Source organism: Peromyscus leucopus, chromosome 1 (genome assembly GCF_004664715.2).
Source record: "Peromyscus leucopus breed LL Stock chromosome 1, UCI_PerLeu_2.1, whole genome shotgun sequence".
In the NCBI taxonomy this organism is placed as follows: Eukaryota; Metazoa; Chordata; class Mammalia; order Rodentia; family Cricetidae; genus Peromyscus; species Peromyscus leucopus.
In genome coordinates this window covers 128,298,500-129,279,998 of record NC_051063.1, presented here as the reverse complement: position 1 = coordinate 129,279,998, position 981,499 = coordinate 128,298,500, and the positions used below count along the sequence as shown (strand labels likewise).

General features: G+C 41.1%; 3 protein-coding genes and 2 pseudogenes across 10 annotated transcripts in view; 2 read left to right on the top strand and 3 right to left on the bottom strand.

Moving 5' to 3' along the window:
- Positions 1-9,984, bottom strand: part of Gabrb3 (gamma-aminobutyric acid type A receptor subunit beta3) — a 240,549-nt gene extending 230,565 nt beyond the window's left edge. Inside the window, exons 1-3 of one of the 2 annotated variants that reach the window (XM_028894676.2) lie at positions 9,855-9,984; positions 8,917-9,008; positions 8,653-8,720 (exon numbers count right to left, since the gene is read on the bottom strand). In XM_028894676.2, the coding sequence (XP_028750509.1) occupies positions 8,653-8,720; positions 8,917-9,008; positions 9,855-9,934 (240 nt within the window). In that variant the 5' untranslated portion in view covers positions 9,935-9,984. Of the gene's footprint in view, positions 1-8,652; positions 8,721-8,916; positions 9,009-9,133; positions 9,330-9,854 lie in introns of those variants that run through there. The other variant, XM_028894675.2, reaches the window with a different exon arrangement.
- Positions 9,985-92,479: 82,495 nt separating this feature from the next.
- Positions 92,480-192,290, top strand: Gabra5 (gamma-aminobutyric acid type A receptor subunit alpha5). Of its 7 annotated transcripts, none has more exons than XM_028894670.2 (11): positions 92,507-92,547; positions 93,989-94,048; positions 94,406-94,565; positions 109,693-109,814; positions 111,913-111,980; positions 112,085-112,305; positions 147,452-147,534; positions 170,337-170,480; positions 173,848-174,000; positions 180,050-180,261; positions 191,091-192,290. In XM_028894670.2, exons 3-11 carry the CDS (start codon positions 94,480-94,482, stop codon positions 191,391-191,393), a joined length of 1,392 nt encoding a protein of 463 aa, XP_028750503.1. In that variant the 5' UTR covers positions 92,507-92,547; positions 93,989-94,048; positions 94,406-94,479; the 3' UTR covers positions 191,394-192,290. The 7 variants fall into 7 exon arrangements, with proteins under 7 accessions (XP_028750506.1, XP_028750503.1, XP_028750499.1 ...); XM_028894666.2 differs by having other exon boundaries at positions 92,542-92,817; XM_028894668.2 differs by lacking the exon at positions 92,507-92,547 and adding an exon at positions 92,828-93,017.
- A 24,763-nt stretch (positions 192,291-217,053) lies between these two features.
- On the top strand, positions 217,054-820,030 carry Gabrg3 (gamma-aminobutyric acid type A receptor subunit gamma3). Its single transcript, XM_028894674.2, has 10 exons — positions 217,054-217,497; positions 222,146-222,294; positions 267,736-267,803; positions 583,073-583,293; positions 585,175-585,257; positions 759,614-759,751; positions 806,836-806,988; positions 813,273-813,469; positions 813,732-813,791; positions 818,752-820,030. The coding sequence occupies exons 1-10, from the start codon at positions 217,445-217,447 to the stop codon at positions 819,031-819,033; spliced, it is 1,404 nt and encodes a 467-aa protein (XP_028750507.1). The 5' UTR covers positions 217,054-217,444; the 3' UTR covers positions 819,034-820,030.
- On the bottom strand, positions 785,024-785,528 carry LOC114710494 (annotated as a pseudogene).
- A 109,073-nt stretch (positions 820,031-929,103) lies between the features above and the next one.
- Positions 929,104-929,211, bottom strand: LOC114710499 (annotated as a pseudogene).
- Positions 929,212-981,499: the final 52,288 nt, after the last annotated feature.

The following is a 981,499-nucleotide window of genomic DNA, read 5'->3' as shown; positions in this document are numbered from 1 at the left end:
CCTGTCCAGAGGGTCTAGTCCAGTACCATAGGGGCTCCACATCTATTGGTCCACAGTTCATAAGTTTCCATTAGTTTGGCTGGCAGCCTGTTCACTATCCCCAGCACATCCACTACAGCAATGATAATGTGAGGTTGTACCAGAGTCCTTTGAGCCTTGCATTGTTCAATTCATTCATGTTTGCTAACATGCAAGTTGTTTCTCTAGCACTTTCAAGAAAATACAGAGGCTTAAAATTAACAACTGTCCCTTCCTCATGACAGTCTGTTACTGTGAAGAGAAATCCTCTTTTGTTTGTTTTTTAAACTGACCAGTGAAGATAAATACTTAGTTTTTTGTGTATAGAAATACCACCCCTAACCATTGTCTACAACAAATGAACTCCTTTTATGTAAAATCTTTGCTAAATGTATAGCCTCTGATTCACAGCAGGAGAAAATTTACTTTATTTTGTATTTACAGCAAGAACGACAGTAGGCAATATATATTATATAACTATATAATATATGCATTATATTATATATTATACATAATTTATATTTCACAACTATGTAGAAAGCATTTGTTAATTTCAGTATTTATTAATCCTATGAACAACATGTTAAAATTTATTTTTTGAGTAAAACGTAGATGTGGGGTAAAATATGTGAAGATGGAATCTATATTCTTTTTCAAAATGAATAAAGAAGCACAAATTAGGGCTTTTAAATGAGTGCAGTTTTGTTCACATCTTAATTTTATTCTGATTCATCTGAATATGAGAATCACTAATGCTGACATTTTGTTTTAAATGTTGTTGTGTGATGTTTGAGCTTTGTGGGAAAATGCAGAGATATAACGGCAAGCGCTTAGTGATGGATTCTACATCCTGATGCAGTCTTCTATAAACTTACAAATAAGGCAAATCTACACCCCAGCCCCAGAAAGCAAAGCTGGACTCTGGTTTGAATCAGTGGCACAGCAAATCACCAAGAGATAGGACCTGTCTTTTTGTCCTTTCTTCCAAATTTTGAAGATAGATAATTTTCTTAATGGCTTTCATAAATGGTCCTAAAGTACACTGCCCTAAAAAAATTAGCAAGCAACTGAAAACTACCACATCTCTGGATAGCACTGCTGGGGGGAGGAAAAGCATGGCCCAAGGAGTCTCTATAAAAAGCACAACCTCAACTCCTGGACTGTGTGGAAAGGCTCATGTGCTTTCCAAGTAGAGACAAAAATTCTGTGTCAAAACACAATGATTGGTTTAAAATTACCCATACCAACCCTGACACAGGCTGATTTCTATGGGGCGAGTGTAAGCTTTTACTCTTCTTCTGCTTTGAAATCAGCATAAAAGCTCCCCAGTGACAGAGGTAGCAGCTACATTTATTTGCAGCTTATGGTATTATAGTGAGTACAATTATATACATTCTGACTGAATTATGTCCCCTGAAGTTAAAAAATAATTTCATGCATATTTGTCTAGAAGACTCTTCACATGATCCCAAATTTCAAGCTATAAAAATATCTTCTTGGAAATGTTCATACCTATTCATGCACTTTCTATACATTCATCTGTTTGCTTTCATTCATATAATTTTTTCCAGCATATATGTCATAGGCACTTCTCAAGTGTCGGGCAATAGGCAAGCACTCCTCACAGACACAGCACTGCCTCACAGAGCATGATTATGGGAGAACCAACGAGGGAGACGGACAAAGTGAAACAACCAAATAAAGTCGACAATTGTAATGTCAGAAAGAAAGAACACGGTTTCTTTAAAAAGTGGAAGGGTAAAACCTAGCTTAGGGTGACACCTCTACTGACTCCAACACAGAGCATGGGTGCCACTCTCTAGTAAGGTGAGCTGGGAAAGCCACTGAAGCAGGACCTGGCCCAGCCTTGTTGCACAACACATTTGTGCAAGTGTCCCCTGAGCACACTTCTTCATCTGCATCTTTAATACTTTTGTCAAGCTGATTACCATGTTTGAAGATCAATATGATCTTCAATACTTGAAGAATGTAAAAAGAAAAAGAAAATGAATAAAAAATAAACCTACATAGTGATGTAACACTTTTACACTTCAAAAGATTTCAACTGTCCCATGTATTTCATTTACTCCTCAAAATACAGTGATCATTGCACATTATAAAACACAGACCCATGTGACACAAAAGAGAGGCTCTGCTACCTATGCTGTCACAGATCACAGACTGTGGTAAGTCAAGTACCAGATCCAAATCTCTTGACTTGTGAAATCACAAAGTCTACAATCTGACTTAAGCCTTTCTTTCTCAGAGTCATGTATCCTCATGCCCCGAAACCTGTGTTTCTTTAGTTTCTGTATGCATTTAAGTGAAGGAAGTACCCTCTCTTTTTTAATGTCTATGAGAGAAACATTCTTCATTAAACAATCACAAGATTTGACAAGGAGAGCAAACAGCAGCAGCCACTTTTCCGACTGCTTTCATTTCCAGTCATCGACGGAAACACAAGCAAAGAGTTTGCTTTTGGAACCTGAAGACAGAAGCTGGTCATGATTGTCAACAAACTAAATTCCAGTAAATTTCCTGCCAGATGTAATTGTTCTTTAAACGTGCATCGATAAATAAAACTAAATATTTACATGCAAGGCACCATAAGCTCCCTGAGCAGGCTCACGGAGGAAGCCATTCACAACAGGAAAATGAGGGTAAAATCCATTTTTTAAAAGATCTAACAACACAAGCTTTACAACCTCCCTAGAGGGAAAGACAAAAAGCATTTGCCTAGGGCTCCCTATACCATTCATTCTAATATTAAACACAAGCCTCTCTTCATAAAGTGTGTTATGTAAGGGACTGCTGTAATCTATTTCCTAAGTTCATTTATGCTTTCTTATAAGTGCCTGGCATTGATGTACGCTCATGACTTAGGCATGAAACATACCAGCAGTGAAATCTAATGTCCTCAATGAACACCCATACTTCTATGTGCAGCAACCTGGAATCAAACACTGACACACTCTGTGGACATTCCTGAGAGGGCCTTCCTGGTAAGCAGTTTTCCAGCCCCCAACTGGGTCAGCAAAACACTCTTCCCCTGGCTGAGTCATTCCCCAGCTTTCCTCTGAACTGAAAGCACTAACACATTCCCTATCTTTGAACTGCTACAAGCAATTCTTATACAGCCCTGAATGTGGCTCATATCTGTAGTGGAGGAAGAGGGGACAGACACCTTTTTGATATGGGCTGCAGTGTCTTGACTAAAGTTTTCTTTGTGGAGTCCTCCATGATAGAATGTTGGCATCCATCTGTGCACTTAAGACATGGGATCAGTGAGTCACCTGAGACCAGAGTTCACAGATGTGGAAGGGGAACCATAGCTTGCTAGGCCTAGATTCTTTCTAAGTACCATAAGGATTTGAGGATTTAGCCTCCTGCTTGCAAACCAGCAGAGTGCAAGTTTGAACTAGGTGCTCCATCAGTAATCATCAACAGCAAAGCAACTCTGAAGTCAGAGAACAGGTGTCAGACAATTCCTCAAACCCTTGATCCTACCTTATTCTAGCCAGAGTATTTCTGCTCTTCCTTCTCTCATGTGGGAAAAAAGTCAAGAAAAATGAAGGTTACATGGAAATGTGCATATGAGCATGAGCATGTGTGAACACAATGTGTGAACACTTGTATATGGACATGTGTGAATATGTGAACATTAGTGTATGTCCTTATGTTGTTTTTAATAAGTACCTCAAGTTAACCCTTTGCACCACTGGAGCTCTACTACCCTATGTTGCTTTGTACAAATAAGAATGTGTCTATTTAAAAGGTAAAGAGGCTCCAAAAGGCTTCTTGAAAGGTGCTCCAACTGTGTTCTTCCGCACTATACTGTTTTTACACCTAGATATATACAAGTGGATTTGTAAGGAGAAAAAGCAACACATGACACATTAACACAAGAAAGCTAGACTCACAAAAATAATAACCTTGCTTACTAGTTTTTGTTTGTTAGTTTGTTTGTTTTTGTCAACTTGACTAAAGCTAGGTTCAACTGGGGAGAACGAATCTTCATCAAGAAAAGGCCTCCATGGGACTGGCCTGTATGCAAGCCTGTGCTGCCTGTTTTTGATTAGTGGCTGATAGGGGACAATCCAACTCACTGTGTATGTGTGTGAGGGTGCAGCCACAACTCCTCTGTCGGTGGTTCCAGTTCTCTAAGAAAGAAGGCTGAGTAAGCTATAAAGAGCAAGCCAGTAAGCGGCGTTCCTCTGTAGCTTCTGTATCAGCTCCTGCCTCCAGGCTCCTGTCTTGAATACCTGACCTTATCTCCTTCAGGAACAGAGTGTGACCGAGGGGATGTAAGATGGAATAAGCCTTTACCTCCTTAACTTGATTTTGGTCACTGTGTTTATCACAGCAATGGAGCCCCCAACTAAGACTGTGCCTATGGATGCTGCCTAACAGGGATGAGGGTGAGACACAGGGATGATGGTCCATATGTGCATGAAATGAGAAAAATAAAGAGATCTTGTAGCTACATGTTCTTTAGAATTGAGTTAATTTTGATGGGATAATGAAGTGCAAATCAAATTTTAGAAGTAGTACTAGAATTGCTAGAATTCAGATCCTACCTTTTGTCCCCAGTACTTTATACTGAAGAAATAAGATGTGTAGTTTATACTATGAACTAACAAATCAATACCCGCTGCAGTCAACAAAAGTCTCACTTAAATACTCCCAATTATTTGTTCTATTTCTCAGCAGTTCCTTGTACTTCCTATATTTATTCATCTGTCCATCTATCTCATCAATATGATTCTTACACAAAGACCACTGTTAAACACCAAAATCACAACACAAACATAATAATCTTAGGTAGATAATATTCTCACACATATATAGTCTCTCAGAAATCTACATACTGAATCTCAATCATTACATTACTATGTATAGTTTTCAAGATATTTGAAACTTTAAAGCAGGTGCTAAGAGAAACAAAACAAGTTATAGCAAAGAAATTGATGCTGACTGATCACTGTCAGAGAAGCCAAATAAAAAGTTGAAGGAAAGAAAAACTAGAAGACAAAAAAATAATAATAAAAGTAGAGCATCTCCAGTATCCACACACCAAGCTATGGGAAAAACCAATTCTGTGTATTAAAGCACCCATTTCTATTCCTAATTATTGTAAAAAACACCAAAAAGAGTGATCAGATGACACAGTCATATACATAATTTGTATATTTGTTTTTCTGAGACCAGAGGCTTCGTGGGAGCATCGTCTGCACATCTTCCTGCAGGTAGACAGCGCTTTACGGTTTTTTAAGGAGAAAGGCACAGTATTGTCACTGTGCAGCAATGGCCCTCAAAACTCATAAACTCACAAACATGCATATTTTCATCTCTCTCACCAAGCAATATATGTGTTTCTAAACAATATAATTCAAAGTATTGTGAAACTTCTTATTTCATTAAATGTATGATCTTAGAACCATGTCTACGAAGCTGCAGAGGCAGCTCATTGTTATAGTGCATCCTAGCAGGCACATAGCCCTAAATCTGACTCCTTACACTGGAAACAAATGCTTGTGTGTATATATTTGTATGTGTGCATATGACTGTGTATATTGTTTATGTGTATGTACATGTATTTTTGTATATAAGTGGATATGTTTGTATGTAGATGTGTGCGTGCATATGTTTGTGCATATGTATTTATGTTGGTAGGATCTTCAGGAAAATTTGTAACAAACACGTGAATTTTTATAATCATTTATCTGCCATCCTTACTCCTTACCATTTTGTTCTCTGTATGAATTTAAATTGTTATGAAATATTTTCTTTAAAGCATATCTCAAATCTTGTCAGTTTACAAACTTCCACTAATTACCTTGTGAAATCTCTGGTATCATGCAGAAGGGCCTAGACAACTTGAGTGTCTTCTGCTTTGAGTTTCCGTCTCCGTCTGCTTTGAGTTATTGTCTCCGATTATATGCAAAACTCTGATCCTGCTCATTCAGACATTTTTACCTTTGCCATTTTTCCCCCGATCCAGATCATTCTCTACTGCTGATACCAGCCAGAATCCATGCCCACGTCCAGTTTAATTCTACAGTCTTTCATGAAGCGTTCCACCTCCAAAACATCTCTTTCCACCTACCTTTCTCCTCTCTTTCTGCACCTCTTTACCCTGCATGCCAGTCATCTACTCTAGTGGGGCTTATCATGTCCTAGATTTTGTGAGAGTCATTGTTACTCCCAATAGTTACAACACTCTTAAAGCTAGACTACTTATTACTTGGCAATGATTTCTTCATTCGTAATTTACACTACTTGGTTTTGTGCAGTGATCAAGTAAGCCCTTAACTGAATGAATTACTTAAAAGAAATGACTGTATAATGTCTCAAGCCTTAAATTCACATGTTCTCTGTTGTTTCCTGCCAAGGGTGACCCCAAAAGTAATAACTATTGCTGCATATGAGGTTCTTTTATAATAGGGCGCATGTCATAACTCTTACGTACATGTGTGTTCTACAGTACAGTGTTGGCTAATCTGCTTCTGGGAGGAAGAAGGCACTTCACATGGCTGACAATCATATCTATCCAAGGAGCTTTGGTCCCCAATGCTACTGAGGCCTAATTTATGTTCAAAATAAAGTTATGTCTCCAAAGCCAGATAAAGTACTCCCATGAGAATGCAAAATGAGGAGGCATGAAAGAATTTACTATGGCTATGCTGTGTACAGTTATTCTTATACACTTTAAAACTGCTCTATATTTTAGTCTAGACCTTCAATTTATCTGAGACCATGAACTAAGACAAATAAGTGACATTGTTAAGTGTATCAGCTGTCAGCACAACATCACAACAGCTAGATAAGGAAGTCATAAAATGTACAGTGGTGTGTATTACCACCCTCCCCTCATTCTTCTGATCATTTTAACTCTGTGTAACATTCTTAAAGCACCAGTCAACACGTCTTGCTTCCATCTGACAACCAATATAATGATGTTTGACATAGTGACACACTAAACACTCACATAATTAGTTTCTCAATATCTTGAAATTCACACATGAAAGTTTTCAGACAGTGATCTTGAAAATATTAACTTGTCACCATAAGGCCATAAAACATAGCTTCTGAACAAAAGTATATTGTAAAGATAGAAATAAGTGCAATATGCATAATGCTTATTTTCAGTGTGCACTAAAGTCATGTTCCTCCTGTGTTTCTGTGTTTTATATTGCACTACCTGGATATAAAGATGTCCTGAGTCCTATACTTTGGATGAAAGGGGCAGAAAACAAAATAAAACTAACAACAACAACCGAAAAAACACTGTTATTTCTATTTCTTTTTTATGGCACTGAAGACCAATACTGTTGATCAAAGTACAGTCTTGGTGAATGTTAGGTAGGTGTGCACTATGTTCCTGACTTAGAAGTCCAGCCTCTCATGTCATAATTACAATTTTTTGAAGATTATAGAAATAAATTTGGTAAGATATTTTCCTATAAACCCCTAAATAGCATATGTTTAAACATATATCGTATACAAGATTACAGAAAATTGTCCTCATTCATTTGTACAAACTATATATCTATAATTTGATATAAAGTTTCTTAAAATACTGCCCACAAAACACCTGTTTTAAATTTGAAGCACTATTCTTGAGTGAGAATACCCCAAGACTCCACTGTAGCCCAGCCCTGTCAGAACTCCTTGGAATGAGGCACTAGACAGTATGAATTGAAAGCAAGTTTGCCCATGTGATTCCAATGTACACCACGTTAATAAGGAAAACATACCTACTCATATTCTCAACATTGTAATGTACAGAAGAAAAGTTGCCAAATGATAGCTTCCAGAAAGTATTATTTCCAAACACCTATTCTTTGGATTTCTACAGTGCCACTGAACAGAAAAATCAACAAACATGTTTCTTAAATTCACAACATCACTTAGCTTCTTATTTCTTGGCGCATTAACGGGGGCTGGGGAGACCGTCTCCGCACCTGGGGATACTGACCTCCTCTTTCCACAGGTCAGAATATTTGATCTGTAGCATAGGCATAAACCCTGACACTGGAATGCCAAACTTCCAGAGTCCTGGCAAGGAGTCCTCCCCAAAAAGCGCAGGGCAGGGCTCTGTCAGCACCTAGGACAGCGCCCGGAGAAGGAAACCTGGCCTCAGAACAGCGGCTAAGAACTGGGAAACCCACCCGAGAAGCCTCTAGACACAGACTACAGCCACTTGATCTTCTCTCCTGCGGTCAGCAGATCTTTCCAAATGACAACAAAGGAAATCCTAAGCACCTTTCACCTAGGGATGCAAGCCGCCCCCACACCCAGTCTCCCTTCACAGTCCTCAGCGCCTGTTGCTAAGGGAGGGGAGAAGGCGCTCAGGAAGCCTTGCGACCAGGTGACAGCCCTCCTGAGATGCTGTATGCTTCGGGTGGCGCTGAGGACCGGGACTCTGGGCCAGCCTAGGACCCCGCGACAGGCCCGGCGCCCACGAGAGTGCAGGGAGCGGGGCAGGCAAGAGCCCGGCGCCAGAGCGCGCGGCTTCCCCTGCAGACCAGGAAGCCCAGGCCGGTTCAGGCCTCCAGACCAGCACGAGAGACATATATGGGCCCAGGCGGCCGGGTAGGGCCGGGGACAGCTTGGGGAAGCTCAGGCACTCACCATGTTGACTTCAGAAACCATGTCGATGCTGGCGATGTCGATGTTCATCCCCACGCAGACTGGGGGACCTGCGGGAAGCGCAGCACACCGTGATCAGCCAGGCTCCAGCAGGGGGGACGGGTGGCTCTGAGAATGGGGGGCTCGCAAAGGACCACCCACCCACACCGCTACAGCTCCCCGGAGGCCGCCCCCGCCTCCCTCTCCACCCAGACCGCCAACACGGTGGATCGCGCTTCCCGCAGCGGCCGCGCGCATCCCACTTACCCCCGAAGTCGGGTCTCAGACGAATGTCGTAGCCTTTCAACAGCTTGTCGACCGTCTCCTTCACAAAGGACATGTTCCCGGGGTCGTTTACGCTGAAGGAGGGGCACAGGGCAGAAAGAACAGGGTCAGGCAGCCGCTCACCCGCCAGCGCCCGGCGCGCACACAGCGCGCCAGCCCGCGCCCGGCCCGCTTCCCGTCAACCCACCAGCGACCCTACCTCTGGGCGCAGCAAACCACCGCCACCAGCACCGGGGCCGAGAAGATGCCGAAAAGCCTTCCTCCCGCAAAGCCCCACATCCCTTCGCCGCGCCCCGGCACGGGGGAGGGGGCGCCCCGCCGCCGTCGCGACCCGCAGCCGGGGCTGCTGCTGCTGCTGCCACCACCGCCGCCGCGCTGGCCCGGAGCGGAGGAGGCGGAGGGGGAGGGGGAGGGGGAGGAGGAGAGCAGGAGGAGGAGCGGGACAGGAGGGAGGAGCCCTGGCGCGGGAGCGCTGGGCGGGCGGAGGCGGGGGCGGAGCCGGCCAAGAACAGCACCCGCCCCCTATGTGTCCGCGGTCGCGGCGGGGCTCTGGACACCCTCTCCAGGCACAGTAGCGGCCGCTCGGGACTCGCAGGGAGGGGCTGGCGTGCGGCCGCAGATCCGCGCTGGTCACTGCGGGCGAGGGCCACGACTGCGTGGCGCCTGGCAAGGCGGGGGATGGGCCACAGAGACCGGTCCTCTGAGCTCCCTGTAGCGGGACAAGGGATGGGATGGGACCCTGAGATGCAACCGGAGGGCAGCAGAGGCGTGGGAAATGCTCCGCATCCCTAGCGGTATCCCACCCTCCACCTCCAACCCCGCCCTGCTCTGCCCGAGACCCAGGGAGCGCTGCACAGAGCCTGGGCGCGCTGCCTGGTCAGGAGCCATGCTGCAGAGCTGTGAGGAAGCCCCATCCTCACCTGCTGGGCTCAGATCCTCGGATCCCCAGGGTCCAGGAAAGCCAGACTGACAGCAGCAGGGCCTGGAGCCCGGAGCACATGGCGTTGCTCCTCTAGCCTAACCTGAGTGGGATCTGCTCCACTCCACCGTCACTGAGCTAGGAACCAACGGCGACGTGGGGATCCCCGCCTCCCTCCGCCCCTACTCCCACCCCCGGGCTTTCCCGCCTGACCCATCTTCCAGCCCCTTGCATGGCGGCTCGATAATCTATCAAATATGACTATGTGAAACAGGCTCCTTGAGCTGTGCCTCTCCCCTTGTCTCCTGCACAACCATGTGAGTGCTGAATCTTTCCTGCTCACAGAGATGCATTCATAATTAACTGTAAAGAGAAATCTTGTCGATAAACTGGTATCCAAGCCAGACTTAAGAGACCCTGGTCTCTCATTCCAGTGATGGGAAGTAACGTGTCTTTTCTGGCGCACACCAGAAACATCCACACGTATTTTAAGGTAAAGATCTTTGTTTTCCGTGTGACTGGCCACCATCCTTTGGCAGTCATTAGAAAACTGATCGAATAATTGGTCAAAAACAAGAACTGGTGCACACCCCGATTGCGTAACCACTGTACACCCGCTGGTGCCCATTCCACCTGTACATCACTAGAATACACCCACTGGCGCCCTCCCCACCCTATGTATCACTACAGTACACTCAAGGGGTGCCTACTCACCTGTGGCTACAGGTTGCCTGTTTTTCTATAGTGAATAATAATTTTCAATTCAAGTTTCCCTGTACCTGGGCTTCTAACATTGAGGAAGATGGTTACAGCACGCTACTATAGTCAAACAGGAGAACCACAAATCAAGTCTGTTTCTAGTTTCTGTAGATTGGTTCAGGCTTTCAGGCTGTGATGAGTGCTTAATAATACAACTACTTGCCAGTATTGGCTCAGTTTTTTCTTTCCATATCTTTTCTTTTCTATTACCATGATTTATGTCAGTAAATATCTAAATCTAGACTTTTATTCTTAAGCTGGCATGTTTCTGTGCATTAATTTTAAATATCTTTGCTTTTCTAAAAATCAGCAGTTTTATTTTTAGAACTGTGGATGTGACTGCATTACCTGGAAGGTTCAGAGATAAATATAGCTCCTTAATTATTTTCTGGAAAAGTCTATTCACAAGTGCTTTGTATTCTGTGTCCTGTTAGTGTGCAATAGAATTATCTGCAAAGTGACACCTTCACTATGACACATATTTATGATTAGCCAGTGTCTCCTGTTTGCATGCACTAACTTCAGTGATATATCCTGCTGGGAATCACTGCTATGAAAAATGTGACGATCAAAAGAACATATGAATAAGTCAACAGCGTAACAGACCTGTCTTCCTCCCTACTTACTGGCCTGTGTGTCCTAAGATTGCCAGAAACACATTACAAGTCAGCTGTGCCCCACCTTAGATCTCTGCTTCCATCTCTCTCTGGAGTTTTTGGCCTTATTACTCACCAGCTGTTACTCCAGCACCTACTTCAGTGACAGTTCCATCAACCTTATATGGGAGCAATCCCTCAGTTTCGTTTCATTATATATCTTGTCCATCTCCTCAACTGATGAGGAGAGAGGATAAAAATGCATCCTGCTCCAAATGGTCCTACTCAAAATCTGAAATTCAAGCAAGTCAGAGGTTATAGAATGGACCTTTGGCCAAGAGAGAGAAGGGGGTAGTGTATACACACTTCTTATTGCCTCTTAAGAAGCGTGGGTCAGCCTCTCAAAGCTGACCCCATGAGCCAGACCTCTCAGCTCCCCAGGCTCAGCCATGGCCTATTTGCTGGCAAATTTTCCTGTTCTCTCTTTCCAAGTCTCAATATCCTTTCCTTTCACTCCTGTTTTAATTGCTGCTCCACACCTTAATATAGAAATGTCACTTAAATTTTGCCTCAGGATATGTTTTCTGGGGAATCCAGGCTAAGCCTGGAACCACCTGGTAAGTCATTAAAAATATCATTTGAAATACAATCACCTTAAAACAGGAAAGAAAATTTTTAAAGAATATGCTCACATAACCACTGCAGCCCAGTTGCAGGACGCAATAATGTGCTCATCCTCTTGGACATTTCAGTCACTTCCAGCTGTCCTCAGCCTACTTTAGTAGGAATGCCCAAAAGCTGGATGAACACTGAGCACCACACACCTTGCCCTTCTCTCTTGCTGGAGTTACTAAAACCAAAAATTTTACACCTTGATTAACTGGTGGTGATGTGTTGGCTGTATCAGGAGGAAGAGCAGCCTTATTTAGTACCATAGAGCCTGTATACCAAGAGGACTGGTCACTTTTCTAAGTGTTGTTTTATAGGAAATGAAATGGGGAGCATCAAACTGCACACAGAGGACTCTAGGAGGCTTGGAAAGCACAAACTGAAAGTAAGGATACCAAATTAATTCTACCTCTGCTGTATTAACAAATCATTTCCTTGCTCTATAGCTCATTTTTCTTGTTTCTGGGCTGGAACAACACTCATTCATGATAAAATATACTATTTTTATTATTATTATGCACTAATTGCACAAAATAGTGAGTTTAATTTTGTCATCATATGGCTTTGACAGCAAGACAAAAGGACTTTAGCAGTCCATAGTGGGTAAATGGTCATGACATAAGAAAAAGGAGGCAAATGGCATTTTGTTCACAGCTAGGCAGCCTTAAGCAGGCTAGGATTCCTTGTTATCTAAATCTTCAGGTGGAGTGTTGGGGTTTTCTAGATTTTTTTTTTTAGTACAAGTATTGTGGGGACCTAGTAAAGGAGCATTCATGACATGAGCATGGCCATGTCAAAGACACCAATGCCTCATGCTTCAGGCTCATGGGGATGGCAAGGCCTTCCCTAGACCAGACTCTTGGGAATGGCAAGGCCTCCCCTAGATCAGGCTCAGGAGAATAACAAGGCCTTCCCTTGGTTCCAGTACGGACATTGACAGTGTGAACAGAAAACATCCACCATAATTTCCTCCTCCCACCCCCACCCTCCACCCCCATCCCCATGATCAAAGCCAGAGACTGTTCCCCTGTAGAGAGCCCCTATCCACCTAGATTAGCTAACCCAACTACTCCTCTAGCTGTATCTGATAAACTTGCTGAGTTTCCCGGTCTGCATCAGAGTGTGCATCTCACCCAATCCCAGATTTTCTGCATGTTCATCTCTTATTTCTTCATTCCTGCCACCCAGTCAGATCAGTCTTAAAGCTATGTAGATCATGGCAAAATTTTCATAGTTTTTCTTACTGATTCTGTGGATTTCATTAGCATCAGTTATAATACCCCTCTTTCACTACAGTTTCATTAATTTGAGTCTTATCTCTCTCAGTTTAGTTAACGGTTTATCTATATGTTTATGATTCAAGGAACAGGTACTTTGTTGGGATTACCTGTGGTATTGTTCTTTCAGTCTCCAGTTCATTCATTTCTGCAGTGAACTCCATTATTTCTATTAACTGCCTTTTCTGTTTGGCTTGTTCTTGTTTATCTAAGACCTTGATGCATATCATTAAGTAATGTATTTGAGAGCTGTCTATTTAATGTGAGCACTCAGAGTGAGAAATGTTCCTTTACTAACTGCCTTGGTTGTGTCCTAAAGGTCGTGAGATCTGTTTTCATTTTCATGCCATTCTAATTCTATTTTCGATCCATTCTTTTGCTTTCCTCCAGTTTCTCCAATAGCACTTAGCATCCCAGAGTGTAATATTCAATTTTCATACGTTTCTGTTTTATCTGCATTTCTCCTGCTATAAATCTATACTCTTATTTTACTATGATCTGATAGTAGAACTATCTATAGTGGAACTAACTAAACAAGGAACTGTTTCTATTGTTTTACATTTGGTGAGATTTGCTTTGTTTTGCCTGAAATGACAACTATTTTAGAGAAAGTTCAACAAGCTGCCAAGAGGATGCATATTCCTTTGCTGTTAGATAAATATCTGTTAAATCCATTTAATCTCCGATGCAGACTTATTCTGAACTTTATTGATTTTTAGTCTGTCTAACCAATTTATTGATAAGAGTGGAGTGTTAAAATAGCCTACTATTAGGATCTACCTGTTATTTTATGTCCATTATTATTTGTTTATATAATATCGGGAGCCCTAAGATTCAATGTATTTCAATTGTTAATCTTCTTCATGAATTCTTGTCTTTGTGAATATGAGGTGGCCTTCTTTACTACTTCTGATTACTCTGATTTGAAATGACTTTGTCAGGTTGTAACTGTTATACGAGCTTATTCAGACATCTATTTGCTTCATAAATTCTCTTCCATCCTTTGATTTTCAACCTGGGTCTTGCCAATTGAGGTATTTTCTTAGGGACAAAAGATAGTTGGATATCATCTTTTAAATGTAATCATCTGTATCTGTGTCTTTAAATTGTAGAGTGAAGGCCATTTAAATTTGAGGTTAATGAGAGCTTTGCTGATTCCCGCAATTTTCTCACTGATTGGATTATTATTTTTTTTCTCTTTTTCATCTCTATGAAAGTTTTGCTGGTTTATTGTGTTGGACATGATGAATTCTTTCCTCATTTTCTTTGGTTTATCTGTTACTCCCAAGAAATTTATTCTTTGCTGCTTCCCTGAGTTGACATTCTTTTCACGATTCCCTTAAATATCTTGTGTGGTGTGGCCTTCGTGGTTATGAATTGCTTTAGTTTGCTCTTGAACTGCCCTATCTCTCTGTCAAATTTGAAAGATAATTTTACTGAATGTAGCACTTTTGGTTGAATGTTACCTATTTTCAGGCCTTAAGATATATGTTTTCTTGTGTTTTAAACAGTTATTTAAATTTAAAATTAAATTTTAAATTTTAAATTAAATTTTTAATTATATGTTGTGTATGTGTCTGTTGTATGGATATGTGCTCATGCAGGCCAAAGTACTCAGATCCCCTGGAGCTAGAGTTTGGGTGATTGTGAGCCACACTATGTGGGTACCAAGATTCAAACTCTGGTCCTCCATAAGAGTGGTTTATGCTCTGAGTCATTAAAATTTTTTTTCTAGCACTTGTTTCCCTGGCTTTAAGTTTTTTTTTTTAGGAGATCTGATAGGATTTTTAAACATTTCTTTTTATGATTTTGTAACTATATGGGAGGGGTTGGGGTATGTGCATGTGAGTGCAGTCACCTGGGGAAGCCAAAGATCTTGGATCTGGATATAGGAATTTATGATATACCTGATGTGCATATTGGAAGCTGCCTGATATGGGTGCTGGGGACCAAACTTAGGTTTTCTTCAAGAGTAGTATGAGCTCTTAGCCTCTCAGCCATCTTTCCAGCCCCAAGTATTCTGATATGTTTATTTAATAGGTGGGGTGGGATTTTTCTCTTACAGTTTATAATACTGTTCCCCTGTTGTATATGATATATTTTTGTCTTCTTGACTATGATGTGTCACAAAATGGTTCTTCTCTAGTCATGTCTATTTAGGGTTCTAAATGCCTTTTTAGGTATTATGGAAGTCCATTTATTTCCATAGATTTGGAGCATACTCTGGCATAATTCTGTTGACTAGGTTTTTTGAGACTCTACTACTTAATCTCAGCTATCTATTCTAGTCCACATTTTTTTTGAGATGGTGTTCTACTATGTAGCCTAGGATGACCACAAACTTGATATCCTGCTACCTCAGCCATCCAAGGAGCTGAGAACATAACAGTACTCCACCACACCCTGGTTACCCCCAAGAATTCTTATGTCCTGTCACTTGATCATATCATTGTGCTCTTGAAAGTTGTAATCATGCTCATTTTTTCTTTATTGCTATTAGAATGTAGTATGTTTTTAATTTTGTTCTCTATCCTGGATCATCTTTCTTTTGCTTGGTCTTGTGAATGGCAATGTGCTTCACTGTGTTTTTATTTGACTTTATATCTCTACTTCCAACATCTCTATTTTTTTTCTTTTTCAAATATAAATTCCCTTGCTGAATTTCTCATGCTTGTTGCTGAATTTCTCATCAATTTTCTTATGTATGTCACTTGTTTGTATAATCTTTGAAGCTACTTGCTGTGGGATGTCTGTATGTCAATTGCTCTGATTGTCAATAAATAAAACACAGGTTGCAGTGCCAGCAGAAGTAGGTACAAGAGAGAAGAAAGCTGGAAGCGAAGCTGAGCAAGACACTGCAGCCGCCCATGACCAGCAGCATGTGAAGACGCCGGTAAGCCACCAGCCACGTGGCAAGGTATAGATTTATGGAAATGGATTAATTTAAGATAAAAGAACAGTTAGCAAGAAGCCCACACCATACAGTTTGTAAGCATATAGTCTCTGTGTTTACTTGTTGGGTCTGACGCTGTGGACTGACGTGACAAAGATTTGTCCTGACTGTGGCAAGGCAGAAAAACTCTAGCTACAGCTACTGATTATTGTTCCAAATGAAACTTTTTAATTACTCATCTACCCATTTCTATAGCTTTGAAATTAGTAATTGAGGAGTTACACACATTTGAGTGAGTTTTGCTGCCTGCTTTTTTGTGTATATCTCAGGTTTTTCTCTTGCTACTTGAGGAACTGTTGGCTTTATACCTCTTCCATTTTCATTTGAGGATCTTCCTAATGAGCATCCTACTCTTAGAAGCTCAATCCCTACTACTGCTTATCCAACTGCTTTTTGATGAGGCTCCTTCCTTCTTCAGCCTCTGGGTAGCCCTGCAGCTGGAACTGTAAGGCTTGTTCCCCTTGGGCAATCAATTTTCTGTTTCTCCAGTTTTCAGCTATCCTATCATTCATTCTGCAAGTGACCCCTGCCCTTCCTCTCTTTCTTACTTTGGAAAATTGTCTGTTCTTTCTCATGCTAACTATTCTTTCCTTCACTGCATCATGGAGGCAATGTCTTATCCATTGGAATGTCTTTACTTTGGTATATATGGGGAAGACAGGTTAAATAGGTTAAACATAGAGACCTGGTCATGCTTAGCTGGGCTTTATTGATGCTTTGAAGTAACATCACTTTAGTTTGCTTTTATTTTTTATTTTTAATCTGATGTATTTTTCTACCATATCTTTGTGATTCAATCAGAGAATGTTATCAATATATTTCAGTTATTTTTAATTTATTGGTTGGTATCAATATACAAACAATTGTAAATGTCTCATGAGAATTTAGAGTCTAATTTTTTCAATGTCTTTATATTATCAAAGTTAATATAATTTGAAAAAAAAGTATTGATTATATGATTTAAATATTTTTTACAATGCATTTGTTTGGTGTACTTTCTTAAGACATTTCTTAGAGAAATGTCTTTGAAGCTTTTTAATGTATAGTGTATTATCACCTTCTTTTCCTTTTATCCTGAGTCTTGTTACATTGTTCCTGGAAGACAAGGCCTCCCCTTTACAAGTGAGGTGAAACCACACCAGAAACACTGATGCTGTTGTTATCCTGTCTCTTTCCTAGTATTTTGTCTAGGAAAGCAGGCCTTTGTTGCTGCCTCTTCCCCACATTGATCCCATTTGCACCAAGTAATAGTTCCTTGTTTCTGACTTTTATAGGACTCAGCTAAAAATATATGTAACAAAAAAGAATTCCTAGGAGACTCCCTAAAGTGTCATTCATGAATGATAGATCTTGTGCCATTTTCTTTAAATTTTGTAGTATCACTCATTTGCATGCACAGTACCTGGCCCTCTTACCTTTGCTTAAAAGTAGGAAATAGAGTAGGCACCTGGGAAGTCCCACAGCTCTCAGAGGCTTCTGCAAAATCTGGGAACCCATGGTGTAGCCAGATATGACCCCAAGTTAGCCCACATGTACAAAGAAGCTCCAGTAAAAGCTGCTGAACCTAGATGCAGAATAATCTTGAAGCTAGGCAAAGCCAGCTTGAGGAGTTTGGGGAGTTCCACATCTTTCGAGCTTGGAATGAAATTGTGGATTCAGGGTGGGGACTAAACTTAACTCCAGATAAGACCCATAGGTCCCCAAAAGGACATGAGGAAATCAACTGGTACTTAGCAGGAATCTTCATCCTCAGCTTTCATAGTGCTGGAGGTTTCCAAACACACTACCAGCAAAGAAAGGTCATGAACAGTCTTCGCTAGCTGTAACATTGGAAGCTAAAATAATGACTGGCTTGGCAAGATATGCCCACTGGTGCAGTAGTGGTACAAACGCTATGACAGTAGCATACCACTTCTGACCAGATTTAAAGCCTTCTCCACACGATGAAACCCATGCTCAGTATGGTTAACTGAACCAAAACTCACACGATGAAGCCCATGCTCAGTATGGCTAACTAAACCAAAAACCCATAGCTGGCTAGGTCATAATAGTCTGATAAATGGACAGAGGAACAAACTGCCCCCTTAGTTCTCATCTTTATACCCATAAATTAATACAAGTCTCTACTCATACAGAATAGCTTCTTTTTACAGTAGATGATGATTAATGCAGAGACCCACAAGCAGCCATTATGTAGCAGATAAGAGACTGTGGAGGGCTCAGCACTAAACGGTACATGTACATCACACTCTATCCCACCAAAGCATGGATATCATCATGGATGAGGGGGGTAAATGATTTTATGAGCCAGAGGGAGTGGGTGTCTGCCATGAAATAGTATTTGCTGGACATTCCAGCACCATTGCTCACAATTAACTTATGGCATCTAGGACTACATGTACAATACCTACACAAGGATAGATAGGTCATGAAATCCACCCAGCATGGATAGATAGGTCATGAAATTCACCTCTAGCTGAAGAGCTACTGACACCTGATGGCTACTTGGACAGGGACAATCATATTTCTTTAGTAATGGGTCCTCTAAAAGGCGACCCATAGTCCAGTAGATTGTCCATGCACATTCAAGTGTTTCTAAGCAGGTTCACTGATTTAAAAACAATAAAGAAAGAAGACATGAAATTGGAATGGAATAGTGGTGGTGGGGAATAGAATAGAAATTACAGTGTAGGGAATGGGGATGGATTTATTGAAACACATTATATGCTTATATGAATAATGAAATATTTAAATAAAGAATGGGAAATCATACATTTGTTCCACCTTAAATAATACATTTACTCCTTACCCTTAGTCTTTCTGTACAATATTTTAAAAATATTTCTGTCATTTCAGCTATTAAAAGAAGACAATAAAGAGGAAAGATAAATGCCTGTATTTAATCTTCCATGGTTAACTCTTAGTTCCATTAATACATTTGCTAATATTAGATCACTCACACATTCCTGAAATAAACCATAACTGTCCATACTATATCACTCTGTTTTAATTTATGTGAACTTGTCAATATAACTTTCATCATTACTTCTTTCACAGAGCATAATTACGAAGTTAGAGGGGCATTTAACAGTTTCACTGAGCTTTCGCTGTCTTTCTGAATGTTCACTCTTTTCTTCCCCAAAGATTTTCCCTTAATTTCTTTTCTCTTTTTGGTGAGACTTTCTTAGCAGAAAACTCGTTAAATTTCTGTTAATTTGGCAATGGTGCTGACTTTGCTTCACTTCACTATGGAGTATTACTTTGTAAGCAGACTTCTTGGTTGACCATAATAGTTTCTCATGGTGGCGGTGTGATGATAGAAGCTCAGGACTTGGCTTTGTTTTTATGAAGCTGATATATCTGTCATTGTTCTTTCACTGTGTCTTTTCTTGGATTTCTTTAGCCTTGTTTTACTTAGAATTTTCTCAGATTCATGGAAATCTGTTTCATTCCCATAGCTGCCTTTATGATTTGTCTCTCAAGTGTCTTTCCAGGTGTCCTGGGGCAATTCAATGGACTATCCACTTTACAGAAGCTCTGTGCATGCTGCAGGCAGGATGTTAGGAGACAGCACCCACGGGGAAATGGTTTGTTTTCTCCTCACTGTATTGTACTAGGGATTGATCTTTCAAGAACAAATTACTCAATAGTAAGGCACTCCGCCCCATAAATAAGATGCATCCAGACTAACATATGGGCAAATCACAACACAGAAACATGACACATGAAAAATCAAGGCAATGTGAGTCCTCATGATGACTCCTTAACTATGAAACTCACACATACTGAAATAGATAAAGTAACAGAGGAAGATTTCAAAGGTTGTCTAGTAAGAAAAAAAATCAGTAACTTGAAAAAACATACAATGAAGTAGATGAATTCAACCCAGGATCAGGAGCAGAAAGTCAGCAACATAGAAAAGTCAGCAGAGTAGATGAGAAAATAGCAACATGTGAGAGAAATTCAGGAAGGCAATCCAGATTTTAAAAGGAAGAAAAGAAATGTTACATATGAAAGGCTCAATGAACTAATTAAGAAAATAAGAATTGTCACCAAAAGACTTGACCAAGCAAAAGAAAAAACACAGAGATGAAGAAGAATATGCCAGTCAAACATCAAGAGGGATAGAAAATGAATAAGCTAATTATAATAACCAAGAACTCCTAAACAGCCAAGAATTTCCATAAATCTGGGGAAAGGAATTAGCATTAAAATGTAAGAGGCACTTAGAATCCCAAATATACATGAAGAATCTACCACTTATCCATTAGAGTCAAGACATCAAAAATAAAAAGCAAAGAAACAATACTACAAGCTGTGAAGCTGCAAGGAAAGCTGATAACATGGCTCCTCAGGAAAGGACACTTGCTTCCAAATCCTGAGTTTAATCTCTAGAACTCTTATTGTAGAAAGGGAACTGACTTTTGTAATTGATCAGTGACCTCCAAGAATTTACCCACCCAGATACAAATAAACAGCTCCCAACCAAGGTTGCTAGATCCATCTTTTAAAGTAGTTATAGAGAAAATGGTATTTCAAGACAAGCATAAAGTAAGGCAATCGATGACTACCAACTCAACACTGCCCATATTCAAAGAAATAATGAACACGAAGGAGGAAGAAAATGGTATTAACTAGGACAGAGCAGGAGTAAGTAAATTTTAGGAGAGGACTCCATGAACAAAGGGGAACCAGAAAGGCATCTATTGTATTCCATATCATAAACCAGCAAAGCCCTGATATGAACAGGTGAGAAACAGAAGAAAACAATCACTCAACCTGAAAAACAATACCAAATTACAAGAATGGAAAAAAAAACTTGTTAATAAAAATTTTAAATGTAGATGGCCTCAACTCACCAATAAAGAGATGAAGACAGACTCACTGACTGGATTCAAAACAAATTGTCTCTTTTCTCTGAGAAACATACCTCATTGTTAAGTCACCAAAGATTGAGAGTCAAAGAATGAAAACAGTCTACCAAGCCAACAGAGGTTAAATGCAAGCTGGTATAATTATCCTAATATCTGAGAAAGTAGAAGATTTCAATTAAAAAATTAGAAGAGATAAATAAGGCTACTATACATTAATCAAGGGAATGATTCATCAAGAAGATGTAGGAATAGTAAATGTGCATGTTGTGAATGTTGGGCTCCCAATTTCATAAAACAAAAGCAAATGGACACAAAAGAACTAAGAGGCCCTGGTGTTATTACAATAGGTGATTTCAGAATCTCCTCTTATCTCTATATAGGTCAAGAGACTGAAAACCAAAGAACTTCCAGTGCTAAACTACAATATAGATTAAATGTCCTCAACAGATACATATTGGATATTCCTTCCATTAGATATAACATATATGTTTTCCCAGCATCTTATAGAATCTTCGGTAAAAATAGACCACATTTTGGGCCATAAATAAATTCTTATCAAATACAAAAGAATTAAGATAATTTATTCTATCTTATCAGATCATACCAAAATAAAACTACAAACCAATAGCAAGAAAATCTACAAAAACTGAGCAATACACTCCAGAAGAACCAGTAGATTGTTGCATTCATTGTTTTTCTATTGCTGTGTAGATACACCATGATCAAAGCAACTCATAAAAGAAAGTGATTAACTGAGGGCTTTCTTACAGTTCCAGAGGGTAAGTCCATGGCCATCATGGCCAATAGCATGACAACAGATAGGGAGGCATGATGCTGGAGCAGAGTAGTAACTAAAAGCTTACATTTGACCACAAGCCCAAGGCAGTGGGTGTGGATTTTGAAACCTCAAAGATCACCCCCAGTGACACACCTCCTCCAACAAGACCATATCTCTTAATCCTTACTAAACAGTACCACCAGCTGGTAACAAATATTCAAATATATAAGCCTATGTGGGCAATTCTTATTCAAACTATCACAGTTGTTAAGGGGGGGTGTCGTAAATTGTTAGAATCAAATGAAAATAAAAGAACAAAGTATCAAAACCCTCAGGATCCAGTTAAAGGAGTAAAGTTTGTATATATGAGTATTTACATTTAAAAAATCAGAGTGAGCTCAACCAAATACCTAATGATAAACCTCATGGTCGCAGGAAAAAGGAACAACTCAAACACTAAAGAAACAGCCAAGATTGCATCAGAGATTAATGAAATGAAGATTAAAAAGGTTAATATAAAGAATCAAAAAAGTTTAGGTATTGATTGAAAAATACCTAAACAAACTAACCAAATTCAAGAAAAAAAAAAAAAGACTCAGATTAACCAAATAAGGACAAAAAGGAGGAAGTTACTACAGATTATGATAAAATCTGTAAAAACATTAGGAATAATTTGCAAACATATGTATGAAAACAACTGGAAAATATAGATGAAATGGATAAATTCCTACACACATAGGACCTACTAAAAATAAATCAGGAAGATATAAACAAACAGATCTGTAATAATCAAGATTGAAACTGTAATTTTAAAAACTTCTCAACAAAGAAGAGCCCAGAACCATATGCATTAACTGCCAAATTTTACCAAGTCTGTAAAGAGCCTAATGCTAATGCTATCCCATGAAACAGAAAGGAAAGAAACAATGGTGCATTCATCCCATTAATCCTACAATACTCTGAGAAGCCCACAGCAACCAAAAAGAAACCATAAACCAGCTTCCCTGATGAACATAGATGCAAAAAAAAAATTAATAGAGTTCTAGCAAAGAGAATTCAAAAACACTAAGGAAAACACATTCCATGACCGAATTGGTTTCATTCCAGGGGTGCAAATTTTGGTGCAACATATGCAAATCCACAAATGTAATGCAGCTCCTACATATACTTAAGAATGGAAATTACAATGGTTATCTCAATTGATGTAGAAAAGCCACTGATAAAGTTCAACAGCCTCTCATGATAAAATCCCTAAGTAAAGTAGGGACAGAAGGAACACAACTCAAGAGAACACAGCAAATCTATAACTAGCATTATACTAAATGGGGGGGGGGACTGACAGTAAAATATGAACTGAGAAAAACGTCCTCAGACTCTCTGATCATCCAGTACAGTGCTCCAAATCTTAGCTAGACCAATAAAAAAGAAAACTAAATGAAACACACACAAATAGGAAAGGAAGAACTAAAATAACCTTCATTTGCAGATGACATTATTCTTTATTTAGAAGACCCTGAAGACTTTACCAGAGCAATCAGTGTTATTTATAACAATTGTTATAACTAACAATTGCTATTTACAATAAAAAAAAATGCTTACTGCAAAGTGGTAGGATACAAAGTCAACATGGAAAAATAAGTAGCAACATGTGTATCAGGACTCTTTCTACGAGAGTTGTACACTGATCAGAAGTACTGGGTCACAGAATTGAAAGAACTCAAAATCACAATTTGGCATCAAAGATGTAAATGGTCCTGGAGATGTTTAACTATTAATAAGGAAATCATCACCTAAGCAAAATCTCAAAAATTTAGAATTTTCATTATATCCCTGGATTCACATATAAAATGAAGCTTTTTAAAAGATAAACATATAATTGAAATATATTTATAAGTATAAAGTAGTTGATGTTTTCAGATTTAATACTATGTAGTAACAAAACCCAACATTATAGTTACTGAGTCTAGGAATGAAACTAAGAAAACTTCATTTTTGCTAGCATATATTAAAAGCTCTAAGTATTTGGCAGTCTTAATATTTATTCATTTAATATCTATTAACATTCTTTTTGGTATATGAGGTGCCTTCACTAGAGACAAGAACATGTGTGATTTCTAAGTCAGCAGAGATTGAAAAGTAAGAGTAGCCAAGTCCCTATTGCCAAATATATAAAGCAAAGAACAGCCATGAACCAAGAAGAATGTAGTCATGAGGCAAGATCACTGAGGTACAGCCAGAAGAGCATTTGAGCCAAGCCAAATAAATAGTAAGAATTCCTCTTCTGGAAAAAAAAAGAAGCAAATAATTAGACAAAGGAATCTATTTAAATTATAATGCTTATCAAGGTATATTACATACAGTGAAGAGTCATTATGCAGTCTGATCACTGCCAGTATTGCCTGATGACCCAGTGAATTATATTTAACATACCTGGGTTCATAGGGCTTTACATATAAGGCAGGAATGATGCTTTCCTTGTATCTTACAACACGATGTGAGTATGGCTACTTATTGTGATGTTGAATCTCATATAGGATATCTGCTAAATACAACTTTCTCTCCATGTCACTAAAAAGAGATTTTCCTTTGAGGTGGTGTTCTGCCTGTCTCCCACGCACAGTCTGGGTGTGGCTTGCCTTTATTTGTTCTTAATTCTGTGATTACTTAGTCTGAAACACCATGCCTAAAGTATATTGCAGAAAACATAGGTCAACTTTTGGTCCTCGGATCTCTTTTATGATATTATCTTAGATATAAGGTCTTATGTTAATAATTTTGTAGTTTTGTTGGCTATGAAATTGTCATGGTTTTATTTTATTTTCTCTCTGTACAGACTTTGGAGTGATTTTCTAGGTTTAATCTCCAGGACAACAACTCTGTCTTCATATATTTAGATTCTGAATTTTAATGTAACCACAGAATTTCTCAGTTTAGTAGACTATGTATTTCCTTTATAAAAGCCCCCTTAGTCATTTATTGTATTTCATATTGGTTTTTCTCATATTGGTTTTTCTTCCTTCAATCTTTTGTACATCTTCAAATATTCAGAATTGTCTTATTTGTATGTGGTATATGTGGGTATATATATGCTTGTCCATATGTACATACATGCAGAAGCCAGAGGTCAATGTAGATTGTCATTCTTGATCACTCCTTGCACCTTACATTTGAGGTCTCTCACTCAACCTAGAGCATGCCTTCTAAGATAGACTGGCTAGCCAGTGAGTAGCTGGGATCTGTCTCTCTCCTTTTCCCAGTGCTGTTGTCATATGTGTGCACCATAGCACCTCCAAGGAACTCAGGTCCTCATGCTTGTGCAGCAAGCACTTTGCCTATAAGCCTTGTCACCAGCCCCGGAAACCTCATATATCAAGACCTAGACTGTGTAATTACAGTTATCCCTTAAAGAAAAACCCAGTTACTACTTTATCAAACATCTGTCTACTCCGGAATCTACTTTTTACTCTTTGTTTCTTGATATGTTACAGTTTAAGCTGCACTTTGCTTCCAGCTAAGATACTGTAACAAGAACCGGATTCACTTAATTGTTTGAAATAATAAGAAAAGACTATTATGTTTCATGATGCATGAAACAATAGTTTCCACAGTATGTGTAACTGTATTCTCAATATCTAAGTTTGATTCAGTCTGGAAAGCAAGGACAGCTCTTCCAAGCTTGGTGTGTAGCTCAGAGGTGACCGATTGACTAGCAAACTGAGGCCCCAGGTTCCATCATCAATGCAGAGAATGGGTGGTGCATGTCTGCTCAGATTGACAAAGATGGCCACCATTATTCTATTTATTTGGTTCTTGTATTTAATTAAAAACTTAATAATGAAATATGTGAGCTATATACTTTTCTGTGGCATTACCAGCATTAGTAACTATTCTCAGGGGCTGCTGAACTATTGTGTACTCCATATATCTCACAGACCTAATGAAATGCCTTTTCTGCATTTGAGTCCTAATTGTAAGAGCTTAGGGATCACCAATGTTTTTCAGAAATGTTGTTCCAGATTCTCTAGGCAGAGATCTTCTACAGTCTATGGCTCCTCCGAAAATAGTGGCAGCATTTAGAACCATAGACTTCATTTTCCCTCCCTCTTCTCTTTCTTCCTTACTCCTCCCTAGCTTCATACTCCAATGAGTTGAGTAAAAGATTTTTTGGCAAAGGAGCAGCATTTTGCAAGCCATTAAGAGTTAAGTGTCTAAGAAGTTCATTGATAATGCTTCTATAGATTATTTCATTACAGGAAGATCATGTGGTTACAGCAGCTACTTAGAAACTAATTCTTTTAAAAACAAACCAGGAAGAATGAAAACACTTGTTTTTGCTGATAAACAGCAATGTTTCCATTGAGCCCACAAGGAAACTAAAGACAGGGTAAAGCTTGGGACTGCTGCTTTCATTTGTTTTATATATATTTGAACAGTTGTGAATCTCTGTAGTATCCTATATTTGCTTCACAAAGAATATTCTTTGCTGAAGGGTGAGAGATATGCTGTCTGTGGGTATAGGAAAAGTATTTAGAATACAGTTAGAAATTATATTGTATCTTAGGGTTTATATTGCTGTGACATCATGACCATAGCAATATAAAGGAAAACATTTAATTAAGGGTGGCTTATAGTTTCAGAGGTTTACTCCATTATCATCATGACAAAAAGCAAGGCAGCACAGAGGCAGACGTGGTGCTGGAGAAAAGGCTCAGAGTTCTCCATCTTAATCCACAGCCAACAGGAAGTGAACTGTCACACTGGGTATGCCTTGAACATACAGGAGACCTCCAAGCCCTCCACCACAGTGACACACTTCCTCCAACAAGGCTACACCTACTCCAACAAGAGCATACCTCCTAATAATGCCATTACCTATAGCATTCAAATATATGAATCTATGGGGGCCACACCTATTCAAACCATACACAGTGCTTTAGGAAAATGGTAGTAGTAGGTTCTCCTCTAGGGTTAGGCCCTCTCCGGCCATGGATACTTGGCCAAGTTTACTGTGCCAGAAATGAGTTCCCTCCTATTGAGTTGGCCTTAAGTTCATTAGACAGCTGTTGGTTAGCCCCAAGATAAATGTGCACTATTGCACCCTTGAGAATATCTTGCCATGATAGCTATTGTTGTGGCTTACAGGCTTTCCAGTTGGGTAAGGCTGCTGATTACTTTTCTTCTTTGGCAGCTTGCATAGCACCTTCTGAAACTATGAGACCTAGTCAATCAAGAAACAGACTTCTAAGTTGGTACTGGCTTTATTCCTCTAAGTTCTGTGTTTGAAATGTGTGATATGTTCAGCAACAGGGTGTTACTTTCAGTTTCTGGAAGGCAACCAGGGACAATGACAATAACCTATATTGATTTGGTGGTCTCTGGAACACCCCTGATCAACAATTTGAATGGAGGAATCCTGTCCTTGCTTGGCACTGGAGTTTTTTGTTCAATAGTCTATGGTATTGGGAGGGGGGCATTATCACTTCATGTGATGCAATTCCATTTAAAATATTATTTATATAAGTATATAATGTGTGTTTTAATTATAACATAGTATGCTTCACTATGGCCTTTTCAAATATCCCCAGTGTTATTTATCCCTCCTCCATCCTTCTCCTGGGTTACTATCCTCCCTCCCCAGCTAAGCCCCAACTATTTTCCCCCTTTACTCCTTCATAGAAACTGTGTTCTACTATGTTCCTCTCTAAAGCTCCTTTTTCCCTCACTCCCCCACCATAGATTCGTTCTTCTTTTCTGTCTTCTGTGGTTACTTCAGGTTTTGTACTCAAGTCTAAGGACTTTGAACTAAAGTCCACAAGTAAGAAAGAACATGCAACATTATATTTCTGGCTCAGTGTTACCTGGGTGTAACACTTTCCAGTTTCACTTATTACTGGAAGGTTTTACTTTTCTGTACAGTTGGGAAGAATTCCATTGTGCATCTGTTCCACTTTTTCATTATCTACTCATCAGTTAATAGATGCATAGGCTGCTACCTTTCCCTAAGTATTGTGAATAGAGCAGCCATGAACACAAACAAGCATGCACCTCTATAGTAGGATATTGAGTCCTTTGGGCATATGCCAAGTAGTGAATTAGCTGGATCATATGCTAGATCTACTTCTAGCTTTCTGAGACATCTCCAAACAAATTTCCATAGTGGTTGCACCAGTTTGCAATAGCACCAACAGTGAATAAGGGTTCCCCTTTCCCTGCATCTCCTCCAACAATTGCTGTCAGTTGACTTCTTGACCTTAGCCATTTTGGCTGAAATAAAATGAAGTCTCAAAGTAGTCTTAATTTGCTTTTTCTTTAATTGCTCAGAATGATGAACACTTTAAGATATTGTTAGTCAGTTTTATTTCTGCTTGTGAGAACCCAAAGTTCAGGTCCTTAGCAATTTCTTAACTTTTTTATTGTGCTTTAGTTCTTTTTTATATTATGGAAATTAGTCCTCTATTGGATGAATAGCTAGCAAAGCTTCTCTCTTACTCGGTGGGCTCCCTCTTCAGTCAGTTGATTATTTCCTTAGCTGGTCAGAAGCATTTTAGTTTTATGAGATCTCATGTGTCAATTGTTGGTCTTTATTCATGAATGAATGGAATCCTATTCAGAAAGTCCTTTCCTACACCTATCTTGTAGATAGACCTGCATTTTCTTTGAAAAGTTTTAGGATTCCAGGTTTCACATTGTGGTATTTCATCCATTTGGAGGTTTTTTTTTTTGTGTGTGTGTGTGTGTGTGAAGGATGATAGATACAAGTCTAATTTCATTCTTCTAAATCTGAACATTCAATCTTCCCACACCACCTGTCCTCATTTTGTGTGTGCCTATCTGCTTAACTGTAGGCCAGTCACCTGTTTAACTCTGCATTAGTGAAGCTATTTCGACATGTGAACATCCAATTTTCCTACCACTTCTGGATTAGGACCACAATATGTGAAGAGTTTAGCAACATCAGCACTCTCTCTCTCTTCTCCATTCCTGAGCAATGTACAGAAGGAAATTATTGAGCTGGGGAAATGGGTGAGTCAGTGAAGTGCTTGTCTTGCAAGCATGTGGAATTAAATTTGATCCCCAGAAACCAAGTTAAATAAAACAAAGCACAAAGTCAAGGCTGGCAGTGCTTACTTATAATCCCAGAGCTGGATAGTAGAGACAGGTAGATTCCTCGGGTGTCTTGGCCAGCCATTCTCGAAGTTCCAGGCCAATGAGAGACCTGTCTCAAAAATAAGGTGTATGGCATTCCTGAACAACACACTCAAGATAATTCTATGGTACACACACGCACACACACACACGCACGCACGCACGCACGCACGCACAGTGGAAATCCATTATTAAAACTGAAGGAATAAATAAACCATATAATTTTACCTAATTTTAAACATTTGTTACTCACCTAAGTACTATCTGTCTAAAAACTGATCATAATGCTTAATCAAACTCAAAGGTACAAAGAAGAGAAATAGAAGTGTCTTAATTCCAACTTGTACAATGTCCTATTCCAGCACTACAAAATGTTCCTGAATATCTCTAGCCAGTGTCTAAGTCTGCTGCCACTTTGGAATCTAGGGACAGCAAAGCCTTATAGACAGATTATCCCCAAGCAGAGACAATCATCTCTCCAGTGACTTGAGTTATCTCCCTGAGTGGTCAGGATTTCTCAGTGAAGAGAACACAGAAAGGAGCCAGAACTGAAATACAATGATCTGACCAAGACTGCTTTGGAATGCACAGCTCTCCTCACCTTGTCCCAACTCCTCCTGTGTTTAAATCTTAAGCTCATGACAGTCCTCAAGACTTTCCATCTACCCCAAAAAACTCTATTGATTTACACCCTTTCAATCTTATTTTCACTTGCTTTCCTCGGGTGAGTGCTCGGATTAGACATGTTGGAACTCTAGAGTCTGGCCTGTGGCCCAGGTTCCAGTTATGTAATCTTCACAATTGCTGTTGTTTCTCAAAGCTCTTTTCTTTTTAATTTTTATTTTTAACTCCTTATTGTGAGGTAGGAAGACTGCAGTTCTTCCCAGGCTCCAGTCAAACATTTTCTTCAGAGAATAATCTTTGTGCAAAGAAAGCTCCAGGTTCCAGGCATTTATCATCATAGTCAATTTTCCCCTTTTCCTACTTAAACTACCAGGGAATCTTCAGCTGTTCCCCTTGAGAACTGAGTGGCACTTTCAGAGGAGAAATCCAGAAACATGTGGGCCATCTTCCAAGACTGAGTGCTTCAGAATTCTCTCCCCCCAAGCTAGTCCTCCAGCAGTTCTTTCAAATATGATGGAAGTATTCCAAGAGTTTATAGCTCTGTCAGATAAAAAGAAGGAATCTGGGGAGAGAGATGCCTTTTGCTCTAGGACTCTGTTGACATCTCCAGTACCTGAGAGTCAAGAATATCATCAAAACTAACAAGATCAAGGTCCTCTGCAGATGCAGTACTCCCTTCTCTACGTGACATCTCCATAATCAGCACAACCACTGTATTTGCTCAGGACCAGAAAGGTATTTGACCTTTCAGTTGACCCACCCACAGCACTTGTCTCTCATCTCTAAACCTGAACATCCTCCCTCACAAACAACCTTAAATTTCCATGAAGAAAGAAAATTCCTGATATCAGAAAATTAAGTTAGACCATTTGTATTTTTACTTGAATTTTAAACTGTGTAATCATTGAAGCTGCTTATTCATTACACTCTCTAAGCAGTGTGACATTAAAGGCTAGAAATCACAAAGTGGCCATTAAGACACTTGGTCACTGTGGTGGTTTGGAAAAAAAAGGCCCCCAAAGGGAGTGGCACTATTTGGAGGTGTGACTTTGTTGGAGTAGGTCTGACATTGTCAGAGGAAGTGTGTCACTGTTGGGAGGTGGGCTTTGAGATCTCCTATGCTCAAACTCCACTCAGTGTGACACACAGTTGCTTCCTGTTGTAGGAACTCCTGATGTAGAACTCTCAGCTCCTTCTCCAGCACCATGTCTGCCTGCATACTGCTGTGTTTCTTGTCATGATGATTATGGACTCAACCTTTGAAACTGTAAGTTAGCCCCAGTTAAATATTTTCCTTTATAAGAGTTTCCATGGTCATGGTGTCTCTTCACAGCAATAGAAACCCTAACTAAGACAGTCACTTCACCCCCTTCTCCATTTACTTAAACCCACAGCACATAGTATTATCCCTATCTCTGTGTAATAACACGATTCTGCTGCATCCTTACTCGGTCTCAAATTGTTTTCTGCAGCATAGGTGAGTTCTTTGCTTTACCTGGGTGGAGGTCCCTGACCTGAAAATTCAGGTGGCAGATGTAGGCTGTAACACCCCTGCCAGCTCTGAGCACCCTGCAACATAAGCCCACCAAGCATGCCTTTACACACTGTGACCCTCAGGATCTCCATACTTCTGGAAGTGGTTTTCTCTGTGGCCATAGGGTTTGATAGCCTGCCCCCCAAAAGCTGCTAATATTAGAATGTTCAGAATTTTGTTGGTGGACACAGCAAGAATTCCTTTCAAGTTCCTTTATACTTGATTGCCAAAATCAGAAGCAGTATATTGCTTAATTAAAGCCAATCTGTAAATTGGCTATACACTCTTAAAATAACTTCCATACATTTTGTATCTTAGTGTAAACTCAGGTTGAGTTCATAATTAAAATTTTAATATAAGGCTGGGAAAACAGCACAGTCAGTAAAGTGCTTGCTGTTCAAGTGTGAAGACTTGAGCTTAGCTGCCCCTTACCTATGTTTAAATAACAAGTTAAGCATGGTGCTGTGCAAGCATAAACCTAGTTCTAGGAAGTGGAGGCAGGTGGACCCCTCAAGCTTGCCTAGCCAGCGGCCTAGCCCACCTGGTGACTTCCAGACCAGGGAAAAACCGCTTTCTCAAAAACACCCAAAATAAATAAATCCATGAAACAAGACAGACAGTGTCCAAAGAATGACATCCAATGTCCACATCTGGCCTTTACAAACACATGTACTTATGTGTTTGGTTCCCCTACTCACCCCTAACATGTGTATCCATATAAACACACACAAACACTTACACTGCAAAGTGTGTGTGTGAGAGTGTGTTTGTTTGTGTGTGTGTGTATGTGTGTAAGTGTGTGTGTGTGTACAACTATGTAGGCACGTATGCACATACATGCATGTACACATGGAGGCCAAAAGTTAACACTGGTGTCTTCTTTAGTCCTTTTCTGCTTTATTTACTGAAGCAGGGTCCCTTGGAGAGCCCAGCCCTCACAATTCAGCAAGTTGAGCAGGCCAGCTTGCCCCAAGGGAGGATCTCCTGTCTCTGCCCCCCAGCCACTGGAATCGTGGCAGATATGCCTGCACGACCACCTTTGACACTGCCACCTGTTCAAACTCTGGCCCTTACCATCCGACAAGCAAGTATAGAGTTCATTGAGCTGTCTCTTCAGCTGCCAGCGCTTTATGATTCGAAAAATGGACTCACTGAGAGCTACTATTATGTTTTGGGGTGTAATAACAAAAAAAGAGCTTTCAAAAATATCCTATGTCAACCTGATTATTTAGTATCACTGCAGCACTCTTAGTTTTGTAGCGCAGTGAGTTAAGCATGATCAAACTTTAAAGATCATATTATGGGTCATAATTTAAAGACAGCAAATATAGTGCAAAATATTATATACTAAAAACCAATATTAACAATGCACATATTGCTCCTTCTTATATAATCTTACAATTATTTGTTTTTTAAATTATAGGGATAATAACTTCATTGTGGCAAGGTAAGCAGGTAATTACCCTCATTTCTAACACAAACTAGTACTTTATTATTATTTTTTGCAACGTACACTTTCAAACAAACTTTTTCTTTGACATTTATTGTTAGACAGGTCCCATGTAACCCAGACTGTCTTCACACTTGTTATGTAGTGGAAGATAATTTTGAATTCCAGATCTTCCTGCCTCCACCTCACTGGTACTAGGGATAATAGTCTTGCATTACTATGCCTGATAAAACTATTCTTAATAAAATGGGATATTATGGGGAATATAGGATTTCATAGCTTGTTTCATAGCAAACTAAGCAATATAATATTATCAATTTCCAAAAATTGACATGCCTCAAAATCATTATTGATACTTAAATAGCAATTTATATATAATCTACTTTGATAACCTCTTGTGATTGGCTATATAATTAATTTCTTCCCTACAACCACCACACTAGGATGTTTGTTTTGTTGTTGTTTGTTGTATGTTGAGGCAAAGCTCCCTGTGTGGCTCTGGCTGGCCTCTAATTTGCAGCCCCCAAGTGCTGGTTGAAGGGATGGATGCCACCATGATGCCATCAATTGTAAAGTATTCCTTTTGTCTTGTTTCCTTAGGATGAAGTTCTGAGACGATTGTGAGTTCAAGCACAGAAGGCATGCCTCTTTCTGAGGTTCCCAGAAGAAAGCTTCAGGATGAAGTTGACAGTGTCTTTTAGTCAAGCAGCAAAGTGTGTGTTTGCTCATGCTGGCATGAAGAAGGCGACACTTTTTAATCAATATGTAGTCTGACAGGATTCAATTGCTATTTCATTTATTTTATTTTACTTTTACTTTGTTGAAGCAGAGTCTCACTGTAAGTCCAATGCTGGCTTTAAATGTCTGGCTTCCTACCTCTGCTGCCTACATCCTGAAACTGTAGGCAGGCACCACCACACTCTACCAATTATCATTTTAACTTGGTTTTCATTATTATGTTTCTAATATTTATTCATTTATCATTACATATTTATTTTATAACACTCACATGCTCCTCATATTTGACTTTTATTCCCTTTGTTATTTGCTATTCATTTGCTCATGTTTCTGTGACACATTTGTATTTCCTTTTATTGATTTGCAAGAACCTTTTTATTAAAGACAAGTAAATATTTGTCATAACTATTTTAAATTATTTATGGTATCAAGCATCAGCATTTGTCACATGAGTCTTGCATCCCTAGCACTTCAATCATTTTTCTCCACATAGCATCCCCCCCCCCATGCATGAAGGGCCTGCGGTGGCTGTACTGGCCACACATCAAGGACACAAGTGTCAGGAGGCGAGCGGTACTGGATAGGGCACTGAGTGCCAGTCTGCCTCTCTTCTTCTGGGAATCTCAGTCTTACTCTGAACCTGAGAATCTTAAATATTTATATCCATGTTCTTGTGATGCTACTTGTCAGAGGAAGTTAATTACAACCATCTGGTGTAGCTCGAGTTTTCCTGCCTTGCCCACAGTCAGGACAAATCTTTGTCACCCGCCAGTCCCACAGCCGCTCAGACCCAACCAAGTAAACTAAGAGACTTATACTGCTTATAAACTGTATGGCCATGGCAGGCTTCTTGCTAACTGTTCTTATAGCTTAAATTAATTCATTTCCATAAATCTATACCTTGCCACGTGGCTTGTGGCTTACCGGCATCTTCATGTGCTACTTGTCCTGGCGGCTGCTGGCAGTGACTCCTTCTGCCTTCCTGTTCTCTCTTTTCTCCTCCCTGTTAGTCCTGCCTATACTTCCTGCCTAGCCACTGGCCAATCAGTGTTTTATTTAGTGACCAATCAGAGCAACACATTTGCCATACAGAACATCCCACAGCAATCTGGTATTTCATACTATGAATTTTGTTCAACCTAAAATGTATATATGTCATTTTCTTTATGACTATTACATGAGTTCTTATCTATTATTTTAATTATTCTTTGATATTTGGATAATTGTGGGCCTTATTTCTAAGATCAATAATTGTCTTAAACTGAAGAAATAGAGACCTTAGAAATGAGCAATATTCAACCTTCTGTTTTATGTTCTAATTCCTGATTTATTTCTCTGGTAACATTAATAAGATGTCATACTGTAAATAACAATGATCAACAGCAATGGAAGAGGAATTTCACAAATTCACAAAATTGTTGACAGACACTACTACAATTCTCTCAGAATAAATAAGAATATATTTGAATACCACCTGTAAGTGGTATCATGCATGCGGTCTAAACGGGGGTTTTGCATTCACACAAGTGATAGACACTATATTGTGCAGATGGAAAGATTTACACAACTTTCAAATGCAGAAAACAACTTACACTGACTGGTGTACACGGAACACTAACCACAAAAGATGCCAGAATAGCTCATCACCAAGACAAATGCAAAATGTATCCAGAAAGAAAGAAGAAAGGAAAACAGAAAAATTGCTCCTCAAAAGATGCTTATTTATACAAAAGCTGTTGCCTTGAATCAGCTTATTAAACAATAACAAATGATGAAATTTGGAAAATATTCAAGTCAATACACTAGAAATACAAAAAAAAAAAAATAAAATTAATGAGAAAAGAAGAAAGGAAAATGTGTGAAGGCCATATCCTATTTATTTAGTTTGTATGTATATGTATGTTCATTTATGTTCTAGTGCACACATGCACACATGCATGCAGAGGTCCAAACCTTCAATATTTACTTTTGAATTTATATGTATGTTTTGCATGTGCTAGTACACACATCCATAAATGCATGTGGTGGTCAGATCCTATTTATTGTATGTATGTGCATGTTCATGCATGCTCTAGTATACTCATACATGTATGTGGAGGTCAGAGGGCAGCCGTGGGCATTATTCCTTGAGTTCTGTCCATCTTTTTTAATTTTTGTTATTTTATTTATTTGTTTTAGACAAGGCTATGGTGATATTTTATTTGTGCTTAAATGTGATTTTATTTGAATCAGAGGTCATAGCCATTAAGCAGAAGTCTGGCAGTGGTAACACATGCCCTTAATCCAATCACATGGCAGGCAGAGTCTGTGTGCTCAAGGACATAGCCAGCATGGTGACACACGCCTTTAATCCCAGTACCAACCATAGAGACCTGGAGGTCTGTATAGACAGGCAGTGACAAAAAAGTCATGTGGTTGGGTTTAGAACCAATGAGAAGGCAGAACAGAAAGGCAATAAAAATACAGACACACAGGAAGTAGGTCTCTTTCTCAGGGGCAGGACAGCAGCAGCAGCGAATGGTAAGAAGGTGGTCTTAGCTCTTGGCTACGCTCTCTGATCTCTGGGCTTTTAACTCTGCAGTTGGCTCTGTGTTTCTTATTTAATAAGACCGTTTAGAATTACATCTACACAAGGCCTCTCACTGGAGCTCACTAGTCAAGTCGAGTAGACTATTTATCCCAAGACCCGGATGTCTCTGCTCCCCAGTGCTAGAACAAGCACTGAAGGTCAGACTGTTTTATGTGGGCTGTGAGGATCAAATGGAACGTTTTCTTGTCTCTGCAAAGCAAGCCTTAACTAACTGAGACATCACACAACCCCTTACAAATCCACCATTCTATATGTTTATGCATTTCCTTTTTAATTTGTTCATTTCCTTACACAAGAAAGTTTTGAGTCGAGGTGTTTTGTTATGTTTATTTCTAATCATCACTTTTAAATACTGCTGAAATAAGTACCCGGCACATGCATGTTCCTGAGTGAAAATTAGACTAGAAATAGAGCTGCTGACTGCACATTTTCAAACTTGCTACTATCGGCAAATTACATTCCAAAGCACCCATGACCTGCCTACATCACATGTTTTCCCCTCCTTTGACCTGCTTGTAAACAGTTTCTCTCGCTTATGTCAATTACGTTATCTCACTTCTCTACCTCATTTCCATGCTTGGCATTATCAGAGTTTTTACTTTTACAAGGGAGTAACATAACTGTTCAGCGCTACCTTATACATTTCAAGTGTGGTAGCTTTAATGTACTTATAAGTTACTAGGATTCTTTTAATTCATAGATCAACATTCATACTTTAGCCCATTTTAACACAAAAGGAGATTGTGTGTGCTTGCATGCATGCATATGTGAGTATCTCTATATGTTCACTCATGTCTCAACTAAAGGTTGTGGGGATTTTCTAGTTTCACATTTTTCATACAGTAATTTTTGGTGTAGTCAAATTTTTCACTTTTCTCTTTCAATATGGGCTTTTTGTGTGTGCCATTGAGATGAACTAATCTCTGCCATGACTACCATCAAAATTTGTCCCTCTTTGTGTTGTATTATCGTTCTATAGTATATTTTCTCTTGTTACATCTTTAACCTATCTGGTGCTAATTCTATGTGGGTGTGAGACAAGACTGTAGTATGGCTGTTCCCCATCTGCAGCCAGTTGTCACAGCAACAGGCATCAGCTAGCCCAAGGTATCCTGTCTGGAAACACCATCCCCTCACTGACATGGCCATGTATCCCTGACACCTTGCTTTTAGAATCTCTAGCCAAGTCCCTTGGCTCCTGAATTTTTATCTACTTCAGCTCTGAAACATGGTGGAGGGGTCTCTCCTTCCAACCTCTTCAGGTGTCTTGTCTTAATTCTGTGGGGTTTTTTATATCAATTTCCCAACTCTAAATCACAAAGATCCCTGGTAAGTCTAGAGGGTTGAATTTACATTTATTTTTAGAAGAAATGGCACCTGTATGATAATTTATTTAGGTCTATTACTTATCTTTTAAAATTGTGTGTGTGTGTGTGTGTGTGTGTGTGTGTGTGTTTGTGCAATCATGTGGGAGATAACTGGTATCTTTCTCAATTGTTCTCCACCTTATCCTTTGATACAGGGTCCCTCACGAAACTTGACTCATCAATGGCTAGATCAGTTACTCCAGGGACCTCTCTGTCTCCCCTGAGCTGGGATTATATGTATCCATAACCATGACCATGTACAGCTTTTCTGGAAAAAAAAAAAAAAGTAGGTGCTGGTGATCCAAACTGAGGTCCTCACACTTTAGCAGCACTGGACTGACTGAGATATCTCCCCAGTCCCTCTTTCTTTTTTAGTAAAAATTTAGTCCTTAGCTCTTGAGTTTAACTGTATTCTTCAGCTGTGCAAAGAACCCTTTTAATGTAATCCTTGGTAGGGTCCAGGTCATGGTAAACCACAGTTGCTTTGTAATTACATTCTTGGCTTAGCCATCTGTGCAGAATTCGGTGCTTTAGATTTCTGCACTGGACACTGGTGCTGCTGTCCATGCTATGTGGCATCATGTAGAGACACAGACTGAGTCCACTTCTTTATGTTACTCCCTTTTCCTGTGACATCTTCCCACCATCTTACTACTATATGTTGTGCTAGTTACAAATACTGAGAGCGGGATTTAGTAACTTAAAGGTAACAGGTCTGATATTTTATGTCAACTATGTGTGTAGTGGAGCTATAGCAGAGTTCTAGAGTTTGGACATCTATCTTATATTGGTGAGTTGATAGGTGGATGTTTTGCCATTTAATGGGCAAGCATAATTGTACACACACACACACACACACACACACACACAGAGAGAGAGAGAGAGAGAGAGAGAGAGAGAGAGAGAGAGAGAGAGAAGACAGACAGACAGACAGACAGACAGAGACACAGACAGAGAGACAGAGAGAGAGGCTTAGTGCTAGGACTAAACCCATGCTGTTGTGCATTCCAAATAAGCAAATAACCCACCACTGAGATACTCTCTGAGCCTCTTAAAATTTAGCATTTTTTTAAAAATAAAGTTTGGCTTTTATTGAGATATACTTTACAGTTGACATGTCACAGGCTATGAATTTTGTGGGGGTTTGTATTCTCTGTTTAGATTGAGGGGGCACTATCCAGAAGTTGACCCTAGAGTTTTGCACTTGCTAAGCATGCATCTTTCCTTTGAGCTGTTTTTCCATCTGCCAATCTCACATTGTTGAGATGTAGCTTTGATGTGTTCAAGCTGCATTTAGTGGCTGTGATTGATGCTTTTGAATATTATTTCAGGCTTTTTTTTTTTATCCCCACAGAGCTGAGGGATTTCCTCCCAGCACTAATTTAGCTCCTATGACATCCTCTTTGTAGGATGAGACTGCTGAATCCTGCACAGTTTCAAGGTTTCTCTAGTAGGAATTCTACAAATGCCAATAATTCCTGGTCAAGTGTGATAGCTGAGGTATTCTTTTTCCTTATTAATTCCTCTGTTCTTTATCCTTACTTCAAGTTTTCTTTGCCTGGCCTTACAAAGTTTTATCCAATGTAAGTGCAGACTGAGATTTAGATATGGCCTGAGTCCCATTACTGAAGCTTCTGGTTTTTCTGCTGTCACTCTGAAACTGTTGACCTCAGGGTCTGGTAAACTATCAATCCCACCTCCTCCTACTCCCAATTCTATGAGGCTGCTGCTTTTCCTGCCCCTGCCCTCCAGTCTGCCAGGTGCTATGCTGCCAGTCTCCCAGTCCCTGTCCATTGGACTACCTGAGCCTGAAACTATCATTTCTTCCTCTGGGAAGCTCTTGAGATTCACTGATTTATGCCAGACCCATTCATTAAGCATTTTCATCCAGGGTACTAGTGTGAATGCTTTCCCGAGTTCTGATAACCCTGGTCCCTCCCCTTCCTTCTATTAACTCCACCCTATGATGCAACTATTTTCTGTGTTTTGCCTGGAAGTCTTAGGACACTAATTTCTGTGGCCTCGAGGCTCATGGGATTTGCTTGACTTTCAGAGAATACAGTTATGTGTCCATCAAAGTCCTCAGTGGAGCAATGGCTGCCAGGCTGTTCAGTGGAGCCCCAACTTTTTTGTGTTCCACCACACATTCCTTCCTGAGGAAAATCAGATGTCACAAAGAGATCTAAGGTAGGACTTCTAAGCACTGTGTGTTTGGGGACATTCTTGATGCCCTTAAATATGTGGTCTGTGAAGAACTCTTATTTTCAAACTTCTACCACAAAATTTACAGTTGGGCAAGATGTGAGGGGGAAAAGATTTAAAAGTTGTTATAATCAAGATTCTTTTAGGTAATCTAGAAAACATATGCATATATACTGTGAAGTGGGATATGGGGAGCACATACTCCTCCTAGAAAGAGAACTCTCTGAGGGTAGTATTATGGTGTGTCATGTCTATACAGCTAGGAATGGAGCACAGAGCACAGTCTCCAGACTCCAGCATCCAGTTTGGAGATGATCATGGGTTTTCTCACCAGAATCTTGAAGTGACCAAGCTGCAGAAGGTTGGCATTAATTGGCAAATGCCAGTAATGAAGTTAAGTCAGAAGGCACCCGATGCTCCCCTTTTCACTAAACAGAGAGTCAGGTGGCAGGATGCTTTACTAGGTACCTCATACATGTGAATATCGACAAGGCACTTTGGCCCTGTTTTCTCCTACAGGGGACAGTGTGTTGGATTCCACCTGTAGTCTATAGGAGTACAACTATTATGGCCTTTCAGAGTGTAAAGTTCGTCACAACTGTTGCTGGGCATAGAAGCACCGGGCAGGAGCAGCATCAATATGAAGTTCCTCTGGGAATGTGAGGGAGGATTTATAGATATCCTGCATGGGTTTATTTTTCTCTCAATTTAACATTAGCAGCAAGAACCAATATTAGATTTTGACTCATTTAGCACAACCATTGTCAGATAAAAATTCTGTCAACATCATTTCTGCTATAAGTATAATTAGATTGAATTCCATCACAATGGATAGAAAAGACACATTTGTGCCCTTAGGTGTTGTACAACTGGTATGTAATATCTACAGAGTCAAAGACACGCTGTCCTGCATGAGGTTTAGAAGGCAGAGCAATCCAGTACAGGCTGGGCTCTGTCTTCTCTGCCCACTGGAAGCACTCATCTCCAAATAACCCACTGCAGTTCAAAGCTGCTCATTAACTACTCTGCTTGGTTAAGCTCCTCTGAAAGTGTATCCTGTCCTCAGGGATGCTAGCTCAACGTGTCCCAAAGAACTGCAGCACACACTGGTCTCTTCAGCAGTTGTCGCCTCTATGTGATTGCTGCTGTTGCTATCTCTTCTGCTGGTGGTGCCCTTAGGGTCACTGATGCTGGCTGCCTTTCCCTTCTTTGGATTGTTCTTTCCATGATAATTCAGCACAGTAGTCCCCTACAAGGAGAGAACTGAAACTTTTCCTGCTATTAAAAAATTAAATCCCATCTGCATGAGTGTGCTTTATAAAGAAAAGACTGGACAAGGGCTGGATAGAGTTAATGTTGGCATGTACAGTCAGAAATACTTGATGATGCCTGGGTCATCAAATTACTTTTTCCTTTGTCACCGTTCCCTGAACTCATCTCATCCTAAGAATGCCTCCTCACTGCAGTCTACAGAATGTGTTGTAAATCACCGTTTCATTCCACTGCTATGCACATTCTGAGCTCCCACTGGCAGGACCCTGCCAGGTAGAAGGCAGCCCCCCCCCATAAAAATGTGTATTGACACCTCTCACTCAGATGCTTTAGCACAGGTGTGAGAGCTGACATTGACACTGAGCTCACAGCAAGCTGGGCAACAGAGCCTACCTTGGGCTGGAGTCAAAGCCAAGAACATTGAAAGTCTGCAGGTGTAAGTAAACAGTTTCGACCAGGCCAGACCACCCTCTTGGCACACTGCAGCTTGTCCTCAAAGCAGCTCCCGCAGTGAGCATCTGCTGGACAAGAGCTGCACATTTCCTTCAATTTCTCATTAAGAATCACAGATTGGAAAAATCACAACCAGTGTGGCATCTCATACCAGGACTTCCAGTGTTTGAGAGACTGAGGCAGGAGGATTGCTATGAGTCCCGAGCTAGCCTTACCTGCATAGTGAGTTCCAAGCCAGCCATGGCTATGAACTAACTTCCTTTCTCTCAAAAAAAGTAAACAAATAAGATAAAGTAAAAATAAAAAGGAACAAAAATTATGTAAATTTCTAGTATTTGAAAGCTGTTATAAACTCTTTGGGATAATTAGGAAATTTAGGTTAGCAGCTAGTCATCTACAATAATCAAATTTATAGTCATTTTAGGTATGTTTTCAAGGTTAAACAGAGTTATATTTTAGATAGATAGGTCATCTTCAAACACTTCAGATATCTACAGAATATGGCATTTAAAATATTTTAATAGCATACAGCTTTTCATGGCAGTGAGATGTATCTGCTCCTGACAGCACCAATCTACTTCAGAGAAGATGATGGGCATCATAGAACCTCCATATGGAGCTTGCTTTTAATGTGGGAAAGCTAGCCACTGGACAAGAAACTGCTCTTGCCTTAACTGCTTGACAGTATGCTGTCCAATTCCGATAAGCAGGACACAAAGGAAGTCAAATCCATTCTTTGCCAGGACAAGGTAGGTTAGTCTTTCAAAATGTCTGCTTCACAGATAAGTCTGTCAGATATTCTAGGTTTGTAGGCTGGATATGGAAAGCCAACATTGCAGAGGAAACTCGGGTGACTGTCCAGTAAGCCAGCTGTCTCTATCCTTTCTGTATTTTTAGAAGTTACTTGCTCTGCACTTCCTGTTTACTCAGGTAATACTTCATCCTTCTCAGGTCTCTGATGGGGTTGAACAGTTATAGTTTTGCTGTGTTCTTTGTTACCAGGTTCAAGAGAGAACCTCACAAAAGAAATGTGAAGTTTATAAAAGTTGAGAGATATAAAAGCCTAAGTTGTTTATCTTAGAAAATGTTTAAGGTCTAAAAGGATATTTTTATGCTGGTAATACAACTTATCATATAAAGTGGTTTAGGTATAAAACTTGGACTCACCAAAATATGATAGATAATAAAGTACTTTTTCCAAAGTTGCCAAATAAAAATGGACTTGACATGGTGAATGTAATTCTTACCTGATAATTATTCATATTGTATATAGTTTTACTGTGTTAGACTTAAAATCTTTCCTTTTTATTTAGACAAAAAGGAGAAATGTCACAGGATATTTGGTCTCACTGTGTGAAGATGTGTGTGTTCTTCCTCAGCTGCCTAAAGCACCTTCTGATTGATTTAATGAAGAGCTCAACGTCCAATAGCTAGGCAGAAGTGGATAGGTGGAAATTCTGGGGAGAGAGAGGAACTTAGGGGAAAAATCTGAGAGGCAGGGATTTGCCAGGAAGATGCAGAGGAAGTTGGACATACAGTATGGAGGAGAAGTAACGAGCCATGTGGCAGAATGTAGATTACTATAAATGGGTTAATTTAAGTTTTAAGAGACAATTGGGAACAAGCGTAAGCTAAGGCCAAGGTGTCATATTTAATAAGAAGTCTCAGTGTCATTATTTGAGAGCAAGTGGTCCAAAGAAAGTCTGGCTTTTCCCCCTGAACTAGAGAATTGGATCAGATATAGCCAATTATCTCTTATTTCTAAATACTAAAAAGTATAAGACATTTCCGGACATAAACACTCTTATGGGTAAATGTAATCTTGTTATCAAGTATTAATGGGCCTAGAAAATAAAAATAGAACTATCTGCAGCTTTCAGCTTTCTATGAGTGTTCATAAACAGCCAAGGCAATCTTTGTTCTGGTATTTCTGCTATTGTTCCTCTTGCTCATTGAAACACAAATACTGAAGTAGGATGTATGCTGAAAGAGAAACACTAAGTTATACATCTGGGATCTAAAGCCATTCAAATGAGAAAGAAGGTGGAAAGATCTCAGCTATATAATCGCATAGAATCAAGCCAGCTGGAATTTCAACATTGATATAGGAAAGTGGACATGAGCTCTCATCCCTAACCAAGAATCTATCTGTCATTGACACCTCCTTGCAAAGGAAAAATTAGTTTTCTCTAATGGAGTCACACTGGATATATTTAACACACTTAAGGGAGGCTCCATGTCCAGAATTAGATAGCCAGCACAAAACAAACCAAATGGTACTTTAGTAGACTTTTGGTCTCATATTGTTTTGTATGGGCATTTTTTTGTCTTAATGGTGTTTTATTTTCATTTTATGGTTTTCAATTTTGTTTCTACAGCCTGTATGCATGTGTGTGCATTTGTGTGTGTGTGTTACTTATGATTTTCCATTTCTTTTTTTTTTGCCTGTTTGCTTTAGAAAGAAAGAAAGAAAGAAAGAAAGAAAGAAAGAAAGAAAGAAAGAAGAAGAAGAAGGAAGAAAGAAAGAAAGAAAGAAAGAAAGAAAGAAAGAAAGAAAGAAAGAAAGGAAAAGGCATGGAAGTTGGGAGGTGGAAGTATCTGAGAGGAGTTTGGGGTAGGGGAACCATGATCAGAATATACTGCATGAAAAAAATCTTTCAATTAATTAAAAAGAAAATATAATTGCACTCTAAAAAAAGAAACAAAAATTAAAAATGAAACATAGTGGGAGAACCTCTTCACTGAAAAGAGCACACACTAAATAGGAAGTGAGTTGGTAGAGAATCTGTGCCTATGAAAAATTGCTTTTGGTCTCCAAAAAATTTCTAAATTTAACTGGAACTAATTGAATAACAACTATCTAAATTTCAAATCAATAAAATGATATTTTAGTGTCCAGACACATAAATCACTTAGTAAAATACTTTTAGTATCCAGAGTATAATGATCTAAATTTCTGCTGTCAGCTCTGGTGGACAAGCTTTCAGAGGGGCAGTCTTCTTGTGAGAACACGTGTGTGTAGTGTGGGAGGGTGCAGTGAGAAATGAAGGTAGTCCAGCCTTGGGACTAAAGTTTTGGAAAGAAAGCAGACTCACTGTTGTGAATGTGACCTCCAGTGATAGGTTTGCTCTGGTCCAACTTCCAGGCCCATGCTCTGCTGAAGCAGACTTAAGCAGCCAGCTAGTGCATCCATGTGCCTAAGGTGGGGCTGTGGAAACTTAGCCAGCTGTTAGTGGGAGCAGGTTCTACCTATGGTGAGGGCAAGAAGGATCACCAGCCATGCTTTCTCCCAGGCTGGCCTTGAGAACTGATATGAAAATGAAGTAAATGCCATATCTACTGAGCTTGCTAAATCCTAGGGTTGTGTTTGTATCAGCCCTCCTTTGTTTGAAGGACTCAGCTCCAGATGCTGCCTCAGTAACTGGCCTAATGATAAAACTTTTACTAGTGACTTGTCCTTCTCTGTACTGTCTCCCCATGCTATACCGGTGTTCCCTGGCTTTATTTTTACTCTGGTTTGTATCTCAGGGTCTGTGCTAAGATGACCTTGCTCTACATTAATAAAGTTAGACATATACAGGAAAAGACTGCAACAAGTACCAGAGAAACACAGAAAATCATTAGGGAATATTTTAAAAACCTATAACCCTCTAAGTTGAAAAAGCTAAATGAAATGGATTCATTTTGAGATACTCCTAAATCACCAAAATTAGACCAAGAAGGGCCAACAACTTAAACAGACCCATAATAAATAAAGAGATTGAAACTTGGGGTTATGGGGTGCCATCTGACTGAAAAATGCCCAGGCCCAGATGGATTCACAGCAAGGGTCTACCAAACTTTCAAAAAAGAACCACAACCAATCTTTCTCAATAAGCTCTTCAAAGTTCTTACAAAGCCAGTATCACTTTAATACCAAAGGTATGTAAAGATACAACAGAAAGAGAGAACTATAAGCCAATATCTCTTGTGGACAAGGATATAAAAATTGTCAATAAAATACTTGCTAACCTAATGCAGGCCATGTGTCAAAAAGATCACCTACCACTATATAGTTGACTTTAGCCTGCCAAAGCAGGGCTGTTACAACATCTATAAATTGATTAAATGTAATAAATCATGTAAATGGACTTAAAGGCAAAAGTCATATAATTATTTGAGTATATGCAGGCAAGGCTCCTGAGAAATCCAACATACCCCCAAGATAAAAGTCATTGATAGAATAAACTAAAGAGAACATACCAGAACAAAGTAAAGGGTATATGTTATAAACCCACAACCAACATCTTACTAAATGGAGAGCAATCATACTAAAATCAGAATGAGACAGGGCTATCCATCATCCCCAATGCTTTTTATAGTGCTTGAAGCACTAACTAGATCAATAAGACAAAAGAAGAAAATGAAAGGAATAGAAATAGGAAAAGAAGAAGTAAAATTATCCCTAGTTGCAGATGGTATATTATTCACAAGACATAGCAAAATAAAAATTCCCCCAGAAAACTTCTAGAAATAATCAACACTTTTAGCAAAGTGGCAAAATATAAATCCACTTACAAAACCCAGTAACCTTCCTAAAAACAATAACAAACATGCTAAGAAAGAGATCATGGAAATACTACTACTCACTTCAAAGCATTATAATAAAATAAAATATAGAAGTGAGAGACTTCTATAATATAAACTTTAAGTCTTTGAAGAAAGAAACTGAGAAAGACTCTAGAAGATGGAAAGACCTCTCATGCTTTTTCATCCCTTATCAAATCAGCTTATTTTTGCAGAACATGGTTGATGGGCTACTAAAGATAGCCATAACTGGCCAAAATGCAGAAAACAGGTGACTGTGGAGTGCCCAGCATTAACCGGTGCATCTACCATTGCAACTCCTACACTTAAGGCTCAGGTAAAATGGCAGAAGATGAGATGGAAGTATTGTAAGGTCAACGGTGCCCACTGCAAAACAGGTACGCTGTAATACTCAACAATATGGTTGTCTAAACAAGACCTCTATAATGACAAAAGTGGTAGACCTGCAACATACATAAGAGAAAATTTCATAAGACCCTATCACAAGATGAAGAGCTACATGTAATCAGTGGCTGCCAAGAGAGGGAGGATCAGTTGTCTACAGGCATGAACCCCTTGGCACATTATTCAATACCAAGTGGTCAGCCCTAAACACATGTACATGTAAGCAACGGTAATTGAACACGGTAGGTTGTTTTCTGTTTTGTCTTATTTTATATGTATATGTAAATAATTACAGAAAGGTCTTGAATTTAGTAAGGAGTGGGGGCCATGGGAAGAGTTGGAGGGGAAATGAGGAAAGGAAATTATATAAACACTGTGTATTTGTATATGAAATTCTCAAAATTTTCAAAACACAGTGTGATTTTTGGGGAATAATAGATAAAGACATATGGAACAGAATAGGAGTTCTCATTTAGGACAATACAAATGAGCATGAAACAGTAGTCAATACATCTTTAGAGGGAGAGCAAAGGTAATTCAGGGGTGAAAAGATTTCAACAAAAGTTGCTAAAGCAATTTGTATCCAAAACAGAAAATGTGCTAAACCTAGAGGTTTTACTCCTTCCAAAAATTATCTCAAAATGGATTATAGAGATAAACATAAAGTAAAATGCACAAATCCAGAACATATTATTTGGAAAAATATATATGACCTTGAACTTGGTGTTGACATTTGGCTATCACACAAAAAGCATAATCCATAAAAGAAATAATTTCTACAGTGGGTTTCATTAAAATTAAAAACTTTTGCCCTATGAAAAAGTTACTATAATTTTAAAAAACACCAACTATAACATAAGTCTTTACACAGATGTATCTGATAATAGACTGTTACTGAAAATATACCAGAAGGCTCTTTACGCTTAAGAGTAAGAACAGAAATAACCCCAGTTAAAACAATAACAAGTCTCTATGTGCCTAGAATAGGCACACCCCCACAAAAGGGTCCTATGAAAGTTTCTGTATTTCTACCAAAAGATGACCCACACAGGAAGAACTTCAGTGGCCTCCTGGGATGTGGATCTATAGGAGTTGCCCTTTGCTCCTTGCTAATTCAAAAGCAAAATGAGACAGCCATTCTACAAGGCACTTTGATTTATTTTTTTTGGGGGGGGGTAAACTAAACACTCCAATTGTTAAATCTAATGATTATGATTTGTAGTACTTGAGTTCTAAAATTATGTATACGCAATGTCTGCACAAGAATATTTATAGTAGTTTCATCTGCTATTACCAAAACTTAAGAACAGACCAAAGTTTCTTTGGCACATAGCCAAAAGTTCTTACGTGTCCACCCAATGGAAGACTATTTAGATGGAGAAGGAATGAACTATTAAGTCAAAAAGAGGTAGAATATGAGCATGGCAGTACATGCCTATCATCCCACTGCTTGGGAGTCTGAGGCAGGTGGGTGTTTCCTGAGCCCAGGTTAGCTTAATGTGTAGTAAGACCCTGTCTCAAAAACAAAATTAAAATAACACAAGACCTAAAATTCATATTGATAAATCAAAGCATTCAAGGTGAAAAGGCTATATAATGTAAAAGTCCAGGTGAAGGCATGTGACTACTTGGAAGAGGTAAAAATGACGGAAACGTAAAACATTGAGTAGGACAGGAGAGATGAAGACAGCTGAGGACATGGGTGGATAGACAGAGAAACGCTGTTGGATACTTCTGTGGTATCTGTAACTGTAATGTCAATATGCATTTGCCAACAGGTATAGAATGCTCAACATAAGCAGTAAACTTCAATGGAGACTATGGGTTTCAGTAATTAGTAACAAGAAACATAGAAATAAAATTGGACAAAGCTGACTGATGAAGCAACAGTTAAGCAACCCACTGCTGTAGGCAACACTTGTAGCATTAACAAAAATGAACACATTTAAATAATGAAATGAGGTCTCTTAAGCTTACCTGGTTTCATAAATGGCATAAAGTTTTCCATGTTCTTTAACTGCGTTCCTGAAAAACATACAAAGAGGAACATGATGTAAGGTTATATACTCTAAGGTCTAAAATTCCTCCAACAGACATGTATCAGCTTGCATCTACTTGGTGAAATAGTCTTACCGGCTTTTTGTAAAATCTTAGAAATACTACCAAAAGGAATAATGTGCATGCTTAAAGCTGCATCCACATAGCACCAAGTTAGCTCAAGCTGGGTTGGCGCTCGTTAAGTAGCTAAGGTGACATGGAACCACTGGCTAAACTCTGGGGAAGAAAGGGAACAATTGTTTCCAAATTGTGATAGATCCAGAGATTAAAAACTAAAGAAAGCAAGGTAACTGAAAGTTCTCTGTAAGAAGTCAGCTAAATAAATACCAAATTACATCATAAATGAAAAATTTAATTGAAACCTGAGCTATAGAAGAAGCCAACACTGAGAAGTGTAGGAAAAATAAACAATAGAAAATTTACTGTTCTTAAAGCAAGAATGTGCCAGGCATGCCTGATGTCATCCTATACAGTGTGCATTGGTCACCATGTATAAGGCACTGCATCTCTTATGCTGGAATACAATGAAAATGATTAAAGTAAAGTGATAGAATAAATGCCCATAACTCAAGTCAATAAAGCCATAAATGACAATGAGTCATCTATGTGTGATGCGGAAGGACACAACCTGTGGCCAGGCCTTGGCCTTAAAAACTACTAGATATGGAAGAAATGAGAAGAAACAGATACTTTCCACATGACATGAGTGATGGGAATTCCAACCCCATCCCCATGGTCGTGCATGCCCCAATAGGACACTTAGTCATTTCTGCCTAGTCATTTCTGGGTCATACGTCCTACGTAACCCATGCCCCATGTGCTGTGTGGTCACAAAATTATGTGGCATGACCACATGATCTATGCACATGCATGGTGTAGCCATATGGGCCTGTGTGTGCAAGCGTGGACTGGCCCTTAATAAGACAGGCCCCATGTCTCCCCACCCCCTTCTCCCACAAGTGTCCTTCAGCAGGCCTGATCACATCTATCCCTTTCTCCTTGTCTTAATAAAACTCTTGTTAGTGGATTCTGTCATGTTTCGTGACTTTTCCATATAGGGTAAGAGCACCGTTAAAAACCATCAGTGAGAAAAGAGGAAACAAGAAAATAAAACAAGCAAAATAAACACACCAAAGTATCAAAATATTAATAGCATGGAATAGGGAGAAAAAAAAGATTAAAAAAACAATCTAATGAAATGTTAGTCATAAACTATGTAACTGTTGTAAGAAATCATGTTAAGGTTGAAAATGTAGCTCAGTGTTTGAGTGTGCTTCTCCTTGCATATACATGGTCAGGGGTTCAGAAAATAGAACCTAAAAAAAAGTAAACCAAAGCCAATGAACAACTCCTCCCACACACTTTCAACTGGGGCTGTGGCTTAGCATTAGAACAGGTGCCTAGGATATACAAGCCCCTTGGTGTAATCCCCAGCACCATTGATGGAGGGAGGAACATTTTTGGAAGAGATAAATAAAACACAAATGACCAAACAATAAGTGATACTAAGCTGGAGTCTCAAAGGAAACAGAGGTGATTCCCTGGGGGAACAGGAAATGGGATGTGGCAGTACAGGAAACACTAGAGTATAAGAAAAACTGGGAAATAATTGGTGCAGTGAAAGAAAACATGTTTCCCAAAATTAAATAAGTAGTAGATTAACTGGGCTTGTACAGGATGCAAAGTATGTAAGGCATATGTAATGGCTGTTCTTGGTTGTCAACTTGACTATATCTAGAATGAACTACAATCCAGAAATGGAAGGCACACCTGTGAGAGATTTTCTGCTTGGTTTGAAGTGTGTTGAATCCATTTCTAGTGTGGACATTTGAGTCAGGAAGACGTACATCTTTGATCTGAATCTTAAGGCTGAAAGACACAGGCCTTTGTTTGAAATCTTGAGGCCGGAAGTCATATGTTTAATTTGGGCCACACCTCTTTCTGGACACCTATATAAGAACTTTGAAGAAGGAAGCTTTTTCTCTTTGCCTGCTTACCCTCTCCTTGCTACCACATCCATTGCTTTGACTGGCATTGGAGCCTACTTCTTTTGGATTCCAGCATATACAAAAGACCAGCTGAGACATCCAGCCTTGTGGGCTTGAGCAACTATTGGACTTTCTGTTATGTATGTATGTATGTATGTATGTATGATTTATTATGTATGTGGGATTTATTATATATATATATATATATATATATATATATATATATATATATATATAGAGAGAGAGAGAGAGAGAGAGAGAGAGCAATAAGAGACTTATGTCCTAAGTTACATTGACTCTAGAGAACCCTGGCTAATACAGTACATATACCACAAATAATTAGGTTAAAAGGAATGATAAAATGTTTATACTCCCCTTGAATAGATTAAATTATTATTCTAAACAAACTTTGAAAAGTCAGTATATATAGCAATCCCTAAAGCAATTACTAAAATGCCTGTACAAACACATATTAAAAATTAAAATATCAGTTTATATGGGATACAAAAATATTTAAACAACCCTAATGAAGGCTATAATGAAGAATAAAAAAGGAGAGAGGCAAAAATTAAAATAATCTGATAGAACTATCTTCAGACATATAAATATTTATATTAAGTATAAGTGGCCTAATATGAAGATTACAGAGCATTCATAACATTGACCTTAACCATGTAGCAAGCTAACTTTACATATGTAAGAATGTATATATGTATGCATTCATTCATTTATCAAAGTGCTAGGTGCTGAATCCAGAGTTTCTCACATGATTGACAAGTCTTCTAGAGAGCTGCATGATCAGCCCCAGGGTGCTAACTTTAAATATGAAGACACAAATAGATTTAAAAGACAAGAAGATGCATAGTATCAAACTATAGTACACCAACCAACCAAAAGCAAGCCAGAATGGTTATATTACTATCACATTAACTATATCTCAGAGCAGAGAAAATTTACAATGATAAAGAGATGCAATGATAGCAGGGTCTCTTTCTCAAGGACACACAGCAACCTTATGAGTGTGCACACCTAACCTATGCATTCAACAACAGAGAGTAAGGGAGGAAGAAACAAATTCCAGCCCCCTCTGTTTTCCTTGCAGGAATGAGCAGGGCTAAGTCAATATGGAGACACTTCCAACCAGTGATGTAACTAACTTTTACAGAGGGCTCTACCCAACAAGTGCATATTATATGTACTTTCCATGTCCTTGATCATTAAAAAGTTGGCAATCCACCAATGAGTTAATCAGTTTGTGAAGGCAGAGCACTTGATCCAGTCTCTACCTAAAAGCAACACATGAACATGTGGGAATATTTTACATTCAAACAGTGGCACTTTAGAAGATATGGTGATGAACCCCTAGAAAAGAATCAGTTGGACATAGTGACTATTTGACCATGACAAAAAAAAGGGCACAATGCCTAATGGAAAGGTTGGTAAATTGGTCTATTGAGGAAACACGAGATAGGCTACAGAGTGGAAGAAAGTGTTTCAAATCACATATGTCCTGTTGCTCTGCATTTGGAGGGAGGACTGTCAAAACTCAGTAGCAAAAATTCCCAAACTCCAATTACAACACAAAAACATGTGACATTTTCCTGAACAGGATGCATGAATATAAACAGTGTCAAGATGATGGCTCTGGATGGGGCGCAAGGAGAATGCCCATGAAATGCTGTAACCCATCAGAATAGTGAGATGATTGCCAAACATCAAATGCAGTGGATGCTCAGAAATGTGATGACCAATGGGTTGATAGAAATAATAAAAATTGGCATTAGGAAAGATTTTAGCAAATACTTGGAAGTGAAAGTTCAGATGCCACATGGCTGTACTCATTGCTCTTTATCATGAAGATTCACACACAGCTGCACGTGACTGGGAATTCTCTTATCTGCTTGTATGGTGTGGAACATATAGCTCATCCATGCATGTAGGTGAGAGAGCTGAGATTGTACACCCTTGCTGTATGTCTTCCTGCTGTGGAGACAGATGATAGAGCATTTTCTTTAATTTTTCCAAATACAAATAGACATTGTAAGTGTAATTCTTATTTGATAATTGTTTCTGCTGTGTGTGTGTGTGTGTGTGTGTGTGTGTGTGTGTGTATTTACTATTTTAAGGTTAAAACTTTCCTTTTAAATTAGACAAATGCTGTGGATTATGCTTGCTGTTCATAATAAAGCTGATTGACCAATAGTTGTGCAGGTAGAGATTGATCATGGGAGCCAGACTAGGAGAATTCTGAGAAGAGGGAGGGTGGAGTCAGAACTGCCAGCAGATGCAGAGGAAGCAAGATGAGAACACCATACTGAGAAAAGGTACCAAGGCATGTGGCTAAGATAGATACGAATTGTGTGTTAATTTAATTGTAAGAACTAGTTAGTAATAAGCTTGAGTTACCAGCCAAGCATTTTTCATTAATATAAGCCTCTGTATGGAAAGTTGGGAAGTGGCTGCCAAGAATTTGGGAGTTGCTGGTGGGACATAAACTTCTGCTTACATCCTCCAATAGGCACAATCCTGTCTAAAGTCAGATGTACTTCTCTTTGCTTTCTATCTTTCCTTTAAGCAGCCTGCAGAAATCTAACACAAAGTCTAAGTACATGTGTCTATAGCAGCTTTCTCATTGGCACAACACAAAACTGTTGTCTTTCATACATGGGTGGCTGAGCAGACTTGGTTAACCTATGCTGGGCTGCTGCTCCACAATAGTAAAGAAGATACAAGCAATAAAAAGGGATTCTTAATATGATATGAGCAACAGATTTTTTTTAAAAAATTTAAGTAGACATAATAAGATTTATTTGAATAATTTTAATGACACTAAAGAATGTTCATGATATACTATTAAATGACATCATAAAACAATACCTTGTGGCCAGGCAGTGGTGGTGCACACCTTTAATCCCAGCACTCGGGAGGCAGAGCCAGGTGGATCTCTGTGAGTTTGAGGCCAGCCTGGGCTACCAAATGAGTCCCAGGAAAGGGCGCAAAGCTACACAGAGAAACCCTGTCTCGAAAAACCAAAAAAAAAAAAAAAAAAAAAAAAAAAAAAAAAAAAAAAAAAAAATACCTTGCAGGTATGTGTTTACTAATTAAGGAAAACTTAATTTATAACCCAAAGTACAAAATAATGAGTAAACTCTTGTAGCATCCAAATACATACTTCACTTCAGAATGATTCAGGGGCTATAAATTTATTTGCTTGATTTTTGAAGCAAGGTCTAACTTTGTAGCCTAGATTGGCCTCAAACTCACTTGCATACAAGTTCTTACAATGTCAAGGGCTAAAAGGAATTTAATTCCTTGTCCTGAACACAAATTTTACAGTATTTGATAGAAAAGATTCACATTTAATATTTCTTATACCTCATCCTCCCAAGTGCTCAGATTAACAGGCCTCTGTGCCCACTTTAAGTCATAAACTTTGAAAAGTAAACTTGCTAGAAGAAAATGTATCTTTCAGAAAGTGAAAATATCTCTTACAATCAAAATGAAAATCAAGAAAATTAAAACAACAAGGAATATTTGTACAATACACTGATGCATAAAAGTGAGCCACCCGCTGGGCAGCGGTGTGCACCAGATCTCTGTGAGTTTGAGGACAGCTTGGTCTATAGAGCTAGTTCCAATATAGCCAGGGCTACACAGTGAAACCCTGTCTCAAAGAAAAAAAAGAAAAGAAAAAAAAAAGGGTAAAGTTAGCCATCCATGGCAGCCATGCTTGCAATCTCAGCATTGAGGCAGGAAGAAAGAAGGACCAAGTTCAAGGTCAATGTGGGCTACAGAACAAAAACAGTGTCTTATTTTTATTTTTATTTTTTGAGACAGGGTTTCTCTGTGCAACAGCGCTGGCTGTCCTTGAGCTTTCTTTGTAGACCAGGCTGGCCTCAAACTCACAGAAATTGGTATGCTTCTGCTTCCCAAGTGCTGGGATTAAAGACCTGAGCCACTGAAACATAGACAGTACTATCATAATATAACAGTGTGGGAAATGAATATGACTCTATTTGCCCAAGAACCAAGGTCAACAACTGACAAATAAGACCTCATGGAACTAAAAAGCTTCTACATGCTAAAGAATAACCAACTGGGTGAAGAGACATTCTACAAAATATGAGAGAATCTTTGCCAGATGCATATCTGATGGAGGGTTAATATCCAGAATAGATAAATAATTCAAAAAAGAATAAATCAAAACAATAAATGACCCATTTAAAAATGGGGCTGGGATCCGAATACAGAGTACTCTAAAGATGAAAAATGCAAAGAAAAATATCTTAAACAGTTTTCATCATCCCCACTAATTAAGGAAATGAAAATCAAAACAACTTTGACATTTCATCTTGCCCCAGTCAGAACTGCAAAGATCAATGAAACAACTAATAACAAATGCTGGAGGGCATGCAGGGAATAGGGAGCCCTCATTCACTGTTGCAAACAGGTGCAGCCAATATGGAAATCATTCTGGAAAATTCTCAAAAAGCTAAAAATGAATCTTCCATATGACCCAGCTATGCTACTCCTTGGCATATGTGCAAAGGACTTGATATCCTACTCAAGAGAAGTTTATTCCTTCCTGTTCATTGGTGTCTCTCTTCAGAATTCCTATGAAATGAAAACAACTTAAGTGTTCTACAACCAATGAATTCATAATAAAAATGTAGTACATATGTATACACTATAGAATAATATCCAGCTGAAAGAAAAAATGAAATCATAAACTTTTCAGGTAACTAGATGTAACTAGAAAAGATCATATTGAGTGAGGCAACCCAGACACAGAATGACAAATGTTGCATGTTCTCATCACTCACTGGGGGCTCCTAGCTTCAACTCCTCAGATATGAATACATACCCTGTGGTAACTTCAGAAACCAAGAAAGTAATATGCAACCATTGCCAGGATGGGGCGTGGGAAGCAGTAGAGAGAGGAGTAACAGGGGATCACCAAAGTGGGGAAAGGGGCAGAAGCTCTTTGTGGAAGCAAAGGGAGGTAAATAGAGAAGTTCAGAGAAGGGTAAAGGGGAACTGGAGGGATACCAGTGATGTCATAGGGGAACAAAGAAAGGAAGGGTTCTTTAGGGAGTGGGGAGAGAGGCAAATAGAGAAGAAAGAGGGAAGTAGACAAAATGAAAACATTGATGGCTGAAAAAGCCACAAGGAAATCATACTATTAACTCTTTACTTAAAAATTAAGCAAACAAATAACCCCCTATATCACATGTATTTCTATGTATAAATATACATATATCATTTTAATAAAACTTTCTCACCTGGGCTGATGATCCCTCTAAGAGACAAAGACCACCCAACAAAACCCTCAACAGCAGACATGAGAAGCCCTCTTTTCTAGTTGTTTGCCAAGGCTGTTCAAGAGACTACCTAAGCATACAGCCTATTGCTTTGGCCCTTGTTTACCCCTGAGAAATGGAAAGTAATTCCCTATTGTTAAAGACACCATGTACTCCAGAAACAGAACCTAGAGACCCCTGAGCCAGCCCTTCCCTGAGAACTAGCCTTCATGATACTGGAAGGTACCATCCAAGCTTCCAGAGGGGGGAGCAACCTACAGTCTTGTCCAGATATGACACCTATGAACCATATCAATGAACAGGATGGCACAGTAGCCCTATGAGTGCAGCAGTGGCACACATACCTTGGCAGTAACCAACGATTCTGTAACTGTACTTAAGACCCACTCAATAAATGTAATACCATGTCTGGTACTGGAGACCTAGCTAAATGCTCAGTGCTGGTGAAGTCACAGTTTTTAGAGGACAATCTACAACCTCTGATTCACTATAACAGCATAGTTCTTAGCCATCATCAAGAAATTTCCCTTTTCAGCACATGGAGATCACTACAGAAAACCACAACCAATCAAAACGCAAAATGTGAAGCCAATTCCTAATGGATAAATCTACAAAACACTATCACATCTAAGGATCAGAGAACATTGCAGAAGAGGAGGCAAAACGATATGAAGAGCCAAGGGATTGGAGAATTTTCTGTGAGATTGTGTTTCCAAGTAACAAGACTGCCCAGATGTGAGCTGAACAATGATGACACCAGTGGGTATGTCAAACTAAATGGGAAAAACTCTGCGAGGCCTCAACTCTACACAGAGTACTACAGACAACTGAGTAATGCTGGGAGCGGTAGATGTGATCCTCCCGAGGGAAGAGCACACCAATTGGTTGACTATTGCATAATAGTCATCCCTGAAAACATACATGCGAGTAATATATGGGCTGAGCAGGTTATATGTAACACACACACACACACACACACACACACACACACACACAAACAAACACACAAACAATTAATGAAAAAATAGTCCATGAATTTGAATGAAAATGGTGAAGATTCTATGGAAGGTTTTAGAGGGAGGAGAGAAAAGAGTGAAATATTGTAATTATATTATAATCTCAAAAAAAGAGAATGTGGATATGTGTGTGTGATTTTTAAACCACAAAGAATAAAGTTATGATTTACAAAAATAATTGCAAATTAAACCAGTCTTAGACAAACATTTTCCTTCATGTGTAGTTATATGTTTTATATAGACACAGAAAACAATGTATGCCAATTTGTCATTAAAGCAGAAGTGAACAGAAGTGAGGAGGAAGGTAGGCAATGTGCCTGATAAATAAGATATCTTTGCATACAAATAATAATAAGGGTAATTCTGGCCCACCTGAGCAGAGACCAAGCCCTTGATGCATAGTCCTTGGGATTAGATGTGTCATTCATTGTTTCATCTATGACCATGACTATGGTACATATAGAAGCATGGTACCCCTTACTTCTGTTCTTCTTGTCTTATTGTTCTCAGAGCTTCCAGTACAGAATCACACAGTCTCTAAAAGGGAAGCACCAGGTTGCTTGGGTTGTAATATGGAGCAGGTACTCCAAATGCTGCTGACTACTGGCAGTCCTCTAAAGGCACTCTACATCTCCCCCTTCCCTTCTCATTGTCTTTAGATCCTTGCTGTTCCACTTCAGAACAGTCAGTCTCACACATTCCCTGTCAGTTCTGCCACAGACTACATCATGCTTACACAGCCATTTTCAATCCCCTCTGTGATCGTTTCAACATTTGAGTCACAGGCCATTCCACTGTTCTATTTCTTTGTTTCCTCAGGCTGCTTTTTCTTATGCAATTGACAGCCAGACAATGTACAGGACAACTGCAGAGAGGTAAATAGCTTTTACTCTGGAAAGGGGTACAGCCTTGGATTTGCTGGGACTTTACTCTAGTTTGAGTCATCTAATGAAGCACTAAGCTGAACTCACTGGGGGTGAGTTGATTGTGTAGCTATATCCATGGATGAAACAGAGAGACACTATGATTTCTTCAAATGAATGTTTCTTCAAAACCTCATGCCCACATTCCTTTCCTGCCAGGAAAGCACAAGGAGGTGAGATTTAAGATGAGTTCAGCCGTGAAGGCTGTCGCCTCATGACTGGACCATTGCCTCTACCCTGTGATGAGTCTAGGATAATGTTCTTTCTTCTTTTTTGCTCCCCCGTCCTCTTTTGCCCTTACCCAGGCAATATCCTGTGCCCAGTAACGATGCTTCATAAGGCCCTCATTGCATGCTGATCTTGGGTTATCAGCCTTCAAAATTGTGAGGAATAAATTTTTCATCATTATAAATTATCTATCCTGTGGTAGCCTATTATATTAACAGAAAGTGGACTAAGTCAATATTTAAATTCATCCAAGATCTCTAGTTGAGGCTTGGAATAGGCAGATAAGCTCCCCCAACCTCTTGCCTCCTCCCGTGAGTCCTCCATCCTTGGTCAAAAGCACCTTCTGTGCTTGGCCACAGCAAAGGCTCATTAGAGATACTTATTTGCCTGAATTGGAGAGGTTCTCAGTTGTTCTTATTAAAGAGAATTGTTTATTCTTATATGTTCTTATTATACTGCAAGTGGCTTCTTTAACTTTTTTCCCTAGTTGCTGGTACATAATGATTACAAGCCTTTAGTGCATGGACTTTTGGAGAGGCACTCCATTCTCTGTTACCTGTGTCCATGAATATCGTCAAGTCCTTACCACTGTTCCTCTCCATTTATTGGTGAAGTTAGAGATTCCATTGGAAGTTGCATAGAAGGAGAGAAAGTGACTCTCCCAATCTGACTCTACAGGCTAGGTTCTACAGTAAGAATATGTGTAACTTATGAGAAAGCAGCACAATGCTCCGATGACTGCCCATCCCCTGTTCCTATTCAGTTCCCCATCTCACAGCACTTGGTCCTTACAGCTTCACTGTGCATTTCTCTAATAACTTCCATGGTAAGTACTGATACCTTTTCTTATTTCCTCATGGATGGCTCTGGGTAAAGTGCTTATTTGTTTACTTTCCTTTACGAATAGGATTTGAAAGGCTTTTGTATTTTCTCGGAGTAGGTTTGCTGTGACATGCATGCCTTGAAAGCATGTATGCACTTCATGTATGTTTTTTCCTTTTTTAAGTAGGATAAATATTAAGATACTATCATGACTAAAACATTCCCATGGTAGGTTTATTAATTTTTAAATTTTCTTGTTTTTATTTTATGATTTTAAGATTGTGACATTGTGATGTGGCTCGGTTGAATGTCATGAAACCAGTCTATTTTACTCATATCACTAGTTAGTTCATAATTCTGCCTTCATTGTATCCTATGCATTATTTAAAAGCATTGTTAGTTATTCAACATATAACTACTTCTTATTCATTTGGGAGAAAAGTGGTATACAGTGGTATTGATTGCGATGGTCAATTTGACCTGATTTAGAACAATCTAAAAGACATACTTTTGGGCATATCTGTGAGGGTGTTTCCAGAAATAATAGTTTTATAGAGGAAGTCCTGTCTTCAACATGAATGGCACCTTGCAGGGGGTGACTATGACACGAAGAAGTGCCCAATAAAACCAGTGTACCAGACCTGCTTTTGCTTCTTTGTGATGAAGTGTGTCTGTCACTGCTATGGCTATCCTCTGCTGACATCAGACTCCAGCTTCTTTGCCTTTCCAATGTGGACTGAATAACTGAGTACCACAGACTCTCCAGAAAGAGTCCAGACTTCCCACTCTGGATTGGGACTTCCAAGGAGCCCAGTCTTTGACTGAGCTCCTGCCAAGTCCTTGCCTCTTTGGTGTGCATATGACAATATTTTGACTACCTAGACTCTATCATAAAAGCTAAATCGTGTGTGTGTGTGTGTGTGTGTGTGTGTGTGTGTGTGTGTGTGTACACTTTTCATTTGCCTGGTTCCTCTAAAGACCCCTACCTAATAAAATTCATATCTAATTTAATTTCACTGGAGTCAAAACTCACAAGAGGTTTAGCTTGAACTCTTTAAAATTCACTGATAATTTCTACCTCTGTCATGTAGTTACATATTCTGGAATGCTCTATGCTTATGTGGATCTGGTTGCTGCTTTTCATGGAATCCGCTGCATCACTAACTGCTTCTCCTATTAATTCCCAAGCTTTGTGGCCTTCTGAATGATCATTTTTAGCAAACTTTCATTTATCCTTTAAACAAATATATATTTGGATCTGAGTCTGTTTATTTTCTTAAGAATTATATTCTGCCCCTATAAAGCAAAAACTGTGTAGCTTTGGATTACTTTGTGTTCACTCTGCAGATCTCTCCATTTCTACCCTGGTTCTCGTTGCTTCCCGTGATTCAAGAATTCCTCTTTTGGCCAGTCATTGGGCTTCTTTGGCGTGCTCTGTGCAACAGACATCTAGGAGCCAAGCCAAGCTTCTGTCGGTAAGGTCTCTGGCTTGTTCAGTAAGGAGTTAACAATTCACACAAGGTTGGAGGAACAAAGCATGGCTCCAAATTGGTTGATTGGCAGTTTGCTTCATCAGCTACTGGCCTCCAGCCATTGAGGAAAATTCTTCCTACAGCCACAAGATGGCACCATGATATGGAGCCATTACCTTAAGGGAAGGTCCAGGCCATTGTGCACCTCAGGTGGAGCTGGAATGAGGAAAAGATGTGGTGGTGATTGGAGATGGAATGGTAAAGATGTAGAGATTGCCAAGAGGGAGGAAGACTGGGTAGGTTACAAAATTTCATTTTATTCTCTTTGTGACAGAGAATAATTGTTTTGATTTTATATTGGATTTATATTGGATTCTCCAAGGAGAAGAGACTGGGAGACTAGTTAGGGAGGCAATGTAGAATCCTAGGGGGCCTAAGACTAGGTTAGAACTGTCTATTCTTAACCTCAGTGTAAGTTAATTACAACCAAAGGAAGGAGAAGATTTACAACCTTAATTCACCTTTGAGAAAAACAGTGTTTCTGCATGTCTGCAAGAATTTTCTACCTTCCTTCTTATGACATTTCTGTATACAACAAATTAAAAGCAGTTTTTTATCTTAACTAATGACCTGTTTGTTTTATGTTAACTAATGTGCAATATATTACTCCATGCAACATACGTCACACCTTTCCTGGATGAAAGCAGACAATGGGTGCTGCAATGACTATGATGTTGTCATTTGGTGCCTACCCTTCCATTTGGACATAGCAAAATAGAAGTTATGAAAATTGATACAACTTAATATTTCCCTGCATAAAAAGACATACCATTTCTTCTTTCATTTAGTTCTTTTCTCATACCATCCAACAATTTTTTTTGTGATTTTATTATTGAGGGCCTTACCCTTTCAGAATACCTACATTTATGCTACAATATATTAAGTCTGTTCGTGTGAAGATTATTCTTTTGTTTTCATTTTGAGACAGGAGCTTGCTCTGTAGCTCAAGCTGACCCTCACCTCATACCAATCCTCCTGCCTCAGCCTCCCCAGTTCAGAGATTAGAGGTAGAGATTAAAGATATACTTTTACCTTGAGAGAATCATCAGTGCTTCCCCTGGAACACACACTAATGAAGTGTCTAGAAATGCTTATGCTTGTAAGTTGATTTAAGTAAATTCCAGTGTTTACTTCAGTTTATTCTTTTGGGCTTTCTATAAATATAACAACAGCATTTAAAATATGTAGCTGTAGTACAAAAAAACACATTCTCACTCGAAAGGAGTAGTCTCCCCTTTCCTGACTGACTGTTTTGAAGAGAGCACTAACTTGAATCCTAAAAATGGTGGCTGCATCTTTCATAGGAGTACATAAAAAGAAAATTGCATATGCATCTATATTAAATGCAAATTTTCCATTAATTATGAGCAGTACAAACAATCCACCTAGAGTTATGTAATTTCCATATTAATTTAAAAAAAATAAATACAAATTTCAACCTTATGGTATCTTTACAAGAATTACTTCTGGCACAAAGATTCACTGATTACCAACACTGTTCTTTCAACAATATGAATACCATTATTTGATCACCACATGACGTACACATTTTAAAACATCATATTGTATCCCAAAGGTATGCAGAATTATATGTAAATTAAAAATAAAACAAGACTTTCAAATTGATGATTTCAATTTTTTTTAAAAAAAAGAACATGAAAATAAACAGGAATTATTGGGGGTGTGGAAGAAGAAAATAAGAGAAGAGGAATATGATCAAAATTAATCAAATGTATGAAAATGTAATGAAGTATATTACTTCATTCAATGAATATGTGTCAATAAAAAGAAAAAGTATCCACATCAAATGCAAACTTACTCAGCAGCAAGGTTAAGTCACGAGCACAGATAACTCTGACACCTTAACCAAGAAAACTTACATGGATGTATTTGAATCACACCAAACAAATTAATGCCGATACATATAGTAAATGGACATTTGGGAAAAAATCTAATTGACTGTAAAAAATTATTTGAAAGTTACTTTCAACAGGCAGCAGTGGCACATGCTTTTAATCCCAGCACTCGGAAGGCAGAGGCAGGTGGATCTATGAGTTCAAGGCCAGCCTGGTCTACAGAGTGAGATCCAGGACAGGTACCAAAACTACACAGAGAAATCCTGTCTCAACGCCCCCCACCAAAAAAAAAAAATTACTTTCATAAAACGGTGTGAGTTAAAAGATGCAAAGTAAGCATTTACAGAAATGGGAAAAGAGATTAATATGCAATAATATTCACAAAAGCTCAATACATTCTCCAAAACTATCAACAGAAGCAGATAGCTTGATAAAGGACTACAGAAAATTTGATACAATGATAAGAGAAATTATTTAGAAGAGACACGAAATACTGGACACACTCACTGCAGAGTCACACTGAAGATCAGTTGACTTGGTGTTATGCTGTCAGACTGAATTCATCTCGACTGATTTCCAAGAAAGACACCAGATACGCTTTCCCCCTAAGATGTATTTATTTTAAAGTCATTGGCAAAAGACACATCAAAATTTCAATCTGATGAGAAATTAACCCATAGATCAAAGAAGAAATGTGGTCCTAAAAATCAGGAAGTTTTTTATTATAAATAAAAAACTATTAAGCTTTGGGCATGCTGCTGAAATTATTAGAAAATGTATAGCCACAAATTTATATTGGAGAAAAAGTGAATAAAAAAGATGAACTGAACCTAAGCTATGTGAAGTCAGAACAAAAAGTATTTTTCAAAGGAGCCAAGATTAAGAAATAAATATAACAGCAAATATTGGGTCAATATAATCAAAACATAAAATTAAAAGTAACAGAGCCAAAAGTTCGCTCTTTGAGAGAAAAAAATGTGGCCTTTACTGGTAAGATTCTGACAAAACTAAGACTAAATTAATCAACGCAGCAATCCACATGAGAGGCAAACCCTACCGGGAAGTTTGCAGAATCACCAAGAAGGAGCTGTGAGGAACCGTGCCCTAGTCTATGAACACTTGTGGGAGCAAAAGAAAACCTTAGGAAAGCAGCTCTGAAAGGAAACAGGGACATTCAGCTGGAAGATTGATGACTTCCCCGGTTTATCCTCCTCGTTCTTTGTCTACTTGTGCAGTTAACATCCCTGAGTACATCCGGGAAAGGTACAGCAGCACAGAGGGTGCAGGGAAACTGGGGTGCTGTGCACTGGGGACAGATAGGGACTGTGGTGAAGGCTGCAGAAGGTAGCGCCTGCCCATACCTGTAGAGATGAGGGCCTGGGACCGAGAGCCACTCAGGACAGACGAAAGTAAGTTCATGTGCAGAGTGTTCATTGTCACGAAGCAGACACAAAATTGTAAGTTTTCCTCCCCATCTTCCCCATGAAGAAAGTGGCAATGAGCCAAAGCTGATAATTGTCTGAAAATATATGCCACTCAGGAAAGCCCCAGAAGGCTTTAACTTACAGGAAATGTGATTTATGGGACACATCAATGGGGGCAGGATCCCGGAAAGACCAATGAAGCATTTCCTTTCCATAGGTCCATCCAAGGGATAAAGACTCCCCCCAGGATCGGGATCTGCCCTGGTGCATGGGCAGGCTTCTGGGAATCTGGTGCCTGTGGTGTGACACCTTGCACAGCCTTGGTGCAGTGGGAAGGGTCTTGTACCTGCCTAGGCTCAGTGAGCTGGACTCTGCTGACTCCCTATGGGAGGCCTCGATTTGGGGGATGTGGGGATGTGGGGTGGCTTGGGAAAGAGGGCTGGGGTGGGAGGAGGGAAGAGGGGAAGTCTGTGGATAACATGAGGAGTGAGTAGAAAACTTTTTTTTTTTTTTGGTTTTTTCGAGACAGGGTTTCTCTGTGTAGCTTTGCGCCTTTCCTGGGACTCACTTGGTAGCCCAGGCTGGCCTCGAACTCACAGAGATCTGCCTGCCTCTGCCTCCCGAGTGCTGGGATTAAAGGCGTGTGCCACCACCGCCCTTCTTAATAAAGGGGGGGGGGAAAGACTCCCTCCAGGCCCGAGGGAGTACTTGGTTGCAAGTCACAGCGCAGGGTGTGCCTTGGCCTGCAACTGGCTTCTCTAGACAAGCTTGCCACAAATCGAAAGTATCCTTAGTCAAGGAAAGTGAAAGCACCCTTGATTACATGTCCATCTATCTATACCTGCCATGGTGGTCCCTGGTATGACCAACTCAGGGAAATACTTGAATTCAAAATGTGCAACAGGGTGGGAACCAGTGTCTCAGAGTGCATGGGTCAGGGCCCTCAAAAAACCGTGGTCCATCATCTCAAGCCAAACAAATACAAATTCTAATAATATCTTAGAATGTGTTAGAATGAGAAGCCATGTGCCCGGTGGATGCTGTAGAAAGTGCCGGAAAAATGAAGAGTGTCAGTGGACAGAGGGTAAGAAGCACAGGAGAAGATGAACAAGAACTGCTTGTGGTGAATATGCTCCTCAAATTTTCAGTGAAGACCAAGGAAACATTCATGAAGTCCATGCATTTCAGGCCTGTTGTTGAAAATACACTGCATACACCAAAGAAGCCAGTCCGGAAGGCTGGACCTTGTATGACTCCATCACTGTGATATTGTGGAAAGGCAGACTTATGGAGACCCCACCAAGGCTAGCAGTCGCCAGGGACTAGGAGGTGGGTGAGAGGAATAATTGAAGCACAGGAGACTTTTAGGTCAGTGAGACAGATTTGCATGTGGTTTCAATGGTGTGTAGCTGACATTTGGCAGTAGTCATAATGACTAACTCATATTGCCTGGTAGCAATAGGGAAGCCATTATTGGGAGAATCAGTGCAGGTGGTCTGCCTGTGCATTTTCCTCACTGCTCTTAAAAACACATCGACACTTTTAAAAATGGGAGGAGTTGGAATTTTGGTACCAGGGCATGTACACAGTCTAATAAAAAGTACTCAATGAGAAAAGGAAGAGCTTTTTGGTATAAAAGGCTACATTCCTCCAAGAATAAAGTAGTCATTTGTATCAGTGCACCAATTAAAGTAAAATTGTTCAGCACAGAAAGTTCCAGTTCCTCATGTTAATAGAAACTGACTCTACACATTAACACATCGTGCTCAGGCAAAACCAGGCTAAAAACAAAAACAGTAGTTAAGCTATAGACTGTGGGCTGGAGAGATGGCTCAGTGCTACTCTTCCAGAGGAACAAAGTTCAGCTCCCAGTGTCCATCCACATGGTTCACATCTACCTGTATCTCCAGCTCCAGGGGATCTGCTACCCTCTTCTGGCCTCACAGGTACCCCCATACACACATGTGGCACACACACATAAACATAAATAAAAATCTTTTGAAAGATATAAAAAATGTAATTTTAAAAGCAACACCAATAGAAATATGTCAACCTCAAAACTCTACAGCTAGAGAATATACCTCTTTTTCAAGTATGTATAGAAATCAAAGAAATTGCATATCATGCAAGAAAGCTGTAAAAGAATTAGATAAACAAATAAAAATAGTATGTCTCTAATATAGCCTGTACTCTCTCCACTTAGAAATGTATATTAAAGGTAAGATTTTTAAAAATCTGAAAATTGTGCTATTAATTATAACTGCAGAAGCAACCACACCAAACAGGGACAAAGTTTAGTTATTAAATTAACCTTAGAAGCATTAATTAATAGTAATTAGTGAAGTAAATTAATGCTTTAAGATATGTTATAATATAAAAGATGGTCCTTGATTGCCATTGACATTATTATTGAACTGAAGTTAGTTTTTCATTTACAAGAAAATAAATGTCTTCAAATCACATTGTAAAGGGCTAGGGGTGGAGCCCAGTGACAGAGACTTGTCCAGAAAAACCTGGGTGAGAAGGATTGGGGTGTGGACTATTCAGGGGAGGTAAGTAGCATGGAGGAGTGGTGATAAACGGCCCACTGCACACACACACACACAGTGTGTGAGCTGCCACCAATGCTCTGGCATTGCCACTGCTGAGCGCTAAATTTTCCTGAAAAATGGCCTGTCTGGGTGTTCTAGTGTGCACACTGACCTGTGAATTAGTTCTGACATGCACACTGAATGGCATTCCAGAGAAACAGGGCACAGCCTAAGGCAATCTCATCCTCCCTGTCCACAAAGCTCCAACCCCAAGTTATGGTCTAGTTTGCTCATTCATGAAAATGTTCATCCTGAATTCATGAAATTGCTCGTCCCTGTCTCCAGGGGGTCTGGGGAGGAATGCTATCCAATCCTGGTATCAGTTTTGCAGCATTCCCATGCAGCTGGTGCTTGCTTGTATAGAGGAATCAGGGCTGAGATTCTTAGGATCCTGCCACACTCACTGTTCCCAGTGCACACAGAGTCCATGGATAACTCCAGTTCTGCCCCAGTCTGCACCAGCCCCACACACCTGGCTGCTGGCCAGAGTCAGTAAGTTCTTTCCAGGCCTGTGTTCTCTGTCATGGCATTTCTGTTGGCAGTGCATTCAGAATATAACCTACTGTGGTCTGTGAAAGGCTCCTTAGGAATGGGTGTCAGTGCTGAGTCATCTCAGGGATCATCACACATTCTGTCTCTCTTTTGTGTGTTCACACCTGTCTGAGAGACATCATGATGATGTGTCTCTATAAATGCCGACAGACTTGCAGGTGGCACACACCTCTATTCTCAGAGAGGCAGAGGCAGGCAGACCTGCGTGTGTTTGAGGCCAGTCTGGTCTATACAGCAAGTTCCAGGGCAGACAGGGATGCATAGTGAGACCCTGTCTCAAAGACAAAAACTAGCCAATGAACTTACTGAAGTCCAGACTTTGTTGATAGTGTTTTTGGAAAGGCCGTTGCTGTCCTAAAATGTCAGGAGAGAAGTAGCACAATGACCCAATTATATTGTGATGGTTGTCACTTCTATCATGCTTATAGGTTTCCTAACAACTCATATATGTTTTTCAATGGATCCAGAGCATATGCCAAGTCATAGAGCTCAGGTAGCTGCCCATTCACACCAGTCTGTCTCTCCTCAGAACCCACTTTTGTCCCCTATGCTGAATTTAAATAAAAGGAAATCACAAGTGAGAAGATTGTCCAGATAGTGACCAATCCTCCATTATTACATGGGACATGGCATCCTACCACAGCTCACTTTTAATTTTAAAATGTCTTCCCTGGATGAGAAATCCAGGGAGCACTGTTTTCTAGCTACAAATGAAAGCTACACCTTAGGGAGTTAGATGATTTGAACAATATACAGGGCTACTATGATGAAATTGCTGGATCTGAGTGATGATTTTCACTAGCTGAGATGCCTTTTCCTTCCTTCCCCCCTTCCTTCCTTCCCCCTTCCTTCCTTCCTTCCTTCCTTCCTTCCTTCCTTCCTTCCTTCCTTCCTTCCCTCCTTCCTTCTCTCCTCCCTCCCTCCTTTCCTCCCTCCCTCCTTCCCTCCCTCCCTCCCTCCTTCCTTCCTTCCTTCCTTCCTCCCTCCCTCCCTCCCTCCCTCCCTCCCTCCCTCCCTCCCTTCCTTCCTTCCTTCCTTCCTTCCTTCCTTCCTTCCTTCCTTCCTTCCTTGCTTCCTTCCTTCCTTACAGAAAACATAGTTAATGAGGTGGGACTCTTGTAGATCTGCAGCAAGGGACAATGCTTTTTAATTGATTTAAAAAGCACATGCTTTGGGAGTTGGTGGGATGTGAATTGTTTGTTGCCACTGTACATGTAACCCTCTCCCTCTATGTTTTGGTGTATTGAGTATCTAGATGAACTTGCTGTAAAAAGCCATAAAAGGGTGGTCAGCTAGGCTGAGAAATGGCTTAGCAGGTAAATCCCAGGTGTTGCAAGTGTGTAGACCTGAGCTCAGATCTTCAGAAGTCAAATCCAAATCCAGCCAGATGTGAAAGCATAGTCAGTGTTCCTTCAGCAATTTGAGAGGTGGAGAAAGCATAATCACAGAGCCTGCAGGCTAGTCAACCTGGCATATACAGCAGGGAGCAAGAGACATTGTCTCAAATAAAGTGCAAGCCCAGGGCCAGCACCCAAGTTCATCGTCTGAACTACATACATACATACACACACACACACACACACACACACACACACACACACACACAGAGACAGAGACAGAGACAGACAGAGACAGGGGGTATTCAGTGGAGTAGTTATAGCTACCTTCAAATGGGCCATATGATCACACTGTCTCTACATCCATCAACTTTCCCCCCGCCTCTCCAAGGAGCTACCCATCACCAACCTTGTAAATATGATGATTCACAAGGACAAAGTCATGTGACTAATGTCACTGGCCTACCAACATAAGCTGCACTGTCAGCACCTGGCCTCAAATCATTCCAACCCAAAACTTAAACTCATGTCAATCTCCATAGCTGATTCGATTTGGCTTCTGCAGGAACACACATTCCCTTCCCAGGAATGTGTGTTTCCAGTGCGTTATCACAGGCATGGTGAGGCAACTGCACATGGAATGGGAATTTCAAAGCTTCTTTACTGGAGTTAGGAGAAATCATGGTTTCTTTGTTATGGGTGGGTCTTTGGTGTTAATTTCTTCTAAACTCTTAAGTACCTTAATTTATGTTCCAATTAGCATGGCATTATTTCAAAAGATTGCAGTAATTCAGAATTCTGAAGCCTGGAAAACACTATCTAAACAGACTGACAAGCACACAGAGAGGTAGCATTACTGTGGGCGGTACCTTTCCTCTGCAGACACATATCCTCCACTCCATAGACCTTCCTATCCTGTCTGAAAAGTGGAGCTTTTAACTGCATTTAGCAATTATGGCTATGGAGCCTGAGAATGGAAATGTTAACTGAAAATGAAGGAGTTTAGTGAGAGATCATGCTCTTGGGAATTTACCATTCCCTGGTGCCTAGCCCATCCTGATTAGATCAGAGCCAAATTCACATCCTAACACATGGCTGCCCCAAATAATCATGCATCAGATCTTTCTTTGATCAAGGAAACTGTGTTTTTCAAATGTCACAGAGAGTGATAGAGAGATATCTCCATGGTTAAAGAACTTGCTGGGCAATCAGGAGGACCTGGATTCAAATCCCTAACTCTTGGGTAAATGTAATTCCAGCTTCAGAATGCATAGACCAGGGATTCCCATGGTGACATGGCTAGCTCTAACTATATGGGACTAAGAGCCCCTACCTCAGAGTGTAAGAGGCAAAAGTCATTGAGGATGGCTCAGAACATCTACCTCTGTCTGTACTATATATGTGCAGGTGCATCCACACTTACAAACATCTAGAAATGGAAAGGAAAGGAATGTCATAGATAGGCCTTAGGTATCATCCAGTGCCTTGTGCCTATAATGTATCTTATTCCAGTTTGCTCCTTTTAAAAACACAAATCAAGCCAAATTTTCTGAGTTTTCTTCTTTTTAAAACTCCCATGGTTTACTGAACTAATCTGGCTGAGTTTGAAACAAATTTCATGTCATTTAATTCTGGAACAAACTTTTTTTTATTTATGGGCACTATTTAATCTCTTTCAAATCCTAAAGACATATTTTTCACCTAAGAAATTGTGGGCATGAGAAATACATCTTTTTAGCCTTGAGTTCACCATGAACGTAAATATACCTCACCTTACATCAGAGGGTCCAGAAATGTGCTTGCTCAAGTTTGGTCCAGGATAGTATAGAGCAGAAACAGAGATTAATTCAATTCCTCTTCCCACACTGTCCTCAGTTCAGAGCTGTTGGAATCCTTGCAGGGAATCTAAGTTCTACCTAATATGACTAAGGGGTCTCTATAGGGCTCCTCATGAGCCCTTCATAAAATCTGAGTGCCTGTTAAGAGGGATGCTGATATATCCTAAGATGCCTACTCTGTGGTTACTGAGATTGGTTGTCGTTAACCAGCTTCTTTTCTTCTTCTTCTTCTTCTTCTTCTTCTTCTTCTTCTTCTTCTTCTTCTTCTTCTTCTTCTCCTCCTCCTCCTCCTCCTCCTCCTCCTCCTCCTCCTCCTCCTCCTTCTCCTCCTCCCTCCTCATTGTTTCCCTCTTCCTCTCTTCCTCCTTCCTCTTTCTCCTTTCTTTCTTTCTTTTTTTTTTTTTTACAATTTTTTAATTCATTTTATATAACAACCACAGTTTCCCCTCCCATCTCTCCTCCTGCTCCCCTCCCCACCCCCTGTGCCCCTCCCCTGAACCGGCACCCTGCTGCCTTCCTCCCAACCCACCTCCTATCCACTGGACTCCCATCAACTGTACTCCCAGAGCTCCAAAAGTGTAAGGCCTCTTATGGAGAGAAAGCAAAACATAGTACATTCAGTTGAGGTAGAACCAAGCCCCTGTCTGCTGCATCAAGACTGAGCAATGCATCCCACCATAGGGAATGGGCTCCAAAAGCTATCTCCTGCACCAGGGACAGATCCTGGTAACCATTAGGGGCTCCTCCAAGAAACCAAGTCTCCCGTATGCAGAGGGCCTAGTTTAGTCCCATGCAGGCTGCAAGGCTGTTAGTCTAGAGTTCATGAGTTTCCCCGAGCTTGGTTCAGTTGTCTCTGTAGATTTCCCCATCATGATCTTGACCTCCATTGCCCATATAATCCCTCCTCCCTCTCTTTGACTGGACTCCCAGAGTTCAGCCTGGTGCTTGGCTGTGGATCTCTGCATCTGTTTCCATCAGTTACTGAATTACGGTTAAGGTATTCACCAATCTTATTACAGGGGACGGCCAGTTCAGGCACCCTCTCCATTATTGCTTGGAGTCTTAGCTGGGTTCATCCTTGTAGATTCCTGGTAATTTCCCTAACACAGACCTTGAAAGAACAATATTCAACTTCATATGGAAAAACAAAAAACCCAGGATGATAAAACAATCCTGTACAACAGAAGGAACTTCTGGAGGCATCACCATCCCTGACTTCAAGCTGTATTATAGAGCTACAATGATAAAAGCAGCTTGGTGTTGGTGTAAAAATAGACACGTGGACCGATGGAATCGAACTGAAGACCCTGACATTAACCCACACACCTATGAGCACCTATGACAAAGAAGCCAAAACTGTACAATGGAAAAAAGAAAGTATCTGCAACAAATGGTGCTGGCGTAACTGGATCTCAACATGCAGAAGATTGCAAAGAGATCCATATCTGTCGCCATGCACAAAACTCAAGTCCAAGTGGATCAAAGACCTCAACATAAATCCAGTTACACTGAACCTGATAGAAGAGAAAGTGGGAAGTAACCTTGAACTCATTGGCACAGGAGACCACTTCCTAAAACACCAGTAGCACAGACACTGAGAGCAGCAATCAATAAATGGGACCTCTTGAAATGGAAAACCTTCTCTAAGGCAAAGGATACAGTAAATAAGACAAAATAACACTTACAGAATGGGAAAAGATCTTCACAAACCCCACATCTGACAGAGGGCTGATCTCCAAAATAAATAAAGAACTCAAGAAACTAGATATCAAAATACCAAATAACCAATTAAAAAATGGGGTACAAATCTATACAGAGAATTCTCAACAGAAGAATCTCAAATGGCTGAAAGACTTTTAAGGAATTGTTCAACACTCTTAGTCATCAGGAAAATGCAAATCAAAACAACTCTGAGACACCTCCTTTCTTTTTAATTTTTTCTTTTTCTCCCCTTTCTTTTCTTTTCTTCTATTTGAGAGTCTCAAGAACTATGTACTGGCTAGTTTTGTGTGTCAACCTGACACAAGCTAGAGTCATCAGAGGAAGGACTCTCAGTTGAGGAAATGCCTGGATGAGATCCAGCTGTAAGTCATTTTCTCATTTAGTGATCAATGGGGGAGGGCCCAGCCCATGGTGAGTGGTGCCATCCCTGGGCTGGTGGTCCTGGGTTCTGTAGAAAAGCAGGCTGAGCAAGCCAGGGGTGGCAAGCCAGTAAGCAGAACCCCTCCATGGCCTCTGCATCAGCTCCTGCCTACTCTATTTGAGTTGTCCTGACTTCCTTCAATAATGAACAGCAATCTGGAAGTGTAAGCCTGATAAACCCTTTCCTCCCCAACTTGCTTTATGGTTATGGTGTTTTGTCATAGCAATAGAAACCCTAACTAGGACACTATGTAAGGCACGCTAGTTTCACCTTGTGATCCTTCTGTCTCCATCTCTGAAGTACTGGGATTGTATAAGCCACTATCCCAGCTAGGTCCTTTCAATGCTGCACTGTCCCCAGCAGCTTGCTTGCTGGAGCCTTGCCCATCGTATGTGCTCAGTCAAGTCACCCCATTAGAATAGCCTGCGGCCTCTGTTCTTCCTCACACAGTGATGTGGGTGTGGCTTTTCCCTCAGTGCATGTGCTGCAAGCTTGTCCCCCATTGTAGTGATGTTGAAGTGATAGACTCAATAAGAGGTGGGGCCTGGTAGAAGGCAAGTAGGCCATTTTTGCTGCCATCCTCGGAGTGGACTGCGATAGTTTTTGAAGGAACCTATTTAGTTCCCTTCAGAGCTGTTATGAATCCCTCTATGGTTTTTTTTTTTTCTCATGTGAGTTCTTGCTCCTTTTACCCATACTTCTGCCACATTTTAAGATGCTATAAAAGGACTCTTAGCACAGGCCACTTGGATAAGTCAACATGATCGTGAATTCCTAAGATCCCAAACAATGAACTAAACCCCCTTTCTTTATCAAGGACCTAGCCCTGTGTATTTTTGTTATAGCAACAAAAAATGGACTTAGACATCCACTTAGCTAGAGTAAGCTATAATGAATATATGTGTGCATGTTGTGTGTGTTTAAGTTTCTAGACGCTCAAAATTCCTACACACACATATCCTTTCCTTGTTGCCAAAAGACAAAAATCTATTTTTCTCTAAATGAATATTAATTCTCATTTTAAAATGCAGGCTGAAATGGCTATTAAGGAACACAATATGCAGGCCTGGAGACAGAAAACCGTGTAAAACACCATATTCCACAAACAAAACCTAGACAACAAAAAGCCTTCTGTTTTCTTTATGAAAGGCAAAACATGTTTATATTTTGACGTGATGTGTTTGTTTCCGGAACATCTTCTTTGTATTCAACAGACACAAATTAGTACAGAAGCACAAGCGCCTTTAAAAATACTATGGGGCAGGGGATGAAGGGATGGCTTAGCAGTTAAGAGCACAGATTGCTCTTCCAGAGGACCCAAGTTCCATTCCCAGCATCCACATGGTAACTTACAACTGTCTATGACTCTAGTCCCAGGGGATCCGATGCCCTCTTATGGCCTCCATGAGCACCAGGAACACATATGGTGCAGAAACCTACATGTAGGCAAAACACTCATGCAGATAAAACACATAAATGTTTTGAAAATTAAAAATCTGCAGATGTCAATGAATTGTTGCATTGTTACAACACAAGTCTGGCTATGCACACTGAGCAGAGTTATGATGAGGTGTTTTTCTTCCATAATGTACCAAGTTCTAAGTATAATAAGTAAAAGACTAGAATTTCCTTGATTAGTGCCAGATTCTTACCCAGGACTGACATCTAAGCGGATGAACATTTTTAGAGCTTATATTCGAGTTGTACTCCATTCCAGTTTAATAGAGGAATTTGCCAACCAGCGCTGATGTCACCCTTCAGTTACATGGTGGTTATAAATAGTCCTACTCTCTAGTTGCTTGATCACAAGACCACACAGACCTGCCCCAGGCCAATGGGAGGACACTCTGATGTTGACAGAACTGTAGAGATTGGTTGAAAAATGCTAGGTACCCACCAAAAGGTCTTTCACATGCAAAATCCTAACCATATGCATTTGAAAACTTTGCTCTCCTTCTGGATTAGTAGTTTTGAACCACTGTAAACTACAAAATCTGTGATATCAAGAGTACCTTGGTCCCTTCACACAAAAGAGTGTGTGTCTTGCAGTTGGCATGGTGGTGAATGTCCCTAACCCCAACCCTCAGTTCCAGAGGCTGAGACAGGAGGATGGAGGATTGTGCATTTCCAGGCAGCCTAGATGAGGCTCTGATTCTGAGACAAGAAGACATCGAAAATCCCACTTTCATTTCTTGCCTACAAGGTGAATCATTTATTGGTGAAGAATATGATTCTTAGATTTTCTTGCAAGTAAGCCTGAGTGGAAGAAGGAGGGCACAGAGGGGAGAGCTATGTGGTTGTCTATAGTGCAGCCAGAGGGTGAGTTAGGACTCCCTGTTTTGGGCCATTTTCAAGATCCCCTTGCTCATTCTCACACAAATACCATTGTGTGTGCATATAACCATTTCCTTTTCATTCAGAAAACATAAACACATACAGAAAGGTGTGTGAAACAAAAACGTTTACTGTGATAATTTATCACAAAGCAAACATCTGTCAAAAGATTAAGGTATTTATATACATTCTTATAGGCCTAGCAATTTCTGTCAATAATTTCTCAGAAACAATCTGACCTTACTTTTATATTTTATTTACTTCTGCCCTTCGCTATACTGTCTTTTCATTTGTTTCTCAACTACTGCTTTTTAAAAATAAAATAAAGATAAAATTTACAAACAAAAACAAGCATCTTAAAGTTAATTCCAAGGAAACTGAATTATTTTATTTTTTAAAACTTATTACTGTTATTGATGATTGTTATTGAACCCAGGCCTGTTGTAGAACATTATTTTAAGGTGTGTTACATTTGTTTGTGTTGTGGAACATTTGTTTTAATGATGCAAAGATGTGTTGCATTCTTTTAGGTTGCCTTTGTTTAACGCTGTGGCTGTGTTACTTTGCCTGTCTAAAACAACTGATTGATCTAAAAAAGAGCTGAACGGCCAATAGCAAGGCAAGAGAAAAGATAGGAGGAGATTGAAGGCACAGAGAATAAATAGAAGGAGGAAAAAAGAAGGATCAGGAATTAAGAGAGATCAAGGAGCAAGAATAAAAGGGGCCAGCCACACAGTAAGAGAGAAAGGAAGATTACAGAAGTTAGAAAAGGAAAAAGCCCAGAGGCAAAAATGTAGCTGGGATAATTTAAGTTAAGGAAAGATGGCTACAAGTAAGTTAAGCTAAGGCTGGGTATCCATAAGGAAGAATAAGACTCTGTGTTTATTTATTTGGGAGCTGGGTGGCAGCCCCCAAAAGAACAGAGTTAAGGATAAAAAAAAACAACCAATGATACAGGCCTTGCACCTCTCTCTACCAATGAATTATATGTCCAGCCTTTGGAAAGTGAAGTTAGGTCTTTTCTTTACATAACAAATATTTATTTAGTTTTGTCTAAGCTATATGGTATCTGAAGGGCAAACACAGGCCTGAGCCTGGAAAAATGGTGCCAAAAGGCTTTGCCTTTTACCCTTTTCCTGCTTGCTAAACTGTTAGATTACATTCCTAAAGCTAGCCCCCAAGGTTCATTCCCTTATTTGGCCACTGACTCACTCTTGAGACAAAACACCAAGGTCCAACAATCAAAATTCATTATTTGGCTAATGTTACCAATCAGAATTTACCAACTCACCCTTGCACAGACTCCTCATTTTCCTCCTTAAAAACTCACTCCTGCGAAAACCACCTGCTCTCTCTTTTTCGCTTGCTGCTGCTGCCTTTGCAGCCCCCTCCATCGCCCCCACCCTGCCCCTCCTGGGTAATAAATCTCCTCTGTGCTGAGAATTTGGTATCTGGGTGTGTCCTGTACAGGTTCCAGGGAGCCGGACATCTCTTACAATTATCTCACATGTATTAACACTGTATTTCATTAGTATTAAAGTAAGTGTTTAGGTTTTTCTTTGCGATTTCTCTTTTTGACATGCTAATTACAAAGAAATATGCTGGTCACTTTCAATAATTAGAGGAATTTCTAGAAATATTTTAGTTATCAATTTCCAATTTAATTTTCATGTTTTCAGAACTTTGAATTGATGGCTCGGATTCTCCATCAAAAGTTTAATGATAAAAGGACCTGGGAAGACAGATTTGACTTTGGCTTTCCAACTCACTAGCCTTCAAACAAAGCACAATTGCAAGAGTCAGATTGCTGGTTTCTGCTTGTGTGGTAATAGTAGGGCAGCTCACAGCTCCTCTTCTAGACTCTAGTCCAGGCTTCGGTGGGAATAAACCTCTAGGCAAATGCAGACACTGAGACTCTAGTGTGCTGGGTTTGGGTAGCAAGCTGAGTCACTGACACTCATGGGCTTAAAGAAGCAAACAGCAGCAGTTCCAATTAGGTGGACTTTCATGAGTAACCTTGCCTTACCCATTTCAGTAGTTCATGGGACTGAACCCAGGGCTTCCCACAGACTGTAGGAGTGCTCCACCACTGTGCTCCACATCCAGACTTATGAATCAGGTTCTTGCCTTGTCACTCAGGCTGGTCTCAAACTCACACTTCTCCTGTCTCAGATTTCCAGATAAATGTGATTGCAGAATTTCGCCTCTGCACCCATCTCTACTTTTTCTTTTAATAACACTTTCTTTTCATGCTGTCATATTTATCTGACTTTTTAAAAGACTAGGCATGGTGTCCCATACCTGCAATGCCAGCACTCAGGAGGCTGAGTCCAAAACATAGCGATGATGTGCTGATGATTTGCAAAAAATAAATACCCTTCAGAAACTCAAATGTGGTTGTTATATATTTAAATACTCATATTATTGTATAATCACAAGAAATAAAAGTGTACACATCATTAGAATGCCAAACAAAACCCAAAATTCATGGAACCACCACCAGAAAGAGGCATGGACTGTTCCAATGACAGAAGTCTTTTCCGCATCTACTTAGAGAGTCATGTAATTCTTGTCTTTATGTCTTTGTTTGTTCTGTATTATCTTTATTGAATTGTGTATATTGAAGCATCTTTGCATTCCTGGATCCTTTGAAACCAACTTCTCCATGGCATATGGTTTCCTCAATGTTTTCTTGAACTTGTTTTGCTAGAACAGTGTTGCAAATTTGTGTGTCTGTGGGGTGTTCAGATGGTATGGGACGTCATGAGCTTTCTCCCATCCATGCTGGGATTTTAACTGGCTTGCCCTTGTGCCGACCTTGTGTTTGCAATCCTAGCTGTTGAGAATTCATCTGAGCAATGGATCTGTCATAACCAGCAAATGCTATTTCATGGCAGACATACACTCCCACTGACTCTTACAATATTTCCATCTCCTTCTTCTGTCCCAATCTCTGTATCTTGAAGGGAGAGTGTATGACATAGATGTCTCATTTAGAACTAACTACTCCACAGACTCTTATTCTCTATATGTCGACTAGTAGTGGATTTCTGTATTAGTTGCTTCAACTGCAAAGAGAAGCTTCTCTGATGAGGATTGAGATATACAATAATATGTTGATATAAAGATGCAACATATATGGGCTATATGAGCTGAAGAAATTGCTCAGTGGTTAAGAAAACTTGCTGCTTCTGTTGCAGAGGACCTGGATTCTGTTCCCAACATCTACATGGTGGCGCATAACTGCCTGTTAGTCTGGTTCTCCAGTTCCATGGGATCTGACACCCTGTTCTGGCCTCCACAGGCACCAGGCACACATGTGGTATATATCATTTATACATGCAGACAAATCTCTCACACTCATAATGTTTTCAAATCCTAAAAAAAAAAAAAAAAAAATAGAGGGAGATTAATTGCTGTGTTCGTTATGCTGAGTACTAGAATACTAGTACAAGTTTCTTCCATAAGGCCTATGATCTAGCCAGCCACAGGGTTTTAGCTCAGTTAATACTACCAGGCATGGGTTGGCTCTTGTGGAGAGGGCCTTAAATCCAACTGGAAAGTGTTTGGTTACTCTGACAATATCCATGCCACTACTGTACCAGTGGTCATGTCTTGTCAAGGCAGTAACTATTACAGTTCACAAGGTTCACAGCTGGACATGACTGCTGATTACTTTTCTCTCCTTTGCTCTTAGATACATTCCTTATTTAGATGTTATTATTTTGGCCAAACAACTTTATATCTAAGTGGCCTGTATAAATTTCTCACTGTTTGTCAGTAGGGCCTCTGCTTGCCCAACCCCTTGAATAAGCATGGACTTTCCCCTGGAGTGACATTGCCCCTGCGCTGCTCTCTCCAAGCATACCACAAATCCTTGGAGACTCTGATTGTTCTTTAGTTGGCACTTTAAACGCTCATGTTAGTGTTTGATTATGAATGGATGTTAAATGTTTTCTGCATTTACTAAAACGAATCTAGTTTTCTTTTCTGCATTATAAGTGAGTAATAAAGATGGATTTTTCAAGGCTTAACTGACCTTAGATGAGACCTGACATCAGCTTCAGTTAGTCATGGCATTGTTGAGTGCTCTGTGATGATGTCACTCATTTTCACTCCTATTTTTAAGGACAATGGTCGGGACTTTTTCCCATCTTTTTTCTTCCCTTTTTCCCCCAATAATAAGTTTGTCTTAAAACGTTGGAATTTTTTCTTATTTCTCTCTCTAGAATAGACCATGAAAACCCTGGTTTTGCCTTTTAAAAATGAAAATGTTCGATAGATTCCAGGCCTAGAGTTTTCTTTATAAATTTTAATTATAGACTCAGGTTTGTTATTGTGACACAGTCCTTTTTGCATTTCAAGTGTGTCTGTAGCATGAATCTTAAAAGTTCTTATTAATAAAATCAAACCTGGAGCCAAGTATTGGGGTGTACACTGGAAGATCAGAGAACCAGAACAAGCCACAGCTACCTCACCTCGCTGGATCCTAAGCTGGTCATGTTTCCTCAGACTGGAGGCCTCTGAGTCCTCATCCAGAATGGGTCTCAGCTGAACTGCTGCTAGAAGCCTGAAAGCTTAACCAGCCAAAATGTTTAACCAGCCAAATGCTTCTAGTTTCTGGTCTTCATGCCTTATACACCTTTCTGCTTTTCACCATCACTCCCTAGGATTAAAGGCTTGCTTCCTGGGATTAAAGGCGTGAGTCACCATTTTCTAGCCTTTGTATCTAGTGGCTGTTTGTTCTCTGATCCCAGATAAATTTATTAGGGTACACAATATTTTGGGGAACACAATACCACCACATGTGTCAGTTAGGAGAATTTTGATTTCTTAAAAACTATCCTTTTCACTTAAAATGTATAATTTGAGCATGTGATTAGTTTCATAATAGCTCTTCATTATTTTAATGTTTTATGATTTTTAGTTGCTTTTCTTCACTCATAGTAGATATTATCCATTTTCTCTCTTAGTTTACTTTTAGTTTTCTTCTCATGCACATTTGCTAAACATGGGCACAAGTCATCACAGCTAGCTTTTTGAGTGTGTGTGTTGTTTTTGTTTTTTGTAGATGTTGGGGGAGGTTTGTTCTGAGGTTTTTGACATGCGGTCGAAAGCCCCACATTTTTTTTTTATATCTAATCTAAGCATATTTTGCAGGTTAGAGTATGGGATTTTCTGTGGGTAGTTGTGTAAAACCGAGATTTTAAACTATCCTGTGTGTTACCTTATTCTTTTGAAATGTTGTTAAAGCCTGGTATACTGATTCATGCCAGCAATTCCATCCCTTAGGCAGCTGAATTAACAGGATTGTGGTGAGTTCAAGGCCAACTTGAGTTTGGCTGGACTACAAAACAAGATCTGGATAATGTCCCAAAAAAATACAATGAAATCATTCCTGTTGGACTCAGACATAGGATATCTACAGTCTTGGGAGGAAATGGCTTTCTTGAAGACTTGTGAAAAATTATTTCTGCCATGACTTATGAAATAAAATAACAAGAAGGGGGAGAAAGGGAGGGGGAGAAGAGAAAAGGCAGGGAGAGGTGGGGAAGTACTCACTTCTCCTACTTCTATGAATGAGAAAACATGCGTAGGCTATATACATGGATGTTTTTCTAGGGAAATTTTTCTTGGACACATATAAAATAGTCTGGATTTGGACAAAAGGTCATGGTCTATTGACTCTTGGTCTATTTCCAAGAAAAATACAAGGGGTAAGTCTGGCAAAGAAGCCAGCTTTGTTTTCATTTATTGTAGTTGTTCGCATAAGTGTGTAGTGCTGGTTCAGTGTGGTTCTAAATGTCTTTAGTAGCCAGTGGGAATTGTTTGTCATCTACTTATCACCTGTGCTGAAATAGATCTTAATATCATGTGCCATTTTCTAATTAAGCTGCCTTTTGTCTTTACTGTTTGAGAATCCTTCATTCATTCTAGATGCCTGTCTACTTTCAAACATGTAAATACTTTCACCAGTTTGGTAGTTTGTCCCTTTAAAGACTTTACAAGGGAAATCTTTTGGGCAATGAAAATGTTCAATTTTGATGAAATCTAATTAAACATAGTTCTTTTTATGAATTATGCTGCAAGTCTGAGAATTCTTTGTCCAGCCTAGATTAAATGTCTTTATATGTTTCTAGAAATGTATTATAGTTTGGTTTTCAAAGTGCAAAATGTCATAAAATTGAGTACTTTCTTTTTGCACACAGGGTGGGGTTTACCCTGTGGTTCAGGATTTTGCCTTCTTATTTCTAGGGCCTCAGTTTCACCTGTTGTCAAGAACATCCTTTCTTCATAGATCTATATTTTCTCATTTGGGAAGAGCGATTTGATAATATATGCACGGACACCATCTGCTTTCTCTGCTGTGTTCTGTCTATGTGTCTATTTATTGCCAGAACACATTATCCCAGGGCATTCAGGAAATATTAAAACTGGGATGAAATCTCATTTTATTCTTTTTTATTTTATTTTATAATTTAATTTAATTTTATATATCAGCCTCAGATTCCCCTGTCCTCCCCCCACCCCCACCTTCCCTCCAGCCCACCCCCCATTCCCATTTCCTCCAGGGCAAAGACTCCCCTGGGGATTCAGCTCAACCTGGTAGAGATCAGGCCAGGCAGGTCTACTCCCCTCCTCCCAGGCTGAGCAAAGTGTCCCTGCATAAGCCCCAGGTTCCAAACAGCCAGCTCATACACTAAGGACAGGTCCCAGTCTCACTGCCTGGGGGCCTCCAAACAGTTCAGGCTAATCAACTGTCTCACTTATCCAGAGGGCCTGATCCAGTTGGGGGCTCCTCAGCTATTGGTTCATAGTTCATGTGTTTCCATTAGTTTGACTATTTGTCCCTGTGCTTTTTCCAGTCTTGGTCTCAACAATTCTCGCTCATACAATCCCTCCTCTTTCTTGCCAACTGGACTCCTGGAGCTCCACCTGGGGCCTGGCCACGGATCTTTGCATCTGCTTCCCTCAGTCATTGGATGAGATTTCTAGCTCTACAGTTAGGGTGTTTGGCCATCCTATCACCAGAGTAGATCCGTTCGAGCTTTCTCTCGACTATTGCCAGTAGTCTATTGTGGAGGTATGTTTGTGGATTTCTGGGATGGAATCTTCTCATTTTATTCTTATTTTTTGCTTTCAAACTCGTTTTAGTTACTCAAATATTTTGATTTTTAATATGTTTGAATAAGTTTCTACATTTAGAAAATATTGCTTGTAATTTTACAGAAATTCATCAAAATTTTATATCAATTTGAGATTATATACATGATATGAAGTATTCCCATACATGGGGACATCTTTCCATTTTTTGCTCTTTCTGATTAATTCTATCAGTGATGTGTAGTTTGCATCACACAAGCCTGATTCATGTTTGTTAGAAATTTATATGTATGTTATAGTTTAAATGTGAAATAAATGTATCCTATAGGTCCGTGTGTTTGAACACTTGGTCCCCAGCTGATGGTGCTGTTGGAAAAGGTTGTGGAACGTTTAGGAAGTGGAGACTTGCTGAGGGAGTGAGTCATGGAAGGCAAGCCTTGAGGCTTTCTGGCCTAGTCCTACTTCCTATTAATTTCTCTCTATTTCCTAACTGTGGATGAGGCATGATCAGTTGCTTCAAAGCTCTTGCCTTGATTTCCCTGCTGTGATGGACTATACACTGGATCTGTGAGCAAAAGCAAATTCTCTCTAAGACAGTCTACACTTCATTGTCTTAGCTAGTTGCAAATAGTACTATATCTTCAGGTGTGAGTCCCATGTGTTCATTGTTAGTAAACAGCTAGCATCCCTGAACTCACTCTTTAGCACTGTTTATATATATATATACACAAATGCCCCCCCACACATACTCTTTCTTATACTTTATGATTTTGTATGTGTTTGATTATGTCACATGAACAAAAGATCAGCTTTGTCTTTTCCTTTCCAAATTGTAATTCTTTTATTCACTTTTGTCACCCATCTGCTTTTGTAACAACTCTTAGTGTTGCATTTCCATTGGACACAGTCAAACAAGATTTGCGTGTCGTCCACCTGATTGCAAGGATTAACATTCAATGTTTTTCAACATTAAACATAATATTGTATACGGTATTTTTTTAATGTGATCTTCATGAAACTGGAAATTCATACCTGTTCTTACTTTGCTGAGAATCTTGAATAGGTGTTGAACTGTCCAATAGATTTTGAAAAAACAAGTCGTGAAATATTGTTGATGTAGTCAAATTCTACATTGTAACTTGAATATAAAAAGCCATCAGTTTTTTCTAAGACAGTACACCTTAAATGTTCTTATTGCTCAGATTAACATATACAGAAAGTGCTTGGTGTTCATCCACCTGACTGAGACAATTGTGTCACAGTGGGTGTTGACATCATCAAAGCTCATCAAGACCCTTACATAGGCATAAGTTTTTCTTGTCAGTTCTCTCCCTCAATAAAGCTGAGGAAAAGGAGATGCTATCAGTGTACAAATTTGGAATGTTACCCAAGAATATTAACATTTACCAAAGAAAAACACCTGCTAAAATCCAACTGTTTGCTAGGCATGGTAGCTCACACCTGTAATTTTTGCTTGAGATACTGAGGCAGGAGGATTGAAACTCAAGGTCAATTTGGGTCAACTTGAGTGAGACCCCATCTAAAAAGAAAGGAAAAAAACTTCCTCCCCCACCCTCATATGCATTTGCGTGAAACTACAGTGGTTTTTAATATTTTGGTCTAAAAGAGCATGTAACACACTGAGACAGGAGATACAAGAATTCAGTTCTACTGAAGAGCTTTCATAAGACAGAAGCTGAACTAACACAACTCATCTCACCAAAGTTCTTCAATGGGCCATTATTTTGAACTACTATGCTAAATTATTTTTAAATAAAATAAACATTTTAAAACCTCACTTTACTTTCTAGTATAAGATAATAGCTGTCACAGACATTCTGAGCTTGTGGAAGGCTGAGGGATTATAACTAAGGATTCAAAGTGTCATGGGTGTTAAGAACCAATGTGTTGGGAAGCGCTGCCATGACAGTTGTTTACTTTTCATGACAGCAAAGTACTGGAAGCATTCCTAAGTGACCTTCAGGAAAGGGAAATGATCAGGTAGTGACAATTCAGTTCACAAAATGACATGCTATTTACCAGAGGGAATGGTTTCCTTATAATGTATCATGGGTAGACATGGGAAAATATTGAGTCTTATATCTGGAATTTTGTCTTATCTATTATACTATGTTTATATAGAAAGTATACTGTTTATATAAAAACACAAGACCTTTATTTTAAATAGGACATTTAAAAATAATAGTGATTGATTGGGTGGATGCAGAGAATGGGCTTGAAGCTTAACATAATCAATAATGTATTTCTGAAGGCCACTGGGTAATTCATGTGTTATTATTTTATGTTGCTATAGCAAACTACCCAAGGCTATGTAGTTCATGAAGAAAAAAGCTTTCCTGAGTTCACTAAGTCTATAGGTTTGAGAACATGGTGTTGCTTTCTGTTCAGCTCTGGTCGTGGGTGTCTGACTACATCACATCGTGGTGGAGTGGCATGACAGTGAGAGTACATGTGAGAAGAAGATATCATACAGCAAGACAGGGAGCCTGGAAGGGTCAAGGCCAGAGTTAGTGCCTTTAAAGGATACCCCCAGAGACCCCACTCCCTTTTTCTATGTACTCACTCTTCAAAGTCCCACTGCCTGACAGCATTCCCACACTGAGGGCCAACATTCCTACACAGGAATCTCTGGAAGACTCACTCCTACCATCTCCATTATAATTAATTAATTAATTAATTTTATTATTATATAAAGCTTATTTATTTTTCAGGTATCTATATTTCTAAAATGATGTAACTGATAATGTAGAAATAAATATAAGTACAGGTATAAGAAAACCTGATTCATGTATTTATTTGGAGACAGTATCTCTCTTTATAGTCTTGGCTATCCTGGAACTTACTAGGTAGATGAAGCCAACTTCAAATTTACACACTCTTCTGCCTCTGCCTCCCAAGTGGAGTTCTGGGATTAAAGGGACACTCTACCATGCCTGGCTTAGAAAACCGTGTTTAAAGATTTAAAACCATACTGACTGTACAACTGACTAGAGAAGAATGCCAGCATCACAGGAGGCAAAAGAGATAAATCAGCTCTGGAATCATCTCTCCAAAGGAAATTTAAAAGTGAGATTTAAAAACATCCTTTTTTTTTGTAATATAGGGATCACTAAGGATTCAGCTTACTGATGACAATGGCTTGTAACTATGCTGGTTGGTTTTTGTCACCTTGACACAACCTAAGGTCATCTGGGAAGAGGAAACTCAATTGTGAAAATACATCCATCCCATTGGCCTGTGGGCAAATCTGTGGGCATTTTCTCAATTGATGATGGATGTAGGAGGAACCAGCCTAATATGGGTAGTGCCACTACTGGGCAGGTGGTCCTGTATTGCATAAGAAATCAAGCTGTACAAGTCACAAGCATCAAGCCAGTAATCAGGACCCACCCCCCATGGCCTTGGCTTCCCTCGGCTGTAAACTGAAATAAACTGTGTGTTGCTCTTGCTCTTGGTATTTATCACAGCAATAGACAACATCTAGGACTGTCCCTCCTTCTGTCATATGTTATTGTTTGTTTTGTTTTTCTGTTTTGAGATGAGATCTCACTGTGTAGCCAGAGCTGGCCTCAAACTCACAACTCTTCTGCCTTAGCTTCTTGAGTGCCTGGACTGTAGTTACATATCACCATGCCTGGCTTTTAAGGAGTTTTCTAATAACCACAAGTAAATAAATAGTGGGTGTATGTTTGACAATTTTTTTTTTTATAATTTACTGTCAGAAAGGACCACAGGAGAAAATTATTATTTGTGCTCATCAGATGGAGTGTGTGGGGTCAGAGGGGGATAATTGTGATGGGATTCAGCTTGCCTTTATAAACACCTGGAAAATCAGACAAAATACCTTAAATAGCTTTCCAGATGCTGGACAACAGTGCATAGAAACAAGTTCTTGGCAAGAAAATAAACAGAGCAAACACAACATCCCCCTGGTTTCTGGTACCAGGGGACTCTCAAAGCAGATCAGGTAGCAGTTAAGGTCAGAAGGGAGAGCGTAACTGTTAACTTACAAGTGCAAAAAACTGGACAGAAGGAGAGGTAGGAAGTGGTGACTGCAGAAACCTTCAGTTTGTAAGTGTAGCTAGGAATATAACGTTACATAGTCATGAAGGAAACGCCAGGAAGATGACTAATGCCAGCCCTGAAGCAGTCAGATGAACAGCCCCAGAAAGCACCTCTCAGTGGGACAGGCTTAAGAGACAGGCTCTGCACACCTGGGTATTTAATGGAGGCATTGAAGGGAACCCACTACAGTAAGGAACTGAACTAGGCCTACAGCAAAGCCACTCTAGACTCATGATCACAGTGTTTAAAGACTTGTGATTGTGTTGATCTTCAAGTGATTCAACTTCCTTTCCATATCAAAATTCTTGGTCTTAATTTTCAGTATGGATGTGTGGGTACATGTATGTACTGGGCATGTGTGTTCAGATGCATGCTGTGTAAATGTATGTAAATGTATGTAGTACATGCATGTGTGTATGCACATGTGTGGCATGTACAGCTGTGTCTGCATGTGTGTTATATGCATGTGTGTGCATGTGTGTGGTAACTGTGTGTGAGTGTATTGTGTGGAATATGCATGTATGTGTATTATGTGAATATGTGTAGGGTTGTTTGTGCATACACATGTATGTGGTATATGCATATATGTGATGTGTACATGTATGTATATATGTATATTCCAATCCACGGACATGTAGATATCAGAAGTTGATATCAGTGTCTTCCTCTACAATTCCCCCCCCCCTTTTTTTTTTGAGACAGGGTCTGTCACTGTACCTGGAACTTGTCATTTCTGTTATGGAGCTGCTAGTGAGTCACCAGGAATATCTGTCTCCATCTCCCAGTGCTGGAGTTATAGATGGACACCACCACTTCCTGGCCTTTTACTGCAGATGCTTAAAGTCTGAACTCAGGTCCTCAAACTTGTGGAACAAACTCGCAACCCACTTAGCCATCTCCCCAGCCCCAAAGGACACACACTTTAAAGGAGAGCAATCAAACCAGACACTTAACAAAAACTCATAATCCAATTAAAAAAAAACAGCAGCCATTACATGTAGCAGGAAAATATGATCCCTAAGCAAAAGAACCAGTAATACCAGCCTGAAACATGAACCATAACGGAGCTGACAAACTGTTCAATCTCTAACAAATGTGTGCTTAAATTCAAGTCAGACTAGGGACATGAGGATTAAAAAAAGAAAATTCCAGACATGAAGTATGCAATTGTTGAAGTAAAAGATACACTGGAGAGGATCAGGGGCAGACCATGAGCCTCAGAAGGAAAGATTAGTAAACTGAGGTTTAGAAATAGAAAGTGTACAGAGAAAGAAGCAAATGTGTCATGGCCTGTGGGGACAGCAGGAGGCAGGAGAATGGTACAGAGTCACGAATGGAAGAAATAACAGATTTTAGCTTAGTGAAAACTTTCAGATAACATAATCCAGGCTCTGAGATCAATGATTTTAAAATAAAACTGATAGCCAGAAGGAGAGAGAGAGAGAGAGAGAGAGAGAGAGAGAGAGAGAGAGAGAGAGAGAGAGAGAGAGATTAAAATGCTGAAAATGGTGGTAAAGGGAAATCTGAAAGTCAGACGCTGGACAGAGCAGACAGATACAGAGAAATTTAAGAGAATAACAGGCAACTTCTTATTAGGAGTGAGGTCCACGCAAATGCAGCGACACAGAACCTTAACAAACACACAGAAACACCTGACAGGCTGGAATTCTACACAGGGAAAATGATCCTTCAGAAGAGCTTGTGAAACAAATACTCTTCCAAGTAATACATGTTTTCACAGAGTTTATTATAAACGAACGATCTGTTACATAGGAATGGCATTTTTTTTCTCAGAATAATTAAAATGATTCTTGGCAGAATTTTTCCCTATTGAAAATCAATTAAATGTTGATTGTTAAAGTAAAAAGTAATTGGCAGAATATAGAATTAATATTACCAACTAGGATAGGAAAGAACAGTGGATTCATATACTACAAGACTTGTCTGTTCATATACTAGCATACACACCTAAATATAAGAAAGCCTGTCAGATACATCATATCAGAAATAATAAAGCAGAATATTACTTGAGATAAACAGTAATATCTGAAAGATATCTGTTGTAAACCTTACAGCCATCATTTTATAAAAGAAGACCAACATATCTTTGACTGACCCAATAGTGAATATAAGATGGAAAAAAGTAGCTGTTTCAACAGCCCTCATTGATTCTAATTCCCAAGTTACAGAAATGAGACCCAGAGTGGAAGCACAGGCGATGTTGCTCTGAGGGGCCCACCCCAGGATCAATGGTCAGAGGTGGGCAAGAAAGTGGACTGTGCTCAGCGTCATCAAATCTGTGGTTTTGTTTTGTTTTCATTTTGTAAAGGGAATCTAAAAATCTGAACATATTTATCCATCTATTCATTGATATAAAAATCTAGCTTTTAAATACTATCTCTATTTTAAAGCAGCTTTGGTTTAATTACAGAATGGCTCATCTATATGTAGCCTTCAAATGACTAGTTTCACAGCTCTGATTTAAATAATATAAAAATAAGAGAAACAAATACCAGATTGAAGACAGACACAGTGTGTTTTCTCCCCCACCCCTGCCTTGCAGTCTGTCTTCCTTTGCCTTTGCTGCCCACACTCTTTGTCAGGGTCAAATCCATTGCTGCATCCGTATAAATTTCCCCAAGTCTCCTATATCAGTCTTGCCCTTTCTGTTTCTGTAACAACCGGATCATCTTCCATCTGGTCGAAGCATTCACAGGTTGTCTGAGCAGACCTGTGGTCAGTCACTCTATTAGTGAAGTAGCTGCTCCAGAAGTCCACTCAGGGCTTTGTTACTGGTTTTTTTTTTTTTTTTTTTTTTTTTCTCTTTTGGGGGACTCGCCACTCAGCTCCCAAATAAATCACACACGGAGGCTTGTTCTTAGTTATAAATGCCTGGCCTTACCTTGGCTTGTTTCTAGCTAGCTTTTCTTAAATTAGCTTGCTATCTTTGGCCTTGGAGCTTTTATCTTTCTCTATTCTTGTATACCTTTCTTTGTTTCTTACTCAGTGTCTGGATGTGTAGCTGGGTGGCTGGGTGGCTGGCCCCTGAAGTCCTTCTCCTCTTGTTCCTTCTCTCTCTGGCCTAGATTCCTCCTACTACTTATTCTCTGCCTGCCAGCCCCACCTATTTCTCTCTCCTGCATCACTATTGACCATTCAGTTCTTTATTAGACCATCAGGTTTTTTAGACAGGCAAACTAACACAGCTTCACAGAGTTAAACAAATGCAGCATAAACAAAGTAACACACTTTAAATTAATAATCTACAACAACGGCTGGCCTTTGCTGCCTTGCTGCACCTGTTTGCTATTAGGCTGAATTTTCCATACTTTCTCTGAGACAGTTGCAAACCTGATTTCTTACCTAGTCTGGTGCTCATGATATCAGAGCTCCTCAGAAGCACCCAAAGCTTTCAGCAATAAATCATTTCTTTCAGTCATGCTTTTCTCCTGCCCAGACTCTGCACACCTAGCTCATCTCATCTTTTGTGACATTCATCTTGCACTAGATTCTTTATAAACTCAAGAAACACACACAGTTCCATGAGTAGGTCTAGCTCTACATATGTGGACTCTCAGCTTGTAGTCAACTGCGTGCTTTGACCAAGCTCTGCTCCATGAGCTTTTTCTTTGTGACATCACTGATACTTGTAGTGCTATGTCTTAAAGGTGATCTACTTTATAATTTGTAATATTTCTACACAGCATAGTGATCAATGTATGCACTACCTCCTGCAGTCCTATCTTCTTTCCTATGTGTGGTGAGAACTCTATTTTTAAATTTTTTTTAATCTATTCTTTGTGTATTTTGCATTATACATCTCAATCCCATTCATATCATGCATCTCGATCCCATGTGGTGAGAACTCTTAAAGTCCACCCCCTTAGAAAATTATAAATGTACAAAAATGTTGCTTGTCAATGTCACAGTGTCATACATTGCATATTTATATACTGATACCTACACACACATACTCATATGCACACATACATCCAGGCACACAAAATGTATGGTGACATGCTAATACAGCATCTACATTCCATGCATGCTAATCAAGTTCTCCTCCTTTGAGCTATATTCCTACTGCCACTCCTACTATGAGTGTGTATCTAAAGAAAATATAATCTCTGTTATGAAAAAAATCTCTGTGTCCCATGTGCATTTTAACATTTTTCATAATAGTCAAGATATGGAAGGTAACATAAATGCCTGTGGATTGTTGAGAGCATAAAGAAAAATGTATAAATTATATGGGATATTCTCTAGTCCTAACAATGAAGACATTTCTGCTGTTTGCAACAATATGGATGAAACTGGCAGAGATGCTAAGTAAAACGAGCCAGGCATTGAAAAACAAATGCCACATAGGCTCACTAATATGATGCCACCTGTCATGTTTTAGGTAACTGTACTATAACCATCTACATAAATAGAGTACAGCCACCACTCAGCCTCTATTGTGCATGCAGTGGGCACCCTATATTTACTGGGATACACAGTCAATGCTGCTTTTGGTAAAATGTCCATCCATCCATTACACAGCTTCTCGGAGAGCAACTATTTTAGGCTTTCACATTGGAAATAAAATACAGAATGAGCCAACACTGGGGTTATGTGGAACTAGGGTGCCCTCTACTGTTTCCTAGACTTAAAGCTACAATGTTCAATTTCATTCAATAAAATGCTAATGAACAAATAGGAATGTGGCCAGCAGACCATTATTAACCAGGACAAACACTACATTCAAGTTACCCCAAACTTGTTGAAAGGACAGTCCATAGACGTCTAGAATTTCAGGTTTCTGTAAGGCTTGGGTTCTTGGTCATCTCCATGTTCCTTCAGCTCCATCTATGTTGAATCATATAGCTGTGTTGAATATCATGTAAACACTGCTGGGGACAGTGTGACATCACTTCATCATAGGAAGGGAGAAGGAACTTAGGCAACATGATCACATGCAAGGGTTTTGTTGCTGATGACTGGGTTTGGAGACAGGGATGGAACCCAGGCTAACTTTGAATTCACAATTCTTCTTCAGCCCCCCAGGTGCTAGGATTATAGGTGTGTGCCCCATGCTCACTTTAAATAGTTTTAAGGAATGGATCTTATTTATTAGAATTTCCATATTTTTTATGTTTAAATGTGTTGTTAAGAAACTGATGATCCAAAACATAGAAATTTCAAATAGAGTCTGTCAAAAGAAAAGGTTCATACATAGATGATACACAATTCATGGAAAAATAATATTTGTAACTGTGAAAAATACAGAATTAATCTCTTGTGTCCATTTTTTTTTGCTAAAATAGTCCCAGAAATTTTGTGTTCAGCTTTCTATTCACTAATTATTTAGCCCTTCCTATTTTCATTATGTTGTTTACCCCAGAGAATAACAGATGTCTTGGCATTCATAAATCCAGAAGTAACACACAATAGGTGAAAAGCATAGTAAGCTAGTTATAAATCCAAATTAACTCTTTTTAATTCACTTACTTTAATTATTATGTTATTTTTGTATCACCATGAAAAAAATGTCAGAAGCAAATAACTTGCAAGTAGGAAAGGTTCATTTGGGCCGAGTTCTGGAGGTTTCAGTATCATTGCCTTTGAGTCTGTGGCTAGTTAGTTCTCTGTGGCTGGGAGGTTATGATTTAGGACGGTGCCCATCGGGAGCAAAAATCAAGAGAAGAGGTTGGTTTCCCCATGTCCCTTCAAGGGTACACTTTCAATGACTCAGTAACCTATCACTGGTCACCACCTTCTTCATTAGCCTCACTGGCTGGTGACTAAGACTCTAGAATCTGAAACTTCAGGGGGCATTCTAAATCTTAACTACAGAATTCTCAAGAGACTTTATCTTAGAGACACATCTTCAAAGAACTCAACAAATGAAGAAATGTGTGTGTGTTCAATGTGTTCATGTTAGAAAAGCCACTTGAATGAACATCTTACTTCTAGTTCATGAAGAGCTTCTTGAGCCAGACTTATTTAAGATTGTGGTTAACTGCATAGTCAAGGTAAGCATTATTATATATGTGCAAATGTTAATATTACATACTGTTTCTGAAATAATTTTACAGTTTCTTATTCTGGGAAAACTAGAATTTCTGTAATGTATCAAAGTACCACCAGATAGCTCAGATTGACACAATGCCATGTCTAACATAACTGGAGGGTAGGGAGGGTCTGCGCTCAGCACTGCTACAGAAATCTCCAACAGAGAGGGAGAGGTTTGCCTCTTCTCCTTATCACTATTAGAAGTCAATGAACAACTCTGTTTTTTTAATTTTTTGAAGACAGGGTCTCATGTATCCCAAGCTGGCCTAGAACTCTCAGTGTAGTGGAGAATAACCTTAGTCTTCTGCTCTGCCCCCTGGGTTCCGGATTGCAGGAATATGCCAGTCATGTGAGGATTACACACTGTAGGGAATGGAATCCAGGCCCTCCTGCATGCTAAGCAAGCACTGAGTCCTTGCCCACCTCCAGCCGGAACAACACACTGCTCTCAAGGGGAGGGCTGTCTCAGCATCCAGGAGCACTTGAAAGGGCCTCCTTCTGCCCAGTGATCAGTATGCCTAGTCCTTGCCTCGCAGAAACTATGCTACTGACATTGGACAGACACCAGTCATGTTAATCAACCCCATGTGTCTGCTGAGAAGGCAATGTCTTCCTTCCAGGCCTCAGAGGGCCACCTGAAAGCCTTTCCCCGCCTGTGACCTACTTTTAGATCTGTGACACAATACCCTTTTTCTGCACTACCCATCCCATAGCTTGTCAAGAAACGAGTCTTCAGCCAAACCCTAAACATGCCCTGATGTTATGAAAGGGTTTCATTATAAGATTCAGCAATGAATTAACGACTATCGGTGAATTAAATGAAAAGGGTTCTCTTGCACTAGTTTCTTTCCAAAAAGAATGGATGGATAAAGCCAAGGGTGCTAGTGAGGACTGATGAAGAACAGAAGGTGCTGGCAACCCTACCTGACATAAGCAGGCCTAGCATCCGCCTAGGTTATGGATGCTACTGCCAGTCCACACAACCTTTCGCCCTCTGGCCTAAAAGGTGACCAGTGGTTATTCGAGGGGGAACCAAATCTGCTTCTAAGGCCCACTAGAAACTTCAGCAGAAACATGGTCCATTCCCAAAAGATAGTGGCCCCCATCCCCTCCCGCGTCAAGTCCTGGGCTGAGTGGGGGCCAGGCATTTGGTGAAAGTCTGGCGGCCTCTACCGGGCGCCTCAGCCTAGGGACGTTCCTCAAACCCAGACACGACATGTGGCGCTCCGGAGAGGTGAGAGCGAGCGCGAGTCCGCCGGGGGCGCTGGGGAATCTGCAGCGGGGCAGCGCGCGGCCTCGGGCGCGGCGTGGAGCAGAGCCGCAGGGCGGCGGCGGGAGCGTGGGGCTCCGGGTCTCGTCGGCGCCGAGCGCAGGGCAAGTTTGCGCCGGCAGCATGGGGCGGTGACGCCGCACCGGCCCGCCGCGCCCGCCGCAGGGAGAGCGGGCGGCGGCGAAGCAGGATGAGCCCTCGCCGACGGCTCGCCAGCCGGGGCCCGAGCGCAGGGTAAGGAGCAGAGGTGGCCACGGTGGCTGGCGCCCCGGCCTCGGGACCGGGAGGAGCGCAGAGCAGCTGGGTGCTCGCAAGCCCGCAGCGCAAACTTTGCCCGGAGACTGCGGAGGCCACAGGCGCGGAGGACTGGGGACCTGGTGGCGTGGTTGGACGGGGCTCCGGGCGCAACCCTCGAGGTCCAGGGTAGACACCAGGTAACAGCTGCCTGCCGCGGTCTCCGAGCTCTCCCGCCTATAAGGCCGCTCCCGCCCGGGAGCAGGGGCGCGCGGTGGGCGCGGGCCCCACTTGGTGTCGCGCGCCTGTCGCGCGGGCTGCTCGAGGCCGGTTCTGGCTGCGCCGCCACTGCACCGCGCGCAGCAGAGGAAGAAGGCGCTGCCTGGCGAGCGCTCAGCCAACCCTGTCGGGGGCTAAGGAGGTCTGGAGGGCCAAGAGCGAGCCCGAGGGCCGGTCCACCGGAGGTGTCCGGCGGCGCTGCGGAGCGGCAGGTGCGGGGTGGCAGAGGCTGCGGCTCCGCAGTGCCACCCCCTCGCCCACCTGCGCTGTGCTCCAGCCCTGGTGAGCTCTCACTGCGATCTGGGGCCCCCCGGGAGAGCAGCCTCGCGGTGGGGATCGGGAAGTCGGGGGGCTGAGGGGCTGCAGAAGGCACCGCCCGGGTTTCCCGCATGCGGCGCCGCGTGCTCGCCGCCTAGACTCGCCAGGCTACCGGCGCCGAGCCCCAGGATGCGCCCAGGCGACCACAGCATGTCAGTCTTCTGTTCTTGACTGGAGTCTCAGAGGGCCTTCTCCTAGGAGATGGAAGTACCTGTTGTGTGCTTCCCAGTTCTAGACTTTTGGGGGTCTCCTTGGAAAGATGTTTCTTTTTGGAACTCTGGCTTGCTCGTGGACATTGAGCACCCATTTGCGTTATGCGCAGGTTGAGATATATGTGCCTTCTCTAAGGTTGTTGCTGGCCCAGGGGCAGTGCTTGCTTGGATTTCCATTGCACTAACCAGAGCCCAGATAGGAACAGAGATATTTATCAAGTGTCGTGATTCTAAGTCATGTAGTCCTGGGGGCATAATGCCGAGCCAGAAACTCTGACCCTCACAGACAGGTCTAACATTGTGATCCTCTAGAAGACGTGTTTCTGACGTATGCCTTTCCCCCTCTTCCCACACACTTTCAGCACCTTGCAGAACAAGAAGCAGCTTGCTGGCTTTGAACGTGTGACAAATATTTCAGAAAGGTAAATTTATCTCACTTGTGGATTTGATAGATACAAAATGCAGTTGTCAAATAACTTTGAGCCCTATGTTAATAACTGGGTCATTTGTGCTGTGCTAAGAAGTAAAACAATATTTGAGAGATGCAAAGAGCCTATCAACTGTGCATTCTGTAAAAGTGGAATGAAGCTGTACTGTCACCTTTTTACAGCGTCGTGCTGCCCAGGGAAAGTGGTACAAGCTGCTGGCACAGTCTACTGATAACAAGGACCAGCCAGGTTCCAGGCTTTGTCGGCTTCATTGTGGCAGCAGCATGCTTGGATTCACTGTAGGGACAGGAACATCCATGTTCATGTGCTCTCCCTTTTGTGTACTTTCAGCTTCAAGATCAAGTTGGAGGAAAAAACAGTTTTTCTTCCAAATTCATCTGCTTCAACTATTATTCATACTGGGAATGGACAATGGAATGTTCTCTAGATTTATCATGACCAAAACCCTCCTTGTCTTCTGTGTTTCCATGACCTTATCCAGTCACTTTGGGTAAGTTCTCCCCCGTGGTTTCATTTTATAGTGTTGGGGGCCTGTGCCGTTGTGAACCCCTGTAGGACAGGACAGTCTTGGCCTGCCATCTCTGTAATCCTGCACCCTTCAGTGGGTGGTGAATATGTCCCGACCCATGCTTCCTTCCTGAACAAAGCTGTTCCTGGTGCGGGGTCTCTGGAATGAGTTAGACAGAAGAGGTTTTCACAAGTGGAAGCAGAGGATGGTTTGAGGGCAGCTGGTTCCTCCTGCTCAGGTTGGAAGAGATTCAGAAGTTCACGGGCGTTAAGGATATCTGCTGCTGTCAGACAAGTGTGTAACACCCTCACTCCCTTCTTGCGTCCATTATGCTGCTGAGTTTGCTGTTCTAGCCAGGCTGGTGCTTTGCATGTGGCATGGAAAGAGATCCAAAATAGTCATGGCTGAGCCAAGCACAGAGGTCAGAAACTACACCTGGTTTGCTCCTGAGTCTCTGGAAATGCCATTTCCATTGACCTCTTTTGTTTGGGCCCCTAGTGTCTCTGTACCAACACAAGCCTTTCCCTACCACACTAGTGATACCTAGTATTCCAGATGCAAGCCGTCAGGAGGCAATCAGTGTTCCTCTTCTCTCCTATGTCCCTCACTGCCCCAAATTGGCTAATCAAAGGATAGCAAGTTGAAGTAGTCCCGTTGGACAGTGTGTGCTGATTGGTTTCCTGTTTACCAGTGCTTGTTCCCAAGGGAGCATTTGAGATAGTTAGAAGGACCGCAGCACAGTCACCTGTTTCCGTTAGTATGGCTGGTGTGTACAGGCTGTTTGGTGGGTGTTCACAGGTCCACTCTGCTGGAAAAAAATTCCAGTGAGGGCTCAGGCTTGTTACCAGGGGAAGTTAAGATGTATTGCCAGCATCTGAGAAAGTCTAGCAATCTGTCTTCTCTCCTCTCCTCTCTTCTTCTTTCCTTTCTTCCTCTTTTCTCCTTTTTCTCCTCTCCCTCTCATCTCTCTCTCTCTCATCTCTATCTCTATCACCTCTATATTTCTAATTTTGTCTCTGTCTCTTTTATCTCACCATCTCGTCTCATTCTCCCTCTCTCTTCCTCTGTTCAAACTGAAAGGGTCAGAAGAGCAGAGAATGTCCAGAACACAGGCAGGAAATGCCGTTCCCCACCAAGAGCATCCTTACTTGTCAGGAAAAAGGTGTCTTTGCCAGCTGTTGCCCAGTCCTGTGCATCCTCTGTCCATTTGTGATGTACACACATGCAGACTACACTCTGGGGTCCATTTTTACATGTCAAATGCTTAGTGACTTTGGTTCTTAAACAGAGTAACACACACTTTGTCTAGCAGGTTGTGCTTTTCATCAAGTCATGAGACACACCATGAAAGATTTATTTATTTTATCCCCATTTATTGAACGCTATTCTTGCCTTGCTGATACTGAGGGGACATGTTTCTCCTCCCCAGCCCTTTGATTCTTCATCTACTACATGAGAGTTTTTCCTTTGTAACTTCTTTATTAAATCCTATAAATTGTAGTATCCCCACTGCTTTTCTGAATGGAGGGGGTGCATGAATGAAATCCCATGAACATTCACTATTGCAAATTAATACATTGAGATAGTTGGCTTGTTTTCTGATATTCTATCTATACTGGGTGATATTTTAGAAGTTATGTCTATGCTGTGCTGTGCTATCTTGGGAACATACAGTTTATGTGATTTGGCACAATAATTACAATTGTGAATCAAATAAGGCAGGAAGCTATCACTCTCTCTGGTAGACGCAAGTCAGAAGTAGGAAGTCATGTATGTGAGTTTAGTGCATTTCTGATTTAATTCTGTGGATTTGTAATGTCTTCTATGAATTAGAGATGGACTTGTCAGGTTCTGGAAGAAAATGCTGATTAAGTCTGAGGCTACCCCTCAATCTTTCAAAAACACTGACTGTGGGAGAAGATATTAATTTTTAGATATGAAGTTTTAATTATTTTATACTTTATCATATGATACCTACAAACTACAGGAAGTATGTGAGGTGCAGCCATTTAGTTTTAAAAAGGTGTCCTAAATCCCTAACTTACAGGTAAGCATTCACTCCCATTTTGGTTCCTACCCTCACTTGCTCCTGTATGTATTTGTATGTATCTGGGATCATCCTACATCCAGCTTCTTGTTGGTTTTGGGCCATCACCTTCCACTGTTACAAATTCCCCAGGCTTTGTGATTTTAAAATGGACAGATACTGTAGCAGTGCATGAGTGGGGCACCATTAGCTCCTTCCTGACTTGGGGACACTTACATTATTTCTGATTTTACAGTTATTGGATCTCTTGTACAGAACACAGTTTGTTTGTAAATTTCTTAATATCTGAACTCGTTTATATGAGAAGCTCTCCCTAGGAGTGGGCTTACACACCAGGTGCTGTGAGTGTTTGCCCAGCTTCTTTAGATAACAAGGGAGCCAAGCAGCACATGGTATACATAGACCACATCAGAAGACATACCACGCCCCCACTTATTTCTTCTCAGATGAGGTTCTGCTTACTTACAGATTAATTATATGTAGGAATAATTGTGTTGAAACCCAGCCAGTTCCGTAAAATTTTCCTTGTCTTTAAATCTTGACAGAATAATAACTACTACAAGGAAAAACACCGATTTTCCCAGTGTTTTAAGTCAATCCAAGGGACTGCCTTATGAGCTCAGTGTCGTTAGTCCCATCCTGCAGCTGGCAAGGTGGGATGACTGAGTATCTCACAGGAAACTGTACAGAGCCAACACCTGCTGGGATCCTCATGCTGCACTGTCCTGTGCCATTCTGCTCACTTCTACCCTGTGCTCTTTTCTCTGACTGCATTTTTTTTTAATATGCCAAAGCAATGTACAAGCTGGGGGGTATGTACCTGGAGTGTACCATGCATGTTGGACTTGGAAAGAATTTTCTATACTCTGAGATTGGGGAAGGGAACAGTTTGAATATATTCTCCTTACCTCTTCCCTCCACCAAAGAAGAGATTTCTCTGATTAAGGTTCAAAGGAAGTTGGAAAGGGAAGTTACAAAGGTCCTAGTTCGATTGTAACTCGGATCAGAGAATTACTGATGCTCCTAAATGTGCCCAGGAGACTTGAGAGCTGGCAAGGGTAAGGAGATCTATGCAGAATCAGACAGGGAAAAATGAGGAAAGATGCAACATATGAGGTTCTGTCCAGGTACAAGTTGACACATTGCATTTGTGAAAATCTATGCATTCAGCAACAAAAGATATATTTGTGAGGAGGGAAGTGTATTTGGGGCTTACATAAGATAGTTAATGCGAACTTGCTTTGAAAATATCATGAGAATTATTTGTCTTTTTCCACATAATTTTCTAAATTTAGTCACCAACAGCTCATTTTCAATAGTTTTGTGATTTTACTATCGGTTGTGAATTATAGAACAGGGCATGAGTCAAGCATACAACTGAACCAAGACCTTATAGTCAGTTACTGCCATGGCCCATTCAGATGCATGGAGTTATTTAAGTCATTATAGTTATTTTAATGAAACCAGTCGTCGAAATTACACAGTGTAGAAAAATTAGCACTGAAACAGTATGGGGATCAATGTGCTGCCAAAGTATATAACATTAAGTTTAAACTGGAATTAATTTATCACTATTTAAAAACTGTACTTTGTCAGACTTGAGAGGCCAGTGACAATTGCAAGGCACATTTGAGGATTAGTAGTTCAATAAGGTAATGTCAGATTTCATTCATTTACTGGTATTAACATAGAGATTTGGTTAAAGTGGAAATACATTTGAATTTTATTACATGGGAGCTGCAATTCAAACAGATGTCGGAAAACAGAATTTTTAATTGACAATGAAAAGCAGGCTCTCACACACATGAAGAAAGATCTTTCTTTCTCTGTGTACATGTGTGGCAGCCTGGTCTTTGGTCCCACAAAGAGGGACCATTTCATTCTCCTTCCTAAATGCAAAGATAGATACCTCTCCTAACTGCCGCAGTAAGCATGTCTGAATCGTGCCTGCACTTGCCCTATCTTCTGAAGCTGGAAGCTGTCCTGCATCCCCTCCGATGATAACAAATCCCTCCTTCCCCAGAGCTGCAGGTTCCCGAGGCTCAGGACACACAGCTGGTGTAATGGCTGTAAAAACACTGCAGCAGTGCAGTCAAAGCAGTTAGCAGGGACAGAGCCGAACTGATGGCTCAGTCTGGAGGCTGCCGAGAGGGACGACGGGCAGAGATGAGGAGGGTGGTCCTGCGCAGGGCAGAGTGTTCCGTGCCTCAGCGGAGTGATGGAGCTATCCTTAACCTCGTTCAAAAAGACAGAAAGAGAACATGCTTCCAGGCTTTCTACTTTACAAATCTAACTTTGAGCATGTTCGGCACACCAGTGCTCAGTGAGCAGTGCTCAGAGGGTTGGCATTGGAGTATAGCTCTGCTAGGTAGACTGTCCCTGAGCTCTAGAATGAGGCACTAGCTGGGCTCAAGGAAGGGGGACATGGTGGGTATTTGGATTTGTATGAAGAGTCAGTGGCACAGAATGCATGTTTTAATTAGTATGGAATTCAAAGGGAAGTATTAGAATTAAAAGCAAAAAGAAATCTTCTCTCGCACTCATAGCAGCAAGATTTACCAAGAGGCATATGGGTGCACTGCACAAGTTTTCAGAATGCTGCTGTTAAAACATGCTTTTTTAATTTTCACTAAGTTCTCATTCAGTGCATAAGAAGAGCTCAAACTCTAGAATTTAGGAAATTGTGCCGAGTGTTTTGCTACTGAACGTGGAAATCACCCCTTGCCTCCTGGATGGCTAGCATTCCCATTGCAAAGGCCCCTCCACTGTGTCCTAATGTTTATGGCACCACAGAATAGAACACAGCAGGAGAGGGAATCTATGTGTTAGAAACAAAAGAACATCAGAGTCTAGAAGATGACTTGGGCCAATCCTGAACAGCCCAGGCCAAACTCACTGTGATGTGAGGTTTCTGGAACCTAATGCATAGCAAAGGATCACCTGTGAGGAATAGAAAAGCTCCATCTTATCTGTATTTTAGAACTGTTTCAAAAGCAGACAGAATCTAAAAGTCAGAAAAAGTATAGGCCAATTGTTTTCAATTTAAGAAAGAATTGACCTATCAGTTCAAAATCAGCTTGATTCTATCCCAAGATCACTAGTGATAAGTATGAAGAGTATTTTTGATGGTGGCTCAAGCTCTTATCTTTGTTTTGGCTCATTTTTGTGAGATCAGAAGTTCCTTAACCAGCCTTCAGCTCCGTTTCTGAATCTCATACCTGGGGATAATAATGGATCCATCATCACAAGGCTGATGCCTTGGTTAACCTATGTAAAATGCGCAGACTGATCCAGGTGTGAGTCTGTGTGCTAAGTCACACTATCCATGGGGTTTAGTGCACAATGAAGACCATATCCAGGGTTATACCCATGCAACCTCCCTTGCCTGAGTGTGGTGGGGGTCATCACCCTGCTTTGGCTGTAGTGTGAATGTGTCCCGTTCCACATTCTGGGCACTGTTATAGGTGCTAAGAGCCATAAAGAAACTGTCTTCAGTGAGAGTGTGTTTCGATGTGAAAAAGACAGGCAACACACCAGAAATGGTGAAGTTAAGGTGCCCAATAAAAGAGTAATTCAGAGGAAAGATAGTAAAGGTGCCGGAGGGAGATGCTACTGGGGACCTGAGGGAAATGGGGGTTTAGTAACAGCATTAATGGTGGAGAAGACCAAACTTGTATGGGGAATGGTGATGAGTGCAGGATTCCACAGCAGGGCCTCCCTGGGGAAATGGGCAACAGCCAGCAGCTAGCTTAGCATCAGTGGTACAGCTCCATGGGAGGCATAATCACAGTGTAAGGGAGAGAACTGGATTAGTTCTGGAGTGTCAGATGACTTTCCTTTGAGGGTTGCTCTGGGCCATGGAGTGGAGTGGAATTTCTTGTTGTTTGTTCGTTTATACTTTTTGTTTATATTGTTGGTTTTTGAGAAAGGGTCTCATGTATGCCAAGTTAGTCATGAACTCTCTGTAAAACCAAGGAGAGACCTGAACTCCTGATCCTCTAATTTGTGAGATTATTGTGTGTGCCACCATGCCTAATGTATGCAGTCCTAAGGTGCAAACCTAGGGCTTTGTGCACTCTACCAATTGAACTATTGCCTCATCCCATTTTATGTTTTGGAGATGAGACTGCCTAATGTCATGTGATCCTCCTACTGTAGCCAGCTGGGTATCTGAGACTATGCACTGCTGTGCCAGGTGACTTCACTGAGTAGCTTTAAGCAAGCATGTTCCTGTTCAGATGTAGCAATGATATGACCTCAGTGTTGCATCCCCTGGGAGTGCAGAGTGAACAGAACTGAGTGGAGTTGGTGTAAAACAGGGAGAGATGGAGCTGGTGTGCAGTCAGTTGACAGGTGTTTGCATGAAGAAAGGTTTATTTTCACCAATGGGATGTGTTGATGGGATGACATGAGCACGAAGGAAAGATTAAAGGTCAAGGATGCACCATCAACTCTTTCTCTTATCATTGAGACAGAGAAGAGAGTAGAAAATGTGTGTGTAGCTATGGTTTTGTAAGCCCTTGGAGAAACCACTTCCACATCCAAGTAGCTGGGCAGTCCTTTGCACACAGGGGCCTGGAGTCTGGAGAAGTACTGGGTTGCATCGTGATTTAAAAGCTACTGGGCATGAGAACAGATAGAAACTGAGTATAGACAGAGTGGGAAGAGGCCCATAGATTGTGCCCTTGGACATTATGGTGTTATGAGTTTAGGAGGCTAAGAGTGGGGGCAAGACTGAAAGGGACAGAGAAGAGGAATGAACAGAAGAGTAAAGCTGGACACAGAAGTACTTAGGGTTAAAGCAGGAAGACCTTAGCTTCAACATGCACAACATAACCCTGTCTTTAAAATTAACAAGTAAGCAAGTATGCACACTACAGCCAGAACCTAAAGACAAGAGTTTGTAGAGGCTAAGAGGAGAAAGTTCTGTAGGAAGGGGGATGCAGTTGTCTCTGCTAAAATGTAGCTACTGGGCCCTTTGAGTTAGAGCATTTGGTCTTGACTCTTGGATCTGGCAATTCAGAGCTGACTCCTGGCCTTTAGCAAAGAGGGGTTCCTGGGTTATAGGTTGCAGGAGATAGACAGGGGTAGCAGCAAGAGAAGGGAAGAGAGGTGGGGGGGGGGAGTTCCTCAGTGAATTCCCCGAGAAGAGGAACAAAGGGGCAGGGTAATACCTAGGTGCTGTGGTCTGTGGAGTCACAGTGATAAGTGTTGGGAACCCAAGCCAGGCAGCAGTGCCAAGGACATAGAGAACCTGCAGGAAGAGGGGTGAGGAAGATAGCTTTGATTTGGGCAGCTGAAGGGCAGCACTGGAAGGCCTGGGGGCATGAGGAGAACCTACAATTTCTGGCACAGTACTTCATGGCCGGGGCTTTAGCCATATGAAATGTATTGCAAGTTCACATTCCCACCTTGAGACAGGAGTGCTCTCATGTGGAAACAAAATTGTAGCCAGTGCCCATGCTACAATGGCCTGCCTTGCTATTATTTATGATAGCTACAGAAGTATGCAAGGGACAACTGAGGAAAATATCAGTGAATGACCCTGTTTATTGAGAGTTATATAAGGACCTTAGCAAGTGAGATAACGTTTCTTAGAAATGCTAAAAACCAGAGGAAGGAATGCAGTTTCAGAATATAGGTACACTAACACACAAAGTGAACCCACAAAGTCAATTCACATCAAAACTGCCTGAAGTTATCACTACTGAGCCATTTTATGTGAATCACATATGGCTGTTAATACAAGCATAGACAATATCACAAGCAAACCTAGCACTCCGTCTTCTCCAGTACCATCTGTGCTATGACAATGTTCAAATGACCTTCTAAGGCTGATGAGAGATTGTCCTCTTTAGAATACTGTAGTAGTGAAATCTCAGCAGGGTCACTTAACACATCACTATTCTTATTAGATATTGCAATCTGGATGTATAAATAGCAAAATTACACTGGTGTAAAATCCTTTAAAATTCTTCACACACACACACACACATACACACATGCGCACACACACAAGATTCTTCTAGATCACAATTGAAAACAACTCTTAGCCAACTCCCTTTGCAGAACCCAATGTCCCTTGGTGACCCTGGGGATCTGGTTCCAAAAGCCCCCCTGGATTTCAAAGTCCCTTATGTGAAATGGCATGGTATTTGCATTTAACCTGTGTATACCCTGCCATGTGCCACACTGTTTCTAGATTCCACACACAGTATAAATGGTCATGCACTTGGGGAGACAATGACAGGAACAAATTCCTGGGTATGAGTGCTACAGATGCTAGCTTCTTCTGAACCTTTTCAGTCAGTGGTTGATGAAGTTTGTGCATGTAGACCCTGAAGACATGGGAGGTCATGACCAAATTCTGCAGCCCTCTGGATTTCCCATCCCTGATTCCATGCTCCTCATTTTCCTTCAGCCTCATTCAGAAATTCAAACAAACTGGGCATGGTGGAGACACCTGGAGTTCCAGCTAACTGGGAGTCTGTGGCAAAAACAAAACAAACAGACAAACGAAGAAACCTGCTTTAGACCAGGAGGTCAAGGCTAACTTGTGCCCCATAGTGTAAGACTTCATTTGAAAAACAAAACAAAACAAAAAAACAAAAGAAGTCAGGTGGTTGTGGCACACACCTTTAATCCCAGCACTTGGGAGGCAGAGGTGGGAGGATCTCTGTGGGTTCAAGGCCAGCCTGGGCTACAGAGTAAGTTCCAGGACAGGCTCCAAAGCTACACAGAGAAACCTTGTCTCGAAAAACCAAAAAGAAAAAAAGAAAGGCCAAAAGAAATACATCCAGCTAATGACTCTCCCGTGACCCATCTCTCACCTCCCCTGTTGTCTCCTGAGTCACTGCTCCCTTTCTTCTCCCATCCTGCCTCTCCCAAGCCTGTAATTCATAAGTAGTCCAGGGGCCTTGTCAAAAAAGACTTCAAGTTACCATTATCTTCAAGAAGATTTTACAAGTACAGCACGGCATCAAAAGTCTTTTATGGATTTGTTTGTGACTACCTTCCCAGGTGCATGTTACCATTTTTGTTTTGTTTTTTTCGAGACAGGGTTTCTCTGTGTAACTTTGGATCCTGTCCTGGAACTTGCTCTGTAGCCCAGGCTGGCCTCGAACTCACAGAGATCCACCTGGCTCTGCCTCCTGAGTGCTGGGATTAAAGGCGTGTGCCACAACCACCTGACCACATGTTACCATTTTTTTAAAGTTTTGTGGTATTAATGATTAAACCCAGAGCTTGGCCCCTGCAGTGCTCTGTTACCAAGTACCTGGCTTCATGCAGTGCTCTGCTATCCAGTACCTAGCCCTTGCAGTGCTGTGCTGTTCAATACTTGGTTCTTGCAGTGCTATGTTACCCAGTGCCTGGCCCCTTGCAGTGCTCTGCTATCCAGTGCCTGGCCCCTTGCAGTGCCCTGCTATCCAGTGCCTGGCCCCTTGCAGTGCTCTGCTGTCCAGTGTCTGGCCCCTTGCAGTGCTCTGCTGTAGTTGCCTTGCAGTGCCTGCTATGCTGCCCTTGCAGTGCTCTGCTGTCCAGTGTCTGGCCCCTTGCAGTGCTCTGCTATCCAGTGCCTGGCCCCTTGCAGTGCTCTGCTGTCCAGTGTCTGGCCCCTTGCAGTGCTTTGCTATCCAGTACCTAGTCCTCGCAGCGCTGTGCTGTTCAGTACTTGGCCTTTGCAGTGCTCTGTTCCCCAGTGCTGGCCCCTTGCAGTGCTCTGCTTACCCAGTGCTTGGCCCCTTGCCGTGCTCTGTTACTGTGGTTCAGTGTAGCCCTAGTGCTGGCTTTTACCAGAGGTTTCACATTCCTTCTGCAAATACCAGTTGCCTTTTGGGAACCACTGTTCATAATTCTCTCCAGTACGCCTTTCACTGGATTGAGCCAATATAGAGCCTCAAAAATTCAGGACTGTTTTCTTCTGTTCCAAACCTAGACAGAGCCCTTGTTCTTTTTCTCCTTTGAGTTCCTCTCACGTCATGCTTTGTGAAGCGACACTAGGTTCCTATCCCTGCTGTTCTCTACTAAAAGTCTCTAGTACTAAAATTTCTCATATCTAGATGTAAGGGCCAACGCTGCCTTCTACATGTCCTTATTTCTCACCACAGTAACTGGCATAGGTTCAGACACTCTTCGTTGGGTCCCATCACTGGGATTCCCCGAGGATACATTTGAAGATTTAGAGGCTCCTGGAGCCCGTGGCACTGGCCCTGTGGCAGCCCTTCTGTCTCCAGCTTAGCCCTAGAATACCCACTTTCCACCAGGAGGTCACTAGGTAGGAGGCAGGCCCCACAAATACTGTTTTGTATTCTCTCTGAGATCAGTTAAACCTGAGACTCCAGGGACCAGAAATTGAGAAGAAGCTATAATGCCTTGAAAAGGCCAGAAGTGAGACAACAGGGAGTGGGAGAGAGCCCTTCACTTGCTGAGGGCATCCAGTTTATTTCTCTTAAAGACTGCCCAGAAAACCAGCCTCTTATTGGATCAGATTTTGTAAGATGCTGATTCCTAAGTTCACTTTATCAGAATTAGAAGTTGGACTGCCATGACAGAGATTCCAGGGACATTCGGTATTCTGCAGTACTTACCAGTGTCCCTATCTGTCCTGCAGGCACTGTGCTCATCAGGCTGGAAACCAGGGCTCATTTGTGTCATTTATACTTCAAACCAAAATCACCAGAGTCACTGGGTCACATCCTTGTGCCTCCTGTATGAACTAGGCAAGGAAATGTAAAAAGGAGTGATTTTTAAAACAGGTTAGATTGGTTTTGTCCAGTTGGTCCAACATACCAGCAGATTCTGCATCTGTGAATTTAACCACACGTTTTCCATTTTTCATTAAAAATATTGGAAAAATTGCCTTCTCTCTAACTGAGGATGTGTAGACTTTTCTCCTTATGCTATTCTCTAGATAATATAATTTAATAACCATCAGCACAACTGGTCTAGAGATGATTAAAGTATAAGGGAGGCTGTGTGGAGATGCTATGCAAACCTACAGCAATTGTAAAAGGGATCAGAGCTCCCACATATTTTGGTTTCTATATTGAAGGGCATCTCTGTTGTCTTAAAATTCCCTTTTTCTGGAAGATCAACAAATGTTAAAGTGGAAGAATTGGAGCATTGGATAAGTGTATCATGTTTTCTACACTTCTCAATAGTAATATTGAAAAACTATAAGGAAACTTTAGTGTTTTAAGAGAATGTAGCTATTTTAGCCTTATATTATAATTGAATTAAACTTCAATTATAAGTGAAGTAAGTTATCAACCTTTAAAAGTATTTATTTTATGCTAAAGATGCTGTCAGAGGTAACAGATTTAATTTCACCTCACAAAAAATCCACGCCTTCAAAGATCTTTTACCTTGCCCCTGAAGCAGGAGCTCACTCACAATTGTGCTAGGAGTGAGCAGACCCCTTGACCATCCTCAGTAGGATTAAGATGGATGGTGGCCAGGCCTGCCTGGGGAGGACACTGGCTCAGCATGAGGCTCTTCAGTCACACTGCTCCCCACTGAACACAGATTCCAGTATGTCCCCACTGTTTTCCTTTTCAAGTGCTTTGGTTGAGTCAAACCAGAGTTTCTTTCGGCCTAAGAAGTAGTCCTTAAAGATCTTGCAGCTTGATGAAGACTAACCAAGTCCCCAGATGTCTGTAGGTGAAGGAGGCACTGTGCCAGGGCAGCAAACAGTACTTGCATAATTCTCAACACTGTGAGAATAGGACATTGCACAGCCACATATTACAGGTGATTCATTTTGGGGGTTGATTATGGAAAACAAAGAAGCAAAATCTTCCAAACAACAGCTGCAAAATGTAAACCCTGTTCTTCCCTAAGAGGCATTTCCAGGGATTTTTTTTTCTTAATGTCTTTTTTCTACTCCTGGCACATGACTATTTAATACAACAAAGACAATATTCCAACCCCCCTCCATACCCAGCCCTGAATGCTACTACATGAAGAACCAAAGATCTATACAGGAGGCAATTATGGCAGGGCAGGGAAGATACTGAAATTTTGCCAAGAAAAGTGTCATTATGGGCAAGTATGAGTAGGTATTATAAAATATATAATAAAAATTGTGTCTAGCTGGAGAGATGGTTTAGAAGTTAAGAGCACTGACTGCTCTTCCAGAGAACATTGGTTCAATTCCCAGCACCCACATGGTGATTCACAACCATCTGTAACTCCAGTTTCAGAAAATCTAATACCATCTTTTGGCCTCTGTGAGCACCAATCATGTACACAGACATGCATACAGGCAAAACACCCATGTACATAAAATAAAAATAAAAAATTATGTCTAATAAATGGAAACAGCTTTGGAATTCATAAGTATTGCATCTATCCCTGACATTGGTGACAATGTGGGTATGTGTAAAGTGAGATTCAGATCCAAGAGGCATAAGAATTGCCTGAAACAGTGAAGCAGTGGACATACATCTACAGAAAGATGGGGGAGGAGAGAGAGAGAGAGAGAGAGAGAGAGAGAGAGAGAGAGAGAAAAAGAGAGAGAGAGAGAGAGAGAGAGAGAGGAGAGCACTAAGCAATACAGTGACCTGCTGTCATGAAAATAGCCAATGATACCACCAAGTCTTTTTCTCTTGATAGCTGGGTATCCTATCCAATGGGATTGAATAACATTTCACAATTCATAATTGACCAGCTTAGAAAAAGCCCTTGGAATGCAAAATAATTGTTGCTTGATTGTGGGGATATATTCCAAACCTTTGATGGGTGCCCAAAATTTAGGATAGTGTTAAATCCCACATCTTCAAAATTTTTTCCATATAATGCACACCTGCGCTAAATTTTAGTCTATAAATTAGGCATACTAAGAGATCAAGAACAATAGTAATAAAATAGAAAAATTCTAACACCATACTGTAATGAAATTGCCAACATCATCACCCTTGTACTTCAGGACAATTTATTAAATAAAATAAATGTTACTTGACATTGTATATGACAATGATGTGACAGGCCAGCTGATGACTGAGACAGCTATTAAATGACTAATTGGCAGGTAGCACATACAATATAGATACTCAGAAGTACTATTCCCCAGATAATATACAATTTATCAATTCTGAGTTGCCTATTTACGATATTTTTAAGACTGTTTGAACGAAGTTGACCTTGGGTACTTTAAGCAGCAGGAAATGGACTCATGCATGAAGATGGACAGTGTTGTTGTTTTTTTCCTATTGTTGAATATCTCACACCTTAATTTTTAAATTGAAGAGATAGTGAGGCCCTTCGAACATTAGGCATCTGGACATTGCCTAAAATTGGATAATCAGACGGACAATAACTGAATGTCATGAGAAGGAGACTGTGAGGCCAGACGTTTTGTGCCCAGTTATTAGACAACCAAGCAAGCCTAGCATTCTTCTTATGCAGTCCAAATACTTCAAGGCTTTCTACCCAGTCACTAGCTACTTGGGGGGGGGGGGGGTCCATTGTTTCTTCTGAAGTTTGATGTTTCTGAAGTTTGAAATTCTCATGGGTGTTAGAAATAAGAGGCATGTAGTATCTTCAAATACTAAAAACAATGAAATACTCATATCTGTAGGCTCTGTACTAACAGGACCTAAGCTAGCTTGTGAGAGCTTCAGCTATATGCATTTTGATCGTGATATGAAAATTAGATCAAGGGAACTTTATGCTTATTGAAAAGAGTCTTCATTGGGCCAGGGAAGGATTGATCTGCTTAGATGCAATCAATGAAAATGCATGGTTTTCAAGAGCTGAGTGAGGAAAGGGCATGTGCATTCTAACCTCAGCTTCTCACAGAGAGATGGCAAGTTTGATTTCAGCAACTGCATTAGAGGAAGTGCTTCTGCAGACCCAGCATCCCACAGCCAGGCTTTCCAGAGAAGTGCCAGGAATCATGTGCTCTTCTTCTGAGTGCCAAGAGTACTGAATTTCAACTGGTAATGCGCCTTGAGTCTGGGAAACCCAGACCAGCTTGTACATCAGGTGCTGACTGCACACTTGAAATCATCTGAAATAAATGGAGGTTCTGCAGTCTTCAGACATGTTACTGTCTCCTGGGCATGTAGATTTCCTGTCCCCCAGATGGTCTTCTTGGTTTGTTCAGCTTTTCTCCAGGTATATGCTGAGGTCAGAATCGCTGTATGTCTGCTGGACCAAGTTCTTGGAAATAATTGTTTTCATTGATTACATTTAAGTAGGTCGATTCTGGCTTCCAGCTCCAGCTCCATCTTCTTTTGGAGTCTAGAAAACATCACACCATTGAATGAAACCAGAATATTCTTGTTCATTTTCTGAAGGCCAGTCTGCTAGTAAGGGTGGAGTGAGATTCGGGCTCACCTTCTTGTCCTCTACCATAGATAGATGGATGGATGGATGGATGGATGGATGGATGATTGATAGATAGATAGATAGATAGATAGATAGATAGATAGATAGATAGATAGGATCTCAGTGTGTAGCTTTTGCTGGCCTGGAACTCACTATATAGACCAGGCTAGTCTTGAACTCACAGAGATCTGCTTGTCTCTGCCTCCTGAGTGCTGGGAATAAAGGTTTGTGCCACCATACATTTCCATGGGTTAAAATTTCCTGCCTCCCTATTCTCAGTGATGACTTTCAAACTCAGTTTTTCTGATTTAGATAAAGTTCTAAAATCCCTGCAATTTCACAATCCTGCTATCCCATGTTCAGAGACTCATTTTTTTTTCTTTTTCTTTTTCAAATGTGGCTAAAGCATTGAGAGCCACATTATATGACTCATCATATCACAGCAGCCAGACTTTAGAAAAGAAACAAGAACCTTCAGTTTCTCAAAAAGAATGGGGAGCCTGGAGCTTGATGTTAGTTTGACAGCCATTTTGCCTAGAGCAGAACTAAGAATATTCAAGATCCAGGGCTTCTGAAGAGAACCCAGTGGCCAGCCAAGGCAGTGTGGGAGGTCTATTTATTACATGCCAGTCCTCCAAGGTCAGATGCCATATGAGTATTGTGTGCCTGTCTTGAAAAAAAATATTTATAAGAAGCAATTGGAATTTTCTCTTTCATTTTTCTCTTTAAAAGCTTCTCACAAATGCCAACCGGTTCTGTACGAGACGAGACCAATGACAACATCACAATATTCACCAGGATCTTGGATGGGCTTTTGGATGGCTATGACAACAGACTGCGGCCTGGGCTGGGAGGTGAGTGTGTTTCCAGCTGATGCCTACAAAGATCTAGGCAAAAATCACCCTCAGCCATAATGATATGCTGCCTGAAATTCAGACAATTCCAGAGAGAACTACTTTTTCCAGGATTTTAGAGTGGAAAGTCAATCTATCTTGTGTCCTGTGATATTATTTTCCAGATTCATGGGGTTGGAGGGAAGTTTCCTTATCATATTGCTGAAGACTCCCTGCTTTCCAGATAATCTGACAGTACATTCTGATTCCTTAGGGAGGAACCAAGTTCTTAGGTGCTGTTAAAGCTGAGCATATGGTGTGTTAGGAAATAAGAAAAGGCCCTCACTCTCTTATCTGTAAATGCTTATCAGAATTCCACTGCTCACTGAAGGTTTCCTTTGTGCCTTTACATGCCGGAAGTCTGATTTCTCACTGAGTTCATAGTTAAGGTATTTACAATGGTCCTGCTTATCCAAAGGAGAAGTCCCCTGAACCCCATGGAGGTCTGAAATAGTGACTACTTCCAAACTCTCTATCTACTACCTTTATTCCTATACATACAAATCATGAAGTTTAGACCCTTTGCCAGATGCATTCTTGAAATAAAATGTTCTCTGATGTTTGTATTATTAACAAAGATTCACAGAAAGCACCGGTTTATATTCACAGTCTTTAGTGCAGGAAAAGTCCTCACAGGTTTGATGACAGCGGTCTACCCCACTGAAAGACATCATTGGGCTCAGTGCCCAACAGTTCCATCTCTATTCGCACATCGCAGGGTCAAAGCACAGAGAGGACTGCTGAGCTGTCATCAACTCTTGCAGAATTTTATTCAGATAGCCTGTGTCACTCTTATTCATTCAGTAGAGAGCCCAATGGGTCTCTGTGGGTCAGGGGGTGCAATAGGGCTTATATCTTATCCAGAAGGCAGACTCTGAAGTCATACTACATTGACATGGTAAATATATACCATGCAAGTGAAATAATGCCTCAAAAGGAGATTCAGGAAACTATTTGAGCACACTATGTCTTTAGGCAGCTTGGAGTGGTTAAGTGTGGGTGGTGGTGCATTCTGAATGTAGTTTCTGCTTATGACCCAGGGAAAACACAAGTCTGTCCCAGTATCATTGATCATTTTCATATTTCTGTGTACCCCATCACTTTAGTTAATATGGTAGGTGAAAGAGTATACGGCACTGGTGGCTGTGCTGGTTCAGTGCTGGTTACGTGGCAGAAAGGTCACAGTCATGAAAACCCAGTGGTACCTTTTAGAGATTTATTAGGAGGAGAGGAAGAGAGAGGCAGAGAGAGAGAGAGAGAGAGAGAGGAGAGAGAGAGAGAGAGAGAGAGAGAGAGAGAGAGAGAGAGAGAGAGAGACCGAGAGATGCAGAGAGAGACAGAGGGAGACCGAGAGATGCAGAGAGAGACCAAGAGCAGAGAGAGATGCAGAGAGAGAGAGAGCATGGAGAGAGAAACAGAGACAGAGACTGAGACTGAGAAAGCACATGGGGGTGCACGTCCAGCTTTTCGGCTGGTACGCAGTCGCCCACTGATGAGCTGATGACATAATAAAGTGACAGACGAGCCCCCGGGCTGTTAATATATAGAATCCTTACACAGTAGGACCCTGTGATGAGAGTTTCTAACAACTCACAATATCATATATGGAGGAGCGGTTCCTTTTCAAGATAGACTTGTGTTGGCATGCACCAAAACCCTTGCTCATTACTCTTTTTCTGAGTCTGCACAGTGCTTCCACTTTTGTTATGGTATTCACTCAAGTCAGTATCCACAGTAGGCTGGCCTTATGGCTCCAGGTTTAGGAGTGTCACTACTCAAGACTTCCCAAAATCACTCCCCAGGGGCTGAGGTACCATGAGACCCAGGCCATTTTTCTAACATGATGGATAGATATTCATTTCTAGATAGATTTCATTTGTACTTTGGAACAGCCCAGGTCCATTGAGCATTTTTTCAAGTCTTCCAGGTCCACAAAACACATAAATATGCCACTGTTACAAAGAATGGAGTTGAGTGCCACACTGAGAATGTCAACACAGTATGCCTCTATGGAGACATATGGTGAGGCAGTGCAAAGCAACCTGTGTCTGTGTTGCAGAGCGAATCACGCAGGTGCGAACAGACATCTACGTTACCAGCTTTGGCCCAGTGTCTGATACCGAAATGGTAGGTACCAAAGCCCGGTCAACACAAACAATTCCCACACTGAATTAACTGTGTTAAGGGCCTCTCTCACCGACATGTCACCCTGATGCCTTCTTCTGTATTAGGAATATACCATAGATGTGTTTTTCCGACAAAGCTGGAAAGATGAAAGGCTGCGGTTTAAAGGGCCCATGCAACGCCTGCCTCTGAATAATCTTCTTGCCAGCAAGATCTGGACCCCAGACACATTCTTCCACAATGGGAAGAAGTCCATTGCACACAACATGACCACGCCCAACAAGCTGCTGAGACTGGAGGATGATGGCACGCTTCTCTACACCATGCGGTGAGTTGAGTACCCCTGGGTAGCTGGCCAGTTTAGCTGATGGCTATATCCAGGTATATCCCAGACATACCTGGATGAAGCTTGGTGCCTAGTGAGTATGCAGATGATTTGAAGGTTGCACATGTGTGTGGGGTGTGTGTGTGTGTGTGTGTGTGTGTGTGTGTGTGTGTGTGTGTATTGTGGTGCACTGCACAGTGAGCACTTGCTCTTGGAGAAGTACAGATGCTAGGTTTGTTCAGATTGCTTCCCTGGGCTGAAGAGGTCCACAGACATCAGCATTTGTACTCCATTTTATTTTTGGTACGTGCTCAAGAGCATCCTCTGAAGTGGTGACTCAGATAATGAAAGAGGGAAATTACATTTTATACAAAATTTATTAAGACCTAAAATGAACCCATGTTTTGTTGCAGTTGTACAGCTTTTTCAAGGTTTGAAAACCCAATTCTTACGTTTTGATAAGATTTAAATACTAAGAATAAGTTGTATGTTTTTAATTTAAAAGGACATTTGCCACTCTTATTCCGAATTACTCATAGACTTCAGTTAATAGATGAATTGACCAATGAGCAAGTGTCCTTCATAGCTTTTCAGTTTCCATGGTGAGCATAAGTAGGATTGAGGAAATGCTTTCAAGGTTACAGAAAACAAAAAAGTAAGGCTGTATTCCCTAGCCACGCACACACACTCATCTAGGCATCTGTAGAATTTATTTCAGTAAATTTTTGTTCAAAAAGAACTTTAGTACATAACCATATTGGAAAAAATATAGCTATTGTCACACTTGGAGGCTGTGTTTCCAACTATAGGCCTTCAGAGACACATGGACATGGTGTCATGCACCTGTTTGCAGCAACATTTGACTAGTAAGCAGAGTGGTAGTGAGCAAGACACTGAAATGCTTCTTGGTATTTCATTTTCTGCCCAACGCTTCACTTTTCTGTACAGTGCCTTTGAACTTGGGCCCATAGATGGACACAGCTCTAAGAGTAAGTGTGTCTACACAGCATGTTCTTCATTCAAAGAAGTCTGTGGAGAAGTTGAGAAACAGAGGCAAGATTGAGAATAAGGCCTAGGTCAGTACACCATGGAAAACCAAGAGTCTGCAAGGGGATTCAGGTTAACAGAGAAAGGTGCAAGACAGAGTGAGCTCATGGAGCATGCTAGGAGGCATCTAGCATTGGGGTGATGATTGAATTCGGCTATTGTGGGAGTGGCTTTTTTCATAGATAAAGATATCCACCATCCCACCAGATTATTGTTCTTGAGCCTCATCTCCAAGAGACTAGTTATATCCAAAATGTAAGCCTGATATCATAAAATGTGCAGCTTTACTTGATGCAATGTGATGCCACACTCTGGTGCACATTACCTATGTGAGGAGTGGAGTTAACTACACTATAGAGAGGGGAAACAGATAGGATAGGGAGCCCCCTCACTGAGTGTCATTTTTAGGGCACAGACATTAAATATTTCTGTCCTCAAAGAGTTTTGCTAGCCAGGTGCAGGTAACACCTTCACATTTAATGCTCAAAGTGAAGGAGGCTCCTAGAAGTTTGATAATCACCTCAGGATCACAGAACCATCAAAGGGCCAGCCACAGTTTCAGTAATAGCCTTGCTTTATCCATCACATTTGTTTGCTGGAGCGCAGCCACATTCTTACTGGATCTAGGAGAGTCCTATTAGTACCAGCTTTAGAGTGCCATGCCCAGAAGGAAGGGTAAGAGTGATGAGAGCCACAGCGACTTGTGGCAATAATGAGTGGTTGTTTATGCAGAGCGAGTCTGTTAATGAGCTGCAAAGTTGATAATGAGTTTTCTTTTTCTCAGTCTACAACACTTGAGAAGTGGAATAGTCCTTGGAACTGCTGAGCATCTTAGTGTGCTAAAGCTGTCTCACTTAGGTTTCTACTGCTGTGAAGAAACACTGCGACCAAAAGCAATGTGGGAAGGGTAGGGTTTATTTCAGCTTATACTTCCATGTAACAGATCCTCACTGAGGGAAGTCAGGGTAGGAACTCAAGACAAGAACCTGGAGGCAGGAACTGAATTAGAGGCTGTGGAGGAGTGCTATGCACTGGCTTACTCTTTATGGCCTTCTCAGTTTGCTTTCTTATACAACCCATTGCCACCTTTCTGGGGTGGCACCCCCACGGTGGGCTGGACCCTTCTATGTCAATCATAAATCAAGACAGTACCCCACAGACTTACATACAAAGCAATCTTATGGAGGAATTTTCTCAGTTAACATTCGGTCAAGTAGACAAACACCAACCATCATTTTACTGATTTTGCAAAGACAGTGAAATGTCAGTAAAAGTTAATGTCAATGCATGGGTTACATACTGGCAAAGGAGGACCTGGTCCACCCATCACAGGCATTTTGGGGAACAGGTTTTCTATTCAGCACTGAGGTCAGACATCAGACCTGGCACTGTAGCATGGATCTTTAATGTCCCTCCATAGCCAGTATACTAAAGCTTTACCCTCTAAGCAGTGATAGTGGGAAGAGATGGAGCCTTCAAGGGATGTGGCCTAGTCTTCAAGGCAAGGGGATAACCTTCCTTCCTCCCCCCCTTTGGCTTCCTAGTATGAGATACCTGCTATGGTGTTGCTGGAGGGCTTCTCTCCAGGTTCCCCAAGCCCCGCAGTCCCACAATCCATGTATAAAATAATCACGCAGATGCTTATATCACTTATAAACTGTATGGCCGTGGCAGGCTTCTTGCTAACTGTTCTTTTATCTTAAATTAACCCATTTTTATAAATCTATACCTTGCCACGTGGCTGGTGGCTTACCAGTGTCTTTACATGTTTCTTGTCCTGGCGGTGGTGCAGTGTCTCTCCTCAGCCTTCCATTTCCCAGAATTCTCCTCTCTCCTTGTCCCACCTACTTCCTGCCTGGCAGCCTACTTCCTGCCTGGTCACTGGCCATCAGTGTTTTATTTATATAGAGCAATATCCACAGCACTATGGCTCTACCATGCATTCCTGTCCTTATGTCATTTGTCTTGACACAAGCAAAAAATAATGGAGCCAACAAGTTATTACTGAAATTCCCAAAACTGATCCAGAAAGACCATTTTCTCTTTGTAAATTGGTATTTTGCAAGCATTTGTTACAGGAACAGATAACCAGTTTACACTCCATACAAAACCAGTGGGTTTGTTTCCCTTGGTGCAGTAATTCCTTGGTAACATCCACCCTGAGAAGGTTATAAGAAACATGGTCTGAACATCTGTACAGAAATGTGCACTGTGATATTGCTCATGACACCAAACAGTTGAAAAAATACACATATGGTACATTGTTCAAGTAAAATTTTGCCCTTACTCTTCTGTAAGACATTGTATCTAATGCAAAAGATGAAGCATGAGTGTGTAGTGAAAGCTGGTGTCTGCACGGTACCCTTTTTAGCCCAATGCAGACCTAGAAATGTTTAAAAATAGTAGCCATCGTCTTATAAAATGTAGCTCCCCCAGTACAATGAAACTCAGTATAAACCAAGGAAGTCCTTGTACTTAGGTAGGGTTTTTACTTACAGGACCCACCATGCTCCAGAAGTTAGCAGTCATTTAAAAACACACATCGCTGAGCAAGCTGGAAATCTTTCTAGCCATTGTTGATGCATGCTCCCCAAGTGCCTGTCACCTGACACACTTACCTGGAGCTAATTGTCAATGTGGGAGCTTAAAACCTTTCAGGATTGCTCCAATGGGCCATTGTTTCCATGGTCTAAAGATAAACTTCACCAACATCTCTAGTAAGCCTAAAGAGAGCCACTGACATTTCCCAATATTTTCAAAAAGAAGTCACCTTTGGCTGGGAATGAGCTCAGGGGTAGACTGTGAGTTTAAGTATGAGACCCTCGGTTCCATTCCCAGTACTGAACTATGAAACAAAACAAGAAGCCCAAAGATAAATTCAGAGACTTATAATTTTTTAGGATTATGTTTCAGTAAACCCACTATAAATTGAAAGTGTCCTGAGTTGATTCCCCCAGGCTGTGGGCATCAATGTTAGCAGGAGCATCTTGCTTGTTATTGATGTTCTCCCACAAGCACAAGGCTCCTGGGACTGTGGCTCTCTGTGGTTGCAGAGATTTGTATTTGACAAATAGTATACATTTATAGCTAGAGAAATTCAACTAGACACTGAGATGTACATATGAATACACAAATGTAAACAACTATGCATATGCATTCTCCAAGAAGTTCAGATTGCAGTTTACTAACCCAGGAAAGGACAAATATGAAACTCAAAATATTGCTTCTCATTTTCACACCCTCTTCCTGTCAAATCTGCAAACCTGACATGGGAAGTTAGAGATGGTGACCAATGGTTTCTGGTAGGACAGCCTTAAGCACACACCCTCCCCAGAGTCGTGTGCCCACTATCGGTGAGTGAGTCATTTCTAAGGAAGCCTCCACAGAGATGCCCCAGTCTTTTCTTCCTAGGGTCATGGAAGGGAGGGAAAATGACCCCAGAGATCTGCTGGAGCCTGTGTAATTGCTTTTTATTTTCTGTCTGGAACTTTTTGTCATCAATGCATGGTAGGTGAGCACGGATGCCCTCAGGACAAGTCCCTGAAGCTCAGGGTGGGTTGTCTCCCAGGGAGTATACCAAGGAGTGATTTATTGTATTTTATGAGCAGGTCACCTCATGACCAATGGCTACCTTTCCTCTTCCTTTCCCCTGCACCCTCTGAACATGTGTGCTGTGTAAGATAATGTTGTGAACACCACCACAGGGGACACAGCCCTGCACAGTGGGCTCCTGGCTGAACTTGTTAGTCTGTTGGGCAAAAACCACTAGAGGAAAGAAAGGACTTCCAGGAGAAGGCTTGCAAAGCCCAAATCCTGCCTAAGTCAGGAAACCCAGCAGCTCTTCCGCTTGGGATCCCTTCATTCGTGTGTGATCAAAGACCTAGGCAGGAACACTGGAGTGTTGACAGTTTTACCACCATGTCAGAGCACACAGCAGAGTACCATCTCCCAGCACTGTCTGCATCGAATGTCTCTCCAGTTTGTGCCCCGCCCAGGGAGTGTGCTGTCTGCCATTTTACTTTGAAGAAAGCATACTTTAAAAACAAACAAAAATTATTGCATTACTCTTTTTTAAAAAATCTAGTAGCATATATTAATTGTGCAAAATAATAGTTTTCATTTCGACATTTTCATACATGCGCTTATGCATTTTGATCATATTTACCCCATGACTGTCTGTTTTTCTCTCTTCTAATACTGTAAGAACATTAGGTCTAAGACTCATTTTGCTGAGAACTGGTTTATAGTAAATATACACATCAGTCCAGTGCCCACGAGAGGGCAGTATAGTCACAGTTCAGCTCAAAGATTGGCCCAATCCTTCCAGTGAAAGTTTAACTTAAGGGAATTACATGTGTACAAATGTCTGACTTATGGGTAATGTAAACTATACATTTATAGCTAGAAAATTTTAACTTGGCAGTGAGGTGTGTGTACGCATATGCAAATGTAAACATCTGTACATAACATACACCAGTATCTAGTTATTATCAGACTGGGGGGATGGCTTAGTGGTAAAGGGCTTGCTCTACAAACATGAGAGCTTGAACTCAGATTCTATCATGCACAAAGAAAGCCCAGTTGTTAAGGCATGCACCTGCAAGCTCTGTCTTATACCTAAACCCAGGTCTCGAAAGCCAACACAGGAGGATCCCTGGGCTCAATTGTGACACAGTCTAGCTAATCAGTGAACTCAGTCGAGGGACACTGTTTAAAGGAGTTAAGTGGGGAGTGACTGACATAGATCTCTGGCCTACAAAACAAACACGCATACACTCTAAAATCAAACCAAACCAAACCAAACCAAACCAAAACCAAAAAAATTACTTTGTGAGCTAGGAGCTGTAGGGTTGGCTCAGTGGTTAAGAGCACTTGCTCTTGCAGAGGACCTGAGTTTAATTTTCATCATCCACAACTATCTGTAACTTCAGTCTCAGGAGATCTCGTGCCTTCTTATGATCTACTCATGCATCAGGCAGGTACATGGTGCACAGACATATATGTAGGCATTCATATGCATAAAATGAAAATAAATCTAAAAACACTATAGACGGTAGCTACAATAGCTGAATCCTGTAGCTGATTTAAAAATTGGGATAACACAGGCATGATAGAATAGAGAGTTGATATTAATATTTTGGAGGGTAACAAGTATCCGTCTCTCTGTATGTCTCACATACAGTGTGTGTTTATATGCACACACACACACACACACACAGTCTCCTACAGTTTTTAAATGGCTTATTTCTCTGAAGTCTGATTTATTATATAATGTAACATACATTGGAAACCTTTTTATGTACCTTAAACATTATTCTGAAACTGTGACACATTGTGTTCCATTATGTAGGTCTTTCGTCTTCATGAGTCTGTACAAAGTTCATGTTATTTCAGTTTTTCTACCTACGGTAAGCAACACTGTAATGGAATTCATGGTATATGCTTTGGATTAATTCCAGGAATTGGACAAAAGCTAGGTAAATATTTGAAGTTTCACTCTATATGTGAAAGTGAAGTGGCTGTCATTCCATGAGATACATTAGCAAATGAAGCATATACAGATTCTAGTAACACCAGCTTGCTCTTTCCTTTCTTCTAAGGTTGCTCTTTCCTTTCTTCTAAGGTTCATAGAAGCCTTTTTACTGCTTGATTTCAATGCACTTGCTCTGGATCCTGGCGACTGGAGCTTTCCATGCCCACCTTTGCTCTCATCTGCCCGTTCCCAGAAAGCTTGCAGTAGGCATGCACCCACCATAGTTCAACTCTTCATTCATTGGTCCCTAGCCCTCCTAGATATGCCTCTCTTGATCCTCTTGCCAGCCTGCTCCTACCCCCTCAGCTCTCTGCACTCTGGGCTTTCAACATACATAGATTAGCCAGTGTTCTGTGTTTAACATCTTTGAAAGGGGCCTATTATGTGTCATCCATAGACAATCAGTTCTTCATACTAGTGGGCTCCACATTCTCAGATTCACACAGCCCCAGATCACACATAGTAAAAACAATCCACCTGCAGAAAACATGACAACTCTCCTCGTCATTACTCCCTATGCAACACAGCACAGTAGTTATTTACCTGTGTATGAGATCTCACCTGGAGGTGAGTTCAAGCCCACCAGCAGGATGTGTGTAGGTTCAATGCAAACTATGCCTTGGAAGTTCTTTTGTTGTTAGCTCACAAAACAATGTGTTTTGTTAGGACATTTTCATACATATATCATTGTACTTATTGCCCATATTTATCATCCCACTCTCCTTCTAGTCCCACACCCCACCCTCAAGTGTCCTCTCCCTCCTCTCAGATATTCCTAGCTCTGCCTTCATGTCTGTCATGTGTGTGCATGTATATGCAGTTATATCTGTATCCAGCATATGAAAGACAACTTGTGATATTCTGTCTCTCTCCCACACCCATGGCCCTTTCATGTTCCCCTCTCCACCTTCTTTTTCCCTCCTGGTTCCTCTTCTAATATAATATATATTATTACACACAGGAATGAACACATGAAGCCTCTGTCTTTCTGAATCTAACTTACTTTGCATAACATGATTTTCTCTAATTCAATTTTCAGCAAATGGCATAATTTCATTCTTCTCAGTGAATGAATAAACCTCCAGTGTGTATCTATAACACATTTTTTACCCATTTATCTGTTGGTGGACATCTAGACTGGTGACCATATCTTGGGCTCTGTATGTAGTACTTCGATAAACATGGGTGTGAAAGTATGCATATGGTATGTTGCCTTAGAATTCCTTGGGTATATGTTCTATTTTTAGTTCCCTGAGGAGCTCCCCACTGATTTCCATAGTGGCTGCACAAATTTACATCCTTACTAACAGTGACTGGGAGTTCATCTTTCTCTGCATCCTTATAAATATTTCTTGTCATTTGTTTCCTTGATAGCCATCTGGCTGGGAGAGATGAAATTCTAGTGTAGATTAAATTTGCATTTCCGTTGAGGCTAAGAATTTTCAACTCTTTATTTCGAATATTCTGTGGCCATTTGTATTTCTTCCTTTGAATGCCACTTATTCAATTCATTTACTCAATCTATTTTCTACACTTTATTTTCACGATTTCATTACATAGCTATATATAATATAATTGGATTATAATCTCCCCTGTTATTCTCTCTTACTCACTTCTGCTTCACGCCAAACTGCTGATTCCCAAGAGGCCCCTTGCTACTTCCGTGTCTGTTTTTGAGGCCCACTGTGATTAGGGCTGCCTGGATGAGCATAGGTGAGCAACAACAGTGAGGAATATGACTCTTCCACTTCCATCAACCAAGAATTGCCTCCTAAGGGAAGAGTGGCACTTATGGGCGTCTTCTTGATCCATGATAGTGTTGATGATCCCAGTCCTCTGTGGCTGTGAGTTCAGTAAGAAAGTGGCTGGAGGAACCATAGCAGTCAATCCATTTTTGCACCATTGGGCACATTTTGCCTGGCAAGTTATTATTGAATCTCACAGGGCTCATAGCTAGGTAAAACTGTTGAGGACTTCTCTCCGAGCAAGCCACACAGCAACTTCCTGAACTAAAAAAAGCTAGCTCCCAGGGAAGAAGATCACAGCTCAGCCATAGCTTGGTTTCTCTGTATCTTGCAACCAAGGTACATGTCAGATTCAGCAATAATAGTGTCTTATTGTTCAGTTCTGATGATCTTTCATTAATTGGTTGACTGTATGATGTTGGTGTTTAATTTTCTGTGTTCTTCATAAATTCTAGATATTAGTTCCTTGACAGTTGTAGAGCTGGGAAATATTTTCCCCAAAATTTTAGGCTGTCTTTCACCATTTTATTGCTTCTTTTTCTGTGGAGAAACTCTTTACTTACATGCACTTACAGTTTTTAAATTCTCAGGTTACTACCTGAGCTATTAGAGTCCTGTTCGGAAAATTCTTGCCTAGTCTTTACCTTAAAATATTTTCCTTATATTTCACTCCAGCAATTACAAAGTTTCAGGCCTTACATTGAATCTGGGATCCATTTTGAGTTGATTTTTGTGTAAGGTGGGTCTAGTTGCATTCTACATGGAGCTATCCAGCACCATTTGTTAAAGGAGTTGTATTGTCTGTGATGTACGTTTTTGACACCTCTGTCAAAAGTTAGTTGGCTGTAGTCATGTGTGTTTGTTTCTGGAGCCTCTAGTCTACTTCATATGAAATATGCCTGTTTGGGGCCAGCACCACACTACTTTTGTTCCATTGAATGTAGAATAATTTAAAATCGGGTATTGTGATACCTCTAGCACTGTTCCTTATGCTCAATATTTCTTTGGCTATCAGTGGTTATCTTTTGTGTTTCCATATATCAGTTTTACAGTATTTTCCTAGTTTTGTGAAGAAATCCATTAGAATTTAAATGGGGACTGAATCTAGATCACTTTTGGTAACATAGTTGTTTTCATTTATGAATTTTGTCATTTCACAAAACATAGGAGTGTTTCCATTCTTCAGTGTAATATTTAAATTTTCTACAGTGGTTTAAAATTTCCGTGTTTGAGGTCTTTCACCACATTGTCTAGGTTTATTCCTAGGTATCTTATTTATTAACACTATTATGAAGAGGAATTACTTCCCTGATTTCTTTTCTCACATGTTTATTAGCATATAGGAAACCTGGTGGGTTTTGTATGTTAATTTTGCACCTGCTACTTCATTGGAAATGTTTATGAGAAGAATCTTTAGTGTCTTTAAAGCAGAATATCATGTCTCCTTCAAATAAAAGGACAAACTGGCCTCTTCCTTTTAATTTATATCTGTCATTTCTGTCCTTTGCCTTTGTTGCTCTGGCTAACAATTTAAGCACTGCATTGTATAAGAGTAAAAAGTATGCAGACTATTTTCCCATTTCTGATTTTAGAGGAAATTGTTTGACTTTCAGTATAATGCTGACCACAGGCTTGCAAGATGTAGTCATTATTACAAAGAGGTGTTAATATAAGTTTCTTCTATATCTAATTTTTTTCTTGTAATTATATTGAACTTCCTAAGAGATCTTTCTACACCTATGAAGATGACTGTATGTTATTTTGTCCTTAATGTCTATTTTTATTCTATATTGCATTTATTGATACATATCTATAACCCATATAGATAAATATATATACACATATAAAACAATCCTTGCATCTCTAGAGTGAAATCAACTTGGTCATAGTTTATGTTCTTCTTAATATTTTCTTGAACTTGGTTTGCAAGGAAAATATTCAAATTTAAGTTCTATGTTTATTAAGATATTTGGGTTTTTTGTTTTCCTTATTTTCTTACCATATCATTATCTAGATTGAGTGTCAGGTGAAAACTGGCTCCATAGAATTGTGTTTTGTAGTATTCCTTTCCTTTCTATTTTTGGAAGAGTTGAGAAAAACTAAGCATAACTTCATTGCTTATTTGTTCTTTAAAGGTTTGGTAGAATCCAGCAAGAAGTGTGTCCAGTTCTTGGCTTTAAAATATTTCATTTAATATTCATACATACATATAACGTGTTTGGGTCAAGTCTACTCCCCATCCCCTCCTCTCCAACTCTTTCCCTATTCCCTTCCCACTTTTTCCTCCAAATTTCATATGTTCTTTCTCTTTTTAAAATATTCACTGAGACCAATAAGTGATGCCCATATGTACATGGATGTGGACCTACTTACTGGTGTGTAGGTCCCCTCTCAGGGACTCATTCCTGAAGAAAACTGGTGCTCCCTCCCCTACCAGCAAACAGTTGTTAATAGCTCTTCAGTTAGGGCTGGGACTTCATGCGCTCCTCTCATCTCACACTGGAATTTTGGCTGGCTTGAACTTGTGCAGGTTTTGTACATACATTTCGAACTACTCAGAGGTTATGTATATAACAGCCCTGAGAGTTGGGTCTGGCAAATACTCTTAATGCTGCCACATCTGCTCCCTCTGGAGTTTCCAGATATTTCTACCCCTTCTTCCACAACTACTCCTGAGTCTTGTGAAGAGCAGGTGTGATAAAGATGCCCTATTTAGAGCTGAACACTCTACAGTATATTCTTGGCACATTGACTGGTTGTAGGTCTCTGAATTAATTCCCATTTACTGCACAAAGAATGTGTTTGATGTTGCTGTTGTTTTGCATGAGGGTTGAGAGGTACACTGATCTATGGGTATAAAGATAAGAACTTAGAGGACTGTTAATTGCTGTGTTCATTTACCACAGTCAAAATGCTAGGTTCTGTATGGGATCTATGACCTAACCAGTCACAGGCTTTTGTCCTAGTGGATGGCACTTGACATGGTCTAATGTCATATGGAAAGAATCTTAAATATAATTGGAAAGTGGTCACTTATTCCTGTAACATTCATGCCACTACTATACTAGTGAGCATATCTTCCTGGGTCAGTGCCAAGGTTCAGAGGTGGATAAGACTATTGTTGACTTTTCTCCTCCAGTCTCAAGCATAGACTCTTGTAGCACCATGAAAGCTAGCCAATAAAGATGAAACTTTCAGTTCAGCACCAGTTTAGCACCAGTTTGAGTTCTCCATATTTTATGACTCAGGGGTGTAGTATCTTGAGTAATAGAGTCTTTCCACTCAATTCTTAACCAAGAGCAATAGCAATAGTTTGTAAAGGTTTTTTTTTTTTTTTTGGAGGGGGGGATCTGTGGGACCCCACTGATATACAACTCAAACAAAGGTAACCCATCCCGGCACTTGGCTTTTTATTTCACAGTCTGTAGTATCTGATGCTTGTTTAGAGTTCTATTTGTTGTTGTTGTTTAGAGTTCTTTGTATATTCTAGATACCATCTGTCTGTCAGATGCACAGCTGGTGAAGGTTTTCCCATTTTGTAAGCTGCCTCTTTACTTGAATGTTGATGTCCTTTGCTGTACTGAAGCTTCTGAATTTCATTAATTTTAATTTACTAATTGTTGGTTTTAAGGCCTGAGCTACCAGGGTCCTGTTCAGAAAGTCCTTGTTAATTGAAGCACAGTCTCTACATTCTCCTCTACCAAATTCCAGATCCTGGGTCTTATGTTCACATGTTGAGGTCCTTAGTCCATGGGTGGTTGAGTGGAGAGATAAAGCTCAAGATCTAGTTATATTCTTCTATATGTATCTATACAGCTTTACCAGCACCCTTGGGTAGGGTGTTCTATAGAAGTCTGTTAGGTCCATTTGATTTATGATGTAATTTAACTCCACCATTTTTCTGTTTAGTTTTTGTGCAGATGACCTGTGTATCGGTGAGCCTGGGGTATTGGAGTTACCCACTATCACTGTGTTGGAGTTAATCTTTGCTTTTAAATCTATTAGTGTTGCTTGTATGGAATTGGGTGCACCTGTGTTTGGTGTGTATATGTTTCAGACTATAGCATTCTATTCATTGATTATTCCTTCAGTGAATATGAGATGAGCCTTCTTACTTCTTCTGATTAGTTTTGTTTTGAAATGTGTCTTACTTAGGGTTTCTATTTCTATAGAGACACCATGACCATGACAACTCTTATAAAGGAAACACGTTTAATTGGGGTGGCTTACAGTTTCAGAGGTTTAGTCCATTATGGTTCGAAATGGTGGCATGTAAGCAGACATTGTGTTGGAGAAGGAGTTGAGAGTCCTAAGTCTTGACCAGCAGACAACAGGAAGTGAACTAGGACACTGGGTCTGGCTTGAACATATATGAGACCTCAAAGCCCATCCCACAGTGACACACTTCCTCCAACAAGGCCCTACCTATTGCAACAAAGCCAGACCTCCTAATAGAGTCACTCCCTATGGGCTTTATGGGGGCCAATTACATTCAAACTACCACAAAGTGTACTTTGTCACATATTAGAATGGCCATGCCTGCTGTTTCTTGGTTTCATTTGCTCAAAATGCCTTTTTCACATCTGTAACTTTAAAGTGGTGTCTATCATGCAGGATGAGATGAATTCCTAGTGGCAACAAAAAGATGGATTCTGTTCTCCAAGGCAGTCTAGTCTGCTAGTCTGTCTCTTTAGGGGGAATTGAGACTATTAATATTAAGATTTATTATTGAATGATGTCTCTTAGTTCTTGTCATCTTTTTGTTTTGTGGTATTTTCTTACACCTCTTTTCATTGACTCTTCTGGAGTCATTAATTTATTCTTGTGACTTCTTGGGTGTGTTTATCCTTGTCTTCAGACTCAAGTATCTCTTCCAGTGTCCTTAACACAGGACACTGGACAGGACACTTATGGATCAGTAGCCATATGTTTTTTTCTGTTGTTATCATGAAATGTTTTTATTTTACATTCAAATTTAATAGTTAGTTTTGGTGAGCAAAATAGTCTGAGTTCATAACTGTGGTCTTTCAGAACTTGGAATACATCTTTCCAAGCCCTTCTGACTTGATGCTTTTTGTCTAATAATCAGCTGTAGGTGGTTCTGCTTTTATAAAGTAACTTGACTTTTCTCTCTTGAAGCCTTTAATATCCTTTCTTTATTCTTCATTTTTAATGTTTTAACTACAATATGTCAAAAAGAGATTCTTTTCTCTTCTATCTATTTGGAGTTCTATAGATGTCTTGTACTTGGGTGGGCATTTCTTTTTCTAAGTCTGGGAAAATTTCTCCCATGATTTTATTGAAAATATTCTTTATGCCTTCACTATGACATTCTTCTCATCCTATGCCCATCTAAAATTTAGATCTTTGTATGGTGTCCCACAGGTCTGCCACTTCATGTTCATATTTCTTTTAAAAATTTTTATACACCTTTAGTAAGTGATCCAATTCCTCTACCTTCTCTTACATTCCTGATTTGCTGATTTCTACATCATCTGTTCTGTTGGTAAGGCTTCCCATTGTAGTTTTCATTTGGTTTATTGAATTTTTCATTTCTATCATCATTTCAGTTTGTTTTTTCTTCAGCAATTCTAACTCTATTTTCGTATTGTAGATTCACTATCTTATTTCCTTTCATTCTCTCTTTCATACTATTCCACAGTGATTTGTGGAGGAAATAAGGTGTCTTGATTTTCCATGATGTTTCTGTTCTGTGCTGGGATTGCAAAATCTAAAGTTAGTTCACTGATTGAGTTTTTCTTTCCTCTTTTCATTTGAGAAATTCAAGGGCTCCTTTTGCTCTCAGTGGTGAGTTTTACAGTGTTCACTGAGGGAGTAAGTCGCAGTAGGGCTGAGGTGTTGTTTCTCTCTGTGGAACTGGTGTGCTGGGCTGGAGTTTCTCTCTGGTGTCTTCCACTGAGCATCAGGTACTGCCCTGACAGCTGGGGTCTCTCACCTGTGTCTGCAGCTTTTGCTGTGAGTTGTGGAATTCATCAGTGCCTGTGGGCCTTAGTGACAGTCAGACCTGAAGCCTTCCAGCTTGCTCTGGGGCACTACAAGATGTAGAGGCTCTTCTTTTTCAGATGGGGGGTGGTGGTGGTCCTTTTTATTGAAAGACTAGAAAGATTGCTGCTTCAATCAACTGCTTGCTATAGACCTGTTTAAATTCTTTATAATCTCTTGACTTAATTTTGGTTATAAGTGTGAATTTACCTATTTCTTGTAGATTTTCCAGTTGTTTTTCAAAAATATAAGTGTTTGCTAATGGTCCTGTAGTTTTCATTACTATCTGTCGTAAAGTAATAAAATGCTTCATTTCAATAATTGGGTCTTCTCTGTCTTTTGGTTAATTTGTTTGTGTTTGTGGCTCGTTTTATTGAGTCTTTGTATTTTTCTTTTAGTCTTCATTGTATTATTCTGACAGATCTTCACTATTTCTTACTATCTACTGCCTTAAGTTTGGCTTTTTTGTGCTACTTTGAATTACATTATAAATGATTTAATTGTGGTCTTTCTGATTTTTGTTTTGCTTTATATTTGAAACAGGCTCTCACTATGTATATAGTGCAGATTCAAACTAATGACAACCCTCCTGACTCAGGCTTTCCACTGCTAGGAATACAGGCATGGACCCCCGTGTTTTCTTGGAAACCTGATTTTTAATGTAGGCAATCATAGCTATAAACTTTCCTCTTAGGATCCCTTCTGATTTATCATTTTTTAAAAAGTTCTCATGCATTGTACTTTCATGTAAATTAATTTTAGGAAGTTTTTAATTTCCTTTTTGTCTTCTTCAATAATTTACATGTGACCAAACAGTGTATCACTCAATTTGTAAATAGTCACACAGTTTCTGAAAACACATATATACAGGTATGCCAACACACAAACATTGAAACAATATACAAATGCATAACGACACACAGACACACAAACATATACAAATATACACAAACACAAAACCACACAGAAACACAAACTTGGAATCCTTATTTCATTCACAAACCTACTGAACAATTAGCTTCTGCCAGTTTTATGAAGATTTGAGCTTATATTTGATGAAAAATATGTGCAAACAAGGGCATCCGAAGCACATATTCTTACATATATAGTACTTGCTCAGAAAAAAATAACTAGAATTCTTCTGGGTGTATTGTGAGACCATCGTCACTACATCCATTCAGTGTAGTTCATGAGTGCTTTTGGCATTTTGGAAGATACACAAATAGACTTTTCCTGAACATTTGATTCTGTATCCCCTGGCCTCCCCAAGGCTATGGGTCATTTCAGTCTTGTTGTGTGAGAGAGCTCTGGCTATTACTCTTGTCTGGCTGGCATTATGGGGTCCCCTGCCTATCAAGGACCTTCTTAGACAGAGTCACCTATTGAGAAAGGGCTGCAACCACCACAAGCTTCTAAGGAATCTCTGTTGGGAGAGAAGTTGGTGGGCATTGAGTCCCAGGGTGGTGAGAGTTTCAGATCCAGGCTTTCAGCCTCAGCCTCACAACAAAATGCCCTAGCAGTTTGAGATGGTTTGCTTTTGGATTTACAAGAATTTATACTCTTGGTTTTGTTGCACAACTGGTGCTTCAGAAATACAAATTCATGGAAGAATTTGTGACAGCATTATCTGTATCCATAGATAAGGTAAATAGATCAAAGTGAACTATAGACATTCATTCATCCGTAAAACCCAACAACCTGCCTGCCTGTTCTACATTAACAAATGCCCAAGAAACCAATAGTGTGTTCTATTTAGACAACAGGACTGAAAATCACTACCACTAGATGGTGCTGTGAGTACACACACACACACACACACACACACACACACACACACACACACACGGAGAAGTAGGCCAGCATCAGGAGCTGGCTGCTGAGCAAGCATCATTGCAGCCTGGATCACTGAAGGGCTTTCAAGGGAAACAAGATGCTGGGCTTTAGGAGCCATGGCCCTCACTGGTGCACGGCCACACTGTACCTATTTCCCAGACAGTGGCAACACGAGAGCTCTGGGTCAAGATCAAAGGTTGATGAAACGTCTTTTTCCCCCTTCCTCTAGAGAAAAATGAATAATCCCGGCCTCAAGAATTTAACTAATTAAGGATATAGCTAGGCCTTTTAGGAGTTGGAAAATGATGAGTATATATCATGCATAGCTCTGTTTGCATTCCAGCCATGCCTCCTGAGCCTGAGAAGACTTATGTCAGCCAAATGATCAGAGGAGGAGAAGCAGTGAGATTTTGAAATTTACCTGAAAATGACTAGGCATGTCCCTGATGCTGATCAAAGATATGTTAGGGTCTGCCATGTATCGTGTTTTTCAAAAAATTTTGAATCGTGGGTTTTCCTAGAGGCAGTACAAACCAATCTTCCATTGCATTTAAAAATTAAAGAAGGGGCTAGAGAGATGGCTGAGTGTCTGGCAGAGAATCCAAGTTTAGTTTACAGTATCCACATCAGACAGCTAACAACCTGAAGATCAAGGGGAGTTTCAGACTTTAGTGGAGTCTTGGAATATTTGAGGAACATTAAAGCTTTGATGCTATGGTCTGTTAACATGAGGGGGGTTTCTAAAGCATTTTAAACCTGTCTGCAGTTAATAAACCATGACATTCACAGACATCTAACAGGAGAATAATATATGGCTAATTTTTATTATTGAAGCTTGCTTTTTTTTCCAGCTGTCTTCTCCCCAAGTAGCTAACACAGGGTAAGGCCAATCAGTGATCATGGGATGTTTCTGACTGAGGAAAAAATAGGAAGAACACAGGGGAAGAGGAGATGCCCTTTGGGCTGGGAGAGGTCAGGAAAGGCTTCCTGGACTAGGCTGCCTGTTACCTGGCCCAAGAGAAGACATGGCCTTAGGTAGGTAAGAAAAGTTTAATCATGGGAGTACAGAACTCTGCACCTTTGAGCTGTATGCAGACTAGGCTGGTGAGAGAGAGCGTCAACACTCACTGGGGTTGAAGCAAAGCACCTACTGCTTTGCAGAAATAATGGCCTGCAGGATCAGTATTCCAAGGGCAGTTATGGAGAATGGTGCATCCAGACAGGAGGCAGACATGGACTCCAGGGACATGGAAGAAAGGGACCATGTCTGCCTGCTCTTTGGGGAGCTGACAAGGCTTGTTGAAGATGTGAAGCAGTCAGTGTGTCGGTGGTGTCAAAAATAATGCCGGCTTCAAAATGTTGTCATTCCCCAAGGTAGTGCCTGGAAGGAGGGAAGGGAGAGGCAGGGGCATTTGAAAGCTGCCAGGCTTTCACAAGTGAGTGACAGAAATGAATTCTGTTCCAAATTTTACGTAGGTTGTCTTTGAGACAGCTAAACGAAACTGTCTAGCACAGGGAAAAGTACATCCCAAGTAGACATTTGTGTTTAATTTCACAGAGAGTACACTGTAAGACCTTTCCCTGGGTCCTGACCTGCAGAGACTGAGTCCCAGCTCAGTGGAGGAGGGTGAGGGTGTCACAAGTCCTTCAGGTAGCTACATGTGGTAAGTGACAAATGACAGCCTTTCCCAGAAAGCCTGAGTGATGACTCACCTCAGGACTATACCTGTGTCCACTGTGTGCCATCAGCCCACAGCAAACATCCTGTTCTGTCCAGCTTGGTAACCTAAAATGCTCAGAACAATGGAAGATAGCCCCTCTGTTCTCCTTCCTGATTCTGTGCTTTGATGGTACACAACAGAGCTTGAGAACATACCACTGAGGATGGCTAGAATAGGAACCATGTGAGTGTGAGTGTATGGATAGGTGAATATGTGTGGGGTTGTGGGGTATGTAGGAAATTGAGTGTTGTGGTGAATGAGTATTTGTGGTGCCTGGTATATGGTATATGTGGATGTGTGGATTTGAGTATGGGTGTATATGTCTGAGTGTGTAATGTGTGAGACATATATAAAGAGATATGTGTATATGTGTTGTTTATGAGTATATGAATAAGTAAAGGGTATGTCAGGTGACTGCTGTATATGAGTACGTGAATAAGAGAATGCATGTGTATATGTGGTATGGTATGGTTTGTGACTGTGTACGGATATATGACAGTGTGTGTGTGTGGGGGGGATGAACTTTCATCTCCTGAGATAGATATCCATTTGGACTGATTTGCCTGTTTCCAAGTTCAGGTAAAAAAAAAAATAGTAGTTCATTGGAACACAGGTTTAACTGCCTCTCTACCTTGTCCTCAGTGCCACAGCCCTTCACAACCTCCCTTTCCTTGCTCCCTGCTCCCTGTTCCCCGCTCCATCCATTCAGTCACATGACTAAGTCTTACTCTGAGTACGTCTGGGGCCTGGCTGCCTGCCCAGCTGTCAGGTCACAGTGGCAGAGGCGGCTTGCTGTACATGCAGTTATGAATGAAGGGCAGGGTGATGTCGCAGGGAGACATCAAGGCTGAAATCAATGAACAATCGCATGTGCTAAAACTACCAGGGTGTTCTGTACATAGGGCCAGCATGTCCAGAAGTACATACAACCACAGGAATCAATATGAAGTCACACAAGTGTTTACTTGGGGATGCTGGGGAAAGGGATAAAGAGTAGTCAGAAATACAATGGCAATGCAGTATGTAGATAGAGACCACCTTACAGGGGGGCCTGTAAGGAAGGCAGATTGTTTGGTTTGGGTCTTGAGGAAATCATAGGACATAAAGGCTCCTCCTAAGCCAGGCCAATCCTCATGCCCAACTCCTTTCCCCCAAGATTCTTTGGAGTAGCTACAAGAGGTATGGAGGTCAGAGGGTAGAGCAAGGAAACAGAATGGGGAACTCCTATTTCAGACAGCCATGTGCAGGTTCTCTGAATCCGTGGCCTAATTTGGACTTTGTCAAAGGCCCAGTTACCAGGTCTGGCCACTGCTTTTTTTTTTCCTGGTCCCAATCTGGATTTTTTTAAACAATCACTTATTTCTGAATGTCCAGCTTCTGCTGCTACCAACATGCTTAGAAAACAGCCTAAGCTCTAAGGTTATCGATATCTAGTGGATTGTTAAGTTACACCCCGTGTATTCTCTGTAGACTCCTCTAAACAGCCTAGAGTCCCTCTTATGTCTGGCTGCTGGCTGAGATTTACATTAACCAGCAAGTTCTAATCATTGCCTAGGCCTTTGCACTCTTTTTTCTGCCATGGGACATGTGACTCTCTCTTCCTTCTGCCATCTACCAGAAAATGCTATTACTCATGGCTTGTATCCATGGACATCTGCTGCCCATGTGTGATCTAATTCTCAGCTCTGGAGGGTTCCACCTTTGCTTGGCTGATAACCTCTCCCAGTTTCTCTTAGTATAGATACCACATCAGTTGACAAGATCACTGGATTCCTTACAAAATCTTTGACATGTTTAAGGCTTATACCTAGCCAACTAACATGCAAAATTTTTATCCAACTCATTCCTATCCAGGATCTGAAACTATTCTATATGAGTTGAAATCTCAGTCTGCTACTAATTAACTTCCACATTTATCTTAATTTCTTCTCTATGGATATGATAAAATAATGTGACAGAAACTACTTCAGGAAGAAAGAGTTTATATAGGTTGCAGTTCTAAGATGCAGTCTCCAGTTGATGGGAAGTCACAGCATCATACTTGAAGCAGCGGGCACATTCTGTCCATAGCCAGAATATAACGTTAATGCACGCATGCATGCTAAAGCTCAGCCCTCATTCTTCACCATTATGGATAGTCCAGGATTCCCTGCTGAGGGAATAGTGTCACTCACAGTGGGTAGGTCTTCCCACTTCAGGTAATGTAATCAAGATTATATCTCACAGCATCCTCAGTAGCTCATTACCAAGGTGATCTGAGATTTTACCACACTGACAATTAACACTGACCATTATGGACACTCTTAAGGAAGTAAAAAGAATTTCTGTTTCCTGGGGTGATAAATGCAAATGAAAGGAGAGTTTTACAGTTCATAGCTTAGACAAGATGTGTCCTTGGCCTTGTTGGCCACAACTGGGTGCAGGTTCTTCAAAAGCCCTCACACGTGTGTTCTCGTTCTCTCTCTCTCTCTCTCTCTCTCTCTCTCTCTCTCTCTCTCTCTCTCTCTCTCTCTCTCTCTCTCTCCTGCCCCTTGTCCCTATTATTCCTCCCCGAGGTCATCCTTTTGAATTGTTCCCATTCCTTCCTTTAAAGTGTGGTTTGTGTGTATGTCAATGTCATCCTCAAAGAATCAAATAATTCATTGCTGTCTCTGTAAAGAAAGCAAAAAAAAAAAAAAAAGCTTTGTAAATAATCTCGTAAGAGCTTCAGGAATAGGACATCATTTCTCATGTGAATTAAGCTTTCACCCTTATAAAATGCTATCAACCAATAATTGCAGTTGAACTGACTGAAGCCTATTTATTCATTGTTTCCTTTCAGCAGCATCATTTGTCATGTCAGAAAGCAAGCAGTACCTCGGGTGAAGGGGAAATGGATTAGTTACTGTGGGCTAAATTTTGTCAACCAAAACTTCTTACATTGAAGCCGAAAACCCCCTGGTACTTCAGAATGCGACTATATTTGGAAGCACTGTCTTTAAAGAGATAATGAAATTTAAAATGGGGTCTTGACCAGTGAACCTTTATCCAATCTGGCTGGTGTCCTTGTTTGAAAAGAAAAGGACATGGCCACACACAGAGGAAAGAGCCTGTGAGGACACACGAGAAGGCTGCTGCCTGCAAGCCAAGGGGAAGGGCCTCAGAAGATGCCAAATCTATGAGACCTTCAACTTAGACTCTCAACCTTCAGAGTGCTGAGAGAATATCTATGTTGTTATGGCAACCCCAGCCAACTAATATGAACACCGGGGAAATGCTACTGTGCTGTGTCCTTGAGGGATGGGGCGGTAGTAGAGTAAGCTGCCTTCACTCATACCATAGCTCTTTCCATTTCTTTACCTACTAGACAGAAGGACAAGCTACCCAGTGTTATAGTTGTAGAATATATGTATCTTTTTTTGGAGGGAGCGCAGTTCTTGTTTTTTCTGTGCTGGGATGGAATCCCAAGCCTCCCACACTCCCAGCTCTGTATTCCTTTTACTGGTAAAGAGCTGAGTCAAATGCCTGCTGTCATAGTCCCTGTCACAGCCACAGTCCCTTCATAACACATATGTCCTTTGATGAAACTATAGCTGGATGGTCTCTTAGGAGGTAAAGCCTGGATTGAAGGAGTGGATTACAAGAGTATGCCCTTGAAGAATACATCTTGTTCCTGGACCCTTCCTCTCTGAGTCCCCTGCTTCCTGGCTTCCCTGAAGTGAGCAGCTGTCTTCTCAAGCCCTTATACCTTAGGACCAAAACAAAGGGGACAGCCAACTATGGGTCAAAAGCTCAGAAACACCAAGCCATAAAGAAATCTTTCCTCAGCCGGGTGGTGATGGTGCCCGTCTTTAATCCCAGCACTTGGGAGGCAGAGGCAGGCAGATCTCTGTGAGTTTGAGGCCATCCTGGGCTACAGAGTGAGTTCCAGGAAAGGCTCCAAAGCTACACAGAGAAACCCTGTCTTGAAAAACAAAACAAGCCGGGCGGTGGTGGCGCACGCCTTTAATCCCAGCACTCGGGAGGCAGAGGCAGGCAGATCTCTGTGAGTTCGAGGCCAGCCTGGTCTACCAAGTGAGTTCCAGGAAAAGGAGCAAAGCTACACAGAGAAACCCTGTCTCGCAAAAACAAAAAAAAAAAAAAAAAAAGAAAGAAAGAAAAGAAAAACAAAACAAACAAACAAACAAATAAAATCTTTCGTCTTTAAAAATGGTTTTTCTCAGGTATTTTCTAACAGCAGTAAAAAGCCACTAAAACAGCAAAGTAGTGAACTTAATTTAAAAAAGTATTTATTTACTCATATATTTTAATTTTTTGCAATTATTTAATTTTTAATAATATCCTAATTATGCATAATAACGAAGTTCAGTCTTGGATGAACATGCATATACACATTCACTGCTTAAATACAGGCTACACCCAAGCATGTCCCTCTCAACTTCTAATGATCACTGTAAAAGAAATTCACCTTTCAGAGCAGTTTCAGGTTTATAGAACTTAGAGAAATGTGTAGAGATTCCCCATGCTTCCTTGATCCATCCATGCGCAGACTTTCCTGCCCCCCCCCTGCAACTACAGTAGTGCTTATGTTTTAGTTCCAAGTCCATGGTTCATGGCAGAGTTCACACTTTGTACTGTCTATTTTATGTGTTTGGACAAAATTGTAATAACACATATCCAATACAGTATCACATAGAAATTTCCTCCCCTAAAAATCCTATGTTCTCACCTCTTTATTCATTTCTGCCTCCTCTTGCCTCCTAACAATTCTCTCTCTCTCTCTCTCTCTCTCTCTCTCTCCTCTCTCCTCTCCTCTCTCCCTCTCCCTCTCCCTCCCTCCCTCCCCTCTCCTCCCTCCCTTTCCTCCTCCCTCCCTCCCTTCCCCCCTCTCCCTTTTGGTTTTTTTTTGAGACAGGGTTTCTCTGTGTAGCTTTGGAGCCTTTCCTGGAACTCTGTAGCCCAGGCTTGCCTTGAACTCACAGAAATCCGCCTGCCTCTGCCTCCCGAGTGCTGGGATTAAAGGTGTGTGCCATCACTGTCTGGCAATTGCTTCTCCTTTTATTGTCTCCTTAAATTTGCTTTTTCTTTTCTTTTAAAATATTTTCTGGGAGAATTCTTACATTGTATTTTGACCCTATTCACCTCCTCCCCCAACTCTTCCTAGATCCAGCTCCCCTTCCATGTTCACCTGATTTTGTGTCAGCGCACACACACACACACACACACACACACACACAGACACACACACACAGAGACACACACAAACACAAAACAAAAAACAACCAGAAAAACCAAACCTCATCAAGCCCGATTTGTGCTACTACTCACTGTAGCATGGTGGATCTACAGGACTCACAAACTTATGAAAACTAGTTCTTCCAATGCCAGCATCGATAAGTTACTAATAGTGAGCTAAGGGTAGGACTTGATGCCTCCTTTCCATTCCATGGATTTTCTCTGGCTTGGGCTTGTGCAGGTCTCATGGATGCTGTCATAACTGATGTGAGTTCATATAGTCAACTGCCCTGTTCTGTCAAGGAAAAATTTTCCTTGTACTCACCCACTGCCCCTGGCTCTTATGATCCATTTCCTCTTCTGTGATTATTTCTGAGCCTTGAGAAGGGTGTGTATGATATAGATACCTCATTTAGGGCTGAGCATTCTGCAGTTTCTCGTTCTCTGTACTTAACCCAGTTATGGGTCTCTGTACTCCTTGTCAGCTACTGCACTGGAAACTTCTCTTATGAGGGTTGAAAGATGCACTAATCTATTGATAGAGCAGTAAGTAAGTCAGTAGGAGTCAGTTTAATAATGTGTCCACTTAGCAAAATAATAGGAGTAGATTATATCCTAGGCCTATGACCTGACTAGGCACAAGTTCTTGGCCCCACCAACAGTGCCAGGTATGGGCTCCAATCAGAGAATGGTTGGTTACTACTATGACATTTGTGCTATCATTGCACCAGTGGGTATGGGTGCAATGGTTAGTTGTTACTTTAGCTCACAGGGTTCACATCTGGGTAAGACAGGTGATTCCTTTTCTTTCTCAATGTTCTATTGCTGAAGATACCACACATTTGAATCATAAAACATGGATATTTGTCTTTTCTGAGAGTGCCAAGCAGTTGGAACTTATGGATATAGGCTTTGCAACTGGCTTATTCTACTTAGCAATGTGAACTTGAGTTTTTACCATGTATATATTGAAAGCTCATTTCTTTCTTTCTTTCTTTCTTTTTTTTTTGTTTTTTTTTTTGTTTGTTTGTTTGTTTTTCGAGACAAGGTTTCTCTGTGTAGCTTTGCGCCTTTCCTGGAACTCACTTGGTAGCCCAGGCTGGCCTCGAACTCAGAGATCCGCCTGGCTCTGCCTCCCGAGTGCTGGAATTAAAGGCGTGCACCAACACCGCCAGGCAGAAAGCTCATTTCTTTATAGCACTGAATTATATTCCACCATGATGTCTGGGTAAAGTTTAACTATTCACATATGGAAGGATATCTTTGTTGCTTCCAATTAGCAATTAGTTTATGGTGATTAGGAGTACATCTGTAAATGTTCCTGGGGATATTTGTATAGACATGAATTTTCAGATAAAGACCAAGTAGTTCAATTCTGGGTCATATGGTAAGTTTGTTTAGTTCTGTAAATGATGCCAAGCTGTCTTTGAAACAGTTGGGAGCATTTTGTGTACACAGCATTGATGAATGAGAGCTCCTACTTCCTCAGATCCTGCCCAGCATTTGATACCACAGATACTGTGGATTCTAGTCATCTTAGTAACTGCAATGTTATCTCATTGTTTTACTTTGCTTTTCCACAATGAGATGTCATTGGGAGCATCTTATGCTTATTTGACACCATGGTAGTTTTTTGTGAGGTATATTGAAAGCTCTTTTAATTCATTTTAAAATTAATTTTATTCAATGTTGAGCTGTGAATTCTTTATACATCTTGGATGACTGTTTTCTTGCCTTCCTCCTTTACTTGTGTCTAGTCCTTGACATGCATGATGTCCCGTAAGTTCCAGAATATTGGGGAACTCTATAGGCCTTGCCTCTTAGAGATCTTTGCCTTCGTCTACTTTCCAAGTTTTCTGTTTGTCTGCTGACTGCCCACTCACCCTAGCTCCTGTGCCTGGGTCAAACATGTGCAAATAAATAAGCACTGCCCAGGAAAATGCCTCAGCTTAGGGTATCTCTAGGGCAGATAAAACAAAGGCACCTCTTGAACTAGTCACCCAGGAAGCCTTTAACAGAGCAAAGCATGGCACCAACATTCTTTGAGAATACAGGACACATTGTTGGTGTTACCAGTCATTTGCACCAGGAATGTGGCCGCTACTATAGCAGAGTTGAAGAACAGGGTGGGGTCAGGAACTGTTTAGAGGCCACAGGTCTTGCTTACTGAGGTTTGAGTCCTTTTTAATTCATTAAGCAATCTCACCATGGGTTGTAGTGTTCTTAATAGATTAGAGAATTTTTTTTAGAAAATCATATTGGTAAATTTTGCTAAGCCCTTGTCTTTATGAATGGACAGACTGTTGGAATCCTGAATGTGCAGGCTTTGTTGGTGCCATCTTCTTCCCTAAAGTTTTTTCAATTTTTATTTTATGTGTATGTGTGCATGCTGGAGTGAACATAAGTGCATGGTGCACATGTATGCAGGAGATCAGAAGAGGGTGTCAGGTAGTTGTGAGTCTCCACGTGGCTTGGGAACTAAACCCAGGTCTTCTGTAGGAACAGTAAATGCTCTTAACTGCTGAGACATATTTTCAGCTCCTTCCCTAGAGTTTTAAGACAACTATTATTTGTCATCCATAGTACTCTTCATTTCATATTGGGGCATTTTGAACATTCTGAATAGTAAGCTTTGTAATTTCCACAGGGATTTGGGCTCCAGATTTGTGAGTAATGGAATCTCACCCCTCCTCTGGGTGGTGCTTTTGGTTGTCTGTGCTCTGTGCTTAGAGAGACGCACTTTCCTAAGCTGAACTTTGATTTTGCCCTATAGAAAGGAGCTCTTTTGCACATTTGTGTGCTGTCTATTTTGCAATAACTATTTACTGTTTATGCTTCTGTTTATTTCCCCATATTTTATCTATTATGGTATATTTATTGCTGGGTGTATAATACACATAAAACTAAATATTTCTACTCCTTCATTCATTATTAAAATGCCTTCTGGAGAATGTTTTTTAACAAAAGGAAGTCATGAATTGAAATAGACCTACAGTGATCCTGTCCCCCTTGGTTAAGCACCACACCAGCTTTTTGAGAGGATGACATGGATGCTGGTTTTCCCAACATAAACAAGAATTGCTGACATCTTCTCCCCAACAGCTGAAGAGGAACAAAAATACAAATAAGTTTTGCACAGCTCCATGGGCATTTTTAGCTCAGTGTAATTCTGGTGGTTGGACTCACGTACATTCCTGTTATGCACAAGCATACAAAGTGAGTCCCTTATCCTTAGAACAGCCTAAGAACTCTGTAATTCAAGCTTGAAGTAGGTTGTAGGGTTTGTGTCATTCATCTCTAAAAGGGACCTAAAGTTATGCTATATCAATAGTATGTGTTTGAGAGGAGAAGAGAGATTTTGAGACAAGATCTTGCTGTTTAAGCTCAGGGTAGGAATGGCCTCCCAACCCTCCTGCCTCAGTCTCTAAAGTGTTGGAATTACCCATTTGTACCACCATGTCTGTATATTGTACTTTTAAAGGGTAGAATTCTGCAATTGTACAAGTGAAAGCATGAATTGTTTAATGTAAGAATTTAAAAATGGGAGAATTTTAAATTCCCAATAACAATTGAAGAGTTTTTTTTTTTCAAAACTTGCTTTTCAATGAATTCAGATTTTAGTGTGTGTAAAGTAGGTTAGTGTGCATGTTACTCTTCTAGTTCTGATCCCTTGCCCTTCTGCAAGTGTGGATGGGGCATGGTTAGTTCTGAATCTGGTTAATGAGGACATGACATTGGCTGACCTCTGGAAGGACCTCGATCTGCAGTTTTGGGCTAGCTCAAACAGAGCTACAGTGTCTCTCCAATAATCATTAAATAGGAACAGTTCATGTGACAAGTGGGGAGCTGAGCCAGCTGGCTGTGACTTTCAGGCTTCAGCATACACTTCTGACTTACCAGTCTTCATATGCAGTACAGTTCAGTTTTGTATTGCTGTTGAGCTTTTGAAGACATCTACCTCCAACACACTAATATAAACTACAATTACATTTCCAAGAATATTTGCAGAACCAATGACCACAGCACACTGCATTGGTGGTTTGTTCAGAAGAAACCTGTGCATTTGTGTTATCTGCTTTTTAAGGAGTTTTTTTGGGGTTTTCTTCCTTCTGAGTGCAGCAGTACAAGGATACTGAGTTTCTCCTGATTTTGCATTAGGCCAGGCTCATGGAAGGTGTGTGGTTCTGGAAAACACACACATACACACACACACACACACACACACACACACACACACACACAAAGAGAGAGAGAGAGAGAGAGAGAGAGAGAGAGAGAGAGAGAGAGTTGCGATACCAGCATCTGTCCTGGTCTGCTTCTGAAAATGAATATACTCCATCATTAAGAGAGCATGATATCTGAAGGAAAAGTTTAGAATTTTGGCCAAAGTTGGGAGGAGAAAAATTTTGCATTTCTATCCATTTTGTCCATAACAATGAGGCAATGCATGGGAAAGATGTAATAAAAGCCAATATACACGTGTCGAGACATGTGGATCTGATGGCCCCAGGTACCAGAACTGGAAGGTAATCTTTGTCCTGGCGTCAGGACTCCATGAGGGACATGTTCACGCACACCAGCATTTCCAGCTGAGACCAGATGTATTCTGCTACCTGGAATGTTCAAGCCTTGTGTGTGTGTGATACATCCTATCTTCTGCATCTCCAAATCCTGCTAGTGTTCAGACAGGTAGCATCCTGGTGCCTAAAAAGTTATCTGTACATTTGGCTCATCTTTATAAGGACTACTACGGCTAGAAGATTATTATTAGCAAAATAACTAATTTCTTTTCCATGGCAGCAATCATTAGATATTCAGAGAAGATTTAAAATGTCCCCAAATATCACCTGTATTCCTTGAGAGACACAGTAGCATTTGTATGGGTGGGCCATCTGCCCCCTTCACAGTTGCTGCTGGTATGCATGTCAGTCACTGACCACACACCTTGTTCAAGGTGTCTGCTTATTACCAGGATCTGAGTTCTCCATTGTACTGAGGACTCTGGGCCAGAATGCTTGCTCCACATGAGTGCTATGTTTGAGCTCCCAGCATAAGAACACCAGGGGCTGCTGCCTAACAGTTCAGCTGGCCATTCCTTCACTAATATCACTGAAGTTTTGTTCCCTGGCAAGTACTTTGGTATCCCCCTATTCTGCTTTAACAAGTTACCTCAAACTTGGTGATATTTTTACATGAGCTTATGACCTCACAGCACTGGAGGCCAGAGTCAGAAGTGAGGCTGCCAGTGGCAATGTCGGGCTACTTGGCAAATTTGCTTTCTGTTTGTATTTCCCTACATTTTTTTTTTCAATTTAGGCTTCATGCATGCCCTGACATATGGTTCTAGTGCATTCCAACCTCTGCTTGCATCACTGTGCCTCACTTTCTGACAATAATACTTTAGCCCCTTCCTATGAGAAAACTTGTAATTGATGGCACTGAACCCACCCAAATAATCCAATTCCTATGTCAAAGGCCCAAGTCCCTCATACTTTAAATACTCCCTCTGCTCTGTGTGGAAACATACGGTTAGGAGGCTTAGCACTGAAGCCATTTGTATACCCCATCTTGTACCCCCATTTGTTCTAAGTCATTGGTCTCTGATCCCTACTCCTTTATTCTGATCATTTGGAGGCTCTTGCCAAAGGGTGTCCAATCACAACACCTTTAGTTTTTAGCTTGTTAGTTCCTGGTAAGGAATATAATAGTTATAGCAGAGACATGCTAAAAGTGTCAATGTCATCAAATGTAGCTTCATTGTTAATAATTTTCCCTCCATCTCTTTTCTCCTCATGATTTACAATGAGAAGTAGAAAGAAATGAAGCAACTTCTTCCAGATGATGAGTACCCAATTTCATCACAGTACTCATATGCAGTGATGTTGTAACAAAACGCCACAAACTTAGATACTTAACTCAGTACAAGTTCATTTTCTTACTGTTTTAGAAACCATAAATCAAAAACTGGTTTCACTGACAGGAAGTGAAGATGTTGACAGGACCATACTCCCTCTGGAGGCTCAGAGAAGCACTGCTATCATTTTTCAGAGCTATGTCTTTTGCATTTCTTTCCCAGGGTCCTTGCCTGAGTCTTCAAGCTAACAGTGTAGAGACTCACATTCTTCTATTTTCACGTTTGCTCTTCTGCATGGTCTCATCTCTCTCCTCTCTCTCCCAAGAACTCCTGTGATGACTTGGGGTCCACCTTGATGGCCTATCCATCTCAAGACAGCCGATTCACATCCACAAAGACATTCTCTTACTAGTGGGAACATTTACATGCAGAGGGATTAAGGATTACCTTGGGAGGTGTTATTTAGCTTACTACATCCTGTACAAATTCTGCATCCCTGTTACTGTAGATACTACTCACCTGTGTGCTTTGCCACCATACAACAGGATCTGCTTTCTCAGTTTTCAGTAGCTCTATATTTGCTTCAGAATTTGCCAAATGGCACTTAGCTATACTATTTCTACCAACAGTGGCCATTGACAGTTCTCCACCTGCTTCTCACCACTTGTCTTAGTTACTTTTCAATTACATGGCTAATGCAACATATAAAAGCTTATTTGCGGCTTACAGCTTCAAAAAGTGAGACCATGACCATCATGACAGCAGGCAGGCAGGCATGGTTCTGGATCAGTAGCTGAGAGCTTACATCTGATTCACTAACAGGAGACAGAGATAGCTAACTGGGAATAGCATGGGCCATTGAAACTGCAAAGCCCACACCTAATAACACACCTCCTCTGGCAAGACCATACCCTCTCATCCTTCTTATACAGTTCCACCAACTGGGGATCAAGTGTTCAAACATGAACCTATGGGGACTATTCTCATTCCACCACACCACTGCAGAGTCATTAGTTATTCATAGTCTATTCATCCCAGGAAACCTGTCAGCCCATTACTAAAGCCATTTCCATATTTCCAGGACATTGTTAAAGTAATGCATCTTCTCTGGGTACCAAATTTGTATCTGTTTCCTACAAATCATCACAAATGTATTTGCTTAAAACACACAAAGTCTATTGACTTATAGTTCAGGAGGTCAGGAGCCACAGTCTCATGGGGCTAAAATCAAAGTGTTGGCCAGTTGCATTGATTCTGGGAGCTCCAGAGGAGAATCTTGTCTCATCTAGTTCCCGAAAGACCCCTACATTTCTGAACTCTTGGCCTCATACTCAGATCTGCTTCTATCTCGGCATCTCCCCCTGAGACTCCAACTCTTTCATTCCACCTGAAAGGACCCACGGGATGAGACTGGTCGAATTGGACAATGTAGGGTGATCTCCCTACCCTGAGAACCTTAAGTTAATTACATCTGCAACGAACCTTCTGTCATATGAGGCAAGTAGTCCTAGGTTTGGGAGAGCTGTGCATTTTCTTGATGTTTCCAGTGCTGCCTGCCTCTTCTCTGCACATCTTCTGCTGCAGCATTTCCATGGAAACAGGAAAGTCTTCAATTTTCAGTCACCTGATTGTCATTGAAGTCCCTATCTTGTTTAACCCTTTGTTTTATACCTATGTTTTTCAGAGTATAAAAATCAACTGTTATCTTTCTTTTCCAAATGGGAAGACTGGACTAAAGAAGTTAGGCATTTTTACAAATATTGCACAGTTAATGATAAAGCTACTCTGGGGCCGGGCGGTGGTGGCACGCGTCTTTAATCCCAGCACTCCGGGGGCAGAGGCAGGCAGATCTCTGTGAGTTTTATGCAAGCCTAGTCTACAGAGCGACATCCTGGACAGGCACCAAAACTACACAGAGAAACCCTGTCTCAAAAAAAAAAAAAAAAAAAAAAAAGCTACTCTCTGGGACTGGGTGCCTTTGCCTAGACTAAAGTACCTTTCACATGTGAGAGACCCTTTGGCCAAACAGGAACCCAAGTTAGTGAATTTGGGGTCCTAAGCTCCCAATCGTGACATTAAAAACCAATAGGGAACAATGATCTTCACTTGCAAAGTGCTATTTTCCTTCTCTTAAAATTAAGTTGTTGTGCAGACATCATGCCCCATTTGTTAATGCTTGAATTGCCTTAGCAGAATTTAGAAGTAAAATAGAAATTGGACCTTTGGAAAACAAATACCGTGTGCCTGTATTTTCCAGTAATTCAACAATTTTCTGCTAGAGGCATGATTCTGAACCCTCTGAGTTTCATTTACTATAGCTAAAAACGTTAAGGCTTTGTATAGGTCACTTAGCTGGCTCCTTTGGTCTATGACAGTCAGCCCCTCCATTAGAAGGTCTGAGCTGAACTCCATGTGGAGGCTAGTTACCTTTCAGTGTATTCTCTTCTGTGTCCGCAAGCTCAGATAAGAAGAGTACCTCTATCCAGAAAAACTCAGGCTATTTGTTCAATGTGTAAAAATAGCAGAAATATAAATTTATTGCATTTGTTCTTGAGGGATTCATTTGAACAATTGCCATCTGTTAGCAGGCAGAGACCATTACTGGTAAAGTAGCTGTCCGGAGGCTTCAGACTGATTATAAGGTATGAGTAATTACTAAGATGCTAGTTATATTATACAAACCACTGTTGTATGTAGGTTTGCTAGAACCATTTTTTACAGAGTCTTTAAATCATATCTAACTACATCCTGTCTACTGGTCTCTGCACACATTTTTCATTTCCCTCTGCCCCCTGCAGTATGTAAGTGACATTTCCATTCTCACAATATGCTAAAGGAAGATTCCTGTTGAGCATCTCTTGCCAAAAATCTACTTTAAACTGTGCTAGTACAGTGATTTTCTGCAGGTGGACAGCTCTTGGGTGCAAGTATCTGCAGTGGACCCCACAAAGGCAGCCAGAGCACTCTGGTCCTCCTTTATGCCTCTGAGATTGGCCAGCAACAAAGAAGAAATATACCAGGGATGGACAGAGTGTCCAAGCTTGGAATCTTCTTTGTACGGGATCTATTTTGACATTTGGAGCCAAACTACATAGATTCTAAGTTCTAGACCCACCATGGCCATATGAACAAAACAAAACCAGAACAGAGTGTGGAGGCCCACAACGGTTTCCTAGTGACATCTGAGTTTGCTTTACCCAGCATGGCTGCATTAGATAATTGCTTGACTATGTGTATGGTTACCAGGTAATTGGAAGGATCTGCACTTGGCTGTGCTAGCGGAAGGTCTTTTGCTCCACCCATTGGCATTCTTATAAAAGATCCTTTAGAAAATATAGGAGGGGCCGGTGGATATTGATACAGGCTCTCTCAAGGCTATCCTGTGTTTCTATCTGTTTCTCTCCCCTGTATCTTTCTATCTAATATCTCTTATGCCTCAGTCCTCAAGAGTACCCTGGGGATAAAGTGGGGGCAATTCCCCTACAACAGAAGAATGGGGAATGGGACTTCAATATTCACCATGTCTATGACTAAGTTGAGGACTCAGCTTCCAGGCAGCCTGCACACCAATGGGAAGCTGAGTGTTTGCTGGAGTAGGAACCAGTTAAGAGAGCTGGTTGACACGTAAATGGCCAGAGATGTGCCCTTGTGGAAAGGGAAAGGGGGCCCGTGAAGTTGTCATTCATGTCATGCATGTCGTTAAAGGGTGACATAGAGCTAGGTGTGCTAGTTGAAGTCTTTTGTGCTGTAGCTGGCTCACCTGAACCACCCTCTCCCCTCGCACTGCTCCCAGTGTCCCTGGCAGAGTGGAAGCCCAGAGTCACAAAACTCCCACAGTCCTCTCCTTTTCTGTGGTCACTGTTACATGTTGCTTGCTGCTGTTATTGTGGCTTCTAGTTCCATACTGAGTCTCTCTTTTCATTGTTGCTTTCTCTGATACATCTCCTAAGTTTACTAACAGCCACAGACAGCAGCTTTATGATCATTTGATATGATTCATTCTAGTGTCCCTGAAGACAAGTCACTCATATGTTAAATACATGTTTGTTTGTTTTTTTAAATTAGTCTCTCAGCTGTGCAGTGGTGACACATGCCTTTAATCCCAACACTCGGGAGGCAGAGGCAAGCGGATCTCTGTGAGTTTGAGGCCAGCCTGGTCTACAGAGTGAGTTCCAGGAAAGGCGCAAAGCTACACAGAGAAACCCTGTCTCGAAAAACCAAAAAATAAAAAAAGTCTCTCAAAGTCATGACTGTGAGAAGGATTAGTGATGTGGGAGATAGTTCTGCTCAAGTGTGTAGAAAGGTGCATTTTTGTACCAAGATCAGAAAGCAATGTGTACACACATGGAAAAACTCCAGATGACATATACCAGATGAAATGTTAAGTGAATGAGACCTTCTGAACTTTTGTGGTTTTATGTATATCCTCTGCTCTATGAGTGCGTGCAGAGTGTCATCTTCAAAGCCATCTCTACATCTGAACCTGAGAATGATAACTGGTAGTATATTTGGTCACCCTGTACTCATGGCCCTTGGTGACTCACTCTCTCCCTGGGATTTGTCCTGCAGAACAGTGTCAAAGAGTTTTCTCTTCTGACAGGTGTATGCTTTTACCCTGCCTGTCCAGTGAATGGCTAAATTGGCTATTTAGGCTTCAGTGACCACCTGTGATTGATGCTACCAATTTAAAACACCAGACTAATCTGTTTTAACAAAACGAAGTGATAAAGGCAAAAATGCATGTTTTTGCATTTCATTTGCATCCCCTGAGCATGAACTTCTCTACTTTATATAACAAGCAATGGACAGCAATAAGCTATTTATTTTCTGCTCTAACAACAGAATTATAACATGCATAGTAAGTCAAATGTTTAATATTTTATGTAATTAATTTAATTTTAAATAATGAGAAAGAGCATAAGAAACAGAAAATAAGCTTATTAGTGTAATTTAGAATTTTGCCTGTAGAGACATAAATGCATGTGTATTGTTGTTTTCATTGTATAACAAAATGCCTGATGCTAGGTAATATACAAAGAAATTTATTTAGCTCTTGCTGTGGAAGCTGAAGAATCCTAGGACATTTTCGTCAGCTCTCTAGTGAGGTCTCCATGGTGATGATACAGCAGTGGCAGGAAAATATGTTGGAGAAAATGGTGGGATGGGAAACCAAAGGAATTCAAAGGCTAGCTTGGCACTCTGTAGCAATCTACTCGAGGAAATTACTGGAGCTGTTCAAGAATTAAATTAATTTTTCTTAAAGTGGTTTCCTACACGACATAATCATTATCCACTGGGTCTCCCTTCTTAAAGACTCTATCAACTCTATACTACCACACTAATGATTTCTACCATATAAACCTCTGGGGAGCCCACTCCACTATGTTTGTCCTCCAGCATCCACACACTGTGGAGTACTGTAAGTATACCATCTTACGGAGCAGAGTCTGCAGTCATAGGTTAGGTACTAGATGTTTTAGGAGCCTCTCTGTAGGCAGAGGCCATCAGCTTGAGCTCCACTCATGACTCTGCCACTGAGTAACTCTACATTCTGGCCCTTGCTCCATCTGTGACATCCTATGGTAGCTGTGGTGACCTCCATATGCTACCATAGTGATGGAAGTTAATGTGGCCAGAGCATTCCCACAATGCCTGTTGTGGCAGGAGCAGCCACAGCCATCAGCATTGTGGTCAGTGACATTCTTACATGGGAGACTAGATTTGAATTAAAAGGGTAATAATCAGGCTGTACCAGAAAATTGCTACTGCAATACAAGTTCCTTTGTGACCCATTAAGCAATGAAAAACTCAGGTTCTGGTAAAGATTTGACTGTACACTTGCCTTACATTTGTATTTTTTGAATGTGTAAACTATTTAAGAAAATAAATGTCTTTTTAGCGTTGTCAAAGAACACATGTTAGATGATGATGAACAAGGGGTAGGAAGTGGTAACTCATCATTGGAAAGGCACTGTAGATAGCTTTATGAGCAGTGATGTATGTGTAGGCATACACATCAGGCCACTGGTTTCCTGAGTGCTTTGGTTCACCCCTTCACTCCCAGCGACATTCATAGCACAAACATGTAATGGAGTGGGAACAGTTAGGTAATTTCCTACAAATATGAGTCAAACTTTTAATACAAATGGATTTATGAAAGGAAGAGCAGGCCATTTAACCATATCTTTTTATTTTACAGCCTGACTATCTCTGCTGAGTGTCCAATGCAGCTTGAGGACTTCCCGATGGATGCCCATGCTTGTCCCCTGAAATTTGGCAGTTGTAAGTCGTTATCACCTGTAAGAGTTGTGGGTGTGCTTTGGGGTTATCTCCCCATTCATTCAGAACTTGGCTCAGTCTGTGACTGCATGTGGTGGGATGTAGTTTATCTGGAGGTTCTGGGTGTCTATTATTCTCCACATGTGGTCTATATGAGAAATGGAACTGTGAGCATCCATCATAGATCAGGGTAAGCTGGTAATGTGTGAAAACACAGAACAGTCTAGAATGTGTACTTCTGAAGTGGAAGTGTTTCCTCATATCATTGTTAGCAGCCTCTCTTCCCTGTGGTTTGCATGCCTCAGGTTACAGTCCTCAGTTTCAAGTACCCAGTCAGTGATTTTTTTTTTATTGCATTTCAATGCTAACTCTCTTGTAGACTGTTTGGTAAGGGTTGTGATCTTCTCTTTCATGTGCATAATCTCTAACTATTCAGAACACTCACATTATAAGTCAGTGTTACTTGAGTAATTAGTCAAATCAAAATGCCTTAGGTATGTACTTCTCAAATCTGGTGGCTATCCCTGGTTTCCAGCCACTCTGACAAAAGATGTAATGGTGCCCCATTCCCTGTGTGTGAAGGTTGGAACTGAGCTGACCTGAACTTCCTGTCCTCTTTTCCATCTGTGCTCATCTGACCTGACACTCTTCCAGTTTCATCTCTTTCTTCATCCTAGTGTCCTGAAGATGCTAGGAAAGTACTTTCCCATAGGCTGTAAATCTCACTTTCTTCTTCCTTTTCATTTTGACACACAGTCTCATTAAGGCTGCCCTGCATGAACTCTCTGTATAGGCTACCCTTGATCCTGTATCCCTCCTGCTTTAGTTTTCAAAGTCCCTGGCATTACAGACCCATGCAACAGATGGTTTAAGGTTGCATTTTCAAAAACAGACTGTCCTTTTTGAAAAGTAGGAGGCACTGAATTTTGAATACTCTACCCGTTGGCCAAGTACCTGTGACATTATTCAGGCTGCTGAAGCTTCCAAAATCAATGCAGCCACCATTCATCCCACCATGGGATGAAAGATTTGGACATGGGTGTACTCAGGTCACCTTTGTTCTTGCTGCTTTCAAGCCCTTTGGCTTTTGATAGATTACTTATGATATGTTTTGGTGTGAATTTCTTTGTCTTTTGAGAGGCAGGAGCATCTTTTTGGCTTCCTGGGTCTGTTATGGCATCTCTTTCTCTTCATCTAGATATGCCAGTGGCCCTTCTGTCTTCTGAAGCTTCAACATGTTGGGCCACTTGATGGTGTCTTATGAGTCTCCTCAATGTCTTTCTCTCTCATTCTTTTGTGGTTTTGCACCTTTGGGGGAACAATTTCCAAGGGTGTATCTTCAACTTCACCAGTTATTTCTTGTACTTTATCTAGTCTGCTGTTGGTTGGTTCACTTTATTTACTTTTTCAGTCCAGGTGTTCTTTTCCTGCTCCGTTATTTCTGTGTAATACACTTGTATTTTTTGTCTCTGTTGAAATGTTACTTGGTATATGTGCTACTTCTCTGACCTTGGTGAACATCTTAATACAAGGCCTATTTCAAAGACATTGGCAAGTAAGTCATGCAACTTCATTTCATTTGAGTCTGTTTTTAATCTTGTTCCATTCTTGGAATATATTTCCTTAATTTCATTATTTTTCACTATTTCTTTAATTATATTGGTGAATACCTTACACAAACCACCAGTTTTTTATTATTATTTAGCTTTCTGTCATTATAACAAAATATTTGACATAACCAACTTATAAACACACAAAAAGTGTATTTTGGATCACATTTTCAAGGTTGTAGTGTGACCATTTGTTTTCCCTGGGTCTGTAGCAAGATGGCACGTCCTACTGTAATGCATGGCAGAAAAAACCAATCACATTATAAGACAGAGAGTGAAGAGAAAAGGAAATATGTGGATTCCACAATTTCTTCAAGGACCTACCTTCCGTGACTTAAGTACTTCCTAATTCCACCAGTTCACAGCACTTAATGTAAGATGAAACAGAAACCTGTCCTTGGGGAAAAACATAGAAATGGCTGCATGCACGCTCTTATCAGGTACGTTGCAGAAGCTGTGAAATCTAGACTGAACATATAGTATACTACAATATAAATATGATATTTATGATAGCTAAATATGATATTTATGATAGTTATATGTGTAAATATGATATTTTTCCTTTATATTAAAAGAAAATATGTTCTATATTTAAATTATACACACACACACACATATACACATACACACACATATTTGTACGTAGTTACTTGGCAGGGTTCAGGCTTCACTCTAAGCCTTTCCTGGCTTCAGAGTCTTGGTGAGGTGGAGGTCTGGGGGTGTCTGTGTGCATCTACGTACATCACATTTCCAGCTTTTGTCTGGGACTCTTCCAGCTGGGCTGCTCTGATGGCACAGACTCTTCAGCAGGACAAAGGAATTCTGCCTGGACTGCCTTGCAGCATTGACTTACAGCCTCCTTCCTGTGTCAGCTCCTCTCAGTATTTCCAGTGCAGGGTCCCCCTCCAGTGCCCTAAGAGTGATTTCTTACGGGAGTCCAGACAATAATCATGGTCATGGTTGCCTGATCTCTGCTCTCTGCCATTCCTGGAAGTGAATCTTTCTGACCCAAATGGTTTCATTATGGATTACCCTATGCTTCCAAAAGGAGGCCTGGTTAAGAGAGATAAGTATGTATGATAAATGAAACATTGGGTGGAAGGAAATCATTCATCTTTTTTTAAGCTTTTACCGTCAAGTGCTACATTGCAATTATGGTGTCCATTTCTTTGGAGGCATGACATAAAGAGCTGTCACCAGTATTTCTCAGAATCACTTGCCAGTGGCAGTGAACACCAGTGTTTATGATGAGGTGCCATTGAGTCTGAAGTTCCCCAGGTAGGTCATCTAAGACTACTGAATCCCATGCCTGAAGGAACAGTAATTGGTCATATCTCTAGAAGAACATTAACTGTAGTTTAAATTTATACTGCTCTTTATATATGAAGATTATGCTTTGATTTGACCAAAAACAAAACACAAAGACTATTTTTGCCACACCGAGAGACTGCTCTCGTCACTGGCTAGATGATTTCAGGCCACTGTGATCCCAGATTTAATGGCAATGACGTGCAGGACAGACTACTCAAAGGCAATTTTGGATAAAGAAAAGTATTTGACAGCCTAATTTTTTTCATCACTAAAATTATTTCATACTTGTCAGGCAACCAACGGCAGGGAAATCACTTCCCACACTCACAGATGCATACATGCCTAATGGAGCCTGCTCACCCTGCATCAGGACAGTAAATAATATGAACATTGCACATAGGGCAAAGTGAGCAGGGGCAATTCCTGACCTCAGTAGACATTGGAGATTGCCTTGTCAGTGCCCTTTAATATTCTTGATATTGTGAAGATGAATTTGATTTGATTATAGTGTTGATTATTTACTGACATTATCTGATATTATCACCACTGCATTATGCAAACCATCATATAACATGTTTATATACAATTGACTGAGAGCAACAAAATTATAGAAAACTTACCCTTTCTCAGCTCATAAGCTTTGCGTTCAGAACACATTTATTTTAAGAGAAGAAATGCTATTCAATTAAATGTGTTTTTATTTGTCTTTTATCTTTTAGATTTGCTAAAAAAGAATAGATGCTTAGCCAACTTGTTCACTTATACTACTTATGCATGTGAACACGCAGAAGCTAAATGTGCAAGCATAATGAGTTTAAATTACCCAATTCAACAGTCTTTGCTATTAGGAGACAAAAGAATGCAAATGTGTGTCTCTCTTCTGCAGAGCCACATGCTCAGGTTTCTCTGGTTTATGTAGAGCAGAAGGGAGCCAGCCACCAATCAGTGCTGCCTCTCCTGTCAGTGTTGAGATTAGTCCTAGTTTATAGAAAAGGCTTCCTAGACTGTAAGGAAGTTACTTAGGGATAATGGCATGGCTCCCATCTGCCATGTTCCAATCCAGACTATTTGAAAAAGAAGAAGAAAGGTCCTTATACTTTTGTTCATTGTTTTCTTAGAATGGTGCATTAAGTATCAGTTTAAATTATCAGATAAGAATTGGAGAGTTACAAACTTACAACTAGAAGCTCCTTTCACGAAGGAATGGGCTACACATCTCATGCTATGAGCTTTTAGTGCATCCCAAGTATGGATTCCTGACCCTGCTCTTGTATTCAAGATATGCAGGGCCGAGTGGCTCCACAATTTCAGAAAGCCAAATACATGAGGTCTAGAAACATACCGAAGTCTTAACATGTGTGTGTCAAGTTTAGATTTGTTAAGTAATCATGCTGACACACTAGTTAATTTTGACTTTCATTGTGGTCTGAATGATTATGCTTCCTCCCATTCATGTTTGGAAACCTAATTCCCAATTTATCAGGGATAATGTTAGGGGGGCCTTTGGGAGGGGATTATATCGTGAGGATGGAGCCTTGAGGAGGAGGATTAGTGTCTTTAATAAAGAGCACCAGGGAGAGCTCTTATCCTTTCTGCCCAATGAGGACATAGCAAAAAAATAAGGGAAACAATTTCTAGGAGTCTAAAACACTGCTTAAAAGATGCTTTGTGCGCCCTGAATCTGTTTGGGCTGTTAGATTGTCATTAGTCACATTGTTCACTAGCAACATTTATATTTTTAAATGTTTATGAAAATATTAAGACATTCATTCCTCACAACTCTGGAGACTGGGAAGGCCAAGGTCCAGTTGCCATCAGAATGTTACCTGGGAAGGGCTTGCTTCCCCTTCATCCAAGCCTGTGTTTTTGCTATACTTCAAGGAGTAGAAGGAACAAGAAATTTCTTTGTAGCTGTTTTATCACGGTACAGATCCTATCTTGAGGACTCTATCACATAGCATATTCAAGACCTAAAAGCCTGCCTCCCCAGGATGCTAGTCCAGTATGAGTTTTGAAAGACTGCGCAGCCACTGGACATGGCAAGCTCTCAGCACTCTACCAAGTGCAGTGAGACAATTAGAACCAAGACCACACACTTTCCTGGAGGACCTGATTATGAATGCACATTGCTAACTGGACTTTGTGCAGTTAGAAGAAGCCACTGGGGTTCACAGATGCTAAAGCTATTTCCCAATGGACATCATGTTTTGAAGTGAACCTGGTAGAACCCATAGAAAAGAGAGGCCAATGGGAAGGAGGGCAGAGTACCAGTGGAGGCCAAAGAACACAAGAAAGCTGCCGTGAAATAAGCCAATCATAGAAAGACAGAAGCTATGTGATCTCACTCTGGAAATGTCATTCTCCTAAAAACAGAGAGAAAGGATCATATATACATATTTCCACATTGCAAAAAATAGCATTTTTGTAAAAAATGACAAACTACCTGACTGACTCTGTGTTTAATGCATACCTAGTCAAAATGCTATAAGTACACTTAAAAACAAGAGAAGGCTCATTTGAGAAAATGAAGTGTAGTACCACAGCTCCAACAGGAAGGGCCATGAATAGGAAGTGCACAGTGGTAGCAGAGTTGGTGACATCCATTGAGCCAAGAAAGAGTATATTGACAAGGCGGTTCATGGGGGTGAAAAAAGAGGAAGGGATTGCCATGAGGAAGATAGAAGGCAGTCAGAAATGATAGCGTTTTGGAATAATAGTGACCAGGAAGGAAAACTCAAATGTGTAGGATAAAGGAGGGTCATTTTTAAATGATTGCAGCATGGTATAAATACCATGTGACTTGGAAAACAGTTTTTCCTGAGAGATTGGATGTGACCAGAAGCAGCTCTGTTAGGTTGGTCTATGATGAACAGAACATTGCACACACAACTTCCCCATCTGTGGGAGCCCATTCTCAGGTTCCTTGTGGCTTTACCCAGCAGGTCTGAAGAGAGGATGATCAGAACCACGGGCCTGAGTGCAGGTGTCTGAGATGGTCTGCACTTGGCTGTGCTGGGGGAGGAGGTCTTTTGCTCCACCCCTTGGCATCTCTATAAAAACCCTGGGGCAGAGACAGTCGGGGCCATTGGAATAGGTTCCAGGCCCTCTCGAGGCTATCCTTTATTTTCTGTTTATCTCTGCAAGATTCTCCACTATAAATCCTTCTATCTAGTATTTCCTGCTGCTCGCACTCAAGAAAACTCTGGGGAACTGTGGGGGTGGTGGGTAAACGCCCCACACCCATCCATTGGTGGCCTGGCCTCCTGGCCTCCTGGCCCCCTTGCCCCTCTCCTTAAGAGAGCATTCTTTCCACAGGCTAGGTAGCAGTCCTTTTATTTTAATCCATGTGTGGTCTGACTGAGGCCCAGAAGAATGGAGAAGAGTATCACTGATTCTCTAATCATACTCAAAGCATCTTGCAAGGCCTTGAGTACCTTCTTGTGCTGCCGTCCATGACACTGATCTGCAGCTCAGATGGCAACAGTGAGACACTTGACCAGTTCACCCTCCTGCTTATCATTCTCTTACCTCTTAGCTGAGGCAGTGAGTCATTCACTGCCCACTGGACCAATGCTGTCTGATGGATCTCAAATAGGGATGCTGGCTCACTAGGATGAGAGATGCTATATTGATAGACATTTATCTTTTTGCAAAGTTTTTTTTACTACATTTTTGTGATTGATGTGCTGACTGTCAACGTGATTTCCAGCTGGGGGCACTGCAGAAATTCACAGACATGCTTGGTGTGTGGCATCAGGGGTTTCCTAACTCCCTGGATTGTTCTCTTGTCGCAGTATCCCAGTGCCCCAAATTCTGAGCTTTGTGAGCTTTCAGATTCGTGTTTCCCATGTAGTCACATCTCCCAGTAAATGTAGAACTGTGTTACTTCTCCTGGTTCAGGACAAGGGTAGAACACCTAGTCCCCTGTGAGAGGGTCTCTTAACAGCATAGGTCCCCTATGTAAGTGCTACCCCAGTTAGAGGCCAGCTGCAGAGTCTCTGCCTGTAGGCCAGTGCAACAAGGAGGAAATGCAGAAGAGGTGATGGGACAAGCAAGCACCACCAGTCAAAGCCAGCCTAGAAACAGCAGGAAGCAGAGGGTTGCTCCCTGCCCAAAGGGTATTCCCTTGTTGCCCTCCTTTGACCAGAGTCCAGCCAGACTGCTTTGTTCAAATCTGTGTCTGAGTTTCACAGACCTGCATTATGTAGGCTTCTGCAAAACACACACACACACACACACACACACACACACACACACACACACACACACTGTGTACAGATTTGTCAGAATAGCAGCCAATTTTTCAACAGAGACTTTAAAAGCCAGCAAGGCTTGGGCCAGTGTAATACAAGTTCTGAAACACCACACATACCAGCCCAGGTTTCTGTACACAGCAAAACCCTCTGTTATAGTAAGAGGAGAAAGAAAACTTTCCATGATAAAAGCAGGGTAAGCTGGTTGCACAGAAGATACTGGAAGGAACCCCTGGGACTAAAGAAAATAAATAAGTATATTCAAGAGTTGACAGTGAAAAAATGACAATGTTAGGACACTGGTTAAACAAAGGGAGACTAATACAACAAACACCATAAAACCAATACAATGACCACCAGAATCAACGCACATCTCTCAAAAATAACTTTGAACAGTTGTTATCTCAACTACCCAGTCAAAAGAAACAGACTGACTGGATGAAAATGATATCCATCATTTTGCTGCCTCTAGGAAACACACCTTATCACCAAGGAGAGAAGTTACCTTACAGTGAAAGAATGGGAAAAGTTATTCCAACCAAATGGAACCAGGAAACAACCAGAAGTTGCTGTTATAATAGCTGAAAAAACAGACTTCAAACAAAAACTAATCAGAGAGATCAAGAAGGATACTTCATACTGATCAAGGGAACAAGACATCAAGAGGACATTATAATCCAAAACATATATGTGTTAAGCTCTAGTGCATCCAGAGTCATAAAGTAAATGACACTAGACAAAAAAGCAATGGATCAACCCAACACCTTGATAGTAGGTAACTTTTAACAGAAATAATAGAACCAACTTACATCATAGAAGAAATGGACCTAACAGATATCTACAAAACAGTCCTTCCAAACAAGAGAGTACACATGATCAGAAGCTCAGGGAACCTTGTCTAAAATAGACCACATATTGTGACACAAAGTATCTCTCAACAAATGTAGGAAAATTATATTGTCTCATTATATCATTGCTGAGCACACTGAAACAAAATTATATAGCAAGAGCAATAGAAAACAGAAAATATACACATTGAGGTTGAACAACAGACTACTTAACGATGAATGGTCACTGAAGAAATAGAATATTTACTAGAATTAATGGAAATGAAAACACGATATACCAAAATGTTGAACCTTCACTGCATTTCAGGAGAAAGCTAACATAATCATGGTGTGTTATCTTTTTGATACATATTTATATTCTGTTTGCATGTATTTTACTGAGTGTACTTGAGTCTATGTTCATTGTGGCCTGTGGTTTTCTTTTTTGTTGTGTCTTTATCTGATTTGGGTATTTGTGTGATACTAACTTCATTGAAGGAGTTTGGCCATGCTCCTTATATTTCTATATTTTTGAAAAATTTAAGAAGAACTGTCTATAGATCGTTGGATATTTGTAGAATGCTGCTGAAAATCCATCTGGTTGGGGACTTATTTTTTAGCTGAAAGGATTTTATTACTATTTCACACCTCATTTGTTATGTGTTTGTTGTTGATGACCTCCAGGTGTAATTTTGGTAGTCTGGCTGAATTTAGAAGTTCATCCATTTCTTTTGGGGTTTTTTGTTTTGTTTTGTTTTGTTTTTTTGTTTGTTTTTCTTTTTTGGCCTTCATGGAGTACAGATTTTTTAAATATTCCCTTATAATATTCAAATTTTCTTTGGTGTCTGTTGTAATGTTTCCCTGTTTGTTACTGATTCTGTTGATTTAGTTCCTCTCTTTCTTCTGGTTAGTTGGGCCAAGCATCCGTCACTATTGTTTATCTTTTCAAAGAACCAACTCTTAGATTTGTTTATTCTTGTTATTGTTTTCTTTGTTTCTATTTCCTTGGTTTATTCTCTGAATTTTATTATTTCTTGCCATTGACTGGGTTTGAATTTGGTTTGTTCTTGCTTTTCCAACATTTTAAGTTTTATCATTTAGCCATTTATTTGTGCTTTTTCTGATTTTTTTTAATGTAGAAATTTAGAGGTATAAATTTCCCTCAAAAAACTGCTTTTAATGTGCAGCAAAGGTTTTGATGTGTTGTTTTGTGGTTTTATTTTCATTTAGTTCCAGGAAGTTTTTTCTTTATTTCTTGTTTTTTTCTTTGACCCATTCATTATTTAGTAATGAAAAACAAAGACAGTTAGCCAGAAGCAGAACTACAGAAACCAAAAAAGCAAAGTTAATACATTCAGAGACTTTCCCATAACTATGAATTTTGATGGATTAGGTCTTTGTTTTAGTTTTAGCAGATGGTGCTGTCAACTATTGAGTTTTCTAGCCTGGTAGGTACTTCCACCATAGAGTTAGTTGTGCTAAGGTCTTGGGGTCTACTAAGGTCTGGGGCCCTGTTACAATGAGTGTTTAATTTCCATGAATTTGTGTATGCACTAGAAGGTTTTGTTTATTGGTTGGTTTGGTTTGGCTGTCATCTTAAAGTTTTACTGCATTGTGCTCAAATACGATACAAGGAGTGAGTTCAACCTTTTTAATTTGTAAATGTCTGTTTTGTGTCCCCGGATATGTTCTATTTTAGAAAAGCTTCCATGTGCTCATGAGTAGACTGTGATTCTTTGGTGTTTAAATTTGGATATAATATTCTGTAGATATATGTTAAGTGCCTTTGATGTATAATGTCAATACATTCTGATGCTTCCTTCTTTATGTTTTGTCCAGATGGCCTGCCTATTGGGAAAAGTGGAGTATTATTTGATTGATATTAATCTGTGACTTTAAATCAAGTAGTAGATTTTTTTTATGAAATTGGGTCACCCCTGAGTTTGGTGCATATATATTTAGGATAGTAATATCTTCCTGATTAACTGTACCTTAATTGGAATTAAATGTACTATTTTGTCTCTTCTGTTTAGTTTTAATTTGAAGTCTATTTTGCCAGATATAAGAAGAACAACATCTGCTTGCTTCCTGGTTCCATTTGACTGGAGGATTTTGTTTATTCTTTTACTCGAAGGCAATGCCTATCTTTAAAACTAAGATATGTTTCTTGGAGGCAGAAGATAGATGGATTTTGCTTTCTGATCCATTCAGCCAGCCTATGTCTTTTGATGGGAGAATTAAGCCTATTGATATTTAAAGTTATTATTGAAATTTGTAAATATTAATTAGGGTCATCATACTGTTGATTTTTTGGTGCTATTTGTTATTTTGTTGTCATTGTTATTTTGTGTTTTAATAATTATGGTTTCTTAATTCTTTCAACAGTCTCTCTGCTATGCTCATTCTTTTCTTCATCCTGAAATAATGCTCTTGAATTTTCCTTAGGTTTGATTTGTTGGGGATACATTTTTTTAGGCTGTTTATGCCATGGAAATTTTTTCTTTCTCCTTCAAAAATGGCAGATTGTTTTCCTGGGTATATTATTTTAGGTTGACTGTCATTGTCTTTTAGGACTTGGAATACATTGCTCAGGGATTTTCTTGTGTTCTAAAGCTCCCACTGAGCTGATTTTTCTGGTTGGTTTACCTTTATGTGACTTTTTTTTTCTCTTGCAGATTTCAATATACTTTCTTTGTTATGTCTTACTGTTTTAACTATGACATGTTGTGGTACTTTTCTTTCAGGTTTTGTCTATTTAGTGTTCTGCATGCTTCTTATATTTATGTGGGAGTTCTTTCCTTAGTTTGGATAGTTTCTTCTGTGGTCTTGTTGAAGATCTGGTCTATCCCATTGGCTTGAGATTCTTTTCCTTCATCTATGCCTATAATTCAAGAGGGTTTTTTTTTTAAAGATACCCCATATTTCTTGTATTTAGAAAAATTGTTACATTCTTTTCTTATTTGTTCTAGAGGCTCCATTTGATCCTTGAGATCCTGATATTCTGCTTGATTCATTCTACTTGTAGCCTTTTCTCTTACCCCATCTCCATTTCTTTCCTCACTAGCTGACCCACAGAAGCACTCTCTATCAGGGACCCCCACAGCCTACACATTTGCCTATCATCCTGAAATGTCAAAGAATGGGCATTCACCCAACAAAAATAAGACCAGATATGAATACCAAGAAATATCTCAAACATCATAGTTCCAGATGCCTAGATCCCAGAGCAAAAACAAAAGCATGAACAGTTAAGACAATAGTGTCTCCACCTGAAACTAGTAACCCTATTACAATAGATTCTGAGAAATACAATATTGCTGAAGCACAAGATAAGGACTTCAAAATAACAATTATGAATATAATCAAGGATTTTAATGAGGGTATAAATAAATCTCTTAGTGAACTCTATGAAAACACAGAGTTGAATGAGCTAATGAAAACAATTCAAGACTTGAATAAAATCACTAATGAAAAATTCAAACAGAAACAAAACTAGAAATGAAAAATTGAGGATGTCAAATATAAAACCTCAGAGGCAAGAATCAAAAGTAGTGTACAAGACATAGAAGGAGAGAAGCTTGGGTGATAAATACAAGATAGAAGAAATGGAAAGATCAGTCAAAAATTAAATATGAAAAACATCCAGGCCCAAAACATCCAGGAAATGGACATTATGAAAGATCAAACCTTCAAATGACAGGGAAAGAGGAAGGATATGAGACCCAGACCAAAGGCACAGAAAATATTGTGAATAGTCATAGAAAAAAATGAAAGGGGTGCTTATTAAGGTACAAGAAGCATGCATAATGCTGATAACCAGAAATGAAATAAGAACAGAAATGAAATTCCCCATAACACATCATTATTCCAACACTAAATATAAAGAACAAAGAAAGAATATTAAAAATTGCAAGGAGAAAAGACCAAGTTGTGTCTAAAGGCAGGCCCATAAGAATAATATTTGATTTCTCAATGGAGATTCTGAAAGCCAGAAGGGCCTAGCTAGATGTTCTGCTAACTCCAAAAGACTACTATACCCAACAAAACGATCAATCATAATTTTCAGAGAAGGAAAAACATTCCATTATAAAAACCAAATTTAAGCAATTTCTATTAGTACATCTCTATAGACGAAAAACTTCACTCTGATGAGATTATCTACATCCAAGAAGACATAAGAAATAAATTATTGAAGATCAGTTAATCAAAAATGGGAAAAAATCCACACCATAACAAAATTAACAGGAATCAATAAACATTGCTTACTGATATCTGTCAATATTAATACTCTCAATTATCCAATTAAAAAACATAGACTAACAAATTGGATAAGAAAGCAGTATCCATCTTTCTGCTGCATCCAAGAAGCTTACTTTAACACCAAGGATAGGCATCTCTCAGGGTAAAAGGATGGGGAAAAGCAGATGCAAATAGCAAGCAGTTATAGCCATTTTAATATCTGACAAAAAAAAAAAGACCTCAAACCAAAAGTAATCAGAAAAGGTAGGACACTACATGCTCACCAACAAAAAAAAAATCTATCTGGAGGATATTGCAATTCTAAACATTTATAGACCAAACACAAGGGCACCAAAGTTCATAAAAGAAAAACTACTACAGCTAAAATCATAAATTGAATATCACACAGTGATAGTGGGTGATTGGTGACTTCAATACCCAATTCTCCCCAATACACAGATCATCCAGACAAAAACTAAATGGAGAAATGTTGGAATTCAATTACATCATAAATCAAATGGATCTAGAAAACATCTACAAAACATTTCACCAAACAATAAAGAATACAGTTTCTTCTCAGAGGGTCATTAAATGTTCTCCAAAATTAACCACATACTTGGACACAAGGCAAATCTCAACAGACATACAAAAATTGAAATAATACCATGCATTCGATCAGACCACTATGGATTAAAACTGAAAATCAGCAACAGAAACAATAAAAAAAATAACCTTCCAAACTAATGGAAACTGAACAACTCACTTCTGAATGAATAATGGGTCAAGAAATAAATCAAGACAGAAACTTAAAAATTTTTAGAACTGAATGGAAATGAAAATGCAATATATTCAAACTTATGGGACACAATAAAAGCAGTTCTAAGAGACAAGTTCATAGCACTAAATGTCCGCACAAGAAAAAAAAATGTGGCAAGATTTCAGATTAGTAACTTAGTAGCACACATGAAAGAATATCTAGAATAACGGGAAGAAATAATGCTCAAAAGGAGTAGACAGCAAGAAATGTTCAAATTCATGGCTGAAATCAATGAAATAAAAAACAAACAACAAAAAGACAAGAATCAATGAAACAATGTGTTGATTCTTTGAGAAAATTAACAAGATTGTCAAACCTATAGGCAAATTAACTAAAATATGAAGAGAGAAGATCCAAATTAATGAGAGATGAGAAGGGTGACATTACAACAGAAGTGGAGGAAATTCAGAGAATCATAAAGACACCACCTAGAAGTAATGAGTGAATTTCTTTATATATATAACCTATGGAAATTAAATCAAATAAGTAATTTAAACAGACACATAAGCCCTAATGAAAGAGCATCACCAATTAAAAGTTTCCCAACCAAAAAAAAAAAAAATGCCTAGGGCCAGATAGATTCAGTACAGAATTATGCTGGATTTTCAAAAACAATTAATGCCAGTACTCTTCAAATATCTGGCAAAACAGAAACTGAAGGAACACTGTCTGATACTTTTTATGAGGCTGCTATACCTCTGATCCCAATACAACACAAAGACCAAGCAAACAACAACAACAGTATGCCAATAGAATATAGATGTGAAAATTATGAGTAAAATACTGGCAAACTGAATCTAAGAACACATCAAAAATATTATCCACCACAGTCAATTTGGCCTCATTCCAAAGATCCAGTGATGACTCAAAATACATAAACTAATATGCGTAATTCACCATAGAAACAGATTGAAAGACAAAAATCATAGGATCATCTCATTAGATGCAGAAAAAGGACTTTGACAGAATCCAACATCCCTTCATGATAAAAGTCTTGAAGAGACTAGGAATTCACAGGACATGCTTCCATGTAATAAAGGTAATATACAGCAAGCCCACAACCAATATCAACCTAAATAAAATGAGTAAAAACAAGGACTACTACTAAAATCAGGAACAAGACAAGGTTGCCCGCTCTTTCCATAACTATTCAATGCATCATTTAAAGCCTTAGATAAAACAATAAGAAAACTGAAAGAAATCAAGGATATTCAACTAGGAAATGAAGTTGTCAAAGTATCTTTATTGGCAGATGATATGATTTTATACATAAAACAACCTAAAAACTTCACTAGGAAGCTTCTATAGCTAATAAAAATTTTTAGCAAAGTAGCATGTTGCAAAATTAACACACAGAAAATCAGTAGCCTTTCTATCATGACAAACAGACTGAGAAAGAAGTCAAGGAAGCAGTACCTATCACAGTGACCTCAACAATTTAAAATATCTTGTGATAACACTAAATAAGCAAGTAGAAGATTTCTGTAATAAAAATCTTAAGACACTGAAGGAAAAAATGGAAAATGACACCACGAGGTGGAAAGATCTCCCTTGGTCATAGATCAGTGTGCAAATGACCATCATACCAAAAGCAATCTACAGATTTGATGCAATATCCCAACAAAATTCTTCATAGAAATGGAAAAAAAAATAATTATCAACTGCATATGGAAACACACACACAGACAAACAAACAAACAACAGGATGCCTAATGCAATCCTGAATAATAAAAGAACTTCTAGAATTATTAGCATCCTAGATTTCAAGTTGTACTTCAGAGCTATAGTAATGAAAGTGTCATGGTTTTGGTATAAAACATACATGTTGATCAATGGAATCAAATTGAAGACCCAGACATAAGTCCACAAGTCTATGGACACCTGAATTTTGACAAAGGAACCAGAAATATGCACTAGAGAAAAAGACATCTTCAGCAAATGGTGCTGGTCAAACTGGATGTCTACATGTAGAAGAACACAAATAGATCCATATTATGATCCTGTACAAAAATTGACTCTATATGGATCAATGGACCTCAACATAAGACCAGAAACCCGAATCTGATAAAAGAGAAATTGGAAAACAGGATTGTAATCATTAACATAGAAAAGGATTTTCTGAATAGCATATTGATAGCACAGACATTAAAACCAACAAATAGTAAACAGAACCTCATGAAGCTGGAAACTTGTGTGGTAAAAGACACCATCATTCAGACAAAGTGACAGCCTACAGAATTGGAAAAGGCTTTTGCAAATTACACATCTGATAGTATATAAATGAATAAAACACTGAAAAATAAACATCAAGAAAACAAACAGCCAATTTAAAATGGTATATAGCAGTAAGCAGAGACTTCTCAAACAATGAAAGAGAAATGTCTGAGAAACGCTTAAAGAAATGCTCAATGTCTTTAGCCATCAGGGAAATGCAAAGTAAAACTACTTTCAGATTTCATGTCACACCTGTCAGAATGGCCAAGATCAATAAAACAAATGACATTCTCATAATGAGAATGTGGGAAAAGGAGAATATTCAACCACTGGGGGTGGGAATGCAAAGTTGTATTGCTTCTATAAAAATCAGTGTAATGGTTCCTTAGGAAAATGGAAATAGATCTACTTCAAGATTCAACTATACCACTCTTAAACATATACCCGAAGGACTCTATAGCCTACTACATAGATTCTTGCTTATTCACATTCATTGTTGCTATATTCATAATAGACAAAAATTGGAAACAGCCTAGATTTCTCTCAACAACTGAATGGGTAATGAAAAAGTAGTGCATTTACACAATAGAATATTATTCAACTATAAAGAAAAATAAATTATGGAATTTTTCAGGTAAATGGATGGAGCTAGACTAAATCATCCTGACTGTGGTAACCCAGATATAAATGAAGATATATATTATATTTTATATATATATATATAACATACATATATAATTTTCTCTTATATGTGAATGTTAGCTTTTAAGCCTTGGATGTGTGTGTTATATTTTTAATAACCACAGAGATTAGTTACCTAGTAAGAAAATAGATGGAGAATTGATCTACCAAGGAAGGGAAAATAGAATGTGTTGTTATGGAATATGGAAAGATAGAGGGGAAATTAGAATAGGAGGGTAAAATGGAGAGAAGTATGGGAAAACAGTGCAAAAGAAGGAATATGTGGAGGTGAAACTAACACTAAAATCATGGATACTTATTGCTATATAAACTTCTTAAAATATATGAATAAATGAAAGGAATCAAAATGAAGTCTCTAAATATTAGGGTAGATGATGCCCCATAAGACATCTTTTTTCTTTTTTATAATTTTTAATTTTATAATTCAATTTAATTTACATATCAGCCATGAATTCCCTTGTCCTCCCCCCTCACCTTCCCCTAGCCCACCCCCCATTCCCACCTCCTCCAGGACAAAGACTCCCCTGGAGATTCAGCTCAACCTGGTAGATTCAGTCCAGGCTGGTCCAGTTCCCTCCTCCCAGGCTGAGCAAAGTGTTCCTGTATTAGCTCCAGGTTCTGAACAGCCAGCTCATGCACTGAGGACAGGTCCCGGTCCCACTATTCAGAGGGCCTGATCCAGTTGGGGGCCCCTCAGCCCCTGGTTCATAGTTCATGCCTTTCCATTCGTTTGGCTATTTGTCCCTGTGCTTTATCCAACCCCAGTCTCAACAATTCTCGCTCATATAAACCCTCCTCTTTCTCGCTAATTAGACTCCCAGTGCTCCAACCAGGGGCCCAGCTGTGGATGTCTGCATCCAGATTTCTCAGTCCTTGGATGGGGTTTCTGGCACAACTATTAGGGTGTTTGGCCATCCTATCACCAGAGTAGGTCAGTCCCGGTTGTCTCTCAGCCATTGCCAGCAGTCTTTTGTGGGGGTATCTTTGTGGATTTCTGTGGGCCTCTTTAGCACTTTGTTTCTTCCTTTTCTCATGTGGTCTTCATTTACCATGGTCTCCTATTCCTTGTTCTCCCTCTCTGTTCTTTATCCAGGTGGGATCTCCCGCTCTCTTTCCCTTGACCCTTGCCGTTCATTGCTCTCACTCATGTCCAGGCTGTTCGTGTAGATCTCATCCATTTATCCATCATTGGGTGATCCCGTGTCTTTCTTGGGGTCCTGTTTTCCAGGTAGCCTCACTGGTGATGTGAGTAGCAGTCCAGTCATCCTTGTTCCACATCTAGCATCTTCCTATGAGTGAGTACATACCCTATTTGTCTTTCTGAGGCTGGGTTCTGAACAGCCAGCTCATGCTCTCAGTGCATGAGCTGGCTGTTAAGAACCTGGGGCTTATACAGGAACACTTTGCTCAGCCTGGGAGGAGGGGACTGGACCAGCCTGGACTGAATCTACCAGATTGAGCTGAATCCCCAGGGGAGTCTTCGTCCTGGAGGAGGTGGGAATGGGGGGTGGGCTCACTCAGGATGATTTTTTTCTAGATCCATCCATTTGCCTGCAAACCTCTATCTCCCCCAAGATCCAGCTATACCACTCTTGGGCATATACCCAAGAAATGCTCAATCATACCACAAGAGCACTTGCTCAGCTATGTTTATATCAGCATTGTTTGTAATAGCCAAAACCTGGAAACAACCTAGATGCCCTTCAACTGAAGAATGGATAAATAAATTGTGGCACATATGTACAATGGAATACTACTCAGCAGAGAAAAACAATGACATCATGAGGTTTGCCTCATGAGACATCTTATGCAACCAAGAAAAACCTTCCAAAATGGGTTACATTTTGTTGAGTCATTGGCCAAAGGATTCCCATGGAAATACCCAAACATCATACTGCTAAGGCTATTGGTTACTCCTGCGACTCCTAAAGTGGTCAAAAGCCAGAGACTAGATAGGTCTAGGTGAAAGCCTACAATTACTATTCTGCTAAAGGAACATCCAATAACATGGCACCCAGTGTCATAACACTATATCTCATCCCTCCTTAGAAATGGGTAAGATATTTCTTATCAATTAAAATGGGCAAGAAAAAAATTACAACAAACGCTGGCATGGGTATGGAAAATGTTGAACAGTTATTCACTGTTAGTGGAAATGCAATCTGATACTGCCACTATGGAAATCAATATGGAGATTGCTCTAAAAGCCTGAAATAGATCTATCATATGATCCAGCTATACCCTTCTTCTATATATACCCAAAGAACTCTATCCTACTACAGAGATTCCTGCTTACCCATATTCTTTGCGGCTTGCTTACAATAATGAGGGAATGGAAACAGCCTAGATGTCCATCAAAGGTAAATGGATAATAGAAACATTTTATATATATATATATATATATATATATATGTGTGTGTGTGTGTGTGTGTGTGTGTGTGTGTGTGTGTGTGTGTATTGCACAGAAAAATTCAGTCCTGAAATTTTCAGGTAATAAAGTAACACAGACCTGAAAATACAAATTAACAGAGACTGAGATGGCCGAGTGGAGGGAGGGACAGGGAGGGAGAGCAATGAAAGAGATATCTTGGTAGAGGGAACCATTAGGGGATTAGGAAGAAACCTGGCGCTATGAAAATCTCCAAGAATCCACAAGGATGACACCAACTAAGGTTCTTTCATCTATAGACCCTAGCTTCTACTCTTTAGATGAATATGTTTAAATTGAAGTACCAATAGAAGCCAGAAAACTAGAAAGGGACTATGGGGCCAGAATTTCAAGTGATAGCTGTTAGAAAACAGGAAGTATGAAGGGGAATAATGGATCAGAAAGGGGTAGGTATGGTAGAAGATGGTAGGTCAGGTTAGGGGAGGGAGTATGGGGGAGGATAGCTAATACTAAAGAGGTTTGAAATGACATGTGGGAGACCATTGCTGTAGAATCTTCTGATGATATATACATATACATATATTTAAAATTTAAATGAATTTACCCTATGAAGTGGGGACAGTGCCTCCTTAGACACTATAGGCTATCAAACAAATAGCCCAGGGCAGGTATGGCTTATTTCTCTTTGAGCTGTTATTCAGTGGGATCCAATAGACCACCTAAACATTACTGACTATTACCTTTGCTCTTGGGTAACTTCTAAAACTTGATGTAAGACCTATTTCTGAAGATGCCACATACTTGAGTCATAGGACATGGAGAAATCAAGCTAGTAAATTCCTGGCTACCTTTTACAGTGCTGGAAGGTGCTGTGCACACTACTGTTGGAGAAAAGTACTCAACTGTCTTACGCAGATATGAACTCCACAAGCTACAATAACTATTGACTGGACAAGAAATGCCCATGGGTAAAGTAGTGTCAAGGGCATCCAAATATATTTCTGACTAGATTTATGAGTTTTTTCCGTAAGAATTCATACTTGGTAATGTTAACTGAGCCAAAACCCATGGCCAGTTAGGTCATAGGTCCTATGGGGAGGTTGTGATACTATTATTCTGCTAAATGGACATAGTAATAAACTGCCCTGCAAATACTTATCTTTATACCCATAGATTAGCACATCTCCCACTCCCTATCAGAGAAGCTTCTTTCTACAGAAGATAGTAGTTAATGCAGACATACACAATTGGTCAGTGTGAACAGATTTAAAAGACTATGGAATGCTTAGACCTAAATGAGACTTCTCCTTCATAGCTCCTCCTCCCAAGACTCAGGAATCATCATGAAAGAAGAGTGAAAAGATTTAATGATTTGGTAAATCAGCGGTAGGGGGATGAGTGCTGTGACAGGAATGTGTCCTTGCAAACATGAGCTCATGGGGACTGTGACTGCAAGCAGATCTTCAAAACCCATGCCAGCCAAATCCCAGCAAGGTCGGGGAAGGTTCGAAGTCCCACCCCTAGTTAAGGAATTACTGGCAACTGGAGTTAGGGGGGAGAATCAGTTTTCTTTAGGGTGTTGACTCTGAGAGGCTTACTATGATCCAGTAGATTGTTCCTCACCCATGCACATATTGGCAGGACTCAGTGGACTCAGTGTGCTAGAGAGAAAGAGAGAGAGAGAGAGAGAGAGAGAGAGAGAGAGAGAGAGAGAGAGAGAGAGAGAGAGAGAGAGAGAGGAGATAATGAAAACCTGAGTTTGAAAGAGAAATAGGGTGAGGAGGGATAGGGATGAAATTGGAAGGGAGAAAATAAGAGAGTATTTGAACAAAATACATTATATGCATGCATGCCTGCATGAAATTATCAAACAATAGAACTTTGCAGGAAAAAAATAGGCAATGTGAAAAACTAACACAAGTCCAGAATATGAAACTAGAGAACATAAAATTTAGAATACTACTTTGGCAAGAAGGGCGGTATTCATGAGTGAGTTCCTTGTATTTGCTATATACACCTTTTTTTTTCACAACTGTGACTAATTATTTGAACAAAGAAGAAGAGTCGGGGTTGTAATAGGGTTTTATGAAGATTTGGCATTTTGCAGTAAGTCAGTCACTAGACTATTCTGGCTTATCTCTGCTGAGCTTCTCCTAGAAGCAAAGCAGATGGCTTTGCCTGTGAGACCCAAGAACAGTTGCTTATAGGCACTTTTGGAGGAGTGGGTTGGCCTGGGTTCTGGGAGGCTCTCCGTGTAGCTCATCTCTGTAGCTCCTCCCCAGCTCCTGAGACACTGCTGACTTACCTCCTGCAATGGGGCACAGATTTGTTTTATCTTGGGAGTTGGGGCACCAAACCTTGCTCTGAAGGTGTGGCATCTTGCTTACTACCCACATGGAACATCTGTGAAAGTTTTTGGCTTGGGCTCTGGGGCAGACATGCTGGCTTAAGTGCAGGGCTGAGGGACAGCTTAGACGTACATGTTTCAATGGAACAGCTCCTGCATGGCTGTGTCTCTGAGCACCCCCTCAGCTACCATCAGCTACTTGTGCCCCTTCCAGTGTGGTAGCTCCTTGCTGTTGTTGGTGGCTCAACTCCTCAGATTCTAGACCCTGCAGTGCCTGGGGGTGATGGCAATACTCTCACAGCTGTGTTCTGGGCATACCATTGCCATATATCTGGGACTCTGGACTTAGGCACCCCTTTCTTCTTAGCACCCTTAGCAGATCATTTCTTCCCCATTCTCTGTCCCAGCATGGAGGCTCTGGTGCTCTTTCACCAGAACCCAGGACCCCTGAACCTCTATTTTCTGCTCAGTAGAAACAACTGCATTCTCCACCCCCCCCCACACACACACCACATTGATTCAGTTAGCATTTAAAAAATGCACCCAACATTTCTCTTCTTCCTCCCACTGCTGAACAAGATGATTTTAATGTGGAATGTTTTTCTCTGTCCTGTCTCTACTGTTTTCTGTTGTCTCACTCAGGCTGACAGATCTTGATATTGCCTACATTGGAGTAGGTCACATATTTGCTTTAAACCTTTCTCTAGGGTCTACCTGGCTTAGATAAAATGGTCAATGCCTTACAGTGTCCTCAAGGCTCTACTTTCTTACCCTGCCCTCTTCATTATAGTCCTAGCTTGTTTTAGGCACCAATGGATTGCTCCTGTTTCAGGACTTTGGTGCTTGCAGCCACCTTTATCCCAAGGGACACAGAGCCACTCCTGAACATCCCTTAGATCCCCTAAATGAAGCCTTAAGTCTCATTCTCTGACATGCCTCTGCTTTTCTTTCAGAGGAAATGCCTTCCCAGCACTTCCTGCCACTTCTCACACTGCATCCTCTTCCTGTCACAGCTCTTTATTTCCTCAGAGCATGAATCTCTTGAGGGAGGTACTTGGGTTTGCTTTCCACCCAGTCTGTCCTAATTTTCTAGTGCTGCTGATGTGACAAGCTATCACCAACTCTACAGATTAAAATAACACTTGTGTTGCCCCAGAGTTCTATAACCAGAAGCCCATGGGACTTGGTAGATTTGTCTGTCTCCTCTGTCTCACAAGGCCTGAATCATGGTGCTGGAAGGGCTGCATTTTTTTCTCTGGACATTCTGAGTAGGCCTGCAGGTTTTTGAGGTGGAGCAGAATTCGGATCCTTGTGGCTGTGGTAAAGGCCCTTGTCTCCTTGTCAACTGCCACATAGGGCTAATTTCCTCCTTTTTTGGTGTTGTGGTCACTTCCACCAGGTTCAGAGCCAATGGCCAGCCCAGTCCGTTCTTCATTTGCAAATCCACTCCTGGGTCCTGGTTAAGAAAACTGTTTTTGACTGGACTGACCCTCAGCCATGATAGTCTGAGATAACCTCTGGATTTCTGTCCCATTGATTTCATTTTATCTGCATAGTATCTTTTGCCATGTAAGTAACAAGTCAGCAGACACGACCCTGGATAGAGCTACTGTCTGCCCTAGCAGTCATCTCCCCTAGACAGTGTGGCCAGTTCACAGGGAAGGTTTGCCGTAGGAATAAGATTGGTGTGCTACGGCTAAGTGTCACTGTGTAAGTCAGGCAGCCATCTAAATCTCAGGTGTAGGCCCTGTCATCACCCCATCCCACAGATGAGGGAACTACAGCACAAAATAGGTGACCTGTCAAGGTCACAGATCTGCTGAGATGGCAGGCACTTATTCCAGAGCTGACCCTATTCTTTGGTAGGTGGAAAGAGAAAAATACATGAGAATTGGCTTAATCTGTGGCATATTTGGAGCATCAGGTCTTTTGTAGCAGTAAGGGTCTGACCCACATGGTGCATGTGTACCACCCTACATGCTTTCTAAGCCCTGGAGTTTGATTCTCAACATCATCCCTCTTCTGTCTGCATCTTTGTATTTCCCCCCAGTGGAAACCACTCCGAATTTACCCACTTTCTTTCCCTTTCCCTACAGATGCTTACCCTAATTCTGAAGTCGTCTATGTTTGGACCAATGGTTCTACCAAGTCTGTGGTTGTGGCAGAAGATGGCTCCCGGCTCAACCAGTACCACCTCATGGGGCAGACAGTAGGCACTGAGAACATCAGCACCAGCACAGGTATGAGATGCTTGACTTGTTGCCTGGGGCTAAGGAGCATCGTACCTTCCATGGCTCCATGTCCTACTCTGCAGGACTACAGATCCCATGTAAATACTCTGACTCCTGTAGACTCTCTTGAAGCTTGACAAAGGGGCACCAACTGCAGTGACCTGGGAATGGAGAGGCCATTGATCTGTGGTGCATGTGGCATCTGTGCTGTACATATGGGTCCTGTCTGGAGGCCCAGTGATCCACTTACATAATATCTTTCCCCATTCCTAAGAAACAAGGTAGTCTCTGCAAAGAGGGGCATGCCTCCTACTGGATGTTCCCATTTCCTTCTCTGAACTTCTCAGATTTCCCTGTGGTTGAATCTGGGAAACTAAACTAGCAGTAGACAACAAGTGGCTAAGGTGGTAACAAGGAGACAGATACAGTTAATCACACACACACACACACACACACACACACACACACACACACCAATTTGTCTCTGTAGGGCGGTCTAGCTTGGCCAAAGGAATACCATGCACTTGACCTGCACAACCTTGAAGTTCTATGGCAACACCTCCCCTGGCTGAGGACTGGCATGGCCTAATCTATCACCAGGTTGTGGTATTGTCAAACAAGGGATGCAACCTGTTTCCTCATATAACAGAAGAGAAAAAGTCTTAAGGGATGGACCAAGCCATGGTTGTGAAATGTTGTCTGAGCTTCAGAGATGCCTTTGATTAGCTTACTGTTTGTTCACAGTCAAGCAGCTGGCAGGATACACATACAACACCACAGGCATGCTCTTCTTTATAGCACATGCACCTGCCAGGGCAGGGTCCTACCCACCAACAGCCCATAGCGCTAGGCATCACTGAGTGATAAAGAGAGCCTGAGAGAGCAGTACCATGCCACAGTTAAAGGAAGTAGAATTTCACATCTGGTTTTATAGAAATGAAAAAGGTATGTAGCAGAATTTGGGGTGCTGACACAGGGTGCTGCCTTTAGAAACACTTTCATACAGTTCCTTAACATTTCATAGCAGCAGCTCTGTACCAGCCTATATTCTACAAAGACATGATTTTGAAAGCATTTTCCAGTTTTGTTACTATTAACTCAAAAATAAAGACAAGAAGAATTGAAAGGATAATAATTTCACATCCTACTGTATTTTGAATGGCATTTCTTGTCTTCAAGTGTTATGGAGAAACAAAATTTGATCATTTCAAAGGAACTAGACCCTGCTACTAGACATTTACCTACCTTTATCTCTATCCCTCTTTCTGTCTTCTGCTTGAAAGCCTGCCTGACCTCTCATCTGCTCTCAGCTGCAGGCTATTGGAAAAGCACCAGCATGTGCAGGCATTGCTTAGAACTTTGGCTCCTTTTCTGTAAGAAGGCATTTTTTTTACCTCTCTCTGACCTGTGACATCATAAACACATGTCTTGGGGGCATCTGTAGCAGCCTTGCTAAGCTACATGTTTTGGTTTAAAGCCTCCAACATGCCAATGCCCTGTCTACTACCCCTTTATAGGCAAGCCCACAACTGGAATTTGCACCAGAAACCTAAGACTATGCTTCCATGATCATAGTAATTCAGCAGCCCAGCCCCCAAGCTTTGTACTACTCATTGATGAAATCTCCAGACCGTCTCACACCCTGTACTTCTCAAAGCATCCCTCCCATCTCTAGGGAGACACACACACTTGTCCAGAAAACCTCACTTCACATATAGACCCATGGCCCTCCCATTTCAGCTCCTTACCAGTTAACCATTAGGACGGCATCATTCTCAGCAAAAAATGGAAGATCCCCACTTGCCTCCCACACAGCCAAGCAAATCCAGAGAAGGCAATGGGACATTGCCCAGGAAATCCAGTTTAAAACAACAAAGGACCGTCTCTTTGCAGGGTAACAGACAGGATGAGCTTCCCAGATCTGTGGCCTGTCTGTGTGGCTGTTTCTTCCTCTCTACCTGGGCTGGGAAAGCACCAGGCCTTGGCAGACAGTAGCAGTCCTGTATCCCTGGAGCTCCACAGCTGGAAAATAAGGAGGATCTGTTCATCCCCAGCAGGGCTCTGGATGCCTGATTTCTATCTGCAAAGGCTAAATCCTCAGATCCTGATTGCTATAACCTGCAAAGTGGTGAGGGGGTGGGGGCAGGGAGCATGACACAGATTGACGGGGGATTAATGAAACACATAAATCTGATTTTCTCCTAAAAAAGCGTGCACCAGCAAGGGCCCTTCAGAGGCTGGGGTTCACAAGATTTGCTTATGAAATGACCTTTAAGAAAGCCAGGCAGCAAGTCCTAGCAAAACCCCAAGCTAAAAAAATCACAGCATGTATTCAAGGGACCTAGCCCAGACCCATGCAGGTTCCATGATTGCCACTTTAGCCTCTGTGAGCCCCTACGAGCCCTGCTTAGTTGATTTATTCAGTCTTGATATGAGGGTTTGTGCCTAGTCTTATTGCATCTTGTTCCATTGATATCCCTGGAAGGCCTGCTCTTTTCTGAAGGAAATGGAGAAACAGTGGATCTGGGGGAGAGAGGAGATGTATGTGTATGGGAGACTGGGAGGAATGGAGGTGGTGGCCGGGATATATTGTTTGAGAGAAGAATAAACAAACAAATAAAACCAGGCAGTTTGCATGGTGCCAATCCCAATTGACACATCACCAAAGCAACCCCCACACTCAGGGACAATCATGGAAGAGGAAGCATAAAGATCGTAAGATCCAGAAGTCCAGGACACCTACTCTGATATGAAAGTGTGTTCTGCATATGACAAAGATGTTGCACAGATGAACTCTCAACAGCATTGATCGCCTGAATAAGATCAACATATGATGACACCAATTGACATAACAAAATGGACAGGGAAATTCCCATCCCTAGATGGTCAATGGGTGCTGAGAGAGGGAGAGCCAGTTTCCGCCAGGGGTGAGCTCCTATATAGGTTGTCCAGTCCCATTGGTCAGTCCTGGACACACACACACACACACACATGCACACACACATACACACACACACATGCAATGCTAAACAGACACAGTAAGTTGTATATACATATTTGCATGTACATATATGTTCATACTGTAACAATAATAATTAAAGAAGATATCATGAATTTCTGATGAGGACATGGGAAGAGGGGGTCAGAAATGAGACAGTGAACTTGTATGAAGTTCTCAAAAAATTATTAAGCAAACAACAAAAATGAAATTAAAAAAGCTCAGGCACCCTCTGCTACCAGCTACCTAAACAAATAACCCAAATAAACACTAGTTTGATTAAAGGCAGAGGAAGGGAGCATTGTGAACTCCTCTGGGGAGGTTCAGTAACCCTGGCCCTGGGAGGAGAACTGATCTCCATGATTTGTGTATCTGCAGGGGAATACACAATCATGACTGCACATTTCCACCTGAAGAGGAAGATTGGGTACTTTGTCATCCAGACCTACCTTCCCTGCATCATGACAGTCATCTTATCCCAGGTGTCCTTTTGGCTAAATCGAGAATCTGTCCCAGCTAGGACAGTTTTTGGTGAGTACCTTCAAGTCAGGCCTTGACACTGGTATCTTGTGATTGGTCTAAACAATAACTAATGCCATGGCTACATTTGAACTGTGTATTAAAGGCGTGATCCTTATTAGGTAGCATTGCAGAAAGGAAACCGGGAGATGGGAATGGGCTCATCAGGGCAGACAGGTTTATTCAGGAAAACCTGAGAATGGCTTACGCCATGCAATTAGTTAGAGCATCTCTCTTAGGGACTAGGGGGTCTTATATTGAGCTAGGAGGAGGAAAGAGAGAGCAGAGGCTATATGGGGTGGCAGCTGGCTAAGCTCTTCTTTTGCAACAGGATTTTTTTTAAGTGAGGTTGTGTCTCAAGAGCTTAGGATGTGCTGCACTGCACCACAATATTCTCAATTCTTAAAACATCTGTTTTGTAGAACACTCTGTGCTTGTTCTGGAAGCCAGGTGTTCAATTTTAAGATGCTGGTGCAATTGCTTTATCATTTCCCTATCTTGGCACTATTTGGAGGAGCTGGAACTTTAGGCGATGGAGTCTCATGTAAGTCAGACCATTAGGGTTATGGTCTTGAAGAGAACTGTGGGTCTCTAGTCTCTTTGCTTCTTGGTCACCACAAAGTGAGACACTTTGTTCTTTTCCATGCTCCTGCCATGACTGCTATTCTACCTCAGGCTTCAAATCAACAGAACCAACTGACCATGGCCTAAGACCCCCAAAACATTTCTTCTTTTTAAGTTAAATATCTGAGGTATTTTGTGACTGTAATGGGAAGCTAGCTAGTATAGTTATCATATTTCTATTAGGGCCTATCCACTGTGACTTGGGAAATAAATTGAACAAGTAGTTAAATTTTTAAAATTAAGAAATAGGATTTCTCTTTGAACAAGAGTTTGAGGGAATACGATTTGTTCTGCTTAATAATTATTTCCATTTTAAAGACCTTTCGTCATTAGAAGACCCTTTGAAGATGTGAAATTATAAGCATCCCTTCCTCCTCTTTTTTTTATTCCTACCTCCCTTCCACTGGAGATCAAATCCAGATTCTTATGAACGGTAGGAATGTAGTTTACCACCAAACTACACTCCTAGGCTGGACACAGTAGTATTTTCCAAATCAGGTATTTGTGATTTTTCATGTGGTTCCCTTTGAAGTATGCACCCCAGTCGAAGATCTTCCACAAAATATACTCATTCCATTGTATGTACACTATTACATTCTCCATATGGTAGTATGGAAACACACTTCCCAACCATCTGTAATTGCAAGTGCTGCATTCTCAGATTCAGCCAACCACAGGTGGAAAATATTTGCAATGCCATCACATCTGTACTAAACATGTACAAACTGTTTTTCTTGCTATATTTCCTAAAAATATAGTATACAGATGCTTTATTTGATGATCACATTATATAAGGTATTGTAAGACACCTAGATATGGGTCATTATATATGAGAGACTGTCTGAGGGTTCTATGCAGAGGCTGTGCTATTTTATATGAGACTCAAGTGTTTATGGGTTTGGGAATCTGAGGTGGTCCCAGAACCTGTCCTCAACAGACTCCCAATGGTGACTAGCAAATGAATTTTCCTGGATGCATGAGAAATGTCTGTTCATCCCCGGTGAGACAATAATGACAGACCAGAGAAATGATTCCACTCAAACCTATCTTGGTGAGCCAGTGAGTTTATCTTATCAGAGTAATTTGAAGGATCATAGTTGGGAGTTTACTTACAGAAGCAAGCTGATGACATATGAGAGCTGCATCCCTGTCAACATGCGGGCAGATCCATAATGAACCTCCCCTCCTTAACAGTTGTTTGCTGCTTATATAATCTGGAGGAAGGGCCTTGTGAGTTTTATAAATTTCAAGCTTCCTGAGACTTGTAAGTTTCTGAGGCAAATTCCTGAGTCTTATGGGTCTCCCAGAAATGAATATTTCAATTCAAAGGAAATAGCTATGTAAGAATGATACTATTGAATTATACTACTGAAGAACAATCTAGAAAACCATCATTATGTGTCCCTAAGATATTAGATACAGCAGGATCAAGCTGTATACAGTGGATGATTTGACTCTCTCTCGCCTTGAAGTTCCCTGTACTAGCTGGCTTTCTGTTACTCTTAACATAGTATCTGTGTTTACTAATCCTAAAAGAAGAAAGATTTGTAGTTTGGAGTTTTCCTATATCCCGGCGTGCCATTGGTTGGGACAAATCTCTTCCATTCACGTCCCCCAAGTAAACATACAGAGGCTTAAATTAATTAAAACTGCTTGGCCATTAGCTCAGGCTTGTTACTGACTAGCTCTTGCACTTAAATTAACCCATAATTCTTATCTATGTTTAGTCACATAGCTTGGTAACTTTTCTTAATTCTGCCTTGTCATCTTGCTTCCTCTGTATCTGGCTGGCAACTCCTGACTCTTCCTTCCTCTTCCCAGAATTCTCCTCTCTGCTTTCCCCACCTATACTTCCTGTCTGGCTACTGGCCAATAGGCATTTTATTTATCAACCAATCAGAGCAACACATATTCACAGTGTACGGAAAGACATCCCACAGAAAAGATTTCTTTTTGTTTTTTTGTTTTTTTTTTCAGATTTTTTTTCTTGCATTTTTTTGTGATATATATTTTTATTTTACAATACCATTCAGTTCTACATATCAGCCATGGGTTCCCCTATTCTCCCTCCTCCCACGCCCTCCCCTTACCCCCAGCCCACCCTCCATTCCCACCTCCTCCAGGACAAGTCCTCCCCCGAGGACTGTGATTAACTTGGTAGACTCAGTCCAGGGAGGTCCAGTCCCTTCCTCCCAGACTAAGCCAAGTGTCCCTGCATAAGTTCCTGGTTTCAAACAGCCAACTCATGCAATGAGCACAGGACTTGGTCCCACTGCCTAGATGAGAAAAGATTTCTTTTAGCTCACAGTTTTAGAGATTCTTAGTCTGTGGTTATTTGTTTGTGTTGATTTTGGGCCTGTGGCAAAGCAACACACCATGGCAAACATCTTCACATCATGGCTTGTGTGTGTGTGTATGTGTGTGTGTGTGTGTGTGTGTGTGTCAGGGAGAGACAGAGAGAGACAAAGACAGAAAGATGGACAGAGACAGACAAAGAGAGACAGATAGGTGGAGTGACAGAGACATTGAGAGGCAAGAACAATGAGAGTCAAAGATATAGAAAATTTCCTAGTTAGGGTTTTTATTGCTGTGAAGAGACACTATGACCACAACAATTCTTACAAAGGGAAACATTTACTTGAATGGCTTACATTACCATCATAGTAGGATGGAACATGGCAGCATGCTGGTAGGCATGGTGCTGGAGAGAGAACTTAGAGGTCTACATCTTGCAGGCAACAGGAAATGGTCTGAGTCACTGGGAATGGCTTGAGCATGTATGAGAGCCCAAAACCCACCCCCACAGCGACAAAACTCTTCCAATAAGGCCATACCTACACTTCCTAATAGTGTCACTTGCTAGGAGCTTATGGGGGCCAATTATATTGAAACTACCACAGACATAGAGAAGCTGAAAGATAAAGAAACAGAGACAAACAGAAGCTGGGCTCCAATATCTCCTTTTAGGGTATGACCCTTCCCATGACTAGAAAACTCTATGCTACTCTCCACCACCAGGGGTTGGGGACCTAACTTTTTAACACTAGGGATCTTTGGGCTCAGATTTGTCTAACCCACAACACTCATTCTCTTCCCACTTAAGAAGGTATACTAAAAGCAATTTTGCAGGTTAGTTGTGACAGCATAGGCTCATATGAAGTACAGTTTTCACACAAGCTCCTACATCTACAGTTTTCCTTCCTTAGTAGGAAGGTGTTGACATGCACCTTATCTTGATGGTATATAAGAAGTCTAGGAGTCCTGAGCCTCCTGGTCATCACTCTACTCCAGGTTATCAACTTCCTTACCATGACTAAATTTAGACTATGTAATTAAGGTGTGGGGATTGGTTCATGGCCAAGAGGCACTCACTCACCAAGCTGATGGACTTAACAAACTCTCTAGATATTTATTACTTACGTAGGGCAAAGCATGAGCAATACTACCTGTAATAGTCTGTTTTGTCTTGGAGATTCCCAGCACATGTTCAAACATTAAATACCCGAGAAGAGGACTGTTTGAGCATCTGCACTGAACTATTTCCTCAGCATAAGTCACTGAGTGGATTACTAAGAAAAATCACGATGTAAAATCAATGACTCACTAGGCATTAATTCTACATAGGTTCCATGTTCTGTGAGTTGCAAGTCTTCTAGCTGCTGGCCCACCACTGGCTCTGTAGTGTTCCATTGTACTAGTTTCACAGGGCTTCTATAGAAAGTGTCCGGCTTAAAAACATAGTTTTGTTGTCTCATGGCTGTGGAAGGTAGGAATCCAAGATCAAGATACTAGCAGGGTTCATCCTGAGATTTGAAGGAGTCTCTTGTAGATTTTGTTTTGTTTTGTTTTTGTTTTTGTTTTTAACTCTTTGCTCTTTGTGGGCCCAACTCCTAAAAAATCGTGATGACTTATTCTTACTTAGGAATGCCTGGACTTAGCTTGGCTTGTTTCTAGCCAGCTTTTCTTAAATTATCCCATCTACCTTTTACCTCTGGGCTTTTATTTTTCTCTCTTCTATATACCTTTCTTTACTTCTTACTCCACTGCTGGCTGTGTGGCTGGGTGGTTGGCCCCTGGAGTCCTCCTCTCCTTTCCCTTTTTCTTTTCCCTCTCTCTTCTTCTCCTATTTATTCTCTCTGCCTGACAGCTCTGCTTATTCCTATCCTGCCCAGCTAGTGGCCATTCAGCTCTTTATTAAACCAATCGGGTGTTTTAGACAGGCAAAGTAACACAGCTTCACAGAGTTAAACAAATGCAACATAAAAGAATGTGACACACTTTTGCATCATTGAACCAATGTTCCACAGCATGAAAGAATGTAATACATCCTTAACTAATATTCTACAACCATCTCTGATCCAGGAGTCTGCTCTGGCTTATGGTAGGCCTAGGGTTAGTGTTTGCCCTGTGTGCATGTTTAGTCAGAATTTCCTCTTTTAAAGAATGTCAGTCACACTGGATTAGGGCCCACGCTGTCTCCTGATGTTATTGCTTCTTCAGAGCCTAGTTCCTTATAAGGTCACAATCCTAGGTAGCTATGATTAGGACTTCAGTGCACCAATTTGAAGGGCATCACAGTTTGACCCATGACAGGTACATTCCAGCCATATACCATACACGGGTCCATGTCACAGAAGTGTGGAAGAAGAGAGACTGTCTAGATTGTAAGAGTCCCCAATCCTGACTCCAGGGATGGGCTGTTTCTTCACAAGGTGGGAAATTGGGTACACTGCTAAGTGCCTGTAAATCTTCAGCTCTTCCTGCATGGTGGGTACAGTACACCCTTAGTAGCTTAGTGTCAGAGACAGACACTTGTCTGGTAACACAGATCTCCCCATTGTAAAGCCAAGCAACCTGGCTTTCCTGTAAAGCCACTTCAGTGTCTGTAGAGCCAAAATGGCTCAAGCAGATATTGTCTCTGCTTTGAAGGAGTGAAGTTCCCATCATGGTGCAGTGATACTCAGGTATCTCCAACATCTCTGTGTGGTCAGCATACAAGAAAGGAACACACTGAATCATTTTGTCCCTGCCCACTGCTTACAAGGTACACAGAAAATTTCTATGAGGCACACTGAGTCCTGTGTGGAGATCATTGCCATTTTCCAGGGTTCTTACCTTAGTCCCAGAGACATACCACTCATCCAAAGCATCTGTCCATCTAAAGAGAGCATAGTTATATAGAAATCATACAAAACTGCATGCCCTCCTCAATTTGTATTATAGAGAAAGGGGACAGTGGGAGCAATTAGTTAAGTAACGTTTTTGCTGCAGAAAATGTTATAATCACAGACACATCAGGGAGAAAGGAGTCAGCCCAGGCTAAAGAAAGAGGCCTTGTGTCATCACATTCAGGGAGGGAGCTCTGGAAAAGAACACTGGTCCCTGTTCCCATGTTGTCTTCTGCCTCTCCTTGTCTCCCCCTCTCCCCGCTGAGCAGGAGTGACCACAGTACTGACCATGACCACCCTCAGCATCAGTGCCCGGAACTCGCTGCCCAAAGTGGCCTATGCCACAGCCATGGACTGGTTCATTGCTGTTTGTTATGCCTTTGTCTTCTCTGCTCTGATTGAATTTGCCACAGTCAACTACTTCACAAAGAGAGGATGGGCCTGGGATGGCAAGAAGGCCCTGGAAGCAGCCAAAATCAAGGTAACAGACGGCTTATTAGCCTCCTTTTATTTGGGGGGGGGGTTCCATTGCCAAAGAAATCGGGTCTAATTCTGGGTCCAAATTCTCAACAAGGGATTTAGTTTCCCACCTCTCCCTCCAGAATGGCCCTTCCACTCAGCTGCAAGGCTTTTGCAGGTCCTTACAGATGGTCTAATTTATTTTAAATCAATTTCAAGTAAAAGGTCTGGTGTTCAGTGAGTGGCTTCGACTCACTCGTATTCAAACTACTTATTTTTGTAAAAAATAATCCTAACTCTCTAGGGGTGATGTGTCAGAGTTTTAACCTCAGTTCACACTACAGCAAGTTCTTTTGTCCCTGAGCCCTGTGCTATATCTTCTTTGAGGTAGCCATCGTGTCCTGAAGAGGATGGACAGCTTATTGGAAGTTGTCCATCAGCCAAAAGACCCAGTGCTCCAAGGAAACGATTTGGCCTACTCAGGCTGTGAGCATGCATAATGATGTGAAGCGTCACACTGTCAAATGATCTTTCATTGCATATTTCACACATGGTTTTGACCAAATCTAAAGAACAGCACAAGGTTCCAAGCTGAATTACTTCCTTGGGAGAGTGAGAAAATGTATGTACCCAGAAAATAAAACCACCAGTGATAACCTGCTAATCCTACTGTGCACAGAGCAGATACTTAAGCAAGTTCTTGGTGCTAAGAGAAGGGGAGGTCAGTTCTTCCAGGGGAAGTTTGAAAGGAAATCTTAATCTTTCCACTGGGAAATAAGCCTGGAAGGAGTTCAGACAGGGTGATGCATGAATAGAATTAGCTATCCCGAACCACAGCCGCTGGCAAACCTGGGCGCTTTCATCCCATGGAGTTCATCTGGTTCTCCCCCACCTTCAGCCCTTGCTTGTCTGGGATTGGATACTACATTTCTTTTCTTGACTTTACCATGAACTGTCTGTCCTCTTTTCCAAGTACAGTATTTTATCCCCCATGTCATATGCTATTCACAGTCATACCTCAAAGTCCGCTTGGCTGTGTAAGAGGACAGGGCTGCAGGAACTGGGAGACAAGAGTGAGGGGCTGACAATAGGAGCCTTGCTTGGAGGTGTACCACAGCCTACCTGCTAAGTTCTCTCCAGTGGAAGTTTATAAAGATATGCTAACACCGAGCTCCTTCATCTGAGCTCACTTGATGTCTGACTGTCCAGGGCACTAACCCCAATGCTTGTTGCTTCTTCACAGTGCCCATTTGTGTTTGTTTTCAGGGTCTAGGGAGACACAAATGATTCAGCTGTTGTGGTTGATCTGTAGGGATCTGGGGAAACATTTGTAGAAACAGGGTGTCCTCGGGATTTGAGACTTACAAAGGGTAGCCAAGGCAGTCAAGAAGGCCATTTGTAGGGAAGAAACATGAATAATGTGGAAAGATAGGGCTAAGCAACCTACCTCATGTTACTGGAAGATAAAGGCTTGCTAACTTCCCGAACTTTTAAGGGCTACATGGTGATAGACTGGAGTTGGTCAAGTCTAAGAAGAAATGCTCTTGAGATGCCTTTGCACAAAGTCTAAGGCCTTCCTGAATCCCGAGTCCAGGTGGATTGTGAGGTCTTGGGCAGATAGCAAGATAGCATGCTGTTAGATACAGTGCCAACACCACCAATTCAGGTTCCGTGTAACTGCTCTTTTGTAGGTCTGTGTGAGGACCTGGGGTGGGGCAAATGAAGGAAACATGGACTGGCTAACGCCCACCCACATTGTGCATTGGTCAGCCCTATGGAACTTCAAGATGACGAGATGTTCCCCAGTGCTGAGCCCTACCCCAATGCTGGAAGGCTCTTTGTGTGGAAGTATGCTACCAGGCAGGCCAGGCACACTGAAAGACCCAGGGACTTAGTGATAATGACACTCTAGTGGTGTTGCTGTGAGGTGATTGTCACTAGAAGTAGAGAAAACTGTAAGAACTCAGAAAACAGACCATGTGCTCCATTGTTTCCTACCCCTGAGAAAGGAGGAAGGCGTGAGATGAGGCAGAAGACAATGATGCTCTGTGTGCAGGCTCAGTAGAGCCTCAAATAACCCATAGTGAAGCCCTGAAGCAAGTCAGAGGACATGGTAGGGAAGTGATGCCACTGCCTCATTGGCTGACATGTGAGTTTTGAGTGACATTCTTCCTCGGGAGACCTTAACAAGCATCAGTCGCTCCAGATAGGGAAGCACAGACCAAGGTGCATAGAGTTCTAAAGACCAACGCAGTGAACCAATGAGTTATATTGGGCTTAAAGGAATATGAGTGAGGAGTTGCTTACAGGAGCATAGCTGACTCAAAGGCACTTGAATCATCAACGTCCATGGGTGACAGCTTACAAAAGCTGGGAAGCTTGAGCACACTGCACAGCCTGCAGACAGCTCAACAGCTTTGGAAGTGTCCATTCCAGTTAGTTCACTTGGCTGGAGCATCTTCCAAGCAGCCTGCCTGGTGTCTGCTTCTTCTAGGTGGTTCATGTGCTTTGAGCCTTTTCTAGGCAGCTGTCTTGTCTGAGAGTGACTCTTGGGCATCTTTATTTGTTCGTTTTTACATCCCAACCAAAGTTTCCTCTTCCTCCCCTCTTCCCAGCTCCTCCCCCTACCAATCCTCCTCCACTGTTTCTCTTCAGATACAAGTGGGTATCTCATGGATATCAGCCAGTCATGGGATATCAAGTTGCAGTAAGACTAGGCTGGATGAGGCAATTTGGTAGGAGGAATGGGTCCCAAAAGCAGGCAACAGAATCAGAGACATCTCCCAACTCTCACTGTTAGGAGTCATTCTCATAAGAAGACTAAGTTACACAACTGTAACACACATGCAGAGGACCTAGTTCAATCCCATGCAGGCACCCTGGTTGTCAGTTCTGTCTCTTTGGACCCTTATTAGCCCAGATTAGTTGTTTCTGTGAGTTTTCTTGTGGTGTCCTTGACACCACTGGATCCTACAATCCTTCCTCCCCCTCTTGCACAGGATTCCCCAAGCTCTACCTAATGTCCAGTTGTGGGGTCTCCTCATCTCTTTCCGTCAGTTGCTGGATAAAGCCTCTCTGATGACAGATGGACTAGGCATCAATCTATGAGTATAGCAGAATATCACTAGGAGCCATTTCATTGACTCTTGGTTTTTCCATTCATATTTAGGTCTATCCTAGGCCTCGGGTATCCCACCTCTGGGTCCCAGTCCTCAGAGGGGAGATCCCTCTCAGGGTCTCTAGTTGTGCCAGTCATTAGTTGATCACTCCCACAATTCCTGTGCCATTTTTACCCCAGTACATCTTGAAGGCAGGACAAATTGTATGTCTAAGGGTTTGTGGCTCACAGGAAGTTCTACCTGGTTACAGGAGATGGCCAGTTCAGAATCCATAGCCCCTATTGCTAGAAGTCTTAGCTAGGGTCACCCTCATAGATTCCTGGGAGTTTCCACTGCTCTAGGTTTCTAGCTCATCCCAGAGATGTCCCCCAGATTCCAGTTGTCTGTCCCAGTACTCTCTCCCTCTATCCTCCCCAGCATCTAATCTCTCCCATTCCCATCCCCATTTTCCTCCTTCCACAACCCTCCCCCATTCCACTGTCAATCTTGATTTTATTTCCCCTTCACAGTGAAATTCATGTACCCCCCTTAAACCTTCCTTGTTACTTAGCTTCTCTGGGTCTATGGGTTGTAGCATGGTTCTCTTTTACTTTATGGCTAATAGTCACTTATGAGTGAGTGCATACCATGTTTGTTTTTCTGGGTCTGGGTTACTTCACTGAAGATCTTTTCTAGTTCCATCCATTTGCCAGCAAATCTCCTGATGTCATTGTTTTTAACAGATGACTAATATTCTATTATGTAAATGTACCACATTTTCTTTATCCATTTTTTTGGTTGAGGGACATCTAGATTGTTTCAAGTTTCTAGCTATTATAAATAAAGCTGCTACGAACATAGTTTAGTTGTGCAAGTGTCCTTGAGTATGGTGGAGTATTCCTTGGGTATATGCCCAGGATTGGTATAGCTGGGTCTTGAGGTAGATTGATTCTCAGTTTTCTGAGAAACCACCATATTGATTTACAAAGGGGCTATACATGTTTGCACTCCCACCAGCGATGGAGGAGTATTGCCTTGCTCAACATCCTCTCCAGCATGAGCTGTCACTTGGGTTTTTGTGACACTTAGGCATTCTGACAGGTGTGAGATGGAATTTAAGAGTTGTTTTGATTTGCATTTCTCTGGTGGCTAATGATGTTGAACATTTAAGTGTTTCTCAGCCCTTTAAGATTCTTCTGTTGAGAATTTTCTGTTTAGATCTATACCTTGTAGCCAGAAGGTTTCTCTGGTCCCACCTGGCCCCACAGTCCCACAGCCACTTACAAAATAATCACTCAGAGACTTAATATTATTTACAAATTGTATGGCCTGTGGTATACTTTTTGCTAGCTAGCTCTTTTATCTTAAATTAACCCATTTCTATTAATCTGTTTTGCCACAATGGCTGTGGTGTTTCCAGTCTGCTGGCATCTTGCTTCTCCTTTGGTGACTGCTGGCATCTCCCTCTCCTCTCCTTTCTTCTTTCTCTCTGTTTATCTGCTTGGACTTCCAGCCTGCCTCTAAGCTGCCTTACCATAGGCCAATCCAAGGAGAGAGACAATAAAGAGAAAGGTGGAGTGGAAGAGATGCCAGACTGCCATCCTAGGAGCAACATGTAATGGGATGTAGATAAAGCCATGGAACATGTGGAGATATGTAGATTAATAGTTATGGGTTGAGTTAAACTAAAAGAGCTAGCTAACAAGAGGCCTGCCATAAGTCATCCAGTTCATAATTAGTATAAGCCTCTGAGTGATTATTTTATAAGCTGTTGCAGGACTGCAGGGCCAGGTGGGACCTAAGAAAACTTCTGGCTACAGTACCCCATTTGTTAATTAGATTATTTAGTTTATTGATATCTAGTTTCTTGGGTTCTTTACATATTTTCGATATTAGCCCTCTGTCAGATGTGAAGTTGGTGAAAATCTTTTCACATTCTATGAGCTGCCTTTTTGTACTTTTGATGGTGTCCTTTGCCTTGCAGAGACTTTCTCAGTTTCATGAGGTCCCATTTATTAATTATTGATCTCAGTGCCTGTGTAATTGGTATTCTGTTCATGAAGTTTTCTGCTGTGCTGATGTGTTCAAGGCCATTCCCACTTTCTCTTTTATCAGGTTCAGTGCATCTGGTTTTATGCTGAGGTCTTTTATCCACTTGGACTTGAATTTTGTGCAGAGTGATAGATATGAATCTATTTGCACTTATCTACAAGCAGACATCCAGTTAGACCAGCACCATTTGTTGAAGATGCTTTCTTTTTCCATTGTGTAATTTTGGCTTCTTTGTTGAAAAATCAGGTGTCTATAGGTGTGTTGATTTACATCTGGGTCCTCAATTTGATTCCAATGATCAACCTGTCAGTTTTTATGCCAATACATGGGATTTTTATTAATATTACTCTGTAGTACAGATTGAAATCGGGGATACCTCCAGAAGTTGTTCTACTGTACAGTATTGTTTTAGCTATCCTGGGTTTTTTGTTTTTTTTCATATGAAGTTGAGCATTCTTCTTTCAAGGTCTGTAAAGAATTGTGATGGAATTTTAATGGAGTTTGCATTTCTGTTTTGTGGAATAATTTGAGGAGTATTTGTATTAGCTCATCTTTGAAGGTCTGGTAGAATTCTACATTAAAACCATCTGGCCCTGGGCTTTTTTGGGGGGGGCAGGGGAGAGACTTTTACTGATTGCTTCTATTTCCTTGGCAATTATAGGTCTATTGAAATTGTTTATCTGATCTTGATTTAACTTTGGTAAGTAGTATCTATCAAGAAAATTGTCCATTTCTTTTTGATTTTTCAATTTTGTGGAATACAGATTTTTGACGTATGATCTAATGATTCTTTGGATTTCCTCAGCATTTTGTTGTTACATCCCCCTTTTTATTTCTGATTTTGTTAATTTGGATATTCTCTCTCTACCTTTTAGTTAGTTTGGATAAGGATGTGTCTATCTTGTTGATTTTCTCAAAGAATCAACTCGTTTCATTGATTCTTTGTATTGCTCTCTTTCTTTCCATTTTATTTATTTCAACCCTGGGTTCAATTATTTCCTGCTGTATACTCCTCTTGGGTGTGTCTGCTTCTTTTTGTTGTAGAGCTTTCAAGTGTGCTACTAAGTCTCTGATATGAGAATTTTCTAATTTCTTCATGCAGGAGGCACTTAGACATATGAACTTTCCTCTTAGCACCACTTCCATTGTGTTCCATAAATTTGAGTGTTTTGTGCATTCATTTTCATTGAATTATAGGAAGCCTTTCATATCTTTCTTTCTTTCTTCCTTGATCCAGTGGCTATTCAGCAGAGAGTTGTACAGTTTCCATGAGTTTGTAGGATTTCTATTGTTTCTGTTGCTGAAATCCAACTTTAATCCATGGTGCCCTGATAGGATATAGGGGGTTATTTTAATTTCCTCATATCTATTAAGACTTACTTTGTTGCCGGGCGGTGGTGTCGCACGCCTTTAATCCCAGCACTCGGGAGGCAGAGCCAGGCGGATCTCTGTGAGTTCAAGGCCAGCCTGGGCTACCAAGTGAGTTCCAGGAAAGGCGCAAAGCTACACAGAGAAACCCTGTCTCGAAAAACCAAAAAAAAAAAAAAAAAAAAAAAAAAAGACTTACTTTGTGAATGAGTATATGGTCAATTTTGGAGAAGGTTCCATGAGGTGCTGAGAAGAGGTATATTCTTTTTTGTTTGGGTGAAATGTTCTGTAGATATCTGTTAGGTCCATTTGAGTCATAATGTCTGTTAGTTCTGGTGTTTCTCTGTTTAGTTTCTGTCTGGCAACTCTGTCCATTGGTGACAATGGGGTGTTGAAATCTCCTGCTATTAACGTGTGGGGTTCGATGTGTGATTTAAGCTTTAGTAATGCTTCTTTTACAAATATGAGTGCTTTTGTATTTGTGGCATAGGGGTTCAAAATTAAGATATCATCCTGGTGGATTTTCCTTTAATATGTATGAAATACCCTTTCCCATCTGTGTCTTAGTTAGGGTTTCTATTGCAGTGAAGAGATACTCTGACCATAGCAACTCTTATAAAGGAAAACATTTAACTGAGGTGGAAGCTTACAGTTTCAGAGGTTTAGTCAATTATAATGGTGGGGAGCATGGCAGCATACAGGTAGACATGGTGCTGGAGAAGTTGCTACATGTTGATATACAGACAACAGGAAGTAGATGGAGTGTCACAGTGAGTGAAACGAGCAAAAGAGACCTCAAAAACTGCCCCCACAGTGACACACTTCCTCCAACAAGGTCACACCTACTTCAATAAGGCCACACTTCCTAATAGTGCCACTCCCTTTGGGAGTCATTCTCTCTGAAACCACCACAATTGCTTTTGATTAATTTTGGTTTGAAGTCTATTTTGTTAGATATTATGATAACTATACCAGCTTGATTGATAGGTCCCTTTGATTGAAAATTTTTTTTCCAGTCCTTTACTTTGAGGTAATATCTGTCTTTGATGTTTAGATGTGCTTCTTATATTCAGCAGAAGGGTGGGCCCTGCTTTCATATCTATTCTCTTAGTCTTTGTCTTTTTATTGGTGAATTGAGTTATTAATATTGAGATATATTAATGACCACTGATTGTTAATTCCTGTTATTAAGTTGTTGTTGTTGGTGGTGGTAGCATGTGTGTGTGTGTGTGTGTGTGTGTGTGTGTGTGTGTGTGTGTGTGTGTTTCCCTTCTTTGAGTTTTGCTGGTGTAAGATTATTTATTGATTATATTGTCATGGGTATAGTTTACTTCCTTGGGTTGGAGTTTTCCTTCCAGTATCTTCTATAGGGCTGGATTTGTGGATAGATATTGTTTAAATTTATCATTGTCATGAATGTCTTGTTTTCTATGGTGATTGAAGGTTTTGTTTGGTATATTGTCTGGGCAGTATCTGTAATCTCTTAGAGTCTGCAAGACATCTGACTAGGCCTTCTGGCTTTTAGAGTCTCCATTGAGAGGTCAGGTGTAATTCCTATAGGTCTGGCCTTATAATGCTCCTTGGCCTTTTCCCCTTGTAGCTTTTTAATATTCTTTCTTTGTTCTGTATGTTTAGTGGTTTGATTATTATATGATGTGGGGATTCTATTTTCTGATCCAATCTATTTGGTGTTCTGTAACCTTCTTGTACCTTTATAGTCATGTCATTCTTTAGGTTAGGGAAATTTTCTTCTATGATTTTGCTAAACATATTTTCTCTGGTTTTGAGTTGAGATTCTTCTCCTCCTTCTATCTCTATTATTCTTATGTTTGGTGAGTTCATGGTGTTCCAGATTTCCTGGTCATTTTGTGCTAGGAGTTTTTTATATTTAACATTTTTTTGACCAATGAATCTATTTCTTCTGCTGTATCTTCAATGCCTGAGATTCTCTCTTCCATCTCTTGTATTCTGTTGAGTATTTTGTTCCTCAGTTTCTGTTTCCTCTTTGGTTTTCTAGTCTTTGTGGCCTGAATTTCCGGCAACTGGTGTAACCTCTGGTCTAGTTGTCAGTCTCTGTCCAAGTTGGGAGTTGGCCTTCTGGTAGTTAGCTTGGCCTTTGGTGCAGCAGGGGGCCTCTGTTCTGACAGGCCTGCACCTGTTCTGACTTTTGTGGCCTGCACTTGAGCATCTAATGTCTGTTCTGGCTGGTAAGTTTTGTGCATGAGTGGTGGGGAGTCCATATGATTTCCATATGCTCAAAACAACCTAAAAGGAGATCTCAAAAATACAGTGCCAAGTGCAAATTCCTTGATTTGTCGGGTACCACAGTTTGCTGGGTTTCCTGAACCCAAGTTTTGCATAGGCCTGTATCCTTAGGAGGCTCTGAGACAAGACTCATATAGGACAAACAAAAGGTATCAGTTAAAGAAAAGATGGATTAGGTCTAGGTGCTACTGTCTGGAGCCAGGCCAGTAGTAGCTCAGCAGGCATGTAGACACAAACACTCACATAGCTCTACACAGCCAGTAAACAATTGGCTGAACCTTGAGTGGTCAGAGTACGCACAGAAAGGGAGCTACTGCAAGGACTTAGTCTTGATGTAAACAGCCTGGCCTTGATTAGCAAAAAACACCTGGGAATTAGTCTTTACGTATAATCTGTAGGGGCAGCTAGTCTATATTGGACTTGTTCTAAGTTTTTTGCAAAGTATGTCCTGTTCTGTTTCTGTCCCCTTCTCATGCTCATCTGATGGCACCATGGCACAGCAGTGTGGTTGGCTGTCCAGGTCTGTAGGTCCCATAACTTTGATACAACTAACCACAGTTCAAAATGTTTGAGAAAAATATTTTTACTTTTTAAATAAATTTTATTTATTCAGAGCAGTTAGTCACACTAACTAATCCCTAGAAGACTGGCATGAAGCCTACATGATGGTTTTCAGAGGCATGGCCTGCTTCCCTCCCTTCTGCTTCCTGTAGTCTTTAGGAGGTCCCATACTTCTTGCATCTGGCTCAGCACTTGAGTTTCCTTTATTCTCATTTGCACTCCCATTCCCTTCACTCTCTACTTGTTACCTTTTCACATCTTTAGTGGCTGATATAGTCTCCATAACTTGCAATGCTATATTTTACTTAAACTTTATTTAATGAGATGATGTTGTTTTAATAATGAAATTGAACTGAAAAACTCAAAACAGCATTTCATTATGTATATTTTCAAACATACATCAATGTTTAAAATGTTTCTATTTCTGCTGATAACATTTTATTATATTTATATTATATTTATGTTATAACAATCCATATATCAAATATATCTATTCATCCATCCACTTAGCATCCATCCATTCATCCATCATCTACCCATCTGTTCATCCATTTATCATCTGTTTATTTATCTATCTTTCATCCATCATCCATTTTATTTTTAAACATATAAAAATAAACTCTATGCATACTATTAACAAGAGTTCAGTGTAGTTTGCTATTTATTTTATTCTCTTGGAGGAAAATCTACCCAAACTGAAGTACACAAACATTAGGCATATCTTTGTTGAATTCTTGCAAACACACAGTCCTGTGTCCCCCAAAAATCCCTGTCAAACCATTAGCTTCTAGGAAGCTCAACATATCTCTTTCTAAACAGTGTCTGTCCTCACCTCACTAAATGTAACTACAGTTCTAATTTTTCCACATAAAGTTTATTCACTGTTCTAGAATTTTCTATATAATAAAAGACAAAATCAGAACAGTGTGAAGAAGAGTGTTGACAGTTGCTGAATCCAGAATAGTCAGAACTGGAGACAGTACATGTGCCCATCAACAAGAAACAAATAGTTATACATTCTTAAAAGAAATACTACTCAACAATAAAAGGATGGAGTGCTGTTGGAAGCGGCAGTATGGCTGATTCTCAGGAGCCCTTTGTGAGATACGCCTTGCACCAAGGACTATTTACTGTAGCAGCCATTTTTAATCATTCTCCCTTTAATTCTCCTTAGGTCAGTCTTCAGAATGTTTCTTATAGCAAACTACATAGAGTACTCACTCCCCTAGACACACTTAAAGAAATAATTGTTGCTGTGTGGCACCAGAGAGATCTTAATTCAGATTACACTAGGTTCCTGAGAAATACCAAATAGTAATGTCAACAAAGACTCTTGCTCAGCCACATCTATCTGCTGACTCTGAGATTCTAGGCTTGCAAGTTGATGAAAGTCTGCCCTCTGCCAGGACTGAGTTCATGTTCATTTATCTCTTCTGAAGATAGACCATGAGACCTTTAACAAGAGCTGAAAGGTGACATATCTTTATCTTCTTATCATATTTTGCAGAAAAAAGAACGTGAACTCAAACTAAATAAGTCAACAAATGCTTTTACAACTGGGAAGTTGACTCACCCTCCAAACATCCCAAAGGAACAACTGCCAGCAGGGACTGGGAATGCACCTTCAGCCTCAGTGAAACCTTCTGAAGAGAAGACGTCTGAGAGTAAAAAGACATACAACAGCATCAGCAAGATCGACAAAATGTCCCGGATTGTGTTCCCTATCTTGTTTGGCACTTTCAACTTAGTTTACTGGGCAACGTATTTAAATAGAGAGCCTGTGATAAAAGGGGCCACCTCTCCAAAGTAAGCTAGGGAAGACCCAAGCTTCCAGGAAAATACACTCCCAGAGAAATGGAACCAAGGAGAGCCCAAGCTCACAGAGACTGGCTGGGCGCGGTCTTTCAGGAAATTTTGCATGTTTAATAATATGTACAAATAATATTGCCTTGATGTTTCTACGTGTAACTTCAGATATTTCAAAGATGTCCCCTTAACAGATAAAGCAAACAACCTTCTAGAAAAACGGCAGGCAATGACTGACACTCAGATGCTCAGTACCCTAACATCAATAGTTTACAAACAAGATAAGTATATTTTTAACTGTTCCAAGTCTATGATGTTTTTCTACTTCGAATGCCATTTCATACCGTTTTTCCCAGCTGACAAAACATTTTCAGGAATCCCAGTCATGACAACTTGACACCTGCAAAGATCATGGGGTGCACACTGTCCATGAAGAGCAAACTGTGGACATTTAAGTCCAGTACTAATTGCCTTTAACACTTCCTGTTCTGAAATTAGTAAAATACTGCATGAACCGACATTAAGAAATAGAATAAGCAAACATTATGCAGACAAATTTAATGAGAAGCACATAGTGTGTTAGATTAGCAGATCAAATATTTTTCCCCCAGGGGAAAAAATGAACTGATTCAAAGTTAACTTTGATTTTGTGGAAATTTATTTCTACAACCTTAATAACAACTAAGAAAGAAAAGAAACTTAAAACCTTAAAGCCACAAAGTCATGGTTGTTCTTGGCCTCAGCACTCTGCCCACTGTCTCTAGAACGCCAACTCCCTCTGTTGCCGCTTCAGTGCTGAGAAATTGTAATTTTCTGTTCTAATTCCCTGTACATATTTCATGATTGGATTATCGCTCTGTTAGCTTTTGTATATGAATCTTAAATGTTCATTAAAAAAATTTAAAAAAAACGAACTGATCGTATGAGCATATGTCATTTACAATCTAAACTCAATGATTGATTAACTAACTTCCTGAAAATAACATAAAATCTCATATTAACTTGCTTTGCTTAGTGGGTGATTCCCCACTTTTCCAACCTAATTATGCAGAGGAAGGCTTAGCGAGGATACTTCTTGACATGGCAAGTGTAGACAGGTACAGCCAGTACCTCTTCCTGCCACGGATCTCAGTGTGCTTCCCTCAGCAAATTTCTGGTGATTTCTGCAGGCCTGGTGACTACTGGTCCTGTCTCTACACCCTCCACTATTGGTCTTGTCTCTGTACCCTCCCTTATGGGCCTGGTGATAGCTTTGCCTTGGCTTTGTTCCCTTCCTTGTAGATCTGATGACTGCTGGTCCTGGCCATACAACCTACCTCTCTTATGGGCCCAATGATGGCTGCTGATCCTAGCTCTGCACCCGCCTTCAGCTGTTCATGAATAGTCAGACAAAGTAGAACAATTGGTTCACCTACTTACTGTTCAAATATATATCAGCAGGTTGGAAGGAATAGGTCCTGTCCTAAATTTAGAACTCCAGAATTATACCAGAAGAGTTATAACTCTCAAGAAAATCAAAATAATGATTAGGCCTGTTTATACAAGGTAGGTGCCATCCAAATACCCCAACTCCCCTTCTTTATGTGTCTTTTTGTACGTGTGCATGCATACATATGTGTTCACATATGCACACATGTGTTTGTGTATGCCAGTGCCTATGTCTGCTCATGTGCAGACAAGATGGTTTCCTTAGTCACTTTTTCCCTTATTTTTTGAGATAGGTTCTCTCACTGAACCTGGAAGTCACCATGTCAGTGGGACCGGCTGGCCAGCAAGCCCCAGCTATGCTATTTTCTCCACCTTCCCAGGGCTAGTACAACAGGTACACAGGGTTTGTTTTGACATGGGTGCTGAAGTTCAAGCTCAGGTCTTCATGCTTGAGAGGCAAGTGATTTCCTGACTCAGCCATCTCACCAGCCAGCTCCTCCACGCTGCCTCTGCAACTGTACTCAGGATCTCAGAGAAAGGGTGACAGAGAGGTCACCTGAAATGCCATGGAAACCTTTTCCTGCCATATGACGATGACATCTGTAGAATGACATGTTTCCGCTACACCACAACATGGAAGTCCCCCAGGAAAACCAAAGTTAAGGTTCTTTGTGAGATCTGATCTCCCGTTGCTTTTTAGTTCTAGATTGGCATCGTCTCGTTGCTGCTCAGCATCACACTGCAGTTTGGAGACGATGGAGAAGTAATAGTCAAATGTGTACATGTGTTAGCACGCCTTTTGAACCTCCCACTCTCAATAGAAAGGGGCACCTGCCTCACCAGGTTCCAGTAGATATTTTCACGTATAGGTTTTGCACAAAAGTCCTTGCTGAGCTTGTTTGGAGACTGCCCATTTCATCATATGCTGCCAAACCTGTAATCTGATGAATATTTAGCAAAATTAATCACATTTGTTTTCCATTCTCTGATTTTGTGTTGCAGACATTCTCAGAGTTTGTTATTTTTAATGAGAATGTAATAAAGAATCACCTTGGGGAAATGATGACAAGGCAAGCAATAACATCTCTGAAGATAATTATAAATTATATTGCTCTACTTTTAGAGCCAGAATATTTAAATGTGTCTTTTTTCCATCACCACAAATATAAAGAGAGGGTGTTCTGACAATCCACTGCCAATACTTCTTACGTACTTTCTTATGAGTCTAAAGTTCTACCTAGGGCAAGCTTTACCTGAGGTTTACATAAAAGTTTGTGTTTGCATCCTATGATTTTGGTCAGCTGCTTTGGAGTAACTAAAACTGGCCAGCAAATGCACTCTGTTGAAGATGGGGAAGAAGGCTGCAAACCATTTGTTTTTTGACTTGATGCTACCTGAGAAAGTGCGCTCTAGATCTCTCTCATGGGACAAGCTATGGGAAACAGCATCAAATAAGAAATTTCTGCTTTATAAACTGAATACTGCAACTCAAAGGCATAAATCCTTTACCTTAAACAATATGACCAGTTAGATAAAAATGCAGGCCTAGATTTCTGTCTCATGGTTTCTAAGTCTGGGTTCACAACAAAATGAAACTCTTATTCTGTGGATGCTGATTTAGAAACAAATATGACCTAAGACAAAAGTCTTGCTTCTAAGACCTGAACAAATGATTATTTTTTATTATTTTATTGTTATATAAAATTATTATATAAAAATAATAAGTTTATTATTATTTTAGCATGCCTTAGTTTTTTTCCTACTGAAAACATGCCCTTTATATCTATACTTTCTTTATAAACTCTGCAATTCTGTGATCTCACAAACTTAATGCCCTATGTTAGTGTAGCACTCCTCTCATAATAAAAAGGGAAGGAGGCAAAGAATGATGGAGGGAGGGAAGGAAGGAAGATGGGAAAGAGAGAGAAAGGTAGGAGAGGAGGAGAGAATGGAGAGAGAAAATATGAATGAGCATCACTAAATGAGAGACCAGGTGTCTTTAATTGGAGTCTTTCTTCCAAGGCTCTGTTGTGAATGATTATGGTGATGTCCCAGGAGGGATCTGCCTCAAGGAAAATTACAATGGTAACATTGAGTCTTCAATCTCCACTCTAAGAACTAGTGTCAAAGCAAAAAGAATCTCTTCCTTTCAAAATTGGAAAGTCCACAGTTTTCTCTGCCTTTTAAATATTTAAAAATTAGTCTTAATATCTTTTTTTTTAATAACCGGCAGAAGAGGTAGAGGAAAAATTCTAGGAGTCAGGGAGAATGGAGAACACCAGGAGAACATGGCCCACTGAATCAACTAAGCAAGGCACATATAGGCTCACAGAGACTCAAAAGGCAAGTACAGAGCCTGCAAGGGTCTATACCATGTCCTCTGCATATATATTATGGTTGTGAACTTGGTGTTTTTGTGGGATTCTTAACAGTGGGAGCAGGTGTGTTTTTGACTCTTTTGCCTGCTCTTGGAACACTTTTCCTCATATTGTCTAGCCTCAATATGAGGGCTTTTGCCTTGTCTTGTTGTATCTTACTGTGTTTGGTTAATTTCTCGTGGAGGCCAGCTCCTTTCTGAAGGAAAACAGAAGGAACTGGATCTGGGGGAGTGGGGAGGTAGGGACAGAGCTGGGAGGAGTGGAGGGAAGGAACACTGTGGTTGGGATTCGAGAAGAAGAAGAATCTATTCTCACTAAAAAAAGTAAACAAAACCAAAATAAATAAAATCAACATACAAAACCCAATAGCTTTTATATATACAAATAATGAACTTGATGAGGAACAATTTAGAAAAAAAAATTCCATTCACAATAGCTCAATAAAGAAATTCAAAGTACCGAAGAATAAATCTAAAAAAGGGAAGTGAAGTTGAAGGCCTCTACAATGAATATTCTAGAAACTGAAAATGGAAGTTAAAAAAGAAAATAGTTGATGAAAAGATTGCCCATGCTTCTGGATTGACAGAATCAATATTGTGAAAACAGCTGTATTTTCAAAAGTAATCTACATATTCAGTGCAATCCCCATCAAAATTTTAACGACACTCTTCTCAGAATTAGAATTTTTAATCCAGAAATTAATATTAGAAACACAAAAAGACACAAAAATGGTTGAATTAATCCTAACATAAAAGAGCACAGCTAGAGGCATTGCATTTACGGACCTCAAATCATACTCCAGAGCCATAGTGATGAAAACTGTGGTGCAGCCATAAAAACAGACATATGGACATGTGGGACAGAATAGAGGATCCAATAATGAACATACATAGATATGGTCACTGAGGTTTTCTCACAAAAGTGTCAGAAACATATATTGGAAAAAGTCAAATGTTCAACAAATGGTGTTGGTTGAACTAGTTACCTATCTGTAAAGGAATGATGATAAATACATATCTCTCATTCTGCATAAGAATCAGTTCTAAGTAGATCAAAGACTTTAATTAAAAACCTGAAAAACTGAAGCTGCTACAGCAACGCACAGGAATATACATTCAACATGGAAGCACAGACAAGAACTTTCTGCTATAGCCCAGAGACACGGAGAAGTAGAAATGGTGGCATTTCAAGTCAGTGGCACAAAGTGGCACTTCCCAGTTGTGTGGTGTGTAACCCAGCACTTAAAGAACATACACAAACTTCATATCAGAAACACAAGTGTTAAGAGGAAAATCAAATAGACCTCAGAGTGAATATTGGATGTGTTTTTATCATGTGGGACCATTTTATCATGTGGGGAAAATTTTCTGTCTTCATATCCAGGTGCAATAAGTTGCTGATAAATTTGAGTAGAAAAGTGTAATTAAAAATATGTCTGATAATTTTGTACAGGATTCCTTGTGCTAGCTATTTTTATGTCGAATTGGCACAAGCTATAGTAAGAGAGAACTCAAGAGGAGGGAACTTCAATTCAAAGAATGGTTCCATATGATCCGGCTGTAAGCAAGCCTGTTGAGCATTTTCTCAATTAATGATTGATATGGAAGGGCTCAGCTCATTGTGGGTTGTACCACTCCTGGGTTGGTGGTCCTGGGTTCTCTAAGAAAGCAGGCTGAGCAAGTCATGACGAACAAACAGCACTCTTCCATGGCCTCTGCATCAACTCCTGCCTCCAGGTTCCTACCCTACTTGAGTTCTTGTCCTGACTTCCTTCAGTGATGAACAGTGATGTGGAAGAGTAAGCCAAATAAGCCCTTTCCTCCCCAAGTTACTTTGGTCATGGTGTTTTATCACAGCAATAGTAGCCCTAACTGAGACAATACTGTATTTACATCATTTCCACCCTTCCCTCTCCCCTCCAACTCCTCCTTTGTTCTCCAACTCCCTCTCAGGTAAGATACCAGCACTCTCCATCCTTTCCTTCCTCCATTTGGGTCACTCAAGTCTTTTAGCTATCTGCTTCCTCTCTCTGTGTCTCATTTTGTATAGGATTAGCGAGATTCCAGATCCCTACCTGGGACTCTCTAGCCAGCACATGTAATCCAGAGTCCCAAAGCCCTGGCAGCTGCCTGACTACAACACTTCTGTTACCCTATCCTTGAGACCCAAGACCTGTCCACAGTCCCATGAGAAACCTTGCCCAGGTTCCTTGACCAAACAACTGAAAACACCAGACTGTAGCAAAGAAACAGAAAAACTGGATAGAGTCTATGTCCCCAAATACCCAACAGAGAGGAAATAAAGATCCCAACCTAGTTATGAATTAGGCCCCTCTTGAATATTGTAAACACCTCTGCTTAAAGACCAGAGACATGACCAAAAAATAAAGTCAATCAACTCTTAATGACTTATCAGTTTACAGTGAGCACATCTGTCAACTCCTGTTCTTTTTAGATTGTTATCAACTTGACACAAGCTGGAGTTATCTGGGAAGAGGAACATCAGCAGAACACCTTCATCAGATTAGACTGTAGCCATGTTTGTGGGACATTTTCTTAATTAGTGACTGATGAGGAAGGTCCCAAGTCACTGACAACAGTGACACCTCTGGGCAGGTAATCTTGATGGTACAAGCAAGCAGGCTGAGCAAGTCATGGACAGCAAGCTAAAAAGCAACATTCTCCTACAGCCTCTACTGCAGCTCCTGATTCAGGTTCCCGCCTTCACTTCCTTCCATGACTTCCCATCAAGATGGATTAAAAACTGTAAGCTAAAAATAAACCCTTTGCTTCCCAAAGCAGCTTTGGGTCATGGTCTTTAGTACAGCAATAGAAAGTGAACAAAACCTGTTGTGTAGCAGTTTCCTCTGAAATTGAAACATTAAGACAGGTTGTAAGAAACTCAAATTAGCTTGAGAAAGTCCCTGAAATTGACCAGATTCACTAAGCTCCTTCCTCCAAGATATGTAAACAGAAGATTGCTGAGGGTCACTTTCAGACAAGCCAAGCTACGAAGAAAGACTCTCAGAGCAGCCTGTAATAAGCAGGAACCACCAGAGCTGCTTGAAGAGGCTCAGACAAACTAAGCTGCCTGGAAAGGACACTTTCCAATATGTTAAGCTGCCTTCAGGCTGTACAGTAATCTCTAGGTCTCCAGCTTTTGTGAGCTGTCGCTCAGGCTGGGGTGGGCTTTGGTGATGTAGGTGACTGAGTAATTTCTGATCCTGTGAATAATCACTCACCCATGTTCCTATAAGTAACCCCAATAATACCCATTGGTTCACCAAGGTAGATATTGGTCCAATCATTACTGCTACTTGGGTTTGTTGTAGGTTCCCTTTCTAGGGTAGTAGACTTGTGTTGCATCTCTCCAGAAGTCTGTCACAAAATACAACCCTCATCAGAGAAACTGCTTTTTGCAGTAGATGACAATTAACACAGAGACCCACAAATGGTCGATGTGGAGAGAATATGAGACTGTGGAATGCTTAGCCCTAAAGGAGACCTTTACATTACAACCCTTCCTCCTATATTTCAATATAGGAGTCATTGCAGAAAAAAGGATAGAAACATAGCAAAAGCCAGAGGTGGTGGATGACGATAAGGACACAGTGTTTTCTAGACCAAGTAGAGCAAGTAGATATTTGAATTCACAGCTGCTGAGGTAGCATGCACACAACCTTTACAGGTTCAAGCCAGATAAAACTCCAGCATGGATATGGGAGGTGGACCTCAAGTTCCTGAAGGGCTCTACCAGGCCCAAGCATGGCAAACATGGCACTGGCAGACCCTGCCCTTCCTCCTTCCCTCTGCCTTGCTAAACCATTAGAATACAGTCCTAAAGCTAGCCACCAAGGTCTATTCTTTTATTTGGCCACTTCCTCCTCCTAAGGCTGACAACCAAAGTCCAGCTATCTAAGTATTGAAGTCCAACAATCAAAAGCCCACTTTTGGCTACCCTAATTAACATCACCAGTCAAAATCAACCCATTTGTCCTATCACAGGGTTTCTCCCTTTCCTTTTATAAACAGCCATTTGCCTCTGGGCCATATCTGTCTCCTCTTTACCCAGAGGCAGTCCTTTGTAACTCTGGAGCAAATAAATCTCTGTGTTGAAACTTGGTCTTGGGTGTTTTATGCTGGTGTTAGTCCTTTCATTGATTCTGTAGCTCAGATCTGTCTACAGGACCATCCACCCCACACCTCCCCTCTCCTGTCCCTGTCCCCAAGCCAGGCGTCACACCTTCATAACTTCCAGGGCTTGCCTTCACCAACCAACAATGGCTAACGGGTGAGTTTTCCCTTACACTCCTCAAACAGCAATCAAAAGCCCCCTTTTGGCTACCCTAATATGATTAACCAACTCATCAGAATACAGGGTTTGCCCCTTTCCCATTACAAACAGCTGTTTACCCATAGGCCATATCTGCCTCTTCTCTACTCAGGCAATCCTTTGTCCCTCAGGGGCAAATATCCATTCACCTTTCCTTATTCCCTTCTCCTTCTCCCTCATCATCTAACTTCTATCTCATTCCCTGTCCATTTTCCCTCTAGGACAAAAAAAAAATCTCCTTTGTGTTGAAAACTTAGTCTTGAGATGTCTTATCCCTAACTGGCCCTTTAAGTCTTACCCCTAGGGAAGAAGCTACTGATAACTGAGGGCTGATAGGAGCTGGAGAATCAGTTTTCTCTAAGGGTGTGCTTCCTGGTGGGCTGACTACTTCAGTGAAGGCCACATATACAAGAGCTCATATATGGGCCACAAACATTAACCTTGATGGTTTTAAAAGGAAAAGAGGACACAGGTAGGTTGGGAAGGGGAGATGGATCTGGGAAGAACTGAGGGAGGGGGTGAGTATGATCAAAATGCATTGTCTACAGTTATCAAAGAACTAATAAATACAAGAGAAATAAGTCTGGTAGAATTCTGCTATGGATGCATCTGGACCTGGGCTTTTGTTAGCGGCAAGGGTTTTTTTTTTTTTTTTTTTTTTTTTTTTTTTTTTTTTTTTTTAGTTTTGATCTCCCTATTTGCTAGAAGTTGGCTTAACTTGTTCATCTCCTTTTGGTCTAACTTTGGGAGTTTGGCTGGAACTAAAAATTAATTTCTTTTAGATTTTCAACTTGATGAAATATAGGTTTATGAAGTATTTCCTTATAATATCTGAAATTCCATGATGTATTTTGCAAAATTTTCCTGCTTATGTCTGATTCTGTTCATTTGTGTCAACTTTCTTTTGGTTAACTAGGCAAACGGTTGGGCAATCTTGTTTATCTTCTCAAAGAAGCAGCTCTTAGATTAGTTGACTTCATTTTTTTCCTTTGTTTCTATTTCACTAATTTCTGCTCTGATTTTTATGATTTATTTCTGTCTATGAGACCTGGGTTTGAATTGTTCTTGTTTTTCCAAACTCTTGAGTCATACCATGAAGTCATTTTATTTGTGTTCTTTCTGGTTGCTTAAATGCAGGCACTCAGGGTTACAAATTCCCCCCATAGAACTTCTGCTGCTGTGTGTCCCAGAGGTACGGCTGTGTTTTCATTTAGTTCTGGAAATGTTTTGGTATCTTTTCTTAATTCCTTCTTTGACTCATTTATCACTCAGTAATGAGTTGTTTAATCTCCATAAATTTTAAAAATTACTAAAGGTTTATTTGCTGTTGATTTTGAGTTTCATTGCTCTGTGGCTGGCCAACATATATAGAGATATCTCAGATTTTTTAATTTTTAACAGGTTCAAAGGGTTTGTTTTATGTCCCAATATATGGATTATTTTAGAGAAGCTTCCTTGGGGTGCTTAGTAGATGGATATTCTTTGGTGTTTGGGAGGAATAGTTTGTAGGCTTCTGTTCGGGCCATTTGTTGTGTGAAGCCATTTAATTCTGACGTTTTTATGTTTACTTTTTGTCCTGATAACCTGTCTATTGGAGAAGGTGAAGGGATGCAATTGCCTACTATTGCTGAGTTGTAATTAATCCATGCTTTTAAGCCTAATAGTATGACAGTGTACTTTTTATGAGATTGATATGGTGCCTAAGTTTAGGATAATAATGTCTTCTTGGTAACTGATCCCTGGATACGTGACTTTGTCTCTTCTAATTAGTTTGGATTTGAGGTCTATTTTTAGATATTAACATAACAATACCTGCTTGCTTCCTGGCCCTATTTGCTTGGAACACGTTTTCTCCGTCTTTTACTTCAATGTGGTACATATCTTTAAGGTAAGTGATTTTCTTCTAGATAATGGAAATATGTTTTCTCCGTCTTTTACTTCAATGTGGTACATATCTTTAAGGTAAGTGATTTTCTTATTTTGTCGATCAGTGATTATAGCTTCGTTTATTTATTGCAAAAAAATTTAAGCAAGAAACTCATGATCTCTTCTGAGTGCACAGGGAGGCAACACATGACAAAAGGGGCAACCAACTCACTCCACGGCTAATGTGAAGCAAAGAAAAGGAAGAGACCTGAGCTTCAGGAAGGGCAAATCCTCAAGGACATAAAGCATGCCACTTGGTTCTACCTCTCAAAGGTTCCACCACCTTCCAAGTGCACCAAGCTGAGGCTGTAAGGCTCTTGTTAGCATCTCTGCTTTGTATTTCATTTAATAAACCATTGCTTGCCCACAGGTCATAAAGGCAGTCTGCTGTGCCTTCTGCTGAAAACTTCAGAAGACCATCTCTCTTTTTAAAAATTATTTACTTTATATCCTAACCACAGTTTCCCCTCCCTCTTCTCCTCCTGTTCTCTCCTACCCACCTCTGCCCACCCCTCATCCACTCCTCCTCCATTTCTGTTTAGAAAAGAGCAGGCCTTCCATGGATATCAACAAAACATGGCATATCAAGTTGTAGTAAGACTAAGCACCTCCTGTCATCAAAGCTGGGCTAGGCAACCCAGTGCAAGGAGTAGGGTCCCAAAGCCAACAAAAGAGTTACAGCCCCTGCTCCCACTGTTAAGGGTCTTCTTATGGGACCCTAACAACTGTCACATATATGCAGAGAGCCTTGGTTAGTCTCACGCAGGGTCCCTGGTTGTTGGTTCAGTCTCTGTGAGCCACTATGAGCCCAGGTTAGTTGATTCTGTGGGTTTTCTTATAAAGTGCTTGACCTCTCTGGCTCCTAAAATCCTTCATTCCCTCTTCCACAGGATTCCCCTAGCTGGGCCTAATGTTTGGCTGTGGGTCTCTGCATCTGTTTGCATCAGGTGCTGGATAAAGTCTCTATGATGACAATTGGGCTAGGCAACAATCTTGGAGTAAAGCAGAATATTGTTAGGCATCATTTCATTGACATTTTTTTTTTCTCCAGTCATGTTTGGTTCTATTCTAGGTCTCTGGGCCATTCAACCTCTGGGTCCTGGCACTCCAGGCAGTGTTAGGGGTAGGCTCACTCTCATGTCATGGGTCTCAGGCTGGGCCAGTCATTGAGGATTGGAGTCCTCAATCTCCTTGCTATCCTTATGCCAGAACATCCCATAGGCAGGACAGAATATAGGTCAAAGGTTATGTGGCAGTGTTAGTTGGTGTCCCAATCCCTCTACTGGAAGTCTTGCCTGGTCACAGGAGATGGCCAGGTAAGGCTACCTATCCACTATTGCTAGGATTCTTAACTGGGCTTATTCTTATAGATTTCTGGGAGTTTCCCTTGCACCAAGATTCTACCTGACCCCTAAATACTCCCCCACTTTCTAGTCATCTCTTTTAGTATACTATACCCACACTTCTCCCACCTGATCCCTCATGTACCCATCGCCAACTGCCCCTAGTCCACCCATGAAATCTCTTCAATTTCCCTTTTCTAGGAAGATCTGAGCATCACTCCTTGAGCCCTTCTTGTTACCTAGCCTCTCTGGATCTTTGGATTGTAACATGGTTATCCTTTGCTTACAGCTAGTATCCACTTATATGTTTATCTTTCTAAGTCCAGATTTTCTTCCTCAGGATGTTTTTTCTAGTTCCATCTATTTGCCTACAAATTTCATGATGTCATTGCTTTTAACAACTGAATAATATTCCATTGTGTAAATGTACTACATTTTCTTTATCCATTCTTCAGTAGATGGACATCTAGGTTGTTTCCAGGTTCTGGCTATTATAAATAAAGCTGTTATGAACATAGCTGAGCAAGTGTCCTTGTGGTATCTTTTGGGTGTATGTAGCACAAATTGTTAGAAGGTCTTATTAATAAAAAACAAACCTGGAACCAGGTATTGGGATGAACGCTGGAAGATCAGAGAAGCAGAACAAGCCACAGCTTCCTCACCTCACAAATTCCTCACTGATCCTGTTTCCTCAGACTGAAAGCCTCTGAGTTCTCATCCAAATAGATCTCAGCTGAACTGCTGCTAAAAGCCTGAAGGCTTAACCAGCCCTAGTTCTTGTTTTTCACATGTTATATACCTTTCTGCTTTCTGCCATCATTTCCTGGGATTAAAGGTTTGAGTCACCATGCCTGGCTGTTCCCAGTGTGGCTTTGAACTCACAGAGATCCGGATGGATCTCTGCCTCGCTAGTGATAGGATTAAAGGTGTGTCTGCCACCATTTTCTGGCCTCTGTGTGTATCTAGTGGCTGTTCTGTCCTATGACCCCAGATAAGTTTATTGGGGTGCACAATATATCAACCACAGGTGTATGTCCAAGAATGGTATAGATGGGTATTGAGGTAGATCAATTCCCAATTTTCTGAGAAATCGCCATATTGATTTCCAAAGTGGCTATACAAGTTTGCACTTCGACCAGCAATGGAAGAGTGTTCCCCCTGCTCCACATCCTCTCCAGCACGAACTTTCACTTATGCTTTTGATTTTACGCTTTCTGAATAGTGTGATATGGAATTTCAGAGTTGTTTTCCCTGATGGCTATGGATGCTGAATATTTCTTTTAAGTGTGTCTTGGCCATTTGAGATTCTTCTGTTGAGAATTCTGTTTAGGAGATCCACAGCCAAGCACCAGGCCAAGCTCTAGGAATCCAATCAAAGAGAGGGGCAAGTGGGGGGTCGAGGTCATGATGGGGAAATCTACAGCGACAACTGAACCAAGCTCATGGGAACTCATGAACTTTAGACCAGCAGCTGTGGAGCATGCATGAAACTAGACTAGGCCCTCTGCATATGGGAGACAGTTGGGTAGCCTGGTCTGTTTGAGGGGTCCCTGGCAGTGGGATCTGGATCTATCCCTAGTGCATGAGCTGGCTTTCTGGAGCCCATTACCTATGGTGGGATGCCTTGCTCAGCCCTAATGCAGAGGGGAGGGCCTTGTTTCTCCCTTAACTGAATGTACCAGGCTTTGCTGACTCCCAATATGAGGCCTTACCCTTTTGGAGGAGGGGATGAGGGGTGGCCAGCAGCGGTAGGGGGGTAGAGTGGGGGAGGGAAGGTTGGGGTGGGGAGCCGGAGGAGGGATGGAAGAGGAATCTGTGGTTGCTATGTAAAATGAATAAAAAAATTTCTTAAATAAAAGAGAATAAAATCAAAGGAAAAAAGAGAATTCTCTGTTTAGATCTATACCCCATTTTTAATTGGATTATTTAGTTAGTTAATGTCTAGTTTCTTGAGTTCTTTATATATTTTTGAGAACAGCCCTCTGTCAGATGTGGGGTTGGTGATGGTCTTTTCCCATTCTCTAGGTTGTCATTTTGTTCTCTTGACTGTGTCCTTTGCCTTACTGAAGCCTTTCACTTTTATGAGGTCCCATTTATTTATTGTTGATCTTAGTGCCTGTACTACTGGTATTCTATTCAGAAAGTTGTCTCCTGTGCCCAGTATGTTCAAGGCTTTTCCCCATTTTCTCTTCTATCAAGTTCAGTATATCTGGATTTATGTTGAGGTCTTTTATGCATTTGGACTTGAATTTTGTGAAGGGTAATAGGTACAGATATATTTTCATTCTTCTGCCTGCAGACGTCCAGTTAGATCATTAGCACCAGTTGTTGAGGATGCTTTCTTTTTTCCATTGTATAATTTCAGTTTCTTTGTTGAAAAATCAGGTATCCATAGGTGTATTGATTTTCATCTGGGTCTTTGATTTGATTCCATTGATCAACCTGTCTCTTTTTATGCAAATGCCAAGCAGTTTTTATTACTATAGCTCTGTAGTAGAGTTGAAATCAGGGATGGTGATACCTCCAGAAGTTGGGAGACTTTTAGTAACTACTTCTATTTCCTTGGAGGCGATAGGTCCATTTAATTTTGATAAATGGCATCTATCAAAAAATTTGCTATACTGCCATGCAGGGCCATGGTGACATTTTGGCCCAGGCTGCTGCCAAGGGCCATGTCTGGGTTTGTGGTCCTACTTCAGGTAGTGCCAGTGTTGATTTTTGTGGCTACTCTTACCACCTAAGGCTGTGCAAAAACTCAGGATCTGAACTGCCATGTGAGACCATGTTGGCATATGAGGGTCAGGGTGCAGCCAAGGCCATATATATCTGAGTGGCCTGGGCTGCCACAAGGTACCGTGGTAATATCTGGGCCCAGGCTGCAGCTGAGGATCATGTCTGGGTCTGTGGCCCTACAGCAGCCAGGGTCTATGTTGAAGTCTGTGGCTCCTGTTACCATCAAAGGCTATGTTGATGCCAGGGGTCTGGCCCACCACCATCTGGGACCATGTTGGTGTCCCAGGACCATGCTGCCACTGGGGTCATGCTTATCTGAGTGGCCTGAACTGCCACCTAGGCCCATGGTGACATCTGAACTTGGGCTTCTACAGAGGACCACAGCCAGAGCCTGTGTTGATGTCCATGGCCCATGTTGCCAACAAAAGCCACATGGACGCCCTGGGGTTTAGGCTGCAACCTGTGGCCATGGTGGTGTTTGAGGACTGTGCTATCCCTAGGACCATGCCAATCTGAGTGCTTTGTTCTGTCACTCTGGGCCATGGTGTCATCTGGCCCTGGGCTGCTTCTGAGGGCCAAGTCTGGGACCATGCTCTATAGCAGCCAGGGTCTAAGTTGATATCCATGGCTCTTGTTAGCACAGAGGACTGTGTAGATGCTTGAGGTCTGGTCAGAAACCTGAGATCATGTTGGTGTCCAAGGGCCATGCTGCTACCAGGACCATACTAATCTGAGTGACCTGCCCTGCTACCAGGGGTCATGCTGTCATCCAGGCTCAAGCTGCTACCAAGGGCTATATCTGTGTTCCTGGTCCTGCTTAAGCTGGGTTCTGTGACAATATCCATATCTCATGTTACCACAGGAAGCCATAGAAACCCTGTGTTGAAATCCAAGGCTGCTGATGAGGCAGCCCCACCCTTCACTAGCCCTGGGAGAACTGGCCTTGGCCCACATGGGAGAATTGGCCTTGCACTAGGGAGAGCTCAACCCTTCACCATGGGTGTGAGAGAGCTGGCCCTTATAGCATGGGCATAGGAAAGTTGACTCCATCCCTCACCTGAGGGGTGCTGTCCTGCTGTCCTGGACTGGCCAGCTCAGCTATCAGTGGTAACTATCCAGTGGCAACATACTAGGCCTTGGTGTCTTAATTAGGGCTTTTTATCGCTGTGAAGAGACACTATAATCATGGTAACTCTTATAAGTAAAACATTTAATTGAGGTGGCTTGCTTACACTTTTAGAGATTCAGTCTATTGTCATGATGGAAGGGAGCATGACTGCATGCCAGCAGACATGGTGCTGGCCACATCTTGATTAGAAGGCAGCAGGAAGTAGACTAAATGTCACACTGAGTGAAGCTTGAGCAAAAGAAGCTCAAAGCCTGCTCCTACAGTGACACTCTTCCTCCAACAAGGCCACACCTCCTAATAGTGCCACCCTCTTTGGGGGCCATTTTCTTTAAAACCAGCACACTTGGCTTGGCCCACCCTAACATCTACCCCATCTATGACCTGCTGGAGCATGTGAAGAGACTTGGAACAACAGCAGGATATCTGAGAAGAGTTTCAATAAAGGTTCAGTGATGATGGTGTGCTAGAGACCAGAGGCCTTGAATTATACAAATGACTCATTGCAATGAATATTTGTGGGTGGGGCTGATTGGACAAAGAGTACACTGTGTGACACACCACAGCTCCCAGTGCCACTAGGATAAATGAAGAGGTGTTGGAGAGGTGGGAAACATGGAGAAGTGAAGTGTTTTTTTTTTCTTCTTAGTTAATTTTCTTTTAGGTAGATATGGAGGGACTGGGAGGTGAGTGGAATTGGGGTGCATGATGTGAAATTACCAAAGAATCAATGAAAAAGGAAAAGAAAAGAAGAAATTGGAATTTCTGTTCCCAACCCTTTCCTCTTAGATAATGTCTTTGAAGTTGAGGTGGATTTCTCATATGCAGCAGGAGGATGGATCTTATTTTCATATTCATCTTGTTAGCCTCTGTCTTTTTATTGGTGAATTGAGTCTATTAATATCGAGAGCTATTAATGACCAGTGATTGCTAAATCCTATTATCTTGTTGTTGTTATTGTTGGTAGTGGTTGTGTGTGTGTGTGTGTGTGTGTGTGTGTGTGTGTGTGTGTGTGTTTGTCCCTTCTTTGTGTTTTGCTGGTGTGATATTATCTACTGCTTGTGTTTTTGTGGATGTAGCTAACTTCTTTGGGTTGGAGTCTTCCTTCTTGTACCTTCTGTAAGGCGGATTTGTGGATATATATATAATATATATATAATATATATATTATATATATATATATATATATATATATATATATATATATATAAACTTTATCATGAAATATCTTGTTTTCTCCATCTATGGTGGTTGAAAGTTTTGTGGGGGTATATTAGTCTGGGCTGGATCCATGGTCTTTTGCAGTCTGCAAGACATTTGTCTAAGCCCTTTTGGCTTTTAGAGTCTCTGTTGACAAGTCAGCTGTAATTCTGATAGGTCTGCCTTTATATGTTACTTGGTCTTTTTCCATTATAGCTTTTAATATTTTTTCTTTGTTCTCTGTGTTTAGTGTTTTGATTATTATTTGGTATTTTCTTTTTTTGGTCCAATCTATTTCTTGTTATATAAGCTTTTTGTACCTTTATAGGCATGTCCTACTTTAGGTTAGGAAAACTTTCTTCTATGATTTTGTTAAATATATTCTTTGGGTTTTTTGAGCTGGGATTCTTCTCCTTCTTCTCTCCCTATTATTCTTAGGTTTGGTCTTTTCATAGTGTCACAGATTTCCTGAAAGTTTTATGTTAGGTTTTTTTTTGTTTTTGTTTTTTGGTTTTTTTTTTTTTTAGATTTAATATTTTCTCTTTCTTCTATTGTATCTTCTAAGCCTGAGATTCTCTCTTCCATTTCTTGTGTTCTGTTGGTGATGTTTACACCTGTAGTTCATGTCCACTTCATTTCCAGAATTCTCTCATTTTTTTAATGGCTTCTATTTCAGTGTTCAAGTCCTGAATAGTTTCCTTCACCTGTTTGTTTGTTGTTGGTTTTATTGACATTATTTTAGGGATTTATTGATTTCCTCTAATTTTTTGGTTGTCTTTTCCTCTATTTCTTCAAGGGAGTTTTTCCACTTCCTCTTTAAGAACCTCTATCATTATCACAAATTTGTTTTTAAGGTCGTTTTCTTGAGTTGTCTTCAGCTGTGTTGGAATATTCAGGTCTTGCTGTGGTAGGACAGCTGGGCTCTGCTGGTCCCATGTTGCCCTTCCTGCTATTGATTGTCTTCTTAAACTGGCATTTAGGCATCTGGGTTTGGGATGATTATGGGTCTAGGTCCCAATTTCTTATTTTGTCTTTGTTGGATGACTGTTTTGTTCCTTGGTTTCTGATTCCTCTTTGGTCTTCTAGTCTTCATGGTCTGGATATCCAGTGGCCACTGTGGCCTCTGATCTACTAAGAAGTCTCTGCCCAAGTTGGGAGCTGGCCTTCTAGTGATTAGCTTGACTTTTATCACAGCAGAGGGTTTTTGTTCTCTGGCTGATATGGCCTGTTTTTTTGTCTGTACCTGTTCTTCAGACAGGTGTGGTATGTAACTGAGCCGCTGAAATCTGCTCCTCAGACTGGTGTGGTCTGCACCTGAGCAATGGGATTCCTCCAGAGTTGTGGTTGGGCCCCAGCTGCAGTGCTGGTGATGAGGTTGAAGGTGGGAAGTTGAGGGGTGGGTCCTGGGTATCAGAATCTAGGGAGTGGGGAAGCTGGGGAGGGCAAGCAGGTCACACACCTGTTCTTCTGACTGGTGTGGACTGTACCTGAGCCAGTGAAGCCTGCTGGATTTGGGGGAAGGGCTGCCCACTGGGGTAAGGCTGAGGTTGGAAGGCTTGAGCAGTGGAATGGGTCTTCAAGGAGTGGGGAAGTCCAGCTGGCAGATGGGTCACTCATCCACTTCTTCCACTGGTGTGGCTTGCACTCAAGAGGTGATCATCCCTCTTTTAAGGATGAAATACAGTTCAAATTCATTTTCATAATTTTAAATTTGTAATTGTATTATCACTGGAGTCAACTCTTATATTCATAAAGATAAATAAATGATCATGTGTGATTTATATAAAACACCATTCTCTCCAAACTATTCACAAGCTTACAAAGAAACCTGTGAGAAAAACATAAAAATAGTTCATGTTTTCCAGTGCACAATTCAATCTAATATCTCCAATATCATCTTCAACAGTATTTTCCCATTGAGTTCAAGACCTTAATTAGAAGGTCACATTCTCTAGTTAATATATCTGTGTCTGTGTCTGTTTCTGTTTTTGATCTGAGGAATTCTCTGGCCTTTCTTCATATTCCACAGCATCCCTATGCTTCAGAGATACAAGTTTTAGCAAGATATACCCAAGAGTTTTAGTCTGTCTGCTGTTTGCTTATGGTCAAAGGCAGGTTGTGTATTTTTGGACAGCACTGCATTTCTTAGTGCTGCATACTGGTAAATATATCCTGTTAGATCACATTGATCTTTGCATTAAGCTGCAGTCTGCCAGCTTCTCCACTATAAAGCTACTCTTTTTATTCTTTTAAATGTTAACTGTTCTTTGGGGAAATTATTTGAGAGCACTTAACTACTTTAGTTTTATGCAATAGCAGCAACAGCAATTCTTGCAGCTGGCTGTACAACAGCGATCTTCTAGCTCAAAGGCTGCTCAGTATTTATTAGTTGGTTATGTTATAATTGGGAGGTACTTTCCCTCAGCTCTGTTATTATCTGCAGTTTAGACTCATGCTTTCTTGTTTTATCCAATGCATTTAAATTCATAATTGTCATTATTTATTTTTATTCTGAAGTGGTCCAAGATGTAGACAAGAGCCTCATCAAGCTGACTCTGTAGAGTTTAAAATCTTTTGTCTTTCTCTATTTTTAATCTAAACTCATTTTCCGACTTTATTTAGATACGACAAACAAAAAAATGCGCATAATTAGGGCATGCACTATGATGACTTGAAATTCCTCTACACAATCACATGATAGCCACAGTCAAACTGGTTAACATAGCCTTCACCTTTGGCTGTCTTTTTCATTCGTGCCACAGTGACAAGACTCTTCAGGACCCCTCATATTTCTTTTAACTCTTTTAATTCAAAATTTATCCTAGATTTTGTTTCTATGAAGAGTAATTCACAAACAAGATCTAATTGTGGTTCTGAAGCCCCACTGGCTGTTTGGAGACTTTAGCCAGCAGCACTAGAACATGTAGCCATACACTGCAACAGCAGTGTTGTATTTTACAGTGCATGAGAAGTAATGAGTTTATGCTAATATTTCCCACAGGATTGTTGTTTTCTTGCCTTCTTACATCCAATATCTTTATTTGTTTTGAGTGATCAGTTTCTTTCTTTTTCACTGAAACAGATCTTTTTCATATAATATATTCTGATTACAGTTTGCCCTCCCCCAGATCCTCCCAGATCCTCCCAACCACCTCACTGACCCATATCCACACTCTATCTTCCTCTCATTAGAAAACTAATGGCATCTAAAATATAATAATAAAACGAAGTAAAAATAAGCCAGAATAGGATTAAACAAACAGAAGAAAAAGAGCCAAAGAAAAGGCACAAAAAACCCACATATAAACACATACATGCTTGCACATACAGAAATCCCATAAAAACACAAAACCAGAAACCATAGTAGATAATGCCAAAAGAAAGACCTGAAAGGAAAAAAAGTACTCTGACAAAGCATGATGTGACAAAGAACCTCCCAAAATGCCAGTGAGCTAGTTTTGTGTTGGACATCTACTGGTGGGCATGGAGCCTGCTCTTAAGAGAGGTCTGTGTACCTAGTGAGAATCCATGAGAAGAAAAATTATTTTACCTTTGTGAGCAGTTGACAAGTAGAGATAGCCTCTGGGTTAGGGAGGGGGGTTTGTGTCTACTTCCCCTCTTAACACTGGGACCCCATCTTGCTTAGATCTGTCAGGTCCTGTGGATGCTGCCACAGTCTCTGCTTCTGTGTTTCAAAGTGCATCAGTTCTGTTGTTGTGTCTAGAAGGTCTTGTTTCCTTGGTCTTCCTCCATCCCTGTTGGCTCTTACAATCTTTCTGCCTCCTCTTCTGAGAGAAGCTCATTGAGCCCTGAGGGGAGGGATTTGAGGGAGACATTGTACTTAAGACTGAGTATTCCAAGGTCTCTCACTCTTTGCACTTTGTCCAGTTGTGGGTCCCTGTATTTGTTCCCATCTGCTGTAGGAGGAAGTGCTTCTCTGATGAAGGCTGAGCAAGATACTGATTTGTGAGTGTAACAAAAATATCACTGGGAGTCATTTTATGCTACATTTTTTTTTAGCAGAACAGTAATATTTGGTTTTTCCCTAGATCCAAAGCCTATGTAGTCTCAGATTCTTGGCCACCCAAGCTGTGTCAAGCATAGGTTCCATCTCATGGAGCGGGTCAATCAGATAGTGGTTGGTCACTCCCACAATCTGTGTTCTACTATTGCACCAGCATATCTTACAGTCGGGTCACCATCGTAGAATGAAGGGTTTGTAGCCTGGTTGATTGTTACCTCTTCTTTGGTAGTGTGCAGAGCATCTTCCAGTACCATGAACACCAATCAGTGTGGGTGAAGGCTCTAGTTGGGCGCCAGTTCATCTTCTCCTTGTTCAGTGAGATATGTCTCCACAATAGGGCTTTGCCATCTATTTGCATATATTGGCCTAGGCAATGGCCTGAGTTGTTTGGGAGTTTCCATGGGGTCCATTCAGCCAGCAACTCAATTAGACATAACCCATTCTTGGAACTTGGGATTTCATTTGGTGGTGAGAGATATCTAGTTGTGGCTTTGTCTTCCCCATTATTTGATGACTGCGTTTAGATTTCTTTCATATGTGTATATATTTTAAGGAGCTTCTACTGTGTTAATTTCCAAACAACCACTCAAATGGCACCCATTTTAGTTGCTCCCCACTATTCCCACCCTTCCCCACCTCTTCCCTACCCCTCTAATGTTTGATGTTCTTTTTCCAGGTCTCCCCCCACTCCTGCTTTAGGTAATCTATAACTATCTATTCTATTTCCTCTTCGTAGGGAGATCCCTCCCTCCTCCTAGTCCCTTACTCTATAGCTAACCTCTATGGCTATACAGATTGTGTTTTGGCATCCGAGTTACCAGACTTAGGATGATTGTTTTCTAGTTCCAGCCATTTACCTGTGATTTCACAATTCCATTTTTTTAACAGCTGAGTAATATTCTATGTGTAAATGTACCAGTTTCTTTATCCATTTATCTAATTCTGCATTTTTATAGGTTTTCTCTGTGTGTTTCTATATCCGCATGTGTTTTTTGTGCTTTTTCTTTGTTTCTTTTCTTTATTTATTTTCTCCTATTCTTGCCTGTTTTTGTTTTGTTATTTTTCAGATGCCTATTTGTATTCTAATGAGAGAGAAAAAAGGGTGTGGATTTGGATCAGTGGGGGATGGTGTGGGGAGGATCTGGGATGAGTTGGAACAGGGGAAACTGTGATTAGAATATATTATATTAAAAAATCCATTTTTCAAAGATGTGTGTGTGTGTATGTATGTATGTATACATATCTGTAAAAAGAACAGCAAGGCTACATTTCTCAAAAGCTGACATAAAGTAGTTGTCCAGGCACACACTGCTTTATGCATGTTTGGTGCTTTTTTATTGTTATTATTACCAGTAAACAAATGCCCTTTGACCTGAAGATTCTGTTTGAGTCAAATAACCAGAGAAATGAGCACATATTTGCACTAGAGGACAAACACAGGAATGTCCTTCATCCTAGTAAGTAAGAGATAAAGTACTCTCATAGTCAACTAGTACTATGCCTAGGGATAAAAATCATGACTGTTGACTGTACAGCAGCATGGGCACAGCTCATGAGGTACTAAATAGGAGGTTGTTCAGAACACATATGCTGGTTGTTTAATGTCAAACAAAAGCTAATCCCTTGTGAAGGATTGAATACAGGTTAGTTTTTGGAGCCCAGGCCCTGGGATGGAAGACACCAACAGTGTCATGTAGATGGTGGACAGGTGGTACTTGTGGACCTATTGTGTAAATACGTGTTGAAAGGCAATGGACGCATGCTATAAAGATTAGTGCATTTTCTCATATGAATCTTATCCTCACTAATAATTTTGGTTCGAGTGGAACATTTGCAACCTCACAACATAATTTAGAAGTATAACTTGTGGAGCAAGAGAGGTTTTGTGTAAAACTAAAACCTCAGAAAGCCACAATGTAATGATGAGCCGGTGATGGTGATATGGTTTAGGTACCTGGACTGTCAGGCTGGCTTTGTTTGCTGGCATTGGAAGCTGCAGAGGGAATCCTGAGAGGTATTTCTCCAAGAAGCCACAAGGGGATCTCCAAGCTAAGGCAGCCAGCTTCCGTCTCTCACGCTTTCCCAGCTCCTGTGGAGAGGAGCTGTAGCTAGGCTCACAAGCTGTACCAACTGGTCCAGGTCTTCCCCCAAACAGCATAGCTGCCTGAACAAGTGCGCTGTCGGGTTCTCGACTTTTGAGTTTTGCAGATCTTCTCTCAAGCCTTGTGTCTCAGGATGAAGCACACACACACACACACACACACACCCCGAATTTTGTGTTTTACTATTTATTTTCCTTTCTTTTCCTGCTTAGGAAGGGAAAGTGAATTCTGCTCACCCAAATGGAGCTGTTAAGTTTTTCAGGTGCTGAGATGGAAAGGCTAGCCAGCAAAGAGAGTGTGAACTGTTCATGTTCTGCAAAGCATGCCACCCTGGTCAACTTAGGCAAGGGAAGAAAAAAATCAAAGGCTAACAGCTGGTGCTTTGAAGATTCTTGACCTTGCATTTTGCTTTCATACTTATGTTCAGAAAGCTTGCTTTGAATATGTCATCCCTCCTGACTCATTTAGCATAAAATATTTTTCCCAGGCTGTACCATGAGGCTTTCTAAAGTAAAATATTCAGCTCTATCAAGCTTGCCTATTGTATCCAGTAAGTGGAGCAAAGCACTTCAAACTTCAGAAGAGGTCAGGTCGTACTCATTCATAATAATAGCACATCAAACCTATGCAGGAAAGAAAAGAATAAACACCACCAGCAGAGGGCCATATAAAGGTCTCACGTCTTTTATTTTATTGACAGGTTGCAGTGAATACAGACACATATAATCCCAGGACATTTCTCATTGTGCTGACATTTTACAAAATTATCTAAGTGCCAATATGTCTGTACTGTAACATAGATTATAAACATGACCCCCCCCCCAAAAAAAAATGGTGAATACAGCTTTGCAGTGTGGTACTTGCAGGAAGAAGCATTGAGTGTCTGGTCAGCTTCATGTTCAAAGACACAGTGGACACATTGACTAAGGAGGACTACTAGGATGGTGTAGAACCTCCTGGGACTTTTCTCAACGTGTGCAGTGGAACTATGCTGTGAGAATTTGAATGAATCAACCACACTGACTCATGGTTCCCATGGAACCATGCTTGACATTGTTTTCACCTGTGTTCCTATAATGATGTCAAAAATGGAAGCATGAAAAGAATGTTACATTACTTTCAGTTTTCTTGCAGAATGTTTTAAAATTTTTTGTGTTGATGACATGCAGGTAGCCCTGCTGTATATGTGGATTCTGTATCCTTGGGTTCAAACCAACTTGAAGGGAAAAAATATTGTCTTAAAAAAAGTATATCTGTACCAGGAAGGCATTGATCTTATTCCCTGGACAATTATAACAACTATTTACATGGCATTTATATATAGTAGGCACCACAAATAATCTAGAGATGACTTAAGCCATATGGAAGAGCTATGAAAATCTTAATACATTTTCTATGACAGATTTAGCATTCCCAGGGATCCTGGAGCCAGTTTCCAGAGAGGAAATTGAAACATGACTGCATTTGTAAAGAGACTCAAGGTAATACTGCACCATCCTTTGACTGATTTTTGAAGTGTTCCATTGTATGGTACAGAAATCAGAGATGAAGAAAGATTTTTTGTAGAAGCTTGAAGAAGTAAGGGAAGTGTTGGCTGTTAGGAATCTCCAGAGATCACAGGCATTCCTGCTAACATACATGTGGGCAAAGAAGGATGCTAGTCAAAGTCCTGGTTGGGGTGAGCTGGGTGAGCCTGAGTACCCATGGAGGCAGGAAGATAACAAGGACCACATGTTAACCCAGGCAGTACAGTCCTTAAACACAATACTGTTATCAACAACAGTCTCCAGCCTCCTGCTGGCTCACAATCCACATCTGTGAATCCAGAGACAAGGCAGGGGATTCCCAAGAGCTCCAACTTGCTTCTCTTTATTTTATGAAAACGCTTATTTGTCAGGGTGGCTAAAATTCCTTTTCTTGGGGAAATATGCACAATATCAACACCCTCCTCCTAGACCCTAACAACAAACCCAAGTTCACCCCCACACCGTTCACCTTGTGGAACTGGAGATTATTGGCCACACTTACAGAGGATGGGTCAGAGGCTACTGACAGGATTTCATGTGTGAACATGAAACAACCAACCTGTAAAATCTTCACTTAACATGGCTTCACTTAATGGCTTCTTCACCTCCTTCCCCCAGTTTTCCCAAGTCTGTACATTCTATTCTAGCACTCCACCCCCACCCCCCAGATCCAGGCTATTGGCAATGAGGGCCAAGGTGCATACAAATGGCTGGCAGGGATGACTGGAAATTAGCTGAGGGTCCAATGGCCTTCCCAACTCCTCCTTCTCTGAAGGAGAGCCAACAATCCACAGGCCCAATCCTGATGGATTCGTGCAAGCAGGCATAGCTCCTCTCATAAGCATCTTGGCAGACTGTCTGGAAGGATAGTACCTTATAGTAGTCAGTATTAAAGAAATTGTCATGGTTCTATGAATAGTAGTTGAAAGTGGATTTTTTAAACAATAATTATTTTTTAATTAGGAAAGTAAAATTCTTATTTGTGTTAAAGCTAATACTTGCATGGCAAAGACTAGCTTTCTAAGACTTCATACAAATAAAAATAGGCAATTTTCAGTTTGAAACGTGAAAATAACATCCGTTTCACTTAACGGAGAGTTCTTGGCTTTCGGGCTCTGAACCCTTAACCATTTCACTTCTACTAATTGCTGACATGTTTTAGCCTCTCTTTTTCGCCAAGAAAGGGATATTGTCCCAGCAAGCCACAGTTACAAGCACCAGGGGGAGTCCAGGTAAGCAAGCTCCATGCCGGGGATGATCGCCTTTTGGCAAACCATCTCACCTACTTGCAATGGCGTCCCTAAGAGAAGGCACACGGCCCACGGGAGGCAACAGGGGTGGGTGCGCTGCAGAAAAACTGCCAGTGCCCAGAACTCCATCTATGACACGGGCCAGTCCCCCGGCCCTTTCTGCGTCTCCCTGCGGGATCCCCAAGCTCTCCTTCTCGCCAGCCCCGCCCCCTTCCCGACCTCCAACTCTGAGTCCATTCAAACCTCACTGTCTTCGCCTGGCGTTGCCAAGCGTGTTAATTGGGGAAACTCCTCCCCGCCGCGGCTGGAAGGCACAGCCAGAGCAGCCGCGACCTCCCGCCCCGCCTCCGAGCCGAGCGGCCCCAGCTCAGAGCCCGGAGGCAGCCCGGGCAGTGGGTAGCCCGCGGGTCTCCGACTGCGGGAGGAGGGCGCCCCGCCACCTGCCGCCTCCCCTCCCCTCCACCGCCGCGCGCCGAGAGCTCCCGGGCGCGGACACAACCAACGTGCGCCCCGCGGAGCCGGGACCGTCGGGGGCGCCGCGCTCGGAGCTGACACCTGTCCCACCCGGTCCGCCGAACCCGGAGCTCTGCAGCCGGTGGCAGCCTAGGCGCCTGAGCGAGGGGGAACAGGCCCGCGCTCCGTGAAAGCCGCGCCCGGTAGAGGCCTCGGACCCGAGCCCGGAGCGCCATGGCTGCGAAGCTGCTGCTTCTCCTCTGCCTGTTCTCGGGCTTGCACGCTAGGTAAGTGGCTCCCCGGCGTTCCCCGAGGCCGGCGGGGGCGGGAGGGCGGCGGGGTGCGCTGTCTGCCGGCCGCCAGTCCCTGGCGCGCGCCGTCCACTGGGCTGCAGGAGAGGGACCTTACCGACTCCTCACCTGTAGGTCTCCCCCAGAACCAGACCCCTTCTCTAGGGCAGCAACAGCCCTCTGCAATCCGCTATGTGTGGGGACTGTTCCAGTGATTTTAGGATGTGGTGATTTTTAGGGAATTTGGAAATCAAAATGAGGCAGTAGCCTTATCTTTCTCCTCATCTGTTCCCCTTGCCAGCTATCCAAGGGCTTTCTTCCATACATGGGTTAAAACTCTATATCCACTCCATCACTGAAAAGAAACCTCAAGAGCCGGAAATTCTGTTTTCTCAGCCACCCTATGTTGGAGGGGGCTGGGGTAGGTGGCCAGGAAGAGCCCTGCATCTCCCCCAGCTCCTACACCACATGCAAGTACCTCAGACTCTATAAAAGAATCATGTTGCAGTTCACATGGGAGCTTCTTCCTGAAGCTGTAGGAAATTACCTCACTGTGAATACCCCAAACCAGCACCAGTCAGCTAACAGAAACTCAGAAGCACTCCACAGACAGACAAGGGCTCATGAGAAGGGCGGTGGCACCTGAAGGGTTAACGCCTGTTGCCATAAACACAACTAGAGATGCTGACATGGTTTAATTCCATCTCCCAGAGTGGTGCTCTGGTTAGAGACTGCAGACTACCCTGGGCTTGGGAAATCCCTCACTGCTTTCCCTAACCTCACCAGAGGAGTCAGAGGGCTCCCCATCCTGTCCCCAGAACACACTTGTTTTGACGTTTCCTGGATCATAAAGCAAATGAGAAAGCAGCTATCCCTGTGGGTCACAAGTCCTGTAGCCATCACAGGCTTTCATTTTCATTCACATTTGTGAAATATCAAAGAACTATGAAGCCACTCTAATAACTCCCTGAAACTATGAGAGGAGTGCTTCCCAAATTCTAGCTCCAGCTAACCAATGCCCTTACCCTAAGGAAGAAAGCCCTGTCCCTGTCCCTCAGGACTTGCCCTTGCTGAATTGAAATTGGAGACTTGAACAATCACTCAGGAAGGGGAAGCCTCTCCACCAAAGTTTCTTCTTTGTCCAAGGAAGGAGCTAGGAAGTGTAATGTAAAAGTGTGTTTTGAAGGGGATTGTGTCTGGGGGGACCTCAGTTTAGAGCAGATGCCACCAGAAGCATCAATGAGGCTGTAGTCACATCAGTGAGTCTCTTCCTATAGCCACCAACTCAAAAACCTGACATGCAGTTCAGGGTTCAATCAGTTGTGTAGATTTATAGGTAGTTAACAGTACTTCAAGCCTCATTGTTCTGTGTGCTTCCGGGGAGGGTGGAGCAGACTGGTTTCTGCAGATTTCCAAACATGAAAATCTCTTGGGTGTCCTCATCTTTCCTTTCCAGCCAAGGTATATGTACTAATGTTAATATGTTCTCTATCAGAGATTTCGGTCTTGGTAATTATGATTGCATATCAGTTTAAAAAGAACCCATTTTGTAGTTATTTTATTGCTATATGTCTCACTTTTGAAGGGGTGTTTGCTTTTTAATGGGTTTTACAAACATGTAAAATAATTGAATGGCCCATCCATCTTTCAATCTATTATAGTTCAGAGAGGATTCTCTTCAGCATTCAAGGTGCCTTGCTGGTATGGATGCTCCTAGATAGGCTCTGACAAGATTCCTTGTGGCTCTGCAATGGGAGTGCCGCCCCCACCCCTGACACCCATGGCTGAACTTATTACACAGGAAGACACGATGCCTCATTTCGATATTTTGATTATGCTTGCTGATTTTCGAGGTTCAGGAGTTTGTATTAAAGTTGAAAACTCCTTCAGATGTTGTTTCTGTCATTCTGATGGAGAGAAGGTGTAGGGGCTGAAGGTCATGTCTGGGAATTGAGCGTGTATTCGATTTATTTTTAAGGAAAAGCTAATTGCAGCAGTGCTGTTTAGGATTCAGCAATCCAAGCAACAGAGTGCTCAGAGGTTATATATATAACCCACTTAGAATTTTGAAGAGGAAGGAAATTCCACTTCATCCACCTGCTAGTGGGTCCTCTGAGGTAAGATTGGTTTTCCTCGGGGCACAGTATAGGGCAAGGGCTCATCTGGACTGGAAGAAGCACGGTGCTGGCAGCTGAGGAGCAAGGACCTCTGAGGCACCCTGTGCCAGCGACAGAGCTGGGGTTCTGCGGAGGAGAGTGAGACAACAGAAGATAAAAAGCCTCCTTTCCCTGCCCTTATCCCCAGCACTCCCACCTGCCCTAGCCACTCAGGAAGCTTATGCAATTTCAGGTAACGCCTCTCACCACTAGAGGGAGAGCGAGACTCCTTATAAACCTGTGCTTGAAGTAGCTAGCTTTTCTGGGTCTGTGCAGAGCATAGACTTACAGTTAACACAGAGGAGAGACTGTGCGGCCGGTGCACATGTGACTGTTGGGGCCATGAGGACCATGGAGCTGTAGACCTACTGCTTTTACAATGGTGGAGTAGAGGGCAGGAGGAGAGGAGGCCAGAGGAGAAACAGGCATGTAGCAGGGCACAGGGGAGGGCTCATTTCACTTGGAGGAGCTATCTATCCATTTCCACAGTCTCCAAGTATCTTTGTTCTGGGATAATTTGTTAGGTCCTAAAGGCAGTATGTGGCTGTCTTCCATCCAGGTGATTCATGCTTTTTCTTGCTTTATTTTGCTTTTGTAAGGTGATGCTATTAGCATTTGTTGATACAATGCTTCCAATGACATGAAATACTCGAATATTAAAAATTCTATATTGTCCTTTGTACAAATGCAGTTTTACAGGTAGTGAAGTGCATTCCCTTTTGGGTGGGATACCAAATATCTTAAGTTCCTCTTGGTGGTGAATGTTCAGCTTAGGTAAAATACACAACAGTTTTGGTGTCTGTGGACCACTTATTTTAATCCTCTAACTAGTGAGGTATTCATGAAACAGAATTCAGTTTCAGATCATTTAAGGAAAAGCTTAATTGCAAAAAACTATTCCACAAGACTCATTATCAACATCTCACACACAGGTGGATAGCTGTCCTTTCATGTCCACATAGTCCACATTTACAGCTCTAAGCAGCTGTTGATTGGAAAAACAGTGCTGAACATGTACAGACTTTTTCTTGTCCTTATTCCCTAGCCAATACCTTATAATAGCTGTTTACATAGCAGTTATGTTGAACTAGTCACCTGGGAATGATTAGAAGCATTTGTGAACATTATGTGTAAATAAAGCATCATTTTATGTGTGGACTTCACTATCTTCAGATTTTGGTGTGCTCTAGGAGTCCTGGGGTCCCATCTTCAGTAAAGACAAGACAGCAGTGTGTGAGTTTAGAATGCTGGACCACTACTCCTGTCCACCATAGCTTGTTAACACACCCAAAGACTGATGCAGATAAGAGCTGACACATAGATATTCATTTTTTTGTACCTCTGAAGATTTGAGTGAAGCTGAAGGGCTGAACTTTAAAATGATTGTACTTTTCACTGATTCCCTGTTAATTCAGGAAACTGACATGCCCGAGGACAAGCACGTTGGTGTAGAGCTGACAATGGACTCCTGTCTGGGAGCCGGGACAGAAAAAAGCTTGAACCCAGTGGGGACAAATTCTTCTAAGCGCATCCCCTCCCACCTTCTTTTTGAAAATGACATCAAGGCACACATAGACAAACAAGGACAGGGTTTGTTCCTTATGCTCTTCCAAGGTTCAGAGGCTACCATGTGTGAGGAAAGAGTGTGTCAAGGTAGAAAGAGACTCCTTTCTTTTCAAGCCCCAGGTGCTGTGACTGGATGGGCCTGATCCATTGAGAAAACCTGCTGTTGTCTTGGGGTTTCTCCTCATAAGAACTTCTGTAAGCATGGGTCACTCTGCAGAAATGGCTGTGGTACTTAGAACAGGACAGAGAAGGTCAGAGATGTCCAGGCCCTCCCTGGGATCCACTTAAAAGCTCAGAGTGTTGAAGGCATACTAGAAAATATGTAATTCTTAAAGCCTGCTGAGAAAGAGATGAATCAGTTTGGGTGATCAAGGTGTGTAAATTGCCAGAGGACATTCTTCACTCATCAACTAACACATCTCCTGGCTGTCCCCCATGCTGAGTGCCAGCAAAACAGGCCACCTCAGAATGCCCACACAGTTGTCTCTCAAAATCCAGGCCACTAGGAAGGCACAATCAGAGTCAGCCATTTTCAATAAGTCTGTTCTGTAAAAACTACTCCCTCCTTCCACAGTCTTGTTGGTGGGACTTAGAAACAGTACTACAAGGTACTCGGAAGTGTGTCTGACTTTGGCAGGTTAGTAAGGTACCATTTCCTGTTGGCCATTTGGGCATCAATTTAGCCATTGCCCTGTCCCTGGTTTAACTTTGGCAGGGCTCTTCTGCTAACAGCAATTGCATTCTTCCTATGGGATGTTTCCTAATTTGCATTTTACTTCTTTTAGTGTTACAGGTAACTTGTATGACTAGGCGAAAGATGCTGAGGACTCCCCCTCCCCGGTTTTAATAGCACTTAGAATGAGCAAATTTAAGGAATTTTCTGGAACTGTTGCAAATCATGTGTCACATTGTTATAACTGCAGGTCCAGGAGGGTGGAAGAAGATGAGAATGAAGACTCTCCATCAAACCAGAAGTGGGTCTTAGCACCTAAATCACAAGACACTGATGTGACGCTGATTCTCAACAAATTGCTGAGGGAATATGACAAAAAGCTGAGGCCGGACATTGGAAGTGAGTGCCATTTGTTATTCCAATACAAAAGAGACTATGATAACATATGTATTTCGAATTTTCATATTAAATAATTATAAATTCAGAATTGTCCACATAGTGCAATAAGGTCTACTGTATTCGTCACGGTTTTAAGTGAGTTGTAACGAACGCAAGAGATCGATGCTGGTCTGCCAAGTGTGAGTCTGTATTCCCTGTTGTATCCTTGTGGTGTTAATGACCGTTTCTCAGTTAGTCTACTGAACTTGCTGCCTGTGTTTAGTTTTAACCAGTGTGTTCTCTTCATGGGAATGGAGGTTCATGCTAGTCCCTCTTTTATAGGCTGGGCTGTTAAAGCCTTACTCTGCCTTTTAACTGCTGAGGTTGACAGCACCTTGCTCGTTGTTTACTGCCAGTCCGATCTGCAGCTTCTCTTCGTTCTCTCCTCACGATCTTTCTCAGGAAGGGCTTTAATACTGATGCAACAATCTGATTCATTGGCTCTCCTTTTATGAAGGTTCTCAGAACTCTTTCCATGGGGTTCTGTTTGATGGTTCTCATCAGCTTGTGACCTTTCATGCGACCTTCGCCGCAAAGTCCCTTCAGTTTTCCAAGTCCAGGACTGCACTTTGTCTGTATCAGGATCTATAATTACCTTTGTTCTAGCTGGCATACTATTTCAAAATCTTTGTGGTTAGTGAAGGAGGATTAAAAGGTATGTGCCCACTGTGACACTGGAAAAGCCATGTTTGTGGTTAGTGAAGGAGGACTTAAAGGTGTGTGCCCACTGTGACACTGGAGAAGCCATGTCTGTGGTTACTAAAGGAGGACTTAAAGGTGTGTGCCCACTGTACACTGGAGAAGCCATGTCTGTGGTTACTAAAGGAGGACTTAAAGGTGTGTGCCCACTGTACACTGGAGAAGCCATGTCAAATTCCCATGCCTCCCTTCCTTTTGTACACGAAGATAAGAACTTCTCCAACTTCCATCCAGATTTAAAAATATTTTTCCAGTGGACTGCAGCCAGAATATCCAGAGATAAGCAAAATAAAACACAATGACAACCAATACTGGCCTGGATGGAGGAAATAGAAACACTGTTGTTGTGAGTACAAACTGACACAACCACTGTGGACATCAGCGTGGAGGTTTTGCAAAAAGATGGGAAAATAGATCCACCACACCATCCAGCTATACAACCCTTGGGTTTATACCCAAAGGACCCAATGTCCTACTACATAGATGACCTGCTCATCCATCCATCCATCCTCTATTCATAATAGCCAGGGAAGAAAAGCAGTCTAGATGTCCAGCAACTGATGAATAAAAAAAAAATTCTGTGTGTTTATACAATGGACTATTATTCCAGTGTTAAAAAATGAAATTATGAAATTTTCAGATAGACAGAGCTAGAAATATTCATCCTAAGTAATCCAGATTCTGAGAGACAAATACCTCATATTATCTTTCTTATGTGGATGTTAGCTTTAAATATTTAGATGACTATGTTAAATTGGAGTAACTTCAGAAGTCAGGAAACTAGTAAGTGACCATGGGAAGGGCAGATTTAAGGGAGAGGGGCTAGTGTGCAGATTAAGTGTAAAGGCACAGGAGAATAATGAACTAGGAAGAGTTAAATAGTGTGGAGGATGGGAAAGTAGAGTAGGATGAGGGAGCATGGGGAAGGATCAGTAACACTAAGACATCTGAAAATGCCATATAGAAATCTACTACTAAAGACACTTCCTAAATATATATAAGCACATATATAAAAAGGAGATTAAATGGTTTTACCCTAAGGATATTGCATCTCCCACACACCATATGCTATCAAATAAAAAGCCTGTTGCCAGGCACGGCTTATTTCTTTTCTGGTTGTTTATCAGTGGGGTCCTGTATACCCTCTTCCAAGCATTATAATATATTGGCATTGCTTTTGGTTGCCATTCAGAAATTGATGGTAAAACTATTGCTGCAGATACCACATACTTCAGTGATAGAATGTAGGGCGATCAAGCTGGTACAACCAGGATGCTTCATTCCTACTGGATAGGATTCAGATAGCTGGAACACCCTATGCATGTTACCAGGGAAGAAAAGTAATGCACACTCTTAACCGTATGTGAAACCTGGGAGCTATAATGATGACTGGTCTGGCAAGATATGGCTATTTGTGCATTAGTGAAACAAATATTATGTAGTAACCAACAACTTTCTGATTGGACTTAAAGCCAAGTTGACTTTTTTTTAACTTATTTAAATTTAAAACAATTTGGAGTTGATGCCTGGTGTCTTAATTTAACTGGGCACAAATCCCATGACTGGATATGTTGTGTGGTGATTTGAATGAGAATGGTGCATATAGGCTCACATGTTTGAATACTTAGTCTTCAGGTGGTGGTTGTTTGTGGAGGCCCAAATTACTCAGGGTCAGAGAATCTGAGCTTGCTTTACCCCATAGGGCTGTGTAAGGGGATGATTTGAACATGGGCATGGTGATTGGGTGTTTAGAAGAGTCTACATTTGTCTGTGCTGTGTTTTTTGATCTAGCAAGGGGGAGATCTTTTGCCCCGCCCATTGGCATTGTTATAAAAAGCCCCTTTGAGTAAATGGAAAAGGGTGTTGGGTATTGGTCCAGGCCTTCCTGAAGCTATTTTGTGTTTCTGTCTTTTTTCTCATCAGCGAGGCCTATCATTCTATCTGATATTTTCTTATCCCCCTTTCCTCCTCTTAAGAACCCTAAAAAAGGTGGAAAAGGTAGGAGTTGGACTCCCAGAGTCTCCCACAGTTGTTTGAGGGGTATTAGGAGGTGCAGCCTTGCTGGAAAGTGTGTCATTTGGGGCAGGCTTGAAATTTAGAAGACTCATGCCATATTTGAGTTTGCTCTCTCTGCTTCGTGTTTGTGGATCAAGATGTAAGCTCTCAGTTATTCCTTTGATCTACCATTGCACACTCTAACCCTCTGAAACTGTGAGCCAAATTAATACTTCATTTTATAAGTTGCCTTGGTCATGGTGTTTTAACACCACAATAGGAAAGTAGCTAAGGCAGTCATGGAACCTAAGAGAGTACCCGTGGCCATGTAGGTCATAAAACTTAGGGGAGAATATAATACTATTATTCTGCTAATTCAACCTAGTAATTAATTGCTTTGTAAGTACTCTTCTTTATACCCATAGATTAGTGCATCTCTGACTCTCATTAGAGAAGTTTCTTCTTTTAGTTGCTAGCAGTTAACAGAGGGACAATTGGTCAGTGTGCACAGAATAAGAGAATGAGGAGTCCTCATCTCTCAGTGAGACATTTATGTCACACCCCTCCCCCAAGGCTCAGGAATCATCACAGAAGAGGGGATGGAAGAATGTAAGAGGCAGAGGTAGTGGATGACTGCTGATGTGATAAGGTCAGTGCACACACGAAGTCACAGCAGCTGTGACTACATGCAGAAGACCTGCACACTGTCAAGCCAGCCAAAATCCTACCATGAACGAGAGCTCGGTACATTGTTCCACTCCTGACTGAGGAGCTATTGGAAACTACTGGCTGATCCTGAGGAAGGAGGGCCCATTTTCTTTGGGAATGTGGTCTCTGAGAGGCTAAGCATACTCCAGTAGATGGCCTTGTATCAATGTATATTCTAGCAATACTGAGTGGAACTTAGTAGTTTAAAATAGAGTACACAAGGGGAAAAGTGATGAGGGATGTGGGAGAAATTGGAAGAGAGATGGGCATGGATCTGGCACTAACACATATTATGTATGAACATTTCAAACAATAAAATTTCTTCAGCATGAACTAGGTATAAGCACTAGGTGCCATTACCATTGCACAAGTTTCATGCATTCACCTTTCACCCAGTCTTCCCATTACCACCATTTGAAAAGTCAAGTAGTATGACGACGAACATGGCACAATTTGGGAGCCTATGGAAAGAGATGATTTTTAAATGTTGCTGATTTCCTCAGTGTTGGTCAGAACAAAGATAAACTTGAAGTTCTGGGAAAGTTCAGTCTAGCTGATACCTTCTTCCATCATGGTAACACATTCTCTGGGTTAAGGAAGTTTCTAGGCAGAAAGTGGGCATGCTCAACTTCCCACCCAGACCTCTGTGGCCCTCCTGAAAGGTCAGTTGTCACTGCTGTTCTTAGAAAGTTTGAGGACGCCTATTCAAACACTCTCTCTCTCTCTCTCTCTCTCTCTCTCTTCTCTCTCTCTCTCTCTCTCTCTCTGTCTCTCTCTCTGTTTCTCACACACTTGTATGCCATAGTGCTTTGATGGGAAACAGAAAGGTCCTACCTATGCCACAGGCAAGGCAAGTTCTTACTTCTACAGTTTTCAATAGTTCCTTCTTATCCATGCGAATTATAATTATCCAAGACCCTCAATGGGTTCCTGGAAGCATTTACAATGTCATATCCTACAGAGGACCTAACCTGTGATAGTGTTTAATTAATAAGGCAGTGTAAGAAATTTGCAATAATAACAAGTAAAATAGCAAAATGGTAACAACATTGTGATACACATTATGTAAACACTCTCAGAATATCTTACTGTACTGTATTTACCTAGTTTTGGATTGTGGCTGACCTCGGGAAACTGGAACCATAGAAAGAGTCTCTGGGTTAGGGAAGGCTTCCTGCTGTGTACATAAAGAGCTGTAGATTCTTCACAGGAGAAGGACCCTGTGGCTTTGGAGTGAAAGGGATTTCACAGAACAGTGAAGTGCAAAGTTGAAAGGCAGGATGCTCCTCTGTGGTTTCAGAGTCTGAAGCCCTAGTGTTGCTGTTCCCTGGATCTTAGGGCAGCACAGTCTCCTGATAAAAGGCCCCATCCCTCAAATGCCTTTGGGTGCATCTTTCTTTCTCAGCTGAATACTGAGCAGTGCCTGATTAGCAAACTCTAGCACCTTGCTGATATTCAGCTAGAGTGGAGTTAACTGCCTAAGAGCAGCTCTCCTGGGAAGATACTGCATATGTTATTTTCTTTCCTGGCTCAGAGAGGCTCTGCTTTGAAGGCCAATTTCTCATAAAAATCAGACTTGCTTTTCTGTTGTCATGATTCTGTTGAAGTTTAGTGTACTTTACCCCTGGTAACCATTCCCACACCTTGTCACAGTACATACAGCAAATGGATGCTCAACTGAGATACTGTAGACAGGTTTGATGCCAGCTTAATGGAGTACTCAGTTGACTTGCTCACTTCCCCTTTTACATGGCCCCCCTCTCCCAGTCCCTCAGCATGTTCTGTGCTCTCTGCACAAATCCCTGTTGTGGCCAGCTGGAGAGCAACACAGACCTGCCCATACTTAGGTTGTGCTGTTGGTGAAGGAGGAGGCAGGATCCCCAAGGAGCTCTGGAGACAAGATACAGACATTCCCACCAAGTAAATTAAATCGGTTGGGTTGGAAACTCTTGAAAATTCTACTGTGCTTCTGAGATGAAGTCTAAGACCAAGGGAAATACACGGAAAAACTACGCCCTTCCGTGCTCCCTGCCTGCACCTGCACCCCCGCTGCATTCTGTGTAGCGTGTTCAGGGGCACTAGCTCACGTGGCTTCCTTATTTGGATCCTGCTGTTGCTGCCTCCCTAGTTGTGCTCTCCTGCTTCTGCACTGAGCTCAGCTGCACTTCCCCCAACCCCTCATCTTGTCTCCTGAAGGAGCTTTTCTTCACATCATGACCCTCCTTTCCCTCCCATTAGAGTGGATCAAGAGTCTCTCCCCTGAGTGTTTCATAGCATTCGTCTTTAAAATGTAGTTGCTGACTTTCCAGGAGCTACCCAAGAATGTCATGCTGTAGTGTGACCACGAGGCCCTACCTATAGCATCACTATACATTTTCTACAGTTCGTAGCTGAAAGTTGGTGTGTTCTTTTTAAAGGACAGTTCCATTTCCAAACTATAGATATGAGTATGTACACTGCTCTCTCTCTCTCTCTCTCTCTCTCTCTCTCTCTCTCTCTCTCTCTCTCTCTCTCTCCCCTCTCTCTCTGTCCACCTATAGCTCCAGCGCCCAGCACTGTCTACAAGCTAAACTATCCAAAGCACTATTGACAGTGGTAAAGCAATGGATGTAGAGCTGCTTATGCCGCAGAGTCCTTTAATTACTTTCCATGTCACAAATTGTGGTCATTGTATACATATCTGTAGTTCATAGAGGTTCTCTCTATTAAATTCTAAATTATGGATGGATCTGTTTGAGTTTCTTGGTAACCATGCATCATTTAAGTCATGCTAAGTCATGTTCTCTGTTAGTCTAGGGCCACAGAGGATGCCATTGTCTGAAGATCTTGCCCTGTGAGATGGGAAAGAATACAGGAAGATAAACTTCCTAACACTATAATTGTGGAAAAGAAGGAAATGACTGAAGCAAATTTATCTTAAAGATTTGAAGAAGTTTGACCATGTCTCAGAGTATAGATTATTAGAGAAGACAATATAGTGATAGCTATGGAGCCAATGCCATTACAGTCATGTTGACAGAAATGAAGTTATGTTTTGTTACACTATGTGATGACATACACAATGGGTGGAAATGACCACAGGCACATTTAATTTAGATCTCCTCTTGGGCAGGTCCATGGAGAGACAGTTCACTCCTGTGTTCCTCTTCTGTGGGCTCTAGATTTTTTGAAGTAATGTTTTCCCAAATGCGTTGTAACTTCTACATGTGGTTTGGAAGGCAGTTGGGTCGTGAGTGAAGAGTAGGGTATGTTATTGTAGTAACCCAGGCAGTATAGCAGGTTCATCAGTGTCCTCGCTAAATACTCTGCCATACACCACCAGTTTTCATATTTATGGATGTTTTGAGAGATGTATGACATTTTTGATGTTCATGTTAGTTATGTCTGTTTACCCAATCATTGATAAGTTCTCATGTTGAAAACATCGAAATCCTTTTTTTGTGAGTCTTTGCAATGCACAGCGCAGCCTGGAAAGTCTGTACTCACCAACCTGGGAAGTGGCACAGCAGCTTCTCTCTGCCTCTGACTTAGTGCGCAATGGGCCCTCCCTGATCTGCTCATCCTCGCCCAGCCTCTGCAAGCCACTGTTTTACTCTCAGTTTCTGCAGACAAGATAAAGTTTTAGATCCCATATATGAGTGACATACAATTTTTAAGAAATGCTTTTCATGTGGCTCTTCCATTCCTTCAATGAGAATTTCTAAGAACCTTTGAGCTGTGAGATAAATGTCTGAGACCCACTGGCCACAGAGGTGAATTCTCAACAATAAGAGCGTGTTAGCAGTGGGAAGTAGAGAACACCGCTAACCCCTTCTTCTCCTGGTCCTGCCTACCATGTTCCACCACACTATGAGAACTTCAGGTGGGAACACACCATTTGAGAGAATTTGAAACGTGTAAGGAAGGCTTCACAAAGAACTGGATGATGATAAAATTTTGTACTGATAGTAGATGGAGACCACTGTCCATTACCATTATCATTCCCTTATCTGAAGAAAGATAGGAAGGACTGGAGGTGTGGTGCAGTAGTAGAATCCTTGCCTAAAGTACATTGGGCCCTGGGTTTGATTTATAGGTCAAAATCAATAAATAAGTTAAGAGAGTGGGGAGAAAGGAGGAACTGTTTGAATCTCAAGTAATGAAGAACAAATATCAAGTTGCCCTTCCCTATTGCCAGGGAAGAGGTAGTTGGAAATAGGTCTCTCAGCACACTGTGTACTGTTGGTTCACAATCTAACTTCTCCTGGAAGTTGCATGACCAAGGTCAACTAGAGTTTCATTTTTTAACCCTGTCAGCCTCACCTGGCTTAGCTAAGATAGACTTTTCTTATAATCCACAGCCTACTGTACAGACGGCCATGCTGTCACTTCCCAGCAATTACTGGATATCTAGAGAATAATGTAAATGTATTCACTCCAGTCTCAGAACAGATGTAGGAGGAGAGGAAACAGACATTCTTAATTGCTGTGCTTGAAGTGAGAGCTATTACTGTAGAGTTAGTTAACTGACTCTCCCACAAATTTAATTCAAATGCATAAGGGAGGTGGAGAACAAATCTGGTGGAGAAATTATACCTGTCATCTCCTAAGAGACTAATTAGACATCTCAAAGCCACCAGGTTAAGTCTCCCTTGTGTTTTGTAGCAGGTTACCCTTCTGGAGTATTCTTCCTGTTTGGGGGAATGGTTCTCCACATGTTCCTGAGCAGTTAGGAGCCATTCCCTATCCCCTTGTTTAAATGGCCTCTGTGTAAGACAGGGCTACTTTAGTGTCACCCAGAAGTTTCAGTTCATTAATAATTTGGGCTAGGATGTATACTTTTCTTATTGGAAATGTATAATGAAGCTTTATTGTATAAGCAATTTAGTGTTTCTTAAAAGAATGATTTGGTAAATTATTCAAGTCATATATTCCTAAATATAATCTTATGTTCCTAAATATAATCCCAAATATAAATGTCTGGACCTCATTTGAATAATCAGTTCAGTTCATAGAATAAAAATGATTTGTTTCTTATGTTTATTCATTACTACTTGAGGAATTGAGGAAAGTAGCTGCATCTGGATTAGCGTATTTGAGTGAGAAAGGCTGCAGTCTCAGATGATGGGCGTTTCTACTGCTTTCCGACAGACACTTGGAGAGACCCCTGTAGACTTCTGTCTCTAAGTGGCATAATTAAGCCTGCAACCAAGAACATAGGTAATCACTGGCCTCTGCCAGGCGACACAAAGTGGCAGGTGTCTCACATCCACTCTGCCCAGACCCACACTGTTGTGACTTCCCTTCCAACAAGGTTTCTGAGAGCCAGCAGAGAGTCCTCACACAGCTGTACCAGCTGACTGCTTTATCTTGTCCTCAAGTCTCTGTTGTTGACTGCATCTCATCATTTTGGAGCTAACATCTGGTTCATGGTACTTTGCAAATCTTCTTGTTCTAAGACTGTACCCTTGGATATGGGTGGGGATCCTACTGTTACATGTGAGGCACTAGTTAGACACACAGCTGGATGGATTAGAGCATTGCATGTCCAGGGTATTTTAAAGGAGAATTGGTCCAGCAGCTCACAGCCTGGCACTGTGTCAGAACTGCCTCGATATTCTTTCAGAATACAAAACTCAGGGCTGGAGCTTGGAATGGTGGAGTGTGTGTACATCAGTGTTCTAACTTTTTGTTCTTACACTATGGCAACTCTTCTATTTGCTTCTGGGTTAATTTGATTTTTTTCTAGTTTATTAGGAGGGAGGTTGATGTTATTAACTAACTTGTTCCCTTTTCTAACCTAGTGTCCATTTTCACAATGCTCTCTTGAGTTTCCTTCTATCAGGACTCCTTATATCTCTATGTGTTTCTCTCATCATAGTCACAAAGTTCTTTCTATTTGATTTCACTTTCGACTCATGACTATTTGGATGTCTTACCTTCATTTTCCAAACATTTGAGGTGATTCAAGGCATCTTTCTGGTTTTGATTTCTAGTTTAGTTGCACTGTGGTTAAAGAACATACTTTTAACTACTGGAGTCCTGTGAAATTTATTAAGGTTTGTTTCATGGTGTAGAAATGGCTTATCTTGGTGTGCAAACTTAGAGCAAGCATGCTCTGCTGTTAGTTAAAGTGTTCCATAAATAAGAACAGTGAGAATATGGATAAGTTGGAGCTTCTACCATAGGTGGAGCTGTGTACCCCTGATGCAATCCTGCTCATCTGAGTTCTGGGAAAGGAAAAGGTTGATACAGGCCACTGACACTCAGAGAAAACAGCTTCCATTTGTCTCCAGCTTCCAGATCTTGGTGATTCCTGCCTCACTGGGTGACCTTAGGTGCTTTGTAGAGTTGGGCATAGAAACAGTGCTTCTTGTTGGGACTGAATAAGATAAATCAGGGCAAGGTACTTAGTTCAAAACCTGGTACTGATGAGGTAGTTGGTTAGTAGCTATTGGTCATTATAGGAGGCAGGTGAGGACTTGCTTCCACACATGTGTGAAGCCTAGGTTCCATCCCCATTATCAAAGTGAATAAGTAAATAGAGACACAGACAAATAGTTAAATAGACAGATGTATGGAAATAAAATGAAAGAAAAAAATGTTACCAAGACCAAAAGGTCATTGTCTCACAGTGGTGCTATGGTGGACTTTTTCACTGTCATTCTTGCTATGATCATGGTAACCATCTGTATGTAAGGTTTTAACTACCATATATTATTTATATGGAATAACAACAACAAGGTTCACACAGGTCCAAGGCACTTCCATCATACCCCTCTCCTCTTGCCCTCTGTTCCCTTCCCAACTTCCACTGGTGATCTCTTCCTCTGAGACACTCCCTTGTACTTTCATTCATATGTCTATTCATCCCACATTTGAGGGAAAACACACTACTTGTCTGAGTGTTGTCGTTTGAATAATATAACTCTCATAGTCTCAGGCATTTCGACACTTGATTCCCTATTGGTGGTGCTATTTGGGGAGCCTTAGGAGGTGTAGCCTTGCTAGAAGAAGTGTCACTGGGGGCAGGCTTTGAGGTTTCAAAGCCATGCACTATTCCCAGTATTCCCTCCCTGCTCCCTGCTTGTGATTTGGGATGTGAGCTCTCAGCCTGCTGCTCCAGCTGCCATTTGTAATTGCTGCCACATTCCTCTACTCTGATGGTGATGGACATTTATCCCTTTGGACCAGTAAACCCAAAATAAACCCTTCCTTCTATAAGTTACTCTAGTGAGGGAAGGGATGGCCAGACTGCAACCCACAACTCCAGAGAGGCCATCTAATAGGGAAAGACCCTAGGAGGGACACATGGATGACCCTACGAAGGAGAAGTGGATGAGATCAATATGAGTGGACTGGGTGTGTGGGGGGTGGCAGAGGGCAAGGAGTGTGGGATGACAACATAGGGAAATGGGACAGTCAAGCTGGAACATGGACAGAGTAGGAGGGCAGGGAGGAAGATACCATGATAAATGAGGACATCATGGAAATAGGAAGAGGCAGGGTGCTGGGGAGGCTCTCTGGAATCCACAAGGTTGACCCCACCTTGGTCTGCTGGCAGTGGTCCAGAGGGTGCCTGGACTGGTCTACTCTGATGACCAGCCTAGAAAATAACCTAGCTGTCATCACAGAGCCTTTGTCCAGTGACTAATGGAGACAGATACAGAGATCCATGGCCAGGCACCAGGCTGAGTTCCGGGATTCCAATTGATGAGAGAGAGGAGAGATACTGCAGGTGAGGGATGTGAAAATTATGGTAGGAGGACATGCAGAGATGACCAGACACACTAGTGGAAGCCCATGAACTGTGGACTGGTGGCTGTGGAGCCCCCATGGGACTGGACTAGGCCCTCTGGGTATGGAAGACAGTTGTTTGGCTCGAACTATTTGAGGGACACCTGTAGCATTAATCTTCAAATGTTCTTACTAATAAGATTAAAGCTGAAGCCAGGTATTGGGGTGAATACTGGAAGATCAGAGAAGCAGAACAAGCCACATCTACCCCACCTTGCCATTTCCTCAGCTGATCTTGTTTCCTCAGACTGGAAGCCTCTCAGTCCTCATCCCAAATGAATCTCAGCTGAACTATGCTGCTCCAAAGCCTGAAAGCTTAACTAGCCAAATGCTTCTAGTTCCTGGTCTTCACGCCTTACATACCTTTCTGCTATCTGCCATCACTTCCTGGGATTAAAGGCTCACTTTCTGGGATTAAAGGTGTGAGTCACCATGCCTGTCTATTTCCAGTGTGGCCTTGAACTCACAGAGATCCATGCCTCCAGAAGGCTAGGGTTAAAGGTGTGAGTGCCACCATTTTCTAACCTCTGTATCTAGTGGCTGTTCTGTTCTCTGACCCCAGATAAGTTTATTAGGATGCACAATATTTTGGGGAACACAATACCACCACAGGCACCCAGGCAGGGGGAGCAGGATCTGTCCCTGGTCTATGGGCAAGCTTCTGGAACCCAGTGTCTGTGGTATGACACCTTGCACAGCCTTGGTGCAGTGGGAAGGGGCTTGGACCTGCCTAAGTTCAGTGTGCTGGGCTCTGCTGACTCCTCAAGGGAGACCTTGATTTGGGGGATGTGGGGATGCAGGGTGGCTTGGGAAAGAGGGCTGGGTGGTGGGAGGAGGGAGGAGTGTGGATCTGTGGATAGTATGTGGAGTGAGTAGAAAATTTCTTTAAAAATAGGAAAGTAACTAATGCACAAAGTCTGGTCTTTTTCACTTAACATACTCTGTAATTCCATCTATTTCCCTGCAAAGGACATAGATTCATTCCTTTTACAGCTGAAAAAAAAAATCTGTTTGTAGACACACTGTGCTTTCCTTATCCATTTATCTATTGGTGGACATCCAGGATGAGTCCTTTTCTTTGCTATTGTGAATAGAGCAGCAGTAAACACAGATGGGCAAGCATATCTGTGGCAGAATATTTTTGGGTCCTTTGGGTGTGTACCCAGGAGTGGCATAGCTAGATTAAACATGCATTCCTTTTCTACTTTTTCAGCAGCCTCCACTCTGATTTCCACAGTGGCTATGTTAATTCATCCCATCAGTAGTGAGTAAGAATTCAAGTTCTTCTTCCCAGATGAGGATCCCCAGGCATTAATCTCTGAGGGTACTTTCTTCTGAATTCCTTAATTTGTTTCATCAATTCTTCTTGAGACCTGCAAGGCACTTGGCCCTGCTGTGAGCTGTGGCCCACACCACAAACCAGGTGGTCCTGCAGTGTATGTTCTACAAGGGACAGACAGAAGGGAGAAGCGGATGTCACATTGTTCACCACAGCAAGGAAGATAAAACCTGACAGAGTGTATGCATTAGTGTGAGACTTGGGTAGTGGCAGAGGAGATGTCTTGATCCTGTTCTCCCTGGAATTCAGTGGAAACCAGAGTCTGATAGCAACCTTTCCCCTCTGACCTCAGCCTTCAGCCTGGCCCTGCCTGGCCTGCTGTCTAAAATGTAGCCTGTAAACTATTTTCCATTTGTTCATTCCCCTGTGATTTCCCAGTCTCTGTTCATCTCTCCTGCCGCCTCTGCACAAGTTAACAGCTTTGAGACTTGGACTCTAAGGTCCTTCTTTGGGAAAGCCTTCCCTGAGCTCCAGGTGAGCTGGATTTCCCTTATACTTTCTCCAGCCGCTTTCCTCACACTCTGGTTGATGTGCTTTTTCCATCTGTCACCCCTGCGGGCTGTGTACCCTGCGTGGGCTGAGCCCAGGCCTGTGCTCATTCCCTTTTAAGAAATATGTCTGAACAAAGGATTAATATACTGAATGCATAAATAACTAAAAAATAAGAAGTCTAAAAAGCAAATGACCCATTCAAAAAGGGGTTATGAATCTGAACAGGGAGTTCTCAGATGAAGAAATTTAAAGGGCAGCTAAATGTTTCAAAAAGTGTACATCATCCTTTGTAAATTAAAGCAACTTTGAGAATTCATCTTTCTCCAGTCAGAATGGCAAAGATCAAGAAAACAACTGACAATAAATGCTGGTGAGGATGTGGGGAAAAGGGAACACTCATTTACAGTTGGTGGGATTAACAACTGGGGTAGCCACTGTGGAAAGCGCTGTGGAGAATTCGCAAAAAAACTAAAAATAAATCTATCATATAACCAAGCTATAACACTTCTTGACATATGCCCAAGGGCTTGACACTCTATTTCACAGATATTTGCTCAGTCATATTCATTGCTGCTCTATTCACAATAGCTAGAAAATTGATACAACCTAAATGTCCTTCAACTGACAATAGATAATGAAAATGTGGTCCATGTACACATGGAATGCTATTCAGCTGTGAAAAAAATGAAATCTGTAGGAAAATATACAGAACTATTTAACATTACATCAAGTGAGGTAGCCCAAATGCACAAAGACAAATGCTGCATGATATCTTTTGTCTGAAGTTCCTAGCTCCAAGTCTTCAGGTACAACATGGAGTAACTGCAGAAACCAAGAACGTAAAAAGGTACCATGGGATGCAGGAGGAACTCTAGGGAGAGAAATGACTTAAGTGGTTTGAAGGGGAAATGGGTAAAACGGAGGGGAAGCTAGCTGGCAAGAGGTGAGAGAACTCAATACTAAAAGAGACGAGGAGGGAATTTCTGAAAAATGTCATAAAGAGTCCTGCTATTTACTTCTCTAAATTTATATATGATGTGTATATGCATATTAAGAGAAACCACCCCATTTGGGCTGATAATTCTCTCCAAGAGCCATAGGCTACCTAACAATGCCAGGCATGAGAAACCTCCTTTTAAGCTGTAGGTCAAGGGAGTTCAAGGGACTCCCCAAATAATATAGGCTATTGCTGTTGCCCCTGGTTGTTTTCCAGAGGTTAAAGTCAAGTCCATATTGCTGAAAACACAATGAAATTTGGACAATAGACCTAGAAGACCCAACCTGGATCTGACATGAGGACTAGTTTTCATAATACTGAAAAATACTGTGCAGGCTTCCAGCGGGGAGAAATAGCCAATAGTTCATATACACCTATGAACCACAATGATCCTCATAACATGATAACCCTAAGGATATAACAGTGGCACTCTTATCTTGGTGGTGCTCAACAGCTCTCTTATTAGACTTCAGGACCACTCAGGAGAAGAGAAATTGTTCATGGTACTGTCAGTCTAGCCAACTATCATGTAGAGGTCATGGATATAATAGGGGAATGTACTGCTAATTTCTAACTGCATTCTAAATACTTACCCTTATATCACTGATAACTTCCAACCCCCACCAACGAAGCTTCTCTTTGCAATAGACAGAGACCATAACTGAAAACCATAACTTGTCAAAATGTAGAGAAAATGTGATTATGGAGTACCCAGCACTAACTGATACATCTACAACACAAATCCTGCCATTAAGGCTCAGGGAACATCATGGAAGAGGGGATGGACAAATAATGAGAGTCCAATGATCAGGAAAACTGCTGTGAAATTATGTCTTCTAGAAATGACAGGGAAGCTTTACCCATGATACCTCAAAAGCACAGCTTTCTAAAGAAGACCGGAAGAAGAACAACATCAGGAGACATGCTAACATGGAAAGGGGAAATCTCATGGGCCCTCACCTATGGAAAGGACTACAGGAACTAAGGAATCCTGAGAGTGCAGAGAGTGGGAGAAAGTCTTTCCCAGAGATAAGCTCCTTAGTTGGTTATCCAATACGAAGTGTTCAGTCCCCAGATCATAAACGTACAAGTAACACTAAATAGACTGGGCAGGGTTTGTGTGTGTGTGTGTGTGTGTGTGTGTGTGTGTGTAGAATAATAAAGAAAAAGAGATCATGAGTTTGAGAGGGAGCAGGGAGGATACACAGTATAGAGGAAAGATTGGAAAGGGGAAATGATGTAATTTTGTTAATTTAAAAAATTAAAAAATGGCTGGGCGATGGTGGCGCACGCCTTTAATACCAGCACTCGGGAGGCAGAGGCAGGCAGATCTCTGTGAGTTCGAGGCCAGCCTGGACTACCAAGTGAGTCCCAGGAAAGGCGCAAAGCTACACAGAGAAACCCTGTCTTGAAAAACCAAAAAAAAAAAAAAAAAAAAAAAAATTAAAAAATGAAAAAGAAATGGGCCTGAGGTCTCTAGAAGATGACCACACAATTCAAACTGTTTCTGTAAGACAGAGAGTTTTACTTCTGCAGAAAAGTCCACAACTGTGCCAAATCAGGCAGAGAAACACACTCATCAAGGGTCTGGACAGATATATATTGCTAACACAAAGGGATCACTATGCCTCATCCTGAACGGTCAAAGCTAGCCTTCATATTCTTATGCGATTGGCTGGCTTGAAGCAGTGCAGTTTATAAGTAAAGCTCAACTTTTGAGAACAGGATGATGCAACTTTGAGCACAGAGTAACCTTGAGCATACACTTTGATTGTAGAAAAATGCTGACTTGGGGAAGGATTTTTGACAGATGGCCTCTTTAAAGACGGATCAAAGTCTTTTGTTTTGTTTTGTTTTGTTTTTGTCTCATTTAGCTCTTTGATAGAAAAGACAGTGTATTTCACTTACATTTCCTACACACTCCTTCTGCCCTGGCACAAGGGTGGTAGCTCCTACTAGAACTTGCTTGCCTAGCACAATAGTCCTATTGCACTTGATCCTCATGCTCACCTAGAGAGGTCAGCCAGGTACTCTCCTCCAGTAGACAAAAGGCCCACATTTGGAGGGTGAGTCGCTTGTTCTCTGGGGGCAGAATTAGACCAGCAGCTGGTCCCCCAGTTTCCCAGAGATCCCACGGATAACTTCCTTCTTCCCCATTGTGCTCCCTTGGACTCTGAGAAGTTTGTGGGTTTTGAGTTCGGGCAAATATGAGAAACATCGGCTGCCTTGGTTTGCAGAGTGAAGAAGCTTGCCTATCCTGGAGGTGATGGCTCTTACTGGGATTCACCCACTGGGCTTTTACATCCAAGATTCCCACAGGTCCCATGAGGATATAGTCTGGGTATCTGACCTTAGAAATGGTAGGGACTTTACTGCAGCCAAGATGGGAGTTCAGGGATTTTAAGGGCTGGTCGTAGGACACTGTCCTGGTTTCTCAGGCTCTTTTGTTCCGGAACAATCTTTCTGGCTATTTCTTTTCTGGTCAAACAAATATTCCTTGGGACCATGTGCAGCCACCAGAATTTGGGATCTGTGTTGTATCTCCAGTGTAGGACAGTCCAGCTCTGAATGCTTCAATTCTTTGCATGCAGAATCCACTGATTGCAGAGCAAAGTTTTTTTTTTTTTTTTAATTGCATTTATACTGTGCATGTACAGGTGTTAAAAATAAATCTTTTAAAAACTATTTCCTAAGCAATGCAGTGCAACAACCATTTATGCAGCACTTTCACTGCATTAGTATCAGAAACCATCCAGGGAGGGTGGTAGGCTGTAGGAAAGGTGGGTGTAGCTTGGTGGCAGAGAACTTGGCTGGTGTGTGGGAGGCCCTTCTTCCACTCTCAGTGCCAGAAAGACAGAATGAAAACCACCTTACTAAGTCTGTGTGAGGTTTGTTTAGCTTGCCTGGGGGTTTCGTTCCTGTGACACCCAACAACCAGCTTCATTGGGACCCTAACTGAGGACTGTGAAAACCAAGTGTTTCCCGAACAGTCTCCTGCTACATCACAAGCCCCAGAAAAGGGTGGGCTTTGGGAGGAAGGACATTTCAAGGCTACACGAAGACAATAGGAAAAACAAGCACAATAAAACTAGACCAATTAGGTAAAGTGCTTCATACTATCTCGGCAACCTACTTGCCAATTTGGGTCTATTTCTGTCTGGTTTTCAAGTGAGGTATGTAAATGCCTGTGATGGCTGTGCCTCTGCTTCCCTCTAGCTCTGTTGGTGCTTGCATCATTCATTTGGAAGGATTGTTTCTAGGTATGCATGCATTTAGGGTTTTCATGCCCCCTTGAGTAACCGGCTGCTTTGACAGTATAAATTGAATATCTTCATCCCTGGTCATACTCCGTTTTGGGATGGGGCAGGCCTTCCATTCCCATCTCTTCTGATGTGTGTTGGCTGCTGTTTACAGCTTATTCCTGGTGAGGGCTTGGGACGTGAGGCTTGATTTTCTTTCGCTCTGCCCCAGCAGTCCACTTTAATCATATTGCCTGAGATTGTTGGTGTGAATCGAAGCCTACAGTCCTCTTCTGTTTCTTATGGCTCCTTTCTGTTTGTTGTTTACTTTCCTCTTTTATGACTCCATTTTCTTATATTTTCATGAGTGTTAATCCATGATTTTGTTGTATTAAAAATTTATTGTGTACTGTAATTTGTCCTTGGGTACTATAATAGTTTATGTAGTATAAAGTCAAGAGAATTTTTCATCATGTTAGATACTCTGTGTTATGATCTTATTATTTTCATTTAAGTGGATGTTATCTGTTTAGGGATATGTCACTGGCATCTTTGTATAGATTAGTATTTCTTTTCTTTAAATTTGTTTAAGTTGTTAAATTTTATTAAAATAACATTTTATTATATATTCTCTGGTAATTCCATACTTGATTACTATGCATCTGGATTCTATCCATCTCCCACCCACTCCAGCTCCCTCCAGAACCTCTATTCATATCCTCTGTAATGGTTACTTTTTCTCAACTTGACACAAGCTGGGTCACCTGAGAAGAGGAAACCTCAATTGAGAAAATGTTCCAATCAAATTGGTCTGTAAGCATGTCTGTGGGGGTATTTTCTTGATTAATGAATCATGTGGGAGGAGCCAGCACACTGTAACCTGTGCTACCCCTAGATATTGATCCTAGGCTACATAAGAAAGGTGGTTGACCATGAGCCTGAGAGCAAGACAGTAAGCAGTGTTCCTCCATGATCTTGCTTTAGTCCCTGTCGCTAGGCTCCTGCCCTGGCTTCCTCCAGTGATCACTAGGGATTACAAAGCATAAGCCAAATAAAACTTTTCATCCTCCCCCAAGTTGCTTTTGCCATGACATGTATCACAGCAATAGAAAGGAAACTAGAACACCCACCTCCAAACTTGAATCTTTATTAATTAATACAGTCAACTTTTTTCATAGATTCATACATGTACACTGTATATTTTGGTCCATCTCCACCTAGCCTCTTTTACTTCTATCCTACCCCTACAAGCCTCTTTCTCTCAGTAAAGCTCATTCTCCTATTTATTGGCTTTGACTTTTATTTAGCGTCTACCAGAGTTTAATCAGGGCCATCTGTGTGATCCTGAGTTTGGAACTAACCATCCGAGCCTTGTTGGTTCACCACTGGGAAAACTAGATACTGTATTTCACCTTGTCACAGAAAGGGGACAGATCAGCAGTAGATGTGTAATGCTTGGTAGGGCCCCATGAGTCTATTCCCTCTTCATAGCTAAGTGTTAGGAGGGCTTGATGTCTGAGGACCCAGTACCCCTATGCACAGCTGTTATGGGTTTGTGGTTCCCATGTCTGTGTCCTGCATATAAGATTATACTTCGTAGTCTCTCTCCCTATCCTTCAGCTCCTATATTCATGCAGCCCCCTCTTTCATAATGCTCTCTGAGTCTTATGGTGGTGGTATAAGTATCTTGTCTAGGGCTGAGCCCTCAGGTGGTCTTTCTTCTTTGCATCTTGTACAGCCAAGGGTTTTTACACTTGTCTCTGTTGATTTCAGGAAGAAGCTTCTCTGTTGAAGTCTGAGAGTACTGTTTGTGGATATAGACATAGATATTTAAGGGGTGGTGTAATGCTATGTCAATGCAGCTAAGCAACAATATTAACTCCCTCCCTCCAGAGCCCAAGACCTCTATAGTCATGGGTTTTGGATTAGACTTCAAGTTTTAGGCATGGATTTTTCTCTTGTAAAGCAAGCCCCAAGTCAAATTAGGGAGTATTTGGTTACTCCACGTACATCTGCCTGGCAGGTTGATATTTTATTCTTAGATTTCATAGCTGGGTTAGATTGTCAATGCCTTTACCTGACAATAGCCTGTATAACACCATTGGGCATCATGAAAATCAATCAGTTTGGTGGAATCTCTTAATCTAGTTCCAATGTGATTTTTCTACATCTTATATCCACAGTATGTGGTGTCTGCAGTAGTAGGTTCTTATGACTAGTTATGGTGGGTAACCAAGAGCAATTACAAGAGCTTGTGTTTGGTGGGAGGGGGCCTCTCTCTAGATCAGCATATGTCTTTTGTAATTTTTCTTTACCTAAAGGATTTCCTATAAATTTCTCTTTTAGCACATGACTTTTAGCAATGAATTCTTTTAGTGCCTGTATGCCTGAAATGTTTTTTATTTTTGTCTTCCTTTTTATATCTATTATTAAAACATAATTGATAAGCTATAAAATGCATTTTATTGAAGTGTATAGTCCAGTGCTTTTATTATATTTATAACATTATTCAGCCATTATTTAAGGGTATTTTTATCACCTCCAAAGGAAGAAAGTTTTCCCTTTGGTTATACCCACCATCCTTTCTCTATAGAATCCTAAGTAATCAAAAAAGTATCATTTCTGTTATGTTAGAGTACTATTATGGACTTTGCATATGACGGAAAAAGACTGTTTGGCTTTGTTACCTCTAGTGTTTCCAAGTTTTCTCTTGTGCTGGTTAGTGTTTTATCATCTTGACACAAGCTAGAGTTATCTGGGAAGAGGGGCTTCGATTGAGAAAATGCCTCCATCGCGTTGGATGTATGCATGTTTGTAGGGCAATTTTGTGATTGATGATTGGTGCGGGAGAACCCAGCCCACTGTGGGTGGTGCCACACCTGGCAGTTGATCCTGGGTGTGTAAGAAAGCAAAGTGAGTGAGCCATGAAGAGCAAGCTAGTAAGCAACATTCCTCCATGGCCCCTGCTTCAGTTCCAGCCTCCAGGTTCTTGTCTTTAGTTCTTCCTGCTTTGGTTTCCCCTGATGAGGGACTGTTATCTGAAAGCCAAATCAACACTTTTTTCCACAGGTTCCTTTTGGTCATGGCAAGCCAGAATACGTTTCATTAGTAGCTTGCATTAATATCTCATTCATTTTATCATTTTTGATTTCCATCTGATATTCAATTGTGTGAATATATTTTACCTCTGGTTTTCTGTTGAACACAATTATAGAAAGTAAAACATTAAAATCTCCATGTTGTTTTGGAACTGGAGAGGTTGCTCAGTGGTTAGGAGCTCTTTCTGCTCTTTCAAAGGACCCGAGTTTGGTTTCTAGTATCCACACTAGGTGGTGTCCAGCCATCTGTTAACGCTAGCATCAAGAGTGCCAACTCTCTCTTCTGGCCTAGGCTGGCAACCATACTCACATGCACATATCCAGACAGAGACATAAATAAAAATAATAAAAGTTAATACCTAAATATATCTCCACATATTACATATTGAATTATCATTTTCTACATTTATGACAGTTTCTGTTCTAATTCTGAACTGTATTTTTGGGTACATGAGTATTATATTTTCCCACACATTGACCCTTTAACATTTCAAGACATCCTTTTTCCTCCCTAGCAGTATTTAAGTGAAATGTATTTACATAGTATTATAACGGTCTGTGTGTTTGTTGATGCTTGCACTATATGTCAGTTCCCCATTCTTACATCAGGCATTCTGTATCTTTAAGTACCTCACAGTAACCACTGGAAGGAATATCTTCTGTGTCTTTGGGTCTAGGATGTGTTTAAAGACAACATGGTGTCAGATGTTTTATGTTCATTTTCATAACTTCTATCCTTTGTATTATTTGATGAATTTAGCTTTGATACTTCATATGGTTTTGCTGATCTAAATGTCTGCTCCTTCAAGCCTGGGGTGACTTTGTTACTTCTTTTTGTATTTTGTGAGTATTTTGTAGTAAAACATTTTTGTTTATTGATGATTTTGAACTTAAAAAAATTTTGGTATTGTAAGCCCATGAAAATACACATTATCATGTTGTTTGCTGCTTTTCTTAGTTTCAGTTAACCATAGAAAGGCACTCCAGATAGCTCTATTAATTTACTCTTTGTGTTGTTTTGTATGATACATGTATGTTACAAACATAAAAATTCATTGTATAATCATTGTTTATACAGACTTATATATTTAGAATATGTTTCCCATTTAACAAAATGCTTACTTTTATTTCTGACTCTTGTAGCTTATTCTTATATATTAGAGTTAACACTTGGGGTCACTTCTCTTCTACTGAAGCTGAGCTCCCCTATATCTCCCTTTTGCTGTACTGATAAATATAGTATATATATATATATATATGTATATATATATATATATATATATATCTTCCATTATTTTAAAATGCTTTATCCAAATATATTATGTTGTTATTAAACACTATTTAGTATTGGTTCTAACATATGTATATTTACTTATTTGTTTCAAATTATAAAGAAGACAAAGGCTGGGTGTAGCTCAGTTGGAGGGCATGTGCATGATCTTGATTCCATCTTTAGCACCACCCCTGGAAGAAGAAAATATAGACATTATTCTATTAAGCCATCCTCTACCTGTGTACGTTTCTTTCCTGTGGATGTTGTTTTGATTTTAAGTGCTGTCTAGAATCTCATTTTCAGCTCAAAGAGCTCCTTCACTTTCTGGGACAGGTGTGTGCACTATCACCAGTTTTTTTTTTAGCTTTGGTTTATCTAGGAGTCCCTCTTTCACATTTACCTTCTTTTGGTTGAGTCTCCATTATTCCTGACGACTAGCAGGTCAATAATCTAACAGAATTTTCTTGTCTTGTGTCGTTTCCTTTTGCTGGTTTCAAGAGCTTTCCTTTACCTTTGAGGTTCCACAGTTTGACTGTGTTGCATCTTATCCATTTCTTTGTGTTAACTTTCTTGGGATTCCTTAAAATTATTGAATGTGGGGCATGGAGAGATGGCTTGGCAGTTAAGAAAGAATTCTTGCTGCTCTTCCAGACTAGCCTAGCTAGTCTCAGGCCCACCAGGGACTTAGAGTCTCAAATAATTAAAAAATGTCCAAACAAAACAAAAAGTTACTTAATATGAAGATAAAGTACTTCATTTAACTTGTGAGTCATCAAAGTTTTCTTCCTCAAATATGTATTTTTCTGTCCCTTTCACTCTTCTTTCTTGTATACCCATGCTACATGAGTCTCTCTCTCTCTCTCTCTCTCTCTCTCTCTCTCTCTCTCTCTCTCTCTCTCTCTCCTCTCATTCTCGTATACACACACACACACACACACACACACAGACAGACAATATACACACACCTCTCTGAATGTAGTTCGGAAAGATGAATACTTGCCTTCTTTTTTTTATTTGGAATTTTTGTACATTTTTTGATATTTGGCACTTATGTAATATATTAATAGCTCAATACTAATTTTTCAGCCTTTACAAACTCATGGCTTCGTTTTTCTGCCCTCGTGTGTATGTATGTGTGTATATATATATATAATTTTTTTTAAATTTTTAAACTTTTTATTGATTCTTTGTGGATTTCACAACATGCATTCCGATCCCATTCATCTCACCATCTGTTCATATCCACCCCCTGCCCTTGTAGCCTCCCCACACTAATAAAATAAAAGAAAATTTAAAAGAAAAGAAAAAAAATATCTTGTCACGGAAGCTGTAGTGTGACACAGTGAGTCATACAGTGAACCCTTCAGTCCATACATCTTTACTTGCAAGCGTTCATTTCAATGAGTCATTGGTCTGGTTTGAGTCCTCTAGCTTCTGCTGGGCCCTCACTGGGACTCCTCTTGGTTATCTTGCTGTTGCCTTTTGTCGTGGAGATGCTGCAGCTTTGGGTCTGCAGGACTGGTCCCTTCAAGTACTCCAGCAGATCACAGATGGGTGGATGTTGGGGTGGGCCAACTCATAGCCCTTGTTTTGAGCCTGGGTGGTAGCTGGGTTGGTCAGCCCACAAGCTCTCCCTCATTGTCATCACCAGGGCAGACTCTCCGGCACTGGCCAGGCTGTGCATCAGGCAGCAAGGGCAGGTCTGGTTCTCCTGCTCTCACACCCTTGAGGATGTCTCACTGGCACCTACACCACCAGGGTCAGCTTTACTGTGTTGCCTAAAAGAGGTGCAGGGGTCACTCTCCTGATTGCTGCAGCTGGGGAGGGAAAGGGCCAGTTCTCCCACTCTCATGCCCCTAGCCTAGCTCTCCTACCCGCCTCAGGTGTAGAATGACAAGAGGGGGCATCTTTTCCTCGCCCACACCACCATCTGGCAGATGAGGGGAGGCATAATGAGCCCTTCTGTTCTCCTGCCCTCAGGGCCTGCTCCCATATCCCTACCTACAGGGTCAACTCTACTGTGCTGTCCAGGTGAGGTGCAGAGCCAGCTCTCCCGAGTGCTGCAGCTGGTGAGGGGCAGGGCCAGCTCTTCCACTCTCGTGATCCAGGGGCCAGCTCTCTGGCCTGCCGCAAGTGGCGAGGGGTGAGGTATAAGGGGGGCGAATATCTCTTCCTCATCCAGACTGCTACAAGACAGATGAGTAGTGGGGCCAGCTCTCCCATTCTCACACCCTAGTGGCTGGCTAACCCTTGTCCCCACCAATGAGGTCAGTTCTGCTGTGCTGTCCAGGCAAGGTGCAGGACTCCCTCTTCCAAGTGCTGCAGCTTGTGAGGGGCAGGGCCAGCTCTCCTGCTCCCTTGACCCCAGGGCCAACTTTCCTGCCTCCATCAGGGGGCGGAGGGGTAAGGGATGCCTCTTATTCATAGTGTAATAACTTATCTAACTAACAAAGAAATCTATCCAAAGTAGGCAAACTCCAGTGTCACTATTTGGCCTTCTACCCTTATTTTTGTCTTTGGCCTTGCTCTCTGATGGCTCTTGCCCAGAATATGAACTACTTACTGGTCAGTGATTCTCCCTAAAACCCCTTAGCTAGTTGTATTCCTTTCTTTTACCCATGGGTGTCTGTGTGACTTGCAGGATGCTGCCACTGTTTGGAAATCTCACACTTTGTTCCATGTTTAGCTATGGATTATTACCTTATTTCCCATACTCCTAGGACAATGAAACCTTGGTCACACACAGACTACCAGAGATGGAAATGATTTCTTTAATTAAAGGCTTGGCTCCTTGGGAAGTACTGCTATTTATCTTACAGTCTGTTTTCACCCGTGGTGTATTTAAGCCTTTGTGTTAGTCACTTTCTGATCTTTGTGGGAGCATCCATTTGTAGCTTGGGGAATGTTTTAATGCCCCTTGTGTTTCCCTCTGATAGCTCCTGAGCAGCTTGGATCAGGTACATAGACTGTCCGGTGTCCTGAGATGACTATGATTCCAGGAAGGGGCAGGAAGGGGCTTTGCGGCTGCCTCTCTTTCTTGGTTTCTCTCTGGTAAACTTCTGATCACTCTCTTCTTTTTGTTGTTGGTACCGGAAAGCTAAGAGTGAACTTGAATTGATTGCTCTCCCCTGAGATAGCATATGTGAAGTAGATAACTACTGCTTCAATAACCTTGCTTCCAATTCTAGTATTTGTATAGACCCCGCTTTTGCTTTGTCTCAGTCTGATTTGCTGGTTACTCTCCTCGCTGTGTTTTCATCTGTGCAATCATGTGTTCAGTTTTTTTTCTCCAGATGCTGTGAATTTTTCTTGTTGACAGTTGATATTTTTATATTTTTATAAATATTCTTGAATGCATTATGTAGGATAGTTAAGTTCATCAGAAGGATTTTAAGCCTTTGAATTCTGCCTTTCAGCTTTGTTGAGCAGATTTCTGTGTTTCAATACTTCTTGATTCAAGTCACTCTGGCTCTTAGCAACAGTGGGTGTTCTCTGTCACATGGGCACACTGGATACTACTGTGTGGTTTTCAAAACTCTCCTCACACGCAGGTTGTGATTCCTTAAGAGGGGTACTTTTTGGACCCCGGCAGGCCCTCGACAGATTGTACTCTATGAACTTTTGTGGTGTTGGTCTGTTTGGACTCTGGGCTTCATGTCCCAGCTCAGAGGCCCACCTCTGCCCAGATGGCTTGCCATGGCTCAGACGGTGCAGTGGAAGGACTCCTTCCACCTCTGTCTATCTTCAGTGGCCGCTATTATTGGATGTTTCATACCTTGTGTCTTGAAAATCATTATTCCAGCATTTTCTCAGATTTTTGGTCATTTCAAGTGAGGCCAGTTCCTGTTGTACTGTCTCAGATGGGATTTGTTGTGGTAGTCTGTTGCTTCTCTGCAGATTCATATTTGATTTTAAATCTCTTCTAGTGACTGAATTGAGCAGCTATGGATGTATGCACTTCCTTTTAGCCACTTTTTTTTTAGGGTTTTCTTCATAAAATCTTATTTGTTGCAAGGCAGGGGCACATAGCTATACCCACACTGGGTTGATATTCACCTGTCTACATCTCCAAAGTAGCACAAGGAACAGGAAAAGTGCAACATTCCCTAGTGGTCGGCTTGCACAAATGCAAACTCAGTCACTGGCATCTGATTGAGGAATGAAAGCAGAGAGGGATTTTTGTTGAAGAGAAATGTCCATACTCAGCCTTTTAGGATATAGTTAGTACAGAGACTCTTATTTGGGGCTGTTTGGGTGTTATTACCTCATATGTGAGCTTTATTTATGTGCTATGAGACACATGATAATTAATGTTTAACAACAGAAGGTCTTTTCTGGCTCACAATGATCTAGGTTCACTAGTCTATGATCAGATAGGCACAGTACTTTCAAGACTCTGTTGGAAGAACTGTATACAAATGGTTGACAGTGCAGCACAGCAAAGACACTTACATGCCATACCAGGGAGCAAAGATAGCGAAGAATCTAGGGTGTCACAGTCTCATGTGACTAACAACCTAAGGACAACCCATTAGGTTCCACCTCTGGAAAGTTTCTACATCTCCAATTTGGATAAAAACTGGGAGCTAAACCCTTAACACATGGGCTTTGAGGCTTTACCAGATCCAAACTGTAACATCTACTGATGGACCTTATGCAGTAATTATTATGAGAATAGAGGAAAATTTAAGCAATTACATTTGATAACGTTTATATCTTTACCAATGGCAACAGTGAAAGGCTTCAACTTTTAAGCATTCCTATGTATGAGCCCTAACACCCAGCAACAAACACGTTTTAAAAACAATATTTTCTTAAAATATTCCAAACACTTCAGACATTCTATCACTTAACCAGAATGTGGCTGGAGGCCTCTGCCTGCTGAGAATACTTAGTGGTATTGGTTTGTTGGGACACAGAAAAATTTTCAGTATTGTCCAGAAGACCATTTTGATCTCAAACATCTATAGACACTTTAGGAACAAGAGGAGTGAGGTCATACTTGTTTAAACTTTCCCCTTTCCCCTCAACATTTAAATTGGTGTTTGAATTAATGAAGTAATCTGCTTTGAGTACAATATTATGTGTTTTGGTATTTATTGTCTTTTATAATTTGAAAAATACTATACTTTAAGCAACATGGAATGCAAAGTAGGAGACTGCTCATGCCTCACTCAGAGCCTGTCAGTGCAAATATTTTCTTGTTCTTTCAAGCTCCTGTGGTTTTGTTTAATATAATGAAACTACAATATTTCATATTCTCCCCTCCCCCTTTCCACATAATATAATACTGTATCTTTGATATTCAACTATCATGAAATATGTCAAATCTGCAATTAGATTGTTTTGTCTTTCTCTTTTTCTTTTTCTTTTTTCTTTTTTTGGTTTTTTGAGATAGGCTTTCTCTGTGTAGCTTTGCACCTTTCCTAGAACTCACTCTGTAGCCCAGGCTGGCCTCGAACTCACAGAGATCCACCTGTCTCTGCCTCCTGAGTGCTGGTATTAAAGGCGTGCACCACCACCGCCTGGCTTGTTTTGTGTTTCTCGATTGCTAGATATGTATATGGCTTTGGAATTTCATCATGGTGAGCCACATCAGCGTGTCAAGGTCTCAGCCACCATCTGACCTTTTTATTAGTTATCTGTTGGGTGAATGAGCTACCTCAAGACTCAGTGGTTTATGAGTGTTGCTTTCCTGGGCTGACAGTGAGCAGCAGTTAGATGGGCATAATGAGTACAGAGAGCTACAGGCTCAGTAGGAGGCTGGGCAGATGAGTTGGGTTTCTCTTTGCCAACTACAGAACCAGCTTCACTTGTTTCCAGGCTCAGTGGCACTGCCCATCATCTGATGTACAGTATCTTGATAGCCTCAGTTTCAGGTATTTCCTCTGGATTTTGGTAGTTTTGTCAAAGTTAATTGCAGTTGCTGTAACTCCATTCTGCTAGGAGAAGTACTACCCCATCTGGGTTTGCTGTCTCAGCCTCTAACTTCTCTGCAGCTTCCTGGATGAGATTGAACTTCTTCCAGCCACTTGCCTTCAGGTCCCCGGCTTTGGCTTATTGACACAGTAGCAGGAAGTTTAGAAAAGACCAGCAAGTACTGTTTAGGAGTCCCATTTGCATTTCCAGATGCTCTTTCTCATAAAGATTCACCCTTGTGGGTAAAGCTTTTGGTTGATGTCACTCTACTAGGATGGCTTTTTCCTAGTCTGATTTGGGTAAGTAGAATTATTTGGTGTATAGGATATAAACTTCCACAAAGTTGATTTGATTTGAATCCCTCCACCAGCGGGGCACAGGAGTGACCATCTGCCCAAACTTTCCAGTGCCTCAGCCTCAGTTCTAGATCAAAAGCACAAACCTGATGAACAAGCAAAACCATGAAAGGGAATCCTGCTCTTTGTTCTCCTTGTCGTGATTCTGGCCTGGAGCAGTGCTGTGGGCTTTATCTGCAGGTATATTTTCCAAGAGGAAAATTATAGAAAAAAAAATGCTTATGTCATCTAGAGGGAAACATAAACTGTCTTTAAATATCATAGCTGTCTTCATACATGATGTTAGTAACAAATTAAAGTTCTCCTTAAATGTTCCCAACATGTAACTCATTTAAGATAACCCAGAAGAATGGTTATAAATCTTTCATTACTGAATACTTTGTGCTATAACAATATAAATATACGATAGTTTTATAGATAGTTATCAATAATTATATATAAATGTTCATTTCATGTTCCTTAAAAATAACCAAAATTTCACCCAGAATCAAGATTGAAAATAGGTGTGTTAAGTTACTAAAATACATTACCACAAAGTCACTGAAGTTTTAGGATTAGTGTAGCCCTGCTTTAGAAAGCTGTGAATGCAAGAGTTGAAATATTGAATAATTTTTGCTGTAACATTAAGAATTAATTCACATCCTGGAACACATGCCACTTAAAGTGTACAACTCAGTGCTTTGTAGAGGTGTGGTCCCAAATCACCCAGTCTTGATAACTATCTCATCCTGTAAGATTTTCTAACCCCTGCAGAAAACCCTGTGCCTGTCAGCAGCCAGTCTTCCTTCTTCCTCCCTTCCCCAGCTCTGGCACCCACTCACCCACTTCCAATTGCTGTGAATCTGTCGATTCTGGACATCAGTAGCAACAGAATAATAAAATATATGGCCCTTTCGTATAGCTTCCCTCAGTAACTTTTAATAATGTCATAGCCTGTAAATTTGGATTGCACCTATAGGTGTTGTGTACACACTCTTGATATTAATTCTAAAATTATGGCACACATGGCTTCTTTAGACTTGGAGGGTACAGGGGTCAGTTGAGTTAACAATCACTCAGAAATCCAGTCAAACTTCAAGTGGATTCTGCTGCTCTACAGGACGACAGGCTTTTTGTTCCTTCTATAAATGAAACACATTAATCTTGCTGTTTAGTTCAATTCTTGTATTCTTGCCTAAAGATTGGGTACTTTGCTGTCTTCCTCTTCATCCTCCTCTTCCTCTCCTCCCAGTTTCCTGCCAACTTCTTACAAAGACACAGTGGTTTTCCTTCTGTGGGAAGGAGAGGGGATGAAATGAACACAGTTAATATCACCAGTCTCTTGCAGGCTCTCAGGTCACCATGGCCAACACTTGCAGAGCTGCTCAGTGAAGAAGCTCATCTGATAAGATGTTGATAGGTTCTCTTGGCCTTTTCAATAGCACAAAACAGCTGGCTGCTTCAGTGGAGATGCAGACCCTCTTCCCCTTCTTTTGTCAGTGGAGGGACATTTGCAGAGGAGTATTAGGCAGGCAGGTGGGAGAACATGGCAAATCTCTATTCAGGCCTCCCGTGTGCTATTGTCCCAGAGCTTACTGTCTGCCACTGTTCTCCCTCTGCCTGAGACACCTGTACTCAGACACACAGGCTGCCTGGCGATCCTCCAGGCTGACATTAAGTTCCCACAATCAACAAGATTCAGTACTAACAGCAAACCAATGATCCAGCAAGCAGGTTAACAGTGCTTTCTCTATCTCTTGAGTTTTGCACGGATGGCCTCTTGCTAAGTTAGTCATGTAAGCCAGAAAGTAGAAGTTGTATCAAATTATTTGTATTTCATCAAGCCACACATAATACTGAGGAAACTAAGTTGCCTAATGACTCATATGTACATTTATACACACTAGCACAAATATGAGGGTTGGATTCAACTACGTATGGATTGACTGTATTTGAGAAAATATCTCTATATGATGCACATGAATGGACATCACTCCTCGCCAGAATTCCTTAAACCATCCATTTTATATGGTTTTCATGTTGTATCAAGCATCATGTGTCTCCTAGAGGTGACTTAGAGTATACAGTGCAAATGTAACACACTTTCAGATTTGAATATCTGAGGACTGGTGTCTCTGTGTATGATTGGAGAGGGGGTACCAAGAAATCAATACTTCCTGGGTAAATAAGGACCACTGTTCTGTCTGTACAGTTACATGATAGATAGCAAGAGCTATATTGCCAGGCAGAGGAAAGGGCTTGTTGGCAGAGAAGGCCTTGGTCTTTTTAAGTTTCTCTCTATGTGTGTGTTTGCCTTGGCCTTATTTAGTAGGCTTACTGTAATTTCATCAGATACTCAGCAAATGCTAATTCATATTAATATTCAGTTAATATGGCTTTCATCTTCAAGGCAAACTGATAGGTCTTTATCATTAAGAAGGGCTTCACTGTGAGGTCCCATGTTTTAAATACAGTGTCATCAGTCCACAGTAGGAAGCAAATTAGAAAGGTCTGGATATTGTCCCAGGCTCACAAGCATGTTACCACACAGAAATAAACATGTTCCTCTGTATTAGTGAGCAATCTCTTCCCATTTACTAACTCTTCCTGGTATCTTTCCCCATCACCCAGATTCCTGCCCATTCATTATATCATACTTTTGCTTCTTGCTATTTCTTTCTTTGAGAGCAACAACAATCTTTTGATCCAATCACTAGCTACTTAAGTTGCAGATAATTTTTGAATCTATTATTGTTTTGGCCTCAAGCCTTCTGTGACTTAGATCCACCTTTCTAACTAACTGGGAATTTGAGGTACCTGGATGTTCTGTCAAATTCTAGGACTTCACAGATACAAAAGGCCCTAGCTGGTCTCCTCTGTGGGGATCATAGAAATAATACACCTGTCTCATCATTACACCACTCCCCTTCCCGAAGAGTCTGAATCAATTCATTGGTGAAACAAAAACTTCCTTGATGCAGTCCTCTACCAAGCAATTCAATAACTTCTGCTGTTGGCAATTTCTATTTTGTTGAAGTTCTTCTAAATACGTTTTCCTTTTTTTCTTTTGCTCACGGTATTACTTGAGTTGAAAGTAAAGGAGTTAGCTGGTGATCCCGGCACAGAGGCAGCGTTGCTCTTTTCCAGGCAGTTGTTTCTATCATCTGACAGGAGAGCTCGACTGGTTCTCAGATGTTTACAGCTTCATTTCCAAAGGTCACCTCTCTGCCTTGCTTCCAATCCACGGCAAACTGTACAGCACATGTGATTTTACTGCAACGTTTCTGGTCTCTACTCACACGTGCTTTGCTTTTCTGAGTCCCAGTGCAGGCCATCAAATTGTCTTTATTTTTCCCTCACTGTGACAGCCTGTTACAATATGGCCATGACAGATTGTGTCTGAATTAATAAATAGTGGTGGGTGACTGTGCAGTGCACCCTGGGTATTCTGTATTCTTTCCTGAAGACCCATCCTTTACATGCTGATTTTTTTATAGTGTGGAAATTTTTTCCTATTTCTCATCCTGAAGATCTGATGGAAATGAAACCTCCTTGACTTTATTATAATTAAAGTTGCTTATTTCACCTTGTTTTCTGAAGGGTATTTTTTTGAGACTAGAATCATAAGCCATTTTTTTTTTCTGTCAGCATTTGAATAATCTTGAGTTGCTGTGTTTCAGCCTCTGTTGTTTCTCAAGAGACACTGGCCATCATTCTGACAATGTCCTTTATTCTGTGGGCCTTTTTACCTGGGCTACACTTAAGTTTTCTTTTTCTTTTACTCATCTTCAGCAGGTGTAGTTTTATTATGTGTGTTATTATTGGGACCTGATGAATTGCCAGGATCTGAAATTTGATGTCCTTCATTAATTTTTTTAAATCTGTTTATTTTTCAAGAATGTTTTTGTTTCAACACACCTTATTCTAGAGACCTTATTCTAGATCTCATACTACACATACACCTTTGTGAAATCCAGTGTTACTGGGTCATATGTCTATGGAAGCCTAAGCATGTCACTGCAGGGAGTGAAGTCCTATAGTCACTTTTTAACCTCGGCACCTAGTTTTACTTCTCTATCACACTATTCACTATAATAACTATCTAGTTTATTGATTCGTTTATATGATTAATACATGCTATAACCATTAGAATATAAAGTCAATGTCACTAAATGTTTGCCTGCTAATTACATTTGTTAATGGGGATTGGCTGGAAGGTAGGCACTTGCTCTCAGACAGGAGGTATAGTAGTTAGGTTTCTGATTCTACAATAAATACTGGTGTTAATCAACGTATAAGAGAAAGGCTTATTTTGGTTCATAATTATAGAGGTTCCAGTCTATGACTGGGGGATCCATTTCTTTCAAACCACTGTGTACCTCGTGGCTAGAACACTAAAAGAGAAGAGGAAGAAGCTGGAATCTTATGGTCCCCTTCAATGGCCTGTCAGCAGTGAATTCAAACCTCTCTGTGTTTGGCATTTCAAAGTTTCTACCATCTCCGAATGGTACCAAATCAAAGATAAACCTTAAAATATGTGGGCTTTTGGGGGGATATTCACAATCCCAATTCTGGCAATATGATTATTGATGGAACCCATCAAAGTACTTGTAATACTGGAGAATTTGAAACAGTTCAGAACAAAAAAGAAAAATACTTTTAGTAGCTAAGATTAATCCGATGTTAATAGTTGGATCAGAGTCTGTAGCTGGAGCTTGCACTATTTCATATGCTTTATACTGTGAGAAAAAAACAGGGTCCATTTTCAGTATCAGGTGCCTAGCATTGCAGATAAGCAGGGGGTTCTAGGTCCCTCAGTCCCTCACCTTGTAGCTGGCACTGGTGTTAGTGATGGCTTGTCTCAGAACTCTGGAAGTTGGAAAGATACAAAAAATATGCTGTGTGACTGAGCCCAGGATCAGAGAACACCACAGACTCAAGCCCCAGAGAAATTTGGCGGCCAAGTTTTGGCCTCTGGGAACAGAGAACAGGAAATTCCCATCATCTGGGCACTTTAAAAACTACTGTCTTAAAAAACAAAAACAGGTTCAGAGTAGCTGGATTTATGTTAAGGTCTTTGATCCACTTGACTTAAGTTTTGTGCACGGTGACAGATATGGATCTATTTGCATCTTCTACACGTTGATATCCAGTTATGCAGCACATTTGTTGAAGATGCTTTCTTTTTTCATTGTACACTTTTGCTTCTTTGTCAAAAATTATATGTCCATAGGTGTATGGTTAATGTCAGGTCTTCAATTGATTCCATTGGTCCACATGTCATTTTTTATGCAATACAAGCGTTTTTATTACTGTAGCTCTATAGTAAGCTTGAAGTCAGGATGTGATGCCTCCAGAAGTTGTTTTATTGTACAGGTTTCTTTTAGCTATCCTGGGTTTTTTGTTTTTCCATATGAAGTTGAGTATTATTCTTTCCAGGTCTGTGAAGAATTGTGTTGGTATTTTGATGGGATTGCATTGAATCTGTAGATTGCTTTTGGTAAGATTGCCATTTTTACTATGTTAACCCTGCCTATCCATGAGCATGGGAGATCTTTCCATTTTCTGACATCTTCTTCAATTTCTTTTTTCAGGGACTTAAAGTTCTTGTCATATAGGTCCTTCACTTGCTTGGTTAGTGTTACCCCAAGGTATTTTATGTCATTTTTGGCTATTGTAAAGGGTGATGTATCTATAATTGTCTTCTCAGCTTCTTTGTCCATTGTATATAGGAGGGCTACTGATTTTTTTGAGTTGATCTTGTATCCTGCTATGTTGCTGAAGGTATTTATAAGCTTTATCAATTCCTGGGTGGAATCTTTGGGGTCACTCAAGTATACTATCATGTCATCTGCAAATAGGGAAAGCTTGACTTCTTCCTTTCCAATTTGTATCCCCTTAATCTCCTTATGTTGTCTTATTGCTCTGGCTAGAACTTCAAGTACTATATTGAATAAGTATGGGGAGAGTGGACAGCCTTTCCTCATTCCTGATTTTAGTGGAATTGCTTTGAGTTTCTCTCCATTTAATTTGATGTTGGCTGTTGGTTTATTGTATATTGCCTTAGACCTTGATCTGGAGGAGGTGGGAATGGAGGTGGGGTAGGGGAGGGGAGGGGGCGAGAGTGGGAACAGGGGAATCTATGGCTATTATATTGAACTAAATGATGTTGTAAAATAAATTTACTTAAAAAAAACAAAAAACAAAAACAAACAAACAAAAAACCTAGTGAAACATTATGAGACCAAATAGACTCTCCAAAGATGCCATTAGTTTGTTCTATTACTAGGTGTGGGGCTTGCCCTTAAGAATGGTTTTTATGACAAGTGAGAATCTGTTGGAGAGAAATAATGTTTTATTTGCTATCAGTTGTCAACTGGAGATGAATTCTGGGTTAAGGATGGGGGCATGTGTCTCTGAGCATGGGGCCTGCCCTTAAGAGTAGTTTGTATACCTAGTTAGACTCCATTGCAGAAAATTAATATTTTATTTGCTAGTGCTTGTCCATTGAAGATGGCTTTGAGGTTAAGAATAGGGGCATGTGTCCACTTCTGTCAACACTGGGACCATGTTTGGTGTAGATCTATGCAGGCCTTGTGCATATTGCCACAGCGTCTGTAAGTATATATGTGCATCAGTTCTGTTGTATTTAGAAGGCCTTTTTACTTGATGTCTTCCATCCCCACTGGCTCTTACAATCTTCTGTCTCCTCCTCTGTAGAGGAGAGCCCTAATGGGAAAAATCTGATATGAATTATCACATTTAGGATTGAGCCTTTCAAGGACTCTCACTCTCTGCACATTTTCTAGTTGTGGGTCTCTGTATTTGTTGCCATTTAATATAGGAAGAAGCTTCTTTGATAATGGCTGAGCAAGGCACTGATCAATGAATATAGCAGAATGTCTCTAGGGGTCATTTTATGACTACATTTCTTTAGCAGAGCAGTACTATTTGGTTTTTCTCTAGGTCCCTGGCCTTGGTGTCTTTTCTAGTAATCTTTTTTTTTTTTTTGTCAACATTGATCAGTGATATTAGTCTAACATTTTCTTAAAGGGCTCTTGACTTTGGTGTCAGACATTTGGGTTTCATGGGTTAAGTTTGGAAAGCTTCCCTCCCTTTATCTTTATAGAAGTTTGAGAAGGACTGATGTCACTATTTAAGCGTCTTGAAGAAATCAGGCTCTTCCATTTTAGGAGGTTTTCACAGTGAGTCAGTTTTAGTAAAGGCATAGTTCAGATTTTCTGTTTCCATGCTTCAGCAATGGTGGACTTTCTTTGGGATTGGTCCAATTCTTTTAGATGATCTAAATTTGCTTTAGAGTTTCCAGTTGGTTTTTAAGTAAACTTGCTCACAATGTTCAGAAACCCTTTCCATTTCTATGAAATCAGTTGTATTTGCCCCCTTTCATTTCTAATCTTAATTACTTCTTTCTTCCTTAGCTGGGGGATATAAATTTTGTTGATGCTTTTGGAGAACTAACTCCTGGTTTGATTTTTTTCTACTGTTTTTAATTTTCTGTCTCATTTGCCTTGATCTGATCTGTGTAACATCTGCAAATAGATAACTTTGACTCCTTCCTTTCCTGTTTGTATCCCTTTGGTCCTTTTTGGTTGTCTTGTTGCTCTAGCTAAGACTTCCAGTACTATATTGAATAGCTATGCAAGAGTGGACAACCTTGACTTGCTCCTGATTTTAGTGGAATTTTGCTGTGTTTTTTTTTCTACATTTAAGTTTATATTAGTTGTGGGCTATAAATAACTTATTACATTGATGTATGCTCCATGCATCTCTAGTCTCTCTAAGAATTTTATTCTTGAAGGGACGTTAGATTTTTGTCAAAGGCTTTTCTGCATCTAATGGGATGATCACGTGCTTTTTTTTTCAATCGGTTTGTGCAGAAGATTGCATTTATTGATTTATGTGTACTGAACCATGCCTGCATCACTGGGATGATGCCAACTTGATCATGGTAGATCTTTTTTAAATTCAGTTTGCAGTAGTTATATGAATAAGGGATGTTGTTCAGTAATTTACTTTGGTTTTGATTTGGCCTTTCTGTGGTTTTGGTATTAGAGTAATAGAGGCCTCATAAAAAGAATTAGGAAATGTTACTTCAGTTTCTGCTTTGTGAATAACTTTAAAAAGTATTGGGGTTAATTCTTCCTTTAAGATTTTGAAGAATTCTGTACTGAATCCATCTGGCCCTGTGCCTTTTTGGTTGAGAGACTTTTAATTACTGATTCTGTTTCATGGGGTTTATGGGTGTGTTTAAATTGCTTTTTTGATCTTGATTTAACTTTGGTAGGTTGTATATGTCAAGAAATTCATCCTTTTAGCTTTCCTGTTTGGTGGAGTACAGGTTTTTAAAGTATGACCTGACAATTATCTAAACTCCTTCAGTGACTGTTGTAATATCCTACTTTTCATCTCTTATTTTTATTTTTTTATTTTCTCTCTGTCTTTTAGTTTATGTGGTTAAAGTTTTCTCAAACTTTATAATTCTTAAAGAACCAACTTTCCATCTCATTGGGTTTTTTTTTGTTTGTTTGTTTCTATTTAGATTTCAGTCCTGAGTTTATTTCTTGTCATCTAGTCTTTTTGTTTGTTATTCCCTCTTGTTGTTTTAGAGTTTTAAGTTGTAATATTAAATTGCTAATATGAGATCTCTCCAGTATTTTTTTCTTTTATTTAGGCATTTAGTGTTATTAACTTGCTTTCATTGTGTTTCATTGGCTTGGGTAAATCATGTTTTTATTAAATTTTTAAAAAATTTTTAAATTTCTTTCTTGATTTCTATCTTAACCCATTTTTTCATTCAGTAATGAGCTTTTCAGTTTCCATGAGTTTGTAAGCTTTCTGTTTTTTCTGTTATTGATATCCAGCTTTGATCTCTGGTGGTGAGATGATAGTAGGCAGCGTGATAGTTCAAGTTTCTTCTATCTGTTAAGACTTGCTTTGTGTCCAAGCATGTGGTTAATTTTGGATAAAGTACCATAAGCTGCTGAGAAGAAACCATATTTTGTGTGTGTTTGGGTGAAATGTTTTATAGATGTCTTCTAGGTCCATTTGATTTATGACATTATTGAACTCCAGCATTTCTCTGTTTTGTTTTGTCTGGATGGTGTGTGTGTGTGTGTGTGTGTGTGTGTGTGTGTGTGTGTGTGTGTGTGTATTGGTGAGAGTGGAGTGTTAAAGGGCTAGGGAACCCTGGGTTTGCACTGACGGGTGGAGTTCCAGAAATTGAGAGTGAACTATTGATGTCTCCTGTGACTCTGTCTGTCAGTTTTGCTCCTTATCCCTTTCAGTGTTCACTTCATGTATCTGCGAAATCCAATATTATATCCATATCATTTTTAGAAGTTGTTATATCTTCCTGCTGAATTACCCACTTTCTCATTCTGGGATGACATCCTTTGAGTTTTGTGACAGTTTTTGTCTGCTTAAAGTTCAGCCCTACTGCTTAGATTGTGTCCCTGCTTTATGAAATAGCTTTAAATTTTTTTAACTTTTGGCCCATTCTGCCTCATATGTCTAAGTGCGTGTCTCATGGAAAGAATGTGTAATTGGGTCTTGGCCTTTGTTTATTTATACAGTCAATTTTTATCTTTTAGTTATCACTTAATAAATTCCTACTTTAATCAATTCTTTTATTTGTAGGAGGGATATACAGCTGTTTCCACATGTGGAGGTCAGAGGTCAACCTGGGGGAGTCAGTTCTCTCCATTTACCATGCGATTTATGTAGTTCAAATTCAGATCCTCAGACAGGGGGTGAGTACCTTCACCCTTCAGGACCAAACTGATGTTAACTTAACATCAATTGTATGTAAGAGGTATACTTGTTGACTGCGTTCTCAGAGGCCACCTAACCTCTTGCCCTGTTTCTAACAACTTTAAATTCAGACAAGGAAGAACGCAATCTCAGTGACACCCATGTAAATGTCAGGAGGTTAAAAGTCCTCTGTCCTCTTTAATCCTGAGAGAAGTCCAGAGTTGCAATCTCTCTTGAATGTTCTCTGCCAAGCTAGAGGTTTGGGCTCAGGCAGACAACGCTGTGAATCTTCCCACCAGGCTTTACATGGTTGGCTCCACATTTCATGGGTGCTGGAGCCCTGCCATGATTTCTGGATTTGTTCATGTGTTGTTATTGAGTTGCCATCTCTGTATTAAGAGAGTCCAGGCCTTCCTGTTTTGCCTCTTGCTGATGTCACTCTGTTATTGCCTTTAAAGTGTACAGTGAGTTTACTGACTGCTAAGGGCTACACATCCAGACCTCAGGCTCTTTCCTTGCTTGGAGGTGTAATGTGAATGGCCTTTGGAATCTGCTGTGGATGCATGTTTTGCCAGTGAGTGCATTTTGATGTTTGATATTCCTAGTCAGATGTAGAACAGAGAAGCCGCCATGAAAGGCCCTTTAAACTTTCCCTTTCCTGTTGTAATGAATAGAATTCATGGTCAGATGGAAAGGTTTCTTCAAAGAATATGTTTCCTGCTGGAGAAGAGAAACCACAGCAGTTGCAGTTATTTGGCCAGGTCACAGGGTGACCTTGGAGCTGGGTTTTCAGGGTTATAAGCCTCAGCAGCTGCTTTCTGTGTCTTACTGTCTTACCATTAAATTCTTTCAGGATGTGGTTATTTAGAAACTTTTGAGTAACTGCCAGTCAGAGCTCTGGAGGAAGGTGGCTCAGAACATAATCAGCCATGTTTTCTTCTCTTTCTAATAAGCACTGTTAACCTGTTTGTTTTGCTTCCATGAACAGTGATGTGGATTTCACTGTTTGCCTTGTTTCATGCTTTCTCAAACCTGAGTCATCATGACATGCCTTTGTTGGCCTCGGTGAACTCCCGCTAGCTTTCTTGAGGTCACACACGAAAAGACTGTGTAGGACAAGACTGAAGGTTTCAGAATTGACACCCACAGGTTTTGTCTGGGAGCAAGTGAGGTGGGGTCCAGCTGTAAACCCTACATTTGAGAAGCAGAAACAGATGGCTCAATAATCCCCTCACAGAGCCAGACTAGGACCAGCTATGCTGACTTTACCCACATCGGGCTTCCAGTGGCCAGCTGGGTCAGGTTCCAGTCGGCAGCTCCTTTCTGCTTAGCAAATCTGTTCGTGATGTACTTCTTCTGTAGGTCCTTGACCTATTCCCCCAAACCTGGCATTTCTCAGGTTGGGAACATGCATACTATCCCTTAGACATTACACATAGATCTGAGGTAAGCCTTCGAGAAAGAGGATTTGAATTGTAAAGAGCCTGCAGTGATTGCTTGTGGTGATAATTATGATCATGATTATGAAGATGATGGATACTAAAAATAATAATAGATTCTCAATGAATTCTTTGTTCCTCAAAATACTGTTAAGCCTCTCTATCAAAGTAGAGAATCTGGAAGTTGAGTTCAAAAATCCTTGCTTTCTCCTGCAGGCAAGCTGCAGAGTTCTGGCCGGCCAACCACACAGAGTCCCATACACTCCTGCCTTAGCTTCCTGATGGTGAGAACCAAAATGGAATTATAGGCAAGTGCCATTTAGTAATGGCTACTGGCCCTTTTCGCTGTGGTTATCAGTAGAGGTTATCAGATGGAGGGCAGTACAGGATCATGACATGTGATGGGCTGGATACCAGTCTGTTTAGTGCCTGGTAGGACTCATAGTTTATGTACAAGAATAGACAGTGGATACAGGGACTGACAGGATTTTCCATCCTTGTCCTCAAAGGCAGGGAAGACTGGAAAGCCAATTCCCGGCTACTGGGAGTGGGTTTATGCATTAGTGTTATTTGCTTATCTTTTAAATTTAAGTTGCTCATATTTAAGTTTGTCATATTTAATCTTTTATAAAATTAGAAATGTCAGCAACTAGGTTATAGTAAAAGGTAAACATGGTTAGAAAGGCACAAAATGCAGTATTTGTCATTCTCATTGCATCTTACGGCAGCAGCCCAAACTGCCCCCGCTGTGAAGATGCTGAGCATCTACTCTTCACTGGGAGACTGTCCCACTACCTCCCGCCCCATCTCAATTGACTTCACTAGCAGCCATCTTGTATAGGGGGAAGAAGATAATGATATTGTGAAACTTCCTTATTTCAGACCTGTTTGGAGTCAGCTGAAGTGATTCACTGGCCATGCTATCTTGCTTGGGGTTTGCATTCCTTTCCTACTGATACCATCTATGGGATAGCTTAATAGTTATCTTCCATGGACAGTCCTAAATGCCTACATGACTGCCCAAAACCCACAGCAGCTTCTATACCTGTCACTCTTGGTATTATACCCAGTATCCATCTATCTTAATCTGTGTCTCTGTCATTGCCTGTTTCCTGCTTATTTATGAGTGACTGTAAGTCCCTTCATTTTCTGTCCCAATGTCACTCTCAGCCTTTTTTCTGTCCACAAAGATAAAATCATTTCCATGGTAACAGATGCCTACTGTCAGGAGTGTCCTTATCTATCAGAGCTTTGCCCACTTGACTTCTTGGATCAACTCATAGTTGTTGTCATGTTTCGGAGGATGTTTAAAGGTCTTCATCGTATTACAGTTCTCAAGCTCAGGTAAACATTTAACATGCACAAGTCAAGTAATTATAATAGCTGTACAGGCCCACTTTCTAGAGCTGTCATTAGACCACAGTATCGTGACGCCTTCCTGCTTATGATTCTGCAGGGGGGGGGACCATGGCGAATCACACATCTTCACTGTCCAGAACACAGTTCTTTTTTGGGGGAGAACAAGAGGTCTTGGTCTAAAACAGAAAGTGTCCTCATAATATATAGGTTTAGAAAAGGATCTTGCTTTGCAATTACTTCATGTGAAATGGATTTTCCTTCAATGCCCATAGATACCTAGGAATCAGTTTTTGTAAAAGGTACCAATCAAAATGTTCAGGCCAAGGAAATCAGATGTCTGGGCCTCTCGTGTGTTCAGGCTTGTAGCTTAGACATGGTGGGGGTCCTGTTTGAATCCATAGCCTCATTCCTTCTGGGTGGATTCCTGCTCTTTCTCCTGCCCTGGAAGAAGAGCTTCAAACCCTGTGTCCATAGGAAGCCAAGCCCAGCTTCTGTTTCTACTGCCTTTTGTAGTAACTGACCCAATTCTGAGCCTACATTGTCTCCAGTAAGTCCTGACAGCAAACTAAGCTATGGTGTGTATCTATGGGTTTGTCACAACTTGTCTGTTTTGTTGTTGTTTATTTGGTTTTGGTTTTTTTTTTAATGTTGAGACAGAATCCATGGCTTAGAGCACCCTATGATTTACTCTGCTACCATGATGTGCTCCTAATCCCTAAGTCTGTGGTTTTAGACATTTTTGGGGATTTTAAAAACCATCTTGATATGCTTTTCCATTTTACCTTGGAAAAATCCAAGCAATGCTCTTGAATCAGCTTGTAATCCTTTTCATGAGAGAGAAGACCAGTTCTGTCCTTGGTTTACTGGGGTAGTTCTTCACTTAATAAATAAGGCTGATGGCTCCTAATAGGCTCCAGGCTGAACAGGAAAGAGATAAATGTAGGAAAATTAAAGACATTTGTTAACATTTAAATGCAATCTACCTTCTGTCCCCACTGGTTACATCTGTAGATTTAGACAGCTGTGGCTTGATTGGTAATACAGGGGAAAACATATCACTATTACTCTTGCAGAATAAACAACTATTGATGTAATGTTTACATAATATTCAGCATGTTATCTGGAGGTTATTGAAAATGTTGTGTATAGATTGTATGGAAGTATCACACAATTTTATGTAAGGGATTTGAGCATGCAAGGATTTTACCTCTGTGAGAATCCTGGAACCAGGGGATCTCAAGGAATTGATAAAATACTAACCTGAGAAGTAAGGATCTAGTGATGGATTAAAGAAGAGTGTCTTCTCTCTTTCTCTTTCTCTGTCTCTCTGTGTGTGTGTGTCTGTCTCTCTCTCTCTGCTTGTCTCTCTGTCTCTCTTTCTCTGTCTCTGTTTGTCTCTCTCATTAAGGTTGGCATTTTAGACATTTCCTAAGACGTATGCTTGTGCTTCTTAGTCTGAACAGAGCACATGACATATAACTTGTTGGAAATAAAAATGTATTTTTTCCTTACAAAAGGGACTGAAGATTGTTTAATACAAATTTTGAACTCTAGAAAACATAATTTTTAATATCAAGTCTCAGAGACACTGAGGCCATGAACTGCCCTTTTTTTCTTTTCAGTTTTTACCATGACAGGTGATGGTAATAGCCAGGACAGAGTACTGCATCTCTAGACTTTGGAGCCTAAGCTACCTGCTTCTAGATCCATCATCAGACCACCCATTCAGAGCCTACATTGCCTCCAGCAAGGCCTGAGAGGTGCCCCTTTCATGAGCACCACGTTTTGCCTCTGTACTGACAGTTCAAATAGTAACCCAGCATTCTTTCCTCAGTTGCTAGATTTAGGGTGAGAAATAACACAGTGTAGTAAAGGAAAGAAAAACAAACCATTCTTACATATGCTGTGGTTTTGTGACTGAGGTGAGGAGAAGGTGTGGGCTACACTGCCCCCTTAGGGTCCCAGCAACCTCTGAAGGGAGGACTGTGGCTGAGGTTTCTCAAGGCTTGCCCATTGTTCCTTGGCCAAGCTCTCATTCACTACACAATCCTCTCAGACATAGTAACTCTAAATTTTTAGTAAATAAACCCAGAAGGCAAAAAGAGCTCTAAAGAATGGCAAATGAATATATTTTTCAGCCAATAAATAGGGCCCAGTTCTAGTGCCCTCCCCACCACTTTTTTTTTTTTATAATCTTTACAATAGAATTTGTCCCCTCTCACCTTGAAAACTGGTTTCTGTTGTTGCTATTGTTGGATTTACTACCTTTGTGAAGGATATCATCCTTTCAGTTACCTAAGTCTTTCCAGATCATTATTATGCTTTATATGTGTGTATTTATTTATACATAATTTATGATAAATATCATAAAACTTTCCATCTTATTTATTTTATTGTACTGTAAATCGATGGCATTACATTGTGTCACAACCATTCACCTCCTTCCTGTCTTCCAAAACCGAAGCTATACATTTATTCAGTGTACTGCCTTCATCATTCATCCATGGTGTACCATGTGCTAAAATTTCATACCTCTTAAAGATGAAATAAAATCCCATCATATTCCCCACTTTGATTATCCATTCATCTTTTGTGATTACTTAAGTTGTTTCTGCTTTTTGCTTATTGTGAATGACCTCAGTATAAATGTAGACATACAAATATCTATTGAGTCCCTCCTTTTACTTCCATTGGTAAAATACCAGGATGTTTGCTTTACCTTGTGGTAATTCTGTTTCCTATTTTGAGGAATCACCATACTATCATCTACAGTGCCTGAGAGATTTTCCTTATTATTAACGGTGCACAGTTCCACGTGAGGGTGGCTGTCTCCCTCTGCTATGCCTTCTGTGCACATGTTTAAATTTGCTGTAGTAACATTGATCTTTTTGCTGTCTGAAAATTTGATATTAAATGTAAGACACTATTACAAATTGAATATCACAATGCTTCCACATCTTTACTTCTAATAGTTTTATAGTTATAAGTATGATTAGTCATTTAACCTATTTTGAGTTTATTTTTGGATATGAGGTATAAGGATCAAAATTCATTCTTTTTATCTTGGATATCCAGTTTTCCTAGCATCATTTGCCAAAAGACTGCCAGTTTCTTTGTTAGAGATGCCTGATGACTTTGGTGAAAGCCTTTTATCAAAACTGTATCTTTAGTGTCTGAATTATCAAGCGTGGCCTGTATGCTTCTTGGGCACAGCTGTTAGATGGCATTCTGAAATGCGCCACTGACATTATCATGACTTTGCTTAGCAACAGCTACTAAAACCAGTGGTTCCTCCAGCATTTATGAGTGTATTTGTGTGCATGTGTGTGTATTCCAAATTTCCCTCTCTTAAAATCTTTGTTACATGATCACACTCAATACATTTCACACCTCCCCCTTTAAGCCATTCAGGCTTTGTGTCTGCAAGCCCTTGTAATGTAATGAAATTAACAAACTCCAGAAACCCAGAGTGTAATCAACACTCCAAAACAACCAGAAAAGTCTTCTGCAAAAAGTCTTAACTGACATCACGTCACACAGCCTTCTGTACAGCATAATCTAAAGTTGTCTTGTGTTGGTAACAGAACACTGAGGAAATCAGTGAGACTGAAGGAAGATGCTATTTGTCATTTTAATCATCAGGAAATCCTAGTTTCAGGCTCAGAGTCTGCTTATCTGAAATTTATGTGTCATGTGTATAGCATGTAGAATTGTGTTGGGGCTTTTGTCCAAAATGCCAACCACTCTTTGGAACTAACACAGATTGGTTGTGTTGACAGATGTTGGGAGTTGGCTCAAATTCATGACTATTGTTTTCATCTCATGAAAGTCTGAAAACCACTACCCTGGATTTAAATCCCTGAATGTGTGAGCTTGGAAGCTCAAAGATACCTCAGTTCCAGAAGCAAAGTGCAGAGTCCATTTGTGAATGAGCAGCTATTCAGCAGAACTGAAGGAGGCTCATTGAAATAATTGCAGAAGCAAACAGTCTTGTTTCCATGGAAACTTCATGTGGACAAGTTCATGCCTCTTGTTTATGTTCCTCCTGGGCATACATATTCTGAAACTGGCTCTCTTCTCTCCTTCAACAATCCCTGAGTAGTGATGAAGGGGTTCTCTCCTGAACAGGGCATTGGCTCCTGAGCTCCAGCTCTGCAGAATCCCTATCTCCGCACTGGTGATGCTTCGATCCTTTGCAGGCAAGGGAAGAGGAAACCTAAATTGGCTAGTTAGCCTGCAGCATGTGCAGCTCCCAGGGGCTGCTCACCCTCACACTTGAACCTGCAGTGTGTGCTGCTCCCAGGAGCTGCTCATCCTCACACTTGAACCTGCAATGTGTCCTGCTCACGGAAGCTGTGCATTTCCACACTTGAAACAGTGATATTTTCATTCACAAAATTTTTGCTGCTTATGACTGTAGCATTTTAACTCTTTGCTAGACATGTGTCTGTCTCTTTAAATAATAATGATGATAATGATATGTCATGTTTTTACTTTTCTTTGGTGTTTGAACTTACTAGAATTTTGCTTTGGAACTATAGTTTCTTTTATTTTTTTTAATCTACTTCTGATATTGCTCATCTTGTGATTCAGCTTTATAGCTACTTCAACATTAAATTACTTATGCAATGATTTATATTTTATCCAATTTCTTTTCCATAAAATCAACTTAAGTGCCATAAAATGAACTTAAGTAGCATAGAATATCTTTATAGTAATCTGTTACTGGCAATTTGCAGTGGGTAACTGTCTTATTTTCCTACAGCCCAATAAATACAAGTCAGAATCTCTCATCCTTTTGGAGTTTAAGAAGTAAGACAAGCTGAGTTGAATTTTAAATGCAAATGAGGTCCCCAAGAGAAATCCACCCACCTAGGCAGCACAGGGCTGTGCTGTTGGTGTCTGAGACCTCCGGTTTCCACTGGGTCATAAATCACTAACATGTATGTATTTTTCTTCACAGTAAAACCAACTGTGATCGATGTGGACATTTATGTTAACAGCATTGGTCCTGTGTCATCCATAAACATGGTAAGCAGCACCTGTGTTTAGCTCGGCGGCTCTTGCACTCCTTCATGCCTACAGTTTTCAGCGGATTTGTGTTGGAGTTTTATCATGTGGGCTTAAAGCCCACTATAACTCCTTAAGTGTTAAGTGATGTGATATTGAAAATGGTCTTTAAGAGTCAAGAGGGACAGCTTGTCATGTCATCAGTGAGGCATTGCTCTGGAGATTAAGACCTATCCCCACTCTCACACGTATTGACAGCGCATGTCTTTGGGATTATTTGGGGTTGTGTTGCCATTGTCTTTATTTGACCTCACCAATATTAGGGATGCATATAAATATTAGGTACCTTTTGGTTTGGATTCTATGAATAAGCCAGCTCCTGGTGATTTATTTATCTGCTTCAGGGGGAATATAAGAGCAAATACATTTTTTTCCTGAATATATGGGTTTCCATAGGCTTGTAAGGAAGTTGGGCACAGGACTGTCTCCTGTGAAAGAAGTCATGCATGATGGAAAGTACATAGCTGCTAAGCAAGTGATTGTGTGTTAGAATGTGGTACACAGGCCTCCTGACATGTCTGCCCGCTATGGTGTGCCTCCTGACTAGATGCATGTAAGATTTCCAGAGCAGGTCATTGGATGTTGCCAACAATGTCCCATACAGGGCTTCTTTGTGCCTGCTGCCTCTGAATCTGGGAGATGTCTAAGAGAACGGACAGGGAATTGCCAATACACCAGCACATGCCTTCTCATTGCAGTGTGTTGTGCATGGGATTAACTCCTTCAAACCAATAGCAGGAATGTCTCTTTTAATTGCCAGATATTATAATTGCTCTTTTTGACAGAAGGGTTCTATGTCATGGTAAAATTGTGTGATAGGTGATTCTCTTTTCAAAAATTGAAACATCTCGAAGGTGTGGCTAATGGCAGAATGGTAGCATGTATGAGGTTAGATGTACAATCTGTAGCACAAAAAAACAAAACTTCCAAACAGAAAATTAATATCAATGTCATCCATACATATGAACAAAAAGGTGAAATGAATAAAAGAGACTTGCTTCACACAACCCATGTGAGTGGGTGTGTATTAAACGGAATTTGTATTAAAATCAATTAGTAATGTAATAGTCCCTTACCTGGGAAGTAATAAACTGAGCTGACTGTGCTGAGAAAGTACTCATTTTTAATGCATTTGTTTCTTACCTTGGGTTGGGCTTGGTTGCCTTTCATCCACACATCTTCTGCTTGCCTCTGTGTCTCATTCTAGTTTATCTCTAACACTGAAAGTTCCTCTGTAGACACAATCCCACAACACTTTAGTGAGAGTGATGCATTGGTGTTCCTAGAGGTTTGCCCAGCTCCTGTAGCTTGGAGATGTACTTTGTGCTCAGAACTACACTCTGGTTGGGCATTTTAGTGTGGAAATCAAATGTGCCAGAGGAGGATGCTAAGTGACATCACCCACAGATGGCAGGGACTTGGCTGAACGTCAAACTCGTCCAGGACAGGTTAGCAGGTTGGTATGGTTGGAACAACATTTTCCAATGAAGTCAGCCTGATCTTTTGCCAATGGGGACAGCCTTACCAGGTCCCTCATGTGACACTAATGGAGATAAGTGGAATGTTGGCTAAGAAGCATTCCTGGACCTAAGGGACCAAGGCCTGAAGAGAGATGGAAGAGATTTGAGCTATATCCTAGATTTGAAAAAGTATGGAAACCTTCTCGGAATGTGCACCAGGAATTAGTACAGACCTCATAAGATCTCTTGATAATTCTGTCTTCTTCCTTTTAAGATTTTTTTCTTGAGACAGTGTGTCATGTATCCTAGGCTGGTCTCAGATTTGCTGTGTAACCAAGATCACCTTGAACTTCTGATCTGAGTGCTGGGATTATAGGCATGTGCCATGTAGGCATTCCTCGCTTATGCAGTGCTGTAGACCAAACTCAAGGCTTCATGCAAGCTAAGTAAGTGCTTTACCAACTGAAATACATCTCCACTCTCCATGTTAGGATTTCAGTCTTGAATTCTGGCCCTTCTACCAAACAGTAAAGAATGATTTTAATCAGGGATGCTAGATGGCTCAACAGGGAAAATCATTTGTTGCCAAGTCTAAAGACCTGAGTTCAATTCCTGGAACTCACAGGTGGAAGGAGAGAACCGACCCCCACAAGTTGTCTCCTCATTTCTATACATGTACCATACCATGCCTGCTTGTGTATACATGCATGCATATACACAAATACAGACACACAAATAAATAAATGTAATTTTATAAATTTTAAAAAGAGATCCTACTTAAATTGACCCAAGGTGTTCTGAGCCTCAGAGGAAGACGCCTATGTTGTTCCTATGCTTCTTAGATTTCCTATTGGCTACCCCTTATTCTGACAAATGGAAAGTCCTATCTAATAGTCTCCTGGTCCCTAAGGGACTAAGCACGAGAAACTGCAGCACATCCATGTCAGTCTGCCAACTGGATGAAACTCCACCTTTGTTTCACTGCAGAGCTGCTAGTTCTGAAATTCAAATCTCAGTGTTTACAAAGTCAATAAAGGTTCCGTGAGCATGGAAGCAATAACCATCATTATCTCTCTTAATTTGTTGATTGCTAAGTGGCTATTTGGGGGAAATCCTATAACCTTATCAAACTTTAACATTGTGGATGAAGCTAAATGAAAAACTTACATCCTGAGACCCTGAATATACTTCCAAATGACGCTTTTCTCATAAAACTGTCTTTAATTCAGTTGCCTTCAATTCTGTCATCTACCTTTTATTGCTGACTCAACCCTCATTACCCACTTACATTCAGTTTCCTACTCAATACTTTTCATTTTTTGCAAGGTCCGCATTTTACGTTTAAGTATCTTATTTTCTGAAACTGTGGTGTGGCTCCACAGCTATATGAATTGAGCCTTTTACCATTCTGACTCTCCAGCAGCAAAAGGACCTTTGAGAAGCATCTTTGAGTTTGCCTTGGGAGGTCATGGGGGCCTCCCAAGGGTCAGACATGCTCTTATTCCCAAGCTGCAGGGAGGGTCTAACTTCACTCTAGCACCAAATACACTTAGCCTTTGCCTCCCTCAGAGCAGGACTTTCTCTGTGTGTATGTGCATGCATGTGTATACAAGCATGCATGCTTTGGTGCATGTTTAGAAATGAGGAGACAACTTGTGAGGCCCAGCTCTCTCCTTCCAACTGTGAGTTCCAGTAATAAAAGGTGGATGACAGAAATGAAAGCAGCTCAATTAAAGACTCTATTGTGGGGAATGCATCATTGCGAAGTATATTCAAGGTTTCAGGATGTAAGTTTTTCATTTAGCTTCAGCCACAATGTTAAAGTTTGATGAGGTTATAGGACTTTTCCCAAATAGCCACTTAGCAATCAATGAATTAGGAAAGACAATGATGGTTATTGCTTCCATCCTCACAGGACCTTTATTGACTTTGTGAATACTGAGATTTGAATCTCAGAACTTTCAGCTAGGCATTGAAACAAAGGTGGAGTTTTGTCCATCTGGCAGACTGACATCCATTGACGTACTGCAGTTGTTTGCGTTTAGTCCCTTTTGGACCAGGAGGATGTTATTTTAGCAGAGTTATCATAACATCCTCTGGGTTAGCCACTGCAGTGTACTCAATGTGTGCAGCACCTGGTAGACAAGGATTGTTCAGGACCAAGAAAGCCGTAGTCAGAGGCACATGTAAGTTCATTTTTGAGAATTTCCACTTTTAAGTAGCCTTTTCAGAAAATTTGGTCTCCAGGGTGTTATACTGGTGAATTGCCCACTGTTCTTAATTGTGTTGAGTTAAATGAAGTTCATTGATGTCTCATGGGGAGCATTCTAAGTATGATCAGCTTGGTGGTCATCCCAGGACATCCTCAAGGCCATGGAGTGAAGCGCAGCTGTGTGTACTACAGAAATACCACTTCAGCTACACACTGAGATGATGAGGGTTCAGCATGTTCCAGTGTTAGAATTACTTTTCCTTTCTAAAAACTGAAAAATTTGATTTTTGTTTCCTGTAAGTTTTGTTTCCTCTGGACAGAAAGTACAGAGGTCCTTGATAGCGCACAGCTGACACGGGGGCTCTTTCCTTGCGTCCTGAGCTTCGTGGGACAAGTATATGTCATTCAGAATCATATCTTTACTTAGTACCTAGTATGTCCTGCCTGTTCCTCCTCTCTCCACTAAGATGGCCTTCTAAGAGCTCTGCATGCTCAGTTTTCCTAGATGCTGCAGGGCTGCAGCCATGGTCCATGTGGCTCCACACTGATTCCTTCTTCTTTGTAAGTTCTGCCATCAGCTTACCTGTGGAAGCCCAATCACTCATCACCATGTAAGATTAAGGAATAGCAGGTAGCTGGGAAGGCACAGAGACAGGCTAGACATCACCAGAATATACGTGGTGATGATTCATAACCTAAGTATTCAGAACTGGTATCATGCTGCACAGCCCTAAGAGTGATGGGAGAAAAGTGAGACTCACCAACCCCACACTTGTCCCTCTAGAGTGGATGTTTTGAGAGGGAACATCAGAGCGCTGTATCTACTCCAAAGAGGTGACTAACCCTCTAACATGGTCTCTTTCTTTCTAGAGCTTTCCTGAAGGTATCCAGTTTCAGGGCCGAAAGAAGTGAAGACCATAGCAACATAAAGCTAGTCTTGCTTGATTTTCTTCATGTTACTTTTTTCACCCAACGTTTATCACACTTTTGAATTTATAGTTTGATACCCTACATTCATACTTGAAAAACTTGCTTTTTCCCCTTTTTATTGACTTAATTTTTACATGTATATGGGCTACAGTGCAATGTTTAGGTTCAAGTAAACACCATGTGATGATGATGACATAAGGTCAAGTAAAGCATCCAAGACCGTGAGTATTTATTTCTTTGTGGAAAGAACATTGGTTACAGTCAGGATATGGAGTCAATCTGTCAATCACTAATGAACAGACTATAGAGCACATGAACAACAGGGTAGTATTGTGCCAATCTAGACAACCATAGAAACATGGGTAGACCTGGAAGATGTTATATTAAGCCAAGCAAGAAAAACAAATACCTATGATCCCACTTGTATATAGGTATCAAATGTTATTTCTTAAAAAGGTAGAAAAGTCATTGCCAGAGTTCAGGTAGTAGACAATGGAAAGGGAAGAAGAGAAGTTTCCCAATGGTACAATGACCACAGTTAGATAAGATGAAAAAATTCTGATGTTCAGAGTTCACAGCAAAGCATGGGAGTGTAAAGCATCTCAAGAGCCAGAAAGAGCTTCAGATGTTCTCAATGTTATCTCTTACATTGCTCCAGTATTGTTTTCATTCCTATGTTCTGTGACTCTTGTCACCAGAAACCTCCCATATCTCCTTTGTTCCTCCTGTCTTTGCTCTTTCTTCCTCCCTTGGTGCCCTACATTGTACTTGGTGCAAAGCTTCCTGACTCACTTTTAAATTTCCAGGTCGTTCTTCATCTGCTTCAGTTTTAAAGTTTAGTATTTTTTTGGTTGTAAAATTGTGGTTTGATTCTAAGAGATTCCAGTTTGGGGATTCTCCATCTTGCAGTCTGTTTTCTTGAGTACATTGATCATTAAACACAGGTCTAATAACCACCATATCTGGCCACTTGTGTTTCTGTTGCACTGTGTTGTTTGATTTTACTTCACAACAGACCAGCAATGTTGATTGTGCACAACCATCAGTGAAGTTCTGAAGTTGTATTTTCACATCTCTGTGCCGGTCTGAGCCATTGTAGGCTGGCCTGTTGTCTTGCTGAGGCTCATCTGGGCACTGGTCTCCCTGTTTCTTAGGTGCAATTCCCTAGAGGTGTCAACTGAGAGCCTTGCTTCTTATACTCATTTTCATGATTGTCTCTGCTCAGAGCAGCTAAGTCAGCAAATGTGTTGAAAGGAAACTATTACTTGTTGGCTCATTTCTGTCATTGCTTACTTTTTTCAGCACTTGGAATTAAATTCAGGACTCCACACACAATAAGCCACACTCACAGCCTTTAAGAATTTTAATTTTGAGATAGAGTCTCATTTAAAGTTACCCAAGCTGGCCTGAAGCTCACTCCATAGCCCACTTTGACCTTGATTTTGCAATCCTCTTGCCTCAGCCTTCTACATAGCCGGGTTCATAGACCTGGGCCCCCAGGATCTGCTTGGTCATTTGCTTTCTGAGAACTTGAAGCAACTCTTTTTTGGACTTCTGGGTGGCCCCAAACTCTGTCTCAAATCCCCCTGACTTCTTCATCCTGGCCGCTGTTCCTTATGTAGCACTCTAGCTTGAGACAAAATCTGTGGAAAGCATCACAAGAGAAATATGGGTTTTTTCTGTATGTCTACCCTCTGTCTTTTTTGGTTTTTCTAAACTTTAAATTGATATTTTACCCAAGGTTTCTCTTTGTCCTTGGTGGAATTGTTGGTCTATTAAAATGTATGCCATCAAAGCTACTTAACTTGGTGTGAAAAAAGTGTAAAGCTATTTTATTTTTTATTAATGTGTGCTGATTTTTCTTGTTAATCAGGTGTGATACTTGAACACATGTTTATATCATAAACTGATTATAGGCAACCTCCTTTTATCTGCCATTTCACTTCTTCTCAACCTCTTGTGACAAGTACTCTTTATTCTTCAGAGAACTAGAATAAACAACCTCAAAATTCATATGGGAGCACAACAGCCAAACAGCCAATGCCTTCATAACCAAGTGGGCAGATTTGGAAACATCATAATACCTGACTTTAAGACACATCCCAGAGCTGTGATATCCAAAGCAGCATGAAGTTGGCATACAAATAATTAGAGCATTGAAACAAAGTAGTGATTCCAGAAATTAACCCTGGTGACTACAGCCAACTGATTCTCAACAAAAGCACCAAAGCACATTGAAGAAATTACAGCTTCATTGACAAATGGCTTGAGAATTGAAGCTCTTATGGAACAAGTCTTAATTCTAAAGAAGCAGACAAGTAACTTGGGCTACAGCTAAGTTCAAAGAAGTCTTACTCAAGACATTGTTTTCTTGACTTAAGAGTCTTTTGGACTGCTCTTGGGATATTGAAGAAGGGAATGTTTTCTGGGACCTAATGCTTTTGGTCTTCTCTACAAGAAAGTAAAGCTTGAAGGGAAGTAAATGAAGTTAATTTTGTGTATCTTCTAGAAATTTCTGCTTTAGGGAAGTTCAGCTCTCATTCATCATCAGTTACCCAAGAAGATAGTCATATAGATGATTTCAATATTCTTTTAAGAAATGAAAAATAGATTCTGAGCCCATCCTGCTGGTACATGCCTTTAATCCCAGAACTTGGGAGGCAGAGTCAGGCTGATTTCTATGAGTTTAAGGCTAGCATGGTCTACACAGTGTGTTCCAGGACAGTGAGAGCTACTCTCTGTGTGAACCCCAGACCCTCACCCTCAAGGTGAACTGCATCGTGTTCAACAGGATCATAGAAGCAAACACTACCAAATTAAGGAAGCTCATAGCAATACACAAAACATTTAGAGCAGTAAATAGACAAGACCAGAAAATAAATTCCTCATGGCATAGTATAATTTAAACACTAAATATACTGAACAAAGAGAGAGCCGCATTGAAAACTGCAAGAGAAAAGTTACAAGTCACATATTAAAAAATCCCGTCAAAAGATAAACAAACAGACTTTTCAGTGGAAACTTTAAAAAGCTAGAGGGCTTGGAGCTTACTAAAGCCTGCAGATGCCAATCCAGACTACTTTTCCCAGCAAAACCATCTGCCATACTTGAAAGAGAAAGAACAATTTCCATGATATAAACAGACTAAAAGAATTTATGTCCACTAAATCAGCACTACAGAGAGTACGGGAAGCAATAATTTGGATTGAAGAGAGGAAGAAGCATACTCAAGAGGCTACAGAAAGAAAACAAATAAAGCTATAATTACTGGAACACAAAATAGAACTAAGAACACAAACAGAAAGAGAGAGAAAGAGAGAGAGAGAGAGAGAGAGAGAGAGAGAGAGAGAGAGAGAGAGAGAGACAACAATCAACATGCACCTTTCAGTAACAGCAAAATATTGGTGGCTTCAACTCCTCAATCAAAATATATATATAAATACTGGTTATCACAGCAAGCCCCTGTTGCTGAAGATGCCGTTTGCTTATGCCATTGAACATGGAAAAAGAGAGTTGGTGCCTAAGTAGAAACTCCTCCCCTAATAACTAACATTTGTGGTACTGGAAGATTCTTTACATGTTACCTGAGGAGAAAATCATCAGTATAACTCAGTTATGAACCCAGTGATCTGCCTGCAATTATATACATGAACAATATGTTATAGGAATAACGAAGCACCTTGTGATTGACTTTAAGGCCCACTACATGAGATGGAACTCATACCTGACACTGCTAAAGTGGCCAAGAACCTAAGACTAGATAGATCATGGTCACTAAGGGAAAACCTACTACTATTATTATGCTAAAGAAATATATATATAAAATGACTCATAAGGGCATATTCCTATACACATACATACCACTGCATCACTCAGCTCTTGTCAGAGAAGCTTCTTTTCCAGTAGAAGGTAATTAGCACAAAGACTCACAGCTGGGCAGTGTGCAGAGTGAGAGTCTACAGCTCTTAGTCCTAAATGAATCATTTTTATCAAACCCCTCCTTTCAAGGCTCAAGGATCTATGTGGAAGAGGAGGCAGAATCTAAGAGCCAGAGTAGAGGGATAAATCCAAGAATACTGTCTTCCAGACACAACAAGGCTTATATATATGTGAACTCACAGAGATGGTGACAGTACACTCCAGACCAGTACAAGTTCAAGCCAGAGAAAATCCCAGGACAGACAGAGGAGTACTTTTAAACTCCTGTTCTGGAGTCAGAGTTATTCTAATACCAAAACAAACTCTTGTTGATCACAGATGCCAAAGTTCTCAGTAAATTACCTTTATGTTGAGTATAGGCATATATCAAAAAGACCCTCTACTATGATCAAATTAGCTTTATCCTGGAGAGACAGGGAAGATTCTGCATATGTAATTTAATAAATGTAATAAATCATATAAATGGAGTTAAAGACAAAAATCACATCATCTATTCAATAGATACAGAAAAGGGTTTGACAAAATCCAACATGCCTTCATGATAAAAGTCTTAGGAAGAATTGAGATGGAGAAGACATACCTCAACACAGTAAAGTTTTTATATACACACACACACACACACACACACACACACACACACACACACAAGCTCTCTAACAACATTATCCTAGATAGGGAAAAAGGAAATGAAAGCAATCCCATGGATTGTCTATTATCCCTGATCCTTTTCAATATAATGTTTAAAGTAATAGCTAGAGAAATAAGGTAAGAGAAGAAAATTAAAGGGATACAAATAAGAAAAGAAGTCAAACTATTCCTATTTGCAAAATGGCATGATATTATCCATAAAGGAACCAAAAAATCCACAGAAAACTTCTAGAAATTATCAACACTTTCAAAAAGTGACAGGATACACAATCAATTGACAAAAACCAGTAACTTTTCTATATATCAATAACTAATGTGATGACTGTGGGAACACTCACATTTACAATAGCCTCAAAATAAAATATCTAGAAATTAACCTTACCAATGAGATGAAATGCCACTACATTAGAAACTTTAAATCTCTGAAGAAAATCATTGAGGAAGACACAAGAAGATGCTAAAACCTCCTATGCTGATGGGTTGGTATAATTAATATTATGAAAATGACCATTCTATCAAAACCAATTTATAACTCATTGCAATTCCAATCAACACCCTGTGAGATTGTACAGAGGAATATGGATCCACAAAAGATACTAGATAGGCAAAACCATCCTGAACAAAATAAACAATGCTGGAGGGATTGCCATACCATACTTCAAGCTATATTGTAGAGTTGTAGTAATAAAAAACGCATGGTCCTGGCACAAAAACAGATGTGTCAATCAATGGATCAAAATAGAAGACCCAAATGAATGCACATAATTACAGCCATCTGGTATTTGATAAAGATTCCAAAATTATACACTATGGAAAAGACAGCATCTTCAACAAATGGTGCTGGAGAAATGATTTACATGCAGAGTAATGAAAGTAGACCCATATATATCACCCTCCTCACCCACACACAAATGAGCTACAAGTGGACTGAGTGCGTTCACATGAACCTGGAAATCTGGAAAATGCTAAAAGAAAAGACAGACGGTTAATACCCTACAAGATATAAGTTAGTAAAGGACTTTAAGAATAGGACTCCATTTTGCCCACAATTTTTGCCCACAAGGTCAAAAATTGGCAAATGGTATCTCATAAAGCTAAAAAAAGTACTCTACTACAATAAAAATAATAAACTGAGAGAAGTGGAAGCTTATAGACTGGGAAGGAACCTTTGACATCTGTTCATCTGATAGAAAATTAATAGTCTGAATATACAAAGAACAAAACATACATAAAAAAAATCAAGAAAACAAGTGATCCACCTTGAAAAAATGGACCCAAATAGAAGAAGAAATATAAACAGATAAAAAGCCGGGTGGTTTCCTCAGTCATTGGATGAGGTTTCTAGCATGACAGTTAGGGTGTTTGGCCATCCTATCACCAGAGTAGGTCAGTTTGGGCTTTCTCTCGACCATTGCCAGTAGTCTATTGTGGAGGTATCTTTGTGGATTGCTTATACAGGAACACTTGGCTCAGTCTGGGAGGAGGGGACTGGACCTGCCTGGAAGGAATCTACCAGGTTGAACTCAATCCCCAAGGGAGTCTTTGCCCTGCAGGAGATGGGAAATGGGGGGTGATCTTGGGGGAAGGCAGGGAGGGGGAGAGAACAAGGGAATCCGTGGCTGATATGTAAAGTTAAATTAAATTATAAAATTAAAAAAAAAAGCCAGGTAGTGGTGGCACATGCCTTTAATCCCAGCACTCGGGAGGCAGAGCCAGGTGGATCTCTGTGAGTTCGAGGCCAGCCTGGGTTACCAAGTGAGTACCAGGAAAGGTGCAAAGCTACACAGAGAAACCCTGTCTCAAAAAACAAAAAACAAACAAACAAAAAAACAGATAAAAAAGCATCTCAGAAGTCATCATCTTCAGTCATCATGAAAACACCAATTAAAGCTACTCTGAGATTTCATATTACCCAAGTCAGAATGGCTAAGGTCAAGAAAACAACTGACAACAAATGCTGATGAGGATGTAGAGAAAGGGAAGCTCTTATTTGTAGGCTAAATTTTTTGTCCCAGCCAGCTCCCAAATAACCATACTGAGACTTATGATTAATTAGCTGATAGCTTAGGCTTGTTACTAACTAGCTTGTACACCTCAAATTAACTCATCTTTCTTATCTAATTTCTACCACGTGTCAGTAACTTTCTTCAGCACAGCATTTTCATCTTGTCTCTCTCCACATCTCCTGGTGACTTTCAGTCTGTCTCTTCTGCCTAACCTCTTCCTGCCTGGCTACTGACCAGTGAGCTCTTTAATATACCGATGAGAGCAACACAATCTTCACAGTATACAAAAGGATTAATCCACAACACTTATTCACTGTTGGTAGGAATACAAACTAGTACACCCACTTTGGAAATCAGTGTGGAGAGTTCTCAGAAGGCTAAAAAGAGATTTACCATATGACCCAGCTGTTTCTGTCCTTGGCATATGCCCAAGGGTGTGCCCAAGGGTCCCCATGTACTAGCAGAGAGACATTTGCTCAACTATGTTAATTGTAGCTCTCTTCACAATAGCTAGCAAGTGGAAACAATGTAGATGTCCTTCAACTGATGAATGGATATGAAAATGTGGTACAAATTCACAATGCAATTTTATTTAGGTGTGAATAAAAATAAAATGAAATTTTCAAGTAAATGGGTGGAACTGAACAATATTATACCTACTGTGGTAACCTAGACCCAAATAGAAAAGTGCCTGAAGTAACCATAGAAGCCAGTAAAATCAAAAGGGACCATGGAATGATTGGGGAGGAGAAAAAGTTATAAAGAAGAGACTGGCCGGGCACAGATACTGTGAAGGGGGAAATGAGAGCACCCAGAGGGGGTGCTTTTCTTGGCAAGTGGGAGAGAGCACAGTACAGACAGGGAGGAAGCAGTGTTATATAACACTAAAGGGTTTGAAAATGTCATAGACAATGTCTCATTTTATAAGTCTATTTAAAAAATAAACATTTTCAAGGCTATTCCCCACTTTCTCTTCTATCAGATTCAGTGTAACTGGATTTATGTTGAGGTCTTTGATCCACTTAGATTTGATTTTTGTGCAGGGTGATAGATATGGATCTGTTTGCATTCTTCTACATGCTGATATCCAGCACCAGTTGTTGAAGATGCTTTCTATTTTCTATTGTTGAATTTTGGCTTCTTTGTTGAAATGTCAGGTGTCCATAGGTGTGTGGATTTATTTCTGGGTCTTCAATTCCATTGATCCATTTGTCTGTCTTTATACCAATACCTTTTTTTTTTTTTTGGTTTTTTCGAGACAGGGTTTCTCTGTGTAGCTTTGCGCCTTTCCTGGGACTCACTTGGTAGCCCAAGATGGCCTCGAACTCACAGAGGTCCACCTGGCTCTGCCTCCCGAGTGCTGGGATTAAAGGCGTGCACCACCACCGCCCGGCTACCAATACCTTTTTTTATTATTACTATAAATCTGTAGTACAGCTTGAAGTCAGAGATTCATGATACTTTAAGAAGCTCTCTTATTGTACAGAACTGTTTTAGCTATCCTGGGTTCTTGTTTTTCCATATGAAGTTGATTATTATTCTTTTTTTTTTTTTTTTCCAAGACAGGGTTTCTCTGTGTAGTTTTGGTGCCTGTCCTTGATCTTGTGATGTAGACCAGGCTGGCCTCAAATTCATAGAGATCTGCCTGGCTCTACCTCCCGAGTGCTGGGATTAAAGGCATGTGCCACTGCCACCTGGCAATTATTGTTCTTTTAACCTCTGTAAAGATTTCTGATGGAATTTTGATGGGAATTGCATTGAATCTGTAGATTGCTTTTGGTAAGGTGGCCATTTTTACTATGTTAATCCTACCAATCCATGAACATAGGAGATCTTTCCATCTTCTGATATCTTCTCCAAATTCTTTTTTCAAAGACATGAAGTTCTTGTCACATAGATCTTTCACATGCTTTGTTAGAGTCACCCCAAGATACTTTATACTATTTGTAGCTATTGTGAAGGGTGTAATTTCCCTGATGTCTTTCTCAGTCCATTTGTGTTTGTATATAGGAGGGTACTGATTTTCTTTGGGTTAATTTTCTATCCAGCCACTTTAGCTGAAAGTGTTCATCAGCTGTGGGAGTTCCTTGTTAGAATTTTTGAGGTCGCTTATATATATTATCATATCAGAACAATGCAGTTTTAACTTGTGTCTATTGTTCTCTACTTTTTATTGTTTCTGAACTTTTCATTACAATGTAAAATATCATTAAAATCCCTAGTAAGATGAGCAGCCACATTTGTTGGAGTGAAGGGGAATGAACTTGCAGTGGTAGGAAAAGTTGAAATGTCTGTAGTAATAAGACGGCTGACCTTGCTAGCAGGCTTTCGGTGCAAAGTCTTCTACAAATGTGTGCGTAGCTCAAATTCTTGAGTTCCCTTTGGTCTTCAATGTTTCTGCTTCCGTGGAACATTGCACAGTTGATCCCCTTACCTCTTTAGACACCAGCTCTATGATGTGTCTCTGACAAGAGTATCTCTGTGTGTTATTTTAAATCATTTTTTGGACAGGAAGATTTGTGTGGATGAAATGCTTTACTAAGACCTCTTTAGTATCTCCAGTTTCCCTCAATGAGGTTCCCACAGCCTCGCCTCATACAGGCTCACTTGTATGGAGGCAGGCAACTATATGTGTTTGCCATGACCAGCTGTACCCTTGTGAGATTGGTTCGCACAAGGACAGGAGTACTGTACCGAGTCCCATCCACAGATGAGGTACTGTTCCAAGACAGTGGTAACTGCTCATATAACTCTTTTGGAAAACTCTTTCTAGCAGCACTGGTACAGAAGCTAATGGGGAGTACTAAGGCTGAGTTAAAGAGATGTCCTCAAGACTAGCATTTCAGAGTGAGAATTATGAGTTCTGAATCTGAAGAGTGGCAGCGGACTGCAGAGATGGTATAGCTTTAGGAAATGAAACTTTTAAGACATGATTGAATGAATATAGGCATTAAAAATGTAAGAAGTCAAAGGTGACTCACATCCTGTGAGCATTTATTCATCTACTAAATATTACAGAGCACCCTTGTGTGTCAGATGCTGAGTCAGGTAAGGGGAGACAATGGTAAATGGAAATAACAAGGCTAGAGGACGTGTGAGAGTGATTTCTACAGTCTAAGACACTGAGCAAGCCTGCACAATGGTATTTCAGATTGTGGACACTTCCCTGTGTAAGCACATGTTTGACCACATGATAAAGATTTCCACATATGGGGTTTGGGCTTAGGAGGAGAGTGGGGGAGGGTAGCATATCACATAGGCCTTTGAAGGTCAGAGTAAGGCATCTGTATTCGATTATTTTTGTTCAGGAGGGAACCTAGGGAAGGTATTAGATGTATATAGGTAGTTTGTTTATTGTGGTTTACCTCTAAAAGTCAGGCTGCTCCCTGACTCTGTGAAGGGTGAAAAGCCAGCTTATCCCTAGCTTCAGGGGAAAGCAGTCACAACTATTCGTCTCATCCATGGAGACATCCGTAGTTTGCATTTTCTTTTCCTATCATTTGTTGAAGCCATGCCCCTGAGTATCTCTGGATGTGGCCATATTGGGTATAGGGTTGCTACTGATTAAATTAGTGAATATCTGGTCATACTGGCGGAGAGAGGGCTCTAATCCGATATAACTGGTAGAGAAGTGGGACACAGACACATAAGGAAAGTGCCATGGGAGCTGAAAGGGAGACACTGAGGTGCTCTTTCCACTGTGCTAAGGCATTCCTCAGATCACAGCAAAGTACTGGGAATCCAAGGAGAGGCCTGATCCAAGCTCTTCCTTGGGACTCTCAGAAAAGCAAATGCTGCCCAAACTGGACTTAACTGCTAACTTCCAGACATGAGGGAGGCTTTTGTTGCCTGAGTCTCTGGTTTGTGGTACTTATTGTGGTGGCCATGACATAGATACTGAGTTCACTGTGTGGTTTTCCAGGATGTTTTTTTTTTTTTTTTCTAATGATTGCTGCTTCTCAAGTGGCTGTCTGCAGGTCCAGGAGACCAAATACTCACTGGCTGTCCTGCTCACTTACCAGACCTTAAGGTTTCAGACTTCCTGTTCACAGGTGCAGCCAGGTTGCCTACAGGATCTTTCTTTGCACAGCTCCTTGGCCATGTTGTGAGGTCTCCCAGTCAGTCTCTTTTTCCACAGGATATATGCTGCAGGTATCACAACACTCTGTTCAGGCTGCTGTAACAGGATGCCTTAGATCGGGAAATTTATCCAACAGAAATTTTTGCTTATGTTTCTGGAGTCTGTAGAGTTGAAGTCAGGCTGCCAGTAGGTGCTTCCAGTACAGTCTTGAAGGGCTCTTCTCTTTTTCCAAGATGGCACCTTCTTTGTGTCTTCAAGTGACAGATGGGCAAGACAGGTTCTTCAAACACTGAAAAGGTGAATAGGAAACATCCAAAACCTTATCATCAGCCAGTTCCCCAAAGGTTCTGCTTTCCAATGTAATCACGTTGTTAGTTTCTAACATGAGTTAGGGAAGACAGCAGCATTCACACTGCAGCAAGCTCTGAGTTAGGATGCACCATAGCACTTCATAATCCAGAACACCAGCCATGCCTACCTCAGAGAGGAGCCAAAGGAAGAAGCTGGCACTGTGGCCCGACATTGCCATTGGCTAGACTTGGTATGAGTCTAGAAGTCCCAGTCTGGAAATGAGAGCTGTTTACTTATTCTGAAGCTGCATACAAGAGCAGAGGGTGATGAGCTGAGATGCACACCTGATCAGAGTTGAGGGGCTTACACAGAAAGCAGATGGCTATGGATCCCAGGAAGAGCTTTGAGTGGCTTTTGAGTGGCCTCAGGAACCATATCAAGATAAGGACATTACAATATAACACTTCCAACTTGTTGTGCTGGGGTGACCAAGACACCCCCACGTAGCTGATATGCAGTCTTAAAATCCCCCAGGGCAGGCATTTGCATTTCCTCACCCCCCCACCCCCACCCCCCCAGTCTAGCACAGATCTCTGACTCAGAGCTGACTTCCACTGGATGAGGGGGAGGTATGAATAAAAATACAGGAAGGAAGGAAAAGCAGCTGGTGGAATTGTAGCCACATCAACTCTGGAGGGCAGAGCTGAAGTCACCTTTCACTAACACTTGTTGGTGTCCAACAGTGCCAGGCCCAGAGCACAAAACACTCACCTTGGTTGGTAGAATTGCCCTGCTTCAGACTATTAACTTGACTTTGAGAAGCCTGGAGACAGTGCTGGCCATAGGTCCAGGTTAAACACCTTTAACTAGATGGGTGTGTGTGTGTGTGTGTGTGTGTGTGTGTGTGTGTGTGTGTGTGTAACTGTGTATGTGTGTGAAGTATGTCTGTCAGTGTGTATGTGCATGTGTGTTTGTGTTTATGTATGTGTGTGAGTGTGTGTGTATCTGAGTATCTGTGTGTCTCAGTATCTGTGTGTATGTGTGTGAATGTGTATGTATATATGTATATATGTCCGTGTTTGTGTATTTGTATCTGTGTGTGCTGCACAACTTGGAAGGTGAGATTCAGTAACACATACAATAAAAGAAAATAAGATGGAACACATGCATCTGTTTTTCTTTCATTTTTGACTCAATCAGTTTCAGTTCGAACTAATAGAGCCATTTAAGACTCTAGAAATGATGCCACACTTTGCTTCAAAGGCCTGTGGTTAAATGCGGTTCTCCTTGGAGCTACAGTGCTATGGCCAGCGATTATTGCCTTTAATCGAAATGATCACACATACCATTTCAAATCAGGAACTTTTTGAAGTACCCAGAAGCCACCAACGGTGTTATCTGGAATATAACATTTGCTTGGGGTTTATTAAGACTCAGTCATGGCATTCTGTGCAAATGCCTCCTCGCTCCTCAAGCTCTGGTATTTTTTTGTGGCAGTAGACTTCAAGGTCAGAGGATGCCAGTAGCCTTTCTGGTTGTATTGCAGGTGCCAGGTGGTGAGCCATGGCTGTGTCTGGGCACTCCTGGCATCACTGGAGCTTGCAAAGGATCTGCAGAGTGATCCCGCAGACCAGGAGAAAACATACTATCGACAAAGTTCCCACCTTGGAACAACCAGCAAACCTGTCTCCAATAGGCACCTCAGTGGCAGCATGAGTATTGGAGTGTGGTCATTCGGGAACGTAGAAGTCAGCCTCAGAACATGAAAGGACAAAGAACAAAGGATGATGGGCAGAGAAGCCTAGGCAGAGAACAAGCAGGCACATCAGGGGACTGGTGTCTGGAAGGGATAAGCTTGGGTACAAGACAATGTAATTACTCCAAAGAAAGAGTAGAAATGTGAATTCTCTCCATGTGAACTATAAAGACAGAGGAGGGAGTGAACGAGGGTGGGCCCAGCCTAGGTAAGACATGTCCTAGAAGGGTTGTAGACAAAGCTGGAGCTACCCACTTGGTGTTCATGACAGCTGCTGAGTTGATCCTCCCCACCTCTCTAGGCTTCCCAGATCTTTGCTACCTGTATCCTTCTACTTGCTCTGGGAGAGGAGGTCCTCTTGGCACCTCCATCCCCTCCATCCTTCTTCCTGCTTATTCCTTTGTTTGAGGTTTTTCTTCCTGATGCTTCTGTTACTTTCAATCAACCAAGCTCCAGAAATATGAAGTATGTAAATGATGGATAAGTTTACAATTGTAGACTGTTACTACTAGCACAGTGAACTCTCATGCTGTCCCACTCCATGCCACTCAGGGTGTACAGCATCTAGGGAATTATCAGCATATTCACATCATATATACTACCTGCCTGTCAATATCTCAGTAGCCATGTAGATATGCTGTCAAGGTATTGAGCTTATGTGTTCAGGCCACTTTTATTTTACTCAATTTCCTAAAGCATTAAAAACTATACTGCTGGCAATCCAGGTCTGTAAAGAAGCCAGGAAATGCTTTCCATAAGTGAAAAGGAACAAGTTCTCTGCTTAATAAACAAAGCCAAACATATTTAGAAGTTGCTAAGATCTATAGTAAGAATGTGTATTTCACCTGTGAAAAGGATAAAACATTCACACTCATGCTCATCACACATCAGCTTCTATCACACATCAGCTGCAGACATCATTGCGATAGCACCTCAGTCCTTGGTAAAGATGGAAAAGGTACTGTGCTCTGGGGTTTGTTGCCTGCAATTTCAGGCATCCAGTGCTGCTGTTTGACTTGGCTCCCTTTGATTCCTTGGGGTATTGCTTCAGAGGTTTTGCTTGGTTCATCTCCTTCATGTTTCTGCTCTCCCCTCAGGCTATATGGGAAACCAGGGGAAATAGGATGGATGAATGGAAAGTTACAGAGAGGACAAACTGAGTGTGGTATGTTCTGGTTGAACCAGCCTATTAGGAGTGCTGCTGAAGCTGAGCAGAGTAATCATAGCCCAAAGATGGGGAGGAAGAACATGCATGATCACATCACCCAGGGTGGTCTTGCACCAAGAATCGATAATTCTTGTTAAATCAACTTAGTAGGGTTCCTTGCAAAAATGTTTTTGTTGTTTAAAGGTGCACAGATTGCCAAGGAAAGGCTCAGGTGCTTGACTGACACTTGGCAAAGCAGAGAGTCTTTGTTGTGTTGAGGATATGTGTGGGACTGGACCTGGGGGCCTATCTGTTCCAGAAACATTGGAAGGCTTTCCTGGAATACATGAGAAACATACAAAAGGGCAGAAGGTCTAACAGCCTGCACCACAGCCTTTGCTGTCTGTACCATTAGGGGGCCCTTGATGCCCACATACTGCTCATAGCTTTTACATCAGAAGTCACTCAAGCAGGAAGAAACTAAGTCCAGCATTCTCCACTTCTAGACAAAGAAGGACACCTCAAAGTTGAAGAGGGGTCCTTACAAGGTCATAAACCCCAAGTCTGCTTTCCCCCTAAGTGCAAATGTCCGGTGTTGAGTATCAGCCCTACAGCTGTCAGGGAGACATAGTGGTTTCCTGGGATACCCTTCTGCAGTCTCAGTAGACAAAACTATATTAGTGAATTCTGTTTTAGTATCAGTAGGCTGGAAGAGTTATCCATTCATCCTTGGCAACACCATTGACAGGGACTGGAGGTTTCCAAGTTTCTTAGATTGACTTAGTCAGAAGTGCTGCTCAATTTATCTTCCTAGGAAACTTTCCTAGATTAGGTCTCACTATGAAGCCTACATTGGCCTGCTATGTAGACCAGGATGGCCTCATACAGAGATACACCTGCCTCTGCCTCCCAAATGCTGATTAAAGGTGTGCAACTTCATGTCCAGCCTTTCCTAGGAAACTCTTATGGAGATACCTTGCTCCTTCTTTCAGCTCATGCTTCCTTCACTTTATCCCCTGGGTTGTCTTTCTGTTGGCTTTGTGCTATTTGTTTTGACATGTAGCTGTCTCTGTGCTTGGTGGCATCACAGCCTTCTGTGGCAGGGAATGGTCTGTGAGGATGAGGTGGGGAGTCAGTGCATTGAGAGGCTGGGGTTGCCAGATGGCCTAATCATGACCCAGTGTTCACTGAAGAATACTGAGGTTCCCTCAGGATAGACAAGGACAGACCAACAAGTGCCTTGGAAACATGGGGTACTCCTAGGCTTTGGAAGCATCCATTCACTGGGATGTCTGGAAACTGCAGTGCTGGTGAAATGCTCCTGAGCATGGAACATCTATAGACTCTTGAAAGGCACCCACCAAACCTAAGAATGTATGAAGAAGTCTTATGAAACCCCACTAGTTTTTAAGGTAAGTAAGTAGGTTTTTTGCTTAAAGGAGATTTGAGCAGAAGTACCCCCGTATCAATGAACAGCACTGCCCCTACAAGATGGGACTTATTAAATGAAAATCTCAGTCCCATGCATGGGTTACCTACTTATGAGCTATTGGTCACAGAGGCCCCAGGCACATTCAAAAACATTGCCTTTGGTTACTCACCACAACTAAATGGTAAGTTATTCTTTTGAGTAAATTTCCCTTCTTGATTTTCATAGTCTCGTGGCATATTCGTTTACTAAATTAACTGATTAAAGCAAGATGTCATCCATGCACAAATATTGTATGTAAATTAAGAAAATAGATTCAATGAAAAGGGAACCAAACATGGAATCATCTTGTGGTTTGAGTCATGATTTTTCATGAGTGTGCTGTTGTCTGATATGCTGGCTGTGTGACTCTTCTGGTCTGCAGCTCACATTTTAAAGATTTTATTTTTATTTCTGTGTGTACGTGTGAGAGAGTGTGTGCGAGTGTGCATGCTGGAATGAGTGTCATATGTGTTGGAGGGCTCAGGGTCTAGAAGAGAGCATCAGATCCCCTGGAGACAGAAGTTACAACATCTAATGTGGCTACTGGGATCTGGACGTGGGTCTTCTAGATGAACAAGAAGTGCTCTTGCCTGCTGATCCATCCGTCCAGCCATAAGTTAGAAGCTTCCAAGACAGCAACATGTGAAGTACCATTGGCCTCAGGACTGTAGAGACCTGCTGGGAGAGGCCATTGCTGACATTACAAGGAAGGTGTGCCTCGCTCCCTCAAGTTGTCCAGGGATACTTCTTGAAGGCCATCATCTGATAGGAGGAAGGACAATGTCCTTGAAGATAACCCTGCGCTACAAGCAATTCAGGTCTCCACCTTTGGGTCTTGTATTGTTACTTTTCTTTAAAAGGAAACTGAGGCAGAAAGCTACAACTACCCTTAATTGAATGGGGTATTTTAAAGTTCAGGGAGAGGAGACCTAGCATGCCGTGCCTGGCATGACATCCATGGATCATGAGTCCCCTCTGTGTGCCTGCTCTCCTCATCTTTCACATGGGGTAGAGAATTTCAGTTCAGAACCTGACCTCTCCTGGTTTTCCATCTAAAATCTTAAATGAACCCAAATGTGTAAAACTAGTGAGCCTGAGCCTTAGAGCTTCTCTGATGCAAGCAGCACAGAGTCACGCCTCCTGCTGCCAGCCCGGGGCCCACCCACTCTTAACTGGGAAGCTCAGTCCATAAACTGTCCAGTCCGAATGCCAGTCCTGCTGCCCTCTGACTCTAGACATAACCTCCTCTATTTTTCCTCCGTGTGGCTTCCCAGGCAGTTCCCAAACTGTTGTAGACCCTTTGCTAAAATCCCATGAATGAGCCTTGCTACCTGCTAATATTACTATCTTGTGGCTGCAGCTGGCTCACCTTTCGGGATCCCTCCCTTCCTTCCCTTCTGTCCATCCCGCAGTAGTCTTGGTGTGATGTTCAGGAGCCTTCTGAACCTTGGGACTCCTGGATACTTCTGTGGCACTGCCAACATCCTTCAGTTCTCTCCCGACTTTTACATTCGACTCTACACTCCCTGCCATTGGTGTCAGGCTGTCCACAGTGCACAGCACACTGTCCTTTGGCTGTGTGTCCCTAAGTGCTCTGTTCCTTGCTGGGGTATCTGTTGTGGCACTCCAGTTTTGAGGCAGATGGGCTTATTGCAGAGGGTTTTCCTTATCACTCTAGGCCTGGTATGGTCACAGAGCCTTACCTCTGACCAAATATCATGGTCACTTTTCTTTGTGTGTGTTACATTGTCATTCAGTGTGATAGGCAGAGAAGCTGTAGGTCCTTCCCTGTCACTGGCTTAGGAAGTAGCCTACAGCTGATACTAGGCTCCAGCTGATGCTGTCTAATGTGCTCATTCCTTCTTTGTGGAAGCTCCTTTTTCCCTCCTAAAGCTATTCCCACCTGCCCTTCCGAGTTCTCTTACCCAGAAACTCTCTGAGGCAGACTTCTTTTGCAAAGTGCAAGCAGGATCGCTGATCGGACCCAGTTTGGAGACTCATTTCATTCCCCAGGGAGCACCAATTTCCCCTGCTACCATCATGGAAATATGCACTTCTTCATCACATAGGAGCATACATTTAAGTTTTATTGAGGAATTTTGTGAAAGCCATTGTTTTAACCTGAACTCCTCAATGAGGCCTCAACAGGTCAAACCTAAATAAAACAAGGGTCACTCATCTTCCAGGCAGTCAAACCAAACAAATTAGGTTCTGTAAAGACAATGGATTTAAACTAACCAGGACCCCTGTACCCGGCCTGGCCTGAGAAAGAAATCTCCTGTGTTTCAATCCTACAGAAGAGTAACTTTGAAATGACCAGTCCACTTTTTGTTCTCTTCAGGTCTTTTCTACCTGTAAAATCAAGCTGCTTCATTAATCAGAACTCTTTTTTTAAAAAAAATTTCACTTGTTTTCTTTTATTAGTTTGATGACATTTTTAAAGAAGGAATTATACATAGGAAAAAGGGGCATGGTTAAAATGAGATCTTTACTTCTTTCTTTATTTTGTATTTTTATTCCCCCCTGTTCCGAATCTCATTTGTTCCCTTGCCATCAGCTCTCTGCAGCCCATTGTCACCAAGCTATACCCAAGTCCCAAGTCTGGTCTGGAAAAAGGCCTATGTGTGGCATTCAAACAGAGTAGTCCAATCAAGTCATGATTTTTTTTAGATATATCATTGACCAGATTGGTTTGATCAACAAGGGTACAAAACATAAACATTACTTCACAAGAAAAAAAAAAAACTCCTTTACACATATACCAAATTCTCTGGCAGTTGTAAATGTTGGACTGATACATATTAATATTTTACAATCATGGGCAACAACAGTTTCCATGTATGTAACTCCCTTGCTGAACCCTGCAAGCACCAGGCATGCACACAGTGCACAAACATACATGCAAGAACAACACTCAAAGGCATAAAATAAATGTAAAACAAATTAAAGGAAAAGGCTGTATCTATTCAAACATGACCACTGTGCTAATTGGCTTTCTGCCACTGTAATAAGCTGAGGGAATTAATTGGAACTATTAACAGAGCTGGGTATGCTGGCTCACACCTATAATCCCAGAACTCAGGCGTCTACTATAAAGATTACCCATGAGTTTGAGACAAGCCTTGGTAACATAGTGAGTTCACAGTGAGCCCAAGGCCAACCTGGACAACCAACCAACCAACCAACCAACCAACAAAAACCAAAGAAATGGAAATAAGAACTCTAGTGGAGAATGAGAGACATTGAGGGCTTCCATGGTATTCCTACCACCACCAAAAGCAGAAACAGTCCAGCCAGGAAGCTAGGAAGCCTGTGAAGAGTCTTTAAAAATTGTTACAAAGTGTAGCTTTTCACAGCTGATGGCTTCTGGTCGGGGAGGGGGTGGGCACAGACATGGATGACAAGACACTCAGTTGTCTTTAAGGGGCTGGCTGCTGGCAATTCGATCACGTTCCAGTGATTCTATGGCTCTATGGACAATTCAAATTGGATTGGTGTATTTTTCTTCTTTGGGGTGTGTGTGTGCAAGGGTGGGAGGGTGGGCCTGGGAGGAATGGGAAGAAAGAGAGATTGGAGTGCATTATATATAATTCCTAAGTAATCAATAGAGATAATATGTTGGATAGAAAAGAAATAAAGAGGAAAATAAATAAATAAATAAATAAATAAATAAATAAATAAATAAATAGAGTTTAAAGAGAATTCTAGCTGATGTAAAGAATCATACAGAGGCATGCTTAAACAGTCCTCTAGGCTCTCACTCATCCAATAAACCTGACAGTCAAGATTAGCCATAACTTGTGTCGCTGCCCCTTTTCCCTCTCTAAAATGGACTCTAAAACGCCCACTGTCAGATAAACTAGCTAAACTGAGTGAAATGGTACATGCTGTGGCAGCTTTCTGCCAGAGCACGGGACGATAAATCTGCTGAAATTCTAGATTTCCAAGGATAGCAGCAACCATTTCAATTCATTCTATCAAAAGCAGGTGTGTGTTCAGTGAAGGAGAAAGAAAAAGGACCTGGGTCCACAGAGTTCCCAATGCACACCACACAATTTGCATGCATTATCTCATTCAGTCTACAAAGCCAGTGACCTCAGAAGCACCAGTGTGTTTTCAGACCCTCCTGCGGGGTCTCTTGGCTCTGGAGGCAGCATGTGCTCTTCGGGTGTCCTTGATGACTCTATAGCACATGATAGTGCTCCAGCAGGCCAGTGAATTCTACAAGCACGGACAAACACCGGCCAACCTTAGACCACAGTCTCTCCTCACCCGCACATATGTTTTCCATGTTTTCCAGTGGGCTGCCAGAGAATAGGGGGTCAGAAGGGGCGTCTTTCACTCCTCATCACTCTCTCAAAATCATTTTTGTTCACTTTCCCCTTCTTGGTTGTTGTGTTCTCTGGCACCGCATCCACTGCATGGCCCCTCTGTGTCTGCTCAGGGCTATCATCTCCTGCTTGCCCTCCTGTCTTGGCCAGCTTGGTTCACAGGTCTGAGTGCAACAGAAAAGGTCTTCTTGGCACTGCTTTTGCTTTGTAAGAATATATTTATAGAAGATTCTCTGGGCTTTAATTTCAAAGTCACAGCCCGGTGGTGCATTTGGAGGTCTGGGGGGCCTTTGAAATGTCGCTGCAGTTTTAGAATGCAGGAAAGATCTTCCTCCTTCCACATTTTAGAGACAAATATAACAAAATGCATCAGTAGCTCTCAAACACTTGGAGTTGATGTTTTCAGGAAAAGTAGTACCCAAGTGAAAGTGTTATGTGCCTACATATCTTTCTCACACTGTATTTCTTCTTACTGGTATAAAATCTTTCTTTGGTGGTTCCCTCCTTCAATTACCAAAGACACTGAAAGACAACAAGAGAGAACATCTGACCACATGCTATCACTTAGCCAATTGTAGTCTTACATGTGCCTTCTTTCTTCAGAAAGAAGCCAACACACATTCATCTTAAATGCAGCTGATTATCCCAGACTGCTGTGTTCTGGGGGAACGTCCTGACATCACAGCCTTGTTATGTTATTGGCCAATGATTGAAAGTCCAGGCATGCACCTCTGCCTACTTTGGTAAGCAACACATGTCAGGCTCACAGGGATTAGAACCATCTGTGTGGTCTCTGAAGGAGCTGTGGCCCAGTGTCTTTTTCACTGCAATTATTGGGTACTGGCTGTCACTTTGGTGAGGAAGATGTGCCTTCAGTCTAGCCTAGAAGGAACCTAGGTCACATCATAGCTAATTATAAGAATAGATGTCCTCTGTGATTGTGGTTTTCCTTACTATCTCTGCTTGTGAGAAACCTCAGTCCAGAGGTGGGGCAGGCTGCCCCTTGGCTCGGCATTCTCTTGAATAAGGAAGGGGACTTTCAACAGTCATCACACACTTGGCAGTGCACAGTTGGTGTTTTTCAGATCTAGACTTTGAAGCCTCCATCCTTAAGGCAGGCAGTTTTTAGCTCCTGGAGTCAAGGCAAGCCTCTGCTTGAGAGACACAGATGAGCAGGATGCTGGCATTGCTGTGGGGAGAGGCGGTGTGAATCTATTTCTGAGGTAACCCTGGAGTCAGGATGGATTGCCTCTGTCTAGGAGACAACCTTTGACTGTGTACTTTATCTTTTTGGTGTCTTACGTAATTAGAGTTCTTTTTGCTAGATGTTTTAAATCCAGATGAGAATTGAGTTTTTGTGAGATAATTGTGTTACAGAATATGAGGAAATCAGAAAAGCAGCTTTTGCATTAGGTCAATTTATAACAGAGGCAACCCTGGGCAGTGGGAGAAGTGTGTGTGTGTGTGTGTGTGTGTGTGTGTGTGTGTGTGTGTGTGTGTGTGTGTGTGTTGGGGGTTGTTCCTCTGGCTTATAGAGGAGACAAGGGTGAAGGGTGATCCATCCTGTTCCTGCTGGGGCCAATGGACACATGCACCCTATGCTATACCCAGTGGCTGTATCTCCACAGCCTCTGAAGAATCCCCATTGTTTGTGTGCTCTTTGGCTCTGGGCAGCATGAAGATACCAGTTTATCTCTTACTCCAGAGATAAATCCCTCCTAGTGCATGTACCTGTGGACCAGGTACACATCAGAATCTTCCAGCAGCAAGTGTTCTCCCATAAGAAACTGTCCGAGCAGACACCTAGACATGGATATGTTCTGAGACAGGGGCTTTGCCTGGTGCTGGCCAGGAATCTGTGCTTGAGATCTGAGGAATGTGAGGCCCCAGTACCATCTCAGGACCATAGTGGCAGAGGGACTTCTCCCTCCTTTTCATCCTGTCCCTGAGGATCTTAGGTGACTGAGAAATGCACAAATTTCAGTCGCCTGAAACTGCCAAACTCACTAATCACACAAAACCAAAAAATCAGACCATTCCCAGTGTATGGCATATTTTCTAATTTTCTTCTAAAAAGAAATGTCATTTTAAAAAAATAACAACCAATAATTTGACTTAAACTTACATCTCCCCAGAAAGGTAAAGGGTTAAATATACTACCACGATATGCCCCATGAAGAGATGGGTTGTGACAACTTCCTGTGGTTCAGAATTCTCCAGGCAAGCAAAGCCTGAGGCCAGACTGACTGTGATCCAGTCAAAGGGTCCTGATCCCTTACTGACAGTCTAGACTGTATGTCTCCCACTTCTTCCCTGCCCCTGACATGAATGTAGGTCTCCATTCAATTGTTCTCTTTATGTGTTCGCCAATCCCACCAGAAGTTCCTTCTGCTATTTGTTCAGTGTATGGTACCTATCCACACCCTGTGGGAGGGCATCTTCAGTGGGATGCAACAGTAAAGCAGTGGTCCAAAAGCTCAGTGTCTAACTGCCTTCAGGGTTAGTCCAGAGTGGTTCCCTGGACGTGTAACTCATGTAGTTAAGGCCCCACATTGGATTTAATGCCCTAATGTCTTTGTCTTGACATTTACAGCTTTTGACCAAGGAGCTGCACATCTTTAATTTCACACTCTGGACCCCGCAAATTATATAGGCACCCCTGCTTCTGAGAAATCTCTTCCTTAAAATGGATCTTTGCTTTTCATTTTATGTGGGTTACAACCTATAATTTCACCATTGTTTAAGTAGTTGGCATAGTAATATTTCTATCAAATCTATGTAAGACTTAGATTATGTATATGAGTTGCTTGTTTTTTTTTTTCTGGGGGAAGACTCAATACATAATAGTCATTGCTTGAAAGGAGAGTTAGTGAAAAATGAATGAGGTGTGTCAGTAGTCTTCACAAAGAGGAAAGAGCACACAGGGTGGGAAGGATATTTGGGGAGAGGAGATGGGGGAAAAATACACAAGGGATTATTTAGAAGAAGGAGAGAAAATAAGGGAAGGGGGTTATTTGGAAGAAGGAAGAGGGGAGAGAACACTAAGATGGACAAAAGAGCACGTTCAGCCTCCGTTTTGTCTAAATTAACTCAATTACAGATTGATCAAGTTTGGGATAATGAGATGATCTGTCAAGTGCCTAAGGTGTTTCTCAACATGTTAAATGAGACCTATAATAAATGGGCCTCTTTTCCTTGCTCCGAAATGGGCTATTCTAAACACAGAAGGGAAGCCAACATTTTTCTGGCAGAGGAAGAAGTTTTAAGTTTAATGTGTGACATATTCATTGCCAATCCCTGTGGTTATGAAGATGCCTACATGAGGTTTAGCCTATCATGGGCATGGACTCATACAGCATCCATTTGTTCTTTGATGAAACATAGAGAGATTAGCTTTGGAGAGAAAGCACAGGATTTTATCTCCTGAATGAAAGAATATATTTGCATTGAGACGTGTCCTTATTCTCATCTCCTACTTAGAACTCTGTTCTGTGACCCTGTTGTGTGAACTTTTCCTGAAGAGACATGAATAAATATCTACTAATCCCACAGAAAGGACCCCAATCTTAAATCAAAGAAATGATTCTACCAAAGCCTAGCTTGATGAACCAATAAGTGTAATGGGACTATTTATAGGAGGGCAAGCGAGCAGCTATGCTACCTAAGAAAAGTCTGTCTCCCTGAGCAACTGTTAATTTACATGTCCTTGGGGGGGGGGTCTGTGAGCCCCTTTTCCCCTGTAATGGACAGTTAATGAACCCAATATTTTGGAGTGACAGTTCAAGAGGGCAGTGGCCATCATACACACTGAGGCTACTATTCTGTAACAGGCCCCTTCAGTCAGGCCTCCGGTCATTGACAGAGCTCCATGCACACCCTTGCTCAGTCAATTGGTTGGAATTCCTGTTCTTCAGCTGGTGGCCAGAACTTTCTGATCTGCAGGCAACCAGAGCCAGTCCCCTTCACTGGGGCAGTACCAGGCTACCACAAGCTCCTTCCTCTCTTCAGGAACCACATTTTCCTCTTTACTTGATTGAGTTTAGCACAGTTTCATAAGTGTCCATGGATTTTATCAAGAGCAAAACATACTAAACAAACAAAGCTGGATCCCAGTACTAAACAAAACAAAGCTGAACACCTATAGCCACATCAAGTTCCAAGGTAAGAACTTCTGGGTTGGTTGTTTTCATGTTGTTATATAGTGTTTGCAAATGGCAGTTTTCTGTTTAATTGTAATATCTTTTATCTAATATATTGCTTATTTTAGCAAGTTACAAATTAATTTATAACTTCAATGCAATTATAGTAGTAGTGTATTACCACTAATTACTACATACTATTACAGTTTATTGTTTGTAGCTCTATCAGTTGTGATGCTTATAAAAACAGTAGTTCTACTACTGTAAATGTTATACATTTTGAACAGACTTAGTAGATTTTAAGTTACATGAACTGAGTATTGTAGCCATAATATTCAGTAAGAGTGATGAGTCAAATGTGTTCTTAAATTCAGCTTTGAAGTATTTTGAGAATTTTTGTGTCTAAAAAATAAGGGAAATGGGTCTGTAATTTTCTTCTTTTTTCTGCTTTTGGTATAAAATTGAACTAGCTTTGTTAAAAAAAAAAAAAGAGTCATGTTCCTGTCTTTTCTGTCTCATGGAATAGTTTAAAAAGCATTGGTACTAATTATTCTTTGAAAGTCTACTAAAATTCACCAGTAAATTCATGTAGGCCTGAGCATTTTTTAGGTAGATTTTAACTACCTCTTCAGTTTCATGTTTTGTTACAGATATGTTTAAATTGTTTATCTCCTCTTGGTTTAATTTTGGTAGGTTACATGCATCTAGAAATTCATCCATTTCCTTTATATTTTCCAATTTATTGGAATGTATGTTTTCAAGTAAGACCTATTTTTTTCTAAATTTCATTGTGTTATCTGTTGTGTTCATCTGTTATAATGGCTTCATTTTCATCTCTAATTATTATTAATTTTGATCTTTTGTTTTCATTTGGTTAGTTTGGTTAACAATTTGGCAATAATTTTATCTCTTCAAAGAAACAACTTTTTGTTTCACTAATCCTTCATACTGTTTCTGCTTCCATTTCATTATTTTCCACCTGATTTTGATTATTTATTTCTGTCTACTGATTTGGAGTTTGGCTTGTACCTTTTCTCCAGAGCTCTAAGGGATATTGTTGGAGAATATTATTTTAAGATGTGTTATGTTTGTTTATGCCGTGGAACATTTGTTTAATGATGCAAAGATATGTTGCATTCTTTTGTGTTGTATTTGTTTAACTTTGTGAAGCTGTGATATTTTTCCTGTCTAAAACACTCGATGGTCTAATAAAGAGCTGAACAGCCAATGGTGAGTCAGGAGAAAGGATAGGTGAGGGCTGGCAGGCAGAAAGAATAAATATAAGGAGAAATCTGGGAGGAGAAAAAGAAGGAGCAAGAGGAGGAGAATGCAAGGGGACAGCCACACAGCTACACAACCAGCAATGGAGTAAGAAAGAAAGATATACAGAAATAGAAAAAGGTAAAAGCCCAGAGGCAAAAGATAGATGCAATAATTAAAGTTAAGAAAAGCTGGCAAGAAACAAGCCAAGCTAAAGCTGGGACTTAAAATTAAGAATAAACCTTCATGTGTGATTTATTTGGGAGCCGGGTGCTGGTTAAAAGAAGGCTGAGGCAGGGAGACACTGCCAGATGCTATGAGGAGAAGCATGATGTAAGATACTGGTGAGCCACGAGCCATGTGGCAAGGTATAGATTTATAGAAATGGGTTAATTTAAGATATAAGAACAGATATCAAGCAGCCTGCCCATGGCCATACAGATTATAAGTAATATAATTTTTTGTGTGTTTACTTGGGGGATGCGAGTGGGAGAGAGATGTTCTGACTATGGGCCAGGCAGGACCAGGAAAAACTCTAGCAACAGCTGGGTGGTGGGCTCCCCCAAAAAGCAAAAACAACCAACTACAGTATATCATTGTTATTTATTTGGTATGTCTCTGATTTCATAATGTAAGCATTTAGAGCTTTAAACTTTCTCTCTTACGACTTCTTTCATTGTATCCCATAGGTTTTAGTATGTTGTGTTTTCATTTTGATTTTAGCAATTTTTATCTCTTAGGACTTCTTTCATTGTATCCCTTAGGTTTTGGTATGTTGTGTTTTCATTTTAATTTGATTTTAGCAATTTTTATTTAAGCCCATTTGTCATTAAATATTGTGGTGTTTAAACTTCATTAGTTTATAAATATTCTAGGGTTTTTTATTTCAATTTTTCAATATTTGTTAACACTTTACTTGATGTCCTTAATATATCACTGATTTTTGTTCCATAGGCTTATGAGAATATATAGTTTGCAATTTTTGATGGGATGTACTGTAGCTGTCAGTTAAGTCTACTTAAATGATATCATTTAATTTGGCTTTTTTATTGCTTGTTTTTGTTGAGAAGAGTGAACAGTGGGTTATTAACATCTCCCATTATTTTGTGCTAAGTTTCGCCTGTAGCTTTACATTTCCTAGTGTTTGTTTTATGAAATTGGGTGCACCTTTGCTTGGGGCACCTATATTTAGCATCATAATGTCCTCTTCACAGATTGTTCCTTTAACCAGGATAAAGTAACCATTTTTATTGTTTTATACTGTTTGCCAGGTATTGGAACAGAAACAACTGCTTGTTTCCTGGCTCTGTTTCTTTGGAATATCTCTTCCCATTCTTTTATCCTAAGTAAGTGTCTATCTTTTATGATGAGGTATGAGTATTTGAAGACAGCAAATAGATGGCTCTTACTCTTCTTCTTTGCACCAAGTCTCCTATCCTGTGTCTTTTGATTGGGGAAACTGAGATCATTAATACTCAGAGTTATTACTGAAGCTGTGTGCTGCTCTCCTTATTGAATTTCTCTTGTGTGTCTTTCATTTCTTCCTTATTTCACTCAGCTGCTTTTCTGTATTCTCATCCAGCAGCTTATTTTCTTCATCAATTTCTTTCAATATACTTATAATCATTCTTCTCAGTTCTGTCTGGGACTTCATCTAACTCATGCTCATTAGATGCCATTGCTGCAGTATTATTAAGTTTTGGAGGACTTATGCTGTGTTAACTTTTTATATTTCTTATGTTACTACATTGGACTTTACAGGTCTGATGTTATATATAATATACATATATACACACTATATATATATTTGTTTGTATTTTCTGAGACAGGGTTTCTCTGTGTAGCTTTATGCCTTTCCTGGATCTCACTCTGTAGACCAGGCTGGCCTCAAACTCACTAAGATCCACCGGGCTCTGCCTTCCGAGTGCTGGGATTAAAGTTGTGCACCCCTGCCACCACCACCCGGCTCTTCTTTACTTTTTATCAGCTATTATCTTTCAGATGAAACATTTGACATGTTCATGTGGACTTGGATGCTGGAGAGTTGAGTTCCCCACTCCAGGAACTCAGCTGCCATGTGGGAACTGTGCAGTGAATTACTGGCACACTTATGCTGAAGTGAACTTCTCAAATCTCTCTGACTCCAGAAGGTTCTGTGTGGTACTGTATGCAAGAGGGGCAAGTAGGAGCTATTGGTCTCTGTAGCTTCCGTGTTCTTGGGGTTCTGGCATGTGGGGGAAAGGGAGGCTCTGTCTTTTCCTATCAGTTCCCTTGGGTTTCTGCGCTTCACCATGGCCTCTGCTGGTCCTACAGTTCCAGTGTGTATGGGAGGGAGACAGCTATTCCTCACAGCTTCTGTTCTTTCCTAGGCTGCTTGATTGGGAAGCCAGGTCACCAAGCCTTGGAGAGCACATCCAGCTGGGCAGTAATTCTCAGCTTTCCCTTCTGCTCCCTGGTTTAATAAGATTCTTTACAAACCTTGTCTCTTGTAAGATAAGAGCTTAATGTGTGTTATTTTCAGTGGAGTCTTTTGAGACATAATTAGGTCATAAGAGTGGAGCCCTTGTGAATTGGGTTAGTGCCCTTATAAAAGAGACTGTAGAGAAATATGTAGCAACAATAATAGTTTGAAGAGTATAGATAAAATGAGTAATTTGTCTTTTGGGGGAAAACATAAATTGCAAAACTAGAATCAAGAGAAGAGAGGAACAGCAATATTGGAGAAAAGATAAAAGACATCAAAAAATTCCCCATCAGAATTGATGACTTTCAGATCTCTCCTTGGACTGGGAGTCTACAGGCTATGAAATGTGATAGAGGCACTGTAGAGGGATGTAGAAGCACCCATTCAAACTGTGGCTGTGATATAACCCAGGTCTGTGAGAACACACAGTTGCAGTTCATTGGCTAGCATGAGCACAGAGCAGGGTCGTTGCAAAAGAAATTCTATGATGTATCTAACCATCATGAGGTTGATTGGTGGGTGCTGGGGGTTTTGCAATGATTGCAGTGTGTGTTTGCACAGAGGGAAAAGGAGCAGCTCTGCCCATATCAAAGCTGTGGGACTGATTCCAACACCCTAAGCTGTGACCTTTATTTTGGACCCTGGTGAACTATACTCAGGTCCACCAGAAACCAATGGACAGGCTTTATTTTTTTGGGTGTTCTGTCACTTCAAGATAATTCTTAAATTTTTGAATGATTATTAAAACTAAACCAGAATCCTGCAACAGGAGTACATGTAATCTCTTAAACATGCAATCTCCTAAACATAGAAACATATATGACAAAATATGTTGCCTAAAGTGCACTGTATTTGCTGTCTAGCCTGTGGTGGGAAATGTCCTCATACGTATGCTCATGTATTTGAACACTAGATCCCCTGATGGAGTTGTTTGTGAAGGTTGCTGAGCCACACTATGTCCCCTGATGGAGTTGTTTGTAAAGGTTATTGAGCTTTCAGGAGGTGGAGCTTTGCTGAAGGAAGTACGTCAGTGGGGGCGGGCTTGAGGTTTTCGCCTGCCCCTACTTCCTATTTTCTCTCCCTGATTCCTGCATGGAAGCAATGTGAGGAGTAAACATCTTGCTCTTGCTTCTGTGTCTTCCTTGTCTGTTGCCAGGCCTTCCCTGCCACATGGACTACAGCCTTTTGGGACTGTGACGCAGTACAAACGCATTCTCCCTTAAGTTGCTTTTGTTAGGATATTTTTTCCCACCACAACAGAAAAGTAACTAATACATGACCCTTCATAGGAAGTTGTCTTCTGGCACCTGCTCAGGTGGCACCAGCAGCTTTTTACCTTCTTCTGTTTAAACATAGAAGGCACTAGAGAATACATAAGGTGGAGGAAATTGGTCTAAAACCCTCCTTATTTACTATATAATTGTATAGTTAGGCAACCAGAGGTATAGAAGGCTCAGATGATACAGATTATCAAATTTTGAGAATAAATTAAGAAAGAGTCTGCAAAAGACAAAGGGATGAAAAGAAAGTTGAAATAAAAGACATTGTCATCTAAGTAATATGAAGAAAATAAATTTTAATATCACAAGAAAAGAGTGACAAGTACTAAACAAATACAGGGATGTGCAACAAAATCAGCCATGTAGAAAAGTCACTCATTTGGATGACTTGTAGCGATGCTTCTCTGGTTCAGATGTGGTTTTGATTACTGAAATTAAAACTTTGAGTCTGGGAATTGGTGAAGATGTGATGACAATCATGCCACAGCATGGGAAAGGCTATTGTTTCTGTGAGAGAGGAAGTAATGGAGGGTACCTGGCTTTGGGAAGCCCTGCCCAGGGAAAGCTTAGGCCACACCCACTGTCTTTCACTCTCAGGGTATATATGAAGTCATCCAGTGCAAACAAAAAACTAACAACACTCAGGACAGCAGAGGTGGTGAGTAAGATATTTCATTAGGGCTGCCCTTTTATTCTGCGATAAATGACGTGCCCTAGGTGGGTCTTGTAGATTTACTCACTACCCCTGAGATCCTAAGCATTAGCCAGGTAACATGCATGGCATGAGGTACAGTCCTCTGTGTGGGGGCATGCACGCACCTTCATTAAAGGCACATACCTACCTAAAGAACACTGCAATTCCGTCCTGTTTCCAGCCCATATCTCTCTTCCCTACTGACTTCAGTAGCTTAAAACTCAGAGGTAGGGTCTTGAGTAAAAGCAAAGGTATATTCCTCTGATGCATTGTCTAAATGGAAAAGCCCACCTCCAGCAAGGAAAATGGATCTATAGCCTCAGAATCAATCTGAAGCATGCAGTACTTGATTCTACTGATGATGACTAGGGTATGGAACCTAAGGCTGCATCCATGCTAGTCAGGTGCTTTACCACTGATCCATACCTACAGGACAGTTACCAGATTTCTAGTTGTGCATCAATGAAATATTGAAGTTTGTTCTGGTGGTCAAGAACTTCAATGAAGATATTTACTAACTAGTTCTTGGCTTAGTTCCCAAGTGTCAACAAACACCTGATTCTTGTGAAAACAAACAAACAAATGAACAAACAAATAAAACACTGTTTCTTCAGTTCCAGTAGAAATTGTTGGTTTTTTTATTTTTGTTTGTTTGTTTTTTCCAGTTAACACAAAACCTTCATCAGCTATTTCTTTTTTAAATGCTTTCTATCTTCCTGGAACTCACTCTGTATACGAGGCTGGCCTCAAACTCACAGAGATCTGCCTGGCTCTGCCTCCCAAGTGCTGAGATTAAAATAAAAAAAAATGCTTTCTATCTTTAGGAGAAAATCACAAATGAAAATATGTAGGACATCTGATGTTTATTAAAACAAATGTTTAAGAGAATGCACTATAGAAGTTTTCTCATATCCCATACATTATACATCTACAGAGCCACACACCCCTAAGTGGTGAGACCCCATGGACCAGAGAGTCCTAGAGATGGGAATATGTGTTCATCCTGAATAACCTCTGATCCCCCTTGGTGCATGTACTTCATGCAGTACTATCTGTGAGGTATGAGCAAAGCCTCCCATTTCACATGTTGAACTTGGCAATCTGAAGGAAGAGGATAATAAGTTCAAGGCCAGTCTTGGCCATGGAGGAAGTTAAATATCAACTTGGGTAACTTGGTGAGATCCTCTTTCAAAATGAAAAGTAAAGCCTTGGAATATGGGTTAGTGGTAGAGCATTTGATTCACATGTGTGAAGTCTGAGTTCAACTCCCAAATGTAGCATCACTACCAGCATGAAGCTTGTTGCTTGGAAATAACATTTCCATCTATTTCTTCACCAGAAACTTCCAATAGCAGTAGACAGTGCAACAGCAGGAGTGACTTTAAGGGAATTTTCTCTAAACCTAGCAATGCCTGGTTTAGTTTACTAGAACTCCTTGTGCGAAAGAAATAAGTTTCCATGTATAGGCAAAGTGAAGGTCCTTACATTCTGCTTCATTGACATACCAAGGAGACAGCTGTTCTGTTGTCCTCAGAAGGCTTACTTCATGATGTGAGATTGGCTGGGAAGTGGCTTCCTCATTTATGCTCACCATGGTTCTCAAAGGGGCATTTCTCCACTCTGAAGAAGCATGTAGCTTTTTGTCAACATTTGGATGACAGAGCGTGTGAATCTGCTCAGTCTATAAAGGCAGAATTGAATCTAAAGCCTCGAAAGGTCCACTTGTTCCTCAGGATGACTCACACTGATGAGGCATCCCAGCACACAGCTCTTCAGTCCTGAGTTCATCTAGGTGATGAAGACAGGAGTCCATGGCCAGAATTCTGCAGCACTGTGCTTGGCCGGTTGTACATGGCGGTCGGAATCTTATTAAGAATTATTGGACAACGGTAACCATTTTTTGAGTTTGCTTGATTTTCAGTTCTCAAGTAATGGGTGAAAAGCTCTGTAGAAGCCTTAATCACACACTTTTCAATTTGAGCAAGCTCTGAGAAACCTACTGAACAGGAACTGAGTTATGTTACATTTGTCTCAAAGATACGGCATCTCTAGAGTCTGTGAATCTAATTTATGAATCCCCAGATTCCTACTCACATGTCATTGCTTTGGTGTATGGCAATCTCTTAAAGCATCTTTGTATCTAAATCCATTGAAAGCAGTATGCTGAAAGACAAATGTTTACCCACAACTATAACCAAGACAGGGATTCAACCCCAGTGTCCACCAGCTGATGAATGCATAAAAAGTATATCCAGAAAATGCACTATGTGATACTATTCATCCCTAAGAAAGATGAAATTTTATAGTTTATAGCCTGGATAAGCCTGGGGGACATGTTAAGCAAGTCAAGCCAAGCACAGAAAGATAAATATAGCATGATTTCACATACATTGAACCTTTCAAACTTGATTTCACAGAAGGTGAAAGTAGGTAATGGTTCCAAGGGGAAAGGGAATGGGAAGCTAGAAGGATGTTAGCCTGTGTATGCCATGTCATGTCATAGCTAGACATGGAAATTAGCTCTGGTGTTACATCACACAGTTGAGTGAACACAGGCAGCAGTAATGCACAATCATGGCAGTTCATTTTATTTTTTAAGAATCTTGGAGGCTAAGCAGGATCCCAAGTTCTCAGCCAGTGTGGGGATATAGCTTAATAGTAGAATTCTTACTTAGCATGCTCAAGGCCCTGGGTTTGATCTTTAGTACAGTAAAAACAACAACAATAAAGCCAGCAAATGTGCTCTATACCTCCAGGTAGCTAGAAAGTCTCATCATAAAATGTAAAGGCTTATGGTAGGTGATGGATATCTTAATTACTCTGGCCATTATATAATGTACATACATATTGAAGCATAATATTGTACCCTATAAATAAATATCCTTGGGGAAACCTAAGTTGAGGACACAGCCAATGAGTCTAGGAATTGAGATGCCCATCTGTAAGACAAGTTACTACCACAGAAAATGAGGAAATGAATTGGTGGATTGTTTTATGGGTTAAATCTGAATTACAAGAAAGCTTTGTTGTAATTTATAAATGGCTAACTTCAACTTTCATTCAACCTAAAGATTTGAGCCAATATTTCCTTCCAAATCAGTAGTTCCTCCATACTGAAATGGTTTCTAAGCCAGTGTATCCGCACTTTCTGCATTCCTGCTAATGTTGTCCTCAACTCTACCCAAGGGATCAACTCACCTGGCAGGCTAAATCCCTTCCACTTCCTTCCTAGAAGTGTGCACCCAGATCTCCAAATATGTGAAGCTATGCTACAAAAACAATACCACTGAGATGCAGATGACCTAATTCTATTCTCTGTCCCTACTGCTAGTTCATCCTAAGATCAAACAGGCAGAGAAGATAAGAATACCACTGATGATCCCTTCAAGGAACCTGAAGATAGCTGGCATTCCTTTTTCTGATGCACCTATGTGTCAAGAGGAGACTCCTGTTCCAAAACTGAAGTCTTATTTTCCCCCACCATTTTCGGTGGTGCTGGGATTGAATCCACGACTTCAGTGCATGTTAGACAAGCACTCTACCATTGAGCTACAGACCCAAATGCAAAGCACTGCAGAAAATGCAGTAAGATGAATTTATCACTAGGGGCATCACAAAGAACATGAACTTGGGATTCAGTCATCAGCAGTTTGCCAAGTTTTTCTCTTGCTTAAGCATTATTTCATAATATCAGAACTTGGTCATTCCTAGTGTCTCTCTGTGATCAGGAAGGAGTAAATGTTTTACCACTCTACCATTTTAGGTCTTTCTCTTTAAGTATGCATGAACAGACATTATCATATCAATTGCAACCTTTTAGCAATGCTATAAAATTAAATTGTCAACAATGGGGTCATAAACTAAGAAGTGATATTAAATGACAACCACATTACTTGGAAGAGAAACTGTGCAGGCCTCTTAGGCATTTTCCACAAACATGGCTGTCGTTGCTGCTGGAAGGGCAGTCTGGCACCTGTGTGCCTGCATCTCTCAGCCAGCCCTTGCAACCTTCATTGACTGCCTTTCCTTAGCAGGGTTGAAACTTGCCCACTGCCATGTGTAGTTATGGCCTGCTGCTGGGGAAACTGCTCTTAGACAATCAACTGGCCACCCCGCAGCCTCTTAGAATCAAATTGCTTTGCTATGGGTTGCAAAGTAATCCTGTCCATAAGGACTTCAGGCAGCCTCCGAAGGTACCCAAACCTTAGGGAATGTCCCTGAATGTATGTTTTTAGTGAGCCAAAGAGTTTCAGGTTTGCCTTGTGTTGTGTCAGGTAGAGTGGGCGTGATAACACTATCCCTGGTAAGCCCCTGTCCCTGGAGTAGCATCAGTTATGGGGCAGCAGGAACCATGTGCTGAGAAGTACAGGGAGAGAGCCGTGAGGCTGTGAGGAAGAACACTGTCTTCCCTTACCAGCTCACTCCTGCCAGAGTTGCTGAGCATTGTGCATGGCTGAGAAGGGCTGCAGAACTCCCACTGCTAAGGCAGAGTTTTCACACTCCTCCCAGCTCTCTTGTGTCCTTCTAGCATCATTTCCCATTATAGCTCCATGGTGTTTGGGTTTTTTGTTTTTTGTCTTCCTTGATTCTAACAAGGGTTTCTAGGGAAACCACTAAATATTGTCTGCCATCAAACACTCCGGAGTTTTCATAATAAGGCATCAGCAGTGCTTCCATACAATGGAGGGACTAAATTCTTAGACTGTTTCGATTTGGGTGGAGGAGAAGTTGTAATACAATAGGGATATTATGAGTTAGGTAACTTCCACAGGTCTTCTGTGTTTAGTATTGTCCTCTCTGTGTCTGGGACAATATACAGACAAATGTATCTACGATGGCAAGAAATGAAAGGCCAAGTTTTTGAGGCTATATTATGTAATATTGCTGGTAACAAGAACCTTAAGCGAACATGCACTGGGACCTCTGTACAACACATGCGTGTCCTCGCTCCACCAGGGAAGCCTCACATAGCCAGTGGCTACAGCGCATCATTCCCCAGTGCTTGGTCTGACGTGGACTGGGTGAGGTCTGAACTCTGACCATCTAACAAATGAGCCCGCTGTAGCAAAACTGTATCATTGAGGCAATGGTTCTCCTTTGGTGGGGGGGGGGGCGTAATTTAGGTGCCAGATTTTACAATTTAATAAAAAAAAACAAGTTATTTGCTACAGAAGTACTTTTCATATGGTGGTCACAGCTCCCTGGTGGTGATATTCTTGCACACTGGGCAACAGAGGGGAAAGGTTATAATCAGTATCAGTTTTGTGGTAAACACGCATGTCGATTGGTGGGCCCTGTCTGTCTTCTCTCATGATGATCATCTCTCTCAAAAGGGAGCATGCCTGTTTCCTCAGCAGCTGAATGCTAGCTCTGCCCAGGCTTAATTAGAAGCCTGCAGTGAACTGAAAAAGACAGCAAACTGGCTTTCAAAGGGGGCAGTATCATCTTCTCCTTGCTGAATCCACCAAAGCTTTAGTCCTGAATTGCCTACTCTGTCTCAGCGTCTGAGCCAAGAAGGAAAACTTGGTCCCCAGCTCTGTACCTTGCCCTGAACTTATGCATGAGTTAGCAAAGAAAATGGGGGGGGGACTTGGTAAAGAGATGGGGTATATTCAATTCTATTCAATTTCTTTTTTAAAATTACATTTTTTATTGTAGTGTGTATAAACATGCAAACGTGACTATGCACATCACACACACACACACACACACACACACACACACACACACACACGCACACTTATACACTGTAGCACTCCTGTGGAGGTCAGAAGAGAATTTGAAGGAATCAAATCTCTGTTTACCATGTGGGTCCTGGGGATCAAACTCAGTCTTTAGCTTGGTGGCAAGGACTTTATCTCCTGAGCCACCTCATTAGCCTGATTCTTCTTTTTCTTAATTGTCCAACTACTTTCTTAATGCTATTGGATATGGATTCTGGATGGATCATTTAGATAATGTAGAGTAGATATTGGATTAATCAGATACCCTTCTCAATGTGGAACTATGTGAACTATGGAATATGTCTGTGAAAACCTAAAATGATAGGAAGTTGTTAAATTATTCTGGCAAGAATTAAAGGTGTGATTCCAGGGTGTGTGTTTTTCCTGTGGTTGGTAAGGAATGTTTAGTAAGTATGTGCTAGAGCTCCAAGGCCAATTTTTTTCTTTCCTTTCTCTGGGTCTCCTAAAAAGCCATTTTCAAGTCTCTGTTCATTATATGTCATCCCATGAGTGTCAGTCAACTTTGTGTTTTGAAAAGATGTGCAATGTGAGCTTTTTATTTCCAAACATAGGAAGAAGGAAGGAAACAGTACAAAGCAGAATTCAGCTGTTCACCAAGGGGCATGCTGGTCATCCTTGGGGTCCCCATGACACTGTCAAGCCAAATCGCTCTGACAGACCATGACACTTTGCTCTTTCAGGGAAGCAGTAGAAAAACAACCTCCAAGTTCTTTTTGTTCCTCCTTCCTTCCACTGCAGTCCTGTGGGGAATTTAAGTCGACAGCTACAACATTGTGCAAACTCTGGTTCTCAAGAAGAAAAAAAAAAAAAAAAACTGGTCAATTTAGATATGCCGGCTTGCGTTCATACTGCAAAGTGGAAAACATTCTCTGTGGGAAGGTGGCATGGACTTCCTCCTCCCAGGAAATGAAGGATTTTGATCCCTCATTCCCGACAGTACCATTGAGTGACAGTTGGAATAAATGGGCTGACGTATCATTGTCTTGTTTGCTTGGATTAAAAACAAGGCTTCTGGGAAACATCTCTGGTTTATTTATATTCATATTTCTTTTTTTTTTTCTAATTCACTCTGGAGCTAGCTGTTCTTGTGAGAGCAGTTACATTCATATAAACCTTGCTTACTGCTAACAGCGTGTCTATGGAGTCAAAGCATCTTTTCTGCTAAACTCCCCCTTTCTGAGTATTCACCAGCCAAGATGACCTTTTACCACTGGCTATTGGAGGCTGAGTGGTTCTAAGTGTGGCTGCTGACTGATCTGGAAGAGCAGCTAGCCCGTGCACAAACAAGCAAGCATCTACTGATAATTGGAACAATTGAGGCCCATTTTGATGGGATGCTAATGCATGTTTTATGATACAACTTAAATGTTCCTAAAATAAGGAAAAGATTGACCCATCAAAACAGACACATTTAAAACTCCCCTTCTGAGCCCCTGAAGAAATTTCCATAAAAGACACAGGTGTCTGTGATCACAGGGCATGACCATTTTATCTCAGAGTGGGTGTTTCTGTGCTGAGGAAGCTGCCACTGCTGCCACCGGGACACAAATGAGATGAAGAATGGCTCCATGTGAATCAGGAGTCACACACTTGGCCACTTTTTCGGGAGCCCTGCTCTGCTCTCCCTTGTGAAAAGGCAACATTTTCATCTATGTGTCTTATCTCTTTCTTGATTTTACCCTTTAAATTCTTCAAGTTGTAGGAGCAAAGAAAGACCTATCTATTTAAAATCTTGTAGGGCTGAGGAATGTAACTCGGTAGTGGAGTAGTTCCCTAACATGCACGCAGCCTCCTGTGGTATAGAGGTTCCCTTCTCTATACCACAAATGGAAATCTTGGGCATAGCTACACTCATGTTGTGTCAACAAATGTATGTACATCATGGCGTAGGCTACTGAGACAAATGAAATCCCAAACAAGCAACAGATACAAACCTCTTCAGCACAGTCTAACTGTGAGACAGCAGGGACTTCTTGATGAGGCTCTTCTTTCTCACTACAAAAAGTGTCCACATGGTGCATGTGCCAACTGACTGATAGATGAACAAATGTCACCTAGAGTTTCACTTACATGAACACATCAACATGCATCACCACCTCAGCCAAATCCCCCACTGCAGCTGTGTTCTTTCTGATCCAAGGAGTGTGTTGTTCTCTGCATCCAGCAAATATGAGGTTTGCTAAAGACTCAGTACTTCTGGAGGCAAGGTAGACCTGAGCCATCTAGATCAGATGACCCAGGAGGAAGAAGATTGGATAACCAGTGTTCCTGGAGAGGAGTCAGCACCCAAGAAAGGAAAAAGTCTCGGGCTAGTCCATCCTCAGCTGTTACAATGGTGTGCCTCCAGCTAGGCAATGTGTAAAGAATGTGTTCATTCACCTCATCCTTTTGGAGACTGGGAAGTATAAGATCTTGGTACTAGCATACAGAGAGGGCTTTCTTGTTGTATATGAGAGAAGCTATCACATGGGGATACAGGGCTTGAACTTCTCTTCTTCCCATGAGGACACTACTGCCATCATGGAGGCTCTGCCCTCTGACTTCTTCTAATCCTGATCACCTCCTTTGTACCTCATTTCCAGATGCTATCAGAGGAATTAAGTTGTCAGTCCATAAATTTTTAGGAAACACATTTAAACCATAGCAGAGAAGTATCTAGTTTCTGCTGATATCACCTTCTCTGTAAAACGTAAAATGCAATATTTTGTGATGTACTAAATGAAGTCCCAAACTTTATGTGTGTCTTCAGGGTTGTATAAAGACAAGGAAAGCTGATCCAAGGCTGTGCTTCTTAATGGTACAAGTGCAGGTGGCATCACACAGGGGCCATTCCCAGAGTACAGGCATTATGACCTGTCAAGTTAGATTTTATCATCCACAGTGATTGTGGCCACATGGGACATCTAAGCACTCCTCTCCTTTATTCAGTCAGACTGCATTGTGCAATATGAGTAAAACAATTTTATTTTCAGTGAACATGTGCAACAGACATTATTAAGGTAAATTACCTTTTTGAGGGAACCAGTAAGGTTATAAATTGGTTTGAAGGACAGTTATTCAGAGAGCAAACAAGTACACAGACAGCCAGGACATGAACATGCATAACTGGGGTGAGGTCATCCACAGCCATGGCAGTGTAGTCTTCCTGCCAGACTCACATTGCATGACAATGCACCGACACACAGCAGAGCTGGCTGGAAGCATGTGTCAAGTCAGAGGTCACGATGCCCCTTTGGTCCTTGCTCCAGTGCTGGCCACGAATTTACTCAGGCAAATTATCACCAGGCCCCAGAGACAGCTGCTGACACCGAAACTGCTCTGTGCTTCTCAACCTTATCGAGCAGATATTCGAAAATCAGGTTGTATATCTACTTTTAAAAACTAGAAAATTAATGTTCTTAAAGAAGAGAAATATTTTTTTTCAGAGACAAAATGTTCCTATAAGGTGGGTATATACAGGTATAAAATATATGCTATATAAACATATTCAGAGACAAGAGCTAGCACTGATGGAGCATGGTGAACCAGTGCATAAAGGAGCAAAAGATCACTGAGGCCTGAGGTTAACTTTAAGACCTGTGAACTAGGAGAAATGTTCATAATGCTCACCCATAAAAAGGCTTTACCTTTTGGTTTATAAAGAGGAGAGAAGGACCGCCCCCATCAGTGGATGCTATAATGCTAAAGGTAACATGAAGAGAGAGAAGCAGTGTATGATACATACCTTTTTATGCACACAGATGTGCACATGTAAAGATTCATTTATATATGCATATGTAGTTTACATTGTTTTCCAGAAAAAGACTAGAGAGAAGTAAAAAGCACAAGTTCTATTTCCTTTGCTCTTGGAAAACTACATGCCTACGAGTGAATATCCATCTATGCCTACCTGCATACTTGTATAACAGCATATATATGTGTACATATGCATTCTATTTATTGGCTTTATTCAGATGTCAATGCCCTGCCATGAGCGACTTCTGTTTTCCGTTCTATGCCAAGCCAACAAATGATGGAAAGGTCTATTCACAATTACAGTGATTGTGTGGAGTGTGGTTTGTGGGATATAGGATTCCCTCACCATTTCTGACAGCAGTAGGGAACCTAAATGTCTTAGAGCCTTGGGTGTCATGAGTCCCAGAGAAGCACAGGGAACCAGTGTTCTCATTGCAAGTCAGACAGACCAAACAGCTAGGGTAAGAGATCCTGTGGCAAAGTCAGCACCACAGAGGCCTTTCCCATCAGGTCTCAGTTTAGGTTTTCACAAGACACCATGACCACCAGCTGCCAGGGCAGCCTGCACTCTACTGGGAGGGATTTTTCTGGGGCAGGAAGAAGCAAGGACCTCTTGGCACTGGCATAATATATGCTGGCGCTGGACTTAGCACTTTTCACTCTGGGATCCTTTCCCAGCATGATCTGGTTAACCCAAATGAAGGACTTCCTGTATCTATTTGTCTTTATTTCTTTTTGTTGTTGTTGTTAACTTGGGATTAAAATATAATTACAACATTTCTCCATTCCCTTTCCTCCTTCCAAATCCTCCCAAGTACCCTTCCTTGCTCTCTTTCAAATTCATGGCTCTTTTTTTTTCATTATTTATTATGGTATGCATATATGTACATATATTTATATTTCTAAGTATGACCTGCTCAGCCTGTATGTTACTTGTATGTACATTTTCAGGACTGACCATTTGGTATTGGATAACCAATGGTGTGCTCTTCCCTGCACTCCCAGGATTCCTTAGTTATCTGCCCTGCACCTAAGGAAACATTGGGAAGGAAGGAGCAGAAAGATTACAAGAGCCAGAAGATCAGGGAGTGTGCCATAAGACTGAATCTTCTAATGTCAGAAACTATACCCATAAAGTCTCCCCAGCATGACTGCCTCAATGAGAGTCAAACAAGGGTGACACTAATGGACTTTCCAAAGTGGACAGGGACAGCGCCTCAGCCCTACACAAAGCACTACAGGCTTGTCTTTGTTTCAGAGGGTAGAAACACTGTCCTGGGGGAAAACAAAGGGTTTCTGGGTTCTCCGGGTGGTGTGTTTTTTAGCCCCTGACCTGAATGCATTAAAAGAATACTGCTTTAATGTTGCCTGCCTTTCCTTCTTGAACCTGGAAGTCCCATGGTCTCTTAGGACTTGAGTCACTTCCAACATCTTTTCTCTGTCATGGAATTGACATGAGATGTGTGTTTCTCTCCATGGTGACCATACAGCTCTTGAAACACTCCTGAACTTGGCTGTTCTGAATCTGGAATCATTTCTCCCTATCAAACATGGTGGACTGGCTCACCTGAAGCAGGCAGGTGGCACCCTAGCACAGTTGTGCCATCTTGTCAGCCCAGAGAAAAGGCAAAACGGGTGTGGTGTGTGTGTGTGTGTGTGTGTGTGTGTGTGTGTGTGTGTGTGTGTCGAGGTTTGGGGAGACAGTGCCTGTCACCCCATGTATGCCACTCCCAATAAACCTGTTTTTAAAGTCCTATGAATGTGAGTTTTCCATGAATGACATTTCTTCTCCTGTATCTTTGGGTATGGAATTATGCCTGCCACTCAAAAGCCTTAGAAGTGTTTGGTCAGCTTTGTGATATTTTCCAGTTTAGTTTAATGGTATTCAATCATAGAACACACCCTGGTGGGATCTACAGTGTGTATAACTGCATGCGGCCCTGTGTGATTTACTACATAAAGATACCAAAGCTGATGCTCAGCATTTACAGTGACATGCTACGCTTAAGGCATTTGTCAGATTTCCCTTTGTTAAGCAGTGCATGATCATACATGAGCAATCCAAATGCTCTCTCTATTTGTCCTTCAGGAAGGTGCAACTGTAGAGGCATCTGGAGAGCCATAGATGGATTAAACTGATTGGATGCATTCATTTAATAATTAAGAATCTTGGGGAGAAGTCGCAAAAATAAATGTCTAAGTGATAGGTGGCTCCATTTATCTTAAGATTAGAGAAAGACAACTAACTACCTAATTCCCTTCACTGTGTTCAAATGCATCCTCTCCTGGCCCCTGACCACTGGCTATGCCTCATCCTCTCTGTTTTGGCCCTTTGCAGCAGGGAGGCCTGGCTTGGTGCTGCACCATGACTCCTCCTCCGACTAATGTGAAAGAGCCTGATCATTCATTCATAGTATACACTGTCTCAAAATCTGGGCTCCCTTGTATCCTAGGCAACCATAGGAGCAGACATTCCAGAGTGATTGGTCTCCCCCATGTTTATGTATGTCACTAACCCTTGTTTTGACTTTCCAGGACCTAAGTTGCCAGTCCTCATGAGTGTTTTGTAGAACTGTTGTACAGAGAGGGAAGGAGGTTTGCATTGTGTCTGTGTTGGTGATTTAGTTGTTGTTGCCTTCAGTGTGTCTCAGAACTGTACATTTCATACTGTACTTTGAATTCTAAGAAAAATTATCTGGCTAACTGTGATGATTCTCTTCTTTTGCAGTTGTGAGATTAAGGAAAAGACATGTTGATATCCATGATATGTCTGTTCAGGCTATAGGGTCCCTACAGATCAAAACTTTTCTGTACAGTTGTCAGCTTTGGGATTTGGATAACCAGTCTTGTCGTGTCCTGTCAGATCAAGCAGTGTTTCAGCCATCACAAGGCTGGACCTTAGTCAGTACAGCACTGTGAATCTCACAGCCTGCTTCTCTAGGAGCCGTCAAATCACAAGACCCCATCTCCTCTCCTGCCATTGGCAGTGCAGTCCTTACACTCCTGCTCAGGGTCCCAATGTGAAAGTTCTTATTAGTCTTTTCATAATTCCTATCTGCACAGACACATATTATTTCCTGTCCCTTTCATAAATGGAATTTCTTTCTTAGGTGGACCCAGCCTACTTTGTAATACTATGACACAGACAGAGGTTGTCTTTAGTACATCTGTGCCGTACCTTTCTTATTCTTGGGAATTCGTACCTACTCACTCTAAAATTCATCTTAGTCAAGACCTGCAGGGCACTCCGAATAGCCCAAAATACTGCTATTAGATGATGTTCCCATTTTACCACTATTAACCCTTAAGGTTGATTTTAATTATTGTGGTAGTTTGAAAAAAATGACCCCCCAAAGGGAGTGGCACTATTAGGAGGTGTGGCCTTATTGGAGTGGGTATGGTCTTGCTGGAGGAAGTGTGTCACTATGGAGGTGGACTTTGAGGTCTCATATCTGCTGAAGCACACCCAGTAAAAGAGACCACTTCCTGCTGCCTGCACAAGATATAAGACTCTCAGCTTCATCACCGTGCCTGCCTATATGCTGCCATGTCCCACCATGATGATAATGAACTAAAGTCTGAACTGTAAGTCACCTCATTAAATGTTTTCCATTATAAGAGTTGCTGTGGTCATGGTGTCTCTTCACAGTACTTGAAAACATAACTAAGGCAATTAGGAATTACTAATTGCTGAAATAAACAGATCCTAATGCATGCATTGATTCAAACAACAGAAATCTGCTTCTTGATTATGTGACACTCAATCTAATCATTGGAAGCAGATGTCAGACCCCATCCACATAAAGGGACAGGGTTCAGATAAATCAGTATCTAGGATAGCAGAGCTTCAAATTTCATATATAGTGTGACACAGTGATAGTGTGTTTGTATGAATTTGTTTGTATGTCATTTAGGGACTAAGGGAGGAACAGAGGTTCTCCCAAGGCTCCTGGGGAAGCTGTTGTGGTTGAGGGACTAAGAATGTTGACCACCCCTAGTTACTGTTAGGTCGTGGTCATAGTCAATCTTTCACCATGTAGTCAATGAGCCTGAAACAGTCACTTGAAAACTTTGCATGGGCCATTGAGATGGCTCCTTGGGTCAAGATGCTTGTAGCCAAACCTGACAACCTGAGTTTGATTCTTGGAACTTACGTGGTGAAAGGTGAGAACTGACTTCTCCAAGTTGTTCTGTGCAGTGCATATGTAAGTGTACATGCACATATGCACTAAATAAATAAATGAAATGAATAAATGAAAGTTACTTAACAGAAAGACTTTCTTCTGCTGAGCAAAAACCTTTTGCCACTCTTAGTGGGAGAGGTCTTATCAATTTTAAGACATTCTAAGATCTTTAAAGCATTTTGATTTACTTGAAAATGGAGAAGGGTGCTAGTGTACTGCCATTTCTTGAGGAAAGATATTCGATCATGCTGGCTTTGAGTCCTGTGCATGGCATCATGTCCCCGAGCCAGTTTTACGTGCTTCCAAAGTCTAGCACAGAAACCAGGCCACCTCTAGAACAGAAAGCTTTGAGCAGCTGCAGAAAACACTCTGTGGTGTCTGCATAAAAAATCTCTTCCCCTCTGCACGCTCAGTAGCTCTGAATTGGTGAAGAAATCCCAAAGCATGGAGAACAAGCCAGAAAGATGCTTAACATTATATAATTAAAAGCAGTTTTTAAAAGTTATGTGAGAGAAAAAGGTAAAAGAGCCTGAAGCTCAGCTTTTGTGAAAGCTGGATTTCTTGTACAAGGGCTGGTTGGCTTTCAGCAAGAGGAGACATCTATGCTTAAAGAGCAATTCTGTATCAGAGGGTAGCAGGTGTCCGAGATTCACCAAAGGATGAAGGTTCTGACACCGGGAGCTTGGCCAGATGTGCACTTGTCTGTCTCCCCATCTGTTTGGCCTCCAGGAAGGAAGTGAGGTCACAGAGGAGAAGTGCTCTCAGGAGTTTCCCAGCATGCAGTTGGTGTGTGGTATTACCCTGTGTGCTGTGGTTATTTCTGTCGCTGAGGAACTCTTTGCAGTCTTAAGCTTGCTGGACTTTAGCTTTGTGCCCTTCCTGCAGCTCTTCTCTTCTTGGTTGAAGGGAGAGCATCCATGGCTTTGCTTACATTCACTCACAGGATATCAGAACTGATGCACTCTGTAGACCTCCCACACAGTGATCTGAGAGGCTACAGTGTCTCCCCAGGAGCCACAGATGCCTAGAAACTTGGGATGTTGTTGTGCTTATGAAAAGCTCTTTGAAAATGGGATGGAAATGCTATCTGGGGGCTCCCCTGGGTATCTTATGAGCCCAAAACCCTATGATGGCAGATAAAGAGATAGAGATTTGAGGACACCAGAAAAGGAAAAGATGTAGTTAGTGCTTGGGGTGATGTGGCCGCATGCCAAGGGATCAGGAGCCACCAGAAGTTAGGAGAGAAAGGGAAAAACTCTGTCCTGGCACCTTTGGAGAGAGTATAACCCTCCTGATATCTTGCTTGAGGACTTCTCTTTCCAGAACTGTGAGAGGGAAGCTATTGCCTTTAGTAACTCATAGAACTCATGGTCTGTGTGTGTGTGTGTGTGTGTGTGTGTGTGTGTGTGTGTGTGTGTGTGTGTGGTAGCTGTGGGAACTAATATAAGTTTCTCACTCATGAGCAGAGCTTTACTCTCAGAGAACTGCAGTGACCTGCCTGGACCTCTAGAAATCTACTAGCCTATGTTCTGGGCCTGGAAGGTCTGCTCTGTTGAAGTCTCACCCCTGCCTAGGTTGCCTTCCTCTCCAGCATTCCAGAACAGGTCTACCACTGGGTCCCAGTGATGGGCATACCTGCAAGCAGAGACCAGATGGCTCCAGAGCAGCACAGGAGGGACACAAGTCCTACAAGTACCTCTGCTTTGGGCTTCACTGGACAATCACTGTTTGGGATACAGAGGTTGGGAGTCACGTGACTCTAGTTGGCTTAGTGTCTGTGTCCTGAAAGCTTTCTTTTGATAACAAATAGGACTAAATAGGTATAAGTACCCTGGGACTTAGAGAACCTTACAGGCTTCCTAGGACCCTTCCTGCACAATTCATTTTGCAGAGCAACTGGTCTTTCTCCCTCCATCCTTCCTCCCTCCCTCCCTCCTTTCTTTCCTCCCTCCATCCCTCCATCCCTCCCTCCCTCCATCCCTCCCTCCCTTCTTCCTTCTCTTTCTGTATTATTCTTTTCTGGGGTACATTATCTTTAAAATGCCAAGACAAATGAGGACTAATTGGTAAGAGCCCCATATGGCTTAATTGATTGTTTCCAGTGCTGACCTTTGTGAGGAAGAGGCAGCCAGCAGGAAAATGAACACTCTCTGTCCTCCAGGCTGTCTGCCCTGAAGCCCTGCCAGCTTTTAGAGTATTGTAAGGAAACTGTAAAACTGAAAGAAACCACATTCTAATAGGATAAGTGCTTGCCTGACTCCTTATGTTCCCCAGATGTCACCGCTCACTCAGCTGAGGGCCACTCTAGAGGTCAAAGGAAGGGCCTTTTCTCTGCTAAACCATATTAAGGAGCGTCCTACAAGGACCAGAGGTCAGACGTGCCCCCCTCCCCTCACATGAGGGCTGTGAAGAGTTCAGGTGCTTGTGTGGAAGGATGAGGTATTTCTCAGATTGATTCCCAGAACCAACATTAAAAACAACAAAAATGCCAAGTGGTTACTTGGAATTAGGATCTCCCTCAGTCCTAGGAAGCATCATTAGGAGAATCCCTGGCCAGCCTGTATAACCTAATTGGTGAGTTCCAGGGAAATGAGAAACCCAGTCTCAAAAGTAAAAAAAAAAAAACAAACAAGTAAACAGGGCTGGAGAAATGGCTCGGCATTTAAGAGCATTACTGCTCCTGCAGGGGACCCAGGCTCCTTCCTCAGCAGCACCATCAGGACCCAGGCTCCTTCCTCAGCAGCACCATCAGGACCTGAGTTCTTTCCTCAACAACACCAGTAGCTCACAGACACCTGCAACTCTGGCCTGCATGTGTTCCGGCCTCGATATGGTGCGTGTAAATTCACAAAGGCACATACACATACACATAAATTAAAACATAACAAAACGACCAACAGTCCAATTAAGAAATGGGCTATAGAACTAAACAGAGAATTCTCAACAGAGGAAACTCAAATGGCTGAAAGACATTTAAGGAATTGCTCAACATCCCTAATTATCAGGGAAATGCAAATCAAAACAACTCTGAGATACCACCTTACACCTGTCAGAATGGCTAAGATCAAAAACACTGAAGACACTTTATGCTGGAGAGGATGTGGAACTAGGGGAACTCTCCTCCACTGCTGGTGAGAATGCAAGCTTGTACAACCACTTTGGAAATCAATATAGCGCTTGTTTAGAAAATTGGCAATCAATCTCCCCCAAGATCCAGCTATACCACTCTTGAGCATATACCCAAGAAATGCTCAATCATACCACAAGAGCACTTGCTCAGCTATGTTCATATCAGCATTGTTTATAATAGCCAAAACCTGGAAACAACCTAGAGGCCCTTCAACTGAAGAATGGATAAATAAATTGTGACACATAAACACAATGGAATACTACTCAGCAGAGAAAAATAATGACATCATGAGGTTTGCAGGCAAATGGATGGATCTAGAAAAAAAATCATCCTGAGTGAGGTAACTCAGACACAGAAAGACAAATATAGTATGTACTCACTCATAGGAGGATACTAGATGTGGAACAAGGATGACTGGACTGCTACTCACATCACCAGTGAGGCTACCTGGAAAACAGGACTCCAAGAAAGACACGAGGATCGCCCAATGACAGAGAAATGGCTGAGATCTACATGAACAACCTGGACATGAGTGGGAGCAATGAAGGGCAAGGGAGTGGGAGATCCCAGCTGGATCAAGAACAGAGAGGGAGAACAAGGAATAGGAGACCATGGTAAATGAAGACCACATGAGAAAAGGAAGAAACAAAGTGCTAAAGAGGCCCACAGAAATCCACAAAGGTACCCCTACAAAAGACTGCTGGCAATGGTCGAGAGACAGCCGGGACTGACCTACTCTGGTGATGGGATGGCCAAACACCCTAATAGTTGTGCCAGAAACCCCATCCAAGGACTGAGGAATCTGGATGCAGACATCCACGGCTAGGCCCCCGGGTGGAGCGATGGGAGTCTAATTAGCGAGAAAGAGGAGGGTTTATATGAGTGAGAATTGTTGAAACCAAGGTTGGATAAAGCACAGGGACAAATAGCCAAACGAATGGAAACACATGAACTATGAACCAAAGGCTGAGGGGCCCCCAACTGGATCAGGCCCTCTGAATAGGTGAGACAGTTGATTGGCTTGATCTGTTTGGGAGGCATCTAGGCAGTGGTACCAGGTCCTGGGCTCATTGCATGAGTTGGCTGTTTGAAACCTGGGACTTATGCAGGGACACTTGGCTCAGTCTGGGAGGAGGGGACTGGACCTGCCTGGACTGAGTCTACCAGGTCGATCTCAGTCCTGGAGGAGGTGGGAATGGGAGGTGGGCTGGGTGGAAGGGGAGGGGGGCAGGAAGGGGGAGAACAAGGGAATCTATGGCTGTTATGTAGAACTGAATGGTATTGTAAAATAAAATAAAATAAAATAAAATAAAATAAAATAAAACATAAAAGTAAGTAAAAATATTTAATATTCAATAAGCAATCTACATGTTTGGATCTTGAGGAATGTCACTCAAGGTTGACCTCTGTCCTCTGCAAGCTGACACACAAAAGTGCATATGTGCACCCCCAGAAACATGCACCCACCACACACAGAAACACGTGCACCCATATATTCACACGTATACATATATACACAACTCAAAAAGAGTGAGCCCCTCAGGAAATGGTGCAGGTAGTTCCTGGTGTCATACAGCACAGCTTACACTTGTGGCATGAAAAGGCAGAAACATTTTTGTATGGAACTGAAGCACTTTAGGATCAGAATGGTGCTTTGAAAAGTGAGATGCAGAACGTAAAAAGAATGGAGGGTGAGGAGAGGTGAGGTGTTAAGTTGGGGCACAGAGGTCAGGAATCTGAAGCAGGGACGCAGAGACAGGTGTGGAGAGGTGGGATTAAGGAGAAGAGGGGTGTCTAGTAGGGACAAGAGTGGGTCAGGGGAGCAGAGAGATGAGGAGAGGTAGAGTGCAGAGTGGCAGTACACCTTGACATTTCCTGCAAACACAATGCTGTGAGTTCAGAAGATGACAGGCGGATTGTGTATGATACAAATGCACATGGTTTTACTCCACAATTGGTTTAGATCTTGATGAGAGCCCAGGGTCAGTATAGGATGGGTGGAAGGGACAAAGGGGCAGTAGAGTTTCTTCATGAAAGAGCCTTGGAGACAGCAAACTGGTTTTCTCAGTAGTAAGGTCTTCTTCAGGGCTTGCTGTCCACAGATTACTAAAAATAACCTGAGCTGTAAAGCAAGGGAGGCTGAACACACCAGCCTGTAACCCATCTCTAAGCAGACTGAGAATTTTGTGCCAGCTTCACAGCAGTATCAAGAGGACCTTGATGGCCAGTGCAGTGTTGCTGGAAGAAGAAATGAAAGGCACTCTTGCCTCTCAGGGGTTGCTCTTCTCTTGGTCCTTTTCCTGGAAGAAGGAGAGTCTCAAAAGATAATTGTAGGCTTACTGGCCAAGGTTGAAGGTTGGCTTCTAGGGCTTAACTTTAGGCTAAGCATAGTTAGCTCTGGATCTGGGAGATGTAAGATGCCAGAGATTGCGTCTGCATTTCAAAGGATTTCCCTCCTTTTGAAGACAGTGGAAGCCTCTTGTGTACAGTTGTCCCAAGGCCTGCAAAATTACAAGCAGGCCTGTGTGGTAAAGAATGCACCTTGGGGGCTAATCAGTATTGTTTCAATGTGTATGTTCACCTTTAAAAATTGTTCAGTTTGTTAATGTTGAACAATGCTTTCCTGCATTATGCAGGCTGTTCTGGAGCTTTGTGTCTGACACTGGTTTTAAACTCATGATTCTTCTGCCTTAGCTTCCTGAGTGCAGATGTGCACTGACACCAGTGGAAATTTTTCCTTATTTTTTGGTTGACCATCTCTGGTCGTTTGAATGAGAATAGCCCTCATAGGCTCCCAGGTTTGAATGCTTGGTCCCCAGTTAGTGGGCCCATTTGGAAAGAATTAGGAGGCATGGTCTTGTTGGAGGAGGTGTGTTACTGGCAGTGGACTTTGGAGTTTCAAAAGCTCAAGTCAGAACCATACCTAGTGTCTGTCTGTCTGTCTGTGTCTCTGTCTCTGTCTCTGTCTCTCTCTCTCTCTCTTTGTGAGGATAAGAATATAAAGCTGCCGGGCGTTGGTGGCGCACGCCTTTAATCCCAGCACTCGGAAGGCAGAGCCAGGTGGATCTCTGTGAGTTCGAGGCCAGCCTGGGCTACCAAGTGAGCTCCAGGAAAGGCGCAAAGCTACACAGAGAAACCCTGTCTCGAAAAACCAAAAAAAAAAAAAAAAAAAAAAAAAAAAAAAAGAATATAAAGCTTTCAGCTACTGCTCCAGCACCATGCCTGTCTGCTTTCTTCCATGATAATCATGGACTAATCCTCTAAAACTGTAAGCAAGCCCCCAATTAAATCTTCCTTTTATAAGAGTTGCCTTGGTCATGGTGTCTCTTCATAGCAACAGAACACTAAAACACACCATATTTAGAAAAAAAAATTGTGATAATTCTTGATATATATATTTGCAACATGTAGTGATTAAATCAGGCTAATACTATTGCAATCTTTTAAAATGTTGATCATTTCTTTGTGAGTTGGGGACCAGATGTGTCACTCCAAGTGTGTGTGTGTGTGTGTGTGTGTGTGTGTCCCCGTGTGTGGTGTGTGTGTGTGTGTGTATGTGTGTGAATGTCAATGGTCAACACGGGGTGTTGTTCCTCAGTTTTTATGATTTTAGATTGTCAATTCAAGTACATGATTTGGCCAGTTAGCCCCAGGAATCTGTCTTTCCTACCTCCCCATTACTAGGATTATAAGCTTGTACCACCATGCCCTGTGTTTTACCTGGATGTCAGGATCAAGCTTGGGACCTTTTGGCTGGACACAGACATTTCACAAAGGGAGCAGAAGTCATCTCCCCAGCCTTTCATTTCTTCATATTGGAAGATTTTCAACATGGGTCTCCCTAGTTCCCTTCTAAACTATGTAATGAATTGTTGTGACCCCCTCCCCCATGCTATATCACACTCGTATTTAGTACACTAGTACACTAGTGTCTAGCTAGGTGACACTATTTTGGTACCCATGAGACAACCTTCCTCTATTCCTGCCCTCCCCTCTTCCCAGTCTTTGGTGATATCTGTTCCATTCTGTTCCTCATTGGAGTCAACTTGGCTGTTAAAGAGCCTGAGGTCATACAATATTTGCCTTTCTGTGTCTGGCTTTGTATAAGGTTGTCTAGTAATATCCATCTTGGCCCAAATGATGGTATTCCATACTTTGTATGCAAAATAATATCACATTGTGTGCATGGACCACATTTTTTTTTTTTTTTGGTGTTCATTCAAAACAATGTCGTTTTGAAGTTCACAAGATGCCAACAGTAGCTAAAGAAAGAGTTAATGCTTACCCCTAACCAAGCTTGAGAGGTAAGAAATTATGTGGTTTTTCAGACTTTCTCAGAACTTCCTTCAGTTTTGTAGCGGTGCCTGAGAAACCATGTGATGTGGAGCAGATATGTCTAAGACCATATTAGGTGAGAAGTCCCCCAGAGGAGGGGGCTGATGGGTTACAAATCCTTCCATAGAATATAGTCAGAATGGTTTCCTTCAAGATGAACAATAACAAATGCTTGCTATTTAATCCTAACTGTTGGTGACAGTGGACACTAACAGGTACTGATGCAGTCTTCTAACACTTGTTTGTAAACTAGAAAACCAAGGGCCGGTCTGTGAAGATACAGAACACACAGTGATCAAAACAGGATGTGAATTCTGATGTGTGGTTGCTAGCTTTTCCTGCTCTATTAGGTTGCATTGGGTTGAGAAGCCAAGGAATTACACAATTCTGGGAGAATTAGGGATTTTTTTTTTTTTAGTTATTGGAATTTCACTAAACATTCATGGGGGCTGAGGGTGTTGCTCAACTGTAGGGAACTTTCCCGGTATGTGGGAGACTTTGAATTTGATTCTTAGTACCTTAGCAAGGGCTCACTCCCAATATTGTTTCAAATCAACTGTAACTCATTTAGTGTTTCTAGACAAAAAGTTAAAGTATATCCCATGACCAAGAGCTATCCACTGACATCTGTGGCAATGAAAACAAGGTAGAGTGGCAGGGCAGGCTGAGCCCCTCCTTCCCAGAGAACTTCCACCAGCTTAGAACCGAAGCCTGGGCATCACTTCCTACTCCCTGGGAGGGAGACTTCTTTCCAGGGGTCATGGATTCGCTACATGGGTACTCACTTATTCTTCCCAAGGTTTTGCTGGCATGCTGGGAACCACAGGAACTGTTAAGGGTAAATTTCACTGGTCTGTGTTTTAATCCTCTGCAAAAATTCTCTTAGGGAAGGGGGCAGTTAGTGTGATCAGGTACTCACACTATAGTCTCTAGCTGAACACACTCTGGAGAGTTTAAGCAGTTAGGCATGGCAACCTGTGCACCTCCATTACAACCAACATACCTAGCTGTCCTCTGGTGCATCTCCATCCATCTTCCTGATTTTGATATTTTCCTAAATCCCTTGTTGGCTGAGGTGACCCTGGCCCAGGTCTTTCTTCCACTGACAGAACAGTCTCTTGACAAGGACACATGACATCACACTAGCAAACATTTTAAGAAAATGCCAGAGGATGTTTGACCTCTCACTGAAAAACCTGCTGAATCAGCAAAGGAAGTTGAAGGTGCCACACTGATTTCAGTAAGGGGATGAGACATCATAGAATAGAGACCCAGGCCCCAGGCATGCACTAAACCTGCTGAGTATCAGCATTCATAATCAAGCTTCAAAAATAACAAAACAGAAATTTACATGCACAATTTCAGACTGCATACATTTTAAGGGGCATCAGGATGGACAATCTCTCTGTCTTACATGAGAACTTATCCAAAGCTACTCGCCCACAGCACAACTGAAGGGGCTTGTCCTGGACAATTTACTTCCAGGCTGATCAACAGACACTGAGTTGTTGACAGAAAATGCTACATCTGTGGAAAGGATCAAGAAGAAAAGTTTGTTTTGCTTATATACAGCACATAGACATGGGCATGCAGACACCTGTGTGCAGAAAAACAAAAGATCCCAGATGCCTACGAGAATGTATGGAGGGAGCATTAATCATTGCCAGAGGGTGTGTAACTGGCAGAGTTTGGGAAATCAGTGTGAAGACTTCTCAAAAACTTGCAAGTATAACTACCATATGACCCGGCCATAACACTCCTTAGTGAAGGACTCCTCTACCACTCCTATCATGTGACCCAGCCCTTGGGAATAGGCCTAGCAGACCTGTATCCTACAAAGATACTTGCGCAAGTTTCAAGATTCCCTCTTTGTGGCGAGTTCTCATAAGAAAAATGTTTATTATAAAGTTATACATTTTGTCTATGGTAGGGTCATGCACCTCCCAATCAAGATTTTACATCAGTATTTTTAGTCATTCTAAAAATACTTAATTGTGAAATGAAACTAGGAAGTATTTATAAAGTGCTTATTATATGCAGAGATTAGTTATGATGCGATGGGAGAGCTACAGCAGACTTGGGCTGAGGGAAGGAGAAGCCACACCAGCAGTGGAGTGTGGCTGAGCTTCTAGAGGGTGCTGTCTTGCAGTCCGTTTGCCACACTGCTTCTGTGTTAGTGTTTTATAAATCCTCTGAGATCCCTGCATCCACATCTTATGGGGCAAGTGAGAGACGGGGGAAGTTTGGGTTTTATAACATCTTCAGTTTTATATACAATCAGGAAAAGAGTCAAGCCACTGAACTTTGTAATTGTCAAGTTTCCAAGGGTAATGTATCAGGACTTGTTAGTGTCATGTAAGCAGGCAGGAAAAACATAAGAGAGTTTTTATCAGTAAGATTATACTTTCAGGAGAGCAAACTTCCTCACCGTCACAAGGCTGAGGCCACTTCCCCCGAGGGAACTTGCAATGCACACTGGCAGCCATCTGAACTGCTGGATGGCAAGCTTGGGCCATTGACTGTCTTCTAAGAAATGCTCCTTACTTCCAAGTACCTAAAGATAGATGCAAAGATCAACAAGCAGGTACTGAGAAGGACATCAAGGTCTGCAAAGAGATTTTTCTCAGATGTCATCTCAAAGCTGGACCTCATCTGCAGTTCTGCTTTCTCTTCTATATAGAGTGTGGTGTTCTGTGGGTCCAAGAGCAGCGGTAAAGTCAACTATGCTTATTACACGTGTATTATGCTTATTTTTATTGAAAAGCTTTTTTTTATTTCATTTCATGGCATAGAGGTAAATAGACTGCTGGTTCCCTGCCTATATTATCACAATCCATATATAGGTTTAATATCTCGTTTTCAAAATGTTTAGGAGCAGAAGTGTTTGGGGTTTTGGGTTACCTTGAATTTTAAAATGTTTCCGTCTATCTAAAATGAGCTAACTTTAGTATAAGTCCCATGTTCAAACACGAAATTAATTTTTGTTTCGGATATACCATGTGGTATGAAGGTAATTTTGTGTAATATTTTTAACAATTTTGTACAGGAAATGAAGTTCCATGTCATGCTATTTTCCACTTGTGGATCTATACTAGCTATTTTACTACTCTGTGATGAAATACCATGACCAAGACAACTTACAAAAGAAAGCATCCTAATTGGGTTTGTGGTTCCAGAGGGTTAGAATCCATTATGGCAAGAGGAAGGCATGGTAGCTGAGAGCTCATATCTTGATCTGTAAGCAGGAGTCAGAGAACACTGGGAATGACAGGAAGGTTTTGAGACCCCAGAATCCAGGCCCCAGTGACACACTTCCTCTAACAAAGCCACACCTCCAAATCCTTTCCAATCAATTCCATCAACTGGGACCATGCATTCAAATAGACGAGCCTACAGGGGCCATTCTCTTTCAAATCACCATAAGATCCTATTGGCAACCTAAGTTTTGCATTTCAGAGCATTCCGACTTATTGCATTCAGAGCAGCATGTACCAGCAACCTGTGTATTGCCTGTCCCCAGCAGCACTGTGAGGAGGGGACAGACCCCTAGTTTTTGGTCTGAGCCAATGACACAGTGGAGTGATGTGGTTTCTGGCCTGTCCCCAGGATCTGGGCCATAGGAAAGACACAGTTTTTCTGCCTAGTTCATCTTGGCTCAGTCATGCAGCTCACATTCTGTCTTCCTCCTAGAAACCTGTCCAGACAAACAGAGCCTACGACAAGTAAATTTTGCCTAGGTCCACAGTCAAATACTGTACTGTGCTTTGTATTCTATGGATTAGTCTTCTTGTCCTGGAACTCCCACTGCTGTTAGTCTTTCTTAGACCTTTGGTTGCTTCTTTGTCTTAGTTTCTCAAGAACATTTCTCACTGTCTACATAGGATTAAATTCTTTTTTCTTTTTCCGTTTTGTTGAGACAGGGTTTCTCTGTGTAGCTTTGTGCCTTTCCTGGAACTCACTTGGTAGCCCAGGCTGGCCTCGAACTCACAGAGATCTGCCTGCCTCTGCCTCCCGAGGGCTGGGATTAAAGGCGTGTGCCACCACTGCCCGGCTGGATTAATGTCTGTGTTTTCACTGTACTCAGCAGGGGGTGACATAAAGGTCTTCCAAATGAATCTGTTTTACCCTTATCCTGCTTGAGTGAAGCTGACATACAGTAGACTTCCTCTTGGCTTTGAATGAAAGAAACTTTTGTAGGGAGGAAATACAACAGAACATCAAGAAAACAGGGCACCCACGCCATGTGAGTATGGGGTTCCTGGGGCTGGGTCTGTAAGGGACAGCACAACTTTAGGTTTGCCCGAGAAATAGTTTATGCTCAATATTTTGTTGTTGGTTTTAGATCATGGAAACCCACTGCAGGTGTGGGTTTGAATGCCAGTAGGGTTTTGTCCTGATGCACATATTGTAAATTAGAAATACAATACTTTGAAAATGTGCTTACTCTATGTAACCCATTGAAAGTCATAGTTTAGCAAACTTGCTCACTGAGTATAGATTGGTTGTTCTGGAGTTGGCATAGCTGACCGGTTGCCTCAGCTCACAGACACTGCCCAGCATCTGGACAGCATATTGGGCCACATATCACTCGCCAGAGAGAAGATAATGTTGAAAATTCAGAGATTGGCTCCTACTGAATGCTTCTGGGGTCCTGCTTGTATACCGTTGTAATGCTGAAAAGTAAACAAAATGAAGCAAGACTGTAGGATGTAAGCTGGCGACCTGCATAGCTGACAGATTTGAGTTCATTGTAAGCAAGGAATTCCAAGTCAGAAACTCTGAGTTGTAACTCAGTGCATGAGTGGCCACTGATGCCATCCCTTGTACAAAGCTCAGCCCAGGGAGAAGAGGTGTCCACTCTAGAGAGCTACATCCTTGGTTTCCTGAGAAATCTGACTGTCATAAAACGTAATTCTTTCCTTCCTCAGTGTTGGTGTTTCTAAATTGTCTGTTTGATCTCTCAGTGCTGGGAGCCTCTTCCAGGCTCTGTAACTTTTATATTTGAAAGGCCTTTAATCTCAGCAATTTGTAGAAGTGGGTTTTTTGGCAGAAATTTTCAAGAACTACTTCAAACTTATTTCATCCTCAGCAGGTGCTGGTTTGAAGAAGAGCAGGATACAGGCCAAGAGAGAGCTCCTTTGAGCTGGTTTGAGTGATCAGTACCATACTCCTGTAGGAGCCAAGGAAGCTGGGCTGGTCAGTCAGGACCACCAGAGAGATGGCCCATCTCTGCTTGGAAGCTTGTTGTTTATAAATTTGTTTTCATTAAATGATTTTAGGGCCCATTTTTCTAGAAATAATACATCTTTTACATATAAAATAATAGATCTGCCCCATTGTACTCAATTGGTAAGCAAATGCAACTGCATTATTAAGATGTGTGCATTAAAATTTATTTGGTTATGGCCAAACTTTATTAGAAAACATTGAGAACTGGTCTCAAACTTTCCTCTGCCTCCACCAGCAGCATAGGTATTCTTTATTACCTAGGTCACTGTATAGTGCCCATTTTCACATATGGACTGCTAATCTGGTGGTCAGGGATAATTCTCTTTTTTATTGCTTATGACCTTTGATAGGGTGATAGTGAGTGAGGCAACGTATACCTGTGTATTAGAGGAAGGTGGATAGAAGTTTCAGTTAACTTAAAACATTGTAATGTTAATTTTAAAATGTAGTAAAATTATTTGGCTCATTTTTATACCAAGCATATTATTTTTAATATGTTGTGTGACTTCCGTATCTGAAAATTTCCCAATTTACTCTCTTTTGCTAAATGTCAGGAGTCACACTGCATGGTGCTCTCTACACTTAGGGGACCTTAAACATCAATCATCAAATCTATCTCTCTGCTCCAGTAAAAGCTAGTAGTAGGAACAGAAAGCCAGCTTTTAATCCCAGAGAGTGGTGGTAGAAAGCAGAAAGATATATAAGGGGTGAGGACCAGAAACTAGAAGCATTTGGCTGGTTAAGCATGTGGCTGGTTAAGCTTCAGGCTTTCAAGCAGCAGTTCAGCTGAGAGTCATTGGGATAAGGACACAGAAGCTTCCAGTCTGAGGAAACAAGACCAGCTGAGAAGTTGACCAGGTGAGGTTAGCTGTGGCCTGTTCTGTCTCTCTGATCTACCAGCATGGACCCCAATAACTCGCCTCGGGTTTGATTTTATTAATAAGAACTTTTAAGATTCCTGCTACATCCTCCATTGTGAAAAGTTAGTGGAGAAGCTGTGATGCTTTGTAAGGCAAAGTTAGGGATGTGATTTAGGTCTTCCTAGTAGGAAGTCCTGGCTTCTTGAAGAGTTTCAGCTCATGTCTGTCCTCTCCTGGACCTTAAATAGAGGGGGTGGGCTCCACATTCATTGAGGACTACTGGGCCCTCATGCTGAGAGTGTGCTGTAAATGGCAGAGTTCCATCCCAGATTCCTTATCCTCCTTGGTCTTTACAGTTAAATATTACAGAGATTAAAAATAAGTCACCATTCCTAGCAACATTTCATGAAATTCCCCCCTAAAACCTATCACAACTGGGATAGTGGTGAACAGGCCAAGCCGCTGCTATTCTGGCCAGGAGACTTTGACACCTGTGAATGAAAAACAGTCCCTGAACATTACGGTGAGGCTGGGAGGGGCAAATCCATCTCCAAATCCATATCTGAACAATGATTACTCTGCTTACTTCTAGGATTTAAGGAAAAACACAAGGAATAATGCATATGAAGCATTTCAACACTGGGAAGTACTAGACAGTGGATAGGAATCAAAACTGTAATAAATGCTAATGTTGAAAGATAATGTAACTCAATTAGGATATTCAAATCTTTATGTGATAGTTTGGATATGGTGTAGGACCGAAAGGCTTATGTCTTTTGGGTCCATTCTTCAGCTTGGCACTAGAAGATGGTGGGCCCTTTAAGAGGTAGGGTATAATGAAAGACATTCAGGTGCTTGAAGGATACTATCTGACTCCAGGGACGTCCGTTCTTTCACTTCCCTGACAGAGGAGTAGTAGTTTTACCCTCCTTTGAGTTCTTCCAAAGAGAAATGGATTTGCAGTTGTAGCAGAGTTCTTGCCTAACATGCCAGGTGCAATCCCAGGAGTGCAGGAAATAAGAACAAATAATGGATCTGCATAGCCATCAGTTCAAACCTCCAAACTGTGATACAAGACTCTTCTCTTATATGTGATTTCCTTAGGTGTGTGTAATAGTAAGTCAGAGCTATCTGACATACCTTTGAAATATATGTCTAGATTAGTTCAGCAAAGGTTTTTCAATGCAGTTTACTGAAATTGCCACCTCCTTGGTAAATTCCATGCAGATGCAGCTCAGCTGGCTTTGCTGGTAGGTTTCTGTCAGGGAAGCAGAGTTTGAGCTTTGGCAGTCCCTCTAACTGTCTGCTTTGACGTTTCAGAGCCCTGATAATCAATGTTCTTGTCTCCAGGCCATCTCTGTAGACTTCAGGGTCCTGTTTCTGTCCCTGTCCAGGTCCACGAGAGGAACAGGCAGTAGGTAAAACCTGCTCAGGAAGCCAGGACTTCCTGCTAGAAGGGTCTAAATCATATCTCTCATTTTGCTTTACAAAGGCTCACAGCTTCTGCAGTATCTTGTGTCAATGGAGCCTGTTCCTGTTACTAGCTGTTTGCTAGAGCAGAGAGATAGATGTGGTGACATTGGAGGTTCCCTTAAACCTGTATTTTCCAGAGTGATGAGGACCGAGCAGAGAGACATTTCCCAGTGACCCAGGGACATTGACACCTTGGCTGGGGTGAGGCAGAGAACTATAGAGTAGGGTCCAGGTGGGACGGTGGACAGATGTTTGGCTTAGAGTCTTGTTTTCTTGAGCTATTCTGGCCTGCTTCTTCCAGAGATGCTGGAAGCTTGGCAGTTAACAGAGAAATGTCTTTGTACTTACAGTGCTTACATGTGAGGGTATATATAGCCTGTGGTGAGTTTTAAAGAGAAAATATTGCCACACACTGGTAAATTCTATTTGGAAAAGTAGTGAATGAAATGGATATAAGGAGGCCCTAGAGTATGTAACTGAATATGTCTTATACACACAAGTGCAGGTTGTACATGTACAAATGATTACAGGTATGTGTCACATAACTGTGTATGCACATCTTTGTGAGTGTGTGGCTTGTGCTTGTGATTTTTTTTTATATAACACTGTATCTAGTAACAGTTTGGATTTTCAGCTCTTATCTCTGTGTGTACGTATTACTATATTTTCTGCATATGGAACATCACACGGAAGCGTATTTTACTTCTTCCTTTGTAGTTGAGTAACATTCACTTTCCCGCTGCCTAATTGCTTAGTCTAAAACTTCAGTAAAAAGTTAATTAAGGTGATGAAGGCCTGCATCCTTGTCTTGATCTTGATCTCAGGGAGAAATGTATGAGGCTTCTGTTAGTGAACATAAGTTTAGAGGCAGGTTTGTACATATAAAACACCTCTCAGTGTGCTGAAGATCTTCTCTTTTGGTTTTGCAATAATGCAAAAATACTTTTCATTATGTGGCATTTTGTTAATTGCTTTTGCTGTATTCAGAGTTTATTTTATTTATTTTTCTCCTATCTTTGCAATATAATTTGTGCTATTATTAATGTATTATATTAATTTTGTCTGTTGGCTTTTCAGTCCTGGGATGAATCTTAGCTGACCCCAATGTATGCTCTTACATTACAAGCTGGATTTTCTTGGTGATATTTTCTTCTGGACTTTAGTTACCATTCTCTAGTGTTAATTTTTATGATAGTTTTTTATTTATAATGTGGCTAAGGGACAGAAAGAAAGCATTGCCCTTGTTTTGGTTTTGGAAGAGTTTAAGAAGGATTTCCATTAATTCTTCTTTAAATATTTGTCAGGATCCACCCAAGGCTCTCCTCAGAGACTCTGCTCTGCTTGTTCTAGAGCAATTCAGACTCCCTGTTTTCATTGTGAGTCAGTCTTCATGGCAGTCCTGTATAGATTCCATGGGTTTCCCCCTTGCATTAGGTTTCTCTTTCAGCCCTGAAATACCCCCCAATTCTACTCACTTCTCCCAGTGTTTACTCCCCCACCCCAACTTGATCACTCCTGTTCCCAACCTCACCTACCCTCAGTCCACCTGAGAAATCCATTCTATTTTCCTTTCCCAGGGAGTTCCTTGTGTCCCCTCTTAAGCCCTCCTTACTCAGCTTCTCTGGGTCTGTGGATCTTAGCATGACTATCTTGTATTTTACAGCTAACCTTTTACAGTCAAACCTCCAAACCATGATATGTTTGATAAAAATTGCAGCCTGCTCCACCATCCAGAGATTCAAATATCCATGTGGAGAAAGGCTACATTGGATAGGGAGTGGAGCCTGCTTAGATTAAATTCCACAATATTCCCCATTCAGAGGTTGATAATGCACTTGAATGCTGTGAGTCTTTGGTTGTTTTTTAGAATTCTGATAGGCCAAATTCAACAACTTTTCTAGGTTTCTTGGGGATAACACCATAGGGTGATACCACCCTCCTCTTGTATTGATATTACAGCCATGAAATATATTTTTATCACCCCATCATTGCTCCACAAAACACCAGTTCTTTTTATATAGATTTCCAGACTTTCTCATTTTCTTTGTTTCTGTGGATATATGCCAAAATCTTTCTGTCTTCACCCATTTGTCCTTAGCTTCTACATCTGGATCTCTCAGACCATGCAAATTTGTTTACTGTTTTGTTGTAGTTTTTATTGTTGTTGTTGTGGGTTTTGGGGGGTGTTTTTTACTTCTTTCTGACAGAATTGGGGAAATTTTGAGTCTTATAAGGAATACTTGTTGTTGGATGCAAATTCTGTGTATGGGGGCAATGAAGCTGGGAGAGTCCTTGTCTGACCTCATGGCTGTAGTTGTAAGGTACTGGCTTGTCCCAACAAGTCCTGGCAGTCCCTTAGCCACTTATAAAATAAACACACAGACGTTTATATTATTTAAACTGCTCTGCCATTAGCTCGAGCCTACCATTGTCTAGCTCTTACTCTTATACTCAGCCCATTTCTGTTAATCTATATGTCACCACATGTTCCGTGGCTTTACCTGCTGCCTCTATATGATGCTCCCTGGATGGCAGGCTCATGTCTCCCTCTCTCCACCTTCTGTTCTCTCAATTCTCCTCTCAGTTAGTCCTGCCTATACTTCCTGTCTGGCTACTGGCCAATCAGTATTTTATTTATTAATCAATCATCCACAGCACTTCCCCTTTTCCTTTTTTTTTTCAAAAAGGAAGGTTTTTCAAAAAGAAACATAGTAAAATTACATATAACAAAACGATAATCAAGCAAGAATTACAGTTGTAATATTAAAGAAGATATCCTATCTATCTTATATTGGTGAGTCTATGGTTTTATAACTAACTTATCTTTTATCATAACTAAGGAAAATTGTAACTATCTCTAGTTTTCAACTACATCAAAGACCTCAGAAGGATATACTACTACCTGAGAAATGGGAAAAGGATACAAGCAACTTTCGGGAAGTCTTGCAGGGTAGACAGAGTCAGCTGGCAGCCCAGACAGTCACCTATGTTCCTTTTTAAAGTTGGGGCATCTGTCTTCAGCCCACAGGCTGGAGTCTCTTAGTCATTTCTCTCTGTGTCCCGTAGAATGTCTGTCAGTTTCCTCTGTGAAGCAGGGACCAGAAGGACCATTTTGCCAAGCAAAGTTCAGTGGTCACCTTCCTATATCTGAAAAGCTCTTTGTGGACAGAGAAAAACCAATATTTTTATTTAAATCAGGTTGATTATAAATATGATCTCTTTCTAAAGAAGAAAAGAGGATATGATATAGATATGATAGGATGAAAGGGTAGATTATTGAATGTACTTTTAAAGAGCAACTTGTTTAAAATGTTTTACATTGCTATATATTGTAGTTTATTGATACAAGTTTGAACTTAAGTTTGTTATACTGCATGTGTATTTTTACTCTTCTTTAAGGTATTATGTTTATACAACTCATTTAAATTGTAATGGAACAATTAGTCTTCTATGATAGTCAAACTTATATAGTCCTGTTAAGTTTTCTAGGTATACATACATATATTTCAGTTAGATAGGTAATCTTCAAATACTTCAAAGACCTACAGAATATGGCATTTAAAATGTTTTTAAAAATTTAGACATCCTGGACAGTAAGACATCTCTGCTCTTGGCAGCACTGGATTTACTTCAGAGAGGAGGATGGGCATCGAAGACACTCTATATAGAGTTTATCTTCACCTTGGCAAAAATAGCCATTTGGCCAAGAAACTGTTCTTGCCTAGACTGCTTGATTCAACTGGACATGCAGGACCCATAGGAAGGTGACCACTGAACTTTGCTTGGTGAAATGGTCCTTCAGGTTCCTGCTTTGCAGAGGAAACTGACAGACATTCTATAGGACACAGAGAAAAGTGACTGAGAGACTCTAGCCCTGTGGGCTGAAGACAGATGCCCCAACTTTACAAAAGAACTTTGGATGACTGTCCAGGCTGCCAGCTGTCTCTGTCTCTCAAAAGTTGTTTGCATCCTTTTCCCGTTTCTCAGGTAATATTATATCCTTCTGAGGTCTTTGATGTAGTTGAAGACTAGAGATAGTTACAATTTTCCTTAGTTATGATAAAAGATAATTAGATATAAAACCTTAGACTCATAAATATAGAATAGATAGGATATCTTCTTTAATTTTGCCAAATACAAATAGACTAGATATTATAAATAGACTAGATATTGTAACTGTAATTCTTGATAATAACTGTTTTGTTATATGTAATTTTACTATGTGAAAGTTAAAACCTTCCTTTTTGAAAAATGAAAGAAAAGGGGAAGTGCTGTGGATATTACTCTGTATAAATAAAATGCTGATTGGCCAGTAGCCAGGCAGGAAGTATAGGCGGGACAAGCAGAGAAGAGAATTCTGGGAACAGGAAGGCAGAGAGTCAGGAGACACTGCCAGTCACCGCCAGGACAAGGAAGATGTAAGGTACCGGTAAGCCACGAGCCATGTGGCAAAGTATAGATTAATAGAAATGGGCTGAGTAGAAGAGTAAGAGCTAGACAATGGTAGGCCTGAGCTAATGGCCAAGCAGTTTAAATAATATAAGTGTCTGTATGTTTATTTTATAAGTGGGCTACTGGACTGCCAGGGCTTGGCAGGACCTGGAGAGAAAAACTCTGGCAACACTCTTCCACTTGCTAGGGCTTCTCTCTCTCTTGACCTTGATAGTTGCTTCCACCATGCAGTGCTGCATAGATCAGAACATGTACACTTAATGCTTAATTGCTTTTGTAATAACTACCAGTGCTGTAAAAGCTCCATACTGGGAATACCAGGCTATGGGCAGCTGGTTCAGGAGAATATACACCATCTCAGAGCTGTCAGAGCAATAGGCAGCTGGTCCAGCTGAGTATACCCTATTTCAAGGCTGCTGGGGTTTTGGGCACCTGGTCCAGCAGAGTGTACCCCATCTCAGGGCTGCTGGGCCATTGGCAGGTAGTCCAGCAGAGCATATCCCATCTGAGAGCTGTCCAGGCTGTGGGCACCTGGTCCAGTAGAGAATACCCCATCTGAGAACTGCTCAGGCCATGGGCACCAGGTTCAGCAGAGTGCAACCCATCAGAGAACTTGCCAAGCTATAGACAGCTGGTCCTGAAGAGCAGACTCTGTCTCAGACATTTTACTGCTGGTGATAACATGGAGGCCAGCTGTGGAGATATAGAAGACTCACTTATTAAATATTTGTTTTCTTGGTATGGAACTTAAATTGCAGGTTTTTCAGAACTTAAGGGAACCTTTGAGATCAGTGTTAAATACCTTTATTTTAGGTATTTAACAACTGGAGTGCAACAAGCATCAGGGCTCCCTCCCTCAGCATCCCTGATGCTGCAGCTGTGGTCCTTGGGGGCTTTCACCACAGACTCCTGTGGAGAAGATCCTAAAGAAGTCAGAGAAGGACTGTCTTGGCATGATTTCCCACCCTCTGGGCTGTAGACTTTAAGTGGAGGGGTCAGGAAAGTTATTTCTCAAGGTAAAGACCCATAAGAAGAACCAAGAAGCCGGACAGTGGTGGCACACACTTTTAATTCAAACACTCGGGAGGCAAAGGCAGGCAGATCTTTGTGAGTTCAAGGCCAGCCTGGGCTACAAAGTGAGATCCAGGAAAGGCGCAAAGCTACACAGAGAAACCCTGTCTCGAAAAACTAATAAACCAATAAATAAACAAACCAATAAACAAACAAACAAACAAACAAATAAATAAATAAATAAAACCCAAGAAAGCCCTAGCCCAGGGACTTGAATAGGGTGGGAAAGGAGTGTGAAGTGAAGAGGGGGTGAGCCTAGTGTAGAGTAGAAGGTTGGTAAGCCAGAGGAAGGGGTGCTGTGAGAAAACTGGAGAGCCTTCAGCCAGACTGTCAGTTTCCCCATCTTTATGAATGGAAAATAATACAATAATCATAAAGATATATGAAGAAAATATACAAAGTATTTACAGTGATATAGTAGGGATATTAGTATTGATGATTTCATAATTACTGCTTATAAACACTTTGACCCACACCTCTGTTTCTTGGTATTTTTAATGTAACTGCCCCCCATAATCTCATAGGGAGTGGCACTATTAGGGAGTGTGGCTTTGTTGGAGTGGGTATGGCCTTGTTGGAGAAAGTGTGTCACTGTGGGTTGGGCTTTGAAGTTTCCTATGCTCAGGACACTGTCTAGTGTCTCAGTCAACTTCCTGTTGCCTACAAGATGTGAGACTCATAGCTACTGCTCTAGCACCATGTCTGTCTGTGTGCTATTATGCTCCCCATGATGATAATGGTCTGAACTGCTGAAAGTGTATGCTGCCACCCCAACTAGATGTTTTCTGTATAAGAGTTGCAATGGTCATGATGTCTCTTCACAGCTATAGAATCCCTAACTAAGACATGGGGGATTCTGCTATTGGGTAGTCAGCCCTCCATGTATACAGATTCAATATCTCTAAGCTTATCTACTGCTCCTCAGAAATACTAAGGATTAGGAAAGTATTAGGAAAATGATATCTATAATGAACACTGATTAGGTGAACTCATGCAATACTTTTCTGGTCATTGTCTTCAGACCACCTAGTAAAATTATGTCCTCAGCACTTCACGTGTTATATGACATCTAGCAAAGATGTAAGGTGCACAGTCAGATGAGCACAGGGACCCAGAAAGCACAGATAGAAGGAAGTGGCTTTACGTTAAACAATAAGAGCCTTTCTATTGCATGTCTGCTCTGGTTGCCCTCTGTTTACTCTATACTCAAGAAACAGTTGTTTTAGAAATGTGTTATGCTGGCTTTTCCTGATCACAAAAGTAACAGATGCTTGTTGCTGAAGTCTGGAAATCAGAGAACATAAAATGTTCCATCCGTCACCATTTATGTCTTAGTCTATGTGCATTTCCTTGTGTGTATTCACAAAACAAAACTGGTGTAGCCTGAAAGCAGATTTATTAGCCAGCATCTTTTCACAGAACAAATCGCAAGTGTTCCAAGAGATCTCCAGTTTGCTCCTGGGTCACCCCAGCAGCAGCCTCACTTCTTGGGCTCTAGAAATAATTCAGATGGACATTATAGTAGAGCAAGCAGTTGAGAATTTAATTATAATAAGCAAGAGAGCAGGAAGAAACTCTACAAACAAATGATAGGCTGAACTGAGCAGCCACAGCCGCAGTCTTATTAGCACAGAGCTATGTCTCTCTCCTGTTGATTCCCCCTGTACCTCCTCTATGGTTGCACAGCAGGAAAGGGCATGCTTCCTTGGAAACACACTTTACCCAGATTTCAGTCTGTTGTAAGTAGATGTACAAGATGCAAGTATGTATGTAGGCTTTACCTGTGCATATTAGTCCTCAAGTTGAAAAACAGGGTAGAAAGGTTAATTACTCTCTACACATGCTTTCCTGGCAGTGAAGTCCACGGAACTGGTACATTGACTCAGAATGAATGAGACATTGCCACCTGTTGTTCTTAATGTCTTGTTTTAACGTCTGAAGCTGGCCCAGTTGAAGAGACCACTGGTCAGTCTCTGTCAGAGCTCATCTCCTGCCTAACATAAGTGCCATGGCATGAACAAATTGCTCTATACTCTGCGTTTTATTTTTCTTCTTCTTCCTTTTACAAGCATGTATCAAAGCTTTGGCCTCCATGTATTACCCAGTAAAGTCTCCATTCTCTAATAAGCAAAAATCTGCAAACAAACAAATAGTACATCTTATCCATCACATTTTTATCTCTCCCTGTCATTTTTTAAAAATCATGTATCACTGATAACTTTTGCAAAGCCTAGGAGTCTTACACTAATGTGTCAGTACTGATGGGCTCCGCACTTTGTGGCTGGCACCCAGTACCTCTGTTAGTTAATAAAGAGATTAATTGGGTAATTTGGGCTCATAGGCATGAATTTTAGCGATCTTCTGTAATATGGTGTGGTGGTTTAAATAAGGTTGGCCCCCACAGGCTCATCTATTTGAATGCTTGATCATTAGGGAGTAGCACTAAAGCCTCAGTGTCTCTCTCTCTCCCTGCTGCCTTCTGATATAGAATTGTCAGCTCTTTCTCCAGCACCATGTCTGCTGGTATGCCACCGTGCTTCCCACTATGACAGAAACCTCTGAATGTAAGCCCTAATTAAATGTTTTTCTTTCATAAGAGTTGCATGGTCATGGTGTCTCTTCACAGCAATACAACATTGACTAAGACATATGAGTTTGGCATCTACTTAATCCACAAATTAAAATGCTGAAATGTTCCCAAAACAGAAATGTTTTAAGCATTGTCACAATAACTTGTGCAGAAAATTCCATATGGAACTTATGCCACTGATTTTGCCAAAAGCTATAACATTACTGTATAAAATCACCTTCCAGGTTGTGTATATGAACCATAAATGAGTTCTCATTATGGAAAACAAAGGTCACCAAGTCTGGAAGAAACTGAAATGTTTCTGGTCCCAAGCACTTTGTATAAGGAATGCATGTGTGAGCTGGTAAGAAGTGTCAGACACAAGTGTATGTACACATGTCCATCTCTATAAGCACAGGGCAGGTGTCTAGACATCAAGCCCACCAGACCTCAGGTGATGTCAGCCTCAGCAGCTGTCAGTGAATTTTATTTTATTATTATTACTTTTTTGATAACAGATGTTTGAGATATAAGCTTTTAAATTTAGATTTATGTCCTTGGTAGCTATGCTGGGATGTGGTGAGTGCAGCAGTGGCTGTCTGGCTGTCCTTGCTTCCAGCCTCACATATTTCAGAGTTTGTAAGACCTCCCCACAATTCTCTTCACCATAATTTTACTCTACATTCTCAGAGAGCAACACTAACCAGGACACAAGGATCATCCCCTCAGCTTCCTCTTTGCTGAAGGTGGAATTTTCCCTCCAGATGCTATGGTTCATGGAATAAGCCTTTTCCTGTGGAGCCTCCAGCCTTCAGAGGACAGGAGGCAACCCTCTCCCTCCAACATAGCCTACCTGCCCTTTGCTTTCTGGCTGTCTTTTCGGTCCCCCTCTTTGATAACCACTCTTGCTCTCAGATGTGGATGTCTGGTGCCTTCTCTGTTTCAAAGCCAGAGCCCAATGTGGCTTTGGGGTCTCCCAGAAGAACCACCTCCCTTTTCCAGTGACATAGCAGCCCATTCCCTGAAGCACTTTAGCTTGGCCTACATCAGCACATGTGATAAAGAGCTACCATATGGTCAATCTGGCAGCCTATGGGTTCTTGCATTCAGAAACACTTTAGTTCATCACATATAGTTCCCAGCAAATCATAACAAGATGTTCTCTCATACGGACACAGCAGACACTACCTCACAAATACATAAAGCCAGGTTCCTGTCTCCATATGCTTTTCCCTCATGTCTGTCATTCAGTTTTACAAATGTTTGAGAAACACAACTGCATTAGTGGTCCCAGGCTCCGCACTGTTGAGGACACCAAGGCTAATCAGAGGACTCTCTCCCTTCAGCAGTACCACAACTGGAAAGGAGGTGAAATGTGCCTCCATCCATTCAGTAGACTTGATCGCTCACTCATTTTCTGTTTAGGAGCTCTGAATCATTGGTTCTTTGCAGGGAGAGATTTTGGGGTTGACTGGTGTAAAAACTGAGCACCATGGATGTTGATGTCAGGACTGCAGGACTGTGGCCACAAACGGTTTTAAGATAGGGTCTTTACAGAGTCATATCTGAAGAGGCTAAGGAGGTGAGGAACTGAGGTATGTGGCCATGGGGATATCTGAGCCTGGGCTTCTGCTGGACCCATGTCTGTGTTCATAGCTCTGATGCAGCCAAAGTCTCTTATGATGCCCATGGCTCCTGATTCCACCAAAGGCCAAGAAGATAGAGAGCTGGAAATAATTGGCCTTGCCCCTCGCTGGCAGCAGCACTAGGGAGAACTGGTCCTGCCCCATCACTGGCTGAAGAACTCAGGAGAGAGGGTCCTGCACCTCACCTGGGCAGCACAATAGAGTTGACCTTGTTCCAAGAGGCATGGGTGAGCTGGCCCTGAGGGCATGAGAATGGGAGAACAGGTCATGCCCTTCTCATATGCCATGTGGTGGCATGGCTGAGGGAAAGATGCCCTCTTTCTCTTGCCCCTCACCATCTGCAGCAGGTGGAGGTCCTAACACAACTCCTTACCAGCTGCAGCATTCAGGAGAACAGGCTCTGTGCCTCACCTGGTCAGCATATTAGAGTTGACCCTGTAGACAGGGGCAAAGGTGAGCCATCCCTGAGGACCTGAGAGGGGCAAAGCTGATACTGCCTTCCTCCTCTGCAGCATGGTGATGTGAGCAAGGGAAAGATGCTCTCCCTTCTCACCCTTAACCACCTCTAGCTGATGAGGGAGCTAACCCTCACCTTTACCAGTTAAAACAATCAGGAAAGCAGGCCCTGCATCTCATCTGGGCAGCACAGTGGAGCTGACCCTGTTTATGGAAGTGTGGGTGAGCTGGCCCAAAGAATATGAGCATGAGCAATATGGCCCCACCCCTCATCTGCCATATGGTGGAATGGGTGGGAAAGAGATGACCCCCCATGCCTGAGGCAGGTGGGAGAGCTGCTCCTGCCCCTCACCAGCTATAGCATTTGAGAGAGCAGGTCCTGTACCTTGCCTGGGTAGCACAGTAGAGCTGACCCTCTTAGCAGAGGTGTGGGTAAACTAGCCCCAAAGTTGTGAGCATGGGAGAGCTGTCCCTACCACTCATATGTCATGTATTATTAAAAATAAAATACAGAATTCTTTTCCAAATTATTAGTAAATTTGAATTGTGTTATCTAGAGACAGTTGTTAGCCCATGTTCTTTATTTCACTGTTTATTTTTAACTTTCTACTGCTGCATGTTAATTGGTTAAAACATTCTCTGAAAACCCTGCTAATGTATGTTTTCAAGCAGTCCCTGTTACTAGATTCTTTGTTCCAGAGGGCTCTGACACGGAACCTGGAACATCTGAATTACAAAAGCAACAGAAGCTGCCCAGGGAAGACCCTGTCTAAGTGGGTCCTTCTGGTTTAGACAGGAAGGAAGAATGACCAGACTTCAACACTAAGATGAATACAATGGTGTGCATATCTGACAAAGTATAGAGCGTGAAGAGGAAACAGTCACACAATTATATATGTAAAATAAGAAAGCAGATGAGGCAAAGGAAGAAGGGCCCATTCTCCTGCAGCTAAGTCAGGAATGAGGAGGCAGAAGCTTGGAACATTTTGATGTACTCACCTTCCCTGCTTCCTGCTTTTCCCCAATTCTGGCTTTTTTTTTTTTTTCTTTTAGTTTCAATTGCAATTTCTTTTAGATTTTTCTGCCTAACCTGCAGCAGAGATACTTAACTGAAGCAATTCTCTATGGCAACCAGGAAACCCACTGAGAAGACAGGTGACAGTTTGGAGATGCTTTTGTTGTTGAGGCCTGAGAAAGGTGTGCTGCCAGCAGGGGTGAACAGGGTTGCCTTGCTGGTGAGCATCCTGCAGTGCACAGGGCTGCACCCTGCTCTACCTGATCCAGGATGGCACAGCTGGAACAAAACAGCTGTGTCAAGACTTTGAGAAATGCTTGATTAAATCCAGATAATGGCCATCACAACAATATCCCAAGCTTGTTTTATTTGCTGAAAACTGTACTCTATAACAATATTCTTTTTTTTTTTTTACAAGATATAAACCATAGAAGGAAAGAAGGGAGCACAGAAAAAGGGAAGAAAGTGGGAAAAAGAAAGAAAAAAGAAAAAGATGATAACAAAGGCCTGGGTGATACACAGAGAAGACCAGGCTTCAGTAATGTGAAGTTGTCACAAATCATATTATATTGAGTTTTTAAAAATACCAAGAATACATCAGGAGAAATATTGTCCTTAAAAAATGAGTGCTAATATCACAAATCCTAATTTTGTAAACTCTTTTTAATAAACCAATTGCTTAGGCAACAGAAAAAAAGACTTTGTTTGTAAATAAAAGAGTTAATAAAATTGCCAACAGTCTCATTTTAGAACAATTTGTGTCTGTTCTCGGATTTTGCATGAAAAGTCTGTCACTAATACCACGACAAGCCAGCATCTGCTCATCAATGTGAAATTGAAAGGCTGGCACCATTCAAATATCACAAATTTCCATGTGGAAAATAACAGAAAAAAAAATTATTCAAGCCAGGTGAAAAAACAATATACTAGACAGGATGCTGAATTTTCAGATTTTTGTTCCAGGAGTAGCAGCCTTCTCCTGTGATCCTTCCTCCCTCATAGAAGTTCCTGAGCACAGAAAAAAAAAAAAAAAAAAAAAAAAAAAAAAAAAAAAAAAAAAAAAAAAAAAAAAAACAGTGTCCAAGAAAAGAGAAAGTGGAGAAAAGCAGATTTCTTAAGGAATGTTGTCTTTAGGAATTATACTGATGGTTAGTGGCCATCACATCATATGATGCCCCAGGTGACCAAGGGCCATCAAAACTCACCTATTGTATGATGGGATGAGGAAGCCACAACTTAAGGGAGAGGAGAAAATGCTCCGGTGTCAACACCAAGATGAACGAGATGCTCTAGCAAAGGACAGCATGTGAGAGGGAAATACACAACTGTGATTTAGAAAATGAAAACTGTCTTAAGGACCTAACTGGAAGTCCAGTTTTCTACCCTTTTCATACAGTGGTGGAGCCACTTTGGTGCCTGTGACCAGCTCCTTCATCAGCTTTTTTTTTTTTTCTGTTTGCCCATTTGTACAAATTTCTTCTTTTTATGAAGACATTTACATTGTATTGGGACCCATCTCCTGGACTTATTTTACTAAATCACCTAGATATAGACTTTTTTTCCAAATATAACCACAGGGTTACAGACAAACGCGTCGGGGTAAATGTGTTTCAGCTCATAACATCTATGTATAATTCACTTGATAACATATAGAACAACTACAAAGAAAGATAAAGAAGTTATGCATCTAATCCTAGCACTCAGGAGGCTACAATACAAATATTGTAAACCAGAGGCCATCCTAGGTCCCTGTCTCAAAAGTTAAGGGTGGGGCAGGAGATGTGGTTTGGAGGTAGAATGTTTGCCTTAGCATATGTAAGGCATGTGTAGAATGGGTTGGATTCTAGCACCATCAGGAAGGAAAAGCTACTTCTTACTGACTTAGATGCATACATTTTCAACAAAATCTAAATAAGATCTGGAAAAGTATGAAGAATCTTATTAGACTGGCAAGTGGTGAGGAAGTGAAGATCAGAAACCACGTCAACAGCCTTTCAGTTGTATTTCACCATAGTGTTTGCTGTAGTTTGATGTCTGTTGCTGTGATAAACACCATGGCCAAAAGCAATTTGGGGAAGAAAGGGTTTATTTGGCTTGTAGGTTTCAGCCCATCATGAAGAGAGAACAGAGCAGGAACCTGAAGGCAGAAACCATGGCTGTACACTGCTTATAGGTTTGCTCCCCTTGATTAATCTAGCTTCTTGTTTTCTTCTACAACCCAGGAGAACCACTTGCCTGGGGATGACATTGGCCACAGTGGGCTGAGCCTTCCCATATCAATCATTAATCAAGAAAATGTTCTGTAGACTTGCCTACAGTCCAATGTGATAAAAGAAATTCCTTGAGATTCCATCTTTCTAGATGATTCTAACTTGTATCAACTTGATGAAAACTCACCAGCACAGTGCTCAATGTCATAAAGACTGCACAGGTCAGAGCAAGACACACATGTATGCAGAATAGGAAGAGTAAAATAAACATTTTCTAGTTTGCAGAAAAAACCTGACTATGTAAAAACCACAGGACATCTGCAAGATGCTCCTAAAGATTCCTGAATTCATCAAGGTGTCTAGATAAAAGAACAGCACATAAATTCAGTCACATTTTTACATAAATACAGGGAACATATGGAGACCAAAGTTAAAACAATTACAGTATATACAACTGTCTAGAAATGAGATACACAAGGATAAACCTAACAAACAAGTATGGAATATGCATACAGAAAAACAAACCAACAAACAAACAATGAAACAGAAAACCTAATGAGAGCAATAGAAGCCCTATGTAGTTCGGGTATATCCACTTGTGGATTGAAAAATTGGGCAGAGTAATGAGAGGGATCTATCTGCTTATCTGTTGGCTTAACTTGATCCCTAACAAAATCCTACCAAAAGTTTTGGGGTTAAAGACACAATTGTATGAAACTGTGTATGGAGGATTTAGGACCTAGAATAGTGAAAATGATTTAGAAAAAAAAGCAGAAAGTTAGAGTAGTTAGCCTAACAAGTTTCAAAGCATATTTTATAGGTATAATAAACAAAACTAGACACTTCAATCAGAATGAAAACTAACAGAAGTAAACTTATATGATTATGTTAATGTAGTTTTAAGTAAATATACCAGAACCTCATTAGAACAATTGAGCATCAATGGCAAAGGAAGAAGAAGGAAGAAGAAGAAGAAGAGAAGAAGAAGAAGAAGAAGAAGAAGAAGAAGAAGAAGAAGAAGAAATGAATAAATAAACTAATAAATAAAGAAATGAATAAATAAACTAATAAATAAATAAATAAATAAATAAATAAATAAATAAATAAAAGCCTGGAATTTAAATCCATACATTATAAAAAAAATAAAAATAAAATGTGAGAAATACACCATGTCTGACCTTCCTGTCTTTGCACTAGTTACTTTGCTATCACAGTGATAAAATACCATGACCAAGACAATTGATAGAAGGAAGGATTCATTTGGTCTTATGGTTCCAAAGGGTTAGGGACTATAAGAGCAGGGAAGTATAATTGTAGGCTGCAGACATGGCAGTTGGAGCTTTAAGCTAAGGGCTGAAGGCTCATATCTTGAACCTTAAGCTGGAAATAGAACATGAACTAGGAATGGTGAAAACTGGCCCCCAAGGATATATCCTCCAGTTAGGCTACACCTATTATGCCTCTCTGAACTTGGCCACCAACAGGGGACCAAGAATCCAAATGCTAGAGCCTATGTGAGACATTCTCATTCAAACCACCACATTGCGTGAAAGAAACTAAGTTGTCATAGGATCTCTTGGATTAAACCTCTTCCAAACTGTATCTGCATGTTCTGAGCTCTATGCTTAAGCTAGTGCCTGTCTTCAATGTTAGAAGTCATCTGAGCAGTTTGCCGATTAATCATGATGTCAGCCTGACTGGATTGAGAATTGTCTAGTAAATGAGGAAGTCCATTTGTCAGTGTGTCTGTCTGTTTCCAGACCAAACAGGTCATGAGAACCGTGACCTAAGCAATAGATGAGTGCTTTCACGAATTGGTGATGGACTCATATTGGGAGGTATTGTCAAGCATGAAGAGCCACCCAGCTAGAGGAGGTCCTGGGGGCATGTCTTGTCCTGACACCTTCTACGTATCTTCCTTCTTCTTCTCCATAAGCTGAAAACCTCTTCTACCATGTTCCCACCACCATGGGGCCAAGTAGTTGTGGGTCAAACCTTCCAGAAATAAGTTAAAATGATCAATACCTCCCATTATTTTATGTCAGGTATTTTGGTCACAGTGACAAAAAGTAACCAAGACAAATAGCTAAATTCACATTTTCTTTTATTATTTCCATAAAATGGGTTAGATTTAGTAGCAACAACAACACACCCTAAATATGAGAGCCCTTGAGATCTTGGAAATGATTTAGTTAAACCCTTTTTCCTTTTTATTTTATTTTTTCTTAAAACTTCCCAATCCACTTATATGTAATACCACTTTCTACATAACTTTGGAACACTTTGTTGGGCTCTGTTTTGACATAGTTGTTTATGGAAATATTTGGGTGGGTAGGTTACTTCTTTATTCAACTGGTCTCTAGAAAAATGAAATGAAATTGAGTCATAACCTATTTCACAGACTCTGCTCAGAAAAATTCCCAGATTCCAGGGTGATGATACTGGAGGTGGTAGTAATACAACGATAATAAATTTTTATAAAATGTACTTGATGGTAGCCCTGTCCTTCTGATCTCTGCAAGAGAGTGTTTCCACAGTGGCAATTGTCTGTTTGGGCAGTTGAGGGTGTCTCCAGCTGATGACTAGTCTATAGTCACATGGTACGGACGCAGTTTCGAGCTGTAGTCTGTGCTGCGAGCTTTACGAAATCAATGTTGGCTGTGCAGGAATGGCAGGGTTTCTGTAACCGATCAGCTTATTTCTCCCAATGAAAGAGCATCACCTAATGCATTGTCATCTCCCTAGACGTAATACACATGATTGCTAATATCTTATTTCTCAACAAAAATGCATAATCTTTGTGTGTGGACTTTTCTCTCCAGAGAATTCCCAGGGGTCCTGCCTGTTTTAAATATCACTCAGGTCTCAAATATTGGGACTCTGAAGAGCAAACAAAGCTGCTGATGATGGAAATGCTGTGGACGAGTTCTACTGACATTTTCTTCAGTTCTTTTGGAATTTTGCCTTTAGAGACAGCGGAAAACCTTGATCGTGCCAAGCAGTGAGACCGAATCTTTGAGCAGATTTTGTCATATCATTGTTTTTCCCACTCTCAATGAGTTTGGACACTTGTCAGATACTTGAGTGTCACGTGGTCTTATTTCTGTAGCAACTCCTAAGAAATGCTCCATGCAGGCCACTTAGGGGTCTCCCCTCCTCCTCAGTACCTCTTCCTCAGCACTTCTTCCTCACACTGAATCTGAACAGACATTTTAGCTTGCACCCATGCTCAGCTTCTCAGAACTGACTTCCCTCTGCTTTTGGTAGTAACAAAGTCACACACACTGGGTTTAACATTGAAGTCTGTAGCCTTAAGACCAAACACAGCTACTCAGTCGTAAACTAGAGACCCATGAACCATGGCCTCTGAGTACCCCAGCAATTCTTTCCAAGGGCAGCTAGCCTGCTGGCCCGTAATGGCACAGGAATGCCCCTGTAGCAAGGTAAATAGAAAGAGCAAAAACATTTATAAATACTGGCATGTGGGCAGGGAGTGTGGAGAATAAAGCAAGAATAATTTCATTGCACTCTCTGTAAGTCTTTCTTCTTTTGCATTAAAAAAATCACATATATTTTACACATCAATTGTAACAAGTACATAACAGTGTAGTTTATTGTAGACAATCATTTCCTCTTTACTAAAGACAATTATTTTCTCTTTACATGCCTAGTCTCTCCCACCCACCTGAAATGACCAATATCAATAGTTTGGGATAAACTACCCACACTTCCCTTCTTGCTCTGCTAAATGCCTGAAAATACAGAGTTGTGTTCCTGTTAACTGACTGCTTTAAAAGAGATCTTTGACATGTCTGTTTCTCATGGCAAGGGCTTTCTTTAGAGGTGAATGGGAAAATAAATAAGCACTTGTATTAATGATGGAGGTGAACTCGGCTGGAGACCCGTGGGACTGTACTGCTCAGTGTTTGAAATTCAAGGTAATTTTGTTGTACCATCCACATATACAGAGGCCACAGAAAACAAAATGCCCCTTGCTTTTTGGTGTTTAAAACAGTTAAAAAAAAAAACCCACCTCTCCTTTGGGTGAAATATGAGGTCACCTGATAAGTAACCCTTGTCAACTTGTAGAACACTCAGCAGTTTGTCCTCCCTTAAAATAAGTATTGTAAACGCTGGGCATGGTGGTGAGTGCCTGCAATCCCCACAGTCAAGGACACAGTAAGACACATAGTGAGATTTTATCTCAAATAAATAAGGAAAAACAATGATTTCTGTATGATACCACATTTTTTCCTTCCCCCACTTCACTTGTTGTTTTAGTTGTGTTTCTTTCCCCACAAAGGAAATTAATTATTTGACTAAGAGATAGAAGCAAGGTCAACTAATCCTAGGTGGCCAAGTGCTAGAAGATTCGTAGGATTTGCATAATCATAAGCATGTTCAGCAATGGCCAAATGATTTTAGTTTCTACAGAAATTGAAATAGAGTTATCAAATGATCCAGCTATCCTCCTAGAAGAAACAAAATGACAACCTTGTAAAGGAGCCTGTACCCCATGCTCATAGCAGTGACATTCATATGAGCCAAGATACAGAAATAAAACAGGCATCTGCTGGTGAATGAATGGGTGAAGAGATTGCATTCTGTACATTGAGCAGAACATTATTTAGTGTTAAAAGGAGATCTTGCCTCCTCTGTAACATGGGTGGGCCTGGAGGACATAATGCCAAGTGAAGCCAGCCAGAAGGAAAGTTGAATGATGTCACTTACATGTGGGGTATTAAAAAACAAGGAAGGGCAGAGATAGAGACTAGCGGTGGTTGCCAGGGAGACAGTACTGAAGATGACAAATCAGTGTGACTAACAGAGGAAAACCATGGAGAAGAATCAATAAAATAAAGTGCTAGTTTTTAAAAACAATTAATAAATCTGTTAAAAAAATAGAGCTTAGTGGCATCATTATGAAAAGTGAGTTGGAGATTGTTACAGACCCATTGTAGTTGGGGAGATATTAAGGAGAAAATAAAAAGAAAGAAAGAAAACCACAAAATTTTGTACTTATCAATTCAACAACCCAAGAAACTGAAAATTCCTGACAAACCACCTTAGCCAGAGTCATGGTGAGGAATAACAGACCTTTACAGTGATAGCCAGGTCTTAGGTAATGGCAGTGAGGCTTTTAACATTCTCTTGCCCAAGAAAGGAAGGATGGGTCTCTAGAACCTCAACTGAGATTCCACTCCCTGTTGTTGGGGAATATTATTTTAAGGTGTTTTTACTTTTGTTTATGTTGCATTTGTTTAACTTTGTGAAGCTGTGTTACTTTGCTGGTCTAAAACACCTAATGGTCTAATAAAGAACTAAATGGTCAATACAAGGCAGGAGAAAGGATAGGCAGGGCTGGCAGGCAGAGAGAATATATAGAAGGAGAAATCTGAGAGGATGAAGTATCCAGAGAAGAAGGAGGACACTGGGGCCAGCCATCCAACTACACAGTCAGCCACGGAGTATAAGAATGAAAGTAAGACTACAGAAGTAGGAAAAAGAAAAGACCCAGAGGCAAAAGGTAGAGGAGACAATTTAAAGTTAAGAAAAGCTGGCTAGAAACAAGCCAACCTAAGTCCAGGCATTTATAATGTGATTTACTTGGGAACTGGGTGGTGGGCTCCCCAAAGAGCAAAAACAACCAAAAACACTCCCTGACCACACCCTCATCCTCAACTGGAAGTAATCCAGTCCAGCCTTTATATGGTCTTGGGATGTGCCTGTGTCCAGTCAATATGGAAAGTGGCTCAGGTTGAGACTCTTCTCTTGTGTAGCTTTCTGAGCCAGTCCCTATACTGGAGTGGTAATTTTGGGTGATATTGATGCCTTCGAGTTACCCATGCTCTAATAAATGACCCATATTAACTGGTTCTCCAAACTGGACTTGTACTCTGACCCTCTCTATCTTGGGTGAATTGATGGTTTGGTATATCTCCCCAGGAAATCATGGCATGGTTGATTTTTTTTCTTTTCTTCCTTCCCTTCCCCTTTCTTTTTTCCTCTTTACTTTCAAGAACTAAAAGATGCTCCAGTGTTCCAGGCTCATCCTATTTGTCCGGCCTCTGCCCTATAATTATCTTTCTCCAGGAAACCTTGTCTGCTTTCACTGGAAAATGGTGTCAGTAACTAGAATCATGCTAGGGGGTGTGCTAATTGCTACCAAATTATCACTCCTGCTAAAGCTTCTCAGTTGAAAGAACAAGAAAATTTTACACACACACACACACACACACACACACACACACACACACACACACACACACACATTCTTTTAAAGTTCAATTTACAGATATTCCTGTGGATAGGATATGTGGATATCTTAATATCAGTAATTCAAACGCCAGTTATTCATTTCTTAACTAGAAAGGATGGTTGTATATATAGCCCATGTGCTTTCCTACCTAGCTCTGTATGTTGAGTGCTTCTCAAAGTACTTTCAGAGTTTGAAATTTGGTGTTTTGTATATAGATTGTGATTAGGTCAAGTGGGGATTCTAACGAGAATGGCCCCCATAAACTAATGTGTTTGAGTATTTGTTGCCCAGTGGTGGAAGTGTTTGGGAAGCATTAGGCTTTGACAATGTGGGTGGCTGGAGGAAGTTTGTCACTGGAACAGACTCTGAGGTTTCAAAAGGCTTCCACCAGTGCTCTCTCTGCCTTCTGCTTGCAGATCAGGATGTGAGCTCTCAGCTGCTCCTCTCACTTTTCACTCACTCACCATCAGGGACTCTAGCCTCTGGAATTATCCTGTTTCATTACCGTGATAGAAAGGGAACTAAGACAAGTCATATGCAATCCAACAACTATATTTCCTTCTTTCCACCTTAAAAACTTGTTTCAATTTGTCCTATTGATCTCTAACTGCCTCTCATAATAAGAGTGGTGAGGAGCTGTGTCCTCCATCCCAGCCTCAGGCAAAATGTTTAAATCTCATAAATAGGGTTGGATGTAGACTTTTTCCATATTCTTTTCCCTATTATGACCATTGTTGCCTCTGTTCCTACATTCTGATTTTTAAAATCTGGAAATGGTATTTGGTAATATCAAATGCCCTTTCTGAACCAACTACAACCAAACTACAATTGTATGGGTTATCTATTTGGTCTATTAGTATGCTGGTTTGTATGGATTACTTGATGAATGTCAGATTAGCCTCACATTTGGGAATGGGCCCCACTTGGTTGTGAGGACACTTGTGTATTCCTGAATTTGGTGGCTTAGAGTCTTAAGTGATTTTGACACTTATCCTTGTGAAATTATGGATGTCTAAATTACCACATAGTGGCTTTATGTTTGCTGGATGAGAAAAAAGAACTCAAGGAAGGAAGGAAGGGCTTATTTTGGCTCACAGTTCAAGGGCACACTCCACCATGGTGGGAAGGTTTTGTTGGCAGGACTGTGAAGTTACCTTGCATTCATAGGCAGGAAGCTGGGAAAGCTGAATCATCATGTTCTATTTTCTTTTATCTTTTCATTCCATCTGGAACCCCAGCCTGTGGCATGGTCCCTCCCACATTCAAAATGTGTCTTCCCACAGGCAGGTCCTTGTCTTGTCTTCCTATTCTGTCAGTCATTGTTAGGCTACAGATATGCTGTGCTCAGCCGTAGCAATTGGTGACTCTTGCCCCCACTTCATGCCTGTTGGGTTTTCCTTTCTGTATTTGACATTTGATATTTAAAATGATCATGCCTCCTTAGAGAATTGGTACCTTTATCACAATAGAGTAACTTCTTTTATTCAAGATAAAATTATTTGATCTCAGGTCTTATTTTCAGAGTTTATTATCACTATTCTAGCTTTTCATTTTCTAGCTTTTCATGAGTAAAATTATCATGGTTTCCATTATTGTTGGCAGAGAAAATACTCATAAGAAGATAAGCAAAAATGTGGTGGGGGAGGTCGGGCATTCCTTGGGTATCCCTTCTGCCAGCTTTCTTACTGAGTAAGAGTAGTTTCCATTGCCTCTAGCATTTTTTAAAATCTTTTCATATGTGTACAAAATTCTATGGTTCTATACACCCAAATTCACTATTTCTCTGTTGTCAGGCTTCTAGTTTGTGGTAAATTAAATTTACAGAAGATGCTCTGACTGAAAAGCATTCCAAGAGATATGTGCTTTAAAAAGTACTGGACTTAGAGTACAGCACACCTGAGCATAAAGTGCAGGGTTCCCATGTTCATGTTGTCCTCTGTTCCTACACACCACTTCCCAGGGAATGCTTGTTCCAGCTAGTCTCTTCTCATGAATTACCCAGTCCCTCTTTAAAACCAGAACTCGCCTTTGTGCCATCCTGTAGGTTTTGAGGACTGAAATGGCATGTGTCTACCCTTATCATATTATGTGCTATCATTTAGCTTCTCCAATTCCTTTCTCCCCATATTAATTCCTCTCCTCAAACTCTTGGCAGCCACTGATCAATTTCTCTTTCTGAGTAGGGCTTCTTTCAGTTCTGGCTGGCTGCTGAGTCTAGATATTTAAAGTTCTCCTCCCCCTCCCTCTCTGTCTCTGTTTCTGCCTCTCTCTCTCTCTCTCTCTCTCTCTCTCTCTCTCTCTCTCTCTCTCTCTCTCTCTCTGTGTGTGTGTGTGTGTGTGTGTGTGTGTATGTATCCTTCTCCCTTTCTACATTATATTGATGTAATTTTTGTTCTTGTTTGTAGTCGTAGCATTCTCCCCCACACCAAGAGTCCCAGTTTCCTGACTTAGCCCCTTGTTTGCCTTATTATAGGAGACACCCCAAAATCCTAGTGTATCAATTCTAGAAAGTTGTGCTACTTTTGCATTTTAAAGGGTCCTTTGTAATTCACTTTTCACTGCTTGCAAATAATCTGCATGTTTTGTTGATGTTAGAGGTTGGGCAGTATTCTATCTCTAAGGAGCTTCAATGTAACCTGTGGTGGTTTGAATGAAAATGACCCCCATAGGCTCAGAGAGAATGACCTTGTTGGAGAAAGCATGTCACTGAGAGTGGGTTTGGAGCTTTCAGATGTTCAAGCCAGGCCCAGTGTCTCTCTCTCTCTCTCTCTTTCTGCTGCCTGCCAATCCAGATGTAGAACTCTCAGCTACTTCTCCAGCACCATGTCTGCCTGCATGCTGCTGTGCTTTCTGCCAAGATGATAATGAACTAAACCTCTGAACTGTAAGCTAGCTCCAATTAAATGTCTTCCTTTATAAGAGTTGCCGTGGTTGTGGTGTCTCTTAACACAATAGAAATCCTAACTAAGACACACCCCAAATAACTATGCTTACAAATCCACATTTTATTTCTTGAAAAAATAATCATATAATAGTTAAAATTAAAAAAAAAATACACAGTATCATCTAAAGCTATTGACAGATCCACAAAAGCCAGGTGCAATGACAATTGGCCATGTTGAAACATGTGCTGACAGGTCAGGAGCCACTGATGGGCACATATGCTCAGTCCAAGGAGCCTGGAGCTGGAGGGGACTTTTTTATACTTTTCTAGCCATGTGGGCTTTGTCCTCGCATCAACCCCAACATGCCAGGTGCAATTCATCAACATCCCTATTATCAGTGACCAATGCTGAAAAACTGGGCAGCCACCAGTCAGTCCCCCACCCCTTGTTGGACCTGAAAATTTCACAATATCAGTTGTGTTTTTCATTCCTCCCTGCAGCATCAATACTATACAAATGTGCCTCTTACTCCAGGAAAGGGCTCCAGCTTATCTGAGGCCTGCTGGAATCTATCTTTACCACACCGTGATTGTAATATTATTCAAGTGTGTCTCACACATGAACAAAGCTGAGTGTTGTGGTACATACTGCAGGTCCTTGTTAGAATGCCAAAGCTGGAGAGTTATTTGAACTCAATTTTGAATTCAATTTGAGGCCAGCTTGGGCAATAAAACAAGGTCCTGTCTCAAAACAAGCAAGGACAACAAAACCCAAGTGCAGTTTTAAGTGCTATATCTAAAAGTCTTTCATGTATTTACAAATAGAGAAAGATTTCCAAAGTTTCCGATTTTCAAATGGAAACAGTGACATGCAGATCTTGGGAGTAAGACATATCGGTGATTTGATTAAATACAGAAAATGGTAGGCTTTGATCAATGTCACTTAGCCAAGAATTCTTGCTCCACCTTGACTCTTCACAGACATGGCTGACAATGGGGCTTCCATGGGGTGAAGAGTCTTGGCAAAATTTTGATCAAAAAGAGAATCAAGGGGCTGGGAAGATGGCTCTGTGGATAAAGCCCTTTCTCTACCTGTGAGAACCTGAGTTCAGAATGCACATAGCAGCTGGGCACCCATACCTGCTGCTTGTCATCTAAGAACTCAGGAGGCAGAGGCTCCATCCCTGGAGTAAAGTGGTTAGGCAAACTAGTGGAATTGAAGAGCTTTGGGTTGAAGTGAGAGAACCTGCCTTAATAAATAGAGAGCAATGGAAGAATACAATGTCACTGTTAATGTAAAAAACACAGCTCTCATCTTAGAGGGAATAAGATATATTTTATTCTGGAACCAAGTTTGAGTGATCTTGGCCCAGAAATAAAGATTTAGGTTACCCCAAATTCCATGTTCCAATGTAGAAGCAGTTCCATTAAGTTTTATATTTTTCCAGAATAAAGAAACTCATAAATCAAGGCAAGTTTAAAATACATTAGTGGATACATCAGAGATATAGCTACAGCGAGATGGAGGAAGCTTTTCTATAGGGTTCAGATGTTCTTAGCTTCTAGTTTGGTGGAAGCCAGTGATTCTGCTAAGTCAGTAGATTCCAGGAGGTTCACAGAATGTTATTTTCAATACAAAGGTGGGCAAGGAATGGTTATTTAGTGGGCCAAAGCCATCCAGAGATAAGTAATTAACCTCTCTGCCTAGGGTATCCCAACCACTGCACATCACTGCAGTTTTAATTGGCCAATCAGTCTTTGAAGACACACCTTCCTAGGAACTCTCATCCTTATCAACCGTGGTCTGCTACATGCATGTATATATGCATGCTTCCCACACATGCACCCACACACCTACAAACATGTATACTTGTGCATGTAAACCATATATACATAGGCCATAAAGAGACAATTGTTACTGTCTCTGTGCCCTCTGTCTTTCCTCTTTAGATATGACAACTTGCTCTTGCAATTTGTCTCTTAATCAGTTTTAAAATACATACTTGAAATATGCTATGCTTTGTTCTCTCAGGTGTCTTAATGGAAAAAGGTATGGAAAATCTGTTTACTTATTTAACTCAAGGAAAATGCCCTGAGTAAGGAAGGTAGTAAAATAACATGACCACTGCTTTTCCTCTGAAAAAAGGGGGAAGACAAACAACTTCACTATTGCTTGTATGTAGAGCTCTTTTAAACACAAGTGTGTTTTGACTGTGCATCTTTCCAAATGGATTCACCAGGGAAACAGTATGCAGAGATAAGACTTTAAGAGGTCTCCTTCCAAGGGAGGAGATAAAGCCCTTCATGAAAGCGACTTCCTCCAGCAGTTATTCGTCTTGTTCATCCATCTCCCATGCTATAGCTATAAAGAAGACTGATGTCCACTCCTCTCACACTGGGCAGATGCAACACAGAGGATGAGATACCGTCTTGGTACAGAGAGCATCCTCTACAAACTTGAGTCTGCTGGTGCCTTGACCTTGACCTTCCAGAATCTAGATCTATGAGAAATACATTTCAATTACTTATATACTTCCAAACCTTGGGTACTTTCATATAGAAGCACACTATTCCATTATCACAGCACCACAAAGAGTCAAATACTACTGACTTGGGGACTTTTTGGATAACCAAGTCAGGTGAAAGCAAGTTAAGAAATGGCTATAGAACTCAGTGCAACTAAGGGAAGGAGTTTTTTGTTGTTGTTGTTTTTTTTTTTGTTTTTTTTAACTTGGGTAGTTGACTTTAGGCTCCAAAGTGTTTGTTTCCTAACTTCAACTGTCTTTGTTTCAAATCTCCTGGTGTTGGAGTATACCTGAGTAGAGTGTTTTCCTCGCTCACACAAAGCCCTGTGATCTATCTCTAGCATGATGTTGTGCCTGGAATCATACCATGGAGATCAGAAGATCAAGGCCATCTATGGCTACTTAGATAGTTAGACAATAGCCTGGAATATCCGAGACCCCATCACAAAAAACAAAAACAAAAACAAAAACCAACAAACTTCCATCACCACTACCACCCAAAACCATGAAAACAAACAAACCAACCCAAACCATTTCCATGAAAATTTCTTCTCTAATCTGAACACTGTTTTTTCAGATGACCTCTTTCCCTGAGTCAGAATGGTACTCAGGTTTCTTATCTGCATATAGTATCAGGCCTAGAGAAGTAGACTTTCTTTTAATGTGATGTATAGGCCACACAATTCCTGCTCTTTTCCAAGATTATCGTGCACCATTCTGGGACAGGCCTGGATCATAGACTCCAAAGAAGAGAGGAGAAATTGATTTAAGTTACTGAAACAAATTCCAGTTGATTTCACATGAGCTACCTGTATTATATCAAAGAATTACTTGAAAATTTCTAGGGAAATGTGGGCATTCTTTGCTTCAAAACCACCCTCTGTCTACTTTAGGGTTAGTAAGTTTAACCAACCTACTCATTCTATGTGACCTGGAATAACTAGCTCAGAGATGTGTCTAGACTTTGTCAGCCCTCTTCTGGACCTCCCAAGGATGTTTGCTGAGTTGAAGGTCTCCCAGAGGAGCAGGTAATGTCTCCACATCTCTCAGAACAGCATCACCAAGAGGGACACAACCTTACCCAGCCTCACTCAACATTTCCAGAAGTTCCTTGGACATTGGGTTCTTATAATCTATTCAGACCCCAGAATCATGGATTATGTGAAGAAAGAATCTATGGAGAAAAAAATCAGTGATTCTTAGAAATCATACTTATTAAAATATTGAATTATTATCATGAAAAATAAAGACTTCCATAAAATATTGAAGCTCTATCTTATTAAGAACTGCAAGGGTTGAGTTCCAATCATCCTAACTTTTGATCTGTAAGAACTTACAATTATTTCTTAGAGTTGTCCAGAGGCTCACAGTCTCTTTCTATTCTTCACTGAAGACAAGCCCACCCTGATCCTCTTCAAAGCCTTGTCATTGAAATGGTTCTGTATCTTACAATTCATATTAAAGGCTGTTTTAAAAGTCCCTTGGAGTTAAAAGTAACGTCTCCTTATTATAACATTTTAATTAATTGAAAAAATATCTGATTTTGGTTTGTTTGCTTGTTTGTTTTATTGAGACCAGGGTCTTGCAATAAAGTCCTGGCAGCCTCAGAACTCTCTATGTAGATTAACCTGACTTCAGACTTAAATCATTGCTCTGGACTGTGACACCTGACACCTGGGATTAAAGGTGTACAAGCCCTCTTCTTAATTTTAATTTTGAGGCATTGTCACTATGTACTCTGGCTAGCCTTGAGTATTCGATCAGGTCATCCTACCTCAGCATGTGGAATAGTGAGTTATAGACCTGCGTCATCAGAGCTAGTGTCAGTGAAAAGGGGGCAGAGGCATAGCTCTTCTTGCCGCCTACAGCAACCTGAGGGATTCCTATAATCATTTAGGGATCAACTCAGGCAAAATGGGATTAGCAGCTTTGAATTTCAGGACTAGTCATCATGAAGTTGGAATTTTTATTGAGGATATTTTAACATCAACTTTAAGGACCACAGTTAGGGGAAAGACACTCAAGGAAAGAAAGACACACTAAAGCTCCTTCAGGGAAAGTCACAACTAATTGCCTTAGCTTAAGTCTTATACACCACTTTGGTGGCTGTCAAACATCTCAAAGGTTTTCTAAGACATCTTTCTCCTGCTTCCTTCCTTTCTCGGTAAATGTGATTAGAGGGTGGCTCCAGAGATGTCTCATGGAAATATTATCTAATAAGGTAAAACTGGGGGCCACTTGGGTTGCACAAGAGGCTTATCACACATCCTTTTCCTGTAAATAGGATTTTTGGTGAGATTCATGGAAATACTGATGATAGATTTGATGTATTACAAGTGTTGCCAAGTTGTCCTGTCCTGGGCTTCTGTGCTTTCTCCCTCAGGGCATGGTGTCTTGGCACTGAAGGAAGCAACAGAAGTAGGAAGGTCCCTCTCTCACTTTTGCCTCCCTCCCTCCCTCCCTCCCTTCCTTCCTTTTTGCCACACAACTTCTTGTTGATTTTAAAATATTTTTATGTCAAGGTTTTGTACATGAGTACGCTGTATTTCATCCTTCCTCCCTCCACCTTTTCACTTCTCCAACACTTGAATTTGTGACCTCTTCTTCTATATTTATTCCTGATATAAATTTATATATTTAACATATTTATAATACTTGTACATTTGTTCTGTTATATAAAATTTCATATATATATATATATATGTATATATATATATATATATATATATATATATATATATATATATCCTACTTAGTCCAGTTAATGGTGCGCTTTCTTGCACATGTGTTAAGGCTGATTCTTTATAATTGGGGTTTCATCCTTCAAAAAGAAAAAAGAAAGAAAAATCTGATTCTTCCTCCCTAACAGCTGCAGATGGCCTGTAGTTTCTATCTAGAGGTGGGAACTTGTGAAAATTTCCCTCTATCCATGTTGACACGTCAGTAGGTGACTTCCTACCTTCTTTCCTGAAGCAGGCTGTGAAAGACCTTTCTGGCCTTGCATCAACACTCCTACCATGCTCACTCCACAGGAGTCCTTTATATACTGGTTATGAGGGCACAGGTCAGTCTGTATCTTTTGATAGATGAGCATAAGTAACCAATTAAATGTAAAGAAATAGTGAAAATCAGAGAAAGGAGATTTATTCAGTGTGCATACGTAGGATAGAGGAGCGAGGTCGTCCAGTGACTCCCAAGTACATTGTGTTATGATACTGTATGTGGTAGGTCCTGGCGGGTAGAGCCAAGGTGCCCCATGGCGGATGAGAGACAGAAATGACATGCAGACAGTGCTCAGTGAAGAGTTTCATTTGGTGGGGGAAAGAGAGAGGGAGAGAGAGAGAGAGAGAGAGAGAGAGAGAGAGAGAGAGAGAGAGAGAGAGAGAGAATGGCAAGGGATGGCAGGGGTGCACACCTTGTGGGAGGAAAGCAGAAGAGAAAGAGGAAAGGGGCAGAGGTTTTCCTTTTACATGCAGGGTGGCCCCAAGGGGCAGGATCAGAATATTAACACATTGGACATGCTGACATGAGGTTTAGGTTTAAATAGAGGGCAAGAGGTATGAATAAGCAGTCTTGGTTATGGTGCCTTCCTGCTTATCCTCATTGTCTTCACTGTGAGGTGGTCTGACAAGTTTTCAAAACTGTCTGAAAGAGACAAGCTCCTTCTCTGTCCTCCAGCCTTTTCTTTGTCCCAGCATGCAGTTCCTAGGGAACTTCCAGTACCTGATTGACAGCCAAAGGGAGAGGCAGAAGTATCTCCTTATGATATTGTCCTTCCTTCCTGTGGTGGTTTGAATGTAATTGGCCCCCATAAACTCATAGGGAGTAGCACTATTAGGAAGTGTGGCTTTGTTGGAGTGGATATGGCCTTCTTGTTTGTCACTGTCCTATGCTCAGGATATTACCCAATTTCTCAATCAACTTCCTGTTGCCTACAAGATGTAGGACTCTCAGCTGCTGCTCCAGCACTATGTCTGTCTGTACGCCACTATGCTCTCTCCTATAATGGTAATGGACTGAACCTCTGAGCCACCCCAATTAAATGAGAGTTTATGAGAGTTGCCATGGTCATGTTATCTTTTTACAGTAATAGAAACCCTATGACACTGCCAAACTGGCTAAGGTCTGGGCTAAGTTTAGATTGGCTCCATAGTTAGGGTCTAATTAGGCTTAACAAAGGAGATGGACTGTATTCTCATCCTCAGATCATGATGGTTCCATGATCACTCAGATGATTAGAATTCATATCTGTGGATTTTTAGGACTAAGGCCCTTGCTTCTTTTTGCCATGATTGGATAGAAGACAACCTATAGTTGCCAGAAGCTACACACAGAATCCAAAGTTATCACTGGTCTGTTCTACTTGACACATAGATGAAAAATCAATAATTTAATCTTTAAACTAGCTTATCCAGAGAATCATCAATTTGTCAATGTGAATGAAAACTCCTGGAAAAAAAGCTGTCTTTGCACGGAATGATTGATCATAACTTCAGTATTCTGGCGAGATTGGAATACTACAGGTAGTGATAAACCAGCCTGCCTCCATCCTAGGTTTGAAAGTAAAATCTTATAGTAAAGTCAAATTTGATTCTTTTTTTATTATTAAATCTTTGTTTTTCAAAGATGGCACTGTGCTCCACCAGTAACCTTAAAACTATAAATGGTTCTGTACTGCTTGTTCCAGGAAATGGCAACCATACCTTTGTTTCAAAATGTTATGACTACCTTGTTGTGACCACCTTGTAACTTGTTATGATGACTTGCAGCCATGTCTTTGTTTCAAGAGGTTGTTATGACCAACTTGTTATGCTTATGTTCTGCTTTTGTAACCCTACCTGTTTACCTGCTAAATCTCCCATTTGGAAATTCCCTACTCTTGAACTATGAAAACCATTATCATAACCATGTGCAAGGCTGATCTCTTGAACCTGCTTTTAAGGAAAAACAGCCAATGTACTAAAAAAAAAATAGCTTGTCTTAATTAAGTGCTGCTTTAATTAATTTGGCCATAGTTAGAGTCAGTGGTCTTTTTCCTCATATTTGTGAGATTAACAGTAGGTCCAGAGGTTAATTATCTCATCTTTGACTAGCTTTAGCTCCTGGTATAGCCATCATCTTGCCTTGTTTTATGGGTTCTTCATTTTGTAAAACTATAAATCTTCATGAAAATGTTTCCACATTGGAACATGGAACTTAGGTAAAGTACAACTCTTTTCCTGTTCCATAGTCACTCAAAATGGCTCCATAATAAACTATCTCTTTTTTTTTAATTTTACAATACTATTCAGTTTTACATAATAGCCACAGATTCCCTTGTTCTCTCCCTTCCTGCCTCCCTCCCTCCCCCCCAAGCCCACCCCCCCATTCCCACCTCCTCCAGATCAAGGTCTCCCCGAGGACTGGAATCGACCTGATAGACTCAGTCCAGGCAGGTCCAGTCCCTCCTCCCAGATTGAGCCAAGCGTCCCTGCATAAGTCCCAGGTTTCAAACAGCTATCTCATGCAGCGAGCCCAGGACCTGGTACCACTGCCTAGATGCCTCCCAAACAGATCAAGCCAATCAACTGTCTCACCTATTCAGAGGGCCTGATCCAGTTGGGGGCCCCTCAGCCTTTGGTTCATAGTTCATGTGTTTCCATTCATTTGGTTATTTGTCCCTGTGCTTTATCCAACCTTGGTTTCAACAATTCTCACTCATATAAACCCTCCTCTTTCTCACTAATTAGACTCCCAGTGCTCCACCCAGGGCCTAGCCATGGATGTCTGCATCCAGATTCCTCAGTCCTTGGATGGGGTTTCTGGCCCAACTATTAGGGTGAATAAACTGTCTCTTATTCCCTTTATTATGAGAGTTGTGGTTTTGGCATCAACAATTATAGCACCCAACATGGGGCCTTGAGCATGATCCATTTTTCACTGGAGAGATGACCTGCTTGGAAGCCAGGTACCTGCATGAGTCCATTGCATCCAGACTAGTGTCTTTTGCTCAGGTGTATTGTTGGTTAGTTCTTTCCAGAGCTCTATATCTCCCTTGGTTTGGAGAGCAGTACATTTGTTTATTGTGAGTTTATTAATTAAGGTTCCTAATTTGGTAGATAACTTTTAAACTCTATTTTCAAAGTATTTGGTTTGAAGTATCTAGTTTGTTTGTTTTGAAAACATTTTGGTCTACACATTTTGTTTCCCTTGGCATGTTCCTTGCTTACTTTCAGATCTCTAAAGGCAATTGTCTTTTCTCTTTTATAATTTTGAAGACATTTTGATTTGTTTTGTTTTTCTTTCAATTGTTTGAGTTTATTATCATTTGGCCTTTGTCTTCTGCCACTCCTCAAATGCCAATTCTGTATTTTTTGGCTGCTTCTCCCATCACCTTGCCAAATCTTTAGCTTAGGAATTTTATGAATACCTGATGATAAAGACACTAAAGACAAGAGATAATTGTTCCCTCCCACCCCGAAGTGTGAAGGTGTGAAGGGAAATACCCTAGGACTTACAAGGGCCTCATAGGGCATCCCCCCAAATGTCTCACCTGGGGAGACATTTATGAGGCTTGATGACCCCAGTGTCTTTAGTAGCTTCATGATTTTTGTAAATGTGCAGGATAATCTGGAGGTCCAGTGGGAGAAGATGGGTTTAAGGTATAAGCTGAAAAAGTTGATCCCAAAGGTAGCACATAAATCTGACTCAAAATACAAATTCCCTAGCTAACATGGACAGGCAACTTTCAAGAGAAAATATATTTATATATAAACATATAGATATATGGGGAACAAGTTTTCCAAATAGGAGGAAGTGTTTGGGGATAAACAACCATCTGGTATGGATTAGATATGTGTGATCATTACTGTCTAACTTGTAAGAATTTTGAAAAATAAGAAGATCTAAGGATAGCTGAGTATGTATTGCCTCCAAATTGGTTTATCTTTAGCACTTAACAATGTCCTAGGCAATAAAAATTTTAAAAATCATAGTCAGCCTGCTTTAATTAAAATGTAAAATGACTAATAAAAACTGATAACATTAGCAATTTGTAATCACAAAGAGCTCTAAAAACTGTATGAGTTCAATTAGAAGCTAAGGTATTAATATAGAAAACCTTTTTAAAATTTCTATCACCCCAATGATAAATTTAAAATGCCCCCTACTCTTCTCTTCCCCTGACTTGCTTCCTTATATCCTACCTATCTTATAGTTTTCCTCAAGCAATTTCTTTAACTCTTATGCTGACATTGACCTTTATTTATTATACAAACCTATGCTAGAATTCCTTTCAGTTTCAGAGCCAAAACTCTCAGTTTAGCCTGCATCAAGTTCTCTACAACTTAGAGGATTTCTAGTGCTGTTAAAGATAGCCAAATGAAAAGAATTTTGCATCCCCTTGGCAATATCCCTGGGAATTCATGCTGAGACCCACCTTTAAGAATTGTTGGTAAGTTTTCCTGTCTATCTGTTAAACATTTCTTCTGTGTTCCATTGCTTCTGTTTTTCTAACCAGAAACCCCCTATTTGGTTGCTACTGACACCAAAAATAGATTAGGTGCCTCTTCTATTAAGGCTAGACTAGGCAATTTGGTAGGAGGGAAAGGGTCCCCAACAGAGTCAGAGACAGTCTATTTCCACTGTTAGGAGTCCCACAAGAAGACCAAGATACACAACTGTAACATATATGCAGAGGGCCTAGGTCAGTCCCAGGCAAGAGCTCTGGTTGTGGATTCAGTCTCTTTGAGTCTCAATGAGCCCAGGTTAGTTGATTCTGTGTGTTTTCTTGTGGTACCCTTGACTCCACTGGGTCCTACAATCCTTCCTCCCCTCTTGCACAGGATTCTGTGAACTCCATCCAATGTTTGGCTGTGGGTCTCTGCATCTGTTTCCATCAGTTGCTGGGTGAATTCTCTCTGATGACAACTGAACTAGGCACCAATCTATAAGAATAGCAGAATATCATTAGGAATCATTTCACTGACTTTTTATATTTATTTTATTTTATTTATTTTGCCAGTCCTGTGTGGTTTTATACTAGATCTCTGGATTATCCAGCTTGTCAGTACTGGCTCCCCAGACAGTGTCAGGGGTGAGCTGCCTCTGATGGTATGGGTCTAAAGCTGGACCAGTCATTGGTTGTCCACTCCCACAATTTCTGTGCCACCTTTACCCTAGCACATCTTGTACATAAGACAAATTGTAGGTCAAAGGTTTTGTAGTTGGGTTGGTGCACCAGTTTGGAAGTCTTGCCTGACTACAGAAGATGGCTGATTCAGGCTACATATCTCCCATTGCTAGGAGTCTTAACTAGGGTTACCCTCGTAGATTCTTGGGAGTTTCCCTTGCACAGAGTTTCTAGCTCACCCCCAACTCCTGTTGTCTCTCCCAGTATTCTCTCCATCCATCATCCTCCATCTCTTCTCCTCCATCTGATACCTCCCCCACACCCCTCATTGAGACCCCTACCCCATCTGCCTACAATATCTGTTCTATTCCCCCTATACAGTGAGATTCACGCCTCCCCCAAATCCCACTTGAAACTTCCTTGTTGCTTAGCTTCTCTGGGTCTGTAGATGGTAGCATGGTTATCCTTTACTTTATAGTTAATATCCACTTATAAGAGAATACATAACATATTTGTCTTTCTACGTCTGGATTACCTCACTCAGGATGATCTTTTCTAGTTCCATCCATTTGCCAGCAAATTTCATGATGTCATTGTTTTTAACAGTTGTGTAATACTCCATTGTGTACATGTACCACATTTTTTTTTTATCCATTTTTCTGTTGAGGGGCATCTAGGATGTTTCTAGTTTCTGGCTATTACAAATAAAGTTGCTATGAACATAGTTGAGCAAGTGTCCTTGTGGTATGATAGAGCATCCTTTGGGTGTATGCCCGGGAATGGTATAACTGGATCTTGAAGTAGATTGATTTCCAATTTTCTGAGAAACCTCCATATTGATTTCCAAAGTGGCTGTACAAGTTTGCACTTAACCAGCAATGGACGACTATTCTTCTTGTTCCACATCCTCTCCAGCATGAGCTGTCACTTGTATTTTTGATCTTAGCCATTCTGACAGGTATAAGATAGAATCTCAGTCATTTTGATTTGCCTTTCCCTGATGGCTAAGGATGGTGAACATTTCTTTAAGTGATTCTCAGCCATTTGAGATTCATCTGTTGAGAGTTCTCTATTTAGATCTGCACTCCATTTTTAATTGGATTATTTAAGGTTTTTTTATAGCTAGTTTCTTGAGTTTTTTATATATCTTGGATAGCAACCCTCCACCAGATGTGGGCTTGGGGAAGCTCTTTTTCCATTCTGTAGCCTGCCTTTTTGTTCTATTGACATTGTCCTTTGCCTTACATGAAGTTCCTTTTATTATTTGTCGATCTTAGTGCTTTCTGGATTGGTGTTCTATTCAGGATTTTTTTTTTCTGTGCCAGGTCCTTCTGGCTTTTTTAAGTCTCTCTTGAGAAGTCAGGTGTAATTCTAATAGTTCTGCCTTTATATGTTACTTGGCCTTTTTCTCTTTCAGCTTTTAATGTCCTTTCTTTGTTCTGTATGTTTGGTGTTTTGATTATTATGTGGCTCAGGGACTTTCTTTTCTGTTCCAATCTATTTGGTGTTTTGTACGCTTCTTGTACCTTTATAGAAATATCTTTCCTTAGGTCGGGAAATTTTTCTTCTATGATTTTGTTAAATATGTTCTCTGTGTTTTTGACCTGAGATTCTTCTCCTTCCTCTATTCCTGTTATTCTTAGGTGTAATCTTTTCATAGTGTCCTAGATTTCCTACATGTTTTCCATTAGGAGATTTTTGGATTTAACATTTTCTTTGAACAATGAATCTATTTACTAATTGTATTTTCTATGCCTGAGATTTTGCCTTCCATCTCTTGTGTTTTATTGATAATACCTGTTTGCTTACCCAGATTTTCCATTTCCAGAATACCCTCAGTTTGTGTTTTCTTTATTACTTCTGTTTTGATTTTCATGTGTTGAATACCTTCCTTCACCCATTTGTTTTTTTTTTTTTTTTCTTGGCTTCTTGGCATTCTTTAAGGGATTTATTGATTTCTTCCATTGTTTTTGTTGTCTTTTCCTTGTTTTCTTTAAGGGAGTTTTTCATTTCTTCTTTAAAGACATCTACATCTTCATAAAATTGTTTTTAAGGTTGTTTTCTTGTGGTAGAGCTGTGTTGGGATACTCAGATCTTGCTGTAGGAGGATAGCTGGACCCTGGTGGTTCCATATTGTCATGGCTAATATTGATTGTATCCTTACACTGGCATTTGGTTATTCAGTCTTGAGATGATTAAATGTCTAGGTCCTGATTTTTGAGTTTGTCTTTTTGGATGGGTGTTTTGTTGCTTGGTTTCTGTTTCCTCTTTGGTCTTTTAGTCTTTGTGGCCTGGATTTCTGGTGGCTGATGTGACCTCTGATCTAGTTGGGAGTTTCTATCCAAGTTGGGAACTGGCCTTCTGGTAGTTAACCTGGCCTTTGGTAGAGGAGGTGGTATCTGTACTTCTGACTGGTGTGGCCTGCACCTGTTCTTTTAACTGATGTGTCCAGTTGTTCTTCTGACTGGTGTGGCCTACACCTGTTCTTTTAACTGATGTGTCCAGTTGTTCTTCTGACTGGTGTGGCCTGCACCTGAGCAGCTGAAATGTCAGAATTGGCAAGGGGTGGCTATAGGGAAGATGATGAGGTGGGATGGCTTGGGGAGTGGAATGGGTCTTAGGGAACAGGATCTAGGGAGCAGGGCAATTCAACAGCCAGGCAGGGCACTCTCCTGTTCTTCTGACTGATGTGGCCTGTCTGCTTTCAATTTTTATTTTGAATCTTTTAATTGGTTTATTGAGGACAGGTGCCCAAACCTGCCGGCACAAGTTGTAACCTCCAGGTTCAGTAACACCTATACATCTATATATCCTGTATCCTTCACCAATTTCTTACCTCCTAGAAGGCAATTGGGGAAATCATAAAGACAAGAAACTCTCTCCTTTGGGAGAGAGAGAGAGAGAGAGAGAGAGAGAGAGAGAGAGAGAGAGGAGGGAGAGAGAGAGAGAAAGAGAGAGAGAGAGAACACAGTGCCTTAAGTCTACATGACAAATTTCATCTTTTAATCTTTTATGTTCCTAAGCTTTTCTCACACCTTAAAGAAACAGAGATAAACTTTCTACCTTTTTTCTAATCTGAATGCACCTAATTTCATGTGAACATGTTATGTGTGTCTGTAATTGTTTTTGTGTTTGGGGTTGTTTTTATATGTTTTTGTGTCCTGAAGATTTTTTTTTTTTTTTGACAAACTGTTACTCTCCCCTTTTAAGAATTCATTTTCTGTTATATGCTAAAATCATTACTAATTTTGGCATGCCCAACTAAAATATACATGCAGATTCACAAATTTAAATATTATGGTCATATTAAGGCCTGACAGATATGTACTACTTTATAAATTTCAGTACACTCAACATCTTGAAACCTATTATTCTTTGGGAATATTAAATGTTTTGTAAACCTTAAAATGCTAATTGTCCATATAAAACATGTGTTAATCATAGATTTTATTAGGCTATATACTATAATGTTATATAAGAGAGATTTTAATATGGACTTCCTTCTAAAATGCATTCTAAATATAAATACTTATTTATTTTTATCCCATTTATATAATAGGTAATATAAAATTCATATAATTTCTTTGAAATATTCTTAACAATAAACTGTTAAATTTTTTAAGGCTGGACTATATATAAATTAATAGATAAATGTTTCCTGATGATCTCTATTAAGTTTCCTTTTCAAAGTGAAGATTATAGAAAATATAATCCCAACAAACAATAACATTCAAAAAATCTATCTTATGTATGATTTTATATAAGTGTGTTTATGTGCACATTTTCTACATGTGATTATACTTTTTTAACATAATATACTTAGTACCAAATTAACTTATAAGTAAATGCTGTATGATCTAAAGTTGTTAACTTTGCCCAGTTTCCTTTTAACTCATTGATAAACTGAAATTGTAAGGAATAAAATAATGATAAAAATATCAGTGTAACACTTAATAAATGTGACCACACAGGTAAAAAAACAAATGGAGACGGTGAATTGTCCTAAGTCTTTCTTTGAGATAATTAACCTAAGATTTTTAAATTTAAAAATTTCAAATCTGTTTTAAGGGCAGAATATACATAATCATACAGTTCTGATCAAGATGTCTTCTTGATCCCTTTTCCAGTTCTGTTTATATATGTCATATTGCTTGAGAGTATAAATTAACTTTAAGAGATAACTATTTCCACTCCATAGTATGTTTCTTTTTATATTGAACAGTTGCCCTCCATTGAGATACTAAATTTATGTCTGTGCTTTTAGATATGGTTTTGTATATATGTGAGTACATATATAAGTACAAACATTTTAATGATTTCAGAAGATATTTGACCACTACTGCCCCTTTAAAAGTAAACAAGTAAACAGGGCTAGAGAGATGGCTCAGTGGTTAGGAACACTGATTGCTCTTCCAAAAGTCCTGGGATCAATTCCTAGCACCCCATGGTGGTTCATGGCTATCTGTAACTACACTTCAAGGGGATCTCACATCCTCACACAAACATACATGCAGGCAAGACACTAATGCACATAAAATAAAAATATATTTTTTTAAAAAATAAATAAATTTGGCTTTTTCCAATTCTTATCTTAATCAGACCTATTTAGGAGAAAACCATAAATATTTTTTGTCACTTTTAAAACTCCACTTTGAGGTTTATACAGACATCTTAGAATTTACAGATCTTAATGTGTTGCACCATAATTATATGAAGTTAAAATAGCTAAACTCTATCCTGTTCTGGATGTTCTGATGCCTCATAAACACTAACAAAAAGTAAATGCTTTTTCTAACAACAACAAAACTATTATGTCCAGGTGCTTCTAACTCTCTAGACTATGAACCCTGTGAGCTTTCTCACATCACCTGAGATCTCACATCACATTCATGCAGACCTTGAGGATGCTGCATGATAAACACTCGTCTTCAAGGCTACTGATATTTGAGTCTATAAACATCTCCAATTTTTAATGTTTTTAAAATAATTTTGTAATTAGATATGAAAAGTTGGTTATAATATTTAAAATTGTATGCCATATATTTATCTAGTGATAAAATGATACAAGTCTTGGTTTTAATGTAGTTACAAATAAAGATATTCCTTTCTTTCATTTGATCATGTCTTTTTGTTGTAACTGCTTGCTTATCCTAAACCTTTACCTTATTCAAAATAGTATTTAAGATTCCAGTGTTGTTTTCACTGTCTTTATACAAACACACACACACACACACACACACACACACACACACACACACACACACATTTTTTCAATATTGTTAGATTGGGACTGATAGAGGCAATGTGAAAATAAGAGACAGAGGAGATGGATCTCAAGAGCCTTTAATTATAAAAGTGAAGGGCTGAGGTTTGTATGTGGGGATAGAGACTGCATTCTTGAGGTGCAGGAGCCTTGGAGGTTTACTGGGCAGAAAAGGGAAATTTGTGGTGGAAGACTCCTGTGGATCTGTTCCCCTGCAGTGTCAAAGTGGCAAATCCCAATAGAGCTTGGTGTGTTACCTCATCAGGAGCTTCCCAGTTCCTAACTGCCTGCAGCGGTTATTGGAGGGTGGACGCTCCAGTTAGGAGGTTCTCGGCTCACAGGCTTTCTGGGTCATTAGCCTTATACTTAAAGTATAATTTGAATAAAATTTTAAAAAATCTTGTTTTTAAATTAAACTTTAACTCCATTTATTCTACCTAGAGATACCCAAAGATTTGGGTTAATTCTTCTTATCCAAATTATTTAAAAGACACCAATTTCTAATAACAACACTCATGATGGTTTATACCTTTAATACTGATGTTTCTTGACATCATTAGTATGCAAAATATACTGTAGAACAATTATCCAGGATTAAAAAAATAGTTGAACATTATTTATATTTTACTAATAAAAGAGGGGGAACAATACTATGCGACTCTTTCTGAGGTCTCATTTCTAACCATTTAAATATAGAGAGAATAGTTTGTAGAGAACAAATAATGGTAAATTCAGGGGAAAAGATATAGTTAATATAGTTAAAATATGGAAAATTGGGTTATTTTAAAACACATATGCCTCATCTGTTACCTTTGCTCCACTAGGCCAAACTGTGTTCTTAATTACTTAATTTTAGGTATAGTAATCCTATGTCACCTGTAAATGTAGTATCAGATAAAACAACTCAGATCCAGATCAGAATGGCTAATACTTTTGTTATCCAAAAATTGCTTTATGGCCTTTACTAGCTGTCCTTCTCTGTTGAAGACTGCTGTCCTGGCTGCTACTCAGACTCATCTACTTCAGATCCTAGGAATGAGATTCCTAGCTGTGAGGGACCTTATACTATTTAATAAATAATATGTGCTTGTACATGCACAAATTGTGATGCTTGACCACTGAAGGTTGGAGGACCACTGAGAATGGCATCTCTTGGAAAGAAGCTGTGTCTGCAGAGAGGAAGTGATTAGAGCTTCGGTAATGTGGAGAGATTGGAATGCTGCAGGTCAAAGGCTAATTAACTTCTTGCTTACCTCTGTGTCAGAACTAGCATGATGTGACTAGTAGGTAAAAAGCTTTGAACTCTGTTGATTAAGCAGACCCACTGACTTCCCCCAACCAAAAGTGAAGGCTTTCATCAGATAACACCCTCAACCTAGAGAGAAGCCATCTTGCTAAAACCTCCTCTAAGATGTTCTCATCAAATTACTTTAAACTGTCATTGATTTATGAATTTCTTTGTCCTTCTTTGTCCTGGAAAACTATAAAATGTCATGAAACTGCTTCCATGGAATTTTGAATAACCTAAATCTATGTTCCTGGGCCATGGCCACTCAAGTGTTGTTCCAAAATAATCTATCACTTATTTTCTTTAAGATGGAAGCTATATTTTTTGCATCAACATTGATTGCCATCCCAAAACTCCATCTTCATCTTGTTAGCCAGCAGAATATATAGAGATGGAGAGACATTCCTAAGTTCAGGCTTGATCCCTCTGGTCAGGTTGCCAATCTTATCTCTGAGATCTACAAGAGGATATTATAATTTCTTCTCACTGTATTAAGGGACTGTCCATTTGCCTTCATTATCTTCTCTCTGTGTGGAATTGTGTGTGTATATACATCATGATCACAGACAGTACATTCCTCCTGACCTAGACTGAAGATTAATTCAGAATAGGCAAAGGATTAGCAGTGTTTACTATAAATTCCTTTCCAAAGAATGAACTATAAAAGTGAATGCTCTCACTCTAGACTTTGAAGTGCCTCTGTCAGAGGCACAATCCTTAGCCATTCTTTGTCATATGAGTTTTCTCAACATGTCTCTTGAGCATGCTGACCAATAGGTGACTGTCATACTTAGCATAGTGTACTTGGTGTTAAGAGCGATCCCCTGTCACCTTGAATACATTGCTGGTTACCAGCTAGCTGTATGCTCTTCTTACACTCCTGAATGGGGCCTTGGACAAAGGTGTGGGCAGGAGAAGGTAGAGCTCACAGGGCTACCTTAGAGCCTGTATATGACAAACTGCTTAAATAACTTAGTTCAGTGCTACCATTTGAATGTTAGGAAATGACTCATTAAAAATCTGGCTTTCCCTAGAAGACCAGATAAGCTTTTCTGCAGCAAGTGCTTATGAGAGCTGAGGAAAGCCACATCCATTGCAGGCCGATTGCTCATTTCTTCAGTCATTTCTTGTTTTGTTAACATTCTGTTTACCACTTATCATACAAGCATCACTAATTTTCCTAAATATTTCCTAAATTTCCTCTAAATACCTCTACAGTGTTTGCTGTGTGGAAAGCCTTTGTTGCAGTGTGTTTTTAGGACTCCTGGAATGAACCTGTGATGCAACCTCCATCTCTTCCTTAGGGATGCCTGCTCTTGTTTTATACTCTTGTGCTTGTAGTATTCTCACCGCAACTGGTGCCATCGAAGCGACGGCTGTGATGTTCTCTCTGACCAGCGACAATTGGTGGCCTCATGTTTGCCAATAGGGATTCTAAGTTGACCTCTTGGTGTCTAGGGTGCTGGCTGCCACTTTAAATACTGCTGTGGCTGAGCCAACTCATGGAGGCACATGTTCTTGCTACCGGAAGGCTGATCTAGGAACTACTTCTATCTCTGACTCCTTGTACAGAGGTTGCTAAGGATTACTGCCTCATTATAAACCATTACTACTATCTCTGCTTGTATCTCTGGGTTCTACCCATTAAACAAACAAGCAAGCAAACAAACAAACAAACAAAAACAGAAGACTTTTGTTCAGTCTTGTCTCAACATTAGTTGGCCGTAAATAACAAAGTAAGTAATCTGTGTCATCTACAGCTTAGAATTCCGAGAGTGCTGTCTTGGGGAAGAATCATATTTAATTTTTGGATTACATTTTCACCATGTATATTGTATCTCGCTAACAAAAGTCTTTTATGCAACCAGTGGTGGGGCATTATTACACAGCATCACCAGGTCCCAATGTAAGCATCTGGTAGCCACATAGGAAGCCAGAAGTCTATTTATTTGGAAGGCATTTGCCCTTCTCCCTGCAAGATTAAGATTGCACTTTTTTTCTGTCCATGAAGCTGAATGAGATGCTCATGGTTGTTTTGAAGCAGAGTTTTATAGACTCCACACATCCTCACCCACAGAGTTCTTGGCTTTGAAACTCACAGCTTCAGAGACCTGGAATCACAAAGCCTTCCCCTGCTTCCCTTTGTTGATTCTCATCCTGGTTCCATCATTTGTAACAACCCATGGAGCAGCTGGTACCTAGGTTATCTGATCAATAACTGTAAGCCCAACTGCAGAGGAACTCCAGGTTGTGTTGCTAATGAGACTAACTGCGATTGTAAAGGCTCCAGCATAGGGCTGCAGAACCCTTGCCATTATATCACTGGGGTTCTAAGTTCTTTATATGAGTGGAAAGGTATGTAGCTTGTCAAAAGCCACAAAGCTAGAAAAACAACTGAACTAAGGTTTGGACTCAAGCAGTTTGCCTGCAGTGTACAGGATAGGAGCTCTGCTTTGCGGGACATATATGTATACACACAGTGAGCCTGGTGCTCTGATGTGCTTCATTTGTAGCACTCAGTGTGATGATTAGAATAGCCTTCTGAAGTATAAAGCATTGTTATCACCTTCTTTTGCAGGTGAAGAAATCAAGCTATTAAAGGTGATAAAACTTGTTCAGTGTCGTGTCCCTCAGCTGGAAGTGACTTCAGATCCAGCATCTGTACTGTTAACCAATGTCCCATAGTGTATCAGATATTTAAAGGGATTTATTCATCCCATGACCCTGCCTTGCATTTAATTAAAAAGGAAAGCAAAAGAAAGCCAGAGCCAAAGAACTACGGACCAAGTCTCCTTTTACCATGTAGAAACATAGCCTGTCCTGAGGAGAAGGTTGGGATATTGCATTGAAGTCTGACCTTTGACCTTTCTAAATTCAATAGCAAGGGGGTCAGTAGAGATTCACACTAAAAAGACTATTTAGCGACAGATCCACACTCTGCAGTGTAGACAGTAAGATCAGGATTTTGCTTGAAGCCTGGTGACACAGTAGGAGTCCTCTAGACCTGGTTAACCCTGGTTGCTTTGCCTTTGTAACTTCTTTGGCCCTTGAAAATCCAGTTCTGTCCAGCACAAACTGAATTGGAAAAAAGCTTCCTTGGACTATGACACAGTCCCCAATGTTAACTGGGACTATGTCTAGTGGGACTCAGGGCAGCACTGACTACCTGATCCATGTCTGTGCTGGCTCTGAGTTACCACCCTCACCAATCTGCTTCTGAGAAACAATTTACCTGTACATGCTGGTTTTTACTAATAATGTATTGTGAAAAAAATCCCCTCCATTTTCATAGTTTTTCAGTGATTCATCTGTGGAAGGTTGGAATATGGCAATGAATAATACAAAGCATCAGAAATCTATCAGATTTTTTTTTTTTTTTTTTTTTTTTTTTTTTTTTTTTTTTTTTTTTTTTTTTTGCTGTTGTGTTTGGCTGTGTATGAAACTGTTTTCCTCAAAATCTGAGTACCAACATCTTGGTACTCCCCAAAGTATTAAGAGGCCTCTGTGATTGAATCATGAAGGCTGTGCCCTTTAGAATTCCATTAACACTCTTGTAAAGGAGGTCACAGGGAGCATACTCTCTCCTTCGTTCTTCTGAGAGTAGAGTAGGCTCCCATCAGACACTGAGATCCCTTGATAGTTGGGCTTCTCTGCCCCTAGAACTATGAGAATACATTTCTCTTGTTTAACAGTTATATAGACTAGGGTAATTTCTTACAGCATCCTGAATGGCTCAAGAGAGACATCTTGGCACATTTTCTTTGCCATAGCCTACAGTGAAACAATGGATATTCATTAGGTACCATCCATCTTGTATAGTTATTTCTGTGGGGGAAATAAAATGATTCATGTTCAGTTCCTGGTTTCAGATATTCAGTGCTTTGTTGAATGAAATATATCTGTAATAAAGAGAGCTCAGTTTGAAATTGTTCATAATACAGGCAGGAGAGGAGGCTGAGGGCCTTGTTTAGATTTGAAATGTCCTCCAAATTCTGCATGTTGAAAGCTTGATCCCAGTCAGCAGCACTAATGGGAGTTGGTGGAAGCTTTAAGCAATAGTGCTTTGTGGGAGCAAGTCAGGCAACTGGCTGTGTCCATGGTGAAGGAGATAGTGGTCCTGGCCCCTCTTCTTTCTTTTTTCCTGGTACTGTGCAGGGAACAGTTGCTGCTACCATGTGTTCCTGCTGTCATATATGGACTCCATACAGGCCAAATACAGTGTACCAACTGACTGTTGACTTAACACTTTAAAACTGTGAGCCACAGTAGATCTATCATCTTTTTAAAATGTAATTAAAATATAACTATATCCTTTATCCCTCCCTCTTCTCCTTCCTACCTCTCCCATTCAAACCTTAGCTTTCTCTCAAATGTTTGGACCTCATCATCTTTAACTGTTGTTCTTATATATACATATAAATGGACAAGTATATAAATATAATGTACCAAAAATGTTCAGTGCTGCTGACATGTGCGTTTCTAAGGCTGACCACTTGTTATTGGTAAGCAACCAGGGGGCTCGTCATAGGGGAAGAATAATCCTCCCTCTCTCAGAACTTGTGAATTTCCTGTAGGCTCTCATTTAGGGTTGGGGCCCCATGAGATTTCCCCATCTATGTTGGGAATGCCATATTTTTGTCATTTTCCAGGTCTTAGTCATGCAGTTGTGTTGTACAAAGATGTCATGGGTGTAACTTCCCTATCATATCATATGACACAATCCCATAGCAGACTTCTTGGTCATCTGGCCCCTGTACTCATTCTGCCCCCTCTTCTGTGGTGTTTGCTGAGTCTTAGGGGCAGGAATTGTAGATGCATCAATTGGGGATGGATAACCAATGGTCCGTTGTCTTTTGCATTTTGATTAGTTGTGGCTTTCTGTAATGCTGTGTTTCTGCTGCAAAACAGAAGTCTTTCTAAGGGGTGGTGATAACCCCATGTGTGTATACATGGGCATTTGGGTAAGTATTTAGAGTGCAGTTAGGAATTATGCTGGCTCAATGACCTCATTAGCCATATTCAGTTGTCAAAGTCTACAGTACTGGGCATGATCTTCCTCCTGTGGAGCAGGCCTTAAATTCAATTGGCAGCCATTGGTAAAGCTAAGAGATAAAGTGACACAGTCTCACTAGATATCTTGCCAGTCCAGTCATTGCTATGCTTCTAGGCTGTACAGCTGGGAAGGAATATCAAATGCTTCTATTCCTTGGCAGCTTGCATGACACTTTTTTTTAAAACTTATAAATATATGGCCTTAGCTTGCCTTGTTTCTTGCCAGTTTTCCTCAATTTATCCCATGTACCTCTTGCTTCTGGGCTTTTCCCATTCTCTTATTTCTGTAAATCTTACTCTTACTCCTTGGCTTGCTATGTAGCTGGGTGGCTGGCCCCTGAAGTCCTCCTCCTTCTCTGGCCACTTCTTGTCTCCTCCCAGATTTCTCATTCTGTCTATTCTCTGCCTGACAGCCCTGCCTGTCCTTTCTCCTGGCATGGCACCTTCTAACACTATGAGAAATAAGCCTCCACAATGAGGTTTCCAGATCAGTTCCAACTTGATTATTCCAACTCCTGTGTCTAAAGTATTTCATGTCTTCTGCAATAAGGCCTTACCTTCAAATTCTGGGAGGCAATCAAGGGCATATATAGACTTTTTACCTTTTTTAGTTTATATAGCTGCCATTTTGTAATAGCACAGAAATCTGGCACTCAAAAAAATCACTATTAGGTAACTGAGGTACCTAAGTTAGTGAAGGAATTTGAAAACATACTCTTTGACCCAATTCTTAAAAAAGTCATCCATTCATCCATCCATCCATCCACCTAACCACCAGACATTGCTGAATAGAACCTAATCAAATGCTTTGGTGTGAAGCAACACAGACCAGTCTAGAAATCCTTTGTTTTGGTGGGATTAGGGACTAGATTGATAATGGTGTGTCTGAGATATTTGGAGAGGTTTAGCAAGGCAGCTAACACTCTCAGAAGTTGGGTCATGTATATCAGAGTGGACTGTTCAAATCTTTTTAGAGCCTGAGAATAGATTGTAGAGTTCACATTTCTATAGAGAAAATTACCCCTTAGGATGTTGTATAGGTAAACAGCACTTTCCAAATGTGATCATTTAAACAACTATGCTAAAACAGCACTTTTTACCTCTTAGTTTCTAGTTCACCAGAGCCCTGCCTCCTCAGGTCCCTACAGATGCTCTGTGAAGTCCCTTTACTAATACAGTTATTAAAGAGGAAACAGAAACCAGAAATAGACTGACTGAAGCAAAGCTTAATGTGTCAGGTTCTAAGTCAAGGCTGCCCATGGCTGACCTGCCTTACTCTTAGCATCTTGAGCAAAGCCATTCCATTCTTCCATATGAGCAAGATTCATTGCTACAAGATGTGTTAAAAGGAATGACTGAAGATGGGAGTTTACCATTAAAGAGCCTAGACCAGGGTCTTTGCTGAGGGCCTGTTACTCTTGATTAATTACCACAGGCTCTGGATTCTGACTAGACAAGAAGCACTCTCAGGTCTATAGTGGTCCATCCATCTTGGTGAGAGTGACTGGGCACTTGAGTGTATTGGATAATGGGTTCAGTAGGGGAGGAGTGTTGGAGTGTTCCTTATGTTCAGGGCATATTGGCTGTAGGGCCTCTCTCACAAAAGTCTGGCAGAGTTATTCTTGTTCCTTAAGCAAAGAGTGTATGAAAGCTTACCCTCACCCATTAGTTTCTTGTAGCATCACTGCTGAGAATCCATTTGGTGTCTCCTAATGACATTTCTCCCTGAACAGAAGCTTCATTTTTTCTACCATAAGCCTTGTCCTTGCACACTACTCGGGGGACTTATTTTTCCCCAAATGTTCATGAGCTATTGGTTCTTAATAGCATTAGTGAGTTGCTTCTTCAAGATATCTTCATTTAATTATATCACCTCTCTCATTCCAGTGAGATCCGTCAGCATGTACATAAACCAAGGCATTTTTTTGAGGATTAAAAAAATCTGAAAAGAAAACTCTAACAGATTTTTGTAGTCACTGTTGGGTCAGAAAAAGTAATTCAAAGTATGAAAGATAGAAAGAGATGAAAGATAGATGGATAGATAGATAGATAGATAGATAGATAGGATGCTTTACTAACCAGAGTGCTGTATTCCTGCAATGGAGGTTGTCTCTTTGAGTTGAAAGTAGTGACCATATTCACATGTGTATGGCCATAGCAAATAGGGCTGCAAGGTGGCTAGACCAAGACCACTATATGCAGGTGCCCAAGAGTATGCTTAGAATCACCAGGAATACCAAATGTAACCCAAAATCATCCCTGAAGTTGAATGCTTCTTAACAGAATGAGAACAATTCATAGTAAGATACATTAGAAATTTCAGAATGGTGTGTACAAGATGGATGTCATATACCTGTGAAATTGATGAGTATAGAAAGGTTGTACTAGAATCAAATGGGCCTCCTCTTCAGCCAAATCCACTGGGAAGATATCAGGTCAATACAGCAGCCAACAGTGTGACAAAAGGCCAAGGCATAGCATACATGATTTACACATTCCAAATATATGATCTCACTGGATATGTGTGAATATCTCAGAGATGAATAAAACCGGTGATCCAATTAACTGGTGAGAAATCTGGAATGCAGAGAGGCGAGGTCACTGTTGTGTGACAGACTTTTCCTGTGGAGACACAATATACACATCTGCTCGCCCCACATAGGGAGCCCACAGCAGACCAAATGCCACCAAAGTCCAGCTTGGTGAACTGAGGAGTTTTATTTGGGTTACTTATAGAAGTATGGGTGAGCGGTTACCAAAGGAACAGAAATGACTCAAAGACAGCTGCATCACCAAAGCCCCTTCCAGCATGGCTAAGAGCTCACAAAAGCTGGGAACCTGGAGCACCATGCACAGACTGCAGGCAGCTCTCCAGGTGAGAGAGTGTCCTTTCCATGTGGCTAAGTAGCTCAGCTGGTCTCTTCTCTCAAGCAGCTGGGCCTTTCTCAGTCTCCTTTGCAGCTTGGCTTTGTGTGAGAGTGATTCTCAGTGCCTTTGTTTACTCTTGGAGTGGAAGGGCCTAGTGATCTATTCAGTTTCAAGGACTTCCTGAAGCTATTTTGAGGTATTTACTTTCTGTCTTATGGAGATTCCCTGCAGGTTAGAAGATTTCAATCTTGGAAGAAACTGCTACAGATAATTTCCAGCATAGCAACAGAAACAATTCTTCCAGCCTGGTCCTGCTGGCCTTAGTGAACCCATCCTCACATTTAACTTAAAAACACACTTAAATATATTTAGTCATCAAGCATCCATGCTGTCTGTGCTAACATTAGTACTTTTTCACTGTAATTCTTGATCTCTGGTGTCTTAGCAACATTTCTATTGCTGTGAAGGGATGACATGACCAAGGGCATTTAAAGAGTTATTGACACTTACAGTTTCAAAGGCTGAGCTTCTGACCATCATGGTGGAGAGTGTGGCAGCGGCAAGCAGGCATGGTGCTAGAGAAGAAGCTGAAAGCTTACATCCTTATCTGCAACTAGGAGGCAGAGGAAAAGCTAACTGGGAATGTTAAAGGCCTTTAAAATCTCAAACCTTGTCCCCAGTGACACACCTCTTCCAACAAGGCTAGATCTCCTAACCTTCCCAAATAGTCCCAACAACTGTGGACCACACATTCAAATATATGAGGCTATGGAAGAGGGGGACATTCTCATTCTATCCATCACATCCAATTTCTGGAAACCATCAGGACTGCAATTCCTGCCTGTAGTTGTACTGTGTTTAGGCATGGCCATCTGAATAAGCGAGGTCATGGGTTGCCTATGGAACTGATAGAAGACATTCCTGTGCCTGACAATCACTGGATTATGAAGGACTTTCTGAGCTATGGCATCCTGCCCTCAGCCTTGGTGAGTCATCCCTTCATAGCAAACACAGCTCAAATTCTTCACCAGCTTGTTGTGTATAACACAGCCTCAGAGAAGTAGTGCCTATGGTATTAGGTACTGACATTGGGGCATTGTATTTTCCATAGTTCACTATATGCAGATGACACTCAGTTTTGATGGGCAGTAATTTGGAAAGTAGATAAGGTACCTGGATGGAGAACAAAAAACAGGTTTCCTAGGGTGCATGTTGTCTCTTTATGAAGTTGTGAAGTTTGGAAATGGTTTTAGTCTTAAACATGATTGACCTGGCATCTCCTTACCGGGGGTGTGGGTTGCAGTCGTGAAGCTCAGAATGTGCTCAGGAGACACAGTAGCCTGTTCCTTTAAAATAGTCAGTATTCTGCCATTTCCCTGCTCACAACACTGAAAAACTGTTTCCTAGTTCCATAATGATGTCAGAGGAACCTTCCAAACTGATATGGTAGCCTTAGTCTCCTTCCCCCCACCACCACTGGAATGACTGCCTGCCCCAGATCAAGTGAGCCTCCTTTCGCCAGCTCCCAGAGGCTCTGACATGCCAACTCCTCCTACTCCGTCCTTCTCTTGTTGCCAAGGCTACATGATGGCCGCACTAGACTTGGCCTGGGTCCCACTTGTGCCTCAATTTTCCTTTCATCTCCCTCACTTCTAAGTATGTACTTTTCTGCTCAAAATGACCAGTTACATATGACTTTGATTTTGAAAACAGCCCTCTTGCCTCCTCCCCCAGGAGGTCTTCCAGGATACCTGCTATTCATGTTGATCTTACCTTCCACTAAGATCCTAATGTCCTCTTGCTGCCATAGGCCCTTGTTCCAGAGCATATTGCATGGCAAACGGACAGTTTGAGCTGGGCCTTATGGCCAGGCCTGTATCTCTAGGTACCTGTGATGCTGTCTTCAAATATAAATAATTAAATTAAATTAAAATGGCTGGTGATATAGTTCAGTGAGCTCAATGGTAGAGAATTTTTCTGGCATGTGAATTTGATCCCTAGAATATGAACAAATATTCCTCTGTTTGTCCCCCAAATCAAAGCACTTTGGAGGCGGGACACCATTCCTAAGGCTGCTATGGTGGATGTGTTCCCAACCTGATGGAACACAAGGAGCTAATGTTCTAAGAGCAATATGAATGCCCCCACTAACAGCATCTTCCAATGTGAGAACAGTGACCCTCAAAAGTGACAGTATCCTTCAGCCGCCACATAGAGCTCTGAAAACTTTGACTCTAAAATGTAATGTTTGCTAAGCAAACATGTTCAGCTTGAGTGAAGAAAATTGGTGTTTGCTTCTGTAGCTGGAGAAGTCTCTTTTTCTGTGTTGTAATGAAGTTGCTGGTTCAGATCAATGTGATGGGTATACAATGTGGGTGCTTCTATTTTGACAAACAAAACTGACCTTTAAAATTTTTATTTAATTTATTTTATTTATGTGTATGCTTATTTATTTTATGTATGTGCCTGCTTGTCTATATGTACCAGGTACATGAACATCCCCCAGGAAGGCCAGAAGAAAGCATCATGTCTTTTGACACTGGAGTGCTGCCTGACATGGGTTCTCAGAACCAACCCAGGTCCTCTGCAAAAGTAGGAAGCCATCTCTCCAGCTCACTAAACTTTATTTTTGATTAGCACATAATTGTACATATTTGAGAAGAACATTGTGATACTTTGGTATAAGTCTACACTTAGACACATGCTCTAATCACAATGTTCTTATTCTAATAACATTAGGGTTATCATCATGCCCTTCACCCTAAACATTTTCACTTTGGTTTATGGTAAGAAGATTCAAAATCTTCTCTTCTAGCTTAAAAAAAAATACACATAGTTGTTATCAGTAGTCATGCTAGCATGCCATGGAAGAGAAGAGCTAGTTCAATCTGTCAAACTTAACATAGGAACCAAGCTTAACAGAGAAAATGAATTTAGTAGTGTTGAAAAAGCAGCATCTGAATTGTGGCAGGATCTGAATGGAACCATGAGGACCGTCTCCTGAGTGTTCCTGGGTCTTCAATGCCAAGCTCTTCTGCAGCAGGGACTTCATGACCTATCTTCATGGTTAGTGTTTCTACCCAGTGTCTCTGGGAACCCAATAGTCTAATAGAAGGGAATTGTTTTGATGCTTCCAAAGTTAACTGGGACACATAGTGACCCGTCTTCCAGAGGTGACTTTGGGGTTTTCATGAGAGTTAAATGATCTGGAGGACAGAGGGTGCAGTGCTGGGCCAAGTCTTGCTGCTAGGTCAGCTCTCCTGTCCTCTGGTGAAGACTATGAAGTGCTTTGTGAGTGAGGATGGGAAGTCCTCAGACACACAAACCACAGACACAAAAAGCAATAGCAGACTCTCTCCTTGAGTTCCAGCTAGGTGAAGGGATATTATAACTGGGAATGAAGTATGAACTCAGTGAACCATTGGAACCTTTTAGGGTAGTCTCCAAAAGGGAAAAGTTGGGCATGAACTGATGATGGTTGACATAGCTTTGAAATTGACATGTAGTAGCATGGAGAGAATGGTTTTCAGAATTTTGTACTCCATTTTTTAAAAATTCCTAATGATTTCTGAACATAATTGAAACTGTTTTCAGGTAACATTTAACATTTAGACTAGAATGGCTTTGCTTAATACACAAGCTTTGGGAAGCTAAGACAGGAAAGTCAAAAGTTCAAAGTCAGTGTAGGCTACAGAATCAAACTACATTTTCTAAGAATAAAAAAATAATAATATTTATAATTAAAATAAGATGGTAAGGCTGAGGTAATAATGTACACAGGGCATTACACTCATGTTCACCCATGGCTCTGGCACATACGCTCTTGTAATATGGTCCTAAGTTAGAAGTCTCACTTTCTGATTTTGTACAAATGGCCTTACAAAAATCCTCCTTAAGAATAAAGACAGGCACTGTATAGTCATGGGGTTTTTGTGCATTGTATCATAAAAATCTGAATGGACTCTAGATCCCGCCTCCTCCTGCTCAATCAACAGATCCTAAACACTGGAACTTGTCTCACAGTTCCACTACTAAATTCTGCCAAGTAGGCCCCTTTCCTCCTTAGCTCAGAGCCTTGTCATTTCTATAGAGAGTAGCATGGTCAGCATACCTGCTTCCTTTCTAGGCCACATGCCCCCAGGTCACTCTGTGAGCTAAAATAGTGCAAGGACTCTCATTTGTCACTTCTCCAAGGGAAAGACCCCCGTTGTGTCAGGCTGTGCAAGGCACTTCCCTCCCTGTTAGATGCCTCGGCTCTTACCACTCTCTCTACTTCTTGAGTTTGAAGCAGACCCACAGTGTGTTAGTCAGGATTCTCCAGATAAAAGTTTTGATAGGAATTCTAAAGATGATTGTATGATTGTAAATAGTTACATCGTGTTCTCTGTTCTAGAGTAGGCTGTGAGAGACCTGGAAAACTGTGGTGTTTGTCTTCCTACATATCTATATTTCAAGGGAGATGAACTGGAGACCTGTGTAGGGCTCTGTGTCTCCTGAAATTTAATCACATGCTAACAAGTTTGACTTAAGACAGAAGTTCATTACATTACCAAAGAAACTCTTTCAGAAGATGTAAGGGACAGTTACATACTTTCTCTTTATGATAAAAGAAAAATCAGTCGTGCTCCTTGTTCGTCAGCTGTAAGGCATCCAATTCATCAAAAGGACAGTGGGCTGCTTCTTAATGCAGTCACAAGGGTAAAGCCTTGTGTGAAGGGAGGGACGCTGGGCAGCACACATTATTTACTGTGAAGCATTTAATGGAATGCACCTCAGACCCTGCACAACACTGGCTACTTTAAGTAAGAGGGCAGTGCTTGAAGTGCACCTCTGCTCTCTTCCTCCTCCTCGGGTCTGTTTGCACCCATGCAGAGTCTCCATGAGCTTCTTTCTCCTTTTGGCCTGTGCTCAGGCTTCTCACATTCATCTGTGCTAGTGTCTTCTGTTTCCACTGTTTGAGTGGGCTTTAAATATTTCTAGATTTATTAGAGTTTACAATCCTGTTTCTTTTCCTCTTTGGTATTTTGTATAGAAAGAAATAAGTGAAAAGGTTCTTAAACTTTGGATTTCAAATGCTTTTTTTTTTTTTCATTTGAACTTAGCAGTATTTCACAACTTTGAACTTGGTAGTAGATTTCTAGATGGTTGAGCTTATTCTACAAAAATCCAAATGTCTTTCTATTTTTGATATATTTTTTTCTGATATAACTTTTCTCATAGATAAGAGTCACAGCATGGACATTGCAAATGCTTCCATTGTATTTGACTTCCATCTGGACAGAATTCGTGAGGCTAGCTGTTCAGTGTTTGGGAAAAGCCAGTCCTCTCCTAAGCCAGCATGTCTTATCGCTATCGTCCATGCTTTTGTGGTCACAGAGAAGGGTAATTGGTTTGGTAAGAAGCAGCAGCAAGCAGGCATTCCATGCTACCCTCCCCTAAAGATCCCATTAGTCTCCCGTATTCTCGTCAGTTATTTTGACAGGTTGAACTTCATTTTATTCATCAAAAGATAATTTTACTGAAGGATTCTTTCATGCTGTTAGATAAAGGTTGGACCATCATTTGTTTGGGTGACAGAAGGAGATTTCACAGCAGCATTGGAGATGCTGTGGGCAGATCTTTTCTGTAGACCTAGGGGATGCCTGGTGTGCTGATGCTGGAGGCATGTCTGAGGGCGACTGACCATGACAATGTTGTAAAGTATCAAATGACTCCCTGTGGGATAACTGTGTCCACAGGCAAGTTGGACCCAGAACTAACATTGAAGCCTTTTAAAAATGAATTTATCACAGTTTATATTCACTGACTGCAAGCCTGAATATGACAAAAAAAAATGGATCTTCATGGTGCACAGAAATAACTACAAAAAGTTACTGCTTCACAGAAAAGATAAAGAATGTTTGTCTTTTTTTTTATGACATTTCCAAACAGCCCAGAAGTTTACTAAGAACGGGACTTCCTAACTGTTTAGAAACTGAAAGAGTAATGAAGTAAGTTCCTCCAAAATGACATTTTTTATCTCCAGCTCTATGACAGTCTTTAAAAAAAAATCATCATGGTGAAGAGAATTTGCATCCACTGGAGGAGGCAGAATGGGCTTGTAAATATCCTAAATATACTTATCCTAAAAAGCCGGGCGTTGGTGGTGCACGCCTTTAATCCCAGCACTCGGGAAGCAGAAGCAGGCGGATCTCTGTGAGTCGAGCCAGCTGGCTACCAAGTGAGCTCCAGGAAAGGCGCAAAGCTACACAGAGAAACCCTGTCTCGAAAAAATATATATATATCCTAAAGTAATATTTTCAGTGTGTCTTTACAATCCACTGTCTGATGGCTCCCTAGAAATCACCATTCCCTGGGCTGGTCTTCATTTCTTCTAAATTATAGCTTTTGTGGTACAAATATAAAATTCCTGATGGTATTTGTTGATAAAAACTTCTTCACAAGATACTTGCCTCTAACAAAAGTTGGAGCAAACAAAGATGAAAAAAATTACAGCAAAATCTGAGGAATGTGATATCTATGAGGGACCCATCATATTCTTGGAAATCTTTAAGGTCATATCTTGCCTATCTGAAGGACTTGGACCTAAGAAGGCCATGTGCTCCCACCTCAGGCTGTTTTTGAAGCTCTGTGAAAAAAAGTAGATGAAGGTTAAGGCAGAGGTGTAGGAGTCTGCTTGGATATAGAAGGTATGGCCCTCTGGGACCGACAACATATATGCAAGGATTAAAGACATCTCTATCCAGTCACTAAACCCTCTCATTAAGCTAACACAGCAGAAATTTCAGTGTCACAAAATCATTTCAGAGAAAGTACTAACCAGGAGCAATGAATTCAACAATAATGAAGAGGAATAACTAGCCCTAGATGGAAAAATTCTGAGAGAAGTAGAGGACTGACATAAAATAGATCCTGTTGGGGAAGACAAAAATAGTTTAGCATAAAATGCCTGCAAAGAAGCCCATGCATTGGACTTTAAATCAGCTATTTTAAATATGGTCAAAGAACTAAAGGAATCCATAAATAAAGAACTGAGTAAAAACCAGGCCTGGTAGTACAGGCCTATAATTCAAGCTATTGGAAAAGCTGAGGCAGAGGAATTGCAAATTCAAGGCCTACATATATTTGTAGTTCAGAGTTAGTTAGGCCAGCCTGAGAGACTTAGTCATACCCAATCTCAATACAAGGTACAGAAAAGAGGCTGGGAAGATACAGCAGAGCACTTGCCTCTGGGAGAACCAGGCTTACATGCTGTGAGATATTCTGTATGTTAAATGTGTTGCTCTGATTGGCTAATAAATAAAACACTGATTGGCCAGTAGCCAGGCAGGAAGTACAGGCGGGACAAGGCGAGAAGAGAATTCTGGGAAGTGGAATGCTGAGGCAGAGAGACGCTGCCAGCCACCACCATGAGAAGATGTTAAGATACTGGTAAGCCATGAGCCATGTGGCAACTTATAGATTAATAGAAATGGGTTAATTTAAGATATAAGAACAACTAGCTAGAAGCCTGCCATGGCCATTCAGTTTATAAGTAATACAAGTCTCTGTGTGTTTACTTGGTTGGGTCTGAGCAGCTGCGGGACTGGAGTGTGATAGAGATTTGTCCTGACCATGGGCCAGGCAGGACCAGGAAAACTCTAGCTACACATATGCACCTAGCTCTTCAAAACATGCATGCATACATATATACAAACATTATAGAAACTCAATGATATCAAAAAGTAGTATGCTTAAAATTGAGATCAAAATTCTGAATTTGAAAATATGTCATAATACCTGAAATAAATATTTACTAAAGGCATTCAGTATCAGAAAACAACAGGAGTAACCATCAATGACTAAGAAAAAAGACACCATAAGCTTTGGAGTAAGATCTGGAGAACCCAAGCTGAATTTGATCTGAAAGCCTTCTCCCTGAGGACTAGCTTTTATAGTACCACAAAGTGCTGCACAAGATTCCAAGAGAGGCCAACAACCAATAGTCCTCCTTAGCTAGTACGCCTCTGAACTTCCATGACAACCACCATCATATAAAAATCCTAAGGGTACAATAGGGGCACTCATATCTTGGTGGTAACTGACAGCTCTCTAATTAGATTTAAGGTCCACTTAACAGGAGAAAAACCATGTCTAGTACTGGAAACCTAGCCAGCTACCTGGAGTTTGTGAATCATGAATTTAGAGGAGAGCCTACAGCCACCACTTTACTAAAGCAGCATAATCCCTAGCTGCATTCTAAATATTTATCCTTATACTCACAAATAAATGTCATCTATAACCCTCATCAAAGAAACTTCTCTTCACAACAGATGGAGACCATTACAGAAAACCACAACCTGTCAAAATACAGAGAACAGTCATCATAGGGTGTCCGGCCCCAACTGATAGATCTACACCACAATTCCTACATTCAGCATCCAGAGGGAACACGGTAGAGAGGAGACCAGAAGATCCTAAGAGCCAGGAAATCTGCTGTGAAATTGTGACTCCTAGAAACTAGTGTGAAGTGTCACCAATGAAGTGTCAAAAACATGGCTGCCTGAACAAGGACAACACTAACAGACATGCTAAAATAGAAGAGGAAGAATCACTGGAATCTCCCTACACAAAGAGCTACAAGCAACTAAAGGATACTGAGAGCTAGAGAAATAGTTTTCCCTAGGATGAGCCCTTAATTGGTATTCAGTGCAAGTGCTCAGTCTTGAACTTGTATATGTATAAGTAAAGAAGGAAATGATTTTATTATACTTTAATTTTTAAAAAATGAATAAGAAAAAAAATAATTCAAGATTATCCAGTCTGGGTGTTAGAAAATTTTAAAATAAGAAAAAAAAAAAAATCAAGATCTTCAAGATTTGTGATCGCGCACACACACACACACACACACACACACACACACACACACACTAGGATTGAGAAAGAGAATTTTTTAAATATTCTGGCCAACAGATCTTTAAATTTGATGAAAACCTGTTCTTCATTTTAAGTGTTTCATTTATAAGTGAACACTAGATAAGAAAACTTCAGAAACCCTGATCAAACATACCCAATCTAAGGGAAGACAAAGAGAAACTTCGAATCAGCAATGAAAAGCAACTAATCACACATGAGCACTCGCCATTAGCTTAACACGTCATTTCTCAAAACAAAACAAAACAAAACAAAACACCAGGGAATCAGAAGATGGGACAAGAGATGAGACACAGGGTTCTAAAAAAGCCTTTCATAGCGGGCATGGTGGTGCACACCTTTAATCCCAGCACTCCAGGGACAGAGGCAGGGAGATCTCTGTGAGTTTGTGGCCAATATATATAAACATCTTTCATGCAAGAACCATTTAGCCACCTGATTAGTTAGGATTTCTACTTTTGTGAAGAGACACCATGCCCACAGCAACTCTTATAAAGGAAAAAACAATTTAATTGAGGTGGCAGCTTACAGTTCAGAGGTTCAGTCCATTATCATTATGGCAGGGAACATGGTGGTGTGCAGGTAGACGTGGTACTGGCTACATCTTTATTAGAAGGCAACAGGAAATGGACTGTGACACTGGGTGATATCTTGAGCATAGGAAACCTCAAAGCCCACCACCACTGTGACACGCTTCCTCCAACAAGGCCATACCTACTCCAGCAAAGCCACACCTCCTAATAGTGTCACTCCTATGAGTTTACGGGATTATGGGGGCCATTTACATTCAAATCACCACACTATCCCATGATCCTTCAAGAAACAAAAAAAGTTAGACCTTCTCGATAAATAAAATTTACAATATTCATTGACTGAACATACATCTATGTGTCTGTACATATAGATCTATATATCTCTCTATCTATATCTATATCTACATGGATAAAGATAGATAGATAGATAGATAGATAGATAGATAGATAGATAGATAGATAGATAGATAGACAGATAGGTGGGTGATATTGTAGAGATAATCCTTATGATTTCAATGGAAAATAAAAGAAACACTCAAAACTACATGAAAATGTCTAGTAACTAAAGAAAGAAACAGGAAACCCTTCCCAGCATAATGTATTTCCATTTATAGAATTTCTTCTTTCATCTACATTTAAGGCAAACTTCAGAAACCACTAAATATGTTCTCTTTTACTAGACTTAAACTGATTTAACTAGTGTGGTAAAAGATAGCACAAATATAAAGAATCACAATTTTTGTATACTCTTGAAGTTAAGGTAGTATTATTGCTAGCTACACTTTATCAGTTAAGATTCTTCTTTTAATCCCATGGCTACACTCATATAGCCAAGAAAAAATACAGCAAAAGAATGAGACACTAGAACCCAAAATTTGACACAAAAGAAAATAGTAACGTGAGTTGAGAGGAGCAGGAAAGGTATGATACATAATAAACAAAGATGGTGAACCCATAGTCCTACTGAAGAATTACATTGGATGTAGATCATTTACTTAAATCAAAGAAATTGGCCAAATGGATTTTGAGACACTAACATACTGGTGTTTCCACTGCAGTCAGCCTTTACTCTCACAACTTTACGCAATGGCTTCTTCAGGTGTTTTTACAGGGAAACCAAGCCTCTCATAGGTATTCTGATTCAGTGGCTTCTTGGGACCTGGATACAAGTGTCCATAACTTTGTAACTATTTCACTTGCTTGCTTGCCAATGAGCACTGTACGGATGATGCCAGGTTCAGCTGCCAGCTCAAATATAGCCTAACCGACATGTAGCCTTTGTGTGCCTTGTGGCTGATCTTGTGAAACACATCTCAGTATGCAGGGTGCTGTGTTGGCTCAGTCTCTTAAGGCAATCTTCTTGCAAATGGATGTTTTTCATATGGCTTTTTAGTTTTATCTTGACACTTTCAATGCAGACATCTACACTTTAAGATGCCTTTCCTCTGGTCCTGGTGCAAAGATTGATTTCTCTTTAATGGGGCTAACCTCCGCAACAATTATCCTCATTTTGTCTGCCAGCTTCCCTCCTCAGCAAACTCTCTGCAATGCTCTCTGCATTTCTCGTTGCAAATCTGGCTAAAGCAGGAGCAGCAGCCATGCAGCTGCCTACGTGTTTACTCTGCCTTGAGGTTTTTCTCCACCAAATGACTTTGTGTATGAGTTTGAATTTAGCCCCGTTCTCATTTTCAGGACAAGGCATAATGTAGCCCGATATTTTTTTCTGCAGTGATGCGTGAAAGAACACAGTTAGAAAATGTCCATCTCCGTGGTTTCCAAATGCAGAAGTGCAGCCATGAAGTGTGTGTGGTCCTGGCTCAGCCTTGATTGCACATGAGGGGAACAGAGTTGAACTTCCAGAATAGACTTTGGAGTTTACAGCTGACAGACCTTCCACAAGGCCTCAGAACAGTCCAATGGAGAATGTGGCTTTTTTTTTGAAAAAGTGTGACAGTAGTGTCTGCCTCATATCTCAAAGGCGATTCTTTTAAGCACTTGGCTTAGAGCCTACCCTAGACCAAGTGTTCTCTTATACTATTCTATGATCTTGGGAATGTCATTGCTCTTTCATTCTCAGATTTCTCATGTGTAAAATGAATATGATCATTTCCTTACAAAAATTATCTGGGTTGAGCATGGTAGTACATGCCTTTAATCTCAGCACTCTGGAGGCAGACAGGAGGAGCCTGTGAGTTCAAGGCCAGCCAGGGCTAAGTACTGATATCCTGTGTGGAAAAAAACAAACAAACAAACAAAAATCTGATAGCATTAGATGCTCAATAGTTGCTCCATGATTGCTAAATGTGACATGACCATTACTTGGGAGATGCCATGAGTGTGGAATAAGGAAAGATTCCCTTCCTTCCTGGCCTTATTTTTGTATAGCTGTTGTTTTCTAATTACAAAAGTGGTATTTTGAAAATTTAGAGAAAAATGTAAACTTAAAATCTTTTATTACATTTATTGATTGTATGTGTGAAAGAGGGAGAGAGAGAGAGAGAGAGAGAGAGAGAGAGAGAGAGAGAGAGAGAGAAGAGATCAGAGGACAGCTTGCAGGAATTGGTTCTTTCCTTCCACTCTGTGGGTTGTGGGAGTTGAAATCAGGTTGTCAGACTTGGTGGCAGGCACCTTTGCTCACTGACCCTCCTTGACAGCCTGGGCCACTTTTAAATGAAAATGTCAAAAACTCCTGGGGAGTATGCATGGTAAATAGGTACTTATATTTTGAATTTTATTGTGCATGTGTAACATTTGAATATTTCTAAACTAATAAATACTTCTTTAAAGTTGAAAAATACACATGCATTGCAAAAGAATATTCACAACTTTTTAATCTACATTTTCAACCATACATGCCATAGATAATAAGTATCAACATGCTTCAAAAGCAAGTGGATGTTTCCTGTTGAGATAAACTCACTTTCCTTTCAGGGATTTGTAACCTTAGTAATAAGTCCTTATAAAAAGAAAAAAAAAAAAAAAAAAACGGGGCTGGAGAGATGGCTCAGAGGTTAAGAGCACTGACTGCTCTTCCAGAGGTCCTGAGTTCAGTTCCCAGCAACCACATGGGGTTCACAACCACCTGTAGTGAGATCTGGAGCCCTCTTCTGCCCTGCAGGCATTCATGCAGGCAGAACATTGTATACATAATAAACAAATAAATAATCTTTAAAAAAAAAAAAAAAAGCCGGGCGGTGGTGGCACACTCCTTTAATCCCAGCACTCAGGAGGCAGAGCCAGGTGGATCTCTCTGAGTTCGAGGCCAGCCTGGTCTACAAAGCGAGATCCAGGAAAGGCGCAAAGCTACACAGAGAAACCCTGTCTCGAAAAACTAAAAAAAAAAAAAAAGAAAAGAAAAGAAAAGAAAAAAGAAAAAAAAAACAATGCACCCCATTGAAGGAGGCTGGTTCAGGTCCAAATGGAGCATGATTTTGGTTCTAACCTTTGCCACTTTCCTTAAAATTCATCTTTACTCCCAAGGGCCCACTTGTGAGTCACATGCTCACTTTGCAGCTAACCCTCCACAGGCCTGACTGCTGGCACCGTGCAGTGAGGAACTGGCCTCTCCACCTGATTGACGTTCTAGTATAGCCCATTCCTCTGCCTCTCAGCATTCAGGCCACAGTAGCACCTTGTGGAGTGTATTTGATAGGAGCATGCGCATCAGAGAAGGCTGGGTTGGCCAAAATGGACCAGAGATCTGAAAGAACAACCCCACAGCTGTTCTCCCTGGAAACCAGGTATTATTATGAAATCTTGTGTGGCATTTCTCAATCATATTGATTTTTCCTGCATATTTGAGATGAACTTACACTGACGCTTCATTCAATTATAATTTATATAATAATATATGGTAGTGAGAAATGGTGCAGAAAATGATGGACATGGTGTCACATACCTATAATCCCAGCACTTGGGAAGCTGAGATAGGTGGATTCCTGCCTTAGCTCAGCCTGGGGTACAGAGAGAAACCTTGCCAATGAAAACCAAAGTTAGCGGGGAGAAGAATGGACATTCAGAGGGACCCTATACTCATTAGTCTCCTCCTCTACTGTACCATCTTGCAGAGCTGAAGCACAATATCAGTGTTGACATGATACCCACGTTCACATCACCAGAGCATCCGTCTGTGCCCTTGTGGAGCCACACGCACATTTCCCTGTGTAACTCCTCCCAGATACTAATTTGTCTCTCATTTGTGTCATTTTGCGTTATAGAAAAGCCACCATATGGAATATCAGTCTCTGAAAATTGCATCCTTACTCATGTAATTTACTGGAGATTGGATAGGTACTATGTGTTTCAGTGGATGATTTTTACTGCTGAACATTTTCCTGTGGTCGTATGAGCAGAATAAAAGATGTGCAATTCCTAATCACTGGAACATGTAAATACCATATTTTAATGGCAAACTAAACTGAAGGGATGATGAATACTGAAGTGAGCGTCAGCCTGTACTATCTGGGTAGGCACTATGGAATCACAGGCCCTTCACAACGAAAGAGCATGACACCTATCCAGAAGAGCCAGGGCAAAGGAAGTAGAGGTTGGTGTGTATCTGTGTGATGATTCTGTCTGTCATTTCTGGCTTTGAGGATGGAAGGTGAGACTATGACTCAAGATAGACTGAGGCATCCAGCAGCAAGAGTCATCTCAAAATCACTTGGCAGTCCTCACTCGGTGTTAAAGTCAGTCCCATGCTCAGGCAGTTAACAGGTTAGAATTGGATCCTAATTTTACCATTGTTACGTGTGTGAACCTTGAGTGCATGGGTCTGCCCTTTTATTTTTGTTGTTATGATGAAATATCTGAGTCAGGTTAATTTTACAAAAGAAAGAAGTTTAGTTGTTCAGTCTTTGGAAGCCTGGAAGTCCAAATTATATGGTTTAGGCTCTGGCTGTGACCTAATAGCAGAAAGCTGAGAATGTTCACATCTCAGAACCAAAATTTGGAGAGAGCTTGGTGGGTAAAGTTCAGGTCTTGATGATAATTGTGAGAACTTCCTACCAGAGACTAGTAGTGCCTTCCTTGGGCAGTATCCCAAATACCTAAAGACATCTCTGCTAGTTTCTAGAAGGTTGAGAAAGTTTCATGTCAACTGGGGGTCATGTTACCATTTGGGGAGACAAACTGATATGAAAGAAACTTGAAGTGATAGAATTGCGGTTACAAAGTATTTGTTGATAGAGTTGCCTAGGAAACATTAAGTCACACAAGTAGAATTTTACCTAGGAAGCATTGCCACCCCCCTGCACCCCTAAACACCTCAAAGATGAGTAGTCTGCTAACCAGACCTGTTAGGGATAAGTGAAATTTTGGATGCTGGAATGTAAATATTTACTCATCAGAATTGATTAGCCGTGAGACCTGATTCCCACAGCAAAGGCATACTTCTAAGGGGCAGCTCAAGATTCAAAGCACACAGTCACAACCATCATTAAGTTCTGGTCTACCATTAAGTCTCTTGTGCTCTTATCAGGAAAGACACAATTCCGCCAGGTTGGCAAGATGACCCTGGGTAACAACTATTCAAATAAGAGCAACACTGGTGTACTTAAAATAATTCTGGCAGTATGCAGTATCTTTGCTGTGTAAATCTCCCACCTGCCTGAACAGTATTGTTTCTGATGCAGTATTCTTTCTGTCTCTCTTTAAATTGTCCCAAGTGTACATTATTTGAGGCCAGGATTCAAAAGAGATTTAAAGATAATGGGGCTTATATAATGCATAAGCCTAAAGTATACATGAGCTAGTAAAATCTTCTGTTGGAGGCCAACATCAACCCTTATTTGGGTGTTAGACCCAGTGCCCTAGTGCTTCAGTGAAGAACTTTGCCTTTATCTCTAAATGTGCAGAATGATTTCTCACTAGGATGCCATGTTTCTATTACAAAACCACACCCAAACCATAGTCCTGTGTGATTTATTGTTTTATATTTCAAATTTTGAACCTATAACCTGTGGCTACTATTACTTATTTTAAGTAGTAACAGTCCGAACAGAGGCCTATTCCCAAGCAGATACACATCTGTGCAGTTATTGCTATAGTGAGATACCACAACATATAAGGCAGGACATATAAGAATAAGTACAGCAATCAGCATTTCTCAGGTTGGAGTGATGCTCTGATTTCTTGAACTTAAATTTTCTTGTTGAACATGTGTGTATGATGACTTCTTTCTTTACTATGTGTGGAATCCCATTGCCCTCTGATGAATAAAATAAGAGGTATTCTTATTTTCATAGGCCACTCACTAGGTATGAACACTCACTGATTGAAAACACAATCTGGCTCTCTGGAAATTTCTCTCTGCCATGTTGGGTTCAGTGAGATCTTTGGGTGAGCAGGGACTTCAAGAGATGAAAAGGGAAATGCAGCCATTTAAAGAATGCCTTTATTAAAAGCCCATGTGCTGTGGATATCGCTCTGTACAAATAAAATGCTGATTGGCCAGTATCCAGGCAGGAAGTATAGGTGAGACAAGCAGAGAAGAGAATGCTGGGAAGTGGATGGCTGAGGCACGGAGATGATGCCAGCTGCTGCCATGACAAGCGAGATGTAAGGTACCGGTAAGCCACGAGATACATGGCAACTTAGAGATTAATAGAAATGGGTTGATTTAAGATATAAGAACAGTTAGCAAGAAGCCTGCCACGGTCATACAGTTTATAAGCAATATAAGTTTCTGTGTGTTTACCTGGTTGGGTCTGAACGGCTGTGGGCCTGGCAGGTGAGAGAGATTTGTCCTGACGATGGGCCAGGCAGGACTGGGGAAAACTCTAGCAACAACCATGTGGACAGAAGTGCTAGTTTTGCCAAAGAAGAGGAGAAAATGTCTTGAAGCTGTGAGACCCTGAAGGAAACAGTGACCTGGTGGATGAAACTCCACAGTGCAATGGCCTGTTGACCCCTGTAACTTGGGGTTGAGCACATATAACCCTGCAGTAGGGCCATGGAGAAACCTGTAATTACAAAGATGTTCATTTTCCCTTTATTCCATATTCATTTCAACCTTACTTTAGCTTACTTGTGAATTACATTTACAGGTGTTTTTTCCATGTTGTCTGTTAAGCATTTTGCCTAATTATAGCAGTAGTGGGGAATCGTGCTACTCATATCTTCTCCCAAAAGGTGTCTGATTGTCATATGGTCTTTATCCTAACACTAGAACTGAGCTGGATTTTATGCTAAGAAGCAAGACAGAATAGAACAAACTATTTATCTATAAATTTTTAATAACAAATAAATGACATTGTTCTCAGATATAAAGAGAAAAGGGACAAATATCCCCCTCCTTTTATTTCTCTGACAAACCATGGAATTTGGGGAATAGTTTTTTCAGATGAAAGAATTTTCTAGCCAGTTTTTCATATGGAGAAATGCCACTTGATATTGACTTAGGCGGAGAAAGCCATTCACTTCTATCTTTGATTGACAGGCATGTCCTCATAACCCACTTATTCCTTCTGCACACACTGCATTGAGATGCTTAGCATCTTGGAGTCAAAAGCTATACCAGTCCTGCCGTCCTGTGGGTTCCTCTCCAAGCTTCCTGTCCTGTTTATAATGCTTACCAAGGACTTAGTATTTCCTTCCTTCTTCATATTTTTATCCCTCTTTCCTATCTCTTCTTGGTATTTTAAATTTTCTGTTCATGAAAGAAATGCAAACTACATAGCTTGAAGAACAAAATACTATTGAAACTTTTGAGGACCTCAGGCCTCTGTCTCTCCACTCCCCTGCTGCCCTCCGGGGGGTGGGGTGGGAATCCCCTGGCCCTGCCTATGCTCATTAGGTTGTGTCCTAGTTTTGTCCCAATCTCTTTACTCTTAGTCATAAATCAAAACTTTCATTTTCCTGGTGTTCTCTAAGTGTGTGTTCCTGTATTTTAAATACAGGCACTGCCTTTTTCATCCATATTAGTCCCATTTTAACTTCTCTGTGAGGTCAAATCTCCTGATTGGGGAAATTTGGATTATTTATTTGTCATATTCTTCCATGCTATTTTATTTTTTATATGGTTTCTGTGTTTGTTTTTGCACTAGTTTTTGAGAAATTATTTCAAATTTGCCTTCCAGCCATATGAACTTTTAGAAATTTCTGTTTTCTTTCTTATTCTTTGAATCTTCCTTTTGTAAAGTATCTTGTATTATCTCAGCGACATCATCACAGTCTCTTGAGATACTAGGCATTGTTTCTTGGGGATTGTCTCCTGGTTCTGCATTACTTTTGTTCCCTTTGATGTTTCTGCTCACTCTGAGATTCATCTTTCATGGTGATGTATTTCCTACTAGCTTCTCATTAATGTATAGACAGGAAACTCCCTGTGGCCTCACACTGAAGCTCAGGCTGAGAGTTCAGGGGAGTTCCTGCTTGCTAAGATTCCTAGGTGTTTTACTTTGATCTATCAATCTATCCTCTATCAATCTAGAGGAATATGGTGGGCTTGGTTTTGGTTTTTGCTTTGTTTTGTTTTTGTCATGGAAGGTTTGCAAAGCTGCTTAGAGCACTACCAGCCAATCTGGAAAGCAGTTGCTGCCTCTCTAGGTCAGGACCAGCCAGTGCCTTGGCCTCCAGTCACTAGCTGTGGGCCTTGGAATTCTGACTTGGTTTCCTTTCCTGTGGATTCATGTGACTCGATGCCCAAAGAGCCACCAAGTCTTCATTTCTTTTCTACTCCTGTGTTGCTTCTGACTTGTCACTGTTAGGGGCTGTGATAGTCTAAGATAGTTTCATGGGCTCTGGATGACAGTAATATGAGACTTGAGCCAATAACAAAAACAACAACACTATTTATGTGGCCTGGGAGGCATCTGAACTTCCAGCTTTCCTCTGTTCTCCTTGCATAAATGTTAGTTCCTTATGCAAAGAGAACAGAGGAAATGTTATAAATGTATAAAGGTTAGTTCCTTAACCTTCAGAATGTTTATATTTTAATAATGTTTTTTGACAGATAAAAGTCTCAAATCAAAGAAGAACCACACAGGTAAGATGGTTCAGGGTGTAAGAGTACTTGCCCTAAAAGTCTGAGGACCCAAGTTCAATTCCTGGAACACATGTAATGGTGGAAAGAGAGAACCTCCATATGCATACTATGATATATGTATGCCACCTTCCACAATAATAATAGTAGTAAATAATGCCGGGCAGTGGTGGCACACGCCTTTAATCCCAGCACTTGGGAGGCAGAGCCAGGTGGATCTCTGTGAGTTCGAGGCCAGCCTGGGCTACCAAGTGAGCTCCAGGAAAGGCGCAAAGCTACGCAGAGAAACCCTGTCTCGAAAAAACCAAAAAAAAAAAAAAAAAAAAAAAGTAGTAAATAAATACAATTTTAAAAGGAAAAGAAGTTCATCTTGTTAGTTTATTTTTTCTATGCTTTATAAATGGACACTTCTTTCTTACCTGCCCATTCCAAGTAACCACACAGAGGCTTATATTAATTACAAATGCTCAGCCAATAGCTCAGGCTTATTACTAACTATCTCTTACATTTTAAGTTAACCCATATTCCTTATTCACACTCTGCCATGTGGTGAGACCTTTATTAGCATGGCACATTCATCTCCTGCTCCCTCTGTGTCTGGCTGGCAACTACTCACACTGCCCTTCTCCTTCCCATCATCCTTAGTTTGATTGCCCTGGGGCTATACTTCCTGCCTGGCTACTGGCCAATTAGCATTTTATTAATCCAAGTGACAAATCTCTACAGTGTACAAGAGGATTATTCCACAGCAATGCCTAGTGCCTTTGGTATCCTATTTAAGAGACATATGTCTTTGTCATGGCTAGGCAGATTTTTTTTCTTTATTCTAAAAATTTGAATATGTAACATTCATATCTTTATTATAGGTAAATTAACTTTTATTTGTGTTGTTAGGTGAGAGTCTAGCTTTATATTTTTCCCTCATTGCTATCTGTCCCTAATGGCTATAGACATATTGAAACACATATTGAAAGAGTCAAAGAACATTTTGAATGTTAATGTGTGGGAGAATGGCAGTGTACTTATGGCAGCACGTGGAGAACACAGGCCAAACACAGATGCTGTCATTTTTGTGCTGACCAAGTGTCAACTGGGCAGCTTGAGAGAAACAGAGATAAATGATCTTTGTCTTTATAAACTCATCACTAGGAACAAGCTTTATTTATACATGTAGTTATTTTGTTTGTGAAAGTGGATGAAAATTAAAATTAGCATATACAAGCTTCTAACTCCAGGAGCAAAAAAAAAATAAAAGTCAGAAAAATTGCTCACTGAGAGACTGCCAGTAAAATATGACTCCTGATAAACAAGACTGGATGTCTGGGCATGCTCAGAAGTTACAAAATAATGATAGTACATGGCATATGAAAGAATTTCCCAGAAGAGAACCCAATCCAAGGCAAGTGGCATGAAGGATAGCACATCTCTGATCAGCAGTGAGGATCTGGGCCTGGTGTCAGTCTCCTGACACATCCCAGATAGGTGGGAAGCAGGTTAGAGCAGTCTGCTGAAGCCACACTATGACCTTGGAGCTCATACAGCCCTATGTTAAGACTTTCTAAGGAGGGTCTGCAAAACGAATGCAGATCTTCCTCATTCTACCACTGTCCATTATGAAGCTATTGTCCCCAGAGAGCTGCAGAGCTTCTGGGCCAGTGAACTAAGGACATCTATTAGCAACAGCTTTTTGGCTTAGTGGGTATCTGTTGAAGTGGCTGTAACCAGCGATAATGAATTGATATCCAATGGAGGAAGCACACTAAATGCAAAAGTGGTTACCCAACATTTTCTGTAATAAGCTTAGAGGAGGAAACAGCACCCCATGAGAGTCATCTTTGCTTCCCTTAGATTGGGAATGGCAGATAAGCAAGAGATTTACCAGGCTTGTGATTCCAGTGGCTTGAGACCTGATGATGTTACAACAGAGAGGCAAAGCAGAAAAGGAAAGGAATCCCTGTGTGCAGAACGAACACATGTGTAAGCAAAGGAACAAGATGCCAGGCAGCAACACTGGGGAATATTATGGGATGCTGTCTTTATTGTATGGACAGGAAAAAGCTATTGACAACTAAAACCATTTGATCTGGTCTGGGCAAATGGCTTAATCAGCAAGCAATTGCCCAGAAAGCCAAAGCATAAGGGCCTGAGCTTGTATCCCCAGAAGCCATGAAAAAGCTAGGCATGGTGGTGTGTGTCTGTAATATCAGAGACAGCACAGTGAGAAATGGAAAGTGAAGGATATGTAAAAGTCACAGGTCATTTAGCTTGGCCTATGTATTGAAATTTCAGGTGAATCAGAGCTATTGCCCGAAAAACTCAAAGACAAAAGGTGCCTGAGGCATGACACCTAAGGTTGTTCTTTGACCCCTATAGCCTGCTGAACACACTGAGGCATGTGCCTGCATGCACGAGTATATACACACACACACACACACACACACACACACACACACACACACACACTTCTATATCCAGGGAAATCATCCTTTAACACGAAGTGAGATCAAAGTTCACAACTGACAAAAGATCCACTACTGACAGAGATACACTAAAGAAATAAAGCATTTTTTCCAGACCAATGGAAAAGTACATACGAAACCAGGCTCCACTGAAGGATTAAAAACTGAGAAATGTGAAATTATGGAGTCGACATAAAAGACTTGTTTCTTACATTTTGGTTGCCATAAAAAAATAATTGATCATAACAAAAACAAAAACAATGTGATATCATTTATAATATAAATAAGACCATAGGGGCAATGCAGGGAAATTATAAGTATAGGATGTATATACTTCTGGGGTCAATTTTGACACATTAAAACATATATACCAGGTAAGAATCATGTTATATGCCTATCCTAGTACTAGGGAGCTGAGGCAGGAGGACTTCAACTTCCACATCTGCCCGGGCTCATAGTAAGACCCTGTCTAGAATCTAAACAAAATTAATACAGTCTTGGAAAGATAAATATCATGTTCCCTATAGCCACCATTAAAAATAACACAGAGATGTTATTTAAAAAGTCAGTATGTAAGGTATAACAGGATACTAGAAAAAATGATTGATCATAAAGAATATAAAAAAAAAGAATACAAAGACAGATGGAACTATAGAAAATAAAGACCAAGTAGTAAGGCAAACATGTCAGTCATAGCTTCAGTGTGGGTGGAAGTTTCCATGCAGAAGTTTTGATGCAACACTGCAACACCTCAATTTTTCAAGGGAGACCTTAGTATCCTAGTACTCTGAAACCTTGATGGTAGAAGTGTGTTGAGTGAATCTGGGAGAGAAAGTGAAAGATATGTGCAAGAAATATTATCTCATTTGTGTTTTGCTAGCACTTTTCCATAGTTGTCCTAAGTAACTGTTTAAAACAGGAAAGCTGATGTAAAAATATGCCAATTGCCACTATATTATTTATGTATCCCCAAATAGATTCTGAATCTCTCGTCTCAAGCAATTTTCAGATTGAAACTATAATTACTACATTCAAGTCTGCCCCTTCCAGATTGGTCTATGTGCTCGCTCTAGGCTGACTCACCCTGGTCATCAGGTGTTGGAGCACAGGTGCTGGCCTGTTGGTGGGGTGGAGAGTGGGTGACAAGGGCCAGCATCTCAGGCCTTGTGCTTGATGATTACTAATCCACAAGACACTCATTGGGCTTAATGTCAGAGCCAGGGTGTCACACTCTCCTGCAAAAATCCAGTCCACAGTTTTGGTAAGACTGAAAAAGCCTCAGAGTTTAGATCTATACTCCAAATCAGGAAGCAAACCCTAGTGTGAAGTACTCGCTTTCAATTTTAGATAATGAAACTTTGCGCTGACTGTCTAATATTAAATGAAAATCTTTCTCTTTCCCCATCTATGGCTTAAAGCTGGGGATAATGGCACGCTCTTGCTTACAGGTGGTCTAATCAAGGTAAACTCTGACAGTATGGGTGCATTGGTATGTAGTGTTTCTCTATAGACAAGCTATGCCAGCAGTTAGGAAATAATTAAAAGAGCAGCATGCTTCCCTCTTTTGCCAGGTGGCCCAGCACGGGTTTTCCTGTGTCTGTTGAGTGGGTATGTACGTTCTGGCATGTTGGATGACCTAAACCCTTGGTAATGTTTGTGTCTGCTTTCTGGCCGGGAAGGCACTGTTGCTCTGAAGCTCTGGTCCAGTGAAGAAATGTGAATATGCCGATCACAGCTTACAAGTCAGTCAAAGGATAAGGGTGCACAAACAGATCAAAGCTAAGGGATGACCTGGAGAGCCATGTGACTTGGTTTGTAGTAAGCACAGGTTCAGAGAAATGGTACTTAGCTTGGGTCTTGAACCTGAGCTGCCTTTTGAAATACTTGAAAGTTTCTTAGTTCTCAGCATGGCTGCCTCTTATGGGCCTTCTTAGCTGTAGAATTTCTCTAAGGTTTCAGGACTAGTTTTACACTGATCCTCATTAAAACACGCACTTCAGGGCCCTTTGGTTGACTTTGATTAATAACCCTGTACAAGCTACTTTTTGAAATTCTATGATCACATCTGACCAAAATAACCTGTTTATTTTATCTCCTTGTTTTAGAGTGCTTCAGTTCATAACTGACACTTGAGCAGTTCAGGTCATGGTGGTGGGAGTGTGTGGAGGGGGATATCATGCCACATTAGAGCAAGGGGTAACGATGAAGGCCAGAACTGTGGGTCAGGGTGTAACCTTCAAAGACCTGCCCTCAGTGACCTACTTCCACTTCCTAAAACAGTGACCTTGGCTTGAGAAGAAGCACTGAGATTTAATGTAAGCCTGTGGGGGATATTTCAGGATCAAACCCTGCACATTTGTATGTTAAGCCTCTCTCTGGGGTCTCTTGACCATGTCTGTGAGCTCCTGTATCCTCAGAAAGTCATCTCCCACATCCTCTGAGCTCTAGCTATATTGCAGGGTGGACATCACTTGTAGTGTCTAGAAATACACCTGTAACATCAAACCAGACTACCAGAAAGCCTGTCTGAATCCTTGCTATTTGGGCTACCAGTGAATATATTTCTCATTAAAGGGGTAATTTTGTCCTACTCAGCGCTCAGTGGGCATCTTCCTGCCTCTCTGAGGATCCAGTGACATCCAAGATGCTGCAAAACCTTAGACACACAGAAGAACTAGCCGGCAGGGCCATGCGCATCTTAGACAACTGTGTTCTCAGGCTAGCGCTTCAAGGAACGCTGAGCTGTGTGTGCAGCCATCTCAGTACTCTACAATGCCAGCAGCAGTTCATAACCAGCATCATCTGAAGAGCCTGAATTGCATTCCTCCATCTGTGTGTGCCCCCCCAGAAACACCCGCTTCTGCTTGCAAAGTGCGCTCTGGGATTAGGAGGGCAACACCTCATCAAACATCCAGACTCATCTCTTGTGACAGGGCATCTTAACACTCTATTCCAAAAGTCTATAATCATTTAGTAGTTCTAAAGTTGACATGGCAGGCTTCCTCCTTACTGTATTTTGACCACCTATTTCATATCAGAGTGTTCTGGAGGTGATTCTGTTTATTGATTCAAGAAAATGTTGTAAGCAGTTAGGGTCCCAATGGTACACAACATAGAACTTCCTGTATTTGAACAGGCCTAGAGCACTCCATGGTCAGTGATTGAAGGGGCCGCTCTTTATCTGTAGTTAATTATGAATATGTATATTTGGGGGACATTTCTCTGACAAAAATAGTCCAAAGAAAACTTTATAATGGAAAAATAAAATACAACTCCAGAGAAAACAATTTCATAAAATCCATGAGCCCATTTACCCAGTACAATTATTTATGATTTCTTTGTACTTTTAAAAATTATTATTTTAGGGAGCAAAATATTTCAGTGAAACTCAAGCCTCTCATCATTTTACCCCCACATACTTAGAATTTATTGTTAAAATATGGATTTTTAAAATCTAGCAGTATGATTATACCAGTAACAAAGTTAATAGTCCCCACCTGGCATCATGCCGCGTTGAGTTGTATGGTTGTATTATTCTGTATTAGCTCATCTCATGCCCTTTCCCGCTCCCATGTGGCTTATGAGTGGCCTTGATTGCTGGCCCTTGACTTTTTGAAAGTGTTTGTCTGTGTTCTTTCTGCTTGCCACATTCCCTGCCTTCCACATAGGAATCATAACCATCTTTTGCTTCAAAGCTATCTTTCTTATTCAGTGTGAGCTCTTTATTTTAGCAGCAAGACTGGTGTTCAGGAAAAAGACCATAAATACTAGTCTTCCCTTTCACTGGTGTCCTGGTATCTCTAACAGTGACCTGACCCCCCCCCCCAATTAGAACTGCATGAATCCGTGTGGATTTAATTCACTTTGATGAGCTAGGGTCCTTGTTCTTTGTAACTCATCTTTGAGAAAATGCTCCTGTCTGCTAATTCTGATTTTTCACAGGTGTCTTGGTCCTCAAATGTCAACCCTTATCATGGGATCTCTGAAATAAGATCATTTCTTTCCCAAACTTTGCAATTGGTTGTCCTCTAAGGAATTCTTCCCTTTCTGCAGAAAACAGTGATCCAGTGTTATAGGAGCAATGCCTTTCCAGTGAGAGATCATTCTGAGGGGGAAAAAAAGAAAAACAAAACAAAACAAAAAACCTCTTCCTAAAGATCCTGGCCTATTGGGGCTAACTCCCAAATAAGAGCTGGCCTTGAACAGATTTGACTAACTTATACATACTTTAAACTTATGCATTCTACAAACACTGTCATCCTTAAATCTCTTTCAGGTCCCCAACCCAGGTTAGACTATGAACAGAGTATACAGACAAGAAACTGTAAGTCTGACCTCTTGGGTAGATGGGAGACTTATACAGCAAAGATATTTTATATTTCCAGAATTATTTTAATATACTGTGAGGTCAAAGGAAACTATTTGCCCAAATTACAAAATGCAGAAGGTACAATTAGCTGTCTGTTGTAAGACGAATTACTAAATGGTCTTATTAATTAAAAAAAAAAAAAACAAAAAACAAAAAAACAAAAACCCAGAGCCAGATATTGGGGTAAAAACTGAGAGATCAGGGAAGCAGAAAAAAGTCAGCCACGTTCTTACCTCTAAAAATCTTCAGCCAAAAAGAAAGACATTTCCTGTATACCCACACCTGTATCCTTTCTATCCATGTCATCTCACTTCCTCTCTCCTCCCAGCTACATCACTTCTTGTCTGTCTGTACAGACCTCTAGACCTCCATGGTTAGTGCTGGGATTAAAGGCGTGTGCTACCACACCTGGCTCTATTCCCAGTGTGGCCTTGAACTCATAGAGATCCAGAAGGATCTCTACCTTCTCAATGCTAGGATTAAAGGCTTGTGCTACCACTGCCTGACTTCTATTTTAATGTAGTGGCAGGTTTTTTCCTTTGATCTTCAGATAAGCTTTATTGGGGTGCACAAGTAAAATGTAATAACCCTGCTATTTTTGATATGCTCACTCTCTGTCTTCCTCTCCCTGTCTCCCTCCTTCTCTTCCCTCTGCTCCTGTGTTCTCCCCACCCCCCAGCCATGTTCTACTCCACCCACCCTGCTTCTCTCAAGACCAGGTCCATATTCAGTCTGCTACTTCCTCTCTCTGCTCTGAAGTCTTCCAGGTGCCTCTGGCTATTCTTTCTCATATCTACAATTAAAAACCTTCCTCTTAATCATGCCATGGGTTGGGCATGCTATCAATTTATACATATACCAGTATTGTTCCTTTTTGAGTAGTTGTTACCCAGGTTCATCTTGACAACCCCCCCCCCCCACACACACACCCCAGCAGAATTATGTCTTGCATGGTAAATGCACAAAGAACTTAACGAAGACCAGGACTTAATGGTGATTGTGACCCTGTGCTGCCCCCTTGAGCTGCCTTTTAGAGGTACGTATTTGTCATGTAGTCTAATGACTGGGCAATCTTGGCGAGTAAACATTTACATCCTTGTCTCCTAAATTTCACTTATCTGTAATAAGCCTGATTAGCAGACTAATTATCTCTGGGGTTATTCAGAGGCAGTGCTCCTTGTGTGATGCAATGTCTGCTAAGCAAATATATTAACAAATTCTTTACAACATCAATTCTATTACTTTGAGTTTCTTTTTGCATCACCAGAAGTGGGCCCTGGTATAAACTGGCCACAGTTACTTGAACTCTCTATAGTCAGAGCTAGCAAACATATAGTGTGTACACAGGATCAAGGCTGGCCTCCAGCCCTGTGTCCCTGGCCCTCCATGCTGTGGATGTCATGTGTCTCCAGATCCCCAGGATGCTCTGCAGTTGCCATGCCCAGTCTGAGCAGTTCTGTGGCTGTGTGCTGGAAGCCCTGCCTCCACTTGTGCTATTGAGTAGGCAAGGACTTCTCCAGGCAGGTTGCCACTGCCAGGTGCATGGCAATGCCGTTGCTTCAGTGTTCCCTTGCATTGTCACTACACTGATGTCCAATACTGCCCTCCACGGGGCTTGAGTAGCTGCTAGGGACACACTGATAATATGTGATGCTGTGGTTCCTTCATGTCTGTTTGGTTTTACAGATATCATATGTGGATTTTTCATTATCCTGGTTCATCTGCTTAAATAAGAATTTGAGGAAACCTAGACAAGTTATGAATTCCACTTCCTGGTTATGTCTTTAAAAAAAAAAAAAAACTAAAAACCAATTTATGTTTATAGTGAAGTCATCACAGGCCTGTGCCCAATACTGAAGGTTAAATAGGCAGAGAACAGAAAGCCCAGTGGAGGGCCTCTGGGGAGCTTCCTGAGCAAGGGAGCTCTCCCTGGCTTCCCTCCACAATGCCTTCTGACCTTTGTGCTAAGAATACCTCAGTTGTTGCTTTTAACATTTCTAGTTCACCCCTAACTGCTAATGATTGATAGAGAGGAGTTGTTTTTGTTCCTCTAGAGGCCTCTGAGCTTCCTCAGCAGGGCAGGGCAGTTTGCCTAGGGCAAAGCCTGGAGAGAAATAAAAAGCCTGGAGGGACTTCTGGTCCCAGCTATACACAAAAACAGCAGCACATCAAGGCATTGCTATTGGACCTTCTTGTCTATGGACACAGGTGAGCCTCAAAGCACCATAACGAAAATACACCTGCTTTGATGCAAATTATAATTTTTCTACTTGTTTATTTTGCCACTTTACGATATCACACAACCATTACTATGTTAATGTGCATAAGGAGTTGTTCAAAGACAGGGCTAGCAGGAGGAACCACCCAGCCTTTCATCTGGCTCTATACTAAGAACTCTACCTCTTGCTACAATTGTGCTCCAGGAACATTGGTGTACAATGGACGTTGGAGTGGCCACGGAGCTAAGCTGTGTGAGCTCATGAAAGATATTAGTAGAGGCTCCTTAACAATTCATTTTATGAACTAGTGTCTCCTGAATAGCTTAGCATTGCCCAAGACCTTGCTAGTTAAGCTAAGGGAGAAAACTTAGGCCCTTGTGCTCAGAGAGACCTGTAGACTGTACTCTGATGAGCTCTGGTAGCTGTGGTGGATGATGAGCCTCAGGGAATGGAGCGAGGAAGCACTGTGCTAAGACGAATTTAGCTGCTACTTTGAAATTTCCATTTGTACTGAAAGACACTGTATCCACAAGTCAACAAGACTTCCCAGAGTTGTGAGGGTTGTCTTCTTCTTGCCCTGGCTTGACCGGACGGGTAGCTATTATTTCTGCAGGTTGGTGTGGAGATTTTCAAAGTCAAAGAACTGCTGAATCATAAGAATGTATGCTAGCCTCCCCCAGCATCATGCCAACCATTGACAACAGACCTTTGGAGAGTTCATGAAGAAGCAGAGAGAATGTGAAGAACATGATCAGAAAAAAGAACGCTGAAGAAGTGGAGATGCTACTGACCTGATTTGCTTGTCCCATGTTGTGTGCGGTGTTGGATTGTCACATGTCACCCCATAAATATGTACAATTGTTAGGACTCAAAAGAAAAGAGATAATAAGCATCTAGAGTTGCAGCTAGCAAGAATAAGCATTCCATAAATGTGCTGCTGTTCAAATTTTAAAAGTTCAATGTGGGGACAGTAGCTGTAGTAGGGGAGTGTGCACTGGAGAGGGAAACAGGAAATGTTAGGATTAACACATGAAAAAAGACAGTTGGCCGCGTAAGCCTGGGAGCCTGGGCTCCATTGTAACACCACAGCATACTAACAATAGCCTTTAATAGTCCATACTCAAACAGGATATGGGGGGGGGCTGTGTAAGTGCCCTTAAAGTACTGTGTAGCTCATTCCCCACTGATCTGGGGGCCTCTTCTCTCAGTAGGCCACTCCTATTTTCAGGAGGCTGTTTCCTTTCCTCACCAACTGTCTTTACTTCCATTTCTGACTATGGTGTAATCCTGAGTCTGGAGATGCAAGAGCTTAGATGCCCCCTGAACTCATGTTCAAGGCTCCATCCTAAATATATTTTTCTTTTTTCTTCTCTTTTGAATACTGCTCAAAAGCCCAAGCATGCTTTAACTGACACCCGGACTTCCCATTCTTTCTCTGAAGCCTTCCTCTTCCATATACAGGTGCTCACAAACATCTTTTGCTGAATAACCTGGCTTTCTGAGAAGCTAATTCTAAAAGGCATCTTTCTTCCTCTTCTCCATCCTTTCCTCTGAGCAGCTACTGAGATTACCTTTAGAAAGTGCCACAAAACTAGAACTAGACCACTCTGTAGGGAGAAAAAACAACTATTGGGGGACAAACTGCCAGGCTTACTCACAAGAATAGACAGCAGCAACTGGAGGGAACACATTATCAGTTTTATGAGGGTGGGTACCCAAGGGATGAGGTCTATCGGCCAGAGCAGCCCCAGGAGTTAGTGTGGGGGCTTTGATCTGATGCAGACTGTTGGGTTCATCATGAACTAGATGTACTTTGCTCAAGGGTATTGACTGTTGAAGGTGGAGAAGGGAAGTAATCATGGGAATCCTGAGGGATCCTGAGTTTCTCTTTACCTATAATAGTCTTGTGTTTCTGCAGTAGAATCCAGCCTGGTTTGGGCCAGGGAGTCATCTTAGGATGTTGGCAGCACCACCGTTTTAGGGCCCCACTTTGTGACCTAACTATTACCATCTACCTGCCCAGTGGTTTAGTCTCAAATGCCAATAAATTGTCTCCCTGGTGCCCTGTTTTTTTTTTTTTTAATTCCTTTATCAGTGAGACTAGAAGCCCAACAGTGAGTCCTCAGATAATGCTGCTGTTCAACAGCCACACTTACTCTTCCTTGTGGTTTCTTTCCATCTGAATTCAGTTATGTTTTCTGTAGAATGTTGATGTGAAAACACAGCTGCCATCTCAAAGAGAGGAGGCAGTGACTTTGGAGCCAGTATGAGGAGCATGGCTGGGAGCGTGAATTCATGTGGCCTCAAGTGCCATCTTCCAAAGTGATAACTGATTAGGGAGCTTTTATAGCTACAGGGTGAAAGGATGTTCTAAATCACAGATTTTTTAAAATATGTGAATGTGGACATCAAAGTGAGTTACAACAAAGCTCAGAATCTCTATTACAGTGTTCTAGAATTAATATGCCTTCTTGGTGAGAAATCACTCCACACACTTAGAGATTCATAAAGGATAAAGCTCTTTAATAATATTGTGCTGGCTCTAGCTGATGCCCAAAGAGGAACTGGCCCTGAATAGAGGATTTTACTCACTTACGTACATCGTGGCTTACTCATTCCACTTATGTTGTCATCCTTAAATCTCTTTTGTTTCCTGTTCCAGAGTCACACTTATAGCAGCTTAACAGAGACAGAACACTGCACATCCGACCATTTGGGCAGATGGGAGATTTACAAAGATATTGCCTGGTGTCTCAGTTGGGGTTACTATTGCTGTGAAGAGACACCATGACCACTCTTATTTGAAGAAAACATAGAATTGGGGCCGGCTTACAGGTTCACAAGTGTCATCTATTATTATCATAACAGGAAGCATGGCAGCACACAGGTAGACATGGTACTGGAAAAGGAGCCCAGAGTTCTACATCTGGATCAGCAGCCAGCAGAAAGAGAGAGTGAACCACTGGGTCTTACTCTCTCTTTCTGCTGCCACAGAAATGACACACTTTCTCCAACAAGGCCATACCTACTCTAACAAAGCCACACCTAATAGTGCCACTCCCTATGAGCCTATGGGACCATTTTCATTCAAACCACCACACTGGAATTATTTTTCCACATACACCAGTGTTGTTCTTTTATAATTGTTCTTACTCGGGTTCACCTTGTCCGTCTGGCAGAATTGTGCTTTACCTGATAAGAGTTCAGGGAACTTCTGCATAGCCAGCCCCCTTGAGCTGTACCTTAAGAGGGTTTTTCTCCTTCCTTCCTTCTTCCTTCCTTCCTTCCTTCCTTCCTTCCTTCCTTCCTTCCTTCCTTCCTTCCTTCCTTCCTTTTTTTGATATGGGGGTGAACCTAATGGGCAGTTGTAAGTTAGGGTTCTTTCAAGGGGGATGGAACCTGGTGGGGTGTCATTCTTGGTGACAAATCATAAGAAACTTTCTCAGCAAACCCAAACTTCAGCTATGGAACAGAATTTTTCTTTTCACAGTCTCTAACCAGCACTACTGACCTTGCAGTCACATTGGAGGCAGCACTCCTTAGATAAATTCTCAAAGCCTACCCTACCCCCAACAGTGTTGGATATGGGATGTCTCCCTCAAATCCCTCTTCTCAGAGCTCAGGAAATCCCTCAGAAGAGGAGGTAGACAGGTTGTAAGAGCCAGAGGGAATGGAGGACACAGGAGAAAAGGCCCTCTGAATCAACTAAGCAGGGTGGATATGAGTTCATAGAGACTAGAGCAGCAAGCACAGGGCCTACATGGGTCTGAGCCAGGACCTCGCATCTATATTATAGCTAGTAGCTTAGTGTTTTCATGGGCTTCCTGACTATGAGAACAAATGAGTATCTGACTCTTTGGCCTGTCCTTGGGACTCTTTTCCTCCTGTTGGGTTGCTGTGCCCAGCTTCCATATGATAGTTATTGCTTCATTTTATTATATTTTATTTTGTCATGTTTGGTTGTTATCACTTAGAAGCCTGTTTCTCTAATAAGAGACAGAAAAGGACTGGATCTGGAGGGGAGAGGACGTGGGAAGAAACTGGGAGAGTAGACAGAGGAGAAACTATAATGAGGACATATTATATGAGAAAATAATCTATTTTTCTTCCTTCCTTCCTCCCTCCCTCTCTCTCTCCCTCCCTTTCTTCTTTCCTTCCTTCCTTCCTTCCTTCCTTCCTTCCTTCCTTCCTGCCTTTCTTCCTTTCTTCTTTCTTTAACATGCACTGGTATTTTGCCTGTATATACTCTGTGTGAGAGTCTCATATACCCTGGAACTGGAGTTATAGACAGTTGTGAGCTGCAGTATGGGTGCTGGGAATTTAACCTAGTTCCTCTGGAAGAGCAGCCAGTGCTCTTAACCACTGAGACATCTCTTCAGCCCAAGAATCTATTTTCAATAAAAGAAAAACTTATTTAAAAAAGAGAAATGTACATTGTGAACAGAATATTGTTTTTCACTGCCCAGAAATCAAAAGTTCAAGGTCTGGGCACTGCAGTTTTGTAGTCTGCTGAGAACTTCCTGGTCTCAGGTTCCAAAATGCTGTTCAGTACACCATGGGGACAGCAGGAGCACTGGAGCTAGGGATGGAAAGAAGAAAGCCCACCTTTCTTAGATATTTTGGTAAGGTCACCTGAGCCATCTATATGAGGTGGAGGATCACAACTAAATATTCCAATGCTCTTAGCTCCCGTCACAGTTGTATAGGGGATTTAGTTTCAGTGTGAGTTTTAGAATGATGCAAACTCCCAAACCACAGAAATGGTCAAGTGGGGATGCACAGAGAGTCCCTGGACAGTAAGAAGCCTGACCTAAGCATGACTAAGCAGAGAATGTCTGTGAGCCATGCCTAGGTCAAGTCTTCAATTAATGGTGTGGAAAGAGAGATAATTGGTTACGTAGTAGTCCCAGCTGCCTTTTAAAAATAGTCTGGCTCTAAGTTTTCATTGTTCATGGCATTGGATTATATAAGGCCAATTTTATACAAGTATATTATGTATTTTCAGCACAGCCCACCTCAAACTCACCTACTTCCCCCTTCCCACCCTTTCCCCTTCTGTTAGTCTCCTTTATTCACTGAGACACTTCTATTTCATGCCATGCCGTGTGTGTGTGTGTGTGTGTGTGTGTGTGTGTGTGTGTGTGTGTGTGTATTCTAAGAACCATAACTGAGTGGAAATATATGATATTTGTCTTTCTGGGGCTGACTTAGTTTACTTAATATGAGTATTTTCAGTTGTATTCATTTTCTTGTGAGTTATGTGAGTTTGTTCTTCTTTATAGCTGAAAAGAACTCATTATGCAAACATGCCACAATTTCTTTGTGCATCCCTTTGTTCTAGAACCCTGTTAACTCTTGGGAATAGTGCTACAGTGAACATGGATGTGCAGGGATCTGTGATGTTTTGACATGTAGTCCTCTGGATAAATACAGAGGACTGGTGTAGTTGAGTCTCATGCAGGGTCTATTTTTAGTTCTTTTTGAGGACTCTCCATACTCATTTCCACAGTGAGTGGACATTTATATTCCTGCCAGCCTGGGATAAGGGCTCCCTTTTGTCTGCATCCACCATCCTTGTATGCCTTTTTTCTGCAGTACACTGATGGTCAGATGCCCCTAGCCACTCGGAAATTTTAGTATATTTAAAAACTTGCAGGAGAAAGGAAGGGGAAGGAGGGAAAATAACGCTAAGGATGTTTGAAAAGCCATAAGGACCTGTAATTACTTTTTATTTACCCCAAGTTACATATAATACATTTAAGTGCGCACGTATACATAAATAGTTTAAATGAAGTTAAGCCACTGGGACTGACAATACTCCCTACAAGAGCTATAGACTGTCTAATAAAAACCCCAGTACCGGGCATGAGAAATCCCCTTTTTGAGTTGTTGGTCAGGGGAGTCCAGATTCAGCAAGTTATATTTATATGTTTATGCATATATGTGCATATTATATATTATGCATAAAATTCTTTTCTTTTTTTTTCTTTCTTTTTTTTTGCTTGTTGTTGTATTTGTATTTTTTGAGATAGGGTTTTATACTGTTCAGGACCCCTTGTCTAGAGAATGGTGCTGTTCACAGTGGCCTGGGTCTTCCTACATTAACAGTTAAGACAATCCCATAGAGACATGCCCACAGACCAACATGACCAGATAATTTATCATTAAGACTCTCTAATCCGTGATTACCAGTTGTCATATTGGCAGTGAAAACTACCCAACACAGTGTACCATAACAGTCTAACAACAAACTATTGTTTCTTTTATTTGCAGAATCAGGTTGTAGCAATTTCCCTTGTACAACCATGTCACATTCATCATGCACCCAAATAAACAGCACAATTGTTGTATTCAAAATAAAGGTAGCTTGACTTCTGCCATCTTATGGATAAAAATGCTCCCAGCTTTGAAGTATTTACATTCAGTCTAATAGCTTTCTTGAATAAAACCTGTATTGTTTTTGAAATATAGTTTCATTCCTTGATGCTCATTCTGCCCTAGGAAATTCAGGCTTTAGCTTCTTCCAATGCATGCCAACTTTAAGCAAGGATCCCCGAATGGATACTTTCTAGTTTGAAAATGTTCAGCATCCACCCACTTCTGAAATATAACAACAACAACAATAATAATGATAACTATAATAAGCCCTAGCACTGCAGGATCCTGTTTCCCCATCGGGAGCCTGCTAATTTATATTGTATCTTCAGAAATTAAGTCTTATTTCTGGCTTGTTAATATCTGTATCTAATGCTACAGTAGAAAAGACTGCATACAAAAAAGAGACCTTTGAAAAAATAACTAAAATGATATAAGTGGTAGAAAGAGTTCCATTTCAGCCTCCTGTGCATAAAATCACTGTGTTTCTCCTGTGATTCCAGATTGTTCCTATGGTTCACCCAAAGTTCATCTTCTCAGAATTGCAACTGAACATGGTTCTGGTATCACAGCAGTTCTGTCTTGTAATAGAATTCTTTTTCTTTTGAGACAGAGTCTCCCTGTGTATCCCTGGCTGCCAGCTGCCCACCAAGTACATGGGATGAAGGGATATTGTGTGTAGAGAGAGTAGAATCAATGTTTTCCCTGCCATTCTACTTCATAACAAATCCCTTCTCTCCTTCTAGACTAGACTTAATCCTTGGGGGACGGCTGGGAGACAGGTCTCATCTGACTCTCCCTTGTTCCTTATAGACTAGACTCCTCGTTGAGGGCAGATAAACATAAAGAGTATTCTGATGCATGTAATTGGGTGGTTGGAGGTTGGGGTACAGTCAGAAGGAAGCCTGTATTCTGTGAAGCTGCTTGAAGCCACAGCACTCAAGGGTTGGAAGGGAGACTCAAATACCTCTGTTTCAGTGAATTTCTCATAGTTTTTTGTAGCAGGAATCTTAAAAGTTCTTATTAATATAATCAAACCGGAGCCAGGTATTGGGGTGAACTGGAACATTAGAGAACCAAACAAGCCACAGCTACCTCACCGGATCCTCAGCTGGTCTTGTTTCCTCAGACTGGAGGCCTCTGAGTCCTCATCCAGAATGGGCCTCAGCTGAACTGCTGCTAGAAGCCTGAAAGCTTAACCAGCCAAATGCTTAACTAGGCCAAATGCTTCTAGTTTCTGGTCCTCACGCCTTATATATCTTTCTGCTTTCTGCCTCAGTCCCTGGGATTAAAGGCTCACTTTCTGGGATTAAAGGCATGAGTCACTATGCTTGGCTGTATCCTTGAACATATGGATTTCTGCCTCTGGAATGCTAGGATTAAAGGTGTGTGCTACCACTGCCTATCCTCTGTTTAATATTGTGGCTGTTCTGTCTCTGACCCCAGATAAGTTTATTAGGGTGCACAATATTTTGGGAAACACAATACCACCTCAGTTTTTGTCTTATATTAATTGACCACATGTAAATATATGAGCCCCACCCCCATGGGCTAAACATTTAACTTGCCTCACACTGCTGGAGGCATGCATTCTTTTATGCCTTACATGATTTAGCAGTGATAATGGTTACTCATTTGTAAAACACATACTTTCTGAATGCCTGCTAATTTCTGTAAGATTCAGATACGTAGCCCTGCATCCAATACCTATCCAGTACTGCAAAGTCACTTTTGACCATTTTTCAGATTTTAAGGTCCTAGCTAAGACATTCTCACAGCTAAACTTGACCAGACACTTGGCAAGCTTTCCATCTAGTTCTATACACACACACACACACACACACACACACACACACACACACACAAAGGGCCAATGGATTTCTCAAACTACAAAATAATACTGTGGCATAGCATTTCCTCTACAAAAGGCAACAACTTGTAATAAACAAAACAAAGAATTGCCAGTGAAATGTGAAGGCCAGCGAAGTGGTCACTCTGTGCCTGGGACTCACAACTTTATCCTGGGCCATAACTTGATGGTGAACTGCAGGCTTCTGCCTGGGAAGGAAAGAAAGGTTGGTTGTGGTGGTATTGTGTTCCCCAAAATATTGTGTACTCTAATAAATTTATCTGGGGTCAGAGAACAGACAGCCACTAGATACAAAGGCTAGAAAATGGTGGCACTCACACCTTTAATCCTAGCATTCCAGAGATAGAAATCCCTCTGGATCTCTGTGAGTTCAAGGCCACATTGGAAATAGCCAAGCATGGTGACACACACCTTTAATCCCAGAAAGCCAGCCTTTAATCCCAGGGAGTGGTGGTAGAAAGCAGAAAGATATATAAGGCGTGAGGACCAGAAACTAGAAGCTTTTGGCTGGTTAAGCTTTTGGCTGGTTAAGCATTCAGGGTTTTGAGCAGTAATTCAGCTGAGACCCATTCCGCATGAGGACTCAGAGGCCTCCAGTCTGAGGAGACAAGACCAGATGAGGATCCGGTGAGGTGAGATAGCTGTGGCTTGTTCTGTCTCTCTGATCTACCAGCATGGACCCCAATAACTGGCCTCAGGTTTGATTTTATTAATAAGAACTTTTAAGATTCCTGCTACAGTTGGTGTCTAAGGAACTGAATCTCATTCACTGGTCTTATGAGTCATTCAAATATGTGTAATGTCAGGTGCTCAACACTAAAGACATACATTATAGGAACAACATTTAATGAAGTCAGTAGGTTGTGTTTATATATTTATTCATCTATGTGTATGTGTGTGTATGTGTAAACAATATTAATTATTTAAAACAAGGCCATAAAATTGAAACAGTGTGGGGAATGGCAGAGTAGGGGTTGGATAGTGGAAAGGGAGGGGGAAATTATATGTGAGGGAGCACACTAAAGAAACTGCTAGCATGATACAATTAATGTTTTTATTGTAGATATGAGAGAGAGAAAGAGAGAGAGCAGCCAGAAGCATCTGGAAGAGTACAGAGCAGAGAGATAAAGAAATAGACTAAAGCCAGGTGTGGTGGCACATGCATTTGATCCCAGAACTTTGGAGGCAAAGGTAGGCAGATCTCTGTGAGTTCGAGGCCAGCCTGATCTACAAAGTGAGTTCCAGGAGAGCCAGGGCTGTTTCACAGAGACATCCTGTCTCAAAAATCAATCAATCAATCAATCTCAAAAAAGTAAATAAATAAATAAAATAAACAAAAATAAAAAAGAAATAGACGAGCACAAATGCAACTAACAGAGTGGACATGGCCACGACTCTGCGAGAGAAGGGAGGATAAATAGTGTTGTACTTTTTTGTTAGGACCATCAGTCTGAAAATGAGGACACAGAGACTTATTAATTATAAAAGCTCAGCCTTAGCTTAGGCTTGCTCCTAGCTAGTTCTTATAACTCAAATTAACCCATATTTTTAAACCTACATTCTTCCATGAGTCTCGTTACCTCATCTCCCTACTGTCCATCCTCTCTCCTCCCTATCTGGCTAGAGACTGCTTTTCTTCTTCCCAGTGTACTCTCTATCCCTGGAAGTTCCACCTAACCTCTTCCTGCCTACCTATTGGCCAGCTTTCTATTAAACCAATCAGAAGGCCCCTTGGCAAAGACGCATCTTCACAGTGTAAATAAATGTGCCACAACAATAGAGGACAGAGAGAGCCTAGTGAGAATGTCAGTAGCCAAGAATAGTAAGAATAGGCAGGTTATAAGAAGGATGAGTCGCTGGGGGGAAAGAAGAAGGGCTAGAGAAAGGCATGGGGGCTTTGAAACGTGTACCAAGAACTTGTGAGTAGGGACTGAGGGAGCCCAGAGGCCTGGGGGCTGGTGTGGGCTTGGATATGTCCCCACAGGTATGTGTGTGTCAGTGGAGCCATTTGTCCCTCCTGCCAGAGGGAGGGGAAAAAGTCCTTTTGGCAGATGGGAACTGGTTTCACAAGTTCCTGAAGAATGCTGGCTTTTATCTAATTGCCAGAAATCCTACAGTTCAGCTTGAGCTCATTTCTGGATATATGAACTGCCTTTTTGAGTTTGGGGAATTGCAGTTTTCTTTGGATCTGACATTGCAGCCTTTTGTTGATGATAAAAGATGTCAACAGTCTCTTCTGTAGCTGCCTTAAAGCAGAAATTAGGATGTGGTGGTAGCTGGAATGCTAGTTAAGTGCAGGGGCGGGGAGGGAATTTAGGCAATGGCAGGAGACATCTGCTGCTACTTAGACAAGAACCCTACCCCCCCCACTCCCCACCCCTGCATTCACACAGTGACTGCATGAGCTAAATCTGCCACTCCTGTGGATGAAATGGGTCCTACTACAGGCTAGGTAGGACAGAGGCTCAAGAGCCTGATGAGCAGCCCACTTGGCTGAGTGAGCTGTGGCTAGCCCAGAAAGCTCCAGGCAGCTTGACCCCCCCAGCCCCCCCCCCGAAACAATAAAACCATCGTCTGATAGCAAAGGCTGTTGTCCTAGAGCAGAGGTAAGCTACATGTACAGTCGAAACAACTGGCAAAGAGTACAGCTGCTTCCGTGGCTCTTCGCTTTGCTGTGAAGAATGATGGGTTCATGCTTCGGAGAAGAGCCTCGGGTGGTGGCTTGCCTTTAACTTACCATCTCCACTTTCTGCAATATCCTTAGATGACAGCTGCAATTTAACTTTTTCCTACTGCCAATCAGAAAAAAAATGATCAGGCTGAGTTTTCAGTAGATGCCAAACATGTTTCATTTTCTTTTTAATACATATGTAGTCCTGGTGCTATTTCCGGATGCTAGGATAACATTGTCTTGCTCTCCTGGGGCCATAGACACACTGGGAAGAAAAATATGAAACAAAACAAAACATTAGGTTTTGCATTGCAGTTCCCATGTGGCTCCTGGCCCTAAGATGACAGCAGGGAGGAGGAGGGACTGAGTGATGGTAATGCCTGCTCAGCGTGCACAGGAAAGAAGGAGTGTTCATCTGAACTAGGCAGCATGGATATAAGCACTGGGATTTCTTCTGCTACACTGCAAATTTAATTAACTAAAGTATTGTTTTGAAAGGGGAAAGGAGGTAATTCAAAATGACTGTGGACCTCAAAAAAAAAAAAAAAAACCTGGTGAAGTGTGTTTTATTTGGTTACTGAAGCATGTATTATTTTCTTTTTTGGCTTATTTAAAAGACAAATGCTTGAGTTTCCAAAGAACCATGTGAATATATACTCCCAGCAGAAAAATAAGTTTGTAGAATGTGAAGCCACATTAAGCAAACGAGAGGACTTTTCACCAACACTCCACATTATCCTGTCCCATCCTCTGCAAACTAAGAATTCATTGTAGTGATCAGATGACTTTAATATATGCTTAATATATCCATTCTCTATGTATTTGCACATGGATATTACCCTGAAATGACCTCTGGGAGATGTTCTCCATGTGGCTATTCATTGCTCTGTAATCATCAGTTAATCAGTCTTGCAGAAGGCTCTCTGCCAGATGCAGTACCCCTCCCCCAAGGAATTTTCATTCACATATTGCTTGGTGAAATTCTTTAGTGAAGCTACCCAAGCTTGGGTGAGAGATTTTTAAAGAACCAGTTCTTTAATGGTTGCTAGAATAAGTATACTAGTTCTAGTTAAATAGGATAGCTATTTAACACAAGTTAATTTTTTGTTCATTTGTAGGTTTTGAGACACTGATCCATTTCTTTATAACTGACTGTGTTTGCCAGCTTTTCATTACTGTGGTAAAAAAAAAAAATCTTGAGATGAACAATTGAATCAGAGAAGAGATGGTTTCGCTCATGGGTTTGGAGGCTCCAGGCTATGGTTGCTGGCCCAACCACTTAGGGTGTTGCAGCTGAGAGTACATACTAGTGAGCATCCAAATGCTGCAAACACAGCCAAGAAGCACAGAGAGAAAGGAGAGAGCCCCTGGGACTCCACAGTTCCTTCAAAGGCATACTCCCAGCGACCCAAATTTCTTCCCTAGGTCCCACCTCTTACAAGTTCCACTATCTCTCTATAGTGCCTGACCAAGACTTTGGCACATTGCCTTTGGGGAACATTTAAGGTCCAATTCATATCGGCAAGTTTGTTTGAATTCTTTTTCCGGCTCTATCATTATTCTCCTAGTGCAGTGGTTCTCAACCTTCCTAATGCTGCGACCCTTTAACACAGTTCTTCGTGTTGTGGTGACCCCCATCTGTTGGAACATGATCAAAAGAAAGATGCACAGTGTACAATGCCTTGAGGAACTGTGAGAGAGTCTCCAGGAAAAGAGGCAGAGGGCCTTTTACCTCAGGTACATTTTCTTCCCTGGATTGGTCTTGGATGTGATTTCATGCCTCCTATGTTAAACATTTACCTTCAATTTATAAGGCCTGTTTATTCTTGTTGGATGTCAGAGCATAGCTATAGAACCCTGTCTGGTGAAAGGATGTATGGAGTGCTGTCCTCAGTTTACCTGAATCTGCACATGGCCTTCTCTTGCTTTCCCAGATAGAATCTATAGTGCATGCCAGGCAACTGTGTTTAAATTGGTCTGTCCAGAGAAAGTTCTTGGGAAAGGGCTGCTCTGTTAATATTTAGTATGTGCTCACTGGTGTTCATTTGCATGATTTTTTGAACATGTTATTCTGAACTCAAACAGCCTTCTTTGGATCATTGCTTTCATTATTACATTTGCATATAAAAGTATACTGAAACTACAGTAAGGTTGTCTGCAGCAGTAGGCTATAGTCTGCCCCATTCTTTAAGTTCCTCAAACCCCAGGTCTCACAGACAGATGTTGACCCCCATCAGAAAATGATTTTCATTGCTACTTCACCACTGTAATTTTGCTACTGTTATGAATCATAATGGAAATATTTGGTATGCAGGGTATCTGATATGCAGGCCGTGTGAAAGGGTCCTTTCTACTCACAAAGGGGTGTCAACCCACAGGCTGATAACCTCGGTCCTAATGCTACACAGTTCATATAGGTGCTTCTGCTCCAGTCCTGATGGCAGGAACCAGGTTCTCCTTTCCTTGTTATGCTTGTCGGGGTTCGCTCCTTGTGTTTGTAGGGCCAGGGAATGCAATTTGTGACTTGGACATTTTTCTCTATTATTTTACTATTTTGTTTCATTAAATTCTGTCTGGCACTTATTATTTGCTTGCTTTGATTTTATTTTGCTCTTCTATCACAAGGTTGGTGCTGAAATTGTTAATTTGAGGCATTTCTTCTCTTCTAAGTTAAGCATCTGGTTCAGTTGTCTCCCTGCACTCCTTTGGCAACACATTACACACTTGGACATGTTCTGTTTTCTCCCGCCCTTTCAGGACTGGTGGTCGACCTTAGTGGCAGGCACAAAGTCCTAGATTCAGTTCCCTGCACCACAAAAAGACATTTTTGTTTGAAGGGTACTATCAGCTGGCTTATTCAGAAGTACCTTGTTTAATTTCCCTATGGGTGGAGATTTTTTTCCATTGACTCTGTCTTTTTTTAGCTCATTTAATTTCATTGTGGTCAAAGAACAAATTTGGTTGTTTCAAGTTACTTTGAAATTGTGTGGGTTTATTTTATAACACAACTATTTAGTGTCTTGGTTAATATTTCATGGGTGTTAGACATACCACATAGACGTTTTGAGTAGTTTTTCTGTCCTGCGGTTGCATTGTCTTGTTGAATGGTTTGTCTGTGGCCTTGGTTGTCCACCCAATGGTTGAGTATGTTGTTCAGGTATGTTGAGTTCATAGTCACAGTGTGGACCTATACTCTGCTTCAAGGCTTCTAGTTCAGGATAATGCATTTGATGCTCTGTTATTGGGGACATATTCATTTGTGATGATTATTTTTCTCTTGGAATGAGTACCTGATTGTCATTTAATTTTCCAGTGTATCGCTGATTTTTTTTTTATCTGAAATCGGCTTAATGAGAGAGTAATACAGAAACTCCTCTATATTCCTAAAATCAACATTTTCATGGCATGTTTCTCAAGATTTCATTTTAATCTGCATATTTTGTTGAATTTGAAGTGAATTTCTTATGAAAAAGGAAAAAAAAACAAGTATACCGTTAGATCACTTGAATCCCATCACTTAGGAGGTAAGCAGAGGGATTCTGTGAGTTTGAGGCCAGTCTGGCCTATATAGTGAATTCCAGGACAGCAAGGGCTACTTAATGAGACCCTCTCTCAAAAAAGAAGGAGGAGGAGGAGGAAAGAAAAGGAAGAGTCGGGTAAATTTCTTTTAAATGCGTGTGTTCGGTGTTTTGCCCTAACTGTTTATAATTAAGGTAACTGCTAACATGTCAGCTCTTCTCTTTACTGCAGCTCAATCTTCCAGTCCTGTTTGTTTATTTTCACCCAGGTTACTTGGCCACTCTTCTAGTTACATAGTGAGTCATTTGTGGTGCTGTTAAATGTTGTTTTGTTAGTTTTCATCTCAGTTACTGTAAGAATCACAGTTAGTTTCTGGCTCTCCCTGTGTTTTCCCACGTGGAACAAATAGTACAAACTGCGCTTCTGTGTAGTCCACTGCACTCATCTTCCACTTGGAATATAATTGTCTCAGGCACTTTCTATACATGCAGTAAGCATCACACCAGGTAATATTATGATTCAGTCAGCAAATATCACTTGCAAAGCTCATTAGAAGATGGCATATCAACTGTGTTGTACCTTAATGCTTACACATCCTCATGCTCTTCTTTGCTCCTCTGAAGTTCCAAGATGCCTTTTGGTATTGTTTTCTTCCTGTTAAATCTCAGCTGTAATCCATGAAGGAAAATATGTTTTCTTTGTCTGTAAATGATTTTATTCTTTCTTAGATCCTGGAGGTATCATTATGGGATGTCTTTTCTTTTAGCACTGGCCCTGGCCTCTAGAGGTTCCTTTCTGCATCCATATTTAGATGAGCAGTGCCCTGTCATTCGCCCGGAGTCCAGCTATTATGGGGTGTTATTTCTCACTGGTTAGTTTTAAGATTTTTTTTTGAAACTTTACATGATAATATATTGGTGTATGGATTTACTTCAGTTTCTTTTATGAGGTGTAGCTGAAAGATTTTCTGTGTCCACTTGGCCCATGGTCGGGACAAATTTCTCACCCACAGTCCCACAGCCTTTTATAAAGTAATCACACAGAGGCTTAATATTAATTAAAACTGCTTGACCATTATCTCAGGCTTCCTACTGTCTAGCTCTTGCACTTATACTCAGCCCATTTCTGTTAATCTATATGTCACCACATTTATGGTTTTACCTGTGTGCCACTACATTCTGCTCCCTAGACAGAATGCTGGCATCTCCTGACTCAGTCTTCCTATTCCCAGAATTCTCCTTGTCTGCTTATCCCGCCTATACTTCCTGCCTGGCTACTGGCCAATCAGCGTTTTATTTATCAACCAATCAGAGCAACACATTGACAGCATACAGAACATCCCACAGCAATGAGGGGTTTGTTTGGAGATTGAATCCTACCCCTGTCTGTCCATGCTCACTGCTGTCTGCTCTGACTCCTCACTGGCTGCCATCACTGAAGCTCTCCTTATGGGTCATCCCTTTCCTGCAGGCACAGTCTTGGTCTCAGTTTGTTTGAGGGACAGGTTAAAAGGTTGTATCTTTACATTGCTCAAGCTGTGTGTAAATTCACCCTGAGGATTAAGGGCTTTTGCTTCTGCAATGCATACCAAATTTCCTCTCTCTTTTTTTCATAAAATTTTTTTTCTTAAAGTTTTTTTTCTTAGTTACCTCTACTCTCAATGTGATAAAACATCCTGACAAATGCAATTGCTGGGAGAAAGGGTTTATGTGGCTCACAGTTTGAGGTTGCAGTCCATCATGTTGGGTGGCAGAATGCTGTGCTCAGCTTCCTTCCTCCTTTTTATGCAGCTCAGTACCCAAGTCCAGGGAATGGTGATGCAGCCCTTCACAGTGGATCTTCCCATCTCAAGTCATCTAATGAAGGCACACTTCATAGGCATGCTTATGTGAATGGCAGGAATATGCATGCCATTTGAAATCCTAGGTGTTAGCTCCCTGCTCTGTCCCGAACAGATCCTGTGGACATTGCTTCTTTCACCCATGAAGTGAAAGGGAAGCTGTTTTCATAATCGTCTTTGCAAATACTCAATGCCTCAGGAGCAGCTGTGGTATCCATGTGCTGTTTTGCTCTGATGTGGACATTTCTGGTCTCCACTGGATGTGCTTTGGAGGAAGTGACTCTCGTAGGGCAAAGGTCAGTCCCGGACTTGGAGCACATGCAGTTCTGTGTGAATCTGCGTAGAAGAATGATTAGTGATAAGTAAGGCCAAATTATTTTAACAAAGCAACCACAGAACAAGACTTTTACTTTTGCTATATGATTAGGAAAGCCATTATATTACTTTGATCCTGGTTGGCTTTTATTTAAAGTAAATTTGCTTCTTATTGCAACAAGAAAGGAGTTGCCTAGAACAAATTTCAAAGCCAGAGTGAACTTGATTTCCACACAGTGGGCCTGACATCAGGGGTGAGTATTCCCAGTGAAAGGGTGGGGACTTCAGCATCAAGAGAAAGATGCACCACATCAGGATTTTGACTGGTTTATTATTTGCTCTTTTCTTCCCTATTCTCTCCTTTTCTTCCCATCCCGCTCTTCTAGTTTAGTGTCTTTGCCTCCTTCAAACAAAGCCAAAATAAGTGGGATGACAATATCCCAGCTTCCTGTGGTTGCAAATACAAAACACTGGCTGCAGGTCCAGTTGAGGTTTGTTGGCTAACACAGCTACTGAGTTAACTGCAGTGGCCATGGGAGAAGTGGTGGCCTTCACTTGTATCACACATCATCTGGCTGTCTAAGAGAGAGAATCCCGTGAGTGGGCTAGAAACACTGCCTCATACCTCCTCCCTCTTAAAATACAGGCCTCCTTTTGGGAGTTTCATATTGGCTAAAAACGACAGAATCTTATGCATATTTCTGCTATGGGCTACAAGTCAAGAATGCGTTTGTGCATTTGTGTGCTACATATGTCCGTGCTTGTATGGTTGTCCGAGGCATACCTCTGAGTACAGCAAAGACCAATTTCCTTCATGGAGTCCATGCTCTGCCAGAAGGTGAAAGAGTAACCCTGTTTGCCCTATAGGAAGTAATCAGAGTTCTGCAGAGAAGAGCCAAACAGTAGATCCTTTAGGCTTGGTGGGTGCAGGTATGGCTCCACCTTAAGATGAAGCCGCCTTTGCCCCTATGTGAGTGATGTGGTATATTCCGCACAGCTTTACTCTGACTTGGAGCTGCAGCTGTTACTCAGTGGTGAAGTATCTGCTGAGCATGTGTAAGGCCCTGGATTCCATCTCTAGCAACACACACACACACACACACACACACACACACACACACACACACACACACACAGTTGACCTTGGCATGGACTGGAACCCTAATACACTCTCCATGATGTATTTTTGTGAAATCACCATCCACAGAAGATGTTGAAGTCCTCAGATTTCCTTCATTTTAAATTTTTCATTGAAGGCATGCCTTGCCTTCCCCTATGGCTGCCTCCAGCTTTGTAGTTCATCCATAGTTGATGACATGTGGACCCCAGTGACTCCCACATTCCACAGATAGACACAGCCTTCTCCAGGTGCTCCTTGGGAATAAGTCCATCGATCCAAACAAATATGGACTGGAGGAAACAAATAGGGCAGAAAGTGTGTTTTTACCTCTTACTTGCTATTTGGCTAACTGCATCTGCTTTGCTTTCTAAAAAAGCATTTAAAAATACATGCTCCTTGAGGGAGACGGTTATGTAGCTGGGTCTGTCTGAGGGGCCCCTGGCAATGTGATCAGGATCTATCCCTGGTGCATTAGCTGGCTTTCTGGATCCCATTACTATGGTCAGACACCTTGCTCACCCCTGATAAAGGAGGGAGGAGCTTGGTCCTGCCTCAACTGTATGTACCAGGCTTAGCTCTCCCCCATGGGAGAACTTACCCTGTTGGAGGAGAAGATGAGGGGTCTGGAGGGGGAGATGGAGGGGAGAGAGGAGGGATGAGAGGGGTATCTGTGGTTGGTATGTAAAATAAATAAACAAAATACATGCTCTTGGCTGAACTGTTGTTCCCTGGAAGTTTGCTGTCTCCCCTGGATAGACAGCTGCAGGGTACAGCTACTGTCCCACAGTGCCAGGGGAGACATGCTAGTGCAGGGGTGAGCATTGAGTACCTTAGTGTGTATGTGCTGAGGGACAAAAGAGAGGTGTGTGTGTGGGGGGGGGGTTAAAAAGAAAGGTGCTCATGGGAAATGAATAGACAGAAAGAAGTAAAAGAGAGGGAGCCAGGAAAAGTGTGGTAGAATCTATAGGACTTTGCATTTTGTTCTTTTGGTGGTGTGGAACCTTGGGTAAGATTTCTTCTGGGACACAGATTACCACCAAAGTCTAGCTCTTAGTTTCTTTTGAACAAAACAGAAGGCTGTGGTGCTTAAACCCCAGGGATGAAAGAAAAATGTATTTTTTATCTCAAGCTAAGGTCAAATCTAGAGAAAACAAATCAGTGTCATTCCACATAGCATGCATTCCCAGGGCCTGGAGAGAAAAGAGTGATTACAGAGGCAGATGTGTCTGTAGGACCTTTGGGATATATAGCATGGTGACTGCATCCCCAAGGGAATCAAGGGCCTTGGCACGCTGTATGTGCTTTAGCTTACTCATCAGGCCTTCGTAGCAAGCCCTGAGTCCCTGCTCTTCAGTCTATAATCTCCTGTTAAGTAGCGCAAATGTCAGATTAACATTCTGGCTTTGTTTACAGTCCACTGACTATTTGGGAGGAAGAAATAAGGAAAGCTTACATTCCAGGATCCGTTCTAGTTCTAATAGTTTATTGCTTAGGAGTCTCCAGATTAACAGAACAAATGGAATCAATATATATCGAAGAGTGATTTATTAGACTGACTTACATGTAACGGTTTGAGAAGTCCAATAATATGTTTTATACTGGAGATACTGTACACCCTATAGCTGCTCAGTCTGTGCATCAGCAGTCCCAATCGGTCACGGAAGGCCTAAGGCTGCCGGAGAGCTGCTGGCCTTTGGTCCACATGAGAAGCCTGGAGAACCTGGCTTCTGGTATCAGTGATGACTGCAGCAGTAGCAGTAGCAACGGCAGCAGAAGCAGTAGCAGCAGCAGCAGCAGCCCCAGTGGCAGCCGAACAATAGACCTTCCAGGGAGATGAAGGCAGACAGAAAGCAAAACCTTTTCCTTCTTGCTGTGGGATGGACTGTATGTCAAATAAAACACTGATTGGCCAGTGGCCAGGCAGGAAGTAGGTGGGACAAGGAGAGAGGAGAATTCTGGGAAGCGGAAGGCTGAGGCGGAGAGACACTGCAGCCGCTGCCATGACCAGCAGCATGTGAAGATGCCGGTAAGCCACCAGCCACGTGGCAAGGTATAGATTTATAGAAATGGATTAATTTAAGCTATAAGAACAGTTAGCAAGAAGCCTGCCACGGCCATACAGTTTGTATGCAATATAAGTCTCTGTGTTTACTTGGTTGGGTCTGAGCGGCTGTGGGACTGGCGGGTGACAAAGATTTGTCCTGACTGTGGGCAAGGCAGAAAACTCTAGCAACACCTTCTCACTTCCAAATGTCCTGGCTGCCACCCACACTGGGGGGGATCTTCCCGCCTCAACTAAGGTAATAAAGAAAACCCCTCACAGGTGTGCCCAGAGGCCTCTTAGATTCCAGATCCGATCAAGCTGACAACCAAGATTATCCTTGGAAGTAGAAAATGCTTACATACCAGCCCTTCTTCAGATGCTGTTTTCTGCTGCCATAATGAGATTTTACTTTAGTTTTTAAGGAAAGCCTTTATGTCCTCCCTCCCTTCTTTCCTGTATTCTCTCCCCCTTCTTTATTTTCTTTCTTGTGCTTGGTGTAGCTCTCAGGTCCTCATTTGTGCCAGGCAAGGCTCTTATCCCTGAGCTAACCCAACCCCATACCTGTTTGTAACAACTTTTCAGAAAATGCACATACAACTTGCCCCATACCAAGGTTGGGAGGTCATCATATTCATATTTTGTAGTCGTCACCACTGTTTGTCTAGAGAACGTCTTTCATCTCGCAAACTGAAATCTTGTCCCGATCACACAGTGTGGCGGCAGTCCCTGGCAACCACTCTTCCTCCTGTCTGTGGAATTGTGCAGTATTTCTATTTGGGGGACTTTGAAGTCCATCCATGGTGAAGCAGGAATCCATTCACTGGACAGACAGATCTCATTGTATTCACCCGGTGCCCCTGTTAATGCCCATACCCATTTTAATTGAAAAGTTTTAATTCCATTGTGATTTTATCATTCTCTTTTCTGTACTACAGTCCTGCAGGGAAATAGGTTTTGAACCAAGTATACAATGATCTGAGTAAGAACTCTCCACAGAAGAGGCATCCAGACCTGCCAGGTAACCAAAGGGAGGAAGCACATGGCAGAAGACAGTTGGACACCATGAACAGAGGTTTCCTGATTTTTTTTTGAAATAAAAAATGACCACAAATATAATTTAAAGACCAAATTGGCTACTATGTATACCCCTCCCCCCATGCATACACCTTGCATCTCTGAGTTGCTGAGGATAGAACCAAGAGCCTCATGCAGGTTGCCAAGCACCAAGCAGCTCTTGATAAGATAGATGAGGGTTCTGATCATCTAGGCAGGCAGTTCTGATGATTTTTTACAGACAAGGAAGAAAGCAGAGCCTGATCAAAAAGCCCACTGCTCTTTTCAAGGTTACTTTTCTTGTGGAGTTAGCACAGAGGATAGTTTCTTTACTTTCACTCCTACAACTGGAATGAGTCTTGTTATTTCTGTAGTTGCTTCTTTGATTTTTACTGATTTTTTTTTTCTGGTCTATCACATTGTTCAGTATGATCTCATGGCCTGGAAGTGGTTCTTTTTATATCACTATATATCACTTTTAAGACCAGTGCAAGTCTTTAACTTTGCTTAGCAGTTACGTACAAAATGAGAGGAACAAATTCAGCGAAATGACTTTTCCAAAGATCTTATGCTAGGTGCCTTTTACTACAACCTTAATCTTATACCATTTCATTGTCTTCAATTCTGACACTTCTCAGAGCCAGTTCTGGCTGGTTTCTGCTCCCTGGGGAATGAAGAGCTGATTTCTAACTGTCAGCCTAAGTGTGAATGTGAGTTTCAGCCAAGGTAGAATTTCCATGTTCCGTTTATTCCAAGAAAAGTCTGTCACTAGCCACTTAGTGGATAAAATGCAGCAGTACTTTAGTTCTTAAAATCATATTTTGATATTGCTAAAGTGTATGTCTGAGTCTCAGTCTGTAATGAGATGAAGCCATTTGAAGAAACTATAGGTATATGTTTTAACTTTATTCTTTTCTCTGAATATTTGATAGCTTGAGTCTGTGCAAGAAGTTGACAATCAGAGGAGAAAATCCAGAACTTGGTGTAATGTTAGACTCAAGAGAGGGCAAGACAGCTGTTCCCTCTGTGGAGCTCATAGAGATGGGAAGCTGGGATTCTGGGACCCAGTCTGGGGAAGATGTATGCAGCACCTGTGTCTTAGATACAGGTGATACCTCCTAGGGAACAGCCCCTGCAGTCAACAGTCACCCCTATTAGATTCCTATCAATCAGATTCCCTAGTGGTTACTTCCTTAAATGGTTCCCTCTCCTAGCATTGTGGTTTGAAAGAAAATGGCTCCCAAAGGGAGTGGCACTATTAAGAGGTGTGGGCTTGTTGGAGGAAGTATGTCACTGTGAGGGTGGGCTTTGAGGTCTCTTTTTTCAAGCTTCCTACAGTGAGACTCAATCAACTTCCAGTTGCCTTCAAGATGCAGCACTCTCAGGTCCAGCATCACATCTCCCTGCATGCTGCCATGCTTCCCTTCATGATCATAATGGACTGAACCTCTGAAACTGAGGCCACCCTCAATTAATTGTTTTCTTTATAAGAATTGCTGTGGCCGGGCAGTGGTGGCACATGCCTTTAATCCCAGCACTCAGGAGGCAGAGCCAGGCAGATCTCTGTGAGTTCGAGGCCAGCCTGGTCTACAGAGCAAGAGCCAGGACAGGCACCAAAACTACACAGAGAAACCCTGTCTCAAAAAAACAAACTAACAAACAAACAAAAGAGTTGCTGTGGTCATGGTGTCTCTTCACAGCAATAGAAACCCTAACTAAGAAAGAAGTTGGTAGTAGGAATGGGGTATTGCTGGGATAGGCCTGACCATGCCTTTGTTTGTAGTAATATGGACTTTGGGACTTTGGGTTAGGAAAGCAGTGGAATGCTTTAAGCATGGCTTAATGGGGCATACTAGTAGGAGCATGGAAGACAATGGTGCTGATGATTTGAAATGTTGGGAGCTGGCTCGTGAGGTGTCAGAGAAGAATTTTAGTGTGTTGCCTAGAAATCATTCTTGTGACATTTTGGTAAAGGAAGTAGCTAGCTTTGTCCTTGTCTAGAGTCACCTGAGGCTAAAGTGAGGAGTTTTGGATTAGTTTCATCCACAGAAGAAATCTCAAAACAGCCTAGAATGGACTCTTTTGTGTAGATATTAGTGGTATATATATAATGAAGAGGAGCAAGCTGAGAAAGGAAAAATATTTGAGGGAAAAGGGGCACTGGAAAGTGAAATGGAGCTAAATCCTCTGTTTGAGGACATAAACAGATTTAGAAATGGGATAAAGGGAGTGGTGACCTCGGGGCAAAATCCCAGATAAGTTTCCAACATGCGGAAAGGAATTACAGAAAAGTTTACAACCGGGTATGGTGGCCCATGCTTTAATCCCAGCACTGGGAAGGCAACAGAGGATCTCTGAGTTTGAGGCCCATCTGGTCTAAAGGTCAAGTTCAAGGACAGTCAAGTGTAGGCAATGAAGTAAAACAGAAAGCTGGTGAAGATGTAATTAAACAAGGGTGCCATGTTCCAGCTCCACTTTGTATCAGAGCTTGGCAGCTTCACCCACATGGTTCTGGATTTAGAGTTAAGGATAGAAAGAAAAGGAGTTATGGAATAAAGCCACTGAGGCCAGGCGTGTGTCAGGGGTGTCCCTGAATGGAGGCTTAGTTGAGAGGCAATTGCGTGAAGCTGTGAAGTTGAAGCCTGGATTGCCTTGGAGAACCCAAGATGTTAGAGATGCCAGAGTTGTGGGATACCTGCCAAGGGAGCTGCTAACAGGGAGTGGAACTAGCCAAAGAGAAAGAAGTATGTTGCTGTCAACAAAGCTGAACAGAGTTGGGGACCTGAAGAATGTTTTGACATCAGATGAGGAGCTACAGAGTTTGGAATTTGCTCAGCTGGTTTTCAGTCTTGCTTTGGTCCAGTATTTCCTTGCCATGCTCCTTCCCTATGTTTTAAAATGGTAATGTATATCCTGTGCCATTATAGGTTGGAAGTATGTGATTTACTTTTTTATTTTAATTTTTATAGGTGATTACAGTTAAGAGATTGCTGTGCATTTCAGAAGTGAGTTTAGACTTTGAAACAAGTTTGAGACTGTTGTAGACTATGGGGACTTTTGAAGTTGGATTGAATACATTTTTTGCATTATGACATGGCTATAAGCCTTTGGAGGCCAGTGAGTGGACTGTAGTGGTTTGAAAGAAAATGGCCCCCAAAGGGCCTGGCACTATACTAGTAGCCTTGTTGGAGGAAGTGTATCATTGTGGGGGTGGGCTTTAGAGGTCTCTTTTTCTCAAGCTTCCCTCCCTGTGACAGTCAGTCAACTTCCTCTTGCCTCTGAGTCAAGAGGTAGCACTCTCAGCTCCAGCACCCCATCTGCCTGCCTGCTGCCATGCTCCCCTTCATGATCATAATGGACTGAACCTCTGAAACTGTAAGTGAGCCACCCTCAATTAAATGTTTTCTTTATAAGAGTTACCAGGGTCATGGTGTCTCTTCATAGCAATAAAAACCCTAAGACACCTAGGTACAGCAGGAGAGGCCAGACAGGAAGGCTTCTATGTTCCCTTTCTGTTTATTAATGAAGATAGATGTAGCTTGATATAGGTTTGTTGTTGATTGTTTGTTTTTGAATACTTAGATTTTCAGAGCCATTCCTTTCTTCCAGCGTCTACACTTTCTCTTAATAATGAACAAATTAAGCGGCAGAAACATGTTTAGGATGGGGTATTTTATTCTCTCACATCTACCTAACATCTGGAAGCCAGTTTATCTCCTGGGGGCAGAATAGGAGGACTCTCTGAGGTTTCCTCTCACAGCCTAGTGGGGTGACTGGATAGGCCAGTGGTCAGGTGGAGTGCTGTCAACCCTATCTGTCCTAGTGATGTCACAAACTTTAAGAGCAGCAGGCATTGATCTGAGACTTGCATTGTAGCTAATTCCCATTCTATGTCTGACTCCTCTGTCTGCTTGAGATCTGGCATTTTGAAAATTCTTTGCAGGGAGAAGTCAGGAGTCCTAAAGTAGTGAGGTGAAGCACCAGCCCCTGGCAAGATGCCATGGCAACCCTGGCATCCTATGACTCACAGCTCTTAGGATGCACCTCCTCACTTCCATTCACTACAGGGTACTTACTCTGACTTTGCTGACCACACAAACAGGCTGTCGGAAGTTTGCCTAGGCCCCACTGAGATCCACTGTGTGAAGAACATGTACCTCACCAATGCCGCAAGATGACCAAGTAAAGTTGTAGGCAAAAGGAGAAGCATGTAGTTTTCTACATGCTGGGACTTAGCTGACATTCTGCAAGCACTCTTGCTCATCTGCTCTAACTCTTCCTGGACATTTCAAGACCCCATACTGCTGAGCTGTCACCCTCACGCTCAGCTCCCTCCTCACATCCCACCGTGCCTGGAAACACATTTACAAAGCTTGTGGGAGAAAAAGGATAGACTCATCTCAGGCATAACTCACAGGGTGTTCTGAGTCACCTGCGTCAGAAGTATGGTCTATTCAGTGACTGGTCCACAGTGGGCAGTATTCTTTGCAGTGGCATAGACTTTCCCAGTCCAAAGGTGGATTCTGTTCAGCCTCATCCCAGTCCTCTCTGGGGCTGATGACTACCTCCTTCCTGCTACTGGGGCTGGTGGTACAGAATAAGCATGTGTTTTCCATGAGCTGTGCTCGCTGGCTCCAGAAGGGATGTATGTATGGCTTCAGTCACATTTACATTTGGCTCTGTGATCTTAGAGTGCTCACTGGGACAAACATGTACTGTGTCAAAGAGATTATACACACACCTCTGTTTTCTTGCCATGTTAATGTGGCACAGTGGTGGCATAGCACATTACAGATGATGCAAAAAAGTGGGCCATGCTACAGGTGCCATGAGGTGAAGAGGTAGAGACCAGCTATGAACAACTTCATATGAATGTGGGTGCAGGCTCCCCTTGTAAGCACGTCATGAAACACAAACCACGGGGTCCACCATACACTGAGGAGCAAGATGAGTGTTGAGAAATATTGAGAGCAAGAGCTAAGGATCTGTAATGAGCAAAACCCACTAGAGACAGATAATCTCACAGAGGCTGCTGCTCCAGCCCTGCCTCCTCTGAACCAGGTTCACTTGTGGAATTACCTGGGCCACAGAGAGGAAGGTGGGTAACAGCTGCATTGCAAGGTACAGCTCTTGCCCAGGCATTTCGGAAGTGAATCTGTGACAGCGAGACTCCTTAGTCTGTTCCATCCCTCAGGGTCTTCTCAAACAGATGAACTCCAGGATTTCAGAACAACTTCCTGAAAGTCAACTGCCTGGCCCTAGTTCTCCAAGAAAAGTGGAGAACTCTTGTGCTGGGTTACTTTTCTGTCCTGCCAATGTCATCTATGAGTCTTTAAATTCCTTCCTTTTGATCAGTTCATTCCAAGAAACCTATGCTCCCATAGCTGAGAAACTGGTGTCCGTAGTTTCTTCTTATCCACCAATATGTATCACGATGCTAAGAGACCTGTCCTCCCCTTCCTTTCCATACAAGCTCCCCATCTCCATGTCCTTCCTGTCTTTACCTCAGACTCTAGAAATGAAAGACTTCACCTGGCTGGGCTGGTGACCTTCAGGATGCTTCAGGCTATGGTGTAAAGGGGGCAGAGGCATTAGGAGGAGATGTTTCATCACCCTCCTGGTCATAACACAGGGGCTTGTGCATATGGGAATGTGAAAATATCAAGTATCAGCCGGGCGGTAGTGGCATATGCCTTTAATCCCAGCACTCGGGAGGCAGAGGCAGGCGGATCTCTGTGAGTTCGAGGCCAGCCTGGGCTACCAAGTGAGTTCCAGGAAAAGGTGCAAAGCTACACAGAGAAACCCTGTCTCGAAAAAAAAAAAAAAGAAAGAAAGAAAGAAAAAAGAAGAGAGAGAGAGAGAGAGAGAGAGAGAGAGAGAGAGAGAAAGAAAGAAAGAAAGAAAGAAAGAAAGAAAGAAAGAAAGAAAGAAAGAAAGAAAGAAAGAAAGAAAGAAAGAAAGAAAATATCAAGTATCATGATCAGGCGGCATTCATTCAGACATCACTGTGTTCTACAAAGGGACCTACTGCTCTGGAGAGGGAGACAGTGAACTGAAATGGAGAAGCTTGTTTAGGCTTATGGTTTGAAGTTTCTGTCCATTGGCCATGGCCGCATTGCTATTGATCCAGTAGTAATGTAGCACACGATGGTGGAAGGAGGTGGGGAGGGGATGCTGTTTCTCTTATAGTGACTGGGAAGGGAAAGACAGGGGAAAGCAAGGGTCAGTGTTCTCAATGTCTCCTTCAAGGATGCCCCCAATGACATAACATCTTTCCACTAAGCACCACCTCAGGATAGCACTATAGGCTGCAGACAAGCCTTCAGCATTGGCCTCTGGAGGACAGCCAAGATACAAGTGATAGATAGCAGGAGTGGGGAAAGCAAACCCTTCTGCAGTATGGATGATCTAATGTCAGGAAGATGGCCTGACAGTTCTCTCCTTCCTGGGTTGTTATGGGGCACACCCTAGAAGCCTGCCATGGGCCACATCTCAGAGGGGCTCCTCCTATGGGTCAGGTTATTCTATCTCTTTCGACAGTGTATGCTGAGAGGAGGAGGGTGAACAGCAAATAGACCCCATGGCAGCAGAGGAAAGAGGATGGGAGCCAAGGCCAGGGTCTCTGAGACTGGGAAAGAACCCGTACTTGGAAACTCAGTGCTCAGTAGGACTGTGGGAGGGTCTTTTCTGTCCTAGTATCCAAGGCATGATTGACTGAAGCCCCCTTCCCCCCCTGATTGGAGGGCATGACCCATTTTTTTCTCACTTAAATTCAGCAGTGTAGCCTTGCAAACTCAACCAAGAAAAGATAGAATGATAGAAAGAGCATATTACCTATCCCATCCTTGCATTGTTTATAAAGCCCTGTCCCATGATTAATATTTGTTAAGATAGATTTTTCAAAAGCCAGACACAGCCTGCCTTTAATCCCACCACTCATTAGACAGAGGCAGGTGGATCTCTATGAGATTGTGGCTAGCCTGCTCTACATTAGGAGTTATAGGCCAGCCTGAACTACATAATAAGAACTTGTCCCAAAGAATTTTCCTCACAAATGTATCAACCAAATCAGTCCTTCTTTAAGCATTCTGTAATTAAGCAGTATTTCTTGGGATATGCTCATCACCAGCAGAGATACTGGTTACTCTACTGTGTTTCCAAGTGTTCTTGTCCTCAGCAGCCTGTGATCAAACATTGGCAGTGCATTTTCTGTAAGGCAACATTCAACCCTTTAGCTTCATAAAACTCAAATTGTTCTCATCTGTCTATCTATCTATCTATCTATCTATCTATCTATCTATCTATCTATCATCTATCTACCTATCTATCTCTTCTTGTCCCTCCCTCTCTTTCCTGTTGATATTTTATTAAACAAATATTGAGAACTATCTAATGAATCACATCTAGGGAGGCTACATACTCAGACTTCCATGATTCACTAAAGGGAATCTGAACATGCCATAATTAGATGAGACCTTCCATTGAATATATCACTAACGTCATATGAAGCCATGGAGGACATCTTGCCTCCTAGGAGACACAGAAGGCTTATTTCTTCCATAACCTTTATTTAGGCTTCACCTTGCTCCCTGGTGGGAAGCCTACAGCTCTTCAGAGAAGTATGGGTCTGTTCTCTACATTTGCTTGAAGAAAAAGCTGAACAGAGACTACTCTCTGGTATGTTCTTAGTTGGCATTGTTTTACTTGGTATCTTTAAATCACAAAGCTTATCAAGAATTGATCACATGATTTTAAAAAGCATTGAGCAAATGATGAAACAAGAACAGAAATGAAACAGAAGTGAACACGGGGGTGAGTGTCTGCTAAGGCTTTGTTCTGGAGACCCAGAGGATTTCCATATTCTAGAGTGCTGACCTCACTCTGCTGTAGAAACAACTTCCTCCTGGGCACACACAGAATGCTGGGAGACTCACGCTTATCTATCAAACCTTGGACTTCCATGCCATTTCTAGGCAATTCTATCATTTTTGTCTGGTTATACCAAGTAGCTAGTTTCTAGAATGTTTGAATCACCCTTGCCCCTTCCTCCAGTGTGTATTTAACCACCAATCTGTGCCTATTTTAGCTTCCCAAAATATTCTTTTCAGCTCTGTTTCTTGGGTTCATAAATGACCTTGCCTATAGAGATGGCAAGTGCCTGCAATGCTGTTTCCTCTTCTTTTTGGAGGAATGATGGACACTTGGAGGTTTGTGATTGTCCTAAATGGGCTGCATGACTGAATCCATTGGATTTGAGGATAGCAGATGGTTGGGGGGGGGTTCTAAAATCTCTCTAAAAATCTGTTCATACTGCCTTTGAAATGCAGATGTCCTTCAATCCCCCTTTCTGCCAGGCTTATTTTCTTCTCAGGGAAGTTTAGCTAATCCCAAATATCCAGCTCATTCTTCAGCTGGAGAATTCTTAGGACTATACTTTAGACATTCTGTTTCAAGATCACACTCCCCTCCCAACTGAGGAGCTACAATTAAAGAAGTCTATAGGAGGTGCAGGGACAGGGATCCTGGTTGCATTTTCACTGTATGTATCAGGTCCCCCACATGTAAAATGGAGCTCATGAAGCACTCTGCATGGATGCTTTCAACTAAATCCAGAGTACTTAAAAGATTGCCTGGAAGGCAAATAGCATGCCTGAGTGTCTATTTTAATTATTAGTAATATGATGCCTACCAGATTTACCTTTTCCCTTAAATTTTGTGCTGGAACTTGCAGCAAAAACCCCAATGAAAGTGTTTAATTCCTGTATTGGTGGAGAGCGTCATCTTCACATTGCAAGCACTTATACTGCAGGAACACAGACTGCCAGTGTAAACTTGATCTGCACTGCACGCCCCTGAGTGCAACTAAGGTCTTGATGCCCTGAAGGGTAATAGTGTGTGTGTGTGTGTGTGTGTGTGTGTGTGTGTGTGTGTGTGTGTTAAGGGGGGGGGGTGTTTGCTTTGTGGTTGGATGTTTACTATGCCCTTTTATAGATCATAGCCCACAGTTTTCTGACCTTGGCTATATACACAGTGATGTCCCCAAGATGCTAGTGCAGGACCTTGGCCGTGGCCACACTGTCCTGATCCAGACTTTCCAGAGTGCCTGAACTGTGAAGTCACCACACTGATTTTCTGCACACAGTTTGAATCCTTCTGTCTGGAGACCCAGAGCCCAGCATAGATCTGAACACTAACAGCTGCCTACTTAGGTAGCTTGCCATGTTTCTCTCATTGGTTGCACTTTTTGTCATTTCTTACTTACTTTCATAAGGTTGGACTTAGAGTCATGAAAAGTCATGGTTTATCCTTTTTAAAAGCATGAAACATGAATAGTTTGAGGACTGTCCTGTTTAGTTTAATGTCAACTTTATACAAGCTAGAGTTACTTGGGAAGATGGTCTCTCAATTGAGAAAATGCCCCCCTAAGTTCTGCCTGTAAGTAAATCTGCAATGCATTTTCATGATTAAGATTGATGTGGGGGGCCCAGTTCACTGTGGGAAATGCCATCCTGGACAGGTGATTTTGGATCGTATATGAAAGAAGGCTGAACAAAGCCTGAAGTAGCAAGTCAGTATGCAGCATTCCTCCATGGCTTCTGTGTAAGTTCCTGCCTGTAGGTTCCTGCCTTGAGTTATTGCTCTGCCTTCCCTGGATAATGGAGTATGACCTGAGAGTTGGAAGATGACCTAAACCCATTCCTCCCATGTTGCTTTTGTCCCTGGTGTTTTACCACAACAATAGAAACCCTAAAAAAGAAAAATAATAATGTCTAGTACATTTTTAAAGATATTTTCATTTATTCTTTTGTTTTGTTTTGTTTTATGTGTGTTTTGTGTGTGTGTGTGTGTGTGTGTGTGTATCTACATACATACATATGTATGTGTATGTATATATATATAGTTCCTGACTGGAAGAAACTTGCTTTGTAAACTAGACTAGATTCAAACTCATAAACTCTGTCTACCTCTGCCTCCCAAGTGCTGGAATGTGTATATACTCCCATACCAGGCTCCATTTGTATTGTTATAGTATATACGTACATAGTATATAAGTATATAGAGACAACTTAATAAAATTCTCTTATGAACAATGAAAATGTTTTGAATATTCTGTGGAAATCTGAGAACAGTTATATTAAAAGCTTTTTCTCCCCGCTTACAAAATTAATAGAAATGTATTACTGAAAGTTAAAATAGGAGAAAAATAATGTTTTATTACTCCACACAGGGTGATAATGTCCTTGCTCAAGAGCCATAGAATAAGAAAAACTTCAGTGCCGCCAAGCCTGGAAATCTTCTCTTTGAGTTTTGGTCAGGAGTGGAGGGGTGGGTCTAAGAGACTTTCCATGCAATGTAAGCTGTCATTGGTTACCTTGTAGAACTTGATGATAAGATCCTGTTGGTGAAGACATTCATGTCTGGCACAGGACTTGTAATGAAGCTGGAGTTGACCTGGAAGCCTCCTGCCTGAGAACTAGTTCTTGTAGCATCAAAGGAGCTACATAAGCTGTCAAAGGAGAAAAGCAATCAGTGGTCCTACCCAGCTGTAAAGCCTGTGAAACAAAACAATAATCAGGCTGGCAAGATCTACACATGGTGCAACAATGACATCTCCATCTTGTGATAATTATGATATTTGAATGAGAATGGCCCCCATAGGTTCAAAAAACTTAATGCTTTGTGGATCTGTTTGGAAGGACGCTGGGTGTAGCCTTATTAGAGGAACTGTGTTACTAGGGGTGAACTTTGAGACTTCAAAATCCCATGCAATTCCCAGTTAGTTTGTTCTCTCTCTCCCTCTCCCTCTCCCTCTCCCTCTCCCTCACCCTCTCCCTCTCCCTCTCCTCCCTCTCCTCTCCTCTCCCTCTCCCTCCCTCTCCTCCCTCTCCCTCTCCCTCCATCTCTCTCTCTCTCTCTCTCTCTCTCTCTCTCTCTCCCTCTCTCCCTCTTCCTCTCTCCCCTCTCTCTCTCATGTAGATGTAACCAACTGTCTTATTAAATAAGAAACACAAAACCAATGCAAAGAAGAAAGCCAAGAGGTCAGAGCTAAGAGCTAAAACCTTACTGTTCCTCCTGTGGTGGTCTCTAACTCCCTGAAAGAGAGCTACTTCCTGTGTTAAAGTCTTTTATAGACTTTCTGTTCTGCCTTCTCATTGATTGTAAACCCAACCACATGACCGCCTCATCACTGCCTGTCTGTATAGACCTCCAGGTCTTCTATGGTTGATATTGAGATTAAAGGCATGTGTATTCAATGCTGGCTGTATCCCTGAACACACAAAGACTTACCTAGCTCTGCCTACCGAGTGCTGAGATTACAAGCTTACGCCATCACCGCCCGGCTTTCCTATGGCTTTCTAATAACTCTGACCCCCAGGCAACTTTATTTATTAACCTACAAATAACATTTTAATACAAATAAAATATCACCACATTTCCCCTTTTCTATTTTAATAAAAAGGAAAAAGGAAAAAGCTTATAACTAACATAAGAAAAACTATATATAAAAGTACAATAACTATATACAATATATACAAGTAATAAATACCTAAACAATGTCTAGTTCATTTGTATTTGACAAATTCAGAGAAAATAATTCCATTATCTATCCTATTGTATCTAATTCACTTTCTATCCTAATTAATCTTCAACTATAACTAACTAATCTTCAACTCCCTCAGAGACCCAAGAAAGAAATAATATTAGCTAACAAAAATGAAAACAGGAAGTACATGCAAGCAACTTCCAAAAAATTGTGAGTTGACAGAAACAGCCAGCTGCTTGGACAGTCATCTGAGGTTTCTCCGCATTGTTGGGGCATCATCTTCAGCCTATAGGCTTAGCGTATCTGACAGACTCATTTGTAAAGCAGGATGTACACAAGGTCAACAGTTTCAACCTCACATTGGGTGAGAGCAGTCTATATACCAGAAACACCTGAATTCCACTAGTGTCATGTCATGATTCAGGATTTTAAATTCTGGAAATTGTTGATGTTTTCGAATTCAGCTGTCCATTCTTCTCTCTCTCTGTATCTGTCTCTTTCTCCTTTCTGTTTGTGGATTAGGATGTATGCTCTTAGCGACTGTTCCAGCACCATGACCACCTGTCTGTAAGCTGCCAATTAAATGCTTTCTTTTATAAGAATTGTCTTTGTCATGATGTCACTTCATAGCAATAGAAATGTAGCTAAAGTAAAAGTTGGTACCAGAAGTGCGATATTGCTGTGACAGGCCTGGCCTGTTTTTTGGAGGAATGTAGAAGACTGTGGCACTTTGGACTAATAGATTGGTTAAATGGCTCTAAGTGGGGCTTAAAAGTCCATTCTGGTAAGAGCGTGTAAGACAGTAGAGCTGAGAGAAATGTGGACTATGGAGGTCCTGCTCAAGAGGTTTGAGAGGAACAAAGTTAACAACTGGACTAGAGACCATTCTTGTGAAATTTTGTCAAAGAATATAGTTGCTTTATGCCCTGGAAGTCTATTGAAGAGTTTTGGACTGAATTCATTGGCAGAGGAAATTTCAAGACAACCAATATTGACTGTGTCACATGGTCATTAGTGATCACTCTTATGCAAGTCTATAGTGAAAGTTAGCAAACAAGGCAAAAAGAAATATAAAATGTACCATTTAAGGAGAAAAAGAGTACCAGGAAACTTAATGTTGGAACATGGCATGTGGTGAAAGAGAAAGGGGAAGCCCTGATACTAAATGGAATAAAGAAAATGGTACACTCAGCATAAGACCTCATCTAGCTAAACATCCAACTTGTAAAAAGGGAAGTTTATGGAAAAAAGAAAAGCATCAACAAATCAAAGCTTATGCAAATATAGTACCAAGAGGGTCCCAGACTCTACTCCAAGCCAGCAGCTAGACTTGGCAACTTTGGCCATGTGTTTCTGGCATTAGAGTCATGAACTACACAAGAGTAAAGGGACGATGGAATCTTCCTCTGTAGTTAAGGAAAGCCACTGAGGCCAGACATGGGACAGGGAAGTCCCTGCATGAAGTTCCAGAGACACCATTGCATGAGGCTGTAAACGCATATCCTGGATTGTGTTGGAGACCCCAAGAAGTTGGAGATGCCAGAGTCTTGGGATGTCTGCCAAGGAGAGCTACATACAGGGAGTAGAACCAGCCAAAGAGAGAGAAGTGTATTGCAGTCATCAAAGCTAGCGGGACTGAGCCATCCAAGCATTTAACATTGGACAGAGCTACACAATTTGGAGTTTTCCCTGCTGAGTTTTTCAGTCGTACTTAGTTTCAGTATTTCTTCACTATCCTTCTATCATTGCCTTTTGTAATGGTATGTATATTCTGTGCCACTGTATGCTGGAAGTATGTAATTTGGTTTTGATTTTGTAGGAGTTTATAATTTAGAGATTGCCTTTGGATTTTAAAGTATGAGCCTGTGAAAGACTGGGGACTTTTGAAGTTGGACTAAATACATTTTGCATTATGATATGGCAGTAAGCTTATGGGAGCTAGGGAGCAGAATATGGTGTTTTGAGTGAGAATGGCTTCCATAGGATTCTGTATTTGAATGGTTGGTCCTCTGTGTGGAACTCTTTGAGAAGGATTAGGAGGAGTCACCTTGTTGGAGGAGGTATGTCACTAGATGTAGGCTTTGAGGTTTCAAAAGCCCACACCATTTTCTGTTGGCTTTCTCTCTACTTTATGTTTGTGAAGCAGGATGTAATCTCTCAACTTCTGCTCTGGCATCATACCTGCCTGCTTACTGCCATGCTCCCTGCCATGAAGGTCATGGGTTCTAACCCCCTGGAACTGTACCCCTACAACTAAATGCTTTCTAAGTTTCTTTGGCCATGATGTCTCTCCACAGCCATAGAAAAGTAACTAAGACAACAACTAACAACTGTCTGAGTAGACTTAAAGCCCACTGAGTAGGAGGGAATTTTTATGCCTGGTACTATACTAGCCAACTACCTGTGACAGGAGAAGAATCTACCACTGCAGTTTTCCTCATACAATATAATGTCCAGCTGTATTCAGAATACTCATTCTTATGTCCACAACTGCACCATAATTGGTCCATTTACAGATGCGACCCCTACACCTACTGCTCTAGAAACATTGTGGAAGAAGGGGAGCAGAGATTGTAAGAGTCAGAGAACCAGGATGCCTATAGTGAGTGGTTTCTTCTAGATAACTAGGATGCTGAACCAGGGAATTTCAGTAATGTGGTTGCCTAAAGAACTGTATCGTGACAATACCAGCTGACATGCCAATGTGGATGGGAGAAGTTTCACAAGGCCCCATCACTAGATGAAGAGCTAGAGGAAGTCAGGGCTACAGAGAGAAGGAGAAAACGTTCTCTCTAGAGAGGAACCGCTGAGAGTCTATTCAATCCCAAGTGGTCAGCCTTAAACACAAGTATGTGTGAGTAACACTAGATCAACTCAGTAAGTTATGTGTGTGTATGTGTGTGTGTGTGTGTGTGTGTGTGTGTGTGTATGTGTGTGTGATTATATAATAATTAGAGAAGAAAAAGTCAAGAGTTAGAAAGAGGGACGTGGAAGGAGTTGGAATGGGGAGATGGAGGGGTAGAAATGATGTAAATACAGTACTTATGTATAAAGTTCTCAAAAAATAAAAAAAGAATATTTAAAAAGGATTCACTATCTTACTACCTAATAACCACTTTTAGTATTGTGATTAAAAAGAAATCATTGACGCATTTATCCACATAAGACAGCGATTCTTAGTCATCTACAGTACTAGAACCAAGTGAGTGTTATTGTGCCATTAATAAATTTAAACATAGCATTGATGCTTAGTGAATCTCCTTTTCCATCCAAGAGACAAAGCACTTCTGAGCTATTTCTCCAGGAATCATTCAAAATGACATTTCCTCCCAGCAGAAAAGCTGAACATTTTCTGGCAATGACCTAAACTCTGAGTCATGAATGACAGGTCAGTTCTCTCTTCCAGGAAGCCTTACCCACTCTGCTGAATGATAACTAAGACCTTTCTTTTTTTCCTCAATGGTATGTCCACCACTACTACTATAATTCAGATCATGAATGGCCCAAAAGTCAATAGGATGAACATGTGGTTCTCTAGGGATAGGAAGTTAAGTCATTAGTCAGTGCCCTCCAAGGGGATACTGGAACTCCAACCTCTTTCACTTTTTTCCCTTCCCTATCACCATGCACTGAGCTCTTGTCCTCTATCTATCATCACATGACCTTCTGCCCACCACTGACAACAGAGCTGACTGACCATGGACTCAAACTGCAAAAGCTGTGAGCCAAACAAGCCTTTCATTTTTAAAAATTGGTTTATATAAGTTATTTTGTAACATCTATGGAAGACTGACCAACACAATCACATTTATGTAGTAGAATGTTATTTTAAGGTGTGTTACTTTTGATTATGTTGCATTTGTTTAATTCTGTGAACCTGTGTTACTGTGCCTGTGTTAAACACCTGATGATCTAATAAAGAACTGGTCAATAGCAAGGCAGGAGAAAGGATAGACAGGGCTGTCAGGCAGAGAGTATATATAGAAGGTGAAAACTGGGAGGAGAGATTGGAAGATCTGGGAGCCAGAGAAGGAGAAGCATTCCAGGGGCCAGCCACCCAGCTACACAGCAAACCACAGAGTAAGAGTAAGATTTATAGAAGTAAGAGAACAGGAAAAGCCAGAGGCAAAAGGTAGACGAGATAAATGAAGAAAAGCTGGCAAGAAACCAAGACAAGCTAAGGCCAGGCATTGATAATTAAGAATAAGCCTCTGTGTGTGATTTATTTGGGAGCTGGGTGCCCCCCCCAAAAAAAGAACAAAAACCTCCAACAACACATTTATTAAGTCAATAATAACCAAATGTTTTATTCTTCTTTGTCTGGTTTTATTATCTTCAGGTTGTTATAGGCTTTCATAATTTTAATTTAAAAATGGTAATATTGGAAAGCTGTCTTCACCTGTCCTTCCCAGGGTGGAGCAGAATCATAGCTTCCCTTTGGAAAGGAAGCTTCTTCGACTTTGTGGTCCAGCTTTCTGCCAAATTATGTAATCTGAAGACTTTACTCCTGACATTGGAATACACTGGTGTGTATATAAAGGTTTATTGCAAATCTTCTGTCTGTACCTCCTAACTTTAGAAGAAGAATCTAAGTGAAATGCTAGACTTAGAAGTCATACTGTCCATCTACCAAGCAAGTGTGCCACTTGAAGGGATGAAGAAGCAAGTGTGGGAGCCTTCATCTGTTTACCCAGTGCTATGTAATCATAATTCCTGGAAAGGATGTTTTGGATGTGGTATGTCTGATAAAACGAATTGGGAATCATCCCCGAAAGGTCTGTGACACCTGTGATGGTCTTGGAGCACTTGGAATACCACTGACTTGGACTTGCTGGCTGAATGGGGTCTTGGATGGTCGACTGAAGGGGAATATCCTGAGAGAGCTCTACTGGATGGATCTTTAGTGCACAGGAAAGGCTTGAGCCGATGACTAAGGCTGATTGGCTAACTCCGTGGTAGTTGGGGAACTTATGACTACTTGTGTTTTATTTTCCCTAGAAGTAGACAGAATGCAGGTACAAGCATGGAAAGAATGACATGAATATAATCTAGTGCCTAAATTGGTGAGTGTGAGTCCAGAAAAATAAGAGATGAAGGCTGTAATCAAGAGCTGCAGAAGGTCCAGTGGTGCCCCAAGAAGAGGACTTCACACAGTTCGATGTTGGGTGCTGCAGGGGACATATATGAAAAGTAATTCTGCCAGGTGGTGGTGGTGCACGCTTTTAATCCCAGCACTCGGGAGGCAGAGCCAGCCAGGCGGATCTCTGTGAGTTCCAGGCCATCCTGAGCTACAGAGTGAGTTCCAGGAAAGGCGCAAAACCACACAGAGAAACCCTGTCTCAAATAAACCAAAAGAAAACAGAGAGATAGAGATAGAGATAGAGATAGATAGATAGATAGATAGATAGATAGATAGATAGATAGATAGATAAATAGAGAGAGAGAGACAGACAGACAGACAGAAGTAATTCTGAGTCAGTGCTAAGACATCCAAGGCCTGTAGGCTTAGGGTTGGCAGTGGGTGGATCAAGAATAGCAAGCATGCAACGGGTACTGAGCCTTGTGCTCCTACTCTGGAGGAGTGGTGGAGTCCTATTGCTTAACTCCTGGAGCCACTACCGGGCTGCAATCAGGCAGGAGCTCAGGTGCCCTAGGCAGGGCTATTCATGAGAAGTAGGTACACATCCTCTATTGACTCTAGTCAGCCTGCCTTTTAGTGCCCAATGCTTTAGAGAAGCTAGCAGATATTTTTCTGCATGGAAACACAGTGTGGGGGCCTTTGTTTTCAAGGAGTGTGTGTCTAGGTCATGGAGTGAGTGATACAGCTTCCATGACTCTTCTGCCCCACCAGACACCCCTCTTAGGAATATGGAGTTGGGGGGAGGATTCACATCAAACTATGAAAGAAGTGGTTGACTGGACACTCTACTCAACCGGGACTACATGTAACTAAACAGAGCATGCCTCAGAAAAGCTTCAATATACAAAGGCTGGAGAAAGTGATGCTACTTAAACAACCTACAAAGGACTGTAATCTGCAGTCTTTTCCCAGCTCACTGGCCTACCTCCACCCGGGGAATGCCTTTATTCTTAATAAATTGCCTCTACTGCTATGCTGTCCACATCTCCCTGGTCTGTTGTCATTAGACTCAGGGGCCTGATGATCATAATGGGTGTGCCCCCAGACTCAGTTCTGGCCTGTAACTTTTCCACCCTCTGAAAGATGATGATAGAAGTATATCTGAAGATTATTGTTGAGCACTGTGCCCTTTGGGTTATAAAGTCTTATCTTACACTCTTGTTTTAATCTCTTATAAGAAAATGAACTTGGCTCAGGAAATAGAGTCAACTAGAAAGAAATAGAAAAGCAGATTTCTCTCTCCTAAGGCTATATTATCTTCCTCCAAACTCTAGTCTACCTTATGAAGAAAAAAGATTTGGTTAGTTCTCAGTTTTAGAATTAGAAGGCCACATGCAAGCATCATCCCATTGGTTCAGCCTACAGCAAGGGAAGAGATCACATCTCTATGGGAAGCCAGGGAGTGACTTTGGCTCCTGTTAACTCTTACAATGATTCACTCTGTGGAGAACTAACTCAGAGACCATGAGAACCACGTTAGCCCATTAAATTATTTTTATACTTATGTATCTGTGTGTAAGTGCCATGGTGTGTGTGTGTGTGTGTCTGTCTGTCTGTCTGTGTGACTCTGTGTGTGTGTGTTTGTGTGTGTGCGTGTGTGCGTGTGTGCGTGTGTGTGTGTGTGTGTGTGTGTGTGTGTGTGTGTGTATGTGTAGAGATTGAAGGACAGTTAGTGGGAGCCATTTCTCTCCCTATCATGTGAGGTTCCGGGATCAAACTCACATATCCTATCACATATCAGGTGCTTTTAACCTGCTGAGCCATACTGTTGGTCCCTCCAGTAACCTTAAGATGTTGGTCTTGTGAACCAAACTTATACTCCATGTATTCTCGGAGTGGAGGAGCATACTGAAAGCATGTCTACACTGTAGCAGAGACCCAATTGAAGGGGTGATGATCTTCCTTTCCCCATGTTAACTTTAGCCATTCTCTTAGCTTCTTTTTTGTGGCTGTGATGAGCAACTTAAGGGGGGGGTTTATTTTACAACTTTCAACATCATTTTAGGGTGAGTCGGTGCAGGAGCTTGACACACGTACATTCCGACAAGGAAATGGGAAATTCAGTTTTACCCAATGTTAAGGGAGCTTTCTATTATAGTTGTTGGGGAAAAGACAATAGGTGCTGGACCAATTCCGTGGAGAATTATACACTTCCAACAGATTATTTCTCACAGCTATGATAAGCTGCATGATCTGCTCGTACCACAACTAATGCTTCTGATTCTGTTTGCATAGACTTGGAAGTCATTATACCCAAAGGATGAACATTTAATGTGTTTTCACAGATAAATAAAACATTTCAGTATAAACTAAATATCCGTTGTGATGGATATCTTTGGCCTTTCATTGGAGAGGACTCATGTTCCCCAGCTTGGCCATAAATCAAATAAAATCCAATCAAATCAAATTACAGTTACACCAACTGCAGTGTGATGGCTATTCCCTAAACTTGATCTGAAGATTAACTAACTTTTAAGTGGTTTCGTCTACCCATTCACATTATTGATCTTTTTATTATCAGAGTCCAGAGAATGAATTCTGAGGCACTCACAAGTGCTAAAAGTGGAGACTAAGTAGTTATTTGTACTTTTCTCCTTGTTTTCTGCCTTATAAACTGTTTTTCCTTTTAAGTAAGTACTCTGTGTGCAAATTGAAGCTTGGCTTGTGTAACCTCTATTTGTATAGATTTGTATACTTTCCTTTAAACTCTTTGTTTGTATTTTGGACAAATAGATTTCCTCAGCCATTGAAGAGGAGGAAATCATTATCACACCCTTTTTGGGATTGTTGCTCAAAGTCTTAGGGCAAAACCCACAGCTCCAGCAGCCCTCACAGACAAGGCTTGGCCACTGGTCCCAATACACCAATTAAAGAGATGGCAAGATGAAACACAGAGAGGAGATTTAATCAACACATCGAGGAGGAGGAGAAAATAAAGGGGTCATGTCACCCCAAATTTGTCTTTAAAGAACTCCCATGAACTTTTTATTTGGTTTAAATAAAAGAAAAATTAAGGTAAATGATATGTACAATTAAGCAGTCCTGGGCAGGATATAGTCTGGTTTAACACTGTCTCAGTTCTAGTTATTAAGATGGCCTGAAGAAGTCCTTATGCTTGAGGGGACAAGCTATTTCTCAGGAGATGGCTCCATCTGCTCTACGTGTCAGCCTCTCCATCATTTATGATTTACCTCATTTGGAGAGGTGGCCTGTTCTGATGCTCTGCTGTTCCTAGAATACATTTGTAGTTCTGATGCAATGGCATATGTCTGCCTTCAGCCATAAAGGGGATGAGGGAGTTGGTCAGACAGACAATCCTTGAATAACCAGTGTGCTTAGGCAGAGGCAAGTAGCAGTCTAACCCAGAGCAAGGGAGATAGATTCAAAATGAAGCAGGCATACCAGGCTCCCAACGTGACAGTGGGTCCATGGGAGGGGCCCATGCTTGCACAGCAGCATGCCATCTTTGTGATAATGCTTCCACTTGTGGTGTCCTTTCTGTCCCTCTGTCCTATTCTTCCTTCCACCCCTTTGTTTATATGCTTGTTTGTTTGTTTGTTTGTTTGTTTCAGTTCAAGATATTTGTTCTATAGCCCAGGCTGAACTGAGATCACAATCCACCCACCAAAATGCTGAGGTTTAATGTGTTTGCTAATAGGTCTTTTCATGATGTTACTTTTTATTTTTCACTTTGGGCATTAAGCCATCAAATAGCTTAAACCTCAAAAGCTTAAAGTGTCTTAAAAATAAATATTACAAATCAAAAATCAAAGTTTCTATGCTGTGATGTAGCATGTCATTAGTAAGTGGCTGCAAGTGCTCTGAGTGGCTATGCTCTGTAGTGGGCTGTGCTCTGTATTGGGCTGTGCTCTGTAGTGGGTTGTGCTCTGTAGTGGGTTGTGCCCTGTAGTGGGTTGTGCCCTGTATTGGGCTGTGCTCTGTAGTGGGTTGTGCCCTGTAGTGGGTTGTGCCCTGTAGTGGGTTGTGCCCTGTATTGGGCTGTGCTCTGTAGTGGGTTGTGCCCTGTAGTGGGCTGTGCTCTGTAGTGCGCTGTGGTCTATAGTGGTCTGTGCTCTGTAGTGAGCTGTGCTCTGTATTGGGCTGTGCTCTGTAGTGGGCTGTGCTCCTCTGTAGTGGGCTGTGCTCTGTAGTGGGCTGTGCTCTGTCGTGGGCTGTGCCCTGTATTGGGCTGTGCTCTGTAGTGGGTTGTGCCCTGTAGTGGGTTGTGCCCTGTAGTGGGTTGTGCCCTGTATTGGGCTGTGCTCTGAGTGGCTATGCTCTGTATTGGGCTGTGCTCTGTAGTGGGCTGTGCTCTGTATTGGGCTGTGCTCTGTAGTGGGCTATGCTCTGTATTGGGCTGTGCTCTGTAGTGGGCTGTGCTCTGTATTGGGCTGTGCTCTGTAGTGGGCTGTGCTCCTCTGTATTGGGCTGTGCTCTGTAGTGGGCTGTGCTCTGTAGTGGGCTGTGCTCTGTAGTGGGCTGTGCTCTGTAGTGGGCTGTGCTCTGTAGTGGGCTGTGCTCTGTAGTGGGCTGTGCTCTCTAGTGGGCTGTGGTCTATAGTGGGCTGTGCTCTGTAGTGGGTTGCTGAGCAGCCAAATCCTGAGTCTGTGTTTTGGCTTTTGGAGTAGTGAGTGTTGTTTTTAGGCAGTATCTTAAGTGATGGAGCCAACTTAAAAACATTAAAATGTATCTATGTTTTCCTAACACTAAAGATAATTTAAGAAACAAAGAGATCTTTCATACATGTATTCTACTTGATGCATCAAATATCCAAGTCTGCTATATATACACATTGGTGTTACATTCATGTTTTAGATATATTTTTAAATTAAAATACAATTTTGTCACCTCCTGCCTTCTATTTCCTCCCTTCAGTCCCTTGCATGCCTCCTCCCTCTAACCTCTCCCATTCCACTACACTATCTCTAATTAATGACATCTTTTTCCTTTATTGTTATTACACACACACACACACACACACACACACACACACACACACACATACACAAAGAGAGTGGGGCCAATCTGCTGAATCCATTTTTGTTGTTTGTGTATTCAAGGCTTCAGGGCTGACCACTTTGTATGAGATAACCCATTAGGGGGCTCTTCCCTGGCAGAGTCTAACTCTTCCTCCCTCACCAGTTGTGAGTTGCTGGTAGTTTCTTGTCTGTGGGCGGGATCATGGAGAGATTTCTCCCCTTCTGCATTATGCCTATCGATATTGTCACTGTTCAGTTCTTGTTTAGGTGGCCACTTCTAGGAGACACAGTCTCGCAGCAGATCCCCTGGTTCTCTGGCTCTCACAGTCTTCCTGCCTCCTCTTCTGTGATGTTCCCTGAGACTTAGGTGCAGGAGTTGGATTGTAGATGTTCCATTCGGGCTGGACTCTCTAAGATGCATGGCTCTCTGCCTTGTGTCCAGTTGAAGTTTTCTGAGATGGTCTCCATTTGCTGTAAATACAAGCATCTTTGATGAGGATGGTAGCGGCACTTCCTGGTGGCAGAAGGTCAATACAGAAGGTGTTCCATGTACTTTTATGATAAACAAAGAATATTCAAAGTTATTTTGGCTTTGTACTGACAATATTGCTCAGTGGATAATGAGCTGCGTGCCACCAAACCTGAACGCTGTTTGATCCCTGGAAGCTACATGGTAGAAGAAGAGAACCCATTCCTGCAAGTTGTTCTCTGACCTCTACACATGTGTGATGGCATGTGAATACAGACAAGTGTTTAAACAAATGTAACAGCAAATTTTTACTTTACTTTGGTTCTTATGTTGGGAGTAGGAGGATGTGGAAAAAATTCAGTCAGTGGCATGCTTGCCTTGCAAGCATGATACATGCTGAGTTTGATCCCTAGAAGCCACGTACAAAGCCCCGCGTTGTGACTCACACTTGAATTGCCAGTGTCAGAGAGGTGGAGCAGGTGGACCCTCCGAGCTTTCTAGCCAGCTAGCCTAGCCTGCTGGGCCAGTTACAGTAACAAGAGATCCTGTCTCATAAAACTAGCCAGGTGCCTTCTTAAGAACAGCACCCAAGGTTGACCTCTGATCTCCACAAGCATACATACCGTACGCACATACATCCCCACATACACCCACACACATGCACCCATGTATACAGTTATTTTGTTTTTTAAAACATTTTTCTGAGAGATACCATGGTAGAGGGAGATATCATGTGGATAGAGAGAAACCGGGTGCTAGGGAAGTTCCCAGGAATCTCCAAGGATGACCCCAGCTTGGACTACTAGAATTAGTGGGGAGGGTGCCTGAACTGAACTGGCTTACACCAGTGACCAGACCAGGGAATACCCTAACTGTCATCACAGAGCTTTTTTCCAATGACTGATGGAAGCAGATGCACAGCCAAATACCAGGCAGAACTCCAGGAGTCCAGTCAAAGAGAGAGAAGAGGGATTCTATGAGCAATGTATCAAGATCATGATGGGGAAACCTGCAGAGATGACCAAACCAACCTAGTGGGACTCATGAAAGTTGCATCAGTGGCTATGGAGTCTGCATGGGACTGGTCTAGGCCCTCTGTATGGAGAGACAGTTGTGTAGCCTGATCTGCTTGGGGAGCCCCCTGGTGGTAGGATCAGAATCTACCCCTGGTGCATGAGCGGGCTTTTTGGAGCCCACAACCTATGATGAGACTTTTCAGGCAGCCTTGGGGGGGGGGTTGGACTTGCCTCTACTGGATGTGCCTCCCCATGGGAGGCCTTGCCTTCTTGTGGGGAGGAGTGGGGGGTGGGTTACGAGGAGGAAACTGGGGGGGAGGGGCGGTGGTGGGAGGAGGGAAGAGGGGGATCTCTGGTAAGTGTGTAAAATGAATGGAAAAAATTGCTTAATGAAATAAATAAATAAGGAAGAAATATTAAAAAACATTTTTTCTGAACAGTATGATAAAACATTCTTAATGACAACCTAACTGTATGTGTTCTGTGCTTTATGAATAACAGAAAGATGTAGTTAAGTGACAATTGCAGAGGCAATCCACAAGGCAGAGAATTTTTCTGATAATACTGGAAACAGCTTGATTACCTTTTTTTTTCTTCTTGGAATAGTCTTTGAGGTTCACCTGCTCTAAGTTTTGTCAGATAAAAACTTAGAAGAGTAGTTTAGAGACAGATGATGATTATTGGTCCCATTCCAAGGTTATTTTATTATTCTTTTAAATAGGTATATGCATGTGTATGTGTACACACGTATGTGCACATATGTTGGAGCCAGAGGTCAACCTTGGGTATTGTTCTTTGTTTTGTTGAGACAGGCTCACTCACTATGGCCCATGAACTCCATGGATCCAGTGCTGGGATTTATGTGCATGGCACCATGCCTGGACTTTCTCATGAGTTCTGAGATCAAGCTCAGCTCACCATGCTTGGGTAAAGAGCTTCTTCTTGCTGAGCTACCTCTAGTACTCTGAGATTTCAGCCAGTGAGGAAGTGAGCAGTGATTTCCCAAAGTCATTGCGCTTGTTGTCATCTCCAATGGGAGTTGGAAAGTGGAAATTTGGTGTCTTGCCATTTTTTTTCCTTAAAGGAATATAATTTCTCCCTGGTGTGGAGCTATCAGCGGGACCAGTGTCTTCTCATGTGTTGCTCCCTGGCTTGCAGGTGGCTGCCTGCCCCATTCTCTCCAGGCTCCTTTGGAATCTGTCTCTCAGACTGTCTCTTTCTTTAGTGGTCTTTGGAGAAGAGAAACACCAGTGAAGGTTCCCATTGAGGAATTCTGAGAGTTCATGTGTGGAGCTGAAGATAGAGTGGTTATACTCATCGCCATTTCCTTCTTTTCTCAATCCATTTGCTTGATGTGATGACAATTTCATACTTTGGTTACTAGACAAAGAATATCTACTTTTTACTGACTCCACAGTTATATGAAAAATAGAATGGTCCAATCCCCTGAACATTGAAAAATATGTTAGTTCTTTTTAGCATAATAGACATTATTTATGGGGAAATTATAATGTTTCCCTTGACTTCCTGCTGTTCATAAGAGTGTCTCACACAAATATCAAATATTCATCGTAGGAGACAATAACTCTAACTGCACAATCAATTGCACCAGACCTCTTATGGTATAAGTGAAAGTAAGTTTTTAATATGTAAAAGGAAAGCAATCTATAAGAATTGGAACAATTTCAGATTAATTTTCTAGGGAAAATGGAAACAGTTAGCTGCCTTATTATAACAGTTGTACTGTGTTAGATGCAGTAAGATCCAATATTGTTACAGTAAACTGCATGCCATAATTTGGTCTATGTGTTTAGAAATGGTGCTTAGCAACCTGGTATATGAATTGAGGGCAGATTCTGTAAACTTAAAATAACCCAGTAAAATGAAAGTGAATGAGCTATGTATTGAATTGAATATGTGCGTAAAGTGACCCATTTTCTCCCTGGGGCTTACCTGAAATTTACTGGAGGTAGGTGAGGTCTGAGTACTTGGGCATGTGCCTAGTCTACCTGCTGCCTCTTGCCTGCTTCACTGGAGAAGCAATGGCCTTGTAAGCAGAAGCCATTCAAGATAGGAATGGGGTGACAAATAAAGGTTGTTATGAAGTGGATCAAGGAAAAGAGCAGAATACACCAGTGAGGATTGCCTGCTTTGGAGGAAATCTGAGACATCACAGTTTATAGTCTAAGACTGTGCAAATATTCTAAGGAATTCTCCGACCATTATTTTGGGGGATAATAGACAAGAAGATCTGGAAGAGATAGGTGATTGGTTATTCTCCTTTGTCAAGTGAATTTTGTTCTCAACTCCTCTATGAATCCAAATGGTTTTCTGTTGAACATCATCAGTGAAAGCTGTTGCCATTGGTTAGACATTCCTTTCCTAAAGGCAAAACAAGAGGTAGGGGAAGAAAGCTGCTGAGCAGGGACTAGGCCTTCTCTTCCTGTGTGCTTACATACCTGTCTGTTAGTCAGTCCTTTTCTTTAAATTTGTTTCTTTGTTTGTTTGGTTGGTTTTATTTTGGTTTTTCAAGACAGGGTTTCTCCGTGCAGTTTTGGTGCCTGTCCTGGATCTTGCTTTGTAGACCAGACTGGCCTCGAACTCACAGAGATCCACCTTGCTCTGCCTCCCGAGTGCTGGGATTAAAGGTGTGCACCACTGCTGCCCAGCAAATTCGTTTTTTAAATTACTTTTTACAATTGATGCTTGCTAGTAAAATAAATGTCAACAGGATTTCTACCCTGTTCATCTTGTGCTACTGTAGTGAAACCTCCTGGACTAGGAAGCTTAGGCAGCAAACCTGAATTTTCCATCATTCCGGAGTCAGAAGTTCAATATCAGTGTGTCAGCCTGTTTGGGCTAGATGGAGGCTGACTTTTGGTTTGTAGAGGTAACCTTACTATGTCTGCACATGGCCAACAGAGGGTCTCCCACCTCTCTTTTCTGCTTTGCCAGACATTAATCCCAGCCTTAACACCCAGTTCTTTCTCCATCTCCCTACCTCCATACACCACCATCTTGTGGGGCATAAGGATTTTATTTATTTACATATGTATGTGCTTGGGAATGGAACTCAAGGACTCACAAGTGATAAGTACATAATGTAAAGCAGGGCTGTGTTGGGGACATGGACATTCATCCTATAATGGCATATGGAACTCAAGGAACCAGAGTTGGTAATTTTGTTTTTTTGTTTGTTTGTTTGTTTTAACAATATATATCAGAACCTATCCAAATCATGAGCTAAGGGGCCCTGAACCAAGACATTGATAGATAAAGGAAAGTTTAGGTCTGGGGAATGGCTACATAATACAGCTCTTGCACAGCTTATGAAAATAACAATAAGAAAAGATTGAGTTTAAATTTTGTCCCAGTTAAGGGCTGTGATGTCTTATATAACTGAGAAATGATTGCATACAATGTGAAATGCATATTCTGTCAACTGTTATATTTCATAACTACCTACATATGCAAAGTTATTTCAGTTTTAATTATGATGTTTTTCCCTCTGACATTCTATAAATCAGCTCTTTGCTGTTCAGGGAAGCATAGAAGTGGAAAGAGCTCTAGAGAGCTGTAACAGAAGCCCTTACCATTCCCAGTTAGTTCTCCCTCTGCCTCTTGCTTGTGGATCTAGATGTGAGCTCTTAGCTACTGCCCCAAACCATGCCTGCCTTCTTGCCGCCATGCTCCCCACCATGGTGATCATGGACTTACCCTCTGGAACTGAGTCCCCAGTCAACTCCTTTTTTTCTATCAGATGCCTTAGTCATGGTGTCTCCACAGCAGTAGAATAGTATTGAAGACAGCCTCCATGCCTCCCTTTTCTTTGCTCTTCCATTAACCAGAAGAGATAAGCATTGAAGGAGCACACAGGTCCTCTGCAATCAGCCACTTCTGTACTGTCTAGCTCCGGAAGTATGTTGTTGGTAGAAAAATGAACTAAAATGTATATTATTTTACAAAACCAAGCCTCATATAACCACAAGCATGGTTGCTACATTCTTCCTGAAGAAATTCCCAAAGATGGCCATCACCCTGTTGGCAAGCATATGACTCTGCAGCCATGGGTTTCGGGGGACCAATCCACTTACTTGAGCCACGCACATGCTCAGTGGCCTTTGTTCATCCAATTTGCATCTCCAAACTTGTCTCATCTATAAATTGTAAGTCATCCTAACACCTTCTTCCTAGGGTTGCAACAAGGATTGAATATGTTAATAGATTTTAAACCTAGCTCCATAGTAAGCGAGCTGCACAGGTTTCTCCTCCTCCTTCTCTTCCTTCCCCTCACCTAAGTCTGATGTTAATCCTGGAAAGGAGAGGAGAGGAAGCATTTTTCAAACTGGAGCCCATTGGTAGTGAGGTTGGACTCCTTCAGTTACTAAGTTGATATTTCTTTGAGGATGTTTTTAGCTTAATTAGGAATGAAATCTTTATCAGACTTTATGGCTTGTCCTGTTAGTGAATTGTGACCATTGTGCAATGGATTTCTCTTATGAGTGATACTATCATTTCAAAGCATTTTGAAATGTGCATGTGTCATGCAGCTGAGACCCTGGGAGAAGCTTCCTGGAGTGCAGCAGCTACAATGTTTGTTCTTTCCCATGGTGGATATAACTTAGCCATGGACCACCCATCAAGAAACAGCCAAGGGGAGGGGCTACAGAAGAGAAGGGGCAATATTGGTGCAGTCTGGAGAAACATCCTTTGACCTGTGCATGCTGTGGGATGTTCTGTATGTCCTGTGGGAGCCCTTCTTGGGTTCCTTGTGGCGTTGCCCAGCAGGTCCGTATAGAGGATGATTAGGACCATGGGCCTGAGTGCAGGTGTTTGAGATGGTCTGCACTTGGCTGTGCTGGGGGATGGTCTGTATGTCAAGTTGTTCTGATTGGTTAATAAATAAAACCTGATCGGCCGTGGTTAGGCAGGAAAGATAGGCGGGACTAACAGGAGAAATAAAAGGACAGGAGGGCAGAAGGACTTGCTGCAGCCGCCGCAATGACCAGAGATGCTGCAGCCGCCGCCATGACCAGAGATGCTGCAGCTGCCGCTATGACAAGAAGCATGTGAAGGTGCCGGGAGCCACAAGCCACGTGGCAAGGCATAGATAAAAAGAAATGGTTAATTTAAGGTAAAGGAACAGTTAACAAGAAGCCTGCCACGGCCATACAGTTTGAAAGCAATATAAGTTTCTGTGTTTACTTGGTTGGGTCTGAGCGGCTGTGGGACTGGCGGGTGACAAGGATTTGTCCTGAATGTGGGCAAGGCAGAAAAACTCAAGCTACATGTGCATCCTCAAAAATGCCCACTTGGCTGACCTCGTTTGCTCGGAGAGGCAAATGTTTGGTCCCTTCTCTATTCATAGTTACAGGTGTCCATCAGGGTTCAGTGAGATTTCCAGGTTCTTGGGTCTTTGAACAAAAAAATGTAAACAGATGCATATATAGTAATAGAAGACAAGATAATCTATTAGGGAAAAATTCCACTTTATGGACAAGAGCTGGAAAAAGGTCAAAGACTCAATGCCAATGTTTCTCAAAAGATTGGGCATTTTATCAGAACATCACTGGAGGACTTTGGTTCATATACATAGTGTGTATGTTTAGTGGGCATGTGCCATGTGGGAAGAAATCCTAATCTTTTTACTGACAGTTCTTTCATCTACTGATTATCTCAGTTCCTCATTCTCTACCCTACTCCTCACCACAATATGATGACCTGGAAGATACCTGTATAACCATGAGAAATTCGAGTGCTTTAACTGCAAGAGGCCAAGATTGGGAGGTCCAGACACCATATATATTAGAAACCAACATATAAATTCAAATTTCCGTTCTGGGGTATGTTGTAAAAAATTTAAAAAGAGCAATTTTCTGCGGATTTTGCTAAGTCAAGCACTAGAAACAGATGAGGTCATATCTGCATTCTTGTGTCAAAGGTGCTCTGCTCAATGCTAAGAAACAGAAATCCAGAAGTGCCACAGCCCAATGAACCTTCATATCCTCAAAGACGACTAGGTTTATTGCTGCCACACATTTCAGTGATTATGTTCTTCCAGAGAATAGGGCTGTGGCTGGGGTGTCTCCCAGTGATGGCATTCTCACATAAGACCAGGGATGTGGCTAGAGTGTCTTCTCACAGAGACCAGAGCTTTGGCTGGGATGTCTCTCAGTGATGACATTCTCACAGATACCAAGGCTGCGGCTGGAGTATCATTCAGTGATGACATTCTCACAGAGACCAGGGCTGTGGCTATACTTCGGTGGTTACCTTCTCACAGATAACTATACTGGTTATTGGGGTATCCCTCTGTGATTATGGTTATTGCAGATAACTAGGGCTGTTGTGCAGTATCCATTGTCAATTCTGGTTCTCATAGAAGACTAGCAGGTATTTCTGAAGTATCCCTTTATGAATTTGACTCTTTCAGGTGACTGCGGCTGTTGCTGAATCCTCTCTTTATATTCAGGTTTCTGCAAAGGACTAGGGGTTTTTGATGGGGTTATCTCTCTGTAATCTGGTTCTCATAGTACACACAGATGACTAGCAACAGCTTTCTGTGATTTTTTTTTTAATCTCAATGATAACTAAGGGCTTCCTGGGATATCCTTCTTTGATTCCCATTCTCACAGATGACTGAAGGCCATTGCTCGGGCATCCCCCTATGACTTTGAAATTTGTTCTACATGACTCAATATATTTGTAAGATTATTCATACTTCAATTTAGATTTGTTTCTTAAAAATGGTATGTGGGAAGCTAGATGTGGGTGGAAATTGTATCTTCCTGAGGCTAAGCTTGGAGAAAAACAGTTTATGTGTACAGCAGTCAGTGAGCCACAGCGGAAAAGGAACACCACGAAGATGAATAACTTATCAGTTGCCTGTTAACCCAGTTAAGGGAAAAGGAGGGGGCCAATTCTGCTTTAGGACAAAGATATATGACTACGTAACATTGACCCTTAACACCCGTGAAAGGCAATAGATCTATAAACAGCCCCCACACCTCACAGTACATAGTGTTCTTGTGTATATCCTGGGTAACAACTCTCATTGGGATGAAGTGGTACGTGTGCTTCTGGTCAAAACTTCCCAGATGACCTTGCTTGCCATTTCCTGACATTTCCCATGTTTCTGTTAAGCTGCTTCATATTTACTGGGAGTTCCTTCTGGCTTCCATGAGACCATAGGACTGCATCATTCAGATTCAGAATGGGGCTCAGGTTAGTCACGTGAGAATGTGGGAATATTTGACTCTTACAAGGTCCCATAATTGTTAGGAATAAGTTGACAGTGAGCAATCAGATGAGCAGGGGAAAGTCCCTTGTAACTATTTGTTTATACCTAGGATTCCTAGGAAAGGGGCCAGAAATCTAAAGTTTGTGTAGCATCTGGGGCTACAGGAAGGAACCTTAGATTTGAGTTCTAGGAGATATTGACAAGCCATGAGAGGATAAGAGAAACTAAGGACTTGTGAACAAAGTCTGTCCTGCTAGCAGAGGATGTCTCTTGAATGACTGACTTAGGTTACCTCAGAGCAGCCCCAAAACTACTTCACTAATTTCCTTCAGAGGTGTGAATTGCTTTTACTGAAGGATACTTTTCAGAGGTACTGTGTGTCTAAGAATGGCTAGCATCACCGAACACAGAAATGTAGCTTGGGCTGTGCCACCAGGCCTCCCATAGCTCTGTTTCGAACCCCAACACAATATAAAATGTTCTACCACCTTAAAGATCAGAGGTGAGATTGACAAAATGCCCACTGAGACACACTGTGGAGTAGTGGAGGGAAGAGTCCTTAAGCTCATGCAATACCAGATTCATTGAAAGTCTTTAGCTGTTAAGTTGGGTTTATAACAATCCATCTCCAGTATGTCTAGGCTGTGGAAAGGCACAGATAAAGAGGTTTAGTGAGTCTAAGTCATTAGGGCATTGCTGTAGCTTTTAGTATTAAGAGAGACTCGGGTGGAGGACAGGGATATACACAGTTAAGCCCTCTGGACAGATTTGAATTGGTAGATCATAGATTCCTGGTTCTAAATGGTGACTGAAGAAAAAACACCAGCTGTTAATGGTGTCTTGGATAGAACACACCTCTACATTGCCACCCATAGCAGCAACCTGGGGAGTTTAGTTACCAGGGCTCACTACTTGGACTGAGTGTTTTCAGAATCCTGCATCTTACTCAAAGAATTGATGTGTATACAGAGTGCAAAATGGCAGAAGAAATGTATACAAAAGCAAAGCAATAGCAGAGATCAGATGCATTTCAAGACAACAGTTAGCTCCTCGAGTTAGAGCTCTCAAGGGCCTCCTTTTAAGTCAGTAGTTCTCAGCCTGGGGGTCATGGCCCTTTGGAAGTATCATATCAGATATTTATATTACAATTCATAACAGCAGCAAAATTATAGTTATGAAATAGCAATGATATAACATTGTGATTGGGAGTCACCACAACATGAGGAACTCTATTAAAGGATTACAGTATTAGGAAGGTTGCGAACCACTGTTTTAAGGGGCCCCAGACAGTGGTGAAAAGTTGATTGCTGGAGGTGGATTATTGGTAGATATCTGTAGTCTGTAGTGTTTTTTTATTTCTTTCTTTCTTTTTTTTTTTTTTTTTTTACGTATTTGTAAATTATCAAACCACCACAGTTCTTAATATTTTAAAGACCCAGACTGAGGTCCTTGGATTTAAACAAAATATTTTTGAGATGAGCCAGTATGGAGCAGAGTGGTGTTTATTAATGATACTTTAAGCACAAGGGTTAAGAGGGAGGCACTCCTAAAGAAAACTACATACCAGAGAACAGAAGAGTCACATTACTCTATCTGTACAATAGTCATGTGTACAATTTTGGTGGGGTTTGAAGCTATTAGCTATTATGAAATAATAAGTATCTGAAAAGGTTGATGAGCAGCCTACTTGAGAGCACAGGGTGGCTCCTGGCGGCCACCTGACAAAATTACAATTGGCACGGTGTCCTGGTTAGGGTTACTTGCTGTGAGAAACACCATGACCAAAGCAATGTGGGGAGGAAAGGGTTTATTCAGCTTATGCTTCCACATCACTGTTCATCATCAAAGGAAGTCAGGACAGGAACTCAAGCAGGGCAGGGACCTGGAGGCAGAAGCTGATGCAGAGGCCACAGAGGACTGCTGCTTACTCTATTCCTTTCCATGGTTTGTTCAGCCAGCCTGCCATCTTATAGAACCCCGGGCCACCAGCCCAGGGATGGCACCACCCACAATGGGCTGGACCCTCCTACATCAATCACAAATTAAGAAGATGCTCTACAGGCTTGCCTACAGCCTGATCTTGTGGAAGCAATTTCTCAATCAAGGTTCCCTCCTCTCAGATTACTGTAGCTTGTCATGTTGGCATAAAACTAGCCAGTATACATGATAACACTCTAAATCACAATGATGCAGAGAGGAAAGATAACCTCACTGTAAACAAGGTTGACCATCTCTTTTAAGATTTTCAGAAAATGTCTGGGAGAAGAGTGAAGGCCCTACCTGAGGTCAGATGCATTCAGACCTTATACTTCCAATAAGAGTGATGAATATAGATAGAATGTCACAGAAATTCACTCTGAATACAGTAGAAACAATATGAAATACATTTATATAAATGAGCAGAGTCAGGGCATTAGTTGGGAGAAATTACCAGTAGGAAATAAGAGAAGGAGAATTCTCATTCAATTCCCCTGAAAGGGGTCTTACTAGAGGCAGGCCTAGAACTTGTTCGTCAGCCATCAAGATGTCAGGTGAATGACTCAGTGGCTTTCTTGCTGGATGGGTGGCCAATCAAGGTCAGGTTGAACACAGAGAGCGAAGGGTGAATAGAGAATATACAAAGGACAGAGGATACACAAAGGAGCCCAGCTAGAGCTTGATCATAGCCTGCTCAAAGGAGCACAGTCATCCTTTTTCATCTAGCCCCATATTTCTGAGGCCCTCTAACAAAAGACAGTGACAAAAGAAAAGCACACTAATATAATAAGCCTTACAAGATGGGAGTGTCTCCACAATAAAAGAAAAACATGGAGAAATAGGGCAGACCTATATTTCTTATGCTCTGTTTGAGGAAGAAATGAATGGTGCTAGAATATGTTTAGCATGAAAGGTTGTGTCCTGTGGTAATAAAGTGGGGAGACAGCAGAATTTACCTGTTTAGAAGCTTCTCGTTGTCTCCCTCTTCCCTCCCTCTACATGTGTGTGTATGTGTGTATGTATTGTTATACCCAAATACCTAAGACTGGGTGTTTTCTAAATAGAAGCAGTTTATTTGGCTCATCATTTTTAGTGTTCAAGAGCATGCACTGCCATTGAATTCTGATGACAGCCTCTTGTCTAATCACTTCACATGTGGGAGCAATGGCTGTCTCTCGGGAAATATATCACATGGCAAGAGAGGAAGCTAACCTATCTTCTGGCAGTCCACTCTCTCATTAACCAACCATATTCAAGGAGGTTGCCTTTATTTCATTCATTGACCTAATCCCAAGGGATGGGCTTTATTCCTTTCCAGAGTGGTGGCCTCAATGGCTTTATCACATCCAAGAGTAAGTCCTGCCTCTCAAAAGTTCCTTCCCTTCTTCAGCCCATGAACATTTGGGAGTGGCCCCAAGGCTAAGGCTGTTTCGCCCTCTTGGGTGTGGACTAGCACTTCTCACATGAGAGTCTTGGAGCCTATTTCAGAGGAAGGGTAACAAATACTTCCTAAGTGCCTGTTACAGTGGCCATGTGTGAGGTTCTGGTTCTGGAAGAATTCTTCTTGGAATAATTGTTTTTATCAGGCAAAAACAGGAACCCACACCTTAATGACTTCTTGGCTTTGTTTCTTTGTTAGTGTTTGAATGTTTAGCACAAAAGACTCCTTTCTCCCCTTTTTTATTTCTCTCTCTCTCTCTCTCTCTCTCTCTCTCTCTCTCTCTCTCTCTCTCTCTCTCTCCCTTCCTTCCCTCCCTCCCTTCCCTCCCTCCTCCCTCCCTCCCTCCCTCTCTCTAAGCTGAAAGTGTTTCTGTGCCCTGGGCTGCCAGTGGTTGGGACAAATCTCTCCCACTCGCATCCCCCAAGCAAACACACAAAAGCTTATATTAATTAAAACTGCTCAGACATTAACTCAGGCTAACTACTGACTAGCTCTTACACTTAAACTCAGCCCGTTTCTGTTCATCTATATGTTGCCACGTGTTCCATGGCTTTACCTGTGTGCCATTACATGATATTCCCTGGATCTGCTCACTCCTGCCTCCCGAGTGCCACCATACACACCTAAAAAACTTCTTTTTAAAAAATTTAATTATTGGTAACTCTTAGGTTTTCATCTAGTAGTAGGACCATATGGAATGTTCCCTGTCCACATTGGCAGTCACCTAGCAATTGATTATTCTAGTCTTCTTCAGGCAACCATATCATTGAGATTTCATACATTTTCCTATCATTCCTAAGGGGCACTATCTAGCAAACAGGTACCCAGGAACTCTGGTTCGTCAATCTTTCTGCTTCCTCTTCTGTGATTTTTCCCCAAGTCCCAGTTGTGTGGCAAATGTGTCAGTTGGGGTTGGGCGCTCCATAGCCCTGTATTATCCACCAGCTGTGGATCTCTGTAATAGTCTTTATCTATTGCAAAATTATAGTAGTATTCTTTTCTGTGGGTATAAATATAAGATTTTGACTATAATTGGAAATTATATTTATTTTGGAAAGTGGTGGTAGGAGGTTGTCCTCTCAAGTCTATGATGTCTCCAAGTCAACGCACTGTTGTACAGTACCAAGCATGAAATCCCTTCTCTTGAGTGGGCCTTAAGTACAATTGGTTAACCACAAAATAACAAGAGCCATTAATGCACTATTGTGATTATCTTGCTAGTTACGTCATTGCTGTGGATCACAGGCTTTACAGCTTGGTAGGATACCAATTTATCTTTCTCTTGGCAACTTACAAGTCGGTCCTTAAGGTAGAGCTTTCCAGGTCAGTCAGTTCCAGCTTGATTCCCCCGAGTTCTGTCCAAAGTGCAATGTCTTCAGCAATAGGGTCTTACCCCCAGTGTTTGGGAGGCACGGGGGCAATAGCGAGGGCCTGTATTGTTTTGGGAGCTTCATGTATTGCTGCAACCAGAAACGTGAAAAGAGGTTTCTGATGTCCATGTCCAGCACTGGGGTGTTGCCACATAGTGCCTGGCTCTTGGGCAGAGCATCATCACCCTATGTGGCATAACTCTATTTTGAACACACACACACACACACACACACACACACACACTATTTAAGTAAGCTTATAAAATAGTATGTTGCCCTAAAGCTTCTTTTGCTATTAGTGTTGTTTATCTCTTCTTTCTTCTCCCCCTTCTCCTCTACCCAGCTGAAGTCCTCACCCCCATGTTCACCATTACCTACTTCACAGCATCTGACTCCTACTAGCTCTCTCTCTAGATCTGCTTCTCCTTCCATCCCCCATGGTCCTTTTTACTTGCCTGACTTCTTCAGATACTTCTGGTTACCTACCCAAATCCCAAAATTTGGAGGTATGTTCCATGAATAAGAAATAACATGGAGCATGTGTCTTTCTGGTCTGCATCTTCTATTCAGGAAGCTCATGAACTGGGAGAGAATTTTTGCCAGCTGTATAGGTGATAGAAGATTAGTATCCAGAGTACACAGAGAACTCAAAAAGTAGTCAATGAAAAAAAAAATGGCCCAGTTAAAAATGGGCAGTAGATCTGAACAGCGAGTTTTCAGAAGAATAAAAATGGCTAAGGAGTGTCTTTTAGAACGTGTTCCACATCCTTTGCAATTAGAGACATTCAAATTAAAACTAATCTTAGATTTCATCGTATACCCATCAGAAGGATCCAGAGAACACCTGACAACAGCCACTGTGGAGGATGTAGGGAAAGAGGCATGTGCATTCACTGCCGGTGGGATTACAAACTGGTACAGCCACTGTGGAAACTGAGGTTGTGAATTCTCAAAGAGCTGAAAGATCTACCATATGGTCCAGCTGTAGCATATGCCCAAAGTACTCCACATTCTCCTGCACAGATATTTGCTCAGCCATGTTCATTACCACTCAATGCACAATGATAGAAAACGGAAGCCACCTAAAATGCCATTCAACTGATGAATGGATAAAGACTTCATTTTTATTGTGACAACTTCAGCATAATGAAAAAATTTTAAAAGGAGACTATTATATATATTTTCTTTGCTTCTTTCAATTGAACACATCAAAATTTTTACTGATTCCCATCATAAAAATATGAGAAGCTTGGTGAATCTTATTCCTAAGACTGGGCCAGATTATAAATTCCCAGTAGTTACAATGACTCTCCTGGCCTGAAATACACCTAGTCTAGGCCCAGCTTTCAAACGCCTTCACGATGGAGAGCATTTGATGTCAAGAGTGACACTCTGGTACCATTATAGTGATCTACAGGGGAGAGGGGAATATTGTTTTCCACATCTGGCTTCTTATAAGTAACAAAAGACAAATGAACCAAAGGAAAGGAAGACGTCCATTGACGCACATCTCATGTTGTCATGGGTAACAAAGCAGAGAAGGGAATCTCAAAGAAAAACTTGCACTTCAGATTTAAATACCATTCGGGTGCTGCCCATGGAAAGCAAGCAGACAGACAAGAGGAAGTGGGTTTTTTTCTGCAGACATAATTTAGTGCCTTTTCCTTTGACAAGGATTTCTAGTCATTTACAATAGTGCTCTTCCTGGTACAGAGGAGAATCTCACTTGTAAGTGGAGGTTTTCTTAACAGATGGGAATTTCACTCACAGTTGTAGCATGTCCGAGGGCTTCCCTTGTTGTGTGGCTTCAAGTGAAAGAGATTTCTGATTTCCACAGTCATGGTTGGGGATGGTATGCCCCATTAGCCCCAGGTTAGAGACTCGAGATCTTACAGGTCTTTCATGTCAGTGCATCTTGTGAGCACAGCTGGGTCCCAGTGGAACACACAACAGACGATGTGTTTGGCAGTGGGGGCGTAACTCACCACTGCTTGCTCTGCAGCTTCAGGAGTTGGCTTCAGAGATTTCGACCTCAGGGTAGCTGAGAAGAGCTTTAGAATGAGAGAATAGGAAACAACGTGAGATTTTTTTTAAGGTGGTAAGCACTTAATTTAAACATACTCATAGGTGAAAGAAACAGTAAGCATACAGACAGACATTTGGCAATGCAAAACCAGAGTCTCAAAGGAGATGAGAGATAGTTTATTATGAAGCCAAATATGGACTCACCAGGGCCCAGCAGATTCAGGTTCCACAAAACACTTTTTCAACATGCTAAGAGCCTGACGACGTTTTTTTTTTTTTTTTTTTTTTTTATAGTAACAGGATATGGGAAAGAATAAATCAGGACACTCCAAATACACTGATGGAGCCATTAAGTAGATCTGGAAAGTAAAGTAAAGCCGCTGTAGGCCTCAGGTGCTAGCTGCTGACATTCTTAGCCTTTTAGTTGGCAGAAGCTCATTTGTTACCAGTTTCCAAAAGGTCTTCCCTGTGAGTCATGGAATGGCAGGTTAGGCACAGAGCCTGGCAAGGACTAAGTTTTAAGGGAGCTAAAGATAGCCCAAGATGAATTTGTATAACTTTCTTTTTATTTATCCTTTGTGTCTTTCACATCATGCATCTCATTCCCATTCATTTCCCTGTCCCTTCGTGTCTTCCCTCTGCCCTTGCAACCCCCTCCCAAAATAAAATAAAATTCAAGAGATAAAATGAATAAAGAAAAGAAAAACAGAGTTAAATGAAAGAGGAAAATCTCATCATGGAAGCTACAATGTGACGCAGTGAGTCGCACAGTAAATCCTTTTGTCCATATATCTTTACTTGCAGGTGTTCATTGCAAAGAGTCATAGATAGGTCTGGTTCTTGGCTATACTATAGTTTCTGCTATACTATCACCACTGGGCCCTGACTGAGACTCCTCTTGGATATCCTATTGTCCTGTGTCCTGGAGATCCTGCAGCTTTGGGTCTGTGGGACCAGTCACTTCATATGCTCCAGCAGATCATGGATAGGGTGGATATTGGGGTGGGTCAACTCATAGCCCTGGTTCTGGGCCTGGGTAGTTGTAGGGTTGGTCAACCTGCCAGCTCTCCCCCATCCTCACCACCTAGGTAAGCTCTCCAGCATTGCCCTGCTGCATGAGGGCATTGCTGCATGAGCAAAAGTGGCGTCAGTTCTGCTTTCAAGCTCTGCTCTCCCACACCTGGACCATCAGAGCCAGCTCTACTGTGTGTGTTACTCAGGCAAGGTGCAGGGGCCACTCTCTCGTGTGCTGCCTCTGGTAAGGGGCAGGGACAGTATTCTTGCTCTTTTGACCTCAGGGCCAGCTCTCCTAGCCTACAAAGGGGAATGGGAGGGCATCTTTCCTCCACCCACACCCTCATATGAGGGGCGGGGCGTGATCTCCCAGGCTCATGTTCTCCGGCTCACCTGCACCCAGTCGGTAGGGTCAGCTCTGCTACGCTGCCCAGGTGAGGTGCAGGACCCACTTTCCTGAGTGCTGCAGCTGGTAACTCACCACAGGTGGCAGGGGCAAGAGGGGGAGGGCATCTTGCCTTCACCCTCTCCACCACATGGCGGACCACTGGGGGGTGGCCAGCTATCCCACCCTCAACCCCAGGACCAGCGCACCTGTGCCTCTGCCGACAGGTTCAGCTGTACTGTTCTGCCTAGGTGAAGAGCGGGGCATGCTTTCCCGAGTGATGCAGCTGGTAATAGGGAGGGAGGGTCAGCTCCCTCTTCTACCGCAGGTGGGAAGGGATGAGGTGAGGGGTAAGGTAGGACATCTCTCCCTGTCCATGGCACATCTCTTCCTCTCAACGTTACGTCACAGCATGACAAGATGAGTACTAAGGACATCACTCCCATGCTCACGACTTTGGGTCTGGTTCACTCACACATCCACCAACAGGGTCGAGTCTATTGTCCTGCCCAGGTGAGAGGTACAGGGCTTGCTCTCCCAAGTGCTGCAGCTGGTGAGGGGCAGGAGCAGTTTTCCAGTTCTTATGACCTCACAGCCAGCTCTTCCATCTGCCACAGGCAACAAGGAGTGGGAGGGGGCAATTCTTCCCTGCCCGCGATGCCATTATAGCAGATGAGGAGCGGGGCCAGATTGCTCAAGCTCACATTCTCAGCTTACCTACCTACCCCACCATAGACATGGACAGCTCTGCTGTGCTGCCTAGATGAGGTGTAGGGCCTGCTTTCCCAAGTGTTACAGCTGGAGGTCAGCTCCCTCGACAACTGGAGGTGGTAGGGGAAGCGGGGAGGGCATCTTTCCCTTGTTCCCACCAGCACACCGCAAGTGAGGGAGACAGTAACAGCTATGCTCCTCTCACGCCCTCAGGGCTGGCTCACCCACACCCCTATCTACAAGGTCAACTCTACTGTGCTGCCCAGGCAAGACACAGGACCTGTTCTCCCGAGTCCTGCAGCTGGTGAGGGGTTGGGCCAGGTCCCCACCTGCTGCAGGTATCAAGGGGCGAGGGAAGAAGGGCATCCATGCATATGAGGCGGGGGAGACCTGCTCTCCCATTCTCACATGCTCAGGGCCAGCCAACCCATGCCTCTACAAACAGGGTCAGCTCTATTGTGCTGCCCAGGTGAGGTGCAGGACCCTCTCTCCTGAGTGCTTCAGCCAGTGAGGGGCAGGACCAGTTCTCCCTAGTGCTGCTGCCAGAAAGAGGGTATTTGGTGGTATCAGGAGCCAAAGATATCAACAGAGGCTGTGGTTACATCAGAGCCATGAACCCAAACGTGGTCCCAGCAGCAGCCCAAGCCCAGACATCACCATGGCCATGGGTGGCAATCAAGCTACCTGCCTCAGCCCATGCCTCACCTCTTTCACTTCTTCAGATATGCCTCTGTCCACAGGACATGAACCATTCTGTCTCTCTCTCCCATAGCACACCATACATTTGCTCACCATAATAGTGCCCATCTGCCTGGTGCCACAAGGTGCATGGTGGGACTGCGTTTTCTCCTCAAAGCACAGGGTGGAGTACACCACCTGCTTGTGGGTCTCCTTGTCCTACTTAGTCCATCATGGTGCTGGGCAGGACCATGCTTCCTCATTACAAAGAGGTTCTAAGAGTGCCCAATCGCCTGGTGGGCAAGCTTCTGGTTGGTGTGGAGGTGTTGCTGGAGTCCTCTGGCTGGCAGGGATCCAAGATGAATTGTAATTCTGCTCTATGATGCTCTCTACTTGCAACATTCCAGCGTTTCCACAATCTATTTCTCAACAGTTAATGAGACTTGCATAAGGCTCAGTGAAGGTGTGGTTCTTTCTAGGACTTGTGTTCATACACAGATGTGCGTTAGCATAGCTCTAGTTTACCTTGTTCAAAGGATGTGTTCTACTTGTAAAAGGTGGGGTAAAGATGTTTTTGGATACTTATTTAACCTAAAGAAACAGATCGAAATTTTATAAACGAGATTATAAGTGGTTTATGGGGAACTATGTATAGATTTACTGATGAGGGCTAGCAGGATAAAAGGCAGGTCAGAAAGGGCAGGGGAACCCTTACTGTACCAAGAGGCCCAGGCACGTGTCTTGACTACAAAAATAGTTGTTAATTTTAATAGTGACGCTCTCTCAGAAAAGAGAGTACACCACAAAGAACCTTTAAAGGCAGTGTCCTCAACTGTGTTGAAGTTCTTGAAGTTTAGCCAGGAAGAGACTTAAATTAGATCCTGGGGGAATGAGGGACTTCTTTACTATTTGATGTCCTCTACATTTCCCTTTTTGTACTCCTTCACTAATTGCTATAGGGTTCAGAAAGCTGCCTAAGTGAAGCCACCTAATGCCCAGGGCATCTGGCTGAAGACTCCGTGTGTAGTGGGGTTGGTGGGAAGGGCAACTCCCTGGACAGACAGGCTCCTTTCTCAAATACCTTGCTTGAATCATTCCTTTAATCCCTACCCCACCCCACCCCCAGCCCCGATAAATACAAAACAAATGGCAAAACTCAAGAGCAGGGGATGCCCAGGGTTTCTATGAGGGTGAGAACCATTTTCATACTTTTGTAATCTTGGGCGTGGAATTTTCTCCTACATGAATTTGTAATGCTTGTTCCCTCACTGGGGACACCATCTAGAGTGGCTGTGGTGCCTTTCTGTGGAGGGGTTTAACTGACAGATGTAGGCTAGCAGAGGCAGGCTTCCAGGGTTAGAGCTGGGTTCTGGTTCAACTCTCTGCTTCCTCATCCTCTAAGTTATGAGAAAGCTGCTTGATGTTCCTGTCACCATAGATGTGAGAAAGTCCCTCTTAATACTGTGTTCATCAGGATGGACTTCCCCACCAGCAAACTATCAACCCACATTAACCCTTCCTCCCTTCATGTACATGTGGAATTATTCACTTGTGTTAATGGAAACCTAAGGTAGCCTCCATGTTAGACACCACGTCACCAGGGAGCCTAGGGTTCCTCTTTGTTTTCTTGGTTTCCTTTATTAAAGAAGTTCAAAACTGACCAAGAAGGAAGCCTGGGGGCATATTTAATAGTGTTTAAGAGAAAAATAACAGAGCAAGCAAACTGTAGATCTCAGCAGCCCAGAGGAGGAAGACAGAGACTAGGAAGAAAGTTATGTCCTCTGAATTAGACAGAAATGTACATCAATGGAAATGCAAAGCAGTCCTGTGGCAGCGTGTATCTGCCTGGTGAAAAGGCCATAGCTTCAGAAAAAAGAGTGGGAAAGCCCTAAATGCTAGAGAAAACATGCTGAGGCTCTCACCAGGATCTGAAAGAGACAGAAGAAAGAGAAGTTATGCTTTTCTGAGAGTTAAGACTCATAAAAGTAACAGGCTTAGGCCGGGCGGTGGTGGCGCACGCCTTTAATCCCAGCACTCGGGAAGCAGAGGCAGGCGGATCTCTGTGAGTTCGAGGCCAGCCTGGGCTACCAAGTGAGCTCCAGGAAAGGCGCAAAGCTACACAGAGAAACCCTGTCTCGAAAAACCAAAAAAAAAAAAAAAAAAAAAAAGTAACAGGCTTATCAGAGCTGCTGACCTTGGGTAATGGACTGTACCAAGGTCAGGGTTTCTTGGAAGAAGAAATATAGTATCTCATTGAAGGGATAATTATTCCTTCCATCTCTTTAGTATAGTTTTAGGTGAATCAGTCTTCTTGATGCGTGGTATCTTGGCCAGATGACTGACAGTCCCAATTTGATTAACTCTTAGGGAGGAGACAATAATATATAATGTTCTGATTTTTGGAGTAGATCAAATGGAATGTTTCCACCAAGGACCAGAGTTAGATTCCATTCTTTTGGAATAGCGGGAAATCACTTTCCCATAATGTGCCTCAATGGAGCCCTCAAATCTTCAGTAGTCCCCGATATTACAGTAAGACTTAGTCACAATAAGAAGTAGTACCAGGTGAGAAATGCATTGTCCAAATCCAGTACTAACACACCAAAGTTTGCATGAAGATTCCATGTATGTATGAATTTTTTAAACCTTGTTGTTTCTGAAGTCATGAAAATTACTATATCTCGGAGATCATTTTCTTTTCCTAAGTCCTAACTAGATAAGGCCTTGGGCTGCCAGGATCATGCTGTCCAGCTGGACTGGGCCGCTATGGCCTTTAGCAGCAAGTAACAGAGTCAGGTAGAGCGAACTTGTATTGACCATAAATGGAAAAGGAATGGCACAGTGGGTCAATGATGAGCAGAAGCAAAGGATAAGTTGACATAAATGGCAATGGGCCTAAAGGAATGTTGTGGCACAGGGTGGGTATTGCACTAGAAACTACTGCAAAGAAAACTGGAGCATTCCTTTTAAAATCAGGCTTCATGAGTCACTTTTATGCCAGCTACTGCTGTTGAAACGTTGAAGTGATGTGTCTTATAGCAAGGACAGAGGTGCCCATGTAACTGCAATCATTGTTTACTGGAACCAGAGTCGCATGGTCCATCCAGTTTTTCATTCAGGCAGGGAGGTTTGTCATCTAAAAAGTCAATGTAACAATGGCACCTGATTCACAGGACCTCTGTGAGGAAGAAGTGAATTGTCCTCATCAGTGTACATTTAATTATGTTCATACTTATTCTGCTTAAATTGGGCATGGCCCTAATGAGCATTACAACATAGCTGTTATGCCTAGAAGCTAAATAGGGAGCAGAGCTGGGGAGCGGTTAATTCTCTACTTGCAAGATGACACAGTTAGTGCTCTGCACTTGGCTTAATGTGATGGAATCATTCCAGGCTCCTTATCACCTGAACATCAGTGGTGGTAGATTACCATGTCTATGCATCTTTCTGTTTCATTCTTTATAGCATTTGTAATAAATGGGACTTCGGGGATTGAGAAATTATGCTTCCGGTGATTTGAAGGTGGGAAATGAGAGAGGGTATTAGAATACACGTGATAAGGAAGCATAAGGGGAACTAGCTGGAGGGAGAGGAGTAAAGGAGAAGGCCCTGGCCAGTTTGTGAAGATGCCATGATGAAATGTTTTCCTTTGTATGCTAAGCTAAGACTTAATTATAAGAACAGAATTTGTGGGGTTTTAGATTGTTGGTGTGTGTGTGTGTGTGTGTGTGTGTGTGTGTGTGTGTGTGAACTTTCAAATGTAATTTGTTTGCAGACCACTGGGGCATCTGTGGTCAGTGTGTGTGGCCGTATCTTCATGAATCCCTGGAGACACAGCTAGGCTGGTAAGAGTGGGAAAAGATCATCATCCCTTTCATAGGCAGATGAGCCAGAAGTCCCAGGATCCCAGGGCCAGTGATCACCCCCAGAGACCCACCTGCTTCCAGTAGTTCATGACAAAGGGACTTCCACTTCTCTTTAGGTATCTGTTTATCTACTGTCATCTTCATTTCCCACGAGTCTCTATGTAGAGCTGTATGTGTCCATACGGGACAGAGTTACCTGCCCTCTGGCTGGTGGGGTTCCCTCTCCCTATTTCTCACCATCTTCTTCTTCTTGATTAGTATTTGAGTTGTGTCTCTTTCCTGTCCATCCCCAGCCAGAAGGGCCCCTTGCATGGGGTCTCTCCAACCCCTCTATTCCTGTTGGCTAAGGCTAACCCTTGGCGACCCTTCAAGAAGGTCTGTCAGGAGTGCTGGGTGTGCCTAGGACAAGAGTGCTGCTGCTCAGTACTGATGCTCAATAGCACAGCAACAGGATGTTGTGCTGCTGCTCGGTACTGATGCTCAGTAACACAGTACCTCCCAGCCCCAGGGGAGGATGACAGACTAAAGAAAGATGACCCATTCTCCTTTCTACCAACCCTTTGTTCCCCCCAGATTTCTCGATTTGATATTGAAAAGTGAGCCAGCTTTCCTCAGACTCCTTCCCAATCCTCTTGTTTAATTTTCTCTCTCTACTGTCTCATATGAGTTCTGCCTCTAATACTCTCTATTCCACCCCTCATTGCCTCCTTTATTACAAATTCAATTTAAAATGGAAAATGGGAAAAAAAAGAGAAAGGATTTTTACTTTGAAAGGAAGCAGTAATAAGACTTCCAGCCGTTTGGTTCATTTAAGGTGTTTGAAGTTGTGTGAGTTGTAGAACTATGCCCGTTTACTGGAAGATCCCTGCCTGCTGCTGCTTAGCACTGCCCTTGTGGTACCTGGGAGTCTATTAGTTCATGTCAGGGGCCCACATGGAGGGACATGAAAGGACACTGGAAGATTTGGATGACGATCTCATCAGTTTATACGGGTGTGTCTAATCCATAATACAAGGAAAGCCAAAGTGGAGAAAGCAGTAGAGCGTGGGTGCCCTGTCTGATATACCACCTACTCAAGAATTATTGCCTACTTATTTGAGTACATTTTTATTCCTTTCCTTGTTTGCAAGTACATTGGGTAGTTTTAAAGATTTAATCACAGGAGACTTTTTTTCCCCATGACAAAGCAAAGCAACAGTCATTAGAAGTATCATATGCTTAACGAACATGGTTCATTCACTTGAAATTCTGAAGAACACCTAGCTTGGGGAGGTCAGGGTGCCAGAAGCTTCTCCTTCTACCTGCGTCCTGCAGTGTTTGCTTATCAGACTTAAAGCAAAGACCAAAGGTCTAGATTCAAAGAATATTTATTAAGCTTTTTAACCGAACTACACCAGGAATGAACTTAAGATTTAAAGAAGGTACTGTCTTACAAAAGCAGAGGTAAGCCAGGGCTTCCATGGAGGAATTCCCTGCCCAGGTTCCTACTCTGTGCTTTATGCAAAGGAGAGAAGTGCTTATTCCCAAGCAGTTGATTATAGGTCATGAGCTTAGTGGTCAGATCCAAGAGGCAAGGGATTCTTCCCAGGGGCTGGTTATTTCTTGAGCATTGAAATAGGAGAAAGGCTTCAAAGATTTATCCCACAGCTCTTCAAGAAACATTGAGCCTGTGTGTGACTTGTGGTTAACCAGTGGCAGCTAGGCTCCTGCATTTGGGTCCTGGTGGCCACTCAGTGCTTGTCTTCAAGTTTACAAATTCCTTAGTGAATTCCTTAAATAAATATAAATATCATCTTTTTGCATTTTGTTTTTTGTGAGATTATAATATAATTACATCATTTCTTTCTTCTTTTTACTCCCTGTAAATCCTTCCATATACCCTTCCTTTCTCTTTCAAATTCATGGCCTCTTTTTTTTTTTATTAATTGTTGTTATACACTGCTTATATTACTTGTATGTGAATGTTTTCAGGACTGACTATTGGTAATGGATAACCAATTGGTGTGCTCTTTCCTGGTGTAAACTATTTCTCTCACTCTCAGCATTCTTTGGTTGCCTGCAGTTTTTGTGTAGAGTTGGGGCCTTCTGAGCTTCCCCCATCCACATTAACTTGTCTATTGGTGTCCTCCATGTTCAGGTTACATACAGGCAGCCATGTAAGTGAGACTTTCTGTCAGTAGTTTCTGTCCTTCCAAGCAGACACAATCTCTTGCCTGTCCCTCTTACAATCTAGCTTTGTATAACAAAACATTTGTATATTTTTAACCACAAAGTTGTGCTTGAATTTGGCTCCTTTTAAATACTTTTTTCTAATGCAGAACTTGAGCCACAATACTCTTCAGAAATGATGGGTATTATTTGTTGAACAAAAGTAGTCAGTGTTATATAGTGATACATGTAGGTCTAAAAGTTGAAAAATGTTTCTGTCTGTATAAATGTATGACTTCCTAGAGGCTTTCTAAACAGTTTTCTTTCAAAAATAAATAGAAGTTGAGAGTCATTCATAAATTTCTCTCTTATAAGAATTTCCACAGACTAGGGCTTTTACAGAATTGATTTGAGTTCTCATAACATGGCAAAGTAGTGGTGGCTTATAGCCTAGACTTTGGGCTAACTGTAGTACAGTCAATTAGCATATCCTATTCATATATATTTGTATTTATATGACTGGTTATACAGTGGATGCTAAATTTATCATTTACACTGATGTTTTCAAACCTCATGCAAACTCATGATGAATTAGTATTATCAATCACTCAACAATCTCTGACTGTAAGCTTCAGAATGGCAACCCTTTAAACCCGTTATCCCCTGATATATAGTCATCTTGACTTCCTTTCTGTGCCCCTCCCTTGGTTTGGCATATGATCACTGTGTGATTTTACAAGATGAACCAGCTCATTTTTCTGCTGGCAAGACAGGATCCTGGGGACAGGGAGCAGCTTGGGATTTTCATGTGCTTGGAACCCTTAAGAAGGCTGCTGGAACCCTATCAGACGCTGGGAGGTAACTAACAGGAAGCCTGGATATCTGACCAGGATGGGTGTTTTTCTGAGCTCCTCAAGTGCTCATTTCCATTCAGGACAAGTTCTGTCCATTGGGGAAATCTGTTCACAGTTAATTAATGGCAAAAGTGTCATTCCATTTCAGTCTCTATTCATGACTATCTCTGTGTTCCTCTGAATTAGCTCCATCAATCATTTCTAACATTTCTGCCATTCCAGTATTTGCCCCATATCTGAGGCTTTGTGTTCCAAAGTTTCAGTTGCCTGTGATTTACCATGGTTTCCAAATAATGAATGGAAGGTTTAATTTCCAGAAACAGCTAATGCACCCAAAAGGGGCTGTGCTGTCTTGTTGGGGCTGGTCTGTTGCATTGACATTTACTGCGAATTTCTTGTTGTATTGCAGATGGGTGTGTGCTGGTTGGCATTAGCTGAACATGCTTGAGACACTGGGTTCGATCCCAGCACTGCAAACAAGGAAAATGAAAGAAAAAAAATATTACAGAGGTTCATAACTACCCAGGGTGTCAAACTTTCATGAGAGGGTAGGAAACAGATTTTGTTTAAAAACAAATGATAAAATGTGTACACATTGCTGAGGTTACTGCCTGAGCTGGACTCTCTCCATGCAGGTCTCTACATTTTAAATACTGACTTTCAATCAGGAAGATAGCTTTTATGGAGACCTTGGCATATGTATGTCCTCTGCCATCACAGTAAAACAATGTGCAAAGTGTTAGCTGCATTTCTACACTGAACATGCTTAGCTGACTTGTTTATGATACTTCAAGTTCCCAAGACAGGAGCATTTGATTTCCTTCTCCTCCTTTCCCTTCCCCTCTCTTCTACTGGTTTTGGTGGTTGGGAATGAATCCAAGACCTCAAGCATGCTAAGCATATATCCTACTGTGGAACTTCACCTCTGGCTAATTTATATTCAACCTTGAAACATCTTAGCAAACACAATTTTAGTTGTAATTCTGTGAAGCACTGAGATGATCTTCCTGACGCAGAAGCACATGGGGCCTTCCATCTCCATCAGTCCCTGTCCCTTCATGTTTCCCCAGGTAACCCACTGGATAGCTCCAGGCATCCAAAGCATGCACCTGAAGTGTGAGGAAAATAACTGTTTTAACACACTGAAATTCGTGCATCAGCTCTTGATGAAGAGGCAAATACGAATTGTTTTATTTAAAAGTCTTTTGAAGTCCAACAGCTCCCCGTGTTGAGCAGAGGCTAATGTCATTCCAGGGCATGTGGCATGAGGCTTTGTCTCATTTAAGTGTGAGTGGGTGGGACCTCATCTCCTACAGATGAGTCGTGGTGGTGGCCTTCTAGCCATGCTTCCTTCTATTGCTTCCAATTTTACCCGTCATGATTTCACAGTAGACAACCCTTTCCAGAAATGCTCCAGAAAGCAGTGAGTGATTTATGACAACAATGACCCTTTCTTCCCTGTAGTCTGTGACCTGTGAGTGCCACACATTCTTCCACAGGCAGCCCCGTGACCTCACCACACATCTCATGCCACAAACTGTGTGTGGGCTATTGCGAATGGTAGCAGGTCAGTCAGGCAGTTTACCCTGTAGAAACCTGACTTTCCACTTAAACATTCTCTTTCACACATGATTTAAAACTGGACACACATTGGTCCCTCTTCCAAGACACCTACAGTTTGAATTAAACATCTGTCATTTCCACTGTGTTCAATCCTGCAAGACTTATGTCTGCTCTTTTTCTCTTCCCCTTACATACAAAGCACATGCAAAATCCTATTGCTCAAAAATATATTTTGTCAATGCAGATGTGGTGTGTGTGCATGCATATACATGTATTTGTATGGAGGTGTGCATGCACATCTGTCTACATGTATGTGGAAGCTAAAGGCTGGCATGAGGTATCTTCTTGATAAATCTTCACCATATTTACCGAGGCCAGATCTCTCCCTAAATGTGGAGCTATCCAGTTCAGCTGGTTTAGCCAGCCAATTTGTCCCTGGGATTCTCTCTGCACCTCCCAAGCCACCATGTCTACCCATCTCTGGGTGTGCTGGGAATCCAATCTCCTTTCTCACATTTGCATGGCCAGTGTTATCCACTGAATCATCTCTGTAGCCCGCAAATGCTCTATCTTTAATTTGAAACTGACACATGAACTGTGCATCTTGGGGCTGGAGAGATGGCTCAACAGGAAAAGTGCTTGCTGCACAGGCATGAGGATCTGAATTTGGATCCCCATTATGTAGAAGCCACAAAGTAGACAGGAGGACCTAATGCCTCAGTAGCCAGCCAGTCTAGCCAATCAGTAGGCTCCAGGCTCACTGAGAAACTTTCTTTCAGTAAATGAGAGGGAGACTGATCAAGGAAGATGCCTGTCACATTCTCTGGCCTCTGCACACACATTCAAGGAAACACACACACACACACACACACACACACACACACACACACACACATGCTATACACACATGCACACATTCACACATACATTCATTTTATACCCACACCCACACATACACATACATAACAGCTATGTATTTATGGATGCCACATGACATTTGGACACATCCATCTACAGGTCTACTTTTGACAATAGCTCACATTAGACTCAGTGTCACCAGTACCATTCTGCATGTGAGTTAGGAGCTGAGTTTGGCAGAGAGTAACAGCAATGTCATCAGCACATGAAGGAGATTCTCTCAGAGGACTCTGGAGGCCAGCAGTTGAGAGCTCACCGGGCAACTTCAAAGAGTCCTTGAGGACCCTGCTCCATCTTGACTCTGCTGTCAGTTTCCAGGCAGAAGAACATGGCTTGCCTGGACTAGTAGGCTGCCATCTGTGCCCCAGTTTGTAAGGCCAAGGGCTGGTGTGAGACAAAATGTGACAAAGGTCCCATGTGATTAGCAAGACTTTCAGCTGAAACTTAGACTTGGGATTCCACTGGGTTACAAAGATTGGTGGGAAGTGTTTTTTTGAGCTAACCATGGTTTCCAGGATTTAGAGGAAAGGGTTAACGGGAGGCCAGCAGGAGATGCCACCTCAACAGAGCAGTAATTTAATCGCTTGGGCTTAGAATAATCATTTTTAAATCTCTGCACATTTGTGATTAAGATAGTTTGTCTCTAGCCAAATTACGAACTAGGAACAATCCAGTTAAATCTCACTTGAGTTGCCCTAATTTGCATAGAAATTAAATTTCCCATTACTTTGGATTTTAAAAATTGAATTAAATATCTATTTTTTTGTGAAAGGAATTGTTGCTATTAATTCCCAATCAGAGCGAAGATATATCAAGTATCTAATGCATTTATCCATCTAGTTCTCAAATGACTTCTCAGCTGAAACAGGGTTGTGTGGAAGGTACTAACCAGATGGAACAGGAATAGCAACAGCCTGGCCTTGAAGGCTAGACCTTGCAAAGAAGAAAAGTCTCAACAACAGCAACAAAATGCAGAGGTGGAGTGGCAGGTATTGATCTGGTGGAACAGGATTAACAGCCCTGCCTTTGGGGCTAATGGGGGAAGTCTCAACAGAAAAATGCAGGTGTACTGGGAGTGTTCTGTCAAATTGACACAAGCTATAGTCATCTGAAAGTAGGGAACTTCAATTGAAATAAATGCCTCACTAAGGGAGGGCTACAGGCAAGCCTGTAGGGCATTTTCTTAATTAGTGATTGTTGGGGGAGGACCCAGCCATATGGGTGGTGTCATCTCTAGGCAGGTGGTCTATAAGAAAGCAGGCTGAGCAAGCCATGAGAAGCAAGCTGGTAAGCAGCACCCCTCCATGGCCTCTGCATCAGCTCCTGCCTCCAGGGTCCTGTACTCCTTGAGTTCCTGTCCTGACTTCCTTCAGTGATGAACAGTGATGTGTAAACATAAGCCAAATGAACCCTTTTGCCCCCAAGTTGCTTTGGTCATGGTGTTTCATCACAGCAATGGTAACCCTAACTAAGACAGCAGAGGTAGCTTTTTTTTTTTTTTTTTTTTTGAATAACTTTCTGTTGGCTAACTACCAGATAACTCTCAATAATTAAAAATGAGCAGTTTTAGATGTCTTTCAGATGGTTTGGCACATAAATATTGTTTGGGTTTAAATGTTAATTGAAAAAAATCAGTGAATGAATTGAAGTACTTAAAACAGATGTTTAATTTATTTACGACAGTGTTCCTGTTTCCTTTCAACATCCATTCAGAAAAGAGGCATTGAAGCTGCATGAATCAGAGGAAAGGAAGCATCAGCACCACTAATGCAGCTTAAACTCTGTAAGGGATTACAGATTTCCACAGCCAATGCAGCCAGTCTCACACATGTGTACTTTGTCTAGGGATAAAGAATATTCATGATAGAAGTCTAGGGCTATAAGCACTGGGAGGGTGAACACGATGAGAAGGTACTTGTTTGCATTCAGTTTGAAGAAGGAAATACATTGATACTTCAGTCATTAATATCCTAAAATCAATGCCCAAATGACAATTGCAGCTACCATCAGCGGTGTGTGCAGAGGAAAGACAAGGGTTCAGTTACACCTTAATTTCAGGCTGTTGCACGGGACTCAGGAGACTGCTAAATAGAAGCCTGATGACCATGGATTTGGTTATGGTTAGGGAAACATTAGCATATTTGACTCTCTAATGAGCTAGCTACAGAAAACAAAGGCTATAAAAGCTGCGGGTGTTTGTGTTTTACATTCAGAATACTACCTAGTTAGTGTTTCCTACCTTTGAGGCAGGCATTCTACTTCTGAGCTCCACCCCCACCCCAAAGCTGTTGAGAAGGTTTTGGGCAGATTGCAGGAAGCTTATGCATCAACTTCCTGTGTTGGGTGCTGCATAAGGTATGTATCAGGGTTCTATTTCTGTAATTGCTTTGGCCCAGCTGATTTGTACATCCCATCTATTTATACCAATGCAGCATTATCAATACATAAATCCTTTTAAATGTGATGGGAGGTGCGGCGCGCTCCTCGGCCAGCGAGGAAGAACGACCACCATGCGAGGATCCTTCTCAGAACACACTTTATTGGAGCGCCTCTTGATTAAGGGAGAGCGGGAGGTGAGGGGCCCCGAGGACTAAACGGCAGCTGCTTATATAGGGAATCAGGCAAACGTGCTATACTGTGATTGGGTCCCGCCAGAATGCGAACATGGGGAGCCACGGGATAGGCTGAGGACATAAGGCCAATTACCATACTCGTGCATCATAGCCAAATATGGAGTTGTTTACAGCTAGGCTACCAGGAAGCCAGCGCCATCTTTGAATAGCGGCTCCCTACATCTCCCCCCTCTTTATTAATTAAGCCGCAGGAGAGAGTATAGGTCTGATTTCTGCAGCACAAGTATTTCATCCGATCAGGTCCCCACCTCATGATGTGTTGACCGATCGAGGATGAGTTAACTGTGCATAATTGCCTGCATACCTTCCCGAGTGCAATGGACCAACCAGTCCCTGGGGTGCAAAGGCTATGCATGTAACAATTGTCCGCATACCTTCCCATGTGCAATGGACTAACCAGTCCTAAGGGTGCAAAGGCTATGCGTGTGACAATGGTCCACATACCTTCCCAAGTGCAATGGACTAACCAGTCCTAAGGGTGCAAAGGCTATGTGACTCCATATGCAGTCAGACTTGCTCTCCTTGAAGGAAGGAAAATGTCCTACACTTCAAGTGCAGTGCATAAGCCTGGCATCCTGTGCTTAATTGTCCACACACCTTCCGGAGTGCAATGGACTAACCAGTCCTGGGGGTGCAAAGGCTGTGTGGATATTATCTGGGGGGAGGAGCCACACTCCAAAGCGGCCAATGCTTGAGTGATAATGTCCTTGTCCTTTTTATACGTGCTCGCAAACGGCAGACCAACCACAGACAAAACACGCATCCTCCAAGGCAGCATGCCAAAAATATACCCTACCCCCACCCATTCTAAACAGGGAAAAGGTAGAAGCAATCCAGGAGGACAGTCCCTCTGCCATGCTGAGATCCACTCGGGTGGAGTTGATGGTCACCACCGCCACTCTCAGTTTTTCCAGCGTCTCTTCAAATTCTCCAGACCAATTCTCTATAAGATAACTGGACAATCGTTTAGACAAATTTGCTGCTCGGGAACCATTCTGAAATGTACACTAGTGACACACAAACCAGGTATCCTCCACTCACAGCCCCATTGGGCCAGCTGCCAAAGGATGTCAACTTGTTCTTGTACCAAGTCAATGCACTGGTTAAGCACCATAATGCCACCTTTCAACTGTGCATTTAGGCAAGTAGAGGTATGAAGGATGGTTTGGAGCCATTAACTCCTTCCACCTGAAGAGGCTAAAATGGCCAAGCTTGCATCTCTGGAGACAGGGACCAGCTGCAGCAGTTTGAACCTCCACTGCAAAGGTGATGCCTAGCACCTGGCCCCCAGCCAGCACAAGGATTCCCCATAACCTCTCTGAGAAGGATTAGAATTCTCCCTTGTGCAGCTCGTGCGGTTGCAAGGACTGCTGCTGCTAGGCCAGCATTACTTAGCGGTCCCCCAATTTCCCGACAGGCTTTTAGCCAAGCTTCTAATCCCTTTCCTTTCCACGGAGTAATAGCTCTACAACATTCTTTAGTGCTTTGCTCATACACTAGTTGTTGAACCAGAGGCATAGCTGTTTCTAGGTCTCCAAATATCTTTCCTGCATCCTCTACCAGGTCTTTTAATTGATCATAAGGCACAGGTTCATGATATCTGTTGTTTGTTTGCGGATCTTCAAAGACTGGAAACGCGGACGCTAGCTGTGTCCAGGTGTCTCTCCTGATAAAACGACAACTCTCACCTGTTTGCAGATACGAAGGTGTTGCCGGGGGTGGATGTGGTCCCGAAGGCGCCGTTGGTTCCACATTCACCCCAGCAGAAACATTATAAGGAGGAGGTCGCTGCTGCCCATATCTCTCTTTTTTATATTCAGCGGCAGCTTCCTCTAAATTTTCCTCCTCATCTGGATCCAATTCATTGTCAGCCTCTTTAGGCCTACTTAAGTTCTCCCCTTTAAAGTCTAATTCTGATAGACTATCCTGGTGCTTAATTAATGCCTTGTGTCCCTTTTTACTGATTTCCACATTGCGTTCTTCCTTGAGACATGAATATATGAAACAGCAAAGAAGAGCAACAATTGTCATAGGAATGAACACAAAAGCAAGCACAAACGGATTTATCCCAACCATCAGCATACCTGGAGAACTTACCGACGTCATCGCCGTTCCTGGCGACTTACCGACGTCACTACCGTTCCTAGAGAACTCACCGACGTCCTCGCCGTTCCTGGCGAACTTACCGACGTCACCGTTCCTGGAGAACTCACCGACGTCACCGTTCCTGGAGAACTCACCGACGTCACCGTTCCTGGAGAACTCACCGACGTCACCGCTCCGTGTGCTGAGTTCTGAATCCTCCTTGACCCCTCACCTGGTGTCTGAAGTTTCCTTCCCTTCCCGGGTTTCGGCACCAGTTGCGGCGCGCTCCTCGGCCAGCGAGGAAGAACGACCACCATGCGAGGATCCTTCTCAGAACACACTTTATTGGAGCGCCTCTTGATTAAGGGAGAGCGGGAGGTGAGGGGCCCCGAGGACTAAACGGCAGCTGCTTATATAGGGAATCAGGCAAACGTGCTATACTGTGATTGGGTCCCGCCAGAATGCGAACATGGGGAGCCACGGGATAGGCTGAGGACATAAGGCCAATTACCATACTCGTGCATCATAGCCAAATATGGAGTTGTTTACAGCTAGGCTACCAGGAAGCCAGCGCCATCTTTGAATAGCGGCTCCCTACAGGGAGGAACCTCCATGAAAAAGAAAGAAAGAAACAAAGGAAGAAATAGAAAGAAAAAAAAGAATCCATTAAAAGCATAGTTTTGCCAGCAGACAGATTTCTGAATCTTACTTATTTGGGTGCATTTGTTATTTCTGCTTAATTGTTTTATATTTCTGTAATCTGTCATTGATAGATGAGGCTAAGGGAGTTGCATTTAAAATATTGAATTTGAGAAAATCTAGAGTAATTGAATATTTCTTAACTGGCTTGGAGATAATGAGCATGCAGATAGAAAGACAATAAGACCTAGAGTTGAAGATATGATTTCCCTTGATTGCTTTAACTGTCAACTTGACACAGGCTGGGATCACTTGAAAAGGGAGTCTCAGTTGAGGGAAGGCCCAGACTACACTGGCCTATGGACTATCTGTGGGAGCTTACCTTGATTATCAATTGATGTAAGTGGGTCCAGCCCACAGTAGGTGGCCCCATTCTTTGAGCAGGTAATTCTGGGATGGATAGATAGATAGATAGATAGATAGATAGATAGATAGATAGATAGATAGACAGACAGACAGTTATGAGCTAGCTACATGAGCAAGCTAGCAAGAAGCTTTACTCCATGGCTTCTGCTTCAAATCCCCACTAAGTTCCTGCCCCAACTTTTCTCAATGAAGGGCCATGAATTATACAATGCAATAAATATTTTCCTTCCCATCTTATTTTCTTTTCTATTGTTGTGTTAAGACAACTTATAGAAGAGTTATTTGGGGCTTACAGTTTCAGAGAGTGAATCCATGACTACCATGGCAGGGAACATGGCAGCAGGCAGGCATGATGCTGGAACAGTAGCTGAGAGCCTACATCCTGATCCACAATAATGAGACAAAGAGATCTAATTTGGAATGGTGTGAGCTTGTAACCTTAAAGCCCACTCCCATCAATATATCTCCTAATTCTTCTCAAAAAAGTTCCATCAGCTGTGGATTAAGCATTCAAATATATGAGTCTATTGGAGCATTCTCACTCAAATCCATTGATTTTGATAACGGTATTTGTCACATCAGTATAATGAAACTAGAACATCTACTATAGTATTTTTAAGGATCAAGTGACTGGCTACAGATCACTAGGTCAAAAATGCAAAGAGTGGTAGTTTCTGGGCTCTTGGAGATCTGTTTTATATGGAAGAGAATGTTTTAACATTTATCATCAGAACTCAGTGGAACAAAGCTGCTAAGTTATCAGGGACTGGGATATAAAAGAGAGGACAAACAGTTGGCCCGGGAGCATCTCCCAGGGTGTGTCCTCAGAGACCCGCCCTTTTGCTCACTCACCCTTACTCAGAAAATCCTCTCTGCCTTCTGGCCGTGTCATGGGCTAAAGACCAAACTGTCAAACATGAAACATTAAAAATTCAAACCATAGCAGGTAGATACAGACCAGAAGAAGTCAGAAGCAAAAGAGAACTGAGACATGAAGTCCTTGAAGGCTGGGAATTAGGAGCCATGCCTTGAGTAGGTCCATGATTCAGGACTGATGAGCCCCATACAGAGCATTGGGCTGCTTCTGGCCTTATTAAAAGCATGTTGTACTGCATCCTTTGGTATGACATCAGCCTAGACCAGCTATCACGGCTTGTCAACTGTGATATCATTTGAATAGAAAAATCCTCTTTTTATTCCTCTTGAAATATTTAGAGAAAATGTTGCTCTATCAAATTTTTTTCAAATGAAGATCACTTATTCTTTTTAGTACCAAAAACATGTATCTGTGTATACCTATGTGTGTATGGCAATGTGTTTGTTTGTAACTGCATGTGTGTGTACACATATGTGTATATGAATATACATATGTGTGCATGTCTCTGTGTGTTTGTGTGTATGCATATGTGTGCACACACATGTATGTGTGAATGCATATGTGTGTATGTATATATGTGTGTTTATATGTATATGTGTGCCTACAAAAGCATGTATGTGCATTTATGCATATTTCTTAGAGGCTTTCTTGTATTATGGTAGAGATTTAATGCTTGTGGAGTTTTTCTTCTTTCTGACACCTTTTGAGCTTCACATATGATGCAGCAAAGCAGATCCCTTTTCCCCAGTTCTTTGGGGTTCTATACATGGAGATGTCACTCTCTGGCTGTGGAGACCTTCCACACACACACACACAGACAGATGAGCAGTCTGCCTTCCCTGGGGCCTGGGACGCCAAGCAGACAGAAAGCCAGGAAAGACCTAACTTGGCCTCTAAATGGAATGATTTGGGCCCTGGAATATGCTGGGCAGGAAGAGCACACAATACAGGCCATGAGACCAGGCAGGTGCCGCACCCTTGTAGACTCTGCTACTCATGGAGTAGATACAGGATGAGCACTCGAACCCAGCAGATCAAGGCCAGCCTGGCAGTCTAGCAAGACTCCATTTTAAAATATAAAATAAAATAAATAAAAAAGCCAGCCGATGAGTCATTTGGAAATGACGTCCTCTCCACCATGCCTGTCTTCACACTCAAGGATCCTCATGGGTTGTTGTGTCAATGAGATGAAATAATATTGACATAAATCATAGCACACATTCCTAGTGCTTCATCAGCTCCCATTGAGTGATATTGACTATATGTGGGAAAATGTATTGAGAGTTGTTGAAGTACTGAGAACCAGTTAGCTAAATTTAGGTCTCCTTAAAAGCATCCTTCAGAAAGAAGGCTGCCAACCCAGGCATTGATGTAAAAGCCCCTGCTGCACAGACGCAACCCCCTTTCCCCAACTTCTACACCACCCTCTCATTTAAATATACACATGCAAATACATTTAAGAAATTTTAATTCCACTATAATAGACTATGCTGTTTACGTGGGGGAAGTGAGTTAGAATAGATAGCAGAATGCTCATCAATTATGGTCTTTTTGTGAATAATTACTTTTTACATATATGTTTGCCCCATTTCTAAGTAGAAACCCATGTGCAAAGATACAGATACACATCACACTTGTCACTTTCTGAAGGTTGCCATCATTTAATTGCAAGTGTAGAAACTAAAATTCATAATCCACAGAGGTTTACTATTAAGAAAAATACCTAAAAAGGCCTGCTTAGCCATTACTTTTAAATTAGTTGTTACATAATATTAAAATTGGGTACATGCTCTAATTAAGACATAACCCTGGTCCCTAACTAGGATATCTAATCTAGCATCATTACTTGCCTTGAATTAAAGTAAATGCAGACCTAATTAGATAAATACAGTAGTTATCATGATCTGATTATTAAGCAGCAATTTGCAAGTCCTGTTGTGAAAGAAAATTTCATCTGGTTTTGTAAATATTGAAAGACAGTGGTGTAACGGAAACTATGTAGCCTAGGAATAAGAGGGGGGAGTCCCGTTTGTTGTACTGAATTTTCCTTTGCTGGGTAATTTTGTTTTGTATGCTCTTGTCTCAGTTCATTCTGTGCTGCTGTAATCAGATTTCACAGACTGGATGATTTATAGTGAATGGAAATGTATGAGCTCATTTCTTGGATGCCCAAAAGTATAAGGTAAGGAAGCTGGCACCAGGAAGGGCCTCATGTTGTGTCCTCTTGTAGCAGAATGCAGAGAGGCAAGAAACAGAGAGAAGGAACGTGAATGGAAGGCTCAGCCCTAATTGTGGAAGGTGGTGCCATGTCCCAAACACTTCCTAATAGGGCCCACTTCCCAACATCCCACCTGGGATCAGCCATGCCACACATGCCTTTGTGGGCACAGTCAAGTCACCAGGGTGTTCCTATGAAAACAAATGAGTGCTGGTCTTTCTGATTTGAGGTGACCTGCAATCAGCACAATGTCACTATTGTCTGCCACATTCAGGTGTGATCTGTAGTAGTTTCGATCCTGAACACCTTCTGAATGGCCATGTGCTAAATGTGGGGTCCCCAGAATGGCACTGCCGGGGGGAGGGACCTGAGAGGATCAGGTCCTAGTGGGAGGAAGATAGACTACCAGAGTGTGCATGTCTTTGCTTTGGCCATGAGGTGAGCAGCAGCCTGTCACATGTCCCTGGCTGGGCTGCTTCAGCTCAAAAGAACAAGGTCAGTGGCCATAGAGTGGAACCTCTGAAACTATGAGGGAAAAAGAAACTCTTTTCTTTACTTACATGAATAACTCAGTTATTTTTATCACAGTGGTGAAAACTAAGAAATCTTGTGACTTTGTTTTTACTCTAAGGAGTAATTTTCTTTTTTCTTTTTCTTCTTTTTTTAGATTTTTTTCTTTATTAAGAAATTTTTTATTCATTTTACATACCAACTACAGATCTCCCTCTCTTCCCTCCTCCTACCCTCCCCCAGCTTTCCCCCAACCCATCCCCCATTGCTTCCTCTGAATAGCTAAGGGCTCCCATGGGGAATCAGCAGAGCCTGGTACATTCAGGTCCAAGCCCTGAAGAGTAATTGCCTTAGTCCAGAAAAAAAACACTTCAATAAGAAATACAGAAGAACTACTGTTGTAGAATGTAAGGTGTGTTATTTTTGTTTTATGTTGCATTTGTTTAACTCTGTGAATCTGTGTTACAGTGCCTATCTAAAACACCTGATGGTTTAATAAAGAACTGAGCGGCCAATGGTGAGGCAGGAGAAAGGATAGACAGGGCTGGCAGGCAGAGAGAATATATGGAAGGAGGAATCTGGGAGGAAAAAAACGGAGTATCCAGAGAAGGAGGAGGACACCAGGGGCCAGCCACCCAGCTACACAGCCAACTGCAGAGTAAGAAATAATGAAAGGGATACAGAAATAGAGAAAGGTAAAAGCCCAAAGGCAAAAGCGAGATGACATAATTTAAGGAACGCTAACAGGAAACAAGCCAAGCTAAGGCTGGGCATTCCTAAGTAAGAACAGGCCTCCATGTGCGATTTATTTGGGAGCTGGGTGGCAGGGCCCCCAAAAGAGAAAAAAAAACACCAACAGCAAACCACTGCAGTTGTCACCTGGCTGTCTGTGAACAGGTGACCCGTGCCAGTGGGGCAGAAGGCAGGCCTAGGAGCGGCTTCATTTCTGGTGACTTCTCTGTCTGCTAAGTGCGGAACTGTATGGCAGAACCATCCCTAGATTTGGTAAAGCAGGCCACGCTTCCTTCCTTTCCGACTCTCAGTCATGTCTGTGTCCTCCTGACCCACCTTTGGTCTTACTTGCAGCTTGCCTTGAGGGCGAAGGCCGAGGTTCAGATTCTCATTCAGTCTCTCCCTCCTTTCAAAAGCATGCCCCGTCTTCTGAGGAGCAGGTACATGGGGAGGGATCTCCCTGGTGCCCTGATTCGGTGGAATCCCTTTCTTATCCCCAGTTAGTACACAGGCACGTGTTTGTTTCTGGTGAGATTCATTGGCCAACAGCTCAGTCTGGCCTTAGTTTACCTCTGGGCCTCCTGCCAAGCACTGACGCTCTATGTAAGGCCTTGGTGCACACTCTGCACTTGTTGAGATGCCACTCGTGTCTCGGCAAAGGATGGGAAAAAGAGTTCTGTAGAATTCCATAAAATATTTACACACCCCAAACAAAACACGGATCTTTGTAACACCCAGGAGTGAGGTGAGTTTAACACCATCTCAGCTTTGTACCCAACCTCTTTGCGTCTGTACCATGGCCACATGGAGTTAGAGTGACTGTAGTTCTCGTACTGGTGGCAGTAAGATCAAGATAAAAAGTTCTGTCTGTGACGCTTCAAGTACTTGACTTCCAAGGAATGAATAAAAATAGTCCCCAAACAAAAATTGTCAGTGACAAGGAAACAAAAGCGGGAAATGGTGCAGAAGAGGGGCTGTCGAACCCGAGCCACTTTGAGTCACACGCCAAAGTGTCTTTTAAATGCTTACCTGTTCTTCACTTGGGCGAGTGGCCAGCATGTGTAAGCTTTGACTGGGTCACAAGTAAGAAAGATGTACTGTCTGTCCACAAGGAATGATGACATACCATTTAATTAGAAAACTTAGCAACATATGACAAATGTGATGTGGCAGAACATGACAGTGACTCATTCCATCTATAAATGGTACACTCAAGACAAAGTCCTCAGCAGTGCCAGTACTCATGAAGACTACCAGAACCGTCAGGGCTTTCTCAGAGCCATGTTCCTGGGAGGTGCCTCATTTGGTGGCAAGACATACCAGGGTTAGAATCCAACTATTCTCATCCTGAGAAGCAAAGCCAAGTGGCCTGGATCAGCACAGTCACCGACCTCACAGCATGGAAGTTGTTCCTGCAGGCCCTGAGTACCAGCCTGCTGTAGCTCCTGTGCTTGCAGAGTGGCAGGCAGAGCCAGCCAGGCCCTCCCTACAATACAGAGAAGTCTGCCATCTACCCATCTGCCATATTAGCCTTGCTCTAAACTTTAGTCAACCCTATCCTGTCAAGAGGTCTTTCAAGTGCTAGGTAGTATTCTTCTCAGCTCCATCAGTGTGAATCGGATACACTGCCAGGTGCCACACACAGTAATGCTCTGAACAGAAAATATGGAGTGTTGGCTTTCTGGTTGAGAGTAGTGTGACGGCCATTGACAAACACAGTTCATCCCTATAAAGTCACATGGGACATCCTACTTTGTTGCAGCCTATTTTGTGCCAATTTCCAAGACATCCAAAGAACATCTGGATATCCTGCATGTCCCCATTCTGAAATGAGACACCTCTGTACCCTGCAGGACCCCAGTCTCCAATGAGACAACTCCGTATTCTGCAGGTCCCCAAGTCTGCAATGAACCCCTCTGTACCCTGCAGGATCTCAGGCTCCAATGAGACACCTCTGTACCCTGCAGGATCCTGGTCTCCAGTGAGACAAATCTGTCATATCAATGAACCCAACAGGGGAGAGCTGCTTCTCTTGGAGTCTTGGTTCTTTGGGGTTCTGTGTATCCCCATTACACACATTATATAGCTTTTCTTTTCTTTGCTCCTTATTGAACTAAGTGGGACCTGCTGTGTTCTCATCTCTTCTGATGGTGAGTTCAATCTTGCACAGGGAATGAGCAAATGAATATATTAAAGAGAAGATGTGACTTGAAAGGATGTTACCTGCTTAATGCAGTTCTGGCTCTTTTAGCTGAAGGTTCAGAGTCTGTGACTAGTCATAGTGAAGGAGAAAAGGTAAAATGAACTCAATGGTATTGAAATTTGCAAGCCCTTCGTAATTTGACTTCATCACTTGGCTGGATGCATGAAAACAATTGTATTATCACATGTGAAGGCTGAACAGGCTGGACAGGCTGGGGTCAGCAGTGTGCTGGGGGCCTCAGATCTGAACTTCAGTTCAAGGTGATTGAAAGAAGATGCTGAAGTCCCTGGATGGCAGCAGGTGATAGCATGGTTACCTGTGAGGGATACACCCATGTGTATGTTTCTGTCCTCTGCTTCCACATCTCTATTTCTTCCTTCTTCCCCTTACCTAATTGCCGCCCACCCCTGACACACAGTGCCCCCTGTCACTTGGCCTCTTTGGGGTTTAAGAAATGTTCCACCATGCTGCTGGGCACAGGCTCTGTGTGCTCCCCATCCTCATGAACCTGTGGTGCACTGTTTTCCAAAAACCAAAAGGGACAAACAGAACTAAACTAAAATGATGCCATGCTTCTTAAGTTCCACTCTTCCTTTATGTAGGAGCACCACCAGAGAAAATAACACACTGCATACTGAAAAAAAAAAAAAAAAGCTAAATGAAAGGACTCGGAATGTTCTCACCACAGATGATAAATGTTTGAAAATATAGATGTTCTTACTTTGATGTGAACGTTCTACAACACACACACACACACACACACACACACACACATGCGCACACACGCGCGCGCACACACACATCAAACTATCATAGCCTCCTGTTGTATCTTAGAAATGCATACATTTATGCTTCAGTTTATATTTATATGAAATAATCGTTTAGGGTTTCTTTAATTTTCTAGTAAGTGGTATATGGGAGAGAGGCTCCTATGTTCTCACTGAGAAGCTGAGGATGAAGTGAGAGGTCAAAATGACAGACTAGGAAGAGTGACTCCAGGCTGTTCTTTGTAATTCTTGCTCCTCTCAGTCCACTATTCCCATCATCTCTTCTACTCTGAGCCCGGGTCCATATGTCCAACAGGTGAGGTTTAGTCCTCAAGCAAGATCCACAGAAGAGCTGGGTGGCCTGTTCTCTGCCAGAGAGTTGAGGCATGAGATCCAGTGTTGATGTGCTGTGGAAATTCCGAATGCGAGGGCATGCAAGAGAGTGAGACTTGCTGACTGTCACAGGTCTCCTGGGCCCATGTCTCAGCTGTCTGTTAAGTCAGTGGAGGTTAAGGGCCAGTGAAGGACAGACCAACCTTGCTTATTGGGCCTTGGTCACCTGCTTGCTGCCACTGCCTGTTCAGCTCAACATGGCCACATTGATCTATTTCCATAGCGCTGACATTGTGTTTGTGTTTTTCATTGGTGCTCCAAAGCATTGTACACAATTCCCATACCGTAAAGTTCTGAAGTCGGGAATGGCCTCCACAGGCTAGGTTTTCCTGGTCCTCTCTAGACCTCAGACCTCAGCAATCATTCTAGGCCAGCATCATCTACTCTCTTTGGTGAGACTACTATGTCAGGAACCTTGCAAATGTCCTGTGAGATGTCATTGCCCAGGTCCTGTAGAATACACCTGTCTCCATTCCACACCATGCCTTAAACCAAGGGTTCTGAGCACTACCAAGGTATTCACAGGCTTGCATGACATAAGTTTTGAGAAATGGGAAATTTGAAATCGTGATAGATGGTACCTCCACATTTTCTCTGATACCAGACAGAGAAAAGGGACTATAAAAGCTAGAAATTAGTATTTCTTAGATCATCTGCCCCAGTCATCCCATGGATTAAGAAACTCTGAATCAAGCAGAGCTATGGTTCCTTTTGTTCTAAATGACAGTACAATGTGCTGCATGATGTGACCTAATTCAGTACTCTCAGACACTGGCTCAGTCTTAATCCAGTTGTGTTCTCAAAGACCATGGGCTTCATTTGCTTTATTAAAAAGGAACCTTGGTCACTGATGGGACTTGGGTGCTCAGATGATTTCACAGATAGGTTATCTGAGAGTTTCCTGGATTTCCTTGTTCATCTAGGCTTACACACTAGTCTTCTGTAACAGGCTCATTGAAAGCACATGGAGTCTTTGGCATGTGGCTTACCTTTCCTTCTTCCTTCCCTACACCCTTCCTTCCTTCCTTCCTTCTTTCCTCCCTCCCTCCCTCTCCTTCTTCTTCCTCCCTCCCTCCCTCCCTCCCTCCCTTCCTTCCTTCCTTCCTTCTTTGGAACTCCTTATCTTCATCCCTCCACATTCCTCAGAGTGCTGGAGTTACAGTTGTGTGCCAATATGCCCACCACCTGCATTTTTAAAGGCAGGGATGCTCCCTCTAATTGTGTCTCCCTTGAGAATCTCCAACACTGAAGGGACACTGACCACCTGATGCTCAGTATGCAAGTGTTCCTGTCGTCTCCAGTACTACAAGAACTTGCCTGAAATGAAAACTGTCTTTCTGATGTCCTGGACAAGCCCAGGGTGTCTGCTACTGTGACTGTGGGGCTAGATTTTTGCTAGATCATGGCAAGAAAAGGTGTTGTTTGTTTTCTCGGCATTCATTTCTCTTTGTGAGGAGAGGCATGGCTTTAATCAGAGTCATTGGTAAAGTCGGTGTCACTCCCAACTGATTAACTTTTTTCCCTCTAATGAGTGAAGTGCTCTAATTTCATGTTTGAAATTAACTTTCTTAATTAGTAACGATAAACACTACTTTGAAGAATCTTTGGGTGCCATTGGAGAACTCCAAACAGAGCCAGGCAGATCCCTGGGCCTGGCTGGCTACACAGTCTAGTCAAATCGATATGCTCCTGGTTCAGTGAGAGAACTCCATCTCAACATACATGGTAGAAGGCACCTAAGAAGGCTCAGTGCTGCTTGCCACCAAGCTTGACAATCTAAGTTTAATCCCAGGAAACAACATTGTGGAACAAGAGAGCAAGTTTCCATAGAACTATGGTTTGGTTTGGACACAGTAGAACGTGACAACAGAAATTACAACTATTCAATGAAATTAAGGCCATGGAAAACTCTTGTGAGCAGAAACGGGAGAGGTCTGAAGAGAATGCTTGGGCACAGGGATCACTGGGCTTAGAGATGAGCTGAGGCTGCAGTTGGTGTCAGCTCCTTGGTAGATAGTGCTCTTGTTGGCTAAGTGTTTTGCTGAAAATATCCTGGGATTGGAGAGATGGCTCAGAGGTTAAGAGACCATACTGCTCTTCCAGAGGACCAGTGTTCAGCTCCCAGCACCCATACCTGGTGACTCACAATTGCCCGTAGCTCCAGCTTCAGGAAGATCTGATGCCTCTGGCTTTAGTAGTCTCATGCACTCACATGCACATACTCACACGGAGACACAAACATAGTTAAAAATGCTAAAACTGAATCTTAGAAAAGATCTTCTCTGATCTGTAGCAGTCTTGCATTGTCAATTAAATGTCAATTATCAACTTTGTAGCAAAAAACTATACCTTAGTTCAGAGCATAGGGGCTTCTAGCATTAACCCTCCCTCTTCTTACTTCTTGGCACTAATTTTCCCATGTATGATTAGAATTTGATCTTGCCACAATGAACTTTCACAAAAGATGTATAGCATATAGGGCTCTTACCAGCTGCTGATTTGAAGCCGAAAGCACAACCCAGATGCAAAATTTCTTCCTTAGTTAAGATAACACTTAACTAACTAATGTACAAGACAAAAACTTCCATCTGCTCTTGTGAGGTAGGATTCAGTTTAAGACTCATGTTCAATGTTCTGACTTTGTGACAGGACATTGTCATCTATGATGGTGACACTAAGAAACTGTGCAGTTGAGTTCTAAGAAAGTCCCCCCTTGCTGGCACACACACACACACACACACACACACACACACACACACACACATGCATGCACACTAAAAACAATAAAAAATCTCATGATGATTCAAGTAAGTTTGTGGTTTTGTGTTTGACCACATGATAGCTATCCTGGGAGCTTGTTCCCTGTGGCCTGTGCACTAGACAACTATAGGTTTGGATGTTGGAGAGGAGCTCAGGGGTTTTTTAATCGGAAATTGGATTCTGTTGTCATCTGTGTTCTGGAAGTATTTTAATGATCTCTTGCCTCCCTTTTGAATCTCAGTGGCATCTTCTAAGAGGTCAATATGCAAAACACCTCACCTTGATTGCTTGGCCTTCCCAATCCCTGTGTTGTGCTGGGACCAGTCAGATGGCTGGGGTCTGTAGCTTGAGTTTTCCTGCCTTGCCCACAGTCAGGACAATCTTTGTCACCCGCCAGTCCCACAGCCGCTCAGACCCAACCAAGTAAACACAGAGACTTATATTGCTTACAAACTGTATGGCCATGGCAGGCTTCTTGCTAACTGTTCTTATATCTTAAATTAATCCATTTCTACAAATCTATACCTTGCCACATGGCTTGTAGCTTATTGGCATCTTTACATGCTGCTTGTCCTGGCGGTGGCTGGCAGTGACTCCTTCACTCAGCCTTCCACTTCCCAGAATTCTCCTCTCCTTGTCCCTCCTACTTCCTGGCCACTGGCCAATCAGTATTTTATTTATTGACCAATCAGAGCAACACATTTGCCATACAGAACATCCCACAGCAGGGGTCCTTCTGCTGTACCCACATGGAAATTGTAGATCAGCTAGGAGCAACTCTTCAGGTGATGGTCATTGACAGTTTTTATATCATCCTGTGTTTGACTATCACAGACAGTAGCAAGTGGTACAAGGAACCATGGGCTGCCTACCATTTACCCTCTTTCAGGCCTTGGGTAGTTAGGGCTTAGCTCCACAGTGTCCTAACTCTCATGTCTGGATATTATGTATGGATTCCATTTTTCTTGGCAGTAGGTAATGTTGTGGCTTCTAGGCTTGGGGTGTCAGAAACTCTTGGTCTTGATAGCTTTCTGTAACTCTAGGCTTAGAGAGATGACCAGTGGTTAAGAACACTTGCTGCTCCTCTGGAAGCTATGAGTTCAGTTCTGGACATCTGTAACTGCTGGGAACTCCTTGCCCAGGAAATCAGTCAATCTCTTCTACCACAGGGTACACTGTCACACATGTAAATATAAACAAAAATAGGTCTTCAAAAGGAAACCTTCCAAATTAAAATACATGTTAGACAAACTGTTAAGTATGTTTCAAATGCTGCTTGGCACATAGCTATCAGAAAATGGTGCTTCTTTGATAATGGTGCTTATTCAAAATTTCCATTAAATGCTGTGTGTATGTGTGCACAGCACATGCACACGTGCACGCTCATGTACACAGTGAGAATATCACTGTGCCTTCTCATCTCAGACTGACATACTGACTGCTCAGCTCTGCCTCTCCTTCAGCTGTCAAGCAGCCCCCTGCTCTGCTGTCACGACTGCTTCCATTTTCCCATCACCAGTTCAGTTTAACGTCACCTGCACAAAGTTGAGAGAAGTCTTTCATCCTGTCTAAAGTTGCACCACGAATAGAGGCAAAACCAAAGGCTGTATACCAGCCTGATACCAAACAGTTGAGCATTTCCCTTACACAGCCAGGGAAAGGGTGTCTGCACCAGTTACAGCCGACCTCACAGACAAATGCAGGTTTGTGCATGCACCAATCATGGCATCACCATGTTGAACCAGCCACAGTGGTTCCTTTACAAGGTCATGAGGTGAAATGGTCCCTTTTTGGTGTAAGTGGAAATGGTTTCAGGGTTAACTAGAGTTTCCTGTGGCTTTTGATAGCAAACATGTTTAGTACATCTGATGCCAGTAGTTGGGAATTGAAGGCAGAAGGGTTAAGAACTCATAATCATCTTTGGCTATATCATGAGATCAAAGTCTAAGTTACATGATATCTTATCTCAAAACAAACAAAGCAACAAACAAATAAACAGCAAACAGCTGGTATAAACACCAGCACAAACTGTCTGAAACATTACTGGATGTGGCTGTACCTTTGGGTACCAGACCAAGGAGCTACAGGGCATCAGTGAAGCGTTATAAGGACAGACCACAGTCCTCTTGCTTAAAGTAGTCAGGGCAAGAGGGAACATTCCAGTGTCTGCCAGTTAGGAAGTCAATTCAATGCATTCTGTGTCTGTTTGTTTATAGAAAAATATGTAGCAGAAAGAGTGCTTAAAATAAGAACTCCAACCCATCCAGTTCCCCACAAACAGGAGAGTTCCCCTCATCTGTTTCTGAACATCAGCACAGGAACAGTGGACACATAGAATGTGGGGGCACCCAGGCTGCCATCCGAGTCTGGCACCTGCCAGAAAGCAGGCTCTTGCAATCCCTAACACTTTTTCTCATAAAGTGACTCAGGAGGTGCTCAGACTCCCTGGAAGCTGAAGGAAATGTATGTTTCCAGGTTGTTCGTGAGTGTAGAGGACAAATACTATCCACTCTACCCATCTTCGGCGTCAGCATCTTCAAGCCTATTTTCTCTATGGAGCACAAAGTTGGAGCTAATGGAACCTTCTACTCACTGATCCTTGGTCTTTAAAGAAGAGCTTTCTCTGCATTTCTTGTTGATAAGAAAGTTGTTTGTTTTGTTTTGTTTTGTTTTGTTTTGTTGAGACAGGACCTCAACTATGTAGCTCTGACTGTTCTGGAACTCACTACATAGACCAGGCTGGCCTCAAACTCAGAGATCTGCCTGCCTGTGGTTCCCAATTACTGGGATTAAAGGCCTGCACCACTACACCTGGCTAAGAATGTTATTTTGAAAGCAAATAAACAAATACCCAGGGAAGGGTGGACCAAATGTGTAAACATTTACTGGGTCTCAGGAAGCCTTTTATAATCTCACTATCCCTTCTTAAATGAATGGCTTCCTTTGAGAACCCAGTTTTGGAGAATGCTCATCTGACTTCTGAAGTGGATTGCAAACTTAACGTACCAGTCATCCTTAGTTCTTTGAGAGGAAGGTGCAGCAGTTGGGTCATAGATGTGTCAGTGTGGACCGGCCATCACACAACCACTGCTTCTCTGCATTTTGAGTGTTTGCTTCTGTTATGATCGCTGTCCTTTGTAAAGAGCAGTTTCTCTGATGAGGGGTGAGAGATACGCTTGTCTGTGGGTATAAAGATGAATATTTAGGATTTAGTTAGGAATTATGCTGGTTTAGTAGAGAAGTGGTTGTAGGTTCTCCTCCAAGATGCGTGGCCTCACTTGTCCCTGGTAGTTAGCTAGTTTTCCAGTATCAGACATGATGTCTCTCAGGTTGTATGGGCCTGAAGTCAAATTGGAGAGCTGGTGCTTACCCCTAGGATGTGCCTCCCACTGTTGCACCCTTAGGGTTTATCATGCCACGCTGGTTGTTGCTGTCGTCCATAGGTGTTCTATATGGGTAGGACTGTTGGTTGCCTCTTTCTCGTGGAAGCATACATGGCATCTTCTGGTACCATCAAAGCTGCTCCTCAGGGAGGAAGCTCTTAGGTCAAACCCAGCTTGGGTCCTCCAGGTCCTGTGTCTGAAGTGCATGGTGTCTTCAGCAATAGGGATTACCTTCAAACTGGGATGCAACCAAGGGCAAGAGAGATAGAGTATAATGTTTTCGGAGTCTTTTGGATGCTTCTGACCAACAAGGTAAAAGGGGGTTTCTCATGCGTGGAACTGGGGTTTTTGTTATGTAGTCTTTAGCTCTTGAGGAACATTGTCAGTTCAGGTGGGAAAATTACATTTAAACTATATGGTGTGTGTGTGTGTGTGTGTGTGTGTGTGTGTGTGTAAAATGTAATTTTAGGTAAATAGGTAATGATTCCTTACTTCTTTTTGAGACATCCTTACTCTTACTTTACCCTCTCCTTTCCGATTAAGTTCCCAATTTTTTCCCATTTTCCCCTTCAAGTTACTTACATTCTGATATTCTCTCTATTGCCCCATGACATGGTATTTTTTTCCCTTTCTTGATTATATACTCACCTCTGAAGAATTGGAAGTAAGAAGCACAAACAGGAGAGAACACATGGCATTTGTTTTTCTGGGTCTGGGTTATCTCCCTTAGTATTTATTTCTAGCTTCATCTATTTATCTGCAAATTTCATTTTTCTTTACAGCTGAATTGTATTCCATTTAGGCTTAAAATGAAAAACAAACAAAAAAAATCCAGCACCTTGCTCTGTAACTCAGGCTGAACTTGAACTTTTGATTCTCCCGTCTCAGCATCCAGAAACGCAGGGTTATGGGTGATCTCATCATCACAGCATGCATCTCTAGAACCCAAAGGCAGTTTTGAGACAGAGTGAAGAGTAATTCACTTTCTTATAGATGCTTCTAGATTTGTAAATAAATTGGCACATTTAAAATGTTTTAACTTCAAAGTTGCAGGAGTTTCTTTTAGCATTTAAAGTGGTTGATCTTTTCCCTGCTTCTTCATTCTGCAAAGGGCCATTTTTTGCACAAAAGAACCTCATTTTCTTGATTGATTTTGGTGTCAGTCTGGCACAGTGAGAGTTACTAGTGTTGAATTACTGACTCCCATCCCAACCAAAAACACACTTGAAGTGAATTCTCTTTGGGAATGAGACCATCGTAACCCAGTTTCCTCAAAGCTAGGGGCAATGACAGATGATCCAAATGCCCATGATCCTTCAGTGCCAATGACAAGATGACACTAATCAAAAACTTCCCTGAAAGAACACTGATTGGAGAATTACAACCTGGGGTTGAATGGAAAACAAAACATCCTCAGGTCAGGACTGAGATGCAGTGCTGCAGTGTCATCCTTTCGGGTCAGGACTGAGATGCAGTGCTGCAGTGGGCAACCTTTCGGGTCAGGACTGAGATGCAGTGCTGCAGTGTCATCCTTTCAGGTCAAGACTGAGATGCAGTGCTGCAGTGTCATCCTTTCAGGTCAGGACTGAGATGCAGTGCTGCAGTGGGCATCCTTTCGGGTCAGGACTGAGATGCAGTGCTGCAGTGTCATCCTTTCGGGTCAGGACTGAGATGCAGTGCTGCAGTGTCATCCTTTCAGGTCAGGACTGAGATGCAGTACTGCAGTGCATCTTTCAGGTCAGGACTGAGATGCAGTGCTGCAGTGGCATCCTTTCAGGTCAGGACTGAGATGCAGTGCTGAGTGGCCCAGTAGGCTGGAGCAGTGCATGGCATCCTTTCAGGTCAGGACTGAGATGCAGTACTGCAGTGGCATCCTTTCAGGTCAGGACTGAGATGCAGTACTGCAGTGCATCCTTTCAGGTCAGGACTGAGATGCAGTACTGCAGTGGGCATCCTTTCTTTGTGAGCTTAGTGGTGTGTTGTTTCAACCCTAGTGGTCAGTCGTTTGTCAACCATCAACCCTCAGGGAAAATAACCCAATGCTCTGATGGTACCAGGTCTCAGTTTGCTACAGCCATTCATTTGATACAGAAAGAATGCTGCCATGGATGCCTGAATATTTCCTTACATGAGATTTGAACTTGCCAATACTTTCTCAAATAAGCAGATTGTGGATTAGCCATTTTAAGAGCAGATAAGAACATTTGATGAGCAGATAGAAGCCAAAATATTTAATATTTCCACCTTCTTTCCATTGATCTGTGAGAGTATTTTGATTTTATAAATAAAAAATAACAATAAGACTCATGTCTACCAACTCTATGATGTTCAGTCATGACTCCTTAAACATGCATTTACAAATGATTTTTCAGTGTTGGGCCAAGCTACACACTGAGATTGTGGGCACAGACCCATGTTGAGTAGACAAACGCTGATACACTGACTGCTGCTTAGTAATTTACATGAGACAAAGGCATAGAAAGCAAGTGTGGGTTAAACCAAGCTGCTTGTGGCATGCCAGCAGAGGAGAACGCTGATCGGAAGAATCACAAGCCATGGTTACCTTTTTAGAGCTTTATTGGGAGAGAGGGGGAGAGAGAGAAAGAGAGGGAGAGAGGGTGAGAGAGAGACAGATGGAAGGAGAGAGCGGAAAGAGAAGGGGGGCGCACAGAGGGCCCACTCGCTTTTTAGGCTGGGAAGCCATCGCCAGCTGGTGACGTCATTAAGGACAGAATCCTTACAGCAAGTACTGGCTACTTTACTTCACCAACACATTCCAGGAAGACATGCTGTAACAAGTGGGGTGGAGTGGGACTTCCCAAGGATGTAAGGATTTGGTTGAAAGCTGATAGGTAAACTTATCTGTCTTAATCAGTGTTTGATTGTTGGGAAGAGACACCATGACCATGACAACTCTTCTAAAAGAAAGCATTCAATTAGGGACTTACAGTTTCAGAGCTTTAGTTCATTGTCATCTAATGAATTCCCCCCAAGTGCCTGCCTTGAAGAGATTTCTATCAGGGTCCAGAACAGATGCTACAAGTAGCTAAAGATACTGATCTGAGGGGTATCAAATGAATCTGAGCACACTGAGTTCTTTAGTCCATTCACTTCATTCTTCTAAGTCAATTCTATCTATACAGTTTCAGCCATGTCCTCACATTCAGCTCCTTTCTGTGCCCAGTTTTCCTGTCCTCATAGTTTTAGTAAGCTCCTATGCTTTTGACCTGATCTTCGTCCTCCGTTCCTCCATCATCCATCCATATCTTTCCTGACTCCTTATCCCTGGCCCTGATAAACTGTACAAGAGATCTGCTTTACTGTCTACTGAACCTCTGTCTTCCTCTCTTATCTCTGGCCATGAGGTTCTGTCTCCCTCTGGAATTTTGCTCTAGTTCTTACTGCACCTGGTTATGCAAAAAGCCCTATTGTCCTCACTCAATCTCTCTGCCATGCCCCAGGCATGAAGGAAGGGGATGGTCTGAGCTTCATTTGCACAAGAAACAAAGCCATGCATCTAGGAGCCTGCTTAGTTAGTTACCTAGAAGTTCAGCAGGTCTGAGCTTAGCTGTTTGATGGTCTTTAGTATTTGGGCACACAAGAATTTCATACCAGAAGACAGCTAAAATATTAAAAACTATATAACACCAAATATTCCAAAATAAATCGCTTGCCTTTTGATAGATCCTTGGCCAAAATATAGCCTTAATACACAGCTGTATCTCTTTAATAGATTCTTGCGGCCCACAAGAGTCATCATTATGGGAAGCATGGCACCATGCAGACATGGTTTTGAAGAAGTAGCTGAGAGTTCTACATCTGGATCCACAGGCAGAGAGAGAGAGAGAGAGAGAGAGAGAGACTGGGCCAGGCTTGTACTTTTGAAAATCTCAAAGCCCACCTTCAGTAACACACTTCCTCCAACAAGGCGACACCTCCTGATCCTTTCAAATAGTGCCATTGCCCAGCAAGCATTCAAATCTATGAGCCTATGAGGGCCAATCTTACTCAAGCCACCACAATATCACTGGGCACAGGGGAGGGACAAAGGATATTGAGGGGGGAGAAGGGACACTTCAGATATAGAAGTAACAAGGACCCCAAGGACTTCTCCATTCCCCAAGAAGGCTAGGAAGCTTAATAATTAAAGGGTAATATGAGCACCTGATAAATAGTTTTTCAGACAGGTAGAAGACCATCAGGGCAATCAGAATTCAAGAGCCATCAAGGGATCATTGTGGTTTATTCTCAGAACAAAAAGAAGTACAGGAAACTGTAGATAGGAATTTCGTCTGTAGACACGCATCTTAAAAGGCCCACTGTGGGTCAGATAAAGAGGGTTGTAGCAAAGTGTTGTCACTTTTTGCACTGGGACTGGGTCTTCCCAATCTATGACTGTCTTTGCATTCTCCGAAAGTTTTATTTATGTAGTTTTTGAAGAGCAGAGATTTAATTTTTGCTGATGTCCAGCTTAATTATTTACTTTTTGTTAGATTATACTTTTGCCCTTTTATTTAAAAACACATCACCAAAACTTTTTATTTTCTTTTTGATTTTATAATTTTCTTCTAGAAGTCATAGAAGTTATACATTTGAGCTAATTTTGTATGTAATGTGAAGCAGAGGTAGGAGTAATTATTATTATTATTTGGCTATGGCCATTTAGGCTTTTAGCATCATTTACTGAAGAGATTATCAACTACATTGCTTTTTAGGTTTCCAAAATAGTAAGTGATGGGACTCTGCCCAGTTTCTTCTTCAGTCAGTTTGTCTCTGTGGTACTTGATGGGCTCCTGTAGCTTTCTAACAAGCCTCACATGCAGATTTTGGACCTGCACATCTGCTCTTCAAAGTTATTCTCTCCATTACAAGTGCTTTGTGTTCCCACTGAATTCTGGGAGCACAGTCTCCATCTCTAATATGAAGAGTTAGCATCTTCATGTCCAGCTTTGGCTGCACAAACAGCACCTTTCTTCATTTGTTCAAGCCTTTCTCATTTTTTCCCCACCATGTTTCTAGTTTCAGTGTGTGTACTACACTTCTGCCAGGTGTGTGCCTTGATGGTACTGTAAATTGTGTTGCCTTATAAGCTTGAATTTCTAGTGTTCTGGATAGCATATAGCAATGCAGCTTGTTTTTTCATATGTTGGCCTTATACCTTGCAACTTTATTAATACATCTTTGTAGCATGAATCCTAAAAGTTCTTATTAATAAAAACAAACCTGTAGCTGGGTATTGGGGTGAATGCTGGAAGATCAGAGAAGCAGAACAAGCCACAGTTTCCTCACCTCACCAATTTCTCAGGTGATCCTGTTTCCTCAGACTGGATGTCTCTCAGCTGAACTGTGCTGCTCAAAAGCCTAAAAGCTTAAGCAGCCAAAAGCTTCTAGTTTCTGGTCTTCAAGCCTTATATACCTTTCTGCTTTCTGCTATCACTCCCTGGGATTAAAGGCATGAGTCACCATGCCTGGCTCTTTCCAGTGTGGCTTTAAACTCACAGAGATCCAGATGGATCTCTGCCTCCCAAGTGATAGGATTAAAGGCATGTGTGCCACCATTTTCTGGCCTCTGTATCTAGTGGCTGTTCTGTTCTCTCACCCCAGATAAGTTTATTAGGGTGCACAATATTTTGGGGAACACAATATCACCACACATCTTAATAACAGTTCTTGTAAGTCATCTCATTACAAATAAACACCACATTACTTCTTCCAGTCTAATCTCTATGCCACCCATGTCTTTACTTTGACGATGCTGTTTTGCTGTCTAGAACTCCCAGTACTCAAGCTCAACAGAAATGAGAAGGGCAGCAGCTGTACATCTTTTCTGACCTTAGAGGAAAGTACCAAGTGTAAAGATAGCTAACAATTTATAAAGACTACATTTACATGTGATTGTCCTAGTTATGGCTTCTATTGGTGTAATGAAACACCATAACCCAAAGCAAGTTAGAGAAGAAAGGGTTTATTTGGCTGACACTTCCACATCTTAGTTCATCACTGAAGGAAGTCTGGACAGGAACTGAGACACAACAGGAACCTGGAGGCAGGAGCTGATGCAGGGGCCATGAAGGAGTGCTGCTTCCTGGTCATCACAGCTCGCTCAGCCTGCTTTCTTATAAAACCTAGGACCACCAGCCCAAGGATGTTATTACCCACGATATGCTGAACCCCGCCCCAACAAATCACTAATTAAGAAAATGCCCTACAGTCTTGCCTATAAATTGAGGTTTCCTCCTTTTAGATAACTCTAGTTTGTGTCAAGTTGGAATAAAACTAGCCAGCACAGTGATTAAGCAGTTTCTATTCTATTTCTAGTTTTCAGAGTGGCTTGTTTTTTAAGATCAAGAATTTTGTCCAATTCTTCTCTGTATCTGCTATGATAGGATTTATATGTTTAGTGGCTTAGGATCAGGTAATCTTTCTACACTAGAAAGAAGGCATGAAGAGTATGTGTGGAGATGCCTGCAATGAAGAGATGTTTTATGTGTTTATGATGTACACGATCCTTTGATTTTGTAAGTGACCACCTTAGTTCTCTGTAGCAGTATGTGGCACCTGGTCATGACAGGCAGTCTTCTCTTCGTGGCAACTGTTACCCGACAGATGCAAAGGAAATAAACCATTCAAAGGTGAGGTGCCTTGCAAGAAGTACTGCCCATTACCAAAACTATGGGGGCATATCTTTCAGGAAACTACCTTTAGGCCAGGCGGGAAGCCATAGGCTATCCCAGCAGCAGTACAGCAGAGGGCATTTCAGGGGTGAGTTTGAAGTCTAGGATGGTGAAGATAATTACTGTATCTTGCATTGACTGTATGTCTACACCTAGAGAGTTGCTATGCCAACAGGAGTTGAGCTCTCCCTCATTGTGTGGGATGTCATGTAGAAACAAGGCAGGGGATGACAGGACAGAGCACTTAACTGAACAAAATGACCTCTCTGCAGCCCCTGCCCTTGCAATTGCTCCCACTTGTGTCAACCTGGTTTTCCAGCAGGGCTGGACAAGCTTTTCCAATACTGACTCCCTCATCAGAACCACCTGTCTATCTATGCCCCTCCCGGCCCCTTGCTGGCTTTCTCCATGTGTTTGCTCCTTGTGATGAGGCCTAGGATGCACCTCCAGGGCCTCCACAGAAGGGTGACAGGTATGGAGGATGAAGAGTGGCCCACGCAGCTCAGAGTTTGCCCCACACATGGAGGAAGTGATGCCTCACACTGTAGTAGAACCCGACTGCCGAGGTGTATCCTCTTCAGAGAAGAGCTTGCTGCAGCACTGGGCATGTGCAGAGTGAGCAGCTGAGTGGTGTGGCGCACTTCCATGGGAGATGCGATCAGTTGGGCTAACTCTGATCAAGAAGGGAGAACGGGGGATAGGTGTTTACACTGTGCAATAAAAGTGTCTTTTCTACTAAGTTAACAGCCTTTGAGGTTTCCTTCTTGCTTTGGTGCCATGACTATTACAGATGCACTGCTTTGAGATGGTTTCAAGGACTGTACCTACTCCAAGCTCTGACAGAGTTTCTGTCCTGTTGTTTGTTTTGTTTTTATTTTGTTTTGGCTTCTGGCTGCTGAGCCAGCTCTGAATCATTGGCCCTGGATGCTGGAGACCACCAAGCAGACTCTGCAGCCTGAGGAGTGTGGTTGCCCTGGCTACCTCAAGAGAGCTAGGCTGAATGGGTCTAAGTCTCCTTCAAGGGAAAGGGTGCTTCAGAAAAAAAGACTATTTTCTCTCTTTCTCTCTCAACATATTACAGAAAAAGTGTTTCTAGAAATTCTCCAGGGTGCTGATGCTCAGAGGTTCAAGACATAGAAGAGTAAATACTTTTCACAAAGCAATCATTAAAGCATTTACTCTACAACAGAGGTTGAAAGAGCTTAAAGAGACAGATGCAAACACTTGTTCTGTCTCAACTGTTCACTTCTGCTGTCATAGTTCAAAGAAGCCCAGCATGGGCATGGTGAGCTCCCAGATGGGCATGGCTGAATTCTACTACAAAACTCTTTGCAGAAACTATGGGTAGGCTAGTTTTGACTCTCTGGCCACAGTTTGCTCATTCTGCAATGATGAGAAGGGGCAGTAAGACAAGGAATGTGCATAGGAGAGTAACAAAGAGGAATACAGCTTCTCGACCCACAGTAGAGTTGTCTTGGGATGCTCTTTGATACTTGGTACAGTTTTATTTCAGCAGAGAGTGGAAAGTGTATGTATGTATGTATATGTATATATACGTATATATATGTACGTGTATATGTGTGTGTATCAGTGCAGTTATATGTTTATTAGAATATATTTTATGGTTGTAAATTATGTCAGAAAGGTCCTGAATCACACTGCTATAACAAGGAAGTTCAGTGGTCAGAGGCTTAAATCATAGTTTCTTCCTCTTCCATGTCTTAACTTAGTCATCATGTTGGTGGATGCCTCTGTTCATAGTCACTCAGGTACTTAGTTTGCTTTCATGTCTTGATCTAGCATACCAAGGACATTTTCATGTTTTACATGTTGGAATCTAGGTAACTGCCTATCCATCTGGGCTTGTGTTGGTGTAAGAAAAAGGCAGCTAATGGTTCAACCACAGATATTACATGAACTGCGCCCGGTCTGTTGGTGAAAAACAAGTTGTCTCTCCACACTGTGCTGCCTGAGGGACACAGAAGTGGAGTCAGTCTGGGACGTCTGCAAACCCAGACTCTTAGGAAAGGAGTTATTGTGAAGGATGACTGGTGATACCAGCTGAGGAAGGAAACATTTAGAGCCATTTGAGTGGAAGACAAGATAGTGTCTATGCTTTGTGTCTCAGGTTCTTGATGTAGGTGTAACACAGAGTTTGAATGAATGAACATTTCTCCCAACCCCATTGCACTACCAAGATTCTAACAATTACCTGGTGTGTGTGTTACCTATTGCTATGTAACACATTGCCCCCAAACTTAGCTAAGCAATTCACATTGAGACCTTAGAATTCCTCAGAGTCAGGAAGTCATGAGGAACTCAGCTGTCTGTCAGTAATTCAAAGTGTCTCAAGAAGCCACAGTCAAGCTGTCATAGGATCCACTGACAGACAGACTGCCTCCAAGTTCACTCACACGAACGTGCACCTACAGCTTCAGCTCCTCAAGTGGACACTTCACAGGCTGGCTGGACTTGTAATCAACATGGCACTCCTCAGAGTGGTACTAAGAAAGGTAAGATGAGGTGCATGATGGGAGCTAAGGTCAACTGTAATCTAATCTTAGGAGTGATATGTGTCTTCGATTTTGTGGTATTGCTCCAAAGTCCAGTCTTACCAATAGTGGAAAGATGACACAAGGAACCATCTTGGTGTCACCACTATGCTAGCTGCCAAAAAGTATCATGCATTACATGCTGTCATCAAGCCTGGAACAGACTACTCTGAGGAACAGCAGTACTCTAATGAGTCAAAAATGCGACCTGTGAGAATTTTTCTCAGATAAAACTGCTTGTGGCTCATTGAAGTCAATGAATAACAATCTTACTTTGTAACCTCCGGACTTCTTGAGATCTTCGGTACACTGGCTTTCTTCATAAATCTCAGCAGGATTGGGACACACGATAGAACATGTGCCTCACACTTACCAGACCTCTGGGTGTTTTCGTGGAACATCAATTAATAATTTCCAGAGAAAGGATGGTGTTCTGGGGTAAGAAAATAAACACCCCAGAGGAACACAGCTCCCCATTTTACATGGATAAGGACAGAATAATCATCCAATGTTCCAAAACTGGTCACGGGTTGATCAGTGACTGACAGCACGAATGTGGTGCTGACTTCGACACGACTGAAATCTCCTCTGAGGGGACATTTGCACCCTCCCCTTGTATGCTGTCCTCCCATCATATAATGCAGATATTCCAAATGCTGACTTGTAACATCTGAACAGTTGCATCGCCTCACCCAGTACAGCGCGGCAATTAGTCCTGATGGGCGACACCACCTTCCTTTCGTTTAAGTTCATCTTCAAGCCCGACTTGTGAGAGGCCTTTCATGTAAATGCTGCATATTCATGGAAGTCCTTGAGTGATTCAAATGCTTCTGGTAGGAGGGAAGATGGGAATCATAGGGAGGACAAGTGTTTACAAAAAGCAACTTAATTAGGGTGCGAAGGGAGAGCTGGAACTGCAGTGAGCCGAAGTGGCCCGAACCTGGAGCCGCAGTGTGCTGTCCTGACACGGGAGTCTGCTTAACTGTGACCTCCGAGGTGAATCAACAGCAGCCTTGTAAACACAGGGTGCACATTCTCATAGGTTTATGACCTGTGAATATTAAAAATTCCCACTTTCTCTGTGATTAACTCCCAGCTACTGATTGGTACCTCCTGTGACTGTTCAGTCTTTTTTTTTTTTAAGTCTTCTTTCCTACATTACATCCTGACTGTAGTTTCTCCTCCCTCCCCTCCCCCAGATCCACCCCACCTTCATCAACCCTCAGAAAAGGGCAGGCCTCTCGGGGACATCAACCAAACAGCATTACAAGCTACCACAAGACCAGGCACATACCATCACGTCACGGCTGGACAAGGCAACCCAGTGAGGAAAAGGGTCCCACAAGCAGGCGAAACAGTCAGAGACAGCCCCTGCTCCCACTGTTAGGAGTCCAACAGGAATACCATCAACTCAGCCATAACACACATACAGAAAATCTAGGTCAGACCCCTGATCTCTTCGAGCCTCCATGAGTTCTGGTCAGTAGATTCTGTGTGCCCTGTTGTCCTGTGCCCTGACTCCTCTGTTTCCTCTCACCCTTCTTCCTTCTCTTCAGGACTCCCTGAGCTCCACCTTATGTTTGGCTTTGGGACTTTTAATCTGCTCCCATCACTTGCTGGATGAAATCTCTCTGATCTTGTTAGTAACAATTATACTAGGCTCTGGGCCCAGAACATTCTGCAGGCAAAGACAAACTATAGGTTGAAAGTTTTGTGGCTGGCTTGGTATCTTAGTTAGGGTTTCTATTGCTATGAAGAAACACCATGATCATGGCAACTCTTATAAAGGAAAACATTTAATTGGGTGACTTATAGTTTCAGAGGTTTAGTCCATTAACATCATGGTGGGACATGATGGCATGCAGGCAGACATGGTGCTGGAGAATGAGGTGAGAATTCTATATCTTGATCCAAAAGCAACAGGAAGTGAACTGAGGCACTGGATGTGGCTTGAGCATGTATGAGACCTCAAAGCCTACCTTCACAGTGACATGCTTCCTCCCACAAGGTTATACCAGACTTTTACAAAGCCATACCTCCTAATAGTGCCACTCCCTATGAGCTTATGGCGGCAATTACATTCAAACTGCCACAGTTGGTATCCCACTCCCTCCACTTGAAGACTTGTCTAGTTACAGAAGATGTTCAGATCAGGCCCATGTCCCCCATTACAAGGAGTCTTTGCTAGGGTTACTCTTGTAGATTCCATGGAGTTTCCATTGCACTAGATTTTCACCTCACTCCCAAATGCCCCCAATTCCAGTCGTTCCTCCCAGTATTTTCTCTCTCCATCCCCCCTGTTCCCAACCCTATCTGCCCCCATCCACCCTTAAAATCTATTCTATTTCCCCTTCACAAGGAGATACTTGTGTCCCCCCTTAAGTCCTCCTTGTTACTTAGCCTTTGTAGATCTGTGCACCATAGTATGGTTATCTTTTACTTTACAGCTATTATCCACTTAGAAGTGAGTACATACTATGTTTGTCTTTCTGGGTCTGGGTTACCTCACTAAGGATTTCTTTTTTCTAGTTTCATCCATTTTCCTGCAAATTTCATGATGTGATTGTTGGGAGAGGGAGGGGGTTTGGTTTTTTGTTTGTTTGTTTGTTTGTAACAACTGAGTAAAATGTGTAGATGTATCATATTCTCTTTATCCATTCTTAAGAGACATCCAAGTTGTTTCCAGGTTCTGGCAATTACAAATAAAGCTGCTATGAACATAGTTGAGCATGTGTCTTTGTGATAGGATGGAATGTCCTCTGGGTATATGCCCAGGAGTGATATAGCTTAGTCCTGAGGTAGATTAATTCCCAATTTTTTGAGAAACCTCCATATTGATTTCCAAAGTGGCTGTACAAGTTTGCACTCGCATCAGCAGTAGAGGAGTGTTTCTCTTTCAGTCTGGTAGTTCTTTTTAGCTCTGCCCAATGGTAATTTGAGTTACACATGCAATTGTAAAAGCCTTTGGTGTTAAGGCCAACAAATGTATTAGTTACTTTTCTTGTTCTGACAAAATATTTGGCACAAAATAGCTTTCAAAAGGATAAGACTCTTAGTTTATGTGTCTGCAGCCCATCATGGTGGCACTGCACAGGCCTAGAGAGGACCAGGATTCAGGCTAGGTTATCACACCTTAAGTCCCATGGTCAATGACTGATTTCCTCAAGTGAGGCCTCAACCACTTACAGTTCCTACAACCTACCAAAATAGAGCTGCCAACTAGAGAGCAAGTATTCAAACACATGAGCCTGTGGGGCTTGGGGGGCAGGCCCCATTCCAGATCACAGCGCATTTTAGGTGTTTTGTTGAGATAAAGTTTTATAGCCAACAAGTTAGGGCCAGATGAACAGCATAGCGAAAGTAGTGTTCATGAAATGTCTCAGAAAGTCCATTACCTGGTGGGATAGGTGCTGAACATACCCAACTGGAACATCCATGCATTGGTCACTGTCCCTAGATTAGTCTGGAACACTTTCCAGTACTAGATATTCTTTTCCTATCTCTTGATACAGAAGAGAAAATGTATCTTTTCATAAAAGGCTAATTAGAAGCCAGGAATAGTGTGGTATTGATTTGGGGAGCATATTTGAATTTATGTCTGGTCCTGTGTGGGAAGTAGGGCAAACATTAGGGAAACTTGGATTTTGACTTAGTTCTGGCTGCTCTGCACACATGGCTTTTCCTCCTAGGCCATCTGCTGCAAAGGATGTTATTCTGAGTTACCATTCTATGTGTTCTGTCCATTTTCCATTGTCAGGTTAGTCTTTCAGACTAGAAAATGACATGGAGAGATGCCATCCAGCATTCAGCACAGTACCCAGTCCATACAACAGATTCAGTTGTCTCTAGTTTTGAAATATAAAGTGATAATAAACTTTACTAGATCGGGGTTGTTTGCTTGCTTGTTCAAAAGGGGTCTTTTGTAAGGCTGTCCTAAATTGTACTGTGTGGCTGAAGATGGCCTTGAACCCCTGAACCTCCTGCTTCCACTTGGAAACTTCACTAAGAAGATATGGAAAGTTTTGTTTGGAATTTTCTTCTGCAGTACACTGGAGAATTGACAAGGATGGGTTTGCTGCAGGCTGATTTAGTGCTTGGCATTGGTGACATTTCAGAACAAGAGATACAGGGTCTTCACAGTGATAAGATATGTATTTATGGAGCTGCCACTCAGAGTAAGGCGAGCCTCTGGAGTTGAAGGATCTTTCAGAAAGGCTGGGGAGGCAGCAGGCACATGTCCAGCCCAGCAAGAAGTCAGAGAGATATAAACAACTTCATCTCTTTTCTTTGATGAAGTCTAGAAAGGCACTTCCTTGGGAAAGAGACAAAGTAAAGAGAACATTACAGAAGAGGACTTCTGTGTCACCTTACATAAAGAACGACAAATGATCATCTGGTGTGCCTTACTCTTTTCTTTATAGCATTTGAATTTTTCTACTATCATGTGATATCGCAGGGTCTAGTGCACAAGTGAATACAAAGTAATTTATATTGTGCAGTTAAGAAGAGAATAATTATAATGAGTCACTCCATATTCCTTGATGGCTTCTGAAAACCAGTGATTCCTGGAGGAGATTGAGAGCCACAATTAGTATAAACTGTTTAAGAATAACCAGAGATATGGAACCCCTAATTACAGGATGGTCTGTTGATAGCTTGCTCTTGGTTAGTGTGATTCATGCCGCCTTTATTTAGCCATTTCTCCTCACTACCTGCTGCACAACACTGGTTACACAGATTAAAATGTAATTTGACCTCAATTTGAACTACTGTAATTTTGAAGAATTGCAATTTAGATTCCTGCTGTTAAACAATAAGGAAGTAAATTAGAGTTCACTGAACCAGTGCTACTAATTTTTTAAACCATTTACTTCAAGTCTACTATACATTGGGTGGCAATGGAAAAGTTAGTATAGGGATTCTTGGGTAATCTTTATGCTCATTCCTCCATCTGGAAAAGAACAGTATAATCTAAAATCTGGTGTATTTGCAGTGGTGCTTAGCAGGTTTCATTCAGATTTTGCATTTTATACACACTCATTTGTCTGTGTGACTATGGCTATGCACATTTTCATTGCATACATTGGTGCCTGAATTCAGATGCAAAAATCACTCAGTCCCAGGAAGAACATCTCCCACACTGCTCTTGTGCAGCCACATGAATGTCTACCACCAATGTGTCCCCAGGAATACATTATGGGTCCAGTCATACGACATAGAAACTCCAGCACTACATTTCTGCACTGATCCTAACTCTTCTGATATGCCCAGTGCAGCTGTATCTAGGGCTGACTTTACCTTCTTCCCAGATGATAGTTCAAGATACCAATGCACTATAGCATAGTCACACATTGCTTGTGTGTCTGCTATTAAAGTCTATCCTGGTTCTGTTCAGTGGAAAGTTAATTGTATTTTTACTGTGGAACCAGCTTGCCTGATTTCAGATCAGGTGTGAAAGTCGGTCCTTCAGATGCTTATCATTAATTTTCAATCGGACAGATGGGTATTTCCAATCCAGTGGTGATTGAAGAGAGAGTATGTGACTATCCCTCCAGGCTGGGTTGGCATGGGCTGATACAGGAGGTGTATTACAAGAGCTAGGCCTAGGCATATAAGGATGGTATGAAGGGATGTGGCTTACTCACCAGGTCCAGCTGATTTACAGGCTGCACTAGGCCTTTGGGTAGTATAGGAACAGTTCAGTCATGTGGGCACCTGGCACACTAACCTGGATAGACTTTGACATAACCTGCGTGATCCCAGGTATCCTGGACATGTGGGGATGGAACAGGCAGGTGCAGGTCTGGGTTGCTAACAGGCCTATCCCTGGATAACTGACTCACATGTGCAGTAACAGTAGGAACCCATTCATCTCAACGTTCTCGCTTACCCACACTGTTGCTTTGCAAATTAAGTCTTCATCACATGAACTTCAGAAAACATAGAGTCAAGTCATCCTAGATCCCTTCTCCCTGCTCAGCAGGATGAGGTCAGTGAAGGCTGGACTCAGTGATACAAGATTAAGGGACTCCTCTATTTCTTCCCATAGTGTTTCAAGGATAAACACATTACAGTTCCCCTTCCTGTCTAATTTGCTACAAGTTATATCCTACAACCGAAGCTGTGCAAAAATGTGTACTGTATGCTTACATGTATGTAGAGGATATATTTAAAACAAACATATAAAAGAGAGGGGCATCTCTACATAAATGGAAGTAATATTTCTATACTTACATTTAAAAACAAGTACAAAATGCCAGCATGTTGTAAAAATTTGTGTGTATATAATGCAATACCCAGAAAAGCTAAAGGCAAGCAGAACTAAAAACTATACAAAAAGTTGCACTGTAGGACCAGAGAGATGGCTGTGCAGGTGGTAAACAAGCTTGCTGAACAAGCTTCACAACCTGAGTCACAAAGGCCCTGGCCAAATGCTGGGCTGGTCCCATTCTTTTCCTTTCTCTAGCTACTAGCACCAAAATAAGCACAGCTGTAGTCTTTATAAATTATCCAGTGTGTTGGTTTGAATGAGAATGGCTTCCATAGGTTCATAGATTGAAATACTTGGTTACCAGGTAGTGGTACTGTTTGAAAGGATTGGGAGGTGTGGCCTTGTGGGAGGACCAGTGCCGGTAGGAATGGACCTTTAAGGTTTTGAGAGCCCAAGCCAGGCTCAGTGGCTCTCATTGCTGCCTGTGAATCTGGATGTAAAACTCTCCATCTCTCCAACATCATGCCTGCCTGTGGGCCACCATGCACCCTGCCATGATGACAGTGGACTAAACCTCTGAAAGTGTAAGCCAATCCCAATTGCATGCTTCCCTTTCTAAGAGTAGTGATGATCATGGTGTCTCTTCACAGCAATGGAACACTAAGACACCCACCCTCAGGGGTTCTGTTATAGCAGTATAAAAGGGTCTGACAGACTCTCAGTTGGAGTGAGAGTCCAGGATTCTATTGATTCCCCTGCTGCCACTGGAGAGGGCTAGGTCTGTTCTCTTCATGTATTTGTTGATGGATTTGGGCATGGAGAATGAATTTTTTTTACTAGTGTTTTGATGGAGAAGGATAATTATTATCAAAAGTTTTTTTTTTCTCTCATTGGAACATCCATTTCCTTGTATTCCAGTGGGACAAAGCAGGCCTTTCTAGGGATGTTGATACCTTTGGCCATCAGCACTTTCTGTGTTTGGGCTTCTCCAGCAGCCTTTTGGGATGTCAGGAAGTTCTTCCCTCCTGAGTCATAGGATACTTAAGTCATCCATCCTTCCTCAGTCATCTGTCTGATGTTTTCCTTTAATATTAACGAACAGGGGTTTTAGTTGTGCATAAAGAGATAAAAAATAGGTAATTCTATTTTATTTTGTTCTTCAAGTCATTTTGTGGTTTCAGCAAGCCAAACTACAGACTAATCAGCAAGCATGGATATCTATAAAACACAAATATTCCTTTTTTTTTTCTTAGTAACAACTAGAGTTTATCATAATAGGTCAAAACCCTTTATTTAATGTTAGGAATTACAGAAAGTTATGCAGAATCAGAGTTATGGTAGGACTATAAATATCCATGAATATAAAATCCATTTCACAAATCTAAGATTTAATTTAAAATTACCCCAAACAAGCAAAGAAACCTACATCTCTCTTGCTTCAGAAGGGATAAGAGACCATCTGTTTTGTTGTCAAGTCTGGGAGACTGTGGCCCAGGAATATAGATTTAGGTTTCCTAAATTGCATATCCCACCATAATAACAATGTCCTGCAGTTTATAAAGCAATAGCACAAATAAGGTGACAGTCACAATACTTTGAACACAAGAAGCATCGGCTAGGCAAGAGTCATGGAAATAGAGAAGCCTCTGCTCTAAGCCTCTGATGATACTCTTGTTTGGGGGGTTGGTGGGAGCTCATGGGCTCTTAGTACTTCCCAAAGGTTGTGTGTGAAAACCAGGAACCAGGAGGATTTCAGTTAGGACACTGAGGTGAGCAAAGATGGATATTAAGGAGGCTAAAAGATAGCCAAAGTACTTTAAATTGTAATTGGTCTATTGACCTTCAACATCCCAACCTTCTCCACAGTCACTGGAGTTCTGATTAGTCAATCCACCTCTGTAGAAGGTTCAGAGTGTTGTGTGGTTTCTTCTTGGGAACTTACAATCATAAGCCTTGGGGTCACAGCACAAAAAAATAAAAAATAAATAAATAAAAGTGTGTTTGGATTTTTTAACTACAAAACAATAAGTAGTGAATAAATATTTTGTTGAGTAAAGGCTAGATCTCTCTCTCTCTCTCACTTTCTCTCTGCCTCTCTCTCTTTTCCTCGCCCCTTCACTACCCCTTTCCCTGTCCTCTCCTTCTTTCAGAGCTGTGTGACACTTTTCTTGGGCAATCCTGTTTAAAGGTCAGTTCATCACCGATACCAAATGAACCACAAAGTAAAAGGCACACACACTAACACCCAGCCTGACAAAGCAGTGGACTTACTGGGGCAACTTCAGGAGCAGGGCTGACTCAAAGGCAGCTGCATTGCCCAAAAGCCACTGCGACTCATGAAAGTTGCAACCCCAGAGCTCACTGCATGACCTGCAGCCCCACAGGTCAGAAAATGAGGAGAGGCCCTGTGTGTCTCCTTACATTTTGATATGTGTGAGCTGCCTGCTTCCAGAGTCTCATAAACCTTCCTTCTCCCTCCACGAGGGAATGTTTCAATTCAAAGGAAATAACTATACAACACACGTACATACACACTCACACACAATATACACACTCACATGCACACACTTACAATATATACACCTTCACACACACTACACACTCACACACACATACTCTCACACACATTCACACGCACATACATACACTCACACACATAATCACACACTTATGCACACACTCACATATAGACACACAAACTTACACACAATACATACCCTCATACACACACATATACACACGCTTACACACACATTCACATACACACAATACATACCCTCACACACTAAACACACACTCACACTTGCACTCACACACACATACACACTCACACACACATACTCTCACACACATTCACACGCACATACATATACTCACACACATAATCACACACTCATACACACTCACATACGGACACTCACACAAACTTACACACAATACATACCCTCATACACACACATATATACACGCTCACACACACATTCACATACACACAATACACACCTTCACACACTAAACACACACTCACACTTGCATTCACATACACATACACACTCACACACACACATTTACACACACACACACACACACACTTATACACACACACATCATGGTGCCAAAGGACAGAGCCTCCCCTCTCCTCTTTCCTTTCCAGGAGAACACAGGCACAGTGGACCAGCGAGAGGCTGTGGGAAATTGAAAAAGCCTGAGAATTCTCCCAGTGAGGATAATCAGGGTTTGACTTGAGTTTCCATGGAGATAGAACATAACTCATTACTGTCCTACAGACTAGAACTTCTGACTTGCGATGTGCAGACTGGTGCTTCCTCTTGTTGGCTATGGTCCACAATTGTGAAAGCCCAATCCTGGTTGAAGAGAGACTGTTTAACAAAGAGAAAAACCAAGAGATTATGGAAGTCATGCATTTTGCCCCCCTCTTTGGTAGCCGATGTCAACTTGTTGAGATTGAGATTAGATCCCATCGATGGTATTACCATGCCTTTTGTTCTAACCTCATCATTCTTCCCTGACATTTGCTCTGAGGCAGTTGCCTTGGAGACCTGATGATGGCAAATGCCCAGCAAAGCAGCCCATTTCCATTTACAGGCCAGTCCTGAAAATTCATGACCTTTCAGTGACCACAGTTTTCTGTGGTGCCCAGTCTCCAATGCAGTGGCTACAGTTCAAATCTTCCTTATGTGTCGGCTGAGCTCTCAGGAGTGAGTATGTGGAGATATTTTCTTCCTTCCTTTTTTTTTTTTTTTTTTTTTTTTTTTTTTTTTTTTTTGTCTGAAGAAGCCACCTTGTCTAAAGGATGGTGCACAGGTGTGAGGTAGTTGACAACTAATAATCTGCAACTAATAATTGAAAATCACATTTGACATCGCTGTTTCTCTAGAAAAATGCAATTATAGTTTCCTGACAAAAATATTGTCATAGCTTATTGAACATTTAAAAATTATCTAAAATTCAAAGGTCTGGAGAGAGAGCCCAGGGGCTAAGAGTTCTGGCTGCTCTTACAGAGGGCACCAGTTCCATTCCCAGAACCCACACTGTAGTTCGCAACTGTCTGTAATTCCAGTCCCAGGGAATCCCAATGCCCTCTTCTGGCCTCTGAGGGCACAAAGCCTGCATGTAGTACATAGATATTATATGTGTGTGTGTGTGTGTGTGTGTGTGTGTGTGTGTGTGTGTGTGTGTGTAAAACACGTAAAAACAAACAGATAGGTGGTAGGTAAGTGGGTAGGTAGGTAGATAGATAGATAGATAGATAGATAGATAGATAGATAGATAGAAACTTTTAACATTTCTCAAACCCTGCATCACATTTTGAATTTTCAGAGACATTTAGTAAAGAACCGGTCTATATGGCTATGTGGATCAGTGGTTGAGCACCTGGCCCTGGACTCACTCCCTAGTATGGAAACAAATTAAGCAAAGTAAATCAAGAAGTAAATTTAATGCCAATAACTAAGTGAGAAATGTAAAATACTGAGTGACATCTAAAATGGATCCATGCTGTACCATCTGTGTGGTTAATATTATGTTAATATTATGACAGTAGACAGTATGCCTACATAGTAAGCTGACATACAGGCTTTCTGTCTTTGTCTTTGATGGTCAGTATTGATTGTCAGTTTGACAAGACCTTGCATCACCTAGGAGGCACATTGCTAGGCATGCCTATGAGGGATATCTAACGTAGGTTATTCAAGGTGGAATAAAACACCCCAACAGCCAAAGAGATAAAGATAAGGAGAAAGCAGGCTGAGCATGAGCAGTGTCCCTCTGTGCTTCCTAAATGGGGATGTGATGTTAGCAGCTATATCAAGCTCCTGTGGCCAAGACTTTGCACCATGATGGACTATACCCTCAGACTGTGAGCCCAAATCAGCCCTTCCTCCCTAAAATCACTTCTTCTCAGGGTTCTTTATCATGGAAATGGAAAAAAACTAAAACTATTTCCTTTTTGATTGACATATGTTCACTGTGAAAATTACTGTTTTGCTACTTTTTTCCACATATGTCTTTTGTGTCCTTGATTATATTTCCTTCTTTTGCCCTATTTTGTCTCTGCTTCCTGCTGGTTCCCATTCTCTTTCCCAAGAGCCTCTTTCTTCCTTCAAATCATGTGTGTACATATATGTGTATATACACATATTTGAATATTCAGATCCAGTGTCTGCATGCAAAATGAAATGTAACATTTATCTTTATGAATCTGGCCTTTTTTGAGTAGCATGGTGATTTCCAGTTTTACCATGTTCCTGTAGATGTCAGGATCTCGTTCCCTATAACTGAACAAATCTCAACTGTGTACAAATACACTTTTTTTTTCATTTATCTCTTGATGGGCATAATAACAGACTCCATAATTTGGCTCTTGTGAGTAGCACCACAATAATTATGCATGTGCAGATGTCTCTCTCATATGCTGACTGATATCCCTGTGAGTATATACCTAACAGTGATATATTTGTATCCTACGGTAGTTCTAGTTCAAGTTTTAGGGGCATTTCTTTTTTTTTCCTGTAAAATAATTATTTCTTTCTTTCTTGTTTCTTTATTAAGAAAATTTCTACTCACTTCACATACCACCCACGGATCCTCTCTCCTCCTTCCTCCCACCCCCTAGCCCTCTCTCCCAAGCCACCCCACATCCCTACATCCCCCAAATCAAGGTCTCCCATGGCGAGTCAGCAGAACCTAGCACACTGAGCCTAGACAGGTCCAAGCCCCTTCCCACCATACCAAGGCTGTGCAAGGCATCACACCAAAGGCACGGGATTCTCAGAAGCCTGCCCATGCACCAGGGACAGATCCTGATACCCCTACCTGGGTGCCCCCCAAATAGTTCAAGCCAAACAACTGTCTTCCGTATCCAGAGGGCTTAATCCAGTCCCATGTGGGTTCCACAGCCACCAATCCACAGTTCATGGGTTTCCACTAGTGTGGTCCATCATCTCTGAGCATCTTCCCATCATGATCTCGATGTCCCTCACCTGCTGAATCCCTCCTCTCTCTCATCAATTGAATTCCCAGAGCTCAGCCTGGTGCCTGGCCATGGATCTCTGCATCTGCCTCCATCAGTCACTGGACAAAGGCTTTATGATGACAGCTAGGTTATTCACTAGACTGGTCACCAGAGTAGACCAGTCCATGTACCCTCTGGACCACTGCCAGCAGACCAAGGTGAGATCATCCTTGTAGATTCCTGAGAGCCTCCCCAGCACCCTGCCTCTTCCTATTCCCATGATAACCTCATCTATCATGGTATCTTCCTCCCTGCTCTCCCACTCTGTCCCTGTTCCAGCTTGACCCTCCTATTTCTCTATTTTCTCAGCCCCCACTCCTCCCCCTCTGCCACCCCCCACACCCAGTCCACTCATGTAGATCTCATTCACTTCTCCTTTGCAGGGTCATCCATGTGTCCCTCCTAGGGTCTTTCCCTGTTAGCTAGCCTCTCTGGAATTGTGGGTTGCAGTCTGGCCATCCCTTCCCTCACATCTAGTATCCTTTAGTGGCATTTCTAACTTACCAGCAGTGAATACTGAGTTGTTTTCCCTCATATCCTGTCTAACATTTGTTGTTGTTCATTTCTGCTGTGTGTGTGTGTGTGTGTGGTGTATGTGTGCTCACAGGTGTACCTGCTAATATGTACATTTGCAGAAGCCAGATGAAGATATTATATATCATCCTATGTTGCTCTTCTCCTTATTTCCTGGAGACAGGGTGTCACACTAAACTTGAAGCTTTCCCTTTTAGCTAGGGTAGCTGCCCAGCAAGCTCTAAATCTACCTGTCTCTATCACCACTTGGTTATGGCAGTGTGCAGCATGTCCACCTTATTTCTGTGAGTTTGGGGCCTTTGAATTCAAAGGGACTCTTCCCCTTGTTTGATAAAGATCCTCATGTTTGCACTACAAGTGTTCTTCTCCACTGAGCCATCTCTCCAGCTCCTGTTTTTGTTGATGACAGTTATTCTGATTGTAGTAAGTGGAATCTCAATGTACTTGAACTTTTTTCTTATTTAAATTTAGGTATTCCATTTTTATTAGTATACAACGTAATGGGCTTGCTGATGGCATTTCCATACATTCAGTAATGGACTTTAATCTTACGCACTACTGCATTACCCTTCTTGCTCTGACTCATCCTTATCCTGCTTCTAAATATAGACTCTTCCCTTTGATAAAGAAGGTGTATGAGAGAACATGGCTTCCATCAGCTGTGACTCCAGAGGCAGATGGGTTCTCACTTGGCAGAAAGTAAATTGTATCCAATGTTCTGTCTCACTTCTGAAGTGTGATTCCTACTTCTGTCTGTTTCTACATTTGTTATGCAGTTTGTGAGTTGTGTTTTAATTGTTTCTGAGACTGTTCAGATGCCAAGGATGACCCTTACTCTCCTTTCCAACAGCTACACAGTGTTTGAACTATAGTGCAGCTATGGCAACTATTTGATAGATGTAATAAATTAGTTTAGAATCTTACTGTTTTAGAAATAACCCATCAAAAATAAGTAGTCATCAGAAATTACACAATACAAACTATTCATGTTCCTACATACAAGGTAGAAGTGCAGATAAAAATGAATTTTCAATTTGGCTTTCACACACGCAGAGAGGATTTCCTAAAATCTTGCATGGGATGGAAGTCATGTAGATGGAATGTGGAGCTCTCATTCACACTGCTGTTGTGCTTGTTTTACATGGGCAGAAGAGACCATCACACCTCCAGCCTTGTTCTGTGTGATGGCTCAACCTGGCTGAGAGTATTCAGTGTTCTTTCCCTAGGCCTGCCACTTTGTATGTTTGACTCCTTTCTTGGAAGAGTGTTAATGTTTTCCTATTCTCCTGCAAGGGACACCGTCCTTCAGCTGGGATTGGGCTAGCAATGAAGATGAAGGGAAGTCTTGTAACCTAGGCCATCTATGAAGCAGTTTCATGATATTTTTATGGTAATAGAAGAAAGAAAGTCATAAATGGAGGCAAGTTAGTATTAAGTGTGGGGAGGCAGTGACAGAAGAGATCAGTTTGGTCTTTGAGAGTCAGATTGGAATTACATCTTTGCAATAACTAGAAGTATCAAGTATAAATGAATTTAAGTACTACTCAAATGATGCAAAAGAAACACACAGAGGGGGAGAGAGAGAGAGGTTCTACTTCAAGGGGAATAAGACACAGTTTATTCTAGAGCCAAATTTGAGTGACCATGGCCCAGGAACACAGATTTAGATTTCCGCAAATCCCATGTTCCAATGTGGAAGCAGTTTCATGATATTTTTATGGTAATAGAACAAAGAAAGTCATAAATGGAGGCAAGTTTAAAATGCACCGATGGGTATATCAGATTATCAGATACAGCAGTACTGGGGGAACCTTTCTCTAGTCCCCAGATGTTATTTGATGACATATCAGCTTCTGAGTTGGTGGAAGCTAAGTTGAACGATTCCAAATGTTTTTATCTGTTAGTCACAGGTCTCCAGGTGGAACCACAGAGGTACATATCTTTGAAGGCCTGGCTCTAGAAGCCATTTCTTGTAGCCTAGGCCATCTGTTCCAACTGTTCCACAACCTCTGAAATCAACACCTCTAACTAGAAACAAATCCTTAAAATATGAGCCTCTGGGGAAATAGTACATATTTAAACTGTAATAGTTTGTATTTTCAGTGTTAATGAAAATGGACAAAAAAATATCAAGAGTTTTGAGTCCAGTAAGCTTGAGTGGTATCAGTAAGGAAGTCTCCAAATTATTACCAATAAATATACAAGCTCACATCAAGTAATAAAGAGGTTGTAGGATGCACCTTAGCAAGTGACAAAACCAAGCCACGATGTCCCCAGTGGATCAGTGCTCTTGCCTGATCCTCTTTTCTCTGTGCCTGTTTTAGCTCTTCTTTCTCAGACTTTCCTTGAAGAAGCAGTGCCTGGCCTCAGAGCTTCTCTCATCTCTCCCATGGCCTCTTTCCCCGATGTCCTTATGGAATCTGTGAAGGATAAGACTGGGGTCACATATCAAAAGAGCAATGCTCAGATTCAGGTGTCTCGGCAAGGTGTGGTCGCCAAAAGATGGAGAGCACACATATATGACTACAATGGCTGCTGCTTTGTATCCTAGTGCAAGGGGACACTTGACCGGGCCTTGTTGGCTGAGGTCTAACAATGGCTCGTTTGAAAAGGGGTGAGAAAGAGAAAGCATGCAGGATGGAGTGGGGTGGTTAACAGCTAATCATGCTGGGAAATCATGGCAATGAGTCATGATACTGGACATATAGACACTCTATTTTAGAACTTAAAGGTCATAGCCTGTGCCTTGGGTCAAGTCTAGTCACCTGTCCTCAATATGCCAATTAAAGAGCTAAGCAAAAAGAAAAAAAAAAGGAAATGCTTTGAGTTTCTCTCTATTTAGGTTGATGTTGAAAAGATTCTATATGGCAAAGGCCGCCATCATCTAGACAAAGTAACAGGCAACAGGCTACAGAATGGAAAAATATTTTTACCAATTATATATCTGATAGATGGTTAATATTTAAAGCATATAAAGAATTTTTAAAAATGGACATCAAGGAAACAAACAACCCAATTTAGAAATGAGGTACAGAACTAAACAGAGTTCTCATAAGATGAAACACAAACTGTTGATAAGAAACACTTAAAGAAATGTTTTCAGCCTTAGTCATCAGGAAAATGCAAATCAAAACAACAAGAGATTTCATTTTACACCAGTCAGAGTGGCCAAGACCAGTAAAGCAAATGACAGCAGCTCACGCTGGTGAGGATGTGGGTAGAAGACACTCATCTACTGCTGGTGAGGGTCCCAACCTGTATAGCTACTTTGGAAATCAGTGTGGCAGTTCCTCTGGAAGCTAGGAATTGAAATACCTCATCATCCATCTATACCACAAAGGCTAGGTAGAAAGTTAGGGACTGGGGGCAGGGAAGGAACTCCTTAGCAAAGGGAAATAGAATAGATAGATAGCTATAGATTGAGGTGGGGGCACTGAACAGGAAGATCAAACAGGGAGGGGGAAGGAGGAGGAAAGGAGGAGAGGGAATATAGGAAGAGAGCTTAAAACTAAGGGCCATTTGAGGGGTTGTACGGAAAGCTAATACAGTAGAAGTTTCTTAAAATATATACCTGTATAAAAGAAATATAAATGCAGTCACCAAATAACTGTGATACAATACCCCAGGTGGATATATCTTTCACTACCAAGTAAAAACTCCAGTACCAGTGACAAGTCATATCTAATTGAGTGATTGGCCAAAGAGGCCCCAATGGAAACACCCAAACAACTCAGCTTATTTTGAAAGCTATTGATTGCTCTCCACAAACTGATGGTAAGGCCCTATTGCTGAAGACAACATTCATGTGTCTCAATGAACATGAAGAAGTCAAGCAGGGCTTCTAGAGTTTTCACCCTTCTCACTAATGTTCATGGTACTTGGAGATATGCAAAAACCAGAGGAGAAATGTAATCACCAACCCAGCTACAGACCCTGTGATCTACGTTTGTGACATTCCTGCATGATATGCTGGTACAATAGTGGTACAAACATTGTGAAAGTAACTAAACACTGTATTATTGGATTTAAGGTCCACTTCATTAGTTGGAACCATGCCTAACATCGCTTGGTTGTCCAGGAACCTGAGACTAGATAGCATGGGCCAAGGGGGAAACCAAATACTATTGCACTGCTAAAGGAATGTTGTAATAAAATGACATTCTGCTGTATACATAGATCAGTTTCTTGCTTAGACATCATCAGAAAAACTTTGTCTTGCAGGAGATAGGGACTAACAGAGATCCACACTGGACAATATTCAGAAAGTAAAAGGCTTTGAAACAGTCCCAAATAGTATATCTTCATCAAATACCAGTCCCATACTGGGTCCAGGCAAGGACCCTGAGAGGAGAGTTCAGGCTCCTTTTAAGCCTAGCTAGGGGGATTTCAAGAACAGTTAGGTTATCTCAAAGTGTCAGGTAGCTATGCAGAAAAGGAGGTGTAAAGACTGTAAGAGCCAGAGGGGATGGATGATATCAAGGAAACTATATTTTCCAGATACAACAGGGCTGATACACAATGAATTGACAAAGACTGTGGCAACATGCTCATGATCTGCACAAGTTCAAGTCAGACAGTGCTAAGACAGGGAATTTGACACAGGCCCCCACCCCTTATCAAGAACATTCACTTGCAAAGGAAAATTAGTATTCTCTCTAATGCAGTCTTAGTGGGGATATCAACTGTACTTAAAGGTAGGCCCCATGTCCAGCAGCAGACAACACAAAATGAACTCAACGGTACTTTTGTAGATGTTTTGTCTCAAATTATTTTGTATGGGTATTTTTGTCTTCCAGGCCTTTTGCTTATATAATATGCTTTATGATTTTGTATTTTTATAGGTTTCATATGTATATATGTGCATCTTATGCTTTCTCTTTGTTAATATTATTTTTTAAATTCTGGTGTGTTTCTTTTTTTTTTTTTTTTTTTTTTTTGCTTTTTTTGTTGTTGTTTGTTTGTTTGACTGCTTATTTATTTGTTTCCCAAAATGTGAGAGGAAGAAATCATGGAGCTTGATGTGTGAGGTATGGGTAGCATCTGGGAGGAGTTGAGGAAGAAAAACCATTATCAGAATAGATTGCATGAAAAATTGTTTTCAATTTGAAATAAAACAACAGGAAAAGGAGATTCGTTCAAGGGATAAAGAGATCCCAAGGCACCTCAACATACACACACACACACACTGTAAGGGTCTGAGAAGATCCTAGACTCAAATAGTTTGCTAGAACAAGGAGTGTTTATTTACCAGGATGTAGCATTGAACACATATACAAAATGGTAAGGACCCTGAGAGGAGCCTGCAGGCTCCTTTGAAGCACAGCTAGGGGAATTTCAAGAACAGTTAGGTCATTTCAGATATAATTGGTCAAGCAAGCAACAGTTACATTAGTATACTTTTAATTGGCTGAGGTTTAGTTTTACTATTTTTGGACATACTTAGCAAGTTTGGGCAAGTCCGGACATGACTCAGAAGTGGGCATTGCAGGATTTGTCCTTGAGGCATTGTAGGGCTGACTCAGGCCTCCTTTGCATGCTCTCTCCTTCACCCCTGAATGTAAGGATGTTGTTGATCAATGGCCCTTTACTGGGAGAGAAACCTGCCCCTATCAGAGAACTGAAATCTAAAGTTAGTTGTAAAAGTTGGCAAGTTTAACCCCTTCAACTGTCACTACCAAGTCTGTCTCCTGGGTCCTGAAGTGAGATTAAAGTTTAAATAGAGGTTGATACCCAGTCCAAGCTGTCAAGGTGTGATCCTGCCCACCATTCACCCACCATTGTCTGAGTTTCAGGCTTTTCCCTGTAAGGTGGTCTCACAAGTTGTCAGAAATGTGTGGAGTCTCTTTCTAGGAGACAAATTCCTCTTCCCTCTGGCTGGAACCTTTTCTTTCTCCCAACTTGAGATTCCTGGGGAAATTGCCATTTGGGGGAGGTCCACTGTTTCAATAGTCTGATAGCCCGATTGAAATACCTTCACTCCTGCTGGGTTTGTTACAATTTCAGGAGGAAATTAATCTACTGAACAGACATACATATTTTAACTAGGGCCAACGTGAGGGGAAATATGCTTGTGGTAATTAATCTCAACTTGAAAAAAAGACTAAATTCTTCTCAGACTCCTTGTGTACTGCTCATTGACCCAAACAATGTCTGGCTCCAAGACGGAGGGTTCCATAGTGTTGTGTTCTCCTGCCACTGAGGGGAATGTTCTACAGTTGTCAATTGTCACCTTGTTTCTTGGTGGGATTGGTCAGTGATTCTGTCTCTTTGTTTTTCTGCCTGGGCTCTTGCTCATTTGGGAGTGGGTGCTGAAGCAGTTGGTGGTAATTATGGTCTGTCTACACGTCCTTCTGCCCTTCTGTTGTGAGGCCTTTGCTGGACTGTGGTTTTTTTCTACACATACTCTAGATCACTCCTTAGTGGGTGGGTCTTTCTTTAGCTTGTGATTGCCTTCACTAGCTCTGATCTATTCTCTGGTGTCCATTGGTCCCCTAATAAGGAACGAATTTTTCAGGCTGCCTTGGAGCTGGACAGGACCTTCAGGGAGGTGTGTAAGTGAGACTTGCACTCCTCGAGACTCTTGTGTCATATCGGACCTTGAGGCTCATAGTGGAGGGGAGCAACAAAGACTGATGTCTGTGTTGAATGGGCAGTACCAGATGGCTCTGTTCTGGGTGGTGGTGGGGGACAGGGCCTTCCCTGTGGATCCAAGAACCCACCCCACCAATAAATGTGATGGTTCAGAGGAAAGACTCCTGTAAGGAGCTTGACATGATGCAAATATACAAGATGGAAAAATAAGAGGCATTATCTTTAATAACTATGATTTCAATTCTGATCTGATATCATCAGAGGAAATTTGGCTTGAAAATGCAAATGAAGTATTTATAAGGCAGAGTCTTTAGTAGTCATGCTTCAAAGAAACTCTAAAGGCTTTGATGTAGCCATGGATAAAATTAATGTCATAATGTTGACCACTAGGTAAACAAATAAAACTTCATAATATTAGTGAGAATTCAACCTTGGCTTTCAGTATGAGGATTAATTTAGTAAAGCGCCTGGTTTCCTGTATTTATTTGTTTTTCATTAGTGCTTAAAAATTCCTCCCAAGACTGACGAGGTGGCTAATGGGCAAAGGCACCTGCTGCTGAGCCTGGAGAATTCAGTTTCATTCCCAGGATTCACATAGTGGAAGGTGATAACTGACTGCAAGTTATCCTCTTATTTCCATGGAAGGAAATACTGACTCCACACAAGTTGTCCTGTTTGGTACACATGACTGGCACATATGCATCCCTACCTATGCACCTACCACATCACCCCTCCCCCGCCACACACACTGAATGTAATTTTAGAAATTTGAAAAATCCTTTCTAGTATTAAATGGTTCAGAGGTTAATGTGCTTTCTCTTGTCCTCAGAGATTCAAGGAAACTTGATTGTCACCTATGCCATATATTGCCAGCACTCATTGAAATCATAAGTACTAACAGAGAGACCTGAGTCACAAAGGCTAATCATCTGAAGAGTGCTAGTCCAGAAGGAGTCCTAGACAATGCCTTGTCTAGCCCATAATGTTACTGAGTTGGAGCTAGAGGCTGTGAGGAAAGTGAGTTGAGAATGCTAGCTTAGGGTGGTGGGACAGCATGATGGTTCCAAAAAAAGGGACAAATCATACCGTTATTTATTAGTTAATTTTTATCTCCTGAAAGTTATATTTGATATTTATTTATTTATTTATTTTTTTTTTTATTGTGTGTGTGTCTGTGTGTGTCTGTGTGTGTCTGTGTGTGTCTCAGAGAGCATAAGGAAGTTATAGGACAACTTGTAAAAGTTAGATTTCTTCTTGGTTCCTAGGGATTATACAGAGATTCACACATTTGTCCTAAGGCACCCTTGTGTAATGAGTCATCTCATTGGCCTTAAAGTAATGTTGAAAATTATGGGAAGGGACTTAGCATCTCATGAATTAAGAAACTGTGGGAGTGAATTAATGTACAAGGATGGAAAGAATTGGATTATTTCAAAAATAATGCTGCAGAAAAACATAGGAGCATAAAATGATATGAATCCTCAATAAGATATAGGCTCAAGAAATTACATAGTGTATTATATATTACGGATTGTAGATATTTCATTGTTTTTTTTTGGGGGGGGGGCTTTGCTTGAGATTGAGCACAGTGTTCTTGCACAGGCCATTAAAATAACATTTTTATATTCAAACCAGGACTTTTAATTTTAATCAGATGTGAAAACAGTTTTAGAAGGGTCATTGATTAGACTGAACACATTATTGATGAGCAGCTCTTGAATGGTTCTATCTGCTTGACACGGTGCCAATTTCTGCAGACAGAGGCAAAGACTATTACATGAGGAGATCTCTTGGGATTTGGCAGCATACAGGAAGTACCTACAGTTAACAGGAAGCATTCTAATTCTGCCTCTGGAATATACTGTCCCAGTGCAGATCACATCTATCAGGAGATTTATCATATTTAAAATAGAGAGTCATTGGTTAGCTCAAATGTACTAGAAATATTTGTAAAAATTGTGCCTAATAGGTTTTTGGTGAAAACAGCATTACTGAGTCTAATCAGTCAGAGTCTTGATCAAAACGTTGTAGCAACAGTGTATTTGAATATGCAAAGAATTTATCACAGTTTACAGTTGTGACTATCACAGGAAATTGAAGACAGTACTTCTTTTCAACCTGCATATTTCCATTAGGTGATTAAAATCTTTGGATCTCCTACTCCTTATTGAACCTCCAATTCAGTTGAATATGAGTGACTCATCTTTCATTTCAAGTAACATTGAAATTAATTGTCTTGGTCACAGTTCTGTTGCTGTGGAGAGACACTATGACCACGACAACTCTTATGAAAGAAAGTATTTAACTGGAGTTTGCTTACAGTTTCATTCAAACATATGAGCCTGTGGGCCCATTTCATTCAAATTGCCACAGATACCTTTGCTTTCTTATTTACTTCTTTATACTCGTCATGAACATATGCATTTGAAAAGTTTTCTCTTCTTTCTAAATAGCCTTGCAAAATCAGGGAGAAGATTAATCTACGAAATGGACAGTAGACTTGGAGGAGTAAGTGATACACAGTGCTATAGAAATGGCTGTTTCCTATCTTTGTGGGGCTTGTTGAGGATGAGTACATGAGTGTCTATGATGTCACTACAACCTTCTGTGATATAGACCATAAGCCCTGCAATGAGAAGGACATGGGCATAGAAAAGGGATCTTTTTAGAGGAGGATGATAAAGTAAGATGATGTTAAGAGAGGGTGGAGTGGGAATAATTGAAATTCACTATATACATGTATAAAATTCTGAAAGGACAAACTTAATTAATTTTAAAAAAGGAATATAGCCCATGCTTGAAAAGGGTATCTTTATGTTTTTAATGAAAGTCAAAGACTTGGGATACTAATTTGGTTAATTATAATTGTTTTATTCTTTAAAAGCTTTTTAAAAGAAACTAAGTTTCTAATTACAAGTGACATTGAATTATTAGTGTCCCCAATGATAAGACAGAGCACAGACCAGCTCAGCCCAACATCAGCCTAAAAACATCTCTCTAGGGGAGGAGAAAAAAATTCAGGGGTCAGATTTGAAGCAGAACTAGGAATTTATCATGAACCATTTATAACATAGATCTTAAACAAAAGGGTTGCTAGAGAAAAACATGCTGGGAATGGTGGGGCATACCCCAGGGTGGGCTTGGGCATCTCTGGATGAGTTACAATGAGCATACATATCATTTTGGTGCCTCTCAAGTTGCATTTCTGAAGGTTGCTAAGGAACACCACCTACCCTTTTAATATTTTTCAAACAGTATACTTTACATCTATGTTTAAAGCAAAAAAAAAGTTCCTTTGTAAACAAATTTGTAGGTTGGATTTGCTAGACATTCTATTTAGGTCTAAGAAAAAGAGAAGAGTGTTAAAAGCATGTGGCTATATATAACTTTAGCCCTAAGTGACTACAGTTGGTAGACTGTCCTTGACAAGATATTTTTTTGTAAGGCATGTATTATCTTCTTAGACAGTTTGGGCTTTAGCTGGTGCCTTGTTTTCTGACTCCATTAGCAGGACATGTGAGCCTGTCCTCCTTCCTCATGATTCCCTCCGTGTCCCCATCACTTTCCTCCAACTTTCTATCTGGTTTAACCTAGTAATACTATTTGATCAGAGGTAGATAAACTAATAGAAAGTAAATAATATTTTTGTTTAGATTTTTCTAAATAAAATATAGAAATAGAGTAATATCAAAGTGAACATCATATTTGTTTTTTTTTTCCTATTTCCTTTTCATACTGCACTGACCTCAACTTGGAATTTAATATGAACTCTTTAAATCATTATATTTTTCTTCCATTAACTATATCATATAAAATATTGCTTAGTGTATTTTCAAATTTGAATAGATATGATAGAGGTCTTTTATATTTACAGTGTTGGGTATGAATCCAGAGCCCCACAGATACTACACAAGTATTTACTGAACTGTAGTCTAGCCAGGTGAGGTTTCTCACCACACTCAACTTTCATTCTCATTTAAAAAAATCTTACCATGTGGATATGTTCAGGTGTCATTACATCACTCAGTGTCAAAATCAATAGTGGTGTTTAGATATGTTACACTAGATGTCATAAGTCTAAGAACAGGTGGAGATGTGCAAAACAGGAACTGTTTTTCTGGTGGAAATGAAAACTACTTTGGAGAACAGTGTGGTAGGGAGCAATTTGAGATGAGTTAGCTATGACTCAGTCATCCATTTGCAACTATGATTTAAAATTCTAAAAGGTTTCTTGTATTGTATTATAAAGGAGGGGACATTTTCTTTCAACTAGTGAGGACAGCCTGTGTCTTCTGTCCTTGACAATGTTTTTTGATGTTGACTCAACCATGCATTCCTGACATATCTGTTCCCACTAATGATCTGTGAGTTTTATGAATTTCCGTGTCCTTTTCTGTAAAGGAAAATAGGATCCTATGTCTATAATGTAACCTCCCACAGGTTATGATGCATGACAAATAGTATTGAGATGAGGAGGTTAACTGGTGCTATCCAGACCCTTTAAGCCAACTCACAGGGGCTCTTTAAGAACAGGAGCATGGGCCTTGGGGTCAGAACAGACCTGTTGAATGAAGCAGCATTGGGACATGTGGAGGTCAGAGTCCAGGAATGGTACTGTGACCTCTAGAAACAAACTGACCAGGCTCCTGTTCTCCCCTCAGGAGCCTGCCTTCTGCCCAGATGACAATAGATTAGTACCGTTTAAGCCACAATGTTGTGATAATCGCTGCAATAAAAAATTAATATGATATTTTAATTGTATTACCACTTCCTTTACTTTCTTTGCCTCAACTATTTTAGGACACATAATGTATACATTAGTTGTTTCTTTGAGTTTTTAATTCTTTGACTTGGTTTATAAAGACAGGAATTATCCACTCCTTCAAAATTTCCAAAGTATATTTTTACAATTTCCTGGTCATAAATATTTCTCCTTTAAGTGAAGATTAGGAGAAGAAAATCCAAGGTTTGTTTGTTTTGTTTAGGGCATTTCCTTTGCATTTTTTCTTTTTATTGAAAGCAGTAACCTCTTGGTTCGTATTTTTTAGGTAAGTTTTGATAATCATAACTTTTGAAGGATTTTTTTTTTGTTATCTAAGATTCAGTTTATATATAGTATATGGTTTCTAGGTTCTCTTGTTCTTGACATGCAGGTGTTTGTACTGATTGCTCACTCATGGAATTTTATTCATGTTTTTGTTCCCTATGATTCTTGCAGGTGTTCAAATTTCATGTCACACTGTTGTCAACACAAGAACCACAGCTCTCATGTTAAAGGGACTAAGAGATAGTTTACTCTGGAGCTATTCTGAGTGATCATGGTCAAGGAGCACATTCTTAGGCTACCCCAAATTCCATATTCCAAAATGGAAGCAGTTTTATAAAACTTTTATAGTTTTACAAAACAGAGAAGTCATAAATCAAGGCAAGTTTAAAGTATATTGGTAGGTACATCAGAGAGGCAGGTACATTGAATTGGGGGAAGCTTTCTTATAGGCTCAAGATGCTATCTGCTGGCATTCTTAGCTTTTCGATCAATAGAAGCTAGTTGCCTGCTAAGTCAATAGAATCTAAAAGGCATATATCTGTTGTTAGTTCTGATTTATAATGGGACAAGGAATTGTTATAGGGAGTTCACCAAAGAAGACCATTCAGACACAGTCTATAGCCAATTACAAAGTCCTTATTACAAATGGCTGGGACTAACTACTCTGTTACTGGAGACCCAAGTGTAGCACCTATTGTTCAGAGTATGAGGTTTCTAAAGGCAAAAACTACAACCTGGTATCTTGCTTGGCAGCTGCAAGGGGTATCCTTGTGCAAGCAAGTAGTTTAACAGAAGTAAGTTAGTTGAGACATCTTGATCTTGGGTTTTCAGTTAAGTGTTCCAATTTTCCATGGAACTTCAAGGATTAAGGAGATAAAATTCTAGTTAAACTTGAAATGCCTCAGCAAGAATACAAGATGGAGAAACCTCTGTACTGTCTTGCCCTGTCACAGAATGGACTGTTCCAGAAGGCTAAAACTAGCCCAAAATGAGGTAATTAGCTTCTGGACCTACAAAATTCCAAACCCTCCACAGTACTGAAGTTCCAGTCACCCATCAGTATCTGCAGGAGGTTTTTCATTCACAGTCAGATATAGCTTCTTTTTTTTTTTTTTTTTTTTTGGTTTTTCGAGACAGGTTTTCTCTGTGTAGCCTTGCGCCTTTCCTGGAACTCACTTGGTAGCCCAGGCTGGCCTCGAACTCACAGAGATCCGCCTGCCTCTGCCTCCAGAGTGCTGGGATTAAAGGAGTGCACCACCACCGCCCGGCTAGATATAGCTTCTTTTCAGAAATTTTTATTCACACTCTGTTGAAGATATCTTTCATTATGATTGCCTTTTTAACAACTTACTTAGCTAGAAAGGCCTTCCAATGCAGCCTAATTTTTAAAAATTTAATTTGGCTTGTGTTTTTACATCATTTCTCATTTCACCTTGTCTATTCTACCTCTCCTCTTTCTTTTCTGGGACTAAAATTATATATCTGTTTGAATCTAGCAGATCTTTGAATCTCTACATGTCAACTTATTTACCTTATTTTTTAACTTGGATATCCTGTCTTTGAGGTCACATCACCTAATTGTCAATATTATTGTGCTAAGCCTCCTGTATTAAATTTTAAATAGACAGAAAACAAAAACAAACAAGAAAACAGTAACAGAATTATCAGGGTGTAGATGAAGTGACACCAAAGACACTCATTGCCACTGAAAACAAAGGGAACAGTAACTCTACATGATCTCTGAGCTGCATTTGACAATGTTAGAGTCCATGGAAGTATGATTTATTGATTTTGACACCACTTTCAAGTTCACTAGACTTAAATGATTAGGTGGGTGGGAGGCAGATGGTGAAAGAATAAAAATACATATTTGGGGAGGAAGTTGGGCCAATCCATGTAGAAATGAATGAGATGTTGTATTTTTAGAATGAGCACAATACTGATCCAGACTGTTAAATGTTAAAAGAATTAAAAGTGTGGTCATGTTCATAGGTAGTGCATACATGTGTTCCTTTCTTCTTTAGGCACTGAGACTTGGGGACATACCACTGCAGAGGCAATAATCTGACCTAGCACCCAGATACTTACTAGTTACTGTGTCAAAATCCCGTGACACTAGTCAGGCCTTTAAAGGAAAAGGCTGGTTCTCAGTGTGGAACTGAGTATAAGAGTGTGGAATACCTGTAGACCCTACAAAACAATTGATCCAGAATGTCAGAGTCAACGAAAGAGACACAAAATAATAAAGGATTTTGAAATGCACTTCCAAATATAAGATAAGCATAATATATTTTAAAACTGAATAAAGAAAGAAGTATGAAGAAAAGGCAAATCTCAGAGAAGAACCCCAGGGAAGCTATGCAGGTCCTCTGCCAGGAGATGAAAATTCCTGTGGCCCTCACCCTGCACACAAGCTCTTGAGTACTGGAACTGCAGAAAACTTTGCATCCAAACAGCAGAACATATAAAGGGGTGAAAAACTAACTCCCCGATGGAGAAGACTGGCCTAACATATCTCATTCAGATAACCAAGGTGATGTTAGAAGCAGTAAGGCATGATGACTAGTGTCCTGATGTGGCATGATGTGCCAGGTACTTTGCTGTGACATGCCACACCTCCAGACCTGGCATCAAATCAATCATGCAGAAACCAACATAAAACCAGTCTGGATGGTAATTATAGACAATTTCTGACTAGAACACCTCACAGCTATCATGGAAAACTAAAGAAGTCTGAGGAAGAATCACATAGACAGAATATCTACTCATCAAGGTGTCCCAGGTGGATCCTGAAAAGAAAAGTGCATTAGGGGACAACTAAGGAAACTGAATGAAGCACAGACCTCAGTTAACAATAATACCATTTGAATTCTGGGCCACTAGTTATAACAATTAGATCACGCTAATAAACACACAAATAGGAAAAACCAAGTGCAGAATATATAAGAAATCTAAATTATCTTTATATTTTTTCCTGTTACTCTAAAAATCTTCTAAGCTTTTAAAGACATACTAAGAAAATAGAGGGTGGCAAGATGCTTTAGTTGGTAAAGTGTCTGCTGCACAGGCATGAGGACTGGAGTCCAGAAACCCAACGCCCATGTAGAAATGTAGGCATGAGAGTATACAACTGTATCCCCAGTGCTGAGGACTCAGGAAGAAATGCATTTCTGAAGCTCACCAGTTAGGCAGCCTAGCTGAAATGATGACACCTGACATTGACCACTGGCCTTCAAGTATATGCAGCTGCAGTCATGCATGCAGGTGCACACACACACACACACACACACACTACATAGTTCAGAAAATAAATAGTTAATTGACATGAACACTGAATAGTATCCCAATCACAACAAATGCTCCCTTCTATCTTTGTAGCAGTTACAGAAAAAAATTATATTCACAGAGAATTATGTATATGCATTATTTGCCAAGGTATAAGTTGCTTATACTGAAAATCCTCAATATGCTGAACAAGTTCCCATGGTTGACTATTCAACAGTAGACAGAACTTATACTTATGAAAATAGACGAGTGACTGAATGTGACTTTCTGTTTGGTTTTAGATATTGTTAGTTTTAAAGATGAGATCTTAAATCTACCACACGCTTTTACCAATCCTAAAGTCTTGCATGTTAATGTTTGTGCTGAACTTAGATTAAACATTGATTTCTCTTGCCATTTGTACCCTGTGGTCTTTCTCCATGAAGTTGACTCCTAATGAAACCCATCACTGTGAATGTAAATGTACTCATTTAAAACAAACCATGCTTTCCACTTAATTTTGGGATTAAAAACTGGATTAAGTAATTCATAGTCTCTGTTCCACATAGAATGGGAATGTTTTATGGGAGATAGCAATTTTGTTATTTGGTAGTAGTCCAAGACCATGAAGAAGGAAGGCATGAACAGGCAGTGGCTGTCTCAATGGTGAGCTGACACTGTGTGTCTATCCACTGTTCGATCAGTCCACAGCAGAGAGGAGCCTGGTGTTTTCTTATTTTCCTTATAGGAGTCTGGTGTTTTCTTGTTTTCGTTATAGAAAGAGAATGAGATGTGGGGGCAAGGGTTTGGTACGACAGCTCCTCCCCACGGCTATGTTCAGATGAACAGTGGCTCTAATTGTTTTCCAAATAATCATCCATAGCAATTAGCTTAAATGAGGACTGGGTCCCGGGGAGAAGATAGGAGAGAAGCAACAATGTGAAAAGCAACTTTTCTCAAGTTGTTGCCATGGCTCCCGGGACGCAGGCTATTTCTATCACAGAGGCAAACAGGAGTGCTTTTAGAAAAGGGACAAAGGGAAATGAAATCAGAGCTATTTCCATAGCAACAAGAAATTCTGATGTGGCTTGGCTTTACCTAATAATACTAATATTACCCATTAATAATTTTACACGAGCAGTTCCATGTTAAACCCCCAACACACTGTGTTTGTTAAAGATGTCTCTGAGGCTCATGGGTAATGAATGCTAAATGACTCCTGACTGCAGCTAACACAGCCACTTATTTCTGTGAAGTTCAGAGGAAATTCTCTTATTTATATCAAAAACAGTGTCACGTGGATGGCTGTGAGCTGCAGGACAGCCAGATGTTAAAGAAGTGATGGAAGGAGAATTAGATTTTGTATAGGTAGATAGAATCCAAGTGTAATTGCAGTGTTGTATATCAAAGCTCTGATTAAAGACAGAAAAAAAAACCATGACTGAGCTTGTTTCCTGAGAGCGAATGTTGAGAGAGAAGAGCAATAAGAAGGCAAAGCAGGAAATTAAAAGTCATTTAATGATTTTGCATGATGCTTGCTTTTCAAATGAATTATTAAAATACACTCAGCTATTGTTGGAAATAATCGCAGTGTCACACAAAGGAACACCCAAACAAAGCAAATCTGCGCAGGATGAACCATTACTCTCATTATGAGCGTGTGCTCACCGCATAATTGGAAGAGCAAGCCCACCCCACACCTCGGCAGGACATTCACTTGGTTTTTACTCTAAGTCAGGTTGAGACGGTGTCTATTCCCATTGGCTGGAGTTCAACCTTATAGTCTTTCTTGATTGGCCAATTTTGAAAGAATTGATCCCAAGGAAATGAAGGAAAATCAGAAAAGATAGACCACTTAAGTCATTCAGTTCTGAGAATGCAGCCCAGCCTTTGAGTAAACAAAAGTTCTAGGCAGGAGAGATTAAAATATTTGCATTAAAGTCTTCAAAGTTGGAGGAGATTTAAAAAAAAAAAAGATTTAATTTATTGTTTTAGAGGAAAAATTGACAGTATTTAACAAAAAATACTAATATATAATGTTTCTTACATCCATAAAATACTCATTGAGCTTTTTATTCTTAGTACTTGGAGCCCATCCATAGCCTAAACAGGCAAGGAGGGAAAACACTGAAAGAAGTGTGTGTGTGTGTGTGTGTGTGTGTGTGTGTGTGTGTGTGTGTGTGTGTGAGAGAGAGAGAGAGAGAGAGAGAGAGAGAGAGAGAGAGAGAGAGAGAGAGAGAGAGAGGAGAGAGGCGGGGGGCGTGAGGGGAAACAGAGATAGACCCAGAGAGAGAGCCTCTTAAAGCAAACTGAAGTGAGCAGGATTTAGTGGAGGTCGGTGGCACACTGAAAATATGGAATTAAGGATGAACTTGTAGGGTGGCTGTGACATGCGGCAGTTTGTTTTGCCAAATCTAGGGGCTGAGCACAGGTAAAAGGGAAAGAATGATGGGACCATGTGCACAGGTCCTGGAAGGTTCGGAACGTAATTCTGGGCTCTGTAGCTTGCTGCCTGGCTTATCTTCCATTTTACACAATCACTTATCCACATAATTTCTTGTTTAATTGTTCTGTTTCAAGGGCTGGACCTTGAAATCAGTGTGAACCTGTTAGAAATACAAAGTATCTAATTCCACCCAAGACTTCCTTAGGCAGATCACCCAAGGCTTGTGATAGAATAAGTACCCAAGGGCACTCTGATGCTGGGGAAGTACTTGGGCTTGGTGGCCTCCCTCACTACTGCAAAATCGTTCCTCAAGGAGTCATGGCCTACCAATCACTGCTCCAGTCTTCTATGAGCCAGTATGGGTGCTTGTACAAGAAACTCTGAGCCATAAGAGTCGTCTTTAAATGCCCTTGTCAGAAGCCACTGAGTTCGGGGAGCTGCTTGGGGTTGAAGACTGGGTGATGCTGTCCTGCATCCTACAGATCCCAGGCTTATTTTCTTTGAGGCAACTGGTGCAGAAGGAGTCCCATTCATAGTGAAACAAGATAATCAGTCTGAAAGCAAGTGCTGCTGGTAGGAGATACACTAGACATTCATGCTGAGTCAAGTTTCACTCAAAAGGTGAAAAGTGGGAGGGTTGTAATGAATTTTCTTAACCTCTCCTTCTTTCCAGTTCTTTTTGTTAGTTTGTTTTGTCTTTATACCACAGGGTAAGGAAGTACATGGCTGCCTTATATTTTTCTACTCCTCTTGTAAAAGGAACCAACTCCTCACTTGGGCCTCAAAGGAGCTACAAGCAGAAGAAAGCCAACGCCTCTGCTTGCATTTTGCTCCTGATTACCCCGGCATGTCGGCTTGTATCTGAAAGGGAATAAGGGATTTTTTTTCTGGGCTGAATATGAATGGCAATAAGCCCAGGAACACAGATCCACATTGTCCGAGAATAATACACGGTCCAGTGTAGCAGTGGTTCCACAAATATTATAGTTATAGAATAAAAGGAAGTCATAAATCAAGGCAGTTTCTGTGTACTTTGATAAGAATATTAGATTGGCAGGTGACATCAAAGTGGAGAATATCTTTGACAGAAATCAAATTCAGCCAACCAACACCATATGTCCCATCTGAACAACATCTAACCTCTATGAAGACAGATCTCCCACATCCTTCTTATGTTCTAGTCTGGTGAGTCTCCCTTCCCTTTCCTATCCATGTACCCTTCCCAACCCACCATCGCTAGTCTGGGTGCCAGATCTGGTTCCCTGGCTTTGATTAGCCATCCCTGCCTGTGCAGAAACCCACCTCTAGGCTTCCAGTAGGATCTGCCTGTGATGGCTGTTTTTGACTGTCAACCTGAGTATATCTGGAGTCAACTAAAACCTAAGTGGCTTGATACACCTGTGAGGTATTTTTCTCAAGTCTTTTGAGGAGGGAAGATCCACATTTACTCTGGGCCACAAATGGTGGTGGCAGTTAATAGAATGAACATTGAGAAAAGAAGCTTTTGCTCTTTGCCTGCTCGCTCTTGCCTCACTGGCAAGCCCATTCTGTCACTGGCATTAGAGCATACTTCTTTGGGATTCCAGTATATACTGCAGACCAGCTGAGACATCTATACTTGTGGACTGAACAACTATTGGATTCTTGGACTTTCCATTGTAAACAGTCACTGTTGGACTAGCTGGACCACAGCCTATAAGCCACTCTAATAAATCATACACACTCTTTCTCCTCTCTCTCTCTCTCTCTCTCTCTCTCTCTCTCTCTCTCTCTCTCCTATCAGTTCTTTTCTTCTACAGAACCCTGACTAAAACACACCCACAAGTTCCCTCTGCATTGCATCCAACCTTTCTATGCAGCCAGATCTCCCACATCTTTCTCTAGGTCTATACACACCTTCCCCAACTTATAATATCGGACCTGGGTTCCACATCCAGTGCCTCAGCTTTGGCTAGCTATCTCTTCCTGTACCACAACAAACCTCTAGGCTTCTGCCAGGATCAAGCCAACCTGCCCACAAACCCACAGGCCCATCCCACTCCAAATTTACCTTTCCACCCAGGCAGATATACCAGCACATCCCAGGCTTGGACCGGGAGGCACGTTCTATATACAAGACCAGATCCCATTTTCCACTTGACTTCATTCCATCCATGCCATTTACAATATCTAAGCCCAACCACCTGCACATCTTGTCTTCTTCCTGAACCTGCTCTGTCCATATCTGATTGAACATAACAAGAATATCCATGTGTTCAAATCTCACTGCAAATATATATAATGTAAAGGACAAAGCCAATATCTTCTCCCTAACACATACTCGTAAGTCCTGTAGAAATGCTTGCCAATGAGAATTACCTTGATGAACTTCAGGACACAGAATCTAAATCAATAATCATAAAATTCATCAGATAATTCAGTGAGTTTAGAGATGACAGAAAGAAATAGCTCAGTGAGATTAAGAAGGAAGAAGTTAAGAATAAATGCCTGGGTTATTCTAAAATCAAAATCAAAACAAAACAAACAAACAAAAGGCAAACCCACAAACACAAAGCTGATGGAAATGATGAAGACAACCCAGGATTTAAGAGCTGAATTCAATAAGGAGATAGTATACTTATAAATCAACTAGAAAATAGAACTAATCAATAAAAAGATAGACTATTAGGACTTAAAAATAGAGGATCTATACCAAATAAGCAAGAAATATGAAGAATTTACCCAAAAAAAAATAGTAAAGACAGGAAAGGAACAAAAAGGAAATGTGGAACACCATGAAAGGACTATAGTGATAGATTAAGGAGAATAATTCCAAGTTGATGATACAGACCAGATGTTCAAATTTTCTCAAATTAAGTATGGAAAGACAAATCCATATAGGTAGAGGAAGCACACAGAACATGAAATAGACAGGACTAGAAAAAAAACTTTATAATATATCAAAATTAAATCATTTAGTATATATAACAAAGCAAGTGTATTGAAAGCATCAAGAGAAAAAAAACATGTCATCTATAAAGGAAAACCCATCAGAATAGCAGCTGATTTCTGAATAGAAACTTTCAAAGTCAATGTACTCGGAGGCTAATAGATGATAATGGCCTAGCCTAGACTAATGTACCCGGCAAAAGTATCTGGCATAATTTAAGAAGGAAGAAATACTTTCTATGAGATGTACAGCTTAAGCAAAATTATCTCCAACTAACCAAATACAAAGAAAACACAGGAATCTATATTTCAGGCTAAAGAGATAAGCATAATGGCAAGACTATGAAAATAAATATGGAGCCATAATTATTAAAACAGAAAATTTCCCTGAGAACACAAACAAAAACACCAAAATCAATAACATCATGACCCAAATTAACACATACACATTTTTTTCTTTTGGTTTTTTGAGACAGGGTTTCTCTGTATAGCATTGCGCCTTTTTTGGAACTCACTTGGTAGACCAGACTGGCCTCGAACTCACAGAGATCCACCTGACTCTGCCTCCCGAGTGCTGGGATTAAAGGCATGCACCACCACAGCCCGGCCACATTTTAATAATAATATTAAATATCACTTACCTCAATTCCCCAATCAAAAAACACAGGTTGAAACAAATCCACCTGTTTACAAAAACTACATCCTAGCTTTAAAGAGAGAACCAATTTAGGATAAAAGGATAGACAAAAGTACTCCAACAAAATGGAATCAGGAAAAAAAAACCCAATGTAATAAAACAAAATTGAGAGCAAACAAATCTCTAGTAAATACACAAACTTGTGGAGATTAAACTGTGAATAGGTTAAATGATGAATATGTCAAAGATAACATCAAAAAAGAACTAAAAGTTTCCTGGTATTAAATAAAAATGAAACCACAATACAGTAACACCTCTTGAACACATTGAACACAACCCTGTTAGGGATATTTATAACTCTAAGTGTCTCCAGTAAAATACCAGATAGTATATATAAATGACTTAATGACTCAAAAATTTGGAAAAACAAGAACAAGCCAAATTCAAACCCAATAAATGGCAAGAAATAAAAAAAAAAGTAATTGCAGAAATCAATGAAATGGAAACAAAGAAAGCAATACAAAAAGTCAGTGAGTGTAACAGCTGATTCTCTGAGAAGATAAACAAAACTGACAGATATTCAGTCTACTAACAGAAAGAAAGAAAGAAAGAAAGAAAGAAAGAAAGAAAGAAAGAAAGAAAGGAAGGAAGGAAGGAAGGAAGGAAGGAAGGAAGGAAGGAAGGAAGGAAGGAAGGAAGGAAGGAAGAAAGAAAAAGAAAGAAAGAAAGAAAGAAAGAAAGAAAGAAAGAAAGAAAGAAAGAAAGAAAGAAAGAAAGAAAGAAAGAACTCAAATGAACAGAATCAAAATGGGAACATTGGAAGCATGATGACTGCAGACACCAAAGAAATTCAGAATGTTATAAGAGAATACTTAAAAAACTTGTAGTCCATTAAGTTGTAAACCCAAATGAAACAGATTAGTTTCTAGATTTGGAGACACCATGAAAATCAAACCAAGAAGAATTCAGCAACCTAAGCAGATCCATAGGAATGAGGAGATAGAAATAATATTTAAAATCCTTCAAGGAAAAAAGAAACTGTCTAGGGCCACATGGGTTAACAATATAATTCAGTAAGATTTTCAAGGAAGATCTATAACCAAATCCTTCTTAAACTTTTCAAAGATCAAAGATAGAGAAATAGAAGGAATTTTTTTTAATTTAGAAATTTATTCATTTTTATTTTATGTGAAATTACCTGCATGTGTGTCTGTGTGAGGGTGTTGGATCCCCCAGAAACTGCAATTACAGTTTTGAGCTACCATGTGGATGCTGGTTTGAACCCATGTCCTCTGGAAGAGCATTCAGTGCTCTTAGCAATTAAGCCATCTCTCCAGTCTGAGAAACAGCATTTGTAAAATCCTCCTTTGTAGCCAGTATCACTCTAATACTAAAACAGAACAAATAAAATAGAATTCAAATAAAAATACATCAGAAAAAGAAAACTATAGATTAGTATTCCTGATGAACATAGATTAAAAAATGTTCAATAAGATACTTTCAACTAGACTATAGACATGATTATTCATCATAACCATGTTGGCTTTATCCTCCAAATGGAGGGATGTTTCAACATGTGGAAGTCAATCAAGGTAATAAACCTCATAAATGGAATTAAAGACAAAAATCAAATAATCATCTTATTACATGCAGAAAAATCCTTTGACAAAATCCAACATGACTTCATGATAAAAAGTACTAGAGAATTTAGGATTAGAGGGAACATGATTCATCATAATAAAAGCAACACTTGAGTAAGTCACAGACAACATTGTGGTGGTTTGAATAAGAATAGCCCCATTCTCTCTCTCTCTCTCTCTCTCTCTCTCTCTCTCTCTCTCTCTCTCTCTCTCTCTCTCTCTCTCTCTGTGTGTGTGTGTATGTGTGTGTGTGTGTGTGTGTGTGTGTCTATGGGTCAGATTGTAGCTCTCAGCTACTGCTTCAGTGTCTGCCTGCATGCCACAATGTTCCCCACTATGATGATTAACTAAACCTCAGAAACTGTATGCAAGTCCCAGTTAAATGCTTTCCTTTATAAGAGTTGATGGGGTCATGGTGTCTCTCCTCAGCAAAAGTACACTTACTAAGATAGAAATTGGTATCGGGGAGTAGAGTTTTGCTACAATAAGCCTGATCATGTTTATGCTGCTTGTGGTGGCTTGTGGCCTTTGGGCCTTTGGATTAGGAAAATGGTCGAACACAATAAGTGGCGTTTAATGGGCCATACTATTAGGAGCATGGAAGGCAGTGGTGCTGAGAGCAATGTATATTATGCTTAAAAATTTTAGGAGAAGAATTAGTAAATGTCCTAGAAGTCAATTTTATGATACTTTAGTAAAAATGTGGCTGTTTTCTGTCTTTATCCAAAAAAGGGGTGTCTGAAGCTAAGTTAAAGAATTTTGAATTAATGTCATTGGCAGAGGAGATTTCAAGACAGCCTAGTAGTGACAGTGTCATGCGGTTATTAGTAGCCATACTTATGTAGATCTATAATGAGAAGAAGTAAGCTAAGCAAAGAAATGAACAAAATTACATTTTGAGGAGAAAAGGAGCACTAGAACGTGTAATGGAGCTACGTCCAGTGCTTAAGGAGTTAAAAATTTAAAGAAAAGCCTGATGCTAAATGGAATAAAGGGAGTGACGCCTTGGGGCAAGACCCTACTCAGGTAAGCTTCCAACCTGAGAGGGAATTAAAGAGAAGTGTAAGCAGTCAAGGAAACAATAGAAAAACAGAAATCTGATAAAAGTGGATCTGAACAAGGGAGCCAAGTTCCAGCTCTAACAAATAGAAGAATTTGGCTGTTTCAGCCATGTGGTTCTGACTTTAGAGTCAAGGGTATAGAAAGGGGTTGATGAATCTCCCTCCAGGGCTAAGGAGAACCACAGAGGCCAGGCATGCATCAGGGGTGTCCCTGCATGGAGGCCCTGAGAGGCCATTGTGTGAAGCTGTGAAAGTAAAGTCTAGATTTTGTTGGAGATTCCAGAGTTGAGGGATATCTGGAAAAGACAGCTGCTAACAGTCTGTGGAACCAGCCCACAAGAACAAAGTGTATTGCAGTCAACAAAGGTGAAAGGAGTTGGAGATCTGAAGACATCAGACACAGAGATGCAGAGTTTGGAGTTTGCCCAGCTGGTTTTTGGTCTTACATTGGTCCAGTTTTTCCTCACTATGCTCCCTTCCCTCCCTTTTAAAATGGTAATGCATATTCTGCACCATTGTATGTTGAAAGTATATTATCTGATTTTTATTTAGATTTTATACAGGGTTACAGTTAAGAGATTGCCTTGAGTCTCAGAAGAGACTTTGGACTTTTAAACAATGTTGGACAACTGGGTGTTTTTGAAGTTGGACTAAATGCATTTAGCATTATGATATACCTATAAGCTTATGAGGGTTGGAGTGGAATGTGGTGTTTTGAATAAGAAGGGCTCTTTGGTTCATATATTTAAATGTTTAGTCATCAGAGAGTGACAGTATTTTAGAAGGATTAGGAGGCATGTTCTTGTTGGAGTAGATGTTGTTTATTGAAGGAAATGTGTCACTAGGAGTGGGCTTTGTTGTTCAAACACCTATGCCTGTAGTCTGAAGGTTTCTCCAGTCCCACCTGGCCCATGGTTCCACAGCCACTTATAAAATAATTACTCAGAGGCTTCTATTAATTACCGTTGCATGGCTTATGGCAGGCTTCTTGCTAGCTAGCTCTTATAACTTAAATTAACCCATTTCTGTTAATCTATGTTTCACCATGTGTTCCATGGCTTACTGGTTTGCTAGCATGTTGTTCCTTGGGCGGTAGGCCGGCATCTCTCCTCTCTGCCTTTCTTCTTCGGGTCTCTTTCTTTAATTTCCCACTTAGCTATACCCTGACTTGCCATAGGCCAAACACCTTTATATATCAACCAATCAAACCAACACATATTCACAGGATACAGAAAGACATCCCACAGCACATGGTAGTCTCTCTCTCTCTCTCTCTCTCTCTCTCTCTCTCTCTCTCTCTCTCTCTCTCTCTGCCTTCAGATCAGTATGTAGCTCTCAGCTATTGGTCCAGTGCTAGCCTGCATGCCAACATGCTCCCCACCATGATGCTAAGGGAATGGACCTCTGAAGCTGTATGCAAGCCCCATTTATAAGAATTGCCTCGGTCATGGTGTCTCTGCCCAGCAACAGAAGACTGACTAAGACAAATATCCTAAATGGAAGAAAAAATGATACATTCTACTGAAATCACGCTTGAGATGGGGATCCTCAATATTCCCATTCCTTTTGATGTTGTGCTTTAAGTACTAGATGGAGCATCAAGAGAGGGAAATTAAAGGGTTGCCATAAATGGGGAAAGAAAAAAAAAATCATAGTATCACTGTCTGCAGAAGACATGATACTTTATATTAGAGACACACCAAATTCTACCCCAAATTTTTAAGAAATAATAAACAAATTCAGCAGTGTGGCAGGATGCAGAATCAACTTGCACAAATCAATAGCTTTTCTGTACAGCAACAATAAACTTACATGGGAAAATGTCATCTCTTCACTCCCATTCACAATAGCCTCAAAGAAATAAAATATCGAAGAGTAAACCTCAAAAAGACATGAAGGACCTATACCAATGAAAACCTTGAACCCCTGAAGAAAGATATAAAGAAGCTAGAAAATGGCAAGACATCCTGTGCTCACGGACTCATAGAATTGGTATTGTGAAAATGACCATTTTATCAAAACCTATTTACAGATTCAATTTAATTGTAATCAAAATCCCCATCTCACTCTTCACAGAAATAGAGAAAACTATCCTAAAGTTCACATGGAATCACAAAAGGCCTAGGATAGCCAAAATAATACTGAGTGAAATAACAAAACTAGAGGGATGATCATTCCAGATTGCAAGATATGTTACAGTGTCTTAGTTACTGTTCTATTGCTGTAAAGAGACACCATGACCAAGGCCCCTTTACTGGGGGCTTGCTTACACTTTTAGGCGGCTAGTCCATGATCAGGGATTCACTGCTGAAGCAGGGCAGCATGGCACTGGAACAGTAGCTGCAAGGTTATGTCTGATCCACAAGCACATGGCAGAAAGATAGACTAGGCCTGGTGTGAGCTTCTGAAGCCTCAAAGTTCACCCACAGTGGTATATGTCCTTCACGGTCGCAACACATAATCCTTTTTAAACAGTCTACAAACTGCAAACCAGATTTTCGAATATATATAAGCCGATGGGACCAGTCCCATTCAAACCATCAAATCTTGTCCCCATAGAACCATATCATAATACAAAATACATTTAGTCCAACTTAGAAAGTCCCCATAGTCTTTCACAGTCTCAAAATTGTTTGAGAGTCCAAAGTCTTTTCTGAGACTAACAGTAATCAATTAATTGCAACTCCCTGTAAAATCAAAATCAAGATCAAATCACATACTTCCAACATATAATGGCATACAATACATATAATTACCATTTCACAAAAAAGAAAAATGCATAGTGAGGATATACTGGGTCCCAGCAAGACTGAAACCCATCAGGGTAAACCCCAAATCCTGACTTAGATGGTTCTTCCAACCTCCCACTCCTTCTAGCATTACTTAGTACAACACATTCTCTCTCTTAAGCTGGTTCCACACCCTGACTTCAGCTCTCTTTGACTGGTATCTCAGGAGTCTAGCATGTACAACATCTTAGGATCTCCAACATAATTCAGGCTTCACTTTCACAGATTCAGGCAATGGTCTCTCCAGGCCTCCAATTATGGATTCTCCTGACATAGGCCTAGCCTTGGTGACTTCCCTTAATCTTGGAAGAAGATCACACAACCCCTTTACATTTGTATCTCTCTTGATAAAGTCAGAACTACATTGTCAAAGCTGCCAACTTCTTCTGGCTGCTAGGGCTAGAATCTGACCCCCTCCATGACTTACATTTGTATAAGATATAAATTGTTCACGTTTTTTAGGCTGAGGAAATCTCATAGGTCTATCCTTTTGATAGGTTGCAGGGTTAGCAGAGTAGGGGTCTTTCCCTAAGGGCACCACTCCATTTCTTCCATTTAGTATCAGATCTTTCCTTAAGTTCTAATCGCCTTGAGCACAGGACTTTGCTAAGACATGACATTACATTTCCTGACTCCCTTTTTTCTCCTCAAACTGTTGCATTTTGTATCTCTCCTTTCTCTGCTTTCTTTTTCATTATAGATCTATATAAGGGTGATTATTAATAACCATGTGACACAGCCAATACTAGTCTGTCTTGAGATCTCTTCCGCTAAAAGCAATTAGTCCAAAATTCTTCAATTTAACCTCTAGGAGATTTTTTAGAACAAGAGCAGAAAGCAGTTACACTCTTTTACAAAATATCACAAGAATGCCTCTCATATTATCCCCACTCCCTGAAACCTCTTGAGCTACACCTCTAAGGTCCACACTGCTCTCAATACTACTGTCTTCCATGATCCTATTAGGATGGTCTGATAAGCCAAGATTTGGCTCCCAGACATGGTGGCAAGACTTAATACCTAAAACCTGAGAAAGCTTTAAAAAAGGTTTCTAGCTGGGCAGTGGTGCTGCATGCCTTTAATCCCAGCACTCAGGAGGCAGAGTCAGGCAGATCTCTGTGAGTTTAGACCAGCCTGGGCTACAGAATGAGTTCCAGGAAAGGTGCCAAAGCTACACAGAGAAACCCTGTCTCGAAAAACAAAAACAAAAACAAAGAAACAAAAAAAAGAGTTCTAAAACGGACCTAAAAACAGCTTCCTAAATGTGTCTCTCAGGTAAGCTGTGAGCTACACTATGGCAGGTTCATGGCATGCAGGCTTGAGCTACAATGTGGTGGAAGGTACACAGAGGTTTCTCCAAGCCATGCAGCACACTGCATGGTGGATTTAGCTTTTGCTAGTACAAAAAAAAAAAAAAAGTTTCTGGGCTACACACTGCTGGATGTAGGCATGGACTCACTGTCTCCCAGAGTCAGAAGAGAGCATGGCTTCCAGAGCTGGTGGTGAATTATCCCTGCCATGTTGGGAAGCTGATTTGGACAGAGTCAGGAGCCAAGGCTGCCACTTCTGTCCTAGCAATGCTTGAGTTTAAAGCAATAGATCCACAATAAGAAAATTCAGATGGAATAAACCTCTAGACAGCTTTTAGACTTTTATTCCATCTGAATTTGTCTTATTGTGAAAATATGTAGGCTTGGAAGAAAGAGGAAAATGAATATAGACAGTTATATAAATAAATGTTTTTTAAAAATAAAGTCTTTTAAAGAGAGAATAAAAGTAACATAAAAATAAGCTATGTAAAGATGGAAATCATGCACAGAGTCTGGATTATATTGTCTTGAGGATTTTTAACTGCAGAAAGACATTTGATTGTAAAAGCTGCTGAGTTAAAACCTAGATAGATAGATAGATAGATAGATAGATAGATAGATAGATAGATAGATAGATAGATATAGATATCTTGACTTCAAAATTTGTGTCTAAGGTTATGTTGCTTTGGAAAAGAGGTTCTGCTTTTGTTTGCACAGAAGATGAGAACCTGTGGATTGCTTCCAGGCTCATATGGTTTGATCAACCAAGACCCCCTGAGAGGTCTCCAGATGATCCAACATCTAGAACAGCTTCAAGGCAACTGGCTCAGAGAATACAGTATCACAGACTACTCCAGTCATAACTTGATCATAATTCTTAATTTTCTTATGATCCCCATAAGATGGCCATCAGCACCCCTATCCAGCAGGAAGTAGTATGAGAAACTATGCCCAAATTCCCAAAATACTGTTTATAAATGTTTATTTTTATTTAAAGGAGGTTGATCATAAATGTAATCTCCTTCTAGAGAAGAAAAGGAGATATTATAGATATGATAGGCTAAAAGGGTAGGTTTGTTTTAGAATGTTTTATATTGCTATGGATTTTAGTTATTGATACAAAATTAGAGTTGACTTTGTTATATATATATATATATATATATATATATATATATATATACTCAGTTAAGGTATTATGCTTATACAACTCATTTAAATTGTAATGGATAATTAAAAATACAGATTCATAATTAGTCCTCTATGATAGTCAAATTTATAGTCATGTTAAGTTTTCTAGGTATACATAGATATATTTCAATTAGATAGATGATCTTCAAACACTTCAAAGACCTACAAAATATGGCATTTAAAATGTTTTAAAAACTTAGATTTTTCTGGACAGTGAGACACATCTGCTCCTGGCAGCACCTTTCTCTCAAAGAGAAAGATAGGCATCAAAGACACTCTATATGAAGTTTATCTTCTGTTTGGCAAAAATAGTCATTGGACAAGAAACTGCTCTTGCTTGGACTGCTGATAATATGTTGTAGAGACTGGACATGCAGGACCCATAGAAAAATGACCACTGAATTTGCCAAAACAAAGCAAAATGATCCTTCAGGTTCCTGTTTCTCAGAGGAGACTGACAGATATTCTACAAGACACAGGGAGAAGCGACTAGAAAACTCTAGGCCTATTGGCTGAAAATGGATGCCCCCAAATTACAGAGGAACTTTGGATAACTGTTTGGGTAGCCAACTATCTCTGTCATTTCCAGAATTTTTGGAAGCTGCTTACAATGTACTTCTTGTTTACTTAGGTAATATGATATCTTTCTGGGGTCTTTGATGTAGTTGAAGACTAGGTAGCTATAATTATTATTTTCCTTGGTTATGATAAAAGATAAAATAAATATAAAACCTTAGAATCACAAATATAGGATAGATGATAGAATGTTTTCTTTAATTTTACTAAATATAAATAGACTAGATATTGTAACCATAATTCTTGCTTGATTACTGTTCTATTATAAGTAGTTTTACTATGTTAAAGCTAAAACCTTCCTTTTTGATTAGACAGAAAAAGGGAAGTGCTGTGGAATATCTTTCTGTATGCTGTGAATATGTGTTGCTCTGATTGGTTTATAAATAAAGCTGCATTGGCCTAAGGCAAGAAAGCTTAGAGGCAGGCAGGACATCCAAGGAGAGAAATAGGAAGGAGAAGGGCAGAGGTGGGGGAGACGCGAACCAGCCTCCCAAGGAGCAATATGTAATAGGATGCAGATAAAGCCACAGAACACATGGCAAAACATACATTAATAGAAATAAGTTAATTTAAGTTGTAAGTTATAGCAAGAAACCTGTCATAGGCCATGAAATTGGTAATTAATATTGAGCCTCTGAATGATTATTTTATAAGGGGCTGTGGGACGCTGAGGCCAGGCTGGACACAGGAAAACTTCCAGCTACAAAGATTACCACGTTCAACCACCTTTCTAGTCCAAAGTTGCAAAGACTTCCACATTCCTCCAAACAACAGCATGGTCAGGCCCATCACAGGAATAACCTAGAGGCTGGTCCCAACCTCTATCTTAGTTACTGTTCTGTTGCTGTAAAGAGACATGAAGAAACACCATGATATAGGCAGCTTACAATAGTACTTAACTGGGGCTTGCCAATTAGATGGTTAGTCTATAGTCATCATGGCCAGAAGCATGGCACACATCTTAGTTACTGATCTGTTGCTGTGAAGAGACATGAAGAAACACCATGATATAGGCAGCTTACAATAGTACTTAACTGGGGCTAACCAATTTAGATGGTTAGTCTATGGTCATCATGGCCAGAAGCATGGCACTGGGGCAGTGGCTAAGAGCACATATCTGATTCAACCATATATGGCAGAAAGACTGCTACTGACACAAAATTGGACATGGAGACCAATGGAACAAAGTCAGTGATCCAAGCATGCACACATGTAACTTCCCCCAACATTTGGTAGATGGAGAAAGCATCTTCAACAAACGGTGCTGGGGAAATGAGATATCCACATGCAAGAAAATCAAATTTGACCTTTATCTATCATCTTGCACACAAATTAACTCCAAGTGGATCAAAGACTTAAACCTAAAACAATGAAACTAGTAGATAAAAATATAAGCAGTACCCTACATGACAATATGTGCTGAAAAGAACGTCCTGAACACAAATAAATTTGCCAAAAATTGAGGCCACAATTGACAAGTGGGACTTTGTAATATTGGAAAGCTTCTGCACAGCTGAAGAAACAACAGGTGAAGAGGAAGCTCACAGAATTTATGAGAGTCTTTGCCAGCTACACATCTGACAGATAATTAATATCCAGATTATATAAAGAACTCAAAAAACAGAGTCAAAACAATGACCCATTCAAAAAATGAGCCTGGGACCTGAAAAGAGTTCTTTTTTTTTTTTTTTTTTGGTTTTTCGAGACAGGGTTTCTCTGCGTAGCTTTGCGCCTTTCCTGAAGCTCACTTGGTAGCCCAGGCTGGCCTCGAACTCACAGAGATCCGCCTGGCTCTGCCTCCCGAGTGCTGGGATTAAAGGCGTATGCCACCACCGCCCGGCCTGAAAAGAGTTCTTAAAACACACACACACACACACACACACACACACACACACACACACACACACACACACAAATCAAAACAACTTTGAGATTTCATGTTACTATTGTCAGGATGGCAAAGATCAATGTAACAACCAATGACAGATACTGGGGAGATGCAAGGAGAAGGAATCCTCATTCGCTATTGGCAGGATTGCAAGCTGGTGAAACCTCTATGGAAATCATGAAGGAAAATTCTCATAAAGCTAAAAGTAAATCTACCGTATGTTTCAGCTATACCACTCCTTAGCATATGCCCGGAGGATTTGACTTCCTGTACTACATATACTTGCTTAGCCATGTCTACTGATGCTCTTATTCTCTATAACTAGGAAATGGAAACAACTTAAATGTCCTACAACTAACAAATGGATAATGAAAATGTGATATACATATATGATGGAATATTAATCAGCTGAAAAAAAAAAACAAAAAACCATGGACTACTTAGGTAAATGGTTAGAAGTAGAGAAGATCATATTGAGTGAAGTAACCCAGATCCAGAAAGACAAAAGTTGCATGTTCTCTCTCACCGGAATCACCTAGCTCCAAATTTTCAGATATGCATTCCCACTGGCAAAGGAAACTTTTCTTTTCAACAGATGGAGGACATGACAGATAACTATAACCAATCCAACCTCAGATTTGTAGAGCCTGATTCCAGCAGATACATGTCTAAAATAACTCCTGCATCTAAGGCTCAGGGGAAATTATGGACAAGGGGGCAGAAAGCATGTAAAAGCCAGAGCATCAGAAAGTTTACTATAAGATTATGTCTCCTAGAAATGCCAGAAGCTACGTCTATAAAGTCTTATCAACATGACTGTCCAAATGTGAGTAAGAGCAATGTTAGACATGTCAAAGTGAATGGGGAAAGACCAAGAAGCCTCAGCCCTACACAAAGAACTACAAGCAACTAAGGAATGCTGTGGAATGGGTGAAATGGTCTTTTCCAAGGAAAAATCACACCTATTTTGTTATACAATAGCCTTGAAAACATATAAATGAGTAACATTGTACAGATTGAGCAGGTTACATATATGCATGTAACAATTAAAGTAAAACAATATTCATTTGAAAGAGAACAAGGAGGGGTATGTGGGAGAGTTTGGAGGAAGGTAATAGAGAGAGATATGATGTAATTATAATGTAACCTCAAAAATAAAGGATTTTTTTTTAACTCTGAGAGTCTATCTGATGGCATTCTTAAACTTTTGAGTTGTTGGAAGGTAGTAGCCAGTCATGTTAACACATTCTAAAAGTTTTACCTGATAGTTTTAAGGATGTCAGAGACAGAAATGGGGAATAATTACTAATGATGAAAGAGACTAAAGAGATCCCAATATAATTTGACTCTGGATATATACATACCACCTTTCCACAATCAGACAGTTCTAATCAGTAAATTAGACTTGTAGAATATTTGATATAAATGTGGCTTTTTTGATTCTGAGAATTTGTATTCAGTTCCTCCAGCTAGCCAAACTTTCACATTTTATGCCTGGGGATCCTATAACACCCAGGATCTTCAGTCCTAGAATTTGATTAGCATGTTCCTGAGTAAGTAATAAACTGTTTGAGCGAGGGAAGTACAGAAAAACTAAAGATGCCCCTGGGACATGATAACTTTGTTGGCCATTGTGGTCAAGACAAGAGTGTTCTTTTCCTTTCTTAACCTCTGTGTGTGACCTAACACATGTATCATACATTGGAAAATTATACCTAACTTAATATAATAACGAACATGATAAGGCCTAAAATAGGAAATCCAGCACATGATGGTAAAGGGCATTTTAATTCATTTGTCCATAAAACATCTTTAACCAGTCTGACAGCATTTTCTCTTTGTCCACAGTTGATCCTTTTGTATGAAATATGGTATTTCATAGCTAGAGTATATGAGGTAATTTGTTATTTCTTCAATTTTAATTTTTTCTTTTGGTTTTATATCTATGACCTCCTGTGAAGTAGTTGATTCTAATTTTAGGAAAGTAATTTAGGAAATTAGATTACTTTTCCTAATTTATGAAAAGTAAAAGAATAGTCATATTACAGAAGAAGTCAGAAAAAAATACAATATCATTTCAAATGATATTGTTTCTTTCCCAACGAACATATTCTTTTGGAAACTACCAAATATTATTAGTGGGTGATGTAGAAACAAAAGTTGTCAAAAATTAGGGTTTCTTAGATTTTGTAGACATTATAAAATCTTTTTTATTTTATAACAAAAATTTGGACTCCAGCAATAATATTTTTTCTATATTTTCCATCTGCTTTTGTTGCCAAAATATGAATATTATTTAATATTCTTCAGTACCTGATAATGGCACTGTGTGACACATGGGGATTCATTTAATGAAGATTTGTGGTCTCTGAAAGTAATAGTCTATGTGGTTTTAAAAATAAACTTCCTGCCAGGCGGGGTGGTGGCAGCACTCGGGAGGCAGAGCCAGGTGGATCTTTGTGAGTTTGAGGCCAGCCTGGTCTACAGAGCGCTATCCAGGAAAGGCGCAAAGCTACACAGAGAAACCCTGTCTCACAAAACCAAAAAATAAATAAATAAATAAATAAAGTTCCTTACTTCTAGCTTTTGAGTATGAACTCTTTTGTACACTATAGATTTTTAAATTCTTTTTAATTGATTTAGTGTGTCATAAGCCTGTGCTAGTTTACTGGCTAATTTTAAAAAATAGAATGTGAATTCTGTTGCCATTGGATGGTTGTATAATTTGGATGGAGGAATGGTAGTAGAGAGGTAGGAGCATGGTACCAGTGGGTAGTAGAGGGCCAACAAAAACAATGAAAAAGATAGAAGGAAATTTGAGAGTTATAAGCTAATCAAAAAATAAAATACCTGAAGGATGAGATGTTTCAAACCTCTGTATATTATTGCTGCTGACCTTTAAATTGTTCAGGGACAGCAAGTATTCTCCCAAACAAGTAATTTAAAGTTAGGTAGTATTGCACTTGTGATTCTTTGGTGTTTTGGGTGATGTTGGAACAGTTGGTCATTTTGAAAGAAATGAATTGCATAATTGATTTTTCTATAACATTTCACATTTTAAACATGAATATATTCATTCTTTGTACATAACTAATTTATGGAGTATATAATAAACACTTTTATTTGGAATTTATAGCATAGAATTCAGGTAGGAGAACCGTTTTTCCTTGGCTATTATTTTTGTGCAGTATAAAAATATCAAATTCTGAGCACCCAAGCTAACTGTGGTCTTAACAGCAGTATACTTTTTTTTTCTTTAAAGTAACTTTTTATAACAATATACTTGGCAATGAGTTTATTAAGTATTCAATTTTGCAGAAAAAATCCACTAGACATAATTTGTTAACTAATGTTAAGAATCAACTGTTACTGGTAGATGAAATTATTAAGAAGAGAAGAAAAACTATATATGTGGTTACTGTATAAAGGAGGAATTCTGAATTTTTTTCTAGCTTACTAAAGCTACATTCAGTGTTACTGACCATGTTTAGACTTTCAGTGTAAGCTGCTTAGGAATTAATGGGTAAAACAGGAAAAATAAATGAAAGCACTTGTTAATTGGGTAGAAATGAACGACAGTGGAGGGAGAAGGGAAAGATGATGTAATGTGACAGAAGCACTTTGAAAAACTGTATGTGTCTATCATCAATACAGTAGGACATTGTCGTGATGTTACTGTGTTTACCATGTTCAGAGATGTGAGCTCTGTAAAAGTGGAGACAGTGGAGAAGGCTGATTATAGTGACTCAATCCCTAAAACAAGGAAAGGAAACAAGGGCTGAATTATTAAGTATCTGATGGGTGGATTTTTCTATGAAAGAAAGCAAAGAGATAGCAGTATATGCAGTGGGTTGGCAGTGAAGGGAATATTTAAGAGTATGTGTGTTTAAAGAAAGATCAGAGAGAATTAGGAGGGAAAGAAAAAGTTTGAAGGTGATAATGAGCAATGTAAGTGCAAAAGCAAAATAAGTTTTCTGGGATAATTTTTGTTAATATAACATGGGAAGAATAAAATCTGAAGTACCCCTTTAAAGAAATAAAAGAATTTTATTTTTTTAAAGGGGTGGATGAAGGTGCTTCCAGGAGCAGTAAGTTATCAAGCAAAAATGCCCATTGACAAGGTTGGGAAGTCTCTTGAAGTTCCCAAAGCAGTACAGGCAGTTGACTTGCTGTTGTTGCCCACCAGAAACAGATCATGAGGTACTATTGCTGAAGTATCTTGGTTTGTATTATACTGCTATGATAAATACCATGACCAAAAGCAATGTGGAGGACAGGAATTATGTTATGGAGTTTATGGACTTCAGTCCATCATACCAGGAAGCCAAGGCAGGAAATGAAGGCAGAAGCTTGAAGCAGAGACCAATGGAGGATCACTGCTTACTGGGTTTCTTCTCCTGGTTCATTCTCAGCCTACTTTCTTGTGTAACATCCCAGGCCTACCTGCCCACTGGTGGCTCCATCCATAGTAGGCAAGGCCCTGTCACATCAATAATAATAATAATAATAATAATAATAATAATAATAATAAGCAATAACAACAGTAATAATATAGGCTCTATGGACATGCTCAGAAGCCAGTCTGATCTAAGAAATTCCTCAACCAGAAACCAGTGTAATCCAAGCAACTCCTAGGTTGACAGCTGATTGGCCACATCATGACAAAAATACAACTTTCAGCCATACATTTTCATTTATTGTTCACAAGATCTCATATTAATATCACAATAAAGACACATTTTAAAATTCCACAGTTGCTGGACAGTGGTGGCGCATTCCTTTAACCCAGCACTCAGGAGACAGATGCAGATTGATGGATCTCTGTGAGTTCGAGGCTACAAAAGTGAGATCCAGGAAAAGGCACCAAAGCCACAGAGAAACCCTGTCTCAAAAAACTAAAAAAAAAAAAAAAAAATTCCACAGTCTACAAAGATTTCAGTATATTAAAAGATAAGATCTCAAAGCTCAAAGTCTTTTGGTTTTTATTTAAAAAACAAACAACAACAAAACATGCTTTCTTATTTCAAAAGGGAAGAACCAGGGCACAGTTACAATTAAATCAAAGGAAAACCTAAAATCCATCACTATAAGTCAATTCCTGTAGCCCAATGGACAACATTTTGGTTCACTCATTATATTCTCATTCCAAAGGCCTTGGACTATCACATCTCTCCAGTTCTGCCCTCTACATCACATGCAGCTTTTCCTATAGGCTCAAGCTGGCTTCATGCCATACCTGCTGTTCTTGGTGAACATCATGTGATCCTGGAATCTTCAATATCTTGACATCTCCACTGTAACTTAGGCTGTTCCTTCACCAAAGGCTTTCTACTCTAACTCTGCCATGTTGTGCCAAGTCTCAGCCACTCTTTGTGACCCTTCATGCCCTCAAAACCAGCACCATGAGGGAGACTCTGACATACTGCCAAGGTCTGCTGCCAGCTTGGGACATAGCTTTGGATCCCTAAGACTATAGCTTCTGTGTGAGAACTGTGAGGAAATATTTTCCTGAAGATTTTGCCTCATTGATGCTGTTCTCTTATTAATTACAGCTGATTTTTTTCAGTTCCAGCTAATCAGCATCCATTGTCACAGTAAAAGCAAAGATTTTTACTTCCATGTATTCTTAATCCAAAACATCACACAAAAAGCCCTGGTAGTCTCTGCTGTCCTCTGAAACTTCACAAGGCAGACACCCATCATTTACATTTCTTATAGCATTCTCATCTGCCAGGCTCCCATAGAACAGACCACTAAGCAACTCTAAGTACACAATGGCTTCTTCCATCCCAAAGTTTACACAATCCTCTCCTCTACAGTGGCATGGTCAGGTTCAGCGCAGGAACCAGTAGCCACAATTTCCGGGTACCAACTTCTCTCATAGTTTGCTGTCTGTTGCTGTGATAAACATGAACAAAAGCAACACAGGGATAAAAGGATTTATTTGAACTGCAGTTTATAGCCCATCATAGAGGGAACCCAAGGCAGGGACTCAAGGCAGGACCTTGAAGAGGAAACCAATAGAGGAACACTGCTTACTGGCTTACTCCTCTCTGGCTCACGCCCAGTGAGCTTTCTTATATAAACCAGGTTCTCCTGCCCAGTGGTGGCTCCACCTCAATGGGCTGGTCCCTCCCATATCAATCAATAATCAAGAAAATTATAGCATTAATGTGTAGGTCCTCTGTAGCCTAAACTGCCATCTTTTCTCCTGTTTCTGCTTCTTTGGAGAGAAAAAAAAAAAAACAGATTATTCTAGTTTCTAATATAAGCCAATCACAGCTGAAATGCAGGCATTTAACAGTTAATTGTAGACTTTGGGCCTGTAAAAAATTCAAAAGCATCCTAAAAATTATCACATTTGCATGCATAGGCATACACATATTTTAAATTAGGCATGCCAAGATTAGTAATAAATTTTAAAATGTGCAACAATTTAACTGCCAGAGTTTGATACTCAGTTATTTTCAGGAATTTTTAGAGCAGATTGTGTTTTAACTCATTCTATTTTAATCACAAAATGGAAGAAAGAAACAATTACATTAATTTAGAGTCCACACTTAGCAGGACTAAAGTAGAAAGTTATGCATCTTAGGCAGAGCGTTCTTAAATGAAAGCAAAGGAGACGAGGAAGCTTGTTGTGTGGACTTAAAGGACTAATTCTCCTCCCATATGTTTAAAAACTAAGCAGAATGCAGGAGTCAACTTTACAATGGAAAAGTTCAATTACGAAAAGTTAGAAACTTCAGATTCGTAGGTGTATAAGGTGATCTAATTGTGGAAAGTTCTTCTATGACCTAGGGAAGATCATCATCAAAATTCATAGCTCAGCTTCTGTCAGAGGGTCTGAATCCGTGAGCATCTCTTTCCCCTCTACTCTCTATCTTAAAAGGGGCCCTGGTCTTTGATGCAGGATTTCCCCCTGCTTGGGAATTACCAGATAACTGAGGAGGAGGGAAAGATGAGAAGGATGAAAAAGCAAAGTCACTGAAAGAGAAATGAGACGCCAGTGAGGAAAGTTAGACTGCTCGGAATTTGGTTTTAGTTTACAACACAACCTCTAACCCTTTGTTAATTTCCTGTGCTTTAATCCCCCTTGCCTCACCCTCTCTTTGTTTTGATACAGTTTCTAATATTCTTACTGATGTTTTTGCAAGTTAGTAATTTCTTATTTTTTCTTAGAGGCCTTAAACTCCAGTGAAAACCCAGTTATCATATTTATTGTTTCCAGGCTACTGTGGAAAGAACAAAAGTCAAGCAAAACGACTTGAGAATATCAGATAGTCCTCACTGAGAACAACAAAAGCAAAGTTATCTTTAGATAGATTTCCCAAATTTTCAAAATACTTGTTGAATGTTGAATTACTGTAATTGTCAAGCATAAAATCAACTGGAGTACCCAATTGTATTTTTTCCTCTAAATATTTTCTCCTTCTTGAATTTGTTTACAAATTTTGGTGTCTCCCTACTTTCCTGAAAATTGCAACCTTCTGTTCTAGCTGGGGAAATTTGTTCTTTGGATAGAATTTACCTATTGCTTCTTAGCTTAGCCACCCTGGAGTCAGCCTTATTGATTCTCCCCAATGTGTTGTCTCAGATTTATCCTGCACATTTACAATGGTATGAGTGAGCTAAAGCCTGGGTCACCACCCCTTATGCACTTCTTCTGGAACCAATATGGTTTCTTCCAACCAAGGAATGGTGTGTACTTTCTGGGGCTTCGTTTTGAGACTGCAACATATCCTGGGGGGAGTTTTCCTGACACTTCCTTCCTGTTGAGCCAGAGGGAACAAATGCTTATCACCTTTGCCATCTTGACTATTAGATGCACACAGAATTTCTAAACTAAAGGGGGCCAGGTTTTAAAAAGCAGAGAGGGGGGAGGGAGGGAAGGAGAGAGAGAAATTAGATATTGTTAGATAGTGCACGAATGAGAGGCAAAAAGGTCAAATACTAGCAACCAAATAAACATTGTGCCTGAAGGCTTACAGACTGAAAAAGTACTCTAACCAATTGCTTTGAAACAATAAAAACTTCCTACAGGGAAAGTGGATCATTTGTGGGACCCCATATCAGGTGGCAAAATTGTCAATGTAAAACAGCTCTGACTTCAAAGAGAATGAGAGATCATTTACTCTGAGATAAATATGAGGGACTATGGCCTGAGAGCCCAGATTCAGATGGCTCCAAGTTATATGTTCCAGTGTGGAAGTGGCTACAGAATTTTATAGTAACAGAACAAATGAAAGCCATAAATCAAGGCATCTCCTCAGTATCTTATTGGAAAAGCAGGCAATGTTTGTTGTAGATTCCATGTGACATTGGAAGACATTCGTGGTTTTGGAGTTGGTGTAAGATTAGTTGTCTGTTAATACATTCCAAGGATTTTACATAATAATTGAAAGGCTATCATGTCAGATACAGAGGTAAGCAATGAACAACAATTAAGGGCACTAAAGACAGCCAAGGTTAATTGTAACTCCCCACAGTCACGGAGTTCTGACCAATGAATCAGCCTTGTAGAATCTTTAGCATAGGGATGATTATTTCTCTTGGAATTTTAGTTTATAGACTGTAAATCCCTCATGAAGTATTTATCTACAAACAGGTAATGCATAACTTGTCTCATACCCCTTCAGGGCTGAAGCGATAATGATAAGATTAACTGAGACACCTTATTTAGTGTTGATATTTTTAATTAATTAAAATGTATTTGCATCACTTCCCCTCCCCAAACGTTCCCCTCCTTCATCTCAAATTTGCAGCTTCCTTTTTTAAACATCGGTGTTCTATATACATATAAAGATATGTATATAACCTGCTGAGTGAGTCCCCTCACTGTTGCCTGCATGTATATGTTTCTAGGGCTCACCACTTGGTATTGGTTATGCAATTAGGGAACCCATACCTGGGAAGACTAATTCTCCATCTCGGCAGTTGTAGTTGAAGAGCTTGTAGCTCTTCATTGAGTTTTTGGTTTCCATAAAATTTTCCTCATCTACCTTGGGATTTGAAGTGGTGTTACCTTTCCTGTCTTATTTGGAAGTCATGTTATTTTGATCCTTTTGGTCTCCTCTCTCGGTCCTCTTCTCTTGCCCCCCGCCACCTCCTGTCATGGCGTGGTTCCATATACTGGCCATGTTTAGTCTACTTTCTCTCCCTGATCTGAACTCTTCCAGATACCTCTAGCTATAGTCTCGCCCATATCTACAATAAAATCTTTCCCTCAGCCATACCTTGGAGCAGTCATGTCCTCACTTTTAGACAGTTTCACTGTCATATCTAGAAGGCATAATCTCACAGCAGATTTCCTGATCTTACAATTTTCCACCCCCTCTTCCACAATGTTCCCTGAGCCTTAGGTACAGGAGTTGCATTATATACATAATAATTTTGTCTCAGCACCCCACCATCAGTTGTTCTTTCCATTATGACTAGTTGTGGCTTTCTGTAATGGTCTCCCTCCACTGCAAAAGGAAGCTTCTGTGATGAGGAGTGATAATTACACTCAGTTGGCAATAAGGATCAGAATTTAGAATGCAGTTAGAAAGTATACTGGTTTAGGAAAATGACAGCAGTGTATTCTCTTCTAAGATACAGGAACTAACTAGCCATGTGTAGTTGGGTAGGTTTACAGTACTGGGAATAATTTCCTCTCTGTTAAGTGGGCTTTGAGTCCATTCAGACAGCTCTAGATTACCACCAGGATGTAAGTGCCACTTTTGCACCTTTATGGATGTTGGTCATTGTGGTTTATAGGCATTACAGCTGGGTAGGAATATTGACTGTTTTCCTTCTCTTAGTATTTTACATATTGCCTTCTGGTACCATGTGTGAATGGAAACTTCTGGGGAAAAAAGCTGTATATGGAGAAACTGAGTGATTAGAGTGCCCATGGAGAGATCAGAATGTTACAGGTCCATAGGCTATTTACCTTGTCTTGGCCTCATTCTAGCCCTCCAGAATAGCCATTCCTTGCCCCTATGTTCAGAACATCTTGTGACTAATAATAAAAAACCTTTTAGAATCTTAACTATTTTTAACTTAGCAAACAACCAGTTTCCACCAAGCCAAAAGTCAGATAGCATCTCAGGCCTATAGAATGGCTCCTCCATCTTGATATAATGGCCTCTCTGATGTACCCACCAATGTATTTTAAACTTGCCTTGAATTATGACTTACTTTGTTCTGTAAAACTATAAAACTTCCTTAAACTTCTCCCATATGGAAACATGAAATTTGAGACAACCTAAATCTGTGTTCCTGGGTCATGGTCATTTAAAATGACTCCAGAATAGAGTGTCCATTTCTTATTCCCTTAGGGGAGAGCTGTGCATTTTTTGTTGACATGTAAAAACTAGTCCTTAAGAAAGAGGTTTTAGATCAGTTCTGGTTTAAATACTTTATGTTCTATGGGCAAAGTGTGTGATATATTCAGAAATGAGGATTTATCTTCAACTTCTTGGGGTCAATGAAGGGCAATAGTGATATAGCAACAGCCTATATAATTATGAAAGTCTCTTGGGCTCCCCTGGTGAACACCTTAAAAGGAAGTTTTTCATTGTACTGGAGTTGGTAGATAGTCTATGGGTCCTGGGAGAGCATTACCACCCTAAGTGATAGTGATGCAACTTCATTAATATGTATATATATTATAATTTTATTTAAATATAAAACAACCCACCATGCCTTTTCCAATTATCTTTATTTCTTTAGTGTTATTTATCCTTTCTCCCTTCCTCTCTGTATTCTCATTGTGGCTTCCAAAACTAAATATCCCCTCCCCCTCCCCCTTCATATCACATATATCATGTTATTACCATCTCCAAAGCCCCCACCCATGCTGTTCTTTTCTTATTTTCCTGATTTCTGTAGTTCCTCCAGGTTATATTCTCACACTTGAAGATTTGGTACTTGGAAACTCAGATGAGAGATAATATATGGTATTTGTCTTTCTGGATCTGGGTTATCTCACTCAGTATAATATTTTCTACTTCTATTTTTTACTTGAAAATTGAATGATTTCAGTTTTCTTTGCATCTAAATAATATTCCATAGTGTATATGAATCACATTTTCATCATCCATTCATCAGTTGAAGGACATTTAAGATGTTTCCATTTCCTAGCTATTGTGAAGACAGCAGCAATGAACATATTTGTACAGGTGTTTGAGATGCAGGATGCTGAGTCCTTTGGACATATGTCAAGGAGTTGTATAGCTGGATCCTGTGATGGTTTTGTTCTTAGCTTTTTGAGAATTTTCTATACTAATTTCAACTGATGCTATACCAGTTGGCAATCCTATCAACAGTAAATGAAATTTTCCTACCCCACATCCTCACTACTTCCATCCATCCTTATGTGTATATATATATATATACATCTTAGCCATTCTGCCTGTAGTGATATATAATCTCAAAGTTGTTTTAATCTACATTTCTCTGATTGCTGAAGATAATGAGCACTTTATTGTGTGTGATTTTTCTTCTTTTGAAAACTCTCTGCTCAGATTCATAGCCTATTTTTAAATTGTGTTTATTTGTTGTCTTGACTGTGTTTTTTGAGTTCTTTATATATTCTGAATATTCATTCTCTGTCAGATATATAGCAGGCACAGATCCCCTCCACATATATAAACATCTTCTTCATTTGACTGATTATTTCTTTAGCTCAACCATACCTTGGAGCAGTCATGTCCTTGATGGAGGAAGTATGTCCTTGGAGGTGGCCTTTGGGGTTTCAAAACAGGATGTATACCATTCAAGTTAGCCTTCTCTGACTGCAGTGAATTGACATTTGAACACTCAGTGTTGCCCTAGCATCATGCCTGCCTTCCAGCTGCTATGTTTTCACTGTGGTTGTCTTTTATTTTTGTGGAATTATAAGACCACAAGAAACCTTATTGTGAGAACACCTTCTATAATAAGGTGCCTAGGTCACGGTGCTTTATCTCAGCAATAGGAACCCTAAGACAGAAGTAGGTATTATGAAGTAGGATATTGCTGGGAAGAATCTGGCCATATTGGTTTTTAGAAGACTGTGGAATATCTTGAAACTTCAGACTATAAAGTGGTTGAATGATGCCAGCAGGGATTGAGACTTCCTAGTAAGAACTCGACAGACAGTAGAGCAGACTGTGGAGGTCCAGTTCAATTGACTTCAGGGCAGAGACAATATTAGCAACTGGGATACAGAACTTCCTTTGTTTTTTAATTAATTTTTTCATACAATATATTCCAATTGTACTTCCCCCTTCCCCAACTCCTTCCAGATCTGCCCCACCTCACTACTCACCCACCTCCACATTATCTCCCATTATAAAACAAACAGGCATCTACAAATAATAGTAATAATAAATAAGATAAAAACAAACAAACCAATAGGACAAAACTAACAAATATAAAAAAAGAAACAAAGAAAAAGCACAAGAGACACATAAAAACACAGAGACACACAAATCCACACACAGAAATCCCATTAAAAACACACAAAATTGGAAAGTATAATATATAAGCAAAAGTCCTGTAAGAAAAAAAAACTCAAACTGTTGAGTTTGTAGTATGGTGGACATCTACTGGTGAGCGTCAGGCCTGCCCTTAAGTGTGGTTTGTATACTTAATGAGAATCCGTTGGAGAAAGCAAATTTTCCCTTTGTGAGCAATAATCAATTGGAGATAGTTTTTGGGTTACAGGTGGGGACCTGTGTCCACTTCCCCTCTCAGCTCTGGGACTGTCTTAGACCTGCACAGGTACTGTGCATGTTGCCACGGTCTCTGTGAGTTCAGGTGTGTCAGTCCTATTTCCTTGGTGTCTTCCATTTCCACCAGCTCTTATGAGTATTCTACCTCCCCTTCCACATAGTTCCCTGAGCCCTGAGGGGAGGGATATGATGGAGACATTCCATTTAGGACTGAGGGCTCCAGTATCTCTCATTTTCTGTACACTGTGAATTTCTGTATTTGGTTCATCTACTGCAGGAGGAAGCTTCTCTAATGGTGGCCGAACAAGACACTGATTTGAGTGTAGCAAAATGCCATTTGAAGTCGTTTTGGATTAGTTTCCTTTAACAGAATAGCTGGATTTGATTTTCCCCTAGGTTTGTGGCCTATTTTGTCTGGGGTTCTTAGACACCCAAGCAGTGTTGAGTATGGGTTCAGTCTCATGGAGTGGGCCTTAAATCCCATCAGAGAGTGGTTGGTTACTCCCACGGTCTTTGTGCCAGTATTGTACCAGCAGATCTTGCAGGCAGGTCACCATTGTAGATCGAAGGTTTGTAGCTGGGTTTGTGTTCTAGTTTCTGTTCTGGTAGTATGCAGAGTACCTTCCAGTACCAGGAACACTAGTCAGTTAATGTGAAGACTCTAAGTAGGCACCAGCTCAACTTTGCCACGTTCAGTGAGTTATGCAGGTGTTGTCTTCAGCAACAGGGTCTTACTGTCAGTTTGTGGAGAGCAACCAATAGTCTTGGCAATAATCTAATTTGTTTAGGACCTCTTTGGACAAGAATTCAATTATATGTAGCCCATTCCTGAGACAGGAGGTTTCATTTGGTGGAGAGAGATGTCTAGTTGAGGCTTTATCTCTTTCATTATTTTGTGATTCTATTTAAATTTCTTTCATATGTGTATATATTTAAAGAAGTTTCTACTCTATTAGGTTTCTATATGACCTTCAAATGTTCTGTAGTTTTAACTATCCCTCCCTGTGGTCCCTCCCTTACCCACTTCTACCTTCCACCTCCTCATTTGATCCTCCCATTCAATTTCCCCCTGCCCCTTGTCTATTTGTAACTATTCTGTTTCCCCTTTTAAGGGAGGACCTTCCCTCCCCACTAGTCACTTACTATATACCTAACCTCAGTGGTTATATAGATTGTATCCTGCTTATCAAAGACTTAATAGCTAACTTCCACGTGTAAGCAAATACACACAAAATTTGTTTAGGAGGGTCTGGGCAACCTCACTCAGGATGATCTTTTTCCAGATTCATTCATTTACCCATGAACTTCATGATTTCAGGGTTTTTAACACCTGATTAATATTTCACTGTGTAAATATACTGTATTTTCTTCATCCATTTATCTATAGGTGGACATCTAGGCCATTTCCAATTTCCAAATATTATGAATACAGCATCAATGAAATGATTGAGGCAGTGTTTCTATAGCAGGATGAAGCATTCTTTGGGTATATGCCTAAGAGTGGTATGGGTGGATCTTGAGGTAAATCTATTGCCAGACTCCTGAGGAACTGCCACACTGATTTCTGTAGTGGCTGTACAAGCTTGCTCTCCCATCAGCAATGGATGATTAGTCACATTACCCTACATCCTCACCAGCATGAGCTGCTGTCATTTGTTTTACTAATCTTGTCCATTCTGACTGGTTTAAGATGAAATCTCAAAGAAGTTTTGAATGACATTTCCCTGATGACTAAGTATGTTATACATTTCTTTAAATGTTTCTCAACCATTTGCATTTCATCTTTTGAGAACTCTCTGTTTAGATCTACACCCCAATTTATGATTGGATTATTTGTTTTCTTGATGATCAGGGTTTTTTTCTTTGTATATTTTAGATATTAGCCCTATATCAGTTGGTCAAAATCAGATGTGTAGCTGGTAAAAAAAAAACAAAAACAAAAAACCTTTGCTGTTTTGTCCTAATGATGGTGTTCTATGTTATAAAGAAACATTTCATTTTCATGAGGCTCAATTTGTTAATTATTGGTCTTAGTGCCTGTGCCAACAGTGTTCAGTTCAGAAAGTCTTTTCCTGAGCAATGGGTTTAAGACTATTCTCCACTTTCTCTTCTATCAGATTGAGGTATTTAGCTTTATGTTGAGGTCCTTGATCCATCTGAGGTTGAGTTTTGTGCAGGATGACAAGCATGGGACCACTTACATTCTTCTATGCACAGCCATCTAGTTTGAGCAGCACCACTTGTTGAAGATGCTGTCTTTGTCCAGAGTGTATTTCTGGCTTCTTTACCAAAAATCAGATGTCCAGAAATACCTTTCTTGTGATTCTTTGGCAAATATTATAGCTGCTTTCTTCCCTGGTCTGAAGAATTTGTTTGAGGCTCCTAAAAATAAAGAACTGATTTCTTTGGTGAAAGAGTTTTCAAGATAGCCAATATTGCCTCATTCGTGTGGTTACTAGTAATCACTCTTAGGCAGGTCTACAATGAAAAAAAGAAAATGTGTCAGAAAGAAATATAAAATGTACAGCTTAGAGAGGAAGTGAACATTGGCAAGCTTAATATCACAGCCAGGGCTTATACTGGAAGAGAGACTGTAACTGTAAAGCAGATTCGGGGTAGTGGGGAGGGAGCAAATCTGCAGTGGAGTAAGTGAAGGATGCCTTAGAGCAAGACCCCACTCAGCTAAGCTTCCATCAAAAGAAAAGGTCTAAGGAATTAAGAAAAGATGCTGCAAATATAACTCAAGGGAGCCAGGTTCCATCCCAAACTGCCAGCTAAACATGGCAGTGTTTCACGTGGTGCTAGCATTCGAGTCATGAAGTAAGTATACAGGAGTAATGGGATCATGGCATCTTTTTCCTCAGTTTCAGAGAGTTGCTGGGGCCAGACAGTGTATGTCGGGGGAGTCTCTGCATGAAGGCAATGACAGGGCATGAGGTCCTGAGAGCATCAAATGATACTGTGAAAATGGAACCTAAATGGCATTTGGAGACCCCACGATATTAGAAATGCCAGAGCTGTGAGACATCTCAAGGAGAGAGATACACACAAAGAGTGGAACCAGTCCAAGAGAGAGATACATCTTCCAAAGCCACAAAGCTGGAAGGATGGAGCCAGCTAAGCCCTTTAATATCAGACACAGAGCTATAGGATTTAGAGTTGGCCCTGCTGGGCTTCAGTCTTGCTTTGGTACAATATTTCCTCCCTGTGCTCTGATTCCTCCCTTTTGGAATGTTTCTGTGTCTTCTGGGCCATTGTATCTTGGAAATATGTAATTTGCTATAATTTTACAGGGGTTTACAATTAAAAGATTAGCTTGAGTCTCAGAAAAGTCTTAGGCTTTAGACTTTAGGAAACTATGAATTATTTTAGGGGACTTTTGAAGTTGGACTAAATACATTTTGTTTCATGATATGGCCATGGGACTTTGGGGATCAGGGAGTAGAATGTAGTGGCTAGATGAGATGTCCCTGTCAGTCTCAAGCATCTGAATACTCAATCCTCTGTTGGTAGCTGTTTGGGGAGAATTAGGAGCTCTGGCCTTGGTGAAGGAAATATGTCACTGTAGGTGGGCTTCAAGGTTTTAAAGGATGTGTAACATTTGGGTAAGCCTTCTCTGATTTCTGTTTGTTACTGAGATGTGATCATTTAGCTGCTACTCCAGCACCATGACTGCCTGCCTTCTGCCATGCCTCCCACTGTGATGGTCATGGACTCTTATTCCTCTGGAACTGTAAACCCCAAGTAGCTCTTCCTTCCATAGTTGCCTCAGTCATCATCTTTTATCACAGCAATAGAAACTATAGCTAAGATGTTGGTTGATTTGGTTTTGAAATGAGACCTGGATATGCAGACTTCTTTTGTTTGCTGGGTGTCTGATGTAGACAGAGCCAGCTGGAGTAGGACATAGGATGAACATCTTGGCCCAAGCCTGGAGGTTAGGGGATAGATAGTGCAGCCCAGGCTCCTTGGACTGGTACAGAGCACTGGATGTGGGACCCTGGCTCTACTTGAGGGTCACTGTGACATCAGGTGGGTGAGAATTAAGAGGTTGGACTCACTAGAACACAGGATGTGTGGACCAGTTTTGGAATGGAGAATGGATATGGTGTGGGTTGAGACATGACAAGGTCTGGCCATGCTGTAAATTTTGTATAGTGTCTTATTTTAGACACCCACACGGTAAAGGTGTTTAAAGTTGTCAATCCTTACCTTGCAGAACAGACCACCCCTCCAAAAGTGAACAGTTATCCACAATGGAAAGATGGTGGCCAGGCTATCCACAGGAATATGAGTTATTATCTCTTAAAACCAGTTTGTCCTTCCCAACAATAAAGAATTCTTCTGACCATCTTGCCAAGCTAGAACCCAGACAATGATCAGCCAGGCCACACCTTGATCTGGACTCCTCAATTACGCAGGTCCCTTTTCCCTGGCCAAGGTCTCTATTTATACCGAAAGCTTATGTCAGCTCCAGGATGACGATGACAGACCGGCAATCACTGGATCCCTTGATCTGTTCTTCCAAATGTGCCCACACTAACAAAATTGCATTGCTCTGCTTCCACCATTACTTGTCACTTTAGTAGACAGGTGACTGAGCCCAGGCTATGGCTACTGAAGCAGAGCTTCTGCCCTAGATCTCAGGCTACACTGTCACATTAATTAGTCTTAAACTTAATTATCTTGGACTTTGACCTGTGTTGGAACTCAACCACATGTCTCTAACTACTTCCAGTGGACCTGGGAGTTGAGAACAAGGGACTTTCTGAATGGAGAATGCAGATGCCATCTGTCTGAGCTAGGAAGCAGTGCACCATGCTCTGAAGCCTTTGGAAATAGGGAGTAAAGAGATGTAAAATGAATGATGGGCAGCAGACACTTAGGACCATCGATTTTAGAGGAGTGCCTACTGATTTGGCATAAGGCTGTAGACAAGCTGTGGCTGAACAAAAATCCTTGACAGCCCTATAAGACAAGTCAGCAGAAAAGTTATTTCAGGGCCCTCCATAACCTGCATACTTTGATTGCAACTCTCAAATCTATAGAGAAGGAGCAAGGTTGGAATAGAAACAGACTCTGAATCCATTTCCTAAAAGAGAATGATACAGATACTGAGAAGGAGTGGATAAAACTGTCACTTTATACCAAGAATTCAGTTGACCTTCTCTATCCCTGTGTTTATTATCCATGGGCCTAGGGGCCTTGGGTCAAATTCTTTTGAAAAACAATTAGATCTGTATTAAACAGAACATTTTCTTGATGACTGTTACTAAATAGTACAGTATAGCAACCATTTTATAGCATTTGCATGATACTGTAAGTGTATATGTGTATACTATAAGTCACACACAAATACACACACATAACCACATATACATGCACATAAACACATTTACATACAAAGATACTCATATACACTTATATACACATACATGCAATACATACACATGTACACATGAATACACATAACATTCACACATGCACATGCACACACACTTTTTAAAAGTCTTTTGAGCTTGTCCAGCTCACCTGGGTACAGCAAATGAAGAATCTGCCATTCAGAAAAACCTAGGAAATCTCAGTGAGAATGATGCTCCAATCTAGGCTGTGTGCTCTAGACACAGCCGCCAGGGCAAGGGATCCCTTCTTCTCCCCTCCCATCTCTCCAGTCTAGAACAACTGCAACAGAGGCCCTGACATGCCCAAAACAGAGCTCTCAGGAAGCTTCTTGACTGACCTCTCTCATCCTGTCCCTGCTTCTCAGAGCAACCCCTGCTCTAGGGGTAGGCTTTGAAAGATGAATAGCCTTGGCCATCTATGTGTAATCTGTGACAGAAAGAAGAGCATCCAATTTTCTTGGCCCTTCATGTCTAGATTGTATGTAGCCCCTTTCTATGAACTGGCCTAGTAGAAGGAGGAGCTTGGGCCCTTCCTGAAGGACCACCTCGTGGATTGCACCAGAGGGCAGATTAGAAACAAATGACCCCGAGCAGCAATGTAAATACATACAAAAAGTCAGCAGTGCCAATACGGGCATTATCATGAAGCCAGTGTAATTCTGTATCTCATTTCTTCTTCCTCACTTAGCATCCATATTGAATAGCATCTGTATAATAGCAGTGGTATGCTGTAGCATGTAGAAATATAATATACAACAACAGGCAGGGGAGAGAAAGAGGAGTAAAACAGGAACTGAGTGAACCTGTGGGCAACAGAGGCTGATGTGACTCTGTTGGAAATGGCAGTGGTAAGTACGCTGGTGGGTTTAACCAGCTCAGAGATACAGATGCACTCTTGCTCGTCTTCCTCTCCACAGGAAAAGATGAGTTTTGACATCAATACATTAAAAATAAGATTGGTAAAAGGCATGAATGGAAGATGTAGAAGCCAAGAAAGTATCATGATGACAGGCACAATAAATAGTGCTTAGCATCTTTATCTGGTAGAGAAATGAAAATGAAAACCAGAATGACCTATGGCTTCCCAACTATTTTATCTACAAAAGAGTTAAAATTAAAAAAAAATACCAACAGCAGCAAAGACATTTGTCAATATCGAGTGACAGAAATTTAGCTTAGAGCCATTGGAAATGCCAAATCACTCAGTTGCAAGAGGAAAGGGATTGACAGATTCTTATACATTTAAATATGCTGTAAAAATATGACTCTAGAGCCCACTTCTGGATATTCTTATCAGAAAGATGAAAACTTATTCCCATATAAAAACTTGTACATTAATATTTATAAATACTCTGCTCATAATTGCTTATGCTGGTTTGAATAAGAATGCCCCTATAGACTCATACATTTGAATGTCCAATTACCAGAGAGTACCACTGTTTGAGAAGGATTAGAAGATGTCATCTTGTTGGAGTAGGTGTGTCCTTGATGGAGGAGGTGTATCCATAGAGGTAGGCTTTGAGGTTTCAAAAGCCTACACCAGGCCCAGTTCCCCCCCCCTCTCTCTCCTCCCTCTCCTCTCCCTGTCTACTACCTGAGAATTGGGATGTAAAGCTCTCAACTGCTTCTCTAGCACCATGCCTGCCTACCTGCTGCCATGCTCCCCACCATGATAATGGACTGACCCTCTAAAACTCTAAAACTCTAAGCAAGCTTATCAAGTAAATGCTTTCTTTTAAAAGAGTTGTCTTAGTCATGGTGTCTGTGGTCATATGAATGAGAATAATCCCTGTGGGTTCATATGTTTGAATGCTTAAGGAGTGGCACTATTTGAAAAGATTAGGAGGTATGGCCTTGTTGGAGGAAGTGTGTCATTGCAGATGGGCTTTGAGATTTCAAAAGCCCAAGCCAGATCCAGTGGTTCTCTCTTCCTGCTGCCTGTAGATCCAGATGTAGAACTCCTCAACTGCTTCTTCAGCATCATGTCTGTCTGTATGCTGCCATGCTCCCCACCATGACAATATTGGACTAAACCTCTAAAATTGTGAGCAAGACCCAGTTAAATGCTTTCCTTTTATAAGACCCTGATGATGGTATCTCTTCATGGCAGTAGGACGGTAACTAAGACAATGCTAAAAGCTGGATAATATTCAGTAATCTTCAAAATTGGATATAGCCCTGTGATAAAAGAATATTTAATTAAAATAGAAACTTCTGATACATATAATGGGCTGGAAAAATTCCCAAGGCATTCTAAGTGACAGAAAGCAGATACAAAGGCATTGAGAAGGCCTCCTCAGAAGAACACCTCCCAAGATGCTGAAGATGAAGAACTGATCAGTGGTGGCCAGGAGGGTGAGGGTGACCATGGGAGTGCCAGAAGTGTTTGGTGTATTTAATATGATGATGGTTATGCGAATACATACATAAGTTTAAAATCTATAAAACTTATGGAGGATCAACAGGGAAAAGGTTCTGGTAAAATAGAAACAAAATTAAACAGCAGTGCTTTCAATCCCATCTGAAGTAACAAAAAAGTACCCAAGGAAAAATTGCCCAGGAAGTATATATCATGCTCTGCAATTAACTACAAACCTTTACTAAGAGAAGCTGAAAGAGAGCTCAGCAAAGCTTTCTGTGTTCACGAGTTCTGTAAGCTGCCTTGCGTAGGCCAACACGGGGTTGCATAGCTGCACGTGGGATTACTTGTCATATGTGTGCGTGAGTCTTGTGGTCACAGCCAGTCAGAGGAAATAGCAAAGGCCACGGCACAGTGTAGAAAACCCCGATGAGCATCTTAACAACTACCGTGGGCCACAATCCCCCTTTCCTCAGTCAGCCAGGTCTTGAGTGTTCCCTGATGTGTGCACTGATGTTCACAGAGCAGGCGTGAGGCTGGCAGTGCACGTGATAGGAAGACATTCATGAACCACTAGAGTGAGTGCCGAGGCACTGCAAGGCTGGACACACGAACAGGTGAATTTTTAAATGAAAAACCTGGAACTACAGGCACTGCACTTGAGAACACATGTCACAAAGCCTTCGGCCAGCTTTGAATTTTGCCCTGACATATCCCATCCCTTTTCTCTAGGGCATTTGGCTTCAAAGTGTCCTAATGGGCCTGTCTCCTGTGTGTGTGTTAGTTGACTATGGCAGCTGACATAGTGCCACAGGCTGGCACCAGACACTGAGTTCTTCATCTTTGATTCTGGAAGTGTGTGATCCAGTCCCTTTTCTCGGGTTCTCTGGCTTAGAGGAGACAGACTCCTTATTCTGACAGGGAACCTACTCACACTGACAATGTTCTCCCCATTTTTATGGAGTCCTATCCTTTCTGACAGACTCCTCCCCAGTCTGACCAAATCCTCCTCACTATGAATAAGATCCTCCCCTTGCTGACAGGGTCCTTTTCACTTTGGCAGAGTCCTCTCCACTCTGACAGGATTCTCTATATGCGGACAAACTCCACCTCACATTACAGGTTCCTCACCACCTGACAGCCTTTTCCCTTTACTCTGACTGAATTCTCTCTCTTCCCTTTGAGTCCTCTTCACTCTGTTAAGGCCTGCTCCTATACCCATCTCTCCCCTTTTCCCTTAGGAGGTTGGGGGAGTTGGTGTTGTATAGCTGCCCCCTCATCCAAGGGCCTCTGTCTTCATGGCCTGTCTCTTGCACTGCACCTGATTGGTGCAATTTATCCCAAGACACCTCAGCCTCTGCTCAAATGCTATCTGTGTCTCCTGGGGCCCAGACAGTGTCTAGTGTGGTAAAGGACCCAGATGATAAAGTGGATGATATGCTTTCCACACAAGGGTAACCAGGGCATGTGAGGAAGGCACAGAGCCCCCAAGGTAGGGTGACTTCAGGCTTTGAAAACTGCAGCTGAGACTCAAGCCATGGTAGAGCTGAGGAAATAATGCTGAAAATAACGTATGTCCATTAGGCTTCCACCATGATAAGAAGAAATAAAAAAGACAATCTAATTTTATCTGCAAATTTTCAGATTAGTGCTGGCAACTATCTTGGTTACCAGGTGTCTGTGATTATTATTTTATAAAGAACACTCAACAGCAGCTTTTAATTTTTTTCTATTCTTCCTCCCACACATTCATTTCTCTCATCCCTTTCTCTCTTCTTCCTTCCTTTCCTCTCCTTTTTCTTTTTATAAGAGAATGTTGCTGGGCTGGGATGTGCTGTTCCCAGAGGCTTGCTCCAGGTCCAGCAGCTTCTTTTGCCCATGCTGTGTGAACATGCTAAATAAACCGTGTGCTAATGGGAAAGGGCCTACTGGGGGAGAGAGACTGTGCTGAACCCATTGGAGGTGAGTGTGCCCAGTAACCACAGGTCTCTCTTAATGTCAGAGAAGTGGAAAAACTGGGAGGAACTGATTTTTGAATCTTTTAGAAGTTACAGATGGATATTATTAAGAAGCATGATTTTTCTTCTGTTTTGTCAGATTGCTCCACATGGTGCAGAACTCCCAGCTTATTTTGGCATCATTAAGCCCTTTAATTACTAACACAAAGATAAGCACAGGACCTCCACCAACACAGGGCTGTACAAAGGGAGAGTTCTGATAAATTTTACTGTTACATTTAGTAGAATGTCAGACATGTTTCCTTCATTGCCAATTATGAATTGTGTAAAATGCTGTTTATTTTTAGAAAGAATTTGTAAGAGTGCTTTTTCCTCTGCAGAAATGATGGATGATTAATGCCATTACAAAGAAACTTTATGAGAGAAAGGAAAACATTTCTCTGTGGGTGGGAGTGTTGCACCAACACTTAGTCAAATGTAGACACAATAAAACATGTGCACTCCTCAGCCCTACGCCCTCTTAACTGGGAGTCTGTGGAAAGATTTCAGAGTGGAGAGCAGGTTGGCTACCCTTACCACAGGAGGACACTGTGGGCTGCTCCTTTCTGCTACAGGAAACACGTGTGGAGTTTGGATTAGCTCCTTTTTCTTCAGCCTCTGCCTCGTGGATAGTTCATGAATAATCCACACAGAATTCACACATACTAAAGTCCCTCTAAGAAGTGGAAGATGGACTACATGGAGCCATTCCTCCATGGACCTGAAAAAGAAAGACACAGGGATATTAAATAGGAGATCAGTTTGAACAGTTGCAAGCAAAGTCTAGGTCAGGGTTGGAGTTGAAGGGGTGCTGGAATTTAATCTGACCCAGTGCCCCTTTTTTTTCAGATGAAGAGCTGCGGCTGGGGAAGGTAGGAGATACTAATGTAGGTAGTTTAGAAACATAATGGAAGAAGACATCTCTGCTCTGGGTCCCTTTTGACATACGGCATGAAGTCATACCTTGAAATGGTACCTACTCCCTCTCTCCCAGTCATGCCCAGAAAGGAGATTTTCCACAGAGCATTGGGAGCTCAGTGGCTGTGTGTGTGCATAAGAATGAATGTTCTAGGACCTTCACGGACGTGCCATTTCTGTTTCCATCTCAATAACCCAGCCTCTTGGTCCAGAGTGCATCCACCATCCACCAGCAGCAGCGTTTGTCAGCACTTTCCCTCTTGCCGTACAACGTCAGGCCTTCACTTTACACTGTCAAAAGAAGAGGAGATGCACAGAGAGCACTGGTGGGGATCGGAATCAGGAAACAAACTGAGCCGCTGAGAAGGGCCCTTGGCTGCTCTGTCTGCCACAGTACAATAAAATGCCCATTGGAGGAAGGGTGAATTAGGCTACAAGAGTTCGAAATAACTTTGACATATGAAGTAGCTTCGCTGTGATTCTTGAAATTCAGTTCTCCTACTCTAGTGTGAAATAAACAAATACATGGAAGCATGTGTGTCCTTGATGAGCTTTGAGCAGAAGTTTGTAGTCAGAAGGTTTCTCCCATCCCACCAGGACCCTGCAGTCCTATGGCCCACATATAAAATAATTACTCAGAAGCTTATATCAATTATAACTGCTTGGCCATTATCTCAGGCTTATTACTGGCTAGCTCTTACACTTAAATTAACCCATAATTCTTATCTATGTTTAGCCACTTGGGTTGGTACCTTTTCTCAGTTCAGCCTTGTCATCTTGCTTCTTCTGTGTTTGGCTGGTGATTTCTGCCTCAGCCTTTCCTTCTCCCAGAATTCTCCTTATCTGCTCACTCCACCTATACTCCCTGCATGGCTACTGGCCAATCAGCATTTTATTTATCAACCAATCAGGGCAACACATTTACAGCATACAGAACGATATCCCACAGCAGAAGGTGGACACAATTGCTGGATGGGCTCTCAAAGAGCCGAGGATTAACTCACTTGCTCCTTCACAGTGCCTAGAGATTTCACAGAGCCATACCTCAGTGCTGACACATGCAGTTGTCAGGTAAGCAAGTGGGCCACATACTAACTCTTGAGAATCACTAAGCCCAGCCTGCTCTGCTGGCATTATTACTGGCCCCTTTGACAGTGATGGCCTATCAGGGACTCCAGCCTTCCTTGGGAGACATTCCTAGCCTCTTCACATCCGTTAACTCAGAAGACCAATGTTAAAAGAAAGGAGTTAGAAGTTATATGCAGCTGTATATGCCACTCTGGCTACTCATATATCAAACTTAAGTGTGTTGAGTGTGCTCTCTATTCAGTAGAGCCACTTACTCACAAACAATCATCACACCAGATCCTGCCATCAGAAGGAAACAGGGTGCCTGCCTAATCTAGTCTGTGCTGAAGGATGCTGTCTTAGTCACTGTTCTATTGCTGTGAAAAGACACCGTGACCAAGGCAACTCTTATAAAAGAAAGCATTTAATTGAGGTTTTGCTCATAGCTTCAGAGGGTTAATCCATCATCATCATGACAGAGAGCACGATAGTAGGCAGGCAGGCATGGCGCTGGAGAAGTCCTGATCCACAGACAGCAAGGAGAGAGAAAGGGAGGGAGGGAGAAAGAGTCAGAGGCAGACTGACTGGACCTGATGTGAGCTTTTAGGTTTCAAAGGCCCTAGTGACATACCTCCTTCAACAAGGCCACACCTATTCTAACAAAGCCCCACCTCTTAATCCTTCCCCAGTAGCTCATCAATTGGGGACTAAGCACACACACGTATGAGCCTATGTGAGGCAATCTCATTCAAAATACCATAGATGGCTTTGCCATTTGTTATATCTTCTGCTGAGCATGACCTTGACCACTGCCTATCAGCATGGGCCACTGAACACCTTGGCTAGCAGTTCCCACTAAGTCACCAATGAAGTTCTCCTATGTCTGTCAACTCCACATCCTAGAGACCGTATTCCACCCTGTGTCAGTGAAACAGGCTGCTCACACTGTGTTTAGCTGGTATGTGTAGAACTTGGACCTGTGTGGGTTCTTGGGGTTTTCAAGGAGGTTCTTCAAGTGCCCCACCCCAGTGGAGTCCATAGCACTCTCACATCTCACCTAATGATGAGTGAAGTGACCAAGTCCATACCTCAGGGGAAGCAAGTTCATTTGTTTGAAGGAAAGGAGCTACACTGCTTGGCAACAGTCCAGTGAGCCCTGTGTTCTGTATCCAGCTGGAGGGTGTTACTTTTCTGTTAAAGAAAATAGACCTCTCTATTCTTCAAGGGAGACAAGACAAATGCTTAGCTCTTTCCATGCCAAAGGTCAAGGTTACCAATTTTCAGTTGACCCTCTGCATCTATGGGCATTGCCCCTGTGGCTTCAACCAACTGCAGAGAACAAGTATTTCTAAAAGAATTGCACATCAGTCCAAAAGGCAATATTTGGATTTGCTGTGTGCTGGGTACTTTGCTGAGTCCAGTGGAATGCAGTGTTATGTAGACCTACCATACTGTGATCACTATTGCATTCTCCTGGTGTTCTCCAGGGCTCATTGGCCAAGCATTGATCTCCTTGGCCCCTTCAGGCACTATGTTCCTATGCCCGTGGTGCATATGTCTGGACGAAAGATATACCAGCTTCTTTCTTGTCATTATTCCCTAAAGAACACAGTATAATAACTTCCTATACTACACTTATATGGAATTTGGCATTCTGAGCCATCCAGAGATGAGTAGACATACACAGTAGGAAGAACAGGGTCTATGCATGTACTTCACTGTGTTGTGGACAAAATGAACACCTACAGATTTTGCTGTATGAGAGGTGCTGGAACTAGTCCTCTGTGAAAACAGTGTCACTAATCAAATCCACATTGACTTTTATTGACCTGTGAGCCAAAACAAAAAAAAAAATATGTGAACATTCCTCCTCGTAGTATGTGCATTAAGATGGAAAGGGCCAGAATATAACAGTCCAACCACTGTCACACTTCGGAGACCCCTCTGGGAAGGTGCTGGAGAGGGGCTGTGTTTCTTGGTTGCCTGATGGTTCTGCCCTTGGGTAGTATTATTTCCCCCCTGGTTCTTGACTCCATTGTTGGGATTTTTTTTTTCTTTTTCAATTAACCTGTTTGATCATGGTAAATTGGAAAGTCATCATCCTTGGGAGTCTGAAGCCTTGGTTCCAGGCTGCTGTCTTCCCATGAGACATGGGAATGTACAGGTAGAGCTAAGTCTTACATTTTTATTATTTTCTTGACTTGAGGTTCTGTGTGCAGAAATTCTTAAAACTTAACTTCTTATTGGCCTAGCCAGTACCCAGCTATGTCAGCAGGTTCCTTCTCCATGTGGCACTGATAAGTCTATGTTTGCTGCCACTTCTTCCATAGCCTTCATTTTCCCTCTTTTCATTGAAAATTATGCAACCCGACCTGAGGGTGTATGTTTATATATACCTCAGATATATAGATAGATATATAGATATATAGATAGATAGATCTGAGATATATATATATATATATATATATATATATATATATATATATATAGAGAGAGAGAGAGAGAGAGAGAGAGAGAACCACTTTAGATACCTAAGTTCACAGATAGTTAATGTGGAGATTTAACAGGGCAACTCCATGTAGTTAAAAGGGGGTTTATTTTGGGGTAACTTACAGCCAGTAAAGGGGTTGGTTACAGGATCTGGGAGAGGTGAGGTACAGTCCAGCAGGATTCTCTGGAGAACTCTGACTCGGTCTGCCATGCAGCATCCAGGATCATGAGGAGCCAAGAGGGCCGGCACAGATGGATGGATCTCAGGTCTTAAGGTCTCCCATCTCAGCCATGCCCCAGGGGCGTATCATAGGTAGGCATGGCAGTTACCAGCTGCCTCAGTGAGGCAGTGTTTCAAGGTCAAAGCTGGAACAGCTACCCACTACCGATAGTAGTCCCAAATGCAAAATTCTCTAACACATACATATAGCCTAAGCAGTCCTACCATGTACTTTACATCACCTCTGGGTGACTCATAATACCAATGCACTGCAGGTGCTGTCTAATTCAAACAAGGACAGGAAATTCTGAATATGTTCAGTACAGGTTCGGTATTTTCCATCATACTTGGTCCAATTTCCAGATGTGGAGCTTCAAGTAAGGAGGACAGACCACAGTTACCATAGCTGAGAGTTTTCAGTGTGCCCCTAAACCCCTTTAGTAGTTTCAGTGCTGGATGTGCTATCTCTACATAGCTGTTTTTCAGGCTCAGGACAACTCTGGATGATTCTGTCCTGATGGGGTAAGGGCTGTTGTTGCTGTCTGCCCTTCCAGACTCTGTGATGGCTTCCTCTTTTCTCTTTTACAACTGCTTTCCAACTCCCTGCATTTGTTCTGGAAGAATTCTTTTCCCATGGTAAGTTCCTAAGCACAGTCATAGCACTCAATATGTGCTCATTAACCTTATTTCCCACCTCTGCTCAAAGAGCTATATGCTCATTAGACATTCATTCTGCCTTGTCACGGGCCAGATTCAATGTGTTTAACCCATACTTGTCACCAAGCTGCTAGCTTTTAGTCCCAAGTTCATGACTCCTATGTCAGTCAATTTTTCTTTTATATAAAATAGATTTTTTAATCATACCATATATCTCCCTACTTCTCCCAGTTCTGCTCCACCTCCCTTCCCATCTGGATACACCCGCTTTCTATCTCTCCTTAGAGAACAAATAGGCATCTAAGGAATAATAATGAGATAAGAAAAAAAAAAAACAAGAGTGAACAACTGGAAGTGGGACAAAACAAACAAAGAAAAAGCTCAAGAAATGAATATTGATGCAGAGACACACGTGTTTACACACATGGGAATCCCTTACAAACCTCAAACTGGAAGCCATAATAAATAAACAAACAAAAAACCATTATGAGACAAAGAATCTCCTATGATGCTATTGATTTCGTTTTCTGTTGGAGACCTACTGCTAGGCATGGGGCCCACCCCCTTAAGAGTGGTTTGTGAGACTCATTTGGAGAAAACTAATTTTTCCTTTGGGAGCAGTTATCATCTGGAGATAGGTTCTGGGCTAGGGATAGGAGCTTGTGTCCACTTCTCCTTTCAGTTCTAGGACCACATCTGGTGCAGACTCTGTGCATGCTGTCAGTCTCTGTGACTTCATATGCATAGCATCTCTGATGTGTCTACAAGGCCTTGATCCCTTGGTGTTCTCCATCCCCTCTGGCACTCTTTCCTCCTCCTCCTCCTCCTCCTCCTCCTTCTCCTCTTCCTCCTCCTCCTCCTCCTCCTCAGGGTTCTCTGAGCTCTGAGGGGAGGGATTTGATGGAGATATTCCATTCAGGGCTGAATGTTCTAAGGTCTCTCACTCCCTGCATATTGTGTGGCTGACAGTCTCTATATTTGTTCCCATTTGCTGTAGGAAGATGCTTCTCCGATGATGGTTGAGCAAGGCATTGATCTTTGAGTATAGCAGAATGTCATTAGGATCCATTTTATTGCTACGTTCCTTTAGCAGAACAGTATTTGGTTTTCCCCTGGGTCCATGACCTATCTAGTCTCAGGTTCGTGGCCACCCAACCAACACTAGATATGGGCTATATCTCATGGAATGGACCTTATCACAAATCAGATGTTGGTTGGTTACTACCATAAGCTTTGTGCTACACTGCACCTGTATATCTTGCAGACAGGTCACCATTGTAGATCGAAGGGTTTGTCGCTGGATTGTTGTTTAACTTTCTTCTTTGGTAGTGTGCAGAGCACCTTTCAGTACCATGAACACTCATCAGTAGGGGTAAAGGCTCTAGATAGGCACCAGCTTGAGTTCTCTGTGATCAATGAATTGTGTAGCTGTTGTCTTCAACAATAGGCCCTCGCCAGAAGCAATAGCCTGTGTTGTTTGAGGTCTCCCATGGGTCCTCTATGGTCAAGACCTCAATTAGGTATTCATCCATTCCTAGTATTAGAAGCTTCTTTGGGTGATGAGAGGTGTCCAGTTGGGGCTCTGTTTCCCCTGTTATTTGGAGATTTCATTTAGATTGCCTTCATATATGCATATATTTTAGGGAGCTTCTACTGTATTAGGTTTTCATATGATCCTTCAAATGACCCTTAGTTTTAGCTGTCCCTCCCTGTATCTGCTCCCTTACTCTCCTCTTCTCTCCCTCTTTCTCTTTGATCCTCCAAGTATATACCCTCCCCTGTCTATCCATAACTATTCTGTTTCCCCATCCATCCCTCTAGTCCCTTCTCTAGACCTAACCTCTGTGGTTATATGGATTGTAACTTGCTTATCAGTGACTTAACAGCTAACATCCACATATAAGTGAATACACACCATATTTGTCTTTCTAGGTCTGAGTTACTTCAGTCAGGATGATTTTTTTCTAGTTTCATTCATTTACCTATGAATTTCATGATTTAATTTTTTTAACTGTGGAGTAATATTCCATTGTATAAATGCAACACATTTTCTTTATCCATTCATACCTTGACAGACATCTAGGTTATTTTAAACTTCAGGCTATAATGAACACAGCATCAGTGAACATAGTTGTGCAAATGTCTCTGTAATAGGATGAAGCATCCTTTGGCTGTATGTCCAAGAGTGGCATAGATGGATCTTGAGGTAGATCAATTGCCGCCTTCATGAAAAAATTGCCTCACTGATTTCCATAATGGTTGTACAAGTGGCTACATTCCTACCATAAGGGATGAATGCTGTCTTTGTCCCATATCTTCAGCAGCATAAGCTACTGTCTTTTGTTTTCTTGGTCTTGGCCATTCTGACTGATGTAAGATGAAGTATCAGAGTAGTTTTGATTTGCACTTTCCTGGTTACTAAGGATGTTGGATTTTTCTTTAAGTGCTTCTCAGCCATTTGAGTTTCCTCTTTTGAGAATTCTGTTTAGATTTGTACCCCATTTTTAATTGAGTGTTTTCTTGATGTCCTGGGTTTTTTTTTTTTGAGTTCTTTAAATATTTTGAATATTAGCCCTCTATCAGATGTATAGTTGGTAAAAATCTTTTCCCATTCTTTAGCCTTCTTCTTTGTCAAAATGATGGTGTCCTTTGCCATGCAGAAGATTTTCAGTTTCATGAGGTCCCATTTATTTGAGGTTTTTTGTTTGTTTGTTTTGGTCTTTCAAGACAGGGTTTCTCTGTGTAGCCCTAACTGTCTTAGAACTCACTTTGTAGACCAGGTTGGCACCTGCCTTTGCCTCCCAAGTGCTAGGATTAAAGGCATGTGCTACCACCCCAGGTGAGGTCCCATTTAATAATTTTGTTCTCTCTCTTGCCAATTGGACTCCTGGAGCTCCACCTGGGCCTTGGCTGTGGATCTCTGCATCTGCTTCCACCAGTCACTGGATGAGAGTTCTATCATGACACTTAGGGTGTTTGGCCATCTGATCACCAGAGTAGGTCAGTTTGGGCTTTCTCTCAACCATTGCCAGTAGTCTATAGTGGAGGTATTTTTGTGGATTTCTGGGGACCTCTCTAGCACTCTACTTCTTTCTATTCCCATGGGGTCTTTATCTATCATGGTATCTCTTTCCTTGTTCTCCCACTCTGTTCCTGATGCAGCTGGGACTTCCCGCTCCCCTAAGTGGGACCTCCCACTCCCCTAAGGGATTATATAAGCAAGAGATATTGAGACCATGATTGGAAAAAGCACAAGGACAAATAGCCAAACTAATGAAAACACATGAACTGTTAAACCAATAGCTGAGGAGCCCCCATGGAACTGGATCAGGCCCTCTGGATAACTGAGACAGTTGATTTGCTTGAGCTATTTAGGAGGCCCCAGGCAGTGGATCTGGGACCTGACTTTGGTGTATGAGCTGGCTTTTTGGAACCTAGGGCCTATGCTGAGACATTTTGCTCAGCCTTGGTGTAGGAAGGAGGGGACTGGACTTGCTTCAACTGAATCTACCAGGCTGGGCTGACTCCCCAAGGCAGACCTTGCCTTGGAGGAGGTGGAAATGGGGGGTAGATTTGGGGGGAAGGCTGGGAGGTGGGAGGAGGGAGGACAGGGGAATCCATGGCTGATATGTAAAATTAAATTATTTATAAAATAAAAACATTTAAAAGAAAATTTTGTTCTTAGTGCCTGTGCTATGGGTGTTCTGTTCAGAAAGACATTTCCTGTGCCAATGTGTTCAAGACTGTTGCCTACATTTTCCTCTATCAGATTCAGTGGATATGGACTTATTCTGAGGTCTTTGATCCATGTGGAGTTGAGTTTTGTGCTGGGTAATAAGTATGGATATGTTTGGATGCTTCTCAATGTACTCACCCAGGTTGTCAGTCTATCTTTTTGAACCCTGTTTTTATATCTGTCAGAATAAAAGAGAATATATGAACAGGAATCACACACACACACACACACACACACACACACACACACACACACACACACACACTTACTCATTTGCTTATTTCCATCTCATACTCTTCCTTGTGTTTAGGATCGCCTATTAGATACATACATTTTGGAGGTAGCAGCCTTCTATAAGGGCATGTTTGGAAGATGTATGAGTGACACAGAGACTTATGAAGGTCATCTGTTTGCTGAGACATCACAAAGCCCCTGATAGCTTGTGAGTTGACATTGGATTGAGTCTTCTGGGGAAGTTTCCTGATCAGCTTTTTCCTGGCTGCTCAGAAGCTCACATAAACTCAGCTTCTCTGCTCTTAACTCCCCCTTCTCTGAAGGTGAAGGCCTGGACACTGCTCTGCCCTGTTTTCTGTTTCTAGATACTTGTACCACAAACTGAGGTATGTATAAAGAATAGACATTTTCTCAGGCCACATTTCTGGAAGCTGGATGCCAAGGGCATGGTGTCTTACTAAGTCTTAACACAGCACAGAGGAGGCAGGTACCACATGGTGAGACAGAAGCCTGCTGCCTTCAGTCTCTCTTCTCTTAATTACCAATTTCTGGACTTAACCAAGATGTATTTAATTTTACATTTTTGTTCATTTTGTATACCCTCCCCCTTCTCCTTCTCTCTCCTATTCTTTTCCTCCCTCCCTCCCCCTTCTCTGTCTCCATCTCAAACATGGGACACAGTGCATCTGTGGAGGTCAGAACACAACTTTCAGGAGTTCAATCTCTCCTTTTACCATGGTTCCCTTGGGATCAATCTTAAATCTTCAGGCTTGCACAACAAGAGCTTTTCATGCTGAGCTGTTTCACTAGTCTGTCTTCCTCTTCTTGAAAAGCCATGAACACCATGATAGGGACCTTACTTAGCCTGACCTAATCCAAATTACACTCCAGACACTAGACTCAAATGGAAATTTTCCTGCATGTGGACTTTCAGTGAATGCATACAACATGCTTTTGGTTTTCTCTGAGCAGAATCCAAACTTTTTTCTGTGTGTGTGCATGGTATTATGACACTAAAACACACAATTTTTTAACTTAATATTTGTCTTATTTGACTAGAAAACAAGCTCCCTGATGACCATGACCTTTTCTCCTTATAAGTGCTGCTTCTCTGAGGGCTACAGGGCCTAGCATGGTCAATGTTATAAAGCAGTGGTAAGGGAAACATTAGTTAATGGAACACTAGCTGAGTCTCAGGGGCCTTCTTTTCCTGGAAGCTTGATTGAAAGGAGAATTACCTAGTTCATTGAAAGCTACTGAGTTCATGTTCTACAAAGCAAGAAATTTATAATACCTAATACATAATGGGAACTATGAAAGAGCAAGCTTTTGAGATCAACCCCTAAATCCACCTGTCCCCAGACCTATGGTGATTCTTCACATTGTGGTTACAAAACAGCCTTAGAAACAGATGAGGCAGAGATATTCCTTGTATTCTGTAGTGCTCTTGGCCCTGTCTCAATTCTCTGATCATCACAACAAAGTCATATTGGGCCTGTGAACCCTGGAACAACAGTTTTCAACACTGGATCTTTGCCTGTGTGACCCTAACCTCCACCACCACCACTCCCCCACCCCATCCTCCCACCCCTAACCCCCAGCCTTCTGTTAAAATCGAGATTGCCTTCGGTGGCTCTTCACTCCAGTTTTGTACTGTTTATTTCTTGTACTTCCTCTTCCTCCTAAGGTTGTGTGATTTGGGAAGACTGTTGAATAAAATGATGAGTCATTTCATGAGTTAGTATTTGTAAGTTACTGGCTCTTGGTGCTTAGCATCCACATTTCCGTTTCATCATTTTGTTTACACATTTAGGAAGGGGACATTTTTTTCCTCATTGTATAGAGCATTGGCTCTGAGTTATCACACAAGGTGTCCAAGTTTAGGTTAGTTTAGGTTCTGCACCAAGTCCTGAAGTGTGTAGTGCTCTCTCTTCAACCCCCATCAAATTGTATATTCTTAATGCAATTTAAGGTTAACAAAACAATGCATCAAGGATTCCATCATATTGTTTGCTGATAATGTCAATTAGTGTTTGTTGGATGTGAATATGCTAAGCCAGACAGTTTATCAGTGACTCACAAAGAGAGGAGGGGTGGGGTGAGAATGTGGAGAAAACTAAACTTTTGACCAAGACAGCAAAGCATATTGAAATTCAGTCTCCTTAAATGTTTAAAGCCCTGTGAAAGGGATGCCTCCTACAGGGAGGAAAGGATTCATAAACAGCACAAAAGTGACCAGTTCACCTACCCTGTTACATTTCATAGGTTTAAAGTTCCTAAGCACCTGCCTGTCTCCTTTCTCAGGCTGAAAGGCTTTTCAGATTGATCATAGATTAAGGGAAAGTATCTTTTCTCTGTTTCAGGAATACCAAATTGATATATTTTTTGCCCAAACCTGGACAGACAGCCGCCTTCGATTCAACAGTACAATGAAAATACTTACTCTGAACAGCAACATGGTAGGCTTGATATGGATCCCAGACACCATCTTCCGAAACTCTAAAACAGCAGAGGCTCATTGGATCACCACACCCAACCAGCTCCTCAGAATCTGGAATGATGGGAAAATCCTTTACACATTAAGGTAAGATGTTGTATAGCTCAGTTTTTTTTAAACTTTATTTTTTTATTTAAGAATTTTTTTTTATTTATTTAACATACATATGAACCACAGATTCCCCCTCTTATCCTTCCTCCTGCTCCCTTCCAGGTTTCCTCCCTGCCCCAACCCCCATCCCCTCCTCCAAAAAGGAAAGGCCTCCCATGAGAAATCAGCAAACCTGGTATACTCAGTTGAGGGAGGACCAAACCCCTCCCCACTGCATCAAGACTGAACAAGGAGTCCCACCATAGGTAATGAGCTCCAAAAAGCCTGCTCACGCACCAGGGATAGATCCTGATCCCACTGCCAGGGTCCCTCAAACAGACCAATCTATACAACTGTCTCCCATGTGCAGAGGGCCTAGTCCAGTCCCATGCAGGTTCCACATAGCTCAGTTTTTTAAACTGACTCTTTATTAATGGAATCTAAGGTAGTATTACTTGCTGCCATACCCAGGAAACACGAACAAAGAGAATAGATCTATCTATTCAAGCCCTGCTTGTAAAAAACTGGAGACCCTTTTGTTTCAAATATTCATCTTCTTGGGGCTCAGGGGTGAAAAGTATTTTCCTAGAACACAAAGGACTGCAGTAAAACCCCAGATGCGGGCTCCCTGCTGGGTAGCTGTTCTCTCCAGGATGCTGAATGTCTATGTGGACTTCTTGGGGCCTTGACTTCCAAAGACAGTACTTCCTTTATCTAGACAAATGCATTAATTCTTCTGCAGGTTAGGTCACAGGAGCTAAGGAAAGAGAGACCTTAAAGAGGCCTCTTCACAGAACTCAGAACCCCATGTGAAAGCTTGGCCTCCTTAAAAGAATAGGGGAAGGATTAAGGAACCTGACAGAGGTGACCAGTTCATCTACCCCCTATTACAGGTTTGAGGTTCCTAAGCACCTGCCTGTCTCTCTTTCCAGACTGAAGGGCATTTCAAATTGACCATATATTAAGGAAAAGTGACTTCCTTTGAAACACACTGCTTTTCCAAGGCTCCCTTAAGCATCTCTTCCTCATAGCTTCTAAAGTTCTCCTTCATTCCATATTCATTATAGAGATTTTAATTATGAGTGATCATGGCATGGAGGAGAAATTGTGATTCCTAACACTAAAGTTCCCACAGCACCAGTAGACACACACTGACATCAAAATGTGAAGGCATCACCAAAGCCCAAGGGAAGGAAGCTTCCAGACAGGGACCAACAGAAAGAACAGCAAAGAAGCAAAGAACCACAGCATGTTTGGTGATGCCAAGGGCTAAGAAAGACAGAAACTCTAACCAGCTTCTCATCAATCATGAAGGACTAGGAAGGAGACTCAGAAGAGTAGTTGATCCTGAGCAAAACAGTCCTGGGCCTGGCTGGTTCTAAATCTATGATAAGAATTTTGACACACAGGGAACATGAAATGTACTTGAATAGTACAGCTGCCACCTGCCTAGGGCAATAGGGGGAGGTAGCCAAAGAAGAAATGCCATGGAAGTGGATGGATTTGGCCTAATACCTGTGTGGACCAGCACACCAGTTTCAAGTGGAAGGATTTTATTGGAACAAATAGAAACTGTGGCTTTGAAAACAACAGCTGGTTTTTCCCCACTGTGACTTGGCTTGTGTTTCTAGGCACCCCTGGAGTTTTCCTAGAATTCCCTCTACTTAAAAGCAAAACAGAATAGCACAGTACGAAAGCAATCAGAGGGCCCCACTTAATGAACCAGAGTGAGGGGGACAGTGTGTCCTGGCATTACCCCCCACCATCACCACCAGCATGCATGCATGCATGCATGCATCTGTAGCATGATGCCTTACGCACCTTGGAGGCCTTGGCTATGCTGTTGCTGATCCCAAATATTACTGGTCTCTTTCATAGGCTCACTATCAATGCAGAGTGCCAGCTGCAGCTGCACAACTTCCCCATGGATGCTCATGCCTGCCCCCTGACCTTCTCTAGCTGTGAGTACACAGGGGATTTGCATCTGGGTGGGGAGCTCTGGGGCTGGATCTGGCTGGACTGGGTCTGGTTTCCAGTGTACAGCCCTGCAGTTGGGTGACTCTGTTACGACACAACCAAAGAAAGCCAGTAGCAGTTGTGTCGCTGGCCACCAGGATGGTTTTACTCTAGGCTGCATCACACAGAACATTGCAAAACAGGTAAATTTGATTAAAGAGTGAGTGGCTCTGTTACTGATGATGATATTGAAGGATTCAGAGGCTAACTGGTGCATTCACTCCCCAGGGAGACCAATGCTAATGAGCTATGCCTATTTTTTGCAATTTTTGGCCACATTTTTTAGGTTTAATATGTTAAAGATTTGCCTTTTAATGAGGAAGGTCAGCTTTTCCCTTTGAATGTACTTATATGTCTTCTGGAACAGGTGGTGATTGATTTAGATCATTTCTAATGCTAAGTGCCTGAGCGCACCCACAAGGAAATATCACATATCAGATGCATTTACTGACTTACAAAGCTTTTAAGCAAAGGTCAATATGGAAATTCACCTATTGAATTTATGGTGGTTTATTTTAAATGTATTAATCACAAGTACTTACATATGTATGTAAGACTCACAAACATTTAAATAACTGTATTGGCTTTCTTTAAAACTGAATATAAAGCATGTCTGGCAAGTCTGAGGGAGCCTCAGGCAGACAGACTGTGGTATCAGGGGACAGACACACTTTAGAATTGGTTTTAAGTTCAGAAGAGTTCAAGATGCAACACAGAGTTTAACTGACCTCTTAGACTTGGCAAAAAAAAAAAAAAATGATCTCATGTAAAGAACAGCTATTGACTAGCTGAATCGAAACTTACTGTATTTGTTGATAGCACAAATGGCTGGTGTCCAGCACTTGAATGTGCCTGTCTCTGGTGTGGTAAGGTTGCATACAGATCCCTAGGCAGTTGCTCCCTGTATTTAAAAGTCAGAGAATGGCAGACTCTGTAGCAGTCTTGTGAGCTCTTCGGGCACATGTGGACACATGGCATGATTCTGAGTGATCTATGCAGGCCGTGTTTATCACCCCCAGCCCCCGCTGCTTCTGCTGTCCTTTCCAATATGGCGGCATGCCATTGCCTCATCTACTGAGTGTGTAATTTAAGTGGTTACATTATACTAACAGGCTTTCCATTCGCTCTTTTTTCCAATCTCCTACTCAAGTTTAGATTTCTTTACCACATTTTTGATGACTTCTATTTTGAAAAAATTTCAAAACTATTCGTCTCTGTGGGACAGCTTTACACAATTAGTTTCTGAGTCATTTATCAATTTGAATTAATGTTACCTAGGACCTCTTCTAAGAATTTCTTTGTGAATTTATTGAGGCCTTCTGCTTTCTAAGCATGCATTGAACTTACTAAATTTGCACCCATCTTCCCATCTTTGCAAGTGATTCCCGTCCTCACCCCAGGGTAATTATTGATCTTGTTTGTATCACTGCATATTAGCTGCCTGGTCGATAATTTCATAGTTGGTGTCTGGTCTCTTTTACTCAGCTGGATGTCACTGTGAGTCATACATGTTGGCACATTAGTTAGTGGTTCCTTTTTCTGTCACTTTAAAGTTTAAGCCAGAGAAGCTGGGTTATACATATGGTGTGAACTTAAGTCTATACATTCTTGCAATTTCAGGCTCCGGAGTATAAATTCATAAGTTAGAAAAGCACTTTCGCTCATGCATCCCTTCACAGGCAAGGGTGGATAGGAGGCTCCTTTAGAGACTCCTTCCAGAGACCTCTAGCTGAAGGCTTTTTGCCTCTGGAATCTTACTTTCTGCCAGGGCCTGGCCTTGGGCCTGTTCTTGGTCCTTGCCTGGGTGGAATCCTCAGGCTCCCGAGGAAGCCAGCAGAGATGACAGGGATCCAAGTGTCCCATCTCAGGCACGCCCTTACAATCCTGTTTCTTCCTGTCAGTTTCCTTTACACCCTCACGCTTTCAAAACTTGTTTAACTATTCTGCAGAATCTTCTAGATCTTCCATTCCAGAACAGGATTATGTATGCATGACATTTGCTCTATTTCTAGAGAGAATATAGCTTATAGAAATAAAATTATTTTAGTGTGTAAAAAAGGATATAAAATATATATCCCTTCTGAAACTAGTTAGTAATTAGAATAAAGTACCAGGAAGCAGTCTGTTATAATTTGTGAGACCAGACATAATTAATTCTGTGTCTGGTATAGAACAGTTGTGGAAGGTGGTCACAGTAAATTAAAAGATGAGTAACTAAAATAAGAGGAGCTTTCAAAAAGATTTTTTAAAAATGTCCTCTGTGTGAGTGTTTTGACTGCATCCTTATCTGTATACCCATGATGGTCGCCAGAGGGTGCTATATCCCCCTGGAGCTGGTGTTACACCTTGTGGGTTGTGGGCGTGAACTTGGGTCTTCTGCATGAGCAGTATTCACTCTTAACTGTTGAGCTGCCACTACAGCCCCCATAATATCTGTCTTGAGGTTCTTTGTAGAACAACAATGAAGTTAAAAGACAAAATGTGTGTAAATGGCTATTTTTAGTCTTTCTTTACAGTTATTTTGAATATAGTTTATTTCCTTACTGGTTTTCTCTTGGTTAAATATTAGCATTATGAAAAAGTCTTCCTCTCTGCTTGGCTGATTGATCAGAATATATGTCCATGAACGTTATTTCTTTTGTGGTTTAATTTTCAGAAATTGTTTGGCCTTTGAAATGCTGATGGAGCTGATGTGCCACAGCTACAATGTACAAGTGCTTTTCAACTTATAGTGCAAATACATCCAGATGGATGCATTGTTGGGTTGAAAACACCCAAAATTGCAGATATATTGATTGCAACATGCTGAGCTCCATAACTCAGAAACAAAGCATTCTTCAGTGCCCATTTGGCACACTTAGTGATTACAAGGTTGGTTGGTTGCTTTGGATGCTGCTGTTGTTCAGAGTCACCAGAGAGAACCATGTGGATGCAACAGCCTGGGGAAGACCCATATGTTATGAAAGGTGTTTTAAAATTGTATATTGCTTTCACAGTATTCTAAGGTAGAAAAAATTGTCTAACCATCATAAGAAACATTGGAGGTATATATACATATACATATACGAGTGTGTGTGTGTGTGTGTGTGTGTGTGTGTGTGTGTGTGTATGTGTGTGTAATGAGTACAGAGGGAAGCAACAGCAAGTGTGTGGAGTCAGTTCTCTCTTCCCTATATATGAGTTCCTTGATTCACTGATTCATCTCATTAATCCTCTGTGTATTTTTATCATAATTTTAAAGTGAAACAAATATTATAAATAGTAATTTAGCCAAGGGTGATATACAGGGAAAGTAAGTACATAAAGAAGTTACAAATCATAAAAGTTAGTAAATATAAGTTGAAATCAGAAAGAGCTATAACTATATTATTAATCATTATTAAAATGGCTGAAATACAGCACAGTGGCAAGAAAGTAGAAGACACTGGACATTCTGTTGATGGGAATATTAAAATGGCAGAAATAGAAAAGAATTTAGAAGTTCCTTTCAAAACGAAAACCACACTAGGAGAACTAGATATTGCATAGTTAGACATTGGGCCCTGAGAAACAAAGTATATAATCATGTAATCATGAAGACCTACTTATGGATATTCATGAAGACCTATCTATGGATATTCATGAAGACCTACCTATGGATATTCATGAAGACCTATATATTCATGAACACTACTTACATGAACACCTACCTATGGATATTCATAAAGACCTACCTTGGATATTCATGAAGACCTACCTATGGATATTCATGAAGACCTACCTATGGATATTCATGAAGACCTACCTATGGATATTCGGAGCATTATTGCTTTTCTTTCCTAGAGATGGATTCTCTGTGTAGCCCTAGTCTGCCTTGACCTCCAGTCTTCCTCAGCTTCTCAGTACTGGGGCTACAGGCATACACCATCTGCCCAGCTATAATATCAATCCCTAATGGAAAACACTTTCATGCCTGTCAGTGCACAGGCTGGTGAGAAAGTTGCTCTTAGATCCTTAAGCTGGACTACTCAACAACCAAAATAAGGCAATTACTGGTTTGTGCAACAAGGTTGTTGGACTACCCCAGAATGTATGTTGAATGAAAATCCCCAAAGCCCACTCATGTGTGGTCTTCAGTATTCTTGAAGTGACTGGGAAGTGCAAGCCAAGGTAGAATAGTTGATTGAATCTAAAGAAACAAAGGCTAAATAAACAGAAGGCATCCTATGATTGAACAGAAATCTTTAATTTTATTAAGATAATAATGCTCTGCAAAGATTCAATGCAATATTTATGAAAACTCCAACTAGATTTTGGCCCCCAAATTAACAAGGTCATGCTAAAATCTTCAAAAACTTTGCAAAAATCTCCAGAATATCCAAAATATTCTTTGTTGAAGAACAAATGTATATACCTCATGCATGTGATTTCAAACTCACTAACCAGCTACAATAACCAACAAAGTGCATTGCTATGGTCAGAAAGATACACATACAGATCATGGAATGGAACTGAGTTCTGAAATTTAGAAAGTAAAAGTGCATTCATGGTCAATTAATGTTTGATAAGGGCATCACAATAATTCAGTGTGGAAGGATGGCCTTTTCCACGGACACTACTGAGATGCTGGGATTTGTATGTGCCAAGAAGGAAGCTGCACTCCAAACTGAGCTATGCAGCCATTGGAGGATAATGAGTGTAGGTCCTTGTGATTATGGGTTACCTGATGGTGGCTTAGCTCTGGAGCCAGAATTATGAATAACAAAAGAAAAAATAGACAAAGTGGTGCTGTTGTGTTGAAAACTATCACACCTCAAAGGACACCACCATCAAGATAGTGAAAGGTCAGCCTCCAGAAAAAAAAAGAGAGAGAGAGAGAGAGATAGCTATATGTCATACATCCGAAATCCCATTTAATAGGGAAGCTGTACACCTGGGAGAAATGGCATCTGCTTAGTCATACCAGGTACACTGCTCTGTGCAGTTATGAGAAATTTCTCTAAAAGAAGAAAAAATGTTAACCTGTTGTTGACCACGAATTAATTTTTCCCCTCCATAACAGCTAATCACATGTTTATCAAAATTGTCTGACTTTTTGTTATATGTATTTTGTTTTTCTCTTACATATACTCCAAGAAAGAAATACATGTGCTCTAAAGTAGCAAATGTCAGTCAGCATTCGAGGTGAGCCTCCAGGAGACATCAGGGAGTAGTGGGGACTGTGACCAACTTCATACTGTGACTGTGAGGCAGTTGTTCTTCAATGTTAGCCAATTCTAGCAGAAAAACAGTATACTGCTGTGAGATTGTGTCTCCTAGGAATGCCGGGAGCTATACCCATAAAGTTTCACTAGCATGACTGCCTAAATATGAGCTGAACAAAGACGAGGCCAATAGGCATGCTAAGATGCATGGAGAAAGCTCAAGAGGCCTCAAGCCTACGCAAAGAGCTACAGGCACCCACGGATGCTGAGGGGGAGAAACAGTCTTCTGCAGAGAAGAGCACACCGACTGGTTATCCAGTACCAAATAGTCAGCCCTGAAAACATACAAGTAATTCATACAGACTGAGTGGGTTGTTTTTACATATATAGGAATATATGTGTACACATATAAATGTATGTGTGTATAAACACACATATACATATATATGCACAAAAATGAATTTAACAACAATGGAAGAAAAAAGGAGGCCAGGAATTTGAAAGAGAGCAAGGATGGGTATATGGAGGGGTTGGATGGAGGAAAGGGAACAGGGGAATGATGTAATTATATTATAATTTCAAAAAATTGAAAAAAATTAAGATTAAAACTACTTTGCCAGACCAATTTAATTTTTAACAGAAAGACTATGCTGAGTTTTTCTAGAACTTCTCATATTTCTTAAGACTGTCAATGAATTTAGGAATATTCAGTGTAGAACTGCAACGTGTCAAGCTTAAGAACCGGGTTCCCTCCTCCCTGTTCTCCACTGGCAGCTGCTTGCTCTCTGCTCACCCACTGATTCACCTCCTAACTTCTAATTCCTCATGCCCAGATTCACATTTCTTATTCTTTCACAATATGTCTCAGGCCAGTGCTACCCTGTAAAGATAAGCTGCATGCCATTAATTTGCTTTGAGATTTTGTATGTTAGAGACAAAGAAATCAGTTTTAACACTACATTTTATTCAATTCATCTTCCTAAAACATTATCATTTTGATATGAAATTAACATGAAAATATTTATGTACTTTGATACACTAGAACAAGATATGTTATTAAGAAAGCTTGAAAACCAGAGCCTTGTACCACTAATCTACACCTGCTCCCTACAAGGGTTGTCTAGAGATGAGAGTTACCTCTACAGGCTGCTCTTAAAGACAGGCAGCCTGGACATAGGCCGACACATCACTGCACAATGCTGGCATGTCTCCATGTCAACTAACAATATTTCAGTTTCTCTGTAGCCTATGCTTGGCTCAGGCCACCCATTGTGTGGTGAGTGAACTGTCTGAGACGGGCCCAGCTGTCACCAAACAAGCACTGTAGTTTCAAACCTGTTTTTTAACATTAGTTTTAATACTAATTTTCCCATATTCCTCCCTATTTTTGCCATCCTTGGTTTCTTGTGATCCATTCATGAAATGGTCTTAACTAACTTTAAAAACAATGCTCATAACCCCACCTAAATGTTCATTACATGCTTGTGATTAATATAAGCCTCACATACTTGCAGGAAGACTTGTGATCCAGTTTGCTAAGTCCCTGTATCCTCTTTCACTACTGGGAGGCAGGCTAAGGGAAGGAAGATAATGTGTGTTCAAGGCAGAGCTACATTATTGTGCTCCTGTGTCGTGGCAATGGAGATATTTTACTGTGACAGATACTAAATAAAGATACCACTCAGTGTCCACAGAGAATTGTTTGAAGCCCCTCTCCCCAGGACATCAAACACTGTGCCGCTCAAACTTTTCAGAGAAAATGGCACAAGAGTGGCACATCAGCAGAGCACATCGCACCTCATTCTCTAAGTCATTTCTCGATTATTTGTCTTTACTACTGATCTCGTTGCTGTGACAGAATACCCCAAAACAAAAGCAATGTAAAGAAGGAAGGTTTTATTTTTGCTATGGGTTGAGGATGTAGTCTATAATGGAAGGGAGGTCAAGGTGGCAGAGCAGGAGGGGCGTGGTCATACTGCATCTGCAGACACAGTGTAGAGAGATGAATGCTGGTGCTCATGCTCCTCTGCAACCCAAGACCCAACCTATTGATGGAAGTGGTCACATTGTATCTGCAGACACAGTGCAGAGAGATGAATGCTGGTGCTCATGCTCCTCTGCATCCCAGGACCCAGCCTATTGATGGAAGTGGTCATGTTGTGTCTGCAAACACAGTGCAGAGAGATGAATGCTGGTGCTCATGCTTCTCTGCATCCCAGGACCCAGCCTATTGATGGAAGTGGTCACATTGTATCTGCAGACACAGTGCAGAGAGATGAATGCTGGTGCTCATGCTTCTCTGCATCCCAGGACCCAGTCTATTGATGGGAGTGGTTCCGTTCAGGGTGGATCTTCCTATTTTAGTTAAAACTCTCTGGAAATACAGCCACACCCAAAGGCCTATCTCCTAGCTGATTCTAAATCCTATAAAGTTGGCAACCAGAGTTAACCAACACAAGTCCACCCTTTGCCAATTTGTCACCCAAACATCACTTTTAAATCATAACCTTCCACCTCCGATCCCTGTAGGCTCATAGCCATCTTATAATGCAAAATGCATTTAATCCTATTTCAACGTCTACATAGTCTTTAACAGTTCCAACAATGTTTGATAGTCCAAAGTCTCTTCTGAGACTCACAGAAATGTAGCCATGAGCTCTAATAAAATAAAAAGCTACATACTTCCAATATACAGTGTCAGAAAGTAAACATTTCCAGACCCAAAGGGAAGAATGGGACATAATCATCAGATAAAAGCAAGATTATAATACATCAGGAAAAACACCAACCCCTGTAGCTGCATGCCTGGCAGCTGGGGCTCCAGCAGGCTTGTGGAGTCCTACCCTTCCTTTTTGACAACCTCTCAACTTTACCGATTCATGCAATGCCATCACAGGACCTCCTTTCGGGAAATCAGATTGTGCCACATATTGCCTGGCCTTAGAGACTTTCTAGAAGCCTGGGGAAAACCTTCCATAGCTCTGGAACTCTTTCATCTTTCATGCTCGTGATCCTGATACTGTGTGAATGATGCTTCCATGTTCACATCTCTACAGGGCTCTGTGAGGAATCTTGGCTTGGGGGAATGCTTCCTAAGGCATCCTAGAGGGCTTGGAATTCAAATTAAGTGCCTGGTACTCAGTGAGGTGGATCATCAGATAGGCTGTGTTTCACAGAAAGTGGGGCCTCCCTCCCATGCTTTCTGACCTGGGAAAGAGAGAACAGGTACTCTTTGAAGACTCTTCCTCTACAATAGAGGAATTAATCACCAAATAGCAATGCCAACCCATGCTAGCAGAGGCCCTATATCCTGGGACGTAAATACTCAAGTGTGAAGAAAGGCATACATTCCTTCTATGAGGTAGACTCACCAGCATCAGAGCCTGCCAAAGAAGTAGACTCCAAGGTCCCAATATCAGGGATCTACTGAAATTCCCAAGTTCATTTGCCTTGGGGCAGCTAAGCACATTTAGGAGATGTGGCAGAGAACCCTGGCCCTGTACATGAGGATCAAGATCCTACCTGGGTTTCCTATTAAGAGTCACACTAGTTCAACCTGAGTTGTGGGGGAAGTAGTCTCAGCCATTATCTCTGTCTACCTCACTCAGAACTGATCCTCTGGCCATTCCTGACCTCTTTCTGCTCCCGTCATGCCATCCTTGTAGATGTGCACACCTGTCTGATATTTCATTACAGCTTGAGTGAACTGACATGCACAGATCCTTATGGCATGGCTGAGAAGAAGTTCGGTGCCTGCAGTTCCCCTGAGACAGGCACGTGAACCTTGTGGGGTAACGTGGCAAATGAGACTATTGTGAAGGGCTTAGTAAAGGTCGGTTGCTTTCTCTACCCTACAAGATCTTCCACCACAAGAGCCACCACAGCTGTGCAGTCCCTTGGGGGACCCCAACCATAGCATAGAAACTGCCAGCGTCAGTCACACTCACCCCTATGTGGGACACTGATGGCTATACTGTTGTCTGCTGTCACTCAAGTTCTCTCTATCACGGTGTAACTTACTGGCTCCTGCCGTTGTAAGGTGGTGAGGGTGGGGCTTAAAGAGGTTTTGACAGGTGGCAAAAGTTTCCTGACTTAAAGCACCAGTTGTCCTGTGCTCAAATTAGGGATGCTAATATGTCCCTCCCTCCTCTTTGGCACTGCCATCCCTCCGGGAAGTATGATTAAAAAAGAGTAGTGATGCCTGTGATATCAACTATGGAAACAGGGCTGCTACTGACATTCTGCTCTCCATAGAACTGATGGAAGCAGATGCAGGGATCCATGGCCAAGCCCCAGGTGGAGCTTCCAGGAGTCCAATTGGTGAAAGAGAGGAGGGATTCTATGAGCAAGAGATGTTGAGACCATGACTGGAAAAAGCACAGGGACAAATAGCCAAACTAGTGGAAACACATGAACTATGAACCAATAGCTGAGGAGCCCCCAACTGGATCAGGCCTTCTGGATAAGTGAGACAGTTGATTTGCTTGAACTATTTAGGAGGCCACCAGGCAGTGGGACCGAGACCTGTCCTTAGTGCATGAGCTGGCTTTTTGGAACCTAGGGCCTATGCTGAGACATTTTGCTCAGCCTTGGTGTAGGGAGGAGGGGACTGGACCTGTCTCAACTGAATCTACCAGGCTGAGCTGAATCCCCAGGGGAAACTTTGCCTTGGAGGAGGTAAGAATCGGGGGAGGGTTGGGGGAGAAGGCTGGGGGGTGGGAGGAAGAAGGACAGGGGAATCTGTGGCTGATATGTAAAATTAAATTAATTATAAAATTTTTAAAAAGATACAAAAAAAAGAACTGATTACCAGATGGAAACAATGAGTCATGGCATTGCTAAGATACTTGATCCATCAAAGTCAAATATTGCAGAATTAACCAAGTCAGAAAACAAAGTCATGTTTCTTATATTCCATAAAGTCAAGACTAAAGTCCATTTAAAAAGTCACCAGATCTTCAGCAGGCAGCAACAGCCACAATTCTTACCACAAGTTTACAGTATTCAGACACTGTCTGCTTTTCACACAACCTGATCCAAGCAGTGCTGAGAAACCCTGGAGCATCTAGGAAAGAAAACAGGCAAGGAAAGGCTGTTTGTCTGTCCTGCAGTTTTCCCGAGCTCTAGCTACCATTTTGACACTGTATTTACCATTGGAGAACTTTACAGACTCAGCAGCACAGGCTTTCCTGCTTATGGAGAAGCTTGGAGAGAGAGGATGCACTGGCCGAGACAAGAGTCCATGTGCCTAGAGGACTCAAGCCACCAGATAGGAACCTGGCCAGAAACCCCACTGAGCACTGACTGTCCTGTGTTCTTGTTCTGTTTTATGTGTGCCTTTCCAGAAAGAATTTAAGTAGTGTGCTAGGCAAAGACGGGAGAAGCTGAATCACAGCTTAGATTACGGAGGGGAAACATGGCTTTACCTTTCTAATGCTTTATAGGTTTCGCCCTTCATTCCTTACTTGTTACTTGTTCTCCTTTTACTTTATCCAAAGTCTTAACAGGAAATGTGTGTGTGTGTGTGTGTGTGTGTGTGTGTGTGTCTGTGTAAAGTAAAAATGGATAATCTCTAGCTACACTGTTTCTTTTTTCTGGTTTTTCTGTTTATGGTGTATGTATTTCCTAAAATAAAAACGCCTTTGAAGTAATGGTGGAAGCAAGTAAAGTGTCAGGGGACCTGGGTCAGCCCTCACCACACCCAGGACTTAATAATCAACTCAGCGATAGAAGCAAAGCCCTCACTTTCCACCCATGTGTATCCAAGTGCCTCTAGAATGTTCCAGAAACAACTTGTCCCACCCAATCTTATAATCATCAGTCATTTCATTCTTAGAAGTTATACTTGTGGCCTAACTTTCCTTCCTGGAGAGGTGAGGCCATCTGGGTACATTCCCTTTGGCCAAGGACAGTGCTGGGGGCTAAATGCAATAGAATAGCATGCTGACACAAAGGGCCCCTGATGGTGACTCTCACAGCTATTGTTATTATCAGAGGAGGAGGGTGGAACCAAAACGAAACTCATCCATGAAATATGCCTGCATGTCAGTGGGCACAGCTCGGCTCCAGTCAGCCATTTCGGTTGAATACGTAAAATCTATAGTACTGTTTTATGCTTGACATCTATGTCATTTGTAACACTGTTCAAGCTTGAGAAATCATTAGAAAAATATCACTGCAATGTCACAGATGTCTGAGAAAGTTGGCTGGCTTTCAGAGTTTTCAAAGTCATTAACTAAGGAGAGAAGGGATTGTTAGTAAATCTCGAAGTTAGCATATGTGGCCAGGCAGCTACCTTGCGGCAGGCTCCTGCTCCTGTCCTGCTCTCCTGATTGGCTGATTCAGGCATAGGGCCACACAGTGGTTAAAGAGCCACACCAGCCCTTATTTCTGCACATGCATTGCCTGTCCATCTGCAGAAAAACACAGCCTGATGCATCCCCTAACAGACGCAAAAGCTGACCTTACAGACAGAATGTGAACAAAGCTCACAGAACTCTATATGGTGGAGATTTGTTGTGAGCTCAGCTCCTACTTTCCCAAGGCCACCATTTTCCTTATCATGCCATCGTTTATCTCAAGGCATGTATTAGACAAGATAAACCAATACCAAAGCCAATGATCTCATCTAGTACATTCTAGAATATTCCACCTCCACTGTTATCTCCACTCTTACCCTAGCCAGTGCCTCCTTTATGAATGAATGTAAAACAAGGACAACCATGCAGGAATGGCCACCACCATTCCTGTGTTCCTCCTTGAGATAGGAAGGAAACCAGAGAAGGCGAGGGTCTTCAGATTCCCAGGGCTTGCTAAGAAACCATCCCATGTTTCCTGGGAGAAAGGGACCAATTCTCTACCAAAGCAGTCTGGGCAATTTGTTAATAAACAAATAATCCTTCTTGGAGCTTCTTCCCCTTTTGAGGTCCTTGTTCCCTTGAACAAGCAGGGTGGGAGGTTGTCTCCTGGGTTCCTTATTCATAAGGTGCTGCCTGAGCCAGTGGGCTCTGGGCACAGCAGTATTCCTGCTTCGCTGGCTGCTACAAGGTGATCTGAGCTCTTGACTTGCTGTAATCTGCTTGTCTGCTTAGTACTGAAAATTTGTCTTCGTAGAAGTCAAGGGCAATGCCAGGATGACTTGAGCAAGGTGGCCTGTAGCAAGCAGCAATCCCAAATTACTTTGAAGACAGTTTCCTTTTCTTTTTTTCAAGAGCTTCTTGTTTGTTTTTCAGATTATAATTCAATTACATTACTCCCTTCCCTTTCTTCTCATCAAACAATATACTCCTCCCATATACTCCTCCTTATTCTCCTTTAAATTCATGCCCGCTTTTTCATTAATTGCTAGTTCATGAATATATGCATTTATATATGCATATGTATTCCTAAATATAACCTGTTCAGTCCATATGTTATTTGTATGTATGTTTCCAGGGCTGACCTTTTGACACTGGACAACCCAACCAATTGGTGTGCTCTTACCTGGAGACACCTACCTCTCCCATTTCCAGCTTTATTCAGTTGCCTGTAGTTCTTTGTGTAGTAGTAAGGCCTCCTGGGCTTTTCTCCATCCAGCATGGCATGTTCTTTGCTGTCATGCTTGTTCAGCTGATGTTTGAGTCCTTGCTGAGAATTTATGGGTACAGATTCTGATGTTACTAGGAGACACAATCTCACAACAAACACCCTGACTTCTTGGCTCTCACATTCTTTCTACTCCCTCTTCCACAATGTTCCCTGAACCTTAGTTGTAGGAGTGTTTTATAGATGTGTCAATTGGGTGTGGTCTCTGCAACTCTGCATTTTGATTGGTTGTAGTTTTCTGTAATGGTTTCCATGTGTTGCAAAGAAAAGTTTTCTTGAGAAGTGAAGTTTACACTTATCTATGGGTATAAGGACAAATTTGTATCAATTATTACTAGGGATTATGCTGACAGTAAATTAGAGGTTTTAGATTCTGCTTCAATAACCATGATTTCACTAATGGTGAAAAGTTTCCTAGGTTTCCAGTACCAGGCATGGTATCTATTGTTGAATGGGTTTTAAGTCCAATTAGAGAGCTGTTGGTTACTGCCAAGGTCTGTATGCTACTGCTGCACCTGCAGGGTTATTGTGCCATGCTGGTTGCTGATGCCATTCATAGGTGTTATAGTTGGGTAGGACTTTTGGCTGCTTCCATCCTTTGGAACAAGCATGAGGCCTTCTGGTACCATGGAAGGAAGTCCTCAGGGAGGGGATATTCAGGTAAGTTCCAGCTCATGGATCTCTGGGCACTGTTTCTGAAATGCATGGTGTCTTCAGCAATATGGACTTAACTTCCATCTGCTGATGAGAGTAACTAAGAACAATAGCAATAGGCTGTGTGTTTTTGGAGTCTCATAGACAGCTGTGGCCAACAACTCAAAAGAGGAATTCTCATATCTGCTATTGGGATTTTTGTTAGGTGGTCTTTGGTTCTTGGAGAGAAAGCCATCAGCCAAAATGAGAAAAGTTTATTAAAAGTATATATGTTTATTAATACGTCAAATTGAGTGCCTAATAGGTTGTTGGTTTGGTCTTTTTGTTGTTTGTTTGTTTGGGTAAATAGCTAATAGTATGATTCCTTTAGGCTTTTTCACACATCCGTATTGCTATTTTATCCACCTCCCTCCTCCTGTTGTTACCTCCCTTCCTCCCCTAAGGATCCTCCCTTTTCCTATTTCCCCATCAGATTATTAGCACCATGCTGTTCCCCTTCACCCTCCTCCCACCCTCTTCTGCATATACCTCCCTCCCCTCTCTAAGGAGCCTGTTTTTCCATTATCTTATCAGATTGTTTGTATCCTGCTATTCCCCTCTCTCTATTTCCCCACCACCACCCCATCCTGACACTAGTCCAGTTTTATTTTACTTGTTTCTGTAGTTACTACTGGCTATATACTCACATCTGAAGAGCTAGGAGCCTCCAATAAGAGAGAACAAGCCATGTAGACATTTGCAATTTTTCTTTTTGGGTCCAGATACCTCACACAATATGATCTCTTCTTGTTCCATCCATTTATCTGCAAATTCCATGCATTTACTTTTCTGTACAGCTAAATAGTGTTACATCATGTATATCACATTTTCATTATCTATCAATCTGTTGTACAACATTTACTAGCTATTGTGAATAGGGCAGCAATAAACATGACCAAGCAAGTATCTGTGGAGTAGGAAGGCAGGTCCTTTGGACACATGCTGAGGAGTGGTATTGGTGGGACATATGGTAAATTTATTTTAAGTTGTTTGAGAATTCTCCATCCTGATTTCCACAGTGGCTGCACCAGGTTGCAATCACATCAGCAGTACATGAGGGTTCACTCTCCTCACATCCCCCCTCCAGCATTTTTGTTGGCTGTTCCATTGATCTTTGCCATTCCTGGGATAAGATGAAATCTCTAAGTTGCTTTGATTAATATTTTCCTAATTTATGGGAATGATAAACTTTTTATATCCACATATATTTCTTAGCTATTTTTTCTCCTTTTTAGAATTCTCTGTTCAGGTCCAGGCCCAGGTTTTTGAACAGGTCATTTGTTTTTGGTTTTTGTTTGTTTGGTCAGTTTGTTGTTGTTTTTGACTCTTCAGTTTTTGAGTTTTTTACATATTCTTAATATTAAACATCTGTCAAACAATGGCTGGCAAAGATTCTCTCCCATTTTGTGACTTCTTCTTCACCTACTTGATTGTTTCTTTAGCTGAACAGAAGCATTTTAGTTTCATGAAGTCTCACTTGTCAGCTGCTGATCACAAATCTTAAGCAAATGGAGCCCTACACAGAGAGTCCTGTGTCATGTAGGGTACTGCCTAAGTTTTTTTCTAGTGGTTTCAGTGTTTCAGGTTCTGTGTGTGGGTCTATGATCCATTTGGAGTAGTTTTTGTGCAAGAGAATAGATAGGTAGGTAGGTAAGTAGGTAGGTAGGTAGATAGATAGATAGATAGATAGATAGATAGATAGATAGATAGATAGATAGATAGATAGACAGACAGATGAGTCTAATTCATTCTTTCTGCATGTGGACATTCAGTTTTCCCAGAACCATTTAAGAGATGCTTTCTTTTCTCTGGCTTATGTGTTGTCATCCTTGTCAAGTATGAAGTAGCTGAAGTTACATATTAGGGTCTTTGATTTTGTTGTTTGGTCTACATGTCTGTTTTTGTGCCAGAACCATATTGCTTTTATTAATACTTCTCTGTAATATATTTTATGAGTTGGAAAGGTAATCTCTCCAGCACTGATATTTTTTCTTAAGATTGTTTTGTCTGCAGGGTCTTTCATAGTTCCATATGAATTTTACAATAGCTTTCTTTTTCTCTTTCTGCAGAGAATTAGATGGGGGTTTTGATTGGGATTGCATTGAATCTGTAAATAGTTTTTGATAGAATGGCTATTTTCACAGTGTTAATGTTATTAATTCATGAGCATGGAATGTTAAAGATATTTCCTACCACAACTATTCCAAGATCTACTTGTCTATTCTAGCACACCTGTTCTGCTTAGTTCTTTTGTCAACTTGACAGAAGCTGGAGTCATCTGGGAAGACAGAACCTTAGTTAGGAAACTGTCTCCATCAGATTGACCTTTTAGGCATGTCTCTTGGACATTTTCTTAATTCATGGTTGATTTGGGAGCTGTCCAGCCCACTGTGGGTGGTGCAATGGCAGATGGTCCTGGGCTGTGTCAACAACCAAACTGAGGAAGGAAGCATGAGGAACAAGCCACGAAGCAGCAGTCCTCCACAGATTCTGCTTTAATCTTTGCCTGGAGTTCCTGCCCTGACTTCCCTTAATGACAGACTGCAACCTCTGAGATGAAATAAACCCTTTGTTCCCCAAGTTGCTTTGGGTCATGGTCTTTATCACAGCAATAGAAAGTGAATGAAGAGAAAACCTGGTACCTGGAAGGTATGATGTAACCGTGACAGTCCTGGTTTGGGAAGAATTGGGGTGACATTGAGAACTTCAAGCTGGAAAAACCTGTTAAGGACTTAGAGCTTAGTGGGTAGTTCTGTGAGTGCTTGGAAGATGAGAATGTTGAGGGCAATGCAGACGGTGGGACCTGGTTTGTGAAGTTTCAATGGGAAGCAAAGAGTCTATCAGATCAATTTATGTGGTGTTTTGAATTAGGAGTCTGTTTCTGCTCAGTCCGAGTGAAGAATTGGCTGTGATTGACAAGAGACTGGCATAACTAAAGGGAAACCTTTGTTTTTCCAGGGCAGTTGAATCTAGTAAGCTCTAGTTGACAAATTAGCAGTGATTAAGAAGAGACCAGCATCATTGAGGATACATCATCTGGGAGTACTTTCTAGGATCAAAACACAGAAGCTGTGGTCTAGAGGAGACCAAGACTGCATCTCATGTTGGCAGCCAGACTTGGTAATGTGTAAGAGTCTCCCTGCTGGCATTGGCTTTGGCACCATGAGAGATGCAAGATTAAAGGGGTCATGGAATAAAGCTAAGGCTTGGTGCCATGTGACAAGATTTGGTCCCTGAAGAGAGGCCAGGAGGCCATTTGTGAAGGTGCAGACTATTGAGACCCCAAAATATTAGAGATGCCAATACCATAGGATTACCACCAAGGACTGGCAGGTGTTGCATGGAGCAAGCCTGAGCATAGAAGACAATCTGTGTGTGATGCAGGTTTCAGAGCTTGATTAGTGGTGTTACTCAGGCCCTTTTGGAGCCAGATATTGAGCATTTTATGTTATTGGGCTCTGGTTTGCTTTTCTTGGATTGGGACTGTTCCCTGTATCTTCCCCCTTAGAATAAGAAATTGTAAATAATTTTTTATTTTACTTGAGTCCACAGTTGGGAGACTTTTGACTTTTAAAGAGATGTTGGATATTTTAAAGAGACTGAATTTTAAAGTGTTTGGATTTTTTTGAGACTCTTTTAAAAGTTCTTTTAAAAGTTATATTATGTTTTATGTTGGAATACTGATATTAACATGAGATATTGGGGATAACTAACAAAGGAAAGGTTATTGGCTTAATGGTGATGCTTCTGTGCCAAGATGACAAGGGGTCAGTTGTGCTGCTTAGTTTTATCCACTTGACACAAGCTGAGGTCATCTTGGAAAAGCAAACTAGGAAGCATCATTTTCTCCTCTAATCTCTTCTCTTTTCTCAAAGGCCTAATTGCTTAATGCCATTCGCTTATCTGACAGTTCATAGTGAGTTGTGGAAATGAGAGGGCATTTACCAAGAGCTTGGTTTTCCATGCTTTAGGAGAAGCTGCCATAGTTCTGGTCCACTCTTGAGCTGGTGCACCTGCCATAGCAGGGTGCAAAGGCCACAGAGAACAGAAGACTCTGCGACTTTCCCTGCTGTGCTTGCTTCTAGAATAAGTCAGGATCACTCCAGATGGACAGGTGATTTGCTGTCAATTTAACAGCATGAGATTATGTAAATGAGAAATCTGTAAACCAAATCATGTCTCCTGCTGGCTGTTGAACCCCTATTATAAAAGGGAATAATGCCTGTCAATGCATTCAGAATATAAATGGTTATTTTTGCACATTTAGTCAATATTTTCAAGAGAGTTTTTTTCATGCTGCTTTGGAGAGATCAGAAAGTCTGTTCTGGGTTCCTAAACACATTCACAGTAGGTGCTTAATAGCTGTTTATTGTGTGTAGGTGGCTGCCCAAGACATAGCACCTGTATTAATAGCTTATGAAGATACATTCATGCAGTGTCTCATTTTGGAGAATGACAGTTGACTAAGCATGTGGCTAGCTTCTCAAGAGAACACAGTTATGTTATGTTAGCTATGCAATATTCTTACATCCACAAGTACTTGCCACATTTTAAAGCGAAGAAAACAAGAAAATAAGAAAGATGCAGTGAAGTGCATTTTTTTTTTATTGGCTGTCACTATGTGGGAACAGAGCCACAGTAATCTAGGCATGGAATTCTGTTAATGTATATGCAGGGGCAGAGTTGGGGTATATAAAAGTTCCTAGTATAGCCACCCCCTGCTCCTAAATGCCTTTTATTTCTTTGGTGACTGAAGTCTGGAAAAGGACAAATGATTCTAATCATTTTGATGCCTTTCATGGAGCCATGCCAGCAAATCCAATACTTTGTGAATGGTGCTCAGACTTGGAGCCTGAATAAAAAGAAAAGACATTAAAATAGGGATCACTTTTTTCTTAGCGTTTCAGAAATGTGTTGAGTGGAGTATTTCTAGAGACACTAATGAGTGCTGGAGTCCGAGGCCATCATCTCATGGATAATGCTGATCTGTTCTGCAACAATGAGGAGCAGCATGGGTTTTCTCAAATTATTAGACCTGCTCACTCTTGTGTGAGCACATGTACAGGAAGGAGGCCTTAGAGCCCCACTTAGATGAAAAATGCCTCTAAAAATCTTAACATGTAGCAAGGCAAATGGATGAAATGTTTTCATTGTTATAGCTTTGGTATAGACTGTGAAGGCCAAAGCAATTTGTACTATTTAGCATGTATCTAATGGAGCACATTCTGTCATCTACTCCTGAAGAAGGTTCATTATGAAGTTACATTGCTTTCATCAAATGAATCTGTCATATGAGAAAGGGACAGGGAGAGAAATGGGGAGAGAAGTTCCAATGTAGTAAAAAGTTAGCATTGGACAGAAAGTACTATCTGAAAAATTCTTTCAACTTGGATATATTAATACTACAAACCTTGGTAATGATATATAATTTTCATTTTAAAACAATTATTTTTATTAACTACAGTTGTTCTTTGATAATTTTAGACATGTATAATCGCTTTTGTTCCTTCACCCTCTCTCCTCTCCCTCCCAACCCTGTCAACTCCCCTCCTCCAGACAGGTCCCTTTCCCACACTCATATATTTATATCTTGCTTTGTAACCCACTGAGTTTAACCAGGGTCATCTGAGTGATCATGGATATGAAACTATCCAGTGAAGCCGGGGGAATTCACCAGTAAGTACACATCTGAAAATACTAATTCTTCTTTCCTGAGAATCTTTCAAGAGCCAACACATCAACAAGAATGGGTAGGACCCCATGGGCAGCCCTGCCATCTACTACTGGCTCCTGACAAGTCTAGTCTTGTGCTGCCTAGTGCAGAAAACCACAGCTGCTGTGCATTCATGATTGCAATGTATGTGTCATGCCCAGAATTTTGCCACCACCCTTCCCCCAGTTTTCCAGTTCTTACATTCTTTCTGTACTTCTGGGATTGCCCCTGAGTTTTATAAATACTGTAGTTAGGGCTGAGCACTCCACCATCCCCCTTTTGAGCACTTTGAGCAGCAAAGTGTCTCTGAATTCAATGCCATTCATTGTAAAAAATGAAGCTTCTCAAATTAAGGCTGAGGGTAGCATTTGTCCACATGCATAAATATGGACGTTTAGAAGGTACAATGTCAATTTTGGTAATAAACAGTACTCAATTTCCCCTGGGGCCTATGACCTCCCCAGCCATGAGTTTCTGACCAGGTTTACAGTACCAGGCATAAAATCCCTCCTGCATTGTGGAACTCAAATCCAGTCAGAGAATAGTTGGTTACCTCTATAACAGTTGTGGCATTATTTCACCAGTAGCCACATCATGCCTGGTGACTTGATATTATGGTTTTTAAGGTTCACAGCTGGGTAAAACACTAATGCCTATTTTTTACTAGAAGTCTAAGTAACACTTTCTGCTATGATAAAAGCCGTCTAGTAGGAAGAAGCTTTCAGCTTCATTCCTGCTGTTTTCTCTGTATTTTGACACCATGGTATCTTCAGCAATAGGGTCTTAGCAGCTAGTTATGGTGGGCAATCAAAAAGGAAGCAATGAGCTTTGCTTGGGGTTCTACATTTTTACCATCAATTACATTCTTATACACTTACCTACCACAAAAAGAAAAAAAAAAAAACATGATGGAGTTGAAAATAGAAACAATAGCTTAATATCCTCTTCCATGACTTGTGTCCTTTGGCCTCATTCTATTCCTCATCATTTCTTAGCATTAGCTTCTCATGATCTCCCTTCTAAATGTTATAACACACACACACACACACACACACACACACACAATCTTACATGTATTTGTAATATCCTTCAAGAAAGTACATTTCCACATATATATACAGTATACATATATATACATACACACATACACACACACACACACACACACACACACACACACACACACATATATATATAGTGATTGTTTTGGTTAACCCTATTTCATCTACCTCCATCCCTTCTAATTATCTCATTTACTGCATTACAAATTAAAATGAGGAATTCCAATTTATGAATTTATTAATTCATTTAAAATGATAAAAGGCTATCTAAATAATATATCTCAATGAAAATAAGAATATTATTAAAAACTTGTTAGAACAATGACACTGATTTACATTTTTGAAGATGTCTTTAAATTTTTGCTTAATGAATGTTAAACAGATTTCATATCAATGTCTATATTCATTCTGTTGTTATAAGCAAATTTGGCTGAACTAAAACAGACCAGAATTGAAAATGATTATGGTTAATTGTTCTTGATATCATATCAATCATGACTAATAGCACATTAGAAGTCAATTACTATAATAAAGTCAAAGCTGAGTCAAGAAACAAAATTCATGCACTGTTTCTTTACCATGTACAGGTCAGTTTCATCCTGGGAGTATAGCTTTTATGCAGGCATGATTTCCTATCCCCCTCTATTCTTTGGAGAAACACTGGTTTGTAGAGTTATACAGACTATGCAAAAGATAGCACAGGAATTTAAGAGCTGGGAAGCGGTAAGCCTCTTACTGGTAGATACGTTTTCGAACTTCCAATTTCTATTGGAAATACAAAATCTCCAATTTTTGTATTGGGAGAAAGTGATGTCTTCATAGATTGCCATATTCCATTTGTGTCAGGTGAAGTGGCTGCCGATTCTAGAGATAATCTTCGTGTGTTGCTCTCACAAGCAGAAGTGCTGCTTCATTGGCAAAGCATTTTTCAGCTCCTGGGATTTCAGGTCAATTGCTCAGGAATGTCATCCCAGGGACGGTGCTGTTGTAACAGACACTTGAGACTGAACAATACATAAGGACCCTAATCATTCTGGATGCTGAGAAGTGCAAAGTTACGGTTTGGTGTTCTGTGAGAAAAGAAGGCAGAAGGCAAAATAGCAAGAGACTAAGCCTGTTCCCTTAAGCCCCTCCAGGATGGACACCACCCACCACTGGGTGCAGAACTCATAAGTTTGCACCCTCAAGCACTTTCATCATCCCTCATTCCTGGGTACAGAGCTTGCAGGGTCACCAGGTCTCACCACCTAACACTACTGCACTGAGGATAAAGACTCCAAATTGTGCCGTGAGGGATACACTCAAGCCAAAGCCAACATTGCTCATTTCCTCTAATCCCTTTGACAAGGCTCTTCTGAGAGTAACAGTATTGGAGGGGTGTCTTCTTCCAAGTTCTTGGCAATATTATCTAGTAGAAAACATGCAGAGTCAAGACGATGAAGAAAATCTAGAATGAAGAGTTACGGTTGGCATCTGAACAATCTGAAAGGCAAACCTCTGCATATGTCCCCATGGAAGCTATGCCTCTACACTTCTATTCCTTCATCATATCACTGAGATCCAAAATAGCAATAGTGCAGGAGACAGGGTGCATGATACAAAAACACAAAAAAACACCAAGACTACAACATGAAAAGACAGCATGAGAACGGGTTTGCTTCCTGGTCAAACACATCACTCCTGCTCTTAAAAATAACATCTTTTATTCTTTGAAACTACTTTAATACCTTTTATATTCATCATATACATCCATTACTAACTCCCTCCAGCTCCTCCTAGTGCCCCATCCTATCTCAATCTCAACTCATGTTCTCTTTTTGCTTTTAGATTTATTAATAATAGTCCTCTGAGTCCAGTCAGTGCTGCCCATGGACACATGGGTGTGGAGTCATCTACTTGGGCATGGGAAGCCTACCAGTAGCCACGTTGCAAAGGGGAGTAACTCTTCCTCCCTCAGTAGCCACCAACCAATATCTCCTCCAATAGTGGTGTAACTTTGTGGCCCTCTTTAACATTTCTCCTGGAACATTGGCTTGATTTAGTGCTGGTATCCATGGGTGCTGGAAGTTGATGCATAAAACAGCCATGCTATATCTGGATGTCAGTATTGTATAGCCTTCTTTCCATCCACAGGCTCTCACATTCTCTCTACTCTTCTGCAAAGTACCCGAACCTTGGATGAAAGGAGGTTGGTAGATAACCCTTCCACAGCTGAGCACTCAGGTTATTTATACTTGGACTGGCCATTTATGAGTCTCTGCATTAACCACTACCCATGACAAAATGAAGTTTCTCTGATCAAAGTTGTCAGCAGCAGAGATCTATGTGAATAAAGATAAATATTTAGAATGTAGTTTGACTACTTGGCCACTTAGCAAAGCAACAGTAGGTTACTTAGTAGGGCTATAGTCTCCTATGTCATAATTTTTTTTTTGCCAAGTTTGTAATACTAGAAACAAAATCTCTTCTGTGAAGCAGACTTCATATTCAACCTAAAAGTGGTTAGTCACCCCTATGCCATAGTTGCATCTGTGAGAACACCTCAGCATCTATTTCAGTATGTTGGGTCCAGCATTGGACATGTCCATTGATAGCCTTTCTCCTCCAGCAGCCTACACATCACCTTCTGGTAGTATGTAAGTTATCCAGGAGGGTGAACTTTGGTCTTTCTAGGTGGATTTCTCTCTGTTCTACAGCCAGAGTGAATGGTGTATTCAGCAATAGTGTCTGTTTTTTGAGACAGGGTCTCTCTATGTAGTCCTGGCTGTCCTGAAACTCACTATGTCAACCAGCAGATCTCAAACTCACAGAGATAAACTACCTCTGCCCTTGAAGGGCTGGATTAAAGCCATGCTCCACTGTGCCCAGACAAGCAATATTGTCTTACCATCTTATGATGGGCAACCAACAGCAATAGCAGTAGTCTGTGTTGTTTTGATTGTGTCTAGGCTCTCCCAGGTGAATAACTTCTAGGGTGAGATCCCGTGCCTGGCACTGATGTTTTCATTTAATAACCCATATCTTCTGGTTGCACACTGTGCAACCATGCACACCTGTTCAAACTCCCTTTTAATATATATCTTTTTCTATCTTCACCTTCTCAGTCCCTATCCCCACTTAACCCTTTAACCTAGAATATACAACCCCTCTTCTTTCATGTCATTGGTATCCTACTAACCCTGTAAAAGTTAATCGATTAATGGGGGAAATTAAAGTGGATTTAGCACATTTCATGGGAAAAAAAAAGGAGTCATTACTATTTTAAGGCATTTATTTGTGTGTAGAAAGTCCTTACAGGAAAATGTACACTGAAGAATAAGTGAGTTAATATGATATTTGGGGTTAACTTTGAAGTAGTCCAACTGGGTTGAGAAGCCAATTAAAACAAGGCTGGTCGGGAGGTGATTATTTCTAAAATGTGATGGGAATGGGGGAGCTCACCGTGCCTTTCTTTTTTCTTGACATATGGTTGGAGACCCCCATCTTAAAAGATATTTGATAATAAGACAATGATAATAACATTCAGGTGGCCCATGCTTGTAATCCCAGCATGAGAGACTAAGAGGGAAAAGAATTGTGAGTTTGAGGCAAACCTGAACTATATAGTAACACCCTGGTTCAAATAGACAAAACAAAAAGCAAACAAACAAACTCAAACCAACATACATCTGGAATATTATTACTACTATGAAGGGAGTTTTCTATGACAAAACGGAAAAGGCTTTTATGTTTACTTTTTACTTTTGGTGTGCAATAATGTAGAAGGGCCTGGTTGCTGCATGTTTTGGTGTCTGTTGGTTAGAGGCTCCTGAACGCCAGCTCTGTGACAGTTGCACAGGTACAACTTCGCTTGGGAGTCTGGCCAGGCATTATTATGCTGTGTTGAGCTTTATTGAAGAGTGAGGGCCTAGGCAGGAGAGGAATTATGTTGGGCCATTAAAGGGAAAATACTCCTGACAGGCGCTACAGTGACACCTTCTGGTGGCTTGCAAATGGTGCGGTCCTCATTTATGAATACTGTTTGGAAGCAAAGGGGTCCAAAGGTGGACAAAAATACTCCAATCAAATGTGAGCATGAAGCAACCAGACACTGCTGTCTTAATATCTGACAAATAAAGCTTCAAACTGAAAGTAAGCAGAAGAGGTAAGGACAGACACTTTATTCTACTCAAGGAACAGATAACCAAGAAGACATTATTGTGTGTGTGTATATATATATATATACTGTACACACACATCTGTCTATCTATCTATCTATCATCTATCTATCTATCTATCTATCTATCTATCATCTATCTATCTATCGATATATATATACACCCAATTTAAGAAAAATATTACTGGATTAAAAGACACAAATTAACACCAACCAATTAGGTGTTAACACCTAATTTTAGGTGATTTCAGTACCCTACTTTCTCCAATAGAAAGGTCATCTAGACAAAAAATTACAGAGATATAAGAATTAAATGACTACATATATCAAATGGACTTGCCCAGATATCTACAGAATATTCCAACCAAGCATCAAAAAACTACACATTCTGCTCAGCAGCACACAGAAGCTCCTCTGAAGGAGACCACATCCTGGGACCCAAAACAAGCCTTTACAAGTTCAAAAAGATTGAAATCACTCCTTGTATCCTATCTGAATGCAATCCAATAAAACCTACAATTGACAACAAAGAAAACTCTAGTAAATACACAAATTTATGAAGATTAAACAATTCATTACTGAATGATAAATAGATCAAAGAAGAAATCAGTAAAGTAATAAAAGTGTTCTAGAATTTAATGAAAATAAGAACACAATAAAACAATCCCCTGGGACACATTGAAAGCAGTCCTGTGAGGAAAATTTATACCTCTGAGTGCCTACATTAAAAAATAAGAATGAAATAATAAAAATCAGAGCAGAAATTAATGAAATAAAAACAAGGAAAACAATACAAAGAATCAATGAATCTAACAGCTATTTTCTTTTTTCCTTTTTTCTTTTTTCTTTTCTTTTCTCTTCTTTCCTTCCTTCCTTCCTTCCTTTCTTCCTTCCTTCCTTTCTTTCTTTATTTTGAGAAAATGAAAAAGATTAACAGGCCTTTGACGCACTAGCTGAAAAGAAGAAAGAGAAGAAGACCCAAAGACGAACCTGAAATACAATGGAAAACATTACAACAGGCACCAAAAAATTCATAATATTATAAAGGGCTATTTTTAAAACTTGTACTCCATTAAACTAACGGAAAACTAAATGAAATGGCTGAATTTCTAGATTCAGCCAGACCATCAAACTAACTCAAAAGTCAATAACCTAAACAGACTTACAACAAATGAGGAGATTGAAATAGTAATAAAAAGTCTTCCAAATGTCCATGGCCCGTGTTGCCACAGAGAGTAATAGGAAACATGTGTGTTGAAATCCAAGCACTATGCTGAATGGACCCTGCCATTCACCGGCTCTGGGATAGCTGGCCCTGCCCCTCACTGGTTACTATAGTAGGAGAGCTGGCCCTGTCCCTCAGGGGAGAGCTGCTACCACCCCCAACAAAACACCCTTCTCCTCATTCTCACAACCTGCCTCCCCACTGCCCCCCACTTGGGAGAGATGTCCCCACCCTCACCATGGGTTTGGGAGAGCTGACTCCAATGACATGGGCACAGAAGAGCTGGCCCTGCCTCTCACCTGAGCAGAGTGGTCCCATAAGCCAAGACTGAACAGCTCAGTTACTACCCAGGCCCACATTCTGAGCTTGGATTGGCCTACCCTAACATCTACCCCATCTATGACCCATTCAAAAACAAACAAACAAACAAAAAGGTCCTGAGACCTGAACAGAGAATTCTCAAAAATAAGAAAGAAAAAAAAAAGTGGCCAAGAACTATCTCAAAAAAATGATTATCATCCCTAGTAATCAGGGAAATGTAAATCAAAACAACCTTGAGATTTCATCTTTGCCTATTCAGAATGGCAAAGATCAATGGAACAACCAACAACAAATTCCGGAGGGGATGTGGGGTAAAGTGAACCCTCATTCACTGATGGTGGGATTGCAAACTGGTGCAACCTCTATGGAAATCAGTATGGAAAATTCTCAAAAAGTGAAAGCAAATCTATCTTATACCTAGCTATACCACCCCTTGACACATGCCCAAAGGACTTGACTTCCTACTCTACTGATACGTGCTCAGTCATGTTCATGCTGCTCTAGTCACAATAGCTAGGAAACGGAAACAACCAAAATGTCCTACAACTGACTGATGGATAATGAAAATGAGGTACATATACACTGTGGAACACTATGCAGTATGAAGAAAAACTGGGTCATAAAATTTGCATGTAATGGTTGGAACTAGTAAAGATCATATTTAGTGAGGTATTACTGACTCAGAAAGACAACATCACGTATTCTCTCTCATCTGAAGCTCCTAGTTCCAAATATTTAGATGTGAGGATATAAACTGGAATAACTGTAGGAACTAGGAAGGTAAAAAGTGTTGTCAGGGTGGGGGAATAATTGAAAGGAGAAAAGTGGGTAATAAGTGATCTGATGGGGATAATTGGGGAAATGTGGGGCTTTAGTGAGGGAGTGGGAATGTCATAGTTTGAATGAGAATGGTCCACATAGTCTCGTATATTTAAATGTTTGGTCCCAGTTGGGGGAACTGTTTAGGAAGGATTAGGTGGTGTGTGTGGTCTTGGGAGGGAATGTATTATGTGTGGGCTTTGGGTTTCAAAAGCCCAGTCATTTATTCCTAGTTTTCTCTCACTCTCTCCCCTATCATCTATCTATCTATCTATCTATCTATCTATCTATCTATCTATCTATCTATCTATATCTATATCTCTCTCCTGGTCTTGGTGTTTTGTCATGGCAATAGAAAAGTAACTAAGATAATCAGGATGATGAATACAGAAGAAAGAGAGAGGAAGGTAAAACAACAATAGGAATGTCCAATAAAAATCACAAGGAAACAGACAATCATCTACCTAAAATACCTATGCACATGTCAGTGTATAAAAATGTATGTATAGTTTAAAGGGATTGTTTGCATCTGAGCTAACAATGCTTCATCTATGAGCCATAGACCATCTAACAGAAATCCAAGACAGGCATGAGTGTGGTGATATTGTGTCTCCCAAAATATTGTGCACCCTAATAAACTTATCTGGGGTCAGGGAACAGAACAGCCACTAGATAGACATAGAGGCCAGAAAAATGGTGGCACTCACACCTTTAATCCTAGCCTTCTGGAAACAGAGATCCATCTGGAACTCTGTGAGTTCAAAGCCATACTGGAAACAACCAGGCACGGTGACACATACCTTTAATCCCAGCACTTGAGGTCTCATGTCTTGCTTGGGAAAGACACACGCCTTTAATCCCCGGAAATGATGGCAGGAAGCAAAAGGCATATAAGGCATGAGGACCAGGAACAAGAGGTACTTTTAAGCTTTTAGGCTTTTTGCAGCAGTTCAGCTGAGATCCATTCAGATGAAGACTCAGAGGCTTTCAGTCTGAGGAAACAAGATCAGCTGAGAAATTGGCGAGGTGAGGTTGGATGTTGCTTCTTCTGTTTCTCTAATCTTTCAGCATTCACCCCAATACCTGGCTCTGGTTATTTCATTTATAAGACCGTTTAGCAATTCTACACATGAGAAGTCCTCTTTTGAGTTGTTGGTCAGGGTTGGCTAAGAGAAACATTGAAGGCTGTTGCCATTGCCCTTGGTTACTACCCCTGCCCCCAGAGTGGAAGGTAAGCCTCTATTTCTGAAGACACCATGCACTTTGGACATCGGTCTAGAGGCCCCAGAAATCCAGAACTTGATCTGATTGGAATGCCTCTTCCCTGAGGATTAGATTACATGGTGCCTTCTCAAATGAGGACAGCAATCAGCACTCATACCTAGTTATGATGCCTGTGAACCACATCAATGACCAGCATGGCACAATAAACCTAAGGGTGCAGTAGTGGTGTGCATACCTTGGGAGTGACTGACTGAAGTCTCTAATTGGACTCAACAAGAACAAAATCATGGCTGGTACTGCAAACCTAGCCAACTACCCAGGGCTAATAAAGAACTGAATCTCGGAGGAGGACCTATATTTGCCACTTTACTAAACTAGCACAATCCTTAAATATATTCTAAATATTTGCCCTTATCTATACAGCTAAGTGTGTAAGTATAGTTCCCGTCCCTCATCGAGTAAATTTGTCTTTACAACAGATGGAGACCACTACAAACAACAACAAACCCACAAACAATAAAAATGCAGAGTGTGGAGCCCATTCCTAATGGATGCATCTATTAAAAAATTTCTATACCAAAGGCTTAGGGAACATTGTGGGTGAGGTGGCTGAAACATTGTGAGAGACAGAGGACCAGGGACTCTGCTGTGGGACTATGTTTCCTAGGAATGTCAGAAGTTACACCCATGCAGTCTCACCAACATGGCTGTCTAAGTATGAGCTGAACAAGGTTGACAGTAATAGACAAGTTAACATGGATGGGGAAACCTCGGGAATCCTCAGTCCTATGCAAAGAACCACAGGAAAGTAAGGAATGTTGTGCAGTAGGAAAAATCATCTTCTCCAGGGGAGAACACATCAATTAGTCATCCAATAGCAAATGGTCAGCCCTGAAAACATACTTAATAGGTAACAGGCTGAGAAGGTTATATTTATTTAGGAATATATATATAGGTATATACATATACACTTATCTAGAAAACAACAATTAATGAAAAAAGAGGCTATGGGTTTGAAAGAAACCAAGGGGTGGGTATATGGGAAAGTTTAGGTATAAAAGGGAAGGAGGGAATGATGTAGCTATACTATAATCTCAAAAAATAGACATAACTAAAAACATAAAAATAGACATAGAAAACCAATAAAACAAAAAATGAGGAAAGAAACATCAGAAAATATGTTCTTCTACAGTCAAATGTTGTGTTCTGTTAATTAAAATGTATATCATTATCACAAAAAAGGAAAGGGGTATACCCAGTAGGAAGAAAGCTTAGTGTCTCTTGTTTCTTTCCTTCCTTCCAAGTGTTCAGAAGCCATGTGACTTGAGGCACACCCATCTTTGCAAAGGTGTCACACCAGTAAGGTGTCAGACCAAGGTGATCCAAACCAGTAAGAGCTAGAAGTTTGGTTGCATGAGGGAAACTGCTCCTGCACCGAGGAGACTTGGCCTCTGCTCCTGTTCCTTCAGCTAGCTTGGCAGGATGACCTACAGTATTTATGTCTTTTGTTTACTATTTGTTCTCGTTCCTATTAGACCTCTTTTGGCACTTTATTCAGGTTTAGTCAGATTTGAATGTTTCTGACAAAGACCTATGCCTTCATTTAATTAGAGGGGGTAAATTTATTAGTTCTTCATTTTTACAAGTCATGAAATTAAGCATATAAATGGTAGGATAAACAATCCCATTACTCATCATTCAGGGCTTTCCAAATTCTTCTTTGAAGCTGGGGAAAGAAGCATTTGCAATCCACCCCCGTGGTTAAAAATGCAATAAAACAAAGTCCAAAAATGTATATATACATTTCTATGAATTAAGTGCATGTATTGCTATCTGAATACCCTTCTGAACCTCTCTATGGGCATGGGTAGGAAAGAATGTGTGGTTTGGGAGTGTTTAATAGATACCTTCTATTTCCATGCCCCTTTATCAAAGCACATTCAGACAGCCAGTTTCTGTAAGACAGATTCAAAGCAGAAGATTATGTAAGCCAGGGAAGTCATGCCAAGATTATCTGAACATCTTTTTTTAAACCATGAAGTTTCTCCAGTTGAGTTCACACACACTTCTTTCAAATGTGCTCCTCCTACATCTCTGCTTCCTCCTCTTCCCTTTCTTTACCTTTTTTTTAGGGGGGGGGTCTTCTTCCTCCTGTTTCTCTTGCATCACTTATCTACTTCTGTTCTTCAACCTACCCTGTGTTCCTTCAGTACTAACTACGTACTCGCCCTTGCAAGGTGAACCCACAACCCTTCCTCAGGAACTGGGCATGGAGCATTTCCCGGTCAAACACACTGAGTGGATATGTGAGACAGCAGAGGAGCTAACATCCCTGTCACAACTGAGGCAACCTTGGCCAAGAGAGGCAAGCTGCTATAACCGCTGTGGCTGAAGACACCTGTGGAAACAAACCTACCCATCATGCTGTTGAGTTTATTTAGACAGCCTTCACTAGAGCATTGCTGTGCTTGGAGTCCAAAAAGAAATGGATTGTATGCTGACTAGTTTTCTGTGAATGTGACGCAAGTTAGGGAAAGGGGAATCTCTATTGAAGAATTGCCTCCATAAGATTAGCCTGTAAGTAAGTCTGTGGGGCATTTCTTGATTAATGATTGATGTGGGATGGCCCAGCCCACTATGGGTGGTGGCACCCCTGGGTGGGTGGTTTGGAGTTGTATAAAAAGGCATGCTGAGAAAGCCATGAGGAGCAAAGTAGTAAGCAGCATTCCTCCATGGCATCTGCCTCCGTTCCTGCCTCCAGGTTCCAGCCTTGAGTTCCTGCCTACGTTTCCATTCATACAGCAGGTGGAGACTACTATAAAAACCACAACTGGTCAACAGGCAGAGAATAAATGACCATGGGGTACCCAGTCATAGTGGATACATCTACAACCCCCACACCTAAGACTCAGGGAACATTACAGAAGAGGGAGTGGATCGATTGTAAGAGCCAGAGAACCAGGACTAGATGTCCTCTGTGAGATATGGTTTCTATACATAACAAGGAAACTGAACCCAGGAAATCTAACAGTATGGTTGCCTAAATAAAACATAGAACATTGACAGCACCAATTGACATGCCAACGTATGTGGGGCAATTCTCCTAGGGCTTCACCCCTAACTGAAGAGCTACAGGAAACTGATGGCTGCTGAGAGAGGAAGAGCTAACTGAAAAGACTAGTGTTGATGAAAAGCACAGGAAGGACATTTAACTTATCTATTACGAAGATGGAAACATAAAGGGTACCAGTAAACCCACGTTCATCTTTCAGGTACTAATTTGAGTTTCATGGTTAAATAGAGGAAGAACTGGGGCATCGTCAAGATGGCACATGCATATTTACAGCAGTCGTGTCAAAATGAGGTTCCACCCAGCATGGTCTCAGCTCCCATCGTACAAGATGGTCCATTTTTTTCCATTTTATTAGTTCTCTGAGAATTGTTAATGGTATCTTTTGATTGTATTCATGCCCCCTCACTCTCTTCCCAGCTCCTTTCCCAGTTCCCTACTATGGTGGCTTGAATGAGAGTCCCCCATAAGTCTATGCATCTAAATACTTTGTCCCCAGTTAGTGGCTATTTGAGGATTAGGAGATGTGGCCTTGTTGGAGGATGTGTGCCACTGGGGGGAGCCTCAAGGTTTCAGAAGCCCCCTGCTATTCTCAGTGCACTCTCTGTGCTCCTGTTTGCAGTTTTGAGATGTGAGCTACACCTGCTGCTCCAGCCAGCATGCCTGCTATTTGCTCCCATGGTGCCCTCCCATAAATTATTCTTTTTTAAAAAATCATTTTCCTTTTTAATTAATTTATTTATTTTACATCTGGACCACAGCCTCCCCACCTTCCTCTCCTCCCACTCCCTCCCCTTTTCCCCTCCCCCTTCAACCTACCCCTCCTCCCTATTTGCTCAGAAAGAGGCAAGTCTCCCATAGATTTCAACAAAGCACGACATATCAAGCTCCCATAAGACCAAGCACCTCCCCCCTATATTCAGACTGGGCAAGGCAATCCAGCATGAGGATTATGTTCCCAAGAGCCAGTCAAAGTACCAGGGACAGCCCCTACTCCCATTGCTAGAAGTCTCACATATAGACCAAGCTACACAACTGTCACATATATGCAGAGGGCATAGGTCCATACCATGCAGGCTTCCTGGTTGTTGGTTCAGACTCTTCGGGCTCCCATGATCCAGGCTAGTGGGTTTTCCTGTGATGTCCCTGACCCTCCTGGCTCTGACAATCCCTCAGCAGGACTGCAGAACACAGCCCAGTGCTTGGCTGTGGTTCTCTTAATCTGCCTCCATCAGTGACTGGATGAAGGCTCTCTGATGACAACCAGGGTGGTTACCAATCTGATCAAAGGAGATGACCAGTTCAGGCTATACATGCACTGTTGCCAGGAGTCGTAACTGGGGCCATCTTTGTAGAGTCCTGGAAGTTTCCCTTTCATCAGGCTTCTATATAACTCTGTGAAGCCCCCCTTTCCAGTCATCTCAGCACTGTCCCCCTCCACCCACTTCCCAAGCCAATCCCTTAAGGTCCCATGCCTGCCAGTCCACCCAGGAGATCTCTTCTATTTCCCTTTTGCAGGGAGATCCATGTGTCTCCCCTTGGGCCCTCCTTGTTACCTAGCTTCTTTGGGTCTGTGGATTGTAGCACAGTTGTCCTTTACTTTACATCTATTATCCACTTATGAGTGAGTACATACCATGTTTGTCTTTCTGCGTCTAGGTTACCTCACTTAGGATGATTTTTTTTTCTAGTTCAATCCATTTGCTTTTAAATTTCCTGGTGTCATTGTTTTAAGAGCTGAGTAATACTCCATTGTGTAAATGTAACACGTTTATATCCATTCTTCAGTTGAGGGCCAGCTAGGTTGTTTCCAGGTTCTAGCTATTACAAATAAAGCTGTTATGAACATAGTTGAGTAAATGTCCTTGTGGTATGACTGAGCATCCTGGGTATATGCCCAAGAGTGGTATTGCTGGGTCTTGGGGTAGATCGATTCCCAGTTTTCTGAGAAATCGCCATATTGATTTCCAAAGTGTCTGTACAAGTTTGCACTCCTAGCAGAAATGGAGGTGTGTTCCCCTTACTCCACATCCTCTCCAGCATGTCATTTGTGTTTTTGATCTTAGCCATTCTGAAAGGTGTAAGATGGAATTTCAGAGTCGTTTTGATTTATATTTCCCTGATTGCTAAGGATAATGAACATTTCTTTAAGTGTATTTTGGTCATTTGAAATTCTTCCATTGAGAAGTCTCTGTTTAAATCTATACCCCATTTTTAAAAATTAGATTATTTGGTCTTTTGATGTCTAGTTTGAGTTTTTTTTTTTATATATTTTGAACATCAGCCTTCTGTTAGATGCGGTGTTAGTGAAGATCTTTTCCCATTCTGTGGGATGCTGTTTTGTCCTATTGACAGTGTCCTTTGCCTTACAGAAGCTTTTCAGTTTCATGAGGTCTTGTTTATTAATTGTTGATCTTCGTGACTGTGCTACTGGTATTCTATTCAGGACATTGTATCCTGTGCCAGTGCATTCAAGGCTGTTCCCCACTTTCTCTTCTATCAAGTTCAGTATAATTGGGTTATGTTGAGGTCTTTGATCCATTTGGACTTCAGTTTTGTGCAGGGTGATAGATATGGTTCTATTTGCATACTTCTACAAGCTGACATTCAGTTATGCCAGCACCATTTGTTGGAGATGCTTGCTTTTCTCCATTGTTTAGTTTTGACTTCTTTGTCAAAAATCAAGAGTCCTGGGGCCAGATGGTTTTAATGCAGAATTCTACCTGACTTTCAAAGAAGAGCTAAACCAGTACTCCTCAAATTATTCCACAAAACAGAAATAAAAGGAACATTGCCAAATTCTTTTTATGAGTCCCAGTTACCCTAATACCCAAACTACACAAAGATTTAACAGAGAAAGAGAATTACAGATCAATTTCCCTCATGAACATAGATGTAAAATACTCAATAAAATATTGACAAATCGAATCCAAGAACACATCAAAAATATCATCCAACATGATCAAGTGGGCTTCACCCAGAGATGCAGGGATGATTCAACATATGAAAATCTGTTAATGTAATCTACCACATAAACAAAATGGAAAAGAAGTCAAAGTATCACCGTTACAGATGACATGGTAGTACATATAAGCGACCTCAAAAATTCTACCTGGAAACTCTTATAGCTGATAAACACCTTTAGCAAAGTAGCTGGATACAAGATTAACTTAAAAATTAGTAGCCCTCTTATATACAAATGATAAAAGGGCTGAGAAAGAAATCAGAGAAACAACACCATTCAAAATAGTCACAAACAATATAAAATATCTTGGGGGTAACTCTGACCAAACAAGTGAAAGACCCATAATGGACTCTTAACCCTCTGAAACTATAAGCCTAATTCAATGCTTATTTTTATAAGTAAGCCTTGTTCATGGTGTGTTAGCACAGCAATAGAAAGGTAACTAGTACACCTACCTACCCAACATGGTGTACATTTTATATTTAAACCTACCAAGTACAGTTTGCACTGCCCATATCTTGGATGTCTTGGAGAATGGTCAACCTATCGGCACCCCTACCCTTAAGGAAAACTGACTGTTTTTCTCCCTGTAGCTATCAAATGCAAATGGCTCTTTAACTAGGCATGGACTTCATGTCTATCTCCCTTCTCCATACTAGAGTTTTGTCTGGCCTGAGTCTGAGGAGGCCTTGTGCATATGATGTTACTGTATACAGAAAATACCATTCCCTTGTAGTAATCCAGATATCTTTGGCTCTTACAAATTTTCTGACTCCTTTTCTGCACTGATCTCTTAGGTTGGCAGGAGGGGGATGTGATATAGATGTCCTATTTAGGTTGAGTATTCTACAATTTCTTATTCTATGAACTTTAGCAGTTGTGGGTCTCTGCGTTGTGTTTCCTCCTATAAAAAGAAGTGTCTCTTATGAGGCTTGAGAGATGTACTAAGCTATGAGTATATTGATAAGTAGTTAGGACTCCATTTAATACCATGTCCCAGGTAGCAAAGTAGTAGTAGTGACTTCTGCCCTGGGGCCTATGACCTGGCTAGCCACAAGTTCTTGGCCCCAGGAACAGTGTTATGCAGGGATCAACTTGTGGAGGGGCCTTAAATCCAGTCATAAAGTGATTAGTTACTCTGATGACATTCATGCCACCATTGGATTAGTGGGTATGTCTTGTCAGACCAGTCATTGGTACACCTCTCAGGGCACACAACTGGGTAAGACTGATGATTCCTCTTCTTCTTTGGTATGGTGCACAGCACTTTTCAGTGCTCTGAAAGCTAGACGGTAGGGATGAAGCTTCCAGGTGAGTTCCAGCTTGATTTCTCCATGGTCTCTAACTCCATGGACTCCACTACTAATGTGGTATCATTAGTAGTGGGGTCTTACTATCAGTTCTGGAGAGTAATCAAATCATTGTCAATACCTTGGGAACTTCACTTTCCCACAGCAGAGTTTACCTGTTTCCTGCACTGGGGTTTTTGTTATCCTGTGGTATCTAAAAAGCCTTGGGGAAAAATGGATTCAGCACAGAATCAGAGTTGAACTAACACCAATACCCCTCAAACTATTCCACAAAATAAACAATGAAGAAGCATGTCCACATACTTTTTAGGAATCCAGCTTTACTCTGATACCCAAACTAGGTACATACCCAACAACAGCAACAAAAGAAGACTATTTGCCAGTGTATCTGATGAATATGGCTTCAAAAATTACCAATAAAATACTTGCAAGCATAATTCAAAGATATATCAAAAACATTATCCATCCTGAGTCAAGTTCATCCCAGAGATGCAGGGATGATTCAACATATGTAAATCAATAAACATAACCCATTACATAAATATACTAAAAGATAGAAACCACACTGTCATTTCATTAGATACCAAAAAGTCTGACAATATAAAAGTCCCAGAGAATCTAGAAATACATGGAAACATACCTTAACATAATTAAGGCAATGTACAGCAAGCCAACATATTGCTAAATAGAGAAAAACTCAAAATATTTCCACTAAAATCAGGGACAAGAAAAGAGTGTCCGTTCAATGTAATAATAGGAGTCAAAGCTTTGGCAATACCAGCAAAGGAGATAAAGGGAATATAAACAAGAAAGAAGAAGGACAAAGTGTCCTTATTTGCAGATATAATTCTATACATTAAGGCCCTAAAGACTCTACCAGAAAACTCCTACAAATGATTAACACATTGTTCAAACCAGCAGGATTTAAAATAAACACACAAAACTTGCTAGCCTTCCTGTCCACAAATGGCAAGATCAGATAAATTTTAATTGGGTAACTGCCTAAGGGGAGCTATCTAGTTAGTGTATTCCAGGATATGGCCTCTTTCTCATAGATAATTGTCCTCTTCTTGTGAGTGTGTTGGTCCTTCTTGGGATGATGATCCTGGAAGTCAAAGTAACTGTATGGCTAGAGCAGCAATTTATTTCAGTGCCTTCAGCTTTAGAGAGGGTGAGATAGGTTAGGTAGGCAGAAACTGCTATGTTGCTCCTTAAAATTCCAGCAGTTATGTTTCATGTTGCTGTGACAAGAACCAGCTTAATAAATACAGAACTTACTTTGGCTCACACTTTGAAGGTACAATCCATAAGCTGTCTTAGATCCCAGTGGCAGAGGGTTGGGTTTATCTTCCTGCCCAGCTGACAGTCTGCTCTGCTTAAGGCCTCAAGGGTCCAGGTGCCTGAACAGTATTTGATACAGTGCCCATGTTTCTTCAGTTCCTAAATAAGTTTCTGGGATGATCTTTCCATCCTTGTTAGTGACACAAGGACTGTAGAGTTCCAGCTCTCAGAGAAAAGCCAAATTTACCTTTCATGAGCAGTGTTAACTAGGGCTGCAGTTTGGAATTGACTAGAGACCTTGACTGCCCAGGAACAGGAGGTACTGTAATAAAATCCCCTGCATAAATGTTTTACCTAGTACTAAGAAAGAGTGACCCCTCTGTGCCTGTGGTGGGGTTTGACTCTGGCATTGCCTGCCTTCTCACTGGGCTGGAGCAAATGCAGGCAAATCCTTTTTCCCCCCATGGTGTGGTGGCTTCAGAAATTTGCAGAGAACAGCTGTGTGCTATTCTTAACTAATAAGAACAGTAGCTCCCAGGTCTGTGTTGGATTCCAATGTGTTACCTGAGGTCTTCACAAGAACTGCACCTCTTGTTACAGCACCTTTCTCAGTCTTGAGTGCTAATGCCTGCTTATGTAAGTGGTACCGGCTCTGGCCTGGGTATGCTTTGATCATGTACACCTGAAGCCCGTACACTGCTAGCTTGGTTCCCAGTGTAGTGATGGTGTCATGTAAAACCTTTAAAAGGCGAGGCCTGATGGGAATTAATTAAGTCAAAGGGGGCATCACCTAGTGCTTTGGGAGACACTAGTGTAGTGTAGTTCTCCTAGGCTGTGGTTACTTCACAATAGAGTGAGTTATTTAAAGGGGAGATGGAGAAGAAGAAAAGAAAAAGGAACAGAAAACCGAACCTAGTCCCTGAATCCCTCTGGCCTCCTGTCTTGCCATGTTATTTCTTCTGCAAACACTCTTTCCATTGTATCTGCCCATGAGACCCTCAACAGAGAATGAACAGAGGAAAGCTGTAGCTAGAGTTTTTCTGGTCCTGCCTGGCCCACAGTCAGGACAAATCTCTCTCACCCGCCAGTCCCGCAGCTGCTCAGACCCAACCAAGTAAACACACAGAAACTTACATTACTTGTAAACTGTATGGCTGTGGCAGGCTTCTTGCTAACTGTTTTTATATCTTAAATTAACCTATTTCTATTAATCTATAAGTAGCCATGTGGCTCGTGGCTTACCTGTATCTTCTCATCATGGTGTCAGCAGTGTCTCTCTCCTCAGCTTTTCACTTCCCAGAATTCTCCTCTCTCCTTGTCCTGCCTATACTTCCTGTCTGGCTACTGGCCAATCAGCACTTTATTTATCAATCAATCATCCACAGCAGAAAGCTCTCTTGGACTCCCATTCTCCAACACCATGAGCTAAATAAGCCTCTCTTTTTATAAATTAGTATCAGGAACACTGTACAGCAACAGAAAAAAAATGGGAAACTACAGTACCATAGAGGTAGAGGAGGGCTAAAGCAGGCTCTTGGGATACCAAATTAATTTCTTTCCAGAGATGCCAACACTAGAAATTGGGAGCTGGGTCGACATTTTCTCCAAATGCAATTCTATCATGTAGAAAATGGTCGAAAGAACCTGTCTTGGCTAACTTAAACTATTACTTCACACAGCCGAACATCATTTGAGAAGATAGCCTCAACAGAGGAATCACCTAGATCAGATTGACCCATGAGCACTTCTGTAGGGAATTGTTTTGTTAATTGACATAGAAAGCCCAACCCACTCTGGGCAGTACCATTCCCTGAGAAGATGGTCCTTGCTTGTATAAAAAAGACAGTTGAACATAGGCTCATGTGAATCAACAAGCAGTGTCCACCATGATTACTGCTGTACTTATTTGTCTAATTGTACTCATTTGTGCTGAGAGAATGCTATGTGAAATAGCCAGCATGTCTGCCTTCAGGGTCCTCCCTTGAATTTCTTCCTTGATTTCTCTCAGTCAAGAATTATAAATTGTAAGTTCAATTAAACCCTTTCCTGTGTAAACTTCCACCAAATTGAATTTAGCAACTGGCAGACAAATGAGATGCTTGTACTGTCACCCTCACAACCCCCCCCCCGTAGGGAAAGACAGCATGCATTCCCTTCCATCTGCAAGGATGGTGTGTCCCTAGGTCAGGCATAAGCAGGTGGTCCTTTAATGAGGGCAGTGGTCAATAATGTGCAAGGAAAAGGCAAGCAGTTCTTTCAGGCTCATCTGCTTTTATAGAGATGTCGCTTCCTTTCTGTTGTGTTCCTGGGTTCAGCTGTCAGCTCAAGTCATGCTAACAGAAGATGATGTGTCAATTAAGCCTCTTTACAAGATTTCCCATTCAGTCTATCATTTGAACATTTCTGAAATGATTATAATTCCCAGTCCTTAATTCCCTGGCTTATTTAACTGATGTGTCTCCATGCCCCCCCTTGAAGAGTAATCTGACTGTCCTTTTCATTCTCTTTTGAGAAAAGAGCAACCTTAAATGAATATGCATGTGTACATTTTACACATCTTTTTCTTGATTTTACACATGTTGTTTTAATAATGATGACCGTACACATTAATCATTTGCTGTTTGCTCACATGAGTTTGGGGCTAGATTAGATGACCTTCAAGCTGTGGAGTGCTTTGGAGTAGCTCAACTTTGCACAGCTGATGTGTATACAAATAGTATTATAAACACAGAAACCTAGGACGAAGGGCAGCCTGCACTGCTGTGGTTCTGGCCTGCTCTTCATTGTCAACACCTGGAAACTTACGTCCTTGTAATGACAGAATTGGACTGCCATGCAGGAGCCAGATGTGAGCTTCAAGACAAGCTTTGCGTGAGCACGGGCTCCAACAGGTTTCATGTGCTCAGTTGTAACGATGGGGCTGCAGTTCAACCAGGCTGTGAAGATGGCAAAACCTTGCAAAGCAGACAGAGGAAACTCTTGAGACACGAGTTTAGGGCTAAGAAAAAAAAAAATAATGCCTCAGGCACTATTAATAAGCACTTCATAGATTTTTGTACATTAAGAACCTAATGATATAACATCTTAACTTTATAACCAGTGTTGAAAACTAGGCTGAACTGAAATTTCCTCTTTACAATTTTATATGGAATAGGAAGTGGAACTGTCACCAAAGCTCCTTGTTCTGCTCTGTGCTCTGTTCAGCACCTGTTACCTAATGCCAGCCTCCTATTCAGGTACTTAATACCAGCACCCTCCTCAGTTACTTAAAATACCAGCACACTCTTTAGGTACTTAATGCCATCACACTCCTCAGATATAAACTGGATCACTGTTGCTAACTAGCTGGGCTCGCCTTTTCATCCTGATTTTAGTGTTTCAAATAAGCATCTCCACAGTGCCTCATCAGAGCTGTGTCAGATGTAACCTCTGCTCCTTTGAGTTCCCAGGGCTTGGATACTGGATGTGAGTAAAGCAAGTAATTATCTTGAAAAGGAATGATTGGGAAAGATATGAACTCATGTCCATGTCTTCCTATAAATTTTAGAAGCATTTGCAATAACCTGTTTTAAGGGCTTCCTTATGAGCTCATTCATAATTCATTAATAGTCTGCTTCTTGCTGAGTTTTCTGTGATCTTTCCAGCAACTTCCAAGGGCTTTTCTACCCTATAGCCTATAGCATCCACATTTCAGACTTTCCTTGCACATATAGTCAGAACTCCTCACCATCTAGTACTGACTGCCCTGAGCTCCATCTCATAAAATGAAGCCATCCAAAATTCCCCAAATGTCTCATAAAAAAGAGCTGGAGAAGATCTATACATATGAAAAGGTCAAAAATGTGGAGGGAGGCTGTTACCCTCTATCAGGAAGTCCTGTCTGATGAGATTCCAGGGCCATTGGGCACAGGGAATCAGTAACACCTTAAAACTGAGGAATAGGGGCCTGGTGTGGTGGCTCAGCAGTTAAGAGCAACTGATGCTCTGGCAGAGGACCTGAGTCAAATCCCAGGACCCATGCAAGGCAGTTCACAACTGTCTGTAATTCCAGCTTCAAGGGATCCTACCCCCTTTTCTGGCCACACACACACACACACACACACACACACACACACACACACACACATTGTGTGCATATGCACAAGTGTGTGCTCACATGCATGCACAGGCATACACACTTAATTTAAAAGCCTAGAGATATATCAAAAAAGGAAAAATTATCAGACTGAAATATAAAAGCAAAAACAACAGATCACAAACAGACATCGCTCTGCTGAGGCTGTTGTACAAAAGTCCACTGGGTTAGAGTGTCCCGGGGAGCAGTGTGCTTGGGATTGTGTTTTAGAGTTGCCTCTAGGGAAGTAGGACAGCAGGGTTAGGCAGAGGGGACAATGGACTAGTCCTCCTTAAATGGTGGGAGCTGCAGCGTTGCTTCAGAGGAGCCCAGAATTGAGGCTCGTCTGAGACCTTCTGGTGTCTCTGGGTGCCAGATCACTCTGCACAGCTGCCATCTGCAACTTAGACAAACCGAAGACTGGCATAGGTGAGAACCAGTGTCCCTACTACTGGGGATTGGAGACAATTCGGTGGATGTGTTAGGTCTCCTATGGCTATGACAAAATACCTGATGAAAGCAACTTAAGGAAGGTTTTTGTTTGTTCGCTGGCCTTTTTCTCATAGTTCAAGAGTACAGTCTGTCGTGATGGGAAAAGCATGACGTCAGGAGCAAGGCAGCTGGCCACATCAGCTCTCTTTTTCCTTTCTACTTAGTCTAGAACCCCAGCCCATGGGATGGTGTCACTCATGTTCTGTTCTCAGTCAGACCTTTACTGATACAACCTTATGGATACACCAGGAGTAGTGTTTCCATGGTGATTCGAAACCCAGTCACATTGACAGTGAAGATGGGTAGCAGCATCCCAACCACAGAAATCATGTCCAGTGAGAGCCTGAAGGCAGGGCTTCCAACACTTGCTTCTGTGCTCTCTGGGTTCCAGCTGGACCTTGGGCACATTCAAGAGACTGGCCTACAAAGAGGCCTATCTTAGACAACATGACACCCATGAAACAATTAAGGTTTCAGGAAGAGATGATCACAGTGAGTATGACAATAACAGATAGAGAAATGTGAGGCTTAATGGCTAAAGGGATTTTCTTTGAGCTGGGACACATGAAATGTCTTAAAATAAGCATAAGAGAGGCCTTTATGAAAGCCTGGACATAAGAGTCTTAGCTGGTCAAACTGAATAACACAGAGCAAAGGTAAACTTTGGGGCACTGGATCTGGGCCTTTTAAGTGGTAGGGCTGTCATTCCCACCAGCTAAGCTCAAGAGCTGAGGCCCACTTTCTGAACACAGACTTGGGTTTTTACTCTGAATACTGCCTCTTAGTTCTTTTTCTTCATAACTGGTCTGTGAGACAAGGAAGGTGTCTCAGAGGTCTTGCTGTCCCTCAGGTCCTTAGACCTATTTCCCCTAATTTTTCACATCAGCTAATCTGTGAAAGCAACTCCTATGATGGATAAGATTATGTTCTCATGGGTACTGGGTTGGATGAAACTGATGGTATACTGCTGGGTGGCAACCAAACCATACAGAGATGGCCATCACTACCCACAGGGAGCCATCTCTCTGAGAGCTTTGTGAAGGTGATTTCAAGGAATTTATAAATACCTGTGATGGCGATAAGAGTCCTTGGGGAGGCGCTACTGCAAAAGCAGAGGTTTTGGAACCACAAGAATAATAGACTGCAAAGCCTTTTCTAGGTCCAGAGCAATGGAAACAGTGCAAGCTACAGTTAGGAAACAGGTCATGGTTAAAGCATCGTCATGCAATGGGTCTGCTTCTCTTCCTGCAGTCTGTGCAGGAATAGGAGTTTGTATAGTGCTGGGAGGCTCTCTTACTTGTCAGCAATAGCCTTCTGCAACAGTGCTGTGGCAGTGGACCTACAAGGGGAAGAGAGAAAACTGGAGGCAGTAAAAGAGCCCAAAGGCAGCACTTAAACACAAGCAAAAGAGAGGCATCTCATGGGAGCTGAGAGAAGTGAGGCGGCTCTGAGAAAATGCATACATCAGATGGTTTGTGAAATAGTGTTCATTTCCATATAGTCCTGAGTTAGAGAGCATCTGAAGATTTGAGCTGGTCTTGGCAGAGGTTTTGAGCCAGTGGGCTTATCCATATTTTCAGTAGGGTACCAGTCACATCCTGTGTGCCATTCCCAGTCATGCATCAGCTCATCCTAACACACAGTAGAAATTATGTGACAAGAGTCCAAGATCCAGAAGGGATCTATGGTTGGTATGTAAAATGAATAGAAAATAATAATAATAATAATAATAATAATAATAATAATAATAATAATGTCTCCTATGTATGGCTTGAGCCTACAATCTACCAGCAAAGCAAGTCCACCTTTCTCTTTTCTCCCAATTTCCCTCCTCAGAGGGGCCTTTCCTCCTCTCTTTGTTGCCATTTATAGAATCATGCCACTGCTTGTCAGTTCTGTGCCACATCTTTGTAGTTTCAAGATGAAAGGATTGGAACAGTGACAGAGAATGGGGATGACCTAAGTACATAGTATTGTGTAAGTTTTCAGTTGTTTTAGCCCTAGAAAAATATATATCAATCACTCTGGGGGTTCTGAGTCAGTGATACATATATATATGCTCCCCAATAGTAATTGTCACATCAGAGTGCCAGAATTGCAGATTTGCCCAAGGGCCATCTCAAACTCATATAATTTGTTTTGCTTGCATTTTTGTATTTCCACTGTTTACATGCCTGGTGCTTACAGGGACCAGAAGTGGGTATTGGATCACTTGAAAGGAGTTATAGGCAGTTGTGACTTGCCATTCAAGTGCTAGAAATCAAACCTGGGTCTTCAGCAAGAATAGCCAGTGTTCTGAACCTGTGAGGCATCTCTCTAGCCTCTGGGGCTATGGACAGCTGTATCAGAAGAACCTACACAAGCCTATGTTTCCCTTTCCCATGCCCCTACACTGGCCTCGGTCTCTGAATATGTCCATAGCTTCCTATGGCACATTTATTCTCATTGTAATGCCATTTTTCCACAAATAAACAGCATTCTTAGGAGTGTATCTCTCTGCTTCTCTGTTCTACAGTATCATGATGTGCACAAGAGATGGTGCATTAAATATGTGCACAATGGCCTAAGTGGAGCTTTTAGGAACTAGAATCTGTCATTCTACTAAACTTGCATTATGAAAATCTGTTTCTGGTTTGCTATATTTCGAGTGGGAAGCTAAGTACACAAATTGCTTCAAATTAGAGAAGACAGTCTTTGTCTTCAAAGTGCACGTGGCTGTCACAGGCTAAATTATTCTCGGATACTGCATGGTCATGCGTTTCTGGCAGTGTGATCTCATAGGTCAGGCTGTATCTCTGCATGTCCCAGCGGAGGCACAGATTTACACTGGCTAATGATGGGGAACTGTTGTGTTGCCTGGACAACTAGCCATCCAATCAGGGGTGGGCAAAGTATTGCTTGAATATATGCATGTGTGAAATATTGGGCTATGACTGTAAATGGACATGCCATTGAAATGTCACTTGGGAAGCTGTGGCTCCATTCAAATAAGACATTTACATGCATTTTCCTGCTGTATGTAAGGGGATGAGTTTTATGTCTCCACTAACATTGAGAATAATTTCCTAAGAGACTCACAGAGGGCCAGAGGGGGGAGACCAGGAGGCTTTCAGAACTATCTGTTTTATATTGGCTTCCTTGTAGTTTGATTGGCTTGGAGCAAATAATTTAAAAGATTTTCTTTATCATGAGGGCATACCACACTGCTTATTATATATAAAGCAAGTTTACCAATGCGTTCAAGGTGAAAGAAACACAGAATTGGGGGACGGCTAGAGAAGTAGAAGGTAGTTATAAATATCAGCTAAAGTTACGTGACCAGTTTATGGAATGAGGTTTGCAATTGCCAAGAATGTTTCTGCCCTGCCTTGTTAAAAATATGTTTGTGCATAAACACACATATATCAGCTTTCCTCTATCTGTTTATTATTTATAGTGTTGCTTGAGATAAGAGTTATATGCTATAAATACATGTTATCATTTTGAAGTTATGTGGTTCTAAAACAAAAGGCATTCCTCAAAGACCTTTGCTGTCTTTGTGGGGAGAAATGGTATACATGGAGAGTTACATTATGCTGTGCCAAATGATGACCTTGTTATTGGCTCAGTTTGGAAACTGATCATGACATATAGCTATGTGTTTGAATATCAAGTTGGCAATAGGTGGCAATGTGATTAATAGTGACTATCAATTTGCCAGGATTTAGAAACACTAATGAAAATACCTCTCTGGTCATTGTCTGTGAGGGATTTTATATGTTAGGTTAATTGAGATGGGAAGCCCCATTCTAAATGTGGGTGATGCTGTTACATGGACTGGGGGACTAGATTCAATGAAAAAGAAAAAGAGCACTGAGCAACAGCACTCATCACTCTCCTCATCCTGACTGCGGACACAATGTGGCCAACTGCTTCACACTCTTACTGCCGTGCCTCTCTGCCATGACAGACAGAAACCTTGAGCTGTGAGTCAGAATCAACTCTTCCCATCTAAATTGCTTCTGTGATGTCTGTTGTGACACAGAGGAGTGTAGAGAATAGGGGCTAGGCCCACCTCTCTCCCCACCTCGAGTTAGCCGGATCTTGAATTGGCCATCACTACCTCTTTACATCCCTGCATCTCTATCTATTGGTACCTTTAACATCTGTCTATATGGGATTCCTTACCTTCTTCTACTTTTATAACCCCTATGCGCTTTGTGACCATTTAAATGCATTAATAGTAGCATCTACCATATTCCATGTGGGCTTTACAAATTAACCTCAGTGAGCATCTCGGTTTTCCTTAATCTACCTAATCAATGATGGACAGATATGAGGAAGAACCTGATTACTGTAATAAGTAATATTTCCATGAAAGGAGAAACAGAAAATGCCAGGGTAGTTCGGAGTCCCCTTCTTAGGTCCCTCTCTTCTGAGCGTGTAATAGTCTGTTTCCCCTCCAGTGGAGTCAGGACACCGTCAAGATTATTGTCCCTGACACTTCTTCAGGTCCCACAATAGCAAGGAATGAGACAGAAAAAGCTCTGGTACAATGGACTGTCTACATTCAGATCTTGGGGAAAGGCTATTTCGGCACTTGTTGACTAAGGTCCTGGTAGAAGTTTCAAGAGACAAAGACAATGAAGAAAATCAGGCCACTGCCCGTCTAGAATCTAGATTTTGAACTCATTCCTAAATTTTACCACTGGGAAGTCCGATACAGCTATGTGCCTTAAAGCTCGCCTTCCCTCCCTCCCTCCCTCCCTCCCTCCCTCCCTCCCTCCTTCCCTCCTCCTCCCTCCTCCTCCTTCTTCTTCTTCTTCTCTCTCTCTCTCTCTCTCTCTCTCTCTCTCTCTCTCTCTCTCTCACACACACACACACACACACACACAGATGAAGAGAGAGAGAGAATATCTAGAGGTAGCTATTCCGAAATATCAGAGTATAGAAAGCCCAGGCATAAAATAAAAAATAAGGACATAAGACTGTCCTCACCAGGGAGCAACTGCGGTTCAAGAATGTTATTGTGTAATGGAAATAGATGTGATCATGCTGATACTGTATGAGTCCACCTTCGTTTGTAGTGGCCATGGCACTATTTAGGGATCCATAGCAGGCTTTTAATGAGCCTTCACAGACTTTTAGGGTAGACATTGCCTCAAACTTTGAAATCACAGGGATGTAGCCTGTAGCCATTGCCTCAAGGACATACAGTGTGAGCCCAGGTACCCTCTACAGTAGAAACACATGCTACCATCCTGAAAAAAAAATGCTAAGTAGAAACATAAGAAGGTAAGCAGATCCATTTGTTCTAGAGTACAGGGGCTGTGTGGCAGATAGCGAGTGAAGGCGACAGAGGGACATTTGATTGTAAATGTCCCTCGTTGTTATAGCAAAGTCCAAACTTGTGTGCTATTGGGAGGTGCTGGAGCCTTGAAGTGCTGGGGATAATACAGGGTCTTTATAACATTGGGGGCATGCCTTGAAAGGGAGAGACTCGTCACTCCCTTCTTCTCTTCTATGTCCTAGCTGTGATGTGAACAGTTTTTCTCTGCCATGTGTTTCTAGCTATGATATATGGCATCATCACCAGTCCCAAAGCAACAAGGCTGTTATGGGTGGACTGAAGTCTTCAGAGCTGTGAGCCAAAATCGTCATTTCTCTCCAAAAGTTGATTATGTCAGGCATTTGCTATAGTGACAGAACTGTGACTAGGGAGGGAAGGCACTGAATGATGGGCAGACTGACTTCTTCATGCACTCTGTTCTCCACTGAGGAAGCTCAAAGTCAAAGGAGGCCAGTGTAGTGGAATAGTCCTGAATAGACTGGTGGAGGTCAAATATTACCCATTCATATTCCCTGATTCCTTTAATTCCTCTCTTGCTCTCATAATTTTTAAAGATTTCTGTTTACCATCCCCACTTGGCATTTTTGCTTTTCAATTGTATTTTTTCTTGTATATGAACACATACCTGTCTTATGAAGTCATAGTACAGAGGAAAGGAACCCGTTCAGACATGAGTGCAGTTAGGACCTCCTGGTCCTCTTCATTTCCTGCTTCCATGTTAGAGAGCCAAGGGTGGAGTGTCTCCTCTGCTGCTCCTCTTCTGGGGCTTGTGTGAAGCCATAAATTACAACAGAAAAGCAGCATAATTGGTGGGATGAGGCTGCATGCTTCTGTAATACCCCCTAATCACTGCTCCTTCTGCTTTCAAAACTAGAGCCTGTCTTTATGCCTTAAATGTCTACCAGAAGCAAATGCACTGAAAATGGCATACTTGATGGAACTGAGTTCTGAAGTACTCACTTATTTCAGGGCCTCCATTTCCACAGCTCTGTTTACATAGTCCACCTCAAAGTCTCTGACAGTTAAGATCAAATTAAGCATTGAACAGGACTAAGAAAAATAAACTCTTGGAGGAACAAAGATTTGAAAGTGCCAACTTGCACACTTGTGTGGCTCAGATAAACAGGCAGGCAGGAAGGACACAGGGCTGGTTTTGCTTGCATGGTTTGTGCTGTCCCCACTAGAGGATAAAGCTGCCGGCATCCAGAGTTCTCATTGAACATTTCTCTTCTTTCCTGTGGGACCTGAGTTGAGGAGGAAGAGACCACTTGCTGTTCTGGGTCACAAGTATTCTGACCATGGTATACATGAGGCTTTACAATTCACCTTGCCTTGCCCAGAAGTCACTTTGGAAGAGGAATAAAATCTCCCTGCTTTATTAGCAGCTTGTTTAATTCAACTACACAGTCTTTTTCTCCATCAGTCATATTTAATGAAACAAGCCCACGACAAATTTTAATTATGTACAAAATACTTGGGAAAAGCAAAATGAAGCGGGCCCTCAAGCACATTACTCTTCTTTCGTATTAAGTACACCGAACATCGGGATTCTTATGCACATGGTTGCCATCAGTGGCGACTGTAGAGATTGGAGTCCCCAGGGGTGACCAAGAACGTGGGTGTAAGTCTACATGTGTATTCTGCAAATGGATAAACTTGTCATGTGAATGGCTCTGAGCAGATCTGACACCCAATGCTGCCTTGTGCTCATTCTTAGTTGGTGGGAGGTGTCAAGAAACCTAGAAGAAAAGACAGACCGTACAAGATACTGAAATGTTTGAAATGTCTCCAGCTCCAGCGGCGTCACTCATCCACACAGTGACATGGTCCTTAGTCCCATTTCCTGAAGCTCTGAACAAGATTAGATGTACAGGATATTTCATGGAAAAGGCTTCTATTTAAACCACGTGGGTTAATCTTTGCTCTAGGACTAGACTATCTATCCATTAACCACTCGTCAAATATCAACATTTTCTGTTTCTCTTTGACCTGACAGTGGACATCCTAGGACATTTTTGTCACATCTTAAAAATAAGTAATAGTGATACAGAGGTGAAATGAGTCGCTGGTCCCACTGTCTCACAAGTGGGAAGTTGCAGGTGATCTGGTCAGTAAATCCTGGAGATCGGAGGCCACTGGGAAATAGCAGTCAGTTGTTAGAAGGAGAATCTGACTCTTGCAGCATGACCTCTCTCTTCCCTTACAGTTTATTGCCACGGTGCTGATGAAACCTTGTTAATAATGCAAATTACAGCACAGGGGTACCCTTCATAGTTATGGTTAAGTGATTTCTCCAGGCTGCTAATGATGAAGTGCCAGAGGCAAGCTGCACATGCAGTTAGTTTGGTGATTTGTGACCCTCTTTTGTGTATCTCTAACAACTCTATGCATCTCAATTTTGCAAGGTCAACTATAATGAATTTGTCACCGTATCTATGTTAATGTTGTATTCCAATACACTTTAGCAACAAAAAATAGGGCCCAAGTATTATATTTTGTGGATGTGAAATATGATGTGTGTCACATTTATGTGTGTGAATGCTGGTGTGCTAGCACTATGCCACATATGTGGAGGTCAAAGGAAAATCTTCGTCCTTGCATTTCAGCTTGTTTGAGACAAGGACTCTGCTGTGGATATCACTCTATATAAATAAAACACTGATGGCCAGTGACCAGACAGGAAGTGTAGGTGGGACAAGGAGAGAGGAGAATTGGGGAAACAGGAAGAAGGAGGAGAGACACTGCAGCCACTGCCAGGACAAGCAGCATGTAAAGACTCTGGTAAGCCACCAGCCACGTGGCAAGGTATAGATTTATAAAAATGGGTTAATTTAAGATAAAAGAACAGTTAGCAAGAAGCCTGTCATGGCCATACAGTTTATAAGTGATATAAGCGTCTGAGTGATTATTTTATAAGTGGATTGTGGGACTGCGGGGCTTGGGGAACCTGGAGAGAAGCTCTCCAGCAACAGACTCTGTTGTTTTACTGTTGCTTGTAACAGGCTAGTTGGCCTATTATCCTCTAAAGGTTCTCCTGCCTCAGCTTCCTATCTCCCTATAGGACTTTTGGGATTACAGACTTGTCTCCTCTCCTGCCTGGCTTTACCTGGATTCTGGTCATTCAAACTCAGATCTTATGTGTGAGCACCAGTGATTTACCCACTGAACCATCTCTGTACTGATATCAGTCTCAATAGAGCACAATTGAAATTGGAAGACTTGTAATTTAGTCATTCTTCTTCATCTAGATTGATTAGGAGAAAAAGAATATTCTAAATCTTTTGCGTTTTAAAACAGCAGCAGTCTTAATGAACAGAATTGTAATGTGTGCCATAGTAACTTTTAAACACACTCCATTTCATCTTTGCTATTTTAATCGATGTGGAGCATGGCAAGTATATTTTATTAAGTTAATAAAAATCTAAAACACTATACAAAATCATATTCAAGTATTAATGTGAAGATTTTAGCTATTCATAGGCTATCTATGAGTGTTGTTTTCTTTTAGGAAGAAGTAATAGCTGAGCTAATATATTAATAATGGAGTTTAGCTGAGCTAATATTATGTGAGTGATGGAGTTCAAGATCATGTTTTTCAATTCTTTCTTTTTTCCATTTTTACATAATTGAGCAACAGCCATACTTAATTCACAAAAGGGTGCTCCTCAGGGCCTTGCTTGATGGCTTACAATTTACTTTCAATTTTTGAGTTTATTTTAACTGATCACCAGAACCTAAAATTGCCCATACTAATATACTTGTGCATATAATGTCTAATGTTTAAATTCGATGGGGCATATCTTTCTCTTCAAATACTCATGATTTCTTTATGGCAAAAACATTAAAAGTCCTTTCTTCTGCTTTTCAGAGTATACCATAGATTTTCATGATCTGTACCTGAGAATATCTTACTGCTTCCTAGCTGTAATTCAGTACCTGTTGATTAACTTCTTCCCGCCCCCTTCTTCATCTATTCCCAGTCCCTGGTCAACTTCTGTAGGGTCATCTTTTAAGATATAGTTTACTTCTTAAATTTCAGCCCACTGTTGACTTTAGGGAGCTGCATGGCTCATCTCCAAGCCGCCTTCTCATTCATGCCTTCTTTCCTGTTGCCTGGTCCCTTCCCACCCAGTCCCCACTAGCTCTTCTCACCCTTCCTCTAGCTCTCCCAGGGACATGAGGTGGTCTCAGCAGCAGCAAGTGCTGGGTCAGTATCCCCTGAACTGTGACCTTCCTCCTTAGAGGAGGCTTTGCCTACAGATGACTCTGCCTGCAGCCTCTAGCAAGATGGCATCCCATCAACGTGTCAATCCCTTGCCTCCCTTAAAGTGTGAAAGAAAAAGAGCCCAAATGTCAGGTGGAATGCGGCAGACAATGGACAGATTACAGCAGAGAGATCCCGGACAGGAATTAGAAAGCTTGGGGGTCACATCTTGACTAGAAATGTTGTTTAAACTGTCTCAGAGTTTCTACCCTCTAAAGAGATTGAAATGTGTGTTGTAAAAGTACATGTGACAAAGCACTTTAAAAATACAAAATGATTCAAAATACAAAAAAAACAAATATCTTAACTCATTAATTAATTAGGAAATGATTCATGAGTACACAAAAATCAAATATTTTAATCAACTCATTAATTAATTAGGAAATCAATAAAATACCAATACTTGTTAAAGAAGCATTTTAGAGGGTGTGCATTTGTGGAAATTGCCATGAAGACGTGTTTCAGTTGAGACTCTTGTGTCACACACAAAACTAGCAAAGCCTGGTTAGAAATAAGTTACCATCTTGGGATAGTAGCTCTTTGCATCAGGCAGAAGCTATTATAGTCCTTGCTGGGCAAGAGCAGATGTGTCAACAAATCCCTTTCTGTGGCTGCTGGGACGTGGAGTAAATCATCTGGGTACTGCCTACTGTGGGGCTTATTGTAATGAAAATATGGTAGGTCAGAATTCATACAATTCAGTGCTTCCAAATGCAATAGGGCTTTTTCAGTTGCAGACATGTGATTTGGTTTTGATTCATGCTTACTCTTAGGATTACCCAAACAAATAAACATAATTTTCTGTTGCTAAATATTTGTGGTGAAGATGTGCATGCCTTACCTTCAGTTCATGATGAGCTCATCAAGAAGACAGACTCCACCCCCCCACTTAATTTCTCTACCTGCTCAGCAGATTTCTCTAGATTTTTTTCTTGAACTCTATTATGAACTGAGTAGTCTCTGCATTAGGAATATCTGCTATCTGTTGTAATATTGTCTTATTTCAGAGGGCATGCTCAAACCTCCTCTACTCTTCACATTTCATTAATGCATTTTATTTATCCCCATCAGGATTTCAGGCTGAGAGATCCTGGAATTCTCTGTGAAAACAGAGATGCTCCTTTACTTACAGTGGGTTCCTGGTAAACTCAACACAGTATGAGAAAACAGCTAGTCAAAGTGCAATGACTATGACTAGTTTAGCACTATAGCTTAGCAACAAACTAAACTATAATATTGATCATCTATCTCCCTGGTGCCTGTGACTGAGTGGGAGCATCAGGAGAGCGTATCACATCCTCATTTCTAGCCAGGGGACAAGATAGAAACTCCTACCTTGAACTCATCTAATTTCCAATTGGTTCCTGCTGCTCATAAACAAATGTTTCACTCATGCAAATGGTTGCTATTAGGTCCTGAGTAAACCCAGGAACAATGGCTAACTGAGGTGCCTATTAAGACATCAAAGCAGATGCTGGCCTCTGGCCATCAGGTTCTCCCAACATTTCAAGTACCTGTTTTGGAGTCCTGGATACTCTTAGCACTTCTCCATCTGCCCCCTAACTTTGAATTCTCCTACCCTTGAGTTTCACTTTACTGCCGCTAGCTTCTCTTCTATATTGTTGTAGAATATTATTGTAAGGTGCATTTGTTTCACTCTGTGAACCTGTGATACTTTGTCTAAAACACCTGATGGTCTAATAAAGAACTGAATGGCCAATAACAAAAAGGAGAGAGAGACAGGCAGGGCTGGCAGGCCGAGAGTATATATAGGAGAAGAAAAGAGATGGAGGAGGAAAGGATCTAGGAGCCAGAGAAGGAGGAGGACATCAGGGGCCAAACACCCAGCTATGGAGCAAGCCATGGAGTAGGAGTAAGATTTACAGAAGTAAGAGAACAGGAAAAGCCCAGAGGAAAAAGGAAGACAGGATAATGTAAGTTATGGAAAGCTGACTAGAAACTAATCCAAGCTAGACATAGGCATTCATAAGTAATAATAAGCCTCCATGTGTGAATTTATTTGGGAGTTGGGTGGTGGGACCCCCAAAAAAGAACCAAAATACCAACAACAACACTATATAACTCAGCCATTTTGCCTATATACTCTCCTGTCTTCTCTCTTGGTTCTCTTTGCTCTTTTGATCATCTTTTGTCTCCTTCTCTCTTCTCTTCCTCTCTCGCTCCTCACTCTCCACCCCCTTCTCATAGCCCAGTTTATTCTGCTGTCCATGCCCAGTCTGAACTCTTCCAGGACCTCTGGCTGAATTCTCCCTCATATCTACAGTAAAAACTTTCTCCTCAACCATACCTAGAAGTGGTCATGTCTGCATTGTCTGTATATTTCTGTGGGTTTTCCCAGAAGCAGAATTCTGTTGTCTGAGTATGAGTGGTTATTTATGTATTTGGAAGGTGACCTCTGAATGCATCCATTCATTAGAACTGTTCTGTCTGAAGCCATGACATTAGCATAAGGGCAAGGCCATAGTTAGGAGATAGTAGAATGGCCGGATGTCTCTCTGCTGCCATTTAAACATGCTCTTTTTTGCTATCCTTCCCCTAAATAAAGCTGTCATCTTGTGCAGTTGATCAGGAGCCATCAGGCATCATTTTGTTCTTAAACAAAGTAGCCTGGGACACAGTAAATAACAACAATTTTAAAAAAGCTGTTACCTCCTCAGTCCTCTCTAGTGTTAGGTTTCAAACCCAGGACAAAGGGCTGAGGTGCCTATTTAACATATCAAAGCCTCCAGGCTCTCCTTGCCTCCCTCAGTCCTTACCTGTTACAGGACCCTCCTTGCTAGCATACCCTGCCCCCTACCCTAAACTTCTCCAGCCCAGGGGCTGGGCTGCCCTTCCACCAAAGGCTCTTCCCTATATAATCTAACCATTTTGGTTACCCTCTCTTTGTACCTTTGGGCCTCTTGGCTGCTTCACCTGGTTCTGCTCTCTCTCCTTTCCCTTCTCTTCCCCCCTCTCCTCACTAGGCACAGCTCAGTCTGGTCATGTCTGTAGATGGAAGTTTCTGTCCCACCTGGTCCAGCAGCCATTCAGTCCCAAATAAACACACAGAGTCTTATATTAATTACAAACTGTTTGGCCTATGGCTCAGGCTTATCATTTACTAGCTCTTACAACTTAATTAAACCCATTTCTATTAACCTATGTTTTGCCACGTGGCTTTGTGGCATTACCTATGTTCCATAACATAACCCCCCACCCCCTCCCCCCCACCCCGCTCACACAGCATTCAGCATCTCCTCTGACCCTGCCTTTCTTCTCCTTGTCTCTCTGCTTGGATTCCCAGCCTGGCTTTATTCTGCCTTGCCATAGGCCATAACAGCTTCTTTATTAACCAATGGTAGCAATACATATTCACAGTGTACAGAAAGACCATCCCACAGCACATGTCCACTGAGTTCTCCCAGATGCCCCTGCCTCTGGCTATGCTCTCCCATAATAACCCTTCTCCTCCACCATATCTAGGAGTGGTCATGATCTTTTCCTTTCATTTTTATTTTCTACTTATCATTCACTTAGGAGCAGTATGAAGCCCAAATGTGGTAGTGTCTGGATGCTGGCTGTTTTTGCTAGCTGCTAGATTAAGAGTATTTGGGTACCTGTCAAAAGTGACCAGCAATTGTTGAGGCTGTAGTTCCATGGTAGAGTACTGACCCAGCATACAAAGCTTGGCTTTGGGTTCAGAAATGGGTAAGTGGATTCAGGATAAGCAACATAGGCACAGGCATTTTTACTACAACAGAGTTTTGCAAGTAAGTAAGTTACCTAATATGTTATATACTTTTAAGGCTCAGGTTTACTGACTTTTAATCATTGTTTCAGCTCTGAATTAATTTGTATAATGACCAAAATATTGAATTAAATCATAATGAGAAAAATATTAATCCAGGGTTGAAATCACTTATTAAAGGGGTTTCATCTTAGTGGGAAACTGACATGGGATCATGCAAATTTCCCAGACTTGTTGCATACAGACTGCTGTTAAATATGAATACACTGGAAAGGAGCTGATGGCATGAAAAGTGAACAGTATGAAGTGTATCTACCCCGAAGGCCTTCAGCAGAGAGAGCAAACTTTTCTGTGGTTCTGTGTGTCCTCTGAGAGGTGATATTTTGTTCTGTACCCCTGTGCACATATGTGCCCAGTGTGTGAATGTGGATGATGTACTTGTGAATGAGTGGATTATGTTTTATGTGTATAGTGTGTGAATGTGGCTGATGTGAATGTGTGGATGTGTCTCATGTGTGTTAATGTGTAAACGTGTGGGCATGAATGTGTGGGTGTGTGTAGTGTGTGAGTCTGTGGATGTGAGTTTCATGTGTGTTAATGTGTGAATGTGCGGGTGGGAGTGTGAATATGTGGGAGTGTGGTGTGTGTGTGTAGTATGCTAATGTGTGAAAATGTGTGTTTCCCACTGAAAGCTGCTCCCACAGACCCTCTGAAGATGTCTGGTTCGGAGCAGGAACTATATATACCCTTCTTACTCTCCGTGCTGTGCCCCCCACACCCCGTGTTTCCACTCCTCTCTGCTTTCTCTGGTTCTGAACATTTTTTAGGGTCCCACATTTCTCCTCTCAGCATGTGCAGGAAACTTTCCTTTTCGAAGGGTGCCATTTTCACTTACCTGAGTCCACTTTCAACTAATACTATAACACCTCACAAGGCACAGGAGCCCCTTCTAAGAATTCTGAGCTTTCCAATGAGAGAGATACCATGATGGAGGGAGATATCATGGGGGAAAGAGAGAAACCTGGTGATAGGGAAGTTGCCAGGAATCCCCATGGATGACCCCAGCTTGGACTACTAGCAATAGTGCAGAGGCCGCCTGAACTGAACTGGTTTGCCCCAGTGATCAGATCTGTGAATATCCTAACTGTCAGCACAGAGCTTTTCTCTAATGACTGATAGAAGCAGATGCAGAGATCCACAGCCAAACACCAGGCAGAGCACCAAGAGTCCAGTCAAAGAGAGAGAAGAAAGATTCTATAAGCAAGTGCATCAGGATCATGATGGAGAAACCTACAGAGACAACCAAACTAAACTAGTGGAAACTCATGAAAGTTGGATCATTGGCTGTGGAGCCTGCATGGGACTGGACTAGGCCCTTTGCATGGGGAGACAGTCGTTTAGCTTGCTCTGCTTGGGGGAGGGGGGCGGCAGCAGTAGGATCAGAATCCATCCCTGGTACATGAGCAGGCTTTTTGGAGGCCACTGTCTATGATGGGATACCTCATGCAGCCCTGAGGCAGGGGGAAAGGCCTGGACTTGCCTCTATTGGATATGCCACCCCATGGGAGGCCTTGCCTTTTTGTGGGAGGGATTGGGGGTGGGTTGGGGAGAGGCTGGGGGGCAGGAGGAGGGAAGAGGGGGACCTTTGATTAGTGTGTAAAATGGATGAAAAAAAATTTTTTTTTTTTTTTTTTTTTTTTTTTTGGTTTTTTCGAGACAGGGTTTCTCTGTGTAGCTTTGTGCCTTTCCTGGAACTCACTTGGTAGCCCAGGCTGGCCTCGAACTCACAGAGATCCACCTGGCTCTGCCTCCCGAGTGCTGGGATTAAAGGCGTGAGCCACCACCGCCCAGTGAAAAAAATTTCTTAATTAAAAAAAAAGAATCCCGAGCTTTCTTCTCTTTCCTCTCTCACATTTGTTTCATTTATTCATAAGCTATAATCTTCAAAAGATTCTTCTTATTATTTTGAATAAATGGCTATGTGCTAGATTGAGAATAAGAAAAGTCAAATATCTGTCTTCCCTTCTCTTGTGCTTTCTCTGCTGCTTTTATTCTTCTGGTAGAGTTTTGAGTCCAACCTGGATCGTTTTCGTGTTTTCTGAATAGTTTTTTTGAGCATTTCTTACAAGGCAGTTCTAATCATTAAACATATCCTTTAATTTTTGTTTTCCTGAGAAAATATTTCTCCCTCACTTTGGAAGGAATTCTGTCAGATACCAAATTTTGGACTAGTAGCTGAATTTTGATTTCAATCAGTAGCTCCGTTGGTGTCTAAGGCAGTTCTTACCTTTCTTTCCCCCACATTTAATGTGGATTTTCTTTCTTTTGACTTCTTTGAAGATTGCGCTCTCATGTCTGATCTTCATGTAGTTCAGATATACTATGCATAGATGTGAATTTTTTTTTTTTATATTCATCCTCCTCAGTGTCTTCAAGGTTTCTTGACCCCTGGTTTCTGTGTGGACTTAGTTCTGGGAAGACTTCATGTGTTATTGTTTCTGATAGTTCTCCCCCTCTGTCTTTCTTCCCCTATCATCCTTATGTGTCTGTCATACCATTTTCAAGCACTCCATTCTTCTTGAATCTTCTGTCCCGTACACTTCCCTCCTCCTCCTCTTCTGCACTTCTGTTTTGGAAGTGTCTGCTGCTTATTTCTTCAGGCTCAATGGTTAGCTTCTCACCATCTTTAACTCTTCTATCTGCAATTCTGTGTGTCCACTTTTGCATAGGTCTGCTGTGCCCATCAGACCCATTAGCAGATGAGTGGTGTAGTATTTTCAGTTTGTGTGTCCTGAGCATCCAGCTGCCTGCCCCTTATTGTATCCATCTTCTTACCCTGTTGCTGGCTCAAGACAAGATTTCTGTGTCTGAGGAACTTCTCCAGTAAGTTGTGGTTCTGTGCAGCTCCTGTCTGTCTTTCTTCTCAGTTCCAAAAGCAATAGCTTGCTGTTTGGCTTTGATTTCCTGGAGAATCTAAGGAATTTTTGGTTTTTTTATCTTCCCTTCTGTGAGGAGGACTAAAGCTTCCAGGCTCCTTATTTACCAGCACAGTAACCACAAGTCCCAACCTATATCTTCCTAACATATATGTAAGAATATACCTTATAATCTGCTTTTTCCTTCTCAATGGTGAGTCTGAGCAGACATGAGAGATGATGCAAGAGAAAAGGTGTTCTCAGGGATCAGACTCTGTGTGAATCACATGGAGGAGTGGTAGCTTCGAACTTTGTATTCATCTAGGCCTTTCTTCCTGTCTTTCCATATCCATCAAGAGACTTGAGAACAGTTTGTGGTTTGCAACCTAGTTATGTGATGTCTGAATGTAACTATTGTGGATAGTTTACACTTTCTCTGACAATCTAGAATTGCATCATAAGACTTCCTAAAAGATTAAACAACAACCAGAATGATCTTTAAGCCTCCAAACTTCATATTGCAACAGGCGCTTAATGGCCGTTAACTATCAGTCATTGGAAGTAACTCAGTCAATAAAATTGACAAATGTGTTTGACTTCTTCACGTATCCTTGCTGTGTTCTCTTACAATACACAATATACCAGATAGAGAACACCTATGTAAAGGGGGGAAAACCCAGGGAAGAGATAGAGACATAAGTCAGGGCTGTTCTAAGAGCAACAGTGACAACTGATTAAATGATAAGGGTCTTTCTCTACAGAGTGGCAGGCAAGTGCAAATACCCTGTGACAGAACACCCTAGAATAACAACCAGCCTCATGTCACCAAAGGAAGTTCACTTGGAGCCAGTGTTTTCAGCCGAGGACAAAGACTTAATATATGCCTTAAAAGATTGCGTTTTGACAGTTGTGCGTGGAAAACAACAGAACAAGGGCTCATAGAGGGAGACAGTGAAAAGCAAGAGATGATGGTGACTTGGGTTGGTGTGTGTCAGAAAAGATGAGGTGTGTAGATTCTGAGTACAGGTCAGCATGTAGCAGATACTCGGGAACCAGGGACGGATGACAGAGCAGAGAAAAGAAGGAGCAAGCTATTAACTTACAGAACAAGGAGCACTGTGGGAGTTGTTTATGGTAGGCAATTGAGAGTTCTGTGGACAAACATTAAGTTTGGCATGTTCTAGAGAAGAGGCTCTCTCTCAACCTTGGGGTCGCATATCAGACATTCTGCATATCAGCTATTTACATTACAATTCATAACAGTAGTAAAATCACAGTTATGAAGTAGCAATGAAAATCATTTTATGGTTAGGGGTCACCACAACATGAGGAACTGTATTAAAGGGTCACAGCATTAGGAAGGTTGAGAACCACTGTTCTGAAGTGTGCTCATGTGCAAATATTGAATGTGGTATATTCTAACTTCAGTGCAAATGTTTGAACGTCAGTTTAGAACATACCAGTACAGAGATGTAATTAAACTATGAATGGGCTGGAACTACCTCAGGTGCAAATGAAAGGGAGGAGAGGAATGGTCCAAAGGTGGCAGAGAGAACTTACCTACATTAAGAGTTGCTAAGGAAACACGAAAGAGCAGCCAAGGAGACTGAGGAGAAGTGCATGGCAGTGCAGATGCAAGGCCCATCTCTGTGGTCACTTGACTTCACTTTCTAGTGTCCTTCCTTCTGTAAGAGCCATCTTCGCCAAGTGGCCATCTTATGCATCTGAGAATAGCTGTAGCTTTGTGATGCTACTTACCCATCATGAATGTATAAAGACCATCTTCCTTGTCTATCCATTTCCAAGGACCATCCTTCAAGACTCTGCATATTCATCAGCGCAGCCCTGCAGAACTTGGCACAGTCTACAGTTCTACATAATAGGAAATTAATTTATTCCTGTTTCCCTATCTGAGTGATCCCTTATTTAATTGCTCAGAACAGTTCTGACTTTTGCTTGTTTTCTAGTCAGCTCTGCAATTAGACTTTACCCTATTAGTATCTGTGGTGGTTTGAATGAAAATTGCCTATAGGCTCATATATTTGAATGCTTGGTCCCCACTTGGTGAAATTTTAGGGAGGGATGAAGAGATGTGGCATTGTTGGAGTCTTATTGGAAGAGGTATGTCACTGGGTGTGGGCTCTGAAGTTTCAAAAGCTCACAACTAGCTAAGTATTTCTCTCTCTCTCTCTCTCTCTCTCTCTCTCTCTCTCTCTCTCTCTCTCTCTCTCTGGTTGCTGCCTGTGGACAGGGTATAAATCTCTCTAGCACTGTCCTCTTTGCTTCTTGCCATGATGGTTGTGGATTAACTTTCTAAAACTATAAGCAGTTATTCATATTGTGTATTATAACAGAGCAGTGTGTGTGTGTGTGTGTGTGTGTGTGTGTGTGTGTGTGTGTGTAAATTTTGTGTCTAGCATTGGGTCTCATCCTTAAAATTTCTCATTTTGCATATGAAAATATTCTAAGATCTGAAAAAGTCCTAAACCCCAAATATTTCTAGTACCAAGCGTTCTAGAAAGGGCCATTCAACTTGTATGTATAAAGTTTGAGACTTGTTCAAGGGGCCCCTGGCAGTGGATCAAGATCTATCCCTGGTGCTTGAGCTGTTTTTTGGAGCCCATTACCTGTGTTGGGACACCTTGCACAGCCTTGATGCAGCGGGGAGGGATTTGGATCTGCCTCAACTGAATGTACAGGCTTTGCTGACTCTCCATGGGAGGCCTTACCATTTTGGAGGAGGAGAAGGGACATGGGTTCCAGGGAAAGGCTGGAGAGGAGCAGGAAGAGGGATGAGAGGGGGATCTGTGGTTGGTATGTAAAATGAACAAAAAAATTCTTAATAAAGAAAAAAAAGAAATTAAAAAAGCCCCCAGAGTCAATGTATTTTATTCCTTGGATCTCTCCTACTGTACAAGAATTCTGCTCTCTCTTCTTTATAAACCTTTATCCAATGGATCTAAAATAAATTTCTCTCTAAAACAAAAATAAAATAAAGTTTGAGACCTGAAGTCCAATCTCTCCAGTCACTGAAATCACCAGAACAGATTCACTGCAGCGAGTATAGAAGTTAGCATTCTATATCTCCTAGATATAGAGCATTCAAATCTCCTGGAAGCCTAAGAATAGAGAAGTGAGGACGGTGTTTTGTTCTCACAAAACCCATTCACTTTCAGGGAAAAGTGATCAAGGGCATTTTAGTAGGAGTATTTGAAGTGGTTCCAGTTTCCTTTATGTTTCTGTGATATCATACTCTGTCTGAGAGAAACTTACAGGAGGAAAGGGTTTATATCAGTTGGCAGGTTACTGTTCATCACTGAGAGAAGTCCAGGAAGGAACTCAAGCAGAAAATTGAAGGAAAAGTTGCTAGAAGAACACTGCTTGCTGTTCAGCTCTCATTGGCTTATCCCTGCTAGGTTTCTTATACAGCCCAGGTTGACCAAAGAATGTGGCCACCCACAGAGGGCTTGGCACAAACAAGTAACAATCTAAACAATCATCTACAGACATGCCCACAAGTCAATGTGATCTGGGAAATCCCTCAATGAGACTCATTTCATAGATGATTGTGGGATGTGCCAAGTTAAAAGTTAAAGCTAACTCAGACAGAAAACACAAGCAATATTTTCACACACAAGTTCTTGAGAACCAGGATGGTGAATTTAATAATTTTATTCACATTTCAGATGAGTTGTGACTACTCAGAGAATAGAGAATGAAAAGATGTCCTAATGTTTGGTCCCATGGAATTATTCAATAGTACTCTATACTTTGGATCCTCAAAACAAATTTGAATCACAGATCAATGTTAATATACATAAAAGTGGAGAAATATTGTTAAGGATACAAGTAATTGACATGGCTCTGATGCTTTAAATCCTCACTATATATGCCATACAACCATCTGAAGCTGTCTACACATGGCATCTCATCCTCAGAACTCTGACACAGAGCCTGTTTTCATTATTACATCACTATGTCCAGCTTCTTCTTCTCACCGTTCTTTTGACTATATTAAATATTTTGCCTGAAGTATAAATGACCGCCGTAAAATATCCCTGATTTTATAGATCAAATTCAATGTATTTGACATTGCTTACATCTGTGTAAACACCATTCAAAAACATATGTAATATTTCTACTAGCCTCCCAATATTTTCCCCATTATACATTCTGGTGGTTTGAATAAGAATGGCCCCCATAGGCTCATGTATTTGAAGGCTTAGGCTTTAAGGAGTAGCTCTACTTGAGAAGGATTAGGAAGTGTGGCCTTGTTGGAATAGGTGTGGCCTTGTTGGAGGAAGTGTGTCACTGGGGGTGGGTTTTGAGGTTTCAAAAGCCCAAATCAGGCCCAGTGGCTTTCTCTTCCTGCTGCCTGCAGATCAGGATGTAGAACCCTCAGCCATTTCTCTATCTCCATGTTGGCCTGAGTGCTTCCATGCTCCCTGCCATGATGGCAATGGATTAAACCTCTGAAACTGTAAGAAAGCTCCAATAAAATGCTTTCTTTTATGAGTTTCCTTGGTCATGATGTCTCTTCATAGAAATAGAACAATGACCAAGACATATATTAAGCATATCCTACATTTTGATAGTTTGATACCTTGAATCTTGGTGACATTGAAAGAACCTTCCCTCCCAGGGTTAATTTGTTAATTCTAGAGGCAGCAAATGGCTCTCAAAATGTATCTTTCTGAGTCTATGGTCAGGCGCTCTCATTCACCATTGGCAGAAATGCAAACACCCATTACTGAGGACATGTAATAGTTTCCTCAAACACTAAAAGTAAAACTATTAGATGAACTATCTGTCATGTTCCGGGTAATACTCAAAGGAAATGAAATCAATACCAGAGACATAGCTGCCATGCTTCCTGTGGCACTTCTCCTAATAACTAAGATATAGAAATGGGCAACCACTCTTCAACAGATGTGGTATGTACATACACAATGCAGTATTTTTTTATTCAGCCATGAGTTCCTTTGAAATTCATGAGCTCTTTTTTCATTAATTGTTTTTACATAGATATATGTATATGCATATACATATATGTATTCCTAAATGCCTAAAAACAACCTATACTTGGTGTGTATAATGTTCGTTCTATGTATGTTTTTCAGGGCTGACCATTTGATATTGAATATCCAATTGGTATTCACATCCCGGGAGAAGATTATTTCTCCCCCTCTCAGCATTCCTTATTTGCCTATGGTTGATTTAGGGTTGAAGCCTCATGGTCTTTCTGTCACCCACAGTAGCATGTCTGTTGGTGTCATTCTTGTTTAGCTCAGGTTTAGGCAGCCATCTTGGTGAGACTTTGTGGTTGTAGTTTCTGACATTACTAGGAGACACAATCTCACAGCAGACTCTCAGGAAGACTCAAGAGACTCTTTCATCCCAAGGAAGTAGTAGGGTCTATAAAAAGAAGGAAACAGATGTCTAGTAAATTAAATGTGAGAATTCTAAACTTCCAGAAATTCAGACTTACTAGAAGGGTAGAATAGGAGTTAGGCAATATTGTGGTATGACCTGAGTCAATTAATTCTTATTAATCAATTACAGCAAAAGACACAGCAAAGGAAAGCAAAAGCAAGCAATGAAAGAGAGCTAAGTGTGGGAAATAAAAATGGAATGTGAGAAATAGTGATTTCAGGGAATCAGGGTCCCCTCTTGGGGATTTTAGTTTCATCGATAAAAGAGCTTAAAAAATGGATTCAAATGCAAGAAGCTCAAGGACAAAATTATTAGAGTTTAAAAGAAAAACTCCCGGGGCAATCAAGCCATAAATCTCAGGAGCTGCCCAGTGGCTAAGAACAGATGAGAGAATGAAAAATAGCCATGCCTTTTATGCCAGCATGGAGGTCAGACACATTGCAGACAACAGCCACATGGCAGGGAGGAGCAGAGCTTTAAGGAAAGACTAAGGAAGCCCAAAGTAGCATGGAAAACATGCTTAGACAATAGATAGAAGAAAAGAAGGAGATGCTATGTTCTTCTGAATAATTTAGCAAAGTGGATAGACTTGCAAATCTGCATAGCGGTGGCCCTGTATGTTACTGTGCTGGGGGTGGGGATTGGGGAAATTAAAAATGTAGTGTCTCATTAATACTGTAAGTACTCCACCTAGCCGTTGAGCATGGCTCTAGGAAAAGACAGCTATCCTAGGAGTGCTACCGTGGCCAGGTGATTGAACCCGGCCCTCTGGAATATTAGCTTTCCACCCAAACCAGAGATCCATTCTCTTCACCAGAAGTTTTCTTTTAAGGAGTTTTTACTGCTATTTTAAGGAAGGAGGGAGACTCAAGACAGAATGCAGCATTTTCCCTCATATGAGCAGAAGTTTACAATTCAGAAAAGATGAAAGGCTCCAGTAAGTGAGAATTAAAAGGCAGTATAATAGGAAAGGGGTAGAAAGATACATTAGCCAACTTGGTCAGTCTAGGAAAAAACACCTGAGATCAATTCTTTCAACAAGAGCAAAAGCTTTTTTCTGACGCTTAGTTGGTCTTGCTGTATTTGTGTCTGTGGGGAGGTAGAGAATCATGCTTGGAAGCACCTGGCAAAGGAATCTGCTCACAGCACAGTCACTAGAAATTAAAACGGGGAGAAATGGGCTGGCATCCCAACATCCCCTTTGAGGGAGTGTCCTCAGTGACATGACTCCTTCTCACCAAATGCATCTCTCACAGGTTCTACTGCCTGCCTGCCTGCCAATGCCAGCACATGCTGCTCCATGAGTGGTACATGCAGGCCATTGGCAAATTCTCACTCACACCCCAGACAAGCATAGAGCCCCAAGGAAGTGATCGTGTCTTCCTGTTCTCATAGCCCAAAAGCTGAACTGTTTTCTATGAACCATTGTGGAGAATGCACATCTTAACAAATGTGAGGGTTTTTGTTTATTTGATTGTTTGTTTGTTTGGTTTGGTTTTGATTTTTTGAGACAGGATGTCTCTGTGTAACAGCCCTAGCTGTTCTGGAGCTGGCTCTGTAGACCAGGCTGGCATGGAACTCACAGAAATCTGCCTGCCTCAGCATCCTAAGTGCTGGATTAAAGGCGTGTTGGATCATCATCCGACCAAATGTAAGACTTGTGTGATTATTTACTTATTTAATTATTTAAACCTGCAGTCCCACCTCTTGTTTATAAATGTCCCCAGTGCCCAAGAAGAGACACAATCCTTGTGGAGCAGAACCCACATGGTGGAGGTTTGTACCTGTGTCACGAGTTTTATCGAAGTGGGTTATTTTGATAAACAATGTGTCATTACTAGATGTGTACAGTATAGTCTCACAAAAACTAGTCCCCACTACTTCCATTTCATCCCACAACAGATGCCTAACCTTTTAAAGGGATTCCCTCTGGCTTTGGCCCACCCCATAATGAAAATCTGACTGGTGAGCATACATCTAAGCAGTGGCATCTGGAGTCATAACTCAGCAAATGTACCCAGACCAGCTAGGCACACAGGACAGCAAACAAATCAAACTTGGCATAAATCGCTTACCAATTGAGGACTGGGTTTCCATCCTTCACTTTAACAAACATAAAATAAAAAACATCACTGAGAAATGTGACATATCTTCCATTAGGATTGAATTTAAACACAGTACAAAAGATGGAAACATAAAACTGCCTCCAGGGCATAAAAATTGCCAGGAAGTTAAGGAAATTGGCAAATAATTACTACAGAATAAGGAAGACTATCTAGCCTCTTGGGCTCTTTTTGTGTGCCAGGAATCTGTTAAATAATATTCACAGACATAAATGTCAATGTTAATGCTGTAAATTTCCCTGGATACACTACGTAGAGTGTTTGCTATTTTATTTTTAGAACTTAAAAATATCAGACCCATCGTGGTAAAATCAGATGGGAACAACACTGAACAATAAATCCCTCATTGAACAGAGATTCACAGCACCTCACATTGACTTTGCCCCTTTGATATGTGATGCCATGGAAAATGGACGAAAGAACTGCTATCCTTTATTGTTAACATTAGTTGGTTTGTAAAGTTTAAATTTGCTTTCACCAGAAATGTAGTATAAACTGAGCATCTAGTAATCTATAAAATACACATTAAGAACCTGAAGGAGAGGACAAACCAAAAGTTGAAATTTTAGAGTTATTCTCCTTTCTTGAAATAGTTGACAAGATCTTACTGGGGATTTCTCCTCTTCTTCCTCCTCCTCCTCCTCTTTCCCCTTCTCCTTCTTCTTCTCCCCACATGCACACTGTGTGTGTGTGTGTGTGTGTGTGTGTGTGTGTGTGTGTGTGTGTGTGTGTGTGGCGGGGTGGGGTGAGGTGTGAACTTGCATGTGGAAACCAGAGGTCAGTGTTCATTCTTCACATTACTTTTGAGACAAGCTCTCTCTCACTGAACCTTATTGGTTCTTGCTGCTTTGGCTAGCTTGGCTGTATACTGAGTCTCAGGAATTCACCTCTGTCTGTCACCCCAGTGCTGGGATTACAGGATCCTACTACCATACCCAGCTTTTTATATGGGTGCTGGAGATCAAAACTCGAGTCTTCAGGCTTCCACAGCAATGGCTTTCTCAACCGAACACATCTCCAGCCCTTACCTATATCTGGTGTGAATGTTATATAACAGTGTGGTCCTCTCCATTCATACAGTAAACTCATAGTATCCTGAAAGAGACATGTGGTATGTGGGAAATAGGAGGCCCCTCCCTTGGGATTGTCATGCTGATTCCAGTATACTTCGGTGACTCTGGGCAAGTTTCTCTGCCCTCTGTCCTCCTGCTAGTGACAGTCAGGTGGAGTCACCTATCCCTGCCCTGTAGGCTTGAGAAGAAGGTGATATTAAATAAATCATTACAGATAATTAAGGGTCTGGCAGGAGAGAGTTCCTCACCATTTCTAGAAAGTCAAAAGTTTTCTGACAAAGAGTCACAAGTTCTTCTCATAGCAAAGCATCCAACAGACGTAGAGTAGATCTCAGTGCTGACAGAACTGCTTGGACTTTGTAAAACACGGAGAGGCAAGCACGAACTGCTTTGAACTACGTGCTCCCAGATTTGCTGCAATCATGAGCATCTACGCTAGAGACCCAAACTCTGCTCTCCAGGCTCACAGGATAGGCACTTTATTTACTGAACCAGGTCCCCAGCCTGAAATTGGTCTTTTTATGATCAGCATATGATAATGACTTCAAAAAAATCTACTGTGACCTACTAAAACTGCAGAGGCAGGAAGGTCCCAAGGCTGAGACTACTCTGAGCTACACAATACGACTCCCTTTCAAAGCAAAAATTTTTTTCAAGGAGATTTGGGGTGCAGTTCTGCAATACAGCTTTTTCCTGGTGTTCAACGGCCTTGAGTTTGATCTCTAGTGCCACAAAGAAAAAAAAAATCCAGTTCCCTTTTTTTACTTGATATAATTAGACCATTCACTGTAAAAAATGATTGTTGATACACTTGGATTACTACAGCTACATATGATTGTTTTCTTCTTGATCCATTTATTTTTTTCTTCTGTAGATTCAAAAACAAAACACAGCTCTCACCTTAAAGAGAATAAGAGATAGTTTATTCTGGAGCCACTTTGAGTGGCCATGGCCCAGGAATACAGATTTATGTTACTCCAAACTCCATGTTCCAATGTGGAAGCAGCTTCATGGTGTTTTATAGTTTTACAGGGTGAAGAAAGTCATAAATCACGGTAAACTGAAAGCATGTTAGGAGGTGGTTACAGCACATGTGAAAATTTTTCTGTAAGCCTCAGATGCTTCTCATGACATTTTTAGTTTCTGGGTTGGTAGGAACTAGGAGTCTGCTGAGTTCATAGATTCCCAATAGGACTTGATTTCTTAGTCACAGGATTTTAGTTCTGACATAGAAGCGGGCAAGGAAAAGCTGGCTATTCAAGAGACTGACAGTAGCCTGAGATACAGTAGTTAGCCTGTGAACCTGCAACATTCCAATCTTTCCACACCACTGTATTTCTAACCAGTCACTTGGTCTTTGTAGACCCATCTTCTCCAGAATTCTTGCTGACACTTCTCATGTGCTTATTGTTTACCAACATTCTTACTTTTTTTTTTACATTTTTACTTTTAATTTAGCACTTTCTATGAGTCTGATTTCTTTACATCTCAGTTAAACTGTTCCTTGTGTTCCAATCACATTTCTGCTATACCTTCTGAAAGAACTTGTAATTCTTGGATGTTCTTATTATAATCCATGAACAGCTCTTAGAACCTTGACAAATTTACCTGACGTTCAAGTTTCCAGCAGCTTCTGCTCTAGGTAACTTGACTTTATCTGATTCTCCTTGGATGCACCAATATCTGAAGAAGTCAGGATCCAGCTTGCTGTGGGGCTCCTCACAATGAGAGCAAGGGCTATCTCTGACTCATTTGCTCTTAAGACTCTTTTCCTCCTACTGGGTTGCCTCATCTAGCCTTGATATGAGGGTTTGTGTCTAGTCTTATTGTAACTTGTTATGCCTTGTTTGGTTGATATCCCTGGAAGGCCTTCTCTTTTCTGAAGGGAAACAGAGGTGCAGTGGATCTGAGGGAGAGGGGAGGGGAGGGGGAAGTAGAAGAGGGAGGGTGAACTGTGGTTGGGATGTAATATATGAAAGAAGAATAAATGAATAAATAAATAAAACAAATATCTCAATCTGTATTTGAGAAACCAAAAAAAGTTTCATATAATTAAAATACATATTATCAAAGGGAAAAAAAGAAGCCAGGATCCTTATCTATCCCTATTGTCCATATCCTTATCTTCCCATACTTCCTGGAGGGCTCCCAAAGACACACTGGCTTTTCAAACTGGACTTCAAGGAAAGTAAGGGGTTGGTTTGTTTTACTCTTGATCTGAAGGCAAACAGTCAGTATAATACGCACAGCCATGTTCTAGTTTGACTTTTGATATTTTGATAAAACATTATGACCAAAACCAGGTTGGAGCCGAAAGGCTTTATCTGGCTTCTACTTCCAGGTCATAATTCATCACTGAGGGAAGTTAAGGCAGGACACTGGAGGCAGAAACTATGGATAACACTGTTTTCTGATTTCCTCTCTGGCTCACTAACTGACTCACACTCAGATAGCTTTCTTACACAAACCAGAATCTCTGCCTACAGAAGAAAGACCATCCTACCAGGAAATGATGCTGCCCACAGTGGACCAAGCCTTTTTTTAATCAATGGTTAATCAAGAGAATGGCCATCAAAATGCCTTCAAGCAAATCTGATCTATACAATTCCTTAATCAATGCTTTCCTCTCAGATGACTCTAGGTTGCATCAGTTTGACAATTAAAGCTAGCTAGAACAAACTCTTTACAGTTTGAGTGAGACATGGAACAGTGGGATGATCATTAACCCACGACTGAAGAGTGAGGCTGGCACGTGTGTTTCTCTGCTCTATGATGTGCATTAATCAAGTTTGCATAAGTGAGAGCTGTAAGTGAACATGAGCCTGTGCAATGAGGAAGATCTTCATGTGTACCATTTTAAAGCCCTTTGATTCAAGCAGAAAGTGGTGTTTGAAAGAGATGCATATATTTAGCAGTGACTGGGCACCTCCATCCTCAGTCATTTTATTAAAGTCAGACCCATATTTAAACTAAACATGCCTAGCACGAGTCTCCATATTGTAAGTTGAACATTCTTAATTCCAAAGTCAGAAATCTGACATTCTTCAAAATCTTTCAAAAGCTTTTTGAATCCTGATCAGATGTCACAAGTGGAAAATTCCACATTTGACCTTCTCTGATGAGTTATAATCGGAATGCAACTGCATTAAGCACATTGTGCAAAATTATCATCAAGAAATGTGCACAAGATGTATGAAGCCTAAGTGAATTTTGTGTTTAGATTTGCATTTCATCTCTATGATATTTCATTATATATTTGGACATATTCTAAAATTAAAAAATTCCTAAATCTGAACACTTTGGTCTCACTGTCTTAGATAAGCAATTATCATCTGCAATGCATCATGATGACCATTAGGCATATATTCTTGTTCCCACAATGCTAGCAGCTTTTCCACTGAAGAGATGGAGACAGATGAGGGTAGCTTGGCTTGCTGTTTTTCAAGTCAGTTGGAGCAAGCTCCTGGTCCTTTCTTCCATGTTTTAGACACTTGATACTTAAATAGTTACAGTGAGTGAAGAGGGCTTCATATGAATGAAAACAAGTGAGAAGAACCAACTATGCTGTGAATATCTTAGAAAACATTTGGCTATTGTACCTTATATTATTACCTTTATTAAAAGGACTGTTAAGAAGGTTTTTATATTTTATTTTCAATAATCAATAATCATTTTAATTGTCAACATTTATGGAGTACCCAATGACAATTCAGTGCTTATTTGGTAAGAAAATTGACTCTGCTGTGAATAATGCATGTCTTGAAGAGTTTGCATTCACTGTGACAATTGCACAAATCCCCCCTAGTATACACATGTAGGGGTACAACTAGATTTACTTCCTTTTATTTTATTGGATGAGAACTTTGTCTCTGAGCAGTTTAAGTTGGAATGAGAGAGAATGTGCTACGTTGTGAGATGTAGCAACAGTACTGAGGCAACACTCAATTATTGTGCTTTGATGTAGAAGACATTCTCTCAGGTCAGATCTGGTCACAGTGAAAACCTCGTGCAATGAGTGGATGCAATCAGGAAGCAGAACCCGGTAATGTCCCTTGAGTGTTACCCTGGTGTATTTGAGGACTCTTTATGTGATTTCTTGGCCTACAGGGATCTCTATCGGAGGTCAGAAGTAAGGATGAGACACCATGCTCACAGCCAAAACAATAAACACCATGGCTCCTTGTACTAGACCCCAGAGCCACCAAACATCACCTGTCCAACTAGCCATTGCCATTTATCTGGAATACATCTTATTAAACGAACCTGAAGGAAAATAAAAGTCCAGTTTACCCAGAGAAAGCTTTTAAAATGAAGTGATATTGTTGCCTTCCCCCACTGTTTTCCTGGAACTGGGTAGTTTTTCCTTGAACACGTCCATGGTTGTGTATTTTAAGTGTTCAGTGCAAGTTTCTAAAGGGACTAACATTTGTGCTTTCCCTCAGTGCATTTGCTGGGATATATTTAATCTATGGAGCATAGAAACCCTAAGTAAGGCCTCATGTTTTATTTACAGAGATGTGAAATATTTTTAAAGGAGCCTGGAAGTAAAGAACTTCAGAGAAAATAAAAGAACTGTTAACGTCTTCTCCTGCTTCCGTGTAGTCTTAGTTGAGGATTGAGCAAACCCAGGATGAGCAGCAGCAGCAAAGGGGCCATGTCCCTGAACTTGGGGATGTGGGTGTTGTTCATATTCCGAATGAAAACTGCCATTTTCAAATCAAATGAGAGCTGCCACTAATTTACTCATTGTATTCATCTGTCCGTGTGTTCCATCCACTTATGATGATTGCTGGAAGGTTAGATTTAGCAGCTCAGAATAAAGGGACAAAAGGCAGGAAAGAGACTGGTGTAGGGCCTCAACAGATGAGACAGATGTTTAATGGCACAGCAGCAGGGGGCAGCAACTTTCCTGTGGGATAGAAGTTGTGAAAGGGGAGGGAGCTGGCCAGGTCTCTTACAGGAGTGGATGCAGACTTGAGTATAAGGAAGTTGACATAGCTGTGAAGGGTGAATGCAGTATAAGACAGGCTTGGGAAATCCGTGATCCCTTTCCTTTGAAACTGCCTGCTTGGGCAAAGCAGACTACATCAACACAGTTTTCCCTGAGAAATGGATGTGGCAGCCAACCATTGAGCAATGACAGCAAGACAGTCTCAATGGGACTTGTGGTTTTCTGCAGCTGGGGCATTCTGTTATGGAGGAATTCCATCATCACTACTCCAGGAATAACACTTACCGAGGGAATCTATAGTGGCCTCCACAACCTGCCTGGAATAAGAACATAGAATAAGTGAAAATGCTCTATATGCATGTCCTGCATGTAAATATTCTCCTACCCTGTATTTAGCCATCCCATTTCTAACACACATGTTCAAGAAAATTGGTGCTACTTTCCATGAAGAATCAAGAATGTTCACGGCATCTTGGCTTTCAGAGCTCTTAGTGTTCTCCAGCTGAACAGGGGGCAGAACCCTGCAGTACCCAGGTGCTGTAAACACCACTTGCAGGAAACAAAGAATGGAGTATCTATAAATGCACACCAGAGGCGCCACAGAGATCATGTTCTATTACAGAGCTAGACACAGAAACTGCATACTGATGTGTCTAATCGCATAAAGTTCAAGAATGGACAAAATCATGTATTGTGATAAAGGCAGTGTTCACTGGAAAAAAATCTGTGTACAGTTGTGATTTCAGAAATGTCGTTTTTCAAATGACATTGGGAACTTTCTCAGTTCTGCATCTATTTACTGCGTGGGCAGAGGTCAGAGTGTTATGCCCAGATTGTGACCCCCCAAAGAGACCACCGAAGACCTTGGATGTCCAGAATGCAACAGCAAGGTTTATTCTGCAGATACAAGTCTAGACAGGGACTCATTCCTACACCCAGTACAGTGAGGCAGGGAGGAGCCCCTCTTTCTTGGGGAAGTTAGTTTTTATAGGCAAAACCCATAAAATTTCTTAGAGGGGAGGGGGCTAGTACGGGTCCATCCTTGATTGGTCCAGTTTTTCCTGGGCCTGGACGTTATCTTATTCTAGCTTATCTGTTTGCCCTGTCAGGAGTTTTACAACTCCTCTCCGGGGTCTGGTCATGTTATCTCCGGAGAGGGGCATCTTGTGGTTAATTGGTTACCATCAGACATCCTGACTCTGTTCTTTTGTTCCTGGAGCTGGCACCATCATTTCTGGGGACTTGAAACTGGCCTGGGTTTATCTATATTGAGATATCTTTGTCTAAGGCCCCCTTTTGGAGACAATAGAGTGAGGGTCTTGTGCCTAGATCATGTCCCCAAAGCCACCACTGGAGACTTTAGGTACAGAATGCAAAAGTAAGGTGTTTTCTAAGTTTACAAGTCTCCAGGGAGGCTCTTCCAAATCTCTCACTCACAGCAGGGAGGTTGGAAGGAGCTCTCCCCTTTCTTTGTGAGGCTAGTTCTTAAAGGCACAGACCATATAATTTATTTTAACCTGCCTCCCTTTTTAGTCTTTTGGTCGAATATCCTGACTGTTTTCCAAAGTCCCTGTAGCAGATACAGCCACCTGGGGAAAAGGGGTCTAAGTTCTTATCTACACTTAGGAATCCTGGTTTAAGTTTCTCTTTGTCTGTAGGGGATAGAGTGGGGGGGGTTTACTGAGGTATCACAAGAGGACAACCTGTCAGTTGTTCTCTCCTTCCACCATATGTGCTCCGGGGATAAACCTCAGGTCATCCGGTTTAGTAGCAAACACCTTCCCTGCTAAGCTGGCACAGGTCTGTCCGTTTTAAGAAAAATGTCAAATAGCAAGACTTTAGATTTTCCCACTTCTCATCTTATTACAGGTGTATTTCAAGTTCTATTACTTTTAAATTTAAAAAAGCTAAACACAGAGTGAAGTTCCTGTAAGATTTGTGTGACTCTTGAATTCAACTTCCTACCTTCGGTTCTTTTGTTTGTTTGTTTACAAACTGTGCAAACGTCCCCCTGTACTTACTGTCTCGGGGGAATCACATGATCTTGTGTTTATATTGTGTCCACCACTTCGGAGGTGCTTGTTCTCCTTAGTGGTCTCAGGACACAGCCTCCGATGCTGCTGCAATCTGAAAGATGTGTTTTCATTTCCCTACTGGGACAGCTCCTCTGATGTTTACTCTCACACTGTCTTTAAGACCCTTGACCAGTGCTTCCAGGGCACAGCAACACTTTCTGATAAGGAAATGCACAAAGAGCTTTAATTTGATGTCCAATGGTTTTCTAGATAGTCTGTCAACAACTTCATAGAAGCAGAAAGAGCATTTTCCAAAGCAGTGCGTGCTATGTGACACACTGGTGAGAGCTGAACAGATGTCTGCCCATCCCAGATAGGGAGCCCATGACAAACCAAAGTTCAATTTGATCAACTAGTGCCTCTAATGGGGTCACTTACAGGAGCAGACATGACTCAAAGAGCCACATCACCAAAAATCCCAGCCCAGCATGGGTGACAGCGCACAAAAGCTAGAACATGGCGTGCACCACACAACCCTTAGGCAGGTGAACAGGTTGGAGGTTCAGTGGATCTGGGCCTCTTCCAGGCAGCTTGACTCATCTCCACTTCTTCCAGGCACATTGGATGGTCTATTTCTTCCCGGTGACTTGGCTGGTCTTTGCTTCTTCCAGGTGGCCCGGCCTGTTTGCATCTTTTCTAGGCAGCTCTACTTGTCTGAAAGTGTCTTTTAGCAGTCCTTATAGCTTATATATGCTTGGGGGTGGGAGTAGTGATTATGATCCTTTTCAGGGACTTCCTGAATTTGTTTTCAGATGTTTGCTCTCAGAGCCTCAGGAGTTTTCCTGCAGGTGGGATGCTTCACCACCCCTTACACCATCATCCCCTAACCATCTTGTGACTTAGTAAGCTTCCGTCCAGGGTGGGCAGCTTTGGTCTCAGAGGAAAAAGCAGCATAAGGATGTGGTACATAGACCATTTTCATTTTCTGAGAGCAACTTTACTCCAGATAGGCACAGTCTGAATTCCTAGGGCTCTTCCTTCCCTAATCCTCACTTTAAGAAATGACTTCAGCCAGGCAGTGGTGGCACATGCCTTTAATCTCAGCACACAGGAGGCAGAGGCATGTGGATCTCTGTGAAATTGAGGCCAGCCTGGTCTACAGAGAAAGGTGCCAAAGCTACATAGTAGTAAAAACACAGGGAATGTTTTTTGCCCTGTCTTGAGAAAAAAAAAATGACTTCAACATTCCCTCTTCACGTGATAGTTTTCTTTAGATTAAAATCAACTGAAAACAGGGCATGTGGGCAGATACCTGTAAAGAATAGTGTTAGCAGGTCAGAAAGCAAACAAATTTGATTAAAAAGGAGATAAAGGGTAAATGACTTTCCATGTATTCTTTTTAACTTTGAAATATTGTGTTTAAGGTATCATAATATAGTAAAGACCATATATGCTGAGTGTGCTGAGCTGTGCACCTTCATAAGTGTGTGTGTGTGTGTATGTATGCATGTATGTGTGTGTGTGTGTGTGTGTGTGTGTGTGTGTGTGCAAACCCATGCACCCACCACTCAGCTCAAGATCTATAGAGCCCTGTCTGTGCCCTTGTGTCCTGGCTCATCTTATCCCCATTGTATCATCTTTTTCCATGTTGACCTTGAGATGAGAAGTTCTGATTTCATTGATTACTTTTTTGTTTTTATGCAATGTGTCATCTTGTATAATATACATACATATTATTTTTATTATATTGGTTTTTTGAGACAGGGTTTCACTGTGTAGCCCTGGCTGTCCTGGAACTCTCTCTGTAAACCAGGCTAGTCTTGAACTCAGAGATCTGCCTGCCTCTGCCTCCTGAGTGCTGGGATTAAAGGCGTGCAACACCACCCAGTGAATGGAATATCTTTGATAGTTCTTAGGTGAGTCCAACTACTACCATAATGCCATCAGCTGGGTAGTGTAGCTGGAGGGCTTCTCTCCAGGTTCCCCAAGCCCCACAGTCCCACAATCCACTTATAAAATAATCACTCAGACGCTTATATCACTTATAAACTGTATGGCCGTGGCAGGCTTCTTGCTAACTGTTCTTTTATCTTAAATTAACCCATTTCTATAAATCTATACCTTGCCACGTGGCTGGTGGCTTACCAGAGTCTCTACATGCTCTTCTCCTGGTGGTGGCTGCAGTCTCTCTCTCAGCCTTCCGCTTCCCAGAATTCTCCTCTCTCCTTGTCCCACCTACTTCCTGCCTGGTCATTGGCCATCAGTGTTTTATTTATATAGAACAATATCCACAGCACTTCCCCTTTTTTCTTTTTTTTTTTAAAAAAGGAAGGTTTTAACTTTAACATGGTAAAATTATATATAACAAAACAATTACCGAGCAAGAATTATAGTTACAATATTAAAGAAGATGTCCTATCTATCTTATATTTGTGAGTTTAAGGTTTTATATCTAACTTATCTTTTATTATAACTGAGGAAATTACAACTATCTAGTTTTTAACCACATCAAAGACCTGAGAAGGAACATAATGGTACCTGAGAAATGGTAGATGGATGCAAGCAACTTTCGGGAATCTTGCAAAAGTAGACCAAGACAGCTGGCAGCCTGGACAGTCACCTAATGTTTCTCAGCATTGTTGGTGGATTCAAATTGGCTACAGGCCTAGAATATCTGACAGACCATTTTCAGAAGCAGGAATTCTGAGAGACCATCTTACCCTGTCTTGGCAGAGTACAGTGGTCGCTTTCCTTGTGTCCCGCTTGTCCAGAAAGGACCCCATTGCATTTGTACTGTCAGCCATCAAGGCAAGGGCAGTTCTTTGCCCAGTAGGCCATTTTGTGCCAAAAAGACAAACTTCCAAATGGAAATGTCTTAGAAGCCCAACATTCTCTCGGGATCAATTGGTGCAGCCAGGAGCAATTGTGTCTCACATCAACAGAATTTTAAGTTATTTAAATGCCATATTCTCTAGGTCTATGAAGTGTTTGAAGATTACCTATCTATCTGAAATATATCTATGTATACCTAGAAGACTTAACTAACATGGCTACAAATATGATTATCATAGATGACTGATTATTAATCTATTTTTAATTATTCATTACAATTTTAAATGAGTGAAACATAATACCTCAAACAAGAATAGAAATATATATATATACAGTATAACAAAATTAACTTCAAGTTTGTATCAATTAACTAAAATTTATACCAATGTAAAACATTTTAAACATAAACTAAAATCTATATCAATGTAAAACATTTTAAGCAAGTTGTTCTTTAAAAGTAGGTTCATTAATCTACCCTTTTATCTTATCATCTCTATATCCTCTTATATATCTATATCATATCCCCCTTTTTTTTTTAGAAAGAGATCACATTTATAATCAACCTGTTTTAAATAAAAATATTGTTTTTTCTCTGTCCCACACCAGAGGGCTCTTCTGATTTGGGACACAAGAATATCTTAACCATTTTTTTTTAAGCAATATGTCTGGGTTTAGAGGGGGAGTGAGCCAATTCCACCTCTAAAGCCAGCTTGGTATATTTGGGAATTTGGGCGTAGCATCTCTTACTACTTCCTGCTGGAGGGGGGCGCTGTATCTTATGGGGATGCAAAGAAAATTTTAAGCCTATGGGGTAGTCCTTGAGGCTGTATTGTGTGAACCAGTTGCCTTGAAACCACTCTGGATGTTGGATCATATGGGCCATGGTGTAATCGGAGACCTTTCAGGGGGTCTTGGCTGGTGAAACCTGATGTATCTTAATCTGGAACAAATCCACAGCCTCTGGCTTTCTGTGGAAACAAAAGCAAAACCTCTTTTCCAAAGTAACATATCCTTATATCCAAATTTTGAAGTCAAGGTACCTTTAAAATATACATTTTGGCATAACTGAACAGCTTTTGTAATCAAATGTTTTTCTTCAGTTACAAATATCAAAGACAACATAATCCAGATTCTCTGTGTGGTAGCCATCTTTACGTGGCTTATTTATATTAATTTATCTTTTTTTGTCTCTTTTAAGCCTACATATTGTGAATCTATTGCTTTAAACTGTAGTATTTTAAGACTGAAACAGCGCTGTGGCTGCTGGCTCCGCCCATTTTAGCTTTCGAACACGGCGGCTGTACGTTTTGTGCCAGTTCTGTGAGTCATTAAGTCTCAGAAATAGTGGGTCTAAGCTTTTATCAAAGCAGTGTGTAGCCAGAAACCTCTTTTTTTTTTTTTATTTTAATACTAGTAAAGACTAAATCTACTACACAGCGTAATGTGCCGCTGGCAGACGCCTCATTTCCGCCATACTGCCGGTCAAACGCACCCGCCAGGAACCCGCCAGTGTTCAAACCTGCGTTTTGCAGCGTCTAGCTGCCGGTATGAGACAAGAAGCAGGAACCTGGTTTTGGCTCTGTTTAGAATTGGTTATTAAATATTCTCAGGTTTAAGGTGGAAACTCGAGCCGTTGGGCGCCATTTGTAGCTGGAGGGCTTCTCTCCAGGTTCCCCAAGCCCCACAGTCCCACAATCCACTTATAAAATAATCACTCAGACGCTTATATCACTTATAAACTGTATGGCCGTGGCAGGCTTCTTGCTAACTGTTCTTTTATCTTAAATTAACCCATTTCTATAAATCTATACCTTGCCACGTGGCTGGTGGCTTACCAGAGTCTCTACATGCTCTTCTCCTGGTGGTGGCTGCAGTCTCTCTCTCAGCCTTCCGCTTCCCAGAATTCTCCTCTCTCCTTGTCCCACCTACTTCCTGCCTGGTCATTGGCCATCAGTGTTTTATTTATATAGAACAATATCCACAGCAGGGTAGCTTAAACAACCCATGTTTGCTCACTATTCTGGAGTGTGAGATGTCCCTGAACAAGGCACCTGCTGACAAGGCTCTGTCTGGTGGAGACAGAGCTCATTTCTCAGGCTTCTTCTGATGGGATCACCAATCCTTCGTAAGGGCTTCACCCGCTGCCTGCACCTCCTCGATAGTGTGAACTCCCAAGTGTCAAGATCACACTTTCATCTGTCATCTAAATCGAATTGGAGTGCTCTCCAATACCTGTTTCCTCTTGAGATATATTCCTCTCTTAGTGTCAGTCTATGGAACCAAATGAGTTATGTGTTTCCAAAATACAGAGGTAGGATAGGCATAAGATAGATATTCAGTAAAAGAAGAAAAAGAAGGAGGAGGAAGAGGAGAAGGAGGAGAAGGAGAAGGAGAAGGAGAAGAGAAAGAGAATGAGTAGGGAGAGAAGGAGGAGGGGAGGGGCGAGGAGGAGAGGGGGGAGAGGGAGGGGGAGAAATAATGAATCTCTGGTCTCAAACAAATCCAACACATAGCAAGGCAAATTCAATTAGACCCAAAGATGTGAGAGTCTTCCCTTCAGTGCCACCCTCTGTCCCCTGGGGCTGTGGTATCAATTAGGATCCCCTGGGACAAGGCTTGCACTTCCACAGTTCTACCAGGTGGAATCTGCTTACTTGTGGCTTCTACAAATGGCTTACAGAATTAATCTATTCTGCATATGTGCTGAGTTTTATTGTAGAGGTGATCTTATACAGGTGTTCTGCACCAGCATTGGCAAGGTCTAGATTATTTCAAGTGCATAGACATCACCAATACACCTTATGTTTCTTCTTGGACATGTGTTTTTACTACTGTATGCACATACACTTTTCTGTTGACCATTGAAGGAGCAGCATCTTCAGCCTCATTGAAGAAGCGGTAGGGAAGCAGCCCTTGATGATGTCCTCAGAGACCCACAGCAAAGTTCTGACCCATGAATCTGTAGAATAATACATTTATATTGTTGAATTAGGGTTTTAATCTATCTGTTGCAATCTGTAGGTGGAAGTTGGATGACACTGATTTTATAAAAATCTGTTTTGTGAGTTTATGCTTTTAGTTGTATTGTTATTTCTCATAGTTAACGTGGTTACTATAAGGCTGAATTTAAACTGACATTTTTTATTTGTTTTATAGTTTTCATGTCTTTTATGTTCTTCTACTTCTTAACTGAATTAGTTGCTTTTCTCATTGCTGTGGGGGGAAAATGCCCAGCGAAAGCAATTTAAAGAAGCAAAGGTTTGTTCTTCTCATGGATTTAGAGAACATCCACTATGGTGGGGAAGTTATGGCAGCAGGAAGCAGAGAGAGATGCTTCCGCTTGCTTCCTCCTCTTCTTCAGTCTGGGGCACCAGTTAATGGAGTGGTGTTACCCAGACTTAGAACAAGTTTTGCCACCTCGGTTAACCAAATCTAGAAACTCCCTTATAGACAAACCCCATGATTTGTTTCCTAAGGAAGTACTGTCAAGTTCACAGTATCAACCATCACCTCTACCAATACCTTCTGCTGAGATGATGTGGATTTTTAATGGACCTCAACGAATTTCCTTATTGTGTCTTTCACTTCATTTAAAATAATTACAATTTTTACCTAAAATAGTCTTATTCAAATTAATCTAATTTCAACCTTGATTCTGTCATGTGTATATGCACACTGAGTTTCTTTACAATGTATAGCTATTTCCAACAGTTCATTAGCAGCAACTGTGTCGTCAAGTGTCATTGATGTGCATCAAAGCCAGAGTAGAGACAATGAAGGCTTTAATTATGCAATAAAACTGCCACCTAACACTTCTCCCCATTTGTCCAAGAGTACCGTGTTCAGATAGGCTTGTTTTGTTCTCTCTGCAGGTGAAAGGCAGCCAGAATGACTGTCACCCAGTTGCTGGGTGGGTCCAAAGTTACTTCCCTATATCCTATGGCAGTCTTCTACAAGTCCTATGCCATTAATATATGTTCTCAGCCTTTGAAATTCCCTCTGTAGCTGGGATATGGTTAAAGAGTACCAGTAACACCTTTGCTGCAAGGTGGGACAATAAGAGAGCCTTTGTAGACCCAGTAATCTCTCAGCAGAGGGTCTGGTAATAATGTGTCAGGATTAGAGCAGGCTTTGCTTTGGACTTTCCCTTACACCGATTGTCAAGGAGTCTATCAGTTACAGCCCCCAAGCCAACATGTTCCTTTCCTATCTGAACAAACAAAATGATGATGGTGGTGCTGTGCAGCTGCTCAGAAGACCCTTGATGTTGCAGAGTGGAGTTCCAGTGACCATATGGAGCTCTGCGAGAAAAGCTTTGAAATAAATTAGCCCTGTGTTCGAAACGGTGCTGTTTCTCTTCCCTTATGAAATATTACTGCGTAATGTTCCACTCCATGCAATGGTTCTCCTGATAGAGGATTTGACTTCAGATAGCCTAAACGATGTGCCCGGCACTGATGACTTCATTGTCCCAGCAGGCCATGTAATTTGGATCCCAGTGGTGTCCTGAGTGAAGCTGGGGCCTGACTGAACCTCTCCTCTCTGTGCTGTCCAGTTGTGGCCTGCGGCTCTGTGGGACCCCTCTTGGCATGGAGCACAGAGGTACACTGAGGTGGAGGCTCATGGCAGCAGCAGGGGCTGGTGGGTCCTGGGCAGCTACTATCAGTCCTCACTTTACTATTCTAATGTTTTTCATCTTGAAAGTAGGATTTCTGTTTATATACCTTTATTACTGTTCTTTCTGACTGTTAGCGTTGTAACACGATATGTGTTACACATTTTATTTTTAACTTCTATAGAAGTAGAAGCTTTTACGACAGTTCCTGTTGTCTTTTATATTTACACACGTGGCTGCTCTTGTGGGTCTCTCTGTGGCTTCTGGTCATTTTCTGTCCGTGACTTCAGCCTAGATCCAAGAGTTCCAGTAGGGCAGGCATACAATGAGAAAACCTTTCCCTTTTTAAAAATTGTAGGACATCTTAATTTCTCCTTAATTGTTTTAAGTTTAGTCTGGTTCCATTTATTTCTTTCTCAGTCTTATCAAGGCACCACAGCCCATGTAACCTCAAGGTCTTCTAGTTCCATTATTGCCAAGTAAGCTTTTTCTCTTCAGCTGCTCCATGGGACAGGAGGCTTTTCCCTCTCTATGCTTTGAGAATCATTCCCATTCTCTGCCCTGTGTCAGCTGAATCTGATGTACAGAACTCCTGTGTGGAACCCCAGCTCCTTGGCCATGCTAATTGTCTTTCCAATCATTTTAGAAGTGTCTGAGGATGTTATATACTCCAGCTTTCCCCCACTTCCTTCCTCCTCCCCTGGAGAACTTCATGCATATGCTGACAAACACCACAGTATGTATGTTTTTCTCATTTTCCTTTGTTCATCGGGATTATGAATAATTCACCTTAACTATCAACATGCCTGCTATTGACTGAACAGCTCACATCTGTCAGAAGACTCATCCTGAATGTGACTAAAAGCAAAAAGAGGAGAAAGCTAGCCAAGGTATCCCAGTTTTCTCTGCTTCTTAGTCTGATGTGATGAGAACTGTTATCCTTTGCTCTCTTGGCCATGATAAACTGAACTCTCTGCAACCATGGCCCCAAGTCCATCTTTCTCCCATCAATTGTCATGAATATGTTGTTAATCCCACTGAACAAGAGTAAAGACCATTACCCAAATTCTTTGGTCAAATTAAACATCCTTTATTTTCTGTCAGACAGGGCTATCTCCCTAAAGTGAAGTTTGAAAATATAGCATTGAGCATAGGAAAGAGTGGGGCTTATTAGCTCCCCAAACTGTAAGATTGGGGGATTTTCAAGGGTTGGGGGATTTCCAGAGGAATTTTGATTACGTCAGAACTTGTCTGAACATTTCAAAATTATTTGGCAGACATCTTATCAGGGTACATTCAAGTTAATGAGTCAAACTCCATAGAGTTGGAACATGTCAAATTCCAGAAACAGGTTAAAGCGTGGTCAAGCTTTGCAACCAACAGAAATGATCTGATTCTGACCTTATAACAAAATGGCTTCCTTCCTAAAGATGGAGTCAAGCTGGTCCATCAATGTGACAAGTAACTAATTTCAGCATATGAGTTACTACTCAGAAGACTAGTGAAACTCTTATTTCGTTCACCAAAACACTCAAATGTTAGAGTAAAAGAGGTCAGATCCAAAGGTTATCTTTTGCGGGATTAAATCTGTATTATCAAAGGTCACAATTGCATGAGGAAAAAGCAAGAGGTTAGACTGAGATTGGGTAGTGCTGGGCATTGTGAGCAGACAGGAAGCTAGCAAATTTAGCATGCATTTCAATTCTGGTGGTAGACACAGAACTGTATTTGTCAAACTCCATAGAACTGTACATTAAAAGGTGTATTTTCATGGTGTTTGCATTAAAACTCAGCCTGATACGGTCGCAAGGACGAAGCCCTGACAAAGGAGCCTGCCCTGCCAGTGAAGCATGCAGCAATGGGAGAGCAGCAAAGTGCTCTCCAAAGTATCAGTGGACTGACATGCTCCTGTGGAGCCAAAGATACAGCTATAAAACTCTTGATTTAACTATTGTGTTTACTCCTATACCATCTACAAATCCAATCTATAGTCATAAAATGGTGTCTATGAATTTCATAGCTCATTAATATATTACAAACCTGCAATTTCTCCATGCTTTTTCATATGTTGTACCCAAGTGGCTCCAAGCAATCTCCAGCTCCATCAGGTTCTATCCTACACAGATCCCTGTTACATCCTTCCTTTCATCCTTCATGTACCACAAGCTGTTCCTTGCCAATTTCCCCCTGGTTAGCAGTTGCTTCCTCCAACATTTGTTTCTGCCTCTGCTTAGCTATGTTTTCTCTCAGCTCATTTCTGTATTTTCTGAAACCTTATACTTCAGCTGGCAGTGACTGACACATAGCTAATAGGAGTAGAAGGTTTTTTTTTTTTTTTTCATTTTCAGGTGTTTGCTCTTAGTGTTTGCAATATCACACTTAATCCTCACCTCAACATTAACCGGGCTTCTTTTTCTGAAACTTTACTATCTATATATTGGTACATTTCACTACTCTAGTGTAATGCTCAAGGCCAGTTACTTTCTAAAGAAAAAGTAGTCTTATTTAGTTCCTATTTTAGAGGTTCAAGTGTGTAGCAATAACTTCTGCTCAGCACTAATGCTTAAGGAAGATGACATGGCAGTGGTGGGAGTTCCTCCAAGAGACTGTCACCTGGCTGGACATGAGGCCAGTGACTTAGGAGCCAGTTGGGGGTTTGTTATCTCTGTCTCTCTGTCTCCCCGACCCCCTGCTCTCTCTGAAGATTGACACAGGGTTTTTCTATGGAGCCCAGGCTCATCAGGAGCTTGCTGGGTAGCCCAGGCTTATGTCAAACTCATTATCTTTCTGTCTAAGCATCCTCAGCAGTGGTGGACTTACAAGGCACTACCACTACACCCAGCACAATTGGTCTCTTATAATAACTCTCTCCTGGGAATGAGCATCAGTCCCATGAGAACTGCTTCCTCCTTCCCACTGGGCTCCAGCATCTCTAAATCCAGACACCTCTTAACATCACTGGTTTGAAGACCAAGCCTCTATGCATGAACCGTTGGAGACAAACCAACATATGGAAATCATGACAGTCTATATAATCAATACCATTTTTCAGTACAGACCCAAATCACCATCTCTCTATTGTATGTAAGCATAAGTCAAAGCCACTGAAGGGAAGGCCTGGATTGATCTTTATAGGGATAGCAGTTTCTGGAAGGCGAGGCCTTACATAGTGTCTCATTTTTAACATGGAATTTTAAAAACAAAATCCCACTGACAAGCAGTTCACAAAGCATGTACTTTGCCACTGATATAGTTCACCAGCTTTAGGTTCAGCGTATTCACAGGACTATGAAGTCATCACTGTTTCCAGCTTTAGACAGTTTTCCTTGAGAATTTCCCAATACTGCATACAATGCAGTATGATCATTGTCACTCCATGGCCACCCTATCTCCTTCCTGTTTCTCCTGACACCCACTTAGTTGTCCCAGCCAGTTCCCCCCCCCCTTACATTCATGTCTTATTTTTTGTGGGTATTGACTCAGCGGTTGTGTGCATATGATTCTAGTGGTGTGATTAGTTCAAAAGAAAGCATCTTGTAGCATTCTTCACCATTCTCCAGATTGAATGATCTTTCTGTCCTCTTTTCCACAACAAGGTGATAGATGTCTTTTTAATGCTGAGCACTTGTTTTATGCTCAATACTTTGACCAGCTGAGAGTCTGTCCCATAACCTTTCTAGTCCAGTGCTAACATAAGCTTTTCTGACCAAGGCTGAAAGCAGTACTAGTCTGTGGGTATAAACATGAACATTAAGAAGGCAGTTTGAGCCAGGTGTGGTGGCACACGCCTTTAGTGCCAGCACTCAGGAGGCAGAGGCAGACAGATCTCTGTGAGCTCAAGGGTAGACTGGTCTGTAGTGCCAGTTCCAGGAAAGCCAGAGCTGTTACATAGAGAAACCCTGTTTCAAAAAGCAAAACAAACAAACAAATAAAAAAGGCTGCTTGATTGAATGTGCGTGTGTGTGTGTGTGTGTGTGTGTGTGTGTGTGTGTGTGTGTGTGTGTGTGTGCACATACACACACATGCACACAGGTATGCTCATGGGCACATCCATGCCACAATACATATGTGTGGAGGACAGAGGATAACTTGCTTGTGGGAGATGGTTCTTTCCTTCCATCATGTGGATCTCAGAGATCAAGCTCCGGTCACCAGGCTTGGCAACAGGTACATTTACCCAGCAAGCCATCTCACTGCCCTCAGAGCCTACTTTTTCCATTGGTTGTTTGCTAGCTTGATTCTTGTTCTTCATAAGTTGTAGATATCAAGACTGTCAGCTGTAGAGCTGGTGAAGGTTTCTGTCATTCTGTGAGCCGCCTCTCTACTCTGTTGAGCATCTCCTTTCCAAAATAAAAGTTCCTTTATGAATATGACTTTTTGAAATGTACAGTGTGTGTTTTAAGCTGTCACCTTTGGTAGCTAGAGATACAGAAACAGACAAGATTGTAAAGCCCTTCTTTAAAAAAGTGACTTTCATCTTTCTCATATGTCATGTAACAGTTTTAATGTAAAAAAAAATATACGGGGTACCTATAAAATGTGTATGTGTTTTTTCTGTGTGTGTGCATCTATGTGCAAACAGTGGCACATGAAGGAAATACTTATTTGTACCTGTCATGAGCACTGATTTCCTACCAAGATAATATTAAATCTCCATAAAACAAATCCTTAGAGTTCCTATAGGTTCTGCTACTATGTGAAGAAGACGTAAGTCTGTGTGCAGACAAGCCTGTCTGGCTTCCTGATAGCAAGGCAGGGATTTGTTTGCTCCAACAGCTGAGCCTTCCTACCATTAGAACTATAGTCTCTGAGTCTGGCTTCCCTGTGAAAAGTTAACCCTTTCGTCCCACTGGCAAACCTACACACAAAAGCAAAAACAAGCGTGTAGCCATTGTTTAGATAGGAACACAGTGAAGTTAATAACTGCTTTCCACTGAACACTTCTACTGAGTCCATATCCTAACTGAGAAGACCTTGTAAATAAGATGGAGATGACTGAGTTAAAAACATAAGTAAATGGGCATTAGTTCTGCACTGAAACCCAAGAAAGAGTTCTGCTTCTACAGATGGACAAGTGTGCCTTTTGCCAGGCTCAGCCAATGGTTTCCATTGTCTGTGGTTCATCAATATTCAGGCATCATCCTTAATTCCATAGCAACAGCTTCTTTGTAATGCCTTCACTTTCCCCAGATTCCCATAGTAACCTTTGTTCCAATCACAGTTCATTTTCAATTAATATGTTGGAAGACATGTTCTTAAACTTTGACATTTCTAGAAAGCTATGATTTGGAATTATTTTTTGGGAGAGAGGATTTATGAACTTGACCTTAGAACCCTTCTGGTGGAAGGCGATGCCTCGATTTTAGATCTGACTTAAAAGTGATATCCCGAATTTATTAGGTGAGTGGTTGACTTTGAGAATTGGGTTTATTTTCTTAAAATACCCTCAATTTTCAGGCCATTAAAGTCATTTCTTCTGTGATGTCAGTGAGTCCATATCTTCACACAGACAGGAAAGGTCGGGATGAAATCAGATGCTGTGTGCCCTGTTGAACTGGCTGTTCCTTGGGTGCTCAGCCTGGTTACACCAGCAGACTTGGATGGTTTCCTGGCAAATGAGAGGCAGGAGTCACAGATTTCCACAGAGGTGACTAGAACTATTGTCTACTGCATGTTCTCTCTATTTTTATTCAACATTTCTAAGCCACATATGAAATTTCAATCTCTTATCACAATCTTATTAAAGGGTTTTTCAAAGTTAAAAGCTAATCCCTCTGGTAATATTTCTTCTTCTGCATAAAAAGTGTCTATAAGAAGTTTGGAGTTTTGCTCTCTACACCTGACACTTAATAGTCTTTAGAAAACTGAACTGAAAAGTTCTCAAGAGTCACTGTGGTATTTTAAGGATATCCATCCATTGTGGTTTCCTTTTCTGTGTCACCAGGTAGTAAAATAACCTGGTGAGAACAATTTAAAAGAGAAAGGGCTTATTTCAGCTCACAGCTCTAGAGCAGTCTCTCATAGATAGGAAGTTGGGAAGTCAGGGTGAGACACTCGGAACAGTTGGGCATGGTGCTTAGCTGGTGCTTAGCTGGTTTTCCTGCAGTTCTGGGTCCCCTGTCCAGGAAGCTGCCCTGCCTACAGTTAACCAACCAAGACAATTCCTCCAAGGCATTCCTATAGGCCCATCACCCAGCTGGTTCTAGATTCTGTCAGCTTGATAATTAACACTAGCCATGGCACTTTCCACAACCTTCTACCTTTATTTACATTAGAATTATGAGTTTGCCTAGGGATTTTACAACCTAAGCTTTTTTTTCTTTTTGGTTTTTCAAGACAGGGTTTCTCTGTGTAGTTTGGGTGCCTGTAGACCAGGCTGGCCTCAAACTCAAAGAGATCCACCTGGCTCTGCCTTCTGAGTGCTGGGATTAAAGGTGTGCGCCACAGCCGCCCGGCACAACTTAAGCTTTTTAAGTAGCTGTCAGACATTTGTACTGATTTGGCCATTTTTTTTTTTAAGCACTTTGTAATTATGAAGGAAATGGTTAATTTCTCAACTTTAAAATATGTTTACAAAAATTAAAATTATCCTTTCCCTGCCTGTTGGTAAGGGCACTATTATTTAATGTTTTCTTTTTATAATTACAACTGGTTTGTTCCTTTCCCTTTATTACTTAACCGTTCATGCTTGGTTACTTTTTTAAATAGTATTTTAGAAAACACTTAATGTATTTTTCTAGAATTAAACTACAAAGAAGAGGCAGATTTTTGAATTTTAAATAATTCATAGCTGCCAGACTGTTCTTAATTATTAAGAACTAAGTGGGAAGCATGCATTTTGTGCTCTTTCCCAAAATTATACAGTAAGTATTCAAGTGTCCCAAAGCTGTACCGGATTGAGAAGAGATCTGTTGCCTCCCAAAGGTCTTCTCTTTGATGAAATCAGAACTACTGCATTGTCTCCAGTGGAGGGCCTCTGTGTTTCTAGAAAAATTGTGTGCTGTAGGACTGCACAACTCAGCCAAAGAACTGATACCCAAGAACAAGATCCTGTGTTTTCTTTCCCCTTTCTCTTCACAGTCTCATCCTTGGATTAAGTACCTTGTCCAAAAGGAAATCATTCTTTCCTTGGTGTGCAGCTTTTCACAAAAGGCTGTTACTGATTTTATTACTGAAATGGGCTCTTAGCTCAAACCTAACAGGTTGCACAGCTTTCTTTCCTTGGGAACTCCAGCTACATGATGCTTCCTCACTTTCCCTGATGTGCACATACTTGACCCTTAGATAACACCTTCCTTAGCATGAGCTTATACAAAGGGATCAGTGATGGGAGAAGTGGTGGATGGGAAGATAAAGATTTTCAAATGGACAATAAAGAGTTGTGTCTTTTATTTGAAAGCATCTAAAATATTGGCTCCTCTGTCAATTGGTCACTGATGAATCACTGATCATTTCCTACACAGAGAGAATTCAAGAGGGATGGGTGATGTATCGCTGTAACTGAACAATGTCGCCTACACTGATGCACCTGAGTCATAACTAACCTGGCCTCTCACATTCCTTCACGACTCTTGCGGAGTCACTGCTTTTTCTTCTAAGTTCCAAAGTTATCCGGTTACCCTACTCGCTCCACTTATGTCCAGCCTCTTGTCTCCTCTTTGCCTCTATCAGAGGCTTTTTCTAGAGCATTCTTACCCACCCTCTTTTATAAAACAATACATTTTTATGAGTTCTTTGAGAATTGCATACAATGTATTTTGATCATATCTACCCTCAACCCTTTTCCCCTAATTCCTCTCAGATCTACCCCACCTCTCCACCTCTCCCAACTCTTAAACAACCCCTCCCAAATAAGCCACTGAATTCAGTTTGTGTTGCTCATATACTCATGTGTAGGAGCCACCTAAAGGGATAGTCAACCTACTTGGCACCACACCCTTAAAGAAAACAGACTCGGGGCTGGGCAGCAGTGGCACATGCCTTTAATTCCAGTACTTGGGAGGCAGAGCCAGGCAGATCTCTGTGAGTTCCGAGGCCAGCCTGGTCTACAGAGCAAGATCCAGGACAGGCACCAAAACTAAACAGAGAAACCCTGTCTCAAAAAATCAAAAAACAAACAAGAAAGAAAGAAAGAGAAGAGAGAGAGAGAGAGAGAGAGAGAGAGAGAGAGAGAGAGAGAGAGAGAGAGAGAGAGGAAGAAAGAAAGAAAGAAAGAAAGAAAGAAAGAAAGAAAGAAAGAAAGAAAGAAAGAAAGAAAGGAAAAAGAAAGAAAGAAAACAGACTCTACTCAATAAATCATTAACTGTCCACAGTTCCTCAATTAGAGGTGCAGATATGTGGGGCCTCTGACCACCTTAATGCTAGATCTTGTGCAACAACCACAGTTCTAGTTCAGTTGTTTGTCTTTTCACATCAAGAAAACACTGTTTTGTTCTGGTCCTCCCTGACCTCTGCCCATTATAGTATTTCTTAACTCTCTTCCACCTTGGCCCCTAGACCTTGGAAAGAGGTGTGATATAGATGCCCCATTTTTGGCTGAGCCCTCTGTTCATCTGTATTCTCTACATTTTGATTAGTTATGAGTTTTTAACTGCACAAATAAACTTCTCTGATGAGGACTGAGAATTGTACTCATCTATGACAATAGAGATGCAAATCTAGAGAATAGTTTGTGATAGTATGTCCATTTAGCAAAGTAATACAAATAAGTTCTTTTACCTCTGGCCTGTGAGCTCCCCAACCATGGGTTCTCAGCTAGATTTGCAATATGTGGCATGTATTGTCTGCTGTGGAGGAGGCTTTCAATCCAATTAGGAAGTAGTTGTTTAACCCCGTAATAGTCATCCATTACTGCACCACAGCATATCCTGGCAAAAACAAAAACAAAAACAAAAACCCTGTAATTCACAGGGTTTACAGCTGGATAAGATTGTTGATGACTTTTCTCTCAAGCACCTCTCATGCCATTTTCCAGTACTATGAACTCTAGTCAGCAGGGAGGAAGCTTCTTGATCAGTACCAACTTGATTTCTTCATACCCTGTAACCAAAGTGTGTATTATCTCCAGCAACAGGTTCTTACCATTGAGTTCTAGTGGGCAATGAAGAGCAATAACAGTCAACTGTTTTGTTTGGGCAGTCTCCAGAAAACCTCTGACTAACAAGCAAGGGGCAGTATCACACACTTGGCACTGTAATTTTTTTTAAGAAATATTTTATACAGTATATTCTGATCATGCTTTTCCATCTGCCAACTCCTCCAAGATCTTCCCCATCTCCCCACCCAACTCCATGTCCCTTCTTTCTCTCTCTCTCTCTCTTTAGAAATCAAATAAACAGGGGAAAAAACCCAAAATGAAATATTTTTTTTTTAAAAAGCCACTAAATCTATTTTACAACATCATTTAGTTCAACATAATAGCCACAGATTCCCCTGTTCTCCCACTCTCGCCCCTCCTCCCACACACACCCCATTCCACCTCCTCCAGATCAAGGTCTCCCCTGAGACCGGATCGACCTGGTAGACTCAGTCCAGCCAGGTCAGTCCCCCCTCCCAGACCGAGCCAACATTCCTGCATAGTCCCAGATTCAAACAGCCAACTCATGCAACTAGCCAGACCCGCACCAACCCACAGCTGCCTCCAAACAGATCAAGCCAAATGACTGTCTCACCCGTTCAGGGGCTGATCCAGTTGGGGGCCCCTCAGCCTTTGGTTCATAGATCCTGTGCTTCCATTCATTTGGTTACTAGTATATAACTTTTTTAATCTTTAAAAATGGTGAAATGTATGTATATCAAATAATCATTTAAAATGTATGATTTATTATCAATAAATATCTGATTTGTATACAAAAAACCCACTAAATCAGAAACTATAATATATAAGCGAAACACCAATAAGACAAAAAAATTGTCCAAACAGAGCAATATGAGACAAAAAGTCTGCAAAAATATTTTGAGTTAATTTCGTCTTAGCCATCAACTGCTGGGCATGGGGCATGTCCTTAAGTGTGGTTATTATACCCAGTCAGACTGCATTGGAGAGAACTAATTTTTTCCCTTGCAATTGGATGTCAATTGCAGATAGCTTCTTGGGATTGGGACCCTTGAACACTGTCTAGCTTTAACTTTTGCAGGCCCTGTGTACTACCAGTCCTTGAGTTCATATATGTATCAGTCCTGTTATGTATGGAAGGCACTGTTTCCTTCGAGTTACCCTTCCCATCTGGGTCCTAGAATCTTTCAACCTCATCTTCTGCCTAGCCCCCAGTGCCCCAAGAAAAAGAATTTGAAGAAGAGTCCAATTTGGAACTGAGTGTTCCAAAGTCTTTCACTCCCTGGATACTATCCAGTTATAATTCTCTCTGTTAGTTCCCACATACTGAAAGAGGAAGCTTCCCTGACAATGCCTGAGTGAGACACTGATCTATAGCTATATAGCAGAATGTCACTGGGAGTCATTTTATTGCTATTTTCCTTTAGCAGAACAATAGTATTTGGTTTTCCTCTAGGCCCATGGCCTATCCAGCCTCAGTTTCTTGGCCACCTGAGCAGTGTCAGGCACTTCTACCCCATGCAGTGGTCCTTACATCCAAGTGGGAGTCGTTGGTTACTCCCCTGTTGTTTGTACCACTATTGCAGCAGCATATCTTGCAGGCAGGTCACTGTTGTAGATTGTAGGAATTATAGCTAGGTGGATGGCTATCTTTCTCTTCTGGCAACATGCAGAGTATCTTCCAGTACCTTGAACATGAGTCATGAGGGATGATGCCTACTCACCAGTTCAACTGCTCTGTGTTCAATGAGGTATATAAGTGTTGTCTTCAGCAATAGCATCTTACCACCATTTTGTGGAGAGTAACCACTAGACTAAAGTATTTGTGCATTTCTATGAGGCCCCTTTGGCCAATGACTGTACTAAATGTAACCCATTCCTGGCACTGGAAATTTCACTTGGTGAGAAACATGTCTTTGTTGGGACATTAGCTCCTCTGTTATTTGGTAACTCCATTTAGAATCCTTTCATGTATACATATATTTATAAAGGTTCTACAGTAGTAGCTTTCCATACAGCTCCTCAAATGGCCCTTAGTGTTAGCTGTCCCTCTCCATATTCTATCTCTTGCCTTTCTCATCCAACCTCCTCTCCAATTAATGCCCCCAAATCCAACCTCTTTCTTGTCTCACCATACTATATATTCTATTTTTCTTTCCCTTGAGACATTCTCCTCTATACCCCATTGTAGTAGTTTGAATGAAATTGATCCCCATAATCTCATACGGATTGGCATTGTTAGGAGGTGTGGCTTTGTTGGAGTGGGTATGGCCTTGTTGGAGGAAATATGTCACTGGGGGTGGGATTTGAGGATTCCTATGCTCAAGATATCACCCACTGTTTAAGTTAACTTCCTGCTGCCTTTTGGTTAAGATGTAGTCAGCACATCTGCCAGCATGATGCTGTTGAGCCCAGACTCTGCCAAAGACCACCAAGAGACCAAATCCAATCCAAAAGCAAAGAGTCTTTTTGTTGTGAGTTAACTTGGGATTCTCCATCCATCTGATGCAGCTGCAGAGCAGGAAAGACCCCAAGTTGTAATGTGATAGGGTTTTTAAAGCAAAGGGGAGCTTAGGATCTATAGACTACATAGGAACAGACTCGGGACTGGTTTATGTGATTTGGCTAGGGTCAGTTGGGGGTTATAATTATCCATTTTTGGGCAGGCCTGGACAAGTCCCAGGCTTTGTCTTTGAGCTGCTGTGGAGGCTGGCTGGCCTAGCACATACTGACTGTGGGGGCTGACTCAGCAGCCCAGGCTCTGTCCTTGAGCTGCCATGGAGGCTGGCTGGCCTAGTATATACTAACTGTGGGGGCTGACTCAGTGGCCCAGGCTTTCATATTGACTCATGCACATAGCTCTACATTGGTGAGGGGTCCCAGACAATAAACAATTAGCTGAATCTTGAGTGGTCAGAGTACATGCAGAAAGGTAGCTACTGCAAGGACTATATATCTTTTGTTCATGGCCCTCCCATAAACTGCTTGCTCAAATCTCAGGAAAAAGAAATTGAGGCCTGATCTCTGAGAGAAGACTGAACAGCCTGTTATGGCATCTGCCTGATGTTGTATTTTAAAAACAGTGGGAAGGAGTCATACCATGCAACAGGGACCACATAGGAGGTTTATTGAGGTGAAGGGAGAGAAAATGGGCAGAGAAAGGGACAGGGACAGGTTCCTGGGGACAAGGAAGGGAAAGAGAAAGGGAGAGAGATGGGAGGTGTACAAGGCCTGCCTTTTATAAGGAAAGATATAGAATGTGCACAGTAGGTAATGTTAGTGGCTGCAGCTGAGGTATGTCCTGTCAGGACCCTAAGGGCAGGCCAATACAGATGCCTAAATGCTAACAGCTGTACCAACTCCAACAAAACCACACTTCCTAATAGTACTACTCCTTATGAGATTATGGGGGTCAATTACATTCAAACCACCACATTCCTGTCCCTGGGCCACATAAGTTTGTTACAATATCATAATGCAAAATGCATTTAGTTCAACTTCAGAAGTCCTCATAGTCAATAACAATCCCAAACTTGTTTCAAAATCCAAAGTCCACAGTACCTTCTGAATCTCATGTAATCTCTTAATTGTAATCACCTGTAAAATCAAAATAAAAAACAAATCACATACTTCCAACATATAATGGCACAGCATATACATTACCATTCCAAAATGTAGGAAAGGGAGCATAGTGAGGAAATACTATGAGCCAAATCAAGACCAAAAACCAGCTGGACAAACTCCAAACACTGCATTTCCATGTCTGATGTCACAGTGCTCCTCAGATCTCCAATTCCATTCAGGTTTGACTACAACACACTTCTTTCTCTTGGACTGTTTCCACTCCCTGTTAGCAGCTCTCCTTGGCAGGTATCCCACAACTCTAGCATCTTTAACATCTTGGGTTCTCCAAGGCAATCCAGGCTTTAACTTCACAGCTTCATGCAATGGCCTCTCTATGAGGCCTCCATTCAGGGACACCCCTAACACATGCCTGGCCTCAGTGGCTTTATTCTGTAACTCATTTCTTCTATCCTTAACTCTAAAGCCAGAACCACGTGGCCAAAGCTGCAAGTGTTGCTGCTTGCTGGGGTTGGAGCATGGCCTCCTTATTCAATTACATCTTCACCAGCTGTCTTTTACTGCCTAACCTTGGCTATCTTGAAACTGTGTCTCTATACCAGGTTGGCCTCAAACTCAGAGATCCAACAGCCTCTGTCTTCCCAGTGCTGGGATTAAAGGTGTGTCCCACCACACCCAGCTCTAAGCTTTTCTTTAATTTCTTTCCACAAGTTGGAAACTTAGCTGGGTTGGGTCTTGCCCTGAGGTCACCACTCTCTTTATTCCATTTTTAAATCTGTTTATTTCCTTGAACACAGGACTCATCTGTATTCCACTTCCTGGTGCTCTTTTTCTCCTCAAAATTTACATTTTGTAATTTACCCTGTTCAGCTTGCTGCTTTTCATTATAAGTCTTCATTAGAGTTACCACTAATATCCATACGACAGAGTCTATGGAGATTAGAGATTTCTTCTGCCAATGGAATTAATCCAAAACTCTTCAATTTAGCCTCAGGCAGACTCTTCAGACAAGAGCAAAAAGCAGTCACTTTCTTCACAAAAATATCACAAGACCAGTCTCTGGGCCACATCCTAACATTCTTCTACTTTGTAACCTCAAGAGCAAGCCCTCCAAAGTTTGTCAAATCACATTCAAAACCACTGTCTTCCATGCTCTTGAATTAAGCAATGCTTAAAACATTCCACTGCTTTCATAACCTAAAGTACCAAAGTCCAAATTCCTCCAAACAAACACATGGTCTGGCCTATCACAACAATACCCTAGTCCCAGTACCAACTGCTATCTTAGTTCTGGTTTTTATTGCTGTAACTGACCATAGCAACTCTTATAAAAAAAAAAAAACAAAAAAAAAAACAAAACAAACAAACAAACAAAAAAACCCAACCCCCCCCCCAAACAAACAAAAAAACATTTCATTGGTACAGCTTGCTCACTTGCAGTTTCAGAGGTTCAGTTCATTGTCATCATGATGGGGAGCATGGCAGTGAAAGGACCAGGTGTTATGAATTTGCATAACCCAGCTGGTCAGGTCACGGTATCCCACACATGAGGGAAAACATGCTGGGCAGATGCAGTGGGGCAGCAGCACATGGAAAGTCATTCACACCCAGGCACTGCATCCACATGGAGAGTTTATTATAATAAAGAGATGAAAAGAAAGATAGGAAAGAGGGAGACAAGGAAGAAAGAGAAGGGAGAGAAAGAAGATGTATGCACACCTCGTGGGAATGGAGAGAGAGAGAGAGAGAGAGAGAGAGAGAGAGAGAGAGAGAGAGAGAGAGAGAGAGAGAGAGAGAGGTGAGGAGATTTTCCTTAAAATGAGACTTTTATGTCAGGACACAGGGTGGCCCCAAGATGTAGGATTTCAAGAGACTGATCAGAATATTAATATTCTTTCATTTTGATTATTATAATAAGAGGTGAGTTATGGAAGCAAGTGGAGGAACAAGGCTGCTGAATTCCTGAGACTGCTCCAAGCTGACAAAAGGAAAATGGGAAGGGGGTAACCTGGAGTCATGCATGACAATAGATCTCAGGTGCATCTGTTCCTTGAGGGAGCTGAGAAGGCAGGTTGCACCAGTGATGTTCCAGGAGCTTGGGGGAAAATGGCATGCCAAATCAGGAGTATAGAAGCCATAGCATCTGCTATTCCTCTGGAGGTTGGGCAGGAACAGTGAATCTGCAAAATACACTTGAAAAATATGTGGGGTCAGAAATGGGCTCTAGAGATTGTTAGTTCTCATCCGACCAGATATCTTGATACAGTAACATAATTTTCACCAGGAACCTGTAGTTAGGTATTTGTGAGACAGCTGGAATGGATTTACATCATGGCAAAAGGATTAAAAATCTTAAGAACCATTTATTAAAGCTTTGAACCTCTGGAGTTATATCTGAAACCAGTCTACCCTGTATCATGAAGTCTGGGGCTGCTAAATTGATACCATAGTCATCAAACATCATCAGATCCAAGAAAGATAAACTTAAGAAGAAGTGAGACAACTTTCCAGCTACCTAGACAGCAATCCCAAGTCTTTTCACAGTCCCTGGGGCACAGAAGTCCCAAAGGCAGCACTTGTTCAGCTGATAGGCCCAGAACAGATTTTTTTCTGTGAAGTAGAAATGTGAGGAGGTCATCCTACCTGTCTTGGCAGAGAGGACAATATATCCCTATTCCTCCTCATATTCACAGTCTGGACAGGATCTCAGCTTTTTGCTGCATGGCCAGCCATGTCATGAGCTTCTGAGTGGAAGTTCTTCTGCAGTCATCCATCTTCTTGAAGGAGATACAGGATGCTGCCAGGAGCTGACATGTCTTTCTATCATCAAAAGCTTTTATATTAAATGTCATATCCTCAGATCTCTACAGGTGTTTGAGGACTGAGGTAACAAAATCTGTTAGATGTATTTATAACTTTGAGAGCATATATATGACTTAAATCTGAATATACAGGTTTCCCAGTTAGTTACAGCTTAATGAAGTTAGCAAGGACAGGGGGCTGATCTTTGAGTACAGCCAAATTATAATCCTGAATGACTTATATAGAAATAATTATTTCTTATGCTGTCTCCTGAGAAGGCAAAGAAGAGTGACAGGGAAAGATCCCAAGGCCGAATGGGAACAGGAGAAAAGGGATTTGTGAGTCAGGGTATGGCACAACTCTGAGAAAAGGGCCCTCAAAGGAAAAGGACACTCTTGGTGGACCAGAAATTCCATCCTAAATGATTTATATAGAAATAATTTTTTAACATTATATAATACCTCCTTTGTTCTGCATAAAGAAGGTTAAATGTCTTATCTTATTGCAGAATCATTGTAATTAATAAATACCAATAGACAATATTGCATCTAGTATCCTGGCATGTCAGTGGGCATTAGATAGCCAATTTGTCCCCTATGTCTCCTCTATGCAGGGTTTCTATCCGCATCCTAGCCCTCTAGCCAGTCCTGGGAATAGGGAACACAGGAAGATGTGTTCTCCATAGCTGCTTCAAGCTGAAACAGGGCGCAGGTGGTCAGAACTCTGGCTAGTTAAAGATAAGGAGGGAATCCAGGCATGTGGTCAGCTGACCTAGCCATAGAGGCAGGGAACAATTATGTTTGGCTGGGCTGGGCTGGTCCACATCACATAGACAAGAGTCTCTGTTGGCATCCATAGCAGGGAAAGCGCTGCAGGTTGTGGTCCACAGCTGCTGGTTCATTGTTTCTGCCAGACTGCTGAAATATGTAGACTAAAGACAAGAGTTAACATTTTATGAACAAGAGTTAAAATTTTATGAATTTATTTGGAACCTCTTGGCCCCTGATCTTAGTAATTGGGAAAGGAAGACTAGGAGGGAGAGAAACACCATTCTCAGGAATAGACAAGTGAGGGGAAAAAAGTTTTAGATAAATTAGTATTATCAATCAGTACTGAAATCCAAATGGTAGAAAAACAGGTAATGAGTAACCAAGGAAATTTTTAAATCCTTTTAAAATGTATCAGAATTGTATTAATGTTAAAATCTGAAATTTAAAATCTTAGTATAGCAATACTGCCTGCATGTGGTTCCATTGATGACCCGGACAGGAGCACATATGTCTCTAGGCCCCACCTAAACACCAGGCCATGCCCTACCCATAACTTGAGTCAGGAAGTGACTTCCTGGTGCCCTTAATAAAGATGGTGGTGAGGGCATATAACCTGTCCGTTTTGACCTTATTTAAGATGGTAGTTTGACCACGTGATTGCCTGTATTTAAGATGGCACCGTCTGGCCACATGATTGCCCCTATCAAATATGGGGCCTGACCACGTGTTCATGTGGGTTTTTCCCCCCAAAATAAACAGAACAAATAAGAAACATATAACGTGAAGTACTTAAAAGTTAGCCAGAAAGAAATATAGATAGCCACCTCAATCCTATATTTCCATTTGTACATAGAGAATAGACTGTGAAAGAAGGAGAAAAGTTTTTTTTCTAGGAAACTTTTATGGTTAATGAATTGGAGCTCAGAGAAACCAGAGAAATGGAGTAACAGTGAAGCTGGGTAGGAGAGAGAGAGCACCCCCACACACACTCCACCCCCACCCCGCTGCATGATGTGAGCCCCTGTAGCCCAGCAGAGAGAAATACATTTCTGTGGCTAGTCCACAGGCTGCCGGAAGGGGAGGGAGGGGCTTGGCTCCAAGTGGTGGCAGAGCAGCCAGTGGGGTGGGGCTCAGGGCTGCACACCAAAGTCCCACACGCAGAGCAGGGGTCCTAGCAATAGACCTAAGTGGCAGAAAGAAAAGATTTAAGAGATAGAATTACAGACAAGGAGAAGAATTAGAAGCAAGAGACAGGCAAGGAGAACGAACTTTGCCTGGCAGGCAATTTTAAAGGGTGTACATGCCATGGAAAGAAACCTGGCGACAGGTGATGATGTAATTGCTTATCAGAGACTGGAGGAGCATGGGGGCTGGGGGCAATGAGGAGGGAGCTGGGAAGGGATAGGTGCATTTTTCCACAATGAGGTATAAGGCCTATCAGACTGACCTCCCGCGTCCCAGAGGGTCAGCAAGGGCCAATGATAATGGTGCAAGATAGCCAATGGACCATCGTAACAAAGGCTGTGGGCCATGGATGAGTGGGTACAGGCTGTCTCCATAAGCTGTTGCATAGGGAAGGGGCTAAGGGGCTTAAAGCCCAAAAGACACATAGTACCAGCAATCGAAATGAGATGAATCCTCACTTGTGGGAAAATGGCCAGAAAGGGAGGGAGGAATCTCACCAACCTGGTAGGGTGAAGAGTCCCAGTGGTGCTCCAGCCAGGAAAAAAAAAATGGCAGGTAGTATGGCATCCCAGAGCTCCTCAGACTGCTGGTAGGTGGGAGAAAGCAGTGCGATTGCCTGGAAACGTTGGGCGCCAATGTTACGAATTATGCATGGAGGACCCTGAGGGTATCCCACGTGTGCAGGGAATCATGCTGGGCAGATGCAGTGATGGGCTGGTGAGCAACCCTCACCACGCGGACATGGCAGTGGGGCGGCAGGTGAACATTCACAACCAGATGTTGCACCCATGCAGAAATGGTTTATTATAATAGAGAGAGAAAGAGAAGATAGGAAAGAGGGAGAGAAGAAAGACAAAGAGAGAGGGAAAGAAAGGGGGTCCAGGGATGTACACCTTGTGAGAGTGAAGAGAGAGAGGAAGGGAATGGGTTTTTCCTTTATATCAGGATACAGGGCAAACCCCAAGGGGTGGGATTTCAAGGGGTGGGTCGGAATATTAAGAAAAGCCTTGTTGGAGGAATTGTGTTACTGTGAGGGTGGGCTTTGAGGATTCTTATGTTCAGGAAGTTGTATCAATCATCTTCCTTCTGCCTTCTGGTCAAGATGTAGCCAGCACTACATCTGCCTGCATGCTGCCATGCTCCCAGTCATGATGATAATGGACTGAACCACTATAAGTGAGCAAGCCACTCCAATTAAATGTAGTTTTATAAGAGTTGTCATGGTAATGGTGTCTCTTCACAGCAATAAAAACCCAAACTAAGATCTTAATCATCCCTACTTAATATCTAAACTCTGTGGTTATATGGATTGTAGCATGAATATCAAAGGCTTAAAAGATAACATCTACATATAAGAGAAAACATACAATTTTTGTCTTCTGGTGTCTGGGTTATCTCTTTCAGGATGATATTTTTCCAGCTCCATCAATTTACCTGCAGATATCACAATTTTGTTTTTTAACAGCCAAATATTATTTCATTCTATAAAGTGTATCACATTTTCATTATCAGTTCACCAGTTGATGGCTGCCTATGCTGTTTCCAATTTTTTTTTTTGGCTATTGTAGATAGAGCATCAGTGAAAATGGATGATCAAGTATATCTGTAGAATCCTTTCTTCAGTCAAGAGTATATGGATAGTTGTGCTCACCTCCTAGAACCTCCAAACAAGCTCTGAAGGCACTGTGCTTGTCATTTGGCAACCTATGGCTTCTGGGAGGAGCAATATTATCTCCTGTATAAAGCAACTTCAATTAAAATCATTTAAATGAATAAAAAACATAGAGGCAGCTAATAAAATAGTAGATTTCCATGTGGCTTTTTCAGATATCCTTAGTGTTGGTTTTCCTTCCCTCCACCCCTTCCACTGCTTTTCCTTCTCATTCCTCTCCTGTCCTAAACTTCTCTCCCCATTGTTTTTCCTTCTGTCATGTCACCTGTGTTCTGCTCTCTCCCTCCCTTAAAGGTCTTTCTTGGTTTTTCCCACCTATGGTCCTCTTCTAATAGAAATCCTGGAAGGGGCCTTGTTTTTGGTTTTTGTTCTGCTATTTTTGTTTGTTTTAGAGACAGGCACTCACTGTGAGTCCCTGTAGAACAGGCTGGTCAGAAAGACTGCCTGTCTCTGCTCTCTACTGTTGGGATTAAAAGTATATGCCACCATGCTTGGCTTCATTTTGGGTTTTATTTATTGACATACCTTAAATTTTCAACTCAATTATAATCAGATGAAAATTTCTGACAGTGCAATCATTAAAATGAGTGACAACAAATCTTTGTGTGTTACTTTGACATTTTTAGAGGACACACTGAAATTTTACTCTGAGTTGCTATAAGCATACAGGTAATTGATTATCAAGCTTGAAATGTATGGCCTTGTAATAGGTAGCTATTTGTTTTGAATGAATAACATCAGAAACAAAATGCTTGGATTCACTGAGTTGTAATGAAACACACAGATCAAATCCTATTCATGAAATGAAATCTTCCATGATTTAATCATGGCCTTTTCATTTGTGTTAAAGAATAAGCATCCTGTGAAGTCCTGTGCTGTCTTTCTAAGACTCAAGCTTGACCATATTCTCAGAGTGATCCATTAACTGTTGGGTGAAGTGCAATGGCCATTCACTCTCTTAGATCTCTACTGACTTTCCCAGAAACTGGAAGGCTAGACAGAGGCAAATACCATGAGGTTTCATTAGCACCCTCAGACCTGCTCACAGTGTAAAACAAATGAAGTGTTCATTTCTGGGATGTACTTTTCAGTATTTTCAGCCTCGGGTTGACCTAAGTAACTCAAAGTGTAGAAAAGTAAAACTGCAGCTTAAGGGGGCCTTCATATTTGCATTCATTATTTGCCAAATAAGCAAGTATGTTAACTGAACATCTGTTTTACCAAAATAAGCAATCATGTATTTCAGTCAGATGTAAAATAGTCCGTTGAATGTCTGCCTTAACCTGAACACTTGGCTATAGGCCTAAACTAGTAGCACACTTTGAAAGACATATCGGGTGACCTCATTGCTGGTGATTTTATTTTACACAGTAGCACATATAAAATCAGTGATTCAGAAAGAAGAAAATATGCAGAAATGGAATTACATACACAATTTTAAGTACTCAGTATTGAAGTGATAAGACCAGAGATAATATCTCTTCAAAGTATACACATAGACCAGCTCATGCCCATATTCCCAACTTCAGGAACAGAGACAGGAGGGTATGAGTTTGAGGCCTTCTTCAACAACAAAATGATATTCTGTGTCAAAAAATATGTAATAAGAGAAAAAATTGGTTAATCATGGCATTTTTGAGATTATAATGGCACAAGAGATAACAGACTAACTTGTATCTAAATATACAAAATTTGTAATGATTTATAAATACTCTTTGGCTCATGAAGATATCATCATTTTATGTGGTATAATGTAGATGAATTTCTAAATGGTCTTATTAAATAAAAAACATGGAGCCAGATATAGAGATCAGGGATATAGGGAAAGCCACAGCTAACCTTACCTCACCAACTCTGCAGCTTCTAAAAGTGAGCTATTTCCTGTCTACCCACACCTATATACTTTGCTGTTCTGCCATCTAATTTATTCTCTGTCCAGCTACATCACTTCCTCTTCCTGCCCAGCTCTGTAACTTCCTTTCTGTCTATAAAGACCTCCAGACCTCAATGGTTGAGTAGTGTTGGAATTTAAGGCATGTGCCACCAAACCTGGCTCTGTTCCCAGTGTGGTCTTGAACACACAGAGATCCAGCCAGACCCCTGCCTGCCAAGAGATAAGATTAAAGGCATGTGTTATTATTGTCTGACTTCTATATAATGGCTGGCCTTTTCCTCTGATCTCCAGGCTAATTTTATTTTATTGGGAGACACAGTATATTTGGGGATACAATACATCACCAGAGTATAACTTCATTTTAACTATATGTGTATATATTGAAGATTTCAGTGACCAGATTCATAGAAAGAAAACTGTCAGATGTTCATGTGAGCCCAGTTTTCTACATCAGTGGTTCTGATGAATTATCTGAGAAGGTTACAGGTTAATTTGTCTTGACAGTCCTATAGCTTTAAGGATGAGATGAGTCTATAGAGCACCAGAATGTCATCTCGAGACTGTCCCCTATTTGAGACCTGGAACCCATAACAAATCATGTCAGTTCTACAACCAAATAAGTGGATCCAGGATTGCTAGGCTTCTGTGACTCATTACCCAAGACAAATTGTTTCCTGTATGTTGTTGTTTAGCTCTCAATGGTCACAGATTTTCATATTTAATATTTGGAGTCAATAGACAGTGTACAAACACAGAGTGCACAAAAATATAAACTCAACCCCAGGATCAAGAAAAGAGAAACAGAAATTATGGCTTCCTAGGGCATCTAGATAATGCAGCTGTTGTAGCAGAGCCAGATGCTGTGCCTGTAGTGTTCAAACGATGGAAAGGCAAGATACATTGTATAATATGAACAATAGACACACACTGAACAGTAAATTCTGAAAAAATAATCACAGCTGAAATTTAAGAGCTCTGATGGGAAAGTTAGTGAACTAGAAGATAGAATGGAGTTGCTGAAACACAACACTGGAAAGCTAAAGAATAGGGGAAATGGACATGAATGCAGCAGAATGTATGGGTGTATACACATATGTTTGTGTGTATATATACATATATGTGTGTGTATATTGTGTATGTACATACATATGGAATATATATACATACATAGAGTTAAAGAGCCCAAATAAAATGAGACAGAAGCAACAATAAAAGTGTAGAAAATTTTGAAATTCATAAAAGACATAAAATCAACAATCCAAGAACACCTGCAAATTCCAGCAAGGATAAATAAAAAAGCGATTTTTAAAAATTTAAATGAACCCATGTAATCAGCTGAAAATCAGACCAAAAGGGAGATCTCAGGCACCTGCAGCAGAAGCATCCATTTCCTTCCAAGGTGCAATCCTCTGATTGAAAGTCACTCTTTGCAGAACACTTCGGCCCAAAGCCTGCTATCTGTGCTTCCTGCCTAGGAAGACCCATGTTTTGAAATGGCTTCTTCAGAAATTTCATGGCTGGGCCTGGCCATGCCACCCAGTACTACATCCAAAGCATACATTGGGATGGATATGTCCTCTTGACAATGTCCAGGAACCTCCCTTGTGACAGCTAGCAGTACGACTTTCAATCACTCAGTTATGCTTATTTCCCCTGGGATGCTTACTGACCTCCTGTCCACACATGGGTTCAACCAGATTTCACACTAAGTACTGGATCTGTATTTATGGTTCTAGCTCAGAGTTCTGGGCTAAGTTTCACTTGAGGGCTCTCTGGCTAGTAGATACATTTTTATCATTGTCATGAACTTAGACAAAAAAAGGTACTGGCACACTGATGTTTGGTGACTTTTACTCATGTCAGTCACAAGAAGATTCAGAGATCAATGTTATTGATTGGCTCAGACTTGAGTTCCAACTGTGTTCCCACTATGTCCATTTCCAAATGAAATGGGGTCAGAGCAGATATCTGTCATTGTACCAATTGCCACTAGCCCTCAGGCCACATGCTTACCTCATTCTGCATTGTTTTGCTGGATCTTAATTACTGATGGTATCTTACTTTTCTATTGCTTTGGTGAGACACCATAACCAAGGCAACTTATAGAAGAAAGAATTTAATTGGGGCCTTGCTTACAGTTTCAGAGGGTTAGTCCATGATCATAATTGTGAGAAACTTAGTGGTAGGCCCATAGGCATGGTGCTGGAGCAGTAACTAAGAGTTTAATCCTGATCTGAAGGCAGCAGGCTGAGAGAGAGGCAGTGAGATTGGGTCTGACAAGAGTTTTGAAACCTCAAAACTCACCTCCAGTTACATACTTCCTCCAACAAGGCCATACCTCTTCATCCTTCTTAAAGAGTCCAGTAATTAAAACCAATTTTTCAAACATCTGAGCCTATAGGTGCCATTCTCACTCAAACCATCACAGAAGTGCAGCCGTTCAGACTCTAATTGACAAATGTCACTGTGCTCTGGGACCTGTCTCAGACAAGCTGGATGAGGAATGGACATTCATTGTGTAAATGACTTGGTTTCTTGTCTTCTGCTTATCCCTCTGCCCTTACACTGATGTGTTCTGAGAAATCAAGAGTATGGTCCACCTCCAAACAGAGCCAAATAGCTAAGACATATTTAGAGAAAAGGAGCAAGAATGATACTGACGTCAAGACAGAAACTGAAGAGAGCTTCAAAAGACAGGTGATTGTATCCAGACAAACCTGGTGTAAATTTAACATTCAAAAGCACTGAAGATATGAATTATTTGGTGTATAATAGTAAGATGTTATTTTTCATAGGAAATATAAACTAAAAATTCCAGAACACATCACCTAATAATCAATTCAATACTAGGTTGATTAAATTTGAAGCATTCAGAAAGATAGATATATGAGAAGACCTCTATGCTCACAAAATGAGTCAATAGACTCAATTGCTGCTTGTCTTCATCTGTCACTTTAGAGGAATTCCAAATTCACACCAGAATGAGAAGGCATGATAGGCATGTCACCCTTGGATGGGTGACAGTTTAAAGTTCTGTATGATACTTTGTTAGGCTGAACATTATTAAGAACGTCTAAATATTTATAGTGGGAGAGTTTGCAAAGGTAATGGTGTGCATCACTTATACCCAAACAGTTCTGCTTTTTTTGTTTTTTGTTTTTTGTTTTTTTGTTGTTGTTTTTTCTTTTGGTTTTTTGAGACAGAGTTTCTCTGTGTAGCTTTGGCGCCTGTCCTGGATCTCTCTCTGTAGACCAGGCTGGCCTCAAACTCACAGAGATCCACTTGGCTCTGCTTCCCAAGTGCTGGGATTAAAGGCGTGCACCACCACTGCCCAGTCAGTTCTGCTTTTAGACATGTGTAAAAGGAAGGCCTTTTGTTTTTGCTTGCAGGAACACATTTTTACAGTTTTCTTTGCACTGTATATACTACCAAAGCATTGAGAATCCAAATGTCCATTTCTAGAAGAACAGAAAAGTAACACGATTTTATTTAGTGTATTGTATTCATATAAATGTTTGCTTTTTTTTAATGTTTTGCTTTTAGTGTTACGATTTAATTGACACTTTTAGAATGGTTATGTACACTGCATAGATAGAGCCATGTGACTGAGAATGCAGGAGACACACTTTGTATCTGCTGAGAAATCAGTATCACCCAGCACCAGCGAGCATCCCCAGAGTCCTGATCTTAACTTCTGAATGCCATTTTCTAATGAAACAAAGCAGGATACCCTGGGGAAAGTATTTGTTTCTAGAATGCAGCAGGGAAATACAGGAATATCCTCAAGCATTTTATAGTTCCCAAAATTGAGAAACACCTTCATACCTAAGGCTTCCAGGAGCCAGTGGGAACAGCTCTAACTGGCCAGACAGTTGTAACAACAAAACAAATCATTGAATTTTGTATTAAATAATATAACATATTTGAGTCCATACTACACTAAATGGTTATGCACATGACCAATACAAGAGAGCAGAAAACCCTTCTAATAGTAAAACTCAGCTTTTTTTTTTTTTGTGGATACTGAAATGATAAGTGGTGCTGGTGGCGGAGCTGGTTACTGTGTGGATGTCATGGTCATGACAGAACCCAATATCTGTATTCAAAGCTTTATTAGGAGGAAGGGTGGGGGGAGAGGAGAGAACCAGGCCTGGGGAGGGAAGCACGTGTAGAGAGAAGGAAGATGGTGGGGGGAGAGAGAGCAGAGCAGAGGGGCAGGGGCAGTCTGCATCAGGCTTTTTATGGATTCTTGGTGAACATGCACAGGCAGGCTTATGGAGCTACACCACCCATGCCCTGATTGCATGACCATGCCATGTGCACGTAGTCACCAGCATACACTGATGATGTAAGACGCAAGACCCTTTGCTTAACTCCTGAACTGCACATGTGCAGTCACGCAGCTGGAGTAAGGGCAGAATTCTAACATTCTACCAAATACGACTTGCTGGAACTTGATTGCATCCCAGCAGAGTTGAACTTCATGACTTTCTTCTAGATAGCAGCAGACGAGAAAGAGACAACAGAGTGGTGCTGTTGGAGAAACAAGACAAGCATAACCTCCCAGCATTAAGCCTGAGATGATGTGATATTATTGTTCCTCTTTGTGGGTCTCTCCAGACACTCGGGACCCCAGTTTGACCATTACAAAACCATTGGACTAAACCACATTGAAAGATACTTAATGAGATACCCAATTTATGTCCCTTATGACTGTCCACATATCAAAAATGCCACATAGTAGAGGAAAACAAAACACTATGCACTGAGATGTTCAAAAGGATCTTGGAATAGAAAATGAGTGCTAGGGGAACCCCAAAATAAGTGGAATTGAGGGACAGAAGTTTACCAGAACAACAGATTAATTTTACTGAAGGATCAGGTCAACACCCAATAAGCAACAAGAGAAAGACGAAGGCAATGTGGGGCCACTGCTTACTGTCTTTGAAACTTTACTGGGAATCAGTAGTTACTCTAAACTAAATGTTTATTTAAAACCATATGCTACCACCACATACCCATGAGAGGGGCCAGAATTTAGGACACTGGCCATTCCAGATGCTGGTGAGGGTGTGGAAGAGCAAAAGCCCCTGATGGGATCATTCACAGTGAAGAAAGTTGACCTACTTGAAGAATGCTTAGCACTCCCTTACACACCAGTATTATAGACCCCCAAATAAACTTCATTATAAGGAGATTGAAGACTGTCTTACAAAAAGCTGAACATAGCTATTTATAGTATCTCTGTTTATAAAGGCTAAATTGTGAAGTCAACCAAGATGTCCTTCCTAGATGAGAGGGTTAAAAAGCCATGATAGAGTCAAACAGTGAAAAGTCACTCAGGAAGAAAAACAACAACAAAAAACAAAAGAACAAAACAAAACAAAAAACCCATGTGCAATGAAGCCTTAAAAAGATATAGAGAAAATGTGGACATGCAACACTCAGTAGAAAAAGTTAAACCCAAAATGCTTATTCCCTAGTTCCCATCGTACAGCATTCTGGATACAGCAGACAGGGCGAAGGTCAGCAGTCAGCATGCTTGGGGGATGGAGAGAGGAATATTCATTGTACTGAACTGGCCTGCAAATTATAGTTGGTACATGTTAATACACACTTGTCCAGCTCGTTCCTGCTCACTAGTATTGGCCATTGCCACTCTGAACAGACTTTCCTTCCCTCCTCTTGGCTCACAGAAGATCATCTGTCTGGACTCACATCTAGGATTATCAAACATGAAAGCTTACACAAGGCTGAGTTGTCTGTGGCAACACTGAAAAATCTAAGCTGAATACTTGCATCCAAAACTTTCTAGTTTGGGTGTGGCAGCACAGTCCTAGAAATCTCTAAATAAGAAATAATCTTACCTCGTAATGTTTACTATGATGTAACCTAAAAAAGTCACTAAATTTATTTCTATTTGATACAGTCTGACTATTTTCATATGGATATTTATTTAGTCTGTGGGAAAGGCAGTAAGGAAATAAACAGAAGCTTCAAGCACTGTATTAGGCACCCAGAATATTAAAAAGCATTCTTTTTGTTCTCATAGCGCAACGATCAAATGGTCAAAATGGTGAAACACCATGGGCACTCTACTAAGTCCTCCTGAAGGCTTTGCAGATGGAGGAGGATGCTCACAACGTCTGAAACTAGGCCTCATTTGGCCATTGCTCAACATTTCTTAAACTAGAATGTAGACGGTACAATGTTTTATCATTTTAAAGGTTCCTTGATGGGGAACATAGCACACAGACCCGTGCAAATGAAATTCAGAACTGTTGCAGCTGTGAGAGAAGGCTGCTGTATAGATCACAAAGGGCTTAACTTGAACACAAGGAATCAGCAAGCTGGAGCTGTGAGGACAAGTGGGGTGGAGTTACGGAGGTTGTAGGACTCCCGATGGAACTGGCAATTTGTGCAGCTTTCGAGTGCTGCCCAGAATGCTTAGCACCTGGTCAAAGAGCATCAGGGATGGATGTGGAGTGTGTGGAGATTTCAGTGCGGATTTGGACTATAGCTCCAGACAAGAAACTGCTTGGGCTCTCTCCAGCACCTCACAACCAAGTCAAGAAAGCATTAATGGTAGTAAACCAGTGGGTTCACAGACAGACAGACAGACAGACAGACAGACAGACACACACACACACACACACACAAGTGTAAGAGAAAACATGGAGTATTTGTGTTTTTTGAATCTGGCTTATTTTAGTTAACATGATAACCTCTAGCTCAATCCATTTTCCTACAAATCATTTTCTTAAGTTTCCTTTCTCTCCACATCTGTTCCACATTTCATTGTGTTTTGTTTTCTGGATGCTCATAACTCAGTCTGGTGTGAGATAGAATCTCAGTATGATTTAAATTTGCAATTTGTTAATAACTGCAGGTGGTGGCATTTCTTTTTTCTTTTTTCCCACATATTTATCAGCTTTTAGTATTCTTTTTAGAACTTTCTGTTCAACTCATTTTCTCATTGATTGATGATTTTGGATTTCTAGTGGCCAATTTTTTAAAAAGATGAACCTGCATCAAATGCATGTTTGCACCCCCATTCTGTTTGCACTCCCCATTCTGTTTGTACCTCCACATTCTGTTTGCACACCCCATTCTGAAACTTCCTCTTCACATCACTGGTTGTTCCTGGGCTCCTTTTCAAAATGTTCTTGTGTCTCCTTGGGATTTTTCTAGCAGTTCCAGAGGTAGAAGTCAACATGAAAGTTTTGTGGGTTTTTTTTTTTAATCCATTTGGATATTTTTAATAGAGTGAAAGATATGAATCAAGTTTTATTCTTCTAGATGCAGATATCCATCCTTACCAGCATTGCTTGGAGAGTTTGCCTTTCTCTGATGAAATTTTTCCATAAGGTGATTGAGGCTGTGAATTGGGTGAAGGGTCTCTGTTCCGTTCTATAAATTGAATTAATGTACCAGAAATGTGTTTTCTGCTGTTGTCATGCTGGCTTTCTTACTGTGGCTCTGATATAATGTGAGATGAGGTCTTATCAAACTTCTGCCATTGTTCATCCTGCTTGGAATTGTCCTGGGTATTTAGAGTCCTTTGACTTCTGTGTGAATATTTGGAATGCTTTTCTGTGTCTGTGATGAATGTCATGGAATTCTGATGGAGTGTGCTTTGAGTATATAGATCATTTTTAATGATGGAGTCATTTTCAAACTACTATCCATGGGCACAGGAGACCTTTCCATCTTCTGTTGTCTTCCCCGAGTGCTTTCTTCAGTATTTAAAGCTTTCATTGTAATGCTATTTCTCCTCCTTAAACCAGCTTATTTGTAGGTATAGTTTATCAAGCTGTTGTCCCTAGATATTTTCCTGATTTCCTCTTCCATGAGTTTGTTATTGGCACGTAGCAAAGCTACTCATTTTTTGCATGATGATTTTATCCTGCCATTTTGCTGAGAGTGCTTAATCAGGCCTGAGAACTTCCATTGGAATCTCTGTAAGTTCAGGATCCTATCTTCCTCCAATGGAGAGAATTTTACTTCTTCCTTTCCTGTCTGTATCCTTTTTACTTCCCCCCTACTGTATTTTGCTGTGGGATGGTCTGTATGTCAAATTACTCTGATTGGTCAATAAACAAAACACTGATTGGCCAGTGGCTAGGCAGGAAGTATAGGTGGGACTAACAGAGACGAGAAAAGAAAGAACAGGAAGGCGAAGAGTCACTGCTAGCTACCACCAGGACAAGCAGCATGTGAAGACGCTGGTAAGCCACAGCCATGTGGCAAGGTATAGATTTATAGAAATGGATTAATTTAAGATATAAGAACAGTTAGCAAGAAGCCTGACACAGCCATACAGTTTGTAAGCAATATAAGTCTCTGTGTTTACTTAGTTGGATCTGAGTGGCTGTGGGACTGGTGGGTGACAGAGATTTGTCCTGACTGTGGGCCAGGCAGGAAAACTCTAGCTACAGTATTTCTCTGGCTAAGACTTCAAGCTCTATATGGATAAATGGAGGGAGAGTGGACACCATTGTCCATTCCAGATACTGATAGGAGTGCTTCACCCATTTAGTGAAATGTTGGTTCTAGTTTTTTGTTTTTTGTGTAGGTGTCTATTCTTGTATATGTTAGTATGTGTGTATGTTGACTATGTTCCTTCTAGTTCTGGTGTGCTTGTGTGTGTGTGTGTGTGTGTGTGTGTGTGTGTGTGTGTGTATGCACCCGTTTGTGTGAATACCTTTGAATGTGTGTGTGGATGTGTGCATATGTATATGTGTGTGCATGTGTATGTGTATGCACATATGTATGTGAGCCTCTGAATTTCATTAGTATTTGTCAAAATGTACACATTTTCATAATGGAATTATGAAAATTTGGATTTTTTCTTGTGTTTACTTTGGCTAAGGGTTTGACAATCTTGTTTGTTGTATCAAACAACAAATTTTGTTTCACTGATTTTTACATTGTTCTTTTAGTGTTAATTTCATTAACATATGTTTGAGTCTCTTTTTTTCCATGTACTGCTTGCCTTGGGTTGTTTTTATCATCTTCTAACTGAGCTATGCACCACTAAGTTAAATGATACCTCTGATTTTTTTTTTTCTTTTTTTTAATTTCTTTGTAGCTTTGCACTTTCCTGGAGCTCATTGTACCACTGCCTCAACTCACAGATCCCCTCTGCTCCGATGTGGTTAAAGCATTGACACGCTTCTGATTTTTTTTAATGTAATAACTTGTAGCATTGACTTTTCCTCTTACAACTTCATTTGTGGTATCTTGTTACTTTTTAGTAACTTGTACCTTCATTCTAATTTGACTTTTGGAATTTATTTTTTTCTGATTTCTTCAATGAGCAGCAATCATCTGAGAGTACATTACTCACTCTCATGTCTTTGTGTAGTTTCTTACTATTGGCTTATAGTTATAGTCTGCTATTGTCTAATAAGATACAAAAAATTGTTTTGATGCTTTTGTATGTGTTGAGACTTGTTTTATAGCTAATGGTGTGATCTATATTAGAGAAAGTCCTATGGGTGACTAAGAAGAATGTGTCTTCTGCAGCTATTGGATGCCATGCTTTGTATACATTCTGTTAAGTCCATCTGATCTATGGTGCAGATGAACTCTTAAGATTCTTCCTTCATTTCCAGTCTAGATGGCCTGCCTGTTGCTGGCAGTGAAGTTACCCACTTCTATTGTATGAGGACGCAGCTGCCCTTTAATATCTGTTAGTGTTCCTGTCATGAAATGCATATGTATTTATAATTATTATGCGTCTGATAGGTTGTCCTTTTGTCCATCTCTTCCAGTTTGGGTTTGAAGTCTACTTGACAGCAGACCAGCCATTACTGTACTGTAGTTTGCCTCCTCTAGATCCCAGTTATTGTATGTCTTTTCTCATTTCTGTCTTTTCCACAACAGACAATTGGATCTTGCATTTGCATCTAGCCAACTCATGTGTGTTTTTAAATTGGAAAGTTATGGAGCCAAGTTTGTCAATTCATGTTTATATTCCCTTATTCACATAAGAGGCTTGCTTGCTTACTGGTACTGTACATGATTAATTCTTTCCTAGTTTTAATTCACATATTCCTATCATGAAATTTATTTTTCCCAGTGTCTTAACTTTTCCTTCTTCCACATCTGTGCTTAGAATTCCTTTAGATGTCATCTGAAATAATGGCTCATTGGTTATGAATTGCTCTAGTTTATGCTGGTCATAAAATACTTCTATTTCTTTGTCAATTTTAAAATAGCTTTGCTGGATCTAGAAATTTTGATGACATTTATTTTCAGGATTTTAAATCTGTCCTTTAATGCTTTCCTCACTTTTAAAAAAGTGCTCACTTTTGTAGCATACTTTCTTGGACTGCCAGCCCCCAAATCATGACACAGAGATTTGCTGTTAATTATAAATGCTTGGCCTTAGCTTAGGCTTGTTTCTAGCTAGTTTTTTTTAAATTAAATTAACCCATGTCTATCTATTAATCTATGTACTGTCCTGGAGACTTATTTATCACATTTACTGTACGTCCTGCCTTCCTGCTTCCTCTATGTCTGTCTGTCTGGCCTTAGCTGCTGCTGCACCCCCCCTTTTTTTCTCTGCCCTCCAGCCCCACCTGTAGCTAGAGTTTTCCTGCCTTGCCCACAGTCAGAACAAATCTTTGTCACCCGCCAGTTCCACAGCCCCTCAGACCCAACCAAGTAAACATGGAGACTTATATTGCTTACAAACTGTATGGCCATGGCAGGCTTCTTGCTAACTGTTCTTATAGCTTAAATTAATCCATTTCCATAAAACTATACCTTGCCATGTGGCTTGTGGCTTACTGGCATCTTCACGTGCTTTTTATCATGGCAGCGGCTGGCAGTGTCTCTGACTCAGCCTTCCACTTCCCAGAATTCTCCTCCTTGTTCCCACCTATACTTCCTCCTGCCTGACTACTGGCCAATCAGTGTTTTATTTACTAACCAATCAGAGCAACACATTTGCCATACAGAACATCCCACAGCACTCCCATCTATCCTTCCTCTCTTAGTTATTGGCCATTCAGCTTTTTATTAGACCAATCAAGTGCCTTAGGGAGGCCAGGTAAAACAGCAGCACATCTTTACATAATTAAACAAACGCAGCACATCTTTACATAGTTGAAAAAGTATTTTGCAACACAAACAAATGCAACACATCTTTTCATAGTTAAACAACTATTCTATTCCTTTGAATCAAATAGTTGAGAAGTTAATCTTCTTAAGAAATCATGTTGTCTTCATTTTTAATGTGTCTTTTGTTACAATTTACATATCTGTTGCAACAGATAGTTCTTCCACTTTTATTTTATCTTCTTAGTGAGCAGCACTTATTCACATGCTGGGTGCTTCTACATAAGGAAGAAATTATTGTATGGCCACAGCAATATCAGACTAAAGCAAATATAAAAATACACTTTAAAATTTGTAAAGCCAACACCAAAAACATGAATGTTCATGAAAATGATAAAACAATTTAGAGCATGGATTTAAAAATAACTTACAGAATGGCACCTCATAAAACTCAATAGCTTCTGCATAGGTAAAGAAAAAGTTAATTGAAGAGGAAGCCTACTGAATGGAAAGAAATCTTTTCCAGTTATAAATATGGCGGTAAATTAATATCCAGAATATGTAAAAACCAAAGTCAACAAAACATGTGTCCCATTTAAAAATGGGCTTAGGATCTGAACAGAGGGAGTCCTCAAAAGAAGAAATAAAAATGGCTAATAAATATCTCAAAAAATGTTTATCATTTCTAGCAATTAGGGAAATGAAAATTAAAACAAGTTGGAGATTTTATCTTGTTATAGTCAGAATGGCAAATATCAACAAAATAAACCACAACAAATACTGGAGAGGACCTGGGAAAAATAGAACTCTCATTCACTGTTGCCTGGGTTCCAAACTAGTCCAGCCACTCAAGAATCAGTATGAAGTGTCTTCAAAAATCTAAAACAAATCTACGACATGACCTAGCTATTCCACTACTTGTCATATGCCCAGAGGACTCAATATCCCACTCCACAGATATTTGCTGAGCCATGCTCATTGCTACTTTATTTACAATAGCTGGGAAATGGAAGAACTAAATGTCCTTTAATTGGTAAATGGATAATGAAAATGTGGTATATATGCACTATGGAATACTATTCATATGTAAAGGAAAATAAAATGATGAATATTGAGGTAAATGGATGAATTAAAAAAGATCATTTTGAGTGAGATAATCCAAACCCAGACAGACAAATGTCTCATTTTCTCTCTCATCTCTAATCCTAGCTCCAATTCTTCACAAGTGAGTCTATAACCTGGGGTAATTACAGAATCCAGAAAAATAAAAAAGGGGGCAGTGCAACAGTGATGTACAGAGGAGTGATAGAGAGGAGAATACCAGGATACACGTTATCTGAAGGGAAAAATAGAAAAAAATGGGGGGGGGCTTTAGTTAGGAAGCAGGAATGAAGATATATATAGAAGGAAAGAGGAGGGTAGAGTAACCATACAGATATCTGGATATGTCATAAAGAATAATACAATTAACTATCTAAAATCAAAAAAAATCTAAAAAAACAAAATCTTTAAAATACTTAATAAAACATGTAAGTCTGTGTATACACATGAGGTTTAAATGAAAATTTTCCATTTGAGTTGAAAATGCTGTCCCAAACAGCCATAAAGCATCTAACAAGAGTCCCAACACTAAACATAGACATCCTCTTTTGAGCTTTTAGGTTTGTCTAAGAGACTCCCAGAACACCATAGGCTATAGCCTACCAAAGATGGAAGGTAAATCCCTATTGCTGAAACCACCATGAGTTTCTGACACTGGACCCAGAAGACCTGAGCTGGATCTGACAGGAAAGCCTCCTCCCTGAGGACCAGCTTTCTGGTACCAGAAGGTGCTGTATAAGATACTAAAGTAGGTAAGCACCAATAGTCTGACACAATTACAGTGCCATGAACCACACAATGACCAGAATGGCAGAATAACACCAAGCGTACAGTCATGGCACACATACCTTGATGGTAACAAGCAGGTCTCTAATTGGACTAAAGGCTAAACTCAACAAGAAGAAAATCGTGTCTGGTACTGGAAACCTTGTAGCTGGAGAGCTTCTCTCCAGGCCTTACCAAGCCCCTGCAGTCCCACAACTCACGTATAAAATAATCACTCAGACGCTTATATTACTTATAAACTGTATGGCCATGGCAGGCTTCTTGTTATCTACTTCTTCTGTCTTAAATTGACCCATTTCTATTAATCTATAAGTTGCCATGTGGCTCATGGCTTACCAGTACCTTACATCTTGCTTGTCATGGCGGCGGCTGGCAGGTCTCTCCCTCTGCCTTCCTGTTCCCTCAATCCTGTCTATAGGTCCTGTCTGGCTACTGGCTAATCAGTGTTTTATTTATACAGCAATATCCACAGCAAAACCTAACCAACTACCCAAAGCTAAGGAAGTCATGGATCTTGGAGGATAACCTATACCGCCACTTTACTAAACCAGCTAAACCCAACTACATTCTAAATATTTATCCTTATACCAATAGATGCACAGTTCTCACCATTCATCAAGGAAAGTACTCTTTACAATAGAGATCATGACAGAAAACCACAACCAATCAAACTACAGCATTGTGGAGCCCCATCCTTAGGGATACATGTACAAAACAACTCCCAAACTTAAGGCTCAGACATCAGTGTGGAAGAGGGGACAGACAGATAATTAGGGCCAGCAGATCATTTTGCTATGAAATTTGTCTACTAGGAATGTCAGAATCTACACCCATAAATCTCACCAACATGATTGCCTAAACATGAACTGAACAAGGACAACTCCAGTAAGCATGGTAATGTGAGTGGTAGAAATCCCAAATGTCTTCAACCTACACAAAGAACCACAGGCAACTAAGGAATGGTGAGAGTGGGAGAAATATTCCCACTCAGGGAAGACCACACCAAGTGGTTATCCAATATCAGATGGTCAGCCCTGAAAACACAAACACAAGCAAGATTATAGAGACAGAGCAGGTCGTATTTGTCTTTAGGAATATATCGGTATACATGCATATATTGCAAAGTAATGAAAAAAACAAAACAACCCATAAACTTGAAAGAAATGAAGAAGGGTTATATGATAGGATTTTGAAGGAGAAAAGGGAAGGAGGAATTGATATAATATATGAAGATTATTTCAAAAAAATAAAAGAAATTATTTTAAAAATCCTACTGATGTCTTACCATACCTGAATTCAAGTTATATTGCAGAACGTAGGAATCAAAATATCATTGCAGGAGCATGACATATGGACAAATGGACTAGGATGGAGGACCTGGATGTAAATCCACACATTTCTGCTACTGGGTTTTTGACAGACATGCCAAAAGTGTACACTGGAGAAAAAGCAGCCTCTTCAATAAATAGTGCTAACAGAATGGGAGTTCCCAAGTAGAATGATTAAACTATATCCCAATCTCTCACCCTGGATGAAAACCAACTCCAAATGGACCAAAAACTTATAAGACTCAAAACTTGGAAATCAACAAAGGAAAAGGTAGTGAATACAGCTCAAACTAAGCATGTCAGAAAGGCATTTCTGAGTAGGACTCTGGTCACTTAAGAAATAAAGCCAACAATTGAAAATGGGACTTCATAAAATTGAAAAGCTTCTACACAGTCAAAGAAACTATCAGATGAAGAGACAGTGTACAGAATGGGGGAAAAATCTTTGCTAGCTGTACATCTGATGGGGATTTATAGCTAGACTATATAGAGAACTAAAAAACACTTAATAACAAGCAAGTAAACAACCAAGGCAATAAATGGACCAATAAAATAAGCAGCCAGTCTTTAAACGATGAAAGGCAAATGGCTAGTAAACATGTGAAAAGTATTCAATATCACTAGCCAACAGCAGGGTGCCAATTATAAAACTGCATTGAGATTCCCTCTTACCCTAGTCTGAATGGCTCTCATTAAGAAAACCAACAGCAAATTCAGGTGAAGATGTAGATAAAAGGTACCTTTGCACACTGCTGGTGGGAATGTCAACTAGTTTGGCCACTTTGGAAATCAGTATGAAAGTTCCTCAAAATCTTGAAAATTAATTTGTAATTCAACTCAACTCTACCCCTCCTGTGTATTTCTCCAAGAGACTCCGAGTACGCATACCACAGAGATGTCTGCACATCAATGTGATTGCAGCACCATACACGATAGCGAGTCATGGAAGCAGTCTCTCTACCTCTGCCTCTCTGGTTCTGCCTCTCTGGCTCTGGCTCTGCCTCTGCCTCTGTGTCTCTGTCTGCCTCTGTCTGCTTCTCTGTCTCTCTGCCTCCTCTGCCTCTCTGCCTCCTCTGTCTCCTCTGCCTCTCTGCCTCCGCTGCCTCCTCTGCCTCTCTGCTTCTCTTCCTCTGCCTCCTCTGCCTCTGCCTCTGCCAAGATTAACGGTTGCACCACTACTGCCCAGCTTGTTTTTAGCTTTAAACAAGAGTAACTTGCATTGTTTTCAGGAAAATAGACATAACTGGAGATTGTCATATTAAGTGATGTAACTCAGCCTCAAGAAGACAAAAATCAGATGCTTGCTCTTATTTATTTATGGGTCTGAGATTGATATAGATGCATGAAATAATGTCTGTACATGATGACATTAAAGTAGAAGCGAAACTGTCTGGAGGTCTGATAGGAGAGAGAAAGTCTGAAAGGGGAGAGTAGGTGGGCGGGCGATACGCTCAATGCTCAACATACATTAAAAGCTTTTGTGAGAGCTGCCCTATGCAACTGAGTATAGTCAAGTAAAAATACTAACACATGTGTGCTATCATTAGAAACAGATTTTACCTGCATTTAATGTGGAACAGAAATACATATTTTCATATTGTGACCGAGGGTTCAATCACATTTGAGTAGACTACCTAAGGCACACTTAATAATTAATTGAGTCCTTATATTTGTAATTAATTTATGTGTGTGTATAACTTATAGTTGGTTTTAAGATGGCAAATCATATGGGTGGCTGAGAACCTGCCTCACAGCTGCTGTAACTTGTGACAAAATCAAATTATTTCTCATCCAGTGGTGTAATAAGCACTTATATCTAAGTAAAGCTGTCACATCTTCTTTCCAACTGTTTTCTTGAGTGTGAAAAGAGAGAGTGAAAAAATACCATTTTTCTATATTCTTACTTTTCCCAAATAGTTATAATCTAATATTCTTGCTTAGAAAGACTAATTTGAGAAAATGTCCTACCAAGCATCAGTTAGGAACCCAATGTATTCTTGGAAATTAAGTTTATAAGTATGCAATGTGTTATGTGGATCCCTGTAGAAATCTTAGTGCCCAAGTCTTTCTTCATAATTTAAGGAGATTTCAGACAAGTTAGTGCTTATGTGAAATTCCGTGATACAAGTACTGTGTAGCCTGCACTGCACTGAAGCTTCCTTCTCCAGCAGTGTCCTGTTTAGAGCGTGGGAATGGAAATGAATTATGTAGACATTTCCATTGCCTCTCTTCCAGCTGTGTTCATGCATTCTTTGTGGCTCAGAGGTCTCCCAGACACCTGGGCTCCTCTCCTCTGGCTCCCCACCACCACCACCATTTTAGTCTTTCTCCACACATTCATGTCATCTCAAGCTATCTTCGTGCACAGCCCACTCTTCCTTCTGCAGAGTGATGATTTTACAAACAGTCCAGAAGGACTTTTATCTAAAGAATGGGATTCCTTCCAGGTCTAAAATAGGCTTAGATTCCACTTAAAGCAGAAGCAAATACCATTTATCTTGAACACATAAAACAAACACCAGAAAGAACTAAAAAGAAATCCAGGGATTAGAGGAGATTTGGTTCCGAGGTGGCTATTGTCCATCAATTCCATTAACACCTTGAACTCCTTCTTAGGCTCCATGCAGCAATTAGGCAGGTGTGTGAGACTCATCAGCCTTGTATGATAACTCTGTAGTGACAGACAAATTCCACACCAAACGTCCTGAATATCTACTGTTCACAATACTTTGGACATCCTTAACTTCAAACTGAATTTTCTTTCAGGTCATTTTTCTGCCTTACTATTTTCACTTGAATATCAGCTCTAATTGTGCCTTTCCCTCCAATTGTGCTTTGTTCATGCAATTTTAGCATTGGTTTTCTGCAAGTCTGGAGATGATTTGGTCATGTATAACTTTTTTCCCAAAGAGGCTAAATAGTAGATTAGACTCTACATATCTTGCCCTAACCCACTATCTTAGTTAAGGATGTTCTATTGCTGTGAAAGATGCTATGACCACAGCAACTCTTATAAAGGAAAACATTTAGTTGGACTGACAACTTACAGTTTCAGAGGTTTAGTCCATTATCATCATGGTGGGGAGCATGGCACCATGCAGACAGACATGGTACTGGAGAAGGAGCTGCTATATGATTGACATGCAGGCAACAGGAAGTAGACTGTGACACTGAAAGCAGTTTGAGCATAAGAGATCTCAAAGCCTACCCACACAGTGACACACTTCCTCCAACAAGGCCACACCTCCTAATAGTACCATTCCCTTTGGGAGCCATTTTCTTTCAAACCAAAGAACCTGGTTACCTGATTTACCCACCAATGTATTTGAAAAGTGCCTTATTTATATTTCTTTGTTCTGTTACTATAAAAATTCCTGAAGTCACTACCTATTAAGCTAAGATCAAAACACTCCAAAGCTGTATCAAGTGAGTCACAGTCTCCTATATGGAACTTGATCAATGGTTCCACACACCTAGACCACCTTGTATTCTTTCAGAAATCATGTAGATGTACCATGTAACTCCCGGGTAGGGATTGACTTGATCAGTAAAGTTCTGTCCATCCCTCTAACTTCTTTATGTGCTCTCTCTTCAAGGATATGTGATGACAACTCTCTGTTCTGAGTCTGAAAGAAGTTGGAGATTTGGATGCTGTTTTTGCCTCCCTGTGGCCTGTCCTTCAGCTCCTGATTATGGCTTTCATACTGCAGCTTGCATGTGGCAGTCACATTGCCACAGTGTCAGGAAGGGCAGTAATGACCACCAGCCTTGGCACTGGGCAAACACAAATTCTTGCCATATCTTCCTTGATCTCTTTCTTTTAATGAATGAAAATGGGGTAACAAAGAGCCTACTTCATGGAGTGATGTCACTAACAAGAGGGATGCATGATAACATACTTTCAAACATAGCATTCTGTGCTCAAGTGTACAGTAGAGATGCTCTGATGGCTTAGTACGTAACACATCTCCAAGTAAATTAAGCCTGAACTAGCATGTGCTTTTCTCAACAGACCTACACTTGGCAAGCTCAGGGTTCCTGCTTGCTCCAGAGCACAGCATGCTCACAGCCAGGGACCGAGGAAGTGCCACATTCCCTACCCTGTGGCAATGAATTCCTAACAGGAGACAGCACAACAAGGCTATTTTAGAGGGAAGATGCACAGCATCAGAGAGCAAGCTTGGGTGCTCAGGCTTTTCTCTAATCGTTCTGCCATGGTGTGACAGAGGGACTTACTCAAAGCAATAAGGGCACGTCCTGAGAACAGCATCTAGCCCTGACTCGGGAGCTGTGGGTGACAGAATCAGGAACACATGTAGCTGGTCCATCTTCTGTCCTCAGGTGGGCTGTCATGGCCCTTGCTGGCAGATCCCCTACCTGCACATCTCCGTGAGCTGCAGAAATCTCTGTGTTCCAGTTTAGCTATGAAAGGAATATACTTAGAAAAAAGTGAGTCAACACGTGCACAGTAAAACCATTTTCTTTGTTTCATTCTGGTAACTGGGGACTTTGTAGCAATTGTTATACAACTGCCAGAACCTTCCAGGTTCCTTGTGTTGTCAAATCTTATATAGAAATACCAAACTATAAAAGTCTAAAGCCCATCTTCAGGAATGGGTGTCAGGCAAGAAGTGATTACTATGAGTTTTTGCTAGATCTAGGTAAACTGGCAGCTTAGGTGGGATGGACTATTGCAAAAGCTGTATCTACTGGCATGAGGGTTGTTCTTCAGTTCATTCTGAATTCAGGGCCACTGCATCTCCCACTGGTGGGATCTGCATTTCCCACAAATGGAATGTGCCAAAGCCGGTAAAATGGTTTTTAGCTTTAGAAGTGGAGAACTGATTTGCTTTCCGCCTAAATCTGAAGGGCCTTTGCCATCTTGCTCCCTTAAGCCCTTGCCAATTTTCACTGGTCTTGACACTCATCCCATGCCCTAATTTTCAGACCCTCACAGCAGGGTACCTGCTGAGCTCCACCTACTTATCCCTTAGGGGGGCAGGGTCACGAATAGCATACTATGTGTCCCCTAGCTTTGGTTTTCCTGTTCTGTGCCCTATCTCCTTTAAACTTTCTCAATTACTTAGTGGTATTTCAGAATAAACGGTTCAATGTGGCCTCTGCATCCTCACCTCTTCCTCCTTCTGCTCAACTCAGAGAGTCCTTTATACCTACCAGAGGGAACTCCCATTGTTTTCACAGAGGGTAGGATCTGAAGTCTTACACTGTTAGCAAGGTGGCAAAATAGGTTGATGCTGCTTAGAATTTCAGTCTCTCCAACAGCCAAATTAATTTGCACGTAGGCAAATGTGCCAAGTTTACTGATCCATAAAGCTAGTCCATTACTTGCATTAGAGGAAATGCAACTTTGAGTTCTGAGGCAGTGACTGGCAGTCAGCCATCAAGGCTTTGAATGTGTTTCCCACTCACTGATCGGAAGCCATGCTGAACTTTGATCACTAACATTTACATTTGCAATAAGTCAAGTAACATTCATTTCTGACAAAGAGGTTGGAAATTTGCTGACAAAAAAATCATAGACTTTAAGAATAAAATGCTCTTGATACCTTTGAAATGCTCAAAAGTCAGACATTTAAGAATTGGGATATTTTTAAGATTTATTTTAATGTATATTTTTATGTGTATATATGTGTGCTTGGATGTGAATATGTGTACCTGAGAGGTGTCCTTGGAAGCCAGAAAAAGGTGTCTGGAGCCAGTGATGCACCAATTCTGAAGTGATTGACATGGGTGCTAGGAACCAAACTTTGATTCTCTGAAAGGGAGGTGTACCCTTAAGCCATGAGGTCTCTCCAGCCCCAAGTGCTAGAATTGTGGAACTCCTTCAGGATCATGTTTCTCAGCTAGCTTCATTTGTCTAAGACCTTCATAAAAGTACAGTGACATTGTCTTAGCCTTAGTGTAAGCCATATTTTATCACTGGACCAAAACATCCGCAGTCATTAAAACGTAAAGAGGTAAGGTTTACTTTGTCTCTCAGTTTGGAGAGTTCCATTTGCAGATGTGGAGATGCACTATGGACCTGTGGTATATCCTAGAGGGCAATGGTGGGAAGGACACAGCAGGGCCACGTTCTCATTGCATGCCTAGGAGGTAAGAAAGAGAGGAAGGGGGAAAGTTTACAGATCCATGACTCCTTGAAGTGTACACCCCGGAGGCCTAAGAGGCTTCAAATAGTCCTCATGTTCTATTAAGGCCAAGCCTTTAACAGACAGGGAGCAATTAGGCAGACTAGGTAGATAATATGTCTTCTAACAAATATGATGTGAATCCAGAGAGGTGTGCGGTTGGTGTGTGTACCATTGCCATTGTTGTTGCCATGCAAGAGCCTGGCCGCAGACCTCAGTCAAACAGGTATCACCCTAAGATCCCTGCAGACAACTCCAGCTTTCTCTTCACCTCTCTGTTTGTTTCACTGTTTGTCCAAAGACCAAGTGCTTTCATTAACAAACTGCAGCCAACTGCAATAACTCAAGAGTTGACTGAACTTAATGTTTGCCTTTAAATTTAATTTTTACCCAGAATAGCTTGTCAATGAAAATGTGAAGAGTGGAACAAATAAACCCTTAAAATGTGAGTTTGGGGATAGGGAGTAAAACTGCTTGATCACGTATACTATGGAACATGGGTGAGCCTCAGACCTGACTCTCACCAGAGCCATGCTGGAACTGCTTGAGTAAACGGAAGGTAAGCCTTCGAGCGCCATTTGCTTTCACACAGGCAATAGGAAGATAGGGCAGGAGTAGCCTTACCATGAGACCAAGAAGACTGTCACCCAAACTTGTCACCACTTGTTCATCTGGAAGGCCTGTGCAATTTTCAGTTGCCTAATCGCTTATTTTTTCACTTTTATGTGGGCTAAACCTGCTGAGAATGAAGCAGTTAGAGGCAAAGTTAATGGCAGCAGGCCCAGTCTCCACAGCCCTCGGTCAGCTTCTCTAGTTGCCCCAGGAGGGCTTTGGATATGAGGTATCCTGGCTGGATGAGCAAATAGTCTGAAGCTGAAGAAAAAGCAGTGATAATTTAAATTTGTCTCCATTTGTAAATTGATTTCCTACATCTCAAATCACCAAATGACTAAACGCTTATCTTGTGTAAACCTCTGGCAGTTCCAACAGTCCACTGAGGAGAGGTGGTTGTGACTATGACGTTAAACCTGTTGCCATGTTTGGAAGACATTTCCATGAAGAGATGAAAAAAATACAATTTCCTTTATAAATAAAGTCCAACTAGATGCACTGAGACAGAATTATATGGCTCAAGGAGGCTCCTACTTACTCATAGTTTAAAACCTGGGAGGAAGAATCATTTGATCACACTGATAACCAAAAATCAAATTGACATGCAGTTTCTTTGAGCCAAAAAGGAGGAACCTGTCATTTGCAGAAAAATGGCTCAAGTGAAGATCATTGGGTTAGCTGAAATAAGCCGGATTCATATACAGAATCTAGATGTATATATCTGACATCTGTTACTGTATGTCTATCATATATATTACATGTACACCTATTTGACATGAAAGTAAAAGAGTGACCATTTGGAAGGAAGAGGAGATCAGTAGAAAGACAAAGAGAATGAGTCATGGGAGGTTGGCTTCTTCAGGATATTTCATGTAAATGAATAATATAATATATGCTGTTCTGTGTATGACTTCCTTACCAACATGTTTTCAAGTTTTATACATATATCAGTACTGAAATCTCTTTTATTGATGAGTTATGCTGCTTTATTTGATATACTGCTAGATTTTTTTTATCTGGTTTTTTTTTTTATTTGAATGATGTCTTGCATTACTGCTCAGCATTTATCCATTTGTTATATGTTGTATATCCTTGGGAACTAGTTATTTGTGTTTTTTCTATTGAGTTTTGTCACCTCAAGGAAGTCTATGTGGTGATGGATTGTGTAGCTGGGATTGAATGATAATAGAAAGTCTACTGTGAGACCTGTATTCTCATGTTCTGATGTCTCCCTTTAAGACAGTAACCTTCACTAGAAACCTTCACATATCAAAGATCTATGTCTTTGTCCACAGTTCAGTAAATGTGTAGCACAGTCGAAATTGTGTTACTATCAGCAATATTTAATTTTAAATCCGTGCTTTGCCCCTCCCCTAAATAAACCATATACACGGTACAATGTACACACACAGTACTTCCCATTGTCCTCATTCCCAGCTCCTGAAACCACTTTCTGTTTCTAAGTTAGCATACTTCATAGAAATTAATAATGGAATATGTGATGCCTTGTATCTGGTTTCTTCACAAAATAATGATTTTATAGTTATTGCATACCATATATTTTTATTGTAACCCTTTTAATTGTTGAACATTGTTCCAGGGCCTGGACATAGCGTATTTGATTAGACATTTGTGTGTGTATTTTGTTGTTGCTGTGATTTTCTTTTGTTTATAATGCTGTCCATGAACTCAGGGACCTGCAGGCTCAGCACAACCACTTCACCACACAGGTGAACCCCAGCTCCCTGCTTACCTACCCTTCACTGAATGAACACTAAATTGATCAATTCTTCATTACTTTAAGGAAATAGCCCAGGCTAACTCACCCCGCATTTAGGGAGAGCAAATATTCACAAAGGTAGCTCCTGCTTTGGTGAGGACTCTATTTGCCTCATGATCTCAGTGGTGGGATGCATGCAGGAGGCACTGGTGGCGCAGGCAGGAGGAAGCCAGAAAGGGACTCAGGTGTCTGGCTTGGGCTTTTATCATAATAGCCTTACGGAACTCACACAGGACTTCTAGAAGGATTTTTTTTTATCCTTTCCAAGGGCACATCCTCTGTGACCTAAGGACCATATCCCAGGCCACATCTCTTGCAAACCCCATTCTGTCTCTCAACACTTGGGGGAACAGTCATCCAACATACAAGCATTGGAGACAAGCTACACCCAAACCACAGTAGACATTTGGATTGCTTTTGCTTCATCTTAAATAAGCCTACTATAAAATTAATATGCATGTTTCAGTTGTGCTCTTGGATGTATATCCAATATTGGAATTGTTGGTAGCTCTCTACATTTTGAAGAACTAGAAAACAGATTTCCTAGTGGCTTGAAGAGTTTGCAGCCCTACCAGCAATGCAGGATTCTGGTCCCTCGGCACCCTCCAGGTGCCTTTAATGCTTCTATGTTTTAATGCCCTAATATAGGTGATGGCATTTCATGGTGATTTGGTCATTTATCTAATGACTGTTTTATGTTAAGGCATGTGGGAACTTAAATGAAGATATATCTTCTCAAATCCTCTTTACATTTTTCTAATTTTTAATTACTTCTTTGAAAATTTTATTCAATATACTTTGATCACTTTTATTTCTCTCTCCCAACTCCTCCCTGTTTCCTATCCAGACAAATTTGTGTTATTTTTCTTTGTTTTATCGATTAAGCCCATTGTGTCTAATTTTGCTTTCCTCATGTGCTCTCTGGTATATGACCTTCCACTACAGAATGGTCACCATAACAAGGGACACACCCTTAAATAGATCTTCAGTGAGGGTTGGGACTTCATGCCCACCTCCCCTCTCCATGCTGGGATTTTGTCTGATGTGTGCATGCTGTCACAAGTGCTGCAAGTTCATGTGTGTATGTACTGCTGCATAAGGAAGTCAGGAAAGCAATTTTCCTTTTAGTCATCCACCTTTGCTCTTATAATCTTTCTGCTCCTTTCTCCAGTCCTGAGCTTTGATAGGATAGGGTGTGATAAAGATGTTCCATGTAGGGCTAAACATTCTATAGTCCCTTACTCTCTAAAAGCTGACCAGTTGTGAGAGTTTGTGTTAGTCTCCATCTACGGAAAATAGAAGCTTCTTTAATGGGGGTTGAGAGTTGCACTAATCTATGGGTATGCTGGTAAGTTATTAGGAATCAGTTTAACCCAGTGCCTATTTAACAGCAAGAAAGATCAAGTCACATGCAGGCCCATCAGAATAACAGTTGCTTTTTCATCAATACCAGGCCAGACTAATATTCAGACAAATTATCAGTTGTAATTGGAGTAGGAAAACAATTGGATTAAAAAAATTTTTAAAAAAAGCAAATAATACATAGATGGTGTGGTGGTTTGGAAAAGAAGGACCCTGTAGGCTCATATATTTAAATGCTTAGGGAGTAGCACTATTTGAAAGGATTAGGAGGTGTAGCCTTGTTGGAGGAAGAATGTCACTTGGGGGTGGACTTTGAAGTATCAAAAGCCCAAGCCAGGCCCAGTGGCTCTCTCTCTCTTTTCCTGCTGCCTGCAGATCCAGATGTAGAATTCTCAGCTCCTTCTATGTCTACCTGTGTGCTACCATGTTTCCCAACATGCTGAAAATGTACTAAATCTCTGAAACTGTAAGCCAATCCCAATTATATGCTCTCCTTTGTAAGAGTTGCTGTGGTCATAGTGTCTCCTCACAGCAACATAACACTGACTAAGACAGATGGAATTGGTGACCAATAAGCGAATTCTACAGAGGATACTTAAGCTGGCTAGTTTTATGTCAACTTGATAAAAGCTAGAAGTGTATTTTGTAAGAGGGAACCTTAATTGAGAAAATACCTCCATAAGATTGACCCATAGGCAAGTTCTGTGATACATTTTGCTGATTGGTGGTGATATGGGAGGGCCCACACAAATGTGGGTGGAACAATCCCTGGTTAGGTAGTACTGAATTATATAAAAATGCAAGCTAAACAAGTCATAAGAAACAAGCCACTAAGCAAGATTCCACCATAGATTCTGTGTCCATTCCTACTTCCAAGGTCCTGACTTCAGTTCCTTTCCTGACTTCCCTCAGTGATGGCCTGTGACTTGGGAGTTGTTAGCTGAAATAAACCCCTCTGTTCTCAAGTTACTGTTGGTCATGGTCTTTATCACAGCAATAAAAACCATAACTAAGACAATACTTGAAGGAATAAAAAGTTTTTTGTAGAAGGGACAAGGAACAAATAATTTCAGAACACTGGATCAAAAGAATAAAATACTACAAACAATAAAATGTCAGAAATTATTATACATTTTTCAATAGTAACTCTTAACATTAATGGTCTAAACTTCCCAATAAAGAGACCCAGACTAACAGATTGGATCAGAAAATTTGATCCAGCTTTGTGCTGCGTCCAAAAGAACACATATCTTGACCAATGATAGACACCACCTCAGGGTATGTATTTGTAAGGATTTTCTAAAGAAACAGCGTGTGTGTATGTGTGTGTGTGTGTGTGTGTGTGTGTGTGTGTGTGTGTGTGTGTGTAGAGAGAGATCCAACAGGAGTACAGAAGTGGCTCAGGAACAGGGGAGAATAACTTGCCAGTAAGTGTGACTACAAGCAGGCAAAAAGCAAAAGCTTTCTTCTTCCATATCTTTTTATATAGCCTGCCATACAAGGTATAGCCCAGATTTAGAGTGGGTCTTCTGACTTCAAATGATCCAGATTTAGAGTGGATCTTCTATCTCAAATAATCCAGTCAAGATAAGGTCCCCTCAGAGGTGTGCCTAGATACTTGAGTTTTAGTTAATTACAGATGTAGTCAAGTTGACAACCAAGATAAGCTATTATGGGATAAAATGATGAAAAATGATATTCCAAGAAAATGGAACTAAAAAACAAGCAGGTATAGCTATTCTAATATCTGACAAAATAGACTTCAAACCAAACTTAATCAGAATATATAAGAAGGGACATTTTATACCCATTAAAGGAAAAATCAACAGCAAACCTCGCAGTCATAACATACATTTACCAAACACAAAAAGACTCAATTTCATTTAATAAAAAAAGCATTGTTAGAGCTAAAATCACAGATGGATTCCAACACAGTGATAGTGTATGATTTTATTGCCTTAATCTTACCAATAGACAGGTTATTGGGCACAGGAGAGGGGGACTAAATAGAGACAGTCCATAGTTAAATGACATCATAAATCAAATGAACCCAACAAACATCGGTAGCATATTACCCCAAACTCTAAAGAATACATGTTCTTCTCATGGCCCATAGAACTTTCTCCAAAATAGACCATATATGAGAGCACAAAACTAGTCTCAACAAATAAAGGAAAATCGAAATTACATCCGTCATGCTATCTGACCACTGTGGAATAAACCTGGAGTTAATAGCAATAGAAGCCCCAGAAACTACATAAATTCTTGAAAGCTCTACAACACAACACTGAATAAAAATTGAATAAAGTAAGAAATTCCGAAGAAGATTTTAAAATTCCTAGAACTGAACCAAAATGAAAACACAACGTGCCAAAATATATAAGACACAAGGAAGGCAAGCCCTAAAAACGAAAGTTTGCAGCACTAAGTGCCTACCTCAAAAACTTAGAGAGATCTCAAATTAATAATTTCATGATTCATCTGAAGGTCTTAGAGAAAAAGAATAATCAATGTCCAAAATAGTAGATGGGAAAAGATAATCAAAATCAGGGCTGAAATTAATGAAATAGAAAAATAAATAAACAAAGAATCAAGTAAACAAAGAGTTGGCTCTTTGAATAGATTGACAAGATTAACAAACCCTTAACCAAATTAGCCAAAAAAGAAAAGAAAGAATCAAAGTTAATACAATTAGAAGTGAAAAGGGACACATTACAGCAGTCGCTAGGGAAATTCAGAAACTTGTAAAGATGTACTTCAAAAATCTATATTCCATCAAACTTGAAAATCTAAAAAGGCAAGATGAATTTCTAAATATATATATATATATATGACATATCAAAGCTTAAAACAGATGAAGGACATAATTTTAATATATACATAAAATCTGTGAGATAGAAGCATTGATTAAAAATCCCCCCACAACAAAAAACATCTACTAAGGAAATCCCAGGTCCAGATGGATTCCATGCAGAATTCTACCACTCTAGCTTCTTTTGTTGTTGTTGTTCAAGATTATTTTGGCCATGCTGAGATTTGATGTTTCCACGTGAAATTATTTTAAGATTATTTGTTCAGTTTCTGTTAAGAATTACCTTTGGCTTTAATTGGAATTGCACTGAAATTGAAACTGTAGATTGCTTTTGGTAGGATGGCCATTTTCAAAACATTAATCAACATTAATCATGCCAATCTATGAACATGGGAGGTCTTTGCATCTTCTGGTATCTGCTTCTATTCTTCTTCTTCTTCTTTTTTTTTTTTTTTTTTGCTGGTTTTTTGTTTTTATTTTATCATCTTAAAGTTTCCTTGTACAAATCTTTTGCTTTCTCGGTTAGATTTATTATAAGATGTTTTAAATTTATTTTTAAATTTTTCATAGAATATATTTTGATCATATTCTTTCCTCTCTCCAACTCCTCCCAGAACCTCCTCCTTCCCTTCCACTCAACTTTATTTTTTTCTCTTCTATAGAAAAACCACAACACCAACCAATAAACAAACAAACAAAAAAAAAAAAAACACAAAAAAGCACCCAAAGCAACAACAACAAAAACCAAACAAACATAGTGCCCATTTTGTGTTGGCCAACTATTCCTGAGCATGAGGCAGCCCTGGATTGTGGGTAATATACACAGTGTCACTCCACTGAAGAAAACTGATTTTCCCTCTCCCTGAAGCTATCAATTGCAAAACAATTGCTTCTTGATTATGGGTGGGACTTTGTACCCACTTCTCCTCTTCCTGCTGAGGTTTGTCTGTCTTGAACTTCTGTAGGTCATGTGTATGCTCTCCTAGTCACTGAGAGTTCATATGGGCATAAGCCAGTGGGTCTAGAAAACACTATTTCCTTGGGGTAAGGCTCTTGTGATTGGTACTATTTCCTTGATTGATTTATTTATTTTCCTTGATGTGATTGTGGTTGGTGTATAAGATGGCTACTAATTTAATTTGTTCTGTTGTTTTGCTGAATGTGTTTATCAGCTTTTTCTGAGTTTTCAGATGGAGACTATTGCATCTTTTATGGATAGAATCGTATCATCTGCAAATAAAAATGCCTTCTCTCTTTCCTATTTATATCTCCTTTATCCCTGTCTCTTGTCCTATTGCTGCAGGCAAGACTGCAAGTACTATATTCAACAGGAATTGAGAGGATTGACATCTTTGTTCCTTACTTTAGTGGAAGTTTTCAAATAATATTCTCATTTTTTAGCTGGATTTTTATTGCTAGATTTTGAAGTTTCTATAAAATTCTAGATAGTTTCTTCCTGTCCTATAATGTATAAATATTTCTTGAATTCACCAGGTTTTTTCATTTATTAATAATATCAGTTGAATCACAAAATGGAAATTTTTATTAGATCTTCCTTTCTTTCCTAAGACAAACATGCAACCAGCAGCAAGCTCATTTCTAAGTGTCCCTCAAGCTTTACTTTTCTCCCTCTGACATTAGGTGTGCGGCCCACTTTAATTTACTTTGGACAGGGTAAGAGGAAAAATTTAACTTTATTCTTTTACACATGCATGATCCATTGTGCCTGAGCTTTTATGACTGTTTTATCCTCTTATTAATTGATACTCTTGCTAACAATTAATTGACAAAAAAAGCTTATCTGGACTATCAAATACATTTCATTCATTGGTATGTTTGTCTTATAACTATATTTTGATTACTGGACATTTTGGTGAATTTTGGAATTGAAATGTTGAGTTTTCTATTTTTATTCTTTTCCAGGATTGTTTTTGCTATTTTGAAGGCTTTGAGTTTCCATAGGAATTTTTGTTTGTTTGTTTGTTTTTGTTTTTGTTTTTCCAGACAGGGTTTCTCTGTGTAGCTTTGCGCCTTTCCTGGAACTCAATTTGGAGACCAGGCTGGCCTTGAACTCACAGAGATCTGCCTGCCTCTGCCTCCCAAGTGTTGGGATTAAAGGCATGCACCACCACCGCCTGGCATTAGAATAAGAGCGCACGCCTTTAATCCCAGAACTCGGGAGGCAGAGCCAGGTGAATCTCTGTGAGTTTGAGGCAAGCCTGGGCTACCAAGTGTGTTCCAGGAAAAGCGCAAAGCTACACAGAGAAACCCTGTCTCGAAAAACAAAAAAACAAAACAAACAAAAAAAAAGAATAGGATTGACCTTTTTTTTTTTTTTTTTTTTTTTTTTTTTTTTTTTTTTTTTTTTTTTTTTTGAAAATGCCTTCTGGAAGTTTTAAAAATGGAGTTTTTTGTTTTTGTTTTTTGCAATTTCTCTTCCATTATTGGCTGTTGTTACAGAACAGAAATACAATTTGTTTTTGCATATTGTTCTTGTGCATTGAAAGTTTACAAGCACTCTTTAGTCTAATGATTTTTCTGTAGATTCCATGTGATGTTCTAAATACCACGCTATATACAACTGTAGATAGTTTTATTTATTCCCTTCCAATATGACTGTTTCATTTCTTGCTTAGTTGCTTGTGTAGAAGTTTTATTTCTTTTTGAATAGAAGTGATGAGATCAGTTATAGACCGTGGATTTTCTCCATTTAATAGGATTCTAGCTCTGGGTGCTGACACCTTCTCTCTGTGTATGGAAGGTTCTTTCTTGCTACATGGGCTATTGTATTTTCATGGCAGTGCATTTGTTTTGGCAAGTGATTTTTGTGACTATATTGAAGTGGTAAGGTTATTTTTGTCAATACTTCACTTACATTGTTCTAATTTCTCCTAACTCCTTGTTCCTGTTTTTTTTTTTTTTTAAATTTGGGAAGTGCTTGTTACTTAGAAATATATTATATATTTCCATAGGAATTTCCACAGACTTGTGACTGTTATCAATCTCTAAGGTTATTGCATTGTGGTTGGAGATCACTCTTTGCATGTTCAAATAATTTTACATTCCTCTTAGTTGGTTTAATGGTGTAGTCTACAGCTCATCCTGGAAATTATTACACTACACAAGGGCTTTAGAGTGATGCATGGTATCCCAATGAGTGCTGGTAGATGCTGTGGATGTCTATTGGGATTTTATAGCTGTGTTTAAAGTAAAAGAGTGAATGTTATGAACAAAATACCTCTGTGTGGTATCTTTTATATGTTTTCATGTATTAATTTCTCTGATAATCTGTATTTCTTTGTGTGTTCTACCATAGAAGGATCTTTGAAAAGACTGGCTGTATGACTTTCTGATCCACTGAGACATCTTAGCAAACTAACAGACACAGATAATAACTTAAAAAGTCATATAAATATGTTTATGAACCTATAATATTTGGAAAGTAATTGACATGTAATTTAGCACAGAGATCAGGTAAAAGAAAGTAGCTGTTTCAGGATAATATTTGTATGCACTGTTGAAGTAAAGCCCACCCTTTCCCTCCACTATTGGCATAAAGAAAAAACATACTGTACCTTCCCTTGGCCATCTCCTTACCTAAATGTACACTATAGTCTACAGGTACTATAGTTCAGAGAACTTCATATCACAATCTGTCCAGCTTTCCATCACCCTGTAACAAGAAACCCATCCTTCCAGTTTGAGCAGCGTGCTCCATTGTCTTCTGAGCCATCACCACCACAACTACCATTTCTGTGCCCAAGATAAACTCAGTAGTTATTCCCTGACCTGATGCATGTGTCCCCACAATGCTCTGAGAACCCACACTTGGACACCATAGCCCCTCCAGAACATCTAAGCCTTTTCTGCCAGGGTCCTAAGAATTCTGGTTTCTGTGCACTCCCCAAACCAATTACATTTCCAACTACCAAAGGTGAGTCAATTTCCCGTTCTACTGCAGCCGAGGGCCAAATCTTAGTGGTTCATTGCAATATAATTTTTATTCTGCAGTTCTAGTGAGTAGGAGTCTGAAAGGGTGTAGGAGTCTGAAAGGGTGTCGGAGCCTGTGGTCACTGTTGGCCATTCTGTCTTCCACCCACCCCTCCCATTTCCCACCCCCACCCCCTATGACCTTCCCTAGAGCAGGGCTCTTGACTGTGACCTGTGCTTCTGTCACTTCTCTCTGAGTCGGCCCCGTTGTCTAGGCAAATGTTATTAGGGTATGCAATATATCACCACAGCCTCTATGTTTAGGTTGAACCCACCTCCTGGATCCCCAAGCCCATTTGCTATCCATGATAAGTACAAGTTCTAGGAATTGTAGACACACTTAGGGGTTGTTATTCATTCTGCCATAGCTTCTAAGGAAGTTGAACAATTAAAATTCTGAGAATGAGGATCTGGTCCTCCCATTTCCAAACTCCTTCCATAGCTAATAGCTACTGTTGCTCACAGCTCCTGGGGGTGAGTAGTTCTTGTTCCTCAGTGGGTGCCTCTAGGATCTACGGAGGCACATCAGGCCCCTGTCCCTGTTGAGCTTCCTGAATGTGTCTCCTTAAAATCTCCCTAGGTTGCTTCATGCTTCCTTCTGAATGGCTGGTGTCCTCAGTTTTACCAGTGTTCTCTTTGCCTTTTTATGAGAGCACATTTACAGAAGAACTTGCCTGAACATTCTGGAATAGACTTCTTTTGGGTTCGATGACAATCCAGTTGCAACATCTGTCACCCCATTTGATCTCCATTGTTGATTTTGGAATATGCAAAACCCTAGAAGCTTCATCCTTGTTGGAAAATGACCTTCCCCAGACAGGAAAATGGTCTTTGGTCAAGGGTGTCTGAGTAATTGTTCTCCACTGCTAGACATTCCCCCCCCAACAAGCTCTCTGTCACTGAACAGATATTGTGCCATCCTTGATTCTTGGGTATTATTGTGTGTGTTTGGGTGTAGTTATCAAGGCAAAACTCTGCTGCGCCCTCTGAATGTAGCTGTGAGCAACTGTGGATGAAAGGAAATGCTTGGTGTACTGGGAACTGTTGATGGAACTCCCTGGGAATGATGAACATTACAAGACCAGACTCCCAAATTTGCTGACGAAGATAAATTTCAGGATGGCTTTGTGTCTTTTGCACAAGAGAAAATGTGAACATGAGCAGTTTTCCAGCAGATGTGGATGTGTGACACATTTCCCAGGACTTGCACAGAAGCATTTTCGTTCATGGCATTTTCCTTCCTTCTTGTCCATGCCAGAGCTCATTTGTGATGGCCGCTGTCCCCGGGAAATACATTTGAGTAACAAATTGCATGCAGTTGATTTGGGGTTTGAATAATAAGACTGAAAATTGCTCCTGCCTCGCTACGGTTCACACACATTGTATGCAGCCCAGAATAACTCAGGGCTTATTTATGCAGATGTTAACAGCAGATTCCTTTAAATGCCTTAAATTTGTGTTTGTGACTATAAAAAAGATGGGAGGACAGTCAGTATTTATGGATAATCATTGTGCTGAATAATATGATGAGATAATAAGTTCTCCTTAGAATCCCGGTAGAATTTAAGTACAGCGCAAAAGAGACATTTAAATTATACCAGGTGGTCTGCACTATCACTTGGCCCCCATCTGATAAGCCTTTTTAGCTCTATAATATGAAGTTGACAATGACTAATATGAACAGTTGTAACATCTCAATGAAGTAATTCATGAGGAATTATCCATGACCGCGTAGCTAATAAATCCGGAATGGAGATATTACCTGACCCATCCTGAATGTCTCACTGTGAACTGAAGCTGCTTCTTAACCTTTCCACTTTTTGCCTGAGAATTTTTTTTATGCAAACTCAGGTATTCTGATATATAAAGTAGGTATGTAAATAAAAAATTCTATTGGAATGAAATGATAAACTTGTTTAAAAAGCAATTCTTAACTATACATGTAATTTTACCACTGATGGTAGAAACAAATTTGCATACTAATGAAATGAATATACTTGTTTATTTTTATTGAAGAATTAAATCTTGGCTAATATTTGATAACTCAGAACATAAAGCATCTTCAGTGATTTTTCAGAGTTGATCAATAATTTGATTTTATAATCATCCGTGCTAGACCTCTGCCTTACACTGGAGTATCATACTGAGCAGCAGAAATGGTGACATCTCAGGAATTGTTAAGAAATTCTGTCTTGATCTCTAGGCAAAATTCATTTAACAATGTTTTCCATGTGCACTGAATACCATTGTATTCAAGATTCTAAGACAACTAGAAAGTCTTTTATGCACTTAGGTAAAAAAATATTGTTTTAAAAAGTATTTTTATTAATTTTTTCTTATATTTTGATCATATTCTTTCCCCTCCCCCAGCTGCTCCCAAATCCTCCTCACCTCTATACACACAAAACTCCATGTTCTAAGATGCAAAAACAAACATTGCATGTTTATTCTTATATGTACATGTTAGCTTTTAAGCTTTAGATATGTGTATTTTGATTAGAAAATCCTGAGATTAGGCAGGTAGTAAGGAAGGAGTTGGAAGGAGGAAGTCTTCCAAGGCAGAGGAAATGGAGTGCAGAGTTATAAAGAGATAAAGGGAGAAACTATAACGGGAGTGTTAGATGGGGAGGGGGAAGCAGAGGAAAGAAGGAGGGAATGTGGGGAGGGCTGGGTAGCCCTCAAGGCCTTTTGAACAACTGTGTGGAAACCTGCTGCTCTAGAAGCTTCATTTGATGGTTTCCTTTTCAAAAGAAACACAAAGTTGGTAACTCAGACAGCACATTTTAAAATCATCTTTCTAATAAAGTCCAAGAATATATTAATTTGTTATTTATAGGCTCGGAAATGGTGATAGGAAACTTCGAGATCATTTTCTGTCATTACACTGTTCTGTTTTTATAACACCAGAAAACTTTGTATGGACAAGAAAAGTCTGCAAGTTGTAAATATAGAAGAGGTGAGTCTGCGTGGAGGCACTCGAGGTGTTGTGGATGGCCACAGACAGGGTGCAAAGAGAGCCAGGATCTAGAGCTTAGGCTACGACATGGCAAGTGCTGCTGGTGGCACCTTGGGTTCACTGCATATTTGATTTGCAGTTAAATTTGCTTGTGGTGCATTCAGAAACTTTGTGATATTAACAAAATTTTACAACTCCCACATTCACTTACATGGCTCATAGTTCAAGGGGCTGGGAACTAATGCAAAAGTCTGTGAAAATAGCAATTATCCCCTCAGACTACATCAGAATCAGCGCCCCTTGTCATTAAGGGCAGTGGCCTTCTGGACAGTATTAGGAGACCAAGGTTGGGAGGTTTGTGATGTTGAACAGGTGGATAGAAACCTTTTTGACTTCTTTTTAAATTGTCGCAGACATACTGGTGTTTTAAAGTAGCTTCCTGGTGGTCAAAGAAATATTGTGAATAAATCTGGTCATGTTAGAACACATTTGTTCTGCAGGGTAGACGGCAATATATTTTCAATGTCTAAACATGGAACCATATGTATATCTCTAGTTAATATGTTTCCTACTTAATTTATGGTTAGAGTAGATTGGCTGATTAGAAACCTACCTGACACAGAATGGTCATTAAAACATCTGTTTTAATGCAAACATGTCCATACTATTAGTTTCCATGTAATCTCTCACTTTTCACTTCCCAAAGAGTTTTATACCAACCATTCCTTAATTTTGCAAATATTTGTACAGAATTTAACAACAACAACAAAGCCTGAGCAACAACACAGAAGGATGGGTCTGCTCACTATCCGTGAAATTTACTAGTCTCAGAATACATAAACATTAATACAGGATGGAAGTTTACTAGCAGGGTGTACATGCTGCCTCCAGGAGGCTCTGCTCTGGCAATGTGCTGAGGAAAGCCACCTGGGGAGAATAAGCTGAAACTGAGAACACAGAACTTAGGAGGAAATAAATCCCTGGGGATGGAATCTGCTATGGGTGTGTCTACACTGAACAGGGAAGACAGGGAAGGATGACTTGGGTACCTGTGATATACCATGGAAGGGCAGAGTCACTGTGATTCTCTGTAGCTTTTTAACTGACTCTCAGATTCTTTTAATAAATTTCTCATTTTCTGGAGACTCATTCAGTCTTTTCTCAATAGCTAAATTGAAGGCTGCTTACTAATATTAATATATATATATATATATTACATTCTAACTAAGCATTTAAAAATTTTAATTGTTTATAGTTTTACATATGTACACTTTGCATCCTGACTATCTTATTATAAGCAAATAACACTTTGAAGTTCTGTAGTCACAATGGTTTTATTCTCCTATTCAGTTTCAAACCTGAATCAGGGATCTGAAAATTCTTCCTTCTGGATGGAAAGCTAAGTTTTCTTTGGGGTGATGGGGCCCATCATTTAGGCATGTCTTGCACTAGTATAATCTTAGGGCATAACCAGATCCCTTGTTTTCCATGTTTCTGACATTCTGACAATCTCATATTGCTATCTGCTTCACTTCATGGGTAATAGAACACGTTCAAGAGTTGCCCCATTTATAAACTGCATGTGTCTGTGGCCCGTGTGCATGGCATCACATGTGTCTTGTGACCAGACTGTCGCCTTCTTCCCACTTCTGTTATAATCCAGGCCCCACCCCTGGCAGTTGCACAGTCCAAGCTTCAGACCAAATCTTGGGAGCTTCCTGTTGCCTCCATCCCCAACTATCTTAACTTTTTTTCCTCGGCTTTCCTAATAGGTCAATGTCTTATTTTATTTACATTAATCATAAGCACCTCCCAAGATAAAAACAGAAACAAATTCGTAGGGACAGATACTACCAAGTCAGAGCATCTGCTGCACGAATCCTAAGTGGTCTTATAATAAAAACCCAGAGCCAGATATTGGGGTAAATGCTGAAAGATCAGAGAGACAAAGGAACAAGCCACAGCCACTTCTTACCTCGCCAACTCCAGGAATCCTCTGACTGAATGCCTCTGACTCCTCAGCTGAAAGGATCTTCTAGTTCCTGTCTCCTCATGCCTTATATGCCTTTCTCCACCCAGCCATTTCACTTCCTATCTCAACCATCCTAGTGCTGGGATTAATGGTGTGTGTGCTTCCCAAATACTGGTGTTAAAGGCATGTGCTACCACTGCCTGGCTGTTTCTCTTCTAGACTGGATCAATCTTATGTAGCCCAGTGTGGGCTTGAACTCACAGAGATTCAGACAGATCTCTGCCTCCCAAGTGCTAGGATTAAAGGTGTGTGCCACCACTGCCTGACCTCTATGTTTAACTCTGTGGCTGGCTCTGTGTTCTGACCTTCAGGCAAGCTTTATTTCTTAGATTACAAATATCACCACAACATCCTTCATTTATAGGAATCTGTCTTACCTAGGAAGTATTAGCTTGCAATGTGAGATTCCTGTGTGTGTTTGATGTTATCATTAGTATAGTTTTTCTCTAAGCAATTACCCCCACCTTCCAACTCCACAGTTCCTCTCTGCAGCTGTTCATCCAAAACTATGCTGTCTACTTGGAGTTGTACTCACTTCCATCAGGTGCATAAAAAAAAAGCATTAGATCATTCCTTTTTCCTGTGTATTAACAGAGGAATCAGAGGAATAAATATATATGTTACAGTATCAACTAATGTTGGTGTAAGGCTTTTCCTGTGGCACAGAGGTCAAGCACACTTCATGCTCATCATGCCTACTCCTCATGCTCCATCTATACAAATGAGTGTTTTCCATGTTTCAGCTCCATGTTACAGTAAAATAAACCAGAGAAAGGATAGACCTAGAAATACTTGTTAAAGAAACTGTAAATGCAGCACAGTTAAGACCAGGCTGTAATTATCTGATTAATTATTCCATTACTAAAAGTTATGATGAAACAGAATTTAAATGACAGTGTAAGTAGAGCAATGAGGTAAAGCGTAGGTCTCACCAGAGTGAGGCCAGCAAATCAGCCCATTCTATTCTTCTGGGAAGAAAACAAACTTTTAAATTGATTCTTGTCGCAATTTCTCCCTCATGTTTCAACTCAAATCACACCACCCTCCCACCCCCAAACCCCAGTTTAGAAACCCAAGTGAGATTGGTCGTGGTATTTTGTTTTAAAATCGTGACATGGAGGCATGTGGAAAATGGGCCCTTGGAATTCACTGCTGTGCTGAGCTCAGATTTCCCTTTGCATGATGTCGGAAACACAGTTGCTGCTTCTATTTCAAAGGGATAGAACACTCCAGAACATTGTTCACAGTGTCATCTTCTGGTTCTAACTGTTTTGCATGTTTGTTGTGTTAACTTCTTGATTGCTATAAGCCACTTGGCCAGCATTGCATTGCTGTGCTCAAGATTCAATGAGTGAAAGAGGAGTGGTGGCCATAGTCCTGTCTCTCCATGCATCCCTAAAAGAGTCCTATTCTATCCCCCCATGTTTCCTCCTGCAAATCAACCAGCCACTCACAGTGCACATAGTGATAAAGCATGTCTCCTTTTCTCTCCTGGCATTTCAGACAGAACAGTTTCTGGATGAGTTGTCTTTTATTGAGATACAAAATCTGAAAGATTTGGGGCTCCACAACTACACTGAGAACAAATTAAGATCAGAGTGGATAGCAGGGTAGCTAACCACTGAGTCTCTTCCTCTTGTGCACTTCAGAGCCAGTAACTTCCTGGGAAGAGCTGGCTGTGTCCACATAGTGTGCCGCAGGGACTGCCCTCAAGACACTGAAGATGTTTGCTGCAAGCAGCTCAGGAATGAGTGTTGGAGCTACTGGATTGAATGAATTGGATGAGACTAGTTTACTATACAGATAACTGAAACAATGGAAAACAAAACCTCACTTGGGGGAAGTGCTGTAGCATCTTGAGCTTGGAATGTCACATAGAGAGCACAGTGTAGTGTGTGTTACTCACCACCTTTAAAACAGCAGCTGGAATCACACTAGGGAGGTATCACACCAAAGGGCAAGGCCCACAGAGCAAGGATAGGTGTAGAAAAGCTCCTCCACATGTATCCTCCTGAACATACCACATAATACCCTGACAGGGAATGACCCTCTCTGAGACTTGACAGATTCACCACTGATGCACCAGGCAAAAACCTTGGTTCATTTCTCAGGCTCCACGGTGAGTGCTCAGCCAAGCCGGCTTTCCTTCGTATGACAATAGTTCATGACAACCACCTTTTTGTGACTGGAACAAAACAGACACACTTTACAAGCATAGCCTTGGAAAGATGAGCAATGCATAGAGAATGAGGGAGGCAGTATTTGGAAGATGGGCCACATGAGCAATGGAAAACACTTTGTGCAAATCTGCATGTGTGAGAATATATATCACGGTTATGGGAGATTCACTCAGTCATGCCAAGTGATGGTCACATGAAGTGGTATTTTTCTGATGGCATAAGCATTGCCATCAAGCAAGTGCAAGCTGTCAGGTAGGCATCAAAGCCTCAAGATTGCTCTGACAAAGTCCCAACCTCGGTGCTTTAAGATGTAGTTGGACTTGGAGGTAGGGCCTTCAAAGGAGTAATTTGGGTTCAATGAAGACAGGAGTGTGGGTGCTGGTCCAAAAGGACCAAAGTCCATATAAGAAGAACAAAATTAGGACACATATACACCATTATGTCCACAGAGGAGCTGTACAGAGGCAGAGGGATGAACTGCTGGAAAACTAAAGGAAATGTCCAGCGGTAGTGTGGGAGAGAAGAGGCTTATTGACACTAACAGGAGAGTCCAAGGGCAGCTTGCATCCCTTTCCAGAGTCTTCAGAGGTAGTGGCTGGACAAGTACTCAGCCCCTTTAACAGTCCTTATCTTTCACATGTGGCCTCAGCTTCATCACTGTAGGTAGAGGAATACCTACATGATTGATGGCCTCAGGATTGGCATTATTAGCTGGAATAAACTCCCAATTGAAGTCCAAGAAAATACAAACAGTTGAATAAAATAAGGAGGATGGATACAAAAATGGAATTCCACAAAGAGGTAGAAATACCAAAGAAAACACAAACTTAAATGATGCTGGAAATGAAAATTTTAATAACTCTACCTAAAGTTCAGTTAAATGCCCCAGTAACAGAATGGACCACGTGGAAGACAGAACATCAGAGATTGAAGACAAGGTCAAGGAATTCTGAAAGACAACAGATACCAACCCAAACTACCAGATATAGCGAAGCTACCTGTCATAATAGGAGAAAGAAAACCTTTCCATGACACAAACAGGCTAAAGGAATTTATGACTACCAAATACTAGAGTGAGTGTAACGGAAGGCTCACTTCAGATGGAGCAGAAACAGAAACACATACAAGAAGCTACAAAAAAAGTAAATGCTGTTAACACAGTTGTTACACAAAGCAGTACTAAAAAGAAAAGCATCACATCAAACATCAATAAAATGACAGAAGTCAATACACATCTTTCAATAATAACTTTGAGTATCAATGACCAGATCCCCAATCAAAAACAAACAAATATAAGCTAGTTTATTGGATTAGAAAAATAATACATTTTTTTTTTATCTACAAGAAACAAACTCCACCTTCAAGGATGTATTACTTTATCCATTACTTTACAGTCAATGGATAGAAAAAATATCCCAAGCAAATGGGACCATGAAAGAATCATCTCAAATTTCACATCAATCACTATTCCAACAACTTTCAAAATAACAAAACTGATAAACAGACAAGGGAACCACTTTATTTACAATCTATATCCTCCAACAAAGCATTCTGTAGTAACAGGTTTGCATTAATTTTTCCCCAAAGAGTTGAGATTGGAAATAAAGGAAGTTAGTCACAACCTTTAAATCTTAAACTGTAAGACCAGAAAACTTTTCCAACCAGGGTGACTTCAAAGTTGCACAATATTTTGACTGTTTTCCCTGTTTTCCTTTTGACACATAGCTAGGCATTTGGGGAGATGTACTGAGTTCCCACTTTCTCTGCTTTCACCTCCATAAAGGTGTGTTTCTCCTTATGGTAAGCTGTGGTTGTTGTAACCTACTTTTCCCACTCCACAGACATGGATTCCCTGCACTTGGACTAGTTGTGTGCTTCTGCATTAAGCACCATTGACTGCATTAACTTTGAAGAGGTCTGAGAGCTGCATTAATCTCTGGGTATAAAGATAGGAATTTAGAGTGATTTGATACTACATCTAATTAGAAAACTAATAATAGGTTAATCCTTAGAACATGGGTTCTTGACTTAACAGTATCAAATATGTATTTCCATCTGTGAAGCAGGCCTTAAATTTAATTATAAGGTGGTTGGTTACCCTCATTATGTTTGCACCATCATTCAACTCCTAGGCATATCTTGCCATGCTGGCCATTACTGTAGGGTTTATAGTTTAGTAAGATATTGATGTCCCTCCCTATATCACATCTGCATTCTGCATAAAACTTTGAAGTACTATGAAAGCCTCTTACAGAAAGGAAGCAAGTACCAGCTTGATTTCTTTATGTTCTGTGACCAAAATGTATGGTATCTTCAGCAATAGGGTCTTACCATCAAATTCTAGTTGATAAACATGAGCAATAACAATACTCTGTATTTTGGGGGGGTCTCCAGGACCATAAGCTGAAGAAGAGGTATTCCTCATCTGGTGCTGTGCTTTTTGCTTGATACCCTACAACTTCTGGGAGGAGCATTATCCACTGTACATGGCAACATCAATACAATGCTTTTATAGGAACACAAACACCATGCACACACACACACACACACACACACACACACACACACACGTGTACACACACACACACACGTGTACACACACACACACACAGGCACACACACGCACACACACACATACACACCATATAAAAAAGTTTTCTATATGGCTTTTTCAAACATCTTTAGTGTTATCCACCTCCCTACCATCTGATTTCTCACTTAAACCCCATTATCCCCCTTTTCTCTTAGTAAGGTAATACAAATCCAGAAAGACAAGCATCTCCTGCCCTCACTCATATGTAAATCTTAGAGTCAAATCTTTAGATTTGCAACTTTAAGTTGAAGTACCTATCAAATTCAGAAAACTAGAAAAGGATGGGAAGGAAAGAGAGAAGAGCTTTGCAATTATATCACTTCCCTCTTTCCCTTTCCTCCATCCAACCCCTCCCTTCAACCACTCCCATGTGCTCCCTCTCTTGCAAACTGATAACCTTTCCCCCGCTTTGGTTATTACTGTGTATGTGTGTGTGAGCGTGCACACACATATGTATATACACAAATACATAAACAAAAACTGCTGAATCTGCTTTTTTCCCTCCAACTTTTGGGTTTATTTTTATTCTTTGAAATAGATCTAACTATGTAGCATTGCCTGACCTGGAGCCTACTACATAGACCAGGCTGGCTTCTAACTCATAGTGATCCATCCCCTCTGCCTTCTGAGTGGTGGGATTGAAGGTGTATACCACCACACCATACCTAGACCCTGAGTCCTTTTTTTGTTTTTGTGAATATGGTTTCAGGACTGACCACTTCATCTAGCATAATCAATAAGGGGGCTTATCCTTGGGAGATAGTAATTCTCTTTCTCTCAGCAGTCATGAATTACCATTGCCTGTAGTTCTTTGTCCATGGGTGAAATCCCTTGAATTACAACCCCCCCCCCCTTCCATAATAGGATGTCTACTGATGGTGTCATTGTTCAGGACTTGTTTATGAAGTTATTTTTAGGAGAGGCAGTCCTTCCAGCAGACTTCCAGGCATCCAGGCTTTCACAAACCTGTGTTGGCCTCCTTTTCTCCCCAGCTATAGCCTCTCTCCCATTTTTCATTTTCCCCTTCTTACCACCTGTATCCTGCTGTTCCCCTCTCAAGAACCCATCTCCCCTTTAGGTTCTTTTACACTATTCTGGTTTCAGATGAGAAAGAACATACAGTATTTGTCTTTCTGGGTCTCAGTTACTCCACTCAATATAGTCTTTTCAGGATCCTTCCTTTTACCTGAAAAATTTATTTTCCAGCTTTTCTTTACATATGAATAGCATTCCATTGGGTATCTACACTTTCTTCATCCCTTCATCAGTTGAAGGACATTTATGTTGTTTCCATTTCCTGGATAGTGTAAATAGGATGGCAGTGAACATTGCTGAACAATTATCTGTGAAGTAGGATGTCAAGTGTATTGGACATATGACAAAGACTGGTATAGCTGGGCCATATGGTCGATTTATTTTTAGTTTATTGAGGATTCTCCCTATTGATTCTCAGACTGGGTGTACTTGCATTCCAGTCAACAATAAATAAGGATTTACCCACAATCTCAACAGCTTTTCTTGTTAGTTGTGTTTGTTGATCTTGGCCTTTCTGACAAAAACAAAATAAAATCTCATAGTTGTTTTAATTTACATTTCCCTAATTACTAAGAATGACACTTTCTGGGGTAGGTATTTCTTAACCATTTTATGGAAAAATCTCTGTTTAGGTCCCTAGCCAATTTCTTACTTTGGTCATTTGTTTCCTTGACTATTTATGGTGATATTTTAATTGTACTGAAATGTGATTTCATTTGTATGTTAATAAATAAAGTTGCCTGGGGGTCAGAGCTAATAGAAAGCCATAGCAGAAACTGGGCAATGGTGGTACATGCCTTTAATCCCAGCTCTTGGGAGGCAGAGCTAGGTGGATCTCTGTGTGTTCAAGGATACAGCCAGTATGGAGACACATGCCTTTAATCTCAATACCAACCATAGAAGACCTGGAGGTCTGTACAGACAGGCAGTGACAAGGAGGTCATGTGGTTGGGTTTACAACCAATGAGAAGGCAGAATAGAAAGTCTATAAAAAAGACAAACAGACAGGAAGTAGGTCTCTTTTGCTGAGGAAGATAGCAGTGGCAGTGAAGGGTAAGGTTTTTAGCTCTTAGCTATCGCTCTGATCTCTTGGGCTTTCATCTTTGCATTGTCTCTGTGTTTCTTATTTAATAAGATGGTTACATCTACAACTATTTTTTGTGTTCTTTGTATATTATTCTTTGTCTTTCTTAGTCTGTGGATTTCTTCACTCAGCTCTTTGTTGCCTTAGCTGTACAGAATCTTTTTATGAGTTTTATGATGTTCCACTTGTTAATCAATTGTTGGCCTTAACTCCTGGGAAAATGGAGTCCTATACAGAAAGTCCTTTCCTCCACCTATGTCTTGAAGGGTACTGCCTATATTTAACATGTTTAGCATTTCAGACATCCGGATTGATGTCATTGATCCACTTGGAACTAAGTTTTGTTCAGGATGATATACAGAGATCTAATTTCATTCTCTGCATGTGGACATCTAGTTTTTCCAGCACCATGTGTTGAAGATACTGTCTTTTCTCCATTGTCTGTTTTGGCCTTTTTGCCAAAGATCTTATGGCTATACTTATGTGTACTCATGTTTGGCTCTTCTATTTTATCTTTTTGGTTTTATTTCATTGATATACATGCCTACATTTGTGTCAATACTTTATTGTTTTTATTACAATAGCTACATAGTGTATCTTGCCATCTAGAATAGCATTCCTTCTAGCATTATTTTTTTTGCTCAGGATTTCTTTGGCTACCTGGGGTCTTTTATGGTCCCATTTGTATTCTATGATATTTTTCTACTTTTGGGAAGAACATTATTGGAGTTTTGATTGGGATTGCATTGAATTTGAAAATTGCTTTTGGTAAGATGTTCAGTTTCACAATATTAATTCTACTTACCTATGAAAAGGGTATGTCTTTGCATTTTCTAGTGCCTTTCTCATCTATTTCTTCAGAGATATGAAGTTGCCATTATAGAGGTCATTCTCTTGTTCGGTTAGGTTTTACCAAATATGTTTTACTGTCTTTGATGCTGCTTTAAATAGGAGTGTGTGCGTGATCTCTTTCTCAATGTTTTTGTTGGGGCATAAAAAAAGCTACTGATTTTTGTAAGTTAATTTTTGTATCCTGTCACTTTCTTAAAATTATTTATTGTTTCTAGAATTTTTTGGTGAATTTTTGGGATTTCTTATGTGTAATATCATATCTACAGGCAAGGATATTTTGACTGACATTTTTTTGTATCCCTTTAATTTCCTTCTTGCCTTATTATTCAGACTAGCACTTTGAGCACTATATTGAAAGGGAGTGCAGATAATAGACAGCCCTGTCTCATTCTTGATGTTAGTGGGATTGCTTTGAAATCTCCACTTAGGATGATGTTGGCTGTTGGTTTGTCATAGACCCTTTATTATGTTGAGATTTCCAGTCCTACTTACTGGATTTTGTCAATGGCTTTTCTTGCATCTGTGTGATTTTATATGTGTGTGTTTAAGTCCATTATATGATTTACTATATTTATTGACTGAGGTATGTTATAAACCATCCCTTAATCTTTGTAGAATGAGTTTGAGAATGATAGTCTTATTTCTGTGGGGGTTTTGTTTGTTTTTAATAATTTAATTGTTTTCCAATTTTTTGAGTTTATTGTTGGTATTAGTTCTTCTTTGAAAGTTTTGTAGAATTCTGTTGTGAATATAGCAAAGCCTGTTTTTGGTTTTTGATTTTTGGTTTTCCAGTCAGAAGCTCTTTAATATTGTTTAAATCTACTACTCTTTGGGGGTCTGTTTTCGTTGTTGTCTCTTCTTGGTTGAACTTTGATAGTGTACATGAATCAAGAAACTCATCTTTTAGATTTCCAACTTAATAGAGAACAGGTTTTGAAGTATTCCTTTATAATAATCTGATTTTTTTTTTTTTGGTGTCCATTGTAATGTTTTCCTGTTCAATTCTTTTTTTTTTAATTTTATTTATTTTATTTTACAATACCATTCAGTTCTACATATCAGCCACAGGTTCCCCTATTCTCCCCCTCCCACCCCCTCCGCTTACCCCCAGCCCACCCCCCATTCCCACCTCCTCCAGGGCAAATCCTCCCCCGAGGACTGCTATCAATCTGGTAGACTCAGTCAGGCAGGTCCAGTCCCTTCCTCCCAGACTGAGCCAAGTGTCCCTGCATAAGCTCCAGGTTTCAAACAGCCAACTCATGCAATGAGCACAGGACTTGGTCCCACTGCCTAGTTGCCTCCCAAACTGATCAAGCCAATCAACTGTCACAACAATTCTTATTCTATTAATTTGGGTTCTCTCTTCCTGTCTCTCTCTCTGTTTCTGTCTCTCTCTCCTCCTCCTCCCATTCTTACTTCTCTTCTTCTTCCTTCCTCCCTCCCCACCTCTTTTATTTAATTGGGCCAAGTGTCTGATGAGCTTGTTTATCTTCTCAAATAACCAGCTCTTAGATTTGTTGATTCTTTGTATTGTTTTCTTTGTATTTCATTAATTTCTGTTTTGATAGTTATTATTTCTTTCCATCAACTAAGTTTGGGCTTGGTTTATTCTTGTTTTTATTTTTTTTCAAATTCTTTAGTTCTATCAATAAATTATTTGTGTTCTTTCTCATTTTATAATTTAGTTACTTAAGGCTATAAACTTTTTTCTTAGAATTGTTTTTAATGTGTCCCAGAGTGGGGAATATTGCATTCTGTTTTCATTTTCATTTAGTTACAAGAATGTTTTGTTGTTTGTTTGTTTGTTTGTATGTGTGTTTTGAGCCAGGGCCGTCTGTATACCCATGGATATACTGGAACTCACTGTGTAGAAAATACTGGTCTCAAACTCACAGGGATGCACCTGACTCTACTTCCCAAATGCTAGTAATAAAGCCATATGCTCAACTATAAGGTGCAGTTTTATTATCAGTTTTCTCTATTTTTGTCTAGATGATCTGTATATTGGAGAAAGTAGGGTGTTGAAGTCTTCTACTGTTATTGGTTTTGTGTTAACCTGTTTCCTTAACTCTATTAGTATATAGTTTCCTTAACTCCATGCTACATACATGTTTAGTATTGAATTGCTTTCTTGACTATTTCCTTGTTTAGAATGATGTGTCTTTTTTGTCTCTTCTGATTTTTAGTTTTAGTTGAAGTCTATTTTGTCAGCTATTGGCATAGCCACCCCTGATTCTATTTGCTCTATTTCCCATCCTTTTACTTTAAGGTGATGCCTATCTTTAAAACTAAGATGGATTTTGTTTCTTACCCCATTAATCTAGCCTATTTCTCTTGATTAAAAAGTTGAGGGCATCAATATTTAGAGTTATCATTTAAAGATGTGGATAGATTCCCTTCCTTTTGTTGTTCCATTGCTGGATTCAAGTTCTTAGCCATGCTTTGTATTTCATTAAATATAGCTTTATTTATTTTCTTCAAGACTCTAGGCTATGCCCATTTCTCCCTCTGTTCAAAGTATTGATTCCAGTATTCTCTTTAACAGTGGGTTTAATATTTATTTTGTTTACTTTTTTGTTTTATATTTGAAATGTTTTGGACTCTTTGGATCATTGATCATCCTTCAGCTATGGCAGATAATTTTAATGGGTCCATTAGTCTGGGTTGGCATCTCTGCTTTCTTAAAACTTGGGATGAACTGCTCCAGGCTTTCTGGATTTCAAAGTTCATGGAGAAATCAGTTCTTATTCTGATGGGTTTTCCTTTATGTGTGACTTGTGATTTTTCTCTTGAAGCTTATAATGTTTTTTCTTTATTCTGTATATTTATTGTTTTGACTATGATATGCCATGGGGAGTTTCTTTTCTATTTGGTGTTCTGTGTACTTCTTTTATCAATATGGGTATGTCTTTCCACACCTTGGGGAAGTTTTCTTCTGGAATTTTTTGTTGAAGATCAAGTATACGTCATTAATCTGGGATTTTTCTTCCTTATCTGTGTTTCTTACTCAAATATTTGGGGTGTCTTGCTGTTGTTGTTGATGTCCTGTATTTCCCAAATGTTCCTTACCTATGATTTAATATTTTTTCATTTTTTTGCTTATTTGATATAGATATTCTACTTTATCTTCAAGTCCTAATGATCTATTTTCAACTTGATTCATTCTATTTTTTAGACTTTTCTCTGACATCTTAATTGGAATATTAAGATTTTAAATTCATGTTCACTTAGCCTTTGTTCTCTTCAATGTTTTTAAACTCTTTATTGAATTCAGTTTTTAGATCCTGAACTGTCTTCATCATTTCATGCAGTAATACATTTATAGTTTCTTGGACATCACTCAAGCATTTATTGTTATCCTATTGGGTTTCAGGGAAGTTTTGTTCATGTCTTGCTAAATTTCTTGAAATTTTTGGTGCAATTTAAGGTGGTTCTTTCAAATTATTTGTCCTAGGGTTCATCTCTGTAGTTCCTATTAGAGAATATTTATATAGGTCTAGTAGGTTTAATAGGAGACATGCTGTCTTAGACATTCAAGTTTTTGTTTTTGTGACTTCAACTGGGCATGTAGACTTGTTTCTTTGATTGTGTGCCTTTTGTGAGAATCTGGTCTGCCTTATATTGGTCCAGTGCAGGAGACCTTTTACCTGCACTAGGACAGGAAACATTCATGGACGAGCTGTTTAATTGGACCAGGCAAAGATGACTCCCAAACCACTGATCTGGAGCCCAGCCTGTTGGACAGAGATGGCAGCCTAAGGCAGGAAGGATGGGAGAGGAAAAGAGTGTCTCACCAGTTAACATGGCTCAGGAGCAAAATGGGTTTGAAGGCCACTGATCTGGAACTGGGTCTATGGGTATAGAGATGGCAACAGATGAGGTGAAAGAGAGACAAGGAAGAAGTAACTCAGGCAAAGGTGGCTGGTGAACAAAACCTGCTTCTTGGGCTGCAGGCATGGAGCTGTTCCGGTGGGTGTGGAGATGGGCGCAGGAGGTGGTGGTAATGGGTGATGGGTAAGAGAAGAAGTGACTTACCTCATAAAGGTGGCTCTTGAACAAAGAGAAATCATGGGCTGAGCATTTCCAGAGTTGGGCTTGTGGGTTTTGCAGATGGCAGGCAGATAGGGAAATGGGTGGGTGGCAAAGGAAAGAAAAGGTGGCTCATGAATGAAAAGAGAAGAGAGATCTTAAGGGATGAAAGAAATTAGAATATAGGTAATGTGAAAGGCATTTTTAAATTTATTAGTATGTTAGGTAACTACCAATGATGTTACTTAGTTATTACATAGTAATTTTAATATGTATTCATTCAATATGTGTATTAAAGTTCTCCAAAATGATTGAGAATTTCTTCAATTAAATATGTAATTCTATCAATGACTATGTGAGTATATTATTAAATTAATGCAAATTTGGAGTGATTATAGCTTTCTAAATGAAATTTTAATACTATTAAATGTTCTTGAGTTTCTCTTAAATTATGCATATTCTAATATTCTTAAAATACATCATTTTATGCTTTCCAAATTTCATAGTTGGTAATGATAAATACAGTGTTATTATAATTTGTTTGCCTTTGTGATATGGTATTTTCCACATGTCATTTACAATGTTGTTTCTTTGCTTTGTAGTTTTGATGTCTTAACTCCAATGTCATGGTGAGGGTCTTTTCTCAACGTATTTATTTTGGCTATTTTTTTTTAATTTATTTTAGGGCTGAGGACCAAACCCAGGGCCTTGCACTTGCTAGGCAAGTGCTCTACCACTGAGCTAAATCCCTAACCCCTATTTTGGCTTTTAATTGTATCTTATGTTTATATATCTAGTTCCCTCAAGATTTTGGGGAAATTTCTGCTGTAAGTTATTTATATAGATTATATGTTAGTGTTTATCTATATGTTTATTATTAGGATTAGTCTCTTTATCATCCCAGACTTCATGGACATTATGGTCATATTCTTTTCCCCCTTTAGTAATGTTTAAATATAGTAATTTGCTGATCATGTTTTCTATCCCCCTGGTAGTCTTCCTTTTACTTAGTTGATTCTAGTGGTCATGCTTGCCACTGCTTTTTTTTTTTTAAATACACTGAGTTTTTCATTTCCAACATTTGGTTGTTATTTTTTTTCAAAATCTTAATTTATTTGCTAAAATTTTCTTTCGTGTTAACAATGTCTTTATCCATACTGCTGATTTTCTCATCCATTTTCCCTGTGTTGTTAAACTGGATAGAAATAATTTGCTTGTTTGTATTTTCATTTTACCAGAAAATTTTTGAAATTTTAATCTATGGTTTTGTTTACTTCAGTAACTTCAAGTTCATTAGATGAAAAGTTATGACCATTGAAGTGGAGGAATCATGTTTCTTAATTTCTTCTCTTCTTTCAAAAACAACTTATGACATAAAGAGTTTATTTGATGAGTTCCAGGAAAGGCGCAAAGCTACACAGAGAAACCCTTTCTCAAAAAACCAAAAAAAAAAAAAGAGTTTATTTGAGCTCACTGTTCAAAGCACAGGCCACCATTATGGAGAAGTTGAGGCAGCAGCAGCTTCAAGGCAGCTGGCACATCACATCTGTAATCAGGAGGAAATAATAGCAAACAGATGCATACATGCTCCCCTTCTCCACAGACACAGTCCAGGATCTCAGCCAGCAAGTGACACCACCCAGTGTTGGCAGGACTTCCCATCTCAGCTATCAGAACCAGGATAAACACCTGCCGGCCTTCTCAGAGGCCAATGTCGTTGGTGGTTCTAGATTCTGCCAGGTTGAGAATTAACACTAACCACAGCATCACATTATGTTGCTTCTCCGTGTTTCTTGTTTTCTGTATTATAATTGTACATCTCTTGGTTTAGAAATCTTTCATTTTTATTTGATCTTCTCATTGATCATCTCATTCTTAAAATCTCAATCTCCAATACTGCACAGAGAGGAGAAAGCAGACTGCTGTAACAGCAATACCCATAAAGAACCTAGAAACATATGTAAAAATATGCAAAGATAAGGACTATCAAATAAAATATAAGAACATTTTTCATCAATAGTAACAAAATTCTACTAAGGAAATACAGTTCACAGATGGAACTAAATATGATAGATAATATTTTGGGGTTGTTTGTTTGTTTTGGTTTCTCTTTCTTTGAGACAAGAGTCTCATTGTGTAGCCCTGGCTGTCCTGGAACTCACTATTTAGGCCAGGCATATCTCAAACTCACAGAGACCCACCTGTTTCTGCCTCCCAAGTGCTGGATTAAAGGTGTGCACCACCATGCCTGACTGGATATATAACTTTTATTGTCGATTGGATGTAGATTTAGTCTTGCTCAGGAGACATACCTTTGGGCATGTCTGTGAGAGCATTTGCAGAACATTGTAACGGAGGTCAGAATGCCTCACTAAATATGAGCACCATTTCTGCTGGGTTCCTGGACTGAATCAAATCCTAAGCAGAACATAAATGGAGCCCCAGCATGCACTTCCTACTGCTCCAGGATATAGATGCCCTGTGACCAGCTGCCCGGTGCTCCTGCTGCAGAGCTGAAGTCACTCTTCCCCACCCAGCCTTCCTGCCACCCTGGCTCTGGTGTAAATCCTCCCTCCGTCAGTCACCGTTCCTGGGAGGGATTATGTCACACCAATAAGAAAAGTAAGCAATACAGAACTTTTCACCAAGAAGTGGGCCTGTTTCTGTGATAAGCCTGGCCATGTGATTCATAGGCTTTTGGAATGGAAAAGCAGTTTCGAGGTCTAAAGATCAGTTTCAAACGGCAGGTTAGAGAAGCTATGGTATTCTGTAGGCAGAGTTTCATGGGCCTGAATGTAGGAGTTTAAAAGACCAGCATGCCAAGAGAAATGTCAACAATGCAAGCCTATTTTGTGATGTTTCGGAGGAGAACAGGGCTCTGATAGGAACTCCACTAGAGGCTTTCCATGTTATACAACCCTACCCCCCATTAAAAAAAAACAATCTGGCTGCATTCTGTTTGTGTTCTGAGAACTTCCGTGAGGCTGAATCAAAACATGAAGGCCTAAATTGTTTGGTAAAAGGAATTTCAAGAGAAGATAAAATTCATGGTTACTACCAACTGCTCTTAGGTGTATGATGGGGGAGGGAGAGAGAGACCCAGGGCAGAAAGATATGAAAAGTGTGTGGTATAGTGAATGGCAGAGGCTGAGGGAGCTTTAATTAAGTTGAAGACAAGTGAGGTAGGAAGAAAGTGGCTATAATAGTTACAAGGTTAAGATCATTAAAGAAAAACCTCATACCTCGCCTGAGGGTAAGACCTCACTTCTCAAAAGGCCCCAACTTGTGAGGATGAAAATAAACTTGAAAGGAGAAAGCTAAAACTGAGAAAGCCCCCAAAGTGAATCCCTCCTGGGTACAAATAGCTTAGAGCTTTTTTTTTTTTTTTTCTTTCTGGTTCAGCCACTGTATTTTAGTCATGGTTCCCTAGAGGAACAGAACTGATGGGATAAGTAAAGGTATCTAATGTATATACATATGTATTGAAGAATTTAAGTCAGCTTTACAATAGCAAGGCCTGCAGACTTGAGATCTGATAGAGAACCTGATAGCTTTGTGGTCTTTGATTCTGGGGTGCTTCACCAGTCCTAGACTGGTGCTAGAAGCCCAGAAGGTTCCTGGAGAGCTACTGCTCCCTAATCCACTATTGAAAGCTTGGAAAATGTGAGAAAAGATGGTTCTGATATCAGTGAAGAATTCAGCAGCAGCAACAGCAGACAGACAGACAGACTAATTCAGTAGCAAGAGGGAAGGCAATCAAGCAAAAACAAGATGATCTTCCTTCTGCTGTGCCCATTTGTCTGGGCTGCTACCAGAAGGTGCTGGCTGTTAGATCTCAAACTGGACACTATCTTTAACATATCAAAGCAGACCTGGTTGCCAGGTTCCCCCAGCACCTCTCAGTTCCTACCTGTCACAGGGTATGGCTGGCATACCCTGCCCCTACCCTTTCACCAGTCATTCTCCCAGCTGCTGTTCCCCATATAACCCAGCCCTTTTGGTTACCTGGCCCTTTTGTCTACCCTGTTACTTCTCAGGCTTTCATTGTATTAGACTTAGCAACGAGAAAAATAACTAGGACAATAAGGACATTTGTTTGAAGCTATCCAGTAATGTGTGCATAATTTTAGGAATGTATGAAAGGATTAAGGAATATAAAACCATAAAAATATTAAAGCACAGTAAAATTACTGCTAAAAAGTATATTGAAATTATAAAAGTCAAGAAGGAAGGAAGGAGGAAGAGAGAGGGGAGAGAGAGAAAGAGAGAAAGGAAAGGAAGGAAGAAAGAGAGAGAGAGAAAGAAAGAAAGAAAGAAAGAAAGAAAGAAAGAAAGAAAGAAAGAAAGAAAGAAAGAAAGAGAGAAAGAAGAAAAAAGGAAAGACAAACTCTAGAAAACAAAATGTTGAAGTGTTTCACTGAAGTATGCCGGTTCATACTTGGAGGGGTGATGATGCAGTGGATCTTGTGTTCTCTTACATTTAATGGTTAACGGATTTATTCCCTCTCCCCTCCCACTTCTCCTCTCATGGCCTGGGTCAGGGTCACATTCACTCTGGACTCTCCCAGATGTTCCTGCATCTGGCTATGCTCTTCCTTTTATCTACAATAAACCTTCCTCTCCACCATGCCTGGTAGCAGTCATGTTCTCCTTTTAATTTCAATAATAGTAAGCCACAAAGACTGACCGTGTTAGATGGTAGCAGAAATTGGCAACATTGTGCTCACAGTGCTGGTTTTGCATGCATGTAAAACACAAGAGCTTGGGGTCATGGATGCTTGCACCAAATCTGTAGCCAGGCAGTGTGTGACACTGTTTTATGTCTTTCAAGGAACTTGGAGAATGCATTATGTGAAGTTGTTAGTTATTAGACTTAGCAATGAGAAAAATAACTAGGACAATAAGGACATTTGTTTGAAGCTATCCAGTAATGTGTGCATAATTTTAGGAATGTATGAAAGGATTAAGGAATATAAAACCATAAAAATATTAAAGCACAGTAAAATTACTGCTAAAAAGTATATTGAAATTATAAAAGTCAAGAAGGAAGGAAGGAGGAAGAGAGAGGGGGAGAGAGAGAAAGAGAGAAAGGAAAGGAAGGAAGAAAGAGAGAGAGAAAGAAAGAAAGAAAGAAAGAAAGAAAGAAAGAAAGAAAGAAAGAAAGAAAGAAAGAAAGAAGAAAGAAAGGAAAGACAAACTCTAGAAAACAAAATGTTGAAGTGTTTCACTGAAGTATGCCGGTTCCATACTTGGAGGGGTGATGATGGCCAGTGGATCTTGTGTTCTCTTACATTATATATGGTTTACGGAGTTCCTGAGCCTGAAATGGACAAACATCCAATGTCCACCTAGCTGTCTTCTCTCCTTAGGTTATCCTCCATGCATGCTGGTAGATTATGATGGCTACTCTTAATTTTATAGTCTGTGGACAGGATATGTTTCCTTACCCTCTCACAAATCCCCAGGTCATACTCCTTTGGGTTGTTAATTTTAGATGGACAGGGAGTATCTTTAAAATGCATTGGGAGTGTGGAAAGTAACCCCAACACTGAAATATGTACAGATGGAGGACCTGTCTGAGATTTCAATACCTCCTGAGTATCAGTCCCCCAATGGAAGGTTCCAGCTGTGATACTAAGGAAACCACTAGAACTTTGGAGGTGCTGGGCTCTGTACCAGTAGGCTGGGGCTTTAGCGTTTGATCAGGTGTTCCTCAAGCTTAGAGCTATCAAACTCCACAGTTACCCTGCGTTGACTCCTGCGCCTGGCCACCAACAGTGGATCTGTTTCCTCTGAACTTCTCAGTCTGAGCTGGTGGCCTTCCACCTTACATCCATGGCTTCACAGTTTTCCCTATACTTTGTTTTCCACAACTGCTTCCTTGGGCCTTCCCTCTCCCTGGGGCAGCAGGAGACCAACCTAAAGCACCTTGACTTCTGAGTGTTAGCTGGCATCCTTTTTAATGGCTTCCCTCTCAAGGTGTCACCTTCTCCTGCCCTCTGAATCACACAGACTGACATAAAGAGATCCCAATACTCAGGACCGGCCCATTGCATCCACATTTCACAAATGGATCTGAGAAAGAAAGGTCTGTGGGCTTGTGCTTGAGGATGGATCCCTGTTCTCACTGGAGCCATGTAAATTTCCTTTTGGAAGCTGCTTCTGCCCCACACCCTGCCTCATCAGGAAGCTGCACAGTTGAAGCTGCATTTGCCTCACTTCCTACTGCTATGTTACACAGCTTTTCTTCCACACTTTCCAGGCATGCTTTCATTTCCTTTGGAGATTTCCAAAGTGTGTTCTCTCTCTCTCTCTCTCTCTCTCTCTCTCTCTCTCTCTCTCTCTCTCTCTCTCTCTCTCTCTCTCTCTCTCCCTCCCTCCCTCTCTCCCTCCCTCCCTCTCTCCTCTTTACTCCTCCCCCACCCCCCAGAATGCAGTCTAGTTTTAACTGGTTCACCCAGTCACACAGGAGCAGCTCCTGTTCCATCATCTTCTCCAGGAGACTCACAGGACATTTCAATTAGCACATTAGTGTTTTTCCTCTCCCTTTATCTCCCCTACAGTCTTTTAAGTACATTCTTTTTCTGTCTTCCCCTCTTCTATTATCTCGGTCGTTACACAGTAGCTTGTATTATTTTAGAAGTTACCTTTTGAATTACTACAATTTCACTGGCTTATCACTGGTCTGCTTCATTATTTCCAGAAAATAGGCCACAGACACACTAACTAACTTCATTCTTTTTCATTACTTACGCGCTTCTGTGGCCATGCATTTTAATGCTGTGTGAACTTAACTCTCCAGGTGTACTTTGCTGATTTCCACTGTCAGTACTGATTGCAGTCTCCAGTGAGACCTTTGTGCTTTTAGCCGCCTTTCAGTGCAGCTCGCTAACATCGTTCCCTCTGCCCTGCCAAAATTATTTTAGTTTAGACGCACAAATGAGACATCGCCCTGCTTGTTTTCCTGAATATGTCCTTGCCTAATCTTGTAGGATCATTTTCTGGGTAAAATTCCCAGATTTTCAGAATCTTTCTGCGTCACTTTGAAGACTACACAATGTCTAAGGAAGCTAGCCGCTCCTGTCAGAGCAGGAATCTCATTCGGCAGAGAGACTTACCCTAGGCTATTAGCCAGCAGGTGTCTTGGTCACCATTGGCTTAATAAGAGGCATGGATGGTGCCTGTCAGTGCTGCTGAGGAGACTGCTGCCCTCCAGGGGCAGGTCTTAGTGCAGCCTAATCAGCATAAATCCAGTCTTTCTGAGAGAGCTGAACAACCAAGCAAAGGAAAGTTAGGGAATATTGTAGGTTGGTTGTTCTGGGGAAAATAACTAGCCGACATGGAAGGACTCAGTCCCCAAGAAGTACAGCCATGCCAGCACAGTCTTGGCAAACACCAGTCTTGCAATGAGGAAGAAAGGGGGAAGTTTAGGGGCCAGTTCTTCTCCCATGTCAGTTGTGTTCACCTATCCATTCTCCTGAGTTTCACCTTTTAACTTCCATGCCTGATGAATGGTCTTTCTTTGTCTCATCTTTAAAGGTGTGTGTTTCAGCACAGTGACATTTTCCTATAAGAGGCGCTTAAAAGAAATTAATTGGTACTCTGCTGCAAGCTGTCCAGAAAAAAAAAAAAATGACAGTGAGAAAATAGCAAATGCCACAGACAAGTGTCCGGGGATGCAGAGAGAGAGAACATGGTCAATTTTATGCTGTCACGGAATACAATGAGACACTGTAACAGCAATGCTAAATTATGAGAGCATCATTGCAGGGTACAACTTCCTCCTCCAGCCCTGGTCCTCTCTCCCTGCTCACATGCTCCTCAGAGCAGGTCTCCCTAGAGTCATCGAGTCTTCTCTTATGTTCCCCTTCTCCTGAACTGACCATTGTCTATGAACTTAGAACATGCTTTTCACCAGTTACTGGTCTCCTGGACTGAACAGCAGTGGTCTGAGCAAATGAAGATGGAAAATGTGGGTGAAGGGATACATGATTTGGTATAGACCCTAATGCCACACTGGACACAGTGTTGTGTATGCCAGGCCATGGTCAGAGAACAGCTGGGTCTTTTAAGAGGATTATGGGAAACTTGAACAGTAGCAATAGATCAAGACAGAGGAGAGACGATGGTCTAAGTGCAGGCTTCAGCTCTCAGCCACGCCTCTTCAACACAGTCTTCCACTCATGATGCCAGTGGCTTGTTTGTTTGTCCTATTTGTTCTAAAGTCAAGGATTGGACTTAGGTCTTCACACATGCTAAGCGAGTGTTCTGTGCTTGCACCCCAGTCCATGAAGATAGATTGTAAGATGTAAGGATTTATACAAATAGGCTATATATCTTTAAGTCATAGAAGGTGAGCAGCATATTTTTATGTGTGTTGAACGGTGCTTGGTGGATTGTTTTCATTCTTGTGGATGAAACCTGGCTTATTTCCCAGCTACCAATGCATTGCAGTAAAACTCATTCCCAACATGGTGATTGCTCAGTCCCAATATTTGATAGTTAAAATAGGAGCTGACAATGGAATGGGTGCAGGTGAGTGGTTCTCTGCTACCACGTAGGAAGGGACATATGGGTGAGACTATGAGGATGCCCTTCTGGGGACTGCTTTGCAGCTGGCTGCCTCTGTGCTGCCCTTGTGCAGCAGAGCAAAGGATGGGAGTTCTCTGTCCACTGGACCGAGGAATAGCAGCAACTATCTTCCACTAATGAATAAAAATTGTGCCCAATCACCATAATCTCTGTGTCCCAAACACCCCTGAAGAAAGCTCTGCCTGCAGGACGCCTGTCTGTCCTCAGGTCTGGAGTTCCCATCTTGAGATTCCCAAGGCAACTGAAGCTGAAACAGACCAAATTAAACTTTTTCTTCAGGTGTCAAACTCATGCTTTATAAGAAGTTATTGCCAAATTCTTCATATTTTTATGGGTTTAGGTGGAGTGATACTTAAAATACTTCATCAAAGTGCATTTGAGTTGTGGTTATGATTATTGCTAATTATAGACAAGAAAATGAAGCATAATCAGGCCTGAAGCTAATGAAGCTGGGGTGGCCTCCCCTAGCATGTGGGCCTTTATATGACCGGAATTAGAAGATAACGTGGGGTCTTAATCAGAAAAACTATGTGATTTTTCACAAGAGAATGAATCTGAAGTATTCAAGTATTCAATGCATAATTACAAAGATCAATTAGGAGAACTTCAAGGTCTACAGGAGAGTTAAGGAGGGCCTGAGCTGAGACAGGAAGGAAGATGCTGAGCAGATGTGATGCATACAACATGGAAACACTCTGATGGCCAAATCTAACAGCAAATGGAATGTGAACTGCATGCCAGGGATATTTGCCAAAGAAAAGGGGAATGCAAATACACAAGGTTCCATTACAAAAGACAATGGATTGAGTTTTAAACACTTTGGAAAAGGTGTCCATAAATTGGATCTGAAATTAGGTAAATGGAGGAACAGCATAGATCAAAAAAGCATTTTGCATGGATATGGGTGACACCAGCATAGAATAATACATAGAATAATTACTTGTAAATGCAACTCATTTTCATTTGAATACCAGCTATGACATAATTATCCATGTAATTGTGCTGGAAAATATAGTTTGAGTGCACTTGCATAGCACTAGGGTTTGATGATAGTGTATTACAGCTTCTAAAAAACCTTTGATTCAAGTCAATTTTCAAGCTTTGATGAGTGCAAATTACAGAACCCCCATCAGGAGAAGCTGAACAAAAGCAAGGCAAGGATTTCTGTGAGGGCTGAGGTGCCCATATACACAGATCACACAGTTGATATTCTGGGACATCTTGATAGAAAGGATTGCTGTCAGGGAGCCTGTGGAACCACAGACACTGACTGCACACAGGGTTATTAGAAAGCAAACCTTCTCTGAAAGTATCTGGTTAAAACAAAAACAAGAAGTATAATGGTTTCCCAAGTTGTGTGCTTGCTACATAACTTTCACATATATTAAGGATGTGTTTGAGATGTAAGATTAAGTGAGTTTAGTCCAATGTTTCAGAGCTTCTAACATAGTTATGTGTTTGATGCCTCCAGGAAGGTGTGCCTGCATTGTTGACATGTACCAAATGGCTTCTCTTCCTTTCTTTTTGTGTTCATTCCTTATCTTTCACTGGTTCTCCCCTGCACAATAAAAGAGGGGATGTCAGAGGTCTTATGACCCCTCAGCATTCAGTCATCAAGGGGTCAAGGGCAGGGCTCCACAGATCCCGTTTATCTTACTTGACTTTCCTGGAGTCATCCTTCCAGGCTGTGATGATGCAGTAAAATTTATTTTAAGAAATCTTCCTTTAGGGCTGGAAAGATGACTCAAACATTAAGAACATTTCCAGAGGACTGGGTTCATTTCCCAGTATCTCTGTGGTGGCTCCTAACCATCCCTGACTCCAGTTCCAGGGGAGTCAGATGCCCTCTTCTGTCCTCTATGGGTACTGCACAATGGGACACACAGATCTGCATGCAAACAAAACACCCTTGCTGGTGTGCAGGCGCGCGCGCACATACACACACACACACACACACACACACACACACAGAGAGAGAGAGAGAGAGAGAGAGAGAGAGAGAGAGTTAAAATGAAGGAACAAAAAAATTTAAACCACTTTATTTTGAAATTTTAAGATGGTAAATTCAAGGAAAATGTCAAACAAAAAAAACCACTTTTGCATTTCTTGCTTTATATACAAGCCAGGAATGTGTTTTATATATATATAAATATAATGGTACCCAAAGCAAATCAGAAAATCTAGTTAAAGATAAGAAAAAATAGGAGGAAAACAGTTTCCCTGGTGTGTTGTCATCACTTCTTGGAAATTATTAGCTGATGTGATGAGAGAGGGAAGAAACCCACATGCCATCATGACTTATTTCTGAAAGGAAGGCTGACCTATAGCTATTAAAATTCCTGTGGGATGAATCATACTCTAACTGCCACGAAACTTTTGTACAGTTCACTTTGAAATAATTTAATGTTGTCAAATGGTTGCTGCACTTTTTAAGTGGCATGTCCTAGGGTATATGACAGCGCTTGTGAGCTTAGTGGCCACAAGTGTCAGTCTATTTAAATAACAAAAAGTTGTATCGCATTGTAATTGTTTTTGAGATTTTTATATTGTCTCATGTATGTTTTGTGCATGCAGTACACAGAGGGTATCAGATCCCCCAGGACTGGATTCTAGACAATTGTTATGTTACCTGCCATACAGGTGTTGGGGTTGAACCCAAGTCTTCTGGAAGAAGAGCCAGTGTTTTTGACCACTGAGCTATCTCTCCAGCTCCTTTATTTCACTGTAAATATCTTTATCTGTCGTCTTTTTCTCTAAACCTAATATAAAACATTTTCTCGACTGCATTTACCTCCACTCTATACAGTTTCCTTCTCATTCTCCACTTCCTTATTCCTCCTTTTCTTTTTCCTGTCTACTTCAGTACTTAAAGTTGCTACACTTGACCCTAAAACATTAAAAAAAGAAAGAAAACAAAAGACAATCAAACTACAATTTCCCCAGTGCTTCTGAACCTTATAGGAGGCACAACACTCTGTGTTTCACTTAACACTGGAACAGCTGTCAAACCATTATATCGTTACTGGAGTTAGCCTCTCCCCTAGAGCCGAAACCACATGAGAGATAGCTCACCAGAATGAATCACATGAAACAGAATGAACAGAAACAATGGAGCACAAGACCGAAAGCTGGAAGACAAATCCATGCCAACCAATGCAGAAAGTACCTGTGGAGTCTGTTCCTGTTGTTTGTGTGTATGTGATCTTAGGGCTGACCGTGTTTTATTGTTTGCTTGATAACCAGTCAAGGGACTCATCCTCGGGAGAGACAAGTTCTCCCTTTCTGCAGTCATTGATTGCCTGTCGCTCTTTATCTAGGGCTGGGACTCCCATGAGATTTTGACCTTTCTGCATTAGCATGTCTATTGGTATGGTAATCATTTGGGCCTTGTTTAGGCAGCCATTTCTAGGGGTATGTGTGTGTGTATGTGCAAGAGAGAGGTGGGGAGAGAGAGAGAGGGAAAGAGAGAGAGAGAGAGAGAGAGAGAGAGAGAGAGAGAGAGAGAGAGAGAGAGAATAATAATCACAGAAAACAAGGTCATCAATATAAGAGGGGTGACAGAAAGACATGGGAAGAGTTGGAGGGAGGAGGCATAGGAGAAGCTGGAGAGCCGAAAAGGAAGGAGGAAGTTATATTTTATTTTAATTACAATATGTTTTTAAAACACTAAAAATACAAAAAAGGGCACAAAAAAAACCTGAGTCAACAATTGTATTATTTTATGTCAAGTTGATACAAGGGAGAATCATTTTGGAAGAGAGAATGTTATTTGAGAAAATGGCCCCAACAGATTAGCCTGTGGACAACCTTGTGGTAGTTTTCTTGATTGAAGTTGATGTGGGAAGGCCCAGCTCATAGGGAGTGATGCCATCCCTGGGCCGGTGGTTCTAGGTGCTGTAAGAAAGCAGGCTGAGCAGACCCTGAGGAGCAGCAAGCCAGTAAGCAGCTTGCTTCATGGCCTCTGCATCAGCTCCTTTGTCCAGGTTCTTGCCCTGACTACCTGCCCTAACTCCTTTACAAAGGACTGAGATCAGGACATATAAGCTTAAATGAACACTTTGTTCCCAAGTTGCTTTTGGTCCTGGTGTTTCATCCCAGCAATAGAACACTAACTAAGACAGCAACGCAGTATGAAACCCCCATAAGCTCACAATTTCTCAATATCAGAAAAGAAAGAGAGCTGAAATGTAAAGTGTGATTTCCATAGAGAGGGCTCAAGTGAGCAGATAAATGAAGTAAGAAACATCAACTCTATACCAAAGAGACTCTAGAGAGTCCATCAAAAACTCTCTAAGCTGATAAATACTTCCAGTAAAATGGAAGGATACAAAATTAGTAGCCTTCTTATATACAAATGACAAACACTGAAAAATAAACCAAGAAAACAATCCCATTCCCAATAGCTACAGAAATAAAGTAAAATATTAGGAAATAAACCTAATGCAGAAAGTGAAAGATATTTACAGTGAAATGTTCCTAACATTTAAGAATGAAAGTTGGGGAAGATGCTAGAAGAAGAAAAGACTTGCTATGCTCTTGATTGGAAGAATTAATCTTGTGGAAAATGGCCACTCTACCAAAAGGAACCTGCAAATTTAATGCAATATCAATCAAAATTCTGGGACACTTATTCACAGAAATAGAAAGAACAAAATTGAAAGGAAGTTAAAAGACTAAGGAAAACCAAAGCAATCTTGAACAAAAGAGAAAATGTGGGAGGAGTCATCATACCTGCTTTTCAAATTACTCTACAGAGTCATCTCAATCAAACCAGACTGGAACTGGCATAGAAACAGACACACTGGCTGGCAGAATAGAATGAGGACCCAAATATAACCCCATGTCCCCATGGCCACCTGATTTTTGACAAAGAGACCAAAAGACACACTGAAGAAAAGTTGGCAGTTTCAACAAAAGGTGCTGGGAAAACTGGATGGCAGCATGTAAAAGAATGGATCTTGTTCCTTATCTCTCGATGGATCAAGGACTTCAGCTTAAGAACAATGCTTTGAAATTGTTAAAGGAAAACATGTAGAGTGCACTTCAACCCATGTGTACGGGAAAGGAATCTAGGAGCTCAATAAGAACAAAAATTGACAGACGAGATCTCGTGAACTTAAAAACTTCTGTACCCCAGAGGAACCATCAATCGAGTAAACAAGCTACTCACAGAACAGGAGAAAAAACTCTTTGCCTGCTGTACATCTGACAGAGGATTAGTGTCTAGTATATACAAAGAACCAAAAAAACTGAACATCTAGAAAATGAAAACCACCCATTTAAAATGGGCTACATATAAAACTAAACAGGCTTTGCAAAGGAAAACAGGAAAGACTAGTAAACTCTTTTTTAAAATGTCTGTTGGTTCTAGTTTTCAGACTAATGCAAATTTAAACTACTTAGGTTTCCACCTCCCCATAGTCAGGATGACTGTCATCAAGATTACAAAGGACCACAAATGCTGGTGAAGATGTGGAGAAAGACCAGAAAACTGCTCCATAAGCTGGTCCACCAAGCCCACAGGATAGTCAAAACCCAGTCATACAGGTCACCCTGGTTAAACTCTGTGGGTCACAAAACAAAAACACATGAATCTGAGAAAGGGACTTGTAGGCAGGAGTGGGGATTTGATAGGTGTAGAAAGGTAATAAAGTAGGTGTTGAGAGTATTCAGGATGTACTAGGTACCTATAGGAAATTGCCAAAGGATTAATTTAGTTCAAAAAAGTGCATAATAAAGAAAGAATAGTAAAAGAAATAAAGAATAAATACCAATTCCCATACAAAGGCAGAAACATCAGAAAAAACACCTGGTCTCTTGTCAGTATCTCTAAAAGCTAGAAAATCATGAGATGATATATTTCACGGTCTGAAATTAAGAAATTGTCAACCAATATTGCTGTACTGAGCAATTTTAAAAATTTTAATTATCCATTAAAAATTAAGGGAAAATGAGGCCATTTCGTGAAAAACACAAGTAATTGATGACAACTGCCAACACAAATGCTCAGCACCCTGCTCAAAGGGGAGAAGGCCTTAATCTGAGCCAAATAGGAGTGACCAGTGGCCCAGGAACATGGATTTGGTTTTCATTAAATTATATTCCAATGTGGCAATAAATTTCTGAAGTTTTAATAGAAAAGAATAAGGGTCATAAATCAACATATTTTTTAAATACATTGGCAGAAACATCATGGAGACAGGTCACAGACCATCATGGACGTCTTAGCTCTAGCTGTAACCACCATCTGTCTGTGCTCTTAGCATTTTATTTGGTGGGAGCTAAGCATCTGCACATTCCAGAGGGTTTACTGGGATTGTCACAAAGATGTTCGCCCCCACACAGAGGAGGATAATAAATGACTAGTGACAAGGCTAATGGCCCAGGATAGTTTGGTTCTGTCTTGTAACATTCCAAACTTTCCAGTCACTTAAGTTCTAACCAATTGATCAGCCTTACAGAAGGTTCAGTAGAAGCTGTTACCATTTTTTTCCAGGAATATTTGTTCACACAACCAAGCCAGCACTGAAGGAAATGTTGGAAAGCATCCCTTTCCTGATAGACCCGAAGGAACATTATCTATCTCAGGCAGCTCCACCAGACCCAAAGACAGTTTCACCCAAGGCCAACTTGGTGAGTCCTTGGTAACTTGGCCTACATTCTTCTTCCCTGGTCCTTGGTAGCATTCACTTCTGTGTCCACCTTTCTCTCTGTCTGTGGCACAGCATTCACTTTCGTGCCCACTTTTTTCTCTGTGTCACAGTGTTCACGTCTATGTTCATGTTTTCCTCTGTGCGTGGCACAGTGTTCACTTCTGCGTCTGTTTTCTCTCTATGTCACAGTGTTGTTCATTTCTGTGTCCACTTTTCCCCCCTCTGTCCATGGCTGAGAAGGGGCCCAAAATGAGTTCATCTGTCAAGGTCCTTGTGTGATGTGACCCAGCCACACTTACAATTCTTCACTTTTCAAGTGACTGGTTTTCCTAATTCGACTATGACACATGGTGTTTAGTGTCTCTCGTCGCATATACTGCTTCAGTGTGGAGGAGGAGGCAGGAGGTAGAGCCTGTGACACCTGCTGCTTTCTTTACTATGAATATGGGACAGTGCAGAAGCGCTGCTCGGCTCCTACCCCAGGCTCTTCTCAATTCTCATCCAGCTTCAGTCCCCACCCTGTCCCTGTTCTGGTTGAGCCATGTGATACACACCAGGTGCTGGTACACAGCCACCTGTTGTGACAGTGCCAGCAGTAGTAGACACACTAACAGCAGCTTTTAAAAGAGTGTCTCTCCCCTTCTTCATGTCATTGCTCCAGCCTCTGGAATCTATCTCTGTCCCTGTGGCTTATCCTCACTATCGCCCTGTGCCATTTAATAATAGTGCTTGTGACAGGTGGCATGTTCTTGTCCAGCCCGTCCCCAACCTGAGTGAAAGAGCCACAATGATTTAATTTGATACAGTCCTCGATATCGGAATGGAATTGTCTTTCCTGAAATTGCATTTCTTGCACATGTCCATCAAGTCTGCAGAGGAACTCCAGAGCTGACTCACAATTTGAGGAGATGCGAGCCTGGTCTTCTTTTTAGGTTGAGGAGCATCAGTGCCTGGTGGCTTCCTGGATCAGAGAGTGGGTGGCAATATAATGTGTCTCTTAGAGAAGTCTCTGGGCTGAGCAGCTGAGTGGGGAAGAGCCCCTTTATTCCTGCTTCTGATTGTGTGACCCTAGTGCTAGACAGTCTAGGCTTATTCTCCAGAGTGATTGCTATGGGAGCTAAACAAATAAAAATGTCCACAACAGGGTGCATGAGGACAGGCTCTGCCCAGCATCTGTCAGGGTGTCCCTCGTCTCCAGTAGCACTAATTTCAAGTGGCCTTGTGACTGTACCACTCAGCATACCTGTGAACCTTCCTCTCTAACTTCAGTCCTACAATTAATAAATTATAATTATTTTTTAAAAAGAAACCTCACTCTTTCGTTATAGTCAAAAACATAATAAAACTATTGTGTCAGTAGAGTAATACTGTATAAAATTGCATTCATTGTGTAGGAATAATAAACATAATGAATTTTGTGTTGAGACTTGGGTCCCATTCTTCTGATAACTCATTATGCAAATGAAAATATTTCCCAAGCAGAGAGAAACTGAAATACAAATTATTAATGGTCCCAAGAATTGTGTTTATGGGATACTCAGCCTGTAATACAAAAATACTGAAGTATAATGCAGCATGATTTGTGAAAGTTGTAAATGTTTGCATAGGTTCACTCATGAGTTATATGAGAATTAGTGTCAGATAAGAAATAAGGAAGTAAAACTGCACACATGAACGCTATGCCTTGCAGGCTTTTTAAATTATTTCTTTCATTTTTTTACTTTATAATATAATTATACTATTTTCCTCCACCTTTTCCTCTCTCCAAAGCCTCCCATTGAACATTAAAAGTTCCAAGGCATAAACACACACATAACACACACACACACACACACACACACACACACACACACACACACACACACACTCATTTAAAAGAGGAGTACCTCTAACAGGTGGTCTCTGCTTGAACAATTCCATCTAGGGGACAGTTTTATTCAGTTTAGCAGGCAAGAACTCACAGGCCACTGGAACTGTCATGGCCCTGATCAAGCCTGCTCCAGGAAACAGTCCACGTCCTTGACATCTAAATGCCCTGGTTTCTCTACTGTGGCTTTGCCTCTTTTTCACACCTTTATGAATTACACGGAATCTGACTCTATTCCATATTGTCTGTCTTCTATGGCTTTTTTGAAATATTGGAAGACGCCTTCATGGTTTCCTCACTCTCAGAGCTGCATGCCTGCAAATCTAGTATCATATGGACATTGCCAAATTTTGCTGTCAGCTTGAGATATAGCCTGCCCTGGCTGATGATAGTTTCAGCGGCCTGTGTATACATTCAAACAAATTTTTTGAATAAATAAATAAAATCTCTAAAATACATACTAAAAATTAAACAACAGTTTCTTTCCTATGCCAGTGAGTTCAAGCCTGTTGCCCACTTTCTTTTTTTTTAACAGATTCATAGTTCTGCTCTTATGTCACAGTCCTTGATCCATTTGGAGTTGAGTTCTGGGCAGGGTGACATATTAGGATGCGTTTTCATTTTTCTGCACGAGGCTGCCTGCTTTGACCAGCACTGTTTGTTGCAGTGTCTGTCCTTTCTCCAGTATGTATTTTTGGCTTATCTGTCAAAAATCAAATCTCCATAGGTGGGTGGGATCTTGTATGGGTCTCCTATTCAATTCCATTGGTCAACAGGTCTGTTTGGATGCCAATACCATGCTGTTTTTATTACCATAGCTCGGCAATAGCTTGTAACTTGAGATGGTGATACCTCCAGCAGTTCTTTATTATCCAGGTTCACTTTAGCTATCCTGAGTTTTTTGTATTTCTACATAAAGCTGATGCTTGTTTTTAAAATTCTTGGGGAGTAATAGTGTTGAAATTTTGATGGGGATTGCACTGACTCTGTAGATTGCTTCTGGTAAGATGGCCATTTTCATAATATTAATCCTACCTGTTCATAAGCATAGCAGGTATTTCCATCTTCTGATGTCTTCCTCAATTTTTATTCAATGTCTTAACGTTTTTATTATAAAAATCTTCCATTGGCTTTGCTAAGAGTTATCCTAACATACTTTTTGAGGCTATTGTGGAAGGTATTATTTCCCTGATTTCATTCACGACATATTAATCATTTGTATATAGGATGGCTACTGATTTTTATGTGTTAATTTTATCTCCTGTCACTTTGCTGAAAGTTTATCAACTATAGAAGTTCCTTGGCAGAAGTTTTAGGATCTTTTACATATAAAATCACATCATCTGCAAATAAAGATACTTTGACTACTTCCTTTCCTGATTGTATCCCCTTGATCTTCTTGAGCTGTCTTATTGCTCTTGCTAAGACTTCAGGTACTATGTTGAATAGATACAGAGAGACTGGACAAGCTTGCTTTGTTCCTGATTACAGTGGAAATACTTTGAGTTTCTCTTTATTTATGTTAACTATAAACTGCCTTTATTATGTTCATGTATGTCCCTTATATCCTGAGTTTCTCTAGGACATTTCTCATGCAGGGATGTTGGATTTTGTCAAAGGCCTTTTCTGCATGTAATGAGATGATCATGTGACATTTGCCTCTCAGTCTTTGTGTTTGTGTGTGTGTGTGTGTGTGTGTGTGTGTGGTGGGTTACATTTGTCTATTAACATATGATGAACATTCCCTGCATCTCTGGGATGAAGCCTACTTGATCATGGCAAATAATCTTTTTGATGTGTTCTTAGATTTATTTTTATAAGTATTTCATTGAGAAATTTTGAACCTATGTTCATATGGTATATTGTTCTATAATTTCTTTTTGTTGTTGTTTGGTCTTTATGTGGTTTTTGTATTAATGAAATAGTGGCTTCACAAAAGAATTAGGATATATTCCTTCAGGTTTTTGCAGGGGTAATATTTTTAGTAGCATTGACATTAGTTCTTTAAGGATCTGGTGTATTTCTGTGTTGAGTTTATCATTCTCTGGGCATTTTGAAGGGGGTGTGGGAGATTTTTAATTACTTCTACTTCAGTAGCTGTTATGGGTCTATTTAAATTGCTTATTTCGTTTCAATTAACCTTTAGTAAGCCATATATCAGGAAATTCATCCATTTCTCTTAGGTGTTCCAACTGATGAAATACTTTTTTTTTTTAAACACTATATCCTTAAGGGTCTCTGAATTTGCTTGGTGTCTGTTGAAATGCTCTCTCTTTTTGCCTCTAGTTTCTTAATTTGGCTCTTTTTATTCTCTATCATTTGCTTAGTTTGGCTAAGGGTTATCAGTCTTGTTGATTTACTCAAAGAACTAGTTTATTGTTCCATTGATTCTTAGTAACTATTTTTTTTGTTTTTATTTACTCGTTTTTTAATGCTAAATTGAATTATTTCTTCCCATGTAATCTTTTTCAGGATTATTTCTTCTTGTTGCTCTTGAGTTTTCAGCTGTCCTGCTCCATGTTAAAAACTACATGTTAATAACTCAGTGCTGTGAACTTGCCTCTTAGAACCTCGTAGAACCATTGTGTCTCATTGGCTTGGGTGTGTTGTGTTTTCATTTTCATTCAGTTCTACAGTGTTTGTAACTTTCTTCCTGGATTTCTGTCTTGACTCAGCCTTCATTCAGCAGGGAGTTGTTCAGTTTCCATGAGTTTGTAAGCTTTCTGCTTTTTCTGTTGCTGTTATCTGGCTTTAATCCACAGTGGTCAGGTAGAATACAGGTATTAGCTCAACTTCTTACACCTACTGAGGCTTGCTTTGTGTCCCAATATGTGGTCACATTTGTAGAAATGTGCTACTGAGAAGAGCTCATGTGCCCTGAGAAGAAAGTATATTCTTTGGTGTTTGGGTGGAATGTTCTGTAGATATGTTAGTTCCATTTTACTTTATGATGCTATTCAATTTCAGTATTTCTATGTTTAGTTTTTATTTGAAAGACCTGGTCTTAAACTCTTGAAGCTCTTAATTCTACTTCCCAAATTTTGGGATTACAAGAATATGCCACCACACCATCTCAGTGCTAGGATTTCTGAGAATTCATGCTATGCAAATATATATATTTGCAAATCTACTGAATTTCAAAACAACTCTTTAATTAGCTAAATAAGCTTTATTTTTACCCTTCAAAGGGTGCAAGGAACCTAGTACATAAGCTACATGGCATCAGTCTATTTTTTGGGCTTCACCTATTTATTGAGACAAACACAAGGCACTGCATGGCTTCTCTAGCACAGACTTCACCTGACTCCTGGCAGATGGATGCTTCTGTTGTATTACTGTCTTAACCTCACAAAGTTGTCATGGGCTCCTTAACAGACAACCAGGCACAGTGTCTCCTACTTTCTCTAGTCACCTGGTTAGTCGCTGCCCATGAAGTCTGCACACTCTAGTGTTGATAGTTCTTGCATTTCTTTCAAGAGTCCCTTCTATTTAGTTTGCCAGCTTGTTGGGTTTTCCTTGTGGTGGATCTGGATAACTCTAGGTTACAGCTCTTTGATTTTCTTCTTAGGAATGCTGACTTTGGCATGTTTAGTGTTACTTAAGAAAATAAATTATCTTCATATTTTCTTTAGAGGTAGATAAGACAAAAAGATGAAAAAATTCTAAGATTTGTGAGTTTACAGTGATCATCTATGGTGATGGCAAGTGTATGATTTTTTTCTGGCATACAGTGCCTATACAAGACTGCAATATCCCTAGGATATGCTAAAGATTACTGTTCACAAACTGATAATTAGGCATCACACTTCAGCTGTCATGTGTGTAAAAGAAATCATAGACCTTTGAATTGTGTGCTTCTTAGATTTAACTATCAACTTAATACAACCTAGAATTACCTGGGGTTTAAAAAGTCGTAATGAGGAATTATCTAATCAGGTTAGCCTGTGGAAATGTCTGCAGGGGATTATCTTGACTATTCATTGACATAAGAAAACCCAACTCTTTGTGGGCAGCATTATTTTCTAGGCAGGAGGTCATGAATTATATAAGGCAGAAGAACACAAGCCAATGAAAGCCAGAAATCATGGGACTATTCACTTCTCTCTGCACTTGACTGTGGATGTGACTAGCTGCCCTAAATTCATGCCCTGACTTACTCTCAGTGATGGACTGTAATCTGAAGCTGTAGGCTGAAGAACCCCATTTTTTCCTTCTGTTGTTTTTTGTTAGGATATTTTATCACAGCAACAGAAATGAAAGCTGATTTGGCCTGTAGCCAGGCAGAATATAGATAGGCAGGAAAGCCAAACTGAATAGAAGAACAAAGGGCAGAATCAGAAGACACACCAGCCAGCCACCCAAGGAGCAACATGCCAGCATACAATTACTGCAAAAACCACGTAGCAATACATATAGTAATAGAAATAGGTTAATTTAAGATGTAAGAGCTAGCTAGTAATAAGACTGAGCCATGGGCCAAACATTTGTAAGTAATATAAGCCTCTGAGTGGTTATTTGGAAAGAGGTGGGTGGGAGAGATTTGTCTGTCTATGCAAATTACTTACCTTTTATTGCAATGACCAAGTACCTGAGGGAAAAAAAAACAACTTAAGAGATAAAGGATTCATATGTTTGGTGGGGGAAGCATGCCACATTGCATGCAAAAATCAAGAAGCTGATAATGTATAAGAAGTGGAGTTTGTCAGCCTTTAATCTTTACCTTTTGGTTACCTACTTCCTCCACTAAGGCTCTACATACGGAAGATTCCATGACTTTCTCACATACTGCCACCATCTGGGGATTAATGGCTCAAGACACAAGTCCATAGGGGAAATTTTACATTCACATGATATCAATCTCGATTTTCAATGAAAGCACAAAGCACTTATCAAATTAGCGCCGGGTATATGTGCCGATGGTTTGAATGGTTGTGTCTCAGCCAGAACTTGAGCCTCACTGTCCAGTGTTGCATTGTTGCAGATGATGCTTGAAGGGATTTGTGCTGTTCTGAGAGAATGAGCTCTTGTGCTCCCAGAAGAACAGGGTCGGCCATCTCGAGAGAGGGTCATTACAAAGCAAGGCAGCTCCAGTTTGCTTCTCAAAGTGACTTCATGCGCCTTCTCTGCCTGCACTTCCACTGCTAGAGCACGCATGCCACCGCCACATGGTGTCTGTGTCATCTGCTTGGTGACCCTGACTAGAAACTAATCCCAGCACCATGCCCTTAAGCTTCCAGAACTATAAGCTAAATAAGAGCCCTTCGTTTTTAATACGCCCAAACTCAGTTATGTTCTTATAGTAACAAAAAATAAGCTGAGATGATGGGTGGAGTCTCCTGTCCATTTTAGTGTTCTGAGTAGTGCTTCAGAAATTGGGAAATGTTTTACTTCTGAGACTCACACCAAGGAGCTGAAGATGGGATGGATATTCATAGGAGACAGGGAGGGGCATGCTCCAGAGTCCATTCACACTTCAGCAACCACACTGTGAACAGCCAAGCAGAGGGAAGAGAGGAAAGCTAGACTTTTCCTTTGATGATATGAAAACTGCGGTTTTCTAACCACAGACATTTTCTCTTTAAAACATTGGCAACAAAATGCAAAGAGAGAAAAAAGTCAAGAAAAAAATAATTAGCCAACAATATTTGTGACTACCTTGCACAGGGTCAGTAAAAAAGAAAGGCCCTGACCAAAACAACCTCAGGAGGAATAACAAACAAATTAAAAAGAGAAATAAGGAACGTCCAGCCGGGTGCTGAGCATCCCTGAGTAGACAAGGTGGGAAACTTGGGGTCAGTCTGTTGGCAACACAGCAAGGTCCACCTTAAGCAAAAAAAAAAAAAAAAAAAAAAAAAATCAAACCAAGACCAGCTAGCCCATTGGCTTCAATGATGATGGAAAGCAGTGTGGCCATCAGAGGTGCGTTTCTCACCCTGCTGTGATTATACAATAGGACTCAGAATCTAGTCCTCAAAGAGAAGATATTTCTAGGGGCCGGAACACATGGAGAGGGGAGAACATGACAATATTCCAGCTTTGTGAAGCTAGCCTCTGAGTCATAGTGGGAGAGCCCTGATGACCATGACTAAATGTAAGGGGAAACCTGTGATTCAGAGATCCCGAGTCCAGCAGTTGATCTCATGAACTTGGTACCTCTGAGCAGAACATCCTTACTCTGAGTGGTAGGCTGAGCATAGCATGAATAAAAAGCAAGGCTGGCCCGCACAGTCTTTAGATATAAAGCAGAGGGTGGGGATGACCCACAAATTAACTGTAATCAGAATTCAGAAGTGTTTGAGCATTTAAGAAGGCACTTTTGTCTTATCTAAGCACACAAACAAAAAGAAACATAGATATGAATGGTAAGTTTTATATAAAATTTTCAATTCAGTTTATCATACATAAAATGTCAAGAGGGAGAAAAGAGATATCGACGGGAAGTCTCCATAAAGGTTCAATTCTCGGGCTGGAGAGGTGGCTCAGCCACTCAAGGCTGGGCTCACAACCCAAACCACAAGGTCTGGTTCTCTGCAAGTGAGCTGCCAGACTGCACAAGAGCCTTGGAAGGAGGTTTTGGCTCCAGCCTGATGTGGCTTCTCTCCACTGATGGGCTGCAAAGCCTGAATGGCTTTAGTTTGGAGGGTGATCACTGATTATAAATCCTACTTCAGAGGAAGTGGCATCTTATAAAATGTTCTGCCAAAGAGTAAATATAAGGTCTTTGGGAAAATATAACTGACATGCAGGTTTGTAAAGCACCAGCAATTCTTGCTGTGATGCTTGTTGAAAAGCTAAGGAATTGGGTTTGGCTCTATGATATGAATGCAGCTATGAGCATGCCTAATTTGAAGAACTTGAAGCTGAGAACCATGGGAGACCAGTAAGGAGAGTGGTGAGTGCAGGCTGGGAGCTCTGCCTAGGTCTTTCCTCTGTACCACCTCAAAAGAGAGGATGGAAAAGTTGTAAGAGCCAGAAGTTAGGGAAGTCTAGAGCAAAACAATGTCTTCTCAACACGACAGGACCACTGCCACTCATGACATGCTCACAACAGCTATGCTTGCTTGCCCAAGACCTACACAAAATCAAGCCAGTCAACATTCTCTCACTAGGTGGGGGTTGTTAATAGCCCCTACTCCTAGCCCAGAAGTGGTTGATAGTTGTTGGCTTCTGGAATAGGAAGCTGTGTTTTCCTTAAGGGTATAGCTCCTAGTAGGTCAACCGCACTCCAGTGAATTGCTCCACCCCCATGGTTTTATGGGAAATACAAATGTAGAGATTGTGCTTAGACCAGGATGACAGAGCTGGTGGGTATGCTAACACTGGAAAACACCTTCTCTCTCGGAAGGTCAAATCACCACCATGGTTCAAGGTTAAAGAAATGTGGATAGTTGTCTCCTACTTACTGCACTCATAGAGACATGGCTGGGCTCCTGACTTTCTTTTGTTCCTCCTGAAGGCAGGTGGTATTGTAAAGGGTCATTTGCCCTTTGATGTTTGGGGTTTCTGTGTCTCTAAAAAAATTAGAGAAGAAACAGGCCCTAAAATTGTAATTACTATTAGATGATCAGAAACAAATTTTGACATATTTTTCCTTTTCTTTCTTTCTTTCTTTCTTTCTTTCTTTTTCTTTCTTTCTTTCTTTCTTTCTTTCTTTCTTTCTTTCTTTCTCTCTCTCTCTTCTTCTTCTTCTTCTTCTTCTTCTTCTTCTTCTTCTTCTTCTTCTTCTTCTTCTTCTTCTTCTTCTTCTTCTTCTTCTTCTCTTTGTTGTTGTTTTCCAACACAGGGTTTCTCTGTGTAGTTTGGGTGCCTCTCCTGGATCTCGCTCTGCAGACCAGGCTGGCCTCAAACTCACAGAGATCCACCTGCCTCTGCTTCCTGAGTGCTGGGATTAAAGGCATGCACCACCACTACCCAGTGACATATGTTTTTATAAATCTAAATCTTCAGGTGCTGATATCTGCTCTACTTTTAGATGGCTACCCCAAGGAAGAAATGATTTATCGTTGGAGGAAAAATTCGGTTGAGGCAGCTGATCAGAAATCTTGGCGGCTCTATCAGTTTGACTTCATGGGCCTCAGAAACACTACAGAAATCGTGGCAACATCTGCAGGTAGGAGCATTTAAAGAGGTCACCTTTGGACAGTGAAAATTGACCTTTACCTCCTGTTTTCTGAGCTCCAGTCAAGCCATGGTGGATTTCCATGCCATTTTTATGATGAGTCTTAGCAAAGAGCACTCAGGACCATATTTAAGACAAACCAGCTGATTCAAAGATGAAAATAGGCTAAAGGTTTACATTTGGGTAAGATAGGAGCAATTCGAACTGATTTGTATTTTGAATAAGCTCTGTGGAAGCATGATGACTATGAACCTAACCAGGTTACTCAGGACTGGCTGGTTACTGTAACCCTCACTACACTGCTCAGGGCTGGGTGGCTTGTGCATCTGTTTTATACCAGTGGTGCAGATTCTGCTACATTCACTCTCCTAAGACTCAGGTGCCACTGAGAATTCACAAATAAAAGGAGCTGATGAAAATGTCCTTTAATAATATATTCTAGCTTTTCCTTTATTATTGTAAAGTTTAAGACAATTCTGAATTTTTGATACATTGAGAACAATAGTTACTGATTTTATATCATTGTGGTCATTTATTCCTAATATATAGCACTGATTATACAACAAGCAACATGTACAAATTAACATATTTTATGTCTGTGTCCCTCTTTCTTTGTACTTGGTATTTAGTTGTTATAGTCAACTATCTTTCAATTGACTTTCTTTTGGCAATTGTAAAAATGGGAGTTAAAGTTAGACTTTTTTCCTAAGATCTTGCTATTTGCTAATGTGAATATGATTTGCTCTTAAGATCCCATAAAACGATTCTAGAGTAATATATCAGCTTTATAATTTTAATATGTCAGCTTAAAATTGATTAAACAATTGAGTGTATCTAATGGCAAAATTGCATGGTAGACATATATCTATTCAGAAGGGTCCTGAAGAACTACTTGATAAAGGATAAAAAGGTTTTCTTGTTTTTCCACATGAAGTTGAGTATTGCCCTTCTAAGGTCCATAAAGAATTGTGTTGGGATTTTGATGGGGATTAAGTTAAATCTGTAGATTGATTTTGGTAGGATGGGCATTTTTACTTTGTTGATTCTATCAATCCATGAGCATGGGAAATCTCCATCTTCTGATATCTTCTCCAATTTCTTTCTTGAAAGACTTGAGGTTTTTTTTCATACAGGTCTTTCACTTGCTTGATTAGAGTTACCCCAAGATATTTTATATTATTTGTGGCTATTGTGAAGGGTGTTGTTTCCCTGATTTCTTTTTCAGCCCATCTATCATTTATGTATAGAGAGCTATTGATTTTTTTAAGTTAATCTTGTATCCAGCTACTTCACTAAAGGTGTTTATCAGCTGTAGAATTTCCCTGATAGGATTTTTGGGGTCACTTACACATACTTATCATATCATCTACAAATAACAATACTTTGACTTCTTCCTTTCCAATTTGGATCTACTTTATCTCCTTCAGTTGTCATGCTGCTCCAGCTAAAACTTCAAGTACTATATTGAGTAGCTATGGAGGAAGGGGACAGCCTTGTCTTGTTCCTGATTTTAACAGAATTGCTTTGAGTTTCTTTCCATTTAATTTGATGTTGGCTATTGGCTTGTGGTAAATTGCCTTTATTATGCTTAGGTGTGCCCCTTGTTTCCCTGATCTCTTTAATCGTGAAAGGGTGTTGGATTTTGTTGAAGGCTTTGGCCAACATCTTAAACGATCATGTTTTTTGTTTGTTTGTTCGTTTGTTTGTTTTTGTTTTCTTTTAGTTTGTTTATGTGGTAAATTACATTGATTTTTTTTGTGTGTGTGTATGTTGAATCTTCTCTGCACCTCTGGGATGAAGCCTATTGGATCATGGTGGATGATCTTGATGTGTTTGGTTTGGGAGTATTTTTTGCATCTGTGTTCATGAGGGAAATCAGTCTGCAATTCTCTTTCTTTGTGTGGTTTAGATACCATGGTAACTGTAACCTCATAAAATAATTTTGGCAATGTTCCTTCTGTTTCTATTTTGTGGAACAACTTGAGGAGTATTGGTATTAGTTCTTCTTCGAAAGTCCAGTAGGCTTTTTTTTTTTTGGTTGGGAGATGTTTAATGACTGGTTCTGTGATCAGGATGTAATGTATGAGAAAGGAATAAAATAAAATAAAACAAAGATAAAAGAGAAGTATTTCTTATAGGTGTCACTGTGGTACAGTTAAGAGGTAGATTTGTGTTTAATGTTAAATAATTAAGGTTAAAAGGATGAAGAGTCATGATTTCTTTAAATGGACTATGGAGGCAATCAGGAAGGAAGATGTTTGAGACAATGCCTTCCTAGTTATGATATTGCTCAGATTTCACAAAAATTCATATATTGTATACTGACCAAACCTAAGAAAAGACAAACAAAGACAGAAAGAGACTGAGAGATAATTAAGATAGTGAAGTTACCCAACAATGGCTTTAGAATGGAAATAACTTATTTCTAAGATAACAACAGAAGATGGGTTGGGTATGGTGACACATGCCTTTAATCCCAGTCCTCAAGAGGCAGGTGGATCTCTAGGAGATCAAGGCCAGCCTGGGCTATATTGCAAGGCCTTATCCCAAAAGGGAAAATATGAGTAATTTCACAAGAGAACAATAATTTTTAAAAAAGAAATATAACCATTTAGAAATTTAAGAAAGAAAGCTCCACAATTTTTTCATTAAGAATGCAAAATGATCAGCTACAATAAGAAGAAAATGTAGGTATAAACATTCAAGTTGATTGGCAGGAAACATCTAATCTGAACAACAGTAGCTTAGAATTAAGCAGGCAATGAGCAGAGAGATGACTTAGGAAGTTTCCACATAAGTGTCTTTGGTTTAAAAAAAAATGAAGAGAATTAGAGTCCTAAGAGTGGAGCTCACAGACAGTGAGTAAAAAGGGAAAGAAATATCTGTACTTGAATTTGTATGTTTAGTAACACTGTCCAGTCCAAAGGATGAATGCAAAGAAGTCGCTAGACTGTCGAATGGCAGGCTAGAAGTGTATCTTTAAGCATCTAGAGGAAAAGACAGAAGCAAAGTTAACACTAGATATCTGACTTTGTACCAGTATGTGTGACAACCTGAAAATACTGAAATTCTAAGCATGAAGAGAGAATCAGAGAATCTTAGAGACAGCCAATAGGAAATAAAGGGAGAATAATGTTTTCAAACTTAAGGAAAGCAGGAGAGAAGCGTTTTGTCCTGAGAGCTTCATAATGAGTTACCATCCCTTCAAAGACATTTACAAGGTAATCCATTCCCTGCCTGTAACAAAATTGTCCTAGATGGCCATGAACCTTAGTTAACTTTTCTAAACAGTATAGTCAGGATACATGGTATTGTTTTGACCATGGCGTGTGATCACTGGGTGTGGTGCGGGCTACAGGAAGCTATGCAGGACGGGTTCAGAAACAGTGCAGGTTCTGCAGAGACACATTCTGGAGAGAGCTAGGATGAGAGCCATCTTCTGAAGACCCAGCGGCATCTCAGAAGCGGCTAGATTGTGGTAGCCAGGGTTTCAAATACACTTTTACATCAGATGATGAGATGAAACCGAAGCCTGGGTCCCAAAGTTAATTCTGTAGCACCTCCTCTTTGGGCATGGATTTCACTGACAGGCTCTAGCAGGATCTCAGAGAGAGTTCAGTTGTCAGTCAGAGGGAAGGCTGCTCTTCCTTTCTTTTTTTCTTTATTAAGAAATTGTTTATTCATTTTACATACCAACCACAGATGGCCCTCTCATCCGTCCTCCGGCTCCCCCCAGGCTTCCCCCACTACCAATTCCCCACCCCTCCTCTGTAAAGGTGAGGCCTTCCTCCCATGGGGAGTCACCCAGCTGATACTTCTGATGTTGATTTCTGCTTTAAGTACAGCAGCAACTCTCTGTAGTTCTCCAGTGTTCAAAAACATCACTGCATGGATGGAAGTTTAGATGTTACCAGTGCTCAGTCCTGAAGACAAAGCTTTAAAATGCTTCCCCAGCTGCCCTCTGTCAGCACAGAGGACAGGTGCTGCACCACGGGGCCAGATGGCCCTGTGCTGTTTAAACTGCACGTGCCACTACCTGGTATTTGGCCCTGGGCAGTTCCTGTGACCATCACAAATGAGCTCCCTGGTATTGATACAGGCGAAGGTGGAAGTAATGAAGTTGATACAATAAAGAATGTACTAGTAAACTTGCTTAGGAAACATTAAGTGACATAAAGTTGAATTTAGCTAAGGAGTGCTGCCTCCAATATGCCTGGGCAATAAGTAGAACACTGAGCAGGCTTGTTAGCCGAGGAGCACTAACTCCAATATGACTAGGGATAACTAGAACACTGAGCAGGCTTGTTAACTGAGGAGCACTAACTCCAATATGACTAAGGATAGCTAGTACACTGACCAGACTTGTTAGCTAAGGAGCACTAACTCCAATATGACTAGGGATAGCTAGTACACTGAGCAGGCTTGTTAACTGAATGAGCACTAACCTCATTATGACTAGAGATAACTAGTACACTGACCAGGCTTGTTAGAAACCACAGGAGGGGAAATTGGTATCATAATTGAAGTTTAGGCTTGCTGAGAAAGTTTCTACTATTGTTTGATCACCAAGATTGACTTCCAGTTAGGTTCTATTCCCATAACAAAAGGAGAGAATCCCCTCATACAACAGGGCACTAGGCCTATCCCCTTATTGAAGAGCATGCCTGTAAGGGGCAGCTCAAGGGGGCAGTGCAGGGTGACAAGCATAGAGTCCTTGTCTGCTAAATAAAAAGCCCCTGGTTCTCTTAAGAAAGCCACAATTATGTTAGTTGGGCAAGAAAACAACCCTTGTGTACTTAAGGAATAATTCTGGCAATATCTTTGCAGTGTGAATCTCCTATCTGCCCAGGCAGACAGACTACAACTCCAGTGTCTATTTAAAGTGTTAAAAGTGTGACCTGGGGCCCGGACCAGAGACTTAAGGGTGACATCATATATGGAATACATAAGCCTAAATTGTATATATGTTAGTAAAAGCTTTTTGTGGCTGGCTCTTCTTTGAACTCTAGCCAGAGATGGACATTCACTATCATTAAAGGTTTTTGTTTTGTTTTCCAGAGTGTGTGGAGTGAATTCTCACTGGGAGTGGGGCGGGGATTTCTGCCTCAGAATTCAGCCTTGGACAGTTCCTGTGACCATAACAGATGAAAAGGAAATTGCTTTCTCTTTTTTTGTGGCTGTATGCATTTAAGTGAACTAACATATGTCAAGTGCATAGTTGCTGTCCATAGATAGAAATAATGTCTATTATTACTGGCCTGCCTGAATGTACTTCCTGTGAGGGAGAATCAAGATATTTATGCATTCACTTTCTTTAGTAAATTGTCCATTAATTAAGCTTCTAGCATTTAATTCAGCGAGACACATTTTAACAGGGATCTATGATGAGATCTATAATTTGAATGAGAACAGAAATGTTTGTTTAAATACTTCTCATAGAACAAAGTGAAACCTCGCTTTCTTCACATTCACCTCAATGTAGTCTGGAAAATAAACCAGTCTAGGTTTATAGTTATCATTCCAAAAATAGTGACAATATCTTTGGCTACAAGATTGAGTAGAGGGAAAACAAATTCAAAATCTACCATGTCATCCTCTGTCTGTAATTCACAGAGGAAAGTAGAAAACCTCAACTTGGTCTAATGAACCTCTCCACTAAAAAAATGAAAATTTGTGATTGAGTTCATAAATTAACATATGTATTCCTTTAAAATCATGTCTAATCAGTTGTTCTTACCATCAGACCCAAATTAATTTTTGTATTTAATACTGAGATAAGAATATTTGCTTGTAACATTCTGTGCTTTTTGTTCGGTCCTTACTGAGCCCTGTGACCAGCCCAGCATGTCAATGTCTTTATTCATAGAGGAAGGCAGGCCTGGCAGATTGCGGGCATGGCCTCCAGCAGTACACTCCCTATGAGCCTTGGCTGAGTTTAGGCTCTCACTGTGATGCCAATAGTTTTCACTATGATATCACTGCCAGAAAGAGTTCATTTGACTTAGTGGACCTGACCCTCAGTTTTCAGAGAACCTAGCAAAATAATTAACCCAGCAAAAGCACTTGGATGCGAAAGCACAGGGATAGGGAGTTTTCCCACCGATGCAAGCTTCTACCTCAAATGCGTGGGCAGCACTACTGAGCCTTGTGCCCACAGTTTTTCTTCTTATCACTCTGACAAGCCCAAACCAGTCATTCCTTTCTTTAATTTTTTTTCAGTGATATAAGATTTGTGTGATTTTGTTTTTTCAAAGACTTGCTATCAAACCGTGTTGGTCTTATCTATTGTTCCTTGGTACTCAAAGCTTTTTTTTTTAAATCAATGCATGGGGCTCTTAAAGTATGAGCTTCATCCAGAGCTGCACAGTGTTGTGATTAGCCCTTTTATCAGGACTAATTATGCTGAACTTAGAACAGAATTTCTTTTATGAAAAGTAGCTAGCAAGCCTACAATTTTAATGAGACTTACAGACTTAGCTGGGAATACTACAAGTCTCCCAAAATGTGTTTTAAAGTAGAGGGATCTGGCACATTGGAACAGCTTTTTCTTTCTTTCTGTAATAAATCTGCAGATAAAAGGAGTTAACAGAATGATACACTTTGGTCTGAGGTTGGTGTGAAGCTAGTAGCACTGGCTCCTAGAACAATGGGAAATGATCAGTCTTGGCAACGACCTGCCAACCCGTCAACATTGTTGTGGAAAGGTGTAAGTCTATGGGAAGTGGAATAGTTGAATATGGATCACACTCCCTTCCTGGTACAGACCTCTTACAGTTTTGACACATTTATTTACCTGTTTTCATGGGTCTCCCTCCTCTTTATGCTCTCTGGTCACCTGCCGGTGAAAGAAGAGGGAGCAGAAGCGATGAGCAGGATTCAGAAGGTTGTGAATACGGTGGAAATAGCTGTCCAGAAGACATTTGAAGTGTTACAGCTCAACTTTATTTCAGAGTAAGGGGAATATATAGGATGAAGCCAGTAGGGCATCACCTAATTTGCATTTGGCAGTAGAGTCCTACTATCACACAACTGGAGCACAATACCTAATTATCATATGGACTGGGTGCAGGGTGTGGGGGGGTGACATTTGCAGGGAGCTATGCCAAAGGTCACACTTAAGGTAAGTCAGGCATCCAAATTCAAGGCAGCTTCCAAATAAGATCAGGCATCTGGCCTAGAGACACTATCCAAATAGGGTAGAGAGAGAGTCCTACCACATAGGGGCTCTTCCATATTACACAGAGCTCAGAGAACTATCTGGACATGGTGAATTCCAGCCTTAAATGCAGGGTACTCCAACATGTTTGTGTCACTATATATATGCATGTATGTGAGTGAATATATGTCATGGTGTGCACATGGAGATCAGAGCTCAACTTCCATCATGTAGGTTTCAAGGATTCAACCCACCTTACCAAGTTTGGTCACAAATGTCCTTGTTGGCTGATGTCTTTTTGTTGTTGTTGTTATTTTACTGAAGCTAAAATATATTTTAGGGAAGGGGTTTCAGAACACCACATTGGTTCCATGGAGTGCTGCTTTTAAATAAGTTTGTTTTTTTGATGTAGAACAGATTGTGTTCCAGGCCTATGTTTATATTACTCTTACATTGATGAAGGAGTCACTGACAACAATATGTCTGCATTCATTTTTCTAGTACTTTGAATTAACACTATTTTCTCAAATACATTGGATCAAATATTATGATTATATGATTTTTCTTTTTTAACCTGTTAACATGGTCAATTTTCAAATACTGAACCAACCTCATCTCTGAAATAAAATCTATTCATCATATGCAATTATTTGTATGTATCACTGATATATATATATATATATATGTATGTATATGTATATGTATATCCACGTTATATTATGTTGCTTACATTATAAATATCTGCTGGTATTTTAAGAGGTATATAGTGATATTCATGAGGGATATTCTTCCCTAGTTTCCTTTTCCATGATTTTGAGGTAAGAATAATGATGGCTTTGTCGAGTGAAGAAAAAATTATTTTTGCTTCTGATATTTTCTAAAAAAGATCAAGTATAATTGCTATTAATTTTCCTTTTTTGATATCATAATTTGATTACAACATTTTTCTTTTCTCTTTCCTTACTCTTAAACCTCCCATATGCCTCTCTCTGTTCTCCTTCATGGACTCTTTTTTCATTCATTGTTATTACATACGTAGATATTCCTAAACATAACCTGCTCCGTTCACATAATACTTGTATGTATGTTTTCAGGGCTGACTGTTTGGCACTGGACAACCAAATGCTGTGCTTTTCTCTAGGGAAGACCACCTCTCCCACCCCAGCTTTCCTTGGCTGTCCGTAGTTCCTTGTGTAGTGTTGAGGCCTCATGGACTATTCCCCATGCACTTAGACATATCTAAGTGCACTGGTGTCATCCTGATTTAGCTCGTATTTAGGCAGTCATGTTGGTGAGACTGCATTGCTCTAGCTTCTGACATTACTAGGAGACACAATCTCATAGAAAAAGCCCTGATCCTCTGGCTCTTATAATTTTCCTCTCCCTCTCTTCTGGAACATGCCCTGAGCCTTAAGAGTGGGAGAGTTAGTAAATATATCCACTGAGTTGGAGCTCCACAACTTGGTATTTTTGTATAGGAAACCTAGCTCATTACTCAGTGCTGGTGAAGTCATGGAGGAAAACCTAAAAACACTAGTTTACTACACCAGCATCATTCCTAACAACAGTCTATAAATATTTGTCTGTATACCCACAGATAAGTGGAGTTTTCACACCTCATCAAGGAAACTTCTCTTTGCAAAAGATACAGACCACAACAGAAGACCACAACCAATAAAAATGCAGAGTTAATTTTTCTTTAAATAAATATCAGGTTCATCTGTGAGATAGGCTTACACTAAAGCATTTTCTTGGAAATTTTTTTAAATTATAAACTCAACTTATTTTAATTCTTATAGGACTATTCAAATGATTTATCTCAGATTGAGCTGTGCTTCATGGTTCATTTCATTGAAATGTTCACATCTTGTTTGGAGTGTTCATCTAATTAATTATACCTTTGAGTCCTAAAAATCTATCTTTATGATGTGGGTGACTTTTATTTATTCGTATGTTTGTTTTTAATTGAACATAGATTCTTCTCTTATATAATGCACCCCGACCAGATTCCCCTCCATCTACTCCTAGGTTCCCCCTAGCTCCCCTCTCCTCCAGATTCCCCCTATGACCACCACTCCCCACCCCCACTCCCGACTCTGTTTCCTCTTCAAAAAAGAGCAGGCTTCTAAGAGACTAGAGGCTAACAGGACAAAATAAGATGTAATAAGACAAGGCACAAGCCCTCATATCCAGTCTGGACAAAGCTGGACAAGCCTGGTGCAGGCCCTGTGCTTGCCACTTCAGCCTCTGTGAGCCCTGTTTAGTTGATTTGGTGGACCACGTTCTCCCAGAGATCTCCATCCCCTCTGACTCCTACCATCTTTCCTCTTCCTCTTCTGTGGGGTTCCCTGGTCTAAATTAGAAACCTCCAATTTAGACTCTACTTCTGCACAGTGTCTGGCTGTGGGTCTCTGTAGCCACTCCCACCTGTTGCCTAAGGAACGGATGACTGGACATGGCACTGCTCTGTGAATATAACAGAACATCATTAGGAATCATTTCATTGATTTTTTTTTTTTTTCTGCCAGTGGTGTTTGGTTTTATCCTAGGTCCTTGGGCTATCCAGTCTCCAGTTCCTGGCCATCTCGACAATGTTGTAGGGCATAGGCTCCCTCTTGTGGCACGAGCTTCAAGTTAAACCAAACATTACTTGGCCACTCCCACAAGTTCTGTGCCACCATTGCCCCAGCACTTCTTGCAGGCTGGATAGATTGTGGGTCAAGTGTTTTGTGGCTGGGTTGGTGTCCAGGTTTCTATTTCCATAGCCCACAGAGTACCATCTCCCACCAGAGAGATTAGCATGTATGGGAGAAGGCTCCCTGCATGCACCAGCTTGACCTCTCTATGTTCAATGAGCTGTGTGGATGTTGTCCTCAGCAATGGGGCTCCACTGTCAGTTTTCAGACAGCTACCTTCTGTCCTAGCATCAGCCTAAGTTGTTTAGGAATCTCTATGGGACTTCCTCGGCCAATAACTCAACTGAATGCAACCCAGTCCCACTGCTGGAAGTGTTGCCTGGTTACAAATAATGGTCAGTTCAGACTCCATATCCTCCATCACTAGGAGTCCTCACTAGGGTCACCCTTAAAGCTTCCAGGAAGTTTCAGTGTTCTAGATGGCTACGTGATCCCTCCGTACTCCTCAATTTCAGCTGTCTTTCCTCATACTCTCACCCTCCATCCTTTCCTCCTACACACCTGATCATTTCTGCTCCCGTCCCCACCCACCCCTAGTCAATCCATAAAATTTATTCAATTTCTCCTTCCCAAGGAAGTCCATGTGTGCCCCCCGAGAGCCCTCCTCTTTATCTGGCTTCTCTGGGTTTGTGGATTGCAGCTTGATTATCATTTAATTAATAGCTAATATCCACTTAAAAGTGAACACATGCCATATCTGTCTTTCTGGGTCTGGGTTACCTCACTCAGGATGATTTTTTTTCCTAGTTGTATCCATTTGCCTGAAAATTTCATGATGTCATTTTTTTAACAACTGAGTAAAATATTCCATTGTGTAAATGTACCACATTTTCTTTATCCATTCCTTAGTTGAGGGATATCTATGTAGTTTTCAGGTTCTAGCTATTATGAACAAAGCTACAATGAACATAGTTGAGCAAGTGCCCTTGCAGTAGGATGGAGAGTCCTTTGGGCATATCCTCCCTTGCTGGTGGGAGTACAAACTTGTATAGCCACTATGGAAATCAATATAGTAGTTCCTCAGAAAATTGGGAATCAATCTACCTCAAGACCCAGCTCTACCACTCTTGGGCAAATACCCAAAGGATGCAAATAAATTGCTTCTTGCTCTCAACCACCTTCCCACTTTCTAAAGAGTCCTTGACTTGCTTCTTTGAGTTTTGACAAATCTATCTCCTTGTCAAATCACTGATTTCTGTCCTTTATTTCACACTTCCCATTCATTCTGCTCTTTTGAGGTGTTTTGAAATGGAAGTTCAGATTATTAATTTCAGACAGTTTTCTAACTCTAATATTCTTCATAGATTTCATGTCTTTTATTTTCATTTAGTTTGGTGTGTTTTTCACTTCATTTGAGTCACCCACATGGACAAAGACAAGTACTTGGAAAATTCCCAGTAACCTTTCTGCATTGATTTTTTCTTAGATTCTCTTGTGATCAGAGACCACTGTGACAACAATTCTCCATTTTGTTTGAGGCTTTCACAGCCTCTGGACCCTTGGAAGGCATGTGTGACACTGTCACTGAACAGCTTCCCACGGGCTGGGGAGTCTTGTTCTCTCAACCTCTTCCCTTGCTGACTTTCTTTTGTCTCAGTGTTCTGTCCGTTGTTGACAGAGAAATGTTGAGCTCTCCATCTCTAATAGTGGATTGTTTCTCCTCATGTTCCATCAGATTTTCTTCATATGTTTTGTTGTTCTGGTATCCGGCATATAGGAATTTAAATCACTCGATTGGTCATCTCACCTTGGACCATCATTCCATCTTGATCCATTATTCAATTCGGCTTACTTCCAGTTTTTAATGTAAAATTTTTATCAAGACATAATTTAGAAACCAGAAAAATTTGTCTTTTAATTATATTGCTTGATTCATTTCCATTTAGTTTTATGGGTATGGTGGTGTCTATACCTGCCACTGTCCTTTTTGCTGCCTGTAAGTCACGTGTCTTTTTTTTCTTTTTCTTATCACTTTCACGTCAACCTTCTACTGTCTTTCATCATTCTCTCACAAGTTTTTAGAGCTATTTTAAGGTTTATCTTTATTCATGTAAATGTGTGTCTGTGAGTTTTGTGAGTGTGCAGGTGCCCACAAAGACCAGAAGAGGGAGTTGATTTCCCTGGAGTTGGTAATACAAGCTGTGTGAACCACCCATTGGGAGAACTGAACTGGGTCCTCTGGAAGAGCAACAGTGTTCTTAAAACTGAGTGACCTCTCCGGCCCTTTTAAGTGACTTTGTCAGTGGTAGTGGAGGGGATTCCCACATAAACTTGAACTTGACAGTATTAGTTTTATTATAACTTACATCTACTGTGATGTGAGACTTAATTTTGTGTGTCTTTAATGCCTCTAGGGCCATTGTTATCTTTCATATTACATCCATTTAAAGCACAAACTCAGCAATAAAGTATCATAATTTTGTGTGTTTTATTTGCCTTAAATTTAAATTTAAATTTAAATTTAACCTTAAAGAGGTTAAAAATAGAAACAAAATCAGTATATATTGGACATTTTGGGTCACTACAGTGACTCTAGATCCCAATTCTCATCCTTACCTCCAGGTTTTGTTATGCTATCATTTGCATGTTTGTGTGGTGATGTGTTGCATTATCTTAGTTACTTTCTTCATCTCTGTGACAAATTGATGAATCTGAATAACTTAATGGAGAAGGGCTTGCTTTGGCTGAGTTCCAGGGTATACTCCCTTATGGCAGGAACTAGTCAAATAGCAAGAACTTGAAGCAGCAAGACACATAACAGCTATAATCAGGAAGTGGAGAGGGAGGTGGGGATGCTTGTGTGCAGCTTACTTATTTTTTTTATACACCACAGGATCCTAACCCAGGATTCTGCACTGGTCACAGTTGTCAAGTTTTCCTTCTCAATTAACTTAATCAAGATAATCCTCCAGAGGCATGCCCAAAGCCCTGTCCCCTAGGGAAGTATAGACATCATCAAGTGGACAATTGAGTTTAACCATCACAATTCCACCTCTTGTCAATTTGATATCCAAACATATCATTTTTAAATTATTACCTTTCACCCCTTGTCCTCAAGATACAATCCAATTTCAAAAATCCATATAATGTGTAACTATTACAATACTTTAGAAGTCTGAAGTTCAAGTCTCATCTGAGATTCAAGGAAATCTCTCAACTGTGAGCACCTCTATAAGAAAAAAATGTTACATGCTTCCTACATACAATGACATAGGATAAATATTCTCATTTTAAGATGGAAGAATAAGGCTATAATCAGACATAAACAAGTCATAAACCCAGCAGAGGAAAACTCCACTTATTCAGCTCCATGTCCAGAACCTAGAACTTATGATGAAGAATGACTGAGCTCCAAGCACTTGAGTACTCCTTTGAATGCACTGTATTCAGAGACACGCACTGCATTTGCCTCAGTCATCTAACCATAATTTAGAAAAATGTGGAGAAGAAGGAATGTCTTCACATTTACCCTGGTTCTTCCCACTGACCTCTCCTTTGTCCATTGAGTTTTTAATTTTCTTGTACATTTAAGTTTTCAAGTTAACATTTGATTCCTCTGTCTTCTGTTTCTTTGCTCAGGCTTTCTTTTTCCTTTAATTTCCAGAAACTTTGTGATCACTTGAACCCATTCTTGATGATGTGTTAAAAATCCATGTAAAGTTATCAAAATTTTTTCCCTTTAACATTAGTATTTGCTGTTAATTATTTTTCTTCACTCAAGTTCAAATCTTTCTAGTTCTTGTAGCACGAATTCTAATTGGTCTTTATAAAAACCCAGAGTCAGATATTAGAGTGAAAGCTGAAAGATCAGAGAAACAGGCAATCTGCCGCTAGGAAGACTTCTTACCTCTAGGAATCCTCAGCCTGAAAATGGCAGAGCTTCTGTCAAGACTAAAATGCAATGAGCTCCTGTCTCCTCCCACTTTATGTTCCTCTCCCCACCCAGCCGCATCACTTCCTGTCTCCACCTTCCTAGCACTGGGAATAAAGGCATGTGATTCCCAAGTACTGGGATTAAAAGTGTGTGCCGTCATGCCTGGCTCTGTTTCTCTTTTAGACTGGATCAGTATTGTGTAGTCCAGGATTGCCTTGAATTCACAGAGATCTGTCTGCCTCTGCCTCCCGAGTGCTGGGATTAGAGGTGTGTGCCACCACTGCCTGGCCTCTATGGCTAACTAGTTGCTTACCTCCTCAACTCTGATCTTCAGGCACACCTTGTTAGATCACAAATAAAATATCACTGCAAGTTCTTATTTTAATTAACATGGTGTGCAAATTTTGTTTTAGACTCTGTACCCAGTATTAGGTAATTTGTAAGTGCAAATAGTACCCAACGTTTTCACTTGTAAAGGAAGAGAAAATAGCTGCATCATTGGGTGCCATAATCATTTTTGTCTGAGGATAAAGCTCCTTAGTAAAAAAAGCACAACTACTTACATGGGATAGAACAAAAGAATGCCCTTGTGGTATAGACATTGTTTATGCTTTGTCTACTTTTCAGTAAGCTATGTTTTACTGTTCTGTGGTGGTCATAGAATGTCCTTGTCTGGTGCTGGTGTGTTGTGCAGCATTTATGATAATGAGGAAAATGACAAGCTGAGTGGTAAGTTCTAGACCAGCTCCCAGGATCATCAGCGCCCCCAGTCACACCAGCCTCCTCTCAGAAACATGCACTTTCAGACTTCCTTATTCATAGTCTGCCTCATGCAAAAGTATTTACACTGATCTTTTTTTTTTCCATTTTTAAATTCTGTGAATGCCAAATTTTCTTTGCAAAGTCTATTTTCCAAAGCTGTTTTGTGCTGTTTGTTATGGAGAGAAATTAAATGATCCAGGGCTCTTCCTTAGTCCTCCACTTGTGCTAATAATTACCTATATGCTTTCACTGTTACACTAATCTCTTTCATGAAGAAATATGAAAAATAATGGTCTTGTATCCCATTATTTTCTTTGGTTTGAGAATGTCTTCATCAATCTGTATTTTTTTTTTTTTTACTGTGTCTTAATTGAACTACAGTCTCTTTAACTCAGAACTTAGCATTTGTTCAACTGGTGTTCAAAAGACAGGAAACTCCAATATGAAAAAAATAATACATGCAAAAATGTAGAACTAGAAAGTTCCCTGGTTAAACTGGTGATCTGCTGGTTAAAATACTGTGTATGTCCCTCAGCATATCAGCATCGGCTTATGGACATGTCCTGGTGTCATATTGCCTCTACTATTGTTGGCAACTCTAACAACCTAAAGACAGGTTTCAGTTATAACAGCTCTGTAAATTTATTCAAAAAATGAGACAAGCTGATATTTTTATTGAACTTTATATATTTTACCTTTATTATCATCAGCCTTTACTAGAGTTGTGGTGATGTGTGCTTCTTTGCTTCTGTGAAGGAGTGTGCTGGCATCCTCATCTTTTTATAACAGCTTAATAAGTAAATTTTGGCTTACTGACTGAGATAGCACACTGCTCTCTGGAGGTAATTCATAGACTGGGTGACTGTCTTATACTTTTTTAAATAATATTTTTATTAATGACATTTTGATAACATTTACCCTTCAGATCCTCCAAGATCAACCCTCACCTTCATGTCTTTTATATTTTAAAAAAGATTAAATAAGAAAATGCTTTAGAGTTCAGAAGAGTATATACTATTTTAGCCAGCAAGTTAGAACTTCTTTTTTATGGTGAGTTTTCTTGTATAATAACCTGAGATACATACATGTATATTATCTATTGCATATCATTGTTTCCTGCATCTTAAACCCAGTGAGGGTGTGATTGGCTGCTTTGGCCTTCATGTACCTGCAGGTGCTTCGGTTCCCCTTTGTCTGTCTGTGCTTACTGCACTCACTGTGATCACCTAGGAAGGGTGTTTAAACTTTGCTGCTTCTGTTGTCCCTAGTAAAGGTTACACTTCTGTAGTAAGTTTCCATTTCAAAATCCTTCTTGTGCTGTCCAACCTCCATAAATTCTATTATTACTATAAACTACTTTTCATATGCAACTATGCAAATGAGCTCAAGGAAGCCATTTGAGTAGAGCTGTGTTCCTCCAGGCTTATATCTTATTTTGTCCCTTCCCCCTTTTATTCATTTTTATTTTCCTCCTCTGCTGTCTTCTTTCTTCCTTCATTCCTTCATCTGTGATGGACAGTCTTTTAAACTGTGTCACTCTAGACCAGAAGTTTTCTAGTAATTAGTCAACATAATATAGTATAACTTAGTATAATAGCATTTCACTCACCGTGCCTTTCTATGACTACTCTGGCTTCTAAAGAAAAGCCTGACAATTCTCCTTTCTGCCCCAAACTTTCCTGTGTCTTTCCAGTTTTAAAACTTGTTGCCAGGCATGATGGCTCACACCTGGAATCTCATCATTCAGAAGGCTGAGGCAGGAAAATTGTCAAAGAGTTCAAGGTCATCCTGGGCTTCATAGCCAACCTGAAGTACAGAGTGAAACCGTATCTCAGAAAAAAAAGAATAAAGGAAGGAAACTTTGGTGTTGATGTTTGGTCAACTGAGCTACTTCAAATTCTGGTTTCTTTGGCTCACTTAAATGACAGTTGACCTTTGATTTCTGCTGTTATAATGAGAATCTCACACAGTACACACATGGCAGCTGTTGTCTCCAAAGCTTCTCTCAGTTTCTGCTGTTCCATCAAGATGTCTTTTCTGAAGACACAACAACATTTTTTTTGTAGTGTGTCTGGGCCTTTAACTATAACCAAGGAAAAACATATCTGCCCGCAGTACTTTTTAACCCAACAAAACTGCTCAATTATGATGAGGCTAATACAATGCTCTGAATAATCCCCCCATGCTTCCCTAGAAAACCAATATCATCTTTGTATATAATTTTCATATTCCAAGATATACATAACTATAGATTAATACACTGCTTAGCATTTACAAGATGCAGTTTGATACAAAGATAGAGTAATTCCAGGATGTTGTAAACCCGGGTTTGATGAAGAACTCACTTATCCCATTCTAAATGCTAGCTAAGGTGAGAGAGAAAAAGGAGTCCATGACAAGACACAGTGCACAGGGGCCTCTGCTTCCTGATGCCAGCTTGTCCGTTCCAGTCTTCCAATATTGAAACAGTAGCTCTGAATCTAGAAACAAATCACCGACTATAAACAACATAGGTATTGGTGCAAGTTCAATTTAAACTACCAACTCCAGTCAGAGAATTAAGCTTGCATTTGTTTTCAAAAGCCAACTTGCCTTTTGACAAAAGGTATTATTTTAATCAGACTTTTCATCTCTGAGTGAAAAATTGTGTGTTTTTGAGAATATATGATGCACAAACCCCACATTCTATTCTTTCCTTATTCTGAAAAGTATTAACAGAGACATGGAAGTATCTGTAGCATTAGTAGATTCAAAACCCAAGTTAAAGTGTACTGACAGTGTCCTGCACTAGGTCCTCTATTGATGTCGTTCCATGTATTGACTTGTAGCAATGCCAGGATGCTCACTTCAGAGAGGATAAAAATAAGCCACAACATTGAGCTGCTCACTGAAAGCCAGGCGGCACAATCCTCATGGCTCCTCATAAGATATACATACTACTCTATGAAATAAGAACTCACAAAATAAGTACACAGTCATTCCTGCCATAACTCCACACTAATCCAAGCATTATGTTATGCTTTAGGAAACAAAGATCCCCAACAGCTCTGGCCAGTGATGCTGCTGCTGAGTACTACACTTCACCACACCACAATACTATTGTGTGCCTCATGGTGGGCTCTATTAATAGTCATGACTACACCTTAAAACAGTCCCAGAATCTCTAGAAGTTAATCCAATACAAAGGATAGATTTTAGATGGCTGAAAATCCAGAAATGAGCCTGCAAGTTACATCAGAAAGTTAACAGGTTTGGAAAAAGACCCAAAGTGTGAGGGAGGCAGAGAAGTTCTGGGTTCACAGTGCACACGTTCACACACACACACACACACACACACACACACACACACACACACACACACCAAAACAAGACACAAAACAAACAAGCAAACAAATCCACATGACTTGACTATAGTCTAAAGAGAAGAACCCTAGGTTTCTCATCCATTAACCAGCAAATCAGCCATGAAGCTCAGGCCTGGGCAATGCCTCTTGATAAACACTGGAGATGGAATAGTGAATAAGGGACTGTTGACCTACAGACCTGGCTTCCATGGAGTCCAGTCTCAAGTAGGATGCCCCTGAATTGACTGGTGTAGCCTGTAAGTCGAGAACTATGGCTATACTACCTGGAGGTCAGGGCATGGTATGATTCTCTGTAAATGAATATGATCTGGAAGTCTGACCTCCCCTTTCACTGGGATCTGGTCAACAACAGAAAACTCTTCAGGCATAGGGCTCCACCGGGCCCGTGCAGAAACAACTCTGGGCAGCCTGCACATTGGAGGGGAAAGCCTCTGGCAGGAGGATGCATGGTGTGTGGTTGGCCTGAAAATAAGGCCTCAGTCTTCAACACAGAGCAGAGAGGCACAGAAAGCAGAACATGGACAGGCAGATTACTTCCCATGACCAGGAAGCATTCTTTGCCTGCCAACTCCGTGAGCTGACCAGAGAGTGACCAGAAAGAGAGCAAGAGTCTGATGCAGGGACTCCATGCAGACATGACCTAAGGGACACTGGAGAAAAGCACTGGAGATTGGTGAAGGAAGCCAAAAATGAGTGAGGACAGAATCTCCTACCTGCTACTATAGTGGGACAAAAGGAAGCTGGAACAACACTTCAGGGACATGTGAGGGATTGCAGTTCCTCAGAGTCATCTCAGAACAAACCCAGCCACCAAGTTCTCAGCACAAAGGAGATTTTACCTGGAGGGGCAAGCAGGGGATGAGGTGGGGGGGAGGGCTGCCTCTGGATCAGGCAAAGGCAGCCACAGCAGTTTTTGCAGGAGTGAGTTTTTAAGGGGAATCTATGTTAGGATGAGTTGGTAAGATCTGATTAGACATGTTAGTCAAATAATGGATTTTGATCATTGGATCTTAGTGTTTTGTCTCAGGAATGAGTCAGTGGCCCAATAAGGGAACAGACCTTGGGTGCTAGCTTTAGTACTAGGAGGAGGATGGGGGCAGGGCATGTCGGTGCCATGTTTGCCACGCTTGGGCCTGTTAGATAGAAAGGGTTCAATTCCCAGCACCCACATGAATCAGGTCCTGAGTTTCCATTCTCAGAAGTCATTTTCTCATACACCCCTCCCACCCCGGTTAAACCGCACCTGCCTGTGAGAAATCCTCAAAAATATACCTGGTTTAAACTTGCCTTTGTTTTAGGATGCATTCCCTTGTATCAAGCACATGACAGATCTTCAGAGTTCAATTTCACAGTCTGGTTATCTGAATTCATGAGGTCTGCAAGTGTTTAGTATCTGAATTGTATGTATCCATATTTGCTATCAGAAATAACTAGAAATCTCATAAAGAAGAATGAGATGTTTAAAAATCACCTTAAATTTAGTTTAAGAGACTTAGAAAAATAAGAACAAATGCACATTTCTACCTGTTCAAGAATAGAGAAATAAGTTAGCATGTTGGGTCCTGAAAGCCGTAGGCATCAATCATGATGGGAACTGAGATGTTCTTTCCCAAAGCAGGCCCACAGATCATCCCACCATGCTCTCCACAGGCAGCTTTGCAATGATTATCAGGCTAATCCTTCAGCTGTTTTTTCAAGTCAATTTCAGGCACTTCAAAGACATTTTAAATCCCTGCCATAGATACAGTGATCTCTACCAGCAATGACACTCATCCATCCTTCTACAAACTTTTGAGTGTCTTGACAGTGAAGTCCCAGCAGATAGGTGAACAGGTTCTGTCACCTATGAAAAAATCTCACTGTTATGACTTAAACATATTTTTGTTGTCCTTTGTTGGATTTTGGTTCCTGGATTGAACCTAGGGCCTCACATATATTATGCATGTGCTCTACTACTGAGTTACAGTCCAGCTTGGACAGATTCTCCAGCCCCACCCTCTTCATTTGCATTTATCTAACATTTATAGATGTGCATAAAACCTATGTTTTGGATGTGGGGAGTACTTTTGGATACTTTGGATGGGTGAGTTCTAATTCTTTTATAGCTGACACATATTTGAAACATCTTCAAGTAAATGAGTGTGGTACTATGCTGAGAAAATGCCAACTCTGGGTAGTGACACTTGTTTTCTTGTACATTCATCAAAACATACGAAGACTTTATTTCAGTGAACTGGCTCCACAGAAGCCAAGTAACAAGGAGGGCAGTGCAAGGCCATAGACAGACATCAACTACAATCTCTCTGAACCAGGGCAAACTCAAGGTAGCATAGCTTAGAACTTTGTTCACTAAAAATTAGATGATTTGGATCAAAGAAGCTAACCTAATTTTCCATAAACTCTGAATTACAACCATTGATTTTTCTGTGTTTGTTTTCATTCAATATTTATATTCTGGGGCATTGCATCCAATTAACTGTACTTTAAACTTACATCTTGATTTGATCCATGTGTTGTTTTCCAAAAGATTGTTTTATGTAAAACAGATTGTTGACTAAAGTATAGTTTTAAGAAAGAATAAATAACCATATAATGTTAAAGTGAATGGGAGGAATAAACTCTTGTTTAAGTATTCTCACATACTATTGGTGGGAGTGCAACCTGCTACAGCCACTATGAAAATCAGTGTAGATGTTCCTGGAAAAGCTAGGAATAGATAGATCTTAGATAAGGCCCAGCTACACTACTTCTGAGAACACCAAATGACTCTACACCCTATCACAGAGATATTTGCTTACACATGCTCACTGCTCTTCCATTCACACTAGCCAGAAAATGGAAACAGCCCAACTTTCCATCAACTGGTGAACTGTTAATGACAGTGTGGTACATATACATAACAGAATATCATTTATTTATAAAGAAAAATGAGGTTTGAAGGTAAGTGGATAGAACTGGAAACGATTCAGTGTGGCATGCTCAGCTCTACATGGGAAATGAACATCACATCCCCTGCTCTAAGGTTCTGGGATCAATAGGGCCATTTCAGAAGTAAATTCACAGTGGCAGGGACTGTATGACAGATCTGCACAAGATCAAGTCAGGCACAATCGCAGTGCAGATGGGGAGGAGCTCACAAAGTCCCACTCTTTTTTTAAAGATATTTTTATTTATTTGTTTGTTTGTTTGTTTGTTTTTCTATTATCAGCTTGATACAGTACAAATTCTTATCCTAGTAGTGAAATGTTTCATTGAGGTTTGCCCAGTAATTGAGTAAAACCAAAAGTTATTCTAAGCCACAGTCATCCTAGGGTCCCCCTGCCATATAGCCTCCCTCGTTCTGTGGGTTGCAGTCTGATTGTTCTTTGCTTTATATCTAGAATCCACTTAAGAGTGAGTACATACCATGTTTGTCCTTCTGGGTTTGGGTTACCTCACTCAGGATGATATTTTCTAGTTCCATCCATTTGCCTGCAAATTTCATGCTGTCATTGTTTTTCTCTGCTGAGTAGTACTCCATTTTGTATATGTACCACATTTTCTTAATCCATTCTTCAGTTGACAAGTTATCTAGAAGTCAGAGAAACATTACCCTTTACAATAGCTACAAATAATATAAAACACCTTGGGATAACACTAACTAAACAAGTGAAGGACCTTTTTGATAAGAACTTTAACTCTCTAACGAAAGGAATTGAAGAAGATATCAGAAAGTGGAAGGATCTCCCATGCTCATGGATAGGTAGGATTAACAGAGTAAAAATGGCAATCTTACCAAAAGCAATCTACAGATTGAATGCAATCCCCATCAAAATACCAACACAATTCTTCACAGACTTGGAAAGAACAATAATCAACTTCATATGGAAAAACAAAAGACCCAGGATAGCTAAAAAGAATCCTGTATAATAAAGCAACCTCTGGAGGCATCACTATCCCCGACCTCAAGCTCTACTATAGAGTTATAATAATAAAAACAGCTTAGTACTGGTATAAAAACCAACATACAGACCAATGGAATTGAATTGAAGACCCTGACATTAATCCACGCAGTATGAATACCTGATTTTTGATAAAGAAGCCAAAACTATACAATGGAAAAAAGAAAGTATCTTCAACAAATGGTGCTGGCATAACTGGGTATCATTATGTAGAAGATTGCAAATAGATCCATATCTGTGACCATGCACAAAACTCATGTCCAAGTGGATCAGAGACCTCAACATAAATCCAGTTACACGAAACTTAATAGAAGAGAAAGTAGGAAGTACTCCTGAACGCATTGGCACAGGAGATCACTTCCTAAATATAACACTAGCAGCATAGACACTGAGCACAACAATTAATAAATGGGACCTCTTGTAACTGAGAAGCTTTAGTAGGACAAAACACATGGTCAATAAGACAAAAAGACAGCCTACAGAATGGAAAAAGACCTTCACCAACCCCACATCTGACAGAGGGCTGATCTCCAAAGTATATTCAGAATTCAAGAAATTAGACATCAAAATACTGAACAATCCAATTAAAAAATGGGCTAAAGAGCTAAATAGAGAATTCTCAAAAGAAGAATCACAAATGGCTGAAAGACATTTAAAGAAATGCTCAACATCCTTAATCATCAGAGAAATGCAAATCAAAATGACTCTGAGATACCATCTTACACCTGTCAGAATGGCTATGATCAAAAACACTAATGACAGTCTATATTGGAGAAGATGCAGAGAAAAGGGAACACTCTTCCACTGTTGGTGGGAGTGCAAACTTGTACAACCACTATGGAAATCAGTATGGCAGTTTCCCAGAAAATTGAGAATCAATCTACCTCAAGACCCAGCCATACCACTTTTAGGCATATATCCAAGGAATGCTCAATCATACCACAAAGATACAAGCTCAACTATGTTCATAGTAGCACTATTCATAATAGCCAGAACCTGGAAACAACCTAGATGCCTGTCAACAAAGTCCCACTCTTATCTAAAGAGCCACTGATGATTGGTGGCTTCTGAGAGAGGAAAAACTGTTTTCTTTAGGGATATGCCCTCGTAGAGGCTACCTATGCTTAATTATAGCTTCTTATATTGATGCTCATACAGGTAATAATTAGTACCCTATTTTTTAAGAGCATGTGAATCTGGGTGGGGAGGGGAGTTGTGCAGAGGAGATGGGGAGATAGGGAAAATACTGAGGGGGAAGGAATGGGGCAGTTTTGATCAAAACACATCATATACATGCATTAAATTCTCAAACAAGCAGACAAATAATACTTAATTAAAATACAGAGATCTAATAAACCTTTTACCCAGTTGCTCAATGGTGGTTTTCTGGGGGGAGGGGGGAAAGACTATCACAGAAACCCAGACAACATACAAAGCATTTCTATGACAAGAGCTCTTCTAGCACATCTTTCTCTCCCAACTCCTGCCCTTCTGCTCACTCAGCAGTTATCATTATGCTTCCAATTCTAACTGTCACTCAAAGAATTCTCTATAAATGAAATAATAGAAAACAGAACTTCAAGGTAAGGCATTTCTTCTTATTGCTCAGCATAATTTTCTGGAGACTTGTTTAAGTCACTCAGTATAAAGTAATCATTCCTTTTTGTTACTGAGTAGTAGTCCTTAGGATGAATGTGCCACTCTCTTATTCACCCACTAAATAGAGTCTAGGATGGTCTTCCATTTTGCTGGTAGAGTTAAAGAAAGCTCTTACAGGCATAGGTGTATACATTCTGTATTAACATACTTTAACTTCCCTGCCCTGAAATGCAGTACTGCGTCATCTGTTAGATATGCACTTGGTTGTTATGGTCTTAAAAGGCAGTCCTGTGTGAACAACCCAGATCCTCCACGGCATTTGATTCTCTCCTTTATCTATTATTGTAGGTCTGAGTCCCCTTCTAGCTAATGACCTCTAATCTTTGCACATTCTATTTTTTGGCTGTTACAATTTCACTGTTTACTTTTTTGCTGTTGAATGTGAGTTCTCTGTATGATCAGAGATGAGTTGAGTGTATGATCAGCACCTTTTGTTGAGTGTCTTTCTTCCACTTGAATTTAATAATAAAAAGCAGCCAGAGTGGGCTAGTTATTAAATTTGATCACTACACATTATTTATATGTATTAAAAGGATGCCCTGTAGTCCATACATATATACAAGTTGTTGTTCAACTAAAAGTGAAAAAGACAAATCTGTCAGCTCTATGTGTATGGACCTCTATCCGACTCCACTAATCTATTTGTCCATCTTGTCACATATTACTACCAGGCTACTAATGTAGTCTCAGAGACATGTTTATTACATTGTCCCACTTTAAACTTTATTTTTATAATTGTTTATTCATCCCCCTTTATCTTTGAATTGAAGGTTTTTGTAATCTTGTACAGTGTACAAAGACTCACTCAAGGGTTTTGATGACCAAGTGTTAGAGTAAAGCTGTGTCAGCTGGAGATGATTTGACCCCTTTATGTGCTGAATCTCTAGTCCTCAAGTACTCCCAGTTATCTTCAGGTATGCAAATTGCCTTTGATTCCTTCTATCATAATTTGTAACTTTCAGCACTCCGGTCCTGCACATATCCAGTTAGGTTCACACCTTCACACATTCTAAACTGTAAATGGTATCATAGCTCTAAAGACAGATGCATCATCTCCAGCTCTGCAGTTCATTTCTACTGTACAGGACGATAATTATGTTCTGCATGTTTGATGCTTGCATGTTCTTAATATCATGAGAGCTCACTATGCTAATTTTTTGATTCCAGTCTTTTTATATACTACTGCCATTTCCCAAACCAATATAATTTCTAACTGTATTCTAAATACTTATCCTTATAACCACTGATAAGCATTCTCACCCATCATCAAAGAAGTTTCTTTTTAAGCAGATAAAGACATTACAGGTATACACAACTGGTCAAAATGCAGAGAATAAGGGACCATGGGATTCCTAACCCTAACTGATACATCTGCAATCTAACTTCCCCATCTAAGGCCCAGGGGAAATTATGGAAGATAGGGCAGAAACACTAAGAGTCAGAGTCCCAGTAAACTTGTTTCTAGATAGTATCCCCTAGGTATGATAAGGAAAATACAGCCATGAACTCTCCATATCATGGTTGCCTGAACAAGAAGAGCATAATGACACCAGTTGGCATGTCACTGTAGACAACATGGTCACATGGGCCACTCCCAGGTGAAAAAGTCCCAGTCTTTTAACAGATGCTTGGGGTTCTTTGCCTAGACAGTAATATCGCTTGTCAATCTATAATCACACAAGGATTATTTGTACAATCTGGTTCTTGTTCAGATTTTTCTCTTCAGTCATGACTTTTAATTAATTGAACATATTTTATTTTCATATTTCCATAGTTAACTCATAAAATAGTTTTTTTTAATTCACTTAGTTTAAATTTTAGAAGAGTACAGCATCACAGAGAATCTGTGTCCAATGGCCTTTGGAAGAGGGTTGCTTTAGAACTGGGCATGAACCATGCTGCTGTTTCCATGGGCCCTAGTTACCTTTCCCCAGATTACTCTGGTTTGGTTTGGTTTGCTTCCAGGAGTCACTGTGTTGTTTTTTGTTTTGTTTTGTTGTTGTTGTTGTTTTTTCACATACACACATCTCTTGCCTGAGTAGAATTCAGTTTCATCTCTGGAATAAACACCTTCAATTTTAAGAAGAGCTGTGTGCTCTCTTTGGTTTTTGAGACCTCACTTACAGCCAGAAAAAAAAAATAGCTTCACACCACAGTCTTCCCTTCTTGCCTTTTAGAAATCCTGTTCCCAGGAGGCCTCCACAGGCACCAAGATACAAAATAACTTTTAAAAATAACTCTCTAATAGCAGTTTATTTTCTTCAAATCTGTGATAATTTTTCTTTCATGACCAACATACTTTTGAGCACTTCCATGACACCTTAGAATATTTAATAAAGTAATACTTGAAATGTTGTCACTAATGTACTCAATTTGGGTTTCATGTTTTCATATAATAGATACTTACCACCCCATTATATAGGAATACATCTCAGCATCACTTCTAAATCACTTCAATGACATTCCTTAACTATTGGCTTGCATGCTGTCTACCTAAATTTCCCACAGTGAAATTACATCTTGTTCCTTTTCATTTTTGTTAGCTGACCTATAATTCTTAGGGATGATGTTAGCTATAGTATTTTTTTAAGATGCCCTTTGCAGGATAATGAAGTTCCTTCAAAATCCTATTTTGGGGAGAAATTTAAATTTTGTTCCAGTGTATCCTTTTTCTGGACTCCCTAAATGATCATATGATGTTTCCTATTTATAGGTTGATATGCTGAGTCCTATGAACTGATTTCTAATGTGTCTACCTTTGCAACCTTGGGATGAGCACCTTTCCTATGTTTACATGTAGTGTGAAGAGGCAGAGTCCATTTGTTCCTATTCTGCTGAGATTTTTGTGTCTACATAAATGAAGCATAGTAACCTATAGTTTTCAGGGAAAAAAATCTAATTTTACTCTTAGGAATGGCAGAAGTAAAATAAGTTAGATGAAACTTCCCTGTTTCTATTTGCTGTTAAAAATGTGTAGAATGGTGCTATTTTTTTTGTTAGATGTTGATTTGTTATTGAGAACTTCTGTGATTGGAGTGTTGTGTTGGGAGATAACTACTTTCAGTTTAGGACTTTCTTTAATAGAGGCAGATTATGGGAAAGGTTATGCTTTTGTTTTTCTGGACCTAGGTGACCAAACTCCATATATATGTTCTCCAATGCTGAGCATTTAGCTGTAGATTTAATGATTTTATTTTTCTATTAATCTGAGCAATTCTCCATTGTATATATGTACTACATTTTCATTCTCCATTCATCAGTTGATGGTCATATAGATGATTCTATTTCCTAGTGATTGTGACTAGAGCAGTAATGAACATGGATGTACAAGTGTTTCTGTAGAAGGATGTAGAGTCCTTTGGGTCTATGGACAGGAGCTTTATAAGTTCTTCATATGTCAATCTACTGCTAGGATTTGATTTTGTTTGTTTGAGAAACATCTAGACTAATTTTCAATGTGGCTACACTAGTTTATATGTCAACTAACAGTGTAGAAGTGTTTTCCTTTCCCCAGATCCATGAAAATATTTGTTATCATTTGTATTTTGTTTATGGTCTTTCTGACTGTAGTGAGATGGACTTTTAAAGTAGTTTTAATTGGCACTTCTCAGATAACTAAGGATATTAAACACTTTTAAATGTGTTTCCTAGCAATTTGTGTTTCTTCTTTTGAGAAATATTTGTTCAGTTCCATATGTAGTTTATTTATTAATTTAAATTTTTTGAGAATTTCATACATGTATACATTATTTGCAGCATTTCCACTGACTGTACCCTCTCCTCTTTATAACTCCTTCCATGTCCAACCCCACCACTCACTCACTCTCAAATCCATGACCTCTTCTTCTGTAATTATTGTTGTTACCCATCCTCTCTCTCTAAACATATGAATATATATTTGTTTAATGTTGCTTGCATGTAAATGTGTTTAGAGCTGACCATTTTGTATTGAACAACCTATCAGAGAGTTTGTCCATGGAGAAAAACAGTTTTTTTTTTCAACTCTCAGCAACTATTGAATGCATATGGCTTTTCATCTAGGGATAGAGCCTTTGAGAGTTTGTCCATGGAGAAAAACAGTTTTTTTTTTTTCAACTCTCAGCAGCTATTGAATGCATATGGCTTTTCATCTAGGGCCAGAGCCTTTGGAATTTCCCCTATTAACACTGACATGATGAGTAGTATTGTCACTATGCAGATCTTCCTTAGGCAACCATATTGCTGCAATTTCATGGGTGCTTATTTCTTGTAGTGTCTAGAAGACACTGTATTTCAGCAGTTGTCTTTGTCCTCTGGTTTCTGCATTCTTTCCATCCCCTTTCCCTGTGTCTTCTGTATAATGGTTACATTGTAGAAGAACCAGTTGAGGCTGGGCACCCAACAGTCACTTATTGATGCATTGTGTCTAGCTGTGAATCTGTAATAGTTTCCATCTGTTTCAAAAAGAAGCTTTAATGAGGGGTGAGAGCTGCAATTCTCTGTGGGTAGAAGGATACTGTTTAGAATACAGTTAGAAATTATACTGGTTTAGGAAAATAGCAGCAGTAGGTTCTTCTCTCAGATCCATGACCCTTCCAGCCATGGGACCTGGCCAGGTTTACAGTATCAAGAATGAATTCAGTCCTATTTAGCAAGCCTTATGTCCCATTAGTAGTTGGTTACCACAAGGTAGAAGTGCCATGATTGCTCCACTGGGGAGAACTTGGTCATGATTGCACTTCATAGGCTTTGCAGCTGTGTAGGGCTATTGTCTAGTCTTTTCCCATGACAGCTTGCAGAACACCTTCTGATACTATAAGAGTCAGGCCTCAGGGAAGAGGCTTCAAGGTTAGTTCCAGTTGATTCCTTCAAGTCCTATGTCCAAAATATGTGGTGCTTTCAGCAATAGAGTTTTACCTTCAAATTCTGGAAGGCCACCAATGACAGTGACAATACCCTATTTTGTTTGGGGATTTTGTAACCCCTGGCTGAAATTTTAAGGGAGGTTTTCATGCTTGGCACATGGGATTTTATTAAATGGGCTATGTCTCTTGCAGGGAGCATTATCACTCTATGTGGCATAATTCCATCTAAATAAAGCTATATCCATGTATGCATTGTGCATGTATTTTAAAATAAGATTATCTATAACCCTGCACAAAAAAATCAAGTTCTAATGGGTCAAAGACCTCAATGTGAAACCTGAAAAGCTGAAACTTCTAGAAAAAGTCATATACTATACGCTATAAAATATAGCTGCAGAAAGAGATGTCCTGAATAGGGCTCCAATTGCTCAGGAATTAAGATCCACAATGGGGCCTCACCAAAATGAAAAGCTTCTCTTCAGCAATGGAAGCAAAAGTCAAAGAGGAAGCCCACAGGCTGGGAGAGAATCTTTGCTAACAATACATCTGATACAGGATTTATATTATCCAGGATTTAAGAAAATCTCAAAAAAAATAAAGAATTAAAAAGCAAAAATTTTAAATTATGACCCACATGAAGAATCAGCTATGGATCTATACAGAAAGTTTTCAAAGGAAGAAATAAACACAGCTAGGAAATACCTTTTAAAATGTTCAAAAGTAGACGCAGAATCTGCCAGCTCTGATTGGACCAAGAGGTGAGTGACTCTTCTCGAAGCCAGAGTCCTTTTTCTAGGACCGAGGCCTCCCCACACTCACCCATCTCCAGTCCCATTTGCAGGCCAGCAGGGAATACTCCTGCAGGCTTGCCTCCCTACCAACAACCCCCACTGGACCCTGCAATCTACAAGACCCACTCCCTCCCCCAAAGCCACCCATCCCCCTGAGACATCAGCAGCTCCCTGAGACACCAAATCTGTCAGCTCCAATTGAACCAATAGCTCTGATTGGAGCAAGAGTGGCCCTCTGAGACACAGACACAGCCAGTACAGATTGGACCAAGAGCAGCTCTCTCAGACACAGATACAGTTTGCACCAATTAGAGGAAGAGATGGGTAGATAACAGTGCAAAAATACATACAACAATATAAAGAGTAATATGGCACCACCAGAAACTAGTGGCTTACAATAGCAACCCTGAACAGCACAATGTAGAAGAAATAGATAAAGAAACCTTAAAAATAACTTTATGGAGATGATAGAAGCCTTTAAAGAGGAAATGAAAATTTGAAAATTTGCCTCAAAGAAACAGAGGAAAAGACCAAAAAAAAAAAATTGGAAGAAATCAATAAATCCCTTAAAGAAAGCCAAGAAAACCAAGAAAAAGCAATCAAACAGGTGAAGGAAATAGTTCAAGACCTGAAATTTGAAATAGAAGCAATGAAGAAGACACAAACCTAGGGAATGCTGGAAATGGAAAATCTGAGTAAATGAACAGGAACTGCAGATGAAATCATAACCAACAGAATACAAGAGATGAAAGAGAAAATCTTTGACATGGAGGATATAATAAAGAAAGTAGATTCATCAGTCAAAGAAAACACTAAAGCCAGAAAAGTGATAACACAAAACGTCCAAGAAATCTGGGACACCATGAAAAGACCAAACCTAAGAGTAGTAGAGATAGAAGAAGAAGAAGAAAAATACCAACTTAAAGGCACAGAAATATATTCAACAAAGTTATAAAAAAAAAAAACTTTCCTAACCTAAAGAAGGGAATGCCCATAAATATATAAAAAGCTTACAGAACACCAAATAGACTAGACCCTCAAAAAAGTCCCCTTGCCATGTAATATTCAAACAACTAAACATACAGAATAAGAAAAGAATATTAAGAGCAGCAAAGGAAAAGGCCAAGTGACTTATAAAAGCAGACCTATCAGAATAACACCCAACTTCTCAATGAACACTCTGAAAGCCAAAAGGTCCTGAACAGATGTTATACAGACACTAAGAGATCATGGACACCAGCCCTGACTGCTATACCCAGTAAAACTTTCAATCACCATGGACGGAGTACACAAGATATTCCAAGACAAAACCAGATTTAAACAATACCTACCCACAAATCCATCCCTACAGAAAGCACTAGAAGGAAAACTCCAACCTAAGGAAGTTAGATGCACCCACAAAAACACAGGCAATAGATAATCCTAGAGTAGCAAATCCCAAAGAAGAGAAATACACACACACTACCACCACCAAAAAATAAAAATAAAAAATAAAAATAAAATAACAGAAATTAACAATCTCTGGTCATTAATATCCATTAATATCAATGAACTCAATTTGCCTATAAAAAGACACAGGCTAACAGGATCCATCCTTCTGCTGTATACAAGAAACACGCCTCAACTTCAAAGACAGACACTACCTCAGAGTAAAGGGCTGGGACGTCTTTCCAGTCAAATGGACTTAAGAAGCAAGCTGGTGTAGCTATTCTAATATCTAATAAAACAGACTTTAAACTAAAATCAATTAAAAGAGATCAAGGAGGACATTACATATTCATCACAGGAAAAATCCATCAAGATGAAATCGTAATTCTGAACATTTATGTCCCAGATACAAGGGCACCTAAATATGTAAAAGAAACATTACTAAAGCTTAAATTGCACATCAAACCCCACACACTATTAGTGGGAGACATCAACACCCCACTCTCACCAATGGATAGGTATGCCAGACAGAAACTTAACAGAGAAATGAGGGATCTAATAGATGTTGTGACTCAAATGAACTTAATAAGTACAGAACATTCCACCCTAACACAAAAGAAATATACCGTCTTCTCTACACTCCATGGAACCTTCTCTAAAATTGACCCATACTCAGTCACAAAGCAAATATCAGCAAATATAAAAAATGGAATAACTTCCTGTATTTTATCAGACCACCATAGCCTAAAGCTAGAATTCAACAACACAAAATGCAGAAAGCCTGCAAACTCATAGAAACTGAATAATGCTCAACTTAATTACCAATAGGTTAAGGAAAGAAGAAAGAAAGAAATTAAAGGCTTCCTAGAATTCAATGAAAATGAATGTACAAAGTACCTAAACTTATGGGACACTATGAAAGCAGTGCAAAGAAGAAAATTTATGGCAATAAATGTTCACATAAAGAAGTTGGAGAAATCTCACACTAGTGACTTAACAGCACACCTGAAAGCTCTAGAACAAAAAGAAGCAAACTCACCCAGGAGGAAAAGACTCCAGAGATAATCAAATGAGGGCTGAAATCAATAAAATAGAAACAAAGAGAACAATATAAAGAATCAATGGAACAAAGAGTTGGTTCTTTGAGAAAATCAACAAGATAGGCAAACCCCTACCCAAACTAACCAAAAGGCAGAGAGAGAACATCCAGTTAACGAAATCAGAAATGAAAAGGGAGACATAACAATTGGCAATGAAGAAATTTAGAGAATTATCAGGTCACACTGCAAAAACCTATACTCCACAAAATTGGAAAATCTAAATGAAATGGACAATATTCTGGATAGGTACCACATACCAAAATTAAATCAAGACCAGATAAACAATTTAAATAGACCTATAATCCCTAAGGAAGTAGAAACAGTCATTAAAAGTCTCCCAACCAAAAAAAAATCCCATGACTAGGTGGTTTAGGCACAGAATTCTACCAGAATTTCAAAGAAGAGCTAATACCAATACTCTTCAAATAAAAACAGAAGAAACATTACCAAACTCTTTTTATGATGCTACAGTTACCCTGATACCCAAACCACACAAAGATTCAACCAAGAAAGAGAATTACACGCCAATCTCCCTCATGAACATTGATGCAAAAATACTCAATAAAATACTGGCAAACCGGGGAGACACTGCAGCCACCGCCAGGACAAGCAGCATGTGAAGATGGCGGTAAGCCACCAGCCACGTGGCAAGGTATAGATTTATAAAAATGGGTTAATTTAAGATTTAAGAACAGTTAGCAAGAAGCCTGCCACGGCCAAACAGTTTATAAGTGATATAAGCGTCTGAGTGATTATTTTATAAGTGGATTATGGGACTGCGGGGCTTGGGGAACCTGGACAGAAGCCCTCCAGCAACAAATGGTGCCCAACGGCTCGAATTTCCACCTTAAACCTGAGAATATTTAATAACCAATTCTAAACAGAGCCAAAACCAGGTTCCTGCTTCCTGTCTCATACGGGCACCTGCAAAACGCAGGTTTGAACACTGGCGGGTTCCTGGCGTGTGCGTTTGACTGGCAGAATGGCGGAAATAAGGCATCTGCCAGCGGCACATTATGCTGTGTGGTAGATTTAGTCTTTACTAGTATTAAAAAAAAAAAAAGAGAAAGAGAGAGAGACAGAGAGAGGTTTCTGGGCTACACGCTGCTTTGATAAAAGTGTAGACCTACTATTTCTGAGACTTGATGACTCACAGAACTGGAGGAAAAAGCCATGTTGGTAAGCTGAAATGGGCGGAGCCAGCAGCCACAGCACCGTTTCAGTCTTAAAATGGTGCAGTTTAAACCAATAAGCTCAAGGTAATATAAAAAATAAGCCACGTAAAGATGGCTACCACACAGAGAATCTGGATTATGTTCTCTTTGATATTCGTAACTGAAGAAAAACATTTGATTACAAAAGCTGTTGAGTTATGCCAAAATGTATATTTTAAAGGTACCTTGACTTCAAAATTTGGATATAAGGATATGTTACTTTGGAAAAGAGGTTCTGCTTTTGTTTCCACAGAAAGCCAGAGGCTGTGGATTTGTTCCAGATTAAGATACATCAGGTTTCACCAGCCAAGACCCCCTAAAAGGTCTCTGATGACACCATGGCCCAGATGATCCAACATCCAGAGCGGTTTCAAGGCAACTGGTTCACACAATACAGCCTCAAGGACTACCCCATAGGCTTAAAATTTTCTTTGCTTCCCCATAAGATACAGCGCCCCCCCTCCAGCAGGAAGTAGTAAGAGATGCTATGCCCAAATTTCTAAATATGCCAAGCTGGCTTTAGAGGTGGAATTGGCTCACTCCCCCTCTAAACCCAGACATATTGCTTTTTTTAAAAAAAAATGGTTAAGAGATTCTTGTGTCCAAATCAGAAGAGCCCTCTGGTGTGGGACAGAGAAAAAACAATATTTTTATTTAAAACAGGTTGATTATAAATGTGATCTCTTTCTAAAAAAGAAAAGGAGATATGATATAGATATATAAGAGGATATAGAGATGATAAGATAAAAGGGTAGATTAATGAACCTACTTTTAAAGAACAACTTGCTTAAAATGTTTTACATTGATATAGATTTTAGTTTATGTTTAAAATGTTTTACATTGGTATAAATTTTGGTTGATTGATGCAAACTTGAAGTTAATTTTGTTATACTGTATATATATATTTCTATTCTTGTTTGAGGTATTATGTTTAACTCATTTAAAATTGTAATGGATAATTAAAAATAGATTAATAATCAGTCATCTATGATAATCATATTTGTAGCCATGTTAGTTAGGTCTTCTAGGTATACATAGATATATTTCAGATAGATAGGTAATCTTCAAACACTTCATAGACCTAGAGAATATGGCATTTAAATAACTTAAAATTCTGTTGATGTGAGACACAATTGCTCCTGGCTGCACCAATTGATCCCGAGAGAATGTTGGGCTTCTAAGACATTTCCATTTGGAAGTTTGTCTTTTTGGCACAAAATGGCCTACTGGGCAAAGAACTGCCCTTGCCTTGATGGCTGACAGTACAAATGCAATGCTGTCCTTTCTGGACAAGTGGGACACAAGGAAAGCAACCACTGTACTCTGCCAAGACAGGGTAAGATGGTCTCTCAGAATTCCTGCTTCTGAAAATGGTCTGTCAGATACTCTAGGCCTGTAGCCAATTTGAATGCACCAACAATGCTGAGAAACATTAGGTGACTGTCCAGGCTGCCAGCTGTCTTGGTCTACTTTTGCAAGATTCCCGAAAGTTGCTTGCATCCATCTACCATTTCTCAGGTACCATTATGTTCCTTCTCAGGTCTTTGATGTGGTTGAAAACTATATAGTTGTAATTTCCTCAGTTATGCTAAAAGATAAGTTAGATATAAAACCTTAAACTCACAAATATAATAGATAGGACATCTTCTTTAATATTGTAACTATAATTCTTGCTCGGTAATTGTTTTGTTATATATAATTTTACCATGTTAAAGTTAAAACCTTCCTTTTTAAAAAAAGGAAAAAAAGGGGAAGTGCTGTGGATATTGTTCTATATAAATAAAACACTGATGGCCAGTGACCAGGCAGGAAGTAGGTTGCCAGGCAGGAAGTAGGTGGGACAAGGAGAGAGGAGAATTCTGGGAAGCGGAAGGCTGAGGGAACACTGCAGCCACCCAGGACAAGCAGCATGTGAAGACGGTGGTAAGCCACAGCCACGTGCAAGTATAGATTTATAAAAATGGGTTAATTTAAGATATAAGAACAGTTAGCAAGAAGCCTGCCACGGCCATACAGTTTATAAGTGAAAAAAAAAAAAATACTGGCAAACCAGCCAGGCAGTGGTGGCACACACCTTTAATCTCAGCACTTCAGGAGGCAGAGCCAGACAGATCTCTATGAGTTCAAGACCAGCCTAGTCTACAGAGAGAGATCCAGGACAGGAACCAAAACTATACAGAGAAACCCTGTCTCAGAAAAAAAATTACTGGCAAACCAAATCCAAGAACACATCAAAAAAATTATCCACCTTGATCAAGTAGGCTTATCCCAAAGATGCATAGATGGCTCAACATATGAAAATCTTTAAATGTAATACACCATATAAACAAACTGAGAGAAAAAAAAACACATGATCATCTTATTAGATGCTTAAAGGGCCTTTGACAAAATCAACACCCCTTCATGATAAACGTCTTGGAGAGATAAGGAAAAAAAGAAACATATCTAAACATAATAAAGGCAATTTACAGCAAGTCAACAGCCAACATCAAATTACATGGAGAGAAACTCAAAGCGATTCCACTCAAATCAGGAATAAGACAAGACTTCCCACTCTCCCCATATCTATTTAATATTGTGCTCTAAGTTCTGTCTAGAGCAATAAGACTGAACACAGGAGATCAAGGGAATACAGATTGGAAAGGAAGAAGTCAAACTTTCACTATTTGCAGATGATATGATAGATTACATAAGTGACCCCAAAAATTCTACCAGGGAACTCCTACAGCTTATAAACACCTTCAGTAATGTGGTGGGATACAAGATCAACTCAAAAAAATCAGTAGCTCTCCTATATACAAATGATAAATGGGCCAAGAAAGAAATCAGAAAAACATCACCCTTTGCAATAGCCACAAATAATATAAAATACCTTGGGTAACTCTAACTAAGCAAGTGAAAGACCTATATGACAAGACCTTTAAATGTTTGAAGAAATTGAAGAAGATATCTGTAGATGTAACCAACTGTCTTATTAAATAAGAAACACAGAACCAATGCAAAGAAGAAAGCCAAGAGATCAGAGCTAAGAGCCTTACCCGTCTGCTGCGTCCTGTGTTTTTGTCTTTATATAGACTTTCTGTTCTCACTTCTCATTGGTTGTAAGCCCAACCACATGACTGCCTCATCACTGCCTGTCTGTACAGGCCTCCAGGTCTTCTATGGTTGTTATTGAGATTAAATAACATTTGTCTCTAATGCTGGCTGTATTCTTGAACACACAGAGATCTACCTAGCTCTGCCTACCAAGTGCTGGGATTAAAGGTGTGCACCACCACCACCCAGCTTTTGCTATGGCTCTAATAGCTCTGACCCCTGGGCAACTTTATTTATTAACATACAAATCACATTTTAGTACAAATAAAATATCACTATAGATATCAGAAAATGGAAGGCTCTCCCATACTCATGGATAGGCAGAATTAACATAATATAAATGGCAATCTTACCAAAAGCAATCTACACATTCAATGCAATCTCCATCAAAGTTCCAACACAATTCTTCACAGACCTCAAAAAAACAATACTCAACTTCATATGGAAAAATAAAAACCCGGGATAGCTGAAACAATCCTGTACAATAAAGGAACTTCTGGAAGCATCACCATCCCTGACTTCAAACTCTACGATAGAGCTATAATAATAAAAACAGCTTGGTACTGGCATAAAAAAAAACATGTGAACCAATGGAATTGAATTAAAGACCCTGACATTAATTCACACACCTATGAACACCTGACTTTTGACAAGGAATTGTCATTGGAAAAAAGAAAGCATCTTCAACAAATGGTGCTGACATAACTGGATGTCAACATGTAGAAGATTACAAATAGATCCATATTTGTCACCATACACAAAACTCAAGTCCAAGTAGATCAAAGATCTCAATTTAAATCCAGTTACACTGAACCTGATAGAGGAGAAATTGGGAAGTAGCCTTGAATGCATTGGTATAGGACACTACTTCCTAAATATAACACCAGTAGCACAGACACTGAGAGCAACAATTAATAAATGGACCTCCTGAACATGAGAAACTTCTGTAAGGTAAAGGACATGGTAAATAAGACAGAACAACAGCCTACAGAATGAGAAAAGATCTTCACCAACCCCACATCTGAGAGAGGGCTGATCTCCAAAGTATATAAAGAACTCAAAAAACTAGATATCAAAATACCAAAAAATCCAATTTAAAAAAAAAAAGAGCTATAGAGGTAAACAGAGAATTCTCAACAGAAGAATCTTAAATGGCTGAAAGACATTTAAGGAAATGCTCAACATCCTTAGTCATCAAGGAAATGCAAATCAAAACTACTCTGAGATACCATCTTACACCTGTTAGAATGGCTAAGATCAAAAACACTGAAGACAACTTATGTTGGAGAAGATGTGGAGCACAGTGGACACTCCTCCACCGTTGGTGGGAGTGCAAACTTGTACAGCCATTTTGGAAATCACTATGGTGGTTCTCAGAAAGTTGGGAAGCAATCTACCTCAAGACCGAGCTATACCCCTCGGGCATATATCCAAGGAATGCTCAGTTATACCACAAGGACACTTGCTCGATTATGTTCATAGCAGCATTATTTATAATAGCCAGAACCTGAAAACAACCTAGATGTTTCTCAACTGAAGAATGGACTACGAAAATGAGGTACATATACACAATGGAGTACTACTCAGCAGAGAAAATCAATGACATCATGAAATTTGCAGACAAATGGATGGAACTAGAAAATATCATCCTGAGTGAGGTAATCCAGACTCAGAAAGACAAACATGATATGTACTCACTCATAAGTGGATACTAGATGTAAAGCAAAGGATAATCAGACCCAAACCTACGGCTCCAAAGAAACTAGCTAACAAGGAGAACCCTAAGAGATGCATGGATCACCCTGGGAAGGGGATCTCCTGAGTAAACTGGGGGTGGGAGGGCAATAGAGGGTAGGGGATGGGAGATGAGAACATGTGAGAATGGGATGGTTGAGCTGGAACAGGGACAGAGTGGGAGAGCAATGAAAGAGATATCTTGATAGAAGGAGACATTATGGGGATAGGGAGAAACCTGGTGCTAGGGAAATTCCCAGGAATCCACAAGGATGACTCCAGCTTAGATTACTATCAATAGTGGAGAGGGTGCCTGACCTGGCTTAACCCAGTAATCAGATCAGTGAATATCCTGTTATCATAGAGCCTTTATTCAGTAACTGATGGAAGCAGATGCAGAGGTCAACAGTCAAGCACCAGGCCAAGCTCCAGGAGGCCTGTTGAAGAAAGTGAAGAGGGATTCTATGAGCAAGGGGCATCAAGATCAGGATGGGGAAACATACAGAGACAACTGAACCAAGCTAATGGGAACTCATGAACTTTAGACCAACAGCTGTGGAGCCTGCATCGGACTGGACTACGCACTTGGCATAAGCAAGACAGTTGTGTAGCTTGGTCTGTTTTAAGGGGCCCCTGGCAGTGGGATCAGGATCTATCACTGGTGCTGGCTTTTTGGAGTCCATTACCTATGGTGGGACACCTTACCCAGCCATAAGGCAAAGAGAGGGGCTGGGACCTACCTCAACTGAATGTGCCAGGCTTTGCTGACTCCCCATGGGAGGCCTTACATTTTTGGAGGAGGGAATAGGGTGGGTTGGGGGAGGAAGGCTGGGGAGGGAACAGGAGGAGGGATGGGAGGGGGATTTATGGTTGGTATGTAAAATGAATTTAAAAATTTATTTTTTTTTATTAAGAGATTTTTCTATTCATTTTACATATCAACCACAGATTCCCCTGTCCTCCCTCCTCCCACCCCCAGCCTTTCCCCCAACCCACCCCATTCCCACCTCCTTCAAGGCAAGGTCTCCCTTGGGGAGTCAGCCCAGCCTGGTAGATTCAGTTAAGGCAGGTCTAAGACCCTCCTTCCTGCGCTAAGGCTGTGCAAAGTGTCTCACCATAGGCACTAGGTTCCACACAGCCAGCTCATGCACTAGGGACAGGTCCCAGTTCCACTCCCTGGGGTCGTCCAAACAGTTCAAGCTAAACAGCTGTCTCGCTTATTCAGAGGGCCTAGTCCAGTGCCATGGAGGCTCCTCAGATATTGGTCCACAGTTCATGTGTTTCCACAAGTTTGACTAGTTGTCTTTGTACTTTTTCTAATCATGGTCTTGATATCTCTTGCTCATAGCATCCCTCCTCTCTCTCGTGATTGAACTCCAGGAGCTCCACCTGGGAGCTGGCCATGGATCTTTCCATCTGCTTCCATCAGTCACTGGAAGAGGGTTCTATGATGACAGTTAGGGTATTCAGCCATCCAATCACCAGAGTAGGTCAGCTCAGGCACCCTCTCAACCATTGCCAGTAGTCTATGGTGGAGTCATCTTTGTGGATTCCTGAGGACCTCCCTAGCACTCTGCTTCTCCCTAGTCCCATGGTACCTTCATTTATCATTTATCTTTGCTTGTTCTCCCATTCTGTTCCTGATCCAGCTCGAACTTCCCGCTGGGAGGAAGGCTGGGGAGGGAGCAGGAGGAAGGATGGGAGGGGGATCTGTGGTTGGTATGTAAAATGAATAAAAAAAAATCTTAATTAAAAAAAATTTTCAGACTTCAAAAAATAAATAAATAAAATGTTCAAAAACTTCAACAATTAGAAAAATGCAAATTAAAACAAGTTCCAGATTTCATCTCACTCTGTTCAGAATGGCTAAGATCAAGGAAACAACTGACAGCAAATCCTGGTGAAGATGTGAAGAAAAGGGAAGCCTCCTTCACGCTTGGGATTGCTAACGGGTGCAGTCACTGTAGAAATCAGAATGGAGAATTCTCAAAACAGCTGATTGACCGAGTTCCACCACTCATTGGCATGTACCCAAAGGATTGGATATCCCACTACAGAGACACAGAGATACTTGCTTAGACAGTCACTGCCACTTTATTCACAGTAGCTAGGGAAACAACCTAAGTGTTCTATAGCTGATGAATGAAAAGTGGAAGTGATTCTATCCCTCTTTCTCTCTCTCTCTCTCAGATCTCTACTCAGATATAAAGACAAATCAAATCACAGAATTTGTGGGTACATGAATAGAACTGAAACATATACTGAGATAGCCCAGACCAAGGAAAACAAACGCTCCATGTTCTCTCTTATTTTTGGATCCTCACCTTGAATCTTTAGACTTAAAGACTAAAGTAACTACAGAGCTGAGGGAAGTAGAAAATAGCCACATGGGTAGGGAGAGAGCAGGAATTCTAGGTAGATACAGGACAGGACACCAGCGCTATAAAGGGGTTGTGGGGTGGTGGGAACTGGGGGAATATTTTAACAGATGAGAACAAAGATAATCTAAAGGGAGAGGGAAGGAGGAATGAGAAAGATAACACTAACGATGCAGCCATTATTTAAGTAGGTGGTTTGTTGCCTTGATTCTTATTTTCTTGACATCTTTGTCCATACTAAACATAAATTCCCTGTCAAATGTATAGCTTATGAAGACTTTCTCCCATTCTTTGGAATTCCTCTTCACATGCTTAACTTTTCCTTTTGTGCATAGGTTTTTAATTTCTTGAGAGTCAATTTATTTGTTTCTGGTCTTACGTCTTCTGCTACTAACATTCTATTCAGAAAGCACATACACATGCCTATAAGTTGAAGCTTACTCCCTATTTTTCCCCTAGCAGTTTAAGGGTATAAGGTCTTATGTTAAGGTTGTTGATCTATTTGGAGTTGAGTGTTGTGCACAGTGACAGATAAAGGTCCACTTTCATTTTTTCTGTATGTTGAAATCCATGTTTCCTGACACTGTTTACTGGAGATTCTTATTGTCTTTTCTCCACTCTTTGTCAAAACTCACGCAACTGTAGCTGCATAGACTTACATTTGGGTCTTCACCTCTCTTCCACCAGTTCACATGTCTGATTTTGTGCCAGTGTCACGTGGATCCTATACTATGTCTCTATTCTATAATTTGAAGTCAAGACATGATGCTGACACTTACAGATTATTTTTGATCAAGATTGTTCTTGTTTTCCTTGGTGTTCTGTTCTTCTGCTGGAAGAATGACTATCTTACCAAGACTTGCAGTTGGATCTGGCACTTGCATGGACTATGGGCTGATGATTTTTGCCAATCTCTTTGCACCAGGGCCTATGGCTTACTTTCTGGGTAAGGTGTCTCCTTTCTTCTCCCAACAGTGAGCTGCGTGGCTGGAGCTGCATTCAGCTTTACTTACCTCTTTTGGGTTCATTACCCAGCTTACTCCCCCAAACTTTTCAAATGTTCCTTAGTCACCATTTTTGTGATTTTTCCCCTAGAAGTTATTTATCCCTTTGGAATAGAGTCTTTGCTCTTGGACTCTTCTCCTTCACTAATCACAGAGATCACCTTCAAGTCTGTCATTTTCCTGGAAGTTCCAGTTTTGTAATTTTAACTGATGTTGAGTTGTCATTGTTATTGCTAATATCATCCAGACACTATCATATTTTCCAATTGTTTGTTCTTCTAACAACTTACACATTTTCTCACTACATTTAGGTATTTTTCCTCTTTCCATATTATTTTGACTCCAACGTTTTGAGTCTCTGTGGATCAGAATTGTGAGAATTGTGGAGTATTGTGCTTTCCTGGGGAAATCTGTGCCTTTGCCATCAGTCACCCTTCTGTGTATTCCTGCCATAGTCCGTGTTCTGCTGTCTTCAGAACAGTCACACTAGCTCTTAATTGGCACTGCATCTTTTCCCTGTTTTTCAAACTTTTAACTGACTTATGTCTTTTTATCTGAATTGGCTTTCATGTCTCATCTAGTCCAGTCTTGAATTCCTTTTCTCTGTATTTAGACTATTAGTATATATATATATATTGAATATTGATAGACTCAAATAAAACATACTGTCCTAGTTTTTGTACTCCATTAGCTCTGTTTTCTTCCTGTTTGAAAATTAAATGGAGCAGCTTTGTGCTTCCATTGTGTCCTTCCATTGACTTACTATTTACAATGATTCTAAAATAGCTTAGCAATTATTCTAGGACTTATGATACATATTGACCTTCTGAGTTGATTTCCAGATTTCATTTTGCTAATGTGAAACTGTTGCAAAAGCCTCTGAGCAGCACACTCCAACATCATCCTTGAAGCTCTTGGAGAGTGGCTGCTGTCCCTTGTACTCTTTCTTGTGTTGGCACTATAACATGGAAGCTATAATTTTTCTTGGCTGTTATCTTTTAAATCAATAAATTAAAAGAATATATAGTGTCATTATTGGATTTTTAACACCTCCCCCCCCGCCATTTCTAGCACATTTTCCCATGCAAATGTCTGAGTAAACTTTATCTTTGAATTTACTGATGCTTTATCTTTGAATTGCCTAATGCTCTTTGAATCCCCGGGAATTGGTTTCTCCATCAAAGCAATAAGCCAAATCAAGCTGAATTAATAAGACCAGGCTTAATCTGAGCAAACTGACAATTTTTCATGAGCAAATCAAATGCTGAGTAACTCCCTTAGATGATGTGTATCTGAGGTTACTATGTTATCTTCACCTTTAGAAAGGTATTCTCACTGAAGTTCATTTTTTTATTTTCTTTGAGGACTCCAAGGAGTTCCTTTCCTTGTCTTCTCCCTTTCTGTGTGGTTTAAATTACATGACCTGCATAGTCTTGGACATTTGAATACTTGGTCCCCGGATGGTGATGCTGTTTGGGAAGGCTTGAGAGGTTTGGTTCTTGTTGGAGGTTGTATGAAATCAGGGGAAGACTTCAAGAGTTTAAAGACTTGAGCCATTTCTAGTTTATTCTCTCTGATTTGAGCTTGTGATTTAAGATGAGAGCTATCAGCTCCTGGTGCTATGCCTCCACTCTACCTTCATAGGCCCTAACTGTCTGAAACCATATGCCCAAATAAACTCTTTCTTCCATAAGACACCTTGGTTATGGTATTTTGTCACAGAATAGAAACATAACTAATATCCTTGCACAGTTTCAGAAGCTTAGTCTACTACAAGCCTTTCTTTTGTTATCTTGCAGGAAACATGCTTCTCTCTTCTTCAGACAGACTCACAGCACTGCCTTGCCACCTGAATTCCATAGGTTTAGAATCCCCAGTGGGATTTCTCCACCAAAGCAATAAGCCAAATTAATCAGAACAGGTTTAATCTGGGCAAAGCATTCCCAGGTGATCTCAGGGGAAGAGGAGAAATCATGTGGCAGGTCTATGAACCGGAGCTTAAATACCCTGTAGGCATGGTCTTGAAGAGCTCCAGGAGAGGAGCCACCAACTTGGAGGGCTTTCTGAGGGGCACAGTTCAGAAAGGGAGGAGGGGGCTGAGGTGGAACTTCCAACAGAATAGTTTTAATGTGTCTGTGTTTGTTTCATTGTTATTGTTGCTTTGTGTGTTTTACAATTGTCCTGCCTGGTGTTGGAGCTTTTTGGATTAGTCAAATAATCTCATTCTCTCTCTTTCTCTCTTGTGGAACTCGAGGTTTATGAGGCTCTTTGTTCCTTTCCCATGGTAGTTTTTCACTCTGTTCAGACTTTTAAACTCAAATTCCATTTTGTGTTTGATAGTGGATAATTCAATTCACCTCTTTAGTGGTGCTTTTTTTGGTTATGCTCAGCCAATGAATTGCTTCATCTCTCTTACTGTATGGGTCTTTGGATTTCTTTCATTTCTTTTTGATTGTTTCTTAAAATGTTTTCTGACCTATTTTTATCTTTCATGCCATCTACCTTCTCCATTGGAATGTTTACTGTATGAAGCAATTATTTTAATTATGTTTTTCCATGCCTATTTCTGGTTCAGCTGATTGATTTGTCTCTTCAGATTGCTATTCTTGAATTGTTGTATGTACTATAATTTAATCTGTAAGCTATGAATGTTTTATACTAAAGCAGAAACTGAGAAAAGCATATTATATGCTTAGAAATGAACAGCCTTCAGTGTGAGAGCTTTTTAGCACATTTAGTGAAAGGTTAGGTCAGAGGCTGCATAGATGACTTAGCAGTTGAGACTGCATGCTGCTCTTACAGTGGACCTGACTTCAGCTCCCTACACACATGCCACACATCTTACAACTGCCTTTAGTCATATACACATGCACAAATAAAATAAAAGCTTATTAAAATGCCAGGCCATCTTTGTGCCCTGCTTCCCACTTGCCTCTGGATCTTCCTTTCTGCTATTCTTAGACAGCATCATTTACATTGTTTCCACCTTGTTCTCACTCCTGGTCCTCAATAGTGTTTGTTATTATGGGTGTTGGAGCGCGGAAGAAATGGAGCGCGGAGGAAATGAGATATCATCTTTTGCTATAACAAAGACCCAGTCTTAGGGAGGATTTGCTGTGGAATAATGCTTTTGTACACTGGTTTAATAAAACGCTGATTGGCCAGTAGCCAAGGAGGAAGTATAGACAGGATAAGCAGACAAGGAGAATGCTGGGAAGAGGAAGACTGAGTTAGGATATGCCAGCTTGCCATCCAGGGAGCAGCATGTAATGGCACACAGGAAAAGCCATTGAACATGTGATGACATACAGATTAACTGAGATGGGCTGAGTTTAAGTGTAAGAGTTAGTCAGTAGTGAGCCTGAGCTAATGGCTGAGCAGTTTTAATTAATATAAGCCTCTGTGTGTTTACTTGGGTCTGAGCAGATGCAGACTAGGCAGGACACAGGAAAACTTCAGCTACAAGGATTTATGGCTGTGGTTCTGGTCCTTGAAATTAGTCTTTTTCCTCCTTGAGATGTAATGCTTGGCTTGCCAGATATTCTCGCTTCTCCCCAATCACAGAGTGTTCCATCTTTTCCAGATGCCGGTAGCCTATACTTGTGGTAGGTTTCCACCTCTGGCTCAGTAAATGAGTTTTGCTGTCCTTGCTCCTATACATCGAAACATGTTTCATGGATCATGTAGAGGTGCAGGCATAGATTTTCTTGCTCTCTCACGGTACTCCATGGGGTGGCTCTTTTCAAATTTTTCATAATCTTTCTTTGGAAAATCTGGTAGTTCTCTTGAGAGAAAAAAAAACTACAGGAGGAAGGAGATAGAAAACTGTAGCCACAAAGGAGCTTCAACTTTCATGACACCTCACAACTGGCATTTGGCAAGTTAGATGCAAATTTATGCTGCATATAATTACGGATACTATCATGTTTGGTTGTATTTTTCCCAGGTAAGCAGTGCTTAGAGGCAGCTTTTTGACAACAGTTTCTATCTTCAAAATTTAGATTAGTTTGTCATGAGACTTATATCTTCTATGGGTTCAGTAGAGGTTGTTAATGTGCAATCACTATAGACAAGTGAATAGGTTGCTCCAATTGGCTAAGACTAGATTACATCATCCCCTGACCCACTTCACCATTCATTATTTCAGCAGATGCTTAATTCAGACAGATGAATCATGAAAGGACTGGTCTCAGCCAAACAAAATGTTTGTAAAATCTTGGAATTTTGAACAATCTTTAATAAATGGTTGTATCTCTGTGTTGCAGGCTATAGTTTTAAACACTGGGTATTTTACTGTAGATGTTTTTGGATTTACAGGAATATTATGCAGATAGCATAGAGTTCTTCGGCACCTCAGACTCAAGTTTCCTCACTTTTCTAAATAACTGTAGCACATTTGAAAACCAGATGAGCTAATGTTGATTCAGTGTCATTAAGTAAACACCATAATGACCAGGTTTCCTTGTTTTTCTCCACAGTCTCCCTTTTAATGAGGACAGATATCACGCTGCATTTAGTCATCAAATCTTCCTATGCTTTCATAGCCATGAAAGTCTGTCTGAATTTATTTGGTTTTAGTAAACTTGACAGTGTGAAGAGGACTAGGAAAATTTTATGAGGGTTACACTTCTGACAAACAGTGCATGCTGGGAGCTTCCTCAGATCCTCTCATCTAGAACCAAGTGGAAACTTGGAGGAAAAGGGTCTTATTGACCAACCTCAGCAGGTCTATTGCCTTTGGGAGCTTCTCACTCTTGCTATTCTTCATTAAGCCTCCATAAATTGTCTTCAAATACCAGTGTCTTGTTGACCTCCAGCCTCTTGTACCTTCTGCATCTTCCTGTGAGCATCTCATCTTCTGCATCTTTCCAGATGGAGATCCTCAGTCGTTAAGATTCTAGGATGGTGGCCTCCCCTGTAATCTTATTTCCCTTTTGAAACCACCAATATGGTGATGTTCAGTGTGTGTATTGATGCCTATTTCTTGTTTTTAAAATAAGAGTACAAGTCCCTGCTTCTTCAGACTTTGTATCTGAAGCCAGAATTCCATGCTAGTTTTATGTAGCATCATTCCGTGCTGTTGGCCCTTGTTCAGTTAGGAACCAACACAGGACTGCTATGTCTGGTATAAACAGTTATAAACATAAAGGTCTGCAATTTAAATGTGTATATAGATGTTGTATCTGAAAGGAAAAGATCTTCACTAATATTTAAACATTAAAATATATTTTAAAAGGTAAGTATATAATAGCTACTTAGTAATCCAAATAATTACTCTAAAGATTTTCTAGAACTTAATCTTAATATAACCATATTAGCTAATTAACTTTTTACATGGTTGATATACTTAAATGTTCTCATGTTTTATTTATTCTAATTACTATTACTTTAAGATTAAACATGGCTTCAGACATGTAGTAAAACCAGATTTTAGTAAAGTTATCGTGTGCTTCTCCTTTAAGATATGCAATGCTTTCGCTTTGTTTTAAGTGACTATGAAGACAGGATGGTGAAGACATGCGATGCACACTTCATATAGAGATACATGTATCTTCTCCTTGCAATGGCACAACATTTGACCATGCACCACTCTCTAAAAATAATGAAATGATTACAAATGAAAAAGGAGAAGCTTAATGTCTGCTGTTATTAAAGACACAAAGTCTTAGAATGGCCTAGATCTGTTTGGGGGCTCAAGTTTCTTGTGACTCTTGACATAATTATGCAGCATACGCATGGTCTCTAGCAACCATCCCTTATCAAATTTCCTGTCATTGAGTAGATGTGCATGCCTGTCCCCTTACCTATAAACATATGTTAGTGTGCCCTTTACACCCACACACTAAAAATGTTTACAAGGTCACAGGCAGGATACAGTTCAAGAGTACCAGAGTTTGATGCTTTTTCCAATTGGTATTGCAGTACTTGTAATTTTCATTCAAGAAATTTAGTTTGAAAATTAGATTATAAATCAGTTCCCACACTGTTTTAACCCATGAACATCATCTTGATTCAGGGACAATTTTATTACAGGTGATTATGTTGTCATGACTATCTACTTTGAACTGAGTAGAAGAATGGGATACTTCACTATACAGACATATATCCCCTGCATACTGACTGTGGTTCTGTCCTGGGTGTCGTTTTGGATAAAAAAAGATGCGACACCAGCAAGAACAACATTAGGTAAGTTGCAAAATCTCATCCACCATTTTGTGCAGTTTTAATACAGAAACATTTGCAAAATGCCTTCAATTAAAGAGAATTCAAATAGAGTTAATTTAAGAGCTATGTGAATCAGGCTTAGAATTTTTCTCAGTATCCAAGTTAGTGCTCTATCTCTCTTTCTCTCTCTCTCTCTCTCTCTCTCTCTCTCTCTCTCAATACATTTTATTCAATCAAAGTGTGCATCAGAAGAATAGGCAGTTTTCTTCCAAGGAAGCTTCAAATATTTAATTTTTATAAAATTCACTTGTTAGAATGTAATTGTTCAAATCCTCATTACTTCTTCACTATTAGAGAAGTTTCTTGTTTCTGTTGTCTCTTAGAATGGCCTCCATGTAAGAAACAAGATGTGGTGCATTAGCTAAAGAGACAGGGGCCACGGTGTATGGAACAGAACCTGCCAGCCCAACTGTTTTAGGCTATGGCATGGGGAATAAAGGTCTGTCATGTAAGTGCACTAATATTCACAGATCGCCTAGTCGTCAGAATTCCTGGTTGCAACGGTAATGGTGCTGTCTAGTAGAAGGCATCCTCAGTGTCCACTAAGGGTGTACTGCCCTCAGCTGTCAGCTGTCACACAGTAACACCTATTTGTTCAGTGAATTGTGGTTTATTTTGGCCACAGGACCCAATCTTATCCAATTTGGAGTCTTAGTGCACACGCTCCTAACCGTCCCTCCAGCCTGTCTCTAAAGCAGACTTTCAGATTTGCTTCCACAGTGCCAGAATAAACTGTGAAGCCTGCTTCAGGCCTCAGACACACTCTACTTCCTAATTTGTCTTTGAAGGTTTTGGAAATTCAGAGCCCAAGAGCAAGAGTTTCACACCATGACCAAGCTCTCTGGATAAGAGCACGTCTAAACTTATCATGAGCATCTACCATTCATATTTGCAAACTGTCACAGTTTAAAATAACAGGATAAAGTATTTACATCTTCCAAAGACATTAAATTATTTTTTTTTGAGACTCTACTACATGACAAGTTCTGCCATGGTCCCAAATCTGATTGAAAGCGTGAAATTGACTAATTTGAAGATCCTGCTAGGCCCTGCACTGTACCTTGGCAGCTGGGGGCAGGGAAGGAGGGGGATAGGTGAGCCAGCTCCAAGGGTGTGTGGGAAAGCTAGTTCCATTACTTGTCTGTCATGTGGCAGCATGGGCAAGGGGGAGATATCCCCCCTTGACCCTTTCCCCTCACCACCTGCTGCAGGTGAAGGAGCTGACCACCCCTCTCACCAGCTGTAGCACTCAGGAAGGCTGCCCCTGTACCCTGCCTGGGCATCACAGTAGAGCTGACCCTGTTCACTTGGTGAGCTCAGCTCTGAGAACATGAGCATGGGAGCTCTGGCCCCACCCCTCATCTGCCTTATGGTGTCTTGAGTGAGGGAAACATGCCCCCCCACCACCACTGCAACCATTTTTGGCAGTCAGGAGAGAGCTGCTCCTGAGGTCCTAAGTGTGGGAGAGCTGTTCCTGCCCCTCACCATCTTCAGCTCTTGGGAGAGTGACTCATGCACCTCCTCTAGGCAACACAGTAGAGCTGGCCCTGATGGTTGTGGGGTAGATGTGGGTGAGCAGGCCCTGAGTGCATGAAAACAGGAGAAGTGATTCCACCCCTTGCTCCTTGCTCATAGAGTGAACTAGCCCTGGCAATGCTGGAGAGCTCACCTAGTGGTAGGGATGGGGTAGAGCTGGTGGGCTGAACAACCCTGCCAACTACCCAGGCCCAAGCTGGGGTTATGAGTTGGCCCGCCCCATCTATGATCTGCTGGAACACGTGAAGAGGCTGGTCCTATGGACCCAAAGCTGCAGGATTTCCACAACACAGGGCAACAGCAGACTAACCAAGAGGAGTCCCAGTGAGGGCCTAGCAAAGATAGTGTAGCATAAACCTGGGGCCTCAAACCCGACCAATGACTCTTTGCAATGAACACTTGAAAGTAAAGATGTATGGATTAAATGGTACACTGTGTGACTACAGGTTCCATGGGGAGATTTTTCCTTTTTTTTTTCTCTCTCCTCACTTAAATTTTATTTTATTTTATTTTGTGGGGGAGGTTGCAAGGGCAGAGGGTGGATACAAAGGGACGGGAGATGAGGAGATGAATGGGATCAAGATGCATGATGTGAAAAGACACAAAGAATAAATAAAAAGAAAATTTTTAAAAAATGAAAAAAAAACCCGAAGATCCTGCTAGATGAGGAATCTGATGTCATACTCTATTTGGCTTTTTAATTCTCTAGAATATATGCTTCCCCTGTGTATATCTATTTATCTATAGCATGTATAGAAAACATGTTACATCGATTCTTAATAGTTTTTTAAGTAAATGTTTAACTTGCTATGGCCTAAATTCATCACTTAAATACATTTTAAAAAATGATTCTAACTTTTAATCACTAAGACTTGCCCACATTTGTTCTATATTATTTTAAAGGACCAAGAGGCATTTATGTTTATGATAAAAAAAACCCTAACATTTACTTATAAATATTTCTAAGGCATCCACACACATCTTACCATAATTTAAGACCACAAACATTACAAAATTTGTACTAGTAATGGAATATTTATAAATAATGTGTTTGTGGGTTTGTTAAATACATAATGTAAATTAATTATATCACATAATTAATATGAAAAAATTGGTTCCTCAGCCAAGCCTGGAAGCATAGACCTATAATTCCCACAGTGGCAGAGAATTATAAGTTCAAGACTAGACTGGGCTATAGATGAGTTCAGGAGAAGTCTAGGCAATTTATTGAGTAGATGAGAGCTTACATCCTGATTCATAAGCATGAGGCAGAGAGAGCTAACTGGGAATAGCAAGGGCTTTTGAAACCTCAAAGACTGCCTCTAGTAACACACCTCTTCCAGCAAGGCCATCCTTCCTAATCCTTCCCCAAAAGTTCCACCAACTGGGAGCCAAGTATTCAAACATATGAGCTATTGGGCCCATTCTGATGCAAACCACCACAAGTAATCAAATAAAAACATAAAACCCAGCAAAATATAGTACACATACACACATAATATATATTATATAGATAACAATGCTCTTCACGTGCTGTGGTTTGAATCTGAAATGCTGCCTGTGAACCACGATTTAAGAGTTCTCTCTTTGGTGCTACTGTCATAAACCTTTAGTAGGAGAGGTCTGACTGCTAGAAGTAGGTTGCCAGGAATGGGCCTCTGAAGGCTACACCCAACTCTAGATCCAGCCTCGTTCTCTGTTTCATGTTCAGTGTCCACATAAGGAACTCTACAACATGCTTCCTGTTGTGATTCCATTGTGAAAGGTCCCCACTGGGTCTAATGTCCAGAGGGCAGTGCTATTTGGGGAAGTTCAAAGACTTTTGGGCATGAGTCTTAGCTAGGGCAGGTGTTGGAGGGGTAAGCCTCGCTTAGCTTAGCTTCACAGAGCTCCCTGCTTCCTCATCTGCTAAGGTGTGAACGGACCATGTAACAAGTTCCCACCTTCACGAACCTAGCTCTGGCTGCCACACCATTCCTGCCATGACATATTAATACTCCTTATACCCTTAAGTTGTGTGAGCCAGATATTTAATCACAGTGACAACAAAATGAACTAATGAGTTATGTCTCTGCTTGATGGTAAAGAACCCTGAAGCTAGTAAATCTGGCACAGACTCTACATATACAAAAATTAGTTTTACATGGAACACACTTAGAGTGTAAAGTCAAAAGTGTGCAATTTCTAGAAGAAAACTTCGGAATTTAATATTGGATTACATAAAAAATTCTCAAAAAACAAAAAGTTTTAATGAAGAAAACAGGAATTTGGGGACACAAAATATACTTGAACAAATATGTACTTCATATTATTGGACAAGATCCACTACCATGAAAATTTACTGGTTATATATAATGATGGTGTTTTCTTCAGTACAAATTCCTTCCCATTTATCTTTGGTTAAATTTTATGGGGCTAGGAGAAGTTTTCACTGTATGAAGAGTCTTTGTATTAATGGTTTCTGACAAAATATGTTATAATTATGACAACTTTTAATTATTTTAGAATATTTTTAATCACAGAAGCTAATTCCCCAAATACCCAAAATACAATCAAAAGTCACAGATTATACCATAAAGCATGCGTATTTGGAGGTGGCAGAGATGTTAACGTTATCTGAACCGGCTTCTGAAATAGCAGCACAAACACTCCTTGATGAGCACACTTGAGGTAAATAAAAACAGGAGTACAGCTCCGCAAGACCGCATCAGTGCAGTGGAGAACCAAATATACTTTTAGAACAGGAAATACTCCACTAAAAGAAATAACTCACCAAATGGAGCATGCCAAGGGAGAAGATCTGTGGACTTTAGTGTAAATCAAGAAAAATTTGTGCCACAGGGAGAGAAAATAGAGTGAAGAAATATGAAACACATTGACCCTAGGGCTTGTGAAATACCAAGGAATAAAATCTAATATTTCTGTCATAGATGTCCCAGAAGAAACTGATAATGCTGAAAAATTATTCAAAGAAATAGTGGCTAAATATTTCTTCAGTTTTTCAGAAAGCAGATAAATGCATATTTATGACGCTAAGTAAATTCTAAACAAGGTAAAGCCAAAGAATTTCATGCTAAAATGGATTATAACCAAACTCAAAAAATGGAAAAATCCTTGAAAGTAATAGAGGAAAAAGACATGATCCTTCCTACAGGGCATCACAGGCTGAATGACAGTGAACCCTTATTGAAGCCATAGAGGCCCAAAGGAAACACTCTCAACCTGAATTCTACAACCATTGAGAATATAATGTAGCCTGACATAAGCCTTAACTATTTAAAGGAAATGTTTAGGACAACTCTATTATAACCATAGAAAATTAAAGAAGAATAATTTGTCTATATTTGTTGAAATGGGGATAAATTCTGTGTCCACACTAGTTGGAGGACCCTTGACATTCTAACAGAGCGATGTGCAATCAAAGACATCATAGTAACTGCAAGTGCCAACAAGGGCCTTAAAAATCTGAAAAAAAAAAATCAAGAAGGAATTTTACAAATGGTTGAGGTCACTTACAGAGCAGCAGGAATGAAAATAAGACACAAGAAGACAAACTGAACAAATGAAACTTGTTCATGTGTTCTAAACACTAATAACTATGTGGTATGAACTACCAAAACACAACAATTACAACAGAGAAATTAAAAGTGGAAAATGTGAAAACTTGTCCATGGGTGTTTTCAGGTAAGGCATCTCATGAAGAGTGATGCTGGGACAGAGTATAGAAGGGCAGGAGTTAAGCCTCAACTGAATGTACAGGCTTTGCTGACTCCCCACGGGAGGCCTTATCCTGTTGGAGGAGGGAATTGGGGTGGAGGGGAGGCTGGAGAGGAGCGGGAAGAGGAATGAGAGGGGGATCTGTGTTTGGTATTTCAAGTGAAAAAATTTTAATTAATAAGTTTAAATTAAAAAAGAAGGGCAGGAGTTTACAGAGTGAGCAGGCAGAAAGCATGAAACAGGAGACAAACATGGAGTGCAGAACAGCACAGGATATACAGGAAAGTCAGAGGCTGCATCTTCATCTAAAAACATTTAAAAGGTAAAATGCCAAACAGTGAATTACTGAAATCTATCTTACGTGTGTTCCTTTGGTGTGTGATATTTTGTTTGTGTTCTGACAAATAAAGCCTGCCTGGAGATCAGAGGGTAGAGTTAGCCACTAGTTATCCATAGAGGCCAGGCATGGGAGGCTCACTCCTTTAATCCCAGCACTAGGGAGGTGGAGACAGGAATACAGGGCTCATAGAGACAAGATCTTGCCTCCATTCGGTCTGAGATTTTGTAGAGGTAAGAAGTCTTTGGTGGCTGGCTGCTCTGCTTCTCTGATCTGTCAGCATTCACCCTCAATATCTAACTCTGGATTTATATTATTAAGACTAATTAGGGTCACACTTCATTCCTTGATGCAGAATTGTATTATGTTCCCATAACCTTCAGAAGTTTTGAATGCAATTGGGATATGCACTGAACATGCCTCACCTCTTCACCCTCCAACTCACATAGCACGTTGTGGTGCTGGTTGCTCCCCTCCTGACTGCAGCTGACCATGGGCTGGTCTACCACAACCAAGTGTCATGGGGCAAGTGCCGCATATCATCTGCCTGGGACAGCACTCAGAGTCAAAACTCAAACGTTTCTTAATTTGCATCACTTTGGGCCTTCTGGTCTGGCGCGCTGTCCTCCAATGCTGACAACTATCCCCTCTGCAGGCATCACCACAGTGCTAACCATGACCACACTCAGCACCATTGCCAGGAAGTCCCTGCCTCGGGTATCCTACGTCACTGCCATGGACCTCTTTGTGACCGTGTGCTTCTTGTTTGTCTTCGCTGCGCTGATGGAGTACGCCACCCTCAACTACTACTCCAGCTGTCGCAAGCCAACCATCAGGAAGAAGAAGACATCGGTGAGTGGCTGGGATCACCAAGGTTTTCTCAGATGTAGCAGGGGACAGTGTATGGTAAATGTGTGCTGAAATGCTGTTATGTCCTTAAGGATCTTAGAAATCGAGATAAAATTATAGATGGGGCAATAAGATGGAGATGCCTCTCACTTCTCCAGTGTCAGTGCCTACTGTTGACAGGGCTAGGGGTGGGATTACCTTCAAGACTGCAGAGTTCTGTGGCCACTTTTCAACTCTGCTTTCTTTTTTTTTCTTTTCTTTGCAGTTATTACATCCAGATTCCACAAGATGGATTCCTGATCGAATAAGCCTACAAGCACCCTCTGTATGTACAGATTTACAGATGCCAATATTTCTGGGAATTCTGACTAAACTAAGCTTGCATTGAAAGATATGTTCTTCGTAAATATGTGCATTGAGTTCAAATGAGTGCTGCATTTGAGCCACTAAAAATGTTTTTTTTTAATTACTATAAACAACCAAATTAGAACTCTTGCACAGTAGGGGAAATATCCTAACCTTTCTACATGGAGACCTTGATGAGGCATGCATGCTTCTAGCTGGAATGTAACATCCAAGTTCTATGTATTCACACACACTAAGAAACTAAATGATATTTGCTGAGCCATCTCTCCAGCCCAAACTTCTTTTAATATTTTAAGTAGCAGTCTTCCAGGTCTTTATGTTAATTGTTATGTATGTCACATTTTATAGACATCTGAAATGCCTATAGTTACCTATCAAATCTATTGGGGACAATGGCCTTCAGCTTGTGATGTGATGTTTATTCTAGTTTTTACTTCACTGCCATGAACTATTTTTTCTTTTCTTTTCTTCCCCCCACTTCCCCCTCTGGTTCCTAGCCCGAACACCCTGCTCATACGTCCTCTTTCCCCACAAATAACATGACTCCCTCCCTTTCTTTTGAGTACTTCTAAGGTAATATATGTCTAAATATCAACTCATTCTATGCTCACAACAAGTGAAACTGAGTGTAGAAAATCAACCCCTATGGATGCTAATAAGAAGGAAACTGGAATGAAAACGTAGAAATGTTATTTTAAATCACTGATCTCAGTACCACTTTTGTCATGCGCCATGTTTGTGTGGAATCATGACTCTCATTCCTCGACTTATATCCACTTACTAATTACACTGAATGTTTTATGCCAGCTATACATCATGGCTGGCTCCTGGATCTTAACAATGCCTTATATTTTGTACATATCAACTATTTTTATGAAGAAAAAAATATATAATCTTTCCTCTACAAATATGTCTCATGGGGGTTTTGTCAGAAGAGTAGTGGGCAAGCATCTTATCAGCCCTGAGCAGCCAGCAGCCGATGAGTGTTAGAGAAAGCCATGGAGAAGTGAGGTGCAGGGTGACAGACGCCAATCAGAGCTAATAGCCTGAGGCCCCATGAGCACATCTTCACACACAGCCAGAAGCCAGAGCGTTGAGGGGAAATATTGATGTCTTTGGTGTAGAAATGATTCTGCCAAGAAAAAGGGGAAAAAAACCTTTAACACATAACAGGAGAAATCTCCCCCACAAAAGAAAACTGTGAACAAAAAGGAAAGGTTAATGATCTAAAAGAAGGTATAAGGACAACTCCCAACAAAAGGTGCCACTGCGCTAAGAAGGCACACTAAGGTTGACATCCAACTAAGGCTCGTACAGTCACAGGGGGTGAAGGGGAGGGGAGAGCATTTACTCATTGGGTAGAATTATCACCAGTTCAACTCTTATTTTGTTTCTCTCCCAGAAATAATAAATCCCAAATGAGGAGTCTCCAAGGAATAAGGACAGAACCAGGAACATGTATATGGTTGAGACAAGTTGCTTACTGCCCCGTGCCTCAGTTCCATAACTTGTTAAATGCCAGATTAATGCCCTTCACAGGACTTGGAAACCAGTGTTCCTTGGAGGACTTGGGCCTGTGTCATATGCATGGTGAAAGAGGAGGGAGTCAGACACTGGCTGGGCCAAAGATGTCGCTGAGAGAAGTATCTGTTAAATCTCTTCCGGCATAGTTTGAAATGTCTGAGAAAATGAGCAGGTACATCGAGAAAAGTGCTTACACAGCACACAATACAGCCGTGGAGGCCTGGTCACATCCTAAGTTCTAGTTCAGTCTTGTGGAGCAGAACTCATTTCAGATTCCCACACTGTCAAGTCCTGGAGCTCTCCAGACTATTGCACAGGGTTTCTACTGTGTCTCAGCAACGCAGACCTTCACTTCCCTAAATATAACAAGAAATACAAATTTCTCATGCCCCAAGAACCTTCCCTGCTGCTTTTCCTGTATCCCCCAAAGTCACCATCTCTGGTGGTTTGTCTCTATCCCTGGAAACATCTCTGATGTCCTGCCTGGCTCAGTGTCTTCCCTCAAAGTCCAGTGTCTCCTCTTTCAAAGCCCACATTCATACCATTACTGAAGGACTACGTGATATATAGGGCTGAAAAAACTGAGTAGAAAAATGCCTGTCTGAAAAATGCCAAAGCACACAAGTAAGACAACTTTTAATAGTGTTATTGTTTAATAAAGATAGACTTTCCCAAATGGAGCTTGTCAGAAAGGCATATGTTCCACAAATACACTGAATAATTGCAGAGATTATTACACTGGTGGTTTTGATATACACTTGGCCTTCAGAATCATGAGGCTAGATGGTGCACATCCTCACCAGAGCTGGCCATAGCAAGTCTTCCATCTCTGCTTATGCCCCAGAGCTGTGGAAGCTGCTCCACAGCAGTGCTCTGAAGGCTCCCAGTGAACTGGGTACAAAGTATCCTGCCTCCAGCTGGACTCTCCCCAACATACAGGTACAGACATGCTTCCATGTGCAAGGACACAGAGGGCTTCATGGAATAACTTTGAATATTCAACACTCTGTCCTTTTTGTTCCATTTGTAATGCTGCATAGTCACAATTCTAGCCATCCAAATTAAATTCCCTAAACACAGACAAGTGTGACAGTGCCTCTGTAAGGAACATTTCTAAGGACTCTGAAAAGGCTGAGTACATTCTATATGGCCTGACGCAGACTCTAATAATTCAGAATGACCTCATTGCACTGTGGCAACCATAGCCAAAGGAAGGAACCACCACCTACCATCCAGCTCAGAAATGGGCTTCTAGAGCTGGATGTGCTGGTACAGGCCTGTGATCTGAGGAGAGTAAGGCAGGAAGGTCAGTCTGGGATACACAATAAGTTCCACTCCAGACTAGTCTTTTTAATGTTTAGACTATAATATAATTACATTATTTTCCCTTCCCCTTCCTCCTTCCAAGTTCTCCCCATATACCCATTTCCCTTCTTCAAATTCATGGTCTTTTTATCATTAATTGTGGTTCCAGCATAATATATATGTGTGTGTGTGTGTGTGTGTGTGTGTGTGTGTGTGTGTGTATGTATGCATGTATGCGTATGTATATATATGTATGTATACACATGTATATTCCTAAATATAACCTGCTCAGTCTGTATCATGCTACTTGTATGTATGATTTCAGGGCTGACCATTGGCATCGGATAATCAATTGGTGTGCTCTTATCTGAGGAAACTATTTCTTCCGCTCTCAGAATTCCTTATTCGCCAGTAGTTCTTTGTGTAGCATTGCAGCCTCACAGCTTCCCACCATTGTCTTTGGCATGTCTATTGGTGTTGGCGTTGTTCACCTCACATTTGGGCAGTCATGTTGGTGAGACTTTATGGGTGTCAAGTCTGAGTACTAGGAGACACAATCTCACAGCAAACTCCCTGATCCTCTGGCTTTTACATTCTTTCTGCCCTCCTCCTTTACAAGGATCCCCAAGTCTTTGATGCAGGAGTTGTTTTATAGATGTATCTGTTTTAGGCTCCATGACTCTGCATCTTGATTGGTTGTGGTTTTCTGTATTGGCTTCATCTGTTGCAAAGAGAAGTTTCCTTGATGAGGAATGAAAAGTACACTGACTTGCGGGTCCAAGGACAAATATTTAGAATATTGTTAAGGATTATGCTGGTTTAATAAACTGATGGGTGTAGGTCCTCCTCCAAGATCCATGACTTACTAGCCCTGGGTAACTGGCCAGGTTTCCAGTACCAGACATGGTTTCCCTTTCATTGAGCAGAACTTAAGTTCACCGAAGTGTGACACCACTGCACCATTAGGGTTATCATGCCATGTTGGTCATATTTGTGGTTCATAGGCATTATAGCTGGGTGGAACTGATGGTTAATTCCCCCTTTGGAAGCTCAACTGGCACCTTCTGGTATCGTAAAAGCTGGTCCACAGGGATAAGGCTTTCAGATCAGTTCCCGCTCAGGAGCCTCTGGGTCCTGTGTCTGAAGTACACTGTGTCTTCACCAGTGTCTTCAGATTTATCTTCCAGCTCTTGTGGGTAACAAAATCAATAGCAATAGACTGTATGCTTTGGTGGTCTCTTAACCTGCTCAGTAACTCAAAAGGGGGCTTCTCATGTCTGATATTATGGTGCTAGTCTATTTTTAAGAAGAGCATTTCTTAAAAAAAAACAAAAACAGACAGGCAAATCCGAAAGGTAAATCCTCCCAGTTACCTTCCACTATTTAGTCAGATTTAAAAGTGCCTCTCCCTAATGGAACTCAGTGTAGAGTGTGGTTAATAGATCTTGAGGGGTTGACAGCTGTCTGAAAACCTGGGGGTTCCATTGGAAGCCTCTTCTCAAGCTGGATGATTCCTCCCAGTTCTGCAAGAACAGTAAATGTTTAACTCTCCCTTTTCCTCCCATATTGCCTTTTCCAAGGCGGGAGGGCAGCTTGGGAATAGAGAGTATTCCAGCTACATATGTTCAGGCTCTCTTTGCCTGGATTACATACAGTAACAGCGCTCTCTCACAATTTCAGCACATAACACCTGTTACTGTTTGCTAATCAGAATAGGTGCCATATTTGTCTTCCCATGCTCTAATATCCATGTGTTTTATAATTGAAGGAACCAATCTATGGTGTGTACATATTTGCTACAAAGTAAGAGAATTGAGACTTGAAATTGTTAACACATTTTGAAAATGTGTGGCTCTCCTTTCATGCAAAATCTAGGGCATAAAGTTTTAAAACTGCAACCTGGTTTTCCTTGTTCACTGAGCTACCATGGTGCAAAGAACAGGCTGTGCCCAGGGCTGGGTAAGTGTGGGCTAAGCATGGCCTGCATCCTTCTTCTCTGGTAGCAGATGTAAGATGTCCCTGTAGCTCAATGCTCCTCAGGCTGTTCTTACCTGCATTTCATGACTTCTGTGCTATTCTTGTGCCCGCAGAACTATTCTCTCCTGGATATGAGGCCTCCACCACCCGTGATGATCACGTTAAACAATTCCATGTACTGGCAGGAGTTCGAGGACACCTGTGTCTATGAGTGTCTGGATGGCAAAGACTGCCAGAGCTTCTTCTGCTGTTATGAAGAGTGCAAGTCGGGCTCTTGGAGGAGAGGCCGTATCCACATCGATGTCTCAGAGCTGGACTCATACTCCCGGGTCTTCTTCCCAACATCCTTCCTGCTGTTCAACCTGGTTTATTGGGTTGGATACCTGTATCTTTAAGTGCTGCTCTGAAGGATGACTGAAGAGTACTTGATTTATGTTTTCCCTTCCCCAATCCCCAGACAAGTAGTGACCAACCAAAAAAGTAGCAGGGAAGGACACTACTCGAGTTTGTTATGTTACCTTTCAGCAGCATGGGAAGTACCTGGAAAGTATTCCTTATAAATATTTCACACACACACACACACACACACACACACACACACACACACACACACATACACACACACACACACAAACAGCAATTGCATTCTAAAGTGATATTCTTGCTAACCCCCTCTTCAACCTGTAGTTTGGTATTTATGAATGGCCTTGGATACAAGAAGCTGCCAGTTACCATGCAAAGACACCTGTAAAACATGCAAACAACTATCCAGAGGTACTCTCAGGCCCTCACCCTCATGTATCTTCCCTTTGTGCTCCTTGGCATGAGTGCCTGTGTGTCCAGCATCTCCTTAGTGGAGATGCTCTTGAGCTGACCTCACTCCGAGATCCAGCTTGAACCACAGTCAGCCTCGGTCCCTTCTGTGAGGTCTGTTTGCTCAGGCACTGCTGTGCGTAGCTAGCTCCCCTCTTACTGGCACCCTTCCTGCCTGCCTGGGAGGTGCTCATATGTATCAGCCACAAGTTTCCATCTGTGGGGAAAAAAATGTGACTTTTAAAACTTGTTGCTGAGACCACACTGCTATTTGTCTCTAAATCTTACAAAGTAGTAACTTTCTTACATCAGTATTTGTATACTGGGTACCTGGACCAGTTGGGTTTCAATTCAGCATTTCTGTAAGAACTGTGTTTTACAGGACCAAGTCTCAGTCGCAAATGAAGAGTGTAGCTTATATTATTGTTAGGGGTTCAGTAACCATCTTCATCCTCTAAAGACATGCAACATGGATAGGCCTTTGTTTTGAAACTGTATTCCAGAGTGTGAAATAATGTAGACAAGTATTTAATCATGAACTTTAACATTCAAGCCAAACCAACATTAGATGCAAAAAAACCATGGGTAATGGTTATCTTCAATTATACATTTTGATGAGCAAAAATTATTTTATACTTTGAAATATGGACACATAGCAAAATCCCAAAGAACTCTCCCCCCACAAAAAAAATCAGTTCTCTTTTGATATTTTTATAACGCAAATTTGCTTCTTGATATTAGTTCTTTGCTATGACCAGATGCTCTTGCACACTTGAGGTCCGTGACCCTTTTGAAGTATCCTCTGTTGGGGACAAGCAGACCTTGGCACTCCTCAGCAGTCAGTATCTTGGCGTTATTACAGCATTCACTATAGAATCCCTATGTGCTTTGCTCTCACAAAGCTGAGTTAACTTTATTGAAGGTCATTCAGTTTTCCATTTCTATTATATATACTGTATGATGACATAGAAAAAGTAAAACATTATACAAATAGAATATATAAAAGTACTGACTTCTCCCAGCTATTTAGATGTATTTTGGAAATGGTGATGGCTATGGGAGAGACCAGAAAAACTGAAACTACGCATTTTTGCTAATTCTTTCTAATACTGTTGCACATGAAGTGAGTGTGGAAATAGGTACAGCTGCTCAGTTGGAAGGGTAATAATGGCTGTCTATGTGTGAGAGATATCCAGTGTTTTCTCCTGAGTTTCAACTAACAAACTACTAGTTTGATAGTTACTACCTAAGCCATTTGGCCTCTAGTTAGAAAATTCAATTTAAAAATTTAAATAATAAATACTTGTGGAGAATAAGCTGAAGAGAGTGGCTTAAATTAAATGCCTCCTCTGTTGGGGGGAGTTTTTCATATAGTACACTAGTATCTCTGAAACTCCCACCTTTGACAGGCCTGCTCTAGAAGTACCCACAGCACTGAAGTCAAAGAGAAAGCAACACGTACAATTGCAAACACTAGACATTTAGAATTTCCAATCAGAATCTTTAGCCTGTTACATTTCAAAAGTTCTGGACAAAACTAAATTTTCTAGTAATTTTCTTTTCCCAAGGACTAAAACCTACAAGGAGTTACCGTAGCAGAACTGACTCCCTGCTACCTTAGAACAACTCCATAGTTGCCTCTGTGCTCAAAACTTCTCAATAGTGAGACTCTTACATGCAAGATGTCCATACCAGTAGCCAGTCATTGTCTCCTGCCCAACCTTGGACAGGCTGATTAAAACACTGAAAACCAGCACATGTTCCGGGAGCATGCAGTGCCAGTTTCTCAGTAAAATTCAATCATCTGTGTCAGTCTGACTCTCCAGGATAAACCATTCTGTTTCATGAAACAGGAGAGATGTCTGCCCATTGCTCAGGGGCAAAGCCTGGGGCTTTAAAGCATGAACTTTGAGGAGAGTCTGGTGCACCAGGAGGAGAGTGAGAAATGCACCCCCTCCTTAGACCCCAGTTCTCCTTACTTGATGAAGAGGGACATATGTGTGGTACACAAGCTCAAGCCTGCTGTACTCTGTCCCATCCTACTCTGTTTTTGTTTTGGTTTTGGTTTTGGTTTTGGGTTTTTGTTTTTGTTTTTGTTTTTTTGCATGTAGAACTGTGGGATGCTTGGGTAGTGGTCTGAACACCCTGCATTTCAAAGGTGCTACTATGTCCCTCCCTCTTAGAAGCACTCCAAATGAGTAGACTGTTTGAACAGAGGTTCCAGATTTCCGACCACTGTGGATCACACTGAAAACTGTGACTGTCTCCATTAAACTACATCCTGGAGGATGGGGGAAAACTAAAAAGCTATTCTACACACCAGTTGAATTAAAGCAAAACATCTCTTCAAAGCCTAGACAGTTTCCCCATGGGTGTCCCCGATGTAGGGTGGAAGACAGTGCTAATAAATTTACTATAGACCCAGCCAACACTGCCCCCAGTTTACCCAACATATGCCTTAAAATAAAAGTCAAGCCCCCAGTTTTTCCATTTTCCAGAAGTTTCCATTTCCTGCAGTAACCGGTATGTCATACTAAATTTTACTGCTTTTTTTAAATGCATGGATGAAAATAGGATTTCATTTCTTTATATGACAACCAGGCATCTTCACTTTTGCTGAGTTAATTGCAAACCTTTATGGATTCTTCGAACATGGAAATGCTTGTCCTTAACCACAAGCCATTTCAATGTTCCATGTGGGAACCTGAGGGTAAGTGTCCACAGAACTGCACTGTTCCAGACTATTTGACCTGGTAATAAGCTGCTGCAGTGAAAGATGTTTAGATGTGTGTTGTAGCTCTAAATGATGCCACATCTGAAATCGATAGATGCAAGGGACCAGGAATCCCATTTCACATCAATTTGTCTTAACCCCACTAGGAAGCAGTGGTCTACTCAATCCAAAGGGCTAGGAAACAAAACAAAACAACACCTCTGCCTCCTTGGTCATTATGATCTCAGATACCAAACTGAAATTTTTATTTGAAACTTGAAGAATCACAGCTGGTCCCAGATGCCATTATTGCATTCTATCATTTCAGTGCCCTTGAGGCACCAAGCATTTTGAATCTGTTTGTGGTTTGGCAACTGTTTTTGAGTATTTTATTTTCTTTTAGAATTCAAAAACACATGAGTTTCTATATTAAAAAAGTAAAATGTCTAGAGATTAACATAGTAAATAACTAAGCATAAATTGCAATGTTGAGTTCCATTTATACTGATAGATTGTTGATTTGGAGCTTTAGAACACAAGTATATGGAAAAAGTGTTGGAAAATGGGAAGGAACGAAATAGAATGCTAACACAGCAAGTGTCTTATTCACAGTTTTCCCTGAGCTCCCTTCAAATGGCTACAAATGCCCCATAGTGAACATTGGGTCTAAGGGTATGCAGTACCAGGAATCCATGTTCTCCATGGAAGCATGGCCCAAGAACTGAATGCTGATGAAGCTCTCAGCATGGACAAGCCCATCTCTGATCCCTCATTGTCTTACCTTCCAATTGCAAACATGGATTCTAACATAATGCAGAGGAGGAAAGACCTGTGACTTGAGATGAGAAGGTAACAGCTAACAAGTCCCAGAACAAGAATTTGCTTTATTTTTTGAACTACATTATGCTTTTGAAGCCTTGAAGTTAGGATGTTCCTGCTTCCCCCTTTTAAAATTTCTCCAGCTTATAAGATAATAACCCCATGGTAAAAGCTTTTTCTGATTCCGTTAAGGTTAAAAAAGAAGACGTTTCTGTTTATTTGCTTCCAGGATGTCTTTTAGTTGAATGATGCTTTGGTTCAAATATTCCCAGTAAGATGTTTCTGAAACCTCCTTGTTACTTCTCCTGCAATAAAATCCTAGTCTTAAACCAGCTTACATAAATCAGTGCTAAAATCTGAATTGAACTCTTATTGGTCATTCAAAAGTTTCCCATGCATTGAGTTAACCAGGCTCTTTTTTTTTACATTATGTTATGTGAGCTAGTAAATATTCACACACACACACACACACACACACACACACACACACACACATGACACCACACCCAAAGTAAGGAAAGTTTGAATGTTGCTTTGGCTAGAAGCTACAGTTAAAAGGAAGCTAGAAAATGTTATATATGGTAATTGAGGCAAATGTAAACGGTTTTGTTTGGTCTAGTCAGTTAAGACCAAAGTTAAGACTACCTTACCACTTCATTTTTCACATCTGTAAACAGTACAGGGTTGTCCTGGCCCAGGAAACAGGCTGCACAGGGTGAATCAAGAATGGTTACTGTGGGGAAGAAAGGCTCTCTGTCTGCTAGATAGTTTAAACTGAACAGGTTGGGAGAAAATGACTTTCAACAACAAGCCTCCCAAACTGAGCTGGTCCCTGCTTTGTTTTGTTCTTTTCTAAATATTTAAAGATGCTTCTTTGTATTTTTGCAAACAAGTGCAGTCTGCCTTCTGTACCCATGTATTCTGAATCTGTGATTTCAACCGCTTTCAAGAATATCAAACACTTTTGTCTCTATACCTAGCAAGGGCAGGCATTTCTTCTTGTCATTATTTCCCTAAATATAACAGAGTAACAGAGGCTGACGTAGAATTTATATTGTCTTAAGCAGTGTAAGCCACCTCATGGTGATTGAATGTATAGGGAAGAATGTGCATAGTGTCTATGCATATCATGTACCACTTTATTCAAAGGATTGTGCAACTGAGGGTTCTGTTATCTTGAGGTGTCCTGGGACCAGTCCCCTACAAATTTGGAGGAGTGACTGTAATGTTTACATTTCCTATAACAGACTTAGATCCAGATGTCTCCTGGTTGCCCTGCCCACTGAAGTACCATCTCAGTAAGTGTACATAACAAAGCCAATGGTCATTTTCTTAAATATGCATTTCTTAGATCAGGTGCTTACAACATGGCTATTTCAGTCCCTGGAATAACAGACAGCTCAAAATTATGATATCATTACTAGCTTCCATTCACAAAAGAAATTTCCCATTTACCACTGATCATTTTTTAGTGCATAGGACTTTATATAGTGAACCCCCAAATCACTTTAGGCAAAAAGACCTTTGACCCTTCACTATAGCTTTATGAGCATTGTGAGAATCACTGTGGAAGCTAGAAAGGTCACACATGGCTGACGCAAAGGTGACATAGGTCCACCTTCTGGTTTTCTCCCAGAACAGGCTCAGTACTTAATGTATAAGTCTGCTGCCTGGAAGAGGCAGGCGAATCCTTCTGGCAAGGATGTGCCTGTGCCAACTAAACAATCTTTCAGGACAGCTGGCTGGATAGACAATCATAAGCCTTCTTGTCAATTGTCGTGGGAGCCCAGACCTGCCTATATCACTTTCTTAAATGTCAAGCTGGTATCCTGACTCACAAGAATCTGCTGGGAAAAGTCTCCAGACACATCCTAAAAGTCTTCCCATTGTGGGATTGGGATTGTCAGGGACAATTGATGAGGGCTTTGAAATAACTAGTATTTACTGCAACAGATTTTTATCAAGAATTTTTCGGGTTTATAACAGGGAGGATTTTTATCAATTTTATGTTTGTGTGAAGTCCCTCAACACACACAACTCCACATTGGGAAGACCCTACTGCCCAACCCTTTGTCTAGCCTTGGCAGGCACAGATGATATTCAGTTAACTGGCCACATCATTATATCCTTGCACTTTCAGGGTGGCCTGGAAATTATAAATAAAAATGAAGAAGGATAAGGAACAAACAATAGCTTAAGAAACTCTCCCCATGATTAAAAGCAGAAAATGCACATAACCTTGATGGCTGAAGTTTCAACTTGTCCATTAGATATGAAGGAAGGGTGTGTCATGACATCCATCATGGTTGTTGTCCATGTTCTAGCCTGTAGCTATTGATGCAGTGCAAAGATTTGGTGTCTTTTCTAAGCTACAACGAAATTATGTCACATATTAAGAAAAATGGTGACAAGCTTTTTAAAAGTTTAATTTTAATACTATTTCAGAATCCAAATTGTTTGTTCTTTCCTCAGAAGTCCATCCACCCTGCTTCAGGGATTTCCCAACACTTGAGGAAGGCATGCCACCCAGCATTTATTTCCTCACTACTTTCCTTCTTTTCATTTTTACCTCATTTGATATTTTTAGCCATTTCCTTCTAGATAACATTTTAATTGGCAAGGAACTATGTCTTTTTTCTAATGTGGCTGCATCTTTGGAAGCTGTGTTGCCCAAAGAAACCACCACTCTGTTTCTATCCGTGTCATTTGGGTCTAGGAGTTACCGCCCAGCAGTTCAAGTTGCCATTTTCTTCAACTATAGTCACTTTAAATATAGAGTAGTGAAGTGTTTACTATTGTTTTCTCTCTTTTTTCCAGCTTAGAGTAATGATGGAAACACCCCAAAAAGGCACAATGGCCAATTGTGCTAGCTAGCCACGTTTACATACTGACATGTTTGTGTAGAGATACATGTTTTCTTTATAAACAGCTCTTGGACTCAGCAAAGCTTTGCTTGTTTGTGTTTTCCATGGAAGACTCTGGAAGAGTGACAGTTTTCAGGGACTGATCTGTATCTTGTTTTAAGTGATGGGATAGCTTGTGTTTACATGCAGTGACGTGTGTATTTTGTGTTTGTATGTACAGCGGTAAAACTGAACAACTTATTAATATGTGTGTTACTCTACCCATCACCCCAAATTTAGTTGAAACACTTAGGAGCACAGCTTCCTAGTGATAGCATGTTAGCTTAGTGAGCCTCTGGTTAAGGCTAACAGGAAACAGAGGAAGAAGGGGGAAGGGAGAGAGGGGCCCAGATAGAGTAAGAGACAATCATTGTATTTTCCCAAAATATGGGAGATCATGTCCTTTAAAAAAATCAAGATGAGGTGCCTGACCCGAAGCTGACATGGAGAACATGTAAGCACCACCAAGTTACTTGGGTGCCTTGATTATTTGTGTACTGTGGCCAGGTTTATCTGATGAGGTCAAAGTACTTCTCAATATTTAGATAATACATGGACGTTGCAGTGCTTATTTGAGAAGCCATGAAACTGTTCACAAATAAACCTAGGTAGGATCGGGGCTGGCTTGAACTTTCAAATTCTAAGAGTCAGCCACACAGTACGCAGAGCGATTCTGTGAAGGAAAACTTTCATAGTCCTGGGCTGTGTCCCAAGCAAAAAGATGTGGGATCGACTCTGTCTTCTTGGAGTCCTTACAGCCTGTGGAGCCTGTCGTGGGCTGATTCCAGAATCCTACAGCATTTTAACATCAGTTCTGAGCAAGGATTGAGTGTAAAAAGGATTGGCTGGGAGGGGGGTGACCTGTCCTGCCCAAGTGGTGGCCCCACAGAGAGCTAGGGTCAGGGTCAGAGGATGGCCCCTCACCAGTGACTTTCAAGAGCCCTGGGTGCTCTGCTGTCCCCGAGGGCCCTCCTCTCCACCATAAAACATGTCTCCCTGTACCCTGCATCTCGTGGTGTCCTAGTGAAGCGAGGGCGCCCTTGTGCCCAACGTGCCTTGGCGACCCCGGCGGCACCGCGCCCTGCCTTGCACGTCGCGACCCCGCCGAGCCCTCGGGGCCAAGCCCAGCCAGAAGCCAGCTGAGCCTCACGGCTGGGTTGCCCTCTGTATTTGTATTTGGATTCCTACGTTTGTACTTCTGATACAAATAAATGCACATGTTGTCAGAAATACTGAACTGCATGTCCTTCTGGTTTGAGCAGCAACTGGTTGGGCACTACCGGCCTTGGGGATGAGAGAGAACAACTGTCCCTCTCAGATGCCCATCTCTTGGGAGTTAGATGCCTTAACAGATTCTACACCTGGGGAGTAGGTCAGGATGGTTATGGCAGCAAAGTTAAAAGGGTTAGTTCTGCAGGACGCTTCTCCCTCCACTCCTGCCAAAGCTCATTTACAGAGACCTTCAAGGCAACCATGGGAAGCAGGAAACTTCAATCCAGTCAAGACAAGGCAGCTGTGCCAGCCTCCAGATCTCACCCGCAGTACAGGAGTGGATTCGACCGGAAATGAGCTGGTGGTAGGAGGAGACATGATCTCCCAGCAAACTCCCTGATCCTCTGCCTCTTACAATCTATCTGCCCCCTTCCACAATGTTCCCTGAACCTTTGATGGAGTGTTTTGTAGATGTATCCATTGGAACTGGGTTCTACAACTCAACATTTTCATTGGTTGTGGTTTTCTGTAAGTGGTCTCTTTCTGTTGCAAGAAGATGTCTCCTTAATGAAGGGTAAAGATTACACTGATCTGTGGGAACAAGGACAAACTGTTTATAGATTGTTTTTAGGAATTATGCTTATGCAATTAAATTGTAAGTCCTCCTCCAATATCCATGACTTCATTAGCACTGAGCAGTTAGCTTTCCAGTACTAAGCTACACCCAAAAGTCTCACCAACATGACAACCTAAACATGAGCTAAACGAGGATGTCACCAATAGGCATGCCAAAGTAGACAGGAGAAAGCACATGGGGCTTCAACCCTACACAAAGAAATACAGACAAGAAATGCTGAGAGTGGGAGAAAAGTCTTCCCCAGGGAGGAGCACACTGTTCACCAAACACCAAATGGTTAGGCCCAAAAATGTACATACGAGTAACATTATACAGACTAAGCAGCTTATATTTAGGAATATATACATATGTATGTATATATATATATATATGTGCATGTAATAATAATAAATGAAAGAGACCATAAATTTGAAAGAGAGAAAGGAAGGGTATATGAGAGACTTTTGAGGGAGGTTTAGAAAGGGAGAAATGTTGCAATTATATTATCACCAAAAAAAAAAAATAGTTTGGGGGTGGGGGCAAGTCCTAGTCTGGCACCATCAGTGGCTGGGATCCAAGACTATCTGAAGGTCGAACATTGGTCCCCTTGACAAGGACACTGCTGCCCAAATAGGACATAGAGGGTGGTCATGGCATACAATAGTAATCCCAGTCATTATTAATGGGGCAGTTTAGAACAATCCAGTTTGGGCTACATAGGTAGATGCTGTCTCTCCAAACAAAAACAATAAAACAGAGAATCGAATATAATATCATTACAAACAACAAAATTAAACAGAAAAGCAACTACCATGGGGCTCAGTGGACTTTAGAAACTTCTATGTCACACTTTGGTCCATGGGAATTAGACATATTTTTCTAAGCAGAACAAACCCAGGTTGAGAATTGAGACTTCATATATTAGTTTTGCCCTTCCTGAATGAGCTTTGCACAGAGGAGTGGAGGACAGTGGAGAATGGGAGACTTTGTCAGCACAGACCACTTCCCATGCGGGACAATCTCCTAGGACATATGTCAGTGTTCATGATGTCAACTCTGGGACTGATCTCATACTTGAGAATGGAGAACATGCCATGCTCATTAACTCCTTCTTAGAGAGTTGTGGTCCAGACATTTGTGATCAAAGAAGGAGCACCAGAATACCTGGCATTTCTTGAGGACAGACTACACACACTCAGTCATTCACTCGTTGAAGCACCTAGTTATGGAGGTCCTGGCTCTGTCATCAGTTTATCCAGGAAATAGCTGACACTTGACATACTTAGCAAAGTGTAAAAAGAAAAAGAAAAAAAAAAGGTGGATCCAAAAGCTGCAAGTGTGACTTCACACCTCCAGTCAGTCTTTCCATAACCTTGGTAACATGGGGTAGACCATAGAGGCAATTCTTTGGATATTGTAGACATTTAACTCATTTAAAATTACTTATTTTTTTAGAGGGTTCACTTTCCAGCAAATATCATTTAAATATGCTGTAATGTCGGTCTGGGGTCACCTGTGTGTGGTAGGGACTCACATGAATCAATAACAGCTGCTCCAGACAAAACACACACACACAAAAAAAAAAAAAAAAAAAAAAAAAACAGTGGGGTATTTGGCTGTTCTCTTGCTTGGTGGTTTCATTTGTGAATTAGGAACAGCACTTCCTCTTTGCTCAGTGATCCCAGGTCATGCCCACAACCTGGCAGTGCTGCTAAAAATGAGAAACTTCACAAAGAACCAAGGAGAAGCGGGACTCTGCCCCAATATCCTGTTGTTTTATCTTTTCTAAAAACTCTTCAGTGAATTTCTCTGAAGCCATAGATTTTTGGAGATAGTATAATCAAAAGGGCACCACTCCCTCCTCAACTCCTGCCTGAAGCAAATTTACATAACGCCCAGTTCAGAAGGAAATACCCAAGACCTGTTTCCCAGAAAGCAACAGGCACTCTGAAGAGGTAGGAGCCTGAGGACATGTCTAGTAAAGTATTTTAAGGATACAGAAATGAGAAGGGACACACTCCAGAGCTGGTATGGCTGGTAATATATAAATGATTAAGGATAATTAATAGTTAATTCCATGAGACACTCAACAAGGAATTTCAGCACCTACAGCCAATGACACCAAAACTCAGCACTTTCCTGCTAGAGTATAAAGGAAGAATTCCAAATCTCTGGACAGTGAGGATGTCATAATGGATAAATCAGTATGACCAGTATGTGTGCCATCTGAGCACAGGCAGAACTCAAAGATACACCCCTCACCTGGAGACTAGGAAAGTCATTTAGTGAGAGAAACCCAGGAAACTACTGTGGCACAGATGACAGTAGGAAATGACACTCAGCATCTCTGGTTTTGGTGGGACTCACAATATCCAAAAGGAGCAGAGATAGGTGGCAAAGTGCAGCCTCCAAACACAGCAGATTCACTCCACATGACCAGTCCTTGGGACTAAGAAGAAGCCATGGTGTGTTGAGATGTGTCTCTCCCTGACGTGACTAGCCATCCACCTGGTATCAGGTTCATTACATTGAAGCCTCTATATCCTTGAATTGACACTAAATGGTCTTGTCCTTTCAAACAAGTAAAGAATTTAAAGTCTTCCAGTTAAGACTTTGCCTGTCCTGTCTCATAGCCATGAACGTGCTTGCAGAGGGACTCCATAGGCCATGAGAGCTTACACATCATGTGACTCTTCAGGCAGTGAAACCAGCTTTTCAGATGTTCTCATGGATTTTTTTAAACACGTGGAAATGGATGCTTTTGTTGGTGACAAAAGTTTAAATATCAATGTGTGATCCAATAAATCATGTGTGAATATGCCCAGACTTTGCAATCAGGTAAGTCATATTTTCTAATAATAGCTGCAACCCAATGGAATAGAAATAAAGAGAAAGAGTGATAAACATCAGAGGAAAGCAAGTGTTAACCAAAGGTGACTTAGAGAAAATAGGACTACCAAATTGCTAGGCACACATCTTTTTCATTTTTTATTTCTTTCTTTTTCACAATCAAAGCATCTTATTGGCATATAGTCACAGGAAAAAGTGATGGCCTTCATAACAACGTTATTGTTTGTTTGGGTACTCTGACATATTTACTCACCAATCCTTCCCTTTCCTCTCTTCCCTCAAACAACATACCTCCCTTCCCCGGTAGTTACAAGTCCTCCATATATTTTCAGGGTGTGATGTGGTGTGTGTGTGTGTGTGTGTGTGTGTGTGTGTGTGTGTGTGTGTGTGTGTGTATAAGTTCTAACTGACACATATGAGAGAAAATTATGTCGTATTTATCATTTGGGGTCACTCAACATGATGATCTTCAATTCTATCCATCTTCCTCCAAGTAACAGTTTCCTTCTTCTTTACTAGCAGACAAACATCCAATGTGTACAAATACCAACTATCTTCATTCATTCATCTCTTCATGGATAGCTAGGCTGATTCCATAACTACACTTTGCAAATGGCCCCATAATCTTTGATGTCTTGGGGTATACTCCCAGGGGGAGTGTAGCTGGATCATGTGGTAGTTTCATTTTCACTTTGTTGAGGAACCTCCAGGAAGATTTCCATCATGGCTTTGCTAGTTTATACTCCTTCCAGCAGCAAGTTCATCCCTACTGCCCTTTGTAAAGACAGCTGTTCTCATGGGGCATGATGGAACCTCACTGTAAATCTGCATTTTCCTAAAGGTGAACATGTCCAGCAGTTCTTCATGCATCTACTGGCCATGTGCATTTCAACGTTTGAGAAGTATCTGTTTATTCATCTTGCCCAATTGCTAGTTGAACTATTTGGCTCTTATGTTTAATTTTTGAGGTTTAAAGAATCATTCTAGATATTATTTCCCTGCCAGATGTCTAAGGACAAAGATTTTTCTCCCATTCAATAGGCTCTTTCTTCATAGTTGTTTGCTTATAGAAGATTTTTAGTTTGACAGCATCTCATTTGGCAATGCTTAAATTGATTTCCTAAGTTACTGGAGTCATTTCCAGAAAGCTGGGCATTCACATTGATTCTGACCTGCCCCATCCACCTTCCTCTGAGTTACTGTGACAGGCTGTGGTAATGCATAAATATCCATGTATGTTCATCATGGAGTAGAAAATCATTGCACTTGGGGAAGCAGCTACAGTTATAAAAGCAAACTGAAATACAATGTCATTTTAAGGAGTCTATTTGATCAAGCAGCAGTTCATGAGAAGTATAACCCCGGATCAGAAGTGGTTCAGGAGTTTCAACAGAGGGATTCTGGTGAAGGGTGACACAAGATGAAGAAGAGAATAAAGCAGAGAAGACGCACAGTTGATTACACTTTGTAAGGTGTTTTGCTTTATGTGTTCTGCTGGGAAGCTTGTGGTCCTTTAACTATAGTGGTTTACTGCTTCTAATTCATGGACTTGTTCTCTTTTTCTTTAATACAGGCATTTATAAGAACGGGCCCTGGTTAAGGGCTTTTTATATCCATAGACCCAGCAAGGATGAGGTAACATGTGGCAATCTCTGCCTAGCACACTTCAAGCCTGGGCTCCAGTACACCAGAACTAAAAAGAAGCAGCACTAGGAACTTCAAAGGGAACATGCAAAGATGTGCAGATCACCCACTAAAAACAAAGCTTTAAAAGACTTCTGCTCTTTCCTCCAATGGGGAAATTGTGAGAAAATGCATGGCTGGGAGAATGTTTCCCACTTAAAAAAAATAAAAATAAAATAAAAATAAACTCCCTTAAAAATGGGAGGTTGAACTTGGAGCTTATGCAGGGACGCTTGGCTCAGTTTGGGAGGAGGGGACTGGACCTGCCTGGACTGAGTCTACCAGGTTGATCGCAGTCCTTGGGGGAGGCTTTGCCCTGGAGGAGGTGGGAATGGGGGGTAGGTTGGGGGGAAGGAGAGGGGGTGGGAGGGGGGGAGAACAGGGTAACCCATGGCTGATATGTAGAACTGAATGGTATTGTAAAATAAAATAAAAGGAAAAAATGGGAGGTTTTAAAAGCCAGCTGTGGTGGTTTGAGGAAGAAGCGCCTCCCCTAAGGAGACATTTGAACACTTGGTCCCCAGCAGGTGGTGCAGTTTGGAAAGGTCTAGGTGGTGTAGCCTCGCTGGAGAAAGGAAGTCACTGGGGGTGGGATTTGAGAGTTTATACCTCACCCTTCTTCTAGGTTTCTCTTTCTTCTTTGTGACTACGGTTGAGGATGTGATCTCTCAGCTTCCTGCTCCAGCCACCATGTCCGATGTCCTGCCTCGCAGCTATGATGGACTCTTATCCTTCTGGAACCATAAGTTCAAATAACGCTTCCGTCCATAAGTGGCTTTTGGCCATGACTATTTTTTATCACAGCAAGAGAAAATTAATTAATAGACCAATATTCTTCATTTCATTATTCCCTTCCATGGAAAAGCCCACTTTGCCCAGCTCCTCCTGTACAAACCTGAGCTGTATAGACATGTGAGCCTGGAGCACTCTCTTCAGAGTTCCTTCAGTACCTCTGCTGAGCGTCTTACCTCAAACCTGAAGCAGGAGCCAGAAACAGGTTTGTGGGACACATCTGCCCACTTCGGTGGAAGCATAGGAAAGGAGGCCCCATGAGAAGCTGGCATCTGGAAGATGAGACCAAGCCCACCATTTAGGTAGATATGGGGAGACAGAGAAGGATTACGTTAGGTTATGTAACTGTCTTCTCTGTAAGCAATGTGATCCCAGGTGTAAGGAGTCCCACTCAGACACTGTGTCTTTGGGGCTATGATATCACAGCTCATAAGTTCTGAAGACTCGGCTGCTGAGGTTGATCCCAGCCTTTGTACTTCTCACCCCTGGACCCATCTATGGTGGCCCAGCTCTGCCCTTTGTGTGACCCTCTGTCCATTCTGCACATCCATCAGCTGGGAAAGGGAATGAGACACTCCCAGGAAACATGTTGGTAGAAAATGCTTTAAAATGGCTGCATTCCCTTAGCTGAGACTGAGGGACACTGTTACTACCTGTTGGCTGCTCGAGGAGGCTGGGAAATGTGGTCCAGCCCCACATACTCCAAGAAGGGAGTATGAATGTTGGTGGACAAGAGTCTCTACCATGAACACAAACAGAAGTGAAAGAGCAATTCAAATATCAGAAAGCAATATCAGAAATGCAAAGGATCAGCACACCAGGTACCAGTGGACTCCATCAATGACAACACCTGCTGACTACAGGAAATACCATCCAGATCTACCAAATGAAATCCAAGTTAGCAGATGCATCAGCTCATAAGTGGTATTGTTCTTTCCACCTCAGAATTATCTCTGTCCTAGTTAGGGTTACTATTTCTGTGATGAAACACCATGACCAAGAGCAACTTGGGGAGGAGAGGGTTTACTTGGCTTGTGTTTCTGTATCTCGGTCCATCAATGAAGGAAGTCATGACAGGAACTCAAACAGGGCAGGAAACTGGAGGCAGGAGCTGATATACAGAGGCCATGGAGGGGCGCTGCTTACTGGCTTGCTCCTCATAGCTAGCTCAGTCTGTTTTCCTACAGAACCCAGGCCCACCAGCCCACGGATGGCACCACAATGGACTGGGCCTTCCCCATCAACCTCTAATTTAAAAAAATGGTGTACAAGTTTTCCTACAGTCCAGTTTTATGGAGGCATTTTCTCAATTGAGGTTAGTTAAATTTCATCCTGATTGTAAACATCAATGGAAACAAAGAAGACTATTCAGTTAAAATTTGCCAGACTTTCCACACATGTGGCCTCAAATTTAATAGCAATAAGAATAAGTATTTATACGTGACATGAAGCATTTGGGGGGGGGCAATACTGAAAGTGGATCCCAGAGTCTGTGCATAGTTGGTAGGCTCTCTACCACTGAGCTCTAACCTCAGCCCTGTTCTTAACTTCTAAATTTTGACATCTCAGTAAGTTGCCCAGGGTAGCCTTGAGTTGAGTCTGTAGCTCAAGCTGTCCTTGAACTTGTGACCTTCCCTCCTCATCCTTCTGAGTACCTGGATCACACTCCTGCACTATCAAGCCTCACTTGATAGTGATAGCACATTCCATTTTCATATGTATTGATTCCTGTATTCATGTGCAGCTCTCCATTCTAAAAATTATCTTTAAAATCTCTGGAAGACTGTACCAAAATGAGAATCCACTCAGGAAAACCCTATAAACATTGCATTTAATAGAGACCACACTATTCAGTTTTAAAGTTAACTTTTGTGCTGCAATTTGAACTGATTGATATATTTTACATTCTTCTATGCTAAAACATAACTCAGATTTCTATAGGTTTTGAAACCAAAGGCAATGGTTCCTACCTAAATTGTATCTCATGTTAAAACTTTTAGTAAAGTTGGACCCAGTTGTTTTAAAATGTGATAAGGAAGAGGGCCTACACAGTCATGTGACAGCAGGCAGCAGGCTTCTCCTGGACTAGTACTCATGTTAATATGGTCATTTTTTATAACTCTCATGGCTTCTTCTTTCTTACTTTATAAATCACTAGGAAATTTTTAATTACAATAAATGGAAAATTTTAATTAAAACCAGTCCAGCTAGGGGTAATAATGTGCACTATGCTTAGGACCACTCAGGTCAGGGACATGGAACTCAGGGTCTTAGATACGTTTCCAAGCTCTCTACAAAACCACAACACATTCCTAAGTATCTGGGACACAGGCCTCCTCCATTCTTATGAGCCCAAATATACCATTAGTACATGGGCATCACACCCACAACCAGAGACAGAGCCACTGGGCTCAGTTCAAGTTACATGGAAGGCAGGTAAAACCCACCAAAATATGGCCCCATCTTCTAGGTAGGAAGGCAGGGAAGGAAGGAGGTTCTAAGAGCATTCATGATAAATGTAAAGTTTAGTTACATTCTACAAATGAGAACTTAGTTCTCTGGAAAACCGGAGCATAAAGGGACTTAAACATGGAATATCTAAGAAAAAAAAGCTAGTGACAAGGCATGAGAGTCCTCAGGCTTTCAGATTATTATAACTGTATTTAACGAGGTAATTCCAAGTAATCAAGAGGGGTTTACTTCTGAGATAACTTATAGCCAATAGGGATTGGTTACAGGATCTAGAAGAGATGGGGTACCATCCAGCAGAGAACTCTGGCTTGGTCTCCGATGCAGATTTTAGGACCACGAAGTATCCAGAAGGGCCAAACACATATGCACCTCGAGTCTTCAAGGGCTCCCTCTCAGCCACGCCCCAGGGGCAGGTCATAGGCAGCTGTGGCAGTTACCAGCTGTTACTCTAGGGGCAGTGTTTCAAGGTGAAAGCTGGAACAGCTGCCCACTACAGACTGTGGTCTGTTGAGTTCCCACAGGGAGGGGCGCATCCAGAATGGTAGCTGTGGTGCGCCTGGCCCAGGGAGCTTGGAAGGCCTGTCACACTAAGCTTCATTTTACCTCTGGAAACCAGAGTAGAGCAAAGTGTGATAGGCACTGGTGCTACTCAAGTCTGCCTCAGTCTACCAATATGCTGAATGGGAACTCAGCCACATACAAGATGTCTTCAGGACAGCCTCCTCAGAGCTGTTTCCACACTGTTTATAGCCATGTGATTTATGTTTGTTCCCAGAGCAGGAAGCTGTCCAGGGGAAAGACACTCTACAGGAGACACTGCTTAGGGCAGGGATCTGACCCTGTTGGTACAATCATGTCTTCTGGGTCTTTATATTTATATTCTCTCTTTAAATTTAACTTTCCTAGTGCTAACTCCAGGATTAGGCAGAAAATCATTGAAAACTAATCTGAAAATATTAAATTTACTGAGACACTGTTTATAGAAGACACACTGGTTGTGACTCACACACATGCATGTATATACATGTGTACACAGTAACCATCATCCAGAATTTGAGAGAACCTATTTTCTTTGCTTTCAAATGGACCCCTCAGTGATAGAATCCACTGATGAAGCCTGAGAACATTGTACATAAAATAATTACATCTGAACTTCTACACAGAGAGAGTTCACCAAATACTAGCACAGATTCTAGCAGGGTCTTGTTGCTATGGTGACCATATCCTCCTTAAAATGACTGTGTGTTAAGTCAGTGCAGATATCCCAGACAAATGTATCTATTTGTTTCAGTGAAAACCTGGTAACATGCAGACAGAGCCTCAAGCACCTTCACAGACCAGTTGCAGTAAAGATTGGCAATTATCAGCCCTTGCTCTGCCTTTGAAGATGTGAATGTTCACTCAAAAACTGTCTCCATGGGGATCTGGAAGACTCTCTTTGAAACACAGACATCCAAGGATGTGCTGTGGCTCTGTCTCCCCATCTCCTGCCCCAGCCCCTGTGGGATGGGGCTGAATGCAGTTAGACCATTGCTCTACTTAGACCCACATCATAGCCTACTCTTCTAAGACTGGGCCCAGCTTTGCTGTGTAAGCACCAATGAGGATATGCAAGGTGGCCCAATGACAGGGCTGTGCCCCTTTAAAGTCCTTGGTGTCTTTCCCTGCTCTCACCTGTAGCTAGAGTTTTCCTGGTTCTGCCTGCCCTCAGTCAGGATGAATCTCTCTCACCAGGTAAACACACAGAGACTTATATTACTTATAAACTGTATGGCCATGGCAAGCTTCTTGCTATCTGTTCTTATATCTTAAATTAACCCATTTCTATTAGTCTATAAGTTGCCATGTGGCTCGTGGCTTACCGGTACCTTACATCTCTCTTGTCATGGTGGCAGCTGGCAGCGTCTCTCTAACTCAGCCTTCTTGTTCACACAATTCTCTCCTCTGCTTGTCCCGCCTATTTACTGGCCAATCAGTGTTTTATTTATTGACCAATCAGAGCAACACATTTAACATACAGAACATCCCACAGCACCCACCCTAGCCTGTCAATACTCTGCCACATTTTGTTTCTGTGCAGTTGGTCTTATCTCCTGCTGAACACTCTCCTTAACGTCACAGTGATTCTAGAATCAAGTCTCTCTTTCTGCTTTTACCTGGATCCAGCCCAACTCTCCATTGACCAGTCCAAGCTAAAATATAATCATAAAGTAGCCTACTTCGATCTCCCTCTAGAAATCACTTTCCTCTTGAAGTGAATCTATACAAAGGTCTGCAAAGAAAATAGAACTATTTTTCAATGTGGGAGAGAAATGAAGTGAAATCAATTCTTAAAGGAGTTAACTGGAAGAAAAGTCCATTTTTATTACAGCACAACAGCCGTGACCTGCCTTGTACACAACACCATTTCCCAGTTCTCACTTTGGCTAGGGAAGCATTAGCATAGAATCTCAATAATAAAAGCCAAAAAAGATGGATAGATATATTTACTTTTAAAAGCAGGTGATAACCTTTTAAATACAATTTATTAATTCTTAGAAATTTTCTTACATGCAATGATGTATTTTGATCATATTCATCCACCCCTCAAATGATGATAAATATCTACAACCTACTAAATGACCATAAACCATCTACCCCACCTCTTGGGGATGTGGGTGTTCTGTTTTCTAGACTTCTTCCTATTGTCTGAGGGTGCTGGAATCTTTAGGAAACCTTGAAAAAATTAGAATAATTATCAAGTCCTGGGGAAGCTAACTGTTTTCCAGTCTCAGTGTGATGAGATAATGCAAGGTTTATCTGAAGTTCTGGCTGGAGTAGTCTGTGAGGCTGAACCATCTCAGCCAGCAGTCTTGAAGCTGTTCTGGATGCAGAGCTCTGAGGAAACTACAATAGAGGCACTCTGAGATACTGGATCACCTGGACCACCCAGTTTCATTGGTGTCTGGTCCCCTTGCTCTGAAAACATACAAACTTTTAAAGATAAAATACATATCTATATTAACACAAGTATTGAATGTATGGTGTGCACATGTCAGTTAAAGATGATTTTTTTTTGTTCTATGTTTGAGCAGGTAAAAGGCATCTGTCAACTTCATAAGTCAGTTTATATTGCAAAATCAAACTGTAATATAAATCTCTATCCATGTCATAGAAAAGGATAGCATGTAATAATAAGTCATGAGGACTCTGTGACCAACAAGATTTATCATGTCTCATCTCATCTCTGAGCTATTTCCATGCAGAGGATCAACTTACACATTACCTGTCCTGTAGTCTTTCTTGGTTTCCTCCCCCATGTCTGTAGCCAAGATACTCAAGAGGTCTCCTCTCATCAAATCTCATCTCTATTAATCAGGAAAGAATCCACAACCTTTTGTGTCCTGTGGTAACAAGAGCATAACCTCTTCCCTATTATACATTTTTTCCCTTCCATTTTAAAGTTAAGGCATTCCTAAAATATAGAAATGTGGTGTTTGTGGGGGGGTTGGTTTAATTCAGCAGTCCCTTCCACAATCCAATGTCTCTCAGTAGCTGTTGTCTGCTCATTAGCATTCAAAAATTCAAAATTAACAAAGCACCAAATAAGGTCCAAACTCCCTGTACTATAATATTTCCCATCCTTATGTGGCTTAGTCTTACTTCTCTCTTTAAAGACTTTACTTTATTATTTTTAAATTATTTACTTTTTTATGACTTTCTATATCATCTTTCTTTTTTCCTTAAGTACACACACATTGTTAAACACACTATAACTTGTTTAGAGGGTTTTTTCCCATCTGAACCTGCTTTACTGCATATCTGTAATTTTTTCTGTTTGCATGAGCAAAACCTTAAACCACCACAGTGCTTAGCTCATGGCATGCTGGTGACTCAAATCTGTAGGCAGTGGCTGGGAGATGTGTATCTTTAGCGTAGCACACCACCACCCTGAGACTGCAGGACTAAGAAGCCATGTTTGGCTCGATTTGTTGTGTGTTTGGAACCTTTTTTTTTAAGCTTTCTCAGCTCTTATGTGGAAATACATGCCCCCACATTGGATGCCATTTGTAGTGAGTTTTCCTGTGTCTCACCAGCCAGCTCCCAAATCACGACATGAAAACTTATCATTGATTATTAAAGTTCAGCAGATAGCTTAGGCTTGTTCCTAACTAGCTCTTATAACTTAAATTAGTCCATAAATTTTAACTATGTTCTTTTATATGGCTTGGTTACCTTTACTCTTTATTTCCCATTCTGCTTCCTGTCTGTCTGGTAGTAACTCCACCCTTCTTCTTCCCAGTGTCCCCTGTGCCTGGAAATCTTGCCTAGCTATTAGTCATTCAGCTTTTTATTAAACAATCAGAGTGGCACACCTTCACAATGTACAAAAAGATTATTCCACAACAAATGGGAGAGGGAAGAAGCCACTTAGTTGGCAAAGACAGCTTATAAACTAAGAGGGTTCTTGGGTCATAGGCTTGAGCATGCATTTTCTTAAGTTGCTCTTGGTGAAGATCTGGTCTATGGCATTGACTTGGGGTTCTTCTCTTTCATCTATGCCTATAATTTGAAATTTGGGTCTTTCCATGGTGCCATGCAATTCTTGTACATTTTTTCCATGTGTTTTAACTTTTTTATATTCTTTGTTTGAGTTTTCCATTTCTTCTACTTATATTGTCAAGTCTAATATTCTGTTTTCTACTTGACCCATTCAACTGGTAAGACATTATCCCTAGCTTTTTAATTGGTTCATTGAGTTTTTGTTGTTGTTGTTTTACTTCCATCTTCATTTTAAGTTGAGTTTTTTTTTTTTTCAATATTCCTTTCTTGTTGCTGGATTCAGTTTCCAAATAATGAATTCTTTCCCCCATTTCATTCAGATGAATATTTTTGTTTTCTTAGATGATCAGGTGGTTGTTGTTGTTTTCTTTAATTTCTGTGTGTTGTTTGTTAGTGTATTTTTTAAACTACATGAATTATTTGATAAAGTTTTTGATTGTTCTTTTAAATTCTTTGTCCCAATGTTTATCTGGGTACTTTTCATTAGCGAGTATTTCTGTAGGACAAGTGTCTTTAATGATGCTCTTTTGGCATTTCATATTTGTGAAATGTGGCCAAGTCATGTGAACTTCTTTCTTTGGTTCTCTGTGTAACGTAAGTTTAGAGCCTGCCATAGGTTGGGCCAGTGAAGGAGATGCATGACCTGAGCTAAGCCAGTGAAAGACAGCACATGAGCTGCTTGATAGACCATAGGCCATACCAAATCTGCTTCATGATTTAGTACATGTCCCGAATTGAGGGTATGTAGACGTCATAAGGGCAGATGGAGTAAGTGGGGAGTGCTCACCACACAGAGCCTGTTCACAGGCTGTGCTTCTAACCTAGGTCTGAAGGTCTCAGGATCTCATTCTTTACAGCTAAATAAAGCTTTATTATGGGCACCTTTCAAGTGCTCTTCTGCAGCTTTTCTGTTGACAGCTATCTGGGCTGATTCCATAGGGCAAATAGTATCATAAAAACATGGGTAAATTCTTCTTCACTTCCTCAAATTACAGGCTCTAGAATTAAAACAAACCAATGCAAAGCACAAACACAAGTAAATTCAGCCTCCACCTTGAAAAAAATTTCTCAACAGTCTCTCATGTTTGAGTGTTTGCATCTCGTTGGTCAAATCTGGCTCATTATTCATACAAGTAGGTATGCATTGCTAAGCTCTCCTGTCCTGTTCTCTGTGGTAAGTTTAGATATTCTCAACCCTTTGTATTTTTAAATAAAATTTGTACAAATGAAAAATACTAGGACTCTGTATTACTTTATTTTGTTTGAGCACTTACCTCAGGCAGGCTATAAACTTACATTACACAAAGAATCTCAGCCTCTCAAGTACTGAGAGTACATGTGTGTAGAACACTAGGCTGATTTTCATGTTTGTCTTGCCCATATAGATCTCAAGAACTCATATTGTTGACACATTGGATCTTACAATCATCAAAAATAGTTTGTTGCTGTACTTAGAAATTTAATATTCATCAGCACTCTTTTGCAACTTTCCACAAGAATATCGTATTTGGGGAGTTATGGTTGATGGGACTATGTGTATTTATTGCTAGTACATGAAAATAAAGTTGAAGGCCATTAAATTAATATGTGGTCATGTGGCAAAATCAATTTATTATTGTAATATATAGTTTAAACTGTTGGATTTCTGCAGAAACCAGGTATCTTTAGTGAAAAAGTGACTTGACTTCTTCTCCATTGTTTTCTTCATATTTTGATGTGCCTCTCAGATTATGGTGTCTAAATTGTGATTCTGATTATTTGTATCTTAAGGGTAATTCTGATTATTTGTATCTTAAACATTCATATGGATTAATAGAGCAAGCCATCTTGACTGGAAATCATTGGCTTTGTGATAAAAGATTCACTCCTTTATTTAGTTATTTTATTATTTGATGAAATACATAGCTAAATATTTTATTTAGGATGCTATCATAAATGGCATCATATTAGATTAAAATTTGCTCAATAATAACCTTAGGAAGTTCACCTGTGGAGCCTGGCGAGATGGCTGAACAGTTAGGAGCACCAGCTGCTCTCCCAGAGTTTGAGTCCCAGCACCCACATGGTGGATCACAACTGTCTGTAACTTCAGGCCCCAGGGATCTGGTACCCTCTTCTAGCCTCTGTGAGCACCAAACATGCACATACATACAGACAAACATACAGACAGACAAAACATCCATATACATAAAATAAATAAATAACTTTTAAAGAATTTCACCCATTACGTCTAAGACGTTTTTATAGATATTTGATATTTCCTAGCTGTTTCCTCTGAATTGAACCTTCTCTTCCTAAGAGAAGTTTGTAAGACTCAAGAATTCATAATATTTCAAGGCCAGTAAACCTCAAAAAGTTACAAAACCCACAAGATCCTTCTCTGGGGTTATGTGAGTATTAAATGATTTCTGGGAAAGAAGAAATTACTTAGCAGAGCTTCTGGAAGCTCTAAGAATGCTACTTACATGTGCTGGTGTGTAGGGATTTTCAACTGGCAGTGCCTGAGAGTCACCCATGCTCCTATAAGCAGCCTCTCACTCATGTTCCTGTAACTACTAAACGAACTCCTTGGTTCCACCAAGTTCAATTGGGGTGGAATTATTTCTTTGGTCTGTCAGTGATTTCCTGTCTGGGGTAAATAGAGATTGCTCATGTCTCACCAGGAAAAGTGAGGTAACAAGCATAAACAAATATTTTATTTCTTCCTTTCTAATTTGCATGTCTCTTCTTTTGATTGCACATACCAGGATGCTAAGTAGAGGTGGCAGGAAAGGCCAACATTGCCTTGTTCTTTGTACTGGATAGCAAGCTTTCCTTTTCTTTCCATTTTAGTATTATGCTGGCTGATTGCTGTTGCTTTTACATTTTAACATCGTTTATGACCCCATTTTATATATTATATCAAATTGTCATTTCACATCATTTTCTCTTAACATTTGACCTATATTTTACAATCCATGTCATTAACCAGAGCATAACTCCAAACACTTCCCATGTGAAATTTAAGGAGCTTACAGCAGTATGCTCCAGATTCTGCCTCTTAACCTTTTTGCCAAACACCCTGCTATCACATATATGAATATAAAATACATTTGTCTTAGTCAGTGGTCTATTGCTCTGAAAAGACACCATGACCATGATAACTCTAACATAAGAAAGCATTAAATTGGGGCTTACTTACAGTTCAGAGGGTTAGTCCATTGTCTTCCTGGTGGGAAGCATGGCAGGAAGATACAGTGCTGGAGTGGTAGCTGAAAGTTCTACAGCTAGATCCTCAGGCAGCAGGAAGAGGGAGACACTGGGATTAGCTTGAGCATTTGAAACCCAAAGCCCACCCATAGTGATGCACTTCTTCCCACAAGGCCTCACTTATTCCAAAAAAATCACACCTCCTACTCCGTCAAGTAGCACCACTCCCTAATTAGCAAGCATTCAAATATATGAGCCTATTCAGACCACAACATTGCTACTGCTTCTGTTTTCAAGAGTTTCTCTATGCTAGGGTTTGCCTGGCTTGGGACTATATAAGTCTTCTACATATTATCATGACTACTGTGAGTTTACAAATGAAGCTTCTTCTCTGTGTCCATAAGATACTGGTTCCTTGTACACATCTGCCACGCTTGGATTCTTACCCATTTTTGTCTCACTCTTCCACAAGATCCATAAGGCTTGAGAAGAGGAAGGAGTACCCTATATCATGTTGCATTTAAGATTGAGCATTCCTCATTCTATTTTCTGCACCATGTTCCCCACCTGCAGGGCTACAACGGGTTCTCGACCACCCCAAGGAGGGAATGTAGGGACAGGAGATACAAAGGAAATTCACCAAGTCTAGATCTGATCAAGGTGCAACTTTATTTTTCTCCAAAAGGGTTTATATGGTTCCTGCAGGGTGGGGGGAGCAAGAAGCTGTCATCTGCATAAGGTGGGGCAAGCTAACAGGATGTTTGTATAGGATGTTTACAGGGTGAAAGGGTCAAGGGCTCTGACTCAATGTCCTGTTGCTAGGCAACCTGACTGTAAGCTGATCTAGTTCCTGTCTTATCAGGGGTCTGTATTTTTCTACTAACTAGAGATTCTGTCCTTGTCCCTGACAACCATGGCCAATTGTGGGTCTCTGTGCTAATAGCTATCTACTTCAAGTAGAAGCTTCTTAGAGAAGGTTGAGGGATGCATTAATCTGTGGGTATAATGATAAGTCATTGAAATAGGAGTTAGGCTTTAAAAAATAACCCTACATTTAGCCATGGGGTCAATAACAATTGCTCACTGCTGGGACAGGGAGAGTCAGTTTTCTCAAAGAGTTTTGCCCCAGGTATCTCCACCCTGTTCCAATGGCAGCACAGATGGATTTTGGTGTCTCTTTACAAAAGGACACTAAGTATACTATTTTCTAGATCCATTCATTTACCCTCAAATTTCATTTTTCTTTATGGCTGGATAGTATTCCTTTGTGTATGTGTACTACATTTTCATTATCCTTGTGAAAGTTGAAGGGCATTTCCTAGCTACTGTGAATAAAGCAGCAATGAGCATGGCTGTATCTGTAAAGCAGGATCTTGAATACTTTGAGCACATGCTAAAGAGTGTATACCTGGGTCATGCGGTAGACTTACTTTTAGGTTTTTGAGAATTCTTTACATGGATTTCCAGAGTGACTGTACCAGTTTGGAATTCCACCAACAATGAATGATGGTTTCCCAATTTCTAGCACTCCTGGTCTGTTGTTTTATTGATATTTGCCACTAATTGGGGTATGATAAAAATCTCAAAGTTGTTTTTATTTGCATTTCCCTAACTGCTAAAATAATTTTTTAAATTAAGATAGTTCTTTAGCCACTTTATATGTCTTCTTTTGATAGGTCAGGTCTATGTTCGGATCCATAACCCATTTTTTGAATAAGTCATTTGGTTTTTGGCTCTTTTTTTTTTTAGTTATTTCTAAATTCTGGATATTAATATTCTGTCATATGTGTAGTTGGCACCAGTTCTTTTCTGTTCTGCCTGCTTCCTCTGTATTGGGTTGCTCTTTTCCTCAGCTGTGCCAAGGCTTTTGGCTTTATGAGGTCCCACTCCCTAAGTAATTCTTAACATTACAGCTTATTCTAGATGGTTTTAATCATTTTCAGGAATAGTGCATTTTCAAGTTGGCTTAACAGATTCTGAAGTGGTATTTTATATTTGCTTTAGTTTGATATTGCTGTGGCCACAGATTTTCCTCCTTTCATAGAAGTACACAAAGCATGTGCCTAAGTGCTGCTCACTGAGAAGACAAAATAAAAGTGGAAGGGATATCCATCCCAACAGATATGTAAAATGCAATAGAAGACACATAAGAAAAAAAGGCCAATATGGTTCAAAGATAGTAACTCCTTAACCATTAAATTCAAAGAGATTTTTTTCTCCAAGTGTTTCAATTATCATCCAGTGGACAATGAGGATCCCCCATCACATCTGATAAAAATCCATACTTTGTCACCTGTGATTTTTGTACCTCCTAGCTTAAGTGTGATACCGGAACTCATTACATAGAAACTGGAGTTTTCAGTGCTATAGTGCTGGTGTGGAGCCCTTCAGGGATAATTAGGTCCTGGCTTGCCACCTTTAGACAAGGAATCGGGTCATTACTGTAGGAGAGCTTGGTTATAACAAGGTTGTTCAGGCCCTTCTCCCCAGTCCATCTTCCTTTATCATCCTCTCTCTCCCTTTTGTCCTCTCTTCCCCCTTTGTTCATGCACACTAGCCATGCAACACCTTCCACTACATTATGATGTAGCAAAGAATGCCTTCAACATCATCACTCTTGGTCTTTCCAACTTTTAGAACTATGACACCAATAAACTTCAGTTTTCACAGACTCTATCCAACCTATGGTATTCTGCCATTGTAGCATGAAATGAAGTAAGACAGTCTTAGTTTAATAATTGCATCTGAGAACCCTGATAACTACATCACTGTGGCTGATTCCTACTGTTTTGTTGTCTTGTCTTACTTAGATGCATATTAAGTAATAGAAATGTTGTTCAGAAGGAATATGGAGGCCCCAGATAGTGTCATCTTTCCACAAGGGATCACCATATACTCTTCAAGAGGTTGGCATGACCTGACATTTTGAAAATTTTTAACGATTGTTCTACATTTTTTCCCTCAGTTTCAGGGTAAAGCTTTCAGTGGTCTATATGAGAGCCACAGAAAGAGTTTTCTATGTAGATGGTCATAAATTCTACTTTGTTTCTATATATGATCATGAAATTGTTGGAAGTTAAACTCACATGTCATTTAATGTCTATTTTTTTCCTCTGATGGGGGCAGAGTCATTTGGTTTTATCATGTAAAGCTTAGGAAGGGACAAAATGTAGTTGAAGTTATTTTCCATGGGATCTGAGCTACTTATACTCTGATTGCCTCAGCTAACCTGAACTATGAGGTCTTATCTGCACAGCACCATACAACTGCCCAAAGGTGTGGTGGCTCTGTTCTTCGGGCACTACCTTGACCCTTACTTCTGCCCCATGTGACATTCCAAGAAGAAAAGTAGTAGGTGTGCTCGAATGGAATTTGAAGGACTGTTCTGGTGTTCTTGGAAGCTCGGATCTTCTTAGCACAAAACTGGAAATAAACACTCTAATCTGTACGTTTCTTTTCTTCTCTGGCTCCTTCATCACTTCTCTGATGTGTTGGTGCTTCAGTTTTCATACATAAATGACTTCACCTTGCTAGTATTTCATTGAGGATTTTTTTATATTTGTTTTTGCAACAAATATTATTCCTTTCTTCTGATATTTAAAATCATGATTTGATAATTGGTATATCTATTAAGCCTTCATAATGAGGTTAGAGACAAGGGTTACTTGACATTTCTTTCATGGTAGTAAGAGGCAGTTCAGCATCCTCTTTAGTGGACCTAGTACCCAGGATAAGTGAGCCTGACCTAGACATGCACCCAGGAAAGCCTGGGCCTGACTCACACATGCACCCAGGACAGCTGTGCCAGACCTGGACATGCACTCAGATCACCTGGGCTGGACCTAGAGACAATCAGAGCTCTCAGTTTCCCAGACAGAAAGTCAAGTATATGACCAGAATCAATGATAACATTATATTTTATTCTAAGATAGAGTTGGTGGGTGATTTTGTTTCTTTCTTTTTTATCAAAAGCACCATGGTCTTCAGCAGGTGGATTGAGTCAACAGCCATGTATTCAGTACACATTGCACACCTGTGAAGTTTACCATTAAGGCTACATCACAAGATTGTGTCTCTGAAAACAAAACAAACAAACAACAGCAGCAAAAACAAAAACAAAGTCAAATTCCTACTAAAAATGTACTTTCAACACTGACACTGCTGTTTTCATTGATTCTTTTTGACTAGAGAATAAAAATCTCTCTCTTGCTTTGGCATTTAAGATTTCCCAGATTTGACCCCAATCTAATTTCAAAAATTTGAATTCCTGCATAGTTCTCTTCATGTGGTCAACTACATTTCAATCAAAGGAAACTCCAGCTCATGCAACTTCCACTTCCCAGAGCAAGGGTTTCCCCTTTATATTGCTTTCCTCCAAGGGAAAGGATTTCCGCACTTGTCCAACTCACGCTCCCAATTCAAAGCTCCACTTAGAAATCAAGAGGAGCATTGACTTTTTCCACTATGAGCAGTCTCCTGTGTCCCGACATCTATCCCTCTGTACTTCTGCTTTAGATCACAGCTACTAGCCTTGTTCTACTACAGTCTCTCCCATATTAGAGTGAACTGCTCTAGCAGTTGGGGACATTCAAGTTCCTCCCACCACAAACTTCTTCAAGTTCATCACTAGGATTGCTACTGACATCAAATCAGATATTTTGGAAATAAACCAAAAATAGTGTCATAGTTTTATTTCCTGTTGCCTTGATAAATTTCCAAAAATTTAGAGAAGAAAGGGTTTGTTTTGGCTCATAATTCCAGATTATAGTGCACCATGGCAGGGAAATCCTAAGGGTAGGAGATAGAGAGAACTGGTCACATTATGTTAGCTGTCATCTCACTTTCCCAGTCAAGGACCCAAACCCTTAGGGTGGTACCACTCACTTTTAGGCTGAGTCTCTTCAAATCGATTAATGTCAAGACAACCCTTAGAGATATGATGATCTAACTTAAACAGTCTTGTGGGAATTCATTCAGTTCAGCCAATGACCTTTGGGCTATCTGGACCAATGGGAGTGGCCCTTACTGGGGTACATGACCGGTTAAAATGTAGGAACAAGCGCACTCACTCTTTCTTAGGTGATCGAGACCCAGTCAAATGGCATGAAGCAGCCTGCCCTAGGTCCCCTTTTCGCCCAGGGTGGAAGGATGGGACAGCAGCAGCTGGACCGGCAGGATCAGCAAGGGCGGTGTCTTCCTTGTTCTGTATTAGTGAGTCTATTTTCCCATTGCACCCCTAAATAAGCATATATTTATATATACCTCTGTGGACTCTCGCATCACAGTCTCTCTTTGATAATCCCTTCCCAGATAACCCTAGATTGGGTCAAGCAAAACTAAATAGCACAAGTTGTGCCAGGCTTGGATTTCTAAGGCAAGAACAGGAAATGAGCAGAGCCCACAGGTATGATCCACTCGTAATTGGCGCACCCTTAGTCCAGCACTCGGAGTAGAGCCAGCGATCTCTGTGATTCGAGCCAGCCTGCTACAAGTGAGTTCAGAAAGCGCAAAGCTACACAGAGAAACCCTGTCTCGAAAAACCAAAAAATAAATAAATAAATAAACATCTAAAAATAACCTGGCTTGACAGCAATCTTGTTCATACATGATCCTCTCGGAGGTTGCAGTGCATCTTCTACTCCTTCATTTTTAGGTCACCTCTACACTCATTCAGTATACTTCATCAAGGAACAACACCATGCCATACCATGTAGAAGCAGATGGCCAATCTGGGCCCCATCATCTGGACATTTCACCTTCAGATGCTTTGGTCTAAGTTACATTTCTTGCTATCTGTAACAGTGCTCATAGCGAGAAAGTTCACCACTCATAGCATATGGAGAAGAATAGCCATAATGGGACTGTTCCACCCTACACAAATGTTCTACCCTCCCTCAATCAGTTCAGTCTCAGCCCATTCAGCCTCAGGCACATATTTACTGTGCATCGCCTCAGCTTCGCAACTGATCTCCCTAAACTCCTGTTTGGTTCTACTGTAGCCCATGTGCAAACATTGATTTAATGCTTTAAATATACTCATTGCCTAGGGCATTGGGAAGCCCCATGCCACACATAGCCATAAGCAGGCCTCACTTGGAATCAGAGTGAGTAATCAGGGTCTATGAGAGACAAGCATGAGAAATATAAATGGTGATCTGTCCTTGCGTCCCACAACAGTATGTGATAGTCTTTTCTGAAAAATCCATGGGCTGGCAGGGGTGTGGAAGCCACTGTTCAGTGATGAGCAGGCAGGGGTGTGGAACCCACTATTCAGTAATGAACAGGCAGGGCTGAGGAACCCACTATTCAGTAATGAACAGGCAGGGCTGAGGAACCCACTATTCAGTGATGAATAAACCTGTTCTGGTTCTAGCAGGAGGCTCTGCTTAGCTTTGAGAGCTTGTTTATGGGAGCATGGTTGGCAGAATTCATGAGTCAACCATCCTAGCCTTGCTCAATGTTACCAGATGTCAAGGTGGCACACGACAGTAACTGTAAGCCCTGTGCCACACTCCTGGCTTCCAAGTTTAACTATAAATATATCTGTGTACCCAATGGAGTGTATTTGAAATAGATTTTGTTCAAATCTATTTGAATCACTGTAGGATTGAGTGGAAAATGAATGTCTTTTATCATTTGCTACAATGTAGTCCTTACAAACCATCCATAATTCATCATCAATGTCCTTACAAACCATCCATATTTCAGGAGCATTTTTTTTGTCTATAGCAGGAAGGCAATTGGCTTCTAGTTCCTTGTACAGTAATTAGTGGTCCCATTAACCAGACACTCAGCCCCTTTTCATGCCTGGATGTGCAGAAAGCAAGAGCAGCCAGGCACGTCTTACCAGGGTGGGAAGCAGCCAGGGCTAGGTCCTAAGCTTGGAGACTCAAATCCCTGTAATGTGCCTCCAAACTCCTCCTGCCATCTCCAGTAGGGAAAAGAAGTCAGGGCCACAGGATGACTATCTTCTAAGAGGAGAAGGCTCCATCAAAACAAGTAAAAGAATTTCCTCATCAAGCAGTAGGATCATTTTAGTTTTCTTTTGTTTTTGTCTGTGCTGGGGTTTGAAGATTTGATCATGCTAAGTGAAAACTCTACCACAAAACTATACCCTAAGTCCATTGCTGAGTTCTTGCTGTGAGGCAGTCAAATATGGGTTCCTACCTTTTTGAGTAAGTTAGATATATTACCTGTATTTCTGCAAACCTCAAGTCTGATACTCCATGCAGACGGTGGGCAATGAGCATGGTATGAAGCACCATCGTTGCTTCCAGGCAGGTACAGTCATACACACTGTGATGCACACAGTCCCAGATTCACACCAGTCTTGGAATGGAGAAAGTAGAGCATGAGTTGATAATGGGCATGCTGCTTGGGATGGAGTTGCCCTTCTGTGTGATAAAAGGCTGTGAGGGAATAGCAGTTAAAGATACCTGAGATGGAACCTTCACTCTAAGATGCTATAGCAACTCCCCTTAAGGAAATTATTAAAAGAAAGAAATCCAATATTTCTCTGCCACGTCACTTAAGCAAGTCTCTGAAAAGAACACATGAACAGGTTACCTACCATAAAGGAAGATAAGCCATGGGGCATTGTGGGAAAGAGGGGGCTAACAAGGAGTACCCACAGGCATGAGTAGTCTGTCATGTGTCTGGTGTCTCACTGTGAGCCTCCCAATGCCTTTGATTTTATGGAGGAAAAAGAGCAGATCAGGAGTATCCCAGCAGTTCCCAGGAGAGGTGGGGCCTGGAGTGGTTCAGCTGGCTAATATTTACAAAAAGCTTTCAAGCTGGAGCCATTAGAGTCCAGGACTGGAGTAAAAAGCATGTGTGTTTCTCTATCGAGGGAAGCAAACCACCAGCTTGGAAACTCCTGGCAAAATCTACCTAACTCTGGCAAAGCCTCTCTGAATTTATGTGCACTCTACCTTCTGTATGCTGCCTGACTCACAGCCATTGAACCGTGGTACGGCCTTCATCCGAATAGGCTGCATTCCTGGCCATCTAGCCCAGGAGACAGAATGTCAGCAGCAAGTTGTCACCTAAAGCAGCTTCCCAGATGGTACCACCTTCTTTTCTTACCTCTTTCCTCTCATCAATGATTAGCTGAACACATAATGAATACTAGCAGAGATGCTGATATGAACAGGGTCTGCACCCCGAATACAGGCCAGTCATAAAGGTGGGCATAGTTCCATAGGGAAGCCCTGCCCCAGGCAGCAGCCCTGATAGACCCTGGGCTAGCTCAGATTTTGGAACAGCATCTAAGAATCCTCAAAATCCTGACTTCACTCAAAGCTGCCTCAGTAGACCCCACAGGGCTCTGCAGAAAGGATGTTAAAATTGAAGACCAGTGGTGATGGTCTTACAGTTGAGAAGCCTTCCACAGGATTCTCTGCTCAGGGATACACACATCAGGAAACCAAATGGACAGTGCTGGATCCCTGTTGTGCTGGTTCCTGAGCTACCATAGACACCAAAGCAGCCCTGATCCTGCCCTTGGATTATTTAATGTTTGCTGAAAAATATGACCTCAAAAAATTATCACACAATTGCTGCCACCACAATACATTTAAATACTGGAGTCTACCCCTGGAGGATTTTCCTGGAAGATCAGTGAGTTCACAGCATCACAGCTGACCTCTGATGCTGTGAAAGATAATGAAGCATCACCAGTGCGGGGAGGAGGGTGCTTGGCAAGTACAAAGGCCTTGGAGAAGAAAGAACCGCAAAGCAAATCTGAATTTAACACACCTTCCAGGCTGAGTCACAGCTTGTATAGGTGACCAGTGAAGAGGAACAACTAAAGTAGGGGGGGTAGAGCATGGAAAGGGCAGGCATCCGAGAGCAGGGTGACCTCCAAATTAGAGGCCAGTGGTGCACTGTGGCAACCGTTCAGAAAGTGCTAGCCGTGCCTCTCAGTAGTGAGGGTGAGAGCCGGCTATACTGGGAAGGTGCAGAGGTGTGTAGACAAGGACTGGAGTAGCAGCACCTCCATCAGTGGTCCTCAACCTACAGGCCACAACCCCTTTGGGGAATCACATATCAGATATCTTGCACATCAGATGTTTACATTATGATTCCTAACAGTAGCAAAATGAGAGTTATGAAGTAGCAATGAAACAATCCTATGGTTGGGGGTCACCACAACATGTGGAACTGTATTAAAGGGTCACAGCATTAGGAAGGTAGAGAACCACTGAGCTCGATAATTGAGACATTGCCCCCAGGGTTGGGAGATCTGAACGCTGCAGGTGTGAGGAGCAGAAGCTAGCAGAGAGAGAAATGGAGCCAAGGAGAAGGATGGGACGCAGAAGGTCCTGGGAAGCACAGGTCCATGTGAGTGAGAGGCACTGGGTGTGTTGCTTGTCTCCAAAGACATCAGGCAGCTGCAGGTCACAGGGCAGCTCTCTTGGGACTTGGGTACAGCAGGAAGGAGGGCAGTCACTGAGCCACCTGCACCATCTTAGGACCAGTTTTACAGGAAGGAAATAATCTAGGAAGCGAGGCTATAAAGCAAAAGACCTGTGAGTCCGGAATGGCGAAGGAAGAGTAGCGAAAGAGGAAGTGCTGGTGGTGTCTGAGAGAAGGCTCTGAGGAGACCATGTCACGGGAGCTGGGGCAAGGCAGCACTTAGAGAAGACTGACCAAGTAAGAGAAATGTCATCTGTGACTCACAGCTCCACTTTTCATTCATCAAATGTGGTCATCCATGGAAGGAGGCTGAATGACATGCAGGATTTATGTGGGATTCATTCTGACGAGCACCACAGCACAAGGAGGACATTGTGGCAGTGAAATACACCAGTCACCAGGAGACAAATACTCTAGCATTGCCTTATATGAAGTGGCCAGATTGGCCACATGCATAGAGGCAGAAAGCACAGTGGTGGGTACCAGGGGCTGTGGAGGTGGCATAGAAGCTACTGTTTGACAGCAGACCGTTGTCTGGGAAACAGGAGCTCGGAAGGTAGACAGTGGCTCAGCAGTGTAGATTCACTGAATGCTACTGAACCACACATTTGAAAATGTTTAAGGGCTAGTGAGATAGTTTAGTGGGTACGTGTACCTGTTTCCATGCCTGGTGGCCTGAGTTCCTGATGACCTAAGTTCCCTCCCCATATCTCACATGGTAGAAGGAAAGTCTCAACTCTAGCAAACCATCCTCTGATCTCCACATAGGTGCCATGGCATGTGCATGCAACACATACATCCTTAAAATAACAAATAGAATTTAATTTTTAATGGTAAAATGATAAATTAGGTGTTTACCCGTGTAAAAAAATAAAAGTAAATAATTATTTAGATTCCAGATAGAGACCGTGACAGTGGCCTCAGCAAGCACTGGCTGAGAGTGGCATACCACATGCACAGTCAGCCTGCAGGTGGAGGCTAGGAGACAGTCATAGGGAACTACCCTGATTCTTTGTAGACCTTTCTGTTGTATGGAGAAGCAGACAGCTGGGGCAGTGGCTGAGGTAGTTCTCACAAGAAGGATCTTATCTTCATGCTAGAGACTGAAGCTAACAGCTGACGAGAAAGATGTCATGATAGGAGATTCCCCAGAACAGAAGTCTGGACCCAGGAGAGCCAAGATGAAGGATGGGCTGCTTATGATGGAAAAGAAGAAGTTCCCATTGGAGAGCCTCTATGTTCCTCAAAAACCTGCTTATCAGGAGATTGAAGGAAAGGAAAGAGCTCCAGAGGCTAGAAGCGAGAAGGGAAAATTGGATCACAAAATAGAGACAGAAGTGGTATTTGGGGCACTGGATTTTCAGGTCCATCTAGAACATCAAAGAGGGGACTAAGAGCCATGTGGAGTTAGATTCTACAGAAATGCTCTATACCCAGGAGAGGGACAAGGCAAACAGTATGGGCTGGAGATCACTAAATGGCAACATATGTGTGACAATCTTTTTTCTCATAGTGGTGGCAATGGGAGAAAAGGAGAAAAGATTATTCTGGTTCGTGGTTTCAAGAGATACAATCCATCATGATGGGTGTCCTGGCTGGATTTTGTTATTTGAACCAAACTTAGACAATTCTAGGAAGTGGAAATCTTTTTTTTTTAAAAAGATTTATTTATTTATTATGTATACAGCATGTATGACTGCAGGCCAGAAGAGGGCACTGGATCTCATTACAGATGGTTGTGAGCCACCATGTGGTTGCTGGGAATTGAACTCAGGACCTCTGGAAGAGCAGTCAGTGCTCTTAACCTCTGAGCCATCTCTCCAGCCCGGAAGTGGAAATCTTAATTGAGACAATACCTCTCAGTAAGATTGGCCTCATCGGTAGGTCTCTTGGGCATTTTCTCCACTAATGTTTGATGTTAGGAAGGCCCAGCCCACTGTAGATGATGCCAACCCTGGGCATGCTGGCTGGAGTTGTAGAAGCAAGCAGCAGATGAAGCCACAAGTGACAAGCCAGTACATAGCACCCTCCCTGGCTTCTGCTTCAGTTCCTATCCTGACTTCCCTTTATGACCAGCAGTGACTACACAATGTCAGTCAAATTAACTCCTTCCTTTGCGAGTTTCTTTTCATCACTGTGTTTTATCACAGCAATAGAAAGCTAAGAAAGTGAAGAAGGTACAGCAGTGGGACTGGCCTACGTCCACCATGGCAAGAACATGAAGCATCCAGTTGTTATACGGCACTGACCAATGAAGAGAGCCGGACCAGAACCTCAGTTCTTAACCCTCAAGGCCTCCCCTTAGTGGCTGTCTTCTGTTAGCCAGGCCTCACTTCTTAAAGGCTCTACATTCCCTCCAAACAGTACCACCAGCTAGACACAAGACCGGAACACATGAGCTCATAGAAGACCGCAGATTTAACAGACTAGAGACTCCTCATACCAAACACCGAAATACATCGGTTTGAATGCATCAGTGATGAACTCAAAGTCACCGATAAAGTATCAGTGTCACATTAAGGGGAAAAAAATTAAAGTAAAGCCCTTTGCCTCAGTGTTGCCTAATCAGGAACCAGTCAAGATTTGAATTTTCTCCTTTTCTCTCTATCTCTACTTCTTCCATTGTTGCCTATCTGTCTGATGTATGAGTCTGAGTCTATTTGTACCTGAGTGATGACTTGTGAATCTGTCTGTCCCTGGCTTTGTGTCTCTGTTTCTGTCCCATAGGGCTTTGCTCTCTTTTTTAGTGAACACTATAGAAAGCTCATATGGGGCAGAAATGTGGTGCACTACAGAAATCTTTAACAGAGTTAGGGGAAGAAGTTTCTCATTCCAGTTGACCCCAACTGACCCTGATAACAAACAGTATTAAAAACATCATTCATTGTTTATCAAATAATATCCATATGCTGCTTCTGACATTCACGGTGGATGTTCATTTATAATGCTGGTTTTAGCCTATTTTGTTTCCAGAAAATGATTGCTCTTGGATCAGGATCAGAAAAGTACATAATTTAAGATTACCAGCTAAGCATTAGCTTAGGTGATAAAGATTGATTACATGGGAAATCCAAGTCATGTAAAGTTGATTGTTACATTGTTCTCTTAACTGTGGGTTAAACAAACAGGCTGAGTCCACACACAGCAGAATAGTAGACTTAAGTCTTAAGTGGCCTCAAGGTGTATTATTGAGTCTGTCTTAAAGTTCAACAAAAGTCCCAGTCTTTTAGAATATGAGAGATAATTTAACATAATGCATTGCCGCCAAGGGTTTTTCATACACTGTAACAAGAAAGGATAGGAAAAATAAACTGAATGAAGGCCTATTGAGTATAGACTAGTGGCCAGGTGATAAAGCCCACTGTGGGGTCATGACAGTAACTGTACACGTCCTCTAGAAGGGATAGAGTATAGATCCAAGTGGAATGGCTATAGCCTTTGTGAACAAGGATGTGGGTCATTGGCAAGGCTTACTGAAATGGAAGAACATCTTCTGAGAACAGGAAACTAGACACCAGGAGGTTCCAATTGGGACAAAGAGAAGTAGATACCTAGCACTGTGAGACATGGAGGAAGTCTTGAATGAGTGTGTAAGGAGTAGATGAAGTCCAGAGTGAACGTGTATTATTGACAAAGACCGATGTCTCAGGCCCATGGGCATTAACAAAGCTTTCCTCAGGGTGAGGTTGAGGCATAGCAAAGCCTTTCTCTGGTCTAAGTAGGAGCATTTGTAAATGATTGACCAGTGTATGCAAAAACCAACAACAGAAGCTTCCTCCTCCCAGATAACTGCAACCTGAGACGGCTCCCCTACAGAGATGGTGTTTGTTTGTTTGTTTATCTGTATGTTTGTTTGAGATAGGGTCTCTCTGTCTAGCCCTGGCTGTCCTGGCACTCAGTCTGTAGACCAGGCTGGCCTCTTAACTCAGAGATCCTCTTGCCTCTCCCTACAGAGTGCTAGGATTAAAGGTGTTTGCCACACAGCCCGGCCTACAGAAATGTCTTACCAAAACCAGTTAGGCCTTCTTCTTGTACTGTACATAATAATCATGCTGATGTTTCAGGTTCCTGGTGCTGCTCCAGCAGAGTGAGCACAGCCCATCTGAACCCAGTTTTTCTGTATGTGTGTGTGTCTGTCTGTCTGTCCTTTCTTCATTCTCTTGTGGTCCTAGTCAGATCTCCAGGAGCAAGCTGTGCTGGTCATACTTACTATGCCTTAATTTGGTACAAGGGAGAGAGAAGAGCTATGTGCATACAACTGAAGCCAAAGGAATGGAGTCATGTGGAAGAGCTGGAGAGGGAGGAATTGTGTGTATGACTATGAGTATGTGTAGGTGGGCTTTTTATTAAGTCCTCTTTTTTCAAGGAGTAAATTATAAAGTTAGAATTGTAAATATATTCAATGTGATTTGCATCATCCTATTCCCTAGGAGTTTCTACCCCCACATGAAAGACCCTATGGTGACTCATACTGGTGAGTTATGGCAGAAGAGAAGGTAGTCAGACTGTGGTGTTCAAAAGAGCAAGGGTGCTGTGGATATCATTCTATATAAATAAAACACTGATGGCCAGTGACCAGACAGGAAGTATAGGCGGGACAAGGAGAGAGGAGAACTGGGGAAACAGGAAAAAGGGGAGAGACACTGCAGCCACTGCCAGGATAAGCAGCATGTAAAGACGCCGGTAAGCCACCAGCCACGTGGCAAGGTATAGATTTATAAAAATGGGTTAATTTAAGATAAAAGAACAGTTAGCAAGAAGCCTGCCACAGCCATATAGTTTATAAGTAACATAAGCGTCTGAGTGATTATTTTATACATGGATTGTGGGACTGCGGGGCTTGGTGGATCCTGGAGAGAAGCTCTCCAGCAACACAAGGGGCTCTGGCCCTATTCAGCCTTCAGTTCTATATAGGAAATGATAGTCACAAAGTCAAGTCTGTAGGTCAGGAAGCCTAGGTTAGGACAGGAAGCCTGGGTCTATACAGGAAGCCCAGGTCTGTATAGGAAGCCAAGTCTGTTCAGGAATTCCTGTTAATGAAACCAAGGTCTGTACTGATGGTAAAACAGAGCTGGTTGGTGGTGCTGGTTACTGATAGAAAAGTCACGGGCCACAGCAGAACCCAATGTTAGTTTTTAGAGCTTTATTAGGAGGGAAAATGAGTGTGGGGAAGGGGACCAGGCCTGGTGAGACAGAAAGATGGGGGAGGGAGTGGAGCACAGCAGAGCACAGAGAGGAAACAGAAAGAGTGGTAGGGGGTCTTCATCCAGCTTTTTAAGGCAGGGATTGCATGCAGCGGGTATATGGTCGCCAGCGCCCACTGATGATGTAAGACTCGAGGCACAAAACTCCAAGCTGTGCATGTACAGGATCCTAACATGTACAAGAAGCCCAGTTAGTGAAGCCAGGGTCTGTACAGGAAGTTCTGTTCATGAAGCCAAGGTCTATACAGGAAGCTCTATTCATGAAGCCCAGGTGTAGGGTAAAAGGGCCAGCCAAAGAAACACATTCTGCCCCTGATCAACTCAGCATAAAAACCAACCAAACCCTGAGCAGGAAAACCAACTAATCCCTGAGCAGGAAATACAGCCAATCTCTGAGCTTATCCAAGCTCAGGGATTGAAATCCAACCAATTCCCACCCTGAAAATCTTCCTGGACAAACTCTGCCTCTAAGAAGCCCTATGTAAGCCCTGTACCTGTTCAATTGGGAGCTGCCCTTTTCCACCATGGCAGAAGCAGCCACACTCCTAGATTCCTCCCTCCCAAAAAATCTCTTGAATGAGGTTTGGGTGATCACGTTCTTTAGCCACAATGGAACAGAGCCGAGAAATAACTTTCCCTGGAGCCAGAGCAGAGCGGAGCAGGACCGTTAACACTTTGGCTGGCAGAAACCTTCCCATAGTGGAGCATTGTTATTACACTCCCAGGGACCTGATCAGAACTGTAACAACTTTGCTAGGGAAACCCTGCCCTGTTGGAGCAGAGTTGTTCCATGGCAGAAACCTTTCCCTGGGACAGAACTGTAAGCTGCTACTCTTATGGTGGCTTTGTGGTACTCCTTGACTCCTGACTGCCAGGATCCCTTTTCATCTGAGCTGCAATGTTTACACCAAGACTGTACAGGAAGCCCTGGCCTGAAGCTGAGATGGCCAGCAGCATCCACGGTGGAGCACAGGTCATGTGGCCAGTGCCACGCCACAATGAAGCAAGGTATCCTAGGTGAGTGTGGGCACAGAGCTGGGAGCCCAACCCAGCCAGCTGCTCCTGCTTGCCTGGAACCCAACCTTTGGCATGGGCCCCCAGCTCCACTTCTGGTTTGCCACTTGGCTATTCTCACCATTCTCAAGTGAGATCTGGAACCTCAACCTCCTTCCTGGACTACTCCCAAGCCCCACAGCCTGCCCAGGCCTGGCAAGCTAGAGTCAGCCAATCAGAAAAGAGAAAATCGTACAGCTACCATCTCCCCCCACCACCGCCCGTTTGATACATGTCCAGGCTTGCTCTAATAAGTCAAAGGTGCCAGAGACAATCAAATTTAAACTAGAGTACTGGTTGCTTGCTTAGCCAATCATTTTTGTTGGAGATGACCTAACTGTCCCTGGAATAAAAGGAACCTGCAAGCTTCTTTCTGGACCACTGCCATTTTGTTGTGTGGCTGACCCCTGCATGCTGGAATTTGCTTTCGAGAAATAAATGCTTTTGCAGATTGCTTGTGTGTGTGTGTGTGTGTGTGTGTGTGTGTGTGTGTGTGTGTGTGTGGTGAGCTTTGTGGAATGATCTGCAGATCCTAACAAAGCCAAGGTCTATACAGGAAGCCCTGGTCTGTACCGGAAGCTCTGATCAGGAAACAAAACTATGCATAGGAAATGCCAGTATGGAGTCCTCTCCACTCTAGACTCACAAAGTTCTTTTAGGTTATTTGGGGGTGGGGGACTTTAAGAGAGCCTCATCTTCATGGTTTGCACAAGAATGACCACTTATGATGGACAAACTGACCCCAAGCCCTGCAGGTCAGGTAGCCAAGCCCACACCTCTGCTTTTCTCCCTCTCTTTAGCACAGCAGTGGATGCACAGCTGAGCCTCACTAAGATAGGAAGAGTGCTCACAGGGACCATTTCTAGACACCTGTCATAAACTAAAACCCACTGTTATGAAGCTCCTTCTGTACCATGGCATCCACATACAGTATGATGTGCTATTTATGTATTTCTACACACTTACTCTCATATGCATTGAATCATCTTTAGATGACTTGTAATACTAAATGTAATATAAACCATAGTTGTGTTGTTTACAGATTGCTGACAAAGAAAATCTAGACCTGATCAATGTAGATATCACTTAAAAATACATTTGATAGATGATTGCCTGAGCCTGTTGTTTAAATCTGGGGATGTAGAGCCCATTCCTAGAGAGGATAGCTACACTAGAAAAATGCAGTTTTATCTGTTAATAAGCTCTGTCTGATTCTGTTGAAAGAAGTGAATTCTGTGGATTTGCTAATGTGGGTCTCAGTGGAAATGACACTGCTTCTCTGAAGGACTTGTACAATAGAATGTCCCACAAGTGAGTTCTGCCAGACTCAAGGACACTTTTAGAGCTAATCCTTTACTTAATATTACAGAAATATTATTTTTTCTAAAAATGCTATACAAACAATGTAATTCTCATAAAAACTCCAGGTTTATTTCTTGACAAACTTGATAGGACAGCTACTAGAACGATAAAGGGAAACCTTTATCAGATCAGACAGAAACACACTGATGTTTCAGTGAGCAGTTACAAATGGACTTGAAAACATGGAAAGCTTGGGCAAAGAATCAAGATGTAAGGAAGATCAAAGGGGAAATTTGGAGCTGAAAGTATAGTCACCAAGATGAAAGCTTAATGTAAAAGCTTGACAGCAGAGTGGACCAGACAGGAAAGTCAGAGCTGAAATCTAAACAGTGCAAATACCACTATATGCTGAAGGGTCCAGGAATATAGAAATAAAAAATTATAAACTTAAGGAATGAAAACTGACAGCCATCAGCTTGGCTAGAAAAAAAAAAAAAGATGAACCTTTAACTGGGCCTCTCTGTGTTTTATGATGGGCAACTATGTCAACAACCCAAATGTTAGTTTTCTTTTACTAAAGATTGCCCTTTGCAGCCCTGGGGTTAGCTATTCTTCAATAACCCCCTACCACTCACTACTGAAACCAAGTTAACCAAGTTTAATGAGTTCTACATGACAATCTGCCTTGCACTATTTCATATTCCCCACTATGGGAACCCAGCTATGTCAGGAGAAGTTGCAGGTCTGAACAAACATCAATTAACTAAGTCAGGAAGGGCTGCAGGGATATACAAATATTGTTTAGCCAAAACTCCCTAAAACTTTCTTAATGGAAAATTGTAAAAACCTAAAACAATTTGTCTCTAAAAGTTTAACTTCAAAATTGTAAAAATTCCTTCATCTGTGTCTCATGCTTACCCCTTACTATAAAAAGAGGCTCATATCCCCCCTCCAGCTGCCACAGCCTCAGAATTCCAACATTGGCTGGGATCTCAGCTAGCTGATAAGTTTTTGTGCCCCACAGTGTTTTATAATTTTATTTTTTTGAATAAAGTTTGCTCCTGTTTTAATAGACTTTGGTGGTCTGTCCCCCATTATTGTTGAGACCCTGGACCCAACAATGCAAGGGAGAAGATAGAACAATAGAAAACTTAATGTTCGATCAAGTGGGAACTATGGCTTCCACACCCGCTCCACCAAAATTGGTATGTATTACGAAAGTGTATAGTTTTGGGGCTGTTCATTTACAGCTTCACAGAGCCTTGTACTGATATGGGCTGCAGGAAGGGAGAGCCAGATATTAAATGTTGTAATTGGCTGGAGTAGAGATCACTTATGGCCTCTTTTGCTTAGCTGTCCTTCTGGCTCTCTGACTGGACCGTGTGCATGTGTGTGTGTGAGTGAGTGAGTGAGTGTGTGTGTGTGTGTGTGTGTGTGTGTGTGTGTGTGTGCGCGCGTGTATGTGTTGTGGCTTTTGGTTTGTTTTTTCTGTATTCACTGTGGTTTCTGAGTTGCTTTTTTTCTCCAGTATCCAGTTTGGAATATAAGAGTTCAATAAAAAGAAAACCAAGGAATTCAGCACATGTTTTTTGATTTCTCAGCAGGACTGGCTACCTCTTTAAGTCTGAATTCCCTTCTATCTGTTGCATTTAGCAGGGAAATGATGCCTGCTCCATTTTCCTAAGTGTTAAAACAATTTTGAAAATTCAGAATCCTCTCCCAATTCCCACTGAGGTCTGTCCCTGCCACCAGGAGTTCTATAGTTCACTTTATGTCAAAAAAAAAAAAAAAAAAAAAAAAAAACCAGCAGATTATTTTACTTAATTCGAAACAGAAATTTCATACTAATCTAGCAATGATGATGAATTCAGATTATGTCCCTATTCTGGAAAATACCTGCAAATATGTAAAGATGGCTGGAAGAAGGCTTGTTTCTCACTCTGTGAAGTGACTATCTTTAAGGATTCTCATTGTCTTCAATTTCCAAGGCTACATGGATTGAAATAGGCTGAATCATCCACATATGCCAGCACTAAGAAAATTCCAGTTCAAAGGTGGATTATTTGGGGATTACAAATGTCAACTAAGAGTAAATGAGTGCTGCACAGTGTTAATTTCCCTGATATTTTCTTTTCAACTGCATTAATTTAGGATGACTCATTCTTGTCTCCTAAGTCTGACTTCATGGTTTCAGGTTTCAATAATACTATTACTTTGTTTAGGCTCATGCATCAGTCAGGAAAAACATTGTTACCTACCCATGGCATAGAGAATGTTCAATTTTGGATAAAGTTAACATAGAAAAAAAAATTTGGTCAAAAGAGTAAAATCTCTGGCTTGGGTGGAGACCTCGCATTCCAGTTGGGCAGGTTCAACTACCTGGCCAGGAGACTCTACAGTAAGAAGGCAGGCTCACTGTAAGCCAAAACGAGGAGACAGGCAGAGCAATTGGTCCGTTAATGCTTTTTTCCCCCAGATTCCATACACCCAGCAAGTACTTACCAGGCTGCAGCCATGAAGCCTTAATAAGTCTGCCTAACTTTCTGAGTTACAAAATGTAGCTTCTTTTCTTCCATCTGTTCTCTAACATATGTTTCTTAACACTTTGGGTTTCCCCAACATTTGGGGCTCCCTTACTCTTTCTGTAAAGCCTCCCTCCGTGCCATGTGGCTTCCGTGTGTCTGACCTCATTCCTGTTTAAATGGGAAGGATTTTTCTTTTTCATTCTTCTTCAGGTAGCTACTTAGATTTGCAGCTTGCTTTATCTTGATGGTTTTCTTTTAAACTCTAGTGAAATTGTCCTTGACTTTCCATTTTAATCTATTCTTAAATTCATTTATAATTGAGACTTAGAACACCATAAAGGGACCCCAATTTCCCCTGTATCCGTCATAGGAGCCCCATGACCTTATAGCAGCTTGCACACAGTCCTGGATGTGACCATGTACCCCACACAATTCAGAGATCATTCAACAACAGTTAGCTCTACCTATTTTATATCTGGATCCAAACTGAATCAATACCCTTCTCAAATGTCTGTGTGCATCAATAATTTCTGGTTTCAGGATAGGCAATGCGGGGGACATTTTTCATTGTTGAGACTGGAGCAAACCTCTGCCATCTGGGGAGAAGTCAGGGAGGCTGCCAGAGATCCAGCATTGATGGATAGCTCCTGCCACAGTGAAATGCAGCCTTACTGAGACCAAGATACTCTGATACAAATAAATTTTCATTCTCTGTTGGTAAGGTTTGCTCCAGGATTCCCAGTGCATTCAGCAACATTTTCCAACAGTTTTGTCACTAACACTGGCTCTCAGTGGGCTTCTAAATATGGAAGTTTGAGGCAACCAAGGGGGAAAATGTTTCATCTGAGAATTTGTAGCTGAAAGTTTTCTGTGTCCTGCTGCCTGGTCCACAGCTGCTCAGATCCAAGTAAACACACAGAGGCTTATATTAATTAAAATTACTTGGCTATTAGCTCAGGCTTACCACTGACTAACTCCTACACTCAAACTCAGCCCATTTCTGTTCATCTATATGTTGCCACGTTTTCCATGGCTTTACCTGTGTACCATTACATGCTGTTCCCTGGATGATGAGCTGGTGTCTCCTGACTCAACCTTCCTCTTCCCAGAATTCTCCTTGTCTGCTTATCCCTCGTATACTTCCTGCCTGGCTAATGGCCAATCAGCATTTTAATTATCAACCAATCAGAGCAACACATTCACAGTATTCAAAGTGATATCACCCATCAGGAATTAGCAGTGCAACAGACTGATTAATTTGGTAAGTCGCTGGAGAATTTTGATTAAGGTGTGCATTGAATTTGCCTATCTCACTGCCCTTTGTTCTGTGTAACACAAAGTAGCATTCAAATTACCCCCAGGAAATGCCTCAAAGGGAGGCTTCTAAAAGGAGTGGTCATTGTCATTATTTTTGGAAACTTTTGGCAGCTTTGGGAACAACAGGAGGTACTGAAATAGAAAATGACATCATCAAATACGAAAAGACTTAATTCAGGTTTCCTATTAAAATGCTATGGTTATAAAAAAAAAAAGCAACCACCTCTATAATGCTATTTTCCATTGTTAAAAATTACATGGAGCCCACAATCCTGCCAAAAGAAAGTGATTATTTATTTATGCCTGTGTGGAGAGCTACCTTCATCAATATGCTTCCAACAAGCCAACAGCACTGAAATTGCAAAGCAAACTCTACTTCTAACTGGTATTTTAATATAGTTATGGCCTGGTATAAACCAGAAAAGTGAACAAAACTTGAAATATGTTCCATTGTGGAATCCAAAGAGTTAGCCCAATCCTTTACAAGATCTTTTGTGTCAACTCATACAAAGTGCAAACAGTTTTACATCAACATGTGATTATGGCTGCTATTCTAAGATCTGCCTCTTTTTAAAAAGCAAAACAATGTGCTCTCTATAGCTTTTCAAGTGAACTAATCACCATAAATCTCTAATCAGAGTTTCTATGCTAACATAGCACTCCAGTGTATTGTTGACTGTGATTACCATTAGTGTTGAATGCTGCTGATCCATGCCATTCATACTTGCAAAGCTTCAGTTCCTACCTTGTTTAATTAACTTTCATTATTTCAGCAGCTTTCTCTATGAGCCAATTGCTTAGTTAAGACTCACAAAAAGGAACATTTTCAATTTTCAGTACATATCTTACATAAATGTTAGATAAATTTAGAAACTAACAATGTCTATTACAGTTTTAATTTCTTCACATATATACAAGTAATAGTATATGGAATCAATGGGCTGTATTTGGAAATATGTATGTATATACAAATACATAGACACATGCAATAAAAATGGATGGAAACAGAGGCTATGAATTTGAAGGACATTGAGGAAGGGCATAGGTGCTGAGACTCTACAGCTCAGAATTTATAGAACCTGGCCCTTTCCTATCCTTTTCTCTTTGGGGGATTTCTCTGAATAGTCACCCCTATCCTTCTCATTCTCCCTCTTTCTCATTCTTTTTTAATTAATCAATCAATTAATTAATTAATTAATTTACTCTTCTCTAATATATTACATCCCTGTCTGAATTTCCCCTCCCTCCTCTCCTCCCAGTCTTTCCCTCACCTCCCCTCTCCCCCAGATTCACTCCTCTGTTTCCCTTCAGAAAAGATCAGGCTTCCAGTGGATAACAACCAAACATGACATAAAAATTTACAATAAGACTAGACACAGACGCTCATATCAAGGCTGCACAAGGCAACCTAGTAGGTGGAAAAGGTGTCCAGAGCAAGCAAAGGAGTCAGAGACAGTCTCAGATCCCTGTAGATGTAACCAACCGTCTTATTAAATAAAAAACAGAGCCAATACAGAGATGAAAGCCAAGAGGACAGAGCAATAGCTAAGAGCTAAAAAACCTCATCCTTCACTGTTGCTGTACCTCTCTGAAAGAGACCTACTTACTGTGTCTGTCTTTTTTTATAGTTTCTGTTCTGCCTTCTCATTGGTTGTAAACCCAACCACATGACCTCCTGGTCACTGCCTGTCTGTACAGACCTCCAGGTCTTCTATGGTTGGTATTGAGATTAAAGGGCAACTTTATTTATTAACATACAAATCACATTTTAGTACAAATAAAATATCACCATAGATCCCACTGTTAGGAGTCCCACAAGAACACCCAGCTACACAATCATAACATGCATTCAGAGGACCTAGGTCAGACCCATACAGGCTCCCTGATTGTAACTTCAGTCTCTATGAGCCCTTATTATCCCTTGTTAGTCGAGTCTGTGGGCTGTGTTCTTGTGGTGTCCTTGACTCCTCTGGCTCCTACAATCCTTCCTCCCCATCTTCCATGGGATTCCCTAAGCTCCACCTAATGTTTGGCTGTTCTTCTCCTTTCTTCTCCTATCAGTTGCTGGATGAAGCCTCTCTGATGATAATTATGCTAGGCTCTGGTCTATGAGTATAGCAGAATATCAACAGGAATCATTTCATTGACTTTTTTTTTCTAGTCATGTTTGATTCTATCCTAGGTCTCTGGGCTCTCCAGCCTCTGGTTCCTGGCCCTCCAGGCAATGTCAGGCATGGGCTCCCTCTCATGGCATGGGTCTCAATTTGGACCAGTCATTGGTTGGCCACTCCCACAAGTTCTGTTCCATGTTTACCTGAGCACATCTTTACAGGCAGGACAAATTGTAGGTCAAAGTCTTCATGGCTGGTTGTTGGTCAAGTCCCTCCACTGGAGACTTTTCCTGCTTACAGAAGGTGGCTGGTTCAGGCTCCTTAGTCTCCATTATTAGGAGTCTTCTCTCAGGTCACCGTCATAGATTCCAAGGAGTTTCCATTGCATTAGGATGTGGGGCAATCTGGTTGCAACATCTGTCACCCCATTGATCACCAGGATTGGTTCAGCTGATCTGACTGGCTAGGCAAGTATCCCCTTCTTCCCTCAATGCTCCACATCCATCCCTCCCAAAGCTGCAAGAGGAAGAGCTTCCCCAGCAGAGGAGGCCCGGTCTTCAGTCAAAGGTATATAAGTAGCTGCATCCCCCTGTTAGAACTCCAAACAAGCTCTCATTTTCATAGTTAATGAAGTTCTTCTCTGGATTTTAAAGGGAATCCTCTCCTTCCCTGTAAGGCCCCGCCATGTTTTCCTGTCTAATATGCTGTGCCATTTTCTAATGGTCTCCCTTCCACCTCAAGGCCTGAGCACTCCATTGAAATCCACTCTCCTAAGAACCTGTATCTTCTAAAGAAACTGCCAGCTTCCTTTCCCAACATGATTGATGCAGCTACATTATCTCTTATTTTTGTATGTAACACAGCAGAATGTGGGTCAGACAATGCCTCAGTAATGTTTTCTGGAAGGAGTTATCCTTCACAGATGAGCAAGATGGTATATTTTAAGACAAATTAACTGTAAATTATGAATAAAGTAAGTATTTTTGCTTAGTCAACAAATTTCAATATATAACCAACTGCCTCTTAAAGATTTTTATTTAAACTACCATTTAAAGTTGGTTCATTGAAAACTAACCATGTTTGAGTAACTAGATTTTCACTTCTTTATGTTTGGAAAAAAAATTGCCACAGCTGTCATGTAATGTAACTTTGATTCCAGAAGCCATAGGTTGTCAAATAAAAAAAAGCCAATTCTGCTTTTTTCAAATATTTTTAAACATTTATTAATTTTTATTTTATGTGTATGAGTTTTCTGCCATCATGTATGGATGTGCTCCACATGCATGCCTGGAACCTGAGGAGGCCAGAGTGTCAGCTCCAGTAGCCAGAGAGTTAAGCATGGGTACTGAGAACTGACCAACTCGGTTCTGAAGACTGCATTGTTCTAGTCACAAAACAATAAAAAAAATCAGTACAAAGAAATAAAACCACAGACTAATCTATAATGAACACAAACACAAATATTTTATAACACAAACAAAAGCAGTGTGTAAAAGGGGCAGTGCAGTATGACCAAGCAAAAGTTTATTCCAGAGATACACAGCTGTTTCTATATTTCTAAGTCACAAATGCAATTCCTTATCCTGCTAAGCTGAATATAGACTTCATATTACTAAATCCACAAAGAGCCATCAATGAAATCCGGTGCCCTTTTCTAATTGAAGCTGTCAAGCTACAGCTAGGAGGGAAGTTCCTGAACAGTGAAGGTCATTTTTTGAAAGCCCAGGGCTAAGATCATCCTTAATATCAAAGAAATTGAAGAGTAATTTTTAGAATTGTTTTGTCTTTTAAATTCTCCAAATTAGCATAGAAAATAATGGGTTTCATTGTGGCTATTTCCATACACTTGAATCATTGTACTCAGCACATGTTGATCACGTGACTACCTTTTCCTGTCTGCACTCATGCTCACCACTGGTCTCCTTCCCTTCCCCACAGCCTCTCTTCTACTTTCCTATCTCTCTAAGTATCTTAATGTAGATTCAGCAAGCGAGGGGGAAAGTATTTGGTTTTCTTTTCTTTGTTTTTTTTTTCTGTATTTGTTTTTCTTTTCTTTTTTCTCTATTTATTTCTCTTTTTTTCTATTTGATTACCGTTTTTGTGGCCTGTCCCTATCTTTGAATCCTTTCTCTACTAACAAAGCCACTTCTCCTTTCATGTTATATGTATCATGTGTCACATGATAAAAATGTGTGACATTTGTCTTTCTGAGTCTGGTTTAGCTTGCTTAATGTTATGATCTCCAGTTTCACCAATTTTTCAGAAAATAAAATATTTTCACAAAACTATTAAAATACAAAAAAGAAATTTTAAGTATTTAGATAAATAAATATGTATGAATCTCTATTCAAAAAGTGTAATACCCTAGCAAATATAAACAAAGATACAAATAATAATCAAGTCATTTAGTACTTTAAAATTTCAATATGCTACAACTTTGTTTACCTATTCAATATAGCATGTCTATGTTTTATATATATCAACACATCAAATCTAAAATTAACAGGAAGACAAAGGTAGAGAATAGTCAACATGATACTAAAAACAACAGCGTAGGAGGGTCATTATCACCTGATAAAGACATAGCACCCAATCAAAGCAGAAATTGGGGAAATATAAGCACATTTGTGAAAGAGAATAGAAAATAGAGAACTTAGAAATAGGATTATAAAATATAGCCATACTGATCATGTATTTTTTAACAAACTGGAAGGGTAACTGAATGATGAAAAGAAGGTCATTTCATAAATGATGACTTCAAAATTAGTCATTTGCAAGGATAAAACTAGACAGTGACTTAATAGCCTATAGACACATTTACTAAAGTTGATTACATACTAAAGATCAAGACAGAAACTTAGAAGACTAGTAGAGAAAGGGAAAACTATCCAAATGAACTTAGTTATTGTGATGAAGTTTTCAACAAAACACTAAAAGAAAAGCCACAAATGGTTGGTGAGAGGGAGAATTAGTCTTATCCAGGGTTATATCCCGAAACACGTGATCCAATCCCAAGTAGGCAGATCTAAACACATCTACACATGAGAAATACTAAATGAACTCAATGGTTTGTATTTACATACACATCTACAAATTTGTATATGTATATTAACATATTCCTATAATTAAAGAAGAGCGTCTGAGTTTGAAAGGGGGTGAGAGAACATAAGAGGATTTAGAAGGTGAGTGGGGGTAGAAATTATGTAAATATAGTACTCACTTATGAATTATTTTTGAATTAAAAAATTAAATTAAAAAGTAAGAAGAACTTGACTTTATCTCAGAAAAAGTAACTTTATTTCTCTTTTTTTCCCATCCCCTCCTTCAGCAGCCACGTAGATGGCTAGCTTCCTATTGTTTTCTCTCTTTAACCCCAGTAACAGCAGGGCCAGTGAAATGGGTTGCCACACATGTAGCTAGAGTTTTCCTGCCTTGCCCACAGTCAGGACAAATCTTTGTTACCCACCAGTCCCACAGCCGCTCAGACCCAACCAAGTAAACACAGAGACTTATATTGCTTACAAACTGTATGGCCATGGCAGGCTTCTTGCTAACTGTTCTTATATCTTGAATTAATCCATTTCCATAAATCTATACCTTGCCACATGGCTCATGGCTTACAGGCATCTTTACATGCTGCTTGTCCTGGTAGCGGCTGGCAGTGACTCCTTCTGCCTTCCTGTTCTTTCTTTTCTCCTCTCTGTTAGTCCCACCTATACTTCCTGCCTAGCCACTGGCCAATCAATGTTTTATTTATTGATCAATCAGAGCAACACATTTGCCATACAGAACATCCACAGCACACACAAGCTGAGCAGTCTGAGTTGAGTTCATTAAGCCAAGTAAAAGTGGAAGGAGAGAAGTGACTTCATAAAATTGTCTTTTGACCTCTACATGGGCCCCACTCCACATCTAAAATATAGAAAGTATAAATAAGCAGTAGTTTTCTGTAAATGGAATATTACTTGGGTAAGTACAGGGTAAAGAAAGAATGTGTAAATTAAAAAGAGCAATATTTCATTTCATGGTTTGGGTTTCACCAAGCAATCCCACCCAGAGAACTATGTTCTCCAGTTTAGAACATAGTCTTTTATATAGTAATAAAAGGGCAAAAGCAGCTAGTTTAGAATTATACCATGCAGCAAATCATAGATGCTACCATGTCATCACTGGAGTTCCCACTCATCATTCACTGAAAACAAATGGCTTCTAAAAAAAAAAAAAAAAAAAAAAAAAAAAACAGCCTCTTCTTTGTTGTCAGAGCCCACACTATCCCAACCAAGCATATGGGCAAAGTACATGCTTCCTGCCAAGCTGCAATGAACTGTCAGTGACCTCTGAGCATTAATGACAAAGCAGATGACCCCTCACTTCACACACTTCTTTCAGAAGGTCGACCATGTTTATATCCTTAATAATCTTTCATTTAAAGATGACATGTCATCCTGTGTGTCATTGAGTTTCAAAGAGTTGCACTCTGTATCATTGTTTTGAAGCAGGTAAAATTTTTTTTTTTTTTTTTTTTTTTTTTTTTTTTTTTTTTTTTTAGACAGGTTTTCTGTGTACTTTGCGCCTTTCTGGAGTCACTTGGTAGCAGCTGGCTCGAACTCACAGAGATCGCTGGCTCTCTCCGATGTGGGATTAAAGGGTGCACACGCCCGTCAACAGTAAATCATTTCACAGGTCATGTAATTCTTCTTGAATTTACAGACAGATTTTAAAGGTTACCTGACTTATTTTTGATGATGAGGTATTATAATAATTACTTACCATCTAGGAATGGAACCTGCCAAGACTTTCAGCAGATGCCTGAAGCCACATGTAGTACCAATCCTTATGTTTACTGTGTTCTTCCATCTATACATATTGTCTTAAACCTTTACTGTAAAAAAAAAAAATCCTGAGAGAAATCTACTTACAGAAGAAACATTAATTTGGGCTCAAAATTTTTTTTATTCTTCTTCTTTTTTTTCCTTTTATTTTATTTTACAATACCATTCAGTTCTACATATCAGCCACGGATTCCTTGTTCTCCCCCTCCTACCCCCTCCCCTTCCCCCAGCCCACCCCCATTCTACCTCCTCCAGGGCAAAGCCTCCCCCGAGGACTGAGATCGACCTGGTAGACTCAGTCCAGGCAGGTCTAGTCCCCTCCTCCCAGATTGAGCCAAGCGTCCCTGCATAAGTCCCAGGTTTCAAACAGCCAACTCATGCAATGAGCACAGGACCTGGTACCACTGCCTAGTTGCCTCCCAAACAGATCAAGCCAATCAACTGTCTCACCTACTCAGAGGGCCTGATCCAGTTGAGGGCCCCTCAGCCTTTGGTTCATAGTTCATGTGTTTCCATTAGTTTGGCTATTTGTCCCTGTGCTTTATCCAACCTTGGTTTCAACAATTCTCGCTCATATAAACCCTCCTCTTTCTCGCTAATTAGACTCCCAGCGCTCCACCTGGGGCCTAGCCATGGATGTCTGCATCCAGATTCCTCAGTCCTTGGATGGGGTTTATGGCACAACTATTAGGGTGTTTGGCCATCCCATCACCAGAGTAGGTCAGTTTCAGCTGTCTCTCGACCATTGCCAGCAGTCTTTTGTGGGGGTATCTTTGTGGATTTCTGTGGGCCTCTTTAGCACTTTGTTTCTTCCTTTTCTCATGTGGTCTTCATTTATCATGGTCTCCTATTCCTTGTTCTCCCTCTCTGTTCTTGATCCAGCTGGGATCTCCGGCTCCCACAGGCTGTCTTTCCCTTGACCCTCGCCCTTCATTACTCTCACTCATGTCCAGGATGTTTATGTAGATCTCAGCCATTTCTCCATCATTGGGCAATCCTCATGTCTTTCTTGGGGTCCTGTTTTCCAAGTAGCCTCACTGGTGATGTGAGTAGCAGTCCAGTCATCCTTGTTCTACCTCTAGTATCCTTCTATGAGTGAGTACATACCATATTTGTCTTTCTGAGTCTGGGTTACCTCACTCAGGATGATTTTTTTTTCTAGATCTATCCATTTGCCTGCAAACCTCATGATGTCATTGTTTTTCTCTGCTGAGTAGTATTCCATTGTGTATATGTGCCACAATTTATTTATCCATTCTTCAGTTGAAGGGCATCTAGGTTGTTTCCAGGTTTTGGCTATTACAAACAATGCTGATATGACAAGTGCTTCTTGTGGTATGATTGAGCATTTCTTGAGTATATGCCCAAGAATGGTATAGCTGGATCTTGGGTGAGATTGATTCCCAATTTTCTAAGAAAGCGCCATATTGATTTCCAAAGTGGTTGTACAAGCTTGCATTCTCACTAGCAGTGGAGGAGAGTTCCCCTAGTTCCACATCCTCTCCAGCATAAAGTGTCTTCAGTGTTTTTGATCTTAGCCATTCTGACAGGCATAAGGTGGTATCTCAGAGTTGTTTTGATTTGCATTTCCCTGATGATTAGGGATGTTGAGCAATTCCTTAAATATCTTTCAGCCATTTGAGTTTCCTCTGTTGAGAATTCTCTGTTTAGTTCTATAGCCCATTTCTTAATTGGACTAAAAAAAAAGGCCAGGCGGTGGTAGGCTCAAAATTTTGGAGGATTTAGTCTGTGACATCTAGCCCCACTGCTTCAGGCTGTGGTACATCACTGAGGTAGCACATAACTGATGTGGCCTATTGACCTCATGACTTCCAGGAAATGAGAGGAAGTTAAGGGATTATTTGTTCCCATAATAGCTCAAGAGCACACCTACAATGGCTTAAAGTCTCTTAGTATGCCCCCCTTTCTCAAGGTCTTACCACATCTTAATAAAGCCAAGATGGACACTGAATTTTAACATGGACCTTGGAGGGGAGAGAAATGCACAGCTAACACATATGTAAGATAGGGTTTAATTTATACATTAGGCACAGTAAGGGAACAATATAAATAAATATAATAAAATAAATCAATTATAAAAAAGTATCACAACCAAGATTATAGGAATGTGCTGTCTTTATATACATACTACTGATAGACAGGTAGATTATATAGACAGATGAGAGATAGAGAGACAGATGGATAGATTAGATAGACAGATAGATGAGAGATAGACAGACAGATGATCACATCAGATTGTGGTTGGCCACATGTACCCAGAAGCACAGAAATAATACTATAAGGTTGATAGTGACAGCTGTATATAGAAAATCATAACCATAACCTCAAATACTGAAGGCTCAAAGATGTCATGTATCAGTTCATTCCAATCTATACTTTTAGTTTAGAAGTCTGCCCTTAAAATGTGAACATAATAGTAACATAGTCAAGTGGATTTCTTTGGTATTAGGAATACACTTTTGACTAAAAAAAAGGTTTTGACACTATTTACCTCCCCTGCCTTTTGTCTGTCACATATTTATCACTCAAATAAAAACATATGTTGAGCACTCAGTGTGAAGAGACAATAGCCCTGGAGAGAGAGGAAGTGATTGCTAGGAACATTATGTCTGTACTCACTGCACAGACGGGGTACAGTGGAATAACAGGTCTCAGTCACAGGACAAGAGTGGCGTCCCAAGAGGGAAGGCAGGAAGACCAGAATGAAGGAAAAGGACAAGATGGAAAGTGCTGTGGATATCACTCTATATAAATAAAACACTGATGGCCAGTGACCAGGCAGGAAGTATAGGCGGGACAAAGAGAGAGGAGAATTGGGGAAACAGGAAGAAGGAGGAGAGAGAGACTGCAGCCACCGCCAGGACAAGCAACATGTAGAGACTCTGGTAAGCCACCAGCCACGTGGCAAGGTATAGATTTATAGAAATGGGTTAATTTAAGATAAAAGAGCAGTTAGCAAGAAGCCTGCCACGGCCATACAGTTTATAAGTGATATAAGCGTCTGAGTGATTATTTTATAAGTGGATTGTGGGACTGCGGGCTTGGGGAACCTGGAGAGAAGCCTCCAGCTACAAATGGCGCCAACGGCTCGAGTTTCCACCTTAAACCTGAGAATATTTAATAACAATTCTAAACAGAGCCAAACCAGGTTCCTGCTTCTTGTCTCATACGGCAGCTAGATGCGACAAAACGCAAGTTGGACACTGGCGGTTCCTGGAGGGTGCGTTTGACCGCAGTATGGCGGAAATGAGGCATCTGCCAGCGGCAAATTAAGCTGTGTGGTAGATTTAGTCTTTACTAGTATTTAAAAAAAAAAAAAAAAAGAGGTTTCTGGCTACACGCTGCTTTGATAAAAGCTTAGACCCACTATTTCTGAGACTTGATGACTCCAGAGCTGGCAGAAAACGTACCACTGCCATGTTGGGAAGCTGAAGTGGGCGGAGCCAGCAGCCACAGTGCTAAGAAGGCTACAGCTTAAAGCAATAGGCTCGAGGTAATATAAACATAAGCACGTAAAGATGGCTACCACACAGAGATCTGGATTATGTTCTCTTTGATATTCGTAACTGAAGAAAACATTTGATTACAAAAGCTGTTGAGTTATGCCAAAATGTATATTTTAAAGGTACCTTCACTTCAAAATTTGGATTTAAGGATATGTTGCTTTGGAAAAGAGATTCTGCTTTTGTTTCACAGAAAGCCAGAGGCTGTGGACTTGTTCCAGATTAAGATACATCAGGTTTCACCAGCCAAGACCCCTGAAAGGACTCCGATGACACCATGGCCCAGATGATCCAACATCCAGATCGGTTTCAAGGCAACTGGTTCACACAATACAGCCTCACGGACTACCCATAGGTCTAAAATTTTCTTTGCGTCCATAAGATACAGCACCTCCTCCAGCAGGAAGTAGTAAGAGATGCTACGCCCAAATTCCCAAATATACCAAGCTGGCTTTAGAGGTGGAATTGGCTCACTCCCCTCTAAACCCAGACATATTGCTTTAAAAAAAAAAATGGTTAAGGATTCTTGTGTCCCAAATCAGAAGAGCCTCTGGTGTGGACAGAGAAAAACCAATATTTTTATTTAAAACAGGTTGATTATAAATGTGATCTCTTTCTAAAAAAGAAAAGGGGATATGATATATAGGAGGATATGGAGATGATAAGATAAAAGGATAGATTAATGAACCTACTTTTAAAGAACAACTTGTTTAAAATGTTTTACATTGGTATAGATTTTAGTTTATGTTTAAAATGTTTTACATTGGTATAAATTTTAGTTCATTGATACAAACTTGAAGTTAATTTTGTTATACTCTCTCTATATATATATATATTTTCTATTCTTGTTTGAGGTATTATGTTTATATAACTCATTTAAAATTGTAATAGATAATTAAAAAATAGATTAATAATTAGTCATCTATGATAATCATATCTGTAGCCATGTTAGTTAAGTCTTCTAGGTATACATAGATATATTTCAGATAGATAGGTAATCTTCAAACACTTCATAGACTGGAGAATATGGCATTTAAATAACTTAAAATTCTGTTGACGTGAGACACAATTGCTCCTGGCTGCACAATTTGATCCCGAGAGAATGTTGGGCTTCTAAGACATTTCCATTTGGAAGTTTGTCTTTTTGGCACAAAATGGCCTACTGGGCAAAGAACTGTCCTTGTCTTGATGGCTGACAGTACAAATGCAATGCTGTCCTTTCTGGACAAGCGGGACACAAGGAAAGCGACCACTGTACTCTGCCAAGACAGGGTAAGATGGTCTCTTAAAATTCCTGCTTCTAAAATTGGTCTGTCAGATACTCTAGGCTGTAGCCAATTTGAATGCACCAACAATGCTAAAAAACATTAGGTGACTGTCCAGGCTGCCAGCTGTCTTGGTCTACTCTTGCAAGATTCCCAAAGTTGCTTGCATCCGTCTACCATTTCTCAGGTACCATTATGTTCCTTCTCAGGTCTTTGATGTGGTTGAAGACTAGATAGTTGTAATTTCCTCAGTTATGATAAAAGATAAGTTAGCTATAAAACCTTAAACTCACAAATATAAGATAGGTAAGACATCTTCTTTAATATTGTAACTATAATTCTTGCTCGGTAATTGTTTGTTATATGTAATTTTACCATGTTAAAGTTAAAACCTTCCTTTTTAAAAAAAGAAGAAAGGGGAAGTGCTGTGGATATCACTCTATATAAATAAAACACTGATGGCCAGTGACCAGGCAGGAAGTATAGGCGGACAAAGAGAGAGGAGAATTGGGGAAACAGGAAGAAGGAGGAGAGAGAGACTGCAGCACCGCAGGACAAGCAACATGTAGAGACTCTGGTAAGCCACCAGCCACGTGGCAAGGTATAGATTTATAGAAATGGGTTAATTTAAGATAAAAGAGCAGTTAGCAAGAAGCCTGCCACGGCCATACAGTTTATAAGTGATATAAGCGTCTGAGTGATTATTTTATAAGTGGATTGTGGGACTGTGGGGCTTGGGGAACCTGGAGAGAAGCCCTCCAGCTACAGGAAAGAGATGCAGCAAGCTAGGTGCTTGAGTGAAGATGCCCATTTAGGTCTTTGCTACTTAGAGAAAGGAATGTCTCCTAAGACCTCAGACCATAGGCTTTGGACTACCCTCCACTGCAGGGTTCATTTCTGCACTGCTGTGGTTCCTATCTCTTTGATAAGGAAACGTGTAAGTTTGTGGTGTGTGTAAGCCAGACATAAGAGTCAAATCCTCATCTTTCTGACCTCTAGAACCAGACTGAAGACTTAACTCTCAACACGTGAACCTTGGAGGACTTTTCACTCCCAAACAATAGCATTTAACATCACTATGTATTTGGCACTTACCATAATGCCCAAGGTCCCTGGGGTTCTGACATGCCAATGCAGTTTAATACGACATTCCTTTCTTTGGGGAAAATGGCCTTAAAGACCATTAATTATTTTCTCCCAACACTCCCTAAAGTAAAATAAAAGGAATAAATAAGTTAGGTGAAATATGTGTATGTGTTGCTTATAAAAGGATTTTTATATTATATTAAAACTAGATGTTTTTTCTTCCACAAAGTTAACTTGTAACATTGATGACTCTAAGCTGGGCTCTCCACCCCAGCATGTAGCAATGTTGCTCTGAAAGGTGTGTGATTTGGGACTCATTCATTCCCCAGGGACAGGGACAGCTGATGGGCAGCTAGATCCCTAAACATTTGAGTGGCTGCCGTCTCCCTGTCAATCTCTAGATTGACATCTTCAATTGCTATTTCAAGAACATGTCAGTCACAGCATCTCTAATTTGGTACTTTTATTTTTGAAATCATCACCCAGGAAACAGCACATAGAATAAGATATGAACACTCATAGTTTGTTCTTCCTTTACAACGTTATGCTTCTTTTTATAGTGTACTGAATGTGGATGCAAAAACCCATATAGCCTGAGTAGTTATTGTCAAACATTTCAAAAACTATATGGTACTCTATGGCTATCTCTTGAAACCTCCTGTTTAAAAATCAGACAAGAGGTTTAAACAAATGTGGATTGCAGTGATTTTTAGAATGTATATACTGCATCTTAAGCAGGTGTCTTTCTATTGATTTAGCTGGGAAGTCACAGACACTGAGGCCAGTGAACAGAGCTACAGCCATGCTCAGGACTCTTGTAAACAAGTCCATTTATAGTTGCTTTTACAGCACTTACAGTTAGTTTCTTGCTAAGAATGCAACCAAAGGCCTGTATGAAAATAAAGACAGACACACAACCTGAAGCAGCCACTTCCCAGATCATAACACTGAGTTTATGGTGAGGTAGACCCTTCATTAGCAAACTATGGCAGTCATTTTCTGTCACATTAGCAAATGCCTGAAATGAATAAAATTATCAAGAGAGAAGGTTAAGCATGCAAACACTATATTGATATCTACCATCTTCCAACATGGGAAAATACTTTAATGAGCTACTAGAATTTTGTTGACATAAAGAAGTGGAGAAACTTGGGGTTAAAGGTTACCCCTAAGTGAAGATAGGGGGACTAGAAGAGGAACAAATGGGGAGTAGGCAGTCAAAATTAAGGATTCATGAAGATATTTCATCAAAATCAGTTATTTTTCAAGATAACTAAAATGTATAACACATTTTAAAGGAATTTGAAGAGACGTGCCATGCCTGAGTGGATAATGCTGTTCCCAGAAGGCATGGGTTACTATGGTGGCTTGAATGAGAAGAGCCCCCATAGACTCATATATACTTGAATACTTGAATACTTGACTCCTAGTTGATGGAAAAAATCAGGAGGGAAAACCTGGTTAGAGTAGGCATGTCACTGGGAGGCGGGCCTTGATGTTTTAAAATTCCCATTCCATTCCCAGTTAGCTCTTTCTGCTTCATGCTCATGGATGAGGATGTGAGCTTTCAGCTGCTGGTCCAGTGCCATCCCTACTTGCCTGCTGCCATGCTTCCCATCATCATCAGGGCATGGACTCACCTTCTGAAACTGTAAGCCCCAATCAGCTTTTTATTCTATAAGTTTCTATGGTCGTGGTGTCTCCTCACAGCAATAAAATAGTAACAAAGATGGTTACTAAGTAAAAATCATGGTGCCAGGAGGGGATACTTCCCTGTGAGTTATTGGTCAAGGACTCCAAAATAACACAGCTATTGTCATAACTACATACTAGGACCCTATTGCTGATGATATCACTCTCTTTGGATACAGGATATAGAGATATCAACCTTGACCTGACCAAGAAACTCTCTTCCTATTGGCTAACTCACATAGTTCTGGAAGACACAATGCAGGCTTCTACAAAGGAAAGAAAACCAGTGGTCTTATCTAATGCTGGGCTCTACTCGCTACAATACTGATGTACCAGACAAGCAAGATGTATTCACTAGTGTAATAGTAGTATGTTGGTTATGGGAGTAACTACTTTCTTACTGGATTTAAGGCCTGCTCTATAGGAAGGATTTCCTGCCTGGTACCACAAACCTGGTCAAGTCTGTGACTGGGGAAATCATAGGCCTCAGTGTGGATCATGCTATTGTTTTGCCAAGTGGTTATATTATCAAACTGCCTGCTAAACATTTGTCCTTATGCCCATAGATTTGTGCTGCTAACAGCTTTGGTCACAGAAGCCTCATTTTACAGTGGGTGGTGGTTAATGCAGAGACTCAATACTGGTCTGATCTGTATTTCAGTGGTCGTATACTTGCCTAGTATACATGCAAGGAAATCACTAGGTTCAGTTCAAAGCATGACAAAATAAAATAAGCAAATAAGTAAACAAAATGGTATGGCTAATATTCCTTCCCAGGGAAGATGTAATCGATGTCCACCTTTTCTCCTAAGGTCCCAGTGACAAATCAATAGAAGATTCCATCAAAGTTTACTCTGAGGAACCAATGAGTTTATTGGGCTTTCTAATAAAACATAACTGAAGGTTACTTACAGGAGTGTGGGCACTCCTCCCTCAGTTGGCCATACCTGGAAAGCCTTACCCAGCAGTTGCTTCACTGGAGCCCATGGCTTCCCTGGTTGTGGGTTTTTGTCTAGGTTTCCAACACTAGATGTGAATTTCTTTCTGTGAAGTAGACCTTAAGGTCAATCAGAAAGTTGGTTCTATAAACAAGCACCCCAGCCACTACACATTTTGCTTGGCATATTCATAAGGACACATACAGGATCGACAGCTGAGCAGGACCTTGGGACTTTATCCCTAGAATCCTTATCAGTCTTCTGGAACCATAAGAACTAGCTTGAATGGAAGGGAGGATTCTAACCCAATCCCAATTTTGCTTCTCAAGTCCAGCAAGCCAAAGCATACAACCTCTACAGTAATAAAGTCTTACAATCCAGTTCTAGAAGGAAACCAACAACTATGGCAATAGCCTCTGTGGCCAAGAACTCCTAGGGAAGTAATCAATTCCTAACACTCTGATTCCTAATTAACCACCTAATGGTTTCTAGGTCTTGAACATTTACAGGCACAGGTTATGGAAACTTCCTCCCAAAACTTTGGTGGGTATCATTTTTGTCTTACCCAGCCATAGAGCTCTCATGAATTCCACAGCAACACTTAATTTTTCTATCCTTTGTGAACTAATTCCCCCAATGCTTGCTTCTTCAGGCACACTTCATGTATCCTAAGTGAATAACCAAATATGAAAAACAGTCAAGGGTGTTATGCTGCCCATATATAATAAAACCTCTGTACAGTGGCTGGGCAGAACAGTAATGCAAAGTCCCAAACCACCATCTTATAATGAATAGTGGGACTATGTAAATAACTAGAGTGAAGTACTTTAAATGTCTGGATTATCTATTCCAAGCAAATGTCAGATGATCATAAAAAGTCACAATGAGTGCTGTAGAATAATCCTTTTGTACACTGTGAAGATGTTTTGCTCTCATTGGTTTAGTAAAAAGCCAACTAGCCAATTACTAGGCAGAAAGAGGTTAGATGGAAGAGCCAGACTGAGAGAATACTGGGAAGAAGGAGGATGGAGTTACCAGCAGACACAGAGGAAGCAGGGGGTGAACATGCCATGCTGAAAAAAAGGTACTGTCACATTGTAGAGTGTAGATAAGAAATATGGGTTAATTTAAGTTGTAAGAGCTTGTTAGTAACAAGCCTAAGCTATTGGCTGAGCATTTATAATTAATAATAAGTCTCTGTGTGGTTATTTGGGAGCTTACAGGCAGGGCAGAAAACTTCTGCCTACAACTGAAGAGATCATGAAGTTAAACACAAGCAAGGGCTAAGAGAGCAGAAGATTGTATCCACTAGGAAACAACTGTTTCCTCCACAGATCCATTTTAAGTACAGTATCGTGGAGAGAAGAAGGCACTAACTTAGCTTTTCACAACCCTCAGTTTTCTCTCTGAACCATTCCACTCCATACCCTGGAGCACTTCCATGGAGCCTACCTGCATTTCCCTACCCTTGATGATCATAGTGAGCTGGACATGTGCTGTATAGCCATGCTCAGGGCTAATGGTAAAGGAAGTCCTGGTCTCCTCTGCTGCACTTGCTGCCTAGGCTGATTCACTGGGTCAGAGAGGTTTGAGGAGAGCACTGTGACTGTAGCTGCAGCTGCAGCCTCTGTATCCACCACACCTGGCTTCTGGATGAGCTCCTGGATAGGCAAACTTTCACCACAATTAGCATAATTTTGCAGGAGAGAAAGATGCCCTGCTTAGTCTGGATGGATAACTGTCTACCTCTTGGACAGGCTTGATCTTCTATATCTGTATTGTTTTATTGAGGAGGCCTGTTGTGGACTGCTACTTGAGCTTTAAAGCCTCCCAAAAGTTAATGAGCACAGAATAGGGCTGTCAATCTTTTCTTTAGGAACTCAGGCTCAACACAAATCTTGTCACATTTGCCCTCAAGTAACCCAGACAGACCTCTTCCTCTGCTTTGCCTTTCAATTATCTCTTGCTGCTCTCCCACTTAACAGACACTCTTTCCATGCTGGTAAGTCACTTAGATCCTCCAAAGCCTCCTACTTCATATAGATCCTGCCTCAACAAAGGGTTCAGAAAAGCTGCTAAATCTCCATGTCTGTCTTGGGGTCCTAGTTGGATGCAGTTCTTCCTGTGGAACACTTTTCCATCAAGCTCTGTGAACAGAGACATCATACACTGCTTCCCTCATACCTAGTTCCCTCAGTAGACTCTCTTTTGTTATCCCCCCACCCCTAATATCCATTGCATTTTCACTGGTGATGATCTAGTATCTCCAATGACATGTATCAACCACCCCATCAGGGACTGATTCCCCATGTACTGCCTCAGGTTATAAAGCTGTGTCTCATGGACAGATGTGCACTTGCATTACAGTTTCTGCAGTACTCAGACTGTTCCCATCTGCCCCTGTATTCCATGTCACAAGCCAAGCTGTGAGACATTCTTTAATTGCTTCTTTAAAGCTTTCTCCCATGTCCAGCAATTTCAGTAATGAATATTCTCTGATTACCATGGCCTCTTGCCCAGACCTCTATGTCTTCCTGGATCATGACTTCTTCCTTTCTCCATATCAAAGGTCATACTCTTGGCCTCGATCTCCACAAGTTCTACAGGGACAAACTACCATGTCAAAATCTCCTCTGCAAATAACCCGCACTCACATGACTTGCTTCATCTGCTTGTCTACTTCTCCATATTAGGGCTACCATTGTTCTTCCATTTTGTCGTAGCCTTCTGACTGTGCAAATGTTGCTAAAATTCCTTCCCTTGGGGAGATGGAAGCAATATTCATGCTTTATTTTAAGGTCCCAATGACAAACCGAGGAACTAGTCTACCAAAGTTCACTCTGGGGAACCAACAACTTCATTGGGCTTCCTTACAGAGCACAGAGGGGGGTTACTTACAGGAATGTGGGCCCTTCTCCCACAACAGGCCCCACCTAGAAAGCCTTTATACAACAGGGATAAGGGCTTCCCACAGATGCATAGATGGAGCCCAGCACCTAGTCTTCTGCATGTATGCATATATGTATATCCCATTCTTGCTCTAATTTCCCACCTCTCTCTCTCTCTCTCTCTCTCTCTCTCTCTCTCTCTCTCTCTCTCTGTATGTATGTATGTATGTGTGTGTGTGTAGAAAGATAGATAATTGGTAGATAGATAGATAGATAGATAGATAGATAGATAGATAGATGACATGCTGATAGATGATAGACAGATACTCTAGCCCCTCCCCCATGCCATATTCAATATTGCTAGTAGGTAAGGAGAAGCTAGATACCTGGCAGGGAGATGGCTATAAACTGTCAATAAACCCAGCCAGGATGATCTTTTTCAAGGGGAACGCATATGAGTTCTCCAAGATAGCAGCTGCTTAGGTCATAGATAGTCACTCACAGCAAATGGATGAGTGGAGTTTTTTGGCTTTATTTATAACATTTGAGAGGCTAAGGAAGTTCAAGCTCAGCCTGGGCTACATAGCAAGTTGGAGTCCAGCCTGGAGATAGTAAGACCTTGTCTCAATATAAAGGATGGGGACTGAAAAAATTTACTAATATGTGAAGATAAAATTGGTGGTGAAAGATGATAGGTTTCATGTTTACCACTCTCAAAATTGTATATTTTAATTCCTCAACTGTGTTTAATTCTATATTAATGTATTTTCTTTACAAATTCCAACTTTTCTTCAGAACATGAAATAATATATTTTATAACATAGATAATAATTTTAATAGTGAATTTGATAAATAGTAACAATTTTAGAAATTATGAAAAATCATATTAGTAGTACATATATTTCTGATAGCTGAACTAATATAAGATTTTCACAAACTCATACTAAGTGACAACCTGTGTACATAGGCTTGGGGTCCATGAATCCTATAGTTAAAATAATGCTGTAAAGTTTGTCAATTATTATGATCTTTTTCAATTAAATAATTTTATACAATATATATTGGTCATATGTTTTCCCCTCCCAGATCTCCCCACCTCCATACCTACCCAGCTTCATGTTCTTTCTTTCTCATTCCCTCAAACCAAAAAACCAAAACCAACACCAACAAACAAACTAAAAAGAAAAACAATGAAACACAAAATATACACAAACAAAATAAAATGAAAAGTGAACAAAAACATTAAGTCCATTTTGTGTTGGCTAGCTACTTCTGGGCATGGGGCTTCCCTTAGATTATGGTTGCTATACCCAGTGACACTCCATTGGAGAAAACTAAATTTCCCTTTCTCAGCAGGTATCAATGACAAACATCTTCTTGATTAGGGGTGGGTCTTTGTGTCCACTTCCCCTTCTCCATGCTATGATTTTGTCTGGTTTGAAACTAAGCAGGTATTCTGTGTGTTGTCATGGTCTCTTGTGAGTTCTTATGTATATTAGCTTTGTTATGTTTGGATGATGTGGTTTCCTTGGAGTTATCCACTGTCTCTGGCTCTTATAACCTTTCTACCTCCTCTTCTGCATAGATCCTCAAACCTTGACAGGAAGAGTTTTATAAAGACTTTCCATTTAGAACTGAGTTCTCCAGAGTCAGTCACTATCTGCAGGCTGGCCTATTGTGAGTCTCTGTGTTAAATGTCATCTATTGCAAGAAGTGGCTTTGCTGATGAGGGTTGAATCATACTCTGATCTATGGGTATAGAGATATGTCATTAGGAGTCATTTTGTTTCAGTGTTCATTTAGCAAACTAATAACACACACATATGCATTTATATATATATATATATAATTAAACATAAAAATGAATTTAAAAATACTTTTAAGGAAATGAAATAAAATAAAGCAAAAGGAAGGGAATATAAGTCCACAGTGAACAAAATCTCCAGATGACAATTTCTTTTTTTTCTTATTTATTTTTTATTAAGAAAACATTTTCATTCAATTTACACACCAATCAAAGATCCCCCTCTTCCTTCCTCCCGCCCCCAACCTCCCCCTCCACCCCACCCCCCACTCCCACCCACAAGAAGGCAAGGCCTCCCATGGGGAGGCACATCCAGTAGAGGCAAGTCTAAGCACTTCCTCCTGCCTCAAGGCTGCACAAGGTGTCCCATCATAGGTAGTGGGCTCCAAAAAGTCCACTCATGTACCAGGCATGGATTCTGATCCTATTGCCAGGGCAGGGGGTGGGGGAAAGCAGATCAAGATACATAATTGTCTCACCATGCAAAGGGCCTAGTCCAATCCCATGTAGGCTCCACTGCCATTGATCATTGGAGAAAAGTTCTGTGATGACAGTTAGGGTATTCACCAGTCTGATCTCTGGAGCAAGTCACTTCAGTTCAGGCATCCTCTCCATTATTACTACTATTCCAGGCTCGGAGGGGTCATCCTGGGGATTCCTGGCAACTTCCCTAGCACTGAATTTCTCTCTATCCCTATGATATCTCTCTCTATCATGGTATCTCTTGCATTGCTTTCCCACTCCCTCCCTGTTCCAGCTCAACCATTCCATTCTCTGAAGAAAGAAATTGAAGAAGATATCAGAAAATGGAAAGATTTCCCATGCTCATGGATAAGAAGTATTAACATAGTAAAAATGGCAATCTTACCAAAAGCAATATACAGATTCAATGCAATCCCCATCAAAATACCAACACAATTCTTCACAGACCTGGAAAGAACAATACTCAACTTCATTTGGAAAAAAAAAAAAAAACAGGAAATTCTTTACAACAAAACCACCTCTGGAGGCATCACTAGCCCAGACAGTAAGCTCTACTATAGAGCTATAGTAATAAAAAAAAAAAAAAACAGCTTGGTATTGGCATAAAAACAGACATGTGGACCAATGGAATCAAATTGAAGACCCTGACATTAACCCACACACCTATGAATACCTGATTTTTGACAAAGAAGCCAAAACTGTACAATAGGAAAAAAAAAAAAGAAAGCATGTTCAACAAATGGTGCTGGCATAACTGTCTATAAACATGTAGAAGATTGCAAATAGATCCATATTTGTCACCATGCACAAAACTCAAGCCCAAGTGGATCAAAACCTCAATATAAAATACACTGAACCTGATAGAAGAGGAAGTAAAAAATAGTCTTGAATGCATTGACACAGGAAACCACTTCCTAAATATAACACCAGTAGCACAGACACTGAGAGCAACAATTAATAAATGGGACCTCCTGAAACTGAGAAGCTTCTTTAAGGCAAAGGACATAGTAAATAAGACAAAACGACAGCCTATAGAATGGGAAAAGATCTTCACCAGATGACAATTTCTAAAAATCTTTATTTTAATAACTATTTCTAAAACTTATATATTTATAGGATAATTTATTAGGATACTCATCTTATTTGTGTCCAGGTTAGATATTCTGTTTTGTTGCTTTGTCTGCCTATTTTGGATTTAATTTCTTCATTACTCTAAATGATAGCTTTATGTATATTATGATAAGCTATCCCATGTTTACTGATGGCCACATTCAGCTAGAATGTATTTCTCTATTTTACAAGCCTACAAGGGATCTCAGATCCAGGCATCTGCCCAGTCATCAACATAATCCTCTGTAGTTATCCAGCTGTGTAGCGGTGTTAGTGTGGGGTTGTGGGGATACAGATGTAAGTGTGTGGGTTAGCAACAGATCATACACCGATGTTCTTCAAATGATGATGAAATTGCAATAGACAAACCCTAGGAAGCTGGAAATAAGCAGACACAACTCATGACACAGCAGCACAGTACACAGTGGAGCAGTGACTGGGAGCTGTGCCCACTGCGGCTACCCAGTATCACCATGATGATGTCATAGCACACTGTCCTAACCTGGAAACAGACTGCAATTCCACACTCAAAGTGCAGCATCTGCTGAGTTCTGTTGTGTTTGTACCACAGCGTTGAACCATTTTTACATCTTGGATCTAACTGCTCAAGGATGGGTAGCTAGATAGATGATACTTTAATAGATACAAAGATAGCAGAACAGCCTACCTCTACTCTCCCCACTGTGACAGCACTCCACAAACTCTGCATTACCCCTGTTTGAAGAAACTCTGAGCATTGGTGTTTTCAGTGAGCCCAGCTACCTTTGTGTTTCCTCTCACATCACAAGTGAAGAACCATTGACTAGAAGTCAGATAATGTCACTTATTAGTTGACTGATCTATAAATGTATGAGTTCCTTAGTCCAGCTCCCTAAATGAAGCTATCCACATGGATGAGCAGAATAATAAGAGATTCAGAGCACAGCAGATACAGAAGCAGACACTGAAATAGTTTTTCCATGTGGGATTCAAAGGATTTACTTAGTCCCCATCTTCTCTCAACAGACTCTGCTTAATTAAGAAGGCTACAATTAGACAAAGTAGAAATTACAGTTGTATTCTTTTCCCCAAAACAAATATGGTTCCAACTTTGGTACTTCAAAGGAACTACGCCCACACTTGACATACCAAGCTAGCAAACATTGCTAAACCTTAAGCAGATGCCCACATAAGCAGGCTAATTTGTATTTAGTTTGTTAGATTTACTCTTCAGAAGCAGAGGTGCACTCACAGGAGGGAAGCCACCACTTAAGTGCATGACGGGCAGGGGTTCCAGATTGGCCTGGGTTGGGAACTAAACATGTGAGAGTATGCACTGAGACAGCACACCAAACAAAACCTGACACACAGCCAGTCACCATGGTGCATGCCTATAATCCCAACAATTGGGAGGCAGAAGCATGAGGACTGCCATGAGACAGACCTCTGGTCTTAGTATCAAGTCCCAGAGAAGACGGAGTTACATAGTGGAACTTTGTCTCATAAAATGGCAGGGAGGAAAAAAAGGAAGAAAAGAAAGGGGTGAAATTAGCACAGTGGCCAATGTTCCCTAGAATAGTGGGACAAAGCCCACTACTTTCAGGCTAGAATCTCCTTGATACAGGTTTATTTTTAGGAATGAGCTCAGAATTGTGGAGGGTAGCGAGTCCACTCTCTCTGTGTATTAATGTACACGCACGCCATTAGCTCTGATCCACATTGACTCTGTAAGAAAGCCACGCACTACTAGTCTTACCTCTCCTGGTGGTTGACAGGCTGAAGCACAAACACCAAAAGAAATAAGAGGAAGGTGCATCCGATGGTAAGGGAGAAGCTGCAGTTGATGGAATGTGGGATGTGCAGAGCTCCAGGAGGAAAGTGGGTACAGGAAGAAAGAGAAGAATGCCGTGTTGGGCTGAATCAAATGCAGAAACTACTTTGAATAAAGGTACAAAGAAGACTCCTTTTTATTTTATAATTAATTTAATTTTACATTTCAGCCACTGATTCCTCTGTCCTCCCCACTCCCACCCCCCCTACCTTCCTCCCAGCCCACCCCCCATTCCCATCTCCTCCAGGGCAAAGACTCCCCTGGCGATTCAGCTCAACCTGGTAGATTCAGTCCAGGCAGGTCCAGTTCCCTCCTCCCAGGCTGAGCAAAGTGTCCCTACATAAGCCCCAGGTTCCAAACAGCCAGCTCATGCACTAAGGACAGGTCCCAGTCCCACTGCCTGGGTGCCTCCCAAACAGTTCAAGCTAATCAGTTGTCTCACTTATCCAGAGGGCCTGCCTCTCCCCATACTTATTCAACATAGTACTTGAAGTTCTAGCCAGAGCAATAAGACAACATAAGGAGATTAAGGGGATACAAATTGGAAACGAAGAAGTCAAGCTTTCCCTATTTGCAGATGACATGATAGTATACATGAGTGACCTCCAAAATTCAATCAAGGAACTGATACAGCTTATAAACACCTTCAGCAACATAGCAGGATACAAGATCAACTTAAAAAAAATCAGTAGCCCTCCTATATAAAATTGACAAACAGGCTGAGAAGGAAATCAGAGATACATCATTCTTAACATGATGATATGATATAAAATACCTTGGGGTAACTCTAACTAAGCAAGTGAAGGACCTATATGACAAGAACTTTAAGTCCCTGAAAAAAGAAATTAAAAAAGATGTCAGAAAATAGAAAGATCTCCCATGCTCATGGATAGGCAGGATTAACATAGTAAAAATGGCGATCTTACCAAAAGCACCCTACAGATTCAATGCAATCCCCATCAAAATACCAACACAATTTTTCACACATCTGGAAAGAATAATATTCAACTTCATATGGAAAAACAAAAAACCCAGGATAGCCAAAAGAATCCTGTACAATAAAACAACCTCTGGAGGCATCATGATCCCTGACCTCAAGCTCTACTATAAAGCTACAGTAATAAAAACAGCTTGGTACTGGCATAAAAACAGACACATGGACCAATGGAATCAAAGTGAAGACCCTGACATTAATCCACGCACCTATGAGCATATAATTTTTGACAAAGAAGCCAAAAGTGTACAATGGAAAAGAGAAAGCATCTTCAACAAATGGTGCTGGCATAACAGGATATCAACATGTAGAAGGCTGCAAATAGATCCATATCTGTCACTGTGCACAAAACTTAAGTCTAAGTGGATCAAAGACCTCAACATAAATCCACTTCCTCTGAACCTGCTAGAAGAGAAAGTAGGAAGTAGTCTTGAACGCATTGGCATAGGAGATCTCTTCCTAAATATAACACCAATAGCAAAACACTGAGAGAAACAATCAATCAATGGGACCTCTTGAAACTGAGAAGCTTTTGTAGAGCAAAGGACATGGTCAACAAGACAAAGTGACAGCCTACAGAATGGAAAAAAGTCTTCATCAACCCCACATCTGACAGAGGGCTGGTATCCAGAATATATAAAGAACTCAAGAAATGCCCAACAGTCCAATTAAGAAATGGGCTATAGAACTAAACAGAGAATTCTCAACAGAGGAAGCTCAAATAGCTGAAAGACATTTAAGGAATTGCTCAACATCCCTAATCATCAGGGAAATGCAAATCAAAATGACTCTGAGATACCACCTTACATCCATCAGAATGGCTAAGATCAAAAACACTGAAGACAGCTTATGCTGGAGAGGATGTGGAGCAAGGGGAACTCTCCTCCACTGCTGGTGGGAATGCAAAGAAGACACTTAATACAATTATTGAATAATCTGAAAGACACCTATACAGAACTATATGCCATGGTCAGATTCTGCTTGCTAAGCTCAAAACCTTCCGATCTGCCTCTGTCATCTCTGAAGATCTCTTTCAGCTATCACCCCCAAATCCTAAACTACAACTTCTCCACAATTCTTTTCAGATACATATACATACATGGGTTACAATCTCAATAAATGGCAGTAGCACCAACTCACAAGGAAAGACAGAAACACAGGAATCACCCAGCAGGCTCTCTTATAACTTATGCTCAAGCAAATGTTGGTTCACACTCCTAGAGCACCAATATTCTTAAGTCTCCTTAATGTTCATCCCAATAAAATGTTTGTTACTGTCACTACGGCCAGGAGTTGGCACAAATATATGCACCAATTAGTAGGTAATGATTGAGTTGGTGTATTTTTTGATAAATATAATTGATGTGGTTTATTTACATTAATATCAAATGTTGACACTGTTGCTATAAATTCCATCCATTTTGCCCTTAGAACAAATTTAAAGTTCTTAAACAAGCACCAAGTGAAGGGCACTCTACCCCTTCAGCTTTATCTTTTCCAGATATTTTTTTCATTCTACATAATCCAGGCCCTTTTACCCTAAGCCCTAGGCCTTATCACAAAGGTTTATTCTAGCAAAATGTGTTTCTCACATCTCCAGCTAGCTACCTTCACTCACCACACATTGGCCCCAGCTGTTCACATTCTAGGAGGCTGAATGGGGCCTCATTTCTAGTCTGTCGACCTGTTATTTGCTCTTCAAAAAAATTGCACTGCATGTAGCATTTATTTCTTTCATCATTACTGGAGGTTAAAACCTTCCCCAGTGGACTTTCAAGTCTTTTCAAATAGAAGGAAAGGCAGATTCTTCTTCAGTTATAATGACAGAAGCAGACACAGAATCTGGAATATCAGATACTCAACAGATGCTCATTCAAACAGATTAAAATTTTAAGGGGGTGAGTCACCTGACATGTATGACTATTGAACAATGGAAATTGGATTTGCACACACAAGATGAGTTAAAGAAAATAAAAGTTGCAGCCTAAAGTTAATTGGCAAAAACAAATAAATCAGACAGTGCAATTGTATTTCTGTGAGATCTGTGATCATGTCATTTGTCTCAGAGTTCTACAATTGAAAATAACTGACAGATGCTATAACTTTTCCTATAGTTGAAATGAAGAGAGCATGTGTGCGCATCTGCTGAAACCATACATGAGGCCCTGGTTTCAGTTCTAAACACCCTCCGTGAGTGAGGGGAGCAAGCATGATTTCATCATATTAGGTTATGAGGACTATAATTTTACCCAGCTTAATATTTTGTGTGGAGAATCTTTTCCTGCACAGTGATGTGATGCAAGCAATGATGACCTCTTAGCATAAAGTTGTCAACACTCATTGAAATACTTCTAGACAGACCACTCATCAGACAATTAAAGATGTTTGATGTAAATTCAGGGAGTGCAGCCAAGTCACTGATGGAGATAGGTTTGTCATTCCCAGAGAAGAAGCAGGAAGTAAGACCCCATTCAAAGGTACTCTGCCTCTCTGACCATCACAAGACCACATGTGGGCTCTGTGACTTGGTTGGTCATATGGACAGTCTGTGAAGACAGGAGCGAATGTGCTATTTTCACAGCCCAGTCACCAGGGCTAGGCGCAAGTCCAAGGCACATCATCACAGGTGTAACACATTCAGGAAACATATGAAGTGTTTTTCAGCATGTAGGGAGGTGTTTACACATCTGTGTATGTAAGACACAAACGCACATGTTGGGCTAAGCCTGCTAAGGGACTGTCTGTGTCATTCTCTTACACTCTACATCTCTCCCCCCATGAAAGTCTTAAGGGGCAATACACAAGGAGCTGTCACTTTTTGTGACAGGCCCTTCTTCATGAAAGCTCTTGAGGGAGCCACTGACAGTCTTTTTTTAGTTACCTTTTCAAAAGAAGTGTGAGCAGAAGGGTAAACTCTTAAGCAATGAAGAAAAACTAGGAAGCGAATGTGCGAATCAGAAACAGCCATTTTTACTGCCATGTTCTGCACATAACTGCACAGCTGCACTTTCACAGAGTTACGTTACAGGGTTTCTTTGCACAGTATTCACCACAAACATGTGCTCACACACTGCACTAATCATCACAATGAGTTTCAATGGGATTATAATTTAATTTTCATAATTTATCTACTAGCTGAGTTAATGAGGAGATGCTTGTAAGAAAAAAGCAAAATTAAAATAGAAAGGACAGTGGTTAAATGGAAAAAAAATGAACAACAAAACACTATATCTGTAGCAGTTCTAGGGACAGTGACTTATGGCAGCCAGTTAAGTTTATATTTCGGCCCATTACCCCACAAGCCTCAGTCATTTGAGTAGGTGGTGGTCCCACTCTCATTGTTTTGAGTGGCACCTGAATGTCTCATGATATCACTCAATAGTCTTCTTTCTTCATTCACCAGTGCTGTTCATATGGGCTTGACAGCAACCAGCAAATAGCATCTTTGGCTTTAAAATCTTCCAGCAAAATTCAGTCAAGGCTTCAGTCAAGGGAGATGCCCGAGTGCTACTAGGTTTCCATCTATCTAGTCTGGATGACAATCACATGGATATCAGCCATATTCACAATTCTCTACCATGTCTTGAGGATTTCAGGCTGACTGCAATTCTGAATTGCTTTATACAGTGTCCTCAACATCTGGGGGGAAAAAAGTGAAGTCCCCGCATCGTGTGTCCTAATTTTAGTCATTTTCTAAATTCCTGATGGTTAAAAAAAAAATGTAAATTCTTCTTTTACCTTATAGAGTTCACAGTCCATATGTGATTCAGTTTTGAGACACAGAAGTACTGACACACTATGATTACTCCCTCACTAATACACCCAATCTATCCATCCCATGTCAGGAAACTGAGAGAGGTTAGTCAGATGATGCAGCTCCAAAAGTCCTGAGTCTGGGCAGTGTATGGTTGAGTTTTCCTTAAGAGCAAAATCTGAATGTTTTGTGGAATTTTGTAGCACCCTAAGCAAGGCAGAGATGGAAGGGTCTAGCATGCACTGGTAGCAAGTATTCCCTACCAGATCCAACCCAAGCTCAGTCTCGCCAGAAACTCTTAGAGGGAACACAGTATCTGGTGTTACCTCAGCTGAGGAGTCGGGCCGACCTGAAATGCTCCCCCAGCTCCTGTCTGCTCCTGGGCTGGGAACTCTCCTCCTGAATGTTCTTAAGGGGCAGATAGCAAATACCCCAGGCATTGTCTCTGTCTCAGCTGCTCAGCTCTGACCTCAAAGCTCCAAATCAACCACTCATTATTGAACATTATCTTCTTGTTTATGGGTCCAATGAGAATTTATCAACACCACAATTGTCATAAAAAGTGTTTGGGCCTCTTTCTAGCTCCTAGACATTCCAGAGGTAAACAGGTATGGCCAAGTATATCTCCAATCAACCCACCTTGATGTTATGGGTTCTGGGGCCATGGAGGAAGATAATCTCCCAATTTTATCACAAAGAAAACAAACAAAAAGACAAACAGCATCATTTTATGCTAGACACTCAAGTCAGGCACCAAGAGACCAGTTCTCACTACAACAATGACAGTAACACCAGAATTGCTATTATAGAATATCCTAACAGGAAGATGTAACATGAATCTTAAAAGGTCTTATTAATAAAAACAAACCCAGAGCCAGGTATTGGGGTGAACGCTGAAATATCAGAGAAGTAGAACAAGCCACAGCTAACCTCACCTTGCCAATTTCTCAGCTGATCTTGTTTCCTCAGGCTAAAAGCCTCTGAGTCCTCATCCGAATGGATCTCAGCTGAACTGCTGCTAAAAGCCTAAAAGCCCTCATGCCTTATATACATTTCTGTTTCCTGCCATCACTTCCTGGGATTAAAGGCATGTGTCACCATGCCTGGCTGTTTCCAGGATGACTTTGAATTCACAGAGATCCAGATGGATCTCTGCCTCCAGAATGCTAGGATTAAAGGCATGTGCCTAAACCTATGTTTAATATAGTGGCTGTTCTGTTCTCTGACTCCCAGATAAGTTTATTGGGGTGCACAATATATCAACCACAGGAAATGTCATGTTGTGGTGGTTTGAATGAGAAAGTTCTCATAGACTCAAGAATTTGAACAGTTGCTGCATAGTTGGTGGTGCTCTTTGGGGGAGGTTTAGGAAGAGTGGCCTTATTAGAGGAAGTATGCCACTAGAGGCAGACTTGGAGAGTTTAAAGCCTTGTGCCATTTCCAGGTCACTTTCTCCACTTCCTGCTTGCAGTTCAAGACTGCTCAAGCTTGTTACTCCAGCCACAATGACTCATTGTAGCTAAATGTTTTCCTAGGTCCCACCTGGCCCTCAGTCAGGACAAACTTCCCTCACCCGCCAGTCCCGCAGCCACTTGGGCCCAAATAAAAACATGCAGGCTTCTATTAATTAAAACTGCTCAGCCATTAGGTCAGGCTCACTACTGACTAGCTCTTTCACTTAAACTCAGTCCATTTCTGTTAATCTATATGTTGTCATGTGTTCTGTGGCTTTACCTGTGTGCCATTACATGCTGCTCCCTGGATGGTAGGCTGGCATCTACTGACTCAATCTTCCTCTTCCCAGAGTTCTCCTTGTCTGCTTATCCTGCCTATACTTCCTGCCTGGCTACTGGCCAATCAGCATTCTATTTATCAGCCAATCAGAGCAACACATATTCACAGCATACAGAACATTCCAAAGCACCTCATACTTGTTGCCACTCTTCCCTGACATGATAGACTATTATCTCTCTGGAACTCTAAGTCCACACAAACCCTTCCTTCTATAAGTTACCATGTCATGGTATTTTCTTGCAGCAATAGAGACCAAACTAGGGTACAAGTATTATCAACTATTTACTCCTCACAAGTGTCACACCATGGGTCATACTTTACAAGTGCAATTCCAGGGGAAGAAACAGTTCTGCAGAGTAAGAAACATGCACATGTTCAAATCCACAGGGCTTTGTGGCCATGACTGAAGTCTTGGTGGCTCTGAGCCCACTAAGTGTGGCATATCATCCGTTCCTATCACAGCCCTCCCAACAGTGCTAGTCTTTCATCAGTTGGTAGAAGTGATGTATTTCTTTTCCCAATGATATTATTGTGTGTACTTGGATGGAAACAATCACCATTGAAATGTTAAAATTCATCCTAGTACATCAATACAAAATAAAGATGTTAATTTGTAAGGTTGTTCTATGTTGCAACAAAATTATTAACAATTATTGAACCACTGAGTGGGACTGCTTGTTGGACAAATTGTTTCTTAGATATTTTGACAGCCAAATATCCTCCATAAGACATCTTCAAACAAAAGTTTTAGAGTTAAGAATGGAATCTACTTCTGGGTAGAGGTGTGCCATTGTCTCCTCCCTTAAGAGTTAATCCAGGTGGACAGATCCTTAGCCTGACAAAGAGACCACCCTTCAGGAAATCAGGACCATCCCTAAGAAGGCAGACTCACCTTAAGCCATGCTAAAGAGATAGGCAGAATAATTATACCTTTAATGAGATTCTGAGATTCTGTACTTTTCCTTCCCATAATGCTGTTTCCACACCATAGCACAACCCCTACAAATGTCAAGACATTTAACTGGATTTGCCAAGGCTCAACTTTTCCTTTTCTTCCTCTCCTTCTTCCTCTTTCCTCCTCCTCCTTCTCTTCCTCCTCTTCCTCCTCCTCCTTTTTCCACTCCTCTCTCTCCATTTCTTTTTCTGTGCTGACCAGAGCCTACTTGCCTCTTCTGGTACTTCAGATTTCCTTGCTTTTCCTCTTAAAGCACCCATCCTCACCATGTGGCTGACTCCCATGCTTAACTCCAAGGGACATGACTTTTTCCTTCTCTCCTTCATTTTCCTCTGGGACACGGCTAAGACTTACAGCGTACCTGCTCTGGAGTATTATCCTTCTCAACTCTAATAAGATTGTCCTTGAGCTTCCATTCAAGCCCATTTTAAAAATTCTTTTACTAAAGAGACTAAGAACCCCAAGATGTGATCCTGATTTCCCCAGGACCAAAAGAATAGGTGGAAAAGTAATGAAAAGGAGCACATTCTAGCCCACTCCTGTCCTCTGTCCTGTGTCCTCTGTTGGCCAGAGTCCACTGTGAGGGAAACAAACAAAGACCAATTGACCAAGAAACACAGGCACTGCCAGCACTTTGAGGCAGCCACTGGCACTCTTCTTTGGCAGAGACACAAGAGCAGGCAGGGAAAGGAAGAAGGGGGAAGCTTCTTAGCGGAGCAGAGGAGGTTCTTGTCCAGGGTACCCAGGTGGAGGCTGCTGGCATGAAGACTCCGGAGGCAGATAGCAAGAAGCAGGCCTTCCTATGCAATTGGTTCAGCTTGCTCCAGCTGATCCTGAGCTGTGGTGTGAACAGCAAAAATCAAAAAAGCCGGCAGCCATTGGCCAGGTCCTGCCTAATCTTGGCTGATTGCTGCAGAAGTTGTGGTCTCGGTTTCTACAGGAATTCCAGAATCCTATCATCAAACATGATCTAGCACTGCACGTTTATACATTGTTTCTCACCTGGGTAACCTTATGTAGACAGTATACTGAGGGTGAAAGAAGAGCATGTGGGGTGCATAAAGGGGAAGATAGGTTGTCCTGAATCTACACCTGGGTAGATTTCTTATGAAAAGGGTCCTAACAAGCTCTGTATCCTACCATGTGAGAATATGCAGAGAAGACAGCCAGCTACCTATGAACCAAGGAGCAGCCCTTACCAGACATGGATGTGCTGATGTCTTGACCTTAAATTGCTCAGTCTCTAGGATAATGGGAAACAAATTTCTGTTGTGTGCAAGCCATTCTATCTATGCTATTCTGCTATATGTCAAGACAGTGTCCCTATCAAAGAGATCTTAGAAACCTTTCTGACTCTCCTTCTGCCATGTATGGTATAATAAGACGAGAGTCACCTAAAAGCCAGGAAGGGCACCCTCACCAGAGCTAGCATGACCAGGAAGAACACTTTCACTAGAGGCCAGCACGGCCAGGAACAACATCTTCACCAGAGGCCAGCATCATTTCCACTATTTCAACTACCAGTTCAGGGGACCTTAATTTTCCATTTCTGAATTTCTTACCTTACAGAAGATAACCAGAGTTTGTCATTAAATATCACTTGTAAAGGCCAACTGTTTGCATGGCTATCAGGATCCCTACAGTGCTACCTCTAGACATGCCCTTCACCAGGCATGAGCAGGAAGGAAGGAAAAAAGAAAAGGAAAGACCATATTTCTACATCAGTCTCTGGGTGAGGCTGACATGGCTACTCCAGGACTTCCCTAGGACCTAAATGGTAACAATGGATCCCATGAATGAGTCCCCCAAACACACACACAAACACACATACACACACACACACACACACACACACACACACACACACACACGTATACATGTACCTCATGGATGCATGCTACACATGTACTCACACTCCCTGTTGGCCTACTTGGCTTTTACATTGCCTTGCAAATGTTTGTATTTAGCTTACAACTCTACCCTGGCCCATACCAATGACTCAGATCTGAGCTTTGGTGACATCCTAGAAGCTCAGACATATTATTTTTTATTACAGAAGTAACTGTTTCTATTTCCTTTCCTGTTAGTCATAGTCCTCATATCAGATTGTTGACCTACTCTGTGTTGAGCGTACCAAGTAGGGTTGGGGCTAGACTGACATAAATTACTGGTTTGCTGAACCAATTTCTGAGCATTAGCCTGTCCTGCACAGAGCTCAGGCCTGGCTCTCCAGACTGCAGCAAGTCTCTGCCACATCCCTCATCTAGACTCATGATTACACAAGCCAGAATCCATGAAAGCAGAGAACCCTGATGTGGTAATGAGTCTAGCTGGGTGTCAGCCACTGTCTGTCCTTCCAGAGATGTTCATCTCTGTTTGGGTTAGAAAATTGTAGCTTAAATTCTACTATGTCTAATACCAACATTGTTATAGTGTCTTTTTAGCAGTTTGCTTGCTTGCTTATTTATTTGACCTGGTGTATTTTAACAACTTTTATTCCTGCCTTCTCTCTCTAGTAGATTTCCATTTTACTTTGTTAATCAAGCAAAAACCACTCCGTTTTTTTGCCAGATCTTAGGTAGGTCTCCTCATATGCTGAAACGAAATGCTGGTTCCATCAGATTACTCTATTGCCTTTGTAACTTCCAACTCCAGTCAGTTATTTTTCCACACAAAAAAAAAAGCCCAATGGTTGGAAAACTCAAGAGAACTTGTGGATCATCCATGTAAGATGATCAGTCAAGTGCGGCCTTGCAGTCCTCCACTGAGGTCAACTTTCCACGAACTTTTTCCAGTACAGCTTTGTCCACACTAACTAGTCCAGGGCTGTGGATAGTGTATCAAGAATTGAACCTGGACTCTGAAGTTAGATCTGCCCATCCTGCCTCTCCCATGAGGACAAGACAAGATAGAGGTGGACCTCTTGTACCAGGTCTCCCGTGCTGCAAACTCAGGAAGTTTTCTGTAAGTCACGCAATGTCGCACAGAAAGAACAGATTTTCTGTTCCTTTGGGGCCAGGGATCTTGGTGAGTTAAAGACTTCTGTCAAAGGTGACATAAGCACCTAGGCTCATACAGAACTCTGCCACCAGTGAGTCACATACCCTGAACCATGTGATGGCCCTTTCCATGCCTCTCGTGTATCTCAATCACTATATACTAGAAACTGACTGCCATAGTCACAGTGCAGAAGCCTGAAATCTTCCAGCAGAGTTGTAATGTGATTCAGTGAAGGCAGAAAATACGGTTCCCCATTCTGCTTCAGTATAAAGATAAGAATTGTCAGCGCCGTGTGTTATCATTGTTCTTAGAACCACGTACTCACTCAGTAAACGGCAATAATTGTTCTCACTCCATTTTCTAAACTGTAAAATTCATCTGCTAATGCCTTCCCAGTGAGAAACCACTCCAAGAATTTAGAGATTAGTGAAGGAAAAACTGTTTAATAATAAAGGGAAAACCAGCACGTAACTGGTTCTAGCTAATACATCAAAGGGAACAAGCACCAAACAGAAAACTTTATTGCTTATGTATGTCTTAGGTTTAAACATTCCACACATGAAGTTCATTAAATTCTTTTCACATAGTTCCCAAATCACATTTTGAATAATCCAAAGAGAGACAGGAGACTGCAAGTCTGGCCATTTGGAAAAAATGGGAGGTTTATACAGCAAAGATATTGCCAGAATTAATTTTTTAAGTAGATTAGCATTGTTCCTTTTGAGTAGCTGTTACCCAGAGTCATCCTGCACACTCAGCAAATTATGTTTTTCCCCGATAAAGACAACATAGACTTGATTGTAGACCTGGGCTTAACGACAGTTGTCGCCTGGTACTAAGCCCTTGAGCTGCCCCTAAGAGGCATGATAAGCCTAATAGCTATTTGAAAGGTGGTGTTCTCTCCTTCTGTTATAGTAATGGAAACCAATTGGAGGTCAGTCAGACCAAACATTAGCAGAAATTTTCCTACAGTTTCTAAGAAGCCTGCTCAGTGCACTACTTATCTCTCGCCATATTGGAGGCAGTGCTCCTTGGCTAAATTCAACTTTGTATGACCACATTTCCTAAGCAACTTTATTAATATATAATTTATAACATAAGTTTAACTACTTCCATTTTGTCTGGCATCATTCCCCGTGCTGGAGATATTAAAAATCTTTTATGAAGCTCCAATTTAAAATTGTGTGTCATAAGGACCTGGACATTCAGGGTCCTCTTGTGTTACCCCTTGGTAAGTTAGCTCCAAGGTCAGAACCCTTTAAAGCTTATAGCCTCTGTTTGAGAGGTGACAAACTGGGCCTAACATTGCAGGATGCATGGTCTGAACAATAGGTCTAGGAAGATCAGAAGAAAAGGCCATGTCAGAGAACACCCAAACTTTGCAATTCCAGTAGCTTCTCCAAGAATATGAAGAACTCTAGACTCTCCATATGTATAAATGCTTTACCAGATTCTGGCCACTCCTGATTTTTTAGCATGATCAAAGCACTCTTTATTCAGAAAAGTACACAGCCCCCTTTTTGCCAGTAGTTAGTAGATTCAGGCCCTTTACAAAGTTGTAAGACTTTGTTCATTTGCAAGAATGTATTTACGTCACCTACAAGGACCAAGCATTACTCAGATGCATAGACAGACAGAATGCATTAAAGAAATTAGATAATATTTTTTAACAAACCTATTATTCCTACATATAGCAGAACTAATAAAATTCTTTGTGTCAGAATCCAGTCCTGGGGAGCTATCGTGGCTAGCCCTATAGGAAGCATCATGGCTAATATTGCCCATAAGCTCAAAGAGAGGAAGAGATACTGTGATCCCTACATCCAAATGCCTCCTGTTGAGTTCCTCAAGCTTCTGTCACATGTAGACCCATTGACTTCCAGGTTTGTAAAGTGAGAAGGACTGAAAAAATGGGCCCTGCCATCTCTGGAAGGTGACTGACTGAGGCTTGTCTGGGTGGACTTTCACAGTCCAGGCCTCCTCCTTCTCCCCCTCAGGCAATGTTGCTTTCTTTACTAGGGGATGGTGGATCCACAGGATGATGCCTGCAACTTTGTGTTTGAATGATGGTCCATAGTTCAGTCTGCTGTGCTGACTAGCTTTGTGACAGAGCCTCTGTCTTAGGTTATTTAAAGCTTTCTCAGGGACTCCTTATAGACTCAGGTGTTGACCTCTCAGCCTGGGAATGAAAATTGAAAGACAGAGTAAAAGCCATGGCTAAGGCAACTAGCATTTAGGTGCCATACCCACTCAGTGGACTCGGGTACAAGATTCCCCTATTCATAGCATCCTCACATGTTAGTTCAGGAGACATTGACTGCAGAGTAATTGCTAGGTACCTCTCCATTGCTTGTGACATTTAGGATATGGATGTAGACTCTAACATCCTCCATTTTTCCAAGAGAAGCCATTCCCCTTGTGAGATATGGGGAGTAATTCATCTTCTCTACAGATAGGGAGGAGGCTTGCCTCCACAGCCAGAGACAGTTGCAGCAGACTCTGGCAAGTTTTATTTCCTCATGCATTCTTATCTCATATTGAGGCTGGCATGTGATTTACTCTGATGGGGTCTGTGTCCCATCCAAGATAAAAGACATGACTTGAGCCTAGAGATGGCTTGCCGTGGAAGAACATTGTAAATTTAACCCATTTTACTCAAGCACTTTATTCTTCATAACTAGTTTTTTTAATATACCTGATTTTGAATATTATTTTAAATAATATTAAATAACTAATTTAGAGTTTACTTTTGAACTTGTTTATAGTTAACCATTTTTAGGCCTAACTTTGACAACACATGCAGAGAACCATATAATGGGAGAAATAAATTGTTCTCTCCCTCCAAACTTGTTTCTGTAAATGAATTACATTTGTACTTATCATGACTACAAACACAGTTCTGGAGACATTAAAGACATTTAATCGTGTCTTATAAAATGACCAATCGTTAACTTTTATGTCTTAACTACCTTTGTTTCAATAGCGTACAATAAATCATCAACTCTCACAAGATTAGGATTTTATGAACTAAGGTAAATTTATCCATTAATATTTTAAATCTTAAAAATCACATATGTAACTAAAGCTTTTTTAGTGGCAAAATACACCTTAAACCATAAATGCAGTCCATAGATTATCTCATTTTCCTGGTACTTTTATTGTATATTTTCACAATAATCACTCTGAGACCAGGCTGCCTTGAACTCATAAAGATCCATCTACCACTGCCTCTGGAGCTCTGGGATTAAAGGTGTGTGCCACCACTGCTCAGCAATTTAACCGATCTTTTATGTTAGATAACTCATTTTATCACAAATAATATAATTACAGAAGAGAACATTGAGGTTGGCTCTCGTAAGGAAACATTTATACAAATAAAAAGGAGTACAATTAATTCTTATCACAGATTCTCCAAATAGCTGAATCTCAACAAAGCTAGCAAAGACATAAATGACTAGGCATGCATCTTTAAGTCAGTCTTTGTAAACATGAATAGACAATTATAACCATAAGGACATTAATAATTTTTAACTGTTAAGTATATTATCTTTAAGTCTCATTCCCCATAAATCCTGTACAATATATTTAGACCTTTTGTGACTTGACTTCAAGCTTTTATGAATTTTGTCCCCATCTTTGTTTACATAATTTATTCTATTTAAAAGTAATGGTTTTATTAGAGATATAACATCAAATTTATACCTTTTTTATTGCCTTACTGATCCTGAGAAAGTTTTCATCTCAGCCAGAGCTTCAGAGATAGCAATAACTTTGAATGAGAGAACATTCTTCACAAACAAGAACAAACTAACAGGCCAGGGAGTACTCGGAGAGCTAACATCTGTAAGTGTAATTTTAGAGGACAAAACGTTTTATAAGTTCTGGAAACATTCCAGTATCTTACTCTTTACATATAAATCCCCTTGATTAGACAATTTAAAGATTTTTAAATATAATGAGACATAAGAGTAACAAAAAAATTTGCTGTTTGTTATAAGAAATTTTCCCTGAAAGGTGGATGTTAGGCAATATGTACAGCCACTGAGTCTTTACCCAGTATATATAACAACTTTCCCGTATCTACATAGGTGCCCATGCCCTTGTTCTTAGTTTTTCAGGCTGTGCACACCAGTTTCTCCAGAAAACCTTGAGGATTCACACATTTCAGGCCTGCTAGGAGAAGTAACTGGAGGACACTCAGTAAAGGGACCCATGGCCTTGCCTAACTCTCCTTCCCTGAACGAATATTAACATTTGACAAGCTGAACTATGGTTGTTTTGAGCAGGCACAGCTGGAGTTCAGAAGATGCCAGGTATTCAGCTTAGAAGATACTATGAAACATCACCTTAATAAGAGAAGGTGGAATCTAAATTACATACATAATGCAGAAAATAATATTAGCTGCATACATACTGTTAAACTGTTAGGCCTTGTAAGGGTAAAGCTTACAGAAAAATAAAACAGCCTTTATGATTTATATAATATAACATGTAGAGTTATTTATCATAATCATTATTAGCATCTAACAGAATTTAACTGAGGGAAACTGTTGTTGGTTGTTTTTTACTCTTTCTCTTTTGGCTTTTCAGGGGCCTACCACTCAGCTCCTAAATAAATCCCTCACAGAGGCTTATTCTTAATTATAAATGCCTGGCCTTAGCTTGGACTGTTTCTAGCCAGCTTTTCTTTTCTTTTTCTTTTTTTTTTTTTTTTTTTCTCTCTTTCTGCCCACATCAGAGGCAGGAATACCAAAGTCTGACTGCTCTTTAATCTGTATCCTCAACACAAATCATCTTTAATTACTTTGACAGAGCTAGAGGAAGTAAGCTTCATTAGCCCACTGGCCTGCCCTTCCCTTCCCTTCTCTGCAGCTGAGAGAGTGGGCAGTCCCAGGGCAAGAACCCTGCTCTTAGACATCACTTGGCCTGTCACTCAGATGCTGACCTGATGCTGGGTCATGCATGTTTTGTCAGCCTAATGCCTTAGCTGGGCCAGAGTTGTTGCCTCCTGAATGGACACATCTGGCTCAGAGGTAGCATGGATTATCCCACCTGCCTTTTGCCTCAGGGATTTTCCCTTTTTCTATTTCTGTGTATCTTTCTTTCTTACTCTGTTGCTGGTTGTGTAGCTGCGTGGCTGGCCCCTGGAGTCCTCCTCCTGCTCTTGATCCTTGGTCTTTCTTCTTTTTTTCTCTTAGACTTTTCCTTCTATTTATTCTCTCTCCTGCCAGCCCCATCTATCCTTTCTCCTGCCTCGCTATTGGCTGTTCAGCTCTTCATTAGACCATCAGGTGTTTTAGGCAGGCAATGTAACACAGTTTCACAGAGTTAAACAAATGCAACATAAAAGAATGCAACACATTTTTGCATCATTAAACAAATGTTCCACAGTATAAACAAATGTAACACATCTTCAACTAATATTCTACACCAGGAGCCCTGTTAAAACTATAGTGTTAGAGTTATTTAGAGATTTGGGCAGTGGATCCTGTTCATCCTTTTTATTATGAGCATCTCACCAGCCAGTATTATCATAGACAACTTTTATACCATGAGATAAACAATAATGGCCTCCACTGTGAATAGTTGGCGGTTCTTAAGTACACAATTCCTTTTCCCCAGTCTCTTTTCTTGTTCTCCTTCGCCCCATTACAGAGTTGGGGGGAAAGTGGGCAACCAGACTAGAACACGGTTGGGAGAAAATTTTGAGACAAGTATGCTTGGGTCTGAGATGGGCAAGCCAAATCCTATCTCCAGAGCCAGTTTTTCAGTGAGCTAAAATAGCATGAGCCAGTTTTTCAACAATTAATCATACCCAAAAAGCATTTGTTCCTCTGTAAGACTGAGCCTAATGATCTACATATCCATAACTGCAAATTTAGGCAAACAAGCTGAAAAACTTAGGTATTTAACCCCTTAGAAAGACAAAACATAACAAACAAAAAAGAATCAATTTTGGTAATATCTTTGCTGTATGAGTCTCCCATCTGCTTGAGTGGCCAGTCTTGCAGTCTCCTGTCTCTATTTAAATTGTTAAAAGTGTAACCTGGGACCAGGACCTAAAAGAGATTTGAGGATGAATTAAGAATGATTAAGAGTAGGGAGATTTAAGGGTGATAGGTGGAATGCATAACCCTAAAGTATCGATAAATTAGTAAAACCTTCTATTCATGGCTGGCTCCTCTTTTAGAAAGACATGCACTATATTAAAGAGCTTTTTCCTTTATTAATTTCTATTCAAGTGTGCAGAGTGATTTGACACTGGGAAGGCATAATATTTTTATGAAAAAAATGTGGAAGCCCCAGCGAGATCTCCTTCCATGCATCTCTTTGCGCTGCTAGCAAGATTGCTCAACCAGATGAAGTGGAGTTCCTGGAAGATGAAGTAAGAGAACCCAGCAACAGTCTTCCAGGTACTTCTTCTGAACAGCACGTCTGACTTTAGCGATGCTGAGTCCTTTGAAGAGGAGGAAAAACTCAATAAAGAATCTGCACCATGAGGTAAGGTGCCAAGAACAGACTCCAGGCCTCAACCAGGGTTCACCCTATGGGGTGGAATAGGACTCTGATCAAGCCCTAAGGAAGCTTCTTAGTAAAGCTAATAGGTTCAGGTAGGGTTGCATGCTGTCCTAGGAAGGCTGTTAGGTTACCCATTGGGAAAACAATGGTGGTGTGGTTTGTGTGTGTGTGTGTGTGTGTGTGTGTGTGTGTGTGTGTGTGTGTGTGTGTGTAACCTTGGAATAAATCTGATGCCTGTTTGCCCAAGAACTCCCTGTGTGCTGCAGACTCCTTTGTCCATGGTACTTAGCAAGGACTTTCTGTGAGGAAGTTAGTCTCCTGTTCAGCTCATTGAGAAGGACAAACTAGATTGCAGAGTCACTTTCATCCTAGAAGCCTGCCTCATCTGTGCTCCAGGGTTGAGTTGTTGACTCATAGAGCTCTTTTTCCTCTCTTTCTTTCTTTCTTTCTTTCTTTCTTTCTTTCTTTCTTTCTTTCTTTCTTTCTTTCTTCTTTCTTTCTTTCTTTTTCCTTCCTTCCTTCTCTCTCTCTCTCTCTCTCTCTCTCTCTCTCTCTCTCTCTCTCTCTCTTTCTTTCCTTTCTCTCTCTTCCTCCTCCTCCTCCTTCTTCTCCTTCTCCTTCTTCTTCTGACACACACCTTCTCCTTCTTCTTCTGACACACAAGGTCCAACTGAGACCTGGGACCCTGCTTTCCATAAGGAGGAAGGGTGCATGTTTATAGATTGGTGTTAAGGATTATGCTGGTTTAGTAAATTATTGGCTGCAGATGCTCCTCCAATAACTGTGATTTCACTGAGTAGTTGGCTAGGTTTCTAGAACCAGGAATCCTATCCATCTTGTGAAGTGACTCTTAAGTCCAATTAGATAGCAGGTTCATTACCATCAGGGTATGTGTGGCACTCCTGCACCATTAGGGCTAACCTGTCATAGTGGTTGCTGATGTAGCTCATAGACATAGCTGAGTAGAACTGTTGGTTGCCTTTCTCTTTTTGAAGCTTGCATGGTACCTTGTGATATCATGAAATCTAGTCCTCCCCCATAGTAATTACAGAAACAAGGAAAGTAAAATGGGACTGCTGCCAGAAGAGGGGATTAGGGAGCAATAGAGAAGAGAATAACAGAATACAATTTATATGATATGGGAAATGGGAAAATGAGGTTCTCAGGGAGGAAGGAGGAGGGAAACACAGAGGAAGTGAGAGGAAGGTGGAGGGGACCAGGGAGATGCAAGTGATCTGACTGAGGAAAGGAGGCCTTGTAGGGAAAGGGGATGGAGGTAAATACAAGAGAAGGAGTAAAGTAACAATATGGATGTCCAAAAAGCCACAAGGAACCATGTGATTAACTATATACCTTAAAAACCTATAATGCATATAAGTTCAGTATGTAAATATACATATATAGTATTAATGAACTTTTATCATCTGGACTGATGATGCTTCCTCAAAGAGCCAAAGACCACCTAACACCCCCAATACCAGACATGAGAAGCCCCTTTTGAGTTGTTGGCTAGGGCCTGCTAAGGGACTCCCAAAATGTACAGCCTATTGCTGTTGCCCTTCATTACCACCCCCACAAGAGGTGGAAGGTAAGTTCCTGTTGATGAAGACACCATGCACTTCAGAAACACAGACCAGAGACCCCTGAGCTGGAACTAACCAGGATTATTTCTTGAGTACACGGGCATTCTTCTTTTCAAATAGTTGTTAGCCAGGTTTATCTTGCCCACCTGGCAGAATTATGCTTTTCCTGATAAGAGCCCAGAGAAATTCATAGTAGATGAGGACTTAATGGTGGCTGTGACTTGGCACTGCTTCCTTGAGCTGCACCTTAGAGGAATGTTCTTTGATATGGGGATGGAACTCACTGAAGTCGGTCTTGGTGAACAATGCTAGCAGAAATTTTCCAACAGGTTCTAACAAGCCTGCTCAGTGTACTACTTATCTCCCAGGCATTTTGGAGGCAGTGCTCCTTAGCTAGATTCAACTTTGTGTAACTTAATATTTCCTAAGCAAGTTTATTAGTAAATCCTTTATAGCATCAATTGTGTTACTTCAAGCTTTTCCTGTATACCCCCACTCCACATAGAGAGCTGAGCTCTCATAAAGATGAAATAGCACAATGTCTCAGAGCACTCAGCAAATCTACTTAGCTTCACAAAATGTCTTAGGGCTCACTCGTCACTCCTCTGAGCTTCCTGTTCTGGGGTTATGTAGTAAGAAAAAGGCTGGGTACAGCCTGTTGAGATGGCTCAGCAGACAAAGACACTTGCCACCAAACCTGAGCTCAATCACCAGGGCTTATATGATCAAAGGAGAAAACTGACTCCAACAAGTTCGTCCTAATTCTCATTTATGCACCATGCCTCCTGCACACATGCATGCATGAGTGTACACACACACACACACACACACACACACACACACACACACACACAATTAAAATTGTAACACAAAATTGTAAAGGCTGTGTGGTTTTGAATCAGCAGCCTGGTAGCAGATGCCCAGCATTGTCCTGTAGCAGCTAATGGAGGTAAGAGATTCACTCCCAGCCCATCCAAAGGGAGTGTGTTGGGATTGTATCTGCTTCAGAGCTTCCATTAATGATGTTACAAATCTTAATCACCCATCAAGTTAGAAGCGAAGTGATGTTGTATTGTCAAGAAATGATATCAGGACAGCCACCATGCCTCAGGAGCAGCTACACAGTCATAGTCGCCTATGTGTTTAGCAGTCAGGATACGGAGATGCTGGGGTTCAGATGGTCTGTAGTTCCCTTTTCTGGTACAAGCCCTGACCCAGATGTGGCCACATGTGGAAGACTGCAGGCATTAAATAAGGTCCAGGAGGAGTATCCTCCAGGGCAAAACAAGTCCACAGAGGCAGTGGGGTGTAGGAGGAAAGAGGCTGCCCAAGCTCTGCTTATAATTTTCTCTTTAGTAGCTAGCTAAGCGATATATAAACAGCATTGGGAAAAATAAAACTTGTTCATTCTTGAACCATTCAGTCAAGCAGAGTCTCAAGTCCCTATCTACCATTACCCTTTTCCCAGGTCCCTGTGTTGCCCATTGCTGCACTGGACATGACAAAGGAAAGCACCATAGTGTATCTGAGACTCACAGCCATCTCCCATAGCACTAAAGACTTGTGATGGCTTCAGTGTGGTGGAGGGAAAATGGAGGTTGGTGTTTCTGGGGTTAGGTTGCTAATTTTGGACATGTTGCACCTTCCATGGAGCAGTTGCTGAAGGAAAGCCAGTCACTCGATAACCCACATCATTAAGAAGTACTACGTGTTGTCCTGAACATCTGTTGGTTGTGTGGCAAGGCCTGGCCCTCCCATGGGTTTCCAAATTTCCAGATTTGCACCTTCTTGTCACTGGGGTTCCTAAGCTTTGCTTCCATTCCTGAGTCATCTACCTTAGAACCTGGGCAGAAATGTGCATGTGAGTTTGGGCAGCTCCTCGATGTCCAACCATTCACCTGCTGAGCTGCTTATCTCACCTCATCTCTGCTTTCTGATTTCTGTGACTTAGGAAGCCAAGAGGTCTGCACCAGGGCACCTCTGCTATGACACACAGAGCAAAGGGCACAACATCACCTCCCTGAGTCCTTCCCTTCTTCACTATTTTAGCTTGACCTGTTCCGTTCTTTCCATCTTCCTTAGATGTCTATGCATTGAGGAAATCTCTTCAGATGTACTCTTTGAACAAGTGCTAACAGGAGCAAGGTCACATTCCACAGTGAGGCAAAAAATCCAATCATCCTAGTCTTCAGGTCTCTTCAGCTCCAGCATCTTTGAAAACGTGTGTTGAAGGTAGTCAGTCACTCCTCAGGCCTCCCTGATGTTGGCTGTGTTAAAAATGCTTTGCCTCACCTCCTGCAGGCTCACCTCCTGGGGTTAAGGTCATCATTTATTTGTGTGGTAGTCAGCTTCATGTTACAACACATACCCGAGGCAGCCAATTCATAAAGGTTTGCTTAGCTCATAGCTTTGGAGGCTCAAAGGCTTGTCAATGAAACCAGCTCAGGGCCAAGGAGGGTGGCTGATGGAGGTGGCAGAAATGTGTTCAGAGTGAATAGTCACATCTGGAGTCTGGGCACATAGACAAAAAAGAATAGGTTCAAGTCCCATATTTCCTTCAAGTCCATACCCCTGATGACCTTAGGTTTCTAAAGGTTCCCACGTCTTTAAAGTCTTGTCACCTCCCAGTAATACCTGAGGACCTGCAGGCAGGCTCTACTTGCTTTCCTTGGTTCAGACATATTCATGGTCATGTTGGTGCTTATGTTGTGGATTCCCGTGACAGAAAGTGAGCACTTTGTTCTGAGGGGAGCTAGGAGCTCAAGGTGACATTCCAATGAAAGTTCTAGTTTCTGAAACAAAACACATGCTTGTGTTCTGAGCCACTTTGCAGGGGAAGTGAAGCAACCACTATAAACTCAGCATTGTCCTTGCTAGGGCCGCCTAGCTGGGTATCTCCTTCATGAGTAAGTCTAGCTGTGAAAACATCATCAGGACCTGGACTTAGATGCTCTCTTGCTTCAGGAATGGAACCAGACTCACTGTGGAGGTGCTCCCTGGCTATACGGAACTTGGCAGGTGGGTGCAGGTGCCCAATGGGCTGAATGGATAAGCACTTGATCTCTCTCTCTCTCTCTCTCTCTCTCTCTCTCTCCAAGGCCATATGTATAAACTATGATAAGTGTATTATGTCAGAAACATAAATGAATATGTTTATGCATGTCCACATATCAGAATTTATTGGCTTCATGGGACTGCTTAGAAAGAACCACACCTCACTTGTTTCTATTATCTTTGTAAAATGCTCAGTCTTGGAGAAATACAAATAAACCAAAAGTAAGATCTTTGATGTTCTTTAAAGTAATTTAAAACTATAAAAAAAAAAAAGACTTTAAGGCATGGCTGCACAGGAGTTCCCTGGGTGCACAAGTCCCTTCCTATCCCAGGAGTCACACCAGAGTGAGATCAGGGTCAAGGTGCAGAACCATCTGCAAGTGGGACTCAGTCCGATATGACCAGATTGCTCCTGGCTCATGGCACTAGAGCAGCAAACAAACAAATGGTTGTAGGGTGGAAGGAAACCTTAGCCTAATGGCCACCAATCTGTAGTACCAGCCAGATCTAGGAATACTGTTTTCCTGCTTCTTAGAAGACCATGGAGGCTCTAGAGATGGTTAAGAGCACTGGCTGGACTTCCTATGAAGTCAAATATTTTAATTCTGGTCCAATTTTGCAAATGTAAAACTACAGAAGGCAAACAAAAATGCGTGTTGTGGTTTATACATTCTGTAGCAAGTATATTCTGTATGCTGGGTGTTGCCTAAGAAGAGTTCGCACCTACAGAAGCTACCATAGAAACAATGACTTGTAAGGTATATGTTTTTTCAGATTCCAGGAGCATCACAGGCAACATGCCATTCAGTCCCCAAGTCTTCTGCTAAGGTAAAAGGCGGGGATCATCACTGTCATATGGCAGTTCTCAAGCATTCTCTTATACTGTACAATGCATCAGTCAAGGCTCTGACTGAAATATAATAATTATTATTATACAGAGGAGCTGAGACAATTGATGAGGCCTATGAAGGGAGACTACACTGAAGCCATTAAGAATATGAGAGTAGACTTTACATTTTATCTTCCAACATTACTTGACTGAACTGACATTCACATGTATATGTATATGTATAAAAATACATTTCTTTATAGCTCTATAAAGATGTACATGAGTATACAGATTTATATATGTAGAATGAACCAAATCATCATTCATATATATGTATATGTATATATATGTATATATATATGCAATAGTATAAATCTACATTTCTCTTGTATTAGAACTTTTATAATGCAGGCAGAATTATCTTTGTTTTTGAAGTAAAACTTGACTACTTTGGAAATACTGCAATAAATAAGATTAAGCTATTATTTGGAAACTAAATTTCCTATAGTTTTTACTGAACATTTAACGAGGACTATGGGGGTCCAGCCCCTCGATAGTCCCTCCAGGTCCTCGAAGGCTCTATCAACCAGCAGAGAATCTTTAGGGTCGGTAAATCAGTCTACGCACGCAGAGTTCTTTGGTCCATTCGCTTTAATTCCTCTGGCATAACATCCTTTATACACAGCTTCAGTTCTGTTCTCATGTCTAGCTCCTTTCTTGCCTGATTTCTCTATATTTATCTACTGTCCCCTCTATGTTCTATCTTAATTCCTTCATCTATTCTGTCCCTTCTAGGTTCTCATCCATCTTGTTCCTTCCGTATCATCTCCTCCTCTCCCATCTCCTCTCTCCTCTTCTCATTCTACCTCATCTTGTTCTTCCCCATCTGGCTCTTCTCCTCTTCCATCTCGTTCCTCTAGTACTCTCCTGTATCCCTTCAATCTACTTCTTCCCCATCTCAGTTTGTTCCTCTCAAGTTCTTACCCATCTCGTTTTTCCATCCTCTTCTCTCTTCCTCGTCCTGTCCTCTGCTTTACAGTTATATATCTCCCAAAATCACAATCCTCCCTCCACCCAGGACACTCAGCCTGAACTTCCTCAGGCAGTGATTGTCCACTATCAGGATCAAATGGAGGGTTGATAAGAATTACAAAGAAGGGCACTAGTTGTTAATTACCATTTGTGACCCAAAGGGGAAGTGACTAATGAATCAACTAAAGGCTAAATATGGGTAATATCTAAGAAGAGGGGTCTTACGTGCACAACTATAACTTAAATGTGTTTGGTAAAGGATGTTAAAAATCTATAAGTTGCTAGGTCAATGGAGAAAATAAAACTGTCTTCTTTTTTCCTGTGGCTCCTATCTGTCCAAGCTGTCTGCCATTTTCTGCAGGGTGGGGAAAGTGTGCTCAGTCTCTAGCAACCTGTGTACAGCTAGATGCCTCTGGTGATACAGGGAGGCTTGAACTGGGAGTTCTGGCTGAGCATAGCTGTTAGCACAGAAGTTTATCTAAATATTCCTAGAAGTGGTTAGGTAAGTAGTTAGAGGTCTATAAAGTTAGTAAGGCTGTAAGAAAGAAGGGCCTAAGCTAAATTGTGTAAAACTATTACTTAGTGTCCACCTGGCCTAGGCGGTGTCTCTTGTGAATTTACTGTAAGTCAGGAGACTTGTACGTGGCTGCTATCACTTGTTAGTCCTTGGAAGTTGGGCGCCCCCTGGGTGGTGTCTCCTTGTGGAATTTAAGTCAGGAGACTTTCAGGTGGGTTGTTATCATTGTTAGTCCTTGGCAGTTGGGCGTCCACCTGGGTGGTGTATCCTGTAGTCCTTGAAAGTGGCCAAGGGAGATATCTGATTCCAGAGAAAGCCTTTCCCTGAGGATGTTCTCCAAATTACCTGGAATGTGTATGTCCAGAGAGTGCTCAGTCTACACTGTTAGTCCTTCTTAGGGAAAAGTCAATTGGGAAAGCTATGAAGGCACACATGATTTTCATAACAGAATACAGCTGATATATAACAAGCCAAGTAACACCAAAAACTCCTTGGGATTTGGCTTCCTCTGGAGGAATTCCATGATCCCTCCAGGTAGTGACTTTGCCATAACCAGCTGAGTTCTTATGATATATTTCTGCGGCCCGCAGCAAACATTTACTTGGTATAAACATGGTACAGGCATAGTCTTCTTGGTGATTCAGTTGTAACGGGAAATGATACTACTCTGTACTCCCCAGTACTCCGGGGAAACCTTAAATATTGTGCAGTGCATCTTAGGCTTCAAGTGCAGCTTTTCTTATATAAAATGTTACGAACAACAACCTTTACTCTGGGGAAGGATCTGACTCTGGTCCTGGGGGACACTGACAGGAAGAAAGTCTGCCTGCAGACATTATGGTACAACTCAACTGGGATGCAGCGGTGCTTCAAAGGGATGTTTAACATCCTGGCTACACAGCAGAAAGGGAGAGGCCCTTTGCCTTCTCCCTCTCTGTCTTTCAGGGATACAAGAAGGCCTGTCATTAGCTCAAAAGCCCTTAATTGAGGGAGATGTACTTTGATTTCCTTCACTTGCAGATGGTATCTCATGAAAGAATCGTACACTCCTAAGCAGTGGTTATTGTTGGCACCAGCAGGAGGAGCATCACAGATGTAAAGGAATCGAACCTGGCAATAGCATCTGTAGAGTGATTGGGACTTTCTGACCTACATTCTGTTTTAACTGGGGGAGAAATGGACTCCCAGAGAGAGGAGGGAAGAGTGAGAAATGAAGGAATCCCCAAACCAAGGCTTTACTCTATTCCTCAGCTAACATTTCAGGTAAGAAAGAGCCTTACTACTCTCCTCCTCCCTTCTTAGTTGTGTATCAAATAATAATAATAATAATAATAATAATAATAATAATAATAATAACAGTAAAATGAGTGGAGCAATGTCACAGTGGGCTGCAGAGCACCACAGCCTGCCAGGCCATTTGACCATCAGAGACCTGCAGTGTCAGAGACGCTGCAGCCCCAGGGCTGCGTGTTTGTCAAAATAAAGGCTTCTCTCAAAAGTTCATCTTAAAAGGGCCCTGGGCTCAGATGGTTGCTCAGAGGAGAACAGAGCCTGTCATGTGGGCAAGAAATAAACTGATGTGTTGGAGCTCAGCTCTTCTCTAGGCAGCCAAGTGCATATCAGAAGAGAATAAACTCCCCAAACTCTGGCTTCTCTAAGAAGTCACTGACACACACACACACACACACACACACACACACACACACACACACGGCACACACAGAGCCCGTAGGCAATAAGAACAGATGGGGGGTGGGGGAAAGGGAAGTGGTGTTGACCACAGTGCAGGTCCTCAACAAGTCTTTTGGAATGCTAGCAATATATGATAATAAGACTTACATAGAAATCTTTAACCTACAGTAATCAAGTAAATTACTTAATAGTTTTTAGCTCAAATTCAACTTTTTTTTAAAAAAGTGGGTATTTCCTAACATTGTCCCTGGGCTCAGGTGATCCTCTCAAGTAGCTGGGACTCCAGGTTATAGCCATCATACCTCACTAAAACTGAAGTTTTTACAATACAAAACTGTAATAGACTAGTGTAGCTCAAGCAGAGCCTTGCCACAAGCTGCTGCTTGAGGATAATGTTAAATTCCAGACAGTCAGTCCATTACTCTTCAAGATAAAAGGTCCTCAGAAGAAAGTACTGGGATTTTTCAGCACCTTCTTACCTAATTTGAGACAAACATATCTTCCTAGATCCAATGAATAATTTCATGAACTTCAATAGTTTTAGTGGTGAGGTTTGGTGGTAGAGAACTTAGACAGAATTTGTAAAGACCAGGATTTGTGCCTCAGCACCACAAATGAGCTCTAATACCAAAAATGACTTGTGAGGACCGTTAAGAGACAGCCTGCTAACTCTTTCTATTCCTCACCTCTTATAGGTACTAACACGTGGGGTCCCAGATAATATGTGGGGACACAGGGGGAACAAGGCACAGTACTTCAGCCGTGCCCCGGGGGCTATGCTTGTCTGGTGAAGTAGGCTTCTAAATCTTTGCCTCCATCAGCATTCATGGTCTGTGTTCTAGCCCTGCCCCAGACCCTAGCATGCACTAAGTACTGCCCATCTCAATCATTGCCTGCCGCAGCGGCATTGATCCATATGTGAGCCTCCGGTTCTTAATGATACTAAAAACCAACATATCAACTCAATAGGTCCCAGGTAGATAAGCATTATGTGTCTTTTCCCAGTGGTAGATGTAGAATCTCGAGCCTCATGCTAGATAAGTGTTTGACCACTGGGCTACAACACCAACCACAACACATGCCATTTTTTTAAGTGCTACCAATAACCCTGCAAGGGGGACAAGGACAAGGCTGGGTTTTCCCAGAGCTCTATGCTTCTAGAATCAGTAATGATTAAAAATGTTACCCTAAGGAAAAGATTAGAAAAAGACACACCTTCCTCCTTTAGATACGACTCAAAGGTGACCTCTTTTAAAGCAGGCACAGGCTCTTCTTATAAATGACTGGCTTAAATTTCTCCCACTCACCAATCAGGGAAAATTGTCCAATAACATGTTTGGACCAAGCTGGAGGTGAGGGAGGTAGGATAATCTCCTCCCCAGATGAAGACCCTGATACCCAGCCAGCAACTGGGCTGGCCCATGGCATCAGTACAGCTACACACTACTCCCCTCAGCCTTTCGCTTCCAGCCTGACTCCTCTTCCTATACGAGGAAATCCCTTTCTTCTCATTCTTAAGGGACTTTTCATTCTAGTGGTCTAAATATTCCCATCCAGCATCATTCCTCCCCTCTAGTGATAGGTGACTGTTACTGTCAATTCACCAAGTTCCTAAACAGCACAGGAGGCACTGTGGCTTGCTGTCATCTAATAGCTGCAGCCAGCTCCAGAGGCCTGAGTTAAGCAGCTCTGCGATGATCTGGTTTGTGTCATTTATTTTCTAATCTCTTCCATCAAAAAAAAAAAAGTTTCACCATCTGTCCGGCTGCAATGTCATGAATTTTAGGCCTGGAGCATCAATGTGGAACAAAGAAACTGTGACTCTGAGACGTAAGAACAGATCTGCTTCTATTCCAATTATGAAAATTAAGATGGTGTTTGGTTGTTAGAAACAGAGATGAAAACAGGCTCTTGTTCAAAGTAAAAAGTGATATTGAATTAAGTACGTCACAAGGATTCATATTCTCAGGAGCTCCTTGGGTAGAGCTGCTGTTGGCAAGTGCTATGGTTTTACCTGACAGCTTCCTCCCCAAAGGGTATATGGAAGCTTATCCCCCAAGGTGGTGACCCAAAGAATGGAGCCCTTGAGAAGTGAGTGAGTCCTGAAGACTCTGCCCTCAGAGGTGGGCTAGTGGCCTACACAAGGACAGGAGAAAACCAGCTGAGGCATTTTCCCCTCTCCACCTTCTACCACGTGGGATTTCCACTAAGAAAATATGATATTGATGGAGTAGTCCTTACCACACAACATAATTCCCAACCTCTTGGACTCCCCAGCCTGCATAACTATGAAGAAGAAGTCTCTTTTATTATAAACTCTAAACCAGGCACAATGCATAAGCCTGCAGTATATTTGGGAATCTGAGGAAAGACAATGGGGTGAGCCCAGAAAGTCAGGGCCAGCCTGGGAAATACAGCACAAAAACTGTCTGGAAAGAATTAATTAAAAAGCAACCCATACTCAGTTGTTTTGGTATTGCAGCACCCACTGGCCAAGATGCAATGAGATATGTGTAGTTAAATTTGAATTATTTGTAGACTCTATATATTGCAAGGTATCTATTCATAGGGCATATTTGTATGCACCCTAAAACTGAATTCTCAAAGTGCTCTCACAAGTATTTTCAGATCCATACAGAGTGGAAACATTTCTAATTGCCCAATGAGAGGTAGAACAAGGTAAGGCTTGGCCTTCTTATTTTATGGTGTAAATAAGTGGCACAGTGGTAACACACAGAACTCAAGTGTTACCACATGTTCCTAAGTGTAAGCAATGTGCCATTTGAGGAGAAAATGCATATGCTAAGCTTCACTTAGAATTGAATTATAATACAGCTGGCCATAACTTCAATGTTGGTAGGTCAACGCCTATCAAACAGGGGTCTTTAAACAGAAACAAACAAAACAAAGTTGGTCTGGCTGAAATGCCATGAACAAGGTTTGGGGGATGCCATAGCTCAGTAGTCTTTAGTGCCGTGATCCAGGCATCTTAGAACATAGCTGCTGCTGAGCCATAAGAGCAATCAGACTCTTACTGCATAAGGTATCTTGTAAGTTCCGCCATTTCTACTTGATGAGCGTCAGGGTCATTGAGTTTGTAAGTTATCAGTAACAAATCCTGCTGTCTGTATGAGGAAGATGAAAACTATGAAAAGGTTGCAGAAAACTAGAAATAAGGTAAATTGTAAATGTAGAAAGCACTCTCAGATTATGCACAATCATGCAGTCTGATGTTTTGATACCTATCTTGATAAAGAACAGTGGGTGAATCCAGCGGCGGGGGAAAAAGAAATTTCCACTGCCTTGGATTTTTTTGTGTTCCCTATCTTTACTCCAAGGTTGGTGCTATATATCTGCGGTGGTTTGAATGAGAATGCACCCCATAGGCTCACATATTTGAGTACTTGGAGTTCAATTGATGGAACTGCTCAGGAAGGATTAGGAGGTGCGGTCTGGTTGGAGGAGGTGTGTCATTGGAGGTGAGATTTGAGATCTCAAACACCTATACCATTCCAAGTAGTTCTCTCTCTCTCTCTCTCTCTCTCTCTCTCTCTCTCTCTCTCTCTCTCTCTCTCTCTCTGAATCATGCCTGTAGATCAGATGTAAGCTCTCCACGACTGCTCCAGTGCCGTGTCTGTCTGTTGCAATGCTCCCACCATGATGGTTATGAGCTCTAACCCTCTGGAATCATGTGCCTCAAATTTCTTAAGTTTCTCTGGTCATGGTGTTTTGTCACTGCAATAGAAAAGTAATTAAGACAGAAGTTGGTTCCAGGAGTGAGATAGTGCTGTGGCAGACCTGACCAACCTGTTTGAGGAATGTGGAAGACTTTGAGACTTTGAACTAGATAAGCCATTGGACACTCTAAGCAGAGCTTAGTAAACCATTGTAGTAGGAGCTTGGAAGACAATCACACTAAGAGCAATGCGACGAAACATTGAGGCTCAGCTCAAGAGGTTTTGTAGAGGGACAATATTAGCCACTGGGCTAGAGACTATTCTTATGTTTAGGCAAAGAATATGACCTCTTTTTGTCCTTGTCCTAAGAATTTGCCTGAAACTAAATTCAAGAGTTTTGGGTAAATTACATTATCAGGGATTTCAAGACAGCCTAATATTGACTCTGTATCATGATTACTAGCAACTGCTCTTATGAAGATCTACAATGAAAAACAGCAAGCATAGCAAAAATAAATACAAAATGTACAATTTGAGGAGAAAGGTGGCACTAGGAAATGTAATGTTGGAGCCAAGTCTTGTGCTCAGAGAGATGAAAAGTTTAAAAAAGGCCTGATGTGAAATGGAATAAAGGGAATGATGCCTTTGGGAGACCCCCACCCAGCTAAGCTTCCAAGTTGTAAACAGAAAATGCCTAAGGAATTATATAAAATTATATATATATATATATATATATATATATATATATATATATATATACCAAACAAAGGAAAACAACAAATCAAAGCAAATGTAATTCAAGGAGGGGATTCAGGTTCCATCCTGAGCAGATATCAGAACTTAGTGGCACCTGCTCTACGCTTCTGACTTTAGAGTCATGAATACAGGAGAAAAGAGGGTTGCAGAATCTTCTTCTGCAGTTAAGGAAAGCTGCTGAAACCAGGGATATGAAAGGGAAGTCCCTATAAGGAGGCTAAGAGAGGCTATTGTGTGAAGCTGTGAAAGTGAAGCTTGAGTTGTGAGGAAGATCCCAGGATGTTGGAAATGCCAGAGTCATGGATGTCTTCCAAGAAGAACTGCATATAGGGATTGAGCCAAGAGAGAAATGAGTGGGTGGTCCTCTATTGTATAAAAAAGCAATGGCACAGCTGGGATGGCAGAGATATCTATGCCTTTTGGTATCAAACACAGAGCAACAGAGTTTGGTATTTGCCCTACTGGGATTCAGTCTTGCTTAGGTACACTATATTTCTATAGGTACTATAGAATTTCTATAGGTACACTAGTATTTCTACACTATTCCCACATTCTTCCCTTTTGGAATGGTAAAGTAAACTCTGTACCATTGTAGGTTAGAAATATGTATTGTTCTAATTAGCAATTAGACTTTCAAACTGTGTTGAGAGTATGAAAGACTATTGGGACTTTTGAAGCTGGAATAAGCACATTCTTCATTATGACACTGCCACACGTTTATGAGGACCAGAGGCAGAATGTGGTAGTTTGAATGATAATGGCCCCATTGGCTCATATATGTGAAGACTTGGTCCCAAGTTGGTGAAACTGCTTGGGAAGGATTAGGAGATATAGCCTTGTTTAAGGAAATGTGTCTCTGGGCATGGACTTTGAGGTTTCAAAACCACACACCATTCCCAGTGAGCCACCGTCCCCCCTCTTTCTCTTTGTCATGCTTGTAGATTATGATGTAAGCTCTCAACTACCACCCCAATGCTATGCCTGCTTGTCTGCTGCCAGGCTCCCAGTCATGGTGGCCATGGACTCTAACCCTCTGAACTCTAATCCATGAGCCCCAGTTAAATGCTTCCTTTCATAAGTTGCTTTTGCCATGGTGTTTTATCATAGCCATTGAAAAGCAACTAAGAAAATAGCTTGAGAAACTAAGTTACTTTACAGAAATTCAGGTTAAGAAGCCTTGGCCTCCTTGGGTGCTAGAATATGTATGGAGACTAAATTGCTAATTAGAACCTCAAAATCAGAATATAAGCTGCTGGGTACTGGTATACTAGTTAGTTTTTGTTTGTTTGTTTTTGGTTTTTTTTGTGTGTGTGTGTGTGTGTGTACTGGTTAGTTTTTTTGTATATTGGTTAGTTTTTTGTCAACTTAAAACAAGCTAGTGTCTAGGAGAAGGGAACTTCATATGAGACGATGCCTCCATCAGATTGGCCTGTAGGCAAGTTTGTGAGGCACTTTATTGATTAATGATTGATATGGGAGAGCCCAGAGCATGTGGGTAGTGCCACCCCTGAGTGGGTGGTCCTCTATTGTATAAAAAAGCAAGCCAAGCCAGCCATATGGAGCAAGTCAGTAAGAATTCCTCTTGGCCTCTACTTAAGCTCCTGCCTCCATGTTCCTGTCTTGAGTTCCTGTCCTGCTATCCTTCAATGATGAATCATTACTGTGATAATTGGCCCCCATAGCTCATAGGGAGTGGCACTATTAGGAGGTGTGGCCTCATTGAGGTAGGTGTAGCCTTGTTGGAGATTGTGTGTCACTGTGGGGATGGGCTTTAAGGTCTCCTATGCTCAAGCTATGCTAATTTAGTTCACTTCCTGTTGCCTGTGGATCAAAGATGTAGAATTCTCAGCTCTTTCTCAAGCATCATGTCTGCCTGCCAGCCAGCCATGTTTTACCATGATGATAATGGACTAAACCTCCAAAACTATAAGCCATCCAATTAGATGTTTTCCTTTCTAAGAGTTGCTGTGGTCATGGTGTCTCTTCACAGCAATAGAAATTCTAAGACAATTACTTAGAAAGTGAAATAAACCCTGTCCCTCTAAGTTGTTTTGGTCAGTGTTTAGTCACAATAGCAGAATGCTAACTAGGACTGCTGGGTATCTCCATACACTGGGTGAGATGTACTTAGCAACACTAATCCTAGCTCAGGATACTATCATGGTTTGACCATGACTTGTCTCCCACAGGCTCATATGTTCAGTACTTGGTCTCCAACTAGTGATGCTGTTTGGGGAGGTCCTGAAAACTGTGTGAGGTGGTGCTCAGTTGTAGGAAGTAGGATACAGACAGCATGTTTTAAAGGTCATTCTTCAGTCTCTACTTCCTGTCTCTATAAGTATCCTGTTCCTTTGGTCAGGATTCTGCCTTGCTTCAAGTACAAAGTAATGGAACAAGACGACCACAGACTAAGACCTTTGAACTGTAAAAGCAAAACAAATCCCTTCTTCAGTGACTTTTGTCAGATACTTGGTCACAGTGACAACAAAGCTGATCGTTCAGATGTCTTGCAAAGCTGTCTATTGTCCTGTCCCATCAGTCTAGCTTTCATCTCTGCCTATTTTTCTCCATCTTTCCCTCAGTACTTTCATAAATTTACCTTCACTCCTAGTGCCAACTTCAAACTACTACCCATTCCAACCCCACCCACTGTACCCTGATATTGACTATATCCTGGCCAAGCTGCATGTGTCCCTCAGTCACTGTGGAAGAGAATTTTGCTGCAGGAGATGTAAGAAGTAGTGACAAAGTAGGATGACTATGATACTTCATGGCAGTCACACAGCTATTTGCCTTTATGAAATCTCATCTGTAAAGTGTGATTCATCAACAGACAAAAATTTTGTGGACACATATCAATACCACCTATGTTTTTACAACGTAAGTTTGAAAATATTTCTACCAAACATATTTTGATTATTTGCTTTTATGTGTGATTATTTCAGACTTAGTATTTGCTTAAAGGAACAATCAAAATTATCTAATTTGAATGTGACAAAGGTATTTGTAATCTTTCTTATAACGAGAGTAATATTTGGAGGCTGGAAAGAGAAATAGTAACCATAGACAATTTATATTTAACCTACTTACATTATCTATTGCAAAAGCAAATACATGAACCCTTACAGAGAATAGAATGCTGGGTAGATGCATATCTTATTACCCACAGGACCAGCAAAGGTGCCTGCTACGAAGCCTGAGGACATGAGTTAGGTTTCTGGGAAACACATGGTAGGAGAAAACTGACTCCCACAAGTTGTCTTCTGGTATGTATATTTAAATATATAATTAAAAGCTTATTTTTAAAATGTCTCATACACCCATGGACTCCATTACTGGTTGTGTTATGGTTAGATTCATGGTAACCATACATGACAGTCAATTACTCTGTTTATGCTGAGGAGTGACATCCACTCTCTATGAAGATAGACAGTCAGAGAGTGAAGTGTGTGGAGTATTTCCCCTAGAGCTGACAAGTGGACTTAGCAAGTGTCTCCATCATGCAATGAAATCAAGGACAAGATCAAATCTGAAATCTTGCTGACAAGCAGCAGCTATCACTTTCTCACATCAACCTCCTGACTCTATAAACATCCTTCATTTGGAGAGGAAAAATAGCTGGCACTAGGCTACAAGACTCTTGATCCTTTGGCCTGTTCTGCAGTGACCTAAGGGTGCCACATATTAAGGATCCACTCCAGGCATCATTTAGGGCTTCTTGAAACATTTCCAAGGGGATTTTAGATGCTATTCTTAGGTTACTATACACTGTAAATTCAGGAGTTACTTTGCCTGACTTTGGGTCAAAATTTAATTCAGCTTATAGTTCTAATAAAATCAAATCCAGGAGTTCAAGAAACAGACCACACACCTTCAGGTCTACTAGCCTGGACACCCTCCTGTTCAACACACAGGTTGGCTCACCAAACTCTCACTATAGGGTGGTCTTGGGCCTCACCTTACATTGGGGTCTTTGGTTTGTACTGATAATTTAAGGATGTTTGTCCTTACATTATTAGACAGCCTGGTGATCCAACTTTTCTCTCCCTAATAGAAAGTTTGTGTGGAATGTATCTCCCCCATCCACTTGATAACACAGACTAGGCAAGAAACTATTACTATAGTTTCTCCAAAGTGAGGGATGCACAGGAAGCGCAGAGTACTCACCAATGGAATATCTGAAGAAAATGTGTAGGCATCCCACCTGTACAGTAAGTGGTACATTCATAACTCATAAACACACACACACACAGACATATATACAGACATATATATATATATATATACATATATATATATATATATCATGTTAAAAAACTATTTATGGGTATACCATTATGTGTACCTTATGAAACAAATTTAGAATTCACTAAATTGGATCAGACTCTTATCTGTGCTATAGTGCAGTCAAGTTCCTGTAACAACAGCATGGCTGAATGGTCTAGAAACAACAATGTATCTCTCACAGATCTGAAAGGTGGAAGTCGAACATCAATGCAGATCTAACATCTACTGAGAGCCCTCTTCCTTGTTCACATATGAAGCCATCTGCCTGTGTCATCACACAGTGGAAAGGGTGTGTGTCTTCCTGGGCCCTTTTCTTTTGACGGTATTAATTCGATTTGTGATCATCACATCCCCATAGGTAGCCAACTCCCAAAGACTTTACCTCCCAACCCCACCAATTGGAGGATTGGGTTTCCAAGGTGTGAGGAGACACACATTCAGTCATGAGCAGTACTAAATCCTTTCAAGCTCAAAACCTCGTTCCTGGAAGCACATGGTCTTAAACATGGTAAACTACTAAAATTTTTCACTCCCCATCTCTTTCTCATGGTTCCCAATTCTAAGGTTGTATGTCTCAGGTTCCATACCCACAAACCAAGGACATCATTGGCACAGCCCTTCCCATCTGCCCTGCCCCTCTGTGGCCACCCACCTCTGTCCCAGAGCCTGCTGCCTAGGCTGTGTTCTCCTCAAAGACTCATCTTTGGCATTTCCTGGAGGCTCCATTTAAGCAGTTCCCCAGTGCTACCTTAACACCAGTGTCTTCTTGGAATGCAGGGACACCCTTGCTTCTGTGGTATGCCTCCAGTCACCTGGCCCACTTACATCTTTCCCACATTGGTGAATTCTCTCTGAATATAGTTGGAATGTGTAATCTCCAAAAGTTACATGTTAGAAATTTAAAGACCAACCCAATGATGTTGGGAGATTAGTCAAAATGGAAGAAGTTTAGGCCATGGGGGGACCCATGCCCATGTGTGAATTAGAGCTGGTTAGGGTGTCTGTGGCAGGGTTTGAGGAGTGTTCTTTCCTGTCTCCATCTCATAACATACCATGTGAAGACACATTCATTCCCTGCTCATCTTGTCTACTTAGCACAGCAATGACACCATCTTGAAGCAGATATTAAAACTGTCCACACTCTGATCTTGGATCTCTAAGCCACAGAACTATCAGAGAATGAGTTTCTGTTCGAAATAAATTCCATGATCTGTGGCATTCTACACAGCAGTACTAAATGGACTGACATGTTTTACAAATCTTTGGTAGTTCTAAGGTGCAGGTAAGTCTGAACCATTCCACAGGTGGAAAGGGTGACATCCCAGGTATCACACAGACATCTGCAAACTGCCAAGTAGAGTTTTCCTGCTAGAGTTTTCCTGCCTTGCCCACAGTCAGGACAAATCTTTGTCACCCACCAGTCCCACAGCCGCTCAGACCCAACCAAGTAAATGCAGAGATTTATATTGCTTACAAACTGTATGGCCGTGGCAGGCTTCTTGCTAACTGTTCTTATAGCTTAAATTAATCCATTTCTATAAATCTACACCTTGACATGTGGCTCGTGGCTTACTGGTGTCTTCACATGCTGCTTGTCATAGCGGTGGCTGCCAGTGTCTCCCTCCGCCTTCCTGTTTTCTCAATTCTCCTCTCTGTTAGTCCCGCCTATACTTCCTGCCTGGCTACTGGCCAATCAGTGTTTTATTTATTGACCAATCAGAGCATTTGACATACAGACCATCCCACAGTGAAGTAGTGTCATCATTCCAATGTCCCCTGCAGCTCTCCTGAACACATTAGCTTTCCTGCACTCATTCTGATTCTTCTAAACCACTTAAAGACAGTTCATGCTAAAATTACATAGTGATCTATTTATTTTAAATACTCCTCTACTATTCCTTTTCTCCTTTCTCTGCACCTCTCGGGCTTCAATTTCTGTTTTAGAGTAAGTCAGTCTCCTCCTCTGTACTACTTCTTTGCCATTTTTATGACTAACCATTTTTATAACTATACCATTACTATAGTATTTTCCCAAACAAAATCTTTTCTCTTCCTAAGATGAATTGGGCTACATAGAAGGGAAATGCTTATACAAAAAGGAGGCTGAAACAATTCTAAACCCTAGGCTGACTTCAATTGAGAGTAAAAGACAGATGCAGGGGAAGGAGAGGTGAAAGAATAGTGATTTTAGGAAGAATATATAAATGATTTATATCCCCAGATCTGTGCAATACAAAAATTGACTACAGAACTGGAAGGTGCACAACTGCCCAGAAAAACAAATGACTGGGAACTGGCTGTGTCCAGCCTTGCCTCAAGGCATTGTCTTTTTTAATTTAATTTACTCTGAATAAAATCAAAAGACTGATACTATCTACACAGGTCATACCACAGACACATTTCTAATATGTGGACAGATAAGAGCACCACAGTATGCTATATATATTGCATATTCTGTTTTTTTCTGGTACAATCATAATTTTGTTTGCAAAAAAGTCATGAAATTATCTCATTAGTATAATTATGCCACCATATGCAGAGGAAGCCTTGAACAGAATAGAGGACCTTCACAGCCATTTTTGTTTGTCTGTTTTAGGACAGAGTTGAACACCAAACAAAAACAAACCTCATGGCTTTAGTTGTCAGTGCTCCAAGGGCTCAGGACGTGGACATGAACTACCGGGTTCTTTTTCCAAACATCCCCCAGTGCCATCCTGAAGAGTTAGCAGCTGTGTCTTAGAGCACAAATGAAATGGTCTATAATTAGCCCTGGATTTCCCTTTGCTACCAGGGAAATTTTTATTTTATCCTGTCTCTTCTCAGAGGCACTATTCTGGCTTCCAGACTGTTGTGTGGGATCATTGAGTACTCAACCGCTGCTTGTTCACTGTGCCTATCATCCTAGGGAGAGCTTTAATTAAATTACAATTTCAACAAATCCAAATATAGGAACCAAAGTTTGACCCACTGAGGCGACATCCAGACTTTTGCAAAAGTCTTCCAAGTTTTCAAGTTAGAGCTAATGGCCAGGCCAATTAAAGGAGGCTCTCTGGTAGCTATACATAGATGAGCCATAACTCGTTGGCCTCTAAAAAGGAAAACTCTCTCAGCGACTAAATTTACAGGCACAACCAGCAATCCATTAACTCCCATGCATGACAACAGGTATCACAGAGGCCCCAGACTGTTATCTGTAAACTTCACAGTTATTATTGTCAGTGGCTTTCCAGCTCTAGAGAAGCAGTACCCCTACAGCCAGTATCCATTCAGGAGACTTCCCTAAGATGCATTTGCTTGAGGGGCTTTTCATTCTTGTGTAATTCAAAGGAGCAAATGAAAACAGAAAGGACAAGCCACACAAAAGCTTGGTAAAATTATGACGTAGAAAGCATCCTTATAATCAGACAGAAAGCATCCCTAAAACACAGAGAGAAAGCATTACTATAATAGACAGAAAGCGTTCTTCTGCAAGTCCACCTGCATAGCCAGGTATAGAGCAGGCTTTGTGGGTTGGGGTCAAAGCCATGTGATGGCCCTTTACGAGGACCATTAAGTAGGGATGAAGGACATGGAGAGTAAAGCATGGGGCTGTTGGAGTTAAAAGGAACAGAAGGCAGCCTTGGACAGGGATACTTGTGGTAGGAGTAGGGGCAGACGTGGTCTTTACTCTAAATGGAGCTGGAAATTGCATTTTGATTTAAGATTTCAGGTGTTTTGGTGAATTCCAATCTTCCCCAGCCATTTATATTTCACTTCTAGCTTTCTTCACTTTTACTTGCACTGAAGTTGACCGTGTTTGGTCAGCTTAAAGAGGCTATTTGAAGAGAATAGTCTTGTCTTTTAATACAAGAGAAAATAAAGGAACAGCCACAACAGCACAAGGAGACAAAACTTCATGCTGAGGAAATTCAGCATTCTCTTCCACACCACGGTCCCCATATTCTTACCTACAGCTCCCAGTTTAGTGAACGTCTAAGCACATCCATTTTCTTTATCAATTTCTGATTCCTAATTTCTTATTGCATACAGGGAACTAGGGTGGTAGGCAAGGAACTCAGTACACAAACTACCTGCACACCGTAGACACAAACATAGACACAAGCTACAAGCTCACATACCACACACCATAGGCACATACAGCCTCCCACATATACACACCACACAAACATATTACATATTCACATACAGTACACATTTTCAAAGCACACATACAAAGCACAGATACGCACATACATACTGCAAGCACAAACAGATCCCCATTTGTACAGACTCTCAAACCTAAAACATGTGTGTGTGTGTGTGTGTGTGTGTGTGTGTGTGTGTGTGTGTGTGTGTTTATACCAGCTTACACCACAAACACATATAGCATGTATTGGTTAGTTTTATCTCAATTCAGCACAAGCTCTTTGGTAAGAAGGACTCTTAATTGAGAAAAATGACTCCATAAATTGACCTGAAAGCAAGTCTATGGGCGTTTTCTTGATTAATGCTTGATGTAGGAGGGTCAAGCCCACTGTGAGTGGACCAATGGCCTTGTGGTCCTGTGTTGTATAAGGAGGAAGCAGGATGAGCAAGCCATGAGGGGCAAGCCAGTAATAAACACTCCCTCATGGCTTCTGCTTGAGTTCCTGCCCTGACGTCAGATGGAGTGTGACCTCAGTGTTGTTGGAAGATACAAGCCCTTTCCTCCCAAAGTTGCTTTTGGTCATGGTGTTAGAACCCCAAGGAAGACAGAAATTGAACACCAGGAGTGCTATGGCAGACCTGGTCATGTGTTTTTGGAAGGAATGTGGTGACATTTGAACTTGAGATGAAAAAGCCATTGGTTAATCAGGGCTCAGTGGGCTGGTATGTGGGAACATTGAAGATAAGACTGTTGAGAGCAATGAAAATGGTGGAGGGCTGGCTTGTGAAGTTCAGAGGGAAGTTTTGATGTCCCTTAAAGACTCTATCTGGGCCAGTTTATATTTTAAATTAAGGCTCTGTGGTTCTGGTCAGCTGGGGTTGAAGGATTGACTTCAAGTATTAAGGAACCAGAACCAGTAAAGTGAAACCTTTGCTTATCTGGGACAATCAGTACTGGTCATCTAGACTGAAGAATCAGCTGGGATTAAGAAGAGACAGCTTCAGGGTGATCATGCAGGCATCATGGTCCATGGGAGACCAAGGACAACCCAAACTTGTTAATAGGTAAGAATCTCCCAAGTGGTACTGATTTTGGAGGTAGAAAGGGATCACGGGGAGCAGTTGATTCTCGGTACTCTAGGAGGCTAGGCGAGACCATCGGTGAATGTGTAACATTGGTTGAAATAGAAACTCATGATTGCAGGGATCCTGTAGAAAAGTTGAATCCTAACACCATGTGCAGGGTTAGAGTCACTGAAGAGAGCACAGAAGAGGTTACTGGTGAAAGTGTAATCCAGTTGCAACAGAAGACCCCAGCATTGTGGAGATACAGTACCATGGGACCACCACCAAGGACAGCCACAGCTGTGAGTTGAGCCAGCCTGAGCCTAGAAGACAAGCCATATGTGGTGCAGAGAGCAGAACCAGGAAGTAAACCAGACCCTTTGGAGCCCAGAAGATGATGAGTGGGTCCCAGATGTTATAACTATACCCTCATTCTTCCCTCTTGGAGCAAGAAAATCTTTAACTTATTCTTTATTTTACAGGAGCCCACCATTGAGAGGATTTGAATATTCTGGAGAACTTTGAAAGAGACTTTGGATATTTTAAAGACACTGAACTTTGAAGTACTGAAAATTTTAAAACGGAGGAAAGTTCTATGTCTCTATGAGAATATTAATATGGCATTTTGGAGATAGACAAGGAAGAAAGGTTTATGGTTTGATAATGGTGTGTTTGTGGGTCAAAATGACAAGAGATCACTTCTGCTGGACAGCTGTCAACTTGACACAAGCTGGAGTCATTTGGGGTGAGGGACTCTCAGCTGGGAAAATGTCACCACACATTTGCCTGTGGACAACTCTGTAGTGCATTTCCTTGGTCAATGATTGATGTGGGAGGGCCCAGCCTATGTCAGGAAGTGCCACTTCAAGGTAGGTGGTCCCAGATGACATAATAAAGCAGGATGATCAAGCCATGAGGAGCAAGCCCATAAGAAACACTCCTCCGTGGCCTCTGCTTTAGTTCCTGCCTCCAGGTTCCTGTCTCGACACTCAAACCTCAAACCCACATATTCATATATCTCTACATGACATATATTCATACTGCAAACACACATACCACATAACAAACATGCCCAAATACACATATTTTATACAAAAACTGCATATCATGCATGTATAAAGCACATCACACTGTTTTCTACAAGTTAAGGTCGGAGGACAGGGTGCTAATGTTTATTCACCAAGATTGTCCTCTAATGAAGCTCCATTCCCATAGCAATCCTGACTTAAACCAGCCAGCAGGCTCATCCCCATGTCAGATAACGTGCCTCTCAGAGGGAGCTCAAGGGGGCAGTACAGAATCGCAACTTCCATTAAGTCCTGGTCTGCCTTTGAGTTCCTTGAGCTCTTATCAGAAAAAGCATAATTCTTCCAGATGGGCAAGATGACCCTAGGTAACAATTATTCAAAAAGAACAACACTGGTGTACTTATGAAATAAGTCTGGCAGTATTTTGCCGTGGACATATCCCATCTGCCCAAGGAGCCAGACTTTCAGTCTCCTGTCTGTGTTAAGTTGTTCAAATTGTAACCTGGGTCAATACCCAAAAGGGATTTAAGAATGACAGGGTTTGTGGAACACATAAACCTAAGGTGTGTACAAGTTAGTAAGATCTTCTATTCACGGGCGGCTCCTCTTCGAGCATTAGCCAGAGCCAGAAGTTCACTGTATTAAAGGGCTTTTCCTTCATTAACCTCTAAGTGTGTGGAGTGATTTCTCACTGGGAAAGCATATTATTTCTATAACAGTGTCATGTCCGTGGGACACCCAACAAGGGTTCTGGTTTAGACAGAGGACATCAGGGGCTCCAGAGATGAGCACAAGTGCAGAGCGCCACATCAGCACAGGCCATGGGAAGCCTGACAGAGGAGAAGTCCTTCTGCTTTCAAAGGACAGTTTCTGGACAGAGGATTTATCAGATATTAAACTGGTAAGAACAGATACTACACTTTATCTTAGCCAAAAGGAGAGGGAACTCGCCCCTGAGAGCCAGGACCCAGAAGCAGGACAGCTCAGAGACTTAAGAAAGAACCAAACAAGATTGACAAAAAAAAAAGTCAATGTAATGATGCCTAAGGATATTCTGCTATACTCATAGATTGGTGCCTAGCCCAACTGTCACCAAAGAGTCCTCACCTAGTAACTGATGGAAATAGATGCAGAGACCCACAGCCAAACATTAGGTGGAGCTCAGGGAATCTAGTAGACAGGAGAAAGGATTGTAAGGAGCCAGAGGGGTCAAGGACACCACAAGGAAACTCACAGAATCAACTAACCTGGGCTCACAGGGGCTCACAGAGACTGAACTAACAACCAGGGAGCCTGCATATGTTACAGTCATGTAACCTGGTCTTCTTGTGGAAGGGGCTCTCTCTAACTCTTTAGCCTGCTTTTGGGACCCCTTTCTCCTATGGAATTGCTTTGTCCAGAAGGAGAAGGTGCCTAGTCTCACTGCAACTTGATATACCATGGCTGGCTGATATCCACTGGAGGCCTGCCCTTTTCTGAAGAGAAACAGAGGAGCAGGAGTGGGCTGAGGGTGGAGGTGGGGCTGAGAGGAGGGGGGGGAAACTGCAGTCAGGATGTAAAAATAACAAAAACAAATCAGTAAGTACAGAAAAATGTAAATATTTTATAGTATAGAAAAAAAGAAATGGGAACAGAGAGGGTGGAGTGAATCTGGGGAGAGATGAGGTGTGAGGGGAAGCTGGGAGGAGCGGAGGGAAGGAAATGATGGTCGGGGGTTTATTGTGTGAGAAAAAAATTATTTTCAATTAAAAAGAAGAAAAAGAAATCAGTGCTCCACAGTGCCACTGAAGGTCAGGGAGACATCTCGGTATTATAGCCACCCTGGAAGTACATCACTTCCATCATCTTTGCCCCTTCCCTGCTGCGTCTTTGTCTCGTGAATATCCCTCATAATTGCCATTTGTTTGTTATGTTTTCTGTTCTGCAGCAAAGCACAAGCCCCGTGAGGACGGTGTTTCATCTTGCACACAGCTGTGTGTCACAGCACTTGGTGATCACCCGATATTTAAACCAGATTTATTGCATGAAAGAAGAAAGGGCATTATAATCAGAAAAATAATGTCAGAAGGTAAAAATCTAGGCTCTAGGGAGCTGAATTTCTTACCTCTGTCCCCACCCCAAGCACAAGCTCCTGGCGCTCCTCAGGTCCAGGAAACCTGGGGATTTACTGAATGCTAAGGTCACTTTGGCCAACTGAAGTCTTCTGGAAGCAGCACAGTCCAAACATTTGCAAGAAGACTGCAAGAAATCATCTTGAACATTTGTAAAAGAAATGCTGAAGGGCTTTTGTCTACATCTTTCTACTGCTTTAAATGTTTACTGACAGAGAGGATAGCTTTATTCACTGGTCTGTTGAAATGCCTCTGAGTCAGCCACTGACATGGTATGTGCACCCTTTAAAATTAAGACCTCACTGCCACAGGTCCTATGGGTGTGCAAAGCAGGAAGTCACACATTCTGAACCTCTGTGGTCAGCCTAGAAAGTATGATGTGGTGGACAGCCTTCTGCCTTACACACACACTAAGAGAGACTATGGAGGTCCAGCCTCTAATCATCTTTTCCCAGAGTTTCCAGAAGAGATGCTGCTAACAGCAAGAAATAATCTGAGGGAATGAATGCAAGTATACTGAGCTCTTTAGTCCATTCACTTTATTCTTCTGAGACAAAATTCTATCTATACAGCCTCAATTCCATTCTCATACTTAGCTCCTCACTGTCCCTTCTCCTCCTGTCCTCTCATAGTTCTATCTATGTTCTTTCCATCTCATTCTCATCTACGTCTTCATTCCCATCCCCGTCTTCATTCCCTCCACTCTTCTCCCTGTGACCTGTCTCCATACACTTACAATCAGCAATGCCCTGCCCTGGCTTTCTGATCCAGTGGGTTAAGTCTGCTCCAGGGCCATTAAGTAACAGAGGGTCAAAGCATCCTGTCCTCCGACCTTAACTTGTAGAAAACAGACATAAAGGATGTTTACAATGAAAAGTTTAAAAACTTCTCATAAACACTGAAGTAATTTTAATAGCTATTAGCAGTGCTCTAACACTGTGCTCTAGGAGAGGGGCCCCTCTCCAAGTTGTGTGTTGCTGCAGGCCACAGAATCAGCTGTTTTCTGCTATGGGCTTCATGTGCGCTATCATAGCTTCCCCAGTTGACCTTTTTTCCCTCAGAACTTCTAAACAGTGTGGATTGATCATTCCTTGGTGTATACAATTGAGGTATTCGGCTAACAGCCACACAGGCAAGGCTTCCTGCTTCCAGGCCTTTTGTTTCTCTCTTTTTAGCATTAGAATCATATATCTCCTTTATGATTAGCTAACATCCAAGGACAAAGGACAGACAGAACAAGCAGTTAGACTACCAGCTAGTCTCCTGAATTAAGGTAAATGCCCATATGGAGACATCTCCTAGGCCAGATAGACATTAAGTACATAGCTTTGTTTCTCATGTAAATTAAGCTCAGACCCTCCTTTCTTACACAGCCTTAGTGGCACCTCCAGATTTCCCCTCCAACAGTTAACTCAGCACAAAAGGGTTTCTTCCGACTAGGTGCATTCAAGCCTGCTTTGAGGAAAGGGACACCAGTCAAACAGCCAGCCAGACCACCTCATTTTTGACACTCTATGTATATGTTGAGAAAAGTATACAATGATCACGATCAGCCTATCATTCCAACTGCTAAAGGCACAGGTTACATGACTGTAACATACGCAGGCTCCCTGGTTGTCAGTTCAGTCTCTGTGAGCCCCTATGAGCCCAGGTTAGTTGATTCTGTGAGTTTCCTTGTGGTGTCCTTGACCCCTCTGGCTCCTTACAATCCTTTCTCCTGTCTACTAGATTCCCTAAGCTCCACCTAATGTTTGGCTGTGGGTCTCTGCATCTGTTTCCGTCAGTTACTAGGTGAGGACTCTTTGGTGACAGTTGGGCTAGGCACCAATCTATGAGTATAGCAGAATATCCTTAGACATCATTACACTGACTTTTTTTTTGTCAATCTTGTTTGGTTCTTTCTTAGGTCTCTGATTTCACAAAAGTCTGACTTGGTGAGACCAGTGGATTTACTGGTTTTTCTTAGAGGAGTGTAGTGACCTTCAAACAGCTGCATCACCACTAAGCCCCACCTGTAAGGAAGGCACAAAGAAAACCACTTCTCGGGTAGAAAGAAAGGTTTATTGGGGTTCAAACTGCAAAGTCTATCTCCCAGGGTAGAGAGAACAGCAAAATAGCTGAAAAGCAAGCATATTTTCTATGTCATCACAGTGGTGTCCTTGAGCTATTATAGGTTATTCAGATTGACCTGGAACTAGGTGCCCTTGCCCAACATCATTGACCTTTGGGGGAAGATTTTGGCGATTTCTTGCAAATAGGAACCTCCCTCAGGAGATCTGCTTTTCTGATAAACAGAAACTTGCCGCTTACCTGACACCAATTTTTAGGTTGGTTTACCTGGTACCAGTCTTTTTGTTTACCTGGCCAAAGTTCTGTGTTAAGGACAATGTTATCGGCACAACCATTTGGGGGTGCTACTTTGGACCTAACACCAACCTAACATAGATGGTGACCTCATGGAAGGTGCATCACAGAGTCTCACTAACCATCCACTTCCTGCATAGTCTGGTATCTTCCACTCCATGTGCAGCTGGGGGCTGGAGTAATCTCTGGAATCCCAGTGCTGGGTTTCAGGTGCATGCTGTCTGGCCTGGCTCTTACATGGATGCTGGGTATTCAAACACTGCTCCTCATGCCTGCACCACAAGGGAGTGTTTTACCACAAACTGTCTCTCCAACCCACTCTTTCATTTTTAAATCATTTTTAACATATTTTATTTTCAGTGGACACTCACCATATTGAGCTATAATAGCTACATAATGTTGTTTCCAGCTTTTCCCTGTTCTAAGCACCAGTGCCAAGCATCTTTGTTCAGAATTCTACATCCCTGGGAGCCTGGGAATGCTCGGAAGTGTTCAACTAGGTCAGAGTCAATGAATATTGTAATGACTCATATTTTGCCAAATTATCTCCAGGAAAGAATGGAATGTGCCTTCTAACAACTGAACTGTTTCTCTATAAGACACATAGGGTGGAAGTTAATATTTTTTAATTGAAAAATGTTGATTTTTTTCTGTATAATATATTCTGATTATGTTTTCCCCTCCCCTAACTGCTCGCAGATCCTCCCCACTTCCCTACCCACCCAAATTCATACCTTTTCTTTTCTCTCCCAGTAGAATACAAACAGGTACCTAAAATAATAAGAATATTATTAACAAAATAACATAAAAACAAACAAACAGGGAAAAAAAAGAAGATCCGAAGACAAGGCACAAGAGGTACACACACATGCTCAACATATGCATTCACATACACAGAAAACCACTAAAACAAAATCGGAAACCACACTACACAAGCAAAAGATCTGTACGGCTTAAAAAAATGCCCAGACAAAGCATTGCGAGCCAAAACAAGAAAAAGAACCTCCAAAAAATAGCACTGACTTCATTTTGTGTTGGCCATCTCCTGCTGGGCATGGAGCCTGCGTTAAGATGTGCTTGTATACCCAGCGAGACTCCACTGGCAAGAACTGTTTTTTTCTTTGGAAGCAGCTTCTGGGTGAGGGATGTGGCTTGTATCTACTTCCCCTCTCCGGGACGGGACCCCATCTAACTTAGACCTGTGCAGCCCCTGTGCATGCTGCTACAGTCTGTGAGTTCATATGTGTGTCAGCTCCCATATAGATGAGAATTTTTCTGTCCTTCTTGTTGTCATTTTCTTTTACCCTGTCTCTAGTGTTGCCCTCACTCCCACTACTACAGCACACAGCAATCAGAGACATACCAATGGCACTGGCATTCACTTGTCATTTATTATATAACAACCGTTTATTCTTATTCATTGCTATGCCTCCAGACTATGTTACACTCATAACACAATCTCCCTAGTCTTTAGAGTGAATCTGTAGGCTTCACTAATTAGTCTGTTTTCATATTTCTACCCTTTGCCCTTTTGATCTCGTGAGAAGATGCTGAGCCCACTAAGCTGAGAACTAAGTGTGGCCCTCCGAGGTGGGACCTCAACTCCAGCCTCCTAGTGTCCCAGGTGTGTGGCTGAGAAAGGAACTCTGCAAAGTCTTTGCAACCTCTGGGCATTGTCACAGGGGTCTAAAGCTATAATTGGAGGTTATATGAAAATTAGACTTTTCTATAACATCTTGGCATGAAAAAACACAGACTTGTGCCCTCTCCTTTGGCTGGCAGGATAGTTAAACATTAATCTTCAATTAATTGGCACTCCTGCAAGAACCTTCCAAAAGGACTAGGTTTGAAGAACCACAGCACCCCTATTTCAAGCAAGCCCCTCACCCCAGCTTGAAACAGGTTTGAGTTTCAAAATTCTCAGAGCTGCTGACATAGGTCCCAGGACAAAGTCAGGATGTTGAAGAGCCATCTGGTAACAACTGATTAACCACAGAGTGCCCCAATGCTGGAGGTAGTCTATAAAGTTTGACAAGCAACCAGTTAAAACTACAAAGTAAGATAACACAGAAACTCTGGAAAGTCCCTAAAACTTGAGCCAATCAGAACTGTACCCATACTAGCACCTCTAAATGATGTAACCTTATGGTTTTTTGCCTTTAAAACCTGAGCTTGCAGAGGGGCAGGAACCTCCTCCAGCCTCTACTGCGTTGGAGGCTGGACAAGGTCCCTACCACATACCTTGAACTGCTTCAATAAACCTTGCTTTTGCATTTCAGTGAGTTCGTGTCTCTGGTGGTCTCTTTGGGGGTCTTGTGCCCAGGGCACAACAGGTTGAGCCTGATGCCGGCCAGAGAACTTGCCTTGGACTTCACACAGTTCTGATAACTTGTCAGACCATCTTGCAGGAAAAACTAGGGCCATGGCTATGATGGATCAGCAGTGGTCAGGGCTTCACCTTGACCAGGTCTGCTTAGCTATGCAGAACTCTTGCCCTCTATTTAGTCCTGAACCTCATGCCAGAACCCTGAAGATGGAGTGGGGAGTCACTTTTTACTTACTCCTCTTCCAAATGTGGTCACAGTGAATAAGTTGCCTTTCTCTGCCTCTCCCTATTCATTTGTCTTTTTAATTGGCCTATCGAGAATAGATGGAAGAGTCTTGCTTGTTAAGGCTTCCAGGGTCCAAGCTCTGACCTTAAGAACAGTAGTAACATTTCTACTCAAGTTCTTTCCATGTTGATGAAGGCTGGGAATGAGGAATAAACCTGGAATCGTTTCTCTTGTTTTAAGCCTGCCTTGCAAACAAGACTTTGCTTCATCCAAGCCTTGAGATACAAGACAGAACACATCTCTGTAAGTCTACAGATGCAAGTGTACACAGTGAGCCAAGGCAGATTTGGAGACAGTAGGCGAAAGGGGCTGACCTCCTCAGCCCACACAAGGGTTTCATGGAGGGGATCCAGTGGCAGGAGGGGAGATAGTATAGTGAGAAAGAAAAGAAAGCTTTTGATATTCTTCCTCCAGTTAGAGCCAGGGTACAGGGAAGGAAGGCCTAGAGCACTAAGCTTACCAGGGAGCAAGTGGGGGAAATGAATTTTGTTTTACCAGATCCTGAGGCCAGACAGAGGAAGTGAGGGATCAATCCCAGTCAAGCAAGAGCCTAGGGCTGTGCTCCCATGCCTGCTTCCTGAGCCTTGGTTTCTTTCTTTGCAGAGCCTAACCCCAGTGCACACCTCAGTGTGTGAGAGACTCACAGAGAGGAGAGGCATACAGAGTCTGCAGCACAGAGAGGGTGTTTTAAATAACAGATTCATCACATGAAATTACAAAATTTCAAAACAGGCTTTCTGCAGATGCTCGCAGAACCAGGTACCCTACCTTCAGAAGCCCGAGAAGGGCTGAGGCAGCTCTGTGGCCTCAGCCATCCTTTGCTCCCTGCAGGACAGGCCTGAGTGGGACAAGACCTGTGAAGAGCTAAGCACCCTTCAATGAAGACAAAGGCAATTATGATATCAACCTCTGGCATCCCACAGGCCAGTCATTCCCAATGCTTTGTTAGTAACCTTCCACAGATGTATCTAATTTTCATCTCATCTCACATGAAATCCACACATTTCTTAGAGTTGTCAAGGCCACAGATAGACAACTCTAACTTCTGTTCATTGCTTTTTTTTTCTCCATGCCAAGTCCTCTGTAAGATACTGGGGTTCATGCAGGGATGAAAAAACTGTCTATACCAGCAGCAAAGAATGGTGCTTTCTGCTTTATTAGGCAGGCACAGGGAGGGGCTCCACTGAGGAGCAGGTGGCCATGGATGCTGGCTCCATGGCAACCCAGTGTGCAGTCACCTTCAGGGTTAGCTCTTTCACTTCATATGAGAATTGAGGAACGTGCCAGCCAGCACTCATACTTCTGAAAGAGCAGGCTAAGCTTAATTGCTGCTCATCTATGCTGGCAGCCCACCCACTGAACATGGCCCTGGCCACCTGATGAAATGCATGAGTTAGTGAAGATGATTTACATGGTGTCAACTGAGCATAAAATCAACTTGGTAGAAAACCAAGAGAAATTACATTTATTTGGGGCTAATTAGGGTTGCAATCTGGGAGAGCATAGATTCAAGCAATTTGAAAATGTTCTCTAAGGTCTTAAAAATGGCAATGATATTTATAGCCTGAAACTTCAAGGGGGCTGGAAATGACATCACTTCTTAGCAACTGTGATTGGTTCGGACAAAAATCAAGCTACACTGTAAGGAAGGCACTGGATGTTGGGTGTGGGGAGCATGGTTCAGGCTTTTAGCAAGGGTCAGCAGCAGACATGCTCAAAGTGTGGCCTTCTGATTTCATCATAGCTGCCCCAAACTGATGCTGTTCAACGCTGTTCCATTTTGGTTTTCTTCCTTGGTGGTGGCCATTATCTTCTGAAAGTTTTTCTGTTCTTTTCCTTTTTAAAATTTACCTATCTTTTGTTTGGTTGCTTTTCAATTTCATTTCAATAAATATTTAATTTTGTTAGAATCTTGTTTTTCATATGATTTGTATACTTCTGATAAATTACATAAAGCTATGTGGTATATATAATTTTTAAGAAAATACACAAATTGATTATTCTCTTCTTAGTCTTAAAGTGTAAGTAAAAATATCATGTTTCACTTTTTAAAAAGGCATTTTTGCTTCCTCTTGTCTTGTCTGTGACTGAAAGTAGGTGTACATGGGCATGAGACTCTAGTGTGGTGTCCTCACAGTGCAGAGAGGAAGAAATGTTACAGCTCCTATGGCATTGTTTGTAATACAAACACCCATATGTTTAATAAAATACCTACACGATAATACATAATGACCCACCAAATCCATGCCTACCACATAGTAAATTCAGATTGTTTAAAAAGGTGTTTTAATTTTAAATATGTACTGTTGTAACTAATAAAATGAAATTATCATTTAAGTTATTTAAATACATTTTTCATTTCTTGTTTTACCAAATCTTATGAAAAAATTTTTGTAGAAATAAACCATTCTTACACATAATATTTGTTTTCCATATAAGGAATGAGTGTCACATCTTTTAAAATAGAAAGATAAGCAACAATTCATTATATAAAGAAGATAAAAATCTACCATCCAAAGTATAGAAATCTACACCCTTTTGCCACTTTAATTGTATTGAATTGGTATTTAACTGGAGCTAGCTTACAGTTCAGAGGTTTAGTCCACTATCATCACGGCAGGAAGCATGATGGCATGCCAGGCAGAGATGGTGCTTCAGAAGGAGCGGAAAGTTCTACATCTGGATCAGCAGGCAGCAGGAAGAGAGTGACACAGTGGGCCTGACTTGAGCGTCTGAGATCGCAAAGCCTGCCCCCAGTGCTACACTTCCTCCAGCAAGACCACACCTCCTAATAGTGTCACTCCCTGTGAGCCTGTGGGGGCATTTTCTTTCCAACCACCATAAGTACTATCCGAACTCTAATTCTGTAACTTAAAAAGAAAGTCACAAGCCAGGCGGTGATGGCACATGCCTTTTAATCCCAGCACTTGGGAGGCAGAGGCAGGCGGATCTCTGTGGTTTCAAGGCCAGCCTGGTCTACAGAGTGAGATTCAGGACAGGCACCAAAACTACACAGAGAAACCTTGTCTCACAAACAAACAAACAAATAAATAAATAAATAAATAAATAAATAAATAAATAATTCACAGCTCAATGTGTGTCAGATGATCACAGCTGTGGCACAACTTAAATTCCACTATCCATCCCCAAAAGCCAACTTAACCATCTGTATCCCTAAACTGTGTCTTAGCTGTCTTTATACTGTAGTTTGGGGGGAGGGCTTGTTCTGCCTCCCTACATTGCTAAAGTTTGATTTGCTGCATCCTACTGGGAAGGCTTCACAGGACACATGGATGATGCCATCCTCTTTAGTTGTGCCCAACATGGACACCTCACCAGGGCTAATCCAGACTGTAAATTAACGTGCAAAATGACTGAACAGCTTTGGACTGCTTGGTCCTATCTACTGGGCTGTCTATACAATCAGTTTTCCTTTCATAGTTGATTCAAATATAATGGTTAACTGACCCCTTGTACAGCTTTTCTGAGAGATATTCATATATGTAATATGGCCAACAGCCTCTGCAGGCTTAGCAGAAGGTCTAGCATTGCCGCTTGCTCTCAAGCACCTTGTTGTGGAAAAACTTGGAAATGAATACCATAGCTGTAGCTGTGAACTTGCCTATCATGGTAGTGACCAGATATGAATCTGAGGAACAGAGCAGCTGGTGGGGCCACTGGCTCTCTCACAGAGCAGATGGCTCAGAGGAAAAGAAGGTGTGAGGGGCCAGTGGCTTCAGAACCCTTCCTTCCTTCCTCTTTCTTTTCTTCCTTTCTTCTTTCCTTCCTTCCTTCCTTTCTTCCTTCTCTCCTTGCTTTCTGTGTCTTTCTTAAGAGTTAAAAACTTACTTTTTAACTACGGATGCAGCCATGGCCTCCAGGTCACATCCCTGAGGTCTTCCCAGACACTGCTTTCTCCATCTCAGTAGCCCCTGATCTTAAGAACTGCATTTCCAGCAATGAGGGACCAGGTACCACACTCTGGATATGCCTTGCTCTCCCCCTATAAATAAAATTAAGCAAAAATATTCATGAACTTGTAAGATACTGTGTTCCTTCCTTTCATGTTACATTATCCCATTAATTTAAGGGTACAACAAGAATTACAGATTGAAATGGTAAGCAAAGCAAGAAAATGGACACTTAGAAGTGACGGAAAACCCTCTGTTACTCACAAATGTAGTGGATTGGTAATTTCTGCGAGGGTCAGATGGGATTATCCATTCTGGACACAGGAGTCAGAACACAGGCAGGACCTGGTAGTTGGCTGTGGTATGGGTGGCTAGAGTGGATGAGGAAGAGGGAGAATAAAAGTAGCATGCTTGGTCTCTGCCATGTGTGATGGCTTCTGGGGTCCTGGGAGCAACAGGGCTGCTGTCAGGGAAGTCCCGAAGGAAATGATTTTTTTCAGCTATTAGACTCTCGAATGCCTGGACAAGCATTACTTAGTGTTTCTGCAAAGGACCCAATGGTGGTTTTCTATTTTATTTTATTTTATTCTGTGACTACACCGTTGGGCTTACTGACTAGCCTCTGCTGCCAGCTGTGTGTGGAAGGAGCAGCAGCCACAGCAGGCCGTATGGCCATGCCTTTGCCACTTCAGAGGTCATGGATTTGGGAAGGAAAAGATAACACACGAAAAAGTGATAAGCACTTATTTCTAGTCACTGATCTATTATTTTCAAACAATACAAAGAGTTTATCATTTGAAGTTCTGTCATTTTGAAGAGTCCCTTTCATAATCCCAGCAAATCCAGTCTTACATTTGATCCAATACTTCCTTTTGTGATTCTGTTACACTTTTGATGGATGTCAAAACTACAATCACTTAGAGGGACTTGGAGATCATCTGACCCCAGTCACATGGTGACTTTCTCATTCAGCATATCTGGAGCAAAGAGAGTGGTCCAGTACTTCTTCAAAACTGTGAACACTCTAGGCGGAGCCATACTCTCACACACCATTCTAATCAAAACCACCACACTGAAGAAATCATGAACTTACTTATTACCGTCAACATGGTGGAAATTCCTGAATAACAGCCTTCTCCTTACATTCATAAACCTGGGATAAAGTAGCAAGACTGGTCACGTAGCATACCTTATTTTCCATTTTTCAGAACAGGAGAATTTTCTAGAATGTTTTGTCATGCACACCACCATCCTATTTTACCAGACACTATTACATGTTCATATGTCTTTACCTTTTCACTTTCAGGGGATATACAATCCAATCCAGAACACAAAATATTCACATATAACACACACACATACACATTCTCACTCACGCTCACACATATGCACACATACACACAGGTACACATACATGCCCATGCATCTCTGTTTATGGGACTGGATAACTGAGGAAACATTAAAAAAAATAAAATAAAACCAACAGCTTACCAAGTTAGGTGTGATGGTTTATGCAAGTATACTTTGGAGCATTGGAGGAACCACGACAGTCTGTCTCTGGCCTCTGAAGACATATATCCATACTTGCAAAACACATTGAACCATTCTCAAGGTCCCCAACAGTCTTATCCCATAGTCAATCCATAATTAATCTAAAGCCCATCAATTAAAAAACCCAAGCTATTATGTAATCCAGCTATGAAGTTAAAGCCTGTCCTCACTATACGGGGTGGCCCAGGCATACAACATCAGTTACAGATACTCCCATTTGAAGACAAGAGGAATCACCAAATCTAAACAGCTGTGAAATAAAGATATGCAAACTCTATTACATCAAAAACCCGAAAGTATTTTTCCATAGTCCTAAATTCTGCCTTCTGGATTTTCTTACATTTTGAATTGAAATGCAGTCAGCACTCCAAATCTGTGCCAACATTTGCAGCAATCAATTTCATAAGAAAAAAAAATGTCAATTTAGGCTTAACATTTCAGAGATTTCAGTCCATGACCATTTAGCCCTGTGGCTTTGGTTCATTGTGGCCTAGGACATCATGGTTAGTACATATGATAGAGGACCTTATGGTGGCTGGTGGCAAGCAAACAGAGAAAGACAGGTAGTGGCTGGTGTCTCAATGTCCCCACCACCTCATACCCCACAATGACCTAACTTCTTCTCCCTAGGACCCACCTTCCAATAACACCACAAGGTGTGAGTGGAGCCTTGAGTGTAGGGATCTTTGGGGATTTTGTAGATATGAATTAATACAAATATAGACCCTTCATGCAGCTGAGTAATTTTCCTACTGTGCCTCTCTCTTCTCTTTCGTTTGCTCGTGTTTTCTACTGCTAGTCTATTCGAAACAACCCAGGGCTTTTTATTAGTATTATCATCTCTAAACCTTTCTAGCCTCTTCCTACTTCCCTAATCAGAACCATTTCCACATTTTCAGGAAGCTACTGCAGGGACCCTTACTTTCTGGTTTCTTATATATGCATTGGTTTTCTATTTGTCCACGAAAAAGGCTAGAAATTAACGATCAATTATTGGGGTTTCATTGTACCTTTCCCCTTTCAGTTCAAGTTGTCTCTCTACTGCCATAAGATTCTTGACAGGCCTATGGGCTGCACATGTATTGTCATAGGGCCTCACTTGAGTTGATAGGAGGCTTGCCCCAAAATGCTCCCTAGACAACTCTGTCTCCATCATTAATGTAATTCATTATGGCAGCCAGCATCATCCAGTAAGGAATTAGGCTAGCACAAGGTGTTAAGGGCTGTGCTTCTTTCTGGGGGCTCTAAGGCAATGGTTCACAGCCTGTGGGTCACAACCCCTTTGCGGAGCATAAGAAGACCCTTTCACGGAGGTCACATATCAGATATTCTGCATATCAGATATTTATATTACAATTCATAACAGTAGCAAGATCATAGTAATGAAGTAGTAACAAAAAATAATTTTATGGTTGAGGGTCACTACAACATGAGGAATTGTACTAAAGAGTCATAGCATTAGGAGGGTTGAGAACCACTGCTCTAAAAGAATATCCATTTTCTTGCTTCTTTGTCAATTTGGATTGTTGGCAGAAGTCAGGTTACACACACACACACACACACACACACACACACACACACACACACACATACACGGATATACGGATACACCTGCACATACACACAGATATGCACACACACAGTTTCTGTGAATCAGTACCTTCTGCTTACAGCATCCTCTCTCAACTTATAATCAAAAGCAGGGTTTTCTAGTTCTCTGCCTTGGAAGATTTATGTGATTGATACTGGGATATGAACACCCAGAGGTGTGGGTGGGAACAGGATTCTATGTATCATGAAAGTGTACTTAAAATTCCAGTGTGCTACAAATCTGACTGTGGTGCTTTTTTGTCTTAAGTTTATACTTTAATCAGAGGGCTTTTTTAAAAATATAAATGGTTTTAGTTCCAATGGAGACTCTATTCATAACAGTCTAGCAACAAATGGGGTAGAGGAAGGGTAGTTCAACACCAACAAGCTATCTAATACTCTGGCACCAACTGGGTGTCCAGTTAAAAACACTTCAGGAAATTCTCACAGTATCCTCCTGGATTTGGCAGGTGAGGGCTCCATTCCTTAAGTGAGCCCCAACTTCAGATCCCAGTCCCAAGCCCAGACTTCCCACAAGTCAAGTCAAGATGCTATGAGTTGCAGCTTCCCAAGACTCCTCCCACTTCTCTCTCAGGCCTGATGATTCACTGGAGTGTCTCACAATACGCAGGAAAACATTACTCATTGTCACCAGTGTATTTTAAAGCTTATAACATAGGTGCAGCTTGATGGAAGAATTGTGTAAAGCAAAGTATGGATGGTGTGTCTCCAGAGTGCTCATATCATCTGTGGGTCTAACAGAAACTGCAAGCTCTCCAGACACTGCTGCTTAGAGATGCTATCAAGGCTTGTTAGACAGGCATGGTTTCCAGTCATTAGTAATTGATGTGATCCCCAGACCCTTTTCTCTTCTTGAGGGTGGGATAGGCTGAAAGCCCCAACCATCTAACCATGCTTTGGTCTTTTGAGTGGCCAGCTCTATCCAGCTACCATTTATCTCACAGCACACAAAAGATACATACAGCTGTGCCTCTGAAGGTTCACAAAGATTTAAGAGCTATGTGCCAGAAATCAGGGACAAAGGGACAAAAACTTATCCTCATTGTGTCATGGAGACTGTGGAAACTCAATTGATGTGGTCACAACAATAGCTCAGCAACAACCTAGCCCTAGAACACATGCCACAGAAAATGGGGACGTAGAGCAGAGGAGTAAAATTTAGAATTTCCAACCACAGATGACTGACAAGCCCCTATTTTCTCAACATGATTCCTAGCTGGAGTTCCTAATTTTCCTCATTTTAAAAATTGAAATTCTGTTTTCCATCACCTGCAAGTAAAGCCATGGCTCTACCTCTTATGCAGAAAGACTTCACAGCTCCTAAGACTTGCCTGAATCACATAACTAGCACAGAGCTGGCCGTGGAGCAGTTCCAAACAGCTTGAGTTAAATTTGCACTTGGTCAAAATATCACCTTAAAATTCAAAAGGCAGCAGTGGCTGTGCATGCAATTCTTTTGAAGACAGTCTCATACAGCACATATGTTTTTCCTGAAATTATAGTGGATCTCAATTTACAACTGCTGTGTGTTTGTAGTGGTGAGGAAATTACATGTGAAAAGTATTAATTGCCTCTAGACTTACATTACCAACTCCACCCAACCCACAGGCCTAGCTAGGGATCCTATATTTATTTCAGCAAATCCACCCATCCCTGCAGCTTGCCCTCTGGCTCCCTATGTCCACTAAGGGATCTCAGATTGACACTGTCAACTCCACCTGCCCCTGCAAACTGTCTGAGGGCCAGGAGTCTCGACCCCGTACTCTAGCCCCTCCTTTCCCTAGAGGGACCCTAGATTTTTACCAACAACTTCACCCATTCCAGCAGCCTGTGTGAGAAACACATGCACCTCACCTACTTGCCTGACCTTCTACATGGAGAGACTACAGACTCATGCTGCCACCCCCACCTGTGCCTGCTGCCTGCCAGAGGACTGAGTGCCTTGCTCGCTTGCCATCACCCAAACCTCAGGTGGGTGTTAAAGGCTCCTGTGGAAACTCCATCTATCCCTGACTCTAGAGAAATCCTAGGCACCTACTCCAGACTCCTGAATATTGACTGTTAGAATCATCTAACTCTACCAAGGCTGATCCTGGTCTGAAAAACTCCCTTAGATCAGACTGAGATGAAACTGCTTCTGATAACCCATCCAAACATCAATCAGCACTGAACACTAAGCCACATTCAGCTAGCCTACATCCTGAGAAGTTAACATAACAGGAAACAGAGATTCAAATACCTACTCAACACGGGACAAGCTATCTATATCAAGAAACATGAAGTAACATAACCTCAAAGGCTAGTCCTATCACAAAGACACAGCATAACCAGGACACTATCTCTGCCAAAAATTAGTGCTCCAATACTAATTTTCCCTGAAAAAATCAATTTAGATGATCAATAATGAAATAATTTTCATTGATTGTGATTAATGAAATCATTTCAAGGTATGAAAATAGAATTTAATAAAGAGACAGAATCTCTGAAGAAAAGCCAAAATGAAATAAAACTAGAAATGAAAATTTCAGCAATTCAATCAAAAATCTCATAGGAAAGCATCACCAGTAGATTAGTTCAAATCTTGAAGACAAGGTAGAGAAACTGGGCCACTCAGTTAAATAAAATGTTAAATCAAGAAAGAAAGGAAGGAAGGAAGGAGGGAGATTTGTAGCTAGAGTTTTTCTGCCTAGCCCACGGTCAGGACAAATCTCACCTGCCAGTCTCGCAATTGTTCAGACCCAACCAAGTAAACACACAGAGACTTATATTACTTATAAACTGTATGGCCATGGCAGGCTTCTAGCTAGCTGTTCTTATGTTATAAATTAACCCATTTCTATTAGTCTATAAGTTGCCACGTGGCTCGTGGCTTACCGGTACCTTACATCTTGCTTGTCATGGCAGCAGCTGGCAGCGTCTCTCTGACTCAGCCTTCCACTTCCCGGAATTCTCTTCTCTCCTTGTCTTGCCTATACTTCCTGCCTGGCTACTGGCCAGTGTTTTATTTATTAACCAAGCAGAGCAACACATTTAACATACAGAACATTCCACAGCAGAGGAAGGGAGCAAAAGAAGAAAGAAAGGAAAAGTATATTTAGGAAATCTGGGATACCATAAAATGACAAAATTTACAAGTAATTGGTAGATAAGGAGAAAAGACTCAGGAAAGAAATGCCTATCAATGCATAAGAGTCATACAGAGAACCAAGTAAACAATAACAGAAAAGAAACTCTCCTTGCTGTGTAATATTCAAAACACTAAATGTACAGAACAAGGAAGTAATATTAAAACCCTCAGGAAAAGAAGGCCTGGCCAATCAGAGCAACAGCTGATTTTTCAATGGAGACTATGAGAGCCAGATGGTTTTGGACTCGTGTTCTACAAGTTATAAGCACCCATAGGTTACAGACTCAGATCACCACACCCGGAAACACTATCAAAATCAAAGTAGAAAGGCAAATTTCTCAATGATAAACTCATTTTTAAGGAATTTATGAACACTAGACCAACTCTGCAATGGACATTGAAAGGAATATTTCTGTCTTGAGAGGTTAAACATGCTTAAGAAGGCAAAGGGAATAAATAAATAATTCTATAAATTTAATCAAAAGAGTTATAATAAACCCCACCAAAAACAACAAAATGAAAAAAATAATATACATTGTTTAATAATAATTTGTAATATTTATGGTTTCAACTGCCCAGTAAAGAGACAGGCTAATAGATTGCATTAGAAAGCATGGCTCCTTTACGATAAAAGTCTTAGAGAGATCAGGGATACATGGAACATACCTAAACATAACAAAAGCAATATACAGCAAGACAATAACCAACATCAAATTAAATAGAGAGAAACTCAAAGCGATCCCACTAAAATCAGGAACAAGACAAGGCTGTCCACTCTCTCCATATCTATTCAATATAGAACTCAAAGTTCTAGCTAGAGCAATAAGACAAGAAAAGATCAAGGGGACACAAATTGGAAAAGGAGAAGTCAAAGTTTTGCTATTTGCAGATGATGTGATAGTGTACATAAGTGACCCTAAAAATTCTACCAGAGAACTCCTACAGGTGATAAACTCCTTTAGAGAAGTAGCTAGATACAAGATTAACTCAAAAAAAAAAAAATCAGTAGCCCTCTTATATACAAATGATAGAAGGGCTGAGAAAGAAATCAGGGAAATAATACCCTTCACAATAGCCACAAACAATATAAGCTATCTTATTATAATTCTAACCAAGCAAGTGAAAGACCTATATGACAAAAGCCTTCAAATCTTTGAAGAAAGAAATTAGAGAAGATATCAGAAAATGGGAAGATCTCCCATGCTCACAGATCGGTAGGATTAACATAATAAAAATTATCATCTTACCAAAAATAATCTACAGATTCAATGCAATCCCCATCCAACTTCCAATACAATTCTTCACAGACCTTAAAAGAATAATACTCAACCTCATATGGAAAAAAATCCAAGATAGCTAAAACAATCCTGTACAATAAAAGAACTACTGGACATATCACCATCCCTGATCTCAAAGCTCTACTGCAGACCTATAGTAATAAAAGCAGCATGGTCTTGGCATAAAAATAGACAGGTGGATCAATGGAATCAAATCAAAGACCCATACATAAATCCACATATCTGTGGGCACTTGATTTTTGACAAGGAAGCCAAAACTATACAACAGAGAAAAGAAAGCATCTTCAGCAAATGATGCTGGCATAACTAGATGTCAGTATGTAGAAAAATGCAAATAGATCCATATCTATGGCCCTGCATAAAACTCAAGTCCAAGTGAACCAAAGACCTCAACATAAATCCAGATATACTGAACCTGATAGAAGAAAAATTGGGGGACAGCCTTGAATGCATTGGCATAGGTGAAGACTTTCTGAACAGGAAACTAAGCACAGGAACTAAGATAGACAATTGATAAATGGAACCTCATGAAACTGAGAAGCTTCTGTAAGGTAAAGGACACCATCCATAGGACAAAATGGCAGCCTAAAGAATGGTAAAAGCCAACCCCACATCTGACTGAGAGCTAATTTCTAAAATATATAAAGAACTCAAGAAACTAGACATCAAAAAAACCCCACAAATAATCCAATTAAAGAATGGGATACTGGATCTCCATGGGCCTCCCTAGCTCTCTGCTTCCTCCCCTTCTCATGTGGTCTTCATTTACCATGGTCTCCTATTCGTTGTTCTCCCTCTCTTTTCTTGATCCAGCTAGGATCTCCCACTCTCTTTCCCTTGATCGTCGCTCTTCATTGTTCCCACTCATGACCAGGCTGTTCATGTAGATCTCATCCATTTCTCCGTGTCTTTTTTTGGGGTCCCGTTTTCCAGGTAGCCTCACTGGTGATGTGAGTAGCAGTCCAGTCCTCCTTGTTCCACATCTAGCATCTTCCTATGAGTGAGTACATACCATATTTGTCTTTCTGAGTCTGGGTTACCTCACTCAGGATGATTTTTTCTAGATCGATCCATTTGTCTGCAAACCGTATGATGTCATTGTTTTTCTCTGCTGAGTAGTATTCCATTGTGTATATGTGCCACAATTTATTTAACCATTCTTCAGTTGAAGGGCATCTAGGTTGTTTCCAGGATTTGGCTATTACAAACAATGCTGATATGAACATAGCTGAGCAAGTGCTCTTGTGGTATGATTGAGCATTTCTTGGGTATATGCTCAAAAGTGGTATAGCTGGATCTTGGGGAGATTGATTCCCAATTTTCTAAGAAAGCGCCATATTGATTTCCAAAGTGGTTGTACAAGCTTGCATTCCCACCAGCAGTGGAGGAGAGTTCCTCTAGTTCCACAACCTCTCCAGCATAAAGTGTCTTCAGTGTTTTTGATCTTAGCCATTCTGACAGGCGTAAGGTGGTATCTCAGAGTTGTTTTGATTTGCATTTCCCTGATGATTAGGGATGTTGAGCAATTCCTTAAATGTCTTTCAGCCATTTGGGTTTCCTCTGTTGAGAATTCTCTGTTTAATTCTAAAGCCCATTTCTCAATTGGACTGTTGGTTGTTTTGATGTCTAATTTCTTGAGTTCCTTATATATTCTGGATATCAGTCCTCTGTCACCTGTGGGGTTGGTGAAGATCTTTTCCCATTCTGTAGGTTGTCGCTTTGCCTTGTTGACCGTATCCTTTGCTCTACAAAAGCTTCTCAGTTTCAGGAGGTCCCATTGATTGATTGTTTGTCTCAGTGTCTGCGCTACTGGTGTTATATTTAGGAAGTGATCTCCTATGCCAATGCGTTCAAGATTACTTCCTACTTTCTCTTCTAGCAGGTTTAGAGTAGCTGGATTTATGTTGAGGTCTTTGATCCACTTGGACTTAAGTTTTGTGCACGGTGACAGATATGGATCTATTTGCAGCCTTCTACATGTTGATATCCAGTTATGCCAGCACCATTTGTTGAAGATGCTTTCTTTTTTCCATTGTACACTTTTGGCTTCTTTGTCAAAAATTATATGTCCATAGGTGTGTGGGTTAATGTCAGGGTCTTCAATTCGATTCCATTGGTCCACATGTCGGTTTTTATGCCAATACCAAGCTGTTTTTATTACTGTAGCTCTATAGTAGAGCTTGAAGTTAGGGATTGTGATGCCTCCAGAAGTTGTTTTATTGTACAGGTTTCTTTTAGCTATTCTGGGTTTTTTGTTTTTCCATATGAAGTTGAGTATTATTCTTTCCAGGTCTGTGAAGAATTGTGTTGGTATTTTGAGATCCACAAAGATACCCCCACAAAAGACTGCTGGCAATGGTCAAGAGACGGCAGGAACTGACCTACTCCGGTGATGGGATGGCCAGACACCCTGTTAGTTGTGCCATAAACCCCATCCAAGGAAGGTCTGAGGAATCTGGATGCAGACATCCACGGCTGGGCCCCTGGTGGAGCACTGGGAGTCTAATTAGTGAGAAAGAAGAGGGTTTATATGAGCAAGAATTGTTGAAGCCAGGGTTGGATAAAGCACAGGGACAAATAACCAAATGAATGGAAGCACAGGATCTATGAACCAAAGGCTGAGGGGCCCCCAACTGGATCAGGCCCCCTGAACGGGTAAGACAGTCATTTGGCTTGATCTGTTTGGGAGGCAGCTGTGTGTTGGTGCCGGGTCCTGGGCTTGCTGCATGAGTTGGCTGTTTGAATCCTGGGACCTATGCAGGGACACTTGGCTTGGTCTGGGAGGGGGGACTGGTCCTGGCTGGACTGAGTCTACCAGGTCGATCCCGGTCCTTGGGAGAGACCTTGATCTGGAGGAGGTGGGAATGGGGGATGGGGTGGGGGAGGGGGAGGGGGGCGAGAGTGGGAGAACAGGGGAATCTGTGGCTATTATGTTGAACTAAATGATGTTGTAAAATAAATTTACTTAAAAAAAAAAAAAAAAAAAGAATGGGATACTGACCTAAACAGAGAATTCTCAGAGGAATCTCAAGTGGCTGAGAAATACTTAAAGAAATGTTCAACATCCTTAATCACCGGGTAATGCAAATTAAAAGGACTCTGAGATTCCATGTTATAACTTTCAGAATGGCTAAGATCAAAACCATGAATGATGACATGCTGGTGAGGATGTGGAGCAAGGGGAACATTCTTTCATTGCTGGTGGGAGTGAAAACTTGTACAGCCACTTTGGAAATTAACATGGTGGTTTCTCAGAAAATTGGGAATCAATCTACTTCAAAACCCAGCAATACCACTCTTGGGCATATACTCAAAAGATGCTCAATCATACCACAAGGACACTTGCTCAACTATATTCATAACAGCTTTATTTGTAATAGCCAGAACCTGGAAACAACCTAAATGTGCCTCAACCAAAGAATTGATAAAGAAAATGTAGTACATTTACATGATGGAGTATTACTCAGCTGTTAAAAACAATGACATCAGGAAATTTGAAGGCAAATGGATGGAACTAGAAAAAAATCATCCTGAGTAGAGTAAGGTAACCCAGACCCAGAAAGACAAACATAGTATGTACTAACTCTTACATGGATGCTAGTTGTAAAGTGAGGGATAACCATGCTATAATCCACAGTCCCAGAGAGGCTAGGTAACAAGGAGGGCCCAAGGGGAGATTCATGGATCTCCCTGGGATTGGTAAATAGAAGAGATCTCCTGGGTGGACTGGGGGGCCAGTGGGCATGGGAACTTGAGGGATAAGATTGGGGGTGAGAGGAAGGGGAGAATGCATAGAGAGATGGCTGGAAAGGGGAGCTTTACAGGGTCAGATAGAAGCCTGATGAAAGTAAAACTCCCACAAGTCTACAAGGATGACCCCAGCTGTGGTGGTATTGTGTTCCCCAAAATATTGTGTACCTTAATAAACTTATCTGGGGTCAGAGAACAGAAGAGCCACTAGTTAGGCAGTGATAGCATATGCCTTTAATCCTAGCATTCCAGAGGCAGAAATCCATGTGTTCAAGGATACAGACAGGCATGGTGACTCAACACGCCTTTAATCCCAGAAAGCAAGCCTTTAATCCTAGGGAGTGATGGTAGAAAGCAGAAAGGTATATAAGACGTGAGGACCAGAAACTAGAAGCATTTGGCTGGTTAAGCATTTGGTTGGAGAAGCATTTGGCTGGTTAAGCTTTCAGGCTTCTAGCAGCAGTTCAGCTGAGAGCCATTGGGATGAGGACACAGAAGTTTCCAGTCTGAGGAGACAAGACCAGCCAAGGAATTGGCAAGGTGAGATAGCTGTGACTTGTTCTGGCTCTGATCTTCCAGGGTTCACCCCAATAACGGGCCTCAGGTTTGACTTTATTAATAAGAACTTTTAAGATTCCTGCTACACCCAGCTAAGACTCCTGACATAGTGGATGCATTGCCTGAACTGTCTATCAGCTGTGATTGGACTGGTGACTACCCCCATTGTCATCAGAGAGCCCTCATCCACTGACTGATGGAGGTGGATTCAGAGACTGACAGCCAAACAGGCCGAGCTCAGGGAGTCCTGATGAGAAGGAGGAGAGATTGTTGGAACCAGGGATTTTGGGACATAACAGGAAAATCCACAGAAACAGCTATCCTGGCTCGTGGGAACTCACAAAATCTGAACTAGCAACCAGGGAACTTGCATGGTACCAACCCAGGCCCTTTGCATATATGTGAGAGTTATGTAGCTTGGTTTATTTGTGGGATTCCTGATAATGGGAGCACGGACTGTTCCTGGTGCTTTGGCTGACTCTTGGGAACTTATTCCTCCTGCTAGAGTGCCTTGCCCGGTCTCAATACAGGGGAAGGTGCTGGTCTTATGACAGCTTGATATGCAATGCTTTGCTGATGGCCATGGGAGGCCTGCCCCTTTCTGAGCAGATATGGAGGAGGGGTGGATTGGGGGGGGGGGAAGAGAAGGGAACAGAGGCTGCAGTTGGCATGTAAAATAAATTAATTAATTAATTAAAGTTTTTTTTTAAGAGAGAGATAGAAAGAGAAAGCAGAGTTCATCTTTTTGCTGCCTCCAAACATCTCACCATCAATAATAAAACCACCTTGGGGTAAAATGGGTAAAGAATGTATTTCAAGCAAATGGAAGTAAGAGTCAGCAGCTATAGATATTCTAATAGCTGAAAAATAGATTTCAAATCAATAGAACTTTGAAAAGGAGGGAGACTTCATAGTCATTAAAAAAAGAAAAGAAAAAAATCAACATGATATCACAATCCTAAAGATACATGTACCAGACACAGAAACACCTAATTTCATAAAATAAACTTAAAACCATGGATTCACACCAGCACAGTTAGTATAGGTGCTTTCAATACACTACTTTCACCAAAAGACGAGTCATGTGGATAAAAGCTAAACAGAAATTCTGGAGTTACAGCACATTATAAACCAAACAGACATAATACATATGTATACAACATTCCACCCACACAATAAAGAATACACTTTCCTCCCAGAAGCCCGAGGAACTTCCCCACAAATCAACCATGTATTAGGACAGGGGCATGGCTCTTCCTGGTTGTTAACTTGACTCTGGAATTAACTAAAACTCAAGCAGCTGGGTACATCTGTGAGGGATTATTCTTGCCACAACTTGAGGTGGCAGTCCATATAAAGGACACATTCTTCCTGCTTGCCCTCATTCTTCCTGAAAAGTTCATCCCTTTGTTTGTAGTAAAGGTTACTTCTTTGGGATTCTGGTGTAAACCAGCAGAGATATCCAGCCTCATGGACTAAACAACTATTGGATTCTTGGACATTCCATCAGGAGATAGCCAACTGTTAGTATACTTGGACTATAACCTATAAGCTTCTCTAATAAATCCTGTTCATATCATTTTATCAGTTCTGTTTCTCTAGAAAGCCCTAATACAGATACAAAGAAAGTCTCAACAAATATAGGAAAATTAAAGTCACATTCTGTTTTGTGTCTGGCCAGGATGAAATAAAGCTGGATACAACAGCAATAGAAAGCATAGGAAGTACATGAATGCATAGAAACTAAGCAACACACTACTAAGTGACAATTTAATCAAAGAAGAGACCGAGAAGGAAATTAAAATTTCCTAGAATTGAGTGAAATGAAACCACAAAATACTCCCCTCCCCTCAGGATTCAGGGATCTATGTAGAAAAAGAGGACAAAAAAAAATTGTAAGAGCCTGAGGGATGACTACAAGAAAATAGTGTTGAACCAGGCGGTGGTGGCGCACGCCTTTAATCCCAGCACTCAGGAGGCAGAGCTAGGCGGATCTCTGTGAGTTCGAGGCCAGCCTGGTCTCCAAAGCGAGTTCCAGGAAAGGCGCAAAGCTACACAGAGAAACCCTGTCTCGAAAAAAAAAAAAAAAAAAAAAAAAAAAAGAAAATAGTGTCTTCCAGACACAGCAGGGCTGTGCACACACGAACTCAGAGACTGTGGCAGGATACACGGGACCACATAAACACAAGTTTATGCCAGATGACATCCCCGTGCTGAGAGGAGGAAGAGGACACAGGCAGGCTCCTACCCCCAACCAAAGAGCTTTCTGCAACTGATACCCACTTGCAAAGGAAAAACTAGCTTTCTCCAGAGGAATATCACTGAAATGTTAACCACCCTCCAGAGTAGGCCCATGCTCAGAGTAGCTGCCCAGTAGATAACAAACTCAGTGGTAATTTTTAGGCTTTTTTGCCTCATTTTGCATTGTTTGGGCATTTTTGTCTTATGATCTTTTGATTATATATTTTAGTTTCCATTTTTTGAATTTTTATGGGGTTTCCTTTTGTGTGCTTTTTTAAAAAAAATTTTGGTTGGTTGGGTTTTTAAGAGAGAGTAAAAGAAAGAATGTGGCGCTGGAGGGTGGGGATATGAGGAGTACTGGGAAAAGATGGAGGAGGGGAGAAGCATGATTAGAATACATTGCATGAAACAATTTTTTCAGTTATAAAAGAAAACAAGGGTTAGATATAGAGTTAAGAACTAGGAAGGAGAGGAAGACATCCCAAGGAATCCCAAGGATGGGGGGAAATACAATGGATAATTATATAGTTATTGAGATGTAGGGGGAGACTGGAGCAGGAGGGTTAGATCGGTCAGGAAGAGGAGTTTTTGGCTTTAGTGGGTAAGAGAAAGAACATGAAGTTATTGGGTAGTGTAGTGGGGGGGAATCTTTGAGGAATTGCAGGATGGAGGTAGAAACATGATCAAATTCTATCACTTGAAAAAGTTTTAATTAAAAAATAGCCTATGCGGGATTACTCTAGAATTAATTGGACAACAGTGCCCCTACTATACACAACAGGCTAACAAATGAAAAGCCCAGTGTCAGAAATGGATTGCATCTACTGCAGTTGTTGGCCAGTGGGATACCATAGACCTTCACATACCACAGGCTATTGCCATTGCTCTTGGTTACGTCCAGAACTTGATTGTAAGACCCCTTGTTGAAGACATCATATACTTGAGTTGTAGAACATGGAGAAATCAAACTAGTACTCACCTGAAATCTTCATCACTACTGCCAGCTTTCATGATTCCAAAAGGAGCTATGTATGCTCCGGTAGCACAAAAATTATCTTCAGTCTTATTCAGCTGTGAACCCTGGGAGCCACAACAATGAGTGCCTGGAAAAATATGACCCCTAGTCACTAGTGGCAGGATCTAGCACTTCCCACTTGGAGGAAGCAGGAACAAAATCACTACCTTCAACATATGTTGTCTACCAGGTCCTGGGACTAGTGGGAGAGCCCAAACCTAAAGCCGGGGACCTGGGGTGGGGCATCCCATCACAACATACATAGCACTCAAGGAATAGAGAAGGAAGTTGCAGAGATAACCTTGAGTGTGGGGCTTCCAGTAAGGCCTTCATCACAGAGGACTCAATGAGGGAGGAACGGGCACATACGTGTGTGACCTGGTGGGGAGGACCCAGATTGTCTGTCTTTTCTCTTTGGTTTGTGTGGTCCTTGGTCTCTCCATCAAGGTTAGTGCCCCTTGAGTATTGAGATTGTTCTGTGACCCAGCAGCACACACCTTACCTGGAATAAGGCAATGCTCTGGGCCACTCCCAATATACACTGTACAAACGAGAATCCTCTCTCCCTGCACTCCAATATTCACTGTGCAAACAAGTGTTCTCCACCCCCATTCAGATGTGTTGGTAAACTCAAAATTCAGTAATAACTTTCAGACATATTAACTTGAAAAAAAATAGGTGAGAAAAGCAGTCACATTGCATTTCACCTGACAGGAAGGTTTGGCCTCACAGAAGAAACTCAATATGATTGTCATTTGTGTTCTCTGATGACCATATACAGCCTTTTTTGTCTGCCCACCACAGAAAACCGGACAAAGGATAATTACAGTTGTGCCTCAAAAAACAAAGCACGAATAACAAGAGCACTCTGCACCAGAGACCTGGTGACCCAAGAACCCATTAGCACGCATTGTCTCCTAAAAGACATTCCAAACCTATATTCTCCTCCATAGATCTAATGTGGTTAAAATAGCTTCCAAATACCTATGAAGTTCTTGGCTCATTCAGACTTTCAAAAGACAGAGAATACAGTTAAAATCAGAGGTTAGGATTCAATTTTTCCCCCTATTTTCTTCTTAATGGATTTTTTCCCTTTGAAAATGTCAGTCAAGTCACACTCCTCCTTCAATGGAAATGAAGTGGCTTCTGTGGCTCACAGCCCAGCTGTTCCCTCAATGCAGCTTCCACACTAGTGTCTGTCTCCTGAGCCTCAGGCTAGAGCCAGCTTCCTGTCTGGTTTGGTTTCCTTAAGTCGTCATTAAGCAGACATTTTCCATTTGGTCTTTTGGACTACACCAGACACCCCAGGATGATCTCCAAGTGTGCCTCCTCCTCCCCCCCAACCCCCCACCCCGCCCCGATAGCCATACAGAGTGGATTCTAGGACAGCCTGTGAACACCGCAGTCCTTGGATGCTCGAGGCCAAAGAGACAGCTCAGTGCTGAAGAACACATACTGCTCTTAGAGAGGTCCTAAGTCTGGATATCAGCATCAAAGTCAAGCTCTAAGACTCTCAGGAATTAAGCGTCCTCTTCTGGACTCCACTGGTCCCCACAAGCATACCCCCAGGTACACACACACACACACACAAATTAAAAGTAAAATAAATCATTTTTTTACAAAGAAAGTAAATAAAGTATTTGTAAATAACCATGTAGGATATCCTCTAGCATCTTTAGTTCACCTCAGACACATGATAAAATATGAATACTAAGTAGTTTTTAGACTATAATGTTTAGTGGACAATAACAAGAAAAGCCATTCTATACATAGTTTAGGATGAAGTCAAGCTGACTTTCCCATAGTTCAGGAAGGAAATGGAAAAGCTAATCCTAGGTAGTGCAATAATGGAAGAGATGAATAGAACTGGAAAGAAATTCAAATGCCATGATTTGTGAATGACACACTAGTGTAAAAAACAAGCCAGTCAAGCCGGGCGGTGGTGGCGCATGCCTTTAATCCCAGCACTCGGAAGGTAGAGGCAGGCGGATCTCTGTGAGTTCGAGGCCAGCTTGGTCTCCAAAGCGAGTTCCAGGAAAGGCGCAAAGCTACACAGAGAAACCCTGTCTCGAAAAACCAAAAAAAAAAAAAAAAAAAAAAAAAGCCAGTCTGTCCAGATATCATCAGAACTGTAATTTAAATCTGGCCAAGTTGCTAGATGGAAGGGCAAGATAGAAAATCGTCAATTAATTCTATTATCAGCAATAATTCATTAGAAGAGAAAACCGTCAAATGATACTATTTATAGGGGCATCAACAAACACTAAAATATTACAAATAAATATTATAAAATGTATGAGACTTTTCTCTGCCAAAATAATGCTATAAACCAGTATTCAGAGAAATGAAGAAAACCCGAGTAAAGAGGGGAATGTATGACACTCCTGAGTTTGCCGTCCCAGATTTATCTACAGGGTCAGCAACATTCCAATCAAAAACACAGCAGGCATTCTTGTGTGAGCTAAAAAGTTGTATCTGAAATTTATTTGTGCTATTTACTTCTGCAAATGAAAAAGCAAACTGTCAAGATAATCTTGAGAAATGAGGATAAGTTGGCAGACCAGCATATCGGGACTCATTATAAAACCAGTGATTACAAGGATGCTGGTTTGGAGGTAAATTATGAATGAACCAGAATATCCATAAATAAAAAGGCTATATTTTCAATAAAAGACTAACCAAATACTTACGAAAAAAAGATGCTCACTTATGTCATACATTTTTTTTAAAAAGAAAACATAATTCTGAGTGCATTGTACAGCTAAACAAAAAAGATAAAACAATACAATGTTAAGAAGATGTGAGAAGTGACCTTTTTGGGGGGATAAGCACAAATGGCACTAGCCATATTTTTTTAAAAGACCCATAAGTTGCAGTTCATTAATATTAGGTGCATGTGTTCTGTTCAAGACTATGCTACAAGATGAACCACACACAGGACTCAGAGAACTTAGAGAACTCTTGCAAATTAGCTTGGAAAGACACCATAAGAGTGTAAGTAGCAAAGGGCTTGGAAGACACTCTACAACAACCTCAGTCACCAGCAAATTAAAACCACTGGGAAAAACTAGTACACACACAGCAGGTCAGAGCCTGAAAGTACCAATGCAGAGGCTGAGCAAACAGAATCCAGCATCACACAGAAAGCAAAAGCATACCAAATACCACAAACAGCAGAATGGATAAAGTAACTGGCAGGTTCATGCAACAAAATATTTGAAGGAACAAAAATAAACAAACTGCTACATAACAGCTCTACCAGCCAATGAGTCTTGGGAACACGGTGCTGGGGGAACTGAGACTGGAAAATAAGAAAGAAATATTTGGTGTGCATCCAATGCTCGATGACAAAGCAACCCATGCTGTTAGCAAGCAGGGTCTCCCAGGAGGCCTGACGAATATGGTCACTGGTTGGAGGCAATATATCTCTAGTTTCCTATATGCACACTGTGATCTAGATGAACGTTCATTAACTTAAATCAGCAGGTCCCTATCCACTCTAGAAGCGATTGGGTAGTCTGTACTCCATTGCCCAGGAACTGAAAGCTGGGTGCTGAAGTGCAGATTCTGAATAGCAAGTGCTGAAGAAGTGCAAAGGAATTCTGTTCCTGGTGTTCTTAAAAAAATATTGGGTCAGTCACAACTGACTAAAGACACTGCCATCAGAGCTATCAAATAGTGAAGTGTGTTTACTCAGACACAAAGTGATGGAGACACTTAAGGCTGCCCTATCTTACCTCAATTTGAAAAATACCCCTCATAAATCTTTGTAATGGTGCTGTGACATAGCTCCATGCCATGCTATTACCAAAGCCACCACAAGACTTCTTCCCAGGGCTGGCAGGATGGCTCAGAGGTTAAGAGAACTGGCTGCTCTTCCAGAGGTCATGAGTTCAATTCTCAGCAACCACATGGTGGCTCACTTATGAGATCTGGTGCCCTCTTCTGGCATGCAGGCAGAACACTATATACATAATAAATAAGTCTTTTTTTAAAAAAAAAAAAGTTCTTTCCAGTGACCTCTACCCAGGCAAAACCAACTGTGGCTTTGATGAAAAAGAATTCCAGGGCAAATCAGTGTGAAGCAGAACTGAATTTATTGAAAACAGGAAGAAAGGTCTTCTGAGATACTAAGTCATACTCAACAGCAAGAGTGTGGACTCCTAAGGTAGAGTCAGAGCAGACTTCACAATGGGTACATATGTAGAATTTGTAGCTTTCTAAGCTACATAGTTTAATGAGCATGATTTATGCTCAAGTTCAAAGACTAGAGATTTTCCTTAGTAATCAGAGTTGTAAAAGGGATTTATGAGGAGTATTTTTCAAATTTAGGTAAGATGGGGAAGCCTTAAATTGTCTGCATCATTTTGTGTCTGAGTAAACACACTCCACTCTGACATCTCTGATTAGAATGTCTTTAGAATAACATGCATCATTTCATCCCAACATAAGCACAGTCTGAATGCCTTTGACATCTTTTTAAAAATTCTGTAGAAAACACAGAGTTTCAGTGGGGGACGTTGGTTTTGTCAGTAGAACCTGAGGTGTCCTGACTGTGGTGGGACAGGCGAGAACCCCTGGGATCGTGGCAATTGTCCTTCCAGGTACCTCATGTTCTCCTTACATGGTACCATCATCTTTCTTGTATTTCTATCCTGCATAGGTGGGATTCCTTCCACCTTGTACCAATCCCTGTTCACCTTTACTAGATGAAATCCCTGGCTGTGCCCATCCTCCCGATGCAGAAGCAAGCCAGAACACAGGCCATGTCCCTGCCTATCACACTGGAAAGAAAGTGATCATCAAAAATGTTAGGTCCAAAGTAGGCTCTCACAAACCCCCAAAATGCCATTAACAATGTCTTAAATGACAGTCTGGGCTCAATTCAGGATGAACTCTAACCAGGTAAAGAGAAGGATTGCTACTTAGAGCCAGTATTCCTCAGCAATCCTCAGAAACCTTGTAAAATAGGTTTCTTTTTGTCAAGAACCATCACTTCCCTTATCTCCCCACCCGGCAGCCGGCTACCTCCAGAAAGGGCATCTAGTCCCATATGAACTCAAACAAGCCTTCAAAAGATCAAAGCCCCACACGAGTTCCCAGGCTGTTCCACCTAACTCAGTTACCTCCCATCACAACTCACTGGCAAGACTTTCCCTCCATTTTCTTTCTCACTGCCCCCTCCTATACTTAGAGATAGCCTTGGCCACTTGAATAAGTTTTTCCTTTTCCTCCCACAGAGCAATCTAATTTGGTGGTTTAATCACGTCCTCAATTAAATCTGGTGCTGAAACCCAGGAGGAGATCACTGCCACCCCCCCCAAGAAAGAATCCTGCCCCTTCTAATTGAACCAAACTGACAATTGGCCCTACTCACTATAGCTCATTTGCCTATGCTGTCTCCACCCACCTACCATGTTTGATTCTAAATTTTTGAGTCTGCCTTTCCAGCCATTTCTCTCCTCTACCTACTCTACTCACTTGTCTCTCCTGGATTAGTTGGGGAAGTATCTTCTTAAGGCGCCTGCTCTTTCTCTCTGGCTTGCTGGAGCCTTCCACAAAAGTCATACTGGTATGCTGGGCAGCCTCTCTATGCCCTTTTGGGTATCCCACCCCATGGACAAGGGATCACTGACCATGAAATCCTGGACATTTCTCCAACAAGTCTCAGTCCACTTCGGATGCCCTCAAATTGAGACTCTGCTATTAGGCATTTCCCCCTTACTGTGTCACCCTCCCTTTGTCTATGCCTTTGGAGTCCTCCTTCTGACAGGATTCCTACTTGTGACCCCTTGCTAAGTCTCTTCCACCCCACCCCACCCCACCCCACCCACGCTCTGCTCTTGGAAATCTTTTCCTGCCCCCTTTAAGGATGCTCCCCTTCTTGCTTGCTCTGTCTCTTGTTTGCTCAGCTTGCTGGTTTAGGGTGTCTTTTTTCCCACCTTCTCTGTCTCTCATGCACTCATGGAGCTTGGCTTGGCTCCTCTTGCCTGTCTTCTTCAATCTCTTCTCCCACTTGGACTCAGATACCATTAAAACCTGGCTGTCTACTGCAAATAGCTTGGCCTTAGTACAGACTAGATAATCAGTCTCAATGGCAAAAAAAAGGCACACTTTATTTCCAAATTTTCATAGATTGTGACAATGAAAACTTCTGTCACAGCACAAGTAAATGATTCAAAAAATCTCTTATCTCTAAGCCTTCCTTGCTCTCCACTCTTGGCTTTCCCTCTGATTGCTGGATTTAGTCTTACAGAGATTCAAATGTATTTTGAGTATGGATAATAACGAATTTTTTTCACATGTTGTTCTATTGAAATGTTGGCTCTGGAGATGGGATTTGGCCTTCTCACTCTAGACATCTGTGTTATAGAATAATCTTTTTGTATACTATGAAGATCTGTCTTTGCCAAGGAGCCTTCTGATTGGTTTATTAAAAGGGCTGACTGGCCAATATGTAGGCAGGAAGAGATTAGGAGGGAGAGCCAAACTGAGAGCACACTGGGAAGAAGGTGGAGTCATAGGAATTAAGGAACTCTCAAGGAGATAGCATGAGACACAGAACAAGCAGGATAGAAACTACACAGGTGAAGTAAATAAGCCTCAGGGCAGAACATAGATGAATAGAAATGGGTTAATTTAAGTTATAAGAGCTGGCTAAAAACAAGCCTAAGCTATCGACCTGTCATTTATAATTAATATTAAGTCTCTGTGTGGTTATTTGGGGAGCCAGCTGGTGGGACAGAGCTGAGCTGCTGTCCAGATGAAAAACTCTGCCTACACATTTGTTTAAAATTTTCCTTCCAAAGTCTCTGTCCTGAGTAAGGACATCCACCTGACTCTGTGACAAGAAGGAGAGCAAAACAAAACAGCCCAGGAAAAAAAAAAACACTATGTGCCTGGGAAGAGCTAAGAGTCCCATTTCCAATAGAGGTTATAATTGGATTGCAAATTGTAATCACAGATGTCTAATTCTCTGAATGTTCCTCCCTTACATCTTTAAAACTTTTGCTGAAGTGTAAACTTTATCTTGGGATTTTTAATGCTTTGTGTAAACTTTCTATATATCAGGCTTTGTAAGTTCTTTTGGTGTGGTTAAAAAAATCTGTAACAGAAAACAATTAGCTTAAAATTTGTAACAAAAATGTTGACATTTAAAAAATATATGCATAGGGAATCTTAATTTGCTATAGTGTATCATACATGTAACTTAGATTCAATTCTTTTTTAAGAAAAATAGATTTGCTACAGCATAATATATATAAACTTGGATTAGACTCTAATTTATGGAAAATAGAATTTACTAACAGTATATGTTTGATCATTAAGTTTTATGAATTCCTAAGGTCTATTCAAGCTGACAGAACTGATTTAAGGATTATGGATAATCACTTGTGTCTTTGCTAACTTTGTTATGCTTTAGCTATTTGGAGAAACTGAGTCATATAAGAAACATAGTACTCTATAAAATTACACTATAAAAGATTCAGGAAAGTGTGGTACCTGGTCTCTCTGTGGACTGTATCTATGGTTTAAAGTTTATTATGATACTAAAGGATTTTCAATTCAAAAGTATAAATTTTAAAGCTTAACCTTAACAGAGATGAAGCTATGAAACCCCAATTTTATAAAAGCTACTAACTTATTGGAAACTGTTAGAGATAATTATGATATACAAGTTAATGATCAGTTCACTCACCTTATAAATTAACAAATGTGCTCAGAAATGTCTGTAGTCATATGAAATACAAATATAATTCATTTGTAGGGATAAGCTTTAGCCTTTTGTATATGTCAAAGTTAAGCCTGAAGCAAATAACTGAAAACGAAGTTTGTTTAATCTAACACAGTAGTCAAAATCAGGTACTAGAGGGTGGCCCTCAAACCTGCCAGAGAAATCTGCTGAATTTGCCATCTAAGGTATTTATTGAAAGGGAAAAGCAGGCAAGAATGAAAAAGGCTTCCTGTGATCGACAGAAATATCAGCTTCTAGTAGCAGCCCCAAGGCCACCTCCAAGGGAGATGGGGCACCAATGGCCTCCACCTGGGACCTGCTTCAAGTGTGGCAACACTGGCCACTGGGCAGAGAACTGCCCCACACTTGGCCCACTGCTCCTATTCAAACTGTGCACAGGCTGGACACTGGAAAGTTGACTGTCCTACTCTATATCATGTCTCCAAGGTAGACCAGTTCTCCAAGTTCCTCCTCCACAGGAAAATTTCTCAGGTCTTCTGGGCCTTATGGTCAAAGATTGAAACTGCACTGTATGACTGACACCACCCTGGGACCTTGGGATCCCCATGGGAGCCCAGGCTGACTGTCCATATAGCAGGTTATGACTCTATCATTTTTAATTGATCCAGAGGCCACTTAGTCTATACATCCTGCTCACGCCAGTAAAACTTATCCATCTCAGATCTCCATGATGGGTGTTCATGGCTGTCCTCATCATAACCAGGCCCTATCTTCATCAGACAATTAATTGCCCTGATACCTGCTCCTACAGCAGCAAGCGGCCCCTGGCCAAGCCCCACCAGTCCTAACTACTGCCTGGTCAGTTCTATCTTTACAATAATTTTTAGTGCAAAAGATGGATATATTGCTTGTTGATAATACAAATTTGAGAACTTAAAGAAAAGTTTAATTGCTTGAGTCTCTTAAATCAAACAAAAGTAAAAAAATATTTAAAAAACTTAAAAACTGACATGATCACCTGCCAGCTTAAATTGGTTTCAAGTGTGAAAAGCAAGCCTTGCTTTTCTAAGAGCTGGTGGGTTTCCTGCTGAGAAAAGCAAAATCACAAAACAAGTTTGCAAAAGCAAACCCCAAACCACCATACTGTTCTTACTTACTGAAAGGACTTGCCTTTTCAATGACTACTGTTGTATTCAAGCATCTGAGTCTCATTGGAAATGATGGGATATTCCCAGATGGAAAGGAAACAAAAAGATTATACAAGTTGTGAGGATCTGAGAAAGTGATTTAAGGTATGTGAGAAATGAAACTTACAGATGAGTCAGATGATATTAAAACTTCAAAGTACAAAGTTTAACATACTAGTCCATGGAGTTCTGGGAAGTTATTAAGCTGGTCTTGGTGACAGTTATAAGCACTGGCTGCTAAAGCTTTAAAAAAAAATAAGTCACAAGCTCAAAAGATTTAAATTTCCTTTGGTTGTTTTCTTTTCTAAATATGGACTTACAAAGTGCTTCTCCTTGTGCTGAAAACGTCTCTGTCTAATCTATATCTATCCAGTCTTTTTAAGGTAATGATGTGCCAATCTATATCTATCCAGTGGTCTTAAAGTGGTGTTTTGGCAATCTATAACCAGTCTTCTTAAGGTAGTAATATGCCAATCTGTATCTATCCAGTGGTCTTAAGGTTGTGATTTGGTGATCTATATCTATCCAGTCCTCTTAAGGTGGTGATTTGGCAATTTATATCTATCCAGTGGTCTTAAGGTGGTGATTTGGCCATCTATACCTACCTAGTCCTCTTAAGGTGGTGATGTCAGAATGATAGAACAGAGAAAAGAGTGTTCACACTTCCAGCCCAGAACCATCTTCCAGGCCTTCAAGCTCTTCTTTTCCTTTGTTCTCTTTCCTGCCAGGAAATTTCTGTCTTCTTACAGATTAATTGTCATGTTTATGTTGATAATTTTTAGGCTTTATTTTTGCTGTGGCTTAAAGACATGAATCTGCTTGGACTGTTTGCAGATATGTGTTAACTGCTTTCTCTGCAATGAGCATTTCAGTGCAGATTACAGACAGTGTTCCCGCTGATACATCTAAACAAATTTTATCTCTTTTTGTCAACTTTAAAAATGTCATGCAAGTTTTAAGGAGTCATGACTTGTATCCATCTGTCATGGATCAAGCAGACTTTGGATGGAAATTTCAAGTATACACCCAAGATAATGATCCCCTAAGCTCCTTAACTTTATTTTCTGTCTCTGGTCTATACCTGGCCCAGCAGATTTCTACTCAGCTGACAGACACCATCCAGGAGTCAGCTTGAGTCCTACATCTACTGCATAACCAGCTCACTTCTCCTGCTATGGTAATCCTGCAGAACTAGCAAGGCCTCAACTTGCTTATAGCTGAAAAGGGGAAGCACTCACCTCTTCCTTAATGAAGAATGAGTGATGCTACCATCTGGACACATGGAAGAGAGGATTAAAAACTCCTAGGATCAAGCTGGGTGCATGCCTTTAATCCCAGCACTCAGGAGGCAGAGCCAGGCAGATTGCCTCCTGATGAGTTTGAGGCCAGCCTGGTATACAGAGCGAGATCCAGGACAGGCACCAAAACTATACAGAGAAACCCTGTCTCGAAAAACCAAAACAAAAAACAAAAATCAAACAAACAAACAAACAAAAAACACTCCCAGGATCTGGGTCACAAACTACAGCTTCCAGCTGCTTTCCTTTTGGTCTCCCTCAGAGCTCTGGTTTCTACCCCTCCTTATCCCACTATTCTCTATCTCATAATAATGATCGTTCCATGTCTGTGTTAATTAGGATTACTATTGCTGTGATGAAACACCATGACCAAAGCAACTTGGGGAGGAAAGGTTTTATTCAGCTTATGCTTCCATATCACTGTTCATCATCAAAAGAAGTCAGGACAGGAACTCAAGCAGGGCAGGGACCTGGAGCCAGGAGCTGATGCAGAGGCCACAGAGGACTGCTGCTTATTGGGTTGCTCAACCTGCTTTCTTAGAGAACCCAGACTACCAGTCCAGGGATGGCCCCACCCACAATGGGCTGAGCCCCCCCCCATCAATCACTAGTTAAGAAATGGTCCACAGGTTTTCCTACAGCGGGATCTTATGGCGGCATTTTCTTAATTGATTTTCCCTCCTCTCAGATGACTTTAGATTGTGTCAAATTGACATAAAACTATGCAGCACACTGTCTTTTCAGGTTCTTTCAGGCAAAATTATCTGACGGTCAATAAACCAGATGCTTCTAATGGAATTTTCCCAGGTCTCCTACTGTCTCATGTCTGCCTGACTCCACCCACCTTCTTAAGACCCCCATGATAACCCCACCCAGCTTTAAGAAGCTAGAGACTGTGCCCCCACCTCCTTATCATCATCACCAACAACAACACGGACAAAACTGAAATGTTTGGTCCAAACGGGGCCACACACACACACACACAAAATGGCAGTGCCACTGAATGTCCTAAATGACATTCTGGGCTCAGCTTAGACTGGACTCGAACAGGTAAACAGAAGGAGTACTACTTGATGCCAGCGTTCCTCAGAACGCTTGTAAAATATGTTTCTGTTTGTCAAGAAAAGCCATTACCTCCTTTATCTGCCCCCTGCCCACAGCCAACTACCCCCCACAAAGGGTGTCTAGTTCCCTTCTAACTCAAACAAGAGCCTCCAAAAGGCTTTGACCCCAGGCTAGTAGTCTGCAGGCTGTTGCAGCTAACTCACCTACCCCCACCCCAACATAACCCTTATAACTGCCAAGACTTTCCCACCATTTTGCTTCAACCCCCAACCCACACCCTCCTCAAGAGATAGCCTTGGAAGTTTGACAGAACTTTTCCTTTTCTACCCATGGAGTGATCTAGTTCAGGGATTTCACTGGGCTGTTGCTTACAAAACCATGATACCATGCCCACTCGTTTAGCTGGTTATCTCCGCCCCCAGGACTGCACAAGGCCATCTTCAATATAAGAGGAGAGGTGGAAGGGGACCCAATCTGATTCATCGTTTTAGTGAAGGGAAGCAATGCTGAGCGTATGCCAGCTGCTTTGCCAGGTGTAAGATGCAGAGCTGAGGCATGCAGCCTCTGCTTTCCAGATCCCCAGATCATGAGGAGAGAACAAACAGGCAGAGCAGCACTTGGCAAATAGGAACCATGATAAATGTGATCAGCAGATTGCCTACAGAATTGAGGAGCTATCTCACGCTAATACCAACTTGGCTGTGTGTGCATAGGCAGAGATCAGGCATGGAGGATGAAGCTATAGACACCCCTAAAGGTCTCTGTTCCTGCCACAGGTGTGAGAGAAATTCCCAGGCTGGTCAGCCAGAGCTCTGCTTCCTTTTTCTGCTCTTCATTGTTACCTCTCTCTGTAACTGGCATACTAGGGCCAAGCATACCTTCCTGGGGTTTCTAGAGCCCAGGCCTTGACAACCCCTCCCAAACTTCATCATGCTACTACCACTAAGCTGCATCCCCACTGCAAGTATTGACATGGTTGAAAAGAACAAGGTCTTGAGAGGAGAGATCTAAGTCATATAGCAGGTAGAGGATTTATTTGTGGCTCTCTCTCTCTCTCTCTCTCTCTCTCTCTCTCTGTGTGTGTGTGTGTGTGTGTGTGTGTGTGTGTGTGTGTGTGTGTGTGAACCATTAATGTTTTAAGGAGCACAAAGATCAGGAGAAAATGTGACTGGGCTGCTATGAATAATCTCAAATGATTCATATTCAAATAATCATCTAAATTGTTTTGAATAGCATACTTACTAAAGTTACAGGACAAATATTAGTCAGCATATAAAACAGCTTAGAGCAACAAATGTGCTTTATTCAGCCACCTTAAACATTTTCTCTTTGACTTTTGCTGGAAAAATAAATGCTGATTTTTAAGATACCCACCTTGAAGACTTGTCTGGGATCCTGAAGACATGATTTGCTTGGCGGCAGGCAGTGTGCTCCTTGACCAGCAGTGTCTGTCCACTAGAAGCACTCATGCTAGGCCTGAGCGAGATGGAGAAAGGGGACACGTCTGCCATCCAGCTAAGCTAGAGACAGAGGCAAGGCTAAGGTTGAGCATTGCCAGTGAGGAGAGAAGATGCAAGACAAGACGCAGTGGAACATCATGTTAACAGATTGCAAAGCGGCCAGAAGCTGTGAAACAAAAAAACTAGCCTGCAGCCAGCTCAACCTTCAACACACTTGTCCAAAAGCCAGTGCAAACTGGACTATGCCTGTGGGAGGGTCAGGACTGCAGGAGACAAGACAAGAGAGCTTCCTGTACATTGTGGAGGGGGCTGGGGCTGGGGGCTGTGGAAATACACACCAGAAAGAACCAGCAGAACGGACACTATGAAGAAGAGCTTGAATGCAACCAGCTAGAAGTCTACATTGGTTCCCAAAATAACTTTCCAGACATTCAAAACCCTACAGCCATGTTTCAGTTCACACACAATTTTATGAAGGTCCGCCAGAAGTCTGTATGAATTAAAAAGCACTTGGCCAATGAGCAGGACCTCGAACAGTGACTGGTTGGAATGTGCAGTGCTCAGTGAAAGCAGTCACCTCCTGAGGCGCAGTGTTAGATGATATCAAATTTGAAAGTTTGCTTTTCATCCTTTTAAGCATAGACTGCAAGCAGAACCAACATCTGGGGAGCCTTCACCAGCCTCCCATGGGCTTGTTTTCTGCCCAGTGCGGCTTATGTAAGCCCAGCATGTTGGTGAAAAAGCTTGTATGTAAGGCTGTGCATCTTCCCTGAGTACCTGAGGTGGGAACAGGGATCAGAGAAACTTCCAGACCTTTGTTTAACAGCCCATAAGGGCCAGTTGGGGACAACATTGAACTGTGGTGACCACAGAGACCAATGAGAGGGATTGTAACTGTGTTTGTAATTTTTATGTCAACTTGACCCAAGCTAGACTCATTTGAGAAAGGGGAGCCTCGACTGAGGAAATATCTCCATAATAAATGCCTTTAAGTAAGTCTTGGGACATTTTTTTTTTATTAATGATGTATAAGGGTCCAGTCAACTGTGGATAGTGCCACACTTGGGCAGGTGGTTGGTCCTGAATGGTATAAAAACAAACTGAACTAGCTGTGGGCAGCAAGCCAGTAAGCAGTGTTCCTCCATGGCCTCTGCTTTAGTTCTTGCCTCCAGGTTCCTGCCCTGACAATGATGAACTGTAATGTGGACGTGGAAATGAAATGAACCCTTTCCTCCCCAAGTTGCTTTTAGTTATGGTGTTTCACTTTATGAAGACAATAACCTTCTAGTGGCTCCTGAAAAGGGAGCAGGACCATGTCTGGCCCATGAATGCTGTGTGGAACCTCAATGATTATCTGACAAAACACCTTCCGGAGTCAGAGCAGTGCATCTCTGAAAAGCTTGCAGTCCGGGTTTTGACTTACCTTTCTAGAGGTACAGCAGTGCCAAAGGCAGCCTGACCTGAGTCTGCAGGTTACAGGGGTACCCAGGTTTGAATTATGCAGTCTGCCTGAGGTTTGAGTGCCACTATCCACCACCAGGCATCTGCCTTGCAGGGCAGCTGCGTTTCCATCTTATGTTTCTGCTAAGATAGTGTACAAACAAATGAATCCACCAGACAGGGAGGGAGGCTCACTCATGCTCCCGGCAGCTTCTACCCAGTACAATTGCTGAATTCAGACACCCCGCGGCCTCTGTCTCTCCAGGCAGAATGCATCTCCATCCCCACTTCTGATCTCTTAGCAACTGCTCCCTCCTAATAACTAAATCCATTTCCCACATGAATTCCTCATTGATTTTCTACCACGGGAGGCCAAAATGTATGAAGTTGAAGGCTAGCAAAAGCTCCCAAGGTCCCCTCACACACACTTAGGCCTCATGTTAGGGTCCATGGTGCAGAGGACATGTTGGTGAATGTCGTGAGACAGCCCTCTGGGCCAAGGAATCATCATCTTGGGGGTTTCAGCATTTCCCCTTGCAGAATATCATCCCAGGTGGCCGATTGACAGTTTCCACCCCAGCAAAGAGGCTGGGAACAGAGCACAAGATTCAGATTCTGACTTGAGTGTCTAGCTGCTCCCTACCATCTGGAAGGCTCCATGTGGCCAGGGGCAGGCCCTAGAATATATAGAGTTGGGGGGCAGGTTGACTAGAGCAGCAGCTTTACAGAAGCCCTCATCCCTGTTGGGAAAGGCTTTTCAGGTGTGGTCAATGTGGGGAAGAGTGGCCACATCCCTGTAAGTAACCTCTTACCTAGTCTCTGTAAGGAAACCCAAAATTCACTGGTTACCCAGAGTGAATTTTGGCAGAATCATGCCATGGTTTGTAGTTGGAAACTTAAGAGGAAGGTTATTGATTTACTTCTCCCCCAGGGAAGAAATTTTAGAAACAGTGGCCAAGGCAAAAAAACAACAACAACAAAAAAACTAAAATCAGTGATATAGGTCTGGGTACCCTACCCTCAACCTGTGCAGCATACATAGAAGATCTTTTAATAAGTTGATGAATTCATTCTAAGGTACAAAAAAAGCAGAGCATCAACATGTAAAGTACAGTCACTCCTCAGCATTCTGAGGATATTGGTTCCAGGATAACCAGCCCTGTGAGCCCATTAAACAAAACGGCAGAGCCTTTGCCTAGGACCCACACGTCTGGCTACATAAATTAGCTCTATATTGCTAACGATGCCTAATACAATGTAAGTGGTTCTGTTTTTATTAGTATTCAAATTTATTACAGTGCATTTTAACTTTATATGTGTGTTCTCTTGGATTATGAAATGATTTTTTTTTCTGTTTCTAATCAGGGTTAGCTAGTTCCTTTTATGTCCTCTTTTTTATTGTTATATTGTTTATTTTTTGAGATTATAATTACATCATTTCCCCCTTCCCTTTCCTCTCTCCAAGCACTACCATGTACTCCCTCTCTCTTGAATTATATAAGTAATATATATTAAATATATGAAATCATTTAAAATTTTTAAAATAAATTATATAATTATATAATCCATCTAGATATATAAATGCAGCCTGTTCAACCTGTATAATGTCACATATATGTCTGGTGTGTGTGTACACATGCATATGTATATGAATGCATGCATGTATGTGTACATATACAGAACTAACTATTTAGTATTGGATAATGAATTTATGTGCTCTTCCCTGGGAAGACTATTTCTCTCTGACTCCCAGCATTCCTTGATTGCCTGTAGTTATATGTCTATGGTTGAGACCTCCCTCATGAGTTTCCTCCCTGTCCTGGTATCATGTCTATGGGTGTCATCCTTGTTCAGATCTTGTTTAGGCAGCCATGTTGGTGAAGCTTCATGAGTATAGCTTCCCTGACATTTCTAGGAGACACAATCTCATAGAAAACTCCCTGATCCTCTGGCTTTTACAATCTTTCCAGTCCCTTTCCTATAATTATCCCTGAGCCATGGAGCCAGACATTATGTTGTAGATATTTAAGTTGGAACTGGGCTACATAACTCTGCAGTTCAATTGGTTGCAGTTTTCTGTAGTTGTCTTTCTGTTGCGAAGAAGCTTCCCTGATGAGGAGTGAAGAGCATACTTCTCTGTGGGTAGACAGATAAATCTTTAGAATATAGTTAGGATTACAATTGTTTACTGAAGTGGCAGTTTGAGTTCTCCTCCAAGATCCATGACTTGGACACTAGCTCCAGTCGTCTAGGTTTTCAATGTTCAGCATGGTTAAACTTCTTGTTGACTAGACCTAAAGTCCAATTAGAGAGCTGTTGGTTACCACCAAGCTACATCCACAACAATGGCAACATTAAAATTATCATCCTGTGCTCTTCATTGCAGTTCACAGGCATCATAACTGGCGGGACTACCGGTTGCTTCTCTCCTTTGGTTACTTACATGGAGCCTTCTGGTGCCATGAAAGCTAGTTCTAGGGAGCAAGCTTTCAGGTCAGATCAAAGCTGGGGCCTCTGGATCCTGTGTCTGAAGTGCATGGTATCTTCAGCAATTCGGACCTACATCGTGTCACCTTTGAGAGGCAACTGAGGGCAGCAGCGGTAACAGAGGCGTTTTGGTAGACTTTTGGAAAACCCTGACCAATAACTCCAAAAGGGCTTCTTGAGCCTTGTGTTGGGATTTTGTTAAATGGCCTTTGCTCTTGAGGAGAGTATAGTCAGCCCAGATGGGAAATTTTCATTTTTTTATACTATGCCTACACATCTATATCTGTATCTATAACTGTATATAGAGAGAGATAAGAGTGAGAGAGATACAGATTTACATGTATTTCAGGTAGCTAGTTAATACTATAATTCCTTATGACTTTTCCAGACATCTTTCCTGTTATTCTATCCTCTTCTCTCTTTTTCTATATTTATTTCCCCCTCCTAATTAAAGCTCCACTAGTTTTCCCATTTCCACCTTCAGGCCACCTGTACCCCTTTCGATGCCCTCACCCCTGCAACAGTCCCTTCTTATGTTGCTCATTTCTGTAGTTACTCCTGCTTACGTAGTCACATCTGAAGATCTGCACCTGGGAACTCAGACGCAAAGGAACATGTGGCATCTGTCTGTCTGGTCTGACTTATCTCACTCAATATGATGTCTTTTTTTCCTTTTTATTTATTTACTTTTGGGGATTATAACATAACTACGACATTCCGTCCTTTCCTCTCCGTCCTTCAAGCCCTTCCATATAACCCTCCTCACTGTCCTTCAAATTTGTGGCCTCTTTTTTCATTAAATGTTATGGCATGCATATCAGTATATGTAATATATACGTATATACAGATATATTCTTAAATATAACCTTCTTAGCTCATATAATGTTACTTGTAAGTATGTTTTCAGAGCCCACCGTTTTCCCTTGGAAAGATTGCTTCTCCCACTCCCAACTTCCCTCGGTTTCCTAGAGTTCCTTTTCTAGGGCGGAGGCCTTGTGGGCTTTTCCCCGTCCACACTGGCTTGCCCATTGGTTTCATCCTTGTTCAGCTCACATGTGATCAGTCATGTTGGTGAGACTTTATGGATGTAGCTTCTGACATTATAAGGAAACAATCTCATAGCAAACTCCTTGATCTTCTGGCTCATACAATCTTTTTGCTCCCTCATACAAAATGTTCCCCAAGTCTTATGTGCAAGAGTGTTTTATAGATGTATTCATTGGGACTGGGTGGCACATCTCTGAATTTTGATTGGTTATGGTTTTCTGCAATGGTTTCTGTCTGTTGCAGAGAGAAATTTCCTTGATGACGGATGAAGACCACACTTATCTGTGGGTATAAAGGGCAAATGTTTGTAGATTGTTGGTAGAGATTATGCCAGTTTAGTGAATTAGTGGTTGTAGGTTCTCCTCCAATAATGATGACTTAGCTAGAACTGAGTAGTTACCTAGGTCCAATATGACCTTTTCTAGTTCCATTCATTTCCCTGTAGATTTCATGATCTCACTTTTCTTTACAGGTGAATAGTATTCCATAGTACTGCATTTGTACTTACTTAAGTAAGCACTTACTTACCGAACCAGGGTCTCCTGGTATGATTGGTGGGAATGAACAAGGTCAGTATAGAGGGATCTCAGCAAGACTGAAACAAGTTTATTTCAGGTGATCAGACTTCTTATAAGCTCAGCAAAACATAACATATGGCAGGTTACAGGCCAAACAGGACAATACAAGATTGATATCCAGTTCAAAATGTTCAGCCAAGTTCTGCATGCTTCACCAAGCTCCACGGAACCTAGAGCCACACAGGTGGTCTTTGTGCTTCACTACCTGAAGGAGGTACACTGAATTCTCAAGGACCGAAAGGCACACAAAGTGCCCTCGGAGCCACAAGCTCAAACCTCAAAAACACCATTATTCATGGACTCAAGGCAGCTAGACCATAGACCAGACCAACTTCATGATTTCCCCGCAGTTCTACATTTTTAATATCATCCATCAGCTGAAGGATATTTAAACTGGTTTCATTTTCTTAGCATTGTGACTAGATTAGCAATGAATATGGCTAAACAAGTATCTGTAAAGTAGGATGTAAAGTCATTGGGATGTATACTAAGGAGCAGTAAGGCATGGTTATATGGTACAATTATTTTTAGCTTCTTAAGAATTCTCTACACTGATTTGCAGAAATGTTGGACCATTTTGCCGTCCCACCACCAACGAATGAGGGTTTCCTTTTCCCTGCATGCCCTCCAGCATTTGTTGTCAGTTGTCTTGTTAATATTTGCCATTCTGACTGGGGTAAGATGAAATCTCACGACTGTTTTGATTTCCATTTCTCTAATGTGTAGGGAAGATTAACATATTTCTTAACCATTTTTATTTCTTCTTTTGGGAACTCTGTTACATTCCCATGTAATTTTTTTGAGTGGGTCAGGATTGATTTTGTTGTTGTTGCTGCTTTTAATCTTAACTTTTTGTTTGTATGCTTTTTAGTTCTTTCTATATTCTGGATATTACTCCCCTGTTGGATATATAACTGGCAAAAATTCTCTCCCATGCTGGGCTTCCTTTTCACTCAGTTAATTATTTCTTGAACTCACCCACTATTTTTGAGTTGAATTTAATCTGGGTCTCTAAGTCTAGGAATGTGCTTTTTATGAAATTGGATGCACCAGAGTTTGGTGTATATATGTTTAGGACAGTGATGTTTTCTTGGTTAACTGTTCTTTTGGTTAGAATAAAGTGTCTTTCTTTATCTTTTCTGATTAGTTTTAGTTTAAGTTATTATTTTTCAGCTATTAGGATACAAATGTCTATTTGCTTCTTGGTCACATTTGATTGGAGTCCTTGTGTCCATCCTTTTACACTAAGGTGGTGCCTGTCTTAAAAGATAAAATGTGTTTCTTATAGACAACAGATGGATGGATGTTTTTTCTTGATCTGTTCACCCAACTTGTGTCTTTTAATTGGAGAACTGAGGCCACTGATATTTAAAGTTAATATTGAAATTTATGTGTTGGTTGTGGCCATTTCATTATTGATTTGGGGTATTGCTGTTTTCTCAAGGGTACTGTGTCTTTTATTAATTAAGGTTTCATATTTCCTTCTACAGTGTCTTGGCTACGTTCGTTCCTCTTTTCAGCCTAACATTAGTTCTTGTGTTTGCTTTAGGTTTGGATTGTTGAGTGTAATTTTTTTAGGCTGTTTAGATTATGGAAAGATTTTCTTTTTCCTTTAACTATATGGATATTTTTCATGAGTAGAGTAATTGAAGTTGCCATCATGGTCTTTTAGGACTTGGAATACATGGTTCTAGGCTCTTGTGGGTTTCAAAGTTTCCCCTGAGAAATCAGCCATTATTCTGAAGAGTTTTTCTTTATAAGTAAATTGTGGGTTTGTTTGTTTTGTTTTGTTTTGTTTTTTTTTTTGAAGCTTCCAGTACTCTTTCTTTGCTTTGTATACTAAGTGTTTCAGCTAAGATATTGTGGTAGTTTGAATGTAATGGTCCCTGTAAGCTCATAGCGGGTGGCACCATTAGGAAGTGTGGCCTTGTTGGAGGAAATGTATCACTGTGGAGGTGGACTTTGAGGTCTCATATATGCTCAAATTGTGCCCAGAGAGACAGACCACTTCCTGTCACCTGCAAGATGTAGAACTCTCAACTACCTCTCCAGCATCATGTCTGCCTGCATGCCTCCATGTCCCACTATGATGATAATGGACTGAACCTCTGAAACTGTAAACCACCCAATTAAACATTTTCTTTTTATAAGAGTTGCCATGATCATGCTGTCTCTTTATAGCAATAGAAATCCTAAGACAATATGCATTGGAAATTCTCATTTCTAGTCTTGTCGATTTGGTATTCTAGGTTCTTCTTCTATCTGTATGGGTGTGTCTTTCTTTGCTTTGTGGAAGTTTCTTCTGTGATCTTGTTGAAGGTCTGGTCTATGACATTGGCTGGGGGTCCTTTTCCCTCCTGTAATTAAAAGTTCTTTGTCTTTTCATTAGTATCCCACATTTCTTGTATGTTCCTCTCCTAAAGTTTTTATTTTAGTGAAAATACATTTTTCATATAATATATTCTGATCATGGTTCCCCTCCCCCGATTCTTCCCAAATCCTTCCCACCTCCTCACCCACCCAACTCCAACTCCATACCTCTTTCTCTCCCTCACTCTATCTCAAATACAAACAGGTAAATAAAAGGAGAAAGAAACAAATAAAAAACACAAGAAACACAGAAAAAAATCACAGAAAACACAAAATCATAAAACATACTATACAAGCAAAAGACCAGTAAGACAAGAAATATCTAAACAAAGTAATATAAGGTTTTTTAAAAATCTACTAAAATACCATACAGTTCCTTTTGTGTTGGCCATTTAATGCTGGGTGTACAACCTACCCTTAGTCTGGTTTATATACCCAATGAGAATCCATTGGAAAATCTAGTTTTTCCCTTGTAAGTGGATTAAATTGAAGATAGCTTCTTGGTTAGGGGATGCGAAACATTGTCCACTTCCCCTCCCAGTGCTGGGACCCCATCTGACTTGGGTTTGTGCAGGCCTTGTGCATACTGCCACAGTCTCTGTGAGTCTTTTGTGTGGGAAAACAGTTTTCCTGGTGTCATCCACTTCTTCTGGCTCTTACAATCTTTCCATTTAAGACTGAATATTGCAAACTCTCTCTCTCTCTCTCTCTCTCTCTCTCTCTCTCTCTCTCTCTCTCTCTCTCTCTCTCTCTCTCTCTCCACACTTTTTCCAGTTATGAATCTCTGAGTTAGTTCCCATCTATTACAAGAAGAAGCTTCTCTGATGATGGTTGAGCAAGACACTGATCTAAGAGTACAGCAGAATGTTATTAACGGTCATTGTATTGTTGTGTTTCTTTAGCAGAACAATAGTATTTGGTTTTTTCCTAGGTCCATGGCATATCTAGTGCCTGGTTCTTGGCCACCCACGCAGTGTCAGATATAATTTCTATCTCCTGGAGTGGGTTTCAAATCCAACCGGAGAGTGAACAGTTATTTCCACCATGTTTGTGCCACCATTACACCAGCATATCATGCGGATAGATCTGTTTTAGATTGCAGGGTTTGTAGCTGGTTTGGTGTTTATTGTTCTCCTCTGGTAGCATACAGAGTATCTTCCAGTACCATGAACACTAGTCAGTAGGGGTGAAGGCTCTAGGGAGGCACTAGCTCAGCTTCTGTACGTTCAGTAAGTTACGAAGGTGCTGTCTTCAGCAATATGCCCCATATGCTGGTATGTTGTTTTTTCAGTTTCACTCAATTCTAAAAAGCTTTCATATTCCTTCTTCATTTCTCCTTGACCCATTTTTTCATTCAGCAGTGAGTTACTCAGTTTCCATTAGTCTGTATACTTTCCTCTGCTTCTGTTGTTGTTGAGATCCAGTTTCAACCTATGGTGGTGAAATATGATGCAGTATTATTTTGATTTTCTTATGTCTGTTGAGACATAGTTTGTGTACTAATATGTGGTTAATTTTGGAAAAAGTTCCTTGAGCTTCTGAGAACAAAGAATATTCATTAGTCTTTCGGTAGAATGTTCAGTAAATGTTAAGTCCAGTTGATTTGTGACATTATGTAATGTCAGCGTTTCTGCTTAGTTTTTGTTTGGATGACCTATCTATCCATGAAAGTGGAGTACTGAAGTCACCAATTACCACTGTGTGGGATTCAACATGTGATTTTAGCTGTAGTAGTGTTTCTTTTATAAACTTGGGTATCCTTATGTTTGGTGCATAAATGTTTATAATTGCATTATCCTCTTAATGGATTTTTCCCTGGATGAGTATGTAGTGTCCTTCCTTATCTTGTCTGATTAGTTTTGGTTTGAGGTCTGGTTTGTCAGATATTAAAATGGCTACAACTGCTTGCTTCTTGGGTCCATTTGTTTGGAGTATCTTTTTCCATCCTTTTATCTTGTGGTGAGGTTTATCCTTCATGGTAAGGTATGTTTCATGGATACAACAGAAAGATGGATTCTGTTTTTTAATCCAGTCTGTTAGTTTGTGTCCTTTTATTGGGAATTGTGGCTATTAACTGAGAGTTATCAATGAACAGTGTTAATCAGTTCCTCTTATTTTGCTGTAATGGTGTGGGTCCCCTTTCCTTTTACTTTACTGGTAGGCAATTACTTATTCTTTTTGTTTTCTTGGATGTGACTAACCTCCTCAGGCTGAGGTTTTCCTTCTCACTCCTTCTGTAGAGCTGGATTTGTAGACTGATATTGCTTAAACTTGACTGTATCATGTAATGTTTTCTTTTTCCATCTACTGTGGTTGAAGATTTTGCTGGGTGTAACAACCCAGGCTGGCATCTGTGGCTTGTAGAACATCTGTCTTGACCATCCTGGCTACTAGAGTCTCCACTGATAAGTTAGGTGTAATTCCAATGGGTCTGCCTTTATATTACTTGGTCTTTTTCTTTTCCAACTTTTAATATTCTTTGATCTGTATGTTTAGTGATTTGATTATTATGTGTAATGGGGGATTTCTTTTTATAGTTCTACATATTTGGTGTTCTGTATGCTTAGTCCTTGATTGCCCCCTCTTTCTTTCAAACGAGGATATTTTCTTTTATGATTTGTTGAAAATATTTTCCAAACTTTTGACCTGTGTATTTTCTCCTTCCTCCATTTCTATTACTTTTAGATTTGGTCTTTTCATAATGTCCCAGATTTCCTAGATATGTTGTGTCAGGAGTATTTTTACATTTAACATTTTCTTTGACCAATGTATTCATTTCTTCTATCATGTCTTCAATGCCTGAGATTCTGTCTTCCAACTCTTATTCAGTGGATTTCTTTATCTCAGGCCTGAGTACTCTGTGGAAAGGTAGGAAGCTGCTGAACAGTGACACTGATTTATAACAACCAGTCTTGGCATGTTCTGCTCATAGTTCCATGACCAAGATTTACTGGAGATTCAATATCAGAATGGCAATGGCCATCCAATGAACAAAAAAGCCTTCAGCAAGTGAGAGGAAGCAGAAAGCTCTGCCTCAATAATGGGGAATACCTGGAGGTCTATTTTTCTAACAGAAATTCCAACAGGAATTAATAAGGAAATTACTTATAACCTGTTTTTAGATCTTGTCTCTTTACCTAAAATTGTCTTTTCCATTTGAAATTAAAGAAGTAAAACTATGATTGTTTTAAATGTAGTTTGGCTGGTTTTCTTAAATTATCTTTTAAGAGGATTCCATTTGGCCATGTGAATTTTTTTTTTTTTTTTTTTTGGTTTTTTTTCGAGACAGGGTCTCTCTGTGTAGCTTTGCACTTTCTGAGTCACTTGTAGCCAGGCTGCCTCGAACTCACAGAGATCCGCCTGGCTCTGCTTCCCGAGTGCTGGGATTAAAGGCATGCGCCACCACGCCCGGCGTGAATTTTTTTTTATAATATCTAATTAGATGTAGTAGTCTACTCTCTCCCCCTTCCTCCACACTCTGTGGAAAACTATGAAAAGTAGATGGAGGAAGAGAGCCCAGAATAGATGAGACCCAGACTGAAAGAGTGGTAGGAATCTCCACACTTTCTACCGACAGAAGGAAACACCACAGGCTGGGTGCTTCCTGGCCCAGCTGAGCCAGAAAAGACAGCCCAAATTGGTTCCCTCCACCCTCGGGTTACCCATGAGTTTACCTACAACAGCAGGTAAGCTGGAAGAGACAGCAGGGAAATCAGCTGAAATCCCTACTGACTGTGAGTGTTCTTCTTCCTCACCTAGCTCAGAAGTCCTTTCTCCAGCTTAGAGATTGGCCATGAAAACACCCACTGGGGACCCTGTCCTAAGACTGCCTGGTGTGTGAAATACTTACCACCCCACTTACACATCAGGAGCACCTGAGAGCACGTTAGCATATCTGAGTGCACATGGAGTACAGCCTTGAACAAGGCCAGAGTGGTGCTCCCATTTCTCAGGGAAGACAGAGCACTTAAGCCCTGGTGTAGGCAGATGTACAAAGTTAGCAAGGAGATGTTTTTCTCTGAGGGTTTCCTCATTGTTCTCAGAGAAATAAGATTGGAGGCAGAGCAGGATGACACTAGAGATAAAAGAACTAAGAGGTACAGAATGGCACTGAAGCAGAGGAACATGAACTTTGGAGGTGAGCTGAGTCCCCTTCAGCTGACACTTCCTCCCTAGCCATCTGCTGACTACAGCTGGACTTGTTGCTTAACGATACATACGCATTTGCTGAAGACTTGTCCCCAGCCCCTCTTGTTTTCTCCAGGTCTCTTGTATAACACCAATACACCCTAAATTAAGTCTGCTTTACACATAAATTATTATTATGAATACCAAAACACTACATGACCCTACCACTCTGCTTGGAGCAGGGGGAGACAGGTATTGAAATCAAATAATGCAAGGCCATAGAGGAGGAAATATAGGCTTTGAATGGCCTAAATGCATACATGACTCCATACAAGTAGAATTAAAGATTTAGTGTGCTGATCTGAGCATTCAGAAGAAGAATCTAACATAAAGAGTGGGAATTGTTGGTTAATTCTTGACACTTGAAGAAAGCTTTAAAAACTCTGATTGTGTGCAAACCCTTCACAGAGAACCCAGACCTTTGCTTATCCAGATATTAATACAGGCACTGTTTGGAAAGGATACCATCATCCACTCAAATCCTGAGCATAGATGTGCTTTGGGAGGTACTGATGCAGTAGTAAGGGATGCAGTAATGGGCTCAAGTTCTCTGTTCTCTGTGAGCATAGTGCAACTCCAAGGTGTCTGAGGGCAGGAAAGTCTTGGTCCTGCTGAGAACTATCCAGTCTCACCATGCAGCTTCCTGTGACTTCAGGTGCTGTCGACGACAACCCTTTCCCTACCTTACAGACCCCAATGTGTCTCCTCTGACTAGCTTGGCAAAGTGAGTAGTGTCATGTCAGGAGCGATGCAAAAAGAAATATCACATGTGATACAGGAAGCTCAACAGCAGGGAGGGGACAGCCTTGCTCTTTTATAACAACCCAGTTCTGAAGGAACTAAAAGGCAACCCACGAGACCTCTGTGAAGCCCTTCTGAAAGCATTTCCCCCATCACCAGGCTCTGGTTCTTAAAGGTTCTGCTACAATCTGCTGCATCTGCTACAATCACCACAATTGGGCGGGGGGAGCTTCTAACACGTGAATCCTGAGAGAGAAAAAACTCACATCCTAAGAAAACCACAGCAGAAGATAACCTGAACTAAGTGGCTGGAAGAACAAGAGACATCGGAGAGATGCTTGAGATGAAGAAATATCGTGCAGCTCCCAATGGACGAGTTAGGGTTGGAAGTCAGAAGTGAAGTCCACAGAAGGTTGTGGGAGGCAGAGAAATCAAAAGTTGAACGTTGGGGAAGCCTGAGGAGGTCTGAGGATAGGATGAAGAAGAACGTGAAGGAAAAACTGTTGATGAGAGTATGATTTGAGCGTTGACGGAGAGGAGGCAGTGATCAGGAGTGATGCAGGAGTGAGCAGGAAGGAGGCAGTGATCAGGAGTGATGCAGGAGTGAGCAGGGAGGAAGCAGTGATCAGGAGTGATGCAGGAGTGAGCGGGAGGAGGCAGTGATCAGGAGTGATGCAGGAGTGAGCAGGGAGGAGGCAGTGATCAGGAGTGATGCAGGAGTGAGCGGGGAGGAGGCAGTGGATGCAGGAGTGATGACAGGAGTGAGCGGGGAGGAGGCAGGGATGCAGGAGTGATGCAGGAGTGAGCGGGGAGGAAGCAGGGATGCAGGAGTGGTGCAGGCAGCAGGGGTGAGCGGGAAGCAGCAGGGAGAGCAAGGCCACCAGGGCCACCTCCTGGCATGCAGACTCATGAGGTGGACAAAGACAGTGCCTTCAGTGAAAGGGCAGGAGAGCTTCATGGGAAACAGAGATGGACCAACCAGGAGGACCCGAGATCAGGTGTAAACAGGCAAACATGGAATGTTGAGAGCAGATTTTAAAATAAAAATGAGGTGCGTGCTACCTACCACTGCATCTAAGACATCCAAAGACAATGCCTGACTCCAGAGGAATCACATGCAAAGAAGAAAGAAGTTCCCACAAGCAGTGGCAGTGTTTCAGGAAGGAGGTAGGTTGCCACTTCCTGAATAAATGCTCTGATTTCTAGGAAAGCCACATCCACCCCGAGAGTGTCAGCAACAAAAAACAGAAGTAGAAAGGTCTCCTGCATCACATTTCTTAGTGCTCTAATCTCGTTAAGCCTTTTTAAATTAGATGCCCTGCTGTGTAGAGTCCTTGGTGGACACCTTCATGTCTCATGGTTAGGCAGAGACAGCTGAGAACTGTCTCTGGGGCCCAGCCAGGGCACTAAAGGCTCCCCCTGGCTCCTTGCTATCATTATTTCTGTCTGACATGGGGTGGTGCACAAAAGAAACACACCTAAAAATGTTGATGAGCAGAGAACAGAGGCGAGCATACTGATCAAGCTTC

Coding starts and splice junctions, on each gene's coding strand:
- Gabrg3 (XM_028894674.2), top strand. CDS start 217,445: ATGGCTGCGAAGCTGCTGCTTCTCCTCTGCCTGTTCTCGGGCTTGCAC. Junction 583,294..585,174: donor AAAATCCTTTACACATTAAG/GTAAGATGTTGT, acceptor TCTCTTTCATAG/GCTCACTATCAATGCAGAGT. Junction 585,258..759,613: donor CCCCCTGACCTTCTCTAGCT/GTGAGTACACAG, acceptor CTCTACTTTTAG/ATGGCTACCCCAAGGAAGAA.
- Gabra5 (XM_028894673.2), top strand. CDS start 94,480: ATGGACAATGGAATGTTCTCTAGATTTATCATGACCAAAACCCTCCTT. Junction 109,815..111,912: donor ACTGCGGCCTGGGCTGGGAG/GTGAGTGTGTTT, acceptor TCTGTGTTGCAG/AGCGAATCACGCAGGTGCGA. Junction 147,535..170,336: donor TCCCCTGAAATTTGGCAGTT/GTAAGTCGTTAT, acceptor CTTTCCCTACAG/ATGCTTACCCTAATTCTGAA.